The sequence below is a fragment of the Hyperolius riggenbachi genome, chromosome 11 (genome assembly GCF_040937935.1).
Source record: "Hyperolius riggenbachi isolate aHypRig1 chromosome 11, aHypRig1.pri, whole genome shotgun sequence".
NCBI classification, from domain to species: domain Eukaryota; kingdom Metazoa; phylum Chordata; class Amphibia; order Anura; family Hyperoliidae; genus Hyperolius; species Hyperolius riggenbachi.
The window spans coordinates 156,527,480-157,667,201 of NC_090656.1; the positions used below are offsets into that span (position 1 = coordinate 156,527,480).

General features: G+C 46.5%; 2 protein-coding genes, 1 long non-coding RNA gene and 1 other non-coding gene across 20 annotated transcripts in view; 2 read left to right on the forward strand and 2 right to left on the reverse strand.

The window, feature by feature from the left end:
* Nucleotides 1-5,577: 5,577 nt before the first annotated feature.
* Nucleotides 5,578-954,320, forward strand: CCDC88B (coiled-coil domain containing 88B). 13 transcript variants are annotated; one of them, XM_068261744.1, is made up of 20 exons: nt 5,578-5,634; nt 61,341-61,462; nt 107,656-107,725; nt 216,640-216,709; nt 251,620-251,678; nt 310,435-310,518; nt 332,528-332,668; nt 396,066-396,214; nt 412,434-412,515; nt 486,784-486,933; nt 487,019-487,165; nt 487,811-488,015; nt 494,194-494,381; nt 565,280-569,286; nt 600,541-600,666; nt 669,867-670,053; nt 676,364-676,509; nt 764,372-764,467; nt 838,644-838,786; nt 953,926-954,320. In XM_068261744.1, the coding sequence occupies exons 1-20, from the start codon at nt 5,632-5,634 to the stop codon at nt 954,201-954,203; spliced, it is 6,453 nt and encodes a 2,150-aa protein (XP_068117845.1). In that variant the 5' UTR covers nt 5,578-5,631; the 3' UTR covers nt 954,204-954,320. The 13 variants fall into 13 exon arrangements, 12 of the variants coding, with proteins under 12 accessions (XP_068117845.1, XP_068117846.1, XP_068117847.1 ...); XM_068261745.1 differs by lacking the exon at nt 5,578-5,634 and adding an exon at nt 5,749-5,905; XM_068261740.1 differs by lacking the exon at nt 5,578-5,634 and adding an exon at nt 35,272-35,384.
* On the reverse strand, nt 899,022-899,099 carry TRNAD-GUC (transfer RNA aspartic acid (anticodon GUC)). The gene has a single exon. It is a non-coding gene; the product is annotated as a tRNA-Asp (tRNA).
* Nucleotides 954,321-1,032,360: 78,040 nt separating the features above from the next.
* The window catches only part of LOC137538459 (uncharacterized), a 145,618-nt gene continuing 38,256 nt past the window's right edge, over nt 1,032,361-1,139,722 (forward strand). The window contains exons 1-2 of one of the 4 annotated variants that reach the window (XR_011024796.1): nt 1,032,361-1,032,867; nt 1,130,118-1,130,350. This is a non-coding gene — a long non-coding RNA (uncharacterized lncRNA). Of the gene's footprint in view, nt 1,032,868-1,115,183; nt 1,115,307-1,125,955; nt 1,126,865-1,130,117; nt 1,130,351-1,138,751; nt 1,138,986-1,139,722 lie in introns of those variants that run through there. The other 3 variants (XR_011024797.1, XR_011024795.1, XR_011024798.1) reach the window with 3 other exon arrangements.
* Nucleotides 1,047,651-1,115,285, reverse strand: LRRN4CL (LRRN4 C-terminal like). Of its 2 annotated transcripts, XM_068260671.1 has the most exons (3): nt 1,114,900-1,115,285; nt 1,055,894-1,055,977; nt 1,047,651-1,049,076 (listed from the first exon to the last, which is right to left on the reverse strand). In XM_068260671.1, the coding sequence occupies exons 1-3, from the start codon at nt 1,114,903-1,114,905 to the stop codon at nt 1,048,129-1,048,131; spliced, it is 1,038 nt and encodes a 345-aa protein (XP_068116772.1). In that variant the 5' UTR covers nt 1,114,906-1,115,285; the 3' UTR covers nt 1,047,651-1,048,128. The 2 variants fall into 2 exon arrangements, with proteins under 2 accessions (XP_068116772.1, XP_068116773.1); XM_068260672.1 differs by lacking the exon at nt 1,055,894-1,055,977 and having other exon boundaries at nt 1,114,900-1,115,283.

The following is a 1,139,722-nucleotide window of genomic DNA, read 5'->3' on the forward strand; positions in this document are numbered from 1 at the left end:
TGATAGGTAGCAGTGAAAGGGGGTGATTGATGGGTAATTAGTGGGTGTTTAGGGTAGAGAACAGATGTAAACACTGCACTTGGGAGGTGATCGGACGTCGGATCTGCGGGCGATCTATTGGTGTGGGTGGGTGATCAGATTGCCCGCAAGGGGCAGGTTAGGGGCTGATTGATGGGTGGCAGTGACAGCGGGTGATTGATGGGTGGCAGTGACAGGGGGTGATTGATGGGTGGCAGTGACGGGGTGATTGATGGGTGATTGATAGGTGATTGACAGGTAATCAGTGGGTTATTACAGGGGAGAACAGATGTAAATATTGCACTGGTGAATTGATAAGGGGGGGTCTGAGGGCAATCTGAGCGTGTAGGCGGGTGATTGGGTGCCCGCAAGGGGCAGATTAGGGTCTGATCTGATGGGTAACAGTGACAGGTGGTGATAGGGGGTGATTGATGGGTGATTGATGGGTAATTAGTGGGTGTTTAGAGGAGAGAATAGATGGAAACACTGCGCTTGGGTGGTGATCTGATGTCGGATCTGCGGGCGATCTATTGGTGTGGGTGGGTGATCAGATTGCTCGCAAGGGGCAGGTTAGGGGCTGATTGTTGGGTGGCAGTGACAGGGGGTGATTGATGGGTGATAGGGGATTGGCAGGTGATTGACAGGTGATCAGTGGGTTATTACAGGGAAGGACAGATGTAATTAATGCACTGGCGAATTGATAAGGGGGGGGAGGGGGGTCTGAGGGCAATCTGAGCGTGTGGGCGGGTGATTGGGTGCCCGCAATGGGCAGATTAGGGTCTGATCTGATAGGTAACAGTGACAGGTGGTGATAGGGGGTGATTGATGGGTGATTGATGGGTAATTAGTGGGTGTTTAGAGAAGATAACAGATGTAAACAATACATTTGGGAGGTAATCTGACGGCGGGTTTGCGGGCGATCTAATGGTGTGGGTGGGTGATCAGATTGCCCGCAAGGGGCAGGTTAGGGGCTGATTGATGGGTGGCAGTGACAGGGGGTGACAGGGGGTGATTGATGGGTGATAGGTGATTGGCAGGTGATTGACAGGTGATCAGTGGGTTATTACAGGGAAGAACAGATGTAATTAATGCACTGGTGAATTGATAAGGGGGGGGGGGTCAGAGGGCAATCTGAGCGTGTGGGCGGGTGATTGGGTGCCCGCAAGGGGCAGATTAGGGTCTGATCTGATAGGTAAAAGTGATAGGGGGTGATTGATGGGTAATTAGTGGGTGTTTAGAGGAGAGAATAGATGTAAACAATGGATTTGGGAGGTGATCTGATGTCGGATCTGCGGGCGATCTATTGGTGTGGGGGGGTGATCAGATTGCCCGCAAGGGGCAGGTTAGGTTAGGTTAGGGCTGATTGATGGGTGGCAGTGACAGGGGGTGATTGGCGGGTGATTGACGGGTGATTGACAGGTGATTGACAGGTGATCAGGGGGGATAGATGCATACAGTACATGGGGGGGGGGGTCTGAGGGGGGTCTGGGGAGAATCTGAGGGGTGGGGGGGTGATCAGGAGGGAGCAGGGGGCAGGGGGGGGATAAAAAAAAATTGCGTTGACAGATAGTGACAGGGAGTGATTGATGGGTGATTAGGGGGGTTATTGGGTGCAAACAGGGGTCTGGGGGGTGGGCAGGGGGGGGTCTGATGGGTGCTGTGGGCGATCTGGGGCAGGGGGGGGGGGAAATCAGTGTGCTTGGTGCAGACTAGGGTGGCTGCAGCCTGCCCTGGTGGTCCCTCGGACACTGGGACCACCAGGGCAGGAGGCAGCCTGTATAATACACTTTGTAAACATTACAAAGTGTATTATACACTTTGTATGCGGCGATCGTCGGGTTAACATCCCGCCGGCGCTTCCGTATGGCCGGCGGGATGTTGCGGCGGGTGAGCGGCGCCAGGCGGAGGCGGAGGATCGCGTCACGGATGACGCGATCGCTCCGCCCATGCCCCTACAAGGACCGCCGCCATTTGTCTATACGGCGGTCCTTGCGGCGTCCACTTCCCGGCCGCCTCTGTGCGTTAGGCGGTCGGGAAGTGGTTAATGGTGTAACCAGAGTGGAAAAATGTTTAATGAATTATCTATAGTAATTGGCAAAACCCAAAAACCGTTGCAATGCCTTAAGGTCTCCCGGCTGTGGCCACTCCAAAACTGCAGAAATGTTCTTTTTGTCCATAGACAAACCAGAGTCTGAAATCATATATCCCAAGAAAGGTACCTCAGTAACCACAAAAATACATTTTTCTAATTTAGCAAATAATGAGTTTTCTTGTAACCTCTGAAGGACCTTTCTCACATGATCACAATGTTCTGACAAGGACTTGGACAATGTTCTGACAAGGACTTGGAATAAACTAGGATATCATCCAAATATACCACCACATATTTGCCCAGAACATCTCTAAATACATCATTGACGAAATCCTGGAAGACGGCTGGGGCATTACAAAGGCCGAAGGGCATCACGAGGTATTCGTAATGCCCGTCCTGAGTGTTAAAACCCGTCGTCCATTCATCCCCCTGTCGAATCCTGATCAAGTTATATGCTCCCCTCAGGTCTAACTTACTGAAGATTTTTGCCCCAGACACTTGAGAAAACAGATCATCAATAAGAGGAAGTGGATATCTTTTCTTTATAGTGTCAATATAGTATAGTTATCTTGTTCAAACTTCTGTAGTCAATGCATGGACGTAGTCCACCATCTTTTTTTTCTACAAAAAAAACCCCCTGCCCCAGCTGGAAGAGTAGATGGTCGAATAAAACCTTTCTCCAGATTCTCTTTAATATAGTCTTTCATAGCCTGCTTCTCAGGACCAGAAAGACTATATAAATGTCCCCGGGAAGGCATAGTTCCAGGTAATAAATCGATGGGGCAGTTATAGGATCTGTGTGGGGGAAATTTATCCGCAGACCGAGGAGAAAAAACATCAGCAAATGATGCATAATGACATGGCAATTTATCAGACGAGATCTCAACATTATGTAATGGAATTTTCCTTATACATCTCTCTGTGCACTGAGTCGACCAGTTAGTAAGCTGACCAGAACACCAATCAATACGTGGATTGTGTGTCTGCAACCACGGAAGGCCTAAAACCAAGAGACTGGAGGGCATTCTGAGAATGAACAACTGAATTTTCTCAAAATGCAATACTCCAATCTGTAAAGACACTTCTGGTGTGATAGCAATAGACTGGCCACTTTGCAGAGGAGAGTCATCGACAGCTGTGACATAAAGCTTATTCTGTACAGGCAAGGCTGGAATTCCCAAATTTGCCGCAAACTCAGAATCAATGAAATTACCTGCTGCCCCAGAATCAACAAAGGCTTGCGCAGGACTAGATAAATTATTCCAAAATATTAACTGGCAACAGTATCTTTTTTACTGAAAGGGGAGAAATCTGCTCGCCCAGGTGAGATTCCCCAGATACAATGGGGCGCGGGAGTTTTCCGCCTGATTCTTTACAGAACAATTTTGAACAAAATGCCCTTTCTCACCGCAATACATACATAACCCCTCATGCCGTCTCCTGAGCTTTTCAGAAGGGGATAGCTTAGAATACCCCAACTGCATTGACTCTTCGCCAGAGGACGTAGTAGCACCCCCTACCCATGAAGCAGATGTGGCAGGTGGATGTGTTCTACCCTGGCAGCGATATCTGATTCGCCTGTCTATGCGAATGGCCAGAGTAATGGCCTTCTCCAAAGTCTTGGGCTCAGGATGGCTGACCAGAGCATCGTTAACTGAGTCTGCCAACCCCAATAAAAATTGATCAAGGAGAGCTGCCTCATCCCAGGTGAAGGAAACTGACCAGCATCGAAACTCAGCAGCATAATCTTCCGCAGTGTGATGGCCCTGTCGCAGTTTGCGTAGTTTACGAGCTGCAGTGGATGATACATTAGGATCTGCATAGATTATGGCCATAGCCTCAAAAAACTTGTTTATAGATGACAAGGCTTCATGATCGGGGGGTAGCCCGTAGGCCCAAGTCTGAGAGTCACTTTGCAAAAGAGTTATGATCAAAGATATCCTCTGGGATTCTGAACCAGAGGATCGCGGTCTAACCTCGAACTATGAGAAACAACAGTTCATAAAATTACTGCAATCTGATCTGGCCCCAGAACATTTCTCAGGAAGTTGCATCTTAGGTTCAATATGATGAGACATTACTAACTGCTCTGCTGGGTGCACAGGAGGAGGTGTGTTTAACAACTGTGACAGCTGATCTTGCTGCGCAGCAACTGTTGTACTGAGATGGTTCACGGCTCTGAACCTGCTATTGTAACTCCTCCATGATATATATTTTAGGGTCCGTTATAATGTAACGCTGGCTGTGATGCAGGCTATGAAGTGTACACCGAATATATGATAATCGAGGTCAGATCGTCAACTGAGGTCATACACAAAGTCAGAGATATGCGGTACACAGAGACTGAGACAGAGCAAGGTCAATAACAGACTAGGATCATACGCTGAGTCATACACGGATATCAGATGGCAGTAATACAGAGGGGCTAGACAGATTCGAGGTCAAGAGGCGGGCAAAGGTCGATACACAGAACAATATACAATATTACAATAATACAATACTGACTAGAGTACATATACAGTGGGTTGCAAAAGTATTCGGCCCCCTTGAAGTTTTCCACATTTTGTCACATTACTGCCACAAACATGCATCAATTTTATTGGAATTCCACGTGAAAGACCAATACAAAGTGGTGTACATGAGAGAAGTGGATCGAAAATCATACATCATTCCAAACATTTTTTTACAAATAAATAACTGCAAAGTGGGGTGTGCGTAATTATTCGCCCCCCTGAGTCAATACTTTGTAGAACCACCTTTTGCTGCAATTACAGCTGCTAATCTTTTAGGGCATGTCTCTACCAGCTTTGCACATCTAGAGACTGAAATCCTTGCCCATTCTTCTTTGCAAAACAGCTCCAGCTCAGTCAGATTAGATGGACAGCGTTTGTGAACAGCAGTTTTCAGATCTTGCCACAGATTCTCGATTGGATTTAGATCTGGACTTTGACTGGGCAATTCTAGCACATGGATATGTTTTGTTTTAAACCATTCCATTGTTGCCCTGTCTTTATGTTTAGGGTCATTGTCCTGCTGGAAGGTGAACCTCTGCCCCAGTCTCAAGTCTTTTGCAGTCTCCAAGAGGTTTTCTTCCAAGTTTGCCCTGTATTTGGCTCCATCCATCTTCCCATCAACTCTGACCAGCTTCCCTGTCCCTGCTGAAGAGATGCACCCCCCGAGCATAATGCTGTCACCACCATATTTGACAGTGGGGATGGTGTGTTCAGGGTGATGTGCAGTGTTAGTTTTCTGCCACACATAGCGTTTTGCATTTTGGCCAAAAAGTTCCATTTTGGTCTCATCTGACCAGAGCACCTTCTTTCACATGGTTGCTGTGTCCCCCACTGTTATCGATTAATTTAATAGTCAGAGTTTTCTGTATAAACCTAGAAGTTGTATTTTAGTATAAGGGTGTAACTTTCTACTGGATATATATACATTATGGTGACAAGGGGATTTGAGGAGACAGCTGATTCCCCAAGGAACAAGGTGACACTAGATACGCTGGCTAGTGATCTACTATGGTAATGCTCTGTGTTTTGTATTTTTAACTGTCACGTAAGCTCTAGCACTGGAATGTATAAAAGCTGTGTAACGTACTTCGTGAGTTAGTAAAATCACTATTAGACACTCGGTTGTCTCTTGTGTTCTTACTCCAGGCTGGCCTGAAACAAATATTATGTGTGTACTGAAAGCAATTAGTTTTGAATGTATTCAGATAGACTCTTACATTTCTTGGTGTCATGAAGTGGGATCTTAAGAAGGGAGATCTATGTGGAAAAGACCTGATTATGGGTAAGTAGAACATCTTTTCTGACTGCACACATCAGTGTCCCTACATAGCTCCCTGTGTCTTTAGTAAGGAACCCTCAATTTAAGGTGTGCTGTGGGAGCACCCAGTGAGGACAATTTGAGAAGGTGTGCATCTCTAGGAGACATATGGTGTGCTTTGGTAGCACCCAGTAATGGATATATATATATATATATATATATATATATATATATATATATATATATTGTGCCAAGCGTCTCTGGGAGACATATGTAGAAAATGCTTTGAAGTACATATATGATATTTTGTTAAAATCTTTTTCTTGCTTCTTAATTACTAATGCATTTTCTTTCCACTATTAACACTTTGTAATATGTGACTGTGCATATATGTGTTTTCTTTCACTATTGCATTGATTGCATGTGTGCTCTCACCTGCCTGTTATCTTGAGTATGGGAAAATTGACAGGTTTTTATCTGTAAGCAACATTCTTTTTCTTTGTCTGAACTAAGATTCTACTCTGATTTCATCTGTGTTGGAAAGCATTGAACGGTGTTTACTTGACAAGCTGGTATGTTTTATTCTTCTCTAAGAGGTTAACACTTCACGTTGTTTTTTTTGACCAGTTGTCATTTCTTTGCTTAGACCACGTGTCTTTCTGCTCGTGTTTATTTTTAGACACACTATTTACCAGCGGCGTACCATGTCTTCTGCCTCTTAGAGTGATTATATTTTAAGAATTTTTTTTCCTTCTTTCTTTGTTTTTTTGGTTTAATTTCTTTCACATAGGACTGAGATTTGAGTAGAATTCCACTCTTTGTGTATATATATATATTATCTGCACATAGCATTGAGTAAGTTTTGTTATCTACGCATTTTTTTCTTTTACAGGATAAGTAAATATATTTGTAAGTATATGTTTTATTGTTCACCATTTTACAAAGATTCTTCTGTATGTACATTAGGGAGTAAAGTTAAATGTTGTATTTCATGAAATTTATTGATTGAACATAATGTTAACTTTTATATTGGTATTGGGTATCATATCTCCTTTCCCATTTAAAATTATATATTTTCAGTATGTCCACAATTTTATTTTGGGCCTACTAGGTTTGGATATGTAATTCCCATATCTCTGTAAAGGATATGAGAAATCATATATGTATTATGATTTTAGTGTACTGACTATTGTAGTATCTGTATGTTGTATGTTGTATATTATGGTTGTTGTGGCCTCTATGTTTGTCTGGTTTTGAAAAAAAAAACTGTGGTTGTACTTAGTGTTGGGCGAACACCTAGATGTTCGGGTTCGCGAACGTTCGCCGAACATCGCCGCGATGTTCGGGTGTTCGCGCCGAACTCCGAACATAATGGAAGTCAATGGGGACCCGAACTTTCGTGCTTTGTAAAGCTTCCTTACATGCTACATACCCCAAATTAGCAGGGTATGCGCACCTTGGGAGTGGGTACAAGAGGAAAAAAAATATTTGAAAAAGAGCTTATAGTTTTTGAGAAAATTGATTGTAAAGTTTCAAAGGAAAAACTGTCTTTTAAATGTGGAAAATGTCATGTTTCTTTGCACAGGTAACATGCTTTTTGTCGCCATGCAGTCATAAATGTAATACAGAGAAGAGGTTCCAGGAAAAGGGACTGGTAACGCTAACCCAGCACCAGCAGCAGCACACGTGATGGAACAGGAGGAGGCGCAGGAGGAGAAGGCCACGCTTTGAGACACAACAACCCAGGCCTTGCATGAGGACAAGAAGCGTGCGGATAGCATGCTTTGTACCGCCATGCAGTCATAAATGTAATAAAGATAAGTGGTTCAATAAACAGGGACCACGCGGCAACGCTAACCCAGCAGCAGCAGACGTGATGGAACAGGAGGAGGCGCAGGAGGAGAAGGCCACGCTTTGTGAGACACAACAACCCAGGCCTTGCATGAGGACAAGAAGCGTGCGGATAGCGATCGGCGCTGTTCTCGTTCACAAACAAAATCTGGGTCTATGTCCACATTGTCCATACCCTCCTCTTCCATCTCCTCAAACTCGTCATATGTCATTGTGGGGGGCCGCCGCCGTGGAGTAGAGCTCCCCTGAACAACCTCTGCGCAGCTCACTCCAACGTCGTCTTCCAGAGCTTCTCGGCCGACCTCCTGCAATTGCAACCCCTCCTGCCCAACTTGCTCTGGGATTTGGGTTTCAAAGTCCTCGGACTCGCCTTGTATTTCAGTGCCCGGTGCATTTCCCACAGTTAATGGTTGTGAATCCGGGCACAACATTTCTGGTTGTTCCTCCATTGACCTTTCAAAGGTGGAAGTTTGTTGGCCTGGGAATAGCTCCTGCGAATACCCCATTGTGTCCTGAGGTAATTCATCGGACTGGTTATCTGGCAGTTGTGTGCGTGGTGTCGCTGCCGGTTGTGTCAGCTTTGTGCCCACTGGCTCCTTGTAACTGGCTGAGGACTCGGACCTCGTGCGTGATGTGCTGGTGCTGCTTAACCCACTGCTGGACGCTTGAGAGGTCATCCAAGTAATTATCTGGTCCTGTTCTTTTGGATCTGTGAGGGTTGTTGTCCTGGACAACATGGGCGGTATTGAGTGGGTTTTCTTGGGTGCTCCCCTGTGGCCTGTACGTGAACCGTCAGGGGAAACACCTCTTCCCTTGCCCCTCCCTCTTTCACCGGATTTCTTCCTCATTTCACTTATCCTTAAAGTACACGCTGACTGGCAGCAGTACAGTGGCAGTACATAAATGCTATACAGTGGTGGGTGAGCGGTGTACCACTATTGCCAGCAGCGACACAGAGCACAATGCTATACAGTGGCGGGTGAGCGGTGTACTACTGTTCCCAGCAGACACAGAGTGGCAGTAAACAATGCTATATAGTCTGGCTGAGCGGTGTACACAGAGTGGCAGTACACACAATGCTATTTAGTCTGGCTGAGCGGTGTACACAGAGTGGCAGTACACACAATGCTATATATTGTGGCTGAGCCGTGTACACAGAGTGGCAGTACACACAATGCTATATAGTCTGGCTGAGCGGTGTACACAGAGTGGCAGTACACACAATGCTATATAGTCTGGCTGAGCGGTGTACACAGAGTGGCAGTAAACAATGCTATATAGTGTGGCTGAGCCGTGTACACAGAGTGGCAGTAAACAATGCTATATAGTCTGGCTGAGCGGTGTACACAGAGTGGCAGTAAACAATGCTATATAGTCTGGCTGAGCGGTGTACACAGAGTGGCAGTACACACAATGCTATATAGTCTGGCTGAGCGGTGTACACAGAGTGGCAGTACACACAATGCTATATAGTCTGGCTGAGCCGTGTACACAGAGTGGCAGTAAACAATGCTATATAGTCTGGCTGAGCGGTGTACACAGAGTGGCAGTACACACAATGCTATATAGTCTGGCTGAGCCGTGTACACAGAGTGGCAGTACACACAATGCTATATAGTCTGGCTGAGCGGTGTACACAGAGTGGCAGTACACACAATGCTATATAGTCTGGCTGAGCGATGTACACAGAGTGGCAGTAAACAATGCTATATAGTCTGGCTGAGTGAGGTACACAGTGGCAGTACACACAATGCTATATAGTCTGGCTGAGCGGTGTACACAGAGTGGCAGTAAACAATGCTATATAGTCTGGCTGAGCGAGGTACACAGTGGCAGTACACACAATGCTATATAGTCTGGCTGAGCCGTGTACACAGAGTGGCAGTAAACAATGCTATATATAGTGTGGCTGAGCGAGGTACACAGTGGCAGTAAACAATGCTATATATAGTGTGGCTGAGCGAGCGGTGTACTACTGTTCCCAGCAGCGACACACAATGACTTGGGGGGACCCTGGCTAGCGTGGCTGGAGAGCGAACTACCCTGCCTGCCTACCCAAAGCTAAACCCACAGAGAAATGGCGGAGATATGACGTGGTTCGGGTATTTATTTACCCGAACCACGTGACCGTTCGGCCAATCAGAGCGCGTTCGGGTCCGAACCACGTGACCCATTCGGCCAATCACAGCGCTAGCCGATCGTTCGGGGAACGTTCGGCCACGCGCTCTTAGTTCGGCCACATGGCCGAACGGTTTGGCCGAACACCATCAGGTGTTCGGCCGAACTCGAACATCACCCGAACAGGGTGATGTTCTGCAGAACCCGAACAGTGGCGAACACTGTTCGCCCAACACTAGTTGTACTTTGCAAGACAATGTTGTTCTAGCATAGGTGGCAATGTTACACCTATCAGTTTATGTATGTTGTCAGATGAATGAATAGACATATATCTGTTTCTGTTCATAGTTCTTGGGGACATTTCCCTTTACAATACTGTATTGTTTCCTCAGGACATGATAATAGGACACTGGAAATAGGCCCAGAATTGATAGATAGATCAAATATGAGTCGATATTAGAATATCGGACACAGTATAAACAGCACATGCCATAAACTGGTAATCTATGTCTCCCATTTGTAAGTCCTGATGGATATGTATACCTTTCTTGTTAAACAGAAACACATATATACATTGATAATAGCCATACATTTTAGCATTCTAATGGATGACTGGTGTTTATGGTTCCCAGCGCAGGACAGCAATGAGCAGGTTTAAAAAACAAAAAGAAAAAGTGACCCCTCTCTCATAGATACATTTTTTTGGGGATATACCCTGCTCTAATGATATCCTTTTGATTATTTCCAATGCAGTCTTATTTTATTTTACAACAATGGTGATTGGTTTACATTGCATCAACAATATTATTAATTACCTGCAATTTTAAGTTTAAAAAAAACTGCAAAGTTTTAAAAAAAAGAAAAAGAAAAACATGTTGTTTTGATATTAAATTAGCAAACTGCATGGGGTCCACTGACTTTGCTTGGATGATGCCAGGCGCTATACATGCATGTTTTATTTATTTTATTATTTTTTTTTTTACCTCTACGTGATGACGCATACGAGGGTACGCGTGACGCGTACCCTCGTATGCAGAGGACGTGGGGTCAGAGAAAGGGCGGAAGTACCACAAGGGTACTACCGCTGAACCGCCCGCTGCCCGGCCTCAACGCGTCACTCTGCTACTCGGACTCCTCCTCCTCCTCACTCCACTGCCAGTGCCAGGCCAGCCACCAAGTACTATTTAACTTGCCTTAAACTTTTTTTATGGGGAAGCGGGCAGAGGGGGGAGCGCTAGCGGAGGGGGTGGGGGGAATTTCCGACCCCCCCCCGCGATCGGGGCATGCTCCCCCCTTATGCCTGCGACCCCATAGGGCCCCAAAAATGGGCATGTTCGGGGGTCCCATTGACTTCCATTGAGTTCGGCGTTCGGGCCGAACATGCCGAACATCTGGCCCATGTTCGGCCTGTTCGGCCCGAACCCGAACATCCAGGTGTTCGCCCAACACTAGTGTGTACCCCTTGACAAATAAATATTAAATCGTGGTACATAATTGGTTCTAAACAATATTCAACCATTTACTATTGCTTTTCATTTAGCTGACATACTAGTTTGGTGTTGTCTAAATAAGATTTAATATTTTCTAAAACACAATTTTTTTATTTTTCATTCACTATATCAAGCGACATTTTTTTCACTCGTTCATAATCGATTGTGTCCATCAATGGAGATTATTTACAACCAATCCGATCAGAATTTCTGATCGCTCGAACGATTTTTCGCTAGAAATTGGACCGTTAGTGGCCAGCTTTATGTTTATTACTGTAAGTTTTTCTGATCAGTCTGAGCATATGTTTACCTTAACTAGAAAGATGGAAGAAAGTCCAAAACTATTGACACAAAGATATTGAATGTTCCTAAGAAATGTCTGTGTGCCAATGAGTTTTAGGGGGGTGTAAATATTTTTAATATAAATGAAATGCTGTCATTAAGCTAAAAACCATTGATTTGATTTCTTATTCCGTGAGACATACTGTATAATTAGATAGGAGGTGAGAGGTTTTATGGAAATATCCTAAAATCCAGATACAAATCCTGAAAGGTGTAAATGTGCAGGTTGCTTTTTATGAAATCTGTGTTGGGGAAGTGATAAGGAAGTTATTAAGCAAGGCTAGATAATGATTTTAAAGATGGGGTTTTAAGTTTATGAAATAAGGGAGTTATAATAATAAAATACAAATTGCATATAAGCTGCATGAAAATGAAAATATGAAGATGAAAATAAGTAAGATATTTGTTTAATCATATATGTTTAATGGTAAATATCTGGTTTCCTCAGCACTGTTTCACATCAAAAACACTGGAAAATCACCGTATCAACGTGGCTCTCTTGTGGTGTGAAACAGTCCTGAGAGTTAGGGCCCGTTTCCACTATAGCGTTGCGGAATCGCCGGCGAATCACCGCAGGAAAATCGCATGCGGGTGCGATTCCGCATGCGTTTTTTCCCGCGATTTCGCATAGGTAAGGGTGATGCGATTTTAACCATGTCACTGCCTGTGTGAATTAACATGGGTACCTATGCGAAATCGCATGCAAAATCGCGGCAAAAAACGCATGGGGAAAACGCATGCGATTTCCCTATTAAATACATTGCGTGCAATTCGCCTGCATTCCACACGCAGGCGAATTCTGAGGGCCCTACCCTGCAGATTTTTTCTGCACAGAAAAACGTGCAGGAAAACGCACAAGTGGAAACAGTCCCATCCACTTGCACTTGCTATGCGAATTCGCATGCGGGCACCGCATGCGAATTCGTGATAGTGGAAACGAGCCCTTAAAGAGGAGCTGTTAGGTATAGGGTCTCACTGTCTCAGAGATAAAAAACACATATATCAGTAGCTAAATACTGGCTGTACTTACATTACATATGCATTTCACTGTCCACGTTTGGACTTCACAGAATTTTTATGTAGTATATGCAGAGAATGATACTCCTGACAGCTCATGGCAGGTTCCATGTTTGTCTGTCTTGTCTGAAGCCAATTGTGATGTCATATCCTCCCTTACCCTGCTTCCTGATTAATTATACATTAGCCCTCCCAAGTCCCAGCCCTCAGACACTCCTACCAGTCTCTGGTCTTATGCTCGGTACACAAGATACGTTTTCCCGCTCGATCCGCGGGTCAGTCGGGATCGATTCGATTATTTCCAACATGTTAATTATGCCAAATCGACGGCAGGAATGATCGAAATCCGAATCGAGCATGTTGGAAATAATCTAATCGACCCGTGGATCGAGCGGGAAAACGCATCGTGTGTATTAGGCACTCAGCGGGGAGCGATCATGTCTGGGTTGCGTGCGATCTCGCTGTCAGTTGGGGTGGGGGGAGCTATGCGAGCGATTGCGTTGTCAGTCACGGGGGGTTGCGGATGATTGCGATGTCATTCAATTTGCGGGCGATTGCGATGTCGGTCGTTTTGCTTGCAATTGCGATGTCGGTCGTTTTGCTTGCGATGTCGGTCGTTTTGCTTGCAATTGCGATGTCGGTCATTTTGCGGCCGATTGTGAGGTCAGTCGTTTTGCGGGCGATTGCGATGTCGGTCGCTTTGCTTGCGATCGCGATCTCGGTCGTTTTGCTTGCGATGTCGGTCGTTTTGCGGGCGATTGCGAAGTCAGTCGTTTTGCTTACAATTGCGATGTCGGTCGTTTTGCTTGCGATGTCGGTCGTTTTGCGGGCGATTGCGATGTCAGTCGTTTTGCTTGCGATGTCAGTCGTTTTGCGAGCGGTTGCGATGTCGGTCGTTTTGCTTGCGATGTCAGTCGTTTTGCTTGCGATTGCAATGTTGGTCGTTTTGTTTGCGATTGAAAAGTCAGTCGTTTTGCTTGCGATTGCGATGTCGGTCATTTTGCTTGCGATGTCAGTCGTTTTGCGGGCGATTGCGAAGTCGGTCGTTTTGCTTGCAATTGCGATGTCGGTTGTTTTGCTTGCCATGTCGGTCGTTTTGCGAGCGATTGCGATGTCAGTCGTTTTGCGAGCGATTGCGATGTCGGTCATTTTGCTTGCGATGTCGGTCGTTTTGCTAGCGATTGCAATGTTGGTCGTTTTGTTTGCGATTGAAAAGTCAGTCGTTTTGCGGCCGATTGCAAAGTCAAACGTTTTGCTTGCGATTGCGATGTCGGTCGTTTTTCTTGCGATGTCGGTCGTTTTGCAAGCGATTGCAAAGTCAGTCGTTTTGCTTGCGTTTGCGATGTCAGTCGTTTTGCTTGCGATGTCAGTCGTTTTGCGAGCGATTGCAATGTCGGTCGTTTTGCTTGCGATGTCGGTCGTTTTGCTTGCGATTGCAATGTTGGTCGTTTTGTTTGCGATTGAAAAGTCAGTCGTTTTGCTTGCGATTGCGATGTCGGTCATTTTGCTTGCGATGTCGGTCGTTTTGCGAGCGATTGCGATGTTGGTCGTTTTGCTTGCGATTGCAATGTCAGTCGTTTTGCTTGCGATTGCGATGTCGGTCGTTTTGCTTGCGATGTCGGTCCTTTGCTTGCGATTGCAATGTTGGTCGTTTTGCTTGCGATTGCAATGTCGGCGTTCGCGGTTGTCACCCGCGGGGGGGGGGGGGGGGGGGTGGGGGTTAGGGTGGAGTGCCGACGATTGTTGGTGTCACTCGCTGGGTTGCCGATCGCGGGTGTCACTCGCGGGCCGGGGGTGCCGATCGCGGGTGTCACTCGCGGGCCGGGGGGGGGGGGGGGAATTTGTGCCGATCGCGGGTGTCACTCGCCGGGGGGGGGGGGGGTTGTGCCGATCGCGGGTGTCACTCGCGGGGGCGGGGGGTTATGTGCCGATCGCAAGTGTCATTCGCGGGGGGCGAGTTTAGCTGATCGCGGGTGTCACTCGCGGGGGGGGGCAGCCGATCGAGGGTGTCACTTGCGGGGGGGGCGGCTTTTTAGCCTATCGCGGGTGTCACTCGCGGCGGGGGGGGGGGGGGGCGGTTTGCCGATCGCCGGTGTCACTCCCGGGGTGGGGGGGGGCTAGCCGATTGCGGGTGTCACTCGCGGGGGGGGGGGGGTGCCGATCGCGGGTGTCACTCGCGGGGGGGGGGGGGTTTGTTGTTGCCACAGGCAGCCTGCAGCTGTCACTCGGGGTGTCTGGATGGGGAGGGAAGGAGAGAGGGACCAGCCAATGAGGCTGCAGCAGGGCTGGATAGGGAAATGAAGGGGTGGTGCAGGGAGGGCAGTAGAGAGGAAGTAAGACCTTCCCATACTGCTTTGCAGGCTGACTGCGGCCTTTTCAGTCTGATGCGGCCTCCTAAACAGCCTGGAGATAAGGAAGGCTGCTATTCAGCCCACAATAAAGTAAGAGAGCTTTTTTACTTCAGTATTGATATTTGGCTTCCTTCCACACTGTTTAACACAGGGGAACATAGATAAAAATTAATTGTTTTTGCCTGACAGTTACTCTTTAAATATTATAATTATTGCCATTTAAAGACATCGCACATAGCAGAATATGCTGATTAATTATGAGAGGAATAGATTCTATTTATTTTAGTTTTAAACGGTATTTATACTGACAGATACATTTAGAGAGTGTATTATATATGTGGGTGTTCTAGAATATTTCTGTTTTAGTTATAAAAAAAAAAAAATAACACTTATTTTAGGTTACATGTACTTGTTTATATTGCAATAAGTGACGCACATTGCTATATAAATACTTGGTATAATTGAAGAACTACACATGTGGTATTTAAGTTTTGCAATAAGCACACACCCTCCAAGCTCCACATTTTTGATGGACATTCTATATCAGTTTGAGAGGTTTTGTTCTACCTTTTTGGCTCATATAATTTGATGAACTTTGAACTCTTGTCTTATATATCGATTACTAATTTGCCTGTACAAGTGGTTTGTTGACAGACCTGTCCACTTGAAGATTCATCTATGATGTCACCTGCTTGTCTGCAAGACTTGGAGATTGTTTGCTTTGATTCCATCTTGCTGGATTGCTGCAGCCTGGAAGGATGATTTTTTGCTTTGAGGATGAGCCTACATGCCCTCGTCTGCTCCCGTGGTGGTAATGGCTGCATCTTTCCTTTCTCATGTGTCATGCTTTGGAAGAAACTCCGCCTTTAACAGCTGTGATGTGAGGTCTCTTTCCCGACTAGCATCTGGGATGAGAAGTGAGTTCACCTTTCCCTGCTTTCTACAACCTGGCTGCAAGTTCTTCACCTGAAGCTTTTGTTGCAAGTTTGATTCCTTGTGGGTGCTTAGGCCACAATAATGCCTCCCACAGGATTGAGTGTAACCACGCAGGTTGCACGTCAGGCTCTTGACTCCCATTGTTATTTCAAGAGCTTGACAGAAGAATATTTGTGTTTATTATGAGGGTGTGTTGTTTTCATCACCTTCTATCATCATCCAGATGGACAGTACTCTTTCATCAGACTATGAATATGAATAAACCGGATTACTGAATATCAGCAGACAAGAACCATTTTTATTTTTTTTTTATTCTTTTTGTTTTATGAGCTTGGAGGAAAAGTGATGAACTGATATTTTGCCATCACCTAAAACTAAAGAACATTGCTAATTGGAGTGTGTTGTTGTACTTAATGTGTAGTGTATTAATCTAGTTCAAAATGTTTTCAATGCCTCACTTTAGACAATGGTAATTTCTTGTAGATAAACACCTTTAGCTAGTATTAGGTTCTATGAGTAACTTTTAGTATTGATTTATCCCTTCAGAATTAATGAGGAAATTGATAGAAAAAAGGATCAACCTCTCAGTGACCATTTTTGTTTCTGTGGATGCACTGTTATTTTCAGGAACCGATTTTGTTACTGAGATGTATGAATATTATTATAATTGCATAAACTTGTATTTATTCTTATCACCCACCAGATAGTGATGAATAATATTATATTGGAATAACAGTCCTTCCTAGGTTTATGTTGTACCATGGTATATCTGCCACATAATTCAAATGGAGATTGTAATAATAAATTAGACTGTTATCACATATATATATATATATATACATATATATATATGATAAATGGGCCGATTGTTATAGATTAATTTAATAGTCAGAGTTTTCTGTATAAACCTAGAAGTTGTATTTTAGTATAAGGGTGTAACTTCCTACTGGATATATATACATTATGGTGACAAGGGGATTTGAGGAGACAGCTGATTCCCCAAGGAACAAGGTGACACTAGATACGCTGGCTAGTGATCTACTATGGGAATGCTCTGTGTTTTGTATTTTTAGCTGTCACGTAAGCTCTAGCACTGGAATGTATAAAAGCTGTGTAACTTACTTTGTGAGTTAGTAAAATCACCATTAGACACTCGGTTGTCTCTTGTGTTCTTACTCCAGGCTGGCCTGAAACAAATATTATGTGTGTACTGAAAGCAATTAGTTTTGAATGTATTGAGATAGACTCTTACACCCACATGGCTTGTGGCAAACTGCAAATGGGACTTCTTATGCTTTCTGTTATCAATGCCTTTCTTCTTGCAACTCTTCCATAAAGGCCAACTTTGTACAGTGTGAAAAAAAACCCGAAAAAAACCACAAAGACACCGGGAGCCCCTATAGTGTTTTATCCTTGTGATCTGGTCAAGATATACAGATAATACTACTCACAAGTATAGGTTGCTTGGAGAGGCAACCACTCGAATAAGCAGGTGGAGAAAGCCCGTCTCCACTCAGTCTTTGCGGTGGGTGGTCGCAGCTCCTTCGAAAAAAAGTTTCTTGCCACGAATTGTGGCAAAAATAACACTCCCACTGTGTGGGATGTTTAACTCAAGGTAAAGCAGCAGTAGGAGGCGCCCTTGTTGTAATGTTTGCACTTATGCGTACTTGTAACAATTAAAATATAATATGTTGTTGATCGCCTACCTTAAGAATGGACACTCCACTCGGTAGGATGAAACTCTTATTTTCATCCTACCGAGTGGAGTGTCCATTCTTAAGGTAGGCGATCAACAACATATTATATTTTAATTGTTACAAGTACGCATAAGTGCAAACATTACAACAAGGGCGCCTCCTACTGCTGCTTTAACTTTGTACAGTGCATGACTAATAGTTGTCCTATGGACAGAGTCTCCCACCTGAGCTGTAGATCTCTGCAGCTCGTCCAGAGTCACCATGGGCCTCTTGACTGCATTTCTGATCAGCACTCTCCTTGTTCGGCCTGTGAGTTTAGGTGGACGGCCTTGTCTTGGTAGGTTTACAGTTGTGCCATACTCCTTCCATTTCTGAATGATCGCTTGAACAGTGCTCCGTGGGATGTTCGAGGCTTTGGAAATCTTTTTGCAGCCTAAGCCTGCTTTAAATTTCTCAATAACTTGATCCCTGACCTGTCTAGGGCCTTTTTTGTGTGTTCTTTGGACTTCATGGTGTTGTTGCTCCCAGTATTCTCTTAGACAACCTTTGAGACCCTCACAGAGCAGCTGTATTTGTACTGACATTAGATTACACGCAGGTGCACTCTATTTAGTCATTAGCACTCATCAGGCAATGTCTATAGGCAACTGACTGCACTCAGATCAAAAGGGGCCGAATAATTATGCACACACCACTTGCAGTTATTTATTTGTAAAAAGTGTTTGGAATGATGTATGATTTTCGTTCCACTTCTCACGTGTACACCACTTTGTGTTGGTCTTTCATGTGGAATTCCAATAAAATTGATTCATGTTTGTGGCAGTAATATGACAAAATGTGGAAAACTTCAAGGGGGCCAAATACTTTTGCAAGCCACTGTATATCACGCTGATCAATATATGAAATGTAGCTCTCTGGAACTTTAACTAGACTAAGTAGTAAAGCTAGGTCCAGCACTCAGAGAACTGAAAGCTATAAATGACAGTGAGTAACTGAATGCCCAGAGTTTATATAGCAGGAATAGAGCACAGACCAAGCCCCTAGGAAAATCAGACCAATCAGCAACATCCCTGCAGCAAGTGTCAGCTGACACACTTCAGACACGCCTCCTTAACCTATAAAGGCAGTTCTGAGCTGTGCGTGTCCTCCTAGAGTGACTGCCAGAAACAACACGTTGACTCACATCTACAGGGGAGTCAGGGATGCAAACGTGCTGACTCAAGTCTACAGGGGAGCCAGGGATGCGACCGACCAAAGAGGAAGAGGAAGCTTCCTCCAGCTGCTCAGAGCAGCCTCCATAGACAGCACCAGGTAAGTTTGTTACACCTAACAAATACGAAAGATTTTGCGTCTTATGCAGACGCAAGTCGTTCTGGATTTAAAAAATTGGGTAAATTGGAACCTGGTGGCCTTAACAAGTGTCTGGAAGAAATGAGCCATTTACAACCGGGTAATTAGGGGAATTTTATATATATAAATATATATATATATATATATATATATATATATATATATATATATATATATATATATAAAAAATTTTTTTTTCCTTGCATCTTTTCTACCCTCTCCTTTCCCACCCCAAACCTTGTTCCCCCCCCCCCCTCCCTTCCCCTTCTTTCCCTTTTTCTCCCCTCCCCCCTCCCATCCATACTGTCTCCTTTGCTTGGATCACTAAGGATTATCATGTATGTCATGGTCAATGGACATTGCAATACATTTCGAAATCAATAATTAAATTGGGTTCCATTTTATGCAATGCATAACACATGGGTTTTTACATTTTCCTTTTTTCCCCTTTTTGTTTCCTCTCCTAGTCCCTTTCTTTTCTTTTTTTCACACCTTAGGCAGAATCGTTTGCATCTTTGTCTTAGTCTCGGTTTTTTACATTTATTTTCTGACACTGGTATATATTTATATATAATTTCCATTCTCATTCTCATTATTACTCTTATTTCTCGAATCCCATTCAATTTCCAGTCTCTCTTTGATGTAGTAGCCACATCATTTGGTTATGGGTATTCTTTTGTCTTCTTTATGGCTGGAATATCTGTTGTAGCTATATTATTATTATTGATTTATAAAGCGCCAACATATTCCGTGGCGCTGTACAAAGTAAGAAACACACATGGGGTACATAATACAGACAAAGGTGTACACTAATATACAAGATACATAATTAGTGACAAAATACAAAATATGATACAGAATACAAAACACAGAATTGGTAATGACAGTGATAAAAGTAACATGATGAATAAAATGTATAATGATTTCCAAGACACAAAAGGTGGAGAGAGCCCTGCCCTTGCGAGCTTACAATCTAAGGGGAATGGGGGGGAAACAAGAGGAGGGGTAGTATACGATAAAATATATAAAGGCAGTGTGTTTTAGGATACCTAGTAGGAGTGCAATTTGATCTTAGGACAAAGGGAAGTGGCCTAAGGTAGCGCATATGCTTGTCGGAACAAATTATTTTTTTAGAGAACAATTAAAGGTAACAAAGGTTGGCGAGTGACGGATGTGTTGTGGGAGGGCATTCCAGAGAACGGATGAAGCGCATGCAAAATCTTGTAAGTGTGAATGTGAGGAGGTGATTCTAGAGGAGGACAACAGAAGATTGTGTGCAGATCTGAGATTGCGATTGGGTTTGTATCTGGAAATTAGTGAGGATATGTACCAGGGAGAGAGATTGTGGAGAGCTTTGTAGGTTAGGGTTAGGAGTTTAAACTGGATCCTCTGGTTAATTCGCAGCCAGTGAAGAGCTTGACAGAGAGGGTCAGCAGAAGAAGATCGAGAAGAAAGATGAATGAGACAAACAGCTGAGTTCAGTACCGACTGAAGCGGGGCCAGTCTGTTAGAAGGTAGTCCACAAAGTAGTATGTTGCAGTAGTCCAGACGAGAAATTATAAGAGCATGTATTAACATTTTGGTTGTGTCTTGAGTGAGAAATGGACGGATGCGAGATATATTTTTGAGTTGGAGATGGCAGGAGCTGGTTATGGAGTTAAGATGAGGAATAAAAGAGAAAGAAGAGTCGAATATTACCCCCAAGCACCGTGCTTTGGGAACTGAAGTTATGGGAGTGTTATTAACATTTATAGTTACTTCAGGCAGAGAGGTGGCCAGAGACGGTGGAAAAATTATTAGTTCTGTTTTACCGGGTCCGTTAAAAATGGCGCCAGTTATCGTAGTTAAAAAACGGCGCCCCATAGAGAACCACTATCGCTAGTTATTTTTCGTTTTTGACAGCTAAAAAACGGCGCCGGCTTTAAAAACGATATTTATCGTTTATATTTATATTGCTCCCAAACGATAATTTTCGTTTTAACCCTTGCTTTGCTGCCGTTTTGAAAATATCTGCCCGCCGGCTTTAATGTTTAATAGCAAAGCCCCCTTAAAAGCTAAAAACACCAAATTTGCAGGGAATGTTAAGAAGAAAATTGTGAACAAGAGGAAAATTTTTTTTTCAAAAAGACCTTATAGTTTTTGAGAAAATCGATTTTGAATATTCTTCTTCTGACCGTGGGAAAATTAAACGCCCGCCGACTTTAGCGGTTAATAGCAAAGCCCCTTTAAATGCCAGAAACACCAAATGTGTAGGGAATGTTAAGAAAAATAGTGGGAACACGAAGAAAAAAAAATTGTTCAAAAAGACCTTATAGTTTTTGAGAAAATCGATCTTAAATCTTCAAAGGAAATGTAACTATTTAAATCGCGTACTGACATTCCCGTGGAAACTTTTTCCGCCGACTTTAGCAGTTAATAGCAAAGTCCCCTTAAATCCTAGCAACACCAAATTTGCAGGATATGTTAAAAAGATACTGGGAAACAATAGTTAAAAAAAAATTGAAAAATTTTATTTATTTTTTTTTTAAATTAAAATTTTTGGGTTATGTTCAGAGTGTGGGAAAAGTTTTGAAAAAAATGACGTGGGGTCCCCCCTCCCGAGCCTCTGTAACCCCTTGTCTCCCATGCAGGCTGGGATAGCCAGAATGCGGAGCCCCGGCCGACTGGGGCTTCGCACCCTGAGCTATACCAGCCCGCATGGTCCATGGTATGGGAGGGCTCCGGGGGGGAGGGGCGGCCAAGCCTCCCCCTCCCCCCCGGAGCCCCTTGTCCAATCCATGGACAAGGGGCTCTTCCCCGCCTCCCTTGCCCCAGGTGGAGGCGGGGGCGACGACTCCCTGGGGGGGGGGTTCATGGTGGCATCTGGGAGTCCCCTTTAAGAAGGGGACCCCCAGATGCCCACCCCCCTCCCAGGAGAAATGAGTATAGGGGTGCAGGAGTACCCCTTACCCATTTCCATAAAGGGTTAAATGAAATAAAAACGCAACAACGAAAAAAGTCCTTTAATGTTCTAAATTAACCACAAATACTTACCTGTACCTTTAAGAAAAAATCCCACGCCAATCAGGTCCCACGACAGTATCCTCTATCTTGCGATCTTCTGATAAATGTTGATTGAAGATCTCCGCCGCCCCGACGCCACACACGCCGCCTCCGCCGCACTGCTCTCAGCTATACTAAGTATAGCTGAGAGTTGCGTCTATGCGTCTATACAGACGCATTAGCGCTAGCTGCCGCTGCCCTCCCTGCCTCCCCCACCTGTCACCCTCACCCATGCTGGCACCCAATGCACCCATGGGTGCCAGCATGGGTGAGGGTGACAGGTGGGGGGAGGCAGAGAGGGCAGCGGCAGCTAGCGCTAATGCGTCTATATAGATGCATAGACGCAACTCTCAGCTATACTAAGTATAGCTGAGAACAAAAAGCATCTTTAAATTTTGGCTCCAAGGCTCCCCATTGGTTCCTTATCGACCAATGGGGATCCTCCTGATCCCCATTGGTCTGTTAAGGAACCAATGGGGACCATTGGAGCTAAAATTTAAAGATGCTTTTTGCTCTTAGCTATAAGTATAGCTAAGAGCAGTGAGTGCGGCGGAGGCGGCGTGTGTGGCGTCGGGGCGGCGGAGATCTTCAATCAACATGTAACTGAAGGTCGCAAGATGGAGGATACTGTCGTGGGACCTAATTGACGTGGGATTTTTTTCTTAAAGGTACAGGTAAGTATTTCTGGTTAATTTAGAACATTAAAGGACTTTTCTCGTTGTTGTGTTTTTATTTCATTTAACCCTTTATGGAAATGGGTAAGGGGTACTCCTGTACCCCTATACTCCTTTCTCCTGGGAGGGGGGCAGGCATCTGGGTTCCCCTTCTTAAAGGGGACTCCCAGATGCCACCATGAACTCCCCCCCAGGGAGTCGTCGCCCCCACCTCCTCCTGGGGCACCGGAGGTGGGGAAGAGCCCCTTGTCCATGGATTGGACAAGGGCTCCGGGGGGAGGGGAAGGCTTGGCCGCCCCTCCCCCCCGAAGCTCCCCATACCATGGACCATGCGGGCTGGTATAGCTCAGGGTGCGAAGCCCCAGTCGGCTGGGGCTCCGCATTCTGGCTATCCCAGCCTGCATGGGAGACAAGGGGTTACAGAGGCTCGGGAGGGGGGACCCCACGTCATTTTTTTCAAAACTTTTCCCACACTCTGAACATAACCCAAAAATTTTAATTAAAAAAAAAAAAAAAATAAAATTTTTCAATTTTTTTTTAAAATATTGTTTCCCAGTATCTTTGTAACATATCCTGCAAATTTGGTGTTGCTAGGATTTAAGGGGACTTTGCTATTAACTGCTAAAGTCGGCGGAAAAAGTTTCCACGGGAATGTCAGTACGCGATTTAAATAGTTACATTTCCTTTGAAGATTTAAGATCGATTTTCTCAAAAACTATAAGGTCTTTTTGAACAATTTTTTTTTCTTTGTGTTCCCACTATTTTTCTTAACATTCCCTACACATTTGGTGTTTCTGGCATTTAAAGGGGCTTTGCTATTAACCGCTAAAGTCGGCGGGCGTTTAATTTTCCCACGGTCAGAAGAAGAATATTCAAAATCGATTTTCTCAAAAACTATAAGGTCTTTTTGAAAAAAAAAATTTTCCTCTTGTTCACAATTTTCTTCTTAACATTCCCTGCAAATTTGGTGTTTTTAGCTTTTAAGGGGGCTTTGCTATTAAACATTAAAGCCGGCGGGCAGATATTTTCAAAACGGCAGCAAAGCAGGGGTTAAAACGATAAATATCGTTCAGGCAGGACCAAAAAAAAAAAAACCAGTTTTAAAACGATAAATTTCGTTCTGCACTATTTTAACCTTTAAAACGATAAATATCATTTTAAAGGGACTCCGAGCTCTGAAAAAAATGGAAAGTTGTACTCACCAGTGCGCGCATGCGCAGTACTTTCACGCCGGCCGCCGTGATGACGCGAGGCGGCCGGCGTGTGACGTAATCCGCGTCATATGCGGAAGAAGCACCCCGACACTCGGGAGAGTGTCGCCCGGGCTGCGGCCTGCCAGCCATTCCGGAGCGGGGAGAAGGAGAGGAGCCAGGACGCCGGCGTGGGACCTCCCGACCAGCACTGGACTGGAAAAAGCCCCTGGTGAGTACAACTTTTCATTTTTTTCAGAGCTCGGAGTCCCTTTAAACATATATCGGGCAGAAGGGGGCGCCATTTTTTTGCCGGCGCCATTTTTCACTAGACGCCTGTTTTACTCATATTAAGTTTTAGGAAGCGAGAGGACATGAAGGAGGATATAGCAGACAAGCAGTCAGGAGCACGTTTAAGGAGGGAGTTAAGGACTGGGGCCGAGAGGTACAGTTGTGTATCGTCTGCATACAGGTGGTATTGAAACCCAAATGAGTTGATTAAGTCACCAAGACCATGCATGTAAAGAGGAGGGGACCAAGAGCAGAGCCTTGAGGAACCCCGACAGACAAAGCATGAGGAGAAAAGATCTGATCTGAGTAGGAGACTGTGAAGGACCTTCCAGAGAGGTAGGAAGATAACCATGTGAGAGCGAGGCCCTTTATTCCTACATTTGAAAGTATTTGTAAGAGTAAGGTGTGGTCGACCGTATCGAATACTGATGACAGATCAAGAAGGATGAGTATGGAAAATTGGCCTTTGGATTTAGCTGTAAAAAGGTCATTGGCCACTTTGGTAAGGGCCGTTTCCGTGGAGTGGTTGGAGTGAAAGCCAGACTGGAACTGATCAAGTAGGGAGTTAGCGGATAAATAATGGCTTAATTCTGCATGTATATGGCGTTCAATTAGTTTGGATGCAAATGGGAGAACTGACACTGGGCGGTAGTTGGTGAGTGTGGTAGGATCTAGAGATGTTTTTTTAAGTAGTGGTGTAACAACAGCCTTTTTGAGTAGCGACGGAAAGATGCCAGTGGAGAGGGACAGGTTAAATAGCGATGTTAGTGCAGGCATGAAAGATGAGAATAGCTGCGGAATGAAATCGGAGGAAATAGGATCCAGAGAACAAGTGGTTAGATTAGCTTTGGATATTATAGAGGAGAGAGAATGTTCAGAGAGTGGAGAGAAGGCAGTTAGAGAGCAGTCAATGAGAGGTGTGGATATGGGATTTGAGGGCTGTGTGGAGAATTCACTTCTGATTTTGTCAATTTTATCAGTGAAGTATGTTGCAAATTCTTCAGCTGATAAGCTAGTTGGAGGAGGAGGGGGGTGGAGAACAGAGTTGAAGGTGCTGAACAAGCATTTTGGATTGTGTAAATGGGCCGATATTCGGGAGGAAAAACAGGACTGTTTTGCCACAGAGAGTGAGTTTCTGAAGTTGTTCAAGGCTATTCTATATGAGATGAAGTCCTCACTTGTGTTACTTTTCCTCCAACGCCTTTCTGCTGCTCTAGAGCATCTTTTTAACTGTTAAGTGTCTTTGGTCATCCAGGGTTGGCGACTGACACGGTGAGGGCGGACATTGACGAGGGGGGCGAAGTCATCCATGACTTTTGTAATGGAGCTGTTTTAGTGTATGGCAGCTGAGTCTGGGTCAGTGAAAGATTGTGTGAGGTGCCAGGGATTCAGAGACAGATTGCATGTCTAGATTGCGATAGTTTCTGCGAGTATGTGAGCGTGCTTGTGCCAGGGTGGTAGGAAAAGAGGAGGAGAGAGAGAAGTTCAGTAGGTTATGGTCAGAGAGTGGTAGTGGATCATTAGTAAAGTCAGTGACAGAGCAGAGACGAGTGAATACGAGATCAAGCGTATGGCCATCAGTGTGGGTTGGGGTAGAGGACCACTGAGACAAGCCATAAGAGGAAGTGAGCGATAGAAGTTTGTTGGAGACAGCATTCTTGGTGTCAATAGGAATGTTAAAATCACCCATAATGATGGTAGGGATGTCAGAGGACAGGAACTGGAGAAGCCAGGTAGAGAAATGATTTAAGAAAACAGAAGCAGGGCCTGGAGGGCGGTAAATAACTGCAATCTGGAGGTTCGAGGGAGAGTATAGTTGGACTGCATGGACTTCAAAGGATGGCAGGGAGAGAGAAGGAATAGAAGTGAGAGGCTCGAAGGAGCATTTGTCTGAGAGAAGAATGCCCACCCCTCCGCCATGTTTATTCCCACTTCTAGGAGTGTGGGTAAAGTGGAAACCTCCGTAGGAGAGGGCGGCAGGTAAGACTGTGTCAGAAGGGGTCAGCCAGGTTTCAATGATCCCAAAGAATGTGAAAGCATTGGAAATGAAAAGATTATGGATGAAGGGCAGCTTGTTACAGACAAAGCGGGCATTCCAGAGAGCAGCCGAGATAGGAGGGTGAGTCGGGGGAAGGAGTGGAATATTAATAAGGTTACAGTAAAAGGGAGGGAAATTTGATTTGTTGCAAACAGTGTGCAAACAGTCCAGGGTTAGGTGAAATGTCACAAGCAGCAAGGAGGAGAAGTAGGCAGACAGTGGAGCAGAGGTTGCGGTGTAGACTTATATTTAGATGTAGTTCGACACGGAAGGTGAGGCTGTAAGTATAAAAAAAATCTCATGAGAGGCGAGCTGTGGAGTGGATAGGAGGGATGGTGAAATGTACAGCATATTGCTGACAGCAGGTGGATGTAGTGTGTGAAGAAATTTGAGGATGGCTGGGGAGAGCAGGCAGATAGTAAACACCAGATTAAACATTTTTGCAACTAACCAGAGAATCAGAGTTTTCTGTCATTTCCTTCTGTTCCCTTCTGGTTCAATTCTGGTTTAATTCTGGTCGTTGTCAGTGGCGTAGCTACAAACCTCTGGGCCCCGATGCGGAATCTGGACGTGCCCCCCCCCCCCCCCGGCAACAACAGCCCCCCCCCTCCCCCGACAACACCCGACGGATGCACACACATATCAAAATCCCTATAGCCAGCTATAGGTACCCCCAGTATAGGTAGTCAGGCATAGGTAAGCCAGTATAGTTGCCCCCGGTATAGGTGAGATAGGCAGGCGCCGCCGGTATAAGTTAGATAGATAGGTGCCCCCAGTACAGGTTAGCTAGGTGGGTGCCTCTAATATAGGTAGCCAGAATAGTTGCCCCCAGCGTAGGTTAGATAGGTAGGTGCCCCCAGTATAGGTTAGTTAGGTAGGTGCCTCCAATATAGGTAGCCAGTTTAGTTGCCACCTGTATAGGCTAGCTAGGTGCCCCCAATACAGGTTAGATAAGTAAGTGCCCCCAGTATAGGTTAGATAGGTAGGTGCCCTCAGTATAAATTAGATTAGGTCGGTGCCCCCTAGTATAGGTTAGATTAGGTAGCTGCCCCCCAGTATAGGTTAGATTAGGTAGCTGCCCCCCAGGATAGATTAGGTAGCTGCCCCCAGGATAGATTAGGTAGGTGCCCCCCAGTATAGGTTAGATGAGGTAGCTGCCCCCCAGGATAGATTAGGTAGCTGCCCCCCAGGATAGATTAGATAGCTGCCCCCCAGGATTAGGTTAGAATAGGTAGGTGCCCCCCAGGATAGATTAGGTAGGTGCCTCCCAGTATAGGTTAGATTAGGTAGCTGCCCCCCAGAATAGATTAGGTAGCTGCCCCCCAGGATAGATTAGGTAGGTGCCCCCCAGTATAGGTTAGATTAGGTAGCTGCCCCCCAGGATTAGGTTAGATTAGGTAGGTGCCCCCCAGGATAGATTAGGTAGCTGCCCCCAGGATAGATTAGGTAGGTGCCCCCCAGTATAGGTTAGATTAGGTAGATGCCCCCCAGGATTAGGTTAGGTAGGTGCCCCCCAGGATAGATTAGGTAGCTGCCCCCAGGATAGATTAGGTAGCTGCCCCACAGTATAGGTTAGATTAGGTAGGTGCCCCCCAGGATAGATTAGGTAGCTGCCCCCCAGGATAGATTAGGTAGCTGCCCGTCCCCATAATGGAGGGGGGGGGGGCCGCAGCCGCGTGGAGGGTAGCCCGACCTCTCCCTCCCTTCCTCTCCCCGGGGCCCCCCCTCAGATGCAGAGTAAGCGGCTAACGGAAGCGCTATAGGCAGAACTCACCTCCTTCCCTGGTTCCAATCGCCGCTGATCTCCTCTCTGGCTGGCTCTGCATAGATGCTTACACACGCAGCTTCCTGTTTAGCCGGAAGCTGCGTGTGTAACAACATCTATGCAGAGCCAGCCAGAGAGGAGATCAGCGGCGAGTGGAACGCAGGGAGGTGAGTTCTGCCTATAGCGCTTCCGTTAGCCGCTTACTCTGCATCTGAGGGGGGGCCCCGGGGAGAGGAAGGGAGGAAGAGGTCGGGCTGCCCTCCCCGCGGCTGCGGCTCCCTCCTACCAGCGCGAACGGGCGCATGGCCCTCCAAACGGAGATGGGCCCCCCGGGCCCCTCCCCCGCCTCCTCAGGAGCCGGGCCCGGTCGCCAAGGCGACCGCCGCGACCACGGGCCCTACGCCCTTGGTCGTTGTATTTTCATTACACTTTGGGTTCAGATGCTCAAAACTGACCAGTGGTCAAAATTGACCTCCTATCCTAGCTATATGCAAACAGGCAGCCAGCATCTTAATTAGCAGACTGAATGCAGGTGAGATGGTGGAGAGGTTGAATGAGAGTCTCACCCTTGCAGGCTGGATTTAAAGGAGCCTCTGCAAGTGGCTGGACAGATTTGTAACTCACAGATCAAACACAGCATACAGCACTGGATAAACAAGCAAGCCCTAACAGCTGGCAAGGCAATAAATTGTATATTAAATTAAGGCCAAGATCTAGATAAGGTCAAAAGCTAGGAACTAGTGGAATGGAACCAGAGATCAGAGGTTGACACAAAATTTAAACCATAAATATCCCATAGTCAGATAGCAGGGCATGGTATGTTATAAGCAGACATATAATAATGCAATCAGATAGAAAATCGACAGTTGAAGCTGGGAGCGTACCTGAAAAACAAAATGGATGATGTCAGCTGAGGAGGAATGAGCATAAGATGTAATTCTATTGCTCTTATACTCCTAGTTATATGGTAGAAATCCGTGTATGTGAGTAACTACGACTTTTTTCATTCCACCCACTCAATTTCCATTGGCCAGCCTCTCTATGATGTATGACCATGGAGTCTATAAAGGTGATATGGTCTTAATGCAAGTGTATGTTTGACTTGAGAAAGTAGAGGATGAACCTCCGGGAAACGGGTTGTCTGCCCTTTTACATAAAACTTTTTTATTTTTTAGTCACTTTAGCCCAGTGCCTTTTTCAGTTGCAAATCCCACAGTGGTTGTTTCTTTCCTCACACACCGCCGTGACGTCCAGACCACGCCCGCTTGCATTATCCAGCAGCGGTTGGCGTTCTGGTTTCCATGGCGGCTAGCTCATAGTGATGACACTTCCTGTGTAACGTTGTCCATTACATGATCCACAGCGGGAGTTCGGATGGCTTGGTCCCCGGCTACTCAAGAGGGATGCAGGCGCTTCCTGGCTGCACACTTCGTTCAGCCACACCGTGAATGGGTGAGATCTGTCTTGACTTTTGTCTATTTTACCAGCAACAGTGTTTTAGAGCGCACCCCCTTTTTTCTGTATTTGCATTGACAGTGGTGTATTCCGGGAGCTGCCTAAACACAGGGGGACTTGGCTAGATCGCACTGAAGGGGTTATACCCACAACCCATATTCTACAATATCCAACAGTTGGCTTTCCAAAGGGATAAGGGAACCAGCTTAATATTTTAGCAGCAGCAGGGTGGCACTTTCTAACGTACATATGCTCCAAGACTTAAATCTCGTACACATGCCAGATGGTTCTTGGCCAAGATGGATGGTATCAGCCCCTCTGCTGAGTATCTAGCGTGTGTTCAAAAGCCCTAAAGCTAGGTACACACGTGCCGATGTAACTTATCAATCGAGCCACTGATGCGGCTCGATTGATAAAATCCGACAGGTCCGATCTCGCCGCCGCTCGATTCCCCGAGAATGGAAAATAGCGGGGAATTGAGCGGAAGATAAGCGGCGCCGACAGGGATGAGCGGGTATCGAATCCGACGCACGCGCGGACGAGCGGGGACGTGGCGGGTACTCGCGGGGATACGGAAGAGGCGATCCGGGGGCTAATCGAGCCGCCGGACCTCTCCGTCTAGATTAGACTTATAGGTTTGCCCAGAGATCTATTGTGCCAGATTGTCTTGGCTGACCACAGGCTGTGCCTATTGTTCTCCTCCTTATCTGCTCCACTCTATTGTGCACCCAGGGGTGCCTCTAGCCATTTTGTCACTCCAGGCGAGAAAACCTGTGGCGCCCCCCCACCGTCGTGGCAACCCCCCCATGGTGCAGCACTAACGTCACACAACAGCAGATAACATGGGCAATTCTGAACATGTTCAGATATATAATAATAGCATATGTCCCCTACAAATTAAATGCAGATAACATGTTCCCCACGGATCAAATGCAGATATGTCAGCATAGATCAAATGCACATAACACATCCCCCACAGATCAAATGCACATAACACATCCCCAACAGATCAAATGCACATAACACATCCCCCACAGATCAAATGCACATTACATGTCCCCCACAGATCAAATGCACATAACACATCCCCAACGGATCAAATGCACATAACACATCCCCAACAGATCAAATGCACATAACACATCCCCAACGGATCAAATGCACATAACACATCCCCAACAGATCAAATGCACATAACACATCCCCAACGGATCAAATGCACATAACACATCCCCAACGGATCAAATGCACATAACACATGCCCCACAAATCAAATGCACATAACATGTCCCCATAGATCAAATGCAGATATGTCCGCAAAGATCAAATGCATATAAACTGTCCCCATAGATCAAATGCAGATATGTCCCCATAGATCAAATGCAGATATGTCCGCAAAGATCAAATGCATATAACATGTTCCCCCAGATCAAATGCAGATATGTCCCCATACATCAAATGCACATAGCACATCCCCCACAGAACAAGACAAGACATAATTTCCCACATAAAACTATTTCATGTCCACCAAAGATCAAATGCAGATGACACACGTATGCTTTTTCACATAACAAGCCTAGAGTGAAAACATCACACTGTCACGATGATCGTCATTGGACTCTAAGCTTCTCTGAGGAAGGACAGTCAATGACCTCTCTATTCACACTGTACAGTGCAGCTAAAATAATTTGGTAGGACATTCCACTATGACCATGGTAGGAATTAGATTGTGAACTCCTCTGAGGACAGTCAGTGACATGACTATGTACTCTGTAAAGTGCTGCAGAAGATGTCGGTGCTATATAAGTGCATAATAATAATACGGTGGGACATTAGGCTATGACTATGGTAGGACTAGACTGTCAGCTTCTCTGAGGACAGTCATTGACATGACTATGTACTCTGTAAAGTGCTGTAGAAGATGTCAGTGCTATAAAAATAAATAATAATAGTATGGTAGGACATTAGACTATGACTATGGTAGGATTAGATTGTGAGCTCCTATGAGAACACTCATTGATGTGCCCATGTACTCTGTAAAGTGCTGCAGAAGATGTCAGTGCTATATAATAATAATAATAATAATAGTAATATGGTAAGACAATGGACTAGGATTATGGTAAAATTAGATAGTGAGCTCCTCTGAGGACAGTCAGTTATGTGACCATGTACTCTGTAAAGTGCTACAGTCGACGTCACTGCTATATATTAGTATTATTATAACTTAGTATTTACATAGTGCAGACATCTTCTGCACTACTGTACTGAGTATATTGTCTTGTCACTTAACTGTCCCTTTGAGGGACGCACAATCTAATCCCTACTATAGTCATATGTCTATGTACAGTATAGTGTATGTATCATAGCCTATGGCCAATTTAGGGGAAAGTCAATTAACTTATCTGTATGTTTTTGGGATGTGGGAGAAAACCAGACTGCCCGGAGGAAAGCCACGCAGACAAAGGGAGAACGTACAAACTCTGCGTAGATAGTGCCCTTGCTATGATCGAACCAGGAACCTAGTGCTGCATGGCGAGAGCACTATCCACTACACCCCTGCGCTGCCCCGTAAATAAATACATAGAGTGAAGGGAAGCCTTAGGATCCCCTTGTAGCCTGATGTCCCCTGACAAGACATTGTGGCCGTGCTTGCTTGGCTACTGCATGGCCACGCTCATAACAGAGGACGAGTGCGACACTGATCTGCAGGGGGCCCCGCTCAGCGACTGGGGACATTAGACCACCTCTAGTGACAGCTCATTACACCCCCAGTGACAGTTCATAGCCCCCAGACACAGCTTACCCCTACCCACAGTTTACTGACCCCTGCACTATGAAGGCTAACCATAAGACATTGTGGGGCTGTTTGTTTATAACAGCATTAAAATGACCCAGAGATCACGAATTTCAACTTTTTTTTTTTACTTACCCGGGGATTCCCCCAGCCTCTTAAGAATGGATGCGTCCCTCGCCGTCCTCCGTTGCCCTCCGTTCAGCAGTAATCAGCCCCGGTAACTGGCTCAGTCGGCTCCAGTCTGAGTCAGCCGGGGTCTTCTGCAAATGCACGGACCTTCTGCGCCTGCGCAGAAGACCCCATCTGACGTCACTGAGCCGAATACTGGAGCTGATTACCGCTAAATGGAGGACAGCGAGGGACACATCCATGCTTATGGGGCTGGAGGAAGCCCCGGGTAAGTAAAAAAAAAGTTGTAATTTGTGATCTCTGGGTCATTTTAAAGCGGACCTCAACTCAGAACGTCCTCTCTGAAAGACAAGCAACAGCATAAGAACCTTTTTTATTGAACCTGAGATGAGAAGAGTCTCGGGTTCTATACTTACCTGGGGCTTTCTTAAGCCCCGTTAGGGCTGCTCGTCCCTCAGTCTCCCTGGGTGACTCCTGTCGCCTGCAGTTGTCCCAGAAAACATGGTCGAGTCACGCTCGATCGCACATGTGCAGCCCCACCAGGCGTGCTCCTGTACTTGTACTGCGCAAACGCAGATAGCTCGCCTAACGGAGTACGACTCGGCCAGAAAATTGTGGGTGGCAGGAATCACCCAGGGAGATGGCAAGGGATGAGCAGCCCTAAAGCTGCTTAAGGAAGCCTCAGGTAAGTATTGTACCAAAAATGCTTCTCGTCTCTCGTACACTTTACACAAAAATTACAGGTGATACAAATCTAAAAATAAATCTGCACAGTTTCAACTTCCTGAGTCATGGAAGCAGAAACAAATTGTTGACATCCTGTGCTTTCAAAAGAGCTTATCTGCGACCGCCATGGCAGTCAGGTGCAATTAGAAACAAATGAGGGGAAATTAAACAGGATATATATATATATATAACAGGATGCATTTCTCTGTTTTTTCCTTCTGACCCGTGCAAGAGTTCAGGTCCACTTTTTTGAATACATTTATTTTTTGCCTAGGATGCAGAGGCCGGCGGGCTTACCTTAGGCTGCCTGCACTCAAGTTGCAGCCACTTGTTTGGGGGGCCGGGGGAGAGGGGGGAATGCACGCACACACCCGCAGGGCCAAGAGGGGGCACAGTCAGTGCTTCGGTCGATCGTCTCCTCTAAAGGCATCTGGCGCCGGCTAGTCACGCTGCCTTCAGGCGGGGGGGCGGAGTTAAAGGCGGCGCCGGTAATGCTGCACATATACACCCCGCACAGCACTTCCTGATTCCACGCTCGCATATTCCCTGTGCGGCTGCAGACATATTGCGTGCTCATTTATTTCTAGCAGAGTTGTGCATGGCTTGCAGTGCAAGGTTTACACAGCAGGTGTGAGACAGTCAGGCAGAAAACAAACCGTGGAGAGGGGCAGGCCAGGCGATGAGGTCAACGAGGAGGAGGTGGAGTGGGTGGGAGCTAGTGACAGGAAATGCAGTGAAGCAAACTGCTTTCCATGTCTATTGGCTGGGCGAGGGGGGCGGGCATAGAGGCGGCAGCACGTGGTGTAAACAAACCACGATCCTGGATAAGACAGGACAGGAGAAGGCAGCGCAGCTGATAGTAGTAGCGGTGGTTAGCCGCAGTCTCCCATAACGGCAGCGCCTACCCCCTTTGATGCCGCTCCAATCCGCTGCCTGTACCGCCTGTCGGTTAAGGCGCCCCTGAGAGGGGGGAATGCACGCACACACCCGCAGGGCCAAGAGGGGGCACAGTCAGTGCTTCGGTCGATCGTCTCCTCTAAAGGCATCTGGCGCCGGCTAGTCACGCTGCCTTCAGGCGGGGGGCGGAGTTAAAGGCGGCGCCGGTAATGCTGCACATATACACCCCGCACAGCACTTCCTGATTCCACGCTCGCATATTCCCTGTGCGGCTGCAGACATATTGCGTGCTCATTTATTTCTAGCAGAGTTGTGCATGGCTTGCAGTGCAAGGTTTACACAGCAGGTGTGAGACAGTCAGGCAGAAAACAAACCGTGGAGAGGGGCAGGCCAGGCGATGAGGTCAACGAGGAGGAGGTGGAGTGGGTGGGAGCTAGTGACAGGAAATGCAGTGAAGCAAACTGCTTTCCATGTCTATTGGCTGGGCGAGGGGGGCGGGCATAGAGGCGGCAGCACGTGGTGTAAACAAACCACGATCCTGGATAAGACAGGACAGGAGAAGGCAGCGCAGCTGATAGTAGTAGCGGTGGTTAGCCGCAGTCTCCCATAACGGCAGCGCCTACCCCCTTTGATGCCGCTCCAATCCGCTGCCTGTACCGCCTGTCGGTTAAGGCGCCCCACATGGTTGTCCCTCCTGGCCCCTCCATAGCAATAAAGCACATCACTAGCCTGTAAGCTAGCTATCAATTCATCTGTACAGAACTCCTAAACTCTGTGGACAACAGTAATTGTGCAGGTGTATGCACCTTTACAATGTGCCTCAATGTGCACACATTTTCTAGTTCCAAATATAAATACATTATTTTGAATACATTTTTCACTGCTGATAACCTTTGCAACTAAGATAAGACATGTTCAAACATTGTTAGCTGACATCAGACTACAGTATATTGTTGACTAGTACAACATATATCATGCATGAATACCTATGTAGCTTTTTTTTTTTTTTTTTTTTGGAATTATGTGTGGATGAAATTTGAGTGTCAGAGACTGCACAGTGGGAGGCTTCCTGTATCACATTGCCTGTGTGGTAAGAAAAAGAAAAAAAGGGAGGTTACAAGAGAGGAACTGATGTATGAGCTAAAACCACACACAGAGACATTATAGAAGTTAAGAGAGCACAGCGGGATAGGAGTCAGCAGCAGTTGTAAATGCTAGATGGTATGAACTGTATTGAGATGCTAGATTGTTTAAAAGTAGGACAAGAGGTAAAGACCAGCTCTGGTAATTATGAATAACTGCAGCTGGGGAACTGTTGAAGAACTGATGGACGGAGCACTCGTAACATGGGTAACTAATATCCTTTACTTTATTTCATATATAAGTTATGTGCGGTCATTACAACTCAGCTGATAGTTCTTCTCCCTTTGACGCTGCAGGATTGTACTTAAAGGACCACTATCACGAAATTTCTAAAAAATGAAACTAAAAAAGATTTATTCTGGAAAGAATTGTAGTAGAAGCTAGTAGAAGGGATAGTGAAAGGTTAAGAATTAGTTTAAAAAAAATCACCCTGTTTACACATTCATGGCAGCATAAATGTGACAGCTCTTTGGACAGACAGCTCCTATCTGCTGGCTAAGATTATTAGACTGTACTGCGGGCTGCTAATGGCTTTTCAAGCAGTAAAACTGTCTCCTCCTGTGATGTTAGTCAGGCATATAGGACCTGTTCTTCTTCGGAAGAGCTGTCACATTCATGGGCGTCCGCAGAAAATTTTCCAGGGAGGGGGGCAAAAAGGGGGGAGGAAGAAGTGGGGCGGCGCACGCAGCCAAAATTTTGGGGTGGAGTTGTGTGGCGCGCGTATGGGGCTACGTCATGCCGAAAAATGGGTGTGGTCATGAACCACAATGTGGGTGTGGTCGTGGGTGGAGACAAGTTTACATGAACTTAGCAATGGTGGGACATTAGATTAGGACAGTGGTGGTGAACCTTTTGAAGGTCAAGTGCCCAAACTGCAACCCAAAAGTCACTTTACTATCACAAAGTGCCAACAGCAATTTAAACTAAATACAAACATTTTAACTCATACATGAACATTATGGAAAATCCAAGTTGAAAATAAACTGTGAAGACAAACAATTTCATCCATCCGACTCCAGAAAAATGTGTTCATTTTTTTAGAACCTCCCAGTTTCATTTTCGGTTTTGAAAAGCTGAAAAAGTAGGTTTAATGCTATTGTCTCATATGATGATGATTCAGCTTTTTCCGTAGTCTCGCAGTTAGCAATCATGTGACCCCCATCAAGACAAATTCAGCAATCATGAGGTCCCCAACATGACCAACTCAGCAATCATGAGGCCCCCAACAAGACAAATTCAGCGATCTTGAGGCCCCCAACAAATCATGAGGCCCCCAACAAGACAAATTCAGTAACCATGAGGCCCTCAACAAGACAAATTCAGCAGTCATAAGGCACATAAATAGACAGCATTTCACATAAATAGGCAGAATGCCCCCTTAATATGGTAGACACCTCTCACCTGGCAGCAGTTCCCCAAAATACACTCAATCTGACAGCAGTGGTTAACCAAAAATAGGTAGCCCCAGGTCTATAGGTGTCCCCAGAATAGGTGGCCAGCGGTATAGATGTTCCCAGAACAGGTAGCCAGGGGTAGAGATGTCCCCAGAACAGGTAGCCAGGGGTATATGTAGGCAGGGGTACATGTGCCCAGTACATGTAGCCAGAGGTATATGTAGGCAGAGGTACATGTGCCCAGTATATGTAGGCAGGGGTATATGTGCCCAGTATATGTAGCCAGGGGTATAAATGACCCCAGTATATGTAGTCAGGGGTATATGTGCCCAGTATATGTAGCCAGGGGTATATGTGCCCAGTATATGTAGCTAGGGGTATATGTGCCCAGTATATGTAGCCAGGGGTATATGTGCCCAGTATATGTAGGCAGGTGTACATGTGCCCAGTATATGTAGTCGGGGGTATATGTGCCCAGTATATTTAGGCGGGGGTATATGTGCCCAGTATATGTAGCCAGGGGTATATGTGCCCAGTATATGTAGCCAGGGGTATATGTGCCCAGGATATGTAGGCAGGGGTATATGTGCCCAGGATATGTAGGCAGGGGTATATGTGCCCAGTACATGTAGGCAGGGGTAAATGTGCCCAGTATATGTAGCCAGCGGTATATGTGCCCAGTATATGTAGCCAGGGGTATATGTGCCCAGTATATGAAGCCAGAGGTATATGTGCCCAGTATATGTAGCCAGCGGTATATGTGCCCAGTATATGTAGCCAGGGGTATATTTGCCCAGTAAATGTAGCCAGGGGTACATGTGCCCAGTATATGTAGGCAGGAGAGGGGTATATGTCCCCAGAATAATTAGCCAGGTGTGCCCCTAGCAGGAGGGGAGCAGCGCAGAGAAGAGGGAGAGGTATGGGCACAGTGGGGAAGGGCGAATGTCTCCCCCCCTTCCCTCACCTTAGGGGGCTCTCCCTCCCTCGCTCTCCCCTCCAGAATGAAGTGTTGTGCAGCGGCTGGGCAGCGGGCGGAACTTACCTCCGTCTCGTTCAGGCGCCGGATGGATTTGCCGCTAGTCTGGTCTGGTCCAGACCAGCGGCACCAGAACTTCCGGCGCTTGGAGCAAGACGGAGGCGAGTTCCGCCCGCTGCCCAGCCGCTGTACAAAACTTCGTTCGAGGGGAGAGCGAGGGAGGTAGAGCCCCCTAAGGTGAGGGAAGGGGGGGGGAGACGTCCTCCCTTCCCCACTGTGCCCATAGCTTTCCCTCTTCTCTGCGCTGCTACCCTCCTGCTGGCCGCACGGGCACGCGGCCAGGGGGGGCAGCGGGCAGCCAGGGTTGGGCAGACGCCCGAATTTGCCATATGTGTGGACGCCCATGGTCACATTCACTCTGCTGTGAATGTGTAAACAGCAGGGTGATTTATTTTTTATCTAATCCTTAACCCTTCACTATCCCTTCTACTAGCATTATTTCCAGTATAAATCTTTTTTAGTTTTATTTTTTCGAAATTTTGCGATAGTGGTCCTTTAATTTTTAATTGCAAGGAGGGGGACTGTACAGTGTTAAATTTCCTTGAAATCCTCAAAGGTAGGCAAATAGCAACTGTCATACACACACATGCGCACGTACGTACGCAAGCACGGACACACACAGACACGTTGGGTAAGCCAACAAATAGCAATGACTCAGATATAGTGAAAGTGTTTTTTTATTTATATATTTATACTTTACGCAGTACAATACTTTGTATTAAATATTTTATAAATGTTTTTGGATTGTGGAACTAATCATCTGGGATACCATAAATCCTTATGGGGAAATTCGGATTTGAGTGGAGTGGAGCAAATTATTCCTCTTATGTATTTGCACAACTCTTTAAAAGGAGCAGGCTAAGGTTAAATGAGCAGGACTTTGTTACAAGAAAGCAGCCCTTATATACAGTGCAGTGTAGTGCTGTGCTTTGTATATGAGGGTTGCTTCCTTAAGAAGATCTGAGGTAACAAAAAAAAAAACTCTACTTACCTGGGGCTTGCTCCAGCCCCTGGCAGCCAATATGTCCCTCGCCGCAGCTCTGCTCCCAGCTGGTGGCTTGGGGTCCAACAGAGGGTGTTGGAGATGCTGACCTCGCCAGGTCGGCATCTTCTGCAACAGCACGAGTGCTTGGCCGTGCCGCTCGGCTTTGCGTTCACGTGCTTTGGAGCGTTCTGTGCAGGTGCAGAAGTACAGCGCCTGCACAGAACGCTCCAGACCACATAAGCATGATCACAAGTGGCCCGGCTGCGCGCACTCACAGGCGCATAATATGCCATCTCCAACAGATGGGACCCCGTGCCACTGGCTGGGAGCGGAGCTGCAGCGAGGGACATATCTGCTGCCAGGTGCTGGAGGAAGCCGTGGGTAAATAGAACTTTTTTTTTTTACCTTGGATCTTCCCTTTAAGGAGGAACTCCAGTAAAATAATGTAATAAAAAAGTGCTTCATTTTTTTTACAATAATTATGTATAAATGACTTAGTCTGTGTTTGCCCATTGTAAAATCTTTTAAATCCCTGATTTACATTCTGACATTTATTGTATGGTGACATTTTTACTATTGGCAGGTGATGTAGCTGCTGCATGCTTTTTTGGCAGTTGGAAACAGCTGTAAACAGCTATTTCCCACAATGCAACAAGGTTCACAGACAGGAAACTGCCAGGAGTACCACGGTCCTCAGAGTTTCTTGTGGGAGGGGTTTCGCCACAATATCAGTCATACAGCGCCCCCTGATGGTCTGTTTGTGAAAAGGAATAGATTTCTCATGTAAAAGGGGGTATCAGCTACTGATTGGGATAAAGTTCAATTCAATTCTTGGTCGGAGTTTCTCTTTAAGGCCTCTTTCAGACGGAAGGCTGAACTGCATGCTTGCCGAGTAGTTCAGTCCTCTGTCTGATGCCCGTCACTGCAATTCGAATACAATTTAAATGCAGATGAATTGCAGCAGTACTAGTAACACCACCCATGTTATGTGCTGACATGTGGTGGTGTCACCCAGTGGCAGAGAACTGCAATATGTCGTGTTTGAGCATGGCTGTGGCCAAGCTTAAATGTGACTCCAGGTGGGGGTGGGGGCTGCTTCGACTGCCTATACAGCACAGGTGCCAGGTGCTAGCTAGTGCCCGGATGGTGCAGGAGAGCAGCTGATGGGGTGAATTCACCACCTGACAGTTGCACATGTGACAGGGGCCTAAGTGTAAATTTTCATCTAATAGTGTCTTACTTTGTCACAAAAGTCCCATCTGTATGGTGTACAAATCGTACATGAACTTATCAGCCCACTCAATCATCTGCACCATGTAATATGTTTCTAAGAATATGTTAAATGTATGTATTCCATCAGCTAACGGTGCATTTTCTATAGTAGTTAATAACAAAAATAACTTTTAAATGCAAGAAAATGTCGCAATAACACGTGCCATTTCCTTTATTCTTGTTGCCTCTCAAACTGACCACTTCCTCTCTTTCTGCTAATGGACAGGAAATTAGGGAAGACTGCTGAAATTAGGCCAGTGTACTGTGAGTTTGCATTTCTCTAGGTGTTTTGCTATAACTAGTTCTTAGTGATATCTAAATAAGACAGCAGCTTCACCTTTGTGTAATGCAATTACAGTAGTTTGTCATGTAGTGTACCATTTCTTAAATACTATACATTATAGACTTGGTTATTTTAAAACATAGATGGGTAAGTGTGTAAGCGGTTAGCAGAGGTATTATTCTGCTGAAAGCGGCTTACAAAACAATTCTGATGGGAGCTTAGCTGTTAAAAGGAAATATAACAACTGTTTAATTCTCAATATATTAGCATTGATGTACAGTAAATACACAAGAAGGGCTAGGGAGGTTGCTGTGCATTATAGTTATTGTGTACATTTTTAATTTTATGATGAAAACATTTGCTATTTACGCACTTGTGAACTGTGCTTCTAGTTCCATCAGTCCCACCATTATGTAGATCTTCTGTATCCCTAAAGACCCTAAAAAGGCAATTTCTAAACACCACGCTATACTTTAAAGCGGATTCTAGATGAAAAACTAACTATAGCAAGTAACTTGTCTATATATCTTATCTAAAGTTTAGATAGTTTACTCAGCTGCAGCTTCAGCTGTTTATGATTATTTATTCCTGTGATACAATGAGGGCAGCCATGTTCTTTTTGTTACATTACACACAGGCAAGCTGATTTGTATCTCCAGCCCTCAGCCTGTGAAAACTTCACTCCCCCTCTCCTACTCCCTTATCCCCTCTGCCTCTGAAATCTCTGGCTAGTAACCTCCTCCTCCTGTCCAGATTGAGCTGCCATAAGCCCTTGCTACTAAGGCTGAGAGTGCCAAGGCTCTCTGGAGAAACTGTGGGAGAGGCTTGTTTAGGTTATAGGGAATTAAAGTATTAAAACAAAAAAAAAAGTATTTGGCTTGAGCAATGCCCTTTAAACTATATGAAAGGAACACAATTATGCAATGAGTAAAAGTTTATCTCGGATCCACTTTAACAAGAAAGGAAGGATAAACAGAACAACCCAACTTGCACTTCGAATTTAGGTCATTGCTATATTCAATACAAATATATATTTATTTGTTTGCATTCACCTCAGGTCGATGGCGACGTCATTTGACGGCATAAATTTAGTGCTCCCATAGTGTCCATGGACCCTTACCACCTCACCCCACGAAGGTTAGGGCCCTCCAATCAGTGCAGGGATCCGTTCCTTCATCTTACTGGTGGCAGGCAGCTGATTGGCTGTCTAGCACCCAAGCCCGGATTTACCTCACAGGAGCCTATAGGCACAGATGTCCTGGCATCCTAGACTTCACCCTACATGAACCTCCAAACCCCCTTCAAACCTCACTGCAAGTTTGCTGGGTGTCCCAGCTTTCACTTCTCCCTTACTTCCCTTGCCCATCATAGGTAGCTACAGGTGCTCCTTAGCATTAGGTAGCCAGAGGTACCCTTGGTATTAAGTAGCTAGAGGTGCCCCCAAGTATTGAGTAGTTAGAGAAACCTCAGTATTAGGTAGCTAGAGGTGCCCCTGACTGAAGGGAGATTTCATCAGTGGAATTCCCAGAGCAGGGTGAGTAACCTCTCATTTACACTCTCATCAAAACTCTGCATAGGGAAGGGGAGTGAGCCGCCGTTCCATCACCAGGAGCCTGTAGGCACGTGCCTACAGTGCCTTATGGTAAATCTGGCCCTGCTAGCACCACATGCCACACAGGGCAGCCCTAGCTTAAAATAAGGTCCTGTGCCTGGCTGAATCTCAGGGGCGCTGCCAGTGTACAAGCAAGGCAAGCCCCTGCTTTGGGCCTCACTGCCCGTTTTTGGGCCTCACTGTGGCGGGGGGCCTCGCTCTGCTGCTGGCGGCTGCCGACCTGCTCTGTGCGGCCCCCAGGGTCCCCAGTGAAACTTACGCAACCTCGCTCCTGCGCGGACTCCTCTCGCCGCGCTCTCCTTCTGTCACCGGGCCGCTCTCTCTCTCATCCTGTTGCCGCTGCTGGCGTCCTGTTTCCATGGTTACCCAGTGGTGCCTCTAATGACATCAGAGGTGTTGCCGGAAGTAACCATGGTACAGGATGTGGCAACAGGAAGAGTGCAGGGAGAGAACAAGGTTACAAGCAGCAGCGTCGGCCATTTCCTCACTCTGTGTGCTGCGTAGGTAGTGAGAGAAGAGAGAGCGGTTGCTGCACAGATTAGGGAAAGCTTAGTTGGGCTGTTGTTAGGCTTGTTAGCTTGCTCCTTGCTGATACTTATTGCTAAGAAGCACCCCAAAACAGTTCTTTTGAGAGCTAATGTTCTTTTGATGTGTTTTTTTGTGTGGCCCACTGACACTTGCATATACATCCCTGTCAGTCGCAGCTGGCCCTTGGCCTGTCTTTTCACTGCACCTGTGTGGAACAGCTGCATATTTGTAATGCCAGTCACTGCATAACTGTTCATGTTTAGTGCACCTGCGTGACAACAGCACGCAGTGTTATATATACCAGTCACTGCATACCTGTTCACAGTACCTCAGTACCTATACACTGTAGGTCTATCGAGCTACCACAGCCCAGCGACCATATGGGCTTGAAAACCGCCATGGCCTGCACTCTCGCCATGGTGCGCACCAGTCCAGCAAGGCCATCACTACACAAACAGCTGTTTGCGGTGCGTTACACAGTGAGTTTGGTCTGTCAGTGTGAAGCAGTACACTAATTACACTACCTGATTGATGTATACACATGCAAGATGTTTTAAAGCACTTTATGCCTCCAATTTAGCATTGCACTGTGAATTCTGCCCTTAAAATGCTGCTGTGCGTCAAATCCAGATTTTTCCCCGGGACTTTTAAGCGTGTATCCCACTCCGCCATGCACCCCTCCAGGTGTTAGACCCCTGAAACATCTTTTCCATCACTTATGTGGCCAGCATAAATGTTTTTAGTTTTCAAAGTTCGCCTCCTCATTGAAGTCTATTGCGGTTCGTGAAGTTCGCAGGTTCGTGAACTTTTGCAGAAGATCGCGTTCGAGGTTCGCGAACCTAAAATCGGGAGGTTCGAGCCATCTCTATACCTGGCTACCTATATGCAGCACCTATAGCTCACTACCTATAATGAAGTACAAAACATTCGACAGAGCGGCCAGGAAATCTAGGACAGACCTAGTCAATCCACCTATTATACACCCTCCTGAACCATACAGACCCACCTTTGTCACTTCTTATTCATCTAACTACAAACAGGTTACCAATATCATCACCAAATATTTCCCTGTCTTGCAGGCAGATGATGGCCTCGCTAAGGTGTTGAAGGATGGAGTGAGGTTCGTAAGCAGATGGGCCCCGACTTTGGGAAAGATGTTTATATAAGAAAAGAGGTTACGCTGGGGATATTTAGTATGTCACAATAAAAAGAGCTGTAATTGCAGCTGATGCATCAAAAAAGTTCTTGGACAGGGACCCTAAGGTGCAAGTAGGTATTTATCACAGCTCTAGTGAGCATGCACACAATAGAGCCACTAGTAGCCACAATTGTCTTGATTATACCAGCATGCATACAATTAGCATGCATTCAATTAACATGTGTACAGTAGAGCCACTAGTAGCTACAATTGTCTCAATTAGACCAGCAGTTTGTTATACAAAAATCCAATGACACATTAATAATTGAAGAGTTACTCAAAAAGTGTCACAATATGAAAGTTTTTAATTATAAACATCAAATGTCCAGGAATAGTGACCTTAAGAGCAGTATTAAAATCATATGTTCAAAAATAATGTAAAAATTAAGATCCTAAGGTGCAAGCAGGTATTTATAATAGCTCTAGTGAGCATGCATACAACAGAGACACCAGTAGCTACAATTGTCTCACCTAGACCAGCATGCATACAATTAGCATGCATTCAATTAGTATGCGTACAATAGAGCCACTTGTAGCTACAACTGTCTCAATTAGACCAGCAGTTGGTTATACATAAATCCACTTACACCTTAATAATTGAAGAGTTACTCCAAAAGTATCACAATATGCAAACTTTTAATTATAAACATCAAATGTCCAGGAATAGTGTCCTTAAGAGCAATATTGGGATCATACGTTTAAAAGAAGTATAAACATTGAGATCCTGTATATATGTATGGATCCATTACCCATAAGCTCAATACATTCATACAATCAATCACACATAGGCCATCCAGTGTGCATAAAACCGATATCAAAAAGCACAATAAAAAGTTTAAAAAAAAAAAAAAAATTCCAAAACGTAGATTATTCTTAATTCTGCATGTTCAGCAGGTGAGACCAAAAATAGGATCCAATATGTTCGCCAAAAAACAGGTATCTTAAGCATCCAGTTATTAACGACTTCCTATTAGGTTGTACCATGTATGTAATTATATACTCACGCTCCCTAGGAGTTTGTAGCGATGAGTAGATAAGTTTATTTGAGTTAGAGCTCTGGCCGGCAGTTCAATAACTCACTCCGTCCTCCACTCGATCCCAGTACCGCTCTGAGGTCCAGCAGCGGTGGTTACTGCTTCCGGGTCAATGGCGGTTCACATCTGGTGACGTCACCTGCTTCCAGCGTCCAGTTGTAGGTAGGTAACCGCCGTGTGCGGTTTGTGGAGCTGTGTATAGGTTTATTTAGCGTTGTACCAGCAATCCACTTGTCAGTACCTCTCTAGAACTTCAGCGCAGGGGAGATATATCGGGGCTAACGCGTTTCAACGGGCTTGGCCGCCTTTATCAAAGCCATTGGATTTGTGAACCACCACCTTGATGACTTTTATACTCCATAAGTCCCTTCTTATTCCCCTATCCATTCTCCTGTGTCTTAAAGGGGACTGTTCGTGTCTGCATTATACTACAAAAATTTGCAAAGAAACGTTTTTCTGAACATATTTATAATATTCAAAATCCTGAAGACAAAAAGCATAGTATTCCAGAACATTTTGCTCAGTGTCATGAGCAATCACCAGATGGTATCAGATGTTTTGCTATAGATAGTATAAAACCGCATTGGAGGGATGGTAGTACCATTAAAACCTTGTCCCAGTTGGACAAGGTGGATTTACCAACTCGACACATTAAGACCGGGGGGTTTAAATGCCCATATAGACCTCAATTGCTTCATAAAAGATGAATGACACTGGTCATTGATTTGCATAATTTTGTATTCTTATAATTATTATTCATTTTTGTATTTTTATATTGGTCACAACACTGTGAATTTGCATATTTATTCTTGTAATAGATTCATATGTATGATTTTATGATTGTTTTATACATATTTATTGGTTGTATTGTGTTGCAGAGCTATGCAATAATGTTATACTGAATTGTTGTTTGTCCCTCCGCGCTTCCTGTAATGCTGGCTGCTAATTGCATGGGAAGTGAGAGGAGTTGTATACCCTATATATACCTTGTGCAATATGTATTATGTAATCCTGTGACGAAGGCAAATGGCCGAAATCCGGATCGGGAATATGTTTTTAGATATGCAATAAACTCAAGAATTTGTCCGTAAGTGCGACTTTATGTGGGTTCTGTCAACCTTGGGCGCAGTCTGCTCTATTGTGGTTTGTCCCCTCTGTCTCCCCGTAACCAGGAAACAGCCAGCAGAGTCCTGGAATGCATGCGGATGACAGGCGGTGACGTCACTACTGGCGGAAGCGAAAGAGACGGCTTTGGCGTCTCCGTGCGATCTCCTGAGCACATGGAGCTCCTCCACCACTGCGGACCCTGGACCATTCATCCCACAGCACGGAGGACAGCACATACATGTAGGGAGGTATTGCATATACCCCCTAGAGGTGCTAATTTACATAAATTTTTTTCCAGAACACTGATTCAGCTATACGGCTAGTCCATATGCCTTTGTATTATGCTGGATACACACATTGAGATTTCCAGTTCGATTCCCAGGATCGAACGGATCGAATCGATTATTTCCAACATGCTCGATTCGGATTTCGATCGTTTCTGCCATCGATTTGCATGTTAAGTATGCCAAATCGACGGCAGAAACTATCGAAATCCGAATCGAGCATGTTGGAAATAATCGATTTGATCCGTTCGATCCCGGGAATCGAACGGGAAATCTCAACGTGTGTATCCAGCATTAGACAGCATTCCTGGACTGATTTTACAGATCACAATGATCGTTGGCTACATTAGCAATCATTGTTTTTGAGCGCCAGGTGCTCCTATTGTTTTCATTTTTATATCTATTGTTTCTCATTTTGAGCTAGTAAGTGAGAAACCCCATTTTAAAATTTCTCGCAAAGACATTTTTTGCCAAAAAGTTTTTTTGCATTTTATGAAAACATTTTTTGAACCTTTTGCACTTTTATTTTAAATTTTTTATTTTTACCTCTCCCATCAGATTCAACTATCAACAATCAAGCGAGCCATTCTTGCTCCGATACGCGTGAGCCTTTTATCTGTATGCTGAGATGCTGGATTTGGAATAAAGATTTTTTTCAATTTTTCACCTTACACATTGGTGCAGCGGGATTTCCTTTGTGTGCAATCAAGCAAGCCACTAATTAATATTCACTTGTCAATTTTTATCTTTTATTGCAATATTATGAAGAAAAGGAAAATAACCATACAATTTTTTTGCAAATGGTGTAGTATAATGCAGACACGAACAGTCCCCTTTAAGACCAAGGAGAATGGATAGGGGAATAAGAAGGAACTTATGGAGTGTAAAAGCTCATACACACATCAGACTATAGTCTTTGGAAAATGAAAGATCACAGACCAATCTTACCACCCTTCATGTAGTATGAGAGCCATACTCTACACAGTCTATTCTATGGAGCTGAACTCCACATCAGAAAAAAATCATTGCAAGATGCTGCACACACAGATGCTGTACAGACACAAAAGATCAGTATCTGCAAAAGATCTGTTCCTGCCAAAAATCCATTCCTGCAAATTGCAATGATAGTCTATGAGATCTGCAGATCATCATACACACATGATTTAACTGACATTCATCTGCAGATCAAGCAATCATCCGCAGATCTGAAAATCCATCCTGGTGGATCTGATCTGCAGAAGAATGTCAGTTAAATCATGTGTGTATGATGATCTGCAGATCTCATAGACTATCATTGCAATTTGCAGGAATGGATTTTTGGCAGGAACAGATCTTTTGCAGCTACAGATCTTTTGAGTGTGTACAGCATGTTTGTGTGCAGCATCTTGCAAAGATTTCTATCTGATGGGGAGTTCAGCTCCATAGAATAGACTGTGAAGGTATGGCTCTCATACTACATGAAGGGTGGTAAGATTGGTCTGTGAGCTTCCATTTTCCAAAGACTATAGTCTGATGTGTGTATGCACCTTAAGGCTGCTTTCACAGTGAGACGTTACAGGCGCACGTTAGTGCAGCCTGTAACGCTCCCCAACGCACAGCAATGTAACTGTAATGGGCTGTTCACAGTGCCCACGTTGCGTTACATTGTAACGCTGCACGTCAATCTAAAGTGCAGCATGCTACGGCGTTAGAGCGGCTTTGCCGTGTTAGCCTCCTTGCACAGGCGCAGTGATTAGCCACATGGCTAATTAATATTCACTGCACTGTGCTGACGTCACTGGCGGGACCACGTGATGCGGAGTGTTCCGCTCACGTCGTCTCCACCAGCGCATGTGTACTATAGTACGCATCATGGACACATCAAAGTGCCGCTCAACACGGCTCTTTGCTAACGTCCTCTGCCACCACCACCATGCGTTGCGTTAGGTGCACGTTATGCGACCTTAACGTAGCACCTAACGCAACGTCTTAGTGGGAAAGAAGCCTAAAAGTCATCAAGGTGGTGGTTCACAAATCCAATGGCTTTGGTAAAGGCAGTCGAGCCCGTTGAAACGCGTTAGCCCCGATATATCTTCCTGCGCTGAAGTTCTAGAGAGGTACTGACAAGTACAACGCTAAATAAACCTATACACAGCTTCACAAACCGCACTGCGGCGGTTACCTACCTACAACTGGGCGCTGGAAGCAGGTGACGTCACCGGATGTGAACTGCCACTGACCCGGAAGCAGTAACCACCACTGCTGGACCTCAGAGTGGTACTGGGATCGAGTGGAGGAGGGAGTGAGTTATTGAGCTGCCGGCTGGAGCTCTAACTCAAATAAACGTATCTACTCATCGCTACAAACTCCTAGGGAGCGTGAGTATATAATTACATACATGGTACAACCTAATAGGAAGTTGTTAATAACTGGATGCTTAAGATACCTGTTTTTTGGCGAACATATTGGATCCTATTTTTGGTCTAACCTGCTGAACATACAGAAATCAGAATAATCTACTTTTTGGAATTTTTTTTGTGAACTTTTTATTGTGCTTTTTGATAGCGGTTTTATGCACACTGGATGGTCTATGTGTGATTGATTGTATAAATGTATTGCGCTTATAGGTAATGGATTCATACATATATACAGGATCTAAATTTTTATACTTCTTTTGATCGTATGATCCCAATATTGCTCTTAGGCTACTTTCACACCAAGACGTTGCGTTTTAGGGGACGTTATGGTCGCATAACGTGCCCCTAACGCAACGCCTGGTGCTCTCTGATGTGGACGTCAGAGTGAGCCGCGTTGTGCAGCTCACTCTGGCGTCCGTGATGCCGTGATGCGCACTCTTGGACGCATGCGGCATCACGTGGTCCCACCCGGCCAATCGCCGCACAGAGCGGCCGCTCCAGGAAGTACACACTGCACGTCACTGAGTGCAGTGAATATTAATTAGCCATGTGCCTGGCCGCTTTCCGCTCCTCCCCAAAATTACTGAGCATGTGCAAGCAGTCTAACAAGTACTGCATGCAGTACGTTGTCTTATGGCGCAGCGTTACTAAGTAACGCAACGTGGGTACTGTGAACAGCCCATTGATTTTTCATTGCTGTGCGGTGGGGTGCGTTACAGGCTGCTCTAACGTGCTCCTGTAATGTCCCACTGTGAAACCAGCCTAAAGGACATTATTCCTGGACATAACCAACTGCTGGTCTAGTTGAGACAGTTGTGGCTACAAGTGGCTCTATTGTACGCATACTAATTGAATGCATGCTAATTGAATACATGCTGGTCTAGGTGAGACAATTGTAGCTACTGGTGTCTCTGTTGTATGCATGCTCACTAGAGCTATTATAAATACCTGCTTGCACCTTAGGATCTTAATTTTTACATTATTTTTGAACATATGATTTTAATACTGCTCTTAAGGTCACTATTCCTGGACATTTGATGTTTATAATTAAAAACTTTCATATTGTGACACTTTTTGAGTAACTCTTCAATTATTAATGTCATTGGATTTTTGTATAACAAACTGCTGGTCTAATTGAGACAATTGTAGCTACTAGTGGCTCTACTGTACACATGCTAATTGAATGCATGCTAATTGTATGCATGCTGGTATAATCGAGACAATTGTGGCTACTAGTGGCTCTATTGTGTGCATGCTCACTAGAGCTGTGATAAATACCTACTTGCACCTTAGGGTCCCTGTCCAAGGACTTTTTTGATGCATCAGCTGCAATTACAGCTCTTTTTATTGTGACATACTGAATATCCCCAGCACAACTTCTTTTCTTATATATATTTTTTTCTCCAGTATTTGGGGTAGTGGGAACCCAGACTCAGTGGTTAGCAGCGGGTGAAAAACATTGGGGCACAACCTCTATAAGCGCCCTCCATCTTTATTCTTGGGACAGATGTTGTCCCCAAGTTTGTTCTGTTCCGAGTCTGCCACCAAAACATGGTTATCCACTATTGGCTCACATAAATGTAGCATTTCCACCTGTAGGTAATGCCATATTCACAGTAGGTCTAAAGTTGCTGTCTCTGTCTCAAATGGCCGTAGTTTTAAGATAAAACATTTTATTAATTGTGGTACGAGGCTTGTAGTATACCTAATTACATGTGGTGCATGTAACCTACAGTATGTGGTATGTACCACATGGCCTCTGCGACAGAGGATAGCGGAGCACTACTTGGGGGCGGACTGGAAGACGCATAACATAACAAATGTGGCTAAGCACTTTGGGGAAGTCCATGGTGGGGACATGACAAGTTTTTTTTTTTGTTCTGTGGGATAGATAGAATTGTACTGTAACATCTGTGGCTGCGGGCACGCCAGGTGTCTCCGCAGCCACCTCGGTTCCCTCTTCAGGGGTGTTTTCCGTTCCGTCGGCGTCTAGCACACCGAGGACGGAATTGTCCTTGTCACATAGGGTTGCTGTGTCGCGTAGACAGGACCTTTATGCTGGGAGGAGGCGCGTCAGCTGACCCGCTGGTCGGCTGACGTCAGAGGGGACTCTCACACCGCTCTGGATTGGCTAATTGTGGTGGGCGCGGCTGTGAGGTCTCCTCTGCTTCTTAAGCCTTCTCTGTTCACTCGCAACCTGTCTGCGGTTGCGAATACATACGTGTTAGCGCTCAGACCTTAGACTAGTGCTTTGATCTGGGAGGAAACCAGGGATTTCACACAAGACTAGGATTATTGTATTACTGTATATTTGATATTCTGTGTATGACTCTGGCTAACCTCTGACTCTGCTCTTGCTTATTGATTCTGTACCTCTGCCCATCTGATCCCGTTGCTGAAACTCTGCCTGAATACTTACTACTCTCTTGCCTACTGATTCTGTACTGTGTCTGTCTCTCAGTTGCCGAACTTAGCCTGTCTGACCTCTCTACTCACCAGTGGGCCCTTGCCGCTGGTGAGGTATTCTTCTAATAGTACCCACCAGCTCCTCTGGTGAGGTTCTGCCAAACTAGTCAGTAACTGTGTTCTAAAAGTACCCACCAGCTCCTCTGGTGAGGTTCTGCCAAATTAGTCAGTTACTGTGTTCTAATAGTTCCCACCAGCTCCTCTGGTGAGGTTCTGCCAAACTAGTCAGTTACTGTGTCCTAATAGTACCCACCAGCTCCTCTGGTGAGGTTCTGCCAAACTAGTCAGTAACTGTGTTCTAATAGTACCCACTAGCTCCTCTGGTGAGGTTCTGCCAAACTAGTCTGCTACTGTGTTCTAATAGTACCCACCAGCTCCTCTGGTGAGGTTCTATCAAACTATCCGTTACTGTGTATTATAGTGCCCACCAGCTCCTCTGGTGAGGCCTAGCTCTGTTCAGTTACTGTTGCACCAAGCACTATACACAATTGCATTACCCTGTTAGCTATACTTGCATTATTGGTGATTCTGCAGAACACCACATAATCAGGAATAGCGTCTGTATTATAGGTGATTCTGCAGATCACATATAATCAGACATCAGCGTTGCTACACCGATCGTTACAGAACCGCAGACCACAAAATTATGGAGACACTGTGCAATCGGGTTGAACTTTTAACCACAACCGTTAACGATCTCATCAAGACGGTTAACTTACAGCAGACCCAGATTGACCAACTAGCTGAGACAGTTAATCGTCTCAAAAATCCCAATGCACAAGTGTCCTCCCACCCTGTTATTGAGCCCAGGATGCCCCCTCCTGAAAAATTTTCAGGGCATCGCTCTGACTTCAGAAATTTTAAGCATCGATGTCTTTCTTATTTTGAGTTACGGCCAGTGTCTTCAGGCACAGAGAGTCAGAGAGTCACACTGATAAAAACCTTATATCAGGTGATTCACAGTCCTGGGCCTACAGTCTCCCTGATGGGCATGAGGCTTTGACCTCTGTTCAGGACTTTTTTAAAACAATGGCAGTTATATATGATGTTCCGGATTTAGCTATGACGTCAGAGAGGAGGCTTAAGACTCTCAGGCAGGGTCATAATTCAGTTGAAAATTATGCCGCTGAGTTTAGAAGGTGGGCGGTTTCGGACAGATGGGGTCAGTATGCCTTGTTAGATTGTTTTTTGTCAGGATTATCTGATGCAGTAGCTGATCTTATGTTAGGTCACCCTGAGCCTAAGTCAATTGATGAGGCCATTTCCCTGGCAATTAAAATTGATCGCCGAGTGCGATATCAGAGGCAGACTCAAGGCAGAACATCAGGGAGACTTGCTTCTGGCATGTTTTCTCCTCCTGTTCCTCCCTCTCCTCCGCCTGATGAGCCGATTCAAATTGGACAGTCTAAGCTCACTGAGGTTGAGAAGAACAGGAGGCGTACCGAGAAACTCTGTCTCTATTGTGCAGAGAAAGAGCATATCGTAGCAAATTGTCCCAAGAAGGCGGAAAACCCCATCGCCTAGGTGTAGCAGGAGGTACTACCCTAGGCGATCCAGTCTTACCTCTAAAGAATAAGCGTGTACTTCTCCCGTGTTCTATTACCTGGGAGGGTCAAGTCCATTCCACCCAGGCCTTTGTAGACTCAGGTTCTGCAGTTAATGTCATGGCATATGACTTTGCCATTAAGTTTGGTTTTCCTCTCCTTCCTGTGGGACGTCAGATTATAGTGACTGCAATGGATGATTCACCATTGCAAGGGAAATTACCACTCACTCAGACTCCGTTATTGTTGTGTCAGTTGGGGGTGTTGCATAAAGAACAGGTACAGTTTTTGGTTCTAGAGATGTCTACCTCCACAGTGATTCTCGGTATGCCGTGGCTTAGAAAACACTCCCCTCAGATTGACTGGAGTTCCAGACAACTGTTAGCCTGGTCCTCCTACTGTCATCCATGTTTGGAGAAAGTCACAGTAGGAGCTACCGAGATCCAAGTGGAGGGGTTACCGTCTCGTTCCTCTAGTTCCTCTGATATTGAAGTCTGGAAGGACTGGGCAACCATGCTGAGCCCATTTCAGCAGGAAGCCCCTGAAGGGAAACCAGATGGAGTTCTATTTGTACCCCTCCAGTTCAGATTTGAGATTCTTCATGTGTTTCACTCCCATAAGAATGCAGGTCATCCTGGGGTTGCCCGTACGCAGGAGTTATTGGACAGATGTATTTGGTGGCCCTCCATTGTGTCTGACTGTAAGGACTTTGTGGGGAACTGTTCTGTTTGTGCCAGGAGCAAACCCTCCAGACAAGCTCCTGTTGGCACCTTACAGTCACTACCTGTGCCAGAACAGCCATGGACACACTTGTCCATGGACTTTATAGGGGAACTACCCAGGTCTCAGGGAAAAACGGTCATATGGGTGGTAGTCGATAGGTTTAGTAAAATGGCCCATTTCATTCCTTTGGACGGACTCCCCTCTGCTCAAGAACTGGCAGAGCTCTTCATTCACCACGTTTTTCGTTTGCATGGTATCCCTGAGAATGTGGTGTCAGATAGGGGAGTCCAGTTCATCTCCAAATTCTGGAGGGCCTTTTGTAATCATCTGGGCATGATCCTATCATTCTCCTCCGGCTACCACCCACAGACGAATGGCCAAACGGAAAGGGTTAACCAGTCCCTAGAACAGTTTCTGAGGTGTTATGTGGCTGACACCCAGACTGAGTGGGCCAAATTCTTGCCATTTGCAGAGTTTGCCCATAATAATTTGAAGAGTTCCTCCTCGGGATTCTCTCCATTTCAGGTTGTGACGGGGAGATCTTCTAAGTTCACTTCTTTGCCGGTGGTGGCATCTCCTTTCCCACCACTGGAGGAGTGGCAGGGAACCTTGAAAGAGATCTGGGCCTTGGTCCAGAAAAATCTCAAGAAGGCTTTTGTGACCCAGAAAAGACAGGCAGACAGGAGATGTTTGGGAGAGTGGGACTTTGCACCGGGGGATCTGGTGTGAGTGTCTACTCGACATTTGGCTCTGAAGCAGCCCTCTGCTAAATTGGGCCCTAGATATATAGGCCCATACCCTGTCTCCAAGAGAATCAATAAGGTCACATATGCTGTTTCACTTCTGTCCAGTTGGAAAGGTGTTAAGACATTTCATGTGTCCTTGTTAAAACCCCCAGTACATGTGGATTCCTCCCCCCCCCTTCCTGTGGTGATTGATGGGGAACCTGAGTAATGAGATAGAGCAAATTTTGGATTCTCGGTTTGTGCGCATCTCTATACAATACCTGGTTCATTGGAGGGGGTATGGGCCTGAGGAGAGATCTTGGGTCCCTAGTCATCGTATGCATGCAGAAGAACTTAGAGAAGAGTTCCATAGGTTGCATCCTGACAGACCTGGTGGCCCGTGTCCAGAGTCCACGCCTCAAGGGGGGGGTACTGTAACATCTGCGGCTGCGGGCACGCCAGGTGTCTCCGCAGCCACCTCGGTTCCCTCTTCAGGGGTGTTTTCCATTCCGTCGGCATCTAGCACACCGAGGACGGAATTGTCCTTGTCACATAGGGTTGCTGTATCGCGCGGCCGCCCGCGTAGACAGGACCTTTATGCTGGGAGGAGGCGCGTCAGCTGACCCGCTGGTCGGCTGACGTCAGAGGGGACTCACGCCGCTCTGGATTGGCTAATTGTGGTGGGCGCGGCTGTGAGGTCTCCTCTGCTTCTTAAGCCTTCTCTGTTCACTCGCAACCTGTCTGTGGTTGCGAATACATACGTGTTAGCGCTCAGACCTTAGACTAGTTTCCGGTGTGCTTTGATCTGGGAGGAAACCAGGGATTTCACACAAGACTAGGATTATTGTATTACTGTATATTTGATATTCTGTGTATGACTCTGGCTAACCTCTGACTCTGCTCTTGCTTATTGATTCTGTACCTCTTCCCATCTGATCCCGTTGCTGAAACTCTGCCTGAATACTTATTACTCTTTTGCCTACTGATTCTGTACTGTATCTGTCTCTCAGTTGCCGAACTTAGCCTGTCTGACCTCTCTACTCACCAGTGGGCCCTTGCCACTGGTGAGGTGTTCTTCTAATAGTACCCACCAGCTCCTCTGGTGAGGTTCTGCCAAACTAGTCAGTAACTGTGTTCTAATAGTACCCACCAGCTCCTCTGGTGAGGTTCTGCCAAACTAGTCAGTTACTGTGTCCTAATAGTACCCACCAGCTCCTCTGGTGAAGTTCTGCCAAACTAGTCAGTAACTGTGTTCTAATAGTACCCACCAGCTCCTCTGGTGAGGTTCTGCCAAACTAGTTTGCTACTGTGTTCTAATAGTACCCACCAGCTCCTCTGGTGAGGTTCTATCAAACTATCCGTTACTGTGTATTATAGTGCCTACCAGCTCCTCTGGCCTAGCTCTGTTCAGTTACTGTTGCACCAAGCACTATACACAATTGCATTACCCTGTTAGCTATACTTGCATTATTGGTGATTCTGCAGATCACCACATAATCAGGTATAGCGTCTGTATTCTAGGTGATTCTGCAGATCACATATAATCAGACATCTGCTTTGCTACACCAATCGTTACATGTACCAACTAAAAGGGGTGGTGACTTGTATAGACTATTGTTGCGGAGGGAGGCCATGTGGATGTTTCAAATGAATACTAGAATTCCACATGGACTGAATGCTAGATGGGACCTGGCAACTATCACATGAGCTCCTCCCCGGCGGGTTCTCTCATCCACTTTCACCGGTTTCCCCATATGGTTTTGTGCATGTCTGCATACTGGAGTTAGATGTTTTTCTGATCCTTCCACATGTTTAAATGACCCAGTTATACTCTTTGCCTCTGCTTCTATTTTCCACATACCTGGGAATGTTTGGAATTTTGCTCCTTCTATTACATTTTGTATTATATTTTATTTTGTATATACATGTTTTTACATTTTGTTTAATTGTTAAGTAAGAAAAGCAGGTTGAGGTGTGTCCATTTGTGCCTCTCCATTTTTGGCTCCCTTCCCTTTGAGGAGGTACACGTGGGTGGGTTATACTCTCTGACACCTCTACTTATATGCTTAGGCTGCCATTTGAATGTTAGGACTGATGTAGTCTGATGTAGTCCGAAACATGTCAGCTTACTGTGCCTGCCAATGATTTTTTGGACAAGTCCATGAATAAAGGTGTTACTCCACAGACAAGTGCGGACCATTCCTTCCTTTTCGTTTACCTTGGAATTCCTTACCAGGTCGAGCACTGTCGTGGACTTTGGTGGGGTGTAGCGGTCTTCACCATACTCAAGCATGCCTGCTGACTGTGATGTAAGGAGTCAAAGTTTAGTTCAATGATGAAATATGGGGGCGGGTCGAATAGCGCCAATACCTGATCTTCGCCGAATATTGCTCGCCCGTGAAGCATTCGGGCCATCTCTATTAATGTTGAAATACAGTAATTCACCGAATCGGCCTGTGTATGTGTGGGGAGCGGGAGTACACACACACTCCTGTGGGAAGACGCGCACACGGTCACCAGGTACACAAGCGAACATACTGCGCATGCGTGGGTAGTATGTCCAGGTCAGGTGACCGTGCATGCTGGCTACATCTTCCAGAGGGAGTGCGTGTGTACTCCCGTGGACATACTGCGCCTGCGCTGACCCCGCGAACCAGGGCTTTGGAATGGGGCCAGTTACAGTTGAATGAAAGGGAGGGGACGCCAGGCCACAGGAGGTGCAGGAAGCCTATGCGCTCCTCCCCACACAAACAGGGCATCAATTTCCAATTTGATTAAGGACCAAGTTATCCTTTAAAAACAAATTAAGACAAAGGCTGATTTACATTAACCACTTCACAACTGAGGGGTTTTACCCCTTGAGCACCAGAGCAATTTTCACCTTTCAGCGCTCCTTCCATTCATTCGTCTATAACTTTATCATTACTTATCGCAATAAAATGAACTATATCTTGTTTTTTCCGCCACCAATTAGGCTTTCTTTAGGTGGGACATTATGCCAAGAATTATTTTATTCTAAATGTGTTTTAACCACCCTGGCGTTCTATTAAGATCGCCAGGGCGGCTGCGGGAGGGTTTTTTTTAAATTAAAAAAAAACTATTTCATGCAGCCAACTGAAAGTTGGCTGCATGAAAGCCCACTAGAGGGCGCTCCGGAGGCGTTCTTCCGATCGCCTCCGGCGCCCAGAATAAACAAGGAAGGCCGCAATGAGCGGCCTTCCTTGTTTTGTTTAGATCGTCGCCATAGCGACGAGCGGAGTGACGTCATGGACGTCAGCCGACGTCCTGACGCCAGCCGCCTCCGATCCAGCCCTTAGCGCTGGCCGGAAATTTTTGTTCCGGCTACGCTGGGCTCAGGCGGCTGGGGGGACCCTCTTTCGCCGCTGCTCGCGGCGAATCGCCGCAGAGCGGCGGCGATCGGGCAGCACACGCGGCTGGCAAAGTGCCGGCTGCGTGTGCTGCTCTTTATTTGAACAAAATCGGCCCAGCAGGGCCTGAGCGGCAGCCATCGGCGGTGATGGACGAGCTGAGCTCGTCCATACCGCTAAGATGGTTAATGGGAAAATAGGAAAAAATGTTTTTAAATAACGCATGCTACTTTAACCACAGTCTTTCTACCTCTTACGGACCAGAGCCTTTTTTTCCATTCAGACCACTGCAGATTTAACGGTTTATTGCTCGGTCATACAACCTACTATCTAAATTAATTTTCCCTTCTTTTCTTGTCACTAATACAGCTTTCTTTTGGTGCTATTTGATTGCTGCTGCGATTTTTAGTTTTCATTATACATCAAAAAACACATGAATTTTGTCAAAAAATGATTTTTTTTAACTTTCTGTGATAAAATTTGTCAAATAAAGTAACATTTCTGTGTACATTTTTGCCCACATTTATTGTGCTACATGTCTTTGATTAAAAAAGAAACCATTCAGTGTATACATTTTTACATTTGAAGCATCTCTGACTTTTCTGAGCACCTGTCATGTTTCATGAGGTGCTAAAATTCCAGGATAGTATAAATACCCCCCAAATGACCCCATTTTGGAAAGAAGACATCCCAAAGTATTCACTGAGAGGCATGGTGAGTTCATAGAAGATTTTATTATTGTCACAAGTTAGTGGAAAATGACACTTTGTGAAAAAAACAATAAAAATCAATTTCCGCTAACTTTTGACAAAAAATAAAATCTTCTATGAACTCGTCATACACCTTGGGGTGTCTTTTTTTCTAAAATGGGGTAACTTGTGGGGTTCCTATACTGCCCTGGCATTTTAGGGGCCCAAAACCGTGAGGAGTAGTCTGGAAACCAAATGCCTCAAAATGACTGTTCAGGGGTATGAGCATCTGCAAATTTTGATGACAGGTGGTCTATGAGGGGGCGAATGTTGTGGAACCGGTCATAAGCAGGGTGGCCTCTTAGATGACAAGGTTGTATTGGGCCTGATCTGATGGATAGGAGTGCTAGGTGGGTGACAGGAGGTGATTGATGGGTGTCTCAGGGGGTGATTAGAGGGGGAAAATGGATGCAATCAATGCACTGGGGAGGTAATCGGGGGTCTGAGGGGGATCTGAGGGTTTGGCCGAGTGATCAGGAGCCTACACAGGGCAAATTAGGGCCTGATCTGATGGGTAGGTGTGCTAGGGGGTGACAGGTGGTGACGGGAGGTGATTGATGGGTGTCTCAAGTTGTGATTAGAGGGGGGAATAGATGCAAGCAATGCACTGGCGAGGTGATCAGGGCTGGAGTCTGAGGGTGTGGGCGGATGATTGGGTGCCCTAGGGGCAGATAGGGGTCTGATCTGATGGGTAGCAGTGACAGGGGGTGATTGATGGGTGATCAGTGGGTGATTAGATGGCAGAACAGATGTAAACAATGCACTTTGGAGGTGATCTGAGGGTGGGTCTGCAGGTGATCTGATGGTGTGGGTGGGTGAGCAGATGCCCGTAAGAGGCAGGTTAGGATCTGATCTGATGGGTGGCAGTGACAGGTGGTGATGGGGGATTACAGGGGAGGATAGATGTATACAGTACACAGGGGGGGGGGGGGGGTCTAAGGGTGTTCTGAGGGTGTGGGCGGGTGATTGGGTGCCCTAGGAGCAGATAGGGGTCTGATCTGATGAGTAGCAGTGACAGGTGTTGACAGGGGGTGATTGATGGGTGATCAGTGGGTGATTAGATGGCAGAACAGATGTAAACAATGCACTTTGGAGGTGATCTGAGGGTGGGTCTGCGGGCGATCTGAGGGTGCGGGCGGGTGATCAGATGCCCGTAAGAGGCAGGTTATGGTCTGATTTGATGGGTGGCAGTGACAGGGGGTGATTGATGGGGGATTACAGGGGAGGATAGATGTATACAGTACACGGGGGGGGGGGGGGGGTTGTGGGGAGGATCTGAGGGTGTGGGGGGTGATCAGGAGCCCCCAGGGGGCAGTGTTAGTGACAGGGGGTGATTGACGGGTGATTGACTGGTGATTAGTGGGGAGAATAGATGTAAACAGTACACAGGGGGGGGGGGGGTCTGGGGAGGATCTGAGGGTGTGGGTGGTGATCATGAGCCCCCAGGGGGCAGATTAGGACCTAATAAAAAAATAGCGCTGACAGATAGTGACAGGGAGGGATTGATGGGTGATTAGGGGGACCACCAGGGCAGGAGGCAGCCTGTATAATGCGCTTTGTATACATTACAAAGCGTATTATACACTTGTATGGCGTCGCCGGTGGGCGGAGCCTGTTGCCAGGGGCTGCGCGAGTCGCCAGTGACGCGATCGCTATCCCTACAAGCCGAAAGGAGCCGCCGCCGTTCAGCGTATTGCGGTCCTTTAGGCGTCCACTTTGCCGCCGCCCATCGGCTGTGGGCGGTCAGCAAGTATTTAATTAAAATCAATGAAATTTATTTGCCCATTTGTCCCGGTTATTACACTGTTTAAATTATGTCCCTATCACAATGTTTGGCGCCAATATTTTATTTGGAAATAAAGGTGCATTTTTTTCAGCTTTGCATCCATCCCTAATTACAAGCCCATAGTTTATAAAGTAACAGTGTTGTACCCTCTTGACATAAATATTTAAAGAGTTCAGTCCCTAAGGTAACTATTTATGTTTTTTTTTATTATAATTTTTTTTTTTCTTTTTATTACAAAAAAAAATAAAGTGTAAAAGTGTGTATTTGTATATGAAAAATGTTTTGGACATAGTTTTACTATTTGGCCACAAGATGGCCACAGTAATTTTTTGTTCATGCGACCTGTAAGCGTCAGAAGTACGCTTACAGGACGTTCAATGAGGCTGGGAAACTTTTTTTTTTTTCTTCACAATGATCGCGCTGCTTCTCATAGAAGCAGCCGATCATTGCTGGGGGGCTGAGATCAACGAACGGGAACGTTTTTTCCCGTTCATTAATCTCCGGGCGAGCGGCCGGTGGCGTGCGTGCGCGCATGAGCGAATGGGAGCGCGGGCAGCGGCAATAGCGGCGGGAGGTGCGCATATCTACGCTCCTAGTGGGGAAAGGGTGTTAAAAGGAGCATAGATATACGCACACGTGTTGGTAAAGTGGTTAACCTTTTGCCGACCGCGTCACGCCGGTGGGCGTGGCCGCGGCGGCAGCCCCAGGACCGCCTAACGCCAATTGGCGTAAAGTCCTGGGGCCAGCTAATGCAGGAGATCGCGCGCATGATACGCGCGCATCTCCTGCTTGGGGGGCGGAGCTCCGCCCCGCCTTCAGTCTCCGAGCGGCAGTAGCCGCTCGGGAGACTGTTAGACGGCGAGATCGCCGTCTATTTCTGTGTACAGCGCTGCGATCGGCTGCAGTGCTGTACTGGGGACAAGAGAGCGATCGGCTCTCATAGGCAGAAGCCTATGACAGCCGATCGCCGTAATTGGCTGGCTGCGGGGAGGGAGGTAGGGAGGGAACTTATGTAAACAAACAGTGATTTTTCAATAAAAATCACTAACAATAATATTTATATTAAAAAAATAAACATGTGGGGGGGCGATCAGACCCCACCAACAGAGAGCTCGGTTGGTGGGGAGAAAAGGGGAGGAAGATCACTTGGGTGCTGTGTTGTGCGGCCCTGCAGTTTGGCCTTAAAGCTGCAGTGGCCATTTAAGCAAAAAAAGGCCTGGTCGTTTGGGGGGTTTGACACTGCAGTCTTCAAGAGGTTAATGTAACATAGGTTTATTACTGTATAAAGATTAAGAAGTGTAAAAGTAGATTTATGCATCCTGCAAGGCCAGGATTTTTTTTCTTGTTACTTGAGACTTCTAGCTAACTGAGTTCTCGATAATGGGGGTTTTACTTTATTACACTTCCATATTGTTAGAGTTCTTTTCACTGTAAAAAATTGCTATTGAGGTTTATGAGCAATGTTAGACATTCACAGATGGCTACATACTGAGATAGCAAAATAATTGTACTGGTTTGTCATGCAACTATTTTTTTTCTCTTCAGATAAGTGAAACTTAACCTTAAATAATGAGGAGCAGCCTAATAGCTATCCTTATTATAGTTTTATTTATTGTGAATTCCACTTACTATCTATTTGCTGATATAGCTATATCTTTTACTTCAATGTACAGATCCAGAGCTTTGAGCAAAATCGTGCACTTGAATATGGACCATTATCTCCTATCAAAGATCCAGTTAAAGAATATATGAAGTTAACAGGAGGTGGTACACTGCACTATGTGATGAGTTTTATGTAAGTCAAATTATCACAAACGTCACGTTGAGGGCCCGTTTCCACTATCGCGAATCTGCATGCGTTTCCTGCATGCAGATTCGCACAGCCAATACAAGTGGATGTGCCTGTTTCCACTTGTCAGTTTTCCTGAGCGTTTTTCTGTGCAGGATTTTTCTGCACGGCAGAGCCCTCAGAATTCGCCTGCGTGTGGAATGCATGCGAATCGCGGCTAATGTATTTAATAGGGAAATCGCCTGCGGCTTTGGCATGCGAATTTTCATGCGAATTTTCATGCGAATTCGCATGCGAATTCGCATGGAAATCAATGGAAAAACACACCGGCACTGCCATGGTTAAATTCGCATATAGCGTCATCCATGCGAATTTTCATGCGAATTCACACGAAAATTCGCATACAGCCGCATGAGAAATTCGCATCCGCATGCGAATTTTAACCGCGGCGATTTGCACCGCACAAGTGGAAACGGGCCCTGATACACAAGTTTATACATAATCGTAACATTATGCAGCTTGATGTAACATTATTAAAACCCTTTTTGTTAGAGTTTAGTATAATAAATAACCTAAGGCATTCACAGGTGCAGTTAAAAAAAAAAGGTAAAGCTCATCTTTATTAGATGCACACTTGTCCAACTGAGCTAGCAAAATATTGATTTGTAATATTTATTTATATTGGCAAAAATTTATTGAACCCAGAGTTCATCATGGCCAAATTCACTTTAAAAGTAACTAACACCTGCTTAAAAATTGAAATATTCAGGTTTACTTATATGTCACTAGTGGAGGCATTCTGCCTAGAAAACGGCCAACAGCCCCTTCCTCATTCCTCATTGCCAATCTCAGGTGGTGTATATAAGGCATCCAATAACTGCCCACAGCCCATGCAAATAAATGTGTTATGAGACAGAGTTACTAGCCACTCAGAAAGTGCAGAGAGCAAAATTACACCATTAAACTGCTGATATTGTTCAAAATGGTTACTATTCTCTCGTATCCAGCTTATTACATGAATGACAATTCTCAATACAACTCTAGAAATGCTGCAGAGATAAGATAATTGGAAATTTGTGTTCAGTTAGAAATTCGATATAACATCAAAAATGTAATGATAAAACCTTCCCTTAGTACCTTTTTACTCAAGGAAATGAAGTACCATCGCAGGTACACAAATCTAGGGATGAGCGAAAATGCCTCGGACATTATTGCAAAACATTTAGTAAAATGATTGTTCCGATTTTGGCAGAACCACCAAATTTGCCAGGCATATGTACAGGGCCGGCGCTACCATAGAGGCAAAGAAGGCAGCTGCCCCAGGGCCCCAGAGCTTGTAGGGGCCCCCAGTGGCTACAAGAGGAAAAAAAAGATTTTCAAATCGACCTTATAGTTTTTGAGAAAATCGATTTTAAAGTTTCAAAGGAAAAAAAATACACATTTAAAAACCAGCCGACTTTAATGATTAATAGCAAATCCACCTTAAAGTCTAGAAACCCTAAATTTGCAGGATATGTTAAGGAGATCATTGGGAATAAGAGGAAAAACAATTTTTCAAAAAGACCTTATAGTTTTTGAGAAAATCGATTTTAAAGTTTCGAAGGAAAAAAGTATACTTTTAAATGCGGTAAATGTCACTTTTAAGTAGCAAACCTAACGGTAGTGTAATTTTACATGTATCAAAAGAAAGAGCAATACATTTCCTGACGGGGTTTCCAGGGGGTCCATACACAGCTGCAGCGCTTTGGCCAGGGATCGCTATACAGCCGCAATATGGCTGTATGAAGATCCCTGGCATTTTTTTCCTATTTTCCCAATTTTTTTTTTTATGTTTAGAGTGTGGGAATTTTTTTTTTTTTTTAATTATGTGGGGTCCCCCCTCCTGAAACTTTTTAACCCCTTGTCCCCCATGCAGGCTGGGGTAGCCAGAATGTGGAGCTCCGACCGATTGGGGCTTCAAACCCTGACTATACCAGCTGCAAAAAAGGTCCCTTAATGCCAATTTTTGCTCCGGGGTATCTGTTGGGGGGGCCCCCCAGGTTTATTTTGCCCTGGGCCCCATTGTTGCTTAAATCGGCCCTGCATATGTAGGAGAACAGTGGCAACAAGGGGAAAATAAAAAAAAATTGCAAAAGATCTTGTGGTTTTCCAGAAAGTGATAGCAGGCAAACAGTTTTTTTTGCATGATGGAGCAGTTGGACATGGAGGTAGCACCTGATATTGAGAAAGCAAATTTGTGCAGGGAGTCACACACCCGGCACGATTGTGAGGTGCAGGACCAGAGCAATAGTCCAGAAAATTTCAAAAGGTCTGCATACTCCAAAAACTCAAACATGGTTTTCTATTGGATTAACCTGTTGCCGACCACTGTATTGTGTATTTATGCCCCCACTGCACAATGCTTCATGACCAGGGGCATAAATACACATACCAGCGTTGTTTATCTTGCCGCTCCCGATCGTCGCACCACTGCCATTCGTTTCAGTTGCAATTCTACTAATAAGGGGATTAGGGACTGGGAACAGCTTGTTCCCATCCCGATCGCAGTGCCCGTGATGAATGAAAAGCTGGCATCACGTTGACACTGGCATTTCATTCACATAAACAGATACACTAACTACTACCGATTGTATCAGCAGACTGGCTCAGTGTACAGCTGAATTTTTATTTTTTCTTGGGCCTATTTGTTAAAGTTATTGATAACAAATGAGGGAGTTATTGATTAAAACTGAGGGAGTGCAGGCTGATTGGCTGCCATGTGCCTGCTGACTGTGATTATTATTATTACTATTTATTGTATTTATAAAGCGCCAACATATTACGCAGCGCTGGACAATAAATAGGGATACATACATTGCAACAAGGGGTGACAGACAGAGAGGTAGCAAACGGTTATACAACATAGCACAAGGTTATACATACAATCAGGGTATAAAATGCGTTTTACAGAGACCCGGCAAAACAAGTACGAGTTAGTCCATGAGACGGGTGTAATTGCTGGGGTAGTAAAATTAAGAAGGACACACTAAGGAAGGGGGAGGCCCTGCCAAGGCTTACAATCTAAAGGGTGGGGGGGACACAAGGTAGGACTGTGGAAAAGGTGACTGACAGAGAGTTAGAGTGTGGTAGATGTGGGGTAGGCTATTTTAAAGAAATGTGTTTTGAGGGCTTGCTTGAAGGTGTTGAAGGAATGAGTCTGAGGGGGAGTGGACGGGAGTTCCATAAGGTGGGGGCAGCTCTTGAGAAGTCTTGTAAGCGTGCATGGAAATGAGAAATGCGTGGGGAGGTCAGGCGGAGATCATTGGAGGACCGAAGGGGATGGGCAGGTATCTATCTGTTGACGAGCTCAGAAATGTAGGTTGGGCAGGTCTTGTGCACAGATTTGTAGGTAAGGCACAAAACCTTAAAACTGATCCTGAAGCTGATAGGGAGCCAGTGTAGGGCTTCGCAGAGGGGAGAAGTGGAAGCAGAGCGGTGGGAGAATACTTTTGTTTAGCTTCTGATAGTGCAGTGTGGAAAAGTAGCAGCTTAGTTTTATAATCCAGGAAATCGGGTTTCAGACATGACTTCCTCCATTTCCGCTCAGCGGCTCGTGTCCCTTTCTTGAGGTTGCGTGTGTGGGTGGTGTGCCAGGGTTGGGGATTGGGTGGGGGTTTTTGGGGCCGAAGGTTAGGGGGACAGCTTCATCTAAGGCTGATGAAGGGGCCTTGTTATATTGTGCTTCTGCTTGATTGGGGCATGACAGGGTGGGGAGGGTGGAGGAGAGGGAGAAGAGCGGGTCAGCTAAGATAGTTGGGTTCAGATTGCGCAGATCCCTTTGCCATCGACCAGGCATGATAGGGGGAGGAGGGGCAGAGGAGGAGGATTGGGAGATGGTGAAGGTGAGGAGGTGATGGCTAGAGAGAGGGAATGGTGCTATGTCTAGGTTGGTGAGGGAGGCGGATTTGGAGAAGATGAGATCGAAGATATGACCAGCAGAGTGGGTGGGGGAGTTTACATGCTGGGAGAGGCCAAGGGAGTTGGTGAGGGAAAGTAGATGAGTTGTGGCAGGTGTGTTGGGCGCATTAATAGGAATATTGAAGTCCCCTAGGATGATTGTAGGGAGGTCCAATGACAGAATGTGGGGTAGCCAGGAGGCTAGGTTGTCAAGGAAGAGAGATGTGGAGTTAGATGGGGGCGGTATAGGACTGCAATGATGGCTGGAAAGGGATGGTAGAGGTGAATTGCATGGGCCTCAAAGAATGAGAAGTGCAGAGAGGAGGGAGATGAAAGGACCAGGAAGGTGCATGATGGGAGAGGAGCAAGCCCACCCCTCCTCCAGTCCTGTTGTCAGGTCTGGGGGTGTGACTGAGGTGTAGGCCCCCATAGGAGAGGGCTGCAGCAGCAGCACAGTCAGAAAGGGTGAGCCATGTCTCTGTGAGGGCGAAGGAAGGTAAGGGATTTGGATATGAACAGCTCAGGATGGCTGTGAGCTTATTGCGGGTGGATCTGGCATTCCAGAGGCCACAGGGAGCGAATGACTAGGGGTAGGATGGATAGGAACAAGGTTATGCCGAGGGGGTGTGCGAGTAGAGTGGGGGGGGGGGAGGAGTGAAGGGAGGCGCATGGGGGTTGAGGGCCGAATGGGAGTCTAAGGACAGAAGGGGAGAGGGTGCGGGGGAACAGAAGGGGGACAAGGTATAGAAGGAGGTGGAGGTAGAGCATGTGGTGGTGGTGATGGAAGAGAGGGAGATGGCTGGGAAATGGTGGAAGGGTCAGGGAGTGAATAGGAGGGATAGGGGTACATTTTGTACAGAAGGGATAAGGTAGGATGGGGTGTGGAGGGTGGAAGCATAGACAAGGGGACAGCAGTTAGACCAAGATGAGATAAATGTCACCAATGATGTGGCTGAAGGGGTTCAGCAAAGTTGCATCAATAATCAATCTGGTAAGGAGCAGTCCACAGGAGATCCGCAGTGAAGTTGGCAGAACATCAATGATGGCAAAAAACCCATCTGTGTGTGATTGGTAGATGGGGTGTCCGGTTGGTAATGACGTAGCTTGTCTGGAGGTCGACGATGGATCAGTTGGTGGGGAGTTGAGCAGTGGAGCAGCCAGCAAAGATCAGCAGTAGTGTGGTTGGTGAGGCACGGTGAAACCATCAGTAGTTTGGTAAGCAGTACCTAAATTTAGCTGGCTGTATGTTTAGCTGGTGTATGTTCAATATGGTATTGAAGGTACTTCTATGCAAGGTGTAGAAAATCAGCAGATGAACAACAGCCCAGAGTTTTGTTTTAGTTCACTTCTGTTCCCTTCTGGTTCAATTCTGGTATAATTCTGTTTGTCTAAAGTACCATTAAAATTAATAACTTTCAAATTTATACCCTTAAATTTATACACTGCTGACCAAGGTCATGCAGACCATATGATCTGCTAATATATCCCTCCTCCATCATTGCTCCTCCATCATTGTCTGGTACTCGGGGGCAAATGCAAAAGACAAGCTCAAACTCCAGAGAGTCATCAATGTGGCTGAGAAGATCATTGGGTCACCCCTGCCACCCTTGGACCTTCTACACACATCCAGAATGAGGTCCAGAGCAAATAGAATCATACTCGACCCCTCCCACCCTGGCAATCACTTCTTCAGCCCCCTCTGCTCGGGACACCGCTATAGGTCCATCTACACCAAAACCACCAGGTGTAGGAACACATTCTTTCCGCAAGTGATCACTCTCCTTAACTCAGACCCTCTCCCCAATACCATCTCCTACCCTCAGCACCTCGGGGCACTAGAGTACGAACGCGCGCCCATAGGCCGACATGTTCATCTTTGCATAATATGGGACAACCGCTCTATGTGTCATTTACTCTGTCTTATAAATTTATAAATTGTACTATGTGTAGTGTACTCGCACTGTTTGTCACTTGCCAATATGCCTTGTGTCCACAAATAATTCCGGGTGCGGCGCCTGTCGCACTTGGCGAATAAAGTCATTCTGATTCTGATTCTGACTAGATAGATGCTAACAAGCAGACTGTTTACAGCTGTGAATATACTAGACACCAGACTCTAGCCACACAGAGGCAGGGCCAGTCTAAAGATATGCAAATTGTGACTAATGAAATGAGCAAATGGTTGCACAGGAACTAGCCCCAATTATTAACACTTATAATTAAGCAGATTGATGCAGAATTTATAATTTAAGCATAGAGCCTGGAAAATGAATCAGTTGCATACCTGGAAGAGAAGAATGTCATGAGGTCAGTACAGATGAGCATGGAGGTCTCCAAGTGTAGATAAATAATTCTGGTATAATTCTGTTTGTCTAAAGTACCCTTAAAATGAATGCCCTTTAAATTTATACCCTTAAATTTATACACTGCTGACCAAGGTCATGCTGACCATATGATCTGCTAATATATCCCTGACTAGATAGATGCTAACAAGCAGACTGATTACAGCTGTGAATATACTAGACACTAGACTTTAGCCACACAGAGGCAGGGCCAGTCTAGAGATATGCAAATTGTGACTAATGAAATAAGCAAATGGTAGCGCAGGAAGTAGCCCCAATTATTAACACTTATAATTAAGCAGATTGATGCAGAATTTAGAATTTAAGCATAGTGCCTGGAAAATGAATCAGTTGCATACCATAAAAGCAGATTGATGCAGAATTTAGAATTTAAGCATAGAGTCTGGAAAATGAATCAGTTGCATACCATAAAAGCAGATTGATGCAGAATTTAGAATTTAAGCATAGAGCCTGGAAAATGAATCAGTTGCATACCATAAAAGCAGATTGATGCAGAATTTAGAATTTAACCACTTGCCGACCGCCTAACGCCGATCGGCGGAGGCTCCTGGGGGCGGGGATTGCGGGCACAGAATCCAATCAGCCAATCCGGAGCGCCGTGAGTCTCCTCTGACGCGCCTCCTCCCCGCATAAAGAACCCGTCTTCGCGCGCGCCCGCGCGATACAGCAATCCTATGAGCAATAGACAACCCCGTCCTCGGCGAACTAGACGCCAGAGGAACGGGTGAAGTCTCTGAGCAGGGAAGCGAGGCGGCTGCAGAGACACCCTGCGTGCCCGCAGCTTCCATGGATGTTACACCCTCATAGACCACCTGTCATCAAAATTTGCAAATGCTTATACCCCTGAACAGTCATTTTGAGGCATTTAGTTTCCAGACTACTCTTCACGGTTTTGGGCCTCTAAAATGCCAGGGCAGTATAGGAACCCCACAAGTGACCCCATTTTAGAAAGAAGACACCCTAAGGTATTCCGTTAGGTGTATGATGAGTTCATAGAAGATTTTATTTTTTTTTGTCACAAGTTAGTGGAAAATCATACTTTGTGAAAAAAAAAACAATAAAAATCAATTTCCACTAACTTGTGACAAAAATAAAATCTTGTATGTACTCACCATACACCTAACGGAATACCTTGGTCTGTCTTCTTTCTAAAATGGGGTCACTTGTGGGGTTCCTAAACTGCCCTGGAATTTTAGGGGCCCTAAACCGTGAGGAGTAGTCTTGAAACCAAATTGTAACGATCGGTGAAGCACAGAGAGGATCTGATTACCAGTGATCTGCAGAACCACTGGGAATACAGATGTATACCAGATTATACGTGATCTGCAGTATCACTGATAATCCGATATACTAGCTAACCTCTGTTCACCTGAGTAGAGTGTAGTGTTTTGGTGTAACAGTAACACTTAGAGGACAGGGCCTCAGTACAGTAAGGCGTACTGTACAGATTCCTTCCGCAAACCTGAGCTCTCCAAGGCGGGAGGAGTCAGGCTGCCAGCGGGAAGGATATACTGAAAGTAACCCTCTGGCGGAAGGGTCACTTAACAGAAGGAGGAACCGCCTCTAACAGTAAGGTCGGTTCTCGAGGTCGGACAAGCCAGGTCGTACACACACGGACAGATAAAGTACAAGATCAGGAGGCAAAGGCGGAGTCAAAGTACAGGCAGGGTTCAGCAACGGGGTATCAGAAATATCGGGGTACAAAATCAGGAGGCAGAAGCAGAGTCAAGGAACGAGCCGGGGTTCGGCAACAGAGTATCAGAAATATCGAGGTACAAGATCAGAGTTCAAAAGGGTAGTCAAGGCAGGCAAAAGTCATAACAAATAAATACAATCAAACTAGTACTTTAACTATCAACAGAATCTAGCTAAGTGTAGGATTACAGCTCCAGCTGGTCCCGGCACACTTGCGGATCTGACTACGGATCTGGGTGCTCCCACATATGTGATCGCACGCCAGACAAAGAGCAAGTGAACAACCAGCAGTATATATACTCTAGGACCTTTCCAGGACCTCCCTAATTGCTGGTCCAATGAGAGCAGTGGAATTTGTCAGCTGACCCAGCTGGTCAGCCGACACCCTTCTAACTGCTATTTAAACTCTGCCTCTGTGCTCGCGCGCGTGCAAGTCTGAATCTTGGTGGACTATCAGTCCCAGCCACACCAGTACTGTCATGCAATGTATCTAGTGCGGGGGCCGCCTCTGATGCGGATTCCGCCGTTACCAATGCGGATTACGCCGCTCTGCCTAAGCGGCATGCGGCGGTTTTTCCGCGTTGTGACGCGCTGCTGAACGCGGAAACAGCCACCTCATTGTGAGAGACGGCGGCTCTTCCGCGTTTCCTCACAGTACCCCCCCCCCCCCCCCGAGGAGTGGACTCCGGACAACTCCCACCAGGTTTCTCTGGATGTGAGGCATGAAATTCTCTCCTTAATTTGTCTGCATGCATGCGCGTCCCCGGTACCCATTGCCTCTCCTCAATGCCGTACCCTTTCCAGTGTACGAGATATTGTACTGAGTTTTGTACAACACGTGAATCTAAAATCTTTTCCACCTCATATTCAGGTTGGTCATCTACCAACACAGGGGGAGGAGGAGCGGAACCCACCTGGACCGCAGGTTTGAGTAGGGACACATGAAAAGACCTTACGCCCCGCATGCTGGCAGGAAGATCAATGGCGTAAGTCACGTTATTGATTCTTTTAGTCACTGGGAATGGACCCACAAACCTGGGACCCAGTTTGGTAGAAGGCTGCTTCAGGGTCAAGTGACGTGTGGACACCCAGACTAACTCCCCTGGCTGAAACTTCCATTCCACGGATCGTCTTTTGTCTGCTTGACCCTTCTGACTCTGGAACGCCTTCTGCAAATTCCCCTTAACAATTCCCCAATTGTCCCTAAGTGATCTCTGCCAATCCTCCAGTGCTGGAAATGGGGATGACACGACTGGAAAAGGGGAAAATTTGGGTGATCTCCCTGTCACAATCTGGAATGGAGAGAACCCAGATGAGGAATTCTTCAAATTATTTTGTGCAAATTCCGCGAAGGGCAAACATTTTACCCAGTCAGTCTGTGCTTCCGCAACGTAACATCTTAGGAATTGTTCCAAAGACTGGTTGATACGTTCCGTCTGCCCATTAGTCTGTGGGTGGTAGCCTGTGGGTAGAAAAAGACAACTTCATGCCCATTTGGCGGCAAAATGCCCTCCAGAAACCAGAGACAAATTGGACTCCCCTATCCGACACAATGTCTTCCGGAATGCCATGCAGCCGGAAGACGTGAATGATGAACAACTCGGCCAGTTCCTGAGCCGAGGGGAGTCCTTTCAGGGGCACAAAATGGGCCATCTTGCTAAAACGGTCGACTACCACCCAAATGACCGACATTCCTTCAGACCTGGGCAATTCTCCCACAAAATCCATGGACAAGTGGGTCCATGGCTCACTCGGGGTGGGCAAAGGCTGCAGCTTACCTACAGATGCCAGCCGGGAGGGTTTACTCTTGGCACAGACCGCACACTCCCTGACATACTCTTTGCAATCTGTTGCCAAAGAAGGCCACCAAGCACACCTGGCAATCAGATCCTGCGTTCTAGCAGCTCCAGGATGACCAGCATTCTTATGGGCGTGAAAGAGGTGCAGAATTTGTAAACGAAAGGGCAAAGGGATAAACATAACCCCTTCGGGTTTTCCCTCAGGAACGTCCTGCTGAAATGGACCCAAAACCTCCGTCCAATCCTCCCAAGTCTCTGTTGCGGCTAACACTAGTTCCCGCGGGATGATAGACTCAGGAGCAGGTGGCTGTGCCGTTTCTGGTTCAAAACACCTGGAGAGGGCATCTGCCTTGACGTTTTTGCTGCCTGGGGTGTACGTGATTATAAACCTAAACCTTGTAAAAAACAAAGACCATCGGGCCTGACGGGGACTCAATCTCTTCGCCCCCTCGATGTATTCCAAGTTCTTATGGTCGGTGTAAACTGTGATCGTGTGTTCTGCCCCCTCTAACCAGTGGCGCCACTCCTCAAATGCCAACTTAATAGCCAGAAGTTCCCGGTTGCCTATATCATAATTTTTTTCTGCAGGTGAAAACCTGCGGGAAAAATAAGCACATGGGTGTAATCTGCCCTGCAACCCAGACCGTTGCGACAGCACCGCCCCCACCCCAACTTCTGAGGCATCAACCTCCACAATGAAGGGAAAGGACGTGTCAACATGCCTCAAACTTGGTGCTGAGCAAAATAATTTTTTCAATAAAGCAAATGCCGCCACGGCTTCAGGAGACCAGTGGTTGGTATCCGCCCCTTTTTTCGTGAGACTGGTAAGGGGGGCAACTAAAGTGGAGTATCCCTTAATGAACCTCCTGTAATAGTTCGCGAACCCCAAAAATCTCTGCAGGGCCTTCAACCCCACTGGCTGTGGCCACTCCAACACGGCTGTGACCTTGGCAGGATCCATTGAGAGGCCCGAGGTGGAAATTACGTATCCCAGAAACGTGACCGTGGTCACTTCAAATATACACTTTTCCACCTTCGCGTAGAGCCTATTCTGTCTTAATTTGTTTAGGACAAATTTTACGTGAACCCTGTGTTCGGAGAGGTTATTGGAATAAATTAGTATGTCATCGAGGTATACCATCACGAATCTACCCAAAACCTCCCGGAATACCTCATTGATTAATTCTTGGAAGACGGCTGGCGCATTGCACAACCCGAAGGGCATCACTAGGTACTCGTAATGCCCGTCGGGTGTGTTGAAGGCCGTCTTCCACTCATCACCCTCTCTGATGCGGATTAGATTGTATGCCCCCCTCAGATCCAATTTAGAGAAGATCTTTGCGGCTGTGACTTGCGTAAATAAATCGTCTATCAAGGGTAACGGATAGCGATTTTTTATCGTGATCTTATTGAGGCCCCGATAATCAATACAAGGTCGGAGACCCCCGTCTTTCTTTTTAACGAAAAAGAAACCGGCCCCAGCAGGCGACCGGGAGGGCCGGATGAACCCCTTGGCTAAGTTATCACGAATGTATTCCTGCATAGCCATCTTCTCTGGACCGGACAAGTTATACAGGTGACCCCTAGGAGGCATACAACCAGCACGGAGATCAATGGGGCAATCGAACGGGCGATGAGGGGGTAACTGATCAGCAGACTTAGGACAAAATACATCAGAGAACTCTGCATACTCTTCGGGAACCCCCTCCACAAGAATCTTGGTCCGACCCAATGTCACCTTCCCTAAACACCGTTGGTGACAATGATCGGACCATCTGGCTACCTGACCCGTAGCCCAGTCTATGTGTGGAGAATGGATTTGCAGCCACGGCATGCCTAAGATAATAGTGGAGGTAGACATGCGTAACACAAAAAATCGTAACTGTTCCCCATGCAGTACCCCTATGGCGACCTTCACCTCCGGGGTCTGTGACAGTGGGCGATCCCGTTGCAGAGGGGAATCGTCTACTGCCGTGACCTGAATGGGGGGACTCACTGGAGTGAGGGGAATACCCAACTCCTGAGCAAATTCAAGATCCATAAAATTAGCCGCTGAGCCAGAGTCAACAAACGCTTCAGTGGCTACGGACTTATTCTCCCATGTGATAGTACAGGGGAGAAGCAATTTTTTCTCTTTAAGGGGTGAAAATTGTGTGCCTAGGGTGTCACCCCCCACTATTCCTAGGCAAACTCGTTTCCCGACTTGTTAGGGCAGTTTCGCACCCTATGCCCTGCTGCTGCACAATACAGGCACAGCTGTTCCGTCATTCTCCGCCGTCGCTCCACCTGGGTCAACTTCGAACGACCAATCTGCATTGGTTCGGGCGGAGGCAAGGCCGGAGAGGGTGAGACAGGCGGAGAAGGTGTTACTAGGGGTGTAGCGGATGGTGCCGCGTAAGATGTCACCCTGATGCGGTGACTACCCCTAACCTGCTTCTGATGGCGTAACCTACGATCAACTCGAATGGCCGATGATATGGCCTCATCGACTGTCTTGGGCTCGGGTACAGATAACATTAGATCAGAGACTTCCTCCGACAACCCAGACAGGAAGTAATCCATCAGAGCAAAGTTATCGAATCTAGCGGTGACTGACCACCTACGGAACTCTGCCGCATAATCCTCGACCGAGCCTCTGCCTTGCCGCAAAAGTTTGAGCTTCCGCTCAGAGGACGCGGCAAGGTCAGGGTCGTCATAAATTATGGCCATGGCCTTAAAGAATTCCTCCACCGAGGTCAGGGCAATATTGGTAGAAGGCAGGTTGTATGCCCATGACTGGGAGTCACCAGCCAGCAAAGTTTTAATAAAGGTGACCCGTTGGGTCTCAGTCCCCAAGGATCGGGGTCTCAATTCGAAATACGATAACACTCTACTCCTGAAATTCCGAAAGTCAGATTTGTGGCCGGAAAATGTATCAGGTACAGGCATGCGAATGTCGTCACTAGGAGGGGATCGCACTGAATCAACTGACGTCTGGAGGGTTCGCACTGAGCCTGATAGGGCATCGATTAAGGCTTTGTGCTGACCCAGTGCTTGATGGATACTGTCCACCGAAGTGGCAAGCACAGTCAGAGGATCAGCGCGTGATTCCATTTGTTTTTTGGTCTGGCGTTCTGTAACGATCGGTGAAGCACAGAGAGGATCTGATTACCAGTGATCTGCAGAACCACTGGGAATACAGATGTATACCAGATTATACGTGATCTGCAGTATCACTGATAATCCGATATACTAGCTAACCTCTGTTCACCTGAGTAGAGTGTAGTGTTTTGGTGTAACAGTAACACTTAGAGGACAGGGCCTCAGTACAGTAAGGCGTACTGTACAGATTCCTTCCGCAAACCTGAGCTCTCCAAGGCGGGAGGAGTCAGGCTGCCAGTGGGAAGGATATACTGAAAGTAACCCTCTGGCGGAAGGGTCACTTAACAGAACGAGGAACCGCCTCTAACAGTAAGGTCGGTTCTCGAGGTCGGACAAGCCAGGTCGTACACACACGGACAGATAAAGTACAAGATCAGGAGGCAAAGGCGGAGTCAAAGTACAGGCAGGGTTCAGCAACGGGGTATCAGAAATATCGGGGTACAAAATCAGGAGGCAGAAGCAGAGTCAAGGAACGAGCCGAGGTTCGGCAACAGAGTATCAGAAATATTCAATGTTCAAAAGGGTAGTCAAGGCAGGCAAAAGTCATAACAAATAAATACAATCAAACTAGTACTTTAGCTATCAACAGAATCTAGCTAAGTGTAGGATTACAGCTCCAGCTGGTCCTGGCACACTTGCGGATCTGACTACGGATCTGGGTGCTCCCACATATGTGATCGCACGCCAGACAAAGAGCAAGTGAACAACCAGCAGTATATATACTCTAGGACCTTTCCAGGACCTCCCTAATTGCTGGTCCAATGAGAGCAGTGGAATTTGTCAGCTGACCCAGCTGGTCAGCCGACACCCTTCTAACTGCTATTTAAACTCTGCCTCTGTGCTCGCGCGCGTGTAAGTCTGAATCTTGGTGGACTATCAGTCCCAGCCACACCAGTACTGTCATGCAATGTATCTAGTGCGGGGGCCGCCTCTGATGCGGATTCCGCCGTTACCAATGCGGATTCCGCCGCTCTGCCTAAGCGGCATGCGGCGGTTTTTCCGCGTTGTGACGCGCTGCTGAACGCGGAAACAGCCGCCTCATTGTGAGAGACGGCGGCTCTTCCGCGTTTCCTCACACAAATGCCTCAAAATGACCTGTGAAATCCTAAAGGTACTCATAGGACTTTGGGCCCCTTAGCGCACCTAGGCTGCAAAAAAAGTCACACGTGGTATCGCCGTACTCAGGAGAAGTAGTATAATGTGTTTTGTGGTGTATTTTTACCCATACCCATGCTGGGTGAGAGAAATATCTCTGTAAATGACAATTTTTTGATTTTTTTTTTTTTTTACACACAATTACCATTTACATTTACAGAGATATTTCTCTCACCCAGCATGGTTATGTGTAAAAATACACCACAGAACACATTATACTACTTCTCCTGAGTACGGCGATACCACATGTGTGGCACTTTTTTGCAGCCTAGATGCGCTAAGGGGCCTAACGTCCTATGAGTACCTTTAGGATTTCACAGGTCATTTTGAGGCATTTGGTTTCTAGACTACTACTCACGGTTTAGGGCCCCTAAAATGCCAGGGCAGTATAGGAACCCCACAAGTGACCCCATTTTAGAAAGAAGATACCCCAAGGTATACCGTTAGGAGTATGGTGAGTTCATAGAAGATGAACAAAAAATAAAATCTTCTATGAACTCACCATACTCCTAACGGTATACCTTGGGGTGTCTTCTTTCTAAAATGGGGTCACTTGTGGGGTTCCTATACCGCCCTGGCATTTTAGGGGCCCTAAACCGTGAGTAGTAGTTTAGAAACCAAATGCCTCAAAATGACCTGTGAAATCCTAAAGGTGCTCATAGGACTTTGGGCCCCTTAGCGCACCTAGGCTGCAAAAAAGTGTCACACATGTGGTATCGCCGTACTCAGGAGAAGTAGTATAATGTGTTTTGTGGTGTATTTTTACACATACCCATGCTGGGTGGGAGACAAATCTCTGGAAATGGACAATTGTGTGTAAAAAGAATCAAAAAAATCTCATTTACAGAAATATTTCTCCAACCCAGCATGGGTATGTGTAAAAATACACCACAAAACACATTATACTATTTCTCCTGAGTACGGCGATACCACGTGTGACACTTTTTTGCAGCCTAGGTGCGCTAAGGGGCCCAAAGTCCAATGAGCACCTTTAGGCTTTACAGGGGTGCTTACAATTTAGCACCCCCCAAAATGCCAGGACAGTAAGCACACCTCACAAATGACCCTATTTTGGAAAGTAGACATCCCAAAGTATTCAGAGAAGGGCATGGTGAGGCCGTGGCAGATTTAATTTTTTTTTTTTTTTGTCACAAGTTAGCAGAAATGGAAACTTTTTTTTTTTTTTTGTCACAAAGTGTCATTTTCCGCTAACTTGTGACAAAAATAAAATCTATGAACTCACCATGCCTCTTAGTGAATACTTTGGGATGTCTTTTTTCCAAAATGGGGTCATTTGGGGGGTATTTATACTATCCTGGAATTCTAGCACCTCATGAAACCTGACAGGTGCTCAGAAAAGTCAGAGATACTTCAAAGGCTATCATTCATAAAGCATTCCGTATGCGGAAATGCTGAAAACAGCTTACTTTACCGACCACTTAGCAAAATGTGCATTCATAAAGGCTGTTTCCACATGAAAAGCTGACATTCCCGAGCAGAGCAATAAATTACCGCCTTATGCGGTGATTATCTTAAAAAATTTAACAAAATGTCAATTCATAAAGATTAATGCAAGCAGTATGCGGATGGGGAATACTGCTCACTTGGAAGTAGCGATAAGCATTCGGAATACATGTAAGTGAATGGAGACAGACCTCCCAAGCAGCAGCAGTGAGAGCAGCGCACGGAGGGACTCAGGCAGCTTCTCCTGTTACGCCAGCCTACCGACAGCCTTTTTCGGGAAATCACCGCACTTGTATCGCAACTGGCAACATTTTTATGAATGACCACCCAGAAGTCTAAAATACCGAAAGCGGTATTTTCCCGCACGGATTTTGTTACTGAACTCACTTTTATGAATGATAGCCAAAATAAGAAAATTCACTTTTTGCACCATAGTTTGTAAATGCTATAACTTTTACCCAAACCAATAAATATACCCTTATTGGATTTTTTTTTTTTTATCAAAGACATGTAGCACAATAAGTTTGGACAAAAATGTATATAGAAATTTCACCTTATTTGAAAAATGTCAGCACAGAAAGTTAAAAAATCATTTTTTTGACAAAATTCATGTCTTTTTTGATGAATATAATAAAAACTAAAAATCACAGCAGAAATCAAATAGCACCAAAAGAAAGCTGTATTAGTGACAAGAAAAGGAGGTAAAATTCATTTAGATAGTAGGTTGTATGACCGAGCAATAAACCGTGAAGGCCTCTTTCACACCAAGACGTTGCGTTTTAGGGGAGGTTATAGGTCGCATAACGTCCCCTAACGCAACGCCTGGTGGTGTTGAAGGAGGACGCTACCAAGAGCCGCGTTATGCAGCTCTTGGTGCGCCTTTTTTGTCCTATGCGATGCGGAGACCACGTGATCAGAACACTCCGCATCACGTGGGACCGACAGCCAATCAGCGGCCGCTCCAGGAAGAAAACACTGCAGTGCAGTGAATATTAAGTAGCCATGTGGCTGTCTACAATAGCGGACTCTCCCCGCCTCCTCTCCTGCACATAATATAAAGAAAAAACATATTACTGAGCATGTGCACACAGTCTAACGCGGCTAATAACGTGTATAAAGTACTGCATGCAGTACTTTCACTTAACGTGCAGAGTTACAATGTAAAGCAACGTGGGCACTGTGAACAGCCCATTGGTTTTTCATTACTGTGCGTTGGGCTGTGTTACAGGCTGGTCTAACGTGCGCCTGTAACATCCCACTGTGAAAGCAGCCTAAAGCTGCAGTGGTCTGAATTGAAAAAAAGTGTCTGGTCCTTAAGGGACAATAGAGCCTGGAAAATGAATCAGTTGCATACCATAAAAGCAGATTGATGCAGAATTTAGAATTTAAGCATAGAGCCTGGAAAATGAATCAGTTGCATACCTGGAAGAGAAGAATGTCATGAGGTCAGTACAGATGAGCATGGAGGAGTCTCCAAGTGTAGATGTATAATTCTGTTTGTCTAAAGTACTCTTAAAATCAATACCCTTTAAATTTATACCCTTAAATTTACACAGCTGACCAATGTCATGCTGACCATATGATCTGCTAATATGTCCCTGACTAGATAGATGCTAACAAGCAGATGATGAAAGGAGTCAAAGTTTAGCCCAATGATGATGTATGGAGGCGGTTCGAATATCAGACACTATCACTACACTATACAGGTCCTTCTCAAAAAATTAGCATATTGTTACATAGTTACATAGTTATTTTGGTTGAAAAAAAGACATACGTCCATCGAGTTCATTATTTTCTGTAATGTACTGATAAACATTACACTTTCATATACTTTAGATTCATTACACACAACTGAAGTAGTTCAAGCCTTTGATTGTTTTTAATATTGATGATTTTGGCATACAGCCCATGAAAACCCAAAATTCCTATCTCAAACAATTAGCATATTTCATCCGACCAATAAAAGAAAAGTGTTTTTAAAACAAAAAAAGTCAACCTTCAAATAATTATGTTCAGTTATGCACTCAATACTTGGTCGGGAATCCTTTTGCAGAAATGACTGCTTCAATACGGCGTGGCATGGAGCCAATCAGCCTGTGGCACTGCTCAGGTGTTATGGAGGCCCAGGATGCTTCGATAGCGGCCTTAAGCTCATCCAGAGTGTTGGGTCTTGCATCACTCAACTTTCTCTTCACAATATCCCACAGATTCTCTGTGGTTCAGGTCAGGACTAGTTGGCAGGCCAATTGAGAACAGTTATACCATGGTCAGTAAACCATTTACCAGTGGTTTTGGCACTGTGAGCAGGTGCCAGGTCATGCTGAAAAATGAAATCTTCATCTCCATAAAGCTTTTCAACAGATGGAAGCATGAAGTGCTCCAAAATCTCCTGATAGCTAGCTGCATTGACCCTGCCCTTGATAAAACACAGTGGACCAGCACCAGCAGCTGACATGGCACCCCAGACCATCACTGACTGTGGGTACTTGACACTGGACTTCAGGCATTTTGGCATTTCCCTCTCCCCAGTCTTCCTCCAGGCTCTGGCACCTTGATTTCCGAATGACATGCAAAAGTTGCTTTCATCCGAAAAAAGTACTTTGGACCACTGAGCAACAGTCCAGTGCTGCTTCTCTGTAGCCCAGGTCAGGCGCTTCTGCCGCAGTTTCTGGTTCAAAAGTGGCTTGACCTGGGAAATGCGGCACCTGTAGCCCATTTCCTGCACACGCCTGTACACTGAGGCTCTGGATGTTTCTACTCCAGACTCATTCCACTGCTTCCGCAGGACCCCCAAGGTCTGGAATCGGTCCTTCTCCACAATCTTCCTCAGGGTCCGGTCACCACTTCTCGTTGTGCAGCGTTTTCTGCCACACTTTTTCCTTCCCACAGACTTCCCACTGAGGTGCCTTGATACAGCACTCTGGGAACAGCCTAATCGTTCAGAAATTTCTTTCTGTGTCTTACCCTCTTGCTTGAGGGTGTCAATGATGGCCTTCTGGACAGCAGTCAAGTCGGCAGTCTTACCCATGATTGCCGTTTTGAGTAATGAACCAGGCTGGGAGTTTTTAAAAGCCTCAGGAATCTTTTGCAGGTGTTTAGAGTTAATTAGTTGATTCAGATGATTAGGTTAATAGCTCGTTTAGAAAACCTTTTCATGATATGCTAATTTTTTGAGATAGGAATTTTGGGTTTTCATGAGCTGTATGCCAAAATCATCAATATTAAAACAATAAAAGGCTTGAACTACTTCAGTTGTGTGTAATGAATCTAAAATATATGAAAGTCTAATGTTTATCAGTACATTACAAAAAACAATGAACTTTATCACAATATGCTATTTTTTTGAGAAGGACCTGTATATGCACTATCAAACAGACACTGCGAATATATTATGCAACAGTTCAAACACAATTTAGTGATAATAACAGATGCCCTGGAGCACAAATGGAAAAACTGTGCTTGTGTTTTTATGTGGCACACAGTTCAATATCACTATAAGTGGGCACGTGTGTGGCTCAGTGCCAGTGTGCTCTGTCTGTACATCAGACAGACACTGAGAATATGCTGCAACAGTTCAAACACAATTTAGTCATAATAACAGAGGCAGGCATGGGCTAAAATTCGGGTTCGGGTGATCCGGATAGTTACTATTCGGATTTCACCCAGTAATGCTGTGCGGGCTGGGCGGGGGGGGGTCAAACTTACCTCTCTGACGTCTTCTTCGCTCGTCCCTCGGCGTCTCCCACGATGCGGTCCATGCGGCGTTACGTGACCACAAACACTTCCTCCTTCAACCCGGAAGGAGGAAGTGTTTGCAATCACGTGACGGCGGATTGGACCGAATCGTGGGAGGCGCCGAGGGACGAGCGAAGAAGACGTCAGAGAAGTAAGCTTGACCCCCCCGCCCGCACAGCATTACTGGGTGAAATCCGGATAGTAACTATCCGGATCACCCGAAGCCGAATTTTAGCCCATGCCTGAACAGAGGTCCTGGAATACTATTGAGTGTGGCTGGAAGGTGTAATGGTTAAGGGCTCTGCCTCTGACACAGGAGACCAGGGTTGGAATTTCGGCTCTGCCTGTTCAGTAAGCCTGCACCTAATTCAGTAGGAGACCTTAGGCAAGTCTCTCTAACACTGCTACTGCCTATAGAGCGCGCCCTAGTGGCTGCAGCTCTGGCGCTTTTAGTCCGCCAGGAGAAAAGCACGATATAAATGTTATTTGTCTTGTCTTGTCTATCGTGCTTGCATTGTGGGTGCCTGTGGGCTATGGAGTGTGTCGCACGCGCAAAAAAAAAAAAAAACAGCAGAAGGATGAAGTAGCTTTCAGAAGGGCTGTTTGGGGTGATTAAACAGCAATCAGCCAGCGATGATCAAAATAAACAAGCCTAGCTAACACTTTCCCTATCTCCTGCAAGCTCTGTCCCATCCTCTCACTATTCAAGCCGAAGACAGACTGGAACATGAGGTGGCGGGGGCTGCAGCATTTTCATAGGGGGCGGGTTGGTCCGTGAGGGAGTGCAGGCTGATTGGCTGCCATGTGCCTGCTGACTGTGATGTAAGGGGTCAAAGTTTAGCCCAATGATGATGTATGGGGGTGGGCGCCATGTCAATGGCGGACACAGCCAGCAGTGGTCCCCTGTGCAAAATATCAATTGTGGGCCCCTAACAGGCAGCTAAAAGTGGGTGTGGCCATAACTAAATTGGGTGTGGTTACACATTGCATATATTTACCAATACAGTCTATAGCAACCTTCTTTGAGGCCCATAAATATTTATTGATGCATACATGTAGCATCTGCATTATACAGGTTATTGAACACAAGCAAAACTTAACCCCAATCCTGCATCAAGACCAGGGGCGTCGCTAGCCCTATTTTGGAGGGCCCGTGCCCCCAACATGGCCTTAGGGTGCCCCGAATGTATTTTATGGGGTGCCCAACACAAGTGCCCCCAATGTATACAAACAACAACAAACAAACACAGAACATTTATATCGCGCTTTTCTCCTGGCGGACTCAAAGCGCCAGAGCTGCAGCCACTAGGACGCGCTCTATAGGCATTAGCAGTGTTAGGGAGACTTGCCGAAGGTCTCCTACTGAATAGGTGCTGGCTTACTGAACAGGCAGAGCCGAGATTCGAACCCAGGTCTCCTGTGTCAGAGGCAGAGCCCTTAACCATTACACTATCCAGCAACTATTAAGCAACAAAAGCGACCGCCGTTCACTCCATATGGCGGCCGCCAAGATCTTCCGGCTCCCAACATCAGAATGAAAAAGTGACAGGCAGCATCTGGCATCCACTTCCGCCCCCTGCCCCAATCAGAAGCGGAGCACCTGGCAGGGGGCGTGGAGTTGCATTGAGAAGGCAGGGGGCTGGAGTCGTGGAGTGTGAGTAGCTCCGCCCCCTGCAAGTGTAGAGGAGATGCTTTTTGCCCGCCCCGGTGCCCGCTGCTGCTGACCCTCATGGCAGACTGGTGGGAAGAGTTGGATTCAGCCTGCAGCAGCGCTGGACTCCTCACACAGGCCCAGCCAGAGATGGACCCTCCTCCCACCTCACTGCCAGCGCGGGAACATTGAGGGAGAAGCTCAGCTCTGCAGAGCTGTACATCGGGGAGAAGAAGAACAGCCAGATCCAGCCAGGAGGTCAGGATTGAATCAAGTTTATCTTTGTAAAGTGAGAGAGGTGACTGATATCAAAGGTACTGAAACAAATATATCTTTACAAAAACGTGGGGAAAAGCAGTATAAATCACTGGATTGAGAAGCCACACTTACCAGGAAACCTGTAGTAACGGAATTAGCGCCTCAGTGTAGTGCTGTGAGCGCCAAACACTTTTTAAATGTGTGAGGTTAGTGGACGGGCCAATGGGAGGCATGGGAGGGTTTGGGTGGGCGGGGTTTGGTATTGGATGCGTGTGCCTTGTGGCCAATGGGGTATTGTTAAATGAGGAGATAGGTAAGGGTGTATTGTGGCTGGTGGTTAATGAGGAACTTACACGTATTGGATATAGACGCCAGTGTTATCGGCGTACGGATGTAGAACGAGCGGGCGGGGATGACTTAGACGGATCAAGAGCCAATCCGCTGGGGGTGGGCGTGTTCGTGGGGCGGCCGAGACGCCACGCCACGTGAGTATGTATAGTGCGTAAGCATGATCTGTACTGTTCACGCCGCACTTTGCATAATGGCGCGAGATTTCGGGCGCCGGGTATCTCTGCTGATTGTGCGCATGCGTCAAGATTGACGCATTACGCATGGGGTATGAAGCGCAGGCGTGAAGGCGATCCGCCATAGTGAAGAAGGGCAGGATGCCCACATTGCCTGTGTTGTAGAGATGTATATAGAAAACAATAGGATAAATTATGAACTGCATAATATACATATTGTTATAGATTGTTACAATGTTAAGCATATGATCTATGCATGTAGAAGATATTAAATCAAAGACACATTTTGCACAAACGTATCAAACAGCTATGTAAAAGTGGTGTTATGCTGTCATCCAGTGGCTAAAAATTGTATGGCCATTGTGATTACATTTGGCAACTTGAAATATATTCTCATATTGATTTGCATGGTGAACGGATACTCTCTATAATATGGAAACTGTGCCACATAATATAGATATACATAACATAAGAATAAAATAAACGTGGATGCTTTTAAAGGAGCATTGTGGTAAAATGAGATAAAAGGATGAAAAATAAAAATGAGATAAAAAGGATACATAATTATGAAAAGGGTCATATAATTATCCCGAAGTATAAATGTGGTCACAACAGACAGTGATTCACAGAGATCATGCAAATGTCATTATTACTATATCCTTATATATAAATACCAACATAAAAATCCATAAAACAAGGGTAAAAGAGAGCGACTGGTTAAAAGAAAAACTGAGTAGGGGTGTTTAATAGATTTTTCCCAGTACTTCATTTAGGCCCTCCGGGACGAGGGTTTTGAGGGTTTGAATCCAATATATTTCATATTTTTTTTTAAAGTTCGGAGGCATTTAGTGTTTTGACATCCACTGAGTCAATCAGTGTGATATTGAAGAGAAGTGGATTGTGATTGTGGTGAGTGCTGAAGTGCCATGATACGCTGTGAAGGGGGAAACTGTTGATGATATTTCGTTTATGTTGTCCGATTCTTCACCGCGCAAATTGAGTGGTTCTCCCCACGTACTGGAGGCAGCAGGGACATGAGATGAGATAAATAACATACTTGGATTCACAGGAGAGATGTTTTTTAATGGTGTATTCCATACCTGTATTGGTTGATGTGAATGATGGGCCAGGCCGTATAAATTGGCATGCTAGGCAGCGATTCTTCATACAAGGGGAGCAGCCAGGCTCCTGTGGTGGTCGGGTGGTGGGAGAGTATGGGTTGGTGGGTGTGCGTAGTTTGCTAGGTGCTAAGATATTGCGAAGGTTCGGAGCCCTTCTGAAGGTAACTGATGGTGTTTTGGGTAACAAGGGTCGCAAAAAAGGGTCCTGCATAAGGATGTCCCATCTATTTTTGAGTATATTGCGTATGGTGATGTGTTGGGCATTATAACGAGTAATGAACCTTGGTGGGTCAATATTGTTGGTATGCGGAGTCTCTCCTGAGGGTGGGTGGGGGTGTTTGGCTCTGTGTTTGGCGTCCTTAATGAGTTTTTTTGGGTACTGGCGGTCCGTGAATTTTTTGGTGAGAACTTTGGATTGTAGATCAAATTGTAATGGATCTGTGCAGTTCCTATGAATCCTTCTGTACTGACTATAGGGGGTGTTAGTAATCCATGGGTGGTGGTGGAAACTGTTAAAGGGACTCCGAGCTCAGCGTAAAAATAAAATTTGAACTTACCCGGGGCTTTCTCCATCCCAGCCCTGGTCCGGACGTCCCACGCCGGCCTCCTGGCTCTTCTCCCGGCGGCTGTCCGCATAGCGCGGACAGGCCGGTCCCCTGGGCGACACTGGCGAGTGTCGGGCCTTCTCCTTCCCTATACGTCACGAATGACGTCACACGCCGGCCGCCGCGCGTCATGACGGCGGCCGGCGTGACAGCACGGCGCATGCGCGGTTTAATCGCGCATGCGCCGTGCTGTCACGCCTCCCGCCGTCATGACGCGCGGCGGCCGGCGTGTGACGTCATTCGTGACGTATAGGGAAGGAGAAGGCCCGACACTCGCCAGTGTCGCCCGGGGGACCGGCCTGTCCGCGCTATGCGGACAGCTGCCGGGAGAAGAGCCAGGAGGCCGGCGTGGGACGTCCCGACCAGGGCTGGGATGGAGAAAGCCCCGGGTAAGTTCAAATTTTATTTTTACGCTGAGCTCGGAGTCCCTTTAAAATATATGTAATTGTTAGCATCAACCGGTTTGAAATATGTCTTGGTTTTGATGCAGTTTGATTCGCTATATAATGTGAGGTCTAGGAATTCTATGGATGAGGAATGGTGGTGATGTGTGAACTGAAGTTCCGCTGGGTTGGAGTTAACCACTTGAGGACCACAGTCTTTTCGCACCAGAGCCTTTTTTTTCCATTCAGACCACTGCAGCTTTCACGGTTTATTGCTCGGTCATACAACCTACCACCTAAGTGAATTTTACCTCCTTTTCTTGTCACTAATACAGCTTTCTTTTTGTGCTATTTGATTGCTGCTGCGAGTTTTAGTTTTTATTATATTCATCCAGAAAGACATGAATTTTGTGAAAAAAATTACTTTTTTAACTTTCTGTGCTGACATTTTTCAAATAAAGTAAAATTTCCTATACATTTGAGCGCAAAAGTTATTCTGCTACATGTCTTTGATAAAAAAAAAAACATTCAGTGTATCTTTATTGGATTGGGTAAAAGTTATAGCGTTTACAAACTATGGTGCCAAAAGTGAATTTTCCCATTTTGAAGCATCTATGACTTTTCTGACCACCTGTCATGTTTCATGAGGTGCTAAAATTCCAGGATAGTATAAATACCCCCCAAATGACCCCATTTTGGAAAAAAGACATCCCAAAGTATTCAGTGAGAGGCATGGTGAGTTCATAGAAGATTTTATTTTTTGTCACAAGTTAGCGGAAAATGACACTTTGTGACAAAAAAAAAAGTTTCCATTTCTTCTAACTTGCGACAAAAAAAAAAAATGAAATCTGCCACGGACTCACTATGCTCCTCTCTGAATACCTTGAAGTGTCTACTTTCCAAAATGGGGTCATTTGTGGGGTGTGTTCACTGTCCTGGCATTTTGGGGGGTGCCTAATTGTAAGCACCCCTGTAAAGCCTAAAGATGCTCATTAGACTTTGGGCCCCTTAGCGCAGTTAGGCTGCAAAAAAGTGCCACACATGTGGTATTGCCGTACTCAGGAGAAGTAGTATAATGTGTTTTGGGGTGTATTTTTACACATACCCATGCTGGGTGAGAGAAATATCTTTTTTACACACAATTGTCTATTTACAGAGATATTTATCCCACTCAGCATGAGTATGTGTAAAAATACACCCCAAAACACATTATACTACTTCTCCTGAGTACGGCGATACCACATGTGTGGCACTTTTTTGCACCCTAACTGCACTAAGGGGCCCAAAGTCCAATGAGTACCTTTAGGATTTCACAGGTCATTTTGAGACATTTGGTTTCAAGACTACTCCTCACGGTTTAGGGCCCCTAAAATGCCAGGGCAGTATAGGAACCCCACAAATGACCCCATTTTAGAAAGAAGACACCCCAAGGTATTCCGTTAGGAGTATGGTGAGTTCATAGAAGATTTTTTTTTGTCACAAGTTAGCGGAAATTGATTTTAATTGTTTTTTTTTCACAAAGTGTCATTTTCCGCTAACTTGTGACAAAAAATAAAATCTTCTATGAACTCACCATACTCCTAACGGAATACCTTTGGGAGTCTTCTATCTAAAATGGGGTCATTTGTGGGGTTCCTATACTGCCCTGGCATTTTAGGGGCCCTAAACCGTGAGGAGTAGTCTTTAAACCAAATGTCCCAAAAAGACCTGTGAAATCCTAAAGGTACTCATTGGACTTTGGGCCCCTTAGCGCACTTAGGGTGCAAAAAAGTGCCACACATGTGGTACCACTGTACTCAGGAGAAGTAGTATAATGTGTTTTGTGGTGTATTTTTACACATACAGATGCTGGGCGGGAGAAATATCCCTGTAAATGACAATTTTTTGATTTTTTTTACACACAATTGTCCATTTACAGAGAGATTTCTCCCACCCAGCATGGGTATGTATAAAAATCCACCCCAAAACACATTATACTACTTCTCCTGAGTACGGCGATACCACATGTGTGACACTTTTTTGCAACCTAGGTGCGCTAAGGGGCCTAACGTCCTATTCACAGGTCATTTTGAGGCATTTGGATTCTAGACTACTCCTCACGGTTTAGGGCCCCTAAAATGCCAGGGCAGTATAGGAACCCCACAAGTGACCCCATTTTAGAAAGAAGACACCCCAAGGTATTCTGTTAGGAGTATGGTGAGTTCATAGAAGATTTTATTTTTGTCACAAGTTAGCGGAAAATGACACTTTGTGAAAAAAAAAAAACAATACAAATCAATTTCCGCTAACTTGTGACAAAAAATAAAATCTTCTATGAACTCATCATACACCTAACAGAATACCTTGGGGTGTCTTCTTTCTAAAATGGGGTCACTTGTGGGGTTCCTATACTGCCCTGGCATTTTAGGGGCCCTAAACCGTGAGGAGTAGTCTTGAACCCAAATGTCTCAAAATGACCTGTGAAATCCTAAAGGTACTCATTGGACTTTGGGCCCCTTAGCACAGTTAGGCTGCAAAAAAAGTGTCACACATGTGGTATCGCCGTACTCAGGAGGAGTAGTATAATGTGTTTTGTGGTGTATTTTTACATATAACCATGCTGGGCGGGAGAAATATCTCTGTAAATGACACATTTTTGATTTTTTTTTACACACAATTGTCCATTTACAGAGAGATTTCTCCCACCCAGCATGGGTATGTGTAAAAATATGCCACAAAACACATTATACTACTTCTCCTGAGTACGGCGATACCACATGTGTGACACTTTTTTGCAGCCTAGGTGCGCTAAGGGGCCCAACATCCTATTCACAGGTCATTTTGAGGCATTTGTTTTCTAGACTACTCCTCACGGTTTAGGGCCCCTAAAATGCCAGGGCAGTATAGGAACCCCACAAGTGACCCCATTTTAGAAAGAAGACACCCCAAGGTATTCCGTTAAGTGTATGGCGAGTTCATAGAAGATTTTATTTTTTGTCACAAGTTAGTAAAAATAGGACACTTTTTTAAAAAAACTATAAAAATCAATTTCCGCTTTTGACAAAAAATAAAATCTTCTATGAACTCGTCATACACCTAACAGAATACCTTGGGGTGTCTTTTTTCTAAAAAGGGGTCACTTGTGGGGTTCCTATACTGCCCTGGCATTTTACGGGCCCAAAACCGTGAGTAGTCTGGACACCAAATTTCTCAAAATGACTGTTCAGGGGTATAAGCATCTGCAAATTTTGATGACAGGTGGTCTATGAGGGGGCACATTTTGTGGAACCGGTCATAAGCAGGGTGGCCTCTTAGATGACAGGTTGTATTGGGCCTGATCTGATGGATAGGAGTGCTAGGGGGGTGACAGGAGGTGATTGATGGGTGTCTCAGGGGGTGGTTAGAGGGGAAAATAGATGCAATCAATGCACTGGGGAGGTGATCGGAAGGGGGTCTGAGGGGGATCTGAGGGTTTGGCCGAGTGATCAGGAGCCCACACGGGGCAAATTAGGGCCTGATCTGATGGGTAGGTGTGCTAGGGGGTGACAGGAGGTGATTGATGGGTGTCTCAAGGTGTGATTAGAAGGGGGAAATAGATACAAGCAATGCACTGGCGAGGTGATCAGGGCTGGGGTCTGAGGACATTCTGAGGGTGTGGGTGGGTGATTAGGTGCCCTAGGGGCAGATAGGGGTCTAATCTGATGGGTAGCAGTGACAGGGGCTGATTGATGGGTGATTGATGGGTGATCAGTGGGTGATTAGATGGCAGAATAGATGTAAACAATGCTTTTTGGAGGTGATCTGAGGGTAGGTCTGGGGCAATCTGATGGTGTGGGTGGGTGATCAGATTGCCCGCAAGGGGCAGGTTAGGGGCTGATTGATGGGTGGCAGTGACAGCGGGTGATTGATGGGTGGCAGTGACAGGGGGTGATTGATGGGTGATTGATAGGTGATCAGTGGATTATTACAGGGAAGAACAGATGTAAATAATGCACTGGCGATTGATAAGGGGGGGGGGGGGGGTCTGAGGGCAATCTGAGCGTGTGGGCGGGTGATTGGGTGCCCGCAAGGGGCAGATTAGGGTCTAATCTGATGGGTAACAGTGACAGGTGGTGATAGGGGGTGATTGATGGGTAATTAGTGGGTGTTTAGGGTAGAGAACAGATGTATACTCTGCACTTGGGAGGTGATCTGACGTCAGATCTGCGGACGATCTATTGGTGTGGGTGGGTGATCAGATTGCCTGCAAGGGGCAGGTAAGGGGCTGATTGATGGGTGGCAGTGACAGGGGGTGATTGATGGGTGGCAGTGACAGGGGGTGATTGATGGGTGATTTATAGGTGATTGACAGGTGATCAGTGGGTTATTACAGGGAAGAACAGATGTAAATAATGCACTGGCAAATTGATAAGGGGGGGGTCTGAGGGCAATCTGAGCGTGTGGGCGGGTGATTGGGTGCCCGCAAGGGGCAGATTAGGGTCTAATCTGATGGGTAACAGTGACAGGTGGTGATAGGGGGTGATTGATGGGTAATTAGTGGGTGTTTAGGGTAGAGAACAGATGTATACTCTGCACTTGGGAGGTGATCTGACGTCGGATCTGCGGGCGATCTATTGGTGTGGGTGGGTGATCAGATTGCCCGCAAGGGGCAGGTTAGGGGCTGATTGATGGGTGGCAGTGACGGGGTGATTGATGGGTGATTGACAGGTGATCAGTGGGTTATTACAGGGGGGATAGAGGCATACAGTACACAGGGGGGGGGGGGGTCTGGGGAGAATCTGAGGGGTGGGGGGTGATCAGGAGGGAGCAGGGGGCAGTTTAGGGTTAAAAAAAAATAGCGTTGACAGATAGTGACAGGGAGTGATGGGTGATTAGGGGGGTGACTGGGTGCAAACAGTGGTCTGTTGGGTGGGCAGGGGGGGGGGTCTGAGGGGTGCTGTGGGCGATCAGGGGGCAGGGGGGGGGGAAATCAATGTGCTTGAGTGCAGAATAGGGTGGCTGCAGCCTGCCCTGGTGGTCCCTCAGACACTGGGACCACCAGGGCAGGAGGCAGCCTGTATACATTACAAAGCCTATTATACGCATAGTTACCGGCGATCCGGGTGCAAGTAACCCACCGGCGCTTCCGAACAGCCGGCGGGTTACAGCGCGAGAGGGGCGGATCCAGTCGCCGGCGGCTGATCGCGTCACGAATGACGCGATCGCCGCATAACCATGCCCGCCGCCGCCACCGCCGATGGGCGTATTGCTGGTCGTTTGGGCCCAGCCTTTGCCGCCGCTCATCGGCTTAAGGCGGTCGGCAAGTGGTTAAGGTAACTAACGAATTTTGGAATGAGAAGGACATCACCTTTCCAGATGAAGATGAGGTCGTCTATATAGCGTTTGTAAAATATGATGTTATTGGCAAATGGGTTGTGTGGGGATAGTTTTAATTTTTCTAGAAAGCCCATGGTAAGGTTAGCGTATGAAGGAGCGAATGGACTTCCCATTGCCGTACCGCTTGTCTGGTGATAAATTTTATCGTTAAAAGTGAAAATGTTGTTATGAAGTATAAACTCTGGGCACTGTAGCAGGAAGGTTTGTTGTGTGGGGGGCATTGATGGATTGGTGGCCAGGGCATATTGTAGGGCTTGGAGACCGTAAGTATGAGGTATGTTCGTATAGAGGGCAGTGACGTCACATGTGAGCCAGACATAGTCTGTATACCATGTGACGTAACGTAGAAGGAGGATGAGCTGTTGAGAATCTTTGAGATAAGAAGGAAGAGACTGTACGTGTGGTTGCAGATGTTGATCCAAAAATGTTGATAGGTTACAAGTAATGGAGTTCATGCCTGAAATGATAGGTCTGCCTGGTGGTTTTTGTAGATTTTTGTGTATTTTAGGTAGGTAGTAGAAGATGGGGGTTGTTGGTTGGGTATTTATAATGAAGTTTCTCTCATTTTTCGTGATAATATTTGACATAAAAGCAGTATTGATGAAAGATTTGAGAGAACTATTGAGATTAATGGTGGGGTCAGTGGTCAGTGTCTGATAGTAGACTAGCTGCAGCGTGTGCTAATCTCTGCTACCTCCAGTATGTACAGTATAAGTTGTTACTCTGGGCCTGTACTGATAGTAAACTGGCTGCAGCGTGTGCTGATCTCTGCTACTTCCAGCATCTACAGTATAACCTGTTACTCTGGGCCTGGACTGATAGTAAACTGGCTGCAGTGTGTGCTGATCTCTGCTACCTCCAGTATGTACAGTATAACCTGTTACTCTGTGCCTGGACTGATACTAAACTGGCTGCAGTGTGTGTGCTGATCTCTGCTACCTCCAGTATGTACAGTATAACCTGTTACTCTGTGCCTGTACTGATAGTAAACTGGCTGCAGTGTGTGCTGATCTCAGCTACCTCCAGTATGTACAGTATAAGCTGTTGCTCTGGGCCTGTACTGATAGTAGACTAGCTGCAGCGTGTGCTGATCTCTGCTACCTCCAGTATGTACAGTATAAGCTGTTGCTCTGGGCCTGTACTGATAGTAGACTGGCTGCAGCGTGTGCTGATCTCTGCTACCTCCAGTATGTACAGTATAAGCTGTTGCTCTGGGCCTGTACTGATAGTAAACTAGCTGCAGCATGTGCTGATCTCTGCTACCTCCAGTATGTACAGTATAAGCTGTTGCTCTGGGCCTCATCCCTGCCACCGCCACTATGTACAGTATTAGCTGTAACACATAAAATTTTGAGTAGCCAATTTTACTACTTCTAGGTATTATGAGATCTCAGCTCTGTTCATAGTCTGTTGACCCTCATACTACATAGAGTTGGTCAAATTGGTCAGTGATTGACCAAGCAAACTTGAATGTGTGTATGCATCTTTACTCTATGCCTACACTGATAAACTATCTAAAGGATAGGGGGCTACATCCAACATTTTGCTGGGCAGGCCCATTATTATTAGGTTACACCACTGTTAAGTTCATGTAATTTGGTCCCACCCATGGCCACGCCCACTCACTGCAGGCCACGAGCTGGCCTCTGCTGCCAGCTTCAGACCTCGATCAGCCGGCGACTGTGCGGGCGCTAGGACTTAGCACACCGCACTGATATGTGGAAGTGACATCACTTCCGCATATAGAGCGTGGTGCGCCCGTGCACCCTCTAACTGGTCGGGTCGCCCGCTGATCGAGGTCTGAAGCTGCTGCTGGGAGGTGAATGAGGGGTCCCTGTCACTCACTACCTAACCTGGGGGTGCCTGTCACTCACTACCTAACCTGGGGGTCCCTGTCACTCACTACCTAACCTAGGGAGTGCCTGTCACGACCTAAACTGGGGGACTCCTGGTGCTACCTTAACTAGGGGGCACCTGTCACTACCTAAACTATCCAGGCCAGCCAGCCCAGCATCACCACCAGCCAACCAGCCCAGAATCACTGTCAAAAAGGCCACAGCATCACCACCAGTCAGGCTATCATTTACTTCAACAGCCCAGCATTACCGCCAGCCAGGTCACAGCATCACCGCCAGCCAACCCAGCCACAGCATCAGCCAAAGCATCACCGCCAGCCAGGCGACAGCATCACTGCCAGGCCTTTCAGCCCACACATCATCCCCAATCCAGCCAAGGGGGCATTCTGCCTATTTATGTGAAATGCTGTCTATGTATGTGCCTCATGACTGCTGAATTTGTCTTGTTGGGGGCCTCATGATTTGTTGGGGGCCTCAAGATTGCTGAATTTGTCTTGTTGGGGGCTTCATGATTGCTGAATTTGTCTTGTTGGGGGCCTCATGATTGCTGAATTTGTCTTTTTTGGGGCCTCACGATTGCTGAATTTGTCTTGATGGGGCCTCATGATTGCTGAATTTGTCTTGTTGGGGTCACTTGATTGCTAACTGCGAGACTATGGGAAAAGCTGAATCATCATCATATGAGACAATAGCAAGGAACCTACTTTTTTAGCTTTTTAAATCAGAAAATAAAACTGGGAGGTTCTAAAAAAATGAATACATTTTTCAGGAGTAGGATGGATGAAATTGTTTATCTTCACAGTTTATTTTCAACTTGGATTTTCCATAATGTTCATGTATGAGTTAAAACGTTTGTACAGTATTTAGTTTAAATTGCTGTTGCCACTTTGCGACTTTTGGGTTGCTGTTTGGGCACTGGGCCTCCAAAAGATTCGCCGCCACTGTCCTAATCTAATGTCCCACCATTGCTAAGTTCATGTAAATTTGTCTCCACCCGTTACCACACCCACATTCTGGTCCATGGCCCACCCATTTTTCGGCATGATGCGCCAAGCGCGCTGCACAACGTGATCCTCATATTTTTGGCACGCTAGCTGCAGTGTGCTGAATTCTGCTGCCTACAGTATGTACAGTATACGCTGTTCTCCAGTGCCTGCACTGTGTGCTGATTTACCTCCAGTGTGTACAGTGTAAGGTGTTACTCTGTGCCTTTACTGATTGTAAACCAGCTGTACTGTATGCTGATCCCTGCTACTTTCAGTATGTACAATATTAGCTGTAAAGCCTGGTACACACATACAATTTTGATTAGCCAATTTTAGCTCTGTTCATCAAATTCATTGTCAGTTAGCCCACTTACTGCATGGGGGTGGTAAAATTGGTCAGTGATTGACCAATCAAAATTGTAAGTGTGTATACATCTGATCTATGCCTATACTGATTGTAAATTATCTAAATAAAGGACAGGGGGCTCCATCCAATATTTCGATGGGCAGGCCCGTTATCTGTAGCTTACACCGCTGCTAAGTTCATGTACATTTGGCCCCACCCATGGACACGCCCACTCACCCCATGGTCACGCCCATTTTTGCCATATACCTCCCCGCCTGGTGCCCACAGGTGCCCCCGATCTCCAAGGACCCTAGGAACACCCCTGACCAAGACAGAGCATGACATGACAGGCTCTGTCTTTTATACTTGAAAGCACAACTGAGGTGAGAGGGATATGGAGGCTGACATATTTATTTCTGTTTAAACAATGTACTTTGCTGATTCTCTGCCTCTAAAACATTTAGCCATAGACCCCGAACAAGCATGCAAATCAGATGTTTCTGACTGAAGTGTGGAGCTGACTGCAGCAAATGCAAATAAATCTAGGCAAGGATGGTGCAGTCTGCAGTGGCAGAGTGTGCAATCTAGACTACCTGGCTGGAACCTAGTACAGAGGGTGAGTGAGCTAGGAGGCAGGAGGTGCACTGGGAAGACAAGGTAGTGGACTGTAAACAGGGGGTGGCTCCAAGATTTTTGTTTTTGCAGGTGCTATGCAAGTGCTAGATCCACTGCAGGAGTAGGTGACCTACGCGCGCCACGGCAAAAAATGGGCTTGTCTATGCACTGGAAAGTGGGCGCGGTAATGATGGGTCATGAGCAGGGCCAAACGTACATGAACTTGGCAGCAGTTAGTAATTCACAGACAGTGGACATCAACAGGAAACTTTGAATGAAGCCCCCTCTCCTAATAAAAAAATAATGTCCTACTTACTATTCATATAGCAGAGATTAGATTGTACGCTCCTCGGAGGATAGTCAGTGACACGACTATGTTGCCCTGGCTTTATGTTTAGGGTCATTGTCCTGCTGGAAGGTGAACCTCCGCCCCAGTCTCAAGTCTTTTGCAGACTCCAAGAGGTTTTCTTCCAAGATTGTCCTGTATTTGGCTCCAGTGGGGGTGGTGTGTTCAGAGTGATGTGCAGTGTGTGTTTTCTGCCACACATAGCGATTTGTATTTTGGCCAAAAAGTTCCATTTTGGTCTCATCTGACCAGAGCACCTTATTCCACATGGTTGCTGTGTCCCCCACATGGCTTGTGGCAAACTGCAAACGGGACTTCTTATGCTTTTCTGTTAACAATGGCTTTCTTCTAGCCACTCTTCCATAAAGACTAGCTTTGTGCAGTGCACGACTAATAGTTGTCCTATGGACAGATTCCCCCACCTGAGGTGTAGATCTCTACAGCTCACCCAGAGTCACCATGGGCCTCTTGACTGCATTTAAGTGGACGGCCTTGTCTTGGTAGGTTTACAGTTGTGCCATACGCCTTCCATTTCTGAATGATTGCTTGAACAGTGCTCCGTAGGATGTTCAAGGCTTTGGAAATCTTTTTTTAGCCTAAGCCTGCTTTAAATTTCTCAATAACTTTATCCCTGACCTGTCTGGTGTGTTCTTTGGACTTCATGGTGTTGTTGCTCCCAATATTCACTTAGACAACCTCTGAAGCCATCACAGAGCAGCTGTATTTGTACTGACAATAGATTACACACAGTTGCACTCTATTTAGTCATTAGCACTCATCAGGCAATGTCTATAGGCAACTGACTGCACGCAGACCAAAGGGGGCTGAATAATTATGCACACCCCACTTTGCAGTTATTTATTTGTAAAACATGTTTGGAATCATGTATGATTTTCGTTCCACTTCTCACATGTACACCACTTTGTATTGGTCTTTCACATGGAATTCCAATAAAATTGATGCATGTTTGTGGCAGTAGTATGACAAAATGAGGAAAACTTCAAGGGGGCCGAATACTTTTGCAAGCCACTGTAGATAGGTAGGCAAAAAGGGGAGGGAGAAGAAGTGGTGCTGCGCACGTAGCAAGCCGCACCGAAAATTGGGGGCACGTCCTGAAAAATGGGGTTAAGTTGTGCTGCGTGCCGAAAAATGGGTCTGGGTGTGGTCATGGGTGGAGACAAATTTACATTAACTTGGCAATGGTGCGTCATTAGATTAGGACAGTGGTGGTGAACCTTTTGGAGGCCGAGTGCCCAAACTGCAACCCAGAAGTCACTTATCTATCGCAAAGTGCCAACAGCAATTTAAACTAAATACAAGCGTTTTACACTCATACATGAACATTATGGAAAATCCAAGCTGAAAATAAACTGTGAAGATAAACAATCCTACTCCTGAAAAATGTATTCATTTTTTTAGAACCTCCCAGTTTTATTTTCTGTTTTATAAAGCTAAAAAAGTAGGTTTAATGCTATTGTCTCATATGATGATGATTCAGCTTTTCCCATAGTCTCACAGTTAGCAATCATGTGACCCCCAACAAGACAAATCAGCAATCATGAGGCCCCTATCAAGACAAATTCAGCAATCTTGAGGACCCCAACATATAATGAGGCCCCAAACAAGACAAATTCAGCAATCATGAGGCCCCCAAGAAGACATTCAGTAACCATGAGGCCCCCAACAAGACAAATTCAGTAACCATGAGGCCCCCAACAAGACAAATTCAGCAGTCATGAGGAACATAAATAGACAGCATTTCACATAAATAGGCAGAATGCCCCCTTAATATGGTAGACACCTCTCACCTGGCTTCTGAATTCTCCTCTACTGGCTGCTGTGCCTGGCAATACTGGTTTTGGCTGGATTGGGGATAATGTGTGGGCTGAAAGGCCTGGCGGTGATGCTATGGCCGGGCTGGCGGTGATGCGGTGATGCTGGGCTGTGCTTGGCTGGTTGAAGTAAATGCTGGCCTGACTGGTGGTGATGCTGTGGCCTTTCTGACAGTGATTCTGGGCTGGCTGGCTGGTGGTGATGCTGGGCTGGCTGGCCTGGATAGTTTAGGTAGTGACAGGTGCCCCCTAGTTTAGGTAGCGCCAGGAGCCTCCCAGCTTAGGTAGTGACAGGGCCCCCCAGTTCAGTTAGTGACAGGTGCCCCCCAGTTCAGGTAGTGACAGGTGCCCCCCAGTATAGATAGCCAGGTCTATAGGTGTCCCCAGTTTAGATAGCCAGATCTATAGGTGTCTCCAGTGGCAGCGGAGAGAGAAGAGAAGCGGTAGGGAAGGGAGGACGTCTCCCTCCCCTTCCCTCACCTTGGGGCTCTCCCTCTCTTGCTCCCCCCTTTAGAATTAAGTGTTGCAGCAGGCAGCGGCGGGACACTTACTCTATTCTCCGTCCCAGCGAGAGTGAGCTCTCTGTATCTGTGCACCACTGCTCTGGTCTAGTCCAGACCAGAGCAGACAGAGCAGCGGCACACAGAGAGTCACTCGTGCCGGGACGGAGAATAGAGTCCTGCCGCTGCCTGCTGCATCACCTAATTCTAAAGGGGTGAGCAGGAGAGAGAGGGGGAGCCCCAAGGTGAGGGAAAGGGGGGAGACGTCCCCCCTTCCCCGCCGCTGTGCCCGCCGCTTCTCTTCTCTCCCTCCGCTGCCACCCCATGGCGGGCGGGCTGGCCACTTCTAGGTTTCGGGTGGCTAGGGGGGGCAGCAGCTATCCAGGGGAGTGTGCATGCCCCATTTTGCCCTATGTAGGGAATGGGATGCCCATGGCCAGGTGGCAGGGTGGGCAGATAGGTACCCGGGTGGGAGGGTAGGCAGATAGGTAGCTGGGTGGGCAGTTAGGTAGCCGGGTGGGAGCATAGGCCGTTAGATAGCCGGGTGGGCAGTTAGGTAGCCGGGTGGGAGGGTAGGCAGATATGTAGCTGGGTGGGTAGATAGGTAGCCGGGTGGGCAGTTAGGTAGCCGGGTGGGAGGGTAGGCAGATGGGTAGCCGGGTGGGCAGATGGGTAGCCGGGTGGGCAGATGGGTAGCCGGGTGGGCAGATGGGTAGCCGGGTGGGCAGTTGGGTAGCCGGGTGGGCGGTTGGGTAGCCGGGTAGGTAGATAGGTAGCCAGGTGGGCAGATAGGTAACCGGGTGGGCAGTTAGGTAGCCGGGTATGAGGGTTGGCAGTTAGGTAGCTGGGTGGGTAGTTAGGTAGCTCAGTGGGGGCCCCGACTCCTATGCTCCCTGCCTCACCTGGATGTCCCCCCTCCACTTACGAGCGGCGGTTACAGCAAGGTTCTGGCGGGGAAAATCAGACGCTAGAGGTCCAGCCTCCTTGTTAGGATTTTTACTTGCAGCTTTTTCAATCTGCTGTAGTAATCGCAGTTCTGCAGCTTCATTAATATGAGGTGGCCTGTAGCATACCCCAATAAGCAATTGGCAACTTTTATTTCCACCATGAATATTTACCCAAACGGACTCCACATCTTCACAATCTTCCTCCATCTCATCGTTGAGGACAGCTGTAAAAGAATTCTTAACAAAGAGACAAACCCCTCCACCTTTTTTCCCTGTTCTATCCTTCCTAAACACATTGGCCTCAATTCACTAAGCTTATCTCCTGTCTTTATTAACTCTTCTAGAGTTGTTACCATGGTGATAAGGCATGTAGTATTCAGGAGACATTTTACCTCAGGCAACCCTAAAGTTAACGCTTCTGTCTTTAAGTTAACTCTTTAATCCTTAAAATAACTTCAGAGTTAGACAGGCTGTTCATTAACTGCATGTGGAAATAACTACAGAGGAGGTAAATTAACTACAGAGGAGGTAAATTAACTACAGAGGAGGTAAATTAACTACAGAAGAGGTAACGTAAGGAATGAAGAGATAAGATAACTCTCTTACTGTGTGGAGGTAAGTTTTCTCTTGCCTTATTATCTCCAGCATGATCTTAGTGAATTGAGGCCATTGTATCCTTTTAAATTAGCTATCCAGTCATGGCTTTCATCCATCCATGTCTCGGTTATTCCCACAATGTCATAGCCTTTGTCATTCAGAATGAACTCTAGTTCGTCTATTTTATTTGCAAGGCTCCGAGCATTGGTTACCATGCACTTTATATTTTTACCAGTTGTAAAGTTTCATTTTTTGTTTTCCTCTCTTCCCACTCAGGGTTGGTACCTGTTATCCTCCATCTCACATGCTGTGTTTTGGAATCCTGGCGGAGAGGTTTTAAGAACATGGTGGCGCGTCCTGAGGCCTTTCCTTAAAGGGAACCTTAACCGAGAGGAATATGGATGTTTCCTTTTATACAATACCAGTTGTTTGTCAGTCCCGCTGATGTCTTTGGCTGCAGTAGTGGCTGAATCACACACCTGAAACTAGGATGTAGCTAATCCAGTCTGACTTCAGTCAGAGCACCTGATCTGCATTATTGTTGAGGGGCTGTGGCTAAAAGTATTAGAGACACAGGAGTCAAGCAACTGGTATTATTTTAAAAGGAAAATCCTTATCCTTCTCAGTCTAGGTCCCCTTTAAGGGAAGCATTTTTTGTTAAGAATCATGTAAAGCCACCTCCTGCCTGCTGTTTGCAGTATTTACTTGGACTGCCTTGGCCTTCCACTATCCACCAGCAGGTGGCTGTATCCTGTTTCTGGCAGCCCTGGACATCTGCCATCTACCAGCAAGGGGCCTTCTATGGAATCAGAATAATTTATTTTGCCAAGTACAAAGGGGGGTTGTACCCAGAATTGGTTTTGGCTCATACTGGTTCTGGAAGGAGGGGTGGATAATGTCTAAAAGACAAGAGCCAGGGCTGCTATACTATGACGTCACCAGTTGCACTTTGCAATCATCTGATACCCTTAAAGAGAATCTGTACTGTAAAATTCTTACAATAAAAAGCATACCATTCTATTCATTATGTTCTCCTGGGCCCCTCTGTGCTGTTTCTGCCACTCCCTGCTGCAATCCTGGCTTGTAATTGCCATTTTTATGCAGTGTTTACAAACAAAAGACATAGCAAGTGATAGACTGAGAGTAGCTCAGTGTGTGAGTCAGAGTGTGCAGGGGGCCTGGAGAGGATGTGTATAGCTTCTATCCAATCACAAGCAGCACAGCACATTCCAGCCTGACTGCCTGAGCCCGACAGACCCGACAGAGGAGAGAAGATTAGATCATATAACAGAGATAACACAGCCACTGTGCAACTAGGAAAGGCTGCAGTAAGACAGAGCACATTAGAACAGCTATAGGAACTTATAGGATAGAAGAAATAAGGCTCAACATTTTGTTACAGACTCTCTTTAAGGAGACATCAACCACGGGGGTCACAACAGAGGGAGGCGAAGGTGCAGCAGTGATGACCCAGTTCTTCATTAAATAAACCTGTGATGATGGCTGACGTTGCTGAGGATCCTGCTTGCTGACATCTGGAAGTGCTCGCCAAGGTGCCAGTTCAAAAGGTGCAGTAGTGTTGAATTCTGTGGAGGGTCCCGACTTCTGGGCATCATTCAGCAGGGCTGGTCAAGATAATATGGCTGTCACAGAAGTGTCCGGCCACAGCGGCCCTTACTTACAGATTAGCAGTTGGCATCATAGAGGGGCTGATCCAAAGGTGTCCCTGCTGCAGTGGAGCAACAGCAGCAGCTGATGGATGGATGGAGCCAGTATCCAGCAAGGCCAAAGTTGTCCTGATCGGCACGGTGTCTTCCGACCTCAGTGGAGCCCTGACCTCCTGGGTAGCAGCAGTGGACTCCACTTGGCCTGTACTTGCACAGACAATGGACCCAGGCAGTGGCAAGGCGGGAAAACACTCCAGGTCTTGAGCTCCTCATGACCCGCACTAGCATTCCAGGCTACACTGGAACACACTATACACCTTCAAGGGGGAAAACAAGGTGAATTGGTAATGAAAAGCGAAGTAAAACAACAAAAGGCCAGAATCCATTAGCCATGGTTGCAAATTGAGGTGCCATCTTCCTTAAAGGGAACCTAAACTGAGAGGGATATGGATTTTTCCTTTTAAACAATACCAGTTGCCTGGCAGCCCTGCTGATCTCTTTAGGTGCAGTAGTGGCTGTATCACAAACCTGAAACAAGCATGCAGCTAAACAGTCTGATTTCAGTCTGAGCACCTGATCTGCATGCTTGTTGAAGGGCTGTGGCTGAAAGTATTACAGACACAGGATCAGCAGGAGGGCCAGGCAACTGGTATTATTTTAAAAGGACAATTCCCAATCCTTCTCAGTTTAGGTTTCCTTTAACGGCAGTTAAAGGGAAGGTTCAGGGACAGTTGAAAAAAAATAAAAATCCGAATCCACTTACCTGGGGCTTCCTCCAGCCCGTGGAAGGCAGGAGGTGCCCTCGGCGCCGCTCCGCAGGCTCCCGGTGGTCTCCGGTGGCCGACCCGACCTGGCCAGGCCGGCGGCCAGGTCGGGCTCCTTCCACGTTCCAAAATGCGCCTCACGGCGGCGCGCTGACGTCATCGGATGTCCTCCGGGCTTTACTGCGCAGGCTCAGTAGTTCTGAGCCTGCGCAGTAAAGCCCGGAGGACGTCCGATGACGTCAGCGCGCTGACGTGAGGCGCATTTTGGACCGCGGAAGGAGCCCGACCTGGCCGCCGGCCTGGCCAGGTCGGGTCGGCCACCGGAGACCACCGGGAGCCTGCGGAGCGGCGCCGAGGGCACCTCCTGCCTTCCACGGGCTGGAGGAAGCCCCAGGTAAGTGGATTCGGATTTTTATTTTTTTTCAACTGTCCCTGAACCTTCCCTTTAAGTTTTTGACTGTGAGGAAGACCTGTAGTTCCTTGTCTGGCCTGCAGGTGGTTCAGGAGTACTTTCTGCAGGATCACACCTCCAGCTGCATCCAGGTGCACTATGCATTTACTATTCAAGGACTGACCTTCCTCCTACTAGCTTCCTGCCAGAGCTTTGTTTGCGTACAAGTCTGATTTCTTGATCCTGAACCTGTACCTGATAACCTTGTAAGACATGGTAGATTTCCTGCCTTTGGTTCAGGCTTTATGCCCAAATCTACACCGTACCCTATGTGGCGCATCCCCATTCAGCCTTCGGGAGATCACAGCAGAGTAGACAGACAACAAACAAGGAGGAAGATTGCTCAGAGCAACTGCAGCTCTGAGCTTCTGGTAATGGCTTTAATAAACAAGACAAGGACAGACAGGAGGGAACATTTACCAATCTAATTGCTACCGTAGTAATTATAAACATCCAAACAAATATAAACAAGACTAGAAAGAACAGGAAGGAACATAACCAATAGCAACTGTGGCTATAGTATGACTACACAACAGTATTATAAGGAGCTTCTGCCAATCACAACCGCAGTGATGGCGATGTCCAGACAGGCAGGACTAGAAGGAGAACCACCAATAGCAACCGCAGCTATGTAGTGATGTCCAACAACAGGATAAGAAGGAACTTTGCTGTTTGCCCAAGCAGGAACAGCAACTGACTTCTGCATACTGCACAGGTGCAGCGATAGGGATGCGTGTGCTTAACACATGCGTAATTAAGCACATCTTCTGAGATGTACTGGGCCTTCCAGCAGGGGATCAGAGAGGCACAGAGAGACAGCGAGGAAATGATCGGCCTGAAGGAGGCTGGAGGAAGCCCCAGGTATGTATCCTTTTTTTTTTTTTGTCCCCATCTCAGGTTAATTCTGAGTTTCCCTGAATACATTCAACAGAAAAACGGATCAAAAAATGCAGCATGCAGTAAAGATTAAAAATCGTAATCGGAGGTAAAAAGCGAAATCGGAATCGGAAATGCATGTAGTGTGGAAGAGGCCTAACTCTGATTAGCTTGCTGAATGACACAGGAATGAGAAAACCCCTCCCTCTGCAGCTCTATTTATCTGCCTGTGGAGGGATCTCTTCCAGTTTGTTCCAGGACCTTGCAGTGCATCCTGGGAGCAAATGATTCGCTCCTGCAAGCATCATTCCTTGCTTCCCACTGAAACTTGGCACGGTAAGGCCTTGTTCACATTATAAATTACCAGTGCTATCGCAATCGCTGAGCGATTTATACTGTGATTTTTACAGCATTTTTGCTCAGCGATTATTTTTTTCACTTCCTGACGTCAGTGAACTCTGTAACCAGGAAATGAATAAATACAATGTATTTAGGCCTCTTTCACAGTGGGACGGTGCGTTTGATGTGACGTTAAGGTCGCATAACGTGCCCCTAATGCAACGCATTGGAAGACTATAACTTGGACGTTATAGTACATTCTTTAGCCCTGCGTTTGGTGTGCCGTTTTCGTCACACAGTGATTGAAAGAAACCGGCGCATGCGTTACATAAAAAAAATAAATTACTGAGCATGTGCAACACACACAACGCAACAGATTTATTTCTAAACGCACAGCATGCAGCACTTTCTAAATATTTCTACACGTTACACACAACGCAACGTGTGCACTGTGAATGTTACACAGACTTAGTATTGCTGTGCGCTAGTCCACGTTAAAACATTTTCTAACGTGCGACTTTAATGTCGCACTGTGAAAGAGGCCTTATTCTTAAAAGCGCTCGGTAAATCGCTATCTTTTTCAATCGCTTTGCGATTTCCCTACACCTTCTATTGAGCCAAAGCGCTCAGAAAATGGTACATGTGGCGCATTTGCAATTTCAATAAAATTACACAAGCGCTTTTAGGGTGATTTGCAAAATTGCCAGGGCTTAAAAAATCAGCATATGAACAAGCCCTTACTGCCCCGTTCATTTGCCCAAGCTCGTTCAGCAAAAATATGACTGCATGGTGAAAGAGATTGCCTGCCTTGAGTAAATCTGTAGTAAGCGAAAATGGCCCGATTCGCTGCAAGTTTGAACATACAATTCTCGTTCGCTTATCCTTAGTTTTTTGTCCTATTAGAGCAATGATAATTTGAATATGTCGGAAATTTTTTTTTTGCCTCAGGCGGCAAAAAGTCTAGGGCCGGCCCTGCCCGCACATATCCCAGTTGATCCAGGGGAAGGCGAGAAACCTTACAAGGACTCGGCCAATTAGCTTTAAAAGGGAAAATTCATTCCCAACTCTAGATGGCAGTCAGATAAATCCCTGGATCAACTCTCCCAAGAATTACCTAGTAATTATAGCCGTGGATGCCCTTCAATGCAAGAAAAGCATCCAAGACCTCTTTACATGCAGATATACATCCTAAGGTAAGATGTTCCAGATTTTAACCACTCTCACTGTGAAGGGCCCCTTCCTAAATAGATGGCAAAAACATTTTTTTTCTCCATACGCAAATCATGTCCCCTTGTTCGCTGTACAATCCTAGGGAAAAAAGCTCAACTGCCAAGCTTTTGTATTGCCCTCTGATGTATTTATATACCGTATATACTCAAGTATAAGCCAAATTTTTGGGTCCAAAAAAGTGGCCCAAAAGTGGGGTTGTCGGCTTATACTCGAGTATAGCTCTCCCCCAAGTGTCAGAGTGGTGTGGGCAGCGCAATTGACCCCCAGCATATGTAGACAGTGCACAGGGAGCCGTGATTCTTTACTCACATGTCAGCACCGCTCACCTGGATTGCTCATCTTTACCATGCCTGTTGCCGTCACTGCTTCCACTTGCCAGCTATGGAACAACCCAGCACAAAGACTAGAGCCAATCAGGAACACACACTCTGCTACTGTGTAGTCACTGAGAGGTGTTATCAGCCATGTGCGCAGTTCAGGCAGTTGATTCCCCATTTGTGAGCGGGACGCATCTCCTATGTTTCAAATTTCGTCACAAGGTATGTTCCTGATCCTGATTGGCCGGCTGTATTGTCAGCAACACAGCCGGCCAATCAGATGCCTGAAGGGTAGGAACATACCTCGTGTTGAAATTGAAACCTAGGAGACGCGTCCTGCTCACAAATGGGGAAGCAATTGCCTGAACTGCGCGCACCGCTGATAACACCTCTCAGTGACTTCACTTTGTAAGGGCTGGTGCACACCGATCGGCTTTTTGGGCGTTTTCAGATCCGCTTGCGGCTGCGGATCTGCTTGGTCAATGTATCTCAATGGGGTGGTGCACACCAGAGCGGGAGGCGTTTTGCAGAAACAAATCCTCCCGGGGTGAGGCATTTTTTTGATTTCGGATGCGTTTCTGCCTCAATGTTAAGTATAGGAAAAACGCAAACCGCTCTGAAAAACGGCAGATCAGAGCGGTTTGCCAGGCGGTTTTGTTACAGAAGCTGTTCAGTAACAGCTTTACTGTAACAATATATGAAATATGTTACACTGAAATCCGCAGCAGCAATCCGCAAAACGCTAGCAAAACGCCTCATAAAAATAAAAAAAAAAGTTTAAAAATCTGCTAGCATTTTGCGGATCTGCTAGCGGGTTTTGGTGTGCACCAGGCCTGAGTAGACCTTTTGCTTAATTCTTTCCACATATTGGGCTTGACTCACAAAAGGGTGCTAACTTAGTTAGAATGCCTAAAAGCCCCTTAGCACGCCTAAAGCCCTTTAGGACACGCAAAGTTTCACGCGCTAAGATAGCGCCCGTAAAGTTTAGCACAGCACGCGAAATGACCAAAACGTTGCATTGGGTGCGCCAGTTTAGTCGCACCCAGTGAGACATTTCATGCACACCGTGCAGCTCTAAACTTTGTGCACGATCAATAAAAGCTTTGGGCGTGCTAACTGCTTAGCACCCTAGTTAGCACGCCCAAAGCTTTTTGTGAATCGAGCCCTTTGTGTTACTTTGACATACTGCACCATTGGGCTCCCGTTTTCTCTTGTATCTTTTGCTCCAGGGTGCTCACACACCCCATCTACTTTGTGTCTGCTATGAGAAGTTAAATTATACCAGATGCCTAAAACACTAAAGATCACAGCTCGTACAAGTAACTGGAGAGATCAGTGACATTAGGGTCATCTCTGCAGAGCTGTATTAAAACAGTGCTCTGTATGGAGTCTGCATAAGTGTTGAAACTGTCACTGTTTCTGACTTTCTGTAACTTTGAGTCACTCTCCCCTATCCCCCCACACACTGAGAAGGAATGATGAGGGACCAGGCACTGAACACCAATGATAGCCAGGTGCAGTGAATTCACTTTGTTCGAACACGGTGATTCCAGCGCTGGAGACTTGGGCGCAGCCGGCACCACCATAGGCCGTAATAGGAATTACGGCTATAGCAGCGCACAGGGAGCAACTTCGGCGCTGTCAGAAGATGGTGCTGAAGTTACTTTTAAAACACAATAATTAGGCTTCCAGCAATTGATGGAAGCAGAATTATTTCATTCCCCACCATCCATGGTGGCCTGGAGGGGGAATAGTATTTAACACGGCCGGGAACTTGTGCAACAGCAGGATCAGCCATATACCGGCTGTATCCTGCGCCCAAGTCTCCCGCGCCGATATCTCTCGTACGCCACTTTGGTTGGGTGATGATACGCAGCATGCTGTGTTTTTTTTTTTTTTGTATCTATAATGCCCACTAACACCAGTGATGATACGTGGGGGCAATTGTTGCAGTTTATATGTGGGATGATTTCTGTGTGTCATTTGTGTGGTAATTATTGCATCTCAAATGTGATGGGGGAGGGGGGGGTCAGGATTCAGGGGAGCGTCCTCACAATGTTTGCTTCAAAAAGTGAAGAACCAGCCCTGCCCACAGAGAGGGCTCTTAGTGCCTTCTCTTGCACAACGTGTGCCATAGGTTTATCACAATCAAACAAGTTAATAAAGCCGCGCTCAGGATCAGTTCACACTAGTAGCCCAATATACAAACTGAAGGATTTGGTGGGGCGCTGCAGTAAAACAACCTCCTCTGGTTATAAAACACATAAAATCCAATATACTGGCGCTCAATGTCCGATGATTACAACCATCCACAGATACTTGGATCTTCAGATCATATTTACACCAGATAGTTTCTTTAAGCTTGCATATCACTCCATGTTACTTGCATCAATAGGCATACACCTCACAAGATAAATAGCTCATCATGTGTAAAACCAATTTAATAAAAGCTTCTCGCCTAAAATATATATGCGTACATTATAAATCTCTTGGTAAAAAAACCCATCAAATAGTCACCATTGCCTTTAGGAAAAGTTCCGGTCTCGGCTGCGTGTAGTCTTGTCTCCTCTTTCAGCACATCTCTCCTGGCTCCACCCTACCGGTTTCGTCATCAATGATGTGCCATCCTGTGTGCCATAGGTTCACCAGTGCTGAACTAGCATTAACAGTGCATAAGGAACCTCCCCTTTCTGAACTATATTGCTTTCAGTCATGTACCTACTTTTCCATTCCTCTTTCTCTCAAACTTCCTTGAGAAGTACACAGGAAGTATGTCACTGGGATTTACGACTGTGTGCAAATAAGGGCCGTGTCACACTGTGCTCCCGTTGTGCACACTGCCTGAGTTGACCATTGACTTGCATTACTGCATAATCTATGCGGTAGGCACGGATCATGCGGTAATGCGCTGCAGATTTTGTGTTGGGATTTTGATATGTGCACCACATTGCTTTGCATGAGCTGTGCGAGTCTTCGCAGACTTACATGGCCCTTGTGGCAAGGAAGCATACCACAGTGTGCTGCAGTGTGCAGGGAGCCTAAAAAATAATAAAAAAATGTGCAATTTAAAATACAAAGCACCCTGGGTACTAAATAGCATTTCAGGCATGTGCTAAGACTATATCCAAAAGTGGCTCAGTTTACAATATATAGAACTGCATGGTAGTTTGCTGATTTTATGTATTACAGACACTCACCTTTTGTGCAAGGTGTAATCCCTTGGTTTAGGTTATTGCCATCACATAATCCTAATTGATCTGTAACATTTTTATCCATGACCATTTGCTTTAGCATTTGCATTGAACTGAACATTGACTAAAATTACTATTTGTTTTTTGGTATTAGAGACACACGGCCATACCATGGAAATGTGGATTTGCCCAGCCTTAAATGGAGACTGCGATCATACTACCAGGTAAATTCTAGTGGGAGTGAGCTCAGATATGTTTTACCATTATATCATACTCCTTTGAAAACTTCATTTGAAGCTAGAATTGCAGCAGTGTAGCAATATTTGATATGTTAAATAGCAAGAGAAATGATAATTAACAGTAATGAGATGACCACCCCTCTGATCAATATGGCAATAGGGATAACAATAACAATAACATTTCTAAAGCACTTTTCTCCCATAGGACTCAAAGGGCTTAGACTCTCTCAGATTCAATATTTGGTAGTAGGATGAAGTACTAACATAATAAAATCAAATTTTTGCAAATTCCAAATGGAACAGGTGGCTTTTCAGTCTGGATTTAAGCACATCCAGAGATGGTGTTGTCCTGATCTGCTGAGGTAAGGAGTTCCATAATGTAGGAGCGGCATGACAGAAGGCTCTGTGACCAAAAGTTTTCAGGTTGACTCTGGGTATGACTAGATTATTAGAAACTGCGAATCTGAGATTGTGGGGATTGCTACGCAGCTGCAACATTTATTTCATGTATCCAGGACTAAGATTATATAGTAATTTAAATGTCAGTAGGCAGATCTTGAATTGTATCCTTCATTTTATAGGTAGCCAGTGAAGGGAGTGATGAGCTGGTTTTATGTGGTAGTGATGAGGTTGGTTAGGTTAGTTAACAATCTAACAACAGTATTCTGTATCAGCTGTAGGCTGTACAAGTCCTTGTTTGGAAGGCTGGTGTAGAGAGTATTACAATAGTCCAGTTACTTGGGATGTAATGAAGGCATAACCTAATGTTCGCACAAAAGAAAAAAGGGGAAAGCTGCTCGGCACTCAATTAGTGGGGTGAGGCTGTTGTCCAGATCACAAATTGCTATGTACAGTGGGTTGCAAAAGTATTTGGCCCCCTTGAAGTTTTCCACATTTTGTCAAATTACTGCCACAAACATGAATCAATTTTATTGGAATTCCACATGAAAGACCAACACAAAGTGGTGTACACATGAGAAGTGAAATGAAAATCATACATGATTCCAAACATTTTTTACAAATAAATAACTGCAAAGTGATGTGTGCATAATTATTCGGCCCCCTTTGATCTGAGTGCAGTCAGTTGCCTATAGACATTGCCTGATGAGTGCTAATGACTAAATAGAGTGCACCTGTGTGTAATCTAATGTCAGTACAACTACAGCTGCTCTGTGAGGGCCTCAGAGGTTGTCTAAGAGAATATTGGGAGCAACAACACCATGAAGTCCAAAGAACACACCAGACAGGTCGGGGATCAAGTTATTGAGAAGATTTCCAAAGCCTTGAACATCCCACAGAGCAGTGTTCAAGCGATCATTCAGAAATGGAAGGAGTATGGCACAACTGTAAACCTACCAAGACAAGGCCATCCACCTAAACTCACAGGCCGAACAAGGAGAACGCTGATCAGAAATGCAGTCAAGAGGCCCATGGTGACTCTGGACGAGTTGCAGAGATCTACAGCTCAGGTGGGAGACTCTGTCTATAGGACAACTATTAGTCATGCACTGTACAAAGTTGGCCTTTATGGAAGAGTGGCAAGAAGAAAGCCATTTTTTACAGAAAGCATAAGAAGTCCCGTTTGCAGTTTGCCACAAGCCATGTGGGGGATAGAGTTGGGCCGAACCTCCGATTTTAGGTTCGCGAACTTCCGCGGAAGGTTCGGTTCGCGTTAAAGTTCGCGAACCGCAATAGACTTCAATGGGGATGCGAACTTTGAAAAAAAAAAAAATTATGCTGGCCACAAAAGTGATGGAAAAGATGTTTCAAGGGGTCTAACACCTGGAGGGGTGCATGGCGGAGTGGGATACATGCCAAAAGTCCCGGGGAAAAATCTGGATTTGACGCAAAGCAGCGTTTTAAGGGCAGAAATCACATTGAATGCTAAATGACAGGCCTAAAGTGCTTTCAAACATCTTGCATGTGTATACATCAATCAGGTAGTGTAATTAAGGTACTGCTTCACACTGACACACCAAACTCACCGTGTAACGCACCGCAAACAGCTGTTTGTGTAGTGACGGCCGTGCTGGACTGGTGCGCACCATGGCGAGAGTGCAGGTTTTGGTGGCTTTACAGCCCATATGGTCGCCTGGCTGATGTGGCTGAATGACAGAACAGTGACTGTCCAGCTGATCAAATTTGGTCTGACCACAATGAGGCAACGACCTTATTATCGTGGGTGTGCCCCCCGAGACACTCATCTAGGCGCCGGTCATTGCTTCATTGTGATACGCAAGCCCCTTCACCACGGCAAGGTAATGATCACGAAGGGGAATGGGCGCATGTACATGCCTTTTCTTTTGTTGTTGCAGCTGCCCGCAGTGCAGCCAGAAAAATTAGGCAGTCATGTACACGCACCAGAAAAATTATTACAGTGGCCGCTGCTAGCAGCGGCCTAAAAAATTCAGCAATCCGCCTGGAGTCCCGGACCCTGTTGGTGGTGGCGGAGAAGGTAGTCAAGCGGCCTGCAGGCAGACATGCTGTGTGGAGGGACTGGGAGCGACTTAGTCTTCTTGGGGCAGGCCAGGCAGCCAGTCACACGGCGTGCAGGCAGAGATGCTGTGTGTGGGGACTGACTTAGTCTTGGGGCGGGCAGCAGCCCTCCGGAATCCATGCCTCATTCATTTTGATAAAGGTGAGGTACTTAACACTTTTGTGACTTAGGCGACTTCTCTTCTCTGTGACAATGCCTCCAGCTGCGCTGAAGGTCCTTTCTGACAGGGCGCTTGCGGCAGGGCAGGAGAGAAGTTGGATGGCAAATTGGGACAGCTCTGGCCACAGGTCAAGCCTGTGCACCCAGTAGTTCAAGGGTTCCTCATCGCTGTTCACAGCAGTGTCTACATCCACACTTAAGGCCAGGTAGTCGGCTACCTGCCGTTCCAGGCGTTGGTGGAGGGTGGATCCGGAAGGGCTACGGCGAGGCGTTGGACTAAAGAACATCCGCATGTCCGACATCACCATGAGATCGCTGGAGCGTCCTGTCTTTGACTGCGTGGACACGGGAGGAGGATTAGTGGCAGTGGTACCTTGCTGGCGTTGTGCCGTCACATCACCCTTAAAGGCATTGTAAAGCATAGTTGACAGCTGGTTCTGCATGTGCTGCATCCTTTCCACCTTCCGGTGAGTTGGTAACAGGTCCGCCACTTTGTGCCTGTACCGAGGGTCTAGTAGTGTGGCCACCCAGTACAGGTCATTCCCCTTGAGGTTTTTTATACGGGGGTCCCTCAACAGGCAGGATAGCATAAAAGACGACATCTGCACAAAGTCGGATCCAGTACCCTCCATCTCCTCTTGCTCTTCCCCAGTGACGTCAGGTAAGTCAACCTCCTCCCCCCAGCCGCGAACAATACCACGGGAAGGTTGAGCAGCACAAGCCCCTTGCGATGCCTGCTGAGGTTGTTCTCCTGCCGCTGTCCCCTCCTCCTCCTCCTCCTCCTCCCCCAAAGAAACACCTTGCTCATCATCCTCTGAGTCTGACTCGTCTTCTGCACACGACTTCTCTTCTTCCTCCTCCTCCCCCCTCTGTGCTGCCGCAGGTGTTGAGGAAACAGCTGGGTCTGATGAAAATTGGTCCCATGCCTGTTCCTGCCGTAACGGTTCCTGGTCACGCTCATTCACAGCTTCATCCGCCACTCTACGCACAGCACACTCCAAGAAGTAAGCGTAGGGAATTAAGTCACTGATGGTGCCCTCACTGCGGCTCACCAGGTTGGTCACCTCCTCAAACGGCCGCATGAGCCTGCATGCATTTTCCATCAGTGTCCAGTTGTCGGGCCAGAACATCCCCATCTTCCCAGACTGTTTCATTCTAGTGTAGTTGTAGAGGTAGTGGGTCACGGCTTTCTTCTGTTCTAGCAGGCGAGAGAACATGAGCAGGGTCGAGTTCCAGCGAGTCGGGCTATCGCAAATGAGGCGTCTCACCGGCATGTTGTTTTTGCGCTGAATTTCCGCAAAGCGTGCCATGGCTGTGTAAGACCGCCTCAAATGCCCACAGAACTTCCTGGCCTGCTTCAGGACATTCGCTAAGCCAGGGTACTTTGCCATAAATCTTTGAACCACTAGATTCATGACATGTGCCATGCAGGGTATGTGTGTCAGCTTCCCCATATGCAAAGCGGCAAGCAGATTGCTGCCGTTGTCGCACACCACGTTGCCTATCTCCAGGTGTTGCGGGGTTAGCCACTCATCCACCTGTTTCTTAAGAGCAGCCAGGAGAGCTGCTCCAGTGTGACTCTCCGCTTTGAGACAAGACATGTCTAAGATGGCGTGACACCGTCTTACCTGGCATGCAGCATAGGCCCTGCGGAGCTGGGGCTGTGTAGCTGGAGAGGAGAACTGCCACTCAGCCAAGGAGGAGGAGGACAGCGAAGAGCATGTAGCAGGAGGAGAGGAGGTGGCAGGAGGCCTGCCTGCAAGCTGTGGAGGTGTCACAATTTGGTCCGCTGCGCCCTGCTTGCCATCGTTCACCACCAGGTTCACCCAATGGGCTGTGTAGGTAATGTAGCGGCCCTGCCCGTGCTTGGCAGACCAGGCATCCGTGGTCAGGTGTACCCTTGACCCAACGCTCTTCGCAAGAGATGACACCACTTGCCTCTCAACTTCACGGTGCAGTTGGGGTATGGCCTTTCTCGAAAAATAAGTGCGGCCTGGCATCTTCCACTGCGGTGTTCCGATGGCCACAAATTTACGGAAGGCCTCAGAGTCCACCAGCCGGTATGGTAACAGCTGCCGAGCTAACAGTTCCGCCACGCCAGCTGTCAGACGCCGGGCAAGGGGGTGACTGGCCGAAATTGGCTTCTTCCGCTCAAACATTTCCTTCACGGACACCTGACTGCTGCTGTGGGCAGAGGAGCAGGAACCGCTCAAGGGCAGAGGCGGAGTGGAGGAGGGTGCCTGTGAAGGTGGAAGGGAGAAAGCGGCAGAAGCAGATAATGCACCTGATGGAGGAGGAAGAGGAGAAGGAGGGTGGCTTTGCTTTTGTGTGCTGCTGCTGCTTTTGCTCAGGTGGCCATCCCATTGCTGTTTGTGCCTTTTCTCCAGGTGCCTTCGTAAGGCACTTGTCCCTACGTGAGTGTTGGCCTTTCCACGGCTCAATTTTTGTTGGCAGAGCGAACAGATGGCTTTGGTCCGATCTGAGGCACACACATTAAAAAATTTCCACACCGCTGAGCCACCCTGGGATGTGGGCACTATGGGGACCTCAGCAGCTGATGCTGAAGGGCAAGTTGGCTGGCTGTACATAGGTGGCGATACATGGTGCCGGACTCTGCCACCAGCTGTTTCTGACGAAGAGCTGCCCCAGCTTCTTTCAGCAACTTCTCTCCTCCTACTACTCTCTGACTCCCCCTCTGAACTGTCCCCCTCTTCATCTCCTCTATTGGGAACATACAGAGGATCCCTATTACCGTCATCATCGTAGTCATCCTGCCCAGCTTCGCTTGCCTCACACAAATCCAAACTTGCACCATCAGTAGGTCCTTCATCCTCCTGACACGTTACATCCATAGTGTTGCCGCGTAACTCAGACATATGAGCTGGTGAAAATTCATCTGGCTGTAACAACAATGGCTGTGCATCAGTGATTTCACCACTAAATAATTCTTGCGAAGTGTCAAATGCAGCGGAAGTGGTGCTAGTAGTAGCGCTAGTGGCTGAGCAAGATGAGGTGTTCTGTGTCGCTAAATACTCAACCACGTCCTGACAATCTTGGGAGGTGATGGGACGTGCCTTCTTCCGAGCACTGTACTGTGGGCCAGGTCCACACGAAATTACATTTACACGACCTCGCGCAGACCTGCCGGGTGGCCTACCTCTGGCTCTACCTCTTCCTCTACCTGTTTTGTCCATATCGGGTATGCACGGAGTGGTATATCACACTGCGTGCACTCACGTAGGTAGGTGGGTTCACTTAACTGCACAGGTATGCGCACTGATGCGGTGGGTTCACTGAACAGAACAGGTATACAGTGGCGGGTTCACAGAACAGGTATGCAGTGGCAGGTTCACTGAACACAACAGGTATGCAGTGGCGGGTTCACTGAACAGGTATACAGTGGCGGGTCCACTGAACAGAACAGGTATGCAGTGGCGGGTTCACTAAACAGAACAGGTATACAGTGGCGGGTTCACAGAACAGGTATGCAGTGGCAGGTTCACTGAACAGAACAGGTATGCAGTGGCGGGTTCACTGAACAGAACAGGTATGCAGTGGCGGGTTCACTGAACAGGTATACAGTGGCGGGTCCACTGAACAGAACAGGTATGCAGTGGCGGGTTCACTGAACAGGTATACAGTGGCGGGTCCACTGAACAGAACAGGTATGCAGTGGCGGGTTCACTAAACAGAACAGGTATACAGTGGCGGGTTTACTAAACAGAACAGGTATACAGTGGCGGGTCCACAGAACAGGTATGCAGTGGCAGGTTCACTGAACACAACAGGTATGCAGTGGCGGGTTCACTGAACAGGTATACAGTGGCGGGTCCACTGAACAGAACAGGTATGCAGTGGCGGGTTCACTGAACAGGTATACAGTGGCGGGTCCACTGAACAGAACAGGTATGCAGTGGCGGGTTCACTAAACAGAACAGGTATACAGTGACGGGTTCACTAAACAGAACAGGTATACAGTGGCGGGTTCACAGAACAGGTATGCAGTGGCAGGTTCACTGAACACAACAGGTATGCAGTGGCGGGTTAACTGAACAGGTATGCAGTGGCGGGTTCACTGAACACAACAGGTATGCAGTGGCGGGTTCACTGAACAGGTATACAGTGGCGGGTCCACTGAACAGAACAGGTATGCAGTGGCGGGTTCACTAAACAGAACAGGTATACAGTGGCGGGTTCACAGAACAGGTATGCAGTGGCAGGTTCACTGAACACAACAGGTATGCAGTGGCGGGTTAACTGAACAGGTATGCAGTGGCGGGTTCACTGAACACAACAGGTATGCAGTGGCGGGTTCACTGAACAGGTATACAGTGGCGGGTCCACTGAACAGAACAGGTATGCAGTGGCGGGTTCACTAAACAGAACAGGTATACAGTGGCGGGTTCACTAAACAGAACAGGTATACAGTGGCGGGTTCACAGAACAGGTATGCAGTGGCAGGTTCACTGAACACAACAGGTATGCAGTGGCGGGTTCACTGAACAGGTATACAGTGGCGGGTCCACTGAACAGAACAGGTATGCAGTGGCGGGTTCACTGAACAGGTATACAGTGGCGGGTGCACTGAACAGAACAGGTATGCAGTGGCGGGTTCACTGAACAGGTATGCAGTGGCGGGTTCACTGAACAGGTATGCAGTGGCGGGCTCACAGAACAGGTATGCAGTGGTGGGTTCACAGAACAGGTATGCAGTGGTGGGTTCACAGCACAGGTATGCAGTGGTGGGTTCACAGCACAGGTATGCAGTGGTGGGTTCAATGAACAGGTATACAGTGGCGGGTCCACTGAACAGAACAGGTATGCAGTGGCAGGTTCACAGCACAGGTATTCAGTGGTGGGTTCACAGAACAGGTATGCAGTGGTGGGTTCACAGAACAGGTATGCAGTGGTGGGTTCAATGAACAGGTATACAGTGGCGGGTCCACTGAACAGAACAGGTATGCAGTGGCAGGTTCACTGAACAGGTATGCAGTGGTGGGTTCACAGCACAGGTATGCAGTGGTGGGTTCACAGAACAGGTATGCAGTGGTGGGTTCACAGCACAGGTATGCAGTGGTGGGTGCAATGAACAGGTATACAGTGGCGGGTCCACTGAACAGAACAGGTATGCAGTGGCAGGTTCACTGAACAGGTATGCAGTGGTGGGTTCACAGCACAGGTATGCAGTGGTGGGTTCACAGCACAGGTATGCAGTGGTGGGTTCACTGAACAGGTATGCAGTGGTGGGTTCACAGCACAGGTATGCAGTGGTGGGTTCACAGCACAGGTATGCAGTGGTGGGTTCACAGCACAGGTATGCAGTGGCAGGTTCACTGAACACAACAGGTATGCAGTGGCGGGTTAACTGAACAGGTATGCAGTGGCGGGTTCACTGAACACAACAGGTATGCAGTGGCGGGTTCACTGAACAGGTATACAGTGGCGGGTCCACTGAACAGAACAGGTATGCAGTGGCGGGTTCACTAAACAGAACAGGTATACAGTGGCGGGTTCACTAAACAGAACAGGTATACAGTGGCGGGTTCACAGAACAGGTATGCAGTGGCAGGTTCACTGAACACAACAGGTATGCAGTGGCGGGTTCACTGAACAGGTATACAGTGGCGGGTCCACTGAACAGAACAGGTATGCAGTGGCGGGTTCACTGAACAGGTATACAGTGGCGGGTGCACTGAACAGAACAGGTATGCAGTGGCGGGTTCACTGAACAGGTATGCAGTGGCGGGTTCACTGAACAGGTATGCAGTGGCGGGCTCACAGAACAGGTATGCAGTGGTGGGTTCACAGAACAGGTATGCAGTGGTGGGTTCACAGCACAGGTATGCAGTGGTGGGTTCACAGCACAGGTATGCAGTGGTGGGTTCAATGAACAGGTATACAGTGGCGGGTCCACTGAACAGAACAGGTATGCAGTGGCAGGTTCACAGCACAGGTATTCAGTGGTGGGTTCACAGAACAGGTATGCAGTGGTGGGTTCACAGAACAGGTATGCAGTGGTGGGTTCAATGAACAGGTATACAGTGGCGGGTCCACTGAACAGAACAGGTATGCAGTGGCAAGTTCACTGAACAGGTATGCAGTGGTGGGTTCACAGCACAGGTATGCAGTGGTGGGTTCACAGAACAGGTATGCAGTGGTGGGTTCACAGCACAGGTATGCAGTGGTGGGTGCAATGAACAGGTATACAGTGGCGGGTCCACTGAACAGAACAGGTATGCAGTGGCAGGTTCACTGAACAGGTATGCAGTGGTGGGTTCACAGCACAGGTATGCAGTGGTGGGTTCACAGCACAGGTATGCAGTGGTGGGTTCACTGAACAGGTATGCAGTGGTGGGTTCACAGCACAGGTATGCAGTGGTGGGTTCACAGCACAGGTATGCAGTGGTGGGTTCACAGCACAGGTATGCAGTGGTGGGTTCACAGCACAGGTATGCAGTGGTGGGTTCACAGAACAGGTATGCAGCCAGACAGGAACAAGTTAAGCCTAACTAATCTTTCCCTGAGAGACAGTCTGCAGCAGCTCGCCCTACTCTCACTAACGCAGGCAGCACACGAGTGACCGTAATGGCCGCCGCTGCCTGCCTTATATAAGGGGGGGTGGGGCTCCAGGGGCTAGTGTAGCCTAATTGGCTACACTGGGCCTGCTGACTGTGATGTAGAGGGTCAAAGTTGACCCTCCATGTGCATTATGGGGCGAACCGAACTTCCGCAAAGGCTCGCCTGCGGGACGCGAACGCGAACCACTGAAGTTCGCATGGAACCGTTCGCAGGCGAACCGTTCGGCCCAACTCTGGTGGGGGACACAGCAACCATGTGAAAGAAGGTGCTCTGGTCAGATGAGACCAAAATGGAACTTTTTGGCCAAAATGCAAAACGCTATGTGTGGCGGAAAACTAACACTGCACATCACTCTGAACACACCATCCCCACTGTCAAATATGGTGGTGGCAGCATCATGCTCGGGGGGTGCATCTCTTCAGCAGGGACAGGGAAGCTGGTCAGAGTTGATGGGAAGATGGATGGAGCCAAATACAGGGCAAACTTGGAAGAAAACCTCTTGGAGACTGCAAAAGACTTGAGACTAGGGCGGAGGTTCACCTTCCAGCAGGACAATGACCCTAAACATAAAGCCAGGGCAACAATGGAATGGTTTAAAACAAAACGTATCTATGTGTTTGAATGGTCCAGTCAAACTCCAGATCTAAATCCAATCGAGAAACTGTGGCAAGATCTAAAAACTGCTGTTCACAAACGCTGTCCATCTAATCTGACTGAGCTGGAGCTGTTTTACAAAGAAGAATGGGCAAGGATTTCAGTCTCTAGATGTGCAAAGCTGGTAGAGACATACCCTAAAAGACTGGCAGCTGTAATTGCAGCAAAAGGTGGTTCTACAAAGTATTGACTCAGGGGGCCGAATAATTACGCACACCCCACTTTGCAGTTATTGATTTGTAAAAAATGTTTAAATGTTTGGAATCATGTATGATTTTCGTTCCACTTCTCATGTGTACACCACTTTGTATTGGTCTTTCATGTGGAATTCCAATAAAATTGATTCATGTTTGTGGCAGTAATGTGACAAAATGTGGAAAACGTCAAGGGGGCCGAATACTTTTGCAACCCACTGTATATATCCATCTATATGTACACGATAGGATTCTGGATGTATAGAGAAGACGTGCAACCAGTATTGTGGAATGAACAGTCTATAACACCATGTACCATAGAAAAAGATCCGGGCACCGTCTCTATAAAATCCTTTTATTGTTCCAGAAAAATTGCCACCATATTCCTATGGACACTTCCAGCATAACATGAAAAGTGAATTTTCAAGCCTGGCGTCCTGTACATGTGCTGTGATGGATGGGATCGGATGATCAGGGGGTAGTCGGACGGAACAATAAAAGGATTTTATAGAGAGACGGTGCCCAGATCTTTTTCTATGGTACATGGTGATAACCTAATGTCTTATGATCTTATGGGGGGGGGGGGGGGGGGGGATGAGGTGCTTGATTTTTGTGATGTTCTTCAGGTGAAAATATGATAATTTCACCACAGCAGAGATGTGAGTTCTGAAGTTTAAATCCCCATCAATTAGAACTCCCAGGCTATGCATATGCTCAGAGCTGTGTAGATTTGTGTCTTCTATTCCCAGTGGTGAAGACTGCAGTGAAGTTGTTTTGTTGTCATGTGCTGCCCTCGTATCTGAAGAACTTCAGTTTTATCTGCATTTACAGTGGGATGCGAAAGTTTGGGCAACTTTGTTCATTGTCATGATTTTCCTGTATAAATCGTTGGTTGTTACGATAAAAAATGTCAATTAAATGTATCATATAGGAAACACACACAGTGATATTTGAGAAGTGAAATTAAGTTTATTGGATTTACAGAAAGTGTGCAATAATTGGTTAAACAAAATTAGGCAGGTGCATAAATTTGGGCACTGTTGTCATTTTATTGACTCCAAAATCTTTAGAACTAATTATTAGAACTCAAATTGGCTTGGTAAGCTCAGTGACCCCTGACCTACATACACAGGTGAATCCAATTATGAGAAAGAGTATTTAAGGGGGCCAATTGTAAGTTCCCCTCCTCTTTTAATTTTCTCTGAATATGGGGATCTCAAAACAACTCTCAAATGACCTGAAGACAAACATTGTTCACCATCATGGTTTAGGGGAACGATACAGAAAGCTGTCTCCGAAATTTCAGCTGTCTGTTTCCACAGTTAGGAACATGTTGAGGAAATGGAAGACCACAGGCTCAGTTCAAGTTAAAGCTCGAAGTGGCAGACCAAGAAAAATCTCAGATAAACAGAAGTGAGGAATGGTGAGAACAGTCAGTCAACCCACAGACCAGCACCATAGACCTACAACATCATCTTGCTGCAGATGGAGTCACTGTGCATCGTTCAACCCAGTGCTGGGCCGAAATTACGCATGAGCGTAATTACGCATCGTAACTCAATGCAAAATTACGTGTAAGCGCTACGCGTAATTTACAGTCTTACGCGTAATTATTTACGCGTAAGCCGTAAATTGGTATCGTAATTACGCTGTCTACTGTAATTGCTAGGTATGCATAATTTTACGATGACTTACGCTTAATTTTACGCGTAATTACTAACGTACAACTCCCCTTTTCTAAGAGTAGCCAATCAGTCAACATCCTAAGCAACCAATAGTATCTCTTCCCGCCTTTCAGTATATAAGCGTACGTTTTGACGCATACGAATGATGTGTACGCAATAGCTGTCACATTGACGGCTATTGCGTACACATCGTCCGTATGCGTCAAAAAGTACGCATTAATTGGTATTACGGCACTACGCATAACGTAGCGTAATCGCCTACATTACGATATCCTTACGTGTAACTGAACAAGTTAACGCGTAATTACAGCGATGAACCGTAGATAATTGCCTACGCCATAACCGTAAATGTGTAATGAGTAATAAAATTACGTGTAATGATCCGTAAGGGTAGATTTTTCCATTACGACCAGCACTGGTTCAACCATTCAGCGCACTTTACAGAAGGAGATGCTGTATGCAAGAGTGATGCAGAGAAAGCCTTACCTCCACCCACAGCACAAACAGAGCTGCTTGAGGTATGCTAAAGCACATTTGGACTCCACTCCATGGAAATGGCCCTTACCAAAGTAGCCAATGACCTTCTTACAGCTAAATCCAAAGGTACATTTTCCATACTCATCCTTCTTGATCTGTCATCAGCATTCGATACGGTCGACCACACCTAACTCTTACAAATACTTTCAAATGTAGGAATAAAGGGCCTAGCTCTCACATGGTTATCTTCCTACCTCCCTGGAAGGTCCTTCACAGTCTCCTACTCAGATCAGATCTCTTCTCCTCATGCTTTGTCTGTCGGGGTTCCTCAAAGCTGTGTCCTTGGTCCCCTCCTCTTTTCCATCTACATGCACGGTCTTGGTGACTTAGGCTACTTGCACACTAAGACGTTGCGTTAGGTGCCACGTTAAGGTCGCATAACGTGCACCTAATGCGACGCCGGATGCTCTTCTATGTGGACGTCAGAGTGAGACGCGTTGTGCAGCTCTCTCTGGCGTCCGTGATGCCGTGATGCGTACTCTTGTGCGCATGCGGCATCATGTGGTCCCGCCGGCCAAACACCGCACAGAGCGGCCGCTCCAGGAAGTAAACACTGCACGTCACAATGTGCAGTGAATATTAATTAGCCATGTGCCTGGCCGCTCTCCGCTCCTCCCCAACATGACTGCGCATGTGTAGACAGTCTAACGTGGCTTAAGCCGCTCTAACGCCGTAGCATGCTGCACTTTCGGGAGAACGTGCAGCGTTACATGTAACGCAACGTGAACTGTGTGAACAGCCCACTTGTGTTACATTGCTGCGCGTTGGGGGAGCGTTACAGGCAGGGCCGGATTTACCATAAGGCACACTAGGCACGTGCCTACAGGCACCTGATTGGCCAAGGGGCGGGTTTAAATCTTGTCCCTTTAAGATTGGAAGTCAGAAAAATCAACACTAATGCCAGCGCCGCCCGCACCGCCTCCTTCTCTTTGTATCACGCCGCCCGCCCGCCTCCTTCTCTTTGTATCATACAGTGAGGGGCGGGCAGCTAGTGACACACACATTCAGTTCTTACTGCCGCTCTCCCAGCCCACCGGCAGCCGTAAAGATGCCTGCACGCAGCGCTGCAACTTGACAGCAGCTGCTGCGTGTATAGGCGGCGGGGGGCGGCGCGATTGTCTGTCTCTGCTGCTGCCCGCTGGAGCCTTCTCCTGAGGCTCTGACTGATAAACCACGTGGGCAGCGGCATGATCCGGACCCGACCGGCGAAATTATCCTGCCTGCGCCGGTGTGATCAGGGGGACAGAGAGGAGGACAACTCGTGCAGGTGCAGCACAGGTAAGAAGAAGCTCCGCCCCACCGATGCCTCTCTTGTCCATTAAGGCAGGCAGCCGCTCGGCATGTGTTTTGAAGTGACAGGCGGGGAGGGGGCGGAGGAAACATCCCTGTAGGGAGGGCTCGGGAGATAGCCCTGCACTGTCTCAGTCTGTCTGTAGTTACAACTCCGCCCCGCCCCCTGTATATACAATCTGGGTCTTGAAGCTATCTGCACACGTGTGGCAGTATGGTGAAGTAACTTTATTTTTATTTTTTTTACTGCTACCTGCTTTTATGTGGGGGGGGGGGGATTAGGGTGGAGCACCGAGGGTGTCTGTGACCGTTAGTGGTATGGGGGGGGGGGGAGGATACCATCCTGATCCTCTGTGTCTGTTAGTGCTATTGGGGGTGGGGGTCTGTGTGTTTATTGGGGGGGAGGATACCATCCTTCCTGTGCCTCAGTGTGTGTGTTGGTGGTGTGGGGTTATGGGTGGGAGGAGAAGTCTGTGTGTTGGTGGGGGGGAAGAGAAGAGTCTAATGCTGGGCATACACGGGTCGACCAGCGGCTCGATTAGCAGCCGGATCGACTCCCGCCGTGTCCCTGCAGGCGCTTCCTTATCTTCCGCTCGATTCCCCGCTATTGTCCGGGGATCGAGCCGGGAATCGATCCGGCGGGTCATCGGACCTGTCGGAAATTATCAATCGAGCCATCAGCGGCTCGATTGATAAAAAAGTTAAAAAAAAACCTGTGTATGCTCGGCATAAGTCTGTGTGTTGCTTGGTTGGGTGGGTTTATGTGGGGTGGGGGAGAGATAAGGGTCTATCACCCTGATTCATGAAGCTGTGGAGCTACATGATAGCAGCCAAGCTAAAATCAGGGCTGCACGCTACGCGCAGTCATGCTGTATAACGTGCCTTCCTTAGTTACTCGCCCTGTTTATATAGTAATGCACGCTCCTAGGTGTTGTACTTCACTAACGCAGCCACTACTATGTTTAATTAACATCGAAGTATGAAGTATCGCAACCACTTCACAGCACCCTGGAACGTGCATTGCTATGTAAACAGGGCGCGTAACTAAGGAAGGCCGCTACACAGCACGACCGCCAATAGCATGCAGCCCAGTATTTAGCTTGTGCTGCTGTCATGTAGCTCATGCTGCTATAGCAGCGCAGCTTCATGAATCAAGTCCTATGTCTGCACGTTGGTGGTGTGGGTTTATTGGGGGGGAAGGGTTTGTGTCTGTGTGTTAGTGGTGTGGTGTGGCTCAATATTGTAAGGCTTTTTGCAAACTACAAACATTTATACTTACCTAGGGCTTTTGTTCCGTCCTCTAGGGCTTGTCCGTTCCTCCCCTGTCTTGCCCAGTTAAAGCCACGATTGGGCTTAGTCGCTCACCATTGCACGTGTGTGAGTCGGCCACAGCTGCGCATGAGTAGTAGTCCCAAACTACTGGACTGGATAGTGAAGGAACGGACACCAGGAGGACGCAATGGAGCCCGTGGCCTGTCAAGGGCTGGAGGAAGCCCCATGTATATATAAATGCTTGTAGTTAGAAATTCAAAATTTTTCCTTTAATGTGTACCCCCATAAATCATGCCATTTGAAGGAAACCAGAGACGATATATGCTGCAGATTTTATACTTACCCGGGGCTTACTTCATCCCCATAAGCACGTCCGAGTCCCTCCCGCGGTCTGCTGTTCAGCCGCAATCAGCACCGTTAAAGGGTGGAGGAGGTATAGAGGCTGCCATATTTATTTCCTTTTAATCAATACCAGTTGCCTGGCAGCCCTGCTGGTCTATTTCTCTGCAGTAGTATCTGAATAACACCAGAAACAAGCATGCAGCTAGTCTTGTCAGATCTGACTTTAAAGTCTGAAACACCTGATCTGCTGCATACTTGTTCAGGGGCTATGGCTAATAGTATTAGAGGCAGAGGAACATCAGGGCTGCCAGGCAACTGGTATTGCTTAAAGGAAATAAATATGGCAGCCTCCGTATACCTCTTACTTCAGTTCCCCTTTAACTGGCTCAGTCGCATCACCCGGGGTCTTCTGCGCATACCGGGGCTGATTGTGTGAACAGCAGACCCCGGGAGGACAGCAAGGGACGTGCTTATGGGACTGGAGGAAGCCCCAGGTAAGTATCAAATCTGCAGTATAAATCCTCTTTGGTTTCCTTTGAATGGCATGGTTTATGGGGTGTGTGTGTGTGTGTGTGTGTGTGTGTGTGTGGGGGGGGGGGGGGGGGGGTATAGAATTATTATTGTCCAGGCTACAGTCTGCCTGGGGGGGAGGGTATTACCTAGGCCAGGGTCTGCTTAGGACCAGTGATCTAGGGAAGAAGGAGGGTCCCACAGGAAGTGAGCTTTATGAGAGAGGGGTTCTTGTCTAGGCTGCAAACAGACAGGGCAGCACACAAAGGACTAACCCTGCTACCTGCCATTAGCATGTGTTTACGGGCAGACGCTGGCTGGCCCCCATGTTGATTGTGCCCTCTCTAGCTTTATTAAAGCCTGTGTCGCCTATCTTTGCTGCTGTATGGGTAACGCTCTCATACACAAATTAAGGCGACACAGGCTTCAATAAAGCGGGAGAGGACACACACAGTTGGGATAGAGCAAGAGGTGCATATGGACAGTCCAGCTAGTGTTTTCCTGGATATTTGCGCTCATGACAGGCAGCTGGGCCCGTCTTTTGTGCACCACCCTGTACTGTATAAAGGCAAGGGAAGGGGATGTTGTCTAGGCCACAGTAAAATTTGCATCAACTGACCATCCATATTGTCTACCACCACCTTCCTATCACTAGAATCTACCTATCTCTAAAATCTACTTATTATTACCTGCCTGTGATTAGAAACTATTTGTCACAATTTATGTGTATTTAGTAACATTTCCTTGTGATTTGTATTATTTTCTGCTTGTTGGTAATATTGGCCTATATTTGGTAAATTATGTGTGTCATTAGTAATATTTACATATTGTTGGTATTCTCTACTTGTTTTTGGTAATACCTGTATTACTTTGTGTGATTTTTATTTGATAAGAAAAGGGGTGTGGTCTGGGCGTGGTCTATATGGAGGGGCGGGGTTTAGGGCGCTAGAACTTCTGTGCCTATAGGCTCCTGAGCTGTAAATCCAGCCCTGGTTACAGGTGCACTAACGTGCGCCTGTAACGTCCCTGTGTGTAAGCAGCCTGAATCAACTCATTCGGGTTTCAATACCACCTGTATGCAGACGATACACAACTGTACCTCTCGGCAGGGGCGTAGCTTTGGGGGGGCGGGGTAGGACAAGTGCCCCCAGGCGGTGACCCCCTAGGGCGCCCAGCCGCTCATTGTTTTGTTGTTTTTTTTAATCTCCTTTCTCTCCCAGTCAGGAAAAACAAAAGTCTCCCAGTCAGCATAGATTCTGCAGCAGGACTTGTGCTGTGGTTGCCTGGCAACGAACACAGCACTTCCTGTGATGAGTGTGGCCCAATCACTGCTGAGTGGGTTACAGTCAGCTCAGCTCAGCACAGCACAGCACATGTCATTATGGGGGGTGGGACCGGCGACCGCAGCCCGCACTTTTCAAACAGATGTGCAGGGAGAGGAGGATGATCATCCCTGCTGCCCCCTGTGAGTTGTTGAGCTGAAGACAGGCATTCACAACATGACCCTGCCCTGAGTACAGCTTCTGCCGAGGATGCACAGCTGATGTCATCTTAGACAGACCCTGCCTGTGGTGAGGACAAACCAGGCTAATCAGAGGGACATCATTTGCAGGGTCGGAGTTCGGAGGAGGTGAGAGAGGCAAAACCTGGAGCTGTGGCAGATTGTTATCATCTCTGCTGGCTTTGATCCTTATCTTGTGAAGGCAGCATCGCTCATTTGCTCAAATCATCCTGCAGCTGCTTTTCACACTTTTGTGTTTGACTCACAGCACAGCCTGCTTGTGTGACTTTCATGTGAATCTGTGTGAATACTGCATGGCTAACATTGCTTTCACTGGGAGGTCATTAACCCTGTATTTGCTGCTCTGAATTGCTGAACTTCAAGCAGATTAACTTTTCAGCAGTTTGCAATTGAAGAAGCACTTTCTTGTTTACTGGTGGCTTATAGTAAGTCTGAGGCAGGGGATTTAAAAAAAAAAAGATATATATATATATACATGCTTGGGGCTTCCTCCAGCCCCCTCCAGGCTGATCGCTCCCTTGCTGTCCTCCGCCGCCCTGGATTGTCCACAAATTGCCCCAGGAGAGCCCCTGGTCTGGGGTGTTCTGCGCATGTATGGCCAGACTGCACCTATGCTGACTGCAAGACTGTAGAGAGTCTAGGGGCCAGGTGTAAGGCTGGATGCAAGCAAGCCGCCACCAAAATCTAGCTAATTAAGCCAGGTGGCTATCAGTGAAGGGCAAAAAATGTTATCTTACCTAGAGACCCAATTTCATAGTAATCCTTTTCTGTTAACTTATGGTAGCACTGCCACTGACCTGTTCTGCAGCACTTTACAGAGTACATAGTCAGGTCACTGACTGTCCTCAGAGGAGCTCACTATCTAATCCTACCAAAGTCATAGCATAATGTCCTACCATATTATGATTATCTATTTATATAGCACTGACATCTGTAGCACTTTACAGAGTACATAATCATGTCACTGACTGTCCTCAGAGGAGCTCACAATCTAATCCTGTCATAATATAATGTACTACCATGTTATTATTATTATTATGTATTTATATAGCACTGGCCTCTTCTGCAGCACTTTACAGAGTACATAGACCTGTCACTGACTGTCCTCAGAGGAACTCGCAATCTAATCCTACCATAGTCATAAGTCCTACCATATTATTATTATGGATTGATATAACACTGACATTCTTCAGCACTGTACAGAGTACATAGTCATGTCACTGACTGTCCTCAGAGGAGCTCACAATCTAATCCTACCATAGTCCTAGTCTAATGTCCTACCATATTATTATTATGTATTTATATAGCACTGACCTCTACACATTACACTCTACATGTACACTTTACAGAGTACCCACACCCCCTTTTTTGGCGCAGCGCTACGCGTCACAAGTTTCTCCTTAAAGGGCACATTAATAGTCTTTTGTCCCCGGGCGCTGAAAGCCCTAGCTACGCCTCTGCCTCTCGGACCCAGACCTTAACTCCCTCCTCAAACGTGCTCCTGACTGCTTGCCTGCTATATCCTCCTTCATGTCCTCTCGCTTCCTAAAACTTAATATGAGTAAAACAGAACTAAAAATGTTTCCACCGTCTCTGGCCACCTCTCTGCCTGAAGTAGCTATAAATGTTAATAACACTCCCATAACTTCAATTACCAAAGCACTGTGCTTGGGGGTAATATTCGACTCTTCTCTCTCTTTTATTCCTCATCTTAACTCCATAATCAGCTCTTGCCATCTCCAACTCAAAAATACAGTGGCTTGCAAAGTATTCGGCCCCCTTGAAGTTTTCCACATTTTGTCACATTACTGCCACAAACATGAATCAATTTTATTGGAATTTCACGTGAAACACTAATACAACGTGGTGTACACGTTAAAAGTGGAACGAAAATTATACATGATTCCAAACATTTTTTACAAATCAATAACTGCAAAGTGGGGTGTGCGTAATTATTCAGCCCCCTTTAGTCTGAGTGCAGTCAGTTGCCTATAGACATTGCCTGATGAGTGCTAATGAATAAATAGAGTGCACCTGTATGTAATCTAATGTCAGTACAAATACAGCTGCTCTGTGATGGCCTAAAAGGTTGTCTAAGAGAATATTGGAAGCAACAACACCATGAAGTCTAAAGAACACACCAGACAGGTCAGGGATAAAGTTATTGAGAAATTTAAAGCAGGCTTAGGCTACAAAAAGATTTCCAAAGCCTTGAACATCCCACGGAGCACTGTTCAAGCGATCATTCAGAAATGGAAGGAGTATGGCACAACTGTAAACATACCAAGACAAGGCCGTCCACCTAAACTCACAGGCCGAACAAGGAGAGCGCTGATCAGAAATTATTATTATTATTTGATTTATATAGCGCCAACATATTATGCAGCGCTGTACAATAAATAGGGTTACAGACAATGATAACAGGGGTGACAGAACAATACAGGTAATAGACAATAGATACAACAATACAGGTAATAGCAAAAAGATACACAACACAATGCAGACAGTAGTACAATGCCAGATCATAATCTGGAGTGGTAGTGGTAAAAATTACAAGTTCCAAATTCTGGGTAAAGTGCAAACAGTCAAGTATGATACACAAGGGGAGAGGGCCCTGCCAAAGACTTACAATCTAGAAGGAGGGGTTGGTGACACAAAAGGAGGGAGTGCAGCAAGAAGTTATTGGCAGAAAGGATTAGGGCAGTGTTGAGTTGATGTAGGCCTCCTTGAAGAAGTGAGTTTTGAGTGCTTTTTGAAGGTGTTGAAGGTGGGAACGAGCCTGATGGGCAGTGGGAGAGAGTTCCACAGGATGGGGGCAGCTCTAGTGAAGTCCTGCAGTCGTGCATGGGAGTGCGAGATGCGTGGGGTGGTTAAGAGGAGGTTGTTGGATGAGCGAAGTGGGTGGCCAGGTGTATATCTGCTGACCAGGTCAGAGATGTAGGTTGGGCAGGACTTGTGTATGGATTTGTAGGCCAAACATAGGATCTCGAAGCTAATTCTGAAGTGAATTGGAAGCCAATGAAGGGATTTGCGTAGGGGAGTCGTGGAGATAGAGCGGTGGGAGTAGTAGATGAGTCTGGCTGCTGCGTTCATGATGGATTGTAGGGGGGCTATGCGGTTTTGAGGGAAAATGCAGTCAAAAGGCCCATGGTGACTCTGGACAACTGTAGAGATCTACAGCTCAGGTGGGGGAATCTCTCCATAGGACAACTATTAGTCGTGCACTGCACAAAGTTGGCCTTTATGGAAGAGTGGCAAGATGAAAGCCATTGTTTACAGAAAAGCATAAGAAGTCCCGTTTGCAGTTTGCCACAAGCCATGTGGGGGACACAGCAAACATGTAGAAGAAGGTGCTCTGGTCAGATGAGACCAAAATGGAACTTTTTGGCCAAAACGCTATGTGTGGCGGAAAACACTGCACATCACTCTGAACACACCATCCCCACTGTCAAATATGGTGGTGGCAGCATCATGCTCTGGGGGTGCTTCTCTTCAGCAGTGACAGGGCAGCTGGTCAGAGTTGCTGGGAAGATGAATGGAGCCAAATACAGGGCAATCTTGGAAGAAAACCTCTTGGAGTCTGCAAAAGACTTGAGACTGGGGCGGAGGTTCACCTTCCAGCAGGACAGCGACCCTAAACATAAAGCCAGGGCAACAATGGAATGGTTTAAAACAAAACATATCCATGTGTTAGAATGGCCCAGTCAAAGTCCAGATCTTAATCCAATCGAAAATCTATGGCAAGATCTGAAAACTGCTGTCCATCTAATCTGACTGAGCTGGAGCTGTTTTGCCAAGAAGAATGGGCAAGGATTTCAGTCTCTAGATGTGCAAAGCTGGTAGAGACGTACCCTAAAAGACTGGCAGCTGTAATTGCAGCAAAAGGTGGTTTTACAAAGTATTGACTCAGGGGGGCTGAATAATTACGCGCACCTCACTTTGCAGTTATTTGTTTTTAAAAAATGTTTGGAATCATGTATGATTTTCGTTCCACTTCTCACGTCTACACCACTTTGTATTGGTCTTTCACCTGGATTCCAATACAATTGATTCATGTTTGTGGCAGTAATGTGACAAAATGTGGAAAACTTCAAGGGGGCTGAATACTTTTGCAAGCCACTGTATATCTCGCATCCGTCCCTTTCTCACTCAAGACACAACCAAAATGATAATACATGCTCTTATAATTTCTCGTCTGGACTACTGCAACATACTACTTTGTGGACTACCTTCTAACAAACTGGCCCCGCTCCAGTCGGTACTGAAATCAGCTGCTCGTCTCATTCATCTTTCTTCTCAATCTCCCTCTGCTGACCCTCTCTGTCAAGCTCTTCACTGGCTGCCAATTAACCAGAGGATCCAATTCAAACTCCTAACCCTAACCTACAAAGCTCTCCACAATCTCTTGACCTGGGACATATCCTCACTAATTTCCAGATACAAACCCAATCGCAATCTCAGATCTGCACACGATCTTCTGTTGTCCTCCTCTAGAATCACCTCCTCACATTCACGCTTACAAGATTTTGCACGCGCTTCAACCCTTCTCTGGAATCCCCTCCCGCAACACATCCGTCACTCGCCAACCTTTGTTACTTTTAAACACTCTCTAAAAAGGAATTTGTTCCGACAAGCATATGCGCTACCTTAAGCCACTTCCATGGGGTATTATATACCCCATGTTTGTTTCTTACTTTGTACAGTGCCACGGAACATGTTGGCGCTTTATAAATCAATAATAATAATTTGGACAAGCCAGCTTCATTTTGGAATAAGGTGCTGTGGACTGATGAAAGTAAAATTTAGTTATTTGGGCATAATAAGGGGCTTATGCATGGAGGGAAAAAGAACACAGCATTCCAAGAAAAACACCTACTACCTACAATAAAATATGGTGGTGGTTCCAGCATGCTGTGGGACTATGTGGACTGGAAATCTTGTCAAAGTTGAGGGACGCATGGATTCCACTCACTATCAGCAGATTCTGGAGACCAATATCCAGGAAATGGTGACAAAGCTGAAGCTGCTCCGGGGCTGGATCTTTCAACAAGACTACAACCCTAAACACTGCTCAAAATCCATTAAGGCATTCATGCAGAGGAACAAGTACAACGTTCTGGAATGGCCATCTCAGTCCCCAAACCTGAATATAATTGAAAATATGTGGTTTGAGTTAAAGAGAGCTGTCCATGCTCAGAAGCCATCAAGCCTGAATGAGCTACAGATGTTTTTTTAAAGCGGAATGGTCCAAAATACCTTCAACCAGAATCCAGACTCTCATCGGAACCTACAGCTAACGTTTAGAGGTTGTAATTTCTGTAAAAGGAGGATCTACTAAATATTGATTTCATTTCTTTTTTTTTCAAATTTATGCACCTGCCTAATTTTGTTTAAAGGGGAACTGACCTTAAAATGTGATACTGTAAAAATATCTGATGTGTTGCATAATACTGCTTTAATAAATAAAAATATATGTTTGCTGTAATATATCTGTCAGATGTCCTTATTTCTGTTACTGCATTCTAGTGCAGTGAGCAGCCATATGTTGGTTGGCAAGTTTACAGTGTCATCCAGCTGATTTCTACTTCCTCCAGTCCCTCCTTCCTCAAGCAGCTCCTTTCTCTAATCACAGTGCAGTATGCAAATTAGCCTGTGGTAGTGTACAGTTACATTTACAGTGATGTCATCTGGCTGCGCCGGTGTATGTAATGTCTGCCTGAGTTTTCCAGCCTGTAATTTTTCTTCTCTGTATTTTGTCTATCCTCTGTTTCTGCTAACCCACTTATGCTAAGTAGTGTACATACCACATATACAATGCAATTAGATCTGCTGTACTCAGCCCACAAAGACAATTACTAATAGCTGAAGGTATTAGTAATTGTCTTTGTGGGCTGAGTACAGCAGTTCTAATCGCATTGTATATGTGGTATGTACACTACATAGCATAAGCGGGTTTATGTTCTTTTGTTGAGGTGATGCTAATAGCTGAACAGCTAATTCACACTTGGCTCTTGGAGCGCCATTTGCTCATGATCGCGTTCAGCTCCGCGATCACAATTCGTGAGCAAAATCTCATGATTCAGCGCGATTTGCGCTTGTGATTCCCGTTCAATAGAACGAGAATTACAGTGCCATCCCCCCCTGAAACACTGCATGCAGTGAATTTGCAATTGATCGAAATTGCAAACACTGCAGTGTGAGTGTATCCATAGGGCGTAGTGGTTAGCACTCTCGTCTTGCATCGCTGGGTCCCCGGTTTGAATCCCAGCCAGGTTAACATCTGCAAGGAGTTTGTATGTTCTCCCTGTGTCTGTGTGGGTTTCCCCGAGTACTCCGGTTTCCTCCCACATCCCAAAACATACAGATAAGTTACTTGGCTTCCCCCGAAATTGGCCCTAGACTAAAATATACATGCACTACACAATATAGACATATGACTATGGTAGAATTAGATTGTGAGCTCCTTTGAGGGACAGTTAGTGACAAGACTATATGTACTCTGTACAGCGCTGCGTAAGATGTCATCGCTATATAAATACTAAATAATAATAGTACGCTGAGGACACAGTCTCTTGTTGTATGTTGCAAGATGTAACCGGTCACATGAACATAACGTGCAGTGCACTGACTGGTACTAGGTCTCTGTTGTGTGTACACACTTCAGTTCTGCACTGTTGTCCTGAGAAGTGTGTGTGTTAGTGTGACAGGCGCACTGTGTATGAACTGAAGGAGAGGCTACAAACATCAGAAACCTGCACCCACACTACATTTTTCAGAGACTTGCAAAGCAAATGAGAGTGGTTGTAGTTCCTTGGAGGTGCCTTGGTAAATCAGACCCAGTGTATGACCTATGCAGCGACAGCAGCACCCAAAGTTAGTGATATAATGAATGCAATTACAAAAACTGTGTGTAGTAGTCAATTTGCAGCCAGCATACAGTGTCAAACAAAGTCACTGATGAGAATACATGGTAATAGGTACTGTGCACAGTATGTAGTGCAGGGCTGCCCAATAGGTCTCAGTAGATCGCGACCGCCTGATTGGTAGATTGCGGCCTCATGGCGGCGTCTCATTGAATTTTACGGCCAGCAGCTGTCCGCGTACTATCAGATTCTGCTGCTGGTCGCTGATAACACGGTCAATCAGGGGAGGAGAGAGGCGCAGCTGAGAGGCCAGGGGCGGCTCTGCCATGACACAGTGTCATGGCTGGGGGGCGGCGCTGGAAGCAAAACTTCCGCCTCCACTCATGTTGCCCACCGGAGCCTCCCTCAGCCGCCAAATTGCATATCTGCCCTCCAAGCAGAGGGAGTGAAGACCAGGACGCCACCGCTGGAGGGAGGTAAGCGTGCCCGCCCTATACCCAGCTAACCTATACTTAAGGCACATATACTCAGCTAACCTATACTGAGGCACATATACCCAGCTACCTATCCTGAGGCACATATACCCAGCTACCTATCCTGAGGCACATATACCCAGCTACCTATCCTGAGCCACATATACCCAGCTACCTATCCTGACGTACATGTACTCAGCTGACCTATACTAAAGTAGAGTGACCAGACGTCCCGGATTGCCCGGGACACGTCCCGGATTCGGGGTCCGCTGTCCCAGGCTTAATGAGGTCCCGGGAAACGTCCCGCTTTCAGCAGCGGGACGTCCCGGCATCGGGACTCTGGCCACTCTCTCCGCATGAACTGGCAGCGGCGTCTATAGACGCCGTGCCAGTTCATTGCCCGCAGCCCCGCTCCAGCCTCCTCTTCCGGTGTCTGTTCCGACACCGGCAGGCGAGCAGGGCTACGGCAAGATGGCTGCCGAAGCCCTGTACTGGAGACCTATTTGTGTCACTAGTACAGGGCTTCGGGCGCCATCTTGCCGTAGCCCTGTCAGCGCGGGAGAGAAGAGCAGGAGGAGGAAGACGGTCCCGGGACGGAGCAGCGCGCCAGAGGCCGGACACTTCTGCCAGGTGAGTAAATGCTTTCTTTTCCAGGTGAAATGTTTGCCCGCATTGTTTCTTTTCCAGGTGAAATGTTTGCCCGCATTGTTTATTTTCCAGGTGAAATGTTTGCCCGCATTGTTTCTTTTCCAGGTGAAATGTTTGCCCGCATTGTTTCTTTTCCAGGTGAAATGTTTGCCCGCATTGTTTCTTTTCCAGGTGAAATGTTTGCCCGCATTGTTTCTTTTCCAGGTGAAATGTTTGCCCGCATTGTTTCTTTTCTGGTGAAATGTTTGCCCGCATTGTTTCTTTTCTGGTGAAATGTTTGCCCGCATTGTTTCTTTTCTAGTGAAATGTTATTGTTTGCCCGCATTGTTTCTTTTCTGGCGAAATGTTTGCCTGCAGTGCGTTTCTTTTCTGGCGAAATGTTTGCCGCATTGCGTTTCTTTTCTGGTGAAATGTTTGGCCGCAGTGCGTTTCTTTTCTGGTGAAATGTTTGCCCGCAGTGCGTTTCTTTTCTGGCGAAATGTTTGCCCGCATTGCGTTTCTTTTCTGGCGAAATGTTTGCCCGCAGTGCGTTTCTTTTCTGGCGAAATGTTTGCCCGCATTGCGTTTCTTTTCTGGTGAAATGTTTGGCCGCAGTGCGTTTCTTTTCTGGTGAAATGTTTGCCCGCAGTGCGTTTCTTTTCTGGTGAAATGTTTGGCCGCAGTGCGTTTCTTTTCTGGTGAAATGTTTGCCCGCAGTGCGTTTATTTTGTACTGACATGTTGCCCACATTGCGTTTATTTTGTACTGACATGTTTGCCCGCATTGCATTTATTTTATACTGACATGTTGCCTATTGCGTTTATTTTCTGGTGTCCGGGGTAACTGTTACTGCATTTATTATTTAATGGTCATAGATGGCTATGTTTGCTGCTTTGTGGTTACGGTATACTATTAGCATCACACAGTTTCTGCACACCCATGATACAAAGTCTCGTTTGTCCACATCATGGCGTAAACACTGCTTTCTTATGCCTCGCTGTTACATCATTACGTTAGCTCCGCCCATACAATGTCATGGCCACGCCCATTTTTCCGGCGCGGCGCGCAGCCCCCCTCCCCCAGTCTTCGCCGCTGCGTGCTCCTCACTCCTTCCCACTTTTCGCCCCGTCCCAGGTTGGACCCACAAAAATATGGTCACTCTAACTAAAGGCACATATACCCAGCTAACCTATACTAAAGGCACATATACCCAGCTAACCTACACTAAAGGCCCATATACCCAGCTAACCTGTACTAAAGGCACATATACCCAGCTAACCTATACTGAGGCACATATACCCAGCTGAACTATACTAAACGCACATATACCCAGCTAACCTATACTAAAGGCACATATACCCAGCTAACCTATACTGAGGCACATATACCCAGCTAACCTATACTGAGGCACATATACCCAGCTAACCTATACTAAACTCACATATACCCAGCTAACCTATACTAAACGCACATATACCCAGCTAACCTATACTAAACGCACATATACCCAGCTAACCTATACTAAAAGGCACATATACCCAGCTACCTATACCGAGGCACATATACCCAGCTACCTATACTGAGGCACATATACCCAGCTAACCTATACTAAAGGCACATATACCTAGCTAGCCTATACTGAGGCACATATACCCAGCTACCTATACTGAGGCACATATACCCAGCTTACCTATACTGAGGCACATATACCCAGCTTACCTATACTGAGGCACATATACCCAGCTTACCTATACTGAGGCACATATACCCAGCTTACCTATACTGAGGCACATATACCCAGCTAACCTATACTGAGGCACATATACCCAGCTTACCTATACTGAGGCACATATACCCAGCTAACCTATACTGAGGCACATATACCCAGCTAACCTATACTGAGGCACATATACCCAGCTAACCTATACTAAACGCACATATACCCAGCTAACCTATACTAAAGGCACATATACCTAGCTAACCTATACTAAACGCACATATACCTAGCTAACCTATACTAAAGGCACATATACCCAGCTAACCTATACTAAAGGCACATATACCCAGCTACCTATACTGAGGCACATATACCCAGCTACCTATACTGAGGCACATGTACCCAGCTGACCTATACTAAACGCACATATACCCAGCTACCTATACTGAGGCACATATACCCAGCTACCTATACTGAGGCACATATACCCAGCTTACCTATACTGAGGCACATATACCCAGCTTACCTATACTGAGGCACATATACCCAGCTAACCTATACTAAAGGCACATATACCCAGCTAACCTATACTGAGGCACATATACCCAGCTAACATATACTGAGGCACATATACCCAGCTACCTATACTGAGGCAAATATACCCAGCTAACCTATGCTGAAGGCACATATACCCAGCTAACCTATACTGAGGCACATATACCCAGCTAACCTATACTAAAGGCACATATACCCAGCTAACCTATACTGAGGCACATATACCCAGCTAACATATACTGAGGCACATATACCCAGCTACCTATACTGAGGCAAATATACCCAGCTAACCTATACTGAAGGCACATATACCCAGCTAACCTATACTGAGGCACATATACCCAGCTACCTATACTGAGGCAAATATACCCAGCTAACCAATACTGAAGGCACATATACCCAGCTAACTTATACCAAAGGCACATATAACTAGCCCTATACTGAAGGCACATATACCTAGCGGGGGTGCTGCATGTCGTAAGAAATTAAAAGTAATACATGTTGTGGGAAGTACTATGTGGTGTGAGAAGTAGTGTGCAGTGACACAAGAATGTAGTATACAGTAACAGGCAATGTGGGCACCATGCAATGATAGATATTGTGTTATGAGCAGCAAGCAGTATGAGGTAACATATCCAATCTTCAACATCAGGCAATATGTGTATATAGTAAGAGGTACTGTGTTCCAGGGAGTAATATACACTGACATGTCAAGTAATACAGTAAAAATAATTAATAAGTTAATACAGTGAATGGTACTATGTTACCCATGATATGCACTGACTAAGAGGTAGCAAGGGCTTACAGTATAGAGAGAGATAATGTCTAGTATACAGGGACAGGCAGGCAGTGTGTGGTAGATGTAAACAGGCAATGTTGATTATAACACAAACACATGACCTGGATAGGGGAGCAAACAGTGACCTCCCTTTGACTTGGTAAATAAAAGACTGCGACAACCATTTGGATTTTTAAAATTGGCCACAGCTTTTATTACCATAACCTCAATATTCCCTGAGGCAACAATTTTTTTTTGAAATATAAATCACATTCAATTTCTTTTCCATAATTTTTCACACACATTAATAAAGAAAAACATCGGAGTCCCCTGACACAGGCCGCCCAATAAAACGAGCCGCAGCGCAACCCGTACCAGCCACCAGCCACAGTTATAACAGCTCGATGGGTACACCCCACTGCCGGCTCAACTTAAACATCCACATGGGCCTTGTCAGGGGCCCCGCCACAGCACTTCGGAGGTTGCCTCAACCCCGAATGCCCCGCCACACGGCCAAAGCCACCTCCAGGGCTTCCCTTAGGCCAAACAAGACAACGTTATTGCCCACCTCATTGGTGTGAACTCCGTCTTCCTGAAAAACAAGTTATCACTCGGCCCGGAAACATGTCGCATGCTCTGAGTATAAAGGTTTTTATATCATACACCCTAGCCCGGACAGTCTGTAAAGTTTTTTGACACATCTGACTAAGGTGAGCCCCGGGGCAATGTGTCTCCATGCAGTCATGCAAGTCTGTAAACTTTTATTCTAAGAAAATTGCTTTGAAAGACTTGTCAGTCGTCCCACCCCTTGCCAAAAAGGCTGTATAAAGCCAGGCATCATTCTGCATGCACTGTAGTGCAAAGATGTCGATATGACTCTCGTTTGCCTCACTGCTTCTCCCGACTAGAAACCTTTGTTAAAAGAAGAAGCAGACTAACCGGCTGCCCTAGGCTTCCCTAGGTATTGTGCAATATAGCTTACATACCGGGGGAAAAAAAAAAAAAAAAAAAAAAAAAGCTTCTATGGTGCCTTGGTTGCCCCATATCCTTATGTAAAGGTGGCTGTCTGATGTAAGTTCTGATTACTAAGCCGTACTATGAACGCTTCTTTATAGTCAGGAGTGATCTTCCATTGCCTTATACTTCAGAAATGGCTACCAGGCTTTGTTAGTCAAACTAATTTGGTATGATAACTCCATGACATAAACTTAGTAAAATGTACGTAAAGTACCAACCAGGTGTAATGAGTGTCATATGAAGCAATGCACTCTGGTGATGACGGGAATTACATTATGTACGCCCTCAATGGGAAACCCAAAGGGGGTCACTCCACAACTCAGGAGTTACCAGTGTCCCAACTCAGGCCAGGGCGGCTTGCCACACTGAAGTAAAACAAATCCATGTGCTTAATTTACTTTCTCTGACTTTCTTAGTGATTATTACCTGCGTCTTTTTAGGTGAGAAACAAGGGATAATAATGAGGCCTCTGCCTACTTGTGCTTTATTGACTGTTAAAGATAATTATATTGCTAGAAGCATACTGTATAATGTAACCTATGGGACATGCTTAATTGACTCTGTGGTCCATACCTATAATACAACTAGTATAATTTGTTGGCGCTGTATAAATACACTAAATAAGTAAATATTAATAAATGGGGGGGGGTCGGGGGGGCGGAGTAGCTATCATTGTGACCATTATATAGATTATATCTTGCATGAGACATCGCAATGGACACATACATAGTGTAATATACAGCTTATAAAGGGGACTTGTTCATTATTGCGCCAATCCCTACAAAAGGCCCTCTCATAGAATACTAACGTATGTTTAGATGCACTAGCACAATATATTTGTGTTGTTATAATACTAACACAGAAATATAACTTTTGTTGAGGGAATACTTCATCCTACTACCAACTACTGAATTTGAGAGAGCCTAAGCGCTTTGAGTCCTACGGGAGAAAAGCGCTAACGAAATGTTATTGTATATTGTATTATATAATGATAACACAATATGTTTAAATATTGTGTCTTAGACACCGTGATTTGGGTACCTCAAGTAAAACTTCCGTTGGCTAAGCTTGCCGACCCCAGTATCTAGGAAGGACCACTAGAGCACAATAAGTAGGCAGTAGCAGTGCTAGGGAGCCCAACCCAAGGACCCTTTACTGAATTGAAAGTGAGCAGTGAGAATCGCTGTCGGTATATTCTGTATCTTGGGAAGACATACCAACTCCATGCATATAGTGTTCTTAGGTTTAACCTGAGACCCATCCTCTGGTACCGGGTCTGCAGCATTATGCTAAAATGCATTTGCAGCGAATCAAATTGCAGAAGCTCACAACCTATTTCCTACAGAAACTAGCAGGCGTGTATTCTGCATTAGGCCTAACGTCTCCCTCACAGCCATCATTAGCTCTCTCTGTTCAGCGTTATTTGTGTGTGTTTGTGCCTGTGCATCGCCTGCGCCACTCAATGTTACTGACCTGAATCTGGTGCCAAAGGTGCCGCTTGTCCTGATCCAGCTGTCCATGATGCGTTGTTGCTCACTGTTGATGCAGGGGGCAAGAGTAATGCAGCCACCCCCCAGCTCGCCCTAAGTGTGAGCGGCCACTGTTTCAGGGGGGTGGGTGTTGCTGGGTCCCTGGCCATGGTGCACGGGCTCTGGGTCCTGCCAAATGACATTGATTGGGAACCCCAGTTAGCACAGGCATCCCTCTGCCCAGCCATCCCCTGCTGTGGATCATGTGTCCAGGCCCCACGTGGCCCAGCCGTTACTGACCTGAATCTGGTGCCAAAGGTGCCGCTTGTCCTGATCCAGCTGTCCATGATGCGTTGTTGCTCACTGTTGATGCAGGGGGCAAGAGTAATGCAGCCACCCCCCAGCTCGCCCTAAAGTGTGAGCGGCCACTGTTTCAGGGGGGTAGGTGTTGCTGGGTCCCTGGCCATGGTGCACGGGCTCTGGGTCCTGCCAAATGACATTGATTGGGAACCCCAGTTAGCACAGGCATCCCTCTGCCCAGCCATCCCCTGCTGTGGATCTGTGCCCAGGCCCCTATAATATTTTGGTGCTGGAATCTGGTGCCACAGGTGCCGCTTGTCCTGATCCAGCTGTCCATGATGCGTTGTTGCTCACTGTTGATACAGGGGGCAAGAGTAATGCAGCCACCCCCTCAGCTCGCCCTAAAGTGTGAGCGGCCACTGTTTCAGGGGGGTAGGTGTTGCTGGGTCCCTGGCCATGGTGCACGGGCTCTGGGTCCTGCCAAATGACATTGATTGGGAACCCCAGTTAGCACAGGCATCCCTCTGCCCAGCCATCCCCTGCTGTGGATCATGTGTCCAGGCCCCACGTGGCCCAGCCCCTTGATGTGCCTGCGGTCATCTCTCTGCCCCTGGTCTCCATGGGCCCGATATTGGTGTTTGGAGGTGATGTGGAATGTTATAAACAGGGACTGCCGCAAGATAGCTAGCACCCCCTGCTGCCCCCCCCCCCCCCCCCCCAAAGTTTTAGATTCAGGGAGAGCAGAACTGAAAATGTGTCTTTTAGAATTTGTATATACAGGATGGACGTCTGAAGAAGGGGCATTATCCAAAGGCTTACATTTTATATCCCTGTAGGTTAACCAATAAATGGTATCATCCTGATTCAAAACTTCTAATAGAAATTTGTAGAAACGTATTGCCAATCCTGTATATGAGAACTCCCTTTTTACTTAGTTATTACAGTCTGTTCCCTGGAGGATTGTTAGTTATATAATAATTTTTTGTGCTACACGCATTTTGCTCTAACATGAGGGGTGACGCCTTCACTAACCTCCACCCTGTGCTGACACCGCATTTATTACATCTGCTCTCCTGGCTATTAATACTGGAGCAGGGACAATGGTAAGCAATTGCTCGTCCATTGCCTGTGTCTAACACATTAGGTATGCATAGTAAATGTAGTAAACACATTAGGTATGCAGAGTAAATTTCTGACAAGTAAACTTTCCTGTAGTACAGTTCATGTGGTCCTACACTGTAGCAATATTTTGTTCAGTTAATATCTGATCAATAACATAGGATCGGTTGTAAATTAACAGGGATTGAGTATGGATCCCCCAGTACAGGAAAAGCACACTGTAAAGCTAGCCCAGTAATTTGCCCCTCTGTGCAAATAGATATGAACATTGATTTAAATGTGCCTGCATACTCTTGAGCATGCTTTATTGTTGCAAAGGAAAAATGTGAAACTTACCTATCCTGAGGTTAGGTTGCTAGTTTTTACCGTGTATCAATCTGATTAACCTGTCCTAGATATCCTAAAGAATCACTAACCACATACAGTACTTACCTAGGAAACTGCATCCACCTGTCTGGGAGGCTATTCTATATTAAAGCCCTAGAATTATCAACTTATTGTGTGCCTTAAATTTACCCCACACCTCAGCCTATATCTTGAACCTTGGCACAAATCCTGATAATGACTAATAAATGATTTAAAGGATACCACAGCCCACAGGCTGTGGTAAAATAAATGCAGCATGTGTAGGGGAAAAAAAAGGACATACTCACCGCTCCCCTCGCTCCCAGCCGCCGGGTCCCGCTCGTCTGCTACAGCTCCCGGTACCGGCCGACTCATCTGACCCCTGACCCGGACATACTGCACTGCGCATGCGCAGTATGTCCAATCATCTTCCCTTCTGCCGTCGCATCATGACGGCAGAAGATCGGACACTCCCCCGCCTCCTTCCTGCCCAGCGTGTGCGCTCCACTAATAAAGCTAGCGTGACATGCTAGCTGGAGTCACGCTGGGAGCGGCGATTTGGAGAGAGAGTGGAGGGGGAGTGAGTTGGGATGGACGGGAAGCGGGCACTTTCATAATAAGTGCCCGCTTCCCGTCCATCCCAACTCACTCCCCCTCCACTCTCTCTCCAAATCGCCGCTCCCAGCGTGACTCCAGCTAGCATGTCACGCTAGCTTTATTAGTGGAGCGCACACGCTGGGCAGGGAGGAGGCGGGGGAGTGTCCGATCTTCTGCCGTCATGATGCGACGGCAGAAGGGAAGATGATTGGACATACTGCGCATGCGCAGTGCAGTATGTCCGGGTCAGGGGTCAGATGAGTCGGCCGGTACCGGGAGCTGTAGCAGACGAGCGGGACCCGGCGGCTGGGAGCGAGGGGAGCGGTGAGTATGTCCTTTTTTTTCCCCTACACATGCTGCATTTATTTTACCACAGCCTGTGGGCTGTGGTATCCTTTAAGGCCTCTTGCTTACTGCAAATTGCAAATCCGATTTCCGATTTTCCCAGAATACAGTAACAAAAGAAGAAAAACGCGGAAAAAAAAACGCGGCATGCAGGACCAACTCCGAGTAGCAAATCGTAATCGCATATAAAATAACATCAAAATCGCAAGTCGGAAACGGGATCGCATGTAGTGCGCAAGAGGCCTTATGCGGATTATAAAACAGTAAAAGTAATTCATTAGCCAATGAATAATATTGTTCTGCTTAAAACCTTTTTCCTTATCCTAACATAGCTGATAATCACTCTAGGAATTGAAACATTTTGCCCAGGGGTCCTGCTCTTTGTAACAGCAAGTGATTCTTTGCCTGCTGTGTGGCTTTGTTATATCCAAAAAGGACAAAAGGCTGCCCTTCCCCCTAACACATCCATCTAATCTCTACTCTCTCCACTGTACTGGAAGTATTTTGTGTTTAATGTGCAGGGGTTTAGCTGTTAAATGCTGGGCAAATACAGTAGAATCTTGTTACAATAAACTCTGGGATGCACACCACTTGCTGGAGAAACCCAGTCATCAAGTCCTGGCCACGTGGCCATGCAATATGCAATTCATGACCAGGAGAGCTGGAGTAAGCCTCTGGCTTGTTAAAGTGCTTGGCCAGGTCCCTAGAAGTTTAAAATAAAAGGATTCTGCTATAGTAGAAAAATAGCAATCACTTACCATCCCTTTTTCCTGCGTAGTAGGTTGCTGTCGTTCTTTCCTTGTCTCCTTGTTCCTTTCCTGCTGGATCTCTAAAGGAAGTCCAGCTTCCTCTCTTTTCCTTTTGTTGTTCCCTCCAGGTCCCTTGCCCTCCCTTATTTGGCACCTTGACCTCCACTGCCCTATCTTGTCCAGCAGTGAGGTCACCAGCCCCCAGCCAGGTCATGCCCCCTTTGTCGCCCAGCTCCGCCTTGCTCTGGAAAGGGGTTTCTTTCATTGCCTCCTGCTGGTCTCACTCCTGTTCTCTCTCTGCTTGGCTCTCATAGCTGCTAGGCTCCCTGTTGTGCTTTCTGCCCTGTTTTCAGGCCCCTCTTCCTTCCCCGTCTGCTGGGGTCTCTGCTGTGCAGGGGGATGGAGGTGTCTTTCCTCTATGCTCTCAAGCGTGCATGTCAGTCTCCACTCTGCTAGTATGCTGGGCTATTGTGCCCTGTCCCTCCACTCCTCTTCCAGCTTCTCTCTTCTCCCTCCATCATCTACTCTGCCCTTCCTCCCTCCACGGATGGCTTGTTTCTCTCTCTCTCTCCCTCTTATCTCTCTGCTCGCTGTCTGGCCGCTCTTCTACTCTGCTCGTTCTGTCATACTGTCATGCTGCCGAGTCGGACCAGGCGCCACCTGATGACGTAGTTGGTAAACAGCATGTGAGCAGAGAGTGGTGGGCGGATTTTGCTGACATACAAGAATGTATCCCAGTGTTCCCTGGGAGTCTGCCGCGGCAGGCTAAATCTGAGGTGGGAGTGACTTATTAAAAGATTTATGTTATACATTTTATTTACATGTTAGTAATCATTTTTTATTCACATTTTGCCTATGATTTTTTAAAAGGATTCTGTTGGTGTGTTTTGCAATCTAAAGTTCAGTTCCTCTTTAAACAATTATTGCGCACTTTCTGTAAATCCAATAAACTTCATTTTACTTCTCAAATATCACTGTGTGTGTCTCCTATATGATATATTTAACTGACATTTTTTATTGTAACAACAAACGATTTATACAGGAAAATCATGACAATGAACAAGGTTGCCCAAATGTTCACATCCTACTGTAGTCTCAGCCAGTTGTCACTCATCCATTGCTTTACACTTCCATCATCAGATAGTGCTTCCACATTAGACCTTACAACAACTTCCTACACCTCCACCAGTTTCACCCAAGGAGATCCATATTCACCAACGGTGGTGGGCCAGGATTACAGTGGCCTTTCTGCGCCTGTGGTGCTTTTAACAGGTTTCCCATACCCCTCTGGTCATCTTCAGTCACCTTTATCCAAATCAGTGATTTTCTCCTTATCTGCTGCTGATACGCTCCTCCAAATATGCATATGTACCTAACAATAGTAAAAAGCCTTCATTGCGCAGCTTGTATACACTTTAAAAACTTTTCTTGAAAAGATGCACTCACATTTCCAAAGTGACAGATTAGGAATGTGCAATATTGCAACGGGCTCTCCTCCGTGTGGTTTCCCCGGCTGACCGCCATTGATGTTAATAAACCAGGGTTCCTGTCTTGCTGTCACCGCCACTACACCTTTCACTCATGCACGCGTGTGTCCAGGTTTCCACATATGGCTCCTCCCTGAAAGGAATTTAACCTTTAGACCACTAGACCCTCAGAAAGAGGTTTGTGGTTTCTGACCTGATACCAGTGAACCTGCTTCAACTAGCAAATGAAAGACAGACACAGTATTGCAGTTGATAAACAGGTTCGTTTTACTGAGAATTCAGCCCTGCTTTTAGCGTACATCCAAAAAGGGCATCGGGGGGGCGCATGCGCGGCGCGAACAGAGCATGAAGTAGTTCCTGTAGCTCCGCTTTCAGGCTGCCACTCTTCAGCTAATAGCAGCATCCAGCTGGCGACTGGACACCCCAAAACTGGTGCAGAGCACCCTTGTTATGTCGCGGAGAGGAAAGGCGAAGAAGGAGCAAGAAAAACTCTCTCACTCGGCAGCCACACCTAAAGCAAAGACAGCGGCGCCGGGCGCCACAAAAACCAAGATGGCCGATGGAGCTCCAGCATCCCCTAAGCAAGCCTCACCCAAGACAGGCACTCTCCCGCAATCCCCTGCTAACATGGCAGCAGGCGGCTCGGGTCCTGCTCAGACTCCATCCCAGGACACCCTACTCGCAGATATAACGCGGGTCTTCAGAGCGGAGCTGAAGGAGGCCGTTCGAGACTTCACTATACAAATCAGAGAGCTAGGTGGTCGTGTAGCAGATCTTGAGAAACAAACAGACGCCATTACTGATGCCCTCGAGGAGGATAAGAACGTCATGGACGACCAATCAGCTAAAATCGAAACTCTCGAACTAAAACTGGAGGACATGGAGAATAGAAGCAGGCGGGCGAACATAAGGATCCGTGGCCTCCCAGAATCCATAGAAGACCTGAAGCCCACCGCCTTGAACCTTTTTGGAGCCCTCCTTCCACAAATGGACCCCGCTTCCTTCCGCATGGTGAGGATACACAGAGCGATGGCTAGACCCCGCAATAAAGACCTTCCCCGCGATGTCATCCTGAAATTTCAGTACGAGGAAGTAAGGGACATAGTCCTTGAAGCAGCCCGCAACCTCACAACCCTACCGGGAGTCCCCAACTCAGTCCAACTATATGCCGACCTAGCCCCCACTACCATACAGCGGCGGAGAGCACTTAGACCAATCACCACATCACTGCAGAAGGCCTCTATCAAATACAGGTGGGGATTTCCCTTCTCGCTTAGCTTCACCCATAGGGAGAAACTTTACACCGCTCGCAACCTGGAGGAAGGCCGCAGACACCTGGAGACTGCTGGGATCCCGATTGAGCCTGTTGCCCAAGACCCTCTTCCACAAAGCGCTCCCTGGCCTACCCGGATTTGGTCCACCCAAAGCGCGAGAAAGCGAACAGCGCAGGCCTCCTCTTCGGACGCTTGACTTCAAAGGAAACTACACCCTGACTGTTGCAGGCGCCATACTGGCGTGAGTATAATACGCAATACTTGGAACATGCCGCACTATTAGTTAAGTTTTGCACCCCCTTTCTTATCTTTATGTTGCAGGTTGATACTTATATCTTTACTTCACAAATGCATAATTTCCAGCAGAGCATATATGGACCCTGTAGCCTCTGCCTGAATAGTAGTGCATCCCTTAGCATACGCTCTGGCAGGGAATGAAGGAGCCCGACCTTGAGAAGAAGCCCCACTGAGACCAGACTTTTTATCTCTACAACGAAAGTGGAGGTCTAAATAAACTGCACCCAACTGCATACTATTACAACCGGACGCATGTCCCCTAACCTGAACTGGGGGTACCCCCTATCACCTAGCTAACTTTCTTATCTACGCAAGACTGTTAAAACAACTTTGCAGATACCTCACGCTACCTGCCTAGCAACTAATTTGTAGTTTCCTTCTGTTTTAAGAATTGGTTATCTTGCCCACTAGGTGGTGCCGTTGCACTCCATATGTTATATTAACAGTTATCCTGAATGACTTTCTATTATGTTATACAGATTAGAGTGGTAGCCTGAAATACCCAAAGTGCTGATCCCCACTTGATGGAATGCACACTCAGAACCTTAATAACTCTGTTTATGCAATCCATACCTATAGGCGCTTTGCCTAAATTCGAGAACCAAGTGTTTTCGAAATGTTTTGATCTAGTTAACTTTCTCATTTGTTCTTGTTATATGTTTGGTACTACATGCATCATTACCGAAATGCTTACACCTAAGGGTAACCCTTCAAGTTATACAGTCCTAATTCCCTCTCTGCAACTCTGCCAGGGCAGGGGAGGCACAGTGGCGCTGACAAAAAGATTAAACTACCTTAAACTCAATGTCCTCCTTTAGAATACTATCCCACAATGTCAAAGGGCTCAATTCGCCAATAAAACGGAGAAAAGCGTTCATAGACTACCAAAAATGCTCTCCAGACATTATATGTCTCCAAGAGACCCATTTTACTAAAACTTCCCAACCTAAATATTTTCACAACCATTTCCGGCGCTACTTTGCCTCATCAGCCTCCACTAAACATAGAGGTGTAATCACTCTCCTCCATAACTCATTACCCTTCAGAGTAGACAAAACGATAACAGACGATGATGGGACCTATATGATCCTCTACGGATTTATCCAAAACAACGAAATCTGTATAGTCAATTCTTACTCCCCTCCTGAATCGCCCGCTGCTACCATTAAAACAATCCTCAACAAGCTTGAAGAATACCCCAGAGCCCAAATTATCTGGGCTGGGGACTTCAACATAGCCCCTAACCCAGTACTAGATAGATCAACCTCCTCGTCCACTCATAGACAAACCCAGCACTCAAAAAACCTGCAAACTCTCATGGCTTCGCGACATTTAGTGGACACATGGAGAGAGTACAACCCTCACTCTAGATCCTACACTTTCTATTCACATGCCCATAAAACCTATTCGCGTATAGATGCAATATACATTTCCTCATCCCTCATACCTAACCTAATTTACTCAAGAACACATATAAGTTCATGGTCAGACCACGACATGGTGGTGACCGCGTGTACCTCCCTCTCAATGCCCCTGACACGACCTCCATGGAGACTGAATGAAAGTTTACTAACCTCCCCTGAAAATGAACTAGACATTGAAGAAAAAATATCAGACTATTTTAAAATCAACGACCTACCGTCAATCAGGCCTTCAACAGTGTGGTTCGCACATAAGGCAACAATTAGGGGACAACTAATAAGACTAGCAGCACAGCACAAACGACACAAGCTTGAGCAACAGTCCAACCTGGAATTTAAACTCACTAAACTAAAAATAGCCCACGCCTGTACCCCAACTGCTTACCTCCAGAGACAGATTGAAGCGACCCTGGCCCAACTAAACATCAATCTATCCTCGCGAACTGAAAAGGCGCTTAGATGGACGAGATCCAAGCTATATGCCCAATATAATAAACCCAATTCCTGGCTAGCCAAAAAACTCAGAGAAACCCAATACCTCAATAAAGTCCTCCAAATTCGAACTAATCAAGGAGCTACCACCTCAGATCCCCAAAAAATCCACCAACAATTTGCTGAATACTACACTAGCCTTTACGCCCAAAAAACCTCCACCCTACCTCATATTTCACCAGCAGCCTACTTACAGCAGCTACCACTTCCTTGCCTTAGACCTGAAAAAGCACAAGAACTCAACCACCCTATTAATGAGGAGGAGATAAGAAATGCAATTAAGCGCCTTAAAAATGGCAAAGCCCCTGGACCAGATGGCTACTCGGCCATTTATTATAAGAAATTTAAAAATCACCTGGTCCCACACCTTCTTAAATTTTTCAATTCTATTCTCCAGGGCAACACTCCCCCGCCTGAATTTCTCCAATCATTGATTACAGTAATCCCTAAACCCAATAGGGATCCCCTCGATGTAAAAAATTATCGCCCCATCTCACTCCTCAACTTAGATTACAAACTTTTTACCTCAATTCTCGTCACTAGATTAAATAAATTCTTGTCTCCACTAATTCATAAGGACCAAGTGGGGTTCATCCCCCTTAGGCAAGCGTCAGATAATGTGAGAAAAGTCGTGGACCTTCTCCATGCCACTAAACAACGAAAAGAACCTGTAGCACTAGCTGCGCTTGACATGGAGAAGGCCTTTGACACCATAGACTGGGAATACATGCTACAATCCCTACAGAGAGCAGGTATTGGGGGAAATTTCTTGCAAGCAATTAAGGGGCTATACTCAACCCCCATGGCCAAGCTGAAGTTACCATCCACCTCTGACACTAGCATACCAATTAGAAGAGGCACAAGACAGGGATGCCCGCTCTCACCGGCACTCTTTGCACTTGTGATTGAGCCACTAGCGGAAGAAATCAGACAATCCCCTGATATACAGGGCATAAAAATAGCAAATAAGACATATAATATAGCAAATAATAGCAAATAATACATATATCTCGGGTCTTCAACTCAACGTATCCAAAACGGAAATTCTGTTCGCTAACTTCCCACGAGCCCAAGCTGAACATTTGACATCTACACTGGGCCTCACCCTCCAACACAAGTATATCACATATCTAGGCGTTAAAATCTCCACTAATCCAAATGACCTTTACGACCTGAACTATAAACCTATGATCTCACAGCTCCTTAGAGACCTGGCAAAATGGAACCTCCCAATTATCTCCTGGACAGGTAGAATTCAGGCAGTCCGCATGAACCTTCTCCCCCGCTTACTATATCTATTTCGCACCCTCCCACTCCTAGTCACCCAACAAAAACTCAAAGACCTTCAAAATGCAATCTTTAAGTTCATCAATAACAACAAAATAAGCCGCATAAACCAAACACTAATGTACCTTAATAGGACAAGGGGTGGGCTTGGTGTCCCTAAGCTTGTGGTATATTACAGAGCAGCCCAGATTGCACAACTTGCGCAAATACACTCAAAATTTAACGCACCGCTATGGGCACAACTCGAAACAGACCTCTTACATCCATTCACCCTGCCAGCACTACAATGGTCCCTGACACCTCTACCCACCTCAGTAAAACAAAAATCTCCCCTATCAGCTCACTCCCTGTCCATATGGCGATCTATTAGATTCAAAAAAGAACTTCAAACAAGAGTTCCCCTATCCCTTCCGCTGTTTGGCAACCCTATGTTCCTTCCAGGACTAGACCCCAAAGCCTTCAGATGGTGGAAAGCGAAAGAAATCACCCTCCTAAAACACCTTATAGTGAACGACAAGATTCCCACATGGGAGCAATTTAAATCTAAACTTGAACCACCCCCATCTGAATACTTTGCTGCAATGCAGCTATACCACTTCCTAACATCTGTGGGCTTAAAGGGGACTCCTGTCCCCCAACGATCGCCATATGAGGCATGGTGCGACCTTAGACCTTTAGAAGGAGGCCTGATATCCCTACCATATTCCATCCTATCACAACCCTCACAACCCTCGAAACTCAAAACTATGATAGCCTGGGAATCGGATCTGGGAATTACCCTCACCCCAGAAAGATGGTCAAACTGCTGTACTACTTTATCTAAGGGAAGCAACTATTACTCCCACATTGAAACAAATTATAAACTCTTGCACCGAGCATACATCACCCCCTCCAGAATACATGACATTGATACCTCTAAATCAAACCTTTGTTTTAGAAAATGTGGGAGAGTTGGTGATATGGCGCATATATGGTGGTACTGCCCAGTGGTTCAGAACTTCTGGGCCAAAATCACCTCAATAATCAATACTGCGCTAGAAACATCTCTAAATCCTGACCCAACCCTTCTCCTGTTTGGAGACAAACCCCCGAAATGGAAACACCCCTCACACCGACTAGCCCAGCACATTGCCAAAGCCGCCAGATCGCATATCGCCCGCCAATGGCAGCAGCCAACCCTTTCAATCCAAATGGTAGACAAAATCCTATTAGATATCATAATTTCCGAGCGACTACTAGCTATCACTAACGATACCTTTGGCACCTTTATGAAAACATGGCAGCCCTGGATGAGCGCCTCCACCCTATTAGGTCTCCGCTCCTGTGCATTCTCAATCTAAAGTATATACTGTTTGCAACCCTTATCCCTGCCTGGGTAACCTTATTCTCTATGTATAACCATAAAATATGTGTATTGTATATGTAGTACCAATACCTTTGTTTACAACATATCTTGTTATCTCCAGCATTCAGCCCCTCCAGGGGCAAAACCTAAAAGCTGTATGATGTTCTTTCACCTTCTTTTCAATAAAAATGTTTGAAACTAAAAAAGGGCATCGGGAAAAAGGGTTGCGAGGTGTAAACGATAAGCGGTAATACCGTTTATAAAAATATTGTGTTGTATTTCATTTACAAATAATGTTTTACAAATTTACAAATCATTAAATAATGTGTATGACATCGCCAATTGTGAAAACGTTAATCTTCCCTGTTTCAAAAGTCAAACTGATAATTACGTTTGTTAAAACATGATAATATATGTTTAATAGTTATAAATGTATATTATTGTTAATAACCTTCATTTATCGTTTCTTCTTATAATAAATTATGAAAATATTGTTTATAACGATGATATAAATATAACTACGTTCGTAATAAGTGTTGTAAAACATTAGTAAGTATTACTAAAATTTTACTAAAACTAAACCTAATCCTACTCTCACACAGAACCCTCCCTATACCTATCCCTAACCCTTAGACTCCCCTGGTGGTGCCTAAGCCTATGACCCCCCTGGTGGTGCCTAACCCTAACCACCCCCCTGGTGGTGTATATTGTACTGTAACTATACCTAACCCTACTCTCACAAAGAACCCTCCCTGTACCCATCCCTAACCCCTAGACCCCCCTGGTGGTGCCTAACCCTAACCACCCCCCTGGTGGTGCCTAACCCTAACCACCCCCCTGGTGGCGCCTAACCCTAAAACGCCCCTTACTGATTGCTTTATTGTGTGGATAAAAATGTTTTAAAAATACTGACTGTAAAAAATATATTGCAATTTATGTTACGTACTGATCGCTTTATTTTGTGAATAAATAATGTTTTTCAAACAGTAAGGGATACAATTTTAAATGATATTTTAATAAATACGATAAATAAGTTTAGTATTTTTTATAAACGTTATTTGTCACGGGCGCAGTTTCTAAACTTAAAGGCGTCATCAGGGAAACGTAATGAAATAAGTGCTCCAGCCCCAAGCTCCCAGCATGTCCCTCGCCGCAGCTCTCCCCGCAGCCATTCGCCGCAGCTCCAGCCCGGTCCTCGGCGATGATGTCAGTGCGACCTCCAGGTTGGCCTGTACTGCGCTTGCACGATCGGTGGTGTCAATCCCCCCCACGTGGGACGGAGCAGCTTGCGCCCTGACGTCATTGCCGGGGACCGGGAAGTTCATGTTGAAATGCCCTGAACTATTTACACTGGCATTCCACAAAATAGTCAACGGCTCCTTACAAGAAGGGTGGTTTCCCTCTACTCTAAAAGAAGCAATCGTCAGGCCTCTACTCAAGAAACCATCCTTAGACCCAGATGCTCTAAACAGCTACAGACCTGTCTCAAACCTCCCCTTTCTGAGAAAAGTTATTGAAAAGGCTGTCTACCTCCAACTTGAAGCCAGGCTCTCCAGAAACAACATCCTTGACCCTCTTCAATCTGGCTTCAGGAAATATCACAGCTGTGAAACAGCCCTCACCCAGATTTGCAATGATCTGCTCATTGCAAGAGACAAGGGTCAATGTTCCATCCTGATTTTGCTCGACCTCTCAGCGGCTTTTGACACAGTCGATCATGAAATCTTGCTCAACAGGCTACAAGAGTACTGTGGCATAGATGGCATTGTTCTCCGGTGGTTCAACTCCTTCCTGGCTGGCAGAACACAAAGGGTAGCCTTAGGGCCCTTCCTCTCCAACCCTGTACCACTAAAATACGGTGTACCTCAGGGCGCAATATTATCCCCTTTACTTTTCACCATATACATGCTGCCACTTGGAGAAATCATACAAAAACATGGCCTGACATATCATTGCTATGCTGATGACACCCAGCTATATTTGTCATTCAAACCTGACGTCACAGACCCTACTCCACAAATAAACGCATGCTTAGCTGAGCTTCAGGAGTGGATGAATAATAATTGGCTAAAACTTAATGCTGACAAAACTGAGGTTCTTGTTATCAAGGGTCAGGGCTCAACAGCAAAGAAGCCCCAGTCTCAACCAACACCGCTAAGGATAGGGAGCTCAGACCTGAACAACTCAGACTGTGTGCGCAGCCTGGGAGTACTGATTGATGGGAAATTAAGCTTCAGGAATCAAATCTCAGCTGTTGGGAAACATTCCTTTTTTCACCTAAGGAATATTGCAAGGATTAAGCACCTAATTCCTTCAGAGGATCTTCCAACCCTAGTTCATGCCTTCGTCACATCAAGGTTAGACTACTGCAACGTCCTCTACACAGGCCTGCATAAGAAAGACTTACGCCGCCTGCAATTAGTACAGAATGCCGCCGCAAGGCTGTTAACGAGCCAACCCCGCCATTGCCACATAACACCAACCCTGTGCTCACTCCACTGGCTACCGATAAAATGGAGAATTCTGTTTAAGATTGCTTACTGACATTCAACTCCTTGCACAATCTGGGCCCTGGATACCTGAAAGACTTGTTGCAACTGCATCACACCCCCCACAATCTTAGATCAAAAGGACGTAACACCTTGGTCACCCCCAGAGTCCACCTCAAAACCTTTGGAAACAGAGCCTTTTGTCATGCTGCCCCTACACTTTGGAACTCCCTGCCACACCCAATCAGGACAGCTCCATCCCTGGAAGCATTTAAGTCTAAACTGAAAACCTACCTCTTCAGTCTGGCATTCATGAACATCTGACTATCTCCTCTGTAACACAACCCAGCCTGCAACCCTGTATTAATCTGAGACACAGCTATGCGCTTTGAGTCCTATGGGAGAAAAGCGCTTTACAAATGTTATTGTATTGTATTGTATTGTATTCTGAGCTCTACTGGTTCCTCACTAGTGGAACTAGCATCACAGTAGGTGAGATTATGATCAGGTTATGGTTATGGGCCTTATAATACAAAATATTAGACAAAAACATGGGTAGGTGTTTGTGGAATACTTTTAACAAACTAATGATCTAATTTAATGTCTAAACAAATCAGGGAAATGCCTAGCATATCAGTGGCCGAAATTTTGGTCATCGTCTTCTAATATAAAATAATGGACAAAACATGAATAGCTATTTGCTAAAATACTCCTAGCAAAGCAAATGATTAGCTAACTAACCTTAACCACTTGAGGACCGCAGTGTTAAACCCCCCTAAAGACCAACCTGTTTTTTCCCTAATAGGCCACTGCAGCTTTAAGGCCAAGCTGCAGGACCGCACAACACAGCACACGAGTGATCCCCACACCAACAGAGCTCTCTGTTGGTCGGGTCTGATCGCTCCACATTTGTTTATTTTTTTATATAAATATTTATTTCCTTTAAAAAAAAAAAAAAAAAAAAAATAGCCTTTTTTTAACTCTTTTCCCCTGCTCCCTCCCTCCCTCCCACCGCCAGCCAATCAGGGTGATCAGCTGTCATAGGCTTCAGCCTATGACAGCCGATCACTGTCCAGCCTATGGAGGGGACAGCCGTGTGACACGGCTGTCCCCAGTATAGCGCTGCTGCCGATCACAGCGCTGTACATGTAAATAGACGGGGATTACGCCATCTAACAGTCTCCCGAGCGGTGATTGCCGCTCGGAGACTGAAGGCAGGGCGGAGCTCCGCCCCCCGAGAAGGAGATGCGCGCGCAGCCTGTGCGCGATCTCCTTCAATAGCCGGCTCCAGGACCTGATGCCAATTGGCGTTAGGTGGTCCTGGGGCTGCCGCCGCGTCCACGCCCATTGCCATGGGGCGGTCTTTAGGTAGTTAAATAACCAATTAAACAATTTTGGCCAATCTACTGATCAAACAAATCAGAAAAATCAGAAAAAAGCAAATCAGAAAATGAATCAGGAAAAACCCAATAATTATTTTTCCTGATGCATATCAAAACTAAGAACAATTCTCTTTCCTGATGTAATCTAGCACAAATCTTTTGCAGGCTGCATGTGTGAGTGCACTCATGTTTAACTTAGCCCGCACCAGGAATATTTCTCTCAGACCAATATGAGCGTTCTTATCTCAGCGCTTACTTTAAGAGAAAAATTCCATTTGTTCTATTTTGGAGAAGGCTTGTCTAAAAACTATGCCCCAGATAGGCCAAGGCCAGAAAAACCTCTATGATAGCAACTACTGTAAGTCAAGCATAAGGTGGCTGTACAACAAAATATGGGATTGGGAGAGGGTGATCTTAACTATACAATTTAGTTTACAGACTAGGAGGCATGGTAGACTTCTCACCTTCCGTCAGCCATTGTACATCAAGCTATCCCTGTAGTCTTTGCCCTAAGTTACACACTCCTGTTAAAACAGGGGGTGGAAAGATAACACCAACCCAACTACAGTCATACTCAGGCCTTAATGCCCAGATCAGAAAAACAGGAGTACTACCACCAGAACCCACTAAGCAAGACAAAACATAGCTACAGGCTACATAGCTATAGTACAGGACATATTTGTGAAAGAGACTTCACAGATCACAGCAGGAAACTGGGAACAAGGTTGCACAAGAGTATCAACAGCTCTGCCCCTTCAATAATCCCATATTAAATATACCACTATGGTTGCTCAGGGCAACTGTGAAATTGTAGTCCATAACACCAATCATACTGACTGTCACAGGAGCCCTAGTGGCTGACCGCACTTAGCCTTCTAAACGGTGCCAGCGCACAGATCGTGCGAACTCTGGTCGCAGTCAATGCGCAGGAACCGTTAAGAATTAGCCGCAGACAACTCAGAAGGGAGCCTGTGAGACACGGGTAATTACAACGTCACCTACTGGTTCAGAGTAAACTGCCACCACCGCGGTTACTATGGGACCGTGGGGCCCACTAACTGACTGACTAATCCTGCGAATAAAACGGTTAAACACACGATATTCTGTCTAGCCAACAACAAACAAACAGTAGCGTATCTTCAGAGACCCGGGATCATTTCTGTGTGTGCTGATAAGCAGGGTAGCGAAACAGTGAATGACTTGGGGAAAGTCGTTTATTCACGCAATATAAATAATTAATATATACAGACAATTATGAAAATCAACAACTATTAAAACCGTAATAGCCAGTATGAAAAATAAAAGAAGGGAGAAAAATACTTAGTTCCTGGAAAGATGTCCTTATTGTGGGAAGAATCATAAAGTTCTTGGTTTCAAAGTCCAGAGTTCAGAGTTCAGACCAGGTGGATGCCAGCATATCCTCAAGCTGGCATCTGATGAGTGCAAGATGGTTCAGTGTGGAGGACCCTGAGTTTGGCTCCTCTGCCATTCTTATGCCCCTGATTCAGTAGGAGGAAGTGAGGGCGGGCCCACACACCCCCTTAGAACATGAGATGAGTCCTGCCCTTGTCCTGGAGACCAGAAATCATGCCTTAACCATATATGGGCTCTATCTCACAGAACCGTACAGGTCAGGGCAGATTTACTAATATTTTCAGGTCTGCCTCGATGTACCCAGCAGTCTGATACCAAACATGAGGGGTGGGACCCCTGTGGTACCATTAGGGCACTGTTGAACTGCCTAACGGGCAGTCTTTACCTCAGAAGGTTCTGAAATGTTCTCAGAACCAACGCCAGGCAGGGCCCTACCTGCTCTGTTAGTTTGGAGGGTCTGCCAGCCTGGCAACACAGAAAATATGATACATATAGGAGTTTATGGAATATGAGAGACCCCTGGGATTTATACCAGGTCATTCCCAGGCAAAGGTTCTTTGAAGTTGGCAGCAGCAAGCCACATGTCGGCTCCCTGCTGGGAAAAGGAGTCGGAGTGTCTGAGTTTCCTCACTCTAAATTGGTTCTGTCATGGTGTTTGTCACCTTATACCTGATGGATGGGCCATCAGCACAGCTTGAAGCCAGGGACTCTCTGGGCCCAGGCTCATTAGCATATCAAAAGGGCCAACCAGCATTTAGGCTGGGGCTCTCTCTCTGCTGAGAAAAGACTGCAGCTGCCCCTACACACTCAACCCGGATTGTACTGTTTTGAAGCGCAATCGATGCAGGGAATCGAGTGCGATTGCTTTTTCTTCACGGTCGTCCAGGACGCGCCTGCGTCCCCGCAATCGTCCGTGACAGCCCTCCCCCTTGTCCGTGGCTTAGCCACTCATCCGCAAGATGTGTGGCGGCGCCGCTAACCTGGCTGACGGGCCTCGAGTTGCCGGTACGGCGGGAAAACCTATTGGAGCCTGTGGCTCGGTTCCCCTGGACCGGTCGCGGTCTGCTACCCTCAGGGTTGACCCAACATGGACCGTTCTGGACAGGGCGTTTGCGCCACTGCAGTCGGACGTGGTGTCTGCCGGGACTGCGGACAACGGGCAGTGGGTTGGTTAGGTCAACAGCCAGCCCACGCAGGGTTCCCCTGCTGAGTGGCTGTGGACCTAAGGGAACCCCGCGGGAATCCCTGGACCTTCCCAGCTCCTGACAGACGGCACATGCCCTGCAGTAGTTGGCTACATCCCTGTTCATCCGGGGCCAATAAAACTGTTTCCGAATACCGGCGAGTGTCTTGCGGACACCCGAGTGCCCGGTCAGAGGATTACCATGTGCGGATTTCAGCACATGTCCCCTAAACGCACTCGGGACCACAAGCCACTTGGTATCCGCGTGGGATCTACCTGTAGGGGGCTGTACAGACTCACTGTACAGTCTCCCACCTTCCCAGTACACCTTGAAAGCGGCCCCGTCTGCGAGGGGCTCAGCGGCTTGCTGCCTGAGCACCTCCAGGCTAGGGTCACTTTGTAGTGCGGCTGAGAATATGGCGCTGTCAGTTTCAGCCAACTGGCTCATGTCACACGAGGCCAGCGGCTGAAAGGTCTCATCCCTGTGGTCAGAGGAGGGGGAGGAGGCCGGAACCCCCTCCACCTGTCCTGAGCTCGGGTTCTGAGCAGTGCAGCTGCGCGGTACTGCTAGCACCGGTACACTGTCAGAATGGCACAGACGGACATTACTCAAATCATCATTGCATGCAGTAATGACATTGACAGGTATAGACATTTTTTCATTACAGACAGGTTGTACAGTAAACTCAGGTACAGTTACAGCATCATCACAACAGACAGTCTGTACATCAAACTCAGGTGCCTTTGAAGCAGGCACTATTGAACCTGGTACCCTTGAACTGGGCACATTCAACCCACCTCCCCCTGGTGCTCCCCCAAGTGTATAAAGTACCTGGTGGTGGGTGGAGAGTCCGTCTCCTTCCGTGAGCGACAAGGCGGTCGTGGCAGGTTCATAGTAGGACACAAGCTTGCCCAAATCAGTCCCCAGCAACACAGGGACTGGGAGATCCTTCATAACCCCAACAACTCTTTCGTGGACCCCTCCCACTCCCCAATCCAGCTTCACTCTTGCGTGGGCTATGTGGAAAAGGGTGCCCTCTACTCCAGTAAGGGCAAGGGATCGGCTGGAGCTGATGCTCTCCTTTGGCACAAGATGTGAGTGAACTAACGTGATGTCAGCTCCGGTGTCTCGAAATCCGGTGACAACTTTGCCGTTCACTCTAACAAGTTGCTGCTGGTCGGTTCGGTCGCGGATTTCCTTTCCGCGTGCAAACAGGACAAAATCTGACGATCCAGGCTGTGGTTCGCTGGCGGGTTGCCTCTGCTGTGGGTGAGGTACAGGTGATGCAGATGATCCAGGTGCTGGTGGTGTCTGTCTCCGCTCCGGACAGTCGAATTTCATGTGTCCGGGCTGGCGGCAGTAGTGACAGGTGACCTCTCCAGGCGCTGCAGGCCTGGGTGCAGCAGCTGCGCTGGGTGGCCTCTGTGGCGGACGGCTCACAGGGGCAGGAGGGTCTGCCGAGGTATTGGGCTGACCTCCTCTCCAGCTGGATGGGACAGTTCTGCGGGTATTAGCCACCCGGGTAGTTGCAAAAGTCTCAGCAAGGTCTGCAGCGACAGTTGTTGAAGCCGGCCTGCGTTCTAGCACAAACTGGCGTACATCAGCAGGGCAAATGTTCAGAAATTGTTCCAGGACTATCAAGTCCTCCAGGACATCATAAGACCCTTTGGTGAGGCCTAGTGTCCACTGGCGGAGTGTGGTGAGCAAGCTGCTGGCCACATCTCGGTACGAATCAGAAGGCTTTTTCTGCCAGGCCCTGAACTTTTTCCGATAGGCTTCTGGCGTCAGCTGGTACTTAGTAATGATAGCGTCTTTTATAGCAGCATAATCATTATCCTTCTCCGCAGGCAATTCTGCGAAGGCATCAAGCGCTTTGTAGCGCAGCAAAGGTGTCAGATGTCTGGCCCACTGGTCTTGGGACAGACGATACTGACGGCACGCTTTTTCAAAAGACCGTAAAAACAAGTCAATGTCTGTGTCTTTTTCAATATTAGCAAATTTAAATTTTGCACTTACGGGTGGTGCAGCTCCTTCAGCAGGGAGGCTGGGCGGTGAACTCCGGCTGGCCTGTTGAACCTTTGCCATGTTGAGCTCATGCTGTCGTTGGCGCTCCCGCTCAGCGGCATCCCTCTCCGCGTGGCGTTCTGCAGCAGCGGCCTCCCTCTCTGCGTGGCGTTCTGCAGCAGCAGCAGCATTGCGTTCCGCAGATTGGCGCTCCTCACGCATGTACTGCAGGTACTTGTCCAGGTCAGTGTCCATCAGCTTTTGTAATGCCTGCTGCATTAGCGGATCAGTACAAACGGACAGTCCAGTACTGGCCGGTTCCAGGCGAGTACTTTCAGAAACTCTGGGATTGGGGTCCACACTGACATTCTCCTGCGTAACTGTTGCAGCAGGGCCCGCAGGATGCTCAACCTCCGTATGCGCAGAATCTTCAGTCTCTGGTTCCCCTTGACTTGGGTCAGATGGGCTGGTATCCACTTCAGCGGACACCCCCGGCTCCCGCAGTTGCTGGGTATCCCATTGAAACAATTCCGTTACCAGGTCCCGTTGTGTCTTGCGGCCGACATCAATGCCTCTCTCTTGGCAAAGATTTTGCAGGTCCGCCAGGCACATTTTCTTGTAGTTCCCGGACATTTCCATGCCAAATAAAATAAAACTTTTGGGGAGGGGTACTGGCTACACAGTCTCTCTGTATATATAAAAAATATATTGCCTTCCAGCTACACCAACGAATTAGTTCGTTTCTCGATAGCGCTAGCGCTATCGTAGATACTTTCAGCACAACACAGGTCTCACCGCTGCCTACCACTGTCACAGGAAGCCCTGGTGGCTGACCGCACTTAGCCTTCTAAACGGTGCCAGCGCACAGATCGTGCGAACTCTGGTCGCAGTCAATGCGCAGGAACCGTTAAGAATTAGCCGCAGACAACTCAGAAGGGAGCCTGTGAGACACGGGTAATTACAACGTCACCTACTGGTTCAGAGTAAACTGCCACCACCGCGGTTACTATGGGACCGTGGGGCCCACTAACTGACTGACTAATCCTGCGAATAAAACGGTTAAACACACGATATTCTGTCTAGCCAACAACAAACAAACAGTAGCGTATCTTCAGAGACCCGGGATCATTTCTGTGTGTGCTGATAAGCAGGGTAGCGAAACAGTGAATGACTTGGGGAAAGTCGTTTATTCACGCAATATAAATAATTAATATATACAGACAATTATGAAAATCAACAACTATTAAAACCGTAATAGCCAGTATGAAAAATAAAAGAAGGGAGAAAAATACTTAGTTCCTGGAAAGATGTCCTTATTGTGGGAAGAATCATAAAGTTCTTGGTTTCAAAGTCCAGAGTTCAGAGTTCAGACCAGGTGGATGCCAGCATATCCTCAAGCTGGCATCTGATGAGTGCAAGATGGTTCAGTGTGGAGGACCCTGAGTTTGGCTCCTCTGCCATTCTTATGCCCCTGATTCAGTAGGAGGAAGTGAGGGCGGGCCCACACACCCCCTTAGAACATGAGATGAGTCCTGCCCTTGTCCTGGAGACCAGAAATCATGCCTTAACCATATATGGGCTCTATCTCACAGAACCGTACAGGTCAGGGCAGATTTACTAATATTTTCAGGTCTGCCTCGATGTACCCAGCAGTCTGATACCAAACATGAGGGGTGGGACCCCTGTGGTACCATTAGGGCACTGTTGAACTGCCTAACGGGCAGTCTTTACCTCAGAAGGTTCTGAAATGTTCTCAGAACCAACGCCAGGCAGGGCCCTACCTGCTCTGTTAGTTTGGAGGGTCTGCCAGCCTGGCAACACAGAAAATATGATACATATAGCAGTTTATGGAATATGAGAGACCCCTGGGATTTATACCAGGTCATTCCCAGGCAAAGGTTCTTTGAAGTTGGCAGCAGCAAGCCACATGTCGGCTCCCTGCTGGGAAAAGGAGTCGGAGTGTCTGAGTTTCCTCACTCTAAATTGGTTCTGCCATGGTGTTTGTCACCTTATACCTGATGGATGGGCCATCAGCACAGCTTGAAGCCAGGGACTCTCTGGGCCCAGGCTCATTAGCATATCAAAAGGGCCAACCAGCATTTAGGCTGGGGCTCTCTCTCTGCTGAGAAAAGACTGCAGCTGCCCCTACACACTCAACCCGGATTGTACTGTTTTGAAGCGCAATCGATGCAGGGAATCGAGAGCGATTGCTTTTTCTTCACGGTCGTCCAGGACGCGCCTGCGTCCCCGCAATCGTCCGTGACACTGACTAACGCTGTTCAGACAAACAGACTTTGATTTAGTAGGGAAAGCGAGTTTTGGCTAATCAAATCATTACTATAGTAATGGTATATATCTATGCAGACGTCTAGGTACGCTTTCACTATCCACCTGATGAAAGCCTCTTTTTCCAATCACCCTTGGTATTTTGAGGTTTTAAGGCCCATACTCACGTCGGATTTCCGCAAACGACGGGTCGTTTGAACGTCCTGTCGTTCTGTCGTTCGCCCGCTAAATCGGGCGTGTGTACAGACTGTCGTTCGCTTGATAAGAGTGAGTTTGAGCGATCCGCCCGTTTGCGGAAATCCGACGTGTGGATGGGCCTTTAGTCATTTTTCTTCACCTAATCTATCTTCTTCCTTTGCTCTGTCAGTGGATCCAAGCAGAAGATCATTTCTGTAAAGATAGCCTCTGGTCAGATCTCTCTGGTAAGATTCCCTCTGCATGGTTCCCTCTGGATGGGTCTCTCTGGATGGGCTCTCTCTGGATGGGTCCTCTCTGGACAGGCTCTGGTCAGATAGTCAGCTTTCTCGGGACAGGCGCCTGGCAAGTTGTTTCATGGAAACAAGAAAAGAAAAAGTGCGAGCAACATTTTCTTCTCCTTTTTTTTTCTTAGTACGAATTCATCATCTCCACCATAAAACATACCTAATGTATCTTTTATGATCCCAGCGGATCTTTCGCAATACTCCGTTTGCATTATGTCTCTGAACCCGTGCGAGTATGTGACTCCAGACATGGTAGAGAGGATGAATTCCCAATGTTTTTTTTTAAACCATAATTCAATTCCCATGTGTCATGTTGAGTATGATCATGTGTATTCTTACATTACTATATCACATATCCATTTCCATTACACTCTACTTCCATCATACCTGACATCTCACAATCATACTACAAACCCTAGGATAATGAAGATAGGGATGTATTTAAGGAGCTTGGGCTCTAGTATAATATCTACCTCGGTACCCCTTCTTACTACACCACTAAATGGAACAGACCGGTAGGTCTGGGCAGGGCAGGACATGACATGTGTATAAACAACAATTTAACAACTAAAAACAAACAAATATGTTCCCATATTCTCTATAATTCTCACTATCTCCCCCCTCGCAGCTCCCCCCCCTTTTTTGACCATATATTAAAATTATTTTAATATCTGGTCAGAGTTAGTAACAGACTATGAGGGGTAATATGAGGGAGATAATATGAACTGGGTCCCAGCAGTACAGTGGAGCAGTGACCATCACTGTCACCCCGTAATTGGGCTGGGTCCTTACCAGAATTCCTGCCAGGTCAACACCCACAAGGAATCCACCTGGTCTCCTCGTGTCCGTGTGGACCTTTCCCTTCATTCCTTTACTTAATTAGCTTCCCAAATTATACTATATACAATATGCATAGACATACATAGACACAGAACACAGAACATTTATAGTGTCCTTTTTCCTATAGTGGGCTCAAGGTGCTAAAGCTGCGGTCCCTAGGATGCGCTCTACAGACAGGAACAGTACTAGAGAGACTAACCTAAGGCCTCCTTACTAAATAAATAGGCGTTGGCCTACTGAACAGGCAAGTGCTGAAATTCAAATTCTGTCAGAGACAGAGCATCTAATCAGCACACTATTAAATTACCACTATACAGTCTCCCTGGAGACTGTGGGTTTTTTTTTCTTTCTTTTTTTTTTTATAAAACCGTGAAAAATCTACAGTATGATTGTCATAACAACATCTACCAACTCTGCAACTTGTACTATTTTACAAATAAATGGGATACTACCCGAGATGTGAGAGAAACCTACTGTCTAAAATTCGAAACGTTTAGAACCTATATGAAAAACCTAAACTTCAGGAAATCAGAGTATTCTATTCACTCTTGGTTCAGTCTTGGGGATATTAAGGTCAAAAACCAAAAATAGGAATGAATTCCAATTCACAAATAATACAAAGTGTGATATATAATAAACAGCAAATGTGACCCAGAACTACTTATGCGACCTTAATTGACTTGCTGTTAGTACATTCAGTAAACTGCATACCTGCCCAGACTATTCAGTAGCCTCAATGTTTCTCTGTAAATTTCCCTAGATGAATATGGCTTTCATAGTTTTACAATAATCTCTAAAATACAAGTACAGACAATATACAATGTAATATTTCCTCAGCATGGCATTTAGAAATATTGATGTTACAATAACTGTGCTTTATCAGTGTAGTTTGAAGGAGCAGTTATTTTATTAACCTCTGTGTGGCGCAGAGGGAAGGACAATTTCAGACACTGGGTGACCAGGCCAGTGGAGCATTAAAATCAGACATGGCGTAGTTGCAAGGACAAATAACATTTCAACAATGCCTATCTGCAGCGATTTGTGACAGAATTTGACAAAAATACAGCCTAACAACCATGTTACAATATTCAAAAAAGGAACTATTCATGGAGAACCATTGAGTAAAAACATTTGAATGTATATGCTTCAGAAACATAGAATTGCATCAGGCATATCAATTCTGTTTTAATATGAACACTACTTTGTCAAAAACGTATGGCAAAACTCTAACTTTACTCGCACATATAAATCTGGGTGACAATTTCCATCAATTAATTAATCTAATTTAAAATAAGGGTACTAGGTGGTAGAAAAAAATCTTCTAACTAAAAGAAAACTTTCTATAAACTAAACCTAGGACGTGTTTGAAAAAAAACTATTACGTTGCATTCTATTTCTGATTGGCCATTACTGTATGCAAGCCCCCTTGTGCCTCTACTCCCTCTGTTCAACTGTCACTGGTACCGCACACATGCGCAGTGAACACAGGGACAGGTATGCACACAGAAACAATATGATCTTATTATGTACAGTATGAGGAAAATATGTTGATACTTCTAACATTTCTGAGTATTACTTGGTCAAAAATAAGTCTTTGTAAACCTATTATCCCATTATCTACTAACCTCTAGAATTGCAGAGAGACTATGAAGACAGAAAATCTTTATATAATGACAATAAGGTTATATCTTAAGAAAACTCAACAAAAACATATAGATTATTCACTGTTTCAAACAATATCCATAGGAATACTTAAACTACTACAAGAATTTACCTCAACTATCATGTTTCTTATTATACAACAAGAAGAATTTAGGAAAGGATAAAACGTACTAATTTTTCCTAATCAATCTGCAGACTTTATATTCTTAAAAAAAAATATTAACTAAATATTTTGTTATTTTACAACAACATATTTCTAAATTCAAAACCTAGTATAAGATTTCATGGTCGCAAGTCTATATATCTCCTCATATATCTTCTACTCTAAAGGGGATCTCTAATTCCCGAAATCTCTACTTTCTTCTTTAATCAAAAATGGACATTTTGTAAACCTATGTATCTATGTATCTATACATATATACATAAAGTGGTGTGAAAAACTATTTGCCCCCTTCCTGATTTCTAATTCTTTTGCATGTTTGTCACACTTAAATGTTTCTGCTCATCAAAAACCGTTAACTATTAGTCAAAGATAACATAATTGAACACAAAATGCAGTTTTAAATGATGGTTTTTATTATTTAGTGAGAAAAAAAACTCCAAATCTACATGGCCCTGTGTGAAAAAGTGATTGCCCCCCTTGTTAAAAAATAACTTAACTGTGGTTTATCACACCTGAGTTCAATTTCTGTAGTCACCCCCAGGCCTGATTACTGCCACACCTGTTTCAATCAAGAAATCACTTAAATAGGAGCTATCTGACACAGAGAAGTAGACCAAAAACACCTCAAAAGCTAGACATCATGCCAAGATCCAAAGAAATTAAGGAACAAATGAGAACAAAAGTACTGTAATTGAGATGTATCAGTCTGGTAAAGGTTATAAAGCCATTTCTAAAGCTTTGGGACTCCAGCGAACCACAGTGAGAGCCATTATCCACAAATGGCAAAAACATGGAACAGTGATGAACCTTCCCAGGAGTGGCCGGCCGACCAAAATTACCCCAAGAGCACAGAGAAAACTCATCCGAGAGGCCACAAAAGATCCCAGGACAACATCTAAAGAACTGCAAGCCTCACTTGCCTCAATTAAGGTCAGTGTTCACGACTCCACCATAAGAAAGAGACTAGGCAAAAACGGCCTGCATGGCAGATATCCAAGGCACAAACCACTTTTAAGCAAAAAGAACATTAGCTCGTCTCAATTTTGCTAAAAAAACATCTCAATGATTGCCTTTTGAAGACTTTTGGGAAAATACCTTGTGGACCGACGAGACAAAAGTTTAACTTTTTGGAAGGTGCGTGTCCCGTTACATCTGGCGTAGAAGTAACACAGCATTTCAGCAAAAGAACATCATACCAACAGTAAAATATGGTGGTGGTAGTGTGATGGTCTGGGGTTGTTTTGCTGCTTCAGGACCTGGAAGGCTTGCTGTGATAAATGGAACCATGAATTCTACTGTCTACCAAAAAATCCTGAAGGAGAATGTCCGGCCATCTGTTCGTCAACTCAAGCTGAAGCGATCTTAAGTGCTGCAGCAGCACAATGACCCAAAACACACCAGCAAATCCACCTCTGAAGGGCTGAAGAAAAACAAAATGAAGACTTTGGAGTGGCCTAGTCAAAGTCCTGACCTGAATCCTATTGAAATGTTGTGGCATGACCTTAAAAAGGTGGTTCATGCTAGAAAACCCTCAAATAAAGCTGAATTACAACAATTCTGCAAAGATGAGTGGGCCAAAATTCCTCCAAAACGCTGTAAAAGACTAGTTGCAAGTTATCGCAAACGCTTGATTGCAGTTATTGCTGCTAAGGGTGGCCCAACCAGTTATTAGGTTCAGGGGGCAATTTCTTTTTCACACAGGGCCATGTAGGGTTTGAGGTTTTTTTTCTCACTAAATAATAAAAATAAAAATTTGTGTTCAATTATGTTATCTTTGACTAATAGTTAACGGTTTTTGATGAGCAGAAACATTTAAGTGTGACAAACATGCAAAAGAATAAGAAATCAGGAAGGGGGCAAATAGTTTTTCACACCACTGTACATACATATATATATGCACACACATGTTCCACAAATATGGACATACAGGACATACATACATATACGTATTTCATTAATTTAATTTATCTGATGCTTAACCATTTCGGGACCGGCCGCCTAACCCCCCTTAAGGACCCAGCATTTTGTGGTGGTGGGGGGTGCACGCGTTTGGGGGGGGGGTCAGGTGGCCGGATCCCCTCTGTGGCTGGCTGGGCAGCCATCACTCACCTTCCAGGCTCCAGCGATGCGCCGCAGTAGCCCCCTCTTCTCCGGCTGGCATCTCTGCTCCTAATGCCTCTCAGTTCCGGGTCGTGGCTTGATGACGTCATCAAGCCGGGACTCGGAACTGAGCTGCATTAGGAGCGGAGATGCCGGCCAGAGCAGATGGGGGTGGGGGGGGGGGGGGTGGGGGGTGTGATCCTCGCTGGAACGGCAGGAAGGTGAGTGGATCCTCTTCTTTCCCCCCCCTGCCGCCACCGCTGTCAAAGTGATCACTACGATCCGCCGGCGATCGTAGTGATCACGTGATCAGCAGCCATACGCAATGGCTGCTGATCTCTGAGGGGAGATGTCAGCTGTCATATGACAGCTTAATCTCCCCCTCCGGGTGCGTACGATCGCGTCGGGAGCAGAAACGGCGGGCCGGCGTAGATTCTACGCCGCATCAGGCTACAACAGCCACAAGTGCGGCGTAGAATCAAATGCAGGTGGTCCGGAAAAGGTTAACTTTAAACGCATTTTTTCTTTGGCAGTCAGAAGTGACAAGTTTTACTTTCTCATTTTCTCTCTGGTTTGTTGAGAAAAGAAAAACCCACAAACAGGTGTTGGTGTGAATCACCAAAGAAAAATAAAATCATCCCTTGTCAAAAACTGACATAACCAACACATCTTAACCCTTTCAAAACTTAAAAGGGAACTCTGGCACTACAAATGACAAAACCATTCTAAAACCCAAAATGAACATTATATCAGATTTTTTATTTTTTTCATAAAGAACCTGCTATATCTCCTATCCTATGGGATATAACTTTATATAAACGCTTATAGTTTAATTTACTACCCTCACTACCAGAATACTCTCAATTTCCTATTTTATTTCTGACTATTTCAAGATGTATGCAGAAATCATTACTCAGAGGAAGGGAATAGAGTTTAAAGGGCAACTCGTCTAACAAAGAAAGAGAAAAAAACTATTATTTCATGAGGCAAATATACTCACAATTTCAACATCACATCATACATACATACATACATACATACATACATACATACATACATGTTACATTATATCCTTACTGACATTAACTAGGTTTGTAACAATTAATTACATTACTTTATTTCTAAGATTTTCACTTCCAAAAGACCTATACAATACACACAATTTATTCAGATCATTTTGACGGTCAGTTTTACAAAACTCAGTATGATTTTTTTCAAAAATGGCATCTGGAACCAGTTTATACGTACGTAGAACTCATACTGGTGGTATTGTCAAGTGACCGTTCTATCTGAATTTCAGGAGTGTCTTTATATTAATTTTACTAGTAATTTCTCTCAGAAATACAGTAAGGATCTATAACAATTCATCATCGCTTGCGCAAACAACCCCCAGATATTATACATACATAAAAATACGCTGTTAGTCAAGATTAATACACACAAGACAGACACCCTTAATTTGGACATAGGTAACAAATATACATATATAGGAACTTATTATATTGTTCTATAATACCAATAAGGGGCAAATTCTAACCAATTTTTACCTCCTTCCCTCATATAACCGTTACCCCAGTTTGCGTCACTTGACTAATCTACTGTATCTTTTAGACATAATTCTTTAACCAATTCCATATGGATTGAACTATTACTTTCAACCCAAGGGAATGGCGGTCTAAAATTCATTTTCTCTGTCCAATGTACTATATTTTCTGTCCAAGGAAGAACAAATTACTTTTTTTCAGATATTCTGGCAACAAAATGTACACAAGTTTCATCTATATTAGGAATAGGGATAGGAAACATTTTAACAATACTTTGACTCATTGGTCTAATTTCAATTTTATACTGTAATTTCTTGGCCATTTATTAATCATTTATGTCAAACACAAGTATAAGATATTGCCGTACCAATAGACAATTCTTATCTAGATAATTAAAGATAATGCATATATTGTACAAATGTGTCAATACTATATCAACAACTAATATTTATTAGTAATTTTATGATTTTCCTTTTATCAGAATTCAACTTTGCTTAGGGATTTTTCCTTTCTGTGACCGAAACTCAAACTGTTTCTTAGAATCTAATAACTTTTTCCTTAAAATTACTAATAAAGCAAATTATTATTTCCAAAACAAACAGACATAGTGAGACAAATATATACAAGATTATTTAAAACATAAAACATATCTGACACAAGAAAACACATAATAGAAACCACAAACCATTTAAACAAACCATTTAAACTTACACAACCAATATAAACTATGGTGCCTAACAAACCCTTATTCCTTACCCAAAGGATCAAACTCAGACAAAGTAACTTATTCAAACTTATCAAAAGTCTGAAATGTTTTTTTAATTAAACTAAGGCATTATAAAAGTCTATATAATTAAAATTTAGACACCAGGTCTGGATATTATCCAAACTGGGTTACCTGGTTTGACACACAACAATTCAGATAAGTAATAAGGGTCCCCTTTTTAAAAACAAAAACAAAAGAAAGACACAAATATTACTCACCTGAACTGAAGAAGCGTTCAAACAATCCAGGATGATGCCCCCAACTGAAAGGAATTGCACCCTTAGACCACTAGACCCTCAGAAAGAGACAACGGTTTTTGGTTTCTGACCTGGTACAGGTGAACCTGCTTGAACTAGCAAATGAAAGACAGACACAGTATTGCAGTTGATAACCAGGTTAGTTTTACTGAGCCCTGCTTTTATACACAAATTAAGAAGTAGTGCACGCGTAGTACAAGAGCAACATTTCACCTAATTATTAGAAAAAGTCCCATAAAAACATGTTTGTGACATATAATGCAGGTGCCTTCATTTACATACTTTCGGTGTGGCCCAGCTGATGTGGTTAGAGAATTTCCCGTACAGCCAGATTTAGACAGAAAAGCAGAAGTGAATATAGAATGGAGTGCATGATGAATATGTTCTTAAGACTTTGATTTTTAGCTAGCAGCTTTAGTGATAAGTTAGAGGCTTGGAAGCTTTAAACTAAAATGGCTGACAGAATACAAAATGGTTGGTGATGTGTGTGCTATGCTTACACTCCCTACTGGTTTCATCACAGCGTGACTCATTTAGGGGATCCGGGAACCCTTGGTTATTAACACCAATGGCAGTCAGCCCATGAGACTGCACGGGGGAAGTCCGTTGCAGTATTCCGCATGCCTAACCTCTCACTTTGGAAATGTGAGTGCATCTTTTTAATAAAAGTTTTTAAAGTGTATACAAGCTGTGCAATGAAGGCTTTTTACTATTGTTGAGGTATATATGCATATTTGGAGGAGTGTATCAGCAGCAGATAAGGACAAAAGCGCTGATTTAGATAAAGGTGACTGAAGATGACCAGAGAGGTGCGGGGAACCTGTTAAATTCCCCATAGGCGCAGAAAGGCCACTGTAATCCTGGCCCACCATTATTGGGGAGTGTGGATCTCATTGGGTGAAGCAGGTGGAGGTGTAGGAAGTTGTCGTAGGGTCCAATGTGGAAGGCGGTATCTGATGATGGAAGTGTTTTGAAGTTGGAGAAAGACTCATTCTCAATACAGAATTGCACCCTAATATTTGGACTTTTTATCAGTGCTTTTTTGAACTTTTAATGTAATTTTAAGGAGAACATAGACATATATATACATACATAGTTACATAGTTATTTGGGTTGAAAAAAAGACATACAGTACATCCATCAAGTTCAACCAGAAAATATTGTACAACACCAGCCTGCTCCCTCACATATCCCTGTTGATCCAGAGGAAGCCGAAAAACCCTTACAAGGCATGGTCCAATTAGCCCCAAAAGGGAAAAAAATTCTTCCCGACTCCAGATGGCAATCAGATAAAATCCCTGTATTAACACCACTGGGCATTAACTAGCAATTATAGCCATGGATGCCTTTCAACACAAGGAAAGCATCTAAGCTTCCTTTAAATGCAGATATAGAATTTGCCATAACTACTTTCTGTGGTAATGCATTCCACATCTTAATCACTCTTACTGTAAAGAACCCTTTCCTAAATAAATGTCTAAAATGTTTTTCCTTCATGCAGAGATCATGTCCTGTAGTCCTTTCTGAAAGCCTAGGGACAAAAAGCTCATCTGCCAAGCTACTATATTGCCCTCTGATGTATTTATACATGTTAATTAGATCCCCTCTAAGGCGTCTTTTCTCCAGACTAAATAAACCCAGTTTATCTAACCTTTCTTGGTAAGTGTGGCCTTCCATCCCTCGTATCAATTTTGTTGCTAGTCTCTGCACCTGCTCTAAATCTTTCCTGTAATGTGGTGCCCAGAACTGAATTCCATATTCCAGATGTGGCCTTACTATAGAGGTAAACAGGGGCAATATTATGCTAGCATCTCAAGTTTTTATTTCCCTTTTAATGCATCCCAGAATTGTATTAGCTTTAGCTGCAGCGGCTTGGCATTGAATACAATTATTTAACTTGTTGTCGACGAGTACTCCTAAGTCCTTCTCCAAGTTTGACGTCTCCATATGTATCCCATTTATTTTGTATAGTGCTAGACCATTGGTATGACCAAAATGCATGACTTTACATTTGTCAACATTGAATTTCATCTGCCATTTATGTGTCCATATAGCCTTCCTATCCAGATCCTGTTGCAATATGTCACTATTTTCCTGAGAGTTGATGATTCTGCACAATTTTGTATCATTTGCAAAAATAGCAACATTGCTTTCTACTGCATCTACTAGATCATTAATAAATACATTGAAGAGTACTAGCCCCTGCAGCACCCCACTGCTAACAGTCACCCATTTAAAATAAGATCCATTGACCACAACTCTGTTTTCTGTCCATTAGCCAGTTCCCTATCCATGCACACAGACTCTTCCCCAGCCCTTGAATCCTCAACTTTTGCACCAGACTTTTGTGGGGAATAGTGTCGAAGGCCTTTGCAAAGTCCAAGTATATTACATCTACAGCATTCCCAATATCCACATTAGCGTTCACTACATCATAAAAGCTGAGCATGTTAGTCAAAGAGGACCTGTCTTTAATAATCAACATAATACATACAAAGGTTGTGTGGAATTGAGTAGATCTATAGTGTGGGGTTTAAGCGCTGTATGATTTGGAGTCTTATTTTGGCATTCATAAAGGTAGTTCAGCAAAGCAGGCATTTATAGGAGTTAGGTCTGTCACACCAGGCTTGAAGGAAAGATAATTGGGTGTAGTAAGCATAGCAGTGGTATGTCAGAGATCTCTTGGATCTTCAGCTCGAAAATGGGTCCCATGCAAGATCTATGTCTAGTCATTTCAGATCTTTTGGCAGAGAGAAGCGTTTCTGGGGTTTGTTAAGGCCTTTAGTATTCAAGGTGAGAAATTTAACCATGATCTAAGATGAGTGGGACATAGCTACTAGATTTAGAGACAGACCAATAGGACCATAAAAAGAGAGCAAATGTAGCATATGGTAAATGAGTTAAAAATGCTAAGGTAAACAGAAACCCATAACAAAAACAAACAAAGCAGAGTACCAACATGATCTGATTCGTGATTGTGCGTAGGGGGAACATAAAACTGTTGCCTAGGTGGGATGTCATCGGAGTTGTCGGGATGCCTAGGTATCCAAACAAGTCTAGACAGAGATCCCCAAAGGCTCATACGGATCCCCAACATGGGCATCACAAATAGTCAAAAGCAGACCAAACACAATTATAGGAAATAACTCTCAAACTCCTCCATGAGTCTCTTAGTAAGCTTAAAAGAAAAGAAAATAATTGATAAACCATGGGCTACATTATAAAGGTAACTTAGTCAAGATATATGCTCAATGCATAGAATTGGACATTTCTCTTATAAAATTGAGAGGAGTGAATGACCAGGAGAATAATCAGCCAAAAATAAAAAAAAGGTGCGGGAATCCCTACTATTGGAAAAAATAAGTCAAAACAAAATGAAAGGGACCTAGGCCCATAGTGAAACAGTACTGTACAGTTCGGCTGTGCTTCCATGTCTTCTGCCCTATCAGGATAGGTAAGGCTACGAATTGGTCGTTTGGTTCATTCGGAGATATTTCTGATCTTTCTAAGAGGTGAGGATGTAGCAGGTGATCTGGTTGAGCTAGCAAGTGCCGTGGGAAGTCTAGGACCCATTTGCTTCAAAAACATAGGTACATCATCGATGTCAGTCAAAGTGTGCATGTAATGCCTGGCAGATCTCCTGCTTTCTTTTCAGCCGCAATGCCCCAATCTTCCACAATCTACCACCACCTTCTTCACCCTATGTGGAACGTCCCCACTTGAATGGGAGGTTAAGAGCAACTTTGGTTACACCCACGCCTTTAAGGTGCAAGGCATAGCAGCTGAGGGCAAGAAAGCCAGAGTTTTGTACACCAGAAGGAAATGGCAGCACTTCCAAACAGTCGCTGCACCTGAATTGACTACCTGCACAAGTATGCAGAGCTCGAATAAGGGGCAGATTACACACCTTGCATTCAAAACAGGTACAGTAAAGGGGGGCGTTAGCTTCAGCATAAGTTGTGCACAAATTATCCCTACTAGACTCTCCTACAGCGGTGATGGGCCCCCACAGGAGAGAAACTAACCACTAGTCTAACAGTGAAGCATATCAGATAGTGAAGCATGTTCAAACAGTGAAAATTGTCCAAAAAAAGGGTTAAAACCTCAAACTAATGTAACAGTGAAGCATATTCAACAGTGAAACATATCCAACAGTGAATCCTAGCTAGTCTAAAATAAATAAACATAATCCTTACCTGGTGCAGCTAGCTATAAATGGTATACACATTTGTTCAAAAGACAGCAAGCAATGGGCAGCGCTCACAGGCTGCAAGTGAAATGAAAGCTCCAGAGATATGCCCAGCCCCTTGAGGCTAAATACACACCTTGAATACAAATCAGATGCAAATTATGTGCCAGAAAGCCAGAGTGCCACCAGACCACAAGGATATGTAGCTAGGTGATGGAAAAGGCTACACATGTTGTCACAGGAGTAATGAACAAAGGAGTGAGATTGCCTAGAGCAACCGCTGCTCTGGGCTTCCAATACCACCACAAATAAGTCACAAAGGCTTAGTGCGACGCCGCACTAAGCTTTAGGCTGAGTAACAAGACAAACGACAGACAGACAGACTGACTGTTAGTGAACAAGATACTATGGTTGCTCAGGGCGACCGCCGCTTGAGCCTCTGACTGAGTAACAAGACAGAAAACAGAGAGACAGAGGGAATGCTTTGCCAATCTAGTCGCTGTCCCAGCGACGGCAAACATTCACACTGACATAGACAAGACAAACAGGTATAAGCGTAACTAATGGCAACCGCTGCTTCAGTTACCTCCTCAGGAACAAGGCAAGCAGGATAACTACCAGTCACCAGTGTGGTAAAGGCAGTCTCTAACTAGCAGGATAGTGGACTTCACTGACCCCCGTGGGTGCAGCAAACATCCAACAGGTAGGGAAATACAAAGCAAGGCAATACACAATACTTTCACAGCATGGACCCAGCAACAACCCAGGGAGCTGAACGCTGTGTTGGGCGGAGTCTGAAATGGGAGGCAGACTCTTATGTGGACATCAGCCAATGGATGCAGGCATGCAAATTCCCACACAGCTGAATGGTAATTACTCAATCCTGAACTGCCAGGTCAGAACTGCCCGATTGCAGTTCCACTGCAACCGACAGAACATGCTACAGGAGAGATCCTGACAGTGCATTAGCCCATGTCTGTTCACCATCAATTGGAAGGGCCCTACTTATAGGGGATATTAGTGTATTTCAAAAGCTGTGTAACTGGATTCAGAGCTCTGTGTTTTGCCAGGGTTATCAGAGAAAGATCATTGTAAAGAGCAACATCATCCCCTTTAAAAAAATATTGAAGGCACATTGTGGAGGGCCTTGAATAGAGCGTACTTTGCCTCATAGTAAAAGTAGTTTAGCAATCTTTGGGGTCTCTGTGAGTTAGATTTTCTCTATCCCAAAGATCTATGAGCTCTGTCAATCCTTTACATCTCCTCTGGAACTTCAGAAAGGATCGTATGGAATAAGTCTTTTGGATATGTTACAATATGTTCATTCCTAAGTGACATGGAAACACCCTTCACCCTCACATTTTGTCTCCATTCCGTTTTCAAGATCTTAGTGTGCTGTACAAAGTGACTTTAGATCATTTAACATGAACTGTTGTTCGTCAGCCAGGCCCCCTTGTTTGATAATAATGGCATCCATCCGCACCTCCAGAGCATGGGTGCTGGGGATCAGCCCTGTACTGTCCGTACAAATTATGTAAGCTGTTTAACCGCTTCACCACTGAGGGGTTTTTCCCCTTCAGCATCCTAGCAATTTTCACCTTTCAGTGCAATAGCCCTCAGGGATCCATGCCTCGTTCATTTTGATAAAGGTCAGATACTGAACACTGTCATTACTTAGGCGACTTCTCTTTTCAGTGACAATGCCTCCAGCTGCACTGAAGGTCCTTTCTGACAGGACGCTTGCGGCAGGGCAAGAGATAAGTTGTATGGCAAATTGGGACAGCTCTGGCCACAGGTCAAGCATGTGCAACCAGTAGAGCAAGGGTTCATCGTCGCTGCTCGCAGTCGCAGTGTGTACATCCACACTTAAGGCCAGGTAGTCGGCTACCTGCCGGTCCAGGCGTTGGTGGAGGGTGGATCCCGAAGGGCTACTGTGAGGCGTTGGACTAAAGAATGTCCGGATGTCCGACATCACCCCGAGATCGCTGGAGCGTCCTGTCCTTGCCTGCGTGGACTGGTGAGGAGGAGGAGGAATACTGCCAGTGGTACCTTTATTGCGTTGTACTGTCACATCACCTTTAAATGCATTGTAAAGCATCAATGACAGCTTGTTCTGCAAGTGCTGCATCCTTTCCGCCTTGTGTTGAGTTGCTAACAGGTCTGCCACTTTGTGCCTGTACCGAGGGTCTAGTAGCGTGGCAACCCAGTACAGGTCATTCGCCTTGAGTTTTTTGATACGGGGGTCCCTCAACAGGCTGGACAACATGAAAGAGGCCATCTGCACAAAGTCGGATCCAGATGTACTCTCCATCTCCTCTTGCTCTTCCACAGTGACGTCACGCAACTCCTCTTCCTCCCCCCAGCCACGAACAATACCACAGGAACGTGGAGCAGCAGAAGCCCCCTGTGACGGCTGCTGCGGTTGTTCTTCTGCCGCTGCCGCCTCTTCCTCCTCCACAGAAACACCTTCCTCATAATCATCCGAGTCTGACTCCTCTCCTTCCCCACATGACTCCTCTTCTTCCTCCTCCACCCCCCTCTGTGGTGCCGCAGGTGTTGAGGAAACCTGTGGTTCAGCTGAAAATTGGTCCCACGACTCCTCCTGCCGTAGCTGTTCCTGTTCCCGCTCCTCCACAGCTTCATCCCCCACTCTACGCACGGCACGCTCCAGGAAGTAAGCGTAGGGGATCAAGTCACTGATGGTGCCTTCAGCGCGATTCATCAGGTTGGTCACCTCCTCAAACGGCCGCATGGTCCTGCATGCATTTTGCATCAGTGTCCAGCTGTTGGGCCACAACATCCCCATCTTCCCAGATTGTGTCCTTCTACTGTAGTTGTACAGGTACTGGGTGACGGCTTTCTCCTGGTCTAGTAGGCGAGAGAACATGAGCAGGGTGGAATTCCAGCGAGTCGGGCTATCGCATATCAAGCGTCTCACCGGCAAGTTGTTTTTCCGCTGAATGTCCGCAAAGCGTGCCATGGCCGTACAAGACCGCCTGAAATGCCCACACAACTTCCTGGTCTGCTTCAGGACGTCCTCTAAGCCTGGGTACTTTGAGACAAATCTTTGCATGACCAGATTCAGCACATGTGCCATGCAGGGTACATGTGTCAGCTTTCCCAAATTCAAAGCGGAAAGGAAATTGCTGCCGTTGTCACACATCACGTTGCCGATCTCCAGCTGGTGCGGGGTCAGCCATTGCTCCACCTGTTTGTTAAGAGCAGCCAGGAGAGCTACTCCAGTGTGACTCTCCGCTTTGAGGCAAGACATGTCTAAAATTGCGTGACACCGTCGTACCTGGCATGCAGCGTAGGCTCTGGGGAGATGGGGCTGTGTAGCTGGAGAGGAAGAGGAGATGGCAGCACCGCTAGAGTTCAACTGACACTCAGCTGAGGAGGAGGAGGTTGACAGCAAAGAGGATGTAGCTGGAGGAGAAGGAGAGGTGGTGGCATGAGGCCTGCCTGCAAGCCGTGGAGGTGTGACAAGTCGGTCCGCTGAACAGCCACGTACTCCCTGCTTGCTGCCATCGGTCACCAGGTTGACCCAATGGGCTGTGTACGTAATGTAGCGGCCTAGCCCGTGCTTGGCAGACCAGGCATCCGTGGTCAGGTGGACCCTTGACCCAACGCTCTTCGCAATAGATGACACCACTTGCCTCTGAACTGCACAGTACAGTTTGGGTATGGCCTTTCATGAAAAATAAGTGCGGCCTGGTATCTTCCACTGCGGTGTCCCAATGGCCACAAATTTACGGAAAGCTTCTGACTCCACCAGCTTGTATGGTAATAGCTGGCGAGCTAATAGTTCCGCCACACCAGCTGTCAGACGCCGGGCAAGAGGGTGACTGGCCGAAATTGGCTTCTTCCGCTCAAAGACTTCTTTCATGGACACCTGGCTACTGCTGTGGGCAGAGGAGCAGGAACCGCTCAAGGGCAGAGGCGGTGTGAAGGAGGGTGGCTGTGAAGGTTCAAGGGAGAAAGCGGATGAAGACGATGCACCTGAAGGAGGAAGAGGAGAAGGAGGGTGGTTTGTCTTTTGAGGGGTGCTGCTTTTCCTCAGGTGTTCTTCCCATAGCTGTTTGTGCCTTCTCTCCAGCAGCTAACGCTGAAGGGCATGTTGGCTGGCTGGCCATAGCTGGCGATACATGGCGCCGGACACTACTTCCAGCTGTTTCTGAGGACGAGCTCCCTCTGCTTCTATCATGGAGTAGTCTCCTCCTACTCCTCTCTGGTTCCCCCTCTGAACTGTCCCCCTGGTCATCTCCTCTATTGGGAACATACGTGGCATCCGTATAATCGTCATCATAATCCTCCTGCCCAGCTTCGCTTTCCTCAGACAACTCCACAACTGCACCAACTTCAGGTGGTTCATCACGCCCCTCCTCACACATTACGTCCATACTATCGCCACCTAACTCAGAAGTATGAGGTGGTGTACCTGCGCCTTCTTCTTGTTGTTGCAGTAGTGGCTGTGAATCAGTGATTTCACCACCACCACCACCACCAAATAACTCCTGCTGTCAAATGCAGCAGATGTGGTGCTTGTACTAGCACTGGTAGCACTGGCAGTGGGAGATGAGGTCTTCTGTGTTAAATACTCAAGCACGTCCTCACAATTTTGGGAAGTGATGGCACGTGCCTTCTTCTGAGCACTGTACTTTGGTCCAGGTCCGCACAAAATCACAGCAACACCACCTCGCACAGACCTGCCAGTGCCAGGTGGCCTTCCTCTGGGTCTTCCTCTACCTCTTCCTCTACCTGGTTTGTCCATTTTGTCCATCTCGGGGGTAAGCTAGGTATATGCAGTGAGGTGAGTTCACTCAACAGAAAAGGTAGATATGCAGTGAGGGGAGTTCACTCAACCCAAAGGTAGTTATATATGCAGTGAGGTGAGTTCACTGAACACAAAAGGTAGCTATGTGCAGTGAGGTGAGTTCACTCAACCCAAAGGTAGTTATATATGCAGTGAGGTGAGTTCACTGAACACAACAGGTAGTTAGATGCAGTCATTCTTAATAATAGAGGTGACTAAACCTCGTGGATCTGCATAGTAGTGCACGCTGCAGCATCTATTTCCCGTGGACTAACAGTCCACTTTATACAATATGCAAAATGGCAGCGCTGCACTTCAATACACAACCAGTCTTATACAGTATATATAAATGAATGAATATATGGTCTCACATGTATTTTTTTTTTTTTTCAAAATTATCAAATTCTTTATTTTATGAGTTATCAAAATGTTAAAATTTTTGGTGAAAGGGAATGAATAGGGGTAGGAAAACAGATAAAATCAATATACACGCTGCGGAGCTAAATATTCCACTTTGCTGGCCAGCTTTCTAATTTTGGAACCATTCATACGCAGTGTCGGACTGACCCACCGAACTACCGAGGATCTGCTCGGTGGGCCCCGCCTCCACATCTCTGGTGGGCCCCGCCTCCACTTCTGGGGTGAACAAATCCCTGCCTGCAGCAGAAAGATTCTCCTCTCAGCGTTTGGATCAGTCACGCTGAGAGGATGCTGCAGGCTCAGGCTGGGCTGTGTCAGGGTAGCTCCGCCCCCATGTGATGCTGGGCTGGGAGCCTGGGGCGGTATGATTTAAAGGCTCCAGGCAGTAGAGATGGGAAGTTCGGATCTTTTCAATGATCCGGATGATTCGAATCGGATCATTGAAAAGATCCGGATCTTTGATCCGAATCTCGGATAATTTTACAAGGGAAGCATTCTGGGGGTGAAATGACTAGCAGGGCAGGAGAAGGAGAGGGGGGCATGTAGCTGAACTGTGCGGACATTACCCCGTACCGTACGTCCTTTGCACAGCTAAGAGCAGCACTTCCCCTGCCTGATATGAATGCTCCTATCAGCTGGAGCTCCTTGCCGCCTGTCACAGCTCTGCTCTCTCTCTCTCCCTGCTGTTATTAGACACTTGCTTGGCTGGCAGGAGAGAGGAGAAAGTGAAGTGCCCATGCAACAGCCCCGCCCCCCCCACTCGAGATATGAACACACACAGAAGCTCCGGAGCCAAGAGGACCTCACAGCTGCTTGTGTTCCTGCTCCAGAGACAGGCATCCTGCATCAGTACTGCACAGGAGAAGGTATGCAGGCAGACACTGCTGGAACGTCATATCTTGTGTGAAGATTTTTCACTTGTGTTACAACAAGGAGGTGCATCACCTGCACTGCAGCGCTGGAGATTGTAAAGGTGTATGGGAAGGCTCTTAGCTTTGTTAGCAGTTTTGCTTTAGTGTACCTTTCTCCCTCCCCCCAATCTTTTCCTCTCCCCCAGCTTGGACTCTCTCGCCCCCTCTCTTCCTTCCCCCTCCCTCCATCTTGACCCTGCTCTCTCTCTCTCCCTGTCTCCCCCCCCCCCCCCCTTCCATCTTGTACTTTCCCTGCATACGTTAAAAAGGGGCGATGGGAAAAAAGGGCGCCGGGTTTTTAACGATAAACATGGATTACGTTTAAAAATGTATTTCGTTTAAAAGTAATGTTTTTAAACGTTATAAATCATTAAATAATGTGTATTAAATCGGCAATTGTAAAAACGTTAATCTTTCGTTTAAATAATGAAACGCATAATAACGTTTAAAAAAAAAATTACTAAGTAACCCTCCCTGTACCTACCCCTAACCCCTAGACCCCCCTGTTGATGCCTAAACCTAAGACCCCCCCTGTTGGTGCCTAAGTAACCCTCCCTGTACCTACCCCTAACCCCTAGACTCCCCTGTTAGTGCCTAAACCTAAGACCCCCCTGTTGGTGCCTAAACCTAAGACCCCCCTGTTAGTGCCTAAACCTAAGACCCCCCTGTTGGTGCCTAAACCTAAGACCCCCCTGTTGGTGCCTAAACCTAAGACCCCCTGTTGGTGCCTAAACCTAAGACCCCCCTGTTGGTGCCTAAACCTAAGACCCCCCTGTTGGTGCCTAAACCTAAGACCCCCCTGTTATTTTTTTCGTTTAAAAATAATGTACAAAAAAAGTAATGTTTTTCGTTTAAAAATAATGTTTGGAAAAAATATTGTACTGGTTTTCGTTTAAAAATAATATTTAAACATGTATAAATCATTAAATAATGTGTAATCATGAGAAACAGTAATAAAACATTAAGTCTCCGGCGCCGCTTTTAAAACGTTAGTTTTCTCCGGCGCCCTTTTTTCCTACCGGGCGCCCATTAAACGATATTTATTATAGAAGTGAATGGCGGCGCCCGATTTGTCCACTAGCCTCAGGCGCCCGAATTTACTGTTTCCACTTTCCCTCCCTCTCCTGCCCCACTCTCTCTATCACCCCCTCCCCTTCCTTTTCCTATAATCCCTCTTCCATCTTTTCTCTCCTATCTTGCACTGCTCCCCCCTTCAACCCAATCCAGGGATGAAACTACTGTCCTCCAGGCCCCCCAGCAAAAAACTACTGTTTGCCACCCACATGATGGTTGCTTCCATTACCTCCACCCCTACCCCCAAGAAAAAAATAAAGGTATACAAGATGTCAGCGTCCCCCTCCCCTTATCACCCATTAGGCAGAGCACCAACAATGTGTACATTATCTTCTCCAAGCTACAGAACAGGTCCTCTTCGCTCCACTTCAGTATATCTCATCACTATGCTGCGCAGCCGATCACTATGTGGCTCTTTATATATGTTATCGAGAGCTACTTAGTAATTGCCTGTACGCTGCAGCGATGAGCTAAACCAAAGGGGAGTGAAGAGAACCTGTCCTGCTGAACCCAGAGAGCAGGTAATGTATAATGCTTTGCCTCTACTCAGTATGGTAACCATGAAGCCCGCCGGGAGTTTTAGGTGCAATTGTTATGCTCGTGCCCCAATCTCACTCCTTTCCACTTCCCTCGCTCATTTTCCTTTCTAATCGTAGTCTATATCCTACCATATTATTATTATGTATTCATACAGCACTGGCATCTTCTGCAGCACATTACAAAGTACATAGTCATATCACTGACTGTCCTCAGAGGAGCTCACACTCTAATCCTACCATAGTCATAGTGTAATGTCCTACCATATTATTATTATGTATTTATATAGCACTGACATCTTCTGCAGCACATTACAAAGTACATAGTCATGCCACTGACTGTCCTCAGAGGAGCTCACACTCTAATCCCACCATAGTCATAGCCTAATGTCCTACCATATTATTATTATTATGTATTTACAGTGGGTTGCAAAAGTATTCGGCCCCCTTGACGTTTAGCTGTCACATTACTGCCACAAACATGAATCAATTTTATTGGAATTCCACATGAAAGACCAATACAAAGTGGTGTACATGTGAGAAGTGGATCGAAAATCATACATCATTCCAAACATTTTTTTACAAATAAATAACTGCAAAGTGGGGTGTGCGTAATTATTCTGCCCCCTGAATCAATACTTTGTAGAACCACCTTTTGCTGCAATTACAGCTGCCAGTCTTTTAGGGTATGTCTCTACCAGCTTTGCACATCTAGAGACTGAAATCCTTGCCCATTCTTCTTTGCAAAAGAGCTCCAGCTCAGTCAGATTAGATGGACAACGTTTGTGAACAGCAGTTTTCAGATCTTGCCACAGATTCTCGATTTGATTTAGATCTAGACTTTGACTGGGCCATTGTAACACATAGATATGTTTTGTTTTAAACCATTCCATGGTTGCCCTGGCTTTATGTTTAGGGTCATTGTCCTGCTGGAAGGTGAACCTCCGCCCCAGTCTCAAGTCTTTTGCAGTCTCCAAGAGGTTTTCTTCCAAGTTTGCCCTGTATTTGGCTCTATCCATCTTCCCATCAACTCTGACCAGCTTCCCTGTCCCTGCTGGAGAGATGCACCCCCGAGCATGATGCTGCCACCACCATATTTGACAGTGGGGATGGTGTGTTCAAAGTGATGTGCAGTGTTAGTTTTCCGCCACACATAACGTTTTGCATTTTGGTCAAAAAGTTCCATTTTGGTCTCATCTGACCAGAGCACCTTCTTCCACATGGTTGTTGTGTCCCCCACATGGCTTGTGGCAAACTGCAAATGGGACTTCTTATGCTTTCTGTTAACAATGCCTTTCTTGTTGCCACTCTTCCATAAAGGCCAACTTAGTACAGTGCATGATTAATAGTTGTCCTATGGACAGAGTCTCCAACCTGAGCTGGAGATCTCTGCAGCTCGTCCAGAGTCACCATGGGCCTCTTGACTGCATTTCTGATCAGCGCTCTCCTTGTTCGGCCTGTGAGTTTAGGTGGGTGGCCTTGTCTTGGTAGGTTTACAGTTGTGCCATACTCCTTCCATTTCTGAATGATTGCTTGAACAGTGCTCCATGGGATGTTCTAGGCTTTGGAAATCTTTTTGTAGCCTAAGCCTGCTTTAAATTTCTCAATAACTTGATCCCTGACCTGTCTTGGACCTGTCTTGTCTGTTCTTTGGACTTCACGGTGTTGTTGCTCCTTTCTCTTAGAAAACCTCTGAGGCCCTCACAGAGCAGCTGTATTTGTACTGACATTAGATTACACACAGGTGCACTCTATTTAGTCATTAGCACTCATCAGACAATGTCTATAGGCAACTGACTGCACTCAGATCAAAGGGGGCCGAATAATTATGCACACACCACTTTGCAGTTATTTACAGTATTTGTAAAAAATGTTTGGTATCATGTATGATTTTCATTCCACTTCTCATGTGTACACCACTTTGTGTTGGTCTTTCATGTGAAATTCCAATAAAATGTATTCATGTTTGTGGCAGTAATGTGACAAAATGTGGGAAACTTCAAGGGGGCCGAATACTTTTGCAACCCACTGTATATAGCACTGACATCTTCTGCAGCACTTTACAGAGTACAAAGTCATGTCACTGACTGTCCTCAGAGGAGCTCACACTCTAATCCTGCCATAGTCTAATGTCCTACCATATTATTATTATTATTATGTATTTATATAGCACTGATATCTTCTGCAGCGCTTTACAGAGTACATAGTCATGTCACTGACTGTCCTCAGAGGAGCTCACAATCTAATCAATGTCATATGTATGGTAACTAGGACTTTACTGTATATTAAAGGAGCGGGACTCTATGCAAAGTTATGCTGGGAAGCAGTGTCTCTGAATTACAATGCTGCTATTTACATTTCGCCCTGTTCGTGAAACATCATGACCATGCCCACCTTCCGGTGCATGGTCTCACACTTTTTTTTTTTTCACCACAATCGTGGGATATGTGGGCCCCAAGTTCAAATTTCTCTGGTGGGTCCCCAAGGTCCCAGTTCGACCCTGTTCATACGTACATACGCCCAGACATACCAGTGATTGACAAACTTGATCTAAGGTGGTACCACCAAAAATGTCCAATGCGCAATATAGCATATAAAGGTTAACGGATCAGTTTTCTGGTAGTCCTAAGCCATTAGCATAGTCAAGCTGCTTGTTCCCAATAGCGTATTTAAAGTCCAGCTCAGTTTGCAGTGATAGGCAGGTATTGGGCAGGTATTAGTGCAAGATAGCTTTAAGGCAAGAAATAGCAAGCAGTTCTCTTATTTGTTATAGATAAACATATCAGCTAATTCAGTCCGGTATTGCCACCAGATGGCAATGGACAGATATCTCACCGCTCCTTCTGGTTTGAGTTCATCCCGGACAGCTGTGGGAAAGCTGTGGCTATATGAGGGGTTCACGCTGAGCGGTGGTGTGCGGACCCTTTAGCGGCTGGCGTCCCAGCCTGCTTGTTCGTCGGGTCTCCGCTAGCACCTTTCCTCCTCGCTCAGCGTCTTCCGCATCTCAGGCGTCCTATACAGTACGTAAAGTTTCTAGTCCTGGCCAGACGTGGCGTAGCTCCGCCCACCGACGCGTTTCACGCCTCTTAGGGCGTTTCCTCAGGGTGTAACGTCACTCTGCTTTACGCTTCTCTTATGCTCAGTATCGTCTCCTCCCATCTCCATTCTGATAGGGCCAGAGGTATGTTGTATTTAAGACACGGAACTTTTTCAAGGGAGCAGAACATTGTTCAGAGCTGCCACTAGATGGCAATGAAGCACTAGGAGAAATCAACAGAGGACACATACAGGCTTTTTGTCCTTTCAACGGAACAATATTTTTCTTTCTTTTGGATTTATATCATATATATTATATTGAAAATTTCACAAGTAACTGGCAGATGAAGGGGGATCAACAACACGTGTCAGTCAACACCGTACAGACATACCTTGCAGACCACACCTAGTGATGTCAAAGATATCTACCTATATGCCTCCAAACGCAAAAAGGCCTTTAGGTCCAGTTCTCTATTGAGGCCATGCGGATACAAAGTCCTCAGCTTATATATCCACATGGCCTCCTTGCAATAGAGCAGATCATCATAGTCACCTCTTCGGGCCGACACATTTAGCTTATACAGCCCTTTGACGACTGTACCCTCCAACCTGCCTCCATGTACCTCAGCATAGCGCGCTGCCAACTGGCTTTCTTCCTCATCACCATCCTCAATGTGGCGTAAGTGCTCCAGTACCCTCTCCTTTAACATTCTTTTAGTTTTGCCTACATACTTGAGTTTACAGGGACATTCAATCATGTAGATTACCCTTTTAGTTTGGCAGTTTATATGGGATCTTATTTCATAGGTTTTTGTCTCAGAGCTATTAGTGAATGTTTTGTTGTCGTGTCTACTGATGAATGGACACAGTCTACACTTTCCACACCTATAGGTCCCATTGGGAATCATCTTGTTTAGCCAAGTAGTATTATCTCTCACATATTCACTATGGACCAGTTTGTCCTTTAAATTTTGTGCCCGTCGTGCGGTCAACAGTGGTCTAGGACCTATAATTTGCGCTATTTCTGGGAATGAGGTAAGGATCCCCTAGTTTTTTGTCAGCATTTCTCTGAAATCTTCCCAATGCGACCCATATCTAGACACCATCCTAATGAATTGATCACTTTCATCTTTGTCTTTTTTCACTGGTGGAGATTGGATCAGGGAACATCTAGTCAGATTCCAGGTTCTTTTAAGGGCCCTTCTAAGTGTTTGATGAGGATAACCCCTTTCGCGAAATCTTTGATACATCTCGCGTGCTTCGCGTTTAAACAGTTCATCTGTTGAACAATTGCGACGTAGACGTACAAATTGTCCGTAGGGTATGCCTTTGATTAGAGAGGGAGGATGGTGGCTAGAAGCGTGTAGCAGGCTATTTCCTGCAGTTGGTTTTCTGTAGGTAGAGGTCGTTAGTCTGTTGTTTTGTATTGTCACCCTTAAATCTAGGAATGTCAAAGATTGATCACTGACAATGTAGGTCAATTTAATATTTTTATCGTTTTTGTTGAGTCGTTCAAGGAATCTGTCTAATTCCTCTCCAGTACCTGTCCAGACCAGGAGCACGTCATCTATATAGCGGAGCCAGAGGGCAGCGTGTGCTCGATAACCCTCGTCCCTGTAGACCTCCTGATGTTCCCATAGGCCCAGATGGAGACAGGCGTATGCTGGAGCACACGCCGCCCCCATAGACGTGCCCCTGGTCTGTCTATAGAAGCCACATCAAACGAAAAACAATTGTAGTTGAGTATTAGCTCCATTGCATCAATCACAAACTGGTTGGTCAGAACGGCTTCTGAATAAAATGCCTCAAGAAAGAAACTGACTGCCCTGAGTCCCTCCCCATGGGGAATCGACGTGTAAAGGGATTCCACGTCGATCCCGACAAGGAGGGACCCAGGGGGGCAGGTAAATTTATCCAATTCTCCCAAAAGACTCTTTGTGTCTAGCACAAAGGAAGGGAGTTTTTTTTACCAATGGCTTTAGACGTTCATCTATATATTTACCCAACCTTTCTGTTGGTCCTCCTATTCCAGCCACAATAGGCCGTCCAGGTGGTTTGACAGGATTTTTATGGACTTTGGGAATGATGTAAAAAGTTGGGATATTAAAGGACTCTACCTTCCTATATTCCCTCTCAACTTCAGTAATTACCTGGTTGTGCCATGCATCATCCACCAAGTCATTGACCCTTTGGACAATGTAGGCAAAAGGAGTTCCTTCCAATTTACAATAAGTCGTTTTGTCTTTTAGTTGTCTTTTTATTTCCACAACATAGTCCCCCTCTTTGAGGAGGACTATGTTACCGCCCTTGTCTCCTGGTTTTATCACCAAATCTTTTGCTTGTTGTAATTCCATTAGGGCTTGTCTTTCTTTTTTCGTCAGATTAGATTTTTGCAGATTTTTAGTCCAGTCATATCTATCCAGATCTTGTTTGATAGTTTCCAAAAATACTGATATATATTTATTTTTAGACAGAGGAGGCATTTTTATTGATTTTTTACGTAATCTAGTTGGAGGAAGTGAATCTGAGGAGGGTTCAGGGGAAAAGCTAAGAGGTTCTTCTACATATTCATTTACATGATCACCATCATCTTCCTCGTTATTCTCTTTACTTTCACAGAGCTCCATCAGATCTGTTAGTACCATTTGATCGTTGATATCTAGTTGAGAATTGGTATCATCTCCACCCTCCATTCCCTCCAGTGTATCTTCCCCCTCTTGATGCCACAATCTGAATGCCACTTTACGCAAAAACAAGGTTAGATCCTTGAAAATTTCAAAAGGATCGCCTCCTATTTGGGGAGAGAATGACAGCCCTTTATTCAAAACTGACAAGTGGCTGTCATTTAACTGGAAGTCGGAGAGATTTATAACCATATTTGTATTAGTTACTTTACTCCTTGACTGTCTTTGCTCCTTGTCTTCATACCTCTCTCTTCCTGTCTGTTCTGCCTCTCTTGGTAACTTTCTTCCTCCTCCTCGTAGCTCGCTCCCTCCCATCTCCCTCTTCAATATAATATATATGATATAAATCCAAAAGAAAGAAAAAATATTGTTCCGTTGAAAGGACAAAAAGCCTGTATGTGTCATCTGTTGATTTCTCCTAGTGCTTCATTGCCATCTAGTGGCAGCTCTGAACAATGTTCTGCTCCCTTAAAAAAGTTCCGTGTCTTAAATACAACATACCTCTGGCCCTATCAGAATGGAGATGGGAGGAGACGATACTGAGCATAAGAGAAGCGTAAAGCGGAGTGACGTTACACCCTGAGGAAACGCCCTAAGAGGCGTGAAACGCGTCGGTGGGCGGAGCTACGCCACGTCTGGCCAGAACTGGAAACTTTACGTACTGTATAGGACGCCTGAGATGCGGAAGACGCTGAGCGAGGAGGAAAGGTGCTAGCGGAGACCCGACGAACAAGCAGGCTGGGACGGCAGCCGCTAAAGGGTCCGCACACCGCCGCTCAGCGTGAACCCCTCATATAGCCACAGCTTTCCCACAGCTGTCCGGGATGAACTCAAACCAGAAGGAGCGGTGAGATATCTGTCCATTGCCATCTGGTGGCAATACCGGACTGACTTAGCTGATATGTTTATCTATAACAAATAAGAGAACTGCTTGCTATTTCTTGCCTTAAAGCTATCTTGCACTAATACCTGCCCAATACCTGCCTATCACTGCAAACTGAGCTGGACTTTAAATACGCTATTGGGAACAAGCAGCTTGACTATGCTAATGGCTTAGGACTACCAAAAAACTGATCCGTTAACCTTTATATGCTATATTGCGCATTGGACATTTTTGGTGGTACCACCTTAGATCAAGTTTGTCAATCACTGGTATGTCTGGGCGTATGTACGTATGAATGGTTCCAAAATTAGAAAGCTGGCCAGCAAAGTGGAATATTTAGCTCCGCAGCGTGTATATTGATTTTATCTGTTTTCCTACCCCTATTCATTCCCTTTCCCCAAAAATTTTAACATTTTGATAACTCATAAAATAAAGAATTTGATAATTTTGAAAAAATACATGTGAGACCAGTTAGATGCAGTCAGCTGAGTTAACTCAACACAAACGTAGTTATATGCAGTGAGGTGAGTTCACTCAACAGAAAAGGTAGATATGCAGTGAGGTGAATTCACTCAACCCAAAGGTAGTTATATATGCAGTGAGGTGAGTTCACTGAACACAACAGGTAGTTAGATGCAGTCAGCTGAGGTCACTCAACACAAAGGTAGTTATATGCAGTTAGGTGAGTTCACTCTACAGAAAAGGTAGATATGCAGTGAGGTGAGTTCACTCAACACAAAAAGTAGTAGTAGGTAAATGCAGTACTGGGTAGGTAGTACAATGTGCAGCTCCCTGTCACACACACAGGTGTCACTGAATGTGCTGCTGAATGCTGGTGGGCTGCTGGCAGTGGGACACACACATTATGAATTAGCAATGCTATCTAAGCAACACAAGTGTCTCACACACACAGGTAGTAGTCACTGAATGTGCTGCTGCTGCTGCTGGCAGTGGGACAAACAGTATGAATAAGCAATGCTGTCTAAAAAACACAAGTGTCTCACACACACAGGTAGTCACTGAATGTGCTGCTGCTGGCAGTGGGACACACAGTATGAATTAGCAATGCTGTCTAAAAAACACAAGTGTCAGTTTCAAACACAGAAAAAAAATTGATCACACGAGCAGGATGAGCTCTGAAAAGAGCTTTTCTGGGGCGCTATTATAGCAATAAGATTCAGCTAAGCAAGCTAAGAAGGCAAGAGTCTGACTAATCTGTCCCTAGGAGAACAAGTCTGCAGCAGCTGTCCCTATTCTGTCTCTAGCAGGCACACGAGTGAGGCTAATGGCCGCCGGAGCCTGCCCTATATAAGGGGGGGTGGGGCTCCAGGACTTAGTATAGCCGATTGGCTACAATGGGCCTGCTGACTGTGATGCAGAGGGTTAAAGTTGACCCTCATAGAGCATTATGGGGCGAATCGAACTTCCGGGAAAGTTCGCCGGCGAAGGCGAACCACCCGATGTTCGCCTGGAACCGTTCGCAGGCGAACCGTTCAGCCCATCTCTAGCAGGCACCTGTGGGCTGTATGAGACTCAATTCATTAGCAGGGAGAGTCTCATTCCTGAAAATATGGCAATCCACACACTGCTCTGTTCAAATGCACCACAGTGGTGGCTGGGTAGGGAGCAGTAGCACTGAAGTGGCTGAAAAAAAACACAGGAGACCCATACTGGAAGTAACAGGAGGCCTACATCAACTCAACACTACCCTAATCCTTTCTGCCAATAACTTCTTGATGCACCCCCTCCTTTTGTGTCACCAGCCCCTCCCTCTAGATTGCAAGCTTTTGGCAGGACCCTCTCCCCTTGTGTATCATACTTGACTGTGTGCACTTTACACAGAATTTGGAACTGGTAATTTTTTGCCACTACCAATACAGTTTATGATCTGGCATTGTACTATTATCTGCATTGTGTTGTGTATCTTATTGCTATTACCTGTATTGTTGTATCTATGGTCTGTTACCTGTATTGTTCTGTCACCCCTGTTATCATTGTCTGTAATCCTATTTATTGTACAGCGCTGCGTAATATGTTGGCGCTATATAAATCTAATAAATAATAATAATAATTATAACTGATTCTTTAATTCATGTAACAAATACAACTAGTTTCAGGAGACCGTTCCTCCTTTCCTCAGGCAAACAGTTGCTACATTGTAATTTAATTAAAATTAAAAAATCAATTACTTAAAGGCAATCCAATCAGTGCATATATGTAAATGTAATCCGAGACAATGAGCTGTATGTAAGGGTTTTCTCTCCGTAAGTGTATTTAGAAAGTTAGTGTTGGGTTATAAAAGGATTGAAAACAAACCTGCAGTACCACCTCAAACCAACAGTTGGCACTGCATTATTTTCTATTTTTAGTTGTAATATTTCAGTTCGACAGATGACATTGCAATTTATTTCAATTTCACACTGTAAAGTCATTTCAGACAAATGAGGGTGCTATGGTGCACTCTTCTGTTGGGGGAATGATAATTGCATGATTATTAATTCTCAGAATCATATGCAAATTTGATACATTTATTTAAAAAGCTTATGAAGGATTTTTTTTGCAACTTTTTATGATTGATTTTGAGGCTGTTTGATATTAATATTTAGGACACAAGACCAACATCAGGAATTATCAATTGAGGATGTTAAAATAAAGACCAACCGGAAAAGCCTTTTGATAGGCTTAGTTGGCCTTATATGTTTGACATTTTGCAACATTTGGGCTTTCAGGGTCCTTTTCTACACAGGCGCTCCGATTTTTATACTCTAATCCCTCGGCCCAAGTACATTTACCACATGCTACCTCTGTTAAATTTCCCATAAAAAAATGGCACCTGACAAGGATGTTTCACTCTTATTTTTCGTGCTGTGCATAGAACCTTGACCTCTGCCATACGGAATTCCCCTGATATTTCTGGTATACACATAGGTCGCAAGCAATATAAGCTTTCGTTATTTGCTGACGACATACTCCTTACCCTTACTGATCTTCACATTACGCTTCCCAATTTGCATTAAAAAAAAAAAAAGATTCTTCAGTGTGGGCCTGGTGTTAGCTGGCAGATCAAATTTAGTCTGTCCACAATGAAACAACAACCTTATGGTCTTGGGTGTGCCAGCACACTATTATAGGTCATTGGTTCATTGAGATATGCAAGCCCCTTCACCATGAAAAGGTAACGATCACGAAGGGAAATTGACATGTACAAGGCTTATTCTTTTTTGTTCCAGCCACTGTAGCACCAGAGGCCAGAAAAAAATTCACATGTACATGCCTGAAAAATTAGGTTGTGTTCCAGTGTTCCAGCTGCTGTAGCAGTGGCCTGAAAAATTCAGCATTTACCTATATAAAATGTTTAAACAAAATTACAGTTTGGACCAGTGGCGTACCTAGGGCATTTTACACCCGGTGCTAGGTATTGAAAGACACCCCCCCACCCACGGTACACCACCTGCGGCGCGCGAATGGGCGTGGCTATGACCGGATGGGGCGGAGCTAATTTAAAAGTGCACCCAAGTTTTAGTCAACCTTTCTCCAGAAAATTCACATCATTGCGCAGCTTTTCTCCAGAAAATACACAAAATTTCATTACACGTTATGTGAGCAGATTTCACAAGAAAATACATTCAATCATTGCGGCACATTTGACTAGAACATACACAATGTCAGCACCAGATTTCACCACAAAAAACACAATATCGGTAGTTAAACTGACCACAAAATACTACACAATGACGGTAGTTAAACTGACCACAAAATACACAATGACGGTAGTTAAACTGACCACAAAATACACAATGTCGGCAGTTAATCTGACCACAAAATACACAATGTCGGTAGCAGATCTGACCACAAAATACACAATATCGGTAGCAGATCTGAGTGTTGGCAAGCTGATAGCCTGGTGGGTAGGTGGTGAAGGGTGAGCAGCCTGATTGCCTAGTGGGTAGGTGGGCAGCCTGCTGGGTAGCAGTGGTGGGTAGGGGGGCAGCAGTGGTGGGTAGGTGGGCAGCCTGCTGGGTAGCCTGGTGGGTAGGTGGGCAGCCTGGTGGGTAGGTGGGCAGCAGTGGTGGGTAGCATGGTGGGTAGGTGGGTAGCCTGGTGGGTAGGGGGGCAGCAGTGGTGGGTAGGTGGCCAGCCTGCTGGGTAGCCTGGTGGGTAGGTGGGCAGCCTGCTGGGTAGCAGTGGTGGGTAGGTGGGCAGCAGTGGTGGGTAGGTGGGCAGCCTGCTAGGTAGCCTGGTGGGTAGGTGGGCAGCCTGCTGGGTAGCCTGGTGGGTAGGTGGGCAGCAGTGGTGGGTAGGTGGGCAGCAGTGGTGCATAGGTGGGCAGCAGTGGTGCGTAGGTGGGTAGCAGTGGTGGGTAGGTGGGCAGCAGTGGTGGGTAGCCTGGTGGGTAGGTGGGCAGCCTGCTGGGTAGCAGTGGTGGGTAGGTGGGCAGCAGTGGTGGGTAGGTGGGCAGCAGTGGTGGGTAGCCTGCTGGGTAGCCTGGTGGGTAGGTGGGCAGCAGTGGTGGGTAGGTGGGCAGCAGTGGTGGGTAGGTGGGCAGCAGCAGTGGGTAGGTGGGCAGCAGCGGTGGGTAGGTGGGCAGCAGCGGTGGGTAGCCTGCTGGGTAGCCTGGTGGGTAGGTGGGCAGCAGTGGTGGGTAGGTGGGCAGCAGCGGTGGGTAGGTGGGCAGCAGTGGTGGGTAGGTGGGCAGCAGTGGTGGGTAGCCTGCTGGGTAGGTGGGCAGCAGTGGTGGGGTAGGTGGGCAGCAGCGGTGTGTAGGTGGGCAGCAGCGGTGGGTGGCCGGGCCGGTGTACCTGTAAAAGAAAAAAAAACATTCACTTACCTGCAGATGAAACCTCTCTTCCGAATCCCAGGCAGCCTCTCTCTCCGCAGCTCCTCTTGAATGTCCCGCGCCGTCTCCTGCTGCGTCATCAGTGCAGGGCTATGGGAAGATGGCCGCCAAAGCCCGCACTGGAGACAAAAATAGACGGCAAGATGGCGTCTGCGGCCATCTTGCCGTCTATTTTTGTCTCCAGTGCGGGCGTCGGCGGCCATCTTCCCGTAGCCCTGCTCGGGTAAACTGAGGGCGGCTATCAGCCGCCCTGTCAGTGTCCGTTGCCGGCGCCCGTGGAGGGGAAGCGCCGAAGGAGGGGACCCAGGTGAGGGAGATGTGGGGGGGTATTTCCCCCCTCCCCGCCGATGCTGCCACCCCTCCTTCAGCGCTGCTTCCCCTCCTGTGTCATCAAGGCTTCTGGGGAGGCCTTGATGACACCCCCCCTGGAGCTGACACCCGGAGCGGAGCGCTCCTGGCCGCCCCATGGTAGGGACGCCACTGGTTTGGACCCTATTTGGTGGTGGCATAGAATACAGCTGTGTGGGGAGTCATGCGGTGTGCAGAGAAGAAAGGCAGCTGTGTGGGGACCGAGTCACTAGTCTTCCGGCATGCAGTAAACCATTGATCCATGTCTCGTTCATCTTAATAAAGGTCAGGTAATCAACACTTTGGTGACCTAGGCAACTTCTCTTGTCAGTTAAAATCCCTCCTGCTGCACTGAAGGTCCTTTCTGACAAAACATTCAGGGCCTGTTTCCACTAGAACAAATCTGCATGCGTTTCCTGCATGCAGATTTGCCGAGACAATACAAGTGAATGGGACTGTTTCCACTTGTCAGGATTTCAGAGCAGTTTTCTGTGCAAAAAAAATCTGCACAGTGGACCCCGCAGAATTCGCACGCCGCACACTCGCACGTGATTCGTCGGTAATGTCGGTAATGTAACTAAATAGGAAAACCGCAAGCATTTTAGTCTTGCGGTTTTCCTGCCGATTCCACGTCCGTTTCCGCTTAAAAACCCATGTCAATGCTTGTCGGCATTGACATGGTTAAAATCATGTTGCACAAACCGTGAGTGATTCCGCATGAAAATCCGCATAGTTACGGCAACGAAACCGCAACCGCATTCGTTGCCGCGATTTTCCCGTCGAAATCACGCCACACAAGTGGAAACGGGCCCTTAGGAGCGGCAAGCCAAAAGTTTGATGGCAAATTGTGATAGCTCTGGCCACAGGTCAAACCTGCATACACAGTAGTCCAGGGATTTCAGAGCTCCTCAGAGTGTCAATAACAGCAGGTAACACCAGGTAGTGTGCTACCTGTTGGTCAAAGTGTTCTCTGAGGGTGGATCTTGAAGAGTTGTGGTGAAGAGTTGGGACTTAAAAAACTTAAAAAACTCTGCATGTCTGATGTTACCAATACATCAGTAAAGTGTCTTGCCCTTGCATGGCTGTGGGAGGAGGATTGCTGGCACCTCTTCCCCTGTTATATTCCCATCCTGCTGTGACATCACCATATGCAATTCTCTTTTTCACCTGAGTTTTCGCCTACGAGAAAAAAAAATTCATTTTTCATTTTCAATTTAAAATAATATTTTAGCACTTTGCAATAGAAAAAGCATCAAAAAGTAGGTAAAAAGTACTATCAGAATTATTTTGAGCATTTTTTTGCTTGCTGATGGTGTAAAAGTCATTTTATTGACAAGTTTCATAATATCACTTAGGAGAAAACTCAGGTGAAAAATAGAATTGCGTACAGCATAGTTCACAGCCAGTTTTGCAAATGCTGCATCCTTTTTGACTTCTGATAAGTTGGTAACATTTTTGACACTTTTTTGCTTATACCGAGGGTCTAGTAGCATTGCCACCCAATACAAGGTCCTTCTCCTTTAGAATTTTTATACAGGGTTCTTTCAGCAGGCAGGACTGCATAAAAGACCCCATTTTGACAAGGTTGGATGCAGAGGAAGCTATCTCCCGTTCCTCGTCCTCACTGATGTCATGCAAGGTCTCCTCCTCTCCCAGCCACATACAATACGAAGGGTCCCCGAATGGTGACAACAAGCCCTCTGGGACGCCTGCTCCATTTGGTCATTCCTCCTCCACAGAGCCACCTCCCTACTCTGACTCATCTTCACACTCCTCTCTCTGCGGTGCCACAGGTACAGCAGGTGACAACAATACTCCTTCTGGTGGTGATGGTGACCACAACTCTTTCTGCTCCTGGTCACGCTGATCTACGGCGTGATCAAGCACTTTTCGTTGGGCACGCTCCAGGAAGAAAGCATATGGTTTGCGGTCGCTGATGGCTCCTTTGGTGTGACTGACCAGGTTTGTTATCTCCTCAAAAGGATGCATGAGCTGCAGGCATCACGCATTAGTGCCCAGTAACGTGGCAAAAAATTCCCCAGCTCTGCAGAGCCTGTCCTAGCATCCATACAGCCAGCATACAGACACTCATTGATAGCTCGCATCATGAGCGTGGAATTCAAACGCGTTTGACTGTCACAAATTAAGCACCCCACTGGCTTGTTGTTTTGTTTTGTTTTGACTCTCAGCAAGGCATGCAGTGGCCATGTATGAACTTCTGAAATGGGCACACACCTTCCTGGTGTGCTTGAGGAGGTCCTGAAATCCTGGGTACATAGAGACAAAGGGCTTGATTCACAAAGCGGTGCTAACCCAGTTAGCACGCCTAAAAGACTTTAGGCGTGATAACCATTGCACCATGCTGGTGAAAAGCCAGTTTAGGCGTGATAAGTTTAGGCATGATAAGTTTAGATAAGTTTAGATCGCGCGTAAAGTCCCGCGTGCAAAGCAGCACCATTAAACTCTATGCGAAGTGCACCAGACTTTGCTAGTGCAAAACTTTTGATCAGCTGTGCACTGCGGTGCTAACCCAGTTGGTGCTTAAACTTATCACGCCTAAACTTATCATGCCTAAACTTATCACGCCTAAACTGAGTTTAGGCGTGATAAGGGGCTTTTTCACCAGGGTGCTAACTGTTAGCACCGCTTTGTGAATCAAGCCTATATCTAGTGTTGAGCAATAAGATTGAGAACATGTGCCATGCAGGGCACTGCGGTGTCTCAATTGCTACAAATTTTTAAATGCCACCAGCTAGTATGGTAAAAGCTGGCGGGCTTAGAGTTTCAACAAGCCAACTGACATGCCGTGTGACTCAGAGACAGGGGCGTCGCTAGCCCTATTTTGGGGGGGCACGTGCCCCCAATCTGTCCTGGGGTGCCACGGATCTCCGCCCGGCCGCCCCCTCTGGCAGCGGCTCCCTCCAGCCGCCGCGGCCGCCGCGTCACTCAGACCTCAGGATCAGGCGGCGAGTCGGTGACCAATCGTGCGGGCGCTAGGACCCAGCGCCCGCACTGATATGCGGAAGTGACATCACTTCCGCATATCGAGCAAGTGCGTCCGGCGCCCGCTCTTACTGGTCGGGTCGCCGCTGATCCTGAGGTCTGCTACGAGGTAAGGGGGGTGGGGGGGAGCGGCGACGGCTGGAGGAGGGGCCTCCCTGGCACTCACTCACTCCCTAAAGGGGCTCCCTGGCACTCACTCCCTAAAGGGGCTCCCCCTGGCACTCACTCCCTAAAGGGGCTCCCTGGCACTCACTAGCTCCCTAAAGGGGCTCCCTGGCACTCACTAGCTCCCTAAAGGGGCTCCCTGGCACTCACTCCCTAAAGGGGCTCCCCCTGGCACTCACTCCCTAAAGGGGCTCCCTGGCACTCACTAGCTCCCTAAAGGGGCTCCCTGGCACTCACTAGCTCCCTAAAGGGGCTCCCTGGCACTCACTAGCTCCCTAAAGGGGCTCCCTGGCACTCACTAGCTCCCTAAAGGGGCTCCCTGGCACTCACTCGCTCCCTAAAGGGGCTCCCTGGCACTCACTCGCTCCCTAAAGGGGCTCCCTGGCACTCACTCGCTCCCTAAAGGGGCTCCCTGGCACTCACTCGCTCCCTAAAGGGGCTCCCTGGCACTCACTCGCTCCCTAAAGGGGCTCCCTGGCACTCACTCGCTCCCTAAAGGGGCTCCCTGGCACTCACTCGCTCCCTAAAGGGGCTCCCTGGCACTCACTCGCTCCCTAAAGGGGCTCCCTGGCACTCACTCGCTCCCTAAACGGGCTCCCTGGCACTCACTCGCTCCCTAAAGGGGCTCCCTGGCACTCACTCACTCCCTAAAGGTGCTCCCTGTCACTCACTCACTTACTCACTCCCTAAAGGGGCTCCCTGTCACTTACTCACTGCCTAAAGGGCTCCCTATCACTCACTCACTGCCTGAAGGGGCTCCCTGGCACTCACTCACTACCTGAAGGGGCTCCCTGGCACTCACTCACTGCCTGAAGGGGCTCCCTGGCACTCACTGCCTGAAGGGGCTCCCTGGCACTCACTGCCTGAAGGGGCTCCCTGGCACTCACTCACTGCCTGAAGGGGTTCCCTGGCACTCACTCACTACCTAAAGGGGCTCCCTGGTACTCACTCACTACCTAAAGGGGCTCCCTGGCACTCACTCACTACCTAAAGGGGCTCCCTGGCACTCACTCACTGCCTGAAGGGGCTCCCTGGCTCTCACTCACTGCCTGAAGGGGCTCCCTGGCACTCACTCACTGCCTAAAGGGGCTCCCTGGCACTCACTCACTGCCTGAAGGGGCTCCCTGGCACTCACTCACTGCCTGAAGGGGCTCCCTGGCACTCACTCACTGCCTGAAGGGGCTCCCTGGCACTCACTTACTGCCTGAAGGGGCTCCCTGGCACTCACTCACTACCTAAAGGGGCTCCCTGGCACTCACTCACTACCTAAAGGGGCTCCCTGGCACTCACTATCGGGGTCCCTGTCACTCACTACCTAACTGGAGGCGCCTGTCACTCACTAGCTAACCTGGGGGTCCCTGTCACTCACTACCTAACTTGGGGGGCTACCATATTAAGGGGGTATTCTGCCTATTTATGTGAAATGCTGTCTATTTATGTGCCTCATGACTGCTGAATTTGTCTTGTTGGGAGCCTTATGATTTGTTGGGGGCCTCAAGATTGCTGAATTTGTCTTGTTGGGGGCCTCATGATTTGTTGGGGGCCTCATGATTGCTGAATTTGTCTTGTTGGGGGCCTCATGATTTGTTGGGGGCCTCATGATTGCTGAATTTGTCTTGTTGGGGGTCACATGATTGCTAACTGCGAGACTATGGGAAAAGCTGAATCCTTATTATATGAGACAATAGCATTAAACCTACTTTTTTAGCTTTTTAAAACAGAAAATAAAACTGGGAGGTTCTAAAAAATTGAATACATTTTTCAGGAGTAGGATGGATGAAATTGTTTATCTTCACAGTTTATTTTCAACTTGGATTTTCCATAATGTTCATGTATGAGTTAAAACGTTTGTACAGTATTTAGTTTAAATTGCTGTTGCCACTTTGCGATAGATAAGTGACTTTTGGGTTGCAGTTTGGGCACTCGGCCTCCAAAAGGTTCGCCACCACTGTCATAATCTAATGTCCCACCATTGCTAGGTTCATGTAAATTTGTCTCCACCCGGCCGTTACCACACCTATATTCTGGTCCATGGCCCACCCATTTTTCGGTGCGGCACAATAAGCACGCCGCACAACGTGATCCTCATATTTTTGGCACGCTAGCTGCAGTGTGCTGAATTCTGCTGCCTACAGTATGTACAGTATACGCTGTTCTCTAGTGCCTGCACTGTGTGCTGATTTACCTCCAGTGTGTACAGTGTAAGGTGTTACTCTGTGCCTTTACTGATTGTAAACCAGCTATATTGTATGCTGATCCCTTCTACTTTCAGTATGTACAGTATTAGCTGTAAAGCCTGGTACACACATACAATTTTGATTAGCCAATTTTAGCTCTGTTCATAAAATTCATTGTCTGTTGGCCCACTTACTGCACGAGGGTGGTAAAATTGGGGGTCAGTGATTGACCAATCAAAATTGTATGTGCGTATACATCTTTGATCTATGCCTATACTGATTGTAAATTATCCAAATAAAGGACAGGGGGCTCCATCCAATATTTCGATGGGCAGGCCCGTTATCTGTAGCTTACACCGCTGCTAAGTTCATGTACATTTGGCCCCACCCATGACCACGCCCACTCACCGCATGACCACGCCCATTTTTTGCATATACCTCCCCGCCTGGTGCCCACAGGTGCCCCCGATCTCCAAGGACCCTAGAAACGCCCCTGCTCAGAGACATCTGTTTCTTATGCTCAAGTCAAACATGTCCTTCCCAGCAACTTGATTGTGGGAAGATGAGCAGGAACTGGTCAAGGTGAGAGGCGGAGTGGAGGGTGGTTGAGAAGGGACAAAGAAAGCAGAAGTAGACTTAGAAGAAGCTGGACCAGGAGGAGGGTGGCTTAGTTTGCTGCTTATCCTCATGGTTTCCACTCATTGGGCTTGATTCACTAAGATAAATAGCATGCCTTACCAGAGTTGACACACCTTATTAGAGTTAGCATATCTTATCAGAGTTAACATGCCTTATCAGAGTAGCATTGCCAGTGCTACAAACTTATGTCTACTAATTGGCAATGACAAGGGCTCCACTCGTCCTGCCCTGAGCCCCGTGGGTCTAATCACTTTAAAGGACATTATCCCTGCACTTTGTTTGACCCAATAGGCTGCCTGTCAAGTTTCCTGTCAAGTGACAGGCAGCCTATTGGGTCCATTTCACTTTAAAGGACATTATCTCCGCACTTTGATTGGCCCAATAGGATGCCTGTCAAGTTTCCTGTCAAGTGTCAGGCAGCCTATTGAGCCAATCAAAGTGCGGGATAATGTCCTTTAAAGTGATTGGACATGCAGGGGCTTAGGGCAGGACGAATAGAGCTCTCGTCATTGCCAATTAGCAGGCATACGTTTTTAGCGTTCGCTATGCTACTTTGATAAGGCATGTTCACTCAGATAAGGCATGTTAACTCTGATAAGGCATGATATTTGTCTTAGCGAATCAAGCCAATTGTGGATTGTGATGGAAGATCAGGTGCCTTTGCAAAGCAGTTGCACCTAGGTGGTATTGGGCTTCCCATAACTCAGTTTCTTATGGCACAGGTTGCAAATGGCATCACGGTTATCAGAGACAGACACAAAAAATGCCACACTGCTGAGCCTGATGGCATTCTGGTGGTAACAGTAAAGGTTGGCGGGCGTGTTGACTGGCTTACACCAGGTGCCAATACTTGCTGTTTGCCTTCAGCTCCTTGTGAGTTCTCCCTGCTTCGGACTCCTCTTCTGCTACCTCTCTCTGTCTCCCCATCTGAACTGTCCTCCTCTTCATCTCTTCTTGTGGGCACCCAAGTCACATCCATCGACACATCGTCAGCATCAGCTGCTTCACTTGTATCTGACAACTCATAAAAGGCAGCAGTTGCGGGGACATTATCACACCTTACGTCCATCTGTGTAATGTCGCCTGACTGAGACATATCAGATGTAACATCCATATCTCCATACCCTGGAAATAATGCTTGCGCATCACTAATTTTCACAAACTGATGTGTATTTAACTCCTCTGACACATCAAGTGAAGTGTCTGTGGTGCTAGTGGTGGTGGGATGAGTGCTAACTCGTGGGGTGCCCATATTAGAGCAGGATGAGGATGGTGTGGCAACTAGAGATGTAGCGAACAGTTCGCCGGCGAACGGTTCCAGGCGAACTTAGGGGGTTCGCGTTCGCCTGCACCAGGCGAACTTTTGCGGAAGTTCGATTCGCCCCATAATGCACTATCAGGGTCAACTTTGACCCTCTGCATCACAGTCAGCAGGCACATTGTAGCCATTCAGCCTACACTAAGCCCTGAAGCCCCACCCCCCCCTTATATAAGGCAGGGTCCGGCAGCCATTAGCCTCACTCGTGTGCCTGCTAGAGAGAGGAAAGGGACAGCTGCTGCAGACTTTTTCTCCTAGGGACAGATTAGTTAGGTTCTAGGCTGCTTTGCTTGCTCCTGACTGATTATTATTGCTTTTAAAGCACCCAGCAACAGCTCTTTTCAGAGCTCATCCATCCTGTACATTTTTTTTTTCTGTGTGTCAAACTGACACTTTTGTTGCATGCACAGCCTTGCTAATTGATATTGTGTGTGCCACTGCCAGCAGCCCAGCACATTCAGTGACTACCTGTGTGTGTGACAGGGAGCTGCACATTGTACTACCCAGTACTGCATATACCCCAGTACCTGTTGTGTTTACTTAACCCACCTCATCACTGCATATACCTAGCGTTGTGTTGAGTGAACCCAGCTCACTGCATCTAACTACCTGTTGTGTTGAGTGAGAACCCACCTCACTGCATCTTAAGTACCTTTACTGTTCAGTGAACCCAGCTCACTGCATCTAACTACCCAGTACCTGTTGTGTTTACCTAACCCACCTTATTACTGCATATACCTAGCGTTGTGTTGAGTGAACCCAGCTCACTGCATCTAACTACCTGTTGTGTTGAGTGAGAACCCACCTGGCCACCTCACTGCCTCTAACTACCTGTTGTGTTGAGTGAGAACCCACCTAACTGCATCTTAAAGGGACACTTAAGTAAAAAATAAATAAATGAGTTTTACTCACCTGGGGCTTCCAATAGCCCCCTGCAGCTGTCCGGTGCCCACGCCGTCTCCCTCCGATCCTCCTGGCCCCGCCGGCAGCCACTTCCTGTTTCGGTGACAGGAGCTGACAGGCTGGGGACGCGAGTGATTCTTCGCGTTCCTGGCCACAATAGCGCCATCTATGCTGCTATAGCATATATCATATACCATATAGCAGCATAGAGGGTGCTAACGTGTCTGGAAACGCGAAGAATCACTCGCGTCCCCAGCCTGTCAGCTCCTGTCTCCGAAACAGGAAGTGGCTGCCAGTGGGGCAAGGAGGATCGGAGGGAGACGGCGAGGGCACCGGACAGCTGCAGAGGGCTATTGGAAGCCCTAGGTGAGTAAAACTCATTTTTTTTGTTTGACTTAAGTGTCCCTTTAAGTACCTTTACTGTTCAGTGAACCCAGCTCACTGCATCTAACTACCTGTTGTGTTGAGTGAGAACCCACCTGGCCACCTCACTGCATCTAACTACCTGTTGTGTTGAGTGAGAACCCACCTCACTGCATCTTAAGTACCTTTACTGTTCATTGAACCCAACTCACTGCATCTAACTACCCAGTACCTGTTGTGTTTACTTAACCCACCTCATCACTGCATATACCTAGCGTTGTGTTGAGTGAACCCAGCTCACTGCATCTAACTACCCAGTACCTGTTGTGTTTACTTAACCCACCTCATCACTGCATATACCTAGCGTTATGTTGAGTGAACCCAGCTCACTGCATATAACTACCTGTTGTGTTGAGTGAGAACCCACCTCACTGCATCTTAAAGAGTAACTGTCAGGCTGCAGAAGCTAATTTAAACCTCTATTCTCCTGTGTTAAACAGTTTAGAAGGAAGCTAAAAAGGCATTAGTGAAGATAAAAATCTCTCTTACCTTTGATGTGTGCTTATCAGAAAAGCTGTTAGACCTAAGAGGACGCAAGCCGCATACTATACTGCAAAGCATCCTGGGGCCCTCCCCTCGGCTGCTAATGAGACGTTACAGCAGCTTGTAATCAGTCCAGCGCGTAGCACTGATAAATCTCCGGGCAGAGTACACTGCAGGAGTCAGCTATTGTTCCTAGCCACATGGCTCATTAACCTCCTGAGCGGTATGGACGAGCTCAGCTCGTCCATCACCGCCGGAGGCTGCCGCTCAGGCCCTGCTGGGCCGATTTTCTTCAAATAAAAAGCAGCACACGCAGCCGGCACTTTGCCAGCCGCGTGTGCTGCCTGATCGCCGCCGCGTGCAGCGGCGAAAGAGGGTCCCCCCAGCCGCCTGAGCCCAGCGTAGCCGGAACAAAAAGTTCCGGCAAGCGCTAAGGGCTGGATCGGAGGCGGCTGACGTCAGGACGTCGGCTGACGTCCATGACGTCACTCCGCTCGTCGCTATGGCGACGATCTAAGCAAAACAAGGAAGGCCGCTCATTGCGGCCTTCCTTGTTTATTCTGGGCGCCGGAGGCGATCGGAAGAACGCCTCCGGAGCGCCCTCTAGTGGGCTTTCATGCAGCCAACTTTCAGTTGGCTGCATGAAATATTTTTTTTTTAATTAAAAAAAAACCCTCCCGCAGCCTCCCTGGTGATCTCAATAGAATGCCGGGGAGGTTAATATTCACTGCACACTGTGTTATTCAGTACGAGCTTTTCTGTGATCAGGAAGCAGGCAGGACATGACGACACATTTGATAGAAAAACATGGAACCTGCCATGAGCTGTCAGGAGCATCAATCTCTGCATATACTATATAAAAATTCTGTGAAGTACAAATGTGGACAGTGAAATGCATATGTAATGTAAGTACAGCCAATCTTTAGCTACTGATATATGTGTTTATTTTCTCTGAGACCTTATACCTAACAGCTCCTCTTTAAGTACCTTTACTGTTCAGTGAACCCAGCTCACTGCATCTAACTACCCAGTACCTGTTGTGTTTACCTAACCCACCTCATCACTGCATATACCTAGCGTTGTGTTGAGTGAACCCAGCTCACTGCATCTAACTACCTGTTGTGTTGAGTGAGAACCCACCTGGCCACCTCCCTGCATCTAACTACCTGTTGTGTTGAGTGAGAACCCACCTCACTGCATCTTAAGTACCTTTACTGTTCAGTGAACCCAGCTCACTGCATCTAACTACCTGTTGTGTTGAGTGAGAACCCACCTGGCCACTTCACTGCATCTAACTACCTGTTGTGTTGAGTGAGAACCCACCTCACTGCATCTTAAGTACCTTTACTGTTCAGTGAACCCAGCTCACTGCATCTAACTACCTGTTGTGTTCAGTGAACCCAGCTCACTGCATCTAACTACCTGTTGTGTTGAGTGAGAACCCACCTCACTGCATATAGCTAGCATACCCCCGAGATGGACAAAATGGACAAACCAGGTAGAGGAAGAGGTAGAGGCAGACCCAGAGGAAGGCCACCAGGCACCGGCAGGTCTGTGGCTGTGCGAGGTGGTGTTGCTGTGATTTCGTGCGGACCTGCCCCAAAATACAGTGCTCAGAAGAAGGCACGTGCCATCACTTCCCAAAATCGTGAGGAGGTGCTTGAGTATTTAACACAGAACACCTCATCTCCGGCAGCCACCAGCACTACAACAAGCACCACATCCGCTGCATTTGACACTTCACAGGAGTTATTTGGTGGTGGTGGTGGTGAAATCACTGATTCCCAGCCACTACTGCAACAACAACAAGAAGGCGCAGGTACACCACCTCATACGTCTGAGTCGGCTGGTGATAGTATGGACGTTTATAGGGCATTCCTCAAGTCAAATACTTTTTTGTTATTGTTTTAATACTCTAATTCCCTATAAACTAAATAAGCCACGCCCACAGGTTTTCAGAGAGCCTTGGCAGTAGCAAGGGCTCATGGGAGCTCAGTCTGGGCAGGAGGAGGGGGAGGTGTTACTAGCCATTGATTTCAGAGGCAGAGGGGAGGAGGGAGGAGGATAGGGATTAGGTTTTTTTTCACAAGCTGAGTGCTCAAGATACAGATAAGCCTGCCTCTGTGTAATGTTTATAAACAACATGGCTGCTGTCATTGTATCACAGGAAGACAATCATATTCTATTAAAGCTGTTTGCAGCTAGATTTGCAGTGTAAACCATCTAAACTTTAGATAAGATATATGGAAACAGTAAATTCGGGCGCCTGAGGCTAGTGGACAAATCGGGCGCCGCCATTCACTTCTATAATAAATATCGTTTAATGGGCGCCCGGTAGGAAAAAAGGGCGCCGGAGAAAACTAACGTTTTAAAAGCGGCGCCCGGAGACTTAATGTTTTATTACTGTTTCTCATGATTACACATTATTTAATGATTTATACATGTTTAAATATTATTTTTAAACGAAAACCAGTACAATATTTTTTCCAAACATTATTTTTAAACGAAAAACATTACTTTTTTTTTTTTTACATTATTTTTAAACGAAAAAAATAACAGGGGGGTCTTAGGTTTAGGCACCAACAGGGGGGTCTTAGGTTTAGGCACCAACAGGGGGGTCTTAGGTTTAGGCACCAACAGGGGGGTCTTAGGTTTAGGCACCAACGGGGGTCTTAGGTTTAGGCACCAACAGGGGGGTCTTAGGTTTAGGCACCAACAGGGGGTCTTAGGTTTAGGCACCAAAAGGGGGGTCTTAGGTTTAGGCACCAACAGGGGGGTCTTAGGTTTAGGCACCAACAGGGGGGTCTTAGGTTTAGGCACCAACGGGGGGTCTTAGGTTTAGGCACCAACAGGGGGGTCTTAGGTTTAGGCACCAACAGGGGGGTCTTAGGTTTAGGCACCAACAGGGGGGTCTTAGGTTTAGGCACTAACAGGGGGGTCTAGGGGTTAGGGGTAGGTACAGGGAGGGTTACTTAGGCACCAACAGGGGGGGTCTTAGGTTTAGGCATCAACAGGGGGGTCTAGGGGTTAGGGGTAGGTACAGGGAGGGTTACTTAGTAATTTTTTTTTTAAACGTTATTATGCGTTTCATTATTTAAACGAAAGATTAACGTTTTTACAATTGCCGATTTAATACATATTATTTAATGATTTATAACGTTTAAAAACATTACTTTTAAACGAAATACATTTTTAAACGTAATCCATGTTTATCGTTAAAAACCCGGCGCCCTTTTTTCCCATCGCCCCTTTTTAACGTACGCAAGATATATAGGCAAGTTACTTGTTATAGTTAATTTTTCATCTCGGATCCGCTTTAAGGGCTGTTATGGAAGGTATTGTAGCAACAGGAGCAGTGTGCACACCTGTATCCAACAGCTAAATTCAGTGCACTGGACAGTGGACACACAGAATTGCAATATATTAATAGCAAGAAAAACAATAAACCAGCCTTTAAAGAGGAACTGTAAACAGAAAAAAATCCTTTCAGCCATGTCCAGTAAAAATGCTTGAGACAAACCATTTTTACTCCTGGCAGACTAACAGTTGTTTTTTTTTCATTATTCCAGTAGTTGTAACTGTTATACAGTGAAGGTTGTACCCACCTTTGTTTTTTACTGACTGATGTTATCTGAAGGCGCCCAATGCATGTGTGGAGAGTGCAGTTAGAGAACTTGCTGAAGGAGGCTAAAAGTAGTTTGTCCGTATATACAAACAAAATTGAATGGTTGTTGTAAAGAAGTTTTAGTAAAGTAATTGTAGCAGGGTAAATGAATGGAGAATAGTGATGAGCGTAATGACCTAATTACGTTTACGCGAAATGTCCCGTAATTCGCAAAATTACGATTATGGCTGTAATTAAAATGTTGCGAATTTCACAAAATTACATGAAATTTCGCATTCATGGGGAATTTTGTAATTACAATAGTTTTTTTGTAATTACGATCATTTATGTAACACAAGCAAATCAGAATTTCGTGCTTAACACGAAAATTCGTCCGTTCTCGAAATTGTGTTCCAGTCCAAAGCCTCCTGATACATTTAAAGCGAAAGCACTTGCAGGGATCTTTGTATTATCAGATATTGCAAGGCCCATGATCACTAAGTGCACCTTGACGAAGAGCACGTCTTAGAAGTGGCTGCAGATAGAGCCTCCTGATACATTTAAAGCGACAGCATGTGCAGGGTCCTTTGTATTATCAGTAATTGCAATCAATGAGTGACTTTAATCATTACCTAAATGTGCATAATTACTATTAGAAATGAAATTACGCCCATTTTAGTAATTAAAATAACTTTGTTTCTATAAAAAACATGAAATTACGAAATTTTTCATTAAACACGAATTTTCGCAGAAACACAAAATTACGAAAACGAATTCCGGTTTGTATGGTAATCACAATATTACGAATTTATGTCGTAGCGGCAAAATTTGCGTCCGTAATTAAGGAAACACAAAATACGACAATTTCGGCTCAACACTAATGGAGAAAGGGTGGTTTATTGTGATGAACAAGTAATAGAGGAGAAAGCAGAGTGAAAGCAGTGGAACCTGCAGCGGTCTGAGGATTGAGTGGTGATGACAGCAGTGTCAGTGGATGGTGGCAGGTGAAGCGACGGGTAGAATCACAAGTGGACCAGATGCACAACGGCAGGCAATGTGATCAGAGCAGTGCAGACACGTGATCCTGAGCGGATACACGGTGAATGGCCCCATCGTGCATCTAGTCTAGTCTAGTATGGCCTGATCATGAATCAACTCCTGCTACTCCTGATCTCACTATGCTGTACCAGCTGCTACTCCTGATGTCACTATGCTGTCCTGTCCTCAGGCTGGGACTTCTCTGCACAGGAAAACTGAGAACATATGTTATTCAATTGGTCAGTGCACACTTGAATGTGTTTTCCCCATGCAGTTAAAACTGACAGCAGCGAAGCACTGCAGCATTCTATCAATTAAATTCGCTTTTGAGATAAAACATGCATGTTTTCACACATTCAGACACACATTGCGCTCTATTCACATGCGTGGTAACTTTTTTGGGTGAAAAATTACCTCCAGTGATAATTACCGATTTTTTTTTTGAGTATTCACTAAAAATTTACCAAGTGTGATACATGTTTGATAAAAGTGTGGTAAAACAGGTGATAAACAGTCGGTAATTGGTCGTTAATATGTACGGAAATAAAGCTTTTTAGACCACTGTAGGGCAGCCCATATGCTTGCCACCAATTACACAGAGATGACCCAGGAAAGCCTGTCACATATAGGGCCCATTCACACTAGAAGCATTTTTCTGAGCATTTTGCGATTGATTAGCGTTTTTTTAAAATCGCTCCCATTCACTTTCATTCAAATTGCGGTGAAAATCGCCACGATTTTCACGTACGCGATATCGTGGCAATTTTTACCACGATTGTAAAAACGCTAATCAATCGCAGAGCGCTCAGAAAGCGCTTCTAGTGTGAATGGGCCCTTAAAGTGGGACCTCAACTCTTGCGCAAGACAGAAGGAAAACATATAGTAATGCACCCTGTATGTATATAGTTTAGCCTGCCTAGTTCCCCCTCATCTGTGATTAATCACAACTGTAATTTGAGCTCTCAATTGTGTCAGCTGCCTGCCTCAGCAGAGCAGCTAATTTGTAAACACAGGATGTTAACCCTATGTCTGCTTCCATGAAAGCAGGAAGTATACACACACTGGAGTTTTTTTGTTGGATTTGTATCAGCTGTAACAAAGAAATGTTTTTCTTTAAAGCATAGAGAAATTTCCTCCCTGGCACTTATACAATCATCTAAAAGACTGTACGAGGTCAGAAAGTGCACCTTGAGATTAGACACACTCGTCTTCTCTGCCTCCTATGTAAAATTGACATAAACTCAAGCAAACAAAGCTCAAAAGTCTTCATCCTAAAGGCCAACAGCAGAGAAGTGAAAATCACCTACCATTTGTAGGTGATAAAAAAAATCCTTAACACCAACTTTTCAATTGAGAATCTCAAATTGGAGATAAATGTTGAGGTTTTTACCTCACTTTTACCGCAAGAGGTAATGTAGGGAGAAAAAAAATATGTGAATTTCAAAATAGAGATATTTTGGTTGGTATTTATTACCACCTAAATTACCTCATGCGGTAACTCATCGAGAATAGAACCCAAAGTGAGCAAAAAAAACACACACAGAAAACAGACAGATGAGTGTGCTCCCAGCTTCAGCTTATTACACTCATCCTGTCCACCTGGCTCTGTAGACTGCTCCAGCTAGGGCCAGCGCAACAATTAAGGCTCGATAGTCTATAGGGACCATCCCTCCCCCCCCCCCCCCGGGCTGGCTCCAGCATCACTACAGTACACAGCACTTGGTAAGGGGGTGGAGAGGCTGGGAGCAGGGTGCTGTACATAAGACCCTGCTGCAAAATGAATAGGGACTGTCTACAAAACTTTGTATGGCTCCTTTTCAGTGGCTGAGCAGATGCAGTCATCAGAACAATTGTGCCGAGAGCAGAAAGCATTTTCTCTCCACACCCTTAACCCTCCTGGCGGTATAAAAAAATACGCCAGGAGGCAGCGCGGCAGTTTTTTTTTAATTTTTTTTTTCTATATCATGTAGCGAGCCCAGGGCTCGCTACATGATAGCCGCTGCTCAGCGGCATCCCCCCGCCCTCTTCGATCGCCTTCGGCGATCTCCGATCAGGAAATCCCGTTCAAAGAACGGGATTTCCTGGAGGGCTTCCCCCGTCGCCATGGCGACGGGGCGGAATGACGTCACCGACGTCACTGGTGTCGGGTCGTCATTGGGAGTCCCGGGCCACCCCTCGGCGCTGCCTGGCACTGATTGGCCAGGCAGCGCACGGGGTCTGGGGGGGGGGCGCGCGCCGCACCGCATAGCGGCGATCGGGCGCGCGGCGGCGGCAATCAGGGTGCTGGCGCAGCTAGCAAAGTGCTAGCTGCGTCCAGCAAAAAAAAAATTAAACAAATCGGCCCAGTAGGGCCTGAGCGGCACCCTCCGGCGGCTTACCCCGTTCGGGGTTACCGCCAAGAAGGTTAAAGGAAACCAGAAAACCAGAGTTGAATATATAAAAAAATTCATACATACCTGGGAATTCCTCCAGCCTGATCGCTCCCTCTGCGACGTCCTCCGCCTCCTCGATTTTCCGTAAGGGGGCCCGGTATCTTGGCCAGTCGGGCTTACTACTCATGCGCGTCCCGGGCCGACCCTGTCGCTGGGAAATCTCTAAGCCTGCACATTCAAATTTTAGCATTTAGATTAGTGTTAGCACATAATTTGCATCTGATTTGTATTCAAGGTGTGTATTTAGCCTCAAGGGGCTGGGCATATCTCTGGAGCTTTCACTTCACTTGCAGCCTGTGAGCGCTGCCCATTGCTTGCTGTCTTTTAAGCCTGCGCAGTACTACTGTGCAGGCGCAGAACTCTCCTGGCCACGGGAGCGAGACAGGACAGCGCGTGCAGTTGCACTGCGCATGTGCAGATGGCCAAGATAGCGGGACCCTTTACGGAAGACCGAGGAGGCAGAGGACAGCGCAGGGGGGGGGGGGGGGGCGATCAGGCCGGAGGGGGCCGGAGGAAGGACCAGGTATGTTTTTTTTTTAATATTCATCTCTGGTACTCTTTAAGGTGGCCATTTATCAGGCAACTTGGCGACCGATCAACCATCTAATTTGATTATTATAATTGGAAGCAGGGATGGTCGTAGTCAGCCAACTTCGCTACGCTGGAACTATGCGTAGTTTTACGCAATTACGATTTGCCAAACTACGGCTTCGAAATCAAATATTCGCTTCGTATGCATTTCGTAGACTACGCATTAAAATACGCAATTACGCGTAGTGCAACGCGTAATGTATGCGGATGCTTATGCCCGTATGCAGAAAATTTTACGCATTAATTCCTCTGTAAATGCTTATACCGGGAACTCTTCTATGCGTACATTCCACTTTCCAATGCATAAATTTGTAAGCATACAATCGCACATGGAAAAATAGATGCAAATAACGCATTCGTAGTTCACTACGCAATACACATGTAAACTACGCATAATGGCATAGCGGTACTTCGCTACGCGTAAATTCATAAGCGTAGTTTTGAAACTGCACCTATGAACTACAATGTGTAGATGCGAACTACGATGCATAAATTCGCACTGGCATAGTTTCTGCTCATCCCTGATTGGAAGAGAATCTGTGCCGTCAAGTGCATGCCGATCAACGATGCGACCAACTTTGGGCAGAAATCAGTCACAATAGGTCAGACATGCTGCAAGATGTCGAGCCAACTGTCTCGAACGAGTGTGTGGCGGTAACAACGCAAGATATCAGGACGAGCGACGAGCACTGTTCCCACAATGTGTATGTATGTAATATGTAAGTGTGCGTTTACACATTACCTGTCCCTTGTCGCGGTGCCTGTCTGTCTTCTGTTGCTCTTTTATTAGCTGCATACATCCTGCCGGCATGTGTGACACAAACGCCGGCGTGCTATGCGGCAAGCAGAAGAGTGTCGGAAAATGCACAGGCACTGCGACACAGGACAGGTAATGTGTAAACACACACTTACATATTACATACATACATGCATATGTACACAGTGGAGAGGCGGAGGACAAGGTGGGCTCGACAAATTCCCAAAAGATTTCATGCTGAAATCGACGGGAAATCGGTCTGTGGTGTATGGGCAGCCGTCAGATCTCTCTCTAATCAGATTTGATAGGAGAGAGATTTGTCTCTTGGTCGAATCTGCCCATCATTGCTAGCGATATTGCTATCTTAATGCTTGGTACACATGATGCAATTTTCTGACAGATTTACTGTCGGATCGATTATTTCCAACATGCCCGATCTGATTTGCGATCTATTTCCCGTTCACTTCTATGGAAAATCCATCATAAATCAGATCAGACATGAGAGAATAATCGATGACCGTAAATCTGGCAGATAATTGCATCAAGACTGAAGAAAAAAACACTTTTTTTTTTCTGGACAGAAAATTTACAGTGCTGAGTGGACCCCCTGTAGTGTATGGGGGTTGGGGAGGAGGAAAGGGGATTGTGCAAAACGTATGTCTTTACAAAGGGAGAGGTCAACACGCACAGAAAAATGCCTGCAGAAGGGGAAACAAACAAGCAGGGAAGAGACAAGCCTGCATTTGTCAGAATGTGTTGAGTATAACGGAAAATTGTTACTTACCTATCGGTAATTTTCCTTTCCCGATGCTTATGTCATCACACTTGGGTAGATGCCCTGCCCCCTCTACCCCATAGGACCATGTTGTTATAAATGATTGCTGTTAGTCCCCCCCCCCTCCCCCCCCCAGTCTATGTGGCCTCGAGCACTGAAGCCCACAGAAGGGAGGGTCGCGTGACGACATAAGCATCGGGAAAGGAAAATTACCGATAGGTAAGTAACAATTTTCCATTTTCCCTATGCTAATGTCGTCACACTTGGGATTTAACTAGGAACAAAGAAGGGAGGGAGACCAATTGCAGTGCAACAAAATAAAGAGTTTACTTAATTCTCAGTATGTGACAACAACAAAACAGTTTTCCCAAATAAAGCAGTAGAATGAGCAGTCATATCAACTCTATAGTGTTTCATAAAGGTGTGAATTGTTGACCAATTTGCCGCTTGGCAAATCTTATCAGCTGGCACCTTGTTATAAGCAGCCTAAGACGTGGATATACTTCTAGTTGAGTGTGCCACGATTTGTTCAGGAGGAACTAAATTCAAAGTTCTATAGGCCAATTGTATCGCTTTTACTAGCCATGAGGCCATGGTTCTCACAGATGCCGGTTCACCTCTTCTGTAACCGATAGGGACAACCCATAATCTTTCAGTCTTTCTGAATTTAGAAGTGGCCTGCAAATAGGTTTTAACTGCATGAACAACGTCCAATGGATGAGGTTGTTGAGAATTATCCATATTGAAAGCAGGTAACGTCCAGTCCTGATTAAGATGGAATGTTGTTGAAACTTTAGGAATAAACTGCTGAAGAGGCCTCAGAAGAATTCAATCTGGAAATACGGTTAGATAAGATTCTTCGCAACCTGGTGCTTGCAGTTCTGACACTCGTCTGGCTGATGCTATCGCCACTAGGAAATCCGTCTTAAGTGTTAACTTCCATAGGTCACATTCCTCAGTGGGATAAAAGGGTGGAGCAGAATACACATCAAGCACTAATGGTAAGTCCCACTTAGGAAAAACTGTTTTTTTGGGTGGTTTTACTCTAAGCACCTCCTTCATAAATTGTTTAACCAGAGGATTAGTTGCCCATGCTGTGCCTGTGAGTGATGAGAGAGCTGAGGTATGAACCTTCAACGTGTGGTAGCCTAACCCTAAATCTAAACCCCTTTGAAGGAACTCCAGTACTTGAAACGGCTCTGGTTTCATAGGGTTAAAACCTCTATCTTGAGCATAAGCCAAGAAACGATCCCATATTCTTTTATATGTACTATTAGTGGTAGGTTTCCTGGACTTCAACATAGTCTGTATGACCGCATCCAAGCAGCCTCTTTCCCTTAACCTCTGCCCCTCAAGTTCCAGGCCATGAGATTCAAGTTCCCCGGATTTCGATGGTATACTGCTCCTTGAAATAACAATCTGGGGTTGGAGGGCAGAGGAAGGGGTGGAAGCAAACTCATTTCTATCAGGAGAGGAAACCATGGCCGATTCGGCCAATGCGGTATAATGGCTATTACCGTAATGTTCTCTATGTAATGTAATATCAACAGGAATCGAAGTATTAATGGTGTTGGCGGGAATGCGTAGGCTAGCTTGGACCTCCATGGTGCTGTGATGGCGTCTGCTGCTATCGCTGTACTGCAACGGTACCTGGTTATGAACCTGTCGCATTTTGTATTCTGAGGGGTCGCCATCAAGTCCAAGTCCGGCTTTCCCCATTTCCCGCATATCTACAGAAAGGTTTCCTGAGATAGGCACCATTCATTGTTGCTTAACGTATGTCTGTTCAAATAATCCGCTGCCATGTTGTCTTGTCCCGGAATATAGATTGCCCTCAGGTCCCAGATGTTCCGTTCTGCAAACTGGAATATCCTCCTGTTGTAACTGTAAGCTCCGGGTTCCCCCCTGCCTCCTCACGTAGGCAACTGCCGTTGAGTTGTCCATCTTTAGCAGGACTGTCTTGCCCATAATCAAACTTTGAAACAACAGTAGAGCCTGATAGGCTGCCCTCAACTCCAGTATGTTTGCAGGTGTGCGATTGAGACGTGTTTCCCATCGTCCTTGGGCAGTTTTCTGTCTGCAGTGGGCTCCCCAGCCTCTGGCACTGGTCTGGCATCTGTACGAATTGTGGTCATTACTGCAGATTGGATTAGATGATTTCTGGTCAGATTTTCTGTTAGCGACCACCAACTCAGGCTGTTCTTCATTAGAGGTGTTAATAGTATAATTTGATTTATATTGCTCCTGCTCATTTTCACCATCGTAAGCTATCTTACACCAGTCCTGGCGAGAAGATGGGTCCGCCGTCCACGCCTTCAGCCACAGAGATCTTTTTGCCACAACTGATGAGTACATAGTTCTTGCTGAACATCTTACAACATCCACTGCTGCCTCGCCTATGTAGTCTGCCGACAACGTAAGATCCTCGAGTCCTGAAATTATCGCCTCTTTATCGGCGTCTGCCTAAATAGCTTCCTCAATGTTAAGAGTCCAAACCTTTAATGCTCGTGAGACTGCCGTTAGAGCAATTGCAGGTCTGGCAGCTCCACCAGCTGTAATGTAAATTCTTCTTAGCTCTGAATCTATCCTTCTATCCATTACGTCGCTGAAGGTAACCGCATCGTCACGTGGTAGTGTTGTAGGTCTTTCCAGTCTCATGACTGAAGCGTCAACAAAAGGAGGGTTGTCCAGATGTTTAGAATCTCGATCATGCATCGGGTACAACTTCCCTAACCTATTGTGTAGTGGTGGCCTTTTTTCAACTTTCTTCCACTCCTCCTTAATGACCTCCCCAATTTCTTCCATTAATGGGAAAGGAGTAATCTTTTTCTTAAGATGAGCATAATACTGTTTTTGCTTTTTGGGTTTCTCCAATTCATCTGGTTCATCTTCCCATTCTATGGCTTGCCTGACCGCACACACAAAAGGTTCCACTAGTGCAAAATCGAATCCTATATTATCTAAATCCGGATCCACCGTGTCCGGTGGTTGTTGCTCTATTGAGGTAGAATGTAACGCAGGCATGGTAGCAATAAATTGTTTCATTGAATCCTGAACAGCTTGTTTTATTAGATTAGACACGTCAACAGGTGCCGGCTCCTGCTCTCTTGTCATCTCGCCAAAACATGCTCTGCATACAGTCTTCCCAGGCATGGCAGTCCTGCCACAAGCCCAGCAGTTCTTAACATAACGTTCAGATGATCTGGATCTTCTCCTTGATCTTGATCTGTCTCTTCTTCTTGATCTACTCCTGCTTCTATATCTTCTATAGTATGGAGACGGAGTACGTTTCCTGGAGCGGTAAGGAGATGGACTTCTTCTGGAACGGGATCTGGACCGGGAAGATCTCCTAGTCTGCTTTCTTGCGCTGTTAGAAAGTAGACAAGATCCGTTCACTATGCGCTCTCAATAAACATAAGGGCAACACCTACCTTAATCAACCCCTACCTTTCCGCCCTTTGCTGGTCTGTTTTTGGCGCACTGGGATAGAAAGATGCAGTAGAAGCCACTGCAAAAGAGATAAAATAAAGAAGGCTATAGTACATTCAGAGAGGTGTATGGAGACTGAGGATAACATCTATATATATATATATATATATATATATATATATATATATATATATATATATATATATATATATATATCTCATGTATAAAAGCGCCTACCATTTTCCTCCAGATCAATGATTTGGCCATCCTCACTGCTCCCCGCACTGGCGTCCATGGCGTCCCCTGAAGCGTACTGCCCGCAGAATAGCCGGCGAAGGAGCGCACAGCGTCTCCTTAAATGAAGTGCCGGTGGTTCCTGGTCGCTCCACAATGACGCGGCGGAAGTAACGTCATACGCGGAAGCCGGCTGTGGAACGCACTCTGCGCCGCCGGCGCTTTGCAGCAACCAAGAAGCCGGAAGGGAGAAAGAAGGAGAACAATCCTGTGGCGCTACGATCCTTATTTAAAGGATCTCCAGACTACTAACACAGCGCTACACATATCTATATAAGGTAATTTATACCTATAAAAAGTGTAGCGCGGCCTGCCCCGAAAAGACCAGCAGAAAAACGGGGATCCCCTTTGAAGCTAGTTTATAGCTATGGGGCGTCACTGGGAGAGGCACCAGTGGGAAGCAAAAGAAAATAGCCAGATTTACTAGCTAGGTAGGGGTGTTAAAAATAAAAAAATACAAAATAAAATCTTCCAATATTCAGGTCCCAGGGGTGAAGTGGTCGAGGACCAAAAAAAAAAGACTGGGGGGGGGGGGGGGGTGGGACTAACAGCAATCATTTATAACAACATGGTCCTATGGGGTAGAGGGGGCGGGGCATCTACCCAAGTGTGAGGACATTAGCATAGGGAAACTATGGGTAGCTGTGCAGCCTTGCTAGCCCTCACCCCTCCCATATCAGCCTGTGTTTCACTCACTTTATCCCAGCTGGAAGTCCTCTCTTATCAGCTTTTCCTACAGCCCTCCGTTTCAGTAGCTCTGTCTCTGCTCTGCCTGCCATGTGAGTTCACCTAATATACAGGCAGATCAAGTAGCCTCCGGCGGTAAAGGACGAGCTGAGCTCGTCCATACCACCAGGCTGGTTAAAGGTTAGAACTGGTTTTAAAAGATTTTGAAAGGCACTTCCGGTTTCTCTATCCGGATATCCAAATAGGTCGGATATCCGCGGATAATGCGTTTGGATATCCGCGTTCATGCGGATATCTAAAAGTTCGGGTTCGGATATCTGAATTGGATCCGGATAACTGAAAATCCGGATCAATTCGGATTTTAAAAAGTACTATCCGAGCAACCCTGAATAGCGGCGAACATAACGTTTTAATGCGTTAGATTGTCTGTAAATGGTTAAAACGCAAACGCAATCGCTGCACAAAGTGATTTTGTGAGCATTTTGCGTTTTTCCTATACCTTCCATTGAGGTGGAATTGCCTCAAAAATGGCCCATGCAGCGCTTTCCTGAGCGGATCAGAAACGAACCACTCAGATGTGAACTCTGCCATAGAGAATCATTGCACAAGTGTTCTTAGGGCGATTTTGAAAATCGCCTGTGTTTGAAAGAAGGGCAAAAACGCCCTTAGTGTGAACAAGCCCTCAATCAATTGCTCTCAGTTAAAACTGAAAGAAAACTGATTTCCAAAGTAATGTTCATGTTTTCCTATTGTACAGTTCCCACTACACGTGTTTTAACTGAAATCTTTTTCACAATGCACTGCTATGGGAAAAACGTGTACTAATGCATACTAATGCACACTAATGCATACCAATGCATTAAGTGTGAAAGGCCCTTTAGGGTATAAACCCTTGGGGTGAAATGGTTAAAACTATAGTGCACAGAAATGTACAAATAGTGTATTTTTTCTTCATTTCCCTTAAAATATCTCCCCCCCAAAAAAACAAATTTTTGGTGTTAAAAACAAGATATAGATCATTTAGGTGTGATAAGTAGCAATAAAGTTGGGAGGAGCGCTGAAATGTGAAAAATGCTGTGGTTTTTAACCACTTGAGGACCCACCCTTTACCCCCCCTTAAGGACCAGCGCTGTTTTAGCTGATCTGTGCTGGGTGGCCTCTGCAGCCCCCAGCACAGATCAAACACCAGGCAGAGCGACCAGATCGCCCCCCTTTTTTCCCCACTAGGGGGATGATGTGCTGGGGGGGTCTGATCGCTCCTGCCTGCCTGGGTGTTGCGGGGGGGGGCACCTCAAAGCCCCCCTCTGGCGAAATTCCCCCCCTCCCTCTCCTCCCTCCCTTCCCCGGAGATCCGAGGCTGCACAGGAACGGATCTGTCCTGTGTAGCCTCTAACAGGCTCCTGCCTGTCATGTGACAGCGATCCCCGGCCGCTGATTGGCCGGGGATCGCTGATCTGGTACAACGCTGCTACTGTTAGCAGCGTTGTAAAAATGTAAACAAAGCTGATTATTTCCGCTTGTGTTTACATTTAGCCTGCAAGCCGCGATCGGCGGCCCGCAGGCTATTCACGGAGCCCCCCGCCGTGAATTGACAGGAAGCAGCCGCTCGCGCGAGGGGCTGCTTCCTGATTAATTAGCCTGCAGCCGGCGACGCAGAACTGCGTCGCTGGTCCTGCAGCTGCCACTTTGTGGACGCGCGGTATGAGTGCGCGGTCGGCAAGTGGTTAAGGGAAAAACACTTTGGTACTGAAGTAGTTGAAGGTTAAAATTATGTTATGTTATTTATTATGTTATGTTATGTTTACATTAACTAATTGGAAACAGCTATTTGATCTTTGAAATCCTTTTGATGGCAGCATGAAAAAGTACTTTTATCCAAATATGACATCTTTCAGATGGCAAGTGAGGAGAGGCTAAAATTTAATAGGTCTTTTCTTATCTACATCTATATACAGTATCATAGCCCATTTCTGCTATGGCTTCTTTAATTCAGATAGTTGAGTTTTTAAATACTATTTTCATTATGCACTTCATTCAGTACACCTTTTGCAGATAGATTTGATTTTACACATGTGTGAGTGGAGCATCGGATTTAATAAAATACTGTATTCTGTTTCAGGATGAACTCCAGCAGATGATTTTGATGACACTTCCAGACACACACCTTATAGCCCAAGATCCAATCTCAGGTCAGTGAGTATTTTTTTTTTAATCTTATGTCTTATTTTAACCCTTCCCGACCGTCTAACGGCAATAGGCGATGGGAAGGTTGCTCCCCCAGGACTGCCTAATGCCGATCGGCATCAAGTCCTCAGGGCGGAGATTAGCGGGAATCACATGCAGATGCGCACACATCCCCGGCCCGCTGAGTTGCAAGGCTTACAGCGGCGCACTTCCTTCGGTGTGAGGCTTGCAACGCGACCAATAGGATGTGTGCAAGTGGTTTGGAATGCAGGGCAGACGGCAGAATTATGGGTAAATAACCCCTTGTATCCCCACCGCACACCTGCGCCAATTAAGCCTCATTTGAATCATGGGTAATCACTCGTGATTACTCGTGAGAGCAACCTTGGCTTTGTGTCTCTTCACATGGAGATGGATTTACACAAAGCCAGAAATGATGTAGCAAACATTAAATGTTTGGTTTGCGAACACGAATTTACTGCAAATATTTGCGAACCGACTGTTCGAAGTAGGCTTCACAGACTTAGATGGCAGGTGAATGGCTGCCGAATTTAGCGGTTAATAGCAAAGCCCCCTTATGTGCTAGAAACCAGGGTTGCTCATCACGAGTTCATGATCACGGCTAACCCGTGATCACGAGCCATTTTCCACCATCACAGGATCAGTATTCGGATCTGTGATCGGCCACGATCACGTAGACCGAATCCGAATGCACCCATGATTGCACTCGAATTCCGTCTGTAATCACGGGTTAAGTCATGATCACGGGTCCGCATTCCGGTATCCAGGGCGATGATGTTGTTGAGCCAATCAGAAGGCCCCCAGCCAAGACCCTAGCAACCAATCAGAGGAGGGGAGCCTCTGCCCTCCCCTCCTCTATATAAGGCGGCAGCCATCTTGAGGATCTCGTCCTTGCTTGTGACTTTGTGGTACTGAGAGCATCTCCAGTGCTGCTATTTGTCTGAGCAAGTGCTTTTCTCACTGTTTACCCAGCGTTTGCATCCTAAACACATTCTCAACACATTTATTGTATTGCTATATAAGTAGATAGTGATTTGATTGTGATAGTGTAACAACGGTGTCAGCAACGTAACAATATTCTGATTATGTGGTGATCTGCAGTATCACCAATAATACAGATACTATATTTGATTATGTGGTGATCTGCAGAATCACCAATAATGCAAATATAGTAACACAAGGAGTATAGGATGTGACTGAAGTCACCACTTTATTACACAAGGTGTAGTGATTGGTGCAAACAGTATTTTGCTGATAGATACTCAGCCGTAACCTCACCGGTGGGGTTGGAGGTTTACAGGTAGCTGTACTAGAGGAGACCTCACCAGTGACAAGGGCTCACTGGTGAGAGAGAATAGTCAGACAGATCAAGTAGGCAGCAGACGGGCAGACAAGGTACAAAATCGGCAAGCAGCTATCAAAGGTCTGAGCGCTAACACGAAGTATTCGCAACAACAGACAAAGGACAACTGCTGGGGAGATCCTTATATGCTGAGGATCACTCAGCAAACTGGCCCAGCAGCCCAGCCAATCCGAGTCCCGGCTGAAGTCAGCTGACCGGCGGGTCAGCTGACTCCTCTCTTCAAAAAATAAAGGTCCTGCCGCTGGGCGCACGCAGCCCTAAGCCTGTGAGCGGCTGAAGGACCTTGTCGAGGCGTACTGTACGCCTGAGCGGCGGGGACCGCCGCTAGCTGAGATGTGGAGGCGGCGGACATGCCGCTCTCCGCTGCGGCGGTGTCCCCGCCGATCATAACAGTACCCCCCCTTTAGGGGTGGTGTAACGAAAAATCCGCAACGCCAGATGGATTGCGGAAATATGGTCGCATCCAGTCCGGCAAGCGGACCTTCCAACGTGGGATGTGGAAATTCGTCCGCATCCGCTGCGCAAACCCGTCCAAGCACTCTGCTCCAAACTCACCAGCATGCTGCTCACCAGGGCTCTGCCATCTTACCTCTAGGGGATGCGCACGCACACCAGACACGCCTTTATACTCTTAGAAAGCGCGTCAGCTGACCTGGAGGTCAGCTGACATTTTAGCCTGCTCTGATTGGTTGCTGCCTGGGGTGGAGACTTCTCTCCCAGGCAGTATATAAGGAAGTGCTTTTCAGTCACACTTCGTCTGTGTTTGCGATACCCTGTGTCAGCACTCAGACCTAGTCAGCCTTGTCTCTGGTATTGTGTTATATATTGGTTTATCGCCAATATATACACATATTATACTGTTTGATTTATCGTGTATGATTCTGTGCCTGTCTTGACTACTCTTCTGCTTCCTGATTATGCACTTCGCCAGCCCGTACCGTTATCGACTATTGGCTTGGTTTCCGACTATTCTCTTGTCTCACGTTTCTGTACTGCTGCCGCCTGATCTGTTGCCGAACCTCATTTTGTCTGACCTTTCTCCCTTCAGTGGAACGTCTCCCACTGTAGGGTGCTATCAGAGGCTTGCCTCTTTGAGACGACCGCCACTAGCAAACCCTTGCTGCTAGAGGCCGAGACTCCTCCACTCCGTCCTTTGGAGGATCTCACACACGGGGTTCCCATTCAGAGGTAACCACACCTCTGAGGAATTACGGTGTTGTGGATATTTCCACAGACTTGAATTTACGCTGTATATTATTATTGTTGTCTGCTGTTCCAGCTTGCTGGAGGTTGTATCTCTGTGCCCTATAGAGATACTCTATTGTACCAAGCACCCTCTTGCATACGATTGTAACGTGTCACGCTTTACTTGCATTATTGGTGAGTCTGCAGATCACCATATAATCAGGTATAGCATCTGTATTATTGGTGATACTGCAGATCACCAATAATCAGAATATCTGTGCTTGCTGACACCAATCGTTACATAAACACAGACCATAAAGAAGTAAAATGGAGGGGGTGGTCAATCAGCTCAGGGTCAGATTACTCAGCTGACTGAGACTGTCCGGAGGCTGCAACCACCACTTAACGTTCTACCTCCCCCGGCTCCTAGTGAGCCTAAAATGAACATTCCAGAGAAGTTTTCAGGCTCTAGGTCAGATTTTCAGAACTTCCGTCACAGAGTTCAGTCCTATTTTGACATGAAACCTGTGTCTTCAGCAACAGAGGCCCAGAAGGTTACTCTTGTCAAAACTCTGTTGCATGCAGATTCCCAAACTTGGGCTTACGGTTTACCGGACGATCATCCTGCCCTTTCGTCCGTCCAAGAGTTTTTTAAAGCCATGGCGGTCATCTACGATGATCCGGATAGTGCCGCCACAGCTGAACGTAAACCTAAAAACCTTAGACAGGGATGCAGTACAGCGGAGGACTATGCGTTAGAGTTTAGAAAATGGGCTGTATCATCTACATAGGAGCGATATGCACTTCTTGATCGATACCTAGATGGGTTATCGGAAGCAGTAACCGACGTGATGGTTAGCCATCCAGAGCCTAAAGATCTTGATGAAGCCATAACGCTATCTATCCAAATAGATAGACGCCTTAGGTACAATAAGAAGGGCAGGTATCCTTTGTATCCTAGGGTTTCAGGTACTAGTAGCTCGGCAGCAGTTGAGACTGAGGAGCCTATGCAGCTAGGCCTCGGGCGCCTCACTGAGGCTGAGAGAATCAGAAGACGCAGAGAGTGTCTCTGCATGTATTGCGGAGAAAAGGGTCACATTGCACAAAACTGTGATAGGAAGTCGGGAAACTCTTCGACTTAGGTGTGGTTGGGGGTACCACCCTAAGCGGACTAGTTTCACCCCCCAAGCAAGAGAACATTTTATTGCCCTGCTCCATTAATTGGGAAGGGCAAAACTTTTCTACCACAGCATTTGTGGATTCTGGGTCAACTGCCAACTTTTTAGATCTGAATTTTGCTTTAAGTCTAAATATTCCCATACTTCCTGTAGAAAGACATTTATACGTTACAGCAATAGATGACTCTCTGCAAGGAAAGTCCCCACTGTGCCAGACACCTCCTCTCTCGCTTCAAGTAGGAGCTCTGCACAAGGAGGTCATACAGTTTTTTGTGCTAAAAATGTCTACCTCTACGGTGATATTAGGATTACCTTGGTTACGTTTACATTCTCCTCAGTTTGATTGGAGGGATGGGCAGTTGACTACTTGGTCTCCTTACTGTTCGTAATATTGTCTACAGAATATAATTTTATGTTCTAGTAAGGTTCATGTGGAAGGAGTTCCTCCACAATATCAAGAATATTCGGATGTGTTTTGTCCCCGTGCAGCTGATCAGTTACCCCCTCATAGACCCTTTGACTGTCCAATAGATTTGAAACCAGGAACCATGCCTCCTAGGGGCCACGTATATAATCTTTCTCCCCCAGAAAAATTGGCCATGGATGATTACATTCAGGAAAAAAGGGTTTTATCCGCCCTTCAAGATCTCCTGCGGGGGCTGGATTCTTTTTCGTTCAGAAAAATGATGGAGGCTTGCGCCCCTGTATTGACTACAAGGGTCTAAATAAGATCACGATTAAGAATCGTTACCCACTATCGTTGATTGATGATCTGTTCACACAAGTTTCCGAGGCTTCTGTATTCACAAAGCTAGATCTGAGGGGGGCTTACAATTTAATCCGTATTAAACAAACAAACAAACAAACACAGAACATTTATATTGTGCTTTTCTCCTGGCGGACTCAAAGCGCCAGAGCTGCAGCCACTAGGACGCGCTCTATAGCCAGTAGCAGTGTTAGGGAGTCTTGCCCAAGGTCTCCTACTGAATAGGTGCTGGCTTACTGAACAGGCAGAGCTGAGCTTCGAACCCAGGTCTCCTACGTCAGAGGCAGAGCCCTTAACCATTACACTATCCAGCCACCACTAGGGAGGAAGACGAGTGGAAGACGGTGTTCAACACTCCCAAGGGGCATTACGAGTATTTGGTGATGCCTTTTGGGTTGTGTAATGCTCCTGCAGTTTTTCAGGAGTTTGTTAAACGAGATTTTCAGAGAGGTACTGGGTCACTTTGTAATCGTCTACTTAGACGACATCTTGATATTTTCTAAAAATATCACTGAACATCAACAACATGTGAAATATGTGTTACAAAAACTCAGGGACAATCAATTGTTTGCAAAGTTGAAGAAATGTGTTTTCAAGGTAAAAGAGATTGCCTTTCTTGGATACATTATCTCCATGTCAGGATTGTCCATGGATCCCAAGAAGGACTCTGCAGTGAAGGATTGGCCACAACCATCTGGGCTTAAAGCACTGCAGAGGTTATTGGGATTCGCAAACTATTATAGGAAGTTTATCAGGGGTTTCTCTTCAGTGGTGTCTCCACTTACTAATTTGACAAAAAAAAAGGGCTGATGCCACTCATTGGTCAGAGGAAGCATGTACGGCATTTTCTTCTCTGAAAGAAGCATTCTGTTCAGCTCCTATATTACGTCATGTCGATGTTGCTTATCCATTTATAGTAGAGGTGGATGCCTCGGAGGTTGGAGTGGGAGCAGTATTGTCTCAACGTTCAGGACTTCAAGGCAAGCTTCATCCCTGTGCTTTTTTTCCCCGAAAGTTCTCCCCTGCCCAGAGAAACTATGACGTTGGAAACAGGGAATTATTGGCCATCAAGCTTGCTTTCGAGGAATGGCGCCACTGGTTGGAGGGGGCAGAGCATGTAATAACTGTTTACATGGATCATAAAAATTTACAATACATTGAAAAAGCAAAGACATGTTAGATGGGCCTTCTTTTTCTCCCGTTTTAATTTCATAATTACATTTACACCAGGGAGTAAGAACGTCAAAGCAGACGCCCTTTCTCGTTGTTTTGAACCGGAAACTGCTCCACCCCCTTCTCCAGAAAGTATTTTGTCAAAAGAGATCATCCTGGCAGCCACTGAAATAGTTGAAGATCTTGCTAGCCTTCTAAATCCTTTCCAATTAGAAGCCCCAGAAGGGAAACCAGAAGGGGTTATATACGTTCCTTGTGTCTTGCGCCCCAAAGTATTATAGTTGTTTCATGGACACAAGAATGCTGGACATCCTGGCATCACCAGAACCCAAGACTTGTTAGGTAGGTCTGACTGGTGGCCATCATTACAAACAGATTGCAGAGAATTTGTCAAAACCTGTACCGTCTGTGCCAGGAGCAAACCCTCCCGACTAGCTCCAGTCGGAACTTTACAGTCTCTACCCTCCCCTCAGGAGCCATGGACGCACATTTCCATGGACTTTGTGGGAGAACTGCCAGTTTCCAATGGAAAGACGGTCATTTGGGTAGTCACTGACAGATTCAGTAAGATGGCTAACTTTGTGTCCTTGAGTGGTTTACCTTCTACTCAAAAATTAGCAGATCTTTTTATTCAAAATATTTTTAACTTACACGGCATTCCGGAAAATGTCATCTTGGACAGAGGGGTTCAGTTTGTCTCGAGATTCTGGCGGGCCTTCTGTAAGGGGATGGGTATGTCGTTGTCTTTTTCATCAGGTTACCATCCGCAGACCAACGGTCAGACGGAGAGGATTATTCAGTCCTTGGAACAGTTCTTAAGATGTTATGTGGCGGACGCTCAACACCAGTGGGCGGAGTTTTTGCCATTCGCTGAGTTTGCACATAACAATCTTAGGAATGAGTCCTCTGGTTATGCGCCTTTTCAGATAGTCAATGGGAAGTCTCCCAAATTTTCTCCTTTACCAGTGACGGCCTCTCCATTCCCTGTTCTGGAGAAGTGGCAGGAATCCTTCAAGAAGATCCCGACTAATGTTGGAGAAAATTTGAAAAAGGCTTTTGGCATACAGAAGAGGCAGGCAGATACGAGACGATCTGCGGAGTGGGAGTTTAAACCAGGGAACAAAGTTTGGGTATCAACTCGTCATACAGCTCTGAGACAGCCGTCCGCGAAACTGGGGCCCATGTATATTGGTCCATATCCAATTTCCGAAAGGGTTAATCGTGTTACTTACAGAGTCAGTTTACCGCATTCTCTAAAGTTGGGGAAAGCCTTTCATGTGTTGCTCTTGAAGCCGGCTGTTCAGGTGGATTCCCTCCCGCCTCACCCTGTCATGGTTGATGGTGAGCCTGAATGGGAGGTTGCGGAGATCTTGGACTCCAGACGAGTTCAGGGTTCAGTGCAGTATTTGGTGCATTGGAGAGGGTACGGTCTAGAGGAAAGATCCTGGGTCAAAGCAGGTGATTTACATGCTGATAATCTTAGGAGACGTTTCCATGAGCTCCATCCTGACAGGCCAGGTGGGACGTGTCCGGAGTCCATGCCTAGAGGGAGGGGTACAGTAACAAAAAATCTGCAACGCCGGATGTATTGCGGAAATATGGTCGCATCCAGTCCGGCAAGTGGACCTTCCAACGCGGGATGCGGGAATTCGTCCGCATCTGCTGCGCAAACCCATCCGAGCACTCCGCTCCAAACTCACCAGCATGCTGCTCACCAGGGCTGCCATCTTGCCTCCTGGGGGGTGAGCGCGCACACCAGACACGCCTTTATACTCTTAGAAAGCGTGTCAGCTGACCTGGAGGTCAGCTGACATTTTAGCCTGCTCTGATTGGTTGCTGCCTGGGGTGGAGACTTCTCTCCCAGGCAGTATATAAGGAAGTGCTTTTCAGTCACACTTCGTCTGTGTTTGCGATACCCTGTGTCAGCACTCAGACCTAGTTAGCCTTGTCTCTAGTATTGTGTTATATATTGGTTTATCGCCAATATATACACATATTATACTGTTTGATTTATCGTGTATGATTCTGTGCCTGTCTTGACTACTCTTCTGCTTCCTGATTCTGCACTTCGCCAGCCCGTACCGTTATCGACTATTGGCTTGGTTTCTGACTATTCTCTTGTCTCACGTTTCTGTACTGCTGCCGCCTGATCTGTTGCCGAACCTCATTTTGTCTGACCTTTCTCCCTTCAGTGGAACGTCTCCCACTGTAGGGTTCTATCAGAGGCTTGCCTCTTTGAGACGACCGCCACTAGCAAACCCTTGCTGCTAGAGGCCGAGACTCCTCCACTCCGTCCTTTGGAGGATCTCACACATGGGGTTCCCATTCAGAGGTAACCACACCTCTAAGGAATTACGGTGTGGTGGATATTTCCACAGACTTGAATTTACACTGTATATTATTGTTGTCTGCTGTTCCAGCTTGCTGGAGGTTGTATCTCTGTGCCCTATAGAGATACTCTATTGTACCAAGCACCCTCTTGCATACGATTGTAACGTGTCATGCTATACTTGCATTATTGGTGATTCTGCAGATCACCATATAATCAGGTATAGCATCTGTATTATTGGTGATACTGCAGATCACCAATAATCAGAATATCTGTGCTTGCTGACACCAATCGTTACAGGTGGACTCCTGATACCCCCTACATGGTTTCTCAGGATGCAAGTCGTGAAAGCTCTGTCTCAACTCCTCAGCATGAAGACGATGGCTCGGCACCCACGATCTCTCCTCAGGCCCATACCCTTTCCAATGAACGAGATACTGTACTGAACTCCGTACCCAGCGGGAATCCAGAATATCTTCAATTTCATACTCTGGCTCTCCATCAACCACCCCCAGGGGGGGAGGGGTTGGAGAGGAATCCACATGCACAGCAGGTTTCAAAAACGACACATGGAATGATTTCACACCTCTTATACTAGATGGCAGAGCAACTGTATAAGTGTAACGATAGGTGTAGCAACACAGACGTCTGATTATTGAGAGATCTGCAGTATCACCAATAATGCAGGCACTATACCTGATTATGTGGTGATCTGCAGAATCACCAATAATGCAAGTATAGCTAACAGATATACTGAAGTGTATAGTGCTTGGTGCAACTGTGAACTGATAGTTTTGACAAGACCTCACCAGAGGAGCTGGTGGGTACTATCAGTAAGAACCTCACCAGTGACAAGGGCTCACTGGTGAGTAGAGTGGTCAGACAGGCTAGGTTCGGCAACAGACAGGCAGGTACAGTACAAAATCGGCAGGCAAGAGGATAGAGATATATCAGGCAGAATCAGCATCAGCAACAGGATCAGATGGGCAGAAGTACAGAATCGATAAGCAAGAGCAAGGTCAGAGGTGAGCCAGAGTCATACACAGAATATCAAGCAATATACAATAATAACAATCCTAGTCTTGTGTGAAATACCCAGTTTCCTCTCGGATTAAAGCACACCGGATACTGACTAAGGTCTGAGCGCTAACACAGAGTATTCGCAACAGCAGACAGGTTGCGAGTGATTCCCGAAGGCTTCAGAAGCAGAGGAGACCCCACGGCCGTGCCCAGTCCAATCAACCAATCAGCAGCGCTGTGAGTCTTCTCTGACGTCAGCCGACCGGCAGGTCAGCTGACGCGCCTCCTCCCAGCATAAAGGTCCTGTCTGTGCGTGCGCCCACGTGATACAGCAACCCTATGAGCAAGTGACAATCCCGTCCTCTGCATGCTAGACGTCGGAGGATCGGGTGCACCTCCCGACAAGGAAACCGAGGCAGCTGCGGAAGCACCCTGCTTGCCCACAGCTGCATCCTTAGGGAGTATTACAGTAAGTCACCTGATTGATTTTCTTAGATACAGGATATGGGCCTATAAACCGGGGCCCCAACTTAACTGAGGGCTGCAATATTCTCCGGAGATGCAGCTGCGGGCAGTCAGGGTGACTCCGCAGCTGCTTCAGTTTCCTTGTCGGGCAGTTCACCCATTCCTCCGGTGTGTAGCACGCCGAGGACGGGGTTGTCAGTGGCTCATGGGGTTGCTGTATCGCGCGCGCGCACAGACAGGACCTTTATGCTGGGAGGAGGCGCGTCAGCTGACCTGCCGGTCGGCTGACGTCAGGGGAGACTCGCGGCGCTTCTGATTGGTTGATGGGAGTGGGCGCGGCCGAGGGGTCTCCTCTGCTTCTTAAGCCCTCGGAAGTCACTTGCAAACTGTCTGCTGTTGTGAATACTTCGTGTTAGCTCTCAGACCTTAGACAGTATCCAGTGTGCTTTGATCCGGGAGGAAACCGGGGATTTCACACAAGACTAGGAATTGTTATATTGTTATATATTGCTTGATATTCTGTGTATGACTCTGGCTCTCTTCTGACTTCGCTTTAGCTTCTCGATTCTGTACTTTAGCCCATCTGATTCTGTTGCTGACTCTGCCTGATTAATCTCTATCCTCTTGCCTGCAGATTTTGTACTGTATCTGCCAGTCTGTTGCTGAACCTATACTGTCTGACCACTCCACTCACCAGTGAGCCCTTGTCACTGGTGAGGTGCCTACTGATAGTACCCAGCAGCTCCTCTGGTGAGGTCTAGTCAAACTGATCAGTTATCTAGTTGCACCAAGAACTAAACACTTCTGTTTACCTGTTAGCTATACTTGCATTATTGGTGATTCTGCAGATCACCACCTAATCAGGTATCGTGTCTGGATTATTGGTGATACTGCAGTTCACACAATAACCAGACATCTGTGTTGCTACACCAATCGTTACAGAACAGCAGACCAAAAATGTCCATGGAGACACTGTGCACTCGGGTTGAATTTCTGACCACAGCTGTTAACGACCTCACCAGAACGTCAACACACAACAGACACAAATTGATCAACTGTCTCAGATAGTTAACCGTCTTAAAGGTCCCAGTGCACCAGTGCCATCCCCTTTTATCAGCGAGCCTAGGATGCCTCCTCTTGAGAGGTTTTAAGGGCACCGGTCTGATTTCCGGAATTTCCCGATATCGTCAGGTACTGAGAGTCAGAGAGTCATCTTTATAAAAACTTTATTATCTGGTGACTCACAGTCTGGGGCCTACAGTCTCCCTGAAGGTCATGAGGCACTAGCATCTGTTCAGGATTTTTTTTTTAAGCTATGGCAGTTATATATGATGATCCCGATTTAGCTATGACATCAGAGAGGAAACTCAAAACCCTCAGACAGGGGCATAACACTGTGGAAACTTACGCAGCTGAGTTTAGAAGGTGGGCAGTGTCAGCCAGATGGGGGCAGTATGCTCTATTAGTTTTTTATCAGGATTATCCGATGCTGTTGCTGATTTGATGCTAAGTCATCCAGAACTTAAGTCTATGGATGAGGCGATATCTTTAGCAATTAAAATTGATCGTCGAGTCCGGTATCAAAGGCAGACTCGGGGTAGAGGCCCAGGGAGGCTTTCTCCTATTACTTTTTCTACTCCTGCCCCTTCTCCCCCTCAGGATGAGCCGATGCAAATCGGACAAGCCAAGCTCTCGGAGGTTGAGAAGAATAGGAGATGTTCTGAGAGACTGTCTATACTGTGCAGAGAAGGGGCATATGGTACAATATTGTCCTAAGAAGACGGAAAACTCTATCGCCTAGGTGTAGTTGGAGGTACTACCCTAGGCGATCCTGCCTTATCTCCAGGGAACAATCGCTTACTTCTCCCGTGTTCTATTACCTGGGAAGATCAAGTCCAGTCTACCCAGGCCTGTATAGACTCGGGTTCTGCAGCTAATTTGATGGATTATGATTTTGCGATTAAATTTGGTTTTCCTCTCTTTGGGACATCGGATTGTTCTTACTGCAGTAAATGATTCGCCACTGCAGCGGAATCAACCTCTCTCTCAGACTCCTGTATTGTTATGTCAGGTGGGCGCCTTGCATAAGGAACAAATACAGTTCTTTGTACTCAAGATGACTATCTCCACTGTGATCCTTGGTATGCCGTGGCTTAAAAAACACTCTCCTCAGATTGACTGGAGTTCCAGACAATTGTTAAGCTGGTCCCCATATTGCCATCATCATTGTATGGAGAAAGTCAAGATACTACAAGGGGAGGACACTGAAGGGAAATGGCAAGCTTTTAAACTTATTCTCAATCAATATTGTAGTATGTATATCCCATATGGAAACAAAATATCTAGGAATAAAGAAAGGCCTCTATGGATGAATAGGAAGGTTAGAGATAAAATGAAGAGGAAAAAGAATGCCTATAAGGTCCTAAAACAGAAGGGGACTGAGGCTGCTCTAAGCAATTATAAGGAGTGCAATAAAAATTGTAAAAAAGAAATTAGGCTGGCAAAGATTGAAGCTTAAATCAAATCGCTAGGGATATCAAATCTAACCCAAAAAAGTTTTACAAGTACATCAACTCTAAAAAAAGAAAGGTTGACTGTATAGGACTCCTAAAGGATGAGGGTGGGAACTCAGTGGTGGATGACCAAGGTAAGGCAGAGTTATTAAATTCTTTCTTTGCTTCTGTCTTCACAAAGGAAACAGCACTGTTGCAAATTACAGAGGCAGAAGAGTCTCAATCTTCTAACTGTAATATTAAATACTTAACGCAGAAAGAAGTGAAGGGAAGACTAAATAAATTAAAAATAGACAAGGCACCTGGCCCGTTTGGCATGCATCCTTGGGTCCTAAGGGAATTTAGTTCAGTTATAGATAAACCTCTTTATCTTATCTTTTGTGACTCTCTTTCAACTGGCAGAGTTCCAGTGGATTGGCGTACAGCCCACGTTTTCCCATTATTTAAGAAGGGCAAAAAATCAGATCCAGGAAATTATAGACCTGTAAGCTTAACATCAGTTGTATGCAAACTATTTGATGGGTTACTAAGAGATACTATACATGACTTCATAGTAGAAAATAATCTTATTTCACAGCATCAACATGGCTTTACTAAAGACAGGTCCTGTTTGACTAACATGCTCAGCTTTTATGAGGTAGTGAACGCTAATATGGATATTGGGAATGCTGTAGATGTGATATACTTGGACTTTGACACTGTTCCCCACAAAAGTCTGGTACAAAAGTTGAGGATGCAAGGACTGGGGAAGAGTCTGTGTTCATGGATAGGGAACTGGCTAATGGACAGAAAACAAAGAGTTGTGGTCAATGGATCGTACTCAAAATGGGAGACTGTTAGCAGTGGGGTCCCACAGGGGTCTGTACTCGGTCCAGTGCTCTTCAATTTATTTATTAATGACCTTGTAGATGCAGTAGTGAGCAATGTTGCTATTTTTGCAGATGATACAAAACTGTGCAGAATCATCAACTCTCAGGAAGATAGTGTCATATTGCAACAGGATCAGGATAGGATGGCTATATGGGCACATACATGGCAGATGAAATTCAATGTTGAAAAATGTAAAGTCATGCATTTTGGTCGTACCAATGGTCTAGCACCATACAAAATAAATGGGATACAGTTGGGGACTTCAAACTTGGAGAAGGACTTAGGAGTACTCATCGACAACAAGTTAAATAATCGTACTCAATGCCAAGCCGCTGCAGCTAAAGCTAACAAAATTTTGGGATGCATTAAAAGGGAAATAAATACTCGAGATGCTAGCATAATATTGCCCCTGTTTAACTTTCTAGTAAGGCCACATCTGGAATATGGAATTCAGTTCTGGGCACCACATTACAAAAAACATATTGCAGTTTTAGAGCAGGTGCAGAGACGAGCAACAATATTGATACGTGGGATGGAGGGTCTCACTTACCAAGAAAGGTTAGGTAAACTGGGTTTATTTAGTCTAGAGAAAAGACGCCTTAGAGGGGATCTAATTAACATGTATAAATACATCAGAGGGCAATATAATAGCTTGGCGGATGAGCTTTTTGTCCCTAGGCCTTCTCAAAGGACTAGAGGACATGATCTGCGCATGGAGGAAAAACGTTTTAGCCATTTATTTAGGAAAGGGTTCTTTACAGTAAGAGTGATTAAGATGTGGAATGCATTGCCACAGGAAGTCGTTATGGCAAACTCTATACCTGCCTTTTAAAGGGGGCTTAGATGCTTTCCTTGCGTTGAAAGACATCCATGGCTACAATTACGAGGTAATGCCTAATGATGTTGATCCAGGGATTTTATCTGATTGCCAACTGGAGTCGGGAAGGAATTTTTCCCTTTTGGGACTAATTGGATCATGCCTTGTAAGGTTTTTTTTCGCCTTCCTCTGGATCAACAGGGATATGTGAGGGAGCAGGCTGGTGTTGTACTTTGTACTGGTTGAACTCGATGGACGGATAGGGTCGGCATCGGTATACAAGTCAGGGATTTTCAAGGTCGGCAGATGCAGGGTTTGGCAAAAGTCTGGCAGGTCTGCAGGGAGACGAAGGTTGGCTGTCTTCCCATTTTTCGTAGCTATTAGGCAGAAGGAGAACCTCCATCTGTAGACAATACTGCGTTTTCTGAGCTCTTCTAGGAGAGGTTTAAGTATGCGTCTGTTCTGCAGGGTTATAGGGGACAGATCCTGAAAGAGCTTTATCTCTGTCTCATTGAAGTATATTGCATCCTGACTGCGTGCTTTTTGCATGATTTCTTCCTTTAAGTCTTGGATACAGCAAATTACATCTCTAGGTGGGTTGTCATCAAATCTCCTTAGTCTGAGAGCACGATGAGCTCGGTCCATGACGATAGGAGAGTCGGATTCTCTGTTTAGGAGGTTATTAAAGATAGACAGTAATGCGAATCTTACTTGTTCTGACGCCACAGTTTCGGGGAGGCCTCTCACCCTGATGTTGTGTCTCCGACCTCTTTTGTCAAGATCTTCAATCTTTCTGTTAAATTCCATCATGCGGGTGTCTTGCTTGCTAGAGGAGGCTTGTAGCGTACCAACTTGTTTGGTGAGGTCTTCTCCATTTTGTTCCAAGTAGCTCACTCTGGAGGCGAGACTTGTCACTTCCTCTTTCAGGTCTGTGATGGCGGCGGTAAACGTACGTTTGATATCTGCCGCAATGTCCTGCATGATGGAGGTGGTGGGGATGTCCTTTAGCATGTCGACCACTATCCCTCCAGCCACAGTGCCTTCTTGGTGTATTACTATTGTGGAGCTGGAGTCTGAGGCTTCGGCCTGGACGGGAGCCATGTTGGATGCCGCGCCTGAGATAGGCCCCGACTTCTGGGGTTTGAAGATGCTCGAGATCTGCCGGTTAGCAGTTGTTCCTTGGTCACCTGGATGTTTAGTAGGTGCTGTAGGTTTGTTCTGGCTCTTCTGCATCGTGTTGGAAGCGAGCGGCGGGCCGGTTAAGCGGGTTCAGTGGAGGAGCTTCACTCTCACGCAGCCATCTCACTTGAGCGCCAAACCACGCCCTCCGGTTCTCCATGTATTTCATTCTCATAAGAATGCAGGTCACCCAGGGGTTGTCAGAATGCAGGAGTTGCTGGACAGATGTGTTTGGTGGCCATCTATCGTATCTGACTGTAAGGATTTTGTCGGAAACTGTTCTGTCTGTGCCAGGAGCAAGTCGTCCAGACGAGCTCCTGTGGGTACTCTACAGTCCCTGCCAGTGCCTGACCAGCCATGGACTTACCTGTCTATGGACTTTGTGGGTGAACTGCCCAGGTCTGATGGAAAGACGGTCATATGGGTGGTAGTCGATAGGTTCAGCAAGATGGCCCATTTCATTCCCTTGGACGGACTCCCCTCTGCACAAGAACTGGCAGAACTCTTCATTCACCACATTTTCCGGTTGCATGGTATCCCGGAGAATGTGGTGTCAGATAGGGGAGTCCAGTTTGTATCCAAGTTTTGGAAGGCCTTCTGTCATCATCTGGGTATGAACCTGTCATTTTCCTCCGGCTACCATCCACAGACTAATGGGCAGACTGAAAGGGTTAACCAGTCCCTTGAGTAGTTCTTAAGATGTTATGTGGCAGACGCTCAGTTGAATTGGGTAAAGTTTCTACCATTCGCAGAGTTTGCACATAATCATTTGAAGTGTACCTTCTCAAGGTAAGTGTCAGCCCCTTTTTTGGTAAGGTTGGTTAGGGGTGATACTACAGAGGAAAACCCTTTGATGAACTTCCTGTAGTAATTGGCGAAGCCAAGAAATTTCTGGAGTGCCTTCAAACCTACAGGTTGCGGCCACTCCAACACAGCAGAGACTTTTTCAGGATCCATGGAAAGGCCTGAAGTGGAAATAATTTATCCCAGAAAAGGCACTTGAGTGACCTCGAAGAGACACTTCTCTAACTTGGCGTACAACGAGTTCTGCCTTAATTTACGTAACACAAACTTCACATGTTTACGATGTTCCGTTAGATTGGGAGAAAAGATCAGTATATCGTCCAAATACACTAGCACGAATTTTCCCAGAACCTCCCTAAAAACTTCATTAATCAATTCTTGGAAGACGGCCGGCGCATTACACAACCCGAAGGGCATGAGCAGATACTCGTAGTGCCCGTCGGGCGTGTTAAACGCCGTCTTCCATTCGTCACCGTCCCTAATGCGTACCAGGTTGTATGCCCCTCAAAGGTCCAGTTTAGAGAAAATACTGGCATTGGTCACCTGAGCAAACAGATCGTCTATCAAAGGTAGTGGATAGCGATTTTTCACTGTGATCTTATTTAACCCCCGATAGTCAATACAAGGTCTGAGCCCACCGTCCTTCTTCTGCACAAAAAAAGAACCCAGCCCCCGCTGGGGATCTGGAAGGACGGATGAAACCCTTGGCCAAATTTTCCTTAATGTACTCCTGCATAGCCAGCTTCTCGGGCCCAGACAAATTATAGAGATGACCTCTAGGAGGCATACAACCTGATCAGAATCAACAACAACAACAACAACAACAAATAACATTTGTAAAGCGCTTTTCTCCCGTGAGACTCAAAGCGCATAAGCATGGCTCCGACCATCGTGGTACAGAGGAAGAATTTTATAAATCTGGAAATGCCAGGCTAAACAGGTGGCTTTTCAGTCTGGATTTGAATAGCTCCAGGGATGGTGCTGTCTTTACTGGGAGTGGTAGGGAGTTCCAAAGAGTAGGGGCAGCATGACAGAAGGCTCTATCTCCAGATTTTTTGAGGTGCACTCTAGGAGTGACCAAGTTTATAGAACTTGCTGATCTGAGGTTGTGAGAGGTGTGGTGCAGCTTCAGCAAGTCCTTCATGTATCCAGGGCCCAGATTGTGCAGGGATTTGAATGTCAGCAGTCCAATCTTGAAGAGTATTCTCCATTCTACTGGTAGCCAGTGCAGTGAGCGAAGGATCGGTGTAATGTGACAGTGGCGCGGCTGGTTTGTTAGCAATCTGGCAGCAGCATTCTGCACTAATTGCAGCCCAGCATAAAGGGCATTGCAGTAGTCCAGCCGTGATGTGATGAAGGCGTGGACTAGCGTTGGAAGATCCTCTGGGGGAATCAGATGTTTAATCTTTGCAATGTTCTTCAGATGAAAGAAGGAAGATTTAACTACAGATGAAATTTGGTTTCTGAAACTCAATTCCCCATCGATTAGTACGCCAAGGCTGCGCACAAGGTTGGAGCTGTTTATGTCTGAATTCCCAATCCTGATTGGTGTTGCTTTAGGATAGAGCTGTTTTGATGGCGAGTGCTGGCTTTGGACAAACAGGACCTCAGTTTTGTCAGCATTCAGTTTCAACCAGTTATCATTCATCCATGCCTGTAGCTCAGCTAAGCAAGAGTTTATTTTTAAGAACTATGTGGTCTGGGCGCTCCTCCCTCCCCTTTACCTCTTTAAACTGTATGATTTGTATTAATTAAAAGCCAGACAGTACCCCAGAGGATCGCTACACACGTGGGGGGGTATCACCTCCCTAAGACAAATGGTTGGAAAAGTGTACAGCGCTCACTCTGTGCACTAAAACGCAGGAGTTATACCGTAGAACCTACATCAATTGCTATACCACAAACTAGCATAAACACAGGCTAAAGTGTGCAAAAAAAAAAAAAAAAAAAAAGTCTATGTGACTTGGAAAACAGTTCAATAGGCAATAGACCATCAAAGTCCACTCCACAGGATCGGTGTAATGTGCTACCACCAGGGTATATGTTTCTAGGCACCTCCGCAGTAATTAGTATACAGTAATACTCTCACCGATGTTTAGGGGCTGGTACCAAAGATGCCAGCAATCTCGCTTTTTATATATCTCCCCGCTGTTTCGACGACCTTCTTCCTGTAAATTACTCAAAGAAACAAGGGGGGGTACATAGCGTGAACCAGTTTGGATACCAGTATATCAGCAGACCCTCCACCAGTGCTGTAAAGCCAGTGCTGTTAAACATTCATATGGCACCCTTTGAGGTTTTGATGTATCCACATGCAGCCCGTGACACCACAAAGACTCAAAATGCGCTCACCAGATTCCTATGCTGACCCTTTATAGACCAGCTGAAGCGCTTGTGATGCCGGCTGCTGCTTTGTTTACCCTCGTGCCGTGGTTGTATTCCTTAAGAGACTCAGAAACGAAAGCTCCCATAGCATAATTCCATTTAATATACTTGTAGACACATAAAAGTTACACTCACATTTGTAAAAACGATATGCGCATATCATAAAAGACTCCTCATCTGTTGCTGTACATCCGCGTCTCTGCCGCCGTTCCGCCTGAGGCCACGCCCTACCGGTTTCGTCACGTATGACTCATCAGGGGCTCGGCCTGGCGTTGGCAGGGAGACGCTATAACCAGTGCAGTATGCAAATTACTTCCTGTATGCTGTAGCACGATCATACGCGCCGTTAGGCTAATAAGCATACCTGCTTAATACATAACATTAGCCATCAATGAGCGACATTGGACCTGAAGCTTCCTTCCGTGAATTAAAAACATAGACTAACTGTAGACGTGATATACATATAGGTACTTAGTGTCAGTCTCTATCCCACCTATCTAGTGATGTGATTCGTACATTATAGAGTGTGCATCCTCTAAACCTCCTCCATACAACTATACACTCCTTTGTGTCGTGATGAATCAGTGCAAATACATATATACACCACACATACAATATGTAATTATATAGAACATATATAAACCCAGGGAATTGTCTCAGTGTGTGACAAAGTCACACATTGATACCAGCTGCGCCCACCTACGAACACCTCTTTCCAATTAGACCCCCCTATTGTGACATACCCCTTCATCAAACCTACAATAGACCTGTGACATATGTAAGTGATTAAACAGTAATCTTTGGTATTAGATTTGATTTAATTTAGTCCCAATTGGGACCTTACTACCCTTACCCCAAATTTGACCTTATGACAACCATATACAGATGTCACATGTCCCTAAATACACATATATATATTCGTGCTAATTATCAAGTTCCATATGGTGTCCTCAAAAGACCTGTGACATACATCCAGAATTCACAAAGTCCCCAAATACATGGTGTAATCAATGAAGCTGCCCCCTAAATTTGGATCAGTGGGCCTCAATGGATGTCACACGTCCTATTTCCCGGCCTTATGTTCTGGCCAGTGAATCGTAAATATTTGTTAAGGCCCATAAGCCACTAATACTTCAATAACCCCATTATACTCATCTGGCTAGCTCCCGCAGCCCTAGACGTACCCATACATAAAGCTTAAAAACTGCTAGTAACTAAAACCAAACATAAAATCTCATTTAATATAGACCCATCAGGGCCTAATCCCTATGTATAAAACATGTGACCAATGACTGTGTCTCCTCAACCTAAGCCTGTATATTTCCCTAATAGTCTGTTAATGCTAATCATTGGCTATAAAGCAATTTAGATCTAACTCAATATTCAAACCTCTCGGGCTCATTGTTTGCATATTAAAAATCCATTTCGTTTCCATTTTAGAGATCTCACGGATTTTATGGCATCCTCGCCATCTGGTGGTAAGTTTCTGTAGTGCACTAAAGTGCATAACTTCAGGATTGCATCCATGTTTCTCGGCAAAATGCCTTGAAACACTATGGCTTTTAAAGCCCTTTTCTATATTCTTAATATGTTCATTGATGCGTGATTTCAACATCCTTTTTGTTCTTCCAATATATTGAAGCCCACATGGGCACCAAATCAGGTACACAACATGTGTACTGCCGCATGTGATAAACTCTCTGATAGGAAAGCTCTCCCCTGTGATGTTTGAAACATTAGCACTTCTTCTTCCTGTTTTTGCTGTCAAGCATGGATTGCATTGTTTACAGGGGAAGAATCCTTTTTGTCCGCACAGATCAGTTTTATTTCTGACCTTAGGTTCTTCAATACAGGTTTTAACTATACTTCTTTGTACATTGTTGGCCCTTCTGTATATGAATTTAGGTTGAAGGGGTATATTTACCCTCAGAACTGGGTCATTCCTTAATAAACCCCAGTATCTTTTTATAATTTGCTCGACCTCCTTATGTTGTGTGTTATAATCTAAACAGATCGCAAAGTCATATTCTCCATTACTATGTGCTTTTTGCTTATCCCTAAGTATATCTTCTCTATTTATGTTCTTAATCCTCTGTATTTCACTCCTCAGTGGTGGTTCGTGGTATCCCTTATTTACAAACCTTTGGAGGAGCATTTCCGACTGGTCCTCATAATCCGGCACCCTTGTACAGTTCCTCCTTATCCTGGTAAATTGACCTCTCGGAATGGCATTAAGCCAATTCCTATGATGGCAACTTTTAATGGGAATATAGGCATTTCTATCCGTCTTTTTAAAAAACGTTCTAGTGCCCAATTTACCCTCATCCTTATACACAACCAGATCCAGGAAATCTATACATTGTTTGTCCCATTTGGCTGTGAGGACAATTCCTTTGTTATTCCCATTTAGCCACTTTAAGTATGTCTCTAGCTGTATTTCACTGCCTCTCCAGACCCATACCAGGTCATCTATATATCTCCTCCATGACATAACCTGATTGCTTTGCGGACAGGCAAGGACCCCCACTTCCCAGTCATCCATAAAGATGTTCGCTACACTTGGGGCATATTTCGCTCCCATAGCACATCCAAGTGTTTGCAAGTAGAATTGGTTTCCGTACCAGAAGTAATTGTGGGTAAGTGAAAACTGTAATAGTTGTACAATAAACCGAATTTGCTCCTGTTTTAACTCGGTATATATGTTGAGTGCCTGTGTTACTGTCCTCAGTGCTTCAGCATGGGGGATGATTGTATATAGGGCCGAAACGTCAGCTGTGACCAGGAGATCGTTTTCCCCTACCTCTATGTGTTCCAAAGTCTGTAAGAACTGTTTTGTATCCCTTAATAGCAGAGATAATTGACTAACCACCGGTTGCAAATATGAGTGCAAGTATCAGTGCACTACAGAAACTTACCACCAGATGGCGAGGATGCCATAAAATCCGTGAGATCTCTAAAATGGAAACGAAATGGATTTTTAATATGCAAACAATGAGCCCGAGAGGTTTGAATATTGAGTTAGATCTAAATTGCTTTATAGCCAATGATTAGCATTAACAGACTATTAGGGAAATATACAGGCTTAGGTTGAGGAGACACAGTCATTGGTCACATGTTTTATACATAGGGATTAGGCCCTGATGGGTCTATATTAAATGAGATTTTATGTTTGGTTTTAGTTACTAGCAGTTTTTAAGCTTTATGTATGGGTACGTCTAGGGCTGCGGGAGCTAGCCAGATGAGTATAATGGGGTTATTGAAGTATTAGTGGCTTATGGGCCTTAACAAATATTTACGATTCACTGGCCAGAACATAAGGCCGGGAAATAGGACGTGTGACATCCATTGAGGCCCACTGATCCAAATTTAGGGGGCAGCTTCATTGATTACACCATGTATTTGGGGACTTTGTGAATTCTGGATGTATGTCACAGGTCTTTTGGGGGACACCATATGGAACTTGATAATTAGCACGAATATATATATGTGTATTTAGGGACATGTGACATCTGTATATGGTTGTCATAAGGTCAAATTTGGGGTAAGGGTAGTAAGGTCCCAATTGGGACTAAATTAAATCAAATCTAATACCAAAGATTACTGTTTAATCACTTACATATGTCACAGGTCTATTGTAGGTTTGATGAAGGGGTATGTCACAATAGGGGGGTCTAATTGGAGAGAGGTGTTCGTAGGTGGGCGCAGCTGGTATCAATGTGTGACTTTGTCACACACTGAGACAATTCCCTGGGTTTATATATGTTCTATATAATTACATATTGTATGTGTGGTGTATATATGTATTTGCACTGATTCATCACGACACAAAGGAGTGTATAGTTGTATGGAGGAGGTTTAGAGGATGCACACTCTATAATGTACGAATCACATCACTAGATAGGTGGGATAGAGACTGACACTAAGTACCTATATGTATATCACGTCTACAGTTAGTCTATGTTTTTAATTCACGGAAGGAAGCTTCAGGTCCAATGTCGCTCATTGATGGCTAATGTTATGTATTAAGCAGGTATGCTTATTAGCCTAACGGCGCGTATGATCGCGCTACAGCATACAGGAAGTAATTTGCATACTGCACTGGTTATAGCGTCTCCCTGCCAACGCCAGGCCGAGCCCCTGATGAGTCATACGTGACGAAACCGGTAGGGCGTGGCCTCAGGCGGAACGGCGGCAGAGACGCGGATGTACAGCAACAGATGAGGAGTCTTTTATGATATGCGCATATCGTTTTTACAAATGTGAGTGTAACTTTTATGTGTCTACAAGTATATTAAATGGAATTATGCTATGGGAGCTTTCGTTTCTGAGTCTCTTAAGGAATACAACCACGGCACGAGGGTAAACAAAGCAGCAGCCGGCATCACAAGCGCTTCAGCTGGTCTATAAAGGGTCAGCATAGGAATCTGGTGAGCGCATTTTGAGTCTTTGTGGTGTCACGGGCTGCATGTGGATACATCAAAACCTCAAAGGGTGCCATATGAATGTTTAACAGCACTGGCTTTACAGCACTGGTGGAGGGTCTGCTGATATACTGGTATCCAAACTGGTTCACGCTATGTACCCCCCCTTGTTTCTTTGAGTAATTTACAGGAAGAAGGTCGTCGAAACAGCGGGGAGATATATAAAAAGCGAGATTGCTGGCATCTTTGGTACCAGCCCCTAAACATCGGTGAGAGTATTACTGTATACTAATTACTGCGGAGGTGCCTAGAAACATATACCCTGGTGGTAGCACATTACACCGATCCTGTGGAGTGGACTTTGATGGTCTATTGCCTATTGAACTGTTTTCCAAGTCACATAGACTTTTTTTTTTTTTTTTTTTTTGCACACTTTAGCCTGTGTTTATGCTAGTTTGTGGTATAGCAATTGATGTAGGTTCTACGGTATAACTCCTGCGTTTTAGTGCACAGAGTGAGCGCTGTACACTTTTCCAACCAAGAGTTTATTTTTGGGGTAGGGTCTGTTCCACCAGGTTTGAAGGACAGGTATAGCTGTGTGTCATCGGCGTAGCAGTGGTACGTCAGGCCATGACGTAGGATAAGTGTACCGAGTGGCAACATGTAGATTGCAAACAGCAGAGGGGATAGGATTGATCCTTGTGGCACTTCGAATTGTAGAGGTACAGGTTTGGACATTATAGGACCTAGGGATACTCTCTGTGGTCTGTCAGTCAGGAATGATCTGAACCACTGGAGGACTGATCCACTGATGCCACAGTACTCCTGCAGTCTGTTAAGCAGGGTTTCATGGTCAACTGTATCAAAAGCCGCTGAGAGATCCAACAGGATTAGGATGGAGCATTCCCCTCTGTCCCTTGCCATGAGCAGATCGTTGCAGACTTGGATGAGGGCTGTTTCACAGCTGTGGTGTTTCTTAAAGCCAGATTGTAGAGAGTCCAGGATGTTGTTTACTGACAGCCTGGTTTCAAGTTGCAGATAGACAGCCTTTTCAATAACTTTACCTAAGAAGGGGAGGTTGGAGACAAGTCTGTAGCTGCTCATAGCATCTGGATCCATGGAAGGTTTTTTTAAGAAGGGGCTTGATGATTCCTTCTTTTAGAGAGGTAGGAAACCTCCCTGCTTGCAGTGAGAAATTTACTATTTTGTGAAATGCTGGACCAAGCAGGTCAGGGCATTTCAGCATATGTTTAGTTGGTCCAGGGTCCAGGTCGCAGGTTGTCTGGCAGGGGCGACGGAGGATGTCTGAGATCTCTTCCTCACTAATACTTTTAAAGTCAGTCCAGGGTGTTAGGTTGTTTTTGCCACTATTTCCAGGAGTTGAATAAGTCTTAGGTACTGTGGACTGAATGAGAGACCGAATAGAGGATACTTTGTCAGCAAAGTAGCAAGCAAATTTCTCGCATAGCTCCTTTGAGGGAGTTATAGTAGGTTTTAGACAGGATGGATTACATAGTCTATCAACTGTGCGAAATAGTTGGGCTGGCCTGTTGGCGGCCTTTGCGATCTCCTGTGATAGGTAGGAGGATTTTTTCTTGGTGATCGCATTTTGGTAGCTTTCCAGGTGAGAGACAAGGGTGTGTTTATCTTTTGAATTCTGAGATTTTCGCCACTTCCTTTCTAGTCTGCGCACTTCTTTCTTTAGGTCCTTTAGTGAGCTGTCAAACCACCGTGCATGGTGAAGTGGTGTAGACCGTTTAATGTGAACTGGAGCAAGGGCGTCATAGGCAGATGACACTGCATGGTTGTACATCAGGACCATGGAGTCTGGGTCTGCGCAATGATTGGTTAATGCGTCGAAGTTGAGGGTATTCTGAACGTGCTGGGGTGAGACATCTTTCAGTGAACGGTATTTTATGAGTTCTTTCCCTCTGTGTTTTATCGCTGGTGCTGTCAGAGAGAAGTGGATGGTGTGGTGGTCTGACCATACCACTGGGTTTATATCCATGTGTGATATTAAAAGTCCGGAATGAAATATAAGATCCAGGGTGTGCCCTTTCTTGTGGGTGGGGAGGTTGACAGCCTGAGAGAGACCCAGTTCACTCATTATGAGAAGTAGTTCACTTCCTAGGTGGGAGTCGTGATCATCCACCCATGCATTGAAGTCTGCAAGACATTCAAAGGTTTCAGTGGGGCATATGGGCAGGGGCCTTATGTTCAAAGAGGATCTGAAGCATATGGCAACCCCCCCACCCTTGCCGACTTGTCTCTCACAGTGCAAGACTGAATAATTGGCCGGCACGGTTGCTTCAAGAGTTGGGCCTGCATGTTTCCCAAGCCAGGTCTCTGTCAAAAAGGTCAAATCAGAGAGCTCTATTAGGTCATGTATAGTTGCAGTCTTATTATTTATTGATCTGGCATTGCAGAGTGTAGCTGTGATTAAGCTTTTCTGAGGGCAAATATGTTTTTTATACTTGGATCCACTACCTCTCCGCCCCCTTCTGCGTTTCCTGAGTATCCCAAATGATTTTAAGAGGAGAGCTAGTGAGGTGTTAATTTGTAATTGATTCTTGGGAGGGCAGGCAGAAAAAAGGTCCTTTGATAAGTATTTGTATGTTGACATTAGAGACAATAGACTTGTTCAGATAGCTTGTACTTCTGGAGTCCTGCTGAGATCAAAGGGGATCTGTGCAAAATCCTTTCATTCCTACACAGAGTTGGATCATAGATTTATTTTAAGTAAAGTTCCTTGTTTTAGAGTTAGATGATAAATGATAACATAAATGTGGAAAATAGTCACTTGGTGCATATGCCTTGGATAATGTATAAAGGATTACTCACAGGGTGGAGTGAGGGCAATCACAGGCAATCAAGTTACCAGAGAGGTTGAAGGTCTTGTTTCAGGTCAGCTGTTAGAAGGCTTGGTGTGTTCAGCAGTGGTAAGCTTCATGGAGGATTTCAATCCAGTTTATATCTCTGCCATCCAAAGTAATCCGATTGTTCTGGTTGGTTGTAGTTGTAGCCTTGGTCGTGGTGGGTGGAATTCCTCTGTATTTTGAGTCCAGTTTCAGCACAAATAGGTTTAAAGGTGTGGAAATCTGAGACAAGGTCTGGAGCAGCTTAAGAGAGCTGCAGCCCGGCTGGGCACGCTCAGTAGCTTTTCAGAATCACTTTATTTCGCCAAGTACAGCAAGAGCTGTAAACGGAATTATTTAGGGTACACATGGCATAGGCAGAGTATGAGACAGACGACAACACATACAATAGAACAATAGAAATGCAGTAATCAGTTCGTATTGGCTATTTCACTGCTGTGCAAGTACAGTCCAGTGACTAGTAGTAAGGTGCAGTTAAAGGGCCCGAGTCAATTTGGGTATCAGTCAAGGCAGGCAGCGGCGGGCACCAGCTGGCCGACCCGGCTGTAGCGCGCTGGTGTGCCTTGGGAGGTTCGAGTTCAGTAGCCGAACAGCTTGGGGGAAGAAGGTGTTCTTCCGCCTGGTAGTTTTGGAAGGAATAGTCCTGTAGCGACGGCCCAGCAGGAGGAGCTTGACGTAGTGGCTGCCCGGGTGAGAGGGGTCGCGAGAGATCATGGTGGCTCTCCTCCTCATCCTAGCGGAGTGGAGGAGGTCAAGCGGTGGAAGAGGAGATCCGATGATCCTTTCTGCGTTCATTATGACTCTCTGTAGTTTGTGTTTGTCGCTGGCCGATGGGCCAGCACACCAGACAATGACTGAGGAGCAGAGGATGGATTCTATGGTGGCGGTATAGAAGCTGGTCAGCAGCTCCCTGGGCATGCCAAATCTTTTCAGTTGACGCAGGAAGAACAACCTCTGCTGGGATTTCTTCTGAATTCTGGTAGTGTTTTGCCCCCATTTCAGGTTATGGTAGAAGTTGCCATTTGCAGGACAAAGAACTGTAGTTTCTCCTTTATGTAGCACCCCTATAGTACATAGCAACGAGGGAGTCTGGGAAAGAGGCTGTCTACACTGTAACAGAGAATCATTTACCGCTGTGACCAGAATCTGACGATCCAGCGGGAGTAAAGGAATATCTAATTTTTTCACAAAGTCATAGTCTATAAAATTAGCTGCAGAGCCCGAGTCCACGAATGCCTCTGGCCATGGCCCGACCCTCACAGGTAATGGAGCAAGGGAGGAGCAAATGGTTATTGTTTAGAGGTAGAAATGGCTCACCTAGGGTATTACCTCTGACTACACCTAGGCGGCAGCGTTTCCCGACTTCTTAGGACAATATGACCCTCCTCAGCACAGTGTAGACAGAGTCTTTCTGATCTTCTGCGATTCTTTTCCACTTGCGTTAACCTAGAGTGACCGATTTGCATCGGTTCGTCTTGAGGTGACGAGGGTGGAGAAGAGGCGTAGGAAACAGATCTTACAGCATTTCTCACATGGGTCTGTCTCTGATAACGAAGGCGGCGATCAACCCGTACCGCCAACGAAATCGCTTCGTCTAGGGATTTAGGTTCAGGATGCCCTAACATCAAATCAGAAACTGCATCAGATAATCCTGACAGGAAACAGTCTAACAATGCATACATTCCCCATCTAGCTGATACAGCCCACCTCCTAAACTCTGCGACATAAACCTCCACCAGATTACGACCCTGCCTGAGAGTCTTTAGTTTCCTCTCAGCGGTGGTAGCAATATCCGGATCATCGTATATAATGGTCATGGCCTTAAAAAACTCCTGAACCGAAGATAAGGCCTCATGCTCAGCCTGCAGACTATATGCCCATGTTTGTGAATCTCCTGACAGAAGGGTCTTTATAAATGTTACCCTCTGGTTCTCAGATCCTGACAGATTGAGCCTCAACTCAAAATAAGACAAAACACGATTCCTGAAATTCTGAAAGTCAGATCTATGTCCAGAAAACTTTTCAGGTACGGACATACGAAGGTCCGTGACTGGAGGGGATCGCACTACATCAACGGCTGTTTGAAGTAGCTGTACAGTCCCAGACAGTTGTGTAATCTGAGACTGTTGGGTATTAATCACCCCGGTAAGGTTGTTTACCGCGGTGGTCAGAACTTCAACTTGGTCACGCAGTGCGTCCATAATGTTTTGGTCTGCTGTTCTGTAACGATTGGTGTCAGCGAGAACAGATATCTCTGATCATTGGCGATCTGCAGTATCACCACCAATAATACAGATGCTATACCTGATTATGTGTGATCTGCAGAATCACCAATAATACTGGTATAGCCAGAAACAGGACAACCAATGTAAGTTAGGTGTTTGGTGCAACCATAGGCGGACTGGCCTGGGGGGATGGGGGGCAGTCTCCCCCCGGGCCGCCTCATGTCTCTGTGTTTTGGGCCGCTGCGTGAATACCTAACAAAATAGGAAAGGGCCGACGTCTTTCCTCCCTCACTTCCCCCCTGCTGTGTCCTGTCAGAAGAGAAGCTGCAGTGATCAGCCCAGACAGAAGATTAGCTGAGCGGGCAGCGTGAGTATGTGCAGGCAATGCACAGTATTGTTCTTCCTGTGTGGCGCCCCGCCCCCTCTCTGTCTTGCCGGCAATTTCAAAGTGTGTCTGCCAGCAATGAATCTGCAGAGGTAAACAGAGACAGGAGTGACGTCAGGCTAGGAGCATCCAAGCATCTGTGGGACATGTGGAAGGGAGGGAAGGCAGGACTGCACAGTACATCCGTAAGCTGAACTCTGACAATTGTGATTACCTTAATTACCAGCCGGACTTTCTCCCTTATCTCTTGTTCTTCCAGTGTGTGTTTGTGTCTTCCCAGGCCCCCCTCCTTCCCTGCTATCTCCTTTATCTCAATTGCAATTGCTTCTTTTACAAGCCTGTCCTTCCCAAATGAGACAGAGAAGGCTGCAGTCCTGCTGAGATCTCTGCTGTCTCTCCTTTCCCTCATGCTCTATACCTCTCAATCTCACCCACCATGCCCTCATCTTTCCTATGTATCCTATTTTTCTTTCAGACATTTCTCTCCATCTTGTCTTCTGTTCATGAATCTGTCCCTGTCTCTCCCACATAGTTTCTATTGTTCTCTCTCTCTGACACATGACATATTCTGCAGCACATTACAGAGTACATAGTCATGTCACTGACTGTCCTCAGAGGAGCTCACACTCTAATCCCACCATAGTCATAGTCTAATGTCCTACCATATTATTATTATATATTTATATAGCACTGCCATCTTCTGCAGCACTTTACAGAGTACATAGTCATGTCACTGACTGTCCTCAGAGGAGTTCACACTCTAATCCTACCATAGTCATAGTCTAATGTCCTACCATATTATTATTATGTATTTATATAGCACTGACATCTTCTGCAGCACATTACAAAGTACATAGTCATGTCACTGACTGTCCTCAGAGGAGCTCACACTCTAATCCTACCATAGTCATAGTCTAATGTCCTAGCATATTATTATTATGTATTTATATAGCACTGACACCTTCTGCAGCACTTTACAGAGTACATAGTCATGTCACTGACTGTCCTCAGAGGAGCTCACAATCTAATCCTACCATAGTCATAGTCTAATGTCCTACCATATTATTATGTATTTATATAGCACTGACACCTTCTGCAGCACTTTACTGAGTACATAGTCCTATCACTGACTGTTCTGAGAGGAGCTCACACTCTAATCCCTACCATAGTCCTCGTTTTGTTTTCACTATAGACGTGATTTGAGGCAAACCAACTAACTTACTAGTGGAAAGGTGGCCACACACCATACAATTTTAAAAAATATCTGTTCAAGAATAGTGTGATGATTTGCTCAGCTGCCTGTGCAGGCAGCCAGCCTTTTGACCATTGTGTAGGTTTGCATGCTGCAGGACTCTGGAAAGAACAGCTTCTGTCAGTTTTGCAGCTTGTGCTTGCAGAGGAATTTGCATACGTTGTCATGCAAATTGCCTGGCCACATTCATTGGAGGCGTGTACTATAAGTACTATGTCTTTCCCACAATGCTTCGCTGTTCATAAGGATTTCGTCCTATGTAACACTCCTGGTGGGGTGTCAGCCTTGCTCTTTGTTTGAACATCAGCTTAGAGTAATTCCTAAATCTGCGCTAGGCAGATTTCCCTAGTGCTGTTAGGATTGTATTATCTGTATTGCCTGTTCTGTCTTGTCTTGCCTGTTTGCCATTGTCCTGTCCCTATGGTGGTTGACAGGAAATGGTTCTGATCTCTGTTCTTGGAGTATAGCTGGTGCAGCGGTTGCTACCAGCTATCTCTTCTGTTCTGTCTCCTGGGATCGCGCTAGCTACTTTTTGCTAGCGCTGGGGATCCTTCTGTTCTGCAACTCTGTCTCCTGGGATCGCACTAGCTACTTTTTGCTAGCGCTGGGGATCCTTCTGTTCTGTCTCCTGGGATCGCGCTAGCTACTTTTCGCTAGCGCTGGGGATCCTTCTGTTCTGTCTTCTGGGATCGCGCTGGCCACTTTTCGCTGGCGCTGGGGATCCTTCTGTTCTGCTACTCTGTACTTGGATCGTGCTAGCCACTTTTCGCTAGTGCTGTGGATCCTATCTCTCGCTTGTCCCCGTTTTCGTGTGTCTGTCTGCTACGCTTGCTGGAGGCTCGGTGAGGTAACCGTTAAGCAAGCGCTCGCGTCCTCTGTTTCATGTTTGTCTGTTAATGGTTAGTTAGGCGTGCTTGTCTCTATTGTGCTTATCACGTGGAGACCGCGCATAACTGCGTGCACTGTTGCGAATGAGTGCGGTGTTCGCGGTTAGCTAGCATTTGTTATTTTCCGTATCTTCTCATTGTATTATTTGCTGTGCCTTTGCTAACCTCGTATTCTGTTCTGATCTGCCTTGTGTCTTGTCTGGCGATCGCACCTCTCGCGATCGCGTTCCTATTTCATATCTGCTGTTGTGTGTGTGCGGTTGCGGGGTGGCGACTGGATTGGCACACACACATACAACCTGTCCTTTTGCTCATTCTCATTCGCAATCGCCTCTCTTGCGATTGCGTTCTGTACAATTCCTGTCTGGCATTTGTGCAGGTACAGAGGATTGGTTCCTCTGCACTCCCCAGCGCCATCTGCCGACAGGAATTTTCCCTCTACGGGTGCGTAGCACCTTTTGCTGGGTTCCTGCAAATTATACGCTTGTGGAGGATTTCCGCCTTGTCAGCGCACGCGTTGTGCGCTGATCACGGGGAAAGTTCCACAATCGTTACAAATAGCAATCAATTTATCTGACTGATTGTAACAATTCAAAAATCTGACCAATGTAACACACACCTATGTTCAATTTTTCCCCAATCATGAATAACATAATTGAAAACTCAGAAATTGGAACTGTACATCAAGTAATTGACAATCCATCACACACCATACAATTCTTCAAAAAGTTGGTCTGAAATTTCCAACATGTCCAATCGCAAAAAATTGAAAACAATTGGAACTTCAATCGGATTTAATGATCAAAAGCAAAGAAAAGTTCTAAATTTTTTGGGACAACTGATCGAAATTATCAAATTGTTAAAAAATTGGATCTTTTAATTGTATGGTGTGTGGCCACCTGAAGAACGACCAATGCTTTTGATCACTGCTAATAGCAACTTTTTTTACCCCAAGCCTGGGTTGCTGAGGGCAGGGGGGTTCTCTACGTAATTGCATGTAATGCTGCTTTACACTATATATGTTGGCTCACAAAGAAGATATGGCTTTGGGCTGGGACTGCTGTAAAAGGGCCTCTAGGTTGTGTTTTCCCCCCAGGCCAAAAGGTCCCAGTCCTCCCCTGGGTGCAACAGTAATGATAGAGATACTCGCTTTGCCAGAGGATCTGGGAGATAGGAATATCTCTATATAACACAGGAATGCAAACTCCAGTAAGCTGGAGATACAGACAGTAGTGAGATAGTTCACCCGAGGAGCGGGTAGAATTATGTTTAAACAAGCATACTGATCACCCAAAGAGCGGGTGATTCAGACTGTATAGTAGCCACTATCCACTATCCACTAGCCACTATCACCTGAAGGGCAGGTAGAAAGGATAGTACTGTAGTGACTATTCACCTGAGGAGCAGGTGAAAAAGACTGTACTGCAGCAACTAACCACCTGAGGAGCAGGTGATTCAGACTGTACTGCAGCTACTGACCACCTGAGGAGCAGGTGATTCAGATAGTACTGCAGCTAGTATTCACCTGTGAAGCAGGTGATGCTAGCAGAGGATCCCTCACCAGTGACTAGGCACACTGGTGAGGACAGGAGAGTCAGACAAGCAGATTTGGCAACGAGCGGACAGATACGGTACTGAGACAGAAAGCTAGATCAGAGTAGTGTTTCAGGCAGAGTCGGCAACTATATCAGATAGGCAAAGGTACAGGATCAGTAAACAGAAGAGTAGTCAAGCTAGCAGAAGGTCACAACAAATAATACAATTCAATTATTACTTTAAGCTATCAACAGAATCTGGCTAAGTGTGGATCCCCAGCTCCTGCTGGTTCTGGCACACTTTGGGATCTGACTAGGTCTGAGTGCTAACACGTAGCATTTGCAACAGCAGACGCGGAACAACTGAATGACCTGTCCTATATATACTGCAAGCGCTCCACAGCGCCGCCCCAGTCACTCAGCCAATCCGGAGCATAGCTGGAGTCAGCTGATCGCCTGATCAGCTGACTCCCCTTCTAGTTGCATAAAGGTCCTGTCGCCTGGTGCGCGTGCGCGTAGCCCTTAGTCTATGAGCAATAGAAGGACCAGGCAAAGCACCAGCGTGTAACCGCGCGGCGGAGACCGCCAGCTGCGATGCGGAGATAGCCGCCATGCCGCTTGCTGTTGCGGCCGTATCTCCGCTATCCATTACAACACTAATGTCTTAATAAATGTGACATTCTGACCTTCTGTACATGAGACTGGCCGTAGCTCAAAATATGATAAACATCGGTGTTTGAAATTACGAAAATCACAGCGATGCCCCGAAAATTTCTCGGGAGGGGACATCCTAGGTTCGATCACAGGAGGAGATAACACTGGTGCAATAGGGTCCTTTAACCGGTTAACAGTCTGCACTAGTTGGTCAATCTGGGTGTGCTGCAAATTCACCGTTTTGATGAGATCATTAACGGTGTTAGTCAGCAGATCTATCCGATCGTACAGTGTCTCCATGTGAATATATCTGGTCTGCTGTTCTGTAAAGGTTGGGTGTTATAACTTAGACGTCTGATTATTAGGTGATCTGCAGTATCACCAATAATCAGACACTATACCTGATTATGTGGTGATCTGCAGAATCACCAATAGTGTGGTATAACTTCCAAGCATGTGATCCCCAGTTAGTCATCTCCAGAAGATCCCCTACTATGAACTGGGGAATGTGATTTCCTCTGAGGTTCTTATTTCCTGCTCGTAGAGCGTTGGCAGGCGTGCCCAGTCTTTCCTATGGCTCTTTGAGGCTTTGGTTTGAGGCGAGAGTTAAGCTTGGGAACCACAGATTCACCATCCCAATTAGCAATTGCCACTACAGGTAGACCCAGGTCTTCACAAAAGTCATGCAGCTCAACAGCATTACAAAGTGTGAACATCCGGCCCACCAGATGACACAGTCAAAGCAAAAGGAAAGCACCATGAAACCTTTCTGTCAAACCTGATGTCTTGCAGCAACTGACTTCCGTTTTGTCAGTGTTATGGCAGATACTGTAGGTTCTGATATAAGTGTACTGGATGATCAATAAAAAAAAGCTCCTCTTGTCCCATGGTGGCTAGCATAATGTTCTCTATAAGCTAAAAGGATGCCAGACAGCATATAATATCCCTTAACTGTTCAGATTTAGAGGCTTGCAGTCTCAAAGCTCTATTAGAGCCCCGCACAAATTCAGCCTCCCCCTCAGACAGACGTTCCATGAGGTCAATGAAGATAGCTGACAGGGCTTTCAGAATTTGGTCTTTAGAAACTGTTTCCAGGATGCCCCTCACCCGAATGTTACACATCCGTCCCCTATAATGGAGGTCTTTGAGCTGGCGCATGTGTTCAGCTAATGTTTCGCTGTGTGTCAGTCATCCAATGGATCATTGAAAGTCCTGCTTATTGCCTGCTGCCTCCAGGGTATGTAATTGCATGCCCATGCTGCTGCATTGCTCCGAAGTTGGACCTCTGCTATTGCCGAATGGAGGGAGCTCAGAGCTCTTAATATCCTCTGGCATTACCCGGATATCAGCAAGGGTAGGGGCTGTTAGTTGTTTATCACCAACTTCCGTGCCCCCCAGTGGCGAGGACTCCAGGGTTGATTGTGTAGACTGTGTCACTTTTGGCGGTGCCACTTTGGAAGCCTGTGGCGTGCTTTACTGGGACCGGAATATCTCTGAAACCATTCTGCCAAACTGAGTTTGTGTCAGCTTAGAGTCTGCTACAGTACTCTGTGAGCTGTGGGTATTCCTCAATATAAAGATATGGGTGGATTATAGCTGGGAAAATCGCTGCTTCTAATGGATGGCGTTCAAGTGATCATGTTCCATCAGCACCCATCTAAATTATTTTCAATTAGGGTTATGATTGTAAAATTATTACTACTATTCTATTATCAGTCACCAGTACCTTTGTGCAGACTCTGCTCCACTCACCACTCTTCCATTTAGGGGATTTACCAGGTGTCTGAGGCCACAGCACCGGACAGTCCCATGGGGCCTGAGGCAGTTGCCTTGTGGGTAATCTGCCCTTCACAAGCGTATGGCCAATGCGTATTACCAGACTAATCTAAAGGTTTGTACCAGTCATATGTATCCTTAAGATGCACTGTCGGAGTTGATCAAACATATGGTAATATATTTTAGTACTCTTATTTCTTGGGGTAAGTAAATGTTTGTAGAAGTATGAGGTATTTAACATCTTTTAACAAAATACTGTTTTCTTGTATTGGGTTCTTGCTCTTCTTTTTAATTTACAGCACAGAGTCATTCACTTTCTATGTTATTTTTGTCACTCAGTCTTACTTCCCATTGACAATGGTCCTTTTGGCATAGGGCAAAGTGAACAAGTTCAGTCTCCACTTCATTGTAACGTTGTTTCTATGTCCGGGAGTGGATGCGTTGCACCATATGGGAAACTGCCCATCTGGAAACCCATAGCCGGTCAGGACTCTGTATCAGTTTTTTTTATTTACCAAGTGGAAGTGGATTCTATTTTTAACAATAGGATCTGCTTCCTGAGTTCCTCTGAGTTGCAAAAGAATGTACCCAATGGGTATGTTTTGCAGCAAGTGGTAACCGAGCCTACACCTGCATTTACGTACAGTATGCAGCACCAGTGGGGTGTTACAAATACATAATTTAGGCACTTTGAAGAACACCTGTTCTGGCAAACTAGTTACATTTGCCAGGGGTATGATAGGAAATATTATGCTTTGACATCAGATCAATATGTCTTATGTTATCTGTGTGTATTGTATCATTTACTCCACAACCATTTTCTCTTTTTCTCCTAGTTATTTCCTTTCAAGAAATGGAAAAGCTGATTTCACTGATGCTTGGAGCTGCTGTTCAAGTAAAGAAGCCATATTTTTTTAATCATTTTATAAACAGTATACAGAATGAGGAAAAAAATGGGTCACCACTATTGTAATAGAAGTAATTTTATCTGCCAAATACCATCTCTTGATGAAGAATTATGATGACATTTATAAAAACACCTGTAGACAGTGGCATAACTTTAGCCTCTGCAACCCCCACAATAGCAGACAGGGCCGGATTTGTACTTTTTATCGCTCAAGGCCCATTTTCTTCAACTGCCCCCCCCCCTTTCCTTTCGCTTCAGGGCATAGGTTCTCTGAGGGGCATTCATATTGTACGTTCGCTAGTGAGTTGGGCGCAAGGCAAGCCGAATGACGGCTCTCCCTGCTGCAGCTAAACTTCTTGAGCGTTAAATACTATTCCCCCTCAGAGGGAGATGTAATTTGGGGCCTGCAATCACCAGAGCCCCAAATTACTCTTGCGTTGAAAGCGCATCAAAGCGCTCAAAGTAACCTGCTTCGTCTGAGGAGGGGTGCACTTCTCTTCCCATCCCAAGGGCTATTTTGCCTCACGGGAAGGGTTTTTAAACCCTCTAACTTCGCTCACCACCGTAGTGGGTAAAATGAATTGCAGCAAAATATGAGGAAAGGTACAATAATATTTATTGAGCTACAATCCTGTTATAATAATTATCTAGACTTGCAGAATCATAGTTTAAGGGTTAGTAATTATTAGTAAGCATGCATAAACATTTCTTTACCAAGTGTTGTAGCAATATCACCCAAGGAAGAGGGGACTCCATCAATCCTCCGTAGGGGAAAACACCTGGCGACATAATCCATCACGTCTGTTGGTCTCAGCAAATCCAAGCGTTTTCCCAACCCAATTATACTCCCTAAACCATAACACACACAACCACATATACGGTTGCTGTCGTAGGCATGTGATCACAGTACAAATCTATGATATCCGCTTTTGCGCAATACAACACAGCCGAGAGTGGACACCCCGTGCTCACTGACTGGGAAAACAATGACTTACTCAGTATGCGTGCGTATCTTATGCACCATTATCCCACGTTTACCCACTCACACTGGCTGTAGCAGGATTCAGGACATCTGGAATTGAACTCAGATAATACCCAGGTACTGAACTCCAGTAACCAGAAGCAAAGACATATGAGAGTGAACACTAAACATACATACATACATACATACATACGACATTCATGTCACTTGTGTATCTCAAAGGCCCCCTCCAGTGCTGCCCTGTAGCTGCAGCTCAGATAGGACTACTGCAACTCAGAGTAGCGCAGCAGAGCATGGTAGTTTTAAGGGAACCTGTAAGGTAAAAATCGGCCTGGGGTACTTACCTCAGGAGGGGAAGCCTGACCTGCTCTGCAGCATGGATCCAGCACTGGCTCCCCGGCAAAATTGACACCCTAATATTTACACTGAGAGCCTCGCGCAGGCGCAGTATCCGCTTCTTGCTCGGGCGGAAATAGCTGTGCCCGATAGGGTTGATTCTACTGCACAGACACAAGCTGCCTGCGTAGTAGAGCGGACCAGATCAGGCTTGGCTATTTCCGCCAAAGCCCAACCGGAAAGCAGCTACTGCACCTGCAAGTGCATTGTTCAGGGCAAGTCATGGGTGAAAGCTGCAGTGCGCCAGTGCAGACTTTCCAGGGGGCCAGGCCAGCGCTGGATTGGGGTGCTAAGGAAGCAAAGGGAAGCCTCATTAGGATCCAGAGGCTTCCCACTGCTGAGGTAAGTATCTCCCAGGGGCACTTTTTTTTTACTACAGATACTCTTCAAATACTGTGGTTGGACAAGTTCACATACCTCTCCTCTGCTCTTCTCTGCAGCGGGAGCTATGCTGCAGCATACTTCTATACAGCACCTGACATGTCACAGAAGAACACCTGGGAGCCATACAGAAGTATGCAGCATAAGGCCTGGTTTACACTGGCACTAAAAAACAGACTGTTAGCAGATGGTGGTGGAAATGATCCTAACGCATGGTAACCGATCTAATGTTAACCTATGGATCCGTTCCCATTGCTCTGTTAGAAGAGATCTGTTCTGCCAAAATCGAAAACGGGTCTGCAATGATTTTACCAGATCGATGGATGTCATAGTGACCGCACACTAATGGCATGGATACAAAACTGACATCCTAAAAACGTATCCATTTTAGTTGAATATGGTTTTACGCAGATCAGTTTTTTATCTCGAGTGTGAACCGAGACTTAAAGGGATACTGTAGGGGGTCGGGGGAAAATGAGTTGAACTTACTCGGGGCTTCTAATGGTCCACCGCAGACATTCTGTGTTGGCGCAGCCACTCACCGATGCTCCGGCCCCGCCTCCAGTTCACTTCTGGAATTTCTGACTTTAAACTCAGAAAACCACTGCGCCTGCGTTGCCATGTCCTCACTCCCGCTGATGTCACCAGGAGTGTACTGAGCAGACACAGACCATACTGGGCCTGCGCTGTGCGCTCTTGGTGACATCAGCGGGATCGAGGACACGGCAACGGAGGCGCAGTGGTTTTCTGACTTTAAAGTCAGAAATTCCAGAAGTGAACTGGAGGCGGGGCCGGAGCATCAGTGAGTGGCTGCGCCAACACAGGATGTCTGCGGGGGACCATTAGAAGCCCCGGGTAAGTTCAACTCATTTTCCCCCGACCCCCTACAGTATCCCTTTAAAGTACCTAGCTACAATGAAAAAAGAGGAAAGTTTAGACCAGGGGTGCCCACACTTTTTTGGCTCGTGAGCTTCTTTACAACCTGCAGAGTCCACAGGATCTACCTGCCCTGCCCCCCCCCCCCCCAGTATACATAAGGATTCATCTCCTCACCTTCCCCCCAAGCCTAGTGAATAGCAGCAGCAGAAGCCTTCCCCCCTACATGGCATGAACATTCTTCAACAAGCCTTCTAACCTACATATCCCTAGTTCAATCCTCCCCCCTTCATACATAGCAAATAGCTTCATAATCCTCCTGAAGCTATTTGCCCACATTGCCCACATTGCTCTCACTTGCCTGGCAGCCTGGAGGGGAGAAGACGCTGTGCACGCAGGAAGCCTGGAGGGGAGGAGAAGCTGTGTGAGTCACACAGCCTGGAGTGGAGGAGACCTGTCTCCTCATTAAAGATGGCCCGAACGGTTCACCTGTCGAAACGCGAACACATAGCGAGTTCAACCCGCCCCCTATACTACATCATTGGGCTAAACTTTGACCCTCTACAATGTGTCTACAATGAGTCTACATCACAGTCAACAGACACATGGTCCCTCCTGGACCCCCACCCCCCCCTTATAAAAGGCACCAGCATCGGCCATTTTCTCATTCTGTCTGTTGCCTGCTTTAGTGAGAGAAGGGAGAGGTTGCTGCAGAGATAGGGAAATCGTTAGCTAGGTCTTGTTAGCTTGCTCCGTGCTGATATTTGTTGCTGCAAAAGAGCAAAAAATAATGTTCTTGTGATGTGTTTTTATTTTTGTGCGTGTGTGCCACTTACACTGCATAATTGCTATACTATATTTGCTATACTGTGCCAGGTCCAGCACAGTCAGTGTATACCTTTCACTGCATCCGTGTGACTGCACATTGTATTATACCGGCAGTAAGTGTATACCTTTCACTGCATCTGTGTGACTGCATATTGTATTATACCAGCAGTCAGTACCTTTCCTTGTATCTGTGTGACTGCACATTGTATTATACCAGCAGTCAGTGTATACCTTTCACTGCATCTGTGTGACTGCACATTGTATTATACCAGCAGTCAGTACCTTTCACTGCATCTGTGGGACTGCACATTGTATTATACCAGCAGTCAGTACATTTCACTGCATCTGTGTGACTGCACATTGTATTATACCAGCAGTAAGTGTATACCTTTCACTGCATCTGTGTAACTGCACATTGTATTATACCAGCAGTCAGTGTATACCTTTCACTGTGTAAGGATTCCTCCTGTGGCGTGTTCTGTCTATTGCAGTATAGCCGCAAACGGACAGTTCTGGCTTGTCAGTCTGCATTCGGTTGTGCATTCGTAGTGAGTCACATTGTCATTTGCAATTGCTCTGCAGTTCTGGGCAGCTCAGAATGCTGTCATCATTCCACCAATGGCTTACTACAGCTGAACTGCAGCCAGATAGCCCTGGATTTCCTGCATGCATGTTGTTGCATAGGACTGCATGCATTGGTACAGATAGTCTTTCAGCTAGCAAATGGTAACCAAGCCAGCTCAGGATTGAATGATTACCATTCAGCTATGTGGAGATTTGCATGCTTGCATCCATTGGCTGATGCCAGCATAAAAATCTGCCTCCCCTTTTAGACCTCGCCCGTCATAGTTTCAGCTCTGTCTAAGCTGTTACTGGGTCCTTTTGATACTGTGAATAATATTCCTTGTCTTGTTACTTTCTAGTTCAGTTATCTTGTGGAGCTACGATTATATATTTCCCACGGGGACATATATACATACTCCTTCTAGTGCAGAGAATTTGTATTGTTTATATTGCCTAGTGTAATAAACAATGGTGAGGCAGCTGCAGTGAACAGCGCTACCACCGCAGCTACCTCTGCCTCCCTGCCTAGCAATGTCCCTGCATCTCGGGCATCTAGCACGCCGAGGACAGGTCTCTCTGCCGCACATAGGGTCGCATTAGCGCGTGCGCGCGCTCACAGGCAGGACCTTTATGCGGGGAGGAGGCGCGTTAGCTGACCGGCCGGTCGGCTGACGTCAGAGGGCACGCTAACGATTGGCTAACTTGTGTGGGCGTGCTTCAGGGTCTCCTCCGCTTCTTAAGCTTGGCAGAGTCACTCGCAACTTGTCTGCTGTTGCAAATACTTCGTGTTAGCGCTCAGACCTTTGATAGCTATAATTATAAAGCATTTGAAGACTGTATATTATCTGTGTATGACTCTGGCTCGTTCTGACTACTCTTTCGCTTTACGCTTTTGTACCTTTGCCCATGTGATCTTGTTGCCGACTCTGCCTGTTTATCTTCTTGCCTCTGCCTTCTAATTTTGTACCTTATCTGCCTGTCTGTTGCCAACTCGATTAGTCTGACCACTCTACTCTCACCAGTGAGCCCTTGTCACTGGTGAGGAGCCGCTGTACTGTTAGTACACACCAGCTCCTCTGGTGAGGTATCTTTAAACCTATCAGCACATACTGTTGCACCAAGCACTTACCTCTGTATTTAGCTATCACATCATTTGCCTTGCTATACTTGCATTATTGGTGATTCTGCAGATCACCACATAATCAGGAATAGTGTCTGGATTATTGGTGATACTCCAGATCACCTAATAATCAGACATCTGATATTTGCTGACACCAATCGTTACACCTAGTTAGTTCGCTGTATTGCTCCAGTTCAGATCTAGCTAGTGTCCTTGCTTATGTTATATATTGGTTCATCGCCAATATATACATATTCTAGTCAGCATTTGTTATTTTCCTTGTATTCGTGTTACGGTGATATATCAGTGCCGCTTAACGTGATCACCCGTGCTTAGCTAGCCTAGTCCTGTCCTTGCGAGGTAGCCATTGCTGCGCTTGCTATTGGTTTACCTCACTCTTGTCTTTGTGAATGCTTACTTTCACTGAGGCAGTGACTAGATTAGCAAGCATTCATTCTGTCAGCCTCTGTCCTCCTAGTCCTGTCCTTGCGAGGTAGCCATTGCTGCGGTTGTTATTGGCTACCTCACTCCAGTCTGTCTTGTATCTGTCTGAATGTTTGCTATCGCAAGAGCAGCACAACATCGCACTGCGCTGCTATTGCGTCTTATCAGAAGCCCAGAGATGCAATTGCTCTGGGCAGCCTGTGTAGCCTCTTCCAATATCCAACTCTTAGCCTTGTTGTGCTGGGTGGTCAGAAAGTATGACCCCCCAGCATTACATTATGATGGGACATACACAAAATCACATGGCGGAGGCCTCTGACACCGTGTGTTATGGTTCTTTGTCTTTTAAAATATTTGAAAAGCTTGACCCTGAAACTGCAGACAAATTTTTACATGAATGTGTTAGATTTTTGTCAAACCCAGAGTTCCAAGCTACACCTGTCTCTAATTGGTCTGGTCAGTTTGTTTACATTCTGTTCAAAGGTAAACTTTTTGGTTGGGCAATTGATGTTTTGAATCACTCTAATTTGAGAGAAAAGCTTCTAGAATGCATAGCTTTTGTGATCCATAACTGGTTAAGAATATCCCCATTACCTTACCCTCTCAATGAACTACTAGCAGCTAGTCAGTCAGCTGTATCCAAAAACAATCAGGATGTAGGTGATTCCAATCAGCTTTCTCAACCTGCAGTGTCATTGCCCATAGCAACCAGTCATTTGTGTAGTCGCACTAACTTAAGACGTTCCATTTTTGATCCTGTGATGCTGAGAATCCCTAAGTAATTACCTTCTGTAAAGAAAAAGGCTCATTCTGTTTTGTTATTGCCCTTAGCAACCATGCATCAGGTTCCTAGTAATGATCCAGTTAGTCAAGATGATTCTCTGTCAGGAGTAAACCAAGCCAAGTCTACTCCAGCTAGCTTCCTGCGGACTGGTCTAACTGTAAATTATGCCCAGAATAATTAATTAGTTCCTGACAAGAATGAATGGAATCCTCCGTTTGAAAAATGGGAAATTGAAGCTTTGATTTATGAATTGGAGAATGATCTAAAACATTTCTAGGAATTTTACACTGCTAAGAGTAACATAATTTTGCATGCATGCATTGAGTCTGCTTTTTCTTTGATTGAAATGAATCTGTGTGTGCATGACTTTGTGATTCCATTAATTGATGCATGGAATGAGATCTTGAATGATCGCTCTGGGAGTCATTGTGAGCAACACTCAGTAACCAATGCCAATTCGGTCTCTCTGTTGCCCCTAGCAATGACATCACCTGCTACCCTTGCTCCAGATGTACACCTTGCTTCTCTAACTCGTTATAATGGAGGCAAGAAGTCTTTTCTGACTTTCTTGTAGAATTGCAAAATTTTGAATTCATGTTCTTTTTTCAGATCAGCTACAACATTTCAGCAGTCCAGGTTTATTGTCTTATACCTGCTTGATAGCCAGATGAGAACTTGGGCTGAGGAAGTTGCTGATGAAAACGAGGAGGTTTTTGATGACCCCCTGGAATTTGTTAAATTAATCGCAAAACGTTTTGCGAAAAAATACAAATTCCTACTGATTTGTTTTCTGCATCCTGCAAACCATATGATCCAGCAGACACCAATAGATGCACTGCATCAGTTCCTGAGTCTCAGCAATCATGTTTAGTAACCTTAGAACCCCAGTATCTGAATTTTCCAATTTTACAGTTGAACAGTGGTTCAGATGCGCAAACATTGTGTCCTGACCACCTCGATGTGGTTGCAAGAATGGTTCAGGGCATCTGTTATGTGAACCTGAAATCACAGAATCATTGCCTTGTCCAGAAAATGTTCCAGTAAATTTGCCCTGTACCATGAATTATGCAGTAGTTCTGTCCAATGAAGCTCAGGTTACAGAATCATTATGCTGTCCAGCAGGCGCTTCCGTGGTTCTGCCATGCAACATGGACTGTTCAGTGATCCTGTCCAGTGAAGCTGAGGTCGCAGAGTCTTATGCTTCACCCAGTACTTTGGATACTTTAATATCTCTAGCAGAGGACTCAGAGGCACTGCTTACCTCAGCGGGTGTTGCAGTAATATTCACCAGTTTAGTAGCTATCTTAGAATTACAGTCCACTCTAATAAAACTTGATGAATCTTTGTCCAGTGAAGCATTGTCCTCGTCAGAGGGTATTTTGGATACATTGCCCTGTACACAGTCTGATGTTACTAAGGTTGTGGAGTCCCTGTCTGATGTTGTAGCATCTGGGGAACTCCAGCCCTGTCCTCTGAATGTTTCAGAAGTCTTGCCCTCAGGGCCGGATTTATACTTTCCAGTGCCCTAGGCCAGCTGTCACCTACCGCCCCCCCCCCCTTCCTCCCCTGCCACCACCAAAAAACATTCTGTCTAACACTCTGACTAACAATCATTGATTTGAGTGGGCTTATTTCAGATATGCTGGTCTGCCTCTCATTCAGCCAAGAATCAGTGGATGCTCTGTCCGCTCAATAATTCCTGTAATTCGTGCTCCTGCCCGAATGTCTACAGCAGCCAATAGTGTTCTGGGCGTGCATACTTGAGAAATGACGCTGATGTATGTACTTGTCAAGAATGCATAACACTACACTGGCCTTGGTTGCTGTGCACATCTGGGCAGGAGCGGAAAATTACAGGGAGCGCAAGTCGCAAGTGGCCAGAGCATGCCCTGCTTCTTTGTCCTCTGTGCGACTAGCTGCAGTCAGAGCCACAAACAGGTGCCAAGGCAGTGCAATGGGAGAGAAGCCCATCTAAAACAGAGAACAGGTAAGTAGCAAACATCCTGTCAAGACCCACTTTGGCTGTTCTGTTGTAATTAGAGCGGACCTGAACTCAGAACTTCCTCTCTGCTCTAAAAGATACACAACAACACAATAACCTTCAAAGAAAAACATTTCTTTGTTACAGCTGATATAAATCCTGCAATAAATCGTCAGTGTCTACTTCCTGCTTTCATGGAAGCAGACATATTGTTAACATCCTGTGCTTTCAAATGAGATTAGATGTTGTGGCAGTCAGATGACACAGGAGAGAGATTAAATTACAACTTCAGATTAGACACAGATGAGGGGGAAATAGACAGGCTCTCTAAAAACATTCAAGGTGGATTTTTCTATGTTTTCCTTCTGTCCTGTGCAAGAGTTCAGCTTAAAGCATCTGAATGACATTTATATTTGCTGAAAAATCTATGCATCTCTTTTGAATGTTGAATGTACATATGGTGGTGTGCTCTAACATATTGACAGTATACAGGAACAAAGTCTGAAGAAGGTTTATTAGCAGAAAGCTTACTTTTCTTTTAAGCCAATAAATGGTATCATTCTGATTCAAAACTCTCTGCTTTCGCTGATGGCTAAGATGGTACAATGCTCTACTGCTACAGGAAAGGAGAAGGATGCCAAACCATACACATGACACTAGCATAGAGGTAATAACAGCTCGGGTGACAGTGACAGTTTACCAATGAAAGGAAAGCAAACAGCATTTTTATTCCTGCAGTTCTCATAGATGGTAGGAACTGAAGGATAGAAAATGTGTCAGGAAAGAGTTAACTAAGACCGCTGCTGGCTAGGAAGAAAAAAAACCTAAAGCCATACATTTAGGTAGAGATAAGAAAGTGTAATTTACAGCTGCTGGGGTCAGTCTGACAACTGTAAAGGAGAAGGTGAAGAAACTAGCAGAGCTCACTGATGTTTGTGAATGCCTGCATTAAAACTCAGCAGAACTTAGTTCTCTCTGCTTTGTAATGTAAATATGTAAATCCCTGATATTTCTCACATCAGGAAGTGAGAGAGAGAGATGCAGGTATTGGGGAACTCTGGAATTCAGCTATTAGTGCAGAGCAGGGCACTGGCTGACTGTGCAGAGATGATTTACTTTAACACATGACCTCTTCTCTCTCCAAGCCCTTCTGATTTTATCAGATTTTATCGCCCTAGGCCTTGGCCTTTGGGGCCTTCCCAGAAATCTGGCCCTGCTTGCCCTGTAACATGGATACTTCTGACTCTTTGGTAAAAATAATAGAAGTCTCAGAATTTCAGTCCAGTTTAGTAAGTGTTCCTGAAACCCTGCCTTGTATCTTGGAAAATTCTGGTTCTCTGGCCGGTGTGGCAAAGGTTCCAGAGTCCCCTTCCTGTCCAGTGAGTTCCTCAGTTTTGCCCAGTTCAGTGGGGGTTGCTGCAATACTGACTTGTTTTGCAGCCCTTTTGGAGCTCCAATCCAGTGTACTAGATGAGTCGCTGTCCAGTCCAGAGGAAGTTGTGGAACCCCTATCTAGTTCAGTGCATACATCAGAAGATTTGTCCTGTCCTGTTAATGCCCCTGAACATGATTTGTTAATAACCTTGCTAGAATCAGTGACATCTAAGTATGATTCTGCATTCTTTAGTGAGAGTCCAGTAGCTGTGAAGTCTAGTCATGATGATGTTCTGCCCAGTCCTGGTTTCGGTCCTATCATGACTGACTCTGAGGTCCGCAGTTCCTTGACATGCCCAGAAGTTTCTTTTGTACCAGTGTGCCCAGATCATGTGCTCTGTGTGCCAGAATGCCCAAGTGTGTCTGTGACAGCATACTCAGATGCTTCCTAAGTGGAGACATATTCTGGTATTGCCAGTCTGCCTGCATGCCCAGAGATGGTTCTGGTCCCTGAAAGCCCTGATCTTGATGTTTGTCCTTGTAACTAGAGATGGCCTGAACCTCCGATTTTCGGTTCGCGAACTTTTGCGAAAGGTTTGGTTCGTACAAACTCTCGCGAACCGCAATAGATTTCAATTGGGAGGCAAACTTTGAAAACTAGAAACATTTATGCTGGCCACAAAAGTGATGGAAAAGATGTTTCAAGGGGTCTAACACCTGAAGGGGGGCATGGCAGAGTGGGATAAACGCCAAAATACCCCGGGAAAAATCCGGATTGGACGCAAAGCAGCGTTTTAAGGGCAGAAATCACATTGAATGCTAAATTGCAGGCGTAAAATGCTTTAAAACATCTTGCATGTGTATACATCAATGAGGGAGTGTAATTAGAGTACTGCTTCACACTGACACACCAAACGCACTGTGTAACGCACCGCAAACAGCTGTTTGCGTAGTGACGGCCGTGCTGGACTGATGCGCACCATGGCGAGAGTGCAGGCCGTGACGGTTTTCAAGCCCATATGGTCGCTGGGCTGTGGTAGCTCAATGATAGAAGAACAGTGACTGTCCAGCTGATCAAATTTGGTCTGTCCACAATGAAGCAACCACCTTGTTATCTTCTTTTATGTAGGTAGGCATAGGTAGGAGTCCCAGTATAGGTAGGTAGGCATAGGTAGGTGTCCCAGTATAGGTAGATAGGAATAGGTAGGTACCCCAGTAGTTAGCTAGGCATAGGTAGGAGTCCCAGTTTAGGTAGGTAGGCTTAGGTAGGTGTCCCAGTATAGGCAGATAGGCATAGGTAGGTGCCCCAGTAGTTAGCTAGGCATAAGTAGGAGTCCCAGTATAGGTAGGTAGGCATAGGTAGGTGTCCTAGTTTAGGTAGGTAGGTAGGCATTGATAGGTGTCCCCGTATAGGTAAGTAGGTGCCCCAGTAGTTAGGTAGGCATACGTAGGTGTCCCAGTATAGGTAGATAGGCATAGGTAGGTGCCCCTGTAGTTAGCTAGGCATAGGTAGGAGACCCAGTATAGGTAGGTAGGCAAAGGTAGGTGCCCTAGTATAGGTAGGTAGGTAGGTAGGCATAGGTAGGTGTCCCCGTATAGGTAAGTAGTAGGGATGGTCGGAAATGCCAATTTCCGATTCCGCTGTAAATCCGCATTCTGCCATTGCCAATTACCGATTCCGCTTTCCGCTACCAATTTCCGCATTCCAATGTAGAATTTCCGCCGGAAATCGCGGAAATTCCGTACGAATTTAACATCGACTTTCTCAAAAACTATAAGGTCTTTTTGAAAACTTTTTTTTGCATCTTGTTCACAAGATTCTGTTTACTAAACCCTGAAAACTGTTTTCTAGGACTTACGGAGGCTTTGCTATTAACCGCTAAAGTCGGCGGATTTTTACTGAAAATAGGCAGATGCAGATTTTCTGCATTTTACATTACAGTAAAAATCCGCCGACTTTAGCAGTTAATAGATAACCCCCCGTAAGTCCTAGAAACACCAAATTTTTAGGGTTTATTAAACTGAATCTTGTGAACAAGATGCAAAAAAAGTTTTCAAAAAGACCTTATAGTTTTTGAGACAATCGATGTTAAAATCGGCGCAAATTTCCGCGATTTCCGGCGGAAATCCGCCTACCGCACTTGCATTACCGATTTCCGCATTCCGATGTGGAAATGCAATTTCCGATCGGAATTTCGGAAATTGCATTGCCGCGGAATCTGAATGAGCGTCCCTAGTAAGTAGGTGCCCCAGTAGTTAGGTAGGCATAGGTAGGTGTCCCAGTATAGATAGTTAGGCAGGACCTGGCTGGCACAGTAATAGCAATTACCAAGGTCCAGCTGCAACAGATAGGACTGTATAATGCAGTGTCAGTGGGCAACACAAAAGAAAAAAAAACACATCAGGAGAACATTAGCTCTCAAAAGAGCTGTTGAGGGGTGCTATTTTAGCAATAACAATCAGCCAGGAGCAAGCTAACAAGCCTACAAGAGCCTAACTAATCTTTCCCTATGAGAGTCTGCCAGCAGCTCTCCCTTCACTAATTAATCCAGGCACACAAGTGAGTGTAATGGCCAGAGCGCTGCCTGCCTTTTATAAGAGGGGGGAGTGGCTCCAGGAGAGAGTGTAGCCTAATTGGCTACAATGTGCCGGCTGACTGTGATGTAGAGGGTCAAATTTGGGGCACTATGGGGGCGAACCGTACATGGCGAACGTGAACCACCGGAAGTTCGCCTGGAACCATTCGCCGGCGAACCGTTCGGCCATCTCTACTTGTAACCCTGACTCTGGAATTGCCCTAGGTTCCATAGGGGTTCTTGATAGTTCTCCATGTGAACCTACAGGGCGTTCTAACCTCTTGGGATCTCTATGGAGCTTCAAAGTGTTCTGGGAGATTTCTGAGGAAACTTGTCCTGGTGCCTTCGACTCGTTCAACAGTGGGTATTGTGTTGGTAAGGACAGTTCCGGTGGGCATTGCAAAAGGTTTGGCATTTTTGGACAGTCCCTGGAAGGTGGTGGGTATCGCTCAGAGAGTTTCGGGGGGCTTTTTCCTGGAAATCACGGTTCTGATGGGTATCATACTGGGGCTTGTAGTACTGATGGGCATGGCTCTGTAGGTTCTGGTTCCGTTGGTCTAGTCTTGGTGAGACTGGTTCTTGAATTTGGTCTTGTCGGGCTGTCCCGACCTTCATGAGTTATCAGTCAGATCACTTTGCTGGATTTTCTGCATCTGTTTTTTTTGGTTTGGGTGGTTCGGAAGAATTGTGCCGGGTTCTATAGGCATCTGGAAGCCGCCTTTAAAAGGGGGGGGTACTGTAAGGATTCCTCCTGTGGCATGTTCTGTCCATTGCGGTGGAGCCACAAACGGACAGTTCTGGCTTGTCAGCCTGCATTCGGTTGTGCATTCGCAATGAGTCACATTGTCATTTGCAATTGCTCTGCAGTTCTGGGCAGCTCAGAATGCTGTCATCATTCCACCAATGGCTTACTACAGCTGAACTGCAGCCAAATAGCCCTGGATTTCCTGCATGCATGTTGTTGCATTGGACTGCATGCATTGGTACAGATAGTCTTTCAGCTAGCAAATGGTAACCAAGCCAGCTCAGGATTGAATGATTATCATTCAGCTGTGTGGAGATTTGCATGCTTGCATCCATTGGCTGATGCCAGCATAAAAGTCTGTCTCCCCTTTTAGACCTCGCCCGTCATAGTTTCAGCTCTGTCTAAGCTGTTACTGGGTCTTTTTATACTGTGAAATATATTCCTTGTCTTGTTGCTTTCTAGTTCAGTTATCTTGTGGAGCTACGATTATATATTTCACATGGGGACATATATACGTACCAGTGGCGTAACAATAGGCCCTGCAGCCCCTGCTCCCGCGGGCCCTCCCCCCCCTGGGGCCCGCTCAGGCCATTTTGTGGGGGCTGGAGGGGTGGCAGCATGAGGGGAAAGCCTTGGCCACAGTCGGCAGGGAGAGGGGGAGTTCCCCCCCTCTCCCTCACCTCGGGGCTCTCCCCTCTGTGCTCCCCTCCAGCTAGTTACAGTGTGTGGGCAGCAGGCAGCGGCGGGCAGATACATACCTTCTTCCGTGCGTTCCATCGCAAACTCCTCGCTCTAGCGGCTGACGTCACTTCCGGAAGTGACATCACTTCCGGAAGTGACGTCAGCTGCTAGAGCGAGGAGTCTGTGATGGAAAGCACGGAAGAAAGTATGTATCTGCTGGCCGCTGTCCACACACTGTAACTAGCTGGAGGGGAGCGCAGAGGGGAGAGCCCCAAGGTGAGGGAGAGGGGGGGAACTTCCCCTCTCCCCACCGACTGTGGCCAGGGCTTTCCCCTCATGCTGCCACCCCTCCAGCCCCCACAAAACGGCCACGAGAAATTCTGCAGGGGGGCCCGGTGGGGCCTAGTTACGCCCCTGATACGTACTCCTTCTAGTGCAGAGAATTTGTATTGTTTGTATTGCCTAGTTAGTTCGCTGTATTGCTCCAGTCCAGATCTAGCTACTGTCCTTGCTTATGTTATATATTGGTTCATCGCCAATATATACATATTCTAGTCAGCGTTTGTTATTTTCCTTGTATTCGTGTTACGGTGATATATCCGTGCCGCTGATATATATGTACTCGAACTGTTGCTATCCTGTGTTCAGCTATTCAGTTTTTAGCACGTGTCGGTAGGTTGCGCTTAGCGTGATCACCTGTGCTTACCTAGCCTAGTCCTGTCCTTGCAAGGTAGCCATTGCTGCGGTTGCTATTGGTTACCTCACTCTTGTCTTTGTGGATGCTTGCTGTCACTGAGGCAGTGACTAGATTAGCAAGCATTCATTCTGTCAGCCTCTGTCCTCCTAGTCCTGTCCTTGCGAGGTAGCCATTGCTGTGGTTGTTATTGGCTACCTCACTCTAGTCTGTCTTATATCTGTCTGAATGTTTGCTATCGCTAGAGCAGCGCAACATCGCAATGCGCTGCTATTGCATCTTATCAGAAGCAGTTGCTCTGGGCAGCCTGTGTAGCCTCTTCCATTATCCAACTCTTAGGCTTCTTCCCCACTAAGACGTTGCGTTAGATGCTACGTTAAGGCCGCATAACGTGCACCTAACGCAACGTTAGTGGGGTTGAAGCTGGACGTCAGATCGAGCCGCGTTATGCGGCTCTTCATGCGTCCTGTGATGCCGTGATGCGTACTTTTGGATGCATGCGGCATCACGTGGTCCTGCCAGCCAATCGCTGCACAGAGCGGCGCTCCAGGAAGTAAACACTGCACGTCACACCGTGTAGTGAATATTAATTACCCATGTGGCTGGCCGCGGAGGAGGAGGGGAGACCTCCTCCTCCAACATCACTGAGCATGTGCAGGCAGTCTAACGCGGCTTAGCCGCTTATAACGCACAGCATGCAGCACTTTGTTTTTACCTTCTGCATTACAATGTAACGCAACGTAGGCACTGTGAACAGCCCATTCATTTTGCCTTGCTGTGCGGTCGGCTGCGTTACAGGCTGCACTAACGTGCGCCTGTAACGTCTAACTGTGAAAGCAGCCTTAGCCTTGTGCTGAGTGGTCAGAAAGTATGACCCCCAGCATTACACACTGCATCTGTGTGACTGCGTGTTGTATTATACCAGCAGTCAGTGTATTCCTTTCACTGCTTCTGTGTGACTGCACATTGTATTATACCAGCAGTGGGGGGAGGGGGGGTGTCATACATTCTGACCACCCAGCACAACAAGTCTAAGAGCTGGATAATGGAAGAGGCAACTGCAGCTCTGGCTTCTGATAAGACGCAATGGCACTGCAGTGCGATGTTGTGCTGCTCTTGCGATAGCAAACATTCAGACAGATACAAGACAGACTGGAGTGAGGTAGCCAATAGCAACCACAGCAATGGCTACCTCACAAGGACAGGACTATGAGGACAGAAGCTGACAGAATGAACGCTTGCTAATCTAGTCACTGCCTCAGTGACAGCAAGCATTCACAAAGACAGGAGTGAAGTAGCCAATAGCAACCGCAGCAATGGCTACCTCGCAAGGACAGCACTATGCTAGCTAAGCACGGGTGATCATGCTAAGCGCAACCTACCGAAACATGCTAAAAACCGACTAGCTGAACACAGGATATTAACAGTTCGCGAACGTATATATCAGCAGCACTGATATATCACCATAACACGAATACAAGGAAAATAACAAACGCTGACTAGAATATGTATATATTGGCGATGAACCAATATATAACATAAGCAAGGAGACTAGCTAGATCTGGACTGGAGCTATATAGTGAACTAACTAGGCAATACAAACAATACAAATTCTCTGCACTAGAAGGAGTACGCATATATGTCCCCGTGGGAAATATATAATCGTAGCTCCACAAGATAACTGAACTAGAAAGTAGCAAGACAAGGAATATATTTCACAGTATAAAAAGACCCAGTAACAGCTTAGACAGAGCTGACACTATGACGGGCAAGGTCTAAAAGGGGAGGCAGACTTTTATGCTGGCATCAGCCAATGGATGCAAGCATGCAAATCTCCACACAGCTGAATGGTAATCATTAAATCCTGAGCTGACTTGGTTACCATTTGCTAGCTGAAAGACTATTTGTACCAATGCATGCAGTCCAATGCAACAACATGCATGCATGCAGGAAATCCAGGGCTATTTGGCTGCAGTTCAGCTGTAGTAAGCCTTTGGTGGGATGATGACAGCATTCTGAGCTGCCCAGAACTGCAGAGCAATTGCAAATGACAATGTGACTCATTGCGAATGCACAACCGAATGCAGGCTGACAAGCCAGAACTGTCCGTTTGCGGCTCCACTGCAATGGACAGGACACGCCACAGGAAGAATCCTTACAGTACCCTCCTCCTTTAAAGGCAGCTTCCAGACGCCTATAGAAACCGGCACAATTCTCCCGAGCCACCCAAACAAAAAAAAAACAGATGTGGAAAATCCAGCAAACTGATCTGACTGATAACTCATGAAGGTCGGGACAGCCCGACAAGACCAAATTCCAGAATCAGTCTCACCAAGACTGGACCAATCGGAACCAGAACCTACAGAAGAACCATGCCCAACAGTACTACAAGCCCCAGTGTGATACCCATCAGAACCGTGATTTCCAGGAAAAAGCCTCCCGAAACTCTCTGAGCGATACCCACCCCTTCCAGGGACTGTCCAAAAATGCCAAACATTTTTGCAATGCCCACCGGAACTGTCCTTACCAACACAATTTCTAAAGTTCATTCAAGTAGTATGCAGCGCTATCAACAATCAGAACTTACAACAAGGTGGTGCGCTCTATATATAGTTAGCAAACCATACGTTACAAGATAGTAGCACTCAGTTCTCATATTCAATTCTCCAGAATCTGTCCGGGCCTCCTTGTCATATGAACACACCTCAATAAAAACATATAAAATATGCAATAGTGCAGACTGTTATTTCATTAAGCATAACACCACCAGTGTAACTCTCTCCACTCCCTAAGGTGTGCGGGTAAAAGGGGATATGGCAAACCACCACCAGCTTATCCAGGGTTGCTCATCCGGATCCCCGGTACCCAGGTAAACCCGGCTATCCAACCATTTTTACGTTATCCGGCTCTATCTGGATATCTGGCCGCATAATCCGGATACCCGCTGGTACCCGCGTATTTCCGTTCGGATATCCGGATCCGGGTAGTTTAACTAAGGAGATGATGTCATTCAGCCAATCAGAGGGCTCCCAGCAGAAGCCTTAGCAACCAAGCAACCAATCACAGAGGGGAACCTTGGCCAGTCCCTCCTGTATACAAGGAGGCGGCCATGATGAGAATCTTGTCCTTGCTTGTGACTAGTGTTGGGCGAACATCTAGATGTTCGGGTTCGGGCCGAACAGGCCGAACATGTCCGCGATGTTCGGGTGTTCGACCCGAACTCCGAACATAATGGAAGTCAATGGGGACCCGAACTTTTGTGCTTTGTAAAGCCTCCTTACATGCTACATACCCCAAATTTACAGGGTATGTGCACCTTGGGAGTGGGTACAAGAGGAAAAAAAATTTAGCAAAAAGAGCTTATAGTTTTTGAGAAAATCGATTTTAAAGTTTCAAAGGGAAAACTGTCTTTTAAATGCGGGAAATGTCTGTTTTCTTTGCACAGGTAACATGCTTTTTGTCGGCATGCAGTCATAAATGTAATACATATAAGAGGTTCCAGGAAAAGGGACCGGTAATGCTAACCCAGCAGCAGCACACGTGATGGAACAGGAGGAGGGTGGCGCAGGAGGAGAAGGCCACGCTTTGAGACACAACAACCCAGGCCTTGCATGAGGACAAGAAGCGTGCGGATAGCATGCTTTGTACCACCATGCAGTCATAAATGTAATAAAGATAAGTGGTTCAATAAACAGGGACCACGCGGCAACGCTAACCCAGCAGCAGCACACGTGATGGAACAGGAGGAGGCGCAGGAGGAGAAGGCCACGCTTTGTGAGACACAACAACCCAGGCCTTGCATGAGGACAAAAAGCGTGCGGAGAGCATGCTTTGTACCGCCATGTAGTCATAAATGTAATAAAGATAAGAGGTTCAATAAACAGGGACCACGCGGCAACGCTAACCCAGCAGCAGCAGCAGCAGCAGCACACGTGATGGAACAGGAGGAGGCGCAGGAGGAGAAGGCCACGCTTTGTGAGACACAACAACCCAGGCCTTGCATGAGGACAAAAAGCGTGCGGATAGCATGCTTTGTACCGCCATGTAGTCATAAATGTAATAAAGATAAGAGGTTCCATAAACAGGGACCGGCAACGGTAACCCAGCAGCAGCAGCAGCAGCAGCAGCACACGTGATGGAACAGGAGGAGGCGCAGGAGGAGAAGGCCACGCTTTGTGAGACACAACAACCCAGGCCTTGCATGAGGACAAAAAGCGTGCGGATAGCATGCTTTGTACCGCCATGTAGTCATAAATGTAATAAAGATAAGAGGTTCAATAAACAGGGACCACGCGGCAACGCTAACCCAGCAGCAGCAGCAGCAGCAGCACACGTGATGGAACAGGAGGAGGCGCAGGAGGAGAAGGCCACGCTTTGTGAGACACAACAACCCAGGCCTTGCATGAGGACAAAAAGCGTGCGGATAGCATGCTTTGTACCGCCATGTAGTCATAAATGTAATAAAGATAAGAGGTTCCATAAACAGGGACCACGCGGCAACGGTAACCCAGCAGCAGCAGCAGCAGCAGCAGCACACGTGATGGAACAGGAGGAGGCGCAGGAGGAGAAGGCCACGCTTTGTGAGACACAACAACCCAGGCCTTGCATGAGGACAAAAAGCGTGCGGATATAGCAGCAATGCTTTTTGCCGCCATGCAGTCATAAATGTAATACAGATGAGAGGTTCAATAAACAGGGACCGGAAACGCTAAACCATCCCAGATGTTCATCGGTCATGTTACTTGGTTGGGGTCCAGGAGTGTTGCGTAGTCGTTTCCAATCCAGGATTGATTCATTTTAATTTGAGTCAGACGGTCTGCATTTTCTGTGGAGAGGCGGATACGCCGATCTGTGATGATGCCTCCGGCAGCACTGAAACAGCGTTCCGACATAACGCTGGCTGCCGGGCAAGCCAGCACCTCTATTGCGTACATTGCCAGTTCGTGCCAGGTGTCTAGCTTCATGCCCGGTTTCAGGTCCAGCGGTGCCAGCCACAAATCCGTCTGTTCCTTTATTCCCCTCCAAATTTCCTCCCCTGTGTGCTGCTTATCCCCAAGGCAGATCAGCTTCAGCAACGCTTGCTGACGCATGCCAACAGCTGTGCTGCACTGCTTCCACGATCCTACTGCTGCTGGTGCTGGGTTAGCATTTCCGGATGAGGTACAGCTTTGAGATGCGTTGGAGGAGAAGGAGTCAGAGAGGTAGGTGCTGCTGTTGTTATCCAGCTGTTTGCGGCGTGGGCAACACCCGCGCCGTAGCAGGTGAGGAATCGCTGCCAGGCTCCACAAGGTTCACCCAGTGCGCGGTAAGGGAGATGTATCGACCCTGGCCGAACGCACTCGTCCAGGTGTCAGTGGTGAGGTGAACCTTGCAGGCAACGGCATTCTTCAAGCTTCGGGTTATTTAGCTGACCACGTGCTCATGCAACTCAGGCACTGCAGAGCGCGCAAAGTGGTAGCGGCTGGGAACAACGTAACGTGGGATGGCCACTGACATCATGCCCTTGAAGCTGTTTGTCTCCACCACTCGATATGGCAGCATTTCGCAGGCCAGAAGCTTGGCTATGCTGGCTGGCTGTTACTGCCACGGCCCGGGGGTCATTTGCTGGCAATTTCCTCTTGTGCTCAAACATCTCAGAGACAGACAACTCAACCGTAGCGCTGCACACCGAAGGGCTGTTGGTTGTTGTGTTTGATGAACACTGGGAGACCTCAAGAGCACTAGTCCGGAAAGTGACAGTGTCAGCATCGTCTGATGTTTGTGAATGTTGTGAACCACGCAATGGCTGGGCTACTGCTGCTGCTGAGGCGGGTCTGGTGGTGAGTCTGGTGAACCCAAGGGAGGCAGTGTTGCTGGTGGTACCCTGTCCTGCCGCGTTTGCCCACAGAGTGGGATGTTTGGATAGAATGTGGCGGCTCATGCTGGTGGTGGAGAGGTTGTTAATACTTTTCCCCCTGCTCAGGCGGGTCTTGCACACCTTGCAAATCGCCATGGTAACATCCTCAGTGCAGTCTTCAAAGAAAGCCCAGACTTTAACTGGCTGAGGACTCGGACCTCGTGCGTGATGTGCTGGTGCTGCTTAACCCACTGCTGGACGCTTGAGAGGTCATCCAAGTAATTATCTGGTCCTGTTCTTTTGGATCTGTGAGGGTTGTTGTCCTGGACAACATGGGCAGTATTGAGTGGGTTTTCTTGGGTGCTCCCCTGTGGCCTGTACGTGAACCGTCAGGGGAAACACCTCTTCCCTTGCCCCTCCCTCTTTCACCGGATTTCTTCCTCATTTCACTTATCCTTAAAGTACACGCTGACTGGCAGCAGTACAGTGGCAGTACAGAAATGCTATACAGTGGTGGGTGAGCGGTGTACCACTATTGTCAGCAGTGACACAGAGCACAATGCTATACAGTGGCGGGTGAGCGGTGTACTACTGTTCCCAGCAGACACAGAGTGGAAGTAAACACAATGCTATATAGTGTGGCTGAGCCTTGTACACAGAGTGGCATTAAACACAATGCTATAAAGTCTGCTATATAGTCACCCCGAACAGGGTGATGTTCTGCAGAACCCGAACAGTGGCAAACACTGTTCGCCCAACACTACTGGGAGGGAACGCAGATTTTAGTACCTAAACACACGATACAACATGTTTTCCGGGGTCGGACTCTGAGGCACATACAGATGGTCCCGATCATCATCCTCATCATACAACTCTTCTCCTGAGTCTGACCCACCCACCACCTCTGCCACCCCAACATCCCCAGACACAGACCCCTCATCGTCCTCAACATTAACTTGGGATGCTGGCCTGAGCCAGACCTCCTCCTCCACATCAGGCCCCATCATCTCCTCAATGGCAGCCCTCATTAATCGCTCTGGCGACGGACTGATGGACACAACGTTCTCCTCCGGGGAGGGCTGCTGCTGACCACTGGCTGCTGGGGTGGATGTTATAGCTTGCGTGGGGCGTTGGCTGTTGCTGTTGTTGGGAGTGCTGCTCACAGCGGAGGTCTCTGGGGAACTCATGTTGAGCTCATATAGTGGTTGACGGTGAGTGGAGTATTACTGATCCCAGCAATATACACACTGACTGGCAGAGTACGCAATGCTATATAGTGTGGCTGAGCGGTGTACACAGAGTGGCAGTAAACACAATGCTATATAGTCTGGCTGAGCGAGCGGTGTACTACTGTTCCCAGCAGAATCAGAGTGGCAGTAAACAATGGTATATAGTCTGGCTGAGCGGTGTACACAGAGTGTCAGTAAACAATGGTATATAGTCTGGCTGAGCGAGCGGTGTACTACTGTTCCCAGCAGAATCAGAGTGGCAGTAAACAATGGTATATAGTCTGGCTGAGCGGTGTACACAGAGTGTCAGTAAACAATGGTATATAGTCTGGCTGAGCGGTGTACACAGAGTGTCAGTAAACAATGCTATATAGTGTGGCTGAGCGAGCGGTGTACCACTATTCCCAGCAGACACAGAACAGTGAACAGAATGCTATATAGTGTGGCTGAGCGGGCGGTGTACCACTATTCCCAGCAGACACAGAACAGTGAACAGAATGCTATATAGTGTGGATGAGCGAGCGGTGTACCACTATTCCCAGCAGACACAGAACAGTAAACAGAATGCTATATAGTGTGGCTGAGCGAGCGGTGTACCACTATTCCCAGCAGACACAGAACAGTGAACAGAATGCTATATAGTGTGGCTGAGCGGGCGGTGTACCACTATTCCCAGCAGACACAGAACAGTGAACAGAATGCTATATAGTGTGGATGAGCGAGCGGTGTACCACTATTCCCAGCAGACACAGAACAGTAAACAGAATGCTATATAGTGTGGCTGAGCGAGCGGTGTACCACTATTCCAAGCAGACACAGAACAGTGAACAGAATGCTATATAGTGTGGCTGAGCGAGCGGTGTACCACTATTCCCAGCAGACACAGAGTGGCAGTAAACAGAATGCTATATAGTGTGGCTGAGCGAGGTACACAGAGTGGCAGTAAACAGAATGCTATATAGTGTGGCTGAGCAAGCGGTGTACTACTATTCCCAGCAGACACAGAGTGGCAGTAAACAGAATGCTATATAGTGTGGCTGAGCGAGGTACACAGAGTGGCAGTAAACAGAATGCTATATAGTGTGGCTGAGCAAGCGGTGTACTACTGTTCCCAGCAGTGACACAATGACAGGGGGGACCCTGGCTAGCGTGGCTGGAGCGCGAACTACCCTGCCTGCCTACCCAAAGCTAAACCCACAGACAAATGGCGGAGATATGACGTGGTTCGGGTATTTATTTACCCGAACCACGTGACCGTTCGGCCAATCAGAGCGCGTTCGGGTCCGAACCACGTGACCCGTTCGGCCAATCACAGCGCTAGCCGAACGTTCGGGGAACGTTCGGCCATGCGCTCTTAGTTCGGCCATATGGCCGAACGGTTTGGCCGAGCACCGTCAGGTGTTCGGCCGAACTCGAACATCACCCGAACAGGGTGATGTTCTGCAGAACCCGAACAGTGGCGAACACTGTTCGCCCAACACTACTTGTGACTACCACTGAAATAATTTGTCCAGTGTGTTTGGCTAAGCAAGTGCATCATCCCAGTGATAAACCCAGCGTTTTTAAACACCAACACCTGCTGTATATAACACTGTTGTCTATTGAAGTGTAGCTAGTAGTGATTTATATTGTTGTAGTTAGTTAGTGTGTCAGTCTATGCTGTCTGTGTGAGCTGTGACAGTCTCTGCTGCTGCAGCCTGCAGCAGCTCTGCTAGTTAGGTGTCTGTGTCTTTGTGTGCTGCTGTTTGTGCACATAGGCCAGTGCTGCTATTGCCTTAGCTACACAGTTAGGAGGATTACTGTGTACATAGGGCCCAACCATCCCGTTTTCGTCGGGACTGTCACGATTTTGGGGGGCTCTCCCGCTATCACGGTATGAGCCCCCCAAGTCCCGGGCAGCAGTGGGCAGTGAGGGTGGAAAAAAAATGATCGAGGCGCCAGCCGCGGGTAAATGGGATGCAGGACGCGTGCATCCCATTACTACCTCCCTCCCTTGAAATCTGCCCCCCCTGTGTCTCCCCCCTGTTTGCAGAGTGCGCAGCTAAGCGGAGCGGGCTGTCAGCTTACCGGTATCCATGGACGCATACCGATGTCCGGCTTCAATCTGCTTCCTGTCAAGTCACAGGAAGCAGGAAGCCAGATGGTGGTACGCGTCCATGGATACCGGTACGCTGACAGCCCGCTCCGCTTAGCTGCACACTCTGCAAACAGGCGGGAGACACAGGGGGGGGCAGATTCCAAGGGAGGGAGGGAGGTAGTAATGGGATGCACGCGTCCCGCATCCCACTTACCCGCGGCTGGCGCCTCGATCATTTTTTTCTTGCATTGGCACCCTCCTCCTCACCCACCCACCCACGGACACCCTCACCCACCCACCCACGGACACCCTCCTCCTCATCATATATGGGGGAGATATGTATTAAAAAATATTAGGGGATATTATTAATTGGGGGGCGTGGTTAGGGGTGTGGCCTAAGTGTCCCGATTCCTAGCTTTAAAATGTTGGGAGGTATGTGTGTAGTGAGTATATTGTGTAGTTCAGTACTGCAGTGCTAGTTGTGTTAGTCAGACTAATACTGTCTGTGTGAGTGACTACTGCATTTCTGCTGATCACTCTTGAGTGTCAGTGTGACAGACCGTCTGTTACTGTGCACACTGTGTTCTACTGTGCTCTGTATCACCCCCCGATTTCAATAAAGTACCGCACATCCTTCTGTGACATCAAACGTGCAGTATGTCTGCTGGGTCTGGCAGCTGGGGGAAGGCCATCAAAGGCAAAAAGAGAGGGAACATTCAGGGGCGTCTCACCCACCAGGCAAGTATAGGCGGTTGCCTGGGGCGCCATGAGGTGGTGAGGCGCCATGAGGTGGTGAGGCGCATTCCCCCACCGCTGCTACTGTGACCATGTTTTTTTTTTTTTTATATTATATTACCTCCCGACTCAGTCCCCGGTGCTCGGCACGCTACCATGTGCTCAGCAGTGCCTCCACCTCCACTTCTCCCAAGCCAATAGAGCAATCAATACTGCTCTTCTCTGCCAGGCTCCTTCTTTAAAGCTGTGCCCCTTCTTCTCAGTAGCCACACAGGTAAAGTGTTTATCCCGTGTGGCCCAGCCTTTAACTCCGCCCCACGCCAGTCAAACCAGGAGCCAGCGGCTAGCCAGCTTATGCCCCCGACAGTCTGACCCCCCACCTGTGTCACTGGCTGCACACAGACACTGGAGCGAGACAGCCAGGGGACAGATGCAGTCACAGAGAGAAGAATGTGATGTGTCCGTGTTGGAGCCCCGCCCCCGCACAAGACAGCAACACAGCCCGGGAGAAGGGAAGTTTCTGCTCCAGAGTAGTGATGGGAATTCCGGCTCTTTTCAGAGAATCGACTCTTCTGAATCGGCTCCCATTAAAGAGCCGGCTCTTACGGCTCTGAATCGGCTCTTCATTAAATATCACTAAACACCACTCAGAATCGGAGTAAAAGCCCCGCCCCCGTCTCCATGACAATTCCAGACTGCTTCTCTGACTGGGGCAATCCCTCCTGCTACTGCTCTGCTCCGCCCCACACACTCCTACAAGCTGCAAGAGGAGGACTACATCTCCCAACATGCCTCAGCGCCCTTTATTGCAGAGCAAAGCAGAGCTCTGTGGGGCGCCTGAGGCATCGGCTCTTTCAAAACTGAGAACCGGCTCTTGTCGTTCGCAGCAAAGAGCCGGCTCTTAGAGCCGGCTCGTTCGCGAACAACCCATCACTACTCCAGAGATGATAAGCTGCATGCACAGGCAGAAGAGAAGGTATGCAGGCAGGCTGCTAAGAACACTTCCTGTCCTGTGTGCAGACTACCAGTACTGTTATAACTGCTAGAATGTGCCCTGCTCTTTTGATACTAGAGTTTTCTTTGAAAGCTGGTTAGGCTGTAGGCTGGTAAAGCTGTAAACCCGTGCTTTAGTGCTGTGCTGTCTCTCCCTCTCCCCTCTCTGTTCCTCTGCCCCCTCTTCCATCTTATACTGTCTCTACCCCTCTCTGTTCCTCTGCACTCTCTTCCATCTTATGCTGTCTCTCCCTCTCCCCTCTGTTTCTCTGCACCCTCTTCCATCTTATGCTGTCTATCCTTCCCCCTCTCTGTTCCTCTATCCCCCTCTTACATCTTATGCTGCCTCTCCCTCTCTACTCTTTCCCTCTGCTCGGATTACGTGTATTTTCTGGTGAAATGCTTCCACATTACGATTATTTTCTGACAACGCTGCCCCATTACGATTATTTTCTGGTGAAACGCTGCTGCCCTATGATTAATTTCTGGTGAAATGCTGCTGCAATAAGTGTATTTTCTGGTGAAACGCTGCCACCTTATGAATATTTTCCGGTGAACTGCTGCTGCAATAAGTGTATTTTCTGGTGAAACACTGCCACATTACGATTATTTTCTGGTGAATTACGATTCTGAATTACGATAATTACTATTATTTTCTGATGAAACACTGCCGCATTATGATTATTTTCTGGTGAAACGATGCTGCATTATGATTATTTTCCTGGCGGGGAGGGGCTTGGGGGGGGCGCCACAGGTTTTCTCGCCTGGAGTGACAAAATGACTAGAGGCACCCCTGGTTACTGAGGGGGGCTCACAATCTAATCCCTACCATAGTCCTATTTCTATGTATGTATTGTGTAGTGTATGTATGGTAGTCTAGGGCCAATTTAGGGGGAAGCCAATTAACTTATCTGTATGTTTTGGGGATGTGCGAGGAAACCAGAGTGCCCGGAGGAAACCCACACAGACACAGAGTGAACATACAAACTCTTGCAGATCCCTGGCTGGGTTTCTAACCAGCGCTGCAAGGAGAGAGTACGAACCACTATGCCACTGTGCTGTATCTGTATATAACTTTGACTACTAGATGCACATATGCTTTTATATGAGATAAGGGACACTGCTCATTTTTTGTGTATTATTGGAGAGGAGGCTTCAGTCGACATTTTTTGCTACCCTGGCCTACCCTTGCTAAGTGCATGTAAATTTGGCTCCATCTGTGACCACAGCCACATTCATTCTTTGGCCACACCCATTTTTTGCCACGGCGTGCTTCGCGCGCCGCAGGAGTGCCCTTTGGTGCCCCCAATCTTTTGGAAACCTAGCAACGCCCCTGGTATTACGGTTACGGCTATCAATGAACTACAAACGACTAACTGACATATGTATATATCGGCGATAAACCGATATATGATATAAGCAAGGAACACTAACTAAGAACTGGAGCAGGACTAGGAACAGGACTGAGCTAGCTAAGCACAGGTGATCACGATACGCGCAACCTACCAAAACGTGCTGGAAACTAACTGACTGAACACAGGAAATAAACAGTTTGAGTACGTATATATCAGCGACACTGATGTATTAACGTAACACGAATACAAGGAAAATAACAAACGCGCTAGTATGCGTATATATTGGCGATGAACCAATATATGATGTAAGACTAGCAAAGTAACAATTGCTGATAATAAGAGCTGAACTGGAAGGACTCACTGACCCCTTCGCAGGAGTCAGTGCAGTCCACACGAGATCTAGAAACGGAGGGGGCTCGGACAGAGTAACAGACTGAATCTGAGACCATGATAGCCCCTGGAGCACTGCAGGAAGCAGTCCTTTATACTGAGGTCATCCAATGGGAGCAGACATGCAGATTCCCACACAGGTGAATGGTAATCAATCACAGGCTGACAGCAGGAAAAGGCAGACAAAGCTATGCAGCCTGCAAGAAAGGGATTGCAGCCCCACTGCAACAGACAATGGCCTCAATTCACTAAGCTTATCTCCTGTCTTTAATAACTCTTCTAGAGTTGTTACCATGGTGATAAGGCATGTAGTATTCAGGAAACATTTTACCTCAGGCAAACCTAAAGTTAACTCTTCTGTCTTTAAGTTAACGCTCCAATCCTTAAAATAACTCCAGAGTTAAATACAGGCTGTTAATTAACTGCGTGTGAAAATAACTACAGAGGAGGTAAATTAACTACAGAGGAGGTAAATTAACTACAGAGGAGGTACATGAACTACAGAGGAGGTAAATGAACTACAGAGGAGGTAAATTAACTAATGAAGAGATAAAATAACTCTCTCACTGTGTGGAGGTAAGTTTTCTCTTACCTTATTATCTCCAGCATGATCTAAGTGAATTGAGGCCATTGTTTGTTTTCACAAAAGCATATTAAACTGTCATTAACTGCAGAGCCACTGCAGATGGAATCAGCAACTAGTTTGAGTGCAAACCAAACTATGCAAGCAAATGCATGTAATGACATCAGAACTGCTTGGGTTGCAATATCACTGCAGCCAGCAGTAAACGCTGCAGAAGCGATCGTGACAGATATGTGAGGGAGCAGACTGGTGTTGTACTGTGTTCTCTGGTTAAACTCGATGGACGTATGTCTTTTTTCAACCCAAATAACTATGTAAGGCGCCTGTAGGCACGTGCCTACATGCCTAGTGCTAAATCTGGCCCTGGTTATAATGATCTCCACTCTCACAGCAGCTCCTGTCACCTCAGATCACAGACCTTAGGTAATATAGAGCTGCTGTGAGAGACACAGTGTTTCTATGTATAAACATTGTAAATATTTACATGAATGGTGTATATTACTGGCTGTAATATACATCGCTCATTTATAAGGCACATTAATGATTGGTTCAGGGATCATGACTCCTTGCACCAATCCTTGCTGCCTTAGCGGGGGGGGGGGGGGGGGGGGGAGTGCTCCGGCCATCGGATCTTACAGAGGCCTTATACAGGGGGCCGTAGTAGATTCTAGATGCCACTAGTGGTTCTGGTCACTCAGCTGTTTTTTTTGGGATGGTAAACTGCATGTCACTTCACAGGGGCGTCTCTAGCCATTTTGTCACTCCAGGCGAGAAATCCTGTGGCGCCCTCCCCCCCCCCCACCCCGTGATTGCCCCCAGCCCCATACCCACCCACTCCTGTGTTGAACCCCACCCCTGAAAATCATAATGCAGCAGCGTTTCAACAGGGTTCATGGTTCACCAGAAAATAGTTGTAATGCAGCAGAGCGTTTCACCATAAAATATACTTATTGCGGCATGCACTCACACACAACACACAGTATACACACACACACGCACACAGTACACACACACACACACACACACACACACACACACACACACACACACACACACACACACACACACACACACACACACACACACACACACTATACACATTGCACACAGTACACACACATACACCGTACACAACATACACACTATACACAGTACACACACACTACACTATACACACACATTATAAACACGCACACACAGCGCACTATACACAGCACACAGTAGACATACACTATACACACACACAAACACACTATGCTGCTACCAGAGGAGGACCTTCTGGCCTGGGGGGAAACACAGACTAGAGGCCCGTTATTATGGCAGCCTCAGCCCAAATTATGTCACACATTCACCCCATGTCGTATATGCCAGTAATCACGTGGTGCGGCAATGCGGAAATACAGCAAGGACACTCTGTGAACAGTGTGAAAGGTAAAGTACAGGCATCAGGGGGGCACAATACATTTTGAGGGACAACGGCCGGGATTTCCGTCTTGTCTATAATTCGTGGTTATTGCACTCCATGATTATCGCACCTGACAACCACATTGGCCCAAGATTTCCCAACATCTCTGATACATTCAACCAATTTCCACCCAAAATGTTTTATCCGATTTGCTAATATCAAAACGGTTGGTCGATCGGCTGTCGAGTCAACAGAAATATGGCCACTGTCATTCCCTCAAGGTCAATCCCCCCATGCCCCCCCCCCACCCACATACACCTACCTATGTCCTCCCCTTCACTACCATCTCTACTAATCACGGTTTTCACTACCTAAGGCTCCCTGCACACTGCAAATCCGTTTTCCGATTCCGATTCCGATTCCGTTTCCGATTCCGATTCCGATTCCGTTTCCGATTTTCCTTGAATACATTCAACAGAAAAACGGATCAAAAAACGCAGCATGCAGTTAAGATTAAAAATCTGAATCGGAATCGGATGTAAAAACAGATTAAAAAGCGGAATCGGAATCTGAAATGCATGCAGTGTGCAAGAGGCCTTATAGTGTGTCTGATCCCTTATGCAGAGAAATAATGAGGAGAGAAAAGCTGAAAGAGAGGGAAGAAGATATTTGCCTCACCAGGATTGCACTTTTATTTAGCTTTCCTGTATGACAAGAAGACACAGACACCCAGCACTAGGGAAAGAGGGAAACAAAGGTGATTGAAGAAGGCTGGTGCACACCAAGAGTGCTTCAGAGCGCTGGGCTAATGTTACCCTATAAGGGTGTTCCCACAGCAGTGTTGTGATCGCAAACATGCCGCAGGTAGCATTTATTGGAGCGATTCTTTCAAAAATCGCTTCACAAAGTCACATTCGCGAATTGCTAGCGATTGCGATTTTGTCGTGCACTAGCCCAGAGATAGGAGGAGTGGAGTGAGACTGAGAATAGCCTGAGATGGAGCAGAGAGCTTATCTGTATTGCAGTCCCACATTACACAGAGGCTAGTTGCTGGTAATAGGACTGCTGTCCCTGCCAGTCTCCCTCTAAAGTCAGAAAGCAGCCCTCCTGGAGTCTAGGGACTGTCAAAACTTTTCAACCTGTTTAACACCTTATCTGCACATGCAGTCATTTTAACAATGGGGAGAGACCAGACAGATTTTTTCCCATGGACCCTCCTCTGCATCATGCTGTGTATATTTACCAGCTTGCCTGCCCTCTAATTGCACTTTTATCAGCTAGCCTAGTGTTTTACAATGCCTTACAACAACAAACCTGAATACAGCAGACACAGGACCAACCCTAAATCACTGAATGAAAGGAGGCCTGGGGGGCAGCCAATGCCTGACTGCTACAGTCTCTACTTCCACGCAGTTACCAGTAGCAGAGAGAGGGACTGAATGAATCTCAGGAGCTGATGCTGTACTCGGATCCCTGACTAGGATGAGTGCCTTCTCTCACTGACTCATTCATTACTGTGGTTCTTTGAATCATTGAGCTGAAGGAAATGAATGAATCAGTCAGTAAATCAGTCATGATTTAGGCGCTGCTGCTGCTGTGTAAACTGATACCTGAGTGAGTTGAGAGGCATTTCTCCTCTCACTACTCAGTGCAGCAGCGCCCTTCCCTCCTCCTGTCGCTCTAGGCAAGAATTTATAGCTGCCTAATGGCTCAGACGCCTCTGTCACTTCACGCAGGTCAGGTGACAGATAGGTTTATACTTTACAGTCCCTCTTTGGGAGCTCTGTCCCTCTTTCCTCCTCCTTTGTCCCTCTTTGAGGACTTTGTAAATATATATATATATTTCTCTACTAACAAATTTATTTGATTGACTCTAAACTTTATTCCTATCCTTTAAATTGATATATTACTAATTTTAAAATTAAAGGGCTACTGGTGGTCGATCAGGACGCTGTAGTAGGAGGCAGCAAGATACTGCACTGAACACACAGAATACAGGCCTAACTAACACAATCCCTGTCTGTCAGACTGTCAGCAGCACAGTTCTCCCTACACTGCTTCACACAGCACACAGGCAGAGTGTAAAATGGCTGCCATGCTGGCTTTTCTATAGGTGGGTGTGGTCCAGGAGGGAACTGTCCGCCGGCAAAAAGTTTGGGCCATCTCTAAAGATAAACAGGTGTGTTTTTTTCAACCAGACCTTAACCCCCTGCCGACCGCTCCACGCCGATTGGCGTGGATGTGGCTGCAGCCCCAGGGCCACTCCACGCCAATTGGCATTTTGCAGGAGATCACCACTAGGAGACTGTTAGACGGCGAAACCGTGTCTACTTACTGTGTACAGCACTGCAATCTACGGCAGCGCTGTACTGGAGACATCCCTCTGAAGGCAGAGAACCGATCCGCTGTCATAGGCTGAAGCCTGAAGCTGATTAGCTGGCGGGGAGACGGAGGGAGGGTTAGAAAATAAAACAAATAACAAAATGTATTGTTTAACCACTTAAAGAGAACCCTAGGTGGGATTTAATGATGTTAGTGGGGCACAGAGGCTGGTTGTGCACACTATCACCAGCCTCTGTTGCCCTATGGTGTGCCCCCCAAGACCCCCCTGCGCTCTGCTATCCCCAGCGCCGTGCTATCGACACACAGCGTGTCACCAGCAGGCTGTTTACCTGTGACTGTCTGTCAGCGCCGCTCCCCCGTCTCCTCTGTATCGGCGCTACCCGCCCGCGTCCCTTCCCTCCCGCAGAAGTAGTGCTGGCATTCGATGAATGTAGACAACTTTGGTAACATGTGATGACTTTGATAACGTGTGATATCTTTGATAAGGTGGGATATTTGTTCTATCATGGTTTAGTGAATCAAGCCCGATGAACGAACGTTTGCACGCGATCATGTGCGCGTTTCACGTGAAAAGCGCACGTGATCGCGCGATAACCTTCGTTTATGCTGGAACTAATGCTGTTCGCGTGTAAACTTTTGAGAACGGCAGAGCGCGTAATAACTACGGTCAGGCACGTGCAGAAGGGGGTGCTTTGGATGCTCAAGCACCCCCCCCTGGGGAGAACTATAGCCCCCGAGGACCCTCCTCATGAGGGTTGTCAAAGTCAATTTGTGGATAGGCAGAATGTCCAAATTACATTAAATGTACTCTGTCTGTAGTACCTGTCCATTTGGGACAGGCATCGATCAAAATAAGTATTCACAGCTGCGATAGGGGCCACGCAGTGAGTGGTATTGGGCTTCTCTCTCCCCCACTCCCCGACCTCCAATCAGCAGCATTGTTTTTTGTGCTTTTTGTGCTGGTGTCATTCCCCAGCCAATGAGAGAGAGGCAGCCAGCCAACTGAGCCCGCCCCCACAAACTCCGTGCAGGCCACTGAGACCAGGCAGTAGAGATGCAAAGTTCGGATCTTTTCAATGATCCGGATGATTCGAATCGGATCATTGAAAAGATCCGGATCTTTGATCCGAATCTCGGATCATTTTACAAGGGAAGCATTCGGGGGTGAAATGACTAGCAGGACAGGAGAAGGGGAGGGGGGTGGACACACAGAGAAGGGGAGAAGATGGACAGAGGGCAGGGAGTGGACAGAGAAGGGAGGAGGGACGAGCAGAGAGCAGAAATGTTTGTTTGCACACAATACCCACATGCTGCAATCATATGCTTTACATATATTTCACCTATATGTTCATCTGTCTACTCCCAACTCCCATTCCCCAAAGCATTCCCAGAAGTAAAGTGCAGCTGTTTAGAGCAGTGCAGGATGATCATATTGCACAGCAATTACAGTGCCTGCCCTGTCCTAGCCCAGCATGCTGCCTGTAAAGTTACTGAGCTGTGCCAAAAGTTTTCAATGTGTTCACTATGCACAACTGGGACAGCCTATAATGAGCAGCACATTGCAGCCAGTATGTGTGCTCTACACATATCTGGCAGTGGCACCGATGTCCCCTCTCTCTCATCTACCTGTCCCTGAGCAAGGCTGCCTCCCCTTCAACAGAGCGATCCATCTCTGCTGCTTCCAGGACCCCGCTGCCCGCTGAGAGGGGGGTGTGTCGCTCCTGGCCCCGCCCCCTTTGCGATCCGAATCACTCATTTTGATGATTCGGATGATTCGACTCACAAAATAGATTCGGATCAAAGATCCGAATCGTTCATGATCCGGACAACACTACCAGGCATTCGCAGCCAGCAACAGGAGAGAGAGAGCTGCTTACTTTGATCAAGACGTTCTCCCCCAGCCAGCCAGGTATCAATGTGCTTTTTCAGTGAGTCTGTGTCATCTGCTCCAGGGATATAAGACCCCTACAGCCAGCAGCACATGACACAGAATTCCTATGCTTATGGTTCTGTGTGTGAGACATAGTGCAGAGCCCTGACAGGCAAGGCAGGGCTGCATGTCACACACAGACTGCTGGCTGGAGTAATGGATGGAAAGCTAACCAAAATAAATCCTGATGCTATGCAAATTTTAATGCAGTCTGGTATTGCACACAAAACATTTTTTTATTGTGAGGTGCATGTACTGTATTTTATTTTAATTCACTGAAAAACAAGCATGACTGATCTCCTTTATTGAACTCATTAGTACACAATGCAGACTTCTATAAATGCAATCCATAAATTAGATCAGTTATGCTTGTTTCTCAGAAATTTATATAAAAGACACCTTGCAATAAAACAATAGTTTTGCATACAACTCCAGACTACATCACCAAGGCAAGCCTTGCCCATAAGAAACATGTCATAATCCCCATTGAATTAGATGGTGACATTGATTTCACTATAATATGATCCATCCACTAACCCCTCTTCAGCTCCACCCCCAGCCACTGGTGTTGTCTTTATGGAAGACATCTCTGAAGACAGCAGCCAAGTCAGGAGAGAGAGAGCACAGCATCCAGTAGCCCAAGTAGCAGGGGTTTACAGATTGGGGAGGGGGGCTAAGGCCCAGTGTCACCCTCCAACCCAGCAGCGCACAGTAACGCCCAGTGTTGCCCTCCCACCTGGCAGCGCACTGTAGCGCCCAGTGTCGCCCTCCCACCTGGCAGCACACAGTAGCGCCCAGTGTCACCCTCCCACCTGGCAGCGCACATTAGCGCCCAGTGACACCCTCAACCTAAGTAGCACCCAGTGTCACCCTCCCACCTGGCAGCGCACATTAGCGCCCAGTGACACCCTCAACCTAAGTAGCGCCCAGTGTCACCCTCCTACTTGGCAGCACACAGTAGCGCCCAGTGTCACCCTCCCACCTAGCAGCGCACAGTAGCGCCCAGTGTCACTCTCCCACCTAGCAGCGCACAGTAGCGCCCAGTGTCACCCTCCCTCCTGGCAGCGCACATTAGCGCCCAGTGTCACCCTCCAACCCAGCAGCGCACAGTAGCGCCCAGTGTCGCCCTCCCACCTGGCAGCACACAGTAGCGCCCAGTGTCGCCCTCCCACCTGGCAGCGCACATTAGCACCCAGTGTCACCCTCCAACCCAGCAGCGCACAGTAGCGCCCAGTGTCAACCTCTCACCTGGCAGTGCACTTTAGCGCCCAGTGACACCCTCAACCTAAGTAGCGCCCAGTGTCACCGTCCCACCTGGCAGCGCACATTAGCGCCCAGTGTCACCCTCCAACCCAGTAGCGCCCAGTGTCACCCTCTCACCTGGCAGTGCACATTAGCGCCCAGTGACACCCTCAACCTAAGTAGCGCCCAGTGTCAATCTCTCACCTGGCAGTGCACATTAGCGCCCAGTGTCACCCTCCAACCCAGCAGCGCACAGTAGCGCCCAGTGTCACCCTCCCACCTGGCAGTGCACAGTAGCGCCCAGTGTCACCCTCCCACCTGGCAGCGCACAGTAGAGCCCAGTGTCGCCCTCCCACCTGGCAGTGCACTTTAGCGCCTAGTGACACCCTCAACCTAAGTAGCGCCCAGTGTCACCGTCCCACCTGGCAGCGCACATTAGCGCCCAGTGTCACCCTCCAACCCAGTAGCGCTCAGTGTCAACCTCTCACCTGGCAGTGCACATTAGCGCCCAGTGTCACCCTCCAACCCAGCAGCGCACAGTAGCGCCCAGCATGGCCGTTTCTACAGCCGTGCGGCCCGTGCAGCCGCCCTTAGTGCTGCTGGGAGGGGGCGCTGTGATGGAGGGGGGAGTCGCAGCCGCGGGGAGGGCAGCCCAACCTCTCTCTCCCTCTCCCCGGGCCGCCCTCCGTGTGATCTCCCCTCCGACTGCAGAGTAATGCGCAGGGAAGCGCTATAGAAAACTACTCACCTCCCTGGTTCCAATCGCTGCTCTCTCGCCGCCAGTCTCATCTCTCCATAGACACTGATACACACACACACGCTGCTTCCAGCTAAACAGGAAGCAGCGTGTGTGTGTATCAGTGTCTATGGAGAGATGAGACTGGCGGCGAGAGTGCAGCGATTGGAACCAGGGAGGTGAGTAGTTTTCTATAGCGCTTCCCTGCGCATTACTCTGCAGTCGGAGGGGAGATCGCACGGAGGGCGGCCCGGGGAGAGGGAGGGAGAGGTCGGGCTGCCCTCCCCGCGGCTGCGACTCCCCCCTCCAGGGGGGCACCTACCTAACCTATATTGGGGCAGCTACCTAATCTAACCTATACTGGGGGGCAGCTACCTATCTAACCTATCCTGGGGGGCACCTACCTAATCTAACCTATACTGGGGGGGCACCTACCTAATCTAACCTATACTGAGGGGGCACCTACCTAATCTAACCTATACTGGGGGGCAGCTACCTATCTAATCTATCCTGGGGGGCACCTACCTAATCTAACCTGTACTGGGGGGGCACCTACCTAATCTAACCTATACTGGGGGGCACCTACCTAATCTAACCTATACTGGGGGGCACCTACCTAATCTAACCTATACTGAGGGGGCAGCTAACTAATATAACCTATACTGAGGGGGCACCTACCTATCTAACCTATACTGGGGGGCACCTACCTAATCTAACCTATACTGGGGGGCAGCTACCTAATCTAACCTATACTGAGGGGGCAGTTACCTAATCTAACCTATACTGAGGGGGCAGCTACCTAATCTAACCTATACTGAGGGGGCAGCTACCTAATCTAACCTATACTGGGGGGGGCACCTACCTATCTAACCTATCCTGGGGGGCACCTACCTATCTAACCTATACTGGGGGGCAGCTACCTAATCTAACCTATACTGAGGGGGCAGCTACCTAATCTAACCTATACTGAGGGGGAAGCTACCTAATCTAACCTATACTTGGGCAGCTACCTATCCTGGGGGGCACCTACCTAATCTAACCTCTACTGGGGGGCAGCTACCTAATCTAACCTATACTGGGGGGTACCTACCTAATCTAACCTATACTGGGGGGGGGCACCTACCTAATCTAACCTATACTGGGGGGCAGCTACCTAATCTAACCTATACAGGGGGCAGCTATCTAACCTATACTGGGGGCAGCTACCTATCTAACCTATACTGGGGGGGCACCTACCTATCTAACCTGTGCTGGGGGGCACCTACCTATCTAACCTATACTGGGGGGCACCTACCTATCTAATCTATACTGGGGGGCACCTACCTAATCTAACCTATACTGAGGGGCAGCTACCTAATCTAACCTATACTGGGGGGCACCTACCTATCTAACCTATACTGGGGGGCAGCTACCTATCTAACCTATACTGGGGGCAGCTACCTATCTAACCTATACTGGGGGGCAGCTACCTATCTAACCTATAGTGGGAGCATTAACTTATCTAACCTGTATTGGGGGCACCTACCTACCTAGCTAGCCTATACAGGTGACAACTATACTGGCTACCTATATTGGAGGCACCTACCTAACTAACCTATACTGGAGCAGCGCACAGTAGTGCCCAGTGTCACCCTCCCACCGTGGCATGCTACATAGTCATGTCACTGATTGTCCTCAGAGGAGCTCACAATCTAATCCTGCCATAGTCATAGTCTAATGTCCTACCATATTATTATTATGTATTTATATAGCACCGACATCTTCTGCAGGACATTACAGAGTACATAGTCATGTCACTGACTGTCCTCAGAGGAGCTCACAATCTAATCCTGCCATAGTCATAGTCTAATGTACTACCATATTAATATTATGTATTTATACAGCACTGACCATCTGCTGCAGCACTGTACAGAGTACATAGTAATGTCACTGATTGTCCTCAGAGTAGCTCACAATCTAATCCTACCATAGTATAATGTCCTATCATGTTATTATTATTATTATTGTTATTATCATGATGTATTTATATAGCACTGACATTTTCTGCAGCACATACTTATGTCACAAACTGTCCTCAAAGGAGCTCACAGCCTAATCCTATTTTTTACTATAGGATTGTTTTGGGGGAAACCTTAATCTTATTAGTATGTTTTTGGGTTGTAGGAGAATATGAAGTGTCTGGATGAAATCCGGGGGAATATAGAAACTCCATGCTGATTTTGCCCTGGCCAATGTTCAAACCTAGGACTAAGTGCTACAATACAATAGTGCTATACACTATGCCTCTATTCCACTCATAGATATCTGCTCATCCATGTCATCAATTCTGTCCCTCTACTACCTATCCTCCCTCCATTCTACTGCTCTTATCTGGTCTCACTTACACTACAAACACACTGTGCTTATCTCCAGAATGGGTTATGAATGCTAACAGGGGCGTAGCAATAGAGGTCGCAGAGGTCGCATTGGCGACGGGGCCCGCCGCCTGAAGCCTTGAGGGGGGGCCCGGACGCCGGGCCCCCCCTCCCTTGCAGCATAATGTGTACGCCGCAGCCGCTCTGCCCGCGCTATTCCCCGGCCCGGGACTCGCCCGCTACAGCCCCTCCTCCTCACACCGGGGGGAGAAACTTGCGGAGCCCGGGGGTTACAGCAGGCAGCGGGAACTTTCCTCGGTATGGCTGCCTGTGTGCCGGGCAGCTGCGGGCTGTGGAGGGGCCAGGGATGCCGTGCTTGCTGAGGAGGAGCCGTTCCTGAGCCTGGCTGAGGGGAGAAGCCGTACAGCGTGCAGAGGGGAGAACGCTGCTGGATACATTGTAGCGAGTGGGAGACATTGGAAGGAACGCTGCGCCCGTCTCCATTCCATGCGCTGCTGTGTACCTTGTACCTAGACCCAGTATGGCGGGGAAGGCAGCTGCTCCAGGCACTGGGATCCTGCTGGTGACAGCTAACGTGGGCACCTTGTTTGATGATGTGAGTACAAAACACATGCAACTCTTTCCCCTGCACTTTGTGCTGATGGATAGTCAGGGAGCTGCATAGTCTGTCATTGAGCCATAACTGTCAGCTTTACTATCAGGCTTGTGCCCTGCCTACATTTCCTGTCAAATGGCTTAATAAAGTGAGTAACTTCAGTCGTGTGTAAATATAGACAGATCTTTACACAGGACTCCCAGAGTAAAATGCACTACAAATCGCTTGTCACTGTCACTTGTGCCTGGTACACACCATGCAATTTCCCATCAGATAGTTTATTGTTATGTATTTGCAGGGGCATAGCAATGGGTAACAGTAAATTTGGGCGCCTGAGGCAAGTGGACAAATCGGGCGCCGCCATTCACTCCCATAATAAATATCGTTTAATGGGCGCCCGACAGGAAAAAAGGGCGCCGGAGAAAAATAACGTTTTATAAGCGGCGCCCGGAGACTTTTACTGTTTTATAACTGCTTCTCATGATTACACATTATTTTATGATTTATAATTTTTTAAACATTATTTTTAAACGAAAAACCGTACAATCTTTTTTAAAACATTATTTTTAAACGAAAAACAGCACAATATTTTTTTCACACGTTATTAATGCTTATCACAGGGGGGTCTTAGGTTTAGGCACCACCAGGGGGTTCTTAGGTTTAGGCACCAACAGGGGGTCTTAGGTTTAGGCACCACCAGGGGGGTCTTAGGTTTAGGCACCACCAGCAGGGTCTTAGGTTTAGGCACCAACAGGGGGGTCTTAGGTTTAGGCACCAACAGGGGGGTCTTAGGTTTAGGCACCACCAGGGGGGTCTTAGGTTTAGGCACCAACAGGGGGGTCTTAGGTTTAGGCACCAACAGGGGGGTCTTAGGTTTAGGCACCAACAGGGGGGTCTTAGGTTTAGGCACCACCAGGGGGGTCTTAGGTTTAGGCACCAACAGGGGGGTCTTAGGTTTAGGTACCAACACGGGGGTCTAGGGGTTAGGGGTAGGTACAGGGAGGGTTACTTACTATTTTTTTTAAACGTTATTATACGTTTCCCTTTTTAAACGGACGATTAGCGTTTTCACAATTGCCAATTTCATGCACATTATTGAGGCCTCGTTCACATCATTTAGCGCAGATGGCTGTGCGATTGGAACGCAACGCGTCCGATCGCACGCCATCTGCGCTCCTATGCGCTGCGCTGCAGATCCCATTCATTACAATGAATGGGATCTGCGCTGCGATTCCCAAAAATGCGTGCAGCAAGCGATAGCACAATCGCGCTGCCACGCAGCGCATATGATGGGAACGGTAGAAGGGCTGTCTATGCCCTTCTACCGTTCTTGCGTGTCGCACACTATACGCGCTGCCAAAATGCGGACGGCAGCGCGTATAGTCTGAACGAGGCCTTAATGATTTATAACTTTATAAAACATTATTTTTAAACGAAATATAGTACATTATATTTTTAAACGTTATCCATGTTTATCGTCTAAAACCCCGCGCCCTTTTTTCCCAGCGCCCCTTTTTAACCACTTGAGGACCTAGGGCTTTCTACCCCTTAAGGACCGGCCACTTTTTTTCCATTCAGACCACTGCAGCTTTCACGGTTTATTCCTCGCTCATACAACCTACCACCTAAATGAATTTTGGCTCCTTTTCTTGTCACTAATAAAGCTTTCTTTTGCTGCTATTTGATTGCTCCTGCGATTTTTACTTTTTATTATATTCATCAAAAAAGACATGAATTTTGGCAAAAAAATGATTTTTTTAACTTTCTGTGCTGACATTTTTCAAATAAAGTAAAATTTCTGTATACATGCAGCGCGAAAAATGTGGACAAACATGTTTTGGATAAAAAAAAACCCATTCAGTGTATATTTATTGGTTTGGGTAAAAGTTATAGCGTTTACAAACTCTGGTGCAAAAAGTGAATTTTCCCATTTTCAAGCATCTCTGACTTTTCTGACCCCCTGTCATGTTTCATGAGGGGCTAGAATTCCAGGATAGTATAAATACCCCCCAAATGACCCCATTTTGGAAAGAAGACATCCCAAAGTATTCACTGAGAGGCATAGTGAGTTCATAGAAGATATTATTTTTTGTCACAAGTAAGCGGAAAATGACACTTTGTGAGAAAAAAAAAAAAAAAAAAAGTTTCCATTTCTTCTAACTTGCGACATAAAAAAATGAAATCTGCCACGGACTCACCATGCCCCTCTCTGAATACCTTGAAGGGTCTACTTTCCAAAATGGGGTCATTTGTGGGGTGTGTTTACTGTCCTGACATTTTGGGGGGTGCTAAATTGTAAGCACCCCTGTAAAGCCTAAAGGTGCTCATTGGACTTTGGACCCCTTAGCGCAGTTAGGCTGCAAAAAAGTGCCACACATGTGGTATTGCCGTACTCAGGAGAAGTAGTATAATGTGTTTTGAGGGTGTATTTTTACACATACCCATGCTGGGTGGAAGAAATATCTCTGTAAATGACAATTTGTTAATTTTTTTTACACACAATTGTCCATTTACAGAGATCTTTCTCCCACTCAGCATGGGTATGTGTAAAAATACACCACAAAACACATTATACTACTTCTCCTGAGTACGGCGATACCACATGTGTGGCACTTTTTTGCACCCTAACTGCGCTAAAGGGTCCAAAGTCCAATGAGTACCTTTAGGATTTCACAGGTCATTTTGAGAAATTTCGTTTCAAGACTACTCCTCACGGTTTAGGGCCCCTAAAATGCCAGGGCAGTATAGGAACCCCACAAATGACCCTATTTTAGAAAGAAGACACCCCAAGGTATTCCGTTAGGAGTATGGTGAGTTCATAGAAGATTTAATTTTTTGTCAAAAGTTAGCGGAAAATGACACTTTGTGAAAAAACACAATTAAAATCAATTTCCGCTAACTTGTGACAAAAAATAAAATCTTCTATGAACTCGCCATACTACTAACGGAATACCTTGGGGTGTCTTCTTTCTAAAATGGGGTCATTTGTGGGGTTCCTATACTGCCCTGGCATTTTAGGGGCCCTAAACCGTGAGGAGTAGTCTTGAAACGAAATTTCTCAAAAATGACCTGTGAAATCCTAAAGGTACTCATTGGACTTTGTGCCCTTTAGCGCAGTTAGGGTGCAAAAAAGTGCCACACATGTGGTATCGCCATACTCGAGAGAAGTAGTACAATGTGTTTTGGGGTGTATTTTTACACATACCCATGCTGGGTGGGAGAAATACCTCTGTAAATGGACAATTGTGTGTAAAAAAAATCAAAAGATTGTCATTTACAGAGGTATTTCTCCCACCCAGCATGGGTATGTGTAAAAATACACCCCAAAACACATTATACTACTTCTCCCGAGTACGGCGATACCACATGTGTGGCACTTTTTTGCACCCTAACTGCACTAAGGGGCCCAAAGTCCAATGAGTACCTTTAGGATTTCACAGGTCATTTTTGTTTCAAGACTACTCCTCGCGGTTTAGGGCCCCTAAAATGCCAGGGCAGTATAGGAACCCCACTAATGACCCCATTTTAGAAGGAAGACACCCCAAGGTATTCCGTTAGGAGTATGGTGAGTTCATAGAAGTTTTTATTTTTTTGTCACAAGTTAGTGGAAATTGATTTTAATAGTTTTTTTTCACAAAGTGTCATTTTCCGCTAACTTGTGACAAAAAATAAAATCTTCTATGAACTCACCATACTCCGTACGGAATACCTTTGGGTGTCTTCTTTCTAGAATGGGGTCATTTGTGGGGTTCCTATACTGCCCTGGCATTTTAGGGGCCCTAAACCGTGAGGAGTAGTCTTGAAACCAAATGTCGCAAAATGACCTGTGAAATCCTAAAGGTACTCATTGGACTTTGGGCCCCTTAGCGTACTTAGGGTGTAAAAAAGTGCCACACATGTGGTACTGCCGTACTCAGGAGAAGTAGTATAATGCGTTTTGGGGTGTATTTTTACACATACCCATGCTAAGTGGGAGAAATATCTCTGTAAATGACAATTGTTTGGTTTTTTTTACACACAATTGTCCATTTACATAGAAATTTCTCCCACCCAGCATGGGTATGTGTAAAAATACACCCCAAAACACATTATACTACTTTTCCTGAGTACGGCGGTACCACATGTGTGACACTTTTTTGCAGCCTAGGTGCGCTAAGGGGCCCAACGTCCTATTCACAGGTCATTTTGAGGCATTTGTTTTCTAGACTACTCGTCGCGGTTTAGGGCCCCTAAAATGCCAGGGCAGTATAGGAACCCCACAAGTGACCCCATTTTAGAAAGAAGACACCCCAAGGTATTCTGATAGGTGTATGACGAGTTCATAGAAGATTTAATTTTTTGTCAAAAGTTAGCGGAAAGTGACACTTTGTGGAAAAAAACCAATAAAAATCAATTTCCGCTAACTTTTGACAAAAAATAAAATCTTCTATGAACTCGTCATACACCTAACAGAATACCTTGGGGTGTCTTTTTTTCTAAAATGGGGACACTTGTGGGGTTCCTATACCGCCCTGGCATTTTACGGGCCCAAAACCGTGAGTAGTCTGGAAACCAAATGTCTCTAAATGACTGTTCAGGGGTATAAGCATCTGCAAATTTTGATGACAGGTGGTCTATGAGGGGGCGAATTTTGTGGAACCGGTCATAAGCAGGGTGGCCTTTTAGATGACAGGTTGTATTGGGCCTGATCTGATGGATAGGAGTGCTAGGGGGGTGACAGGAGGTGATTGATGGGTGTCTCAGGGGGTGGTTAGAGGGGAAAATAGATGCAATCAATGCACTGGGGAGGTGATCGGAAGGGGGTCTGAGGGGGATCTGAGGGTTTGGCCGAGTGATCAGGAGCCCACACGGGGCAAATTAGGGCCTGATCTGATGGGTAGGTGTGCTAGGGGGTGACAGGAGGTGATTGATGGGTGTCTCAAGGTGTGATTAGAGGGGGGAATAGATGCAAGCAATGCACTGGCGAGGTGATCAGGGCTGGGGTCTGAGGGCATTCTGAGGGTGTGGGCGGGTGATTGAGTGCCCTAGGGGCAGATAGGGGTCTAATCTGATAGGTAGCAGTGACAGGGGGTGATTGATGGGTAATTAGTGGGTGTTTAGGGTAGAGAACAGATGTAAACACTGCACTTGGGAGGTGATCGGACGTCGGATCTGCGAGCGATCTATTGGTGTGGGTGGGTGATCAGATTGCCCGCAAGGGGCAGGTTAGGGGCTGATTGATGGGTGGCAGTGACAGGGGGTGATTGATGGGTGGCAGTGACAGGGGGTGATTGATGGGTGGCAGTGACAGGGGGTGATTGATGGGTGATTGATAGGTGATTGACAGGTAATCAGTGGGTTATTCTAAAAATGACACTTTAGCATTCACATGGTCACCATCCATATAAATAGTGCTCTTTTGATTTATATAACTCTCAATATTACTCGTTTAGTGCAACCGTACTATCAACTCCATAACACACTGCAACAAATTTGGTCTATGCACTTCTCGTTTTAGTAATAAAGAGTGAAAAAAGTTTTATTGCACATATATAATTCTCAAAATTACTCTTTAAGCAGAGCCAGCCACAGTACATATATTAAAATAATTTTCTGCGCAGAAAGCAATAAAAAACCACATGGGGCCATCAATTTCCGGTTGTTGCTTAGGCTATACTTGCTTACAGGGACGGCGATCATCCAGATTCAAAACGTCCCTGCAGTCAAGCATCCACCTCCTAGTGTCACACTCGTACACACATGCTGGTACACTCAAACAGCAGCTGCCTCCCTGCTAACAGGGATCAAGTCCATTTATTATATGCAGTAATATTGATTTTAGCTAGCATATCAAAAGACCAATCTCTCTTCTTAGCCAGTATCAGCTTGTTTGCAGGCTTAGATGGATTAGCAGCAGAGCAAATAGCATAAAGCATAGAGCATGAAGCAGGCCAGCAAGCCAAGCCACAAACAGACAATTACTGTATCAGTATTATACTTGCAATCCTCTGCATACAGATAGGCGCTTTTACTCCATTCTCCTGATGAGCAGGCCACAGCTTTCTTTGTTAGGAGGTGGAGGAGGATGCTCAAAGTTGTCCATCTCTGGTTTGTGGGCTTCCAGGCTTCTTTGCTGGTATGTGTGGCTCAGCTTCCCTCTATCCAGCATGGAGGTCTCGGACGGCCTAGCGGGTCACGTGCAGTTCTGCACGGAAGTAGATGGCCCCACCTGCCGATGCATTTCGCGTCATCAGACGCTTCCTCAGGGCGTGGTTAGCGCTGCTTGCGTTGCCCTATTAATGCTCCCCCAGTCTCCGCCTCCTCCCGGCTTCAAAGTCCGCGTCATTGCGTCATAACGTACGCAACGTTCTTCCGCATTCAAGCGTCATTGCGTACGTGACCTCATTCCGTATGGCGTAAGTTCATACGTATTTTCAATTGTTTTGTTCTAAGGGCATAGATCCATTCACTGCCATCTAGTGGCCAAAAACAGGTATTGCTTCCAAGATGTATATTTATTTTCATTTTAAGCATTCCTTCTGTTTTCCTCTTTCATAGTAGGACAATATTACTAAATAAAATTTATTAAATCCACCATACAACTTAACTCATTTCTCCTATTTGTCTTATCCTTTCTATAGTGGATTAATCAAATACATATTGTCCAACATGCTCTTTTCAGCAAATCTCCTAAATTTACATATTTCCTGTTTATGTTGCCTATCACCTTGCCAGTCACTCATACATCCTCTCTTCAACACATGTTTTCATAATTTGAGGCATATTTATTTATTATACATTATCTGTCTGAGGAATGGAGTCAGGTCTAATTCAGAGTTAAAGCCATGTGGAGCTATTGTATTCAGTTTATATATCCACATACTTTCCTTTGCTAAGAGTACATCTTCAAAGTCTCCCCTTCTCTCAGAAAGGTTTAACTTGTATATGGCTTTTACTTTAGTTCCATCTAGGGAGGATCCGTGACATTGTCTGTAATGATCATATAATGGCATTGAGACTTCTCCCTCCTCTATTTCTCTAAAATGCTCTAGGATTCTCTCTTTTAATTCCCTTTTTGTCTTACCTATATAGAGCATTTGGCAGGGACATTCAATAGCATAAACTACACGTTTTGTGTTACAATTAAGGAACCCCTTAATTTTAAAGGTTTGGGATCCCATGCTGTCTCTGAAGTTTCTTGTTTTGTCTACATATGGGCACATTTTACATTTTCCGCAACGGAACATGCCATTTGCAGCTTGGCTTCGCAGCCAGCTGCTTCCATCTTGGGTTGGCTTATATTCACTTCTAACTAGCTTATCTTTCAAATTTTGTGCTTTTTTGGCTGTCAGTAGTGGCCGTGGTCCAACAATCTCAAGAATTTCTGGACTTGCTCGCAAAATACCCCAATGTTTGGTGAGTAAGTTCCCCAAGTCCTTCCAATGTGTTCCAAACGTGGTTGTAATTCTCATAAACTGATTTTCCTTTGTGGTTCTAGGTTTCGACGACAGCAGCTCCTCTCTTGGTTTCCCCCATGCTTTTTTTATTGCTGATTTTAAAAGTCTATGGGAATATCCTCGCTCTCTAAAGCGTTTATACATCGCTCTTGTTTCAATTTTAAATTGTTCGTCCACCGAGCAGTTCCTGCGCAAACGCAGGAACTGGCTGTAGGGGATTGACCTAAGCAGAGCAGGGGGATGATGGCTTGAAGCATGTAATATGCTGTTACCCGCCGTCGGTTTTCGATATGTTGACGTTTTTACATATCCCTCCTTTAATTCAAGTTTTAAATCTAGGAATGGCATCTCAGATGCATCATACGCAAATGTTAAGCGTATGTTCCTTTGGTTTTGGTTAAGCTCATTGATGAACTTTCTCAGTTCATCTTCTGTTCCTGTCCATATCGCTAAGACGTCATCAATATACCTTATCCAGAGGGCGACATGTGCCCCGAACTCTGGGTTCGGGTAGACATCTTGTCGTTCCCAGAGACCCAGGTGCAAACATGCATATGCCGGGGCACATGCCGCCCCCATTGAAGTCCCCCTGATCTGCTTATAGTACTTGCCATTAAACCTAAAACAGTTTTGCCTGAGAACCATGCTCAGGCATCTCAGGATCATATCATTATGAGTCTGCGCTTCTGGATAATTTTCGTCCAGGAAGAAGTCTATTGCCCTGAGGCCCTCCTCATGCGGTATAGACGTGTATAAAGATTCTACGTCTATACCCACGAGGAGGGACCCAGGGGGAGCCCGAAAGTCCGAAAGGACCTTCAGGACATCTCTTGTGTCTTTCACATAAGATGGCAACTGTGTGACCAAGGGCTTTAATTTTTCGTCTATGTACCTTCCTAATCTTTCACATGGCCCCCCATTTCCCGATACTATTGGACGACCTGGTGGTCGATTTACATCTTTATGTATCTTTGGGACAAAATAAATTGTTGGGGTATTGTATGTTGTGATCCACAAATAATCCCTTTCACTTTTAGAGATTACCTCGTGTTCACGGGCCTCATCTACTAAGTGATTTATTTTATCTTTTATTGCTGGGAACGGATTTGTGCATAATTTTTCATAGGTATTATGGTCGGCCAGCTGACGATTGGCCTCAGCCATATAGTCATTTTCATTCATAAGTACAATATTTCCCCCTTTGTCACTTGGTTTTATTATAAGGTTGGGGGCTGTTTTTAATTCTTCCATTGCTTCCCATTCTTTTTTAGTTAGGTTATTTTTAGTGCTATCTATGTTTTTACTGGCCCAACTCATACTATGTAAATCTTCATTTATTGTTTCCAAAAATACTGACAAATATTTATTTTTTGAAATGGGGGGCATGGTGATTGCTCTTTTACGTAACAGAGTATCTGGGGGCATTTGTGCTCCCTGGGAGCTGCTGTCGTCAAAAATTCGTCCACCTTCATCTAGTAAACTTTGTAGGTCTCTAATGGCCTCCCGTTCATCATTTGTCCATACCTCAGGGGTCTGTAATGGGGTCTCATTAGTCTCTCCTTGATTTTTTTCCGATATTCCTCCTTGTTTATGATGGAGCTTTAACATGATCTTTCTCAAGAAGAGGTTAATGTCTTTAAACACCTCAAAGGTGTCACCTTGGCTCGTTGGTGAAAATGAAAGCCCCTTGACCAATACCCTCAAGTGATTTTCTTTCAGATCAAAGTTGGACAAATTTACCACAACTCCCGAGGGGTCCAAACTACTCACTATTTCCTCCTGCTCTGATTGTATTTTCTGTTGCTCCTTGTCACACTGATCTCGTCCTCGTCTGTGCTTTCGTCTCCTCTCTGTAGTGCCTCCACCCAACCCCTGTAGTTTTTTGTTTGTTCATAGGGTACTTGTTGCTGTCTACGACTTGATTTTAATACCCCCTTAGGTTGTCTTTTTTGTTTTGACCCTGATTGGAATGAGACCGAGTTTCTGTTTGAATTTGAGTTTTCAGAAACATCGGTCTCACCTTCAGTGGTTTCCCCAGAGGTCTTTCTCCTCCTGGACCTACTTCTTCCCCTATTTGATCGTTTATTAGATCTCTCTTGAGGGTCAAAGGCTTTGTCTTTATTCCATTTTTTTGAGTCATTATAAAATTTATTTTGTTTCCGTTTTTTGGTCTCAGCCTGTACCTTTTCAATGAATTTACGCAGGGAATCATTTAATATTATAAATTCCTCATGCTTCCTATACTGATCAAGATCCAAGGCACTGGCCGAGACCAATTCGGTTATTTCATTCAGCTGTAATCTTTCCTCTTCCGCAATCATTTTGACTACCTCCATTCCTCTTTCAAAAGCTTTCTTTTTCCATTTTTCCAAGAATCGCTCCGTCAGGAGATTCCCTGCCGGAATAATTCTCTCCAACAGACCGTCTGGGACAATGCCAGCTTTTTCATATGATTCCAACAGGGAAGCATTCCACTTTCGTTTTAACTGCTTCACTAATAATCCTCTATGTGTTCTGAATTTGGATTTCATTTCAATGGTATTGTCATCTTCCTCCTGAGAGGGAGTGGCAAAGCAATCATCGATTTCATCATTAATATCGTCTGAGATCATGTAAGCCATAATTGTTTATGAATTGTACACTGGGAGGGGGGAACACAGGGGAACTACCAATTTACCTAGAGCAATGCAGCAATAGCTCAAAAATAAAACCATAAGGGGGTATTTCCAACTATCTGCATAAATTGGCTTCTTTGTCTTCAGATGTAGACACAGATATTTGAGAATTCAAAAAGATGACCATGTGAAAGCATATATACTTCTTGGACCATAGATCCGTTTTTAATACTCTAAAAATGACACTTTAGCATTCACATGGTCACCATCCATATAAATAGTGCTCTTTTGATTTATATAACTCTCAATATTACTCGTTTAGTGCAACCGTACTATCAACTCCATAACACACTGCAACAAATTTGGTCTATGCACTTCTCGTTTTAGTAATAAAGAGTGCAAAAAGTTTTATTGCACATATATAATTCTCAAAATTACTCTTTAAGCAGAGCCAGCCACAGTACATATATTAAAATAATTTTCTTGATGGGTGATTGATAGGTGATTGACAGGTAATCAGTGGGTTATTACAGGGGAGAACAGATGTAAATATTGCACTGGCGAATTGATAAGGGGGGGTCTGAGGGTAATCTGAGCGTGTAGGCGGGTGATTGGGTGCCCGCAAGGGGCAGATTAGGGTCAGATTAGGGTCTGATCTGATAGGTAACAGTGATAGGGGGTGATTGATGGGTGATTGATGGGTAATTAGTGGGTGTTTAGAGAAGATAACAGATGTAAACAATACATTTGGGAGGTAATCTGACGGCGGGTTTGCGGGCGATCTAATGGTGTGGGTGGGTGATCAGATTGCCCGCAAGGGGCAGGTTAGGGGCTGATTGATGGGTGGCAGTGACAGGGGGTGATTGATGGGTGATAGGTGATTGACAGGTGATCAGTGGGTTATTACAGGGAAGAACAGATGTAATGAAAGAACTGGTGAATTGATAAGGGGGGGTCTGAGGGCAATCTGAGCGTGTGGGCGGGTGATTGGGTGCCCGCAAGGGGCAGATTAGGGTCTGATCTGATAGGTAAAAGTGACAGGTGGTGATAGGGGGTGATTGATGGGTGATTGATGGGTAATTAGTGTGTGTTTAGAGGAGAGAATAGATGTAAACAATGGATTTGGGAGGTGATCTGATGTCGGATCTGCGGGCGATCTATTGGTGTGGGGGGGTGATCAGATTGCCCGCAAGGGGCAGGTTAGGGGCTGATTGATGGGTGGCAGTGACAGGGGGTGATTGATGGGTGATTGATGGGTGATTGACGGGTGATTGACAGGTGATTGACAGGTGATCAGGGGGGATAGATGCATACAGTGCATGGGGGGGGGGGTCTGGGGGGGGTCTGGGGAGAATCTGGGGGGTGGGGGGTGATCAGGAGGGAGCAGGGGGCAGGGGGGGGTATAAAAAAAAATAGCGTTGACAGATAGTGACAGGGAGTGATTGATGGGTGATTAGGGGGGTGATTGGGTGCAAACAGGGGTCTGGGGGGTGGGCAGGGGGGGGTCTGATGGGTGCTGTGGGCGATCTGGGGCGGGGGGGGGGGAGAAAATCAGTGTGCTTGGTGCAGACTACAGTGGCTGCAGCCTGCCCTGGTGGTCCCTCGGACATTGGGACCACCAGGGCAGGAGGCAGCCTGTATAATACACTTTGTAAACATTACAAAGTGTATTATACACTTTGTATGCGGCGATCGTCGGGTTAACATCCCGCCGGCGCTTCCGTATGGCCGGCGGGATGTTGCGGCGAGTGAGCGGCGACAGGCGGAGGCGGAGGATCGCGTCACGGATGACGCGATCGCTCCGCCCATGCCCAAACAAGGACCGCCGCCATTTGTCAATACGGCGGTCCTTGCGGCGTCTGCTTCCCGGCCGCCATTTGTCTATACGGCGGTCGGGAAGTAGTTAACGTACGCATAGCAATGGGGGTTGCAACCGCATTGGGGCCCTTGGACCAGAGTGGGCCTGAGGGGCCCTCCCTCAACTACAGTATTAGCTCTCTATTGGTCCTGTGCTCATAATAATCTCTTCTATAGATACTTTGAATAGTGGTAATCATTAACAGACTGTTCCCCACCCACTTCTTGCACCTCTGACACTGTAGTTGCCATTGGCAGGTTTTAGTGTGTCGTATCAATTATGTATAGAGTGCTTGGGGGGGCCCATTGTAAGACTTGCATCGGGGCCCACAGCTCCTTAGCTACGCCACTGTTGTTATGTGTAGAGTGCATGGGGCAGGGGCCCATTGTAAAACTTGCATCAGGGCCCACAGCTCCTTAGCTACGCCACTGAATGCTAAACTATTTTACCATCTCACTATGTCAGCCCTTCAATGTCATGATATACCCGCTCCAGTCCTATCCTAACAGGTGGTTACATATTTGGATATCCCATAAAGTTTGTGGAAAAGTATTCTGAAATGAGACTGTCTTGTTTGATAATCTGATCCGGCAATTAGAGGACACCTTAAATTGTTCTGTGGGTACATGAGGCTGGAACTCGTAGAGTGAGTGCTGTTTTTATTTGAGGTGCATAGTGGCAGCATGTGCTGTATGTAGTGTTGGGCGAACAGTGTTCGCCACTGTTCGGGTTCTGCAGAACATCACCCTGTTCGGGTGATGTTCGAGTTCGGCCGAACACCTGGTGGTGTTCGGCCAAACTGTTCGGGTTCGCCCGAACGGCTCAATGCCTGGCCGAACAGGGCCCCTGTTCGGCCGAACAGGGCCCTGTTCGGCCGAATACGGCCCCCCTATGGGGTCGCAGGCATAAGGGGGGAGCATGCCCCGATCGCGGGGGGGGGGGGGGGTCGGAAATTCCCCCCACCCCCTCCGCTAGCGCTCCCCCCTCTGCCCGCTTCCCCATACAAAAGTTTAAGGAAAGTAAAATAGTACCGGTGGTAGTGGCTGGCAGTGGCACTGTGAAGTGAGTGAGGAGGAGGAGTCCGGAGAGTGACGCGTTGAGGGAGGCCGGGCAGCGGGCGGTTCAGCGGTAGTACCCTTGTGGTACTTCCGCCCTTTCTCTGACCTCACGTCCTCTGCGTGATGACGCATACGAGGGTACGCGTGACGCGTACCCTCGTATGCAGAGGACGTGAGGTCAGAGAAAGGGCGGAAGTACCACAAGGGTACTACCGCTGAACCGCCCGCTGCCCGGCCTCCCTCAACGCGTCACTCTCCGGACTCCTCCTCCTCACTCACTTCACAGTGCCACTGCCAGCCACTACCACCGGTTCTATTTTACTTTCCTTAAACTTTTGTATGGGGAAGCGGGCAGAAAGGGGAGCGCTAGCGGAGGGGGTGGGGGGAATTTCCGCCCCCCCCCCGCGATCGGGGCATGCTCCCCCCTTATGCTTGCAACCCCATAGGGCCCCCAAAAGCGGGATGTTCGGGTTTCGGCCCGAACATGCCGAACATCGCGGCCATGTTCGGCGAACGTTCCCGAACCCGAACATCCAGGTGTTCGCCCAACATTAGCTGTATGGCATACAGAGCTAGATCATCCACAACACAAACCTAGGCAGCTGCTTAGGGCCTGGAAAGAGTATAGGGATCTGGAGGATTCTAGCCCCCACCAAATCTAACTAAATAAGCCAGGTGACCATCAGGGAAGGGCAAAAAGTGTTATCTTGCCTAGGGCCCCATTTTGGTGTGGAGTGGACTGGAGGGTTGCAGCAGAGTTGCAGTAAGTAACTTATACTCACTGGTCGCAGAGAGATGCAGGGACCCAGGCAGCACAGGTGCCAACAAGTAAGAAGTTCCTCAAAGCTTAGTACCATGGCAACCGTGCATGTCATGTAACTTTGTTGCCATCCTGATGTTATGACAGCGGAGACGCGGCTGCCAAGGAGACAGAAACGTGGAGGGGGAACATGCGGCCACCAATATCAGGTCCGACTGACTCCACACCATTGAATGCAGCCAGCGCTTTTGTGACTGAATGTATGTGTCAAGCGAAGGGGCTTATGGTGGCCATACATGGTACAATAAAAACGTTCGATTATCCAGTTTATTCGATCGAAATGATCGAATCGAATGAAAATTGAAAATATTTTTTTTTCGATCAAGAGATTTGTCCATTATCCCGTTTTTTTCGAGAAAAATTAGATCCAACATGATGGAAAAATCTTTATATTCGATCTAACGGAATAATCAAACTAAATTATTAAATCGAAAAAAAATGAAAAATTGTACCATGTATGGCCACCCTTAGGGAGGTGGTTTGGCATAGTTTTAGAGCCGGGGGATGTGTGAAGGTCACATGTCACTGCAGGGCAAGTGGGTTAAGGGGGGGAAGGTCCCCGCCACTTGTTGGTACAACTGTGCATTTCGGGGCGAGGGGGGGAGGCCCCTTTTTTAAAAATTGAGCACCCCCCACTTAAGGACCCTCTGCACGACCCTGACTACGGTGATAGCAGTTATCACGCTTTAGTGAATCAAGTCCAAGGTGTTTTTGACCTGCCCCCTATACATTATAATGGAGCCAAACTTTGACCCCTCACCCCAGAGTCAGCAGACGCATGGCAGCCAATCAGCTATCCCTTCCACCTGGACCTCCATTCCAACCTATCAGAAAAGCCAGCACAGCAGCCATTTTGCAATCTGTGCTTGGCTTCTGTGCTAGGCAGATCAGGGAGAGTATGCTGCAGATAGGGAATGCGTTATTTAGGCCTGTGTTCTGTGTCCCCAGTGGAGTTCCTTACTGCTACAATACTAGGCTGACCAGATATCCTCTTTTTCCCGGACAGGTCCTCACAGGTTTTTGAAATGTCCCGGGTGAAGAGAGCTGAACACAGAGCGAGCCAGAAGATCTGATTGAAGAGACAGAGAGCCGAAAACAGCCGAGCGGCCAAGACTCAGTCCAGTGTTTTCCCAGAGCCTATCAGCTGGGCGGTAGTGTTGTCCGCATCATGAACGATTCGGAACTTTGATCCGGATCTTTTTTTGTGATTTGAATCATCGGGATCATTACAATGAACAAATGATCCGGATGATTCGACTCACAAAAAAGATCTTAATCGTTCATGATCCGGACATCACTACCGTCCAGCTGATAGGCTCCGGGGAAAACACTGGACTGAGTCTTGGCCGCTCGGCTGTGTTCGGCTCTCTGTCTCTTCAATCGGCTCTTCTGGCTCGCTCTGTGTTTGGCTCGCTTCACTCGGGACATTTCAAAAACCTGTGAGGACCTGTCCGGGGAAAAGAGGACATCTGGTCAGCCTATACAATACCAATTCACCTTCTACATAACCCCAGAGCCCTTCTAAAGACTCTCTTTTGATCTTGTGATATTGTTCAGTGTGTCCACACAGTGCACTTTAGCTGATGCAGACAGGTACAGTCTGTGCTTAGTGCTACAGTAGTTTACCTTTCTGAGGGCTGTTTTTCTTTTTCTTGCTATAGTTATATTGCAATCCTGTGTGTCCAGTTCACACATTAGCTGTTGGAGACAGGTCTGCTGGTCCTAGTAATGCACTGACCTTAACCCAATAATCCTTCACCACCATCTAGTATCCACTACCGCCCCCTCTATAAGGCCTCAGTGCAGAATCAGTGTTTTTTTGGTCACTTAACTGTCATTGAACTACCTCAGCCAGACCATAGTGGTTGGAAAACCGCAATCGCCTACACTCCCACTAACGTGTGCGCAAGCATGACAGCCACTTCACACCACTACACACCACTGCACACCACTATACAAAGACTGCCACTGAGAGGAGTAACATTTATGTCCTGGAGGAATTTATGTCAACTAGTAAATGCCGTACAATGATTTGCTCACCTGACGTTATCACTTTCGGTTGTTTGCAGTGCGTTAAATGCTGCATTTTGTCTGTCAGTGTGAACCGGGCCTAACCCTTACACTACCTTATTGCCATGTACGCACGACGGATTTTTAAAGCACTTAATTCCAAAAATTTTGGAATTGGAATTGAAACAGATTCCTACTGCATCCATCTGCTGTGTATGTTTCATCTCTAATGTGACTTGCACTCAATTTGAAACCGATTCCTACTGCATCCATCTGCTGTGTATGTTTCATCTCTAATCTATTACATGTGGCTCATTTCTGCTGTCCTGCTCTGCTTTTCATATTAGTAGTGCCTAAGTAACATATTTACATTGTTATTTATTACTTGCTATTGAAATTCTGGCTTTTGTTTCACACTGCTGGCCTTTCTGTAATTTCAAACAAAGCTTGTTTGACTTGCAGGAGACTCTAGTGGCCCTCCCCCCTGCTTAATTGCAAATTGTCTGCCAGACCATCCTGATTACTCATTTGCTCTGATGCTGTGTGTATATCAGGAGGTCTGGTAGTCGGGTCGGCCGACTTCGGGTCGTCTTCTAAGGGTCGTTTTCAAAGGGTGGAAATTAACCAAAATTTACCAGAATTCAACAGCAATTCAGCAGAAATCAGCTTCACACCAAGGTAACTTCCTCAATCTTTTAGCCTCACCTGCATTCCTGATCACTATCCAAACCTTACATCATTGCTTCCTCTCTCCTACTCCATGCATCTTCCACCGTTCTCTACACATCTACCTCTGTCCAAACCACTGCCAGCCTCCTCACCACACAACGTAATGTACCCCTTCCCCTCTGTCTTTTCTCTGGCTCACCCACACTTCACCCACCATATTCCTACCAACCCTTTGCCTCCCCTCCACCACTACCACATGCTATTCCTCCACCTGCTTCTCCAGCTGGTCCCAGTACTTTCTCCCTCCATCCTCAACCCACCCATCCCTAGACCCCCACTGATCCCCAAAATCCCAACCACCCCCCTTCCAGCCCCTCCACACTCCTCTTGCATCCGCAGACCACACCATAATAATCTCATTCCCATCCATACAACCCCCAGGCACTCTCTCCCTCTGTTTTGTGGTCTATGGAATGCCAGATCTGTCCGCAACAAGCTCACATCCATCCATGAGCTCTTCCTCTCCAAATCCCTCACCTTCCTCGCCCTCACAGAGACATGGCTCACCCCCTCTGACTGTACCGCAGCTGCTGCTCTTTCCTATGGGGGACTGCATCTCAGTCACACCCCCAGACCTGACAACAGGTCTGGAGGAGGAGTGGGTCTGCTTCTCTCCGCACCCTGCACCTTCCGGGTCCTATCACCGCCCCCTTCCCTGCACTTCTCATCCTTTGAGGCCCATGTAATCCGCCTGTACCAACTTCTCCCAGCCATCATTGCGGTCCTATATCACCCCCCATCTGCTCCAACTTCACTCTTCCTGGCCAACCTGGCCTCCTGGCTCCCCCACATCCTGTCATCTGACCTCCCCACCATCATACTCGGGGATTTCAACTTACCTATCGATGAGCCTATCTCCACTGCTGCCAAGCAGCTACTCTCCCTCACCAAATCCCTTGGTCTCTCTCAGCATACAAATTCCGCCACCCACCGCGCTGGTCATACTCTTGACCTCATATTCTCAAAGTCCACCTCCCTCAGCAACCTGGACATCGCACCTTTCCCTATCTCTGACCATCACCTCCTCACCTTCACCATCTCCCCACCAACAACTTCTCTCCCCACCCCTCAGCCTGGTCGATGGCAGAGAGACCTACGTAATCTCAGCCCAAATGTCCTAGCAAGTCCCCTTCTCTCCCTCTCCGCCCACCTACTTACCCTAACATGCCCCAATGAAGCGGCTGCACATTATAACCTTGCCCTCTCATCTGCTTTAGATCAAGCTGCCCCCTCAATCTTCCACCCTATCAAGCCCTCCAACCCCCAACCCTGGCACAACACTCACACACGTAACCTTAGGAAAGAAACTCGAGCAGCCGAACGGAAATGGAGGAAATCACATCTCAATTCTGACTTCCTAGATTACAAGGCCAAACTGTTACTCTTCCACACTGCCCTCTTTGAGGCTAAACAAAGGTACTTTGCTGCACTGATTGGAACCCAAGCTTCCAACCCTCAACAGCTTTTTGCTACCTTCAATTCCCTCCTCAACCCCACTCCTCCCCCTCCCAGCTCCTCCCTCTCAGCCAATGACTTTGCCAACCACTTCACCACTAAAATTGCAACAATACACAATGAAATTTCCCTCCTCCATCCCTCCCTTCCCAATGCCTCTCAGGTTGTCCCATTGCCTTCCCTCCCAGCTGCTCCCCTGTCTCATCCACCCATCGCCTCTTTTGCTCCTGCCACCATTGATGAAGTCAGCCTGCTGCTAGTGGCTTCCCCCCCCCACATCCTCTCCCTGTGATCCGGTACCCGCGAATACTCTTCATCCCCACTTCCCTGACCTTGCCCCAGTCCTCACCTCCTTGTTCAATCCCTCCCTTTCCACAGGCATCTTCACAAAAGCATTCAAACAGGCCACTGTACTTCCCCTGCTGAAAAAAACCCTCACTCGACTCATCCCTACCCTCAAACTACCGCCCAATCTCCCTCCTTCCCTATGCTTCTAAACTCCTCGAACGCCTAGTCCACCAGCGCATTACCCAATACATCAACACCAATACCCTACTTGACCCCCTACAGTCTGGATTCCGACCTGCACACTCAACTGAAACAGCCCTCGCCAAGGTGGTCAACGACCTTACCCTTGCCAGGGCCAAAGGCAGTTATTCCATCCTGCTCCTCCTTGACCTCTCTGCAGCATTTGACACTGTTGACCACTCCCTCCTCCTCCAATCACTACAGTCCATGGGCATCCATGGCCTTGCCTTGGCCTGGATCTCCTCCTACCTATCCAATCGCTCCTTCACCACTTCTTTCAATGGCTCCTCCTCAACCCCTGCCCCCCTCTCAGTTGGGGTCCCCCAGGGCTCTGTTCTAGGCCCCCTTCTCTTCTCCATATACACTCCCTCAATTGGCAAGCTTATCTCCTCCCTGGGCTTCAATTACCACCTTTATGCAGATGACACTCAGATTTACCTCCATACCCCCGATCTCTCATCCACCACCATAAACAAGGTCTCCTCGTGTCTCTCAGCAATTTCCTCCTGGATGTCAGCTAGGTTCCTAAAGCTTAACCTAGACAAAACTGAGCTCCTGATCTATCCACCCCATGTTGCTGCACCCCTCCCAGATTTCCACCTCACAATCGACAACACAACCATTCTCCCTACCTCCCAGGCCCGCTGTCTAGGTGTCACCTTGGACTCTCCTTCATCCCACACATCCAAAACCTCACCAGAGCCTGCAATTTCCACCTCCGTAATATCTCCAAGATCCGCCCCTTCTTAACCCCGGACACGACCAAACTGCTTATCCATGCCCTCATCATCTCCCGCCTTGATTACTGTAACTCCCTCCTTTCTGGCCTCCCCCTGAAACGCACTGCCCCCCTTCAATCAGTGATGAAGGCAGCTGCAAGACTCATCCATTCTTCGCACCGCTCTGCATCCACATCTCCCCTTTGTGAATCCCTGCACTGGCTCCCTATCCGTTTCAGGATAAGTTTCAAGATTCTATGCCTGGCGTATAAATCTGTGCAGAAAACCTGCCCTACCTACATCTCGGAGCTTGTTCACAAGTATACACCAGGTCGCCCCCTCCGTTCATCCAACGACCTTCGCCTCACCACCCCACGCATTTCACACTCCCATGCCCGCCTACAGGATTTCTCAAGAGCTGCCCCCACCCTCTGGAATGCCCTTCCACCACCCATCAGACTTGCTCCCTCTTTCAACACATTCAAGCAAGCCCTCAAAACACACATCTTTATGATGGCCTACCCACCTCCTACCACACAGTAACTCTCTAAGGAATATTTACCGGCCCCCCCTAGTGTTTCCACCCCTCCCTTTAGATTGTAAGCCTGTGGCAGGGTCCTCCACTCCCTAGTGTAATCTACAGGATCATGTGCTCCTGTCCTATGACAGCCTGTACTTGTGTTACTGGGCCTACCTAACCAGCCCATATTGCATGATCATGTATTTTGTACAATTTGTATGTATAACTTTGTTCTATGTGTATAACCCTATGTATGTCATCCTTGTATCATTGTATATATTTATTGTCCAGCGCTGCGTAATATGTTGGCGCTTTATAAATATAATTATTAATAATAATAATAATAATACTGTGGTTTCTGCCCTTTCAACTAAGTAATTTTTGGTGGGACTTTTGCCATGGATTCCCCTTTGGCATGCCATGGTCCAGGTGTTAGGCCCCTTGAAACAACCTTCCATCACTTTTTTTTGCCAGAAACACAAAAGTCTATGGCGGTTTGCCAGATTCGCCTGTTTGCAAACTTTTGCAGAAACATTGGAGTTTGTAAACCGAAAATTTCATGTTTGCTAACATTACTACTCAGAAGACTGACTAGAGAAGTTAAATTATTTAATATTAGTTTTCTTCATGCAAGGGTTGCTGCTATAATAATGTTGAGAAACACTGTCATATTACTGTACAATGTGAAACAAATTCAGGTTCCCTGTTGTTTTTTTTTTAGTTCTAACTCTTTTTTATGCCAACAGGGTGAAGGACGTGAAGAAATAATTGGTGGAATTCAGAGTCTAAATTTCGATTTTCAGACAAAACTAGCTGAGAAAATTCAAGAGGTAAAACTTATTTTTTTTTTAATAGAACTATTTGATGAGGGTGAATTGCCAATGCCAAGGTGAGGGAATGCAGACTGCAATCCCCTGTGCAAAAGGTGAATGCCAGCAGATAGCCAAAAGCATGAACAATCACACTTTTGGAGCTGTAGTTAGCTGCTACTTATCAAATTAATGTTGTGCTGTGTGAAGACCAGTGATGTCACTTTTTAACACTGTGTACAGTATATATATATTTTAATTTAAATAAAATGTGTTTATTCTTCTTTACATAAAAATACATAAAAAAAAAGTATAGGTGCTTCAGCTGCTCCTGAAATTCAATATTTTATATTTTCTGGCAAGCATGCTGGCCTGCATGGTGGACAAAAAAGTGAATGAAGCTTGCCTAGGGAAGGGGGAAATGTGCACGCGCGCACACGCACACTCTCTCTCTAACTATCTCTCCTAGGGATAAGCAGAAACTATGCCCAAACATAATTACACATCGTAATTCATAATTACGCATCGTAATTGTAATACAAAGTTTGTAAATTAAGCTCACTAATTTCCCCGTAAAATCTACCGCTATGCGTAATTACTGACTTACAAACGAGCTATACGCGTACAATTTTACGCGTACGGATGAAAATCACTCATTCCCCTGCACATTTGACTTATTTACCCGATGTACACTGACAAAAATATGCATTGTCAGGAGCAATTTACGCACAGAAACAGTAAAACCATAAGCGTCCACATACTACGAGTAATTTTCGAATTTAATGTGTAATTACATTTGACAACCGTAGGTGAAAGTTGGTTATACATACGTATTTCTGCTACGTGGAAATGCGGAAAATTATGCGTAATTAAACTGTTAAGAGTAGCAGTCTTACCTCCGCTGCGGACTGCAGCGTGAGCGCCGCTTCCGGGTCTGACGTCACAGTGGCCGCCGCCGCATCTTCACAGTCATCTCGCACTGGCTCAGGGAGGACTGATCTCTCGGCAGCGCATCAGCAGATGTCAGCACGCTCGCGCATGAAGCGGCAGGACCTTTATGGGCTCAGGAGAGGGGTCAGCTGACCTGCCGGTCAGCTGACATCTGGCTGCTGCATCTCCTTGCTGATTGGTGGAAGTGTTTTGGGTGGGATGTTTGGAATTGCCTGTCTCTATTTAAACCTGGGGATGTCAGTAGCTCATTGTCTGTTGTTGCGAATACTTGATAATGCTAGCGCTCAGACCTTAGTCAGATCCTTGTGTGCTTTGATCCGGCAGGACCCCGGGGGTTACACACTAGACTAGAAGATATATTACTATTGTATTGTATTTGACCTTTGCCTGTTTTTCCGACTACTCTCTGCCTTACGATTCTGTACCTTTGCCTATCTGATCTACTGCTGACTTCTGCCTGAATACTCACCTTGATGTTGCCTAACGATTCTGTACCTTTGCCTATCTGATCTGCTGCCGAACTCTGCCTTTATATTCACTCTGATATTGCCTGCTGATTTTGTACCTTAATCTGTCCATACTGTTGCCGACCTTCACTGTCTGATCTCGCTCCCACCAGTGGGCCCTCGTCACTGGGGGGTTATTTCCTCTATAGTGCTACAGTACTATTTTTGTATAACGTGTGCACCAATCACTTGTATATTACATCTAATAAAGTATACTGACGTCAGTTACGCTCTGAGCTGATCACTGCTATTCATTACATAAACTTAATCGTAGTTTGCTCATTACTAGTAGAGATGGCCCAAACGGTTCGCTGGCGAACGGTTGCAGGCGAACTTCCGGTGGTTCGCGTTCACCATGTAATGCAAACTTTTCCGGAAGTTCGGTTCCCCCCATAGTGCACCATTAGGGTCAACTTTGACCCTCTACATCACAGTCAGCAGGCACATTGTAGCCAATCAGGCTGCAATCTTTCCTGGAGCCACTCCCCCCCCTTATATTAGGCAGGCTCCGCCGGCCATTACACTCACTCGCGTGCCTGCAATAGTGAGAGAAAGGAAGGTTGCTGGCAGACACTCATAGGGAAAGATTAGTTAGGCTGTTATAGGCTTGCTAGCTTGCTCCTGGCTGATTCTTATTGCTAAAATAGCACCCCACAACATCTCTTTTGAGAGCTAATCTTGTTCTTGTGATCTATTTGTTTTTCTGCGTGTCCCACTGACACTTGTGTTGCATAGACAGTCTTGCTAATTCATACTGTGTGTGTGTGCCACTACCAGGCCCAGCACATTCAGTGACTACCTGTGTGTGTGATAGCAGGTGCACACTGTAATACCCATCACTGCATATACCTACCTTTTGTGTTGAGTGAACCTACCTCATCACACCATATACCTAGAGGTTGTGTTCAGTAAACTCACCTCATCACTGCATATACCTACCTGTTTTGTTCAGTGAACCCACCTCATCACTGCATATACCTACCTTTTATGTTGAGTGAACCCACCTCATCACTGCATATACCTACCTTTTGTGTTGAGTGAACCCACCTCATCACTGCATATACCTAGCTGTTGTTGTGATGATATATTGGGGTGATGATGATATGTACGGTATTATGCAGAACATAGCAGCTATATGGTATCGCATGGAAGCCATATGTTTCATTTTTATGCCTGTGTCATATGTGTAAGTCTGCTCAAAGCCAGCTGGCTTCAGGGTAATTGGACACCGGGCTGCTAATGGGAGATCCTTATGTAAATGTAAATTAACTCTGCATTCATTGTCCAGCAGGAGAAGCTACCATTGTCTGCTTCTAATTAGGAAACACTTAATCGGACAGTTGCTTTGAAGTATATACAGGTGATTGGCTACCTGTTGGTCTGAATATTGGGCTGGAAGTGTTTGAATTGCTTTGAAGTCTGTACATGTAAACAGGATACTTGTTGTTCTCAAAATACAAAGTTCAAAGTCAGACAGGAACAGCCTTGGAATTTACATATAACAGCCAGGAAGCCATACTAAGACTTAGCCATATTAAGTCTTTTGATGTGTGTGTTAAGATACAATTTCTATCTGTGGAAATTAGAGCTATGGAAGTGAGTGAAGTGTTTTGAAATCTCTGAAAGATCAAAAACTAACACAGGAAAGCTTTGAAGTTTGCATATCACAGAAAGGATATGACCATCTGGACCATCTGGGAGATTGCATTAGTTCTGGGACTGAACATTAACCACCCTGGCGTTCTATTGAGATCGCCAGGGCGGCTGCGGGAGGGTTTTTTTTAAATTAAAAAAAAACTATTTCATGCAGCCAACTGAAAGTTGGCTGCATGAAAGCCCACTAGAGGGCGCTCCTGAAGCATAATTCCGATCGCCTCCGGCGATCAGAATTAACAAGGAAGGCTGCAATGAGCAGCCTTCCTTGTTTGGCTTTCCTCGTCGCCATGGCGACGAGCGGAGTGACGTCATGGACGTCAGCCGACGTCCTGACGTCAGCTGCCTCCGATCCAGCCCTTAGCGCTGGCCGGAACTATTTGTTCTGGCTGCGCAGGGCTCGGGCGGCTGGGGGGACCCTCTTTCGCCGCTGCACGCAGCGGATCGCCGCAGAGCGGCGGCGATCAGGCAGCACACGCGGCTGGCAAAGTGCCGGCTGCGTGTGCTGCTTTTTATTTGATCAAAATCGGCCCAGCAGGGCCTGAGCGGCACCCTCTGGCGGTAATGGACGAGCTGAGCTCGTCCATACCGCTAAGGTGGTTAAATGCCCCGGGCCACACTTGGGACTATAAAATCCAGCCTGGGACAGTCACAGATCATCTTCTCCTGAGGGTAGCACATCGCTAGAGTTGAGCCCGGTTGGACATTTGCGCTGGTAAAAGTTCAATTTCCAATTATTCCTGTTTTATTTTTAAGCAAATTGTCTTGTGTATCTTTGTAACCTTTATTTTGTAATTTTTACTTTGTTTTCTGTAAGTCTTTTGTATATATTATTTTCTGCATTGTTCCACATTTTTCGGGAATATTAAATCGTTATTTAATAAGTTTGACTTCTGCTGTACTAAGCTAACACTCATAGTCTATAGAGACGGCAGTGTAACTTGCGTTACAAGATTCAGTGGCTGATTGTGCCTTGCTACTGTACGATTGTACTGTGTGTGTGTGTTCCCGTATTCGGCCTAAAGCACAAAGCTGACCTGAATACGAAAACGCGGATTGCGTGCAGATCACTCGACAGCAGAGTGGAAGTGTCTAGCAACAGCTAGTGGTGGCAGTGAGAAGTGTTCTGAGGGGTCACAGCCTTGTGTCAGCTCAACTAAGGCTGCTTCCCCTCTCGATCTGGTCAAACCCGCAGTCGGGAACCGCATCTGCAAGCTTGCTGCGGGGCCGGTTCCTGACAGTTGTGTTCAGTGAACCCACCTCATCACTGCATATACCTACCTGTTGTGTTCAGTAAACCCACCGCATCACTGCATATCAGTGTTGCTATCACGGGTGGTCATGATCACAGGTACGCGTGATTCACGGCCATTTTTCCGCAACAAGGGGCCGTGATCCACGGCAAATCCAGGTCACGGCTAGCGTAAAAAAATCCGGGTCACGGCCCGTAATCACGGCCGTGATGCGGCCGTTATCGGGAAAATGTAATGATGACGTCACTGGATACATGCATACGTACACTTACGTTTTTACGTGTACGAGCGGCATTTACGCATGCTCATGCGCATTCAGGGACTGAATATTAACCGGCCATTACGCATTACATACTACGAGACGCATGGACACACGTATTTTTATATGTATGTCGACTACGGGTACGATTGCGCAGCCGCAAATAACCTCATACACCCGTACATTTTTACGCATGCGGCCATGAACAATATGGGTCACGGCCATAATTACCGTTACTTTTATGGTGAGGTGGGGAAAAATACGGGTCGAGCCAGTTTTGCGTAAAAAAAAACGGGACGTGATCACGGGTCGATCCGGATGCGGCTCCAATAAAAACGGCCACATTCGGATCCGTGATTAAGGAGTATCCGAGCATCCCTGCTGAATATACCTACCTTTTGTGTTGAGTGAACCCACCTCATCACAGCATATACCTAGCTGTTGTGTTCAGTGAACCGACCTCATCATTGCATATACCTACCTGTTTTGTTCAGTGAACCTACCTCATCACAACATATACCTAGCTGTTGTGTTCAGTAAACCCACCTCATCACAGCATATACCTAGCTGTTGTGTTCAGTAAACCCACCTCATCACAGCATATACCTAGCTGTTGTGTTCATTGAACCCACCTCATCACAGCATATACCTAGCTGTTGTGTTCAGTAAACCCACCACATCACAGCATACACCCAGCTGTTTTGTTCAGTGAACCCACCTCATCACAGCATATACCTAGCTGTTGTGTTCAGTGAACCCACCTAATCACTGCATATACCTACCTTTTGTGTTGCGTGAACCCACCTCATCACAGCATATACCTAGCTGTTGTGTTGAGTGAACCCACCTCATCACTGCATATACCTACCTTTTGTGTTGAATGAACCCACCTCATCACTGCATATACCTACCTTTTGTGTTGAGTGAACCCACCTCAACACTGCATATACCTAGCTGTTGTGTTCAGTGAACCCGCCTCATCACTGCATATACCTAGCTGTTGTGTTCAGTGAACCCACCTCATCAATGCATACACCTAGCTGTTGTGTTCAGTGAACCCACCTAATCACTGTATATACCTACCTTTTGTGTTGCGTGAACCCACCTCATCACAGCATATACCTAGCTGTTGTGTTGAGTGAACCCACCTCATCACAGCATATACCTAGCTGTTGTGTTCAGTGAACACGCCTCATCACTGCATATACCTACCTTTTGTGTTGAGTGAACCCACCTCATCACTGCATATACCTACCTTTTCAGTTGAGTGTACCCACTTCATCACTGCATATACCTACCTTTTGTGTTCAGTGAACCCACCTCATCACTGCATATACCTACCTTGGGTTTATATGAAAAGGGCGCCTGTAAAAAAGGGCGTCTGGTGGAGCCCATATATACCAACTTCGGCTACAAAAAAGGCGCCTGGTGTAGCCCATATAAAAACTTCAGCTACAAAAAAAAGGTGCCTGGTGTAGCCCATATAAAAACGTCGGCTACAAAAAAAGGCGCCTGGTGTAGCCCATATAAAAACTTCGGCTACAAAAAAGGCGCATGGTGTAGCCCATATAAAAACTTTGGCTACAAATAAGGCGCCTGGTGTAGCCCGTATAAAAACTTTGGCTACAAAAAAGGCACCTGGTGTAGCCCATATAAAAACTTCGGCTACAAAAAAAGGCGCCTGGTGTAGCCCATATAAAAACTTCGGCTAGAAAAAAAACTCCGGGATGTGTTAATTACTATTCCCCCTCCATGCCGCCATGGATAGTGGGGGAATGAAATAATTCGGCTTCCAGCACCTGTAGTTCATATAAAAACTTAGGCTACAAAAAAGGCGCCTGGTGTAGCCCATATAAAAACTTCAGCTACAAAAAAAGGCAATAATATGGGCTACAAAGGTGCACCCTCCTGTAGCCGAAAAAAATATAGGCTACAAAGGGGAGCCCTACTGTAGCCGAAAACCTTGTAGCCGAAAAAATATGGGCTACAAAGGGGAGCCCGCTTGTAGTCTATATCAAAACACGGGCACCCTTTTCTACACCTTGTAGCCCATATTTCCAGAAATAACATTGATGTCTATGGCGGCACCCTTTTCATACAGGCAGCTCAGGTGCACTTTTCAACCGATACCCCTACCTTTTATGCTCAGTGAACCGACCTCATCACAGCATATACCTACCTTTTGTGTTGAGTGAACCCACCTCATCACAGCATATACCTAGCTGTTGTGTTCAGTGAACCTACCTCATCACTGCATATACCTAGCTGTTGTGTTCAGTGAACCCACCTCATCACTGCATATACCTAACTGTTGTGTTCAGTGAACCCACCTCATCACAGCATATACCTAGCTTTTGTGTTCAATGAACCCACCTCATCACAGCATTAGTGTTGGGCGAACAGTGTTCGCCACTGTTCGGGTTCTGCAGAACATCACCCTGTTCGGGTGATGTTCGAGTTCAGCCGAACACCTGGTGGTGTTCGGTCAAACTGTTCGGGTTGGCCCGAACGGCTCAATGCCTGGCCGAACAGGGCCCCTGTTCGGCCGAACAGGGCCCTGTTCGGCCGAATACGGCCCCCCTATGGGGTCGCAGGCATAAGGGGGGAGCATGCCCCGATCGCGGGGGGGAGTCGGAAATTCCCCCCACCCCCTCCGCTAGCGCTCCCCCCTCTGCCCGCTTCCCCATACAAAAGTTTAAGGATAGTAAAACAGTACCGGTGGTAGTGGCTGGCAGTGGGCGGCACTGTGAAGTGAGTGAGGAGGAGGAGTCCGGAGAGTGACGCATTGAGGGAGGCCGGGCAGCGGGCGGTTCAGCGGTAGTACCCTTGTGGTACTTCCGCCCTTTCTCTGACCTCACGCCCGCTGCCCGGCCTCCCTCAACGCGTCACTCTCCGGACTCCTCCTCCTCACTCACTTCACAGTGCCGCCCACTGCCAGCCACTACTACTGGTACTGTTTTACTTTCCTTAAACTTTTATATGGGGAAGCGGGCAGAGGGGGGAGCGCTAGCGGAGGGGGTGGGGGGAATTTCCGACCCCCCCGCGATCGGGGCATGCTCCCCCCTTATGCCTGCGACCCCATAGGGCCCCCAAAAGCAGGATGTTCGGGGAGTTCGGGGTTCGGCCCGAACATGCCGAACATCTCGGCCATGTTCGGCGAACTTTCCCGAACCCGAACATCCAGGTGTTCGCCCAACACTACACAGCATATACCTAGCTGTTGTGTTCAGTGAACCCACCTTATCACTGCATATACCTAACTGTTGTGTTCAGTGAACCCACCTCATCAATGCATACACCTAGCTGTTCTGTTCAGTGAACCCACCTCATCACAGCATAAACCTAGCTTTTGTGTTCAGTGAACCCACCTCATCACTGCATAAGCCTAGCTGTTGTGTTCAGTGAACCCACCTCATCACTGCATATACCTAGCTGTTGTGTTCGGTAAACCCACCACATCACAGCATACACCTAGCTGTTGTGTTCAGTGAACCCACCTCATCACAGCATACACCTAGCTGTTGTGTTCAGTGAACCCACTTCATCACAGCATATACCTAGCTGTTGTGTTCAGTGATCTCACCTCATCACAGCATATATCTAGCGGTTGTGTTCAGTGAACCCACCTCATCACTGCATATTAAGTGAACCCACCTCATCACTGCATATACCTAGCTGTTGTGTTCAGTGAACCCGCCTCATCACTGCATACACCAAGCTGTTGTGTTCAGTGAACCTACCTCATCAATGCATACACCTAGCTGTTGTGTTCAATGAACCCACCTCATCACAGCATATACCTAGCTGTTGTGTTCAATGAACGAACCTCATCACTGCATATACCTACTTTTTGCGTTGAGTGAACCCACCTTATCACAGCATATACCTAGCTGTTGTGTTCAGCGAACCCACCTCATCACAGCATATACATAGCTGTTGTGTTCAATGAACCCACCTCATCACAGCATATACCTAGCTGTTGTGTTCAGTGAACCCACCTCATCACTGCATATACCTAGCTGTTGTGTTCAGTAAACCCACCACATCACAGCATACACCTAGCTGTTGTGTTCAATGAACCCACCCCATCACAGCATATACCTAGCTGTTGTGTTCAGTGAACCCACCTCATCACAGCATATACCTAGCTGTTGTGTTCAGTGAACTCACCTCATCACAGCATATATCTAGCTGTTGTGTTCAGTGAACCCACCTCATCACAGCATATTAACCACTTAAAGGGACACTTAAGTCAAACAAAAAAAATGAGTTTTAATCACCTAGGGCTTCCAATAGCCCCCTGCAGCTGTCTGGTGCCGTCGCCGTCTCCCTCCGATCCTCCTGGCCCCGCCGGCAGCCACTTCCTGTTTCGGTGACAGGAGCTGACAGGCTGGGGACGCGAGTGATTCTTCGCATTCCTGGCCACAATAGCGCCATCAATGCTGCTATAGCATATATCATATACCATATAGCAGCATAGAGGGTGCTAATGTGTCTGGGAACGCGAAGAATCACTCGCGTCCCCAGCCTGTCAGCTCCTGTCACCGAAACAGGAAGTGGCTGCTGGCGGGGCCAGAAGGATTGGAGGGAGACGGCGACGGCACCGGACAGCTGCAGGGGGCTATTGGAAGCCCTAGGTGATTACAACAAATTTTTTTTGTTTGACTTAAGTGTCCCTTTAACATCTCAGTCGTTTTCAGCTTATGCATCCGAGCAATGTTCACCTCCCATTCATTAGCCTATAACTTTATCACTACTTATCACAATGAACTGATCTATATCTTGTTTTTTCCGCCACCAATTAGGCTTTCTTTGGGGGGTACATTTTGCTAAGAGCCACTTTACTGTAAATGCATTTTAACAGGAAGAATAAGAAAAAAAATGAAAAAATTTATTATTTGTCAGTTTTCGGCCATTATAGTTTTAAAATAATACATGCCTCCATAATTAAAACCCACGTATTGTTATTGCCCATTTGTCACGGTTATTTCACCATTTAAATTATGTCCCTATCACAATGTATCGCGACAATATCTTATTTGGAAATAAAAGAGCATTTTTTCCGTTTTGCATACATCACTATTTACAAGCTTATAAAAAAAAAATAGAGAGAAATATTTCATCTTTACATAGATATTTAAAAAGTTTAGACCCTTAGGTAAATATTTATGTTTTTTTTTTTTATAGTAATGTTTTTTTTGTTTTTTTTTTATTAAACATTTTATGTGGGCATTTTTGGGAGGGTGGGATATAAAAGTGTTTTATTTGGGGAAATATTGGTGTATTGTAATGTTTTTGGGCATTTACTTGTAGTTTTACTTTTTGGCCACAAGATGGCAATCTCGATTTTTTTTACATGACGTCACTCTAAGCGTACAATGTACACTTAGAGGGACACAGCTTCAGAAAGAGTGAAGCTTCCGAGAGAAGCTGTCGCTTTTTCAGCGGGGGAGAGGAATCAATGATCGGGCTCCCTAGCCCGATACATTGATTCCGTGGCTACCGACTCCGCGGCCGGGAGTGCGCGTGCACGCGCGCGATCGGCCGCGGGAGCGCGCGGGAGCGCGCCTGTCCTCCTTGACGTTTTTATACGTCAAGGAGGACAAAGTGGTTAAGTGAACCCACCTTATCACTGCATATACCTAGCTGTTGTGTTCAGTGAACCCGCCTCATCACTGCATACACCAAGCTGTTGTGTTCAGTGAACCCACCTCATCACAGCATATACCTAGCTGTTGTTTTCAGTGAACGCACCTCATCACTGCATATAACTACTTTTTGTGTTGAGTGAACCCACCTCATCACAGCATATACCTAGCTGTTGTGTTCAGCGAACCCACCTCATCACAGCATATACCTAGCTGTTATGTTCAGTGAACCCACCTCACCACTGCATATACCTACCTTTTGTGTTGAGTGAACCCACCTCATCACTGCATATACCTATCTTTTGTGTTTTTGTGAACCCACCTCATCACTGCATATACCTACCTTTTGTGTTCAGTGAACCCACCTCATCACTGCATATACCTACCTTTTGTGTTCAGTGAACCCACCTCATCACAGCATATACCTAGCTGTTGTGCTCAGTGAACCTACCTCATCACTGCATATACCTAGCTGTTGTTTTCAGCGAACCCACCTCATCACTGCATATACCTAGCTGTTGTGTTCAGTGAACCCACCTCACCGCTGCATATACCTACCTTTTGTGTTGTGTGAACCCACCTCATCACTGCATATACCTAGCTGTTGTGTTCAGTGAACCGGCCTCATCACTGCATACACCAAGCTGTTGTGTTCAGTGAACCTACCTCATCAATGCATACACCTAGCTGTTGTGTTCAATGAACCCACCTCATCACAGCATATACCTAGCTGTTGTGTTCAGTGAACGCACCTCATCACAGCATATACCTAGCTGTTGTGTTCAGCGAACCCACCTCATCACAGCATATACCTAGCTGTTATGTTCAGTGAACCCACCTCATCACTGCATATACCTACCTTTTGTGTTGAGTGAACCCACCTCATCACTGCATATACCTATCTTTTGTGTTTTTGTGAACGCACCTCATCACTGCATATACCTACCTTTTGTGTTCAGTGAACCCACCTCATCACTGCATATACCTACCTTTTGTGTTCAGTGAACCCACCTCATCACAGCATATACCTAGCTGTTGTGTTCAGTGAACCTACCTCATCACTGCATATACCTAGCTGTTGTGTTCAGGGAACCCACCTCATCACTGCATATACCTAGCTGTTGTGTTCAGTGAACCCACCTCACCGCTGCATATACCTACCTTTTGTGTTGTGTGAACCCACCTCATCACTGCATATACTTACCTTTTGTGTTCAGTGAACCCACCTCATCACTACATATACCTATCTGTTGTGTTCAGTGAACCCATCTCATCACAGCATATACGTAGCTGTTGTGTTCAGTGATCCCACCTCATCACAGCGTATACCTAGCTGTTGTGTTCAGTGAATCCACCTCATCACAGCATATACCTAGCTGTTGTGTTCAGTGAACCCACCTTATCACTGCATATACCTAGCTGTTGTGTTGTGTGAACCCACCTCATCACTGCATATACCTAAATTTTGTGTTCCGTGAACCCACCTCATCACAGCATATAACTAGCTGTTGTGGGTAGTGGGTGTCAGGACACCTTCTGAAAAAGGACACAGGGAACAAAAACGGGGAGCCCAATGGTGCAGTACGTCAATACAATCGGGTAATTGTAGTAAGTGAAAATCTACTCACAAAGGTAGGTTGCAGAGGGGCAACCGACCGCAGGAAGCAGGTGGAGACAATAAACCCACCTCCACTCGGGGTGGTCACCGAGGACCTGGATGCGGTCGCACTCCTTGGGTAAAAAAGGGGGACAGGTGTCCACCTTGGTGTACACCACGTGTGGTCTGTCTCCACCCCTCAAACGGGACACGTATGGGGGTATAAGATGTACTAGACAATTGTAAAGAGGCACCCTAGTCGTAGATAAAAGCATCTAAAAACAGTTTAAAATTGACAAAAACGTGAGGTAGCATACCTCAATGACGACAAATCTTTGTAATAAACAAAAGATTTATTATAGCACAGGCAACGCGTTTCGCGGGTCCAAGCCTGCTTCCTCAGGCCAATACAAGTGCCTACATCAGCAAAAACAAGACTCCTCAATATACCATATGTAAAAAATACATGCATATAATAATTATTATTGATTAATTATTAATATTTATTTATTTATTATATACTATTATATGCATGTATTTTTTATATATATGCATATATTTCTTATGAATTGGCAATATCTATTTATTTATCTTGCGCTATTATATTTTATATATGCATATATTTCTTATGGCAGACAACCACTAGTACTCTATAATATACGCTAAGGTTTATAATCTCCTGATATACATAATGCAATGTATCCACCTAAAATACAGCTATTATGGCTCTTGGCGCTTCTAAGTGCCAGGAGCTATGGTATCCCAAATGTTAAACAATATAATGATCTAAATGCATGTGTGACACTGATGTTTTAAATGTATGTACCCTATTAGTACTGGTATATTGAGGAGTCTTGTTTTTGCTGATGTAGGCACTTGTATTGGCCTGAGGAAGCGGTCTTGGACCCGCGAAACGCGTTGCCTGTGCTATAATAAATCTTTTGTTTATTACAAAGATTTGTCGTCATTGAGGTAAGCTACCTCACGTTTTTGTCAATTTTAAACTGTTTTTAGATGCTTTTATCTACGATTAGGGCGCCTCTTTACAATTGTCTAGAACTAGCTGTTGTGTTCAGTGAACCCACCTCATCACTGCATATACCTACCTGTTGTGTTCAGTGAACCCACCTCATCACAGCATAAACCTAGCTGTTGTGTTCAGTGAACCCACCTCATCACTGCATATACCTAGCTGCTTTGTTCAGTGAACCCACCTCATCACTGCATATACCTACCTTTTGTGTTTAGTGAACCCACCGCATCACTGCATATACCTAAATTTTGTTTTCAGTGAACCCACCTCATCACAGCATATACCTAGCTGTTGTGTTCAGAGAACCCACCTCATCACAGCATATACCTAGCTGTTGTGTTCAGTGAGCCTACCTCATCACTGCATATACCTAGCTGTTTTAATCAGTGAACCCACCTCATCACAGCATATACCCAGCTGTTGTGTTCAGTGAACCCACCTCATCACAGCATAAACCTAGCTGTTGTGCTCAGTGAACCCACCTCATCACTGCATATACCTACCTTTTGTGTTCAGTGAACCCACCTCATCACAGCATATACCTAGCTGTTGTGTTCAGTGAACCTACCTCATCACTGCAAACACCTAGCTGTTGTGTTCAGCGAACCCACCTCATCACTGCATATACCTAGCTGTTGTGTTCAGTGAACCCACCTCACCGCTGCATATACCTACCTTTTGTGTTGTGTGAACCCACCTCATCACTGCATATACTTACCTTTTGTGTTCAGTGAACCCACCTCATCACTACATATACCTAGCTGTTGTGTTCAGTGAACCCACCTCATCACTGCATATACCTATCTGTTGTGTTCAGTGAACCCACCTCATCACTGCATATACCTAGCTGTTGTGTTCAGTGAACCCACCTCATCACTGCATATACCTACCTTTTCTGTTGAGTGAACACACTTCATCACTGCATATAACTAGCTGTTGTGTTCAGTGAACCCACCTCATCACTGCTTATACCTACCTTTTGTGCTCAGTGAACCCACCTCATCACTGCATATACCTACCTTTTGTGTTCAGTGAACCCACCTCATCACAGCATATACCTAGCTGTTGTGTTCAGTGAACCTACCTCATCACTGCATATACCTAGCTGTTGTGTTCAGCGAACCCACCTCATCACTGCATATACCTACCTTTTCTGTTGAGTGAACCCACCTCATCACTTCATATACCTACCTTTTGTGTTTAGTGAACCCACCGCATCACTACATATACCTAGCTGTTGTGTTCAGTGAACCCACCTCATCACAGCATATACCCAGCTGTTGTATTCAGTGAACCCACCTCATCACAGCATAAACCTAGCTGTTGTGTTCAGTGAACCCACCTCATCACAGCATATACCTACCTTTTTTGTTCAGTGAACCCACCTAATCACTGCATATACCTCGCTGTTGTGTTCAGTGAACCTACCTCATCACTGCATATTCCTAGCTGTTGTGTTCAGTGAACCCACCTCACCGCTGCATATACCTACCTTTTGTGATCAGTGTGAAGCAAGCACCCAAGGAGGGGAATGGTGGATGTGCTCAGGCCTGCAGCGTCTCTGCACTTCAGACATTCCAACAACTCCTCCACAGTCAAGCCAGCACCATCCGTAGTAAATAGCTGTTTATTGTTAAAGCCAAATCTGTGATCACACCACTTACATCAGCAATTTAGGAAAACCATAAGAAAATATACTTTGAATAATAGTTTGTAATATGGTGTATAATAATTTTAGAAATAAGACAGGAAAATTGAATAAAAAGATTATATATATATATATATATATATATATATATATATATATATATATATATAACAGGAAAAAGTGTATAAATATGCTCCCACAACCTGATTTAAAGCGGACCTGAACTCAGAACTTCCTCTCTGCTCTAAAAGATACACAACTGCACAATAACCTTACAGGGGCACTATGGAAAAAATTTTTTTACAATATGTGCAAACATAGACAAATAAGAAGTACATTTTTTCCAGAGTAAAATGAGCCATATGTTACTTTCTCCTATGTTGCTGTCACTTACAGTAGGTAGTGGAAATCTGACAGAAGTGACAGGTTTTGGACTAATCCATCAGCAAGGCTTTTATTCTTTATAAAGATATTCCATAAAAAGTATTTGAACAATGATGCTGGCCAGCTTCCCTGCTCGCTACACAGTTTTTTGGCAGTTGGACAGAGCAACTGCCATTCACTAAGTGCTTTTGAAAATAAATAGTAATAAGTTGCTTCTGTGAGATTTCTACTACCTACTGTAAGTGACAGCAACATAGGATAAAAGTAATGTATGGCTCATTTTACTCTGTAAAAAACATACTTCTTATTTGTCTATGTATGCACACATTTTACATTTTACAATTTTTCGCCATAGTGCCCCTTTAAAGGGAAGGTTCAGGGACTATAAAAAAAAAAAAAAAAAATCCAAATCCACTTACCTGGGGCTTCCCGGCGGCCAGGTCGAGCTTCTTCTGCGCTCCATTCTGCGTTTCACGCCGGCGCGCTGATGTCATCGGACGTCCTCCGGGCTGTACTGCGCAGGCTCAGAACTACTGAGCCTGCGCAGTACAGCCCGGAGGACATCCGATGATGTCAGTGTCCCGGCGTGAAACGCAGAATGGAGCGCAGAAGAAACCCGACCTGGCTGCCGGCCTGGCCAGGTTGGGTCGGCCACCGGAGACTACTGGGAGCCTGCGGAGCGGCGCCGCGGGCTCCTCCTGCCTGCCACGGGCTGGAGGAAGCCCCAGGTAAGTGGATATGGATTTTTTTTTATATAGTCCCTGAACCTTACCTTTAAAGAAAAAAAACATATCTTAGTTACAGCTAATAGAAATCCTAAAATAAATCTGCACTGTTTCTACTTCCTGATTCATGGACGCAGGCATATTGTTGACATCCGGTGCTCTCAAATGAACTTATCTGCCATATCTGCCATGTCAGTCATGTGACAAAGGGTAAAGATCGAATTACAACTTGTGATTAGACACAAATGAGGGGAAATTAAAAAAGCCAAACTCTGGGGGACTTCCGGTTCCGGCGCCCGCATGGAAGGAGTGTAAGAGAAGAGCTCCGGCGGATCACGGGCCAAACCACCCTCACCACACAGCTAAACCGCCGCTAAATACAGCGGTTCGGTGCAGACACAGACAGAGAACACGGAGGACGAAGGGCAAGCGGCGCATGGAAAGATACCTTACCCGAGCGCACACGCAGCCCCGGGCAGAGACGGACCCCACGCAGGCCAATATGGCGGGTGGAAAAGCCGGACCTAAAGCGACTCCTGCACGACAGCAGCAGCAGAAAGGAACACAAAGCGCAGATGGAGCAGACTGGGACTCGGATACCAGTGAGACTCGCAGCAGGGGTAAGAGCCCAGATATGCGACTAGACTATCAGAAGATAGCAGCAGCTGTTAGCAAGGCTTTGAAGCCTGAAATACAGGCCACGATTGAAAAGGCAATGGCAAGCGCGCTAAAACCATTTAGAAAAGAGATAAATGAACAGAACAAACGCATAGCAGAGGCAGAAAAGAGAATTAACACTTGTAAGGAAGACCTAACAAAAGCAAACACCACAATTGAGAGACTCCAACACGAGAACTCTGTGGCCTACAGCCGCATAGAAGATCTTGAGAACAGGTCACGCAGAAACAATATAAGATTTGTGGGGATTCCTGAGAGTGTTCAGGCCTCTCAGTTGCACACGTTATGCTCAATAGACATTCCATCCAAGCTAGGTCTTCCAGACCCGTTGAAAGTAGAACGCGCGCACCGAGTGGGGCCCCCCCGGGTGAAAGGAAAGAATCCGCCTCCCCGCATGGTCATGGTAAGATACTTGGACTATGCAGATAAAGTCGCAGTAATGACAGCATATAGAGCACACGACCAAGACTTGGAAATTGAGGAGGGCACAGTCCGGCTGTTTAACGACTTTTCGGCTGATGTCTCCCTGAAAAGGCGCTCTTTTAACAAAGTGTGCTCTTCACTCTATAGCAAGCAGATCAAGTTCTCACTAGTGTACCCAGCCATACTCAAAATCACAAATCATGATAACAAGATCTTAACGTTCTACTCTCCCGAGGAAGCGCAAAACTACTTACAGAAAGGAAAAATCGTCCCTAGGGAGGGCACGGCAAACTCAGAGGAGCCAGAGGATGCGCAGGACGAAGATTGAGACTACAGCCCACATACCGCCAAATATCTATTTAAACCAGGAAAGCAACCTCCTGGCCTCTCTTATACAGACATGAACAGAACGCTGCCCAAAGAAAAGCGCAATATGCCCTCTTTTCTCCCGTTTGTTTTTCTAAAACTTGTCAGAATTCCATTTTCAGCACAGCTAAGTAAACATCTAATGTCTGCTATTGTTAAGGTTAAACGTTTTGCATACAACCTACTATTATATAAAAAAAAAAAAATGCATGAGGGTGTGTTACAAAGATTTGGTTCGGATCTACGGAGACGAGACAGTTACATCACTGTCAAATGATGCGGGAAAGAAGTGAAGTCCGCACTACTATGGTACAGGTTATGGTTGGTGTTTGGGGAATAAGTTTTGGGGGAAAGTGGGAGGGAAAGGGGTTAAAAAGGGGTTTTATCTCTGTGCAAAAAATTGCTCGGCCTAAATCAAAACACTGGAGTTGCGGCACTGACCTAGGCCATCTTACATTTAGTTAAGTCAAAATGAAAATAGTGTCATGGAATGTAAAAGGGTTGCAAAGCCCAGGGAAAAGATCCAGAGTATTGAGGCATCTGAGTAAGTTTAAGCCAGATGTGTGTTTCATACAAGAGACACATTTAAGGGAAGATCAATACAAATTCATGAAAAAATTCTGGGTGGGAGAAGTGTATGGTTCCCCGGCAGTACATAAAAAAGCGGGAGTTTTAACCTTAATCAATAAACGCTTACAATGCAAAGTCACTGCTCACTCAGCAGACAACGAAGGCAGATGGTCAAGGCTGCAGCTCCAGATTGCGGGGGAAACGCTAACACTGTACAATTTATATGGTCCCAACCAAAATCATATGGTTTTCTATGACAAAATGCAGGCACAGATAATGAAAGAAACCTCGTCGTCAGTGATAATAGGAGGGGACTTAAACACTGTCCCAGATCACTGGGAAGATAGAAGTAACCCAAAACGAGCTCTGAGCAGCAGAGATAAATATTTAAACCCACTCATGCAAGCTTGTGGACTCATTGATCCATGGAGATACTCCCATCCACATGAACACGAATTCACGTATTATTCCCCAACGCATGGAACTTTTTCCAGAATCGACCTGTTCCTACTTTCAAAGACACTCGGAACAAGGTTGTCCAACGCTTTCATAGCTGATTTAATCATCTCAGACCATGCTCCAGTGGGACTGATATTAGAGGATCGGATCCCAAGAGGCACAGATATAATATGGCGATTTCCCACAAAACTATATGGGAATGACAAATTTGAGGCCATGCTAAAACAGTGGTGGATGGAGTATGCCCAGGATAATGAGGCCCATAAAAATGACCCGGTACTGTTCTGGGAAACTGCAAAGGCAGTCCTAAGGGGAAAAATTATCTCCTACACCTCAGCAAGAAAGAAACAAGCCCATATACATTACATGTCTGAAGTGGAAAAAATAAGAACAGCTTTTAGAGCTTTTAAACAAAATCCTATCCCAGAAAACAAAAAAAAATGGTTAGAAGCGAAACTAAAAGGAGACCTATGGTACAAGCTACACGAAGAACTGCAAAAGCCTTACACAACACTAACGTTTCATAAATACGGGGAGAAGGCAGGGAAATTACTTGCCAACATGGCGAGGTATAAAAAAGGAAACCAGGAACCCTGCGTGCTTAAAGATGCAAAGGGTAACAATATACAACATCCTCAGAAAGTGAACCGATGCTTTAAAGAATTCTTTGCAAAATTATATAGTTCCACTACACAGTTAGACCCGAGCGATCTGCAAGCCGCCCTTCAGAAAATCCAGGTCAGAAAGCTTACGAAGGAACAGGTAGAATCTCTGAATAGGGTAATCGGGGTGCAAGAGGTCAAGGAGACAATCAGAACCTTATCCAATCAAAAAACACCAGGGCCCGACGGTTTATCTAGTGAGTTTTATAAAATTCTACAGGGAGAAATAGCAGAGGATTTGACTAAATTATACAATACAATTTTAACTGACTCGGTATATCCGGACTCGGGAAATACAGCATATATAAAGCTAATACCGAAAGAAGGCAAAGATTTAACTGAAGTAGCCTCTTATAGGCCAATCTCGCTTATAAATCAAGATAGCAAAATACTATCTAAAATATTAGCTGACCGTTTAGCGCAAATACTCCCATCCCTTATACATCCAAACCAGGTGGGCTTTGTAAAGGGGCGAGCAGCAGTCACAAACGTTAGAAAAGTATTGACAATCCTGGAACAGGTTCGGGCTTACCCGGATACACACAAGTCAACAGGCCTTCTGGTGCTAGACGCCGAGAAGGCCTTTGACAGTGTAGAATGGGACTGGATGTTGGGCTTACTATCTACAATGGGCTTTGAGGGAGCTTTTCTCAGAGCAGTCCAAGCAATATACCGAACACCCAAAGCAAGGATTGCGACAGGAGGCTTCCTCTCGGAACCTTTTCTTTTAAAAAGAGGGGTGAGGCAAGGCTGCCCCCTATCCCCACTTCTGTTCAATATTGCCTTGGAACCCTTAGCCATAGAACTACGGTCACACATAAAGGGAATTGAAGTGGGAGAAGTATCAGTGCAACAAGCACTCTTTGCTGACGACATCCTTCTTTTTCTAAAGAACCCCATAGAACAAATCCCACGGGTTTTCCAAATTCTTAAAGACTTCGAATCCCGGCCTAAAAATTAACAAAGATAAATGTGAGCTCATGCCCTTATCAAAATCGGCAAATCTCCGAGGATGGCGAGAGTTGGGGGTCCGCTTAGTCACAATTTCTATAAAATACCTAGGTATTAAAATACCGAGAGACCCGACACAAATCTACACACTTAATTACTTTGACCTCTTTCAGAAGATCAAACAGCAGCTAGAAAGATGGACCACCCTTCCAATTGGACTAGCAGGGAGAATAGCACTCCTAAAAATGACAACAATGGGTAGACTACTTTACCCTATGCAAACAATTCCACTCCTCATAAAACACAAAGACATAAAGTCCCTAGAAAAAGCCTTCACAAATTTCATTTGGCAGGGCAAGAGGCCACGTGTGGCTCTTTCAAAACTTCAAAAAGCAAAAATAATAGGGGGAATGGGATTACCAAACATAAGACAATATAACTTGGCCTCTCTCATGCGCCACATCCAAGACTGGATCAAAGGCACAAGTAAATACTCTAATTTAAAACTAGAGACAGAAATAGTCAAGCCCTGGTCCCTCCTTGGCCTTCTTCACTCAAAAATATTTGAACTACCCCCTCGGCTTAAGCAAAATGCTATCTTCAGAGATACTATACAAACCTGGAGAGCAATACGTAAAAAGCTACGCCTCCCATGCCTTGTCTCTAAATATATGCCCATCTGGGGTAATCCTCATTACCCGTCAAGCATTTCTCAACAACAATTTTCAAATTGGGATTACAAAGGGATAGATAAACTGGGGAAGTTATTAAATATAGAAGAAGGGAGATGGTTTACACTTCGAGAACTAGCGGAAAAATACAATACCACAAAAGCCGACTTCCTCCCGTATATGCAATTGCAGTCTATGGTTCACTCCCACATAGCCGACATAACTAGTGTAGCCCTACCCACGGTCTTCGACAAAATCATAAACCCAGGAGGTCCTCTTAAAACACTAGCAGATTTTGCAGAAGCTCTAGCACAGTTAGACGAAGAACACTTCAGTAAAATTGCACTTGGGAAGTGGCGGGATGATCTGGGGGAGGGGGATATTGAAGATAAAATAATACAGGGACTACAAATCTTCAGAAACCAAATTAAAAATGAACAATTTAGAACATCGCATTTCCTATTTATCCATAGAGCAAAATATGCTTTCAATATCAAGTATCGAACCCCTCCAGCTCATTATGTCCCAGAATGTCCCAAGTGCAAGCACCCGAATGCCAATTTATACCATTGTATCTGGTCATGCGAGTTTATTGATCACTACTGGGGAAAAGTTCTTACTTTTGCGAATAATATGTGTGGAAAATCAATACAAAAAAATGCAATGCTACTCCTATTTCATTACTCTGACGAGAGAGAAGACAACAAAAAGCTGAAACCTTCGGCTCTATTTCATATCATACTAGCATCTGCTCGGAGAGTAATCTTTCAAAACTGGATCTCTGCACAACCGCCCACGATATCAGCATTAAAGAAAGATCTAATGATCATGTTTACCTTAGAAAAGCTCAATACGCTACAATCTCTGGAACTACGCACAAAAAACTTTTTCAAAACCTGGAAAAAGTACATTCTCCACTCTTTTACCCCAGCGGAACTTAATATATTGATGGGACATTTCTCGCTAACATCCTGGTACTGTTTAGAAGACTTGGGAGGCACCTTAGGTGCTCTCAAACACAAAAAAGACCAAAATTGAGGCCCCCAAAATCTCGGCCTCAAAAAGGACAGCAGCTCAAACCCTAAGGAAAATGTAAAAACATAAATACTATCTGATACTATGCCATGCATGCCCAAACAAAGTGTACCCGTAACACACTATGTAAGCACAGAGAAGGGGGGGGGGGGGGGGGAGGGGAGGGAAAAGGGTCTTTTTCTTTTGTTTTCTGTTTTTATGGTTTACTACCAAAGCCAAAAGGTGATTTACAAATGTCTGTCATTTTAAGAAATTTGTAGAAATGAAGCAAATAGGCACCTTCTTGTATATCTGATCAGATGTTAACATTTTGTAAACCTGTGGGGTGAAAATTCTTGAAAATTCTTCAATAAAACTTATTTAAAAAAAAAAAAAAAAAGCCAAACTCTAAATACATACAAGGTACATTTCTCTACATTTTCTTCTGTCTTGTGTAAGCGTTCAGGTCCACTTTAAAGCTCGGGTCCACTTTAAATCATCCTCTGTATCTTAAAATACCTGCTCTATTAATTTGATATCAGTATTCACAAGCATTTTCCTCCTCCACTTTATTTGAAGGTCACACAGAATCCTCAGAATATATTTACTTTACCTGAGTCAGAGCTATCAAATATCTCACATTCTGACCTAGAGGACCTGGTGCACATACTCCACACTCACCTGAAGCATATCCTAAGACAACGAGATGATGCTTTTGAGGTAAGAATATTTATTGTGTAACATTTATTTATGTTTGTCTTATTTTCATCAGTGTTGCTTGCAAATTTTCACAAAAGGCATTTTCACATCAAAAATGACATTTTCGTTTTTGTGATTTTTTTTTTTTTTTTGCGAAAACACGCTAAAATGTTTGCATTTCTGCCTAGTGGCCGCTGAAGTTTGTGGTTTATAGCAAATCCCCCTTACCAGCTAGAATCACCAAATTTGCAGTGTATGTTAAGGAGAACAGTGGATACAAGAGGGATTTAAAGTTATGATAGGAAAAACTATACATTTAAATGCAGTAAATGACAGAAAATGTAGCAGCCTAACAGTAGTGTAAGTTTACATATATCAAAAGAAAGAGCATTTCATTTTATGATGTGGTTTCCAGGAGGACCATTGTCCATAAGCAGTCCATACGGACCCCCTGGAAACCCTGTTAAAATAGCAATGCTTTTGGCCAAGGATTGCTATACAGCCACAATATGTATAAGGATCCCGGGCAACTTTACCCATTTTTCAAACAATTTTTTGGTTCAGAGTGTTGGAAATTTAAAAAAAAATGACGTGGGCTCCCCCCTCCCGATCCTCTCTAACCCTTTGTCCCCCATGCAGGCTGGGATACACCCCCCCCCTTTTTTTTTTCAAAAAGACCTTGTAATTTTGCAGAAAATTGATTTTAATGTTTCATAGGAAAAAAGATTCATTTAAATGTGGTAAATGACAAATAATGTAGCAACCAAAGATATAAATGTACATATATCAAAACAAAGAGCAATGAATTTCATAACAGGGCTTCAGTGCATACGGACCCTCTGGAAACCCCATGGAAGTGGCAACGCTTTGGCCAGGGATTGCTATAGCTATAGCTGTTGCTATAAAGATTTCTGGCAACTGTACCTATTTTTTTGAAACATTTTTCTTTGCTGTTCAGAGTGTGGGAAATTAAAAAAAAATGAAGTGGAGTTCCTACTCCCAAGCCTCTTTAACTCCTCGTCCCCCATGCAAGCTGGGATAGCCAGAATGCAAAGCCCAGGCTGTGTGGGGCTTCTTACCCTGAGCTATACCAGCCATAGAGATGTCGCAAACATCAGATTTTGGGTTCACGAACGTCGAATCCGAACTTCTGGAAAAAGTTTGTATTTCTGCGAACCGGGTGAACCTCCATAGACTTCAATGGGCAGGCAAATTTTAAAAACTGCAAAGACTGTTTCTGGCCACAAAAGTGATAAAAAACTAGTTTCAATTAAGGCTCTAACACCTAGACAGGGGCATGGCGGAGGGAGAGCCATGCCAAAAGTCCCAAAAATTAGTTGACGCAGAGTCAGGTTTCAATCCCTAAAGGGCAGAAATCACAGTACATTCCCACATTTGAGGAAAAGGCTGCTTTAAACAGTTCACAAAGGTTATGCAAGGGTTATGGCCGCTTCACACAGACCAAACTCTTGACAGACCAAACCCAGCATTAAACGCACTGCAAAGAGTTGTTAATAGCAGGGATGCTCATCCGGAGCTTGCTTTTGACATACTACAAATCCCTGGAAGATGAGAGAGAGAGTGGTGGTCTTGGTTTTTGCCACCGAACTTGTAATCCGGATTCGGATATCATGTAAAAATGGTCGGATATCCAGGTTACCCGGATATCCGACCATTTTTACACTATCCGCGCTGATTTTTCCCAGATATCCGAATCCGGATTACAAGTTCGGTGGCAAAAACCAAGACCACCACTCTCTCTCTCATCTTCCAGGGATTTGTAGTATGTCAAAAGCAAGCTCACATACATTGGCCAGGAATCAAACCCAGGTCAACTGCTTAGAGGGCAGCTATGCTCACCACTATACCAACAACCACACACACAGCAAAGGACAGCACTTTGAAGTCTGGAAGATTCCAGGGCAAGGGTGGGAAGAATGAAAATCTAGGTGGCTATGCAACCATTCCTGCTAACTTAAAGCTTACTTATAGACAGTCATATGAGACACATGCCGGGTGCAGGGCTGTGTGGTGAGTCAACACATTGGGCCTGATTCACAAAGCGGTGCAAACTGTTTGCACACCACCAGTGAAAAGCCCTTTATCACGCCTAAACTCAGTTTAGGTGTGATAAAATGAAACTCACGCGAAATTCCAATACGCAAAGTTTTACGCACGCAGCCGCGCAGCGCGCAGCATGGTGCGCGCGATGCACCCATTAAACGGGCGCTGTGTGCGGAATTGCACAATCGGCAGCACAAAGCGGTGATAACTCAGCTAGTGCAAAGGTTATCACGCCTAAAGTCTTTGAGGCGTGATAACTGGGTTATCACCGCTTTGTGAATCAGGCCCATTGGCTTAAGACTTTACCAAATCCAATGCTCCAATATGGGGAAGCTTCTCTGTTTGCTGTTTGCTTTTTTTTTTTTCTTTAAGTGTGGTGTCACAGTTCACTCATCTCTTCAACCACAAGAAAGGCCCAGGAGTAGTCTTAGCTACTGTAATATCTATGTTACGGCAGGGCCCTTATAACACTTTCTCTTACAGGGCTATGGAAACCATTTTGCCCATGTGATAAAGCGAGGTGCAAAAAAGAAATCATGCCTAGCAGAGGACAGTTTTGATCCATCAACCTCTGGGTTATGGGCCCAGCATGCTTCTGCTGCGCCACTCTGCACTAGAGAGAGATGAATCTACATGGATATCTGGGGTTCTCTTCGGACAACTGTTGGACACAAAAGGCAAGGCCAACCCTGGGTAGGCTTGAACCACCAAACTTTTGGTTAACAGCCAAAAGCATTCCCTGTGTGGCAGCAGAGGGGTGCAGTGGAATTGTGGTGGGCCCATAACCCAGACGTTCAGGACTTAAACATTAGTCCTCTCGGCCACAATCTTTGTGTAGTGGTCGCCGTGCTAATGTGCGCACATTGGCGAGAGTGCAGGCCATGGCGGTTTTCCAGCCCCTATGGTTGGGCTGAGATAGCTCAACGACAGTAAGGTGACCCAGAAAACAGTGATTCTGCACTGTGGGCCCAATGTTGGCCTGGTAGGCTTTATTGATTGATCACCTGAGGTGACCAAAGGTTTTGCCAAAACGTATGCAGCTGATCGATTGAATTTGGTCTGTCCACAATGAAGCATTGACCACCTCCTCTTGGGTGTGCCTCATATAGGTCATCCAGTGCTCTTCAATTTATTTATTGATGACCTAGTAGATGTAGTAGAAAGCAATGTTACTATTTTTGCAAATGATACAATATTGTGCAGAATCATCAACTCTCAGGAAGATAGTGACATAATGCAACAGGATCTGGATAGGATGGCTATATGGGCACATAAATGGCAGATGAAATTCAATGTTAAAAAATGTAAAATCAGGCATTTTGATTGTACCAATGGTCTAGCACCATACAACATAAATGGAATACAGTTGGGGACATCAAACTTGGAGAAGGACTTAGGAGTACTTATCGACAACAAGTTAAATAATCGTATTCAATGCCAAGCTGTTGCAGCTAAAGCTAACAAAATTTTGGGATGCATTAAAAGGGAAATAAAAACTTGAGATGCTAGCATATTATTGCCCCTGTTTAACTATCTAATAAGGCCCAGGGATGCTTGTATGTCCCGATCCATGAATTCAGCGACCACGGCCGTTGCCGAAAAAAAATGTGACTCGATGTGGATTTTGATACGCGTCCACGGCGCCACGCGGATTTTTGGTCGTGCATGACAAAATCACGTCCGGATCCACGGCCAGATCCAGATTTTCTTTTAAGCTTTAATAGCAAAGCCCCCATACATGCTACAATCTCCCAAATTGCATGGATTATCAAGGAGATAAGGGGCTACACCTTCAACATAAAAAATTCCCCCCCCCCCCCCCCCAATTTTTTTTTTTTTTGAGAAAATGGATTTTGAAGTGAAATCAACACTTTAAATGGGGCTATTAGTTGGTAATAAGTGGTTTTAAACAGGGAAATACACGTCGAGCAATCACAGAGGTGGATGAGTGGCTGACGCCAAAAAGGCCCAGAGAGGTTTTTGTAATTTGTTGGGGGGGGTTTTGCAGCGATTAGCAATGACATAACAGCAGAGTTGTCAGTGGACTTGAGAGCAGTGTAAGACTTTAGTAGCGACTGAGTCAGGAGGACAAAGCGAGCGGTCAGTTCAGCAGCACAGAAGGACCATGGCAACTCACTGGTAGTAGTACCACAGTGTAATAGTGCTGCCCAAAACATTAAATGCGCCCGGTGACCCGGGCAGTGTGAATGCAGAGTGTAGTAGTAGCGACTGAGTCAGGAGGACAAAGCAGGCGGTCAGTTCAGCCAGAACCCTGCCAGACATGTTGCTACTGAATCACTGGGTAATGAGATGATTAGTACCACCAGTGAGCACAGTACTAGAACGTAACAGAAGGATATCACTGGGTAATGAGATGATTAATACCACCAGTGAGCAGTGAGCACAGTACTAGAACATAACAGAAGGATATCACTGGGTAATGAGATGATTAATACCACCAGTGACCAGTGAGCACAGTACTAGAACATAACTGAAAGATATCACTGGGAAATGAGATGATTAATACCACCAGTGAGCACAGTACAAAGTTAATCAGTAATCACCACTACACTGACTACAACTAACTACAGCAATGACTCACTGGCTAGCTAACTGAATACAACTACAGTATAAGAGCACTGTTAGCAGTAAAAAGCTGGGTCTTTCACAAAAAAATGTACTTGCTGAAGCTACAATGGCCTGGAGATAATCCTCTCAGTACCAGAGTCTAGCAAGGACGGAGCTTTTCCATCATGGCTGCCGCTTTATATACAGGAGGAGAGGGCATAGCCTCCCCTCCTGTGATTGGTTGCTGGGGCCTCTGATTGGCCAAGAAAGTCACTCCTGCCCATTTTTATGCATTTCCGCTAACCACAGAGTATGCGCCGGATTTCACGAGCGTGAATGCGGCGGAATGTCCGCATTCACGGTCTGCCAAAGCGTATTTTAGTGATTGAAAATTGATCCATGGTGACGCGTACTCGTGGCGGATAGCGGAAAAATGGTTGTGAAATCACGGCAAGTCGTGATCACGACCTGTCGGTGAGCACCACTGGTAAGGCCACATCTGGAATATGGAATTCAGTTCTGGGCACCACATTACAGGAAAGATATTGCAGTTTTAGAGCAGGTGCAGAGACAAGCAACAAAATTGATATGAGGGATGGAAGGTCTCACTTATCAAGAAAGGTTAGATAAACCAGGGTTTAGTCTAGAGAAAAGACGCCTTAGAAGCAGGCCCGGATTTACCTCACAGGAGCCTATAGGCACAGATGTCCTGGCACCATAGACCCCGCCCTCCATGAACCTACTAACCCCTGCAGAACCACAAGTGTGCTGGCTAGCCTAGCTGTCATTTCTCCCTTACTTCCCTTGCCCATCATAGGCAACTACAGGTGTACCTTAGCATAGGTAGCCTGAGGTACTCTCAGTATTAAGTAGCTAGAGGTGCTCCCGACTTAAGGGAGATCTCATCAGTGAAATGCTGAAAGCTGGGTGAGTAAGCTTTCATCTACAATCTGCTCAGGACTTTGCATAGTCAAGGAGGGAGGGGGAGGCACTAGGAGGGAGAGGAGTGAGCCGCCTTTTATCATCGGGCGCCTGTAGGCACTTGCCTACAATGCCTTATGGTAAATCCGGCCCTGCTTAGAAGGGATCTAATTAACATCATGTATAAATACATCAGAGGGCAATATAAAAGCTTGGCGGATGAGCTTTTTGTCCCTAAGCCTTCTCAAAGGAATAGAGGACATGATCTGCGCATGGAGGAAAAATGTTTTAGCCATTTATTTAGGAAAGGGTTCTTTACAGTAAGGGTGATTAAGATGTGGAATACATTGCCACAGGAAGTAGTTATTGCAAATTCTATACCTGCATTTAAAGGGGGCTTAGATACTTTCCTTGCGTTTAAAGACATCCATGGCGTAATTCAGTAATCTTATCATTAGTACATCCGGACAGTGATGCTCGGATACCTCATTATCCTATACGAGTTTGGTCGAATTCGGATAGTAAACTATCCGAATTCACTCGAAGTTCGATATTCGAGTTAATCGAATATCCGATTCGACTTCGGATATCCAACGTCACTATCAGAGTCTGTATTCGAGTAAAATATTCGAGCTGGCCTTAAATAGCTTTTAAAACTTGTATTGGAGGTCAATAATGCATGAAACCACCTTTTTTATGAAGAAAAACATCAAGTGATTATGTGGTGATGTAGTAGTTATAAAAAAAGTATCAAAAATAGTAAATTAACTTCATGAAAATTGTTTGCATGAGAAGGTGTGTCCATAATGGTTGTTGGAAGTCTTCATTTACGTCGTCTTCATCTTCTTCTTCTATATCTTCTTCTTCTTCCTCTATATCTTCTTTTTCTTCTTCTTCTATATCTTCTTCTACTAGAATCTTCTTCATCTTCTACTTCTTAAATCTTCTTCAATTATCTTTTTCTTCTTCTATATCTTCTTCTTCTTCCTCTTCTTCTATATCTTCTTCTTCTATATCTTCTTCTTTTATATCTTCTTCTTCTTCGTCTTCTTCTTCTATATCTTCTTCTTCTTCTTCTATATATTCTTCTTCTTCTTCTTCTTCTTCTTCTTCTTCTTCTTCTTCTTCTTCTTCTTCTTCTATATCTTCTTCTATATCTTCTTCTTCTTCTATATCTTCTTCTTCATCTTCTTCTATATCTTCTTCTTCTTCTTCATCTTCTTCTATATCTTCTTCTATATCTTCTTCTATATCTTCTTCTATATCTTCTTCTATATCTTCTTCCTCATCTTCTTATTTTTCTTCTTCTTCTTCTATAGCTTCTTCTTTTTCTTCTATATCTTCGTCTTTTTCTTCTATATCTTCGTCTTCTTCTTCTTCTTCTTCTATATCTTCTTCTTCTATATCTTTTTCTTCTTCTTCCTCTTCTTCTCTATCATTATATTATGTGTCTTGGTTTTCCTTTCTTTTGTAATATTTTTTTTTACTTCATTTGTGGAAATATTTTATTTTAATAACAACACCATAGTTATATTTGTGTTGATGGCATAATAGGTAGTGGCACATTGCAAGCCACAGAGCCTTTTTCTGTGTACCCTGGCGGTGGTAAAACACAGACATCAGCAGGAGAAGTAGTTGCAAGTTGTGGTGTGGTAAATTTAATAGCTGGTAGGAGAGTGGGTGGCAGCAGAAAAAATAGTTCTTCTTCTGTTCTCCCTGGCAGTGGTAGCAGCACACAGACAGCAGAAGCTCAATGCAGCTACAGGAGGCGGAGTAGTGTGTGTCAGGCAGTGTGATGTGACTGACATAATAGGCCCTGGTTCCGAGCGGTGGTACCAGGGCCGTAAATACACAGCATGAGGTTCCAGACAGCGGTCGTGAACCCCACATTGTGTCCAATGCACAATTGGGACAGCACAGTTTTCAACCCGGACACCTCTAAATTAATTACAATTTTTTTTTTGTTTGTCAAATTGATGCAGCTATTTTTGAGCGTAATAGCTGGTGGCGCATGGGCAGCAGCACCTTGTGATGTGTTCCCTGGCAGTGGAGACACAGACAGCAGGAGGAAATACAACAGCAGGCAGCGTGAGGAGGATGAGTGTGTGGCAGACTGGCAGCAGGCAGCAGGAGGGCAGGCAGCGAGACATAATAGGCCCTGGTTCCTAGCGGTGGTACCAGGGCTGTAAATAAATAGCATGAGGTTCCAGACAGCGGTCGTGAAGCCCACATTGTTTCCAATGCACAATTGGGACAGCACAGTTTTCAACCCGGACACCTCTAAATTAATTACAATTTTTTTTGTTTGTCAAATTGATGCAGCTATTTTTGAGCGTAATAGCTGGTGGCGCATGGGCAGCAGCACCTTGTAATGTGTTCCCTGGCAGTGGAGACACAGACAGCAGGAGGAAATACAACAGCAGGCAGCGTGAGGAGGATGAGTGTGTGGTAGACTGGCAGCAGGCAGCAGGAGAGCAGGCAGCGAGACATAATAGGCCCTGGTTCCTAGCGGTGGTACCAGGGCTGTAAATAAACAGCATGAGGTTCCAGACAGCGGTCGTGAACCCCACATTGTGTCCAATGCACAATTGGGACAGCACAGTTTTCAACCCGGACACCTCTAAAATAATTTAATTTTTTTTTGTCAAATTGATGCAGCTATTTTTTAGCGTAATAGCTGGTGGCGCATGGGCAGCAGCACCTTGTAATGTGTTCCCTGGCAGTGGAGACACAGACAGCAGGAGGAAATACAACAGCAGGCAGCATGAGGAGGATGAGTTTGTGGCAGACTGGCAGCAGGCAGCAGGAGGGCTGGCAGCGAGACATAATAGGCCCTGGTTCCTAGCGGTGGTACCAGGGCCGTAAATAAACAGCATGAGGTTCCAGACAGCGGTCGTGAACCCCACATTGTGTCCAATGCACAATTGGGACAGCACAGTTTTCAACCCGGACACCTCTAAATTAATTACAATTTTTTTTTCAAATTGATGCAGCTATTTTTGAGCGTAATAGCTGGTGGCGCATGGGCAGCAGCACCTTGTAATGTGTTCCCTGGCAGTGGAGACACAGACAGCAGGAGGAAATACAACAGCAGGCAGCATGAGGAGGATGAGTTTGTGGCAGACTGGCAGCAGGCAGCAGGAGGGCTGGCAGCGAGACATAATAGGCCCTGGTTCCTAGCGGTGGTACCAGGGCCGTAAATAAACAGCATGAGGTTCCAGACAGCGGTCGTGAACCCCACATTGTGTCCAATGCACAATTGGGACAGCACAGTTTTCAACCCGGACACCTCTAAATTAATTACAATTTTTTTTTTCAAATTGATGCAGCTATTTTTGAGCGTAATAGCTGGTGGCGCATGGGCAGCAGCACCTTGTAATGTGTTCCCTGGCAGTGGAGACACAGACAGCAGGAGGAAATACAACAGCAGGCAGCGTGAGGAGGATGAGTGTGTGGCAGACTGGCAGCAGGCAGCAGGAGGGCAGGCAGCGAGACATAACAGGCCCTGGTTCCTAGCGGTGGTACCAGGGCTGTAAATAAACAGCATGAGGTTCCAGACAGCGGTCGTGAAGCCCACATTGTGTCCAATACACAATTGGGACAGCACAGTTTTCAACCCGGACACCTCTAAAATAATTTGATTTTTTTTTTCAAAATAATGCAGGGCAGGCAGCTATTTTTAAGCGTAATAGCTGGTGGCGCATGGGCATCAGCACCTTGTAATGTGTTTATAGACCAGTAAAGAAAACGGCACACAGAAGGCTATTTCAAGTAATCTGTATTTGAGTGCATAAAGTTACAGAGTGTCAGGACACGACATGTTTCGGGCCACGCCCTTCCTCAGGTGTGCCCCTCCCAGCACACATGACACCCTTATACCCCACCCACAGGAAGTCACCTGTATCAGGTGACCAAATTGAAATTTCACATAAACAATCAATCATCAATACTACACAGCAGACCTAAACAAACAAGGGAACTAAACCATAAGGTGTCTACCCCAGATAATCCCGAGGTTAGCCTACCCCCTTATTTTAAAGTCCATACATCTTAAATCTTGATCTTCACAAAATCCATCAATTTAGAATATAATCCTGTATGAGTAACAGAGAGCAGCCAACATTCTGCACCTAAAAAGAGAGGACAGTCAGAGGAAACATTTCAGGCTCAGGCACTCAGAGTGAACGCAGAGTGTAGTAGCGACTGAGTCAGGAGGACAAAGCAGACAGTCAGTTCAAAGGCAGTAGTTAGTGTAATTGGGAGAAGCAAAATATACAAAAAATCCCTGCAGGTGCACCACAAACACCAAGCTCAAAGTCTAAATAATTAATCAGGGATATACTAAAGACACGGAAGATCAAAATTTGAAAAATTACTTTTTCTTTTTTATTTGCAAAAAGCTGCAGAAATATGTACACAAATTCTTTAATCACGTAGAAAAGTGCATATAATTGATTGAAAAAAAGGCAACAACATCGGTTTGTTTCGGGTTGGTAACCCTTCTTCAGGCCTTTAAATATATAGTGAACATCTGCACAGTTGGAATACAAGGTAGAAACTCATCTGGTCAAATATAAAGCCAGGGCAGACCACCACAAGATCAAACAAAGAGCCGCATGGAGACCGGACATCCAAACAGGGGGGGTGAAAGTTCAAAGGCAGGCATGGTTAAGACATTGCAGCAGCTACTTCATGTCCCCTTGTGTCCGACAATAGGGGACAGGAACTCACCTTCCACCCAAGCCTGGTTGTTTTTCAGGAAGGTGAGTTTGTCCACATTAGCGTGGGAGAGCCGAGAGCGCTTCTCGGTGACCATGCCACCGGCCACACTGAAGCATCTCTCGGAGAGGACACTGGAAGGGGGGCAGGACAGGTGTTTGAGGGTGTACTGGGCAAGCTCCCTCCAGATGTCCAGTCTCTTGACCCAGTACTCCAAGGGGTCCATGGGGCTGTCTGTGTGAGCCTGCTGAATGACCCCATGTAGTCAGCCACCATGCTGGTTATTCGCTGCTGGTGCTGGTTGGAGGTGGATGCTGTGGCTGGCACCTCTGCTGTGGGCTGCTGCACTGCATACAGGCTCTTGCCTAGTCTCTTCAGATCTCTAGGGTGCCAGTTGCTGCTGCTGCTGGTGGTAGTTGTTCTGCTGCTGGTGTCAATGTCAGGCACCTCTTGCTGGGTTGGCAGAGCATTTACAGTGGGGGTGGAAGGCTGAGTGAATGCTTCCAGTACTCTGCGCACATGGGCCTCCTGCAACTCCCTCGTGCGTTGATCGATGGTGCATGCTGTCATGAAGTCTCCCAGCTTCCCCTTCAGACGTGGGTCCAGCATCAAGGTGATCCAGATGTCCTCCCTTGAACGTATCTGGATAACCCAGGGGTCCCTGCGAAGGCAGTGCCACATGTGCACGTCCATGGGAAACAAGTGGGCCTTGGCAGCAAGATCTTCATCGTCCTTGTCGTTGTCCCATATCCCATGCCTGTCCTCTTCCTGTGCCGTGTCGTCCTCCTCAAGCTGCCATTCCCGTACAACGCCTGCGGCGCTCTGCTCCTCCTCATCATTCAGGTTAGGGACCTCCAACTCCTCCACCTCCTCCACTATCCGTGAGCCCTCCTGTGTTGCCATCTGCTCCTTTTCCAGCTGCCTCAGGGCTTCCTCCCCATGGTCAATTAAATTGCCCATTGCCTGCTCCAGCAGACAAACCATGGGCACCCACTGACACACAGAGACCCGCTACTCGCTGACCATCTTGGTTGCCTCCAGGAAGGGATTCAGCACCAGGCATATTTGCTGCATCAGTGTCCACTGATTTGTAGTGATGATGGGGACTTGCTGGTTGCTGGGGACACTTGTGTCTAGTATGTAGGCCCTAAGAGCCAGCCTGTGCTGACACAGCCGCTCCAACATGGCCAGAGTTGAATTCCACCGAGTTGGCATGTCAATAATCAGGCGGTGTGGCTTGCCATATTGCTGCTGTAAGGTGGACAGGAGTGCAGAGGCAGTGGCTGAAAAAGCGTACCACCACCCGGGCATCTTGCAGCAGGTCGCTCATCTCCTCGTAGGTGCGCAGGAAGCACTGCACCACAAGATTTAGCACGTGGGCCAAGCAGGGGATGTTCTGGAGGTTTCCCTGCTGCACTGCAGCCACCAGGTTGGCCCCGTTATTGGCTGCCACATACCCCACTTTCAGGCCTCTGGGGGTCAGCCACCTCCGCTCCTGCTTCCTGAAGGCGGCCAGGACGTTGGCGACCGTAAGCCTCTCCTTCCCCAAGGTCAACAATTTTAGCAGCACTAGGCAGTGCCGAGGCTTGGTGCTGCTGCCGCTGAGGCAGGCTTGCTTTCCGGGTGTTGAGGGAGTGGGATGAGAGGAGCCTGCTGCATCCCCCCTGATCCCGCGTGGTGGCACCACTACCTGGGCTGCTGCGCTCTTGTCCTCCCTCCCTTCCACCAGTGTCACCCAGTGGGCCGTAAAAGACAGGTAGCGACCTGTCCCAAATCGGCTACTCCACGTATCTATGGTCACGTGAACCCGCTCGCCCACAGAGTAGTCGAGCGAACGGGCCACGTTTTCCACCACAAACTTGTGGAGTGCTGGGATGGCGTTCCTGCTAAGATAGTGGCGACTGGGGATTTTCCACTTGGGGATGCCAAATTGGAGCAGCGTCCGCATATCAGTCCCCTCCTGCACCAGGGAGTAGGGAAGGAGCTGTGATGCCATGGCCCGGGCCAGCAAGCCATTTAGTTTGCGGATCGGCCTGTGGCTTGGAGGCAGAGGCTTGGTCAGACCCTGAAAGGTGTCGCTCAGCAGGGTCTGACGATGATGGGATGCAGGGGAGACAGAGCAGAGAGACGACTGGCTGACAGCCTAAATGTCTGTGTCCAGAGTAGTCGAGGTGGATGAGTGCTTGCGTGCTAGTACTGCTGCTGCGGCGGGGGATTCACGACCCTGAGGGAGGGAGGATGCTGCTGCGGTGGTGGGCCTTGTGCTCTCAGCACCCCCTGCTTGCAGTGCCTGCCTCCCATTGAACTCCTCATACTGATGGCAGTGGCGGCTCTTCAGGTGGCCCTGGAGGGATGAGGTACCCATCTTGGACATATTTTTCCCACGGCTTAATTTTTTGCTGCAAATCTTGCACACCGCATATATTTTTTGTCCTGGCTTAACACCTCAAAATAGTTTCATACTCTTCCTCTGACTCCCCCGCCTCCTCTTCCACCCCTACATCCCCAGACACAGACCCCTCTTCATCAACATCATCTAATAACAGTTGTGATTGTGGCCCGAGTTTAATCTTTGCCATATTAGTCCCCAGTATGTCCTGAGCTTCTTCCATCAGTATGTTCCCAGATACCGGACTGAGGGACAGAACGCTGTCATCCTGGGAGGGCTGCTGACCACTGGGTGGATGTCACATCAAGCGTGGGGTGTTGGCTGCTGCTGCTTGGAGTGCTGCTCACAGTAGAGGTCTGGGATGCAGTCATGATGTCCATCAATACCTCAGGTTCCATCTGCTCAACCACCACACGGGGACCAGAAATGTTAAAATATTGTGAAAACGGCGTCCGCTGACTCGGCCCAGGCTGTGCTGCCCTTTCTGCTGCATCACGACTCCGTACAGCTGGGCGTCCTCTCCCTGGCCGTGGAGCAGTCCCAGAAGTGGCTGAGGCAATGGAACTCCCTTTCCTGACACCCCCACGAACCCTGCCAGACATGTTGCTAATGAATCACTGGCTAATGAGATGATTAATACCAGTGAGCACAGTAGAACGTAAGTGAAGGGTATCACTGGGTAATGAGATGATTAATACCAGTGAGCAGTGAACTCAGTACAACGTAAGTGAAGGGTATCACTGGGTAATGAGATGATTAATACTAGTGAGCACAGTACTACAACGCAGGGTTGCTCTCCAGGACTCCCGAATGCGAATCTACCCAAAAATTCGGGTAGATTTTCAGTGTTGCCGAACCCGAAGGTTTCCACGTCATGCCGAATGTGAAGGTTCCCGAATATGCGCACTCGAATTCGGCCGGGTGACGCTGTGGATTCAGCTTCGGCATTCGGGAGTGACGTGGGCCAATGAGAAGTCCTCCAGTCAAGGTCCTGAACCAATCAGAGGAGGGGAGCCTGGCCCTCCCCTCCTCTATATAAGGCGGCGGCCATCTTGTGGAGCCACGTACTTGCTGTGTGACTTTGTTGGTACTGAGAGTATCTCCAGTGCTGCTGTGTCTGAGCAAGTGCATTCTTGTGCTAAACCCAGCGTTTTGCTTCCTAAACACCTCCTAAACACATTGATTATACTCTTATATAGATGGCTAGTAATTTGATTGTTTGTAGTCAGCTAGTGTATAGTGTACTGTGCTAGGCTAGTGTTAGTCTGTGTGCAGGCTAGGCCTGCTCGGGCTAGTAAAAAAGGGCGCACAGGGATAGTGGACAAAAAGGGCGCCGACATAGACTGCAATGGAAAATATCGGCTATTTGACGCCCAACAGGAAAAAAGGGCGCCCGAGAATTAGCGGTTACAGGGATCGTGTTAACAAAACTTTTCGTTTAGAGGATAGGGTGTATAACAAATATGGTTTACAAGTTTGTTTTGACTTTGTGTTATACTTATTTTTTCGTTTTTAAATTTCTCTTATAGCAGTTTTACGTATTTTTTTTTGTTTTAAAATTTCGCTTACAAAACTATAACAACTAAATTTTCGTTTACACTTCTTTTATCATTTAAAATTCGTTTTCATATGTATAATGCTTAAATACCGTTTCTCAACCTGATTGTATTAGAAATACATCGCTTTTGGTATTAACTTTGTTTTTACACTTATAATGCATTGATGTTAGTTACTAAAATATTGTTTTTAATATTACTGTTATTTTAAGATTTCTAATGCATACATGATTGTAAGGCTATCTATTGTATTGTCTATATATATTGTAATATACGAGGCAGCTGCAGCAAACAGCACCGCCGCCGCAGCTGCCTCCATAAGGCCATCCGTCCGTCCAGCGTCCAGGACGCCGAGGACGGAGCCTTCTCACTTGCCGAGGGTCGCCTTAGCGCGCAGGCGCGCGCACAGACGGGACCTTTATGTAGGGAGGAAGCCCGTCAGCTGACCTGCTGGTCAGCTGACGTGAGAGGAGACCCACGGCGCCCAGGATTGGCTATGAGAGGGGGCGTGCCAGTGAGGTCTCCTCTGCTTCATAAGCCTCCGGGCTTCATTATTACATTGTCTGTTGTCATGAATACTTGCGTGTTAGCGCTCAGACCTTAGGCTAGTTCCCTGGTGTTGATGCTAAGGATTTCACACCAAGATTAGGATATTGCTACCTTGTGATTGTTATTTGTTTAGACTAGTTCCCTGGTGTTGATGCTAAGGATTTCACACCCAGACTAGGTTATTGCCACTGTATTGATCTCCTGTGTATGACTCTTAGCGATTACCCTGACTCTGATTCTGCTTTCTGATCCTGTACTTTCGCCCAGGGCCCCCAACCGCCCCGTTTTCGGCGGGACGGTCCCGATTTTGGGGGGCCGTCCCGCTGTCCCGCGCTGCCCCCCCCCCTGGTCCCGGCCGCTGGGGAGTGAGGGGGAAAAAATACGATCGAGGCACCAGCCCGCCCGATATGCGGCATGGATGGCCGCCGCCGCCATCATTATCCTTCTCCCTCCTCCTAATATGTCCCCCAGTGTCCCCTTCCCCCCGCACAGTAATATGGGCAGCGGAGCGGGCAGTAAGTCTTACCACTGCCTCTCCGCTGCGTACCGGGATCTCCTCTGATCTTCTCGCTTCCTGTGACAGGAAGCGAGAAGATCAGAGGAGATCCCAGTACGCAGCGGAGAGGCAGTGGTAAGACTTACTGCCCGCTCCGCTGCCCATATTACTGTGCGGGGGGAAGGGGACACTGGGGGACATATTAGGAGGAGGGAGAAGGATAATGATGGCGGCGGCGGCCATCCATGCCGCATACCGGGCGGGCTGGTGCCTCGATCGGCTTTTTTCCCCCCTCTCTCTGCCTGGCCACCCCCCTCCTCCTTCTCCTCACCACCACCACCCCGGCACCCTCCCATTTGGGAGTAATTTAATAACAATTATTAAAAAAAAAACTTTTTTTTTCTGGGGTGGGCGTGACTAGGGGGTTGGGGGCGTGATCAGGGGTGTGGCCTAATTGTCCCGTTTTGGGACATTGAAATGTTGGGAGGTATGCCATCTCCTATCTGCCTACCTGTTGCTGAACCTCTGCCTGATTACAGATTACTCTCTTGTCTCACGATTCTGTACCAATACGCACCTCCCTGTTGCTGAACCTCTGCCTGATTACCGATTACTCTCTTGTCTCGCGATCTCGTACTGATACTTACCTCTCTGTTGCCGAACCTTGCCTGCCTGACCATTCTACTCATCAGTGGGCCCTCGCCACTGGTGAGGTGTTAGCTACACCAGCTCCTCTGGTGAAACAGTTCTGCTAGGCTATAGTTCAGCCTTAATTGCCTGCTCCTCAGGTAATCTGTTATTGTAGTATTACTGTATCCCTTAGCCTGCAGTACATTCTGAATCACCCGCTCCTCGGGAGATTCAGCCTCTTCAGTTTTGTTCTCCAGCTTGCTGGAGCTTCTACGCTAGTGCACGATTAGTGTACTGTTATTACCTCACCAGCCCCTCTGGTGAGGTCTCATTGCTATTAAAGTTACGGTTGCACCAAATCACTACACACTGCTCTTTGTCTGCTCTACTAGTATTATTGGTGATTCTGCAGATCACACATAATCGGGTATAGCGTCTGCATTATTGGTGATTCTGCAGATCACCACATAATCAGACATCTGAGCTACGACACCCAACCGTTACATATATATATATATATATATATATATATATATATATATATATATATATATATATATATATATATATATATATATATATATATATATATATAAATATATACACCTTTTTCTACTTATAATATTATTAATGTATACGTGATTTTAAGGCTATTTATTCTATTACAAATATATAAATTATTTTATTCATGTTCTCTGTAGTGAAGTATTTTAAGGATTAAATATATTATTGTTTATATGTGTTTATGGTGTTTGTGCGGTGGGGATGGTTAGGTTTAGGCATTACCAGGGAGGTCTAGGGGTTAGGGATAGGTACAGGGAGGGTTAGGTATAGTTACAGTGCAATATACACCACCAGGGGGGTGGTTAGTTTTAGGCACCACCAGGGGGGTGGTTAGTTTTAGGCACCACCAGGGGGCTGGTTAGTTTTAGGCACCACCAGGGGGATCTTAGGTTTAGGCACCACCAGGGGGGTCTTAGGTTTAGGCACCACTAGGGGGGTCTTAGGTTTAGGCACCCCCAGGGGGGTGTTAGGTTTAGGTACCACCAGGGGGATCTTAGGTTTAGGCACCACCAGGGGGGGTCTCAGGTTTAGGCACTACCAGGGGAGTATTAGGTTTAGGCACCACCAGGGGAGTCTTAGGTTTAAGCACCACCGGGGGGTGGTTAGGGTTAGGCACCACCAGGGGGGTCTTAGGGTTAGGCACCACCAGGGGGGTCTAGGGGTTAGGGATAGGTACAGGGAGGGCTCTGTATGAGAGTAAGGTTAGCTATAGTTACAGTACAATATATGTAATATATAGAATTTATTACATTATGTGTATTTACACAAAGGGGGGGTCTAGGTGTTAGGGATAGGGATAAGAAGAGATATCTGTGACCCTAAAGTTAGGTATAATTGCAGTAATATACCTGTAAAATCTACCATTCTATTACTATGCTTAATACAAGTGTAAATATCGTTTTTGTTATAGACGCTATTCGACGTTTCATTTCAGAAATCGTTTGCTGTTATAGACGGTATTTTGCCATTTCATTTCCGTTTAGTTAACCTAATCAGCACTACATTATCGTTTATAACCTCTTAAACGAAAAATATGGTTTTGCATTCAAACTTACAATTTTGGCTATACCCCGTGCCCTTTTTTCCAGGCGCCCTTTTTTTGATACACGCAGGCCTGCTAGCCTACTTTTGCAAGCCACTGTATTGTGTAGTAGACAGTACACTAGCGATTTATAGTTAGTTGCGTACTTAGTACCCGTTCATTTAATTTCTATTTCTACTGTTAGTCAGTGAGTTTATTAGTTTCTGTACTGAGTCATAAATAACAGTTACATCACAGGCCACTGAGGCGAGCATCTATTGTGACCTGTGATTTTGATCTGCCCGACCCTATTGATTGATTGCGTCCGACCGTGTGTGACTGACTTTAATTGTCACTGTCCATCACACGAGTTAGTTAGTACTGTAGACTACACTACTGCTGTTAGTAGTAGTACTATTTAAATGAAAAAAAAAAACCTTTAATTTTTTGCAGTCACTCAACACCAGTCACCACCAACCCAGACTTTATTAAAGTTTACACCCTTTCCCGCCCTTTTCTACCCTTTTTGGTTTTTTTTTACCGTATTTGTATGTTATTAGTACAAAATGACTGGCAGAGGTAGAGGGCAAGGCACCACCAGGAGAGGCAGCGCCATTGCAGCAGCCACTGGCAGCAGCAGCAGCAGGTCTGGGACTGGTCCGCCGCCAGCCACTGACCGCAGAGTTGTGGAGGAGGGAGCAGAGGCGCAACAGCAGCGCATTGTGCCCATCTTTGAGACTGGTCGTCACCCCCGGCCCATTGTGGAAAGTCAGGTGCAGGCTGTGGTGGAAATGATGGCGGAGCAGCAAGCCACCGTGTCCAGCCAGGCCTCCAGCACCAGCGAGACCAGTGCCAACACCACCAGCACTCCGGTCCGCAGCAGGACTCTACCACCGCTTGAGGTCATGGTCACGGTGACCCCATCGACCAGCCTGCCCTCACTGAGCTCGCTCTTGACCCCAGGACTGCGAGCGTTTACAGGGATGTTTTCAAGGAGTTTGAGGTGGACATGACAGGGCCATGCAAGGAGGAGGAGTTTGAGGTGGAGCAGTTTGTTGTTGGCGCTGAGGAAGAGGGGCGTGATGCAGGGGATGTTGGGGTAGAGGAGTTGGTTGAGGCGGGCTCACAGGAGATGTTTGGGGATGATGATGATGACTTGCTGGATCCTTCCTATGTGCCACCAGCACCACCAGCACAGTTGGTTGAAGGCAGCTCGTCATCGGAGGAGGAGGCATCTCTGGCGCAGAGGCGCGGCAGCAGCAAGGTGGCCAGCACAGGACGTGGAAGGCAGGAGCCACAGCCTGCTGCTTCAGCCGCTAACACCACCCACAGCAAACCTCCTCCAAGCAAAAAGAAAAAATCACAACCCTCCAAGGCCCAAAAAATCCCCAGCTCTCAAGCTCAAAGAGCAAGTTGAAGTCCCCAGTCTGGCGGTACTTCACCAAGTGCCCAGTGAACGCGACCCATGCAATTTGCAACAGTTGCGGTGTAAGTCTCAGCAGAGGTCGCGATCTCCTCAAGTTGAGTACCTCGTGCCTGCAGACCCACTTAGAGAACAAACATTTTGAGGACTATAATGAGTATATGAAGGACAGTTGCGCAGGCAGTGGTCAGACCCAGACAGCCACTGCACAGACTTCAGCAGCAGCAGCCCACCCTCCTGTCCATCCAGCAGCAGAAGCACAGCAGCAACTCACTGTTTGCCCCCCTCGGGCAGCCAGTCCTCAGTGGCCTCATCAGCTCCCTCCACAGTGGCCTCCTCATTCTCCCGTGCAGGCAAACGCCGCCAGACCCTGCTCAGCGAGTCCTTCCCCGGTGAGACCAAGGTGCTGCCTACCACCAACAGGCGCATCCGGGTGCTGAACGGGTTGCTTGCCCGGGCCATGTGCTCCCGGCTCCTGCCATATTCCTTTGTGCAGAAGGGGAGTGACATGAGAGCGCTGCTGCAGGTTGGGATCCCAGAGTGGCAAGTCCCCAGCCGCCACTATTTCTCCTGCAGGGCGATCCCAGCACTGCGCCGCTTTGCCATGGCGAACGTGGGCCGCGCGCTCGATCACTCTGTGAAGTGCGCGGATCCACATCACCATGGATTCATGGAGCAGCCATTTTGGCCCACTATGTGGTGCCACCGCGCGGGGTCAGGGGAGAAGCAGCAGCTCCCGCCGCCAAACGAACCCGTCTGAACAGCAGCGTGAAGGCCCGCCACTGCCAAGCGCTGCTGGAGATGAGAAGCCTGTAGAAAAACAGCTTGATGGCAGCTAACGTGCGCCGGTACCTCAGGGAGCATGAGAAGACGTGGCTGACCCCCAGAGGCCTCACAGTCAGAATGGTGGTGTCCGACAATGCCACCAACCTGCTGGCTGCCATCAGCAGGGGACACTTGGTCCACGTCCCCTGCTTGGCCCACGTCCTCAACCTGGTGGTGCAAAAGTTCATGCGCACCTACCAGGGGATGGAGGAGCTGTTAAAAGCGGCGCGGAAAATTGTGCGCACTTTCTGCCGCTCATCTGCTGCCGCAGCAAAACTGGCAGACATCCAGCAGCTCGAGGGCCTGCCACGACACTGCCTCATCATAGATGTGCCAACTCACTGGAACTCCACCTTGGCGATTTTGGAGCGGCTGGTTGAGCAGAGGAGGGCTGTCCAACACTACATCTATGATGCCACTGTCGCTGGCAGCAACACTAAACTCCAGCTCCTCACCAACGCACAGTGGGGGCAGATTCAGCAGGTCTGCTTCGTGTTGGCTCCATTCCTGCAGGGAACCAACCTGGTGAGTGAACAACGGGCATCCCTCTGCCAGTGGGTGCCCTTTGTTTGTCTGCTGGACAGGACACTTGGCGATTTGGTAGATTTGGCAGAGGAGGCACTAAACCAGCTGGAACAGCAGCCGCCTGCGCAGTCCACTGCTGCGCAAGTATTTGAGTCCCTGGAGGAGGATGAGGAGGAGTAGGAGGTGCTGGACGTTGCTGCTGAGGAGGAACAGCGGAGCGCAGCAGCAGTGGTGCAAGGGTGGAGAGAGGAGGAAGAGGCTCAGGGGCCAGAGGAGGAGGATGCTGACCCTGATGTCTCTGTTGGACGGACCACCCTGCTCCCCATGGCAGCGCACATGCTGCGCTGCCTGCGCACAGACCCCAGGGTCAAGCAGATGCAAGCGAGGGAGGATGCCTGCATCAGCATGATCCTGGACCCACGGCTGAGGGGGAGGTGGGATCAGTTTCTGCCTGCTAGAGACCATGAGCAGCAAACAAGGGAGTTGCAGGAGATCTTTGTTCGGCGACTGGAGGAAGCCTTCCCCCAGCCTTCCACCCCCTCTGTCCCTGTCCTGTGGCCAGCAGCAGCGCCAGGAGACCTGCTGTCATTGACGCAGGCGTTCTACATGAGGGTAGAGCAGCCGAGAGAGGAGGTGCGTGCAGCAGCCACCTTCTCTCAAAGTCACAGCCAGCGCATGACCTGGATGGTGGCCAACTAGATGGGGTCCTTCAGTGGGCTTGACACTGGCAGCATGGGGCCTGTGGACCCCATGGAGTACTGGGTGGAGCGCTTGCACATCTGGAGTGAGCTTGCGCAGTCTGCCCTGGAAGTATTGTCTTGCCCCCTTTCCAGCGTGCTGTTCGAGAAGTGTTCAGTACGGCCGGTGGCGTGGTCACTGAGAAGCGCTCTCGTCTGTCCCCAGAGGACAGACTGACATTTTTGAAGATTTTTGAAGAATAACCAGGCCTGGATAGAAGGCACGTTCCTGGCACCTGTTGTCGGCGAGAGGAGGACATGAGGTGCCTGGGAATTATTGTTTGACATCAACCTTCAGTCCCTGGGTCCTGATAATTTGGCCTGGTTTTCCTTTAGTTGCTGTGGTACTAACGCTAGGTACCATTGCCCGTGACATGCCTGCTGCTGCCACACGTCACTCCTCCTCCTGCTGCTGCTGTATGTATGTATTTATTTATGATTTTATTTATGTATGTATTTATTGTATTTATAAAGCGCCAACATATTACATAGCGCTGATTTGCATACTCCTGCTGTCTGTGTTCCCACCGCCAGGGTCCACAGAATACATTGCCTGCTGCCATGCGCCACTAGCTATTACACCACTACAATAGCTGTATACTGTAAAAAAAAATGTTTTAAAAAATTCTGAGGTGTCTGGGTTGAAAACTGTGCTGTCCCAGTTGGACACAATGTTGGCTTCACGACTGCTGTCCGGAACCTCCTCCTGATCTTGCTGTTTATTTACAGCCGTGGTACCAACTCTAAGTACCATGGCCCCGTTACATTGCCTGCTGCCACACTTCACTCCTCCTCTTGCTGCTGCTGTATTTATCCTTCTGCTGTCTGTGTTCCCACCGCCAGGGTCCACAGAATTATGCGCTGCTGCCATGCGCCACTAGCTATTACGCCACAACAATAGCTGTATACTGGTTGTAAAAAAAAAAAAAATTCGGAGGTGTCTGGGTTGAAAACTGTGCTGTCCCAATTGTGCATTGGACACAATGTGGGCTTCACAACTGCTGTCCAGAACTTCCTCCTGATCTTGCTGTTTATTTACAGCCGTGGTACCATGGCCCTGTTACATTGCCTGCTGCCACACGTCACTCCTCCTCCTGCTGCTGCTGTATTTACCCTCCTGCTGTCTGTGTTCCCACCGCCAGGGTCCACAGAATACATTGCCTGCTGCCTTGCGCCACTAGCTATTACGCCACAAATTTAGCTATGCTGGTGTTGAAGATAAAATTTTACAACAGTAGAGTTCTGTAAGGGAAAAAACATTAAGTTGGGGAGAAGGAGAAGAAGAGTTTTCCATCACATTTTGTGTTTTTTTTTCTTCTGTTTTTATTACACCTATTTAAATGTGATTTCCCTTTAAAAAAAACGCATCCGAATTCGCGAACTCTGTTTTTTCCCAAATTTTGACCCAAATTTGAATGTACCCGAATCGAATTTTGGTACATTTGAGCATGCCTGCAAACGTAAGTGCAGGGTATCACTGGGTAATGAGAGGATTAATACCAGTGAGCAGTAAACACAGTAGTACAACCTAAGTGAAGGGTATCACTGGGTAATGAGATTATTAATACCAGTGAGCACAGTACACAATGTCACTTACTAAACTTACTGAATAAACTGCACTGGCAGTGTCTGTAAGTAGTAGCTGAAGTGTATGACTGGCTAGCTGAATATAAGTGAGCAGTACACTCTGACCCTGCCTGCCTGCCTGCACTACACACACTAATCACCACTACCACCACTAGTATACTCTGATTACACTGACTACAGCAATGACTCACTGGCTACCTAACTAAATACAACTGACAACTACAGTATAACAGCACTGTTAGCAGTTGAAACGCTAGGTTTTCACACACAAAAAACTCTTGCTTTAGCCACAATGGCCTGGAGATAATCCTCTCAGTGTCACAGTCTAGCAAGGACGGAGCTTTCCATCATGGCCGCCGCTTTATATACAGGAGGGGAGGGCATAGCCTCTCCTCCTATGATTGGTTGCTAGGGCCTGGATGGGGGCCTCTGATTGGCCAGGTGTCACAGGAGCCCTAGTGGTCAGACCGCGAAATGCCTTCCAAACGGTGCCAGTGCACAGATCGTGCGAACTCTGGTCGCAGTCAATGTGTAGGAACCGTTGGGAATTGGCCGCAGACAAACCAGAAGGCAGCCTGTGAGGTACGGTAATTACAACTTTACACACTATTTCAGGGTATAACTGCCACCACCTCTGTTTTCTGAGACAGAGGAACTCACTAACTGATTATTTCTTGGCCTGCAAATAAAAACAGTTAAACACACTCTATTCTGTCTAGATCTCAACAATAGTAGCGTCTCTTCAGAAGTCTGGTTCAGTTGTGCGGCTGATAAGCAGGGTAGTGCAGAACAGTGAATGACTTTGATGAAGTCTTTTATTCACGGCAATATAAATAATTAATATATACAGACAATTATTAAAATCAACAATTATTAAAACAGTAATAGCCAGTATGAGATAAAAAAGGAGAAAATACTTAGGGTTTGTGGAAATATGTCCGTTCTGGGAAAACTTGTAGAGTTCCTTTTGTTCAGTTCAGCAAAGTTTAAAATCCAAGTAAAATGGAAGATGTCCTTTGTTCAGTTCAGACAAGATGGCCGATCAAGATGGCCACTAGCCATGTGTCTTTTGTTTCAGCTCAGACAAGATGGCCACCAACCACATGGTACCCTGGCTGGCAGTGTGCTTTCGTGAAGGTGGAATTTGGAGGACTGAAGGCCCACCTGCCGGCCATGTGCTTTTGATGAAGCTGGTTTGGGGGTGTGGCAATGCCGGCCCCCTCTGAGTTATCCACCAATGACAGTTCATTCCCTCTGAGAGATTTTAGGGGTAAACTTATAAAATGCCGTAACTCATGAACGATACACGTTATATTTAGGGGAATAACAGATTCATACTTGTCGGAAAATACAGATTAATATGACATCAGACATGGCTAGGGCAGCGGGTCAGGTTCCTGAGAATATTCATACCTGGGTTGTAGGGGCCCCGGGCCCCTCTCGACTGGTATCAAGAGATTCAGCATGACCCTACGGATCCAATGATACCGCTCTCATAACTACCCTATTTACTGTATTCTGTAAATAGGCAAAAAATTATATAAATACATTTATTTCTTCCTGGTAAGGCTGCAGCCAGGCTGTCTGGTGTCAAGCTGTGACTAGCTTCCTGGGATCTCCCTGTATGAAAAGGACCTTTTGGTTCCTTTAATTAACATCTGAATGTGAAATCAGCTTGAACAAGCTTTGAGTTTACACCTCTGGCTAACAGGTCACAGGCACCAGGTTTCATGAAAAGAACTCTGCTGCTCTTATGAAGACAGCAGAGACCCTCCAGGCTGGACTGCCTGGTATCCACAGACATGAGATTCTGATTTGGCAGCGCAACGGCAATCGAGGCAGGAAACCGACTGCGGTTGCGTTTTCGTTTCTCACGGCTGTTCCGTGACACCAGGGAAGTCACTTCCGCCCATTTCTACGCATTTCCGCTAACCACGGCTTCTGCGCCGGATTTCACGAGCGTGAATGCGTTCGAATGTACACATTCACGGTCTGCTGAAGTGGCTTTTAGTGAATGAAAATTGGTCCACGGCAACGAAAGTCTGTGGCGGATAGCCGAAAAATGGTCGTGGAATTACGGCAACTGGTGATCATGACCTGTCGGTGAGCACCACTGCTTACACGGCCATGGCACGCTTTGCGGTCATTCAGCGGAGAAACAACTTGACGGTGAGACGCTTGATATGTGATAGTCCGACTCGCTGGAATTCGACCCTGGTCATGTTCTCTCGCCTGCTAGAACAGGAGAAAGCCATCACCCAGTACCTGTACAATTACAGTAAAAGGACACAATCTGGGGAAATGGGGATGTTATGGCCCAACAACTGGACACTGATGCGAAATGCATGCAGGCTCATGCGGCCGTTTGAGGAGGTGACCGACCTGGTGAGTCGCAGTGAAGGCACCATCAGCGACTTGATCCCGTACGCTTACTTCCTGGAGCGTGCCGTGCGTAGAGTGGTAGATAAAGCTGTGGAGGAGCGTGAAGAGGAACAGTTATGGCAGGAACAGTTGTGGGAGCAATTTTTCATCAGAACCAGATGTTTCCTCAACACCTGCGGCAGCACAGAGGGGGGAGGAGGAGTAAGAGTTGTGTAGGGAAGAGGAGTCAGACTCAGATGATGAGGAAGGTGTTTCTTTGGAGGAGGCGGCGGCAGAACAACCACAGCAGGCATCGCAGGGGGCTTGTGCTGCTCAACGTTTCTGTGTAATTGTTCGTGGCTGGGGGGAGGAGGAGGACTTACCTGATGTCACTGAGGAAGAGCAAGTGGGGATGGATAGTACGTCTGGATCCAACTTTGTGCAGATAGCGTGTTTCATGCTGTCCAGCCTGTTGAGGGACCCCCGTATAAAAAAACTCAAGGGGAATGACCTGTACTGGGTGGCAACGCTTCTAGACCCTCGGTATAGGCACAAAGTGGCGGACATGTTACCAGCTCACCTAAAGGCAAAAAGGATGCAGCACATGCAGAACAAGCTGGCAAGTTTGCTTTACAATGCATATAAGGGTGATATCACAGCACAACGCAATAAACGTACCACTGCCAGTAATCCTCCTCCCATGTCCACGCAGGCAAGGACAGGATGCTCCAGCGATCTTATGGTTATGTCGGACGTGCGGACGTTCTTTAGTGCAATGCCTCACCTTAGCCCTTCCGGATCCACCCTCCACCAACGTCTGGACCAGCAGGTAGCCGACTAGCTGGCCTTAAGTGTGGATGTAGACACTGTGAGCAGCGATGAACCCTTGGACTACTGGGTGCGCAGGCTTGACCTGTGGCCAGAGCTGTCCCAATTTGCCATCCAACTTCTGTCTTGCCCTGCATCAATCTTCCTGTCAGAAAGGACCTTCAGCGCAGCTGGAGGCATTGTCACTGAGAATAGAAGTTGCCTAAGTCACAAGTGTTCAGTACCTGACCTTTATCAAAATGAATGAGGCTTGGATCCCGGAGGGCTACAGGCCGCCCGAATACTAAGTCAGTCCCCACACATAGCATCTGTGCCTTCACGCCGTGTGACTGGCTGCCTGCCCCAAGACTAAGTCGCTCCCCAGTGCCACAAAGCATCTCTGCCTGCAGGCCGCTTGCCTTCTCCACCACCACCAACAGGGTCAAGGACTCCAGGTGGATTCCTGAATTTTTAAGGCCGCTTCTAGCAGCGGCCGCTATACTAATTTTTCTGGTGCGTGTACATGCCTGCCTAATTTTTCTGGCTGCAACAACAAAACAAAATGCATGTACATGTGCCCATTCCCCTTCGTGATCATTACCTTGCCGCGGTGAAGGGGCTTGCGTATCACAATGAAGCAATGACAGCTGGCTATATGAGTGTCTTGGGGGGTGGCACACCAGAGATAATAAGGTCGTCGCTTCATTCAATTAAATTGCCCGTTGCCTGCTCCAGTAGACAAACCATGGGCACCCACTGACACACAGAGGCCTGCTCCTCGCTGACCATCTTGGTTGCCTCCAGGAAGGGATTCAGCACCAGGCATATTTGCTGCATCAGTGTCCACTGATTTGCAGTGATGATGGGGACTTGCTGGTTGCTGAGGACACTTGGGTCTAGCATGTAGGCCCTAAAAACGAGCCTGTGCTGACACAGGTGCTCCAACATAGCCAGAGTTGAATTCTACCGAGTTGGCATGTCAATAATCAGGTGGTGTGGCTTGTCATATTGCTGCTGTAAGGTGGACAAGAGTGCAGAGGCAGTGGCGGAAAAAGCGTACCACTGCCCGGGCATCTTGCAGCAGGTCGCTCATCCCCTCGTAGGTGTGCAGGAAGCACTGCACCACAAGATTGAGCATGTGGACCAAGCAGAGGAGGTGCTAGAGGTTTCCCTGCTGCACTGCCGCCACCAGGTTGGCCCCGTTATCGACTTCCAGGCCTCCGGGGTTCAGCCACCTCTGCTCCTGCTTGCTGAGGGTGGCCAGAACATTGGCAGCCGTAAGCCTTTTCTTCCCCAAGGTCTACAATTTTAGCAGCGCTTGGCAGTGCCGAGGCTTGGTGCTGCTGCTGCCGAGGTGGGCTTGCTTTCCGGGTGTTGAGGGAGTGGGATGAGAGGAGCCTGCTGCATCCCCCCCTGATCCCCCCTGATCCCGCGTGGTGGCACCACTAACTGGGCTGCTGCGCTCTTGTCCTCCCTCCCTTCCACCAGTGTCACCCAGTGGGCCGTAAAGGACAGGTAGCGACCTGCCCCAAATTGACTACTCCACAAGTTCACGGTCACGTGTCTCCACGAGTCCACAGAGTAGTCGAGCGAACGGGCCCCATTTTCCACCACAAACTTGTGGAGTGCTGGGATGGTGTTCCTGCTGAAATAGTACCAACTGGGGATTTTCCACTCGGGGGTGCCAAATTGGAGCAGCTCCCCTCCTGCACCAGGGAGTAGGGAAGGAATTGTGATGCCATGGCCCGGGCCAGCAAGCCATTTAGGTTAATACTTTTCCCCCTGCTCAGGCGGGTCTTGCACACCTTGCAAATCGCCATGGTAACATCCTCAGTGCAGTCTTCAAAGAAAGCCCAGACTTTGGAGCACCTGCCTTGCTGGCGATTTCTGTTTGCTCCTCTTTTGCCTCTCACTTGAACTTCCACGCTTGTGGTGCCTGAAATTGTGCGCCGCCTACCTTGTGGCACAAGGCGAACTCGTGCAGCAGTGGGTTCTTCAACAGACTCATCTGTGCTGCTGCTACGACGGCGATGTTCTCGTTCACAAACAAAATCTAGGTCTCTGTCCACATTGTCCATACCCTCCTCTTCCATCTCCTCATACTCGTCATATGTCATTGTGGGGGGCCGCCGCCGTGGAGTAGAGCTCCCCAGAACAACCTCTGCGCAGCTCACTCCAACGTCGTCTTCCAGATCTTGTCGGCCGACCTCCTGCAATTGCAACCCCTCCTGCCCAACTTGCTCTGGGATTTGGGTTTCCGAGTCCTCCTCGGACTCGCCTTGTATTTCAGTACGCGGTGCATTTCCCACAGTTAATGGTTGTGAATCCGGGCACAACATTTCTGGCTGTTCCTCCATTGACCTTTGAAAGGTGGAAGTTTGTTGGGCTGGGAATAGCTCCTGCGAATACCCCATTGTGTCCTGAGGTAATTCATCGGACTGGTTATCTGGCAGTTATGTGCGTGGTGTCGCTGCCGGTTGTGTCAGCTTTGTGCCCACTGGCTCCTTGTAACTGGCTGAGGACTCGGACCTGGTGCGTGATGTGCTGGTGCTGCTTAACCCACTGCTGGACGCTTGAGAGGTCATCCAAGTAATTATCTGGTCCTGTTCTTTTGGATTAGTGAGGGTTGTTGTCCTGGACAACATGGGCGGTATTGAGTGGGTTTTCTTGGGTGCTCCCCTGTGGCCTGTACGTGAACCGTCAGGGGAAACACCTCTTCCCTTGCCCCTCCCTCTTTCACCGGATTTCTTCCTCATTTCACTTATCCTTACAGTACACGCTGACTGGCAGCAGTACAGTGGCAGTACAGAAATGCTATACAGTACCACTATTCTAAGCAGCGACACAGAGCACAATGCTATACAGTGGCGGGTGAGCGGTGTACTACTATTCCCAGCAGACACAGAGTGGCAGTAAACAGAATGCTATATAGTGTGGCTGAGCGAGGTACACAGAGTGGCAGTAAACAGAATGCTATATAGTGTGGCTGAGCGAGCGGTGTACTACTATTCCCAGCAGACACAGAACAGTAAACAGAATGCTATATAGTGTGGCTGAGCGAGGTACACAGAGTGGCAGTAAACAGAATGCTATATAGTGTGGCTGAGCGAGCGGTGTACTACTATTCCCAGCAGACACAGAACAGTAAACAGAATGCTATATAGTGTGGCTGAGCGGTGTACCACTATTCCCAGCAGCGACACACAGCACAATGCTATACAGTGGCGGGTGAGCGGTGTACCACTATTCCCAGCAGCGACACAGAGCACAATGCTATACAGTGGCGGGTGAGCGGTGTACTACTATTCCCAAAAGACACAGAGTGGCAGTAAACAGAATGCTATATAGTGTGGCTGAGCGAGGTACACAGAGTGGCAGTAAACAGAATGCTATATAGTGTGGCTGAGCGAGCGGTGTACTACTATTCCCAGCAGACACAGAACAGTAAACAGAATGCTATATAGTGTGGCTGAGCGAGGTACACAGAGTGGCAGTAAACAGAATGCTATATAGTGTGGCTGAGCGAGCGGTGTACTACTATTCCCAGCAGACACAGAACAGTAAACAGAATGCTATATAGTGTGGCTGAGCGGTGTACCACTATTCCCAGCAGCGACACACAGCACAATGCTATACAGTGGCGGGTGAGCGGTGTACCACTATTCCCAGCAGCGACACAGAGCACAATGCTATACAGTGGCGGGTGAGCAGTGTACTACTATTCCCAGAAGACACAGAGTGGCAGTAAACAGAATGCTATATAGTGTGGCTGAGCGAGGTACACAGAGTGGCAGTAAACAGAATGCTATATAGTGTGGCTGAGCGAGCGGTGTACTACTATTCCCAGCAGACACAGAACAGTAAACAGAATGCTATATAGTGTGGCTGAGCGGTGTACCACTATTCCCAGCAGCGACACAGAGCACAATGCTATACAGTGGCGGGTGAGCGGTGTACCACTATTCCCAGCAGCGACACAGAGCACAATGCTATACAGTGGCGGGTGAGCGGTGTACCACTATTCCCAGAAGACACAGAGTGGCAGTAAACAGAATGCTATATAGTGTGGCTGAGCGAGCGGTGTACTACTATTCCCAGCAGACACAGAACAGTAAACAGAATGCTATATAGTGTGGCTGAGCGAGGTACACAGAGTGGCAGTAAACAGAATGCTGAGCGAGCGGTGTATTACTATTCCCAGCAGCGACACAATGACTGGGGGGACCCTGGCTAGCGTGGCTGGAGCGCGAACTACCCTGCCTGCCTACCCAAAGCTAAACCCACAGACAAATGGCGGAAATATGACGTGGTTCGGGTATTTATTTACCCGAACCACATGACAGTTCGGCCAATCAGAGCGCGTTCGGGTCCGAACCACGTGACCCGTTCGGCCAATCACAGCGCTAGCCGAACGTTCGGGGAACGTTCGGCCATGCGCTCTTAGTTCGGGCCATGCGGCCGAACGGTTTGGCCGAACACCATCAGGTGTTCGGCCGAACTCGAACATCACCCGAACAGGGTGATGTTCTGCAGAACCCGAACAGTGGCGAACACTGTTCGCCCAACACTACTCCTAACCACCCCACGCATCTCGCATTCCCATGTAGAGATGCCCGGAACGGTTCGCATGCGAACTTGTTTACGCAAACAATGCTGGTTCGCATCGAATCGCGAACTTCATACGAGTTTGACCTGCCCTTTATACTACATCATTGGGCTAAACTGTGACCCTCCACATCACAGTCAGCAGACACATGGCAGCCAATAACGCTGCACTCCCTCCAGGAACCCCCCCCCCCCTCACTCTGTGTGCTGCTGTATTAGTGAGAGAAGGGAGAGGCATTGGAGAGATAGGAAAAGCGATAGTTAGATCTGTTAGCTTGCTCCTTGCTGATATTTGCTTTTGAAAAGCACCACCAAAACGGCTCTTTTGAAAGCTAATGTTCTTGTGGTGTGTTTTTTTTTTTTGTGGCCCACTGACAATGCGTATACAGCCCTGTCTGTTGCAGCTGGTTCTTGCTAATTGCTATACTGTGCCAGGCCCAGCACATCCGTTTTCACTGCACCTTTGTGACCTCACGCTGTTTTATATAGTAGTCTCTGCATACATTTCACTGCACCTGTGTGACTGCACGCTGTTTTATATAGCAGTCACTGCATACCTTTCACTGCACCTTTGTGACTGCACATTGTATTCGTCAAGTCAGTGCATACCATTCACGTCATCCCCCAATATGGACAAAACCGGCAGAGGCAGAGCCAGAGGCAGGCCACCCGGAAGGTCTGTTCGAGGTCATGCTGTCATGATTTATTGCAGTCCTCGACCAAAGTACAGTGTTCAGAAGAAGGCATGTGCCATCAACCTCCAATATTGTCAGGACGTAGTTGACTATTTAACACAGAACATCTCATCTTCCTCAGCTTCCGCACGGAAGCGTGACATATCTTCCTCCTCCTGCTCTGATTCTGACACCCCACTTAACATTCTGTCGGCAGCCATCACCAAAGAGCCATCATCTTACGGCTCAGCGGTGTGGAATTTTTGTGTGTGTTTGCCTCAGATGAGAGCAATGCCATCTGTACTCCCTCCCATCGAAAATTGAGCCGTGGAAAGACCAAGACCCGCGTAGGTACAACTACCTTACAAAGTCACATGAAGGAAAAAGCACAAACTGCAATGGGATGACCACCTGAGGAAAAGCAGCACACAAAACCAAAGCCACACACCACAGTGGAAGATACCAGGCCACAATTATTTATCAAAAAAGGTGATACCCAAACTCATGGGCGTCCGCACATATGGCAAAACCGGGCATCTGCCTGAGCCTGGCCGCCCGCTGCCCCCCCTTGGCTGCGTGCCCATGCAGCCAGCAGGAGGGGAACAGCGCAGAGATGAGAGAGAGCTATGGGCACAGTGGGGAAGGGCGGACGTCTCCCCCCCCTTCCCTCACCTTAGGGGGCTCTCTCTCCCTCGCTGTCCCCTCCGGAATGAAGTGTGCAGCGGCTGGCAGCGGGCGGAACTTACCTCCTCTCGCTCCTGCGCCGGAAGTTCTGGTGCCGCACTCTGGTCTGGATCAGACCAGAGTAGCGGTTAATCCATCCGGCGCGTGCGACGTGAGGAGGTAAGTTCCGCCCGCTGCCAGCCGCTGCACACTTCATTCTGGACTCCGGAGGGGAGAGCGAGAGAGGAAGGGATAGCCCCCTAAGGTGAGTGCCCATAGCTCTCCCTCTTCTCTGCGCTGCTCCCCTCCTGCTGGGGCACACATGGCGACCTTTTCTGGGGACATATACCCCTGCCTATATATACTGGGACATATCCCCCTGGCTACATATACTGGGACATATACCCCTGCCTACATATACTGGGACATATACCCCCTGCCTACATATACTGGGACATATACCCCCTGCCTACATATACTGGGACATATACCCCCTGCCTACATATACTGGGACATATACCCCCTGCCTACATATACTGGGACATATACCCCCTGCCTACATATACTGGGACATATACCCCCTGCCTACATATACTGGGACATATACCCCCTGCCTACATATACTGGGACATATACCCCCCTGCCTACATATACTGGGACATATACCCCCCCTGCCTACATATACTGGGACATATACCCCCTGCCTACATATACTGGGACATATACCCCCTGCCTACATATACTGGGACATATACCCCTGGCTACATATACTGGGACATATACTCCCTGGCTACATATACTGGGACATATACCCCCTGCCTACATATACTGGGACATATACCCCCTGCCTACATATACTGGGACATATACCCCCAGCCTACATATACTGGGACATATACCCCCTGCCTACATATACTGGGACATATACCCCCTGCCTACATATACTGGGACATATACCCCTCCTGCCTACATATACTGGGACATATACCCCCTGCCTACATATACTGGGACATATACCCCTGGCTACATATACTGGGACATATACCCCCTGGCTACATATACTGGGACATATACCCCCTGGCTACATATACTGGGACATATACCCCCTGGCTACATATACTGGGACATATACCCCCTGCCTACATATACTGGGACATATACCCCCTGCCTACATATACTGGGACATATACCCCCTGCCTACATATACTGGGACATATACCCCCTGCCTACATATACTGGGACATATACACCCTGCCTACATATACTGGGACATATACACCCTGCCTACATATACTGGGACATATACCCCCTGCCTACATATACTGGGACATATACACCCTGCCTACATATACTGAGACATATACCCCCTGCCTACATATACTGGGACATATACCCCCTGGCTACATATACTGGGACGTATCCCCCTGGCTACATATACTGGGACGTATCCCCCTGGCTACATATACTGGGACATATACCCCTGCCTACATATACTGGGACATATACCCCTGCCTACATATACTGGGACATATACCCCTGCCTACATATACTGGGACATATCCCCCTGGCTACATATACTGGGACATATACCCCTGCCTACATATACTGGGACATATACCCCTGCCTACATATACTGGGGACATATACCCCTGCCTACATATACTGGGGACATATACCCCTGCCTACATATACTGGGGACATATACCCCTGCCTACATATACTGGGGACATATACCCCTGCCTACATATACTGGGCACATATACCCCTGACTACATATACTGGGCACATATACCCCTGGCTACCTGTTCTGGGGACATCTCTACCCCTGGCTACCAGTTCTGGGGACATCTATACCGCTGGCCACCTATTCTGGGGACACCTATAGACCTGGGGCTACCTATTTTTGGGGAACCACTGCTGTCAGATTGAGTGTATTTTGGGGAACTGCTGCCAGGTGAGAGGTGTCTACATATTAAGGGGGCATTCTGCCTATTTATGTGAAAAGCTGTCTATTTATGTGCCTCATGACTGCTGAATTTGTCTTGTTGCGGGCCTCATGGTTACTGACTTTGTCTTGTTGGGGGCCTCATGATTTGTTGGGGGCCTCAAGATTGCTGAATTTGTCTTGTTGGGGGCCTCATGATTGCTGAATTTGTCTTGTTGGGGGCCTCATGATTGCTGAATTTGTCTTGTTGGGGGCCTCATGATTGCTGAGTTGGTCATGTTGGGGGCCTCACGATTGCTGAATTTGTCTTGATGGGGGGGGGCCTCATGATTGCTGAATTTGTCTTGTTGGGGGTCACATGATTGCTAACTGCGAGACTATGGAAAAAGCTGAATCATCATCATATGAGACAATAGCATTGAACCTACTTTTTCCGCTTTTTAAAACAGAAAATGAAACTGGGAGGTTCTAAAAAAATGAATAATTTTTTCAGGAGTACGATGGATGAAATTGTTTATCTTCACAGTTTTTTTTTCAACTTAATTTTCCATAATGTTCATGTATGAGTTAAAACGTTTGTATTTAGTTTAAATTGCTGTTGGCACTTTGTGATAGTAAAGTGACTTTGCAGTTTGGACACTCGACCTCCAAAAGGTTCGCCACCACTGTCCTAATCTAATGTCCCACCATTGCTTAGTTCATGTAAACTTGTCTCCACCCACGACCACACCCACATTCTAGTTCATGACCACACCCATTTTTCGGCGCGGCACGCTTCGCGCGCCACATGACGTAGCTCCATTTTTTGGCGCGCGTACGCCACACAACACCAACCCAGATTTGCGGCGTGGCGCGCCGCCCCACTTTTCTCTCCCCACTTTTTGCCCCCCCCCCTGGAAAATTTTCTGCGGACGCCCATGCCCAAACTGTACCGTGATGTTGAAAGGCAATTGGTGTCATCTCTGGCACACAGCGTTGGGTCAAGGGTTCATCTGACCATGGATGCCTACTAGTCTGCAAAGCACGGTCAGGCCTGTCCGAAGACTAAGTCAGTCCCCACACACAGCATTTCTGCCTGCATGCCGTGTGACTGCCTGCCCCAAGAATAAGTCAGTCCCCACACAGCATCTCTGCCTGCAGGCCGCTTGACTGTCTTCTCTGCCACCACCAACAGGGTCCAGGATTCCAGGTGCATTCCTGAATTTTTATGCTAGCAGCGGCCACTATAAAAAAAATTCTGGTGCGTGTACATGCCTGCCTAATTTTTCTGGCTGCACTGCGGCTGCAACAACAAAACAAAAAGCATGTACGTGTGTCAATTCCCCTTCATGATCGTTACCTTGCTGCGGTGAAGGGGCTTGCGTATCACAATGAGGCAATGACTTGCTATATGAGTGTGTTTGGGGGCACACCCAAAAATAAGGTCATTGCTTCATTGCAGACAGACCAAATTCGATCAGCTTAACACTCAGACACTTTTGCTGTCATTGACCTACCTCAGCCCGACCATATAGGCTTGAATACCGCCATCGCCTGCACTCTCACCATCGTGTGCACCAGTCCAGCATAGCCATCACTACACAAACAGCTATTTGCGGTGCGTTACACAGTGAGTTTGGTCTGTCAGTGTGAAGCAGTACACTATCTACACTCCCTGATCCATGTATACACACGCAAGATGTTTTCAAGCACTTTAGGCCTCCAATTTAGGAATGCAATGTGATTTCTGCCTTTTAGGGATTATAACCCTGCTGTGCGTCAAATCCGGAATTTTCCTGGGGACTTTTGGCGTGTATCCCACTCCGCCATGCCCCCTCCAGGTGTTAGACCCCTTGAAACATCATTTCCATCACTTTTGTGGCCAGAATTAGTGTTTGTAGTTTTGAAAGTATGCCTGCCCATTGAAGTCTATTGCGGTTCGCAAAGTTCGCAGGTTTGCAAACTTTTACGGAAGTTTGCGTTTGAGGTTCGCAAACCTAAAATTGGAGGTCAAGCCATGTCTACTCCAATGCACGACTACAGGGCTTCTCTAGAGCTGCTCCCATCCTGTGGAACTCTCTCCCACTGCCCATCAGGCTTGCCCCCTCCTTCAACACCTTCAAAAAAGCCCTCAAAACTCATCTCTTCAAGGAGGCCTACCCCACCTCGACACTGCCCTAACTCTCAACCTCTCGATGCACCCCCCCCCCTCCTTTTGTGTCACCACCCCCTCCCTGCTGTCTTGCACTATGCACAATGCCGATGTGTACCACAAACAATTCCGAGTTTGGCAACTGCCGCACTTGGCGAAATAAATTTGATTCTGATTCTCTAGATTGTAATTCTTTGGCAGGACCCTCTATCCTTGTGTATTATACTTGATTGTACACTCTACCCAGAATAGTGAATTGTATTATTGGCACTACCACTCAGTGTATGATCTGGAATTGTATTACTAGCTGTATTGTGTTGTGTATCTTATTGCATATTACCTGTGTTGTATCTATTGCTTATTAACTGTATTGCAATCAGGGGAGGACTGGGACCTTTTGGCCTGGGGGGAAAACACAACCTAGAGGCCCTTTTACAGCAGTCCCAGCCCAAAGCCATATCTTCTTTGTGAGCCAACATATATAGTGTAAAGCAGCATTACATGCAATTACGTAGAGAACCCCCCTGCCCTCAGCAACCCAGGCTTGGGGTAAAAAAAGTTGCTATTAGCAGTGATCAAAAGCATTGGTCGTTCTTCAGGTGGCCACACACCATACAATTAAAAGATCCAATTTTTTAACAATTTGATAATTTCGATCAGTTGTCCCAAAAAATTTAGAACTTTTCTTTGCTTTTGATCATTAAATCCGATTGAAGTTCCAATTGTTTTCAATTTTTTGCGATTGGACATGTTGGAAATTTCAGACCAACTTTTTGAAGAATTGTATGGTGTGTGATGGATTGTCAATTACTTGATGTACAGTTCCAATTTCTGAGTTTTCAATTATGTTATTCATGATTGGGGAAAAATTGAACATAGGTGTGTGTTACATTGGTCAGATTTTTGAATTGTTACAATCAGTCAGATAAATTGATTGCTATTTGTAACGATTGTGGAACTTTCCCCGTGATCAGCGCACAACGCGTGCGCTGACAAGGCGGAAATCCTCCACAAGCGTATAATTTGCAGGAACCCAGCAAAAGGTGCTACGCACCCGTAGAGGGAAAATTCCTGTCGGCAGATGGCGCTGGGGAGTGCAGAGGAACCAATCCTCTGTACCTGCACAAATGCCAGACAGGAATTGTACAGAACGCAATCGCAAGAGAGGCGATTGCGAATGAGAATGAGCAAAAGGACAGGTTGTATGTGTGTGTGCCAATCCAGTCGCCACCCCGCAACCGCACACACACAACAGCAGATATGAAATAGGAACGCGATCGCGAGAGGTGCGATCGCCAGACAAGACACAAGGCAGATCAGAACAGAATACGAGGTTAGCAAAGGCACAGCAAATAATACAATGAGAAGATACGGAAAATAACAAATGCTAGCTAACCGCGAACACCGCACTCATTCGCAACAGTGCACGCAGTTATGCGCGGTCTCCACGTGATAAGCACAATAGAGACAAGCACGCCTAACTAACCATTAACAGACAAACATGAAACAGAGGACGCGAGCGCTTGCTTAACGGTTACCTCACCGAGCCTCCAGCAAGCGTAGCAGACAGACACACGAAAACGGGGACAAGCGAGAGATAGGATCCACAGCACTAGCGAAAAGTGGCTAGCACGATCCAAGTACAGAGTAGCAGAACAGAAGGATCCCCAGCGCCAGCGAAAAGTGGCCAGCGCGATCCCAGAAGACAGAACAGAAGGATCCCCAGCGCTAGCGAAAAGTAGCTAGCGCGATCCCAGGAGACAGAACAGAAGGATCCCCAGCGCTAGCAAAAAGTAGCTAGTGCGATCCCAGGAGACAGAGTTGCAGAACAGAAGGATCCCCAGCGCTAGCAAAAAGTAGCTAGCGCGATCCCAGGAGACAGAACAGAAGAGATAGCTGGTAGCAACCGCTGCACCAGCTATACTCCAAGAACAGAGATCAGAACCATTTCCTGTCAACCACCATAGGGACAGGACAATGGCAAACAGGCAAGACAAGACAGAACAGGCAATACAGATAATACAATCCTAACAGCACTAGGGAAATCTGCCTAGCGCAGATTTAGGAATTACTCTAAGCTGATGTTCAAACAAAGAGCAAGGCTGACACCCCACCAGGAGTGTTACATAGGACGAAATCCTTATGAACAGCGAAGCATTGTGGGAAAGACATAGTACTTATAGTACACGCCTCCAATGAATGTGGCCAGGCAATTTGCATGACAACGTATGCAAATTCCTCTGCAAGCACAAGCTGCAAAACTGACAGAAGCTGTTCTTTCCAGAGTCCTGCAGCATGCAAACCTACACAATGGTCAAAAGGCTGGCTGCCTGCACAGGCAGCTGAGCAAATCATCACACTATTCTTGAACAGATATTTTTTAAAATTGTATGGTGTGTGGCCACCTTTCCACTAGTAAGTTAGTTGGTTTGCCTCAAATCACGTCTATAGTGAAAACAAAACGAGGACTATGGTAGGGATTAGAGTGTGAGCTCCTCTCAGAACAGTCAGTGATAGGACTATGTACTCAGTAAAGTGCTGCAGAAGGTGTCAGTGCTATATAAATACATAATAATATGGTAGGACATTAGACTATGACTATGGTAGGATTAGATTGTGAGCTCCTCTGAGGACAGTCAGTGACATGACTATGTACTCTGTAAAGTGCTGCAGAAGGTGTCAGTGCTATATAAATACATAATAATAATATGCTAGGACATTAGACTATGACTATGGTAGGATTAGAGTGTGAGCTCCTCTGAGGACAGTCAGTGACATGACTATGTACTTTGTAATGTGCTGCAGAAGATGTCAGTGCTATATAAATACATAATAATAATATGGTAGGACATTAGACTATGACTATGGTAGGATTAGAGTGTGAACTCCTCTGAGGACAGTCAGTGACATGACTATGTACTCTGTAAAGTGCTGCAGAAGATGGCAGTGCTATATAAATATATAATAATAATATGGTAGGACATTAGACTATGACTATGGTGGGATTAGAGTGTGAGCTCCTCTGAGGACAGTCAGTGACATGACTATGTACTCTGTAATGTGCTGCAGAATATGTCATGTGTCAGAGAGAGAGAACAATAGAAACTATGTGGGAGAGACAGGGACAGATTCATGAACAGAAGACAAGATGGAGAGAAATGTCTGAAAGAAAAATAGGATACATAGGAAAGATGAGGGCATGGTGGGTGAGATTGAGAGGTATAGAGCATGAGGGAAAGGAGAGACAGCAGAGATCTCAGCAGGACTGCAGCCTTCTCTGTCTCATTTGGGAAGGACAGGCTTGTAAAAGAAGCAATTGCAATTGAGATAAAGGAGATAGCAGGGAAGGAGGGGGGCCTGGGAAGACACAAACACACACTGGAAGAACAAGAGATAAGGGAGAAAGTCCGGCTGGTAATTAAGGTAATCACAATTGTCAGAGTTCAGCTTACGGATGTACTGTGCAGTCCTGCCTTCCCTCCCTTCCACATGTCCCACAGATGCTTGGATGCTCCTAGCCTGACGTCACTCCTGTCTCTGTTTACCTCTGCAGATTCATTGCTGGCAGACACACTTTGAAATTGCCGGCAAGACAGAGAGGGGGCGGGGCGCCACACAGGAAGAACAATACTGTGCATTGCCTGCACATACTCACGCTGCCCGCTCAGCTAATCTTCTGTCTGGGCTGATCACTGCAGCTTCTCTTCTGACAGGACACAGCAGGGGGGAAGTGAGGGAGGAAAGACGTCGGCCCTTTCCTATTTTGTTAGGTATTCACGCAGCGGCCCAAAACACAGAGACATGAGGCGGCCCGGGGGGAGACTGCCCCCCATCCCCCCAGGCCAGTCCGCCTATGATTGCAATGTCGGTCACCCCGGTTATCTTTGTCTGTAATCCTATGTATTGTACTTGGCTGCATAATATGTTGGCGCTATATAAATCCAATTAATAATATACTTAGCTTGTTTTGGCAGTGATGTCAGTCAGTGGTGTGGAGTTCCGGTAGGTGTGCTGTTAGAAAAAAAAAAGCTTCTGAGGAGGTTCAAACCTTGATCAAAACAGAATAATACATGACGCAAGCAGAGCCGGCCTTTGGGGGTGGCAAGTGGGGCAATCGCCCCAGGCCCCGCACCTGAAGAGGCCCCGCACCCTCTGCAGCGGTGGGGAGAGCGGGCATAGTAGTTAAGACTCACGTGTCTTCCTCCGATCCTCACAGCTACCATCTATTTCCTCTCCCAGCATCTGTGTATTGGTAACAGCGCCCCCTATGATGACGTGACCGCATGTCACCACAGGGGGGCACTGTTACCAATACACAGATGCTGGGAGAGGAAATAGATGGTAGCTGTGAGGATCGGAGAAAGACATGTGAGTTTTAACTACTATGCCCTCTCCCCACTGCTGCAGCCACCTTCATATCTAATTTGCACTGAGGGGCACCTAACTATCTAATCTATGCTGCAGGCACCTATCTAATCTATGCTGCAGGCACCTATCTAATCTATACTGCAGGCACCTATCTAATCTGTACTGCAGGCACCTATCTAATCTGTACTGCAGGCACTTATCTAAGATATACTGCAGGCACCTATATAATCTATACTGCAGGGCACCTACCTGTCTAATCTATACTGCAGGGTACCTATCTAATCTGTACTGCAGGCACCTATCTAATCTATACTGCAGGCACCTATCTAATGTATACTGCGGGACACCTACCTATCTAATGTATACTGCAGGCACCTATCTAATCTATACTGCAGGGCACCTACCTATCTAATCTATACTGCAGGCACCTATCTAATCTATACTGCAGGCATCTATCTAATCTATATGGCAGGGCACCTATCTAATCTATAATGCAGGGCACCTATCTAATCTATACAGCGGGGCACCTATCTAATCTATACTGTGGGGCACCTATCTAATCTATACTGCAGGCACCTATCTAATCTATATGGCAGGGCACCTATCTAATCTATACTGCAGGGCACCTACCTATCTAATCTATACTGCAGGGCACCTATCTAATCTATACTGCGGGGCACCTACCTATCTAATCTATACTGCGGGGCACCTATCTAATCTATACTGCGGGGCACCTATCTAATCTATACTGCGGGGCACCTATCTATAATCTATACTGCAGGCACCTATGTAATCTATACTGCAGGCACCTATCTAATCTGTACCGCAGGCACCTATCTAATCTATCCAACGGGGCACCTACCTATCTAATGTATACTGCAGGGCACCTATCTAATCTATCCAACGGGGCACCTACCTATCTAATGTATACTGCAGGGCACCTACCTATCTAATCTATACTGCAGGCACCTATCTAATTTATACGGCAGGGCACCTATCTAATCTATAATGCAGGGCACCTATCTAATCTATACTGCGGGGCACCTATCTAATCTATACTGCGGGGCACCTATCTAATCTATACTGCAGGCACCTATCTAATCTATATGGCAGGGCACCTATCTAATCTATACTGCAGGGCATCTACCTATCTAATCTATACTGCAGGGCACCTATCTAATCTATACTGCGGGGCACTTACCTATCTAATCTATACTGCGGGGCACCTATCTAATCTATACTGCAGGGCACCTATCTAATCTATACTAGGGGGCACCTATCTATAATCTATACTGCAGGCACCTATCTAATCTATACTGCAGGCACCTATCTAATCTATACTGCAGGGCACCTATCTAATCTGTACTGCAGGGCACCACCCTACCTAATCAATACTGCAGGCACCTATCTAATATATACTGTGGGGTACCTACCTAACTAATCTATACTGCAGGCACCTATCTAATCTATACTGCAGGGCACCTATCTAATCTATACTAGGGGGCACCTATCTATAATCTATACTGCAGGCACCTATCTAATCTATACTGCAGGGCACCTATCTAATCTATACTAGGGGGCACCTATCTATAATCTATACTGCAGGCACCTATCTAATCTATACTGCAGGCACCTATCTATTCTATACTGCAGGGCACCTATCTAATCTATACTGTGGGGCACCTATCTATCTAATCCAGCGTTTTTCAACAGCTGAGAGACAACAGGTGAAAAAATAGTCCTATTTCACCTGCCAGTCTCTCTGCAATGTGTGGCAGCCAGGAGGCCCGAGTTGGGGTGCCTGGTGGGCCCAGGGGAGGGTGTTACACTGGCAGTTGGTGGGACCATGGATTTAGATATTAAAAAGGCAAAAAAAAACCTAAAACACGCAGCAGGACAGGCGGCGCCCTGTGGTGCCTATGGGCAACAGAGGCCCGATAGCAAATGCTATGGTTGCTATGGTGATCCCTGCATCCTACCTCATGGGTGTGGCATATCAAGCTTCTGATTAGACAGCATGAATATGGCATTAGACTGGCCGCAATAAAAATCCACTCTGAAATGTGCAATTTGATCACAGAGCACAATGCCACAGATGTTGCAACGTTTGAGGGAACAAAGGAGAAGAGCTCACTAACACAGATTTTGACAGATTTGTGAAAAAAAATTCCAGGTGAGGTCCTTCATAGCTCTCAATAATTGGGACATTCTCTCGAACAGTATTGTACAGCATCTTACAGTGTATGCACAAAAGTGCATTAAGCAGAATTACATGCAGAAGGTCTTATGCGATATGAGAAGAGTGTAATGCATTGCATGTAATGTATTGCATCCTGCTCTGCTTATCTTGTGGGAAGACGTTATGCTTGTTGTTTTGCTTAAAGCGGGATTGTCACCATAAAAATCAAATTTCAACAGCAACTGGTCTGAGTGTATTAAGTGATAAAGATGCTAATCCTGCATTCAAAACTTTCAAAACTTTTTCTGCTGTTATGGTTTGGAGTTATCATATACCTTAGGAGCACTGGCCCTTTAATAACTATTGCCATTCAGTTGCATGATGGAAGTTCTTTTTATCTACAATAGATTCCTCCTCTTCCCTATATTTCCCTGCTTGCTTGTGTTTACAAGCAAGGCTGAGGTGACTCAGCGATTGGAGGAGAAAAGAAAAAAAAGTTAAGGGAAAAAATGACATCAGTATTTAGCCTCAAACAGTGGGCAAAAGACATGGTTCCCACCAGAAACAGAATTATCATCATTTACTATATACAATTCACTGAAATCAAACCGTGGACAGTACAATACATGTGTTATATAAGTAGATCAAGTATTTATCTAATTATAAAGGCGTTTTTTTCGGAGCTGGGAAATTTGGACGCATGGGGCTGGTGGACAAAAAGGGCGCCACCATAGACAGCCATATTAATTAGCGTTTATCTGGCGCCTAACAGGAAATAAGGGCGCCCGTGTTAATATAGGTTTTATACATACACTAAACCTCATTTAAGTTTTACAACGTTATTAAGTACTCTTTTACATTTATTTTAACAAATATTAATTTAATAATTTAAAACATGCCTCATATAACCTTTATTACACATTTTATTCATAAATCGTTATTCTGTTTTCATACTGGAAAAAAAGGGCGCACATGTTCATATTACGTTTATAAAACAAATAAACCTTAAATTGTATTTCATTAATTTTTCGACCCTATTTTTCAATTGAAATTACAAATTTACATATATGTTTAACTACACACCTATTTAAAAGTTTATATACTATTTCTGTTAAATAATTATTTTAACACTTTCAAAATCCGACAACCAATTAATTATATTATAAATATTCGAAATAAATCACTATTTCTCATCTGTAAGCTCGAATCACACTGGATCATTTGACATTTCTTACCACATGCGCAGATGCATTAATTTTAAGCTGCCCCAAAGACAGGCTGCATAGTGCTTCCTGTATTGTGCTTCCTGCAGGGTTTTATACGCTGGCTGCAGGGTCTATTGTAATGCGCTGAAGGTGGCTGATTGTATGAGATTACTGACAGGACAGGACATTCGGTTACTTTGCAGGACAGACAGCAGTCAGAAGTAAAAAAGTGCAGTTACTGTATAAATTTGTAGATGGAACAGCAGCTAGACGACAGACGGCTGATAGGATAATGTAGCACTTCTGACTGCTGTCTGCCCTGCAAATTAACCTACCGACCTGTCTTGTAATCTCCTCCAACTATCGGCCACCATCAGTGCATTACAATACACCCTGCAGCCAGCCTATACAATAGCCCACATTTACAGCACGGAAGTGCTGTGGATTAAATACCATTGGACGGCAGCTCTGCAGAAGCACAGAGTCTGAGCTGTCCTATGTCTGATTATGCTGCCCTTCCCTGGGCGTAATGAGGAAGTAATGTCTGCACACGTATGCCATGGAGGGCAGCTTTTAGGCAGCGTAATCAGACATTACACTGTGTCCTCAATCACGCTGATGTCAACAGGAGCATACTGCGCAGGCCCTGTATGGTCTGTGCCTGCGCCGTACGCTCCTGGTGACATTAGCAGTAGAGAGGACACGGCAACGCAAGCGCAGTGGTTTTACTACTTTAAAGTCTGAAATTACAGGAGTGGACAAGAGGTGGGGCCGGAGCATAAGTGGCCGGAGCATAGGTGAGTGGCTCCGCGGGCACAGGATGTCTTGGGGGGGGGGATATTACAAGCACAGGGTAAGTTCAACTCATTTTGCCCCGACCTCCCCTCCAATCCTTCTTTAATATCAACAAGCACATACACTGGACATACACACCTGTTTTTTGGAAAAAAATATTTAGAGAGGAAACACTGTGGTACAATCAGAGTACTGACAAAGGTAAAATTTTCTTTTTTTATGGATAATGTTATATTTACATTTTATTGGGTTTAAAGTGACTCAACACTACATTTGTTTGTTCTATTAGTTTGTTCAGTTATTGAGTTGTTGCATGAGAATGTTGAATTAAAGTTTAGTTTGAAGGCACTCACAGCAGTAAGTGAAATAGAATTATGAACAAACCCTGTGCTTTATAAAGCACAATGTAGGTGGGGAGGTCCAACAAAGTCATTGGCCTCAATTCACTAAGCAGTTAAGACTTGTTTACAGATGGTTTTTAATCTACTGATCGGTTTGTCTGTTGCATCAAAGGGGAGTTCGCTATTACCAAATGTATTACACCTGTTTTTTGACCTGGTCTAAACCATTTGTTAATTAGGTGGGTAAAGCAGGGGAAATGATCAAAAGATGCATTTCACAAGCTAGTAGCTATGACTGACATCCTTCTCCTCTGATGAGCTCCACTCTGGGTACAATCAACTCCTGCATAATTAATTCAAAAGGTTCCATCGTCACATGTAAAATACCACATTGAATTAGTTTACCGACAGAAATCCGCTCATCTAATCTCTGTCAGAAAAAGTGGGTGTGGTTAGTCATTGTTTGCCTTTGTGAATTGTGTAATTACTAAATGTTACACCAGGTCTAAAAACAGGTCTACAAAATTACACAAAACCACCAGTAGACTAAAAAACATCTGACGACTAGTCTTCACTGCTTATTGAATTGAGCCCATTGTTGCTCTTCTCCACGGGCCAAGTCAGAAATGGCTGTGGGCGAGAGTGACCATGAGTCTCGTGCTCCTTCTAACTTTAAGTTTTTCCAGTCGGCACCTCGACTAATACATTGCGTCATTGTTGACTACAGCGTGACAGTAATGCGCTTGCATGGTTCAATTGCGCTTGCACCTAACTGCCACGCCGGTCTCTCTGATGACAAGAAGCGTCCAGTGTGGTTATGACTGACATGAGCTTTCACCGAAGAATAACATGTCACTCGGGCTCAGTCTCACCCCAAACTATTTAAGAGCAGGGCCTGGGAAAAGAGCCAAATGGACGAAAAGGGACCGGCCAAGCTGCGGTGCCATACATTTTTTTATCATATGTTACTGTCACTTACAGTCGGTTGTCGAGATCAGACAAAACCAAGATATTTTCCACTATTGACCGAAATATTGTACAGAAAAGGAGTCTGTCCAGAATAGGAAACACAACCAGCATCTTGTTGAAATACTTTGTGGTGAATATCTTAAACTTAACACAGAGTCAAGTAACGAGAAATGGACTTTGTCAAAAAAAATCATTTATGACTGAAAGTGACATCAACATAGGAGAAAAGTAATGTAAGCCTAATTTTACATTGTTGTTGTTTCTCTCTGTTTGTTTGCACATAGTGTTATTTTAGTTATTGTTAAAGATACTGATGTTGTAAAGCACAGGTGTCGAACTCCAGGCCTGGAGGACCAGATCCATGCCAGTGTTTAGCATGAACTGAGAAAGAAAGGAATGTGTTCTACCTGATGGACCACACATTTCCTGATTCAGACCCATCAATTCATTTGAGCTGTATCAAAAATGTGTGAGGATCTTGGCCCTCGTAGGACCGGTTTGACATACCTGCTGTAAAGGAATCATCAATCACAAACAATAATGTAAAATTCACCTTGCGCTGCCTGCAGAACCTTGGTGCCAAAATCTCCCACACCAAACTCTTCACTTACTCCGCCGGAGTAAAGGGCTATATTCGTGGTTGTACTTGCTACGGCCAGAATGAAGCACCACTGTGATTCATTGTTATGTTGTACCTTTCATAATTAGGTGGTGCAGTACTTATGTGATTCTGCAATACACCGCGGACCATGTTTACAAGATAGAATGCGGCTGTTCGCCCAGTCGCATCAAAGTGAATGGGAACCGCATAATCCAAACAAAAATGTAACTAAGTAGAGGGAAGTCTCTGCGTCATATAGAGCCTTCCGCCTCGTCTCCTGATCCCCTCGTTCCAGTGCTGGCTCGTGCGGTAGCAGTATTTGAATAAATTAGTCAAATACTGCTTTACCCAGCCAAAGGAGACTTCAGAAGTCTTCAGACAGGCCGAGTGCTCCTCAAGAAGGGCTGCCCTGTTCTGTACCCGCGCAGTCTCGCCAGTGGCGTACCTAGGGTTTTTGACACCCGGTGCTGGGTATTGAATGACACCCCCCTGCCCCCCCCCCCCCCCCCCACACACACACGGAGTGTGGTGTCCTAAGTAAGCCACAGCGGGTAATGCCAGGTATAGTTGCACCCAATATAGGTAGCCTGGAATAGTCGCCCCCAGCATAGGTAGGGGGTAACTATTCTCCCCCAAGCCATACATGTCCCTAAACTTAGTTTGACCCCCAGTTCAGGTATCCTAGTACAGGTAACCTGGTGTGCCCCAGTATTAGCTCCCCCCCAGCTTAAGTAGCCAGGTGTGCCTCAGTATTACCAGCCCCATCCACAGCCTGGTGCCCAAATATTAGCAGCCCCCCTTACCAACTAGTAGACAGAAGCGAGGGAAGAGAGCCAGGAGGACAGGAGAGAGAGAAGACAGGCAGAAAGACAGGGGTGAGAGAAAAGAGGCATACAGACAGGATAGAGAAGAGAGGCAGGGAGAGAGGAGAGAGGCAGAAAGAGAGGGGATAGCATGGCCTGTAACGACCAAGCGTAGCGTTAGAGTGTAGGGCCCCCATGATAGGAGCTAGCTTGTAAGTGTAAGGGTTAATGTTGAGAGGGGGGGGAGGAGTTTTTTGCCGTGGCCGGGAGCCCGCGTATTGCGGGGATTGAAGGGGTGGAGCGGAAGAGGAAGTGACGTCGGCGGAGAGAGGCCAGACGCACGGGGGCATAGAGGAGATAGGACGCGTTTGCACCTCTCTTCTGCGGAAAAGTGCGTCATGGCGGACCCGATCGAGGAACTTGTCCAGCGGGTAAGGAGTGAGGCAGAGGCTCGGGGGCCACAGTGGGTAGCCATTTAGATGTCCACGATGGCAGCGGGCGGACCAACACCCCGCAGCAGCTCCCGCGCGACCCGACCACCAGACAGGCTGAGCCCCGCCGCGTCACCGCGCACCAACAGGCGAGCAGGGAGCCCCATACAAGCACCGCCAGCTCCCTCTTCCAAGCGGCCATCCAAGCAGGGGAAGGGCCAGGCACACAAGGGGACAGAGAGACCGGGGTCATCAGGCGAGGCCGCACACCTGGTGCCACATGGGGGTGCAGCAGGTGAGCCTCCTCAGCCCGCGCCAGCGCCCCTCAGCAACGCGGCGCAACCATCGCAGGCTGCCAACCAGCACAGGCCTCAGGATTCACCCGGGCAGGCTGCGGTCCATGCGGACACAGCTGGGCCTAGCCAGGCGCAGGCCAGACGCCCCACGAAAACGGCAAAGCCCAAAGGAAAAGGAGGCAAGTCGGCCCAAAAAACGGCTAGAGCCAACCCTCAAGACAGCAGATCAGGCAGCCGAAGGAGCAGCGGCTCGCGCAACCAGAGCGTGCGGAGCCAGACACCACCGTCTAGCAGCAGATCTTCAAGCAGGCACAGTGGCGTGGCTACCCCCAGTTCTGCCAGTCATTCGGGACGGGGCACGGAATCGCCAAACGAGGAGGCTTCATCCCAATCGGAAGAAGATGTCGACAGAGGGGATCCAGGTCGATCCAGGGCTTCGGCTGGTCGGGACGGACGTCCGGCGCAGCCAGGTGAGACAAGCCTTACTTATTCACTTCCAGTTAATCGTAATGTTGGGGGTTTGAGCGGGTCGATAATAACTCCACCGGGTGGGTTGGTAGTGGCCCCGCCTCAGAGCGACATCTCCATGACGCCGGCACTGTCGTTTATGAATACATTATTGTTGGGAATTAGGGATGCGCTTCAGGGTGGGGGAGCCAGCAATTTGGCATCCCCCACGACGGCCTGGGTAACTCCGGCGGGCATAGCCCCGTCAACAGGGCCCAGTATAATGCTTCCCGCACAATTGGGGGCATCTTTGCCCTCGGTAGCAGTACCGGCTTCAGTTTCAGTGGTGGCGGCTAATCCGTCACCGGGGGGGCCCGCTGTGGCGGGCAGTAGCGAGGTGGAGTCATTGAGGTTGTCGGACTCGGCAAAGAGCGAGCTTTACCTTTGCCTCGAGGCCTCATTGGGTACGCACTTAAAGAAGGAGGTGAAAGAAAAAATTTGGAGGGGTGAATACGTAGAAATTTTTTCTTTATTGCAGCTTTCCAAATTTAACCTTGACGGGGGAAAGCCTGACGAGAACAAGAAGGAAGATGAGGAGCGCAGGCGATACAGGCTTATTCCGCGCACCCACCAGAATTGGTCGCAGGCGTTCGCCATTATGGCAAGCGTAATAGGGAAAAAACAACCTGAATGTTGTTCGGCGTTGTTTGGCTACCAGGATAGCATAGCAGAAGCGCATAGATCATACGGAGGCAATTCTTGGCTCCGCTATGATGAGGAATTTCGCCAACGAAAAGCTGTTCGCCCGGAGATTCGCTGGGATCATAAGGATGTTATCCTCTGGATGAAACTTATGATTCCGGCCAGTAAGGGATCCCAGTCCTTTCAGGGGGGGGGGGCAGCAACTACAGTAGTTCGGGGCAGCTGGCCCACAAGCGCCCAGGTGTGTGCTGGAAATTTAATGACAGCACCTGTAAATTCGGCAGTTCCTGCCGTTTTAAGCACGAATGTGCCCACTGCGGTGGTGGACATTCAGGGTCTCGTTGCTATAAGCAGAATAAGGGCAGGAGTGGAGAGCCTTCCGGAAAGAGGGAAGACTCCAGTGATGCTGCAAAAGATGGAGCGGCACCTAAATAGGTACCCAGATACTGAGGCAGCAGAATTTTTACGTAAGGGGTTTGCATAGGGGTTTCAGATTCCCAGTACAGGGGCCTTCCGACCCTCCCCGCCCTTTCGAAATTTACAATCAGCAACCGCCCATCCAGAAGTTGTGTCCGCAAAGTTGGATAAGGAAGTGAGGCTTGGCCGGATGGCCGGGCCATTCATTGTTCCTCCGTTGGAGGATTTGATAGTCTCCCCACTAGGTATTGTGCCAAAAAAGGAGCCTGGCTCCTTTCGCCTGATCCACCACTTGTCTCATCCCAGGGGTAGGTCCGTTAATGATGGTATTGACCCTGGGGATGCGGCAGTAGCCTACACGTCATTTGACGTGGCGGTGAGGTGGGTCAGGCGCCTGGGTCAAGGTGCCCTACTGGCGAAGACCGATGTGGAGTCAGCCTTCCGTTTGCTTCCAGTTCACAAAGACAGTTTCCACCTTTTGGGCTGTTTTTGGAATAACAAATACTACATAGATTGCTGCCTGCCCATGGGCTGCTCCATTTCCTGCTCCTATTTCGAAAAATTTAGTTCATTTGTAGAATGGGTGGTGAAGGAAGAGTCCGGGTGTAGTTCAGTCATACACTACCTGGACGACTTCCTTTTTATGGGCAAGGGTGACTCTTCCACATGCGAGTACCTGTTGGCGACTATGCGTCAGATTTGCGCAAGCTTTGGAATTCCTTTAGCGGAGGACAAAACGGAGGGGCCCCAGACTGAAATTAAATTTTTAGGCATTACAATAGATTCCATAGCAATGGAATGTCGGTTGCCGCCGGACAAGATTGAGGATTTACAAGAAGCCATTGCAGTAGCATTGTCTCAGAAAAAGATCTCGCTGCGCATGCTGCAGTCGTTGCTTGGGAAACTCAATTTTGCCTGCAGGATTATCCCTATGGGCCGAATCCTCTGTAGAAAGTTAGCCTTGGCAACCGCCGGGGTTTCTTCCCCACACCATCGGGTGCGCCTTCGTAGGGAACACAAAGACGACCTGCGCATGTGGCAGGCCTTTCTTTTCGAGTATAACGGCCGGTCGGTATGGTTGGATGAGAGCATCCAGAATCATGATCTGGAACTCTTTACCGATGCATCGGGTGCTCACGGGTACGGGGCGTTCTTCGCGGGTGATTGGAGTGCAGCGGAATGGCCTGAGGATTGGAAACAGGCAGGGTTCACGCGGAATCTGTTACTCCTTGAATTGTTTCCAATAGTGGTGTCGGTTTTGATTTGGGGTCCTCGCTTGGCTAACAAGCGAATAAAATTCAACTGCGATAATTTGGGGGTTGTCATGGCTATCAATCAGGTGTCAGCATCTTCCCCACCGGTGATCCGGCTGTTGAGACATTTGGTTTTGCTATGCTTACGGCAAAATATGTTTATATATGCGGCTCATCTGCCTGGAACCGAGAATGACGTAGCAGATGCGCTTTCTCGATTTCAGTGGCAACGGTTCAGGAGTCTCGTCCCTGGAGCAGCGCAATCCGGAATTCGTTGCCCACAGGAATTATGGGAGGTCCCCTTTGCAAGATAGAGGAGTGGATGTCGCAGGCCTTGGCCGATGGAACTTGGTCATCTTATTCGTCAGTATGGGAACAGTGGGATAAGCTGTCGGCTCAGGAGGGCTAGTCATCGCCAGGGGCAGACAAGTTGTGTCAGCTTCTTCACTTCATGGTAGAGAATGGCGCGGCGGGGGTATCACCCCCGGCTATGGCCAAGAAGATGACCGCGCTGGCGTTTTTGTTTAAAATAAGGGGGGAAGTTGACATCACCAAGGATTTCAGAGTTAAACTTGCGTTGCGGGGTTTTCGAAAAAACCCGGTTAAGAGGGACGCTCGTCGTCCTATCACATTTGAACTTCTCAATGCTCTTGTTTTAGTATTACCGGGTATTTGCAGTTCAGAATTTGAAGCGGTATTATTTAAAGCAGCGTTCGTGCTAGCCTTCTTTGGGGCCTTTCGCATTAGTGAATTGGTTAGTCCCAACAAAGTGACAGCGACAGGAATATTGAAAAAAGAGGTTGTGGTGTTAGAAGGATCGGTAGAGATCTTTCTACGCCGGTCAAAAACTGATCAGGTAGGGAAAGGGAGGGTGATCACTTTGCAGTGTATAGCGGGGTCCCCTATTTGCCCGGTAAGAGCACTGGCTCAGTTTGCGGCGGTGCGCCCAAATCTTTGCACATAATTTCTTTGTCATTTGGACGGGACCCCCCTGACTAAATTTCAATTTGTAGCAGTACTGGGAAAAGGCCTGAAGAGGGTGGGGGTTCCCCCGTTAGAGTATGCATCACACTCCTTTCGCATAGGAGCTGCAACGGAGGCGGCCCGATGGGGCTTAGATGAAGGTTTGATTAAAAGGATCGGACGGTGGGAGTCTGCCAGATTTCGTTCATATGTTCGACCCCACCTAGTTTAAATATGTTTATTTGACGGTTGGTTTGGTTTTGGTGTTCTTTTCTTTTATTTCTTTTGCAGATGGCCCCCCGCTTCTCGTTTGGATTATAGGACATTCCTACGTGGCACGAGGTGCCAGGAGAGCGAGAGCACGACCGGAAGGGAGACAGTTGGGCTTCCCTAGATCCCAGGCTTGTATCAGGTGGATTGGTGTGCCGGGAATGATGTGGCCCAGAGTGCTCCCTGAGTTTCGCCAGTTCGTGAGCTGGGATCAAGCGCCGGATGTATTAGTTCTTCATGCGGGGGGCAACGATTTGGCCTCTCGCACTACGAGGCAAATCATCAAGGAAATTAAGGGTGATTTCATAACGATCAGGTCCGAGTTCCCGGCCACGGTGATAGTATGGTCTGAGGTCATAGCCAGAAATAGTTGGAGGTTCGCCAGGTCCGTTGACCGCGTCAACAGGGCCAGAAAAAAACTTAATAGGGAAATTTCTCGTTTTGTTATTAACAACGGGGGGGGGGTGGCAGTTCGCCACTTGGAATTGGAGTCCGACACTGGGTCATTTTTGAATAAGGATGGGGTTCACCTCAATGACATTGGGATTGATTTATGGACCCTGGCCTTGAGTGATGGGATTCAGAGGGCCCTACAGATTTGGGCCTCACGGGCGTAAGGTTTCACGCCCGTGGGGTTTGGCAGGGTGTAGGGCTCCGGAAATGGTTACAATTTAGGATGGTGGGGGCAATTAAAGTTCCTCCCATCTCTGTTTGAAGGTAACGAAGGGTGTCTTCTAAGAAAATGGTGATAAGGCATGCAGCTGTCCCTGAGCCGGTTTACGCGGCGGGGGCCGGCAGATTGCAGGCTGCATGCCAATATGGTCTTCCCGGAGCTCTTGCCCTAATTGGTTTTTACAGTATTGTTGTAGAATAAGAATTATAGTTTTATACAACAGATTTATGTTAATAAGAAAGAAGGGCTGCTTTGGCCTTAATAAAAATAATCCAACGTCAAGAAGCAGTCCGTGTTTCTGTTACTTAGTGTATAAGGGGGGGGGGATTATTTCTTGGTCACTTTTGCTAAGCTATGCTCTATCAAGCATGGCCTGTAACGACCAAGCGTAGCGTTAGAGTGCAGGGCCCCCATGATAGGAGCTAGCTTGTAAGTGTAGGGGTTAATGTTGAGAGGGGGGAGGAGTTTTTTGCCGTGGCCGGGAGCCCGCGTATTGCGGGGATTGAAGGGGTGGAGCGGAAGAGGAAGTGACGTCGGCGGAGAGAGGCCACACGCACGGGGTGCATAGAGGAGATAGGACGCGTTTCCCACCCACCCTCCCCAATTTATTGGTTATGCATGAGTTGTTTACAAGTTCGGTGGTGGTGGTTGTCATTGCAGCTGCAGGGTGTAGGGCTCCGGAAATGGTTACAATTTAGGATGGTGGGGGCAATTAAAGTTCCTCCCATCTCGGTTTGAAGGTAACGAAGGGTGTCTTCTAAGAAAATGGTGATAAGGCATGCAGCTGTCCCTGAGCCGGTTTACGCGGCGGGGGCCGGCAGATTGCAGGCTGCATGCCAATATGGTCTTCCCGGAGCTCTTGCCCTAATTGGTTTTTACAGTATTGTTGTAGAATAAGAATTCTAGTTTTATACAACAGATTTATGTTAATAAGAAAGAAGGGCTGCTTTGGCCTTAATAAAAATAATCCAACGTCAAGAAGCAGTCCGTGTTTCTGTTACTTAGTGTATAAGGGGGGGGGGATTATTTCTTGGTCACTTTTGCTAAGCTATGCTCTATCAAGAGAAGAGAGGCTGAACTACAGGGGGGAGAGACAGGAAAAGAGAAGAGAGGCTGAATGACAGGGGGGAGAGAGAAGAGAGGCATAAAGACGGGAGATTGGGAGAGAGAGCCAGAGACACATGCAGTACTTCTTGTAATCAACTTCCCATTGCACAATGCTGTAGATCAGGGGTCTCAAACTCACGACCCGCAGGCCATTTGCGGCCCTCGATACAATATTTTGTGGCCCGCGCCGGCAAAGCCTCCTTATAGTTCTCTTCAGTGCTCCCAAGTAATCTGCCGCATCCCCCACCGCTAAACGAGGGCTGCAGAGCCCCCAAATCGCCCGGGGGGCAATCCACCGGCATTTCCTGTAAGGGGCAGAGCTTTCAGCTTCAGCTCTGCCCCTCCTGACGTCAATCACGGCGCATCACCGCCTCTGCCCGCCCCTCTCACTCTTCCTTCACAGAGAGGGGCGGGGAGAGGCGGCGATGCAGCTCTGCCCCTTCCAGGAAATGCTGGCAGATTGCCCCCCGGGTCATTTGGGGGCTCTGCAGCCCTCGTTTTGCGGCGGGGACACGGCGGATTACTTGTAATGGGAGCACTGAAGTGAACGATAAGGTAAAATAGGGAAAATAGTTTGCTTCAGTGTGAATTTTGTGAAATCCCTTATGCGGCCCAGCCTCATCCTGACTTTGCCTCTTGCAGCCCCCAGGTAAATTGAGTTTGAGACCCCTGCTGTAGATAGTGAGGTGCTGGAACAGAGAGTGGATTTCTGTATATCTATGGTTGCTGGGCACAAAATTATGGTGCTTATTGTGGCTGTAGGAGGGAGAAGGGTGAGACTAGCAAAGAGAGGGTAGGGTCAGATATAGGCAGCTTTAGAGCAGGAGACAGATCCAGTATTTTTACAGCCTATCATTCGCTGCCCTCTGCTCCAAGTACAAATAGTAGTGGCTATCTCCAGCCAGGTCCAGGGTAGGCTCTCCTGACAGACAGTGCCAGTGTGCCACACAAGTGTTTTGCCTCTCCCCCGCCCAATCTGCCAGTTTAATAGTTGAGGAAGTGAGGAAGTGGCAGATAGCGAAAGCATGGTACTTGGCGGCGGCGCAGCTTGTCACTGTCATGCAGAAGACAGCAGAGTCAATTGTGTGCCCACCACACATGTGGCCGGCCGTCGGGTAGGGCAGAGCTTGCTAGCGTAAGTGGCGCAGTACGACTAAGTTACCACCGTATGGCCGCCGAGTACCACGCTCCCTACTGCTGCTATTTTACCCTCCTCCTTCCTACATTGCTCCATCTCAGGCTCCCCCAATGTCCCCAACTCCACTGCTTCCGGCACCGGCACACAGCGGCTCCTCCTAGCATACAACACAGGAGGAAGCCACAAGCCGAAATTTTAACAGAAGTTGCCAATGATGTGTCGGACCCAACGTCACATGACGTGCGAAGGAGGGGCCAGGCAACTTAGTCAATTATGCAGGAGGAGGAGGCGCCCAGGCGGAGCAGAGGCTGCAATAGCAGCGCGGACTTCCGTGCGTTCCAGCAGAAAGTCCAGCCAGGTATATTTTAGATGAATATGCGCTGGCCTCTTTGACACCCTCTCCTCGACGTCACCCAGTGCGCTCCGCTCTCCTGCGCCCAATTATAGAGACGCCACTGAGTCTCGCTCTCTTGCACGCTAACGCCTGTGCAGTATGGAGCAACACGTCTTCGGGAGGACACTGCTCACTAACATTTCCAAAAACCCTTTTGGTGGGGAATTGAATTGGACTTGAGCCAGCACAGGATACAGAGCACCGAGAGAGGAGACGAAAGGCTTTATTCGACCCAGAGCCTTCCCTCTCCTTAGGTAAGTATTTGCTTAATTTTAAAAAAAAATGCGTTTCCCATTCACTGTAAGGGTAGAAAGAAGAAAAGAGTTAAAATTACTTCACGTTCCACGTCCTGACAGAGCCTGATGGCAGGACCAGAAGTGGCCGCCGCAGGACAATGGGGGGACACGGAGTGACTTCAAAAGCACCCTTCAGATCTCGGGGCTCCTAAAAGCCACAGGTGAGTTTAAATCATTTCTTTTCAGCCTTCAAGGATACCTCAACAGAAATGTGACATTATGAGATAAACGTGTATGTACAGTGCCTAGCACACATATAACTATGCTGTGTTCCTCTTATTTCTTTCCTTCCCTGCCTGAAAGAGTAAAATATCAGGTATGTAAGTGGCTGACTCAGTCCTGACTCAGACAGGAAGTGACTACAGTGTGACCCTCACTGATAAGAAATTCCCCTTTTTTCACATCAGTCTTGCTCTCAGAAGCCATTTTATTCTAGTGAAGTGTTTTATAGTTGAAACTTAGTATGAATGAGGCTCACACTGTAGTCACGTCCTGTCTGAGTCAAGACTGAGTCAGCCACTTACATACCTGATATTTTACTCTTTCAGGCAGGGAGGGAAAGAAATAAGAGGAACACTGCAAAGTTATATGTGTGCTAGGCACTGTACATACACATGTTTATCTCATAGGCCTCAATTCACGGAGCATTATCAAACGTTTATCAAACACTTTATCAAACGTTTGATAATTTACCTCATGGGTAAAAGCTCACTAAGGTGTTATATATTTGTTGAACGTTTTATCGGTAAAACATTCGATAGATATATAACACCTTAGTGAATTTAAAATGAGATTTTACCCATGAGGTAAATTATCAAACGTTTGACAAAGTGTTTGATAAACGTTTGATAATGCTCCGTGAATTGAGGCCATAATGTCACATTTATGTTGCGGTATTCTTTAAGGTTCACTTTATTGAGTAATGCAGCTCTACAACTTCCATGGAGCCCAACATGGTTGCGGATAGCAAACTAAGATATACATGTATATCTTTGGCAACAAGGGAATGGAGAAAGCACAATTTTAGTACTTTGTTTAACTTCTGATAACTCCTTGCAAATGCTAATGTTGTAAGTATGTAATAAGCAAAAAAATTTGTATTACATCTGTTTTAATGTTTATGTATGATGTGTCTTTGAATAAAAAAATGCTTTATATTACAGTTCAATAAAAGTTTTATTTGATTTGTGGACATTTTCTTGTAGGAGTTACAGAAAACCTATAAGTAATCGTTGATAAATAACTATTGTTAAAAAAGTACATCTTCAACTTGAGACGTGTACTCCTTTAACACTAGATGTTAAAGGGTAACTGAAGTAAGAATTATATGGAGGCTGCCATATTTATTTCATTATAATCAATACCAGTTGCCTGGCAGCCCTGCTGCTCTATATCTCTGCAGTAGTATCTGAATAACACCTGAAACAAGCATGCAGCTAGTCTTGTCAGATCTGACAATAATGTCAGATACACCTGATCTGCTGCCTGCTTGTTCAGGGGCTATGGCTCATAGTATTAGAGCCAGAGGATCAGAAGGCCAGCCAAGAAAATGGTATTGATGAAAAGGAAGTTATTATGGCAGGCCAAGTATACCTCTTACTTCAGTTCCCCTTTAACATTATAGATAACCATAGGGCCTACATTAAAAATATCTTGAGCACCTGCATCACTTTTGTACACTTAAATAACTTTGTAGCGGCTCGGACTCTCCAGTAACTAATATTTTAAAATTATACTTAAATGGCAGGTACATGTGTTTCCTTCTTCTCTATAACATGTTCATTAGAATACTGTGGTAGTGCAGTATGCTAATGCAGTTGAGTACGCAAAGAAGTGCACACATGGCCAGGGTTGCATAAGCACAGGTAGGCCACAAAATACCATGACAATGCTTGTAAACTACTTCAAAAACAAACTAGACCATGGAGAAGGATAGGCAGGTACAGTTCAACAAACTTATGGCAGGGGCTGGTGGTAGAGGACCAACACAAATACCTAAAAATGTACTGAGTATACTATGTACATGAATAAAAGATCGAAACAAATTGCATGATTGGTGATATAAACTTTATGTTAATAGCAAATTAGTGTATGTGAAGGAAACAAAAATTCAGGTTGAGTGGCGAACATGGTGGCCATATTGAAGTCAGGCATTTTAGTACAATTTTCTGTATTTCGATACGTAGAGGGTTATGTGAAACATATAACTTATTTGGAATTTCTGTAGTTCAACAAAAGAAGGGTACTTATTTGGAACATTACTTTAGTCTTTCAAGCACCATTACAAAGTACTTGGTAACCACTATTAACTACTTCGCGTCCCAGGGCTATTCCCCCTTATAAACCAGAGCAATTTTCTGCATTTCACACTCCTGCCATTCATTAGCCAATAACGTTATCAATACTTATCACACATAAATGATCTATACCTTGTTTTTTTCGCCACCAATTAGGCTTTAATTGGTTTTTACTTTTTGCTAAGAATTATTTTATTGTGTATGCATTTTAAAGGGAATAAGGGGAGAAAAATTAAAAAAAGCAATTATATCTCAGTTTTCAGCCATTATAGTTTAAAAATAATAAGCACTACTGTAGATTAAACCCACACATTAAATTTGCCTGTTTGTCCTGGTTATTAAAACATTTAAATTATGATCCTAGTACAATGTATGGCAACGATATATTATTTGAAAATAAAGGTGCTTTTTTTCAATGTTGTGTCTTTGGCTTTACCTGCAATTTATGTGGCTCTTTTGTATCCCCCACCCCTAATTAGCCAGATGTGCTCCTGTATATTCCCCCCTCCCCCATAGTTGGCCAGATGTGCCTCTGTACCCCTTCCCCCAGCCCCAGTTAGCCAGGTGTGCCTCTGTAACCCCCCAGATGTGGCTGTTTATCCCCTCCCCCCCATAGTTATCCAGGTGTGGTTTTAAATCCCCCCCACCTCCCACAGATAGCCAGGTATGTGCCCCTTTATCCCCCCCAAGATAGCCAGCTATGTGCCTTGAATCCCCCCCCCCATGGATAGCCAGGTGTGGGCCCCTTTATCCCTCCCCCCACCATGGATAGAAAGCTGTGCGCCATGTAATTCCCCCCCCCCATGGACAGTGCCCCTTTATCCCTCCCCCTTGCCCCATTGATAGCCAGCTGTGTGTTGTGTAATTCCCCCCCCCCCCCCCCATGGATAGCCAGGTGTGGGCCCTCTGATTCCCCCTCCCTATGGATAGCCAGGTGTGGGCACTGTGATTCCCCCCCCCATGGATAGTCAGGTGGGACCCTTTATCTCCCCCCCCCATGGATAGCCAGCTGTGTGCCCTGTGATCAACCCCCCCCCCATAGATAGCCAGGTGTGGGCCTCTTTACCCCCCTCCCCCATGGCTAGCCAGCTGTGTGTATAAAATACCCCCCCCCATATGGATAGCCAGGTGTGGGCCCATTATAGACCCCCCCCCCCACATGGCAGGTGCCACCCACGGCCACCCCCCTTGCAGTCACAATCACTCACCTGCACTTGTTCCTGCGACGATCGCGATCCCCTCCATTCAGTACCGCTGTCAGCCTCACTTTGCCGAACGGATCGGGTCCCGGCTTGATGACGTCATCAAGCCGGGACCCGATCCGTTCGGCAAAGTGAGGCTGACAGCGGGACTGAATGGAGGGGATCGCGATCGTCGCAGGAACAAGTGCAGGTGAGTGATTGCTACATTGTGCTGGAGCATGGAGGAAGGAGGGGTATTACAGGAGATCGGGCGGGGGGTGGGTGAATCGGAGCCCTGGGAAGGGATGTAAATTTAGTGTGGTTAGGGGGAGGGGGGTTAATGAGCCCAGGCACGTGCTAGCACGTGTGCTGTGCTCATTAAATCAAAGTAACTTATATTCACGTCGTGTGGCTTTCAGGAGCCACTTGCAACGACGTGAATATACTGTAGCTAGGATGTAAAAAGGTTAACAATGTTTAAATTCTGTATTTTATATTAAAGTGCGCTTGTACACCAAGTACCTTGTGTATGCTAAGAATTCCACACTAATTGTAACAGCATTCAAGAGCCCCCTGATGCTCCATTACAGAAAATAAATACATTTCTCAGATGAAAAGGGTCATCAGCTACTGTAGTCAGTGGCATGTTTTCCAATCCTTGTTGCTGTCAGGGTTGCCAACCCAATTTCTCATTTTTCCTGGACAAAATGGTCGAAAAATCTGGACACCCCAAGTTTTGGACGGACAGGGGGTGGAGTCAGGGGGCGGAGTCAGTAGCGGGCTTTTTAGCCTAATCCTATATATCATATCCTCATATTTCCTATTTAGAGCATTATGAACCACATATATCCTATAGGAAATCACCACTATATATCCTACAGCATAATAACTCCATATGTCCTATAGCATTACCACCCCCCTATATAGCATACTATTCCAATATATCCTAATGTAGCATATCAATTCCATAAATGTTATAGAATATAATTCCCATATATATCGGAACCTACAACAAGTCTATAGTGAAAACAGACTAGGACTATGGTAGGATAAGATTGTGCGCTCCTCTGAGGATAGTCAGTGACATGACCATGTACTCTGTATAGTGCTGCAGGAGATGTCAGTGCTATATAAATACATAATAACAATATGGAAGGACATTAGACTATGACTATGGTAGGATTAGATTGTGAGCTCATCAGAGGGCAGTCAGTGACATGACTATGTACCAGGGGCGTAACTAAGCCCCACCGGGCCCCCCTGCAGAATTTCAGAGCGCCCCCCCCCCCCCCCCGGGCCCGCTCGTGGCCGGTTTTTGGGTACTGGAGGGGTGGCAGCATGAGGGGAAAGCCTTGCCCACATTTGGCGGGGAGAGGGGAAGTTCACCCCTCTCCCTCACCTCGGGGCTCTCCCCTCTGCACTCCCCTCCAGCTAGTGAACCTGTGTGGGCAGCGAGCAGCAGCGGCGGCAGGATACATACCTTCTTCCTTGCGTTCCATCGCCGCCTTCTCGCTCTAGCGGCTGACGTCACTTCCGCTTCCTGAAGTGACGTCAGCCGCTAGAGCGAGAAGGCGGCGATGGATGGCCCCCCCGCGGGCGCAGGCGCTGCAGGGCCTATTGTTACGCCCCTGCTATGTACTCTGTATTGTGCTGCAGAATATGTCAGGTGTCAGAGAGAGAGAGAGAGAACAATAGAAACTTTGTGGGAGACACAGGGACATATTCATGAAAATTAGACAAGAGGGAGAGGAATGTGGGAAAGAAAAATTGTAGGTATATAAGAGAGATGGGGGCATTGTGGGGGAGATTAAGAAGTATAGGCACAAGAAGACAGAGTGGATTGAGGAGAGTAGAAACAGCAGAGATCTCACCAGGACTGCAGCCATCTCATGCTGATAAAAGAAGCCATTTGGGAGAGAGGAGATAGCAGGGGAGGAGGGGGCCTGGGAAGAGACGTATGCTAAAAGAACAAGAGATAAGAGAGATCAGAAAGTCTGGCTGACAAGCTAATCTCAAATGTCCAGAGTTTTCATTTTACCTTTAGGATGTAGTGTGCAGTCCTGGCTGGTGCCTCCTATTCCTTCTACGTGTTCCAGAGAATCTCCTAGCCTGACAGCAGTCCAGTCTTGATTCACTGCTGGCTGGAGTTCTCCCATCCCCTCAGGGGCTTCCTCCTCCTGTCGACAGTTGCTGTGCTGCAGCTTCCAGTAATCTAGGTCCTTCCTGGACGGGAGTTGTGGGGGGCGGGCTCTCTTTGCTGCTTCTCTCGCTCTCTCTCATTGGCTGGAGAGAGGCAGAAGCAGCTGAAAGGGCACAGCTGATTGGAGGGCGGGAGGGAAGAAGCAAGGTGAAGCCTGAGGCTTCTCACAGAGCTGCCCAACAAGCTGCCTGTAGCCGCTGTGTGCACATGCGCACACAAGATCGCGGCTGTTTACTTTTTGGACGGACACCTATTTCTAAGTACGGGCAACTGCGGACAGGGGAAATTTCCTGTCTGTAGTACGGACTGCCCGTACTTTTACGGACGGTTCGCAACCCTGGTTGCTGTTTTCCTTACAGAACACAGACCACTGTTACTATTAACTCAGATGTAATACATAAGCAAGTAGCATTAACAAAACAACAGAAAAGTAGGCCACACCATTAGCACCTCATGACATACACAAGTGTTATACAAGATGAGCAAATTCTTCGTCCGTTGGCTGAAAAAACGGTCCATGAAGGTAACAAACTATGCGTACGTTAAAGGGACACTGTAGGGGGGTCAGGGGAAAATGAGTTGAACTTACCCGGGTGTTGTCATGGTCCCCCTCAGACGTCCTGTGCCCGCGGAGCCACTCACGAATGCTCCGGCCACGCCTCTTGTCCACTTATGGAATTTCAGACTTTAAAGTCATAAAACCAATGCGCTTGCCTTGCCATGTTCTCCCTCCTGCTAATGGCAACAGGAGCGTACGGCACAAGTCCAGCTTGGTCTGTGTATGCGCAGTCCGCTCCTGGTGACATCAGCGGGAGTGAGGACCCGGCAACGTAGGCGCAGTGCTTTACAGACTTTAAAGTCTGAAATTACAGAAGTGAACCGGAGGCGTGGCCGGAGTGGGTGCGCGAGCCCAGGACGTCTGTGTGGTACCAATTGAAGCCCCGGGTAAGTTCAACTCATTTTCCCCTGACCCCCCTACCCCCCTTTAAGGGCAAGTCAGCTGCAATGAGGCATCAAGAAGAAGAACCCGAAGAATGAATCCACTAGTGAAAAGGCACAGCAGCAGTCATGGGAGAATATATAAACCATGCCAGGTATGAAATAGTACAACCTAAGGACTACATTTCAATTGTTTGAATTCAGTATTGATTATTTAAATTATTAACCGTTCGAATAGAGATGTTATGACAACCAGCATTTGGATAATACACTCACAAGTGATTGCGTTAAGATAACTTTCCTTACTTTGCAACTTTACAGTAGTACAAAAATTAAAATATATTTTTATCTGTACATTTACAATGATTATTAATACACTTGTTTGATCGGTAATATTATATTGAGTTTAAAAGTAATAAACATTTTACGATTGTTCTGTAAATCTTTATCTCAGATTTACTACAAACGTTACATATCAAACAACGTTTATGTGAGTTATCCTGAATTCTTATAATGTGATTTATTAATAACATCATCTAAAAGTTAATTGCAGTTTGTAACTGTTAACCGTTAATGTATGTTTTCTCAAAAAGCATTAAACAGCGTTTATGTGAGTTTTCACCAATCGTTATATATATATATGATTTATTAATATGATCATGTAAACGTTAATGTAAGTGTTCACCAGTGCATAAGAACAGTAAATAGTAATTTACCTATCCATCATTTCTACTTTTAATTTCATTATTAAACTGAAGTAAATGTTATTTTAACATTTAATTTGTACAAAAAAAAATCATTATAAAGTTTAATCCTTTTTTCCGTCGCCCTTTTTAATATACTTTAATTATAAAATAGCGTTTTAACAGTACAACAATCGATAAATAGCGTTTCAACAATATGAGAACAGATAAAAATTATTTCAAGATTTAATCTGAATAAACTTTATAGTAATCGTCAAAATAGGTTTTATTTTTGGATAAATGTTATTTCCTCATAAAGTTTACACCAGGCGCCCTTTTTCCCCGATGCCTTTTTTTGACGTACACGTTTTTTTCCCCGGCATAGTATGGCTAATCCTCCTGCTTTAACACAGTTTGGTGCATACACCCCCTTATTACTAAGAATTACACAGGAGTGCAGATTTATCAATATTAATGCAAACTGAAGCAAAACTAATGCAAAAGGGAAGCTCTGATGGACCAGTCACAATCTTTATTCTGGATATCTGCTACACTTTTGCACCAGTATTGCTCTGATTTTCCTAAAAGCTGTTTCAAAAATCAGCCCCTGATAATGTTCAATGTGTACTTCTGTATGTCAAGTATTTTTATAACCTAAAATAGATTAATAGGTACAAGTAATCTGAAGTTTTGTTATATTCCATTCACAGCAGTTGTCCATAATCCGATGTGAGCAGCACACCAGATCCAGCAATGCCACATTTCAGGGAGTATCACAGACTGATCCTAATGCTTGGCAGAATAACTCTCTGTACATTGCTGATCTACAAAGCAAACTGCGGCGTGTGCGTCAGGAACTGTAAGTACAGCAAAGCTTATAATAGGAATAGCTCAGAGAAGAATGCATACAAAATCACATATACATTGAATTTAACATCAGATAAACCTTAATGTTTTGTATTATAGTCCATTTTAGTCAGATTTTTTGTAATATAGTAGCAGTAGGGTATTGTACCGTGTTAGCCATCAGTAAAAGCAAGACATTTTAAAGAGAACCAGAGACGAAGCACCCTCATGTATTTTATTACATTTATAAGTGGTAACATGACAGTAAACACCTACCCTGCTTTTACTTTCATTCTTATCTGCTTAACCACTTGCCGACCAGTGGATTTCTGTCTGATCTGTGCTGTGTGGGCTCTCCAGCCCGCAGCACAGATCCGGATTATGCCAGGGCGATCAGACTTACCCCCTTTTTTCCCCACTAGGGGGATGTCCTGCTGGGGGGGTCTGATCGCCGCCGGCTCTCTGCGCTTTGCAGGGGGGGGGGCTCTTCAAAGCCCCTCTCCGCAGCATTATCTGCGCTCCATCCCTCTCCCTCCCCCTGCAAGCTGCGCAGGACGGATATCCGTCCTGCGCATTGAAGGATAGGCTTCAGCCTATCATATGCCGGCGATCCGGCATGATGTAAACAGCGGGGATTTCTTCCCCGCGTGTTTACATTTTGCCGGCGAGCCGCGATTGGCGGCTCTCTGGCTGTTCACGGAGACAGCCTCCGTGAACGGACATGGAAAGGCCGCTCGGGCGAGCGGCCGTTTCCATGGAAACCCGCAGACGACCAGTTTATGCCAATCGGCGTTAGCTGGTCGTCAAGAGGTTAATTAGTCTATTAGCAGCTGTGATAAGAATCCCCGATTGGCTCAGTCTAGGTTTGACCTGGAATCATTATAGCTGAGTCACTCTTCTGTAGAGTCTTTTCAAGCCCAAGCCTGCTACCTCCTGGCTCAAATTTCCTGCTTTGCATACTGAGAGCTGTGATGACATGGGGGGGGGGGGGGCTGCTCCTGCTGAGAGAGAAGCTCTAAAACAGACAAGTTTTCAGAGCAATATGCAATATGATATGTGTGCTCTGTGTGCACTCTGTCTGCATACTGTAGATACTGATGATGACTGCAGTTTCATTCCTATGAGAGACACTTCCTACAGGCAGCTGCAGATCATACCAAAATGAAAGCACACAGCAGCCTTTCTCATATAGCCTAGATAGCAGCATGGTCTCATATAGCATAGACTGCATATCCAGAACAACTCATAACCCGGAAGCAGTAGGGATATGAGCAGGCGGCCATATTTGATTTTTCCTGGAGCAATAATGGATAAAAAACACTAAAAAAGGCACACCAGAGCGGCGAAATTATCAGGTAGAGCATTTATTCTTTACAAGCTATCAACTGATATGTTTATTTTGTGTGAAACGTTCATCTCTGGTTCCCTTTAAATCAGGATGATACCATTTATTGGCTAACTAAAAAGAATAAGAATAAGCAAGCTTTCGGCCTTTCAGCCTTCGTCGGGCTTACATCCTGTTTGTTTGCAGGCTGATGGTACAGACAGCTATATACATGCAACATCAAAAGGGAAAACAGATTTTTTCAAGTATAAATACATGTCATTAAGATGCCTTAAGTGAAACAGAACATCTAATTGGGGTGAGATGTTGTTAGCTGAGATAAGGATCCTTGTTTACACCATGCTCCCAGACCTGGGAGTTGGACTGACACAGAGGTATCGTAAATTCTGAGTTCACAAGTTTAGCTATACAGGTTTTGCTTACAAAACGTTGTTTTTTTTCTACCTATATAATTTGTTTGGCTAACACTGTACAGAAACGTTTTTGCTACTTGTAACGGTCTTGTGTCATAGCTCAGATGCCTGATTATATGGTGATCTGCAGAATCACCAATAATACTGACGCTATACTTGATTATGGGTGATCTGCAGAATCACCAATAATACTAGTATAGCAGACAAGGAGCAGAGTGTGTAGTGATTTGGTGCAACCGTAACTTTAACGGTTTAATGAGACCTCACCAGAGGGGCTGGTGAGGTATAAACAGTACACTGACCGTGCACTAAAGTACAACCTCCAGCAAGCTGGAGAAACAATACTGAAGAGGCTGGATCTCCCGAGGAGCGGGTGATTCAGAATGTACTGCAGGCAATAGAACACCCGAGGGGTGGGTGAATCATACTATACTGCAGCCTAAAAGACACAGAAATACTATAATGACAGATTACCTAATGAGCAGGTAATTAAGGCTGGACTACAGCCTAGCAGAACTGCTTCACCAGTGGAGCTGGCGTAGTTAACACCTCTCCAGTGGCGAGGGCCCACTGGAGACTAGAATGGTCAGGCAGGCAAGGTTTGGCAACAGAGAGGTAAGTATCTGTACAGGATCATGAGACAAGAGAGTAATCAGACAGAGGTTCAGCAACAGGAAGGTACGTATCGGTACAGAATCGTGAGACAAGAGAGTAATCAGTAATCAGGCAGAGGTTCAGCAACAGGTAGGCAGATAGGCGAAGGTACAGGATCAGAAAGCAGGATCAGAGTCAGAGTAATCGCTAAGAGTCATACACAGGTGATCAATACAGAAAGCAATATCCTAGTCTAGGTGTGAAGTCCTTGGCATCAACACCCGGGAACTAGTCTAAACAAATAACAATGACAAGGTAGCAATATCCTAGTCTAGGTGTGAAATCCTTAGCATCAACACCAGGGAACTAACCTATGGTCTGAGCGCTAACACGCAAGTATTCAAGACAACAGACAATGCTTGAATGAAGCCCGGAGGCTTAAGAAGCAGAGGAGACCCCACTGGCACGCCCCCCTACCATCAGCCAATCCTGGGCACCGTGGGACTCCTCTGACGTCAGCCGACCAGCAGGTCAGCTGACGGGCTTCCTCCCCACATAAAGGCTCCGTCTATGCGCGCGCCTGCGCGCTAAGGCGACCCCCTGCCCGAGTGAACGTTCCGTCCTCGGCGTCCTAGACGCCGGACGGGCGGATGGCCGCATGGAGGCAGCAGCGGCGGCGGTGCTGTTCGCCGCAGCTGCCTCGAGTCTTACACTACTATACAGGTTGAGAAAGAGTTTAAATATCATCAGCCTCATACCAATATAAAAAGTTTTTGTCCTTATTCAATCCCTTATCCACTGCTTTGAACCAATTTATACATTTTGTTTCTGCTATTAATCGATCATTTGACGTATTGAAGCCACCCTTCAGGGCAGTGACACGAAGATGATACATGCTGTGTCCATTGGAACTCAAGTGTGTAGCAACTGGGCATTCAGATTTGGTATCGTTAATAGTGTGCCTGTCCATTCATACGCTTGCGCAGAGTTTGTCCAGTTTCTCCCACGTACATAACATTTGGACATTTAGCACACATGATCAGATATACCAGATTGGTGGAACCACAGGAAAATGTGCCTTGTACTCTGTACTCCTGTTGTGAACCTGGTATCGTTAACCTGTCAGTGGAGTAAATGTGTCTGCAGGTCCCACACCTTTTTTTGTCAGCAGGGTGATGTTTCGTTTCATTGAGGCCTATTCAAAGAACTCCTGACAATCATCTGTTTCAGATTGTGTGGTTGCCGATATGACAAGAGGGGAGGTTTAGGGAATATCTTTCTCAGTCTGTGATCCTTGTGTAACATGGGATGTAGTTCCTTAGCAATCCTTCTTAAGATTTCCAGGTGTGGGCAGGGCTGTATTTAGGGTTTGGGCTCCCCTAGGCACCCCAAACCTATGGCGCCCCCCAACACCTTATGGCGGCGCATGAAGCGCGCCGCGGCAAAAAAATGGGCGTGGCCACAGAATGCAGTGGGCGTGTCCATAAAATACAGTGGGTGTGGCCAATTAAAATTTCCTAGTAAGAGTGCAACCCAAAGTCGGTGGGGCCATGTTTTCTCCCCGGGTATGACTAAAGTGACCCTAAACAAGTAAGTAGGAAATGTCCCCCCCCCCCCCAAAAAAAAACTCCACACATTAGCCAGTGTTCTCTCGCACAAAATAGTGATAGGTATTAGATTGTGAGCGCCCCTGAGAAAAGTCAGTAACATAACTATGTTCTCTGCAAAGTGCTGCAGAAGATGCCAGTGCTATATAAATACATAATAATATGGTAGGACATTAGACTATGGCAGGATTAGATTGTAAGCTCCTCAGAGGATAGTCAGTGACATGACTACATACTCTGTGAAGTACTGCTGAAGATGGCAGTACAATGTAGTACAGTAGTATGGCAGCATGATGGCGTAGTGGTTAGCGCTCTTGCCTTGCAGTGCTGGGTTCCCGGTTTGAATCCCAGCCAGGTCAACATCTGCAAGGAGTTTGTATGTTCTCCCTGTGTCTGTGTGGGTTTCCTTCAGACACTCTGGTTTCCTCCCACATCCCAATAACATACGATACAGATAAGTTAATTGGCTTCCCCCCCCTAAAAATTGGCCCTAGACTAGGATACATACATACATACACATGACTATGGTAGGGATTAGATTGTGAGCCCCTCTGTGGGACAGTTAGTGACAAAACAATACATACTCTGTACAGCGCTGCATAATATGTTGGCGCAATATAAATAATTAGTATAAGTACAGTATAAAGTAGCCAGGTCTATAGGTGTCCCCAATGCAGACATACTATAGGTGTCCCCAGTATAGATAGCCAGATCTATAGGTATCCCCAGTATAGGTAGTAGTCAGGGGCGTAACTAGAAATCACTGGGCCCCCTTGCGAAAATTTGGATGCCCCCCTCCCCCCATAGGCGCCAAATAATCATAATGGGGTAGCGTTTCACTATAAAATAATTGTAATGGGGCAGCGTTTCATCATCAAATCACAATGCAGCAATGTTTCACCATAAAATAATCGCAATGTGGGCAACATTTCACCGGAAAATAAATCACAATGAGTGCAACATTTCAACAGAGAATAAATCACAATGAGTGCAACATTTCAACAGAGAATAATAATCGCAATGTGTGCAATGTTTCCGCAGAGAATAAAACGCAATAAGTGCAACATTTCAGCAGAGAATAAAACGCAATGAGTGCAACATTTCAACAGAGAATAAATCGCAATGAGTGCAATATTTCCGCAGAGAATAAAACGCAATAAGTGCAACATTTCAACAGAGAATAAATCACAATGAGGGCAACATTTCAGCAGAGAATAAAACGCAATGAGGGCAACATTTCAGCAGAGAATACTCGCAATGTGGGCAACATTTTAGCAGAAAATAATCGTACAGTGGACAGCATTTCTGTGAGAGTCGGAAGGAGGGTTAGAGAGGGTGGGGAGAGAGAGAGAGAGAGAGAGACAGAGAGAGAGACAGAGAGAGAGAGGGAGAGAGAGAGACAGAGACAGAGAGAGGCAGATAGAGAGAGGGAGAGAGAGACAGAGAGACAGAGAGAGAGAGAGAGAGAGAGACAGAGAAGAGAGAGGGAGAGAGAGAGAGACAGAGAGAGAGACAGAGAGAGAGAGAGAGAGAGAGAGAGACAGAGAGAGGGAGAGGGAGACAGAGAGAGAGGGACAGAGAGAGAGGGACAGAGAGAGAGACAGAGAGAGAGACAGAGAGAGAGACAGAGAGAGAGACAGAGAGAGAGAGAGAGAGACAGAGAGAGAGAGGGAGAGAGAGAGACAGAGACAGAGAGAGGCAGATAGAGAGAGGGAGAGAGAGACAGAGAGACAGAGAGAGAGAGAGAGAGAGACAGAGAGAGGGAGAGAGAGAGAGAGACAGAGAGAGAGACAGAGAGAGAGAGAGAGAGAGAGAGAGAGAGAGACAGAGAGAGGGAGAGGGAGACAGAGAGAGAGGGACAGAGAGAGAGGGACAGAGAGAGAGAGACAGAGAGAGAGACAGAGAGAGAGAGAGACAGAGAGAGGGAGAGAGAGAGAGAGAGAGAGAGAGAGAGAGAGAGAGACAGAGAGAGGGAGAGAGAGAGAGCACATCAAAGCAATCAAACGAGGAGACAGCCACATCTGGATCAAAATAAACAGCTCCATCCTCACCTCTCAGTCTGACATGTACCTGTGTGCAGCATACATCCCCCCAACAGAGTCCCCTTACTACAAACCTGACATCTATGAGGTCCTACAAAGAGAAGCCAGCCACTTCCAGTCTCAGGGCAGAGTGCTCATCTATGGAGACCTCAACGCTAGAACAGGCACAGAGAAGGACTATCTGACCTCTGAGGGAAACACATACATACTTGGAGGAGAGAGCTACTACCAGGAACCAATGCAGACAGCAAGAAACAGCTATGACAAGACAGTAAACAAAAGTGGGAAATCCCTGTTGAACCTGTGCCGGAGCCTCGGCCTATACATAATGAATGGGCGAACCAGGGGTGACTCTCTTGGGAGATTTACTATGAACTCACATGTAGGCAGCAGTGTGGTAGATTATGCTGTCACAGACACAGACCCCATAAACATCAATGCCCTCATAGTCACCCCTGAAACACACCTGTCAGACCACAACCAAATCCTGCTGTACCTGAAATCCACCGATAAACCAACCACACAGCAACCTCACCAGAACGGTCTCTACAAGCTGCCACCATCCTTCAAATGGCCCAAAGAGTCTGCCATCAAATTCACCAACATGACCAACACTGCCAAAATCCAAGAACTGCTGACAAACTTTCATACCAACCTATATGAACTGAACAAACAAGGTGTCAACCATGCAGTGAAGGACTTCAGCAACATCTTATATAACATGGCAGTACTCGCCGGCCTCAAGCAGACCAACTTTAAGAGATCCACAAATAAACAGTCCCAAAAATGGTTTGACAGTGAGTGCAAGGCTCTACGTAATTCTCTAAGGGCAGCCTCTAACCAAAAGCACAGAGACCCCAACAACCGAGACCTAAGGGAAACCCATGACCACCTACAGAGACAATACAAAGACACCCTCAGGCGGAAAAAACAGAGCCACATCTCCCACAAACTCCAACAGCTGGAGGACTCCCTCCAAGACAACTCATTCTGGGAGACCTGGAACCACATTGGGACAAAGCCCAAGAAAAGCCCTCTCCACATCCAAAATGGCCACATCTGGCTCCACTACTTCAGGGACCTCTACAAAGACATCCCAGAAAATGCCCAAACCCCGGAACAGAAACAAATAGCCGCAAAGCTGAAGGACATGGAGGAGACAATCAAGGACTTTCAAAACCCCCTGGATACACCAATCACGATGGAGGAAATAAGAGAAAGAATAAAGCTGATAAAATGTAAGAAGGCTAGCGGTACCGATGGCATCCTGCCAGAGATGATCAAATACAGCCCCCCGGACATACATGAGGCACTCGCAAGACTTTTCAACCTTATCCTGAGTGCGGGCTCCTTTCCTCAGGCCTGGAGTGAAGGCCTCATAACACCCATCTACAAGAATGGGGACAGATATGATCCAGCAAACTACAGAGGAATCTGTGTCAGCAGTACACTGGGGAAACTGTTTAACAGCATCATCAATAAAAGGATCCTCTCCTTCCTCACACAGCAGGACGTACTCAGCAAAAGCCAAGCTGGGTTCATGCCAAACCACCGCACAACCGACCACATCTACACACTGCACAGCCTTATCAAGACTCATGTCCACAGCTCACGTGGCAAAATACACGCTTGCTTTGTGGATTTTAAGAAGGCGTTTGACTCGGTGTGGCACCCAGGCCTTTTCCTAAAACTCCTAGAGAGCGGAATAGGAGGTAGAATCTATGATGTCATCAAGAGTTCATATACTGGGAACCAATGCAGTGTGAAAGTGGACGGGAAGAGAAGCGCGTTCTTCAAGCAGGGTCGAGGAGTCAGGCAGGGCTGCAGTTTGAGCCCAACGCTCTTTAACATATTTATTAACCAACTGGCTGTAGCCCTGGAATCCTCCCCAGCACCAGGCCTCCTCTTGCATGACCACGAGGTGAAGTTCCTGCTGTATGCAGATGATCTCCTGCTGCTCTCCCCAACAGAAAGGGGCCTACAGGACAGCCTGGCAGTACTGGAGAGTTTCTGCACCACATGGGCACTGCCCATCAACCCAAAGAAGACAAAAGTGATGGTGTTCCAGAGAAAAAATCTAAAAATGCCCACCTCCTCATTTATATTAAATGGCTGCCCACTGGAGACCACAAACAGTTACACCTACCTGGGGCTGGAAATTAACCAAACTGGGAGCTTTAAACCAGCAGTAGAGGCCCTGAAGGAAAAAGCCTGCAGAACGTTTTATGCCATCAGAAGGCAACTTTACCACCTAAAACCACCGGTGAGAGTCTGGGTAAAGATATTCAACAGCATCATCACCCCAATCCTGCTCTATAGCAGTGAGGTATGGGGCCCGGTCACCTACCCTGACCAATCAAAATGGGACTCCAGCCCAACAGAAATCTTCCATCTAGAGTTCTGCAAGTATCTTCTCCAAGTCCATCGCAGCACTTCGAACTCAGCTTGCCGGGCAGAGCTAGGCAGATTCCCACTATGGCTGACTATCCAGCAGAGGGCGCTCTCATATTGGGCGCATATACAGAGCAGCAACCCCAGCACTTACCACCATAAAGCCTCACTGAGCCAGGGTGGGGAGGCCATACCACGCTCTCTGAAACAAAACGTCAAGAGCCAGCCCAGCCAAGACCACCAACACAGGCTGACAAAAGCCCAAATAAAAGGAATGATAGAAAGCTGCAAGGACCGATACATAGAGGAATGGAGAAGTGACATAAAGAACTCCCAGAAACTCACTATCTACCAATCACTACAGAGGGAGTACACAATGGCCCCATATCTGGAGAGGCTACACCACCACAAAGATAGACAGGCCTTGAGCCTGTACCGTCTGAGTGCCCACAACCTGGAGATAGAGACAGGACGACACAGACAGACATGGAAGCCCCGGGAGGAGAGACTGTGCAGGCAATGTGACCAGGGGGTCCTGGAGGATGAGGCCCACTTCCTGCTACACTGCAGCAAATATACACCGTTGAGGACCGCCCATTTCCAAAGACTCTCCGCCCACATTGCAGATTTCACCTCCACAGATGAGGAGAGGAAACTCTACATCATACTGGGGGAAGAGGAAGAAACTGTGCAAATAGCTGCCCGATATGTCACGGCCTGCCACCAACTGAGAGGAACATGATAACACATGGACTGTATAACCCCATACTCCCCTCCCCTATGGACTGTATGCCTATACCCCCCTCCCCTATGGACTATATACCCCATCCCCCCATACCATCCCGTACATCCTCCTATGGACTGTATACCCATGTCCTTCCCTTATTCCCACAATCCCCCCCCCCCCCCACACACATTAATGTTCTATTTTGCTTTGGCAATGCTAAATGTATTTGGTCCTGCCAATAAAGCTTTTTTGGATTTGGATTTGGATTTGGGACAGAGAGAGGGAGAGAGAAGGAGGGAGAGAGAGAGAGGGAGAGAGAGAGAGACAGAGGGAGAGAGAGAGACAGAGAGAGGGAGAGAGAGACAGAGAGAGGGAGAGAGAGACAGAGAGAGGGAGAGAGAGAGAGACAGAGAGGGACAGAGACAGAGAGAGAGGGAGAGACAGAGAGAGGGAGAGAGAGGGAGAGAGAGAGAGACAGAGAGGGACAGAGACAGAGAGAGAGGGAGAGACAGAGAGAGACACAGAGAGAGAGAGAGACAGAGAGACAGACAGAGAGAGAGACAGACAGAGAGACAGACAGAGAGAGAGACAGACAGACAGAGAGAGAGACAGATAGATAGGGTAAGCAGACAGGTACAGAAAGTGTCACAGTGTTAAAGAAATAGAGAAGGAGTATTGGCAAGAGGAACACGACAGATGATTGTACATTACCTACTCTCCCTCTGTCGTGTGTCTGGCAGGCTCTGTCTCTGTGCACTCTGCTGGGCTGGCTTATGGCAGCTATGTCCCTCTGGGTGTCTGTGTGAGGCAGGCTGGAGGCTGTCAATGGCAGACTCGGACTGCAGCTCCTCTGTTGTCCGGGCTCTCCCTCACTTGTCATGGCTGGCTGGCTGCTTATCATTCACTCCTGTCCCTCTCCAGCTCTTGTATTTCCCGCCGGTGCGTGTGAAGATGCAGAGACGTCAGGCCAGCGTGAGTACGCCTGACGTCTCTGTCAGCATCAGGGAGCTGGAGGGGGAGGAGGAAAAGGGGGGCGGCCAAAAGCCCAAAACCTCTTCAAGCCACGGGCTCTTTTTAAGTTATGCGGCTGAGTTCTAGGAGCCTGGGAGGGAGAGACAGGATTGCAGCCATGTCCCCTAGCCAGCCCAGCGGTAAATCTCGCGCTGCTCACTTCACGCTGCCCGAACAGTCACCATGGCAACCAGACGCTAAGCGGCTCTCCCCACTTAGCGTCCAGTTACCATGGTAACTCCGAGGCAGCGGAGGAAAGTAGCGAGATTCGCCGCTGGATTAGGGACGCTAACAACCCCTAACCTCCCAACCCCCCCTCAACCACTCTTGAGACTTGTCCCCGACTCCGCAATGAAGGAAATTAATTTAAAAAAAAACAAAAAAAAAAAACGCAGTGCAGTCAAGTAGCCGCCGCCCCCTTCAAAGTGCCGCTAGGGGCCGGTGCCCACGAGTGCCTCTTAATAGATACGGCCCTGGGTGTGGGTTGTAGGTGACAACCAAAGGGACATGGTCCTCTTTCTGGTTTTGGTTATATTTCAGGAGTTCAGTCCTGGGGATGTTGCTGGCTTTCCTGATTTGGGCCTCAGCCATAGGAGGACTGTAACCTTGTTTAATGAAAGTGTTCTTAAGGCGATCCATGTGCTTGTCTCTGTCCATCCTGTCAGAACAAATCTGGCTCTACCTTATAGCTTGGCTGTAAATTATAGAGTTCTTAATGTGCTTAGGATGAAAACTGTTATATCTTAGGTATGTGGGACGGTCTGTAGGTTTTCGATACACAGAGGTTTGTATGTTGTTACCCCTGATGTATATGGTGGTGTCCAGAAAGTTAATCTCTGTGTGAGAGTAGATAAGTTTCAATTTGATTGTAGGGTGGAAGGCATTGTCAATGACCCTAATGGTGCACTATGGGGGTGAACCGAACTTCCGGAAAAGTTTGCGTTCCATGGCGAACGCGAACCACTGGAAGTTCGCCTGGAGCCGTTCGCCAGCGAACCATTCAGGCCATCTTTAGTCCTCCTATGGCTGAGGCCCAAATCAGGAAAGCCAGCATCATCCCCAGGACTGAACTCCTGAAATAGCAAAACCAGAAAGAGGACCATGTCCCTTTGGTTGTCACCTACAACCCACACCTGGAAATCTTAAAGGGGAACTTCAGCCTAAGCAAACATACTGTCATCAAGTTACATTAGTTATGTTAATTAGAATAGATAGGTAATATAATCACTTACCCACCCTGTTTTAAAAGAACAGGCAAATGTTTGTGATTCATGGGGGCTGCCATCTTTGTCATGGGGGCAGCCATCTTTTTGGTTGAAAGGAGGTGACAAGGAGCAGGAGACACAGTTCCAACTGTCCTGTGTCCTGATTACTCCTCCCAGCTGCACACGCTAGGCTTCAAATGTCAAATTCAAAATGTTAAAAAAAAAAAATTGCACCAAAACAGCAGAACAAGAACAACAAAATCAGAAATCCCATCATGCTTTGCACAGCATCAGGGGAAAAAAGCCCGGGCAGTTTTCTTCTGTGCAGCTAAAAATGAGGGTTGTATAAGAGAAACAAAGTTCTGATGCTGTGATACTGTTGAAGAAACACCAAGCCTTTCCAGTGCTGCTGAGTAGATTTTTAGTCCGGAGGTTCACTTTAAGAAGGATTGCTAAGGAACTTCATCCCATTTTACACAAGGATCACAGACTGAGAAAGATATTCCCTAAACCTCCCCTCTTGTCATATCGGCAACCACACAATCTGAAACAGATGATTGTCAGGAGTTCTTTGAATAGGTCTCAACAAAATGAAACATCACCCTACCAACAAAAAAGGTGTGGGACCTGCAGACACATTTACTCCACTGACAGGTTAATGATACCAGGTTCACAACAGGAGTACAGAGTACAAGGCACATTTTCCTGTGGTTCCACCAATCTGGTATAACTGATCATGTGTGCTAAATGCCCCAATGTTATGTATGTGGGAGAATCTGGACAAACTCTGCGCAAGCGTATGAATGGACACAGGCAAACTATTAACAATACCAAATCTGAACTCCCAGTTGCTACATACTTTCGTTCCAACGGACACAGCATGTATGATCTTCGTGTCACTGCCCTGAAGGGTGGCTTCAATACGTCAAATGATCGATTAATAGCAGAAACAAAATGCATAAATTGGTTCAAAGCAGTGGACAAGGGCTTGAATAAGGACAAACACTTTTTATATTGGTATGAAGCTAATGATATTTAAACTCTTTCTCAGCCTGTATAGCTAAACGGGTGAACTCAGAATTTACGATACCTTTGTGTCAGTCCAACTCCCAGGTCTGGGAGCATGGTGTAAACAAGGATCCTTATGTCAGCTAACAACCTCTCACCCAATTTAGATGTTCTGTTTCACTTAAGGCATCTTAATGACATGTATTTATGCTTGAAAAAAAATCTATGTTTTCCCTTTTGATGTTGGATGTATATAGCTGTCTGTACCATCAGCCTGCAAACAAACAGGATGCAAGCCCGACGAAGGCTGCAAGGCCGAAAGCTTGCTTATTCTTTTTAGTTAGCCAATAAATGGTATAATCCTGATTTAAAACTTCTTGCTTTTTGTAATATAAGACACTATGGGCTTGATTTACTAAAGAGTGCTAAGTGTTAGCACGCCAGTGAAAAGCCCCTTAGCACGTGCAAAGTGTCTTTGCACGCGCTAATATGCACGCAAAAGTTTGCTCGTGCGAAACGTCGCACCGGTGCGTGCGAAACGTCACACTGCCCGCGTGCAAAATAGCCTGATAAGTGTACATATCAGTAACAGCTTTGCCCGTGCAAATTATTTAGCACCCTAGTGCTAACTGTGTTAGAGCGCTTTAGTGAATCAAGCCATACTATAGGATGCACCTAATATTGGAGGACAAAAACCAGGGTAACAAATATACTAAACCTGGTGGATCCATGGTCCAGGGGTTATGTAGATGTTCCCCATAATTGAGTGCCCCTTGTACTTCTTGTGCTCCCCTTGTACCTTTTGTGCCCCCCTCTGTCCCCTCTCTAATCACTGAAAAAGACATCTTGGATATCCTCTCAAACCTTCGCCAGACTACCTGCGATCTGGACCCTGGCCCCACTAAGTTCATGTTGAAATGCCCTGAACTATTTACACCAGCATTCCACAAAATAGTCAATGGTTCCTTACAAGAAGGGTGGTTTCCCTCTACTCTGAAAGAAGCAATCGTCAGGCCACTAATCAAGAAACCATACTTAGACCCAGATGTTCTAAACCGCTACAGACCTGTCTCAAACCTCCCCTTTCTGGGAAAAGTTATTGAGAAGGCTGTCTACCTCCAACTTGAAGCCAGGCTCTCCAGAAACAACATCCTTGACCCTCTTCAATCTGGCTTCAGATAATATCTCAGCTGTGAAACAGCCCTCACCCAGATTTGCAATGATCTGCTCATTGCAAGAGACAAGGGTCAATGTTCCATCCTGATTTTGCTCGACCTCTCAGCGGCTTTTGACACAGTCGATCATGAAATCTTACTCAACAGGCTACAAGAGTACTGTGGCATAGATGGCATTGTTCTCCAGTGGTTCAACTCCTTCCTGGCTGGCAGAACACAAAGGGTAGCCTTAGGGCCCTTCCTCTCCAACCCTGTACCACTAAAATACGGTGTACCTCAGGGCGCAATAGTATCCCCTTTACTTTTCACCATATACATGCTGCCACTTGGAGAAATCATACAAAAACATGGCCTGACATATCATTGCTATGCTGATGACACCCAGCTATATTTGTCATTCAAACCTGGCGTCACAGACCCTACTCCACAAATAAACGCATACTTAGCTGAGCTTCAGGAGTGGATGAATAATAATTGGCTAAAACTTAATGCTGACAAAACTGAGGTTCTTGTTATCGAGGGCCAGGGCTCAACAGCAAAGCAGCCCCAGTCTCAACCAACACCGCTAAGGATAGGGAGCTTCGACCTGAACAACTCAGACTGTGTGCGCAGCCTGGGAGTACTGATTGATGGGAAATTAAGCTTCAGGAATCAAATCTCAGCTGTTGTGAAACATTCCTTCTTTCATCTATGGAATATTGCAAGGATTAAACACCTAATTCCTTTAGAGCAGTGGTCCTCAAACTAAGGCCCGCGGGCCGAATGCGGCCCCCTGAAGCCTTTTTACCGGCCCCCACACACAAAATGTATTACTTATAGATGCGGTCAGCTACAACTTTAAATATTGGTGGTCTGCATATAGAATAGCAGTGCTGGCACCACCCATCCACATGGAAGCCCGAAAGCAGTAATTCACTCGTTTCCAATCAAATTCCACATCAGGTGACACCGCTGTCCACTTCAGGATGTCACCTGGGTATGCTTCACTGTCTGGCCCGCAAAGACTTCTACATCATTTTATGTGTACTCCGGCCCCCCAGCAGTCTGAAGTATGTTGACCTGGCCCTCGACCCAAAACGTTTGGGGACCCCTGCTTTAGAGGATCTTCCAACCCTAGTTCATGCCTTCGTCACATCAAGGTTAGACTACTGCAACATCCTCTACACAGGCCTGCATAAGAAAGACTTACGCCGCCTGCAATTAGTACAGAATGCCGCTGCAAGGCTGTTAACGAGCCAACCCCGCCATTGCCACATAACACCAACCCTGTGCTCACTCCACTGGATACCGATAAAATGGAGAATTCTGTTTAAGATAGGCTTACTAACATTCAAATCCTTGCACAATCTGGGCCCTGGATACCTGAAGGACTTGTTGCAATTGCATCACACCCCCCACAATCTTAGATCAAAAGGACGTAACACCTTGGTCACCCCCAGAGTCCACCTCAAAACCTTTGGAGACAGAGCCTTTTGTCATGCTGCCCCTACACTTTAGAACTCCCTGCCACACCCAATCAGGACAGCTCCATCCCTGGAAGCATTTAAGTCTAAACTGAAAACCTACCTCTTCAGTCTGGCATTCATGAACATCTGACTATCTCCTCTGTAACACAACCCAGCCTGCAACCCTGTATTAATCTGAGACACAACTATACGCTTTGAGTCCTATGGGAGAAAAGCGCTTTACAAATGTTATTGTTGTTGTTATTATTGTTACTTGTGTCCTCCACCGCCCCATTTGTTTCCTTCTGTGTCCTTGATTCTCCTCCTCTGTGCCCATTTTTGTCCCCGTGTCATCCTTTTAGTCTCCTTTTTGTCCTTGTTTGTCCCCATGTCACTGTTCGTGTCCCCCTGTAACCTCCTTTTTGTCCCCTAGACCTCGTTTGTCCCCGTGTCCTCCTGTTTGACCCGTGTGTATTCCTTTTTGTCCCCGTGTCCTCTTTTTTCTTTTTTTTTTAACCCCTTTTTGTCCTTGTTTGCCCTCCATTTTATCGTTCCCCCTCCCTTGCTCCCCCTTTGTCTTCCACCATCCCTCTTTATGCCCCGTTTGTCTTCCACCATCCCACAGTGTGCCCCATTTGTCTTCAACTGCCAGCCTTTGTGCCCTGTTTGCCCCCTTCATGGCCCACACAACCTCCTTTGTGTTCCCCTCTGCTCCCCCATGCATGGTTTAAAGCAGAGGCAGTGCATCTCAGCTGATCCATCAGCTCCCACGGCAATAACAGACCTCTCTTACTGTTTCCCTAGTACCAGCTTCTGCTGTGTGTCATTGCATGCGACCTGCACCAGGGGAACAATGGGGAGAGGTCTCTGGTTGGGAGCTGATGGTTCAGGTGAGACATGCTGAGCAGTTTGTATTGGGGGTTGTTCATAAGTTGGGGACTCCCTGTATTTGTAATATAAGACACAGTGACTTTTTCTCCCCATTTTGGGAGTGAAAAAGTGTGTCTTATATTCCGAAAAATAGTGCCTTTCCCCTTTCTGACTATACAGGGAGCATTAAATAAACCATATCCCTGTTTTGATTTGAATCTAATGCAGTAAGGAAAGAAGGCTATCCATTATTGAATTATAGAAAATGTAAAGTATGTAAGCGCGCGTGCGTTTGTGTGTGTGTGTGTGTGTGTGTGTGTGTGTGTGTGTGTGTGTGTGTGTGTGTCACTAATGCAAACTAAGGTTTAATAACTAATATGAATTTTTACATTCCAAAAGGGAGGAGAAGTCTGAGGAATTGCTGGACAGTCAACAGCAGGTGCAGATACTGGAGATGGATTTGAGAAAAGTGCATCAGCAGGTACAGTCTACAAGGTGTATTACTTAAAGGTTACCTGAACTGACTTGACATAATGAGATAACCATGTGTACAGTAACATTACTGCATAAAACTAGGCTGTGTTACATAGTTACATAGTTAGTTTGGTTGAAAAAAGACATCTGTTCATCAAGGTCAAACAGTAGGAAAAAAAAAAAAAATAAGAGACAATTGGGTACATTTCTGTCCTGCATTTTTACTTATTCCAGTTGATCCAGAGGAAGGTGAGGACGCCTTACAAGGCTTGGGAAAATTCACCTTTAAAAGTTAAAGCAAATCCTTCCCAACTTAGTCAGATAAAATCCCTGGATTACTTTGCCTAGCAGGGTTGCTCTCCAAATTTGCGAATTTGAATTCACCCCATGATCACTGGTAGATTTTCATGCTTGCTGAATTCGAATAGTGATCCTGCTCCCGAATTCGAAGTCGAATATACCCGAATAGTGCCCCTCGAATTTGGGTATTAACCCGTGATCACGAATTCGGCTTCGGTATCCAGGGGATGACGTCTTTGTGCCAATCAGAAGGCCCCCAGCCGAGGCCCTAGCAACCAATCAGAGGAGGGGAGCCTGGCCCTTCCCTCCTCTTTATAAGGTGACGACCATCTTAGGGAGCCCGTCCTTGCTGTGTGACTGAGCGGTACTGAGAGCATCTCCAGTGCTGCTGTTGGTCTGAGCAAGTGCTTTTCATTGTTAAAACCAAGCATTTTACCTCCTATACACGTTCTCTACACATATATTATATTGTTTTGTAGATAACTAGTGATTTGATTGTTATAGTTCAGTCAGCTAGTGTAGTGTATATACTGTATACTTTGCTAGGCTAGTGTTAGGTCTGTGTGCAGGCTAGGCCTGCTAGCCTAGGTAACCTTAGCCTTCTACTAGCTTAGGTAGGTTAGGGATTATAGTTAGTTGTGTACTAGTTTCTGTGACTGCCTGTCATCTCTGCCTGACCCTATTGATTGCGTCCGTGTGTGACAGACTTTGATTGTCACTGTCGGTCACACAAGTTAGTTATCGACTACTGTAGACTACACTACTAGTACTGTCTACTAATATTTAAAAAAAAACAAAAAAACATCTTTTTTTTTGGTCACTCACCCACCAACCCAGACTCTTTATTAAAGTTTACACCCTTTCCCACCCTTTCTACATACAGGTCCTTCTAAAAAAATTAGCATGTTGTGATAAAGTTCATTATTTTCTGTAATGTACTGATAAACATTAGACTTTCAAATATTTTAGATTTTTACACACAACTGAAGTAGTTCAAGCCTTTTATTGTTTTAATATTGATGATTTTGGCATACAGCTCATGAAAACCCCAAATTCCTATCTCAAAAAATTAGCATATTTCATCCGACCAATAAAAGAAAAGTGTTTTTAAAACAAAAAAAAGTCAACCTTCAAATTATGTTCAGTTATGCACTCAATACTTGGTCAGGAATCCTTTTGCAGAAATGACTCCTTCAATGCGGCGTGGCATGGAGGCAGGGCCGTTTCTACTGCCGTGCGGCCCGTGCCGCCGCACTGAGCGCTGCTGGGAGGGGGTGCTGTGATGGAGGGGGGAGCTGCAGCCGTGGGGAGGGCAGCCCGACCTTTCCTTCCCTCTCTCCGGGCCGCCCTCCATGCGATCCCCCCTCGGACTGCAGAGTAATGCGCAGGGAAGCGCTATAGAAAACTACTCACCTTCCTGGTTCCAAGCACTGCTCTCTCGCCGACAATCTCATCTCTCCATACACGCTGATACACGCTGCTTCCTGTTTAGCCGGAAGCAGCGTGTGTGTGTATCAGCGTGTATGGAGAGATGAGACTGGCGGCGAGAGAGCAGCGCTTGGAACCAGGGAGGTGAGTAGTTTTCTATAGCGCTTCCCTGCGCATTACTCTACAGTCCGAGGAGGGATCGCATGGAGGGCGGCCCGGGGAGAGGGAGGGAGAGGGAGGGCTGCCCTCCCCGTGGCTGCGGCTCCCCCCCCCATCATGGGGGGCACCTACCTAACCTATTCTGGGGCAGCTACCTATCTAACCTATCCTGGGGGGCACCTACCTAATCTAACCTATACTGGGGGGCACCTACCTATCTAACCTATACTGGGCAAGCAGCTACCTATCTAACCTATACTGGGGGGCACCTACCTAACCTATACTGAGGCAGCTACCTATCTAACCTATCCTGGGGGGCACCTACCTATCTAACCTATCCTGGGGGGCACCTACCTATCTAACCTATACTGGGGGGCAGCTACCTATCTAACCTATACTGGGGGGCACCTACCTAACCTATATTGGGGCAGCTACCTATCTAACCTATCCTGGGGGGCACCGACCTATCTAACCTATCCTGGGGGGCACCTACCTATCTAACCTATAATGGGGGGCAGCTACCTATCTAACCTATACTGGGGGCACCTACCTAACCTATATTGGGGCAGCTACCTATTTAACCTATCCTGGGGGGCACCTACCTATCTAACCTATCCTGGGGGGCACCTACCTATCTAACCTATACTGGGTGGCAGCTACCTATCTAACCTATACTGGGGGACACCTACCTAACCTATATTAGGGCAGCTACCTATCTAACCTATACTGGGGGGCAGCTACCTATCTAACCTATCCTGGGGGGCACCTGCCTATCTAACCTATACTGGGGGGCAGCTACCTATCTAACCTATACTGGGGGGCACCTACCTAACCTATATTGGGGCAGCTACCTATCTAACCTATCCTGGGGGGCACCTACCTATCTAACCTATACTGGGGGGCAGCTACCTATCTAACCTATCCTGGGGGGCACCTACCTATCTAACCTATACTGGGGGGCAGCTACCTATCTAACCTTGGGGGCAGCTACCTAATCTAACCTATACTGAGGGGGCAGCTACCTAATCTAACCTATAGTGGGAGCATTAACTTATCCAACCTGTATTGGGGGCACCTACCTACCTAGCTAGCCTATACAGGTAACAACTATACTGGCTACCTATATTGGAGGCACCTACCTAACTAACCTATACTGGGGGCATCTACCTATCTAACCTATGCTGGGGGCAACTATTCTGGCTACCTATATTAGAGGCACCCACCTAGCTAACCTGTACTGGGGGCACCTACTACCTATCTAATTTATACCGGGGACGCCTGCCTATCTAGCCTATACTGGGGGCAACTATACTGGCCACCTATACTGGAGGCACCTACCTGGCTAACCTATACCGGAGGCAACTATACTGGCTCACCTATGCCTGGCTACCTGTACTGGGGGGACCTATAGCTGGCTACCTATACTGGGGTACCCATTCTGGGGGAATCTATACTGAGTGCAACTAGACCTGGCTAACCTATACTTCAGGCACCCATACCTTGCTGCGGGGGGGGGGGGGGGGGGGGGGCGCAATTTTTACACCCTCGCCCTGGGTGCATTTTAGCCTAGAAACTGCACTGCATGGAGGCAATCAGCCTGTGGCACTGGTCAGGTGTTATGGAGGCCCAGGATGCTTCGATAGCGGCCTTAAGCTCATCCAGAGTGTTGGGTCTTGCGTCTCTCAACTTTCTCTTCACAGTATCCCACAGATTCTCTATGGGGTTCAGGTCTGTAGAGTTGGCAGGCCAATTGAGCACAGTAATACCATGGTCAGTAAACCATTTACCAGTGGTTTGGCACTGTGAGCAGGTGCCAGGTTGTGCTGAAAAATGAAATCTTCATCTCCATAAAGCTTTTCAGCAGATGGAAGTGTGAGATTGTCAAGAATCTTGCCTGAATTAAGTTCTGAAGTGACAGTTTGCATTTTGGCCACTAGATGCCGCCTGTATCAGAAAGTGATAACCTAATGCTGCTGAGGGATGAACAAGCATGAGAGGTGGGGCCTGGCAGCTCTAGAGAGACCAGGAAGAGAAGACAGAGACAGACATGGTTGTTTTTGTGGAGAGCTGTCTGTGAAAAGGACAATCTGGATCCATCCAAGCTGCAGAGAGGCTGATCGCTGTTTTCCCCTTGAATCCTGCTTGCTGGAGTGGAGATTGTTCCCAGTTAGGTGCCCTGGGCTTAGGATTCTACGCCAGCTACCCATCAAGGCTGCAAGTGTGGTTGCAGGCCTGAGGCTGTCCTAAAGAGAGGCATCTGCTGATACCAAGTAGGAACAGGTCAGTGAACCCGGGTTCTTGTGTTTTCATTAAATTGTTTTTTTGTGGTACGGTACCTGAAGAAACTGAGACTTAGGCCTGCTTTAGGTAGATAGTTAGGAACTGTTTTTAGAAGGTCACACTGGATTGATACTGCAGTGCAGCAAGATTTTAGGCTCTACTGTACACTGCCAATGGATAGGGTTGATCCTGCAGTCCAGCATGACTTGTCCGCTCTGCTGTGTCTGCTAATGGCTAAGAGTGATTCTGCAGTTCAGTATGACTTGAGGCTCTACTGTAAACTGCCATCAGGTAGAGGTGTCCTGTTGGACAGAAGTGGGGACTCTGGGGTATAGGGTACCCTGTGTATTGCAAATCTTGTTGTGTTTGTAACTGTTCCTGTTAATACTTTCCAGTAAAGAAAGTGTTGGTTGCACTAAGCTGGTGTCTGTATCACCTTCCTTGTTCCGTGACTTCGCTGTATCCTGGGGTACCCCTCGGTACACGGTCTTACAACTTGGCGTAGTTCGGCAGGATACAGCGACCGATATGGACGGGAACGTGGCGGGAGACTATCCCCCGGCGCTAGGGGCACCGGCTCAGGGCCCAGCTTCGGGTGCACAGGTACAAGGCCAGCTTGTCCCCAACAACATGCCCACCCAAGTAGGATATATCCCTGTAGGGGCACTGCTGCGTCATCTGCCAAAATATGATGGTAAAAACATGACATTGCAGGACTGGATGGAAAGGGTGCAAAGCGCAGTTAAAATGTGTAACTTGACTCCCGAGCTGCAGGCAGAGGTTGCGCTGGGAGCCCTAGAGGGTGACGTCAGACGGACAGTAATGGTAAGGCCCGACTCCGAGAGAGATGCCCTGGAGAAGATATTCTCCTTGCTAGAGAGGGCCCAAGGGGGGCGTTCCAAAGTGGTACAGTTACAAAGTCACTTCTTTAACCGGCCCCAGCGAGAGGGTGAGACACTGATGCAATACTCCAATGCTCTACAAGAGACGCTGAATGAGATACGACGGCGAGACCCCGATGCCATGGGAGCCTTCCGGGAAGTGGATCGGCTACTACGAGATCAGTTCATAGTGGGCCTCTCCGATAAGTTCTTACAAGATAAGTTACATGAGATGACCCGAACAACTGCCGATATGACATTCTATAGCATCTACCTAGCTGCGGTAGAGAGAGAAGAAGAACCCCTACCGGCGGCTGCGAGGGTAGTGAATAGCACGCACGCTACAAGGGATCAACCGGGTCCTGAAGAATCGGAGACTCTAAAGGATGTAGTCCAGGCTCTGCGGGCAGAAATGAAAGAGCTTCGGCTGGAAGTGTCTCAGATGAAGGCAAAGCCGCCCCAGCCTCTGGCAACAATCTCCACACTTCGTTCTACTCCACCCAGGGTGACTCAGGGGAGGGGGCCCGTCAGAAGAGGGTCGCTCTGTTGGGCTTGTCGTGAATACGGCCATATCGCCAGAGAGTGCCTCGGACAGGCAGCACCTGAGCCGCCGTTAAACTCCCAACCGCTGCAGTAGCTGGGCATCCTGCAGCGGTACACCAGAAGTTAAGCCCTATGCGTGAAGACCATGACTTGTATGCCAGCAGCCCCGTTATTGAAGCTGAGTTGGAAGGGCTGAAGGTCTGCTGCCTAGTTGATACAGGGTCAGAGTGCACCCTTATGCCTTTAGAGTTCTTTGAAAGGCACTTCCAGCATATGATTGAACCCGAAGATGGGAGCGTTATCCGGCTGACAGCTGCCAATAACAGGGAGATGGATGTCCGAGGAATAGTCTGGATGCAGGTCAGACTGTTTGGACAAGACATCGGCAAGAAGGGGGTCGTGCTGGTTGACCATTCGGCACGGAAAGGAATGGATGTGACCCTGGGTATGAATGTATTGAGAGACTTAGACCACCAGCTCTATGCCAAGGAAGGGCCAAAGTACTGGCAACGGGCCACCACGCACCAGCCTACTCAGAAGCTTTTACAACAGATGGTGAGAAGCTGTAGCCTGCAAAAGAGTAACCTATCTGGTCAGCCCATTGGAAAGGTCAGGGTGCCACGGAGTTCCCCGGTGAAGATCCCACCTCGACAAGAACGAGTGCTAATGCTGCCGGTGGGGGCTGGACGAAGGTTGAATGGGCTGGAGGTCCTGATCGAGCCCGCTTATCAGCGGGAACCATCGACTCATCCGCTGGTAGCCCGGGCCCTGGCCATTGTGAAGGATGGATGTGTACCCGTACGCTGCCGTAATGTGGTGGACTGCGAGTTGACCGTCCCCGGAAACACCTTGCTGGCCGCAGTCTATGTGTTTGATGGTGGTATTGTTCGACGGAGGGGTTTCACACTACAGCCTGATAGGAGATCAGCCTGGACCTACGCTGTGGAGACTCATCAAAAGGAAACCCCAACAGCAGAATGGAACGGTCAAATGATTATGGCCCGGATGGGAGTGGATTGCCGGACGCTGACTCTGGGGGAACAAAAGCTGCTGGAAGAAACCCTTTGGGAGTTTCAAGAAGCCTTCTCGAGACATGATGAAGACTTTGGGTGTGCTGTTGCTATTGAACACGAAATCCCGACTGGCGATGCTGCACCAATCAGGGAACGTTACCGGCAAATCCCACCTAAGATGTACCAGGAGGTGAAAAATATGGTGGCCAGCATGTTGGAAAACCGGGTGATACAGGAGAGTCAGAGCCCTTGGGCTGCTCCAGTAGGTTTAGTGCGGAAGAAAGATGGGAGTCTCCGGTTCTGTGTGGATTACCGGAAGCTGAATGCTCAGACCGTCCGGGATGCCTACCCCCTTCCGCGGATTGAGGAGTCATTGTCAGCCCTAAGTCAAGCAAAATTCTTCTCGACTCTTGACCTGGCTAGTGGGTATTGGCAGGTGCCGGTGGCCAAGAAAGATAAAGCCAAGACAGCCTTCATTCTACCTATGGGGCTCTATGAGTTTAATCGGATGCCATTCGGCCTCTCCAATGCTCCGGGAACATTCCAACGATTGATGGAGCACGGTCTGGGAGATCTCAATTTTGATTCAGTATTGATATACCTGGATGACATAGTAGTGTTTGGGGCCTCCTTTGAAGATCACCTCCAGAAGCTACGACAAGTCCTAGGACGACTACGAGAGCATGGGCTCAAGATCAAGCCCAAGAAATGCCAACTGTTCCAACAGCAGATAGAGTACTTAGGACATGTAGTCACCTCGGAGGGAGTGAAGCCGGCCCCCAACAAGGTGGAGGCTGTCCAGAAGTGGCCCCAACCCAGTACACTGCGAGAGGTGCGGGAGTTCGTGGGACTGGCTGGCTACTACCGGAGGTTTATACCCAAGTTTGCCCATCTGGTGGGCCCATTAAACGAGTTACTAAGGGGCATGTCTGGGGGCCCAAAGAAGCGTCCCATTGACTGGGGACCTCGGCAACAAGAGGCTTTTGAAGCGGTGAAGGAGTCACTGACCAGTGCCCCGATCTTGGCTTATGCACGGTTCGACACCCCATTCCTGCTATACACTGATGGAAGCCTTCATGGTCTGGGGGCTGTCTTATCCCAAGTCCAGGATGGACGGGAAAGAGTCATCGCCTATGGGAGCCGGTCCCTGAGAGACTCAGAGCGCAACCCTGATAACTACAGCTCCTTTAAACTGGAACTACTGGCACTGGTGTGGGCCATGACCGAAAGGTTTGCCGAGTACCTGACAGGTGCAGAAGTAACTGTGATGACGGATAATAACCCGTTGGCACATCTGGAGAATGCCAAGCTCGGTGCACTCGAGCAGAGATGGATGGCCCGCCTTTCCAAGTACAACTATCGCATCAAGTTCCAGTCCGGTAGGGAGAATGGCAACGCCGATGCACTCTCCCAGGTCCCTGTAGGACAGTCAGCTCAGAGAATCGATGAGGAGTTAGAAGACACTGAAACTCCTGACAGGGGCGTAACTAGAAATCACTGGGCCCCCCTGCGAATATTTGGATGGGGCCCCCCCATAGGTGCCAAAAAATCGTAATGGGGCAGCGTTTCACTGTAAATTAATTGTAAAGTGGGCAGCATTTTACCAGACAATCGTAATGTGGGCCAGAAAATCGTAATGTGGGCAGAGTTCACCAGAAAATCGTAATGTGGGCCTTTAGAAAATCATAATGTGGGCAGAGTTCACCAGAAAATCGTAATGTGGGAAGAGTTCACCAGAAAATCGTAATGTGGGCACCAGTCACCAGAAAATCGTAACGTGAGCAGCAGTCACCAGAAAATTGTAACGTGGACAGCATTCACCAGACAATCGTAATGTGGGCAGCGATCACCAGAATATCGTAATATGGGATAGAAAATCGTAATGTGGGCAGAGTTCACCAGAAAATCGTAATGTGGGCAGCGTTCACCAGAAAATTGTAACATGGACAGCATTCACCAGACAATCGTAACGTGGGCAGTGTTCAACAGAAAATCGTAATGTGGGCCAGAAAATCGTAATGTGGGCAGCGTTCACCAGACAATCGTAACGTGGGCAGTGTTCACCAGAAAATCATAATGTGGGCCAGAAAATCGTAATGTGGGCAGAGTTTACCAGAAAATCGCAATGTGGGCAGCAGTCACCAGAAAATCGCCATGTGGGCAGCAGTCACCAGAAAATCGCAATGTGGGCAGCAGACACCTGAAAATCGCATTGTGGGCAGCAAACCCATCTTGTCAAGAATCTTGCCTGAATTAAGTTCTGAAGTGACAGTTTGCATTTTGGCCACTAGATGCCGCCTGTATCAGAAAGTGATAACCTAATGCTGCTGAGGGATGAACAAGCATGAGAGGTGGGGCCTGGCAGCTCTAGAGAGACCAGGAAGAGAAGACAGAGACAGACATGGTTGTTTTTGTGGAGAGCTGTCTGTGAAAAGGACAATCTGGATCCATCCAAGCTGCAGAGAGGCTGATCGCTGTTTTCCCCTTGAATCCTGCTTGCTGGAGTGGAGATTGTTCCCAGTTAGGTGCCCTGGGCTTAGGATTCTACGCCAGCTACCCATCAAGGCTGCAAGTGTGGTTGCAGGCCTGAGGCTGTCCTAAAGAGAGGCATCTGCTGATACCAAGTAGGAACAGGTCAGTGAACCCGGGTTCTTGTGTTTTCATTAAACTGTTTTTTTGTGGTACGGTACCTGAAGAAACTGAGACTTAGGCCTGCTTTAGGTAGATAGTTAGGAACTGTTTTTAGAAGGTCACACTGGATTGATACTGCAGTGCAGCAAGACTTTAGGCTCTACTGTACACTGCCAACGGATAGGGTTGATCCTGCAGTCCAGCATGACTTGTCCGCTTTGCTGTGTCTGCTAATGGCTAAGAGTGATTCTGCAGTTCAGTATGACTTGAGGCTCTACTGTAAACTGCCATCAGGTAGAGGTGTCCTGTTGGACAGAAGTGGGGACTCTGGGGTATAGGGTACCCTGTGTATTGCAAATCTTGTTGTGTTTGTAACTGTTCCTGTTAATACTTTCCAGTAAAGAAAGTGTTGGTTGCACTAAGCTGGTGTCTGTATCACCTTCCTTGTTCCGTGACTTCGCTGTATCCTGGGGTACCCCTCGGAACACTGTCTTACAGAAGCAAGAAGTGCTTTAAAATCTCCTGATAGCTAGCTGCATTGACCCTGCCCTTGATAAAACACAGTGGACCAACACCAGCAGCTGACATGGCACCCCAGACCATCACTGACTGTGGGTACTTGACACTGGACTTCAGGTATTTTGGCATTTCCCTCTCCCCAGTCTTCCTCCAGACTCTGGCACCTTGATTTCCGAATGACATGCAAAAAGTTGCTTTCATCCGAAAAAAGTACTTTAGACCACTGAGCAACAGTCCAGTGCTGCTTCTCTGCCCAGCTGTTTCTGGTTCAAAAGTGGCTTGACCTGGGAAATGCGGCACCTGTAGCCCATTTCCTGCACACGCCTGTACACGGTGGCTCTGGATGTTTGTACTCCAGATTCAGTCCACTGCTTCCGCAGTCTGGAAGGTCTGGAATTGGTCCTTCTCCACAATCTTCCTCAGGGTCTGGTCACCTCTTCTCGTTGTTCAGCGTTTTCTGCCACACATTTTCCCTTCCACAGACTTCCCACTGAGGTGCCTTGATACAGCACTCTGGGAACAGCCTATCTGTTCAGAAATTTCTTACTGTGTCTTACCCTCTTGCTTGAGGGTGTGAATGACGGCCTTCTGGACAGCAGTCAGGTCGGCAGTCTTACCCATGATTGCGGTTTTAAGTAATGAACCAGGGAGTTTTTAAAAGCCTCAGGAATCTTTTGCAGGTGTTTAGAGTGAATTAGTTGATTCAGATGATTCGGTTAATAGCTCGTTTAGAGAACCTTTTCATGATATGCTAATTTTTTGAGATAGGAATTTTGGGTTTTCATGATCTGTATGCCAAAATCATCAATATTAAAACAATAAAAGTCTTGAACTACTTCAGCTGTGTGTAATGATTCTAAAATATATTAAAATCTAATGTTTATCAGTACATTACAGAAAATAATGAACTTTATCACAATATGCTAATTTTTTGAGAAGGACCTGTATATATATATTTTTTTGTTTTTCTTATTGTATTTGTCTAATTGTACGATGACTGGCAGAGGTAGAGGCAGCGCCATTGCCGCAGCCACTGCCCGCAGGTCTGTGACTGGTCCGCCACCAGCCACTGACCGCAGAGTTGTGGAGGAGGGAGCAGAGGTGCAGCAGCAGCGTGTTGCGCCCATCTTTTCTTTGAAGTGTCATCCCCGGCCCATTGCGGAGAGTCAGGTACAGGCTGTGGTGGAAATGATGGCAGAGCAGCAAGCCACCGTTTCCAGCCAGACCCCCAGCACCAGCGACACCAGTGCCACCACCAGCACTCCGGTCCGCAGCAGCAGCTGCCCTCCACCACCGCTTGAAGTCACGTCGACCCCAGCAACCAGCCTGCCCTCACTGACCTCGCTCTTCACCCCAGGGACCACAAGCGTTTTGAGGGATGTGGTTGCCCAGTTTGAGGAGGAGATGTTGGGGGAATGAAAGGAGGAGGAGCTTGAGGTGGAGGAGGTTGTTGTTGGCAGCGCAAAACAAGTGGATTTTCAGGAGGAGGAGGGGCCTGATGCAGGGGATGTTGGGGCAGAGGAGTTGGTTGAGGGCTCAGAGGAGATGTTTGGAGATGATGATGAGGCGCTGGGTCGTCCCTATGTGCCACCACCAGCACAGTTGGGTAAAGGCAGCACATCATTGGAGGAGGAGGAGGCGTCTCTGGCACAGGGGCACGGCAGCAGCATGGCGACCAGCACAGGGCATGGAAGGCAGGAGCCACAGCCTGCTGCTTCAGCTGCTACCATCACCACCCACACCAAAGCTCCTCCCCCCAAAAAAAACAGCCCTTCAAAGCCAAAAAAAGCTCCTCAGCCCTCAAGCGGGAAGGGCAAGTTGAAATCCCCAGTCTGGCAGTACTTCACTGTGTGCGAAGACGATAAGATCTGTGCCATTTGCCACAGTTGCGGTGCCCGCCTGAGCAGAGGTCGCGATCTCAACAAGTTGGGTACCTCGTGTCTGCAGACCCACTTGGAGACCAAACATTTTGAGGACTACAGTGATTTTCTGAAGCTGAAGGACAGTGGAGCAGGCAGTGGTCAGAGCCAGACAGCCTCTGCACAGACTTCAGCAGCAGCAGCATCCCACCCTCCTGCTCATCCAGCATCAGCAGTGCAGAAAGTCACTGCTGCTGAAGATGAGAAGCCTGGGGAAGAACAGTTTGACGGCAGCCAACATGCTCCGCTACCTGAGGGAGCAGGAGAAGACGTGGCTGACCCCCAGACGCCGACAATGCGGCAAACCCACTGGCTGCCATCAGCAGGGGACACTTGACCCACGTCCCCTGCTTGGCCCATGTCCTTAACCTGGTGGTGCAGAAGTTCCTGCACACCTACCAGGGGATGGGGGATCTGTTGGAAGCGGCTCGGCCGCTGCCGCAGCAAACCTGGCTGACATTCAGCAGTGCAAGGGCCTGCCACGACACCAGCTAGTGATCGATGGTGCAACTCGCTGGCATTCCACCCTGGCGATGTTGGAGCGGCTGGTTGAGCAGAGGAGGGCTGTCCACCACTACATCGTTGAGGCCACTGTCGCCGGCACCACTAAACTCCAGCTCATCTCCAATGCACAGTGGGGTCAGATGCAGCAGGTCTGCTTGGTGTTAGCTCCCTTCCTGCAGGGAACCAACCTGGTGAGTGAGGAATGGGCATCCCTCTGCCAGTGGGTTCCCTTTAGTTTGTCTGCTGGACAGTGTACTGTGTGATTTGATGGATGTGGGAGAGGAGGCCCTGAACCAGCTGGAACAGCAGCCACCTGCGCAGTCCATTTCTGCGCAGGAATTTGAGTTGTTGGAGGAGGAGGAGTTGGAGGTGCTGGAAGTTGCTGTTGAGGGGAAACAGCGGAGCGCAGCAGCAGTGGTGAGAGGGTAGAGAGAGGAGGAAGAGGCTCAGAGTCCAGAGGAGGTGGAGGACAGCGAACTTGAGGCCACTGACCCTGATGTCTCTGCTGGACGGACCGCCCTGTTCACCATGGCAGGGCACATGCTGCGGTGCCTGTGCACAGACACCAGGGTTAAGCAGATGCAAGCGAGGGAGGATGCCTGCATCAGCATGATCCTGGACCCACGGCTGAGGGGGAAGGTGGCTCAGTTCCTGCCTGCTGGAGACCATGAGCAGTGAACAAGGGAGTTGCAGGAGTTCCTTGTCCGGTGATTGGAGGAAGCCTTCTCCCAGCCTTCCATCCCCTCTGTCCCTGTCCAGCCAGCACAGCAGCCGGTGCCTGCAGCCAGCAGCAGCAGCATCAGGTGCCTACGAGACCTGCTGTCCTTGACAAAGGAGGCGTGCAGCAGCATCCTCCTCTCAAAGTCACAGGCAGCGCCTGACCCGGAAGGTGGACGACTACATGGGGTCCTTCAGCGGGCTTGACACCGAGGAGCCTGTGGACCCCTTGGAGTACTGGGTCGAGTGCTTGCAGATGTGGAGTAAGCTGGTGCAGTACGCCCTGGAAGTCCTGTCTTGCCCCCCTTCCAGCTTGCTGTCAGAGGTGCTTCAGTGCAGCCGGTGGTGTGGTCACGGAGAAGCGCTCTCTTCTGTCCACAGAGTCCACAGAGTCCATGGACAGACTCACATTCCTCAAGATTAACCAGGCCTGGATTGAAGACACATTCCAGGTACCTGTTGTCGGCGACAGGAGGACATGAAGTTCCTGGGAATTATTTTTTAACAACATCAACCTTCATTCCCCTGCAGATTTGGCCTGGTTTTTCTTTAGGTGCTGTGGTACCACCGCTAGGTGCCATGGCCTAGGCTGCCTGCTGCCATGCATGTCCTTCTGCTGCTGCATTAAACCTCCTGTCTGTGTTCCCACCACCACCACCAGGGTTCACTCCGTTATGCGCTGCTGTCACTAGCTATTTAACACATCCTCACAATAGCTACTACTTCTGTTCTTGTGTAAAAAAAAAAAAATATTCTGAGGTTTCTGGGTTGTGCATTGGACACAATGTGGGCTTCACGACTGCTGTCTGGAACCTCCTGCTGTATGGTGACCACCCCCTCCTCCTCCAATCACTACAGTCCATGGGCATCCATGGTCTTGCCTTGGACTGGATCTCCTCCTACCTATCTAATCGCTCCTTCACCACTTCCTTCAATGGCTCCTCCTCAACCCCTGCCCCCCTCTCAGTTGGGGTCCCCCAGGGCTCTGTTCTAGGCCCCCTTCTTTTCTACATATACACTTCCTAAATTGGCAAGCTTATCTCCTCCCTGGGCTTCAATTACCACCTTTATGCAGATGACACTCAGATTTACCTCCATACCCCCGATCTCTCATCCACCACCATAAACAAGGTCTCCTCGTGTCTCTCAGCAATTTCCTCCTGGATGTCAGCTAGGTTCCCGAAGCTTAACCTAGATAAAACTGAGCTCCTGATCTTTCCACCCCATGCTGCTGCACCGCTCTCAGATTTCCACCTCACAATCGACAACACAACCATTCACCCTACCTCCCAGGCCCGCTGTCTGGGTGTCACCTTGGACTCTGACCTCTCCTTCATCCCACACAGCCAAAACATCACCAGAGCCTGCAATTTCCACCTCCGTAATATCTCAAAGATCCGCCCCTTCTTAACCCCGGACACGACCAAACTGCTCATCCATGCCCTCATCATCTCCCGCCTTGATTACTGTAACTCCCTCCTTTCTGGCCTCCCCCTGAAACGCACTGCCCCCCTTCAATCAGTGATGAACGCGGCTGCAAGACTCATCCATTCTTCGCACCGCTCCGCATCCACATCTCCCCTTTGTGAATCCCTGCACTGGCTCCCTATCTGTTTCAGGATAAGTTTCAAGATTCTATGCCTGGCGTATAAATCTGCGCACAAAACCTGCCCTACCTACATCTCGGAGCTTGTTCACAGGTATACACCAGGTCGCCCCCTCCGATCCTTCAACGACCTTCGCCTCACCACCCCATGCATTTCACACTCCCATGCCCGCCTGCAGGATTTCTCAAGAGCTGCCCCCACCCTCTGGAATGCTCTTCCACCACCCATCAGACTTGCTCCCTCTTTCAACACATTCAAGCAAGCCCTCAAAACCCACCTCTTTATGATGGCCTAGCCACCTCCTACCACACAGTAACTCTCTAATGAATATTTAACAGCCCCACCTAGTGTTTCCACCCCACCCTTTAGATTGTAAGCCTCTGGCAGGGTCCTCCACTCCCTAGTGTAGTCTACAGGATTGTGTGCTCCTGTCCTATGACAGCCTGTACTTGTATTACTGGGCCTACCTAACCAGCCCATATCACACGATCATGTATTTTGAACAATTTGCATGTTTAACTTTGTTCGATGTTGCATAACCTTATGTCTGTCATCCTTGTATCATTGCATATATTTATTGTCCAGCCCTGCGTAATATGTTGGCGCTTTATAAATACAATAAATAATAATAATAAATGTTTATTACAGCCGTGGTACCAACGCTAAGTGCCACAGACTACTACACTGCCTGCTGCCACATGTCACTTCTCCTGCTGCTGCTGTATTTAACCTCCTGCTGTCTGTTGTAGTAGAGAACAGAGGCGCCAAAAGAATAAAATCAATGTTTCAAAATGTTTAAAATTGCTTAGGAGATAGTGGTGGACTTACCTCCTTCAAGCAGACACATAGACTGTGCATTCAAGACAAAGTATGTTTATTGGTACACTCCAGGGGTTAATTGCAACACGTTTCGCAGGCTAAACCCACTTCATCAGGCAAATAAAAGATAGGAGTACACGACTGGGGACAAAAGGCACATATTGGTGTATATCCGGATGCAAAAACACATATATAAATCAGATTCAATATATGAAATAAAATGGTTGTAATCTTCAAAACATATAGTCATGTGCCAGGGCAGGTGTATAGTATAAAAGAAAGGTGGGGGTATTAAGATGGGGCAGAGGTGTTATGGATTGATGCCCCCATCTTAATACCCCCACCCTCCTTTTATACTATACACCTGCCCTGGCACATGACTATATGTTTTTGAAGATTACAACCATTTTATTTCATATATTGAATCTGATTTATACATGTGTTTTTGCATCTGGAAATACACCAATATGTGCCTTTTGTCCCCAGTCGTGTACTCCTATCTTTTATTTGCCTGATGAAGCGGGTTTAGCCTGCGAAACGCGTTGCGATTAACCCCTGGTAGTGTACCAATAAACATATCTTGTCTTGAATACACAGTCTGTGTCTGCTTGAAGGAGGTAAGTCCACCACTACCTCCTAAGCAATTTTAAACATTGATTTTATTATTTTGGCTGCCTCTGTTCTCTTCTACAGTATATTGAATATCCACCCTTGGTGGAGGGGGATACCCCTTTTTTCACATCTACAGAGTACGACTTCTTAATCCTGAGCGGGGACAGGACACCACACGTCACTCCTTCTCCCCTCCTCCTCCTGTTGCTGTATTTAACCTCCTGCTGTCTGTGCACCCACCGACAGGGTCCACAGAATTATGTGCTGCTGCCATGCGCCACTAGCCATTACACCACTACAATAGCTACATTTTGTTTTTGTAAAAAAAAATTATTCTGAGGTGTCTGGGTTGAAAACTGTGCTGTCCCAGTTGTGTAGTGGACACAATGTGGGCTTCACAACTGTTGTCCAGAACCTCTTGCTGTATGGTGTTTATTACAGCCGTGGTACCAATGCTAGAGACCATGGCCCGTTACACTGCCTGCTGCCACACGTCACTCCTCCTCCTCCTGCTGTTGCTGTATTTAACCTCCTGCTGTCTGGGTTCCCACCACCAGGGTTCACAGAATTATGCGCTGTTGCCATGTTCCACTAGCTATTACACCACTACAATAGCTACATTTTTTTGTAAAAAATTATTCTGAGGTGTCTGGGTTGAAAACTGTGCTGTCCCAGTTGTGTATTGGACACACAATGTGGACTTCACGACTGCTGTCCGGAACCTCCTGCTGTATGGTGTTCATTATTACAGCCGTGGTACCAACGTTAGGTACCATGGCCTGTTACATTGCCTGCTGCCACACGTCACTCCTCCTGCTGCCACATTTAACCTCCTGCTGTCTGTGTTCCCGCCGCCAGGGTCCGCAGAATTATGCGCTGCTGCCATGCGCCACTAGCTATTATTACACTACAAATTTAGCTATGCCGTTGAAGAACAAATTTTACAACAGTTGAGTTCTGTAAGGGAAAAAACAGTAAGTTGGGTGCAAGAGGGGGGAGGAGGAGGAGGAGGAGTTTCCATCTTTTTTTTTTTTTATTATTACGCCTATTTAATTGTGTTTTCCCTTTGAAAAAAAAATAGCTTTAAGGTCATCCTAATTCGTGATCACGAATTCGTTGTAATACCCAAATGCAATTACCGATCACGTCTCAAATTCGAATCGAATTCTATTGCCCGTGATCACGACTGAACCCGAATTTGACCCGGACCCGAATTTGAATGTACTTGAACCGAATTTGGGTACATTTGAGCACCACTGCTGCCTAGTACCATATTTTTTGGGGGGGCCATAAGACGCTCTGGACCATAAAGTTTAGAGGACAAAAAACAGCGGAAAAATATATTTATAACAATAACAATAATATTTATATAGCGCTTTTCTCCCTGGGGACTCAAAGCGCTGTAACTAGTGTTGGGCGAACATCTAGATGTTCGGGTTCGGGCCGAACAGGCCGAACATGGCCGCGATGTTCGGGTGTTCGACCCGAACTCCGAACATAATGGAAGTCAATGGGGACCCGAACTTTTGTGCTTTGTAAAGCCTCCTTACATGCTACATACCCCAAATTTACAGGGTATGTGCACCTTGGGAGTGGGTACAAGAGGAAAAATTTTTTTGCAAAAAGAGCTTATAGTTTTTGAGAAAATCGATTTTAAAGTTTCAAAGGTAAAACTGTCTTTTAAATGCGGGACATGTCTGTTTTCTTTGCACAGGTAACATGCTTTTTGTCGGCATGCAGTCATAAATGTAATACATATAAGAGGTTCCAGGAAAAGGGACCGGTAACGCTAACCCAGCAGCAGCACACGTGATGGAACAGGAGGAGGGTGGCGCAGGAGGAGAAGGCCACGCTTTGAGACACAACAACCCAGGCCTTGCATGAGGACAAGAAGCGTGCGGATAGCAATTTGCATTTTGTCGCCATGCAGTCATAAATGTAATACAGATGAGAGGTTCAATAAACAGGGACCGGAAATGCTAACCCATCACAGATGTTCATTGTTCATGTTACTTGGTTGGGGTCCGGGAGTGTTGCGTAGTCGTTTCCAATCCAGGATTTATTCATTTTAATTTGAGTCAGACGGTCTGCATTTTCTGTGGAGAGGCGGATACGCCGCCGATCTGTGACGATGCCTCCGGCAGCACTGAAACAGCGTTCCGACATAACGCTGGCTGCCGGGCAAGCCAGCACCTCTATTGCGTACATTGCCAGTTTGTGCCAGGTGTCTAGCTTCGATACCCAATAGTTGAAGGGTGCAGATGGATTGTTCAACACAGCTACGCCATCTGACATGTAGTCCTTGACCATCTTCTCCAGGCGATCGGTGTTGGAGGTGGATCTGCACGCTTGCTGTTCTGTGTGCTGCTGCATGGGTGTCAGAAAATTTTCCCACTCCAAGGACACTGCCGATACCATTCCCTTTTGGGCACTAGCTGCGGCTTGTGTTGTTTGCTGCCCTCCTGGTCGTCCTGGGTTTGCGGAAGTCAGTCTGTCGGCGTACAACTGGCTAGAGGAGGGGGAGGATGTCAATCTCCTCTCTAAAGTCTCCACAAGGGCCTGCTGGTATTCTTCCATTTTGACCTGTCTGGCTCTTTCTTCAAGCAGTTTTGGAACATTGTGTTTGTACCGTGGATCCAGAAGGGTATAAACCCAGTAATTGGTGTTGTCCAGAATGCGCACAATGCGTAGGTCACGTTCAATGCAGTCCTAGGCCGAAGAGGTCATAGCCTAGGGTCACAAAACCTGTTTATTTGGGCAATTTCAATGGTGGCGAGTCTGACGTACATAAATCGCAGCAATGGCCGTTAGCAACGTTTGAATCTCACGAAATGTCTCATGCAGGTAGAAGACATATTGTTAGACTTGGGCTCCAAAGATGGGTTCCCTACATCTCTGCAAACCAGAGTTACAGGGCTCCAAATTTGGTAAAATCCCCCATAGGCTTTCATTGGGCCTCCTATTTACAGTTCCAAAATCTCACATCTTTTCAAAGGGCAATTACTCAGCAGTGGCAAATTTTCTAGCATTGTAGGGACCCTTAGGGGGATCATGACTGGTGAGTTTTGCCACTGCTGAGCCATTGCCCTTTGAAATGGTGTGAGATTTTGGAACGGTAAATAGGAGGCCCAATGAAATCCTATGGGGGATTTTACCAATTTTGGACCCCTGTAACTCTGGTTTGCAGAGATGTAGGGACCCCATCTTTGGAATCCAAGTCTAACAATATGTCTTCTACCTGCATGAGACATTTCGTGAGATTCAGACTTTGCTAACGGCCATTGCTGCGATTTATGTACGTCACCATCACTACCATTGAAATAGCCCAAATAAACAGGTTTTTGTGACCCTAGGCTATGACCTCTTCGGCCTAGGGGCCCGAAACTCACCAGTCATGTTCCCCCTAAGGGTCCCTACAATGCTAGAAAATTTGGTACTGCTGAGCCATTGCCCTTTGAAAAGATGTGAGATTTTGGAAAGTGAAATAGGGAGGCAATGCAATCCTATGGGGGATTTTACCAGTTTTGGACCCCTGTAACTCTGGTTTGCAGAGATGTAGGGACCCCATCTTTGGAATCCAAGTCTAACAATATGTCTTCTACCTGCATGAGACATTTCGTGAGATTCAGACTTTGCTAACGGCCATTGCTGCGATTTATGTACGTCACCATCACTACCATTGAAATAGCCCAAATAAACAGGTTTTTGTGACCCTAGGCTATGACCTCTTCGGCCTAGGGGCCCGAAACTCACCAGTCATGTTCCCCCTAAGGGTCCCTACAATGCTAGAAAATTTGGTACTGCTGAGCCATTGCCCTTTGAAAAGATGTGAGATTTTGGAAAGTGAAATAGGGAGGCAATGCAATCCTATGGGGGATTTTACCAGTTTTGGACCCCTGTAACTCTGGTTTGCAGAGATGTAGGGACCCCATCTTTGGAATCCAAGTCTAACAATATGTCTTCTACCTGCATGAGACATTTCGTGAGATTCAGACTTTGCTAACGGCCATTGCTGCGATTTATGTACGTCACCATCACTACCATTGAAATAGCCCAAATAAACAGGTTTTTGTGACCCTAGGCTATGACCTCTTTGGCCTAGGGGCCCGAAACTCACCAGTAATGTTCCCCCTAAGGGTCCCTACAATGCTAGAAAATTTGCCACTGCTGAGTAATTGCCCTTTGAAAAGATGTGAGATTTTGGAACTGTAAATAGGAGGCCCAATGAAAGCCTATGGGGGATTTTACCAAATTTGGAGCCCTGTAACTCTGGTTTGCGGAGATGTAGGGAACCCATCTTTGGAGCCCAAGTCTAAAAATATGTCTTCTACCTGCATGAGACATTTCGTGAGATTCAGACGTTGCTAACGGCCATTGCTGCGATTTATGTACGTCAGACTCGCCACCATTGAAATTGCCCAAATAAACAGGTTTTGTGACCCTAGGCTATGACCTCTTCGGCCTAGGACTGCATTGAACGTGACCCACGCATTGTGCGCATTCTGGACAACACCAATTACTGGGTTTATACCCTTCTGGATCCACGGTACAAACACAATGTTCCAAAACTGCTTGAAGAAAGAGCCAGACAGGTCAAAATGGAAGAATACCAGCAGGCCCTTGTGGAGACTTTAGAGAGGAGATTGACATCCTCCCCCTCCTCTAGCCAGTTGACTGCATGGCGACAAAATGCAAATTGCTATCCGCACGCTTCTTGTCCTCATGCAAGGCCTGGGTTGTTGTGTCTCAAAGCGTGGCCTTCTCCTCCTGCGCCACCCTCCTCCTGTTCCATCACGTGTGCTGCTGCTGGGTTAGCGTTACCGGTCCCTTTTCCTGGAACCTCTTATATGTATTACATTTATGACTGCATGCCGACAAAAAGCATGTTACCTGTGCAAAGAAAACAGACATTTCCCGCATTTAAAAGACAGTTTTCCCTTTGAAACTTTAAAATCGATTTTCTCAAAAACTATAAGCTCTTTTTGCTAAATTTTTTTTTCCTCTTGTACCCACTCCCAAGGTGCACATACCCTGTAAATTTGGGGTATGTAGCATATAAGGAGGCTTTACAAAGCACGAAAGTTCGGGTCCCCATTGACTTCCATTATGTTCGGAGTTCGGCCATGTTCGGCCCGAACCCGAACATCTAGATGTTCGCCCAACACTACACGTGACCCGTTCGGCCAATCACAGCGCTAGCCGAACGTTCGGGTAACGTTCGGCCATGCGCTCTTAGTTCGGCCATATGGCCGAACAGTTTGGCCGAACACCATCAGGTGTTCGGCCGAACCCGAACATCACCCGAACAGGGTGATGTTCTGCAGAACCCGAACAGTGGCGAACACTGTTCGCCCAACACTAGCTGTAACCCTGCATTATGCAGTCTCAAAGGCTAGGGAAAAGAGGTGAGTTTTTAGCCTTTTTTTAAAGCTGTCCAGAGAAGGAGCCTCTCGTACTGATTGTGGAAGTGAGTTCCATTGAGTAGGGGCTGCATAGGAAAAGGCCCGAGCACCAAATGTTAAGTGTATCCTGGGAATAACCAGCTTCATCTTGTTGGCAGAGTGGAGGGTGCGTGGAGGGGCATAAAGTTCCAATAGATCCGCTATGTATTTAGGTCCCATGTGGTGTAGAGCCTTGAATGTCAGCAGGCAGATCTTAAAATTGATTCTCCATTTTACTGGCAACCAGTGAAGAGTTTTCAGTACTGGGGTGATGTGTGATCTGCGGGGGGCATTGGCTAGGAGTCTGGCTGCAGCATTCTGTACTAGCTATAAGGGGCACAGAACCTTATCTGTAGATCCCATGAACAGGGCGTTGCAGTAGTCTAGGCGGGAGGATACAAATGCATGAACCAGGGCAGGTAAGTCTTCAGCTGGGATAAGGTGTTTGATTTTCGCTATATTTCTTAGATGGAAGAAGGAAGACTTGACGACAGCTGATACCTGCTGTCTGAGTTTGGTGTCTGGTGTGTCTATGGTGTAGAAGAATCTTGAGAATCTTCTCCCCTTAATCCTCTCCAAATATTATGTGCCCCTTTTACCTTTTTGTGTCCCCATGTGTCCTCCTCTGTCCTTCCTGTGTCCTCCTTTGTCACCCTATATCCTCATCTGTCCCTCTGTGTCCAAGACTATTCCCTTGTGTCCTCCTGTGTCTCCCTCTGTCCTTCTAGTGTCCTCCTCTGTCCTTTCTGTGTCCCCCTATGTCCACCTCTGTCCCCTTGTGTCTTCTTTTATCCTTCCTGTGTCCCCCTCTGTCCTTTTCTCCCTGTGTCAACCCCTGCCCTTCCTGTGTCCCCGTGCCATTCAAATGTCCCTGTGTTGGGATCACTCACCCTCTTTCCCGGGAGTGGCAGCGTGTAAGCCACTTAAGAGCCTCAAGCCTCCTACAGCCAATCAGGAGGGATGCTCTGCCAATCACAGCCTGTACAACCAACTCCTGTGCATTGTTACAGGAGCCGATGGTCTCGCGTGTGGGACCATGGCTCCATCATTGGGGCCAATCACTGCACTCGCTGCATCTCAGTGAATGCAGTGATTGGCCCCAATGATGGAGCTGTGGTCCCGCAAGCATGACCACAGACTCCTGTAGCAATGGGCATTACCGGCTTTTATTGGCAGAGTATCCCTCCTGATTGGCCGCAAGGCTCTGGAGTCTCTTACGCTGCTTACACACATGTGGTCAGCCACTGCTCCCAGGACAGAGGTCAAGTGATACACATGGCCAAATTTAACTTCTTGCAGCGGAGGCAGGGGTCAGCATGTCTGGAAGCAGACAGCTCCAGCATGTATGTATGGGGGGAATAACTTGGCGCTGTGCATTGCTGTATTGTTCGGACCATAAGGCGCAGTTAATTTTTCTCCCCTTTTTTGGGGAAGAAAAAAGTGTATCAAATAGAAAAATATGGTATGTCCAACCTAATTTGTCCAACCTTACTTGGTAAGTGAGACCTTCCATCTATCTGATTAATTTACTTCCCCGTCTTTGAACCTGTTCTAGTATATCAATATCCTTCCTATAGTGTGGTGCTCACAACTGTATTATACTATAGATGTGGCCTCACAAATTATTTTATACAGAGGGAGTAGTATACTAGCATCTCATGATTTTAGTTCCCATTCCCTGCATCCCAGAATTGTATTATTTGCTTTACCTGCTGCTGCTTGGCATTGAATACAGATGTTTAACTTGTTGTTATGAACTAATATTCCCAAATCCATCTCCAAGTCTGATGTCCCCAGCTTTAAGACATTTGTCTTATATGTTGCTCTACGTCTATGTCTATGTCTACGCATGTCTAAGGTGCATGACCTTACATTTATCTACAGTATGTTAAATTGCATCTGCTACCTGTCTGCCCATATAGCCATGCTGTTGAGAAACTGTTGTAAAATATCACTGTGATTAGTGTTTTTACCACCATTCTTTCCCTTCTTCCCCTTAACCAAATCTCTATCCACACATTTTACCTAGGCCCTGTATCCTCAGCTTCTGTACCAGGCTATTGTGGGGAAATCTTTAGCAAAGTCCAAGTACATTACATCTAAGGCTTTCCCAAGATCTGAATTTACATTAACCGCTTAATAAATCCTACGCATGTTGGTGAAAAAAAGATGTGTCTTTAGTAAGCCCATGTTGATGAGTTGAAAAGAGATTATTCTGTGCTATAAAGTCTTGACTGGCATCCCTTAGATTACCTTTAAACAGTATACACACAGCTGATTTTAAGTTAATAGGTCTGTAGTTTCCTGGTTCTGATTATTTCCCCTTAAATAAGGGGAAAACTTCAGCTATATGCCAGTCATAGGAACTGACATATTTGAAATAGAATGTAGGAAATAATAAAAAAGTGGCCTATTGAACTGAAATCAACTCCCTTCATACTCAGGGGTGAATGCCATCTAGAGATGGCCTGAACCTCAGATTTTCGGTTCGCGAAACGCAAACGCAAACTTCCGCAAAAGCTCGGTTCACGCAAACGTTTGCGAACCGCAATAGACTTTAATGGGGAGGCGAACTTTGAAAACTAGAAACACTTATGCTGGCCACAAAAGTGATGGAAAAGATGTTTCAAGGGGTCTAACATCTGAGTTTTTGCATGGAGGAGGGGGATAGAAGTCAAAAGTCCTGGGGAAAAATCTGGATTTTACGCAAAGCAGCGTTTTAAGGGCAGAAATAACATTGAATGCTAAATTGTAGGCCTAAAGTGCTTTAAAACATCTTGCATGTGTATACATTAATCAGGGAGTGTAATTAGAGTACTGCTTCACACTGACACACCAAACTCACTGTGTAACTCACCGCAAACAGCTGTTTGTGTTGTGACGGCCATGCTGGACTGATGCGCACCATGGCGAGATTGCTCTTCCTCAGTGATATCAGGAAATGTCTAACTGCCTTATCAACTTTCAATGGTTCTTTCTCTACCATTGTTATTTTTTTTTATTACATTTCCTGCTGGCTGTTCAGTACCTTTAACGAGAATCTGTTATGGAGGGCAAGTCTGCCATTGTGAATGACCACGGGTAATGGCCGAGGAATCCTGGTTCGATTCTGGTCCAGAGTGGGAGCCTGAGAACCCGGCTACCACCACCACACATCCAAGTAAAAACCCATTTGCTGTATAAGTAATGTACCTGCCCTGACCGTGCTTTGCAGACCAAGCATCTGTGGTCAGATGGACCCTTGACCCAACGCTGTGTGCCAGAGATTACACCACTTGCCTTTAACGAGAATCTGTTATGGAGGGCAAGTCTGCCATTCATTTAACTGTGTGAAACTTTCGATGGTACTTTCTCAGTAGCATGGTGACCACGGGTAATGGCTGGAGAATCCTGGTTCGATTCCGGTCCGGAGTGGGAGCCTAAGAAATGGCTACCACCACCACCACACATCCAAGGAAAGCAGCAGGCCTGCTGTGGGCAAAGGAGCAGGAACGGCTACCACCACACATTCCTCAGGATGTGCAGGCATGGCATGCACATCCTGAGGAAGTGACCAAAAAGAACAATACAGGAGCACTTTTGAGCCCCCGCTGTATATGAGATGAATCAAATTTAAATCCTTTAACGAGAATCTGTTATGGAGGGCAAGTCTGCCATTCATTCAAGTGAAAGGTATGCACTGACTGCCAGGTATAGCACAATGTGCAGTCAAAGATGCAGTGAAAGGTATGCAGTGACTGCAAACAGCTGTTTGTGTAGTGACAGCCTAAAAAGATCCAGGCGGTCATGTGATGTCGGTTGCCATGGCGACGGCGGGCAGCTCGGTGTACTCTTATATGCACTTTTATATTGCTGATGACATGTCTGTGCCCATGCCCTCTGCATCATGATGCCCTGGATTTCACCCTGGGTCTTTTTAGATTTCTAATAGGTGCAATAGATCAGAGTTAGAAATGTTTTTCATTTACATGTTTATGTTGTTGCAATGACATCATGCATTTCAAAATGTTTGACCAATGGAGTGGGAGGGCGGTACCCTTTGTGGACAAGCCCTGTATTTCCCCATCAGGTCCAGTCATTTGCATAGGTTCCTCTGATTGGTTGCCATGTCATAGCTTTGACTATATAAGGAGCATGCTTGCAGTTGTTCATTTGGCTGTGTGGCGTGAACAAGGACTGTAATGGTCCGAAGCGGTGGACCGTAGCCACTATGCAGCTATATGTATGTACTTTTTATGATCCAATAAAGTAATTTTCTGATCAAAGAGCTGTGCTGGATCACCTTGGAGAGACTATACGCTATACCCTGTGGGTACAGGGGTGGATCCGCAGAAACGCTTATGCCCGACATCGCTTGTGTGCGGTCTCACACATCTTTTTGCCTGTCGATTTTGTACCCGGAGACCTGCACCGTGATGAATACGGACGGAGATTTGGCCCCGGTGGGCAACTCTTACTCCGAGACACAGGCGCAGAGCATCTTGGCGTTGGCCGAAGGGGGCACCACCTTTCTGAATCAATCAGACGCCAAACTCATCAAGCGCGAAATTGAGATCCTCCGCAAGAGTAGAATCTCATATGATCTGCATGCCAAAACTTTAGCAGAATATCATAAAGCTGGAAAAATCCCAAGATCTATAAGAGGGAATGTACCACCAATGATGTTTCCTGGTGATAAAGAGTTTTGCAAGAGATGGGAAGGGTTCTGGAATAAAGCCGCTTTTGATTCTATTTTGTTTACGATTGTGAGAATACATTGAGAACTACAGGTGATCGATGAGAAAGTAAAAGCCTTAGAAACGGAACTGCACCATGCACTGAAGGGGGAGGAGTATGATCAATATATGGAAAGTCTTGATGACAAGATGGAAACTTTCCTGCACTCCCAAGAAGAGATGAAACGAGCGAAGTTTAAACGAGATGTCTTGGATTATACCAGTGGTTACGTATATACATGGCAGAAAGTTCCTAACCCTGCAGCAGGCAGGGGAAGAGGACGCGGCCGACCCAGACCCCATAACCCTCCCCGCCCAAAAGGTGAAGCAGCAGGCAGCTCTGCACAGGAGAGCAATACATCTGAGACCTCGGTACCCTCGGGGGACTCCTCACCTGCCAGCACAGGAAAAGGAGCCACAGGGGCAGCAGGAAACACCGGTCCAAAGGGCAAAAACAACAGGAGAGATCCAATGCAACTGCGCCAGAGGAAAACGTAGTTTCCCTAGTTGTGAACATTTCAGATTCTCCCCTTAGTGCGATTGAGGAGAGGGTTCTTAATTTTGGACTTTCTTTTTGTCCTACCAATTTTCCCAATTTTTTTCTTTTGGATACCGAATTGCATAGTTTTTTTTAAATCAGTGAAACTTAAATTTTTTTTCAGTAATCTTCCGTCCGGTTGCTCAGGAAATTGAAGGACATGGTCTTTCCCTTAAGAATACTGGCCTCAGGAATAAGGCCTAGTGCACACCGGAGCGTTTCCGCTGCGGTTTGCGATCTGCTTGCGGGTGCGGATCCGCTAGGGTAATGTATTTCAATGGGCTGGTGCACACCAAAGCGGGAGGCGTTTTGCAGAAACGCATACTCCCGGGCTGCTGCAGATTTTGGATTGCGGATGCGTTTCTGCCTCAATGTTAAGTATAGGAAAACCGCAAACCGCTCTGAAAAACGGCACTTCAGAGCGGTTTGCCAGGCGTTTTTTGTTACAGTAGCTGTTCAGTAACAGCTTTACTGTAACAATACATGAAATCTACTATACCAAAACCGCTACACAAAACCGCAAAACGCTAGCTGAAACGCTACAGAAAAAGAAGAAAACGCGTTTCAAAATCTGCTAGCATTTTGCAGATCTGCTAGCGGGTTTTGGTGTGCACCAGGCCTAAGAGTGCATTTAAGCCACCTTCCAATACTGCTATTGATCTTTTCATATGTAATGTCAAAAGAGAACTGGCCATTATTGAGGCTGAGTGTAGAAATGGCCGACGGAGAACTGGGTCCAATCTAACTAGTAAGGAACGTTCAGCGATCATTAGTCTTCAAGAGCGGAAGGACATTACGATTCGTCCTGCTGACAAAGGAGGGGCGGTGGTGGTCCTTAATACGGTCTAATATGTGGAGGAGATATATGCGCAGTTGGCCAATGGTGATGTGTATGAAGAACTACCCTGTGATCCTACATATCGAGTACAACAGAAACTTAAGGGACGTGTCGATAATGCCGTTGGTTAGGGTATTGTGGAAGAGGACTTAAAACAGCACCAAAACAGATTGAGCACAATAATAATATAGAACACGCCCGGGCGGCACACGGGGGCGTACCTTATGCAGCATTCCACCACTAGAATTTCCGCTATATATGATGAGTATTTCTATTTTTACGATAAATTGCTTGAGACACTTACCCCTTAGAGGTTAGGTGTGCGGGGATTAGTTGCTATGTCCCCGGTCTATTATGCTTGTTTTCCTTTGCAGCACTTTGCTTATTTAAGCGGGGCCTCCTTTTTGATAGAGTTAGATATATGGATTTTTTTGATCTGTATTTATTAGTTGTGATTTTTTCTTTTCTTTGCGCGTGTTCTGGCGGTCCCCATTGGCTGTGCCCTTCCCTCCTCCTTCCCCCTCCCCCTTCTTGCCTCTTCCTATAGATGGGGTGGTTTCTCCCTCTCTTGGTTGTTGGCTGGCTGTGTGTGGGGGGTGTGGGTGGGTTGGGGCGCAGCCTCTGGTGACGTCAACGCGTGTGTATTCATTTGGTTGAGAGACTCTGCCTCCCCGTTGTGGCGTTGCTGTGCCCGCCCTCCCAGCCCCTCATTGGGGGTTGATGCTTCAGCTTCAGGGATGAGTGGTGGGTGTGGCTGGGCGCTGTGCGCTCCGATTGGTTGGACGTCTTCTCATAGGTCATGCAGGGCTCACACTGTGATGTTTGTTTGTACCACGCCCACCTGAGGAAACCGGAAGTGTCCGGTGAAACATGTCGTGGCTACATGTGGTATGTTTGGCGTGGGGATGGATGCTACCCTGATGTTCCCGCCCACTCTCTCGGCACCAGGTGACCCACTCAGCTCCCCACATCTCCTGCTACAACGTGGGTGTCATTTGAACGGCACTCAACCTCTACAACTCCGCAACTGCATGGAACTTACTTGGGACTGTATATCTTGCACATACCCCATGGATACAGTGATTTCAAACCTGGAGGCTGGACACCGTGGATTCGGTACTGTATAGCACAAACTTTTTGCTTGCATGAACTGCTCTTGCTTTGCTCTGCTCATTTGCATACAGTGTCAGCTTCCTGTCATTTATTCATTCTGATCCATATGAGTGTGCCTGTACTAACAACGTCAGTGCTTCATCTGCTATGCTGGCATTGAGCGCCTGGACTGATGACTGCGTTTAGCTGCATCTGACAAGCTGCTATTATCTGTTGGCTCCGCATCAAAGCTGAGCCTTGTTGAAGAGGATAGCTGGATGTTGCCCTATAGACATGCATTAGTTTTTTTGCGGAGCAGGAAAGTGCTGCCCCTTATTGTTTGAGTGACATTCTCAGGGGAATTACTATATTGCATTAAAATCTGTTATGATTGTTGGAGTGAGCTGGGTGCTGGGTGGATGGAGTGTGCTGTGTGAGTGTGGGGTGGTCTGATCAACCACCGCCAGTCTTTTAGGAGAGTAACCTTTTTTATCTCATTTTTTGATATTCCAATAAAAATTATGATATTTTATTGATTGAATCAGTCTGTGTTCATACTCCCTGGGGTATACGTGCTCCGTATCTTTCCTCCAAAACTTTTATTGCATTAGTCTTTGGAGGACGATACCCCAGATTTATATATTGTTCATTGCTGCCCTGCCCCGTCCACTGGGGGACAATACCCTATTGCTGGGGGCATACGAGGACATTAGTCCAGCGACGCAGTAGGGTGCAATCTAAGAGGCTGTTATATATTCTTTGTGTGTGGAATGCTGCAGTGGGATGCCCTCGTGTCGCAGGTGGAGAGCTATTGCTCCAAGACCCGCACAGGCAGGGACGCCCACCAACTCGTCAATGGAGGCTTTAGAAAGTTGACCAAATTGTATGAAAAGAAGTCCAGACTGTACTGGAATCTTAAATATAATAAGACATATCTGAGTGACCAATTTGCACCTTTATGGTTGCGATTTCAGGTCTTTCCCCATAGACGCAATATTTCGGAGGACTTTAAGAGGAGGTGGCAAGCCAACTTCGAAGCATGCGCAAAGGTGTGTCTGACGCTCATGAGTGTCGGGGGGGATCTGACCAATGTGGAAGGAGAGATTGAGAAGGTAACGTCATCTCTGGAGGAATTTAGAGAAGATCCCCTATATAAAAAACGGAATAGTGAATTAGAAGACCATATCAAGAAATTCAATAAAAATAAGATCAGAAATTATTGAGGGATTGTACTGCATACAAAATAGGTGGAGCATATAGGTGGGGGTACAAGAGGAACCCACCACGGGGAGGTAAACCGAGAGGAGAGGCTGTGCCTCCATCCCCTTCCCCTCCCCCTCCCAAACCGACGGATGCTGACGAATCAGATTCTTCAGTAAGCGAAGTCAGCTCCATTTCCTCTCAGAGCTCAGTTTCCATGAAAGGTAGTGGGAGGGACTACGATACTAGGTCCAAAGTTGATAAGAACCCGTCCAAAGATCAAAATAAGACAGTTAAAAAAGTCCAGGGATGTGGAGGTACGGGGGGTGGTGGCCGTGGGGGCACCCGACCGGCACTGGCGGTGGGGGGTTCAGGCGTGTCCCTCCACTCCGGGTCCTCTTTATCCTCAGCATCCTCTCCTTTTTTGGAATGAGGAACCCCGCCCTGATTGGTATTCAGGGCGGGGACCCCAGAGGAGAAACAACAACTCCAACAGATGAATATCTTTCTCAGGGGCGTGGCTTGGCACCGCTCTGAGATGGCTGCTTGCTAGGAGAGCTCCGTCCGTGCACCCGCTAAAACCTGGTTTCCAGCCTAATCCCAAACATGAAAGAGGACAAAAAGACTACCGGGACCTCTAAGAACCCCGGGGACACAGCATCTCGACCACCCAAGAACGTTCCGGAGATGTTTAGAGCGCAGAAGAATGGAAATGCAGGGCGCGCCTCTCCCACTATGGCGGCCATTTCACCTAGCCCTACAGAAGACTCTTCTTCAGGCACAACTCGTGGGCAAAAAGATTCCAAGGTACTAGAAAAGCTGAATAATATGCCGACATTAGCATTCATGAGAGAGATAGCTGCAGATATAAAAGAAACATTCTCCACTGCCATAGCGGACCTTAGAGAAGATGTGACGCAGATTCACACCAGACTGACCTCCCTAGAGAAGGAAGGAGAGGACACCCGCAGTCAAGTAAGTGACTTGCAGACCAAGTCAGTGAAGCAAGACAACAAGATGTTCGAATTTCAGCAAAAATTGGAGGACTTAGACAACAGAGGACGTCGCAACAATATTAGAATAAGGGGCCTCCCTGAGTCGGTAACCCAAGACTCCATCCTCGAGGCTGTAACCGCCATCTTTAACCAACTATTAGAAAAACCTAAGGACAGCCCGATAGCAATAGAAAGAGCACACCGTGCGCTTCGCCCCAAGGGATGAGAAGAGGGTCCCCCACGCGACATAATCTGTTGCCTATCTAGCTTTTTGCTGAAAGAAGAAATTATGAAGAAAGCTAGACAGCAAGATGAAATATACTTCAATGATGTCATTATCCAGCTCTACCAGGACCTGTCGATTATCACCTTGCAAACAAGGAGGGCACTGAAACCATTGTTACAGCTCCTAAGAGAGAACGGCATTGTTTACCGCTGGCGCTTCCCTTTCTGCCTACAAGCAACGAAGGGATCGATTACAGCCAACTTGAGGCACCCGCTGGACTTGGAATATTTCTGCAGAGCTTTCCATATCCCCACAGTGGACCTTCCAGACTGGCAACACCTAACTACTGGAGATGGACCCCCGACCCTCACAGCGGTGGACCGCACTGGGTCTGTGAGGAGACGAGACCGCACTTCGAGCAACTCCAGCGATCACCAGCAAACCCGCAGAAGGCGCTTTAGCCAAGTCTCCGAACTCGCTGATGATGACCCACAGGAAAACAATGCCGGGTCTGCATCTGAGGAGAGTGACGCCGACCAAGGCCCCGTCCTACAAGACAATGCAGATGAGTGACTTCTTCTTTCTTCTCGTTCTCCTAACTTGGCGACTTTTTAGGCCCTTCACGGGTGACTACCTCCTAGGGCTTTTTTTTACTGCTCGCTCAATCTTTTTGTTTTTAGACATGCCCCTCTAGGCCGGAGTTCACCCATTTCCTATTATGCCTTAATCTCTAAGTTAGTTATGATGCCGGTATGTTCTTTTCCCCCTCTCCTTGCTTGCCCTCTATCCCAGGACAACAGATCTGGATTCTTCATAAGGCACTATATACTGTTATATCCACCTAACCCAGTGCGCAAGTCGTTGTATGCTCAATACTTAACTACGTAGTTGTTCCTATGCAATATATACAAATGTTAAAATGTTTAGCTTAGATGGTTAAGTCGTTCACAGCCGTATAGATATAATGGTTTAAAGGTTACTCTAGTTTAAGGTTTTATGTTGCTGGCTATATACCAGAATCATTAATCACCTGCTATGCTCATATAACTTAATTTCCTGCTCTTAGGTTGCGTATACTGCTAGATAGCACAACTAAGAAACCTAAAAGCGAAACAGACCAGCGAAGGCTGAAGATCTTAATACTTAGAGCCTCTTATATCTGGATCTGCTAGACCCTGGGTCTCCCAGATTCAATATGTTTGGGCCCATACCTCACATACGCACTCTGAAACCAGGAAATTGTGGCGGGTCGACACAGGACACTCTCCTGAGTACCATTGATTGGATTCCTGTCACTTAATCCCCCACACAGTGTAACTAACTGCACTGACCCTCAATCGGTCAACTAACTAGACAGGTCATAGACTGATCTGTCTACACCGTACTGGCTTCTAAACTCAGTTGAAGCACTTAAGCTGATTCTTATACTCAATTTGTACTAATCTGTGCTTTTGCTCATGATAGCTGTTTCTCTTTTGTCTCTCTCTATTCTTACTCTCTATTCTATATCTCTCCTTTTCTCATTACTAAGTGGTGAGGGGGCGGTCAAGTGGAGTGGCAGTTTCACAGCGTCAGACATAATGCCCCCACAAAAGAACTCAGTCCTTTGGACAGTCACATCCCATAATGTCAATGGGCTTAACACCCCAGAAAGGCGTTCGGCTCTCCTACACCTCCTCCAAAGCCAAAATGCCATGATCGCCATGATTCAGGAAACGCATTTTTCCAATCGATACATACCCTATTTAAGGGACAAAAACTATACCAGAAGCTACCACTCCACTTCTCCAGCAGGTAAAACCAGAGGAGTCTCTATCCTCCTACATAAATCATGTGAGCTACAGGTGAAGGACCACGTAGCGGACCCTGAGGGTAGATTTATATTTGTTCATTGCACACTAGGTAACAGGGATATTACCTTAGCCTTGATTTATGCACCTAATGAAAAACAAGAGTCGTTCCTAACTGCTACTACTAACAAATTACTAGATTACGCTAAAGGCATGATTATCTGGGGAGATGATCTCAACATACCCCTGCACCCACCAATTGATACTTCAAATGGCAAATCTCAACTCCCTTATAAAACAATAAGAAAGGTTAGGGACAGACTACATGACCTCTCCTTGGTGGATGCCTGGAGGACTCTGAACCCTCAAAGTAGAGATTTTACATACTATTCTGCTCCACATGGGAAGTACTCACGCATTGACCATTTACTAATCACCCAACTCGACTTAGAGTATGTCGCAAAGGCATATATAGGCTCTATAGCCTTCTCTGACCACGCACCAGTGTTTTTAAAACTTAAAATCCCCTTTCTGAAATCTTCCCAATTCAATTGGAAGCTAAACCCGGAGCTTTTGGAGCATTTGGAGTCCTCCTGTGCAGTCACCAAGATCTTATCTGACTATATGAAACATAATTTAACATGTGATGCTTCACCTCTGGCTATTTGGGAGGCCCACAAAGTAGTCATAAGGGGGGAACTTATTAAGCTGGGAGCACGAAAGAAAAAAGAAAAATACTCTCGAATACAGACCCTACTAAAAGAGATCTCTCAGCTAGAGCAGACCCACCAAAAGAATCTCAGGGAAGACACCCTAACCTCCCTAAAACAAAAAAGACAAGACCTTAAACAGACTTTAGAGAGGAAGGCACAATATTCTATCCTCCAGACAGAAAAAGCCCTCTATGAATGGGACAACAAAATAGGCACATTCTTAGCTAGAAAACTTAAACGTAAAAAGGCCAGACAACTAATCCCATCAATTAGCAACCCTAAAGGTCAAAATCACTTCACCACCCCGGCAATCTTAGAAGCTTTCCGCAGCTACTACCTGGGCCTATATAACCTCCACTCAGCAGGTAGAGAGACACCCTCTCAGACAGACAAAAATAAACTAATCCAGGAATACCTACAAAAACATGGATTCTGCCCATTAAAAACAGATGTGGTAAAAGAACTAGAACTACCAATAGATCAAGGGGAATTCTTAAACATTGTGAAAAACTTGAAATCAGGGAAGAGTCCAGGACCTGATGGGCTCACAGCCCAATATTATAAGCTCTTTGCCAAGGCCTTGGCACCTTGTTTCATTAAAGCATTCAACAGCGTTTCAGACCAAACCATCCCCTCCGTGCAGCTCCTTGAAGCCCACGTGACGGTGATCCATAAGGAGGGAAAGGACCCCACCTTATGTAACAACTACAGGCCAATCTCACTACTTAATTGTGACATCAAGATATTTGCCAAGGCCTTGGCAAATAGAATTACTCCGCTTCTTCCACAGCTCACCCATCAAGACCAGGCTGGGTTTGTCCCTGGAAGGGAGGGCAGGGATAACACAACCAAGGCTATTGGAATTCAGCATTGGCTTTCTCGGCGTCGGTCGGGTGGCTTTCTGCTGTCGACCGATGCCGAGAAGGCCTTTGACAGGGTCTCCTGGGATTACATTAGGGCAATACTCTCCAATCTAGGACTGGGCCCTCAACTCACCTCATGGGTTAACCTGCTGTATAGCAATCCATCAGCTAAAGTAAAGGCGAACCTCTCTCTCTCGGAGTCATTCCCTATCTCGAACGGCACTAGGCAGGGATGCCCATTATCCCCCTTAATTTATATTCTTTGCTTAGAGCCCTTCTTAAATCAGGTCAGATCTAATGCAAATATTCAGGGTATTAAGATTGGTCGGGATGAATACAAGATAGCAGCCTTTGCTGATGATATGTTATTCTTTCTATCAAACCCATACACCACCCTCCCGAACCTGATGCAAGCACTCCATAATTTTGGACTAATTTCCAACCTAAAAATCAACTACGACAAATCCTACGCACTTAATGTTACCCTCAAAGCAGAGGATGTGATGACTTGTAGAGAGAGATTCCCCTTTAAATGGGAAACAAAAGCAATCCCATACCTTGGCATTAAGATACCAGAGAAACTAGACAATCTGTTTGACTACAACTACAGTCCACTCAGGGACAAAATTCAGAAAGCACTAACAAGCTGGAATAAGCTTAAAGGTCTGTCGTGGTTTGGAAGGATGGCATCTATTAAAATGACAATCCTCCCACAACTCCTGTACCTCTTTCAGACAGTCCCTGTCCGTCTTCCTCCAACTTTTTTGAAAAATCTGCAAACCTCACTCAACCAATTTATATGGGGCCATAAAAAAGTAAGGCTAAGTAACAGTACTCTCTCCCTGCCCTTAGACAGGGGGGGATCGGGCCTCCCTAAGCTAAAACTATATCACCTTGCCTCGCACCTAGTACGGGTTACTGACTGGACAACCTCACCAACCCAGAAAGATTGGGTTAAGATAGAGCAAGAGATCATGGGCACCCAGATAAGAGGCTACCCATGGACACCCTCCATACAAACTAGTGGCAATAAATTAGACCATCCATTTATCGCAGCAACAAAACAAGCCTTTACGATATGCTGCAAAAAATACAAAATCTCTCTCCAAAATGGGCCCATGACACCACTACTAGGACATCCTCTTTTCACACCAGGAAATGACTCAGCTTTTCTCAGAGCCTGGGCTAAAGTAGAACTCCCCAGGGTGCACCACTGCAATACAGCTGGAACACTTAAACCCCGAGAAGCTATCACACATCCCACCATAGATCAAACTCTACCATACTGGACGTTCTTCCAGATTCGGCATTTCTTAGAGACACCCACCCTCAAACTGGCAGCGGTCCACAGACTCACACAATTTGATCAAAAGTGTGAATCAAAAAGTGAGAAACGCCATATGCTATCCTGGAATTACAACCTTCTGCTATGCGCACAAACATCACCAGCGCCTATCTTTAAGAAAAATTGGGATAAACTTCTAGGCTCCCCTCTACCAGAAGATCAATGGCTCACGATATACTCAAATACGCACAAATCCTCCAGAAATACCAGGGCTAGGGAACAAAATTATAAATTCCTTACTCTATGGTATAGAACGCCTGAGATCCTAAGTAAATTCATGCCTAATGTGCCTAACACATGCTGGCGCTGCGAAAAAGGTCCAGGTAACCTACTTCACTTGATGTTTGACTGCCCTCTATTGAAAAGATTCTGGAAGGACGTCCATAGACTAACCCAACATATTTCAGGATGTAATATGCCTCTCACCCCAGACGTATTCCTCCTACATAACTCAACTTACTCTCCAACTCAATACAAGAAATCTATAGTCCCTGACCTGATCTCAGCGGCCAGAGCAACCATACCAGCATTATGGAAAACAAAGCTTGCTCCTACCCTAAAACAGTGGTTCTCGAGACTCGAAAGAGTTAAAGAGCTGGAAGAGCTGATCCTCATAGCCCATGACCAGGTAGACAAAATATCCAAAATATGGGCTTGTTGGTACGAATTTAAAGATTCTGATGAGTATAAGAGTATAATGTCATAGTTAGACCCCCAAAAAACCTATCATCTGAATGATATCTGTCATAAACAAGCCACCATACGGTTCCCATCATCTCTCTACTTAGGATACCTCCGTCTACCCACCACTCCTCCTCACCACTCCTCTCCTCTTCTCCTTTTCTCTTTTCTCACTCAGTCTTCTTCTTTCTTTTCTCCTTCTTTTCATATTTTTACTTCATCTTCTCTCCTCTTCTCTATACCTCCCCCTAATCTCAGAAGCCCTTCCATGGGAACATTATTCCCCTACCTTACTCCTCTATGGAGTCCTGCCCTCTCTATAATAAAATGTGATCTTGCTCTTGCTTTCATTTGTACTTCATCTTAATTTGACATAACACCACTTCAACCATAAGGCATGGGATTAATCCTACTCTGAATAGCATATCTCTCTTTCCTCAAAAATTTCAACAAAAAAAAAAAAAAATGTTATTTGTAAACAATGCTACTCTAAATGCTCCCCAAACGTGATATGTACCATCATTCGGCATGAATGTGCACTCTGTAATAACCTGTTTGCAAATTTCATTCAATAAAATATATTGGAAATGAATATCTTTCTCAGAGACAGGTGATTAACTTGACTGATGAAAACCTCCCACCTCAGGTAATACGAGTACTAAGCAAATGATTGGGCTATTGCCCAACTTCTAATATTGATGTATTTAAAACTATAGTGGATTTACACCTATTTGGGAGACGTATTTTATTTCAAACCTTCCTGTCTAAATCTGGACACATTGGTGGGAACCCCCAATCGGGTGGTCGTGGGTGGTCGGACACAGATTTGCTTGCATTACGTGATTTATTCGAACTGGAGAGTGAATCCTCTGATGATCCAACGGATGAAGTGGATCCAGAGCTGATTCACCTATTCTCCCCTATGGGATTTTTTCCACGACTTGCAGACGTTGGACTTTTCAATAGATCCAAAAAGTTTCCTCCATTTTCATTGTATCCTAATTTAAAAACTTTCATCTCAGTGGTGGAAAGGGACTTAATGACCTTGGAGGGGGATGTTGTGCGGCAGAACAACCTCAGTGTAGAAGAAGCACAGGCCTAGGTGAGCTAGCTGAACAACGAAAATGGGTTATAAAACCCTCCAATAAGGGGGGAAATGTGATTATAATGACCACCCCCTCTTATCGTGAGATGTGCTTGAACATTTTGGAGGATAAAAAGTGCTACACCAGGGTCTCTGCATCGAGGGTCACACGTTGTAAAAAAGAGCTGTTTTCGATCATTGATAGCGCAATCGAGCGTGACGTGATCGACACAGATATTGGTGAATACATGAAGGTTGCAGATCCAATCACTCCGACATTTTATGCTCTTCCAAAAGTACATAAACGTTTAAACCAACCACCTGGACGTCCCATCGTCTCAGGGAGAGGTTCTTTGACGGAAAAGATAAGCATTTATATTGATCGGCATCTGCAGCCACATGTTTAATCCTTGCTATCCTATACACGGGACACTTCTCATCTCTTGAGCATGCTTGAGGATATACAGGTCCCAATGGGTACATTGCTGGTGGCCCTCGATGTAGAGGCCCTGTACTCGAGCATTCCACATGCTTTAGGAATAGAGGCTGTTGGCATTTTTTTTGATGAATTAGGGATGCAGAGATTGCCGCACAACATCCTTCTCCTCTCCCTATTAGAATTCTTGTTGCATAACAATATTTTTGTATTCGAGGGATCCCATTACCTCCAGGTGCAGGGCGCGGCGATGGGGACTACGTGTGCCCCGTCTTATGCGAACCTGTACCTGGGGGAGTGGGAGCAAAGCATTTTTTCAAGTGAGGATCTCTCTATGTACCTGTGCCACATTCTTGCGTGGCACAGGTGCATAGACGACATCTTCGTTTTATGGACAGGTGACATTGATACACTTAACAAATTTGTGGATTTGTTGAACATGAATGATCGCAATTTGCGTTTCACCTTACAATGGGAGAAACAGACACTTCCCTTTTTGGATGTATGTATTGGCCTTGATGAACAAGGACATATCTACACCACTCTATACCGTAAGGAGACCTCCACTAATTCCCTTTTACGAGCCGACAGCTTCCACCCTGCACATACTGTCCGGGGTATTCCAGTCGGGCAGTATCTGCGGGTGAGACGTAATTGCTCTAGAGAGGATGATTTTCAGGATGAAGCCAGTGACCTCAGGAGGAGATTCCTCGCACGGGGATATTCAGACAAGTCGTTGAAACGTGCATTCCATAGAGCTGAAACTAGCGTAGTAAACTTCTGCATTCTGGAAGTAGTCAAAGAAATGAATCGCAAACCCTAAGATTTTGTACACAATTTTGTGCGCAGGGTAGTCGTATTGAGGGGATCCTCAGACGTCACTGGCACATCCTCACAAATGATCCAAAATTGAATCAAATTGTACCTTCTTCACCACAGATAGCGTATCGTCGCTCACCTTCGATTCGTGACCGTTTGGTCAGAAGCCACTTTCAGGGAGAGACAAATTCCCACATACATTGTAAGGTTACCGGCACGTACAGGTGTGGGGGTTGTACTATGTGCCGGTACATTAAGGTAGGGAAAACTGTCTTGTTGCCGGGTGGAGAGACTTGAGAACTTAACCACTATGTTAATTGTGCCACAATTTTGGTGGTATACCTTTTGACATGCCCCTGTGGAGCTTTCTATGTGGGGAAGACTAAGAATTAATTGCGGACACGAATGTCCCAACACATTAACAGTATTGTAACAAAAAGTGTTTCCAGTCTCCCCACTCAGGTAGCAAGACACTTTAGAATACAGGGTTGCAAAAAAAAAAAAAACAGGGTTGCAGCTACGACAGACTACGGTTTGTCGGGCTGGACCGTATTCACAGAACCATCAGAGGCGGCAATTTTGACCGCCTCTTATTACAAAGGGAACAGAGATGGATCTTTGACCTACGAGCAACAGACCCACCAGGTCTGAATGAATCCATCAGTTATGGTCCTTTTTTACCTCTATAGGCGATTGGGGGCTCTGGCCACGGGTTGAGGACCGTCGCTCCTACCCCGGGCGGCACACGGGGGCTTACCTTATGCAGCATTCCACCACTAGAATTTCCGCTATGTATGATGAGTATTTCTATTTTTACGATTAATTGCTTGAGATACTTACACCTTAGAGGTTAGGTGTGCGGGGATTAGTTGCTATGTCCCCGGTCTATTATGCTTGTTTTCCTTTGCAGCACTTTGCTTATTTAAGCGGGGCCTCCTTTTTGATAGAGTTAGATACATGGATTTTTTTGATCTGTATTTGTTATTAGTTGTGCTTTTTTCTTTTCTTTGCGCGTGTTCTGGCGGTCCCCATTGGCTGCGCCCTTCCGCCTCCCCCTTCTTGCCTCTTCCTATAGTTGGGGTGGTTTCTCCCTCTCTTGTGTGTGGGGGGTGTGGGTGGGTTGGGGCGCAGCCTCTGGTGACGTCAACGCGTGTGTGTTCATTTGGTTGAGAGACTCTGCCTCCCCGTTGTGGCGTTGCTGTGCCCGCCCTCCCCGCCCCTCATTGGGGGTTGACGCTTCGGCTTCTCCCCCGCCCTCCCTGGTGAGGGATGTGTGATGGGTGTGGCTGGGCGCTGCGCGCTCCGATTGGTTGGACGTCTTCTCATAGGTCATGCAGGGCTCACACTGTGATGTTTTTTTGTACCACGCCCACCTGAGGAAACCGGAAGTGTCCGGTGAAACATGTCGTGGCTACATGTGGTATATTTGGTGTGTGGATGGATGCTACCCTGATGCTCCCGCCCGCTCTCTCGGCACCAGGTGACCCACTCAGCTCCCCACATCTCCTGCTACAATCTGGGTGTCATTTGAACGGCACTCAACCTCTACAACTCCGCAACTGCATGGAACTTACTTGGGACTGTATATCTTGCACATACCCCATGGATACAGTGATTTCAAACCTGGAGGCTGGACACCGTGGATTCGGTAGTGTATAGCACAAACTTTTTGCTTGCATGAACTGCTCTTGCTTTGCTCTGCTCATTTGCATACAGTGTCGGCTTCCTGTCATTTATTCATTCTGATCCATATGAGTGTGCCTGTACTAACAACGTCACTGCTTCATCTGCTATGCTGGCATTGAGCGCCTGGACTGATGACTGCGTTAGCTGCATCTGACAAGCTGCTATTATCTGTTGGCTCCGCATCAAAGCTGAGCCTTGTTGAAGAGGATAGCTGGATGTTGCCCTATAGACATGCATTCGTTTTTTTGCGGAGCAGGAAAGTGCTGCCCCTTATTGTTTGAGTGACATTCTCAGGGGAATTACTATATTGCATTAAAATCTGTTATGATTGTTGGAGTGAGTTGGGTGCTGGGTGGATGGAGTGTGCTGTGTGAGTGTGGGGTGGTCTGATCAACCACCGCCAGTCTTTTAGGAGAGTAACCTTTTTTATCTCATTTTTTGATATTCCAATAAAAATTATGATATTTTATTGATTGAATCAGTCTGTGTTCCTACTCCCTGGGGTATACGTGCTCCGTATCTTTCCTCCAAAACTTTTATTGCATTAGAACAAATCCTGAACTAAATAATAATAGAAAATACGTTCAGCCCCATATAGAATAGATAATAACTTTATTTAAGGAATGCACATAAAAGCAATTAAAAAAGCACAGAGCCCAACACTATGCTATGGGCAGACAAAATGACTAATGTAAAAGAAATAATGCAAATATAGCCACAAAGCTCCAGGGTGAGAAGCACATCAAGTAGATGCAACTCCAGATAGGCTGGTATAAAATGTACATACACATGCAGGTAGTTATCAAATGGTAATGGAAGTAACTATGCAGCGCAGGCTGCAGCAAGTCCGCTTACCCTCGAGGTGCTGGTGTCCGCTAGTGTTGGGCGAACACCTGGTAGTTCGTGTTCGTGAACGTTCGCCGAACATGGCCGCGATGTTCGGGTGTTCGCGCCGAACTCCGAACATAATGGAAGTCAATCGGGACCCGAACTTTCATGCTTTGTAAAGCCTCCTTACATGCTACATACCCCACATTTACAGGGTATGTGCACCTTGGGAGTGGGTACAAGAGGAAAAAATTAGCAAAAAGAGCTTATAGTTTTTGAGAAAATCGATTTTAAAGTTTCAAAGGGAAAACTGTCTTTTAAATGCGGGAAATGTCTGTTTTCTTTGCACAGGTAGCATGCATTTTGCCGCCATGCAGTCCTAAATGTAATAAAGATAAGAGGTTCCATAAACAGGGACCGGCAACGCTAACCCAGTAGCAGCACACGTGATGGAACAGGAGCAGGCGCAGGAGGAGAAGGCCACGCTTTCAGACACAACAACCCAGGCCTTGCATGAGGACAAGAAGCATGCGGATAGCATGCATTTTGCCGCCATGCAGTCCTAAATGTAATAAAGATAAGAGGTTCCATAAACAGGGACCGGCAACGCTAACCCAGCTGCAGCACACGTGATGGAACAGGAGGAGGCGCAGGAGGAGAAGGCCACGCTTTCAGACACAACAACCCAGGCCTTGCATGAGGACAAGAAGCGTGCGGATAGCATGCATTTTGCCGCCATGCAGTCATAAATGTAATAAAGATAAGAGGTTCCATAAACAGGGACCGGCAACGCTAACCCAGCAGCAGCACACGTGATGGAACAGGAGGAGGCGCAGGAGGAGAAGGCCACGCTTTCAGACACAACAACCCAGGCCTTGCATGAGGACAAGAAGCGTGCGGATAGCATGCATTTTGCAGCCATGCAGTCATAAATGTAATAAAGATAAGAGGTTCCATAAACAGGGACCGGCAACGCTAACCCAGCAGCAGCACACGTGATGGAACAGGAGCAGGCGCAGGAGGAGAAGGCCACGCTTTCAGACACAACAACCCAGGCCTTGCACGAGGACAAGAAGCGTGCGGATAGCATGCATTTTGCCGCCATGCAGTCATAAATGTAATAAAGATAAGAGGTTCCATAAACAGGGACCGGCAACGCTAACCCAGCAGCAGCACACGTGATGGAACAGGAGGAGGCGCAGGAGGAGAAGGCCACGCTTTGAGACACAACAACCCAGGCCTTGCATGAGGACAAGAAGCGTGCGGATAGCATGCATTTTGCCGCCATGCAGTTATAAATGTAATAAAGATAAGAGGTTCCATAAACAGGGACTGGCAACGCTAACCCAGCAGCAGCACACGTGATGGAACAGGAGGAGGCGCAGGAGGAGAAGGCCACGCTTTCAGACACAACAACCCAGGCCTTGCATGAGGACAAGAAGCGTGCGGATAGCATGCATTTTGCCGCCATGCAGTCATAAATGTAATAAAGATAAGAGGTTCCATAAACAGGGACCGGCAACGCTAACCCAGCTGCAGCACACGTGATGGAACAGGAGGAGGCGCAGGAGGAGAAGGCCACGCTTTCAGACACAACAACCCAGGCCTTGCATGAGGACAAGAAGCGTGCGGATAGCATGCATTTTGCCGCCATGCAGTCATAAATGTAATAAAGATAAGAGGTTCCATAAACAGGGACCGGCAACGCTAACCCAGCAGCAGCACACGTGATGGAACAGGAGGAGGCGCAGGAGGAGAAGGCCACGCTTTCAGACACAACAACCCAGGCCTTGCATGAGGACAAGAAGCGTGCGGATAGCATGCATTTTGCAGCCATGCAGTCATAAATGTAATAAAGATAAGAGGTTCCATAAACAGGGACCGGCAACGCTAACCCAGCAGCAGCACACGTGATGGAACAGGAGCAGGCGCAGGAGGAGAAGGCCACGCTTTCAGACACAACAACCCAGGCCTTGCACGAGGACAAGAAGCGTGCGGATAGCATGCATTTTGCCGCCATGCAGTCCTAAATGTAATAAAGATAAGAGGTTCCATAAACAGGGACCGGCAACGCTAACCCAGCTGCAGCACACGTGATGGAACAGGAGGAGGCGCAGGAGGAGAAGGCCACGCTTTCAGACACAACAACCCAGGCCTTGCATGAGGACAAGAAGCGTGCGGATAGCATGCATTTTGCCGCCATGCAGTCATAAATGTAATAAAGATAAGAGGTTCCATAAACAGGGACCGGCAACGCTAACCCAGCAGCAGCACACGTGATGGAACAGGAGGAGGCGCAGGAGGAGAAGGCCACGCTTTCAGACACAACAACCCAGGCCTTGCATGAGGACAAGAAGCGTGCGGATAGCATGCATTTTGCCGCCATGCAGTCATAAATGTAATAAAGATAAGAGGTTCCATAAACAGGGACCGGCAACGCTAACCCAGCAGCAGCACACGTGATGGAACAGGAGCAGGCGCAGGAGGAGAAGGCCACGCTTTCAGACACAACAACCCAGGCCTTGCACGAGGACAAGAAGCGTGCGGATAGCATGCATTTTGCCGCCATGCAGTCATAAATGTAATAAAGATAAGAGGTTCCATAAACAGGGACCGGCAACGCTAACCCAGCAGCAGCACACGTGATGGAACAGGAGGAGGCGCAGGAGGAGAAGGCCACGCTTTGAGACACAATAACTCAGGCCTTGCATGAGGACAAGAAGCGTGCGGATAGCATGCATTTTGCCGCCATGCAGTTATAAATGTAATAAAGATAAGAGGTTCCATAAACAGGGACTGGCAACGCTAACCCAGCAGCAGCACACGTGATGGAACAGGAGGAGGCGCAGGAGGAGAAGGCCACGCTTTCAGACACAACAACCCAGGCCTTGCATGAGGACAAGAAGCGTGCGGATAGCATGCATTTTGCCGCCATGCAGTCATAAATGTAATAAAGATAAGAGGTTCCATAAACAGGGACCGGCAAAGCTAACCCAGCAGCAGCACACGTGATGGAACAGGAGGAGGCGCAGGAGGAGAAGGCCACGCTTTCAGACACAACAACCCAGGCCTTGCATGAGGACAAGAAGCGTGCGGATAGCATGCATTTTGCCGCCATGCAGTCATAAATGTAATAAAGATAAGAGGTTCCATAAACAGGGACCGGCAACGCTAACCCAGCAGCAGCACACGTGATGGAACAGGAGGAGGCGCAGGAGGAGAAGGCCACGCTTTCAGACACAACAACCCAGGCCTTGCATGAGGACAAGAAGCGTGCGGATAGCATGCATTTTGCCGCCATGCAGTCATAAATGTAATAAAGATAAGAGGTTCCATAAACAGGGACCGGCAACGCTAACCCAGCAGCAGCACACGTGATGGAACAGGAGGAGGCGCAGGAGGAGAAGGCCACGCTTTCAGACACAACAACCCAGGCCTTGCATGAGGACAAGAAGCATGCGGATAGCATGCATTTTGCCGCCATGCAGTCATAAATGTAATAAAGATAAGAGGTTCCATAAACAGGGACCGGCAACGCTAACCCAGCAGCAGCACACGTGATGGAACAGGAGGAGGCGCAGGAGGAGAAGGCCACGCTTTCAGACACAATAACTCAGGCCTTGCATGAGGACAAGAAGCGTGCGGATAGCATGCATTTTGCCGCCATGCAGTCATAAATGTAATAAAGATAAGAGGTTCCATAAACAGGGACCGGCAACGCTAACCCAGCAGCAGCACACGTGATGGAACAGGAGCAGGCGCAGGAGGAGAAGGCCACGCTTTCAGACACAACAACCCAGGCCTTGCATGAGGACAAGAAGCGTGCGGATAGCATGCATTTTGCCGCCATGCAGTCATAAATGTAATAAAGATAAGAGGTTCCATAAACAGGGACCGGCAACGCTAACCCAGCAGCAGCACACGTGATGGAACAGGAGGAGGCGCAGGAGGAGAAGGCCACGCTTTCAGACACAACAACCCAGGCCTTGCATGAGGACAAGAAGCGTGCGGATAGCATGCATTTTGCCGCCATGCAGTCATAAATGTAATAAAGATAAGAGGTTCCATAAACAGGGACCGGCAACGCTAACCCAGCAGCAGCACACGTGATGGAACAGGAGGAGGCACAGGAGGAGAAGGCCACGCTTTGAGACACAACAACCCAATGGTTATTTGGCAGTTGTGTGCGTGGTGTCAGCTTTGTGCCCACTGGCTCCTTGTAACTGGCTGAGGACTCGGACCTCGTGCGTGATGTGCTGGTGCTGCTTAACCCACTGCTGGACGCTTGAGAGGTTATCCAATTAATTATCTGGTCCTGTTCTTTTGGATTTGTGAGGGTTGATTTCCTGGACAACATGGGCGGTATTGAGTGGGTTTTCTTCGGTGCTCCACTGTGGCCTGTACGTGAACCGTCAGGGGAAACACCTCTTCCCTTGCCCCTCCCTCTTTCACAGGATTTCTTCTTCATTTCACTTATCCTTAAAGTACACGCTGACTGGCAGCAGTACAGTGGCAGTACAGAAATGCTATACAGTGGCGGGTGAGCGGTGTACTACTATTCCCAGCAGCGACACAGAGCACAATGCTATACAGTGGTGGGTAAGCGGTGTACTACTGTTCCCAGCAGAGACACAGAGTGGCAGTAAACACAATGCTATACAGTGGTGGCTGAGCGGTGTACTACTGTTCCCAGCAGCGACACAGAGCACAATGCTATACAGTGGTGGGTGAGCGGTGTACTACTGTTCCCAGCAGAGACACAAAGTGGCATTAAACACAATGCTATACAGTGGTGGCTGAGCGGTGTACTACTGTTCCCAGCAGCGACACAGAGCACAATGCTATACAGTGGTGGGTGAGCGGTGTACTACTGTTCCCAGCAGAGACACAGAGTGGCAGTAAACACAATGCTATACAGTGGTGGCTGAGCGGTGTACTACTGTTCCCAGCAGCGACACAGAGCACAATGGTATACAGTGGTGGGTGAGTGGTGTACTACTGTTCCCAGCAGCGATACAGAGCACAATGCTATACAGTGGTGGGTGAGCGGTGTACTACTGTTCCCAGCAGAGACACAGAGTGGCAGTAAACACAATGCTATATAGTGTGGCTGAGCGGTATACTACTGTTCCCAGCAGCGACACAGAGCACAGTGCTATACAGTGGTGGGTGAGTGGTGTACTACTGTTCCCAGCAGTGATACAGAGCACAATGCTATACAGTGGTGGGTGAGCGGTGTACTACTGTTCCCAGCAGAGACACAGAGTGGCAGTAAACACAATGCTATATAGTGTGGCTGAGCGGTGTACTACTGTTCCCAGCAGCGACACAGAGCACAATGCTATACAGTGGTGGGTGAGCGGTGTACTACTGTTCCCAGCAGAGACACAGAGTGGCAGTAAACACAATGCTATACAGTGGTGGCTGAGCGGTGTACTACTGTTCCCAGTAACGACACAGAGCACAATGGTATACAGTGGTGGGGTGAGTGGTGTACTACTGTTCCCAGCAGCGATACAGAGCACAATGCTATACAGTGGTGGGTGAGCGGTGTACTACTGTTCCCAGCAGAGACACAGAGTGGCAGTAAACACAATGCTATATAGTGTGGGTGAGCGGTGTACTACTGTTCCCAGTAGCGACACAGAGCACAATGCTATACAGTGGTGGGTGAGCGGTGTACTACTGTTCCCAGCAGAGACACAGAGTGGCAGTAAACACAATGCTATACAGTGGTGGCTGAGCGGTGTACTACTGTTCCCAGCAGCGACACAGAGCACAATGGTATACAGTGGTGGGTGAGTGGTGTACTACTGTTCCCGGCAGCGATACAGAGCACAATGCTATACAGTGGTGGGTGAGCGGTGTACTACTGTTCCCAGCAGAGACACAGAGTGGCAGTAAACACAATGCTATATAGTGTGGCTGAGCGGTGTACTACTGTTCCCAGCAGCGACACAGAGCACAATGCTATACAGTGGTGGGTGAGCGGTGTACTACTGTTCCCAGCAGAGACACAGAGTTGCAGTAAACACAATGCTATATAGTGTGGGTGAGCGGTTTACTACTATTCCCAGCAGCGACACAGAGCACAATGCTATACAGGGTGAGCGAGTGTACTACTGTTCCCAGCAGACACACAGAGTGGCAGTAAACACAATGCTATATAGTGTGGGTGATCGGTGTACTACTGTTCCCAGCAGCGACACAGAGCACAATGCTATACAGGGTGAGCGGTGTACTACTGTTCCCAGCAGAGAGACACAGAGTGGCAGTAAACACAATGCTATATAGTGTGGGTGAGCGGTGTACTACTATTCCCAGCAGCGACACAATGACCGGGGGACCCTGGCTAGCCTGGCTGGAGAGAGAACTACCCTGCCTGCCTACCCAAAGCTAAACCCACAGACAAATGGCGGAGAAATGACGTGGATCGGGTATTTATTCACCCGAACCACGTGACCCGTTCGGCAAATCAGAGTGCGTTTGGGTCCGAACCACGTGACCCGTTCGGCCAATCACAGTGCTAGCCGAACGTTCGGGTAACGTTCGGCCATGCGCTCTTAGTTCGGCCATGTGGCCGAACAGTTTGGCCGAACACCATCAGGTGTTCGGCCGAACTCGAACATCACCCGAACAGGGTGATGTTCTGCAGAACCCGAACAGTGGCGAACACTGTTCGCCCAACACTAGTGTCCGCTAAGCAAGGCTGGGCTCAGAAACTGTCTGACGCGTATCGGACTTCCGTCCTTCGTCGGAGATAAAGTTATTATCTATTCTATATGGGGCTGAACGTATTTTCTATTATTATTTGGTTCAGTATGGACTTCTGTGTATTGCTTTAGAGGACTTAAAACAGTTCTTGATTAATGAACATCCTGCAGTCCCTTTATTCTATACATTGCCGAAAATACATAAGGACCTCCACCACCCCCCGGATGACCTATTGTTGCCGCAGTGGACTCTGTGTTCACTCCTGCGGCACAATTTTTAGGTGCTACAACCATATATTACACAGTTAGGGCTCGATTCACAAAGCGGTGATAACTCAGTTATCACGCCTAAAAGACTTTAGGCGTGATAACCTTTGCACCAGCAAAGTTATCACCGCTTTGTGCTCTAACTCGCACGAAGTTTCCGCGCGTACGTGCGCGCGCAAAGTCCCATAGGGCTTAATGGGAGCTTCGCGCGAAGCGGGGGCCGCTGCGCGCGCGCGCGCGTGCGCGGATGCGCGCGGAAAATTCGCACGAGTTTCTTCTTATCATGCCTAAACTGAGTTTAGGCGTGATAAAGGGGTTTTCACAGGCGTGCAAAGTGTTTGCACCGCTTTGTGAATCAAGCCCCTAGACTCCTACATTAAAGGGATACTGTAGGGGGGTCAGGGGAAAATGAGTTGAGCTTACCCGGGGCTTCTAATGGTCCCCCGCACATATCCTGTGCCCGCGCAGCCACTCCCCGATGCTCTGGCCCCGCCTCCGGTTCACTTCTGGAATTTCAGACTTTAAAGTCTGAAAACCACTGCGCTTGCATTGCCGTGTCCTCACTCACGCTGATGGCACCAGGAGCGTACTGCGAAGGCCCAGAATTGTCTGTGCCTGCGCCGTGCGCTCCTGGTGACATCAGGGGAAGCGAGGACACGGCAACGCAGGCGCAGTGGTTTTCAGACTTTAAAGTCTGAAATTCCAGAAGTGAAGTGGAGGCGGGGCTGGAGCATCGGTTAGTGGCTGCGCGGGCACAGGATACCTGCTGGGGACCATTAGAAGCCCCAGGTAACTTCAACTCATTTTCGCCCGACCCCCCTACAGTATCCCTTTTCCTGAATAAGCTTGCCTCTATAGAGCAGATAGAGGGGACACTGTTGCTGGTCACCATTGATGTCAAGAGCCTCTACACCGCCATCCCACATGATGGTGGTGTAGAGGCTGTAGACCACCATTTGTTCACCCGGTCCGACTACGATCACCGACAGCGTGGTTTTTTGATAGTGCTTTTAAATTTGATTTTGCGGGAGAATTATTTTTCTTTTGAAGGTCGATTTTTTTTTTCTGCAGCGACGCGGTACCACCATGGGGTCGAACGTGGCCCCTTCTTATGCTAATCTTTTTATGGGTCTCTGGGAGGAGGCCTTTGTATACCATGACCCACTGTTCACGATGTACGCCAGAGGTTGGTGGCGGTACATCGACAACATTTTTTGTTTGTGGGCGGGGCCACGTTCGACCCTATCAGCGTTCGTTGACAATTATATAGCAAATACAGTCATATTCGCTTGGTGGTCAATGCGGACCGGGAGAGTGTCCTTTTTGGATACGTGTGTCTTTAAGAAGGATGGAAGGCTAAGCACGGACCTGTTCGTTAAAAGTACGGACAGGAATTCGGTGCTTCATTTTGATAGCTTCCATCCACGTCATCAGGTGGTCAGCATTCCTAATAGCCAGTATGATCGGGTGTCGAGAGTTGTTGGTAACACTCAATTGAGGGAAAGGAGATTGGTGGAGATGGCCAGGAAATTCCAGTCTAGAGGCTATCCTTCTGATACACTAATGAGATACCAAAAGAGAAAAACCAAATTGGGTAGAAGGGGTAGGTATGAGGGAAGAATAGCATTCGTCTCTACCTTCAATACTATTAGTGATGAGGTACAACGTATTGTTACCAAACATTGGTGCAACCTTAAAGATTCCCTCCCACATGTTCCTAAATTGCAGCAGCCTCCTTTATTCTCCTACAGAAGGGCCCCCTCGTTAAGATCCAAGCTTGTTCACTCAGACCCTAATCGTGGTTCCAATACACAGGTGCCTCGTGTGTGTGGTACTTTCCACTGTCTCAGCTGCCACATGTGTCATAGCATTATTAGAGGTGATGTTTTTTCTCACCCTTCTTCTGGGAAGAGATATGCGATTAGAGGTTGTTTTTCTTGTTGTTCACGCTTTGTTGTATATATGCTTAAATGTCCATGTGGCAGCTGTTACGTGGGAAAAACCACACAGGAGCTCAAAGACTAAACACAAATCCAATATCAGGGGTAAAAGCTTGGACCATGCAGTTTCAGAACATTTTGTTCTATTTAGACATGATGTCAGTCAGCTTAGAGTTTAAGTAATTGATGGGGTGCCCAGTGGGTTTAGGGGTGATAGGGGTAGAGAACTGTTAAAAAGAGAGGCACGTTGGATAAGGGAATTGGGAACCATTGGTTGTGGGGGATTAAATAAGGAATATGATTTAAATTTTGTATGGTAGATGTCCTATACTTCTGTGCCTGTTGTTTTGGGGGTGGGGGTGCCTTTCAGGGTTCTTTTCTTTTTGTCTTCTTGTATCTTATGTTCTTTTGCATTTTTGCAATGCATTATAGAACTAGGGGTGTTACTTTATGGGTTGAAACCAGGTCATCTATTGATAGCATTGGGCATGCGTACTTTTGTTTGTGTTAGTTCCATATTTTGATACGCGTACAACGCGTCTATTTCGCGGCAGTAATTGGACGCCTGTATAGGCGTCATTGCAGACGTCTTTCCGCATTGGCGGACATGTGATGTCGGTTGCCATGGCGACGGCAGGCAGCGCTCGGTGTACTCTTATATGCACTTTTATATTGCTGATGACATGTCTGTGCCCATGCCCTCTGCATCATGATGCCCTGGATTTCACCCTGGAACTTTTTAGATTTCTAATAAGTGCAATAGATCAGAGTTAGAAATGTTTTTCATTTACATGTTTATGTTGTTGCAATGACATCATGCATTTCAAAATGTTTGACCAATGGAGTGGGAGGGCAGTACCCTTTGTGGACAAGCCCTGTAGTTCCCCATCAGGTCCAGTCATTTGCATAGGTTCCTCTGATTGATTGCCATGTCATAGCTTTGACTATATAAGGAGCATGCTTGCAGTTGTTCATTTGGCTGTGTGGCGTGAACAAGGACTGTAATGGTCCGAAACAGTGGACCGTAGCCACTATGCAGCTATATGTATGTACTTTTTATGATCCAATAAAGTAATTTTCTGATAAAAGAGCTGTGCTGGATCACCTTGGAGAGAAAAATTAGGCAGGCATGTACACGCACCAGAAAAATTATAATCGCAGCCGCTGCTATATAGCGGCCTTAAAAATTCAGGAATCCACCTGGAGTCCTGGATCCTGTTGGTGGTGGCGGAGAAGGCAGTCAAGCGGCCTGCGGGCAGAGGTGCTGTGAGGGAGCGTCTTGGGGCAGGCAGTCAAGCGGCCTGCGGGCAGAGGTGCTGTGTAGGGAGCGTCTTGGGGCAGGCAGTCACACGACATGCAGGCAGAGATGTTGTGTGTGGGGACTGACTTAGTCTTGGAGCAGGCAGTAGTATTGTTAAAATCGCACAAAAGTAAACATACCAGTGTGTTAGGGGACACCTCCTATTACCCTCTGTCACAATTTCACCACTCCCCGCCGCATTAAAACTAGTCAAAAACAGTTTTAAAAAGTTTGTTTATAAACAAACAAAATGGCCACCAAAATAGGAAGCAGGTTGATGTACAGTATGTCCACACATAGAAAATGCATCCATACACAAGCAGGCTGTATACAGCTTTCCTTTTGAATCTCAAAAGATCATTTGTGTGTTTACCTTCTGTCCCCTTCAGCTATCCTGCACTGAAGTGACAGGCTTCCTGCAGACAGCTCTGCCTGTGTTTGTAATTCCTCAGTATGTGTCAGCCAGCTACTTTCACAGCCTAACAGAGGAGGATTTTTATCCAGCTCTCTTCTATCACTGATAAGATAGCAGAGAGCTGCTGGCTTATGTAAATACACACACACTGGAGTGTGCATAGAGGGGCCTGGAGACTGTGCATAAACAGACCAGCACGGAAGAGTTGGCAGTCTTCCAGACACAGGCCGACAAGTCTGACAGGGGAAAGATACATTGATTTATTACAGAGACAGTTATAGTAGAAAGTGCTGATGTAAGGCAGAGCACATTAGAACAGCTTTAGGAACTTGTAGGATGGTAGAAAAAACGTTGTAATTTTTGGTACAGTCTCTTTAAGGCCAGGTAGTCGGCTATCTGCCGGTCCAGGCATTGGTGGATCCGGAAGGGCTAAGGCAAGGCGTTTGACTAAAGAATGTCCGCAGGTCCGACATCACCATGAGATCGCTGGAGCGTCCTGTCCTTGCCTGCGTGGACATGGGAGAAGGATTACTGGCAGTGGTACCTTTATTGCGTTGTGCTGTGACATCACCCTTAAATGCATTGTAAAGCATAGTTGCCAGCTTGTTCTCCAAGGGCTGCATCCTTTATGCCTTCAGGTGAGTTGGTAACATGTCCGCCACTTTGTGCCTATACCGAGGGTCTAGTAGGCTGGCCACCCAGTAATTGTCATTCCACTTGAGTTTTTTTTTTACACGGGGGTCCCTCAACAGGCTGGACAGCGTGAACGACGCCATCTGCACAAAGTTGGATCCAGACGTACTATCCATCTCCTCTTGTTCTTCCTCAGTGACGTCAAGTAAGTCCTCCTCCTCCTCCCCCCAGCCACGAACAATACCACAGGAACGTTGAGCAGCACAAGCCCCCTGCGAAGCCAGCTGCGGTTGTTTTTCTTCCGCCGTCTTCTCCTCTGAGTCTGACTCCTCTTACCCACATGAATCTTTCTCCTCGTCCTCCTCCCCCCTCTGTGCTGCCGCAGGTGTTGAGGAAAACATCTGATGAGAATTTATCCCACAACGCTTCCTCCCGTAACTGTTCCTGTTCATGCTCTTCCACAGCTTGATCCACCACTCTACACATGGCACGCTCCAGGAAGTAAGCCTACGGGATCAAGTCGCTATGGTGCGTTCACTGCGACTCACCAGGTTGGTCACCTCTTCAAACGGCTGCATGAGCCTGCATGCATTTCGCATGAGTGTCCAGTTGTTGGGCCAGAACATCCCAATCTCCCCAGACTGTGTCCTTCTACTGTAATTGTACAGGTACTGGGTGACGGCTTTCTCCTGTTCCAGCAGGCGAGAGAACATGACCAGGGTCGAATTTCAGCGAGTCTGGCTATCGCAAATCAGGCGTCTCACTGGCAACTTGTTTCTCAGCTGAATGTCCGCAAAGCATGCCATGACCGTGTAAGACCACCTGAAATGCCCACACAACTTCCTGGCCTGCTTCAGGACGTCCTCTAAGCCTGGGTACTTGGACACAAATCTTTGAATGACTAGATTCAGCACATGTGCCATGCAGGGTACATGTGTCAGCTTTCTCAAATTCAAAGCGGAAATGAGATTGCTGCCGTTGTCACACACCACGTTGCCGATCTCCAGCTGGTGCGGGGTCAGCCACTGATCTACTTGATTGCTAAGAGCAGCCAGGAGAGCTGGTCCAGTGTGACTCTCCACTTTGAGGCAAGACATGTCTAAGATGGTGAGACACTGTCGTACCTGGTATGCAGCATAGGCCCTGGGGAGCTGGGTCTGTGTAGCTGGAGAGGAGATCGCAGCACCAGTAGAGTTGAACTGCCACTCAGCCAAGGAGGACGACAGCGAAGAGGATGTAGCAGGAGGAGAGGAGGTGGCAGGAGGCCTGCCTGCAAGCCGTGGAGGTGTCACAAGTTGGTCCGCTGCACAGCCACGTACTCCCTGTTTGCCATTGGTTACCAGGTTGACCCAATGGGCTGTGTAAGTTATGTACCTGCCCCGACTGTGCTTGGCAGACCAGGTATCCGTGGTCAGGTGGACCCTTGACCCAACGCTGTGTGCCAGAGATGACACCACTTGCCTCTCAACTTCACGGTACAGTTTGGGTATCGCCTAGAGAAATAATTGCGGCCTGGTATCTTCCACTGCGGTGTCTCAATGGCCACAAATTTACGGAAGGCCTCAGAGTCCACCAGCTTGTATGGTAACAGCTGGCGAGCTAACAGTTCTGCCACGCCAACTGTCAGATGCCGGGCAAGGGGGTGACTGGCAGAAATTGGCTTCTTCCGGTCAAAAATTTCCTTCACGGACACCTGGATGCTGTGGGCAGAGGAGCAGGAACCGCTCAATGTCAGAGGCAGAGTGGAGGAGGGTGGCTGTGAAGGTGCAAGGGAGAAAGCGGCTGAAGATGCTGCACCTGAAGGAGGAAGAGGAGAAGGAGGGTGGCTTTTCTTTTGTGTGCTGCTTTTCCTCAGGTGCTCTTCCCATTGCAGTTTGTGCCTTTTCTCCATGTGCCTTTGTAAGGCAGTTGTCCCTACATGGGTGTTGGCCTTTCCACGGCTTAATTTTTGGAGGCAGAGAGTACAGATGGCATTGCTCTGATCTACAGCAGACACATTAAAAAATGTCCAAACCACTGAGCCCCCCCCCTGGGGTAATGGCACTATGGTGGCATCAGCAGCTGACGTTGAAGGGCATGTTGGCTGGCTGTCCATAGGTGGCGAAACATGGCGCCGGACACTGCCACCAGCTGTTTCTGATGACGAGCTCCCCCTGCTTCTTTCAGGATCTCGTCTCCTCCTACTCCTCTCTGACTTCCCCTCTGAATTGTCCCCCTGTTCATCTCCTCTATTGGGTACATATGTGGCATCCGTTTCATCGTCATCATAATCATCCTGCCCAGCTTCGCTTGTCTCCAAAACTGCACCAACAGCAGGTACTTCATCCTCCTCCTCCTCACACGTTACGTCCATAGTGTCGCCTAACACGGCATATGAGGTGGTGTAACTTGCTTAGCGCCTTCATCTAGTTGTAACAATAATGGCTGTGCATCAGTGATTTCCCCACCAAATAACTCCTGCAAACTTTTAAATGTAGTGGATGTGGTACTTGGAGTAGTGCTGGTGGCTGCGGAAGATGAGGAGTGCTGTGTTAAATAGTCAACCACGTCCTGACAATCTTGGGTGTTGATGGGACATGCCTTCTTATGAGCACTGTACTTTGGTCCAGGGCCGCATAAAATCACATCAGCACGACCTCGCACAGACCTGCCGGGTGTCCTTCCCATGGGTCTGCCTCTACCTCTGCCTCAACCTGTTTTGTCCTTTTTAGTCCATATCGGGGGGGGGGGGGGGGGGGGTGGAGGAGGAAGTGAAAGGTGTGCACTGACTTGACTAATACAATGTGCAGTTAACAGGTGTGCACGGAGTGGTATATCACACTGCGTGCACTCACGTAGGTAGGTGGGTGCACTGAACACAACAGGTAGGTATATGCAGTGATGGGTATTACAAATGTGCACCTGTCACACAGATAGGTAACGGACAGGCACAGTGACACTGCATGTGCTCACGTAGGTAGGTGGGTGCACTGTGAACAGGTAGGTATATGCAGTGATGGGTATTACAATGTGCACCTGTCACACACACACACATAGGTACCAAGCAGGTACAGTGACACTGCGTGCGCTCACGTAGTAAGGTGGGTGCACTGTGAACAGGTAGGTATATTGCAGTTATGGGTATTACAATGTGCACCTGTCACACACACAGGTACCGGACAGGCACAGTGACACTGCGTGCGCTCACGTAGGTAGGTGGGTGCACTGAACACAACAGGTAGTAGGTATATGCAGTGATGGGTATTATAATGTGCACCTGTCACACACAGACAGGTACTGGACAGGCACAGTGACACTGCGTGCACTAACGTAGGTAGGTGGGTGAACCGTGAATAGAGATGGGCCGAACATCCGATTTTTGGTTCGCGAATCCTGTTTGCGAACATTCGCGGAAGGTTCGGTTCGCGCGAACTTTTGCGAACCGCAATAGACTTCAATGAGGAGGCGAACTTGGAAAACTAGAAACACTTATGCTGGCCAGAAAAGTGATGAAAAACGTGTTTCAAGGGGTCTAAGACCTGGACCCCCAGGTGGCGGAGTGGGATACATCCCAGGGAAAAATCTGGATTTGACGCAAAGCAGCGTTTTATGGGCAGAAATCCCATTGAATGCTAAATTGCAGGCCTAGCGTGCTTTAAAACATCTTGCATTTGTATAGATCAATAAGGTAGTGTAATTAATGTACTGCTTCACACTGACACACCAAACTCACTGTGTAACGCACCGCAAGTCTGCCATTGTGACCCCGGGTAATGGCCGGGGAATGAGGGATGGAATCCGGTGTGGAGCCTGAGAAACGGCTACCACTAAACATCCAAGGAGGGCAGCAGGCAGGCATGCCCGCCCCGAGGTAGTGGCAAAAATAACAATACAGGAGGACTATCGAGGGCTTGCTGTATTTGAAATGAATGTACTTTAAATCCTTTATCGAGAACCAGTTATGGCGGGAAAAGATGACACCACATACCTTTCACGAGAATCAAATGGAGGCGGGCAAGTCTGCCATTTGTGACTCCGGGTAATGGCCGTGGAATGAGGGATGGAATCCGGTGTGGAGCCTGAGAAACGGCTACCACTACAAATCCAAGGATGGCAGCAGGCAGGCATGCCCGCCCCGAGGTAGTGACCAAAAGTAAAAATACAGGACTCAGGAGGACTTTTGAGGCCCTAATTGTAATGAATCAACTTTAAATCCTTTAACGGGAATCGGTTATGGAGGGCAAGCCTGATGGTGCCTTCACTGCGATTGACCAGGTTGGTCTCCGGCGAGAATCTGTTATGGAGGTCAAATCTGCCATTGTGACCACTGACCATGGGTAATGGCGGGGAACCCTTCCTGGTGTGATTCCGGTCCAGAGTTGTAGCCTAACAAACGGCTACCACCACACATCCAGGCAAGGAGGGCAGCAGGCATGCCCGCCCCGAGGTAGTGACCAAAAATAACAATACAAAATAGGAGGACTTTTGAGGCCCTAATTGTAATGAATCAACTTTAAATCCTTTAACGGGAATCAGTTATAGAGGGCAAGTCTGCCATCCATTCAAGTGCAAGTTATGCACTGACTGCCAGGTATAATACAATGTGCAGTCACAGATGCAGTGAAAGGTATGCAGTGACTGCAAACAACCGTTTGTGTAGTGATGGCCGTGCTGGACTGGTGCGCACCATGAGGAGAGTGCAGGTGACTGTGGCTTTACAGCCCATATGGTCGCCCGGCTGATGTAGATGAATGACAGAACAGTGACTGTCCAGCTGATCAAATTTGGTCTGACCACAATGAAACAACAACCTTATTATCTTTGGTGTGCCACCCCCACCTGAGACACTCATATAGCCGGCGGTCATTGCTTCATTGTGATACGCAAGCCCCTTCACCGCTGCAAGGTAATGATCACGAAGGGGGATGGGCACATGTACATGCCTTTTTTTTGTTGCAGCCGCCCGCAGTGCAGCCAGAAAAATTAGGCAGGCATGTACACGCACCAGAAAAATTAGTATAGCCTTAAAAATTCTGGAATCCGCCTACAGTCCTGGACCCTGTTGGTGGTGGCGGAGAAGGCAGTCAAGCGGCCTGCAGGCAGAGATGCTGTGTGTGGGGACTGACTTAGTCTTCGGTCATGCAGTAGCCCTCCGGGATCCATACCTCATTCATTTTGATAAAGGTGAGATACTGAACACTGTTGTGACTTAAGCAGTGATGCTCATCTGAGCTAGGATATCCGAGTTAGTCGGATATCCTAGTACTTTTTTTCACTATTCGAGCTCGAATACCGAGCTCCAATAGTAATAGCTATCCGGGCTGTGCTATCCGAGCGCACTCAGATAGCAAGCAGCTATCCGGAGATATCCTAGCTATCCGAGCTCGGATAGCATCACGAGCTCGGATAGCGTCACAACAGACGTCACCTCAAGTCCTCACAAGCAAATCAGAGGGCTCCCAGCCCTCTGACTGCAGCCAATCACAGAGGGGGAGCCTGGCCAAGCCCCCCCTCTATAAATAGCGGGCGCCATCTTGCCTCACTCGTTCTGCTTGCGACTTACTGACTGATAGTACTGAGAGACTGCTCCAGTGCTTTTTGTCTGTGTGCAAGTGCATTGCTATTGTTCTAAACCTAGCGTTTTTACACTCCAACACTTGATATTCAACTGTATTGCTTTGTATTGTAGATAGATTGTATTTTAGGCAGTTTAGTTTGTGTGATTACTAGGGACTAGGGAGGAAGAGAGACTGTCACTGGTGCTGCTGCAGGCCTGCAGCCAGCAGCTAGGCCCTGTGCCTAGGCAAGGCAGCCTGCCCTGCTCTGTGCTCTAGTCTCTACCTTACCTGTGCTCTCACCTGTCCTACTCTACTCCTGTACTACTACTTCTGTGTTAGATAGATTATTGTACTATAATATTTTGTAGTTAGCAAGGCCCAGCTTTACTGCTATACCTGTCCTGCTGTATCTGCTCTCTGTAATCTAGTCACACCTGTTGTATTATTTAGCTAGATTCTTCTATTGTTTAGTTAGTAGTACTGTAGTGTACTCTAGTCTGTGTATAGGTACCGTCCATCACCGCGTTACCTAGGGTCTTTGTGTGCCCAGTGCACATCTGCGCTGTTCGCACCCTCTCGTTAGTGCTACAACCGTCCTATTGTTTATATTACTTCTATTGTGTATTAGCTGACTATACTGTACTGTAGTCTGTGAATAGGGACACCGTCAGTCAGCGTCACCTAGGGTCTTTGTGTGCGCACTGCGCACTCTCTCGTTAGCGCTACACCGATCTCTGCTGTAGAGTACAACACCTGTCCGTCACCTCACACACCCACCACCACCAGTCCCACCCCATTAAAGTACCCCACTTGTCCCACCCCCCTTTACAGTTTACATACATAAGTTTTTTGTTTTTCATTTGTGTAATATTAAAAATATACGATGTCTGGCACTGGCAGCCGCGGTTTGGGCAGGGGCAGCAAGGGCAGCAAGGGCATCTCCAAGAGAGGAGGTTGTGGGCGTGGCAGCCGCGCCACCACCACCATGCGCAGTTCTGCGTCTGCACCAGTGGCTATTCCGCCATTAGCCACTGGCCGTGGACGCCTTGGCCGCCCAACAGCTGGGAGTCACGCTGCAGAGACACAGCAGCAGCAGCAGCGTGTGGCCCAGATGTTCCTCCCACCGCCAGGTCGTAGCCGTCCTATTGAGGAGAAGGACGCAGACACTGTGGTGGAACTGATGGTGGATGAGCAGGCCACCATTAGCTCTGGAACCGAGTCCTCCACCCCCGCCACCACTCCTGTTCGCAAGAGCAGCAGCAGCCGACCAGCACTGCCTGGGGAGCAGGAGGAGGAGGAGGAGTGCAGTTCTCCAGCCCCAGCGGGCGACATCAGCACCCTGTCACTCAGCACCTTCTTATCCCCAAGCACAGCGGGGTTATAGAATGCTGTTGCGGAAGAATTGGCGGAGGAAGGAATGTTCATGGGCACTTTGGGGGATGATGCTTTGGACAGTCAGACAGTAGTGACTGTCCATCTGCCCATGCATGCAGAAGGGGAGTTTGGGGGATCCCAGCAGGACATGTTTGCGGAGGGGGAGGATGATGATGACACTGTGAAGGGCAAAGACTGGTTGCCAGGTCCTGGGAGTGGGGATGTCATCAGCTCTGAGGAGGAGGAGGAGGATGCATCTGCGGGCCTTGCTAGAAAGATCAGCATCGCAGGCATGGGCAGGATCACAAGTGGGCGTGGTATGCAGGCCACACAGCGTGCTGATCAGGAGACGAGTTCTGCCAGTGCCACCACCAGCTGCACCAAAAAACCCCCCAACCACCACAGGGAGACCAGCGGCAGCAGTACCTTCCAGCCGAAGGGGCAACTTCACCTCCCCAATATGGAATTTTTTCACCCTTCCATATTTGGAGTGCAAGTATGCCACCTGCAACCAGTGCCGCAAGCAGCTCAGCAGAGGGAAGGAGCCCTCTGTGTTTGGCACCACCTCTCTGGTCAACCATCTTGCAGGGAAACACTTTCACGAGCATGAGTAGTTCGTGAAGTTGAAGGAAGTTGGCAGTGGCAGTGGCAGACCCGCCACCACTGCGAAGCCGTCGGCAGCAGGAGTGCGTCAGCAACGCACTGCTCCTCCTCCCTCTGCAACTCCTGCCGCCGACACTGAGGCCTGTTCTGGCAGCCAGTCCTCAGTGGCCTCCTCTGCTCCCTCCACTGCTTCCCGTGCCAGCAAAAGGCCTCGCCAGACCCTGCTCAGCGACACCTTCCAGGGGGTGGTCAGGGTTCTGCCTCCCAGCAGCCGTCGCGTGCGTCAGCTGAATGGCTTGCTGGCACGGGCCATGTGCTCCCAACTCCTGCCTTATTCCCTTGTGCAGGAGGGGAGCGACATGCGTGCGCTCCTGATGTGTGCAGCCCCCGATTGGCCAATCCCCAGCCGACATTATTTTGCACATACGGCCATCCCTGCACTTCACTGCTCTGTGATGGCCAATGTCGGGAGAGGGCTGGAGCACGCGGTGGGTCAACGGGTCCACGTCACCATGGACTCGTGGAGCAGCCAGTTTGGAACAGGCCGCTATCTGTCCTTCACCGCGCATTGGGTCAGCTTGGTGGAAGGGGGTGAGGAGGGGGGAGCAGCATCGGGCACTGTCAGAGCAACAGTACCAACAACGCAGTGGGTGGTGCCACCATGCAGGGTCAGCAAAACAGCAGCAGGTTCCTCTGATCCGCTTCCATCCTCCGGCACACCAGCCCAAACCCCCCGCCTCAGCAGCATCGTGAAGCCCCGCCACTGCCAAGCGCTGCTGGAATTGGTCAGCCTGGGGAAGACCAAACTGACGGCGAACCACGTCCTGGCCAAACTCCGAGAGCAGGAGAGGAATTGGCTGACCCCCAGAGGCCTCAGAGTCGGAGAGGTGGTGTCCAACAATGGGGCAAACCTGGTTGCTGCCATCAGCAGGGAGACCTGACCCACATCCCCTGCCTGGCGCACGTCCTGAATCTGGTAGTCCAAAAGTTCCTGCGCACCTACCAGGGGATGGACGGAGTCCTTGAGGCAGCAAGGAAGGTCGTGCGTCATTTCCGGCTCTCGCCTGCAGCCGTAGCGAGCCTGGAAGAGGTGCAGAAGGAGCTGCACCTGCCACAGCACCGGCTCATGATCGATGTTCCAACTCGCTGGAACTCCACCCTGGCGATGTTGGAGCGTCTGGTTGAACAGAGTTAGACTGTCAGCCAGTACCTTGCACGTGCAACAGTTGCTTCCATCACTGCAACTGGGCGTGCCGCCACCAACCTCCCATCCATCATCTCCACAGAGGACTGGGGGCACATGCAGCAGGTGTGCTCAGTCCTGGCACCCTTCCTGCAGGCCACCAACATGGTCAGCAGGGACCATGCAATGGTGTGCGAGTGGGGCCCCTTGGTGTGTGTGCTGGACAGGGCCCTGTATGCACTGGTGGAAGAGGGAGGGGCAGGCAGCTTCACAGGCCACCTCTGAGGAGGAGGGCTCAGAGTTGGTGGAGGTCCCTGACCTTGCTGCTGATGAGGGGGAGCAGCAGAGCGCAGATGGACTGGTGCGGGGGTGGAGAGAGGATGAGGTGGAGGGGGCAGAGGAAGAGGAGGACAGCACTCTCGGCTCTGGGGATGCCGATGATGTGCCAACAGACGTGGCCAGACTCTTCCCAATGGCAACGCACATGCTGAGGTGCCTGCGCAAGGACCCAAGGGTGATCCAGATGAAGCAGAGTGAGGACATCTGGATCTGCATGATGCTGGACCCACGTCTGAAGGGGAAGCTCAGCCAGTTCCTGCCTGTAGGAGGAGACCGTGCGCAACAAATGAGGGATTTGCAGCTGTCCCTTGTTGAGCGCTTGGAGGAAGCCTTCCCTCAGCCATCCACCCCCACTGTCCAGCCAGCACAAAGGCAGCAGCAGGTGCCTGCATCCACCAGCAGCAAGCGCACGCGCACCACAGACCTGCTGTCTCTGACCCAAGAGCTCTACATGAGAGTAGAGCTGCCAAGGACTAGAGAGGAGGTGCCTGCAGCAGCATCCTTCTCCAGTCACATGCAGCGCTTGACCCGCATGGTGGCTGACTACATGGGGTCCTCCATGGTCTTGACAGCGTGGCCCCTGTTGATCCCATGGAGTATTGGGTCAAGCACCTGCTGATCTGGAGCGAGCTTGCGCAGTACGCCCTGGAAGTGCTCTCCTGCCCCACTTCCAGCGTACTGTCAGAGCGTTGCTTCAGTGCAGCCGGTGGCGTCGTCACTGAGAAGCGATCTCGTCTGTCTCACAAGCCTGTGGACAGACTGATGTTTCTCAAAATGAACCAGGCTTGGGTGGAAGGCGAATTCATTGCCCCTGTTGTCGGCGAGAGGGGGACATGAAGTGACGACTGGCACACACACATACACCTGCTGCTGCTGTTGTATTTCATCCTGCTGTCTGTGTCTCCACTGCCAGGGAACACATTACAAGGTGCTGCTGCCCATGCGCCACCAGCTATTACGCTCAACAATAGCTGCATTCATTTGGAAAAAAAAAAATTGTAATTATTTAAGAGGTGTCCGGGTTGAAAACTGTGCTGTTCCAATTGTGTATTGGACACAATGTGGGCTTCACGACCGCTGTCTGGAACCTCATGCTGTGTATTTAAGGCCCTGGAACCACCGCTAGGACCCAGGGCCTACTATGTCTCTCTGCCTGCCCTCCTGCCTACTGCCAAATGCCAGTCTGCCACACACTTATCCTCCTCACGCTGCCTGCTGTTATATTTCCTCCTGCTGTCTGTGTCTCCTCTCCAATGCCAGGGAACACATTACAAGGTGCTGCTGCCCATGCGCCACCAGCTATTACGCTCAACAATAGCTGCATTAATTTGAAAAAAAAAAATTGTAATTATTTAAGAGGTGTCCGGGTTGAAAACTAAAACTGTGCTGTCCCAATTGTGTATTGCACACAATGTGGGCTTCATGACCACTGTCTGGAACCTCATGCTGAGTATTTACGGCCCTGGAACCACCGCTAGGAACCAGGGCCTATTATGTCTCACTGCCTGCCCTCCTGCCTGCTGCCAGTCTGCCACACACTCAACCTCCTCACGCTGTCTGCTGCTGTATTTCCTCCTGCTGTCTGTGTCTCCACTGCCAGGGAACACATTACAAGGTGCTGCTGCCCATGCGCCACCAGCTATTTACGCTCACAAATAGCTGCATTATTTTAAAAGAAAAAAAAAATTAAAATTATTTTAGAGGTGTCCGGGTTGAAAACTGTGCTGTCCCAATTGTGTATTGGACACAATGTGGGCTTCACGACCGCTGTCTGGAACCTCATGATGTTCATTTACGGCCCTGGTACCACCGCTAGGAACCAGGGCCTATTATGTCAGTCACATCACACTGCCTGACACACATTACTCCTCCTCCTGTAGCTGCATTGAGCTTCTGCTGTCTGTGTGCTGCTACCACTGCCAGGGAGAACAGAAGAAAAACTATTTTCTGCTGCCACCTGCCCACCCACTCTCCTACAGAGTACCGACCGACTATTACCACACACTACAAATAGCTGCAGGCCTGCAACTACTTCCTCCTCCTGCTGATGTCTGTGTTTTACCACCGCCAGGGTACACAGAAAAAGGCGCTGTGGCTTGCAATGTGCCACTACCTACCTATTATGCCATCAACACAAATATAACTATGGTGTTATTAAAATAAAATATTTCCACAAATGAAGTAAAAAAAAATATTACAAAAGAGAGGAAAACCAAGACACATAATATAATGATAGAGAAGAAGAGGAGGAGGAAGAAGAAGAAGATGAAGAAGAAGAAGATATAGAAGAAGATGAAGAAGATATAGAAGAAGAAGATATAGAAGATGAAGAAGATATAGAAGAAGAAAATATAGAAGAATATGAAGAAGAAGAAAATGAAGAAGATATAGAAGAAGAAGAAGATATAGAAGAAGAAGAAGATATAGAAGAAGAAGATATAGAAGAAGATGAAGAAGATATAGAAGAAGAAAATATAGAAGAAGAAGATATAGAAGAAGAAGATATAGAAGAAGAAGATGAAGAAGAAGATATAGAAGAAGAAGATATAGAAGAAGATATAGAAGAAGATGAAGAAGAAGAAGAAGATGAAGAAGAAGAAGATATAGAAGAAGATGAAGAAGAAGAAGAAGATGAAGAAGAAGAAGATATAGAAGAAGAAGAAGAAGATATAGAAGAAGAAGATATAGAAGAAGAAGATATAGAAGAAGAAGAAGAAGATATAGAAGAAGAAGAAGATATAGAAGAAGAAGAAGAAGATATAGAAGAAGAAGATGAAGATATAGAAGAAGAAGATGAAGATGACGTAAATGAAGACTGTTACAACAACCATTTTGGACACACCTTCTCATGCAAACACTTTTCATGAAGTTAATTTACTATTTTTGAGACCTTTTTTATAACTACTACATCACCACATAATCACTTGATGTTTTTCTTCATAAAAAAAGTGGTTTCATGCATCATTGACCTCCAATACAAGTTTTACAAGCTATTTAAGGCCAGCTCGAATATTTTACTCGAATACAGACTCGGATAGTGACGTCGGATATCCGAGGTCGAATCGGATATTCGATTACATCGGATATTGAACTTCGAGTGAATTCGGGTAGTTAACTATCCGAATTCGACCAAACTCGAATAGGATAATGAGGTATCCGAGCAACACTGGACTTAAGCGACTTCTCAGTGACAATGCCTCCAGCTGCACTGAAGGTCCTTTCTGACAGGACGCTTGCGGCAGGGCAAGAGAGAAGTTGGATGGCAAATTGGGACAGCTCTGGCCACAGGTCAAGCCTGCGCACCCAGTAGACCAAGGGTTCATTGTCACTGCTCGCAGTGTCTACATCCACACTTAAGGCCAGGTAGTCGGCTACCTGCCGGTCCAGGCGTTGGTGGAGGGTGGATCCGGAAGGGCTACGGCGAGGCGTTGGACTAAAGAATGTCCGCATGTCCGACATCACCTCGAGATCGCTGGAGCGTCCTGTCCTTGCCTGCGTGGACTTGGGAGGAGGAGGATTACTGCCAGTGGTACCTTTATTGCGTTGTCCTGTCACATCACCCTTAAAAGCATTGTACAGCATCATTGCCAGCTTGTTCTGCAAGTGCTGCATCCTTTCCGCCTTGTGTTGAATTGGTAAGAGGTCCGCCACTTTGTGCCTGTACCGAGGGTCTAGTAGCGTGGCCACCCAGTACAGGTCATTCCCCTTGAGTTTTTTGATACGGGGGTCAACAGGCTGGACAACATGAAAGAGGCCATCTGCACAAAGTTGGATCCAGACGTACTATCCATCTCCTCTTGCTCTTCCTCAGTGACGTCACGCAAGTCCTCCTCCTCCCCACAGCCACGAACAATACCACGGGAACATGGAGCAGCAGAAGCCCCCTGTGGCGTCAGCTGCGGTTGTTCTTCTGCCGCCGCCTCTTCCTCCTCCTCCACAGAAACACCTTCCTCATCCAAGTCTGACTCCTCCTTCCCCACACGACTCCTCCTCTTCCTCCTCCTTCCTTCCCCCCCCCCCCCCCCCCCTGTGCTGCCGCAGGTGTCGAGGAAACATCTGGTTCGGATGAAAATCGCTCCCATGACTCCTCCTGCCGTAACTGTTCCTGTTCACACTCCTCCACAGCTTCATCCACCACTCGACGCACGGCACGCTCCAGGAAGTAAGCGTAGGGGATCAAGTCGCTGATGGTGCCTTCAGCGCGACTCACCAGGTTGGTTACCTCCTCAAATGGCTTCATGGTCCTGCATGCATTTCGCATCAGTGTCCAGTTGTTGGGCCACAACATCCCCATCTTCCCAGATTGTGTCCTTCTACTGTAATGATACAGGTACTGGGTGACGGCTTTCTCCTGGTCTAGCAGGCGAGAGAACATGAGCAGGGTGGAATTCCAGTGGGTCGGGCTATCGCAAATCAGGCGTCTCACCGGCAAGTTGTTTCTCCGCTGAATGTCTGCAAAGCGTGCCATGGCCGTGTAAGACCGCCTGAAATGCCCACACAACTTCCTGGCCTGCTTCAGGACGTCCTCTAAGCCTGGGTACTTTGTGACAAATCTTTGCACAACCAGATTCAGCACATGTGCCATGCAGGGTACATGTGTCAGCTTTCCCAAATTCAACGCGGAAATGAGATTGCTGCCGTTGTAACACACCACAATGCCAGATTCCAGCTGGTGTGGGGTCAGCCATTGGTCCATCTCTTTGTTAAGAGCAGCCAGAAGAGCTGGTCCAGTGTGACTCTCCGCTTTGAGGCAAGACATGTCTAAGACTGCGTGACACCATCGTACCTGGCATGCAGCGTAGGTTCTGGGGAGATGGGGCTGTGTAGCTGGAGAGGAGGAGATGGCAGCACCGCTAGAGTTGAACTGCCACTCAGCCAAGGAGGAGGAGGAGGATGACAGCGAAGAGGATGTAGCAGTAGGAGAAGGAGAGGAGGTGGCAGGAGGCCTGCCTGCAAGCCATGGAGGTGTCACAAGTTGGTCCGCTGTGCAGTCACGTACTCCCTGCTTGCCATCGGTCACCAGGTTGACCCAATGGGCTGTGTACGTAATGTAGCGGCCCTGCCAGTGCTTGGCAGACCAGACATCCGTGGTCAGGTGGACCCTTGACCCAACGCTCTTCGCAAGAGATGACACCACTTGCCTCTGCACGGTACAGTTTGGGTATGGCCTTTCGTGAAAAATAAGTGCAGCCTGGTATCTTCCACTGCGGTGTCCCAATGGCCACCAACTTACGGAAAGCCTCTGACTCCACCAGCTTGTATGGTAATAGCTGGCGAGCCAATAGTTACGCCACGCCAGCTGTCAGACACCGGGCAAGAGGGTGACTGGCAGAAATGGGCTTCTTCCGCTCAAAGACTTCCTTCACGGACACCTGGCTACTGCTGTGGGCAGAGGAGCAGGAACCGCTCAAGGGCAGAGGCGGTGTGGAGGAGGGTGGCTGCTGTGAAGGTGCAAGGGAGAAAGCGGATGAAGACGATGCACCTGAAGGAGCAAGAGGAGAAGGAGGGTGGCTTCTCTTTTGGGTGCTGCTGTTCCTCAGGTGTTCTTCCCATTGCTGTTTGTGCCTTTTCTCCAGGTGCCTTCGTAAGGCACTTGTCCCTACGTGAGTGTTGGCCTTTCCACGGCTCAATTTTTGGAGGCAGAGAGAACAGATGGCTTTGCTCCGATCTGAGGCCCCCCTGGGGAGATGGCACTACAGTGGCATCAGCAGCTGATCTTGAAGGGCATGTTGGCTGTCTGTCCATAGCTGGCGATACATGGCGCCGGACACTGCCCCCAGCTGTTTCTGAGGACGAGCTCCATCTGCTTATTTCATGGACTCTTCTCCTCCTACTCCTCTCTGGCTCCCCCTCTGAACTGTCCCCCTGGTCACCTCCTCTATTGGGAACATATGTGGCATCCGTATAATCGTCGTCATAATCCTCCTGCCCAGCTTCGCTTTCCTCAGACACCTCCACAACTGCACCAACATCAGGTGCTTCATCTTCCCCCTCCTCACACATTACGTCCAAACTGTCGCCACCTAACTTAGACGTATGAGGTGGTGTACCTGCGCCTTCTTCTAGTTGTTGCAGTAGTGGCTGTGAATCAGTGAAATCACCACCACCAAATAACTCCTGCGAAGTGTCAAATGCAGTGGATGTGGTGGTTGTTGTAGCGCTGGTGGCTGCGGGAGATTAGGTGTTCTGTGTTAAATAGTCAAGCACGTCCTGACAATCTTGGGAAGTGATGGCACGTGCCTTCTTTTGAGCACTGTACTTTGGGCCAGGTCTGCACGAAATAACAGCAACACCACCTCGCACAGACTTGCCAGTGCCAGGTGGCCTTCCTCTGGGTCTGCCTCTACCTCTTCCTCGACCTGGTTTGTCCATTTTGTCCATCTTGGGGGGGGGGATGCTAGTTATATGCAGTGAGGTGAGTTCACTGAACACAAAAGGTAGTTATATGCAGTGAGGTGAGTTCACTCAACACAAAGGTAGTTATATGCAGAGAGGTGAGTTCACTCAACAAAGGTAGTTGTATGCAGTGAGGCGAGTTCACTGAACATAAAAGGTAGTTATATGCACTAAGGTGACGTCACTCAACAAAGGTAGTTATATGCAGTGAGGTGAGTTCACTGAACACAAAAGGTTGTTATATGCAGTGAGGTGAGTTCACTGAACACGAAAGGTTGTTATATGCAGTGAGGTGAGTTCACTCAACACAAAAGGTTGTTATATGCAGTGAGGTGAGTTTACTCAACACAAAAGGTTGTTATATGCAGTGAGGTGAGTTTACTCAACACAAAGGGTTGTTATATGCAGTAAGGTGAGTTCACTGAACAGTGAACACAAAAGGTAGTTATATGCAGTGAGGTGAGTTCACTCAACACAACAGGTACTAGTAGGTATATGCAGTACTGGGTAGTACAATGTGCAGCTCCCTGTCACACACACAGGTAGTCACTGAATGTGCTGCTGCTGGCTGGGCTGCTGGCAGTGGCACACACAAAGTATGAATTAGCAATGCTGTCTAAGCAACACAAGTGTCAGTTTGACACACAGAAAAAAAAAATCACAACAAAAGGATTAGCTCTGAAAAGAGCTGTTGAATGAGGGGTGTTATTAAAGCAATAAGATTATATAAGGGGGGGTGGGGCTCCAGGGCTGAGTGTAGCCGGATTGATGTAGAGGGTCAAAGTTGACCCTCATAGAGCATTATGGGGCGAATCGAACTTCCGGAAAAGTTCGCCTTCGCCGGCGAAGGCGAACCACCCGATGTTCGCCGGCGAACCGTTCGGCCCACTTCTAACTGTGAACAACAGGTAGGTATATGCAGTGATGGGTATTACAATGTGCACCTGTCACACACACACAGGTACCAAGCAGGTACGGTGACATTACGTGCGCTCACGTAGGTAGGTGGGTGCACTGTGAACAGGTAGGTATATGCAGTGATGGGTATTACAATGTTCACCAGTCACACACACACCGGTACCGAGCAGGTACAGTTACACTGTGTGTGCTCACGTAGATTGGTAGGTGCACTGAACACAACAGGTAGGTATATGCAGTGATGGGTATAACAATGTGCACCTGTCACACACAGACAGGTACCGGACAGGCACAGTGAAACTCAGTGGCGTAGCTAAGGAGCTATGGGCTCCGATGCAAATTTTACATTGGGGCCCCCAATACACTCTATACATAACAATTGATATGACGCACCAAAACCTGCCAATGGGAACTACAGCGTCAGAGGTGCAATAAGGGGAAGGGGAGGAGTTTGTTAATGATTACCACTATTCAAAGTATCCATAAAAGTGATTATTATGAGCACAGGACCAATAGAAAGCTAATATTGCAGTTGAGATAAGGACCCTACGGGGCCCCTCTGGCACAAGGGCCTCGATGCAGTCACTACCTCTACACCCCCTATTGCTACGCCCCTGGTGACACTGCGTGCGCTCTCATAGGTAGGTGGGTGCACTGAAGTGAACAAGTAGTAGGTATATGCAGTGATGGGTATTACAATGTGCACCTGTCACACACAGACAGGTACCAGACAGGCACAGTGACACTGCGTGTGCTCACGTAGGTAGGTGGGTGCACTGAAGTGAACAACAGGTAGCAGGTATATGCCGTGATGGGTATTATAATGTGCACCTGGCACAGCAGTAATTATACCACCAAGGGGCCAAAGGCCAGCTGCGACTGACTGACAGGGCTGTATATAATGCAGGTGGGCCACACACACACACACACACAAAAAAGATTACAAGAACAAGATTTGCTCTCAAAAGAGCTGTTGAGGGGTACTTTTTAGCAATAAGAATCATCAAGGAGCAAGCTAACAAGCCTACAAGAGCCTAAGCTTTCTCTGAGTCTGCAAAACAGCTCTCCCTTCTCTAATTAATGCAGGCACATGAGTGAGTGAAAAGCCTGACGCTGCCTGCTTTTATAAGGGGGGAGTGGCTCCAGGAGGGAGTTTAGCCTGATTGGCTACAATGTGCCTGCTGACTGTGATGTAGAGGATCAAAGTTGACCCTCATGATGCACTATGGGGGCGAACTGAACTTCCGGAAAAGTTTGCGGTTCTCCTCAAACGCAAACCCCGGAAGTTCGCCGTGAACCGTTCGGGCCATCTCTAATGCCATCAGGGCAGGTGCCTTATCTCTTTTTTTTAGGCAATTCATACTGAATGAGGTAGACTGGGAACAACCCAGAGCTGTAGTATGAGATAAGTGCAAGGGCATCATCTTGGAAAAGGCAAGCAAAGCATGTATTTAAAATTTCAGCTTTAGCTTGACCTTGCACAATTAACTTTCCTAACTGACCTTTTAAGAGTTCTACAGAGGGTTGTATAAGTATTCGGCCACCTTGAAGTTTTCTACATTTTGTCACATTACTGCCACAAACATGAATCACTTTTATTGGAATTCCACGTGTAAGACCAATACAAAGTGGTGTACACATGAGAAGTGGAACGAAAATCATACATGATTCCAAACATTTTTTACAAATAAATAACTGCAAAGTGGGGTGTGCGTAATTATTCAGCCCCCCCTGAGTCAATACTTTGTAGAACCACCTTTTGCTGCAATTACAGCTGCCAGTCTTTTAGGGTATGTCTCTACCAGCTTTGCACATCTAGAGACTGCAATCCTTGCCCATTCTTCTTTGCAAAACAGCTCCAGTTCAGTCAGCTTAGATGTACAGCGTTTGTGAACAGCAGTTTGCTCAGATCTTGCCACAGATTTTCAATTGGATTTAGATCAGGACTTTGACTGGGCCATTCTAACGCATGGATATGTTTTGTTTTAAACCATTCCATTCTTGCCCTGGCTTTATGTTTAGTGTTGTCGTCCTGCTGGAAGGTGAACCTTCGCCCCAGTCTCAAGTCTTTTGCAGACTCCAAGAGGTTTTCTTCCAAGATTGCCCTGTATTTGGCTCCATCCATCTTCCCATCAACTCTGACCATCTTCCCTGTCCCTGCTGAAGAGAAGCACCCCCAGAGCATGATACTGCCACCACCATATTTGACAGTGGGGATGGTGTGTTCAGAGTGATGTGCAGTGTTAGTTTTCTGCCACACACAGCGTTTTGCATTTTGGCCAAAAAGTTCAGTTTTGGCCTCATCTGACCAGAGCACCATCTTCCACATGTTTACTGTGTCCCCCACATGGCTTGTGGCAAACTGCAAATGGGACTTCTTATGCTTTTCTATTAACAATGGCTTTCTTCTTGCCACTCTTCCATAAAGGCCAATTTTGTGCAGTGCATGACTAATAGTTGTCCTATGGACAGATTCCCCCACCTGAGGTGTAGATCTCTGCAGTTCGTCCAGAGTCACCATGGGCCTCTTGACTGCATTTCTGATTGTTTGGCCTGTGAGTTTAGGTGGACGGCCTTGTCTTGGTAGGTTTACAGTTGTGCCATACTCCGTCCATTTCTGAAAGATCATTTGAACAGTGCTCCGTGGGATGTTCAAGACTTTGGAAATCTTTTTGTAGCCTAAGCCTGCTTTAAATTTCTCAATAACTTTATCCCTGGCCTGTCTGTTGTGTTCTTTGGACTTCATGGTGTTGTTGCTCCCAATATTCTCTTCCGTCACAGAGCAGCTGTATTTGTACTGACATTAGATTACACACAGGTGCAATTAGATTACACACAGCACTGGCGAACTGAGGGGGCTATTCCGGGTGTCTGGAACCTCCCCCCTGCACTGAGCTGTGTTTTCAGCCAGGGAAGCCCGCATAATATAAACAGCCTCATTCTCCCTCCCTTCTTACTTCTGGTGCTTCCCTCCAGCTAATAGAATGAGAGAGGCAGCCCAGCTTCCCTCACAAGAAGATGCAGCCTGCAGTGAGAGAATGTTGATTATGGAGTCCTGGACTCTCCACAGCACAGAAGAGTCAGACATGATGAAATTAGAGTACAGGCAAGCTGGTAAATATACACAGCATGATGCAGAGCTTGCCTGGACTCGGGGTCTGTGGGCAAACATCTGTCTGGTCTCTCCCCATTGTTATAATGACTGCATGTGTGGGTAAGGTGTTTAACAAGCTGAAAAGTTTTTGACAGTCCCTAGACTCCAGTAGGGCTTCTTTCTGACTTGTGTGAGAGACTGACAGGGACAGGAGTTCGATTACAGGCAAGTAGCCTGTGTGATGTGGGACTGCAATACAGATACGTTCTCTGCTCCATCTCAGGCTATTCTCAATTTCTCCACTCCTCTCTCTGGGCTAGTGCACGCCAAAATGACAATAGCAATGGCTAGCAATTTGTGAGTGTGATTTTGTGAAGTGATTTTCAGAGCGATTTTTGAATGAATTGCTCAAAAACATGCTACATGCAGTATACCTGCGATTTTGAAAAAATCACAACACTGCTGTGAGAACACCCACATAGGGTAACATTAGCCAAGCGCTTTTCAAATCACTGTTGATTTGAAAAACGCTCAGAAGCCCTCTTGGTGTGCACCAGCCTCCTTCATTCACCTTTGTTTCCCTCTTCCCCTAGAGCTGGCTGTGTGTTCTTGTCTTACAGGAAAGCTAAATAAAAGTGCAATCCTGGTGAGGCAAAATATTATTATTTAGTATTTATATAGCGCCGACATCTTCCGCAGATGCATATATCCCTGCATCATATGGGTATCGCTTGCGCTATGTGACACTATGTAGCATATTCCACTGAATTGTCCAAACTAAGTCTATCTCCTGTTCCTCTCTTGGGGAGTTGTTCCAGCGCTGTACCCCATTCACATTTGCTGCTACCAGAAGCCCTCAGAAACACTCGTGTCCTTGAGTACTTCCAAAGACAGGCAGCCCCGTAATACGCCAGCGCACTTTTGTGCATGGGCAGTATGGAGCCACCTGTATTCAGAAGCACTCGGGGACATACGTGCTTCTGGATCTTTCAGGAAACACCCCCCCCCCCCTTAAAAATCCTGCGTTTGCCCCTGCACAGGTTACATTAGATTACACACAGGTCTATTTAGTCATTAGCACTCATCAGGCAATGTCTATGGGCAACTGACTGCACTCAAACCAAAGGGGGCTGAATAATTACGCAAACATCACTTTGCAGTTATTGATTTGTAAAAAATGTTTGGAATCATGTATGATTTTCGTTCCACTTCTCACGTGAACACCACTTTGTATTGGTCTTTCACGTGGAAGTCCAATAAAATTGATTCATGTTTGTGGCAGTAATGTGACAAAATGTGGAAAACATCAAGGGGGCCGAATACTTTTGCAAGCCACTGTATATTCTCATCCTTCTTTCTTTTTGAATTTATGTTTTTGTAAAATTATTTTAGATTTGACTTTATACCTCTGCCATTAGTTTTTCAGTTTTGCAGTTTTATCACATTTATCACATTCTGAGCACCTCTTCCCTCCCTTGTGCACTTTCACCCTCCTTTGGAGGGTTGTTCTAGTTGGCCCACTGTGGTATAGCCACTTAGTGGACCAGGTAGCATCCTTATTTACTAGAGTGCAACCATTATCCAGTCTGCTGGATACACAAGTGGAGTTGTGTTCGTTAATATCTACCTGTATACAGTGGTTGGTTTCCCTTCCGCAACTTCCCTTTGTGAGTATCTTATTTACCATAATCCTTCTCCCACTGTATGTGATGTACTGCACCACCAGGGCTCCCATTGTGTCTGTATTTTTATTTTTTCAGGGTGCTCATTGATCACCCTTGACCCCTATACACAAAAGGAGGATTTAATAAACATACAGACCCATCCTCTTACAGATGCTGACATGATACACGCTGACTCAGTCAGTCTCTGCACAAGCTGGGCTGAAGAGAGTGGTGCTGTCTGCTGGCACAGAGGGACAATTGTGTCTCATCGCCATGGCAACTGACACCAGCACTTTGACACCTTGGCTATACTGCAGCAGCCAGGTGATGTACATACCAGGGCTGGATTACATGCTTATGGGGCCCCTTAGACTCTGATAGAGGCCCCAATCTGCTGCTTGGAATGCTTGGTGGGATAATCCGGCCCTGACCCGGTGTGGGAGAGGTTAAAGATAACGCTACAGTCAACATTTAGGCAAGAGAAGTGTGGGGGGACTACTGATTGTATTTTGGGACTTTGCTATGATTTGAAGATGTGAAGCGCCACCTTGTAATTTACCTAGGCATAATATGTTCATGCTTTATAGAAGATAGTAATCCAGTAATCCTGACAAATAATTATGTTAACAGTTGCAGCAGCAACACATAAAAAATGTCTACTCCTTTCTAATCAATAGGTTCGTGAGCTTTCACAAATGGCTGCTCTCTCTCGAAGTTACCGTGATGAGCTTGATGCATTAAGAGAGCGTGTACGACGTTCAGAGGCACAAGTGAGCACTCTCACAGAAAAATTACGTGCTATGGACCTTTATCAGAGATCTCTGCAGGTCTGGCATCTGAAATTCAAGTCTTTCTTAAGTATGATTGAGTATACGCAAAGGTTACACTTATGTTGAATCTTCTTTCTTTTAGGAAGAGAAAGAATTTTCTAGGAGTCTGTTGGTAGATAAAGAAGTGCTAGAACATCAGCTCGCTGCCGAAAGAGAACGTTCTGAGACACTGCGCATGTGTGAGAGAGAAAAGCAATCACTTGAAGAGAGACTCAAGAGTGTAGTAATGGTAAGTTAAGTCTAGGTGTATCTAAATGTGCTTAAATGGGCACTATATCGAAAAATTGTAAAATTTTAAATATGTGCAAACATATACAAATAAGAAGTACGTTTTTTTCCAGAGTACAATGAGCCATAAATTACTTTTCTCCTATGTTGCTGACACTGACAGAAGGTAGTAGAAATCTGACAGAAGTGACAGATTTTGGACTATTCCATCTCTTCATGGGGGATTCTCAGGGATTAATGTATTTTCAAAAGCACTTAATGAATGGCAGTTGCTCTGTCCAACAGCCAAACAACTGTGTAGCGACGAGGGAAGCTGGCGAGCATCATTGTTTAAATCCTTTTTAGGGAATATCTTTATAAAGAATAAAAGCCTTGCTGAGAATCCTCCATGAAGAGATGGACTAGTCCAAAACCTGTCACTTCTGTCAGATTTCTACTACCTACTGTAAGTGACAGCAACATAGGAGAAAAGTAATTTATATCTCATTTTACTCAAGAAAAAACACACTTCTTATTTGTCTATGTTTACACATATTTTAAATTTTACAATTTTTCGCCATAGTGCCCCTTTAAATTCCTGCGTGCACTACAAAATGTAGTCCAGTTTGTAATGGGTAAATCTTATGAGGCTGACACTTTGTTTTAGGAAAAAGAAGCAGATTGTCAACAAATGCAATATTTGCTTGAGGACAACTTAACTTTGACTGAGGAGATACGAATCCTAAGGGATGAGGCTTCTCAAGGCTGGAAAAAACCATATGAGACTGACACAGGAGCATGCTCAATGTGGGAAAGAGAACATTTGACTATCAAAAAGCAAGAGTGGGACAAACGGAATGCTGAAACAGAAGGTGTGTACTTGCAAGGTTTAGTCAAACATTTCTGTATATTCTTCTTGAATCTAGAATGTTTTTGTTGCTGGAAATTCATCATGGATAGTGTGCTTGCAGACTTTTAATATACAGTTCTTTTTACCTACCCTATGTCGTAATTCAAAACAAATTAAACAGTTCATATAGCTCAGAAACATCTTGTTTTTAGCTATTTAGTACCCAACCTGCACTTGGGATGTCTACTTCTTTCTGAAATAAGTACTGTTGCAAGAAAAAAACAACAACAAAAAACCACTGGATCTCTGTGTATAAAATTAAGCCCAAGCTGTGTTTATACATATACTGCATTTATTTTGAAAATACTGCCATATGCTCTGATAACACATTTGTTTTTCTACAGAGTGTGTGATGCAGTCAGTGGTGCTTGGATAAATTCGGTGATCACAGAATAGCCGTAATTTACGAGCATTTTTTCACTATTCGACTGCCGAATCCGAAGCTGTAATCGATTTTCAATCACGGTATTCAACCACGAGGCAGCCGTGATTAAAATATTCAGGCCGTGATCAGGCTCGTGATCGTGGTAGAAAGCCGTGATTAGTTAGGTTGTGATTGGGCGGAAATGACGTCCCTGGGCCAATCAGAGGTCCCCCAGCTAGGCCCTAGCAACCAATCATAGGAGGGGAGACTATGCCCTCCCCTCCTGTATATAAAGTGGCAGCCATCTTAAAAAGCTCCATCCTTGCTAGACTGTAGCACTCAGAGGATCATCTTCAGGCCATTTGTTGCTTCAGCAAGCGCATTTTGTCCTAAAAACATTGTGTTTTTACTCCTAACAGTGCTCTTATACTGTAGTATATACTTGTATTCAGCTAGCTAGCCAGTGAGTGATTACTTAAAGAAAACCTGTACTGAAAATTAAAAGTCAAAATAACCATACACAAGTCATACTTACCTGCTGCGTAGTCTTCTCAGCAATCTCTTTCTCCTCTCCTGTGTCCTGTTTGTCCACTGTGATCAATGGAATTCTCCGTCCTCCATTTTGAAAATGGCCATTACTCCATAACAGCTTCCTGGTCAGCACACAGTTAAACTGTAATACCGCCCACTTGAGCCATAGGGAAACGTGGACATATCAGTTCTCCTCTCAGCTGTAACTGACAGCAACTGATATATAACTGACAGCAACTGATATATTTCAGTTCTGACAAAATGTTGTCAGAACTGGAAGGGATCATTGTCAGAAGAAAATGGTGAGCTTCTGAGGGGAACTGATGGCAAGGTAGTAATGTAATGTTAATTTGAAGTTACCTCACGTGTTAATTTTAAATGTAACTTTAAGTTAGCTGTAGTCAGTGACTACATGTGTACTGATTGCTGTGCTTAGTGCAGGCAGGTTCACATATTCTACTGCTCTATTAGTGACTGGATATCCTTGTATTTAGCTAGCCAGTTAGTGATTAACTTCAATTAGCTGTAGTCAGTGTAGTCAGTGTCAGTGAAAGTGTACTGATTGCTGTGCTTAGTGCAGGCAGGTTCAACTGCACACTGATTCCACTGCTCTATTACTGTATACTTGTTAGCTAGCTAAACCAGCCAGACAGTGATCAACTTCAGTTAGTTGCAGTCAATAAGTTTAGTCAGTGACATTGTACTGTTCTAGTGGTGCAGGCAGACCTCTGTGCTCTTTATTATTTTACTGTATATCACTTGTATTTATCTCATAGCCAGTGATCAACTTCAGTTAGTTACTGACCAGTGGCAGTGACTGCAACTAACTGAAGTTGATCACTGGCTAATGAGCTGAATACAAGTGATATACAGTAAAATAATAAAGAGCACAAAAATTAGTTGACAGCGGTCTGCCTGCACGACTAGAACAGTACAATGTCACTGACTAAACTTAGTTACTGACCAGTGGCAGTGACTGCAACTAAGTTTAGTCAGTGACATTGTACAGTGACCTCACATAGACATAATGACGATTGACAGCAGTAAACAATAATGTTGTTTAGCAATAGCTCACAATCCAATAATCATTTCAGGTTGCGCAATACAATAGTGCACACTGTGCTGCTATAGCCTAATGATCTTACCATTAAGATATGTCCCCATCTTCCACTTCTATCATTCTTAGGCCACCCAGATTTCACCCCAGGGCTGCAAAATCTCTTGGCCTTTAAATGGGGGAGACAAAACGGATTACTTACAATTGGCAACTTAGTGACAGAGCACTCAAATCATTTCCCTCTCTTATGGCCCATACTCACGGGCAGCAAAAGTAGCCTGTCGCCAGCACACGTGAGCGTGTGGGCGACAGGCCGGCGACAGCTCGTCGCCACGTCCCTCCGCGTACACACGCGGAAGAGGGACCAGCGGCTGCGACGGAAGCTGTCGCCGACGTTCCTCCTCCCCCCGCCGGAAGCTATGCGTATCCCAATGGAGGTTGCTGTCGCTAGTCCGCGTACTCACGCGGACTAGTGACAGCTGCGGCGGAGTTGCGGCGGCGACTGTCGCCAGGCGATTGAACATTTCAATCGCCTGGCGACATCAGCGACGGGCGACAGTTCGGGTTGCGCGCCCGTTCCGGGCAACAGTTCGGGGTGCGCGCGGCCCATACTCACGGGCGACCTGTTGCCGCAACACGCGCGCGCCGCGTGTTGAGGCGACAAAAGTCCCTCGTGAGTATGGGTCATTAGAGAGAATAGGCATATACCAGATAAGGAACTATTTCGTTATCTTCAGATCTCTTACTTTATAAACAAACATACCTGTAGCCCCAGGGAAACTCTTTTTTTTTTTTCTCTCTCTCTCTGTCTATCCTCTCTCTTCTTCTCTCTATCCATTCTCTTCCAGGACAACTTCGGGGCATCTGGAAATAGCTGCAGAGCTGTTGAGTGCTGCAGGTAGATGTGGTCGCTCCACTCACGTAGCACTCCAGACTTCCCCACGAGTCCTCCACTATAGTTATGTGTCCTGTATATATATAATGCCTACTTATGTATATTATACTGTACCTGACTGTATGTGAATGTACCATCACCGACCCTGTATGTGCCAACAATTAATTCCAGGTACAACCCCTGTTGTACTGGCGAAATAAATGATTCTGATTCGAACCCATAAATCATTACTTACCAGAACTTGTTTTGAGCACATCTGCGTTACAAATCCAGGGTCCCCAGTCCTTATATCTTTACAAAAATGCAGTTCCCCCCTCTGATCTCCCTAAACCACATAACATATCTAGATGGGAACGAGAACTTAGTGTTTCCCTCGATATTGAAGATCTGTGGCACGTGTGGAGAGGTACCCCAAGCATTTCTATCAGCTCCTATCTGGTGGAGACATAATATAAAGTCCTTCTGTGCTGGTACTTAACTCCTGATTGTATGGAAAAAAATCTGTCTGGCAAATAAAGGACTGTGCTTCAGAGCATGTGGCCAGTGGGGTACCTTCCTACACGTGTGGTGGTCATGCCCAAAAATGTGAAGGTTTTGGATCAGAGTGTATCAATTTATATACTCTACTGTATGCTTACAAGTACCCAAACTCCCAGAGGTAGCCCTTCTAGGACTAAAACCCCCAGAGCTATCAAGGCACCAGTATAAGTTACTGACTGTCCTCAGAGGAGCTCACTATCTAATCCTACCATAGTCATAGTCTAATGTCCTACCATATTATTACTATGTATTTATATAGCACTGACATCTTCTGCAGCACTTTACAGAGTCTTGTCACTGGCTGTCCTCAGAGGAGCTCACAATCTAATCCTACCATAGTCTAATGTCCTACCATTTTATTATTGTGTACTTATATAACCCTGACATCTCCTGCAGCACTTTACAGAGTACATAGTCATTTAACTGACTGTTCTCAGAGGAGCTCACAATCTAATCCTACCATAGTCATAGTCTAATGTCCTACCATACTATTATTATTATGTATTTATATAGCCCTGACATCTTCTGCAGCACTGTACAGAGTACATAGTCATTTCATTGACTGTCCTCAGAGGAGCTCACCATCTAATCCTACCATAGACGGAGTCCAATGCCCTACCATATTATTATTATTATGTATTTATAAAGCACTTACATCTTCTGCAGCACTTTACAGAGTCATGTCACTGACTGTCCTCAGAGGAGCTCACAATCTAATCCTACCATAGTCTAATGTCCTACCATTTTATTATTGTGTACTTATATAGCCCTGACATCGCCTGCAGCACTTTACAGAGTACATGGTCATATCACTGACTGTCCTCAGAGGAGCTCACAATCTAATCCTACCATAGTCATATGCCCATCGCAGTCTAGGGCCAATTTTAGGGGAAAGCCAATTAAGTTATCTGCATGTTTGGGATGTGGGAAGAACTGGAGTGCCTGGTGGAAACCCATGCAGACATGGGGATAACAAACAAACTCCATGTAGATAGTGCCCTAGCTGGGATTTGAACCGGGACCCAGTGCTGCAATACAAGAGCGCTATCCACTATGGCACCATGCCACCCACACATTCTAGCCACATTATCCTATAAAAAGACAAAACATTATAGACATCATTAGTAGAAGACTGTTAGTAGGCTGTTAGCACCATCAAAGGGAGATCACTGGCAAGTAGATGTTTGTTTGGCCGGCGGGAGGAGGGGGGGGAGGGGCTGGTCAAAAAAATTGCTATGGGGCCCAGTGAGTTGTAGCTATGCCCCTGTATACATACCAACTCTCTCACTCACAATGACTACAAAACTACAATCTAATATATCACTGACTGTCAAACTCTTTCTCTCTGTCTTCATCTCTGCTCTAACCAATTTCTAGCTAAAACCCACAAAATGGCTGCCACTTTCACACCTGGTATCAATGGCTTAGCTAGGAATCATGAAGCCTCATAGCAAAACTTTCATGGGGCACTCAGATGTAGGCACTCTTAAACAATGCCACCTGCCCCTACCCTATATGATTATTAGTTAACTGACAATTAACATTCTCATGCAAACAAAATTGCACATAGTTCATGGACGCATGCATGAAAAAAGAGCACTGTGAAAAAAGATAACGAAATAGTGCCAGTGGATAACGAAATCTGATAATGATAAACATTGTTGTCAAACTTGGCTAACAATAAATACCGTTGAAAAAACAGACAGGACATAATAACGAAAAGATATGAACGTTAAAAATCCTTATGTAATTCAACAATACAGCTTAACCCAACCCTACTCTCACACAGAACCCTCCCCTAGCAGTGCTTAAAACTAACCATTCCCTGGTGGCGCCTAACCCTAACCACCCCCTGGTGGCGCCTAATCCTAACCACCCCCCTGGTGGTGCCTAACCCTAACCATCCTCCCTGGTGTTGCCTAAAACTAACCACTACCCGGGTGGTGTGTGCCTAACCCTAACCACTCTCCCTGGTGGTGCTTAACTTTAACCACTCCCTATGCAGAAACACCCTTTTACACATAGAACTGATAATATCTTTGATAGCGTAAAGCCTGTACTTAGATACAAACAAAATAATTTGATAAAAACCAAAAACTTGCAAGATTCGAAAACAATAATATACTTCAAAACTATAATGTTGTAATGTTGCTAACGATATTTAACGATGCGCCCTTTTTGTCCACCCCCAGATGGCGCTCTTTTTTTTCCTGCTAACTCATGGACACTGAGACAAAGTCAGAGATTGGAGAAACACAAGGAAGTTAATGGTGAATACATTAAGTACCACCTGGGCCCCCCATGCTCCAGGGCCCCATAGCAGCTGGTATGGCTATTGCTACACCTGTGCAAGAGGGCTGAGATAGCCTGTCATGGTTTGCCAGAGTTTGGTTGCTAGGGCTTCCAATTCGTTCTACACTATCACTGCCTTAACATCCAAATCTCATGAAAGTCTGCAACATTTCCACAATCCAGGTTCAGAATTGCATATTTTGATTCAGAATGTGACCCCAATGAGAACACAGACAGAAAAAGAAAAACCTAAACCAGGTTCTAGCCTTGCCTATTCCAAAATATAAAGAAAACTAACTTCACAAAACATTTATTATATTTTATTGTAGGATGTATTTCTAATTTATTCTTGCTTTTTTTATGTGTTTATTCTTTTGTGGTGTAAGTAAAATACATTATGTGGTTATTTTTTTTCTCTGTGCAAAACATCAATATTTACGTAACCTACTACTTTTATTAAGTTTCAGATCTTGGCTCAGAATTATCCCAGGTTCTATTACGACTTGAGGAAGAAAATCACATCCTAAGAGAAAGAATGCAGACTCTGATGCGGGGAAGTGTGGAAATGGAGAGCTTGAAGCAATATCATACAGAGAAAAAGTACAAAGCTCAAGTCTTAGATTACACATGTGCCATATGCATCCGTGAGGTAAGCTCAAATCCCACTGTTGAAAGTACACTTCAAGCAGAGAAATTGAATGTTATAGGGCAGTGGTCCTCAAACTAAGGCCCGGGGGCCGAATGTGCCCCCCCAAAGCTTTTTCACTGGCCCCCCCAAACCAAAATGTATAACTTATAGATGTGGCCCACTGCACCCTTAAATATCAGCGGCCCACATATAGAATAGCAGTGCTGGCATCACCCATCCACATACTGTAGAAGCCAGAGAGCAGTTATTCGCTGGCTTCCACTCCAATTCTGCATCAGGTGACACTGCTGTCCAACTGGACGGCACGTTGTCATCTGGATATGCTTCACTGGTGCACAAAGACGTTCTTCGGGGCACCGCATGACTGAATGGCTTCTGCTGGGAGCTCTCCTCCGGGCATGACTGGGGGATGTAATGTTTTTCAACATTTTATGTATTCTCCGGCCCCCAAGCAGTCTGAAGTATGTTGTCCCGGCCCTTGACTGAGAAAGTTTGGGGACCTCTGTTATAAGGGCTCATTTACAGCCTCAGCATTACAAGTCATCCAGCACTTTGGAAGTCGATATGGTAATTGACTAAAGCTTCAATTCATTAAGACAGGTTTGGTAAAATAAATAATGGTTCGGTAAAATACCGTATTCTGTTTTTTATACTTTTTTTCTGAAATCAATAAGATTTTCACATATGCGGTAATAGTTCAGTAATTTACGGAAAAAATGAATTACAATTTATTAAGCTGTTTACCTCATGCAGTGTCTCATTCTGTATTTTAAGGAATCATGCAGTACTTCATTTGGTATTAGATGGGTTACTGCAGTGCATGGGAAATGGGATGAAAGATGTGATACAGATAGAGTAGTGACCATCAAATTTTGGGTTTGCGGACACCGAACTCGAACCGTAAAAGTGAGAGTTCATGTGACCTGGGTGAATCGCCATAGACTTCGATGGGCAGACAAATTTTACAACCTACAGGGACTGTTTCTGGCCACAAAAGTGATAGAAAGGTTGCTTCAAGGGGGTCCAGCACCTGGACTGTATCCATGCCAAACGTCCCACCAAAAATTACATAAAATTGACACAGAGTAGGGTTTTAATCCCTAAAGGGCAGAAATCACACTACATTCCTACATTGAAGGAATAAAGGGCTTCTTTAAAATGTCTGGTGTGTACACGTGGTGGTAGTGTAAGGGTTATGTCCACTTCACACTGACAGACTGAACTCTGACAGACCAAACTCGGCGTTTAGCGCACCACAAACAACCACAAAGGGTTGTTAACCTCTTGAGGACCGCGGTGTTAAACCCCCCTAGTGACCAGGCCATTTTTTGTTAATAGGGCCATTGCAGCTTTAAGGCCAAGCTGCCGGGCTGCACAACAGAGCACACAAGTAATCACCCCCGCTTTTCCCCCCACCAACAGAGCTTCCTGTTGGTGGGGTCTGAACCCCCCCCCCCCTCCAGTGTTTACTTTTTTAATAAATATTATTAGTTTTTAACCACTTTACCACCACCGGTGCGTGTATCTACACCCCTTTTAACACCCTTTCCCTACCAGGGGTGTAGATGCATGCACCCCCCACCTCTGTCTGCGCTCCCGCTCGCTCGTTAAATGGTGTAATAACCGGGACAAATGGTTAAATAAATTTCATGGATTTTAATTACAGTAGCATGCATTATTTAAAAACTATAATGGCCAAAAACTGAAAAATTATTTTTTTCCCCACATTTTTTCCTATTTTCCCATTAAAACACATTTAGAATAAAATAATTCTTGACATAATGCCCCACCTAAAGAAAGCCTAATTGGTGGCGAAAAAAACAAGATATAGTTCATTTAATTGCGATAAGTAATGATAAAGTTATAGACGAATGAATGGAAGGAGTGCTGAAAGGTGAAAATTGCTCTGGTGCTCAAGGGGTAAAACCCCTCAGTTGTGAAGTGGTTAAATAAAAATGTGTATATTTATTTTTAACACCTCTCCCACCCTCTCCCCGCTGGCCAATCATTGTGATCGGCTGTCATAGGCTTCAGCCTATGACAGCGGATCAACGCCGACACTCTGGAGGGGACAGCCGTGTCACACGGCTGTCCCCAGCACATCGCTGCCTTAGATCGCACCGCTGTACTGCCCTAGTAGACGGTCTACAGTCTCCGAGCGGCGATCTGAAGGCGAGGCGGAGCTCCGCCCCTGAGCAGGAGATCTGCGCGCGATCTCCTGCTAGCCCTATAGAAGACCGTTCACGCCAATCGGCGTGGCGTGCTCCTGGGGCTGCCGCACTGCTCACGCCAATTGGCGTGGAGTAGTCGGCAATTAGTTAATAGTTGACACTCTCAGGACTTAAATGTTAGTCCTCTCAGCGGCAATCTTTGTGTAGTGGTCGCCGTGCTTGTGCACATGTTGGCGAGAGTGCAGGAGATGGCGGAAGAGGAGGTGAGTAGAAAGGCAGTTGGCACTACAGCACAGGATAGCTGATGTCATGGAGGTTAGGCAGGATAAATACACCTCTCTCACTAAGGTGCAACTTGTGTGCTCTGATCCAGAGAAAGTAGCAATCATAGGATAAAGAAGTAGGAAGGGTCAACACTGCAATAAGCATTTATTTTCCAAAAGTGAGGCAAAGTCCATAAACAAATGTGCAGTACAGCTGTTCAACATGGGTGGATATACCAGTGCTGAGAGGTGTGATGGCAGTGGTGGGTGCTGGGCACTACTAGCCTGACGGCCATTTCGCGCTCAATCGTGCTTCTATGGAGGCTGTAGCAGAAGTGCGAGTTAGCACAAAGCAGCCGTCAGGCGAGCAGTGCCCAGCACCCACCGCTGCCATCACACCTCCCAGCACTGTATGTCCACCCATGTTGTACAGTTGTACTGCACATTTGTATATGGACTTTGCCTCACTTTTTGGAAAATAAATGCTGATTGCAGTGCCGATCCTTCCTCCTTTATGAAGAGGAGGTGGCAGCAGTCCTGGCGGCAAGTTGTGGCGGTGTCATCAACTCCGCTTCAAAGCCATGCATTCCTTGCTTGGCAGCCGTCAACAGGTAAACCTAATGCGCAGTGTACGTGGTATACCTGCCCTGACTATGCTTTACAGACCAGGTATCAGTGGTCATATGGACCCTTGCCCCAACACTGGGTGCCAGAGATGCTGAAACTTGATTTTTCCACATGATGGTACAGGTTGGGGATTGCCTTTTTGGAAAAGAAGTTTCTGCCCAGTACTTTCCACTGCGGTGACCCACTTGTGACAAATGTTTTAAAGGCCTCAGACTCCACCACCTTGTATGGTAAAAGCTGATGGGCTAACAGTTCTGACAAGCCAGCTGTCAGACGCCAGGCAAGGGGGTGACTCTGAGACATTGGCTTCTTCCACTCAAAAACTTCTTTGACAGAAATCTGACTGAGCAGATGATCAGGAACTGCTCAATGAGAGAGGCGGTGAAGTGGAGGGTGGTTGAGAGGGGGCAAGGACAGCAGAGGTTGATGTGGCTAAAGATGCTGGACCAGGAGAAGGAGGGTGGCTTTGAGTTTGTGTGCTGCTTTTCCTGATGTCACATCACAAACACCTATGGGATGAACACATGTCCCTTGCAAAGCAGTTGTCCCTAGTTGGGTGTTGTACTTCCCATGACTCAGTTTCCTTTGGCAGAGGTTGCAAATGGCAATGCTGTTATCTGCGGCAGACACACAAAAACAATTCCACACTGGTGAGCTTTGGAATGGCAGCATTCTGGTGGTGACAACAGCAGGCATTAAAGGACTTGGCTGGCCGACCCAATGTGCCGATACATGCTGTCTGAAAGAGCCACTAGCTCCTTTTGATGAGCTCCCCCTGCTGGGTTAAAACTCGTCTCCTCTTCCTCTCTGTCTCCCCATCTGAACTGTCCCCCTGTTCTTCATCTCTTCTTGTGGGTACCAATGTGACATCCATGGACACATCCTCATCATCATTAATTGCTTCACTAGTATCAGTCACCTCCAAAAAGACACCAACAACAGGTACTTAATCATTATCATCATTCTCACCCTCACACCTTATGTCCATGTGTGTACTGATGCCTGACTGAGACATATCAGATGGTGTCATCCTTATACCCTTCCCCCCTCTGCCAATAATGGTTGTGCATCACTAAATTCATCACATAAATGTGTGAATAACTCCTCTGACATATCAGGTGGAGTGGCTCTGGTGCTAGTGGTGGTGGTGGCTACCAGGCAAGTGGTAATAAGTTGTTGTGGGGTGCCCGAATCAGAACAGGAGGAGGATGGTGCATCAAGGTTTCATGCGGACGCTGTAGAAGATGGAGTGTGCTGTAGTGGTGCTCATCACGATCTTGTGATCACAACATAGTTGTGATTCACGAGCATTTTCCCACTATTCGATGTCCGGATCCAAATCCGTGATTGATTCTGGATCACGGAATTTAATGACGGATTTTCCATGGTTACGAATATTCAGAACGCAAAATAGCCGTGATTAAATCGTGAATAAACCAGCTGACTTTCAGGGCTATTTCACACTAGAGGTGTTTTTCGCTTTTGTTAAGCGCTGGCGATTTTTCAAAATCACCCTGAAAGCGCTTACACCATTATTCTCTATGAGACAGTTCCCATCTGAGCGGTTCATTTCCGACCCGTTTATAAAAGCGGTGCATGGGCCATTTTTGAGGCGATGTTGTCTTAATGGAAGGTATAGGAAAAACGCAACCGCTCACAAAATCACTTTGTGCAGCAATTGCATTCGCGTTTTGAAGAATAAATACATTGTATTTATTATTTTCCTTATCAAAGAGTTCACTTCCTGACTGAGGTCAGGAAGTGAAAAACTGCAATCGCTCAGCAAAAGCGCTTAGAAAAGCAGTTAAAAAAATAATAAAGCGCGCAGGTAGTCATGAATGATACGGACGTCGAGACGATTGGCGATTCTGTATCGTTCTGCAAAGTAGCGCAAAATTACATTTTTTCTTTTCAGTGAAGGCATGTGTGTTTGATTAACTTGTTCAAACAGAATTGGTTGCTGGCCAGTGACTTGTTAATTAGCCAAGGGGGGTGAAACCTAGCCAGAATCCTGGTATAATACATCAAAGGTTGTTCTGGCTGGTCACACTCAGATGCTAATTGAGCACTAAGGCAGCTTTCCCAGCGGGAGTCCAGCCGAAGCGGCACCGCTGGGGAATAAGTTTAAATGCATATGGTTTTTAATTTTGGTCTGTTAAATAAAAAACGTGTATAGCACAGCTATGAAATTAATATAGTCTTGTTTGTTAAAATCTGCCCAATCTGCTGATATAAAAATCATAACCATAACCCATCCGGTTATTGGTGTATGACCCTTCTCGGGTAACAGGACAGCCTAACACACTCATGCAAGATGTTATATTAATTGGTATTTTCTGACAAGTATGAATCTGCTATTCACCTACATATGACATGTATAGTTTATGAGTTAAAGGGTTTTACAATTTAAGCTCAAAATCCTTCTAGGAGGAGGTGGACTGACATTGGTGGGTAATTCAGAGGGGGCAGGCGTTGCCACACCCCCAAACCAAGTTCATCAAAAGCACATTGCCAGCAGGCGGACTTCAGTCCTCCAAATCCCATCTTCACGATAGCCTGCTACTTGTAACGATTGGTGTAGCAACTCAGACTTCTGATTATTGTGTGATCTGCAGAATCACCAATAATACAGACTCTATATCTGATTATGTGGTGATCTGTAGTATCACCAATAATGCAAGTATAAAATGCAGATATATAAAGGTATATGGTGTTCGGTGCACAGTAGAATAAATAGATAGATCTCACCAGAGGAGCTGGCGAGCACTATCCGCAACTATGACAGATAAGTACGACGAAACCTCACCAGAGGAGCTGGTGGGAACTATGTGTAATTAATAAGTGCTCACCAGAGGAGCTGATGAGCACAAGGTGCAACAACAAGGCTAGGCCTCACCAGAGGAGCTGGTGGGCACTATCTGTAAATAACGCTAGACCTCACCAGAGGAGCTGGTGGGTACTAGCTGCAACAGTAACTGATTAGTTTAAGGAGACCTCACCAGGGGAGCTGGTGCATACTATCAGCAACAGCAACTGTATAGTTTGGCTAGACCTTACCAGAGGAGCTGGTAAGGTACTATCAGTAACAGTAACTGTATAGTTTGACTAGACCTTACCAGAGGAGCTGGTAAGGTACTATCAGCAACCGTAACTGTATAGATTTAACTAAACCTCACCAGAGGAGCTGGTGGGTACTATCCGAAGAGCACCTCACCAGTGGCAAGGGCCCACTGGTGAGTAGAGAGGTCAGACAGGCAAGGTTCGGCAACTGAGAGGCAGATACAGTACAGAATCGCTAGGCAGAAGAGTAGTAGGTAATCAGGCAGAGGTTCAGCAACTAGATCAGACGGGCAGAGGCACAGAATCGCCAAGCAATAGCAAGGTCAGAGTATAGCCAGAATCATACAAAGATAATCAACAATAGCAATACAACAATAGTCCTAGTCTTGTGTGAAATCCCTGGTTTCCCCCCAGATCAAAGCACACCGGATACTAGTCTAAGGTCTCAGTGCTCACACTGATGTATTCGCAACAGCAGACAAGTTGCGAGTGAGCAGCGACGGCTTAAGAAGAAGAGGAGACCTCACGGCACCGCCCCCTCCGATCAACCAATCTGGGGCGCCGTGAGTCTCCTCTGACATCAGCCGACCAGCAGGTCAGCTGACGCGCCTCCTCCCAGCATAAAGGTCCTGTCTGTGCGAGACAGCGACCCTATGAGCCAATGACAGACCCGTCCTCGGCGTGCTAGACGCCGGAGGAACGGGCAGAGAAGCGGGCAGGGGCACGGAGGCAGCTGCGGTGACGGTGCTGTTCGCCGCAGCTGCCCAGCCCGTTGTTACACTACTGCTAACCAGAGGACCATGTGGTTAGCAGCCATCTTGGAACTGTAACATCTGCTTGGATTACAAAATATACCTAAAGGCCTATGATTCTGAAACCAAGGACTTTGCATTTATTTTCCCAGAAGGAAATATCCCCACACAGACTGCATTTCGGCTAAGTAAACCTTTCACAATTATTCCCATTTATTTTAAGCTTTGTGTGTACATGTTAATTAGTGTATGTAAATGTGTGTAATGCATTTTTGTTATTAAAACATTTAAAAATCGTTTTAGGGTTACGACCTGTTCCTGACCATACACAATCATACTTACTCCTCCAAAACCGTTACCTTGTGCTCTAGAGTATATTGAATTTATAACCCGTATGCTTGAATCGGGCACAGATAGACAGATCTGGCGACGATCCCTGCATACAGATAAGTGTTAACTTACAGTGTTCGCAGTGTTCTAATATATTTGCAGTCATGTGCTGACCCACATGTGGTGGCAAGTATTTGAATTGTACGTGTGTGGTGAATCCTTTGGAGCAAGGACGCTCCTCTCGGCTAGTCGGCTCAAAGATTGCGAATCCACATATGGGCACCTATGCGCAAAGCGACAGCGAGACCTAGTTTCTGACTGTGAGATATTGACCCGATCAAGGACCGGCCCGCACAGTCTATGACAGCCGGGAATCGGAAAAAAAATGCTTCAAACACCGTCCAACGCGGACCGACATGTGGACAGAACGCAATGTGAACAAGTATATAACAATGACTAAGGTGCGCTTTAGGTACTCTTTAGGTACTTTTCAGACCAAGTGAAATAAAAGGTAGGTATTTATTATACAGATATACAAATACAGTTTGTGCAATAAATACAGATCATAGAAAAATCCAGGATCCTGTTTCATACAGCATTCACACAGACAGTCACACTGCAATAAACCAGCGGGTGAAAAGATATTTCACAGCTGGTACTGCTTGATTGAGAACTGCTATTCAACTGTCACCTCAGCCCCAGGGGACAAACTGACGTGTTTTAGCTTGTTCAAAACTGCATATATCACCACAATTGTTGAGTTCCGTATAGAGCAAGATAATTTGTTAGATGGAGTCACAAGTTCATAACTTTCTTATGCTGGATAATTCAGATTGCTTTAAATAAGCTGACATCAGTTAAAGATTTGCAGTTCAAGACATAATGTGGATCTTACCACCTCCGGGTAAACGATATTGCAAGTACCTCCAGGCCTCCGCTGTGAGTAGTGTGTGATATAGAGTGAATGGTTCAGCGTGGATGGTTTAGCGTGGGTAGTTAGCACAGGACCGCTCTATCCAGGTGGCACCGGCAGCGTCCCCGGAGAGTCTGTGCGCAGTAGATCGAAAAGGATGCGCTGGGTCAGCCGACCCGGTCCTGGAGCGCACGTTTCCGCGTTCCAATGTGAACAAGGCCTAAAGGTCAATAGCAAAGCCCTCTTACATGCTATAAACACCAAATTTGCAGGATACGTTAAAGAGAATCTGTACTCTAATATTCTTATACTAAAAAGCATACCATTCTATTCCTTATTTTCTCCTGTGCCCCTCTGTGCTGTTTCTGCCACTCTCTGCTGCAATTCTGGCTTGTAATTAACAGTTTTAGGCAGTGTTTACAAACAAACTAACCAGCTTGTGATAGGCTCACATAAACAGAGTGTGTGAGTCATACAGAGTGTGCAGGGGGCCTGCAGAGGGTGTGTATCGCTTCTATCCAATCACAAGCAGCCCTGCACATTCCACACATTCAAGCCTTAGCCCAACAGACACGACAGAGGAAAGGAGATAAGATTTATTACAGAGACAGTGCAATTAGGAAAGGCTGCAGTAAGCCAGAGCACATTAGAACAGGCATAGGAACTTATAGGATAGAAGGACTAAGGCTGAAAAATTTGTTACAGAGTCTCTTTAAGGGAAAAACATTCCAAAAAGACCTTATAGTTTTTGAGATAATGGATTTTATAAGGTTCAAATAAAATTTTGAAGGAAAAAAGTAATACATGTAAATGCGCTAAATACATTAACTGTCATTACTGCATTTAATGTATACTATTTTCCTTTGAACATTTAAAATTGATTATCTTAAAAACTATAAGGTCTTTTTGAATTTTATTTTAAGTTGTAGGCATTAATCACATTTATAATCCATGCCGTTTTGGGGACTGTAGCACATATGGGGGCTAATCCATGATCACGGCTGTGATTCCAGATATCAGAGGCAATCACGGAAAATATCCGAGTTGAATTCGTAGGTCAGTTTCAAATCCAGGAAAATGAAATCACAACTTAGTCGGATTTTTTTAAGCACGGCTGAATAAGTCGAATCTGTGATCGGGGGTATCCGAGCATCACTGGTAGAGATGGCTTGAACCTCAGATTTTGGGTTTGCGGACCACGGACGCGAACTTCCGCAAAATAGTTCACGCGAACCGCCATAGACAGGCGAATTTTAAAATCTACAAAGACAGTTTCTGGCCACAAAAGTGATGGAAAAATTGTTTCAAGGGGTCTAACACCTGGAGGGGGGCATGTCGGAGTGGGATACATGCTAAAAGGCCCTGGGAAAATTACGTATTTGACGCAGGGTAGGGTTATAATCCCTAAAGGGCAGAAATCACATTGCATTCCTAAATTGGAGGCATAAAGTGCTTTAAAACAACTTGTGTGTGTATACATGGATCAGGTAGTGTAAGTAGTGTACTGCTTCACACTGACAGACCAAACTCACTGTTTTAATGCACCACAAACAGCTGCAAAGGGTTGTTGTCATTAGTTGATCTCAGGACATAAATGTCAGTCCTCTCGGCAGCAATATTTGTGTAGTGATGGCCATGCTCGTGTGCACGTTGGCGAGAGTGCAGGCAATGATGATGAAAATTGAAAAATGTTTTTTTTGATTAATTGAAAATTGTAAAGTTAATTATAAAATTCTGCAATGTTTTTTTTCTGATATTTTACTTTGATAACTGTGGTAATTCAAGATGAGCTAATACCTGCCAACGTGCACTGACTTGTACGGTGCCATGAATAACTTGTACTGTGTACAAACACCTGTGCCTTCTCAAGTTGTGAATATGAAAGGCAAGCAATCTCTAATCCAACAAAACTGAGAAGTATCGCACAGAAAATGTTGCTGCAGTTAAATTGCAAGCTTCAAGGAGAGCTGTGGGAAGTGGACAATGATTCCGCGGAAAAATCTGATGGTGATAGGAATGGATCTACCATGATGCTGGCCAGAGTTCTCGTTCAGTGACAGGCTTGGTGGGGGCCAACATAAATTCTTTCCTGACCCGCTAATACTTCTGTGCAGGGGTGCTCAGCAGGACCCCGAATGCAAAGTTTACCCGAAAATTTGGGGCGATTTTTAAGGGTTCCTGAATGCGAACCCAAACCTAAATTGATTGATTGCGTCTGACCGTGTGTGACCGATTTTAATTGTCACCAACTGTCTGCTGCATGACTTAGTTATTTTAGTACGCTAGGGATTTCTTATTTACCTGCGTGCGTACTACTACTGTCTAGTGTCTACTACTACTACTACTACTACTACTACTACTTCTACTACTACTACTAGTTCCCGTTCAGTTAATTTTTTTCACTGTTAGTGTGTGATTTTATTAGCATCTGTAGTGTGTAATAAATAAATAATAGTTACATCACAGGCCACCACCAGCATCCGTTGTGAGTGACCTGTGACTGTCCCCTACCCGAGCCTATTGATTGATTGATTGATTGCGTCTGACCGTGTGTGACCGATTGTAATTGTCACCAACTGTTGCCGCACGACTTAGTTATTGTGTAGTACGCTAGGGATTTCTTAGTTACCTGCGTGCGTACTACTACTACTACTACTACTACTACTACTGTCTACTACTACTACTAATCACCACCAAGTCACCAACAACACAGACTTTATTAAAGTTTACACCCTTTCCCGCCCTCTTCTACATTTTTTTTTTACTGTATATGTATAGTGCACAATGACTGGCAGAGGTAGAGGGCGACGCACCACCAGGAGAGGCAGCGCCATAGCAGGAGCCACTGGCAGCTGCAGCAGGTCTGGAACTGGTCCGCCGCCAGCCACTGACCGCAGGGAGGAGGGAGCAGAGGCACAACAGCAGCGCGTTGCGCCCATCTTTCAGACGGGTCATCGCCTACGGCCCATTGTGGAGAGTCAGGTGCAGGCTGTGGTGGAAATGATGGCGGAGCAGGAAGCCACCGTTTCTAGCCAGGCCTCCAGCACCAGCGAGACCAGTGCCACCACCACCAGCACTCCGGTCCGCAGCATGCCTCCACCAGCGCTTGAGGCCGTGGTCACGGTGACCCCATCGACCAGCCTGCCCTCACTGAGCTCGCTCTTCACCCCAGGGACTGCGAGTGTTTACAGGGATGTTTTGGAGCAGTTTGAGGTGGACATGATGGGGCCATGCGAGGAGGAGGAGTTTAAGGTTTAGGAGTTTGTTGTTGGCGCTGGTGATGAAGAGGGGCGTGATGCAGGGCAGGGGATGCTGGGGAAGAGGAGTTGGTTGAGGCGGGCTCACAGGATATGTTTGTGGATGATGATGATGATGACTTGGTGGATCCTTCCTATGTGCTACCAGTACCACCAGCACAGTTGGTTGAAGGCAGCTCGTCATCAGAGGAGGAGGAGGCATCTCTGGCACAGAGGCACGGCAGCAGCAAGGCGGCCAGCACAGGGCGTGGAAGGCAGGAGCCACAGCCTGCTGCTTCAGCTAAACCCAAAAGGCACAATCCTCCAAGGGCACCCAAAAACCCCAGCCCTCAAGCTAAAAGACCAGGTTAAAGTCCCCAGTCTGGCGGTACTTCACCAAATGCCCACTGGACGCGACACGTGCAATTTGCAACAGTTGCTGTGTCAGTCTCAGCAGAGGTCGCGATCTGCTCAAGTTGGGTACCTCGTGCCTGCAGACCTACTTACAGAGCAGACATTTGGATGAGTTTAATGAGTATTAGAAGCTGACGGGCAGTAGCGCAAGCAGTGGTCAAACCCAGACAGCCACTGCACAGATTTCAGCAGCAGCAGCAGCATCCGACCCTCATGCCCATCCAGCAGCAGCAGCAGGAGCACAGCAGCAACTCACTCCCATCCCCCCTGGGCAGCCAGTCCTCAGTGGCCTCATCAGCTCCCTCCACAGTGGCCTCCTCATCCTCCCGTGCAGGCAAACGCTGCCAGACCCTGCTCAGCGAGTCTTTCCCTGGTGTGACCAATGTGCTGCCTCCCACCAACAGGAGCATCCGCATGTTGAACGGGTTGCTTGCCCGGGCCATGTGCTCCCAGCTCCTGCCATATACCTTTGTGCAGGAGAGGAGTGACATCAGAGCGCTGCTGCAGGTTGAGATCCCGGAGTGGCAAGTCCCCAGCCACCACTATCTCTCCCGCAGGGCGATCCCAGCACTGCACCGCTTTGCCATGGCGAACGTGGGCCGCGAGCTCGATCACCCTGTGAGTGCGCGGATCCACATAACCATGGATTCATGGAGTAGCCTTTTTTGGACAGACCGTTATCTGTCCTTTACGGCCCACTGGGTCAGCCTGGAGGAAAGCCAGAGCGAGGAAGAAGCAGGTCCACCCTCGGGCGCAGCAGCGGCACCAGTCGCCCACTATGTGGTGCCACTGCGCGGGAGCAGGGGAAAAGCAGCAGCTCCCGCCGCCAAGCGATCCCGTCTCTCCAGCAGCGTGAAGGCCCGCCACTGCCGAGCGCTGCTGGAGATGAAAAGCCTGGGCAAAAACTCCTTGACTGCATCCAACGTGCTCCGGTACCTCAGGGAGCAGGAGAGGACGTGGCTGACCCCCAGAGGCCTCACTGTGGGATTGGTGGTGTCCAACAATGCTGCCAACCTGCTGGCTGCCATCAGCAGGGGAGACTTGGTCCACGTCCCTTGCTTGGCCCACATCCTGAACCTGGTGGTGCACAAGTTCATGCGCACCTACCAGGGGATGCAGGAGCTGTTAGAAGGGGCGCGGAAGATTGTGCGCGCTTTATGCAAATCAGCAGCTGCCACAGCAAAACTGGCAGACATCCAGCAGCTGGAGGGCCTGCCACGACACCGCCTCATCATTGATGTGCCAACTCGCTGGAACTCCACCCTGGCGATGTTGGAGCGGCTGGTTGAGCAGAGGAGGGCTGTCAACCGGTACATCTATGATGCCACTGTCGCCGGCATCGGCAGCACCATCACCAAACTCCAGCTCCTCACCAACACACAGTGGGGGCAGATGCAGCAGGTCTTCTTGGTGTTGGCTCCCTACCTGCAGGGAACCAACCTGGTGAGCGAACAACGGGCATCCCTCTGCCAGTGGCTGCCCTTTGTTTGTCTGCTGGACAGGGCACTTGGCGATTTGGTGGATTTGGGAGAGGAGGCCCTGAAGCAGCTGGAACAGCAGCCGCCTGCGCAGTCCACTGCTGCGCAGGTATTTGAGTCCCTGGAGGAGGATGAGGAGGAGTTGGAGGTGCTGGACGTTGCTGCTGGGGGGGAAAATCGGAGCGCAGCAGTGGTGCGAGGGTGGAGAGAGGAGGAAGAGAATCAGGGGCAAGAGGAGGAGGAGGAGGACGCTGACCCTGATATCTCTGTTGGACGGTCCACCCTGTTCCCCATGGCAGCGCACATGCTGCGCTGCCTGCGCACAGACGCCAGGGTCAAGCGGATGCAAGCGAGGGAGGACGCCTGCATCAGCATGATCCTGGACCCCCTGAGGGGGAGGTGGGATCAGGTTCTTCCTGCTAGAGACCGTGAGCAGCGAGCAAGGGAGTTGCAGGAGATCTTTGTTCAGCGACTGGAGGAAGCCTTCCCCCCGCCTTCCCCCCCCCCCGCAGCCGGTGCCTGCGGCCATCAGCAGCGTCAGGCGCCCAGGAGACCTGCTGTCATTGACGCAGGCATTCTACATGAAGGTACAGCAGCTGAGAGAGGAGGTGCGTGCAGCAGCCACCTTTGCTGAGAGTCAAAGCCAGTGTATGACCCGGATGGTGGCCAACTACATGGGGTCCTTCAGTGGGCTTGACACCGGCAGCGAGGAGCCTGCGGACTCCATGGAGTACTGGGTGGAGCGCTTGCACATCTGGAGGGAGCTGGTGCAGTACGCCCTGGAGGGATTGTCTTGCCCCCTTCCAGCGTGCTGTCCGAGAGGTGCTTCAGTGTGGCCGGTGGCGTGGTCACCGAGAAGCGCTCTCGTCTGTCCACAGAGGGCGTGGACCGACTGACATTTTTGAAGATTAACCAGGCCTGCATGGAAGACACATTCCTGGCACCTGTTGTCGGCGAGAGGAGGACATGAGGTGCCTGCCTGGGAATTACAACAATACATTGCCTGCTGCCATACGTGACTCCCCCTCCCCCTGCTGCTGCTGCTGGCCTGCTGCATTTATTTATTTATGAATTTATTTATGTATTTATAGTATTTATCCATGACTCCTCCTCCTCCTGCTGCTGCTGGCCTGCTGCATTTATTTATTTATGAATTTATTTAAGTATTTATTGTATTTATACGTGACTCCTCCTCCTCCTGCTGCTGCTGGCCTTCTGCATTTATTTATTTATGAATTTATTTATGTATTTATTGTTTTTATACGTGACTCCTCCTCCTCCTGCTGCTGCTGGCTTGCTGCATTTATTTATTTATTAATTTATGTATTTATTGTTTTTATACGTGACTCCTCCTCCTCCTGCTGCTGCTGCTGTATTTATCCTCCTGCTGTCAGTGGTCCCACCGCCAGGGTCCATACAATACATTGCCTGCTGCCAGTGCCACACGTCACTCCTTCACCTGCTGCTGCTGTATTTACCCTCCTGCTGTCAGTGGTCCCACCGCAAGGGTCCACACAATACATTGCCTGCTGCCAGTGCCACATGTCACTCCTGCTGCTGCTGCTGTTGTATTTATCCTCGTGCTGTCAGTGGTCCCACTGCCAGGGTCCACACAATACATTGCCTGCTGCCAGTGCCACACGTCACTCCTCCTCCTCCTACTGCTGCTGTATTTATCCTCCTGCTGTCAGTGGTCCCACCGCCAGGGTCCACACAATACATACAGAGATCCACCACTCTACGCACAGCACATTCCTGGAAGAAAACGTATAGGATCAGGTCGCTGATGGCGCCTTTGCTGTGACTCACCAGGTTTGTCACCTCCTCAAACGGACGCATGAGCCTGCAGGCATTACTCATGAGTGTCCACTGTTCTGTTCCCCAGCTCCCCAGAGCCTGCCCTAGCACCGTAGCTGTACAGATACTCATTGACGGCTTTCTCCTGTTGTAGTAGGTGGTCAAACATGAGGAGCATTGATTTCAAGCGAGTTGGGCTATCGCAAATGAAGCGCCTCACTGGCAAGTTCTTTCTCCGCTTAATATCGGACAAGCACGCCATGGCCGTGTAGGAACGCCTGAAATGCCCACACACCTTCCTGGACTGCTTCAGGACCTCATGTAAGCCTGGGAACTTACACACAAATTTTTGGATTATAAGATTCAGCACATGTGCCATGCAGGGCACATGTACCAACCTGCCCAAACTCAAAGCCAAAATGAAATTGCTGCCGTTGTCGCGCACCATGTTGCCGATCTTCAGTTGGTGCGGGTTCAGCCACTGATCCACTTGTTTGTTCAGAGCGGCCAGGAGTGCTGGTCCAGTGTGACTCTCGGCTTTGAGGCAAGACATGTGCAAAATGGCGTGACACCGTTGTACCTGGCATGCAGAATAGGCCCTGGTGAGCTGGGGGTGTGCAGTTTTAGAGGAGAGCGCAGCAGTAGAGTAGCACTCATCCGAGGAGGAGGATGACAGTTAAGAGGATTTAGCAAGAGGAGTAGGAGGAGAAGGAGAGGAGGTGGCAGCAGGCCTGCCTGCAAGCCATGGAGGTGTCACCACCAAGTCCGCTGCACAGCCACATACTCCATGCTTGCCAGCGGTCACCAGGTTTACCAAATGTGCCGTATAAGTAATATACCTTCCCTGACCGTGCTTTGCAGACTAGGCATCCATGTTCAGATGGACCCTTGACCCAATCCTTTGTGCCAGAGATGACACCACTTGCCTTTCAACATCATGGTACAGTTTGGGTATCACCTTTTTTGAAAAATAATTGGGGCCTGGTATCTTCCACTGTGGCGTCCCAATCGCCACAAATTTTTGGAAGGCCACCAGCTTGTATAGTAAAAGCTGGGTAGACTAACAGTTCCGACAAGCCAGCTGTCAGACACCAGGCAAGGGTGTGACTGGCAGACATTGGCTTCTTCTGCTCAAATATTTCCTTAACGGACACCTGGCTGCTGTAGGCAGAGGAGCAGGAACTGCTCAAGGTAAGAGGCAGAGTGGAGGAGGGCGGCTGTGAAGGTGCAAGGGCAGTAGAGGATAAAGCAGCTGAAGATGTTTCACCTGGAGGAGGAAGAGGAGGCGTTTGCGTGCTGCTTTTCCTCATGTGCTCATCCCAATGGTGTTTGAGCTTCTTCATCAAGTGCCTTCGTAAGGCTGATGTCCCTAGGTGGGTGTTGCTTTTCCACGACTCAATTTTTGCTGGCACTGATTACAGATGGCATTGCTGTAATCTGAGGCAGACATACAAAAATTTTTTCCACACCAGTGAGCTCTGGGATGACAGCATTTTGTTGGTGGCAGCAGCGGCTGACGTTGAAGGGCGTGTTGGTTGGCTTTCCCTAGGTGGCGATACATGCCGCCGGACATGAGCTGCCCGAGCTGGTTCCGATGAGCTCCCCCTGCATCTTACAGCAACTCGTCTCCTCCTATCTGACTTCACCTCTGAACTGTCCCCCTGTTCATCTTGTCTTCTGGGATCCCACGTGACATCCATGCCATGATCATCATCATCATCATTATCAACGACAGCTTCGCTTGTATCAGACACCTCCAAAACTGCACCAACAACAGGTACTTCATCATCCTTACACCTTATGTCCATAGTGATGCCTGACTCAGACATATGAGGTGTTGTAACATCCTTCGCGCCTTCATCTTGGAACAATAATAATTATGGATCAGTAAATTCACCACAAACATGTGTGAATAACTCCTGCAACATCTCAACTAGAGCAGCTGTGCTGCTAGTAGCAGTGATGGTGACCACCCGCTGAGTGTTAAGTAGTAGAGATGGCTCAAACCTCCGATTTTAGGTTTGCGAACCTCGAATGCGAACTTCCGTAAAAGTTCGGGCTCGTGCGAACTTTGTGAACCGCAATAGACTTCAATGGGGAGGTGAACTTTGAAACCTTTATGATGGCCACAAAAGTGATGGAAAAGATGTTTCAAGGGGTCTAACACATGTAGGGGGTCAGTGACTACAGGATGTAAAAAAAAATTCAAAAAGACCTTATAGTTTTTGAGAAAATCGGTTTTAAATTTCTCCTTCTGACGTGGGAAAATTAAACGCCCGCCGACTTTACCGGTTAATAGCAAAGCCCCCTTTAAAGCTAGTAACACGAAAATTGCTGGGAATGTTAAGAGAAACAGTGGGAACAAGAGGGAAATTTTTTTCTTCAAAAAGACCTTATACTTTTTGAGAAAATCGATTTTAAAGTTTTCCAAAGGAAAAAGAACCAATTCCTTCGATTCAATTCATTAGAAAGAACCGGATCATTCATGAACCAGTTAGTATAGCTTAGAATGCGTCCTGTGAGGACGCATAGCTGCCGGCTCCCGCTGTCTTTCCCCACCTGCCTTCACCTGCCAACCCCCACCTAGGCTGGAACTCGGTGCACCCATGGTGAGGGTGAGAGGTGAGGAGGCGGGGAGAACAGCAGGAGCCGACAGCTATGTGTCCACACAGGACGCATTCTCTGCTATGTGGGGGGCAGCAGAGATCTTCAATCAACTTAATTAAAAATTGCAAGATTAGAGGATACTGTCGACATGGGAAATTTCCGAGGATATTGGTGTGGGAACTTTTTTTTTTTAAAGGTACAGGTAAGTATTTCTGAAGATCGCAAGATAGAGGATACTGTCATCGTGGGACATAACATGTTATAGTGTGGGAACTTTTCCCGAGGATATTGGCGTGGGACCTTTTTCTTAAAGGTACAGGTAAGTATTTCTGGTTAATTAATAACATTACCCCTATATTCATTTCTCCTGGGAGGGGGGTGGGCATCTGGGGTCCCCTTCTTAAAGGGGACTCCCAGATGCCACCATGAACCCCCCCCCCAGGGAGTCATTGCCCCCACCTCCTCCTGGGGCACGGGAGGTGGGGAAGAGCCCCTTGTCCATGGATTGGACATGGGCTCGGGGGGAGAGGGGAAGGCTTGGCCACCCCTCTCCCCGGGAGCCTCCCATACCATGGACCATGCGGGCTGGTATAGTTCAGGGTGCGAAGCCCCACGTGGCCGGGGCTCCACATTCTGGCTTTCCCAGCCTGCATGGGGGACAAGGGCTTACAGAGAGCTCGGTAGGGGGATCCCACATCATTTTTTTTCAGATTTCCTACACTCAGCACATAACAATAGTAAACTTTTTTTTTAATATAGTTTCCTGCTATCTTTTTAACATATCCTGCAAATTTCCCGCCTCTGGTGCCCCAGGAGGAGGTGGGGCCGACGACTCCCTGGGGGGGTTCATGGTGGCATCGGAGGGGCCCCTTTAAAAAGGGGAACCCCAGATGCCCACCCCCCTCCCAGGAGAAATGAGTATAGGGGTACAAAGTACCCCTTACCATTTCCACAAAGGGTTAAATGAAATAAAAACACAACAACGAAAAAAGTCCTTTAATGTTCTTAATTAACCAGAAATACTTACCTGTACCTTTAAGAAAACGTTCCCACGCTATAATCTATTATGTATCACGACGACAGTATCCTCAATCTTGCAATCTTCAGAAATACTTACCTGTACCTTTAAAAAAAGAAGTTCCCACGCCAATATCCTCAGAAATGACCCACAGTGACAGTATCCTCTAATCTTGCGATCTTCAATTAAGTTGATTGAAGATCTCCGCTGCCCCCCACATAGCAGAGAATGCGTCCTGTGCTGACGCATAGCTGCCAGCTCCCGCTGTCCTCCCCGCCTCCTCACCTTTCACCCTCACCTAGACTGGCACCTGGTGCACGCATGGGTGCACCGGGTTCCAAACTATGTGAGGGTGACAGATGAAGGCAGGTGGGGAGAGACAGCGGGAGCCGGCAGCTATGCGTCCGCACAGGACACATTCTAAGCTATACTAACCGGTTCATGAATGATCTGGTTCTTTTTAATGAATCAGCTCTTTTTAATGTATCAAATGAATCGGCTATGTAAGTTTTCCTTTGAAACTTTAAAATCAATTTTCTGAAAAAGTATAAGGTCTTTTTGAACTGCAAATTTTTCCCGTTGTTACCACTGTTCTTTTTAACATTCCCAATTTGGTGTTTCTAGCTTTTAAGAGGGCTTTGCTATTAACCGCTAAAGTCGGTGGGCGTTTAATTTTCCCACGGTCAGAAGGAGAGTTTTAAAATCGATTTTCTCAAAAACTTTAAGGTCTTTTTGAAAAAAAAAAATGTTTCCTCTTGTAGTCACTGTCCCCCTCTACATACTGTAACGATTGGTGTCAGCAAGAACAGATTTTCTGATTATTGGTGATCTGCAGTATCACCAATAATATAGATGTTATACCTGATTATGTGGTGATCTGCAGAATCACCAATAATACAAGTATAGCAGGACACAGGACACTCAGGTGTAAGATAGTGTTTGGTGCAACAGTAAATATTGATAGAGATACCCACTATCCCAGAGGGGTTGGTAGAAGGGGGTATCTCTAAAGAACACAGTAATCAGTACTCCAGCAGGCTGGAGACACAGAGGAGTAGTGATAGTTTCACCCGAGGAGCGGGTGATGCACAATGAGACAATGTTGAGTGATCACTCGAAGAGCGAGTGATTCAGACTGTACTGCAGCAGGTGATCCCCTGAGGGACAGGAGATCCAGACAGTCCTGTAATAGTTAGCCACCTGAGGAGCAGGTGATTAAGACTGTACTGCAGCTATCAACCTGAGGAGCAGGTGATCCAGACTATACTGCAGCTATCTACCTGAGGAGCAGGTGATTCAGACTATACTGCAGCTATCTACCTGAGGAGCAGGTGATAACTAAACTGAGAGTCCCTCACCAGGACTAAGCTCCCTGGTGAGGGCAGAAGAGTCAGACAAGCAGGTTCGGCAACACACAGACAGATACGGTATAGAGACAGGAAGCTAAATCAGAGTAGTAGTTCAGGCAAGTATATCAGATAGGCAAAGGTACCTAATCAGAGAGCAGAAGAATAGTCAAACTAGCAGAAGGTCATAACAAATAATACAATTCAATTAGTACTTTAAGCTATCAACAGAATCTGGCTAAGTGTGGATCCCCAGCTCCAGCTGGTTCTAGCACACTTTGGGATCCCCTTAGGAGTGGACCCCGGACACTTCCTACCCGGTTTCCCAGGGTGTAACTCATAAAACTCTTTCTTCAACTCCTCTGCATGCATGCGACAATCCGGCACCCAAGTTCTCTCCTCTAGGCCATAGCCCTTCCAATGAACCAGGTACTGCACAGAATTCTGCACTAATTGAGAATTCAGAATCTTTTCAATCTCATACTCTGGTTGATCGTCAATCATCAAAGGGGGGGGGGGGGGGGGGTAGGGAGAGGAATCCACATGCACAGCAGGTTTAAGCAAAGAAACATGGAATGATCTCACGCCTCTCATACTGGCTGGGAGATCAATCACATACGTCACATCATTAATTTTTCTTAGACACAGGGTACGGGCCTATGAATCTGAGTCATAACTTGGGAGACGGTTGTTTCAAGGCTAAATGTCAAGTAGACACCCACACCTTATCTCCTGGGGAAAACTTCCATTCCACCGACCGCCTTTTATCTGCCTGTTTTTTCTGAACCTGGAAGGCTTTCCCCAGATTCCTCTTTACCAGGACCCAAATTTCCCTCAAGGGAGAAGATGCTACTGGCAAAGGATAAAACTTGAGAGATCTCCCCGAGACCACCTGAAATGGAGAGAAACCTGAAGATGAGCTCTTCAGGTTATTATGCGCAAATTCTGCAAATGGCAGGAACTTCACCCAATCTGATTGCGCATCTGCCACGTAACACCTAAGAAATTGTTCTAGTGACTGGTTAACCCTTTCGGTCTGACCATTGGTCTGTGGGTGGTAGCCTGATGAAAACGAAAGGTCCATATTGAGCTGACGGCAAAAGGCTCTCCAGAATTTCGACACAAACTGGACTTCCATATCTGACACATCCTTTTTTTCGGAATGCCTTACAGCCGGAAAATGTTCCGGATGAAGAGATCAGCCAATTCCTGGGCCGTGGGGAGTCCTTTCAGAGGTACGAAATGAGCCATTTTACTGAACTTATCCACTACCACCCAGATGACCGTCTTGCCTTCGGAGTTAGGGAGTTCCCCTATGAAGTCCATGGACAAATGAGTCCAGGGTTCGTTTGGCACTGGCAAGGACTGAAGGTTACCCACAGGTGCCTGGCGAGATGGCTTACTTCTGGCACACACCACACATTCTCTTACAAACTCCTTGCAATCGAGTGCCAATGATGGCCACCATACACATCTAGCTAACAGATCCTGAGTTCGGGCAGCTCCCGGGATGCCCTGCATTCTTATGGGTATGGAATAGTTGCAAGATTTGTAAGCGGAAGGGAAGTGGTACAAAAAGAACCCCCTCAGGCTTCCCCTCAGGGATGTCCTGTTGGTAAGGCCTTAACGTACTTGCCCACTCTTCCCAGGTCTCTGTGGCTGCTACCACTAATCTTTGAGGTAAGATGGTTTCAGGGTCTGTAGGCTGCACTGTTTCAGGCTCAAAGCACCTAGACAGTGCATCTGCTTTGACATTCTTGCTCCCTGGAGTATACATTATTACGAATCTGAACCTTGAAAAGAACAAGGACCAGCGGGCCTGTCGGGGACTGAGTCTTTTGGCCCCTTCAATGTACTCCAAGTTCTTATGATCAGTATAAACTGTAATAGTATGTTCTGCTCCTTCAAGCCAATGACGCCATTCTTCAAAGGCTAACTTAATGGCCAGAAGCTCCCGATTGCCAATATCGTAGTTCCTCTCAGCTGGAGAGAACCTATGAGAAAAGAAGGCACAGGGATGAAGTTTGCCTTGTAAGCCAGAGCGCTGAGACAGTACAGCCCCAACCCCAACCTCTGATGCATCAACCTCAACGATGAAGGGGAAGGTGACATCCACATGTCTCAGAATGGGAGCAGAACAAAATAGCTTTTTAAGCGTAGCAAAGGCAGACTGTGCCTCTGCCGACCAATGGTAAGTGTCAGCCCCCTTTTTGGTAATGCTGGTTAGGGGTGATACCACAGAAGAGAACCCCTTGATGAATTTCCTGTAGTAATTGGCAAAGCCAAGAAATCTTTGGAGTGCCTTCAATTCTACAGGTTGAGGCTACTCCAATACAGCAGAGACTTTTTCAGGATCCATGGAAAGGCCTGAAGTGGAAATGATATATCCCAAAAAAGGGACTTGTGTGACCTCAAAGAGACACTTCTCTAACTTTGCGTACAGCGAGTTCTGCCTTAGTTTTCTTAACACATACTTCACATGTTTACGATGTTCTGTCAGGTTGGGAGAAAAAATCAGTATATCATCCAAATATACAGTGGGTTGCAAAAGTATTTGGCCCCCTTGAAGTTTTCCACATTTTGACACATTACTGCCACAAACGTGAAACAATTTTATTGGAATTCTACATGAAAGACCAATACAAAGTGTGTACACATGAGAAGTGGAACGCAAATCATACACGATTCCAAACATTTTTTACAAATCAATAACTGCAAAGTGGTGTGTGCATAATTATTCGGCCCCCTTTGATCTGAGTGCAGTCAGTTGCCTATAGACATTGCCTGATGAGTGCTAATGACTAAATAGAGTGCACCTATGTGTAATCTAATGTCAGTACAAATACAGCTGCTCTGTGAGGGCCTCAGAGGTTGTCTAAGAGATTATTGGGAGCAACAACACCGTGAAGTCCAAAGAACACACAAGGCAGGTCAGGGATCAAGTTATTTAGAAATTTAAAGCAGGCTTAGGCTACAAAAAGATTTCCAAAGCCTTGAACTTGGGCTCTGCCTCTGACACAGGAGACCTGGGTTCGAATCTCGGCTCTGCCTGTTCAGTAAGTCAGCACCTATTCAGTAGGAGATCTTGGGCAAGTCTCCCTAACACTGCTACTGCCTATAGAGCGCGTCCTAGTGGCTGCAGTTTTGGCGCTTTGAGTCCGCCAGGAGAAAAGCACAATATAAATGTTCTGTGTTTATTTGGTTTGTTGTTTGTTTGAACATCCCACGGAGCACTGTTCAAGCGATCATTCAGAAATGGAAGGAGTATGGCACAACTGTAAACCTACCAAGACAAGGCCATCCACCTAAACTCACAGGCCGAACAAGGAGAGCGCTGATCAGAAATGTCAAGAGGCCCATGGTGACTCTGGACGAGCTGCAGAGATCTACAGCTCAGGTGGGAGACTCTGTCCATAGGAAAACTATTAGTCATGCACTGTACAAAGCTGGCCTTTATGGAAGAGTGGCAAGAAGAAAGGCATTGTTAACAGAAAGCATAAGAAGTCCCGTTTGCAGTTTGCCACAAGCCATGTGGGGGACACAGCAACCATGTGGAAGAAGGTGCTCTGGTCAGATGAGACCAAAATTGAACTTTTTGGCCAAAATGCAAAACGCTATGTGTGTCGGAAAACTAACACTGCACATCACTCTGAACACACCATCCCCACTGTCAAATATGGTGGTGGCAGCATCATGCTCAGGGGGTGCATCTCTTCAGCAGGGACAAGGAGGTTCCCACGCTTCAGCGTTCTCTCCGCAGTTGGGAAGGTTGTACGCCTGGTAAGCTCAGGCGTCCCCAGTATGCCATTTTTGAATTTTTTATAGGTTTTGTTCCATTGAGCCATACAGAATTGGGTATCTTGGCCTGATGAAGGGCAGATTTAGTGTGATAAAAGCCCGAAACGAACATGTGTCGTTGCCTTGAAAAATAAATACCCATAAGGCTACCCTCTAAGTCAAACTAAGATTTTGTTCATATATTTTGGCTCCACGAGGACCCATTGTTTGAAATTCAAGAATCGTGTTTTTATACATTTTTTACTTTTTGATATACCTGTTTTGTATATGTGTCAATAAAGCTTTTTCATGAGGAAATTTTTGGTGATCCTGAGATTGCATCAAGTATATAAGTCCTTCTCTAAAGTAACATATCAGATTTGGTGGGCAAGGTGGATTGCCCCTAAAAAGGACTGTGTTTTGATCCTTCACAATATAAAGGACCTTACCCAATAGTATCTTTCAACTTGGGACAAGGAAACTGGTCAGAGTTGATGGAAAGATGGATGGAGCCAAATACAGGGCAAACTTGGAAGAAAACCTCTTGGAGACTGCAAAAGACTTGGGACTGGGGTGTAGGTTCACCTTCCAGCAGGACAATGACCCTAAACATAAAGCCAGGGCAAAAATAGAATGGTTTAAAACAAAACATATCTATGTGTTAGAATGGCCCAGTCAAAGTCCAGATCTAAATCCAATCGAGAATCTGTGGCAAGATCTGAAAACTGCTGTTCACAAACGCTGTCCATCTAATCTGACTGAGCTGGAGCTGTTTTGCAAAGAAGAAGGGGCAAGGATTTCAGTCTCTAGATGTGCAAAGCTGGTAGAGACATACCCTAAAAGACTGGCAGCTGTAATTGCAGCAAAAGGTGGTTCTACAAAGTATTGATTTAGGGGGCCGAATAATTACGCACACCCCACTTTGCAGTTATTTATTTGTAAAAAATGTTTGGAATGATGTATGATTTTCGATCCACTTCTCACATGTACACCACTTTGTATTGGTCTTTCACGTGGAATTCCAATAAAATTGATGCATGTTTGTAGCAGCAATGTGACAAAGTGTGGAAAACTTCAAGGGGGCCGAATACTTTTGCAACCCACTGTACTAAGACGAATTTTCCCAGAACCTCCCTAAAAACGTAATTAATTAATTTTTGGAAAACAGCGGGCGCATTACACAACCCGAAGGGCATAACCAGATACTCGTAGTGCCCATCGTGTGTGTTGAACGTCGTCTTCCATTCATCACTGTCCCTAATGCGTAACAGGTTGTATGCCCCTCGAAGATCCAATTTAGAGAAAATACTGGCATTGGTCACCAAACAAATCATCTATCAAAGGCAGCAGATAACGATTGTTTACTGTGATTTTATTCAAACCCCGATAGTCAATGCAAGGTCTGAGCCCACCATCCTTCTTTTGCACAAAGAAGAACCCAGCTCCCGCTGGAGATCTAGAAGGACGGATAAAGCCCTTGGCCAGATTTTCTTTAATAAAACTCCTGCATAGCCAACTTCTCTGGTCCAGACAAATTGTAGAGATGGCCTCTAGGAGGCATACAACCTGATCTTAACTCAATGGGACAATCGAAACTCTGGTGAGGTGGGAGTTTGTCTGCTGATTTGGGACAAAATACATCCGCAAATTCTGCGTACTGCACTGGCACCCCTTTGACTTGAACCTTGGTGGCACAAACAGCAACTCTCTTCAGACAATGATGATGACAATGGGTAGACCAGCTCTGTAGCTGACCGGAAGCCCAGTCAATCTGAGGGGAGTGTAGTTGCAACCAGGGCATACCGAGGATAATGGTAGAGGTTGCCATCTGCAGGACAAAGAACTGTAATTTCTCCTTATGTAGCACCCCTATAGTACACAGCAATGAGGGAGTCTGAGAAAGAGGCTGTCTACACTGTAACAGAGAATCATCTACTGCTGTAACCAAAATCTGACGGTCAGGCGGGAGCAAAGGAATGCCCACTTTTTTCACAAAGTCATAGTCTATAAAATTGGCTGCAGAGCCCGAGTCCACGAATGCCTCTGTGGCCGTAGCCCGACCCTCCGAAGTGATGAAACAGGGGAGGAGCAAACGGTTATTACTTAGAGGTAGAAACGGCTCGCCTAGGGTATTACCTCTGACTACACCTAGGCGGCAGCGTTTCCCGACCTTTTTAGGGCAATTCTGGACAATGTGACCCTCCTCAGCACTGTATAGACAGAGTCTTTCTGACCTTCTGCGATTTCTTTCCACTTGCGTCAGCCTCGAGTGACCGATCTGCACCGGTTCATCTGGAGGTGACGAGGGTGGAGAAGAGGTGTAAGAAACAGATCTTATAGCGTTCTTCCCAAGCTTTTGTCTCTGATAGCGAAGGCGGCGATCAACCGGTACCGCCAACGCAATTGCTTCGTCTAGAGATTTAGGCTCAGGATGCCCTAACATTAAATCGGAAACTGCATCCGATAATCCTGACAGGAAACAGTCTAACAATGCATATGTTCCCCATCTAGCCGACACTGCCCACTTCCTAAACTCAGCGGCGTAAACCTCCACCGGATTACGACCCTGCCTGAGCATTTTCAGTTTCCTCTCAGCAGTGGTAGCAATATCTGGATCATCGTAAATAACGGCCATTGCCTTAAAAAACTCCTGAACTGAAGATAACGGTTTATGCTTAGCGTTCAGACTATATGCCCATGTTTGTGAATCTCCTGAAAGAAGGGTCTTTATGAATGTTACCCTCTGGTTCTCAGATTGGGCTTCAACTCAAAATAAGACAACACACGATTCCTGAAATTCTGAAAGTCAGATCTATGGCCAGAAAACTTTTCAGGTACGGACATGCAAAGGTCCGTGACTGGAGTGGATCGCACTGCATCAACGGCTGTCTGGAGTACCTGTACAGTCCCAGACAATTGAGTAATCTGAGTCTGTTGGGTATTAATCACCCCGGTAAGATTGTTTACCGCGGTGGTCAGGACTCATATTGTTTTGGTTACATATATAGTTACATAGTTATTTTGGTTGAAAAAAGACATACGCCCATCGAGTTCAACCAGTACAAAGTACATCTCCAGCCCGTCCCCCACATACCCCTGTTGATCCAGAGGAAGGCGAAAAAACCCCCACAAGGCATGGTCCAATTAGCCCCAAAAGGGAAAAATTCCTTCCTGACTCCAGATGGCAATCAGATAAAATCCCTGGATCAACATCATTAGGCATAACCTAGTAATTGTAGCCATGGATGTCTTTCAACGCAAGGAAAGCATCTAAGCCCCCTTTAAATGCAGGTATAGAGTTTGCCATAACGACTTCCTGTGGCAATGCATTCCACATCTTAATCACTCTTACTGTAAAGAACCCTTTCCTAAATAAATGGCTAAAACGTTTTTCCTCCATGCGCATCTCATGTCCTCTAGTCCCCCCCCCATAAAAAATAAAACAAAAATCATATACATTATAGAACACTTCACACATGATATAAGCCATCAGAGAGGGATAACTATGAAATGGGGCCCTAGGCAAGATAACACTTTGCCCTCCACTGATGGTCACCTGGCTTATTTAGTTAGATTTGGTGGGGGCTAGCAACCACCAGGCCCCTAAACTCTCTCTAGACCCTAGGCAGCTGCCTAAGTTTGCCTTGTGGATGATCAGCATTGTATGCCATACAGCACATGCTGCCAGTATGCACCTCAAATAAATACAGCATCCACACTACAAGTTCCAATGGCAGTCACATTGCAAGATTGGATTATCAAGCAAGACATTCTTACTTTCAAAATAATTTTTCACAAACATTATGAGATATGCAAATATGTTACCACCTGTTAGGGTAAGACTGGAGTGGGTATATCATGACATTGAAGGGCTGATATGGTAAGGTGGTTTAAGGCCCAGTGCACACCGAGCGGTTTTAGCAGCGATCCGCCAACCGCATTTGTCTGTGAAAACGCTTGGCTAATGTATTTCCATGGGATGGTGCACACCAGCGGTTTGAGGTTTTTAGCAAACCGCAAACGTGCCTCCTGCTGCACATTTGCGGTTTGCAGAAGCGATTCTGCCTCAATGTAAAGTATAGGAAAAATGCAAACCGCTCTGAAAAACGCTAGATCAGAGCAGTTTTCCAGGCGTATTTGTTACAGAAGCTGTTCAGTAACAGCTTTTACTGTAACAATATTTGTAATCTGCTTCACAAAAACGCTCGGCATGTTTAGAAAATGTCTCTAAACATGCCTAGAATCGCTCTGAAATCTGCTAGCGTTTTGAGGATCTGCTAGCGGTTTTGGTGTGCACTGGGCCTAACAGTTTGATTCATAATCCATTCTGGAGATAAGCACAGTGTGTTTGTAGTGTAAGTGATACAAGAGAAGAGAAGTAGAATGGAGGGAGGAAGGGTAGTAGAGGGTCAGAATTGATGACATGGATGAGCAGATATCTATGAGTAGAATAGAGGCTCAGTGGGTACCACTACTGCATTTTAGTGCTGAGTCCTAGGCTTGAACATTGGCCAGGGCAAAATCTGCATGGAGTTTCTGTCTTCAGACACTTCAGACATTTCCTGCATCCTAAAAAACATACTAATAAGTCAACTGGTTTACCCCAAAACAATCCTATATTGAAAATATTAGACTATAACTGTGGTAGGGATTAGACTGTGAGCTCCTCTGAGGACAGTCAGTGACATGACTATGTACTCTGTAAAGTGCTTCAGGAGATGTCAGTGCTATATAAATAAACAGTAATAATATGGTAGGACATTATACTATGACTATGGTAGGGTTAGATTGTGAGCTCCTCTGAGGACAGTCAGTGACATCACTATGTACTCTCTACAGTGCTGCAGAAGATGTCAGTGCTATATAAATACATAATAATAATATGGTAGGACATTAGACTATGACTATGGTAGGATTAGATTGTGAGCTCCACTGAGGACAGTCAGTGACATGACTATGTACTCTGTAAAGTACTGCAGAAGATGTCAGTGCTATATAAAGTACTGCAGAAGATGTCAGTGCTATATAAATACATGATAATAATATGGTCGGACATTACAGTTTGACTATGGTAGGGATGAAATTGTAAGCTCCAGTGAGCAGTCAGTGACATGACTATGTACTCTGTAAAGTGCTGAAGATGTCAGTGCTACATAAATACACAATAATAGTTCCAAATTCTACTGGCTCCCCTGAAGAGTGCTCAGACTAGTGTACATAGTTGTGCACATTGTTCCCCAAGTAGCAGTTGTTTGGTCAGAGAGACAGTGGGAGAGGGAGCATGAGCAGAGGGTGAGGGCAAGCAAAGTTAAGCTCCACACTCACCACAGTGACTGCAACAACACAGGAAGATGGATCCAGCGAGGTGTCCCTCATGACAAGCGTCCAGCGATTCATCTTCCTGCCAGCGGGTATGTGAGATGTCACGTGACATTACAGGATGGGCGCGAACGAGAAGTCAAGCGACCTCAGTACTTTACTTGATCCTCAGTGACGGTCACTTTTCACCACACAACGCTAAGCGATGTCACGACATCGTGTAAATTACTACTTGTCGCTCAAAAAAAAAAATTGATGAACATCGGGAAAATTGTTGGAAAAATCGTGAGGTGGTACATAGCATTAGAGAGAGGGCAAACAGACAGCATTAATGGAAATACATTATTATGCCAGCTTCAATTATAAGTAGTGATGGATGTAATTACACACATTGCTTACATGTCCATTATCATTGTTTGAGCTTTAGATGCTGCCCTCCTATTCACTCACGCACAATGAAAGACAAAACCTGCAACCCCCACTGTGTCCATTACACACTTCAAACACTGTCCTGTTGAATTCAGGGAGAATTGCAGGCTGTGTAGGGGAGAGGATCAGATGATCCATAGCTAGTCATGGCGATCCTCCTGACATCTAGACATGCAGACATTCTAGCAGAGCACACAGCTGTCTGCAGAGTTTACTGTTTGTTTGTTTGTTTGTCTCACTCCCTCTGCAGACTCAGTAACATTTGGGGGTAGGGCGCTGTCGCTGTCTCCTCTGTGGAGGGGCAGAGAACAGCTATAAGCCAGATACACCTTCTTCTTAGGGAGTATCTATAATTCTGAACTCTGAATGATTCTTTAGTGACTTAGCAGAAGACTATTTGTGAAAAGAGCAGAGTAACCAAGCAGCTCAGGGTGACCCAAGCTACTAGGAATGCATAGGGGGATAAAAGGAACCAAATGCCCTCCTACTAAAAAAGCAAAGCTTGGTGTAATTTGCCTTCTTAAAACAGAAGGAAATCTTTTTCTCTCCAGTCCCTTACAACGGTCTTTCAGGACAGGAATTTTTATTTCCCCTTGGACTGACAGTAATTTATTTCGCCTTCCCCATCAAAGCCGCTCCAAGCCGCTGCCTGGGTGGTCAGTACGTAAAGGCGCCCCTGCCTTTGAGAAGGCCTAGGGACAAAAAGCTCATCTGCCAAGCTATTATATTGCCCTCTGATGTATTTATACATGTTAATTAGATCTCCTCTAAGGCGTCTTTTCTCTAGACTAAATAAACCCAGTTTATCTAACTTTTCTTGGTAAGCGAGACCTTCCATCCCACGTATCAATTTTGTAGCTCGTCTCTGTACCTGCTCTAAAACTGCAATATCTTTTTTGTAATGTGGTGCCCAGAACTGAATTCCATATTCCAGATGTGGCCTTACTAGAGAGTTAAACAGGGGCAATATTATGCTAGCATCTCGAGTTTTTATTTCCCTTTTAATGCATCCCACAATTTTGTTCGCTTTAGCTGCAGCGGCTTGGCATTGAGTATGATTATTTAACTTGTTGTCGATTAGTACTCCTAAGTCCTTCTCCAAGTTTGATGTTCCCAACTGTATCCCATTTATTTTGTATGTTGCTAGACCATTGGTACGACCAAAATGCATGACTTTACATTTGTCAACATTGAATTTCATCTGCCATGTATGTGCCCATATAGCCATCCTATCCAGATCCTGTTGCAATATGACACTATCTTCCTGAGAGTTGATGATTCTGCACAATTTTGTATCATCTGCAAAAATAGCAACATTGCTCACTACTGCATCTACTAGGTCATTAATAAATAAATTGAAGAGCACTGGACCCAGTACAGACCCCTGTGGGACCCCACTGCTAACAGTCTCCCATTATGAGTACGATCCATTGACCACAACTCTTTATTTTCTGTCCATTAGCCAGTTCCCTATCCATGCACACAAACTCTTCCCCAGTCCTTGCATCCTCAACTTTTGCACCAGACTTCTGTGGGGAACAGTGTCGAAGGCCTTTGCAAAGTCCAAGTATATCACATCTACAGCATTCCCAATATCCATATTAGCATTCACTACCTCATAAAAGCTGAGCATGTTAGTCAAACAGGACCTGTCTTTAGTAAACCCATGTTAATGCTGAGAAATAAGATTATTTTCTACTATGAAGTCATGTATAGTATCTCTTAGTAACCCCTCAAATAGTTTGCATACAACTGATGTTAAGCTTACAGGTCTATAATTTCCTGGATCAGATTTTTTGCCCTTTTTAAATAATGGGAAAACGTGGGCTGTACGCCAATCCACTGGGACTCTGCTAGTTGCAAGAGAGTCACAAAAGATAAGATAAAGGGGCTTAGCTATAACTGAACTTAATTCTCTTAGGACCCGAGGATGCATGCCATCCGGGCCAGGTGCCTTGTCTATTTTTAATTGTTTTAGTCTTGCCTTTACTTCTTCCTGCGTTAAGTATTTAATATTACAGTTAGAAGATTGAGACTCTTCTGCCTCTGTAATTTGCAACAGTGCTGTTTCCTTTGTGAAGACAGAAGCAAAGAAAGCATTTAATAACTCTGCCTTACCTTGGTCATCCACCATTGAGTTCCCACCCTCGTCCTTTAGGAGTCCTATACAGTCAACCTTTCTTTTTTTATAGTTGATGTACTTGTAAAACTTTTTTGGGTTAGATTTGATATCCCTAGCGATTTGATTTTCAGCTTCGATCTTTGCCAGCCTAATTTCTTTTTTACAATTTTTATTGCACTCCTTATAATTGCTTAGTGCAGCCTCAGTCCCCTCCTGTTTTAGGACCTTATAGGCATTCTTTTTCCTCTTCATTTTATCCCTAACCTTTCTATTCATCCATAGAGGCCTTTTTTTATTCCTAGACATTTTGTTTCCATATGGGATATACATACTACAATATTGATTGAGAATACGTTTAAAAGCTTGCCATTTCCCTTCAGTGTCCTTCCCTTGTAGTACATTATCCCAGTTCACCAAACTTAGTGCCTGCCTAATTTGATTGAACTTTGCTTTTCTAAAATTCATAGTTTTAGTGGTCCCGCTGCCCCGTGGCCTATCAGTCACCAGATCAAACGTTATCATGTTGTGATCACTATTTCCCAAATGTTCTTGAACCTGCATATTTGGTCTGCTGTTCTGTAACGATTGGTGTCAGCAAGAACAGATTTTCTGATTATTGGTGATCTGCAGTATCACCAATAATACAGATGTTATACCTGATTATGTGGTGATCTGCAGAATCAGCAATAATACAAGTATAGCAGGACACAGGACACTCAGGTGTAAGATAGTGTTTGGTGCAACAGTAAATATTGATAGAGATACCAACTATCCCAGAGGGGCTGGTAGAAGGGGGTATCTCTAAAGAACACAGTAATCAGTACTCCAGCAGGCTGGAGACCCAGAGAAGTAGTGATAGTTTCACCCGAGGAGAAGGTGATGCACAATGAGACAATGTTGAGTGATCACTCGAGGAGCGAGTGATTCAGACTGTACTGCAGCAGGTTATCCCCTGAGGGACAGGAGATCCAGACAGTCCTGTAATAGTTAGTCACCTGAGGAGCAGGTGATTAAGACTGTACTGCAGCTATCTACCTGAGGAGCAGGTGATTCAGACTATACTGCAGCTATCTACCTGAGGAGCAGGTGATTCAGACTATACTGCAGCTATCTACCTGAGGAGCAGGTGATAACTAAACTGAGAGTCCCTTACCAGGACTAAGCTCCCTGGTGAGGGCAGAAGAGTCAGACAAGCAGGTTCGGCAAGACATGGACAGATACGGTATAGAGACAGGAAACTAAATCAGAGTAGTAGTTCAGGCAGAGTCAGCAACTATATCAGATAGGCAAAGGTACCGAATCAGAGAGCAGAAGAATAGTCAAACTAGCAGAAGGTCATAACAAATAATACAATTCAATTAGTACTTTAAGCTATCAACAGAATCTGGCTAAGTGTGGATCCCCAGCTCCAGCTGGTTCTAGCACACTTTGGGATCTGACTAGGTCTGAGTGCTAACACATAGCATATGCAACAGCAGACACGGAACAACTGACAGGCAGGTCCTATATATACTAAACGTGCTCCATAGCGCCACCCCAATCACTCAGCCAATCCAGAGCATAGCAAAAGGAAGGGATCCGCACATGTCCTAAAATGATCCTTTATTATGGACGTATCCAAAACACCAATCACGCATCAGTAGCTAACATGTTTCAGACCTACTGGTCCTTAATCATGGGTCTACATGAAAAGGGCGCCGGTAAAAAAGGGCGCCTGGTGGAGCCCATATATATACCAACTTCGGCTACAAAAAAAGCGCCTGGTGTAGCCCATATAAACTTCGGCTACAAAAAAGACGCTTGGTGTAGCCCATATAAAAACTTCGGCTACAAAAAAAAAGGCGCCTGGTGTAGCCCATATAAAAACTTCGGCTAGAAAAAAACTCCGGGATGTGTTAATTACTATTCCCCCTCCAGGCCGCCATGGATAGTGGGGGAATGAAATAATTCGGCTTACAGTGCTTGTAGCCCATATAAAAACATAGGCTACAAAAAAAAGGCAATAATATGGGCTACAGAGGGGCACCTTACTGTAGCCGAAAAAAATATGGGCTACAAAGGGGAGCCCGCTTGTAGCCTATATCAAAACTCGGGCGCCCTTTTCTACACCTTGTAGTCCATATTTCCAGAAATAACATTGATGTCTATGGCGGCGCCCTTTTCATACAGGCAGCTCGGGCGCCCTTTTCAACCGATCCCTTAATCATAGCTAAAATAAAAATGGCACAGAAATTTTAGCTATGATTAAGGACCAGTAGGTCTGAAACATGTTAGCTACTGATGCGTGATTGGTGTTTTGGATACGTCCATAATAAAGGATCATTTTAGGACATGTGCGGATCCCTTCCTTTTGCTACAGTCTCCTTGGATTTGCCTTCCTGGTTCCAGTACTGTCCCTGTTCGAGTGAGCGGTGTTCTGGTGCTTTTTTCTCTATTGAATCCAGAGCATAGTTGGAGTCAGCTGACCGAGTGATCAGCTGACTCCCCTTCTAGATGCATAAAGGTCCTTTCGCTCGGCGCGTAGCCCTTAGTCTATGAGCGATAGAAGGACCAGGCAAAGCACCAGCATGTAACTGTGCAGTGGAAACCGCCGGTTGCGACGTGGAGATAGCCGCCATGCCGCTTGCTGTTGCGGCAGTATCTCCGCTATCCATTACACATACCCTGCAAATTTGGTGTTTCTACTATGTAAAGGGACTTTGCTATTAACCGCTAAATTCAGCTGGCATTAGTCTATGGGGAAAATGCGAACACAAACTTTTTTGAAAAAAATCTGCGGTTCGTGGCGAGTGCGAACCACTAAGATTCGCGCGAACAAGTTCGCCAGCAAACCATTCGGGCCATCTCTATTAAGTAGTTGTGCGATGCCAGAATCAAAACAGGAGGAGGAAGATATTTCACGGTTACAGGCAGAAGCTGAGGAAGATGAGGTGTTCTGTATTAAATAGTCAACTACGTCATGACAATCTTGGGGGTTGAGGATACGTGCCTTCTGAACATTGTACTTTGAGGTCGTGCTGGCGTGATTTCGTGTAGCCCTCGACCAAACAGATCTGCGGGGTGGCCTGCCTCTGCCTGTTATTTTTTCCATATGGGGGGGGGGGGGGGGTGCAGTAGTACTAACAACATTCAATAGTGGTAGACAGTGTGTGTAATCGCAAAGAGGCACACAATCAGTGTCAAAAACACAGCAGTTGTGTGTGTGTGTGTGTGTGTGTGTGTGTGTATATCACAGGGCTGTGCACTTTAACACACACAGAAAGATATCCTATAGTACTTTTAATCACAAATACAGTTGCAAGTTAAGCACTGCTTATGATACACAGTGTGCTGGCTTGCTTGCAATAGTTAGAAGAGTATAGTAGAACTACAAGGGCCAACAACTGACTGTGGCCTGTATGCAGTGCATAATCCACACAGATATCAATAACAGATACAGTTGCAAGCTAAGCACAGCCTACGATGATAGACAGTGTGCTGGCTTGTAATCGATAGAAGAGGATAGTAAAACTACAAGGCCCAGCAAAGCCTGTGGCCTGGCCTGTATGCAGTGCCACACACACACACACACACACACACACACACACACACACACACACACACACACACACACACACACACAAAAAACAATATGAGCCCTCAAATGGGCTTTGGTTTTGGGATGCTTTCAGCAATAAAGAACAGCCTAGCTACTGTACCTGTCCCTGTCTCACTGTGGGCTGTATCTGTGCAGTGTCACCCACAAAAAGAGCTATGGTATAGTAATTTAAATCACACAAATACAGTGGAAAGATATGCACTGGTATAATACTGTGTGCTGGGCCTGGCACAGTACAGCAAGGGCCAGCTGAGACTTTGGGCTGTATCTATGCAGTGTCACCCACAAAGAGAGCTATGGTATAATAAGTTAAATCACACAAATACAGTGGAAAGATATGCACTAGTATAATACAGTGTGCTGGGCCTGGCACAGTACAGCAAGGGACAGCTGAGACTTAGAGTTGTCGCGAACAGCGGATTTTTGGTTCGCGAACTCGAACACGCGAAAAAAGTTTGCAAATTTACGTTATTGATGATTGATGATCAATATTAATATTGATGATTTTGGCATATAGCTCATGAAAACCCAAAATTCCTATCTCAAAAAATTAGCATATCATGAAAAGGTTCTCTAAACGAGATATTAACCTAAACACCTGCAAAAGATTCCTGAGGCTTTTAAAAACTCCCAGCCTGGTTCATTACTCAAAACCGCAATCATGGGTAAGACTGCCAACCTGACTGCTGTCCAGAAGGCCATCATTGACACCCTCAAGCAAGAGGGTAAGACACAGAAAGAAATTTCTGAATGAATAGGCTGTTCCCAGAGTGCTGTATCAAGGCACCTCAGTGGGAAGCCTGTGGGAAGGAAAATGTGTGGCAGAAAACGCTGCACAACGAGAAGAGGTGACCAGACCCTGAGGAAGATTGTGGAGAAGGACCGATTCCAGACCTTGGGGGACCTGCGGAAGCAGTGGAATGAGTCTGGAGTGGAAACATCCAGAGCCACCGTGTACAGGCGTGTGCATGAAATGGGCTACAGGTGCCGCATTCCCCAGGTCAAGCCACTTTTGAACCACAAACAGCGGCAGAAGCGCCTGACCTGGGCTACAGAGAAGCAGCGCTGGACTGTTGCTCAGTGGTCCAAAATACTTTTTTCGGATGAAAGCAACTTTTGCATGTCATTCGGAAATCAAGGTGCCAGAGTCTGGAGGAAGACTGGGGAGAGGGAAATGCCAAAATGCCTGAAGTCCAGTGTCAAGTACCCACAGTCAGCGATGGTCTGGGGTGCCATGTCAGCTGCTGATGTTGGTTCACTGTGTTTTATCAAGGGCAGGGTCAATGCAGCTAGCTATCAGGAGATTTTGGAGCACTTCATGCTTCCATCTGCTGAAAAGCTTTATGGAGATGAAGATTTCATTTTTCAGCATGACCTGGCACCTGCTCACAGTGCCAAAACCACTGGTAAATGGTTTACTGACCATGGTATTACTGTGCTCAATTGGCCTGCCAACTCTCCTGACCTTGTGAAGAGAAAGTTGAGAGACGCAAGACCCAACACTCTGGATGAGCTTAAGGCCGCTATCAAAGCATCCTGGGCCTCCATAACACCTGAGCAGTGCCATAGGCTGATTGCCTCCATGCCACGCCGCATTGAAGCAGTCATTTCTGCAAAAGGATTCCCGACCAAGTATTGAGTGCATAACTGAACATAATTATTTGAAGGTTGACTTTTTTTGTTTTAAAAACACTTGTCTTTTATTGGTCGGATGAAATATGCTAATTTTTTGAGATAGGAATTTTGGGTTTTCATGAGCTGTATGCCAAAATCATCAATATTAAAACAATAAAAGGCTTGAACTACTTCATTGTGTGTAATGAATCTAAAATATATGAAAGTCTAATGTTTATCAGTACATTACAGAAAATAATGAACTTTATCACAACATGCTAATTTTTTGAGAAGGACCTGTACAGTAATCCTTCCTAATTCCCTAAACTATACTGTGTAGCTAAAGCAATAGCACAGGCCTGGCCTATGTGCACAAACAGCACACACAGACACAGACACCTAACTAGCAGAGCTGCTGCAGGCTGCAGCAGAGACTGTCACAGCTCAGACAGCAGAGACTGACACACACTAACTACAACAATATAAAATACTACTAGCTAAACAACAATACATCATGTTTTATATACAGGTGTTTGTGTGTAAAAACGCTGGGTTTAACACTCAGATAATGCACTTGCTTCAGCCAAACACACTGGACAAAGTATCTCAGTGGCAGTCTCAAAGCAAGGACGAGATTCTCGTCATAGCCCCCTCCTGATATACAGGAGGGACAGGCCAAGGTTCCCCTCTGTGATTGGTTGCTAGGGCTTGTGCTGGAAGCCCTCTGATTGGCTCAATGACATCATCTCCTTAGGTACAGTACCCGGATCCGGATATCCGCTGGATATCCATGGGTATCTGGGTTATGCGGCCAGATATCCGCATAGAGCTATCCGGATTTGGCCCCAGGTATCCGGACGGATAGCGGAAAAATGGTCGGTTACCCGTGTATCCGGATGAGCATCCCTGCCTACTACCCCCAGTAACTCATAGGTAGCCAGACCTTTTCTTCCTCCCCCCAGTAATTCATAGGTAGCCAGATCTCTCCCCCCTCCCCCCAGTAATTCATAGGTAGCCAGACCTCTCCCCTCTCCCCCCAGTAACTCATAGGTAGCCAGACCTGTCCCTACTACCACCAGTAACTCATAGGTAGCCAGACCTTTCCCTCCTCCCCCCAGTAATTCATAGGTAGCCAGATCTCCCCCCCCCCCAGTAACTCATAGGTAGCCAGACCACTCCCCCTCCCCCAGTAATTCATGGGTAGGCAGACCTGCACCCCCCCCCCCCCCCATATAAATATAACAGTAGCAGAAGAAGTTGAATTAATAAGAATGTGGGGTGCACCCTAATAGCGGGGACACCGATAATAATAGCAGCAACATCTTTTTTTTCTTCAGTGCTCCCTGACAGTGGGAACACTGCTATCTATCAGGAACAGAAGGAGGTAAATGAATGAAAAAGTATGGGGCACCCTAAAGGTGGGGACATCAATAAACATAACAGCAACAGGTGTTTTTTTTTTGGGTGCTCCCTGATAGTGGGAATGTTGCTATCTATCAGGAACAGAGAGGTACAGACTAACCAGCAAGCTCATGGTGACCCAGAACTCATTGGAGTATGTAAGAGACTACAATGGTCCTAAAAGCCTCCTTACTAAAATGCTAAGAAAAACAAAAGTTTGCTTTCTTAAAGAAAGAATTTGCGATAATTCAGGTTGGAGTGAGCTTGAGATGTCTCCCAGGGCATCACTGCTGAATATATGAAAATTAACCATTGTTACCCTTAGAAGCTAAACACACCTCCAGAACCGCTGGAATGCAATGATGTGTCAGCTTGTTCATTTGTACAGAGCCATAATAATCCAACATGCATACAGACTGTCACGGAACAGCCGTGAGAAACGCGGGCGAATTGGAAGGATCCGCGCAGTCCAATTTCTGATCGCTTTCTGGCTAAATTTGCCAGTCATTGCAGCGATCAGAAACTGATATTCCTGTTTTTTTTAAAAGACAGTTCTTTCCCTCCTTCCACCAAAAGGCAGGAGCCTGCTGCAGAGTGTCCCCAGCATCAAGCTGTGCTAATGGTCCATCCATCAAATGAAGTTGATAAGCAGGATGGCAGAACCAATTTAGTGGGGAAAAAGTCAGACTCTCTGGCTACAATCCCAGCAGGGGAGCTGACACGTAACTTGCTGCCCAAAAGCTTCAAAACAGCCTTTGTAAGGAAACGCGGAAAATCAGCCGCCTCTACTCAGTGGGAGGCGGCTGTTTCCATGGAGAGCATGGCGGAACGCAGAAAAACCGCCGCGTCTGACGCGGCGGTTAGCACGCATGGCCCTGTTGCTGACACTCTGACCCAGCGCGGGGAGGCAGCCGCCAGTGCAGATAGCGGTGCGACCAACCCCGCGCATGGGTCAGCAGAGACATTGCAAAGCAGTACTGGTGTGGCTGGGACTGATAGTCCACCTAGGTTCAGAATGACACGTGTGCGCGCGGAGAGGCAGAACTTTTATGGCAGTCAGAGAAAGGTCAGCTGACCAGGCCGGTCAGCTGACATTTTCAGCAACTTTCATTGGTCCAGCACTTAACCTCCTTAGCGGTAACCCCGTGTGTGACACGGGGTAAGCCGCCGGAGGGTGCCGCTCAGGCCCTGCTGGGCCGATTTTCATAATTTTTTTTTTGCTGGACGCAGCTAGCACTTTGCTAGCTGCGCCAGCACCCCGATCGCCGCCACGCGCCCGATCGCCGCTATCCGGTGCGGCGCACGCCCCCCCCCCAGACCCCTGCGCTGCCTGGCCAATCAGTGCCAGGCAGCGACAAGAGGTGGATCGGGTCTCCCAATGACGTCCCGACGTCGCTGACGTCATCCCGCCCCGTCGCCATGGCGACGGGGGAAGCCCTCCAGGAAATCCCGTTCTTTGGACGGGATTTCCTGATCGCCTATCGCCGGAGGCGATCGGCGGGGCTGGGGGGATGCCGCTGAGCAGCAGCTATCATGTAGCGAGCCCTGGGCTCACTACATGATTTAAAAAAATAAAATTAAAAAAAAACTGCTGCGCTGCCCCCTGGCGGTATTTTTCATACCACCAAGGGGGTTAAGGGAGGTGCTGGAGAGCACTGGTGTATATATACTGGGTGCTGGTCATTCTCTGGTTGTCTGTCATTGCGATCACATCGTGGTAGCACTCAGGCCTTGTCTGTATCTATGTTCTAGCATAGTTTCCAAAGTTGTTGACGATCACGGACCTCACACCTTAGCGTTAGGAATATTGAACTGTATTATTTGTTATGACATTCTGCCTGCCTGACTATTCTTCTGTACTCTGATTCTGTACCTTGCTATCTCTGATATCCTGTTGCCAAACTCTGCTCGTTCCTGTACTCTGTATTTGCCTCCTGATTCTGTACCCCGCTATTCTGATACCCCGTTGCCGAACCCTGCCTGTTTATTGGATTCCGTATCTGTCTCCGGAATCTGTACTGTATCTGTCTGTGTGTTTACGACCTGGATTGCCCGACCTCGAGAACTGGCCTTACTGTTAGAGGCAGTTCCCAGACCTGTTAGTGACACCTTCTCACTGGTGTCACTGACACTCTGTCCTTCCTACTTTCGGCCTAGCTCCTCCCCCGGGAGAGTCTAGGCATACGGAAGGAACATACTTCTGTGCAGTACTCCTTACTGCTTCTGTACCTTCTCCTAAGGTGCAATACTCAAAGTATTACTGTCACACCAAAACACTCTTATCTCTCAGGTGTCCAGAGGTTAGAATATACAGTGGTGTAAAAAACTATTTGCCCCCTTCCTGATTTCTTCTTTTGCATGTTTGTCACACTTAAATGTTTCTGCTCATCAAAAACCGTTAACTATTAGACAAAGATAACATAATTGAACACAAAATGCAGTTTTAAATGATGGTTTTTATTATTTAGTAAAAACCTACATGGAGCTGTGTGAAAAAGAAATTGCCCCCTGAACCTAATAACTGGTTGGGCCACCCTTAGCAGCAATAACTGCAATCAAGCGTTTGCGATTACTTGCAACAAGTCTTTTACAGCGCTCTGGAGGAATTTTGGCCCACTCATCTTTGCAGAATTGTTGTAATTCAGCTTTATTTAAAGGGTTTTCTAGCATTAACTGCCTTTTTAAGGTCATGCCACAACATCTCAATAGGATTCAGGTCAGGACTTTGACTAGGCCACTCCAAAGTCTTCATTTTGTTTTTCTTCAGCCATTCAGAGGTGGATTTGCTGGTGTGTTTTGGGTCATTGTCCTGCTGCAGCACCCAAGATCGCTTCAGCTTGAGTTGACAAACAGAAGGCCGGACATACTCCTTCAGGATTTTTTGGTAGACAGTAGAATTCATGGTTCCATCTATCACAGCAAGCCTTCCAGGTCCTGAAGCAGCAAAACAACCCCAGACCATCACACTACCACCACCATATTTTACTGTTGGTATGATGTTCTTTTGCTGAAATGCTGTGTTACTTCTACGCCAGATGTAACGGGACACGCACCTTCCAAAAAGTTCAACTTTTGTCTCGTCGGTCCATAAGGTATTTTCCCAAAAGTCTTGGCAATCATTGAGATGTTTTTTAGCAAAATTGAGACGAGCCTTAATGTTCTTTTTCCTTAAAAGTGGTTTGCGCCTTGGATATCTGCCATGCAGGCCGTTTTTGCCCAGTCTCTTTCTTATGGTGGAGTCGTGAACACTGACCTTAATTGAGGCAAGTGAGGCCTGCAGTTCTTTAGATGTTGTCCTGGGGTCTTTTGTGGCCTCTCGGATGAGTTTTCTCTGCGCTCTTGGGGTAATATTTGTCGGCCGGCCACTCCTGGGAAGGTTCATCACTGTTCCATGTTTTTGCCATTTGTGGATAATGGCTCTCACTGTGGTTCGCTGGAGTCCCAAAGCTTTAGAAATGGCTTTATAACCTTTTCCAGACTGAAAGATCTCAATTACAGTACTTTTGTTCTCATTTGTTCCTGAATTTCTTTGGATCTTGGCATGATGTCTAGCTTTTGAGGTGATTTTGGTATACTTCTCTGTGTCAGATAGCTCCTATTTGAGTGATTTCTTGATTGAAACAGGTGTGGCAGTAATCAGGCCTGGGGGTGACTACAGAAATTGAACTCGGGTGTGATAAACCACAGTTAAGTTATTTTTTAACAAGGGGGGCAATCACTTTTTCACACAGGGCAATGTAGATTTTGAGTTTTTTTCCTCACTAAATAATAAAAACCATCATTTAAAACTGCATTTTGTGTTCAATTATGTTATCTTTGACTAATAGTTAACGGTTTTTGATGAGCAGAAACATTTAAGTGTGACAAACATGCAAAAGAATAAGAAATCAGGAAGGGGGCAAATAGTTTTTCACACCACTGTATATCTGATTATCGGTGATACTGCAGATCATCAATAATCGGGTATATTCTGCATTCTCGGTGATACTGCAGATCACCGGTAATCAGACCCTCTCTGTGTTACACCGATCGTTACAGCCTTCACCTAGAACTGACCTACTGTTACCTCTAGATGTTTATAATATTCCATAAACTGCTATATGTGTCATATTTCCTGTATTGCTGCCAGGCTGGCAGGCTCCCCAAACTTCCAGAGCATGCTGGGCCTGGTCTGGCGCTGGTTCTGATAACGTTTCAGAACATTCTAAGGTAAAGACTGCCAGTTAGGCAGTTTGAAAGTTCCCTGATGATTTTTTCCACTGTTAGTGTGTGATTTGATTAGCTTCTGTACTGTGTAATAAATAAGTTACATCACAGGCCAGCATCCGTTATGAGTGACCTGGGACTGTCACCTGCCCGACCCTATTGATTGATTGGGTCTGACCGTGTGTGTCCGACTTTAATTGTCACTGTCCGTCACATGAGTTAGTTAGTACTGTAGTATACTACACTACTGCTGTTAGTAGTACTACTACTACTATTTAATACTACTATTTAAATAAAAATAAAAAAAAAAACTTTCATTTTTTGTTGTCACTCAACACCAGTCACCACCGCCAGCAGTCACCACCAACACAGACTTTATTAAAGTTTACCGCCCTCTTCTACATTTTTTTTTTACTGTATTTGTATATTGCACAATGACTGGCAGAGGGTGAGGCACCAACAGGAGAGGCAGCGCCATTGCAGCAGCCACTGCCAGCAGCAGCAGAAGGTCTGAAACTGGTCCACCGCCAGCCACTGACCACAGAGTTGTGGAGGAGGGAGCAGAGGCGCAACAGCAATGCGTTGCGCCCATCTTTGAGACGGGTCGTAGCCCACGGCACATTGTGTAGGCTGTGGTGGAAATGATGGCGGAGCAGGAAGCCACCGTTTCCAGCCAGCCCTCCAGCACTAGCGAGACCAGCGCCACCACCACCACCAGCACTCCGGTCTGCAGCAGGCCTCCACCACCGCTTGAGGCCATGGTCACGGTGACCCCATCGACCAGCCTGCCTTCAATGAGCACGCTCTTATCCCCGGAGACTGTGACCATGTACAGGGATGTTTTGGAGCAGTTTGAGGTGGAGATGACGGGGGCATGCAAGGAGGAGGAGGAGTTAGAGGTGCAGCACTTTGTTGTTGGAGCTGAGGAGGAGGGGCGTGATGCAGGGGATGTTGGGGTAGAGGAGTTGGTTGAGGCAGGCTCACAGGATATGTTTGGGGATGATGATGACGACTTGCTGGATCCTTCCTATGTGCCACCAGTACCACCAGCACAGTTGGTTGAAGGCAGCTCGTCATCGGAGGAAGAGGCGTCTCTGGTGCAACGGTGCGGCAGCAGCAAGGCGGCCAGCACAGGGCATGGAAGGCAGGAGCCACAGCCTGCTGATTCAGCCGCTACCACCACCTGCAGCAAACCTCCAAACAAACAAAAAAGGCACAATCCTCCAAGGGTACCAAAAAACCCCAGCCCTCAAGCTCAAAGAGCAGGTTGAAGTCCCCAGTCTGGCGGTACTTCACCAAGTGCCCCGTGCAATTTGCAACAGTTGCGGTGTCAGTCTCAGCAGAGGTCGCAATCTGCTCAAGTTGGGTACCTCGTGCCTGCAGACCCGCTTACAGATCAAACATTTTGAGGAGTTTAGTGAGTTGGAGAAGCTGACGGAGAGCGGCGCAGGCAGTGGTGAAACCCAGACAGCCACTGCACAGATTTCAGCAGCAGCAGCATCATCCGACCCTCCTGCCCATCCAGCAGCAGCAGCAGGAGGAAAGCAGCAACTCACTGTCGTTGTCCCCCCCCCCCCCCCCCCCGGCAGCCAGTCCTCAGTGGCCTCATCAGCTCCCTCCACAGTGGCCTCCTCATCCTCCCTTGCAGGCAAGGTGCTGCCTCCCACCCACAGGTGCATTCAGGTGCTGAACGGGTTGCTTGCCTGGGCCATGTGCTCCCAGCTCCTGCCATATTCCTTTGTGCAAGAGGGGAGTGACATGAGAGCGCTGCTGCAGGTTGGGATCCCAGAGTGGCAAGTCCCCAGCCGCCACTACTTCTCCCGCAGTACGATCCCAGCACTGCACCGCTTTGCCATGGCGAACGTGGGCTGCGCGCTCGATCATGCTGTGAGTGCGCAGATCCACATCACCATGGATTCATGGAGCAGCCATTTTGGGACAGACCGCTATCTGTCCTTAACGGCCCACTGGGTCAGCCTGGTGGAAAGCCCGAGCGAGGAAGCAGCAGTTCCACCCTCGGGTGCTGCAGCGGCACCAGCCACCCACTATGTGCGGGGTCAGGGGAGAAGCAGCAGCTCCCGCCGCCAAGTGATCCCGTCTAAACAGCAGCATGAAGGCCCCCACTGCCAAGCGCTGCTGGAGATGAAAAGCCTGGACAAAAACTGCTTGACGGCAGCCAACGTGCTCCGGTACCTCAGGGAGCAGGAGAAGACGTGGCTGACCCCCAGAGGCCTCACTGTCGGATTGGTGGTGTCCGACAATGCCGCCAACCTGCTGGCTGCCATCAGCAAGGGAGACTTGGTCCACGTCCCTTGCTTGGCCCACGTCCTCAACCTGGTGGTGCAAAAGTTCATGCGCAGCTACCTGGGGATGGAGGAGCTGTTAGAAGCGGCGCGTAAAATTGTGTGCACTTTCCGCCACTCAGCAGCTGCCGCAGCAAAACAGGCAGACATCCAGCAGCTGGAGGGCCTGCCACGACACCGCCTCATCATAGATGTGCCAACTCGCTGGAACTCCACCCTGGCAATGTTGGAGTGGCTGGTTGAGCAGAGGAGGGCTGTGCAATGCTACATCTATGATGCTGCACCGGCAGCACCACCAAACTCCAGCTCCTCACCGATGCACAGTGGGGGCAGATGCAGCAGGTCTGCTTGGTGTTGGCTCCCTTACTGCAGGGAAACAACCTGGTGAGCGAACAACGGGCATCCCTCTGCCAGTGGGTGCCCTTTGTTTGTCTGCTGGACAGGGCACTTCGTGGATTTGGGAGAGGAGGCCCTGAAGCAGCTGGAACAGCAGCCGCCTGCGCAGTCCACTGCTGCGCAGGTATTTCAGTACCTGGAGGAGTATGAGGAGGAGTTGGAGATGCTGGACGTTGCTGCTGGGGGGGGGGGAACATCGGAGCGCAGCAGCAGTGGTGCGAGGGTGGAGAGAGGAGGAAGAGGCACAGCAAGGGAGTTGCAGGAGATCCTTGTTCGGCAACTGGAGGAAGCCTTCCATCCCCTCTGTCCCTGTCCAGCAGCCAGCACAGCAGCCGGTGCCTGCGGCTGCAACAGTGTCAGGCGCCCAAGAGACCTGCTGTCATTGACGCAGGCGTTCTACATCCAGGTAGAGCAGCTGAGAGAGGAGGTGCGTGCAGCAGCCACCTTCTCTGAGAGCGCATGACCCGGATGGTGGCCGACTAAATGGGGTCCTTCAGTGCGCTTGACACCGGCAGCGCAGAGTCTGGGGACCCCATGGAGTACTGGGTGGAGCGCTTGCACATCTGGAGGGAGCTGGTGCAGTACGCCCTGGAAGTATTGTCTTGCCCCCCTTCCAGCTTGCTTTCTGAGAGGTGCTTCAGTGCGGCTGGTAGCGTGGCCACCGAGAAGCGCTCTCGTCTGTCCACAGAGGGCGTGGACAGACTGACATTTTTGAAGATTATCCAGGCCTGGATTGAAGGCACGTTCCTGGCACCTGTTGTTGGCGAGAGGAGGACATGAGGTGCCTGGGAATTGCAATACATTGCCTGCTGCCATACGTGACTCCTCCTCCTGCTGCTGCTGCTGTATTTATTTATTTATGAATTTATTTATATATTTATGGTATTTATATGTGACTCTTTCTCCTCCTCCTCCTCCTCCTGCTGCTGCAGCATTTATTTATTTATGAATTTATTTATGTATTTATTGTATTTATATGTGACTCCTCCTCCTCCTGCTGCTGCTGTATTTATTTATTTATGAATTTATGAATGTATTTATGTATTTATTGTATTTATATGTGACTCCTCCTCCTGCTGCTGTTGCATTTATTTATTTATGAATTTATGAATTTATTTATGTATTTATCGTATTCATAAAGCGCCAATATTACGCCACGCTGATTTTCATCCTCCTGCTGTCTGTGGTCCCACCGCCAGGGTCCACAACACACAATACATTGCCTGCTGCCAGTGCCACACGTTACTCCTCCTCCTGCTGCTGCTGTATCTATTCTTGTCATACTCACCGTCCTGTTCCAGTCCGGCGTTCCCGCAGGCGTGTTGTTACGCGTGGGTGCGCTGGGCTTTATAACTGCCCCTGCTTGTTTTGGCGCGCACAGCGTTGTGCGCTGCGCGCGCAGGGTCATGCGCGTGCGCAGTGGGTGCAAAAGGTCACGCGCGTGCACATAGAGTAATTACTGGCGCCAAAACTCCCTATTTAAACAGCACTGCCCTCTGGAACAGTGCTGTTAGTTCTTACAGCGTCTGCCTTGTATCCTGAGCGTTATTCTGATTGTTATTCCGGTATTGACCTTGGCTTGTTCCTGACTACTCCTGATCGCTGCCCGTCCTGACCCTTGGCTTGTTTACTGATTACGTCTGATCGCAGCCTTCCCTGACCTCGGCCTGTCCTCGACCTTCCAGATCTCCGCCTGTCCTGACCTCCTGCTTGTCCACGGCCTCGAGTATCTGTTACTGGCTCTCCTCATCGAGACGTCAACTGTTCTCCAACCCTCTGTGGGATCACCTAAAGCGCAACCTGGTGGGCACTAGGCAGCTAAGAATCCACATTCCCCTCAAGGGTTTGTGGTCCTGCTTCCCCCTCAAGGGGTTGTGGGTGAAGACCCGTGGTCACTTAGACTCTGTGCTTGGGTGGTCCGTATTGCAGTGGGGTGGTCAACAGCATCTGATTCTCACCACCTAACAGTAACTAACAGCATATGGACGGCTCTGGAGAGCGTTAACCCGTTGATGCCCTCTGTGACCTGGTTCATCAATTAACCGTATCCGTTCAAGAGGTTCAAAGAGACTGTGCTATGATCCGTGGTCAACTTAATGCTGCACCCGTTCCTGTGGCAGCTCCAGTTGTGTCCGCTCCAGTTTCTGCTTCTGAGCCCGCACCTGTGTCTGCTTCTATGCCTGCCGCAGTACCAGCTGGGTCCGGCTCGCCTGCTCCCGAGCCCAAGCTGCCTCCTCCTGAACGCTTCACCGGGGAGAGGAGCAAGTTTAGACTATTTAGAAGTGCGTGTTACCTGCACTTCTCTCTACTACCCAGGACCTATTCTAGTGAAAGAGTTCGTGTGGGTGCCATCATCTCTCTCCTGTAGGGAGAACCCCAAGCCTGGGCTCTTAGGCTAGTGGAACAGAGTCACGACTGTCTGCAGGCATCTGCCTCTTTCTTCCAAGCCATGGCCGAGTTGTATGACAATCCTAGTAAGAGCGCCTAAGCAGATGCAGCCATACGCGCTCTCCGCCAGGGTCGAAGGACGGTGGAAGAATATGTTCTGGAATTCCACCGCTGGTCTGGAGATCTTGACTGGAATGACTCTGTGCTCAAGTCTTAGTTCCGCCTTGGTCTTTCCGAAGCAATCACGGATGTGCTTGCTCGAGTGGGAGTTCCTGATACTCTTAAAGACCTCATTCAGCTCTCTATCCAGATTGACAGACGACTTGAGGGAGAGACGTCAAGAGAGGTCTGGCATGACTCACAGTTCCTGGTTCCCTCCAGCTCCTGTTGTTCCTACTGTCTCTGCTCCAGTTCCCAGCTCTCCCGACTTGGACGATCCTGAGCCCATGCAGTTGGGCCTTGCTCGGTCTCCCTTAACTCCTTAAGAGAGACAGCGCCGCAGAGCCGCCAACCTTTGCCTCTACTGCGGAGCTCCTGGACACTTTCGACAGAATTGCCCAGTCCGTCCTATAAGTAAGCCTGATTCTTTGTGTCCTCTTGAGAATCCCAGATTCACTGCATCCACAGCTTATGTACCCTTATCTCTCTCCTTACAGGAGCCCAGAAGAGGGAACCTCAAGTTTGAAGCCATCATTGACTCTGGAGCTTGTTCCTGCTTCCTTGACATCCAGCTTGCTCTTGATCTCCAGCTACCTACCCGCAAAAAAGGAAGACCATTATTCCTACAGCTTCCTGATGGGTCCTCCATCCATTCTGGACCTATCACCTTAGAGACTTTTCCTCTGCTGATCACTGTTAAAGGCAATCATCAAGAATATCTTGTCTTTGACCTGATCCCTTCTCCACTATACCCTGCAATCTTGGGAATGCCTTGGCTCAAGAGTCACAATCCCCAAATTAACTGGTCTACTGGGGAGATGGCCTTCAACTCACCTTACTGCCACCGCTTCTGTTTCAATAATTCCGGCCGTCTTCTTTGCACCAGCCCTGAGAAAGCCTCCATCATTCCAACCGTTTATCACGACTTTCTGGACGTTTTTGATAAAAAGAAAGCTGATGCTCTTCCTCTGCATCACATATACGATTGTCCCATCGATCTTCAGCCAGGAGCAGCCATTCCTTATGGTCGAGTGTATCCTCTTTCTGAACCGGAAACTCGGGCACTCAAAGAATACATCCAGGAAAATCTTGAAAAGGGCTTTATCAGACCTTCTAATTCCTCAGCAGGAGCCGGAATATTTTTGTGGAGAAAAATAGCTCCCTCAGACCCTGTATTGACTACAGAGCACTCAATCAGATCACCATTAAAGATCGTTACCCTCTGCCCTTGATGTCTGATCTCTTCCAGAGACTCTGTGCCGCTAAAGTTTTCACCAAGTTGGATCCCCAACCTGGTTAGGATCCGTGAAGGCGACGAGTGGAAGACGGCATTCAGATCTCGTTTTGGGCACTTTGAATATATGGTGATGCCTTTCGGCCTGTGCAATGCCCCTGCCACCTTCCAGTGCTTCATCAATGATGTGCTCCGTGATTTTATTGATGACTTTCTAGTTGTTTATCTGGACGACATTCTGATCTTCTCTGCTTCTCTGGGAGAACTCAGGAGTCATGTTAAGAAGGTTCTATCCCTCTTGCGCATACATGAACTTTACGCTAAACCTGAAAAGTGCGAATTTGAGCTAGACAATATTCAGTTCCTGGGTCTTCGCATTTCGTCTGAAGGGATTGAAATGGATCCGAAGACGGTGTCTACAATCCTAGACTGGCTGGTGCCTTCTGATCGTAAAGCAGTCCAACGTTTTATCGGGTTCGCTAACTTTTACTGAAGATTTATTAAGAACTTTTCCAAGATAGTAGCTCCTATCACACAGCTGACCAAGACCAATATCCCTTTTATCTTTATATCCCGTCACAAGCCTTCATTATGGAAGTAGATGCTTCAGAGATTGCCATTGGGGCCATTCTTTCCCAACGCTTTGGTCCAAAATCCCTTCTACATCCAGTACCTTTTTTTTCTAGGAAGCTAAGTTCCGCTGAGAGAAATTACGACGTAGCAGATAGAGAACTTTTGGCCATCAAAGCAGCTCTTGAGGAGTGGCGCTACTTACTGGAAGGGGCTCTGCATCCAATTATTATTTTCACAGACCACAAGAACCTGGAATACTTACGCTCTGCTCGAAGACTGAAGCCTCGCCAAGCCCGCTGGGCCCTATTTTTCTCCAAGTTCAATTTCCATCTCACCTTCCGTCCTGGATCTAGGAATGCTAAAGCTGACGCATTATCCCGTATGTTCCACGAAGATTCTGTACCCCATGTTGAGTCCGATACCATCCTCTCTAAGAACCATTTTCTTCTGCTGCAATTTGATTTGCTGATTCAAATTAAACAGGCAACCGCTGCAATCCCTTCACAGGAAGTTCCAGCTAGCCTTGTCTTGTGTGACGGTCTTTTTCTTTTTCAAGATAAAGTTTTTGTTCCCCCTGATCTCCGTCAGACAGTTCTTGCAAATGGCCATGATGGCAAGCTAGCTGGCCACTTTGGTACTTCTAAAACACTGGCGCTTCTTCAAAGAAACGTCTGGTGGCCAGAGATGTCTAAAGACTTCAATCAATTTGTTCTGTCGTGTGGAATATGTGCTGGATCGAAGAGTTTCAGATCTAAACCTTGGGGTCTCCTTAATCCCCTACCGGTACCTGAACGACCATGGGACAAGATCGCAATGGACTTTATTGTTGAACTTCCTCCTTCTGAAGGGTTTACTACGAGTTTTGTGGTCATTGACTGTTTTACGAAGATGGCTTTCCTTCCGCAGCAACCACGGCTCAAGTGTTTTTAAAGGAGATTGTCCGTCTTCATGGCCTTCCTTCTGAAATCATTTCTGACAGAGGAACACAGTTCACCTCAAAGTTCTGGAAAGAACTCTGCAGATTGTTAGGAATTAGTTCCTGCCTCTCGTCTGGCTATCATCCTCAGACCAATGGCCAGACCGAGAGGACGAATCAAACCTTAGAACAGTACTTGCGTTTTTTCTCCTCTGTGTCTCAAGATGATTGGTCTGCACTTTTACCCACTGCCGAGTTTGCCTACAATAATGCTACCCATTCTGCTACAAAGAATTCTCCGTTTTTTGCTAATTATGCCTTTCACCCTGCTTACTTACCTGACTTCTTAAGCGATTCCTCAGTTCCCTCTGTGCAAAATAGACTTACATTCCTCACGGAAAGTTTCAAGAAACTACAATCCATCCTGCTAGAATCGCAAGAAAAGGCAAAGTTCTGGGCAGATAAAAGATGCAGGGAAAGTCCTGACTTCCTTCCTGGTGATTCAGTCTGGCTTTCCACTAATAATCTTCACCTTCGTTGTCCCTCCAAGAAACTGGGACCTAAATTTATCGGGCCATTCCTCATCGAGAAGGTGATTAATCCTGTAACTTTTAAATTGGCCCTCCCAAGCTCTATGAATGTCCATTCGGTCTTCCATATCTCCTGTCTCAAGAAGGTCATTCCTGATAATTTTAACCGCTCTGTTCCTCCCCCACCTCCTGTGTTACTTGTTTGCCATGAAGAATTTAAGGTCGAAAGAATTCTAGATTGTAGAAGGAGGGGTGGTTCTCTGCAGTATTTACTAAAATGGAAAGGGTTTGGAGTGGAAGAGAATTCATGGGAGCCTTCTCGTAATGTGCATGCACCTAGACTAATGAAGAGGTTCCATTCCAGGTTTCCTGAGAAACCGGCTCCGAGAGGCACCCAGAGGTTGCCCGTAGGGGGGGGACAATGTCATACTCACTGTCCTTTTCCAGTCCGGCGTTCCCGCAGGCATGTCGTTATGCGCGCGCGGGTGGGCTGGGCTTCATAACTGCCCCTGCTTGTTTTGGCGTGCGCACGCAGGGTCACGCACGTGCACAGTGTGCGCAAAAGGTCACGCGCGTGCGCATAGAGATGCGCGCGCATGCGCGCGGTGCATGGTGCGCTGCGCGCACGCGCCAGCATAATTACTGGCGCCAAAACTCCCTATTTAAACAGCACTGCCCTCTGGAACAGTGCTGTTAGTTCTTACAGTGTGTGCCTTGTATCCTGAGCGTTATTCTGATTGTTATTCCGGTATTGATCCTTGGCTTGTTCCTGACTACTCCTGATCGCTACTCGTCCTGACCCTTGGCTTGTTTACTGATTACGTCTGATCGCAGCCTGCCCTGACCTCGGCCTGTCCTCGACCTTCCAGATCTCTGCCTGTCCTGACATCCTGCTTGTCCACAACCTCGAGTCTCTGTTACTGGCTCTCCTCATCAAGTCAACTGTTCTCCAACCCTCTGTGGGATCACCTGAAGCGCAACCTGGTGGGCACTAGGCAGCTAAGAATCCACATTCCCCTCAAGGGTTTGTGGTCCTGCTTCCCCCTCAAGGGGTTGTGGGTGAAGACCCGTGGTCACTTAGACTCTGTGCTTGGGTGGTCCGTATCGCAGTGGGGCGGTCAACAGCATCTGATTCTCACCGCCTAACAATCCTCCTGCTGTCTGTGGTCCCACCGCCAGGGTCCACACAGTACATTGCCTGCTGCCAGTGCCACACGTCACTCCTCCTCCTGCTGCTGTCTTTATCCTCCTGCTGTCTGTGGTCTAACCGCCAGGGTCCGCACAATAGATTGCCTGCTGCCATACGTCACTCCTCCTCCTGCTGCTGCTGTATTTATCCTCCTGCTGTCTGTGGTCCAACCGCCAGGGTCCACACAATACATTGCCTGCTGCCACACGTCACTCCTCCTCCTGCTGCTGCTGCTGTATTTATCCTCCTGCTGTCAGTGGTCACACCACCAGGGTCCACACAATACATTTCCTGCTGCCAGTGCCACACGTCACTCCTCCTCCTCCTGCTGTCTTTATCCTCCTGCTGTCTGTGGTCCCACCGCCAGGGTCCACACAATACATTGCCTGCCGCCAGTGCCACCCATGACATGTCACTCCTCCTGCTGTATTTATCCTCCTGATGTCTGTGGTCCAACCGCCAGGGTCCACACAATACATTGCCTGCTGCCACACGTCACTCCTCCTCCTGCTGTATTTATCCTCCTGCTGTCTGTGGTCCCACCGCCAGGGTCCACACAATTCATTGCCTGCTGCCAATGTCACACGTCGCTTCTCCTCCTCCTGCTGTCTTTATCCTCCTGCTGTCTGTGGTCCAACCGCCAGGGTCCACACAATACATTGCCTGCTGCCACACGACACTCATCCTCCTGCTGCTGCTGTATATGTCCTCCTGCTGTCAGTGGTCCCACCACCAGGGTCCACACAATACATTGCCTGCTGCCAGTGCCACACGTGACACGTCACTCCTCCTGCTGTATTTATCCTCCTGCTGTCTGTGGTCCCACCGCCAGGGTCCACACAATACATTGCCTGCTGCCAGTGCCACACGTGACACGTCACTCCTCCTGCTGTATTTATCCTCCTGCTGTCTGTGGTCCAACCACCAGGGTCCACACAATACATTGCCTGCTGCCACACGTCACTCCTCCTCCTCCTGCTGCTGCTGTATTTATCCTCCAGCTGTCTGTGGTCCCACCGCCAGGGTCCACACAATACATTGCCTGCTGCCACACGTCACTCCTCCTCCTGCTGCTGCTGCTGCTGTATTTATCCTCCTGCTGTCAGTGGTCCCACCACCAGGGTCCACACAATGCATTGCCTGCTGCCAGTGCCACACGTCACTCCTCCTCCTCCTCCTGCTGTCTTTATCCTCCTGCTGTCTGTGGTCACACCGCCAGGGTCCACACTATACATTGCCTGCTGCCAGTGCCACACATGACACGTCACTCCTCCTGCTGTATTTTTCTTCCTGCTGTCTGTGGTCCAACCGCCAGGGTCCACACAATACATTGCCTGCTGCCACACGTCACTCCTCCTCCTGCTGCTGCTGTATTTATACTCCTGCTGTCTGTGGTCCAAACGCCAGGGTCCACACAATATATTGCCTGCTGCCAGTGCCACACGTCACTCCTCCTTCTCCTGCTGTATTTATCCTCCTGCTGTCTGTGGTCCCACCGCCAGGGTCCACACAATACATTGCCTGCTGCCATACGTCACTCCTCCTCCTGCTGCTGATGTATTTATCCTCCTGCTGTCTGTTTTCCCACCGCCAGGTTCCACACAATACATTGCCTGCTGCCAATGCCATTTGTCACTTTTTTGTTTTTTTTTTAATTACACCTAATTAAATGTGATTTCCCTTTTAAAAAAAAACACATCCGAATTCCTGAACACAAATTTTTACCGAATTTTGTTACCGACACCCGAACCGAATCCGAACCGAATTTCGTGGGCGAATCCGAATGTCCTTCGGACCCGAATTCGAATGTACCCGAATCGAATTTTGGTACATCTTAACATGCCTGGTTTTGCATCTCTCAACTTTCTCTTCACAATATCCCACAGATTCTCTATGGGGTTCAGGTCAGGAGAGTTGGCAGGCCAATTGAGCACAGTAATACCATGGTCAGTAAACCATTTATCAGTGGTTTTGGCACCGTGAGCAGGTGCCAGGTCGCGCTGAAAAATGAAATCTTCATCTCCATAAAGCTTTTCAGCAGATGGAAGCATGAAGTGCTCCAAAATTTACTGATAGCTAGCTGCATTGACCCTGCCCTTGAAAAAACACAGTGGACCAACACCAGCAGCTGACATGGCACCCCAGACCATCACTGACTGTGGGTACTTGACACTGGACTTCAGGCATTTTGGCATTTCCCTCTCCCCGGTCTTCCTCCAGACTCTGGCACCTTGATTTCCGAATGACATGCAAAAGTTGCTTTCATCCGAAAAAAGTACTTTGGACCACTGAGCAACAGTCCAGTGCTGCTTCTCTGTAGCCCAGGTCAGGTGCTTCTGCCGCTGTTTGTGGTTCAAAAGTGGCTTGACCTGGGGAATGCGGCACCTGTAGCCCATTTCCTGCACACGCCTGTACACGGTGGTTCTGGATGTTTCTACTCCAGACTAGTGTTGGGCGAACACCTAGATGTTCGGGTTCGCGAACGTTCGCCGAACATCGCCGCGATGTTCGGGTGTTCGCGCCGAACTCCGAACATAATGGAAGTCAATGGGGACCCGAACTTTCGTGCTTTGTAAAGATTCCTTACATGCTACATACCCCAAATTTGCAGGGTATGTGCACCTTGGGAGTGGGTACAAGAGGAAAAAAAATATTTGAAAAAGAGCTTATAGTTTTTGAGAAAATTGATTGTAAATTTTCAAAGGAAAAACTGTCTTTTAAATGTGGAAAATGTCATGTTTCTTTGCACAGGTAACATGCTTTTTGTCGCCATGCAGTCATAAATGTAATACAGAGAAGAGGTTCCAGGAAAAGGGACCGGTAACGCTAACCCAGCAGCAGCAGCAGCACACGTGATGGAACAGGAGGAGGCGCAGGAGGAGAAGGCCACGCTTTTTGAGACACAACAACCCAGGCCTTGCATGAGGACAAGAAGCGTGCGGATAGCATGCTTTGTACCGCCATGCAGTCATAAATGTAATAAAGATAAGAGGTTCCATAAACAGGGACCCGAAACGCTAACCCAGCAGCAGCACACGTGATGTAACAGGAGGAGGCGCAGGAGGAGAAGGCCACGCTTTGAGACACAACAACCCAGGCCTTGCATGAGGACAAGAAGCGTGCGGATAGCATGCTTTGTACCGCCATGCAGTCATAAATGTAATAAAGATAAGAGGTTCCATAAACAGGGACCGGAAACGCTAACCCAGCAGCAGCACACGTGATGTAACAGGAGGAGGCGCAGGAGGAGAAGGCCACGCTTTGAGACACAACAACCCAGGCCTTGCATGAGGACAAGAAGCGTGCGGATAGCATGCTTTTTACCGCCATGCAGTCATAAATGTAATAAAGATAAGAGGTTCCATAAACAGGGACCGGAAACGCTAACCCAGCAGCAGCACACATGATGTAACAGGAGGAGGCGCAGGAGGAGAAGGCCACGCTTTGAGACACAACAACCCAGGCCTTGCATGAGGACAAGAAGCGTGCGGATAGCATGCTTTTTACCGCCATGCAGTCATAAATGTAATAAAGATGAGAGGTTCCATAAACAGGGACCGGCAACGCTAACCCAGCAGCAGCAGACGTGATGGAACAGGAGGAGGCGCAGGAGGAGAAGGCCACGCTTTGAGACACAACAACCCAGGCCTTGCATGAGGACAAGAAGCAAGCGGATAGCATGCTTTTTACCGCCATGCAGTCATAAATGTAATAAAGATGAGAGGTTCCATAAACAGGGACCGGCAACGCTAACCCAGCAGCAGCAGCAGCACATGTGATGGAACAGGAGGAGGCGCAGGAGGAGAAGGCCACGCTTTGAGACACAACAACCCAGGCCTTGCATGAGGACAAGAAGCGTGCGGATAGCATGCTTTGTACCGCCATGCAGTCATAAATGTTATAAAGATAAGAGGTTCCATAAACAGGGACTGGAAACGCTAACCCAGCAGCAGCACACGTGATGTAACAGGAGGAGGCGCAGGAGGAGAAGGCCACGCTTTGAGACACAACAACCCAGGCCTTGCATGAGGACAAGAAGCGTGCGGATAGCATGCTTTTTACCGCCATGCAGTCATAAATGTAATAAAGATGAGAGGTTCCATAAACAGGGACCGGCAACGCTAACCCAGCAGCAGCAGACATGATGGAACAGGAGGAGGCGCAGGAGGAGAAGGCCACGCTTTGAGACACAACAACCCAGGCCTTGCATGAGGACAAGAAGCATGCGGATAGCATGCTTTTTACTGCCATGCAGTCATAAATGTAATAAAGATGAGAGGTTCCATAAACAGGGACCGGCAACGCTAACCCAGCAGCAGCAGACGTGATGGAACAGGAGGAGGCGCAGGAGGAGAAGGCCACGCTTTGAGACACAACAACCCAGGCCTTGCAGGAGGACAAGAAGCGTGCGGATAGCATGCTTTTTACCGCCATGCAGTCATAAATGTAATAAAGATGAGAGGTTCCATAAACAGGGACCAGCAACGCTAACCCATCACAGATGGTCATTGTTCATGTTACTTGGTTGGGGTCCGGGAGTGTTGCATAGTCATTTCCAATCCAGGATTGATTCATTTTAATTTGAGTCAGACGGTCTGCATTATCTGTGGAGAGGCGGATACGCCGATCTGTGACGATGCCTCCGGCAGCACTGAAACAGCGTTCCGACATAACGCTGGCTGCCGGGCAAGCCAGCACCTCTATTGCGTACATTGCCAGTTCGTGCCAGGTGTCTAGCTTCGATACCCAATAGTTGAAGGGTGCAGATGGATTGTTCAACACAGCTACGCCATCTGACATGTAGTCCTTGACCATCTTCTCCAGGCGATCGGTGTTGGAGGTGGATCTGCACGCTTGCTGTTCTGTGGGCTGCTGCTGCATGGGTGTCAGAAAATTTTCCCACTCCAAGGACACTGCCGATACCATTCCCTTTTGGGCACTAGCTGCGGCTTGTGTTGTTTGCTGCCCTCCTGGTCGTCCTGGGTTTGCGGAAGTCAGTCTGTCGGCGTACAACTGGCTAGAGGAGGGGGAGGATGTCAAACTCCTCTCTAAAGTCTCCACAAGGGCCTGCTGGTATTCTTCAATTTTGACCTGTCTGACTCTTTCTTCAAGCAGTTTTGGAACATTGTTTTTGTACCGTGGATCCAGAAGTGTATAAACCCAGTAATTGGTGTTGTCCAGAATGCGCACAATGCGTGGGTCGCGTTCAATGCAGTCTAGCATAAATTGAGCCATGTCTGCCAGAGTCCTGCCAGAATCCTCATCATCCTCTTGTGAGCGTTGTGATAGTTGTTGTGATGCATCATAGTCGTCACCTTCTTCCTGGTCTGCTTCTGCTGACCATTCGCGCTGAATTGTGGAAGTCCAACGTGCACCGCTCTGGCCCTCGTCAGTGGTGGCATGAAATTCCTGCTCCAACTCCAGCTGTTCCTCCTCCTCTTCTTCGTCATAGCTGCTGGGGCCAGCGTTTCCTGAGGCGGATGGCCTGATGTTGGTACCATCACGCTGATCGTTTTCTCCTTCAGATTCCCCCAGTTGCATCATGACAGCTGTTTCCTTGATTTTCAACATTGACCTCTTCAGTAAACACAGCAGTGGTATGGTAATGCTGACTGAAGAGTTGTCACTGCTCACAAGCAACGTGGACTGCTCAAAATTTTGGAGGACTTGGCAGAGGTCCAACATGTTGGCCCTATTGGATCCACAGAAGCTTGGCAGCTGTCCGGATGCGCCTCGGTACTGCGCCGTCATGTACTGGACCACTGCACTCTTCTGTTTGCAAAAGCGGGCTAGCATGTGCAGCGTAGAATTCCAGCGTGTAGGGACATCACACAGCAAGCGATGGTGGGGGAGATTGAAGCGCTCCTGCATCTTGGCGAGTGCCCCCGAAGCAGTACTGGAATTTCTACAATGTTTGGCCACTCGTCGCACCTCTTTTGCCTCTCACTTGAACTTCCACGCTTGTGGTGCCTGAAATTGCGCGACGCCTACCTTGTGGCACAAGGCGAACTCGTGCAGCAGTGGGTTCTTCAACAGACTCATCTGTGCTGCTGCTACGACGGCGATGTTCTCGTTCACAAACAAAATCTGGGTCTATGTCCACATTGTCCATACCCTCCTCTTTCATCTCCTCAAACTCGTCATATGTCATTGTGGGGGGCCGCCGCCGTGGAGTAGAGCTCCCCAGAACAACCTCTGCGCAGCTCACTCCAACGTCGTCTTCCAGATCTTGTCGGCCGACCTCCTGCAATTGCAACCCCTCCTGCCCAACTTGCTCTGGGATTTGGGTTTCAAAGTCCTCGGACTCGCCTTGCATTTCAGTGCGCGGTGCATTTCCCACAGTTAATGGTTGTGAATCCGGGCACAACATTTCTGGCTGTTCCTCCATTGACCTTTCAAAGGTGGAAGTTTGTTGGGCTGGGAATAGCTCCTGCGAATACCCCATTGTGTCCTGAGGTAATTCATCGGACTGGTTATCTGGCAGTTGTGTGCGTGGTGTCGCTGCCGGTTGTGTCAGCTTTGTGCCCACTGGCTCCTTGTAACTGGCTGAGGACTCGGACCTCATGCGTGATGTGCTGGTGCTGCTTAACCCACTGCTGGACGCTTGAGAGGTCATCCAAGTAATTATCTGGTCCTGTTCTTTTGGATTTGTGAGGGTTGTTGTCCTGGACAACATGGGCGGTATTGAGTGGGTTTTCTTGGGTGCTCCCCTGTGCCCTGTACGTGAACCGTCAGGGGAAACACCTCTTCCCTTGCCACTCCCTCTTTCACCGGATTTCTTCCTCATTTCACTCATCCTTAAAGTACACGCTGACTGGCAACAGTACAGTGGCAGTACAGAAATGCTATAGAGTGGTGGGTGAGCGGTGTACCACTATTCCCAGCAGCGACACAGAGCACAATGCTATACAGTGGTGGGTGAGCGGTGTACCACTATTCCCAGCAGCGACACAGAGCACAATGCTATACAGTGGCGGGTGAGCGGTGTACTACTGTTCCCAGCAGACAGAGTGGCAGTAAACACAATGCTATATAGTGTGGCTGAGCAAGGTACACAGAGTGGCAGTAAACACAATGCTATATAGTGTGGCTGAGCGAGCGGTGTACTACTGTTCCCAGCAGACACAGAGTGGCAGTAAACACAATGCTATATAGTGTGCTGGGTGAGCGGTGTACACAGAGTGGCAGTAAACACAATGCTATATAGTGTGGCTGAGCGAGCGGTGTACTACTATTCCCAGCAGACACAGAGTGGCAGTAAACACAATGCTATATAGTGTGGCTGAGCGAGGTACACAGAGTGGCAGTAAACAGAATGCTATATAGTGTGGCTGAGCGAGCGGTGTACTACTATTCCCAGCAGACACAGAGTGGCAGTAAACAGAATGCTATATAGTGTGGCTGAGCGAGGTACACAGAGTGGCAGTAAACACAATGCTATATAGTGTGGCTGAGCGAGCGGTGTACTACTATTCCCAGCAGACACAGAGTGGCAGTAAACACAATGCTATATAGTGTGGCTGAGCGAGGTACACAGAGTGGCAGTAAACAGAATGCTATATAGTGTGGCTGAGCGAGCGGTGTACTACTATTCCCAGCAGACACAGAGTGGCAGTAAACAGAATGCTATATAGTGTGGCTGAGCGAGGTACACAGAGTGGCAGTAAACACAATGCTATATAGTGTGGCTGAGCGAGCGGTGTACTACTATTTCCAGCAGACACAAAGTGGCAGTAAACACAATGCTATATAGTGTGGCTGAGCGAGGTACACAGAGTGGCAGTAAACAGAATGCTATATAGTGTGGCTGAGCGAGCGGTGTACTACTATTCCCAGCAGACACAGAGTGGCAGTAAACAGAATGCTATATAGTGTGGCTGAGCGAGGTACACAGAGTGGCAGTAAACAGAATGCTATATAGTGTGGCTGAGTGAGCGGTGTACTACTATTCCCAGCAGACACAGAGTGGCAGTAAACAGAATGCTATATAGTGTGGCTGAGCGAGGTACACAGAGTGGCAGTAAACACAATGCTATATAGTGTGGCTGAGCGAGCGGTGTACTACTATTTCCAGCAGACACAAAGTGGCAGTAAACACAATGCTATATAGTGTGGCTGAGCGAGGTACACAGAGTGGCAGTAAACAGAATGCTATATAGTGTGGCTGAGCGAGCGGTGTACTACTATTCCCAGCAGACACAGAGTGGCAGTAAACAGAATGCTATATAGTGTGGCTGAGCGAGGTACACAGAGTGGCAGTAAACACAATGCTATAAAGTGTGGCTGAGTGAGCGGTGTACTACTATTCCCAGCAGACACAGAGTGGCAGTAAACAGAATGCTATATAGTGTGGCTGAGCGAGGTACACAGAGTGGCAGTAAACAGAATGCTATATAGTGTGGCTGAGCGAGCGGTGTACTACTATTCCCAGCAGACACAGAGTGGCAGTAAACAGAATGCTATATAGTGTGGCTGAGCGAGGTACACAGAGTGGCAGTAAACACAATGCTATATAGTGTGGCTGAGCGAGCGGTGTACTACTATTCCCAGCAGACACAGAGTGGCAGTAAACAATGCTATATAGTGTGGCTGAGCGAGGTACACAGAGTGGCATTAAACACAATGTTATATAGTGTGGCTGAGCGAGCGGTGTACTACTATTCCCAGCAGCGACACAATGACTGGGGGGACCCTGGCTAGCATGGCTGGAGCGCGAACTACCCTGCCTGCCTACCCAAAGCTAAACCCACAGACAAATGGCGGAGATATGACGTGGTTTGGGTATTTATTTACCCGAACCACGTGACAGTTCGGCCAATCAGAGCGCGTTCGGGTCTGAACCACGTGACCCATTTGGCCAATCACAGCGCTAGCCGAACGTTCGGGGAACGTTCGGCCATGCGCTCTTAGTTCGGTCATGTGGCCGAACGGTTTGGCCGAACACCATCAGGTGTTCGGCCGAACTCGAACATCACCCGAACAGGGTGATGTTCTGCAGAACCCGAACAGTGGCGAACACTGTTCGCCCAACACTACTCCAGACTCATTCCACTGCTTCTGCAGGTCCCCAAGGTCTGGAATCGGTCCTTCTCCACAATCTTCCTCAGGGTTCGGTCACCTCTTCTCGTTGTGCAGCATTTTCTGCCACACTTTTTCCTTCCCACAGTTAATGGTTGTGAATCCGGGCACAACATTTCTGGCTGTTCCTCCATTGACCTTTCAAAGGTGGAAGTTTGTTGGGCTGGGAATAGCTCCTGCGAATACCCCATTGTGTCCTGAGGTAATTCATCGGACTGGTTATCTGGCAGTTGTGTGCGTGGTGCCGCTGCCGGTTGTGTCAGCTTTGTGCCCACTGGCTCCTTGTAACTGGCTGAGGACTCGGACCTCGTGCGTGATGTGCTGGTGCTGCTTAACCCACTGCTGGACGCTTGAGAGGTCATCCAAGTAATTATCTGGTCCTGTTCTTTTGGATTTGTGAGGGTTGTTGTCCTGGACAACATGGGCGGTATTGAGTGGGTTTTCTTAGGTGCTCCCCTGTGGCCTGTACGTGAACAGTCAGGGGAAACACCTCTTCCCTTGCCACTCCCTCTTTCACCGGATTTCTTCCTCATTTCACTTATCCTTAAAGTACACGCTGACTGGCAGCAGTACAGTGGCAGTACAGAAATGCTATACAGTGGTGGGTGAGCGGTGTACCACTATTCCCAGCAGCGACACAGAGCACAATGCTATACAGTGGTGGGTGAGCGGTGTACCACTATTCCCAGCAGCGACACAGAGCACAATGCTATACAGTGGCGGGTGAGCGGTGTACTACTGTTCCCAGCAGACACAGAGTGGCAGTAGACACAATGCTATATAGTGTGGCTGAGCAAGGTACACAGAGTGGCAGTAAACACAATGCTATATAGTGTGGCTGAGCGAGCGGTGTACTACTGTTCCCAGCAGACACAGAGTGGCAGTAAACACAATGCTATATAGTGTGGCTGAGCGAGCGGTGTAGTACTGTTCCCAGCAGACACAGAGTGGCAGTAAACACAATGCTATATAGTGTGGCTGAGCGAGGTACACAGAGTGGCAGTAAACACAATGCTATATAGTGTGACTGAGCGAGCGGTGTACTACTATTCCCAGCAGACACAGAGTGGCAGTAAACAGAATGCTATATAGTGTGACTGAGCGAGTGGCGTAGTACTGTTCCCAGCAGACACAGAGTGGCAGTAAACACAATGCTATATAGTGTGGCTGAGCGAGGTACACAAAGTGGCAGTAAACACAATGCTATATAGTGTGGCTGAGCGAGCGGTGTCCTACTATTCCCAGCAGACACAAAGTGGCAGTAAACAGAATGCTATATAGTGTGGCTGAGCGAGGTACACAGAGTGGCAGTAAACAGAATGCTATATAGTGTGGCTGAGCGAGCGGTGTACTACTATTCCCAGCAGACACAGAGTGGCAGTAAACACAATGCTATATAGTGTGGCTGAGCGAGGTACACAGAGTGGCAGTAAACAGAATGCTATATAGTGTGGCTGAGCGAGCGGTGTACTACTATTCCCAGCAGACACAGAGTGGCAGTAAACAGAATGCTATATAGTGTGGCTGAGCGAGGTACACAGAGTGGCAGTAAACACAATGCTATATAGTGTGGCTGAGCGAGCGGTGTACTACTATTCCCAGCAGACACAGAGTGGCAGTAAACACAATGCTATATAGTGTGGCTGAGCGAGGTTCACAGAGTGGCAGTAAACAGAATGCTATATAGTGTGGCTGAGCGAGCGGTGTACTACTATTCCCAGCAGACACAGAGTGGCAGTAAACAGAATGCTATATAGTGTGGCTGAGCGAGGTACACAGAGTGGCAGTAAACTCAATGCTATATAGTGTGGCTGAGCGAGCGGTGTACTACTATTTCCAGCAGACACAAAGTGGCAGTAAACACAATGCTATATAGTGTGGCTGAGCGAGGTACACAGAGTGGCAGTAAACAGAATGCTATATAGTGTGGCTGAGCGAGCGGTGTACTACTATTCCCAGCAGACACAGAGTGGCAGTAAACAGAATGCTATATAGTGTGGCTGAGCGAGGTACACACAGTGGCAGTAAACAGAATGCTATATAGTGTGGCTGAGCGAGCGGTGTACTACTATTCCCAGCAGACACAGAGTGGCAGTAAACAGAATGCTATATAGTGTGGCTGAGCGAGGTACACAGAGTGGCAGTAAACACAATGCTATATAGTGTGGCTGAGCGAGCGGTGTACTACTATTTCCAGCAGACACAAAGTGGCAGTAAACACAATGCTATATAGTGTGGCTGAGCGAGGTACACAGAGTGGCAGTAAACAGAATGCTATATAGTGTGGCTGAGCGAGCGGTATACTAGTATTCCCAGCAGACACAGAGTGGCAGTAAACAGAATGCTATATAGTGTAGCTGAGCGAGGTACACAGAGTGGCAGTAAACACAATGCTATATAGTGTGGCTGAGCGAGCAGTGTACTACTATTCCCAGCAGACACAGAGTAGCAGTAAACAGAATGCTATATAGTGTGGCTGAGCGAGGTACACAGAGTGGCAGTAAACAGAATGCTATATAGTGTGGCTGAGCGAGCGGTGTACTACTATTCCCAGCAGACACAGAGTGGCAGTAAACAGAATGCTATATAGTGTGGCTGAGCGAGGTACACAGAGTGGCAGTAAACACAATGCTATATAGTGTGGCTGAGCGAACGGTGTACTACTATTCCCAGCAGACACAGAGTGGCAGTAAACAGAATGCTATATAGTGTGGCTGAGCGAGGTACACAGAGTGGCATTAAACACAATGTTATATAGTGTGGCTGAGCGAGCGGTGTACTACTATTCCCAGCAGCGACACAATGACTGGGGGGACCCTGGCTAGCGTGGCTGGAGTGCGAACTACCCTGCCTGCCTACCCAAAGCTAAACCCACAGACAAATTGCGGAGATATGACGTGGTTCGGGTATTTATTTACCCGAACCACGTGACAGTTCGGTCAATCAGAGCGCGTTCGGGTCCGAACCACGTGACCCGTTCGGCCAATCACATGCACTCTTAGTTCGGCCATGTGGCCGAATGGTTTGGCCGAACACCATCAGGAGTTCGGCCGAACTCGAACATCACCCGAACAGGGTGATGTTCTGCAGAACCCGAACAGTGGCGAACATTGTTCGCCCAACACTACTCCAGACTCATTCCACTGCTTCTGCAGGTCCCCCAAGGTCTGGAATCGGTCCTTCTCCACAATCTTCCTCAGGGTTCGGTCACCTCTTCTCGTTGTGCAGCATTTTCTGCCACACTTTTTCCTTCCCACAGACTTCCCACTGAGGTGCCTTGATTCAGCACTCTGGGAACAGCCTATTCATTCAGAAATTTATTTCTGTGTCTTACCCTCTTGCTTGAGGGTGTCAATGATGGCCTTCTGGACAGCAGTCAGGTCGTCAGTCTTACCCATGATTGCGGTTTTGAGAAATGAACCAGGCTGGGAGTTTTTAAAAGGCTCAGGAATCTTTTGCAGGTGTTTGGGGTTAATTAGTTGATTCAGATGATTAGGTTAATAACTCGTTTAGAGAACCTTTTCATGATATGCTAATTTTTTGAGATAGGAATTTTGGGTTTTCATGAGCTGTATGCCAAAATCATCAATATTAAAACAATAAAAGGCTTGAACTACTTCAGTTGTGTGTAATGAATCTAAAATATATGAAAGTCTTATGTTTTACAGTACATTACAGAAAATAATAAACTTTATCCCAATATGCTATTTTTTTTTAAAAAGGACCTGTATACACTACACTGACTAACACAATCAAATGACTAGCTAACTAAACAGCAATACAATAAATGTGTTTGTCAGAATTCTATCGGTTCATTTATGCAGGAAAAACTGTCAGCTGTTTTAAGCTGTTTTAAGTTTTAATGTTCTATGCCAACTTTTATTGTAAACTGGGACATCTCCGTATATTCTAGACAGCGAAAACCTTTATAAGATTATTTTAACTTGTAAGCTAGAAGATTGTTGACATGTACTTCAAGGCCGTTACAGCCAGCAAGAAAAGATAAAATTCCCCAGCCAGAGAAAGTCAAAATATGAAAAGTATAAACAAATTGAAGTTTAATACCTTTGTCTGAAGAAGCGCCATTTTATATTGCAGAAAGATACAATAATCAATATATTCCTTCTCAAGAAAGACATAGGGCTCGATTCACAAAGCGGTGCTAACCCAGTTAGAGACTTTAGGCATGATAACCATTGCACCACTCTGGTGAAAAGCCAGTTTAGGTGTGATAAGTTTAGGCATGATAAGTTTAGGTGTGATAAGTTTAGGCATGCTAAGTTTAGATAAGTTTAGATCACTTGCAAAGTCCCGCACGCAAAGCAGCGCCATTAAACTTTATACGAAGTGCACCAGTCTTTGCTAGCGTAAAACTTTTGATCAGCTGTGCACTGCGGTGCTAACGCAGTTGGCGCTTAAACTTATCACACCTAAACTTATCACACCTAAACTTATCATGCCTAAACTTATCACACCTAAACTTATCACACCTAAACTTATCATGCCTAAACTGAGTTTAGGCATGATAAAGGGCTTTTCACCAGCGTGCTAACTGTTAGCACCGCTTTGTGAATCAGGCCCATAGTTATTAAACTGTAATTACATATAATATAATTTATAACTTTGAATTACATTTTAAGCTGGATTCTGCTAGTAAAAGTATTGATACGCATATTAGCAAGAATATAATGCCATGTTTTGACTATAAAACATTCTGGAATGTAAATAATGAACTTTGCAAGGTTGTATCATATTTAGGACAATTATGCCACCTGGCGGTTTCATAGTCTTATAATTAATATTATTAATACTGCTTGTTATTTACATGATGAAATGCTGACATCTGCCAGTGGAAAGGCAAATGTATAGAACATGATTTTATATTTATTACATTTTAATGTGCAATTACATCTTATATGATTCATTGTTTTAAGAAGAATTATATAATAAGCTTTACATTTAAATACGTTTATTGGGGGAAGCCCTGTGTACTTCAATAAGCATCTAAATTGCTGTAGACTTTTTACTCGGTCAAAGTGACCAGTTTTATGTTTGGTAAAAGACAGACACATTCCAAACTAATTAGCAGAAGGACACATCAGAAATGCGTCATGAATGATATTGTTTAATGTTTGAAGGTCCAAATGTCTGGGGCAAATAAGTCAACCAGCAGACAAGATGGCTGGTGACGTTCATTTTTAACCTCATTAGCGGTAACCCCGTGCTGGACACGGGGTAAGCCGCGCAGGAGGATTTCTCAGGCCCTGCTGGGCCGATCTGCATAATTTTTTTTACACACGCAGCTAGCACTTTGCTAGCTGCTTGTTACTCACGATCGCCGCCGCCCCGCGCCAATTAGCCGCTACCTGCCGCATCAGAGGGTGCCCCCCCCCGAGACCCGTACGCTGTCTGGCCAATCAGTGCCAGGCAGCGCTGAGGGGGGGATCGGGACTCCCTCTGACATCATGACGTCGGTGACATCATCGCGCGTGTCGCCATGGCGACGGGGGAAGCCCTCATGGAAATCCCGTTCAGAACAGCGATCGGCGCATACAGGGGACGCCGCAGGGAGGGGGGAAGCATGTAGCTAGCTCTAGGCTAGCTACATGCTAAAAAAAAAGGTTAAAAAAACCCTCATACCGCCAGGGAGGTTAATAAAATATGTCTAATATGACCTGATATCAAACGTCAGAATTTGTAAACATTCCAAATGATGTTAATTCTCACATGATAAGTTAATAAGGAATTTATAAACAATAATATTATGACTTGGGTATTCAAAACATGATAAAGCATTTACGCACAAAAGTTTCAGCCAATCAGAACCTGGGATTTAGGGAAAGTCCAGATTAGGCAGCCATATTGCATCCAATCACTATAAAAGTAGTAGCTGAAAGCTCATAGTTTGCACAGGCCTACCAATCTCCTGAGAAGACACACGAGGCAGAAGCTACCTTCCCACACATGGTTCTAGATGCTGAAGAGATGACAGAGAAGGGGTAATATGCTTAATATTCTGGTGATTTACTTTATTAATTTTTCAGCATTAAGTTATAGTTACATAGTTACATAGTTATTTTGGCTGAAAAAAGACATACGTCCATCGAGTTCAACCAGTATAAAGTACAACACCAGCCTGCTCCCTCACATATCCCTGTTGATCCAGAGGAAGGCGAAAAAACCCTTACAAGGCATGGTCCAATTAGCCCCTAAAGGGAAAAATTCCTTCCCGACACCAGATGGCAATCAGATAAAATCCCTGGATCAACATCATTAGGCATTACCTAGTAATTGTAGCCATGGATGTCTTTCAACGCAAGGAAAGCATCTAAGCCGCCTTTAAATGCAGGTATAGAGTTTGCCATAACGACTTCCTGTGGCAATGCATTCCACATCTTAATCACTCTTACTGTAAAGAACCCTTTCCTAAATAAATGGCTAAAACGTTTTTCCTCCATGCGCAGATCATGTCCTCTAGTCCTTTGAGAAGGCCTAGGGACAAAAAGCTCATCCGCCAAGCTATTATATTGCCCTCTGATGTATTTATACATGTTAATTAGATCCCCTCTAAGGCGTCTTTTCTCTAGACTAAATAAACCCAGTTTATCTAACCTTTCTTGGTATGTGAGACCTTCCATCCCACGTATCAATTTTGTTTCTCGTCTCTGCACCTGCTCTAAAACTGCAATATCTTTTTTGTAATGTGGTGTCCAGAACTGAATTCCATATTCCAGATGTGGCCTTACTGTGGCCTTATGTTAAGATGTTAGCAAGATGTTTTTTTAGAAGCTATTTTTCATGTTATTTCTTTAAGAAGATTACTACAAGTTTTACACAGCTACTGGATACACGGCTATTGATACAGATGAGACTACTTTTGTTTTGATCTTATTCTACATAACACAAGTATTATATACTTTTTTAAATGTACTTAGAAGATTGATGATCACTTGGCTATAAAGGCCATGGTAAGAAGGAATACTGTTAGAAGGAAACACTACTTGGAACTGTTCATATTTTGTTCATATGCTGTATGATAAGCAAATACAATTTTTTATATAATATCATATACTGGGTGCTCTGATTCATTTCAAGGTATACCGTCAATCTATAATTACTGTTATAGAGGGTTCAGACCCCGCTATGCCAGATTTATATAATAGCAATGCTTTAAAGGCTGGTCCTTTTACTGAGTTAGTAATTATGAAAAAGGCAAGAACTGCTCAGGTTTTTGACATGAAATGTGTAAAGGAGTCAAAATGCTGTGTTTTGCAACAATAAAGCACTTGCTCAGATGGACAATAGCACTGGAGATGTTCTCAGCACTACAGCATCACAAGCAAGAACGAGTTCCCAGTTATATAGAGAAGGGGAGGGCAGAGGCTCCCCTCCTCTGACGGATTGCTAGGGTAGCCGTGATCACGAGCTCGTGATGAGCACTACTGACTGAGGGCAACTGTGCCTGGCTACCTATACTGGTGCGGGACCTATAGCTGGCTAACCTATGCTGTGGGCACCTATACCAGCCTCCATGGGGAAATGTGATTTTTATACCCTCGCCCTGGGTGCAATTTGGCCTAGAAACTGCCCTGCATGGGTACACTGAAAATACTTAGTAAAAAACAGAAGATGATTACAAAGTCCATTTGTGGTGAGAGACATGTATCCACGTTTCTTTTATAATATGACGGTGCAAGTGTATGTTTATTGAAAGACAGAGATATAAATAGTCAGCGTATCATTTAAAGAAGGAAAATTATACTCAGCATTGCTTTTTAGTAGGAGGGCTTTTTGATCTCTGTTAGCTCCTTATACTTTCCTAGTGGTTCTAGGTTGCCATGAGTTATCTGGGTATTTTGTATTCCTCTTTTGTGGAAAACACATTTTTGGTAATATTCAAAAATATTTTTTAAAGACAAATGTAAAACTCTCTATGTGTGGAAGCAACTCAGTCCTTGGTTTCCCAGTTTATTGTTTAGCCTTTCTCAAAGCTGTTTTAAGGGTTCTTCTGTTTTACCTTTCTACCTTATCACTACTCTGAGGATGGTAAGTGCATCAACTGTCCCATGAAATAGGCTTCTTTGTATTTATCTATCTCTGTCTCTATCAACAGTATTTTGGCTGCTTTTTCTTCTGTTGCCTTGATAATAAAATAGGCTTCTGGCCAGTGGAATATCTACAATTCCTAGGGCCCCCAACAAAACTTTGTTGGGGCCCCTTTCAACAATCACACGTATTCCCTTGCCTCCCCTTCAGGACCTTGGGGCCCATCTCATAAAAGTTATAAAACAAGTGTGGCCATCATGATCTTCACACCCATAACAAGTTTTGCCAATGCAGCAAGATACATTGTAATTACAAATGCATGCATAATGTGAAAAACAAAACAAAAAAACATAATGCTATGCTATTTAAAGTTGTGAGGAAAAATCTGAATGCAGATCGTAAAAGGACCCAAATGGATGTGCAATTTCTTTTGACTATAACAGCCAGTGCATCAGTGTGCATTCTGCTGCATGAGACAAAATGTGCACAAATCTACAAGTGTGTTCCCTGCCTAAATGTATGTACAGTGGGATGCGTAAGTTTGGGCAACCTTGTTAATCGTCATGATTTTCCTGTATAAGTCATTGGTTGTTACGCTGAAAAAAAATCAGTTAAGTATATCATGCAGGAGACACACACTGATATTTAAGAAGTGAAATTAAATTTACTGGATTTACAGAAAGTGTGCAATAATTATTTAAATAAAATTAGGCAGCTGCATAAATTTGGGCACTTGTTGTCATTTTATTGATCCCAAAACCTTTAGAATTAATTATTGGAACTCAAATTGGCTTGGTAAACTTAGTGACCCCTGACCTACATACACAGGTGAATTCAATTATGAGAAAGAGTATTTAAGGAGGTCAATTGTAAGTTTCCCTCCTTTTAATATTCTCTGAAGAGTAGCAACATGGGGGTCTTAAAACAACTCTCAAATGACCTGAAGACAAAGATTGTTCACCATCATGATTTAGGGGAAGGATACAGAAAGCTGTCTCAGAGATTTCAGCTGTCTGTTTCCATAGTTAGTAACTTATTGAGGAAATGGAAAACCACAGGCTCAGCTCAAGTTAAGGCTCGAAGTGGCAGACCAAGAAAGATCTCAGATAAACAGAAGCAACGAATGGTGAGAACGGTCAGAGTCAATCCACAGACCAGTACCAAATTCACTGTGCATCGTTCAACCATTCGGTGCACTTTACACAAGGAGATGCTGTATGTGAGAGTGATGCAGAGGAAGCCTTTTCTCCGCCCACAGCACAAACAGAGCCGCTTGAGGTATGCTAAAGCACATTTGGACAAGCCAGCTTCATTTTGGAATAAGGTGTGGTGGACTGATAAAACTAAAACTGAGTTACTTGGGCATGACAACGGGTGTTATGCATGGAGGAAAAACAACACAGCATTCCAAGCATTGCTACTTACAGTACAATATGGTGTTGGTTCCATCATGCTGTGGGACTGTGTGACTTTTTTATCGTAACAACCAACGATTTATACAGGAAAATCATGACGATTAACAAGGTTACCAAACTTTCGCATTCCACTGTATTATGTAGACAATGAATCTCAACATAAACCTTAAATGTAATCTGTTTTCTTCCATAGGAACCAGAGGGTGGAAGCCTAATGGACAAAAGAACAGGTGGAGAGCATGATGAATGTAAAGGCACTGAAACAAATGCAAATTTGGAGAGCAACACGGGGCAAACTCTTACACGGGAAACACATAAAGACTTTGGCTTTGATGTTCAACCAATCCAAAAGGAGCTTGAAGAAAGTTATTTTGTTTATCTAGGTGCTAAAGAGATTCTTTCCTTAAAGGCACAGCTGGAGCTATGTACTGCAAGCTTAGAAAAAATACAGCAAGAAAAAAATAGTGAAGAGGCACAGTCATTAAAAAATCAACTGAAAGTAAGCACTGTAGCGGTTCAGGAACTGCTTTCACAGTTAAACTGGGTTAATGAAGACAGTCAAGCTTTAAATATGCATTTGCTATCAAATGCAGAACAGGTGAAAAAACTAAATGCAGATTTAGAATTAAAATCTAAAGAGATTCAGTTTGTGAAAACACAACTAGAATTGAGCACTAAAGAGCTTATGTGTTCAAAAAAAGAATTAGAATTGAGATATTCAGAAATATTGTCATTAAAATCACAGTTAGAATTGAGCACTGGAGATGTGAGCTCAATGAAGCAGCAACAAGAAATGAAAACTGCAGAGGTGCATTCACTGAAAGCCCAACTGGAATTTAGTGCTGTGGAGTTGCATTCACTGAAAGCACAATCTGAAATTAATACTCAGGAGCTACAATTACTGAAAACACAATTAGAGTCAAGTGCAAAGGATGTACATTCACTACAGACACATCTGAAACTAAGCATTCAAGAGATACACTCTTTAAAAGCAAAGCTGGAATTAAGTTCTGATGAGGTGCACTCTTTAACTATAAAAAGAAAACTGGGGGCAGATGAAATGCAATCTTTAAAGAAACAGTTGCAGGAGAAAGAAGTAGAAAGTGCCTCTCATCAGAAACAAATTCAAGTGAAATCTTTAGATATAAAATGTTTAAAGAAACAACTTAAAGAAACAGAAGAATCACATTCCACAAAGCAGCAAAAGCAGGAGAGTTCTGGGGAGATGCTGTCTCTAAAACAGCAGTTAGAAGTTCTAGAGAACGTAGACATTCAAGATAAAGTTAGAAATTCAAGAGAAATGCAGTCTATAAGGCAGTATATTGAAGAAGGAGAGGAACAGTCGGCGGAGGAGCAGTGTGAAAAGAGTGCAAGTGAAACTGTTTTTTTAAGAAAGCATCTTGATGTGAGAGCAGTGGATGTACATACTAGTAAAAGTAACTTAGAGCAAAAAGAGGAATTTGAACAATTATTGAAGAAACCTTTGAAAGAGAAATCAGATGAAATGCAGCTACTTAAAAGAAACCTGGAAAGTAGAGATGAATTACATCAGCTAATACAGAAACAGCTAGAAGATGGAACAGAAGTACACAGTCTAAAGAAAAGCTTGGATGAAAGAGAGAAAATAGAACATATGCTTAAGAGGCAATTAGAAGAGAAAGATAAGGAGGTACACATTCTCAAACGAAGTTTAGAAAAAAGAGAGCAATTAGAAAGTTTATTAGAAAGACAACTGGAAGAAAAGACAGGAGAAGCACAACTGCTCAAGAAAAGTTTGGAGAGTAGAGAAGAAATTGAAGCGCTTCTAAAAAGACAGTTGGAAGAGAGAACTACAGAGGTCCAGGAATTTAAAGAGAGCTTGACAACAGAGGAGGCGAAAGTACAGCTAACGCAGAGACAACTGGAAGACCAAATCACTGATTTACGCAAATTCAATCAAGACTTGATAAAAAGTGAAGGCCACGAGCAGACAATAAAGAGGGATGCTGAAGAGCAAACCAGCAAAGTTCAAGAACTCAAGAGAAACCTAGAAAAGGCAGAGGGCATAGAACAGTTAGTGAAAAGGCAACTGGAAGAGAGTGCAGTTACCATCCAATTTCTTCGGAGACAACTGCAAGGGAGTTCCAGTTTTGAACAGTTATTGAAGAGGCAGCTAGAGGAGAATGAAAGATTAAAACAATCACAACATGGGATGCATGAACAAAGCTCAGAGAAAATAAATTCCTTGCAGAAGCAGCTGCAGGAAAAGGATGTAGTAGTACAATCATTAAAGAGACAACTTATTGATATGGAAGAAAACTCTTTACTGCAACAACTTAAAGAGCATGTAGTTGAAAATGATGTCCTAAATTCTCTAACAAGCGAGTCAGCTTCACTTAAGCAGCAACTTCAAGATATGGCTGAGAAAAATGAAAGTCTCACATACCAGATTTTTATTGATGCTAAAAAAGAACACAGTTTTTTAAAAAAGATGAAAGATAATGAAGCTGACATACAATCTCTTAATGCAGAGCTTCAGGATAGAGAGGAGAATATGTTATCTTTAAAGAAAAAGTTAAATGAGAGTAGTGGAAAACAGAAGACCTTTGAAAGGAAGCTAGAGGAAAGTGATTGGGAATTACAGCTTTTGAAGAGACATCTGGAAGAAAATGAAGGATGGAGAAAGGTCCAGTTGAAACAGCTCGAAGAAGATGCAAAAGAAAGACAGGCATGTAACAAAAAACTCCAAGAGAATGCTGAGGAGATACAGACCCTTAAAAGACAGATGAAAGATAAAGAAGCGTTTGAGATCATTCTCAACAAAAAAATACAAGAGAAATCAGATGAGATAGAATGTTTGAACAAAATAATTCAAAAAAGTTTTGAAGAAACAGAGACACTGAAAAAACACTTAAGCGAGAGAAATGGTGAAAACTTTCTACTTCAAAGACGTCTAGAGGAAAGGGAGCAGATACTGAAGAGACAATTGGAAGAGAACAGTGCTGAACTTCAGTTCCACAAGTGTCAGCTTAAAGAATTTACTGAACAGGAAAAGGCATGGAAGATACAAACTGAAGAAGGTGAAAGAGAAAAGCTGTTGTTGCAAATGCAATTAGATGAAAAGAATGCACAGTTACTGGAAAGACATCTAAATGACAGTGCACAAATTCAGGCCCTTAAAAAGCAGATGGAGGACATGAGTAGAAAAAATGAGGTCCTCACTGAACAAATTCATAAACAGAAACTTCTGAATAAAGAACAATATCAAAAACTGCAGCAGAAAGATGAGGAAGAATGTTTGGCCAGACAACTTCAACTAAGCACAGAAGAAGCAGCAGCTTTCCAGAGACTGTCCAGCGCAAAAGAAGGAGACATAAAAACTTTAAAGAAACGTATGGGAGAGTGCACAGAAAGTGAGCAATTTTTGAAAGAAAAGCCTACAGAGGTATCTCAAAAACCACTTAAGGTTAAGCTTTGCGAGAGTGATGAGTCAGCAGAGCTTCTGCAGGAACAACTTTATGAAAGTTTTGAAGATGTTCAGTCTACCAAACATGAGCTGGCACATAGAAGTAAAGTGGAGAGATTTCACAAGAAAAAAATGGGAGAGGAAGCAGAGAGCTTTGAACATGTCACCGAACCTCAGAAAAAACTTGAAGAGGAATCTCGAAGAAGAATGCATTTACAAGAGAGACAACTGTTTGAAAGTGGACATGGGGAAAACACAAATGAAGGACTAGAAGAAAAATGCAAATCCATGGTTACATCTTTAGATTCTTCTTCTAAGGCTACATATTCTGTTTCTGATACTCCATTTTCATTGTTGTTTTCAAAATCTGCTCCTACAGCATCTCCAATCTCTGTAGCTGCCCTTCCTGGCTCCATATCAGCAACAACTGGGTCACACGTATGTTCTGCCTCTGTCACTGCCTCACCCCAGTATTCAGCACCTGCAAGCTATATTTCTGTATCACAAGTAAAATCTACATCTGAGCCTATCCCTACTCTTTGCAATGCTGCAAACGATGAGTCCCCTCTTTCACTGCTTCTATTGGAATTGAATGGAGTGCGGAGGGAAAGGTCAGAACTACAGGGCCGTTATGATTCACTCATCAGAGACTTGCAGAGACAAGAAGGAGAGTTGGAACGTCTACAAAGAGAGCTGCGCAAAGGGCGGAGTGTTATGAGGCTGCTGAAGCAAGAACATCGGGAATTACAGGACAGGTAAGGAGGGAGTCAATAAAGGACACAATCTATAATCAAGTGTTATAAAACTACACTGTACAAATAATATCTATGTATTTTTTTAAACCAATACCATTGTTTATTAATTACAAAGATAGGCATTTACTGTTAATACACAGAGACATTGGGCTTGATTCATTCAGCTCTGCTGCTAAAGCAACGCAGCTTAACGTGAGGGAGCGCTCGTTAAAAAGAAGGGGTGGCCGATATGCACGGCTTACATACCAGCACATGTTGCTATGTAAGGACCGTGCCTTCTTTAGTTACGTGCATTGCTTACATAGCAACGTGCAAAACTTTAAATGTGGGTGGTCCTGTGAAGTATCGCGACCGTGAGAATTCACTAGCGGCCACTACTATGTTAATTAACATAGTGCAGCTTAATAATTCAAGCCAATTGTTTACTGTTGATGAATATGTGTACTTGTAAAAAGGGCGCCTGGAAAAAAGGGTGCCAGATGTAGCCAATAAACCTGATTTTGTTTATAAAAGGATACTGGATGTAGCCGATAAACCTGATTTTGTTTATAAAGGGTGCCAGATGTAGCCAATAAACGTGATTTTGTTTATAAAAGGATGCTGGATGTAGCCGATAAACCTGATTTTGTTTATAAAGTGTGCAGGATGTAGCAAATAAATGTGATTTTATTTATAAAAGGCAAAAGCATGGGATATGGAAAGATCCCCTTTAGAGGTGTGATCAGGCAGCCCCAATATAGTCAGCTCTATATTCCACTATGTAGATAAAAGACAAAAAAGAGAGAGCGTTCTATGAAAGATATGTAAATCTGTATATTGTCCTGTTCAGTACATGTCACTTGATTCAATTGTGACGGTTTGCAGAAACCAGCCAGAGAAGACATGTGTCCCTTTCAGGCCAGCCAGGGACCAAGCTCTCCTGGAGGTGGCCAGATGTAGAGTATCCCAGGGGAGGCAGACTCCTTTGTTGGATGGCGTTGGTCCAGGTATGTATTTAGCATTATAAAAATGGGAGTTTGCCATGTAGTTGCAGTCAAATCGTGCATTTAACATCACCATCTATTTATATATGAATGTAGACCGGTGGGTCGGTGTGACCAGTATACTATAACTAAAAAAAAAAAATCACACAAATTGGCCATATACACCTATACCATCTCAGTCACAATTAACGTCTTTATTACACGATCAAAAAATGCAGGTATACACCTTTGTGGACCAAAACACAGACAATATTAAAAACTATTTCTGCGCAGAAGATAGTACATTAAAACCAAGGAGCCACCCCACATACCCCAAACCTCATAGTTCTAGGCTTGTGTGCATGGAGTCTGTCAAAAGGACTCTTATGCTCCATGCACGCAAGCCCAGTCTGCCCACCTGTCACACAGCACTTCACACAATGCACCCAGCAGCTGCCTCCCCCTAATGGGGATAAGTCCTTAGTGGTAAGAGAACTGCAGTGTTCAAGCATTAGTTGGTTAGAGAGCGTGCATATGCTTATGAGCTGTTTAGTGAAGCAAAGTCAATCAGGCATCATCATACTTTGCATGCATCAGTTCAAGATATACTTGCAGTATTCCAGCAGAGTCCAGCTAGATGTATCTTCTCTCCTCCAAATGTCTGCACTCTATACCACTGTGGCAGCCTGCATCCAGTTCTTATAACCCTTCAGTGGAGTCTGGGCTAGCCTTATGTGTAATGCATTGCGGTGGTATATAAAGATTGGCCAATCAGCATTGGAGGATTGGGGGTGAGGTGTAGCATAAATGGATTACATTGGATAAATGGCCAGGAAGGGTGGGGAAAGAAAGAGAAAGAGGATGAGGAATTGGTTCTAATGAATAAATGCATATTCATACATGGATCACAATTGGACAATTGACAAGGAAGGGTGGGAAAAGGAAGAGGAAGGGGAGGAAGAATTAATTCTAATGAATACATGCATATTCAACCGGGCTACGTCTATCGTTGGCAGCGTAGTGGTACCAATGTGCCTTTTAGACACCATAATCCTAATAGAACTAGATTTACCAGAAATCCGAAACCTCGGGCTCCAGGAATGCCAACTGAACACTCATAAAGTGATTTTTTAGTGACTACGGACGATCAGTCACACAATTCAGACAGCGCAAGCGGAGGGGAGGAAAGAAATATCAGAAACAAAAACAAAGGGAAACAGAAAATAGGCTCTACGATGGAGTTGAGGAATCAAAAATAATACCTGTAGACCTGGTTGTCAACATTTCTGAACATGTTCTAACTGATGTTGAACATAATGTCCTCAATTATGGTTTATCTTTTTGCCCTACTTATTTTCCTGATTTTTTTGAATTGGAGTTGGAGCTTACCAGATTTTACAGGAATGTGAAGTTGAAGAATTTTTTTGCAGGAGGTAAATTTTTCACTAAACCACAAGGAGAAAACATGAGATGCATTCACTTAAAAGAATGGGGTTTACGTAACAAGAGTTCCTTTCAACCGTCTAGTCACCCGATTATCGATAGATTTATTAAAAATGTTAATTCGGACATTCAGAAGTTACAGTGTGATGTTGAAGCTAAGAAGTTAAAACATATTGAGAGTAATGTAACGCCGGAAGAGAGGAGAGCTATTAGCTCCCTGGCCAAGAATAAGGTGGTGACTATAAGGGCAGCGGACAAAGGAGGAGATGTTGTAGTAATGGATACTACCAAATATAAGGATGAGATACAAAGTCAACTGAATGATACGGATGTTTATGAATGACTAACATCAGATCCCATCATCCCACTATGATGATCCAAAGGGAGATTGAAAACTTACTTAATAAAGCAGAAGATGCACAGATCATTGACAAAGAGTTAAAGAACTTCCTGTTGATTGAGAATCCAAGCATTGTTCCAATGAGTCAGCACCGTCTTCAATAAAAGCTCTTTTATTTAAATCTCAATAAAATTCCATAGCATGTAAGCAAGCAATCAGCTTGGAATTTTATTGAGATTTAACACTAGAATTACAGAGTTTTCTATTTTCTGTTGCAAGGCCAGAGGTGTTATTCACCCCTGCTGAGATGTTCACAGGTCTTCAGGGTTGATTATCTTCAATCTATTGTTGTGCAAACCAAACTACCTGTGAGGCCTCCACATTTCCATTTCTTTACACAAAGTAGCTGTGTGAGACTTGGAAACCTTCAGACATGCCTGCCATATCTATACAAAATATCCCCCACCCCACATTCAGTGACCTGCAAATATTACAGACACACATTCACAATATATGGAAACACAAGTCTTTTATAAACAATTGTGTGAAAACAGAATGAAAAGTTGCTGATACAATGACATGAATACAATGAAAACTTGCTAACACTTCAGTCTCCAATGTATGTTTGTACACAAATAGTGTGAAGTGTAGAGGACTCTGAAGTGTAGACAAAGTGTCTGATTTGAAACAGAGGTGGGGGTAGGGTTGCCTGTAGCAGATATGGGGCTTGATTCACAAAAGAGTGCTAACTGTTAGCACGGCCGTTTTCGTGCAAATTTTTACCGCATTGCGCGTGATCGCGAATTTTCGCACAATATCGATATCGCGATCGCGCACAATGCGAAAATTCACGCGAAAACGGCCGTGCTAACAGTTAGCACTCTTTTGTGAATCAAGCCCATTGGGTGTTGCATGAGTGAGAGCAGTATGGGTGAAAAGGCAGGGGCAGATTTTATTTAAGTATTTATATAGCGCCAACATATTACGCAGCACTGTACAGAGTATATTGTCTCATCACTAACTATCCCTCAGAGGGGCTCAAAATCTAGTCCCTGTCATAATCATACAGTATGTCTATGTATGTATTATGTAGTGTATGTATCGTCATATGGGGCCAATTTTATGGGGAAGCCAATTAACTTATCTGTATGTTTTTGGGATGTTGGAGGAAACCGGAGTGCCCGGAGGAAACCCACGCAGACACAGAACTCTGTTGCCGATTCATGCAGCAAAATGCAATCAGAGGGCAATTGGCACTTTTGGCAGTGTTCCATTGACATGACAAATGATGACAGACTGAGGCATTCCATTGCCATGGCATTAATGGCAGTATGGCAGATACTGTAATGCAATTAGGCTGGCTTTTCACAACATATGAATGCTGTAGAGGTGGCCAAAAGGTGTGATGCTGTCCTGTCCATCCATTGTAGCAGTGTATGTAAGGGAGTGGCATGACACAGTGCTGTGCATAAAAGCAGACCGATGCAGGTGGAAGAATCATTTCTTGTTCGCATTTCTAAGAACACACATCAGGATGGCCTGCGCATCACTGCCACGCAGGAAGAACCTCTCCGCGCAACAGGCTTTGGCCTGGCTTCAGGAAATGGACGAAGCAGACTCTGATGGAGGAGAGATTTCATTTGTCCAGCAGGCCACTGATACCTCCTCAGAAGAATCTGAAAAGGAGACAGAAGAAGAAGAACCCAACATGCCTCCACGGAAGATGCACCGTGGTACTGGGAAGCCCTGTCTGAGCCAGACAGCAAAAGACGGCACTGTGTGGGTAGAGAAGGGCTTTGGAGTGCCCAGTGCAGTAGCAAATCACTCGTGCTTCACTGCGCAAGCTGGACCCACAAAGTCTGCTAAGGTTTGTCATAGACATACCGTAGTACATATGATGTTTATATAAACCCACCTACCTATCTAACCTGGGGGGCAGCTACCTAATCTAACCTATACTGGGGGGCACCTACCTATCTAACCTATACTGGGGGCACCTACCTATCTAACTTGTACCGGGGCGCCTGCCTATCTAACCTATACTGGGGGCAACTATACTGGCTACCTATACTGGAGGCACCTACCTGGCTAACCTATACCGGAGGCAACTATACTGGCTCACCTATGCCTGGCTACCTATACTGGGGGGACTTATAGCTGGCTACCTATACTGGGGTACCTATTCTGGGCTACCTATACTGGGGGAATCTATACTGAGTGCAACTAGACCTGGCTAACCTATACTGCGGGCACCAATACCTTGCTTTGGGGGGGGGCCGCAATTTTTACACCCTCGCCCTGGGTGCATTTTAGCCTAGAAACTGCACTGAATTTTACACCAGTGCTCAGTGGCGTCGCTAGCGCTATTTTGGGGGGCCCATGCCCCCAACATTTTCTGGGGTGCCCCAATCTATTTCCAGGGGTGCCCCGACCAGTTAGAGTGGGCGCTAGCACCTAGCGGACACCGCTGATATGCGGAAGTGACATCACTTCTGCATATTTGCGCCCACTCTAACTGGTCAGGTCACTGCTGGCTGCGAGGTGAGGGGGCGCCTGTCACTCACTACCTAACGGGGGTCCCTGTCACTCACTACCTAACGGGGGTCCCTGTCACTCACTATCACTCACTATCCCTCTCACTATCTAACCTGGGGTCCCTGCTGTCACTTACTATCTAACCGGGGTCCCTGATGTCACTCACTACCTAACAGGGGTCCCTGCTGTCCCTCACTACCTAACTGGGGGTCCCTGCTGTCACTCGCCAGCAGCGTCAGACCTCGATCAGCGGGTGACCCGACCAGTTAGAGCGGGTGCCAGGCGCAAATATGCGAAAGTGATGTCACTTCCGCATATCAGCGTTGTCCGCTAGGTAGGTCCTAGCGCCCACTCTAACTGGTCGCCTGCTGATCGAGGTCTGACGCTGCTGCCTGTCTGGCAGCGGGGACAGCTGCGGTGGCCGGGGGGGGGGGGGGGGGGACCGCACAGGTGCCCCTGATCTCCAAGGACCCAAGGAACACCCTGCTAGTGCTACAATGTTTTCTGATGTGTACTATACAGGCCTATAGAAAAAAAGCACATATACTCATGTCTCTCTCTCTCTGCTTTTACAGTGTGGTGTAGACGTGTTGGACCAAATGGCACGGATGTATTCCGTAAGAGCAGCAACACGCAGGTGGCCAGTAGCAGTTTTTTACAATATGCTGGACCTGGCGGCGGTGAATGCCTACATTTTGTACAAGGCATGTACAGGGTGGACAGGCAAAAGAAGATTGTTTCTGAGTCTTCTAGCTAAGGAACTCCGTTGCCGATTCATGCAGCACAAGGAAATATTGGCACAAAGGCGGGCTGCTGAAGCTGTTGCAGCTGCTGTGCCAGGGACTGTACAGACAACACAGTGCCAGGTGCAAGAGAGCTGCAGCAGGAATCGCAGCAGGTTTACCTGTGCAACATGTCAAAAATTCACCTGTGCCAAATGCAGGGACGATGGACACTGGGTCTGCAAACGCTGTAAACTCTGTAAAGTTTGAAACACTGAAAAAGAAAACAGAATTTTTGGTTTTGCGCGATCGTGAATTTTCACGTGAAACAATAACGTTTTCGCGCGCAAACGAGATTTTTTGCGCGAAACCAATATCTATAAACGTTATCGATACACACCAAGCCGCTCACTCCGCTCCTCCAATGAACTTCGCCTGACCGTCCCCCGCATCACCCAGTCCCATGCACGCCTCCAGGACTTCTCAAGAGCCGCTCCAACACTATGGAACTCCCTACCTCCACCCATTAGGGCAGCCCCCTCCTTCAACACCTTCAAGAAGGCCCTCAAAACTCACCTTTTCACTCTGGCCTACCACCCCTCACAATTGTTCTAAACCCACAGCTGAACTCTGGTCCCCTACCTCTCGTGTCCCTACCTCTCCCTCTAGATTGTAAGCCTTTGGGCATGGTCCTCCTCCTTTTGTGTCCTACCTGATCATGCACCTCCATTACTGTGAACCCATGCTATGCATTTGAGTGAACCTAACTTGCCTAATCTCCATGCTCCCATCCAGTGACTGACTAAGCATTACCTTGTACTCATACTGTGCTGTGTGATCTAGTTTTCTTGTATTCCTGTATTGTCATATTGCTGTATGTCACCCCTAAATATTGTCTGTAGCCTAAATTAATATTCAGTGCTGCGTAATATGTTGGCGCTTTATAAATACAATAAATAATAATAATACCTCTCGCTGTGCAGTGTCTTTCGCAAGCTGAGGAAGTTCACACCGGACTTTATTCACCGTGCCCAATAGCGTTGTTTTGCACTGCAGCAGTCTGTGCGACAGTGACAGTGAAGTAAAATAATTGTCCGTTGTGGGTTTATATAAATATCATATGTATTATGGCAATGACAAACCTTAGCAGACTTTGTGGGTCCAGCTTGCGCAGTGAAGCACGAGTGACTTGCTACTGCACTGGGCACCCCAATGACCTCTACCCACACAGTGCACATTGAAACACCAATAAAAGCCCCTTGATTACAGTATCAGTCTGGCACACAAAGAACAGAACTCTCTGGTTGTGGGGGATGTGAGGTAGAGTAAACAAATGCGCAAGGCCTCACAGGTAATGGTTATGTTTTCAGAACAAAAGAAAGAGAACAATGGAGCTGATGGCATGTTAAAAAACTCAGCAGGGGTGCTACTAGGTGTGAGGTCCAGGGAATTTATGCAGATCTGCGCAGAAATGGTAAATCTAGTGTTAAATAAAAGAGCTTTTATTGAAGACGGTGCTGACTCATTAGAACATTGCTTGAGGAGACACCTGAGGTGCACAGGTGACTGGAGTCTATAGCACGTCCTGACGGTTCCCTGGTCCACCATTGGTGCTTGCCATACACTACTTTGATTGAGAATCCAAGGATACCAATTTTATACACGTTACCTAAAATTCACAAGGGGTTGGCTAACCCCCCGGGCCAACCTATTGTGTCCGGGGTGGGATTCATTTTTTCTAACATGGCAATTTTTCTGGACAGGATACTTAAATCCATTGTTTTGACATTGGACTCCTATTTAAGAGAAATTCCGGAATTTTTGAAAGTCATCTCGACCTTTTCAGAATTAAGTGATGTAGCTCTGTTAGTAACTATGGACGTTAATAGTCTCTATACATCAATACCACATATGGGTGGTCTGGAAGTAGTTGAACATTGCCTACAGATCAGCACAGACTTTGATGCAGGACATCGGAATTTACTCATGAAACTTTTGGATCTATTGTTGAGATATAACTATTTTTTGCACATGGACATTTTTTACATATAACGCAGGGGCACGGCGATGGGCTCGAACGTGGCCCCATCCTATGCAAATTTATTTATGGGCCTCTATGAGGACCCATTTGTTTGTTCTAATGCTTTATTTTCTAAACACGTTTTACTTTGGCGTCGATACATCGACAATATATTTTGCATATGGGAGGGGCCACGTTCGAGCCTAGAAGCCTTTGTGGAAGATCTACATAGATCTTGTCCAGAAATTAAACTCACGATTGAGAGTAGAAGTGAAAGTGTCAATTTTTTGGACACATAGGTGATTAAGAACTGTGGAAAATTGGAGACAGATCTTTTTGTCAAGCCCACGGACAGAAATTCTATATTGCATTATTCTAGTTTTCATGTACCACATATCAAAGATAATATACCCAAGGGACAATTCAAGAGAATCACAACGATTGTGAATGATCCAGTCAAAAGATGGACCAGATTAGAAGAAATTAGATATAAATTCCTTGCCCATGGATATCCAATGAGGTGTTTGGTAGTAGATAATAGCAAGAGACAATTAAAGAGAAGGACTAATTTGGGGAGATGTCATAGAGGGAAAAGAGTGGATTTTATAAATAGGATCCCGTGTGTTACAACTTACAACGTGCTGTCTGCAAAAGGTTGACAAAGTGATCCACAAACATTGGCCACTCCTACATGAAGGTTTGCCTTTTGTTAAAGAATTTCACCAACCTCCTTTAATGTCTTACAAGCGAGCACCCTCACTTAGGGACTTACTTGTGAAAAATGATTTAGGTTCCCAAAAAAGAACGGTTAGTGTTAGAAATGGGACATATCCTTGTTTATCTTATCATTTATGTAGTTACATCACAAAAGGTGACACCTTTACCCATCCCCACAGAGGCACGAAATTTAAAATTAAGGGATATTTTTCTTGTGATTCTAGATATGTAGTATATTTATTAAAGTGCCCATGTGGGTTTGGATATGTGGGTGAAACCACTCAGGCCCTTAGGGACAGGATAGCATCCTACAAATCAAATATTAGAAATAACAATTTAGAAATGTCAGTTTCTCAACATTTTTTTAATTGTGGCCACAGATTATCACAACTTAGAGTGCAAGTGCTAGAGGGGATCCCAGCCCCAAGAAGAGGGGGTGACAGGCATAAATTATTATTAAAGAGAGAATATATTGGATTAAAAAATTAGAAACCTTGGAGCCCAAAGGTTTAAATAGGGATTATGAACTGACCAGCATATTTGCATGATTGTTTTTAGTCACTGTCTTATATGTTTAAACTGTTGAGGATATAATACTATAGATAAATAGACAAATGTGTCTCCTATATTTCAGCAAATCAGCGTCTGTGATTGGCCAGTTCTGGAGGGGGCATCTTCTCTTGCCGGTTCTCTGCTGCCTTTTATGCAACGTTATCGACGCACTACTGGCAGTCTTAGAGCGGACGCTGTAACCGCTCATTTGATTGGCCAGCGTCATGCAACGTTTTCGTCGCATGCTTTTGAGCGGACGTTGTAGCTGCCCTTCTGATTGGCTGATTTGCTGAAGTCTTTACACGGACGTATTAGCTTAGTATCCCATTGGCTGTTTTTTGAACACAATGAATGAAGTGCAGCCGCGCTGTTTTGAGTGCAGGCAAACGCCTCTGAGTGTTTATTTATTCATTAATTTGTGTATATTGTGCAGCCTTCTGTTGTGTTGACTTGGCACTACGTTCTATAACAATACATTTGTATTTTATTTAGGAGGCACATACTGGCTATTTGGATATTTTTCTATTGGTGGGATGAGAACCATGGATATGTATATATGCAAATGTTGAAGTTTTCTATCAGGTCCTCCAGTTGAGCATATATACAGGGTGTTTAGTGGAAATAAATGTAGTGTGTTTTGATGCCATCTGATGAAGGAACTATGTTCTGAAACGCTGTGCGTCATGGTGACCCGGCACACTAATTTTTCATGCCTTTTTTATTGAGCTATAAATTAAAGAAGAATTTTAGACGGTGCGGATCCTGACAACTTATTTGGATTTGATTCCCTGTGTACTCCAGGGGAGATCTCAACACGTCATTATCCACTGGTGCTATCACACTCGTGAATCATTAACAGGAAGAAACCTGGCGTTTTTAAAGCATTCTGGGTACTTCCTGGGATTTAACATTTCTCCCAAAGCACTCTGTATATCGATTTCATAGTGATTTGGCAGTGCATATACAGTATTCTTTACATTGGAGCGTAAATGCTGTCAAAATGCTGCATGTCCTGAGATTGCAATTTCCCTAATCGTAATTGCTCCAGTGGAATCAGTCACATCCACTTACATTGGCAAAGCGTTTAAGGCAGGGCCGGGCCGAGGCATAGGCTGGAGAGGCTCCAGCCTCAGAGCGCAGTGTAGGAGGGGGCGCAGAATTCATTCAGCTGTCATTCCTAATTGTGTTTGAAGCAGAAAGAAATAAGAAAAGGGGATACATAGCAGTGACTGCAAGCCAGATAACTAGATATTAAGGTGTTGGGGAGGTTGTGGGCCCTGTGGCCCTCTTAGTCTAATAGCAATCAGTGTGTGACGGCTGAGGAGACAGGGATGGAGGGGCGCATTTTGCTGTCTCAGCCTTGGGTGCTAGAGGACCTTGTCCCGGCTCTGGTTTAAGGACATTTCTAGCGATTTAAAGCGATCCCTTAATGCACAAAAACTCTGGTGAGTTCCACCCCTTGGTGATATATATTTTATGTTTTTTTCCAGTGCAATTTAGGCTTTCTTTGGGTAATTTTTTTTTTCACAAAACTATTTTTTTTGCCTAACTTTATTGATTGATTGTTGCTAATTGCTAGCATCAATTATTTCATTTTGTGGGCACATGCGCACACGTGTATGTGTGGTGGGTGGCAGTTTTTAATAGGGGACGTAGATTCTAGGTCCTAAAACCCACAGCAGCACTATTAAGGATGTAGAATCTAAATGAACAATAAGCAGTTTAGCAAGGTTATGGCCTTACTTCTAATGCAATTGCATTTTTTGTTGTTGCCATCATACTGTTGTGGAATTTTTTTAATGCAAATTTTCTACAGAAACAAATCATCTGGCATGTATGATTTTTTGCTTTTTTTTTTAAGGTGTTAAGCGATTTTAAGGTGTTTTTTTTTTAAATCGCCAGAGCTAAAAAAAAAAAAAAAAAGCAAAACGCCCTAGGTGTGAACGAGCCCTCAAGGTGCGTACACACATGCGACTATAGTCGTTTGTAACGATCGTTCCCCGATCTTTACCAACGACGATCGTTACAAAAAACGAACCACCGACTATTAAGGCAAACGACGAACGAGGCAAATCGCTACAAAACAAAGTTCTGTCTTGGCGGATTTTTACCACCGACGATCGTTAGCAAAAGTGGTACATCGTTGGAAACGATCGTTCGTACCAGGCTGGACATGCGCATTTCACTTTTTCTCCAAGGAACTTTACAATTTTATGCGCAGGCGCATTAAGTGCTTTTACGTGGTGTAACGTTCGTTCTAACGATGTGATCGTTACACACTTTTTACAACTAACTTTACTTCGGTCGTTCTTTCGTTAATTAAAAGAACGTTCGTCGTTGACAACGAACGATCGTTGTCGCATGTGTGTACGTAGCATCAGTAAGTGTTTATTTTCTTTATTTTTTTTTTAATGGAACCCACTTGCAAGAGCTGTTGTTTCATCTGTTCCTATACCTGACTTCTATTTCTTACTTAGCTATACTATTTGATCTTTTGATCTCCTGTTACTGACTTACCTTGATACTGCTACTCCCATTAGCTTTAAAAAAAAGGTACCGTTTTCACATTCAATGATATTAACCAATTGAGGACCGTGGCCAGACCTTTTTTTTCCATTCAGACCACTGCAGCTTTCACGGTTTATTGATCGCTCATACAACCTACCACCTAAATGAATTTTGGCTCCTTTTCTTGTCACTAGTAAAGCTTTCTTTTGGTGCTATTTGATTGCTGCTGCGAGTTTTACTTTTTATTATATTCATCAAAAAAGACATGAATTTTGTCAAAAAAATGATTTTTTTTAAATTTCTGTGCTGACATTTTTCAAATAAAGTAAAATTTCTGTATACATGCAGCACGAAAAATGTGGACAAACATGTTTTTGATAAAAAAAAACCCCATTCAGCCTATATTTATTGGTTTGGGTAAAAGTTATAGCGTTTACAAACTATGGTGCAAAAAGTGAATTTTCCCATTTTCCAGCATCTCTGACTTTTCTGACCACCTGACATGTTTCATGAGGGGCTAGAATTCCAGGATAGTATAAATACCCCCCAAATGACCCCATTTTGGAAAGAAAACATCCCAAAGTATTCACTGAGAGGCATAGTGAGTTCATAGAAGATATTATTTTTTGTCACAAGTTAGCGGAAAATGACACTTTGTGACAAAAAAAAAAAAAAAGTTTCAATTTCTTCTACCTTGCGACAAAAAAAAAATGAAATCTGCCATGGACTCACCATGCCCCTCTCTGAATACCTTGAAGTGTCTACTTTCCAAAATGGGGTCATTTGTGGGGTGTGTTTAATGTCCTGGCATTTTGGGAGGTGCTAAATTGTAAGCACCCCTGTAAAGTCTAAAGGTGCTCATTGGACTTTGGACCCCTTAGCGCAGTTAGGCTGCAAAAAAGTGCCACACATGTGGTATCGCCGTACTCGGGAGAAGTAGTATAATGTGTTTTGGGGTGTATTTTTACACATACCCATGCTGGGTAGGAGAAATATCTCTGTAAATGACAATTTTTTGATTTTTTTTTACACACAATTGTCCATTTACAGAGATCTTTCTCCCACTCAGCATGGGTATGTGTAAAAATACACCCCAAAACACATTATACTACTTCTCCTGAGTACGGCGATACCACATGTGTGGCACTTTTTTGCACCCTAACTGCGCTTAGGGGCCCAAAGTCCAATGAGTACCTTTAGGATTTCACAGGTCATTTTGCGACATTTGGTTTCAAGACTACTCCTCACGGTTTAGGCCCGGTTCACATTAGCGGCTGCTATCCGGAATCGCCGTGCCGGAGCCGTGCCGGAGCCGGACCGCATGCGGACCGGACGAAACGGACGCACGGCATAGCAATGAAAGTCTATGCGACCGTTCACATGCGTCCGTTTCGTCCGGACCTGAGCCGGACCGGATCCGGACTCCGGCGTCCGTTCCAACATGCGCTATTTTTTGGTCCGGCTGGTCCGGCTGACGTATCCGGACCGGAGCCGGAATGTTGCATCCGGCCAATGGAAACCAATGAGAACCGGAGAGCGCACAACACACTGGCTATAAAAACCGGATGTTGTACCACACTTCCTATGCTGACTCTATGGTATGGTGGCCATTTTGGATGGGGACCACATGGCACCAGCGTTCACAGAGTGGAGCAGCAGTGACTTCATGCTGGAGCTCTTTGGCAGCAATATGGAGCAGGATCTGTCTGATAGCGAGGGGGTGAGGCCCTACACATCAGAAGACCTCATCCTACAGGTGCAGCAGGTACCAGCCCTGTGGGACAAGGGGGATGCGGACCACAGCAACATCAAAAAATGCAGAGGCCTGTGGAAAAAAATTGCCAAGCTGTATGTGGAGGACTTTGAGAACTTGAGCAAGAGACAGCAAGGCACAGAGGGTATGTTGACTAGAAGTTTTTTTGGGGGGGCTTGTGGTTTAAGCTTGTGATGTATTCAACTTTTGCTATGGATTTGTGTCACCCACGTGTTGCCCACCCACCCGTGGCCCACCCACCTGTTCCCCACCCACCTGTACCCCACCTGTGATGTATCCCACCCACCTGTGATGTATCACACCCACCTGTACCCCACCTGTGATGTATCCCACCCACCTGTACCCCACCTGTGATGTATCCCACCCACCTGTACCCCACCTGTGATGTATCCCACCCACCTCTACCCCACCTGTGATGTATCCCACCCACCTCTACCCCACCTGTGATGTATCCCACCCACCTCTACCCCACCTGTGATGTATCCCACCCACCTGTACCCCACCTGTGATGTATCCCACCTGTGATGTATCCCACCTGTGATGTATCCCACCTGTGATGTATCCCACCTGTGATGTATCCCACCCACCTGTGATGTATCCCACCCACCTGTACCCCACCTGTGATGTATCCCACCCACCTGTACCCCACCTGTGATGTATCCCACCCACCTGTACCCCACCTGTGATGTATCCCACCCACCTCTACCCCACCTGTGATGTATCCCACCCACCTCTACCCCACCTGTGATGTATCCCACCCACCTCTACCCCACCTGTGATGTATCCCACCTATGATGTATCCCACCTGTGATGTATCCCACCTGTGATGTATCCCACCCACCTGTGATGTATCCCACCCACCTGTACCCCACCTGTGATGTATCCCACCCACCTGTACCCCACCTGTGATGTATCCCACCCACCTGTACCCCACCTGTGATGTATCCCACCCACCTCTACCCCACCTGTGATGTATCCCACCCACCTCTACCCCACCTGTGATGTATCCCACCCACCTCTACCCCACCTGTGATGTATCCCACCTGTGATTGTCCCACCCACCTGTACCCCACCTGTGCTGTATCCCACCCACCTGTGAGGTATCCTACCCACCTGTGATGTATCCCACCCACCTGCGATGTACCCCACCTGTGCACATAAAACATACACAATGACCAATTATTATACATCAATTTATTGTAAAAAATTAATACATTTAAAATCACTCAAACTTGAAACTCCAAAATAAACACATTTCAACAAAACATATTAAAAACCAAACATTCACCCTCGTCCAGGTGGTGTGGTAAAATAAAGTCTCAGTTGGTCCCTGTTCCGCAGTGACACTACCCTTGGCCTGGTTGCATACCTCCGCAGGGGCATTAGTGGAAGCACATTCGGGGGTTCCGGAGTCTCTCTTTCCTCCTGCCGCACAAAGTTGTGGAGGATGCATGCTGCCTTCACCACGACAACTGCGTTGCCCGGTTTCAGCAGCATGGGCGTGTGGAACACCCTCCACTTTGACACCAGGATCCCAAATGTGCACTCCACCATTCTCCTTGCACGGCTCAACCGAGCATTGAAGTGTAGCTGGCTGGCATCAAGTCCCCTGTCTGGGTACGGACGCATTACATGGTCGGACAGGGCGAAGGCCTCGTCCCCCACAAACACATAGGGGTAGGCCGGTGCCCTTGTCCCAGGCCAGGGTCTGTCACGGGGGAGACGCAGTCTGCCTTCCTCCATCAGCCGGCAAAGGGTCGTACGCTGGAAAATTCCAGAGTCATTGGAACTACCGTACGACCCCACATCCACGTACACAAACTTGTAGTCCGCATCTGCCACTGCCATTAGAACAATGCTGAAGTATTTTTTATAGTTGAAATAATGGCTGCCACTCCCCACGGGTTTCTGAATCCGGATGTGTTTCCCATCCAGTGCGCCAACACAATTAGGAAACTTGCACTCGGTCCAGAAGCCCTGGGCGATCTCCTCCCATTTCGTGGTGTCCGGCACAGGCATGTATCTGGCCCTCAGTCGCGTCCAAAGGATCCTCGAAGTCCTCACGACGATGCCTGCCACCGTGCTCTTCCCAATACGAAATGTGACATGTAGCGATGTATATGTTTGTCCAGTTGCGATGTACCTACAAGAGAAATAATCGAAATCAATTTTTCATGTCGTTACAGGAGAAAGGTACAAGACAAGGTGGCGCAATATACGGGATGCATATGTGAAATGGCTACGGAAGAAAAAACTTGCCGAACGAAGTGGCAAGCAATTGTCTTTCATCAATGCAAGCCTGGAACCTAGACTGTAAGTACCACTACTGTGGGCAGGAACTGAGAGCTCATTTACAATGACTTCGGCCATGTATTGCTATGGCCTCAATTCCCATGGCTAGCGAACTTTTCTCACAAGCTTTATCAAATGTTGGGTAGAAACGGGTGATAAAGTGATTGCTAGTGTTTGCTAGCTCTGTGAATTGACGCCACATGCTGTTTGGCACACCAATAAATATTTTTTTTATCTACAGGACTGAAGACAATTTGGAGCAAGAGGAACCGACCCAGGAGGCACGGTTCAGCAGTGAGGAGAGCTTGGTCGATGATGACGTCGCCGATGTAACCTATTGCCCCGAGGCGAGGAGTAGGAGGAGGGAGTCCTTAATCACAACTCCGTCCTTTGATGATGACTTGGCAGAAGAGAGCTTGGATGTTGAGGTTGCAGGACCGAGTGTGGAAGAAGCTGAACCTCCACAATCGACCGCTATGGAAGCTCCAGGGGAACAAGAACAAAGTGAGGAGCACCGAGAGACTGCAGCACAACCAGCGCGCAGGGCAACCCCGACACAGGCCAGAGGACGGGAAGATGCTGCCACACCACCAGTGAGGACCACCACACCAGTGAGGCGTCGAGGTACCCTCCCCCCAACAAGGAGAGAGACAGAGTCCGAGATGTCCGGGGCTGTCTCCGGACTTCTCGGGATTCTTCAGAGCCACCAAACTCTCATAACCCGGCAGTTGCAAGATGAGGACAGGGGCCATATCATGGAGCAGTACAAGTCCCACATCACTACACTGCAATGTGAGCTCGACGCTGTACATGGGCACTACAGGGACGAGCTTAAAATGATGCATGAGATGCACAGAGGAGAAATCGACCAACTGCGTGCGCAGCATCATCAGTCGGTGGGCCAGCTGCAGAACATGATGCAGCAAATGCATCAACAAAGCAAGGAACTACTGAAATTGCAGGCACACCCGTGTTTTCACACTGTGATGTCCCTAATACCATATCTTGAAAAGGTGCCTTCACAAAACCTGATGGCGTGCCATTCCAATTTGCTGGAGGTGATTAAACAGCACATGGACACGCCATTATTGCAACCACCAATTTTTAGACCCCCACAACCAACAGCGGTGCCCACCTGGCAATCATCACAGATGTACACCGGCTACAGAGGCAGTCAATATGGGCCACCGCTGTCAGGGTCCAGCTCATCCACGACCAGCACCCAAGAGAGTCCAGATTTCCAGGCAGCAACTCCCACCTTTTCTAGTAGTGGTGCCGATACAATTTGAAAAAAAAAGTCAAATTGTTCCTGGACATGCTCCTCTGAATACCTCCGATCCTCGGAGGAAGGATACCATCACAGGGCTTTTTAACTTTTGGTTTTGCTGGACTTGAACTTTAGGGCCTGGTGTCCCCGAAAGACACTACCTGGGTCACAACCTTGTGCCTGTTGCACTGCACCTGTAGTCCTGCACCTGTGCCTTTGATTCCTCTTGTTCCTTACTTTGTTGATCCTAATCACTTGCACAAGACCCTTGGAGCCATGGGTGAAGGACACCTTCACTGGTCGGTGAGAGGCCTAGCCTTTTCACTGACCTGTGTCCTTCATCCATGGCTCAGAGGGTCCTGTGCCAGTCGTTAGGTTTTAGAAGCACTAATAATTTAGGGCCTGGTGTCCCCGAAAGACACTACCTGGGTCACAACCTTGTGCCTGTTGCACTGCACCTGTAGTCCTGCACCTGTGCCTTTGATTCCTCTTGTTCCTTACTTTGTTGATCCTAATCACTTGCACAAGACCCTTGGAGCCATGGGTGAAGGACACCTTCACTGGTCGGTGAGAGGCCTAGCCTTTTCACTGACCTGTGTCCTTCATCCATGGCTCAGAGGGTCATGTGCCAGTGGTTAGGTTTTTGAAGCACTTCAATTTTAGGGCCTGGTGTCCCCGAAAGACACTACCTGGGTCACAACCTTGTGCCTGTTGCACTGCACCTGTAGTCATGCACCTCTGCCATCGGTTCCTCTTGCTCCTCACTTTGTTCTTGTTCCTAACCACTTGCACAAGACCCTTGGAGCCATGGATGAAGGACACCTTGACTGGTCGGTGAGAAGCCTAGCCTTTTCACTGACCTGTGTCCTTCATCCATGGCTCAGAGGGTCATGTGCCAGTGGTTAGGTTTTTGAAGCACTTCAATTTTAGGGCCTGGTGTCCCCGAAAGACACTTGGGCAGCTATGCCCTACAACTCTTCCAGCACAAAGTTGGTGGTTGGTGTTCCTTAAAACTGACCGGGCTATACCATAGATATGTTATTTTTTTGTCTTCCATGTTGGAAGAATGTTTCCATGTTGGAAAGTGGTTGTTTTTGCAATAAAAAAATTTGTTTTTACATACCTCAGTGTGATGAGTAGTTGTTCTTGTGGTGTGACTGCTCTCCTGAACGTGGTATCCTTCTTCCTAAGGTCATCCTTCACCATCTCCAAAAGGGTATCAAACCTGTCAGGAGATGTAAAGGAAGAAGCTGTAAAGTATGTTGTGGGACAAGGTGTTGGGTGGAGGATGGGGGAGGTGTGTTTACAGAGGTTTGTGAGTGTTGTGGAGGGTGGGGGTGTAGTGTATAGCTAGGTATACAGGGGTGTGGGGGTCAGGGTGGTGTGTTTAGCTAGGTATACAGGGATGAGGTGTTGTGGGGGTGAGGGTGGGGTGTTTAGGAATGGTGGGGGTTGGTGTATTTAGGCCTATATACTTACAGGGGAATAGACATCCGAGTGTAGCTGTAGAACTTCTGTGGGTGTCGTCTGAGGTCCGGGTAGAGGGCCTGGAACTCTCCCTTCCTCTGCCTCCTGGCTAGTAGAGGGTGCACCCACCATCTCCTGCGAGGAGCACGCCTTCTCCCCACATAGTAGTAGGTAAACAACAGGAAGGAGAGAATTCCCAGGTAATAAGCGTAAAAAATGACTGGATCCATGGTCCCAACTGCTGTCTCTGTATCCAAGGATGGTCTCCACACGTCCAGCTGTCTCCAACAATGACCCCAGAGCTTCTGCTGACCTCCCAGAACCCCAGGTATTTATACAGGTTGTTATCTCTTTAAGAATCCGGATCCGGACCGCAACCGTGTTCATACCGCACGGAAACCGTATGCAACCGGACCGGATCCGGACCGGATCCGGACAGGAACCGTACGGTTCAGGTCCGATCCGGCTCCGGTGCGGTCCGGACATCCGGTGCGGTTTTTGCAAAACCGCAAGTGTGAACGGGGCCTTAGGGCCCCTAAAATGCCAGGGCAGTATAGGAACCCCGCAAGTGACCCCATTTTAGAAAGAAGAAACCCCAAGGTATTCCGTTAGGAGTATGGTGAGTTCATAGAAGATTTTATTTTTTGTCACAAGTTAGCGGAAATTGATTTGTATTGTTTTTTTTGCACAAAGTGTCACTTTCCGCTAACTTGTGACAAAAAATAAAATCTTCTATGAACCCACCATAGTCCTAACAGAATACCTTGGGGTGTCTTCTTTCTGAAATGGGGTCATTTGTGGGGTTCCTATACTGCCCTGGCATTTCAGGGGCCCTAAACCGTGAGGAGTAGTCTGGAAATCAAATGCCGCAAAATGACCTGTGAAATCCTAAAGGTACTCATTGGACTTTGGGCCCCTTAGCACAGTTAGGGTGCAAAAAAGTGCCACACATGTAGTATCGCCGTACTCGGGAGAAGTAGTATAATGTGCTTTGGGGTGTATTTTTACACATACCCATGCTGGGTGGGAGAAATACCTCTGTAAATGACAATCTTTTGATTTTTTTACACACAATTGTCCATTTACAGAGGTATTTCTCCCACCCAGCATGGGTATGTGTAAAAATACACCCCAAAACACATTGTACTACTTCTCCCGAGTACGGCAATACCACATGTGTGGCACTTTTTTGCACCCTAACTGCGCTAAGGGGCCCAAAGTCCAATGAGTACCTTTAGGATTTCAAGGGTCATTTTGCGGCATTTGGTTTCCAGACTACTCCTCACGGTTTAGGGCCCCTAAAATGCCAGGGCAGTATAGGAACCCCACAAATGACCCCATTTTAAAAAGAAGACACCCCAAGGTATTCTGTTAGGAGTACGGTGAGTTCAAAGAAGTTTTTATTTTTTGTCACAAGTTAGTGGAAATTGATTTGTATTGTGTGGACAATTGTGTGTAAAAAAATCAAAAGATTGTCATTTACAGAGGTATTTCTCCCACCCAGCATGGGTATGTGTAAAAATACACCCCAAAACACATTATACTACTTCTCCCGAGTACGGCGATACCACATATGTGGCACTTTTTTGTAACCTAGGTGCGCTAAGGGGCCCAAAGTCCAATGAGTACCTTTAGGATTTCACAGGTCATTTTGCGGCATTTGATTTCCAGACTACTCCTCACGGTTTAGGGCCCCTAAAATGCCAGGGCAGTATAGGAACCCCACAAATGACCCCATTTTAGAAAGAAGACACCCCAAGGTATTCTGTTAGGACTATGGTGAGTTCATAGAAGATTTTATTTTTTGTCACAAGTTAGCGGAAAGTGACACTTTGTGAAAAAAAAACAATACAAATCAATTTCCGCTAACTTGTGACAAAAAATAAAATCTTCTATGAACTCACCATACTCCTAACAGAGTACCTTGGTATGTCTTCTTTCTAAAATGGGGTCATTTGTGGGGTTCCTATACTGCCCTGGCATTTTAGGGGCCCTAAACCGTGAGGAGTAGTCTGGAAACCAAATGTCGCAAAATAACCCTTGAAATCCTAAAGGTACTCATTGGACCTTGGGCCCCTTAGCGCAGTTAGGGTGCAAAAAAAGTGCCACACAGGTGGTATCGCCGTACTCGGGAGAAGTAGTACAATGTGTTTTGGGGTGTATTTTTACACATACCCATGCTGGGTGGGAGAAATATCTCTGTAAATGGACAATTGTGTGTAAAAAAATCAAAAGATTGTCATTTACAGAGGTATTTCTCCCACCCAGCATGGCTATGTGTAAAAATACACCCCAAAACACATTGTACTACTTCTCCCGAGTACGGCGATACCACATGTGTGGCACTTTTTTGCACCCTAACTGCGCTAAGGGGCCCAGAGTCCAATGAGTACCTTTAGGCTTTACAGGGGTGCTTAAAATTTAGCACCCCGCCCACTTGCCAGGACAGTTAACAAACCCCACAAATGACCCCATTTTGGAAAGAATACACAACAAGGTATTCCATGAGGGGAATGGTGAGGTCATTGAAAATTATATTTTTTGTCACAAGGTAACGGAAAATGACACTTTGTAAAAAAAAATAAAAAAAAAAATTCTGCTAACTTGTGACAAAAACTAAAATCTTCTATGAACTCACCATGAACCTCACATAATACTTTAGGGTGTCCTCTTTCCAAAATGGGGTCATTTGTGGAGTCTGTCCTGGCATTTTAGGGTCTCTGCAATCATTACATGTATGGCCAATATTAGGAGTTTCTGCTATACTCCTTATATTGGGTATACGGGTAATGCACTCTGGGCTGAAAGGAAAAATGAACGGCAAACATACCTTGCTCCACATCAATGGCAGATCTTCCTCCACATCAATGGCAGTGATAACCTCCACTTATGTGACTGGGCCTCAGAACTTTAGTATACAGCATTATGCCTGTAGTATACAGCAATATGCCTGCCAATAGAGATGACTCTGTGTGGCATTAAAGTATCATCATAAGCCCAAAGTAAATCACATATAAACCGGGGGTGTCCACACTCAAGGGAAATTCAAACATGCCGTCTTATATCGCCAACCCAGGACAGATCAGCAATATCAAGCATGGAAACCGATCCTTCTTCCGACTTTTATGCTTACCTGTTTGTTTGGTTTTCAAGCTTATCTCTCCTCCCCCTGGGACAATGTGTGAAAGACCACTGAGTGTGTGCCTACTCCTGTGTCTGGAGTTCCCTAGGTTCTAATAGGGTACCTCTCAAAGCACTCCCCTAGGCATAGGCCAGGCTGGTCAGGACATTTGGGACAATAAAAAATGGTGTCAGTCCTTCTTCTAGCACTGCTGCAGACACAACAACGTTTTCTTCGGATGCGTTGACCTGGGGTACTCGGAAGCTGATAGGCGTAATGCCTTCCATGCAGTCGGCTAGTTGCATCTGGGGGGGAGGCTGGCACCTCCTGGATACAGGAGGTCCAGAATGATCTGCTCCTGAAATTGAAGGAAAGATCCAGTTCTCCCAGCCTTACTGTAGAGAACAAAGCTGTTGTAAACTGCCAATTGAATCAGATAAAATTACACTTTCTTATACCAGCGTCTTGTTTTCTGGGAAATTAAATAGGGTGCTAACCTCTGGTCTTTGAAGTCCACCCCTCCCATGTTGACATTATATTCGTGGACGACAAGGGGCTTTTCAATGACCTCAGTTGCCCGTTGAATTTGGACTGTCGTGTCTGTGTGAATGGTGGACAGAAAGTAAATGTCCCTCTTGTCCCTCCATTTCACCGCGAGCAGGTCTTCAGTACGCAAGGCGACCCTCTGCCCCCGTTCAAGTCTGGTGGTAACGAGCCATGGGGGAAGCCCTGGCGACTAGGCCGTGCAGTGCCACAGCATTGGATTCCTTCTAACTTTAAGTGCTGATAGAGGGCCACACTTGTGTAATAGTTGTCCACATAAAGATGGTACCCCTTCTGTAACAAGGGTGACACCAAGTCCCACACAACCTTTCCACTGCTCCCCAGGTAGTCCGGGCATCCGACCGGCTCCAATTTTGAGTCTTTTCCCTCATAGACCCTAAAACGACATGTAAAGCCTGTGGCCCTTTCACAGAGCTTATACAGTTTCACCCCATACCGGGCGCGCTTGCTTGGGATGTACTGTTTGATGCCAAGGTGCCCGGTAAAGCGTAAGAGGGACTCGTCTACGCAGATGTTCTGTTCAGGGGTATAAGCATCTGCAAATGTTGATGACAGGTGGTCTATGAGGGGCCGAATTTTGTGGAGCCCGTCATAAGCAGGGTGGTCCTTTTTATGACAGGTTTTGTCGTCGTTGAAGTGCAGGAAGCACAGGATGGACTCAAATCGTGTCCTGGACATGGCAGCAGGGTACAAGGGAACATGATGTACTGGGTTCGTAGACCAATACGACCGCAATACATTCTGTTTCATTAGTCCCAAGTGAAGGATAAGGGCCAAAAAGATTTGAATGTCGGAAACTTGGACTGGTTTCCACCGGAAAGGCTGGGCATAGCTGCTCTCCGGGTGCTCGGTGATGAATTGTGTGGCTTTACGGTTGGTCTCAACCACATTTAAGTCCAAGAGAACCTGGGTGATGAACAGCTGCAAAAAGTCTAGGGCCGTTAGACTAGGTAATGCCTAATGATGTTGATCCAGGGATTTTATCTGATTGCCATCTGGAGTCGGGAAGGAATTTTTCCCTTTAGGGGCTAATTGGACCATGCCTTGTAAGGGTTTTTTCGCCTTCCTCTGGATCAACAGGGATATGTGAGGGAGCAGGCTGGTGTTGTACTTTGTACTGGTTGAACTCGATGGACGTATGTCTTTTTTCAACCAAAATAACTATGTAACTATGTAACTATGTAACTATGTTCCTAGATGATCTGTCGTCACCTGGACTCCAGACTGGGCGGTGAAAGGGGGCACTACGGGTGCGGCGGAATCAGGGGATTGCCAATCTGGATGTGCCAGCACCTCTGGGAGTCTATGGGTACTACGGGCCAGTCTTCTTCTTCGTGGCTGCGACGGGGGTACTACTGCACGTGCCACCGTACCAGTTTCAACCTCCATGCTGGCGCTCACCACTTCACCAGGGTCTACGGAAGCACTGGCACTAAGTCCAGGAGATGCTGCGCTGCTGGTGCCTGCCTCACCAAGAAAACTCTCATCAGCACTAGCACCACCCTGCTGCCCTTGAGGCGGATCCTGTGCCCCCTGTGGTCTAACGACATGGGGTCTGGTACGTCTGGCTCTAGCCGGGACCAAAACCTTGTCATCACTTTCGGTCAGAGAACCACTGCTTTCCACAGGTTCAAATTCGGACCAGGATGATTCGTCGGATGAGTCTTCCCAAACGCTCTCATCCGACTGGTCCATATACCTGTATACCTCCTCATCGGAAATCCCCCTTCTTGCCATTGTGGACTGCTAAATTTATGGGGTTTTCCTCCGAGACTACCCAGAAAAAAAGAGCACCTATCTAGCTACCTAGCAAAAGGGAGTATTTGAGAGGTATTGAGGGTGGTGGCGAGTGGGGTCTCAGAGGCAATCAAACAATCACGGGACAATCAAAGCCGATCACGGGACAATCAAATACAATTACAGCACAATCGAATCCAATAACAGCACAAGCAAATCTGATGCACTCGGAAGGTGATGGGGGATGGGGGTGGTGGTGGGGGTTAGTGGGAAGTGGGGTCTCAGAGGCAATCAAACAATCACGGGACAATCAAATTCAATTACAGCACAATCGAATCCAATCACAGCACAAGCAAATCTGATGCACTCGGAAGGTGGTGGTTGGAGGTGGTGGGGGGGAGGGTGGGGTTGGGGGTGGTGGGAAGTGGGGTCTCAGAGGCAATCAAACAATCACGGGACAATCAAAGCCGATCACGGGACAATCAAATACAATTACAGCACAAGCAAATCTGATGCACTCGGAAGATGGTGGTTGGGGGTGGCGGGAAGTGGGGTCTCAGAGGCAATCAAACAATCATGGAACAATCAAAGCCGATCACGGGACAATCAAATACAATTACAGCACAATCGAATCCAATCACCGCACAATCAAATCTGATGCACTCGGAAGGTGATGGGGGGTGGGGGTGGTGGTGGGGTGGGGGTTGGTGGGAAGTGGGGTCTCAGAGGCAATCAAACAATCACGGGACAATCGAAGCAGATCACGGAACAATCAAATACAATTGCAGCACAATCGAATACAATCGCAGCACAATCGAATACAATCACAGCACAGTCAAATACAATGCACTCGGACGGTGATTGGGGGGGGGTCTGAGGGCGATTTGAGGGGGTGGGGGGTTGATCAGGAGCCCGCACAGGGCAGACTGAGTCCTGATCTGATGAGAGGCAGACACAGGGGGTTTCTGATCGAAGATCAGTTAGTGGTTGCTGGGGAGGACAGATGTAAACAATGCGCAGGGGATGTAATCAGGAGGGGGATCTGAGGGCAATCGAGGGTCTGGGCAGGTAATCGGTTGCCCCTGCGGGGCAGTTAGGGTCTGCTCTGATGGGTGGGGGTGCTGAGGGGTGATGGACAGGTGATAGACAGGTGATCAGAGGGGGATCAGAGGAAGATCAGGGGGTAAGGTAGCTGTATACAGATGTATACAGTATACAGGGGGGTAGTCTGGGATGGGGTCTGGGGGTGATCTAAAGGTAGGGGGGGGGGCTCAGGGGTGATTAGGAGGCAGTTAGGGACCTAAACTAAGAGATAGCGTCGATAGTTAGTGATAGGTGGGGGGGGGGGGGGGGGTGGGGGTTTTAGAGGGGTGCAAGGTTGCTGGGCAGGGGTCTGCTGGGGTGATCAGGGGGGGTCTGAAGGCTGGGGTGGGAGATCAGGGGGGCTGTGGGAAAAAAAAGCAGTGTGCAGTGTCACTTACAAGTGCTTCCTCCTCGCTGGTGGTCTCTGGAACAATGAGACCACGAGGCGAGGAGGAAGCATGTATAAGGCACTTTGTTTACCTAACAAAGTGCCTTATACGTGTTGATAGGTGGATTCCTGTATTCCTCCGTTCGCCAGCGCTGCTAATTGGCCGGCGAGCTGGAGGCTAAAATGCCGGCTATTGATCCCCGGCGGAGGATCGCGTCACGGATGACGCGATCGCTCCGCCCATGCCCCTACCTCTCGTACATGCGGCGGTCCTTGCGGGGTCCACTTTCCGGCCGCCCATGTGCAGTGGGCGGTTGTTAAGTGGTTAATGGGATCCATGCACACTTGTCTGTCTGAAATGAATATATTTGATCCATTGCGGCAAGTGGAACACAAATTTGGAACAAGCACAATTTTTAATAGATCACTAGGCTGGTTGCTGTGTACAATCCTACTCAGCTCACCTGTCTGCTATCACTTTGTAACTTTAGGTCCTCCGCTGCTGCCAGTGTTGCTCGGGTCCAGAAGCATCAAGCTTCTATTGGATTGCATAAGACCAATGGGAATCCTTCCTAACAAAAGCTTTACATATATTTACTAGTATATTCACATTGGTGCGTTAGCAGTGCGGTGCCAAAGACCCATTGGCGTAACACGAGGCATGCTGTGCAGTACGGGCATTGTGAGTAATGCACAATGCAACTTTCCCCTCTGTTGCATTGTGATCCTGTTTTTTTCCAGGGTACACGATGCCCCATTATGATCATAGCCTAAATCCCTTGTTAGCTGCTCTACCTGATCCTAGCCTGTCCACTAGTTTCTGCTGACTGGCTTATTTATAATATCTCTTCTGCTTGCTTGACTGTACCACACCTTAGTTCTGTTGCACTGCTGTCACATCTTCTACATGCACAACATCGAAAGTTTGCTTCCCAGCCTGCCTCCAAGACAGATCTATTGGTAGTATGTAAAGTTTGGATTTAGGGTTTATATCCAGCTACCAAGTGGTGCAATGCTCTAAAACAGAGATACATATCTCAGACACTGTCTTGTATTGACCTGAGGAAGCGGGCAGGTCCCATGAAACGTGTTTATTACTACTGAAACTCTTATTAATACTATGACTATTACCTCCACTTACTACATATTGTGTCAGAATTGGGGTACCTCATCCTGTCTCGCATTGTCTCCTTCCCCTGTCCCAGGGGCTACCTCTGCAACTACTTCCAGTGGTTCTTTGTTTTTTCTGGAGTGCGACCCCACATTGACACAGCCGAGTCATCATAACTGCATGGAGACGTTTTTTCTCCATGCCTGAAATTGTGGTTGCCTATAACAACCCACGTTTGTGAGTAGTTATTTCTTTACATTCCCCATTTCCCAGAAATACTACACTTTGACCCATATGCAATTAACTTTTTCTCCTGAGTTATCTCCTAGGAGATAATTTTCCTATTCTCTTTTAAGCGGGAGACTGCAGAAGGATTGTCCGGGGAGTTGTGCGCCAGAGGCTGGCCGGGTGAGGAGACTTCTGTCAGGTGAGTAAATTATTATTTTTTTGCAGGTGAAAAGCTGCACACATTGCGTTTATTTTCTGCTGAAATGTTGCACTTATTGTGTTTATTTTCTGGTGAAAAGCTGCCCTCATTGCGTTTATTTTCTGCTGAAAAGCTGCACTCATTGCGTTTATTTTCTGCTGAAAAGCTGCACTCATTGCATTTATTTTCTGGTGAAAAGCTGCCCTCATTGCGTTTATTTTCTGGTGAAATGCTGCACTCATTGCGTTTATTTTCTGGTGAAATGCTGCACTCGTGTTTATTTTCTGGTGAAAAGTTGCCCTCATTGCATTTATTTTCTGCTGAAATGCTGCACTTATTGCGTTTATTTTCTGGTGAAAAGCTGCCCTAATTGCATTTATTTTCTGCTGAAATGCTGCACTCATTGCGTTTATTTTCTGGTCAAATGCTGCACTCATTGCGTTTATTTTCTGCTGAAATGCTGCACTCATTGCATTTATTTTCTGCTGAAATGCTGCACTCATTGCATTTATTTTCTGGTAAAATGCTGCACTCATTGCGTTTTATTTTCTGGTGAAATGCAGCACTCATTGCGTTTATTTTCTGGTGAAATGCTGCACTCATTGCGTTTATTTTCTGGTGAAATGCTGCCCTCATTGCGTTTATTTTCTGGTGAAATGCTACCCACGTTGCGTTTATTTTCTGGTGAAATGCTGCCCTCATTGCGTTTATTTTCTGCTGAAAAGCTGCACTCATTGCGTTTATTTTCTGTTGAAAAGCTGCACTCATTGCCTTTATTTTCTGGTGAAAAGCTGCCCTCATTGCGTTTATTTTCTGGTGAAATGCTGCACTCATTGCGTTTATTTTCTGGTGAAATGCTGCACTCATTGCGTTTATTTTCTGGTGAAATGCTGCACTCATTGCATTTATTTTCTGCTGAAATGCTGCACTCATTGTGTTTATTTTCTGCTGAAAAGCTGCACTCATTGCATTTATTTTCTGGTGAAAAGTTGCCCTCATTGCGTTTATTTTCTGGTGAAATGCTGCACTCATTGCGTTTATTTTCTGGTGAAATGCTGCACTCATTGCGTTTATTTTCTGCTGAAATGCTGCACTCATTGCATTTATTTTCTGCTGAAATGCTGCACTCATTGCATTTATTTTCTGGTGAAATACTGCACTCATTGCGTTTTATTTTCTGGTGAAATGCAGCACTCATTGCGTTTATTTTCTGGTGAAAAGCTGCCCTCATTGCGTTTATTTTCTGGTGAAAAGCTGCCCTCATTGCGTTTATTTTCTGGTGAAAAGCTGCCCTCATTGCGTTTATTTTCTGGTGAAATGCTGCCCACATTGCGTTTATTTTCTGGTGAAATGCTGACCTCATTGCATTATTTTCTGGTGAAATGCTGCACTCATTGGGTTTATTTTCTGGTGAAATGCTGAACTCATTGCGCTTATTTTCTGGTTAAATGCTGCCCTCATTGTGTTTATTTTCTGGTGAAATGCTGCCCTTTTTGCGTTTATTTTCTGGTGAAATGCTGCACTCATTGCGTTTATTTTCTGGTGAAATGCTGCCCTCATTGTGTTTATTTTCTGGTGAAATGCTGCACTCATTGCATTTATTTTCTGCTGAAATGCTGCACTCATTGCATTTATTTTCTGGTGAAATGCTGCACTCATTGCGTTTTATTTTCTGGTGAAATGCAGCACTCATTGCGTTTATTTTCTGGTGAAATGCTGCTCTTTTTGCGTTTATTTTCTGGTGAAATGCTGCACTCATTGCGTTTATTTTTTGGTGAAATGCTGCCCTCATTGTGTTTATTTTCTGGTGAAATGCTGCACTCATTGCATTTATTTTCTGGTGAAATGCTGCACTCATTGCGTTTTATTTTCTGGTGAAATGCTGCCCACATTGCGTTTTATTTTCTGGTGAAATGCTGCCCTCATTGCATTATTTTCTGGTGAAATGCTGCACTCATTGGGTTTATTTTCTGGTGAAATGCTGAACTCATTGCGCTTATTTTCTGGTGAAATGCTGCCCTCATTGTGTTTATTTTCTGGTGAAATGATGCACTCGTTGCGTTTATTTTCTGGTGAAATGCTGCACTCATTGTGTTTATTTTCTGGTGTGAAGCTGCCCTCATTGAGTTTATTTTCTGGTGTAAAGCTGCCCTCATTGCGTTTATTTTCTGGGGAAATGCTGCACTCGTGTTTATTTTCTGGTGAAATGCTGCACTCATTGCGTTTATTTTCTGGTGAAAAGCTGCCCTCATTGCGTTTATTTTCTGGTGAAGTGCTGCACTCGTGTTTATTTTCTGGTGAAATGCTGCCCTTTTTGCGTTTATTTTCTGGTGAAATGCTGCACTCATTGCGTTTATTTTCTGGTGAAATGCTGCCCTCATTGTGTTTATTTTCTGGTGAAATGCTGCACTCATTGCATTTATTTTCTGCTGAAATGCTGCACTCATTGCATTTATTTTCTGGTGAAATGCTGCACTCATTGCGTTTTATTTTCTGGTGAAATGCAGCACTCATTGCGTTTATTTTCTGATGAAAAGCTGCCCTCATTGCGTTTATTTTCTGGTGAAATGCAGCACTCATTGCGTTTATTTTCTGGTGAAAAGCTGCCCTCATTGCGTTTATTTTCTGGTGAAAAGCTGCCCTCATTGCGTTTATTTTCTGGTGAAAAGCTGCCCTCATTGCGTTTATTTTCTGGTGAAATGCTGCACTCATTGGGTTTATTTTCTGGTGAAATGCTGAACTCATTGCGCTTATTTTCTGGTAAAATGCTGCCCTCATTGTGTTTATTTTCTGGTGAAATGATGCACTCGTTGCGTTTATTTTCTGGTGAAATGCTGCACTCATTGTGTTTATTTTCTGGTGTAAAGCTGCCCTTATTGAGTTTATTTTCTGGTGTAAAGCTGCCCTCATTGCGTTTATTTTCTGGGGAAATGCTGCACTCGTGTTTATTTTCTGGTGAAATGCTGCACTCATTGCGTTTATTTTCTGGTGAAAAGCTGCCCTCATTGCGTTTATTTTCTGGTGAAAAGCTGCCCTCATTGCGTTTATTTTTTGGTGAAATGCTGCACTCATTGGGTTTATTTGCTGGTGAAAAGCTGTCCTCATTGCGTTTATTTTCTGGTGAAGTGCTGCACTCGTGTTTATTTTCTGGTGAAATGCTGCCCTCTTTGCGTTTATTTTCTGGTGAAATGCTGCACTCATTGCGTTTATTTTCTGGTGAAATGCTGCCCACATTGTGTTTATTTTCTGGTGTCTGGGGTAACTGTTGCTGCGTTTATTATGTAATGGTCATAGTTGGCTATATTTGCTGCTTTAGGTTACGGTATACTAATAAATAGCATCACACAGTTTCTGCACACCCATGATGCGAATCCTCGTTTCACCACATCATGGCGGAAACACTGCTTTCTTATGCCTCGCTGTTACATCATTACATCAGCTCCACCCATACAATGTCATGGCCACACCCATTTTTTGGCAACCCCCCCGGTGTTGAACCCAGAAGAAACTGGTCACTGTGGTTTGAGGGCCTGGTATTTGTCATCTCTTCTGAGGGGGGGGGGGGGGGTCATTTTTGTTCAAATTGGCGTGTTGCCACTTTATGAGAGACAAGAGACTTTTGAGTTGAAGTTTGGGCACTCGGTCTCGAAAAGGTTTGCCACCACTGTCCTAGGAGATATATTTTCACATTGTATTTAAAATAACTATGAGGCAATTTACAATTGAAAAAGTACCCAGAAATTGATTAAAAAAAAAAGTACAATCAAAATTATTTTGAGTATTTTCATACTTGCTGGTAGTTTAAAAGACATTTTATGACAAAGTGTGAAAATATCACCTAGAAGAAAACTCAGGAGAAAAAAAGTTAATTGCCTATGGGCCCTGGTGCTTTTTTGTCTCCTTTTCTTGCCAGTAACTGGGTTTCCAAACCTGAAATTAATCTACCGGACCTTCCAGAAGATACCAGATAGGGTCAGGGAAGAATTGTTTGTCCCCATGAGGTAGAAGTTACCACAGCTTGTTTTGCCTCCCCATAGATCAACATATCTGTTGTAGTGTGATGATTAAAACTGATATTTTTTACTCTGTACAATTCAGTAACTACATAATATGGTGTTAATATAATTTTGTAGTGTACCTTTCTTGCAGATGTCAATTTTTGCTGTGTTTATGTCCCTATTGTGCTGTTTAATTAATTTTGACACTTAACTTGCACTTTGATAGATCTTCACAGCTATCTATACAAAAAGAGGAAGCACAGCAGGAACACCAAAGAAAATTGCAAGAACAGATGGACAAGGTGCAAGAATTGAAAAATGAAAATCAAAAACTTCAAGAAGAGCAAACCAGGTGAGCAAATTAGCAATCTTTGGCTTCCGTATCTTTCCCAAATAAAGAACCGCAGACAGTGAACTGCCTTTCAGCAAATCCTGTCAAATACGGTGACGTATGCAGTTGTCAGGCCTGTAGGTATATCACGAATGAGCTCCAATGCCCCAATCTACCTCCACACGCTTCACCCTATGTGGCGCGTCCCCGCTTGAATAAGAGGTGAGAAGACAACACCTACCCGACTTTGGTTACACCCAGGCCTTTTGTGTGCAAGGTATTGGAGCTGAATGCATGGTGAGCAAATAAACTTTCAGGCCTAAACAAGAACACAGAGTAGCAAAGTCCAGCAACAGTCCATGGTCATACACGGGTAAACAGAGATATCGCAGTACAGTAGGGCTAGGCAGAAGAGAGGTCAAAGAACGTATCTGAGGTCAAACCAGGCAGCAAAAAGTCGTAATGATAATCCAGGCAATAGGTCGGTTTATGCAGCTGACAAGGAAGGTCCAATAAACAAGCAGAGGTCAAAATCCAGATAATCTAATATAACAAGAGCAGGTATACAGAGCAACCAGCAAGCTAGAGCTATCACGGGCAACATGCAACTGTCACAGCAAGGTTTAAATACTGACAGCATCCAATCAGTGGCCGGCCACATGCACACAACAGCCAATCACATGAAGGCATTAATCCTGTTTAAATGTCAGCTGACAGAGAGATCAGCTGACACAGGTGGCAATACATGTCAGCTGACTAACCAGTACTGACTAGCAAAACATCCTGCCTATGTGTCAGCTATAGCATACTGGTTAAGGGCATAGCCTCTGACGTGAGAGACCAGGGTTCAATGCCAGCCAGGGTCAGCATTCATTATATTTATATTTATTAAATAAACCCCTGCCTAAGTGTTAGCTGACTATCCTGCCAGCTGACACTACCTCTGTCGCCGCCTCAGACCACCCTGCAGCCGAAAGAAGCGAGGCATCCGCCCACCAGTATGCGCAGAGCGATCCCCCAGTGCGCACGTCACAGCAGAAGATGGCTGCCAACATGCGGAAGTGCCAGGATGCGACCCGCTCTTGGCAGAGACAGCCACGTCGCTGGATCCCGGAGGTAAGTCCCTTACAGCTGTGCTGTAATTTTGCTTATAGTTATACAGTGAAGATCAAATCTCAAAGCTGTAGGTCTCTGAAGTTTAAAAAAAGAAGAAGAGAAATTGAATGAGCTAAACCATTGTGAACAACTATAGAACTAATCCTAAATAGGGCTTCCCTGGGATCATATAGTCTTATTTTGGTTTTAAAGGTTGAAAATCAATGTTTAAAGTTTTGACTCTCCTTTTTCTGTACACATCCAGAACCACTGGCGTATAGTTAGCATACAGCTTACAAATTTTACAGAACTACACCAATCCAACATGGCTCTGTAAAATGTATAAGCTTTAAGGCACGTACACACGCCGGATTCCTGTTGACAGATCCGCCAAGCGGATCAGTCAAAACCAGCCTTATCAGCCTGCCGACAGACTGTGCACACTGACAAACTGTCGGCAGAATGGCCGCCCCACGGTCGGGTCTGATGACTCGTCGTTTACAGGAATCCGGCGGGTGTGCGTGCCTTTAGGCTCTCTATACACCAGCGGTTCTGTATGTGCCTGGCAGGGCAGAAGTATTTACACAAAGTGCATTACACTAATTAGCAAGTTCAAATAAACATACATTTGAAACTAGAGGGAAAAAATGAGATACTTCAAAATGCTTTCACAAAGTACTGTAAGTATTTTGGTGGGTAATGATAGAATAACGTTCACCAGCGAACAGTTCCCCGGGTAACAATCGTTGTCTGCCGTTCGCATTTAACACAAACATTACGTGATGTTCGCATTTACCTATACTTTCCCACAGTGGCATAGCTAGAAATCATAGGGCCCTATATAGCAAAATAATCCTTCATGGGGTCCTCAGATGCCACCTGCCCATACCCTATGGATATGAATTAATTGTGCAATTTACATTCTAGTGCAATTAATACTGCACATAGTTCATGGGCAGTAAGACAAATTAAAACGGGGGAGAAAAACAACAACAGTTAATGGTGAATAACAAAGAAAAGACACCAAGAGCCCAATATAGTGTAGTAAGACTTGATACTGAAAGTTGGCTGCATGAAAGCCCAATAGAGGGCGCTCCGGAGGCGTTCTTCTGATCGCCTCCGGCGGCCAGAAGTAACACGGAAAGCCGCAATGAGCGGCCTTCTGTGTTTTGCTTACTTCGTCGCCATGGCGACGAGCGGAGTGACGTCATGGACGTCAGCCGACGTCCTGACGTCAGCCGCCTCCGATCCAGCCCTTAGCGCTGGCCGGAACTATTTGTTCCGGCTGCGCAGGGCTCAGGCGGCTGGGGGGACCCTCTTTCGCCGCTGCTCGCGGCGGATCGCCGCAGAGCGGCGGCGATCAGGCAGCACACGCGGCTGGCAAAGTGCCGGCTGCGTGTGCTGCTTTTTATTTCATCAAAATCGGCCCAGCAGGGCCTGAGCGGCACCCTCTGGCGGTAATGGACGAGCTGAGCTCGTCCATACCGCTAAGGTGGTTAATCATAGTACATGATAATTTGTTCTAAACAATTTCCAAGCATTTACTATTGCTTTTAATTAGCTAAAACTTTAATTTGGTGTAGTTTATATAGCATTTATCATTTTCTAAGACTCTACATTTGTTATTCTTGGTTAAGTATATCAAGCCCGAGTACCCCCTGGGACCATCAGAAGTACCCCCTGGGGTACGTGTACCACATGTTGAGAACCTGGGGACTAGACAATATACTAGGATGTGTAACAGAGGCGCCAACTTAGTATAAAAACATTTAAACACAGTTTAAAAAGAGGAGGTAATAGAGCACTTATCTCCTCCGAGAAGACACCAAAAAATGTTGGTTTATAGTAAACAATGGTGACTACATTAAGTTCCCACTGGGTCCCCTTTGCTCCAGGACCCCATAACAGCCGCTAAGGCTGTTATGACTATTGCTATGCCCCTGCTTTCCTAAGGTTCACTATTTTGACCCTTCACCCCAAAGTCAGGTGGCACAGGACAGCCAATCAAGCATTTTTACCATATAACCCCCCCCCCCCCCTTCCCCCTTCATTAACCACTTCAAGATCATTTGCTTACACCCCCTCTAGTGAGCAGGCTATTTTTTACAATGCATTGCCACTGCAGCTTTAAAAGCTCGCTGCAGGGCTGTACAACTCAGCACACAAGTGATAACTTCCCTTTTCTGCCCACCATCAGAGCTTTCTGTTGGTGGGCTCTGATCGCCGCTGCAATGTTTATTTATTTATTTTTTATTTGTTTGTTTTTTCCTAATAAATTTCCCATTTTTTTTTATTCCCCCAACCCCCCCTCCCTCTATTCACCCACCAGCCAATGACAGCAATTGGCTGTCATAGGCATCAGCCTATGAGAGCCAATCGCTCCTGAGCCTCCGGAGCGGACAGCCGAGTGACACAACTGTCCCCAGTATAGCGCTGCCATACATCGCAACGCTGTATGATGTAAATACTCAGCCGTTTTACTGTCTAACAGTCTCCTAGTGGTGATCGCTGCTGGGAGACAGATGATGGAACGTCATTCAAGTGGGGATGCACGTGCATTGGCGTGCGTGATCCCCTGCAAACTCCGCCCCCAGGACTTCATGCCTATTGGCGTTGTGCGGTCCTGGGGGAGCTGCCGCTTTCATGCCAATTGGCGTGTAGTAGTCGGCAAGAACCAACCTGACAGACATTTACAATCTGCCTGAAATTAATGAAGGGAGAGTTGTGTGCTGCAAATAGGGACATATGCAGTAGAAATAGGTGTTCTCTGTGTGATTGAGTGCTGTGTAGCTGCTTCCATAGGTCTTTTGTTCCTTGCAAGTCACCAGCTAGTAACCCCAAAAGTCCTTACCAGGACTGATACTACCGTTACATTTATTGTTACTGCTTGTGCACTGCAGTATGTTATGTTACTAGTAGTAGTATTACTAGTATAATACTAGTAGTTGTGTGATCTGGTGTTTCTTATATTCCTGGATTGTCATATTGCTGTATGTCACCCCTAAATATTGTATGTAACCTAAATTAATGTCCAGCGCTGCGTAATATGATGGCGCTTTATAAATACAATAAATAATAATAGTACTGTTAAAGCGGACTATAACCATGCATTTCAACTTTGCTCTAAAACATTATTTACAGCATATTATATGCAACCAGCATTTTTTTTTACTAGACCAGCATTGGAAGGGTTACACACAGAGCTTTAAAGTTCCGTGGAGAGAAAAGCTGCAGCAGCCGAAGTTTAGATAGATACATTTAAGTAAACACAATGGGCCTGATTCACAAAGCGGTGATAACTCAGTTATCACGCCTAAAAGACTTTAGGCATGATAACCTTTGCACCACTGAGTTATCACCGATTCTTGCTGCTCTTCGCGCGAAGCTCCCTTTGCGCGCGCAAACGCACAGGCGCGCGCGCAAAGTCCCATAGGGTTCAATGGTCGCTGCGCGCGAAGCGCGGGGGCGCGCGGAAAATTCACGCGAGATTCTTCTTATCATGCCTAAAGTGAGTTTAGGCGTGATAAGGGCCTTTTCACTCACGTGCAAACACTTTGCACCGCTTTGTGAATCAGGCTCAATGTAACAAGTTAGGAATGTGACTCACTCTCTCTGACTGTGCAGGAGCTGGAGGACAGCCAAAGAGTGTGTAACATTCACCACTTGTTACATTGTGTTTACTTAAATGTATCTATCAAACTTCGAATGCGGCAGCATGTCTCTCCACGGAACTTTAAAGCTCTGTGTGTAACCCTTCCAATGCTGGTCTAGTAAAAAAAATGCTGGTTGCATATAATATGCTGTAAATAATGTTTTAGAGCAAAGTTGAAATGCATGGTTATATTCCGCTTTAATACTACTAGTATTACTAGTAGTATTCAGTGTTAGGCCCAAATTGCAGTATTTGATTGCTATAGTATTAAGTTCAGTGTCACAATCAAAAAAATAACATCACTTGTTTTGTCACACTGACTGTTGCAGACACGTCAATCTGTGTGAGTTACTGCCTGCTACTGCAGCATCTGATTGCTTGCTTTATTATCAAGTTCACTGTCACAATAATAAAAAAAAAGAATAATAAGTGTCCCACTGACATTTATTGTTTTATGACACCACCTTTTGGTGCATGCATGTCACTCTTTAGGTTTGATTCAGTAACGTGTCCATTTTGAGGTGAAAATTCACGATTGCCGCGAAAAACATTATGCGAATTATAACGCACGCAAAACTCTAGCGCAACCATGATATCAGTTATCACGGTTTAGTGAATCAAGCTCTTTATGAGTAGAGATGGCCCGAACAGTTCAAACACGAACTTGTTCGCGCGAACAATGAGAGTTCGCGTCTTAAATGCAAACTTTATGCGAGTTCGACCTGCCCCCTATACTACATCATTGGCTAAACTTTGACCCTCTACATCACAGTCAGTCACAGCATACCTTTCACTGCACCTGTGTGACTGCACGTTGTTCTACCAGCAGTCACTGCATACCTTTCACTTCATCTGTGTGACAGCACGCTGTTTTATATACCAGTAGTCAGTGCACCCATTTTTACTGCACCTGTGTGACTGCAAACTGTTTTATATACCAGTCAGTGCATACCTTTCACTGCATACCTTTCACTGCATCTGGGACTGCACATTGTATTATACCAGCAGTCAGTGTATACCTTTCACTGCATATGTGTGACTGCACATTGTATTAGTCAAGTCAGTGCATACCTTTCACTTCATCCATTTAATATGGAAAAAAACAGGCAGAGCCAAAGGCAGGCCACCCGGCAGGTCTGTTCGAGGTCATGCTGACGTGATTTAGTGCGGCCCTGGACCAAAGTATTGTGTTCAGAAGGCACGTGCCATCAACTCCCAAGATTGTCAGGACGTAGTTGACTATTTAACACAGAACACCTCATCTTCTGCAGCCACCAGCGCTACTACTAGCACCACATCTGCTCTATTTGACACTTTGCAGGAGTTATTTGGTGGGGAATTAACTGATTCACAGCCATTATTGTTACAACAAGATGAAGGCGCTAAGCAAGTTACACCACCTCATATGTCTGAGTTAGGCATCACTATGGATGTGAGGTGTGAAGATGATGAAGTACCTGCTGTTGGTGCAGTTTTTGAGTTGTCTGATACAAGCGAAGCTGTGGAGGATGATTATGATGATGATTATAATGATACTGCCATGGGTGTCACGTGGTTCCCAATAGAGTAGATGAACAGGGGGACCGTTCAGAGGGAGAGTCAGAGAGGAGTAGGAGGAGACGAGTAGCTGAAAGAAGCAGGGGAGCTCGTCATCAGAAACAGCTTGTGGCAGTGTCCGGCGGCATGTCTATGTATCACCACCTATGGACAGCCAGCCAACATGCTCTTCAAGATCAGCTGCTGCCGCCACCACCACAGTGCCATCATCCCAGGGCTCAGCGGTGTGGACATTTTTTTGTGTGTCTGCCTCAGATGACAACGATGCCATCTGTACTCCAAAAATTGAGCCGTGGAAATTTGTACACCAAAAATTGAGCCGTGGAAAGACCAAGACCCGCATAGGGACAATTGCCTTACGAAGGCACATGATGAAAAAACACAAACGGCAATGGGACGACCACCTAAAGGAAAAGCAGCACACAAAAGCAAAGCCACCCTCTGCCATATCTTCCTCCTTCAGGTGCAGCATCTTCAGATGCTTTATCCCTTCACAGCCACCCTCCTCCACTCCGCCTCTGACCTTGAGCAGTTCCTGCTCCTCTGCCCACAGCAGTCAGGTGTCCGTGAAGGAAATCTTTGAGTGGAAGAAGACAATGTCTGCCAGTCACCCCTTGCCCGGTGTCTGACAACTGGCTTGGTGGAACTGTTAGCTCGCCAGCTGTTACCATACCAGCTGGTGGACTCTGAGGCCTTCTGAAAATTTGTGGAAATTGGGACACCGCAGTGGAAGATACCAGACCGCAATTATTTCTCAAACAAGGCGATACCCAAACTGTACCGTGATGTTGGAAGGCAAGTGGTGTCATCTCTGGCACACAGCATTGGGTCAGGGGTCCATCTGACCATGGATGCCTGGTCTGCCAAGCACGGTTAGGGCAGGTACATTACTTATACAGCACATTGTGTCAACCTGGTGACCGCTAGCAAGCAGGGAGTACGTGGCTGTGCAGCGGACCAACTTGTGACACCTCCACTGCTTGCAGGCAGGCCTGCTGCCACCTTCTCTCCTTCTCCTCCTACTCCTCCTGCTAAATCCTCTTCGCTGTCATCCTCCTCCTCCTCAGCTGAGAGGCAGTGCTACTCTACTGGTGCTGCAATCTCCTCTCCAACAACACACCCCCAGATCCCCAGGACATATGCTGCATGCCAGGTACGACGGTGTCACACCATCTTGGACATGTCTTGCCTCAAAGCTGAGAGTCACACTGGAGCAGCTCACCTGGTTGCTCTGAATAAACAGGTGGATCAGTGGCTGACCCCGCACCAACTGGAGATCGGCAACATGGTGTGTGACAATGGCAGCAATCTCATTTTGCTTTGAGTTTGGGAAAGTTGACACATGTACCCTGCATGGCACATGTGCTGAATCTAATAATCCAAAGATTTGTGTGTAAGTACCCAGGCTTACATGAGGTCCTGAAGCAGTCCAGGTAGTTGTGTGGGCATTTCAGGCGTTCCTACACGGCCATGGGGCGCTTGGCCGATATGTAGCAAAGAAACAACTTGCTGGTGAGGCGCTTGATTTGCGATAGCCCGACTCGCTGGAATTCAATGCTCCTCATGTTTGACCACCTGCTACAACAGGAAAAAGCCGTCAACAACTATCTGTACACCTACGGTCAAAGGTCAGGCTCTGGGGAGCTGGGGATTTTCTTGCTGAGGTACTGGACACTCATGCGTAATGCCTGCAGGCTCATGCATCTGTTTGAGGAGGTGACAAACCCGGTGAGTCGCAGTGAAGGCGCCATCAGCGACTTGATTCCAAATGCTTTCTTCCTGGAGCATGCTGTGCGTAGAGTGGTGGATCAAGCCTGTAGAGCAACATGAACAGGAAGAGGAGAAAGAGTTGTGGGAACCATCACAACCAGAACAAGATTTCTCATCAACACCTGCAGCAGCACAGAGGAGGGGGGAGGAGGAAGAGTCGTCTTGGGAAGAGGAGTCAGATGAGGAAGGTGGTTTTTTTGAGGAGGAGGCGGAAGAACAGCAGGTGTCGCAGGAGGCTTGTGCTGCTCACCTTTCCTGTGGTATTGTTCGTGGCTGGGGGGAGGAGGAGAACTTACCTGACATCACTGAGGAAGAGCAAGAGAAGATGGATAGTAGGTCGGCATCCAACTTTGTGCAGATGGTGTCTTTCATGCTGTCCAGCCTGTTGAGGGACCCCCGTATAAAAAAACTCAAGGGGAATGACCTGTACTGGGTGGCAACGCTACTAGACCCTCAGTATAAGCACAAAGTGGCAGAGATGTTACCAAATTTCCAGAAGGCAGAAAGGATGCAGCACTTGCAGTTTTATCTTGGAGTATGTGAATAAATTATCTTAACCACAAGCGACAGCATCGTGTCTGTTTTGGTGTGGCAGGTCCACCACCGCCACCGGAATATTTTAAACTTTTTAGCATATTTTATCCTTTTGGCGCCTCTGTATATCCATGTATTCAGCTTGTATTCTTTCAACTGGCCCAGTGGATTGGCGTACAGCCCACGTTTTCCCATTATTTAAGAAGGGCAAAAAAACAGATCCAGGAAATTATAGACCTGTAAGCTTAACTTCAGTTGTATGAAAACTATGTGAGGGGTTACTAAGAGATACTAGACTTCATAGTAGAAAATAATCTTATTTCTCAGCATCAACATGGGTTTACTAAAGACAGGTCCTGTTTGACAAACATGCTCAGCTTTTATGAGGTAGTGAACGCTAATGTGGATATTGGGAATGCTGTAGATGTGATATACTTGGACTTTGCAAAGGCCTTCGACACTGTTCCACACAAAAGTCTGGTGCAAAAGTTGAGGATGCAAGGACTGGGGAAGAGTCTGTGTGCATAGATAGGGAACTGGCTAATGGACAGAAAACAAAGAGTTGTAGTCAGTGGATCATACTCAAAATGGGTGACTGTAAGCAGTGGGGTCCCACAGGGGTCTGTACTGGGTCCAGTGCTCTTCAATTTATTTATTAATGACCTAATAGATGCAGTAGTAAGCAATGTTGCTATTTTTGCAGATGACACAAAATTGTGCCAAATCATCAACTCACAGGAAGATAGGGACATACTGCAACAGGATCTGGATAGGATGGCTATATGGGCACATAAATGGCAGATGAAATTCAATGTTGAAGAATGTAAAGTCATGCATTTTGGTCGTACCAATGGTCTAGCACCATACAAAATAAATGGGATACAGTTGGGGACATCAAACTTGGAGAAGGACTTAGGAGTACTCATCGACAACAAGTTAAATAATCATACTCAATACCAAGCCACCTCAGCTAAAGCTAACAAAATTTTGGGATGCATTAAAAGGGAAATAAAAACTTTAGATGCTAGAATAATATAATATTGCCCCTGTTTAACTCTCTAGTAAGGCCACATCTGGAATATGGAATTCAGTTCTGGGCACCACATTACAGGAAAGATATTGCAGTTTTAGAGCAGGTGCAGAGACGAGCAACAAAATTGATATGTGGGATGGAAGGTCTCAATTACCAAGAAAGGTTAGATAAACTGGGTTTATTTAGTCTAGAGAAAAGACGCCTTAGAGGGGATCTAATTACCACTTCGGGACCAGCACCCTCTGCCCCCTTAAGGACCAGAGGGTGCTGGTACAGTAAACCGCCGCTTCCCACCGGTGAGACCCATTTTCAGCACCTTGCCTCGATGCTGTGTGGTTGTTCAGGAGTTTGACTCACAGACATTGATGGACATGACGGAGGAGCAGCCCATCATTAGTTTCTCACAGACCTCCACTGTGAGCAGCACTCCCAACAGCAGCAGCCAATGCCCCACGCTTGTGACATCCACCACACCAGGCAGTGGTCAGCAGCCCTCCCCGGACGAGAGTGTTCTGTCCCTCAGTTCGGCGTCTGGGCGAGTATTGATAGCTGCCATTGAGATGATGGGGCCTGATGTGGAGGAGGAGCTTGGGCTCCGGCCAGCATCCCAAGTTTTTTTTTGAGGATGAAGAGGGGTCTGTGTCTGGGGATGTTGGGTCAGAGGAGGTGGTGGTGGGGTCAGGAGAAGAGTTAATTTATGATGAAGGTGATGATGATGATCGGGACCATCTGTATGTGCCTGAGGCCACAGAAGACAGCTCAGAGGAGGATAGTAGGCAATTGTCTCGCCAGATGTCAGGCAGGGGCAGGTCCAGCAGTGGGCATGAAAGACAGACCACCACGCAACCCGCAACCAGAGACAGAGCTGCTGAACCCTCTGCGTTCCAAAGGGGCCGGGGCCCCAGGTTATTTACGTCCCCAATCTAGAATTTCTTCACAGTGTCAAGCCAGGACAAAGCATATGCGTTCTGTAACTCCTGCAGTAAAAAATTGAGCCGTGGGCGCAACCTGGTAAAGATGGGTACCTCCTCCCTCCAGGCCCACCTGAAGAGCACCCACTGCAATGACTATGCAGAATTTAAGAGGCTGAAGGACCAGAAAGGGGGTAGTCAGAGCAGGAGACCCACTACTGCAGCAGTATCATCCCTCCCTCAGGGTAGTTAATCCCCCGCCCCAGCAGCAGTAGCATGCAAGTGCTATTCGACCTCCAGTGCTCCCTCGGCTACTCGGGACACAGACATTGAGGCTGGCAGCCAGTCCTCGTCATTGGCCTCCTCTGTTTCCCCTGCAGCACTTCGGCGTCAGACCCTCTTGAGCGACACCTTTCAGGGTCTGACCAAGCCTCTGCCTCCTGGTCACAGATACATCAGGAAATGAAATGGCTTGCTGGCCCGGGCCATGGCAGCACAGCTCCTTCCCTACTCCCTGGTGCAGGAGGGGAGTGATCTTCATACGCTACTCCAGTTATTGCAAATCCCAAGCTGCCATTACTTTTCGAGGACAGCCATCCCATCACTCCACAAGTTTGCGGTGGAAAATGTGGCACGTTTGCTCGACTACGCCGTGGGCGAGCAGGTCCACATCACCATGAATTTGTGGAGTTTTGAGATTTGGGACAGGCAGCTACCTGTCCTTTATGGTGCACTGGGTGACATTGGTGGAAGGGGGGGAGGACAAGAGCGCAGCAGCCCAGTTGGTGGTGCCACCATGCGGGGGGGTGGGGGGGGGCGGGATGCAGCAGGCTCCTCTGATCCTATTCCCTCCACACCCTGCAAGCAGGGGGCGCCAAGCCTCGGCACTGCCAAGCGCTGCTGAAATTAGTCAGCCTGGGGATGGAAAAACTTACGGCCGCCAACATCCTGGCCACCCTCAGACTGCAGGGGCAGAGGTGTCTGACCCCCAGAGGCCTGGAAGTGGGGTATGTGGCGGCCGATGATGGGGCCAACCTGGTGCCCGAAGTGCAGGGAGTTTGTCGCCATCCACCCCCGAGCAACACACAAGGGAGTTGCAGGAGGGCCTTGTGCACAGACCCTTGGAAGCATACCCCCAGCCTTCCACCCCCACTGTTGCTGTTCTGCCAACCTAGAAGCAGATGCCTGCAGAAGCAGCAGCTGGAGACCTGCTGAGCCTAAGCAAGAGCCTGTATGCAGTGCAGCTGCCCAGAGCAGAGGTGCAAGACACAGCATCCTCCTCCAACCAGCACCAGCAGCGACTGACCAGCATGGTGTCTGACTACATAGGGTTAATCAGCGGGCTTCACACTGACAGCCCCGTGGACCCCATGGAGTACTGAGTCAAGAGACTGGACATCTGGACGGAGCTTGCCCAGTACGCCCTGGAAGTCCTGTCCACCTTCATGTGTCCTCTCTGAGAGATGCTTCAGTGCGGCCGGTGGTGTGGTCACCGGGAAGCGCTCTCGGCTGACCAACGCCTCTGTGGACAAACTCACCTTTCTGAAAATTAACCAGGCTTGGATGGAAGGTGAGTTCCTGGCCCCTGCTGTCGGCCACAGGAGGACATGAAGTGGCTGCTGCAATTTTTTAACAATGCCTGCCTTTCCAAAGCAAGTTAGAACCTGCCTGGTACTCATATTTGGCCTGGTTTAGTTTAATTTTTGCTGTGGTGACACCAGTGAGGTGCCGTGTTCATTCTATGCTGCCATGCTGACTGCTTAGTCGTCTTCCTGCTGCCGCTGATGTTCCTCGATTAAACTACTAAAGTCTGTGTTCCCACTGCCAGGGTCCACAGATACTTTTTTGGCTTCGGATTTTTGGGCGCAATTCTCATGCTGTGGTGCTACCAATGAGGGGCCATGCCTTTCTGTGCTGCTGCTGAGCCCTTAGTCCTCCTCCTGCTACTGCTACTGATGTTGGAATTTAATACTTAAGTCTGTGTTCCCACTGCCAGGGTCCACGGATACTTACAATTTTTGGGCTGATTTATCGTGCTGTGGTGCCACCAGTGAGGTGCCATACTCTTTTTCTGTGCTGCCTAGTCCTCCTGCTGCCGCCTCTCATGTCGTGTTGAATGACAACAGCAGTCTGTGTACCCACCACCAGGGTCCACAAATGCTACAATTTTTGGGCTGATTTATCGGACAACCTTGCTGCCATGTCATTGCTATCGATGCAAGAAACAAAAACCCCCCTGTGAAGGTTAGCAGAGATACCGCCACCGCAAGTGGCAGCAAGGCGGTGGTTTCTGCGTCTCAGCCGGCGGCTTCCACCGCACAGTCAGCCTGTGACATCTTGCCTCAGGGCAGCAGGGATACCGCCGCCGCGGCCGCCGGCATGGCGGCGGTTCCCGCTACTCAGTCGGCATTTACTAATCTTCTTGCCAACACGGATACTGCACGCAGCCTCTCTGACACTCAGAGGCTGAGGCTTACGCGCGCGCGGGCCAAGGGACAGGACCTTTATGCTAGTAGAAGGGCTGTCAGCTGACCAAGTCGGTCAGCTGACTCCTTCCGCCCTCCTGATTGGCTGAATGACTGGGGCGGAGCTGAGGAGCTCTCCTGGTACATATAGGACCTGTATGTCAGTTGTTCCCTGTCTGCTGTTGCGAATACTATATGTGCTAGCTCTCAGACCTTAGCTAGATCCGACAGTGTGCCAGAGCCGGCTGGAGCTGGGAATCCACACTGAGTCAGATTTTTGATAGCTAATTGCATTGTTTATCTGTTATGACCTCTTGCTTGCCTGACTACGCTCTAGTCTTCTGATTCTGTACCTTGCCTTTCTGATCTCGTTGCCGAACTATTGCCTGTTGCACTTCACACTGATCCTGTCTCTCGATTCTGTACTGTCTCTGTCCGTGAGTTGCCGAACCTGCCTGTCTGACTACGCTACCCTCACCTCTAGGTTTCTAGCCTGAGGGGTTCTAGTATTCCCGCTCCTCGGAAATACTGTGCTGCATTAAGAGGTCTGAATCACCCATTTCCATCTAGGGGTGTTCAGCCTAAAACCGAGGTCTCCTAGTCTTGGTGACTCTCGGTAGCAGTATTGTTGATCACCTCATTCCACCTGGTGATCTCACTACTTGGCAGATTAGGATCTTTTTGTCTACTGATCCTTGGCTGCAGTAGTGTCCGTGGCTCATTTTTTGCTGGGACTCCTGCTCCTCAGGAGATCTTAATCTGTTCTTCGTGTGTTCATTGTTACTGTTGCACCAAGCACTCACACATTAGGTGTCCAGAGGTTAGTTCATACTCGCATTATTGGTGATTCTGCAGATCATCCATAATCGGGTATATCTGTATTTTTGGCGATTCTGCAGATCGCCAACAATCAGATTCTCTCTGTGAGCTGACACCATTCGTTACAGAACAGCAGACCAAACAATATGGAATTACTGCACAGCCCACTGGAGGTCCTGACCACTGCTGTCAACGCTCTTACCAGAGTGGTCAATACACAGCAGACTCAGATCGCTCAAATGTCTGAATCGGTCGTGGTACTCCAGAATGCTGTAAAAACAGTACAATCCCCTTCTGTCTCTGACCTTAAGATGGATATGCCTGCAAAATTTTCAGGACATACGTCCGATTTTCAGAATTTTAAGAATCGCGTTCTTGCGTATTTTGAAATGAGGCCCAATTTATCAGAGTCCGAACACCAGAGAGTCACTTTCATTAAGACATTACTCTCTGGCGATTCTCAGACCTGGGCATACAGGTTGCCACCCAAGCATGAGGCTTTAAAGTCTGTACATGACTTATTTGAAGCTATGGCCGTCTTGTACGACGACCCTGATAGGGCCGGTACAGCTGAAAGGAACATTAAGAAGCTAACCCAGGGTCATAACACGGCTGAAGCCTATGCTGCTGAATTCAGGAAGTGGGCGGGGTCCACAAGATGGGGATCTTTTGCTCTTCTAGACCGATTTCTTTCTGGTCTTTCTGATCCTATTGCTGATTTAATGTTAGGACATCCAGATCCTAAAACTCTTAATGAAGCAATTTCCTTGGCTGTTAGGATGGATCGACGTTTACGCTTCCATAAACAGTCCCGGGGAAATAGGGGCATAAAACCAGGTTCTTGTATTTCCTCTCCGTCTGAGTCCCCTTCGGACGAGCCAATGCAGATTGGTCGTTCCAAATTGACGCAGATCGAGAAAATGCGCAGGAGAGTCGAGGGGTTATGTTTTTATTGTGCTGAGGAAGGCCATATGGTACAGAAGTGTCCAAAGAAGTCGGGAAACGCTGCCGCCTAGGTGTAGTTAGAGGTAATACCCTGGGCGAGCCACTTTTACCTCTAAATAAAAATCGAGTCAATCTCCCGTGTTCCATTACTTGGAACAATCAGGTGTTTACGTCTGAAGCTTTTGTGGACTCTGGCTCAGAGGCCAATTTTATTGATTATGATTTTGTAAAGAGATTGGGTATTCCTGTACATTCTTTGGACTGACAATTCATGATCACGGCCATTGATGATTCTCCTCTGCAGAATAAATGTCCTTTGTCTCAGACACCGCCTCTAGTATGTACTGTGGGAGAATTTGGCCAAAGGGTTCATCCGTCCCTCCCGATCACCAGCTGGAGCAGGGGTTTTTTTTGTACAGAAAAAGGATGGTGGCCTTAGGCCTTGTATTGAATATCGTGGTTTGAATAAGATTACAGTGAAGAACCGTTATCCTCTGCCACTGATTGACGATCTATTCACACAAATAACCAATGCCAGCATCTTTTCCAAGCTAGATTTACGGGGTGCATACAACCTGATACGTATTAGGGAAGGTGACGAGTGGAAAACGGCCTTCAACACACCGGACGGCCATTACGAGTATTTGGTCATGCCCTTTGGGTTGTGTAACGCTCCAGCCGTTTTCCAAGAGTTGATTAACGAGATTTTTAGAGAGGTCTTGAGCAAATTCGTATTTAGTTTATCTTGATGATATACTGATCTTTTCTCCTAACCTTTCTGAGCACAGGAAGCATGTACGTTATGTGTTGGGAAAACTAAGACAGAATTCTCTGTATGCTAAACTCGAGAAGTGCCTGTTTGAGGTTACGGAGGTCTCGTTTTTGGGTTATGTGATCTCGACCACAGGACTCTCTATGGATCGTCAGAAAGTTGTGCTGGATTGGCCTCAACCAGTCGGGTTGAAGGCACTCCAGAGATTCATTGGCTTCGCCAATTACTATAGAAGGTTTATAAAGGGCTTTTCTGCAGTGGTATCACCACTTACCCGCATGACCAAGAAGGGTGCAGATTCTTATCACTGGTCTTCCGAGGCCCAAGAAGCCTTCATTCAGTTAAAGAAGTTGTTTTGCTCAGCACCCATCTTGAGACATGTGGACGTTACCCTTCCCTTCATAGTCGAAGTAGATGCTTCAGAAATTGGGGTAGGGGCTGTCTTGTCGCAACGCTCGGGGTCATTAGGCAAGGTTCACCCTTGTGCTTATTTCTCACGCAGGTTTTCCCCTGCTGAGAGAAACTACGATGTGGGCAACAGGGAATTGCTGGCCATCAAACTTGCCTTCGAGGAGTGGCGACATTGGTTAGAGGGTGCAGAGCATACCATTACTGTGTACACGGATCACAAGAATTTGGAGTACATTGAAGGGGCCAAGAGGCTTAGTCCACGGCAAGCCCGTTGGTCTTTATTTTTCTCGAGATTTAGGTTTGTCATCACTTACACCCCTGGTAGTAAGAATGTTAAGGCTGACGCTCTCTCCAGATGCTTTGAACCGGAGACAGCCCAACCTACTCTTCCCGAGAACATCTTGCCACGCAGGGTTGTGCTTGCGGCCACGGAAACTTGGGAAGATTGGGCTGCCACATTATCGGCCTATCAGCTTGATACCCCGGAGGGGAATCCTGAAGGACTCCTCTTTGTGCCCATGCCCTTTCGGCTACAGATCCTGCAACTTTTCCATACCCATAAGAACGCAGTTCATCCTGGGGTCACTCGCACTCTGGATCTCCTCACCAGGTGTGTTTGGTGGCCTTCTTTAGCATCTGATTGCAAGGAGTTTGTCAGGGAGTGTGTTGTATGTGCCAGGAGCAAACCGTCTCGTCAGGCCCCTGCGGGTACTTTACAGCCTCTCCCAGTTCTGAGTGAACCCTGGACTCATTTGTCCATGGATTTTGTTGGGGAGCTTCCCAAGTCCAAGGGCATGTCTGTCATTTGGGTGGTGGTGGATAGATTCAGCAAGATGGCCCACTTTGTCCCTCTTAAAGGGCTCCTCTCTGCTCAGGAATTGGCTGATCTCTTTGTACAACATATCTTCCGGCTTGCATGGAATTCCAGATGATGTAGTTTCGGATAGAGGGGTCCAATTTGTGTTGAAGTTCTGGAGGGCTTTTTGCCATGGTATGGGTATGAAGCTGTCATTTTCATCTGGGTACCACCCACAGACCAACGGGCAGACAGAAAGGGTTAATCAGGCTCTGGAACAGTTTCTCAGGTGCTATGTGGCCGGTGCTCAGACTGATTGGGTTAAGTTCCTACCCTTTGCGGAGTTTGTGCACAATAATTTGAGGAACTCTTCCACTGGACTCTCTCCATTTCAGGTGGTCTCTGGAAGGTCTCCCAAATTTACCCCGTTGCCAGTTTGTTCTTCTCCCTTTCCTGCCCTGGAAGACTGGCAAAGAACACTGAAAGATCTTTGGGGACAAGTAAGGAAGAGCTTGGGAATAGCCTTCCAGACTCAGAAAAGACAGGCCGATAAGAGACGTTCTGCTGAGTGGCATTTTGCTCCAGGTGACAAGGTTTGGGTGTCTACCAAACACTTAGCACTCAGGCAACCATCTGCCAAATTGGGTCCTAGGTTCATAGGGCCTTACTCAGTAGCCAAAAAGATCAATGACGTCTCTTATGTGATTGATCTCCCGGCCAGTATGAGATGTGGTAGGTCTTTTCACGTCTCATTGCTGAAGCTAGCAGTGTATGTGGATTCCTCTCCTCCTCCCCCTGTGATAGTAGAGAGCCAAACTGAATACGAAGTGGAGAAAATTTTGGATTCTCGCCTCGTACAGAATTCTGTACAGTATCTGGTCCATTGGAAGGGGTATGGTGTGGAGGATAGGTCTTGGGTCTCAAAAGACCGCATGCATGCTGAGAAATTGAGAAAGAGGTTTCATCAGTTACATCCTGAGAAACCAGGTAAGAAGTGTCCGGAGGCCACTCCTCAAGGGGGGGTACTGTGAAGGTTAGCAGAGATACCGCCACCGCAAGCGGCAGCAAGGCGGCGGTTTCTGCGTCTCAGCCGGCGGTTTCCACTGCACAGTCAGCCTGTGACATCTTGCCTCAGGGCAGCAGGGATACCGCCGCCGCGGCCGGCGGCATGGCGGCGGTTCCCGCTACTCAGCCGGCATCTACTAATCTTCTTTCCAACACGGATACTGCACGCAGCCTCTCTGACACTCAGAGGCTGAGGCTTACGCGCGCGCGGGCCAAGCGACAGGACCTTTATGCTAGTAGAAGGGCTGTCAGCTGACCAAGCCGGTCAGCTGTCTCCTTCCGCCCTCCTGATTGGCTGAATGACTGGGGCGGAGCTGAGGAGCTCTCCTGGTACATATAGGACCTGTATGTCAGTTGTTCCCTGTCTGCTGTTGCGAATACTATATGTGCTAGCTCTCAGACCTTAGCTAGATCCGACAGTGTGCCAGAGCCGGCTGGAGCTGGGAATCCACACTGAGTCAGATTTTTGATAGCTTAAAGTACTAATTGCATTGTTTATCTGTTATGACCTCTTGCTTGCCTGACTACGCTCTAGTCTTCTGATTCTGTACCTTGCCTTTCTGATCTCGTTGCCGAACTATTGCCTGCTGCACTTCACACTGATCCTGTCTCTCGATTCTGTACTGTCTCTGTCCGTGAGTTGCCGAACCTGCCTGTCTGAATACGCTACCCTCACCTCTAGGTTTCTAGCCTGAGGGGTTCTAGTATTCCCGCTCCTCAGAAATACTGTGCTGCATTAAGGTCTGAATCACCCATTTCCATCTAGGGGTGTTCAGCCTTAAACCGAGGTCTCCTAGTCTTGGTGACTCTCGGTGGCAGCATTGTTGATCACCTCATTCCACCTGGTGATCTCACTACTTGGCAGATTAGGATCTTTTTGTCTACTGATCCTTGGCTGCAGTAGTGTCCGTGGCTCATTTTTTGCTGGGACTCCTGCTCCTCATGAGATCCTAATCTGTTCTTCGTGTGTTCATTGTTACTGTTGCACCAAGCACTCACACATTAGGTGTCCAGAGGTTAGTTCATACTCGCATTATTGGTGATTCTGCAGATCATCCATAATCGGGTATATCTGTATTTTTGGCGATTCTGCAGATCGCCAACAATCAGATTCTCTCTGTGAGCTGACACCATTCGTTACACCCCCCAAATTTTTTTTTTTACAAAAACCTCTCTGGGCGTTTTTTTTGGCATTGCCCACTCATCCTCCTCCAGTGGTACCACCACTGCCAGGTGCCATTGGGACTCGCCATCACCTCTGCAATTAATTAAAGTGTATTTTCCTGTTTAAAACCAATTATTACCAATTAATAGCCCATTTAAAGTGTTGATTTAATTTTAAAATCCATTTTCTCAAAACTAAAAGTTCTTTTTTGGCATTTTTTTTGTTTAAGTTGTAGCCCCTTATCACCTTTATAATCCATGCAATTTGGGGGATTGTAGCATACCCTGCAAATTTGGTGTTTCTACTATGTAAGGGGACTTTGCTATTAACCGCTAAAGTCGGCTGGCATTAAAGTCTATGGAAAAAATGCAAACCCAAACTTTTTGGGAAAAAAGTTCTCAGTTCACCTCGAACATGAACCACCGATGTTCGCACGAATCGGTTCGCCGGCGAACCGTTTGGGCCATCTTTACACAGGACCAATAGAGAGCTAATATTGTAGTTGAGGGAGGGCCCTTCTGGGCCCCTCTGGCCCAAGGGCCCGGATTCGGTCGAAACCTCTGTAACCCCTATTGCTACGCCCCTGCTCAGAAGGGCCCTTGGGTGCTCACTTAGGAGTCAAGACGCTGTACAAACACAACCTATGTGTTCCAGTACCAGCCCTGAGAAGGGCTCTTGGATGCTTAATCAGAAGTCAGGACGCTGTACAAACACAATCTATGTACCAGTAGCAGCCCTGAAAAGGGCTCTTTGCCTTTTCAGAATGCTGTGCAAACAGCTAGAAAGGCAGTGGTGACACAGACAGAACAGAGACCTGCCTAACACTTTCCCTATCTGCAGCAATGCTCTCTCCCTTCTCTCAATAATAGCAGCTACAGAATGAGTCTAAGATGGCTGCCGGCTGGCGTTTTTATAGGGTCCGGGAGGGAGAGCTAGCTGATTGGCTGCCATGTGTCTGCTGATTGTGAGGTAAGGGGTCAAGGTTTAGCTTAAAGGGAACCTAAACTGAGAGTGATATGGATGTTTTGTTTTAAACAATACTAGTTGCCTGGCAGTCCTGCTGATCTCTTTGGCTGCAGTGGTGGCTGAATCACACACCTGAAACAAGCATGCAGCTAATCCAGTCTGACCTCAGTCAGAGCACCTGATCTGCATGCTTGTTCAGGGGCTGTGGCTGACAGTATTAGAGACACGGGATCAGCAGGAGAGTCAGGCAACTGGTATTATTTTAAAAGGAAAAATCCATATCCTTCTCAGTTTAGGTTCCCTTTAATGATGATATATAGGGGGCAGCTTGAACACTCCATGTATTCGCCTGAGGGGGCGGGCTTGAATACCCATTCTTCACCGCAAAGTATTTGCTGGGCAAATACTTTGGGCCATCTCTACTCTGGGGCCCAGGGGCAATTGTCCCCTTTGCCTTACTTATAGCGCCAGCCCTGGCTCTATTTCTTACTCATCTCTTCCATCCTCCCCAGGCTTCTCTCTTTATCTTATCCACTTCTCCTCTCTTCATCTTCCTTAATTTCTCTTTCTTCTTTACCACCATAGTATATTATCACCACAGTTTATGTTTAAGTTTCAATAATCCCCACATCAAAGTCATCCTGTTAGACAATGCAGTACAGTGTGCATCCTACACAATGTATGCATGCATTGATAACCCGACTGAGGATGCCTACTGTTGCCAGAGCAGGCTCATCCATAAGACAACCTAGGCAGGTGCCTGAAGTCTTGTTATGTCTTCAGTGTAGACCGTCCACTAGATGAAGGGCAGCAGGCAGACAATCAGTGTCCTGTTAACAATCTAAGTCAAGGCAGGCAGTAGGCACATAATCAGAGTCCAGTAATGTGCAGATGTCAGACAGGAAAACCAGATCAGGTATAGTCAAACAGGCCAAGTGACAACAGAAGGTTAAACAAGAAAAGACTGTTCAGTAGCAAGATGCTGGGACAGCCAGACTAACTGTCAAAATGAGCAGCACTGACTGCAGGGGGAACAGGCCTTTTATACTGGTAGACCAGTACTTGGCACATTATTTTGTTCACCATACATGAACATGAACATTGGTCAAGACTTTGCAAGGGTGTGCAAAACCTGACACCATTCCGCACAAATGTACCCACACCCCCAGCCACAGCCACAAGACCATGGCCAGTGACACATGCACATAAGGAGACAGGAGGGCACAAGTGCCGCAACAGAGCCACACAATGAGGATGTCAAGGCTGGAGCAGAGCCACATGATTATAATAGGTCAAGTGGGTGCCAGGAGGCCAACTTCCACTTTCTCTGACCCGTCTCCTACCTCAGATTACCAAAGGGACCATATGGATGAGCTGAAGCTAGTACCCTGCTTCAGGGCTGGATTACCGACCAGGCAACAAAAGCAGTTGCTTGGGGCCCCATTCAGAGTCAAAGGGGCCCCATCAGCACATAAACCAGCCCTCGCCATCCTGTCAGCAGTGGCTGGATGGTATAATGGTTAAAGGGACTCTGAGCAGTGCAGTAACTATGGAAAGATGCATATCATTTTAAAGCTCTCTTTCTCCTCTTTCCAATGATATATAAACCGCTATTTTCGCGATCGAAATCGCGGCCACGGCAATTTCGATCACAAAAATAGTGAAAACTAAAAGGCGTAGGGTGGCAGTTTATCTATCATTGGAAAGAGGATAAAGAGAGCTTCAAAATTATATTATATGCATCTTTCCATAGTTACATTGTATTACACAGGACAACTTTTCTCCAAAGTCGGCAGCTTGAATCAGCACTATGCAATGAAATATAAGGAACCCAGGGGGATATAATTACAAACTTCATGCTGGTAGGTGTGAGGATGTAATTAATTAGTTGTGGGTATGCTTAAAGGCATACCCACAGGCACTGCTCGGAGTCCCTTTAAGGGCTCTGCCTCTGACACAGGAGACCAGGGTTTGAATCTCAGCTCTGCCTGTTCAGTAAGCCAGCACCTATTCAGTAGGAGACCTTAGGCAAGTCTCTCTAACACTGCTACTGCCTATAGGGTGCGTCCTAGTGGCTGCAGCTCTAGCACTTTGAGTCTGCCAGGAGAAAAGCGCGATATAAATGTTATTTGTCTTGTCAAATGATGCCGTGCGCTGCTGATTGTCTTCAGAGCCAGGCTCTCCTCCTAGGTCCCCCTCCTGCTACTGTGCGCTCTGCCACTGCCCACTCCTCCCTCCCTTCCCACAGAGAACCACAGCTGCAGCAAGAATGATAGCAGCAGATGGCAAACGCTCACTCACCTATCCATGATCCAAGCGATAGAGATCCCATCATCTGAAACCCATCTGTCTCTTCTACAGTGCAGCCGCTCGCTCTGAACTTCCTGATTCTCAGATCAGACAGGAAGTAGGAAGTAGTAATAGTAGTAGTAACAGAGCGGCAGCACTCTAGAGGAGACAGATGGGCTTCTGATGATGGAACTTCTATTGCTTGGATCGCAATAGGTGAATGTGAGTCATCTGGTGCTGTCATTCTCCCCCGCTGCGGCTGCCTTCTCTGCTGGACTATCGTATTCACTGGGGTGGAGGCTGCATGGTGGCTGTCTAGTTTGAGAGGAAATCGGTTGTTCGGTGGTGGGGGTGGTTATGTAATTCTGTCTGGGGAACGGCTTCTGGTTTGGCGGTGTCCAGAGCTTTCTGCTATTGCCAGGCTGGAGATGCAGGGGGAAAGTGCTGCTGCTGTGATATCTGGCGCCCTCTTCACAGGGGTGCCCCAGCCCGAGTGCAAATGTTCCCGCCATTCATCTCTCACTCTGCATTTTGCCGCTGCTATTCCCTGCATTGTGCACCCACAGAGGAAAGCGGGCTGTTGCCCATAGCAACCAGTAGCTCGGCTGCCCGGTGTGTGCGGCATGTTGCTGTGCAGCTGCATCTTCTGATTCTATTATGACATGATGGGGGGGCCCAAATCAGTTACTTTGCTTAGGGCCCCATTTAGCCTTAATCCGGCTCTGCCCTGCTTAGGGCCACAGCTACAGTTCATCCTAATTCATCTTTGACTGTTGCCCTGGACATGTGTGTGTTGCTCAATTAGAAGCTGTGATTAATGTTGATCGAACACCCAGATATTCGGGCTCGGGTCGGCTCGGCCGAACATGGTCCAGATGTTCGGGATATTCGGCCGAACACCGAGCCTAATTGAAGTCAATGGGGACCCGAGCATGCCTGAAAAAACTTGCAAAATGAGGGAAACTTCTGCAAAATGGATTGGAAATAGTGTGGGGGGGGGGGCATTTACACATAGACCTTAGGCTCAGAATAAAAGCAGGGACTCATGTTTGCAGAGCAGTGCGCCAATTATACTTGACTGCCAATAAAACAAATAAAACTCCCAAAAAAAGGCATACGTGTATGGGGAAAAACTGCACGCTTAAAGCGGTATAAAACCCTGACATAATACTCAATAAAAACATGTTTTCCTACTTTTTATATGCCATACAGTTAGAATATATGCTTTTGTGCAGAAGTATTATTATTCATTTAGAAATGATACATTCCTAAAGTACACTTATTTTACTCTGAGAGCTGACTTTGCATTTTATTTATAACTGCTTTATTCATCCTCTAACTTAATCAGAAAGCATTTATGTTTCTCTGACTTTGTTCAGCAGAGCTGGCAGTGTGCCGGAAGGCTTTGTTTACATTTATCACTTGATACAATTAAACACTAGATAAGATTATGTAGTTTCGGAAGCTACCAGCTCTTGCTGGAAAGGAAGCTTCTAAAGCCTGTGTTAACCCTTTGATAGCAGTTCTAGTGGAAAAAAAAATGCTGGTTGTATATAATATGCTGTAAATAAGCTATTAGAGCAAAGTAGAAATTCTGGGTTTCATTCCGCTTTAAGGATAATGCAGTTTATCGCCATGCATTTATAAATTTTATACAAATGAGATCTTGAAAAGCTGTTCTAGTACCAATGGGACCGGCAACGCTAACCCAGCACACATGATGGAAGAGGAGGTACAGGAGAACAAGGCCACGCTTTGTGACACAACCCAGGCATTGCATGAGGACAAAATGCATGCTTAAATCAATGCATTTTGTTGCCATGCATTGATAAATATAATAGAAATGAGATATTCCTGAAAAGCAGTCCTGCCAATGGGACCGGCAAGGCTAACCCAGCACACATGATGAGGAGTAGAGATGGCCCGAAAGGTTCGCCGGCAAACGGTTCCAGGCAAACTTTGGACGGTTCGCCTTCGCCGGCGAAGGCAAACTTTCCCGGAAGTTCGATTCGCCCCATAATGTTTAATTGAGCAGAACTTTGACCCTCTAGATCACAGTCAGTAGGCACATTGTTGCCAATCAAACTACACTCACTCCTGGAGCCGAAAAAATGAAAGGATGTGTATACCGCTACACTCCGGCAATGGACAGAGCTGGACCTGGGCGGCCTGAGCCAAAGGGTAAACTGGAAGAAGGAAGGAGTAGGTCCGCTTCAATATCTCAAAAGTTTAATCAGGACTTATCCCATACAGATAGACATGCACAATGCTGACATGTTTCGGACCTAGAATGGTCCTTACTCATAGCAATATAACACAGCAAAAAGACACAGTTTAAAAGAGGTATAAGCTGGGAGGAGACTGGCCGGACTCACCTAAAGGGGAGGCACCAATCGATACCCCCTCCCTATAGCCAAACTTCCATAAAAGTAATATCATAACGATGTAAATATACAAAAAAAACTGTGTATATATAGGAGCTTACTTGGAAAATATAAAAAGTATAAAAACAACAAGATAACAGTAGACTTAGGAGAAAAAACAATGTAAAAACACTGCAAACATCTGGGACCAAAATAAACATCAACAGTGGAATATCAGAACATAATGACCAAGAGGCATGAGGAAAGGACAAGGGGGGGGGGGGTAAGCTTAGTCTGTAATTAGGGCCAAATCCCATCTGGCATTGAAACCTGTCGGGGCTCTCGTGCCCATACAAAATATCCAAAGGGCTTCCCTCCTTTTTATTAAAGCTTGTAGGTCACCCCCTCTCTGGGTAGGAGAACCCTCTCAATACCCTGAGAAGAGAAAGATGACATGTCACCCCCATGCATGCTCCGAAAGTGTTTTGCAACATTTGAAATATTGGATGTAGACCAACCTGCCCCTAAATAATGCTCAGCAATTCTCGCTCTAAGTGGTCTGGTGGTGCATCCAACATATTGTTTGGAACAATGTGTACAGGTTACCATGTAAATGACATTTTTGGTATTGCAGTTAATGAAATGCTTTATAGGAAACACCTGTCCATTAGCTGCAGACTGTATATCCTGACTCTGTCTGTGTATTCTGCAATAATGGCACGAGGAAACTCCACATCGATATGACCCATACGAGGACAACCAGGTGGTCGTTCGAGAATCCGAGGCAAAAAGACTTGGTGAGAGCAAGCGACCAAGAGTAGGTGCCCGTCGACTAGCAAACTTGACGTCCCCTCTGAGGAGAGACCGCAAGTCACCATCACCCTCCAAAATTGGGAGGTATTTCCTAATAATTTGAGTAATAGACTGATACTCAGCACTATAGGTGGTGACAAAAACAGAGACATCTCCAGAGGTGCGCCCAGGTGCAGTAGACTGCATAAGATGGTCTGCTCGTCGCTTACCCTTCTCGATCAGCCACCTGGGATATCCTCTCTCCCCTAAGCGTAAGGCCAGCCTATTGAACTCCATCTCCAGTGCAGTATCATCCGAGCAATTCCGGCGGGCCCGAAAGAATTCGCCCACCGGAATTGCACGGATCGTGTGCCTAGGGTGGCAACTGCTTGCCCTAAGTGTTAAATTGCCAGCACATTGTTTCCTGAAAGTTTTGGTTGTGATTACCTGGGAAGCTGGATCTCCTGTTAAGGTGACATCCAGATAATCGATGGTCAAACCGTGCCAGGTGTGGGTAAACTGCAAATTGTAGCTATTATCATTAAGAAAATCCAAAAACACCTTGGCACTATCATGACCACCCTTCCACACAACCAAAAGATTGTCAATATACCTCCCGTACCACGCAATACACTCCAGTTGACGGCCGGCACCCCCAAAGATGTGGAACTCCTCCCACCATCCCATATAAAGATTTGCTAAGGATGGGGAAAACTTAGCTCCCATGGAGGCTCCACAGCTCTGGAGGTAAAAAATGCCGTCAAACATGAAGTAATTGCGGGTCAGGAGGTATTCAACGGCAGCACAAAGGAAAATCTGTGTGTCTGAAGAGTAATCTGAATATTTTTCGAGATGAAACTGTAGGGCAGTCAAGGCCAGATGGTGTGGAATGCAGGAATATAAGGCTTTAACATCAGTGGCAAGCCAACTACATTCCCTCTCCCATCTGACCGCCTCTAAACTAGACAACAGATGTTTAGTATCTTTTAGGTAGCCAGGTAGTCTCTTCACAAGAGCTTGCAGCATGGAATCCACCCAATCACTAAGGCGCTCCCCCAAAGAGCCAATGCCCGCAACTATGGGCCTACCCTCTGGGGGAGCGCCTGGTTTGTGAATTTTAGGCAGGTGGTGAAAGATGGGGACAGTGGGGTGAGGAACCCCCAAATATTCGACCAACCTATGACCCAAAATTCCCAAACTTGCACTATATCTAAGGAGACTGGATAGTTGCATCTGGAAATCAACAGTTGGATTTCCGGGCAAACGTTCGTAAGTAGTTCCATCGTTGAGCTGTCTGAGGGCCTCTGCTTGATAATCAATTTTATTTAAGATCACAACTGCCCCACCCTTGTCGGCACTGCGTATGATGACATTATCCTTTGCTTGCAAACTATTTAAGGCCACACGTTCCATCCTAGTAAGGTTAATGCACCGTGTATTACGCGAAGTGCCAGCAAGGTTCACTAGCTCTTTTTCTACTAAATCTTGGAACAGCTCAACAGGGGGCGTTCTAGCAGTTAAAGGGTAAAAATCAGGATTTCTGATCCTCACTGGGTGCACATCTGACAAAGAGACCAATCCAGAGCCCTCGGACATAAGAGATTCGAGTGTCCATCGGGCCCTCACATCCTGGAAGGATGTCAGAGATGGCATCACCACCAGAGGAGACAATCCCAACGGCATCAATACCTTGGTCAGATTTGAAATACTTCTTCAATAAAACAGACCTGATGAACTTGTTGACATCTAAAAGAGTATTGAAGACATCAAAATGGTGTGTAGGGGCATAGGAGAGACCCTTAGATAGAAGTGTCAATTCTGCTCGTGTAAATGTGACATCAGAAAGATTCACAACATTATTGACATCTGTAGGGCAGGAGCGATTACCTATGTGTTTATGTTTGAGTCCTGCCCTCCGAGTCTTCCTCCTCCCCTGCCTCTTCGGGAATTTCTCCTGTTGTTGCGATAATAAGTGGGCTGCTGAGTCCCGTTTTTTGAGAGACAGGTTTGTGTGGAGTGGACTGAATGGCTGCCAGAGACCTGGGTAATGGCCTGGTGCGACCAACCAGCAGAAGGAGAATCAAGGTTCCCAACTGGAACCACATCCACTTGGCCGGTAGCACCCAAGTAATCTCTAGTGTTGTTGGAGAAACTAACTTTCCTCCTGGACCTAGAGCGAGAACGATGATTCATAGAGGCAGGTGACCTAGAAGTGTTTTCCCACCGGCCCCACTCATAAACAACCTTACGTTTATAGTCCTCTATATCGCGTAAGTATTTGGATCTTTTGGTCTCTGTGATCAAGGCCTCCAACTGGGCTATGTTAGCACGCATCTTATTGTGCAGTTCGTCATATTGTTGTAATGAATCGAATTTGCAAATGTTAGTTCTCAAATCTGTTATTTTGAGTCTTAAGTCCACAAGTTTGTCCTCCTCATATCTGATGATAAGTCTCATCAAATTGAGTGAACAATCAGTAAGCAAGGATTTGTAGTATGTCAAAAGCCAGCTTACATACCTTGGCCAGGAATTGAACCCAGGTCTGAGTGTGTGGTAGGTAGCTCACTTCACCACTATACCACCACCAACACTCTCTCTAGTAGGGATGGTCACCGCTTTCCGCGGAATTGTATTTTCTGCAATTTTGGGTGGAAATTGGTCATTCCATTCCGTTTGGTCGGAACGGAATTGCTTTTTCAATCCGGCAGAATTCCGAAATTGCCTGTGAAATTCTGCTAGTATCCGTTGATGGTTTTAAGCTGAAAATTCACTTCAATGGCATGTAGTCCTAGAGAGAGAGAGAGAGAGAGAGAGCTCATTTTTCTCTTGGGTATATCACAATGGTACATGCTAGGCTGGCTTCAGCATGTAGCATTGTAGTGTGTTGTGTTGGTGGTGTAATGGTTAGGATAGCAGCCTACAGAGTGGTAGGCCTGGGTTCTATTCCTGGCCAATGTGAGTTGGCTTTTGACATACTACAAATCCTTAAGCAAACTCATTTTTCTCTTGGATATATAATAATGGTACATGCTAGGCTGGCTTCAGCATATAGTGGTGAAGTGAGCTATCTACCATGCGCTCAGACCTGGGTTCAACTCCCGGCCAAGGTATGTAAGCTGGGTTTTGACATACTACAAATCCTTAAGCAAGCTCATTTTTCTCTTGGATATATCATAATGGTACATGCTAGGCTGGCTTCAGCATGTAGTGTTGGTGGTGGTATAGTAGTGAAGTGTGCTACCTACCACGCACTCAGACCTGGGTTCAACTCCCGGCCAAGGTATGTAAGCTGGCTTTTGAAATACTACAATTCCCTGGAAGACAAGACCCTCCTCTCAGAGGGAGAAGAGATTACACTTCCTGATGTTGTAAAGCAGTGTAGGCCAGCAATTGAACATTCAATGAGATTTCTGACCTTAAAACACTGCTTTGTGTTAAATCTAGAATTTTTTCTGGGACTTTTGATGTGTATTTCACTCAACCATGTCTTCCTCCAGGTATTAGACTCCTTAAAACATCTTTTCTATCATCTTTCTAGTCAGCAGAAATTTTTAAAAAATTTTAAGTTCGCCTCCACATTGAAGTCTATTGCGGTTCGCGAAAGTTCGCGCGAACCGAACCTTCCGTGAAAGTTCGCGACATCTCTAATGAGGAGGTACAGGAGAGCAGAAGAGGAGGTACAGAAGAAGAGGAGGTACAGGAGAGCAAGGCCACGCTTTGTGACAGAACCCAGGCCATGCATGAGGACAAAATGGAGGCTTAAAGTAATGCATTTTGTCGCCATGCATTGATAGATATAATAGAAATGAGATATTCCTGAAAAGCAGTCCTACCAATGGGACCGGCAACGCTAACCCAGCACACAGGATGGAAGAGGAGGTACAGGAGAACAAGTCCACACTTTGTGACACAACCCAGGCATTGCATGAGGACAAAATGTAGGCTTAAAGTAAACCCGAGGTGAGAGTGACATGGAGGCTGCCATATTTATTTCCTTTTAAGCAACACCAGTTGCCTGGTTGTCCTGCAGATCCTCTGCCACTAATACGTTCAGGCATAGACCCTGAACAAGCATGCAGCAGATCAGGTGTTTCTGACAATAATGTCCGACCTGGCAAGATTACCTGCATACTTCTTTCTGGTTTAATTCACACACCACTGCGTCCAAATAGATCATTATGGCTGCCAGGTAACTGGTATAGTTTAAAAGGAAATAAATATGGCAACTAGGGATGGTCGCTGGATTCAAGGAATTAAGAATTCTGTGATTCCGGCCGGAATTTGGTGATTCTGTTCTGTTCTGACGGAACGGAATTGCTATATCACTGTGGCGGAATTTCCGCGGAAAAATATGAAATTCCGCAGAATTTTACGGAATATAATTTTTTTTACCACTGATTTTTACCACCAACTGATTTCTGCCTAATAAGAAGAATTTCTGCTCGACAGACTTCCTTATTTCCTCCATTACTCCCGGAGGAAGGAGGAGGGTCTTGTCTTCCAGGGAATTGTAGAATTTCAAAAGCCAGCTTACATACATTGGCCATGAATCAAACCCAGGTCTAGTGCTTGGTAGGCAGCTCTCCTCACCAGTATACCACCACCAACACTACATGCTGAAGCCAGCCTAGCATGTACCATTATGATGTATCCAAGAGAAAAATGAGCTTGCTTAGGGATTTGTAGGATGTCAAAAGCCAACTTACATACATTGGCCAGGAATCGAACCCAGGCCTACCGCTCTGTAGGCTGCTATCCTAACCATTATATCACCAACACAACACACTGCAATGCTATATGCTGAAGCCAGCCTAGCATGTACCATTGTGATATATCCAAGAGAAAAATGAGCTTGCTTAGGGATTTGTAGGATGTCAAAAGCCAACTCACATACATTAGCCAGGAACTGAACCCAGGCCTACCGCTCTGGAGGCTGCTATCCTAACCATTATACCACCAACACAACACACTACAATGCTACATGCTGAAGTCAGCCTAGCATGTACCATTGTGATATATCCAAGAGAAAAATGAGCTTGCTTAGGAATTTGTAGGATGTCAAAAGCCAACTCACATACATTGGCCAGAAATCGAACCCAGGCCTATTTATTATTTATTTATTTGTTGTATTTATAAAGCGCCAACATATTACGCCTACCGCTTGGTACGCTGCTATCCTAACCATTATACCACCAACACAGCACACTACAATGTTCCATGCTGAAGCCAGCCTAGCATGTACCATTGTGATATAACCAAGAGAAAAATGAGCTCTCTCTCTCTCTCTCTCTAGTACTTGATGCCATTGAACTGAATTTTCAGCTTAAAACTAGCACCGGATACCGGCAAAATTTCACAGGCAATTTCGGAATTCTGCCAGATTGAAAAAGCAATTCCGTTCCGACCAAAAGAAAAGGAATGACCAATTTCCGCCCAAAATTGTGGAAAATACAATTCCGCGGAAAGCGGTGACCATCCCTACTAGAGAGAGAGAGAGAGAGATGAATCTACATGGCTATCTGGGGTTCTCTTCGGACAACTGTTGAACACAAAAGGCAAGGCCATGCCTGGGTGGGCTTGAACCACCAACCTTGCAGTTAATAGCCAAACGCGCTAACCAATTGTGCCACAGAGACTGTGTACCACAAAGACTGTGCAGGCAGTTGCTGTTGAATGATTTTATGGGGATGTATGTGTGTCTTTTGGAGGGAGGTAGTAAGTCTGCTCCAAAAAGTTTCAGCATGCAGTTTTGGTGGTATAATGGTTAGGATAGCAGCCTACAGATGGTAGGCCTGGGTTCGATTCCTGGCCAATGTATGTGAGTTGGTTTTTGACATCCTACAAATCCCTAAGCATGCTCATTTTTCTCTTGGATATATCATAATGATACGTGCTAGGCTGGCTTCAGCATGTAGTGTTGGTGGTGGTATAGTGGTGAGGAGAGCTGCCTACCAAGCACTAGACCTGGGTTCGATTACCGGCCAATGTATGTAAGCTGGCTTTTGAAATCCTACAATTCCCTGGAAGACAAGACCCTCCGGGAGAAGGGAGGAGGGAGAAAAAGGACTAAGGGAACAGTCAATAAGTTCTATGGGCTACCATTTAGCATAAACAAGGTTCCATTAGCAATTACTTTAATTTTTCCACCGGAATCCGGAATTCCGTGGAATTTTGCAAAAATCCGGCGGAATTTTCATAGCGATGGAATTAAGCGCTGGCGGAATCTGCGAATTTCGGCGGAACGGAATTTGCTCTTTCCGATCATCCATAATGGCAACCTCCATCTCATTCTCACCTCAGGTTCACTTTAAACCAATGCATTTTGCCGCCATGCATTGATAAATATTATACAAAGGAGATATTCCTGAATAGCAGTCCTATTCCTATCTGGGACCGGAAACTCTAACCCAGCACAGGTATTCATGGTGCTTGGTCGGGGGGTGTTGCGAAGTCGGTTCCAATCCGCGATTTATTCATTGCTTGTGTCAAACAGTCTGCATTTGCTGTGGAGAGGCAGATACACCTATCTGTAACGATGCCTCCGGCAGCACTGAAACAACATTCGGACATAACGCTGGTGGCAGGGCAAGCCAGTGCCTCTATTGCGTACAGTGCCAGTTCATGCCAGGTGTCTAGCTTAGAGACCCAATAATTAAAGGGGACGGGTTACCCGGATATCCGAATCCAGATGAGCATCCCTGCATACAAGGGACCAGCAGTTTCTGAGGCAGATTGCCTGATGTGAATAATATCACACTGTGTGGTGTCCTCTCTGAATTCCTCCTCTTCCATCCTGATTGCGTCTTCCTTGATCTTCAACATTGATTTCTTCAGTAAACACAGCAGTGGTATTGTAATGCTGACTAATGAGTTATCACCGCTCACAAGCAACGTGGATTGCTCAAAATTTTGGAGGACTTCGCAGAGGTCCAACATGGTGGCCCATTCTGAACCACAAATGTTTGGCAGCTGACTGCCTCGGTACTGCTCCATCAGGTACTGGACTACTGCACTCTACTGCTCGCAAAGGTGTGCTAACATGTGCAGCGTCGAATTCCAGCACGTGGGGGCATCACACACAAGTGATGGTTGGGTAGACTGAGTCGCTGCTGCAACTTGGTGAGTGCGGCCGAAGTGGTACTGGATTTGCAAAAATGCTTTGCCACTCGTTGCCTCTTCTGCAGAAGATCCGCCACATCTGGGTATGTCCTCAGGAACCACTGAACCACTAGGTTCAGAACGTGGGCCAGGCAAGGGATGTGTCTCAGCTTTGCCAATTGTAACGCGCTAATGAGATTGCTCCCATTATCACACACAGCCAGTCCTGGTTCCAGGTCCATCTGTGCCAGCCACAACTGGGTCTGTTCCTGTATTCCCTTCCAAATTTCAGCACCTTTGTGCTGCTTATCTCCAAGGCAGATCAGCTTTAATAAGGCCTGCTGACGCATGGCAACAGCTGTGCTGCACCGCTTCCACGCACCTGTTGCTGAGTTAGCGCTGCCGGATGAGGTAGAGTTTGGTGACGCGGTGGAGGAGGAGGAGCCAGAGAGGTAGGTGCTGTCATCAACTCGAAGGAACGCAGGTCTGGCTATTTGAGGTGTTGGCAAAACCTGTGCCATAGCGGGTGAGGTGTCGCTCCCAGGCTCCACAAGGTTCACCCAGTGCGCCGTAAGGGAGATGTACCGACCCTGGCCAAACGTACTCATCCACATGTCAATGGTGAGGTGAACCTTGCAGGCAACTGCATTTCTCAGGCTTCGGGTGATGTTTGCGACCACGTGCTCCTGTAATGTTGGCACGGCACAGCGTGCAAAGTAGTGGCGGCTGGGAACCACATAACGTGGTATGGCCATTGACATCATGGATTTGCAGCTGTCTGTCTCCACCACTCTATATGGCAGCATTTCGCAGGCCAGGAATTTGGCAATGCTGGCTGTTATTGCCATGGCCCGAAGGTCGTTTGCTGTAAATTTTCTCCTGTGCTCCAACATTTCCGGGACAGACAACTGAATAGTAGGCTCACACACTGAAGGGCAGTTGGTTGTTGTCGTCGATTACTGGGAACAGTCAAGAGCACTACTGCTGCGACTGACATCGGGTACTGATGGTTGGCCGCTGCTGGACGCTTGAGAGGTCAACCAATTCACTACCTGGTCCCATTCTTGTGGGTTATTTTTTGCCCGTAGAAGATGGGCGGTATTGAGTGGGTTTTCTTCTTTGGTGCGCAAACACAGCCTCTACGTGAACCATCAGGGGAAGCACCACTTCCCCTGCCCCTCCCTCTTTCACTGGATTTCTTCATAGTAGTCGTTACTTGTCACAAAGAAAAATTAAATAAACTTTTTTTTTTATGGGCACAAGTTTTCCCCACTGACACTGAAAGTACTGTTTTTTTTTTCAACAATAAGCAACAGTAAAATTCAATAAACTGTGTTTTTTATGGGCACAACTGTTCCCAGCTGGCACTGAAAGTACTGTTTTTTTTTCAACAATAAGCAACAGTAAAATTCAATAAACTGTGTTTTTTTATGGGCACAACTGTTCCCAGCTGGCACTGAAAGTACTGGGTTTTTTTTCAACAATAAGCAACAGTAACATTCAATAAACTGTGTTTTTTATGGGCACAATAAGGAAAAGTAAAATTCAATAAACTGTGTTTTTTACATAGTTATTACATAGTTATTTTGGTTGAAAAAAGACATACGTCCATCGAGTTCAACCAGTACAAAGTACAACTCCAGCCTGCTCCCTCACATATCCCTGTTGATCCAGAGGAAGGCGAAAAAAACCTTTACAAGGCATGGTCCAATTAACCCCAAAAGGGAAAAATTCCTTCCTGACTCCAGATGGCAATCAGATAAAATCCCTGGATCAACATCATTAGGCATTACCTAGTAATTGTAGCCATGGATGTCATTCAACGCAAGGAAAGCATCTAAGCCCCCTTTAAATGCAGGTATAGAGTTTGCCATAACTACTTCCTGTGGCAATGCATTCCACATCTTAATCACTCTTACTGTAAAGAACCCTTTCCTAAATAAATGGCTAAAGCGTTTTTCCTCCATGCTGTAAGGCTTGGTGGTGTATTCTCCACAGTCAGCATGCAACGCATGAGCTGGCGTGGAGGAGGTACACACACTAGCACCAGGAAACAGGCTATCCCTAGTATAGTGGAGGGGAGGACTGACTCCAATAGGAGATTGTGGTGCACAGAGCCGGTGCAGATCTGACAGCCACAAACAATGCTTTCGTTATAACGTCTCAGCGCAAAGTAGCGCTGAGCGCATAAACCAGAACTGAGGAGATCAGGACAGGTAGACAGAATGAACGCTTGCTAGCTAGCGGCTACTTAGCGACAGCAAGCGTCCAAAACCAGACAGACTGGAATGAGGCAGCCAATGCGCAACGGCGATGGCGTGCCTCACAAAGACAGGACAGGACAGTCAGAAAATAGCAGGATTAAGATAGATGAACGTAACACAGATAAATATACAATAAGTATGATTTCCTAGCGTATTACAATTACAGCTATCAATGAAACTATTTGTAACTTCTGACTAACATATGTATATATCGGCAATGAACCGATATATGACATAAGCAGGAACGCTGACTAGGACTGGAGTAATACAGGGAACAGGACTCAGAAGGATTCGCTATCTCTTCGCAGAGATGAACGCAATCCACAAACAGTAACAGAACAGGATTCAGAAGGATTCGTTATCTCTTCGCAGAGATGAACGCAATCCACAAACAGGAACAGAACAGGATTCAGAAGGATTCGTTATCTCTTCGCAGAGATGAACGCAATCCACAAACAGGACCAGGAACAGGATAACTAGCTCAGCACGGGTGTTCACGGTACGCGCAAACTACCAAAACGTGCTGGAAAACTGACTAACTGAACACAGGAAATAAACAGTTCGTGTACGTATATATCAGCAACACTGATATATCAACGTAACACAAATACAAGGAAAATAATAAACGTGCTGGTATGCATATATATTGGCAATGAACCAATATATGATGCAAAGACCAGCAAAGTATCTTTAACAAGAAACACGATCGGGGGCTAAAGCGACAGCAAGACAGGCTTAAGCTGAAGCTATGAAAACCCAAGGAAACCCTGCAGGAAGCAGATCTTTATACTGAGGTCATCCAATGGGAGCAGACATGCAGATTCCCACACAGGTGAATGATAATCAGTCACAAGCTGACAGCAGGGAAAGACAGACAAAGCTATGCAGTTTGCATGGAAATAGATCAGAACTGCCTGAGCTGCAGCACTACTACTTCCAGCAACAGCTGCTGCAGCAGTGATCATCACACATGCGCAGATCATGTCCTCTAGTCCTTTGAGAAGGCCTAGGGACAAAAAGCTCATCCGCCAAGCTATTATATTGCCCTCTGATGTATTTATACATGTTAATTAAATCTCCTCTAAGGCGTCTTTTCTCTAGACTAAATAAACCCAGTTTATCTAACTTTTCTTGGTAAGCGAGACCTTCCATCCCACATATCAATTTTGTTGCTCGTCTCTGCACCTGCTCTAAAACTGCACAACTGTTCCCAGCTGGCACTGAAAGTACTGTTTTTTTCCAACAATGAGCAAGAGTAGAATTCAATAAACTGTGTTTTTTTATGGGCACAACTGTTCCCAGCTGGCAACGAAAGTACTGTTTTTTTTTCAACAATATGCAACAGTATAATTCAATAAACTGTGTTTTTATATTATTTATATTACCTCCTCACATTCACGTTTACAAGATTTTGCATGCACTTCACCCTTCCTCTGGAGCGCCCTCACACAACACATCCGTCACTCGCCAACCTTTGTTACCTTTAAATGCTCTCTAAAAACTAATTTGTTCCGACAAGCATATGCGCTACTTTCGGCCACTTCCCTTTTTCTAAGGCCAAATTGCACTCCTACTAGGTATCCTAAAACACACTGCCTGTATACATTTGTTGTATACTACCCCTCCTCTTGTTTCCCCAATTCCCTTTAGATTGTAAGCTCGCAAGGGCAGGGCACTTTCCCCCTTTTGTGTCTTGGAAAACATTATACATTTTATTTATTTTGTTACTTTTATCACTGGCATTACCAATTGTGTATTTTGTATTCAATTTCTGTATCATTTTTTGTATTTTGTCACTAATTATGTTTCTTGTATATTGGTGTACACTATTGTCTGTATTTTCGCTTTATAAATCTATTCTCTATAATATAACCTATGTCCGTGCGCTGTCCTTGTGTAGCGTTGTCCGTGCTGAACCGTTGTGCGCATGTGTGCACTGTGCAGCACGGACAACGCTACACAGGGATAGCGTGGGACCAGGGAGCCGAGCGTGCGGCATGTCAGCGGGCGGTCGGGTCTGCGACGGATCAGCGGGCAGCGTGCGCGGTGGGTGTGTGCGCATGCGCGGTGACACTGCGGCGGAGAGTGGGAGGGGAGTGGAGGAGAGGGGAGGTGGGAGGAGAGGGGAGGTGGGAGGAGAGGGGAGGTGGGAGGAGAGGGGAGGTAGGAGGGGAGGTGAGAGTAGAGGGGAGGGGAGGAGGTGGGAGGGGAGGGGAGTGGAGGAGAGGGGATGGGGATTCGACACAGACCTAGAGCCCATTTTTAAACGGGCTTAGGTCACCTAGTATATATATAAAATCGGATGTGTGCGTGTGTGTGTGTGTGTGTGTGTGTGTGTATGTGTATGTGTATGTGCCGCGATCACTCGAAATGCCGGGAACCTGAAAGCTCACAAGCTTGGTCTTTGAGTGACTGTGTGTTCAGTTTACAAAAAGTGGGCGGAGCCAAAAACAAATTTTACTTGGAAAATATAAACTGCAACCATTCTTACACCGTTAATGGCAGGGGTCTCAAACTTTGCACAGTTGGTCACTGGGTGAATGAGATTAAGATTTTGGAAGGTGGGTGGAGCCTACAACAGCCAATCAAAATTCACCTTTTGATTTTCAAAGGGAATATTTAAGCTGCTACCATTCTCATACTGTTAATAGCAGATGCCTTAAACCTGTTACAGTTGGTCACTGGGTGACTAGGTGTAATGATCTGCTCAGCTGTTTGCATGAGCAGACAGCTGTTTGTCCATTCTTTAGGTCTGAGTGCTGCAGGCCTCTGGAAAAGAGACCTGTCTCTGCTTTGCAAGTTTCAGAGTTGCTCTGCTGGTGAGGAATTTGCATACACTTATCATGCAAATTGCTTAGCTGCTTCCTTTGATGGCTTGCAGTATAAATACCTTTTGCTCCCAGAATCCCTTGCTGGTCATCATGGTTTGTTCCTGCTAACTCTCCTGGAGTATCAGCCTTGCTTGTTTGCTAAAGATTATCTTAAAGTAATTCCTTGGGACTGCATTAGGCATCCCTTCTAGTGCAGTCAGGTGTATTATCTGTTTTGCCTGTACTGTCTCTCTGTTGCGATTGTCCTGTCACCAGCGGCGGTCGACAGGAGATCGTTCTGTCTGTCTGGGAGTGTAGGCCAGAGCTGCGGTTGCTACTGGCTGCTCCATCTGTCTGGATCGCACTCGCCCTAGTGGTAGTGGCAGTGCCTCCTTCTGTATTCTGCTTTAGGGGTGCTAGTCAGAGCAGCGTTTGCTACTGCTAGCCCCATCTGTCTGTCTCTTTGGATCGCATCCGTGCTAGCGGTAGCAGCGGTGGTTCCTTCTGTGTTCTATCTGGGAGTGTAGGCCAGAGCTGCGGTTGCTGCTGGCAACTCCTTCTCTCTGTCTTGTCTGGTACAAACACTTGCTGTAGGCTCGGTGAGGTAACTGTTTAGCAAGTGTTCGCGTTCTCTATTTCATGTTTGTGTTACACTGGTTAGTTAGGGTGGCACGCTTATCACTGGGCGCCTAACGCGCGGTGATCGTGTCTTAAACGCGTTCGCTGTTGCGAATGAGTGCGATGTTTGCATTTAGCCAGCATTTGTTATTTTCCTTGATGTCCTGATTGTTGTTTGCTGTGCCTTTTGCTACTCTCGTGCTCTGTCCTGCTCAGTCTTGTGTCTGTTGGCAATCACCAGTCTTTGCGATTGCGTTCTTACTTTGTTTCTGCTGATGTGTGTTCACCGTCGCTGGGTGGCGACTAGAATGGTGGACACGCATTCATTCTGTCCCTGTGATCTTTCTCTTTAATGGCTGTCCAGCCCTGCTTTTCCTTTATTCGTACAATTCCCATTTGGCATCTGTGGCCGTGCAGAGGCTGTGCTCGTCTGCACTCCACAGCTCTATCTGCCGGTGGGAATTGTCCTCTACAGGTGCATTGCACCCAAGCTGGGTTCTATCAAACTACAAGCTTGTGGAGGATTTCCGCTGTGTCAGCGCGCATCTTGTGCGCTGACCGTGGAAACAATTCCGCAATCGTGACACTAGGGTTCAAATTCAGAAAGGGGCGAAGCCACAAACAGCCAATCAGATTTGTTTATTTTTCAATAGGAATATACAAAGTATTGATACCAAGGACCCCAAAGCTGATAAACTTGATAACTGAGAGACTGTATCTCAAGGTTAGAAAAAGTGGGCAGCGCCAACAACTTAATTTTTTACATGGCAGGGTTCCCAAACTTGACACAATTGGCCACTGGGTGACTGGGATTAATATTCAGAAATGTAGGTGGAGCCTACAACAGCCACTCAAAATTCACCAATTGATTTTCAAGGGGAATATTTACATTGCTACCATTCTTACACTGTTAACCACTTCAGCCTACAGCTTCAAAAATCGTATGCATCCGAGCAATGTTCACCTCCCATTCATTCGCTAATAACTTTATCGCTACTTATCAAAATTAATTGATCTATATCTCGTTTTTTCCGCCACTAATTAGGCTTTCTTTGGGTAGTACATTTTGCTAAGAGCCACTTTACTGTAAATGTATTTTAACAGGAAGATTAAGATAGAAATGGAAAAAAAATCATTATTTCTCAGTTTTTGGCCATTATATTTTAAAATTAATACATGCTACAGTAATTAAAACCCATGCATTTTATGTGCCCATTTGTCCCGCTTATTACACCATTTAAATTACGTCCCTATCACAATTTATGGCGCCGATATTTTATTTAGAAATAAAGGTGCATTTTTTCAATTTGCGTCCATCACTATTTACAAGCTTATAATTTTAAAAAATTTAATAAGATACTCTCTTGACATGTATATTTAAAAAGTTCAGACCCTTAGGTAACTATTTATGTAGTTTTTTTTTATTGTAATTTTTTTTATTTTTTTTTTAATACAAAAATGTATTTGGGTAATTTTAGTTTGTGAGGGAAACTGCTAATTTTAGATGTAATATAATGTATTTTTTTATTTAATAAAAGTATGTGGGTGCAGTTTACTATTTGGCCACAAGATGGCTACATTCAAAAAATTCCTGGATGCAAACGATGTCGCATCTAGGAACTAAGATGCTGGGGAGAAGTTTCCTGGGGGCAGAAATACCGCGCTCTCTGGAGAGAAAGCGTCGGTATTTCTGCCGGGGGACTTAGATCGGTGAATGGGAATTATATTCCCATTCACTGATCGGGGGTGCAGCGGGAGGCAGCGGGAGCGCGCGCGGGTGCGCGCCCGATCGCGCGCACCACACGGCTGCAGCCCCACTGCCTATCTGGACGGATATATGCGTCCAGATATGGCGAAGTGGGTAATGGCAGAGGCCTCAAACCTGATACAGTCAGTCATTGGGTGACTGGGGTCCAAATTCACTAAAGGGGGGCAAACAGCCAATCAGATTTGTTAGATTGATTTCAGCCATTCTGTTATTGACAGGGTTCTCAAACTTGACACAGTTGACCACTAGGTGACTGGGACTAATATTCAGGAAAGTGGGTGAAGCCTACAGCAGCCAATCAAAATTCACCTTTTGTTTTTCAAGGGGAATATTTACATTGCTGCCATTCTACACTCTTAATGGCAGAGGCCTTAAATCTGGTACAGTCAGTCACTGGCAGACTGGGGTTTAAATTCTGAAAAGGGAGCAAGCCAAAAACAGATTTGTTTAATTTCAATAGTAAAATGCAACTTATTGATGCCAAAGACCCCACAGCTCATAAACTTGGTCATTGAGTGACTGTATGTCAAGGTTAGAAAAAGTGGGTGGAGACAAAAACAACTAACTTTTTACATGGGAAAATACTGTAGCTATTCTTACACTGTTAATGGCAGGGTTCTCAAACTTGACACAGTTGTGTAATGGATTGCGGAAAAGCCGCCGCGCGGACTGGCGGCAAGGCGCGGCGGTTTATACGTGGCGGCGTGTGTCTGGTCTGGCTGAGCCTTCTAGTGCACACAGGTTGAGGAATACGCGCGCTGAGAGGCAGAACCTTTATGACAAACGAAAAGGGGTCAGCTGACCACGTTTGGTCAGCTGATCACGGAACTACTGGCCATTGGTTGAGCAGCGGTGGGTGGCGCCGGAGAGCGCCGCTCTATATATACCTACTGCTGGTCAGTCTCAGGTTGTCTGCCGTTGCGAACACTTACGTGGAAGCACTCAGACCATAGTCAGATCCCACAGTGTGTTTTAACCAGGAGGACCTGGGAATTCACACTGAGCCAGATTATCTCTGTGTTATTATTGTGCTATACTCCAGACTAGTTCCAGGGTGCTGAGACCACGGACCTCGCACCCAAGACTAGGGACTCTGTGTTATCATTGTGTTATACTCCAGACTGGTTCCAGGGTGCTGGGACCGCGGACCTCGCGCCAAAGACTGGGGACTCTGTGTTATCATTGTGTTGTGCTCCAGACTGGTTCCAGGGTGCTGAGACCACGGACCTCGTACCCAAGACTAGGGACTCTGTGTTGTCGTTGTGTTGTACTCCGGACTGGTTCCAGGGTGCTGGGACCGCGGACCTCGCACCCAAGACTAGGGATTCTGTGTTATCATTGTGTTGTGCTCCGGACTGGTTCCAGGGTGCTGGGACCACGGACCTCGTGCCCAGGACTGGGGACTCTGTGTTGTCGTTGTCATTGTGTTGTGCTCTGGACTGGTTCCGGGGTGCTGGGGCCGCGGGCCTCGTGCCCGGGACTGGGGACTCTGTGTTATCATTGTGTTGTGCTCCGGACTGGTTCCGGGGTGCTGGGACCACAGACCTCGCGCTCAAGTCTGGGGATTCTGTGTTACCATCATATTATATCTCGGACCGGTTCCGGGGTGTTGGGACTGCGGACCTCGCGCCCAAGGCTAGGCATTGTTTGATATCTGTTATGACCTGTTGCGTTCCTGGCTATCCCTCTGCTTCCTGATTCGGTACCTACGTATATCTGATCTCCTGTTGCCAACCCTGCCTGTCCATGGTTACTGAATCAGCTTTCCGTCTCTGTACTTTATCTGCCCGTGTGTTGCCGACCTGGCTTGCCCGACCTTGAGAGTTATCTCTCTCCATTGAGAGTGTAGTCTCCAGACCTGCTGGTGATGCCCACCTTTTAGGTGTCACTCTACACAGGGCCTTCTTGCTGTTCAGCCTGGGGCTCCGCCCCTTGGATGTTCCAGGCTGCTGCAAGGTCCCTGCACTTCCCAAAGGGAGGTATTTCTCATATTGCCAAAGGGCCACCCGCTCCTCGGGTGGTCCCACTCAAAGTTATTACTGTTGCACCAAACACTCACACTATACAGGTGTCCAGAGGTTAGTCCTATATCTGTATTGTTGGTGATTCTGCAGATCATCAATAATCGGGTATATATCTGTATTCTTGGTAATACTGCAGATCACCAATAATCAGATTCTCTCTGTGTGCTGACACCGATCGTTACAGAACGGCAGACCAAAACCAAATGGACGCACTTAACAGCCGTCTCGATGAGCTCACCACCTCGGTGGAGAATTACATCAGAGTGCTGGATAGTCATCAGACCCAGATCAACGCGTTATCTGGGTCTGTACAAGTCCTTCAGATGGCTGTGAATACAGTGCAATCTCCTCCAGGTACAGACTTAAGTATGCCTGTACCCGAAAGGTTTTCTGGTCACAGATCTGACTTTCAGAATTTTAGAAATAGAGTGTTATCGTACTTTGAGTTGAGGCCTAATTCATCTGGAACCGTGGCACAGAGAATTACGTTTATTAAGACTCTGTTGTCAGGGGATTCCCAGACCTGGGCGTATAGTCTCCCGACAGGGCATGAGGTCCTAGCCTCAGTTGAGGAGTTTTTAAAGCAATGGCTATAATTTATGATGATCCGGACATTGCCTCTACCGCTGAGCGGAAGCTCAAGACGTTGCGGCAGGGCAAGGATCCGGTTGAAAATTACGCAGCTGAGTTCAGGAAATGGGCAGTATCTGCGAGATGGGGGTCATTTGCACTTTTGGATTGTTTTTTGTCAGGGTTGTCAGACGCAGTCTCTGATCTAATGTTGGGACATCCCGAGCCCAAGTCTATTGATAAGGCCATTTCATTAGCAGTCAGGATTGATCGTCGGCTACGCTACCAGAGACAGACTCGGGGTAGGAACAAAGTGAGATATGTTTCCTTCGCCTCTCCTCCACCTGCTTCACCACCGCCGGAACCAATGCAGATTGGTCGGTCAAAATTGTCTCGGGTGGAGCAGAATCGCAGAAAAACAGAACAGCTCTGTTTATACTGTGCAGAGGAGGGTCACAGAGTGCAGAATTGTTCCAAGAAGTCGGGAAACGCTGCCGCCTAGGTGTAGTCGGAGGTAATACCCTAGGCGCGCAGTCTTTACCTCTACACGATAGACGTTTGCTCCTTCCTTGTTCTGTTTCATGGAAGGATCAAACAGTTGCTACTGAGGCCTTTCTGGATTCTGGCTCAGCAGCTAACTTCATGGATTACGAATTTGCGAAGAAATTGGGGTTTCCTATTCTCCCTTTGAAGCAACAGATGTTGGTCACTGCAGTGGACGACTCTCCTCTGCAGAGTAAACACCCTCTGTCCCAGACCCCCGAGTTAAAAGTCACAGTAGGGCTGTTACATAGTGAAAGTCTACAATTTCTGGTTTTACGGATGACAACTTCCATGATCATTCTTGGCATGCCATGGTTACAACTTCACTCTCCTCAGATCAATTGGGCTTCTGGTCAGCTAACGAGCTGGTCTACCCATTGCCATCATCATTGTTTAGCGAAAATAACCATGGGTAATACCAAGATTCAGGTGGAAGGTTTGCCAAGCCAGTATTCAGAATTTGCGGACGTGTTTTGTCCCAAATCAGCGGATAAACTTCCTCCCCACCGTCCCTTTGACTGCCCCATCGATCTCAGGTCTGGTTGTATGCCCCCTAGAGGTCATCTCTACAATTTGTCTGGGCCAGAGAAATTGGCTATGCAGGAATACATCCGAGAAAATTTGGCTAAAGGCTTTATTCGTCCCTCTCGGTCACCAGCAGGGGCAGGATTCTTTTTCGTGAAAAAGAAAGATGGAGGCCTCCGTCCTTGCATTGATTATCGAGGCTTAAATAAGATTACAGTAAAAAATCGCTATCCTTTGCCTTTGATTGACGATTTGTTTACTCAGGTCACTAACGCCAAAATTTTCTCGAAGCTGGATTTGAGGGGTGCATACAATCTTGTGCGTATCAGGGACGGTGGTGAATGGAAGACGGCCTTTAACACACCCGACGGGCATTACGAGTACCTGGTGATGCCCTTCGGGTTGTGCAACACCCCGGCCGTCTTCCAGGAGCTGATTAACGAGGTGTTCAGGGAGGTATTGGGCAGGTTCGTCTTAGTGTATTTAGACGATATTCTGATTTTTTCATCCAACCTCTCAGAGCATAGGAAACATGTTAGGTTTGTGCTACAGAAGTTAAGACAGAATTGGCTGTATGCGAAATTGGAAAAATGCATTTCTGAAGTGACCTCTGTTGCCTTTTTAGGGTACATCATCTCGACCTCTGGCCTCTCTATGGACCCCGGAAAGGTTTCTGCTGTCCTGGAGTGGCCTCAACCCCCAGGAGGTTCATAAAGGGGTACTCTACTGTGATCTTGCCTCTCACCAGTCTCACCAAGAAAGGGGCAGATACTCACCACTGGTCCGCAGAGGCCCATGCTGTGTTTTCCACTCTGAAGAAACTGTTCTGTACCCATATTGAGACATGTAGATATCACCTTTCCCTTTATCGTGGAGGTTGATGCCTCAGAGGTAGGGGTGGGGGCTGTATTGTCTCAGCGTTCTGGGTTGCAGGGAAAACTCCATCCATGTGCATATTTTTCCCATAGGTTTTCACCCGCAGAGAAAAACTACGATATCGGCAACCGAGAACTTCTAGCCATCAAGTTGGCCTTTGAGGAATGGCGACATTGGCTAGAAGGGGCCGAACATACCATTAGAGTTTACACAGACCACAAAAACTTAGAGTACATCAAGGGCGCTAAAAGACTCAGCCCCCGACAGGCTCTGTGGTCGTTGTTCTTTTCGAGATTCAGATTTGTAATCACGTATACCCCTGGGAGTAAGAACATCAAGGCCGATGCCTTATCCCGGTGTTTTGAGCCCGAGACAATACAGCCCTCAGCCCCTGAGACCATTCTACCTCAGAGGGTGGTGCTGGCGGCCACTGAGACCTGGAAAGACTGGACAGAGACTCTGAGTCCATTCCAACAGGACGTTCCAGAGGGGAAGCCTGAGGGGGTCCTATTTGTACCATTGCCTTTTCATCTACAACTGTTACAGCTGTTTCACTCCCACAAGAATGCTGGGCATCCTGGGGCCACCAGAACTCAGGATCTGCTTGCTAGATGTGCGTGGTGGCCATCATTGGCAACAGACTGTAAGGAGTTTGTAAGAGAGTGTGCAGTGTGTGCTAGGAGCAAACCCTCCCGTTAGGCACCTGTTGGAACGTTGCAGCCACTGCCAGTTCCGAGTGAACCTTGGACCCATTTGTCCATGGATTTTGTGGGAGAACTCCCCAGGTCTGAAGGCATGTCGGTCATTTGGGTGGTAGTTGATCGATTTAGTAAGATGGCTCATTTTGTCCCCCTGAAAAGACTCCCCTCGGCCCAGGAATTGGCTGATCTCTTCATCCAGCACGTTTTCCGGCTGCATGGCATTCCGGAAAATGTAGTATCAGATCGGGGAGTCCAATTCATATCTAAGTTTTGGAGGGCATTCTGCCATCAGTTAGACATGGATCTTTCTTTTTCATCAGGCTACCACCCACAGACCAATGGTCAGACCGAAAGAGTCAACCAGTCCCTGGAACAATTTCTTAGATGTTATGTGGCAGATGCACAAACCGACTGGGTAAAATTTTTGCCATTTGCAGAATTTGCACACAACAATCTGGAAAGTTCCTCTTCAGGATTTTCCCCATTTCAGGTGGTGTCGGGAAGGTCACCCAAGTTTGCCCCATTGCCATTGGCTTCCACTCCGTTTCCAGCCCTAGAGGATTGGCAGGTGGCCTTAAAACAGATTTGGGGCATGGTTAAAAGAAATTTGGGGAAGGCTTTTCAGAACCAAAAGAAACAGGCGGACAAGAAACATTCCATAGAATGGGAATTTTCTCCAGGGGACCTGGTCTGGGTGTCCACGCGACATCTGGCTCTGAAACAATTGTCGCCCAAACTAGGCCCTCGATTCATAGGTCCTTTTCCAGTGACCAGAAAGATTAATAATGTCACTTATGCCATTGATCTCCCTACCAGCATGCGTGGTGTGAGATCATTCCATGTGTCCTTGCTCAAGCCTGCAGTGCACGTGGATTCCGCTCCCCCCCTCCCCCCCCTGTGTTGATTGATGATGATCAACCTGAATATGAGATAGAAAAGATTCTGGACTCCCGGCTTGTGCAGAACTCCGTACAGTACCTGGTTCACTGGAAGGGATATGGTATAGATGAGAGAACTCGGGTACCAGATGGTCGCATGCACGCAGATGTATTGAAAAAGGAATTCCATGACTTACATCCTGGAAAGCCTGGTGGGAAGTGTCCGGAGTCCACTCCTCGGGGGGGGGGGTACTGTAATGGATTGCGGAAAAGCCGCCGCGCGGACTGGCAGCGAGGCGGCTGATTCCGCGTCCAACGCGGCGGTTTATACGCGGCGGCGTGCGTCTGGTCTGGCTGAGCCTTCTAGTGCACACAGGTTGAGGAATACGCGCGCTGAGAGGCAGAACCTTTATGACAAACGAAGAGGGGTCAGCTGACCAGGTTTGGTCAGCTGATCACGGAACTACTGGCCATTGGTTGAGCAGCGGTGGGCGGCGCCGGAGAGCGCCGCTCTATATATACCTACTGCTGGTCAGTCTCAGGTTGTCTGCCGTTGCGAACACTTACGTGGAAGCACTCAGACCATAGTCAGATCCCAAAGTGTGTTTGAACCAGGAGGACCTGGGAATTCACACTGAGCCAGATTATCTCTGTGTTATTATTGTGCTATACTCCAGACTAGTTCCAGGGTGCTGAGACCACGGACCTCGCACCCAAGACTAGGGACTCTGTGTTATCATTGTGTTATACTCCAGACTGGTTCCAGGGTGCTGGGACCGCGGACCTCGCGCCCAAGACTGGGGACTCTGTGTTATCATTGCGTTGTGCTCCAGACTGGTTCCAGGGTGCTGAGACCACGGACCTTGCACCCAAGACTAGGGACTCTGTGTTGTCGTTGTGTTGTACTCCGGACTGGTTCCAGGGTGCTGAGACCACGGACCTCGCACCCAAGACTAGGGACTCTGTGTTATCATTGTGTTATACTCCGGACTGGTTCCAGGGTGCTGGGACCGCGGACCTCGCACCCAAGACTAGGGATTCTGTGTTATCATTGTGTTGTGCTCCGGTCTGGTTCCGGGGTACTGGGACCGCGGACCTCGCGCCCAGGACTGGGGACTCTGTGTTGTCGTTGCCGTTGTGTTGTGCTCTGGACTGGTTCCGGGGTGCTGGGGCCGCGGGCCTCGCGCCCGGGACTGGGGACTCTGTGTTATCATTGTGTTGTGCTCCGGACTGGTTCCGGGATGCTGGGACCACAGACCTCGCGCTCAAGTCTGGGGATTCTGTGTTACCATCATATTATATCTCGGACCGGTTCCGGGGTGTTCGGACTGCGGACCTCGCGCCCAAGGCTAGGCATTGTCTGATATCTGTTATGACCTGTTGCGTTCCTGGGTATCCCCCTGCTTCCTGATTCGGTACCTACGTATATCTGATCTCCTGTTGCCAACCCTGCCTGTCCCTGGTTACCGAATCAGTTTCCGTCTCTGTACTTTATCTGCCCGTGTGTTGCCGACCTGGCTTGCCCGACCTTGAGAGCTATCTCTCTCCATTGAGAGTGTAGTCTCCAGACCTGCTGGTGACGCCCACCTTTTAGGTGTCACTCTACACAGGACCTTCTTGCTGTTCAGCCTGGGGCTCCGCCCCTTGGATGTTCCAAGCTGCTGCAAGGTCCCTGCACTTCCCAAAGGAAGGTATTTCTCATATTGCCAAAGGGCCACCCGCTCCTCGGGTGGTCCCACTCAAAGTTATTACTGTTGCACCAAACACTCACACTATACAGGTGTCCAGACGTTAGTCCTATATCTGTATTGTTGGTGATTCTGCAGATCATCAATAATCGGGTATATATCTGTATTCTTGGTGATACTGCAGATCACCAATAATCAGATTCTCTCTGTGTGCTGACACCAATCGTTACAAGTTGGTCACTGGGTGACTGGGATTGATATTCGGAAAAGTAGGTGGAGCCTACAAGAGCCAATCAAAATTCACTTATTGATTTTCAAGGGGAATATTGAAACTGCTGCCATTCTTACACGGTTAAAGTGGATCCGATTCCAAGTTTTGATGTCCCTGTTTTTGTGCCTTTTGGAAATTTTTTAGGGCATTACACCTTATAAATGCCTATTTTTTTCTATATTATATAATAAAAACCTAATAAAAACAGAAAGTCACGCCCCCTCAGCTCCTCTTAACGCCGCGGCGTTCGGTCCCAGGCTGCAATCACTCATGGGACCTAATTATCGGGATGAGGAGGCTTTGGCTAAGGAGGAGGCAGAGGCTGCGATTCAAGTCTAAGGCTGCTGAACTCACGCGATATTAACGTGAGCAGCAGCGTCTGTCACAGGCTCACAGCACATAAATCTGACCTGGACGCCAGCAGAAGAAGTAGCGGTGGAAGCCAGCGTGTCCCTTACTTGTGCTGGCTATTTATTCTGTTTGCAGACCTGCAGATCAGCGTGGCATGTGTATCAGAAGCTGCCCCTCCTCCTCCCTTCCAGCAGATCAGCGTGGCATAACTCCCCTGACTCCAGCATTGAAGTCTTCTCTTGACTGCACTGAGATCCTGTAGCTCTGCCTCTGTCTGTGCTCCTGGTCTGCATGTCATGCGAGTTCACCCGACATGCAGGAAGACCGGAGCACAGCGACAGAGCTACAAGATCGGAGTGCAGATAAGAGAAGACTTTCACAACAAAGTCAGGGGAGTTATTATGCTGTGCTGATCTGCTGAAAGGAGGGGGGGGGGGCAGCTTCTAAACAGTGGGATACACACCAGGGGATGGATGGATCCTCATTCTAAAGAGGGAGAGGGGGGAAGTCTGTCCTGGCAAAAGCACTGTGTGTAGTGCAGCCAAGACCCCCTCTCTCCAGACTAGTAGTCACACATCCTCCTATCCTAGTTGCTGGGAGATATGAGCCCTGCAGGAGGGCTACTATCTATGGGGACAACTCTCAGAAGTGTCCTGTCACCTGGGCATGGATGAATGAATATAGAGCAGGCAGACAGCTGACAGGATCCTAGACCAAGTTTTGACATATTTTTTAGGGCAATACACGCTCCAAATGCCTATTTTTTTTATTATTATTATAATTTTTATTTTTATTATTATTTTATTATATATTACCTAATAAATGCAGAAAGCCAGCTGGAGGACAGGAGCCCACTGCTGTCTGTCATTTAGGGGGGGGGGGGGGGGGTGTCAGCTGCACTGACATGAGGTCTGATGTTCACACAGGACAGCCCCAGCACACACTGAGCATGCACGTGATTTCGGAGTGAGAGGGAAGGGAAGGGGGAGTGTAGGGGAGTGGAGTTTGCACAGTCTGAGGTGTGGAGATAAAGATAAGATTACCTGTGTAATCAGAGCCGGCCTTTGGGGGTGGCAAGTGGGGCAATTGCCCCAGGCCCCGCGCTTGAAGAGGCCCCGCACCCTCTGCAGCGGTGGGGAGAGCGGGCATAGTAGTTAAAACTCACGTGTCTTCCTCCGATCCTCACAGCTACCATCTATTTCCTCTCCCATCATCTGTGTATTGGTAACAGCGCCCCCTATGATGACGTGACCGCATGTCACCAAATGGGGCGCTGTTACCAATACACAGATGCTGGGAGAGGAAATAGATGGTAGCTGTGAGGATCGGAGGAAGACACGTGAGTTTTAACTACTATGCCCGCTCTCCCCACCGCTGCAGCCACCTTCATATCTAACCTGTACTGCGGGGCACCTACCTATCTAATCTATACTGCAGGCACCTATCTAATCTATACTGCAGGCACCTATCTAATCTATACTGCTGACACCTATCTAATCTATACTGCAGGCACCTATCTAATCTATACTGCAGGCACCTATCTAATCTATACTGCAGGCTGGCACCTATCTAATCTATACTGCAGGCTGGGACCTATCTATCTAATTTATACTGCAGGCACCTACCTATCTAATCTATACTGCAGGCACCTATCTAATCTATACTGCAGGCACCTACCTATCTAATCTATACTGCAGGCACCTATCTAATCTATACTGCAGGCTGGCACCTATCTATCTAATTTATACATCAGGCACCTATCTAATCTATACTGCAGGGCACCTACCTATCTAATCTATACTGCAGGCACCTATCTAATCTATACTGCAGGCTGGCACCTACCTATCTAATCTATACTGCAGGCACCTTCCTATCTAATCTATACTGTAGGCTGGCACCTATCTATCTAATCTATACTGCAGGCACCTTCCTATCTAATCTATACTGCAGCCACCTTCCTATCTAATCTATACTGCAGGCTGGCACCTATCTATCTAATTTATACTGCAGACACATATCTAATCTGTACTGCAGGGCACCTACCTATCTAATCTATACTGCAGGCACCTATCTAATATATACTGCGGGGTACCTAGCTAACTAATCTATACTGCAGGCACCTATCTAATCTATACTGCAGGGTACCTACCTGGAAGCAGGAAATTTGGGCGCATGAGGCAGGTGGACAAAAAGGGCGCCGCCATTCACTCCCATAATAAATATCGTTTAAATCGGCGCCCAACAGGAAAAAAGGGCGCCGGAGAAAAATAACGTTTTAAAAGCGGCGCCCGGAGACTTTTAATGTTTTATAACTGTTTCTCATGATTACACATTATTTAATGATTTATAATTTTTAAAACATTATTTTTAAACGAAAAACAGTACAATATTTTTTAAAACATTACTTTTAAACGAAAAACCGTACAATTTTTTTTTTTTTTTTTTTTCATTTTTAAACGAAAAACCGCACCATATTTTTTTAAAACGTTATTAATGCTTATCACAGGGGGGTCTTAGGTTTAGGCACCAACAGGGGGGTCTTAGGATTAGGCACCAACAGGGGGGTCTTAGGGTTAGGCACCAACAGGGGGGTCTTAGGGTTAGGCACCAACAGGGGGGTCTTAGGGTTAGGCACCAACAGGGGGGTCTTAGGGTTAGGCACCAACAGGGGGGTCTTAGGGTTAGGCACCAACAGGGGGGTCTAGGGGTTAGGGATAGGTACAGGGAGGGTTCTGTGTGAGAGTAGGGTTAGGTATAGCTTTAGTAAAATTCTTATTAATGTTTTATAAAACGTTATTATAAATTTCAATTTTTAAACAGGGAAGATTAACGTTTTTAAAATTGCCGATTTTATACACATTATTTAATGATTTATAACTTTATAAAACATTATTTTTAAACGAAATATAACACAATTTTTTTTAAACGTTATTCATGATTATCTTTTAAAACCCTGCGCCCTTTTTTCCCGGCGCCCTTTTTTAACGTACGCACCTACCTACGGTACCTATCTAATCTGTACTGCAGGGCACCTACCTGTCTAACCTATACTGCAGGCACCTATCTAATCTATACTGCAGGGCACCTACCTATCTAATCTATACTGCAGGGCACCTACCTATCTAATCTATACTGCGGGGCACCTACCTATCTAACCTATACAGAGTGTGTGCTTCCACAGCGTGTGTGTGTGTGTGTGTGTGTGCGTGTGTGTGCGTGTGTGTGTGTGTGTGTGTGTGTGTGTGTGTGTGTATCCACAGCATATGTCTCTAGGCCCCGCATATGACACTCGCCCCAGGCCCCGCATACTCTAAGGCCACCTTTGTGTGTAATGATTCCAAGCAGAAAATGGCAGCTCTCATTGTATAACAAGAAAAAATATTTATTTACTGATGAAGCTGTTTGCAGCTAGTTTACTGTGTAAACCATCTAAACTTAACTAAACTAAATAAGGTCAAGTTACTTCTTATAGTTATTTTTTCACCTCGGATCCGCTTTAATGGCAGAGGCCTCAAACCTGCTACAGTCGGTCGTTAACGGTCGAACTGGGGTTCAAATTCAGTAAAGGAGTGAAGCCACAAACAGCCAGATTTCTTAACTGGATAAACTGCTTCCATTAGCACAATTTTGCTGCCAGGAACCCGAAAGCTCACAAACTTGGTCATTGAGTCACTCAAGGTTACAAAAAGTGGGTGGAGTAAAAAAAAAAATTTGGGGGGGGGGGATTGTAAACTGCAGCCCTTCTTCACTGTTAATGGCAGGGTTCTCAAACTTTGCACAGCTGGTTACTGGGTGACTGGGATTTATATTCAGAAAAGTGGGTGGAGCCTAAAAAAGCCAATCAAAATTCACCTGTTGATTTTCAAGGGGCATATTAAAATAGCTGTCATTCTTGCACTGTTAATGGCACAAGCCTCAAACCTGGTACAGTTGGTCATTGGGTCACTGGGGTTCAAATTCAGAAAAGGGGACAGAGCCACAAACAGTCAATCAGATTTGTTTCATTTCATGGGAAATACAAATTACTGATGCCAAGGACGCCAAAACTCACACTTGGCCTTTGAATAATTGTGTGTTAGGGTTAGAAAAAGTGGGCGGAGCCAACACCAGTCAAATACATACACGGACAACGCCGGGTCATCAGTGGGTGGAGACAAATACAAATTTCACTGGGAAAATGTAAACTGCAGCCATTCTTACACTGTTAATGGCAGGGTTCTTAAACTTTGCACAGTTGGACACTGGGTGACTGGGATTATTATTTAGAAAAGTGGGTGAAGCCTACAAAAGCTTACATATTGATTTTTCAAGTGAATCAAACTTCACCTATTGCTTTTCAAGTGGAATATTTAATTGCTACCATTCTTGCACTGTTAATGGCACAAGCCTCAAACCTGGTACAGTTGGTCATTGGGTGACTGGTATTCAAATTCAGAGAAGGGGGTGGAGCCACAAACAGCCAATCAGATTTTTTCATTTTAATGCAAATTATTGATGCCAAAGATGGCAAAGCTCACAAACTTGGTCATTGAGTAATTGTGTGTTAGGGTTAGAAAAAGTGGGCGGAGCAAACACCAGCCAAATACATACCCGGGCAACGCCGGGCAATCAGCAGTAATTATATATAGGTGGCCATACACTCATTAGATTAGCAGCAGATAGATCATCAGATAGATTTTCTGATCTATCTGATGTGTTTAGGAACATTTTTTACTAGGAACAGATTTCCAAGATTTCAGTATGAAATCTATTGAAAATTGATCTGATGGCATTTTTTTTTGCCATCAGATTTCCATTAGGTCCAATGCAAAATGATAAGCCATCTCAAGAGATAGGCCTACTGTGAGAACGCGGAAGAGCCGCCGACATGATCCAGCGGCAGGCGGCTCTTTCCGCGCACACACGCGCCACACAGCATGAGGCGGCAGTCTCCGTGCAGGGACGCATGAAGAGCGGGGAAACCGCCGCATCAGACGCGGCGGTTGGTCCGCATGCCCCCGCTGCGGAGACACCGCAGAGCGGGGCAGTTGTGGCTGGGACTCGTAGTCCCTCAGGGTTTAGAGTGACGCGCGCGCACTCAGGAAGAATTTATGTCAGCCAGAGATGAGTCAGCTGACCAGGTTGGTCAGCTGACTCTGGCTCCCATCCTGATTGGTCCAGCACTTAGGGAGGTGCTGGAGAGGCCTCCGTGTATATATACAGCTGGCTGTTCACTTGTTCCTTGTCTGGCGTTGCGTTCACACATGTGGGAGCACCCAGATCCGTAGTCAGATCCGTTAGTGTGCCGGGACCAGCTGGAGCTGTAATCCTACACTAAGCTAGATTCTGTTGATAGCTTAAAGTACTAGTTTGATTGTGATTATCTGTTATGACCTTTTGCCTGCCTCGACTATCCTCCTGAACTCTGACCTTGTACCTCGTTATATCTGATACCCCGTTGCTGAATCCTGCCTGTACTTTGACTCCGCCTCTGCCTCCTGATTTTGTACCCCGATATATCTGATACCCCGTTGCTGAACCCTGCCTGTACTTTGACTCCGCCTCTGCCTCCTGATTTTGTACCCCGATATTTCTGACACCCCGCTGCCGAACCCTGCCTGTACTTTGACTCCGTCTTTGCCTACTGATATTGTACTTATCTGCCCGTCTGGTTACAACCTAGCTTGTCCGACCTCGAGAACCGACCTCACGATTTGAGGCGGTTCCCCGTCCCGTTAGCGACACTTCCGCCTGAGTGTCACTTTCGGACCTCCCTTCCCACTGTCTGTCTGACTCCTCCCGTCTTGGAGAACTCAGACCTGCGGAAGGGATCGGTGCAGTTCTCCTCGCTGCACTGAGGCTTGTCCTCTGTATTACTGTTGCACCAATCACTACACTCTACTCAGGTGACCAGAGGTTAGCTTGTATATTGGATTATCGGTGATACTGCAGATCACATATAATCTGGTATACGTCTGTATTTCCCGTGATACTGCAGATCACCGGTAATCAGACCTCTCTGTGCTTCACCGAGCGTTACACCTACATTTTCCAACATGTCAGATCGATTGAAATCGATCGAAATCGATCGAAATTGGCCGCAAATCAATCGATTGATATATTTTATAGAATCGATTTCCGACCGATCAATCGATTCTATAGAATCGATCGATGGATAAAATCGACCAGTGTATGGGCCCCTTAAGCTTTGTGTCTGTTGTTTTGTGAGGTATAAAACCTGTTTGATTTGGCTCTATAATATCCGTAATAGTAGTGTAATTCTAGTAGATATTATCTTAGTTAAAATCTTAAGGTCATTCTTTAATAATGAAATGGGTCCATAAGACTGACAGTCCAGGAGGTCCTTATCTGGTTTGGAAATTAAAATGAAGTGGGTCTGGTAGAAAGAAAGTGGGAGCTGTCCAGACTGAGTACCTTGATCGTAAATTATTTTTTTTGTGCGGGTCCTCTGCGATCTCCTCACAATGGGGGAGATCGTCTTTGGCCTATGGAAAGGTTGGGACTGGAAGCCCTTATGGTGCAGTATTGTTAGAACAATGTGGTAATAGATAATGTGTGTTGCACTTCTGCAACCAACGACTATGCCTGTGGAAATAAAACGTTTCCGCTCAGTATCCCGAAACCTTCTGGAACTGGGTGGTCCCTCTCCTCCTCTAATCCTATGTGCTGGTGGACGAAGCCGACCAGTGGTAGGGGTTGCACCTCAGAGAGGTGTAGAGTATAGAAGGCACGTTGGTGGAGGTGCCTTTAAAAGTATTATATGTAACAATACTGTAGAGATAATAAAATTAGGTCTCTTACCTCTCAAGAAGACTCACATGGGTGGAAAATGGAGTCTTTATTAAAAAGTAAACGGTTACACTGTAGACAACGCTTTTCACGGGACACAGCCCGCTTCCTCAGGTCAATAAAACAGATAACCTTAACTAATAGCCGTGCTGTGCGGTGGCGCATAAAGAAAACTTTTTTCTAAGCGCCCCCGCACAGCACAGTTCTTCTTGTGAGGTAAGAGTCCTCGTTTTATTATCACTACAGTATTGTTACATATAATACTTTTAACGGCGCCTCCACCAACGTGCCTTCTTGATTGTAAATTAGTTTCAGTTGTGGCACGAACATTCTAGAGTATCTTTTATAAAATTTTATAGGGATACCATCTAGGCCAGGGGACTTACCAGGAGGGAATGAAGCACACTTTTATATTCTTAAACATATATTTTGCCATGTGAGTTGTGGACATGGGTCTTGATGAGGCTGTGCAGTGTGTAGATGTGGTTGGTGGTTAGTGTTGCTTGCGAATTATCACCAAAGTAATTTTCGGATCGAAAATCCCACGTTCGATTTCGCCAAATTTTTGCAAGAATGAGCTTAAAGGAACACTATCGATCTACATATGTTTTTCAATTGAGATAGGAATTGTTTGGGAAGTGCTGCAAAGTACTGGTGTATACATTTCACTGGCAACCTCTTTGTTTACTGTTATCAAAATACTTTCAAACTTTACTGACAAAACTGAGGGCAGAATGAGCCATCACACTTGATCAGTTAACCCTTTGTGTAACTCTGTGTGAGAGACAGAGAGAGAGCTCACAGCTTTTGTCACAGCTTTTCATACTGTTTTTGCTTTCTGAGAAAAATACTCTGTAGTCTGATATGCAACACTGGCTGTGCATTGAAGCAGACACTCCTTCTGCAATTGATTTGTCCCACTATAGCTAAATCCTACTCTCAATAAATTACAGCTTTTGCCTCTGATATTTAACATGAAAAGTATGAAAATGTTTACACATCTACTTAGACATTATTTGTACATTGTAATTTTAGAACACTTTGGCATTGATAGTATTCCTTTAAATTTTTGCATTTAGCAAAATTTAAAGGGAAAGTGCCATATTTTCACCCAAATACTAAATTTCCCAAAAAAACTGCTGTATTCGACATGTGCTTAGCATGAAGATTCGAAAATTGATAGGAAGTAATGTCTTCTCTCGCCATACTGGACTTTCCATGATTCTTAGCAGCACAATTGACCCAGGTACCATATAATCAGACAACAGACAGTACCCTGAGTATAAGACTAGCTCTCTGACACACCAGCCTCTGTTGGGAAGAGTTCATGAATGTGATAGGAGTAGAGAGAGCTTAGCTAGCTAATGCTCATTTATTTGCAGTCTACTGTGTGTTTTTGGTTTGAAAATCTCCACAAATACAAGCTACAGCAGGCTGGATTGTACTTGTAGTCTTTTTAAAGCAGGACGTGATATATTGTTACTGTCAATGATCACTGTGTACTGTAGTGTGTCTGTGTCACAGTGCAAGCTACATACTAGATATCATATCAGTGTAGTAGTACATCTGTGCAAAGTTTATTTCATTTTAAAAATGTATTTCCTTTTAAGCAATACCAGTTCCCTGGCTAAACCCTGAACAAGCATGCAGCATATTAGGTGTTTCTGACATTTCTGTAAAATCTGACAAGATTAGCTGCATGCGTTTTTCTGGTTTGATTCAGATACTACTGCAGCCAAATAGATCTAGCAGAGCTGCCAGGCAACTGGTATGGTTTTAAAAGAAATACATTTGGCAGCCTCCATATAGCTCTCACTACAGTTGTTCTTTAAGCATGGACACTGTGTCTAAGCTGATGTTCCCATCTGTCTCTGGATTTTTTTTTTAGTTGTACACTGCCAGCTTCTTCTGAACTCCCTTTAACATACTCTGCCAATTTGGTGATTCTAGCTGGTAAGGAGGCTTTGCAATTTACCATAAAAATAGCAGACATTAGGCGAAAATAAACGCTAAAATATTCGGTCGAATTTTCACTTGCCGAAACGAAAACTTGCGAGAAAATAATTTTTGCATTTTCACTCATCACTGGATTGCTATACAGGCGCAATATGGCTGTATAAAGATCCCTGGCATCTTTTCCTTTTTTTTAAACTTTTTCTTTTTTTATGTTCAGAGGGTGGGCTCTTTAAGCCCTTGTCCCCCATGCAGGCTGGGATAGCCAGAATGTGGCGCCGCGGCTGAGTGAGGCTTTGCACCCTGAGCTATACCAGCCTGCATGGTCCATGGTATGGGGGCTCTGGGGGAGAGGGGCAGCCAAGCCTTCCCCTTTCCCCCAGAGCACTTGTCCAATCCATTAGAAAAGGGGCTCTTCCCCACCTCCAGTGCCCCTGGAGGAGGTGGGGGCGACTACTCCCTGGGGGGTTCATGGTGGCACCTGGGAGTCCCCTTTAAGAAGGGGACCCCCAGATGCCCGCCCACCCCCCTACCAGGAGAAATTAATATAGGGGTTTCACGGAAGAGCCTTAAAGAGAACCCGAGGTGGGATTTAATTATGTTACTGGGGCACAGAGGCTGGTTGTGCACACTAAGACCAGCCTCCGTTGCCCCATGGTGTGCCTCCATGACCCCCTGCGCGCCGCTATACCCCCCACAGTGCTGGCGACACGCAGCGCATCGCCAGCACAATGTTTACCTATGCGCTGTCAGTCAGCGCCGCTCCCCCGCCTCCTCCGCATCGGCGCTACCCGCCCGCGTCACTTCCCTCCTATCAGCAGGAGGGAAGGGACACGGGCGGGTAGCGCCGATGCGGAGGAGGCGGGGGAGCGGCGCTGACAGACAGCGCTTAGGTAAACATTGTGCTGGCGACACGCAGCGTGTCGCCAGCACTGCGGGGGTATAGCGGCGCGCAGGGGGGACATGGAGGCACACCATGGGGCAACGGAGGCTGGTCTTAGTGTGCATAACCAGCCTCTGTGCCTCAGTAACATAATTAAATCCCACCTCGGGTTCTCTTTAAGAGAAGAGAACGCAATCACAATCGGTTTGCTGTACCGATTGCCGTTGACGTGCCAGATCAGAATCTGATGTTTAGGGATTAGCAGGCAGTCAAGCCTGGGGGTCTCTGTTTTCTTCATAGCCGTTAGCAGAACTTTCTTTTCATGAGACAAGTTTGCTCTCTGATAAGACCTGTTTGTGTAATTAACTCGTTCAAAAGGAATTCCTTCATTTGACCAGGGACACCTAGGTGTGAAGGCTTCCCAGCAGTAAGCCCCAAATGGCAAAGTGTTGCTATTTTCCTGTAGGGGCAGGATACACTCAGCTGGAGATCAGACTGCTCGACTCCGTTGGAAGCAGAGAGAAAATAAATGCTGTATATGATTTTTAGCCTGTTTAAGGGATACCGTGCCCAGGACAGTTATGGGAGTTATATCATTGGATTCATGGTGTTTTGATGGACATTTTGATACCAGTCTTGGGGGGGCCAAGGATAAGCCAAGACAAAGTATTAAACCTCTCAGGAACTACGCATAATATAGTAATCAACTTTGATGTCATATGAACTGTCATATTCTGAGGAATATGATCTGTGGTTGTGATTTGTGTGCAGGAAGCGCAAGCTGAGTTATGAAAAATGTTATATTTGGTGGATGGGAAATGTCCCACCCAGGAGGGTAACTGCCCCTGTCCAGCCCCTGGGCTGAACCTGAGACCCCACCCAAAAATGTGGATCATTCAAAAGAACTTGCCAGGGACTCCTCCCTTAGTCCGCCCCTGTGTACCATCACCTGATCAAGCCAGCCAGCCAGAGGACCACGTGGCTGGCGGCCATTTGTCTGAACTAAAACAAAGGACATTTTCCATGTGCTCAGATTTCCCAGAAAGGACATATTTTCCCCTGACCTTAAAGGAGTTATCAGCCAAATTAGGTAAAATGAGCTTTACTCACCTGGGGCTCTCTCCAGCCTCTTGCAGCCGACTGTCCCACGCCGACCGCTCTGCTCTCTGCTGCTGTCCCAGTCTCTGTTCTCGTTCTTCAGGCCAACCACGGGGTCAGCCTTACTGCGGCTGTGCGAAGCGCCACTGTCATGGCCAGTTCGCCGCGGCCCACGTGGCCATGATTGACAGCAGCGCTTCGTGCAGCCACAGTAAGGCCGACCCCGCGGTCGGCCTGAAGAACGAGAACGGAGACCGGGACAACGGCGGGGAGCAGAGTGGTCAGCTCGGCATGGGACAGTCGGCTACAAGGGGCTGGAGAGAGCCCCAGGTGAGTAAAGCTCATTTTACCTAATTTGGCTGATAACTCCGTTAAGTATCCGTATTTTTCTTCCCTTTTTATTTTCATACTTCGCTATTATTGTCTCTATAATTGTTGATTTTAATGATTTTCTGTACATATTAATTATTTATATTGCATTTATAATAAAATACTTCTAAAAAGTCATTTATTTGTTCAGCTACCCCTGCTAACAAACCGAATCCTAGCTTCTGAAGTTGCTACTACTGTTGATAGCTAGATAAAATAGAGTGTGTTTAACCGTTTTATTTGCAGGTATTAGTATCAGTGCAGTTAGGTCTCCTACCCTTCTGTAGGAGTGGTGGCAGTTATACCATGAAATAGTGTGTAATTTGTATTACTGTAACTCACAAGCTCCCTTCTAGTCTGTCTGCTGCCAAAATTCCAGCAGTTTCTGCGCACTGATTGCGACCACCGATTGCATGGTCTGTGTGCTGAAACCGATTGGAATCCATTGTGGGGGGCATGTGACAAGGGGTACAAAGTACCCCTTACCCATTTCCACAAAGGGTTAAAGAGACTCTGTAACAACTTTTCAGTCTTATTTCTTCTTTCCTATAAGTTTCTATACCTGTTCTAGTTGCACAGTGGCTGTATTATCTGTGCTGCTCTCCTTGTGATAGGATAGAAGCTGTATACACCCTCTCCACACCCCCTGCAGGCTCTGTGTGAGTCACAGACTGAGCTCCTCTCAGCCTATCACACTCTGGTTAGCAGCCATGCCTTCTGTTTGTAAACACTGCCTAAAACTGGCAATTACGCCGGACAGCCAGTTGTGATCACTTATGGGTTAATCTAAATAATAGAGTGTCAACTTTTTTATATATAGTTTGTTATTCTAATTTCATATCATGGTGCCTTTAATAACTTCTTGCAGCCCTTAGACAGGCGATATATAAGTGTCTCAATATACTGATGTGCACAGTGGATAATTGATATGCTGCATACCCCCAATAGTGGAGTAATCCACACCCGGATGATGCTAACTATTTTCTGCTATGTGCTTATGCACCACAAGAGTTTTGGCTGCGGCCTCCCAGGTATACCCAACTGCAATTTTAAGATTGATTACATTACCATTCTTACTTCAACAAATATACCGGCATTAGCATATCTTCTTTTTGGGTCGCCTGGTAGGCTAGCAGCCAGATGTTCATGGTTATGTTTTCTACAGTTAACTGGAGGGCTGGGGGATGGGGGACCTGCAAAGATCAGATGTGCATTTACTTTTACTACTATAAACACTAGTGTGTGCTGCTGGGAGTTTTTACATTGCATAGAACTTGAGTTTTATGGGTAGAGAACTTAAACTAATATCTTGGAATGTGCGTGGGCTGAGTACTTTAATGACGCGGAACCTAGTCTTTACTTTTATTCAAAAATATGATCCTGATATATTGATCCTTCAAGAAACTCATTTAACAGCAGATACTACAGGCAGAATGAGGAGAAACTGGATAGACCAGTCTTATCATTCTGTGTACATGTCTAATTCCAGAGGTGTGTCAATTATTATTCATAAACGTTTAAAATGGGAACCCCAAATGATCAAAATTGATCCTGGTGGTCGCTATATATTCATCCACATTCTAGTGGATTCTCTCCCACTTAAACTCCTAGCTGCCTATCTCCCTCCGCCTGCTTCATTAGATGTACTTCGCCCTATTATTCCTATGCTGCTCAATGATGGTGTTACCTCTGTGATATGTGCAGGAGATTTAAATCTAACAATGGATGATAATATAGATAGGTTCATATACTCAGACAATAAGTGAAATAAGAAAAGATCCTTATTGGCAGAATGGACATCCTCACTTAACTAGTTGGATGGTTGGCGGATACTACATCCGGATAAACATGAGTACTCTTGCTACACTCCGGCTCAAAAAGCATTTTCTAGAATTGATCATATACTAGGCAATAATATAGCTATGCAACGCATTGAATCAGCTGAGTATTTAAAGGGGTTCTTCCGCGAAATAGGAAAAAAATAAAAAGTGGTTTATTTATAAACTTTTAAAAATCCTCCTCAAATAGTGCAAAAAGTGTTTTTAAAAAATGAATAGTTTCATCAAATTAACACATAATGTAATTAGTGACGGATGTCGGCCAGGGAGGCTAATCCATTTGTTAGGGGTTTTTTTTGTTTTTTTTTACTATAATATCACAAACATAACTGCTGCGTACCTAGTTGTCAGTTTTGTAGTCCGTTGCTGTCAGGAATGGCTCTTACAATTAGAATAACGGCTGTTATCTCCCGGAGCTCTGAGCAGTTATTTATTTTAGTTTCACAGAGAGAGGACCCCGGAAGCAATGAATCAGGTAGAGGGAGGGCAGCTGATCAGAGAGAACGTACGGTGTCTATGCAGAATCCTCTGAAAGCGAGTGATCTCTTTGTGGCTGCAAGATTTATTGGTTTGTGTTGTTTTCTTATTAACTTTTAGCTGCCTGGATGGCTATATATATATATAGCCATCCATTACAAACTTTATTACAAATTACATCAACTTTTTAAGAAAAGTAAAAATGACATAAAAAGAATCAGATGGCATGATTCACTGTGTAACTGTGTAACAGTGAACTCGAGTTCTCCAGGCAGCTAAAAGTTAATAAGAAAACAACACAAACCAATAAATCTTGCAGCCACAAAGAGATCACTCGCTTTTAGAGGATTCTGCATAGACACCGTACGTTCTCTCTGATCAGCTGCCCTCCCTCTACCTGATTCTTTGCTTCCGGGGTCCTCTCTCCGTGAAACTAAAATAAATAACTGCTCAGAGCTCCGGGAGATAACAGTCGTTATTCTAATTCTAAGAGCCATTCCTGACAGCAACGGACTACAAAACTGACAACTAGGTACGCAGCAGTTATGTTTGTGATATTATAGTAAAAAAAAACAAAAAAAAACCCTAACAAATGGATTAGCCTCCCTGGCCGACATCCGTCACTGATTACATTATGTGTTTCTTTGATGAAACTATTAATTTTTTAAAAACACTTTTCGCACTATTTGAGGAGGATTTTTAATAGTTTATAAATAAACCACTTTTTATTTTTTTCCTATTTCGCGGAAGAACCCCTTTAACAAGAGGTATCTTGGACCATTCACCTTTGTTGTTTATAATGAGAGTAAGTGAGATCATGGTTAGACCAGTTTGGAAATTCAACCCCTTCTGGTTCTCTAAATTTCCACTTCCTGACCGCACAATCCAACAAATAACTCAATTTTTTATTAATAATATAGACTCTGCATCCATACCAACAGTTTGGGATACTTTTAAATGTTACATGTGAGGCGCACTACACTCCACAGTCTCACATTACACTATCCAGTGGCTGGATAGTGTAATGGTTAAGGGCTCTGCCTCTGACACAGGAGACCTGGGTTCGAATCTCGGCTCTGCCTGTTTAGTAAAGCCAGCACCTATTCAGTAGGAGACCTTGGGCAAGACTCCCTAACACTGCTACTGCCCATAGAGCGCGTCCTAGTGGCTGCAGTTCTGGCGCTTTGAGTCCGCCAGGAGAAAAGCGCGATATAAATGTTCTGTGTTTGTTTGATTTATTAAGAGACAAAGCCAAGAAAAAGAGAATACACTCATGCACGTGTGCTCCAATCTAGAACAAGAGTATATCCGCCAACCATCTGACAGCTCCAGGAGAACCTGGCTACTGGCACAAAGAGAGCTAAATATATTTCTCAATCACAAATCTAAACAGAAGCTTTTCTTCAATAAGCAGTCCTTCTTCAAGAATGGCAATTTCACAGGGTGGCTACTCGCTCAAATGGCACGCGGTCACGGAGGCTCATCAATAATTACGAGTATAACAAACCAGCATGGTATAGTAGTTCATTCTACACAGGAGGTATTACAATCTTTTGTAAAGTTTTACCAAGACTTGTATACTTCCCAAACAACTAAGATGTCAGAGGATATTAGAGAATATCTGGCAGACTGTCAATTTCCAACATTAGCAGAGGAACAGGTGAAGGATTTGGAGGCCCCCTTTAGCTTAGAGAAGTGAAAACAGCCATTTCATCCCTACAAGCTAATAAAGCTCCAGGTCCTGACGGTATCCCAGCAGACTTCTACAACAGATATAAGGAACAAGAAGCTCCAGAGCTACTTCGATCCTTTTTAAACATTATTAAAGAAACAGAAGCCCCTAAAAGTTGGAACCAAGCCACTATTATTGTTCTGTTGAAACCAGGTAAAGATCCCCTTTGCTGCGGGTCATATAGACCCATCTCCCTGCTCAATGCAGATTATAACGTTTTTGCTAAGCTCCTAACCAATAGGCTCCATAAGCATTTCTTAGACATTATACATACAGATCAGACAGGCTTTATGCCAGGTAAAAGTACATCCATTAACATACGACGCACTCTTATCCACTCCCAAATAGAGCATAATAATACAGGAGACAGAGCTTTGGTATCTTTAGATACCATGAAAGCCTTTGACTCCATAGAATGGGAATTCCTATTTATCTGCATGGAGAAATTCGGGTTTGGTCCTAACTATATAAATTGGGTAAAACAATTATATAACGCACCGCAAGCTAGAATAGGGATTAATGGCCAAGTCTCGGACTTCTTTAGTTTGAGGCGAGGCACACGCCAAGGGTGCCCACTGTCACCATTTCTATTTGCCCTGGCAATCGAAGCCCTAGCCATATAAATTAGACTCTCCCCGCTATTAAGAGGTTTATCCATGGGACCGCATACGGACATTATAGGTCTGTATGCGGATGATGTTATCCTATATCTAGAAGATACATATATCTCCCTACGAGAAGCAATGACAATTATAAGTACATACGGGCAGCACTCAGGATTACGTGTCAATTGGGACAAATCATGCATATTTCCATTGGATAAAAATTCAATAAGTCTACCTCAAACTGAATGCCCATTACAGATAGTACAACAGTTTAAATATTTGGGAATTATTATTACAAAATCACCTAAAGACTTCTACTCTGCTAATCTATTACCATTAATAACTGAACTAACATCTAAATGTAAAGCATGGGGGAAGCTACCACTCGCAGTAATAGGAAGGGTTAACCTCTTCAAAATGATCTCCCTACCTTAAATTCTATACATTACCCAACATTCAGCCATTCCCATCAAAAAGGCTTTTTTCACCCAATTAAATGGTATAGTGTCTTCCTTTATATGGGGGAACAAGAGAGCTCGTATCAAGCTACAAACCTTAATGAGGCCCATTACTGATGGAGGTTTAGCCCTTCCTGATTTTCACCTGTATTATTTTGCTGGACAGCTAAGGTATCTACAAACATGAATGCCTGACCAAACACCTGACCCTTCAGAATCCCTTTTAATACAATATGCCATTGGCCAAAATGCTTTTGTCTTGTTGGAATCTGGCGCTAGGGGGGCCTCACTTCCTCTTGTTCCTCTGCATAAACTGGCTATACAAGTTTGGAGAAGCTGCAAAAAAAATTACAAATACACGGATCTGCCATCAGAAATGCCTTTATGGGCTAACCCAGTTCTCCCACATCTGCTGTCCATACCAGATCCTATTTTCTGGAAAACCAGAGGCCTGCACACAATACGCCCAATCAATGGTTCCGACAACTGTATACTCACTTTACCTGAACTTAAACTCACCTTCCAGGTACCCGACTCAGCAGAATTCCAAGCTTTTCAACTCAGGCATGCCCTTAAAATTCAATTTGGAATACAGTACTTACCAATGTCTGATTACTCATTGGTAGGAATACTTAGAACCCAGGGAGTTCAGGGCCTAACCTCATACTTATACACTCATTTGCTGAATGGGAAAATAGAACATCAATCCATGGCAGGAGTAACCAAATGGGAAATAATGGTATTATTATCCAACAAGATGAATGGGAGGATTTTTTTCTTTCAGTCAAACAATCATCCACAGCTGCCCATAATAGGCTTATACAATTATACATCATACATCAGGCCTGTTGGTCTCCTGCAACCATGCTTGCCAAAGGTTTGAAGCAGAATGACACATGTCTCAAATGTGGTAGTGGAGGAGCAGATTTCCTTCACCTCATATGGCAATGTCCAGTTATAGTAGAATACTGGCGGCAAGTTGTGCTGCAGCTATCAACTATTGCAGAGGGTATACTTACACCAGAACCTAAATTATGCCTGTTCGGCCTGATGGATGAGATAGATGGCCGTATATTTATCCGTGAAACTTTATTCCTAGCCAGGAAAGCAATTATACTAAAATGGCTCTCCCCGGAGTTTCCCACAGTATCTTTATGGCAATCCCTGGTTAATGAAGTGATCCAATTTGAAAAAGTACTGTATTCTCATACAAAGTGCCCACAAAAATTTGGGAAAATATGGCAAAATTGGCTTGACTCCCAGAGCACAGTCTAAATCCAGAGATGCTCAGTGAAAGTTTGCTAACTAATATGATTGTGGGGTCCCCCCCCCCCACCGCCTATAACACCTTTATCTTTAATTTTACTTACCTTTCTCTTTCTCTCATTTTCTTTCTTTATCTTTCTTTTCTTCAAAGCCTACTCCTCTCGTTCTTCCTCCTCCTTCTTTCTTTCTCTTTTCTCAGGTTTAGTTGAGCTATAAAGTTTATAGCTAGGTTAATCCGTACACGAATGGTGATTTTCATATAGATTGAAACATAATAATTCTTCAACAAAATGTCCTTGTATTATGTACTTTCTGCATTTAAGAACGAACAGAATATATTCAACAGTCAGACATTTGTATAATGTATGTAATTATCCATTTTCTGCATATGGGACATTGTAGTTTAAATATTAGGTGGGATGTGGGTATGTTGCCTATGCCCACCTCTGTTGTACTATTTTTTTTATTATTACTAATAAAACGGATTAAAAAAAAAAAACTGGCAATTACAATCCAGGTTCGCAGCAGGTAGTGGCAGAAACAGCACAGAGGGGCCCAGGAGAACATAATGAATAGAATGGTATGCTTTTTATTGTAAGAATTTTAGAGTACAGATTCTCTTTAAAGAGACACTGAAGCGAGAATAAATCTCGCTTCAGTGCTTATATTCAGCAGGGGCATGTGTGCCCCTGCTAAAACGCCGCTATCCCGCTGCTAAACGGGGGTCCCTTCACCCCCAAACCCCCCCTTCAAAATCTACTACCAACTTGGTCGTAAATTTTGCTGCTGTTGAGGCAGGGCTAACTGCTGCAGCCCTGCCTCTCAGCGCCGTCTATCAGCGGTGCATCGCCGCCTCTCCCCCGCCCCTCTCAGTGAAGGAAGACTGAGAGGGGCGGGGTAGAGGTGGAGATACGCGCTGACAGATGCGCGTGAGGCAGGGCTGTGGCGGTTAGCCCTGCCTCTATCCGGAAGAGATCCCCGGCGAGGACGGAGGGGATTTGGGGGGTAAGGGACCCCCGTTGTGCGGCACGATAGCGGCGGTTTAGCAGGGGCACACATGCCCCTGCTGAATATGAGCTCTGAAGCGAGATTTATTCTCGCTTCAAACTCTCTTTAAATGAAATAAAAACACGACGAAAAAGTCCTTTATTAACCTTAACCAGAAATACTTACCTGTACCTTTAAAAAAAAGTTCCCACACCAATATCCTCGGAAAAGGTCCCACGCTAATATCCTCTATCTTGCGACCTTCTTTGATACATTGATTGAAGATCTCTGCGCACCTGTCGCCACACACCGCGTCACAGCTTTGCTATAATAAGTATAGCAGAGCTGCGTCTATCTCCGTCTCCCTCCACAGCTTACTGCTCTCCTCCCCGCACACTGCAACTATTGCCCCCACCTACACTGGCACCCTGGAGCACCCATAGCACCTAGCAGGGTCCTCCAGGGTGCCAGTGTAGGTAATATGTGCAGTGTGCTGGGAGGAGAGTGGAAAGCGATCCCTGGCCAAAACGTTGTGGCTCCGGAGGGGTTTCCAAGGGGTACGTACGCAGGAAATTAATTATCAGGAAATTAATTGCTCTTTCTTCTGATATAAATAAATTTACACATTAGTTAGGTTTGCTACAGTAACTGTCATTTACCGCATTTAAATGTATACTTTTTTCCTTTGAAACATTAAAAAATGAAACACTATATCCACTTATCTCCTTAATATAACCTGCAAATTTGGTGATTCTTGCTTGTAAGGGGGCTTAGCTGTTAAACGCGAAAATAGTGGACATTAGGCGAAAATAAACATGAAAATATTTGGGCAAATTTTCGCTTGTCAAAACGAAAATAGTAATATTTTTGCGAAAATTCGACGAAAACAATATTTGCATATTTTCACTCATCACTGTTGGTGGTGTGGTGGTTTGGCATGAACCCAGCTTAGCTTTTGCTGAGTATGTCCTGCTGTGTAAGAAAGGAGAGGATTATTTTATTGATACTGTTTACCCAGTGTGCTGCTGACACAGATTCCTCTGTAGTTAGCTGAATGATATTGGTCCCTATTCTTGTGGATGGGCATTGTGAGACCTTCTCTCTAGGCCTGGGGAAAGGAGCCCACACTCACAATAAGTTTAAATAGTCTTGTGAGTGTCTCATGTGTGTGTGTGTGTGTGTGTGTGTGTGTGTATGTGGGGAGAGGGGGGGTGACGACTACAGGGGGCTGTATTTGATCATCTCTGGCAGGATGTCATCAGTACCACCAGGGGCATAACAGAAGGGGGGCAGGCCCCCCTGGGACCCGCTCAGGGCCGTTTTGGAGGGGCGCAGCATGAGGAGAGAGTTGGCCACCTACATCGGGGAGGGGGGACAGTCCCCCACACCTAAGGCTCTCCCCTCAGTGCACTCCCCTCCTGCAATTATCAGTGGCTGGCAGCGGGAGGCGGCAGGATCACATACCTCCCTGCGTTCCACCGCTGCAGCTTCCTCTAAGTGTCTGACGCTACTTCCTGTTTCAACTGGAAGTAGCATCTACTTCCTGTTTAAACAGGAAGTAGCATAAAGCACTTACAGATGGACCTCCGCGGTGGATGGAGGTATGTGTCCTGCCGCCGTCCGCAGCCAGCCACTGATAATTGCAGGAGGGAAACGCTGAGAGGAGAGCTTGAGGTGAGAGGGGGCTGTCTCCCCTCCCCACCGATGTGTGGCCACGCTTTCCCCTCATGTTGCCACCCCTCCTGCCCTCCAAAATGGCCCTGAACGGGCCCGGGGGGAAGCGGTGATTTTATTTTCAGATGGGCCAGAGGATTTCTAGTTACGCCCCTGAGTACTGCTACCCTTCTTACATTTTATTAACTTTATTCTTTCATCTTTCCCTTATTAGGTAGCCCCCTCCCCCTACGAGCATTACAGACTCCAGATACAGATGCAAGACCACATAGAAATATACCTAATCCACGGTCCTGCACCACTCGACTGCACCAGTGCAAAGCTCCTGTCTTCTTCTGCCCTGTGTGGCATGCACTGACTGTTACTACAGCTCTGTCCCGAGCTGATGACTCCACCTCACAGACCTCTGCTGGCAGCGTCCACCACGTGACGTGGGGAAGAGGCAGGAGCTCTGCACCAGGAGATCGTAGATCATGTATGTTTCCGTGCGGTCTTGCCCTGCATCTGTATCTGGGGTCTGGAGAAAGAGGCAGCAAATTGTCCGGGGCCAGGCAAAGGTTCAGGCGCAATGGCCAAGGGGTTTGTGTTGGGCCCATATAGCTCTGTATTCAGGCTCACACCTTTCCAGCCTCTGCCTCAGCCCAGCCTTTTGGTCTTTGTCTTCTAATACTAATCCATTGCTTTATTACTATGTTCAACCTACACAGGCTTCAGGAAGAACTCTCACGATTAGAGAAAATTTCCAGTGAAAAAGCATCACAGTTGAGAGATAAAAAGCGAGAACTAGGAGCTGTTCAAAGTGAACGAGAGCACCTTGATAGAAAGCAGTTGGAAATGAAAGAAACCATACGGAGAATGGAGATCAGCAATACATCACTATCTGAGCAGTGCCAGGTTGGTTTTTGTTCAATGCTATCATTGTGTAAAATAGAGTAAGGCATTAGTAAGAGACTGGCTAATTTTTAGGCCATTGTATATGTTCCAATACAAGACCTTCCCACCTATGAAGCCAGGTGAGGCGATTTCCTCAGGTGTTGGAAGTCTGGGGGCGGCATCAGGCAGGACCAGGAAGTGTGCCTGGCCTTATGCCACCCAGCTTGCAGCTGCCTGCCTGGCCATTGGGGGGCCTGCCGTGAGCTGGAGGGGGTAACATCCAGGAAGGGGGGGCAGTGGGCACAACGATGGGTCGGACCCCCCGCTCATCTGGGTCCCCCCAGTCTGTACTCCCCATCCAGTTATTTGCACTGTGTGTATAAGAGTTAGGCAGCAGATGAGGAAGCAATGACGTTGTAATAACCGGGACCAATAGGCAAATAAAACGATTAAAACATCTCCATAGTGCAATATTTTATTTGGAAATAAAAGGTTTTTTTTTCTGTTTTGCATACATCACTATTACAAGCCCATATTTAAAAAAATAACAATAATATACCCTCAGGACATCCATATTAAAAAAGTGCAAACCCTAAGGTAACTATTTATGTACAATGATGGCCCGAACAATTCGCCCAGCGAATAGTTCATAGTGAAGAATGGTGTTCGAGCCTGCTCCCTCAGGAGAATACATGGCGCGCTTGACCTGCCCCCTATACATCATCACTGAGCTAAACTTTGACCCCTCGCTCCAGAGTCAGCAGGCACATGGCAGCCAATTAGCATACCCTTCCTCCTGAACGCCAGCATGGCAGCCATCTTACACTCATTCTGTGGCTGCTGTTAGTGAGAGCACTGGCAGCGCTGTGCTGGTGATAGGGAAAGCATTAGTGTTAGGCAGGCCTCTGTTCTGTGTCCCCACTAACTGTTTGTACAGCATCCTGAGCAGGCAAAGAGCCCTTGTAAGGGCTAGTAACATGTTTAATTGCTATTGTGAAATTGCAAATCTTTGTGTCTCACTGTCCACAGTGTACTGTCTTTGATAAAGATGTGCACTGTGTGGATACTGCTGCTGCTGTAGTACCTTGCACAAAACACCCCATCATAATTGCTCTTTTTATTCTATTTTGATAGTGTTATTTTGCACATCTCTGTGTCCAGTGACTGTCCAATGCAGAGACTTTAGCTGCTAGACACTGCTAGTGCTGGTCCAGTACCTTGCACAAGACACCCAATCATAATTGCTCTTTTGGTTCTTGTTTTTTTTTTTTATCATGTTATATTGCATATCTCTGCATCCAGTGACTGTCCAGTGCAGAGACTTTAGCTGCTGTACATGACTAGTGCTGGTCCAACAACAACTCCCGTAGGACTCAAAGCGCATAAGCATGGCTCCGACCAATAATTGGTTGATTGGTAAATTGTGGTATAGAGGAAGAACTCTTAATAAGTCAGGAAATGCCAGGCTAAACAGGTTGCTTTTCAGTCTGGATTTGAATAACTCCAGGGAAGGAGCTGTCTTTACTGGGTGAGGTAGGGCGTTCCAAAGGGTAGGGGCAGCATGACAGAAAGCTCTGTCTCCAAAGGTTTTGAGGTGCATTCAGGGAATGACTGTAATATCTGTTGAAATCACGGCTGCGGGCACGCAGGGTGTCCCCGCAGCCGCCTCGTTTTCTTCCTCGGAGAGTCTGCCCGCTCCTCTGGCGTCTAGTACGCCGAGGACGGGATTGTCAGTTGCCCATAGGGTGGCTGTATGGCGCGGGCGCACGCGTAGACAGGACCTGAACTTACTAAAAAGGGGGCAGATACCTATAATTGGTCAGCGGAAGATCAATCTGCATTTTCATCACTTAAAAAATTGTTCTGCTCCGCCCCCATTTTAAGACATGTCGATGTGTCTCTTCCCTTTATCGTTGAGGTGGATGCCTCGGAGGTAGGAGTAGGGGCTGTGCTGTCTCAGCACTCCGGGTTGCAGGGCAGGTTGCACCCATGTGCTTTTTTTCTCTCAGAAATTTTCTCCCGCCGAGAGAAATTATGACATCGTGAATCGTGAACTGTTGGCCATTAAACTTGCATTCGAAGAACGGCGACATTGGCTTGAGGGGGCTGAACATACCATTACAGTTTATACGGATCATAAAAACTTAGAGTATATTGAAGGAACGCCTCAATCCCAGACAGGCCCGTTGGTCTTTATTTTTTACCAGGTTCAGGTTTATTATTACTTACAGGCCATGTAGTAAAAACGTTAAGGCAGATGCTTTATCTAGATGCTTTGAGGCTGAGACAGTGCAGCCCACTACCCCAGTAAGCATCCTTCCCGAGAAAGTGGTTATTGCGGTTGCTGAGGTTCAGAAGAAACAGTCTGAAGTTTGGAGGGTTGTCCCCAGTGATATTGTGTGGGCCCTACCTTCTAGAAGGAGGAAGGTGGATTCCTCTCACAGGTCCATGTTAAGATCTCATAAGCAAAGGGATTCCTCTCCCTCCCTCCCTGGCTTGAGTAATGTAAAGAGACTTCATGACAGACCTGGTGGATCGTGACTGGAGTCTGCCCGCTCCTCTGGGGTCTAGTACGCTGAGGACGGGATTGTCAGTTGCCCATAGGGTGGCTGTATGGCGCGGGCGCACGCGTAGACAGGACCTTTATGCGGGGAGGAGGCGCCTCAGCTGACCGGCCGGTTGGCTGATGTCAGAGGAGACTCATGGCGCTCCGGATTGGCTGATTGGAGTGGGCGCGGACGTGGGGTCTCCTCTGCTTCAAATACCTTCAGCGTTCACTTGCAACCTGTCTGCTGTTGCGAATACTTCAGTGTTAGCGCTCAGACCTTAGACAGTATCCGGTGTGCTTTGATCTTGGAAGAAACCAGGGATTTCATACAAGACTAGGATTATTATTATTGTTGTTATTATTGATTACCTGTGTATGACTCTGGCTAACCTCTGACCTTGCTCTTGCTAATCGATTCTGTACTTCTACCCATCTGACTCTGTTGCTGAACCTTGCCTGTATTATCACTACTCTCTTGCCTGTTGATTCTGTATTGTTCCTGCCTCTCTGTTGCCGATCTTTGGCTGTCTGACCTTCCTACTCTCCAGTGAGCCCTTGTCACTGGAGAGGTGCTTGCTGATAGTACCCACCAGCTCCTCTGGTGAGGTCTAGTCAAACTATCCAGGTACTGTTGCAGATAGTACCCACCAGCTCCTCTGGTGAGGTCTAGTCAAACTATCCAGTTATTATTGCTGATAGTACCCACCAGCTCCTCTGGTGAGGTCTAGTCAAACTATCCAGGTACTGTTGCAGACAGTACCCACCAGTTCCTCTGGTGAGGTCTAGTCAAACTATTCACTTACTGTTACACCAAACACTACTCATCTTGTATATCTGTCATCTATACTTGCATTATTGGTGATTCTGCAGATCACCACATAATCAGGTATAGTGTCTGCATTATTGGTGATTCTGCAGATCACACAATAATCAGACGTCTGTGTTGCTACACCAATTGTTACAATGACCACGTTTATGGAACCTTCATGTATCCAGGGGCCAAATTGTGCAGTGATTTAAATGTGGAATGTCAACAGTCCAATCTTGAAGAGTATTCTCCATTTTACTGGTGGTAGCCAGTGCAGAGAGCGAAGGATCGGTGTAATGTGACAATGGCAAAGCTGGTTTGTTAGCAATCTGGCAGCAGCATTCTGCACTAATTGCAGGTGGTGCAGGTCCTTGTTTGGGAAGCTTGCATAAAGGGCACTGCAGTAGTCCAGATGTGATAAAGTTGTTTAATTGGTACAATTGCTGCTAAGATCGTTTAATATAATTTAAGTAGTTCAGCAGTGTTTGTAAATACCCATATAACATTTGTGAATCCTTGTGTTCCAGCCCAGTGAGCACCAATTATTTATTGCAGGTAGCCACTTCCATCCTCAGCTGAACTGTTTTCCCAATTTCTAATTGAGAATCACTTCCAATTCAACCATGGCAGCTATCATACCTATTTAAGTGCTGGAGCTTGGTCACTTGTGGCCTTGGTCATTTGGTGCCATTTCATTTCTAAGTGCCATTTATTACAAAGTGCTTTACAACTTACCAAGAATTTACCAAAAATTCACCCAGGAATTCAAACAGGATTCAACAGCCACAGGACTCTGCTGGAAACAACTACTCTGCATCCAGAACTGCCTCCAATACTGTTGCTAAATGTGCCACTACTGGATATATGTTGCACTGTCAAGTAGAATCGAATTCTTTTTTACACAGGTTTGCTTGCACTACCTGCATACCCATATAAACTGTTTAGTAGTTGGAAATTTCCTGGTTATAATCAGACACACTTACCATGTGTACTACACTTTTTCTTATGTTCTGTCTGTCTGCTAACATCTACAAGTTGCATTGCTATTTGCATCTTCCCCATGTACCACACTCCATATGCATTTTTAGCTTCTCATGAACTGTTAGCTCTCCTGAAATCTCTCTTTCCCCCAGCAGCTCAAAAACCTCACAAACATTTAAATCCCATTCACATTTGCTTACTCTCTCCCTCCTGCTCTTGCTTGCAGCTGGCGATATATCACCTAACCCTGGGCCACAGCCTGCTGCCAGACAAGCATCCCCTGCTCGCCTGCTTCACACACTTCACAGCCCTCTGTACACTAATAACCTCCGCATCCATCCATCCCACCCAGAAACACATGCTCCCCCCTACCCTGCGGTCTCTGGAATGCCAGATCCGTCCGCAACCTCTTCCTCTCTCCAAATCCCTCACCATCTTGCTCCCACTGAGACATGGCTCACCCCCTCTGACTTTGCCGCAGAGGCTGCCCTCTCCTACGGTGGGCTTCACCTCAGTCACACCCCCAGACCAGACAACAGGAACGGGGGAGGGGTGGGTCTGCTTCTCTCCCCATCCTGCACCTTCTGTGTCCTCACTCCACCTCCCTCCCTACAATTCGCATCATTCAAGGTCCACAGTATCCGCCTCTACAATCCCCTCCCAGCCATTGTTGCGGTCTTATACCGCCCTCCGTCGAGCTCCACACCACAATTTCTCGATAACCTTGTCTCCTAGCTCCCACACATCCTCTCCTCTGACCTCCCCACCATCATCCTTGGGGATTTCAATACTCCCATCGATGAACCCAAGGACTCTGTCGCGACCCGGCTACTCACCATAGCCAACTCACTTGGCCTAGTACAACACACAAACAACCCCACCCACACTGCAGGTCACACTCTCGACCGTATATTCACTAAATCCACCACCATTACAGACCTTGACATCGCACCTTTCCCACCCTCAGACTATCACCTTCTCACCTTCAACCTGCTCACAGAAGGCACCTCCAAACAACCTGCCCTCCCATGTGGTCGATGGCAGTGAGACCTACGCAAGCTCAACCCTAGTGTCCTTTCTGACCCCCTCCATGCCCTCTCCTCCACTCTCCCCACCCTAACCTGTCCTAATCTTGCTGCAGCTCAGTATCACCAAACTCTCTCATCAGCCCTAGAGAAAGCTGCTCCCCCAATTTTCCACCGCAACCGCCCCCCTAACCCCCAGCCCTAGCGCACTACCCATACTCGCAACCTCCAGGGGGTAACACACGCCACTGAATGGAAATGGAGGAAAACTCAACTTAACCAGGATTTCCTACAGTACAAGACTAACCTGCTGCAGTTCCACAATTCCCTTGCTGATGCAAAGCAAGAATACTTTACCAAGCTCATCAGGGCACAAGCTTCCAACCCCCAGTGTCTTTTTGCCACTTTCAACTCCCTGCTTAAACTGACCCCTCACCCTCCATTTCCTCCCTCTCTGCCACAGATTTAGCCACCCACTTCACCAACAAAATTGTCTCCATCCATCAGGAAATATCCAATCTTCAATCTTCACCTCCCACCCCCTCCCAACCAGCTCCTCCTCCACCCTATCCTCCCCTCACCTCCTTCACTCCTACCACCACTGAGGAAGTCAAGCACCTACTGCAGACTTCCCATACCACTAAATCCCCCATATTGGCTGGCTAGATCTCGAAGTGGCCAGACTTCGGGTTCTGGATATAACATATACATTATCTACTGAAATCTGGAAAGCAGATTAGAAAAGTACAAGCTACTAGATTTAAGAAACTTTTTCATTCTAGAATATCTGTACCTTTTCAGCATAGATTTGGTTTGATCACTTTTTATCCTTTTTTTTTAGTTTAAGTGTATTGAGCAGAATAAGGGAATATACAATAAACCGTAGGGGTTTTAAACTTGTGAGCACCAAAGGATACATAGGATTTAGTTTGACTCTTCTCTTTTGCTGCTTCTCCTAATATCTTACAGGTTTTGTCACAGGTTAAACTCTCTCTTCAAGATCAAAATAACATCTTGCTGTCTCAGATAAACTCCTTAACTCATGACAACCGTAAACTATTAGAGCGCAGTCTGGAGAGTGGAGCCTTGAGACAAGAGGAGGAGAGGCATTATCGGTAATGTTATCAAGTATTAATCTTTATACTTAAATGCTTATACTTACATGAGCTTAAAATATTTTAAAACAAGGACCTCATCAATATTTCAACATCATAGTCAGAAGGGTAGGTTCATAAATTAGAAGGTAGTACATACACAACACATTAAAAAGTTCTTATGGGAACACACTCACTAAAGTTCCAGCAATAGTGAGGGCAAATGGTTCCCGGCAAACGGTTGCTTTTCAGCAGTTTGCGAGTACTTACCCCATACTTATATTTTGTGATTCTTCACCCTGACGTCAGGTGGGACAGGAGGGTCAATTAGACATTTTTCACACACTACCAGCCCTATAATAGTATTTTTTTTACCCGGGATTAAGAGAGTTCCTGAAGTGCTTTTAACTAATGATGTAGACATTTTACTGCTTATCTCTTTTGTTTACTGTATCAAATTCCTTTCACACTTCACTGACGCCAAAGCTGATGGACCAGTGTATCGTGAGGGGAGGGAGGAAACCCTCTCCCTACATCTGGTAAACCTGTGTATGAGACAGGCAGCTGCTGTGTGTCTGAATGAGCTGTCTGCACTGAGAGCAGAGGAAATGTATCTTGTTATAAACATTTGTAATTGTGTGTGAAACCTGACACCACAGCTTTTCATATTTTTTTTTCTTTCAGAGAAAAATACTCTGTAGTCTCATATGCAGAGAACTGCACTGGCTATGTAACATTAAAGCAGACACCCCTTTTGAGAGTGATTTGTTCCAACACAGCTACATCCTACACACAATGAATTAAAGGGATACCTAAGCCTTACATAAAAACTCAGTTTTACTCACTTGGGGCTTCTACCAGCCCCCTGCAGCCGTCCCGTGCCCTCACAGTCAATTGCAGATCCTCCTGTCCCCCGCCACCGCTAGTTTCATTTTTGGTCAACAGCCTCACTACACCTTCGCAGGCATGGCCACGCATCTCCTTCTTTGCGTTCCTGGCATAGGACGCTATTGTGGACGGGTGCTCGAAGAAGACTACATGTGGCCAGGCCTGTCGGGCCTGTCGGTGAAACAAGACTAGCTGGTGGCGGGGGACCGGAGGATCCGTGAGTGATTGCAAGGGCACGGGACAGCTGCAGGGGGCTGGTAGCAGCCACAGGTGATTAAAACTGATTTTTCAAAGAGACTCTGTAACAAAAATTTTACCATTATTTCTCCTATCCCACAAGTTCCTAAGGCTACTCCATTGTGCCCTGGCTTACTGCAGCACTTTCTACTTGCACCGTCTCTGGAATAAATCAGCTTATCTTTCCCCTGTCGGATTTGTCGGCTGTGTCTGGAAGGCTGCCAACTCTTCAGTAATGTTAACAAGTTAACCCCTTCCAAGCCCCTCCAGTGCTCCTGTGATGTTTTATTCCTGAGTGACCTTAATGAACTCTTGGAAGAGAATGAAACTGGCCACATACAACTAGGTACCCCAAAAAGTGGCCTGGTAATTAAAAGCAAATTTTGCCCGAGCATTAGTGGGTATCCTACCATTCAAACCTTTGTTGATACGGTGGTAAGAGATCTCGAGGATCTTGCAAAAACGAGACAGTTTAATGTACACAACCTTAATAAAAATGAACAGTTGGCCCTGAATAAGTTGATGATGAATGAGGATATTGTAATCAAAAAATCAGATAAAGGGGGCAACATTGTCTTGCAATCTCGAAAAGCATATATGGAAATGTGCCATAGAATTTTATCTGACGAGAGACAATATAAAAAGCTGGATTCTAACCCCACTCCCCTGTTTCATAAAAGACTTGAAACACTACTTAAGGAAGCCGTGTTGAAAGGGTTAATAGATAAATCCGATTATGATTGTATACTCATCAAATCACCTACTGTGGCCACTTTCTATGCATTGCCAAAGGTCCATAAGAACATGTCTATACCACCAGGTCGTCCCATTGTATCAGGGAATAGCTGTCTAACCGAACAAATTAGCAGATATGTTGACTCCTTTTTAAGACCGCATGTTGAAAGTCTCCCATCATACATAAGAGACACTATGGATCTTTTGAACAAACTGAGTGATGTACATATTGAGGGGAATGTGTGGTTGGCTAGCCTCGATGTAGAGTCCTTATATAACAACATTGACCACACGTTGGGCCTAAATGCCACTAAATATTTTTTACAATCAAGAAGCATTCACCTTAAAGAACATACATCCTTCCTGTTGGATCTTTTGGAGTTCATTCTCAATCACAATTACTTCTTGTTTCAGGACAAATATTACCTACAGAGGAGGGGTTGTGCGATGGGGACGTCTTGTGCCCCTTCGTATGCCAACCTCTTCTTAGGATGGTGGGAGGACACGATTGTCTTTGGGGAAGACCTAGCTGTGTACACGTCCCATGTTATATATTGGGGGCGTTTCATAGACGACATCTTTATTTTATGGGACGGTCCAAAAGCCCTCTTTATCGATTTTGTTGAACAGCTGAATGACAATAATATTGGAATGTTCTTTACCCATGAAATACATAAGGATAGTATGAACTTCCTGGATGTACAGATAGTGAGAAATGAGGAGGGGGGTTTGGACACAAAAATCTTTCGGAAACCCACAGCAACAAATTCTTTACTAGATTGGCAGAGTTTCCATCCAGAACCCCTAAAGAGAGGTATCCCAAAGGGGCAGTTCCTACGGGCGCGGAGGAACTGCACGAGGGAAGTCGATTTTCAGGAAGAATGTCTTACACTTGATAAACGGTTCCGGGATCGAGGTTACCCCAGAGAAGTAATTAGGGGGGCGTTTGAGAAAGCTCAGGCCACTGAGAGAAGTACCCTTTTAGTCCCTAAACCCAGAAGTCAACAGAGGGATGGCGGTAAAGTCAGATTGATTAATACCTTCTCAAGCCAGTCCCACAACGTTAAACGGATACTGGGAAGACATTGGTCTATTTTGAAGCTAGACCCGCAATTAAGAGAGTATCTACCACGAGCTCCCCTGATAACATATAGGAGGGGAAAGAACCTAGGGGATAGTTTGACACACTCTTTTCTTCCTGTGAGAAAAAATGCCTCCGGGGATTTCAAAAAAACATGGTTAGGGACCCCTTTAAGGGGCATGCACAAATGTGGAAAATGTAAGGCCTGTGCTAATGTCCTGAAATGTGACAGTTTCCGGGCACCCAAGGATAACCGGTTATTTGACTTGTGAGAATTTTTTAATTGTAACTCTGAGGGGGTTGTTTATGCCATTCAATGTACATGTCCCCTAATATACGTGGGGGAGACCACAAGAACCGTAAAAGAGAGATTCTTAGAACATCTTGGGGATGTAAATCACAAGCGTAGAACCCCCATTGCCAGACATTGCCATGAGAAACATGGTGGGGATCCAACGTGTTTAAAATTCTGGGTTATACAAAGATGGAGGATGGGCCCCAGAGGGGGCAACCTGGATCAAAAACTGAGGCAGCTCGAGGCCCGCTGGATTTATAGATTGGGAACTCTGAGCCCAATTGGTTTGAATGAGGGGTTCACTTTCTCCCCGTTCCTGTGAAGAAAAGAAAAGGGAAAGAATAGAACTGATCCCTGACATAGGTCTAACCTGTATCGGACCGTTTTTCTGTTTTGATTCAACTAGAATACTCACCTTGCCTGCCGTGTCCTTATATGTATGGGGTGGAATTCAAAATCTTTAATCCCTCCGCCTTCTTTCCCCTTCCCCTCTCCTTGGCATACAGATATGCATATTGTCTTAATAGGTTAAGAATTATAGTGCCTAATGACACGTCTTTAGTTCCATCTATTGCTACCAAGATATGTCCCCTAATGATAGTAGAACAATCGTTTATTGAATATTAGCCCTTTTTTCCATTAACTGTGCCCTGCAAGAATCCTTTTTGGATGTATAATTTAGAGTCCCCCATCTTTGTAGTGTACACAGTGGAGGGATATCAATTATAGGGTTGAGGGGGCTGTATTTGTAGATTTTACACAATGTTATCACCCTCCGTGGCTTTGGCAAGAGTGTGGCCTATTTTGAGCGTTCGCTTTGGTGTAACAGAGCTCCTTCTGCTGTAAATTTGCTATTGTTTATATGTGTAGCCATGGTAACAATGTTTACAACCCCCGTATACGTGTGGGGGGAGGGATGGGTGGGTAATGGTCCACTCCCCCTTCCTGATATTCATACCCGCTTTGTTAGGGGAATGTAAATGTTAGACGGCAGCCGACTGGCCGCTGATCTGTATACCACCCCCCGTGACGAGGGTGGCCACACCTCCCTTCCTCCTCCGACATCGCTAGTGGTGATGCGGAGGGTTACGGAAGAAGAGAGGCATTTGGTTGGCTCACGAGCCTGTATAGAAATGCGCATATGACGCGCATGGCCACGCCCCCTCCCCTGGTCTCCATCCACCAATGACAGAGCTGAAAATACGGAGAGAGTGTTTTATACACCTCTCGCTCTGTGTTTATACTTTTTAAGGCTAACAGCATATAGGATATAGTGCACTCCTGATGGTCAGCGTAAGCGGACGGGAAATAGGTATTTTTTCTACCTCTTTGGGATAATATTGCTTTGAATGGATATATTCTGGATTGGCTGGGGGTTTTGATGGATTTGTAAGAGAACCAATCATCTTTTCTGTTACTTTTTTTGTGGGGGTGGTGACCGGACCTACCCTACCCAGAATCCCTAGGGGAGATTTAGTATGCTATAAAAGGACATGGAAAATGGCAGGTTCCTTAGCAGGCTGCAGTTTTGCGGCCGATTTTTTCTGTTACTTTGCTAGAAATATTAGCTATGTGATGTATATAATGTAATTTATTTTTGCACTATGGCACTTCAGCACTGAGCACTTATCACTCCTGACGAAATTTCCCTTAGAGGAAATGAAACATGTCGAGTTGTGTGGGGGGTTTATAGATTACTAGTGGGGTAGTGGAGGGTGGTCCCCTATGGACCGTGACTGATATCTCCAACCCATTGATCACATCTATGTCGTTTTTAGCAAAATAGATCTATTTTAAAACTATCTAATAAAAGTTAAGTTTTATAATTAGTCCTCTCTTCAAAGGATATATATGTGTTATAATGTTTTATTCCTCACAGACAACATCCCTGCTCTCACTGTCAGCTTGTCTGCTATCTGTGAGGCTGATAAACACAGACTGATAAACTGAACAAAGAATAGCTGGCTGAGGAGGAAGCTGCCTGTCAGGCTGACACAAGTGCAGAGCAGACACAGCTTGTCATGCTTCATTGACACACAGCTCTTTCAAAACTTGCACATAACCTCTGGAGACTGAATTCAATGTGTAACTCACTGAATTCTCTGTGTACTCACTGTGTATTAACTGAATTCACTGCTCTGCTGATGTACTTCCTGTTTTGGTGGCCATCTTTTCTGTTTACAGAAAGGTTTTTTTTACCCTCTTTATTAAGCTGAGAGCAGCGAAAATATTACAGAGGGGGCTAAGAGATGACCCCAAACAGGCAGGGATGTTTGTTTATACTTCATTTTGTGAATACAGATTCTCTTTAAGTAAGGCTTAAGTATCCCTTTAACACTTTTGCCTCTGATCTTTAACATGAAAAGTAGGAAAATGTTTACACTACGCTACTTAGACATTATTTGTACATTGTAATTTTAGAACACTTGCATATTGATAGTGTTCCTTCAAATGCAGGTCCCGTATTCTGATTCATTCCAGTGTGTGTATGTATATGTATATGTATATATATATATATATATATATATATATATATATATATATATATATATATATATATATATATATATATATATATATATACACACACACACACACACACCTTCAGACAAGCATATGCAAATACAGATACTGTGACAGAGGCGCTCAGTGTTGATGATACTGGCAGATGCTGTTTACCCCTATCTGTTATTGCCTGATGAAGCGGGTTTGTATCCCGTGAAACGCGTTGCACTTTATTTGGAGTATCCAATACAATTGTTTTGACTGAAAATCCACAGTCGTGTGTTCTGCTTGGAGGGGGTGAGTCCACCACTGCCTCCTCTATTACCAAGATGGGTTTTTAAGTTCTTTTAGTGTTTTTTATCCTATTGGCGCCTCTGTTATCCTATTATCTACATCAAGTCCACCCTTGGTGGAGGGTTGTACCCTTCCTTCTTCAACTACAGAGAGCGACTTTTTAATCCTGAGTGGGGTCAGGACAATCTCCCCACCTGCTTTGACAGTGGTTGCCTACTTGGTAACCCTGGTTTGTGAGTATTAAATTAATATTATTACTCTATCAATTATACCTTACCAGTACATACTACACTATATTGGGCTCTTGGTGTTCTCTTTGAGGAGGAGGGGCCTGATCCAGAGGATGTTGGGCAGAAGAGGTGGTTGGGGGTTCAGAGTAGCTGTTTCAGGAGGAGGAGGAGGATGATAATGATGAGATGCAAGACCATCCCTATGTGTCACAGTTGGGTGCAGGCAGCTCGGAGGAGGAGGAGGCTCTGGCACAGAGGTGCAGCAGCATGACGGCCAGTGGCAGGGCCAGCAGTAGGCGTGGAAGGCAGGAGCCACAGCCTGCTGCTTCAGCAGCTACCACCACCAACTTGCACTAGTCAACATCCAACCAGAGGGAGACAAGCATCCCCTTCAAGCCAGAAGGGGCAGTTCACACCCCCCAATCTGGCAGTATTTCCAATTTGCAACAGCTGCAGGGCCAGCCTGAGCAGAGGTCATGATCTGGCCAAGATGGATACCTCAAGCCTGCAGACCCACTTGCAGAGCAGGCATTATCACAAATATCAGGAGTTTGACAGGCTGAAGCACAGTGGTGCTGGCAGTGGTCAGAGCAGGAGACCCACTGCACAGCTGCAGTAGCAGTAGGAGCGCGGAAACTCATTGCTACCCCCTGCACACTCTGTCACCCCTGCCACGATTGAGGCTGGTTCAGGCAGCCAGTCCTGAGTGGTCTCCTTTGCTCCTGCCACAGTTCCCTCCTCATATTCCCGTGCAGGCAAATGCTGCCTGACCCTGCTCAGCAAGGCCTTTCCAGGTGTGACCAAGGCTCTGCCTCTCTGCCACAGGCGCATCCGGATGCTGAATGGATTGCTTTCCCTGTCCATGTGCTCCCAGCTCCTGCCCTACTCCCTTGTGCAGGAGGGCAGTGACATGAGAGTGCTCTTGCAGTATGGGATCCCGGAGTGGTGAATCCCCAGCTGCCACTACTTCTCCAGCAAGGTGATCCCAGCACTGCACCATGTTGTGTTGGCAAACATGGCCCCTTCACTCAATCACACCATGGGGAGCGGGTCCATGTCACCATGGGCCCCTGGAGCAGCCGTTTGGGACAGACCACTACCTGTCCTTCATGGCTCACTGGGTCAGCCTGGTGGAAGTGGGTGAGGAAGCAGGATCATGTTGGGTGGCACAGCAGCAGCAGCAGTCCAGTGGGTGGTGCCACCCCACAGGGTCAGGGGAAATCCAGTTCCCTCCTCCGGCACACCCGCCGCCAAGTGTCCCCGCCTAAGCAGCAGCGTGATGGCCCGCTACTGCCAAGCGCTGCTGGAGATGGTTAGCCTGGGGAAGACAAAGCTGACAGCAGGCAACATTCTGGCCAACCTCAGGGAGCAGGAGCAGAGGTGGCTGACACCCAGAGGCCTCAGAGTCGGATTGGTGGCGTCCAACAATGTGGCCAACCTGCTGTCTGCCATCACCAGGGAACACTTGACCCACATCCACTGTTTGACCCACATCCTGAACCTGGTGGTGCAGAAGTTCCTGCACACCTATGAGGGGATGGACAATCTGTTGGAAGCGGCAAGAAAAATTGTGCACCATTTCCGCCACTCTGCCAGTGCCTCAGTGACCCTGGCTGACCTGCAGCAGTGCGAGGGCTTCCCTGGCAATGTTGGAGTGGCTGGTTGAGCAGTGGAGGGCTGTCAGCAGATACATCATTGACGCTACTGTTTCCAGCACCACCAACCTCCAGGTCCTCTCCAACGCACAGTGGGGGCAGATGCAGCAGGTGTACTTGGTGTTGGCTCCCTTCCTGCAGGGAACCAACATGGTGAGCCGGGAATGGGCATCCCTCTGCGAGTGGGTGCTTATGGTTTGTCTGCTGGACAGGGCCCTATTTGATCTGAATAGAAGAGGGAGAGGAGGCACTGACCCAGCTGGATCAGCAGGCAGCTGCGCAGTCCACCTCTCAGGAGGAGGACTTTCACTTGTTGGAGGAGGTCCCTGACCTTGCTGTTGAGGGGGAACAGCAGAGCACAGCTGCAGTGGTGCGAGGATGGAGAGAGCAGGACGAGGCTCAGGGGCCAGATGAGGAGGACAGCGATGTCGTCTCTGGGGGTGCCGATGATCCTGATGTCTCTGTTGTGTCAAACCTGTTCACCATGGCAGCGCACATGCTCCGATGCCTGCGCAGGGACCCCAGGGTGATCCAGATGTGTGCTTGGGAGGACAACTGGATCAGCATGATCCTGGACCCATGGCTGAAGGGGAAGGTGGGTCAGTTCCTGCCTGCTGGAGACCCTGAGCACCGAACAAGGGAGTTGCAGCGGATCCTTGTTCAGCGATTGGAGGAAGCCTTCCCCAAGCCTTCCACCCCCTCTGTCCCTGTCCAGCCAGCACAGCAGCCGGTGCTACAGCAGCATCCTCCTCTCAAAGTCATAACCAGCACCTGACCCGGATGGTGGCCGACTACATGGAGTTCTTCAGTGGGTTTGATACCGAGGCCCCTGTGGACCCCATGGAGTACTGGGTCAAGCGCTTGGAGATCTGGAGGGAGCTGGCGCAGTATGCCCTGGAAGTCCATTTCTTGCCCCCCCTTCCAGCATGCTGTCCAAGAGGTGCTTCAGTGTGGCCAGTGGCGTGGTTACCGAGAAGCGCTCTTGTCTGTCCCCAGAGTCTGTGGACAGACTGACATTCCTGAAGATCAACCAGGCCTGGGTTGACAGCAAGTTCCTAGCCCCTGCTGTTGACGAGAAGGGGACATGAGGTGGCTGGGAATGTTTTTTGCACACCAACCTTCAGTCTCCTGCTAATTAGGTCTGGTTTTTTAGGTGCTGTGGTACCACCGCTAGGTGCCATGGCCTATTATTGCCTGCTGCCACATGTATGTTACTCCTCCTCCTGCTGCTTTTTCCTCCTGCTGTCTGTGTTCCCACCGCCAGGGTCTACAGAATTATGCGTTGCTGCCACTAGCTATAACACCATAAAAACAGTTACTACTGTTGTTGTTAAAAAAATATATATATTATGAGGTGTCTGGGATGCAAACTGTGCTGTCCGAGTTGTGGGGAGAACCGAACTGCAGCTGTACGACCACTTCCTGGAACCGTACGACCACTTCCTGGAACGGTTGTTTATTTTTGTTTGTGCTGTAGTACCACCGCTAGGTCCCATGGCCTACGCTGCCTGCTGCCACACGTTACTACTCCTCCACCTGCTGCTGCATTTAACCTCCTGCTGTCTGTGCTCCCACCGCCACCACCCACAGCCATGGTACCACCGCTAGGTACCATGACCTATTATATTGCCTGTTGCCACACGTTACTCCTCCTTCTCCTGCTGCTTTTACCTCCTGATGTTTGTACTCCCATCACCAGGGTCCACACAATTATGTGCTGCTGCCATGCGTCACTAGCTGTTACGCCACAAAAATAGCTATATTTTGTTGTTGTAAAAAAAAAAAACAATTCTGAGGTGTCTGGGTTGAAAACTGTGCTTTCCCAGTTGTGTATTGGACACAATGTGGGCTTCACAACCGCTTTCTGCAACCTCCTGCTGTGTTCTCAGTGTTTGTTACAGCCATGGTACCACCACTAGGTGCCATGGCCTACGCTGCCTGATGCCAAACGTTACTACTCCTCCTCCTGCTGCTGCATTTAACCTCCTGCTGTCAGCGCTTCCACCGCCAGGGTCCACAGAATTATGCATTGCTGCCATGCGGTACTAGCTATTACGCCACTACAATAGCTATATATTGCAGAAAAAAAATTCGGAGGTGTCTGGGTTGAAAACTGTGCAGTCCCAATTGTGTATTGGACACAATGTGGGCTTCAAAACCACTGTCTGGAACCTCCTGCTGCTTGCTCAGTGTTATATTTACAGCCGTGGTACCACCGCTATGTGCCATGGCCTATTATTTCCTGCTGCCACACGTTACTCCTCCTCCTGTTGCTGCTTTTACCTCCTGCTGTCTGTGCTCCCACGGCCAGGGCCCACAGAATTATGTGCTGCTGCCATGCTCCACTAGCTATTACACCACTACAATAGAGATGGCCCGACCAGTTCGCCCACGAACTTATTCACGCGAACTTCAGTGGTTCGCGTTCGCGGTGACCCGCAAACTTTATGGCGGTTCGACCCGCCCCCTATACTACATCATTAGGGTCAACTTTGACCCTCTACATCACAGTCAGTAGGCACAGGGTAGCCAATCAGGCTACACTCCCTCCTGGAGGCCCCCCTTATAAAACGCAGGCAGCGTCAGCCATTTCACTCACTTGTGTGGCTGCAGTAATTGGAGAAGGGAGAGAACCTTGCAGCTGACAGGGAAAGCTTAGTTAGGCTCTTGTGTTAAGGGGCCCCTACACTGTGATCGAATCTGCTGTGAAACTGTTGCGCAAACGCCGACTGATTTTCGGACGGAAATCGATCGTTCCCGTCGATCTGTCCGTGCGGAAGATTTCGCTCGATCGCCGGCGGGTCGGGAGTGCATTAATAGCGGCATTCAAATGTCCGACGACCAACGCTAGCGGCAATACATTACCTGATCCGGCCGGCGCGTATCCCCTCTGTCCCCGCTGCTCCTTCCCCACTGGGCTCTGTCAGGCTTCACTTCTTCCTGTCCCGACAGGAAGTTTAAACAGTAATATGCCCTCTACTGTTGGGTTAAACTTCCCCGGGCAGGAAGTAAAGTGAAGCTGGAGCCCTGGAGCCCAGAGCGGAGAAGAAGACAGCGGAGACCGGGGGACTCGCACCGGCCAGATCAGGTAATGTATGCAGGGGGAGAGGCAGCAGCGGCAGCTTCACAGATGGTGAATCGATTACATGCTGAAATCGATTCACAATCTGTTTGCAGTAAAGGCAGCCATACGATCCCTCTCTGATCAGATTCGATCAGAGAGGGATCTATCTGTTGGTCGATCTGATGGCAAATCGACTAGTGTATGGCCACCTTTAGGCTTGTTAGGTTGATCCTTCTTGCTGATCTTATTGCTAAAAAGCATTCCTCATCCTCAACAGCTCTTTTGAGAGCTAATGTTGTTCTTGTGATCTATTTTTTTTTGCGTGTGTGTGTGTCCCACAGACACTTGTGTTGCATATACAGCCTTGGTAATTCCTACTGTGCCACTGCCAGGTAGAGATGGGCCGAACCTCCAATTTTTGGTTTGCGAACTTCCGCGGAAGGTTCGGTTCGCGCGAACTTTCGCGAACCGCAATAGAGTTCAATGGGGAGGCGAACTTTGAAAACTAGAAACACTTATGCTGGCCACAAAAGTGATGGAAAAGATGTTTCAAGGGGTCTAACACCTGGAGGGGGGCATGGCGGAGTGGGATACATGCCATAAGTCCCAGGGAAAAATCTGGATTTGACACAAAGCAGCGTTTTAAGGGCAGAAATCACATTGAATGCTAAATTGCAGGCCTAAAGTGCTTTAAAACATCTTGCATGTGTATACATCAATCAGATAGTGTAATTAGTGTACTGCTCCACACTGACAGCCCAAACTCACTGTGTAACGCACCGCAAACAGCTGATTGTGTAGTGACGGCCGTGCTGGACTGGTGCGCAACATGGCGAGATTGCTCTTCCTCAGTGATATCAGGTAATGTCTGACTGCCTTATCAACTTTCGATGGTTCTTTTTCGACCATTGTTAAAGCTTAGCTTACATCTATTTTTACATCTATTTTTTTTTCATTACATTTTCTGCTTGCTGTTCAGTACCTGCAACGAGAATCTGTTATGGAGGGCAAGTCTGCCATTGTCACCACTGGTAATGGCCGTGGAATCAAGGTTCGGCTTCCGGTCTGAAGTGGGAGCCTGAGACCCATGCTGTACCTGCCCTGACCGTGCTTTGCAGACCAGGCATCTGTGGTCAGATGGACCCTTGACCCAGCGGAAGACAAACCAACTCGAAAGCATTTGCCAAGAATGTTTTATGGAGGGCAAGTCTGCTTTTCATTCAACTGTGTGAAACTTTCGATGGTACTAGTTTCTCAGTACCATGGTGACTGACCACGGGTAATGGCCGGGGAATCCGGTTTCTATACTCCGTTCCGAAGTTGGAGCCTAAGAAACGGCTACCACCACACATCCAGGCAAGGAAGGCAGCAGGCATGGCATGCCCGCCCCGAGGTAGTGGGCAAAAATAACAATACGGGAGGACTTTCGAGGCCCTACTGTGTATGTGAATCAACTTTAAATCCTTTAACGAGAATCTGTTATGGAGGGCAAGTCTGATGGTGCCTTCACTGTGATTCACCAGGTTGGTCTCCTCCTCAAGGAGGCGAGAATATTTTATGGAGGGCAAGCCTGCCATTGTGAGTGACCACAGGTAATGGCCGGGGAATCCTGGTTCTATTCCGGTCCGGAGTTGGAGCCTAAGAAATGGCTACCATTACACATCCAGGCAAGGAAGGCAGAAGGCATGGCATGCCCGCCCCAAGGTAGTGACCAAAAATAACAATACGGGAGGACTTTCAAGGCCCTGCTGTGTATGTGAAATGAATCAACTTTAAATCCTTTATGAGAATCTGTTCTGGAGGGCAAGTCTGCCATCCATTCAAGTGAAAGGTATGCACTGACTGCCAGGTATAATACAATGTGCAGTCACAGATGTAGTGAAAGGTATGCAGTGACTGCAAACAGCCATTTGTGTAATGACGGCCGTGCTGGACTGGTGCGCGCCATGACGAGATTGCAGGTGATGGTGGCTTTACAGCCCATATAGTCACCCGGCTGATGTAGCTGAATGACAGAACAGTGACTGTCCAGCTGATCAAATTTGGTCTGACCACAATGAAGCAATTACCTTATTATCTTTGGTGTTCCAACCCCCTGAGACACTCATATAGCCGGCGGTCATTGCTTCATTGTGATACGCAACCCCCTTCACCACGGCAAGGTAATGATCACGAAGGGGGATGGGCACATGTACATGCCTTTTGTTTTGTTGTTGCAGCCGCCCGCAGTGCAGCCAGAAAAATTAGGCAGGCATGTAGACGCCCCAGAAAAATTATTATAACGGCCGCTGCTAGCAGCGGCCTAAAAAATTCAGGAATCCGCCTGGAGTCCTGGACTCTGTTGGTGGTGGCGGAGAAGGCAGTCAAGCGGGCAGAGGTGCTGTGTGGGGAGCGACTCAGTCTTGGGGCAGGCAGCCAGTCACACGGCGTGCAGGCAGAGATGCTGTGTGTGGGGACTGACTTAGTCTTTGTGCGGGCAGTAGCCCTCCGGGATCCATGCCTCGTTCATTTTGATAAAGGTGAGGTACTGAACACTGTTGTGACCAGGGTTGCTATCACGGGTGGTCGTGATCACGGCCCGGGTACACGTGAATCACGGCCATTTTTCCACAACACGGGCCGTGATCCGGATGCCGTGATCTGCATGGATCACGGCATCGCGGCAAATCCGGGTCATGGCTCGCATAAAAAAATACGGGTCACAGCCCGTAATCACGGCCGTGATGCGGCCGTGGTTGGGAAATTATAATGATGACGTCACTGATGAATACATGCATACGTACACGTACGTTTTTACGTGTACGAGCGGCATTTACGCATGCTCATGTGCATTCAGGGACTGAATATTAACCGGCCATTACGCATTACATACTGCAAGACGCATGGACACACGTATTTTTATATGTAGGACGACTATGGGTACGCTTGCGCAGCCGCAAATCACCTCATACACCCGTACATTTTTACGCATGCGGCCATAGGCTTATGCATGAACAATACGGGTCATGGCCGTAATGACCGTTACTGTTATGGTGAGGTCGGGGAAAATACGGGACGAGCCGGTTTTGAAAAAAATATGGGACGTGATCACGGGTCGATCCGGATGCGGCTCCAAAAAAACGGCCGCATTCGGATCCGTGACTAAGGGGTATCCGAGCATCCCTGGTTGTGACTTAGACGACTTCTCTTCTCAGTGACAATGCCTCCAGCTGCACTGAAGGTCCTTTCTGACAGGACGCTTGCGGCAGGGCAAGACAGATGTTGGATGGCAAATTGGGACAGCTCTGGCCACAGGTCAAGCCTGCGCACCCAGTAGTCCAAGGGTTCATCATCACTGCTCACAGTGTCTACATCCACACTTAAGGTTAGGTAGTCGGCTACCTGCCGGTCCAGGCGTTGGTGGAGGGTGGATCCCGAAGGGCTACGGCAAGGCGTTGGACTAAAGAATGTCTGCATATCCGGCATCACCATGAGATCGCTGGAGCGTCCTGTGCTTGCCTGCATGGACATGGGAGGAGGATTACTGGCAGTGGTACCTTTATTGCGTTGTGCTGTGACATCACCCTTAAACGCATTGTAAAGCATAGTTTCCAGCTTGTTCAGCACGTGCTGCATCCTTTCTGCCTTCAGATGAGTTGGTAACAGGGCCGCCACTTTGTGCCTGTACCAAGGGTCTAGTAGCGTGGCCACCCAGTACAGGTCATTCCCCTTGAGTTTTTTATATGGGGGTCCCTCAACAGGCTGGACAGCATGAAAGACGCCATCTGCACAAAGTCGGATCCAGACGTACTATCCATCTCATCTTGCTCTTCCTGAGTGAGTCCTCTTCCTCCCCCCAGCCACGAACAATACCACTGGAACGTGGAGCAGCACAAGCCCCTGTGACGGCTGCTGCAGTTGTTCTTCTGCCGCCACCTCTTCCTCCTCCACAGAAACACTTTCCTCATTATCCGAGTCTGACTCCTCTTCTTCCCCACACGACTCCTCTTCTTCCTCCTCCTCCCCCCTCTGTGCTGTCGCAGGTGTTGACGAAACATCTGGTTCCGATGAAAATTTCTCCCACGACTCTTCCTTCCTGTTCACGCTTCTCCACAGCTTTATCCACCACTCTACGCATGGCACACTCCAGGAAGTAAGCGTAGGGGATCAAGTCGATGATGGTGCCTTCAGTGCGACTCACCGGGTTGGTCACCTTCTGAAACGGCTGCATGAGCCTGCATGCATTTCGCATCAGTGTCCAGTTCGGTGGCTAGAACATCCCCATATTCCCAGATTGTGTCCTTCTACTGTAATTGTACAGGTACTGGGTGACGACTTTCTCCTGGTCTAGCAGGCGAGAGAACATGAGCAGGGTCGAATACCAGCGAGTCGGGCTATCAAATATCAAGCGTCTCACTTGCAAGTTGTTTCTCCGCTGAATGTCTGCAAAGCGTGCCATGGCCGTGTAAGACCGCCTGCAATGCCCACACAACTTCCTGGCCTGCTTCAGGACACCCTCTAAGCCTGAGTACTTTAACACAAATCTTTGAATGACCAGATTCAACACATGTGCCATGCAGGGTACATGTGTCAGCATTTCCAAATGCAAAGCGGAAAGGAGATTGCTGCCGTTGTCACATACCACGTTGCCGATCTCCAGCTGGTGCGGGGTCAGCCAGTGTTCCACCTGTTTGTTAAGAGCAGCCAGGAGAGCTGGTCCAGGGTGACTCTCCGCTTTAAAGCAAGCCATGTCTAAGATGGCGTGACACCGTCGTACCTGGCATGCAGCATAGGCTCTGGGGAGCTGGGGCTGTGTAGCGGGAGAGGAGATGGCAGCACCACTAGAGTTGAACTGCCACTCAGCCAAGGAGGAGGACGACAGGAGGATGTAGCAGGAGGAGTAGGAGAGGAGGTGGCAAGAGGCTTGCCTGCAAGCCGTGGAGGTGTCACTAGTTGGTCCGCTGCGCAGCCACGTACTCCCTGCTTGCCATCGTTCATCAGGTTGACCCAATGGGCTGTGTAAGTAATGTACCTACCCTGACCGTGCATGGGAGACCAGGCATCCGTGGTCAGGTGGACCCTTGACCCAACACTGTTCGCCAGAGCTGATACCACTTGCCTCTGAACTTCACGGTACAGTTTGGGTATCGCCTTTCTAGAAAAATAAGTGCGGCCTGGTATCTTCCACTGCGGTGTCCCAATGGCCACAAATTTACGGAAAGCCTCAGAGTCCACCAGCTTGTATGGTAATAGCTGGCAAGCTAATAGTTCCGCCATGCCAGCTGTCAGATGGCGGGCAAGGGGGTGACTGGCAGAAATTAGCTTCTTCCGCTCAAACATTTCCTTCACGGACACCTGGCTGCTGTGGGCAGCAGAGCAGGAACCGCTCAAGGGCAGAGGCGGAGTGGAGGAGGGTGGCTGTGAAGGTGCAAGGGAGAAAGCGGCTGAAGATGCTGCACCTGAAGGAGGAAGAGGAGAAGGAGGGTGGATTTTATTTTGTGTGGTTTTGCTCAGGTGTTCTTCCCATTGCTGTTTGTCCCTTTTCTCCAGGTGCCTTCGTAAGGCACTTGTCCCTACGTGTGTGTTGGCCTTTCCACGGCTCAATGTTTGGAGACAGAGAGAACAGATGGCTTTACTCCGATCTAAGGCAGACACATCAAAAAATTTCCACACCACTGAGCCACCCTGGGGTGATGGCACTATGATGGCCTCAAGTCAGCAGCAGACGTTGAAGGGCATGTTGGCTGGCTGTCCATAGCTGGCGATACATGGCGCCAGACACTGCCACAAGCTGTTTCTGAGGACGAACTCCCCCTGCTTCTTTCAGGAACTCGTCTCCTCCTACTCCTCTCTGACTCCCCCTCCGAACTGTCCCCCTGTTCATCTCTTCTATTGGGAACATACGTGGCATCCGTATAATCGTCATCATAATCATCCTGCCCAGCTTCTCTTTCCTCAGACACCTCCAAAACTGCACCAACAGTACTTCATCATCATCATCCTCCTCCATTACATCCATATTGTCACCTAACTCACACATATGAGGTGGTGTAACTTGCTTAGCGCCTTCATAATGTCGTAGCAGTAGTGAGTGTGAATCAGTGATCTCACCACCAAATAACTCCTGCGAAGTGTCAAATGCAGCGGATGTGGTGCTTGAAGTAGCGATGGAGGTTGCGGGAGATGAGCTGCTCTGTGTTAAAAAAGTCAACAACGTCCTGACAATTTTGGGAGGTGATGGGACGTGCCTTCTTCTGAGCACTGTACTTTGGGCCAGGGCCGCACGAAATCACATCAACACGACCACGCACACACCTGCCAGGTGGCCTTCCTCTGGGTCTTCCGCTACCTCTTTCGTGACCTGGTTTGTCCTTTATGTCCATATCGGGGGGGGGGGGGGGGGGGAATGAAGTGAAAGGTATGCACTGATTTGATTAATACAATGTGCAGTCACACAGGTACAGCAGTTAACAGGTATGCACGGAGTGGTATATCACACTGCGTGCACTCACATAGGTAGGTGGGTTCACTGCACCCAACAGCTAGGTAGGTATATGCAGTAATGGGTATTACAATGTGCAGCTGCCTATCACACACAGGTACAGTAGTCACTGAATGTGGTGGGCCTGGCTGCCTGGCAGTGGCACTGCACACAGTATGAATTACAAAAGCTGTCGCCGAAACACAAGTGCAGTAATAATGGGTATTACACAATGTGCAGCTGATACAGTTAGTCACTGAATGTGGTGGGCCTGCGTGCCTGGCAGTGACACTGCACACAGTATGAATTACAAAAGCTGTCACCGCAACACAAGTGAAGTAATAATGGGTATTACACAATGTGCAGCTGATACAGTTAGTCACTGAATGTGGTGGGCCTCAGCTGGCAGTGACACTGCACACAATATGCACTGATTTGATTAATACACTGCGTGCACTCACATAGGTAGGTGGGTTCACTGCACCCAACAGCTAGGTAGGTATATGCAGTAATGGGTATTACAATGTGCAGCTGCCTATCACACACAGGTACAGTAGTCACTGAATGTGGTGGGTCTGGCTTCCTGGCAGTGATACTGCACACAGTATGAATTACAAGAGCTGTCGCCGCAACACAAGTGCAGTAATAATGGGTATTACACAATGTGCAGCTGATACAGTTAGTCACTGAATGTGGGGGGCCTGGCTGCCTGGTAGTGACACTGCACACAGTATGAATTACAAAAGCTGTCGCCACAACACAAGTGCAGTAATAATGTGCGATGTTTCTAAGGTTAGCGCTACAACAGGATTAGTCACTTTTTTGCAATAAACAAAGATATATCACTTTCATGAAATTAATGGTTCACTCTATTCCTAAACAGACTTCGCCTCTCCACCATAACATAAGTCCAAAGTTCATCTATTAGAGTAACAGCAGTTTCTAAGTCTGTATGCGCTTCTAATGGGTGTCAGTTCCGCGTACGTTAAAAAAGGGCGCCGGGAAAAAAGGGCGCAGGGTTTTAAAAGATAATCATGAATAACGTTTAAAAAAAATTGTGTTATATTTTGTTTAAAAATAATGTTTTATAAAGTTATAAATCATTAAATAATGTGTATAAAATCGGCAATTTTAAAAACGTTAATCTTCCCTGTTTAAAAATTGAAATTTATAATAACGTTTTATAAAACATTAATAAGAATTTTACTAAAGCTATACCTAACCCTACTCTCACACAGAACCCTCCCTGTACCTATCCCTAACCCCTAGACCCCCCTGTTGGTGCCTAACCCTAAGACCCCCCTGTTGGTGCCTAACCCTAAGACCCCCCTGGTGGTGCCTAAACCTAAGACCCCCCTGTTGGTGCCTAACCCTAAGACCCCCCTGTTGGTGCCTAACCCTAAGACCCCCCTGTTGGTGCCTAACCCTAAGACCCCCCTGTTGGTGCCTAACCCTAAGACCCCCCTGTTGGTGCCTAACCCTAAGACCCCCCTGGTGGTGCCTAAACCTAAGACCCCCCTGTTGGTGCCTAACCCTAAGACCCCCCTGTTGGTGCCTAACCCTAAGACCCCCCTGTTGGTGCCTAACCCTAAGACCCCCCTGTTGGTGCCTAACCCTAAGACCCCCCTGTTGGTGCCTAAACCTAAGACCCCCCTGTGATAAGCATTAATAACGTTTTAAAAAAAATATGGTGCGGTTTTTCGTTTAAAAATGCAAAAAAAAAAAAAAAAAAAAATTGTACGGTTTTTCGTTTAAAAGTAATGTTTTAAAAAATATTGTACTGTTTTTTGTTTAAAAATAATGTTTTAAAAATTATAAATCATTAAATAATGTGTAATCATGAGAAACAGTTATAAAACATTAAAAGTCTCCGGGCGCCGCTTTTAAAATGTTATTTTTCTCCGGCGCCCTTTTTTCCTGTTGGGCGCCGATTTAAACGATATTTATTATGGGAGTGAATGGCGGCGCCCTTTTTGTCCACCTGCCTCATGCGCCCAAATTTCCTGCTTCCGTCAGTTCCACCGTCTGCAGGAATCTCTTGTTATATTAGTTAGCGCTCCACCTTATATAGCATATGCAGCAATGCTTCTTGTATATGATTGCACTCACCCCGTCCAATTGACCACTGTGATACACTATGTTCTTTAAAGGAAAGGTTCAGGGAGGGTGGGTAAAAAATAAAAATCAAATTCCACTTACCTGGGGCTTCCTCCAGCCCGTGGATCATTGAGGACTGACAGCGATAGGAAGAAGCAGTGGAACGGAGGTTTTGATCAAGGGGGACAACTCATGAGTGATCTTTGACCAGTCTCACAGTGGTCAATTGGACGGGGTGAGTGCAATCATATACAAGAAGCATTGCTGCATATGCTATATAAGGTGGAGCGCTAACTAATATAACAAGAGATACAGTAATAATGTGCAGCTGATACAGTTAGTCACTGAATGTGGTGGGTCTGGCTTCCTGGCAGCGATACTGCATACAGTATGAATTATAAAAGCTGTCGCCGCAACACAAGTGCAGTAATAATGGGTATTACACAATGTGCAGCTGATACAGTTAGTCACTGAATGTGGTTGGCCTGGCTGCCAGGCAGTGACACTGCACACAGTATGAATTACAAAAGCTGTTGCCAAAACACAAGTGCAGTAATAATGGGTATTACACAATGTGCAGCTGATATAGTTAGTCACTGAATGTGGTGGGCCTGGCTGCCTGGCAGTGGCACTGCACACAGTATGAATTACAAAAGTAATATGAAAATCTCTCAAAGTCAAGGGCGGCGTCAAATTAGGGTAATATCTAAACCATAACTGGACATACAAATGTTATTAATTAAAAATAGGTCTTTCCCATGCACATGCCAACAATATAAATAGCAAAAATGAAATGAATGAGGATTGGCTCTTGGGTGCATGAAAAAGACAAAAAAATATTTTATTAATGAAAGAATGTATACACGAATTGATACAAAACTTTAAAGCACAAACCCTAAAACCCCCTTCTAAAACCCATAAAACTACTCCCCAACATCTTTCCAACACCAATAGGGGCTGCAGTCCCCAACACGACAAATGCCCAGATTCCTGTATTGGCAAAAGGTACAATAGTGATAAGGTTACTATTGAATGTATATGGCCATAATGTCAGTGGCACACAGATGATGAAATTCGTGGCAGCTGATGGAAAAATAGGTAACATATAGTGGCAAAAATGATGCAAGTATGTTGATGGTCAGATGTTAAAGTTTATAGCAGCCATGCAAAGGAGGCACGTGCAAAGGAAAGCAGCGACAAACAATGGCAGTCGTCACAGACAAATGATGAAGCAAGCTGTTGATGCATTTTTGACAGAGCAAAGTAGCTGGTGGTGTGCAAAGCTTGTGCATGAAAAGTCCCCCAATCGCAGGGCAAACTATTGGCAGATAAATCACAGGCAAAAAGAAATGTCCGCAGGACACATGCCACAAACAATGAGTCCCCCAATCGCAGGGTGTCTGTGCACTTGCAATGCACAGGACAAGATTGCCATATAGTTACCAGTCCTTTGGTCAGAAGATCCGGACAGTAATGAAGCTGTTGACTTAAAAGTGCCACAGATGCCAAGATGTCCTGTGTGTCCAGCCGTGCATTGTCCACAAGGCAAGGAATCCGCTGGTGTGGAGGGGAGAGGAAAACGCTGTCAGGGAAAGCCTGACATGTTTCGCCGCAACTAGCGGCTTTTTCGAAGGCAGACAGCGATAACGTGTACATGGACGCCATATTGGCGTCCATAAATACTGAATGCGGCCGCGCAGCCCCGCCCGTCCGTCCCCCGTCACCGTCCTCGCTCCACGCCCACAACCAACGTGCGGGCGTGTGGGCGGCGGGCATCCGGAACGCAAATGCGTTCCATCGACGGCCACAATGAAGGCGTCAGATGACACCAACGAGGGGCGTCGGAGGAGTGGCCGTCCATTGAGGGAGACGGGGAGGGGAGAGTCAGGCAAGCCAGAACAGCGCAGCCGCAGCCAGTGTGGGGAATGCGTGGGGAACACGTAAAAACAAACATTATAAGGAGACAAAAAACAATACAAAATATATACATATATATATATACCAAATACCCACAAACACCCCTATTTATTCTCGTGCCCGCATTCGGACACCTGTAGGGATGATTATGAAATGAAAATAAACACTTTGAACATATAAAGGCGGAAATCCGCGCAAACAGACAGCGGCAACTCAGAAACTACTGGGCACACCATGTCTGCGAGCGTGGACAACCGTACATCAGAATAAATCACCATATAAATATACACATACATATGGAAGGTGGAGAGAGACCGGCCCATATAAAAATAATATTTTTATATGGGCCGGTCTCTATGTCACCATCCGTGGGGGTATTATATACCCCTTATTCTCCAACTCCATCCTGCTCTGCGTTTTCGTCCCAGGGGTCTTTTGTGGCTGTAGCTTTTCAATCCATTTTGGCCAATTATATAACTGATGGGGTTTTTTTTGGGGATCAGTGAATAATGGCGCACAGTGCCTATGCATAGAAATGGCGCCGCATTAAAAAGATACGCTTATCGCTATTTATCGTTAGTACTGCATAATAATGGCGCACAGGGAAAAAAAGAAGAAAAACGGCACACACTAACGTTATTTATCAATAGTGGCACACACTAACGTTATTTATCAATAGTGGCACACACTAACGTTATTTATCAATAGTAGCACACACTAACGTTATTTATCAATAGCGCCCTATATAAGCCAAACTGCAGAAGTTATTTAACTGCAAAACGATGAATGGATTTAATGTAACACTGTCAAGGTTAGAGTTAGGCACCACCAGGGGGGTGGTTAGGGTTAGGCACCACCAGGGGGGTGGTTAGGGTTAGGCATCACCAGGGGGTTGGTTAGGGTTAGGCACCACCAGGGGGTGGTTAGGGTTAGGCACCACCAGGGGGGTCTTAGGGTTAGGCACCACCAGGGGGGTGGTTAGGGTTAGGCACCACCAGGGGGGTGGTTAGGGTTAGGCACCACCAGGGGGGTCTTAGGGTTAGGCACCACCAGGAGGGTCTTAGGGTTAGGCACCACCAGGGGGTCTTAGGGTTAGGCACCACCAGGGGGGTCTTAGGGTTAGGCACCACCAGGGGGTCTTAGGGTTAGGCACCACCAGGGGGGTCTTAGGGTTAGGCACCACCAGGGGGTCTTAGGGTTAGGCACCACCAGGGGGGTGGTTAGGGTTAGGCACCACCGGGGGGTTTAGGGGTTAGGGATAGGTACAGAGAGGGTTCTGTGTGTTAACGCTAAATAACATTAAGGCTTTAACACTAAATAACAATAAGGCTTTAACGCTAAATAACAATAAGGCTTTAACGCTAAATAACAATAAGGCTTTAACGTTAAATAGCGATAAGCGGCAAACGGATTAGCGGCAACACTGTGCGCCATTATTCACAGGCGCCATTTTCAGATGGAAGCGTTTTTTTGATTACACCCCCACAGTGTTTATTATTTTTATATGGGCCGGTCTCTCTCCACCTTCCATATGTATGTGTATATTTATATGGTGATTTATTCTGATGTACGGTTGTCCACGCTCGCAGACATGGTGTGCCCAGTAGTTTCTGAGTTGCCGCTGTCTGTTTGCGCGGATTTCCGCCTTTATATGTTCAAAGTGTTTATTTTCATTTCATAATCATCCCTACAGGTGTCCGAATGCGGGCACGAGAATAAATAGGGGTGTTTGTGGGTATTTGGTATATATATATATATATATATTGTATTGTTTTTTGTCTCCTTATAATGTTTGTTTTTACGTGTTCCCCACGCATTCCCCACACTGGCTGCGGCTGCGCTGTTCTGGCTCGCCTGACTCTCCCCTCCCCGTCTCCCTCAATGGACGGCCACTCCTCCGACGCCCCTCGTTGGTGTCATCTGACGCCTTCATTGTGGCCGTCGATGGAACGCATTTGCGTTCCGGATGCCCGCCGCCCACACGCCCGCACGTTGGTTGTGGGTGTGGAGCGAGGACGGTGACGGGGGACGGACGGGCGGGGCTGCGCGGCCGCATTCAGTATTTATGGACGCCAATATGGTGTCCATGTACACGTTATCGCTGTCTGCCTTCGAAAAAGCCGCTAGTTGCGGCGAAACATGTCAGGCTTTCCCTGACAGCGTTTTCCCCTCCCCTCCCCTCCACACCAGCGGATTCCTTGCCTTGTGGACAATGCACGGCTGGACACACAGGACATCTTGGCATCTGTGGCACTTTTAAGTCAACAGCTTCATTACTGTCCGGATCTTCTGACCAAAGGACTGGTAACTATATGGCAATCTTGTCCTGTGCATTGCAAGTGCACATACACCCTGCGATTGGGGGACTCATTGTTTGTGGCATGTGTCCTGCGGACATTTCTTTTTGCCTGTGATTCATCTGCCAATAGTTTGCCCTGCGATTGGGGGACTTTTCATGCACAAGCTTTGCACACCACCAGCTACTTTGCTCTGTCAAAAATGCATCAACAGCTTGCTTCATCATTTGTCTATGACGACTGCCATTGTTTGCCGCTGCTTTCCTTTGCACGTGCCTCCTTTGCATGGCTGCTATGAACTTTAACATCTGACCATCAACATACTTGCATCATTTTTGCCACTATATGTTACCTATTTTTCCATCAGCTGCCACGAATTTCATCATCTGTGTGCCACTGACATTATGGCCATATACATTCAATAGTAACCTTATCACTATTGTACCTTTTGCCAATACAGGAATCTGGGCATTTGTCGTGTTGGGGACTGCAGCCCCTATCGGTGTTGGAAAGATGTTGGGGAGTAGTTTTATGGGTTTTAGAAGGGGGTTTTAGGGTTTGTGCTTTAAAGTTTTGTATCAATTCGTGTATACATTCTTTCATTAATAAAATATTTTTTTTGTCTTTTTCATGCACCCAAGAGCCAATCCTCATTCATTTCATTTTTGCTATGAATTACAAAAGCTGTCGCCGCAACACAAGTGCAGTAATAATGGGTATTACATAATGTGCAGCTGATACAGTTAGTCACTGAATGTGGTGGGTCTGGCTGCCTGGCAGTGACACTGCACACAGTATGAATTACAAAAGCTGTCGCCGCAACACAAGTGCAGTAATAATGGGTATTACACAATGTGCAGCTGATACAGTTAGTCACTGAATGTGGTGGGCCTGGCTGCCTGGCAGTGACACTGCACACAGTATGAATTACAAAAGCTGTCGCCGCAACACAAGTGCAGTAATAATGTGTATTACACAATGTGCAGCTAATACAGTTAGTCACTGAATGTGGTGGGTCTGGCTTCCTGGCAGTGACACTGCACACAGTATGAATAACAAAAGCTGTCGCCGCAACACAAGTGCAGTAATAATGGGTATTACACAATGTGCAGCTGATACAGTTAGTCACTGAATGTGGTGGGCCTGGCTGCCTGGCAGTGACATTGCACACAGTATGAATTACAAAAGCTGTTGCCGCAACACAAGTGCAGTTATAATGGGTATTACACAATGTGCAGCTAATACAGTTATTCACTGAATTTGGTGGGTCTGGCTGCCTGGCAGTGACACTGCACACAGTATGAATTACAAAAGCTGTCGCCGCAACACAAGTGCAGTAATAATGGGTATTACACAATGTGCAGCTGATACAGTTAGTCACTGAATGTGGTGGGTCTTGCTTCCTGGTAGTGATACTGCACACAGTATGAATTACAAAAGCTGCCGCCGCAACACAGGTGCAGTAATAATAGGTATTACACAATGTGCAGCTGATACAGTTAGTCACTGAATGTGGTGGGTCTGGCTGCCTGGCAGTGACACTGCACACAGTATGAATTACAAAAGCTGTCGCCACAACACAAGTACAGTAATAATGGGTATTACACAATGTGCAGCTGATACAGTTAGTCACTGAATGTGGTTGGCCTGGCTGCCTGGCAGTGACACTGCACACAGTATGAATTACAAAAGCTGTTGCCGCAACACAAGTGCAGTAATAATGGGTATTACACAATGTGCAGATAATACAGTTAGTCACTGAATGTGGTGGGCCTGGCTGCCTGGCAGTGACACTGCACACAGTATGAATTACAACAGCTGTCGCCGCAACACAAGTGCAGTAATAATGGGTATTACACAATGTGCAGCTGATACAGTTAGTCACTGAATGTGGTGGGTCTGGCTGCCTGGCAGTGACATTGCACACAGTATGAATTACAAAAGCTGTCGCCGCAACACAAGTGCAGTAATAATGGGTATTACACAATGTGCAGCTGATACAGTTAGTCACTGAATGTGGTGGGCCTGGCTGCCTGGCAGTGACATTGCACACAGTATGAATTACAAAAGCTGTCGCCGCAACACAAGTGCAGTTATAATGGGTATTACACAATGTGCAGCTAATACAGTTATTCACTGAATTTGGTGGGTCTGGCTGCCTGGTAGTGATACTGCACACAGTATGAATTACAAAAGCTGCCGCCGCAACACAGGTGCAGTAATAATAGGTATTACACAATGTGCAGCTGATACAGTTAGTCACTGAATGTGGTGGGTCTGGCTGCCTGGCAGTGACACTGCACACAGTATGAATTACAAAAGCTGTCGCCACAACTCAAGTGCAGTAATAATGGGTATTACACAATGTGCAGCTGATACAGTTAGTCACTGAATGTGGTTGGCCTGGCTGCCTGGCAGTGACACTGCACACAGTATGAATTTCAAAAGCTGTTGCCGCAACACAAGTGCAGTAATAATGGGTATTACACAATGTGCAGATAATACAGTTAGTCACTGAATGTGGTGGGCCTGGCTGCCTGGCAGTGACACTGCATTGTTTGCCGCTGCTTTCCTTTGCACGTGCCTCCTTTGCATGGCTGCTATGAACTTTAACATCTGACCATCAACATACTTGCATCATTTTTGCCACTATATGTTACCTATTTTTCCATCAGCTGCCACGAATTTCATCATCTGTGTGCCACTGACATTATGGCCATATACATTCAATAGTAACCTTATCACTATTGTACCTTTTGCCAATACAGGAATCTGGGCATTTGTTGTGTTGGGGACTGCAGCCCCTATTGGTGTTGGAAAGATGTTGGGGAGTAGTTTTATGGGTTTTAGAAGGGGGTTTTAGGGTTTGTGCTTTAAAGTTTTGTATCAATTCGTGTATACATTCTTTCATTAATAAAATATTTTTTTGTCTTTTTCATGCACCCAAGAGCCAATCCTCATTCATTTCATTTTTGCTATGAATTACAAAAGCTGTCGCCGCAACACAAGTGCAGTAATAATGGGTATTACATAATGTGCAGCTGATACAGTTAGTCACTGAATGTGGTGGGTCTGGCTGCCTGGCAGTGACACTGCACACAGTATGAATTACAAAAGCTGTCGCCGCAACACAAGTGCAGTAATAATGGGTATTACACAATGTGCAGCTGATACAGTTAGTCACTGAATGTGGTGGGCCTGGCTGCCTGGCAGTGACACTGCACACAGTATGAATTACAAAAGTTGTCGCCGCAACACAAGTGCAGTAATAATGTGTATTACACAATGTGCAGCTAATACAGTTAGTCACTGAATGTGGTGGGTCTGGCTTCCTGGCAGTGACACTGCACACAGTATGAATAACAAAAGCTGTCGCCGCAACACAAGTGCAGTAATAATGGGTATTACACAATGTGCAGCTGATACAGTTAGTCACTGAATGTGGTGGGCCTGGCTGCCTGGCAGTGACATTGCACACAGTATGAATTACAAAAGCTGTCGCCGCAACACAAGTGCAGTTATAATGGGTATTACACAATGTGCAGCTAATACAGTTATTCACTGAATTTGGTGGGTCTGGCTGCCTGGCAGTGACACTGCATACAGTATGAATTACAAAAGCTGTTGCCGCAACACAAGTGAAGTAATAATGGGTATTACACAATGTGCAGCTGATACAGTTAGTCACTGAATGTGGTGGGTCTTGCTTCCTGGTAGTGATACTGCACACAGTATGAATTACAAAAGCTGCCGCCGCAACACAGGTGCAGTAATAATAGGTATTACACAATGTGCAGCTGATACAGTTAGTCACTGAATGTGGTGGGTCTGGCTGCCTGGCAGTGACACTGCACACAGTATGAATTACAAAAGCTGTCGCCACAACACAAGTAAAGTAATAATGGGTATTACACAATGTGCAGCTGATACAGTTAGTCACTGAATGTGGTTGGCCTGGCTGCCTGGCAGTGACACTGCACACAGTATGAATTACAAAAGCTGTTGCCGCAACACAAGTGCAGTAATAATGGGTATTACACAATGTGCAGATAGTACAGTTAGTCACTGAATGTGGTGGGCCTGGCTGCCTGGCAGTGACACTGCACACAGTATGAATTACAAAAGCTGTCGCCGCAACACAAGTGCAGTAATAATGGGTATTACACAATGTGCAGCTGATACAGTTAGTCACTGAATGTGGTGGGTCTGGCTGCCTGGCAGTGACATTGCACACAGTATGAATTACAAAAGCTGTCGCCGCAACACAAGTGCAGTAATAATGGGTATTACACAATGTGCAGCTGATACAGTTAGTCTCTGAATGTGGTGGGCCTGGCTGCCTGGCAGTGACATTGCACACAGTATGAATTACAAAAGCTGTCGCCGCAACACAAGTGCAGTTATAATGGGTATTACACAATGTGCAGCTAATACAGTTATTCACTGAATTTGGTGGGTCTGGCTGCCTGGTAGTGATACTGCACACAGTATGAATTACAAAAGCTGCCGCCGCAACACAGGTGCAGTGATAATAGGTATTACACAATGTGCAGCTGATACAGTTAGTCACTGAATGTGGTGGGTCTGGCTGCCTGGCAGTGACACTGCACACAGTATGAATTACAAAAGCTGTCACCACAACTTAAGTGCAGTAATAATGGGTATTACACAATGTGCAGCTGATACAGTTAGTCACTGAATGTGGTTGGCCTGGCTGCCTGGCAGTGACACTGCACACAGTATGAATTACAAAAGCTGTTGCCGCAACACAAGTGCAGTAATAATGGGTATTACACAATGTGCAGATAATACAGTTAGTCACTGGATGTGGTGGGCCTGGCTGCCTGGCAGTGACACTGCACACAGTATGAATTACAAAAGCTGTCGCTGCAACACAAGTGCAGTAATAATGGGTATTACACAATGTGCAGCTGATACAGTTAGTCACTGAATGTGGTGGGCCTGGGCTGGCAGTGGCACTGCACACAGTATGAATTACAAAAGCTGTCGCCGCAACACAAGGGCAGTAATAATGGGTATTACACAATGTGCAGCTGATACAGTTCGTCACTGAATGTGGTGGGTCTGGCTGCCTGGCAGTGACACTGCACACAGTATGAATTACAAAAGCTGTCGCCGCAACACAAGTGCAGTAATAATGGGTATTACATAATGTGCAGCTGATACAGTTAGTCACTGAATGTGGTGGGCCTGGCTGCCTGGCAGTGACACTGCACACAGTATGAATTACAAAAGCTGTCGCTGCAACACAAGTGCAGTAAGAATGGGTATTACACAATGTGCAGCTGATACAGTTAGTCACTGAATGTGGTGGGCCTGGGCTGGCAGTGGCACTGCACACAGTATGAATTACAAAAGCTGTCGCCGCAACACAAGTGCAGTAATAATGGGTATTACATAATGTGCAGCTGATACAGTTAGTCACTGCCTGGCAGTGACACTGAACACAGTATGAATTACAAGAGCTGTCGCTGCAACACAAGTGCAGTAATAATGGGTATTACACAATGTGCAGCTGATACAGTTAGTCACTGAATGTGGTGGGCCTGGCTGCCTGGCAGTGACGCTGCACACAGTATGAATTACAAAAACTGTGTCCGCAACACAAGTGCAGTAATAATGGGTATTACACAATGTGCAGCTGATACAGTTAGTCACTGAATGTGGTGGGCCTGGCTGCCTGGCAGTGGCACTGCACACAGTATGAATTACAAAAGCTGTCGCCGCAACACAAGTGCAGTAATAATGGGTATTACATAATGTGCAGCTGATACAGTTAGTCACTGAATGTGGTGGGCCTGGCTGCCTGGCAGTGACACTGCACACAGTATGAATTACAAAAGCTGTCGCCGCAACACAAGTGCAGTAATAATGGGTATTACATAATGTGCAGCTGATACAGTTAGTCACTGAATGTGGTGGGCCTGGCTGCCTGGCAGTGACACTGCACACAGTATGAATTACAAAAGCTGTCGCTGCAACACAAGTGCAGTAATAATGGGTATTACACAATGTGCAGCTGATACAGTTAGTCACTGAATGTGGTGGGTCTGGCTTCCTGGCAGTGACACTGCACACAGTATGAATTACAAAAGCTGCCGCCGCAACACAAGTGCAGTAATGATGGGTATTACACAATGTGCAGCTGATACAGTTAGTCACTGAATGTGGTGGGTCTGGCTGCCTGGCAGTGACACTGCACACAGTATGAATTACAAAAGCTGTCGCCGCAACACAAGTGCAGTAATAATGGGTATTACACAATGTGCAGCTAATACAGTTAGTCACTGAATTTGGTGGGCCTGGCTGCCTGGCAGTGACACTGCACACAGTATGAACTACAAAATCTGTGTCCGCAACACAAGTGCAGTAATAATGGGTATTACACAATGTGCAGCAGATACAGTTAGTCACTGAATGTGGTGGGCCTGGCTGCCTGGCAGTGACACTGCACACAGTATGAATTACAAAAGCTGTGTCCGCAACACAAGTGCAGTAATAATGGGCATAGCCACCAACCGTCCCGGATTGGTCGGGATTCTCCCGATTTGGGGGGGCCCTCCCGCTGTCCCGGGCCCCCCCTCTTGAATCCCGGCCGGCTGGGCAGAAATGAGGTGGAAAACTGATCGAGGCTCGAGCCGCGGTAATGAGGGATGCGGGAGCTTCACTGCTTCCTCCCTCCCTCTCTCTGAATACCCCCCTATGTATGTCTGTGTCCCCCCTCCCTGTAGGCAGAGTGAGCGCAGCGGAGTGGGCAGTCGAGTCCTCTTACCGCTGATGCAGATGCACGCGTACTGTCTCTGGCATCGGACCTCCATGTGCTTCCTGTTTACTATGACGTCACAGGAAGCACATGGAGGTCCGATGCCAGAGACAGTACGCGTGCATCTGCAGCAGCGGTAAGAGGACTCGACTGCATGCTCCGCTGCGCTCACTCTGCCTACAGGGAGGGGGGACACAGACATACATAGGGGGGTATTCAGAGAGAGGGAGGGAGGAAGCAGTGAAGCTCCCGCATCCCTCATTACCGCGGCTGGAGCCTCGATCAGTTTATCAACCTCATTTCTGCCCAGCCAACCTTTCCCCCCTCCCCCAACCTAAAGTGGCACCCTCCTCCGCACCCACGGGCATTCCCCCTACCACCCTCCTCCCCAGGTGTCAGTGCACCTTGGCCCCTTCCCAGGCACCGTGTCCCAGGCACCCAGTCCCTGCACCCAGGCACCTGCACCTGGCACCCTGTACCCTTCCCCAGGCACCCAGTCCCTGTCCCTTCACCAGGCACCCTGCACCCATCCCCAGGCACCTGGCACCCTGTACCCTTTCCCAGGCACCTGGCACCCTTTCCCAGGCACCCTTTCCCAGGCACCCTGCCCCATGTACCAGTCACCTTGCTCCAGGCACCCTTCCCCAGGCACCTGGCCCCTGCACCAGGCACCCTGCCCCATGTACCAGTCACCTTGCTCCAGGCACCCTGCACCCTTCCCCAGGCACCTGGCCCCTGCCCCAGGCACCCTGCATCTTTCCCCACGAACCCTGCACCCTTACCCAGGCACCCTGGCCTCTGCACCCTTCCCCAGGCACCCAGTCCCTGCCCCAGGCACCCAGTCCCTGCAACCTGCTCCAGGCACCCTACCCCTGGCCCCTGCACCCTTCCCCAGACACCCAGTCCCTGTCCCAGGCACCCAGTCCCTGCCCCCTGAGCGTCACCCTCCCTGCCTCTGAGTGTCACCCTCCTCTCTGCCCACTGGCACTCTCCTCTCTGCCCACTCGCACCCGCCTCCTCTCCACTCACACCCTCCTCCTTCCCACTGGCACTTTCCGCCCCCACCCACTGGCACCCTCCTTTCAACCCAGTGTCACCCTCTCCCACCCACTGGCACCCTCCCCCGCAAACTCCCTCCCATTGTCACCCTCTTGCAAAAGCAGGGGTGTGGCTTAAGGCCGCACAAGGGGCGTGGCTTAAGTGTCCCTCTTTCACATCTTCAAATGTTGGGAGGTATGAATGGGTATTACACAATGTGCAGCTGATACAGTTAGTCACTGAATGTGGTGGGTCTGGCTGCCTGGCAGTGACACTGCACACAGTATTAATTACAAAAGCTGTCGCCGCAACACAAGTGCAGTAATAATGGGTATTACACAATGTGCAGCTGACTGACACAGGTAGTCCGTGTCACTAGTCACTGACTCACTGTCTGATTGCGCTGTGCCTAGGCTGGCACAAACACAGTATGAATTATCAACGCTGTCTATAATGCAACACAAGTGTCAGTGACACACAGGAAAAAGAAATCACAAGAACAGGATTAGCTCTCACAAGAGCTGTTGTGGGGTGCTATTATAGCAATAAGAATCAGCCAGGAGCAAGCTAACAAGCCAAGAGCCTAACTAATCTGTCTTAAAAATAGTCTGCAGCACCTCGCCCCACTCTCACTATAGCAGGCACACAAGTGAGTGTAATGGCCGGCGGAGCCTGCCTTATATACAGAGGGAAGTGGTTCCAGGACTGAGTGTAGCCTGATTGGCTACAATGTGCCTGCTGACTGTGATGTAGAGGGTCAAAGTTGACCCTAATGGAGCATTATTTTGCGAATTGACCTTCCGGGAAAGGTCGTCTTCGCTTGCGGAGGCGAACCACCCAAAGTTCGCCTGAAACCGTTCGCTGGCGAACCGTTCGGCCCATCTCTACTGCCAGGCCCAGCACATTTAGTGACTACCTGTGTGTGTGACAGGCAGCTGCACAGTTGTAATACCAATCACTGCATACCCACCTGTTGTTCAGTGCACCTACCTAGCTTACTACGTGACTGCATGCAGTGTCACTGCACCTGTTCACGGCACCTGTCTGTGTGTGTTACAGCTGCACATTTGTAATACTAAACACTGCATGCCCACCTGTTGTTCAGTGCACCTACCTACCTACCTATGTGACCGCACGCAGTGTCACTGCACCTGTTCACGGTACCTGTCTGTGTGTGTGTGTGTGACAGGTGCACATTTGTAATACCAATCACTGCATACCCACCTGTTGTTGTTCAGTGCACCTACCTACCTACGTGACTGAACGCAGTGTCACGGTACCTGTGTGTGTGTGTGTGTGTGTGTGTGTGTGTGTGTGTGTGTGTGTGTGTGTGTGTGTGTGTGTGTGCGCGTGTGTGTGTGTGAGACAGCTGCACATTTCTAATACCAATCACTGCATACCCACATGTTGTTCAGTGCACTTACCTACCTACGTGACCGCACGCAGTGTCACTGCACCTGTTCATGGTACCTGTGTGTGTGACAGGAGCACATTTGTAATACCAATCACTGCATACCCACCTGTTGTTGTTCAGTGCACCTAACTACCTACGTGACTGAACGCAGTGTCACTGCACCTGTTGACGGTACCTGTGTGTGTGTGTGACAGGTGCACATTTGTAATACCAATCACTGCATACCCACCTTTTGTTGTTCAGAGTACCTACCTACGTGACCGCATGCAGTGTCACTGCACCTGTTCATGGTACCTATATGTGTGTGTGACAGGTGCAAATGTGTAATACCAATCACTGCATACCCACCTGTTGTTGTTTAGTGCACCTACCTACCTACGTGACTGCACGCAGTGTCACTGCACCTGTTCATGGTACCTGTGTGTGTGTGTGTGACACAGCTGCACATTTGTAATACCAATCACTGCATACTCACCCGTTGTTCAGTGCACCTAAATACCTATGTGACCGCACGCAGTGTCACTGCACCTGTTCATGGTACCTGTGTGTGTGACAGTTACACATTTGTAATACCAATCACTGCATACCCACCTGTTGTTCAGTGCACCTACCTACCTACGTGACCGCACACAGTGTCACTGCACCTGTTCACGGTACCTGTGTGTGTGTGTGTGTGTGTGTGTGTGTGTGTGTGTGTGTGTGTGTGTGTGTGTGTGTGTGTGTGTGTGTGTGTGTGTGTGTGTGTGTGTGTGTGTGTGTGTGTGTGTGTGTGAGAAACAGGTGCACATTTGTAATACCAATCACTGCATACCCACCTGTTCATTTCACCTACCTACGTGACCGCACGCAGTGTCACTGCACCTGTTCATGATACCTGTGTGTGTGTGACAGGTGCACATTTTTAATACCAATCACTCCATACCCACCTGTTGTTGTTCAGTGCACCTACCTACCTACCTACGTGATTGCATGCAGTGTCACTGCACCTGTTCACGGTACCTGTGTGTGTGACAGCTGCAAATTTGTAATACCAATCATTGTATAATTGTTCACAGTACCTGTGTGACCGCATGCTGTGTAATATACCAGTCCGTGCATACCTATTAACTGCACCTGTGTGACAGCTGCACATCGTATTGTAATACCAGTCACTTCTATACCTTTCACTGCACCTGTGTGACTGCACATTGTATTAGTCAAGTCACAGCATGCCTTTCACTTCATCCCCCACGATATGGACAAAACAGGTAGAGGCAGAGGCAGACCCAGAGGCAGGCCAACCGGCAGGTCTGTTCGAGGTCGTGCTGACATGATTTCATGCTGCCCTGGATCAAAGTACAGTGCTCAGAAGAAGGCACGTCCCATCAAATCCCAAGATTGTCTGGACGTGGTTGACTATTTAACACAGAACACCTCATCTTCCGCAGCCACCAGCGCTGCTATAAGCACCACATCTGCTGCATTTGACACTTCACAGGAATTATTTGATGGTGAGGTCACTGATTCACACTCACTACTGCTGGGGAATTAACTGATTCACAGACATTATTGCTACAACCAGATGAAGGCACTAAGCAAGTTACACCACCTCATATGTCTGAGTTAGGCGACACTATGGACGTAACATGTGAGGAGGAGGATGATGAAGTACCTGCTGTTGGTGCAGTTTATGAGGTGTCTGAGGCAAGCAAAGCTGGGGAGGATGATTATGATGATACGGATGCCACGTGGGATCCTAATAGACAAGATGACCAAGGGGACAGTTCGGAGGGGGAGTCAGAGAGGAGTAGAAGGAGATGAGATCCTTAAAGAAGCAGGGGGAGCTCGTCATCAGAAACAGCTGGTGGAAGTGTCCAGCACCATGTATCGCCACCTATGGACAGCCAGCCAACATGCCTTTCAATGTCAGCTGCTGATCCTACCATAGTGCCATCACCCCAGGGGGGGCTCAGTGGTTTGGAAATTTTTTAGTGTGTCTGCCGTAGATCAGAGCAATGCCATCTGTTCTCTCTGCCTCCAAAAATTGAGCCGTGGAAAGGCCAACAGCCATGGAGGGACAACTGCCTTACGAAGGCACATGGAGAAAAGGCACAAACTGCAATGGGAAGAGCACCAGAGGAAAAGCAGCAGACAAAAGAAAAGCCACCCTCCTTCTCCTCTTCCTCCTTCAGGTGCATCATCTTCAGCTGCTTTCTCCCTTGCACCTTCACAATCACAGGCACTCTCCTCCACTCTACCTCTCACCTTGAGTAGTTCCTGCTTCTCTGCACACAGCAGCAGCCAGGTGTCCACGAGGGCAATCTTTGAGCGGAAGAAGCCAATTTCTGCCAGTCACCCCCTTGCCCGGCGTCGGACAGCTGGCTTGGTGGTACTGTTAGCTCGCCAGCTGTTACCATACAGGCTGGTGGACTCTGAGGCCTTCCGAAAATTTGTGGCCATTGGGACACCGCAGTGGAAGATACCAGGCCACAATTATTTCTCAAAAAAGGCGATACCCAAACTGTACCGTGAAGTTGAAAGGCAAGTGGTGTCATCTCTGGCACACAGCGTTGGGTCAAGGGTCCATCTGACCATGAATGCCTGGTATGCCAAGCACGTTCAGGGCAGGTACATTACTTACATGACCCATTGGGTCAACCTGGTGACCGCTGGCAAGCTGGGAGTACCTGGCTGTGCAGCAGACCTACTTGTGACACCTCCACGGCTTGCAGGCAGGCCTGCTGCCACCTCCTCTCCTTCTCCTCCTACTGCTCCTGCTACATCCTCTTTGCTGTCATCCTCCTCCTCTTCTTTGGCTGAGTGGCAGTTCAATTCTACTGGTGCTGCGATCTCCTCTCCAGCTACACAGCCCCAGCTCCCCAGGACCTATGCTGCATGCCAGGTACGATGGTGTCATGCCATCTTAGACCTCAAAGCGGAGAGTCACACTGGAGCAGCTCTCCTGGCTGCTCTTAACAAACAGGTGGATCAGTGGCTGACCTCGCACCAACCGGAGATCGGCAACGTGGTGTGTGACAACGGCAGCAATCTTCTTTCCGCTTTGAATTTGGGAAAGCTGACACATGTATCCTGCATGGCACATGTGCTGAATCTAGTCATTCAAAGATTTGTGTCTAAGTACCCAGGCTTACAGGACGTCCTGAAGCAGGCTAGGAAGTTGTGTGGGCATTTCAGGCGGTCTTACACGGCCATGGCACGCTTTGCCAATATTCAGCGGAGAAACAACTTGCCGGTGAGACGCGTGATTTGCGATAGCCCGACTCGCTGGAATTCGACCTTCCTGATGTTCGACCGCCTATTACAACAGGAGAAAGCCGTCACCTAGTATCTCAACAACTACAGTACAAGGACACAGTCTAGGGAGATGGGGATGTTCTGGCCGAAGAACTGGACCTTCATTCGAAATGCCTGCAAGCTCATCAGGCCGTTTGAGGAGGTGACAAACATGGTGAGTCGCAGTGAAGGTGCCATCAGCGACTTGATCCCGTATGCTTTCTTCCTGGAGCGTGCCATGCATAAATTGGTGGATCAAGCTGTGGAGGAGCGTGAACAGGAACAGTTAAAGGAGGAAGAGTTGTGGGATCAATTCTTGTCAGAACCAGATGTTTCCTCAACACCTGCAGCAGCACAGAGAGGGGGAGGAGGAGGAGAAAGAGTTGTGTGGGGAAGAGGAGTCAGATGATGAGGAAGGTTGGTTTTTTTTAGAGGAGGAGAAGGCATCAGAAGAACAACCGCGGCAGGCGTCGCATGGGGCTTGTGCTGCTCAATGTTCCCATGGTATTGTTCGTGGAGGAAGAGATCTTACCTGACGTCACTGAGGAAGAGCAAGAGGAGATGGATAGTACGTCTGGATCCAAATTTGTGCAGATGGCATCTTTCATGCTGTTCAGCCTGTTGAGGGACCCCCATATAAAAAAATTCAAGGGGAATGACAATTACTGGGTAGCCACGCTACTAGACCCTCGGTATAGGCACAAAGTGGTGGAGATGTTACAGAATCACCTGAAGGCTGAAAGGATGCAGCACTTGCAGAACAAGCTGGCAACTATGCTTTACAGTGCGTTTAAGGGTGATGTCACAGCACAACGGAATAAAGGTACCACTGCCAGTAATCCTTCTCCCATGTCCACGCAGGCAAGGACAGGATGCTCTAGCGATCTCATGGTGATGTCGGACATGCGGACATTCTTTAGTCCAATGCCTCGCCTTAGCCCTTCCGGATCCACCCTCCACCAACGCCTCGACCGGCAGTTAGCTGACTACCTGGCCTTAAGTGTGGATGTAGACACTGTGAGCAGTGATGAACCCTTGGACTAATGGATGCACAGGCTCGACCTGTGGCCATAGCTGTCACAATTTGCCATCCAACTTCTGTCTTGCCCTGCCTCAAGCGTCCTGTCAGAAAGGACCTTCAGTGCAGCTGGAGGCATTGTCACTGAGAAGAGAAGTCGCCTAAGTCACAAAAGTGTTCAGCACCTCACCTTTATCAAAATGAATTAGGCCTGGATCCCAGAGGGCTACTGCCCGCCTGAAGACTAAGTCGGTCCCCACACAGCATCTCTGCCTGCAGGCCACTTGACTGCCTTCTCCGCCACCACCAACAGGGCCCAGGAGTCCAGGCGGATTCCTGAATTTTGAAGGTCGCTGCTAGCAGCAGCCACTATAGTAATTTTTCTGGTGTGTGTACATGCCTGCCTAATTTTTCTGGCTGCACTGCAGCTGCAACAACAAATCAAAAGGCATGTACATGTGTAAATTCCCCTTTGGGATCGTTACCTTGCCGCGGTGAAGGGGCTTGCGTATCACAATGAAGCAATGACCGACGGCTATATGAGTGTCTCTTACACAAGATAATACGGTCATTGCTTCATTGTGGACAGACCAAATTCGATCAGCTGGACAGTCACTGTTGTTCTGTCTTTGAGCTACCTCAGCCCGCCGACCATATGGGATATGAAAACCGCCATGGCCTGCACTCTCGCCATGGTGCACACCAGTCCAGCACGGAGTCACTACACAAACCGCTGTGTGCGGTGCATTACACAGTGAGTTTTGGTCTGTCAGTGTGAAGCAGTATTCTAATTACACTCCCTGATTGATGTATATGTTACGGCCAGAACCCAAAGTGTGGCCACTTTTCGTTCTGGCCGGCCACTTCGGGTTCTAGCCGGTCAATGTGCGAACTGACCGCTGCGCTGCGGCCAATGTTAGAAATGGAATGTTTCCTTCTGAAGATTAATGTGTTTTCTGGCCGTCTCTGGCCAAATGTAGCAAAACTAACTTAATTTAATGAAATGAAGCCGGCGGCAATTAACGGATGAAGCCACCGGCTTCAGCTATCTCTCCCCCACCTTGCCTCTCTCTCTCTCTCTCTCTCTCTCTCTCTCTCTCTCCTATGGGCGCTGCTTGGGGGACGCGTGTCCCCCAGAGTCGTTCGTGGCTGCAGGGAAGCAGGATTGCCTGCCACGACGAATGACTCTGGGAAACACATGTCTCCCCCCCATCCCCACCCGGCTGCTAGTATTGGGGAGGAGAGGAGGCAGGGGGGAGGAGAGAGAACGGAAGCCGCCGGCTTCATTGCATTAAATTAAGTAACTTTTGATACATTTGGCCAGAGACGGCCAGAAAACACATTAAACTTCAGAGGGAAACATTCCATTTCTAACATTGGCCGCAGCGCAGCGGCCAGTTCGCACATTGGCCGGCCAGAACCCGAAGTGGCCGGCCAGAACGGGAAGTGGCCACACTTCGAGTTCTGGCCGTAACATACTGTATACACATGCAAGATGTTTTAAAGCACTTTATGCCTCCAATTTAGCATGCAATCTGATTTCTGCCCTTAAAACGCTGCAGATTTTTCCCCGGAACTTTTGGCGTGTATCCCACTTTTGCGGAAGTGCGCAATCGAGGTTCGCAAACCAAAAATCGGAGGTTCGAGCCATCTCTACACTACAATAGCTATATATTGTTGGAAAAAAAATTCTGAGGTGTCTGGGTTGAAATTGAAAACTGTGCTGTCCCAGTTGTGTATTGGACACAATGTGGGCTTTACAACCACTGTCTGGAACCTCCTGCTGTATTCTAGGTGTTATATTTACAGCCGTGGTACCACCGCTAGGTGCCCTGGCCTATAATTGCCTTTTGCCACACATTACTCCTCCTGCTGCTGCTACTGCTTTTACTTTCTGCTGGCGGTGCTCCTACCACCAGGGTCCACAGAATAAGGGGCTGCTGCCCTGTACCATTAGCAATTACGCCACAAATTTAGCTATGCTGTTACAGAAAAAAAAAGCCAGAAAGAAAAAAAAATAAGGTTGAGTACAAAGGAAGAATAAGAACAAGAAAATAAAAAAGATGGAGAGGAAGAAAAAGATGGAGAGGAAGAAAAAGATGGAGAAGGAGAAGAAGAAGGTGAATAATAATAATAAAAAACAAATACATAAATTAAATGTTTTTCTTCAATTTTTTTTTAATTATACCTCCACACATAAACAATTGCGTTTTTTCTTTAAAAAAAAAACAACAACAACATTATGCTTTATGCATCATTTACCATAAAATAAGTTTTGGAAGCAATTTAAAGGCCATTTGTGATTCGACTCATGATTCCGGATTCAATGCCTAATTTCGACTCTATTTCGAATCGGATTCCCGTGATCGTGATCACGGTTGAATCCGGATTTAATCTGACCCTGTTTTGAATTTATTCAAATCGTGATAGGGGGTATCCGAGCAACCCTGAGTGCTACAGTACCACGCCCAATAGCCCTTGTAAGGGCTGTTTTTCTGTGTTTTTATTTTCATATATTACTGATCTATGTGTCAACTCACTGTCCAGAGCACTGTAGCTGTTGTAGGAGACAGGAGGTCACAGCAGGTGTACAGCACTGCTAGTAGTACTACAGTACCTCACCCAATAGCCCTTTTAAGGGCTGTTGTTTTGTTTTTATGTTGGCTTAGAATAAGCCAACATATTGTTCTACAAGTTCAGGTGATTCTTATTATTATTATTACCGACCCCCGCCTCCTCATTTTCTATGCACTACTCCTACAGTTTTGGCGGTGCAAACGCCAAACTTTCCACACTTCTTCGACTTATAGTGAAGTATGTTGCTTGTGCTTTATTAAGCAATACCCTGAGTGCTACAGTACCACGCCCAATAGCCCTTGTAAGGGCTGTTTTTCTGTGTTTTTATTTTCATATATTACTGATCTATGTGTCAACTCACTGTCCAGAGCACTGTAGCTGTTGTAGGAGACAGGAGGTCACAGCAGGTGTACAGCACTGCTAGTAGTACTACATTACCTCACCCAATAGCCCTTTTAAGGGCTGTTGTTTTGTTTTTATGTTGGCTTAGAATAAGCCAACATATTGTTCTACAAGTTCAGGTGATTCTTATTATTATTATTAGCGACCCCCGCCCCCTCATTTTTCTGCATTACTCCTACAGTTTTGGCGGTGCAAACGCCAAACTTTCCACACTTCTTCGACTTATAGTGAAGTATGTAGCTTGTGCTTTATTAAGCAATACCACCTACCATGCCTGTGCGGCGGACTACCGAAGACCCTTTTTCACCATTGACTTTGACAGGGAAATTTAATTTTCAAATCATTCATACAGTTTTGGAGCTACACTCCTCCCCAAACCCGGACCATTTATTGCTGGTGTCACCCTGAATAAAAATATGTATGGAGGGGGTGCCACAAAGTGGGTGGAGCTACCAACGGCCAATGAAAATTTAGCAATTTTTTATATGCTACTCCTCCCAGAATTTTAGGAGTAGAATTATGAAACTTTGCACATGTGTTCGGCTCATACTCAAATAGGTTGCTGTTGTAAAGCAATCCCACCCTCCATGCCCCTGTGGTGGTTCCCCGAAGATCCCATTTTTTCCCATAATCTTTCATTGGAAAATTTGAAACTTTTGATTTCTATTAGAAAAGTTTTCTCAACTTAAAAATACATACATAAAAACATAATAAATAAATAAATTATGCATGTTCAATGTAAATCATCTGATCAAAGAAAACATATAAGTCCATAAGCATCTGTATAGATAACAGAAATGTATAGTTACATACATTTGCATCAAACCTCAAAGAAACATAAGCATATAAGAAATACCTGAAACAAGCCAGGGGGATTACCCAAACATACTACCATTCATCGAAGCAAGACAAGACACCATAAACCATCACCAAGACGCTGTGCAAGATCAACACCTACAATACAACATACTCACACAAGACCCCCCCCCCAAAAAAAAAGGTACATAAAAGTTAACTGAAAAACTCCTGATATGTCTGCAGCCAATCATCAAAAATATAATATATATGAAGAAAAAATATCAAAATCTAATTGTGAAAAGTTGAGAGATAGCAAGCTCACCCAACGAAGAGGTTTTCACCGGTTTAAGGAGGCTTGATGTTCTGCCATGCCAGAACCCAAGGTCCTCTCCCCAGTTTGCCCCTCTCCAAGCACCAAACTTTCCCTCCCTCAGCCAGAATATTCTGTGCCACCATTCGGACAGGTAGGATTTTATGCCTAATTGCTACATCACAACGTGTAAGCCAAGTGTGCTGTCTAACCACTAAATTAACTATATACAAAGTGCACAAATTAAAGCCCTGGTGTGGTTCGAAAGCTCCATATGCCCACTCAGCATAACTCAGACGCCTCAGGAATGGGATTTTTAGAGCCCTACCCTTTGTACACATCTAGGTTAAAGGGACACTCCATTAGAAAGTGATCCATGGTCTCCTCAACTCCATTACACTCCTCCCGAGGACACACATGGTCTGCCACTCTCATGAATTTCATGTTACCTCTAACATAGAGCTTACCGTGGAAAGAAAGCCAAGCAATGTCCCATAATTTGTTTGGAATTCGCAGTGAGTTAATCAAACGCAATCCCTCCTCCATCATTGTGCTTGGGAAATCTCTTAAGGACAGTGAATCATGAAAATAAGAATCAATCACCCAATCTGTGAGGACTCACCTCTCAACCGATCTGACATCCTCCACATTCAATCCCCACTGCCTTCGTTTCTTCAAACACGGAGCAACATAAGCCGGAAGATAGCCATTACGTGTCCTCAGACTATTCACTGAGCCATTACACTCCCTTCTCATGAGAAAAGGTTCGTACCAAATGCAAAACAGGCTGACCCAATCAGGTGGGTTCTCTGAAAGCATATTACCAATATTGTATTTAATAAAAAACAGAGAAAAGGGGGGCGTGGCTAGCGGCCGTTCAAGATGGACGCATCCTAACTGAGCTCCGCACACCCTGACTGCATCAGAGCATAGCTAGCGACATCTAAGCCATCACATACCCCTCTTCCAAGACAATTCCCGGTCAGCAACTTTCTGGAGACTGATGGGTGGCAGAAAAGGCAGCCAGACGGAGGGATCCAGCACAACCTCCTCTCAGCAACCCCGCACGCGCCGCTCCAAGATGGCGGCGGGCACGAGCCAGAGGGAAGAAACAGACCGCCCGGACAGTGACTCGGAGGGAGGGAGTCAGTCCACCATCCACAGCACCCCGCAGGCTCGGAAGCAGAAGCGAGACCCCGCGTGCAAAACCCCGGCAAGCCTCTCAGCCCGAGACCAGGCGCTCCTGGACAACTTCAAGGTAATCCTGCAGAGAGAGCTGGAGGAGGCCACTGGTAAACTGGCTGCTCGCCTCTCTAAGGAAATTAATGACCTGGGGGCTAGGACCAATGAACTCGAGCGGCGAATGGATAATGCCGATATCGTACTAGACGACCATGAAAAAGATTTAGAGGCAGTCCAGCTCCGCATGGAGGACTTTGAGAACAGGGCCCGCAGAGGCAATTTGCGAGTGCGTGGCCTCCCTGAAAGTATAGACGACCTCACCTCCACAGTAACGGCTCTCTTTCAAGAGCTGGTCCCTGCCATACCGATAGACCGGCTAGAATTTGATAGGATACACAGAGCTCTGGGCCCCATAAAACCACAAGGCCCCCCCAGGGATATAATCATGAAATTTACCTTCTACAAGACCAAAGAAGCTATATTACGGGCCGCCAGAGACAAATCAGACCTGGTTTTCCAAGGGCATCCCTATCAGATCTTCACTGATATAGCATCAGCTACCATCCAAAGGCGCCGCGAAATGAAGCCATATATCAAAGTTCTTCAAGCCCACAGCATCAAATATAGATGGGGCTTCCCCTTTAAGTTACTCTTCTCTTATAATAATCGGGACCATGCATTTACTAACCCCGAAGATGCACAGAAAAAGCTGGAACGTCTAAAGCTGGCTTTGCCTGCTTCCACATCTTGCCACAGCCCGGGGCCATCTAACTCACCACCCTCATGGGAAAAAAACAAATCGCAACGCCAGTCTAGGCTCCGCGACAAAGAGAAGCCCCCGCCAGCCACATCCTCAGATCCAGGCTGAAGGCCTGTCTCAAGATCACTTGTTTTCCTCTATTCCAGGCTCAACTCCATAGCCGGAATTCATTATCGAGACACTGTGATGATGAGACCTTTTCAAAGCGCCTTAGTGTTATAGCCACTGTTCAAGTTTGATTTTATTTTTATAAGTTGGACGCGACCTCGCTTTTCGGGGCCATATTTTCTGCAGGTCACTTTTATATATGTTTCCTCCTCTCAGGTTGGACTAAGCTATAAATCGGATGAGCAGAGGCCTGGACTTCTCTACCCACGATCTTTCAGGTTTAATAGTAATATCAGGCCGGGGCCAAATAGACCGTGTGTTTCATAAGTTATATGTGTTTGGTGTTAACTATTGAATGTGGCTGTTACTAGCTATAGGTGTCGTTACCCTTGTTTTATTTAGTTATATCTCCTGTTAAAAGTCACTCCATGCAGTCGGGGTGGGCTCACCCCCTCCTAGCAAGCGAGTAATGCTTATCGCTTGCAACGTGATTCTGGTCCCGGCGCGCACGCGCCGAGGCCGATACACGCTAAAAATTTTGGCCCCCTCCCCCTCTGACATTCTGAGGTGGAGCGGGCCAGTTCGTTTGTTCTTTTTATTCCTGTCAGTTCTTTTTTTATTTTTATTTTCCTTTCCCTTTTCTTGCCCTCTCCTCCTGTGTCTCCCCTGCCCCCTACCCCCAACCTGCCGCAGCCTAACTATTGTTCTGCAACATCAGCTCTTCCCCCCAGCGCAATCATGACAGCTCCAACTCTAAAAATAATTTCGCATAATGTGCAAGGGTTCAACTCTCCTCAAAAACGGGGTAAAGCTTTTCACTACTATAAAACCTCACATGCCGATATAGCATGTCTCCAAGAAACCAGATTCTCTAGAACAAGCTGCCCCTCCTATATGAATCGCCACTTCCCATTGTCCTATCATGCTTGCGCTGCGGAGAAGGTTCGTGGTGTCACTATCGCTTTCAGACGTGGCCTTCCCTTCAAGTGCGAGCACACCCTCGCAGACCCAACTGGGAGATACTTGCTCTTGAAGGGTACGCTATTTGACAATAAGTTAACTATTGTTTTTTACTACGCCCCAAACAGATTCCAGAAACGGTTTTTGTCCCACCTTCTACAGGTTATAGAAAAACATAGCGAGGGCATGCTCATATTATGTGGTGATACAAACACGGTACTGGATGTAAAGATGGATAAGGCATATAGCTCCGGCTCTACAGCAGCTCCCCTTCCTATTTCACCCTCTCAATCTAACACTGTTGCCAGCCTTTTTGCGGACAGACACCTGCTGGATGTCTGGCGAGAATTAAACCCGGTCACTCTAGACTACACCTTCTATTCAAACCCTCATGGGAGCTTCTGTAGAATCGACCATTTTTTCATCCACGCCTCCTACCTCTCAAATGTAACCTCAGCCAAAATAAAGGCGGTCACATGGTCGGACCACGATCCCGTGCAAATACAGCTTTCTTCCATGGTGCCTAGGGGGAGGGATTATAGATGGAGGTTGAATGACTCTCTCCTCACTAACCCTGACATCTCCTTAAAAATACATTCCTTCCTTACTGATTACCTGGACCTCAATACAGAGTCAGTAGATTCGGTAATAACCCTTTGGGAAGCCCTGAAGGTCACCATCAGAGGCAATATTATTAGCCTAGCCACCCATCTTAAAAAGCGCAAATCCCAAGACATTTTAGACTTAACTAATAAGCTAGAGGCGGCAGAGAAAGATTGGAAGGACAACCCCTCCTCCAATCATAAGATAGCTAGAGATGGACTGAGACTGAAATTGGATTCTTTATTAAGCGAAAAAGTGGAGAAGCAACTTAGGTGGCAAAAGAACACATATTATAGATGGGCTAATAAGCCACATACTTTATTAGCTAACAAACTAAAAAAGCGCAGATACAAGCCGCCTACCCTTAGGGTCAAAGGCCCCAATGGTCTTTCTACGGTCAATCCCTGTAAAATAGTCGATCTATTCCAGAATTTCCTCCAAAATCTATACAAATCGGCGGACAAGATAGATAACTCCCGGCTTGAGTCTTTTTTCTCCTCAGTCCATCTCCCTAAACCCCCAACTACTGCCATTGAAAACCTTAACGCTGATATATCTTTAGAAGAAGTCCTGCAGGCCATAAAAACGCTTAAAAGTGCTAAATCACCAGGCCCTGATGGGTACTCCCCCTTATTTTATAAAAAATTCGCTCCACTAATTGCCCCCCTACTGACTAAAATGTTTAACGACTACAAAAAAGGTAACCTCCCAGGAACCAGCTCTCTCCAGGCCAATATAGCTATGCTCCCTAAAACTGAGTCTGAACCCATCAAGATTAAGGACTTCCGTCCAATCTCGTTACTTAACGTGGATATTAAGCTCCTGAGCAAGATCCTAGCAACCCGTATTAATTGCTTCCTTCCCCAAATAATATACAAGGACCAAGTGGGGTTTGTCCCAGGTCGACAGGCGTCTGACGCGGTATACCGAGCAATTCAGGTAATTGAGAGCTTGAGAGACAGGAAAATCCCAGGTGTCTGTCTAAGTATAGACATATATAAAGCTTTTGATACTATCTCCTGGGATTACCTGTACTTCTTGCTCCAACGCTGGGGCTTCGGCGCCCCCTTTCAGGCTTGGCTCCGGGCCCTATACTCAAAGCCCACAGCTCAAGTATATTACGCAGGATTCTCCTCACCCGGCTTCTCAATAAACAGGGGAACCCGGCAAGGGTGTCCCCTTTCACCCATATTGTTCATTCTGGCCATGGAGCCCCTAGCGCAGATAATACGTAGTACAGACAAGGTACAAGGTTTTGAATTAGCAGGGTCTCAGCACAAATTAAACCTCTTTGCTGACGACCTTTTGCTTTTTCTCTCCAGCCCCAGGTCCTCTATCCCCGCCCTATTGGCCATCATGGACGAATTTGCACGGGTTTCGGGCCTGACCATCAACCCTCATAAATCCCTTTTAATGAATATCACTTTGGAGTTGGGGGAGTGGGACTTGCTGAGCAAAGAGGTCCCATTCCAGCTATCTACTAGTAAGCTACCATATCTAGGAATAACCTTAACTCCGGACTATAACTCACTATTTCAGGCGAACTATTATACTCTGGCCAGGCAAGTTTCACAATACATCACCCAATGGTCCTCTATGCAGTTATCGTGGCTTGGCCGTGTCAACTCTGTAAAAATGACTTTATTGCCTAAAATACTGTATTTATTTAGGTTACTCCCGGTATGGATCCCCCCCCCATTTCTTGAGACTCTTACAATCCAGGATTAATAAATTTATATGGGGGACCTCCAGGCCAAGAGTACCAAGAGCTACTTTATATGTTCCCAAGCACTCTGGAGGGCTGGGGTTCCCGAACTTACGGGCCTACTACCAGGCAGCACAAATTACCCCTCTGGTGAGCTTATATAGAGGCCCTGAAATGCCTCAATGGTCCCTCTTTGATATAGTAGCAGTAGCCCCACAATCAGTCCAATGCCCTATCTGGCTTCCTCCCAAAATGAGGCCACCTCTTATGAGCAAAGTCCTTAGACACTGTCTCCGAGTTTGGGATACCTTTAAGTATTCCAAGAAACTCCTATCTCCCACCCTTCCACTACTCCCCATCGTGGACAACCCACTATTCCCCCCAGCACTGGAAAGCCCAGCTTCCTTCACGTGGTGGGTGTCGAAGCAACTACTTCTAGTTCACCATTTAACTAAAGATGCAAAGATAGTTAGTTGGAACTATTTACAAGAAAAATATCAGATCCCAGGGTCAGAGTACTTCAGGTATCTTCAATTGAGGCACTGGGTCCAGTCATTACTTGCAAATGCCCCAGATGCAGACCTCCCACTCTCAATATTCGAGTCAGCCTGCCTACGTAACCCAGGGGGTAGAGGCCTGATTGGCAGACTATACCCTTTTCTCGTAGACCCTGGCCCATCCTTTAAGCATCCTTATATTATAAAATGGGAACTAGACTTACGGGGGACAAGACCGAATGAGGAATGGGCCAGGGCCTGGAGAAACACATTCCATATTTCAATCAATCTAGGCCTAGTCGAGTCATCTCTGAAAGTTATGATGAGGTGGTACTGGGTCCCCTCAAGACTGGCCCACCTGGGAGGTAATAGCTCGTGCTTTAGAGGCTGCCAGTCCCCGGGGGACCTCCTCCACACCTTTTGGACTTGCTCCATTCTCTCTCGCTTTTGGTCCAAAGTCTATAGGCTGCTGCAAGCGGTCTTCCATAAGCAAATCCACAGGGACCCGTGGTCAGCGTTACTCCATTTTCCTATTGACCTTCTCACCAAATCCCAAGGGACCCTAGCCTTCTTTATATTTGTAGCAGCCAAGCAAACCATTGCCAGGGCGTGGAAGAAGCAACTTGTCCCTTTCGAGGAGGTGAAAACCAGAGTCTCTAATTTTATGATCCAGGAACAATTAGCAGGAATCCTTCTTGACAAAAGGGACAAGGTTGACAAAATTTGGGATCCCTGGAAAACTTACCTTACCATCACTGGTCACAACTAACCCCTCTTCAGGTAATCTACTATAACAAGACAACTGTCTCTAGGGCTGTGGCGGGCCACCACTCCCCCCCATCCCCCCCTCCCCCCCTTGAAGGCTATCCCTTCTTTCCTTCTCTCTCTCTTCTCTCTCTTTATGTTCGTCCTAACTATATCTGGATCCTCCTTAAGAGGAACCGAGGTTAGATATATAGAAGGTAAGAGCCACTGTCCTTTAGAAGGCATGCTGGCCACTCTGGGCTAGCAGGTCCGGCGAGTTGCAACGGGAGCCTGATCTCTCCCAGTTTTTTCCAGCAGGCAGCCCATCTTGATTCCAGAACTTTATGCTGTATGTGACATGTGCATAAAAAGTTGTTATATAAGAATCATTATGTGCTGCTAATAGGGACATGTTACTCCCTTGTATGTTATAAGCTGTTTTTCTTTGAAAACTTCAATAAAACTATTTGAAAGAGAAAAAACAGAGAAAAGAAAACTACTGGGTTGACCATTCCTAGGCCACCCTCCTACCTGGTTTTGCAAGTTATGTTTCTGCGTACAGGGTTCAGTTTATTCTTCCAGAGCATCTGAAAGAACAAAGAGTAGATCTTTGTATACAGAGATTCTGGCAAGATTGCAACATAACTGACATATAACATTGCTGGAATCAGGTAAGTATTAATCAAGTCTATCCTTTCCCTCAGGGTTAAATTCCAACCCTTCCAACGAGTCACCTTCGTGTTGACATCTTCAAGTCTACATACCCTGATGGACCCGAGCTCACCTCAAAAGGTTGACCAACCCAACCATTAACAAGCATAAGCATAAAACTCTCAGCCCCTTTGTACAACACATGTAGCCAATTAATGAAGCCATCCTGTAGACCATAGACACTGAGTAACCGCCACAGGTACTCGATCAAAAGCTTTAGACTGATCCAGCATCAATAAACACTTTTCCCAACCTTCAGTCCTGGCCCCTGCACCATTCAGGTCCTCCCGAACAGCTAACACTGGTGAGAATGTGCCCTTACCCTGAACAGAGCAGTGCTGGTGGTGAAAAAGTACACGTTACCTGATATAAACACCAGAACAAAATCTTAGCCAGAATTTTTCTGTCGATATTGAGAAGTTTGATGGGACGCCAATTCTCAATCATCACCGGATCTTTACCTTTTGACACTAGAATCACTGCTGACTGTCTCATGGAGGGTGGTAACTCTGCCTCAGCAAGACAATCATTGAATACATCTGCCAATTGTGGTGCCAAGAATGATTTAAAAGCCTTATAAAATCCAGCTGTCAAATCATCCGGGCCAGGGGTCTTTTTAGACACAATGCTATCAATAGCGCGTACTACTTCATCAGCAGTAATATCACCTGTCAAATCCGTACCAGCAACATCTATCTTCCAGACCCAGTACAAAAGCCAAGAAGCTTTCTATCCCTGTTTGGTCAAGTGGCCTCTTCCTAAGCAGATCAGCATAAAAACTTCTAGCGATGGCCAAGATCTGCGACCTTGACTTTGCCACAGATCCCGAGGCATCCCTGAAACCACTGACCATCTTAAGTGTTGCGCTTTGTTTGCAATTCTGATAAGGGCCAGACGAGTGGTATTTTCCATGATCCCTTTCCAGAACCAAAGAAGTCAACCGGTCATATTGCTGCTGCTTAAAGAGAGTCTGAAGCATGAATAAAACTCGCTTTTTACCTTATATTCAGCCTCTACTAAAACGCCGCTATCCCGCGGCAGAACGGGAGTCTTTACCCCCCAAATCCCCTCCGTGCTGTGCGGGGAGTGCTTCCTGTTGAGGCAGGGCTAACGGTTATAGCCCTGCCTCTCAGCGCATCTATCAGCGCTGATTGCCGCCTCTCCCCGCCCCTCTCAGTCTTTCACTGAGAGGGGCAGGGAGATGCGGAGATCCGCTGCTGAAAGACGCGCTGAGAGGCAGGGCTGCAGCAATTAGCCCTGCCTTCAGGAGCAGCAAAATCTACGACCAAGTTGGTCGTGAATTTTGCAGGGGGGGGGGGGGGATTTGGGGGGTAAAGACCCCCCGTTCTGCATTTTAGCAGGGGCAAACATGCCCCCAGGGATGCTTATCCAGATCCCGGGTACCCGAGTAATGCGGGTATCCGACCATTTTTACCCTATCGGCCGGATCCGGATTCCAGATAGTTGGGCAGATATCCGGATAGCTATCTGCAGATAGTTTCACCACCAACCCGGATATCCGCGGATTTCTCCCAGGTATCCGAACCTGGATTACCCAGATTCCAGGTTCACTAGCAAAAAGGACCACCACCACCCTCTCTCTTGTCTTGCAGGGATTTTTATTGCAGGGATTTGTAGTATGTCAAAAGCAAGCTCACATACCTTGGCTGGGAATTGAACCCAGGTCCACTGCATGGAGGGCAGCTATGCTCCCCACTATACCAACAACCACACACACAGGAAAGGACAGCACTTTGAAGTCTAGAAGATTCCAGGGCAAGGGTGGGAAGGATGAAAAGCTAGGAGGCCATGCAACCATCCCTGCTAACCTAAAGCTTACTTATAGACAGTCAAATGAGACACATGCCGGGTGCAGGGCTCTGTGGTGAGTAATCATATAGACAGTCATACGAGACACATGCTGGGTGCAGGGCTGTGTGGTGAGTCAACACATTGGCTTAAGGCTTTATCAAATCCAATGCTCCGATATGGGGAAGCTTCTCTGTTTGCTGTGTTTTTGTTTTTTTTAAGTGTGGTGTCACTGTTCACTCATCTCTTTAACTACAAGAAAGGCCCAGGAGTAGTCTTAGCTACTGTGATATCTATGTTAGGGCAGGGCCCTTATAACACTTTCTCTTACAGGGCTATGGAAACCGTTTTGCCCGTGCGATAAAGCGAGGTGCAAAAATGAAATCATACCTAGCAGAGGATGGTTTTGAGCCATCAACTTCTGGGTTATGGGCTCCACACACTTCTGCTGCACCACTCTGCAGTCTGCTTACATTTGTATACAATTTTCAAGTTTAAGAAGGGTACATTAGTTCCCTTCACAAAACATAAAGCCATCCCTGGGTGGGCTTGAACCACCAACCTTTTGGTTAATAGCAGGGTTGCTATCACGGGTGGTCGTGATCACGGGTACGCGTGATTCACAACCATTTTTACGCATCACGGCCCGTGATCCGCATGCCGTGATCCGCATGCATCACGGCTATGCGTCAAATCCGGATCACGGGTTGCGTAAAAAAATCCGGATCACGGCCATGATGCGACCGTGATCAGGAAATGTAGGGATGAGGTAACTGGGCCAATCAGAGGCCCCTAGCGCAGGCTAGAGCAGCCAATCACAGGAGGGGAGGCTATGCCCTCCCCTCCTGTATAAAACCCAGTGCCCATGATGAGAAACTCAGTCTTTGCTGAGACTGAGAGAGTATCTCCAGCCATTGTGTCACAAAGCAAGGGCAATTAGTGTAAAAAACACAGCATTTTAGTTAATTTCTGTGCTGTTATACTGCTGGTATTGCTTGTATTTAGCTAGCCAGTTATATAATAGTCATTTAGTTAGTCTAATCAGTGTAGTTCAAACTGTACTGCGCTGTCAGTGTCTGCTGCTGTTGGGTGCTTAGTGCAGGCCAGGCAGGCACTGTGCACAAACTGCACACTGATTTCTGTACTGTATTTAGCTAGCCAGTAGCCACTAGTAGCCAGTCATACACTTCAGCTACTACTTACAGACAGTCACACTGCCACTGCAGTTTATTCAGTAAGTGTGATAAATTTAGTGAGTGACATTGTGTACTGTGCTCACTGGTATAATTCATCTCATTTGGCAGTGATACCCTTCACTTTGGTTGTACTCTGCTCACTGCTCACTGGTATAATCATCTCATTAGTTACCAGTACGTAGGTTGTACTGTGTTCACTGCTCACTGGTATTAATCATCTCATTACCCAGTGATACCCTTCACTTCGGTTGTACTGTGCGCACTGCTCACTGGTATTAATCATCTCATTACCCAGTGATACCCTTCACTTCAATTGTACTGTGTTCACTGCTCACTGGTATTAACCATTTCATTACCCAGTGATACCCTTCACTTCAATTGTACTGTGTTCACTGCTCACTGGTATTAACCATTTCATTACCCAGTGATACCCTTCACTTCGGTTGTACTGTGTTCACTGCTCACTGTGTACAAACAATGTCTGGAAGGGCACAAGGGCGACCCAAGAAGAGAGGGAGTGGCATTGCTGTTGCGTCTGTGACTGTTCCACGGCCAGGGTGAGGGCGCTCAGCTATAGGGGCACAAGGGGATGGAGCAGAGAGGCGTCCAGCAACATCATCACAGCGGACGTCGATGATGGCATCCATTTTCAGCACCGTTGGTCGCTGTGGGGCAATTCTGGAGAGGCAGTCAGAGGCAGTGATGGAGATGATGACAATGGATGAGCAGGAGCCCATTAGTTCCCAGACCTCTGATGTGACCAGCACTCCCAGCAGCAGCTGCAGCAGCAGCCAGCGCCCCCCGCTTGCTGTTCTATCCACCCCGCCAGCAGTCAGTGATGATCAGCCCTCCCTGGTTGACAGCATTCCACCCTTGAGTCCGGAGAGTGAGAACGTTTTGATGGATGTCTTACATGATGATGCGATGATGGTGCCTGTTGTGCAGGATGTGCTTGGGCGAGAACAAGCTGAATATTGTGATGATGAGGAGAAGAGGTCTGGGGTTATTGCGGAAGAGATGTTGGGGGGGTCAGATGATGAGTTTTCAGGTGTCGACGACGAGGAACATCCACCTTATGTGCTTGAGTTGGTCTCTGAAAGCAGCTCAGAGGAAGAGCCACAGGAGCATGGGCATCGCCAGATTCGCCACATGTCAGGCACGAGCAGGTCCAGAAGTGGGCGTGGAAGGCAGGAGCCACAGCCTGCTGCTTCAGCTGGCACCACCATCAGAAGCAGCAGCACCACCACCATGCAACTCTCAACCAGAGGAAGAGCTGCCGCACCCTCTTCGAGCCAGAAGGGGAAGTTTACATCCCCCATCTGGAATTTTTTTCATGTGTCTCCAAAAGATGAGAGCTTTGCAGTGTGCAACACCTGCAAAAAAATACTGAGCCGTGGGAAAAACCCTTCTAAGATGGGTACCTCATCCCTGCAGACCCACCTGCAGCGGAAGCACAAAAATGATTGTCATTTTTAAGAGGCTGCAGGAACAGAAAGGGGGTGGTGAGAGCACAAGAACCATCGTGCAGCATTCAGGAGGAGCAGCAGCATCATCCCTCCCTCATGGTCATCGGCAATGGCAAACCCTAAAAAGAACCTCCTCTCTCTCCAGTGCGGCCTTGGCAGCTCATTCCACAGACATTGAGGCTGGTGAGGCCAGCCAGTCCTCATTGTTGTCCTCTCCTCCTTCCACTGCTCACTCCTCGGCAGGGCTTTGCCAGACCCTGTTGAGCGACAATTTTGGGCGTACGAGCAAGTCTCTGCCGCCTAGAAACTACCGCATCCGGAAGCTGAATGGCCTGCTGGCCCAGGCCATGTGCTCCCAACTCCTGCCATACTCCCTGGTCGATCAAAGGGAGTGCTATGCGGGCCTTGCTCCAGTTCGGAATCCCAGAATGGGAAATCCCCAGCCGGCATTATTTTGCCCGAACAGCAATCCCGGCACTGCACGCTTTTGTGGTGGAAAATGTGGCCCGTTCGCTCGACCACGCCGTGGGCAAGCGGGTCCATATTACAATGGATTCCTGGAGCAGCAGATTTGGCAAAGGCCACTACCTGTCCATTACCACCCACTGGGTGACATTAGTGGAAGTAGGTGAGAACCCTGCATCAGCAGGCCAGTTGGTGGTGCCACCACGAGTGTTGAAGGGGGATGCAGCAGGCTCCTGGGATCCCATTCCTTCCACACCCCGCAAGAAAGCCCGCCTCAGCAGCAGCATAAAGCTGCAGCAGTGCCAAGCACTCCTAAAATTGGTCAGCCTGGGGAAGGAGAAGCTGACTGGTAAATACATCCTCGAGATCCTCAAGGAGCAGGAGGAGAGTTGGCTGACCCCCAGAGGACTAAAAGTGGGGTACATGGTGTCGGACAACGGGTCCAACCTGCTGGCCACCCTCAGCCTTGGAGAACTGGAGCACATACCCTGCTTGGCCCACGTCCTCAATTTGATGGTGCAGCGCTTCCTGCGCACCTACCCGGGGATGGAAGAGCTGCTGGAAACTGCACGCAAGGTGGTGCGCCATGTTCGACGATCCACAACTGCCTCTGCAATCCTGGCCGACCTGCAGCATGACGAGGGCCTGCCATCACACCACCTCATCATCGACTTACCAACTCGTTGGAATTCGACCCTGGCATTGCTGCAGCGGCTGTTGCAGCATAGGGAGGCTGTAGATAAATTCATTTACAATGTAAATTACAAAAGGACCGCCTGGTCGCAGAGCTCCTCCTCCAACAGGTTGCCAGTGATATCCAATGATCAGTGTACACAAATTCAACAAGTGTGTCTAGTCTTGCTTCCCTTCCTGCAGGGAACCCAGGTGGTGAGCCGAGATCGGGCATTGGTTTGCGAATTAGTGCCCCTGATTTGCATGCTTGACAGGGCGGTGTGTAATTTGCTGGAAGCAGGAGAGGAAGCCGTGAACCAGCTGGAAGAGGAGCAGCTAGCAGCACTGTCCACCGCGGAAGAGGAGGAAGAGGACCGTGACCTTCAGGCAGTGGGGGTGGAGTTGGAGGTCCCAAACTTAGGCAATGAGGGGGAGCTGCAGAGCGCCGATTCCGTTGTGCGGGGCTGGCGGCTTCAGGAGGACAGTGCGCAGGAAGAAGAGGTCACTAATAATGTCATATTAGAAGCAGACGACCCAAATTTCTCAGACAAAGCCTGCCTCTTCCCCATGGCTGCCCACATGTTGCGATGCCTTCGCAGGGACCCCCGGGTCATCCAGATGCGGGAAAGGGAGGACATCTGGATCTCCTTGATCCTGGACCCGCGTCTGAAGGCGAAGCTGGGACAGTTTATGGCGCCATCTACCACCGCAAACCGCACAAAGGAGTTGCAGGAAGCCCTCGTGCGAAGGCTGCAGGAAGCATTCCCCCAGCCTTCCACCACCCCCACTGGTGCTGTTCTGCCATCTCAGCAACAGGTGCCCGCATCCACCACCACCACCACCAGCAGCAGCATCCGCCTTGGAGATTTGCTAAGCCTAACCAAGACTCTATATGCAGTGGAGTTTCCCAGAGCAGAGGTCCCAGCCACAGAATCCTCCGCCAACCAGGAGCAGTGACTTTCCCACATGGTGTCTGAATACATGGGGTCATTCACCGGCCTTGACACCAACAGCCCCGTGGACCCCATCGAGTACTGGGTTAGGAGACTGTCGATCTGGAAGGAGCTTGCCCAGTACGCCCTCGAAGTCCTGGCCAGTGTCCTCTCCGAGAGATGCTTCAGCGCGGCTGGTGGCGTGGACACCGAGAAGCGCTCTCGGCTGTCCACTGACTAAACTCAAAATTCCTCAAAATTAACCAGGCTTGGGTCGAAGGTGAGTTCCTGGCCCCTCCTGTCGGCGACAGGGGGAAATGAAGTGGCTGCCTGCCTGGGAATTTAAATTGTGCCTGACTTAAAGTTACCAACTCTTAATATTGTCTTGGTTCTTTAGATTTTTTTTATACTAATAAAAGGATATATGTAGCAAAAAACTGAAGAAACTTGAGGAGTTTATATGCAAAAAATACAAAAGATTTTTAATAAAGACAACACTTGTGCAAAAATATTTACAAAAAGTATTCGTCAGGAAACATTTTCCATACCAGAGAATGCCAAAAATGCATCAGTTGTTAACATCAAGATTAGTGCAGTTGTGCAAATTGAGGCGACAATGTCGACTTGTTGTTTCAGGATAGACCCTTCATCAGGCCTCCACAAATAGAGACAAGTTTGTATATTTAACACATGTTCTTAATAATCATCTGGACAACATGAAGCCAGGTATTTAACCACTCATCCATTTTTCAAACACGGGAACCGCACAAGGCAGGAGCTGGAGAAGAATGGCCTTTCTTGTCATTGGTGCACAGACTGCTGTTGTTAAATATGACATCAGAGGCAAGAGGACTAAGCAGCAATCAGTGGCAGCACAGAAGACTATGGCACCTCACTGGGCACACCACAGCATGATAGATCAGCCCAAAAATGTAAGCATCTGTGGACCCTGTTGTGGGTACACAGACTGCTGAAGTTAAATATGAAATCAGAGGCAGCAAGAGGACTAAGCAGCACTCAGTGGCAGCACAGAAGACTATGGCACCTCACTGGTGGCACCACAGCATGATAAATCAGCCCAAACCTTTAAACATCTGTGCACCCTGTCGTTGGTACACAGACTGCTGTCATTAACCTCCCTGGCATTCAGTTTCTGCTGGATTTCTGAGCAAAAAGTGATCTAATTAATTTTCATAACTTTTTTCCTGAAACCTAACAAAATGTGTCAAGCAGGGGTCTAGTGTACATTTTGAGACCAAAAAAAGCTTGAAACACAAAATCTCAACTAAATTTCAAAATTACTCCCCAAAATCTCTGATCATTTATACTTCCAAGCTGCAGCTGCTCAACCTGCACTAATACAATAGAGATGATGGGCAGATTCAACCAAGAGACAGATCTTTATCTAATCAAATCTGATTAGAGAGAGTTCAGTCGGCTGCCCATACTCCGTAGGTTGATTCACGATAAATTTCATCATGAAATCGCTCTGATGCCCGTTGCCACGCCGCTGCCCCCCCAATGTAAAAATGTACTCCCGTGTGTGCATTTAGACATTGCCTGTCCTGAGTCGCCCACCGCATGGTGCCCAGCTGTCTTTGGAATCCCCCGCAGATTATTGTAGGTAAGTAGCCAGGTCTAGGTGCCCCCAGTATAGGCTTGGTAGGTGCCCCCCAGTATAATGTAGATAGGTGCCCCCCGTTATAGGGTAGATAGGTGCCCCCCAGTATAGGGTAGATAGGTGCCCTCTGGTATAGGGTAGATAGGTTCCCCCGGTATAAGGTAGATAAGTGCCCCAGTATAGGGTAGATAGGTGCCCCCCAGTTTAGGGTAGATAGGTGCCCCCCAGTAGAGGCTATATAGGTGCCCCTAAGTATAGGGTAGATAGGTGCCCCCCAGTATAAGGTAGATAGGTGCCCCCAGTATAGGGTAGATAGGTGCCCCCCAGTATAAGGTAGATAGGTACAGGAGCCCCACAGTATAAGTTAGATAGGTGCAGGGGCTCCTGTACAATGTAGCCAGCATTAAGAATGTACAGTATAGTTCCCCCCACCCCTGATCCCCCCCTAAAACCCTTGATCACCCCCCAATGCAGCCACTGCCCACTAGATACATACCCAGCCTCGTTCCAGCGAGCGCCCCAGCCGGTCTGCACAGCTCCGCATATCTTCCGGTATGCGGAGGATCAGGGCTGAAGTCATGTGATGTCTGACGTCAGACATCACATGACTTCAGCACACATCCTCCGCATACCGGAAGATATGCGGAGCTGTGCAGACCGGCTGGGGCGCTCGCTGGAACGAGGCTGGGTATGTATCTGGTGGGCAGCGGCTGCATCGGGGGGGGGGGGGGATCGGGGAAGGGGGGAACTATACTGTACATTCCTAATGCTGGCTACATTGTACAGGAGCCCTTGCACCTATCTAACTTATACAGTAGGGCTCCTGTAGCTAGGGAAACGCCCTGAGCGGTATGCCCGACACTGTGTCGGGCATACCGCTTTCAGCAAAAATTCCTTGCCCGACATAGTGTTGGGCATACCGCTCAGGAGGTTAAATACGACATCAGAGGCAGCAGCAGGAGGACTAAGCAGCACTCAGCATTCATCACAGAAGACTTTGGCACCTCACTGGTGGCACCACAGCATGATGAATCAGCCCAAAAATTTAAGCATCTGTGGACCCTGTCATGGATACACAGACTTCTAAGCAGTGTTTTAGATCACACTACTCTGAGACAAAAAGCCTTTAGAATTCATAGCTTTTGAGATTCATAACTGGTTAAATATATCTCCATTACCATATCCTCTTAATGAACTCCTGATTGCTAGTCAATCAAATGTCTCTTCAGCAGCATTTAAAAGCAATCCGTATGTAGAGTGACCAGATTTTTCTGGGTCCAACCTGGGACGGACGGACGAACGGGGGGAGGGATGTGCGGGGGGGATGTTTGCAATGGGCATAGGAGGATCGAGGGCGTTCGCAGCACATGCAGTGCGCCTCGCTGAAAAATAGGCGTGGACATGACATTGTATGGGCGGAGCGTAACCGTAACCCCAAAGCAGCAAATATAGCCAACCATGACCATTAAATAATAAATGCAGCAGCAGTTACCCAAGACACCAGAAAATAAACACAATGTGGCACTGGGCAACATTTCACCAGAAAAAAACGCAATGTGGTCAACATTTTAGCAGAAAAAAAACGCAATTTGGGCAACATTTCAGCAGAAAGCAAACGCAATTTGGGCAACATTTCAGCAGAAGATAAACGCAATTTGGGCAACATTTCAGCAGAAAATAACGCAATGTGGGCAACATGGGCAACATTTTAGCAGAAAATAATGCAATGTGGGCAACATTTTAGCAGAAAATAATGCAATGTGGGCAACATTTTAGCAGAAAATAACAGTACAGTAGTGGGAACTGGCCCGGGCAGCATTTCACCTGCAAAAAAAAGAATTTACTCACCTGACAGAAGTCCCCTCTCCCGACCTCTGGTGTGCAGCTCCCCGGACGATCTTCCTCCTGCAGTCTCCCGCGCTGAATTGAATAGCAGGGCTATAGTCAAATAGTCTCCAGTACAGGGGTTCGGACGCCATCTTCCCGTAGCCCTGCTCTGCCTGCCGGAACCCGGAGACTATGCAGGCTCAGGCTGGAGCGGGGCTGCGGGCTATGAACTAGCGTGGCGTCTATTAGATGCTGCAGCCAGTTCATGCAGTAGTACGGCGGCCAGAATCCCGAGGCTGGGACGTCCCGCGGCTAAAAGCGGGACGTTTCCCGGAACCTCATGCTGCCTGGGACAGCGGACCCCAAGGCGGGACGTATGGTCACCGTACCGTATGCAGCAAAGTCTACAGTCTTGCATAAAACTACGCATCAGACCCATAGTCATTTGCAGATAATGAAATGCAATTGTCATTCATGGGAGTCAAATGGACCTATGAAACTACCAATGAACTTTCCTTGCTAGCCAGGGAGAATAAAGATTTTTGTTTAAAAGAATTGTCTGGATATTCTTATGAGGAAATATTACAGAGTATTGAGCAAATCAAATTATTTGTGCAGCAAGGAAAATTTGCATATTCTGCAGTTCAACACTTGTTACAAGTCCTGACCATTCTTAAGAATAGGAAATAATCCTAGTAATGATCTAGTTAATCAAGTTAATTCTCTGTCAGGAGTGAACCAAGCCAAGTCCACTTTAGCTAGCTTCCTGCAGACTGGTCTAACTGTGAATAATAGAAAAGATATCACACTACCGAATAAATTGTACAGGTAAATAAACAATAAAACACTTTGCCTTCAAAGGCCTGACCGTTTATGTACACAAAGGGGATTCAAATAGCCCTCTTCCCCCTGTTAACTGTAAATTATACCCAGAATAATTGTTTAGTTCCTGACAAGAATGAATGGGATCCTCCATTTGAAAAATGGGAAATTCAAGCTTTGATTTATAAATTGGAGAATGATCAAGACTATTTCTATGAATTTTACACTGCTAAGAGTGACACGGTTTTGCATGCATGCATTGAGTCTGCGTCTTCTTTAAATGAAATGAATCTGTGTGTGCATGACTTTGTGATTCCGCTAATTGATGCATGGAATGAGATCTTGATTGATCGCTCTGGGAGTCAGTGTGAGCAACACTCAGTAACCAATGTCAATTCGGTCTCTCCGTTGCCCATAGCAACCAATCATTTGTGTAGTCACACTAACTTAACACGTTCCATTTTTGATCCTGTGATGCTGAGAATCCCTAAGCAATTACCTTCTGTAAAGAAAAATGCTAATTCTGTTTTGCCCCTAGCAACGACATCACCTGCTAGCCTTGTTTCCCTACAACCAAGAAGAGATGCACACCTTGCTTCTCTAACTCGTTATAATGGAGGCAAGAAGTATTTTCCGACATTCTTGCAGAATTGCAAAATTTTGAATTCATGTTCTTTTTTTCAGATCAGCTACAACATTTCAGCAGTCCAGGTTTATTGTCTTATACCTGCTTGATAGCCAGATGAGAACTTGGGCTGAGGAAGTTGCTGATGAAAATGAGGAGGTTTTTGATGACCCCCTAGAATTTGTTAAATTAATCGCAAAACATTTTGCAAAAAAATACAAATTCCTACTGATTTGTTTTCTGCATCCTGCAAACCATATGATCCATCAGACACCAATAGATGCACTACATCAGTTCCTGAGTCTCAGCAATCATGCTTAGTAATCTTAGAACTCAAGCATCTGAATTTTCCAATTTTACAGTTGAACGGTGGTTCAGATGTGCAAACTTTGTGTCCTGATCTTCCTGTTTCAACACCTCGCTCTGGTTCAGTTAATGGTTCAGAGCATCTGTTATGTGAACCTGAAATCACAGAATCATTGCCTTGTCCAGAAAATGTTCCAGTAAATTCACCCTGTACCATGAATTATGCAGTAGTTCTGTCCAATGAAGCTCAGGTCACAGAATCATTATGCTGTCCAGCAGGTGCTTCCATGGTTCTGCCCTGCAACATGTACTGTTCAGTGATCCTGTCCAGTGAAGCTGAGATCGCAGAGTCTTATGCTTCACCCAATACTTTGGATGCTTCAATATCTCTAGCAGAGGACTCAGAGGCACTGCTTACCTCAGTTGGTGTTGCAGTAATATTCACCTGTTTAGCAGCTGTCTTAGAATTACAGTCCACTCTAATAAAACTTGATGAATCTTTGTCCAGTGAAGCATTGTCCTTGTGAGTGGGTATTTTGGATACACTGCCCTGTACACAGTCTGATTTAACTAAGGTTGTGGAGTCCCTGTCTGATGTTGTAGCAGCCGGGGAACTCCAGCCCTGTCCTCTGAATGAATCAGAAGTGTTGCCCTGTAACATGGATAATTCTGACTCTCTGGTAAAAATAATAGAAGTCTCAGAATTTCAGTCCGGTTTAGTGAGTGTTCCTGAAACCCTGCCTTGTATCTTGGAAAATTCTGGTTCTCTGGCCGGTGTGGCAGAGGTTCCAGAGTCCCCTTCCTGTCCAGTGAGTTCCTCAGTTTTGCCCAGTTCAGTGGGGGTTGCTGCAATACTGACTTATTTTGCAGCTCTTTTGGAGCTCCAATCCAGTGTATTAGATGAGTCTCCGTCCAGTCCAGAGGAAGTTGTGGAACCCCTATCTAGTTCAGTGCATACATCAGAAGATTTGTCCTGTCCTGTTTATGCCCCGGAACATGATTTGTTAATAACCTTGCTAGAATTAGTGACATCAAAGTCTGATTCTGCATTCTTTAGTGAGAGTCCAGTAGCTGTGAAGTCTAGTCATTATGATTTTCTGCCCAGTACTGGTTTCGGTCCTATCGTGACTGACTCTGAGGTCCGCAGTTACTTGACATGCCCAGAAGTTTCTCTTGTACCAGTCTGCCTAGATGTGCTCTGTGTGCCAGAATGCCCAAGTGTGTCTAATGTGTCAGCATACTCAGATGCTTCCTTAGTGGAGACATGTTCTGATATTGCCAGTCTGCCTGCATACCCAGAGATGGTTCTGGTTCTTGAAAGCCCTGATCTTAATGTTTGTCCTTGTATCCCGGACTCTAGAATTGCCCTAGGTTCCATAGGGGTTCTTAATAGTTCTCCATGTGAGCCTAAAGGGCGTTCTAACCTCTTGTGATCTCTATGGAGCTTCAAAGTATTCTGGGAAATTTCTGAGGAAACTTGTCCTGGTGCCTTGGACTGGTTCAACAGTGGGTATTGTGTTGGTAAGGACAGTTCTGGGAAGCATTGCAAAAGGTTTGGCATTTCTGGACAGTCCCTGGAAGGTGGTGGGTATCGCTCAGAGAGTTTCGGGGCTTTTTATCCTGGAAATCAGAATTCTGATGGGTATCACACTGGGACTTGTAGTGCTGATGGGCCTGGTTCTGTAGGTTCTGGTTCCGATTGGTCCAGTCTTGGTGAGACTGATTCTGGAATTTGGTCTTGTCGGGCTCTCCCGACCTTCTTGAGTTATCAGGCAGATTAGTTTGCTGGACTTTCTACATCTGATTTTCTGGTTTGGGTGGTTCAGGAGAATTATGCCAGTTTCTATAGGCATCTGGAAGCAGCCTTTAAAGGAGGGGGGTGTCAGGAACCGGCCCGCGGCATGCCTGCGTATACGGTTCCTGACTGCGGGTTTGACCAGATCAAGCGGGGAACAACCTTATTCAAGCTACAGACAAGGCTGGGACTCCTCAAACGCTCCTTACTGCCACCACTAGCTGTTGCTAGAAATGTCCACTCTGCGGTCGAGTGCTCATGCAATCCGCGTTTTCGTATTCGGGTCAGCTTTGCGCTTTAGGCCAAATACGGGAACGCCACGCACGCACACGCACAATTGCAATCTTACACTGTAGTGAAGCAAAACCACTAACAGTCGTTAGTATGACAAACGCCCCACACACAATGCAATCACAATCTTATACGGTAGGGTTGCTCAAACATACAATTAGGCATGGACTTATACACAGTTACACTTCAGTCTCTTCTTCTAGGCTATGAGTGTTAGTTTAGTACAGCAGAAGTCAAACTTATTAAATAACGATTTAATATTCCAGGAAAAAGTGGAACAATGCAGAAAATAATATATACAAAAGATTACAAAAAACAAAATAAACATTACAGAGTTAAAAAACAAAGTTACACACAAGGACAGTTGCGTAAAATAAACGGGGGAAAAAAGAACGTTACCAGCGTAGGTTAGAACGTTGTTGGCGGGAGAACGCCGTTTTTCGACCAGTAGTCGAGATCATCCCTAGCTATGCTCTACCTCCAGGAGAAGATCCATGTGACTGTCCTGGACCAACTTAAATAGTCTGAAGTGTCCCCTGGGGCATTTAATGTCCAGCCCCCAGGAACTAAAGCAATCTCCTAGATTGTGACATCACAGAACGCTTGTCATATCCTTCCTGTGATATGCAAACTTCAAAGGGTTCCTGTTTTAGCTTTTTGAAGGTTGCAGATTTCAACAGGTAAGATTGTATCCTAACAGACATCAAAAGGCTTCTCTACTCCAGGTGAAAACTTGATTAAGGCTTCCTCAACAGTCCAGACTCAGTCCTGATTTGTATAGTGGGACCAGGGGGCTGTTTACATGAATACAAAGATCAAAGCAATGCAACACCTTTGCACAATGCCAGACAAAAGGGGATCGTTACCTAATTACCTGTATCCTTGATGGCCAGAGGAACTGTATTCTAGTGTCCAAGCTCCCTGCTTCCAGAGGAATTTAATGCAAACATAGGTATATTGCCACATTAGCAAATCCATTTAGAAGTTCCTGCTCTCCTGTTCACAAATGTTCTATATACAAGTAGTAGCTTCTCCCAAAGTCAGACTTGCTTGTAGCAGGCATACACATCTGAAGTATACAGCAGACAGGAAAATGAAGAAATATGTTCCTGTATTATCCTTACATCATAAGCACCCCAATATATCACCACAGGGGGTACTGTAAGGATCCCTTCTGTAGTGTATTCTGTCCGTTGCAGTGGAGCTGCAAACAGACAGTTCTGGCTTGTCTGCTTGCATTCGGTTGTGCATTTGCAATGAGTCACATTGTCATTTGCAAGTGCTCTGCAGTTCTGGGCAGCTCAGGATGCTGGCTTCATTGCACCAATTGCTTACTACAGCTGAGCCGCATCCAGATAGCCCTGGATTTCCTGCAAGCATGTTGTTACATAATACTGCATGTATTTCCTATGAGAGTCCTTTGCATTCACAACCAGCTAGCAAATGGTAATCAAGCCAGCTCAGGATTGAATGATTACCATTCAACTGTGTGGAGATTTGCATGCTTGCATCCATTGGTCGATGTCGGCATAAAAGTCTGTCTTTTCTTTTTGACTTTGCCCATCAAAGCGATCACTATGCTGGTCTGCTGGGCACTGTGCTACTCTGTATAGTTCTGTTATTGTAGTTCAATGTGACCTTATTACTTATGCTTTAGCTAGTTCTTGATAAATATATATGCAGACCTGCTAATATATATTTATCCATTAGTTGAGTCGTTTGTTATTTTCTTTATTCAAGCCACAGAGATTTTTTAGTTACTGTGTTAGCTAGTCTGTTTAGCACATTTCAGTGGGTTGCGCTTATCGTGATCACCCGTGCTTAGCTAGCATAGTTGTGTTGCGATTAGTTACGTTCTTTCCTGTAGTCTTGCCTGTGTGGATGCTTGCAGGTGACTCTTGTTAGCCTGCTTGCTCTGCTTCTGTGGACGTGACTGTGAGCTGCGGTTGCTACTAGTTACGCTCCAATCTATAGTCCTGTCTTGTACCTGTCTGAATGCTTGCTATCGCTAAGGCTGCGCAACATCGCACTGCGCTGCCATTGTGTCTTATTTGTAGCGATATCGGAAGCCCAGAGCTGCAGTTGCTCTGGGCAGCCTGTGTAGCCTCTTCCATTATTCAGCTACCAGCCTTGTTGCTCTGGGTGGTCAAAGTATAACCCCCAAGCATTACACTTGTGATTTGTAAACAGACAGTATTGCTTATGCTCACAAGCATTACAGTTCCAGTCACAATTTATGGTGAAGATATTTGATTCTGAAATAATGCTACAGAGTGTATTTTTCACTATGAAATGAGAAAATACAAGTATTTTTAATATTAAAAATCAATCTCATTAGCTCGGGAAACATATTCCCATTCACCAATTAGTGCTGTATCAGATCAAGCCAAATCCTGCACAGCACTGCTTCTGCTACAAGACATATATCTACTGACTTGTGGCGTAGATGAAGTCACAGAGGACGTATATCTACTGACTTGTGGATAAAGTGGCTAATAAACAGCGACGCGTTTCCGAGAGCTCATCTCTCTTTCATCAGACTAAAATATTGGTTACAAAGTTTTAAATACATAATGTCACATGACACAGGGATTGAATTAGCCAATGCCCCATCAGTATGCAAATATGTTAATAGAGCAAGATGCATAGCAGCTAAAGATAATTATCACCGTAAGTGGGTAATATTCACAGTAAAAAGGGTATGTAATAGATGTGGCACTCCATTTACAAGTGTAAATCTGAGCTCCCAGGACTTGCAAGGGGTTGTGATTAATGATTTGCAAAACCAACTACCAGCATGTAGTATAAATATGGAGTTATCAGACATAATTACCATGGGAAATAGTAGGCATTAGATATAATTACCGTATGTTTCGGAATATAAGACGCACCGGAGTATAAGACGCACCCAGCTTTTGAGCAAGGAAATTAAGAAAAAAAAGATTTTGAGCAGGAAATTAAGAAAAAATAAAGATTCTGAGCCAAATAGTGTTTTAAAACATTTTATATCAACTATATAAAGTGACCAGCAGCATTAAGAACCATATTGGAACCTGTCATGAAGACATTTTTATAACAACCACTTAAAATGAACAGCAGTATTAAGATCCATCACAAAAGTGTCTAAAAAACAGTAGAAACTTCAGTAACAAAACAAGAAACTTTTGAAGTTAATGTTAAGTGGTCTTCTTGTTTTAGGTGAACCCCACAAATTCCTCCTCATCACTGGTGTTGGAGTTTAAGAAACTCATATCCACACAGTCACTTGCTGCACTTTCATCACTACTGGTATCCTTTTCATCACAACTGGTATACATACATGATACCGTCCTCAGATCCATCCAAGGCATTACTGATGCCACATTTTTTAAATGATCGGATGACGGTTTTGACCTTTACCGAGTCCCAGGATGTTTTCACCCGCTCACACACTTGGGTGATAGTGGGCCTTTTCATGCGGCCTGTGGGTGTCAGGTCATGGTTCCCAGCAGCCATCCAGTTGTTCCACTGTTCGCGCATGAACACTTTAAATGGCTTGTTCCTTGATACATCAAGGGGTTGCAGCTGGCTGGTCAGACCACCAGGAATTACAGCAATGTGCGTTTTTACCTCTTTAAACCTCTTTTTTGTATTCTCTGTGATATGTGCTCTGAATTGGTCAAGCACCAATAAGGACGGTTTCTTCAGAAGCCCACCAGGACGTTTGGACCACACTCTTTCAATCCAAAGTCGCATTCCATTTTCGTCCATCCACCCTTTGTCATGAACGTGTACATAAACTCCCCTTGGAATCGCTTCTTTAGGAAATGTTTTCCTTTTGAAGATTATCATTGGTGGCAGTTTGGTACCATCTGCACAACAGGACAACACAACTGTGTAATGGGTCTTCTCATGTCCTGAGGTCTTTACAGTTATGGTTTTAGCACCTTTTGTGTCTACAGTTCTGTTGGATGGCACATAAAAAGTTAGTGGGACTTCGTCCATATTTCCAATTTGGCTCAGTTCAAAATTATTTTTCTTTCTCGCATTAATGACAAATGCTTGAAAAGATGCTTAGCTTCATATTCCTTGGGCATTTTATGTGCTATTCTTGTTTTTGTGCGCATAGCAAGTCCACATCGCTTCATGAACCTGTAGCACCACGACGGTGATCCAGTAAAGTCCTGAAGGTTTTTCTCCGCAGCAACACGTTTGGCCTCATAAATGACCATTTTAGTAGAGACTGCAATGCCATTTTCCCGGTGACGTGTTATCCACTCTTTCATCTCCACCTCTAACTGTGGCCACTTTGCAGCTTGCCCACGGAAATTGTGCTTGGTTTTATCAAACTTTAGCAGCTGCTCCTCCTGTTTCCTCCACTCTCTAATCATTTTTTTCGTTGGAGGTGGCCCAAAGTGTCTCTCCGCTGCCCTGTTTCCATGCTCCTTTGCATACTTCACTACTTCCAGTTTATAAGGAATTCTGTATGCTAGTCTCTTTTGCTTGGACATCTTTGTACCAGCACGTATAATCACAGTAGGAGATGGTACTGGTATCTTTCTGCAAGTAATGAAAGAACTGTCAATTCCAGTAATACTGATTTGTTCTTCATATCCCCCAACATTCCATCAGGTGCTGTCATATCCCCCAATATATCATCAGGTGCTGTCATAGCCCCCAATATTTCATCAGGTGCTGTCATACCCCCCAATATTTCATCAGGTGCTGTCATACCCCCCAATATTTCATCAGGTGCTGTCATAGCCCCCAATATTTCATCAGGTGCTGTCATACCCCCCAATACTTCATCAGGTGCTGTCATACCCCCCAATATTTCATCAGGTGCTGTCATACCCCCCAATATTTCATCAGGTGCTGTCATATCCCCATATTCCATCAGGTGCTGTCATATCCCCATATTCCATCAGGTGCTGTCATACCCCCCAATATTTCATCAGGTGCTGTCATACCCCCCAATATTTCATCAAGTGCTGTCATAGCCCCCAATATTTCAACAGGTGCTGTCATACCCCCCAATATTTCAACAGGTGCTGTCATACCCCCCAATATTTCATCAGGTGCTGTCATACCCCCCAATATTTCATCAGGTGCTGTCATAGCCCCCAATATTTCATCAGGTGCTGTCATAGCCCCCAATATTTCATCAGGTGCTGTCATACCCCCCAATATTTCATCAGGTGCTGTCATACCCCCCAATATTTCATCAGGTGCTGTCATACCCCCATATTCCATCAGGTGCTGTCATACCCCCCAATATTTCATCAGGTGCTGTCATATCCCCATATTCCATCAGGTGCTGTCATAGCCCCCAATATTTAATCAGGTGCTGTCATACCCCCCAATATTTCATAAGGTGCTTTCATACCCCCCAATATTTCATCAGGTGCTGTCATAGCCCCCAATATTTCATCAGGTGCTGTCATACCCCCCAATATTTCATTAGGTGCTGTCATACCCCCCAATATTTCATCAGGTGCTGTCATACCCCCCAATATTTCATCAGGTGCTGTCATACCCCCCAATACTTCATCAGGTGCTGTCATCCCCTCCATATTACTCTGGGCCTGTGTGGATTAAAGAACCTGTGAGAACTATGGTGTATAAGCTGCTGCCTGTTTACTGAGGGAAACTGAGGTTTGCTTTCCATCCAGGCTGCACAGAAATATGCATGCTTGCTGTATACAGTACCATAGTGTCCAGAACCTTCCTCCCCCCCCCCCTGAATTCACACACTGATCATGGGACAGTACTGTACTTAGTGCCCAGGACCTCCCCCTCCTGAATTCATACATTGATTACCGTACTGATTATGGTACAGTACAGTACTTATAAGTTATAGGGTTCAGAACCTTCCTTCCTCCTTTCTCCCCCCACCCTGAATTCACATTCATATGACACAGCTACCAGTAACAGTATCCACTTTGATTGAACCAGACACCAATACCCCGCAAGGAGCTGATCACTTGCTGGAGCCGATTCCTGCACAACACAAAGAGTCAACCATTCGACTCTCTGTGCAGAACGGATCTCTGCCAGGATTGGCAATCACGGATCACAAGGAGCCGTGCACCTAGCTTTCTGGAGCCGATTCCTGCACAACAGAGTCAACCATCCGACTCTCTGCGCGGCGCGGATCTCCGCGATGCTAGCTGTAAGTGGAGACCCGGGAGGTTAGACAGTGAACCGGACACTTGCTGGAGCCGATTCCTGCACAACACAGAGTCAACCATTCGACTCTCTGTGCGGCGCGCATCTCTGCAATGCTAGCTGTAAATGGAGACCCGGGAGGTTAGACAGTGAACCGGACACTTGCTGGAGCCGATTCCTGCACAACACAGAGTCAACCATTCGACTCTCTGCGCGGCGCGGATCTCTGCCAGGATTGCCAATCATGGATCACAAGGAGCCCTGCGCCGATCCATGCAGAGAGACCACCCAACTTAAGAGCCCCCCTCACAGAGAGCGCCGATCTGTGCAAGGAGACCACCCGGACAGCACAGCGCTCTGCTGTGAAAAGCCCTGCAGATCAACATAGAGAGCCCCGATCTGTGCAAGGAGACCACCCGGAAAGCACAGCGCTCTGCTGTGAAAAGCCCTGCAGATCAACATAGAGAGCCCCGATCTGTGTAAGGAGACCACCCGGACAGCACAGCTCTCTGCTGTGGAAAGCCCTGCAGATCAACATAGAGAGCCCCGATCTGTGCAAGGAGACCACCCGGACAGCACAGTGCTCTGCTGTGGAAAGCCCTGCAGATCAACATGGAGAGCCCCGATCTGTGCAAGGAGGCCACCCGGACAGCACAGCGCTCTGCTGTGGAAAGCCCTGCAGATCAACATAGAGAGCCCCGCTCTGTGCAAGGAGACCACCCGGACAGCACAGTGCTCTGCTGTGAAAAGCCCTGCAGATCAACATAGAGAGCCCCGATCTGTGCAAGGAGACCACCCGGACAGCACAGTGCTCTGCTGTGGAAAGCCCTGCAGATCAACATGGAGAGCCCCGATCTGTGCAAGGAGACCACCCGGACAGCACAGCGCTCTGCTGTGGAAAGCCCTGCAGATCAACATAGAGAGCCCCGCTCTGTGCAAGGAGACCACCCGGACAGCACAGTGCTCTGCTGTGAAAAGCCCTGCACCGATCCCCGCTATGGAGCCGATCCCGGAGCCCTACATGGAGACCACTTCAATGCCGCTCAGAGACCCCCGCACAGATCGCATTATTGAGCTCTACAAGCTGACAAGCAGCCTGACACTTCCGCAGAGCCCAACCACACACACAAGCAGGTAACTTTAACATCATTTTTGTGCATTTTTTTTATCCTTTGGAATATAAGACGCACTCATTTCCCCCCCCCCCCCTCCCCCTCTTTTGAGGGAGAAAAAGTGCGTCTTATATTCCGAAAAATACGCTCACATGAATCACAAATTATAGGACAAACAGCATATAATTAAGGAAGCAGGAGATTTGGGCGCATGAGACAAGTGGACAAAAAGGGCGCCCCATTCACTCCCATTATAAATATCGTTTAATGGGCGCCGAACAGGGAAAAAAAGGCGCCGGAGATTATTAACGTTTTACAAACGGCGCCCAGAGATTTTTAAGGTTTTATAACTGTGCTTGTGATGATTTAACTTTACAAAATGAGCCCGTGACGAATAACGTTTATAAAGATACTAAACATATTTATCCTGTTTAATTAAAACATGATTTAACATTTTAACCCTTACTGTTTGTAAAACATTATTATTCACAAAATAAAGCGATCAGTACGTAACGTAAATTGTAATATATTTTTTACAATCACTATTTGTAAAACATTTCTAAAACATTATTATCCACCCAAAAAAATTATTAAATTTTTTTTATTTAAATTTTTTATTTATTAATGTTTGTAAAACATTATTATCCATAGGGGGTCTTAGGTCTAGGCACCACCAGGGGGGTCTTAGGTTTAGGCACCCCAGGGGTCTAGGGGTTAGGGATTGGTAAAGGGAGGGCTTTGGGGTGGTTAGTTTTAGGCACCACCAGGGGGGTCTTAGGTTTAGGCACCACCAGGGGGGTCTTAGGTTTAGGCACCACCAGGGGGGTCTTAGGTTTAGGCACCACCAGGGGGGTCTTAGGTTTAGGCACCACCAGGGGGGTCTTAGGTTTAGGCACCCCAGGGGGTCTAGGGGTTAGGGATAGGTACAGGGAGGGCTTTGGGGTGGTTAGTTTTAGGCACCACCAGGGGGGTCTTAGGTTTAGGCACCACCAGGGGGGTCTTAGGTTTAGGCACCACCAGGGGGTCTAGGGGTTAGGGATAGGTACAGGGAGGGCTTTGGGGTGGTTAGTTTTAGGCATCACCAGGGGGGTCTTAGGTTTAGGCACCACCAGGGGGGTCTTAGGTTTAGGCACCACCAGGGGGTCTAGGGGTTAGGGATAGGTACAGGGAGGGTTCTGTGTGAGAGTAGGGTTAGGTATAGTTTTAGTACAATTTTAATTATACTAATCAACAGTTATTATGAATGTACTTAGATTAATATCATTGTTATAAACAATATTTTCACATTTTATTATTATAATAATAAACGATAAATCAAGATTATCCATAACAATATATAATTATAATGTTTAACCACTTCAGCCTTCAGTCATTTTCACTTTATGCATCCGAACAATGTTCACCTCCCATTCATTAGCCTATAACTTTATCACTACTTATCACAATGAACTGATCTATATCTTGTTTTTTCCGCCACCAATTAGGCTTTCTTTGGGTGGTACATTTTGCTAAGAGCCACTTTACTGTAAATGCATTTTAACAGGAAGAATGAGAAAAAAACTGAAAAAAATCATTATTTCTCAGTTTTCAGCCATTATAGTTTTAAAATAATACATGCCTCCATAATTAAAGTGAACCTCCGGACTAAAAATCGACTCTGCAGCACTGAAAAGGCCTGGTGTGTCTTTAACAGTTTCACAGCATCAGAACTTTGTAACTCTTATACAAGCCTCATTTTTAGCTGCACAGAAGAAAACTGCCCGGGCTTTTTTCCCCTGATGCAGTGCAAAGCATGATGGGATTTCTGATGTTGTTGTTCTCTTTCTGCTGTTTTGGTGCAAATTTTTTTTTTTTTTTACATTTTTAATTTGACATTTGAAGCCTAGCGTGTGCAGCTGGGAGGAGTAATCAGGACACAGGACAGTTGGAACTGTGTCTCCTGCTCCTTGTCACCTCCTTTCAACCAAAAAGATGGCTGTCCCCATGACAAAGATGGCAGCCCCCATGAATCACAAACATTTGCCTGTTCGTTTAAAACAGGGTGGGTAAGAGATTATATTACCTATCTATTCTAATTAACATAACTAATGTAACTTAATGACAGTATGTTTGTTTAGGCTGAAGTTCCCCTTTAAAGCTCACATATTGTATTTGCCCATATGTCCCGGTTATTACACCGTTAAAATTATGTCCCTATCACAATGTATGGCTACAATATTTTATTTGGAAAAAAAAGGTGCATTTTTTCCGTTTTGCATCTATCACTATTTACAAGTTTATAATAAAAAAAATATAGAAATATTTCATCTTTACATTGATATTCAAAAAGTTTAGACCCTTAGGTAAATATTTACATGTTGTTGTTTTTTTATTGTAATGTTTTTTGTCTTTTTTATATTAAACAGTAGTTTTTATAATGTAAATGTGTGTTGAATTTTTTTTTTTTTACTTTTAGTTGTAGTTTTACTTTTACATGAGTTTGTTTACATGACGTCACTCTAAGCATAACATACGCTTAGAGAGACGCATGGGGGAGGCAACGGCCAGAAAAAGCGAAGCTTCCGAGAGAAGCTGTCGCTTTTTCTGCGGGGGAGAGGAATTGGTGATCGGGCACCATAGCCTGATTCACTGATTGCCTGGCTAACGAACCGCGGGCCGGGAGCACGCATGCACGCGCGCGATCGGCTGCCGGAGCGCGCAGACGCGCATATGGCCTCCTGGGCGTAGCTAGTACGTCCCGGAGGCCAAAGTAGTTAAACAAATATTACTGTTTTTTTAAAGAGTAACTGTCAGGCTGCAGAAGCTAATTTAAACCTCTATTCTCCTGTGTTAAACAGTTTAGAAGGAAGCCCAAAAGCCATTAGTGAAGATAAAAATCTCAGTTACCTTTGATGTGTGCTTATCTTAAAGGCTGTTATAGACCCATAAGGACGCAAGCCGCATACTAAACTGCAAAGCATTCTGGGGCCCTCCCCTCGGCTGCTAATGAGACGTTACAGCAGCTTCTAATCCGTCCAGCGCGTAGCACTGATAAATCTCAGGGCAGAGTACACTGCAGGAGTCAGCTATTGTTCCTAGCCACATGGCTCATTAATATTCACTGCACACTGTGTTGTTCAAGTACCAGCTTATCTGTGATCAGGAAGCAGGCAGGACATGACGACACATTTGACAGAAAAACATGGAGCCTGCCATGAGCTGTCAGGAGCATCTATCTCTGCATATACTATATACAAATTCTGTGAAATCCAAACGTGGACAGTGAAATGCATATGTAATGTAAGTACAGCCAATCTTTAGCTACTGATATATGTGTTTATTTTCTCTGAGACCTTATACCTAACAGCTCCTCTTTAACAAACGTAATTATAAGTTTCAGTTTAGAAACAGGGAAGATTAACGTTTTAAGAATTGCCGATTTCATACACATTATTTAATGATTTATAAATTCTTAAAACACTATTTGTAAACGAAATTCTACACAATATTTTTATAAACGATAATACTGCTTATCGTTTACACCACGCGCCCTTTTTTCCCGATGCCCTTTTTTGATGTACGCTATAATTAACCACTTTACCCCCACGCGTACGGATTTCTCCGCCCCTTTTTCCATCCTTTCACCCCCAGGGACGGAGAAATCCGTACTCTGCGCACTCCCGCCGCTGTCCGCGCTCCCGCTTGTAAACACGCCGCCCGCCGCTAGTAAACACGCCCGCTCGCCCAGAGATCAACGAACGGGAAAATCCATTCCCGTTCGTTGATCTCAGCCCCGCAATGATCTGCTGCCGCTCGGCTGAGCAGCGCGATCATTGTGAAAAATAACTAAGTCCCAGCCTCTATCTACTTCCTGCAAGCGTCCGGAAGGACGCTTGCAGGTCGCCTGAAACAAATTTGTAATGTTGCCATCTTGTGGCCAAATAGTAAAACTACACCCTAACCATTTTTTACACACAAATAAACTTGTTTTACACAAAAAATTAACTCCTTACCTCCCACACTCCCAAATTTTTTTTTTTTTGTAATAAAAAAAAAAAAAAAATTTACAATTTAAAAAAAATACATAAATCGTTACCTTAGGGACTGAACTTTTTAAATATTTATGTCAAGAGGGTATAACACTGTTACTTTATAAACTATGGGCTTGTAATTAGGGATGGATGCAAAACTGAAAAAAATGCACCTTTATTTCCAACTAAAATATTGGCGGCAAACATTGTGATAGGGACATAATTTAAACGGTTTTATAACCGGGATAAATAGGCATATACATTTAATGGGTTTTAATTACAGTAGCATGCATTATTTAAAAACTATAAAGGCCGAAAACTGAAAAATAATAATTTTTTTCCCACATTTTTTCCTATTTTCCCATTAAAACACATTTAGAATAAAATTATTCTTGGCATAATGTCCCACCTAAAGAAAGCCTAATTGGTGGCGAAAAAAACAAGATATAGTTCATTTCATTGCGATAAGTAATGATAAAATTATAGACGAATGAATGGAAGGAGCGCTGAAAGGTGAAAATTGCTCTGGTGGTCAGGGGGTAAAACCCCTCAGTTGGGAAGTGGTTAATACTATATATGTATACTAAATTATGTATATGAGTTAATTATACTAATTCAACTTGAGCACACAAGGATCTGGCTCTTAGGATAAACTAATGCCAAAAGGCACCGATTGTCTGGATTTAACAAATAAGACTGGGTCTGTCGTACAAGCGGTGTTTTAAGCTGATGGAGACTAAAAATGCAGTTGTATTAGTTTATCTGGCATATCACCTTTAAAAAGCATTGGCAAGGTTTCTTAATCAAATAAACCAATTTGAAGTGCTAGAAAATATCATAAATAAGGGAGGAAAGGGGAAATATGCAAATATAATTCTTGGTTTACTTTGGAGGGTGGTTTGCAATGTGTGGAAAACCAACAGATGGCAGTATAGTGCCCAAAATGAAGTGTTTAAGGTTTTAAATGGAGATAAATTCCTTTTGGCCACTAGATGGCGTCCGGGTGGGATTTCGCTTCCCAAAAACATTAACACGTGTTAATGGATTTGGGAAGCTAAATCCCATCCGAGAAACTCGATTTTAAAATTGCAAAGAAAAATGGTTTTTAAACTGTCATTTTTCTAAGTTTAAAAACCATTTTGACAGTTTAAAAACCATTTTTTACTTGCATATTTAAAATAGAGTTTCTCAAAAACTATAAGGCCTTTTTGCAAAATTCTTTTTTTGACTTGTACCCACGATTCTTTTTAATATATGTAGCAATTTTGGTGCCAATAGCATGTATGGGGGCTTTGCTATTCACTGCTAAATTTGGCAAGAAATTATGTGAAATTACGTGAAATTTTATGCGAAATTACGAATTACCACATGATATCAATTGGATTTGCAAATCGTTATTACATATAAGCATAATTGCAAAAATGTATGTTAAATTTAGCGAAATCGTAATTTGTTGATTACGATCATCACTACTTCTCATCACAGCGGAGATCTGGGAACAAATAATGGGTTGCTCCTCCATCATCATCTCCACCAATGCCTCTGACTGACTCTCCTAAATGGCCATACGGCGACCCAAGGACCTGAAAATGGGTGCCAATGGCATCCGCTGTGCTGCTGATGAACGCCTCTCTGCTGCATCCCCTACAGCTGAGCGCCCCCTCCCTGGCAGTGAACCAGTCCCAGACGCGGCGGAGGCAATGCTACTCCCTCTCCTGCCATGGCCCCTGGCAGACATTCTTTATGCACAATATTTGAGGGTGGAAAGTGTGCTGCTTTTTACTGTCAATAATATGTGTGTGGGGACAGACAGCAGGGCTGGCCCTAGACTTTTTGCCGCCTGAGGCAAACTTAGAAAAAATTGCCACCCCTCCCCCCAGCCGCGGGTGCGGGGGGGGGCGGCCTCCGAGCTGGAGGGGCAGTGGGCAGAAGGGGGGTATTGGGCCTAACGGTGGGGAGGGGTATCTGACCCCCCCCCCCTCCCTCCCTCGCCTGGGTCCCCCGATCTGTGCTCCATCTCCAGCTTTAAATGGTTACATAGCAGCTGATAGTAAGAGGGACGGGTGGGGATCACTCACCTCTTCCAGTTCCAGCGTGCGCTCCACTGACGTCACTTTCTGCAACGCTGTCCACTTACAATACAGTGGCCGGCATTGCAGGAAGTGACATCAGTGGAGTGCACGCTGGAACCGGAAGAGGTGAGTGATCCCCGCCCATCCCTCTTACTATCGGCTGCTATGTAACCATTTAAAGCTGGAGGTGGAGCGCAGATCGGGGGACCCAGGTGAGGGAGGGGGGGGGGTCCGACCGCCGCTAGGCCCAATACCCCCTTTCTGCCTGCTACCCCTCCAGCTCGGGGGCCGGCACCCTGCACCCACGGACGGGCAGTTGCTGCCCCCCTAGAAGTGCCGCCTGAGGCAAAAGTTTCACCCCGCCTCATGAGCGGGCCGGCCCTGACAGACAGAATATGACAGGGGGCTTTATTTCTTTTCTTTTTTAAAAAGATAGAAAAAAAAATTGCGCAAATACTCTATACAGTAATAGAGCAGTAAAATGAGTGAACGTGTGCCTATCTGCACTACGTACAGCAAAGTAACTGCACGCTGGCACAGTACAATATCACTGACTACACTGAATGACTACAAATAACTTCAGTTGATCACTGACTGGCTAGCTTTATTGTTTTTTTGTTTTTATGTTGCAGTATAGATTAGATTGGTAGGTGCCCTGCAGTACAGATTAGATAGGTAGGTACCCTGCAGTATAGATTATAAGTGCCTGCAGTATAGATTAGTTAGGTAGGTACCCCGCAGTATAGATTAGATAGGTGCCTGCAGTATAAATTAGATAGGTGCCCTGCAGTACAGATTAGATAGGTAGGTAGGTGCCCAGCAGTATAGATTATAGGTGCCTGCAGTATAGATTAGTTAGGTAGGTACCCTGCAGTATAGATTAGATAGGTGCCTGCAGTATAGATTAGATAGGTAGGTGCCCCGCAGTATAGATTAGGTAGGTAGGTTCCCCGCAGTATAGATTAGATAGCTGCCTGCAGTATAGATTAGATAGGTGCCAGCCTGCAGTATAGATTAGATAGGTAGGTGCCCTGCAGTACAGGTTAGATAGGTGCCTGCAATATAGATTAGATAGGTAGGTGCCCCGCAGTATAGATTAGATAGGTAGGTGCCCCGCAGTATAGATTAAATAGGTGTCTGCAGTATAGATTAAATGGGTGCCAGCCTGCAGTATAGACTAGACAGGTAGGTGCCCTGCAGTACAGGTTAGATAGGTAGGTGCCCTGCAGTACAGATTAGATAGGTAGGTGCCCTGCAGTACAGGTTAGATAGGAAGGTGGCTGCAGCGGTGATGAGAGCGGACATAGTAGTTAAAACTCACTTGTCTTCCGCTGATGCTCACAGCTTTCATCTCTTTCCTGTCCCGGCATCTGTGTATTGGTAACAGCGCCCCCTGTGGTGACATGCGGTCATGTCTTCACAGGGGGCGCTGTTACCAATACGTCAGATGCTGGGAGAGGAAATAGATGGAGCTGTAAACATCGGCGAAGACATGTGAGTCTTAACTACTATGCCCGCTCTCCCCACCGCTGCAGAGGGTGCGGGGCCTCTTCAGGCGTGGGGCCTGGGGCAATTGCCCCACTTGCCACCCCCAAAGGCCAGCTCTGACACCGAGTGACTACAACTAACTTAAGTTGATCACTGGCTGGCTAGCTAAATATACAAGTATCAAATACAGTAATGGAGCAACAAAATGAGTGAACACCTGCCTGCCTGCCTGCCTGCTTTACGCACAGCAAAGTTATGCACGCTGGAACAGTACAATGTCACTGACTACACTAAGTGACTACAACTAACTTAAAGGGAACCTGAACTGAGTAAAATTATTTAAAATAAACATATGAGGTAACTTAAAATGAACATTACATAGTTACCTTGCCATCAGTTCCTCTCAGAAGCTCACGTGTTTCGCGGGTCTCTCATCTGCCATTTTCAAAATGGAGGACAGACAATTCCCTTGATCACAGTGGATAAACAGCACACAGGAGAGAAAAAGAGATTGAGGAGTAGACTGCACGGGAGGTAAGTCACTATGGACGTAAGGTGTGAGGAGGAGGATGAAGTACCTGCTGTTGGTGCAGTTTACGAGGTGTCTGACCACCCGGACAGCACAGTGCTCTGCTGTGAAAAGCCCTGCACCGATCCCCGCTATGGAGCCGATCCCGGAGCCCTACATGGAGACCACTTCAATGCCGCTCAGAGACCCCCGCACAGATCGCATTATTGAGCTCTACAAGCTGACAAGCAGCCTGACACTTCCGCAGAGCCCACTATGGACGTAAGGTGTGAGGAGGATGATGAAGTACCTGCTGTTGGTGCAGTTTACGAGGTGTCTGACACAAGTGAAGCTGTGGAGGATGATTATGATGATGACGATGATGATCATACTGCCATGGATGTCATGTGGGTTCCCAATAGACAAGATGAACTGGAGGACAGTACAGAGGGGGAGTCAGAGAGGAGTAGGAGGAGACAAGTTGCTGAAAGAAGCAGGGGAGCTTTTTTCGTCAGAAACAGCTCGTGGCAGTGTCCAGCGGCATGTATCGCAACCTATGGACAGACAGCCAACATGCCCTTCAAGGTCAGCTGCTGAGGCCACCACCAAAGTGCCATCATCCCAGGGCTCAGCGGTGTGGAAATGTTTTTGTGTGTCTGCCTAAGATGAGAGCAATAGCATCTATACTCTCTGCCACCAAAAATTGAGCCGTGGAAAGGCCAAGACCCGCGTAGGGACAACTGCCTTACGAAGGCACATGATGAAAAAGCACAAACTGCAATGGGAAGACCACCTGAGGAAAAGCAGCACGCAAAAGCAAAGCCACCCTCCGCCTCCTCTTCCTCCTTCAGGTTTCTCCCTTGCACCTTCACAGCCACCCTCCTCCACTCCGCCTCTCACCTTGAGCGATTCCTGCTCCTCTGCCCACAGCAGCCAGTTGTCTGTGAAGGAAATCTTTGAGCGGAAGAAGCCAATGTCTGCCAGTCACCCCCTTGCCCAGCTTCTGACAGCTGGCTTGGCGGAACTGTTAGCTCGCCAGCTGTTACCATACCAGCTGGTGGACTCTGAGGCCTTCCAAAAATTTGTGGCCATTGGAAGACCGCAGTGGAAGATATCAGGCTGCAATTATTTCTCAAAAAAGGCGATACCCAAACTGTACCAGTAAGTTGAAAGGGAAGTGGTGTCATCTCTGGCACACAGAGTTGGGTCAAGGCTCCATCTGACCATGGATGCCTGGTCTGAAAAGCATGGTCAGGGCAGGTACATTACTTATACAGCCCATTGGGTCAACCTGGTGACCGCTGGCAAGCAGGGAGTACGTGGCTGTGCAGTGGACCTAGTTGTGACACCTCCACAGCTTGCAGGCAGGCCTTCTGTCACCTCCTCTCCTTCTCATCCTACTCCTCCTGCTCCTCCTTGGCTGAGTGGCAGTGCTACTCTACTGGTGCTGCAATCTCCTCTCCAGCTACACACCACCAACTCCCGAGGGCCTATGCTGCATGCCAGGTACGACGGTGTCACGCCATCTTGGACATGTCTTGCCTCAAAGCCGAGAGTCACACTGGAGCAGCTGTCCTGGCTGCTCTGAACAAACAGGTGGCACCAACTGGAGATCGGCAACGTGGTGTGTGACAACGGCAGCAATCTCATTTCGGCTTTGAGTTTGAGAAAGTTGACACATGTACCCTGCATGGCACATCTGCTGAATCTAATAATTCAAAAATTTGTGTCTAGGTACCCAGGCTTACAGGAGGTCCTGAAACAGTCCTGGAAGGTGTGTGGGCATTTCAGGTGGTCCTACATCGCCATGGCATGCTTGGCCGATATTCAGCAGAGAAACAACTTGCTGGTGAGGTGCTTGATTTGCTATAGCTCGACTCACTTGAATTCAACGCTCCTCATGTTTGACCGACTGCTACAACAGGAGAAAGCAGTCAACCAGTATCTGTACAGCTACAGTGAAAGGTCATGCTCTGGAGGAGCTGGGCATTTTCTGGCGGAAGTACTGGAAACTCATGAGTAATGCCTGCAGGCTCATGCGTCCGTTTGAGGAGGTGACAAACCTGGTGAGTCGCAGTGAAGGCGCCATCAGCGACTTGATCCAATATGCTTTCTTCCTGGAGCGTGCTGTGCGTAGAGTGGTGGATCAAGCTGTGGAGGAGCGTGAACAGGAAGAGGTGGAAGAGTGGGAACAATCATCAGCAGAACCAGATGTTTCCTCAACACCTGCAGCAGCACAGAGGAGGGGGGAGGAGGAGGAAGAGTCATCTGGGGAAGAGGAGTCAGATGAGGAAGGTGTTTTTTTTTTTTTTAGGAGGAGGCGGAAGAACAACCGCGGCAGGCATCACAGTGGGCTTGTGCTGCTCACCTTTCCCGTGGAGATGGCTAGTACGTCTGCATCCGACTTTGTGTAGATGACGTCCAGCCTATTGAGAGACCCCCTTATAAAAAAAACTTAAGGGGAATGACCTGTACTGAGTGGCAACGCTACTAGACCCTCGGTATAAGCACAAAGTGGCGGAGATGTTACCAAATTACCAGAAGGCAGAAAGGATGCAGCACTTGTACAACAAGCTGGCAAGTATGCTTTACAGTGCGGTTAAGGGTGATGTCACAGCACAACAGAATAAAGGTGCCACTGCCAGTAATCTTCCTCCTCCCATGTCCACGCAGGCAAGGACAGGATGCCTCTAGCAATCTCATGGTGAGGTCTGACATGCGGACATTCTTTAGTTCAACACCTCGCCTTATTCCTTCCGGATCCACCCTCCACCAATGCCTTGACCGGCAGGTAGCCGACTACCTGGCCTTAACTGCGGATGTAGACAACAGCGATGAACCCCTGGACTACTGGGTGTGCAGGCTTGACCTGTGGCCAGAGCTGTCGCAATTTGCCATTCAACTTCTGGCTTGCCCTGCCTCAAGCATCCTGTCAGAAAGGACCTTCAACGCAGCTGGAGGCATTGTCAGTGAGAAGAGAAGTCAAAAAAGTGTTTAGTAACTCACCTTTATCAAAATGAATGAGGCATGGATTTTAGAGAGCTACTGCCTGTCAGTCCCCACACACAGCATCTCTGCCTGCATGCTGTGTGACTGCCTGCCCGAAGACTAAGTCGGTCCCCACACAGCATCTCTGCCTGCAGGCCGCTTGACTGCCTTCTCCGCCACCACCAACAGGGTCCAGGACTCCAGGTGGATTCCTGAATTTTTAATAATTTTTCTGGTGCGTGTACATGCCTGCCTAATTTGTCTGGCCGCATTGCAGCTGCAACAACAAAACAAAAGGCATGTACATGTGTCAATTCCCCTTCGTGATCGTTACCTTGCCGTGGTGAAGGGGCTTGCTTATCACAATGAAGCAATGACCGACTATATGAGTGTGTTGGGGGGCACACCTGACCCAAGATAAGTTTTTTGCTTCATTGTGGACAGACCAAATTCGATCAGCTGGACAGTCACTGTTGTTCTGTCATTGAGCTACCTCAGCCCGGCGACCATATGGGCTTGAAAACCGCCATCGCCTGCACTCTCGCCATGGTGCGCACCAGTCCAGCACGGCCATCACTACACAAACAGCTGTTTGCGGTGCATTACACAGCGAGTTTGGTCTGTCAGTGTGAAGCAGTACACTAATTACACTACCTGATTGATGTATACACACGCAAAATGTTTTAAAGCACTTTATGCCTCCAATTTAGCATGCAATGTGATTTCTACCCTTAAAACCCTGCTCTGCATCAAATCCGTAATTTTCCCCGGGAAATCCCACTCCGCCTTTCCCCCCTCCATGTGTTAGACACCTTGAAACATCTTTTCCATTATTTTTTTTACCAGAATGAATGTTTGAAGTTTTGAAAGTTCGCCTGCCCATTGAAGTCTGTTGCGATTTGCAAAGTTTACGTGAACCTGAACTTTTGCGGGAAGTTCGCATTCAAGGTTTGCGAACCTAAAATCGGAGGTTGGAGCCATCTCTAGTGGACAAACATTTTATGTTAAAAGTTGAAAACTTTATGACACACATGGTTATAAAACACATTTAGCTGTGGCTACAATCTATATTTTTTGTAAAAATGTACACAGTACTTGTAGGAAACAAGTGATGGAATCATTTACTGGAAAAAGAAAAAGCCAAACAAAGTAAAATTTGAACTCCAAAACAACTGTTTACTTGTGTACATTAATGAATATATATTTTACATGTGTTAGCATTGTTTATAAATCTACATACCTCTACTTACATATACTTTTTCATTAAGGAAGATTGGACGCTAATGTATTTCCTATTGCAGTATCAACGATCTTTGGTGTCATATACAGTACAGACCAAAAGTTTGGACACACCTTCTCATTCAAAGAGTTTTCTTTATTTTCATGACTATGAACATTGTAGATTCACACTGAAGGCATCCAAACTATGAATTAACACATGTGCAAGTATAGTACATAACCAAAAAGTGTGAAACAACTGAAAATATGTCATATTCTAGGTTCTTCAAAGTAGCCACCTTTTGCTTTGATTACTGCTTTGCACACTCTTGGCATTCTTTTCATGACCTTCAAGAGGTAGTCACCTGAAATGGTTTTCACTTCACAGGTGTGCCCTGTCAACTTTAATAAGTGGGATTTCTTGCCTTATAAATGGGGTTGGGACTATCAGTTGCATTGTGGAGAAGTCAGGTGGATACACAGCTGATAGTCCTACTGAATAGACTGTTAGAATTTGTATTATGGCAAGAAAAAATCAGCTAAGTACAGAAAAACGAGTGGCCATCATTACTTTAAGAAATGAAGGTCAGTCAGTCTGAAAAATTGGGAAAACTTTGAAAGTGTCCCCAAGTGCAGTCTCAAAAACCATCAAACGGCCGCTACTATGAAACTGGCTTACATGCGGACCGCCCCAGGAAAGGAAGACCAAGAGTCACCTCTGCTGTAGAGAATAAGTTCATCCGAGTCACCAGCCTCAGAAATCGCAGGTTAAAAGCAGCTTAGATTAGCGACAAGGTCAATGCCACACAGAGTTCTAGCAGCAGACACATCTCTAGAACAACTGTTAAGAGGCGACTGTGAGAATCAGGTCTCCATGGTAGAATATCTGCTAGGAAACCACTGCTAAGGACAGGCAACAAGCAGAAGAGACTTGTTTGAGCTAAAGAACACAAGGAATGGACATTAGACCAGTGGAAATCTGTGCTTTGGTCTGATGAGCCAATTGTGAGATTTTTGGTTCCAACCACCGTGTCCTTGTGCGATGCAGAAAAGGGGAACGGATGGTCTCTACATGCCTGGTTCCCACCGTGAAGCATGGAGGAGGAGGTGTGATGGTGTGGGGATGCTTTGCTGGTGACACTGTTTGGGATTTATTCAAAATTGAAGGCATACTGAACCAGCATGGCTACCACAGCATCTTGCAGAGCCATGCTATTCCATCCGGTTTGCATTTAGTTGGACCATCATTTATTTTTCAACAGGACAATGACCCCAAACACACCTCCAGGCTGTGTAAGGGTTATTTGACCTGGAAGGAGAGTGATGGGGTGCTGCGCCAGATGACCTGGTCTCCACAGTCACCTGACCTGAACCCAATCGAGATGGTTTGGGGTGAGCCGGACCGCAGAGTGAAGGCAAAAGGGCCAACAAGTGCTAAGCATCTCTGGGAACTCCTTCAAGACTGTTGGAAGACCATTTCAGGTGACTACCTCTTGAAGCTCATCAAGAGAATGCCAAGAGTGTGCAAAGCAGTAATCAAAGCAAAAGGTGGCTACTTTAAGAACCTAGAATATGACATATTTTCAGTTGTTTCACACTTTTTGGTTATGTACTATACTTCCACGTGTTAATTCGTAGTTTGGATGCCTTCAGTGTGAATCTACAATGTTCATAGTCATGAAAATAAAGAAAACTCTTTGAATGAGAAGGTATGTCCAAACTTTTGGTCTGTACTGTATGTTTAAATTGGACTATCCAAAGACCTCTCTATATATTTACACTATAGAGGGTCAACAATAAACTCAAACATGGTATTCCACACACAATTCTTGAAAAAAGTTACAATTACCTGGATATAGACATCCTAGTGTAAGCAAAGAATTTCTCTGGATGAGTCCGTATGTCTTGGTAGATAGACTGGAATTGGCCGTTCTAATCTCGGCTCTCATTCAGGGGATGCACCCAGTACCAACAAGGCCTGGACCTACCTCTCATAAAAGCACATGCAGCAAACAGCACCACCAACTCTGAGTCCATTGTTAACTCCTCTCTACAAACCCACAAAGCATTGCAGATACCATTCCCCTTATATATCCTGGGTGGTAGACTCATTAAACTATCAATTACAATAATTTGTATTAATTAGGTCCTGACCTCTTTAAATCTGGCCAAAAACTCTCAAAATCACTCATCGCAAAAAAAGCGATTATAAAAACGCTTACACAAAATTACCTAACGCTCAGAAAATGGTGGAAAATGCTTAAAAAGAATGCACAAAAGCACTCAGCGCTTGCTATAATGTGAACATAGCCTTATAGTAAGTGTAGGAAGCTTCAGAACTTGCTTCAGGTTTTATGTTTTTCACAATGCTAGCCAAGTGCATCACTGTGAAATTATTATTATTTATTACCGTATATACTCGCAAGCAAGCCGACCCGCATGTAAGCCGACCCCCCAACTTTCACCTGAAAAAAACAGGGAAAAATGATTGATCCCCATATAAGCCGGGGGTAGGAAATGCTGGCCGCCTTATTCCCCTAGTGTGTCCCAGTATAGCTAGTATAGTGCCCAGTATCGCTAGTATAGTGCCCAGTATAGCTAGTATAGTGCCCAGTATAGCTAGTATAGTGCCCAGTATGGGTAGGTAGTGCCCCAGTATAGCTAGTATAGTGCCCAGTATAGCTAGTATAGTGCTCAGTATAGCTAGTATAGTGCCCAGTATGGGTAGGTAGTGCCCCAGTATAGCGAGTATAGTGCCCCAGTTTAGCTAGTATAGTGCTCAGTATAGCTAGTATAGTGCTCAGTATAGCTAGTAAAGTGCCCCAGTTTAGCTAGTATAGTGCTCAGTATAGCTAGTATAGTGCTCAGTATAGCTAGTATAGTGCTCAGTATAGCTAGTATAGTGCTCAGTATAGCTAGTAAAGTGCCCCAGTTTAGCTAGTATAGTGCTCAGTATAGCTAGTATAGTGCTCAGTATAGCTAGTATAGTGCTCAGTATAGCTAGTAAAGTGCCCCAGTTTAGCTAGTATAGTGCTCAGTATAGCTAGTAAAGTGCCCCAGTTTAGCTAGTATAGTGCTCAGTATAGCTAGTATAGTGCCCAGTATAGCTAGCATAGTGCCCCAGTATAGCTAGCATAGTGCCAGTATGGGTAGGTGGGTGGGTAGGTAGTTAGTGCCCCTCCCCGCTCCCCCCACGGCCGCCGCTGCTATTACCTTAAGTGGCCCCGCTTCCTCTATCCCCGTCCTGCTCCGGTAACTAATTCACAGCAGCGCGCCCCTCGCTGCTGTGATGATGGATGAAACCATAGAGAGCGGCTTCCTGTAGCGGCGATGCCGTTACTATGGGAACCGCTCTCTATGGTTTCCTCCGTCATCACAGCAGCGGGGGGCGCGCTGCTGTGAATTAGTTAGTTATCGGAACAGGACGGGGATAGAGGAAGCGGCGCCGCCTAAGGTAATAGCAGCGGTGGCCGCGGGGGGAGCGGAGAGGGGCACCACCTACCTACCCACCCACCTACCCATGACTCGCAAGCAAGCCGACCCCCCAACTTTTGGGCCACTTTTGGGGGGTGAAAAATTCGGCTTGCTTGCGAGTATATACGGTATTATTATTATTAGAGCAGAAATAAAACCTCTGGTGTAGAATGCTGTGACATCATATCATGAGCTAAGCAGCACAAATGAGAGAGTAGCACTACTTACAGGCCTAGATTTACATCACAGAAGCCTATAGGCATAGATTTCCTGGGACCCCAGACCCTAGGTGTCCCTTAGCATTAGGTACCACAGCGTAAGGGAGATCTCGTCAATGGAATGCCAAAAGCTGGCTGAGTAACCTCTTATTTATGCTCTGCTCACTAGGGGTGGGGAGTGAGCTGCCTTTCCGTCACCAGTAAGGATGGTCAGAAATGCTGATATCTAATTCCACCGAAATTCCAATTTCTGTTAATGCTGATTACTGATTCTACAAATTTCCTATCGGTTTCGGATTTCCGAGTAGTGTTTTTTTTAGGTCGTTTTTTTTGCATTCTCTGATTGGCAAATACTTCCGAGTTGATGTTGCATTGGTCCAATGCTTCCCGAGTTCTGTGATTGGGCTAAAATTACCGAATTGCATGAATGCAGTATTTTGGCACAAATCCAATTTACAAGTTCTGATCGGAAATTCAGGTTTCCGATTGGAAATTCTGAAATTTCAATTCTGGAAAATCCAAATGAGCATCCCTAATCATCAGGCGCCTGTAGGCATGTGCGTACGGGACGTTATGGTAAATCCAGCCCTGGCCATGTACAGTACATGTACAGCAATATTGCAAGCGTTTCTGACAAGGAAATGTAACCTCCTGGGCGATAATCCCGAGCTGAGCTCGGGGTATGTCGCGCAGGAGGATTTCTCAGGCCCTGGTGTGCCGATTTGCATAATTTTTTTTTATTACACGCAGCTAGCACTTTGCTAACTGCGTGTAACTTCCGATCGCCGCCGCTCGCTGACAATCCGCCGCTACCTGCCGTGCCGCGCAGCCCCCCCAGACCCCTTGCGCACCCTGGCCAATCAGTGCCAGGCAGCGCTGAGGGTGGATCGGGACTCCCTCTGATGTCACGACGTTGATGACATGTCAACGACGACGGGGGAAGCCAAGCAGGAGATCCTGTTCTGAACGAAATCTCCTGCTTGCGCTGATCGGCAGAGGCGATCGGAGGGGGTGGGGGGATGCCGCTGCACAGCGGCTATCATGTAGCTGGCACTAGGCTAGCTACATGATTTAAAAAAAAAATAAATAAAAAAAAAGTGCTGCGCCCCCTCCTGAGCGATGTAATTGTATCGCCCAGAGGGTTAATGTAAACTTAGGTACCCTGTATAATTTATTACATTCTACTATATGTCATTAAAGATACACTGAAGCGGAAAAAAATTATGATATAATGAAAATTGGCGATCGCGCGCAATGCGAAAATTCACGCGAAAATGACCGTGCTAACAGTTAGCACTCTTTTGTGAATCAAGCCCATTGTATCTTCTTTTTCTCTGCAGAGAAGGGGTTCAAAAGTTCACTGCTACTCTGTAAAATCATTTAGAATGCTGAGTAGTTTGTAAACTGCAAATATTAGAGAATGATGCAATGTTATTAAAAAAAAAACACAAAAAAAAAAACTATATAACTGAAAATAAAAATATGAGAATATTTTCTTTGCCACTAATGTTTTAGTGATTATCCGTACTACACATGCAATTCATTATATTATCTTTTTTTTTTTCTCTTCAGTGTCTTTTTAACTACCGTATATACTCGCATACAAGCCGAATTTTTGACCCCCAAAAATACTGGGCGCTATACTGGGCACTATACTGGGTAAACTGGGCACTTTACTAGCCATACTGGGGCACTATACTAGCCATACTGGGGCACTATACTAGCTAAACTGGGCACTATACTAGCTAAACTGGGCACTATACTAGCTAAACTGAGGCACTACCTACTGGGCGCTATACAGGGCACTATACTGGCTATACTGGGCACTATACTGGCTATACTGGGCACTATACTGGCTATACTGGGCACTTTACTAGCTATACTGGGCACTATACTAGCTATACTGGACACTACCTACCTATACTGGGCACTATAATAGCTATACTGGGACACACTGGGGGGCTGCACCAATCCAGCATTTCCTACCCCCGGCTTATATGGGGGTCAATCATTTTTCCCTGGTTTTTCAGGGAAAAGTTGGGGGGTCGGCTTATATGCGGGTCAGCTTATATGCGAGTATATACGGTATGTGCATTTTGCAAGCAGAGCAACTACAAGTTTGAAACTGAAAACACAACTGTATATTATATGCTAAAAGACCATGTTTTTGTTTAACTTATAGAGAGAAACTTACAGAGCTTAAACATGAAAAGCAAAAACTGCTTGATAAGATCATGGATCAGTACCGAGTATTAGAACCAGTTCCAGCACTACAAAGGTAAGCTAATATGTAATTTAAAGTATCCCGTGTGAGCAGAACTTTAGCATATGAACAGATAGCATAGTTGACCAATGATTGAGTGAGAGAATATGACTGGTGTGACTGGTGGTTGGGTGCTGTCCAAAAATTAGCCATCTGTGAGCAAGAGGGGTTTGAACTCACTGTTGAGCTTTTTGTTATGTGATGAAAGTGAAAGAAGAAACCGAGAGCCCAATATAGTGTAATATGTATTGGAAATATGGTGGGAGAAAATGAGACGTAAGTATTATACTTACAAACCAGGGTTACCTCCAAGGCAACCACTGAATAGGCAGGTGGGGAGAACAAGCCTGTCCCCACTCAGGATTAAGACGTCGCTCTCTGCGGATAGAAGGAATATGTAAGGTAGATCACCCTTCCACCAAGGGTGGACTTCTGGATGCGTAAAGGTGTACAGAGGCGCCGGCAGGATAAAAGTAGATAAAAAGTTTAAAATTGTTCTGGTTGCGGTGGTGGACCAATCAACCATAAACAGACAACAAAAACTGTCGATTTTCAAAAACATCTATACAGTTTATTCAATTACTCCCAGTAAAGAGTCGCAATGCGTTTCGCAGGCAAGGACCCTGGAGAGCAAGTTTGTCACCTGTAAGGTGTGCCAGGTGAAGCTGAGCAGAGGTAGCACCCCCGCCAACTATGGCACCTCCAGCTTTATAAAACACCTGGCTGGTAAACACCACAAGGAGCATGAGGAGTTCTTGAGGCTGAAGGAAGCTGGCACTGTCAGTGTTCCACCCCAAACCACCACCGGAACCCCGTTTTCCACTCCAACCGACACTGATGCCTGTTCAGGCAGCCAGTCCTCAGTGGTCTCCTCTGGTCCCTCCTCGGCTTCCCGTGCAAGCCAGAAGCAACACCAGACCCTGCTGACCGAGGCATTTGCGATCAGGGCTCAGCCTCCCAGCAGCCGTCGGATCCGCCTACTCAACGGCCTGCCATGGCCTCCCAGCTCCTCCCATACTCCTTTGTGCAGGAGGGGAGCGACATGCGTGCACTCCTGCAGTGCGCAGCGCCGGATTGTCCTGTCCCCAGCCGGCACTATTTCTCACGAACGGCCATGCCAGCACTACACCGATTCACGAAGGCCAATGTGGAACGTGGGCTTGATCAATTGGTGGGTGAGCGGGTCCATGTCACTATGGACTCGTGGAGCAGCCGGTTCGGGACAGGCCGCTATCTGTCCTTCACTGCACACTGGGTCAGTTTGGTGGAAGTGGGTGAGGAGGGGACAGCAGCATCATCAAGCCAGTGGGTGGTGCCACCCCGCAGTAGGGTCAGGGGAAGTGCAGCAAGTTCCTCTGCTCCGGTTCCACCCTCCGGCACACCCTCCGCTGCCAAACGCCCCCGCCTCAGAAGCAGCAGTGTGAAGGCCCGCCACTGCCAAGCGCTGCTGGAGATGGTCAGCCTGGGCAAGCAAAGCCTGACCGCAGAGCACATCCTGGACAAACTCCAGGAGCAGGAGAGGCGTTGGCTGACCCACAGAGTCCTCAGAGTCGGAGAGGTGGTGTCCGATAATGGGGCCAACCTTGTTGCTGCCATCCGCCGGGGAGACCTCACCCACATCCCCTGTCTGGCCCACGTCCTGAACCTGGTGGTTCAGAAATTTTTGAGCACCTACCAGGGGATGGAGCCACTTTTGATCTTGCCGTGGTACCTACAAGTGCCATGGTGAACTATCTAAACACAATTGATGTGTAATTTTTTTGGGATGTCTGTGCTGTCCGAGTTTTGGGGAGGCCCCAACTGCGGCAGTACGACCGCTTCCTGGAAACTTCTAATGTTTGATCTTGCCGTGGTACCTACAAGTGCCATGGTGAACTATCTAAACACAATTGATGTGTAATTTTTTTGGGATGTGTCTGTGCTGTCCGAGTTGTGGGGAGGCCCCAACTGCGGCAGTACCACCGCTTCCTGGAACCTCCAACACCAGGGTCCACACAATTATTTCTTCTGCTGCCACCAGCTATTATGCCACTCCAATAGCTGCATCGACCTACTCATCCTGCTGCTCCTGCTGCTCCTGCCTGTGGTACCCACCAACACCAGGGTCCACACAACTATTTCTTCTCCTGCCACCAACTACTACGCCACTCCAATAGCTACATCGACCTACTCATCCTTCTGCTCCTGCTGCTCCTGTCTGTGGTACCCACCAACACCAGGGTCCACACAACTATTTCTTCTGCTGCCACCAGCTATTACGCCACTCCAATAGCTGTATTGACCTACTGTAACGGTTGGGTGTCGCAACTCAGATGTCTGATTATTTGGTGATCTGCAGAATCACCAATAATGCAGACGCTATACTTGATTATGTGTGATCTGCAGAATCACCAATAATACCAGTATAGCAACACAAAAAGCTGAGTGTATAGTGTTTGGTGCAACCGTAACTTTAATAGTTTTATGAGACCTCACCAGAGGGCTGGTGAGGTACTATCGGTACACTGACCGTGTAATAGAGTACAAACTCCAGCAAGCTGGAGATACAATACTGTGGAGACCGGATCCCCCGAGGAGCAGGTGATTCGGAGTGTTCTGCAGCCGAGTGGTCACTCGAGGAGCGGGGGACTCAGACTGTACTGCAGCCTAGAAGCAGAAAATGCAAATAGTACTGCACTAAAGAATAACTTCACCAGAGGAGCTGGTAAAGCTAGCACATCACCAGTGGCGAGGGCCCACTGGTGAGAAGAATGGTCTGACAGGCAAGGTTCGGCAACAGAGAGGTAAGTATCGGTACAGAATCGTGAGGCAAGAGAGTAATCGGTAATCAGGCAGAGGTTCAGCAACAGAGAGGTAAGTATCGGTACAGAATCGTGAGGCAAGAGAGTAATCGGTAATCAGGCAGAGGTTCAGCAACTAATAAGGCAGATAGGCAGAAGTACAGAATCAGAAAGCAGGATCAGAGTCAGAGTTAGCTAAGAGTCATACACAGGAAATCAATACAATACAAGCAATATCCTAGTCTAGGTGTGAATAGTGTTGGGCGAACAGTGTTCACCACTGTTCAGGTTCTGCAGAACATCACCCTGTTCGGGTGATGTTCGAGTTCGACCGAACACCTGATGGTGTTCGGCCAAACCGTTCGGCCATATGGCCGAACTAAGAGCGCATGGCCGAACGTTCCTCGAACGTTTGGCTAGCGCTGTGATTGGCCGAACGGGTCACGTGGTTCGGACCCGAACGCGCTCTGATTGGCCGAACGGGTCACGTGTTTCGGGTAAATAAATACCCGATCCACGTCATTTCTCCGCCATTTGTCTGTGGGTTTAGCTTTGGGTAGGCAGGCAGGGTAGTTCTCTCTCCAGCCAGGCTAGCCAGGGTCCCCCCAGTCATTGTGTCGCTGCTGTGAACAGTAGTACACCGCTCACCCACACTATATAGCATTGTGTTTACTGCCACTCTGTGTCTCTGCTGGGAACAGTAGTACACCGCTCACCCGCCACTGTATAGCATTGTGCTCTGTGTCGCTGCTGGGAATAGTAGTACACCGCTCACCCACCACTGTATAGCATTGTGCTCTGTGTCGCTGCTGGGAATAGTAGTACACCGCTCACCCACCACTGTATAGCATTGTGCTCTGTGTCACTGCTGGGAATAGTAGTACACCGCTCACCCACCACTGTATAGCATTGTGCTCTGTGTTGCTGCTGGGAATAGTAGTACACCGCTCACCCACCACTGTATAGCATTGTGCTCTGTGTCGCTGCTGGGAACAGTAGTACACCGCTCACCCACCACTGTATAGCATTGTGCTCTGTGTCGCTGCTGGGAATAGTAGTACACCGCTCACCCACCACTGTATAGCATTGTGCTCTGTGTTGCTGCTGGGAACAGTAGTACACCGCTCACCCACCACTGTATAGCATTGTGCTCTGTGTTGCTGCTGGGAATAGTAGTACACCGCTCACCCACCACTGTATAGCATTGTGCTCTGTGTCGCTGCTGGGAATAGTAGTACACCGCTCACCCACCACTGTATAGCATTGTGCTCTGTGTCGCTGCTGGGAATAGTAGTACACTACTCACCCACCACTGTATAGCATTGTGCTCTGTGTCGCTGCTGGGAACAGTAGTACACCGATCACCCACCACTGTATAGCATTGTGCTCTGTGTCGCTGCTGGGAATAGTAGTACACCGCTCACCCACCACTGTATAGCATTGTGCTCTGTGTCGCTGCTGGGAATAGTAGTACACCGCTCACCCACCACTGTATAGCATGGTGCTCTGTGTCGCTGCTGGGAATAGTAGTACACCGCTCACCCACCACTGTATAGCTTGTGCTCTGTGTCGCTGCTGGGAATAGTAGTACACCGCTCACCCACCACTGTATAGCATTGTGCTCTGTGTCGCTGCTGGGAATAGTAGTACACCGCTCACCCACCACTATATAGCATTTCTGTACTGCCACTGTACTGCTGCCAGTCAGCGTGTACTTTAAGGATAAGTGAAATGAAGAAGAAATCCTGTGAAAGAGGGAGGGGCAAGGGAAGAGGTGTTTCCGTGGACGGTTCACGTACAGGCCACAGTGGAGCACCGAAGAAAACCCACTCAATACCGCCCATGTTGTCCAGGAAATCAACCCTCACAAATCCAAAAGAACAGGACCAGTTAATGAATTGGATGACCTCTCAAGCGTCCAGCAGTGGGTTAAGCAGCACCAGCACATCACGCACGAGGTCCGAGTCCTCAGCCAGTTACAAGGAGCCAGTGGGCACAAAGCTGACACAACCGGCAGCGACACCACGCACACAACTGCCAAATAACCAGTCCGAAGAATTTCCTCAGGACACAATGGGGTATTCGCAGGAGCTATTCCCAGCCCAACAAACTTCCACCTTTCAAAGGTCAATGGAACAGCCAGAAATGTTGTGCCCGGATTCACAACCATTTACTGTGGGAAATGCACCGCGCACTGAAATGCAAGGCGAGTCCGAGGACTTTGAAACCCAAATCCCAGAGCAAGTTGAGCAGGAGGGGTTTCAATTGCAGGAGGTCGGCCGAGAAGATCTGGAAGACGACGTTGGAGTGAGCTGCGCAGAGGTTGTTCTGGGGAGCTCTACTCCACGGCGGCGGCCCACAATCACATATGACGAGTTTGAGGAGATGGAAGAGGAGGGTTTGGACAATGTGGACACAGACCCAGATTTTGTATGTGAAGGAGAACATCGCCGTCGTAGCAGCACAGATGAGTCTGTTGAAGAACCCACTGCTGCACGAGTTTGCCTTGTGCCACAAGGAAGGTGGCGCGAAATTTCAGGCACCACAAGCGTGGAAGTTCAAGTGAGACGCAAAAGAGGCGCAAACAGAAATCGCCAGCAAGACAGGTGCTCCAAAGTCTGGCCTTTCTTTGAAGACTGCAGTGAGGATGGTACCATGGTGATTTGCAAGGTGTGCAAGACCCGCCTGAGCAGGGGGAAAAATATTAACAATCTCTCCACCACCAGCATGACCCGCCACATGGTATCCAAACATCCCACTCTGTGGGCAAACGCGGCAGGACAGGGTACCAGCAACACTGCCTCCCTTGGGGTCACCAGACTCACCACCAGACCCTCCTCAGCAGCAGCAGTAGCCCAGCCATTGCGTGGTTCACAACAACATTCACAAACATCAGACGACGCTGACACTGTCACTTTCCGGAATAGTGCTCTTGAGGTCTCCCAGTCTTCATCAAACACTACAACCAACAGCCCTTCAGTGTGCAGCCCTACGGTTCAGTTGTCTGTCTCAGAGATGTTTGAGCGCAAGAGGAAATTGCCAGCAAATGACCCCCGGGCCGTGGCACTAACAGCCAGCATAGCCAAGCTTCTGGCCTGCGAAATGCTGCCATATCGAGTGGTGGAGACAAACCGCTTCAAGGGCATGATGTCAGTGGCCATCCCACGTTACGTGGTTCCCAGCCGCTACCACTTTGCGCGCTCTGCAGTGCCTGAGTTGCATGAGCACGTGGTCAGCAAAATAACCCGAAGCTTGAGGAATGCCATTGCCTGCAAGGTTCACCTCACCACTGACACCTGGACGAGTGCGTTTGGCCAGGGTCGATACATCTCCCTTACCGCGCACTGGGTGAACCTTGTGGAGCCTGGCAGCGATTCCTCACCTGCTACGGCGCGGGTGTTGCCCATGCCGCAAACAGCTGCACCGCCGTCCCTCCCACTGGATAACAACAGCAGCACCTACCTCTCTGACTCCTTCTCCTCCAACGCATCTCAAAGCTGTACCTCATCCGGAAACGCGAACCCAGCAGCAGTAGGATCGTGGAAGCAGTGCAGCACAGCTGTTGGCATGCATCAGCAAGCGTTGCTGAAGCTGATCTGCCTTGGGGATAAGCAGCACACAGGGGAGGAAATTTGGAGGGGAATAAAGGAACAGACGGATTTGTGGCTGGCACCGCTGGACCTGAAACCGGGCATGGTTGTGTGTGATAATGGGAGTAATCTCATTCGCGCTTTAAGGTTGGCTAAGCTGACACACATCCCTTGCCTGGCGCACGTGATGAACCTAGTAGTTCAGCGGTTCCTGAGGACATACCCAGGCGTGGCCGATCTTCTGTTGAAGGTGCGACGAGTGGCCAAACATTGTAGAAATTCCAGTACTGCTTCGGGGGCACTTGCCAAGATGCAGGAGCGCTTCAATCTCCCCCACCATCGCTTGCTGTGTGATGTCCCTACGCGCTGGAATTCTACGCTGCACATGCTAGCCCGCTTTTGCGAGCAGAAGAGTGCAGTGGTCCAGTACATGACGGCGCAGTACTGAGGCGCATCCGGACAGCTGCCAAGCTTCTGTGGATCCGATTGGGCCAACATGTTGGACCTCTGCCAAGTCCTCCAAAATTTTGAGCAATCCACGTTGCTTGTGAGCAGTGACAACTCTTCAGTCAGCATTACCATACCAATGCTGTGTTTACTGAAGAAGTCAATGTTGAAAATTAAGGAAACAGCTGTCATGATGCAACTGGGGGAATCTGAAGGAGAAAACGATCAGCGTGATGATACCAACATCAGGCCATCTGCCTCAGGAAACGCTGGCCCCAGCAGCTATGACGAAGAAGAGGAGGAGGAACAGCTGGAGTTGGAGCAGGAATTTCATGCCACCACTGACGAGGGCCAGAGCGGTGCACGTTGGACTTCCACAATTCAGCGCGAATGGTCAGCAGAAGCAGACCAGGAAGAAGGTGACTGACGACTATGATGCATCACAACTATCACAACGCTCACAAGAGGATGATGAGGATTCTGGCAGGACTCTGGCACACATGGCTCAATTCATGCTAGACTGCATTGAACGCGACCCACGCATTGTGCGCATTCTGGACAACACCAATTACTGGGTTTATACCCTTCTGGATCCACGGTACAAACACAATGTTCCAAAACTGCTTGAAGAAAGAGTCAGACAGGTCAAAATGGAAGAATACCAGCAGGCCCTTGTGGAGACTTTAGAGAGGAGATTGACATCCTCCCCCTCCTCTAGCCAGTTGTACGCCGACAGACTGACTTCCACAAACCCAGGACGACCAGGAGGGCAGCAAACAACACAAGCCGCAGCTAGTGCCCAAAAGGGAATGGTATCGGCAGTGTCCTTGGAGTGGGAAAATTTTCTGACACCCATGCAGCAGCCCACAGAACAGCAAGCGTGCAGATCCACAATATCGCCTGGAGAAGATGGTCAAGGACTACATGTCAGATGGCGTAGCTGTGTTGAACAATCCATCTGCACCCTTCAACTATTGGGTATCGAAGCTAGACACCTGGCACGAACTGGCAATGTACGCAATAGAGGTGCTGGCTTGCCCGGCAGCCAGCGTTATGTCGGAACGCTGTTTCAGTGCTGCCGGAGGCATCGTCACAGATCGGCGTATCCGCCTCTCCACAGAAAATGCAGACCGTCTGACTCAAATTAAAATGAATCAATCCTGGATTGGAAACGACTACGCAACACTCCCGGACCCCAACCAAGTAACATGAACAATGAACATCTGTGATAGGTTAGCGTTTCCGGTCCCTGTTTATTGAACCTCTCATCTGTATTACATTTATGACTGCATGGCGACAAAATGCATTGCTATCCGCACGCTTCTTGTCCTCATGCAAGGCCTGGGTTGCGCCTCAAAGCGTGGCCTTCTCCTCCTGCGCCTCCTCCTGTTCCATCACGTGTGCTGCTGCTGGTTAGCGTTGCCGGTCCCTGTTTACGGAACCTCTTATCTGTATTACATTTATGACTGCATGGCGACAAAATGCATTGCTATCCGCACGCTTCTTGTCCTCATGCCTGGGTTGCGCCTGAAAGCGTGGCCTTCTCCTCCTGCGCCTCCTCCTGTTCCATCACGTGTGCTGCTGCTGGGTTAGCGTTGCCGGTCCCTTTTTACGGAACCTCTTATCTGTATTACATTTATGACTGCATGGCGACAAAATGCATTGCTATCCGTACGCTTCTTGTCCTCATGCAAGGCCTGGGTTGTTGTGTCTCAAAGCGTGGCCTTCTCCTCCTGCGCCGCCCTCCTCCTGTTCCATCACGTGTGCTGCTGCTGGGTTAGCGTTACCGGTCCCTTTTCCTGGAACCTCTTATCTGTATTACATTTATGACTGCATGGCGACAAAAAGAATGTTACCTGTGCAAAGAAAAATGACATTTTCCGCCTTTAAAAGACATTTTTTCCTTTGAAACTTTACAATCAATTTTCTCAAAAACTATAAGCTCTTTTTCAAATATTTTTTTTCCTCTTGTACCCACTCCCAAGGTGCACATACCCTGTAAATTTGGGGTATGTAGCATGTAAGGAGGCTTTACAAAGCATGAAAGTTCGGGTCCCCATTGACTTCCATTATGTTCGGAGTTCGGCGCGAACACCCGAACATCGCGGCCATGTTCGGCGAACGTTCGCGAACCCGAACATCCAGGTGTTCGCCCAACACTAGGTGTGAAGTCCTTGGCATCACTACCTGGGATCTAGTCTATGGTCTGAGCGCTAACACGCTATGTATTCACGACAGCAGACAGCGCCAGACTGAAGCACGGAGGCTTAAGAAGCAGAGGAGACCTCACTGGCACGCCCCCTGCTGCCAGCCAATCCGGGGCGTCGTGAGTCTCCTCTGACGTCAGCTGACCAGCAGGTCAGCTGACAAACCTTCTCCCCGCATAATGTGCGCGTGCCCGCGCGAGACGGCAACCCCTTCAAAGGACGAACGCTCCGTCCTCGGCGTCCTAGACGCCGGGAGAATGGGGAGAGGCACGAGGGCAGCTGCGGTGGCGGTGCTGTTCGCCGCAGCTGCCCCGCTGTTCGTGACACCTACTCATCCTGCTACTTCTGCTGCTCCTGTCTGTGGTACCCACTAACACCAGGGTCCACACAACTATTTCTTCTGCTGCCACCAGCTATTACGCCACTCCAATAGCTGCATCGACCTACTCATCCTGCTGCTCCTGTCTGTGGTACCCACCAACACCAGGGCCCGCACAACTATTTGTTCTGCTGCCACCAGCTATTACGCCACTCCAATAGCTGCATCGACCTACTCATCCTGCTGCTTCTGCTGCTCCTGTCTTTGGTACCCACCAACACCAGGGGCCACACAACTATTTCTTCTGCTGCCACCAGCTACTACGCCACTCCAATAGCTGCATCAACCTACTCATCCTGCTGCTCCTGTCTGTGGTACCCACCAACACCAGGGTCCACACAATTCTTTCTTCTGCTGCCACCAGCTATTACGCCACTCCAATAGCTGCATCGACCTACTCATCCTGCTGCTTCTGCTGCTCCTGTCTGTGGTACCCACCAACACCAGGGTCCACACAACTATTTCTTCTGCTGCCACCAGCTACTACACCACTCCAATAGCTGCATCAACCTACTCATCCTGCTGCTCCTGCTGCTCCTGTCTGTGGTACTCACCAACACCAGGGTCCACACAACTATTTCTTCTGCTGCCACCAGCTACTACGCCACTCCAATAGCTGCATCGACCTACTCATCCTGCTGCTCCTGTCTGTGGTACCCACCAACACCAGGGTCCACACAACTATTTCTTCTGCTGCCATCAGCTATTACGCCACTCCAATAGCTGCATCGACCTACTCATCCTGCTGCTCCTGCTGCTCCTGTCTGTGGTACTCACCAACACCAGGGTCCACACAACTATTTCTCCTGCTGCCACCAGCTACTACGCCACTCCAATAGCTGCATCGACCTACTCATCCTGCTGCTCCTGCTGCTCCTGTCTGTGGTACCCACCAACACCAGGGTCCACACAACTATTTCTTCTGCTGCCACCAGCTATTACGCCATTCCAAGAGCTGCATTGACCTACTCATCCTGCTCCTACTGCTCCTGTCTGTGGTACTCACCACCAACACCAGGGTCCGCACAACTATTTCTTCTGCTGCCACCAGCTATTATGCAACTCCAATAGCTGCATCAACCTACTAATCGTGCTCCTGTCTGTGGTACCCACCAACACCAGGGTCCACACTAAACTGCATCGTCTGCTGCCACCAGCTATTACGCCACTACAAATACAATAGCCTGCCACCAGCTATCACGCCACTAGCCCACTACAATAGCTTTAATTTTTTGGCGATGTCAGAGCTGAAAACTGCCATGTCCCAGTTGTGCGATTGGACTTTGGACACAATGTGGGCTGCACGACCGCTGTCTGGAACCTAGTCCTGATGTTAATTGACAGCTTTTTTTTTTTTTTTTCATTTTATGTACACCAAATAATTAATTAGTGTTTCCCTTTAAAAAAACATGATGCTACATGCATCATTTACCCTAAAATCCCTTTTTAAAGCTATTTAAAGGGCACTTCCAGGTTTTCTATCTGGATACCCGAATAGGTCGGGTACCCGCGGGTAATTTGGTCGGATATCCGAATCGGATCCGGATATCCGCAAGGTCGGATCCGGATACCCGAATCGGATCTGGGTATCTGGGTACCCGGATCCGGGTGGGTATTAAAAACTACTACCCGAGCAACCCTGCTCACTTAGTGGCCTATAGCAATCCAGTCAACCTCCAAAATCTGTCACAGAAGCCAACTCTTTACTCTCCCTGGTTCAGACACCAATAGCTCAGACTATCATGTTGCATGTAAAAAGGAGAGAAAAGCACAGCAGTGTATACAAGTACAATACAATGATAGTAGTACAAGGTGCAGTCCAGGAAGAAGGTGTTGCTTGGTGAGGTGGGACTTTATCTTCCCTGTTTTGAAAGTGAAACTTATAATTGTAATTTGTTAAAAAACGATAATATATGTATAATCATTATAATTGTATAATATTGTGTATAACATTCATTTATCGTTTCTTCATAAAATACAATCCGTAAATATTGTTTGTAACAATGAAAAATAACTGTAGTAAAAAATTTGTAAATATTACTAAAATTTTTACTACAACTAAACCTAACCCTACTCTCACACAGAACCCTCCCTCTACCTATCCCTAACCCTTAGACCCCCTGGTGGTGCCTAACCCTAATGCTGGGCATACATGGTAAGATTTTCTCTTATCAATGGAGCCGCTGATGGCTCGATTGATAATTTCCAACATGTCCGATCACCGCGCGGATCGATTCCCCGCTCGATACCCGCGGGCGGACAATAGCGGAAATTGAGCGGAAGATAAGGATGCACCCGCGGGGACGAGCGGAATCGATCCGGGCGGCTGCAGGGACGCGGTGGGAGTTGATCTGGTGGCTAATCAAGCTGCCGGATCTAACCATGTATGCCCAGCATAAGACCCCCCAGGTGGTGCCTGACCCTAAGACCCCCCTGGAGGTGCCTAAACCTAAGACCCCCCTGGTGGTGTCTAACCCTAAATTCCCCCTGGTGGTGCCTAACCCTAACCACCCCCCTGGTGGTGCCGAACCCTAATGACCCCCCTGGTGGTGCCTAACCCTAACCACTCCCTGGTGGTGCCTAACCCTAAGACCCCCCTGGTGGTGCCTAACCCTAACCACTCCCTGGTGGTGCCTAACCCTAAATCCTCCCTGGTGGTGCTAACCCTAAGACCCTCCTTAGTGATCGCTTTATTATGTGGATAATAATGTTTTACAAATAATGACTGTAAAAAATATATTATGATTTACTTACTGATCGCTTTATTATGTGGATAATAATGTTTTACAAACAGTAAGTGATAACATTTTAAATAACGTTTTAGTTAAATACATTAAGATATGTTTAGTATATTTGTAAACGTGATTTGTCATGGGCACCGTTATAAAACCTAAATAATATCCGGGCGGGTGCAGTTATAAAACGTTAATAATCTCCGGCGCCCTTTTTTCCTGTTCGGCGCCCATCAAACGACATTTATTATGGGAGTGAATGGCAGCGCCCTTTTTGTCCACTAGCTGCCGACGCCCTTTTTTACTGCTTCCTTGGTCCAGCCACATGCCTCTTCAGAAAACCATAATATTACCAATTTAGATAATCATATCAACATTAATCAGTTAATTCTAATCATAAATTAAGTTCAGTTATAGATAAACCCCTTTATCTTATCTTTTGTGACTCTCTTTCAACTGGCAGAGTCCCAGTGGATTGGCGTACAGCCCACGTTTTCCCATTATTTAAGAAGGGCAAAAAATCAGATCCAGGAAATTATAGACCTGTAAGCTTAACATCAGTTGTATGCAAACTATTTGAGGGGTTACTAAGAGATACTATACATGACTTCATAGTAGAAAATAATCTTATTTCTCAGCATCAACATGGGTTTACTAAAGACAGGTCCTGTTTGACTAACATGCTCAGCTTTTACGAGGTAGTGAATGCTAATATGGATATTGGGAATGCTGTAGATGTTATATACTTGGACTTTGCAAAGGCCTTCGACACTGTTCCCCACAAAAGTCTGGTGCAAAAGTTGAGGATGCAAGGACTGGGGAAGAGTCTGTGTTCATGGATAGGGAACTGGCTAATGGACAGAAAACAAAGAGTTGTGGTCAATGGATCGTACTCAAAATGGGAGACTGTTAGCAGTGGGGTCCCACAGGGGTCGGTTCTGGGTCCAGTGCTCTTCAATATATTTATTAATGACCTAGTAGATGCAGTAGTGAGCAATGTTGCTATTTTTGCAGATGATACAAAATTGTGCAGAATCATCAACTCTCAGGAAGATAGTGTCATATTGCAACAGGATCTGGATAGGATGGCTATATGGGCACATACATGGCAGATGAAATTCAATGTTGACAAATGTAAAGTCATGCATTTTGGACGTACTAATGGTCTAGCACCATACAAAATAAATGGGATACAGTTGGGGACATCAAACTTGGAGAAGGACTTGGGAGTACTCATTGACAACAAGTTAAATAATCGTACTCAATGCCAAGCAGCTGCAGCTAAAGCTAACAAAATTTTGGGATGCGTTAAAAGGGAAATAAAAACTTGAGATGCTAGCATAATATTTCCCCTGTTTAACTCTCTAGTAAGGCCACATCTGAAATATGGAATACAGTTCTGGGCACCACATTACAAAAAAGATATTGCAGTTTTAGAGCAGGTGCAGAGACGAGCAACAAAATTGATACGTGGGATGGAAGGTCTCACTTATCAAAAAAGGTTAGATAAACTGGGTTTATTTAGTCTAGAGAAAAGACGCCTTAGAGGGGATCTAATTAACATGTATAAATACATCAGAGGGCAATATAATAGCTTGGCGGATGAGCTTTTTGTCCCTAGGCCTTCTCAAAGGACTAGAGGACATGATCTGCGCATGGAGGAAAAACGCTTTAGCCATTTATTTAGGAAAGGGTTCTTTACAGTAAGAGTGATTAAGATGTGGAATGCATTGCCACAGGAAGTCGTTATGGCAAATTCTATACCTGCATTTAAAGGGGGCTTAGATGCTTTCCTTGCATTGAAAGACATCGATGGCTACAATTACTAGGTAATGCCTAATGATGTTGATCCAGGGATTTTATCTGATTGCCATCTGGAGTCGGGAAGGAATTTTTCCCTTTATTGACTAATTGGACCATGCCTTGTAAGGGTTTTTTCGCCTTCCTCTGGATCAACAGGGATATGTGAGGGAGCAGGCTGGTGTTGTACTTTATACTGGTTGAACTCGATGGACAGATGTCTTTTTTCAACCAAAATAACTATGTAACTATGTAATAGTATGAAAGCCATTTGTTCCATGTTTTAGCAATTTTTTTAGGACATTTCCGCTTAACATATACTCTTTTGATATATACCAGATCTTTATGAACATAAGTTCTCCAGTGTTTCATGCGAGGAGGGATTTCTTGATTCCATTTTAGCACTATCATTTTCTGTGCATGGGCAACCAGTGTTCTGAAGGCTGTCAGTTTATAGGTTGACTGAAGACTGTCCTCAATGCTACCCAATAATAAGGCCTTGGGAGTAAATGGTATGATAATGCTAAATATTCTTTGAAGTTCTGCATGAATGTGTTTCCAATAGGGTGCTATGTGAGTACATTGCCAGAATATGTGGAAGAAGTCAGCTCCGGCCTGTGTGCATCTATTACATGTTCCTGTGGAGGAGGGATACATTTTGAGTAGTCTTGATGGGGATAAATAGCACCTGTGTATAAATTTAAGGGCAATTAGCCTGTCTCGGGATGTGATAGTAACTGTTAAAAGTAGTTAAAGAGACTCTGTAACAAAAATTTCATCCGGTTTTCTTCCATCCCACAAGTTCCAAAATCTATTCTAATGTGCTCTGGCTTACTGCAGCACATTCTACTATCACCATCTCTGTAATAAATCAACTTATCTCTCTCCTGTCAGACTTGTCGGCCTGTGTCTGGAAGGCTGCCAAGTTCTTCAGTGTTGTGGTTCTGTGATGCATCTTCCCCCTCCAGGCCCCTCTCTGCACACTGCCTGTGTGTTTAGATTAGTGCAGCTTCTTTCTGCTCTATTATCTTTTACAAGCTGGATAAATCCTCCTCTGAGCTGGCTGGGCTTTCACATACTGAGAAATTACATACAGGCAGAGCTGTCTGCACTCTGCAGGAAGAAACAGCCTGACACTTCAGTGGAAGATAGCTGCAGGGGGAAAGAAACATACAAATGATCTCTTGAAATTAAAAAGGAAGGCTGTATACAGCCTGCTTGTGTATGGATGTATTTTCTATGTGTGGACATACTGTACATCAACCTACTTCCTGTTTTGGTGGCCATTTTGTTTGTTTATAAACAAACTTTTTAAAACTGTTTTTAACCACTTTCAATGCGGCGGGGAGCAGCAAAATTGTGACAGAGGGTAATAGGAGATGTCCCCTAACGCTCTGGTATGTTTACTTTTGTGCGATTTTAACAATACAGATTCTAGCTTCCCACTTTTCCACAGTTAGGTCCGGTATATCGGATAGCCATTTTTTGAGAAGATCCTCAGCAATCCCCTGACCCCTCAAAGGGAATAATTTATAAAAGATAGATATAACATGTTCTAGATGTTCTTTAATAATTTCTTTTTCAATGGGGTGAGACTTATTAACAAGGATCCATCTTTAGGGTGGAATTGTGCAGTGAACACGTGGCTAAGTTGCATATATCTAAAATGCATGGAAGAAGGCAAGTTGAACTCCTGTTTTTGTGCTATGAATGATTTAAGGGAGTTGTTAACTGTAATGTCTACTAATTTAGTGATACCGTGATCTGCCCAGATTTTAAGGTCTGGAACTGTTAGAAAGTGTGGTAGGATGTGGTTAGCCCAGAGTGGGGTAAATGGAGAAATTTGTCCGGGTTGAGACATTAAACCATTTACTTTTTACAATATTCTGACTGCGCATATTAGTAGTTGCACGTAGAGATGGCCCGAAACTCAGATTTTTGGTTTGCGAACCGCGAACTTCCGCAAAAGTTCGATTCGCGCAAACTTTCGCAAAGCGCAATAGACTTCAATGGGGAGGCAAACTTTGAAAACTAGAAACATTTATGATGGCCACAGAAGTGATGGAAAAGATGTTTCAAGGGGTCTAACATCTGAGTTTTTGCATGGGTGAAAAAGTCCCGGGGAAAAATCTGGATTTGACGCAAAGCAGCGTTTTAAGGGCAGAAATCACATTGTATGCTCAACTGGAGGCCTAAAGTGCGTTAAAACATCTTGCATGTGTATACATCAATCACAGGGGCGCCGCCAGGCACCAAGCAGACCAAGCAGCTGCTTGGGGCCTCACGTTTTTAGGGGCCTCGGAGGCTCCGTGATATCGCCGTGACGTCACACTGTTGCCCGCACTGACGCCGCGCCAGCTTTGGGGTTACAGTTACAGTTACGCTCCGCCCATACAATGTCATGGCCACACCCAACCCATTTTTCGGCACGGTGTGCCGCGAACACCCCCCCAATCCCCCCACGCCCATTTTTCGGCACTCACGCCCCCCAGTCCCACCCTCCCGCTCCACCTACATGTCATGGCCATGCCCACTTTCTTGAGGAATAGCCACACTCATTTTTCGCAGGATAGGGCCACTTCCTGCACTCCGCCACAAAAACCTTTGCTGCACCCCTGATCAATCAGGGAGTGTGATTAGAGTACTGCTTCACACTGACACACCAAACTCACTGTGTGACACACCGCAAACAGCTGTTTGTGTTGTGACGGTCGTGCTGGACTGGTGCACACCATGGCGAGAGTGCAGGCGATATCGGTTTTCAAGCCCATATGATCGCCAGGCTGAGGTAGATCAATGATAGAACAACAGTGACTGTCCAGCTGATCGAATTTGGTCTGTCCAAAATGAAGCAATGACCTTATTATCTTTGGTGTGCCACCCCCGAGACACTCATATAGCCGTCAGTCATTGCTTTATTGTGATACAAAAGCCCCTTCACTGCGGCAAGGTAACGACCATGAAGGGGAATTGAAACATGTACATGCCTCATGTTCATCTCCTCTTGCTCTTCCTCAGTGATGTCAGGTAAGTTCTCCTCCTCCCCCCAGCCATGAACAATACCACGGGAAAGTTGAGCAGCACAAGCCCCCTGCGACACCTGCTGCGGTTGGTGTTCTGCCTCATCCTCCTCCTCCAAAACAACATTTTCGTTATCATCTGACTCCTCTTCCCCACACGACTCTTTTTCCTCCTCCTCCCCCCTCTGTGCTGCCGCAGGTGTTGAGGAATCATCTGCTTCTGCGGAGAATTGATCTCACAACTCTTCCTACTGTTCCTGTTCATGCTCCTCCACAGCTTGATCCACCACTCTACGCACGGCACTCTCCAGGAAGAAGACATATGGGATCAAGTCGCTGATGGCGCCTTTACTGCGACTCACCAGGTTTGTCACCTCCTCAAATGGCCACATGAGCCTGCAGGCATTTCACATCAGTGTCCAGTACTTCGACCGGGACATCCCCAGGACATCCCCATCTCCCCAGACTGTGTCCTTTGACTGTAGTTGTAGAGATCCGGTTTGACAGCTTTCTCCTGTTGTAGCAGCCGGTCGAACATCAGGAGGGTCGAATTCCAACGAGTCGGGCTATCGCAAATCAAGCGTCTCACCCGCAAGTTGTTTCTCCGCTGAATATCGGCAAAGCGTGCCATGGCCGTGTAAATGCCCACACATCTTCCTGGACTGCTTTAGGGCATCCTGTAAGCCTGGGTACCTAGACACAAATCTCTGAATTACGATATTGAGCACATGTGCCATGCAGGGTACATGTGTCACCTTTCCCAAATTCAAAGCCGAAATGAGATTGCTGCCATTGTCACACACCACGTTGCTGATCTCCAGTTGGTGCAGGGTCAGCCACTGATCCACCTGCTTGTTCAGAGCAGCCAGTAGAGCTGCTCCAGTGTGACTCTCGGCTTTGAGGCAAGACATGTCTAATATGGCGTGACACCGTCATACTTGGCATGCAGCATAGGCCCTGGGGAGCTGGGGCTGTGTAGCTGGAGAGGAGATCGCAGCACCAGTAGAGTTGAACTGCCACTCAGCCAAGGAGGAGGAGGAGGACGACAGCGAAGAGGATGTAGCAGGAGGAGAGGAGATGGCAGCAGGCCTGCCTGCAAGCCGTGGCAGTGTCACAAGTAGGTCCGCTGCACAGCCACGCACTCCCTGCTTGTCAGCGGTCACCAGGTTGACCCAATGGGCTGTGTAAGTAATGTACCTGCCCTGACCATGCTTGGCAGACCAGGCATCCGTGGTCAGATGGACCCTTGATCCAACACTGTGTGCCAGAGATGACACCACTTGCCTCTCAACTTCATGGTACAGTTTGGGTATCGCCTTCTTAGAGAAATAATTGCGGCCTGGTATCTTCCACTGCGGTGTCCCAATGGGCACAAATTTACGGAAGGCCTCAGAGTCCACAGCTGGTATGGTAACAGCTGGTGAGGTAACAGTTCCGCCAAGCCAGCTGTCAGATGCCAGGCAAGGGGGTGACTGGCAGAAATTGGCTTCTTCCGTTTAATGATTTCCCTCATGGACACCTGACTGCTGCTGTGGGCAGAGGAGCAAGAACCGCTCAAGGTGAGAGGCGGAGTGGAGGAGGGTGGCTGTGATTGTGAAGGTGCAAGGGAGAAAGTGGCTGAAGATGCTGCACCTGAAAGAGAAAGAGGAAAAGGCGGGGGTTTTTTTGTGTGCTTTTCCTTATGTGCTCGTCCCATTGCAGTTTGTGCCTTTTCTGCATGTGCCTTCGTAAAGCAGTTGTCCCTACGTGAGTGTTGGCCTTTCCACAGCTCAATTTTTGGAGGCAGAGAGAACAGATGGCATTGCTCTGTTTAAAGGCAGACACACTAAAAAATTTCCAAATCGCTGAGCCTCACTGGGGTGATGGCACTATGGTGGCATCAGCAGCTGACGTTGAAGGGCATGTTGGCTGGCTGTCCATAGGTGGCAATACATGGTGCCGGACACTGCCACCAGCTGTTTCTGATGACGAGCTCCCCCTGCTTCTTTCAGAAACTTGACTTCCCCTACTCCTCTCTGACTCCCCCTCTGAACTGTCCCCTTGATCATCTTGTCTCTTAGTATCCCACTTGACATCCGTATCATTGTCATCATCATAATCATCCTGCCAAGCTTCACTTGCCTCAGACACCTCGTAAACTGCACCAACAGCGGGTACTTCATCATCCTCCTTCTCACACCTTACGTCCATAGTGTCGCCTAACTCAGACATATGAGGTGGTGTAACTTGCTTAGCGCCTTCATCTTGTTGTAACAGTAGTTGCTGTGAATCAGTTAATTCCCCAACAAATAATTCCTGCGAAATGTCAAATGGAACGGATGTGGTGCTAGTAGTAGCGCTGGTGGCTACGGAAGTTGAGGTGTTCTGTGTTAAATAGTCAACCATGTCCTGACAATATTGGGAGTTGATGGGATGTGCCTACTTCTGAGCACTGTACTATGGTCCAGGGCCGCACAAAATCACATCAGCACGACCTCGAACAGACCTGCCGGGTGGCCTTCCTCTGGGTCTGCCTCTGCCTCTACCTGTTTTGTCCATATGGGGGGGATGAAGTGAAAGGTATGCACTCACTTGACTAATACAATGTGCAGTCACACAGGTGCAGTTAACAGGTAAGCATGGAGTGGTATATCACACTGCGTGTGCTCACGTAGGTAGGTGGGTGCACTGAACAACAGGTAGGTATATGCAGTGATGGGTATTACAAATGTGCACCAGTCACACACATGTACAGTGAACAGGTACAGTGACTGATGGTATTAAATAGCACACTGTGTGCGCTCACGTAGGTAGGAGGGTGCACTGAACAACAGGTAGGTATATGCAGTGATGGATATTACAAATGTGCACCTGTCACACACACGTACCGTGAACAGGTACAGTGACTGGTGGAATTAAATATCACACTGCGTGCGCTCACATGGGTAGGTGGGTGCACTGAAAGACAGGTAGGTAGGTACATGCAGTGCTGCTGGGTATTACAAATGTGCACCTGTCACACACACGTACCGTGAACAGGTACAGTGACTGGTGGTTTTAAATATCACACTGCGTGCGCTCATGTGGGTAGGTGGGTGCACTGAACAACATGTAGGTAGATACGCAGTGCTGCTGGGTATTAAAAATGTGCACCTGTCACACACACACACACGTACCTAAAACAGGTGCAATGACTGGTGGCATTAACAATGCGTGCACTCACATAGGTAGGTAGGTCAACAAAACAGTGAACAGGTGCAGTGATTGGGATTACAAATGTGCAGCTGCCTGTCACAAGCCGCAGGTAGTCACTGAATGTGCTGGGCCTGGCAGTGGCACAGTAGGAATTAAGAGGCCAAAGGCCAGCTGCGACTGACTAACAGGGCTGTATATAAATATAATGCACGTGGGCCACACGCACACAAAAAAATAGATTACAAGAACAAGATTAGCTCTCAAAAAAGCTGTTAAGGGGTTCTTTTTTAGCAATAAGAATCAGCAAGGAGCAAGCTAAGAAGCCTACAAGAGCCTAGGGAGAGCTGCTGCAGACTCTCCTATGAGAGTCTGCAGCAGCTCTCCCTTATCTAATTACTGCAGGCACACGAGTGAGTCCAATGCCTGACGCTGCCAGCATTTTATAAGGGGGGAGGGCCTCCAGGAGGGAGTGTAGCCTGATTGACTACAATGTGCCTGCTGACTGTGATGTAGAGGGTCAAAGTTGACCCTAATGATGTACTATGGGGGCGAATCGAATTTCCGGAAATGTTTGCGGTTCTTCACGATCGCGAACCCCGGAAGTTCGCCTGGAACCATTCGTCGGCGAACCGTTCGGGCCATCTCTAGTTGCACGTGGGATGTTTTTACTACCACTGAATGGGAGACTGGTGAGGGCATTAATGGAGCCCATAATCTCAGCCTCCGGGACAGTGGCGGGGTTTAGTGGAGATTGAGCAAACCACCAACATACACTGACTAGGTTGGAGGCCCAGTAGTAGTATTCAAAGTCTGGAAGACCAATACTTCTCTGAGTTTGGCTAAGCTGCAAGGCTGATTGTGCAATACAAGGTTTTTTCGGATGCCATAATAGGGAAGAAATACTTTTATTTATTTATGTAAAAAAAAAAATGTAGGGAGCAAAGCTGGGCAATTTCTAAAGTAATAGAGAAATGTAGGTAACATGTTCATTTTAATAGCGTTCGCCCTTCCAAGAAGAGTTAAGGGTAAGGATTTCCAAGCTTGGCATTTCTGTTTTAGTTTGGTTAAGGCAGGATGAAGTTTAAAGGAGACAAAGTCCTGCAGAGTTCTAGTAACTTTAATTCCCAAGTAGGTGAATTCTGATAACCATTTGAGAGAGTTTGTGGAAGGTGCAGATATAACTTGTAGGTCCAAAGGTAGTATAACCGACTTGTCCCAATTAACTTTAAAACCAGAATGAGAGCCAAACGTTTGTATAGAAGAAAGTGCAGCAGTTAGGGAGGGACCTGGGTCTGCTAGATATAATAAGATGTCGTCTGCGTAAAGTGGAATTCTCTCTGTGCAAGACCCATATTGTAATCCCTGAGTTTGCGCGTTGGCTCTGATCATGATAGCTATTGCAATGACGAACAGAGTTGGCGATAGTGGGCATCCCTGCCTTGTCCCTCTTGAAAGTGTGAAAGGAAGAGAGACATGGAGCCCAGTACGCACTAAGGCCCTCAGCGTGGTGTAAAGTATTCTAATCCAGCATACAAACTTATCGCTAATGCCAAATTTAAGCATCGTTCCCTATAAAAAGTCCCAGTCCACCACATCGAAGGCCTTTTCAGCATCAAGGGAAACCACCACGCGGGAGCCCACGTGTTGGTGAATTATTTCAAGGTTGGCCATCAGCCATCTTAAGTTAATATCAGTTCCTTTACCTGGAATAACCCCAGATTGATCTGGATGTATTATTTTTGTAATAATCGAGTTTAATCGAAGTGAAATAATTTTAGCTAGAATTTTGTAATCTTGATTTAATAAGGATATTGGGCGATATGACTGACATAATGTTAGGTCTTTATCTTTTTGGTAAGAACTGTGATTAATGCTTCCTGCATTGAGTGTGGGAGGTTACCGATGTCCAGAATATTTTTGAACAAACAAAGAACGCGTGGGGTAAGCATTATTTTTGTATTGTTTGTAAAAAGCCGCTGGCAATCCATCAGTGTCAGGGGATTTGGAGTCTTGTAAACCCTTTATTACTTCTCATACCTCATCTTCAGTGATGTCTGCTTCCAGGAAATCTCTGTCATCAGCAGACACCACTGGGATGTGTAAAGTGTCTTGGAATGTCATAATCTGTGTTGAAGAATTAGGCAGAGGTGAGGAATAAAGTTCTTTATAGTATGCTGTAAGTTCGTCATCTATAGCTTGCTTGGGAGTTATTCAGAATTTCACCCAATTGATTTTGGATTGAACCTATATGGTAGCTGGGCCGCTCTTCCCCTATAAGATATGTATGTGTGAGAGATCGCGGAAAAGCCGCCACAGTTGCTACTGAGCAGGCGGCTGATTCCGCGTCTAGTGTGGCGGTTTGCACGCGGAAGCGTGTGTTTGGTAGCAGGGCAGAACGCGGAAAAGCCGCCACATGCAACAACAGTAAGGCGGCTGGTTCCGCGTCCAGCGCGGCGGTTTGCACGCGGCAGCGTGTGTCTGGTGTGGCTGAGTCTGTTAGTGCACTTAGGAATACACGCGCGCGTGCTGAGAGGCAGAATTCTTATACTAAGCAGGAAGAGTCAGCTGACCACGCCGATCAGCTGACTCCTGAGCGGGATACTATTGGTTGAGCAATTAGGGGTGGTGCTGGAGAGCACTACTCCAGTTCCTGCTGGTCACTTGCAAGTTGTCTGCCGTTGCGATCACTACGTGGAAGCACTCAGACCTAGTCAGATCCTCAGTGTGTTTGAACCAGGTGGACCTGGGAATACACACTTAGCCAGATTATTTGAATTGTATTATGTTTATGCTTAAGCTAGTTCCAGGGTGTAGAGACCAAGGACCTCACACCCAGCTTAGGGAACTGTATTATCATCTGTGTTATACTTCAGACTAGTTCCAGGGTGTAGAGACCAAGGACCTCACACCCAGCTTAGGGAACTGTATTATCATCTGTGTTATACTTCAGACTAGTTCCAGGGTGTAGAGACCAAGGACCTCACACCCAGCTTAGGGAATTGTGTTATCATCTGTGTTATACTTCAGACTAGTTCCAGGGTGTAGAGACCAAGGACCTCACACCCAGCTTAGGGAACTGTGTTATCATCTGTGTTATACTTCAGACTAGTTCCAGGGTGCTGAGACTACGGACCTCGCACCCAGTCTAGGGAATACTGTATTATCATCTGTGTATTCTTCAGACTAGTTCCGGGGTGCTGAGACCAAGGACCTCGCACCCAGAATAGGCATTGTTTGATATATGTTATGACTTATAGCTTTTCTGACTACTCCTCTGTCTTCTGATTCGGTACCTCGTATATCTGATATTCCGTTGCCAGACCCTGCTTGACTTGGATACCGAATCAGCCTTCTGTCTTTGTACTTTATCTGTCGGTGTGTTGCCGACCCGGCGTGCCCGACCTCGAGAGCTATCTCTCCCCTTTAAAGAGATAGTCTCCAGATCAGATAGTGACATCTATCTTAGGTGTCATTGACTCCTAGGTCCTTCCCGTCTCCAGCCTGACTCCTCCCCCCGGAGAGCCTCAGGCTGCTGGAAGGTTCCTGTTCTCCCAGAGCTGTGTCTCTATATTGTATACCACCTGCTCAGCAGGTACATTACTCAAAGTATTACTGTTACACCAAACACTCACTTATCCTTAGGTGTCCAGAGGTTAGCAATATATCTGATTATCGGTGATACTGCAGATCATCAATAATCGGGTATATATCTGCATTCTTGGTGATACTGCAGATCACCAATAATCAGATTCTCTCTGCGTGCTGACACCAATCGTTACAGAACGGCAGACCAAACCCAAATGGACGCACTCCGCAGCCGTCTCGATGTACTCACCACTACGGTGGAGAATTACAACCGAGTACTGGGCAGTCACCAGGCTCAACTCAACGCTTCGTCTTTGACTGTACAAGTTTATCAGACGGCTGTGGATACCGTGCGATCTCCTCCTAGCACAGACATTCTTATGCCTGTACCTGAAAAGTTTTCTGGCCACAGATCTGACTTCCGGAATTTTAGAAATAGAGTGTTATCATACTTTGAGCTAAGACCTAATTCCTCAGGGACCATGGCCCAGAGAGTAACTTTCATTAAGACTCTATTGTCAGGGGATTCCCAGACTTGGGCGTATAACCTTCCCACAGGGGATAAGGCCCTAACCTTGGTAGAGGAATTTTTTAAAGCGATGGCTATAATTTATGATGAGCCGGATATTGCCTCGACCGCTGAACGGAAACTCAAGTTATTGCGGCAAGGCAAAGGTCCGGTAGAAAACTATGCTGCTGAGTTTAGAAAGTGGGCAGTGTCAGCTCGATGGGACTCATTTGCTCTACTTGACTGTTTCCTATCAGGGTTGTCAGACGCAGTTTCTGATCTAATGTTGGGTCATCCTGAACCCAAATCCATCGATGAGGCCATTTCATCGGCCATCAGAATTGATCGTCGTTTACGATATCAAAGACAGGCCCGGGGTAGGAACAATGTGAGGTACTTGTCCTACGCAGCGTCTCCTTCTGCTCCATCTCCCCCTTATTCACCCCCACCGGAACCAATGCAGATTGGTCGGTCGAAATTGTCTCCGGTGGAACTGAGATGCAGGGAAACAGAGCAGCTCTGTCTTTACTGTGCAGAAGGGGGTCATGGGGTACAGAATTGTCTCAAGAAGTCGGGAAACGCTGCCGCCTAGGTGTAGTCGGAGGTAATACCCTAGGCGAGAAGTCGTTACCTCTCGATGATAAACGTTTTCTTCTCCCTTGCACTATATCTTAGCAGGATAAGACAGAGACTACTGATGCCTTCATTGATTCAGGCTCAGCAGCTAATTTTATGGTTTACGAATTTGCTAAGAAATTGAGGATCCCGATCTCCCCTTTGAAACAACAGATTCGGGTCACAGCGGTGGATGATTCCCCTCTGCAGAGTGATCACCCTCTTTCCCAGACACCAGATTTGGGGGTCACAATAGGGGTCTTGCATAAAGAAAGTCTATAATTTTTTTGTGTTACGAATGGCAACCTCCACGATCATTCTTGGCATGCCATGGTTACAGATTCACTCCCCTCAGATTAATTGGGCCACGGGTCAGCTAACCAGCTGGTCTACCCACTGTTATCATCATTGTCTTGCGAAAGTAACCTTTGGTAAAACCAAGATTCACATGGAGGGATTGCCAGATCACTATTCAGAATTTGCAGACGTATTCTGTCCCAAGTCAGCAGATAAACTTCCTCCACACCGTCCCTTTGATTGCCCCATTGATCTTAGGTCTGGTTGTATACCACCTAGAGGTCATCTCTATAACTTATCTGGGCCAGAGAAATTGGCCATGCAGGAATACATCCGAGAAAACTTAGCTAAAGGTTTTATTCGTCCTTCTCGATCCCCGGCCGGGGCAGGGTTCTTTTTTGTGAAAAAGATAGTGGTCTACGCTCTTGCATTGACTATCGAGGCTTAAATAAAATCACAGTAAAAAATCGCTATCCTTTGCCTTTAATAGACGATTTGTTTACTCAAGTCACTAATGCTAAGATTTTTTCAAAGTTGGATCTGAGGGGTGCTTACAACCTTGTGCAAATCAGGGACGGTGATGAATGGAAGATGGCCTTTAACACACCCGACGGGCATTACGAGTACCTAGTGATGCCTTTCGGGTTGTGTAATGCACCGGCCGTCTTTCAAGAACTGATCAATGAGGTCTTCAGAGAGGTATTGGGCAAATTCGTCTTGGTATACTTAGATGACATTCTAATTTTCTCGTCCAACCTCTCAGAGCACAGAGATCATGTTAAGTTTGTGTTACGAAACTTGAGACAAAACATGCTGTACGCTAAACTGGAGAAATGCTTATTTGAAGTGACCTCTGTCGCCTTTCTAGGGTACATAATTTCAACCTCTGGCCTCTCTATGGACCCTGGGAAAGTTTCAGCTGTGTTAGATTGGCCTCAACATGTGGGATTGAAGGCTCTCCAGAGGTTCCTGGGGTTCGCTAACTACTACAGAAGGTTCATAAAGGGGTACTCTACGGTGATCTCACCTCTCACCAGTCTCACTAAGAAAGGGGCAGATACTCACCACTGGTCCCCTGAGGCCCATGCTGCTTTCTCCACGTTAAAGAAATTGTTCTGTACTGCACCCATTTTGAAACACGTTGACACCACCTTCCCCTTTATCGTGGAGGTAGATACCTCAGAGGTAGGGGTAGGGGCTGTGCTGTCTCAGCGTTCTGGGTTGCAGGGAAAGCTACACCCCTGTGCCTATTTTTCACGTAGGTTTTCACCCGCTGAGAAAAACTACGATATAGGCAATAGGGAACTTCTAGCCATTAAGTTGGCCTTTGAGGAATGGCGACATTGGCTAGAGGGTGCAGAACATACCATTACTGTCTATGCTGACCACAAGAATTTGGAGTACATTGAGGGCGCTAAGAGACTTAGCCCTCGACAGGCTCGGTGGTCATTGTTCTTCTCGAGATTCAGATTTGTAATCACGTACACCCCTGGTAGTAAAAACATCAAAGCTGATGCTTTGTCCAGATGTTTTAAGCCCGAGACAGCACAGCCCTCAGACCCAGAAACCATTCTGCCGCAGAAAGTGGTTCTTGCCGCCACTGAGACCTGGAGGGACTGGACTAAAACGTTGAGTCCATTCCAACAGGATGTACCTGAGGGAAAGCCTGAAGGGGTCATGTTTGTACCACTGCCTTTTCGTCTACAAATACTGCAGTTGTTTCATTCTCACAAGAATGCTGGGCATCCTGGAGCCACCAGAACTCAGGACCTTGTAGCAAGATGTGCCTCGTGGCCTTCATTGGCAACTGACTGCAAAGAGTATGTAAGAGAATGTGCAGTGTGTGCAAGAAGCAAACCCTCCCGTCAGGCACCTGTTGGGACATTACAATCACTGCCAGTCCCGAAGGAACCATGGACCCATCTGTCCATGGATTTTGTGGGCGAACTCCCTAGGTCTGAAGGCATGAAGGTCATTTGGGTGGTAGTCGATCGTTTTAGCAAGATGGCCTATTTTGTCCCCCTGAAAGGACTCCCCTCGGCCCAGGAGTTGGCCGATCTCTTCGTCCAACATGTTTTCCGGCTGCATGGCATTCCGGAAAATATAGTGTCAGATCGGGGAGTCCAATTTGTTTCTAAATTCTGGAGGGCATTCTGCCATCAGTTAGACATGGAGGTATCTTTCTCATCAGGCTACCACCCACAGACCAATGGCCAGACCGAGAGAACCAATCAGTCTCTGGAACAGTTTTTGAGATGTTATGTGGCAGATGTTCAAACTGACTGGGTTAAATTCCTGCCATTTGCAGAATTTGCACACAACAACTTGAGGAGCTCCTCCTCAGGCTTTTCTCCATTCCAGGTGGTGACTGGAAGGTCACCTAAGTTCACCCCATTGCCAGTGGCTGCCACCCCGTTTCAAGCCATGGAGGATTGGCAAAGGTCCTTGAAGCAGACGTGGGAAATGGTAGAAAGAAACTTGAGGAGGGCTTTTCAGAGTCAGAAGAAACAGGCTGATAAAAGACGTTCCATTGAGTGGGAGTTTCTTCCAGGTGACTTGGTCTGGGTGTCCACACGACATTTGGCTCTAAAGCAACTGTCTCCCAAGTTAGGTCCCAGATTTGTGGGTCTGTTTCCTGTGATAAGGAAAATCAATGATGTCACTTACGCCATTGATCTCCCCGCCAGCATGCAGGGTGTGCGATCTTTCCATGTGCCCTTGCTCAAGCCGGCAGTGCACGTGGATTCCGCTCCCCCCCCCCCCCCGTGTTGATTGATGACTAACCTGAGTATGAGATTGAGAAGATTCTTGACTCCCGACATGTGCAGAACTCCGTGCAGTATTTGGTGTATTGGAAAGGGTATGGCATTGAGGAGAGATCTTGGGTGCCACAATGTCGCATGCATGCAGAGGAGTTAAAAAAGGAGTTTCATAACTTACATTCTGAGAAGCCGGGCAGGAGATGTCCGGAGTCCACTCCTCGGGGGGGGGGGTTTGTACTGTGAGAGATCGCGGAAAAGCCGCCACAGTTGCTACTGAGCAGGCGGCTGATTCCGCGTCCAGTGCGGCGGTTTGCACGCGGAAGCGCGTGTTTGGTAGCAGGGCAGAATGCGGAAAAGCCGCCGCATGCAACAACAGTAAGGCGGCTGGTTCCGCGTCCAGCGCGGCGGTTTGCACGTGGCAGCGTGTGTCTGGTGTGGCTGAGTCTGTTAGTGCACATATACTTAGTAATACACGCGTGCGCGCTGAGAGGCAGAATTCTTATACTAAGCAGGAAGAGTCAGCTGACCACGCCGATCAGCTGACTCCTGAGCGGGATACTATTGGTTGAGCAATTAGGGGTGGTGCTGGAGAGCACTACTCCATATATAGTTCCTGCTGGTCACTTGCAAGTTGTCTGCTGTTGTGATCACTACGTGGAAGCACTCAGACCTAGTCAGATCCTCAGTGTGTTTGAACTAGGTGGACCTGGGAATACACACTTAGCCAGATTATTTGAATTGTATTCTGTTTATGCTTAAACTAGTTCCAGGGTGTAGAGACCAAGGACCTCACACCCAGCTTAGGGAACTGTATTATCATCTGTGTTATACTTCAGACTAGTTCCAGGGTGTAGACACCAAGGACCTCACACCCAGCTTAGGGAACTGTGTTATCATCTGTGTTATACTTCAGACTAGTTCCAGGGTGTAGAGACCAAGGACCTCACACCCAGCTTAGGGAACTGTGTTATCATCTGTGTTATACTTCAGACTAGTTCCAGGGTGCTGAGACTACGGACCTCACACCCAGTCTAGGGAATACTGTATTATCATCTGTGTATTCTTCAGACTAGTTTCGGGGTGCTGAGACCAAGGACCTCGCACCCAGAATAGGCATTGTTTGATATATGTTATGACTTATAGCTTTTCTGACTACTCCTCTGTCTTCTGATTCGGTACCTCGTATATCTGATATTCCGTTGCCAGACCCTGCTTGACTTGGATACCGAATCAGCCTTCTGTCTTTGTACTTTATCTGTCAGTGTGTTGCCGACCCGGTGTGCCCGACCTCGAGCGCTATCTCTCCCCTTTAAAGAGATAGTCTCCAGATCAGATAGTGACATCCATCTAAGGTGTCATTCACTCCTAGGTCCTTCCCGTCTCCAGCCTGACTCCTTCCCCCGGAGAGCCTCAGGCTGCTGGAAGGTTCCTGTTCTCCCAGAGCTGTGTCTCTATATTGTATACCACCTGCTCAGCAGGTACATTACTCAAAGTATTACTGTTACACCAAACACTCACTTATCCTTAGGTGTCCAGAGGTTAGCAATATATCTGATTATCGGTGATACTGCAGATCATCAATAATCGGGTATATATCTTCATTCTTGGTGATACTGCAGATCACCAATAATCAGATTCTCTCTGCGTGCTGACACCAATCGTTACAGTATGCCAGTAGTTTGCAAGTTTTGTCTCCCTGTTCATAAATATGAGCATATTTTGCTAGATCAGCCTTTGACACGGTGGATTTTTGTTTATCTGGGGGTGTAGCTGATTTGACATTTTCTGGCCAAAAATGCTGGAGCGGTTCTATAACGCCTAATTGTACAAAATCATGCGAAAGCCATCGTTCCGAAAGTTTCCACAAAGGTCGTGGTTTGTTATGAGGCAGGTCTAAAGAGATCATTAAAGGGGCGTGATCAGAGATCCCCCTGGGTAGCAGCTTAACCAAATTTACCCATGTAGCAGCCATAGAGTTTGCTAATGCTAGGTCAATTCTAGATAAAGAGGCGTATGAGGAGGAGTGGCAAGTATATCCTGGTTCCCTGGGGTTTTTAATTTTCCAAAGATCTAGCAGCCCAAAGGATTGAGCCTAATGATATAAGATTAAAGAATCTTGTGAATTTGGCATTAGTATGTCTTCAGTAGGAGACATTACCATATTAAAATCCCCACAGAGGATTACTGCCACTCTTCCGGTAGAGAATTCTGCTATTTTATTCATAATATCCGAGATTATTTAGATGTCTGCGGGGGGAGGAATATAGTGACCTACAATAATAACCTCCTCTTCATGTATTTTCGCATGCAAGATTACATACTGTATCTTCCTAGGTTGTCAAGGTGTAAGTTTAGCATGTGAAATGGTAGCATCTTGTGAATTAGGATAGAGACACCCCTAGAGTAAGTAAAATATGAAGAGTTGTAGTAGTGACCCACCCATGGCTTTTTAAGAGATAATAACCTGCTGCCCTGCAATTGTGTTTCAGTAAGCGTGCAGATCTGTGGATTGTATTGTGTTAGATAGTTAAATACTAGTGACCGTTTGACCTGGGAGTTTAGTCCTCGCACATTTCAAAGTATTATGTTACTCATAATGAGGAGTGAAAAGATACCTTAGTCAGGATAAAAGAGCATGAACTAGTGATTTCTGGAGAGCAATATGCCAGACATGTGGCCAGTCCAGAGCCATAACAATCAGACATACCAAGCAAATAGGACTGCAATAACAAAAGTAGCAAGTAGTACAGTTTAAGAACTGAAAAATAACAACAAGAAACCGGTGATGTTTCACTAACTTCATAACTCCCATTTCCCACCCTGCTACGACCTAACCTCAACTGGTGTAGCTTCTAGTCCCCGAACAGTAGTTGCCCCTTAGAAGGCTATCCGCCTATAAAGTGGGCCGAGTGACAGAAAAATACAGACGACCATGTTATGGGCACCCTTGGTGTGGGTTGTGGTCAAGGGCAGAGATCCGCTGTCCAGCGGCTCCTAGTACAAGCTAGGAGGTTAAAGAGAACCAGAGATGAAGCAACCTCATGTATTTTACCTTATAAATCAGTGGGAACATGACAGTAAACACCTAATCTGCTCTTTGTTACATTGTTCTCTGTTTAATTTGCCTGTTATCACCTCTAAGATAAGAATCCCGACTAAGCAGTTGGTCTGGCTTTGCTACAGAATAATTATAGCTGAGACTGTGTTCTTTGCTGTCTTCAAGTCCAAGCCTGCCCCCTGCTGGCTTTGCTCAGGAATCATTATAGCTGAGTCATTATAGCAAAGCCAGACTCAATGCTCAGTCCGGGATTCTTATCTCAGCTAGATAACAGACACTTTTAGCAGTGGGGATGGAACAGAGAGCATGGTAAATGTTTTCTCTAATGTTCCCACTGATTTCTATGGTAAAATACACAAGGGTGCTTCGTCTCTGGTTCACTTTAAAGCTTGATTGTCAGATTTATCATATATTCTTACAGTGCCATTAACAAAAATTATAGGATATGTCAGTTTGGTAATCGTTTAGAGATTCTATAGAGGCCATTTGGTTTTTAGTATGGGCTTGTGAGAGGGGAGGTAAGGGTATGGAGAGGGGGAAGGAAGAAGGGGGGGGGGGGGGGGGAGGAAAAAAGTTGGGTGGGTAGGGGGGGGGGGAAGTGATGATTAACCTTTTTACTTATATCAATTATCAATCCCTCCAAGTAAAGATAGCCTTTTTCAACATACAGGTCCTTCTCAAAAAATTACCATATTGTGATAAAGTTCATTATTTTCTGTAATGTACCGATAAACATTAGACTTTCATAAATTTTAGATTCATTACACACAACTGAAATAGTTCAAGCCTTTTATTGTTTTAATATTGATGATTTTGGCATACAGCTCATGAAAACCCAAAATTCCTATCTCAAAAAATTAGCATATCATAAAAAGGTTCTCTAAACCAGCTATTAACCTAATCATCTGAATCAACTAATTAACTCTAAACACCTGCAAAAGATTCCTGAGGCTTTTAAAAACTCCCAGCCTGGTTCATCACTCAAAACCGCAATCATGGATAAGACTGCCGACCTGACTGCTGTCCAGAAGGCCATCATTGACACCCTCAAGCAAGAGGGTAAGACACAGAAAGAAATTTCTGAACAAATAGGCTCTTCCCAGAGTGCTGTATCAAGGCACCTCAGTGGGAAGTCTGTGGGAAGGAAAAAGTGTTTTAGAAAACGCTGCACAACGAGAAGAGGTGACCGGATCCTGAGGAAGATTGTGGAGAAGGACCGATTCCAGACCTTGGGGGACCTGCGGAAGCAGTGGACTGAGTCTGGAGTAGAAACATCCAGAGCCACTGTGTACAGGCATGTACAGGAAATGCGCTACAGGTGCCGCATTCCCCAGGTCAAGCCAGTTTTGAACACAGAGAAGCAGCACTGGACTGTTGCTCAATGGTCCAAAGTACTTTTTTCGGATGAAAGCAACTTTTGCATGTCATTCAGAAATCAAGGTGCCAGAGTCTGGAGGAAGACTGGGGAAAGGGAAATGCCAAAATGCCTGAAGTCCAGTGTCAAGTACCCACAGTTAGTGATGGTCTGGGGTGCCATGTCAGCTGCTGGTGTTGGTCCACTGTGTTTTATCAAGAGCAGGGTCAATGCAGCTAGCTATCAGGAGATTTTGGAGCATTTCATGGTATGGTATTACTGTGCTCAATTGGCCTGCCAACTCTCCTGACCTGAACCCAGTGTTGCCAACTCATCCCTTTAATTACTGACACATATGAATTATACAGGTTTCATGGCTAGGTAGACGCAGTTAAGGCACTGATTATGTGTAAGTAGCCCCAGAACCTGTATAACTTAGATGTGTCAGTAATTAAAGGGATGAGTTGGCAACACTGCCTGAACCCCATAGAGAATCTGTGGGATATTGTGAAGAGAAAGTTGAGACGCAAGACCCAACACTCTGGATGAGCTTAAGGCCGCTATCGAAGCATCCTGGTCCTCCATACCTGAGCAGTGCCACAGTCTGATTGCCTCCATGCCACACCGCATTGAAGCAGTCATTTCTGCAAAAGGATTCCCGACCAAGTATTGAGTGCATAACTGAACATAATTATTTGAAGGTTGACTTTTTTTTGTTTTAAAAACACGTTTCTTTTATTGGTCGGATGAAATATGCTAATTTTTTGAGATAGGAATTTTGGGTTTTCATGAGCTGTATGCCAAAATCATCAGTATTAAAACAATAAAAGGCTTGAACTACTTCAGTTGTGTAGTAATGAATCTAAAATATATGAAAGTCTAATGTTTATCAGTACATTACAGAGAATAATGAACTTTATCACAATATGCAAATTTTTTGAGAAGGACCTGTATATGAGAAATCTGAGAAGAGTCGCTACAGGTCAGACATCCCCTCAATCCATAGTGAAGCAAGGTGAATAATAATAAGTTGCATTGATGTATTATAGTCTATTAATGCAAGTTTCATATTGTAGCAAAAGAGGAGAGTGTCCAACCCCAGCAAGCTCCAGAGTATTCCTGTTATATCTATAAATTAAAGGAGAACATGAAAGAGGCTTATCAGGTCATTATATATGCAGATAGACATTAGGGCTATATGTTGTAAGAGAGAAAAGAGGTAAGGATGGAAGGAGAAGGGTGGGACAGAGGGAAGAGAGTAAGGTGGGGAGGAAGGGGGGGGGGGGTGAGGGGGTTAGGGGGAGAGGAAGGGAATAGGAAGAAGGGATAATAAAGGAAGTGTAAGTCATAAAGTAGAAGACATAAACATTCCCATCATATTAAGAGCACAGATTTTATCATATTCAGGTTGATTATCATCTTAAGCTAATATTGTTATCAAATAATAATTATTATTATTATTATATTAAGGAGATAGTTTTATCTGACCTGCTGCTCTTATAGATTTCCCACGGGAGTAAAAAATTATGCATGTGGGGTCGTAGCGAGCCGAGTTCCCACCAGAACCCTAATAGAACAGTAATTGACTAGATTTAGTTTGTGTGACAACAGCGCCACCTGTTGGAATAGAAAAATATCAAGTGAGACTCTCAGCTTACAGCGACCCAGCATACGCTGTTGAATTGTTTCCCCCTATATAATTAAGGGAAAAATCAGCACCCTGGTTACATAGTAGATTGCCCGCCGGGGCGTAGCTTGGGGTGGGCGGGGTAGGACATGTGCCTCCGGGCGCTGACTCCCTAAGGGCGCCCAGCCACATGATGTCTTTTTTTTGTTAATCTCATCTCCCTGCCGCAGCATCACCTTGCTCTTCCTGTGTGTGTGACATCACAAGCCACCGCCGCGCAGCGTGCATATTAGCCATGAGTGGAACGCAGGCAGAACCAGCGTCGGCGGCAGCCAGTCAGAGATGGTAAGGAGGAGCCGAGGCACAGAGGCAAGAAGTGTGACTGTGGAAGGGAAGTCTGCCATTGTGACCCCGGGTAATGGCCGGGGAATGAGGGTTTGAATCCGGTGTGGAGCCTGAGAAACGGCTACCACTACACATCCAAGGAGGGCAGCAGGCAGGCATGCCCGTCCCGAGGTAGTGACCAAAAATAACAATACAGGAGGAGGACTTTCGAGGCCCTGCTGTATATGTGAAATTAATTACCGTGTTTGTCGCCGTATAAGACGCACTTTTTCTCCCCCAAAAATGGGGAGAAAAAGTCCCTGCGTCTTATACGGCAAAGGCAGGGAATCCCCAACTTCCGAACGCCCGCCGATACGAACCGCCGACCCGCCGCCATGTTGGGGATTCCCTGCCTTTTTGTCCGCTTCCCCCTTGCGCCTCCTGGTCCCCCGTGCTGCAGAGCATAGATAGCCGCAACTTACCTAATCAATGCTCCCGCGGCGACGTAAGACCTCCGCGCTACCCCCCGCTAGCCTCCTCTCCCTCCCCCTCGTCTTTCCTGGCCCCCCCTGTGCTGGAATGTATGGCGGCAGCTTACCTTCCAAGCGCCCGCGCTGGATGCAGACACGCTACCTCTCGCTCTTGTGTCCGGCTTGTATTGATGACCCCCCTGTGATAAGCATTAATAACGTCTCAGAGGTGGATGTAACCTATCCACTGCACTGAAGGATATGCGATTAGATGAATTTAGTTCGCACGCTATGACATGTCTCGCGACTGGTGAGCACAGATTATGGCTCTCCACATCGTTTACATGTTCATAGATGCGACGACGTAAATTTCTAGTGGTCTTGCCTATATAGAAGGCGCCACACCTGCACCAAAGTACATATATGACGCCCTCTGTGGTACAGTTGATAAAGTGTCTGATTTTAACAGTCCTGTTAACTTGCGAAAAAAACTTGTTGTTTGTTGTATCTAGTGATGAGAGGGACAGTGTCAAGGAAACTGTTTCCCTTTCTAGATTTTTTCTGGGCTATAAGGGTATCTCGATCTGAGTTGACCGCTCTCTTATATGCCCTCTTAACACTCGATCTTGAATATCCTCTGGTTTCAAATCTTGAGTTTAATTCTGATGGTTACCACAAAATTGTACCGGAAGCCAACTGCATCCAATACAATATTGCATGCAGAAAGCTTCCACCCTGCGCATCTTATCAGCAGTATACCTGTGGGCCAATATTTGAGGGCCAGGAGAAATTGCTCCAATTTGGAGGATTTCAAGTTGGAAGCATCAGAATTAAACTCAAGATTTGAAACCAGAGGATATTCAAGATTGAGTGTTAAGAGGGCATATAAGAGAGCGGTCAACTCAGATCGAGATACCCTTATAGCCCAGAAAAAATCTAGAAAGGGAAACAGTTTCCTTGACGCTGTCCCTCTCATCACTAGATACAACAAACAACAAGATCAATTCTATAAAATTTTAAAGAGACATTGGCATGTTCTGACTGATGATGTGAGGATACGTCAATGTGTCACAGATAAACCAAAAGTAACATTTCGGAAAGCTCCTACCATTTCAAATAAATTGGTTAGGAGTCACTATCAGGGCAGCCAACGTGGAGACCTATGCACTGATTGGGGAATTTACAGGTGTGGTTCCTGCAATCAGTGTCCCTAGTACATCAAAGTAGGTCGGTCTAACTTTTTTTTGCAAGTTAACAGGACTATTAAAATCAGACACTTTATCAACTGTACCACAGAGGGCGTCATATATGTACTTTGGTGCAGGTGTGGCGCCTTCTATATAGGCAAGACCACTAGAAATTTACGTCGTCGCATCTATGAACATGTAAACGATGTGGAGAGCCATAATCTGTGCTCACCAGTCGCGAGACATGTCATAGCGTGCGAACTAAATCCATCTAATCGCATATCCTTCAGTGCAGTGGATAGGTTACATCCACCTCTGAGAGGAGGCGATTTTGATAAAATTCTGGCACAGCGAGAATGTCGCTGGATCTATAACTTGAAGGCCACCCAGCCACCGGGACTGAATGACAGTTTAAAATATGCTCCGTTCTTGTGAGGACTATGTCCCACTTGTTTGTGTGCGACATGAGGGTTTGCGCTCCTGGGGGGCATCGGGTGGTTGGGCAAGGTTTGCTCCCCGCATGTCGTGGAGGCATGGGGACCTCCGGCAACTTTCCACATGGGAGGTCGCATCTATATATTATTTGTGCGGCCTATTTTTTATTTTTGTTCAAAATATATATTTCTTTCAAAAAATTGTTTTTCCATAGTAATGGTTTTTCTCTAACATGAGGCATAATTATGACATTACGTGTATTTAATGCATTTGTATGATATGATCAACTGTTCTATAATTGTGTGTTCTTTCCAGAACAATTCTCCTTAAGAGTCCGTTGCGCTGGATGTTGATGCGACTAGGTGGCGTACATGTTTATGTTCCCTTTTATTCCCTTGTCTTAGTTTCCCCTTCTTTCCTGGTCTGCCCCGTGTTGCTTTCACGCCCGGCGCTTAGCCTGGCTGGGGGGCGGACGGGACCGGACAATTTTGCCCGGCCCCTTGCCTTGCCCCCATTGTTGCCAGGCTACCGCCCGGAACGACGCGATGCGCATTGGGCATGCGCGTGTGCATCAGTTCCGGACGGACGGACCACGCTGAGGCGCAGGAGCCGCGCCCACGGAAGTGATGCAGACTTGGCCTCGATGTAGACGCCATTTAAGGCGCATTGAGACAGTTTCTGGCATACCTACCTGACGGTCTGTATCCTGATGAGCCGAACAATTCGGCGAAACCGGTAGACAAGGTCTGGGCAGCTGACGGGACGCTTCTTCACCTCTGCTAAGAACACTTACCATCACAGCTTTTTTTCATACCATCCATTGGAGGACAATTTTGGCTGATCTATACATAGGAGGAAACGTAAGCATGCTCATACATATATATCCTTCATTCCAAGGTTGAGGCCTATCTCTTGCCTCACATTGAGACTCTATTATCTTCACTCATATTGAGCCTCACTGTTTACATTGATCCTGTGGATGCTTCAACTTTGCAACGATGCATGGGAAACTTTATATGATATATGCTGCTTCATACTGAGTGGACATTATCATGCAATTATTCTGCTGCAGCATTCAACTATTATCTGCACACAGTTGCCTGCTTGTGGACAGGAACTTGAGGTCAGTCTCCTACTGACATCGTGTCAATACTTTTCAGGACTGCACATATATAGATATCTTGTTATTACGTCATCTACTTGCTATAATGCTTGAACTGCTTATTGAACAACAGTTGCCTGCTTTCAGACAGGAACTTGGAGGATCAGCCTCATGCTGACATTATACCATCTTGCTATATCTATACATCCTGCACCTGGTGTGTGATTACCTCTGGAAATTCATGTACCAACAGGCACAGCTGCCTGCCTGTGGACAGGAACTTTAACTCAGCTTTCCATCATTCTGTATCTCCGCATCTTTATGCACCAACCTTATGTATCAACAGTTGCCTGCTTGTGGACAGGAACTCTAACTCAGCTTTCCATCATTTTGCATCCCTGCATCTTTATGCACCAACCTTATGTACCAACAGTTGCCTGCTTGTAGACAGGAACTCTAATACAGTCGTACATTACTCTGCATCCCTGCATTTGTTTTCTCTACAACCTCCATGGTTTACGTTTTTTGAATTATTGGTGATTTACATGCTGATTGTATGTGTATAGAAGCAATATTGTTGATATATTATAACATCTTCTTCCCTTAGCTGCCCAGATACTCAGACCATCAAATTGTATGTTTTATATACATGTTTTAATGCATATTAATAAATGAATACTTTTTACATTATTTTTGGTATCTCTCTGGCTCATTGAGTTAGGATTTGGGCGCAGATGGGTTCTGCCTTCCTCTCCTGTTCTTCTTAACCCAAACCACTCTGAGTCATATTCATTTTTGTTACATATGTTTGTATAGCTAGGAGTGGATTGGTGTTGGATGAATCACACATATAACGTTTTATAGATCAAAGTTGGGTCTGTGAACTCTTGCCCAAATTCCAACCAAATTTTGTGGACCCTGTTTAATTGCTGCTGGGCCCTTAATTTGAGTGCAAGCCACTTATCTGGTTAGTTTAAATATTTATGAAACTTAGACCTGGTCCATTTAAATTGTTTTTCAGTCATATTTGACAGGGTTATATCAAGCTGAAATTTGACATCTGCTATTAATTTTCTTTAAAAGCTGTATGAGCACACCACAGCACATCCACCTTGAACTCTGGGGATTCATTTAGCCTAAAATAATCCGAAAGGTGTTCGGAAATAGAGTCAACATTAGAAGAGTCATAAAGAAGAGCTTCATTGAGCCTCCAGGTTCTAGAAAATCGGAGTGATGGGGTGTCCTCAAATGAGGCTAGGACAAGGTCATGATCTGACCAGGAAACTGGGATGTGTCGGGCATAAATCAGGAAGTGACTACAGTGTGACCCTCACTGATAAGAAAATCCAACAATAAAACACTTTCCTAGCAGAAAAGTGCCCATATGCTATTTACTTTTTCTCCTGCATTTTCTCCTAGATGATAATTTTTCATCTACAATTTAAAATAACTTTTTAGCACTTTGCAATGGATAAAATACCATAAAGTAGGTGAACAATTACTCTCAACATTATTGTGAGTATTTTTTTTGCTTGCTGGTGGTTTAAAAAGCATTTTATTTACAAGTTGTGAAAATAACACCTAGGAGAAATCTCAGGTGGAAAAGTGAATTGCATATGGCCCTATGGCTTTTGAGAGCAAGAAAGAGATAAAAAAGGGGGATTTCTTATTAGTGAGGGTCACACTTGAGTCGGCCACTTATATACCTGATATTTAACTCTTTCAGACAGAGAAAGAAAGAAAGGAACACAGCATAGTTATTTGTGTGCTAGGCACTGTACATACACATGTCTGTCACATCATGTCACATGTCACTTCAGGTATCCTTTAAAAAATTAAGAAAAAAAAAGTTTGCTTTCCTAAAACAGAAAGAATTTGCGATAATTCAGGTTGGAGTGAGCTTGAGATGTCTCCCAGGCACCACTGCTGAATATATGCAAATTAACCATTGTACCCTTAGAAGCTAAACACACCTCCAGAACCGCTGGAATGCAATGATGTGTCAGCTTGTTAAATTGTACAGAGCCATAATAATCCAACATGCATACAGACTGTTTCGGATTGTTTGATCCTCATCAGTGCATGGCATGGATTAATTTGGCTCTATGGAGTAGGGCTTGTAACACCGAGAGGTACAGACTAACCAGCAAGCTCATGGTGACCCAGAACTCATTGGAGTGTGTAAGGGACTACAATGGTCCTAAAAGCAGGGCCGGAGCTACCATATGAAAAAATGGGCAATTGCCCCAGAGCCTGTAGGGGCCCCAAGGTGTCCCTCCCCCATCTTAACAGTTGCTCCCCTGGGACCCTGCAGAGGCTGTTAAAGTTGACCCAAATTAAAAATACAAGATTTCTGAAATAAAATCTATTTTCTGAAGTATAATATTAAATAGCAACCTTTTTTCAGCTGCACGATGACAAATATAAAATATTTTACATTTATTGGAGGAACCCCTCCCTTCCTTTCATATTGCCGGGACAGAATCTGGCAAACTGATGGAGTAGATGGTGTCCAGCAAAGGAGGAATTGCTAATGGCTGCCACCTGTATAACCCTACTTATGAAAAGAGAAGGGTGAAAAGCATGCACACACAACTGAAGTAGTTCAAGCCTTTTATTGTTTTAATATTGATGATTTTGGCATACAGTTCATGAAAACCCCAAATTCCTATCTCAAAAAATTAGCATATCATGAAAAGGTTCTCTAAACCAGCTATTAACCTAATCATCTGAATCAACTAATTAACTCTAAACACCTGCAAAAGATTCCTGAGGCTTTTAAAAACTCCCAGCCTGGTTCAATACTCAAAACCGCAATCATGGATAAGACTGCCGACCTGACTGCTGTCCAGAAGGCCATCATTGACACCCTCAAGCAAGAGGGTAAGACACAGAAAGAAATTTCTGAACAAATAGGCTCTTCCCAGAGTGCTGTATCAAGGCACCTCAGTGGGAAGTCTGTGGGAAGGAAAAAGTGTGTCAGAAAACGCTGCACAACGAGAAGAAGTGACCAGACCCTGAGGAAGATTGTGGAGAAGGACCGATTCCAGACCTTGGGGGACCTGCAGAAGCAGTGGACTGAGTCTGGAGTAGAAACATCCAGAGCCACCATGTACAGGCGTGTGCAGGAAATGGGCTACAGGTGCCGCATTCCCCAGGTCAACCCACTTTTGAACCAGAAACAGCGGCAGAAGCTCCTGACCTGGGCTACAGAGAAGCAGCACTGGACTGTTGCTCAGTGGTCCCAAGTACTTTTTTCGGATAAAAGCAACTTTTGCATGTCATTCGGAAATCAAGGTGCCAGAGTCTGGAGGAAGACTGGGGAGAGGGAAATGCCAAAATGCCTGAAGTCCAGTGTCAAGTACCCACAGTCAGTGATGGTCTGGGGTGCCATGTCAGCTGCTGGTGTGGGTCCACTGTGTATCAAGGGCAGGGTCAATGCAGCTAGCTATCAGGAGATTTTGGAGCACTTCATGCTAGTGTTGGGCGAACACCTGGATGTTCGGGTTCGCGAACGTTTGCCGAACATGGCCGCGATGTTCGGGTGTTCGCGCCGAACTCCGAACATAATGGAAGTCAATAGGGACCCGAACTTTCGTGTTTTTTAAAGCCTCCTCACATGCTACATACCCCAAATTTACAGGGTATGTGCACCTTGGGAGTGGGTACAAGAGGGAAAAAAATTTAGCAAAAAGAGCTTATAGTTTTTGAGAAAATCGATTTTAAAGTTTCAAAGGGAAAACTGTCTTTTAAATGCGGGAAATGTCTGTTTACTTTGCACAGGTAACATGCTTTTTGTCGGCATGCAGTCATAAATGTAATACAGATGAGAGGTTCCAGGAAAAGGGACCGGTAACGCTAACCCAGCAGCAGCACACGTGATGGAACAGGAGGAGGGTGGCGCAGGAGGAGAAGGCCACGTTTTGAGACACAACAACCCAGGCCTTGCATGCGGACAAGAAGCGTGCGGATAGCAATTTGCTTTTTGTCGGCATGCAGTCATAAATGTAATACAGATGAGAGGTTCCGTAAAAAGGGACCGGCAATGCTAACCCAGCAGCAGCACACATGATGGAACAGGAGGAGGCGCAGGAGGAGAAGGCCACGCTTTGAGACACAACAACCCAGGCCTTGCATGCGGACAAGAAGCGTGCGGATAGCAATTGGCTTTTTGTCGGCATGCAGTCATAAATGTAATACAGATGAGAGGTTCAATAAACAGGGACTGGAAACGCTAACCCATCACAGATGTTCATTGTTCATGTTACTTGGTTGGGGTCCGGGAGTGTTGCGTAGTCGTTTCCAATCCAGGATTGATTCATTTTAATTTGAGTCAGACAGTCTGCATTTTCTGTGGAGAGGCGGATGAATCCGGGCACAAAATTTCTGGCTGTTCCATTGACCTTTGAAAGGTGGAAGTTTGTTGGGCTGGGAATAGCTCCTGCGAATACCCCATTGTGTCCTGAGGAAATTCTTCGGACTGGTTATTTGGCAGTTTTGTGCGTGGTGTCGCTGCCGGTTGTGTCAGCTTTGTGCCCACTGGCTCCTTGTAACTGGCTGAGGACTCGGACCTCGTGCGTGATGTGCTGGTGCTGCTTAACCCACTGCTGGACGCTTGAGAGGTCATCCAATTAATTATCTGGTCCTGTTCTTTTGGATTTGTGAGGGTTGATTTCCTGGACAACATGGGCGGTATTGAGTGGGTTTTCTTTGGTGCTCCACTGTGGCCTGTACGTGAACCATCAGGGGGAACACCTCTTCCCTTGCCCCTCCCTCTTTCACAGGATTTCTTCTTAATTTCACTTATCCTTAAAGTACACGCTGACTGGCAGCAGTACAGTGGCAGTACAGAAATGCTATACAGTGGCGGGTGAGCGGTGTACTACTATTCCCAGCAGCGACACAGAGCACAATGCTATACAGTGGTGGGTGAGCGGTGTACTACTATTCCCAGCAGCGACACAGAGCACAATGGTATACAGTGGTGGCTGAGCGGTGTACTACTGTTCCCAGCAGCGACACAGAGCACAATGCTATACAGGCTGAGCGGTGTACTACTGTTCCCAGCAGAGACACAGAGTGGCAGTAAACACAATGCTATATAGTGTGGGTGAGCGGTGTACTACTGTTCCCAGCAGCGACACGACTGGGGGGACCCTGGCTAGCCTGGCTGGAGAGAGAACTACCCTGCTTGCCTACCCAAAGCTAAACCCACAGACAAATGGCGGAGAAATGACGTGGATCGGGTATTTATTTACCTGAACCACGTGACCCGTTCGGCCAATCAGAGCGCGTTCGGGTCCAAACCACGTGACCCGTTCGGCCAATCACAGCGCTAGCCGAACGTTCGGGGAACGTTCGGCCATGCGCTCTTAGTTCGGCCATATGGCCGTACAGTTTGGCCGAACACCATCAGGTGTTCGGCCGAACTCGAACATCACCCGAACAGGGTGATGTTCTGCAGAACCCGAACAGTGGCGAACACTGTTCACCCAACACTACTTCATGCTTCCATCTGCTGAAAAGCTTTATGGAGATGAAGATTTCATTTTTGAGCACGACCTGGCACCTGCTCACAGTGCCAAAACCACTGGTAAATGGTTTACTAACCATGGTATTACTGTGCTCAATTGGCCTGCCAACTCTCCTGACCTGAACCCCATAGAGAATCTGTGGGATATTGTAAAGAGAAAGTTGAGAGACGCAAGAACCAACACTCTGGATGAGCTTAAGGCCGCTATCGAAGCATCCTGGGGCTCCATAACACCTGAGCAGTGCCACATTCTGATTGCCTCCATGCCACGCCGCATTGAAGCAGTCATTTCTGCAAAAGGATTCCTGACCAAGTATTGAGTGCATAACTGAACATAATTATTTGAAGGTTGACTTTTTTTTGTTTTAAAAACACTTTTCTTTTATTGGTCGGATGAAATATGCTAATTTTTTGAGATAGGAATGAGCTGTATGCCAAAATCATCAATATTAAAACAATAAAATGCTTGAACTACTTCAGTTGTGTGTAATGAATCTAAAATATATGAAAGTCTAATGTTTATCAGTACATTACAGAAAATAATGAACTTTATCACAATATGCTAATTTTTTTAGAAGGACCTGTATATTCATAAAAGAAGTTACACACTTATTTACAATATTTTACAATATATACCAAAACAAGAGAACACACTTAATCAGAATTCTCCCCCTCCTCCTCCCCTGTATAAATCAATTGCCTCCACCTCTTGAATTGCCAGACCTGTTCTGCCCTCTCCTCTCCCAACCCATTTACATCCAGCCTGTAAGGTATATATAATTTTGAAAGAAAGTATTTACAACACCTTTGCACTGAAATCTCCTCCTTTTTAAAGATCAGCAAATTTCTAGCGTCCCATAAGACCTCTTTATATACAGCCAGACAGATCCATCATATTCTATTCTATTCATAGACTGAACCCGCCGGTCAGCTGACCAGCCTCCTTCCAGCATAAAGGTCCCATCTGTGCACGCGCCCACGCGGGACTGGGACCCCATTACCTAAGTGACGACCCGACCTTGGCGTCCTAGATGCCGGAGGGACGGGTGCAGGAATGGAGGCAGCCGCGGCGGCGGTGCTGTTCGCTGCGGCTGCCTCTTTAGTTGTCACACTCCTACAGACACTCAAGAGCAAATAGAATTGTGGAGCGACAAGAGCTATAGGTTTTGTTAAATTCTTTTCCATCCACCCCCATTTGATGAAAAGCCATCCTCCTAGGTATCTAGCCATTGCCGCCACTTTTCCCTCCACTTTAACTATTATATGGATCAGTAACTAATAGTCCATTCTTAGGAAAGACTCAACACAGGGAAACCCCATCCCTCCCAAACATACTGGTCTTTTGATAATTACCCGTTTTAGTCGTTCCATTTTAGAGTGCCAAAAAAACACAAATAGCCACTCTCTGCATAAAAAAAAAACCCTGGTGGAAAAATAACAGAGGGGTACAGAAGCAAAGGCCTTGACTACCAGTACTTTCCCTCTCATTGGGATTGATTCACAAAGCAGTGCTAACTGTTTAGCACGGGTGTGCTAAACAGTTAGCAGGTGAAGTGCCGTTCGCAGACTTTTGCGCGTGCAAAGTACCGCGATTCGCACGATCGCGGACTTTTGCGCGCGCAATTTGCAGCGATTCGCGCAAAACGTGAAGCGCCGAAAATTCCGTGCGCAGAAGTCCGCGATCGCGTGTTGCGGCACTTTGTGCGCGCAAAAGTCCGGGAACGGCACTTCACGTGCTAACTGTTTAGCACACCCGTGCTAAACAGTTAGCACCGCTTTGTGAATCAAGCCCATTGAGAGATCCTTTAACTGCCAGATTGACAAATTTTGCTCCACTCTTTTTCTTGTTTTCTCTAAGGTTTCTTTCCCCTTCAGCTGGCTGTCGAATTTTATCCCTAGGACTTCCATCTCCTTCACCTTTGGTATGCCTTTGGACTCAATGCCCAACTTTCTCCCAAAAACACAAATACTAGATTTGTTCCAATTGACAGACATTCCGGAGATTCCACAAAAAATCCAGGGCTGCAGGTTTGCTCTGTTTAAATCCGTTTGGGATCGACAAGTAAAGAGCACATCGTCCATATAGGCCAGACTTTTAATCGTACTTCCACCTCCACCTGGAATCATTATTCCCCTAAACACTTTGTCCAACTGCACCGACCACAGGAGGGGCTCTATTACACAGATGAAAGCAATTGGGGAAAGCGGGCATCCCTGCCTCACACCTGAGCATACCTTGAAAACCTCGCTGATGTTGCCATTAATAATTATACGACTGTTGATTCCTTTGTACAAACCTCGGATTACTTTAAGTAGTCCATCCGGAATCCCCAGTCTTTGAAAAGCCAAAAACAAAAATTGGTGTGAGACCTTATCAAAGGCCTTCTCTAGGTCCACACTCTCCAATACAATGGAGCTGTTGTTGCTCTGAATATGGTAGATGAGGTCTCCAAGGAGGATCAAGTTATCTGAGATTCTTCTCCCCGGTACGGCACAGGTCTGATAATTACCAATCATATCAGGGATAACCTGTTTAATCCTGTTAGCAGTGGCTATGATTTTATAATCCACATTTAATAAGGTGATTGGTCTCCAGTTCTTGATGTTACGCCTCTCACCTTTCTTGTAGATCAGAGTGATCACACCTCCTGCCATTGATCTTGATATACAGCTGTAACGATCAGTGTCAGTACGCAGAGAGAATCTGATTATTGGCGATCTGCAGTACCACCAAGAATACAGATATACGCCTGATTATCGATGATCTGCAGAAACAGCGATAATACAGATGTATTACTAACCTCCGGACACCAGAATAGTGAGAGTGTTTGGTGTAACAGTAACAACTCTGAGTGGAGACCACCAGAGGAGCTGGCAGCCTAAGACTCCTGAGGAATTCACCCCTGACTGTGGGTGATATTCCTGTAGCCTGTGGACCCCTGGGCGAGGGACCGAGGCTGGGTTGCAGGAAGCCCTGCTGCTAATATGCAAGGTTTTGCCCTGAACTGGGCTAACGTAATACAGTAATAGCACAATCCTAGTCTGGGGTGTAAGGTCCGTAGTCACAACACCCTGGAACTAGTCTGGAGCATAACATAAATGATAATACAATTCCCTAATCTTGGGCGTGAGCTCCGTGATCATCAACACCCCGGAACTAGTCCGGAGCACAACATAAATGATAACACAATTCCCTAGTCCCGGGCGTGAGGTCCGTGATCATCAACACCCCGGAACCAGTCTGGAATACAACACAAACGATAACACAATTCCCTAGTCTTGGGTGTGAGGTCCGTGATCAGCAACACCCTGGAACTAGTCTTGAATATAACACAAAGACAATACAGTTCCCTAGTCTTGGGTGTGAGGGCCTTGATCTCAACACCCTGGAACTATGCTAGAGAATACACAGAAGATACACAGTATTCCTAGTCTGGGGTGTGAGGGCCTTGATCTCAACACCCTGGAACTGGTCTAACAAATAATAATAACAGTACAAGGAAATCTGGCTCAGTGTGAATTCCCAGGTCCACCTGGTTCAAACACACTGTAAGGATCTGACTATGGTCTGAATGCTTCCACAAAGTGTTTGCAATGGCAGACAACCAGCAACTGACAAGCAGCAGAATATATAGTAGCTGAACTCTGCTGCCCCGCCCGAGCCACTCAGCCAATCATGAGTCCAGCAGGAATCAGCTGACCGTCCTGATCAGCTGACACTTCCCCTGCTGGTATAAAGGTCCTGACTTCTGGCCCGCGCGCGCGTAGCTCTCCATCCATCTATGTGGACTAACAGACCCAGCCACTCCAAAGGCACGCTGCTGCGTACAAACCGCCACCTTGGACGCGGAAACAGCCGCTTCGCTGTTAGAACACGCGGCGGCTTTTCCGCGTTCTGCCCCACTACCAGACGCGTGCCTACGCGTGCAAACCACCGCGTTGGACGCGGAATCAGCCGCCTTGCTTTCAGCACACGCGGCGGTTTTTCCGCGTTTTCTCACAGTGCCCCCCCCCCTGAGGAGTGGACTCCGGACATCTCCTTCCTGGCTTTCCAGGATGTAGGTTAGAGAATTCCCTTTTTATCTCATACTCAGGCCGGTCATCAATCAACACAGGGTGGGAGGGAGTGGAATACACATGCACTGCTGGCTTGAACAGGGGCACCTGAAATGATTTCTTGTCATCTTGTTTTTTCGGTGATAGAAAGATTTTGGGCCCTAAACCCCTGTCTAAAGCGTCTGTTTTTGGGGCTTTTGCTATCTGATTCATGCATGAGAGGTAACCGTGAGGAACAGGATCCGTTAGAAATATCTGTATACTGTCCTGTCTTTCCTGCGACCTGTATCTTGGTATTATCCGCCTCACCCCTCTTCAAACAGTGCTCCTGACAATGGGCTGACCAGTTCAGTAGCTGTCCTGAAGCCCAGTCAATCAGCGGTGAGTGAAGCTGTAACCAGGGCATACCGAGAACAACAGCAGAGCCCTTCATCTGCAGGACCAGGAACTGTAAACTCTCTTCATGCACTGCCCCTAAACAACATGACAGTAGGGGGGTTTGGGAAAGAAACTGGGCACTGCGCAATGGAGAGTCATCCACCGCGGTGACCGAAATCTGCCGGTCGAGTGCGGATAAAGGTATCCCCAAGCTGTTAGCAAAATCGTAATCTATGAGGTTCGCTGCTGAACCTGAGTCCACCATGGCTTCTGCGGACTTGGTCCGACCTTCCCACGTAAGCGAACAAGGAAGGATCAGCCGACCATCGTTCAGAGATGAACCCTGCTCACCTATGCTATTGACTCCCCCCAGGTGGTAGCATTTGTCTTGTCTAGAGGACCCATATAAAGCGTTCTTCTTTGGGCTCCTGTGACTCCGCTTCCCCAGACTCAGCCGTGTGTACCCAATTTGCATAGGTTCACCTGGGGGTGAGGGAGACCAAGAAGAGTCGCGTAAGATAGACCTTCTGGCCACTCTACCACGAACCTGTCTCTGGTGGCGCAAACGGCGATCTATCTGTATAGCCAAAGAAATTGCCTCATCCAATGATTCGGGCTCAGGATGACCTATCATTACCTCATGAATAGTATCTGACAATCCGGCCAAAAAACAGTCTAGGAGAGCAAATGCGTCCCATCTAGCCGAGACTGTCCACCTCCTGAACTCCGCAGCATAATTCTCTACCGGACCTTTGCCTTGACGTAGAAGCTTGAGCTTCCATTCAGAAGTCGAGGCAATGTCCGGGTCATCGTAAATCATAGCCATAGCCTTAAAAAATTCATCCACAGAGGTCAGGGCCTGATGCCCAATAGGAAGACCATATGCCCAGGTCTGGGAATCCCCTGAAAACAGAGTCTTAATGAATGTAATTCTCTGTGCCACGGTTCCAGACGAGTTAGGCCTTAACTCAAAGTATGGTAACACTCTATTTCTAAAGTTCCGAAAGTCGGATCTGTTGCCAGAAAACCTTTCAGGTACAGGCATACGTATGTCTGTGCTAAGAGGAGATCGCACTGATTGAAGTTCCTGAATAGCCCCAAATATCTGACATATCTGGGTCTGTTGGTTCAAAACTGCCGCGGAAAGTTGGTTTACCGCGGTGGTCAGGACTTCAACATGGCTATACAGTGCGTCCATTTGGGTTGAGTCTGCCATTCTGTAACGATCAGTGTCAGCACGCAGAGAGAATCTGATTATTGGCAATCTGCAGTACCACCAAGAATACAGATATACGCCTGATTATCGATGATCTGCAGAAACAGCGATAATACTGATGTATTACTAACCTCCGGACACCAGAATAGTGAGAGTGTTTGGTGTAACAGTAACAACTCTGAGTGGAGACCACCAGAGGAGCTGGCGGCCTAAGACTCCTGAGGAATTCACCCCTGATTGTGGGTGATATTCCTGTAGCCTGTGGACTCCTGGGCGAGGGACCGAGGCTGGGTTGCAGGAAGCCCTGCTGCTAATATGCAAGGTTTTGCCCTGAACTGGGCTAACGTAATACAGTAATAGCACAATCCTAGTCTGGGGTGTGAGGTCCGTAGTCACAACACCCTGGAACTAGTCTGGAGCATAACATAAATGATAATACAATTCCCTAGTCTTGGGCGTGAGCTCCGTGATCATCAACCCCCCCGGGAACTAGTCCAGAGCACAACATAAATGATAACACAATTCCCTAGTCCCGGGCGTGAGGTCCGCGATCATCAACACTCCGGAACCAGTCTGGAATACAACACAAACGATAACACAATTCCCTAGTCTTGGGTGTGAGGTCCGTGATCATCAACACCCTGGAACTAGTCTTGAATATAACACAGACAATACAGTTCCCTAGTCTTGGGTGTGAGGGCCTTGATCTCAACACCCTGGAACTATGCTAGAGAATACACAGAAGATACACAGTATTCCTAGTCTGGGGTGTGAGGGCCTTGATCTCAACACCCTGGAACTGGTCTAACAAATAATAATAACAGTACAAGGAAATCTGGCTCAGTGTGAATTCCCAGGTCCACCTGGTTCAAACACACTGTAAGGATCTGACTATGATCTGAATGCTTCCACAAAGTGTTTGCAATGGCAGACAACCAGCAACTGACAAGCAGCAGAATATATAGTAGCTGAACTCTGCTGCCCCGCCCGAGCCACTCAGCCAATCATGAGTCCAGCAGGAATCAGCTGACCATCCTGATCAGCTGACACTTCCCCTGCTGGTATAAAGGTCCTGACTTCTGGCCCGCGCGCGCGTAGCTCTCCATCCATCTATGTGGACTAACAGACCCAGCCACTCCAAAGGCACGCTGCTGCGTACAAACTGCCACCTTGGACGTGCAAACAGCCGCCTTGCTTTTAGCACACGTGGCGGTTTTTCCGCGTTTACTCACAACAGCCCTCAGAAAAAAACAGCTCTGACCACATCACAAAAATTCCTTCCGATGACCCCCCATGCCCACCGATAAAATTCCATTTGGAGGCCATCATCACCAGGGGTCTTACCTTGGGCCATGCCAATTAATGATCTGTTCACTTACTCATCGGAAACTGTCATTTAAAGATCTTCCATGTCCGCGGAGATCAGCTTCTTATCCAGAACCTTCCTATAATCTCTCATCTCCTCCTGATGTTCTTCCGGGCGACCTCTGAACAACTGCGAGTAAAAATCCAATATCGCAGCACTCATAGCGTCACCATAGACCTCATCACCTCATCACCTCACCAACAGAGGAAAACACTCCTTTATCCCTAAAAGTGTTCTTGAAAAAGAAAGGCGTGCATTTCTCCCCCTCCTCCATATGTTAGACTTTGGAGCACAAAACAATTCTCTTCCCTTTCTCTTTCAGAAAAATCTTTTTTTCCTCTCTCGCCACTGACAGATTTTTTTCCACCTCATACCCCAGCTCTCTAAAGAGCAGGAGGGTTCTGATCTGTGCATCCAGTATCTCCTGCTCTTCCCTTATTTGAGCGGCTCTTTTTTTCCCACAGGCCAAAAAGAAAAACTTGATGTGAACCTTCACACAGTCCAACCATTCCAGAATACTAACATACTCTCTTTCTCCTCCTCCATCCGCAGAAACTGGCTTTAGACTCCTCCAGCTCTTTCTCTCCTCCCAGGAGAGAAACGTTAAGTTTCCATAACCCTTTGCCAAAGGAGATGCTAGGACATAAACTATAATACAAAGGTGGCTAATGCGCTCCTCTATTACAACCCAAAACTCTCAGATAGTAAAGCAAAACTGTATAATGTGGTGGGTCACTGCACCATGGGGGGTATCACCTCCCTAAAGATGAATGGATAGAAAAGGTGAAGCGCTCAACACCACATATACCTTCCCATATTATATACTGAATAATTAATCACAGAGCCTAAGTATTGCCCTCCTCAATCAGGCCTGCCTTTGGCCAAAAAGCCTCAAATGCACAACACTGCTGTAACATTGAAATAAACAGCTAATGTTAATACACAGCATTAAGGGATTAATAGTCCTCCTGTAACAAAAAGATCATATATGCAATACAGGTATTTGCAGTCCTCCTGTTGGAGCCTCAATCAATATCCTATTCACAGCACGACAGAGTTCATAAGAACCATCTAATCCAAGGCAGTCCACTTATTCCTTAGCAACCATTTTCGTCTTCTCATTCACTGTAGACTTAGCTTAAGTAACCTTAGCAGCAGATGTGGCTGATTCAAACACAGATCAGCAGGAAGGCAACATTATGGAGTACACCACCTCGTGTTAAGATCCCCTTCTTCCTAGGTAGTACTCAAAAACATAGGAATGACATAGCGTAATCCAGTTTAATACAGATGAGTATCAGACTGCGCTCAGATTAAATGAACCAATTTAATGTAAAAAATTAAAATTAAAATGAATCATATAAAATAGCCTTGAACTGGCATTGAATAAACCTTTAAAAACTAGTTAACATTGAACCAGCTAATTGATCTCACAGCAAGCTACTGCCTCCAGACCTGATCTATCTAGGATCAATATCCCTCATTAAGGGCCTTAGTAATTGCTGTATAACAGTGAATGTCTAATCTTCATAGAAGTTAAATAACTGGTGCTGTTGTAGTTTGGCCTGGGATAAATATCCGTTTTGCTCACACAGGGAACAGTTATATATCCTTTTGTTATAAGGGATTTTCTCACAGTCTATTGTGAATTTAGTATTAAATGAATAACATTTTCCTGCCAGCTTTTAATCCTTTAGCAAGTGTCCTGCCAGCAACCAATCCTTTAGCAAAACAATCTGAAGAGTTAATCCTTGATCCTCCTCATAAGCATATATTCCTGGATCCTGTATTTCAAATGTAGTTAGCAGAATATAAGAAGCAGTTGCATAATTGTATAACAGGGGTACCCCTGGATATAAACTCACGGTCCCCGCGTCTTCTTAATTGGATAGGATGCGTGCTCGGGAGCCACTCAATCCCACCGGCCCCGGCCGGCGGCTCACAGTGGGAGAGTCTAGACGTACTAGGAAGTTCTTACGTTGGGCTAGCTTGCCCGGCTCCAGTTACTTACGTAGCGCTGTATAGATGGAACGGTTTCCTGCCAGAGTTCCGTTTCTGGCTGGCAAAACTCCGCGCTCCGTAGTGTGGCCACACCTCCTCCCACGTGATGAGTGACGTCACTACTCAGGAGCCTATCGTGAGTAGTGACGTCACTCATCACGTGGGAGGAGGTGTGGCCACACTACGGAGCGCGGAGTTTTGCCAGCCAGATACGGAACTCTGGCAGGAAACCGTTCCATCTATACAGCGTTACGTCAGTAACTGAAGCCGGGCAAGCTAGACGTAAGAACTTCCTAGTACGTCTAGACTCTCCCACTGTGAGCCGCCGGCCGGGGTATGTGGGATTGAGCGGCTCCCGAGCACGTATCCTATCCAATTAAGAAGACGCGGGGGCCGTGAGTTTATATCCAGGGGTACCCCTGTTATACAATTATGCAACTGCTTCTTATATTCTGCTAACTACATTTGAAATACAGGATCCAGGAATATATGCTTATGAGGAGGATCAAGGATTAACTCTTCAGATTGTTTTGCTAAAGGATTGATTGCTGGCAGGACACTTGCTAAAGGAGTAAAAGCTGGCAGGAAACTGTTATTCATTTAATACGAAATTCACAATAGACTGTGAGAAAATCCCTTATAACAAAAGGATATATAACTGTTCCCTGTGTGCAGGGCCGGATTTCTGCAAAGGCCACAAAGGTCATGGCCTAGGGCGGAAAAAAATCAGAAGGATAAAAGGGCGGCAGGACCTGAGAGAGATAAGAGGCTGCATGTCAAAATAAATCATTTCTTCTGCTCCAAAGCGCCCCGGCTTTGCTGCACACACACAGTCAGAATTCCAGAGCTCCGTGTATTTTCCTTACTTCGTGGTGTGCGATGAGACAGTGCTATCTACTGAACATACACGCTTCAGTTTATTGCCAGGGGTGAGAGAAACATGGATCACAATGTAGACAATTTCTGATCCAGTAAAAGTAAACATTTTAACAGAATTATTTCCACTTTACAACTCAAGCTGGGCTAAACAATGTATTGCTGGTCAGATTCTGTTAATGACTTGAGCCATTCCTTCTCCTCTCTCCCCCTGGATTGTAAATCTTAAACAGATAAGGGTTTTTTTTCCTTAGAGAGATTTATGGCAGCCCCTTCTAAGCTAAATCTTAACCCCTTGCTGGCTCATTTTAAAGGCAGTCTAGTAGTATGAGATAGACAACTTCTCTATAATTATAATTACAAATGTACTGTTGTATACTTTTGTATTGTTACATTCTGTTTTGTATACCAAAAGTAATAACATACACTAAAAATTAAAAAAATATATATTTGTACCGTGTTGGCAAACAGTAAAAAAACACCTGTGAAAAAAATCAGTACAATAAATACTATAAAATAAATGCAACAGATCTGTGATTACAGAAGAGCAGAGAGGGAGATGAATGCCGCTCTGCTACTTCATGCCTGGTACACACCATGCAATTTGCCATCAGATAGATGGGTTCAAATTGATTATTTCTGACAGGTCTAATCTGATTTCTGATCATTTTTCTAATCGACTTTGTATAAGTGATCGGAAAATCGATTCAACCCATCTATCTGGTGCGTACCAGGCATTAGGGACTCACTGCTCTAACAGGAAAAACAATCATTCATCATTTTTCAGAGAGAAAACATTCATAGGTATCCTGCAAACAAGTGATCGTTAAGGCTCATACACATATTAGACTATAGTCTTTGGAAAAAGAAAGATCACAGTCCAATCTTACCACCCTTCATGTAGTATGAGAGCCATACCTTCACAGTCTTTTCTATGGAGCTGAACTCCCCATCAGATAAAATCTTTGCAAGATTCTGCACACACAGATGCTGTACAGACACAAAAGATCAGTATCTGCAAAAGATCTGTTCCTGCCACAGATCCGTTCCTGCAAATTGCATTCATAGTCTATGAGATCTGCAGATCATCATACACACCTTGTTTAACTGACATTCATCTGCAGATCAGACAATCATCTGCAGATCTGAAAATCCATCCTGGTGGATCGGATCTGCAGATGAATGTCTGTTAAACAAGGTGTGTATGATGATCTGCAGATATCATAGAGTATGAATGCATTTTGCAGGAACAGATCTTTTGCAAATACTGATCTTTTGAATGTGTACAGCATCTTTGTGTGCAGCATCTTGCAAAGATTTCTGTCTATGGGGAGTTCAGCTCCATAGAATAGACTGTGTAGGTATGGCTCTCATACTACATGGAAGGGGGTAAAATTGGTCTGTGATCTTTCATTTTCCTAAAGGCTCATACACACATCAGACCACAGTCTTTGGAAAATGAAAGATCACAGACCAATTTTACCCCCTTCCATGTAGTATGAGAGCCACACCTACACAGTCTATTCTATGGAGCTGATCTCCCCATCAGATAAAAATCTTTGCAAGATGCTGAACACGTTCAAAAGATCAATATCTGCAAAAGATCTGTTCCTGCAAAAGATCCGTTCCTGCAAAATGCATTCATAGTCTATGATATCTGCAGATCCTCATACACACCTTGTTTAACAGACAATTATCTGCAGATCAGACAATCATCTGCAGATCTGAAGATCCATCCTGGTGGATCTGATCTGTAGATGAATGTTTGTTAAACAAGGTGTGTATGAGGATCTGCAGATATCATAGACTATGAATGCATTTTGCAGAAACGGATCTTTTGCAGGAACAGATCTTTTGCAGATACTGATCTGTTGCATGTGTACAGCATCTTTGTGTGCAGCATCTTGCAAAGATTTCTATCTGATGGGGAGTTCAGCTCAATAGAATAGACTTTGTAGGTATGGCCCTCATACTACATGGAAGGGGGTAAAATTGGTCTGTGATCCTTCATTTTCCAAAGACTATGGTCTGATGTGTGTATGCACCCTGAGTGTGTGTGTGTGTGTGTGTGTGTGTGTGTGTGTGTGGGGGGGGGGGGGGGGGGGGGGCGGTTGGTGGTACCGGGCCTAGGGCACTGGGAAGTCCAAATCCGGCCCTGCCTGTGTGAGCAAAATGGATATTTATCCCAGGCCAAACTACAACAGCACCAGTTATTCAACTTCTATGAAGATTAGACATTCACTGTTATACAGCAATTACTAAGGCCCTTAATGAGGGATATTGATCCTAGATAGATCAGGTCTGGAGGCAGTAGCTTGCTGTGAGATCAATTAGCTAGTTCAATGTTGACTAGTTTTTAAAGGTTTATTAATTGCCAGTTCAAGGCTATTTTAATATGATTCATTTTAATTTTAATTTTTTACATTAAATTGGTTCATTTAATGTGAGCGCAGTCTGATACTCATCTGTATTATCTTTTTTTCTTTTTGGGATTGGGATACCCAATTATTCAGACTCAGCAGCATCATTTAATTTTAGGCGCAAAACCACTTGTAACTTAATGTAATTCAGTTTAAACTTGACTCCACCTCCACCACTCATGCTCCACGTGTGAATCACAAAGTGTATACACCTCAGTGAAAAATTTATACAGAGTGCTCGCTCACCAGCTGCATGGGCTGATCCTGTGTTGACCAGCTATGATCGCTTTTCACAAACACTTTAGTGATCGGAGTATTGCAGGACCTTAAAACTCAAGAGACATAGCTAGCATAGCGTAACTCTGTTGTATTCATTTAAAAGTAACATAATAGTGCACTCACAGTGTATAAAATTCAATGCGCATATAAAACTAGGACGTCCTCACCGCCACCTTCCTCCTTCAGCGTCTCCACACACCGCGCCTGAGGCCCCGCCCTACCGGTTTTGTCATACGACTCATCATGCCCCTGATGGGTCGTATGACGAAACCAGTAGGGCGGGGCCTCAGGCGCGGTGTGTGGAGACGCTGAAGGAGGAAGGTGGCGGTGAGGACGTCCTAGTTTTATATGCGCATTGAATTTTATACACTGTGAGTGCACTATTATGTTACTTTTAAATGAATACAACAGAGTTACGCTATGCTAGCTATGTCTCTTGAGTTTTAAGGTCCTGCAGTACTCCGATCACCAAAGTGTTTGTGAAAAGCGATCATAGCTGGTCAACACAGGATCAGCCCATACAGCTGGTGAGCGAGCACTCTGTATCAATTTTTCACTGAGGTGTATACACTTTGTGATTCACACGTGGAGCACGAGTGGTGGAGGTGGAGTCAAGTTTAAACTGGATTACGCTATGTCATTCCTATGTTTTTTAAGTACTACCTAGGAAGAAGGGGATCTTAACACGAGGTGGTGTACTCCATAATGTTGCCTACCTGCTGATCTGTGATTGAATCAGCCACATCTGCTGCTAAGGTTACTTAAGCTAAGTCTACAGTGAATGAGAAGACTATAATGGTCGCTAAAGAATAAGTGGACTGCCTTGGATTAGATGGTTCTTATGAACTCTGTCGTGCTGTGAATAGGATATTGATTGAGGCTCCAACAGGAGAACTGCAAATACCTGTATTGCATATATGATCTTTTTGTTACCGGAGGACTATTAATCCCTTACTGCTGTGTATTAACATTAGCTGTTTATTTCAATATTACAGTGGTGTTGTGCATTTGAGGCTTTTGGCCAAAGGCAGGCCTGATTGAGGAGGGCAATACTTAGGCTCTGTGGTTAATTATTCAGTATATATGGGAAGGTATATGTGGTGTTGAGCGCTTCACCTTTTCTATCCATAGGACATAAACTAACTGAAGCTGAAATCAACTGGTGATCAGAAAAAAACATATTTTGTTTGCAAAATTCAAAAACGTTCAAATTGTTGAAAGCAAAATATAGTCAAGCCTAGATTTGACTTGCCCGCTATCAGCATAAAAAGTAAAAGGATCTTCGTCAACAAACATTTTCCCAACATCCTTTAGCTTGAAGTCTGCAATGATAGCATTAAAGTTCTTTGAAGAGCTATCTACTTTAGACTCTGCTTTCCCAACTCTGTCCTTGAGCTCTCTAATACAATTGCAATCCCCAGCAATAATTGTATTCATACTGCCAGGCAAAAAGAACCTTATGACATCAAAAAAATAATTTCGCTCTCTCCTCCCTGCTGGGGCATATAAATTAAACAATCAAAACTCTAAAAAAACAAAGTTAACCAACAGGCATCTACCCAGCACAATGTTCATATACGACTGAATTTGTATGTTATTTTTAACCAACACTCCTACCCCTTCACTCTTATTCATTAGTCCTGGTGACCACACAGAGTCCCTAACTCTAAGCCCTCCCCCTCCATCGCCATATGACTAATCTCCTCCCCACAGGAAGCCGTGTCATCCAAGTCACTATAAGATTCAACGGAATCACTGGGCTCAGTATCAGAGTGCTCTCCTCCTCCAGCACTCGCCAAATCAGCAATGGGAACGGACTCCGAAGGGGAGCCTTGAGACCATGCCTCCTCCTGCCCGGCAGCTGAACCTTCCTCCTTCTCACATTCCCCGGGGAGCCTGGAAACCACGCCAGCATCCAACGTGGTTCCCTGCTCTACAGACAGCAGCACCTGATCAGGGATCTGAGCAGATTGAGTGACTCCGGGATCATTGGGGACAGCATCAACAGGGGCCCCCTCCCCCTCCCGTGTCACTGCAGTCTCCGGGAAAGTTTCATCGTTTCTAGATTTCTTGGCTTTCTTTTTCTTGTTTTCCTCCCTTTCCCCAGCCTCGGTAAGTTTAGGCTCCACCTCCTTCCTCCTGGGGAACGGGGAGAATTCAGCTCCTAACAGCGCACTATCTGCAGGGACATCGAGCTGATTGGGGCCACCCACAGAAACAGCGGTACCAGAGCTTCAGGATTCGCCGCAGGAGACCCACCAGGTAAGTCAGTTTGTACAAGCACTTGTGTCTCCTCACTAGGCAAACCCGCTGTAGAGGGATCACTGGTCCCAGCAAGCCCAGCACCAAAAAAACCCTTAGACCAATTATCTCTCCGCACAGCCTGAGCATAAGAAAAGACTCTTCCCCCTTTCAAAAGCTCACAATTCCTACCCTTGTGATCCTTAGAGCCACATACATCACAAGTAGGAATATTCCTGCGACAGTTAACATTTGAATGCTCTGTACTCCCACATCTCATACAACTATCAGCTTTCCCCAGCAATGGACAATTTTCTTGTGTATGAATATATTTTTTACATTTCCGACAAAAAGATAACATCCCAGGATAACTCAGGGAACACCTTTCTCCTGCCACAGTAAAGACAGGAGGAGGCGTCTTATAGCCAGAGGCTGCGTCCTTGTCAGGTTTGAATACACATTTAAATTTTAAGTTACTCCTAAACACTCTCCTATGATTAACCAGTCTCTCAGGACCTTCACATCTATCACAGAATTTCATCAAAAATAGATGCACAACATCAGGATACACAAAAGGATTATACAAATGAACAATAACGGTTTTCTCTGCAACCGGAAACATGGCTTCAAAAGTAAATTTTCTCATCACTGGATCCTCCTTCTTCAGCTCACAATTAGCCAAGGCATTCGCACACCCCTCCTCCGAAAATGCGTCTCACCAGGTTTGTCACCTCCTCAAATGGACGCATGAGCCTGCAGACATTACGCATGAGTGTCCAGTACTTTGGCCAGAAAATTCCCAGCTCCCCAGAGCCTGACCTTTCACCATAGTTGTACAGATACTCATTGACAGCTTTCTCCTGTTGTAACAGGTGGTCAAACATGAGGAGCGTTGAATTACAGTGAGTCAGGCTATCACAAATCAAGCGCCTCAGTGGCAGGTTCTTTCTGCACTAACTATCGGACAAGCGTGCCATGGCCGTGTAGGAACGCCTGAAATGCCCACACACCTTCCTGGACTGCCTCAGGACCTCCTGTAAGCCTGGGAACTTACACACAATTATTTGCATTATAAGACTGAGCACATTTGTCAACCTGCCCAAACTCAAAGTCGAAATGAGATTGCTGCTGTTGTCACACACCACGTTGCCGATCTCCAGTTGGTGCAGGATCAGCTACTGATCCACCTGTTTGTTCAGAGTGGCCAAAAGTGCTGCTCCGGTGTGACTCTCAGCTTTGAGGCAAGCCATGTCCAAGATGGCGTGGTGGCACCGTTGTGCCTGGAATGCGGCATAGGCCCTGGGGAGCTTGGGGTTTGCAGTTTGAAAGGAGAATGCAGCAGTTGAGTAGCACTCAGCCAAGGAGGAGAAGGATGACAGCAAAGAGGATGTAGCAGGATGAGTAGGAGGCGAAGGAGAGGAGGTTGCAGCAGGCCTGCCTGCAAGCCATGGAGGTGTCACTACCAAGTCCGCTGCACAGCTAGATACTTCATGCTTGCCAGCGGTCATCAGGTTGACCCAATGTGCCGTATAAGTAATGTACCTGCCCTGACCGTGATTTGCAGACCAGGCATCCGTGGTCAGATGGACCCTTGACCCAACGCCTTGTGCCAGAGATGACACCACTTGCCTTTCAACATCACGGTACAGTTTGGGTATCACCTTTTTTGAGGAATTATTGCGGCCTGGTATCTTCCATTGTGGTGTTCCAATTGCCATAAATTTTCAGAAGGCCGCAGAGTCCACCAGCTTGTATGGTAACAGCTGGCGGGCTAACAGTTCCGCCAAGCCAGCTGTCAGATGCAAGGGGGTGACTGGCAGACATTGGCTTCTTCCGCTCAAAGATTTTCTTAATGAACACCTGGGTACAGTGGGCAGAGGAGCAGGAACTACTCAAAGTGAGATGCAGAGAGGAAGAGGGTGGCTGTGAAGGTGCAATGGCAGCAAAGGATAAACCAGCTGAAGATGCTGCACCTGGAGAAGGAAGAGGAGGCAGAGGGTGGCTTTGCGTTTGCGTGCTGCTTTTCCTCATATGCTCATCCCATTGGTGTTTGTGCTTGTTCATCAAGTGCCTTCGTAAGGCTGATGTCCCTAGGTGGTTTTGCTTTTTCCACGATTCAATTTTTTGTGGCAAATAGTACAGATGGCATCGCTGTAATCTGAGGCAGAGACAAACAAAAAAAGCCTGTCCCTAGGTGGTGATACATGCCGCCGGACACTGCCACAAGCTGTTTCCAATGAGCTGTCCCTGCTTCTTATAGCAACCCGTCTCCTCCTACTCTTCTCTGACTCCCCCTCCAAACTGTCCCCTGTTCATCTTGTCTATTTGGAACCCACGTGACATCCATGCCAGGATCATCATCATCATCCTCTTCCACAGCTACGCTTGTATCAGACACTTCCAAAACTGCACCAACAACAGGTACTTCATCATCCTCACACCTTACGTCCATAGTGACGCCTACCTCCGACATATGAGGTGGTGTAACATCCTCAGCACCTTCATCTTGTAACAATAATGGTTGTGAATCAGTTAATTCCCCACAATCATGTGAGAATAACTCCTGTGACATCTGATGTGGAGTGGTTGTGGTGCTAGTAGTAGCGATGGTGCCTGCCGGCTGAGTGTTAAGTGGTGTGCCCGCATCAGAGCAGAAGGAGGAAAATATGTCATGGTTCAATGGGGAAGCTGAGGAAGATGAGGTGTTCTGTGTTATGAAATAAACTATGCCCAAAGAATCTTAAAGGTGGAGGGAGGGTACATGCCTTCAGAACACCAGGGTTGCTCGAATGTACCAAAATTCGATTTGGGTACATTCGAATTCGGGTCCAAGTAAAATTCGGATTCGGAAAAATTCGAATTCGGATGCAATCTCCAAATTCAAATTTGGTTCGGCTTTCATTAATAAAATTCGGTACAAAATTCGTGTTCGAAAATTCGGCTATATTTTTTGAAAAAAATCTTCCTCTTCCTCATCATCCATCCTCTTGTATCATCCATCATCTTGCAGGGAATTGCAGTTTTTCAAAACAGCTTACATACCATAGCTGGGATTTGAACCTAGGTCTCAGTGTGTAGTAGGTATCTGTCTTACCCCCTAGACCAGTGCTGTCCAACTTCACGGGCATGGAGGGCCATTTTTTTTTCAGATCCCATGGTGGAGGGCCGAAGGTTCTTGCTAGAGCCGCAAAACCCTCCCCCCCCCCCCCCCCCCCCCGCAGAAAAAATGCAATTAAAGGACAATTAGAATGGCTGCACTTTCCGCTAAATGCAATTTAAGATTTTGGTGAAGTTGCGTGGCGCAAAATCCATGGGGGTTCCGTTGCGAGTATGGGTGTGGCCATGGACCAGAACGTGGGTGTGTGACAAATTTACATAAACTTAGCAATGTGGGACATTAGATTAGGACAGTGGTGGCGAACCTTTTGGAGGCCGAGTGCCCAAACTGCAACCCAAAAGTCACTTATCTATCGCAAAGTGGCAACAGCAATTTAAACTACATACAAACATTTTAACTCATACATGAACATTATGGAAAATCCAAGTTGAAAATAAACTCTGAAGATAAACAATTTTATCCATCCTACTCCTGAAAAATCTATTTTTTTTAGAACCTCCCAGTTTTATTTTCCGTTTTAAAAAGCTAAAAAAGTAGGTTTAATACTATTGTCTCATGATGATGATTCAGCTTTTCCATTTTTCTCGGAGTTCGCAATCATGTGACCCCCAACAAGCCAAATTCAGCAATCATGAGGCCCCCAACAAGACAAATTCAGCAATCATGAGGCCCCCAACAAGACACATTCAGCAATCATGAGGCCCCCAACAAGACAAATTCAGCAATCGTGATGCCCCCAACAAATCATGAGGCCCCCAACAAGACAAATTCAGCAGTCATGGGGCACATAAATAGACAGCATTTGACATAAATAGGCAGAATGCCCCTTTAATATGGTAGACACCTCTCACCTGGCTTCTGAATTCTCCTCTACTGGCTGCTGTGCCTGGCTGGTCTGGCAATAGTGTTTTTGGCCAGATTGGTGATGATGTATGGGCTGAAAGGCCTTGCGGTGCTGCTGTGGCCGGGCTGGCAGTGATGCTGTGGTGTGGCCAGATGAGATAGTGACAGGTGCCCCCCCCAGTTAGATAGTGACAGATGCCCCCCCCCCCCAGTTAGATAGTGACAGGTGCCCCCCCCCCGTTAGATAGTGACAGGTGCCCCCCCCAGTGAGATAGTGACAGGTGTCCCCCCAGTTAGATAGTGACAGGTGCCCCCCAGTGAGATAGTGACAGGTGCCCCCCAGTGAGATAGTGACAGGTGCCCCCCCCAGTTAGATAGTGACAGGTGCCCCCCCAGTGAGATAGTGACAGGTGCCCGCCCAGTGAGATAGTGACAGGTGTCCCCCCAGTTAGATAGTGACAGGTGCCCCCCAGTGAGATAGTGACAAGTGCCCCCCCAGTGAAATAGTGACAGGTGCCCCCCAGTGAGATAGTGACAGGTGCCCCCCAGTGAGATAGTGACAGGTGCCCCCCCAGTGAGATAGTGACAGGTGTCCCCCCAGTGAGATAGTGACAGGTGTCCATCCAGTGAGATAGTGACAGGTGCCCCCCCAGTGAGATAGTGACAGTTGCCCCCCCAGGGAGATAGTGACAGGTGCCCCCCCAGTGAGATAGTGACAGGTGCCCCCCCCCCCTGTTAGATAGTGACAGGTGCCCCCCCCAGTGAGATAGTGACAGGTGCCCCGCCAGTGAGATAGTGACAGGTGCCCCCCAAGTTAGATAGTGACAGGTGCCCCCCCAGTGAGATAGTGACAGGTGCCCCCCCAGTTAGATAGTGACAGGTGCCCCCCCCCAGTGAGATAGTGACAGGTGCCCCCCCCAGTGAGATAGTGACAGGTGCCCCCCCCAGTGAGATAGTGACAGGTGTCCCCCCAGTTAGGTAGTGACAGGTGCCCCCCAGTGAGATAGTGACAGGTGTCCCCCAGTGAGATAGTGACAGGTGCCCCCCCCAGTGAGATTGTGACAGGTGTCCCCCCAGTGAGATAGTGACAGGTGCCCCCCCCAGTGAGATAGTGACAGGTGCCCCCCAGTTAGATAGTGACAGGTGCCCCCCAGTGAGATAGTGACAGGTGCCCCCAGTGAGATAGTGACAGGTGCCCCCCCAGTTAGATAGTGACAGGTGCTCCCCCAGTTAGATAGTGACAGGTGCCCCCCCCAGTGAGATAGTGACAGGTGTCCCCCCAGTTAGATAGTGACAGGTGCCCCCCAGTGAGATAGTGACAGGTGCCCCCCAGTGAGATAGTGACAGGTGCCCCCCCCCCCCCCCCCGTTAGATAGTGACAGGTGCCCCCCCAGTGAGATAGTGACAGGTGCCCGCCCAGTGAGATAGTGACAGGTGTCCCCCCAGTTAGATAGTGACAGGTGCCCCCCAGTGAGATAGTGACAAGTGCCCCCCCAGTGAAATAGTGACAGGTGCCTCCCAGTAAGATAGTGACAGGTGCCCCCCAGTGAGATAGTGACAGGTGCCCCCCAGTGAGATAGTGACAGGTGTCCCCCCAGTGAGATAGTGACAGGTGCCCCCCCAGTGAGATAGTGACAGTTGCCCCCCCAGGGAGATAGTGACAGGTGCCCCCCCCAGTGAGATAGTGACAGGTGCCCCCCCCCCCGTTAGATAGTGACAGGTGCCCCCCCAGTGAGATAGTGACAGGTGCCCCGCCAGTGAGATATTGACAGGTGCCCCCCCCAGTTAGATAGTGACAGGTGCCCCCCCAGTTAGATAGCGACAGGTGTCCCCCCAGTTAGATAGTGACAGGTGCCCCCCAGTGAGATAGTGACAGGTGTCCCCCAGTGAGATAGTGACAGGTGCCCCCCCAGTGAGATTGTGACAGGTGTCCCCCCAGTGAGATAGTGACAGGTGCCCCCCAGTGAGATAGTGACAGGTGCCCCCCAGTGAGATAGTGACGGGTGCCCCCCCCAGTGAGATAGTGACAGGTGTCCCCCCAGTGAGATAGTGACAGGTGCCCCCCCAGTGAGATAGTGACAGGTGTCCCCCCAGTGAGATAGTGACAGGTGCCCCCCCAGTTAGATAGTGACAGGTGCCCCCCAGTGAGATAGTGACAGGTGCCCCCCCAGTGAGATAGTGACAGGTGCCCCCCAGTGAGATAGTGACAGGTGCCCCCCCAGTGAGATAGTGACAGGTGTCCCCCCAGTGAGATAGTGACAGGTGCCCCCCCAGTTAGATAGTGACAGGTGCCCCCCAGTGAGATAGTGACAGGTGCCCCCCCAGTGAGATAGTGACAGGTGCCCACCCAGTGAGATAGTGACAGGTGCCCCCTCAGTGAGATAGTGACATGTGCCCCCCCCCCCCCCAGTGAGATAGTGACAGGTGCCCCCCCAGTGAGATAGTGACAGGTGTCTCCCTCTCCCCCCCCAGCTAGATAGCGAGGTGTCCAGTGCCTCGCCCGCTACCTCTGATCCGCTGCTGTGTCGGTGTCCCCGCTGCCGCTGCCTCACAGCTCAGACCTCACAGATCGCGGCGACTGAAGCAAGCAGAGCGCGCGCATGACACCCGCGCGGCAGAACGTCACATGCGGAAGTGACTAATGATGTCACTTCCGCATGTGACATACTCCGTGCGGGTACCATGCGCACGCTGTTTGCCTCAGTCGCGCGATCTGTGAGGTCTGAGCTGTGAGGCAGCGGGGACACAGGAGAGGCCACACAAGAGGGAGCAGGCATGGCGCCCATAGCGCACGCCATGCCTGCATCTCGGGGAGACGAGCGGGCCGCAACAGGAGGCCTGGCTGGCCAGATGCGGCCCGCAGGCCGCCAGTTGGACAGCGCTGCCCTAGACCACCAACCACACTACATGCTAAAGCTGGCCTAGCATGTACCATTATGATCAATCCAATAGAAAAAATAGCATGATTAAGGATTTGTACTTTTTCAAAAGCCAGCTTACATACCTTGGCTGGGAATTGAACCCAGGTCTCAGCGTGTAGTAGGTATCTGACTTACCCCCTAGACCACCAACCACACTACATGCTAAAGCCAGCCTAGCATGTACCATTATGATCAATCCAATAGAAAGAGTAGCATGCTTAAGGTTTTTTACTTTTTCAAAAGCCAGCTTACATACCTTGGCCGGGATTTGAACCCAGGTCTCAGTGTGTAGTAGGTATCTGACTTACCCCCTAGACCACCAACCACAATACATGCTAAAGCCAGCCTAGCATGTACCATTATGATCAATCCAAGAAAAAATGAGCTCTGTCTCTCTCTCTTTCTCTCTAGGACTTGATGCCATTGAACTGAATTTTCAGCTTAAAACCATCAACGGATACCGGCAGATTTTCACAGGCATTTTCGGAATTCCGCCAGATTGAAAACGCAATTCCGTTCTGACCAAATGGAACGGAATGACCAATTTCCGCCTAAAAATTCCAGAAAATACAATTCCGCGGAAAGTGGTGACCATCCCTACTAGAGAGAGAGAGAGAGAGAGATGAATCTACCTGGCTATCTGGGGTTCTCTTCAGACAATTGTTGAACACAAAAGGCAAGGCCATGCCTGGCTACAAATCCTTAGAGAGAGCTCATTTTTCTCTTGGATTGATCATAATGGTACATGCTAGGCTGGCTTCAGCATGTAGTGTGGTTGGTGGTCTAGGGGGTAAGTCAGATACCTCAGATACCTACTACACACTGAGACCTGGGTTCAATTCCTGGCCAAGGTATGTAAGCTGGCTTTTGAAAAAGTAAAAAACCTTAAACATGCTACTATTTCTATTGGATTGATCATAATGATACATGCTAGGCTGGCTTTAGCATGTAGTGTGGTTGGTGGTCTAGGGGGTAAGTCAGATACCTACTACACACTGAGACCTGGGTTCAAATCCCGGCCAAGGTATGTAAGCTGGCATTTGAAAAAGTAAAAAACCTCAAGCTTGCTACTTTTTCTATTGGATTGATCATAAAATGTACATGCTAGGCCGGCTTTAGCATGTAGTGTGGTTGGTGGTCTAGGGGGTAAGTCAGATACCTACTACACACTGAGACCTGGGTTCAGTTCCCGGCCAAGGTATGTAAGCTGGCTTTTGAAAAAAGTACAAATCCTTAATCATGCTACTTTTTCTATTGGATTGATCATAATGGTACATGCTAGGCCAGCTTTAGCATGTAGTGTGGTTGGTGGTCTAGGGGGTAAGACAGATACCTACTACACACTGAGACCTGGGTTCAAAGCCCAGCCATGGTATGTAAGCTGTTTTGAAAAACTGCAATTCCCTGCAAGATGATGAAAGAGAGAGATTTTTTTTTCAAAAAATATAGCCGAATTGTCGAAGACGAATTTTTAGCCGAATTTGAGAAACAGTATTTTCGGGTGCATTCGAATTCGAATCATCAGAATTCGGATTCGGGTTCGAATTCGGGTTCGAATTCGGCAACCATAAAAAATGACCCGAATTTTCGGGTACATACTACATTCCCGAATTTGGAGAGCAACCCTGCAGAACACTGTACTTTGGTCGGGGGCCACACAATATCACGTCAGCATTAACATGGGTTTACCAGCATCAACATGGGTTTTCTAAAGACAGGTCCTGTTTGACTAACATGCTCAGCTTTTATGAGGTAGTGAATGCTAATATGGATATTGGGAATGCTGTAGATGTGATATACTTGGACTTTGCAAAGGCCTTCGACACTGTTCCCCACAAAAGTCTGGTGCAAAAGTTGAGGATGGAAAGACTGGGGAAGAGTCTGTGTTCATGGATAGGGAACTGGCTAATGGACAGAAAACAAAGAGTTGTGGTCAATGGATCGTACTCAAAATGGGAGACTGTTAGCAGTGGGGTCCCACAGAGGTCTGTACTGGGTCCAGTGCTCTTCAATATATGTATTAATGACCTAGTAGATGCAGTAGTGAGCAATGTTGCTATTTTTGCAGATGATACAAAATTGTGCAGAATCATCAACTCTCAGGAAGATAGTGTCATATTGCAACGGGATCTGGATAGGATGGCTATATGGGCACATACATGGCAGATGAAATTCAATGTTGACAAATGTAAAGTCATGCATTTTGGATGTACTAATGGTCTAGCACCATACAAAATAAATGGGATACAGTTGGGGACATCAAACTTGGAGAAGGACTTAGGAGTACTCATTGACAACAAGTTAAATAATCGTACTCAATGCCAAGCCGCCCGCTGTAGCTAAAGCTAACAAAATTTTGGGATGCATTAAAAGGGAAATAAAAACTCGAGATGCTAGCATAATATTGCCCCTGTTTAACTCTCTAGTAAGGCCACATCTGGAATATGGAATTCAGTTCTGGGCACCACATTACAAAAAAGATATTGCAGTTTTAGAGCAGGTGCAGAGACGAGCAACAAAATTGATACGTGGGATGGAAGGTCTCACTTATCAAGAAAGGTTAGATAAACTGGGTTTATTTAGTCTAGAGAAAAGACGCCTTAGAGGGGATCTAATTAACATGTATAAATACATCAGAGGGCAATATAATAGCTTGGCGGATGAGCTTTTTGTCCCTAGGCCTTCTCTAAGGACTAGAGGACATGATCTGCGCATGGAGGAAAAACGTTTTAGCCATTTATTTAGGAAAGGGTTCTTTACAGTAAGAGTGATTAAGATGTGGAATGCATTGCCACAGGAAGTCGTTATGGCAAACTCTATACCTGCATTTAAAGGGGGCTTAGATGCTTTCCTTGTGTTGAAAGACATCCATGGCTACAATTACTAGGTAATGCCTAATGATGTTGATCCAGGGATTTTATCTGATTGCCATCTGGAGTCGGGAAGGAATTTTTCCCTAATTGGACCATGCCTTGTAAGGGTTCTTTCGCCTTCCTCTGGATCAACAGGGATATGTGAGGGAGCAGGCTGGTGTTGTACTTTATACTGGTTGAACTCGATGGACGTATGTCTTTTTTCAACCAAAATAACTATGTAACTATGTAGCATGACCTTGAACAGACCGTGTGTGTGTGTGTGTGTGTGTGTGTGTGTGTGCGTGTGCGTGTGCGTGTGTGCGTGTGCGTGTGCGCGTGTGCACGCTTTGTACTTTAACACACACGCAAAGATATCATATATAGTACTTTCAATCACAAATACAGTTGCAAGCTAAGCACTGCTTATGATAGACAGTGTGCTGGCTTGCTTGTAATAGTTAGAAGAGTATACTAGAACTACAAGGGCCAGCAACTGACTGTGGCCTGTATGCAGTGTGTAACCCACACAGATATCAATAACAGATACAGTTGGAAGCTAAGCACAGCCTATGATGATAGACAGTGTGCTGGCTTGTAATAGATAGAAGACAATAGTAGAACTGCAAGGCCCTGTATGCAGTGTCTGTCTCACACACATACACAAAAAAAATAGAATATGAGCTTTCAAAAGGAATTTTGTTTTGGGGTGGTTTCAGCAATAAGGAATAGCCTAGCTAACTGTCCCTGCCTCTCTGTGGGCTGTATGCAGTGTCACCCACAAAGGGAGCTATGGTATAGTACGTTCAATCACAGATACAGTGGAAAGGTATGCACTGGTATAATAGAGTGTGCTGTCACAAGGGTATAGCGGAAAGGTATGCATTGGTATAATACATTGTGCTGTCACACAGGTACAGTGGAAAGATATGCAATGGTATGGTAATACAGTGTGCTTCCAGTGGTGGGACTACAAATCCCAGCTGGCCTGGTTGGTAACTGTCTGTGTGATGTATCTATATGCAGTGTCATCCACAAAGACAGCTATGCTGTAGTAAGTTAAATCACAAATACAGTGAAAAGATATGCAATTGAATAGTCATACAGTGTGCTGCCAGTTTTGGGACTACAAAATCCCAGCTGGCCTGGTTGGCAACTGTCTGTGGGCTGTGTCTATATGCAGTGTCACCCACAAAGACAGCTATGCTTTAGTAAGTTCAATCACAAATACAATGGAAAGATATGCAATGGTAATACAGAGTGTGCTGGGCCTGGCACAGTACAGCAACTAGGCCCAGCTGCAACAGGGCTGTAGCTATGCCTGTCTGTGGTCAAATACACAAACACAAAAAAACACATCAGAAGAATATTAGCTCTCAAAAGAGCTTTTGTGAGGTGCTTTCAGCAACAAAATTCGTCGAGGAGCAAGCTAACAACAGCCTAACTAACGCTTTCCCTATCTTCAAATGTCTCTTCCTTCCTTTCACTACAGCATCAGCAGACTGAGAACATGGCCGACGCTGCAGCATTTTTATAGGGGGGATGGGGGTCCGTGGGTGAGTGCAGCATGATTGGCTGCCATGTGTCTGCTGACTGTGATGTAGAGGGTCAAAGTTTAGCCCAATGACGAGGTATAGGAGGCAGGTCGAACGCGCTATGTATTCACTACCCACCGCAGGCGCAGCAAGGTGATCTCCGCGTGAACTACCCCCAGGGCGAACCGTTCAGGCCATCTCTATTCACATCCCTTTGAGGCCTCAATGACTATTACCAATGAACAAAATAAATGGATAAAGCTGTACAATTTCTGTTCTGAGAAATTCAATTAGCCATACTATTTTAAGGGTAGTGTTAATTAGCTATTATATACAAATCAAATCAAATCAAAAATAGCTTTATTGACATGACCAAGCTTCAATACAGGCATTGCCAAAGCAGGGGGAATGAGGGACATGGGATGGGGTGGGGGTGCAGTGAGTTAGCAGTTCGTGGACATTTGGGGAAGGGGAGGGAGTTTACAGTTCATTTATGCTCCTCTCAGTCTGTGGCATGCTGTGACATAGTGTGCAGTGATTGTCACTGTGGATTTCTCTTCTCCTAGTAGAATGCAGTGTTTTCTCTCATCCTCTAATGTGTAAAAGTCTGGAAATAGTTCCATCAGTTTCTTAAATGTTATTTGTCTTGTCTTGTGTTTCCCTGGTTGCGGTTTATTTGGGGCAGTGCAGCAGGAAGTGATTTTCGTCCTCGAGGGTCGTCCTCGAGGTTTGTATGTCTGTCTGTGTCTTCCAGACTCTACTTCGAGGTTGTAAGCACTCAGTCTGTAGATGCTCAGGATTTTCCTCTCTTGAGGGTTTTAGAGCTTTTCCAGGTATGGGGCTATTTTATATTCTCTCTGTAGGGACTGGTATATGGTTAGCTTTTGTGACTGTTTTTTTTTCATTCCTCCATTTATCTACATAGTCCTCTTTGCTCTTGGCTGTGGTGTGCTTTATTTAGGCTCTTGATTGAACTTGTGGGTCTGAGTTTGGAGGGACCAGAGAGTTGACAACTTCTTTCAGGTCACATGGCTTTTCTTGGGCTTCATTGTGCAGCATGGCTTTGTAGTGGGGCGAGTCGGGCCTGCTGCTCTGTAGATGGGTCCAGTAGGACAACACTCTCCTGTATCTCAAGCAGTAGTGGGAATCTACCCAGCTCAGCTCAGCAGGCATTGTTTGAGGTACTCCGATGGACCTGGAGGAGGTGTTTGCAGAATCCCAGGTGGAATATTTCTGGGGGGCTAGATTCACATTTTGATTGATCTGGGTTGGTGATGGGGCCCCATATTTCACATCCATAGAGTAGGATTGGGGTGATGACACTGTCAAAGACTTTCAGCCAGACCTTCACTGCTGGTTTGAGGTGGTACAGTACTTTCCTGATGGCATAGAATGTTCTGCAAGCTTTGGCTTTCAGGGCCTCTATGGCTGATTTAAGACTTCCCGATTGGTTGATTTCCAGACCAAGGTAGGTATAGTTATCAGTTTTGCTGATTTCACAGTTATTTAGTGTAAAGGTTGGGCTCTGGGTTGACCTTGCGTTTTTCCTCTGGAACACCATGGTTTTAGTTTTCTTCAGATTAATGGGGAGTGCCCATGTTGTGCTGAATTTCTCCAGTATTTCTAGGCTGTCTTGTAGTGATAGCAGTAAGAGGTCATCTGCGTACAGTAGGAATTTCACTGTTGTGTCATGCAGGGTGAATCCCGGTGCTAGTGAGGCCTCTAGGGCTGAGACTAATTTGTTGATGTATATGTTGAAAAGTGTTGGACTCAGGCTGCAACCCTGTCTCCCCCCCCCCCCCCCCCCCGACCCTGGAGGAAAAAAGGTGTTCTTTTTCCATTTACTTTCACACTGCACTTGTTCCCAGTGTATGAGCTCTTTATGACATCATATGTTTTTCCTCCTATTCCGCTCTCTAGGAGTCTTGTAACGATAGGTGTCAGCTGAACAGATTTCCTGATTATTGGTGATTTGCAGTATCACCAATAATACAGATACTATACCTGATTATATGGTGATCTGCAGAATCACCAATAATACAAGTATAGCAAAGCACAAGACAGCTAATGTAGTATAGTGTTTGGTGTAACAGTAATTAGGATGAGCGAGTTCACCCGAGGAGCGGGTGACCCAGACAGTACTGCAGCCGGTGCTCACTATTAGGCAGGTGAGTCAGACCGTGCTGCAGCCGAGAGAGTTGGAAGCACAAACGCAAGTAGAAGATAATACAACCAGAGCTGAACAACTGATCACCTGTGGAGCAGGTGATTCAGGTAGTACTGCAGCCTAGTAGTGTTTGATGCACAGCACCAGGAGGAGTAATAAAATTAGTACTGCACTAACGATCCCCTGTGGAACAGGTGATACGAACTGTATTGCAGCCTAGGCGTAGTTGATACAGAAGATACTGCAGCCTAAGTGTAGGCAATACAGACAGTACTGCAGCCTAGGAGTAGATGATACAGACAGTACTGCAGCCTAGGAGTTGGTAATGCAGACGGTACTGTAGTCTAGGTGTGGATGATACAGACAGTACTGCAGTCTAGGAGTAGATGATACAGACAGTATTGCAGCCTAGAAATAGATGATACAGACAGTAATTTCCCTCACCAGTGGCTAGGCCCACTGGTGCGGGTAGCGAGGTCAGACAGGCAGAGTAGGCAACGAGTGGACAGGTACAGTACAGAAACAGAAGACTGATTCAGCGTCAATAACAAGCAGGGCAACGTGAATCAGATGGCTGAGGCACAGAATCGACAAACAGGAGGATAGTCAGAGGAAGCAGAAAGTCATAACAAATAAACAATGCAATTAGTACTTTAAGCTATCAACAGAATCTGGCTAAGTGTGGATCCCCGGCTCCGGCCAGTTCTAGCACACTTTGGGATCTGACTAGGGTCTGAGCGCTAACACGATAGCATTTGCAACAGCAGACGAGGAGCTACTGACAGGCCTGTCCTATATATACCCAACCATGCTCCACAGCGCCGCCCCAGTCACTCAGCCAATCCGGACACTGGCTGGAATCAGCTGACCGCGCGTCAGCTGACTCCCCTCCTGGATGCATAAAGGTCCTGTCGCTCGCCTCGCGCGCGCGTAGCCCTTAACCTGTGACCAATAGAAGGACCAGGCAAAGTCTCAGCATGTAACCGCGCGGCAGAGGCCGCTGGCTGATACGCGGAGATAGCCGCCATGCCGCTTGTCTCTGCGGTGGTATCTCCACTCTCTATTACAAGTCTCAGGAACAAACCTGGATGCCACACTTTTCTTTCAGTGATTTCTGTTTACTTTCTCCTTCCCTGAAGGCAGCTTACCCTTCTCCCCTTGGTCTGTTTCTCTCTTTCTTTTCCTTTTTTTATTCCTACGTAATGTCTTATTCTGATTGGCAAACATGATGAGACCTTATGCCCGACACTAAAAGTGTGGTGAAGAAGCCGATCAATATGGTTGGGCTTTCATAAGCTGTGGCTAGACTCTGAGCTAATCAGAAAAAAGGGGGAAAAAGTACAACTTCTACTACTTCCCCATCTGTTTGCAGAAGATTCATTGGAGCAGATAATATGAATTGCATAGGGGTCACTATAGCAGCCAGAGACTGCAATGGGGCCTGTGGCCAAGGGGGGCCTGGTGGTCTTTTGCAGCAATAACATATACTACATTTTATATATGGACTAACTGGTGTTGCATTTTATATATGGTCTAACGTGTGCTGAAATTCTATATATGGTCTAATGTGTGCTGAATTGTATACAGGGGCTAACTGGGGGCTACTTAATACTAGGGGGTATCTCTAGCTCACTATACTGGGTGGCTATCTGGGGCACAAAGGTACTGTCTGTTTGGGATTCATGACATTCATTTGATATCATACAATGAGTAAAGTACAACTTCAGGCCACTTTAAAGGGAAGGTTCACGGTGGTTACTAAAAAAATAAAAATGCTAATCCACTTACCTGGGGCTTCCTCCAGCCCGTGGCAGGCAGGACGTGTTCTCGGCGCCGCTCCGCAGGCTCCTGGGTCTCCTCCGGTGGCGCACCCGACCTGGCCAGAACAGCTGCCAGGTCGGTCTCTTTTGCACTCCAAAATGTGCCTCACGCTGGCGCGCTGACGTCATCGGACGTCCTCCAGGCTGTACTACGCAGGTGCAGTAGTTCTGCACCTGCGCAGTACAGCCCGGAGGTCGTCCGATGAAGTCAGCGCGCCCACGTGAGGCGCATTTTGGAGCAGCCGTTCTGGCCAGGTCGGGTGCGCCACCGGAGGAGACCGGGAGCCTGCGGAGCTGTGCCGAGGGCAAGTCCTGCCTGCCACGGGCTGGAGGAAGCCCCAGGTAAGTGGATTAGCATTTTTATTTTTTTAGTAAGCACCGTGAACCTTCCCTTTAAGGTCAGATGGACAGCAAAACCATAGGTGCTTAGTCAAATTTTCTGTTGAAACTGATGGTATTTTTCATTGATATACACTGTAAATTGATTGAAAGTTATTACTCAACTAGTTGACCTAAGCCCGTTTAAAAATTGGGCTCTAGGTCTCTTCATGCTGCCGCCGCCAGTTAGTGCGCGTGCGCACGTGCCGTTCGCACACCTGCCGCTCGTCGCCTGCGAACCAGCTGCGCCGCTCATGCACGTGCTCGCCACGCGCGCACCTGCCCGCACCCGCCGCCCGCCCCCCTTCGGGCGGGTCCTCCACTCCCGCGTGCCATTTCCCCCCAGCTCTCGGCAGTGTCTCTGCATCCCTCCGTGCACATGCGCAGAGACAAAAAGCACTGACACACGGACATGGGACGCAGGGACACTTGCCAATTATTAGGTAGGATACCCACAGAAAGAAAGAGGCTCAGTTAGACTTTATCACAGCAATAAAATCTGCCCAAAATAATTTGTCAGTCAGTCAGTTGCTGTGTAGGCACTATAACTCCTTTATACTAATTTGTGCAAAAGCTGTATATGCTACAAAAATAGTTCTGTAAAATAATTAACACATTGCTACTCACTGGATTCAACTACTGTCAATATAGCTATTTAGAACCAGAAATCACTGAAAAGTATAATGTGATGTATAGGATATTGATGATATATGGCTAACCAGGACTTTTGATTCTCAGTCACAGGAAAGGTAACTGGATAGCAGATAAAATGAAGAGACTTCTTAAGACAAAGGACAAACCTTCAAAAGGACCTGGTGAAGCACCACGTTTTCTTAGTCCTCCTAAAGAACCTGTACTGGAGCCAGAAAGTTCTTTGAAAAGTAAGAATTCAGTTCAATTTTTATGAAAACAAGTTGTAACATAAATTACCATTTATTAGTATTACTACTGTTATGTACATAACAATATTCAATTTATCGGGAACTCGCCTTCAGTCGCTCTTGCAGTGGGTCTGGTCCTTCTGGGAGCCTGCTGGGGTAGTTTTCACTGCAAGCCAGTAAAGCATCCCTATAGACCGTGCATGTGTAAATGCATGCATAGCTCCCTCTAGATGGGCATGCATGGCCACGTGTCCAGGTTATGCTTTTAGGTGGCGCAGTTAGTGGTGGGAGGTGGTATTGCAGCCAGAAGGCTGACCTGTTGCTAAACAGTCAACGGCTGCTGGTTATTGTTTTTTCCACCTGTGTTTTCTCTCTATAAAGGTGTGTGTCCCACTCTTTGTTTTCTTGCCTGTAGTAGCATATACTTAACTTAGGGCTACTCTGCTGGGTGCTAGTTTTGTAGATTACCTTTTGCCTAATCTTGACAGTGTATTTGGATTGCTGCCTGAGCCAACCTTGGAATTGTATCTGATCTGCTCTTGTCTTATCCTTTGGTACCACAATTATCTGATCTTCTTTGTAAGAGCCATAGACCGTTATTGGAAATCCTTTTGCCTTATGATTATGTACCATATGATAATGACTACTGGTTGATACTCGGACCCCCTTTAGATATCACGCCTGTATTATCTAGTGTGATTCTGTTGGTACTTTTGCCTTCTTGGCCTTAAGGTAGCCATACACTGGTCGATTTGCCATCAGATTCAACCAACAGATAGATCCCTCTCTGATCAAATTTGATCAGAGAGGGATTTTATGGCTACCTTTACTGCAAACAGATTGTGAACCGATTTTAGCCTGAAACCGTTCACAATCTGTTGTGGTGGTGGTGCTGCCGCCGCTCCCCCCGCCCGCATACATTACCTGCTCCGCCGGCACGACTCCAGTCCCCAGGTCACCGCTGCTCAGTCTCCGCTCTGGTCTCCAGGTCCAGCATGCTTTACTTCTTCCTGCCCGGCAGGAAGTTTAAACAGTAGAGCGCCCTCTACTGTTTAAACTTCCTGCCGGGCAGGAGGAACTGAAGCATGCCGGAGACCAGCGCGGACACGGAGCAGCGGTGACCGGGGGTAGTCGCGCCGGCGGAGCAGGTAATGTATTGCCGCTCTATTGCGTCGGTCGTCGGGCACTCGAACGCCGCTAGCGACACGCTCCCTACCCGCGGGCGATCGACGGTAATTTTCCGCACGGAGCGATCGACGGGATCGGACGAAATGGATCGAAATTCGGCGGGTAGCGTGAACGATTGGCAGCAGATTCGATCCCAGTGATCGAATCTGCTGTCGAAACGGCGGCAAATCGGGCCAGTGTATGGCCAGCTTTAGTCTCAATGCTCTGCACACAAAAGGCCTGGGTGTAGACAAGTGCTGGAACAATATACTAGTCATCCCTCAACTGTGCGACTATGTGCCACAAAGGGTGAAGTCTGCAGAGGAGATTGGAATATTGAGACTGAAAGAATGTAAGAGATCCACCAGACGTCACAATATCACAGGCCCAAATACATAAAGAAAAAGTTCCACTACGTGTATACAGTGGAAATCCAGTGTCAAGTCCAGCAGCTCACTGGGGCAGTGCATTAACTTTTGGAAAGGGTTACTGCTAGAGATGCCGTGAACATCAGATTTTTGGGTCACGAGCATCGAATCTGAACATCCAGAAAAAGTTTGTATTTGCGCAAACCGGGCAAACCTCCATAGACTTCAATGGGCAGACAAAGTTCAAAAACTAAAAAGACTGTTCCTGGCCACAAAAGTGATGGAAAACTAGTTTCACTGGCTCTAATACCTGGACAGGGGCATGGCAGAGGGGGTTCCAAGCCAAAAGTTCCACCAAAAATTATGTAGTTGACGCAGAATCAGGTTTTAAACCCTAAAGGGCAGAAATCACAGTACATTCCTACATTTGAGGAATAAAGGGCTGCTTTTAAATGTCCAGAGTGATAATGTAAGGGTTATGCCCGCTTCACACTGACAGACCAAATGCCGCATTTATAAAAATTGAGCACTAACAGGTCTGCAAGGCCTTAAGGACTGTGGGTGCTGCATGCGCGCTCAACTGAGGCAGACTGGCTCAGTGTACAGCTGCATTTTTATTTTTTTCTTGGGCCTATTTGTGAAAGTTATTGATAATTTATTTTGAAAGTTATTTATGTATAGATAAGTTATTTGTAACAAATTAAAAAATACAAATTTATTTATAAAAAAAATACAAAATTTCAAGGTAACATTTACATAATTTCAATGATAGTTTTCAAAAAATGTTAAGTCAGCAGGTGTCAGGCTGGCAGCAGGGCTGCCTGCTATTCGTGGTGGGGGTGGTGTGGTGGTGTCACCAACTCCAATGCAGAGTCACGCAGTGGAGGCTTCCTGCCAGTTGCCATTGGTGTTTAGTGGGTGGCAGGCTGGCAGCAGGCTTGCCTGCCATTCATGGTGTGGGTAGTGTGGTGGTGTCACCAACTCCAATGCAGAGTCACGCAGTGGAGGCTTCCTGCCAGTTGCCATTGGTGTTTGGTGGGTGGCAGGCTGGCAGCAGGCTTGCCTGCCATTCATGGTGGGGGTGGTGTGGTGGTGTCACCAACTCCAATGCAGAGTCACGCAGTGGAGGCTTGCCGCCAGTTGCCATTGGTGTTTAGTGGCTGGCAGGCTGGCAGCAGGCTTGCCTGCCATTCATGGTGTGGGTGGTGTGGTGGTGTCACCAACTCCAATGCAGAGTCACGCAGTGGAGGCTTGCCGCCAGTTGCCATTGGTGTTTAGTGGCTGGCAGGCTGGCAGCAGGCTTGCCTGCCATTCATGGTGTGGGTGGTGTGGTGGTGTCACCAACTAAAATGCAGAGTCACGCAGTGGAGGCTTGCCGCCAGTTGCCATTGGTGTTAAGTGGGGTGGCAGGCTGGCAGCAGGCTTGCCTGCCATTTGAGGTGGTGGTGCCACCACCAACTCCAATGCAGAACCATGCAGTGGAGGCTTGAAAGCAATGAAATGCAGGCTACCTGAAACTCCATTATGGTGTCTGAAGAATGAAGAATGAGAAGGGAGGGCGGTGGCATGCGTGAACTGGCACCCTCCTTTGTTTTAGTTTACCTTGTTTGGAAAAGTTAATTATGACAAATTAAAAAATATTTTTTTTTTGACAAGTTGAAAATTGAAAAGTTATTTATAAAATTATACAATAATCTTTTTTTCTGAAATATTAAGTCAGCAGGTGTCAGGCTGGCAGCAGGCCTGCCAGCCATTTGTGGTTGTGGTGCCCACACCAACTTCAATGCAGAACCATGCAGTGGAGGCTTGCAAGCAATGAAATGCAGGCTACCTGCAACTCCATCATGGTGTCTGAAGAACGAAGAATGAGACGGGAGGGTGGTGGTGGTATCTATGCATGAACTGGCACCCTCCTTTTTTTTTGTTTACCTTGTTTGACAAAGTTAATTATGAAAAATAAAAAAGACAATTTTTGTTTTTGACAAATTGAAACGTTATTTATAAAATGCAGTGCTTTTTTTCTGAAATGTTAAGTCAGTAGGTGTCAGGCTGGCAGCAGGTCTGCCTGCCATTCGTGGTGGTGATGCCACCAATTCCACTGCAAAGCCACGCAGTGGAGGCTTGCCAGTTGCCATTGGTGTGTTCAGTGGGTGGCAGGCTGGAAGAAGGCCAACAAGGCAATAAAATGCAGAGTACCTGAACCAGCACTTTGGTTTCTGCCACTTTTACAAGTATGATAAGGAAGGGTGGTGGTGGTATCTATGCGTGAACTGGCACCCTACTTTTTTTTTAGTTTACCTTGTTTGACAAAGTTAATAATGAAGAATTAAAAAATACAATTATTGTTTTTGACACAATGAAAATTGAAAAGTTATTTATAAAATTCTACAATTTTTTTTTCTGAAATGTTAAGTCAGCACTGATGTCAGGCTGGCAGCATGTCTGCCTGCCGTTAGTGATGGTGGTGGCACCAACTCCACTACAGAGCCACGCAGTGGAGGCTTGCCCCCAGTTGCCATTGGTGTGTTCAGTGGCTGGCAGGCTGGCAGCAGGCAGCAAACATACCAAGTCACTAGTAGAAGAGGAGGCAAGGGTGCAGCTTCTCCTAATCCTAATATCAGGAACCAGAGACGACCTGTACAGTGCAATAAGGAAGGAGTGCTGTGCACAAACACCTGTGCCTTCTCAAGTAGTGAATGTAAAACTAATATCTAATCCAAAAAAACTGAGAAGCATCACACAGAAAATGTTGCTGCCGATAAATTGCAAGCTTGGAGGTGAGCTTTGGGGAGTAGACATCTCTAATTTTTTTTCATTTTTCATTTCCTCTGAAAAATCTGATGGTGATTGGAATGGATGTCTACCATGATCTTGACCGTAGTTCCCACTCAGTGACAGGCTTTGTGGCCAGCATACACTGGTTCTCCAGTGTAATCTTTCAGCTTCCACATCAGGAGATTATGGATGGCTTAAAGCTGTGCATTGTGGCCTCTCTCCAGAAATACTACGAGGTAAATCATGCGCTGCCAGAGAAGATTGTGGTGTACCGAGATGGAGTGTCAGATGGACAGCTCAGCACAGTGCAGAATTATGAGATCCCGCAGTTACAGACCTGCTTTGGTACTTTTGAAAATTATTCTCCTCGCATGATTGTCATCGTAGCGCAGAAAAGGATCAGTGCCAATCTGTACTGCTCCGCGTCCAGAGAATTTGTTACTCCTGCTCCCGATACCGTCATAGACCACACTGTCACCAACAGCAACTGGGTGGATTTCTTCCTGCTGTACCACCATATCAGGCAAGGATGTGGCATTCCCACTCACTATATATATATATATATATATATATATATATATATATATATATACGTAAAAGTAAAGGAAAAAGGGGGTGTGGGGAGCATAAGTCATAAATCAACACTGACTAGATTAAATGAAAAAATACAAAATTTGTTAATGTCATTTTAAACAAACTTTAAAAGAAAGCTTCCATAGAGCCTCACCCCGCATGCATCCAACAGACATACCACTACCTAGGATCACCTAGTGTGATCAGGGATCCCAGAAACTAGCAAAGCATAGGCCTGGGGAAATTCCTTAAACAAAGCGTCCTCCCAACGGGTATACCAGACAATGAACTGACAATGTTCCAAAGATGGCAACAAAGGTCCTCTCTAACTGAATCAATAAAACGTAACTTTTATTAGTGGCAAAATCTAAAACTCGACCAATTTTACTGACTGACATACATATATTACACTTGCAAGTATTTGCTAGGCCAGCACTGTCGGCATATGTATGGACAACTAGATTATCCAAGGCTCATAGCAATACTGATAGATATAAAATCACACAACCCCCACCATACAACCCAACATGTTTCACTTCTAACTGAAGCTTTTTCAAGGGAAAGTGCTAAAAACGTGCATATAGTGATAAGGTGCAATAGTACATAATAGAACAAGTATAGATATTTAGCCTATAGGCCTAAGTCATATTGACAGTCAGTATGACTTAGGCCTATAGGCTAAATATCTATACTTGTTCTATTATGTACTATTGCACCTTATCACTATATGCACGTTTTTAGCACTTTCCCTTGAAAAAGCTTCAGTTAGAAGTGAAACATGTTGGGTTGTATGGTGGGGGTTGTGTGATTTTATATCTATCAGTATTGCTATGAGCCTTGGATAATCTAGTTGTCCATACATATGCCGACAGTGCTGGCCTAGCAAATACTTGCAAGTGTAATATATGTATGTCAGTCAGTAAAATTGGTCGAGTTTTAGATTTTGCCACTAATAAAAGTTACGTTTTATTGATTCAGTTAGAGAGGACCTTTGTTGCCAATTTTGAATTATCAGGATCTGTTGCATTTAATGTTCCAAAGATGCAGGAAAGGATCCGAATGCAGCAGCACACAAAAGCAGACAGTCCAATTAAGGCAATTAGCAAGCGAATCCCAGATCAATAAAAGATGTAGCATAAAAGGCACATAGCGTATGAGCACAGAATAAGGACATACTGTACCCACTCCAGATGCAGCTTAGATGGAGTCCAGTTAGCTCCTGGCAGATCAGTTTGCAGATATCTTGACCCCTTGGCTGGAGCTCACAGCTTGGGGAGTGTCAAAAGATCCAATGGCAGCGAGTCCATGCATCTATGCTGCTGGGTGTAGCTGTATGGATAGCTCATGCAGTTTGTTGAAATGCAGCAATCTGCTCAACTTGGAAGCCGTAGGCTGGCTGTAGTCAGTCCAATGGGCACCCGGGGGCTGAAGAGTAACCAGGCAAGGAGCGTGGATGGAGGGCATGCGGACGGGAGGTCTCGAGGCAGGGACCCTGCTAACAGCACGTCAGCAGCCTTGACATGTTTCGCCGGGTCTACTACCGGCTTTTACGAAGGGAGGCGTGGCAAAGAGGAATCCCCGCATCCAGCCATTTATGGAGGACGCGCGAGCGGGCACATTAATGTCCGCACGCGTCACTACATACGCGTCATACGCGTCACCCGACTCCGCCTCCTATCCGCAACCAATCATAGTGCCGGAAAAACAATCCCGGCAGCTCGCGGCAGGATGTCATAGCCTGCGTGATTGGTCAGGACGGAGGGGGAGAAGGAGCATGGCTGGATTGCAGGGACAGACAAAAATAAAGAAAAAAAAGAACAAAATAAACTGGATGTAAACACACAATCAAGCAAAACCATTCGAAAATTATTCAAAAGTTATTCAAACATTAATTTTTGAGCAGGGACAGCATACTCGCAAAAAACATTCAGGTGTGGACACAGTAAAACCGCATAAATGCGGAAATGTGTCCGGAAACTATGCCGGCATGGCATAGTCACTTGAAATAAAAAATAATAATAATAATCAATGCCTGCTGTGCAGCAATGTCGCATAGGGACAGACAGGGAGACACAGGTGGGAAACAGCCACAGCGGGCACGGGGAGCACAACTGGCCCAAACCAAACAGGCAACGGCGGAAAAAGGGGAGGGGAGGGTCTAGAGGGAAGGCCATCAGTGATATGGATTTAAAATCGGGACAAAATAAGTCAGTTAGGTAAAAAGGCCGCGAAACCAACTGTTTCGTTAAGGCCAGGATGTTCAGTGGCCCCTAGCTCAAAGATCCATCTGGACTCTTTCTGCAGGAGCAAACGATCGTAATTACCCCCTCTAATGGTTGTATGCACACGGTCGAGGCCGACAAATCATATACCTCGAAGATCGCCCCCATGTGCAGATCTAAAATGTCTCGCAACCGGTGTGGTGGATGCAATGCTCTTGATGTTAGCAATATGTTCACCAATTCTGGATTTAAAATCGCGTCCTGTTTTACCAATGTAAAATGCGCCACATTGGCACATAAGAAGGTAAACCACAAAGTGGGTATTACAGTTTACATAGTGTTGTAGACGCCAAAGGTGTCCACTGGGAAGAATTACTTCCCTTCCGATGGCCAAAAACCGACAAACAGTGCATCCACCACAAATATAGGTCCCGGTTACGATACAATGGGGGCGTGTGACCGCAGTGCCCTTAAAGTGGCTCTTAACGATCAGGTCGCGGAGAGATGGTGCACGCCTAAATGTGACCTTAGGTTCAGATGTCACAAATGGCTCAATTTTGGGATCATTGGTGAGAATGTACCAATGTCGCTGCAAGATGCGAGTAATCTCTTTATATTGTGCAGAATAACGTACACATAAACGTGTAAGATTGGCCTCATCTCTCCGGGGCCCGTGCGCCACCAGGAGTGCACTGCGGTCAGCCATACGGGCACGCTGATAAGCCTGACGCAATAAGCGATCAGGGTATCCCAGGTCCCTAAAACGTGACCTAAGATTCATTGCTTCGTTCTCAAACGCATCAGGAGAGGAACAATTCCTCCTGACGCGGAGGTACTGGCCCACAGGGATCCCCTGACAGTGTGTCCAGGGTGAAAACTATCAGCCATCAGTAAAGCGTTAGTAGCCGTATCCTTCCTGTATAGGCTCGTAGACAAGCGACCCTGATCATCAATTATGACCCAGATGTCTAGGAACGAAATCCTCTCAGAGTCCACTGACATCGTAAAACGTAAATTCTTAGTGTTCAGATTCAGGACATCGACAAACTGATGAAGTTCGTTCGAAGTCCCCGTCCACACGATGAAAATGTCATCGATGTACCTGTGCCACATCAACACGTGGCACAGGTACATCGAGAGTCCATCGTCAGAAAAAATCTCACGTTCCCACTCCCCCAGGTACAGGTTGGCATAAGACGGGGCACATGTGGTCCCCATCGCCGCCCCCTGCACCTGGAGGTAGTGTGACCCATCAAAAACAAAAATATTATTCAAAAGCAGGAATCTAAGTAGATCCAGTAAAAAAATATTATGGGCTGTTCGACTAATATCGAGCTCACACAGAAAGGTTTCCACGGCAGCAATACCCAAATCGTGCGGGATGCTTGAGTATAGCGCCTCCACGTCCAGAGCCACCAGGTATGCACCTTGGGGGACATGAACCCCCTCCAGAATTCTCAAAAGGTGCATAGTATCCCTGACATAAGAGGGCAACGCCTGCACATGAGGCTGAAGATGCCGATCAATGTACACGCTCACCCGCTCAGTCAGGGAACCACGGCCAGAAACTATTGGACGCCCCGGTGGGCGTGTTTTAGATTTATGAATTTTAGGGAGAGCATAAAAAGTAGGCGTGATAGGGTGCAGGACCTTCAAGAAATGTACAATGTCCTCACCTATAACACTACGTCTCTGGGCATCATCAATGATAGTAAACAATTGCCGTTGGCATCTGGTGACTCTGGACACGGAGACGCGCACGTAGCAATCCCGTCGACCCAGAATATCAAGACACATATCCCTGTAGGCCAGCACATCCATGACAACAACGTTGCCCCCCTTATCAGAGGGCTTTATTTCCCATTTGGTCTGTTCCCTTAACTCCTCCAATGCCGCAAGTTCGTCTACGGAGAGATTATGTGACTTAGAGTTTCTCCCAGAGAGACGCTTGATATCGCGCTCAACAACTGAGATAAACGTCCTCAGTCTGGGGCTGGCGGAGAAGGGCAGAAACCGATGTGATCTGTTCCTGAGCTCAAGTTCATTCAAAGTAGGTAAATATGACACTGGCAATATATCGGGTATTGAGTCTATGGTGTTATCTACCAACTCATGTGGACCCAAGCCGCTATGCAGATCAATCAAATCGGCCAAGGCCTGCTGATCCTGCCCAGACAATTCCATCATAGGTAGTGGTAGTGGATCACTCCTCTGGATACCATCATGGAGTAATCTCATCAAGATTTTACGTCCAAAAATGTGTATATCGGTAACCACTTCAAAAATATCAGCATCAAATGTCGGGCAGAACCCCAGGCCTCTGGCCAAGAGTGAGCGCATGGACTCAGAAAGTGTCTCGTTTGTTAAGTTAATCACTTGTAGCTCAGTACCCCCAGCCTAGGGAGCATCATCGACCGGGGCGCCCCTATCCGCCAGCCCAACTAGCCTAAAAAAGAAGAGGACGAGGGCCCAGAAGATGGTCCATCGCCATCCTCCTCTCCCGGAATTAAATCCGAGCTGTCGCCACATATTCCACTAGTAGCTCCCCCAGGTGGGTTCTTGTCCTGTTTGGGGCGTTGGCCCCTCTTAAGGTTATTTTGTCGGAGATTATGTTTTTTAGGACTCCTTCTTGGAGGTGGAGCCGTACCACCACCTGGGGCGGAGCTACCACTCGCAATCGAGGAATCAGATTCAACTGGTGTCGGTTGTATAGGGGGAACCTGAGCAGGGTAAGGCTTACCACCCCTAGGTTTAGATGGTTTGGGTGGGCGAAACCCCCAGCGATAAGCTGATCCTGTCTTATAAGCTACCCGATCTCTGACTTCTGATCACGTTGGATCACAAGCCCTCTATTGAATTTCTTAATGTGAGCTTCTAACTCTTGATTACGTTTTTTATACAAAGGATCAGTATTAAAAGATTCTATCGAGGAGGTTGTCTTAACAATCTCGTCCTCAGTGCCGATTAGGTCTGTCTCATCTAATTCGTTCATCAGGCTCAGGCAGACCTTGGCACACCCCTCAAAATTGGTCTCCCACTGTTTTTTTAAATCCTCTGAGATATTCTTTCTATGTGGAAAAATCTGAAAACGAAGCCACATAGGGCTGAATTGTTCCTCTAAATAGGTTTTATTATATTTAACATTCCACCAAAGGCGCGATTTTTTCTCATACAACCTAGTTAGTTTGCGAAACGCCCCATTAATTAGCTGTTCAGAGTCCCTTGCCCCCTGCGTCTGCGAGCAATCGCTCTCCACCTGTGAAACCAAATCGTCCCACCGCAGCATCACCGCACAGCACTGCCCAAAAAGCAAGAAAAAGAAAAAAATTTACAATTGTGTACGGCGCACATCTCCCAGGGCTAGAGCCCTATTTAACCTATCCCAAAAAGGTATTTTTCCTTTGTGGGAGAAGGGCGGCGACACAAATTCAACGACTAAATCTTATTCAATATGACATTGCTCCCCTAAAGATCAAAACGTAAAAGTAAAGGAAAAAGGGGGTGTGGGGAGCATAAGTCATAAATCAACACTGACTAGATTAAATGAAAAAATACAAAATTTATTAATGTCATTTTAAACAAACTTTAAAAGAAAGCACCGGTACAAACTTCCATAGAGTCTCACCCCGCATGCATCCAACAGACATACCACTACCTAGGATCACCTAGTGTGATCAGGGATCCCAGAAACTAGCAAAGCATAGGCCTGGGGAAATTCCTTAAACAAAGCGTCCTCCCAACGGGTATACCAGACAATGAACTGACAATGTTCCAAAGATGCAGGAAAGGATCCGAATGCAGCAGCACACAAAAGCAGACAGTCCAATTAAGGCAATTAGCAAGCGAAGCCCAGATCAATAAAAGATGTAGCAGAAAAGGCACATATGCGTATGAGCACAGAATAAGGACATACTGTACCCACTCCAGATGCAGCTTAGATGGAGTCCAGTTAGCTCCTGGCAGATCAGTTTGCAGATATCTTGACCCCTTGGCTGGAGCTCACAGCTTGGGGAGTGTCAAAAGATCCAATGGCAGCAAGTCCATGCATCTATGCTGCTGGGTGTAGCTGTATGGATAGCTCATGCAGTTTGTTGAAATGCAGCAATCTGCTCAACTTGGAAGCCGCAGGCTGGCTGTAGTCAGTCCAATGGGCACCCGGGGGCTGAAGAGTAACCAGGCAAGGAGCGTGGATGGAGGGCATGCGGACGGGAGGTCTCGAGGCAGGGACCGTGCTAACAGCACGCCAGCAGCCCTGACATGTTTCGCCGGGTCTACCGGCTTTTACGAAGGGAGGCGTGGCAAAGAGGAATCCCCGCATCCAGCCATTTATGGAGGACACGCGAGCGGGCACATTAATGTCCGCACGCGTCACTACATACGCGTCATACGCGTCACCCGACTCCGCCTCCTATCCGCAACCAATCATAGTGCCGGAAAAACAATCCCGGCAGCTCGCGGCAGGATGTCATAGCCTGCGTGATTGGTCAGGACGGAGGGGGAGAAGGAGCATGGCTGGATTGCGGGGACAGACAAAAATAAAGAAAAAAAAAGAACAAAATAAACTGGATGTAAACACACAATCAAGCAAAACCATTCGAAAATTATTCAAAAGTTATTCAAACATTACTTTTTGAGCAGGGACAGCATACTCGCAAAAAACATTCAGGTGTGGACACAGTAAAACCGCATAAATGCGGAAATGTGTCCGGAAAATATGCCGGCATGGCATAGTCACTTGAAATAAAAAATAATAATAATAATCAATGCCTGCTGTGCAGCAATGTCGCATAGGGACAGACAGGGAGACACAGGTGGGAAACAGCCACAGTGGGCACGGGGAGCACAACTGGCCCAAACCAAACAGGCAACGGCGGAAAAAGGGGAGGGGAGGGTCTAGAGGGAAGGCCATCAGTGATATGGATTTAAAATCGGGACAAAATAAGTCAGTTAGGTAAAAAGGCCGCGAAACCAACTGTTTCGTTAAGGCCAGGATGTTCAGTGGCCCCTAGCTCAAAGATCCATCTGGACTCTTTCTGCAGGAGCAAACGATCGTAATTACCCCCTCTAATGGTTGTATGCACACAGTCGAGGCCGACAAATCGTATACCTCGAAGATCGCCCCCATGTGCAGATCTAAAATGTCTCGCAACCGGTGTGGTGGATGCAATGCTCTTGATGTTAGCAATATGTTCACCAATTCTGGATTTAAAATCGTGTCCTGTTTTACCAATGTAAAATGCGCCACATTGGCACATAAGAAGGTAAACCACAAAGTGGGTATTACAGTTTACATAGTGTTGTAGACGCCAAAGGTGTCCACTGGGAAGAATTACTTCCCTTCCGATGGCCAAAAACCGACAAACAGTGCATCCACCACAACTATAGGTCCCGGTTACGATACAATGGGGGCGTGTGACCGCAGTGCCCTTAAAGTGGCTCTTAACGATCAGGTCGCGGAGAGATGGTGCACGCCTAAACGTGAAGTAGTGAATGTAAAACTAATATCTAATCCAAAAAAACTGAGAAGCATCACACAGAAAATGTTGCTGCCGATAAATTGCAAGCTTGGAGGTGAGCTTTGGGGAGTAGACATCTCTAATTTTTTTTCATTTTTCATTTCCTCTGAAAAATCTGATGGTGATTGGAATGGATGTCTACCATGATCTTGACCGTAGTTCCCACTCAGTGACAGGCTTTGTGGCCAGCATACACTGGTACTCCAGTGTAATCTTTCAGCTTCCACATCAGGAGATTATGGATGGCTTAAAGCTGTGCATTGTGGCCTCTCTCCAGAAATACTACGAGGTAAATCATGCGCTGCCAGAGAAGATTGTGGTGTACCGAGATGGAGTGTCAGATGGACAGCTCAGCACAGTGCAGAATTATGAGATCCCGCAGTTACAGACCTGCTTTGGTACTTTTGAAAATTATTCTCCTCGCATGATTGTCATCGTAGCGCAGAAAAGGATCAGTGCCAATCAGCAGGCCCGCAGCGAACGGAGCGCAGCGCAATTGAGCGCAGGGCTCCCATGATAGGGGCTAGTTGGCAGGCAGGGGTTAATGTTCGGGCGGAGGGCGGTCCCTAGCCGTGGCCGGGAGCGCGCCCATTAGCTGGGTTTGGAGGAAGGGGGAAGTGACGTCACAGGACGTGACGTCAGCGGGAGAAGGCCAGACGCACAGGGGACAGTGCAGCAGAAGGACGTGTTTCCCTGCTGCCGTGAAGAAGTGCGTCATGGCGGCTAACATAAACGACCTGCTCCAGCGGGTAAGGAGCGAAGCCGAGACGCGCGGCCCCCAGTGGGTCGCGATACAGATGGCGGCCATGTCCGCGGGAGGTTCCGCCCCCCGCACCAGCGCACGAGCGACCCGCCCGCCTGATAGGCTCAGTCCGGCCGCTTCTCCGCGGCAGAACAGGCGTGCGGGCAGTCCCATCCAGACCCCACCGGCACCCTCCGCAAAACGGCCTCCCAAGCAGGGGAAGGGCCAAAAAAAGGCAGCAGGAGTGGCTCACAGGGCGGATGGGGAGCAGCCAGGGACATCGGGTGAGACAGGACAAAGGGCAGCAGGACAGAATCAACAGCCAGCAACATCAGGACGTGGAAAGTCCCCACATAGCGCCAGAGCGGACAACCAGCAACGTCCTCCTAACCCCTCCAGGCTGGCTGGCAATTCGGGGGACACGGCTGGGCCTCAGCAGGTGCAGGCCAAGCGCCCTCCGCAACAGGCCAAGGGAAAGGGAAAAAGAGGGAAGCCGGCCCAGAAGCATGGAAAAGGGCAGAAGCAGGGCCGCAGTTCGAGCAGTCGGGGAGACAGCGGCTCACGCAACAGGGACGCGCAGAGCCGGCAATCTACATCCAGCAGCAGATCATCCAGCAGACAGAGTGGATCGGTTCCGGCAAGATCCGCCAGCCTATCTGGGCGTGGAAATGAGTCGCCTATCGGTGATGCTTCGTCGCAATCTGAGGAGGAAGATGGAGGAACTTCTGATCGATCCAGGGATTCGGCTGGTCGGGACGGGCGTCCGGTGCAGCCAGGTGAGATAAATTTAATTTCTACATTTCCTGTTACCCATGATGCTGTAGGAACGAGTGGGTTGGTGCCGAACAATTTAATTGGTTCGGTTCCGGCTCAGTTGCAGAGGGATAGTGCCGTCACGCCGGCATTAGCCTTTGTGAACTCGCTCTTGTTGGGCATTCGGGATGCATTGCAAGGGGGTGGGGTAGCCAATGTCAATTCTCCTGCGTCGGCATGGGTTCCCTCCACGATTCCGGTGCCTGCAGTTGTTTTTTCCACACAGTCAGCGCCACCCCAATCCACATCTGCAGTTCCAGTATCCCCGGGCATTGGTGTCGTCGCGACATCAGGAGAGACTGCTGCAGTGGTTAGCAAGGAGATCGATACTGTACGGTTGTCAGATTCGGCAAAGAGTGAGCTGTACCTTTGCCTTGAAGCCCCTTTAGGTACTCATTTGAAGAAGGAGGTGAAGGAAAAAATTTGGCGGGGGGAGTACGTGGAAATTTTTTCGCTTTTGCAGCTTTCCAAATTCAATCTGGATAGGGGCAAGCCTGATGAAAGCAAGAAAGAGGAGGAGGAGCGTAGGAGATACAGGCTTATCCCACGGACTCACCAAAATTGGTCACAAGCGTTTGCCATACTTGCAAGTGTGATAGGCGAGAAACAGCCCGAATGTTGTTCGGCGCTGTTTGGCTATCAGGACAGCATAGCGGAAGCTTTCAGGTCATACGGAGGCAATGCATGGCTCCGCTATGACGAGGAGTTTCGCCAGCGAAAGGCGGTGCGCCCGGAGATACGCTGGGATCACAAGGATGTCATCCTTTGGATGAAACTCATGATTCCTACCAACAAAAGTTCCCAGCCCTTTCAGGGGGGGGCCAGCAACTCCGGTAATTCGGGGCAGCTGGCCAATAGGCGCCCAGGAGTGTGTTGGAAATTTAACGACAGCTCCTGTAAATTTGGGAGCTCGTGCCGTTTTAAGCACGAGTGTGCAAGCTGTGGGGGTGGACACCCCGGTTCCCGTTGCTACAAACAAAGTAAGAGCAGGGGTGGGGAATCTTCCGGAAAGAGGGAGGACTCCGGTGATGCTCAAAGGGATGGAGCGACACCTAAATAGGTACCCAGACACTGAGGCTGCAGAATTTATACGTCGGGGGTTTACGGAGGGCTTCCGTATTCCCAGTACGGGGGCTTCCCTTCCGTCCCCACCTTTTCGAAATTTGAAATCAGTGTTGGCTTACCCACAAGTGGTTTCAGCTAAATTGGATAAGGAGGTCGGGCTAGGCCGGATGGCTGGTCCATTCAGTTCCCCTCCTTTGGATAATTTGATAGTTTCCCCCTTGGGCATTGTCCCGAAAAAGGAGCCGGGCTCCTTCCGCCTTATCCACCACTTGTCGCATCCCAGGGGCAGATCTGTGAATGACGGAATTGATCCCGGGGACGCGACGGTGGCTTACACCTCTTTCGATGTGGCAGTAAGGTGGGTCAGGCGGTTGGGGCAAGGTGCGTTACTGGCCAAAACGGACGTCGAGTCAGCGTTTCGATTACTTCCGGTCCATAAAGAGAGTTTCCATCTGCTGGGTTGTTTCTGGGAAGGAAATTACTACATCGATTGCTGTTTGCCGATGGGATGCTCCATATCCTGCTCTTACTTTGAAAAATTTAGCTCTTTTGTTGAATGGGTGGTGAAGGAGGAGTCTGGGGTAGGTTCAGTGATACACTACCTGGACGACTTCCTGTTCATGGGTGAGAAGGATTCCATGAAGTGCGCATTACTTCTGGCAACGATGCGCCAAGTCTGTGCGAGCTTCGGTATTCCCCTCGCAGAGGAAAAGACGGAGGGGCCTCAGACTCAAATAAAATTCCTGGGAATTACGATTGACTCGATGGCTATGGAATGCCGGTTGCCGGAAGACAAAATAGCGGATTTGCAGGCGGTTATTGCTGCCGCTCTGTCTCAGAAAAAGATCACTTTGCGCGTGCTCCAGTCGTTGCTTGGCAAATTAAATTTCGCTTGCAGGATTATCCCCATGGGGCGAATTCTGTGCAGAAAGTTAGCAATGGCGACCGCGGGGGTTACTTCCCAAAATCATCGGGTGCGTCTGCGCAGGGAGCACAAGGAAGATTTGAATATGTGGCAGGTTTTCCTTTCGGCTTTCAACGGTCGGTCGGTGTGGATGGTGGAGGGCATTCAGAATCATGATCTGGAGCTTTTCACCGACGCATCAGGTTCTCACGGTTATGGGGCGTATTGTGCGGGTGAATGGAGCGCAGCCGAATGGCCAGAGGATTGGAGACAAGCTGGGTTTACCACGAACCTGTTGCTTCTGGAATTGTTCCCCATAGTAGTGTCAGTTGAGATATGGGGTGAGCGTTTGGCCAATAAGAAAATCAGGTTTAATTGTGATAATTTGGGTGTTGTAACAGCTATTAATAAGGTATCAGCATCTTCCCCACCGGTCATCCGGCTGTTGCGGCATTTAGTTTTGGCCTGCATGCGGCTCAATATGTTTATATTTGCGGCTCACCTGCCTGGAACCGAGAATGACGTAGCAGATGCGCTTTCTCGATTTCAGTGGCAACGGTTCAGAGGCCTCGTCCCTGGAGCAGCGCAATCCGGGATTCCCTGCCCACTGGAGTTATGGGAAGTTCCTTTCAGAAGATAGAAGAGTGGATGTCTCGTTCTTTGGCAGAAGGGACCAGGTCGGCATATTCAGCAGTTTGGGACCAGTGGGACAGTTTGTCCGCACAGGAAGGCAGCGGGCCGTCCGGGTCGGACAGGCTGTGCCAACTTTTTCAGTTCTTAGTGTTAAATGGCACGGCGGGGGTATCTCCCTCGGCTATGGCCAAAAAGGTGACTGCTTTGGCTTTTTTGTTTAAATTACGCGGGGAGGTTGACATCACAAAGGATTTCCGTGTTAAACTGGCGTTGCGGGGATTCAAGGCGAATCCGGTTAAGAGGGATTCGCGTCGCCCGATTACGTTCGAGCTTCTTTCCTCCCTGGTGTCAGTACTGCCGGAGATTTGCAGCTCGGATTTTGAAGCATTATTATTTACAGCAGCTTTTATTTTAGCTTTTTTCGGAGCGTTTCGGATCAGTGAACTAGTGAGTCCCAATAAGGCGACAGCGTCGGGTATCCTGGAAAAGGAAGTTATGCTGCATAAAGATTCAGCGGAAATATTTTTACGCCGATCAAAAACAGATCAGGCCGGTAGAGGACGGGTCATTACCTTGCACAGTATACGTGGCTCCCCCTTGTGCCCGGTAGGGGTACTATCCAAGTTTTATAGCGCACGCCCAGCCGGAGGAGTATCCTTTCTATGCCATTTAGATGGGGGACCCCTGACAAAATATCAATTTGTGGCTGTTTTAAGAAAATGCCTCAGGAGGGTGGGGGCCTCCCCAGTAGATTATGCGTCTCACTCCTTCCGCATAGGGGCCGCTACTGAGGCGGCTCGATGGGGCTTGGATGACCATATCATCAAAAGAATCGGTCGATGGGAGTCAGCGAGGTTTCTTTCATATGTTAGACCGCACTTGGTTTGAGGGGTCGTTAAGTTTGTTGGGGGTGATTGGTGTTGGTGTTGTCCCCTTCTTTTCTTTATTTTACAGATGATGCTTCTTGTCTTGTTTGGATCTTCGGACATTCATATGTGGCTCGGGGTGCCAGGAGAGCATTGGTTCGAGCAGAAGGACGGCAGCTGGGTTTTCCAAGGGCCCAGGCTCGCTTGAGGTGGATTGGAGTGCCGGGAATGTTGTGGCCCAGAGTACTACCTGAGATTCGTCAGTTCGTGAGTTGGGATAGAGCTCCAGACATTTTGGTTTTACATGCAGGGGGCAATGATTTGGCCGCTCGCACTACGAGGCAGATCATACAGGAAATTAAGTTTGACTTTATGACTTTGAGATCGGAGTTCCCGGCCACAGTGCTAGTATGGTCCGAAGTTATAGCTAGGAAAAGCTGGAGATTGGCTAGGTCTGTTGACCGCGTCAACAGAGCCAGGAAAAAATTGAACAGGGAGGTTTCCCGTTTTGTCATTAGAAATGGGGGGGGTGGCAGTGCGCCATGTAGATTTGGAAACTGACACCGAGTCCTTTTTGAGTAGAGACGGGGTCCACCTCAACGACATCGGGATGGACTTATGGTCCTTAGCTTTAAGTGATGGTATACAGAGGGCCTTGTATATGTGGGCCTCACGGGCGTAAGGTTTCACGCCCGTGCGGTTGGCAGGGTGTAGGGCTCTGGAGATCGGTTTACAATTTATGATGGTGGGGGCAAGTAAAGGTTCCCACCTCTGGTTTGAAGGAAACAAAGGGTGACTGCTATGAGAAATAGTGATGAGCAGGCATGCAGCTGTCCCTGAGCCGGTCCAATGCGGCGGGGGCCGGCAAAATTGCAGGCTGCATGCAGAAAAGGTGGTTCTTTGTCCTACTTTGGGCAAAAGGTCCCGGAGCCCTTGCCCTAATATGTTTACAGTTTTATACGAGTAAAGTATGTGTTATAAAGTTATATTTTTTATAAGGAATTATTTTGGTTAATACGAAGGGCTGCTTTGGCCTTAATAAAAAAATTCCATCGTCAAGAAGCAGTCCTAGTCTTTATTAATTAGTGATAAGGGTTTTAATATACAGGTGCAAGGCACTCAGCTATGCACATATCAAGCAGGCCCGCAGCGAACGGAGCGCAGCGCAATTGAGCGCAGGGCTCCCATGATAGGGGCTAGTTGGCAGGCAGGGGTTAATGTTCGGGCGGAGGGCGGTCCCTAGCCGTGGCCGGGAGCGCGCCCATTAGCTGGGTTTGGAGGAAGGGGGAAGTGACGTCACAGGACGTGACGTCAGCGGGAGAAGGCCAGACGCACAGGGGACAGTGCAGCAGAAGGACGTGTTTCCCACCCACCCTCCCTAATTTTTCAGGTTTCATTTTTCTGTGCTACGTGTGGTTGTGGTGGTGGTTATGTCATTGCAGCTCGCAGGGTGTAGGGCTCTGGAGATCGGTTTACAATTTATGATGGTGGGGGCAAGTAAAGGTTCCCACCTCTGGTTTGAAGGAAACAAAGGGTGACTGCTATGAGAAATAGTGATGAGCAGGCATGCAGCTGTCCCTGAGTCGGTCCAATGCGGCGGGGGCCGGCAAAATTGCAGGCTGCATGCAGAAAAGGTGGTTCTTTGTCCTACTTTGGGCAAAAGGTCCCGGAGCCCTTGCCCTAATATGTTTACAGTTTTATACGAGTAAAGTATGTGTTATAAAGTTATATTTTTTATAAGGAATTATTTTGGTTAATACGAAGGGCTGCTTTGGCCTTAATAAAAAATTCCATCGTCAAGAAGCAGTCCTAGTCTTTATTAATTAGTGATAAGGGTTTTAATATACAGGTGCAAGGCACTCAGCTATGCACATATCATGTACTGCTCCGCGTCCAGAGAATTTGTTACTCCTGCTCCCGATACCGTCATAGACCACACTGTCACCAACAGCAACTGGGTGGATTTCTTCCTGCTGTACCACCATATCAGGCAAGGATGTGGCATTCCCACTCACTATATATATATATATATATATATATATATATATATATATATATATATATATATACATATACATATACAGGGTTGCTCGGGTAGTACTTTTTAATACCCATCCGGATCCGGGTACACAGATACCCGGAACCGATTCGGGTATCCGGATCCGACCTTGCGGATATCCGGATTCGAATCGGATATCCGACCAAATTACCCGCGGGTACCCAACCTATTCGGGTACCCAGATAGAAAAAATGGAAATTCCCTTTAAATAGCTTTAAAGAGACTCCGTAACAAAAATTGCATCCTGTTTTTTATCATCCTACAAGTTCCAAAAGCTATTCTAATGTGTTCTAGCTTACTGCAGCACTTTCTGCTATCGCAGTCTCTGTAATAAATCAATGTATCTTTCCCCTGTCAGACTTGTCGGCCTGTGTCTGGAAGGCTGCCAAGTTCTTCAGTGTTGTGGTTCTGCTATGAACTCCCCCTTCCAGGCCCCTCTATGCACCCTGCCTGTGTATGATTTAGTTTAGGGCAGCTTCTCTCTTCTCTCTTATCTTTTACAAGCTGGATAAATCGTCCTCTGAGCTGGCTGGGCTTTCACATACTGAGGCGTTACAGACAAGGGCAAAGCTGTTTGCAGGAAGAAAAGAGCAGCCTGAAACTTCAGTGCATGAGAGATGCAGGGGGAAAGAAACACACAAATGATCTCTTGAGATTCAAAAGGAAGGGTGTATACAGCCTGCTTGTGTATGGATGTATTTTCTATGTGTGGACATACTGTACATCAACCTACTTCCTGTTTTGGTGGCCATTTTGTTTGTTTATAAACAAACTTTTTAAAACTGTTTTAATGCGGCGGGGAGCGGCGAAATTGTGACAGAGGGTAATAGGAGATGTCCCCTAACGCACTGGTATGTTTACTTTTGTGCGATTTTAACAATACAGATTCTCTTTTAAAGGGGTTTTTAGGTTAAATGATGCATGTAGCGTCATGTTTTTTTAAAGGGAAACACTAATTTATTATTTGTTGGACATAAAATTAAAAAAAAAAAAAAAAGCTGTCAATTAACATCAGGACTAGGTTCCAGACAGTGGTCGTGCAGCCCACATTGTGTCCAAAGTCCAATCGCACAACTGGGTCATGACAGTTTTCAGCCCAGACACCTCCAAAAATGATACCGCAGTTGTGTTTTGGGTTGAATATAGGTGGTGGTATCAGCAGTAGAGATGTCGCAAACCTCCGATTTTCGGTTCGCGAACCCTGTTCGCGAACCTTCACCGAAGATTCGGTTCGCATAAAAGTTCGCGAACCGCAATAGACTTCAATGGGGAGGCGAACTTTGAAAACTAGAAACATTTCTGCTGGCCAGAAAAGTAATGGAAAAGATGTTTCAAGGTGTCTAACACCTGAGATCTTTCAGTGACTACAAGAGGGGGGAAAAAAATTCAAAAATACCTTATAGTTTTTGAGAAAATCAATTTTAAAGTAACTCCTTCTGACCGTGGGAAAATTAAGCGCCCGCCGACTTTAGCAGTTAATAGCAAAGCCGCTTTAAAAGCTAGAAACCCCAAACTTGCAGAAAATGTTAAGAAGAACGGTGGGAATAAGAGGAAAAAAATTTTTTTCAAAAAGACCTTATAGTTTTTGAGAAAATCAATTTTAAAGTTTCAATGCAAATTCTCCTTCTGACCGTGGGAAAATATACCCCCGCCGACTTTAATGGTTAATTGCAAAGCCCCTTTAAAAGCTAGCAACACCAAAATTACTGGGAATGTTAAGAAGAACAGTGGGAACAAGAGGAAAACAATTTTTTCAAAAAGACCTTATAGTTTTTGAGGAAATCGATTTTAAAGTAAAAAAAAAAGAGTCGATTCATAAAAAAAGAACCGATTCATTAAAAAGATCCGGCTCATTCATGAGCCGTTAGTATAGCAGAGAATGCGTCCTCGGAAGGACGTGAAGCTGCTGGCTCCCGCTGCTGTCTCTCCCCACCTGCCTGCACCTGTCAACCCCCACCTAGGCTGGCACCCAGCGCACCCATGGGTGCACTGGGTGCCAGCCTAGGTGGGGGTTCACAGGTGCAGGCAGGCAGGTGGGGAGAGACAGCGGGAGCTAGCAGCTATGCGTCCAAAAGGACTTTTGGACGCATTCTCTGCTATGTGGGTGGGGGGCTTCGGAGTTCTTCAATCAACTTAATAGAAGATCGCAACATAAGAGGATACAGTTCGTTGGATCATTTACCGAGGATATTGGCGTGGGAAATTTTTTTTAAAGGTACAGGTAAGTATTTCTGGTTAATTAAGAAAATTAAAGGACTTTTTTCGTGGTTGTGTTTTTATTTCATTTAACCCTTTGTGGAAATGGGTAGGGGTACTTTGTACCTCTATACTCATTTCTCCTGGGAGGGGGTGGGCATCTGGGGTCCCCTTCTTAAAGGGGACTCCCAGATGCCACCATGAGCCCCCCCCCCCCCCTCCAGGGAGTCGTCGCCCTCACCTCCTCCTGGGGCACCGGAGGTGGGGAAGAGCCCCTTGTCCATGGATTGGACAAGGGCTCTGTGGGGGGGAAGGGGAAGGCTTGGCTGCCCCTCCCCCCCCCCCCCCCCCCCGGAGCCCCCCATACCATGGACCATGCGGGCTGGTATAGCTCAGGGTGCGAAGCCCCAGTCGGCCGGGGCTCCGCATTCTGGCTATCCCAGCCTGCATGGGGGACAAGGGGTTACAGAGGCTCGGGAGGGGGGACCCCACGTCATTTTTTTTTCAGATTTTCCACACTCAGCACATAAAAATAATAAATATATATATATATATATATATATATATATATATATATATACACACACATATACATATATATATATATATATACACATATATATATATATATATATATATATTATATATATATACACACATATATATATATATATATATATTTTTAGGACTTACGAGGCCACAAGTATGAAAAAAGTTAAATACCATTTCATAATCCAGATCCATGGAGGAGGCCATCTGCACCCCCCACCCCACCCCCACCCCCCGTTCATTCCGCCATGGCACCCGCAGTAATACCGGCCCCGATCGGGTCCTGACCCCTCCAAACAGGTCGGGTTCTCATTTCCCCCTCAATATGGCCGCCACAGATTGCCGCTGCTGCGCAGTCCGCATAGATGCGATTGCGGCTGCACAGCTCTAGGTCCTCCTCCCGATGCGTCCGATGTATGCACGCATATTGATGACGCGGCAGGAGGAGTCCCTAGAGCTGCGCAGGTATAATCGTGTCTGTGCGGACTGCGCAGCCGCGGCAATCTGTGGCGGCCATATTGAGGAGGGAATGAGAACCCGACCTGTTCGGAGGGGTCGGGAGTCGGGACCCGACCGGGGCCGGTATTACTGCGGGAGCCATGGGGGAATGAACGGGAGGGCGCGGATGGCGTCCTCCATGGATCTGGATTATGAAAAGGTATTAAACTTTTTTCACATTTGTGGCCTAGGAAGTCCGTTAAATATTGTTTCCTGCTATCTTTTTAACATATCCTGCAAATTTGGTGTTGCTAGGATGTAAGGGGCCTTTGCTATTAACTGCTAAAGTCGGCGGGTGATGATAACCAACCAGAATTATAGGGGTGCAAAAGTGCTGAATTCTGCTAAGGCTTCCATTAGGCTCCCTATTTCACTTTCCAAAATCTCACATCTTTTCAAAGGGCAATTGCTCAGCAGTGGCAAATTTTCTAGCATTGTAGGAACTGTTAGGGGGATCATAACTGGTGAGTTTCGGGCCCCTAGGCCGAAGAGGTCATAGCCTAGGGTCACAAAAACCTGTTTATTTGGGCAATTTCAATGGTAGTGATGCTGACGTACATAAATCGCAGCCATGGCCGTTAGCAACGTCTGAATTTCACGAAATGTCTCATGCAGGTAGAAGACATATTGTTAGACTTGGGCTCCAAAGATGGGTTCCCTACATCTCTGCAAACCAGAGTTACAGGGGTCCAAAATTGGTAAAATCCCCCATAGGCTTTCATTGCCTCCCTATTTCACTTTCCAAAATCTCACATCTTTTCAAAGGGCAATTACTCAGCAGTGGCAAATTTTCTAGCATTGTAGGGACCCTTAGGGGGAACATGACTGGTGAGTTTCGGGCCCCTAGGCCAAAGAGGTCATAGCCTAGGGTCACAAAAACCTGTTTATTTGGGCAATTTCAATGGTGGCGAGTCTGACGTACATAAATCGCAGCAATGGCCGTTAGCAACGTCTGAATCTCACGAAATGTCTCATGCAGGTAGAAGACATATTGTTAGACTTGGGCTCCAAAGATGGGTTCCCTACATCTCTGCAAACCAGAGTTACAGGGCTCCAAAATTGGTAAAATCCCCCATAGGCTTTCATTGGGCCTCCTATTTACAGTTCCAAAATCTCACATCTTTTCAAAGGGCAATTGCTCAGCAGTGGCAGATTTTCTAGCATTGTAGGGACCCTTAGGGGGATCATACCTGGTGAGTTTCGGGCCCCTAGGCCGAAGAGGTCATAGCCTAGGGTCACAAAAACCTGTTTATTTGGGCAATTTCAATGGTAGTGATGCTGACGTACATAAATCGCACCAATGGCCGTTAGCAACGTCTGAATTTCACGAAATGTCTCATGCAGGTAGAAGACATATTGTTAGACTTGGATTCCAAAGATGGGGTCCCTACATCTCTGCAAACCAGAGTTACAGGGGTCCAAAATTGGTAAAATCCCCCATAGGCTTTCATTGCCTCCCTATTTCACTTTCCAAAATCTCACATCTTTTCAAAGGGCAATTGCTCAGCAGTGGCAAATTTTCTAGCATTGTAGGGACCCTTAGGGGGAACATGACTGGTGAGTTTCGGGTCCCTAGGCCAAAGAGGTCATAGCCTAGGGTCACAAAAACCTGTTTATTTGGGCAATTTCAATGGTAGTGATGCTGACGTACATAAATCGCAGCCATGGCCGTTAGCAACGTCTGAATCTCACGAAATGTCTCATGCAGGTAGAAGACATATTGTTAGACTTGGACTCCAAAGATGGGTTCCATACATCTCTGCAAACCAGAGTTAACAGGGGTCCAAAATTGGTAAAATCCCCCATAGGCTTTCATTGGCTCCCTATTTCACTTTCCAAAATCTCACATCTTTTCAAAGGGCAATTGCTCAGCAGTGGCACATTTTCTAGCATTGTATGAACGGGGGGCGCAGATGGCGTCCTCCATGGATCTGGATTATGAAATGGTATTTAACTTTTTTTCATACTTGTGGCCTCGTAAGTCCTTTAACCACTTGCCGACCAGGGCTTTCTGCACTGATCGGTGCGGCGTGGGCTCTCCAGCCTTGGCGATCAGACTACCCCCCTTTTTTCCCCACTAGGGGGATGTCCTGCTGGGGGGGTCTGATCGCCGCCGGCTTGCTGCGCTTTGCGGGGGGGGGCTCTTCAAAGCCCCCCTCCGCAGCGTTTTCGGCGCTCCGTCCCTCTCCCTCCCTCTCCCTCCCCCTGTGAGCTGCGCAGGACGGATTTCCGTCCTGCGCATTGAAGGATAGGCTTCAGCCTATCATATGCCGGAGATCCCCGGCCAATCAGAGGCCGGGGATCGCCGATCTGCAGCAGCAGCGCCGTATGATGTAAACAGCGGGGATTTCTTCCCCGCCTGTTTACATTTTGCCGGCGAGCCGCGATCGGCGGCTCTCCAGCTGTTCAGGGAGACACCCTCCGTGAACTGACATGGAAAGGCCGCTTGATCGAGCAGCCGTTTCCATGGTAACCCGCAGAAGACCAGTTTACGCCAATCGGCGTTAGCTGGTCGTCGAGGTAAAAAAAAATAAAAATATATATATATATATAAAAATATATATATATATGTGTATATATATATATATATGTGTATATATATATATATATATGTATATATATATATATATATATATATATATATGTATATATATTTTTATTATTTTTATGTGCTGAGTGTGGGAAATAAATGAAAAAAAAATGACGTGGGATCCCCCCTCCCGAGCCTCTGTAACCCCTTGTCCCTTATGCAGGCTGGGATAGCCAGAATGCGGAGCCCCGGCCGACTGGGGCTTTGCACCCTGAGCTATACCAGCCCGCATGGTCCATGGTATGGGGGGCTCCCCTCCCCCCCCCCCGGAGCCCTTGTCCAATCCATGGACAAGGGGCTCTTCCCCACCTCCGGTGCCCCAGGAAGAGGTGGGGGCGATGACTCCCTGGGGGGGTTCATGGTGGCATCTGGGAGTCCCCTTTAAGAAGGGGACCCCAGATGCCCACCCCCCTCCCAGGAGAAATGAGTATAGGGGTACAGTACCCTTTACCCATTTCCACAAAGGGTTAAATGAAATAAAAACACAACCACGAGAAAAGTATTTTATTATTCTAAATTAACCATAAATACTTACCTGTACCTTTAAAAAAGTTTTCCCACGCCAATATCCACGGTAAACGATCCAACGAACTGTATCCTCTTATGTTGCGATCTTCAATTAAGTTGATTGAAGATCTCCAACGTCCCCCACATAACAGAGAATGCGTCCTTTTGGACGCATAGCTGCCGGCTCCTGCTGTCTCTCCCCACCTCCTCACCTGTCACTCTCACCTAGCCTGGCACCCATGGGTGCGCTGGGTGCCAGGCTAGGTGAGGGTGACAGGTGCAGGCAGGTGGGGAGAGACAGCAGCGAGCCGGCAGCTTCACGTCCTGCTCAGGACGCATTCTCTGCTATAGTAACAGTTCTTGAATCATCCGGTTATTTTTAATGAATCGGTTCTTTTTTTTATGAATCGGCTCATTTTACTTTAAAACTTTAAAATTGATTTTCTCAAAAAGTATAAGGTCTTTTTGAAAAAAAATGTTTTCCTCTTGTTCCCACTATTCCACTTAACATTCCCAACAATGTTGGTGTTTCTACTATGTAAGGGGACTTTGCTATTAACCATTAAAGTCGGCGGCCATTAAAGTCTATGGGGCGAATCGAACTTCCGCAAAAGTTCGCCTGGTGCAGGCGAACGCGAACCCCCAAAGTTCGCCTGGAACCGTTCGCCGGCGAACCGTTTGCTACACCTCTAATCAGCAGCAGTGGTGCTTTTATGTGGAACACAATTCGATTTCACTATAAGTGGGCACATGTGTGGCTCAGTGCCAGTGTGCTCTGTCTGTGCACTGAAAGACACTGAGAAATGCTGCAATACTTCAAACACAATTTAGTGATAATAACAGAGGCCCTGGAGCCCTATTGTGCTTGTAATGGTGGGCATTGGGCACAGTGGTGGGTGCCTGTGGGCTGTGGTGTGTTGCACACTCAAAAAACAAAAACAGCAGAAGGATGAAGTAGCCCTCAGAAGGGCTGTTTGGGCATTCAGAAGGGCTGACAATCAGCCAGCGAGGAACAAAATAAACAAGCCTAGCTAACGTTTTCTTTATTTCCAGCAAGCTACTGTATGTCCCTTCCTCTTACTATAGCAGCCGAGCAATGTGATCAATATTCCCGGCACTGCTGCATTTTTATATGGGTCAGGGGGCCGTGAGAGAGTACAGGCTGATTGGCTGCCATGTTCCTGCTGACTATGATGTAAGGGGTCAAAGTTTAGCCCATTGATCATGTATGGGGGCGGATCGAATATTGCCATCTCAATTTTACTTACCCGCTGGAAAGTTAACATGTTGGTCGTAAAAAGTTCCGCCACCCCAGTGCAAGGCTCAGCAGCAAGAGACCAATAGGAGGGACCAAACCGCAAATAGAGATGGCTCGAATAGTTTGCGGTGAGCATGAATACCTGATCTTCGCCAAATAGTGGTTGCTAGCGAACTATTTGGGCCATCTCTATCTGGGGTGGCGGTCCTTTTTAAGACCGATATGGTAACTTTCTGGCAGGTAAGTAAAAATGAGATGGGGCATTGTTTGGTCATGGATGTCTCTTTGAGATGGCAGATTTTGAGGTTGATTAACATCTATGGGCATCTGTCTGAGAGGGAGAGGAAGTGCCTCTTCACAGAGATCAAGCCATTCCTCTTTACAGCCCAGAATGTGGACTTTGGTGGTGATTTCAATACAGTAGTTAGGTTAAGGGACAGGAGATGTGCCAGGACACATCTGGGCTGTGACAGTAATTTTCTGAATAGTATGGTTAGGGATGCTGGTCTGGTAGATGTGCATATAAAGCACATCCCAGATGACACGGGGTTCACTTATTTCTGAGAACGCAGAAGTAGAATAAATAGGTTTTTTTGTTAAGGAGAGCTCTGCTGTTTATATGTATTTGGTAACATCTTCTTTTTCACCATCTTCTTTTTCTGCACCATCTTCTTCTTCACCTTCTTCTGCTTTTAGGGCTCGTTCACACTAGCAGCTTATTTTGGCATTTTTTCAAGTGCAGGCGATTTTTAAAATTGCCCACAAAATGCTTGTGCAATGAATCTCTATGAGAGGGTTCATATCAGCATGGTTCGTGCGATGTGCGTTCAGCAAATCAGTGCCTGTACCATTTTTGGGGCGTTTTTGCTACAATGGAAGGTATAGGAAGAGTGCTAAACGCTCACAAAACCGCTTTATGCAGCAATTGCTTTCGCATTTTTAAAATAAATACATTGTATTTATTCTTTTCCGGGTCAGGTAGTGAATTACAAAACCGCTCTGGAAAAGAGCTTAGAAAAGCAATTTTATCAGAAACGCAGTACGCAGTGGAGCGCCGGTAGGGGGAAAAGCGCACAAAATGCAAAATGCTTGTGTTTGCATTTTTGATTTTAGGTGTGAATGAGGTCTTTTTTTTTTTTTTTTTGGCATCATGCATGTTACATTGGCATGAGTAGCAGGCAAATTAGCTGGTATCAGAGAAAGCCACGGAACCTGGTGGTACTGCAGCAGTAATTCCAAGAAATTAATATCACAGCAGAAGGAGGAGGAGGAATTTCAGCAGAGTAGGCTGTGACCCCTGGAGGTGCGAGAACGGCTGTAAAAAACTCAAGAACAGCAGCAGTAGGTATCAGGCAGTGGTCGTGAAGCCCACATCGTGTCCAATACACAACAGGGGCAGCACAGTTTTCAACCCAGACACCTCAAAATTTTGTAATATTAAACTACAATATATAGCAATTTTTTGTTGTAATAGCTGGCAAGGCAGCAGTGCCTTATTCTGTGGACCCTGGCGGTGGGAACACAGAGGTACAAATGGCAGGAGGAGAAGGAGTAACGTGTAGCAGCAGGCAGCATAATAGGCCATGGCACCTAGTGGTGGTACCACCACTGTAAATAAACACAGAGAAAACAACAGGAGGTTCCAGAAAGCAGTCGTGAAGCCCACATTATGTGCAATACACAACTGGCACAGCACAGTTTTCAACCAAGACACCTCAAAAAAAATGTTTTACAACAACATAGCTATTTTTGTAGTGTAATAGCTGGGGACGAGTCACAGTGGAACCTTATTCTGTGGACCCTGGTGGTGGGAACACAGAGATCAGGAGGTACAAGCGGCAGGAGGAGAAGGAGTAACGTGTGGCAGCAGGCAGCATAATAGGCCATGGCACCTAGCAGTGGTACCACAGCTGTAAATGAACAAGAGAACACAGCAGGAGGTTCCAGATACCAGTCATGAGGCCCACATTGTGTCCAATACACAACTGGGACAGTACAGTTTTCAACCCAGACACCTCAAAATTTTGTAATTTTTTTTAAACAACAATATATAGCTATTTTTTCGCATAATAGCTGGTGGCGCAAGGCAGCAGCACCTTATTCTGTGGACCCTGGTGGTGGGAACACAGAGAGCTGGAGGTAGAAGCAGCAGCACTAGGAGGAGGAGTAACGTGTGGCAGCAGGCAGCATAATAGGCCATGGCACCCTCGTGGTGGTACCAAGACTGTAAATAAACACAGAGAAAACAGCAGGAGGTTATAGACAGCAGTTGTGAAGCCCACATTATGTCCAATAACAACTGAGACAGCACCGTTTTCAACCCAGACACATCAACATTTTGTAATTTTTTTTTTTTTACAGCAATATATAGCTATTTTTTGGCACAATAGCTGTGGCGCAAGGCAACAGTGCCTTATTCTGTGGACCCTGGCAGTGGGAACACAGAGAGGAAGAGGTACAAGCAGCAGGAGGAGGAGGAGTAATCGTGTGGCAGCAGGCAGCAAAGATTCTTTTATTAAGAATACTGTAGCTTATTTTTATACAAAATTATAAAAAGGAACCAAATAAATATTATAACTAAGCATAGACATTAGGCATTGCCTTATTAGATCATCAAAGTTCATTAATGGAAGGAGGGCTGCTGCAACCACCAATGAAGAGCCAATGGGAGCAAGGGATCCAAAGTGCCACAAAGCCAGATTCCAGAAAAGATGTCCCGCTACACCAATTGGCAGGGTTTTTACGTGTCTGTCGCCTAGTTTTTTCCAGAGTTCCGACAAACACACCCCTACATGGCTAGCCTTTAATGGGTCATACAAGTGTGGCTACAATACCTGCAGGTACTGTTGTGTCCACAACCAGAGATGTGAGATTCTTTGTATCTCCAAGGATGAGAAATTTGAGATTGGACAGTATATCAACTGCCAATCTAGTAATGTTGTGTATTAATTCACGTCTGTGATTAAAAAAAGCTTTGGACGGACAGACAGGGAAAGATGATGACGCAGGGACGCAGGGACAGTTAGGTTTTATTGTATAGGATACATGCTTTTTTCACACATCTTTGTGTATGATGCATTTGATGTTTCCATAAGGAGGCATGTTAGTCACAGGTTTTGCCTATATGTTCCACCAGTGTGCAATTTTCTTCATTGATTTCCTCAGAGGTAGGAAGGTCATCCTCCAACAGGCTGGGATTGAAAACCTCTGCCAATTCAGGTGCCAGATCATCCTTGAAAGCTTGTAAAACTCAGCCATTAAAGGGACTCCGAGCTCTGAAAAAAAAGGAAAGTTGTACTCACCAGGGGCTTTTTCCAGCCCAGTGCTGGTCGGGAGGTCCCACGCCGGCGTCCTGGCTCCTCTCCTTCACCCCGCTCCGGAATGGCTGGCAGGCCGCAGCCCGGGCGACACTCTCCCGAGTGTCGGGCTGCTTCTTCCGCATATGACGCGGATTACGTCACACGCAGGCCGCCTCGCGTCATCACGGCGGCCGGCGTGAAAGTACTGCGCATGCGCGAACAAAGCGCGCATGCGCAGTACTTTCACGCCGGCCGCCGTGATGACGCGAGGCGGCCGGCGTGTGACGTAATCCGCGTCATACGCGGAAGCTGCAGCCCGACACTCTACCGAGTGTCGCCCGGGCTGCGGCCTGTCAGCCATACCGGAGCGGGGAGAAGGAGAGGAGCCAGGATGCCGGCGTGGGACCTCCCGACCAGCACTGGGCTGGAAAAAGCCCCTGGTGAGTACAACTTTCCTTTTTTTTCAGAGCTCGGAGTCCCTTTAAGCCTTCCGGACCTGGAGCTTTTTTGATAGCAAGCTGCTCTATGGCTTTCGCCACGTCCTCCTTACAAATTCTTTCCGTAAGAAATGCAAGAGAAACATCTATATTTTCCAATCCTGGAATATTACACAAGAAAGATTCCATCTCTGTCTCATTAAGAGGTCTATTACCCAGCAGCTCAGCATAAAAGGATCTCATGATTTCCAGAATACTCAGGACTTCACCAGAGATCCTGTACTACCTTTTAGACCAGAGGTTCCCAACCGGTGTGCCGCGACACATTTATGTGTCGCGGCAGCACCAGCTATGTGTCGCCGCTCTCTGCTCCCCCTGCTCGTCTGGGCTCTCCCCTCCATAACATTGCGGCGGTGGCTGGCAGCGGCGGCGGTGGGCGGGACTTACCTCCTCCAGTGTACCGGCGAGTGGACGCTGTGCGTGCGTGCTTGCAGCTAGTCTGGTCTTCACTAGACCAGACTAGCTGCACGCATAGGCACAGCGTCCGTCCACTCGCCGAAACACTGGAGGAGGTAAGTCCCGCCCACCGCCGCCGCTGCCAGCCACCGCCGCCGCAATGTTATGGAGGGGAGAGCCAGGGAGAGGAGCCCCAAGGTGAGGGAAGTGGGGGGGAAACGTCCGCCCTTCCTCGCTGCTCTACCCAATGCTCCTCTCTGCTGCGCTGCTCCGCTCCAGCTGGGGGCCACTATACACCTGGCTGCATATACTGGGGCCACTATACACCTGGCTGCATGTACTGAGGCCACTATACACCTGGCTGCATGTACTGGGGCCACTATACACCTGGCTGCATGGACTGGGGCCACTATACACCAGGCTGCATGTACTGGGGCCACTATACACCTGGCTGCATGTACTGGGGCCACTATACACCTGGCTGCATGTACTGGGGCCACTATACACCTGGCTGCATGTACTGGGGCCACTATACACCTGGCTGCATGTACTGGGGCCACTATACACCTGGCTGCATGTACTGGGGCCACTATACACCTGGCTACATGTACTGGGGCCACTATACACCTGGCTGCATATACTGGGGCCACTATACACCTGGCTGCATATACTGGGGCCACTATACACCTGGCTGCATATACTGGGGCCACTATACACCTGGGTACATATACTGGGGCCACTATACACCTGAGCACCCCTCATTGTGCCTGCAGCATCATCAGATTGTTACTGAGCCCCTCATTGTGCCTGCAGCATCAGCAGATTGTTACTGAGCCCCTCATTGTGCCTGCAGCATCAGAAGATTGTTACTGAGCCCCTCATTGTGCCTGCTGCATCAGCAGATTGTTACTGAGCCCCTCATTGTGCCTGCAGCATCAGCAGATTGTTACTGAGCCCCTCATTGTGCCTGCAGCATCAGCAGATTTTCTGAGCCCCTCACTGTGCCTGCAGCATCAGAAGATTGTTACTGAGCCCCTCATTGTGCCTGCAGCATCAGTAGATTGTTACTGAGCCCCTCGTTGTGCCTGCAGCATCATCAGATTGTTACTGAGCCCCTCATTGTGCCTGCAGCATCATCAGATTGTTACTGAGCCCCTCATTGTGCCTGCAGCATCAGAAGATTGTTACTGAGCCCCTCGTTGTGCCTGCAGCATCAGCAGATTGTTAATGAGCCCCTCATTGTGCCTGCTGCATCAGCAGATTGTTACTGAGCCCCTCAGTGTGCCTGCAGCATCAGCATATTGTTACTGAGCCTCTCATTGTGCCTGCAGCATCAGCAGATTGTTACTGAGCCCCTCACTGTGCCTGCAGCATCAGCAGATTGTTACTGAGCCCCTCATTGTGCCTGCAGCATCATCAGATTGTTACTGAGCCCCTCATTGTGCCTGCAGCATCATCAGATTGTTACTGAGCCCCTCATTGTGCCTGCAGCATCAGAAGATTGTTACTGAGCCCCTCATTGTGCCTGCAGCATCAGCAGATTGTTAATGAGCCCCTCATTGTGCCTGCTGCATCAGCACATTGTTACTGAGCCCCTCAGTGTGCCTGCAGCATCAGCATATTGTTACTGAGCCTCTCATTGTGCCTGCAGCATCAGCAGATTGTTACTGAGCCCCTCACTGTGCCTGCAGCATCAGCAGATTGTTACTGAGCCCCTCATTGTGCCTGCAGCATCATCAGATTGTTACTGAGCCCCAAATTGTGCCTGCAGCATCAGAAGATTGTTACTGAGCCCCTCATTGTGCCTGCAGCATCAGCAGATTGTTAATGAGCCCCTCATTGTGCCTGCTGCATCAGCAGATTGTTACTGAGCCCCTCAGTGTGCCTGCTGCATCAGCACATTGTTACTGAGCCCCTCATTGTACCTGCAGCATCAGCATATTGTTACTGAGCCTCTCATTGTGCCTGCAGCATCAGCAGATTGTTACTGAGCCCCTCACTGTGCCTGCAGCATCAGCAGATTGTTACTGAGCCCCTCATTGTGCCTGCAGCATCAGCAGATTGTTACTGAATCTTTTCTATCATACGGGACGTGTCATGTATATCTGAATGTTTGGCATGATGTGACGTGTCACGGATATCTGAATGTTTGTCGTGATGTGTCACGACCTGGAAAAGGTTGGGAACCACTGTTTTAGACCATAAATGATCTTAAAGAGAATCTGTATTGTTAAAATCGCACAAAAGTAAACGTACCAGTGCGTTAGGGGACATCTCCTATTACCCTCTGTCACAATTTCACCGCTCCTCGCCGCATTAAAAGTGGTTAAAAACAGTTTTAAAAAGTTTGTTTATAAACAAACAAAATGGCCACCAAAACAGGAAGTAGGTTGATGTACAGTATGTCCACACATAGAAAATACATCCATACACAAGCAGGCTGTATGCACCCTTCCTTTTGAATCTCAAGAGATCATTTGTGTGTTTCTTTCCCCCCGCAGCTTTCATGCACTGAAGTGTCAGACTGCTCTTTTCTTCCTGCAAACAGCTTTGCCCTTGTCTGTAATCCTCAGTATGTGAAAGCCCAGCCAGCTCAGAGGACGATTTATCCAGCTTGTAAAAGATAAGAGAGAAGAGAGAAGCTGCCCTAATCTAAATAATACACAGGCAGTGTGCATAGAGGGGCCTGGAAGGGGGAGTTCATAGCAGAACTACAACACTGAAGAACTTGGCAGCCTTCCAGACACAGGCCGACAAGTCTGACAGGGGAAAGATACATTGATTTATTACAGAGACTGTGGTAGTAGAAAGTGCTGCAGTAAGCCAGAACACATGAGAATAGCTTTTGGAACTTGTAGGATGATAAAAAACAGGATGCAATTTTTGTTACGGAGTCTCTTTAACTGCTACACATTGTTTGCAGTTCTGCTAAGGGTCCAGTGAATGATGTTTACTGTAGTCTCTCTCCAGAACCAAAGAAGCGGGCCGATCATACTGGCTCTTGCGCAAAAAAAATATTTATCCTTTTGATCTCCTTAGGATCTCCACCCTCAGAAACAGCGATTTCAAGTTTCCACATCAGACGCTGGTAGGTAACATCTACCAAAAGCTAGGGCCTTTGATCCGGGGCACCAGCCTGGAACCTGTTGCCATGGTGCCCTGGATCTATTGAGTGGGCGCTGTTACCAATGCGAGGGTCGAGGGACGCCGCGGGGAGGAAGTCGGAAGCACATGGAAGCTTTGCCTGCGGCAATCTGAAGACAGGTGAATTTTTAACTGCCCGCTCTGCCTAGTGCCCCCTCCTACACTAGGGGAAGCTGCCTATCTAACCTATACTGAGGGAACCTACCTATCTAATCTATACTGGGGGACGCTGCCTATCTAACCTATACTGAGGGAACCTACCTATCTAATCTATACTGGGGGAACCTACCTATTTATTCTATACTGGGGGAACCTACCTATCTAATCTATACTGGGGGAAGCTACCTATATGACCTATACAGGGGAACCTACCTATCCTACCTACGCTGGGGGAACCAACCTATCTAACCTACGCTGGGGGAACCTACCTATCTAACCTACGCTGGGGGAACCTACCTACCTAATCTACACTGGGGGAACCTACCTATCTAACCTATACCGGGGGTACCTACCTATCTAACCTACGCTGGGGGAACCTACCTATATAACCTATACTGGGGGAAGCTGCCTATATAATCAATACTGGGGGAAGCTGCCTATATACTGTAATCTATACTGGGCAACGGCATAGCAATAGGGGGTGCAAAGGTAGCGACCGCATTGGGGCCCTTGGGCCAAAGGGGCCCCCGAGGGCCCTTCCTCAACTGCAGAATTAGCTCTCTATTGGTCCTGTGCTCATAATAATCACTTCTCTAGATACTTTGAATAGTGGTAATCATTAACAAGCTGTAACGATTGGTGTCAGCACGCAGAGAGAATCTGATCATTGGTGATCTGCAGTATCACCAAGAATGCAGATATATACCCGATTATTGATGATCTGCAGTATCACCGATAATCAGATATATTGCTAACCTCTGGACACCTAGGGTATGTGAGTGTTTGGTGTAACAGTAATACTTTGAGTAGTGCACCTGCTGAGCAGGTGAGCATAAGCAGTAAGGGAATACTGCTCTGAAGAGCACAGAGCCTTCCAGCAGCCGGAGGCTCCCCAAGGGGTGGAGTCAGGCTGGAGGTCGGAAGGATCAGAAGGTGAGTGACACCTAAAGCTGGATGTCACTATCTGATCTGGAGACTATCTCTTAAGGGGAGAGATAGCTCTCGAGGTCGGGCACGCCGGGTCGGCAACACACTGACAGATAAGTACAAAGACAGAAGGCTGATTCGGTATCCAAGTCAAGCAGGGTCTGGCAACGGAATATCAGATATACGAAGTACCGAATCAGAAGACAGAGGAGTAGTCAGAAAAGCTATAAGTCATAACAAATATCAAACAATGCCTATTCTGGGTGCGAGGTCCTAGGTCTCAGCACCCTGTAACAAGTCTGAAGAATACACAGATGATAATACAGTTTCCCTAGACTGGGTGCGAGGTCCGTAGTCTCAGCACCCTGGAACTAGTCTGAAAGATAACACAGATGGTAGTACAGTTCCCTAAGCTGGGTGTGAGGTCCTTGGTCTCTACACCCTGGAACTAGCTTAAGCATAAACAAAATACAATTCAAATAATCTGGCTAAGTGTGTATTCCCAGGTCCACCTGGTTCAAACACACTGAAGGATCTGACTAGGTCTGAGTGCTTCCATGTAGTGATCGCAACGGCAGACAACTTGCAAGTGACCAGCAGGAACTATATATGGAGTAGTGCTCTCCAGCACCACCCCTAATTGCTCAACCAATAGTATCCCGCTCAGGAGTCAGCTGATCGCCGTGGTCAGCTGACTCTTCCTGCTTAGTATAAGAATTCTGCCTCTCAGCGCGCGCGCGTGTATTCCTAAGCCTATGTGCACTAACAGACCCAGCCACACCAGATACACGCTGCTACGAGCAAACCGTTGCGCTGAACGTGGAACCAGCCGCCTTACTGTTGTTGCATGCGGCGGCTTTTCCGCGTTCTGCCCTGCTACCAAACACACGCTTCCGCGTACAAACCGCCGCACTGGACGCGGAATCAGCCGCCTGCTCAGTAGCACATGTGGCGGCTTTTCCGCGATCTGTCACACAAGCTGCTCCCCATCCCCTTCTTGCACCTCTGACACTGTAGTTGCCATTGGCAGGTTTTGGTGCGCCGTATCAATTTTTATGTATAGAATGCTTGGGGGGCTCCGATGTAAAACTTGCATTGGGGCCCAGAACTCCTTAGCTATGCCACTGATACTGGGGGAAGCTGCCTATCTAACCTATACTGGGGGAAGCGGCCTATCTAATCTATACTGGTGGAAGCTGCTTATCTAATCTATACTGGGGGAAGCTGCCTATCTAATATATACTGGGGGAAGCTGCCTATATGATCTATACTGGGGGAAGCTGCCTATCTAACCTACACTGGGGCAAGCTGCCTATATAATCTATAATGGGGGAGCTGCCTATCTAACCTACACTGATGGAAGCTGCCTATCTAACCTATACTGGGGAAACCTACCTATCTAACATACACTGGGGGAAGCTGCCTATCTAACCTACACTGGAGGAAGCTGCCTATCTAACCTGCACTGGGGGAAGCTGCCTATCTAACCTATACTGGGGAAACCTACCTATCTAACCTACACTGGGGGAAGCTGCCTATATAATCTATACTTGGGGAAGCTGCCTAACTAACCTACACTGGGGGAAGCTGCCTATATAATCTATACTGGGGGAAGCTGCCTATCTAACCTATGCTGGGGGAAGCTACCTATCTACAGCCAAGCAAAGCCCCTGGGCCCCAGCCCAGCAAAGCAGAGCCCTCAGCAAAGCAAGCCTCCCAGCCTAGCAAAGCATCCTGGTCCCAGCCCAGCAAAGCATACAGCCAAGCAAAGTGTAATGAATAGTGGAGATGCCGCCGCATGGGCAAGCGGCATGGCGGCCATTTCCGCGTTCCAGCCGGTGGCTTCTGCCGCACAGCTACATGCTGCTGGTTCGCCTGGTCCTTCTAGTGCACACAGATTAAGAGCTGCGCGCGCTAGGTGACAGGACCTTTACGCAAGTAGAAGGGGAGTCAGCTGATCAAGCTGATCAGCTGACTCCAGCTATGCTCCGGATTGTCTGAGTGACTGGGGCGGCGCTGTGGAGCGCTCTGGGTATTTATAGGACATGCCTGTCAGTTGCAAGTTGTCTGCTGTTGAGAATGCTTACGTGTGAGCGCTCAGACCCTAGTCAGATCTTACAGTGTGTTAGAACCAGCCGGAGCTGGGAATTCACTTAGTCAGATTCTGTTGATAGCTTTAAGTACTATTATATTGTAAGACTTGTGTACCATTCTTTAGTCTAGTTCCCAGGTGTTGAAACCAAGGACTTCACACCTAGACTAGGATATTGCTATATTACTACTGTTTATCTGTTATGATCTCTCGCTCTCCTGACTACTCTCTTGCTTACTGATTCGGTACTTCTGCCTATCTGATTACTGTTGCCGACTCTGCCTGTGCCTAGATACCGAATCAGTCTTCTGCCTCTGTACTGTATCTGTCCGTTCGTTGCTGACCTTGCTTGTCTGACCTTTCTGTCCTCATTAGTGGGTCTTACCACTAGTGAGGGAAATCTTAAGGGCTGTCACTTAACCCTTAGGTGATCAGTCTTGCTGTACTGTCTGTGACACTTGTTCCTCAGGTGTCTGTTAGCTGCAATAGTGTCTGTTGATCACCCCCTCCATAACATTGCGGCGGTGGCTGGCAGCGGCGGCGGTGGGCGGGACTTACCTCCTCCAGTGTACCGGCGAGTGGACGCTGTGCGTGCGTGCTTGCAGCTAGTCTGGTCTTCACTAGACCAGACTAGCTGCACGCATAGGCACAGCGTCCGTCCACTCGCCGAAACACTGGAGGAGGTAAGTCCCGCCCACCGCCGCCGCTGCCAGCCACCGCCGCCGCAATGTTATGGAGCCTTCCAGACACAGGCCGACAAGTCTGACAGGGGAAAGATACATTGATTTATTACAGAGACTGTGGTAGTAGAAAGTGCTGCAGTAAGCCAGAACACATGAGAATAGCTTTTGGAACTTGTAGGATGATAAAAAACAGGATGCAATTTTTGTTACGGAGTCTCTTTAACTGCTACACATTGTTTGCAGTTCTGCTAAGGGTCCAGTGAATGATGTTTACTGTAGTCTCTCTCCAGAACCAAAGAAGCGGGCCGATCATACTGGCTCTTGCGCAAAAAAAATATTTATCCTTTTGATCTCCTTAGGATCTCCACCCTCAGAAACAGCGATTTCAAGTTTCCACATCAGACGCTGGTAGGTAACATCTACCAAAAGCTAGGGCCTTTGATCCGGGGCACCAGCCTGGAACCTGTTGCCATGGTGCCCTGGATCTATTGAGTGGGCGCTGTTACCAATGCGAGGGTCGAGGGACGCCGCGGGGAGGAAGTCGGAAGCACATGGAAGCTTTGCCTGCGGCAATCTGAAGACAGGTGAATTTTTAACTGCCCGCTCTGCCTAGTGCCCCCTCCTACACTAGGGGAAGCTGCCTATCTAACCTATACTGAGGGAACCTACCTATCTAATCTATACTGGGGGACGCTGCCTATCTAACCTATACTGAGGGAACCTACCTATCTAATCTATACTGGGGGAACCTACCTATTTATTCTATACTGGGGGAACCTACCTATCTAATCTATACTGGGGGAAGCTACCTATATGACCTATACAGGGGAACCTACCTATCCTACCTACGCTGGGGGAACCAACCTATCTAACCTACGCTGGGGGAACCTACCTATCTAACCTACGCTGGGGGAACCTACCTACCTAATCTACACTGGGGGAACCTACCTATCTAACCTATACCGGGGGTACCTACCTATCTAACCTACGCTGGGGGAACCTACCTATATAACCTATACTGGGGGAAGCTGCCTATATAATCAATACTGGGGGAAGCTGCCTATATACTGTAATCTATACTGGGCAACGGCATAGCAATAGGGGGTGCAAAGGTAGCGACCGCATTGGGGCCCTTGGGCCAAAGGGGCCCCCGAGGGCCCTTCCTCAACTGCAGAATTAGCTCTCTATTGGTCCTGTGCTCATAATAATCACTTCTCTAGATACTTTGAATAGTGGTAATCATTAACAAGCTGTAACGATTGGTGTCAGCACGCAGAGAGAATCTGATCATTGGTGATCTGCAGTATCACCAAGAATGCAGATATATACCCGATTATTGATGATCTGCAGTATCACCGATAATCAGATATATTGCTAACCTCTGGACACCTAGGGTATGTGAGTGTTTGGTGTAACAGTAATACTTTGAGTAGTGCACCTGCTGAGCAGGTGAGCATAAGCAGTAAGGGAATACTGCTCTGAAGAGCACAGAGCCTTCCAGCAGCCGGAGGCTCCCCAAGGGGTGGAGTCAGGCTGGAGGTCGGAAGGATCAGAAGGTGAGTGACACCTAAAGCTGGATGTCACTATCTGATCTGGAGACTATCTCTTAAGGGGAGAGATAGCTCTCGAGGTCGGGCACGCCGGGTCGGCAACACACTGACAGATAAGTACAAAGACAGAAGGCTGATTCGGTATCCAAGTCAAGCAGGGTCTGGCAACGGAATATCAGATATACGAAGTACCGAATCAGAAGACAGAGGAGTAGTCAGAAAAGCTATAAGTCATAACAAATATCAAACAATGCCTATTCTGGGTGCGAGGTCCTAGGTCTCAGCACCCTGGAACAAGTCTGAAGAATACACAGATGATAATACAGTTTCCCTAGACTGGGTGCGAGGTCCGTAGTCTCAGCACCCTGGAACTAGTCTGAAAGATAACACAGATGGTAGTACAGTTCCCTAAGCTGGGTGTGAGGTCCTTGGTCTCTACACCCTGGAACTAGCTTAAGCATAAACAAAATACAATTCAAATAATCTGGCTAAGTGTGTATTCCCAGGTCCACCTGGTTCAAACACACTGAAGGATCTGACTAGGTCTGAGTGCTTCCATGTAGTGATCGCAACGGCAGACAACTTGCAAGTGACCAGCAGGAACTATATATGGAGTAGTGCTCTCCAGCACCACCCCTAATTGCTCAACCAATAGTATCCCGCTCAGGAGTCAGCTGATCGCCGTGGTCAGCTGACTCTTCCTGCTTAGTATAAGAATTCTGCCTCTCAGCGCGCGCGCGTGTATTCCTAAGCCTATGTGCACTAACAGACCCAGCCACACCAGATACACGCTGCTACGAGCAAACCGTTGCGCTGAACGTGGAACCAGCCGCCTTACTGTTGTTGCATGCGGCGGCTTTTCCGCGTTCTGCCCTGCTACCAAACACACGCTTCCGCGTACAAACCGCCGCACTGGACGCGGAATCAGCCGCCTGCTCAGTAGCACATGTGGCGGCTTTTCCGCGATCTGTCACACAAGCTGCTCCCCATCCCCTTCTTGCACCTCTGACACTGTAGTTGCCATTGGCAGGTTTTGGTGCGCCGTATCAATTTTTATGTATAGAATGCTTGGGGGGCTCCGATGTAAAACTTGCATTGGGGCCCAGAACTCCTTAGCTATGCCACTGATACTGGGGGAAGCTGCCTATCTAACCTATACTGGGGGAAGCGGCCTATCTAATCTATACTGGTGGAAGCTGCTTATCTAATCTATACTGGGGGAAGCTGCCTATCTAATATATACTGGGGGAAGCTGCCTATATGATCTATACTGGGGGAAGCTGCCTATCTAACCTACACTGGGGCAAGCTGCCTATATAATCTATAATGGGGGAGCTGCCTATCTAACCTACACTGGGGGAAGCTGCCTATCTAACCTATACTGGGGAAACCTACCTATCTAACATACACTGGGGGAAGCTGCCTATCTAACCTACACTGGAGGAAGCTGCCTATCTAACCTGCACTGGGGGAAGCTGCCTATCTAACCTATACTGGGGAAACCTACCTATCTAACCTACACTGGGGGAAGCTGCCTATATAATCTATACTTGGGGAAGCTGCCTAACTAACCTACACTGGGGGAAGCTGCCTATATAATCTATACTGGGGGAAGCTGCCTATCTAACCTATGCTGGGGGAAGCTACCTATCTACAGCCAAGCAAAGCCCCTGGGCCCCAGCCCAGCAAAGCAGAGCCCTCAGCAAAGCAAGCCTCCCAGCCTAGCAAAGCATCCTGGTCCCAGCCCAGCAAAGCATACAGCCAAGCAAAGTGTAATGAATAGTGGAGATGCCGCCGCATGGGCAAGCGGCATGGCGGCCATTTCCGCGTTCCAGCCGGTGGCTTCTGCCGCACAGCTACATGCTGCTGGTTCGCCTGGTCCTTCTAGTGCACACAGATTAAGAGCTGCGCGCGCTAGGTGACAGGACCTTTACGCAAGTAGAAGGGGAGTCAGCTGATCAAGCTGATCAGCTGACTCCAGCTATGCTCCGGATTGTCTGAGTGACTGGGGCGGCGCTGTGGAGCGCTCTGGGTATTTATAGGACATGCCTGTCAGTTGCAAGTTGTCTGCTGTTGAGAATGCTTACGTGTGAGCGCTCAGACCCTAGTCAGATCTTACAGTGTGTTAGAACCAGCCGGAGCTGGGAATTCACTTAGTCAGATTCTGTTGATAGCTTTAAGTACTATTATATTGTAAGACTTGTGTACCATTCTTTAGTCTAGTTCCCAGGTGTTGAAACCAAGGACTTCACACCTAGACTAGGATATTGCTATATTACTACTGTTTATCTGTTATGATCTCTCGCTCTCCTGACTACTCTCTTGCTTACTGATTCGGTACTTCTGCCTATCTGATTACTGTTGCCGACTCTGCCTGTGCCTAGATACCGAATCAGTCTTCTGCCTCTGTACTGTATCTGTCCGTTCGTTGCTGACCTTGCTTGTCTGACCTTTCTGTCCTCATTAGTGGGTCTTACCACTAGTGAGGGAAATCTTAAGGGCTGTCACTTAACCCTTAGGTGATCAGTCTTGCTGTACTGTCTGTGACACTTGTTCCTCAGGTGTCTGTTAGCTGCAATAGTGTCTGTTGATCACCTCCTCCTCAGGAGATCATCTTGCAGCACAGTCAGTGGTCCCTGCTCCTCAGGGGTCCACTGGCTGCAGTACAGTCTGATTCCCTGCGCCTCAGGGAATCCTTGGCTGTAGTACAGTCATAATCACTCATTCCACCTGTGACCTCATTTGCAGTACAGTCAGTGGTCCCTGCTCCTCAGGTGTCCACTGGCTGCAGTACTATCTGAATTCCCTGCTCCTCAGGAAATTCTTGGCTGCAGTATAGTCTGTCTTCCCTGCTCCTCAGGGGATCCCAGGCTATTGCTTGGTTTGGATCACCTGCCCTTCAGGTGATCATACTCTCCAACACCGTCAGTGGTCCCTGCTCCTCAGGCGTCCACTGGCTGCAGTGCAGTCTGAATCCTTGGCTGCAATATTGTCTGTATCTCCCGCTCCTCAGGAGATAACTTCTCTTATTACTGTTGCACCAAACACAATACCACATTAGGTGTCCTGTGTCTAGCTATACTCGTATTATTGGTGATTCTGCAGATCACCACATAATCAGGTATAGCATCTGTATTATTGGTGATACTGCAGATCACCAATAATAAGAAAAATCGTTACACAAAGCCTAGTAAAGCCCCCAGCCCAGCAAAGCCCCCCAACATGCCCCCAGAAAATTGCCCAGCCCAGCAAAGCCCCAGCAAGTCACCTAGCAAAGCCAGGCCAGCTCAACATCACCGCCAGCCAGTCCGACACAGCATCACCATCAGCCAGGCTGGCACAGCATCACCACCAGCCAGGCTGGCACAGCATCACCACTAGCCAGGCCAGCACAGCATCACCACCAGCCGAGTACAGTACACAGGCCAGCCAGCCGAAGACAGAAGCCAGGTGAGGGGCTTATACTGTATATATGAAATACTGCCTATTGAATATATTTAAGTTACGCCACTGCTATGTTCAAGTACATTTGGCCCCACCTATGACCATGCCCACTTTACACAGCATGGCCACACCCATTTTTCACCGCGGCACGCTACACGCACCTCACACTCATTCCCTCTTGGTGGCCCGGATCTCCCAGGAACCTAGAAATGCCGCTGAAAAGCTCTTCTTCTTGCTAGGTTTTTGAAAAGACCTATGGCTCATTTTTTAACTACCGTATTTTTCGGCATATAAGACACTCCGGCATATAAGACGCACCTTGGTTTAGAGGGCAAAAATAAGGGGGAAAAAATAAACTAAACCTAGGTGCGTCTACACTGCAGGGGCGTCTTATGGACCTTTCACCCCCTAAAACTGCCTCTAAGCTACTCTATCTACACTACACTAATCCCTGCTGCCCTAACAACTAAGCTACACAGCAATACAATACACTACACTACCACAACACATTAATACACTTCACTACACTATGCTACACTACACTACACTAACGCAACACAACACACTACTGCAATACCCTTCACTACACTATACTACACTACAATGCACTGACACAACACACAGCTTCACTACACTACACTGTACTATACTAACACTAAGCTGCACTACAATGACATGAATACTACACCTGTTCCTGCCGCCATGCTCCTCTTCCCCTCGCTTCATCCGCAATCCTCTTCACCTTCTCAGGCGCAGTTCTCGGATGCCACCTCCGCCGCCAGGTCCTCCGCTCCTGTGAATGGGGAAAAGAAAAGCATTAGTGGCATTGTCCCCCTCTCCTGCCGCGATCCGCTCGGCGCTGCCACTCACGGAAAGCTGCCGCCGCCCCCTCCGCCGCTACACGCCGAGCGTCCATTCTCTTGCCCTCCTACTTCCTGTTTACATCACGTGCAGCCGCGTCATGTGTAGCCCGAGCGCAACGCGGCTGGGGCTACGCATGACGCGGCTGCACGTGATGTAAACAGGAAGTAAGAGGGCAAGAGGATGGACGCTCGGCGTGTAGCGATGGAGGGAGCGGCGGCGGCTTTCCGTGAGTGGCAACGCCGAGCGGATCACGGCAGGAGAGGGGGACAATGCCACTAATGCTTTTCTTTTCTCCCTTCACAGGAGCGGAGGACCTGGCGGCAGAGGTGGCATCCGAGAACTGCGCCTGAGGAGGTGAAGAGGATCGCGGCTGAAACGAGGGGAAGAGGAGCATGGAGGCAAGATGGGTAAGCGCTTCCCTGCAACATTTTTTTTTGGTGCATTTGGCATATAAGACGTCCACAAAGAAAAATTGCGTCTTATATGCCGAAAAATACGGTATCTTTCACCACTCAGACCTATTGTCATAACAGTCCAGCAAAGTAACCTGTGCCTGAAAAAAATCCCTGAAGGATTGTCTTACACTCTCTTCCTTTAATAGCAACAAATTCAATCTCCAGATACCCTTTCCTTGTGGAGGGACATCTGCAACATTCAACACCACAGATAGAATACAGGGATCAGAGAACTCTACCACCCGCACCTCAGGAGGCACCGGTATAACTACCAGGGATGTGACCCCATCAGCCGCAGGGGGGCCCGCCAGCCGTATGCGGGGGGAGCGCTGCTGCCAGCCCAATTCTGGGACCCCCCAGCCAGGTTTTGAACTGGCCACGGTGTCTAATAGACGCTGCGCCAGTTCATTCCCAGCAGCCCGCAGTCTCCTGGGAGGCAGAGCAGGGCTACGGGAAGATGGCTGCCGAAGCCCTGCACTGGAGAGTATTTGTGTCCTAGTACAAGGCTTCGGGCGCCATCTTGCCATAGCCCTGTCAGTGCGGGGGATGTGCTGCAGGAGGATTGTCGGGGGAGCTGCAGGCCAGAGGCCGGCTGGGAGAGGAGACTTCTGCCAGGTGATTGAATTGTTTTTTTTTTACAGGTGCATTTTATTCTAATAACTGCTGCCCACTGTATGATTTTCTGGTGACTTCTGCCCACTGAACGATTTTCTGGTGAGTGCTAGAGATGGCTCGAACCTGTGATTTTAGGTTCACAAACCTCAAACGCGAGCTTCCGCAAAAGTTTGGGTGTGCGCGAACTTCGCGAACCGCAATAGACTTCAATGAGGAGGCGAACTTTGAAAACTAGAAACATTTATGCTGGCCACAAAACTGATGGAAAAGATGTTTCAAGAGATCTAACACCTGGAGGGGTGCATGGCGGAGTGGGATACATGCCAAAAGTCCCGGGGAAAAATCAGGATTTGACACACAGCAGCGTTTTAAAGAGACACTGAAGCGTAAAAAAAATATATGATATAATGAATTGGTTGTGTACTATGAATAATTACTAGAAGTTTAGCAGCAAAGAAAATATTCTCATATTTTTATTTTCAGGTATATAGTGTTTTTTCTAACATAGCATCATTCTATAATATGTGCAGATTACACAACACTCAGCATTCAAAATTATTATTTCAGAGCAGTCTGTGAACTAATGACCTCTCCTCTGGAAGAGTATAAGTAAATATTTCAATAACACTTGAGATAATAAAAGTCAGATAACAGCCCTCTCCAAGACTTTGAAAGTCGTAGAGCTTAATTGCTTTTTTGCATAGAGATAACAACTGGAGTTTGTTAACTCTTCCTGTACTGGAAACAGTTAGACTGATGTATCTGATCTTAATGTTTTATTTCTTAGCTGTACTACACATACAAATCATAATATCATAATTTTTTTTTCGCTTCAGTGTCTCTTTAAGGGCAGAAATCACACTGCAATGCTAAATTGGAGGTGAAAAGTGCTTTAATCTTGCATGTGTATACATCAATCAGGTAGTGTAATTAGTGTACTGCTTCAAACGGACACACCAAACTCACTGTGTAACGCACCACAAACAGCTGTTTGTGTAGTGACGGCCTTGCTCGACTGGTGCGCACCATGGCGAGAGTGCAGGCCATGGCGGTTTTCAAGCCCATATGGTAGCCGGGCTGTGGTAGCTCAATGATAGAACAACAGTGACTGTCCAGCTGATCGAATTTGGTCTGTCCACAATGAAGCAACGACCTTATTATCTTGTGTGTGCCCCCCAACACTTTCATATAGCCGGCGGTCATTGCTTCATTGTGATACACAAGCCCCTTCACCGCGGCAAGGTAACAATCACAAAGGGGAATTGACACATGCAACATGCCTTTTGTTTTGTTGTTGTAGCCGCAGTGCAGCCCAAAAAATTAGTCAGGCATGTACACGCACCAGAAAAATTATTCTTTTTGTTAGCAGCCACTGTCAGCCACTGCCATTCCGTCAGAATGCGGATTTTTTCAGCCAATCAGAAGGAAGACCCTAGAGCCTAGACAGAAGCTTAAAAGTGAAACCAACAGGACTTCTGCATGAAAATCGGAATTTCTGCACCGACTAGAGTCTTAACAAAAACCAACCAATAGAGATGGCCAAAACCTCCGATTTTCGGATCGCGAACTACCGCAAAAGGTTCGGTTCGCGCGAACTTTCGCGAACCACAATAGACTTCAATAGGGATGCGAACTTTGAAAACTAGAAACATTTATGCTGGCCACAAAAGTGATAGAAAAGATGTTTCAAGTGGTCTAACACCTGGAGGGGGGCATGGATGAGTGGGATAGACACCAAAAGTCCCGGGGAAAAATCTGGATTTGACGCAAAGCAGCGTTTGAAGGGCAGAAATCACATGGGGCTTGATTCACAAAGCGGTGATAACTCAGTTATCACGCCTAAAAGACTTTAGGCGTGATAACCTTTGCACCACTGAGTTATCACCGATTTGTGCTGCTCTTCGCGCGAAGCTACCGCGCGTACGCGCGTACGCAAAGTCCCATAGGGCTTAATGGGAGCTTCGCGCGAAGCGCCGGGTGCTGCGCGCGCGCCTGCGCGCTTGCGCGCGGAAATCTTTGCGCGCGGAAAATTCGCGCGAGTTTCTTCTTATCACGCCTAAACTGAGTTTAGGCGTGATAAAGGGCTTTTCACAGGCGTGCAAACACTTTGCACCGCTTTGTGAATCAAGCCCATTGAATGCTAAATTGCAGGCCTAAAGTGCTTTCAAACATCTTGCATGTGTATACATCAATCAGGGAGTGTAATTAGAGTACTGCTTCACACTGACACACCAAACTCACTATGTAAAGCACCGCAAACAGCTGTTTGTGTAGTGACGACCGTGCTGGACTGGTACGCACCATGGCCAGAGTGCAGACCATGGCGGTGTTCAAGCCCATATGGTCGCCGGACTGTGGTAGCTCAATGATAGAACAACAGTGACTGTCCAGCTGATCAAATTTGGTCTATCCACAATGAAGCAACGACCTTATTATCTTTGGTGTGCCACTCCCCCAAGACACTCATATAGCCGGCAGTCATTGCTTCATTGTGATACGCAAGCCCCTTCACCCCGGCAAGGTAATGATCACGAAAGGGAATGGACACATGTACATGCCTTTTGTTTTGTTGTTGCAGCTACACTGCAGCCAGAAAAATTAGGCAGGCATGTATACGCAGCAGAAAAATTAGTATAGTGCCCGCTACTAGCAGCAGCCTTAAATATTCAGGAATCCACCTGGAGTGCTGGACCCTGTTGGTGGTGGCGGAGCAGGCAGTCAAGTGGCATGCAGGCAGAGATGCTGTGTTGTGAGCGACTTAGTCTTGGGCCAGGCTGTCACATGGCGTGCAGGCAGAGATGCTGTGTGTAGGGACTGACTTAGTCTTCGGGCGGGCAGTAGCCCTCCGGGGTCCATGCCTCACTCATTTTGATAAAGGTGAGGTACTGAACACTTTTTTAATCTAGGCGACTTCTCTTCTCACTGACAATGCCTCCAGCTGCGCTGAAGGTCCTTTCTGACAGGATGCTTGAAGCAGGGCAAGTCAGAAGTTGGATGGCAAATTGTGACAGCTCTGGCAACAGGTCAAGCCTGCCCACCCAGTAGTCCAGGGGTTCATCGCTGTTGTCTACATCTGCAGTTAAGGCCAGGTAGTCGGCTACCTTTTGGTCCAGGCATTGGTGGAGGGTGGATCTAGAAGGGCTAAGGCGAGACATTGGACTAAAGAATGTCTGCATGTCCGACATCACCATGAGATCACTAGAGCGTCCTGAGCTTGCCTGCATGGACATGGGAGGAGGAGTAAGATTACTGGCAATGGCACCTTTATTCCGTTGTGCTGTGACACCACCCTTAAATGCACTGTAAAGCATACTTGACAGCTTGCAATGGAAGTGCTGCCTCCTTTCTGCCTTCTGGTGATTTGGTAACATCTCCACCACTTTGTGCTTATACCGAGGGTCTAGTAGCATTGCCACTCAGTACAGGTCATTCCCCTTGAGTTTTTTTATACGGGGGTCCCTCAACAGGCTGGACAGCATGAAACATGCCATCTGCACAAAGTCGGATGCCGACGTACTAGCCATCTCCTCTTGCTCTTCCTCAGTGATGTCAGGTAAGTTCTCCTCCTCCCCCCAGCCACGAACAATACCACGGGAAAGGTGAGCAGCACAAGCCCACTGTGATGCCTGCTGCGGTTGTTCGTCTGCCTCCTCCTAAAAAAAAAAAAAACACCTTCCTCATCTGACTCCTCTTCCCCAGATGACGCTTCCTCCTCCTCCCCCTCCTCTGTGCTGCTGCAGGTGTTGAGGAAACATCTGGTTCTGCTGATGATTGTTCCCACTCTTCCGCCTCTTCCTGGACATGCTTGTCCACAGCTTGATCCACCACTCTACGCACGGCACACTCCAGGAAGAAAGCATATGAGATCAAGTCGCTGATGGTGCCTTCACTACGACTCACCAGGTTGGTCACCTCCTCAAACGGACGCATGAGCCTGCAGGCATTACACATGAGTTTCCAGTACTTTGGCAAGAAAATGCCCAGCTTCCCAGAGCCTGACCTTTGACCGCAGCTGTTCAGATAGTCATTGACCGCTTTCTCCTGTTGTAGCAGGCGGTCGAACGTCAGAAGTGTCAATTTCCAGCGAGTCGGGCTATCGCAAATCAAGCGCCTCACCAGCAAGTTGTTTCTCCGCTGAAAATCGGCCGAGCGTGCCATGGCTGTGTACAACCACCTGAAATGCCCACACACCTCCCTGGACTGCTTCAGGATGTCCTCTAAGCCTGGGTACTTAGACACAAATCTTTGAATTACTAGATTGATCACATGTGCCATGCAGGGCACATGTGTCAACTTTCCCAAACTCAAATGAGATTGCTGCCGTTGTCACATAGCACGTTGCCGATCTCCAGTTGGTGCAGGGTCAGCCACTGTTCCACCTGTTTGTTCAGAGCAGCCAGGAGAGTTGCTCCAGTGTTACTCTCAGCTTTGAGGCAAGACATGTCTAAGATGGTGTGACACCGTCATACCTGGTATGCAGCATAGGCCCTGGGGAGCTGGGGCTGTGTAGCTGGAGAGGAGATCGCAGTACCAGTAGAGTAGCACTGCCACTCAGCCAAGGAGGAGGAGGAGGACAACAGTGAAGAGGATGTAGCAGGAGGAGAGGAGGTGGCAGCAGGCCTGCCTGCAAGTCTTGGAGGTGTCACAACTAGGTCTGCTGCACAGCCACGTACTCCCTGCTTGCCAGCGGTCACCAGGTTGACCCAAAGTGCCATGTAAGTAATGTACCTGCCCTGACCGTGCTTTGCAGACCAGGCATCCGTGGTCAGATGGACCCTTGACCCAACGCTGTGTGCCAGAGATGACACCACTTGCTTTTCAACTTCATGGTACAGTTTGGGTATCGCCTTTTTTGAGAAATAATTGCGGCCTGGTATCTTCCACTGTGGTGTCCCAATCGCCACAAATTTCCAGAAGGCCTCAGAGTCCACCAGCTGGTATGGTAACAGCTGGCGAGATAACAGTTCTGCCAAGCCAGCTGTCAGACGTCGGGCAAGGGGGTGACTAGCAGAAATTGGCTTCTTCCGCTTAAAGATTTCCTTCATGGACACCTGGCTGCTGTGGGCAGAGGAGCAGGAACCGCTCAAGGTGAGAGGCGGAGTGGAAGAGGGTGGCTGTGAAGGTGAAAAGGAGAAAGCTGCTGAAGATAATGCACCTGAAGGAGGAAGAGGAGAAGGAGGGTGGCCTTTCTTTTGTGTGCTGCTTTTGCTCAGGTGGTCTTCCGATTGCCGTTTGTGCTTTTTCGACATGTGCCTTCGTAAGGCAGTTGTCCCTACGCTGGTCTTAGTCTTTCCACGGCTCAGTTTTTGGTGGCAGAGAGTACAGATGCCATTGCTCATATCTGAGGCAAACACACAAAAAATGTCCATGCTGTTAAGCCCCCCTGGGATATGGCACTGTGGTGGTGGCGTCAGCAGCTGACGTTGAAGGGCATGTTGACTGGCTGTCCATAGGTGGCGTTACATGCTGCTGGACACTGCCACCAGCTGTTTCTGACGATGAGCTCTCCCTGCTTCTTTCACCAACTCCTTTTTTCCTACTCCTCTCTGACTCCCCCTCTGAACTGTCCCCCTGGTCATGATGTCTATTAGGACCCACGCGACATCCATGGAAGTATCATAATCATCGTCATAATCATCCTACACAGCTTCACTTGTATCAGACACCTCTAAAACTGCACCAACAGTAGGTACTTCATCATCCTCATCATTTTTTTTTTAAATCTGGATAGCTATCTGCGGATATTTGGACGCATGACACGGATATCTGCGGATATTGCAGATATCCGGATCCGAAACCAATTACAAAGATAAAGTTACATTACAAAGATAAAATTCCTCCTCCTCATCCTCCTTGATCTTGTCTTCCAGGGATTTGTAGGATGTCAAAAGCAAGCTCGCATACATTGGCCAGGCATCGAACCCAGGTCAACTGCTTTGAAGGCAGCTATGCTCACCACTATACTGCCACACAGTGAATGCTTCATTGTAGGAAAAAGTGGTGTTAAACTTCTTGGAGCAGACTTACTTCCTCCCTCCAAAGGACACACGTACATCCCCATAAAATCAATTAGCAGCACCTGAGTGCACAGTCTCTGTGGTGCAATTGGTTAGCGCATTCAGCTGTTAACTGAAATGTTGGTGGTTCACACCCACCCAGGGACGGCCTTGCCTTTTGTGTTCAACAGTTGTCCGAAGAGAACCCCAGATAGCCATTTAGCAGCAACTTTGTGCACAGTCTCTGTGACGCAATTGGTTAGCGCATTCGGCTGTTAACCGAATGGTTGGTGGTTCATCATCCTCATCATTTTTTTTAAAATCCGGATAGCTATCTGTGGATATTTGGACGCATGACACGGATATCCGCGGATATTGCAGATATCCGGATCCAAAGCCAATTACAAAGATAATATTACATTACAAAGATAATTGGTTAGCACATTCGGCTGTTAACCGAAAGGTTGGTGGTTCAAACCCACCCAGGGATGGCCTTGCCTTTTGTGTTCAACAGCTGTCCGAAGAGAACCCCAGATAGCCATTTAGCAGCAACTGCGTGCACAGTCTCTGTGGGGCAATTGGTTAGCGCATTTGGCTGTTAACTGAAAGGTTGGTGGTACAGGGCCACCCAGGGACGGCCTTGCCTTTTGTGTTCAACAGTTGTCCGTGGAGAACCCCAGATAGCCATTTAGCAGCAACTGCGTGCACAGTCCTTGTGGCACAATTGGTTAGTGAATTCGGCTGTGTTAGGGATGATGGAATTACCTCAGCGGTGGAAAGCAGCGCGACCGCTGCTTCCACGTCTGACGTCATGGCGGCTGTCGCCGCATCATCACCGGCGTCCCTCACGGCCTCCGGCAGAACAGGTCTCTCTGCTGTGCATCATGTTAGGTCGGCACGCTCCTTCACCGAGCGACAGGATCTTTATGGGCTGAGGAGACGAGTCAGCTGACCAGCCGGTCAGCTGACATCTGGCTGCTGGTTCTCTGTGCTGATTGGTCAAAGTATTCTGGGCGGGACGCTTGGAATTGCCTGTCTGCATTTAAGCCTGGAGTTGTCAGTAGCTCATTGTCTGATGTTGCTGAAACTTCACAGTGAAAGCTCTCAGACCTTAGTCAGATCCGGGTGTGTTTGAACCGGCAGGACCCCGGGGATTCGCACTTAGCTTAGGATTATTATTATTATTATTATTATTACTGTATTGTTTATTACTGTGTATGATCTTTGCCTGTACCTCCGACTACTCTCTGCTTATCGATTCTGTACCTCTGCCAATCTGATCTGTTGCCGACTTCTGCCTGAACACTCACTCTGATTTAGCCTTACGATTCTGTACCTCTGCCAATCTAATCTGTTGCCGATTTCTGCCTGAATACTCACTCCAATTTTGCTTTACGATTCTGTACCTCTGTCTGACCGATCTGTTACCGACATTGCCTATATGACCACTCTTTCATTAGTGATAGCCTCTCCCACTAAGGGCTATCACTCTCCAGTGTTCCTGATTATTACTGTGCACCCAATCACGTGTGATCACACATTGAATAAAATACTGACTATTGTGCTGATAGAGCTTGTTCTGATTATCAGATACATCACTGATCATTTCATAACAACAGACCAATATTATGGAGGCCCTGTGTCTGCAGGTTCAGGCCTTAACTACAGCTGTCGAGCAGTTAAATAATACAGTCACGTCACAATAGGCTCAGTTAAATCTTCTGTCTGATGCTGTACGTAACTTGCAGGGATCTGCATCATCTGTGCCTCCCCCTCGTGTAGTTGAGCCTAAGATGGCGCTCCCAGAAAAGTTTTCAGGTCTTCGATCAGATTTCAGAAATTTCAAGAACAGGTGTATGTCTTATTTTGAGATGAGACCCCTATCGTCCAGTTCTGAATCACAAAGGGTGACTTTAATTAAGACTTTATTGCACGGGGATTCTCAAACCTGGGCCTATAATCTGCCTGACGGTCACGAGGCCTTGTTGTCCATGCAGGAATTTTTTAAGGCCATGGCGGTCATATATGACGACCCCGACATTGCCGCCACAGCAGAGAGGAAGCTGAAAAATCTCTGTCAGGGCCATAGTACTGTCGAAGATTATGCTTCTGAGTTTAGAAAGCGGGCAGTTTCTTCCAGGTGGGAACATTTTGCATTATTAGATCATTTTCTTACGGGGTTGTCAGAGTCAGTATCAGACGTCATGATTAGCCATCCAGAACCAAAGTCTTTAGATGAGGCTATCACGTTGGCTATCAAGATCGATCGTAGAATTCGGTACCATAAGCAGGGCAGATCTCGTGCTTCTTCTAAGGCTGTTTTTCCCACCCCTTTGGTCACGACTAGTTTGGATGAACCGATGCAAATAGGTCACTCCAAACTCAATATCAGAGACTGAGAAACTAGGAGATGGAAAGATAGTCTTTGCTTATACTGTGGGGAGAAGGGTCATCTCGTCCAAAATTGTTGTAAGAAGTCAGAAAACTTCTCCGCCTAGGTGTAGTGGGAGGTAGTACCCTAGGCGAACCTGCTTTACCTCAAAAGAATGCCAAGATATTATTACCCTGTTCGATTACGTGGGAGAATCGAGTTTACTGTACTTAGGCCTTTATTGATTCAGGCTCTGCAGCAAACTTCATTGATTTAGATCTAGCTTCTAAGTGGAATATTCCCATTCTACCCATGGAAAGGCAGATCTATGTAACCGCCATCGATGACTCTCCCCTACAGAACAAGCAACCTCTCTTGCAGACCCCTCTCCTCACTTGTCGTGGAGGAAATACATTTTTACGTATTGAACATGTCCTCCTCTACTATAGTCCTTGGTCTCCCATGGTTACGTAAACATTCTCCTCAGATTGATTGGAACACGGGGCAATTGTTGGCCTAGTCCCCAGCTTGTCAGGAACACTGTCTGGAGAGAATTACCCTGTGTTCTGCTGAGATCCATGTTGAGGGTGTTCCTCCTCAATATGTCGCATATTCATAGTTACATAGTTATTTTGGTTGAAAAAAGACATACGTCCATCGAGTTCAACCAGTATAAAGTACAACACCAGCCTGCTCCCTCACATATCCCTGTTGATCCAGAGGAAGGCGAAAAAACCCTTACAAGGCATGGTCCAATTAGCCCCTAAAGGGAAAAATTCCTTCCCGACTCCAGATGGCAATCAGATAAAATCCCTGGATCAACATCATTAGGCATTACTTAGTAATTGTAGCCATGGATGTCTTTCAATGCAAGGAAAGCATCTAAGCCCCCTTTAAATGCAGGTATAGAGTTTGCCATAACGACTTCCTGTGGCAATGCATTCCACATCTTAATCACTCTTACTGTAAAGAACCCTTTCCTAAATAAATGGCTAAAGCGTTTTTCCTCCATGCGCAGATCATGTCCTCTAGTCCTTTGAGAAGGCCTAGGGACAAAAAGCTCATCCGCCAAGCTATTATATTGCCCTCTGATGTATTTATACATGTTAATTAGATCCCCTCTAAGGCGTCTTTTCTCTAGACTTAATAAACCCAGTTTATCTAACCTTTCTTGATAAGTGAGACCTTCCATCCCACGTATCAATTTTGTTTTATTCAGATGTTTTTTGACTGCGTTCTGCTGATAAACTTCCTCCTCACATGGAATTTGATTGCCCCATAGATTTAAGGCCCAGTACCATGCCTCCTAGGGGTCATTTGTACAAACTCTCAGGTCCAGAACTGTTGGCCATGAAGAATTACATCAAAGAGAACCTTGAGAAAGGTTTCATTCATCCCTCTAAATCACCGGCAGGGGCAGGATTCCTTTTTGTTCAAAAAAAAGATGGTGGACTCCGTCCTTGTATTGACTATAGAGCTTTGAACAAAATTACCATCCCGAATCGCTATCCTCTGCCGTTAATAGAGGATTTTTTTCACCAGTTTCTGGGGCCCAACTGTTCTCTAAACTAGACCTGAGAGGGGCTTACAATTTGATAAGTATCAGACAGGGGGATGAGTGGAAAACGGCCTTCAACACACCCGACGGGCATTACGAGTACTTAGTTATGCCCTTCGGGTTGTGCAATGCTCCTGCTGTGTTCTAGGAGTTGGTGAATGAGATTTTCAGAGATGTACTGGGCCGGTTTGTAGTCGTTTATTTAGACGACATTTTGACTTTCTCCAGAAATCTCGAGGAACACAGTGAGCATGTTAAATTTGTGCTGAATAAACTAAGACAAAATTGTTTATACGCAAAGATTGAAAAGTGTTTATATGAGGTCTCTGAGGTTCATTTCTTGGGATACATTATCTCCACTTCTGGCCTGTCTATGGACCCTAAAAAAGTCTCTGCTGTATTGGAGTGGCCTTAACCCTCTGGTTTGAAAGATTTCTGGGATTTGCGAATTATTATAGAAAGTTTATCAAAGGGTTCTCTTCTGTGGTGGCCCCTCTCACTAACCTGACAATAAAAAGGGGCAGATGTCTGCAACTGGTCTGAGGAAGCTTGCGCAGCATTTTCCTACTTGAAGACATTATTCTGTTCTACCCCTATCCTCAGACATGAGGATGTAACCCGTCCTTTCATTGTAGAGGTAGACGCCTCTGAGATAGGAGTGGGGGCTGTTCTGTCTCAGCATTCAGGGATTCAGGGACGGTTGCACCCATGCGCATTTTTCTCTCGCAAGTTTTCATCAGCAGAGAAAAACTATGACATCGGTAACAGAGAGTTGTTGGCAATTAAAATGGCGTTTGAGGAATAGCGTCATTGGTTGGCGGGAGCTGAGCATGTGATCACGGTTTATACTGATCATAAGAATTTAGAGTACATTGAAGGGGCTAAGAGGCTCAACCCAAGACAAGCTTGGTGGGCACTATTTTTCTCTAGATTCAAGTTCATAATAACTTATAAGCTGGGTAACAAAAACATCAAAGCAGATGCATTGTCCCGATGCTTTGATTCTGAGACAGTTCAGCTCTCATCACCTGTAAACATTCTACCTAAGCATGTAGTGATGGCAGCTACAGAACCTCAGGAGGATCTGACAACCACCCTGGGGCCTTATCAACAAGATGCTCCAGAGGGGAAACCTGATAATCTCCTGTTTGTGCCACTTCATCTGCGTTTTAGGGTTTTACAACTGTTTCACGGTCATAAGAATATGGGACACCCGGGCATAACCAGAACCCAGGAACTGCTGTCCCGATGTGTGTGGTGGCCGTCGTTTAAGAATGACTGCAAGGAGTTTGTGATGTCTTGTTCAGTTTGTGCTCGGAGCAAAGCTTCCAGGCAGGCTCCTGCAGGGACACTGCAACCATTGCCGGTGCCTGCGGAGCCTTGGACTCACATCTCCATGGACTTTGTGGGGGAACTCCCCAGTTATGAAGGGAAGACAGTTATATAGGTAGTAGTGGACCGTTTCAGCAAAATGGTTCATTTTGTGCCCTTGAAAAAACTTCCCTCTGCCCAGGAACTTGCTGACTTATTTGTCACTCACATTTTCCGGCTGCATGGGATACCAGTGAATATGGTTTCAGACAGGGGAGTTCAGTTCATTTCTACGTTTTGGCGAGCTTTCTGTCAGTCATTGGGTTTGACCTTGTCTTTTTCTTCCGGTTATCACCCCCAGACAAAGGGTCAGACAGAAAGGATGAACCAGTCCCTTGATTTGTTTCTTTGATGTTATGTGGCTGATGCTCAGCATGAGCGGGTTAAGTTTCTACCTTTCGCAGAATTCGCACATAACAATCTTAGAAACTCGTCCTCAGGCTTTTCACCTGTAACGAGCGGCGGGGATACCGCTGTGACAGAGAGCGGTGTGACTGCCGCTGCTACCCCCGCCGCTCAGACTTGCAGGACGCCGCACACAGGTCTCTCCGCCGCGCATAGACTTAGGGCTACACGCGCGCGCGCCCAGTGGCAGGACCTTTATTGCTTGAGGAGGCGCGTCAGCTGACCCGCTGACGTCACTGAGCACGACCCTCGTTCTGGATTGGTCAGACTGGTCTGGGTAGGCTGTGGGATTGTCTCCAGCAAAAAAAAAAAAGACTTGTGCTGGCAGTAGCTCTTTGTCTGTTGTTGCGAATACTTCGTGTTAGCGCTCAGTCAGTTGATAGCTGTAATCAGTAGTGAAAATCATATATATTGTATTTATCTGTGTATGACTTTTTGCTTGCCCTGACTACTCTCTCTGCCTTGTGATTCTGTACCTCTGCCCATCTGATCTTGTTGCCGATTTCTGCCTGAACTTCACTCCGAGCCTGCCTGTAGATTCTGTACCTTATCTGCCCGTCTGTTGCCTACCTGATCTGTCTGACCACTCTCACTTACCAGTGGGCCCTTGCCACTGGTGAGGTTTACATTTAGCTTCTGTCTGTAACCTCTCTCGCCTCCTGTGAGGTTACCGTTGAGGTTTTATCAGTAACGTACTGTTTGCACCAATCACTACACTTTGTCAGTGGCGTAGCTAAGGAGTTGTGGGCCCCGATGCAAGTTTTACATTGGGTCCCCCCAAGCACTCTATACATAGCAATTGATACGGCGCACCAAAACCTGCCAATGGCAACTCCAGTGTCTGAGGTGCAAGAAGGGGATGGGGAACAGTTTGTTAATAATTATTACTATTCAAAGTATCTATAGAAGTGATTATTATGAGCACAGGACCAATAAAGAGCTAATTCTGTAGTTGAGGGATGGCTCTTCGGGGCCCCTCTGGCCCAAGGGCCCCGATGCGGTCGCAACCTCTGCAACCCCTATTGCTACGCCCCTGCACTTTGTGCAGTAAAGCTAGAGACTTCTGTCTCGCCTTTTACACCTCTTGCCTTCTATATCTGTATTATTGATGATTCTGCAGATCATCAAATAATCAGATATAGTATCTGCAATATTGGTGATACTGCAGATCACCACATAATCAGAGATTGTATTCCGCTGACATACTTGTTACATCACCTTTTCAGGTAGTCACAGGGAGATCACCTAAATTCTCTCCATTACCTGTGAGTAATTCTCCCTTTCCTGCATTGGAAGGATGGCAAGAGTCCTTGAAGAGAACGTGGGCCATGGTAAAAGTCAATCTGTAGAAAGCTTTTGAGGTTCAAAAAAGGCAAGCTGACAATAAGCGATCTCCTGAGTGGGTTTTCACACCAGGAGACATGGTCTGGGTTTCCACCCGTCATATTGCCTTAAGACAACCTTCAGTTAAGTTGGGGCCTAGATATATTGGTCCGTATCCCATTACTGAAAAGATTAATGAGATGGCATATAGGGTGGCTCTTCCGGCCAGTATGAGGGGTGTAAAATCTTTTCATGTTTCATTGTTAAAACCTGCTGTGCATGTGGATTCCTCAACCCCCCCCCCCCGTAGTGATTGATGGGGAGCCTGAATATGAAATTGAGGAGATCCTGGATTCTCGCAGGGTGCGGAATTCTGTGGAGTATCTGGTCTACTGAAAGGGTTATGGTCCTGAGGAAAGGTCATGGGTACCAGCCAAGCGTCTTCATGCTGAGGAATTAAAACAACAATTTCACTCATTACATCCTGAGAAACCATTCTGGGCGTGTCCGGAGTCCACGCCTCGGGGGGGGGGAGTAATGTTAGGGATGATGGAATTACCTCAGTGGCGGAAAGCAGCGCGACCACCGCTTCCGCGTCTGACCTCATGTCGGCTGTCACCACATCATCACAGTCGTCCCTCACGGCCTCCAGCAGAACAGGTCTCTCTGCTACGCATCAGGTTAGGTCGGCACGCTCGCGCACGGAGTGGCAGGACCTTTATGGGCTGAGGAGATGAGTCAGCTGACCAGCCGGTCAGCTGACATCTGGCTGCTGGTTCTCTGTGCTGATTGGTGGACGTATTCTGGGCGGGACGCTTGGAATTGCCTGTCTGCATTTAAGCCTGGAGTTGTCAGTAGCTCATTGTCTGTTGTTGCTGAAACTTCGCAGTAAAAGCTCTCAGACCTTAGTCAGATCCGTGTATGTTTGAACCGGCAGGACCCCGGGGATTCGCACTTAGCTTAGGATTATTATTATTACTGTATTGTTTATTACTGTGTATGATCTTTGCCTGTACCTCCGACTACTCTCTGCTTATCGATTCTGTACCTCTGCCAATCTGATTTGTTGCCGACTTCTGCCTGAACACTCACTCTGATTTTGCCTTACGATTCTGTACCTCTGCAAATCTGATTTGTTGCCGACTTCTGCCTGAATACTCACTCCGATTTTGCCTTACGATTCTGTACCTCTGCCTGACCGATCTGTTACCGACATTGCCTATACGACCACTCTTTCATTATTGATAGGCTCTCCAACTAAGGGCTATCACTCTCCAGTGTTCCTGAATATTACTGTGCACCCAATCACGTGTGATCACACTTTGACTAAAATACTGACTATTGTGCTGATAGAGCTCATTCTGATTATCAGATACATCACTGATCATTACAGGCTGTTAACCAAAAGGTTGGTGGTTCAAGCCCACCCAGGGACGGCCTTGCCTTTTGTGTTCAACAGTTGTCCAAAGAGAACCCCAGATAGCCATGTAGAATTTCATCTCTCTCTCTCTCTAGTAGGGATGGTCACCGCTTTCCGCGGAATTGTATTTTCCGCGATTCCATGCGGAAATTGGTCATTCCGTTCTGTTTGGTCAGAACGGAATTGCTTTTTCAATCCATATTCGGAATACCGAAATTGCCAGTGAAATTCTGCCGGTATCCATTGACGGTTTTAAGCTGAAAATTCAGTTCAATAGCATCGAGTCCGAGAGAGAGAGAGAGAGAGATATGATTCTACATGGCTATCTGGGGTTCTCTTCGGACAACTGTTGAACACAAAAGGCAAGGCCATCCCTGGGTGGGTTTGAACCACCAACCTTTCGGTTGACAGCTGAATGCGCTAACCAATTGCGCCACAGAATCAGAATCAGAATCATTTTATTTCGCCAAGCATGACTGGGTCAAGCCCGGAATTGGGTTTGGCACAATGGAGCAGTACATAGAGAGAAAGACAGGAAATACGTTAGAATGACAGTAATATCTCGTACTCAGGTATAAGCATATACACAAGTATAAGCATACACGAATATACAATCAGCAATTTGATATACACAGCCGAAGTCTGCCGCTCCTATGCAGGTGGCAGGGCGTTGATAGAGGGTGGTAGAATGTTAAGGGAGTTCAGGAGACTAACGGCCATCGGGAAAAAAGAGTTCTTGTGTCTGGTGGTCTTGGTGGGATGGCCCGAAGTCTCCTACCCAGTGGAAGCGGGGTGAAAAAACAGTGACCTGGGTGGGAGAGGTCACCTGCAATCCTCAGAGCCCTGGCTCACAGTCTAGTGTTATACAGGTGGTCAAGTGGGGGCAGAGGTCTCCCAATGATCCTCTCCGCCGACCTAATGATCCTCTGCAATTTGTGCCAGTCGCTGGCGGTGGCTCCCCCATACCAGACCAAGATGGCGGAACAGAGGATCGATTCAATGGTGGCAGAGTAAAAGCATGTTAGAATCTCCTGCGCCATGCCGAACTTCCGCAGTTGGCGGAGGAAGAAGAGTCTCTGCTGGGCTTTCCGTTGGGTTGACATGATATTGACTCTCCAACTGAGACCGCTGGAGATGGTGGTGCCCAGCAGGCGAGCGCAGGGCACTCTGGCCACCTCGGTGCCATTGATGTAGATGGGAGGTGGGGTAGGTGCCGACTTCCTGAAGTCAATTATAAGTTCGACAGTTGTGGCCGTATTGAGCACCAGGCTGTTCTCTTTACACCAGTGGCATAGTCTTTCCACCTGCTGCTGGTAATCCCGAATGTTGTCCTTGGTGACGAGGCCGACAATGGTGGTGTCATCCGCAAATTTTATGACTTTGACAGAGTCTGCCGTGGATCTGCAATCATTTGTGTAAAGGGAGAAGAGCAGAGACTGTGTACTCAGTTGTTGCTAAATGATTTTATGGGGATGTATGTGTGTCTTTTGGAGGGAGGAAGTAAGTCTGCTCCAAGAAGTTTAACACCACTTTTTCCCACAAAGGAGCATTCACTGTGTGGCAGTATAGTGGTGTGCATAGCTGCCTTCCAAGCAGTTGACCTGTGTTCGATTCCTGGCCAATGTATGTGAGCTTGCTTTTGACATCCTACAAATCCCTGGAAGACAAAATCCATGAACAGGGAGGAGGAGGAGGAGGGTGGAGGGGTTTTTTTTTACCTTTCAAAACGTTTTGGAAGCATTTTAAAGGGCACTTCCAGTTTTTCTATCCAGATATCCGAATAGGTCGGATATCCGTGGATAATGCGTCCGGATATCCGCGTTCACGCGGATATCTAAAAGGTCAGATTCGGATATCTGAAACCGGATCCGTATTTCTGGGTATCCGGACCCGGATCAATTCGTATTTTAAAAAGTACTATCCGAGCACCCCTGGTTTCCATGAGGAGGGAACCTCCATCAGGATAAATGAGATGGATTGCTTAACATTTCTTAAACTGCACTTTCTTCCTCCTTAGAGGAAGATACCTCCATGTCCTCAGTCTTTTTTCTGACTGGGACATCTTCATCAAATAAATAAACATCGCCATCACTATTTACATCATTCTCCTTTAGAAGACAATACCTCAACATTGTTTTTTAAATCAATAACTGTGCTTTCCTTGATCTCCTCCCATTTTGCCATTGCCCTTTTCTCCAACAGCACCCCCTTTCTCCTTCTTCTATTTCCTACCCCTAATAATTTTACTCCTTTTATATCTTTACCTTCTGTTTTCTTACTTTGCTTAGTTCCACCCTTAACCTTATTTGGCAAGATCTCCTCTGTTTTTCCTCCCTCCTTTCCTGAAACCTTATTACCTGACACCTCTTTTGGGGCTTCATTTTTAACCTCTTCCTCTTTCTCTGAGACCTTTTCATCTTATTTCCCTACCCTATCACCCGAAGAAATCTCTTTGCCTTATCAGGAGCAGCCTTTTTCAGGAACAGAAAAAGTATTTGTCTTCTTACTAGAGTCACTAAACTTAAAGACAGGAACTTGAGCACCAACAGCAGGAGCCAAAGCAAGAGGAATAACACAAGGAACCAAAGAAGGAGGGGGAGGAGGAGCACTGATAAGAAACAAGGAATGATAGGAGCTCCAGGGTAGGGGATTCTGATGGTGATGATTCCCCATCTCCTTATAAACTTCCTCTCCCATGTTGGACTATGACTCAGGACATTGTTAGCACGGATGACCCATCTTTAAACATATACTGCATCTTATTTCTTTGCAGTCGTCCTACGCTAAGTGTCCCAAGGCATGGCAACGTGAACACTTTAACTCCTTACAAGAAATGCTATAATGACTTCTAGAACCACATTTATGACATACATGAGGCTGCCACCCACTGATAGAAAACCATCACTCTGTCCTTCTCTATAAAGACAGGAGTGCTTTACTACATTCCCCACACTATCCAACTGAACCATCAACTCCCCCCCCCCCCCCATCCCAAATTTAAAACGAGTGGCTAAGAATCCATACATAGTGTTAAAAATATTTAAACAATTGCATATGCCTAAATAAAGGGTGCAAAATTATATCAAATAAAATATCCAATAAAAATAAAAAATATATGTATGAATATATATATATACATATACATATACACACACACACATACAGTATATGCATATATACATACATACACACTCATACATATATACATAAGTGGTTAAAATATGCTCAAAGGTACCATACATTAGGAATTATAACTAAACTTCCACATCTTTATAATTAGTAAAGGAACGTATATTGTGTGGACTACCACATATCAAAAAGTATATTAAAGTGCAGTTGATAGTGCACAATAAATAAATAAAGGGTATTTTATACTATCAACAAAGGTGAGCAAATCCAGTAAACTTGGATTAGATAACCAATGCATAAGAAAATAAAGTGCTCATAACAAAAGCAACAAAGCTATTTTGGCATGTGGCTCGTGGCAGCAGAGCATTAGACTGTGGACCCTGGTGGTGGAATCACAGTCAGCAGAAGGTATATGCAGCAGCAGGATGAGTAGCGTGTGGCAGCATCAGTATTACAGCAGTAGGCCATGGCACCTATCGGTGGTACCACAGCAAAAGTAAGAAGAACCAGGCCTAATTAGCAGGAGGTTGTGGTGTTGACAGTTAGTCTTCCATAGCACTATTCCCAGCCACCTCATGTCCCCCTATTGCCAACAGCAGGGGCCAGGAAATCGCAGCAAACGCACTGAGCATCTCTCCAACAGCACATTGAAAGGGGAGCAGGACAGGACTTCCAGGACATACTGCACTCCCTCCCTCCAGATCTCCAGCCTCTTGACCAAGTACTCTATGGGGTCCATGGGGGCCTCGGTGGCAAGCCCATGGAAGGACCCCATGTAGTCTGCCACCATGCGGGTCAGACGCTGGTGCTGACTAAAGGAGGATGCTGCTTGCTGCTGATTGCACCTCCTCTGTAGGTAGCTCTACCATGTAGAATTGCCTAGTCAGACTCAGCAGATCTCCTGATGCCTGCTGCTGCCGGCCACAGGCACCATTTGCTGTGTTGGCTGTACAGGGGCAGGGGGGGGTGGAAGGCTGGGGAAAGGCTTCTTCCAGTCTGCTGCAACTCCTTTGTTTGACGCTCAGGGTCTCCACGCTGCAGGAACTGACCCAGCTTGCCCTTCAGCCATGGGTCCAACCTCTGACGCACCTGGATCACCCTGGGGTCCTTGCGCAGACAGCACAGCATGTGCACTGCCATAGGGAAGAGGTGCGCCACGACAGCCACATCATTGTCTTCACCCGCCGAGATGACATGCCTGTCCTCCTCTTCTGCCTGCTGAGCATCCTCCTGCCCTCTACACCCTCGCACCACTGCAGCTGTGCTGTGCTTTTCCCCCTCAACAGCAAGGTCAGGGACATTCATCTCCACTTCCACCAACTGCAAGTCCACCTCCTCCTGAGAGGTGGACTGTGCAGCTGCCTGCTGATCCAGCTGGGTAAAGGCTGCCTCTCCCTCTTCCAGCAGATCAAAGACCGCCCTGTCCAGCAGGCAAACCATGGGCAGCCACAGATGGATGCTTGCTCCTGGCTCACCATCTTGGTTCCCTGCAGGAAGGGAGCCAACACCAGGCACACCTGCTGCATCTGCCCCCAATCTGCATTATGGATGACCTGGAGGCGTGCAGTGCCGGAGACATTCTCGTCAATGATGTACTGGGTGACAGCCCTCGGTGCTGGCACAGCCACTCCAACATCGCCAGGGTGGAGTTACAGCGAGTTGGCACTTCGATCACAAGAAGGTGTTGTGGCAGGCCCTAGCGCTGCTGCAGGTTGGCCAGGATCTGTGAGGCAGTGATGGAGCAGAGTAAATCGTGTACAATTTTCCGCGCCCCTTGCAGCAGCATGTCCATGCCCAGGTAAATACGCAGGGACCTCTGCACCACCAGGTTCAGGAAGTGGGTCAAACAGGGGATGTGGCTGACGTGTCCCCTGCTAAGTGCAGCCAGCAGGTTGGCCCCATTGTCGGACACCACCAATACGACTCTGAGGCCTCCGGGGGTCAACCACTTCAGCTTCTGCTCCTTGAGGGAGGCCAGGATGTTGGCGGTCATCAACTTTTTATCGCCCAGGCTGGACATCTCCAGCAGTGCTTGACAGTGGCGGGGTTTCACACTGCTGAGGTGTGGATGCTTGGCAGGTGTGCCAGAGGAGGGAACCGGATCAGAGGAGCCTGCTGCTATATCTCCCCTGACCCCGCGGGGTGGCACCACCAACTGGGCTGCTGCTGCTTCTGTGTCAGTTGCTGCTTCTGAGGCTTCATCCCCTTCCACCAAGCTGACCCAGTGCAGGGTGAAAAACAGAAAGTGGTCGGACCCAAACCGGCTGCTTCAAGAGTCCATGGTGACATGGACCTATTTGCCTACGGTGTGGTCGAGCGAACGGGCCATGTTTGCCACCACAAACTGGTGCAGTGTTGGAATTGCCATGCAGGAAAAAGTAATGTTGGCTGGGGATATGCCACTCTGGGATCCCATACTGCAGGAGCGCACGCATGTCACTCCTGCAAAATGGAGTATGGCAGGAACTGTGAGCACATGGCCCAGGCAAGCAACCCATTCAGCATCCAGATGCACCGTTGGCCGGGAGGCAGAGCCTTGGTCACACCCAGAAAGATGTTGCTGAGCAGGGTCTGCCGCTTGTCTGCATGGGAAGCAGAGGAGGGAGCTGTGGAGGGATCAGAGGAGGCCACTGAGGACTGGCTACCCTCACCATTCTCAATGTCAGTGGGAGTTCTGGCGGGTGCACTGGAGAGAGCAGTGCATTTACCCGCTCCTGCTGCTGGATGAGCAGGAAGGTGGGATGCTGCTGCTGCTGCTGCTAAAGGCTGTGCAGTGAATCTCCTGCTCTGACCACTGGCAGCATCCTTCATCCTCCTAAACTCCTCAAACTCTGTGCAGTGATAGGACTGCAAGTGGGTCTGGAGGCCTGAGGTACCCATCTTGGACGGATTCTGATCTCTGCTCAAAGGAGTTTTGCAGGAATTGCACACTGCAAAACTCGTATCCAGGGTGGAGACATGGAAATATTTCCATATTGGTGACGTGAACACCCCGCTACAGCTGGAAGGGGGTGCCTGTCTTCCTCTGGTTTGAGGTTGCCTGGTGGTGGTAGTGGTGGCTGAAGCAGCACGCTATGATTCCTTTCTTCCATACCCACTGCTGCCCCTGCCCCTGGCCACCATGCTGAGCCTCTCTGCCACAGGCAGCCTCCTTCTCCGAGCTGCCTTGAGGGGAGAACTGTGGTGACACATAGGGATGGTTCAGCACCTCATCGTCCTCCTCCTCATTCAAACGCCTGCTCCCCAAACAGCTCCTCTGACCCCCCAACCACCCCTTCCGCCTCAACATCCCCTGGCTCATATTTCTCCAGTTCAAAACCCTCCTGGCCGACAGGCCCCAGAATCTCCTGCCCAACACCCCTCAAATGTGCTCTCCGATGCTGGACTTTAGTGGAGTGAACTTTCGTTCAGTGAGGGCTGTTTGGCCGCTGGGTTCGGCATCAGGGATGAGCAGAAACTACACCAGTGCGAATTTACGCATTGTAGTTCGCATCTACGCATTGTAGTTCGTAGGTAACGTTTCAAAACTACGCTTATGAATTTACGCGTAGCGATATACCGCTACGCATAGCTTATGCCCATTATGCGTAGTTAACGCTCCCCAAGAGCTGAGCAATATAGTTTATTATAAAACAACAAAACTAAAAAAAAAATGGAAATGGGGAAAGTCTCATTGTTTTGTTTTTTTATTAAATATGTGTGTGGTGACTTCTGACAACTGGACAAATTTAAATGTGTGTTTTTTGTTTTTGTTTTGTTTTTACTGACAAATATGCTACACTATTGTACTGAGTAGTTCACTTCACTACACATACATGGACAGTCAGTAACAGTGGGCCAGATTTATCAAGAGTGTCTGAGACAAAATATTTGTAGGTTTTTAGAAATCCACGCAGAACTGTCTCAGACATTCTAAGAAATCACTAGATAGTGCAGATTCCTTCTTATACTGTAAGGAATAGAAGGAGCTAGGAAGGTCTCTCAGGCAGTGCAGTGTGTGAGGGAAATTGCTGTTGCTGAGGTAACCAACACATCTGTTGTCAGCAGGCTCTGAGTGAGGGGGGAGGAGCCCTTCACAAATCACATCTAGCCTGCACTATCTGTAGAACTGCTAATGAGCACTTCTTGATCTGCATCAGTTAAAGAATGGATTTTCACTTTTCTTAACTGTAGTGTAGCTCTAGAAATCCATGCTAAACTGCCGCTTTTACATAGGCTTTGGGAAGTTTCTTACTATCATGCAGAACTGTTCTTCTGCTTGTTAGAACAGTTTTAGAAGAAAAAACTGTCAGTAATGCTTTGATAAATCTGGCCCAGTGAGTGAAATACTAGTCTACTACAAGTAACAGTAAGTAACAGTAAGTCTAGTCAGACAGTCAGTCACTAACTAAACTGAACTGACTTGGTAATGAACAGATCACTAGAGTGACACAAGAATAGAGTGATATTAAGTAACACTGTCTGACTGTCACACACTCACTCTACATGCTCGAATGTACCCAAATTCGGATTTGGCCGTGATCACGACCATAGAATTCGATTCGGATTCGAATTCGAGTCGTGATCAGGAATTGAATTCGGGTAATAGTCGTGATCACAAATTCAGATGGCCGTAAAGCAATTTTTTTTTAAAGGGAAATCACAATTAAATAGGTATAATTTTAAAAGAAATTGTGGAAAACTTTTTTCTGCATTTGCTTGTTTATTCTTCTTCACCGTCTTCACCTTCTTCTTTTTCTTCTCTCCATCTTTTTCTTCACCGTCTTCTTTTTCTGTTTTACCATCTTCTTTCTCATCACCATCATCTTCATCATCTTCTTCTTCACTGGCACCTGGTTCTTCTTCTTCTTCTTCACCTGGTTCTTCTTCTTCTTCTTCTGGTTTATCTTCACTTGGTTTTTCATCTTCTTCTTAACCTGGTTCTTCTTCCTCCTATTCTTCTTCTTCTTCTTCATAATCTGGTTCTTATTCTTCTTCTTCTTCATCATCATCTGGTTCTTCTTCTTCTTCTTCTTCTTCATCTGGTTCTTCTTCTTCTTCTCTAAATACAGCAGCAGCAGGAGGAGGAGAAGTGACGTGTGGCAGCAGGCAATGTAACGGGCCATGGTACCTAGCGTTGGTACCATGTCTGTAATAAACACCATACAGCAGGAGGTTCCCGACAGCAGTCGTGAAGCCCACATTGTGTCCAATACATAACTGGGACAACACAGTTTTCAACCCAGACACCTCAGAATAATTTTTTGTACCAAAAAATGTAGCTGTTGTAGTGGCGTAATAGCTAGTGGATCATGGCAGCAGCACATAATTCTGTGGATCCTGGTGGTGGGAACACAGACAGAAGGAGGTTAAATACAGCAGCAGCAGGAGGAGGAGGAGTAACGTGTGGCAGGCAGCATACCATGTAACGGGCCATGGCACCTAGCAGTGGTACCACAGCACCTACAGAAAAACCAGGCCAAATTAGCAGGGGACTGATGGTTGATATTTTGAAAAAATAATTCCCAGGCACCTCATGTCCTCCTTTCGCTGACAACAGGTGCCTGGAATGTGCCTTCAATCTAGGCCTGGTTGATCTTAAAGAGAATCTGTACTCTAAAATTCTTACAATAAAAAGCATACCATTCTATTCATGATGTTCTCTTGGGCCCCTCTGTGCTGTTTCTGCCACTCCCTGCAGAAATCCTGGCTTGTAATTGCCAGGTTTAGGCAGTGTTTACAAACAAAAGACATGGCCTGTGATAGGCTCAGAGAAGCTCAGTCTGTGACTCACACAGCCTGCAGGGGGCGTGAAAAGGGTGTGTATAGCTTCTATCCTATCACAAGCAGAGCTGCACATTCCAGCCTGAGCCCCACAAAGACGACAGAGGAGAGAAGATTAGATCATATAACAGAGATAATACAGACACTGTGCAACTAGGAAAGGCTGCAGTAACACAGACCACATTAGAACATGTATAGGAACTTACAGGATAGAAGAAATAAGGCTGAAAATTTTGTTACAGAGTCTCTTTAAGGAATGTGAGTCTGTCCATGAACTCTGGGGACAGACGAGATCGCTTCTCTGTGACCACGCCACCGGCCGCACTGAAGCACCTCTCGGACAGCATGCTTGGAGGGGGGCAAGACAGGGCTTCCAGGACGTACTGCGCCAGCTCACTCCAGATCTGCAAGCGCTTGACCCAGTACTCCAAGGGGTCCACAGGCTCCTCGCTGGTGTCAAGCCCACTGATGGACCCCATGTAGTCGGCCACCATCCAGGTCAGGCGCTGGCTGTGACTTTGAGAGGAGGATGCTGCTACATACACCTCCTCTCTTGGCTGCTCTACCGTCATGTAGAGTGGCTTTGTCAAGGACAGCAGGTCTCCTGGGCACCTGATGCTGCTGCTGGCTGCAGGCACCCACTGCTGTGCTGGCTGGACAGGGACAGAGGGGGTGGAAGGCTGGGGGAAGGCTTCCTCCAATCGCCGAACAAGGATCTGCTGCAACTCCGTTGTTCGCTGCTCAGGGTCTCCAGCGGGCAGGAACTGACCCACCTTCCCCTTCAGCCGTGGGTCCAGGATCATGCTGATGCAGGCGTCTTCCCGAGCCCGCATCTGCTTAAACCTGGGGTCTGTGCGCAGGCACCGCAGCATGTGTGATGCCATGGGGAAGAGGGTGGACCGTCCAGCAGAGACATCATGGTCAGTGGCCACAAGTTTGCTGTCCTCCTCCTCTGGCCCCTGAGCCTCTTCCTCCTCTCTCCACCCTCGCACCACTGCAGCAGCACTCCGCTGTTCCCCCTCAACAGCAATGTCCAGCACCTCCAACTCCTCCTCCTCCAACAACTCAAACTCCTGCGCAGAAGTGGACTGCGCAGGTGGCTGCTGTTCCAGCTGGATCAGGGCCTCCTCTCCCACATCCATCAGATCACCCAGGGCCCTGTCTAGCAGACAAACAATGGGCACCCACTGGCAGAGGGATGCCCATTCCTCGCTGACCAGGTTGGTTCCCTGCAGGAAGGGAGCCAACACCAAGCAGACCTGCTGCATCTGCCCCCACTGTGCGTTGGAGAGGAGCTGGAGTTTGGTGGTGCTGGCGAGAGTGGCCTCACCGATGTGGTGGTTGAGAGCCCTCCTTTGCTCAACCAGCCGCTCCAACATCGCCAGGGTGGAGTTCCAGCAAGTGGACACATCGATGACTAGCCGGTGTCGTGGCAGGCCCTCGCGCTGCTGCATGTCTGCCAGGTTTGCTGCGGCAGTGGCTGAGCAGCGGAAACTGCGCACAATTTTCCAAGCCGCTTCCAAAAGATTGTCCATCCCCTAGTAGGTGCGCATGAACTTCTGCACCACCAGGTTCAGGACGTGGGCCAAGCAGGGGACGTGGGTCAAGTGTCCCCTGGTGATGGCAGCCAGCAGGTTGGCCGCATTGTCGGACACCACCAATCCGACTCTGATGCCTCTGGGGGTCAGCCACATCTTCTCCTGCTCCCTCGGGTAGTGGAGCACGTTGGCTGCCGTCAAACTGTTCTTCCCCAGGCTTCTCATCTCCAGCAGCACTTGGCAATGGCAGGCCTTCATGCTGCTGTTGAGGCGGGGTCGCTTGGCGGCGGGAGCTGCTGCTTCTCCCCTGACCCCACGTGGTGGCACAACATAGTGGACAACTGGTGCTGCTGCTGCTGATGCACCCGAGAATGGACCTGCTGCTTCCTCGCTGGCGCATTCCACCAGGCTAAACCCAGTGAACCGCGAAGGACAGGTAGCGGTCTGTCCCGAAACGGCTGCTCCAGGAGTCCATGGTGATGTGGATCTGCTCACTCATGCCGTGATCGAGCGAGCAGCTCACTTTTGCCATAGCGAACCGGTGTAGTGCTGGGATCGCCGTGCGGGAGAAATAGTGGTAGCTGGGAATGTGCCACTTCGGGATCCCATACTGCAGGAGCGTTCTCACGCCACTCCCCTCCTGCACAAAGGAGTATGGCAGGAGCTGGGAGCACTTGGCCCAGGCAAGCAACCCATTCAGCATCCGGATGCGCCTGTTGGTGGGAGGCAGAACTTTGGTCACACCGGGAAATGACTCACTGAGAAGGGTCTGGCAGCGTTTGCCTGCACGGGAGGAAGAGGAGGCAACTGTGGAGGGAGCAGTAGTAGTAGCGCAGTAGTCGATAACTAACTCGTGTGGCAGACAGTGAGTGACAATAAAATTCTGTCACACACGCACGCAATCAATAGAGTCGGGCAGTGACAGTAACAGATCACAACAGATGCTGGCCTGTAAAGTAACTAACACAGTACTGAAGCTAAATAAACTCACAGACTAACAGTACAAATTAAGTAAACTAGTACTAGTACACAACTAACTATAATCCTTAACCTACCTAGGCTAGCAAGCCCTAGCCTGCACACATACCTAACACTAGCCTAGCACAGTATACAGTATATACACTACACTAGCTGACTGAACTATAACAATCAAATCACTATCTATAAAACAATATAATATATGTGTAGAGAATGTGTTTAGGAGGTAAAACGCTGTGTTTACAAGGTGAAAAGCACTTGCTCAGATGAACAGCAGCGATGGAGATGCTCTCAGTACTGCAGAGTCACAAGCAAGGACGGGTTCCCTAAGATGGCCACCGCCTTATATAGAGGAGGGGAGGGCCAGGCTCCCCTCCTCTGATTGGTTGCTAGGGCCTCGGCTGGGGGCCTTCTGATTGGCTCAATGACGTCATCCCCTGGATACCGAATCTGAATTTATGGTCACGGGTTAACACCCGTGATCACGGCCGAATTTGAGAGTGACTATTCGGATACATTCAAATTCAAATTCGGGATCAGTATTGATCTTCGAATTCGAGTTCTGGAATCATGAAAATCTACGCGTGATCACGGGTAAATTTAAAATCGCGATCTCTGGTGAGCAACCCTGCTCTACAGGCATCAGCTGCAGATTAACAATGAGAGACAGATGCTGCTGACTGTAGTACTGCTAATGCTAGTCTAACACTAAATAAACTAACAGTAACAGATAAATAATCAAGAAGTAATCCCTAACCTACCTACTTAGCAGGCCTGGCCTGCACACAGACCTCAGCTAAGCTAACCTAGCACTATATACAGTATATACACTACACTGACAAACACAATCAAATGACTAGCTAACTATACAGAGTAACCAAGCAGCTCAGGGTGACCCAAACTACTAGGAATGTATAGGGGGATAAAAGGAACTATACAGAAATATACTATTTGTGTTGTACAGGTGTAAATGATGTAAAACACACTGTTTTTACAGTAAAAAAGCACTTGAACACAGCCAGATAACACAGAGAAGCTCTTAGCACTACCAGAGTCAAGCAAGGACGAGATTCTCAAGATGGCCGACACCTTATATAGAGAAAGGGAAGGCACAGGCTCCCCTCCTCTGATTGGTTACTAGGGCCTTGACTGGGGGCCCTCTGATTGGCCCAACGACATCATTACGATGTCATTTCCCTGGTTACCGGGATTACGGATTCGTGATCACAACTACCCATGATCACGAGCTGGATTTCGACTGCAGTCATGGGTGCATTTGAAACCGGCATCCGTGATCGAGAGCCATTGGATGCAAGGAGGCTGGTTGGGGAAAGTACTTACTGGCGTTGGATCAAGAAAACGCTTTTGATCGTGTCAATCATGAGTAGTGATGTCGTGAACATTGATTTTTCCGTTCACAGACAGCGAATGTGAACTTCCGAAAATGTTCGCAAACAGGCAAACCCCGTGAACCATCATAGACTTCAATGGGCAGGCGAATTTTAAAGCCACAAAAGTGATGGAAAAGTTGTTTCAAGGGGTCTAACACCTGGACTGTGGCATGCCAGAGGGGATCCATGCCAAAAGTCCCATCAAAAATTGAGTTGACGCAAAGTCAGGTTTTAATCCCCAAAGGACAGAAATCACATTATGCACGGCTCTGAGTGTCAGTGGGCTGTGGAGTGTCACACACACAGAAATGCAATAGTACTATCAGAATACAGTGAAATAATAATGCACAGAAGTTGTACTGTGCGTATAACACAATGTAGTAACAGCAGTAGTTTGCCCACAGCTCTGGGTGTCAGTGGGCTGTGGAGTGTCACATACAGAGAAATGCAATAGTACTATCAGAATACAGTGACATAATAATGCACAGGAGTGGTACTGTGCATGCAATGTAATGTAGCAACAGCAGTAGTGTGCACACACTTAGTGGGCTGTGGAGTGTCGCACACAAAAAAAACACAGGAAACCGATGGGCCGCTAGCCCTCAAAATGGCTGTTTGGGGTGCTTTCACAGCAAGTGAGGAACAAGAACAAAGGCTAATGCTTTCTCAGCTAATGCTTTCCCTACATATCTGCAGCAAGTCTGACCCTGCTTTCACGAACAGTCAGCAGCCAGCAGAGAATTAATCCAATATGGCCACCAATGCTTTTTGATAGGGGGTGGGGGGTCCAGGAGGAGGTGCTAGCTGATTGGCTGCCATGTGTCTGCTGACTGTTTTGCTCCATGATGATATATAGGGGGCGGGTCACACACGCCAAATGTTTGCAGTTTGGGGAGAATGCGAACAGCCAAAAATCGCAGGATACTGTCCGCCGGTGAACTGTTTGGGCCATCTCTAATCATGAGTATCTGTGGATGCTTCTTAGTAAGTATGGTCTGCCTGGGAGGATTATTGATTGGCTCAAAGTTTTGTATAGAGGTGCTGAGAGTTTCCCACTTGTTAATGGTTGGGTTGGACAGACCTTTAAGGTTAGATCTTAGGTGCGCCTGGGCTGTCCTTTGGGTCTCCTACTGTATGCTTTTGCTATAGATCCTTTCATAAGAAGGATTGAATGTGGAGCTTTGTGTGGGATGCTGCCGGGCATAGCTGGTGTACCTCTTTTCAGGGTTGTTGTGTATGCTGTTGATGTGAATATGGTAGTCTCTGGGCAAGAGGAGGCAGAAGGAGTTTGTTCAGAGATTGCCAGGTACTCATTAGCATCGGGTTCCAGGATCAATCAGGATAAGTGTGAGGCTTTCTAGATGGGTAAGGAAAATGCGAACTTTGTGCTTACGGTCTCTTTTCGGGCAACAAAAGAAAATATTAAAATCCTTGGTAAAGAATTTGGCCCTGGTGACTATGGTCACCAAAATTGGATAGGCAGACTGGAATGTACGGAGGCTAAGGTGGTCCTCCGGAAAGGTTGGCAATTGACTTTCAGAGAAAGGATTGACATCAAAACCAATTTGATTCCAATAAATATAAATGTAATTTTTGTTTCAGTCTGTATTATTTTATTTCAGTCTGTATTATTTATTTCAGACTGTATCTAGAGATGGCCCGAACGGTTCGCATTTGAACGCGAACATACGAACTTCGGTGGTGAACTGCGAACTATATGCGAGTTTGACCCGCCCCCTATACTACATCATTAGGCTTAACTTTGACCCTCTACATCACAGTCAGCAGACACAGGGTAGCCAATCAGGCTACACTCCCTCCTGGAGCCCCCCCCCCCCCCCCCCCTTGTAAAAGGCAGGCAGCGGAGAGGTTGCTGCACAGACATTAGGGGAAGCTTAGTTAGGCTCTTGTAAGGCTTGTTAGCTTGCTCCTTGCTGATACTTATTGCTAAAAAGCACCCCTCATCAGCTCTTTTGAGAGCTAATGTTGTTCTTGTGATCTATTTTTTTTTTGTGTGTCCCACTGACACTTCCATATATAGCCCTGTCAGTCAGCCGCAGCTGGCCCTTGGCCCCTTGCTAATTCCTACTGTGCCACTGCCAGGCCCAGCACATTCAGTGCCTACCTTTCCACTGCAATTGTGTGACAACTGCACATTTGTAATACCAATCACTGCTTCCCTGTTTATGTTTACTGCACCTGCGTGACAGAAGCATGCAGTGTTATATACCAGTCACTGCACCTGTTCACGGTACCTGTGTGTGTGACAGCTGCACATTGTATTAATACCAATCACTGCATACCTGTTCATGTTTACTGCAGCTGCGTGACAGAAGCAGGCAGTGTTATATACCAGTCACTGCACCTGTTCACGGTACCTGTGTGTGTGACAGCTGCACATTTGTAATACCAATCACTGCATACCTGTTCATGTTTACTGCACCTCCGTGACAGAAGCGCACGCAGTGTTATATACCAGTCACTGCACCTGTTCACGGTACCTGTGTGTGTGTGACAGCTGCACATTGTATTGATACCAGTCACTGCATACCTGTTCAGTACACCTACGTGACCGCACGCAGTGTTATATTATATACCAGTCACTGCATACCTGTTCACGGTACCTGTGTGTGTGACACCTGCACATTGTATTGATACCAGTCACTGCATACCTGTTCAGTGCACCTACGTGACTGCACGCAGTGTTATATTATATACCAGTCACTGCATACCTGTTCACGATACCTGTGTGTGTGACAGCTGCACTTTTGTAATACTAGTCACTGCATGCCTGTTCAGGGTACCTGTGTGTGTGACAGCTGCACATTTGTAATACCAGTCACTGCATACCTTTCACTGCACCTGTGTGACTGCACATTGTATTAGCCAAGTCAGTGCATACCTTTCACTTCATCCCCCCCTAAATGGACAAAACAAGAGGCAGAGCCAGAGGCAGACCCAGAGGCAGGCCACCCGGCAGGTCTGTTCGAGGTCGTACTGACGTGATTTTGTGCGGCCCTGGACCAAAGTACAGTGCTCAGAAGAAGGCACGTCCCATCAACTCCCAAGATTGTCAGGACGTGGTTGACTATTTAACACAGAACACCTCATCTTCCGCAGCCACCAGCGCTACTCCAAGCACCACATCCACTACATTTGACACTTCGCAGGAGTTATTTGGCGGGAATTCACTGATTCACAGCCATTATTGTTACAAGATGAAGGCACTAAGCAAGTTACCCCACCTCATATGTCCGAGTTAGGCGACACTATGGACATAAGGTGTGAGGAGGAGGATGATGAAGTACCTGCTGTTGGTGCAGTTTTGGAGTTGTCTGATACAAGCGAAGCTGGGGAGGATGATTATGATGATGATGAATATGATGATATGGATGTCACGTGGGTTCCCAATAGAGGAGATGAACAGGGGGACAGTTCAGAGGGGAAGTCAGAGAGGAGTAGGAGGAGATGAATTGCTGAAAGAAGCAGGGGGAGCTCGTTGTCAGAAACAGCTGGTGGCAGTGTCCGGCGGCATGTATCACCACCTATGGACAGCCAGCCAACATGCCCTTCAACATCAGCTGCTGATGCCAACATAGTGCCATCGCCCCAGGGCTCAGCGGTTTGGGATTTTTTGTGTGTGTCTGCTTCAGATGAGAGCAATGCCATCTGTTCTCCCTGCCACGTAGGGACAACTGCCTTACAAAGGCATATAGAGAAAAGGCACAAACTGCAATGGGAAGAGCACCTGAGGAAAAGCAGCACACAAAAGCAAAGCCACCCTCCTTCTCCTCTTCCTCCTTCAGGTGCATCATCTTCAGCCTCTTTCTCCCTTGTACCTTCACAGCCACCCTCCTCCACTCCGCCTCTCACCTTGAGCGGTTCCTGCTCCTCTGCCCACAGCAGCAGCCAGGTGTCCGTGAGGGAAATCTTTGAGTGGAAGAAGCCAATGTCTGCCAGTCACCCCCTTGCCCGACGTCTGACAGCTAGCTTGGCAGAACTGTTAGCTCGCCAGCTGTTACCATACCAGCTGGTGGACTCTGAGGCCCTCCAAAAATGTGTGGCCATTGGGACATCGCAGTGGAAGATACCAGGCCACAAATATTTCTCAAAAAAGGTGATACCCAAACTGTACCATGAAGTTGAAAGGCAAGTGGTGTCATCTCTAGCACACAGCGTTGGGTCAAGGGTCCATCTGACCATGGATGCCTGGTCTTCCAAACACGGTCAGGGCAGGTGCATTACTTACACAGCCCATTGGGTCAACCTGGTGACCGCTGAAAAGCAGGGAGTACGTGGCTTTGCAGTGGACCTAGTTGTGACACCTCCACAGCTTGCAAGCAGGCCTGCTGCCACCTCCTCTCCTTCTCCTCCTACTCCTCCTGCTACATCCTCTTCGCTGTCGTCCTCCTCCTCCTTGGCTAAGTGGCAGTGCTACTCTACTGGTGCTGTGATCTCCTCTCCAGCTACACAGCCCCAGCTCCCCAGGACCTGTGCTGCATGCCAGGTACGACGGTGTCACGCCATCTTAGACATGTCTTGCCTCAAAGCGGAGAGTCACACTGGAGCAGCTCTCCTGGCTGCTCTTAACTTATCTGAGAGACAGAGGGAGCTTAGGGAGTTAAATAAGTGGCTGAGAAATTGGTGTAGGAAGGAGGGGTTTGGGTTCCTGAAGAACTGGGCAGACTTTGCAGTCGACTACAGGTTCTACAGCAGGAATGGGCTGCACCTTAATCGGGAGGGTGCAGCTGCATTGGGGGAGAAGATGGCTAAACGGTTGGAGGAGATTTTAAACTAAGAACTGGGGTGAGGGGGGGTTAAGTCTCAATATGTAGACAAGATAAAGTAAAAAGACAGTGGGAGCCTAACAATATGGGGGGTGGAGAGGGGGGTGGGGACAGTGTAAAGAGTAAGGAGGTTGACAAAACTTCAAGTAGCCCATTTCATGTAACCAAAATTGAAAAATGTGGAGGTAAAAATATAAAGTGCATGGTAACCAATGCTAGCAGCCTTGCAAATTCTGATTGACAAAGGCTATGACATTGTGGGAGTAACCGAGACATGGATGGATGAAAGCCATGACTGGATAGCAAATTTAGAGGGATACAATGGGCTTGATTCACAAAAGAGTGCTAACTGTTAGCACGGCCGTTTTCGCGCGAATTTTCGCATTGCGCGCGATCGCGAATTTTCACGTGAAACGATAACGTTTTCGCACAAAATTTGCATTTGCGCACGAAATCGTTATCGTTTCGCGCAAAAATTCGCGTGAAAACGGCCATGCTAACAGTTAGCACTCTTTTGTGAATCAAGCCCAATGTGTTTAGGAAGGATAGAACAGGGAAAAAGGTGGATGGGTTTGTCTGTTTGTTAAGAATTCATTTGCAGCTGTCCTGAACGATGAGATGGAGAAAGATGATGTGAAGATGTGGAGTCCATTTGGGTGAATATTCATGGTGGAACTAGAGGTTGCCAATTGCTTATTGGGGTATGCTACAGGCCACCACATATTCATGAAGCTGCAGAACTGCAATTACTACAGCAGACTGAAAAAGCTGCAAGTAAAAATGATGTCATAGTTATGGGTGACTTCAACTTTCCGGACATTGACTGGAGTATTGAGGCTACCCATTCTGGTAAAAGCAGCAGATTTCTGGCAGCACTACAGGACAATTACTTGACTCAAATGGTAACAGAACCAACTAGGGGGAATGCGTTACTGGATTTGATCATTTCAAATAGACCAGATAATATATCCAATGTGCAGGTTCAAGAACATTTGGGAAATAGTGATCACTTATGATAACGTTTGATCTGGTGACTGATAGGCCACGGGGCAGCGGGACCACTAAAACTATGAATTTTAGAAAAGCAAACTTCAATCAACTCAGGCAGGCACTACGTTTGTTGAACTGGGATAATGTACTACAAGGGGAGGACACTGAAGGGAAATGGCAAGCGTTTAAGCTTATTCTCAATCGATATTGTAGTAGGTATATCCCATATGGAAACAAAATATCTAGGAATAAAAAAAGGCCTCTATGGATGAATAGAAAGGTTAGAGATAAAATGAAGAGGAAAAAGAATGCCTATAGGATCCTAAAACAGGAGGGGACCGAGGCTGCATTAAGCAATTATAAGGAGTGCAATAAAAGTTGTAAAAAAAAAAATTAGTGAATTTGGATGGTTGGAGGCACCCAATTAGAATAGTAAATAAATCTTCGGATTTGAAGATGATAAAAAAATAATAAAAATAGATTTTTCTTAATGAGATAAAATTTACTGGAATGAATGGAGTAAAATATAATTTCATTTATTAATTGCAAACAGCACTGGACAACGCGTTTCTCGGCGTAAGCCGCTTCCTCAGGTGAAATAAGTGCCTTGACATAAAATAAAACATGAAAAAATGGCGCTCAGAACATATCCAACTATATACCATAGATAAACATGCATATGAAAAAAACGACATAAACGGCAATTAACCAGAATAAATATGTATAGCTTAATAACAGGTATTAAAAAATCCATCAAATACATATAAAATCATAGTGACCATGTAAACTGATGATCAAACATGGTATATATAAAAACATCAAAAAATATATTAAAATATAAAAAAAAAAAAATAAATAAATAAAAAAATAGTTATATGACATGAGACACCCCCCAGATGTAATAAGCTAATGATTCAGGCACTTACCAATTATATAGCTTTCAAAGGTCCGGAGGCGCCTATATACCGCTGTGCGCGCCGAAGATCTGTTATTTAACTAAGAAACAGAGGATGTAGACGCGTATTGCGTCATGGCAGTAGGCGGCAATAGCCGGGAGAATGTGGAGCTGCCAATAGAGAGCAGGCAGCGCGAGACGGGAAGTGCTGGCGGAAATACCGCTGCGGCCATATTGTATGTGGGAAGGGGGTGGACGGAGGTCTGAGGCCGCCAATGAGACCTGATCACATGAGGCGGAAATACCGCCGCGGCCCTAATGCGTATGGGCAGATGAATTGACAAGCGCTAGGAATAAAAGACGGCGGCCACATATTTACTACCTGGTGGCGGCCATCTTTCTGGAGACCATTAGTACATAAAAGATGGCCATATTGGGGAAATAAATCTCCACCATCTTACGGAGGGCACAGAAAATAGTGTTTAATAACCATATTAATGGGTGCAGTGACTTGGGAGGTAAGGGGAAATAAAGCAAGGGGAAAATACAAAGAGGAGGACTCTAAACAATTATTCAAGGCGGTCTAGGGTAGTGATGTGTATTATACTAAGATGGGGAGGGGGGGAGAGAACTAGGGGCAGCAGCCATCTTGGGGTGGATGTCAAAGTCTAATAGTGGCCATTTTTTCAAAGGGCCATTGTGCGAGCTATTTTCCCAGAACCTGAAATAACTTTGATGGCCATGTTAGAGACATATCCTATAATGGGCAACCTGAATAATAGGGACTAGAGACTGGCTATAGCAACTTCCAGTTTTCAATTGGCTAACCATTAGATTAAGTTGTCTATGTTACGGGCCCTAAGGGACATGGGCTGGAGTAAGCCTATAGGGAATAAAATGTGATAGACCCTCATAAATTATATATCACCATTCCATTAATAGAAACTCCTTAGGAGTGATACATTAGAATACATAAGGACCATTTGTTGGCTGTGATCAGCAAATACCACATAAATATATATATATATATATATATATATATATATATATATATATATATATATATATATATATATATATATATATATATATATATATATATATCTTTCATAGAAACATAAAAATAATTAGGTGTACAATGCCTAAGCCAATTATCTCCACCTTTTGGGCTAGTAGTAGGTGGTTAGCTCCATCAATCACCCCCATGGTCTATAGGGAGGAAGGGAGGGGATGGGGGGAGGGGAAGGGGGTGGGGGAGGGAGCCGGGGCCCTATGACTGCTACCTATGTGTTAGAGCTCCAAAGGAACCTGGGTTCCTGATGTCGTGAGAGCTGCATATTATAGATATTAGGAAAAGGGAGATGTGAATGGACTAAAGGTGTAGACGGACCAGAGAGAACTCTAGTTAACTCACAAACTCTATACACTGGGACCGGATGGAGAGATACTAGGGCTGTGAAAGATTGTATGTAGTCAGACTTAGTTATGGTCCATAATTGATAAAAATGATAATAGATTTTGTTCCAGGCAGATGTTTAAGCCCTCTGGTTGTAGGGTCCTCATTTTAAAGACCCAACTCATCTCCCTGGCTCTAAGAAGGCCAAACGGATCTAGTGCTTCCTCTGGGATTTGCTCAATAGGGCACAGCTGGGCTTCATTCGGATCCTGATTGTGGAACTCCTTGAAATGTCGGGATAGACCGTGTTTGTCTTCATAATGTTGCGTCGGTGTTGACCCCATCTGCTACTCAAGGTCCAAGTTTTTTGGGAAATGTTTTTCTCTAAATTTGTTAGTCAATATACTAGCTTGACTATCGAATGTAGTGAGGTACGTGCAATTTTTCCTAATGTGCAGGAATTGCCCGAAAGGGATGTTATTTTTCCAGGATTTATGATGATTGCTCCTGTAGTCAATATATGAATTTGAATCCACAGTTTTGAAGTGGTTTCTTGATTTGATAGTGTCGTTATCTATGTATAATTCTACATCCAGGTACTCGATTTGCGACTTGTTGCAGTGGCGCACGGAAGGGGGTGTTTCGGGTGTCTGGAACACCCCCCCTGCACCGAGACCGGAAATGGGGCTGCCGCATGGCCTGGCCGGCTGGGGAGAGAAGAGAGAAAAAAATGATGGAGGCACCAGCCGCGCCAATAAGGGATGCGGGAGCCGGCTTTATTCCTCGCTCCCTCCCTCCCTCTGAATGCCCCCACCTGCTGTGAATGTGTGCCCGGCTCCCCCATGAGTGTGTGCGCAGAGGAGCGGTAGGTCCTCTTACCACAGATCAGGCGCACCAGCAACTGGAGTCTCCTGCTTCCTGTTTACCATGACGTCACAGGAAGCAGAGAGACTAGTTGCTGGTGCGCCTGATCTGCGGTAAGAGGACCTACCGCTCCGCTGCGCACACACTCATGGGGGAGCCGGGCACACATTCACAGCAGGTGGGGGCATTCAGAGGGAGGGAGGGAGCGAGGAATAAAGCCGGCTCCCGCATCCCTTATTGGTGCGGCTGGCGCCTCCATCATTTTATGCTGTCTTTTCTCCCCAGGGCAATCTTCTCCCCACACAGCGGCACCTTCCTCCACCTATCTAATCTATACTGGGGGACATTTACCTATCTAACTTATACTGGGGGACATATACCTATCTAACCTATACTGGGGGCATATACCTATCTAACCTATACTGGGGGCATATACCTATGTAACCTATACTGGGGGCATATACCTATCTAACCTATACTGGGGGCATATACCTATCTAACCTATACTGGGGGGCATATACCCATCTAATCTATACTGGGGGGCATATACCTATCTAACCTATACTGGGGGGCATATACCTATCTAACCTATACGGGGGGCATATACCTATCTAACCTATACTGGGGGCATATACCTATCTAACCTATACTGGGGGGCATATACCTATCTAATCTATACTGGGGGGCATATACCTATGTAACCTATACTGGGGGGCATATACCTATCTAACCAATACTGGGGGACATATACCTATCTAATCTATACTGGGGAGCATATACCTATCTAACCTATACTGGGGGCATATACCTTTCTAACCTATACTGGGGGCAACTATATGGGCTACCTATACTGGGGGGGGGACCTATAGCTGGCTACCTATACTGCGGGCACCTATACCTGTCTCCACGTTGGGGGGCGCATTTTACGCCCTCACCCTGGGTGCAATTTAGCCTAGAAACTGCTAGTATTTGGCTCTACCCACTCCATGTTTTGGCCACGCCCACACGCCGCTTTCAGGAATCCCCCCCTTGGAAATCCTGGATTTGCCCCTGTGTTGGTATTGTGTGTAAAGGATATTCCCCAATCATTGTTGTTCATATATTTGGTAAAATCCTCCATAGTGTCAGTCTCTCCTTCCCAAATCAAGATCAAATCGTCTATGTATCTCCGATAGTATACTATATTAGTTTTAAAGGGGTTATCTGATTCCAGGTGTAGTTTTTCGAATAGACCCATCGTCAGGTTGGCGTAACTGGGGGCAAAGCTCGCCCCCATCGCTGTTCCTCTCTCTTGCTGGTAGATATTATCCATGAATCTGAAATAATTATGTGTAAGTATGAAATATGCAGAGTTTAATAGGAAATACTTCTGTTTTATAGGGATGGTTGCATCTCCACTCAGGAAGGACCACATGGCCCTCAGCCCAATATGATGGTGGATATTTGAGTACAACGAGGCCACATCCAATGTTACCCAGCTATAGTTGCTTTTCCATGGAATATCCCATAGTTCGGATAGTAATTGTGTTGAGTCTTTTAGGTACGATGGTAATTTCAATACGTATGGTTGAAGGTGAATATCTATAAGTTCTGATAGATGGGAAGTTAAGGAATTAATTCCAGCAATAATAGGTCTTCCGGGTGGGTTTTGTAGGGACTTATGGATCTTAGGTAAATGATAAAAATGAGCTGTGGTCGGCCTATCAATAAGTAAAAATTCTCTTTCGTTTTTACTAATGATGTTTTCCTCTTTTTCCAAATTAATCAACTTTTTCAAATCTCTTTTATATTCTTCCGTTGGGTCTATTTGTAATATGGTGTAATATTCGGTGTCGCTCAAAATTCTATGTGCCTCTCTGATGTAATCCGATCTGTTCATGATGACTATTCCTCCTCCCTTAACAGCTGCTTTAATCACTATCGAATCATTGGATTTCAAAGTATTGATAGCCCTCGCTTCTTTTTTCGAGATGTTCTGCTTTTTTTCAGTTCTTTTTAAGTTCCTGAACTCCTCTAAAACTTGAGTATAAAATCCCTCTATATATGGACCTTTCTGGGATGTTGGGTAAACGTCTGACTTATTCTTCAGGTCGGTGTATATATAGCATTCCATAATAGTACTTTCCTGATCTATATTCACATCTATGACGTTATCGGAATTCAAAATAATACGAGTGAGGGAACTGTTGGTTACAGTATATTCGTGAGTTTCTTAAACTTCTTCATAGCAAAAAAATGTTTCAGTGTAAGTTTTCTTAGGAAGCTATTTAGATCGATGAAAAGTTCATATAAGTTGGCTGGCTTGTTCGGACAGAAAGACAGATCTCTACTCAGGACAGTTTCTTCTGCATGCTTCAATTGGTAAGAGGAGAGGTTAAAGATGTGCCTTGGCCTACCCTCCTCTTTACCTTGGGTCCCGATTTGGCTGGCAGCACAATGTCTCTTCTTTTTGCCTCCTCTTTTGCCCCTTTTCCTCCTCCTAGGGCTGGTTTCGACCGAGCTCCCAGTGGGGACGAGATTGTGATCGGTTTCTGATGGCCTTCCGGATTCTGTAATCTCGGTCTTAAAGGTGGTGTTTCTCCTAGGATAGTCGGAAGTTCTAAAAAAGAGCTCGATGAGGTGCCCCTTGTGGTGTTGTATTCCGAACTGCTTCTTGGGTATTGTGTGGACTTCCGTGATGTGTGTAGATTTCTGTGGTATTTTACTTTCTATCGCCATAGTGGTGTCACGTATGGCTGGAATATTGGCTTCATTTGATATACATGAAGCCCTAGTCCTACCCGTTGTTGAAGGATGTTCCTGGCTTTCGGTTGTACTTGGTATGGCACCCTCCCCTATCGGGTCATTGATGGTTCGTACAGAAGGAGTTTCTTCTGTTGTGTCCACTCCTGGATCACTATAAACACTGAAATCAAATGATTCCCCCTGAAGATTCACTGACTGTTTGTCTGTTAGGGTCATGGTTAAGTGTGGTGAGGGGAGTACTATAAACCTCGCTATTTTCTGATAGTCGACGTCTGTTTACTGGAGTATTCAAGGTTTTAGTGGTTTTAACTCCCTTAATCTTCTGTAAGAGATTTCTAGATCCGGGTTTCTGGCTGGATACTTGCTTTCTTTTAGTTATCCTTGTTCTATTAGAGTGACGTTCTTCTCGTCTAATCTGTGTTCGTTGTGTTCGTGGTCTGTTCTTAGTCATTATTACATGAGGTTTCTGGATAGTCTTTTTACTTATTTCCGATTTGGTGGTTGCAATCGACGAGGATTGTGGTGGTTCTTCTGATTCATTCTCAGGTTCTTGAATTGAAGGCTTGGCTTCTGCCTGGTTGTTGTGTACATGTATAGAGAGTAGAGGTACCAAGGGGCGAGTCTCCACCCTCTGGGGTATATTCTTTTTAAAGTTACGCTGTTTATTTTGTAAATAGAGATTCCTGTCTCTATGAATTTTGTTAAACTTATTTTCTGAAATATCTACTTCGAATCTACTTAGTTTATTATACAATACATGTGAAAATGCTTTATATTCGGGAGCCTCACTATATTGTGCTAGTTCAACCTTTTTGGCTTGAATCTGTGGTTCTTACTCAGTGAGTATGGTTCTACGTTTACTGATTATTCTTTCTATTTTCCCTTTCGAACATGTTTCCAAATAGTTATACCACTCTTCAGTAAATATAGGATCATTAGGAAAGGGAGATTCTGTGATGTCTCTCAGACCCCCAGGTGAAATGTTTTCATCAATATATATCGATTGGAAATGTGGAGGTAAAAATATAAAGTGCATGGTAACCAATGCTAGCAGCCTTGCAAATTTTGATTGACAAAGGCTATGACATTATGGGAATAACCGAGACATGGATGGATGAAAGCCATGACCGGATAGCAAATTTAGAGGGATACAATGTGTTTAGGAAGGATAGAACAGGGAAAAAAGGTGGAGGGGTTTGTCTGTTTGTTAAGAATTCATTTGCAGCTGTCCTGAACGATGAGATGGAGAAAGATTGTGAAGCTGTGGAGTCCATTTGGGTAAATATTCATGGTGGAACTAGAGGTTGTCAATTGCTTATTGGGGTATGCTACAGGCCACCACATATTCATGAAGCTGCAGAACTGCAATTACTACAGCAGACTGAAAAAGCTGCAAGTAAAAATGATGTCATAGTTATGGGTGACTTCAACTTTCCGGACATTGACTGGAGTATTGAGGCTACCGATTCTGGCAAAAGCAGCAGATTTATGGCAGCACTACAGGACAATTACTTGACTCAAATGGTAACGGAACCAACTAGAGGGAATGCGTTACTGGATTTGATCATTTCAAATAGACCAGATAATATATCCAATGTGCAGGTTCAAGAACATTTGGTAAATAGTGATCACAACATGATAACGTTTGATCTGGTGACTGATACGCCGCGGGGCAGCGGGACCACTAAAACTATGAATTTTAGAAAAGCAAACTTCAATCAACTCAGGCAGGCACTACGTTTGTTGAACTGGGATAATGTACTACAAGGGGAGGACACTGAAGGGAAATGGCAAGCTTTTAAGCTTATTCTCAATCGATATTGTAGTAGGTATATCCCATATGGAAACAAAATGTCTAGGAATAAAAAAAGGCCTCTATGGATGAATAGAAAGGTTAGAGATAAAATAAAGAGGAAAAAGAATGCCTATAGGATCCTAAAACAGGAGGGGACCGAGGCTACATTAAGCAATTATAAGGAGTGCAATAAAAGTTGTAAAAAAGAAATTAGGCTGGCAAAGATTGAAGCTGAAAATCAAATCGCTAGGGATATCAAATTTAACCCAAAGAAGTTTTACAAGTACATCAACTCTAAAAAAAGAAAGGTTGACTGTATTGGACTCCTAAAGGATGAGGGGGTAACTCAATGGTGGATGACCAAGGTAAGGCAGAGTTATTAAATGCTTTCTTTGCTTCTGTCTTAACAAGGGAAACATCACTGTTGCAAATTACAGATGCAGAAGAGTCTCAATCTTCCAACTGTAATATTAAATACTTAACGCAGGAAGAAGTGAAGGCAAGACTAAATAAATTAAATCTGGCCCGGATGGAATACATCTTCGGGTCCTAAGGGAATTAAGTTCAGTTATAGATAAACCCCTTTATCTTATCTCTTGTCACTCTCTTTCAACTGGCAGAGTCCCAGTGGATCGGCGTACAACTCATGTTTTCCCATTATTTAAGAAGGGCAAAAAAACAGATCCAGGAAATTATAGACCTGTAAGCTTAACATCAGTTGTATGCAAACTATTTGAGGGGTTGCTAAGAGATAGTATACATGACTTCATAGTAGAAAATAATCTTATTTCTCAGCATCAACATGGGTTTACTAAAGACAGGTCCTGTTTGACTAACATGCTCAGCTTTTATGAGGTAGTGAATGCTAATGTGGATATTGGGAATGCTGTAGATGTGATATACTTGGACTTTGCAAAGGCCTTCGACACTGTTCCACACAAAAGTCTGGTGCAAAAGTTGAGGATGCAAGGACTGGGGAAGAGTCTGTGTGCATGGATAGGGAACTGGCTAATGGACAGAAAACAAAGAGTTGTAGTCAATGGATCATACTCAAAATGGGTGACTGTAAGCAGTGGGTTCCCACAGGGTCTGTATTGGGTCCCGTGCTCTTCAATTTATTTATTAATGACCTAGTAGATGCAGTAGTAAGCAATGTTGCTATTTTTGCAGATGACACAAAATTGTGCAGAATCATCAACTCACAGGAAGATAGGGACATACTGCAACAGGATCTGGATAGGATGGCTATATGGGCACATAAATGGCAGATGAAATTCAATGTTGAAAAATGTAAAGTCATGCATTTTGGTCGTACCAATGGTCTAGCACCATACAAAATAAATGGGATACAGTTGGGGACATCAAACTTGGAGAAGGACTTAGGAATGCTCATCGACAACAAGTTAAATAATCGTACTCAATGCCAAGCCGCTGAAGCTAAAGCTAACAACATTTTGGGATGCATTAAAAGGGAAATAAAAACTTGAGATGCTAGCATAATATTGCCCCTGTTTAACTCTCTAGTAAGGCCTCATCTGGAATATGGAATTTGGTTCTGGGCACCACATTACAGGAAAGATATTGCAGTTTTATAGCAAGTGCAGAGACGAGCAACAAAATTGATACGTGGGATGGAAGGTCTCACTTACCAAGAAAGGTTAGATAAACTGGGTTTATTTAGTCTAGAGAAAAGACGCCTTAGAGGGGATCTAATTAACATGTATAAATACATCAGAGGGCAATATAATAGCTTGGCGAATTAGCTTTTTGTCCCTAGGCCTTCTCAAAGGTCTAGAGGACATGATCTGCGCATGGAGGAAAAACGTTTTAGCCATTTATTTAGGAAAGGGTTCTTTACAGTAAGAGTGATTAAGATGTGGAATGCATTGCCTCAGGAAGTCGTTATGGCAAACTCTATACCTGCATTTAAAGGGGGCTTAGATGCTTTCCTTGCGTTGAAAAACATCCATGGCTACAATTACTAGGTAATGCCTAATGATGTTGGTCCAGGGATTTTATCTGATTGCCATCTGGAGTCGGGAAGGAATTTTTTTCCCTTTTGGGGCTAATTGGACCATGCCTTGTAAGGGTTTTCACCTTCCTCTGGATCAACAGGGATATGTGAGGGAGCAGGCTGGTGTTGTACTTTGTTCTCTGGTTGAACTTGATGGACGTACGTCTTTTTTCAACCAAAATAACGATGTAACTATGTAAGTTGGTAACGTTTTGATTTCCGTTTTATTTTTATGCGAATATCCTTGCGTGTAGTGTTGTAACTTTTATCTTTGTAACTTTTTACTTTGTTTTGTAATCTTTTGTATATAATATTTTCTGCATTGTTCCACTTTTTTCTGGAATATTAAATCGTTATTTAATAAGTTTGACTTCTGCTGTACTAAGCTAACGCTCATAGCCTAGAAGAGACTGCAGTGTAACTTGCATTACAAAGTCAGTGCCTGATTGCCTTGCTACTGTAGGATTGTACTGTGTGTGTGTGCGTGGCGTCCTCGTAATCGACCTAAAGCGCAAAGCTGACCCGAATACGAAAACGCGGATTGCGTGCAGATTACTCGACAACAGAGTGGAAGTGTCTTGCGGCAGCTAGTGGTGGCAGTGAGAAGTGTTCTGAGGGTTCACAGCCTTGTTTAGCTTGAATAAGGCTGCTCCCCCACTTGATCTGGTCAAACCCGCAGTCGGGAACCGTATCTGCAGGCTTGCCGCGGGGCCGGTTCCTGACAGCCTGTCCACGGACACATCAGACAGACCACCAGCATTACAGTCTCAGTCTTGGCTGCAAGGCTGATTCACTGCGGCCCCCTGGTCCACCTCAGCCTAAGGTGCACCCTGCACCCCTGGCTTGGGGCCATGGCCTCACAGCACCTCCATGCAAAGCAGGCACCTAGGAATACCTGCTCCCAATCCCCCCCCCCCCACCAGGGATGCTCTCCTCTGCTTAAGGCAGCTGTCTACAAATTCAAGCGCATGTGATCCAACCTCACCAGACTAGGCCGCAAGCCTGGGGACATTTCTTTCCAGCCAGAGCAGCTATTCAAGTCGCCAGCCAGCCACCACCTGGCTGGCCACCACCACCCAGTGGATTCTCTGACTCTTATCTCTCATCTATTCTTTCCTGCCTCTCTTCTTTCGTGCTCTCCTACTCTTTATCCTTCTCTGTCCATCTCTCTTTTCTTTTCTCTCTGCACTATCCTCTTCCAAGACCTTCTTTGGGGCATCTGAATTGCTGCAGAGCTGTTGAGCACTGCAGTGATTGTGGCAGCTCCACTCAACATAGCACTCGGATGCCCCGTCTGGTCCTCTTACGCTATATTTTTGGTTTTGTGTTTTTGTGTTTATGCCATACTATGGATATTCTACTGTATGTATTTATGTATTTGCTGTACCATCACCGACCCTGTATGTGCCAAAAATAATTCTGGGTACAACCCCCGCGAAATAAATGATTCTGATTCTGATTCTGAAAGACATCCATGGCTACAATTACTAGAAATGCCCAATGATGTTGATCCAGGGATTTTATCTGATTGCCATCTGGAGTTGGGAAGGAATTTTTTCCCTTTTGGGCTAATTGGACCATGCCTTGTAAGGGTTTTTCGCCTTCCTCTGGATCAACAGGAATATGTGAGGGAACAGGCTGGTGTTGTACTTTGTTCTCTGGTTGAACTCGATGGACGTATGTCTTTTTTCAACCCAAATAACTGTGTAACTATGTAACATTGCTGTTCTCATATACCATCCTTTGAAGTCCATGCAATCCGACTATACTCCCCCTCTAACCTCCAAATTGCAGTTATTTACCGACCTCCAGGCCCTGCTTCTGTTTTCTTAGATCATTTATCTGCCTGGCTTCTCCAGCTCCTGTCCTCTGAAATTCCCTACCATCATCATGGGTGATTTTAACATTCCTATTGACACCAATAACACTGGCTCCAAAAAACTTCTATCACTCACTTCCTCCTATGGCTTGTCTCAGTGGTCCTCTACCTTAACCCACACTGATGGCCATACGCTTGACCTCGTATTCACTCGTCTATGTTCTATCACTGACTTTACTCCCACTCTCTGACCATAACCTACTTAAAGGAATACTGTAGGGGGATCGGATGAAAATGAGTTGAACTTACCCAGGGCTTCTAACAGTCCCCTGCAGACATCCTGTGCCCACGCAGCCACTCACTGATGCTCCGGCCCTGCTTCCGGTTCACTTCTGGAATTTCAGACTTTAAAGTCTGAAAACCACTGCGCCTGCATTGCCGTGTCCTCACTCCTGCTGATGTCACCTGGAGCGTACTGCGCAGGCACAGACCATACTGGGCCTGTGCAGTATGCTCCTGGTGACATCAGCGGTAGATTTCAGATTTCGTGAGTGGCTGCGTGGGCACAGGATGTCTGCGGGGGACCATTAGAAGCCCCGGGTAAGTTCAACTCATTTTCGCCCGACCCCCCTACAGTATTCCTTTAACTTCTCTCTCTCTCTCTCTCTCTCTCTCTCTCTCTCTCTCTCTCTCTCTCTCTCTCTCTCTCTCTCTCTCTCTCTCACTCTCTCTCTCTCTCTTCCTACCACCCTGGCACAAGCACGCTCACATTCTCGCAGAAACTATCGTAATCTAGACATGCAATCTGTCTCCGATGCCCTGGCACCTCTCCTCTACTCACACAATCCTTCACTGACCCAGACTCAGCTGCTATATACTACAAAAGCTCCATTACAAAAGTCATGGATGACTTCACCGCTCTTGCCAATGTCTGCCCTCACCATGTCAGTCGTCAACCCTGGATGACCAAAGCCACTAAACAGTTTAGAAGATGCTCTAGAGCAGCTGAACAGCATTGGAGAAAAAGTAACACAAGTGAGGACTTCATCTCATATAAAATAGCCTTGAACAACTTCAGAAATGCACTCTCTGTGGCAAAACAGTCCTATTTTTCTTCCCCAATATCCGCCCATTTCCACAATCCAAAATGCTTGTTCAGCACCTTCAACTCCGTTCTGCCCCACCTCCTCCTCCTTCATCTTGCATATCAGTTGAAAAATTTGCAACATACTTCACTGATAAAATTCACAAAATCCAAAGTGAATTCTCCATGCAGCCCTCAAATCCCACCTCCACACCTCTTATTGACTGCTCTCTAACTGCCTTTTCTCCACTCTCTGAACATTCTCTCTCCTCTATAATATCTAAAGCTCGACTAACTACCTGTCCTTTGGATCCTATTCCCTCCCATTTCATTTCGCAGCTATCCTCATCTCTCATGCCTGCACTAACATCGCTTTTTAACCTCTCCCTCTCCATTTGCATCTTTCCTTCCCCACTCAAAAAGGCTGTTGTGTGACACCAGGCATGCTCGAATATACCCAAATTTGATTCAAGTACATTCAAATTCGGGTCCGGGGCAAATTCAAATTCGATTGCGACCATCGAATTTGATTTGAATTCGATTCGTGATCGCTAACTGAATTCAGGAAAAAAATTCGGATGGCCTTTTTTTTTTTTTTTTTTTTTTTTTTATAAGGGAAATCACATTTAAATAGGTGTAATTAAAAGTGGAAAACTTCTTCTTGTTCTTCTTCTTCTTCTTCTCCTTCTTCTCCTGGTTATTCTTCTTCTTCTTGTTCTTGTTCTTCTTCTTCTCCTGGTTATTCTTATTCTTATTCTTCTCTTGGCTATTCTTCGTCTTCTCCTGGCTATTCTTCTTCTTCTCCTGGTTCTTCTTCTTCTCCTGGTTCTTCTTCTTCTCCTGGTTATTATTCTTCTTCTTCACCACCACCATCTTTTTTTGTTTTGTTTTGTGTTCATATTCTTCCTCTTGTACCCAACTTAATTTTTTCCCCTTACAGAACTCTACTGTTGTAAAAAATGTTCTTCAACACCAGCATAGCTAAATTTGTGGCGTAATAGCTAGTGGCGCATGGCAGCAGCGCATAATTCTGTGGATCCTGGTGGTGGGAACACAGACAGCAGGAGGATAAATACAGCAGAAGCAGCAGCAGGAGGAGGAGTGACGTGTGGCAGCAGGCAATGTAACAGGGCCATGGTACCTAGCATTGGTAGCACGGCTGTAAATAAACACCAACAGCAGGAGGTTCCAGACAGCAGTCGTGAAGCCCAAATTGTGTCCAATGCACAACTGGGACAGAACAGTTTTCAACCCAGACACCTCAAAATTTTATTTAGCTATTGTAGTGGCGTAGTAGCTAGTGGCGCATGGGAGCAGCGCATAATTCTGTGGACCCTGGCGGTGGGAGCACAGACAGCAGGAGGATAAATACAGCAGCAGCAGAAGGAGGAGTGACGTGTGGCAGCAGGCAATGTAACGGGGCCATGGTACCTAGCGTTAGTAGCATGGCTGTAAATAAACACCAATGTACACAGGGGTGTCTGCGGGCTTCAGGCAGTAATTTTATCATGGGGAGTTCCTATGGCAGGAAGGGTCACCAATCCTCCTAAAAATCCAGTAAATCCACACAATCTCCATAAGGATCTCAACCCTCTGCGGATGCTTATCCAACGATTACATTTATTGAAGTGTTACAACAAGTATGCACAGCATATCACTACCAGCACAACGTTTCGGGCAAGGTGCCCTTTCTCAAGTGCTCGACGTGTCTCACAGGAATAACACATTTATACAATCATTGTACCTGACCACACCTTATCTAAGGGGGTGGGACCCATACCTATTACATTTTAACCCTATGAACAGCTAATTCTATAAAAAACACCTGAGGCTGAAGTCCTCATTTAAGCCACCTGGCGACTGCGTCACCAGCCTGTCCATCCACCAGGCCTCCCTCCTCAAAAGTTCCTTAACATGATCTCTGCCTTCATGTCTAGGGATCACCTCCAGAACCTGCCAGCGCAATTGACTCACACTGTGGCCCTGCTCCGAAAAATGCCTAGCAAGCGGTGGATCCTTTCTAGAATCCTCTTGCTCACCCCCTGTGACCTTTTTTGTTTTTTTGATATTACTTTTGTGCTCATTTAATCTGGTCTTGATGTCCCTTGTGGTCTGCCCCACGTAGGCCAGACCACAGGGACACTTGATGAAATAAATAACACCTTTTGTGTCACAGGTGGCATAATCCCTAAGCAATATACCCTCACCTGACCGAGGGTGATGGACCTTGGGCCCTTTAATTATGTTATTGCAGTGTTGGCAATGTAAACAAGGGAAAGTGCCCTTTTTAGGGGTACCCAGAAACATTTGTTTCGCCCCCCCCGGGTCTACCGATATCAGCCCGGACAAGATGATCCCTTAGGGACTTGCCCTTCCTATAAACAAATCTGGGGGTGGCCCTACAGACCGACAGCAACTGGGGATCCGCAGTAACCATGGGCCAAAACCTGACTATCATATCCCTTAAAATGGTGGATTCACGACAATAAGTAGTGATGAAATTCAATTCTCCCCTCTCACCATCACTTATCTTTTCCTTGTAAGTTCTCAGTGTTTCTCTTCCCATCCTCCCTACCTCACTGGCCAATTCCTCACATTTTTTGCGATTATAGCCCCGTTTTACAAAGTCATCAGTGAGGAGCTGCGATTGTCTGCGATAAAGCTCATCAGATGAAGTAATTCTTCTCACCCCGATGTATTGACTCTTAGGGAGTCCATCAATGAGGGGCTTCGGGTGGCAACTTGTGGCTAATAAAAAGCCATTTTTATCTGTCTCCTTTCTATACACATCCGTTTCAAAGCTACCATTTCTTACCCTAACCTCCACATCAAGGAAATGCAAAACCTCTTTATCATAATCCATCTTAAATTTCATGGTTTCATGTACACTATTGAGCTCCTCGAAAAACAACAGCAGCTCCTCCTCTGAACCTGTCCATCCAAAAAATAGATCGTCAATAAATCTGCAGAACCCCCTAATCTTCCCATGGTGGCCCCCATTCAAAATGAATGTGTTTTCAAAACCTAACATAACAATGTTTGCCACTGTAGGGGCATAAGGGGCCCCCATGGGAATGCCAAGGGTCTGCAGAAAATAATCACTGCCAAATCTAAAATAAGCATGTGAAAGGCTGAACTCAAGTATGGTGAGAATGAACAAGAGCAACTCATTGCTGATCCCTTCATTCATCTTCAATCTGTTTTCAACAGCACTTAAAGCTTCATTGTGGACAATATTGTTATAAAGGTTAACGACGTCCAAGCTGACCAGATAACTCAAATCATCAACAACAATCCTGTCCAGCATGTTCAAAAACTGGGTGGTGTCCCTGAGGCACCTCTCCTCAGCTTTAACAACAGGCTGGAGCCAGGTGTCCACAAAGATCCCCAACGGTTCCAAGAGGGAATCAACAGCAGAAACAATAGGCCGCCCGGGGGGATGTAGCAAGTCCTTATGTACCTTGGGCAGTGTGTAGAAAACCGGTACCCTGGGTTTATCTTTCTTCAGTGCACCACATAACTCATTACTGATGATATTGCCACTTGCTGCCTCATCTAGCAATCTATCAATCTCAATCTTAAAGTCCCGAGTGGGGTCATCTTGTAGTAATCTATACACTGAGTTGTCCATCAACTGTCGTTTGGCCTCCTTGATATAATCACATTTATTTTGCACGACAATTGCACCCCCCCCCCCCCCCCTTATCTGCTTTCTTAATGATAATCGAAGAATCCCTCTTAAGACTAGTGAGTGCCCTCTGCTCAGCTTTAGATAAATTATATGACATCTTCCTGGTGGATAAAGCCTTCTTTGTTTCTGCTAACACAGTTTTTTCAAACAAATCAAGAGCAGTACTAGTCAGCGGTGCATCTGCATAACTTTTAGACCTCAGCTTATCAGGGACGTCTAAAGCTAAGCAGAGGGCACTCACTAGTCTTAAGAGGGATTCTTCGATTATCATTAAGAAAGCAGATAAAGAGGGGGGGGCAATTGTCGTGCAAAATAAATGTGATTATATCAAGGAGGCCAAACTACAGTTGATGGACAACTCAGTGTATAGATTACTACAAGATGACCCCACTCGGGACTTTAAGATTGAGATTGATAGATTGCTAGATGAGGCAGCAAGTGGCAATATCATCAGTAATGAGTTATGTGGTGCACTGAAGAAAGATAAACCCAGGGTACCGGTTTTCTACACACTGCCCAAGGTACATAAGGACTTGCTACATCCCCCCGGGCGGCCTATTGTTTCTGCTGTTGATTCCCTCTTGGAACCGTTGGGGATCTTTGTGGACACCTGGCTCCAGCCTGTTGTTAAAGCTGAGGAGAGGTGCCTCAGGGACACCACCCAGTTTTTGAACATGCTGGACAGGATTGTTGTTGATGATTTGAGTTATCTGGTCAGCTTGGACGTCGTTAACCTTTATAACAATATTGTCCACAATGAAGCTTTAAGTGCTGTTGAAAACAGATTGAAGATGAATGAAGGGATCAGCAATGAGTTGCTCTTGTTCATTCTCACCATACTTGAGTTCAGCCTTTCACATGCTTATTTTAGATTTGGCAGTGATTATTTTCTGCAGACCCTTGGCATTCCCATGGGGGCCCCTTATGCCCCTACAGTGGCAAACATTGTTATGTTAGATTTTGAAAACACATTCATTTTGAATGGGGGCCACCATGGGAAGATCAGGGGGTTCTGCAGATTTATTGACAATCTATTTTTTGGATGGACAGGTTCAGAGGAGGAGCTGCTGTTGTTTTTCGAGGAGCTCAATAGTGTACATGAAACCATGAAATTCAAGATGGATTATGATAAAGAGGTTTTGCATTTCCTTGATGTGGAGGTTAGGGTAAGAAATGGTAGCTTTGAAACGGATGTGTATAGAAAGGAGACAGATAAAAATGGCTTTTTATTAGCCACAAGTTGCCACCCGAAGCCCCTCATTGATGGACTCCCTAAGAGTCAATACATCAGGGTGAGAAGAATTACTTCATCTGATGAGCTTTATCGCAGACAATCGCAGCTCCTCACTGATGACTTTGTAAAACGGGGCTATAATCGCAAGAAATGTGAGGAATTGGCCAGTGAGGTAGGGAGGATGGGAAGAGAAACACTGAGAACTTACAAGGAAAAGATAAGTGATGGTGAGAGGGGAGAATTGAATTTCATCACTACTTTTTGTCGTGAATCCACCATTTTAAGGGATATGATAGTCAGGTTTTGGCCCATGGTTACTGCAGATCCCCAGTTGCTGTCGGTCTGTAGGGCCACCCCCAGATTTGTTTATAGGAAGGGCAAGTCCCTAAGGGATCATCTTGTCCGGGCTGATATCGGTAGACCCGGGGGGGTGAAACAAATGTTTCTGGGTACCCCTAAAAAGGGCACTTTCCCTTGTTAACATTGCCAACACTGCAATAACATAATTAAAGGGCCCAAGGTCCATCACCCTCGGTCAGGTGAGGGTATATTGCTTAGGGATTATGCCACTTGTGACACAAAAGGTGTTATTTATTTCATCAAGTGTCCCTGTGGTCTGGCCTACGTGGGGCAGACCACAAGGGACATCAAGACCAGATTAAATGAGCACAAAAGTAATATCAAAAAAACAAAAAAGGTCACAGGGGGTGAGCAAGAGGATTCTAGAAAGGATCCACCGCTTGCTAGGCATTTTTCGGACCAGGGCCACAGTGTGAGTCAATTGCGCTGGCAGGTTCTGGAGGTGGTCCCTAGACATGAAGGCAGAGATCATGTTAAGGAACTTTTGAGGAGGGAGGCCTGGTGGATGGACAGGCTGGGGACGCAGTCGCCAGGTGGCTTAAATGAGGACTTCAGCCTCAGGTGTTTTTTATAGAATTAGCTGTTCATAGGGTTAAAATGTAATAGGTATGGGTCCCACCCCCTTAGATAAGGTGTGGTCAGGTACAATGATTGTATAAATGTGTTATTCCTGTGAGACACTTCGAGCACTTGAGAAAGGGCACCTTGCCCGAAACGTTGTGCTGGTAGTGATATGCTGTGTATACTTGTTGTAACACTTCAATAAATGTAATCGTTGGATAAGCATCCGAAGAGGGTTGAGATCCTTATGGAGATTGTGTGGATTTACTGTAAATAAACACCAACAGCAGGAGGTTCCGGACAGCAGTCATGAAGCCCACATTGTGTCCAATGCACAACTGGGACAGCACAGTTTTCAAGACAGACACCTCGGAATTATTATTTTTTTACAACACTATTGTAGTGGCGTAATAGCTAGTGGTGCATGGCAGCAGCGCATAATTCTGTGGACCCTAGCATTGGGAACACAGACAGCAGGAGGATAAGTACAGAAGCAGCAGCAGGAGGAGGAGTGACTTGTGGCAGTAGGCAATGTAACGGGTCATGGTACCTAGCATTTGTAGCACGGCTGTAAATAAACACCAACAGCAGGAGGTTCCGGACAGCAGTCGTGAAGCCCACATTGTGTCCAATGCACAACTGGGACAGCACAGTTTTCAACACAGACACCTCAGAATTTTTTTTTTTTACAACACTATATAGCTATTGTAGTGGCGTAATAGCTAGTGGTGCATGGCAGCAGCGCATAATTCTGTGGAACCTGGCGGTGGGAACATAGACAGCAGGAGGATAAAAATCAGAGCTGCGTAATATGTTGGTGCTTTATAAATACAATAAATAAATACAGCAGGAGAAGTGACGTTTGGCAGCAGGCAATGTATTCTGTGGACCCTAGCGGTGGGACCACAGACAGCAGGATGTTAGGTTGATGTCAAACAATAATTCCCAGGCACCTCATGTCCTCCTCTCGCCGACAACAGGTGCCTGGAGCGTGCCTTCAATCCAGGCCTGGTTGATCTTCAAAAATGTCAGTCTGTCCACGCCCTCTGTGGAAAGACGAGAGCGCTTCTCGGTGACCACGCCACCAGCCGCACTGAAGCACCTCTCGGACAGCACGCCGGAAGAGGGGGCAAGACAATACTTCCAGGGCGTACTGCACCAGCTCACTCCAGATCTGCAAGAACTCCACCCAGTACTCCACGGGGTCCACAGGCTCCTCGCTACCGGTGTCAAGTTTACTGAAGGACCTCATGTAGTCGGCCACCATCCAGGTCTTGCGCTGGCTGTGACTTTGAGAGGAAGTGGCTGCTCCTCCTCTCGCGGCTGCTCTACTGTCATGTAGAGCGCCTTCGGCAATGACAGCAGGTCTCCAGGACGCCTGCCGCTGCTGCTGGCCACAGACACCGGCTGCTGTGCTGGCTGGAAAGGGACAGAGGGGGTGGAAGGCTGGGGGAAGGCTTCCTCCAATCAATGAACAAGGATCTCCTGCAACTCCCTTGTTTGCTGCTCACGGTCTCCAGCAGGCAGAACCTGAGCCCACCTACCCCTCAGCCGTGGGTCCAGGATCATGCTTATGCAGCCGTCCTCCCTCGCTTGCATCTGCTTGACCCTGGGGTCTGTGCGCAGGCAGCGCAGCATGTATGATGCCATGGGGAACAGGGTGGTCCGTCCAGCAGAGACATCAGGGTCAGCGGCCGCAACGCTGTCCTTCTCCTCCTGTGGCCCCTGAGCCTCTTCCTCCTCTCTCCACCCTCGCACCACTGCAGCAGCGATCCGCTGTTCCCGCTCAGCAGCAATGTTCAGCACCTCCAACTCCTCCTCATCCTCCTCCAAGGACTCAAATACCTGCACAGCAGTGGACTGCGCAGGTGGCTGCTGTTCCAGCTGGTTCAGGGCCTCCTCTCCCAAATCCACCAAATCGCCAAGTGCCCTGTCCAGCAGACAAACAAAGGGCACGCACTGGCAGAGGGATGCCCGTTCCTCATTGACCAGGTTGGTTCCCCGCAGGAAGGGAGCCAACACCAAGCAGACCTGCTGCATCTGCCCCCACTGTGCGTTGGAGAGGAGCTGGAGTTTGGTGGTGCCGGCGAGAGTGCCCTCGATGATGTGGCAGTTGACAGCCCTCCTCTGCTCAACCAGCCACTCCAACATCGCCAGGGTGGAGTTCCAGCGAGTTGGCACATCGATGACAAGGCGGTGTTGTGGCTGGCCCTCACGCTGCTGGATGTCTGCTGCAGCAGCAGCTGAGCGGTGGAAAGTGCGCACAATTTTCTGCGCCACTTCCAAGAGCTCCTCCATCCCCTGGTAGGTGCGCATGAACTTCTGCACCACCAGGTTGAGGACGTGGGCCAAGCAGGGGACATGGGTCAAGTCTCCCCTGCTGATGGCAGCCAGCAGGTTGGCCGCATTGTCGGACACCACCAATCCAACTTAGAGGCCTCTGGGGGTCAGCCACGTCTTCTCCTGCTCTCTCAGGTAGTGGAGCACGTTTGCTGTGGTCAGACTGTTCTTCCCCAGGCTTTTCATCTCCAGCAGTGCTTTGCAATGGTGGGCCTTAACGCTGCTGTTGAGGCGGGGTCGCTTGGTGGCGGGAGCTGCTGCTTCTCCCCTGACCCCGCGTGGTGGCACCACATAGTAAGTGACTGATGCTGCTGCTGCCACTGATGCGCCCGAGGATGGACCTGCTGATTCCACCAGGCTGACCCAGTGGGCCGTGAAGGACAGGTAGCGGTCTGTCCCAAAATGGCTGCTCCATGAATCCATGGTGACGTGGATCCGCGCACTCACGGCATGATTGAGCCCACGTTCGCCATAGCAAAACGGTGCAGTGCTGGGATCGCCGTGCGGGAGAAATAGTGGCTGCTTGGGATTTGCCACTCCGGGATCCCAAACTGCAGCAGCGCTCTCATGTCACTCCCCTCCTGTACAAAGGAGTATGGCAGAAGCTGGGAGCACATGACCCGGGCAAGCAACCCATTCAGCACCCGGATGCACCTGTTGGTGGGAGTCAGCACCTTGGTCACACCGGGGAACGGCTCGCTGAGCAGGGTCTGGCGGCGTTTGCCTGCACAGGAGGAAGAGGAGGCCATTGTGGAGGGAGCTGATGAGGCCACTGAGGACTGGCTGCCCGGGGAAGAACAAAGAGTTACTGCTGTGCTCCTGCTGCTGCTGCTGCTGCTGCTGGATGGGCAGGAGGGTGGGATGCTGCTGCTGCTGCTGAAGTCTGTGCAGTGGCTGTCTGGCTCTAACCACTGCCTGCGCCACTGTCCTTCAGCTTCATAAACTCACTGTACTCATTGAAATGTCTGGTCTCTAAGTGGGTCTGCAGGCAATAGGTACTCAACTTGTTGAGATCGCGACCTCTGCTCAGACTGACACCGCAAGTGTGGCAAATTGCACGGATCTTGTTGTCTTTGCACGTAGTGAAGAACCGCCAGACTGGGGATTTCAGCTTGCCCTTTGAGCTTGAGGGCTGGGGATTTTTATTGCCCTTGGAGGGTTGTGTTTTTTTCTGTTTGCTTGGATGTTTGCTGCGGGTGGTGGTAGCGGCTGAAGCAGCAGGCTGTGGCTCCTGCCTTCCACGCCCTGTGCTGGCCGCCTTGCTGCTGCCATGCCTCTGCGCCAGAGACTCCTCCTCCTCTGATGACAAGCTGCCTTCAACCAACTGTGCTGGAGGTACTGGTGGCACATAGGAAGGATCCAGCAGCACATCATCATCATCCCCAAACATCTCCTCTGAGCCCGTCTCAACCAACTACTCTACCCCAACATCCCCTGCATCACGCCTCTCCTCTTCAGCACCAACAACAAACTGCTCCACCTCTAACTCCTCCTCCTCCTTGCATGTCCCTGTCATGTCCACCTCAAACTGCTCCAAAACATCCCTGTAAATGCTTGCAATCCCCGGGGTGAAGAAAGAGCTCACTGAGGGCAGGCTGGTTGCTGGGGTCGTCATGACCTCAAGCGGTGGTGGAGGCCTGCTGCGGACCGGAGTGCTGGTGGTGGTGACACTGGTCTCGCTGGTGCTGGAGGTCTGACTGGAAACGGTGGCTTGCTGCTCCGCCATCATTTCCACCACAGCCGGCACCTGACTGTCCGAAATAGGCCTGGGGCAACGACCTGTCTCAAAGATGGGCGCAACACGCTCTTCTCCCTCCTCCACAACTCTGCGGTCAGTGGCTGGCGGCAGACCAGTCACAGACCTGCTGGTGCTGCCAGTGGCTGCTGCAATGGCGCTGCCTCTCCTGGTGGTGCCTCGCCCTCTACCTCTGCCAGTCATTGTACAATTATACAAATACAATAAGAAAGAAAATATATGCGTAGAAAAGGGCGGGAAAGGGTGTAACCTTTAATAAAGAGTCTGAGTTGGTGGTGACTGGTGGTGACTGAGTGACAACAAAAAATGAAAGTTTTTGTTTTTTTTATTTAAATAGTAGTAGTACTACTAACAGTAGTCCGGCGCCCACCAGGGCAGCCACGGTCACATCGGCTCTCAGCACTGTTCAGTGTTTAGTTTTAGTAGTGTAGTCTACAGTAGTCACTAACTCGTGTGACAGACAGTGACAATTAAAGTCGGTCACAAACGGTCGGATGCAATCAATCAATAGGGTCGGGCAGATGACAGTAACAGATCACAACTGATGCTGGCCTGTGAAGTAACTATTACACAGTACAGAAGCTAATAAACTCACAGACTAACAGTAGTAATTAAGTAAACGAGTAGTAGTAGTAGTAGTAGTAGTAGTAGTATGCAACTAACTATAAAAACCCTATTGCACTACACAATAACTAAGTCGTGTGGCAGACAGTGAGTGACAATTAAAGTCAGTCACACACGGTCGGACGCAATCAATCAATAGGGTCGGGCAGATGACAGTCACAGATCACAACGGATGCTGGCCTGTGAAGTAACTATTACACAGTACAGAAGCTAATAAACTCACAGACTAACAGTAGAAATTAAGTTAACGAGTAGTAGTAGTAGTAGTGGTAGTAGTAGGCAACTAACTATAAATCCCTAGTGTACTACACAATAACTAAGTCGTGTAGCAGACACAACGGATGCTGGCCTGTAAAGTAACTATTATTATAACTCCAATAACTAGCTGGAAACTCATGTATTATTAAAGATGATTCTAAACCTCAAAAAATTCTAAACTCCTGAAAGTAATTTTCTAAGGATCATTTGCCAATCAATTCAAAGTGAAGTATGCATATCCTTGATATATAAAGACCAAGAACTTAACACAAGACAACAGCGCATTTTAGTTTAAATTAGTTTAGTTTAGTCTAATTTTGTTAGTTTAGTTTAAATTAGTTCAGTAAGAATATATCACAGGAATATTGGAATCTTGTAATGTATAAGACATTTATAATTATGGGATCATATCTTGATTATTGGTTATTTTGAATTAGAGTCTTGGATCTATATAGTGATGGTGTTGTAACATAAGTGAACCATGGAGATAGAACAGGGATGCGTCCTCTGGAGTCTCAGTAGGGAGGTTAGTTGATGCCCCCATTCTCCGGGAGGTTCTGTTCCTTGGGAAATCTCTATAAACAAGATCTTAAAATTTACACCATTACAGGATCACAGGATCATATCACACTAAGGTAGCATAAATTTAAGATATGATTAACATTTTTATATATATAATATTGGGTATAATGAAAGACCAAAGGGAAAATGTCTGATTTAGTTTAATTATAATTTTTTTGACTGTAATTTATATTCAGATAATTTTTTTTATTATTTACATAATCTTTTGTACAGGTTATTTTATATTATTTGTTTAAAGAGAATCTGTATTGTTAAAATCGCACAAAAGTAAACATACCAGTGTGTTAGGGGACATCTCCTATTCCCCTCTGTCACAATTTCGCCGCTCCCCGCCGCATTAAAAGTAGTCAAAAACAGTTTTAAAAAGTTTGTAAACAAACAAAATGGCCACCAAAACAGGAAGTAGGTTGATGTACAGTATGTCCACACATAGAAAATACATCCATACACAATCAGGCTGTATACAGCGGAAGCAGTAGATTTGGGCGCATGAGACAAGTGGACAAAAAGGGCGCCCCATTCACTCCCATTATAAACATCGTTTATCGGGCGCCGAACGGGGAGAAAAAGGCGCCCGAGATTATTAACGTTTTAACAAACGGCGCCCGGAGAATTTTAAGGATTTATGACTATGTTTGTGATGATTTAACTTTACAAAATCAGCCCGTGATGAATAACGTTTACAAAGATACTAAATCACTATTTACAAAACATTTCTAAAACATTATTATCCACCCAAAAAAATGAATTACATTTTTTATTTATTAATGTCTGTAAAACATTATTATCCATAGGGGGTCTTAGGTTTAGGCACCAACAGGGGGGTCTTAGGTTTAGGCACCAACAGGGGGGTCTTAGGTTTAGGCACCAACAGGGGGGTCTTAGGTTTAGGCACCAACAGGGGGGTCTTAGGTTTAGGCACCAACTGGGGGGTCTTAGGTTTAGGCACCAACAGGGGGGTCTTAGGTTTAGGCACCAACTGGGGGGTCTTAGGTTTAGGCACCAACAGGGGGGTCTTAGGTTTAGGCACCAACAGGGGGGTCTTAGGTTTAGGCACCAACTGGGGGGTCTTAGGTTTAGGCACCAACAGGGGGGTCTTAGGTTTAGGCACCAACTGGGGGTCTTAGGTTTAGGCACCAACAGGGGGGTCTTAGGTTTAGGCACCAACAGGGGGGTCTTAGGTTTAGGCACCAACAGGGGGTCTAGGGGTTAGGGAGAGGTACAGGGAGGGTTTTTAACAAACGTTAAAATAAGTTTCAGTGTACAAATAGGGAAGATTAACGTTTTAAGAATTGCCGATCTCATACACATTATTTAGTGATTTATAAATTCTTAAAACACTATTTCTAAACAAAATTGTACACAATATTTCAATAAACGATAATACTGTTTATCGTTTACACCACGCGCCCTTTTTTCCCAACGCCCTTTTTTGATGTACCCGTATACAGCCTTCCTTTTGAATCTCAAGAGATCATTTGTGTTTTTCCCCCTGCAGCTCACTGAAGAGTTACAAGCTGATTGTTTCTGCCCGGTTGTCTGTAATTCTGCAGTATGTGACTCATCAGTATGTGAACAGAGGATTTATCCAGCTTGTAAAAGATAAGAGAGCAGAGAAAAGCTGGCTTATGTAAATAACACACACACACAGGGGAGTGTGCATAGAGGGGGCCTGCAGTGGGGGCATGCATAGCAGATCATACTGAAGAGTTGGCAGCCTTCCAGACACAGGTTGACAAGTCTGACAGGGGAAAGATGAGCTTATTTATTACAGAGATGGTGATAGTATAAAGTGCTGCAGTAAGCCAGAGCACATTATAATAGGTTTAGGAACCTGTAGGATGGTAGAAAACACAATGACATTTTTGTTACAGAGTCCCTTTAAACAAAGAATGTTATTATGTATAAAGTGTATCTCTGTTATTATACATGATATGTCAATGGCATATTTGTTAAAAATTTGAAATTCCAATAAAAAATATTGAAAACTAAAGTAACTATTACACAGTACAGAAGCTAACAAACTTACAGACTAACAGTAGAAATTAAGTAAACGAGTAGTAGTAGTAGTAGTAGTAGTAGTAGTAGTAGTAGTAGTAGTAGTGGTAGGTAGTAGTAGTACGCAACTAACTATAAATCCCTAGTGTACTACACAATAACTAAGTCGTGTGGCAGACAGTGAGTGACAATTAAAGTTGGTCAAACACGGTCGGACGAAATCAATCAATAGGGTCGGGCAGATGACAGTCACAGATCACAACGGATGCTGGCCTGTGAAGTAACTATTACACAGTACAGAAGCAAATAAACTCACAGACTAACAGTAAAAATTAAGTAAATGAGTAGTAGTAGTACTGTAGTAGTGGTAGTAGTAGTAGTACGCAAGTAACTATAAAAACTAGGGGTGGGACGACGAATCCTGCGAATCCACGAATCCCTCGAATATTAGGAAATATTTGAGATTTGTGGATTCGAATCCCAACGCCATTTTCCACTACACGAATCCGCCGAATCCCGACGCTGCATCGTCGTGCATCCGCCGCTCGCACTCGTCCTCCTCCGACCCCCCCGCGCCTCCTTCGCCCGCCCGCATACTGTATCAACTCACCTATCCATAGCGGAGCGCAGAGCGGCAGACCTCTCGCTGACTTCCTGGTTCCCCCTAGTGACCGGCTCTTACAATGACGTCATCAGTAAGAGCCGGACCGGCCACTAGAGGGAACAGGGAAATAACGAAGAGGTCTGCTGCTCGGCGGTCCACGGGAAAGGTGAGTAGATTCTTATGCAGGGGTGAGCGGAAGAGGCACGGGGGACCCAGGGGGCCATGGGGGGGTTGGCAGTAAGCGGAGGAGGCACGGGGGGGGGGGGGGGGTTCTACCTACCGGACACTATCCTTACCTACCTACCTACAGGCCGCTATACCTACCTACCTACAGGCCCCTATACCTACCTAAAGGCCCCCTATATCTACCTAAAGGCCCCCTATACGTACCTACCTATCTACCTAAAGGCCCCTATACCTACCTAAAGGCCCCTATACCTACCTACCTACCTAAAGGCCCCTATACCTACCTACCTAAAGGCCCCTATACATACCTACCTACCTACCTACAGGCCACTATACCTACCTACAGGCCTCAATACCTACAGGCCCCCTATACGTACCTACCTAATTAAGGCACCTATACCTACCTACCTACCTACCGGACACTATACCTACCTACCTACAGGCAACTATACCTACCTACAGGCCACTATACCTACCGGCCACTATCCTTACCTACCTACCTACAGGCCGCTATACCTACCTACCTACCTACAGGCCGCTGTACCCACCTACCTACAGGCCCCTATACCTACCTAAAGGCCCCCTATACCTACCTAAAGGCCCCCTATACGTAACTACCTACCTACCTAAAGGCCTCTATACCTACCTAAAGGCCCCTATACCTACCTACTTACCTAAAGGACCCTATACCTACCTACCTACCTACCTACAGGCCACTATACCTACCTACAGGCCTCAATACCTACCTACCTACCCACCTACCTACAGGACCCCCTATACGTACCTACCTACCTAAAGGCACCTATACCTGCCTACCTACATACCTACCTATACTTAAGGCCCTATACCCTGCTACCTATACTGAAGGTCCCTTTACCTACCTACCTAAAGGCCCCTATACCTACCTACATACCTACCTATAATTAAGGCCCTATACCCTGCTACCTATACTGAAGGTTCCTTTACCTACCTACCTACCTAAAGGCCCCTATACCTACCTACCTACCAATACTTAAGGCCCTATACCCTGCTACCTATACTGAAGGTCCCTTTACCTACCTACCTACCTATCTATATTGAAGGCACATGTACCTTACTACCTATACTGAAGGCCCCTATACCTAGCTACCTACCTATACTGAAGGCACATATACCCTGCTACCTATACTGAAGGCATATATACCCTGCTACCTATACTGAAGGCCCCTATACCTAGTTACCTACCAATACTGAAAGCACATGTACTGTGCTACCTATACTGAAGGCCCCTATACCTTGCTACCGATACTGAAGGCACATGTACCTTGCTACCGATACTGAAGGCCTCTATACCCTGCTACCTACCTATACTAAAGGCACATATACCCTGCTACCTATACTGAAGGCCCATATACCCTGCTACCTATACTGAAGGCCCATATACCCTGCTACCTATACTGAAGGCCCATATACCCTGCTACCTATACTGAAGGCCCATATACCCTGCTACCTATACTGAAGGCCCATATACCTTGCTACCTTTACTGAAAGCTACCAATATTGAAGGCACCCATACCTAGCTAGCTATACTGAAGGCACCTTTACCTCGCTACCTATGCCTGGGTACCTATACTGCGGGCAACTATACCACGGATCGCACAATTCTTATGTGCAGGATTCGTTAGATTCGGGATTCGAAAGGTTCGAGATATTCGAGAACCTTTTTAGATTCGGATCCGGATTCGGATTCGAAGAAATTGTGGATTCGTCCCATCCCTAATAAAAACCCTATTGTACTACACAATAACTAAGTTGTGTGGCAGACAGTGAGTGACAATTAAAGTCGGTCAAACACGGTGGGACGCAATCAATCAATAGGGTCGGGCAGATGACAGTCACAGATCACAACTGATGCTGGCCTGTGAAGTAACTATTACAAAGTACAGAAGCTAATAAACTCACAGACTAACAGTAGAAATTAAGTAAACGAGTAGTAGTAGTAGTAGTGGTAGTACACAACTAACTATAAATCCCTAGTGTACTACACGATAACGAACTCGTGTGACAATGAGTGACAGTTAAAGTCAGTCACACACGGTCGGACGCAATCAATCAATAGGGTCGGGCAGATGACAGTCACAGATCACAACGGATGCTGGCCTGTGAAGTAACTATTACACAGTACAGAAGCTAATAAACTCACAGACTAACAGTAGAAATTAAGTAAACGAGTAGTAGTAGTAGTAGTAGTAGTAGTAGTGGTAGTGGTAGTAGTAGTACGCAACTAACTATAAATCCCTAGTGTACTACACAATAACAGCGAGTGACAATTAAAGTCGGTCACACACGGTCGGACGCAATCAATCAATAGGGTCGGGCAGATGACTGTCACAGATCACAACGGATGCTGGCCTGTACAGTCAGTAACTAACTATTAACTAACACAGTACTGAAGCTAATAAACTAACAGACTACGTCAGTACAAATTAACTAAACTAGTACTAGTACACAACTAACTATAATCCCTAACCTACCTAAGCTAGAAGTAGGCTAAGGCTACCTAGGCTAGCAGGCCTAGCCTGCACACAGAGTAGCACTAGCCTAGCACAGTATACAGTATACACTAGCTAACTAAAAACAATCAAATTGCTATCTAACTATAAATGAGTACAATAAAAGTGTGTAGAATGAAGAAGTTGGATGCAAAACGCTGGGTTTAGCACAAGAAAAGCACTTGCTCTCAGACGCAGCAGCACTGGAGATGCTCTCAGTACCACACAAGTCACTAAGCAAGGACATGGCTCCGCAACATGGCCGCCACCTTATATAGAGGAGGGGAGGGCCAGGCTCCCCTCCTCTGATTGGTTGCTAGGTTTGCCAGGGCCTCGGCTGGAGGACTTCTGATTGGCCCGATGACGTCATCCCCAGATACCAAAGCCGAACCTCGTTATCACCGTGTCATCCGGCCGAATTCGAGTGCTCCTATTCGGGAACTTTCAGATTCAAATTCGGTATCAGCATTCGTGCTTCGGCTTCGACTTCGGCAACCCTGAAAATCTACCCGAATATTCGGGTATATTCGAATTCGAGAGTTCTGATGAGCAACCCTGTGTGACACCACTACTTAAAAAAACCATCTCTAGATCCTACCACATTCGCCAACTACCGCCCAGTGTCACTTCTTCCATTTGCATCCAAATTACTTGAACGCCATATACATGCAGAATTAAGCCATTATTTATCTGCTAATTCCCTACTTGATCAGTTCCAGTCTGGCTTTCACTCTAACCACTCCACAGAAACTGCCCTTATTAAAGTGGCCAATGATCTTCTTACAGCTAAATCCAAAGGTCAATTTTCCATACTCATCCTTCTTAATACAATAATACAATAATACAATAAAATTTCTATATTCTTGACCTGTCTTTAGCATTTGATACTGTCGATCACACCTTACTCCTACAAATAGTTTCAAATGTAGGAATAAAGGGCCTCGCTCTCACATGATTATCTTCCTACCTCTCTGGGAGGTCCTTCATAGTCTCCTACTCAGATCAGATCTCTTCTCCTCATGCTTTGTCTGCTGGGGTTCCTCAAGGCTCTGTCCTTGGTCATCTTTTCCATCTACATGCACAGTCTTGGTGACTTAATCAACTCATTCAGGTTTCAATACCCCCTGTATGCAGACGATACACAACTGTACCTCTCGGCCCCAGACCTTAACTCCCTCCTCAAAATGTGTTCCTGACTGCTTGTCTGCTATATCCTCCTTCATGTCCTCTCGCTTCTTAAAACGTAATATGAGTAAAACAGAACTAATCATTTTTCCACTGTCTCTGCCCACCTCTCTGCCTGAAGTAACAATAAATGTTAATAACACTCCCATAACTTCAGTTCCCAAAGTACGGTGTTTGGGGGTAATATTCGACTCATCTCTCTATTTTACTCCTCATGTTCACTCCATAACCAGCTCCTGCCATCTCCAAATAAGAAACATATCTTGCATCCGACCTTTTCTCACTCAAGACTCAACTAAAATACATGCTCTTAAAATATCTCGTCTGGACTACTGCAACATACTAATTTGTGGACTACCTTCTAACAGACTGGCCCCGCTCCAATCGGTACTGAACTCAGCTGCTCGTCTCATTCATCTCTCTTTTCGATCTTCCTCTGCTTCCCCTTAGAGATGGCCCGAACCTCCGATTTTAGGTTCGCGAACCGGGTTGAGAACACTGCACCATGGCGAGAGTGCAGGCCGTGGCGGTGTTCAAGCCCATATGGGCGCCGGGCTGTGGTAGCTCAATGATAGAACAACAGTGACTGTCCAGCTGATCAAATTTGGTCTGTCCACAATGAAGCAACGACCTTACCGGGTTCCGCAAAAGTTTCGCGAACCGCAGTAGACTTCAATGGGGATGCAAACTTTGAAGACTAGAAACATTTATGCTGGCCACAAAAGTGATGGAAAAGATGTTTGAAGGGGTCTAACACCTGGAGGGGGGCATGGATGAGTGGGATAGATGCCAAAAGTCCCGGGGACAAATCTGGATTTGACGTAAGGCAGCGTTTTAAGGGCAGAAATCACATTGAATGCTAAATTGCAGGACTAAAGTGCTTTCAAACATCTTGCATGTGTATACATCAATCAGGGAGTGTAATTAGAGTACTGCTTCACACTGACACACCAAACTCACTGTGTAACGCACCGCAAACAGCTGTTTGCGTAGTGACGGCCGTGCTGGACTGGTGCGCACCATGGCGAGAGTGCAGGCCGTGGTGGTGTTCAAGCCCATATGGTCGCCGGGCTGTGGTAGCTCAATGATAGAACAACAGTGACTGTCCAGCTGATCAAATTTGGTCTGTCCACAATGAAGCAACAAACTTATTATCTTCTTGTATGTAGGTAGGCATAGGTAGGGGCCCCAGTAGGTAGGTAGGCATAGGTAGGTGTCCCAGAATAGAAAGCTAGGCATAGGTAGGTGTCCCAGTATAGGTAAGTAGGCATAGGTAGGTGTCCCAGTATAGGTAGATAGGCATAGGTAGGTATCCCAGTAGTTAGCTAGGCATAGGTAGGAGTCCCAGTATCGGTAGGTAGGCATAGGTAGGTGCCCCAGTAGTTAGCTAGGCATAGGTAGGAGTCCCAGTATAGGTAGGTAGGCATAGGTAGGAGTCCCAGTATAGGTAGGCAGGCATATGTAGGTGCCCCAGTAGTTAGCTAGGCATAGGTAGGAGTCCCAGTATAGGTAGGTAGGCATAGGTAGGTGCCCTAGTATAGGTAGGTAGGTAGGTAGGTAATCATAGGTAGGTGTCCCCGTATAGGTAAGTAGATGCCCCAGTAGTTAGGTAGGCATAGGTAGGAGACCCAGTATAGATAGTCAGGCAGGGCCTGGCTGGCACAGTAAAAACAATTACCAAGGTCCAGCTGTATAATGCAGTGTCAGTGGGCAACACAAAAAAAAAACACATCAGGAGAACATTAGCTCTCAAAAGAGCTGTTGAGGGGTGCTATTTTAGCAATAACAATCAGCCAGGAGAAAGCTAACAAGCCTACAAGAGCCTAACTAATTTTTCCCTATGAGAGTCTGCCAGCAGCTGTCCCTTCACTAATTACTGCAGGCACACGAGGGAGTGTAAAAGCCAGCACTGCCTGCCTTTTATAAGGGGGCGAGTGGCTCCAGGACAGATTGTTGGCTACAATGTGCCTGCTGACTATGATGTAGAGGGTCAAAGTTGACCCTAATGGCTCACTATGGGGGTGAACCGAACTTCCGCAAAAGTTTGCCTTCACTGGCGAACTCAAACCATCGAAAGTTCGCCTGGAACTGTTCGCAGGCGAACCGTTCGGGCCAAACCCAATAGCAATCTCAGATCTGCACATGATCTTCTGTTGTCCTCCTCTAGAATTACTACCTCACATTCACGTTTACAAAATATTGCACGCGCTTCACCTCTCCTCTGGAATTCCCTCCCACAACACATCCGTCACTCGCCAACCTTTGTTACCTTTAAACGCTCTCAAAAAACGAATTTGTCTTGACAAGCATATGCGCTACCTTAGGCCACTTCCAGGGGAGGACTGGCCCAGGGGGACGGGGGGCAATTGCCCCCCGGGCTGCCCAAATCTTAAGTAATTAGGGCCAGCCGCTGCTATACGCAGCGGCCGCAGACATACCACAGGTGACAGGTTCGCAGTGGGGATCGCAACCTCGCACGATATTTCCCGGCAAGTTGAAGTATCCAATCAGAGAAGGGGCTGAGGCGGCCGGCCGTAGTGTGCCCTTGTGCGTGGCTGCGCCTGCGGTGGATGTGAGCGGCACAAGGACACAAATAGCTTAGGTCCTCTCCGGCCCGGTGGGTTGACCCTGCTTGACTCCTCCCCCCGCCTGGAGCCATTGCCCCCCGCAACGTGCTGCTGTGCCTGCGGTGTCATCGAAGTGAGCTGTCTCACTCTTCAGCTTTCTGTGCTGGGGGCCTGGAGCTGAGGCTACGAGTGGCTGGCTGGCTGTCCTGGCTGGAGGAGTCGGACACTCTGGGGGCTGGGAGTCGGAGATGCCACCTATAGCTGCTTGCTGCTGTGGAGGAGGAGGAGGTGTAGGACTGAGGAGACAGGAGGATAGAGGAGGTCGGGTCCAGGTTGCCAGAGGAGAAGGTGGTTTTTATACATTTTGTTTCTGTACTTCTTCTTCCTTCTTGTCACTGAGTTACTCACACTTTGCTGCCTGCCTGCTACTGCTATCAAATTCAATTCTCTGCCCAGGCCAGTGCCCTCTGAGTTTTTTTTGTGTGATAATCATCCCCATTCTGACCCTGGCCTGAGGGGGAACGTTTTTTCTTCTTGTGGTGTGATTGGCGGCAGGGGAGGGGAGAGGAAGGCAGTTAGGCACTGTCAAACAGGTAGTTGGAGGGGGGTAGGTGTCAGACAAGTAGTTTGTATGGTGGGTGGGCAGGAGTGGGGTTAGGCATCACCAGGTAGGTAGGTTTGTGTGTGTGTGTGTGGGGGGGTTGTTTAAAGGAGTTATCAGGCATTTTTAATGAAATAAGTGCTACTTACCCGGGGCTTCCTCCAGCCCCGCGCTCCCAGTATGTCCCTCGCAGTCAGCCATTCACTGCCGCTGCCTCCCAGTCCCCAGCGATGGCACCAGTCCGACCTGGATGTCGGCCTGTACTGCGCCTGTGCGAGCAGCACTGTCAATCACCGCCACGTGGACCGAAGTGTACTGCGCAGGCGCAGTAGTTCTGCGTCTGCACAGTACGCTCTGGTCCATGTGGCAGTGATTGACAGCGCCGCTCGCACAGGCGCAGTCGGCCTGACGTCATCGCCGGGGGCTGGGAGGCAGCGGCAGCGAACAGCTGACTGCAGAGCTGCGGCAAGGGACATGCTGGGAGCTTGGGGCTGGACGAGCCCTGGGTAAGTAGCACTTATTTTTATAAAAAAAAAAAAAAGCCTGATAACTCCTTTACGGTTAGGCATCAGACACAGACAGGTAGATTGTGCGGAGAAATGGGGTTAGGCATCAGGTACATTGTGTGTGTGTGTGTGTGTGTGTGTGTGTGTCTCTGGGGCTGTTAGTCATCACAATTTGAAGATTTGCACACAAGAAAGATATGGCTTTGGGCTGGGGATGCCGTGAAACGGGCCTCTAGTTTGTGTTGTCCCCCCAGGCCAAAAGGTCCCAGTCCTCCCCTGGCCACTTCCCTTTGACCTAAGGCCAAATTGCACTTCTACTAGGTATCCTAAAACACACTGCCTCTATATATTTGTTGTATACTACCCCTCCTCTTGTCCCCCCCCCCCCCCCCATTCCTTTTAGATTGGAAGCTCGCAAGGGCAGGGCTCTCTCCCCCTTTTATGTCTTGAAAATCATTATACATTTTTTATTATGTTACTTTTATCACTGTCATCACTGTCAATTCTGTATTTTGTATTCTTTATCATTTTTTGTATTTTGTCATAATTACCCGTATTTTTCAGACTATAAGACGCTCCAGACTATAAGACGCACCTAGGTTTAGAGGGCAAAAATCTGGGAAAAAAAATAAACCTTGGAGTGTCTATAGTGCAGGTGCGTCTTGTGGAGCTTCAGGGCAATACAGGGATGCACAACACAGTTCCAAAAGCTATGTTCAGCCACAAATGCACCTAGTAACATGCACTACCAAGCACAGTTAGACCCATGGACCACCTGGTAAGGAAATGGGAAAGCCAGCACATGTAGTTCTTAAAAAAGAATATGCAGTTAGCAGCCACAGTAATCCAGCAGACAGTTATAGGTGAAGCACACTCCTCATTTTCAGCACACCAACTCACATACACTACAGGTCACCACATATACATCCATCAAAGCAAGCTTGCTTGCATTATGATGCATTTTTGTAGTAAGTGTAGCTCTGAACAGCAAAGTTCCTAGTGAAATCCTAATCTAGATCTTCACAGGAATACTAATGATGCCATTTACCAAAGTCACATGAATGAATGTAGCTCAGACCAGACTTTCTTAAGTTTATAGCCTTTTAGCAACTTTGCATATCTGATAGCCCTTTATGACCTCAGTGAATAGCAGCAGACACAGGCATTACTAAGTCGCAGTGTGTAAAACTTCAAACAGCCTTCAGGAATTTCCAAACCTATTCTAGCTCACCAGCCTGTATAAACAACTTGACAGCTTCAGCCATAAACTACTGCTATAGTAAAAACACGCTGAAAGAAGCCTTCTGCACACGCAGCACTCACCACTCATTAACAAGCAGGAAAACATCCAATTGAACTCCCAAGTTACACGGCGTCCCCAGGGTCAGAAGCTATCTTCAATTAGTGCTCCTAATAGGTTGGATCAGCGGTTGGCAAAACTGTGTTCCCCTGTATGGCATGTAATGGCCCATACTCACGGGCAACTTTTTGGGCCTGTCAGCAGCACACGTGAGCGTGTGGGCGACAGGCCGGCGACAGCTCCTCGCCAGGTCCCTCCGCGTACACACGTGGAAGAGGGACCAGCGGCGCGACGGAAGCTGTCGCCGACGTTCCTCCTCCCCCCGCCGGAAGCTCCGTATTCCTCAATGGAGGTTGCTGTCGCTAGTCCGCGTACTCACGCGGACTAGCGACAGTTGCGGCGGAATTGCGGCGGCAACTGTCGCCTGGCGATTGAGCAGTTCAATCGCCTGGCGACATCAGCGACGAGCGAAAGTTCGGGGTGTGCGCCCGTACAACGGCGCATACTCACGGGCGACCTGTCACCGCAACACGTGCGCGCCGCGTGTTGCAGCGACAATTGTAGCCCGTGAGTATGGGCCATTAGGTCCTTGCGATAGTGCAGAGTCCACAGCTCATCAGAAACATCAGTGTGTGTCTCACCCGGAGGGGATGGCTGCAGAGGTCAGCGACATCTTCTCTCTTTCAGGCTTCCCTGATCACGTCATTACACGCAACAGGCACTAGGGGAAGCCTGAAGGAGAGCAGATGTCACCGATCACTGCAGCCATGCCAGCTGCTCCGGGTGAGGCACACACTGATGTTTCTACTAAGCTGTAAACTCTGCAAGCCCACCAAGGCCATGGGAGCACAACAGAACAGGGAGTCCGATCGACAGTGTTCAAATCTGCAGGTTTGCGCAAGTATGACTTCCTGCATTTGCACCATAAGACACACTGACTTTTCCCCCACACTTTTGGGGGAGAAAAAGTGCGTCTTATGGTCCAAAAAATATGGTATGTATCTTGTATATTGGTGTACATTATTGTCTGTATTATTATGCGCCCCATGTTTGTTTCTTACTTTGTACAGCTCCACGGAATATGTTGGCGTTTTATAAATAAATAATCATAATATTATCTGTTTGGATTTGTTTTGCCTTCTTTGTTATAATCAGTGCCATTTATGTGTGTTATCATGTTTGTTGTCTTCTTTATAGGTGAAGTTACTCTGCATCGTAGTAGAAGTTCTGTTAGTATTAGCAGTCAATCAATCCAAATTACACCTCCTCAGTTCCACTTTGCCAAGTTAAGTTCAACTATTCGTACCAGTGAATCATTCAGTGAAGCAGACTCTACACCCCGCGAAAAATTCCGTCTTAGACGTAGAGCACAAGTCATCGATAATGAAGTGGAGGATGTGGTGTCAGAAGAATGGAGAGAGAGGAAACCAAGAGTAACAGAAAAGGCTAAAGCCACCACCACAAATGATGCCTGAAGATATGTCTGTTGAGAATAAGGTTTTAATAAAGCGTATTTACAGGATTTTACTGGTAGAACAGGGATTGCAGTTTTCATGCTTAAAATGAATACATAAAATTAATCTAGAAACTTTTGTATTTCAAACTTTCCTGAATATATTTCAGAATGACAAAGCATATCTAACTATGACAATATTTCAAGTATACATATTTGAATTTCAAGTATACGTATTCGCATGAAACCATTTGAAAAAAGGTGATTATTTTCTACATTCTGCTGTTTTTGCTTTCATTAAAATTCAAAAATTCCCTGCGTTAATAATGAAGTTATTTAACATACATGAGAACTATTAGTTATCTGATCTCATACCGATATAAGGTAATGAGTATGACAGCAGGTCAGTTAGGTTCTTATGTAGAAGGAATGCATAGAGATGTTTAAAACAACTGTGCAATCTCATTAATATTTGCAAAAAAGAACACAGACATGCCTGCCTGGCTCTTCTACTGACCACATACTGTATGCTATTACACCGTTGTTATTGCCTGATGAAGCAGGATCAAACATGCGAAATGCGTTGCATTGTTCTCCAGAGTATGTAAATAAACTTGTTCTATTTGAACTGAATTCCATATTCCAGATGTGGCCTTATCTGAGTTTGTATTTCCCTTTTAAAGCAGCAGGGTCAGCCATACTATGCCAGGAAAAAAATCACATATAAAAGTAGAAAACTACTTGTTTTACTTACATAACAGATGTGTTGTACTGTCCACATTTTGATTTCAGTGAATTTTATAATGTAAATAAAGAGAATTCTGTTGCTGGCATTTGCCATCTTGGTCCCCTCTGACTGAAGCCAATCCTGATGTAATTTCCCCCCTTTTTTAAAAAAAAGAGAATTTTTATTGAATTTTAACATATAACAAAACAAAAACAAAACCATATCCAGCAATAGCAATCATAACAACAATAGGTTTCTACTAGTGAGAAAGAGAGCCATACTTGTACATATTCAGGCATAAGAGCATTCACAAATGTGACCCTTGAATATTTTAATAATAAAGAGCATACAATTAGATCCATTGTAGATATTGTACAGCAACCGTGATTTCCAGGTTGGGGATTGTGGTTTCTATGGCGTTTACCCATTTATGCCATATCTTATCACATTTTTTACATTGATTTCGTGATTGATAGGTTAGTTTGTACAGCGGAAGGGTTGCATTAACAAGTTTTTTCCAGTCTCTGAGTGTGGGAATTGCATGCAATTTCCACCGTATGGTAATGACTTTCCTTGCATAATGGAGGATTCTAATTAACGTTATTTTACCTGTGCTGCAGGCTAAATCTCCCACAATTCCCAACATGCATAACTTTAGATCCATTTGCACCGGTAGCTGTAAACTGTCTCTTAGGAAATGTATTACTGATTTCCCGTACTGGTTGACTAGTGGGCAGTTCCATACACAGTGTACTAAGTCCGCGTTAGGTGCATTGCATTTAAAACATTGACCATTGTATGTTGAACGCAGTTTTGCTAGTTTCATAGGGGTAAAATATGCTTGGTGGAACCATTTTACATTTATTAATTTGTCATTGGAAGCAATAATAGCTTTATTGAAAGATTCTGTATATTCAGACCAATCCTCCTGTGTGATATCTGGGGTAATTGCCAGCCATCTATTCCTAGAAGATTGAATTTTCTTAGTGTTACCGTGAGTAGCTAGAAAATTATATAAGTTAGTAATTTGCTTGGATTTATCATTTTTAAGAAGTTTTTTTTCCAAATCTGATGGAATAAGGGATACACCTGTTAAGCTTAATTGCGACCGGAGGGCATGTCGTAGTTGAAAATACCTGAAGAGGGCATGTTTAGGTAGGCCGAATTCTTCCCGTAGTGTGGTAAAGTCTTTAAATGTTCCATTTACATATAATTGAGATAAATATTTAATATCGTGGGCATGCCAGAAGGATATATATGGGATCGATTGAAGTTGAGGTAGGTTAGGGTTACCCCAGAGAGGGGAATTCTGAGAAATACACCTACCAGGTTCACCAAGCATCTTCCTTGCCCTCCTGTATGTTTTAATGGTATTATGAATGAGAGTTGTTCCCTTGAGTCCAGACACTACTCTATATCTGTAGATTGCTCCACATAATGACTCATAAGATCCAGCAATATCTGCCTCTGTTGCCAAACTAGAATTTGATCTGTCGCTACTTAACCAACTCTGGATGGGGATTAGCTGCGCCGCCAAATGATAAGTAAAAAAGTTGGGCAGAGCCAGACCGCTAAGATGAGTAGGTAATTGGAGGGAGGATAGTGAGATGCGGGGTGAGGAGCCAGACCATATAAAAGAGATTACCATGGAGTCAATTCATTTAAAAAGGGCTTGCTGAATCCACATAGGCGACATTTGCATTACATATAATAGCTTCAGGGCTATAACCATCTTGATAATACAAACCCTTCCACATACATTTAACGGCAAGGAAGACCATTTTTTCAGCTTTATTTCTACTTGTTCCAATAGCGGTATAAGGTTTGTTTCTATAAAGGATTTCACGGGCTGATTTATCCAAACTCCTAGATACTTAAACTTGTCCACAACCTGTAATTGGGATTGTTTAGTGATTATCTGATGATCAAAGGAGTCCACAGGGAACAGAAGTGATTTAGACCAGTTAATGGAGAGGCCTGAGATTTTATAGAATGTTTCATATACTAACAGTACAGCCTCAAGTGAGGGGCCAGGATCCGCCAAATAAACCAACATGTCATCCGCATATAGGGAGATGCGTTCTTCAATCCTGTTTATTTTGAGGCCCTGAATTGTTGAATTAAGACGAATAGCTTGGGCAAGGGGCTCGATGGCAATGGCAAATAAGAGGGGCGACAATGGGCAACCTTGTCGTGTTCCTCTAGCTATGGTAAATAAAGGAGATATTAGGGAATTTATGCGGATTCTTGCCTTTGGTGCATCATATAGGATTCGGAACCACTTTTGAAAAGCGGGTCCAAATCCAAAGTACTGCAAGGCAGTTTTCACATATGGCCACTCTATGGAGTCAAACGCTTTATTGGAGTCTAGGGAAAGTATTATTTTGGTCCTGGAATTCCGATGTGGGTATTGTAAGTAAGAAAATAAATGCCTAATGTTAAGTTTGGTAGAACGCCCAGGAATGAAGCCAGTTTGGTCTGGATGTATGATTGAGGTTATACAATCATTAAGTCTAGTGACTAAAATTTTAGTAAGTATTTTAATATCCGTATTGATAAGTGAGTTGGGGCGGTAGGAGTCACATGAGAGGGGATCTTTATTAGGTTTAAGGATAAGAGTGATTAAAGCTTCATACATGGAATGTGTACCGGTCACAAAGATATGCTGAAAAAGGGAAAACAGGTGTGGGACCACTAATGGTTTATTTTTTACATACCACTCGATGGGAATTCCATCTGGGCCTGGCGCTTTATTATGCTTGAAAGAGGAAATAGTGGCAGCTATCTCCTCAGGAGTGATAGGGGCATCTAAGAGCTTAGTTTCATCTGGGGATAGAGTTAGCAGATCCAGGTCCCTCAAGAAACTTGATTTCCTCTCCCCCATCGACAACCTTAACAGAATATAAGTTTGTATAAAAGTTAGTGAAAGTGGTGGCTATCTCATGAGAGGAAGTACATATAGAACCCGAGGGTGTCCTAATGTTAGGTATGGCCATAGAGTCCGTTGTGGCTTTAAGGAAGTACGTTAATAATTTGCTACATTTATTGCCAAATTCAAAATATCTCTGAGTCTGGATAATATCCCTCCGTTTAGTTCTTTCTAGTGTTCTTAATTCTAATTTCCTACGTTCAATTTGCCAATTCATATAATTGGCATCAGAAGGGTCTGAGGTTAAGGTAAGTTGGGCCTCATTAGTAGCTTTTTCATGGTATTCTTGTAAGGCGGTTTCATTTTTTCTAATACGTGACATAGATGCACGAAAGCATCCCCTTAAAACCGCTTTACTTGCGTCCCAGCAAACGTGCTCCCCAGCAGTGCCTGCGTTAATTCGCCAGTAGTCAGACATGCCCTCCTGACAATCCCTAAGGACCTCCTCATCCTCCAGCCAGCTAGGATTCATACGCCATAACGCTTGAGAGGCCAGGTTAGTAAAGCGTAGTTTACACAGTAAGGGGGAGTGGTCTGAAATACCGTGTGGTAAATAGTTGATAGTGTCAATTAATGACAGTGTCTCCGAGGAGCCTAAACATAAGTCTATTCTTGACATTGTTTTGTGGGAGTCTGAAAAACAGGAGAATACCTTCCTATCTGGGAATTTCCACCTCCAAATATCAAGTAAGTGATATGCGTCTACCCAGTTGTTAAAAGAGGGAAAAGTTCTGCCTCCCGTCCTCAGCCTATCTAGATTTGGATAATTCAAAACTGCATTGAAATCACCAATTATAAGAAGAGGACCGTCAAGAATTGGATGAAGTTTAGTCATAAGTGCAGTTAAGACAGACTGAGCAAAAGGAGGTGGCACATAGATGGAGACAATTACCAACGGTCGGCCCTCAATTCTGCATGCAATAATCGCATAATTGCCTTTAGGATCTATTCTGACTGTTGTAACATTACCTGGGAATGTTTTGGTTACGAGAATGGCAGTGCCCCTTGAATAAGAAGAATAATGCGCCAAGTAATATTGTGCTATCCAGGGTTTTTTAAGGAGAAAAACTCTGGCTCCAACAAGGTGTGTTTCTTGTAGACAAATTATTTGGGGGGATAATTTCCGTATGTGATTAAATACCAACTTGCGCTTTATCGAATTATTAAGTCCCCTAACATTCCACGAGATTACTGAAATTGGGGACATCGGAATAATTGTTTATACTGTCTATATAGGGATGTGTTACACATTATTCTTCTTTGGGTCACTTTAGAAGACCTATAGCGATATACATAATTGCTGGATTGGCAAAACAACAACAAACAAAAACCCCACATCACTAACAAGTCTACACCCAACTTCGGTGCAGAGAAGTTAGTTCCCAACCCACCCTACTCTCTGTACCAAAAAAAAAAATCAAAGAGTCTTACTCCCTTAACTTCCCTTAGTCTTAAAGAACTAGGGAACAAAAAAGGACCGCTATGTCCGACTCACATAACAGTAACATATAATTCCGCAAGCAGCTTGGAGTGAAAGTAAATCTATCTTCAGTATATCATTAGCTTTGTGGAAGCAGACTATATATGTAATACATATTGCAAAAGGTACATCACATTTGAACATGAATAAAAAGGAGAGCTACAACATCATTTGCAATTAGCATTAGTGACTGACTAGATATAACGGAAAATAATTATAAAAACAAAGGATGGAGGAGAGAAAAAAAAACAGCCAAACACCCTTCAGGCAATTGTTCGCTGAAATAAGAGAAAAAAAATAAGTTCCTTGGATATACTGCAGGTGTCACTCTTCGCTTGAACAAAAAAGAGTAAAGTAATAGACAGGGGAAAGGTAAAAAAAAAAACCCAGAACATTCTCATAAAACATCATAGTATAGTAATGTAAAGGCACTTTTGGACCACATCATCATCAGTTATAATGAACAGTTATGCTGAAATAGTGCCCATAGATCTAAACAAAGTTAAAGGCCAAGTGTGCAGGACAAAAGAGAGGTTTCTCCCTGTAGACAAGCGTTCCGTCACCAGGCTGCATGAATCAGGTTAATGATAACTGATAAACTATAATAGAATTATATCAGCGTTTCTTTCTAGCAGGAATCACAGGAATTGGTATATCCTCTCACTCCATCCATGAGGCTGCTTCAGATGAGGTTTCAAAAAAATGTGTTTTACCTTTAAACTGTATCCGAAGCTTGGCAGGGAAAAGCATACTGTAGGGAATTTGTTTATTCCTAAGGCCAGTTTTCACCGCTTGGAAAGTGGTGCGCAATTTCTGTATTTCGGTGGAGAAATCTTGATATATGGAAATTTTAACTCCATTGCATTCCATACTCGGAGCAAGTCTAGCTTTTCTCAAAATTTCGACTTTACCTCTGTAGTTTAGCATCTTTGCAATCATAGGTCTGGGAGTGGTGCCTGGCTTCGGAGGGCCTCCTGGGACTCTATGAGCCCTTTATATAGAAAAAGTGTGTGAAAGATTAAGGTTAGGGATGGCGGATTTAAGCCAGTCCTCGAGGAAGTTTTCTGGTTCTGATCCCTCTGATTTTTCAGGAAAACCTACAAATCTGAGATTGGAGCGGCGGGATCTGTTCTCCAGATCTAGTTTTAAACTGTGTGAGCTGGAGGTTTTGATAATGTCAGCATGAGCTGCCTGCAAGGGCCTCATGGTGTCTTCCAGATCACTGATTCTTCTATCCGACTCCACTGCCCTTTCACGTAGCTTTTTAAGGTCATCTTTCACTAAAGAGAGGTCAGATTGCAGTGTGACACTAAATTGCATCGTTTTTATGGCTTCCAGGAGTTCTGATCTGGTGGGCTCCCCTTCCTCAGCATCCGTATCTGTGTCCTCCTCACTAACAGCCTGCGTCTTTTTCCCCTTCTTCCCCCTCCTCTTCCTTCTCTGGGGCTTGGGGACAGGGCTGCTACTCACAGTTTGCTCGGCTGGAGGGTCTGCTGTGTCCGCCTGGATTACTGAAGATGCGGGGGAGCCGACATCTGTTTCTGTCTCGGGCGGTGTTGTGGGCAGCAGAGCGGAGCCATCTTGCCCTGCTCCATGTGCGAATCGGGCCAGCTTGCCTGCCGCCGTTTCAGCTGAGGGTGGCCCGTACTTAGTCATGCCGAGCACCGATCGCTAGCCACAAGTCTCTGCTATCCGGAGGTATGTGTGTCTCCACCCGCAGGCGCTCAGGGAAACAGGATTCCGCAGGATTCTGAGTGAGTCGGCGGAGCCGCGGTAGAACGCGTCCTCACTCCAGCATAGCCGGCCATGCCCCCGTAATTTCCCCCCTTACTTTTTTTTTCCTCCTAGAATCTGCACTGTCATAGCTAGATTGCTTGATAACACATGAGAGCACATGCATAAATTGTATTTCAGCTTCACATTGAACTGCTCTCAGCCAATCAGTGAGGTGCAGGAATATGGAAGTGATAATGACAAGCTTCCCTCCCATCCTCTCGTAAGCAATGGCGAAGATAGAGCCAGGCAAAACTCCAACACTTTTAATGATTCTTCATTTAAAAAAATGCTTATAGCAATCAAACCATGATTAAAATTACACAATACTTATCGGACACAAGGTCACGATGTAGAGGTGCAGGAATGGTCGACAATTGTTTCACCCATATGTATGTCAGCCCCAGCTACCCGTCCACTTTTATACCTGGCTGGAGACACTCCCCTTCTGTCACTACCCATCCACCAATTAGCACCAGGAACTTGTCCCAAACTCTACACTCTCTGCCCCAACAAAATATAACTCCCCTAGTGGGGTATAGGGGGAATCCCCCAGGTGTGAGTGGGACCGTGGGAGGGAGCCAGTCCACGACCGATGCCCACCCAATATCACTGCCTCAGAAAGCCAAGCTGGAAAACACTCGACTCGAAAAGAGCACTTCCTTGTTCCAGCTGCGTCACTCTCGCCCAACGCGTATGTACGAACGCATGCACAAAATCAACAGCCACAACTATCCCGTATATGCATGGCTCTACACGCATGCGCATAAAGGAATAATGCGACAAATAGATCACATAAATCAGTACAGTGATGCGTCCACCCAAGGTGTGGTGCCCCCTGCAGGGCAACAGGAGCACTGCAGCCCAAATACAAAAATGGACAAAAAAAACTTATATATACTGTACATACATAAAAATACACAAGCAAATACAAAAGTTGGCAATATTACATAATTCCATTAACCCGCAGGAGTCGCATCAAGACCCCAGGATCTCAAAATCACCCAAGTGGGGGGCAACCCCCACCAACACAAATGGGCAAACATCATTGATCCCTACATTTTATCCATGTTATACCACAAACATTTGCCATTTGAAAAGGTGAAACCCTCTGGAATGGGTGGAGAGAACTTAGATAGGCAGCTGCTACAAATTGAGAGTAAATGGATCATGTGATTGGAGACAGGGGGAAGTGGCATAAGGCTGCAGGTGCTCACAGCACCAGGAGTAGCCATGGCTAGGGGTGCCACTGTGGTTCTAAGTCACTGTGCTCTTCCACCTGGGACCTTTTTTCATTGTTTGGGCAACATTTGGGAAAATAGCAGCAGGCAGTGCATGGGACTGTACTACTTCCTGCACTAGATGTATCACCCCTCCCCCTTCCTATCATGTGGGCAATGTGTTTCCTTACTCTCTACACACAGCCTGCAGTTAGTGAATGTACAGATCAGCAGGGTGAGTAGAAAGAATTATTGATGTGCCGCATTAGAAGGGAGAGGTGGCAAGGTGTGTTTAGTGCTTCAGAAGTCTTTAGTAGCCATGTGCAGTGACTGCTGTAATACCAGAGTGCCAGAGACTATTAATTATTTATCCTTATCAGAGTAATTAATCAATAATGCAGGGAAGTCTGCTGTTGCAGAATCCAGTGATACAGGTGCTGATAGCTGACTTCGGTAGTGAGCAGAGAAGCAAGCTCCAGGCAATTTAGATTAGCTTGATTGCAGGTAATCTTATCTATTTTCCCAGCTCCCCTTCCCACCCTGTTGTCTTCCCATGACCCTTTCCTCTTTTCAGATTTTAGTAGCTTCTTTTAACAGCATGTCCCTGCCAAACAGCACTGGTGATGTCTGCAGTCCAGAAGCCCCGGGAGCTGAGCGATAGCATAGGAGACAGGACCAATGACAGGGCAGGCTCAGGGATGGCCTGGCTAGGAATGATGGAGATCAGATGGCTAGTGGGAAGTTTTGCAGGGCTAGCTAGGTGTCAAAAGAGGGTGGTCCAGGTAAGGGGAACAAAACTGAATGCAGGCAGCGAGCTCAATCTTTTGTATGAGTAATCCAACTGTGTACAACATTTGGTGGACACACGTGCTGGACCCATGGTCGGTGAGTGGATTTAACTTAGGGTTTCTGGGTTAACTTCACAGCAGTTGCAAAGGGGTTTTCATACTTGCATAGCCAAACTTTAGATCGTTTTCTAAGCAATTTTTATAAAGGTGGATGGGAGTCAATTGGAGAGGCAATCAGAAAATTGATCAGATGGTAAACCTGGTGAAGGATCTCGTAGTGTATTCCCAGCATGACACCGGAGTGCACATTTACCTGTTCCTGTAACATCGGATTCCTCACTGCAGCTGCTGGTGGAGAGCTCAGGCTGCGCTGCGGGGGGAGGGGTGGGTGCTGGAATAAGGCCTCATTCACTTAATTTAGCAGAGATGGCCGTGTGATCAAAAATGCAACACGTATGATCGCACACCATCTGCGCTACTATGTGCTGCACTGCAGATCCCGTTCACTACAGTGAATGGATCTGCGCTGTGATTCCAGAAAAATTCATGCAGCAGTGGGATAGCTCATCACATTGCTGCACAGCGCATATCATGGGAACGGTAAATGGGCTGTCTATGCCCTACTTCCGTTTTTGCTTGTTGCACTCCATACACGCTGCTGAAATGCGCATGGTAGCGCGTATAGTCTGAATGAGGCCTTATGTTGCTTCAGATCAGCGTAAAAGCATATATTAGTCTGGATTAGGGAGCAGGCAGAAGTTTCCAGCACAGGATAAGTATAGGCTGAGGTGGGGTGTATATCAAAGCCATGCAATAGATTGGTAAATAAATAGCTTTCATATAGAACAGCCACCCGGACATATGGACACAGTTTCCTAGGTAAGTGGCTAGCTGTTCCTTTAGGCCCCTTCACACTTACATAGTTACATAGTTATTTTGGTTAAAAAAAGACATACATCCATCGAGTTCAACCAGTACAAAGTACAACACCAGCCTGCTCCCTCACATATCCCTGTTGATCCAGAGGAAGGCGAAAAAACACTTACTTAAAAAAAGCAAAACAGTAGCACTTAGCGCTACCGTTTTGCGTGGGTGATGTTACTGCGATTAGCGCAGTAAAATCACTGGACACTCCCGGGATTCAGAGCGATCACAGTCAACACTTTATTAAGCGATGTATTGCGAATCACAGAATCATAGAATCACAGCAAAATGCTGCAGGCAACATGTTTAGCGATTGGCGCTAATCCCAAATCGCCTGCAATCCGCAATTGGCATCAATTGCAGCAGTGAGATCACTGCCATAGGTTAGAATAGCATTAGTGCTTTAAAGGTGCTATCTCTTTGGTGATTAGCAGTAATCGCTCGCTAATCCCCGTTGTGTAAATGGGCCCCTCACGGTTATCTAAGAAAACAGGACAATGTCCTGGATTGACTCGCAACATACCGCAAGGATAGGTAAGTTTCACATTATTCCATTGCAGCAGTAAGACAGATGTATATTTGATATTTACGCTGTATATTATAAATCAAGATTGTTTTCTTTACACATAGTTGCAAGTTTCAATCTAGTCTACTCATTACCACTGAGCTAACGGTACAGTTTGCCTTTCTTTGTACTTGTGATCCATTCCTAAATCCATGTCAATTAAAACTGATCAGCTGTTATTGAACAGAAATTGTTGAAATACTAATTGGTACAGCGTATGACTACTCCAGCTGTACCACAGGAAGGATTACATGCCAGCAAATCACCAGGCATAGAAAAGGTGTGAAGGCTCATTCACACGTACCAACAATTGGCCAACTATCTTCCAAACTTGTCTGTTGGAAGATGTTTTGCCTCACGGGAAGGGTTTTTAAACCCTCTAACTTCGCTCACCACAGTAGTGGGTAAAATAAATTGCAGCAAAACATGAGGAAAAATTCAATAATATATATTGAGCTACAATCCTGTTATAATAATTATCTAGGCTTGCAGAATCATAGTTTAAGGGTTAGTAATTATTAGTAAGCATGCATAAACATTTCTTTACCAAGTGTAGCAATATCACCCAAGGAAGAGGGGACTCCGTCAATCATCCATAGGGGAAAACACCTGGCGACACAATCCATCACGTCTGTTGGTCTCAGCAAAAAGTCCCGGAGTCCAGGCATTTTCCCAACCCAATTATACTCCCTAAACCATAACACACGCAATCGCATATTCGGTCACTGTCGTAGGCGCGTGATCACAGTACAAATCTATGATATCTGCTTGTCAGGAATAGCAGACTCACCTCTCCTGCTCGCAGTCAGCATTGTAGGGCAGGAACTTCTGTGATTTCCAGGAGTGGCTCCATTTCCTCTGCACGCAGGTCTCTCGAGGAGGCAACTAATGCTGGCACTTTCAAACACGCGCACAGCAAGTGAGAAATCTTATAGACTTAGGAAGCGTGTCAGCTGACACATCTCCGCCCTAGCTACTCCCTCATTGATCACCTGTTCAGGGGGCAGGGCTACAGACCCAGAGCTGCCTATATATTCCTTGAGCTGTCAGTGCTCTGGTGTCTGTTGTAGCTGACAGTCCTTGTTAAGCCACAGACCCAGTTAGATCCGAGTGCTTTTGAACTGGCAGGGCCCCAGGGATTTTGCACATAGCTAGCTATTGCACATAGCTAGCTCTTGCTTTTCATTGATATTGTATTTTGATTACTGTGTATGACTCTTGCCTTGCCTTCTGACTATCCTCCTGTTTAACCATTGCATTACTTCCGCCTTCTGATCTGTTGCCGACTCTGCCTGAATCACTAACCTTTTGTCTGATCCTTGGTACTTCACATATCTGATTTCCCGTTGCAGATCCAAGCCCATTTTCTGACTAATCTCTCACCTCATCCAATTGTACTGTCTGTTATCTGATTATTTGCTGTGACCCGGCCATCCCTTGACTACTCTTGCAGCTGACATTTCTTATCTGGAAACGTCAGATTCCGTGCCTGACTGTGGCGAGTAGCCGCCTACACAAAGTTCGTCACATTACAACAGACCAGACAAATTTATTATGGAGGAGCTCCGTCAACAGGTTCAGGCCTTAGCCACAGCCGTTGAACAGCTCGGTAATACCGTGACTGCACAACAAGGCTAATTGAACCAATTGACAGAGTCTATCCGTACGTTCCAGCCGGCACCCCCAGTTCAACCTGCATCACCAGTGCAAGTGCCGGTTGGAACCCAAAATGCCTCTGCCTGAGAGATTTTCTGAGTCTAGGGCCGATTTTAGTAATTTTTGTAATCGGTGCCGATCCTACTTTGAAGTCAGACCAGTATCTTCGGGTACGGAGACTCAGAAAATTACACTGGTGAAAACGTTATTGCAGGGTGATACTCAGACTTGGGCCTATGGGTTACCCCCTGATCATGAAGCCTTGTCTTCTGTAGATGCCTTATTTAATGCTATGGCTATTATTTACGAGGACCCTGATAGTGCCGCTACCGCTGTCCGAAAACTGAGAGACCTCCGTCAGGGGCGTCATTCGCCAGAGGAGTACGCGGCAGAATTCAGGCAATGGTCGATCTCCACGAGGTGGGGACAGGCAGCTCTCTTAACCAGTTTTTATTAGGTCTGTTGATCCAGTCAATGATGCCCTAGTCAGCCACCCTGATCCTAAGACACTTGAAGAGGCTATATCATTGGCTATTCGGGTTGATCGCAGGATCAGATATAGACATCAAGGCAAAAATTGCACGTCACTCAGAACTGCTCCTCAGTTCGTGTCTAGTACTCCTGTTAGCACGGACAAGCCTATGCAGTCAGGACGGGCAAAGCTGTCGGCCTCAGATAAATTAAGGAGACAGGAGGGTCTGTGTCTGTATTGTGTGGAAAAGGGACATGTAGTTCTAAATTGCCCAGGCAAGTCGGAAAACTCCTCTGCCTAGGGATAGTTGGGGGTTCTTCCCTGGGTGAATCACGTTTACCCCTAGAAAAGAGTAAAATATTGTTACCCCTAAATATCCTCTGGGAGCGGAAGGTTTTTTCAACGCAGGCTTTTGTAGACTCTGGAGCCACAGGGAACTTTATTGATGTTGATCTGGCGGCTAAATGGGGAATTCCAACACTTGCTATGGAGAAAAAATCCTCCTCCTCTTACCTGTCAAATTGGTTTATTACACTTTGAGGAAATTCAGTTTTTTGCTTTTCGTATGAATTCTTGTCATTTGATCCTTGGTCTTCATTTGCTGAAAAAACATTCTCCACAGTTTGACTGGGAGTCCGGTCAACTTACCTCTTGGTCCCCTTCATGTCAGCTTCATTGTTTAAAAAAGATACCTGTGCATGCTTTGAAAATTGGCCGATGTTTTTTCACCTCAATCTGCCGATAAGCTGCCTCTGCATAGATCCTTTGATTGCCCTATTTATCTTCTGCCGGGTACCGTGCCTCCTAGGGGGCACTTGTACAACTTCACTGGCCCTGAGAAGGTGGCTATGAGGGAATACATTAAGGGAGAACCTTGCTAAAGGGTTTATACGTCCCTCCGATTCCCTGGCAGGGGCCGGCTATTTCTTTGTTCAGAAAAAGGACGGGGTTTACGTCCCTGTATTGATTATAGAGGGCTGAACAAGATTACCAATAAAAACAGATATCCTCTCCCCTTGATCGATGATTTGTTTTCCCAGGTGACAGGAGCTAGGATTTTTTCTAAACTAGATCTGAGAGGAGCCTATAACCTGATTAGGATCAGACAGGGAGATGAGTGGAAGACTACATTCAATACTCAGGAAGGGCACTAAGAGTATCTCTTCATGCCTTTCGGCTTTTGCAATGCCCCAGCAGTCTTCCAGGATTTTGTTAATGAAATATTCAGAAATGTCTTGGGAAAATTTGTTGTGGTATACTTGGACAACATCCTGATCTTTTCCAATTCATTGTCAGAGCATCGGGAGCATGTGAGGTTTGTTTTGAGAAAGTTGAGAGAAAATTCACTTTATGCCAAACTGGAAAAATGCCTTTTTTGAGGTTTCACAGGTGTCATTCTTGGGGTATATAGTCTCTAGTTCTGGTCTTTCTATGGACCCCAAGAAAGTTTCTGCGGTGCTGGATTGGCCTCAACCCATAGGACTAAAAGCGATGCATCGGTTCTTGGGTTTCGCTAACTATTATTGGAAATTTATCCGGGGATTTTCCACCTTAGTAACACCATTCACCGATCTTACTAAAAAGGGGGCTGATTCCACACACTGGTCATTAAGGGCATTAGAAGCGTTCTCCATGCTTAAAAAAGCCTTCTGTTCAGCCCCAGTTCTCACTCATGTGGACGTCTCGCTCCCATTCTATGTGGAAGTGGACGCTTCAGAGGTCGGGGTAGGTGCAGTGTTGTCTCAGTATTCTGGTCAACCTGAACATCTGCACCCTTGTGCGTTCTTCTCTTGGAAATTCTCATCCGCAGAACGCAATTATGATATAGGTAACCGGGAATTACAGGCAGTCAAGATGGCCTTTGAGGAGTGGAGACACTGGCTAGAAGGAGCGGAGCATGTCATTACTGTTTATACTGATCATAAAAACTTGGAATATATAGAGGGTGCCAAGAGATTAAATCCCAGACAGGCACGATGGGCTCTGTTTTTTGGCCGTTTTAAGTTCATCATTACTTACAAGCCAGGTAACAAAAATGTAAAGGCAGATGCACTTTCCCGGTGCTTCGAGCCAGAAACGGCTTCGTTGGTCTCTCCTACTACCATCCTGTCTGATCATGTGGTGATAGCGGCCACGGAACTCTTGGAAGATCTTCCTAACGCCCTTGCTGAGTTTCAGTCTGATGCTCCCCGACAGGCCTCCTGAGTTATTGTTTGTCCCTCTGCACCTTCGTTTACAGGTGCTCCGGCAGTTTCATTGTGCTAAAACTGCTGGTCATCCTGGGATTACCAGGACCTTAGAACTTTTATCCAGTTTCATCTTTTACCACCACAGTTTACTTTAAATAATTTTTCCCCACACAAAAGTCATCATGTTGGACTATGCAGTACAGTGTACAGCCTGCAACATGTATGCATGTATCAGCGGATTGAGGGTGTTTACTGTTGCCCTGGGTGTGTGTTGCTCAATTAGAGGCGGAAGTGACAGAGCTAAATAAGCATCTCGCAACACTGAGACGCATACACAACATGGAGAAGAGCTTGGATCTCACGATCCAGACGCTGGATGGAACCGTTGAAGATGAGGTGGGTGGAGTACAGTCGGAGCAAGAAGCAGAGGTAGCCGCTAGTTGGGTCACAGTTAGAAGGGGTAGGGGTAAAAGTGGCAGGGAGGCTAGTCCCAAGTTGTCCCTCCCTAATAAGTATGCTTGTTTGCGTAATATTGGGAAGGATCATTCTGGAGTAGCATCGCTGCAGCAGGATGTGCCCCTTAGCAACCAAGGGGCAGACTGCTGCAACGAGAAAGGGAATAGGAGTGCAGCTAAGGCTAGACAGGTACTGGTGGTAGGGGATTCAATTATTAGGCACACAGATAGGGTAATCTGTCAAAGAAACCGTGAATGCCGTACAGTCTGTTGTCTCCCGGGTGCTCGGGTTCGGCATGTAGCGGAAAGAATTGACAGATTATTGGATGGGGCTGGGGAAGACCCGGTTGTCATGGTACACATTGACACCAATGACAAAGTTAGTGGGAGATGGAAGGTCCTTAAAAATGATTTTCAGGTACTTGAAGATAAACTTCAGGACCTCCAAGGTGGTGTTCTCTGAAATATTGCCAGTGCCACGTGCTACATCTGAGAGACGGAGGGAGCTTAGGGAGTTAAATAAGTGGCTGAGAAATTGGTGTAGGAAGGAGGGGTTTGGGTTCCTGGAGAACTGGGCAGACTTTGCAGTCGGCTACAGGTTCTATAGCAGGAATGGGCTGCACCTTAAAGAGAATCTGAAGCGAGTATAAAACTCGCTTCTTCTCTTAATATTCAGCAGGGGCGTGTGTGCCCCTGCTAAACCACCGCTATCGCGCCGCACAACGGGAGTCCCTTACCCCCCAAATCCCCTCTGTCCTCGCCGGGGATCTCTTCCGCATTAAGGCAGGGCTAATGGCCGCAGCCCTGCCTCCACGCGCGTCTGTCAGCACGTATCTCCGCCTCTCCCCCGCCCCTCTCAGTCTTCCTTCACTGAGAGGGGCGGGGGAGAGGCGGCGATGCGCCGCTGATAGACGCGCTGTGAGGCAGGGCTGCAGCCATCAGCCCTGCCTCTAGGAGCAGCAAAATCTACGACCAAGTTGGTCGTAGATTTTGCAGGGGGGAGCACACATGCCCCTGCTGAATATAAGAGAAGAAGCGAGTTTTTTACTTGCTTCAGTGTCTCTTTAATGGGGAGGTTGCAGCTGCATTGGGGGAGAAGATGGCTAAACAGTTGGAGGAGATTTTAAACTAGGATCTGGGGGGAGGCGGGAGGATAAAGTCTCAATACGTAGACAAGATAAGATAAAAAGACAGTGGGAGCCTAACATTATGGGGGGTGGAGAGGGGGGTGGGGACAGTGTAAAGATTAAGGAGGTTGGTAAAACTTCAAGTAGCCCATTTCATGTAAGCAAAATTGGTAAATGTGGTGGTAAAAATATAAAGTGCATGGTAACCAATGTTCGGAGCCTTGCAAATAAAATAGACGAAGTAGAGTTCATTCTCAATGACAAAGGCTATGACATTGTGGAAATAATCGAGACATGGATGAATGAAAGCCATGACTGGATAGCTAATTTAGGGTACAATGTGTTTACGAAGTATAGAACAAAAAAAAAAAAAGGTGGAGGGGTTTGTCTCTTTGTTAAGAATTCTTTTACAGCTGTCCTCAACGATGAGATGGAGGAAGGTTGCGAAGATGTGGAGTCCGTTTGGGTAAATATTCATGGTGGAAATAAAAGTTGCCAATTGCTTATTGGGGTATGCTACAGGCCACCTCATATTAATGAAGCTGCAGAACTGCGATTACTACAGCAGATTGAAAAAGCTGAAAGTAAAAATGAGGTCATAGTTATGGGCGACTTCAACTTTCCAGACATTGACTGGAGTATTGAGGCTACCCATTCTGGTAAAAGCAGCAGATTTCTGGCAGCACTACAGGACAATTACTTGACTCAAATGGTAACAGAACCAACTAGGGGGAATGCGTTACTGGATCTGATCATTTCTAATAGACCAGATAAAGAATCAAATGCACAGGTTCAAGAACATTTGGGAAATAGTGATCACAACATGATAACATTTGATCTGGTGACTGATAGGCCATGGGGCAGCGGGACCACTAAAACTATGAATTTTAGAAAAGCAAAGTTCAATCAACTTAGGCTGGCACTAAGTTTGGTGAACTGGGATAATGTACTACAAGGGTAGGACACTGAAGGGAAATGGCAAGCTTTTAAACTTATTCTTAATCAATATGGTAGTATTTATATTCCATATGGAGACAAAATGTCTAGGAATAAAAAAAAAGGCCTCTATGGATGAATAGAAAGGTTAGAAATAAAATGAAGAGGAAAAAAAGCCTATAAGGTCCTAAAACAGGAGGGGACCAAGGCTGCACTAAGCAATTATAAGGAGTGCAATAAAAATTGTAAAAAATAAATTATGCTGGCAAAGTTCAAAGCTGAAAATCAAATCACTAGGGATATCAAATCTAACCCAAAATGGTTTTACAAGTACATCAACTCTAAAAAAAGAAAGGTTGACTGTATAGGACTCCTAAAGGATGAGGGTGGGAACTCAATGGTGGATGACTAAGGTAAGGTAGAGTTATTAAATGCTTTCTTTGCTTCTGTCTTCACAAAGGAAACAGCACTGTTGCAAATTACAGATGCAGAAGAGTCTCAATCTTCCAACTGTAATGTTAAATACTTAACGCAGGAAGAAGTGAAGGCAAGACTAAATAAATTAAAAATAGACAAGGCACCTGGCCCGGATGGCATGCATTCTCGGGTCCTAAGGGAATTAAGTTCAGTTATAGATAAACCCCTTTATCTTATCTTTTGTGACTCTCTTTCAACTGGCAGAGTCCCAGCAAGATAGTGTCATATTGCAACAGGATCTGGATAGGATGGCTATATGGGCACATAACTGGCAGATGAAATTCAATGTTGAAAAATGTAAAGTCATGCATTTTGGTCGTACCAATGGTCTAGCACCATACAAAATAAATGTGATACAGTTGGGGACATCAAACTTAGAGAAGGACTTAGGAGTACTCATCGACAACAAGTTAAATAATCGTACTCAATGCCAAGTCACTGCAGCTAAAGCTAACAAAATTTTGGGATGCATTAAAAGGGAAATGAAAACTCGAGATGCTAGCATAATATTGCCCCTGTTTAACTCTCTAGTAAGGCCACATCTGAAATATGGAATTCGGTTCTGGGCACCACATTACAAAAACGATATTGCAGTTTTAGAGCAGGTGCAGAGACGAGCAACAAAATTGATACGTGGGATGGAAGGTCTCGCTTACCAAGAAAGGTTAGATAAACTGGGTTTATTTAGTCTAGAGAAAAGACGCTTTAGAGGAGATCTAATTAACATGTATAAATACATCAGAGGGCAATATAATAGCTTGGCGGATGAGCTTTTTGTCCCTAGGCCTTCTCAAAGGACTAGAGGACATGATCTGCGCATGGAGGAAAAACGTTTTAGCCATTTATTTAGGAAAGGGTTCTTTACAGTAAGAGTGATTAAGATGTGGAATGCATTGCCACAGGAAGTCGTTATGGCAAACTCTATACCTGCATTTAAAGGGGGTTTAGATGCTTTAATTGCGTTGAAAGACATCCATGGCTACAATTACTAGGTAATGCCCAATGATGTTGAGCCAGAGATTTTATCTGATTGCCATCTGGAGTCGGGAAGGAATTTTTCCCTTTTGGGGCTAATTGGACCATGCCTTGTAAGGGTTTTTTTGCCTTTCTCTGGATCAACAGGGATATGTGAGGGAGCAGGCGGGAGTGGTACTTTGTACTGGTTGAACTCGATGGACGTATGTCTTTTTTCAACCAAAATAACTATGTAACTATATATCTGCAGTTAAGCAAACTGGATCGCAGATTATAGGCATCCACCTGGCTTGCAGAGTTGAAGCCTCATTTATTTTATTACCAGCATTATGCAAGCAATAGGCTATATCAAAACCATTAGTGCCCATAACCTCCCAGTAAGGTGTCATACCAAGTTTTTTTATACGACCCCTTGACACATTTTAGTCTGTGGGGAAGTCACTGGTGCATGAACCACAGTCTTCTGGGCATTTTGTCCAACATTTTTCAGAAGTAGATGAGAGTCTCTCTTGTGTCCAGAGTCAATGTTAGACATTAATGTTCACGAATCCTTGTAGGGGAATGGTCACATTAAAAATATCAGTGGCATTCTTACACATATTTAGCCTCACTCAAGCTGAGGTGCCAACTAGTGACACAGGTAGATATTAAGATACCCTTCATCGAAAATGCAGTGCAAAAAATGTTTCTACATCCTCAACCTTCTTATCACCCTATTGAAGCAAACATGGGTAATGTGATCTTTTAGCATGTCTAGGCGCCTGTCACACAGTTCCAGGAAGAAATAAATTAGCAACTGTACAGCAGCCTCCAGCTCAGCACTCCCGATTGGACTGGTCTTTGTGCTGTTTATCATCATCCATTGGGAAGTAGCTGAATTTATAGGCAATAGCTTAGTGCCCGGAGTTCAGGCTTCAACCCCCGAAGTGACCAACAACACGATACCAAGGAGACTGAGCATATGACATGCATGACATTGATCTAAAAGTACAAACAAGTATAAATCATTCTTGAAAGTAACATTTTTCTTGTGGTACATGCTGCCACTGCTCTTTTCCAAACAAGATTATCAATAAAGTTTGTCTTCCCTACAGCAACTACCTCAGCTTTATCTGGAGGACCAGTCGGTCCTTGAACCCAAATTTTGGCTCCAACATTTAACACATTAGTGGAACCAAAATATTGGTTGCATTGCCATTGGGGGAAAAAAAAACAAAAAAAAAAAACAACAACAAAACTGTATGCGTTCTAATGCACACCAACGCATTAAGTGTGAAAGGGCCCTCAGGAGAACCTGGGCTATACGACTCTTTGGCCTGTGTATACACAGTGTCCTCCCCTACAAACTTTAATCCATCCTAGCTTTTACCACCCGACCAGCTAGATTCTGGTATATATCTGTTATCTTCACAGTTTGTTTGTATCATTATATCATTCTAAGCTAGAATATGCATACATTCTAGAATCTTTAACAGAGGTATTGTTGAACATATAATACACTCTATATCAGTAAGGTCTCAAACCAAAGTTCATACAATTCATTAGAAACAACTCAATTCACACTTCATCATCAACACATTCTGCCACTTCATGTCATTCAGCTAGTCAGTAGAACATTCAACCCTAGAGAAACCAGGCATTTCTCTGCCAGACAAACAAATCTCATTTAGTAACTAGTGACCTTAGCCCATTTAAAAACAAGCTAGGCCTTTTACTGCGCATGCGTGCGCCCACCACGCGCATGCACCCACTGTGCGCGTGCTCTCATATGCCACCACGCACACGCTCGCTGCCTCTGGCCCTGTCCTCCCTCAGCTCTCCTCAGTGTCTCTGAGTCCCTCCCTGCACATGCGCAGCGCAGAAACAAAACAAAACAAAAAAAAAGACACAGGGACATAACAGACACAGAGACACAGGCATATTATATAAAGAGATTGTGTTTTTCAGTATAACTATGCAATATTTTCATGCTACATTGCCATATTTACTTCGCACAGTCTCATCTAATCTAGCTTTTAGCTCAACAGGTAAACAATTTCACTCCTGCACAATTATAGCTAGAAAAAAGGAAACCAGGGGAAAAGTTGCTGGCACAGATATCACCCTGACATCAACAGAATAATCACATTTAACCCTGTAACCAATATGTGAACATTTGCAGGGGTTTTCAAATTCTAGCAAAACCCAAAATAATCAGCATATTCTTTGCTGGTCTTTAATTGCCAAATGAACAGTACACTCACAGTGCTGCACCAAACAAGACACACACATACCTCGTCACACACACAAGAAAGTTGCATTACTATTTCTCACATTTTTAACCTTTTATTTCATCAAATAAGATGCATATCCCATGAAGTAAGATTTAAAGGTCAATGACTTTTACAGCATGTACCCCTGAATCAAAAATAATGCTTGCCAAGCACCCCCAACTGAGGAGAGCAGCATCTCAAACACTCACTGGCTCACACACATTCCTTAGGAGCACTCAACACTCGTGCACAAATGTGTTTTTTTTTCAAACATTCCTCTATGCATTCAATTAAACAAAACCAGACATATGAATACACGATTAATCAGGGCTCACTATAACAGATTCACCATATAAAGCATTCACTAGAAACAACACAGTTAACCCACCTGTCTTGTCTAGATTATATTACCATTTCAACTCTGCCAGTGCAGTCGGGTACTGTCACTTTAAGGAATTTGCTTTACAAGTTTAAACACAGCACACCAAGTTTCTGTCGAGAATATACTCCAAAATGTACGCAACAAAGACACAGACTGTATTAAAAACATAGCAGTAAGAGCTGAGATTCACTGTCAGGTTACTCTCTGTACCTTGTTTCCCATCTCTGTTTTATCATAAAGAGTATGGGGTTTTCCTTAAAGTGAACCTAAAGCCGGTAAAAAAAAATGAGATTAACTCACCTGGGGCCTCCCTCAGCCCCCTGCAGCCGATCAGTGCCCTCGCAGCTCCGCTCCGATGTCCCAGGACCCGCCGGCGGGCACTTCCGGTTTCGCCGTCACCGGCTGACAGGCATGGGAACGCAAGTGATTGTTCGCGTTCCCAGCCTGTATATCGCCCCCTATGCTGCTATTGCGGCATCGGAGCGGAGCTGCGAGGGCACTGATCGGCTGCAGGGGGCTAAGGGAGGCCCCAGGTGAGTTAATCTCATTTTTTTTTACCGGCTTTACGTTCACTTTAAAAGGGATAAAACAGCAGTAACAACATGAAGAAAGCTCCCAGCTATTCCTAGTCTTTTCAAATCCAACAAAATACATCTGTGCTAAAACCTTCCAAAAAACAAAACAAGACAAAAAAAATTACTTCACTAAACCTAATATACTTATATTAAACCCAGTTAAATGCACACTGTCCTATTTCTTGTGCAATGATCAGTGGCAGAGTTTGGCTTCTTTTTATTTACAGAAGCTCCATGCTCCACTGATAACAATCCAAAATGTGTCATCACAGGAGCCTCTTCCCCAGCTACTCCCTCCCGTACAACTATTTTTCCTGCTGCAGATTCTGTTACATGTTGGTATTTATCCTGCAGCTGCCTATAATGACACTTGTGCAACTATCACTCTGCCATCCTGCTCTAGTTCCTTTTTCCAACAGGAATACCCTCAAGTAATGTAACAACATTGAGGGATTCTGATTCCTTTAACTTACACAATCTTTGTTGAACAGGGCCGAGGCAGAGGCTGGAGAGGCTCCAGCCTCAGGGCGCAGTGTAGGAGGGGGCGCACAAATCACTCAGCTTTCATTCCCAATTGTGTTTGAAGCAGAAAGAAATAAGAAAAGGGGATACATAGCAGTGACTGCAAGCCAGATAATTAGAGATTAAGGTGTTGGGGAGGTTGGGGGCCCTGGGGCACCTATTAGTCTAATAGCAATCAGTGTGTGAAGGCTGGGGTGGGAGGGATGGAGGGGCGCACTTTGGTGTCTCAGCCTTGGGTGCTGGAGGACCTTGTCCCAACTCTGTTGTTGAAGCTTTCTGTAAGCTGTCAACAACATCCCACTATGTCGCCCGAGAGCTTTAACGGGGACCCCCTCTACAATCTTACCTACATCTAGAGAGAGCAACAACATCACCGCTTTAACAGGGACCCCCTCTAGAGTCTTATCTACATCTAGAGAGAACAACAACATCAACCACTTTAATAGGGACCCCCTCTAGAGTCTGATCTACATCTAGAGAAAACAACATCATCACCCGCTTTAACAGGGACCCCCTCTAGAGTCTTAACTACATCTAGAGAGAACAACAACATCACCTACTTTAATAGGGACCCCCTCTAGAGTCTTATCTACATCTAGAGAGAGCAACAACATCACCCGCTTTAACGGGGACCCCTTTAAGTACATTAACAACATTAAGGGGTTCTGCCCTAAGGCATTTGCATCACCTGACTTAATAGGGACCTCCTCTAGAGTTTTCACTACATCTAGAGGTTCAGAATCTCCCAATTTACTCTCCCATGACTCTGCAAGCCCACAGCACAAATTTGCTTCTGCCAAAATATTGTAGGGGCTCTCGTTCCAGCCAGGAACCAGTGGCGTCGCTACCATGGGGCGGCCAGGAGCGCTCCGCTCCGGGTGTCAGCTCCAGGGGGGGTGTCATCAAGGCCTCCCCAGAAGCCTTGATGACACAGGAGGGGAAGCAGCACTGAAGGAGGGGTGGCAGCGTCGGCGGGGAGGGGGGAAATATCCCCCCACATCTCCCTCACCTGGGTTCCCTCCTTCGGCGCTTCCCCTCCACAGGCGCCGGCAACGGGCACTGACAGGGCGGCTGATAGCCGCCCTCAGTTTACGCGAGCAGGGCTACGGGAAGATGGCCGCCGACGCCCGCACTGGAGACAAAAATAGACGGCAAGATGGCCGCCGACGCCATCTTGCCGTCTATTTTTGTCTCCAGTGCGGGCTTCGGCGGCCATCTTCCCGTAGCCCTGCACTGATGACGCAGTGGGAGACGGCGCGGGACATTCAAGAGGAGCTGCGGAGAGAGTGGCTGCCTGGGATTCGGAAGAGAGGTTTCATCTGCAGGTAAGTGAATGTTTTTTTTTCTTTTACAGGTGCACCGGCCCACCTACCCACCGCTGCTGCCCACCTACCCACCGCTGCTGCCCACCTACCCACCACTGCTGCCCACCTACCCACCACCTACTCACCACTGCTCCCCACCTACTCACCACTGCTGCCCACCTACCCACCAGGCTACCCAGCAGGTTGCCCACCTACCCACCAGGCTACCCACCACTGCTGCCCACCTACCCACCACTGCTGCCCACCTACGCACCACTGCTACCCACCTACACACCACTGTTGCCCACCTACCCACCACTGTTGCCCACCTACCCACCAGGCTACCCAGCAGGCTGCCCACCTACCCACCACTGCTGCCCACCTACCCACCACTGCTACCCACCTACGCACCACTGTTGCCCACCTACGCACCACTGCTGCCCACCTACCCACCACTGCTGCCCACCTACCCACCACTGCTACCCAGCAGGCTGCCCACCTACCCACCAGGCTACCCAGCAGGCTGGCCACCTACCCACCACTGCTGCCCCCCTACCCACCACTGCTGCCCACCTACCCACCACTGCTGCCCACCTACCCACCACTGCTGCCCACCTACCCATCAGGCTACCCAGCAGGCTGCCCACCTACCCACCAGGCTCCCCACCACTGCTGCCCACCTACCCACCACTGCTGCCCACCTACCCACCACTGCTACCCAGCAGGCTGCCCACCTACCCACCAGGCTACCCAGCAGGCTGGCCACCTACCCGCCACTGCTGCCCCCCTACCCACCAGGCTACCCAGCAGGCTACCCACCTACCCACCACTGCTGCCCACCTACCCACCACTGCTGCCCACCTACCCACCACTGCTGCCCACCTACCCACCAGGCTACCCACCACTGCTGCCCACCTACCCACCACTGCTACCCACCTACCCACCACTGCTGCCCACCTACGCACCACTGCTGCCCACCTACCCACAACTGCTACCCAGCAGGCTGGCCACCTACCCACCAGGCTACCCAGCAGGCTGGCCACCTACCCACCACTGCTGCCCCCCTACCCACCAGGCTACCCAGCAGGCTACCCACCTACCCACCATGCTGCCCACCTACCCACCACTGCTGCCCACCTACCCACCAGGCTGCCCACCTACCCACCACAGGGGCAAATCCAGGATTTTCAAGGGGGGGATTCCTGATAGGTCTCTTCTAGCAAGCCGCACACTACCGCGTATGCGTTTGCCCACAAAATCCACATGATGCACAGCATTTCTCCACAAAATACACACAATGTGCAGTGTTTCCCTACAAAATACACATGATGCAGTAGTGTTTCGCCAAAATATATATAATGTGGCAGTGATTAAGTAGCCAGATAACCCCCCTTTATTATGGATAACGAAACTACCACACCCCTCTTTAGTATAGGTGACCAGATGACCCCCATTTATCACACAGGTAGCCAGATGAGCCCCCCCCAGTTAGGATAGGTAACTACATGATCCCCATTTAAAGTATATAGCCAGATGACTCCCCGTTCAGTACATTCCCCCTTGTATTTCGCCAGATCCCCCTTGTATATATAGCCGGTGTATATAGTCAGATCCCCTGTATATATAGCCAGAGATCCCCCCTGTATATAGCCATATACCCATTGTATGTAGCCAGATGCCTCCCCCTGCATATAGCCAGTGTATATAGCTAGATCCCCCTGCACATAGCCAGATCCCCCTGCATATAGCCAGTGTGTATAGCCAGATCCACCTGCATATAGCCAGTGTGTATAGCCAGATCCCCCTGCATATAGCCAGTGTATATAGCCAGATCCCCTGCATATAGCCAGTGTATATAGCAAGATCCCCCTGCATACAGCCAGTGTATATAGCCAGATCCCCCTGAATATAGCCAGTGTATATAGCCAGAGATCCCCCCTGTATATAGCCATATACCCACTGTATGTAGCCAGATGCCTCCCCCTTCATATAGCCAGTGTATATAGCCAGATCCCCCTGCATATAGCCAGTGTATATAGCCAGATCCCCCTGTATATAGCCAGTGTATATAGTCAGATCCCTCCTGTATATATAGCCAGATGACCCCCCCCCTCTCTCCCTCTCACATATGGTGGATCATGGAATGGCTGGCTGGCTTCCAAAAATCCCCCCGCCCTGCCTCTAAGTGAGCCCTGGCTGCACTTGCCTTATCCAGACTCCAGCTCATCCAGTAGCAGTACTTCTCTCTCCATGGACGCATACTCTGATGTCCAATGGCCTTCAGGGGGAGGAGCGTGGCCGCTACGGCTGGATGGCGTGGTGACGTCACGTTAGAGTCAGGATGAAAAGGTAGCCAAAGAAACCTGGGACGCCATCACCGCCGCAGAGAAAGGTAATGTATCTCTGCGCAGCCCCCCTAGTACCCCCCATCTCATACCGCCAGTCAGAGAGACCCTCCCCCAGGGGCGTAACTAGAAATCACTGGGTCCCCCTGCGAAAATGAGGATGGGGCCCTCCCCATAAGCACCAAATAACCGTAATGGGGCAGCGTTTCACTATAAAATAATCCTAATGCAGCAATGTTTCACTAGAAAATAATCCTAATGCAGCAATGTTTCACCAGAAATAAATCGTAAATTGGGCAGCATTTCACCAGAAATGAATCGTAAAATGGGTAGCATTTCACCAGAAATGAATCGTAAAATGGGCAGCATTTCACCATAAAATGATCGTAAAGTGGGCAGCATTTCACCATAAAATAATTGTAAAGTGAGCAGCATTTCTCTAGAAATTAATCATAAATTGAGCAGCATTTCACCAGAAATGAATCATTAATTAAGCAGCATTTCACCAGAAAATAATCGTAATGTGGGCAGCAGTCATCAGAAAATAATCATAATGTGGGCAGCAGTAATCAGAAAATAATCGTAAAGTGGGAAGCAGCCATCAGAAAATCGCAATGTGGGCAGCAGTCACCAGAAAATCATAATGTGGGCAGCAGTCACCAGAAAATCGCAATGTGGGCAGCAGTCACCAGAAAATCGCAATGTGGGCAGCAGTCACCATAAAATAATCGTAAAGTGGGCAGCAGTCACCAGAAAATAATCGTAATGTGGGCAGCAGTCATCAGAAAATAATCGTAATGTGGGCAGCAGTCATCAGAAAATAATCGTAATATGGGCAGCAGCCAGCAGTCATCAGAAAATAATTGTAACGTGGGCAGGAGTCACCAGAAAATAATCATAAAGTGGGCAGCAGTCACCAGGAAATCGCAATGTGGGCAGCAGGCACCAGAAAATCGCAATGTGGGCAGCAGTCATCAGAAAATCACAATGTGGGCAGCAGTCACCAGAAAATCGTAATGTGGGCAGCAGTCACCAGTAAATCGTAATGTGGGCAGCAGTCACCAGAAAATCATAATGTGGGCAGCAGTCACCAGAAAATCGTAATGTGGGCAGCAGTCACCAGAAAATCGTAATGTGGGCAGCAGACACCAGAAAATCGTAATGTGGGCAGCAGACACCAGAAAATCGTAATGTGGGCAGCAGACACCAGAAAATCGTAATGTGGGCAGCAGTCACCAGAAAATCGTAATGTGGGCAGCAGTCACCAGAAAATCGTAATGTGGGCAGCAGACACCAGAAAATCGTAATGTGGGCAGCAGACACCAGAAAATCGTAATGTGGGCAGCAGTCACCAGAAAATCGTAATATGGGCAGCAGTCACCAGAAAATCGTAATGTGGGCAGCAGACACCAGAAAATCGTAATGTGGGCAGCAGTCACCAGAAAATCGTAATGTGGGCAGCAGACACCAGAAAATCGTAATGTGGGCAGCAGTCACCAGAAAATCGTAATGTGGGCAGCAGACACCAGAAAATCGTAATGTGGGCAGCAGACACCAGAAAATCGTAATGTGGGCAGCAGTCACCAGAAAATCGTAATGTGGGCAGCAGACACCAGAAAATCGTAATGTGGGCAGCAGTCACCAGAAAATCGTAATGTGGGCAGCAGACACCAGAAAATCGTAATGTGGGCAGCAGTCACCAGAAAATCGTAATGTGGGCAGCAGACACCAGAAAATCGTAATGTGGGCAGCAGACACCAGAAAATCGTAATGTGGGCAGCAGTCACCAGAAAATCGTAATGTGGGCAGCAGACACCAGAAAATCGTAATGTGGGCAGCAGACACCAGAAAATCACAATGTGGGCAGCAGTCACCAGAAAATCGCAATGTGGGCAGCAGTCACCTGAAAATCGCAATGTGGGCAGCAGTCACCAGAAAATCGCAATGTGGGCAGCAGTCACCAGAAAATCGCAATGTAGGCAGCAGGCACCAGAAAATCGAAATGTGGGCAGCAGACACCAGAAAATCGCAATGTGGGCAGCAGTCACCAGAAAATCGCAAAGTGGGCAGCAGACACCAGAAAATCGCAATGTGGGCAGCAGTCACCAGAAAATCGCAATGTGGGCAGCAGTCACCAGAAAATCACAATGTGGGCAGAAGGCAGCAGAAAATCGCAATGTGGGCAGCAGTCACCAGAAAATCGCAATGTGGGCAGCAGTCACCAGAAAATCACAATGTGGGCAGCAGGCAGCAGAAAATCGTAATGTGGGCAGCAGTGACCAGAAAATCGCAATGTGGGCAGCAGACACCAGAAAATCGTGATGTGGGCAGCAAACACCAGAAAATCGCAATGTGGGCAGCAGACACCAGAAAATAGCAAAGTGGGCAGCAGACACCAGAAAATAGCAAAGTGGGCAGCAGACACTAGAGTTGGACCGAACGGTTCACCTGCGAACGGTTCCATGCGAACTTCCGTGGTTCGCGTTCGCGTCCCGCAGGCGAACTTTTGCGGAAGTTCGGTTCGCCCCATAATGCACCATGAGGGTCAACTTTGACCCTCTACATCACAGTCAGCAGGCCCAGTGTAGCCAATTAGGCTACACTAGCCCCTGGAGCCACTCCCCCCTACTAAAAGGCGGGCAGCGGCGACCATTACGGTCACTCGTGTGCCTGCATTAGTGAGAGTAGGGCGAGCTGCTGCACACTCTCTCATAGGGAAAGATTAGTTAGGCTTAGCTTGTCCCTGGCTGCATACCTGTTCTGTGAACCCACCACTGCATATCTGTACTGTGAACCCACCACTGCATACCTGTTCTGTGAACCCATCACTGCATACCTGTTCTGTGAACCCACCACTGCATACCTGTTCTGTGAACCCACCACTGCATACCTGTACTGTGAACCCACCACTGCATACCTGTTCAGTGAACCCACCACTGCATACCTGTTCTGTGAACCCACCACTGCATACCTGTTCTGTGAACCCACCACTGCATACCTGTTCTGTGAACCCACCACTGCATACCTGTACTGTGAACCCACCACTGCATACCTGTTCAGTGAACCCACCACTGCAATACCTGTTCTGTGAACCCACCACTGCATACCTGTTCTGTGAACCCACCACTGCATACCTGTTCAGTGAACCCGCCACTGCATACCTGTTCTGTTCAGTGAACCCGCCACTGTATACCTGTTCTGTTCAGTGAACCTGCCACTGCATACCTGTTCTGCTCAGTGAACCCGCCACTGTATACCTGTTCTGTTCAGTGAACCCGCCACTGCATACCTGTTCTGCTCAGTGAACCCGCCACTGTATACCTGTTCTGTTCAGTGAACCCGCCACTGCATACCTGTTCTGTTCAGTGAACCCGCCACTGTATACCTGTTCTGTTCAGTGAACCCGCCACTGCATACCTGTTCTGTTCAGTGAACCCGCCACTGGATACCTGTTCTGTTCAGTGAACAGTTTGGTGTGTCAGTGTGAAGCAGTACCTTAATTACACTACCTGATTGATGTATACACATGCAAGATGTTTTAAAGCACTTTAGGCCTGTCATTTAGCATTCAGTATGATTTCTGCCCTTAAAACGCTGCTTTGCGTCAAATCCAGATTTTTCCCGGGGACTTTTGGCGTGTATCCCACTCCGCCATGCCCCCCTCCAGGTGTTAGACCCCTTGAAACATCTTTTCCATCACTTTTGTGGCCAGCATAAATTTTTTTTTTTCAAAGTTCGCATCCCCATTGAAGTCTATTGCGGTTCGCGAACTTTAATGCGAACCGAACCTTCCGCGGAGGTTCGGCCCAACTCTAGCAGACACCAGAAAATAGCAAAGTGGACAGCAGACACCAGGAAATAGCAAAGTAGGCAGCAGACACCAGAATATAGCAAAGTAGGCAGCAGACACCAGAAAAAAATGTACCTATGAAAAAAAAACAATTCACTTACCTGACAGAAGTCTCCTCCTCTCCCGGCATCTGGCACTAGCTCCCCGACGATCCTCCTGCAGCACATCTCCCGCGCTGACAGGCAAAGTGCAGGGCTACGACAAGATGGCTCCCGTAGCCCTGTACTGGAGACACAAATAGTCTCCAGTGCAGGGCTTCGGCAGCCATCTTGCCGTAGCCCTGCTCTGCCTCCCGGGAGAGTGCGGGGCTGCAGGAAATAAGAAGTTCTACACCTGGCTGGGGGGGTCCCGCAATCGGGAGGGCGTCAGCGCTCCTCCCACACAGAGCTGGCAGCCCCGCTGCGGCAGGAGGGGGTTGTATCATACATGAGCAGGCAGCAGCTGCGCTATACCATCCGTGGCTGCCGCTGCTCAGATTTAGGAGGCACTTCCGGTCTCGTTGTGAGGGGGTGGTTCCAGACACCCGGAACACCCCCTTCCGTGCGCCAGTGCACCAGGCTACCCAGCAGGCTACCCACCTACCCACCACTGCTGCCCCCTACCCACCACTGCTACCCAGCAGGCTGCCCACCTACCCACTAGGCAATCAGGCTGCTCACCCTTCACCACCTACCCACCAGGCTATCAGCTTGACAACACTCAAATCTGCTACCGACATTGTGTATTTTGTGGTCAGATTAACTACCGATATTGTGTATTTGTGGTCAGATCTGCTACTGACATTGTGTATTTTGTGGTCAGATTAACTGCCGACATTGTGTATTTTGTGGTCAGTTTAACTACCGTCATTGTGTATTTTGTGGTCAGTTTAACTACCGATATTGTGTATTTTGTGGTGAAATCTGGTGCTGACATTGTGTATGTTCTGGTCAAATGTGCCGCAAGATTGAATGATTTTTTTCTGGTCAAATCTGCCGACATGATTGAATGTATTTTCTTGTGAAATCTGCTCACATAACGTGTAATGTCTGGTGAAATTTTCTCGCATTACGTGTATTTTATGTTGAAAGCTTCTGACATTTTGTGTATTTTCTGGAGAAAAGCTGCGCAATGATGTGAATTTTCTGGAGAAAGGTTGACTAAAACTTGGGTGCACTTTTAAATTAGCTCCGCCCTATCCGGTCATAGCCATGCCCGTTTTTCGCAGCAGCGCGCTTCGCGCGCCGCAGGTGCTGTACCTTGGGTGGGGGGTGTCTTTCAATACCTAGCACCGGGTGTCAAATGCCCTAGCTACGCCACTGCCGGGAACCCCTACTTCTTCTTTGTTTTTTTGATCCTTTCTTTTAAACATCTTAAAACACTAAATTTTGAAATTGAGACAGACTGTGGTATCACAAAATATACTACTTAGTTATAAATATCAACACTCCTCTATCACCTCAGGCAAATCTTGTGAGGAGTAGCTCACAAGGCCTTGTGTTACACGCTAACTGTAGACAAGGGTTCCGTGGCCAATAACCAGGTGCCCACACCAATGGACATGCTCAGCCTACCCCGGGACAGACCTGAATCTACCTATCAAAAAAAATTATTATTTTTTGGCAATCTGCCAAGTGGGTGGGGTTTTACCCAGAGGTGACCCTTGGCAAACTGCAAACTATTAACTAAACAATATTGAAATACCACAGTCAGTTCTCAAGATATTCAACTTTGAAACCTTTGGCAAAATGCTAACAGGTGCAAACAAGACTTAGAAGACTAACCATTACATCCCTGTTGGAATTATTGCCATAACTATAACCATTACAAAGATATTCACATTTGAACCCTTTTCTGACTTTTCTTCAATTTTGAGCTCCCGGTGCACTGGTCAATCCCCAAGTAAAATATCAAGTAAAAAGTCAATTCAAGAGGTTCAAAGTGATTTTTAAAAGAGAGGACTGCTTACAGCGCCAATTTATGTTTTGCCTCACGGAAAGGGTTTTTAAACCCTCTAACTTCGCTCACCACCGTAGTGGGTAAAATGAATTGCAGAAAAACATGAGAAAAAATTCAATAATATTTATTGAGCTACAATCCTGTTATAATAATTATCTAGGCTTGCAGAATCATAGTTTAAGGGTTAGTAATTATTAGTAAGCATGCATAAACATTTCTTTACCAAGTGTAGCAATATCACCCAAGGAAGAGGGGACTCCGTCAATCCTCCATAGGGGAAAACACCTGGCGACACAATCCATCATGTCTCTTGGTCTCAGCAAAACGTCCCGGAGTCCAGGCGTTTTCCCAACCCAATTATACTCCCTAAACCATAACACACGCAAGCGCATATTCAGTCACTGTCGTAGGCGCGTGATCACAGTACAAATCTATGATATCCGCTTTTGCGCAATACAACACAGCCGAGTGTGGACACCTCATGCTCACTGACTGGGAAAACAATGGTTTACTTAGTACGCATGCGTATCTCATGCACCATTATCCCACTGAACCCAAATAGCATCCAGAACATCTGGATAATACCCAGGTACTGAACTCCAGTATCCAGAAGCAAAGAAATATGAGAGTGAACACTAAACATACATACATACTGTACTACATTTATGTCACCTGTGTATCTCAGAAGATAAGTTGGGTGTGTATGGCTGGCAAATCACCAAATGTCCAACTGATAACAGGCCGTCTGCCAGATCCAACTAGTGGATTAATTTGCCCAACTATCATGCAGGTTGGAACATGTGTACAACTTTGTTGTTTTTGACTGCAGACATGTTGTGAAGTTTGTCATTTAGCTTGCACGCATAGAATTTAAGTGAGTTGGTTGTGGGGTGTGTGATTAGATGCTTGTCAGGTAATCAACTTGTTGCATGTTAAAGCAAATGGGTCTATTACAAAATATTCCTCCAGTTGAAAAGACTGTATAATACCTCAATCTCAAACTCAGCACAGGATGGAGGACAGAGTGGGCTTGTAGTGAGAGGGGGGAGGGTTGTTAGTCAGTGAGCCCTACACTCAGTGGGGGAGCAAAGCTACATCCTTCACATATAACAACCCCCCTCCCCCAGTAAATAAAGTAAGTAAATAAAGACAGTTTCTTAGGAATAGATACAGTTAAGGTGCGTACAGTACACACACACTACTATAGAGAGCGACGGGTCCGTCAGGCCCTCCCGCTGGGGTGGACGTTCTCCCGACAGTAGTGCGTGTGTACAGTCTGTCTGCAGACAGACTGTTTCTGAACGATCCACTCAGCGGATAGTAGTGCGTGTGTACGCACCTTTAGGTTACTGAAGTTGTTTATCAACTCAAGCTAGGATTGAGTGTAAATTTGTTCTTTAAAAAAACAAACAAAAAACCCTGCATGTACTTTAATCTTTGAAAGCATTTAGCAGCCCCCCTGGCCCTTAGTGTGTCCTATTAGATCTTGGAATCCCACCTATAACATCTTTCCCCTATACTAACTCAGAGCTCTCTTTTGGGGTCTCTGTCAAGTTGCATGATAAAGCTTCTTATACCCTGTTTGCCTGTATAACCTTGTTTTATTGTCCAGCGCTGCGTAATATGTTGGCTTTATAAATACAATAAATAATAATATTCTCTATCAGCTGAAACAATTGCTCCCCTGCTTCATGCTGGCTATTCTGATTGCACCGTATAGTATATAGACTGTTTCCTGCATTTAAGGCGCTACTGTATATACTCATCACGGAGCACTGTTATGTACAGGGTTGCTCAGCAGGACCCCGAATGCGAAGTTCCCCCGAAAAATTCGGGTGTTTTTTAGGTTTGCCGCATGCGAACCCAAACCCGAATGCTGCGATTCCGAGCCGAACCCGAATGCGAAGCCTGCCGAATGTGCGCGCTCGAATTCGGCCGGAAGGAGCTGGGGGTTCGGTTTCGGCTTCGGGATTTGGGGATGACGTGATTGGGCCAATCAGAAGTCCTCCTGCAGAGGACCTGGCAACCCTGGCAACCAATCAGAGGAGAAGAGCCTGGCCCTCCCCTCCTGTATATAAGGCGGCGGCCATTTTGCGGAGCCACGCACTTGTGTGACTGCTGCTGGTACTGAGAGATTCTCCAGTGCTGTGCTGTGTCTGAGCAAGTGCTTTTCACTGCTAAACCTAGCGTTTTGCTTCCTAAACACCTCCTAAACACATGTATTGTTGTCTTATATAGTTAGCTAGTATTTTGATTGTTTTTAGTCAGCTAGTGTATAGCGTATACTGTGCTAGGCTAGTGTTAGTCTGTGAGCAGGCTAGGCCTGCTAGCCTAGGTAGCCTTAGCCTACTACTAGCTTAGGTAGGTTAGGGATTCTAGTTAGTTGTGTACTAGTAGTACTAGTTTAGTTAATTATTACTGCTGTAGTCTGTTACTTTATTAGTTTCAGTACTGTGTTAGTTAGTTACTGACTGTGACAGGTCACCACCAGCATCCATTTTGAGTGACCTGACCTGTGACTGTCTGTCACCTCACCTGCCCGAGCCTATTGATTGATTGCGTCTGACCATGTGTGACCGTTTGTAATTGTCACCAACTGTCTGCCACACGACTTACTTGTAGCGTATTACGCTAGGTGTTTCTTAGTTACCTGCGTGCGTGCATGCATACTACTAGTGTCTACTACTATACTAGTAGTCTACTAGTACCCGTTCACTTATATTTTTTTTTCACTTTTACTGTGTGATTTTATTATCATCCGTAGTGTGTGTAATAAATAAGAGTTACAACACATACAGGCCACCACCACCAGCATCCGTTGTGAGTGACCTGACCTGTGACTGTCTGTCACCTCACCTGCCCGAGCCTATTGGTTGATTGCGTCTGACCGTGTGTGACCGTTTTTAATTGTCACCGACTGTCTGCCGCGCGACTTACTTGTAGCGTAGTACGCTAGGTGTTTCTTAGTTACCTGCGTGCGTACTACTACTGCCTACTACTACTACTAATCACCACCAAGTCACCACCAACACAGACTTTATTAAAGTTTACACCCTTTCCCGCCCTCTTCTACTTATTTTTTTTTTACTGTATTTGTATAGTGCACAATGACTGGCAGAGGTAGAGGTAGAGGGCGAGGCACCACCAGGAGAGGAAGCGCCATTGCAGGAGCCACTGCCAGCAGCAGCAGGTTTGGGACTGGTGCGCCGCCAGCCACTGACCACATGGAGGAGGGAGCAGAGGCGCAACAGCAGCGTGTTGCGCCCATCTTTGAGACGGGTCGTCGCCCACGGCCCATTGGGGAGAGTCAGGTGCAGGCTGTGGTGGAAATGATGGCGGGGCAGGAAGCCACCTTTTCCAGCCAGGCCTCCAGCACCAGTGAGACTAGTGCCACCAGCACCAGCACTCCTGTCCGCAGCAGGCCTCCACCAGCGCTTGAGGCCATGGTCACGGTGACCCCATCGACCAGCCTGCCCTCAATGAGCACGCTCTTCTCCCCTGAGACTATGACCATGCACAGGGATGTTTTGGAGAAGTATGAGTTGGAGATGATGGAGTCATCCAAGGAGGAGGAGGAGGAGTTTGAGGTGCAGAAGTTTGTTGTTGGCGCTGAGGAGGAGGGGCGTGATGCAGGGGATGTTGGGGTAGAGGAGTTGGTTGAGTCGGGCTCACAGGATTTGTTTGGGGTTGATGATGATGACTTGATAGATCCTCTCTATGTGCCACCAGTACCACCAGCACAGTTGGTTGAAGGCAGCTCGTCATCGGAGAAGGAGGCGTCTCTGGCGCAGAGGCGCGGCAGCAGCAAGGCAGCCAGCACAGGGCGTGGAAGGCAGGAGCCACAGCCTGCTGCTTCAGTCGCTACCACCACCTGCAGCAAACCTCTAACTACAACCAAAAAGGTACAATCCTCCAAGGGCACCCAAAAACCCCAGCCCTCAAGCTCAAAGAGCAGGTTGAAGTCCCCAGTCTGGCGGTACTTCACCAAGTGCCCAGTGGACCCGACCAGTGCAATTTGCAACAGTTGCAATCTCAGTCTCAGCAGAGGTCGCGATATCCACAAATAGAGTACCTCGTGCCTGCAGACCCACTTACAGAGCAGACATTTTGAGGACTTTAATGAGTTGGAGAAGCTTATGCAAAGTGATGCAGACAGTGGTCAGAGCCAGACAGCCACTGCACAGATTTCAGCAGCAGCAGCAGCCGACCCTCCTGCCCATCCAGCAGCAGCCCCTCCTGCCCATCCAGCAGCAGCAGGAGCACAGCAGCAACTCACTCCCACCCCCACCCCCACCCCCGGCAGCCAGTCCTCAGTGGCCTCATCAGCTCCCTGCACAGTGGCCTCCTCATCCTCCCGTGCAGGCAAACGCCGCCAGACCCTGCTCAGCGAAGCATTCCCCGGTGTGACCAAGCTGCTGCCTCCCGCCCACAGGCGCATCCGGTTGCTGAACTGGTTGCTTGCCCGGGCCATGTGCTCCCAGCTCCTGCCATATTCCTTTGTGCAGGAGGGGAGTGACATCAGAGCGCTGCTGCAGGTTGGGAGTGGCAAGTCCCCAGCCGCCACTATTTCTCCAGCAGGGCGATCCCAGCACTGCACCGCTCTGCCATGGAGAACGTGGGCCGCGCGCTGGATCACACTGTCAGTGCGCGGATCCACATAACCATGGATTCCTGGAGCAGCCGGTTTGGGACAGAGTGTTATCTGTCCTTTACGGCCCACTGGGTCAGCCTGGTGGAAAGCCCGAGCGAGGAAGCAGCAGGTCCATCCTCGGGCACAGCAGCACCAGTCGCCCACTACGTGGTGCCACCGCGCGGGGTCAGGGGAGAAGCAGCAGCTCCCACCGCCAAGCGATCCCGTCTCTCCAGCAGCGTGAAGGCCCGCCACTGCCAAGCGCTGCTGGAGATAAAAAGCCTGGGGAAACACTCCTTGATGGCAACTAACGTGCTCCGGTACCTCAGGGAGCAGGAGAGGACGTGGCTGACCCCCAGAGGCCTCACTGTGGGATTGGTGGTGTCCGACAATGCCGCCAACCTGCTGTCTGCCATTAGCAGTGGAGACTTGCTCCACGTCCCTTGCTTGGCCCACGTCCTGAACCTGGTGGTGCAAAAGTTCATGCGCACCTACCTGGGGATGGAGGAGCTGTTAGAAGCGGCGCAGAAAATTGTGCGCACTTTCCGCCGCTCAGCAGCTGCCGCAGCAAAACTGGCAGACATCCAGCAGCAGGAGGGCCTGCCACGACACCGCCTCATCATAGATGTGCCAACTCGCTGGAACTCCACCCCGGCGATGTTGGAGTGGCTGGTTGAGCAGAGGAGGGCTGTCAACCGGTACATCTATAATGCCACTGTCACCGGCACCGGCAGCAGAAGCAGCACCACACTCCAGCTCCTCACCAACGCGCAATGGGGGCAGATGCAGCAGGTCTGCTTGGTGTTGGCTCCCTTCCTGCAGGGAACCAACCTGGTGAGTGAACAACGGGCATCCCTCTGCCAGTGGGTGCCCTTTGTTTGTCTGCTGGACAGGGCACTTGGCAATTTGGTGGATTTGGGAGAGGAGGCCCTGAAGCAGCTGGAACAGCAGCCGCCTGTGCAGTCCACTGCTCCGCAGGTATTTGAGTCCCTGGAGGAGGAGGAGAAGTTGGAGGTGCTGGGCGTTGCTGCTGGGGGGGGAACATCGGAGCGCAGCAGCAGTGGTGCGAGGGTGGAGAGAGGAGGAAGAGTCTCAGGGGCAAGAGGAGGAGGAGGAGGACGCTGACCCTGATGTCTTTGTTGGACGGTCCACCCTGTTCCCCATTGCAGCGCACATGCTGCGCTGCCTGCGCACAGACCGCAGGGTCAAGCGGATGCATGCGAGAAGGATGCCTGCATCAGCATGATCCTGGACCCACGGTTGAGGGGGAGGTGGGATCAGTTTCTGCCTGCCAGAGACCGTGAGCAGCGAGCAAGGGAGTTGCAGGAGATCCTTGTTCGGCGACTGGAGGAAGCCTTCCCCCCGCCTTCCACTCCCTCTGTCCCTGTCCAGCAGCCAGCAGCACAGCAGCAGGTGCCTGCGGCCAGCAGCAGCGTCAGGCGCCCAGGAGACCTGCTGTCATTGACGCAGGTGTTCTACATGAAGGTACAGCAGCCGAGAGAGGAGGTGCGGGCAGCAGCCACCTTCGGTGAGAGTCACAGCCAGCGCATGATCCGGATGGTAGCCGACTACATGGGGTCCTTCAGTGGGCTTGACACCGGCAGCGAAGAGCCTGTGGACCCCATGGAGTACTGGGTGGAGCGCTTGCACATCTGGAGGGAGCTTGCGCAGTACGCCCTGGAGGTATTGTCTTGCCCCCCTTCCAGCGTGCTGTCTGAGAGGTGCTTCAGTGCGGCCAGTGGCGTGGTCACCGAGAAGCACTCTCGTCTGTCCACAGAGGGCGTGGACAGACTGACATTTTTGAAGGCCTGGATAGAAGGCACGTTCCTGGCACCTGTTGTCGGCGAAAGGAGGACATGAGGTGCCTGCCTGGGAATTACAATACATTGCCTGCTGCCTGCCATACGTGACGACTCCTCCTCCTCCTGCTGGCCTGCTGCATTGATTTACCTGTGAATTTATTTATGTATTTATTTATTGTATTTCTACCTGACTCCTGCTGCTGCTGCTGGCCTGCTGCATTCATTTACGGTTACCTATGAATTTATTTATGTATTTATTTATTGTATTTCTACCGGACTCCTCCTGCTGCTGCTGGCCTGCTGCATAGATTTACCTATGAATTTATTTATGTATTTATTTATTGTATTTCTACCGGACTCCTCCTGCTGCTGCTGGCCTGCTGCATTGATTTACGGTTACCTATGAATTTATTTATGTATTTATTTATTGTATTTCTACCGGACTCCTGCTGCTGCTGCTGGCCTGCTGCATTGATTTACCTATGAATTTATTTATGTATTTATTTATTGTATTTCTACCGGACTCCCCCTGCTGCTGCTGGCCTGCTGCATTGATTTACGGTTACCTATGAATTTATTTATGTATTTATTTATTGTATTTCTACTGGACTCCTCCTGCTGCTGCTGGCCTGCTGCATTGATTTACCTATGAATTTATTTATTGTATTTCTACCGGACTCCTCCTACTGCTGCTGTTGTATTTATCCTGCTGCTGTCAGTGGTCCCACTGCCAGGGTCCACACTATGCATTGACTCCGCCCATTGGAGTTCAGTGTGTGTGTGGCTGCCGAGGAGAGTGGACCTCTCCTGCTGAGCTCCAGCAGATCCAGTTGCTGGATCCCCCCCTAATAATTTATTTAATGTCCTAACTAGAGGCGATGTGCCTGGATATATGTATTTTTATTCTTATCATTGACCCCTGTGGCTAGGGTCTAATTCAGTGCACTCCCTCCTTCCCCTGTATGTTTGTCAGCATGCACACAGCTTATGCTGGTGTATGCGCATGGTGCACATGGACACATAACGTTAGCTCCCTTGTGCGATTGGTAAGATGCACTGTCTTTCCCAGGAGAGGAAGTTAGGATGTGTGCTCCTAATCCATTGATAGGTTTGATGCAATGAATGTGTTTGCATGTCTGCACTATGCATGTTACAGGGCCAGAGTTAGGACACCTATGTTTACCTGGGTACTTCTACGCAGTATAGGTGACTAAGCATAAGAATGCATTCTTCTGTGAACTAAAACCCTGGCTTTTAATTTAGCTGTAGGGACAACAGTTGTGCGTGGATGAGAGAATCTGTGAATGCATTTGTTTGAACATTTGCATGTGAGAGTGCGAAGGGTTAATTGATTTTTGCTGTTTCTAGCCACACCCCCTTCAGCACCTCCCTTTCCCTAATAATTTATTTAATGTCCTAACTAGAGGCGATGTGCCTGGATATATGTATTTTTATGCCAAGGAGAGTGGACCTCTCCTGCTGAGCTCCAGCAGATCCAGTTGCTGGAGGGAATTCTTGGAGTTTCCTGCTTGTGATCTGGGACCCTGTCAAGGCCGAGTCGGTGAGGAAGGGAGAAGGACTTCATTGGAAGGGTTTGGGCTCCCCTGAGCTGAAAGGCTCTAGGGGGGCCTGGGCCAAGAGAAGCATCCCTGTCCTCTACAATGAAGGCTCATGAAGCTAGTGGCAGTGGTTTTTCAGTCAGTGAAACCGTAAGTAAAGTGGTTGAGTGGCATCAAAAGGTGAAGAAATCTAAGGATACATTAAGGGATTTGCAATTTGAACTTAAGAAGTGCATAAACAAATATGGTCAATCGTGGAAGCCAGCCTTTTTGAGGACAAATCCACAGTTGGTTAAGCTTAAGTCTCAAATAGATGAACAAAGTACCTTACTAGCGAAGCTAGAAGAAGAAGGCGGTATGTTCTCAGAGGGTTTAAAATGTCAGAAAAGATTTGAAAAAATGAAAGAAGAGAAAGTAAAGGAAGTCATTGAAGGGGAAAAGAAGGAAGATGAGAGTGCTTTGAGACAGGTTGTACAGCCAGGAGAAACTCTGGTATCTACAATGACTCAGCAAAAAGCAGCAAGTTCTATGGGAACTGAGGCAGCCTCTCATGTGACTGAAACAGACAACAGTTTTTTTTCAGCCTGTTCAGAGTCCAATGAATAGGTCACAGTTTATGAATAATATTCCTTTTCAATATGTATCAAGTATGCAAAGTGTTCCTAGTCCTTATCAGACTTTTTCTGGAAATTTAAATAGGAACTTTTCAAATGCACAGTATATGCAAAACCATATGAATTTTTCTAACATGCAGAATTTTCCTTTTTCCCAGCCTTCTCCTCTTTTTCCTTATGTATCCCAGAACATTAACCCTAATGTTAATTACCCTAATGTGGTTAATCCCTTCCCAGTTTGTGTCATCCCCTGTTATGTTATTTAATGATGAACATTTTTTTTTCCCAGGAAAAAGTAGCCTTGTGTTGCAGCCTTCCCCAAAGGCTGATTTGCACAGGAATAATGGAGCTGGAGAAGCTTCTGTGGTGTTATCTCAACCCCAGCAGGGTGTAGAAGCTTTTGGAGCAACTGGTGTTGTAGGGGAGGATTCTGGAGTGGCGTTTCGGCGCTCACAGGGCTTGCCCCTTTCCAAAATGGCGGCGGAGGCGGCGGGCAGTGGAGAAAGAGGAACCGGAAGTGAGGCCGGATTCACTTCCGGTTGTGCGGCGGGGACAGAAGGCGATAATCGCGGCAATCAGAGCGGAGCCAGCGGCGGTAATGCGGTGGTTTGCAAGCCTGGGGGAGCAGGCATAAGTGAGAGAGTGCCTGAAGCCCCAGATTGTATTAAAGAAAAAGCAAAAGAAGGCGGAAGGGATGGGGATGCTGAAAAAGGTAAGGCAGTGGCATTTGAGGCTGCAGCCAAAGTTTTTTTTAAAGAAAAATTTTAAAAATAAGAATGGTGAGGAGAATATGGAGGTATCAGAGCAAGGTAAAGGGGTGGTATGAGGAATCAGGTGCAAGCAAGCAAAAGAAGGAATGGATCAGGTTGGAGAAGGGAAGAAAAGATTATTGGGGACAGGGGGGAAGGATGGAGGTGAAAACGTGGAAAATAATAAGGATAATGACAATATATCAGTGGGGAATAAGCAACAGGTTGTGCAAAGTGTACAGAATGTGGTAGCAGAACCAAAAGTTGGAGAAAGTGTATCTTACGCTCAAATGTTGGAGAAAAAAGTTGATGTTGGTGAAGCTGTTACCAGAAATGATGAGTATGGTATGTCAGCCAGGAATCACAGGAATCTAGTGCGAGTTTGTATTAAGAATAATGATGGTATAACATATACTCATAAAACTTTTATACAATTACTGTTGAAAATAGGTTTCAAGGCGGTGGATTTCTATGCCATTTTGGCTCCTGAAAACCCCCCTTCTTTTTTCGATGTTAGCTTCTTGTCCCCGATTGGTCTGGACACTTTCTGGGAAAAATATGAGGCTTCCTGGAAGAGGAGTGAGGAGTGGAAAGGGCTGTTTCCCCAGACTGTGTCCAGGCAGTCGTTGGACAGGAAGATAACGATCGTGGTCCCGAATGAATCCATACCTGTGCATGATTTATTAGTATGGCTTAAAAACTATGGAGTCCCATTGACGGCTCCAAAAAAGGTCATGGATGAGTTCGGGATCTGGGGGGTGGTTGGGAGCTAATGGTAAGATTGGACAGAGTGGGGAATGTTGTAAAGCATATCCCCTCATCTGTTTTCATCGGTAGAGACAGGGTGAAGTTTTTTTATCAGGGACAGCCTCGGGTATGTCACAAATGTGGATCACGTAGCCATTACAGCATATCTTGTAAAGAACTTAAATGCTCAAGGTGTCATGCTCTAGGTCATTTGGCGAAGGATTGCAAGGATATCAGATGTAGCATTTGTTTAAAAATAGGCCATCCCTATTCACAGTGTCCAGAATCTTTGTCTAATATGGGGGAAGAGATTCATAAAGAAATTGAGAAAATTTTAAAAGAGAATGAAGCTGAGGTTGTCCCTGATGGAGAGCCGTCACAGTCGGAATCCGCCGTCTTGAAACCCCAGTCTATCATTCTCCCCTTTTTGTCAGTTTTGAAATCAGCAATTCCGGCCCCTCGTCCGCCTTCCTTAATGATTGTAGGTGTCAAGCATTCTGAGACACCTAAAGGGGAAGGAACGGAGCATGTATTTAAGATTGATGATCTTAATAAAGAGAAAAATATATTTTCTGTTTCCAAGGGGGATGATTCATTGAAGGAGAATAATGTTGGAAATAAAGAAGAAGGTGAAAAGGTTTTGGAAAAGAAAAATATGGTTAAAAAACCTGAAATTGCAGGTGGGAAAAAAAATCCAGAGAAAAGAGTAAATTTAAACAGAAAGTGGTGGAAAGAAAAGAGAGGGAGGAATCGGGGTTTACTACAGTAATGAGTAAAAGAGAAAGGAGGAGAATGTTGTCAGAAAATAAATCAAAAGAGAAATTGGAGGAGGTTAGAAGGAGTAAAAATATTGCCACAGATAATAAATATGTAGCCTTATCTGATCATAGTGATAAGGAAGAGGTGGATTCCTTAGCTGAGAACATGGAGTTATCTTCTTCTAGGGAAGAAGGAAATTCAGGTTAAGAAAGGGTAAGCAATCTTTCATTTATCCTGATGGAGCCCCCCCCCCCCCCCTTTGAAACTAGCAACCATTAATGTTGCTAATATAAGATCTGTAAGTGCTCGTAGGGAAGCCATATTTTTTCTCGGTCAGATTGATGCCGACATTTTGTTTTTTGCAAGAGACCAGGCTTCAAACGTTGTCAGACATTACTGAAGTCAAGAGGGATTGGCACTTTGGTCCCTCTTATTGGTCTCTTGCGGCTGAGCCTTACACTGGGGTGGCGGTCCTTTTTAAGACCGACATGGTAACTTTCCGGCGGGTAAGTGAAGTTGAGATGGGGCGATGTTTGGTTATGGACGTCTCTGTGAGGGGGCAGGACTTGAGGTTGATCAACATTTATGGATCTCAGTCTGAGAGGGAGAGGAAGAGCCTCTTCACAGAGATCAAGCCATTCCTATTTACAGCCCAGGAGGTGGTCTTTGGTGGTGATTTCAATACCATAGTTAGGCTTAAGGACAGGAGAGGTGCCAAGACCCGCCTGGGCTATGATAGTAATTTTTTGAATAGTATGGTCAGGGATGCTGGTCTGGTGGATGTGCATATAAAGCACACCCCAGATGACACAGGGTTCACGTATTTCTGTGGAGAGCGTAGGAGTAGGATAGATAGGTTTTTTGTTAAGGAGAGCTCTGCTACCTCATCTCCAGGGGTGCAGGTGGTGGAGTTCTCTGATCACTGTATTCTGTCTATGATGTTGAATGTTTCAGAGGTTCCTCCTAAGGGAAGGGGTATTTGGAGATTAAATTCGTTGCTATTGAAAGAGGAAAGTGTAAGACAATCTTTCAGGGATTTTTTTCAGGCACAGGTTACTTTGCTGGACTGTTGTGACAGTAGGTCTGAGTGGTGGGAGATGGTTAAAAAACGGGCAGTAGGTCTTTTCCAGAACCTAGCAAAAACAAGAGCTTTTGGTAAATACGTTACCTACCAACGTCTGAGGCGGAAACTGGAAATCACTGTCTCGGGGGATGGTGATCCTGTGGAGATCAAAAGGATCAAGGATTTGTTGCGCAAAAGTCGGTATGATCGGCATACTTCTTTGCTTCTAGAGAGGGACTATGGTAAAAATCGCTCGCCAGACCCTTACCAGAACTGCAAACAGAGTGTAGCAGTTAAGATCATTTATGGTCTCAAAGATAGTACAGGTTCTCTGGTGAAGTCCAGAGCAGGGATCCTGGAAATTGTGAGATCCTTTTATGCAGAACTTTTGGGTAGCAGATCCCTTGATGAAACAGTGATGGAATCTTTTTTGTGTGATATTCCAGGACTGGTAAATTTAGATGTTCCTCTTGTGTTTTTGACGAAAAGAATTTCTGCTGAAGAAGTGGTGAAAGCCATAGAGCATCTTGCTATAAAAAAGACTCCAGGGCCAGATGGCTTGACGGCCGAATTTTATAAGGTTTTCAAGGACATTTTGGCTCCTGAATTGGCAAAGGTTTACAATCGCAGTCTTGCAGAGGATGAGCTTCCTCCCTCTATGAGAGAATCAGCAGTCATTCTTTTGTCAAAGGGTAAAGATTCTTCAATGATTGAGAATTGGCGGCCCATCAGCCGATTGAGCCAGGTGGCAAATGTGGTACTTTCTCGCCAGCAGCACTGTTCTGTCCAGGGGAGAAGTACTCTTTCAGCCGTATTAACGGTCCGGGAGTTTCTGGAGAGATGCAGAGCTGCTGGTTGGGGGAAGTACTTACTGGCGTTGGATCAGGCTAAGGCTTTTGATCGTGTCAATCATGAGTACCTGTGGATGCTCCTTAATAAGTATGGTCTGCCGGGGAGGTTTATTAATTGGCTTAAAGTTTTGTATAAAGGTGCTGAAAGTTTTCCACTTGTTAATGGTTGGGTTGGACAAACCTTTGAGGTTAGATCTGGGGTGCGGCAGGGGTGTCCTTTGAGTCCCCTGCTATATGCTTTCGCCATTGATCCTTTCATAAGAAGGATTGAGGGTGGAGCGTTGTGTGGGGTGCCGTCGGGCATTGCTGGTGTACCTCCTCTCAGGATTGTGGCCTATGCTGATGATGTGACTGTGGTGATCTCTGGACAGGAGGAGGCAGAAGGCGTTTGTGCGGAGGTTGCCCGTTACTCATTAGCATCAGGTTCCAAGATCAATCAGGATAAGTGTGAGGCTTTCTGGATGGGTAAGGAAAATGCGAACTTCTTGCTTCCGGTCTCTTTTCCGGCACCAAATGAAAAGATTAAAATACTCGGCATAGAATTCGGCCCAGGTGATTATGGTCACCAAAATTGGGAAAGCAGACTAAGATGTGCTGAGGTTAAGGTGGTCCGATGGAAAGGTTGGCGATTGACTTTCAGGGAAAGGATTGACATAGTCAAAACTTATTTGATTCCAATTATGTTATATGTCAGTTTTGTCTGTATTTTGCCAGTGTCTCTTCACACAAGGATCTACAGCTTGTTTTTCCAAATGCTTTGGGTAAATAAGATGAACCACGTTAAGAGGAATATCACTTATCGATCAAGGCAGAAGGGTGGCCTAGGAATGGTCAACCCAGTGGTTTTCTTTTCTCTGTTATTTATTAAAAACAACTTTGGTAAGATGTATGCAGAGGAACTGCCTGGATGGATGGGTATTTTCCAGTCCTGGTTTAAACCTTTTTTCAGGCGGCGGGAAGAAGGAGGTTTGGTGAAAAGACTGAGAGCCAGTACTGACTATCTTCCGGCCTACGTTGCACCGTGTCTGAAAGTATTCCGCCAATGGGAACTGACGAAAGAGGATATTATTTCGATCCCTAGGAAATTCCTGGTGGAGAGAGTAGTTGAGACCTTTTTTCAAGACCCATTGGCCCTGAGAGATTGCCCAAGCCCAATTATGGAGGAGGGTTTGCGCTTGCTATGTTCTCCTAGGATTCCTAACAAATTCAGGGATTTGGCTTGGCTTTCCTTTCATGGCAGACTCTTTGTTAGAGGAAATTTAAAGTTCATAGGAGATCGGGATCGTGGTTGTCCTCATGAGGAGTGTGGAGGCGTGGAGGAGACCATGGACCATTTTCTGTTGAACTGTTCCTTTAAGAAAGAAGTACACAAACAGGTGGGTAGGGCTTTAGGTATTCCTTTCCTTAAGCGGCTCAGTTACGCGGAGTGGACATATGGTGCATTCAATAACCGGGTATCATTTAATTTGGACACGTTATTTTTAGTTAGCTTAGTAATTCGGTATTACACTTGGAATGCACGGTGTCAAATTACGATTCATCAGAAAGTCCTCCCTGTCCAGGTGGTGGTGCATGGCATTATTGGTGAGGTTGGGAAAATTCGGGGTCTTGAGGAGAAGAGGTTGAGTCGGGAGGAATGGCGTCTGTATTGGCAGAACATCAGACCTCCTTGATTTGGCCAAATCTCCTCGTGGTAAGCTTCCTATTTCTTTTTCACTTAGTTAGAAACTCAAATTTGAGGAATGGCTTGCAAACATAGGAGGAGTGAGATTGCTTAGTCTTTCTTACTGATATATGTAAATAATGTAAATAGTGTATAGTGTATATAATGTGTTATGATATTGAAGTTAAATAACTGAGATTTAAGTTATTTTGGTTCTCGAGTTTTCCCTTTTTCAGGAAAAATGGACTTGATATGGACTGAATATTAAGTTATTTGAGGCAAGAGGCCTAATGTTTGTTTTTGTTTGTCAAAAGAAAGATGAAGACCAGCACCATCCAGTATAACTTGCTCTTTAAAATTTATTGACAAGACATCTTGACATACAAAACGACGTTTCGGAGGATGATCCTCCTTTCTCAAGTTCCTGTCAGTGACACTGACAGGAACTTGAGAAAGGAGGCTCATCCTCCGAAGCGTCGTTTTATATGTCAAGATGCCTTGTCAATAAATTTTAAAGAGCAAGTTATACTGGATGGTGCCGGTCTTCATCTTTCCTTTGACGAATAGGGCCCGGAAATGCTGCTGGACCTTTTGACCTGGCACATCAATTTGCAAACGTAGGGGAGTGCTGTCTGCTACAAAGTTACCAGTTTGTTTTTGTTTGGTTTTTGTTTTTGTATGGGTTTGTTATTGTATTTATTTTGGTTACTTTCATACTTTTGTATAAAATAAGCAGTGGTATTCTTTAATAAAGAATTACTATGCATTGCCTTCTGCCAGTGCCACACGTCACTCCTCCTCCTACTGCTGCTGTTGTATTTATCCTGCTGCTGTCAGTGGTCCCACTGCCAGGGTCCACACTATGCATTGCCTTCTGCCAGTGCCACACGTCACTCTACCTCCTCCTCCTGATGCTGTTGTATTTATCCTGCTGCTGTCAGTGGTCCCACCGCCAGAGTCCACACTATGCATTGCCTGCTGTCAGTGCCACACGTCACTCCTCCTCCTCCTGCTGCTGTTGTATTTATCCTGCTGCTGTCAGTGGTCCCACCGCCAGGGTCCACACAATGCATTGCCTGCTGCCCGTGCCACACGTCACTCCACCTCCTCCTCCTGCTGCTGTTGTATTTATCCTGCTGCTGTCAGTGGTCCCACCGCCAGAGTCCACACTATGCATTGCCTGCTGTCAGTGCCACATGTCACTCCTCCTCCTACTGCTGCTGCTGTTGTATTTATCCTGCTGCTGTCAGTGGTCCCACTGCCAGGGTCCACACTATGCATTGCCTGCTGTCAGTGCCACACGTCACTCCTCCTCCTACTGCTGCTGTTGTATTTATCCTGCTGCTGTCAGTGGTCCCACCGCCAGAGTCCACACTATGCATTGCCTGCTGTCAGTGCCACACGTCACTCCTCCTCCTACTGCTGCTGTTGTATTTATCCTGCTGCTGTCAGTGGTCCCACTGCCAGAGTCCACACTATGCATTGCCTTCTGCCAGTGCCACACGTCACTCCTCCTCCTACTGCTGCTGTTGTATTTATCCTGCTGCTGTCAGTGGTCCCACTGCCAGGGTCCACACTATGCATTGCCTGCTGCCAGTGCCACACGTCACTCCACCTCCTCCTCCTGCTGCTGTTGTATTTATCCTGCTGCTGTCAGTGGACCCACCGCCAGAGTCCACACTATGCATTGCCTGCTGTCAGTGCCACACGCCACTCCTCCTACTGCTGCTGCTGCTGTTGTATTTATCCTGCTGCTGTCAGTGGTCCCACCGCCAGAGTCCACACTATGCATTGCCTGCTGTCAGTGCCACACGTCACTCCTCCTCCTACTGCTGCTGTTGTATTTTTCCTGCTACTGTCAGTGGTCCCACCGCCAGAGTCCACACTATGCATTGCCTGCTGTCAGTGCCACATGTCACTCCTCCTCCTACTGCTGCTGTTGTATTTATCCTACTGCTGTCAGTGGTCCCACCGCCAGGGTCCACACAATGCATTGCCTGCTGCCAGTGCCACACGTCACTCCACCTCCTCCTGCTGCTGCTGTTGGATTTATCCTGCTGCTGTCAGTGGTCCCACCGCCAGAGTCCACACTATGCATTGCCTGCTGTCAGTGCCACACGTCACTCCTCCTCCTACTGCTGCTGCTGTATTTATCCTACTGCTGTCAGTGGTCCCACCGCCAGGGTCCACACAATGCATTGCCTGCTGCCAGTGCCACACGTCACGTTTTTAGTTTTGTTTTTTTAAGTACACCTATTTCAATGTGAATTCCCTTTAAAAAAACACACACAAAAAAACCCTGAATTCACGAATACGAATTTTTACCGAATTTTGAGGCGTAACCTCGAACCGAATATGAACTCGAACCGAATTTCGTGGTCGAAGGCGAATTCGAATGTCATGCGGACCCAAATTCGAATGTACCCGAACCGAATTTTGGTACATCTGAGCATGCCTGGTTATGTATACAGTAGGTATGGCAAACGCCTGGAAATGCTTTGGGTCTGATAAGTGGAACCCCAACCCCACCCCCCCACACACACACCTTACAGGGTGTAATTTTGAAGATACACAAATTTAACCCACACGTGTGGAGCAAATATTAGTGCATTTGTTCATAATTCCATATTAATTCTGCGATCATTGCTAGATGGAGGAAATTATCCCCTCTACTTCATCCCATATCCCGCCACTTGTAGATAAAAGAAGAGTACAGGATGGAGAGGTGAGAATGCAGATGGCCTTACTTACGGTGACCATACATCCCGCTTTACCTGGGACAGGTCCCGGATTCAGGGTCCCCTGTCCCAGGCTGCATAAGGTCCCGGGAAACGTCCCGCTTTTAGCTCGGGACTCTGGCCACCTTACTATTGAATGAACTGGCAGCGGCATCTAATAGACGCCGTGCCAGTTCATAGCCCGCAGCTCCGCTCCAGCCTGAGCCTGCATAGTCTTCCGGGTTTCCGCAGGCAGAGCAGGGCTATGGGAAGATGGCGTCCGAAGCCCTCTGCTGGAGACTATTTGTGTCTCCAGTACAGGCCGGCCGGGACAGAAGACTTCTGCAGGTGAGTAAATCTCTTTTTTTGCAGGTGAAATGTTGCCCACTGTGTTATTTTCTGCTGAAATATTGCCCAAATAGCATTTGTTTTCTGGTGAAATGTGGCCCAAATAGCGTTTGTTTTCTGCTGAAATGTCGCCCAAATTGCGTTTGTTTTCTGATGAAATGTTGCCCAAGTAGCGTTTTTTTTTCTGCTGAAATGTCGCCGAAATTGCGTTTGTTTTCCACTGAAATGTTGCCCACATTGCATTTGTATTCTGGTGAAATGTCACCCAAATTGCGTTTGTTTTCTGCTAAAATGTTGCCCAAATAGCGTGTGTTTTCTGCTGAAATGTTGCCCACATTGCGTTTGTGTTCTGGTGAAATGTTGCCCAAATTGCGTTTGTTTTCTGCTGAAATGTTGCCCAAATAGTGTTTGTTTTCTGCTGAAATGTTGCCCACATTGTGTTTGTTTTCTGCTGAAATGTCACCCAAATTGCATTTGTTTTCTGCTGAAATGTTGCCAAAATTGCGTTTGTTTTTTGCTGAAATGTTGCCCAAATTGCATTTGTTTTCTGGTGAAATGTCGCCCAAATTGCGCTTGTTTTCTGCTGAAATATTGCCCAAATTACGTTTATTTTCTTGTGAAATGTTGCCCACATTGCGTTTATTTTCTGGTGTCTGGGGTAACTGTTGCTGCATTTATTATTTAATGGTCATAGTTGGCTATATTTGCTGCTTTGGGGTTACAGTTACGCTGCGCCATACAATGTCATGGCCACTCAGCACGCCGCAAACGCCCCCCCCCCCCTCCCGATCCCCCCCACACCCATTTTTCGGCGATCCCCCCCTTCCCGTCCCAGGTTGGACCCAGAAAAATCTGGTCACTGTACCTTACTGGGGGTGCTTGAGGAAGGAATTCCTTTCCAGACAGAAGTGATTGGGTGTGGGTGTTTATATATGTGCATGTATTTATATTTAAATAATAATAAGTACATTAATAATGATAGTGGTAGCAATAATAATAATAATAATAATCATCATTGTTATTACTGTTGTAATAATAATAATAATAATAATAATAATAGATAAGTAAAGGTAAGCATATATATTACACTATGTGTACCTTGATTTATCCACTCACCTTAAATGTAGAGTACCGTACAGTATATGTTCTGTATAAAGTTTTCTAATATACCCTTTGTTACAGTTCTTGTAATGCAGGTGGATTCAGGCAATCCTAAACATACAGTTATACATATATTTGAACCCAGGGGCGTTGCTAGGATCCTAATAGATCTGTGGCACTTTTGGGCATTTCAGCCAGAAAAGGGGTGTGGCCATGCACCAGAATGTGGTGATGGGTGGAGGCAAATTTACATGAACTTAACAGAAGTCTAAATAGGCCTACCCAGCAAAATGTTGGATGAAGCCCCACTCTACATTAATCTAAAAAAAACAACTAAAAATACATCATATCACATAAATAGGCAGTGTCACTTAAACATAACTAGGCAGAGTTACCTGGCTTCTGAGCTGGCTGTTCTGGCTTTCTGCTGGGAGGGCTGGCCTGCTGCCATGTTATCTGGCAGTTCCCCCATAACATTCTCTGACCGTCTAGTGGACTCCCTCCCATGGGCCTACCGTTGAGGCACCACAACTCGCAGCATGCCCCTATAGAATAACCACAGTTCCCTGCATGCCCCCATAAAGGCATCACAGCGCCCAGCATGGCACCACAGCACCCAGTATGCCCACAGAGAGGCACCACAGCACCCAGCATACCCCTGATTGATGCACCACAGCTCCCAGCATGCATCCCATTGAGGCACCACAGCTGACTGCCTGGGAGACATCCAGGGCACCCCAGAATAGATCCGGGGCACATGCCGCTGATCTTTGGGGCTAGCAACGCCCTTGCTTCTGATATTGGATAAATGTTCACCTATTCGGACACTTGGAAGAACAAAGAGAAATCGAGAGCCCAATATGGTGTAGTATTGTTAAGTTGGTTGTGGTTTAAAGCAAAATATTAAGATATACTCACAAACATGGGTTACCCATAGGCAACCACTTCAAATGCAGGTGGGGAGTATTAGAACCTGACCCCACTCAGGTTATTAAGATGTCGCTCTCTGTAGATAGGAAATGGGGTAGCACCCCTCCACCGAGGGTGGAATCAAGATTTCAGCAAGGCTTGGTGTACAGAGGCGCCAGAGTAGAATAAAAATGTTTAAAAACCGTCTAAAAGAGGGGGATGTTCAGGTGTACTTACCTCCCTCAAAAATATAGAACTCAATTGAGTCACAATATATCAATACAAAAAAAAGGTTTTATTTAACTCCACTTAGTGCAATGCGTTTCGCAGGTGTGGTCCTGCTTCATCAGGCAAACAGGAGTATAACTATAAAACAAACAGAAATATATACAAACATAATGACCCATAGAAATAGCTTAAAGTAAAGGCGCAGTATAAAAACATGAGAAGACATGGTAAAATTGTAACATTTTTGTTCGCAGTGTAGTAAAACTCGCTCTATGTCTAAAAATCGCATCTAATTAATCATAAAATATCCACAAGAATCCAAAATGTAAACAAAAGTTAGTAAATCTCCATAATTGTCCATTGATATGTTAAAGTTCATCAGCTTCTAGATTAAAGGATAGTCAGTTTAGTGAGTATAACATATAGTACTATTTTATGGCCCTAGAGCTAACTTGCAAGAAAAATTGCTAACAGTCTATATTGATATAAAAAATAAAAATACAATTTCAACACCTCAGCAAGAGTGACTTACCTCAATGGGTCTAGATGCAGAAGTGAGCGCCTCTGTGTAGATGTATGAGGAGGCTCTGCTTATATAGGGAGTGTAGTTGCACTAATTGATCCTAATGAACCAATCAAAAACTGCCATGTCAGCAAGGTGTGTCAATAGAGGCACACCTGGAAGTGGTCATGAGGCAGGAATGCATACATGGACATTAAGAAAGCACGGTAGCCTAGTGGCTAGCACTCTCGCCCTGCATGTACTATTTTAATGGTCCTCTCTTTTACTTATTCAATTTATGATCTTAACTCCACCCATTTAATCTGTTTAATAATATTTTATATATTTTTTATATATATTTTTATAATTTTTATAATTGCTATGTTAACTTGTGTTTGATTCCTATGTTGTTTTTATCAAATTCAGAGCACTTATTACAATTTTTCCAGCATTGCTATTTGCACATAACCTGGGCAATCATATATACTTTCACCACTAGATGGTGACACTGTTACCTGATTACCACAAAAAAATGGTGTTAATGTATATACTCTTCCAGTGTAATATGGTATTTATTTAAAAATGTTTAACAACTAATACTGGATGTTAACTTGGCTGGGAATAGAACCAGGGACCCAGCACTTGCAGGGTGAGAGTGCTAGCCACTAGGCTACCGTGCTTTCTCAATGTCCATGTATGCATTCCTGCCTCATGACCACTTCCAGGCGTGCCTCTATTGACACACCTTGCTGACATGGCAGTTTTTGATTGGTTCATTAGGATCAATTAGTGCAACTACACTCCCTATATAAGCAGAGCCTCCTCATACATCTACACAGAGGGGCTCACTTCTGCATCTAGACCCATTGAGGTAAGTCACTCTTGCTGAGGTGTTGAAATTGTATTTTTATTTTTTTATATCAATATAGACTGTTAGCAATTTTTCTTGCAAGTTAGCTCTAGGGCCATAAAATAGTACTATATGTTATACTCACTAAACTGGCTATCCTTTAATCTAGAAGCTGATGAACTTTAACATATCAATGGACAATTATGGAGATTTACTAACTTTCGTTTACATTTTGGATTCTTGTGGATATTTTATGATTAATTAGATGCGATTTTTAGACATAGAGCGAGTTTTACTACACTGCGAACAAAAATGTTAAAATTTTACCATGTCTTCTCATGTTTTTATACTGCGCCTTTACTTTAAGCTATTTCTATGGGTCATTATGTTTGTATATATTTCTGTTTGTTTTATAGTTATACTCCTGTTTGCCTGATGAAGCAGGACCACACCTGCGAAACGCGTTGCACTAAGTGGAGTTAAATAAAACCTTTTTTTTGTATTGATATATTGTGACTCAATTGAGTTCTATATTTTTGAGGGAGGTAAGTCCACCTGAACATCCCCCTCTTTTAGACGGTTTTTAAACATTTTTATTCTACTCTGGCGCCTCTGTACACCAAGCCTTGCTGAAATCTTGATTCCACCCTCGGTGGAGGGGTGCTACCCCGTTTCCTATCTACAGAGAGCGACATCTTAATAACCTGAGTGGGGTCAGGTTCTAATACTCCCCACCTGCATTTGAAGTGGTTGCCTATGGGTAACCCATGTTTGTGAGTATATCTTAATATTTTGCTTTAAACCACAACCAACTTAACAATACTACACCATATTGGGCTCTCGATTTCTCTTTGTTCTTCCAAGCACATTCCTTCCTCTACGTCACACTTGGGTCACGTTAGAGCGACAGATCGATTGCAGTCCCGATATGGAGTTTATAGAAGACCGAGCCATACACAGAAACTGCCTTCTGGCACAGTTCAAAATACACACATCTGTTGATAATACTGATACCCCTGCTGAGCCGGACAACAACCCACCAATCCCTGAAATCGACCTGAAACCTATATTTCAAGAACTAGAAACTTCTCTAAAAGATGAATTCTTTAACTTTGCCGACATTGCCATGCAGCAGACATATATAGAAGAAAAAATATCACCGGATGGCATCAGAATCAAAACTCTCTCCACGTTTCCCAAAGACCTTGTGTACAGTGATGAGTGGTACATTTACCTTGAGGTTTGCACAGGGGGGATGATGGAGAGAATTATTGCTAAAAGAAAGACCATTATTGCTGGCTTACAGCCTATCATCAATAGCCTCAAATCTACTATTGCCCTTCACTCAAAAAGCAAGCAATACCCAGCACTCATGTCCAACCTTGTATCCAAAATTAAAAAAATTTGAAATTGAAACAATAGACACAAAGCTTAAAAAATTGAATCGAGAGAGGCTGGCCTATGCCGAGCATAGAGAAAGGGAAAGAAAATCCAGGTTCCCCCCAGCCTATCCGACACCTTTACCAGCACCCCCTGCACCTTCACGCCTGCCACCTCTTATGAGTCTCTCAGTCCCGGTACCCCAATCACGGATTTTCCCACCCTACCCACCTCCACATCCAGTACCGCCACCCACATTCCCACCACCCACACAGGCACCAACCACACCAATCCCCCCTCCACCCTCCTACAATCCCCCTAAGTTCAGTTTTGCCCACACCACTATGTTGGAAAAAACGCTTTTTAAAAAAACACCTATGGTAGACATCCCCACACTGTCCATCAATAATATCTTGCCCTCTGCGGCTCCAACCATCTCAATTCAAGACCAGACTCTACCACCAACCAACCCACCTGTGGTCAAAGCCAAACCTCCAAGGAACCCCAACACCAAAACCAAAAGTAAAAAAGCAGCAGGCCTTAAGCCCACAAAAACATTTCTTAAAATCAATGAACTCCCTATGTACAAATTTCTCAATGGCGCCCCCCCAGCTTCTCTTTCCCAAGGTCACAAACCTACTGGTGGAACAGAAACATGCAACATTCCTCAAGTCCAACATTCAGAGCCCCCTGATGATTTAAGAGCCTCCCAACTGAGCATTTACGACTCACAGACACAAGCCCAGGACAACATGTCCACTCCCCAACCAGCTGTTCCCAGCCCCAACGCTCCTGTTGTGGATACACTCCTTGGGGCGGACATTACTAATGATCAGTTCAATGCAATTCATGAGACCAGCCCCACCTCCGGGGGGGATGAAAATCTTGATACAACCATCACAACCACAGTCTCTTTTTTAGACCTTCCCTCTACCCTCTCCCAGAACTCCCTACTGCTCCCCATGCCCAGCCCCACAGGCAACAGGGTTCTTTTGAAACCGAAGATCACTCTGAAACGCCCCCCCCCCCCCAAGCCCAGAAAGAGAGGACGCAGAGGCAAAAGGAGAAAAGAGAAACCGATTCTGAACCAAGATTACCCAGCCAATAATATGAAATCTATATTCAATCTGTCCACCCACACGCTCACTTCACATGAAACTGAACTACTCCAGAAGGGTTTGTCTTTTTGTCCCACCAACAATTCATACATGTCAGAACTTTTTTCTGACTTGAATGCCTATATACGGAAACTGACATTAAAGCGGCATTTTGCCATAAAAAAACAATCTGTTCCTGATCCCGATACAGCCCTTATCATCACTAACAATGAGAACATACCTACCTGTACTCTAGTCCCAGGTGAACTAGCTCTAGAGAAATACATCACTACTCAACTGAAAGGAAAGTCTAGATTCTACCCCACGGCATCCAAAGGCAACTTCATCTCTACATTTTATTCTCTGGTACTTGAGGATCTACAAAAACTGGACCTTGAAACACCCATCCATACTTCCAACCTTAATCGTTTAGAAAACAGAGCCCTCAAAACCCTCCAACACAATCATGACATAATCATCAAACCAGCAGATAAGGGCGGAGGAGTGGTCCTGCTCAATAAATCTGATTACCTAGAAGAATCATTTAGACTACTCAACAATACCGACCATTACACACCCCTCGACTATGACCCTACCCTGGAATATAACAACAAACTAAAAACTTTTATCAATACAGCATACCTCAACGGCATTTTAACTAAAAATGAAAGAGCATTTATCATTAACCAACACCCCAAGATACCGTTTTTCTATTACTTACCTAAAATCCACAAAACACTTAACAAACCACCAGGTCGACCAATCATCTCCGGAATAGAATCAGTCACCAGTAATCTATCTCGGTTCCTAGACAAACACCTACAAACCCACGTACAGACCCTCCCCTCATACTTAAAAGATTCACAACATCTCATCCATCTACTGAAAGATATCAACTGGCAATCCAATTACATATGGTTGACTTGCGATGTGACCTCCTTATATACCAATATACCGCACCCCTTTGGACTTACAGCACTAGAATTCTTTTTAAGGAACAACCCCAACATGCCAACTGCACAACAAGCCTTTTTGATTGGTTGTGCTGAGTTCATATTGAAACATAATACTTTTGCTTTTTCAGATAGATTTTATCATCAACAAACAGGTACAGCTATGGGAAGTTCTTTCGCACCCTCCTATGCCAACTTAGCAATGGGCTATTTAGAGCATTTAAAATTCACCCATAACAACCCCTTCTCTTCCAATATAATTTTCTACCGTCGATACATTGATGACCTGATATTCATTTGGCAAGGCGATCCATCACTCATAACACAGTTTGTAGAATTTTTGAATATAAACCCAGCGGGACTACAATTTACCTCCCAATACAGTCACACTTCCATAGAATACCTCGATCTCATCCTGTTTATCGATTCAAATATCATCAAGACCAAAACACACTTCAAGAAAGTCGATGCTAATAATTACATTCATTTTGACAGTCATCATCACCGCCCCTGGACCACCAACACTCCATATAGCCAATACAGACGAATATTTCGCAACTGCACAGACAGGAAAGATTACAACGAACAATCAAAAACACTTACAGAAAAATTCAGAGAACGTCAATATCCACGTAAACTAATCAGAGATGCCAAACAAAGAGCCACCATTCCCAACCCACCATCCACATCACAACCCACCCATACAACCACCTCCTCTGCCCTCTTTCCAAGATTCATTACAAAATTCAGCTCCCAACATAAGAGCATCAGAACCATACTCAATTCCAGATGGGAAATACTGCTACAGGACCCTTATCTAGGGAAAACCATTCCCAAGAATCCCACATTAACCTTTAGGAAAGCCCCCAACCTCCGAAATTTACTGGCCCCAAGTAGATTAAAGAACCCCCCTTCCACCACCCCAGGACAATCTACCACACGCCCAGGATCTTATACCTGCAAAAAGCCCCGTTGCCAAGCTTGCACCTTCATTACTCAAACAGATACTTTCTAATCAGTCATAACCAATACCCAGTATACAATAAAACAGACTATAACATGTGAAACAAGGAATGTAATCTATCTAATTTCATGCCCGTGTAAATTACAATATATCGGACGTACTACCCAGACCACCAGGAGCCGCATTGGGCAACACAAGAGAAATATAATCAACAACTACGCACTGCACAGCGTGTCCCGCCACTTTGGTACCCATCACCAAAAAAACCCCACCTGTTCACGATCACCCTAATAGAAGCCCTACCCACCAATACCACCAATGCTTTTGAGACATTGCGGCATAGGGAGATGTACTGGATCCAAATTCTGAAGACCTTAGTACCCATGGGGTTAAATGAGGTTCTTGAGAAAATCTTCTGATCCAACCTCCCACATAGTTCTATAAAAACCTGATTTTTAGTACTCACAATTTTTTTTACTATTTTAATGGTCCTCTCTTTTACTTATTCAATTTATGATCTTAACTCCACCCATTTAATCTGTTTAATAATATTTTATATATTTTTTATATATATTTTTATAATTTTTATAATTGCTATGTTAACTTGTGTTTGATTCCTATGTTGTTTTTATCAAATTCAGAGCACTTATTACAATTTTTCCAGCATTGCTATTTGCACATAACCTGGGCAATCATATATACTTTCACCACTAGATGGTGACACTGTTACCTGATTACCACAAAAAAATGGTGTTAATGTATATACTCTTCCAGTGTAATATGATATTTATTTAAAAATGTTTAACAACTAATACTGGATGTTAACTTGGCTGGGAATAGAACCAGGGACCCAGCACTTGCAGGGCGAGAGTGCTAGCCACTAGGCTACCGTGCTTTCTTAATGTCCATGTATGCATTCCTGCCTCATGACCACTTCCAGGTGTGCCTCTATTGACACACCTTGCTGACATGGCAGTTTTTGATTGGTTCATTGGGATCAATTAGTGCAACTACACTCCCTATATAAGCAGAGCCTCCTCATACATCTACACAGAGGCGCTCACTTCTGCATCTAGACCCATTGAGGTAAGTCACTCTTGCTGAGGTGTTGAAATTTTATTTTTATTTTTTTATATCAATATAGACTGTTAGCAATTTTTCTTGCAAGTTAGCTCTAGGGCCATAAAATAGTACTATATGTTATACTCACTAAACTGACTATCCTTTAATCTAGAAGCTGATGAACTTTAACATATCAATGGACAATTATGGAGATTTACTAACTTTTGTTTACATTTTGGATTCTTGTGGATATTTTATGATTAATTAGATGCGATTTTTAGACATAGAGCGAGTTTTACTACACTGCCAACAAAAATGTTACAATTTTACCATGTCTTCTCATGTTTTTATACTGCGCCTTTACTTTAAGCTATTTCTATGGGTCATTATGTTTGTATATATTTCTGTTTGTTTTATAGTTATACTCCTGTTTACCTGATGAAGCAGGACCACACCTGCGAAACGCGTTGCACTAAGTGGAGTTAAATAAAACCTTTTTTTTTGTATTGATATATTGTGACTCAATTGAGTTCTATATTTTTGAGGGAGGTAAGTCCACCTGAACATCCCCCTCTTTTAGATTTTTATTCTACTCTGGCGCCTCTGTACACCAAGCCTTGCTGAAATCTTGATTCCACCCTCGGTGGAGGGGTGCTACCCCGTTTCCTATCTACAGAGAGCGACATCTTAATAACCTGAGTGGGGTCAGGTTCTAATACTCCCCACCTGCATTTGAAGTGGTTGCCTATGGGTAACCCATGTTTGTGAGTATATCTTAATATTTTGCTTTAAACCACAACCAACTTAACAATACTACACCATATTGGGCTCTCGATTTCTCTTTGTTCTTCCAAGCACATTCCTTCCTCTACGTCATATTATATATTATTATATTATTTATATATATTATATATATTATTATTATATTTTTGAGGGAGGTAAGTCCACCTGAATATCCCCCTCTTTTAGACGGTTTTTAAACATTTTTATTCTACTCTGGCGCCTCTGTACACCAAGCCTTGCTGAAATCTATTCGGACACAGAGAGGCCTATAGGTTTTTCCGATATAAATCAGATCACCGGAACACCTAATTTGATATACCACTTTTTCAGTGGAATAATTAATGAAATCATTTATATGAAAAGATTTAGAATGATCATAACTGTAGAAAACCTTTCTTCTATTCACATGTCTACACATATTGCATCCAGCGCATTGGTACATTCCTTTGCAGGCTTTTTCTTTTTTGGCACATCTATCCCAACTGAATTCACTGCTTGTAAGCAGATCGTTCAAATGTGTGCACCTGCATGCAGCCATATGCAGATAATCAGCCACAATTTTATGCATCATTAGGTCCCTCATTAGGAGATGCCAGTGGCAGTTGAAGATCTCTCTGTCATAAAAATGTGCTCCATAAGTGGTTACCACACATGCAATACTCTGAGCAGGAGCGCTGCTAGCCCCAAAGATCGGTGGCACATGCCTCGGATCTATTCTGGGGTGCCCCGGATGTCCCCCAGGCAGAGTCAGCTGTGGTGCCTTAATGGTGGGCATGCTGGGAGCTGTGGTGCATCAATCAGGTGTAAGCTGGATGCTGTAGTGCCTTTATGTGGGAATACCCCGTGGTGCCATGCTGGGCACTGTGATGACTTTATGGGGGCATGAAGGGAGCTGTGGTTCTTCTATCGGGCATGCTGGGAGTTGTGGTGCCTCAATGGAAGGCCAGTAGTGTCATGCATGAGATGGAAGTCGAGACAATTAGCGATTCTGTATCGTTCTACAAAGCAGAGCAGAAAGTCAGTTCTGTTTAAATGTACAGTAGATGTCTTTTTTCCCTTCACTCTGAATTAGAGCCCCTCACTCATTCACTTCCTTCCTAGATATTCACACATAGGTGCTACGACCAAATGCTAGCCTGTACTGCAGAAAGCAGATAGCAATAAGTCCTTTTGGTTCCCTCTCAAACCTTACCTTCGGAATGCTGCATCAGGACAATGGGAAGATCCCATTTATTAATAATTCAAGATGTGGTTATCGCAGACAAAAGACAAATATATTTCTTGGTTCCTAAAAATCAGCCTAATAGATCATCAAATTTCTAGCAACAGAGCTATTTATCACTTGCAGACCACACATGCTAATCTACTGCTATTTGGTGTCAATTGATCAAGCATCGGCCGCAGGTTACGAATCTGCTCTCTGATTCGCTGTGCGCCAATCCAGACAGAAATGGCGCAGGTTATTGGTAAATTGTGTAATTTTAGGCTTGTACAGAAATCCTGCCTCTCACGCTCCACAGGAGGTAAACACACCTACTTTTCAGGTAAGCCAGCCCACTAAGTCAGATTTGATAAAAGTCTGGTCCATCTGCGACCATTTTAGTCTCCAAATTTCCATCAACTAAAGATCTTCACCCACGTGCTCCAGGAGACCAGGGCACATGGACCACCATCACATGCTTGGTTTCAAGGACTCTGATATCAATGCCTGCATTTGAACTGGACTTTATTGGCTTAAAGGTGTAATGGTTAAGGGCTCTTCCTCTGACACAGGAGACCTGGGTTCAAATCTCAGCTCTGCCTGTTCAGCAAGCCAGCACCTATTCAATAGGAGACCTTGGGCAAGACTCCCTAACACTGCTACTGCCTATAGAGCGTGTCCAAGTGGCTGCAGCTCTGGCGCTTTGAGTCCGCCAGGAGAAAAGCGCGATACGATATAAATGGTCTGTGTTTGTTTATTTGAGGAATTATTCCCACACAGACTACATTTCGGCTAAGTAAATCTTTCACATTTATTACCTTTTAGTCTAAGCTTTGTGTTTGTATGTAAATGTGTGTTTTAACGGTTATGACCTGTTCCTGAACATACGCAATTGTACTTACTCCTCCTAAAACTTTACCTTGTATATTTCAGAATCAGAATCAGAAACAGTATATTAGAGTATCCTGTATTTACAACCTTTACAACCCGTATGTTGGAATTGGGCACAGATAAACAGATCTGGCGCTGACCCCTACATACAGCTAAGGGTTAAGTTAGTGTTCCCAGTGTGTTAAAATAGTTACAGTCGTGTGCTGACTCACACGTGGTGGCAAGCATTTGTGTGGTGTGAATACTTTGGAGTCAGGACAATCCTCTTGGCTAGTCGGTTCATAGATTGCGAATCCACATATGGGCATCTATGAGCAAAGTGACAGCGAGACTGAGTTTCTAACTCTGAGCGATTGACCCAATCAAAGATCGGCCCTTGCGGTTCTTGACAATTGGTTGGCAGCTTATTGGGATTTGTGTATGGTCAGAACATCAAAGGCAATGTTATTTGATTAACTTGCCAGAACAGATCAAAATCTGTGGTTGATAACCGGTGCATTACCATTGATATAGACTAAACGTATAGCACAGAGTCCCCCCCAATCTCTTTTTCTATCCTATCTTTTATTTTGCAACAATGGCTGATGCAGCGGGATACAAGCGAATGCAATTGCCTGATCTGGCAAACTTGTGTGAGGAAAAAGGCATTGAGACTTACAATAAAATGAAATCGCAATTAATCGAGGACTTATTGCGAACTGAATACCCAGCCGGATCAGATGCTGAAAGAGACCTCTCAGGGTACAGACGGTACTGTTGGGACAACCGAAAGTGAACTGTTAATCGAATTGACACACTTTCAGCCCCAGGGGAAAACAGAACCGAGTCTGAGGAGCATGGTAACTGGCAGGAGCCCGTCCATGCAAACTTTCCCTGTGTTCCTGATGCTGGAATGCAGCACACTTTCCAAGGACTGTCGGATACAAATCCTGAGTTGTACCTGCAGATTGTCAGAGAAATTGCTGACCGTGCTGAGCGCCAGCGCCAGGCTGACAGAGAGGCTTCAGAGTGCCGGTGGCAGGCTGACAGAGAGGCGTCAGAGCGCCAAGCGGAACGAGAAGCGGACCGGGCAGAGCGCCAGAGGCTTGCTGAGAAAGAGACAGCAGAGAGAGAATCCACACGCTGACACAACCTTGAAATGGCCAAACTGCGAGTGCAAGGCCAAAATCCCTCGCCAAGTGTTCCGGAATCCCGGCCCACAGCAGGCCCGTTTGGGACTCCAAAGTTTATAGTTTAAGTTCTCTGAAATGGAGAAGGGAACCGACCCGGACACTTACTTGCAATCCTTTAAAAAGACTTGTCGTCAGCATCATCTGCCCCAAGACCAGTGGGCGAGATTTCTGACCCCCAACTTCCGGGACAAAGCACTTGAGGCGTTTGTGGACTTACCCGCTGAAAACGACAATAACTATAGTGCGATAAGAAATATATATTTTGATGAGGTTTAATCGATTATGGATCCAATCAATTAATCTATATGTCGTATTGTTAGATCTGATTGAAATAAAGTCTCTCATTTGAAAATGTTTGGATTGGAAGGTTTTAGTGAGAGTTTTATCATTGCTACATTTCAACAGAATGTTCTGTTCATTATCTAGGTTAAGAGAATAGGGACAGAATGGTGCTAGCCATCCCCCACAGTCATGGGGGGACCATGCTCAAAGCAGCTGTATCTCATTATGTCTCTGGCCAAAGCAAAACAATAAGGCTATTGGAATTCTGGTTTCAGCCAGAATGGAACATGTGCTCTCTCTCTGGGATAAATGAAGAGTTAAACTATAGTAGCTAGGTTTTATGATTAACAAATAGAAATTTAGCATTATTTGAATTAGACCAATCAGAAGATAAGTGATACACTGTGGGACCATCCCATTTGATATATAAAGTGCTTAGGCGGGAAAGGAAATTCATTCATTCTCTCTCTCTGCCAGACAATAGACCTTTTATACATACAGATTATTCAGCAATTCAATTATTTTGTTTTTATATTTTTGTAACTGTTTTTGATGCAACTAAGAACTGTACCTTATTGATTTTTTTTTTGAATATTTATGGAAATCAATAATGCCTAATTAAACAACCACATCTTTTAAATGATTCATCGTGGTCTCCAAAGATTTTTGTTCTTTAAACAAACAAAATCCCAGATTTAACATTTGGTGGGTAGCCAGTCGTAAAGTTTTTTTCACAAATATCAGCCAGTTGCAAAGAAGATTACAAGTCCAGATGGCAAAAATTTGTTTCAAAACAGAGGAATGAGGAGAGGAGAAGTAAGAGAAAGCTGTGTACTTGTGAAACTATTTTTGCGTTGAACCTGAAGTTGAAAGGAGCCAGGAGGAGACCAGACCAGAGGCTGAATGATTGACCTCCATAAGATGTGGATGTAAGCAAGAGTCCGTCTGCATAGGTGATTATGTTTTATTTTCTGTTAAATTGGCTAAAAGTTTTAAGTTAAAAGTCAGATTGCGTTATCCAAAATTATCCAAAGTTATCCAAAATTATCTAAGTTAGTCAAGATTATTATTTGTCGGTTAATAAGGGAAATAGTTACTTAAATTTTGCTAAAATTAACAGCATGCAAAATAAATGTTATTCTTGTTCCTATGTAAAAAGCATTTTTAGTGGCAGACAGTATGCAGACTTTGTCAGTGGCTATGTGTATTTAAAGTTGGAGACATTCTTGTTTACAGAGCTGCAAGCTAAACGTGGGAAAAAATGTGTTTAATGGAAGTTGTAATTGGATCATAGAAGCAGATTTAACATACTAGCTTCTATAAGTAAAGTAAGGGTTTCATATTTAGTCTTATTGGCCACTTGTGTAAAAGAAAATGTATAGACCATGAATAAGTGACAATTTATATAAAAAGGAAATATACCGTATCTGTAATAGTGGTTTAATAGAAGCGCAGCAATCCTGAAAGCCAGGGAAAAATAAAAATGTTTCTGGGCATTTAAAATTGATGTTTTATGAATTGGTTACCAAAATGACATGAACTCTTTGCAGCAGCATGTCTCATGTTACAGCTATCTTTTGTTTAAACTTAAATTGGAGTATAAAATCATTGCATAGGGTCACTTAAATGTATTTGTATTGCAAGCTATATATGTTATGAAAAAGTTCATTCAAGTTTCAGAGTTGTTGTTCTATATTTTCATTGGAGTATTGATAAAAAGCATAAAATATAGTCATGAATGTTATAATTGATATTAAAAAATCTTTTAATTAATTAAAATGAGCTAATGGACAGAAAACAAAGAGTTGTGGTCAATGGATCATACTCAAAATGGGAGACTGCTAGCAGTGGGGTCCCACAGGGGTCTGTACTGGGTCCAGTGCTCTTCAATTTATTTATTAATGACCTAGTAGATGCAGTAGTGAGCAATGTTGCTATTTTTGCAGATGATACAAAATTGTGCAGAATCATCAACTCTCAGGAAGATAGTGTCATATTGCAACAGGATCTGTATAGGATGGCTATATGGGCACATACATGGCAGATGAAATTCAATGTTGAAGAATGTAAAGTCATGCATTTTAGTCGTACCAATGGTCTAGCACCATATAAAATAAATGTGATACAGTTGGGGACATCAATTTTGGAGAAGGACTTAAGAGTACTCATCGACAACAAGTTAAATAATCGTACTCAATGCCAAGCCGCTGCAGCTAAAGCTAACAAAATTTTGGATGCATTAAAAGGGAAATAAAAACTCGAGGTGCTAGCATAATATTGCCCCTGTTTAACTCTCTAGTAAGGCCACATCTGGAATATGGAATTCAGTTCTGGGCACCACATTACAAAAAAGATATTGCAGTTTTAGAGCAGGTGCAGAGACGAGCAACAAAATTGATACGTGGGATGGAAGGTCTCACTTACCAAGAAAGGTTAGATAAACTGGGTTTATTTAGTCTAGAGAAAAGACGCCTTAGAGGAGATCTAATTAACATGTATAAATATATCAGAGGGCAATATAATAGCTTGGCAGATGAGCTTTTTGTCCCTAGGCCTTCTCAAAGGAATAGAGGACATGATCTGCGCATGGAGGAAAAACCTTTTAGCCATTTATTTAGGAAAGGGTTCTTTACAGTAAGAGTGATTAAGATGTGGAATGCATTGCCACAGGAAGTCGTTATGGCAAACTCTATACCTGCATTTAAAGGGGGCTTAGATGCTTTCCTTGCATTGAAAGACATCCATGGCTACAATTACTAGGTAATGCCTAATGATGTTGATCCAGGGATTTTATCTGATTGCCATCTGGAGTCAGGAAGGAATTTGTCCCTTTTGGAGCTAATTGGACCATGCCTTGTAAGGTTTTTTTTGCCTTCCTCTGGATCAACAGGGATATGTGAGGGAGCAGGCTGGAGTCGTACTTTGTACTGGTTGAACTCGATGGACGTATGTCTTTTTCAACCAAAATAACTATGTAACTATGTAACTTATAATAATATTGCATAGGATTGTTAATCATCATAGCTTGATTATAGACATATCTGTTTCTGCATTAGATGATTGATGAGGATATTATGATAAGGGTCAGCATTCATAAGTAAGATGTGATTGCTTGTGTCCATAGACGACAGACAGATATTGTAACAATCGATTTACACAATAGTTGTCAAAGAAGTTTTTTTAAGTTATAGGTTTAGTCAGGAGGTTATTCTTAGTGAGTTTACTGTGAAATAAAGGGATTTGATTTAATTTTGATTAAATAAATCTGAATTGTTGCAAATAAGGATTGCACCAATCTTGATTGGCATAAGAATTAGGTTCAAAGAGATAATGTATAAGGTAAACTTAGTAGTTCATGACTATAGTTAAAAGGCTTGTTTATCAAAGGCATTATTAAATGTAGATGATTTATGACACTTTATAAGGTCACAATATATTTTAAGAGTCAGTATGCGTGTCCAGTCTAATGTAATCAGTGATTAATGATTTGTAATATGAGCAGGTTATGATGTGCTGAGTGCTCAGTCCCATAAGTGATTTGTCATGAATAAGTATATCTTTGTACTTATATATACTGTATTTTCATATGGGTCTCTTTTTCCTTACCGGAGGAAAAATGGAAATTTATGAAAATATAATTGATGAATGGTAACAGATGTTTTCATATCTTTTTCCGGTCAGAGGTGTGAAATCAGATGTACCAGTTCTAATTATTGGAATACAGGGGAACATTGTGCTAGTGTATCAGGTATCTGAAATAAAATACTATACTTTGATCATTGCTGTAGATTATTAGTACAGTAATGTATGCACTGATATTTTAGATTGTACACAATATATTCAAGTTCAAGGAAAATTTAAAAATTAATGTTGAAGGAGAACTCTGATAAAAGTTGTTTGTTTATTTTATATGTGCTTATGTGATAACATTTTTTATTTCCCCTTATGATTTGGTGTGGACATGTATTCTATCTCCTTAATTATTAAATTGTATTTCCTGAGAAGTGTGTAAAGAAGTTCAGAGATGGTGGTGCTTTTCCCTCCTTTCTGTAAATTGATGAAAATCGAGGTACAATATTGATTGAGTTATTGGATATTAGTAATTGGTTGCATCAGTTGCTATGTACTTTAGTAGGCCAGTTGTATAGAGTCAGTGAGTTAGTAAAGTTTAATTACAAGAAAGAGACCTATTTCAAGAAAGTAGAGTAAAAAGGATATATCGTGTTATGTTAATTTGTTAGTAACAAGTATGTAAGATGAGGTCATTTTAAATAAAGATTAATTAAAGTTTTCAACGTAAGACTTTGGTAACATAGAAATGTTTTAGTAGAAGTTGTTTTGTCAACAACCTCACTACCACCAGCATACTTCGGCACATGGAAGCCAAACATCGCAATCTGTGGGCAGACACACAAGGCCAGGGTACCGGTTTGCTTCCAGCCCCCAGCAACACTGCCTCCATTTTGGACACCAGACCCTCTTCAGCAGACCAGCCATTACGTGTGGGCCAACCATCTGTACCCGATGTCAGTCGCAGCAGTAGTGCTCTTGACTGTTCCCAGTCATCGACGACAACAAACAACTGCCCTTCAGTGTGCGAGCCTACTGTTCAGTTGTCTGACCAAGAGATGTTGGAGAAAATTGCCAGCAAACGACCCCCTTTTCTCAAGGCTTGAGAAAAGGCTAACACCTGAAACAGCGGGCTGTCGCCGCATAGCCATTTTTATTGATGTTTCAATAAAGAGCTTTATATTTTTGGAAGTGCCAGCCTCCATCGTGTTTGCTGCTACTGGGATCCAGAGGTGAGAGGATCCTTTGAGGCTTGGGCACCCATATCCCCTTTTGAGTGAGTGCCACTCTTTTTACCATTTGACCCAAAAAAAAATATAGAGTGGTGGAGACAGAGAGCTTCAAATCCATCATGTCGATGGACATACCACGTTACGTAGTTCCCAGCCGCAACTACTTTGCATGCTGTGCCGTGCCAGCATTACAGGAGCACGTGGTCGGAAAAACATCACCCGAAGCCTGTAAAATGCAGTTGCCTGCAAGGTTCACCTCATGTGGACGAGTGCGTTTGGCCAGGGTCGGTACATCTCCCTTACGGTGCACTGGGAGCGACACCTCACCCGCTATGGCACAGGTTTTGCCAACACCTCAAATAGCCAGACCTGCATCCCTACGAGTTGATGACAGCACCTACCTCTCTGGCTCATTCTCCTCCACCGCCTCTCCAAGCTCTACCTCATCTGGTGGCACTAACTCAGCAATAGGTGTGTGGAAGCGGTGCAGCACAGCTGTTGCCATGCATCAGAACGTCTTATTAAAGCTGATCTGCCATGGAGATAAGCAGCACATAGGTGCTGAAATTTGGAAGGGAATACAGGAACAGGCCCAGTTGTGGCTGGCACCGCTGGACCTGGAACCAGGCATGGTTGTGTGTGATAATGGGAGCAATCTCATTCGCGCGTTACAGTTGGCAAAACTGAGACACATCCCTTGCCTGGCCCATGTTCTGAACCTAGTGGTTCAGCGGTTCCTGAGGACATACCCAGACGTGGCGGATCTTCTGCAGGAGGTGCGACGAGTGGCAAAGCATTTTCGCAAAACTAGTACCGCTTCGGCCGCACTCACCAAGCTGCAGCAGCGATTCAGTCTACCCAACCATCGCTTGGTGTGTGATGTCCCCACGTGCTGGAATTCGACACTGCACATGTTAGTACACCTTTTCGAGCAGAAGAGTGCAGTAGTCCAGTACCTGATGGAGCAGTACCGTGGCAGTCAGCTGCCAAACTTTTGTGGTTCAGAATGGGCCACCATGTTGGACCTCTGCGAAGTCCTCCAAAATTTTGAGCAATCCACATTGCTTGTGAGCGGTGATAACTCATTAGTCAGCATTACAATACCACTGCTGTGTTTAATGAAGAAATCAATGTTGAAGATCAAGGAAGAAGCAATCAGGATGGAAGAGGAGGAATTCAGAGAGGACACCGCACAGCGTGATATTATCCACATCAGGCAATCTGCCTCAGGAACTGCTGTATGATGAAGAGGATGAGGAACAGCTGGAGTTGGAGCAGGACATGGATGCCTCCACTGCCGAGGGACATGGCCGTGCACGTTTGACTTCCACAATTCAGCTGGAATGGGCAGGAGAAGACGAGGAAGAAGGTGGGCATGATGCTGGTGATGGTGCATCACAAGCAAGCACAGAACATGATGATGGTGACGAGCAACCTGTTGGGACTCTGGCACACATGGCTCAGTTCATTATAGGCTGCATTGAACGCGACCCGCGCATTATCTGAATTCCGGCGGACATGGAGTACTGGGTTTATACCCTTCTGGATCCACGGTACAAAGAAAATTTTCCAACATTGATTGAAGAAAGTGTCAGACAGGTAAAAATGCAAGAGTACCAGAAGGCCCTTGGGTAGAAATTGGTGAGGAGATTTGCATCCTCCTCCAGCCATGCTGACAGACTGACTTCCGCTAACCCAGGACTAGGAGGGGAGCAAAGAACAACACAAGCTGCAGCTAGTGCCCACAAGGGAATGGTATCAGCAGTGTCCAAGGTGTAGCAACTTTTTCTGTCACCCAGGCAGCAGCCCACAGAACAGCATTCGCGCAGTTCCACCTCCAACACCGCTCGCCTGCAGAGGATGGTCAAGGACTACATGTCAGATGGCGTAGCCGTGTTCAACGATCCATCAGTCCCCTTTAATTATTGGGTTTCTAAGCTAGACACCTGGCACAAACTGGCACTGTACGCAATAGAGGTGCTGGCTTGCCCTGCCGCTAGCGTTATGTCTGAATGTTGTTTCAGTGCTGCCGGAGGCATCGTTACAGATAGGCGTATCGACCTCTCCACAGCAAATGCAGACCATCTGACACAAATAAAAATGAATAAATCGTGGATTGGAACCAACTTTGCAACACCCCCCGACCAAGCAGCATCATGAACATCTGTGCTGGGTTAGCGTTGCCGGTCCCAGATAGGAATAGGACTGCATTTCAGGAATATCTCCTTTGTATATTATCAATGCATGGTGGCAAAATGCATTGGTTTAAAGTGAACCTGAGGTGAGAATGAGATGGAGGTTGCCATATTTATTTCCCTTTAAACTATACCAGTTACCTGGCAGCCATAATAATCTATTTGGATGCAGTGGTGTGTGAATTAAACCAGAAAGAAGTATGCAGGTAATCTTGCCAGGTCGGACATTATTGTCAGAAACACCTGATCTGCTGCATGCTTGTTCAGGGTCTAAGCCTGAACGTATTAGAGGCAGAGGATCTACAGGACAACCAGGCAACTGGTGTTGCTTAAAAGGAAATAAATATGGCAGCCTCCATGTCACTCTCACATTGGGTTCACTTTAAGCATGCATTTTGTCCTCATGCAAGGCCTGGGTTGTGTCACAAAGCGTGGCCTTGTTCTCCTGTACCTCCTCTTCCATCCTGTGTGCTGGGTTAGCGTTGCCGGTCCCATTGATAGGACTGCTTTTCAGGATTATCTAATTTCTATTATATTTATCAATGCATGGTGACAAAATGCATTGCTTAAAGAGAACCAGAGCTTGGGTACTGAAAATATAATCTGCATAGAGAGGCTGGGTCTGCCTATACTGCCCAGTCTCTGTTGCTATACAGATCCCCCCCTAAGCACCCCCCCCCCGCGCTCTGCCATCCCCTTAAATCACAGCAGACACGCAGCGTGTCACAGCGGGCTATGTTTACCTCTGTATTATCAGTCTTGGTGGCCCCCCGCCTCCTGCATAGATCCGGTCCCCGCCCACGTCCCTTCCCTCTCCGCTGATTTGAGGGAAAGGACGCGGGTGGGGACTGGAGCTATGCAGGAGGCGGGGGGAACGCTGAGACTGACAATACAGAGGCAAACACATTTATGGGTAATCGCAGAGTGCAGGGGGTGCTTAGGGGGGATCTGAATAGCAACAGAGGCAGGACTGTATAGGCAGACCCAGCCTCTGTATGAGGATTTCATTGTCAGATCCCCGCATCGGGTTCTCTTTAAGCCTGCATTTTGTCCTCATGCAAGGCCTGGGTTGTGTCAGAAAGCCTGGCCTTGTTCTCCTGTACCACCTCTTCCATCCTGTGTGCTGGGTTAGCATTGCCGGTCCCATTGGCAGGACTGCTTTACAGGAATATCTCATTTCTATTATATTTATCAATGCATGGCGACAAAATGCATTGCTTTAAGCCTGCATTTTGTCCTCATACAAGGCCTGGGTTGTGTCAGAAAGCATGGCCTTGCTCACCTGTACCACCTCTTCCATCCTGTGTGCTGGGTTAGCATTGCCGGTCCCATTGCTAGGACTGCTTTACAGGAATATCTCATTTCTATTATATTTATCAATGCATGGCAACAAAATGCATTGCTTTAAGCCTGCATTTTGTCCTCATGCAAGGCCTGGGTTGTGTCAGAAAGCGTGGCCTTGCTCTCCTGTACCTCCTCTTCCATCCTGTGTGCTGGGTTAGGATTTGTATCCAACAGTCTTTGTAAAGCATGCTGCATTCCAGCATCTGGAACACAGGAAGGGTTTGCATGGACGGGCTCCCGCCGGTTACCATGCTCCTCAGCATTTAAAGCGATTGGTTCAGACGCGGTCCCGTTTTCCTCTGGGTCTGGAAGTGGGTTGCCTTGCTCCAACCGCTCACTTCCCTCTGCCCCAGTTACAGCACTGTCTGAACCAGGAGTGTGCTCTCCCAGCATCTGCTCCGGCTGGGTATTCAGTTGCAATAAGTCCTCGATCAATTGCGCTCTCTTTTTTCTATAAGTCACAATGCCTTTTTCTTCGCACAAGTTTACTAGGTCTGGCACTGACATTTTCTTGTATCTTGCTGCATCAGCCATGGTTGCCAAATAAAAAATAGGATAGAAAAAGAGATTGGGGGGGGAGACTCTGTGCTATACGTTTAGTCTATATAAATGGTAATGCTCCAGTTATCAACCACAGATTTTGATCTGTTCTGGCAGGTTAATCAGGACGGGCTGGAGTTGTACTTTGTACTGGTTGAACTCGATGGACGTATGTCTTTTTTCAACCAAAATAACTATGTAACTATGTAAATAACGTTGCCGTTGATGTTCTGAACATACACAAATCCCAATAAGCTGCCAAACAATGTCACAGACCGCTAGGCCGGTCTGCGGGTGGGTCAGTCGATCAGAGTCAGAAATCCTCTCACACTGTCATTTTGTCCATGACGAAGCGTAAACCCGACTTCGCAGTTGATGAACTGACTAATGGAGGGAGCGTTCGAACACCAACGGATTCACCACACGCATACAATTCAAAGATCTGCCACCAAGTGAGTTACACAGCCCGCTACTGTAATTACTAGGACTTTGAGAACGCTCTATTAACCCTTAGCAGTATGCAGGAACCTGGGTCAGATTGTGATATCTGGGCCGGGTTCTCGCATATGGGTTATAAATGTATACTTCTATTAAACACAGGGTAGCGAGTTCAGGAGAATAGGTACGATTGTGTATGTTCAGCAACAGGTCATAACCGCTAAACGATTTTTAAAAAAAGTGTTTAACAACAAAAAATCATTACATACAGTTATACACACCAGTTAACATATACACACAAAGCTTAAAAATAAAAGGGAATAAAATCAGAAGGTTCTTACTTAGTTATGCTGAGCAGTCCTTTTGAAGAATGAAGAAAAAGAGTCCAGTTTAAAAGTAGGCATTCAGGTTAACAGTCCTTGAATCACAGCATGCGGCAGTTCTCCGTGGAACGCATGCTTGGACTTCCCTGGTCGATGAAATTTGGAGAACTGAGGGAGGGGTCCCTCGCAACCACTTTTGACTGACCTGAGTTTTGGGCTGTCACTACCTGGAAAGTAGGTGTGTTTCAGGCGGGGTTACCTTCTAATCAGCAGGTTGCCGCCCACAGACTCAGAGCAAGAAATGTACCAATTATTAATAATCTGTGTGACTCTGCCCCAGATTGGCGCATCGCAAATCCGAGGCTATATTCATAAGCGGCCTGCGACCCTGTATCAAACGGGGCTACTCGTGCCTATTCTATCGCATGTGCTCTATGCAGGCCGGATAAAGTGGTTTTCCTACAGGTCACTGACAGCTAGAAAAATGCAATTCATGTGAATGATAGAACTGATTTCTAGGTATCAGGAAATGCGTTTGTTGTCTTTCTGTGTCAAACCCATTTTGAATTATTAATACATAAAAGTTCCCTTTGTTTGTGTCTTATGAGTTTGGAGGGAATCTTCTTATCTTACTGGTTCGAGCTGGTTTTCTTTTGGGGGAAGGCTGAAGCAGGAAATGGCCCTCGGCAGGGGGTAGCCAGGCATGAAACTCCTTGCTGACCTGACACAGGATGTGGGTGAGGGGATTTTTGCTTTCAGTGGAAGAGAGCAAAGGAAAGATATTTGTGTTTTATTCTACCCAGGACTGACAGTCATTGTGCAGGACCATACGAAAATCATTGGCGATTACGCACACGACTTTCTGTAATGTTCTGCTTATCCCATTGACAAAGGAATTCATTTCCAAAACGCCGTGCCGTCTGGGTAATATAACGGTGTCTCCTCTTACCACTTTGATTTGCATGGACTTACCTATTGCATATCGCTGTATGCTGCCTAGAATTTTTACAGCCCTGATATGTTGAATTATGTACTGTTCATATGCCAGCAGCATATTATTACTGATGCTCTGCCTCTGCATAAATTTGTTAAGGTATTTAAATATGTCACATACTTGGCTGTATTTCGACTTTGTAAATAGATTGTACAGATTGTTTGCATACTCTTTTTGAGTGACTTATCAGTATCTATAATACAGACCTTTTTGCATTGAATATACAAGGTGTGCATGTTATTTATTGTTTTATACTGGTTCATATTGATTTTGTACATAGCACCCATTTTTACTGTTAGCCATTGCTAATTATGATATACGTATAGGTGTGCATCCTCATTTTCCTTTCTCTGCATGGAACCAGTGGCCTACTGCTCCACCATCTGCCTCATGAGACCCTCTACCTGCCTCTCCTGGATGGCCCGATGACCCTGGCCAAAGATGGGCACAAAACGCTGCGTCTCTGAACTGTGCCTCTCAGCTTCTCCCTCCTCCACAGCTGAGCGCCCATTGGCTGACGGCGGACCAGCCACAGACCTGCTGGCGGCAGCGATGGTGCTGCCTCTGCCCCTGGTGAGTGGTGACAGACATTGCACAGTTTAATAAACAATTTTTTTAAAAAAAGTTGACGCTAATTTTTTTTTTTCAATTAAATATGTCTGGTGATGGATGGTGGGCGAAATTTAATGTGTAAAAGTAACAATAAAGAAGAACACCAGATCAAAGCACTACAGTCAGTGTGAGACAAAAGTGCTGATGTAGTACTGTCTGCTTGTCTAACACTATATAAACTAACACTAACAGTATGTTAATAAATCAACAGTCCTAACTTACCTACAGGCTAGTAGGGATACCTAGCTAGCAGGCCTGGCCTGCACACTTCAGCTAAGCTAGTCTAATGCTGGGGATACACGGTACGTTTCTGTACCATGTATCGAGCAGCTGATCCGGTCAGCTGATAATATTCAGCTGGTCCGATCATGCTGCTGATAAGGAGCGCTGGCGGGGACGAGCAGTAATCGATCCGCGCACTACGCGCGGCCGAGCGGGGACGCGGCGGGGGGTGTCGATCCGACAGCTAATCGCCCGCCGGATCGACCCATGTATTCCCAGCATAACTCAGCTTCAATCCTAAGCTAGCACACAGTATACACACTATACACTACACTGACTGCAAATGACTAGCTAACACTAAATCAATACAATATATGTGTTGTACAGGTGTAAATGATGTAAAATGCTCTTGTTTTCACAGTAAATAAGCACTTGCTCACAGCAAGATAGCACAGAGAAGCTCTCAGCACTTCCAGAGTCAAGCAAGGACGAGATTCTCAAGAACGCTGCCGCCTTATATAGAAGAGGGGAGGGTAGAGGCTCCCCTCCTCTGATTGGTTGCTAGGACCTCGACTGGGGCCCCTCTGACTGGTCCAATTACGTCAATAGATGTAATTTCCCCTAGTTACCGTGATTCCAACCTCGAGATCATGGCTAACTTGTGATCACTAGAGTTGGGCCGAACCTCCGATTTTAGGTACGCGAACCCTGTTCACGAACTTCCGCGAAAGGTTCGGTTCGCGAAAAAGTTTGCGAACCGCAATAGACTTCAATGGGGAGGCGAACTTTGAAAGTTTAAAAAAATTCTATCAACTGGAAAAATGATAGAAAACATGTTTCAAAAGCTCTAATACCTGGAGCCACACCTAATTGAGTGAAATACACATCACTGCTGGAGGACCTGCCTGCCCACCCTCCCTCCTCCAAGCAAGGTCCTTTATACCATTTGCCTGCCTACACTAATTAGTTATGGACAGCTGCCTACACACTCTGCTAGGGAGATTTTAATTGACCTCCCTCCACCCTCCTCCCTCCTCCCTCCACCCTCCTACCCTTCTACTTATTCCCTCCTCCCTCCTACCGGAGGGAGGAGGGTCTCTTCTGCCAGGGAATTATACTATTTTAAAAACCAGTATACATCATACCATAGCTGGGAATACATACATGAGTATACATCATACCATAGCTGGGGATACATACATGAGTATACATCATACCATAGCTGGGAATCGAACCCAGATCTCACTGTGTGGTGGGCACGTCACCCTAAGCACTGTACCACTACAGAAGTAAGTGAAGCTAGCCTAAAATTTAACATTTATGCTCAATGCAATAGAACCATTAGGTTTGCTTAAAGGAGAACTGTAGTGAGAGGTATATGGAGGCTGCCATATTGATTTCCTTTTAAGCTATACCAGTTGCCTGGGAGGAGGAGGGAGGAGGGAGAAGGGAGGAGGGAGAAGGGAGGAGGGAGAAGGGAGGAGGGAGGAGGGAGGAGGGAGAAGGGAGGAGGGAGGAGGGAGGAGGGAGAAGGGAGGAGGGAGGAGGGAGAAGGGAGGAGGGGAGAAGGAGGAGGGAGGAGGGAGGAGGGAGAGGGAGGAGGGAGGAGGGAGGGAGGGAGGAGGGAGAAGGAGGAGGGAGGGAGGAGAAGGGAGGAGGGAGAAGGGAGGAGGGAGGAGGGAGGCAATTAAAATCTCCCTAGCAGAGTGTGTAGCAGCTGTCCCATAAACTAATTAGTGTAGCCAGTCAAATGGTATAAAGGACCTAGCTTGAAGGGAGGGTGGGCGGGTTCTCTAGCACTGAAAGCAGTGTGTTTGACAATAACATGTCTGCTGACAGTGAAATGGAGGCTAAAAATTTTGCTCAATACAGCATTATGGGGCGAATCGAACTTCCGCAAAAGTTCGCCTGATGCAGGCGAACGCGAACCCCCAAAGTTCGCCGGCGAACCGTTCGGCCCATCTCTAGTGATCACTAGTCAAATTTCTAGTGCAATCATGAGTGCGCTTGAAATCATCATTCATCATTGCAGGCCATCACGAATGATGATTTCGACCTTGTGATCACAAAAATCAGCTAGCCGTAATCACGAGCTTGTGATGAGCACCGCTGCACAGCAGCCGCAGGATGCGCTGCTCTGAGATGCGCTGCTGTGAGACAAGAATATGAAGGAGCATGGAAGAGAGGGGCCAGCCACAGACTATAATGAAGGAAGCGGCTGCCAGGTCAGAAGGTAACATGAGCAGGGGTCGCGGGGGAGGGGGAGCAGCACTGGGGAAACTATACTACCAATACTGGCAACTACACTACCTATACTGTGGCAACTATACTAGCTACATATACTGGGGGCAACTATACTAGCTATACTGGGGGCTGTAAGAATCTATACGTTGGTTGCTATTGGCAACAACACTACAACCTTCATTCGGCACCATATCACAGGAAGTGTGATAACTTGACTCTCATCACAGCAAGCAGCATAGGAGATAGAACTTCTTAGGTGTCATCACAAGGAGTGTATTCAGGAAACAGATATACAGATGCATATCCCTACACAGCGAAGTAATTGCTCTGTAGTAAGTCCTCTTGCGTTACAGCTCTTGGTTCCATTGCATGGCAACCAGGTTTTCTCTTCATGTTCCATCTTTACTACGTAGCCCGTAGGCTTATATACAGCATACAGTTAGATATTATGACAATACATTACAAATAAAAGTAAAGGGTGGGAGTCATAAACCAGACTCAGAAGAAGCAGCAGTATTTAGAAGTGGCTCTCTGGAGCCCGTCAGCTGCTTTAGTGACAACCACCAAAAAGTTAAATATGACATCATCTGAGCAGGAACTCATTGCCTGCTATTGGCTGATAAAACCTTGTGATATAATGACAGGCATGGTCTTTACTGCGCATGCCCGGCCTATCACCTAGTTCTAAGAACTGTCATCTTGTTCTAAAGAGGCCATATGTTTAATGTTCTTATGAGAATATTTTCATGCTCATATTTATGTTGTTCGTCGCCAGCTAGTCTGGCCTCAACACTGGATAAACTCTTAACCTTGGCAGGTTTTGTTTTTTTAAAAAAAAACTTTTCCTTCAGCCACCGGAAATATTGGTTTGGCTTCGGGATGGATCTTTTGAATGGCAGCTGCGCATTCTGTGTTATTGAGCCAGCATGCTTCCTCACTAAATCTGACTTGCCCCGGCAAACACAGATACTTCTCTGAGAATTGCCAGCATAATGACAAATCTACTTGTTTCACTTCCCCGTCTAGCACCAAAAAATGTTGAGCTCTCAGGTCATGATGTAAGACGTGTGGAAGAAACAGGTGTCCCCAGTGATACTACTGGAAAAACTAGCTGGGTTTTTCCATCGGTAGGAACTAAGGAAGTAGCGGTGCATAAAGAATTGTCGCACCCTTTCCACCTGTTTACCCAGACATCTCTGTGCCTCCATGCAAAAGATCCTTCCCCAGGAAAATCGATTAATCTCTCCTTGTCAAGTCTCAGTTGTAAAGTACTACCTTCTGACAAGGCTTGAGCCATTATCTTAAAATCCGCTGTTAACTCAGTCTGCATAGACAAGCATGCTGTTTCCCATTAAGTACCCCTAGCATGTGCAATCATCTTCTGAAGAATTATTTGAATCTGCCTTTGAGTGTACCCCTGAACTTTTTATGTGTTGTGAGTTAACTGTTCCAAAACCAAGTTCAGATGATGTTGGGTACCCACATTCTGTTGTCCCAATGTGAGACATTATATAGATAGAAGCGGCTGGGCACATCCAGTTGAAAGGACCTTTATTGTAAACAGTTTAAAAATAATGCATAACATCAGCAGCACCAGTGTGCCAGGAGAGAGAGGTGTTATCATGAAAAGATAGTAAACTGACTATCTTTTCATGCTAACACCTCTCTCTCACTAGCGCACGGAAGGGGTGGTTCCGAGTGTCTGGAACCCTCCCCCGAGCCAGGGGCGTAGCTTGGTGGGGGCATTGTTTTGTTATCTCCTCTCTCTGCCTGAGAGTCTGGTGTCAGCGAGCGCACGTCATTACATGCTGCACGCAGCTTACATGCAGCAGGGATGAGGTCACAGGAGCCCCGGGAAGTCTGAGTCAGGCCTGGCTGGAATAGATCACGCTGAGTGCTGATGATCGGACTGGCACGAATATACAGGTGCCTGATTGGTGGAGAGCCGACTCCCATGTCTCCCTGAGTGTCTCTCTCTTTCCTGTTCCGCCCCCCTATACACATGCTGCCTCTTCTCTCATTGCCCTAGCATGGAGTAGCTGTCACATGCTGCCTGGCTAGCGCGGGTGGCTTGAATACAGCAGCATATGAAGCAGCCAGCCAGAACGGGACAGACACTCTGCTCACATGCCAGGCATTCCTTAGTGTGAGCCGCTCTGTTGTGTCGTTTCCTCCTCCGGAGATTCATTCACCTCTCTTCAGCTCAGCTTTCTTCATTAACTCCTTCACTGCTGGTAAGGAGTTAAGATATTTGCACTGACTCACTTTGTGTTTATGGTGGGGGCAGGAGTGTTACTGGGGGGGGGGGGAAGTTAGGGGATTACTGTTACTGGGAGCATTACTGTTGTTGGGTGGGGGGGAGATTACTGGGGGGGGGGGTGGAATTACTGTAGCTTAGAGGGTCTCATGGTCCCTAACATACTGTACTTGTACTTGTGTGATAAAATGCTAAATGCTGGAAGAAGCCTGCAGGGACAGGGGTCAGACAGTCAGGAATAGAATCACAGAATGTATGTATGTCATATACACATACTGTACATACATTCCCTTATGCTTACTGACCCTGTCTCTGATCCTTCAGGCTTAAAGCTTTTAGCATTTTATCACACATTTAGCAAGTCATTATCCCAGTATCTGGGGGGGGGGGGGGGGGGAGGAAGCTCTATACAGTGGCTGGATAGAGTACTGGTTGAGGACTCTGCCTCTAACATAGGAGACCTGGGGACATATACCTATCTAAGCTATACTGGGGCATATACCTATCTAAGCTATACTGGGGCATATACCTATCTAAACTATACTGGGGCATATACCTATCTAAGCTATACTGGGGGCATATACCTATCTAACCTATACTGGGGCCATATTCCTATCTAAGCTATACTGGGGGACATATACCTATCTGATCTATACTGGGGACATAGACCTATCTAATCTATACTGGGGACATAGACCTATCTGATCTATACTGGGGACATAGACCTATCTGATCTATACTGGGGACATATACTATCTGATCTATACTGGGGACATAGACCTATCTGATCTATACTGGGGACATAGACCTATCTGATCTATACTGGGGACATAGACCTATCTGATCTATACTGGGGACATAGACCTATCTGATCTATACTGGGGACATAGACCTATCTGATCTATACTGGGGACATAGACCTATCTGATCTATACTGGGGACATAGACCTATCTAATCTATACTGGGGACATAGACCTATCTAATGTATACTGGGGACATAGACCTATCTAATGTATACTGGGGACATAGACCTATCTAATGTATACTGGGGACATAGACCTATCTAATGTATACTGGGGACATAGACCTATCTAATGTATACTGGGGACATAGACCTATCTAAGCTATACTGGGGGCATAGACCTATCTAACCTATACTGGGGCATATACCTATCTAACCTATACTGGGGGTATATACCTATCTAACCTATACTGGGGGCATATACCTATCTAACCTATACTGGGGGACATATACCTATCTAATCTATACTGGGGGGAGTGCAATTTAGCTTAGAAACTGCTCGTATTTGGCTCCACCCACACCATGTTTTGGCCACGCCCACACGCCGCTATCAAGAACCCCCCCCCCTGGAAATCCTGGATTTGCCCCTGTCTCTCCTGGCACACTGTTGCTGCTGATGTTATGCATTATTTTTAAACTGTTTACAATAAAGGTCCTTTCAACTGGATGTGCCCAGCCGCTTCTATCTATATAGTGTCTGGCTTGGTGGAACTGGTTTTTGGGCTTTGAGCACTCCGGAGAGACCTAGTGAAGTGGTCTTGTGCACCTTTCTTACTACTGGTGAAACTGTTGTCCCAATGTGCCTAATTGTTGAATGACCTCTGTCATACCTTCTATGTCTACACTGTTTGCTACCCCCATTCCAGCACCCATGCCTCCCAAGATGTATCTGCTAAATCCCGGGACCTTCTGCTGGCTACACTATTCCCTGTGGAATGTGCCCATGACATAAAAGCCTGTACCAGGGTGGCAGCGACAGTGCTGCAGTTAGGGTAGATATTAGATTTTACCCACTCCTCTAAGTTAATCTGCCAAGTGATCAATTGAAGCTGGGCCTCCATGATAACTGGAGTCGCCCTCAGTTGATTTAACTGAAAAGGACCACTTTTTACAACCTGATGTGTATCACATGACAGTAGGCGGGGTTCCTGGGTAGTCACTGGCAGAGTGACTACCTGAGCATCAGGAGTCGTGGGAACCCCCACTTTTACTGTCACGGTTCCCCTTCTCATTATACAAGATCTATTTGGACCTTTAAACTCTAGGGACTGTGCGATGCAAAAAACGTATGTCCATGGTCCTTCATCCTTCCGGACTAAGGGCACTATTTTTAAACTCCCTCGTTTTAGTCCCATCACCCTTCCATCATAGAGAGTCCCCGGGGTGCTACCTGATGTATCCCAGGATTCTACCTCTCTACTCCAAAAAGTTCCCTGATCCATTAAACTCATGTCCCATGCTAACCTTTCTGACCCTCCCCAAAAGAATACTGTAGGTACTCTTTCTTCTGGGAAATTGATTAGCATCTCAATGACAAAAGATGTTCCCAACTGTCCTGATTGGACCTTTGCCCCCCTTATGTCCTGAGGCAAAATACGTACCTTCGGGAAGAATGTACTCTCTGCAATCTTTCAATTAAGAGCACCTCGTCACATACCCATCTAGCATGAGGATAAGTGGCTGAATATGGACTGTGTAATATTGTCTCATATTGTGACCCGTGTAGTGAAGATGATGTTACCTGTGTAGACACTCCCTTTCCTGGGATCGCTCTCCTCACCCTCTTTGTCACCTGAACGTGTGGCTGGATCTCGATTTTTACTTCTCATTTCGAGAACCAAAACCCTTCTGCTTTCCTGCCTTTACATGTGTATAGTTGTCTCAGAGACACCCTCTGTTGGTTGCTCCAGAGTGTGATATTGTTCACTGCTTTTCTCCTGGAAGAGAAGTGACGCTTACTGCTCGTTCCTCTCCAATCTAGAACTCACTCCAGAGAACCAAGACAAGGTAATCCTGAACAACACACTCCACCTTTTGCATGTACCCATTGTACTGCAATGTACCTTTTAACAGAACTTTGGATCGGTGCGTTGGTTCCGGGAGTGTGACATTCCAGAGCAGATTTAGGCGTGGTTCACATTAGCGTTCGCTGTCCGGATTCGCCTGAACGGATCCGGACCGTATACTGTACAAACGGAACGGATGTTCTGCATAGCAATGCAAAGTCTATGCGGCCGTTCACACGCGTCCGTTCCGTATGGAACGGAGCCGGATCGGATCCGGACTCCGGACATTTTTCCAACATGCTCTATTTTTGGGTCCGGATCATCTGGCCGACGCACCCGGACCGGAGCCTGACTGTACCATCCGTGCATAGAAACCAATGGGAAACGGAAAGCACAGAACACACTGGCTATAAAAACCTGACGTTCTACCCCACTTCCTATGCGTTTTCTAGCGGCCATTTTGGATGGGGACACATGGGCCCAGCATTTCTGGAGTAGAGCAGCAGTGACTTTGTGCTGGAGCTGTTTGGCAGTATGTCGGATGTGGAGGTGAGGCCCTACACAGCGGAGGACCTGATTCTACATGTGCACCTTCTGCTGACCTCCCATGTCCCAACAATATTTATATAGTTTGTTATCTCTTTTACCAAACGGATCCGGATCGCAGCCGTATCAATACGTATGCAAACGGACCGGATCCAGATCGGAACCGGTCCGGTCATCCGGTCCGTTCTTTACAGAAACGCAAGTGTGAACGGGGCCTTAAGCTGCCGTTCACATCACACTTCCAGCACACCTGACCCTTCATATCTTTCACCAACGTTGTGCCATGAAATTTGTTTCCACCTGGCATGAGACATCTTTTCCTCCTTCCCGGTTCGGTCCAGTCGGGCCACTCAGAGGGAAGGGCAAAAGGATCAGTACCTTTTTCTCCAAACCTTAACATGTTTGGGCCTTGTGTTCTCATTAACCTCTTATTGTTCATGAGAATGTCGTCTCCTCGGTCTCCTAGGACGAAATGGCAGCCTAGGATCACCATCAGCACAGTACTCTTCATTATGAGAGCACCTCCTTGGGAAAGAAAAACATTAGTAATTTGCATTATGCTATGCTCAGTCAGTTTTTTTAGTCTCTTTCCGATCTCGGAAATCTCGCTGTTCTCCAAACCAGGATTGGCCTCTAGAAACTTTCTCTTATCCAACTGACATCTCTGTCTCTGCTGCCAGCATCTCAGCTTTCTCGATTCCATATTGCCAAACTCCTGAAATCGAAATACAAACAAATCAATTCTTATTAATGATTTGGGTTTGGAAAAACACACAAACAGCCCAGAATTGACCTCTTTGTCAATCTCTGGTCCTGTCCACAACAAAAACCCGAAAAAAATGTTTACCGCTCTGCAGCCGTGGCGACGGACATCTGGATTGGTCAACTCCTTTTTTTTCCCACCTCCAGTACACCCTTATGTACTGTTCCCCCCTTTCTCTATTGGGAACTCATGTTGCACCGCTCTTTAAGGTGCATCACTTAAAGGAATAATCCCCTAAGTAACCCTGTCCAGATAACCCCTGATCCGCACTTGCAAATCATTCCCCGGGAAATATCTGACATCTATGTGTCTCCATGTACCTTGCTGGAAAACACTTCCAAAATCTCAGCAACTATGATTGTCTCATAGCCACTGCATGTTTCACATCTCTGGCATTTTTTCTCCCCGTGACCAGCCTCTGGAAAGATACTCTGGAATCTGAGATACTCTGTAGAGTGTCTCTGCCCCTTCTATGGATTTCCCGATCAGCTGCTCCATGCAAGGTGCCTGTTTGCACAGCCCTGATCCCTGGATCCATGACACCCACCCTCGTTGACTTGCCAACCTCTCATTGAGGGCGTGCCATTACGTGGGCGCTTCCAGCACCACCCCCACATACGTCACAAATATCGGGGCGGCCCCTGAGCTGTGTCACCATCTTGGAAACTGGAACATGCCAGACAGACCTACCGCAAGTCTGCTATTTGTCTTACCATCAGCCCTCTATCGGCTAGACAGACAAAAGGAAAAAAAATGCAAACACATTGACAGTTTTAACATGTGATTAATATATATCTCCAGGATTCAAAAATCTCTGTTCTCAGACACACTGTTTGTGAGCCACAATCAGGGCCGGATTTACCATAAGGCACTGTAGACACGTGCCTACAGGCGCCTGATGATGGAAAGGCGGCTCATTCCCCTGCCCAAGTGTTTCCCTCCTGTCTTACCTATGCAGAGCTCTGAGCTGATTGTAAATGAGAGGTTACTCACCCGACTCTCTGTTCCCCTCCCTTCATTCCGATGCACCTCTAGCTACCTAATACTTGGGGGCACCTCTAGCTACTTAATACTGAGGATAGCTCTGGCTACCTAATGCTAAGGGACACCTGAAGCTACCTATGAAGGGCAAGAGAAGAGACGTACCAGCTGGGCCAGCCGGCATACCTGCGGTGTGGTTTGGTGAGTGTTTGTAAGTTCACGGAGGGTGAAGTCTAGGGTGCCAGTACATCTGTGCCTACAGGCTCCTGTGTTGTAAATCCCGGCCTGGCCACAATCTCTCCTACAAAATACAGCCACACAAATCCTGTATCTAACTCATACATGCTGACAGATACACCCACGTAAACCTGTGTCATCCATCATACCGCTTCACACAGAACTCCGATTCTGTGATGGAGAAAAAATACATAAACAAAAAACACACAGTGTCACACCATCTCACAGCTGTAACTCTTAAGCAGGCCATACACTGGCTCGATTCACGGCCGTTTCGACAGCAGATCCGATCCTGGGATCGGATCTGCTGCCAATCGCTTGCGCTAAACGCACCCGCCGATCCAATTCCCTCCCGAAATCGGATCGGTCCGTCGATCGCGCCGTGCGGGAAATTACCCTCGATCGCCCGCCGGTAGGAGCGCGTCGCTTGCGGCGTACGATTCGGGCCCGATCCGAGCATGTATACATTACCTGAAGCTGGCTCCGGGGTCCTCTTCTCCTCGCTGCACCGCATTTCCGCATGTCCCAGTGTACGCTTATACTTCCTGTGTCACTCCGGTGACCAGGAAGTTGAAATAGAGGGCGCTCTATTTGAACTTCCTGGTCACGGAGTAACACAGGAAGCGCCGGGATGGAGCAAGAACAGCGGTGCGGTGCAGTGCAGAGAAGACGCCCGGGAGCCAGCCTCAGGTAATGTATACGGGGGGGGGGGGGGACAGGCGGCAGGAGCAGCTGAACAGATTGTGATCGGTTTCAGGCTGAAATCGATTCACAATCTGTTTGCAGTAAAGGCAGCCATACGATCCCTATCTGATCAGATTCGATCAGATAGGGATCTGTCAGCTGGTCGATCTAATGGCACATCGACCAGTGTATGGCCACCTTTAACTTCATCATCCTCCCCCCCTTCTCACTCCGAAGGAGGGGGCATTCCTGTGCGCAGCAGGAGGAAAACAACCACACTGAAATGTACAGACGAACTAAACTACTAGATATAGCATATATCGCCGTGCAGCTTCACACCCCTCCCTTTGGAATGTGAGGAAGTGTATTTCCTGACATTATGCAACCTCCGCAGCGCAACTGTAAAATCCTATACGTGACCAAATGAAATCATTCACCAATGGCTTGGAAAACACACATAACACAAACTGCTAACTTCATTCGCACTACACAGAGACAACTACATAGAGACAACTTTAAACACAGGAACTATGAACAAGAACTATGCCAATTTACATGTACGCAGCCCACACTGAAGCTGCCGCGCCAGCCTCCCCTCCCTAAAAACCCACGGGAGGGGAAGAGAATTTTGCGGCCACAAACATAACACACAGAGTGCATTATCAAACTTATTGTATATCACCAAATACAATACAGACTATACACTAAAATAAAATAAACTCCACTTCCCTATGTGCAGTTAGATGCTCCCCAAATCGAATGAGAGTTCGTACAGCCATGGCAAATCTTTCTCACGAATCTCTGGACGCCCTTGGAGCTTCTGAGACCTCTGCTCAGCTGATCCATTCGTTCCCCTTATGCCAATTTGCCCAGCCTCTGCCCGGGATCGCTCCTTCTCTGGATCCAGTTTCGGCATTAAATGTGTGTACAGCACAGTGTCTCTGATGCACCAAAAGATTCGCTGCTATAATTACTCGAACTTCATTCCGTGCTCCGGCTTCTTTCAGCCTCGCACACACTTATCTTACTTGATAAGCTTTCAGTGTCTTCTCCGCTTCTTTTGCTATGAAAGTCCTTGATAGACTGACATCTATGCCCCCGGACCTTTTCTGCGAGACAGCACTGGGTTTCACAGCACCAATTGTAAGAACCTATACTTTGGTTGCTATTGGCAACAACACTACACCTTTGTTCGACACCATATCACAGGAAGTGTGATAACTTGACTCATCACAGCAAGCAGCATAGGAGATATAACTTCTTAGGCGTCATCACAGTTTCAAGGTGTTTATTCAGTAAACAGATATACAGATGCTCATCCCTACACAGCGAAGCAATTGTTCTGTAGTAAGTCCTCTTGCGTTACAGCTCTTGGTTCCATTGCATGGCAACCAGGTTTTCTTTTATGTTCCATCTATACTATGTAGCCCGTAGGCCTATATACAGCATACAGTTAGATATTATGGCAATGCATTACAAATAAAAGTAAAGGGTGGGAGTCATCAGAAAGACTCAGAAGAAGCAGCAGTATTTAGAAGTGGCTCTTTGGAGCCCGTCAGCTGCTTTAGTACCAACCACCAAAAAGTTAAATACAGTGAGTTGCAAAAGTATTCGGCCCCCTTGAAGTTTTCTACATTTTGTCATATTACTGCCACAAACATGAATCAATTTTATTGGAATTCCACATGAAAGACCAACACAAAGTGGTGTACACATGAGAAGTGGAATGAAAATCATACATGATTCCAAACATTTTTTACAAATGAATAACTGCAAAGTGGTGTGTGCATAATTATTCGGCCCCCTTTGATCTGAGTGCAGTCAGTTGCCAATAGACATTGCCTGATGAGTGCTAATGACTAAATAGAGTGCACCTGTGTGTAATCTAATGTCAGTACAAATACAGCTGCTCTGTGAGGGTCTCAGAGATTGTCTAAGAGAATATTGGGAGCAACAACACCGTGAAGTCCAAAGAACACACAAGACAGGTCAGGGATCAAGTTATTGAGAAATTTAAAGCAGGCTTAGGCTACAAAAAGATTTTCAAAGCCTTGAACATCCCACGGAGCACTGTTCAAGCGATCATTCAGAAATGGAAGGAGTATGGCACAACTGTAAACCTACCAAGACAAGGTCATCCACCTAAACTCACAGGCCGAACAAGAAGAGCGCTGATCAGAAATGCAGTCAAGAAGCCCACGGTGACTCTGGACGAGCTGCAGAGATCTACAGCTCAGGTGGGAGACTCTGTCCATAGGACAACTATTAGTCATGCACTGTACAAAGTTGGCCTTTATAGAAGAATGGCAAGAAGAAAGGCATTGTTAACAGAAAGCATAAGAAGTCCCATTTGCAGTTTGCCACAAGCCATGTGGGGGACACAGCAACCATGTGGAAGAAGGTGCTCTGGTCAGATGAGACCAAAATGCAAAACGCTATGTGTGGCGGAAAACTAACACTGCACATCACTCTGAACACACCATCCCCACTGTCAAATATGGTGGTGGCAACATCATGCTCGGGGGGTGCATCTCTTCAGCAGGGACAGGGAAGCTAGTCAGAGTTGATGGGAAGATGGATGGAGCCAAATACAGGGCAAACGTGGAAGAAAACCTCTTGGAGACTGCAAAAGACTTGAGACTGGGGCGGATGTTCACCTTCCAGCAGGACAATGACCCTAAACATCAGAGCCGGGATAAGGTCCTCCAGCACCCAAGGCTGAGACACCAATGTGCGCCCCTCCATCCCTGCCACCACAGCCATCACACACTGATTGCTATTAGACTAAGAGGCGCCACAGGGCCCACAACCTCCCCAACACCTTAATATCTTGTTATCTGGCTTGCAGTCACTGCCATGTATCCTCTTTTCTTATTTATTTCTGCTTAAAACACAATTAGGAATGACAGCTGAATGAATTCTGCGCCCCCTCCTACACTGCGCCCTGAGGCTGGAGCCTCTCCAGCCTATGCCTCGGCCCGGCCCTGCTAAACATAAAGCCAGGGCAACAATGGAATGGTTTAAAACAAAACATATCTATGTGTTAGAATGGCTTAGTCAAAGTCCAGATCTCAATCCAATCGAGAATCTATGGCAAGATCTGAAAACTGCTGTTCACAAACAGTCCATCTAATCTGACTGAGCTGGAGCTGTTTTGCAAAGAAGAATGGGCAAGGGTTTCAGCCTCTACATGTGCAAAGCTGGTAGAGACGTACCCTAAAAGACTGGCAGCTGTAATTGCAGCAAAAGGTGGTTCTACAAAGTATTGGCTCAGGGGCCGAATAATTACGCACACCCCACTTTGCAGTTATTTATTTGTAAAAAATGTTTGGAATGATGTATGATTTTCGATCCACTTCTCATATGTACACCACTTTGTATTGGTCTTTCATGTGGAATTCCAATAAAATTGATGCATGTTTGTGGCAGTAATGTGACAAAATGTGGAAAACTTCAGTGGCCGAATACTTTTGCAACCCACTGTATGACATCATCTGAGCAGGAACTCATCGCCTGCTATTGATTGATAAAACCTCGTGATATAATGACAGGCATGGTCTTTACTGCAAGAGACAAGGGTAGGGAGACAAGAGAGCGCTCCGTAGTGCATTAAATGGGGTTTGCTATTTAGGCAAAAATTAAAATCATAACACTCACATTTGGTGATAATATCTGTTTCTGTGCCTCTAGCCCGTCCGGTGGGTCGCCTCGTACCATGTACAGCCTGGCCAGGGCTAATGGTGTAGCTGGAGTAAAGGAGGACGTCCGTCGAGGGCGAGCAGTGCACAGACTTTGCCATCTGACGTCACTACCGATTTCGGCGTAAGTCCACGCCTTCCTCAGGTGACGAGCTGTGTAGACGACTGGGAATACATAGCGTAATACGCTTGGCAACAAGGTTGCCAAGGGGCGGCAATTTAAAATTGAAAAACTTTATTGAAACAGTTTAAAAACACGCATTCTGCTGATTCTTTACAGCGCTGCGTGAATGTAACAATACAAAAGACCAAATTCATAAAGAAAGAAAAAGATATTCCTGGCGTAAAACCAACTGATACATAAAGTTAAAAAAGATACTAAAAATTATTAGTGCCTCAGATTTGGGCTATTGCACTTAAATGTCGCGGACATATAAACTATTGCACATAATCTGCAGACATACGATATAATTTAATGCTGCAGACATACGATATAATTTATATCAATACATCAATAAATAATGACAACCTCACATTGTTCAATAAGGATGAGGGAGTCTTATAAAAAGCTATCTATTAAACAAATTTTAAACAAATTTTAAACCGTACTGTAACAATGTATAATCCAGCGCCACCTTGTGGACAACCGGCTGGCTAACCATAAAAAACTGGTAGACTCAAAATATCAGACCCTAATGCAGCCAACAGGCAATATAATACCGATCTAAAACCATATAAAATGAATAATGCACAAAATTATAGCTACAACCTACTAATGGATGCGTCAATGAACGTACAATAATTAATCAAAAACTCTGGTGAGACGGATGCAAAATTGACTCAAAGGATGTGTGGGATAAATAATAATATATCATTACGGTACAAGCAACAAAACATTGTCTGATCATGGGAGGGACAAGCATGTATGTATAGATGTGGTAACCAAAATTTTATATATGTATATGATATATTATTATTTATCCCCCACATCCTTTGAGTCAATTTTGCATCCGTCTCACCAGAGTTTTTGATTAATTATTGTACGTTCATTGACGCATCCATTAGTAGGTTGTAGCTATAATTTTGTGCATTATTAATTTTATATGGTTTTAGATCGGTATTATATTGCCTGTTGGCTGCATTAGGGTCTGAAATTTTGAGTCTACCAGTTTTTTATGGTTAGCCAGCCGGTTGTCCACAAGGTGGCGCTGGATTATACATTGTTACAGTACGGTTTAAAATTCGTTTAAAATTTGTTTAATAGATAGCTTTTTATAAGACTCCCTCATCCTTATTGAACAATGTGAGGTTATTATCATTATTTATTGATGTATTGATATAAATTATATCGTATGTCTGCAGCATTAAATTATATCGTATGTCTGCAGCATTAAATTATATCGTATTTCTGCAGATTATGTGCAATAGTTTATATGTCCGCAACATTTAAGTGCAATAGCCCAAATCTGAGGCACTAATAATTTTTAGTATCTTTTTTAACTTTATGTATCAGTTGGTTTTACGCCAGAAATATCTTTTTCTTTCTTTATGAATTTGGTCTTTTGTATTGTTACATTCACGCAGCACTGTAAAGAATCAGCAGGATGCGTGTTTTTAAACTGTTTCAATAAAGTTTTTCAATTTTAAATTGCCGCCCCTTGGCAACCTTGTTGCCAAGTGTATTACGCTATGTATTCCCAGTCGTCTACACAGCTCGTCACCTGAGGAAGGCGTGGACTTACGCCGAAACCGGTAGTGACGTCAGACGGCAAAGTCTGTGCACTGCTCGCCCTGGACGGACGTCCTCCTTTACTCCAGCTACACCATTAGCCCTGGCCAGGCTGTACATGGTACGAGGCGACCCACCGGACGGGCTAGAGGCACAGAAACAGATATTATCACCAAATGTGAGTGTTATGATTTTAATTTTTGCCTAAATAGCAAACCCCATTTAATGCACTACGGAGCGCTCTCTTGTCTCCCTACCCTCTTGTCTCTTACAGTTGCTGGCACCAACCAGTTTAAGAGAGCAGCACCGTATGCATTTTTAAAGGGCCAGTGCTATTTTGTTTGAGCGCAAGTTTTTTCTCCTTCTCATGGTCTTTACTGCGCATGCCCGAACTATCACCTAGTTCTAAGAACTGTCATCTTGTTCTAAAGAGGCCATTTGTTTAATGTTCTTATGAGAATATTTTCATAACAATGGCTCATATTTATGTTGTTCGTCGCCAGCTAGTCTGGCCTCAACATTGGATAAACTCTTTAACCTTGGCTGGTTTTGTGTAAGACACAACCATGTTCCAGTGTTTCTAGAAATGCTGCTTAAAGGGAGACTCTGCAAATCAAGTCTTTTGACTAAACTCAGTTAAAGTTATTGAGGCCTACGAATTCAAGCATATAATACTTAAAGCGGAATATAACCCTGCATTTCAACTTTGATCTAAAACATTATTTACAGCATATTATATGCAACCAGCATTTTTTTTTACTAGACCAGCATTGGAAGGGTTACACAGAGTTTTAAAGTTCCTGGAGATTTCTGCAGACGCATCCGAAGCTGAAATAGATACATTTTGTTTACATAAATGCATCTAAGTGTTGAATGTGACTCACTCTCTCTGACTGAGCTGGAGGGCAGCCAAAGTGTGTAACATTCAACACTTAGATACATTTATGTAAACAAAATGTATCTATTTCAGCTTCGGATGCGTCTGCAGAAATCTCCAGGAACTTTAAAGCCCTGTGTAACCCTTCCAATGCTGGTCTAGTAAAAAAAAAAATGCTGGTTGCATATAATATACTGTAAATAATGTTTTAGAGCAAAGTTGAAATGCAGGGTTATATTCCGCTTTAAATTCTTACAGGGGCAACTATTCAAGTTCCATATACTGAGGCAACTATACTACCTATACTGGGGCAACTATTCAACCTATACTGGGAGCAACTTTACTACCTATACTGGAGCATCTATACTATCTATACTGAGGGCAACTATACTAGCTAACTATACTGCGGCAACTATGCTACTTATACTGGGGCAACTAAACTACCTAAACTGGGGCAACTATACTGGCTAACCAGGGCCGGATTTAGGCCAAGGCCACCTAGGCCATGGAGGGGTGCGTCCTCACAAGTTTTCCTCAGGCAGCAAAAAGTCTAACACCGGCCCTGAATACACACATACTCTCTCTGTCACACTCAGCCACCTGCAAATAAACATGGAGATATGTGTGGGTGTGGCCAATTTGTAAGTGGGGTTACGTTTTTATCACTTTCTTGCGCTTCTCCTAAGCCTTCCATTTTTAAATGTCTGTGTGCAATCACTTTAGGAAACAATCCTGAAACAAGAATATTAATAACAGCACATAAGTATAACTCACATTTTGATAAAACTTTAACTTATGCAGAAAAAAAATAAGGTTGGTTACAAAGAGTTGTGGTCAATGGATCATACTCAAAATGGGAGACTGTTAGCAGTGGGGTCCCACAGGGGTCTGTACTGGGTCCAGTGCTCTTCAATTTATTTATTAATGACCTAGTAGATGCAGTAGTGAGCAATGTTGCTATTTTTGCAGATGCTATTTTTGCAGATGATACAAAATTGTGCAGAATCATCAACTCTCAGGAAGATAGTGTCATATTGCAACAGGATCTGGATAGGATGGCTATATGGGCACATACATGGCAGTTGAAATTCAATGTTGAAAAATGTAAAGTCATGCATTTTGGTCATACCAATGGTCTAGCACCATACAAAATAAATGGGATACAGTTGGGGACATCAAACTTGGAGAAAGACTTAGGAGTACTCATCGACAACAAGTTAAATAATCGTACTCAATGCCAAGCCGCTGCAGCTAAAGCTAACAAATTTTTGGGATGCATTAAAAGGGAAATAAAAACTCGAGATGCTAGCATAATATTGCCCGTTTAACTCTCTAGTAAGGCCACATCTGGAATATGGAATTCAGTTCTGGGCACCACATTACAGGAAAGATATTGCAGTTTTAGAGCAGGTGCAGAGACGAGCAACAAAATTGTTACGTGGGATGGAAGGTCTCACTTACCAAGAAAGGTTAGATAAACTGGGTTTATTTAGTCTAGAGAAAAGACGCCTTAGAGGGGATCTAATTAACATGTATAAATACATCAGAGGGCAATAGCTTGGCGGATGAGCTTTTTGTCCCTAGGCCTTCTCAAAGGACTAGAGGACATGATCTGCGCATGGAGGAAAAACGTTTTAGCCATTTATTTAGGAAAGGGTTCTTTACAGTAAGAGTGATTAAGATAAGGAATGCATTGCCACAGGAAGTCGTTATGGCAAACTCTATACCTGCATTTAAAGGGGGCTTAGATGCGATCCTTGCGTTGAAAGACATCCATGGCTACAATTACTAGGTAATGCCTAATGATGTTGATCCAGGGATTTTATCTGATTGCCATCTGGAGTCGGGAAGGCATTTTATCCCTTTTGGGGCTAATTGGACCATGCCTTGTAAGGGTTTTTCGCCTTCCTCTGAATCAACAGGGATATGTGAGGGAGTAGGCTGGTGTTGTACTTTGTTCTCTAGTTGAACTTGATGGATGGATGTCTTTTTTCAACCAAAATAACTATGTAACTATGTAACAAATGAGCTGTGACAAACCTGTACCAAAACTGTAAAGGGAGTTCTGAAATGAAAGCTGTCCACGACAATGTATTATAAAGCTGAAGATTTCCAGGGTGCAATGCATTGTGTGGCAGCTATATGCACTGTGCAGACTCTGCAAGGGCTCCAATCAAATCCTAATCTGACCAAACACTACACAAATTCTATACAAACCCCCCCTGCACACACAGCAGAACACACATACTCTGTCACCAGCAAAACACTCACTTACTCACTCTCGTACACTCTGCCACCACCTCCAGCAATTACACACAGGGGCAGTTGGCCCATGACGCCAAGAGACGCATTTGCCTTAGACGGCATGGGCCCTGGCATTCCACCCTCCCCTCGCGACTGTTGCTCGCACCCCTCCCCCCCCGCAACCACCACTCGTGTTGCCTTTTGAGCTGGCGGCCACTTCTTCCATTACAGTCTCTGACCAGCCATGCTACTTCATAATTCTGTCTCACAGCCGTGCGTCCCCAGCTGCTGAGGAGAGAAGAAGGACAGCGACTCCCTGTACCGGTGATGTATATCCACTCTTTGCTTTCTATCCCTTAACCATTTTCTCTATCTACATACATACTGTACATTTTCTCCTAGTTCCTGTATCCACAGCTTCTGCACCAGGCTGTTGTGGGGAACAGTGTCAAGAGCCTTTGCAAAGTCCCAAGTACTCTACATCTGCTGAATCGAGATAAAGTCAAACTTAAAAGTGAAAACTTGTAAAAAAAACTGTAAAAAAATAGATTTGTTTGAAATAAATACACAATTAGCAACATAAAATACATAGTAAACATAAACACACAGCAAGGATCTCTTAATTGACTGACATAACAACGGCCCCTCATGGCATAACCCAAAAACACACCTATAGATTTTCAACACTATCAGCCTTAAATGACATATTGGTGACCCCCATCTCCTCTTCAGTTGCCCGTCTGATTTTTCTATTCCTCTTTTTACAGTAAAAACAATAAATGAAGACAGAGAAAAACAACAAAATTGTAAGAATAGCCAAGGTAATTCCTATTACTAGATAAATATATGATCCATGTGAATTATAAGTATTAAATATGCCACATGGACCCACAGTTCCCCCCTTACCCAACCATTTTTCTTCTATATGTCCAGGGTCTACCTTGCTTTCTCCTGCATCATTTATGGCCACTATGCAAACTCTATATGTTTTTCCTGGGAAAAGATTGGACAAAGCAAAAAAGCGATAAGATTGATTTAGCAAAGGCCCCATCTCCATTGAACCTTCTAGGTCACCATAAAGTACTCTGTATCCTGTCACTGTTGACAAAGGTGAGCACCAGTTCACACCAATGAATGTTTGTTCAATTCTTATCTCCAATAATTGTGGGGAATCAGGGGGAACAGTATGTGCACTAATCCCAGGGCAAAGGCATTTTCCACCAAAACTCTTTTGTATTTCACTGCAAGGTATCTGCAGATGCTTACAACGGTCATATGGGCAAAGTTCAATAGATGTTTGTGTGGGCAACGTGAAACTTTTCTTGTAACTGTCATCATCTTCATCCCCATAATAATCATATTCTTCAGTAATAAACTGAATTTGCTCTCTTGTTGCCTTCTGCTTTTGAGTAATTCTCCTAGGTTGAGCAATAGACAACTGGTTGTTCATGAAGTCTGTAAAAGCAGAAGTGAGAGGCTTTGTAATGTGAGAACTCATGGTGTTGACCAGAGATAAAGTGGAATTGCTGAGTTCCTCTGATTCAGTCTTATAATCCTCCACTACAAGGCATGTGATGGATACACATAGTATGAGAAGGTGGTGATAATATAGAAGTAACTGTAGAAAAACAATGTTGAGAAGTTTAGCAGAAATAGGAGAAAAGACAAAAAAATAACAATAATCAGCTTATTATGAAAGTATTCAGAAATATAAGAAACCTGAGTCAGAGACGTAAAGAATTTAAATTGGTGACTTCCTCCTAATAAGTAGTTTTGGTTGTCATGCCCATCCACTACCTATAATTGGTTTCTCCCACTGTGACCCTGAGCAAATCTGCAGGGGGGCCAGAGAACAAGTGGCCTGACACCTTTTTGACTTTACAAGATCCTCTGTCAATGCTCTCTGTGTTTGTCTATATAGAATAACTTCAAGATAATCAGCCTTAGTACTGCACTCAGGGCCGGATTTCTGGGAAGGCCGCAAAGGTCATGGCCTAGGGCGATAAAAATCAGCAGGGCGCAGAACTTGGAGAGATAAGAGGTTACATGTCAAAGTAAATCATCTCTCCTGCTTTGCTCTGGTCTGCCTGAATTCCAGAGATCCCTGCATCTCTCTCACTTGTGCAGAGTGTGTGTGATGACAGTCAGCATCTGCTGTCACCTGATGAGCATGTCCTCTGTATGATGAGAGGGGACAAACAATCTGCTGTGAGAAGAAAAATATATGGGCTCAAAGTAGCAGAACTCTTGAGTTTGGATTCGTTTTTTCATGCAGCACGCATTCACGGACAGGAATTAGCACCTCTTCCCTCTCCCTGACTGATGTTAGTTTATTACTAGTAGGTAATGTTAGCCTCCTTGCCGGTTATCCCAAGCTCAGCTCGGGGTAACCTGTGCAGGAGGATTTCTCAGGCCCTGCTGGGCCGATTTGCATAATTTTTTTTCCTACACGAAGCTAGCACTTTGCTAGCTGCGTGTAGTATGCGATCGCCGCCGCTACCCGCCGATTCCCCGCTACCCGCCGCGCCAAGAAAAATTGCAAAATTCATCATTTCTTAGTTTTCAGCCATTGTAGTTAAAAAAAAAAGTGCTATTGTAGGTAAAACAGTCAAATTTTTTTTGCCCATTTGTCCCATTTATTACAACACTTTGCTAGCTGCGTGTAGTATGCGATCGCCGCCGCTACCCGCCGATTCCCCGCTACCCGCCGCGCCGAGCCGCCCCTCCCCCCCCGCCCCAGACCCCTGCGCAGCCTGGCCAATCAGTACCAGGCAGCGCTGAGGGGCGGATCGGGATTCCCTGTGACGTCCCGACGTCCATGACGTCGGTGACGTCATCCCACCCCGTCGCCATGGCGACCGGGGAAGCCCTGCAGGAAATCCCGTTCTGAACGGGATTTCCTGCTTACTCTGATCGCCGAAGGCGATCGGAGTGGGTGGGGGGATGCCGCCGCTCAGCGGCTATCATGTAGCGAGCCCTGGGCTCGCTACATGATTTAAAAAAATAAATAAATTTTAAAAAAGTGCTGCGCTGCCTCCTTGCCGGCGAGAATTAGACCGGCAAGGAGGTTAAAGACCTCAGATCTGTTAACCACTTCCCTACCACAGGTTTTTTGCACTTCAAGACCAGAGCAATTTTCACATAATGCACCTCCCATTCATTCGCCAATAACTTTATAACTACTTAACACACTGAAACGATCTATATATTATTTTTTGCAGGACAAACTAGGCTTTCTTTGGGCAATACTTTTTGCTAAGAATTATTTTATTATATATGCATTTTACAGGGAAGAAGAAGAGAAAAATTGCAAAAATTCATCATTTCTTAGTTTTCAGCCATTGTAGTTCAAAAAAAAAAGTGCTATTGTAGGTAAAACAGTCACATTTTTTTTGCCCATTTGTCCCATTTATTACAACACTTAAATTGCATCCCTAGTACAATGTATGGCGATAATATTTTATTTGGAAACAAAGGTGTATTTTTTCAGTTTAGTGTTTTTTTTATACTATAAACATAATTATAGGCTTTTATTTACAAATGCAACATTAATATATCGACATAACATACATATTTAAAAAGTCCCTAAGGTAACTATTTATGTAGGGTTTTTTTATGTTGTAACTTTTTTTATTTTTTATTTACAAGTTTTATTTTGGTAACTATGGGTTAGGGGTGGAAGGGGTTTAACAATAGTAAATATTTAAATAAATGTTTGAATGTAAGAATGTATTATGGTATATTGGGGTGTATATGGTTGTATTTTACTTTTTGGCCACAAGATGGCACTACACTTAGCTCACTGTCTGCTGTTTACAGCAGATAGGAACGAAACTGTTTGTAACAGTTTCCTTGGGGTTATGAATGAGAGATGCTCTCTCTCCCATTCATATCGGCACGGGGATCAGGGCTGAGAATGGATTATTCTCATGCCCTGAACACAGAAGAACGGGGATGCGGTGGAAACGGTGCTGGAATCGCGATTGGCGGCGGTGAGTAAACAGTGCGTATATATACGCCCCTGATCTGCTAGAGGTAAACACAGGGGCGTATATATACGTAGCAGAAATCTGGAACTGGTTAAACATATGGCTTGTTTTTTTTCTTCTGGAGAATGACAGCAGCATTCTTTGTGCTACAGTTTAACTCTTTCCTGACTTTTTTTTGCTAGCAAAGCATTGTACTGTGTTAGCCATCAGTGAAAGCAGGATGTTTTGAAACAGAATGACAACTGTGTTACATTTATTTATATTTACAAAACAATCAGTGCATCTCCTGCTAACTGTATATATAGCTGTGTGCCCTATCATCTTGTATACAGGAACAAACTCTGAATATGACTCATTATCCAAAGGCTCGCTGTTTTTCTTTTGGTCAGCCAATAAAAAGTATTATTCTGTTACAAAACTTCCTGCTGACTGATTTTAAGATCTGTCTTAAGTGATAAATTGTCACTGTGTAAAGTACACCTGAGCCTATATGCTAGGTACACACATTGCAATTTTCTGATAGATTTACTGTCAGATCGACTATTTCCAACATAACCGATCTACTTTCCAATCAATTTTCTGAATGATTTTTTATAGAAGTGAACAGCAAATTGATCGAAAAATGTATCAGAAATCAGATCAGACATGATGGAAATAATCGATCTGAAAGTAAATCTGTAAGAAAATTGCATCATGTATTCCTAGCACTTTCACTACATCTATGCCAATGTGTGTAGTGTCAGATTCCTTCTACTTACCTGTTCTCTGTTTTGAACGGGCTTCTCTCCATTGTGCTGCACTGTCCCCTATTTGTGGCTCTGATGGCAGCAAGTCACACAGAGGACAAAGAAGCAACGCTGTCCACTGGGGCTCCTTGTAATTTTGCACTTCTGTACGGATGTGCACAGGAGCCGAGGGAGTGTTATCGGTATGCGTACTTGACAAGTGCTGCTCATACTTGAGCATAATTTCTGAAGAATGCATGCCCAAAATGCTACCGGCTGCTATGCATCCAGACAGGAGTGCAAAATTACATGGAGTGGACAGAGCATGCACTGCTTCTTTGTTGAACAGGGGGCAAAGCAGCAAAACAGAGGGGAGCCCATTCAAACTAGTAAGAGTTGGACAGAATGGGGGAGGAGGGGGTCGTTGGTGACAGCCAGCCTAGGGCACTGGAAAGTACAAATCCAGCCCTGACTGCACTAAACACAACCATCCTACTAATATAATAAATGGGAAAGTTCGGATGTTTGGATGTTTGGATGTTTGTTACTCGATCACGCAAAAACGGCTGAACGGATTTGAATGAAATTTGGCACACACATAGTACATTACCTGGAATAAAGTATAGGATACTTTTTATTCCCATAACCAAAAAGAGACAAATACAAATTTAACTGGAAAATGTAAACTGCAGACATTCTTACACTGTTACACTGGAGGTGTGTTTAGCTTCTAAGGGTAGAATGGTTAATTTGCATATATTCAGCAGTGTTGCTCTGGGGGACATCTCAAGCTCACTCCAACCTGAATTATCGCATATTCTTTCTGTTTTAAGAAAGCAAACTTTTGTTTTTCTTAACATCTTAGTAAGGGGGCTTTTAGGACCATTGTAGTCCCTTACACACTCCAATGAGTTCTGGGTCACCATGAGCTTGCTGGTTAGTCTGTACCTCTCGGTGTTACAAGCCCTACTGCATAGAACCAAATTAATCCATGCTATGCACTGATGAGGATCAAACAATCCAAAACAGTCTGTATGCATGTCGGATTATTATGGCTCTGTACAAATTAACAAAATGACACATCATTGCATGCCAGCAGTTCTGGAGGTGTGTTTAGCTTTTAAGGGTAACAATAGTTAATTTGCATATATTCAACAGTGATGCACTGGGCAACAATTTAAGCTCACTCCAACCTGAATTATCGCATCTTTCTGTTTTAAGAAAGCAAACTTTTGTTTTTCTTACACTGTCAATGGCAGGTTTCTTAAACTTTGCACAGTTGGTCACTGGGTGACTGTGATTAATATTCAGAAAAGTGGGTGGAGCCTACAAAAGCTAATCAAAATTCACCTATTGGTTTTCAAAGGAGTAGAGCCACAGCCAATTAGATTTATTTCATTTCAATGCCAATTATTGATGCCAAAGACCGCAAAGCTCACAAACTAGGTCATCCTTGAGTAATTGTGTGTTAGGATTAGAAAAAGTGGGCAGAGCTAACACTAGCCAATTACATACCCGGGCAACGCCGGGCGACCAGCTAGTTAATAATAAAGGAGGACAAAGGAAAGTGTATACTGAGCTAAAGAATAGCTTTGGAAAGAATTGTTTTCCCATCTTATCAACATGCGTACATGCCTTTTCACCAACTCTCATTTTCAATTGACAGCTCACCTTGCTGCCGCACAAATTCCAGGCAGTGTCAATTTCTATTCCCCCTCCTAGTCATAACAACTTGGAGGGAGCTCCGAGTCGTAACAACTCGGAGGGAGAATTAAATCGCTAGCACCTGAATTTCACTGCTGTGCGGCCATAGACATACAAACATTATGTGACATCAATGACGGCACCCAAGTAAGGTGCAGCATGGGGAAGAGCGCACGCTGAAATGTACTGCTTTGTACCAACATATCTTTTGATTTGTGCAATGAGAGCTTAGCTCATATATTCAGCTGGTGTTATTTATTGGCCTGAGGAAGTGGGTGTCCACCCACAAAACGTGATGCGATAGTACTAGTAAACTGCACTTTTTTAACCAATACTTGTGTCAACTACTGAGGCAAGCCACCTTGTTTCTCATTTTATTGTTTAAATCATTTTATCACATTTGTGCACCTCTTTCCTTTTTTCCCCGTTATACTATCCTCCTTTGGAGGATGGCCATTAGCACCTGTTGGTCTGCTGATGACCATGTTTCCGACCTCAAGATAGTAAAAATCATCTCCCACAGCAGTGTTAGATTTCCTGATGAGAGTTGGGTAAGCTATGCAAGTGGTTACTTCTACAGAATAAATGAGTCATTTTAAATGGAAATCTCTCTCTCTTTCTCTTTTAATTTCCCAGTGCAAGTAAATGTATGGGTGAATGAAATATTTCCCCTCACTTTACAAATCGGGCACCAACAGTAATCAAATTCAAAGGAAACCTAATGTGAGAAGCAGAGGTGCTCGGATAGTACTTTTTAAAATCCGACTTGATCCGGATACCCTGAAATCCGGATCCGGTTCGGATATCCGAATCTGACCTTTTAGATATCCGCGTGAACGCGGATATCCGGATGCATTATCCGTGGATATCCGACCTATTCAGATATCTGGATAGAAAAACCGGAAGTGCCCTTTAAAATGCTTCCAAAATGTTTTGAAAGGTGAAAAAACCCTCCTTCTTCCTCCTCCCTCCTCCTCCCTGTTCATGGATTTTGTCTTCCAGGGATTTGTAGGATGCCAAAAGCAAGCTCACATACATTGGCCAGGAATCGAACTCAGGTCTCATCCTCTCTCCCTCTCTCTCTCTCACTCACTCACTCACTCACTCACTCACACTCTCTCTCTCTCTCACTCACACTCTCTCTCTCTCCCTCCCTCCCTCCCTCCCTCCCGAATTTTCAGCTTAAAACCATCAACGGATACCGGCGGAATTTCACTGGCAATTTCGGTATTCCGCCGGATTGAAAAAGCAATTCTGTTCTGACCAAATGGAACGGAATGACCAATTTCCTCCCGGAATCGCAGGAAATAAAATTCCGCGGAAAGCGGTGACCATCTCTACTAGAGAGAGAGATGAATCTACATGGCTATCTGGGGTTCTCTTTGGACAATTGTTGAACACAAAAGGCAAGGCCGTCCCTGGGTGGGCTTGAACCACCAACCTTTCGGTTAACAGCCGAATGCGCTAACCAATTGCACCACAGAGATTGTGCACTCAGTTGCTGCTAAATGATTTTATGGAGATGTATGTGTGTCTTTTGGAGGGAGGAAGTAAGTCTGCTCCAAGAATGTTTAACACCACTTTTTCCTACAATGAAGCATTCACTGTGTGGCAGTATAGTGGTAAGCATAGCTGCCTTCCAAGCAGTTGACCTGGGTTTGATTCCTGGCCAATGTATGTGAGCTTGCTTTTGACATTCTACAAATCCCTGGAAGACAAGATCCATTAGGAGGGAGGAGAAATTGTATCTTTGTAATTGGTTTCGGATCCGGATATCTGCAATATCCACGGATATCCGTGTCATGCGTCCAAATATCCGCAGATAGCTATCCGGATTTTTAAAAAATCCAGAATCCGAATCGGATAGGGTAAAAAAGTTTGGATATCCGGGTTACCTGGATATCCGAAATCCGGATGAGCATCCCTGGTGAGAAGAGTAAAGAAAATTACATTAAAGCGGATGTACAGCCTAATGTAAAAATCTAGTATGTTTCCTATAAAAGAGAGTTATAGTTACCTGTGCTACCTTGTCCCGTGAAGCCATCCCGAAGGCTCGCCAATCACCTGACCTCTGGTGTGTGGCCCCATTTACACTCTCTACCTGAAGAAAAATGAAAGATGTTTACTGCAGTAAATATTTTGGCGTTTTTCTCTGGAGAGAGAGGGGAGGCGGGGCCACGTGCCAGAAGAGGGGTGATTTGGGGTCTTCAGGACAGCTTCACAGGACAAGGCAATGCAGGTAACTATAACTTTCCTTTACAGGAAACCTGATAGATTTTTACATTAGGCTAGAGATACATTTTTTCCCCTTCTTTTTTAAAAAAAACAAAAACCTGCCTCCTGCAGCCATAATGATCTGTTAGTTTCTGAGTCACACAAATGGAAGAAGCACCCAACCAGCATAATCAGAGGGTAGCCAGTACATGTGTTCATGCAGGATCAATGTTTCAGACAGGTAGAATATGAGCACAACATTTAACAGACAGTTAACCTTTTTTACAGGAAGCCAATGTGATGACTACTGAAAATAGTTTTATTTATGTCGTGTAAATTTTGCTGTTTATTGTATTTTGCTGCTTACTGTATTTTTTAGTTTGTGTACAACAGTATAGTGCTGACCAGGACTGGTAGAGACTGGTCCTTATCTCTGGTGCATTGTCTTCTGATTATCTCCTGTTGTGTAAGTACAATGCCTGAGAGACAGCTAGTCTGCAGTTTATCTATCAGGCTAGATTCATAGGGCAGAGGGAGAATTCACAGTCAGTTGAGCTTTGGAGGAGAAGATGTGAACATTTGAAGCTTTGTCTCCCTTGCTGTGGATAGACTTTGCTATTGGAGACACATGTGGATTGGTATTCCGTGTTGCTGTTTGTAGCTAAGGATTATCTGTTTATGGCTATGCTAACTGGACTGTTGATATGTTCCGAACAATTGGAATAAAAATATTGAATTTATTCCTTGCGGTTACATATTACATAGTTATTTTGGTTGAAAAAAGACATACGTCCATCGAGTTCAACCAGTATAAAGTACAACACCAGCCTGCTCCCTCACATATCCCTGTTGATCCAGAGGAAGGCGAAAAAACCCTTACAAGGCATGGTCCAATTACCCCCTAAAGGGGGTTGCCTGTCTAACCAGTGTCACACAACTATATCATCACATTTGGTGAGCAGCGGTGGGATACAGGACACTGGTATAGCGACAGACAGCATGGAGGAGGCCTTAAATGAACTGCAGCTGGGAACACTACGAAAACTATGCCCTAATCATGGACTGAACCCTGCAGGAAAGAAGAGGAAGGGACTGGTAAAACTATCGATGGATTCAGCACAGAACAATAGTACTGCAGATGTGATGGCTCTTCTAACTGGGATGGAAGACAGAGGTGAGCAGCAAGCAGGAAGCCCTAATCCCCAGTCCCAATGGAGGGATCAAGTGAGTACCTCAAATACTGATATGCCTGATATGTACCTGACTCTGCTGAGACTGATTGGTGACATGGTACTACGTCAGTTGGGTACAGCTAATCCGACTTCAGCATCAGAGCCTGCATTTAATGTGGTACATTATATCCTCTGTTCCCTACTTATGATGAAACTAAGGACATTGTTTCCTATCTGCAGACATTTGAACTATTGTGTGATACCCATGCAGTGCCCACATTGGAATGGCACCGCATATTACTTGGAAAATTAACTGGCCAGGCTAGCGAAACATTCCGTGCACTGCCTCTCTCCCAGAGAATCAATTATCCTGCAATGCGCCCTTCTCACTCGCTATGCAAAGACACCAGAGGCTTACCGTAAATCCTTCCACACTTTAACTAAAGGAAAGTGAACCTCCGGACTAAAAATCTACTCAGCAGAACTGAAAAGGCTTGGTGTTTATTTAACAGTTTCACAGCATCAGAACTTTGTTTTTCTTACCAAAGCATCATTTTTACCTTCATTTTTAACTAAGCTCAACCCATCAAAGAAAAAAAGCCCGGGTTTTTTTTCCCTGATGCTGTGCAGAGCATGATGGGATTTACTATGTTGTTATTCACGTTGCCTAGCAACTGGGAGAGGTTATCAGGACACAGGATAGTTGGAACTGTGTCTCATGCTCCATGTCACCTCCTTTCAACCAAAAAGATGGCTGCCATCATGAAATCAAACATTTGCCTGTTCTTTTAAAACACTGTGGGTGAGAGATTATATTACCTATCTATTTTAATTAACATAACTAATGTAACTTAATGACAGTATGTTTGTTTGGGCTGGAGTTCCTCTTTAAGGATTCACATATGGAATTTGGTCTGAAGCTTTCCCACATGTTTAACCAGTGGATACAAGGAAGCAGAGTGCAGTCCTTAGAAGACCTGAAGGAACTGTGTCTAAAGGAACAGTTTTTTTAAATGTTTGTGACCGTGAGGTAACAAAAGAGGAGAATGATCCGCATCACCTTCAAGCTTTATCTGTTTATTCAAGTGAAAAACATACAAAATTTAAAAAGAACTTCATGGCAGGATAGTCCACTGTTTCAGGCTCCTGTCCATCTTCATCCTGCCTAGTTCTTAAATAACATACAAACACACCCAAATATATATACATATAACCAATCACAGATCATATACTAATTAGAGGACCTGATGGGAAACAGCCTATTTAAATATCTAGTCACACCTGGGGGTGTTGGAGGTGTGACTAGATATTTAAATAGGCTGTTTCCCATCAGGTCCTCTAATTACAAATACAAAGAAACCGCGCTGATAAATATTAAATATGGGTGGCAGCAGTGGTGCGCTGCCCTATTAAATGGATAAATCACAATGCAAGCTCGGAGGCTGCGCACAAATGTTCACTGCAATCAAGTCTCTATTAGGTACAATCCTGTAAAGGAAACAGTAGAACACTGTTGATCCAATACACAGACAATCCAGTGCTTTTTCCTAAGTTGCAGGCTTGTTCTTGCCAATGATCACCTTCAGCGAGTAAACACCACCACCACACCCCTCACAGTGGGCACTCACCGCAATAATATGACCCTCTATTAGGTGGGTCTTCAGCGCTTATGGGGTCATCAGGCCGCCCCCTGCCACTCAGGAACTTTATCCACTCAATGAGACTCGTACAGGAACATATACACTTCTAGAACATGAACAGAGCTCTCATAGCGTAATACTGTAAAAACAAATTTATTCTAAAAGAAATGCGCACTTACAAACATGAGGCTTGGTGTTGGGCACAGAGTTTTAATGGGCTCTACCCCAATCGTAGGCCGCCGGATCGGCTTGTTGCGCTGACTAGGTCCGCTTCCAGTGGCTCTCCACCTCGCCCCTCTGATGTCTGTAAGCTTGCTAAAAATATGGTCGCATGAGCTTGACCGGTTTCGTCGCCTAGGCGACTCCTCAGAAGCATATGCGGCCTAGATGCCATGTTGTTTTTATACCTATACTCCGGATCCAGTTTCCTCCCTCCCTCCCCTCCCTCTCCCCCGGAAGTGCTAAGTGCCAAAAATGTCACCCAATGGCTTTCCCGTATGCCCGGAATCTAGTTCCGGACTCGGGTTGCCATAGGAACGCGGCTCCTCATCCTCCTCCCCTTACGCGACGTCATTTGGATTACCATACCGCCACGCATGCGTAATGCGTATGACGCATGCGACTGATGGGCCACTTGAGTTACGGCTGCGCACGCGTAGCTCGCATGACGCACGCCTATCTCTATTCTGGGCCCTCTTGTGGTCAGCCTTCTCATTGCATGCCCCCATTTAGTTTACACTCACATATTCTGTTTCCCAAACTCCCTCTTGTGGCCAAGGAGCTAACTACACCCAAAGATTTATTTTAAATCCTCTCCGGGGGTTACCATTGGGGTATAGCCTTAACAATACTGTTACACTCTGTTAACAATACATATCTATAAAAAGCAGCACATACAATGCCATTACATCTGTTACAAACACACATCTTTAAATAAAGCTGAAAGGTAGATCGAGAAGTTAATTCATTAATCTAATATTCTATTACAAAGAAACATCTTTAAATAAAGCTGAAAGGTATGTCGGGAAGTTATATCATTAGTCTTATATTATATACACAATTCAAAGCCTCTCCCATAAAACCCCCCTCATTACTTTCAAATGCATTATTCTTACTGATCACACGCATATTACTTAGTATAAGTGAGTATTTCACCCTTCCATTCGAATGCCCCTATTTTATGTGCAATATCACTCCCACAAACATATAATTAACCATATAAACCATGATAACTATAAATTACTCTATATAATCTTTTTGTATAGTGCCCTAATTAAACAGTGTGTGCCCGTCTCAAATCATATGAAATGTGAACCATTGGAGGGCATTCGGTTGGGGGATCCACTCATCTACCAAAATATATTAGTCATTACTCAAAAAACAAACTAAGTCTATGTCGCTGTTCAGTCCCCTAGGTTTCAATGTGTCTAGCATATAAATCCATTTGGTCTCTCTTTGGGACACCCTTTTTACCATATCTCGCCCTCTCCACGGCCTGGTAACTTTTTCCACCCCACAGAACGATAGCAATGACGGGTTGCAATTATGCGCTTGCTTGAAATGGGCCGACAGTGTATGACTCGTCAGCCCCTTCGCAATATTGCGCAGATGCTCCCCTATCCTTTCTTTCAAAGGCCTCGTGGTCCTTCCCACATATTGGAGTCCACAGGGACACCAGGCCAGGTAGACTACAAACTTGTCATTACAGGTAATAAAATCTCTCATCTTGATCGTTTTACCATTTGAGTGTCCCGTTATTACATTCATTCTCTGGGGTCTGGCCTCTCTGCATCCTTTACAGTCCCTACATGGATGGTAGCCTGCTCGCTGCCATCCTCTAAATTTAGGCGGCATCTTTTTTGGCTCCACACAACTAGGGGCCAGTATGCTTTTAAGGTTAGGGGCCTTTCTATAAATAAATTTCGGCCTAGTGGGCAGGATTTTACTCAGGTCTGTGTCTGAGAGGAGTATCTCCCAGTGCTTTTCTACAATGTTTTCAAAAGTTTTATATTGACTATTAAAGTCCGTCACCAATGCATAATTATGTTCACTGGAGCCATTATTGCTTTCCCTGGCCCTATGTATAAGTTCTTCCCTATTTATCGATCTCACCCTCTGTATCTCCCCATCAAGGAACTGTTCTTCATATCCCTTTTCTATAAACCGATTCTTTAAGATACTAGATTGTTCCTCAAAGTCTTCCAATTTACTACAATTCCTTCTCAGTCTCATAAATTGCCCCCTTGGTACATTTTTAATCCATTTCGGGTGGTGCTCACTTCTAGTGGATATATATCCATTACGGTCTGTGGTTTTAAAGAACGTTTTTATTTTTATTTCCCTATCTACAACCATTAAGTGAAGATCCAAAAAATTAATTTCACTTGTATTGTGTTCATAAGACAGTTTTATATTCATATTGTTATTGTTTAAAATATCAAATAGTGATTCTAATTCTTCTTTAGTGCCTCCCCATATTATTAACAAGTCATCAATATATCTTTTCCAAACTGTAATCCTCCGTGATGAATATCGTGCCAAAACCCTCTCCTCCCATTTTCCCATGTAGAGATTTGCGAGGCTGGGTGCGAATCCAGCCCCCATTGCACAACCCCTATGTTGTCTGTAAAAAGCCCCCCCGTGCCAAAAATAATTTTTTTGCATAGCAAATCTTAATAATTTCAATAAAAATTCAATCTGATCCACTGGTAATTCACCATCTCTGTGCATATAGTATTCAACTGCCTCAATTCCCTTTTCCTGCGGAATGCTTGTATATAATGAAGCTACATCTGCTGTAACTAATATTTCACCCTCTTCTAATCTGTGCCCTTCTATTTCTTGTATAGTATGTTTGGTGTCTTTCAGTACACATGGAAGTTTACTCACTAACGGTTGGAGGAACATGTCTAAGTATTGGCCCAATCGGTGTGTGATGGAACCAATGCCACTCAGAATTGGCCTCCCTGGAGGGTTACAGGGGTCCTTATGTATCTTGGGGACCTGATATATCACCGGGATCCGTGGTGCATTGGGTATCAGGAACCTAAATTCAGCATTATTGACAAACCCCTTATTGAGGCCCTCTCTTAATATGGTTCTCAGTTCTCCCATATATATCTGTGTCGGGTCCCCTTTAAGTTTTTCATATGTATCTTGGTCACTGACCAGTCTGTTAAGTTCAGTTCTATATTGGTCCTTGTTAAGGACCACCACTCCCCCCCCCCCCCCCCCCTTATCTGCTGGTCGTATTACCAGTCCTTTGTTGTCCAACAGTTCTTTGGCCAAGTTCTCTACTCCCGCATATTTCCTGTCAGGTATCTCTCTAATTTCATTGCTCACCAGTTTCTTAAAGGCTCCAATAGCATGGAAGCCTGTCTCTTTAAAGGGGGCTTAGATGCTTTCCTTGCGTTGAAAGACATCCATGGCTACAATTACTAGGTAATGCCTAATGATGTTGATCCAGGGATTTTATCTGATTGCCATCTGGAGTCGGGAAGGAATTTTTCCCTTTAGGGGCTAATTGGACCATGCCTTGTAAGGGTTTTTTCGCCTTCCTCTGGATCAACAGGGATATGTGAGGGAGCAGGCTGGTGTTGTACTTTGTACTGGTTGAACTCGATGGACGTATGTCTTTTTTCAACCAAAATAACTATAACTATAACTATGTAACTCTTGCGGGTTAAAGATAGAGTTGTTTTTGAGGGAGGTATGTTTGTAGTTAGTAGGCGTGTTCAAATTATTAGCCCTATTGTTGGATCCCTCTCTCTTGCTAAAATACTTTTTAAGGTTTAACTTCCTGGTAAATCTTTCCAAGTCTATATATGTTGTAAATTTGTCCATCCCTTTTTTGGGGGCAAATTTCAGGCCTTCATCCAATATTTTTAGTTCTTTATTGGTTAGATTGACTCCACTGAGATTAAATATTCCTTCCCCTTTTACTTTCTTCTTTTTTTGGCACTCCCTTCTCCCTCCTCTTGTCCCCCTTCTGCGCCTCTTTTCCCTATTGGATAATTGGGTTCCTCCTCCCAGTCTGTTTGGTGTAGATTCTGTCCCCCCCCCAAAAAATGTTCAAAACTACTTTCCTGATTTATTGGATCATATCGGTTACTCAATGGTATATTAAAGTTCAGTCCTTGTTCCTGATGTGGGTTTCTATTAGGGGGTGGGTATTGCCCTGGTCTCCCCACTGGGTATCCCCCTCTCCCCCTAGATGACGGTCTCCAATTGGGTCTTCCCCTTGGTTGCCCTATGGGCGGGGGGCCTCCAATGTATGGTCTATAGGGTTCTCTTGGGGCCAGATATCCTCTCCCCCTCTTCCTCCCCCCTGTGCACCCCTACCCCTCGGGGTTTGGTTGGGTGGGCCTACTGGGGTTGCAATTGTCCCCTGTGTCTGAATTCCTCCTCCTTGTGCAGGATTTTGGGTTTCAGTATTGTCTAGTGCTTGTTGTTGAATAGCTTTTTTCTTTATCTGCCATCTGTAGGCCTCTTTGTTTTTGTGTGCTTGGTAGTCCCTTATAAGAGACAGGCTTCCATGCTATTGGAGCCTTTAAGAAACTGGTGAGCAATGAAATTAGAGAGATACCTGACAGGAAATATGCGGGAGTAGAGAACTTGGCCAAAGAACTGTTGGACAACAAAGGACTGGTAATACGACCAGCAGATAAGGGGGGGGGGGGAGTGGTGGTCCTTAACAAGGACCAATATAGAACTGAACTTAACAGACTGGTCAGTGACCAAGATACATATGAAAAACTTAAAGGGGACCCGACACAGATATATATGGGAGAACTGAGAACCATATTAAGAGAGGGCCTCAATAAGGGGTTTGTCAATAATGCTGAATTTAGGTTCCTGATACCCAATGCACCACGGATCCCGGTGATATATCAGGTCCCCAAGATACATAGGGACCCCTGTAACCCTCCAGGGAGGCCAATTCTGAGTGGCATTGGTTCCATCACACACCGATTGGGCCAATACTTAGACATGTTCCTCCAACCGTTAGTGAGTAAACTTCCATGTGTACTGAAAGACACCAAACATACTATACAAGAAATAGAAGGGCACAGATTAGAAGAGGGTGAAATATTAGTTACAGCAGATGTAGCTTCATTATATACAAGCATTCCGCAGGAAAAGGGAATTGAGGCAGTTGAATACTATATGCACAGAGATGGTGAATTACCAGTGGATCAGATTGAATTTTTATTGAAATTATTAAGATTTGCTATGCAAAAAAAATATTTTTGGCAAGGGGGGGCTTTTTACAGACAACATAGGGGTTGTGCAATGGGGGCTGGATTCGCACCCAGCCTCGCAAATCTCTACATGGGAAAATGGGAGGAGAGGGTTTTGGCACGATATTCATCACGGGGGATTACAGTTTGGAAAAGATATATTGATGACTTGTTAATAATATGGGGAGGCACTAAAGAAGAATTAGAATCACTATTTGATATTTTAAACAATAACAATATGAATATAAAACTGTCTTATGAACACAATACAAGTGAAATTAATTTTTTGGATCTTCACTTAATGGTTGTAGATAGGGAAATAAAAATAAAAACGTTCTTTAAAACCACAGACCGTAATGGATATATATCCACTAGAAGTGAGCACCACCCGAAATGGATTAAAAATGTACCAAGGGGGCAATTTATGAGACTGAGAAGGAATTGTAGTAAATTGGAAGACTTTGAGGAACAATCTAGTATCTTAAAGAATCGGTTTATAGAAAAGGGATATGAAGAACAGTTCCTTGATGGGGAGATACAGAGGGTGAGATCGATAAATAGGGAAGAACTTATACATAGGGCCAGGGAAAGCAATAATGGCTCCAGTGAACATAATTATGCATTGGTGACGGACTTTAATAGTCAATATAAAACTTTTGAAAACATTGTAGAAAAGCACTGGGAGATACTCCTCTCAGACACAGACCTGAGTAAAATCCTGCCCACTAGGCCGAAATTTATTTATAGAAAGGCCCCTAACCTTAAAAGCATACTGGCCCCTAGTTGTGTGGAGCCAAAAAAGATGCCGCCTAAATTTAGAGGATGGCAGCGAGCAGGCTACCATCCATGTAGGGACTGTAAAGGATGCAGAGAGGCCAGACCCCAGAGAATGAATGTAATAACGGGACACTCAAATGGTAAAACGATCAAGATGAGAGATTTTATTACCTGTAATGACAAGTTTGTAGTCTACCTGGCCTGGTGTCCCTGTGGACTCCAATATGTGGGAAGGACCACGAGGCCTTTGAAAGAAAGGATAGGGGAGCATCTGCGCAATATTGCGAAGGGGCTGACGAGTCATACACTGTCGGCCCATTTCAAGCAAGCGCATAATTGCAACCCGTCATTGCTATCGTTCTGTGGGGTGGAAAAAGTTACCAGGCCGTGGAGAGGGGGAGATATGGTAAAAAGTGTGTCCCAAAGAGAGACCAAATGGATTTATATGCTAGACACATTGAAACCTAGGGGACTGAACAGCGACATAGACTTAGTTTGTTTTTTGAGTAATGACTAATATATTTTGGTAGATGAGTGGATCCCCCAACCGAATGCCCTCCAATGGTTCACATTTCATATGATTTGAGACGGGCACACACTGTTTAATTAGGGCACTATACAAAAAGATTATATAGAGTAATTTATAGTTATCATGGTTTATATGGTTAATTATATGTTTGTGGGAGTGATATTGCACATAAAATAGGGGCATTCGAATGGAAGGGTGAAATACTCACTTATACTAAGTAATATGCGGGTGATCAGTAAGAATAATGCATTTGAAAGTAATGAGGGGGGTTTTATGGGAGAGGCTTTGAATTGTGTATATAATATAAGACTAATGATATAACTTCCCGACATACCTTTCAGCTTTATTTAAAGATGTTTCTTTGTAATAGAATATTAGATTAATGAATTAACTTCTCGATCTACCTTTCAGCTTTATTTAAAGATGTGTGTTTGTAACAGATGTAATGGCATTGTATGTGCTGCTTTTTATAGATATGTATTGTTAACAGAGTGTAACAGTATTGTTAAGGCTATACCCCAATGGTAACCCCCGGAGAGGATTTAAAATAAATCTTTGGGTGTAGTTAGCTCCTTGGCCACAAGAGGGAGTTTGGGAAACAGAATATGTGAGTGTAAACTAAATGGGGGCATGCAATGAGAAGGCTGACCACAAGAGGGCCCAGAATAGAGATAGGCGTGCGTCATGCGAGCTACGCGTGCGCAGCCGTAACTCAAGTGGCCCATCAGTCGCATGCGTCATACGCATTACGCATGCGTGGCGGTATGGTAATCCAAATGACGTCGCGTAAGGGGAGGAGGATGAGGAGCCGCGTTCCTATGGCAACCCGAGTCCGGAACTAGATTCCGGGCATACGGGAAAGCCATTGGGTGACATTTTTGGCACTTAGCACTTCCGGGGGAGAGGGAGGGGAGGGAGGGAGGAAACTGGATCCGGAGTATAGGTATAAAAACAACATGGCATCTAGGCCGCATATGCTTCTGAGGAGTCGCCTAGGCGACGAAACCGGTCAAGCTCATGCGACCATATTTTTAGCAAGCTTACAGACATCAGAGGGGCGAGGTGGAGAGCCACTGGAAGCGGACCTAGTCAGCGCAACAAGCCGATCCGGCGGCCTACGATTGGGGTAGAGCCCATTAAAACTCTGTGCCCAACACCAAGCCTCATGTTTGTAAGTGCGCATTTCTTTTAGAATACATTTGTTTTTACAGTATTACGCTATGAGAGCTCTGTTCATGTTCTAGAAGTGTATATGTTCCTGTACGAGTCTCATTGAGTGGATAAAGTTCCTGAGTGGCAGGGGGCGGCCTGATGACCCCATAAGCGCTGAAGACCCACCTAATAGAGGGTCATATTATTGCGGTGAGTGCCCACTGTGAGGGGTGTGGTGGTGGTGTTTACTCGCTGAAGGTGATCATTGGCAAGAACAAGCCTGCAACTTAGGAAAAAGCACTGGATTGTCTGTGTATTGGATCAACAGTGTTCTACTGTTTCCTTTACAGGATTGTACCTAATAGAGACTTGATTGCAGTGAACATTTGTGCGCAGCCTCCGAGCTTGTGCGCAGCCTCCGAGCTTGCATTGTGATAGGTCCTCTAATTAGTATATGATCTGTGATTGGTTATATGTACAGTGGTTTGCAAAAATATTCGGCCCCTTGAAGTTTTCCACATTTTGTCATATTACTGACACAAACATGAATCAATTTTATTGGAATTCCACGTGAAAGAGCAATACAAAGTGGTGTACACGTGAGAAGTGGAATGAAAAATCATACATGATTCTAAATTTTTTTTACAAATAAATAACTGCAAAGTGGGGTGTGTGTAATTATTCGGCCTCGTTGAGTCAATACTTTGTAGAACCACCTTTTGCTGCAATTACAGCTGCCAGTCTTTTAGGGTATGTCTCTACCAGCTTTGCACATCTAGAGACTGAAATCCTTGCCCATTCTTCTTTGCAAAACAGCTCCAGCTCAGTCAGATTAGATGGACAACGTTTGTGAACAGCAGTTTTCAGATCTTGCCACAGATTCTCGATTGGATTTAGATACAAAGTCCAGGTTAGCACACCATTTCCAAATGCAAATGCTTCAATTTATTGCTTCATAAGCACATAAATGACAATTGATTCGGGGCCACGGCGGGTCCCCTTCTTCAGATAGTGCAAACAAACAATACACCCATTAGTGCACAACAGTTATATACTCTCTAAGGTGGAAAGCCACCCATAGCAATCAAAGCAAAGCCCCTCCCATCTCACTGCATCATATGTAAACAAACATTTCCAAACTTCACAATATGAGCCATCAAACATGCCCAGCTTCATGTTCATGAAATCTCAATGTCACATATGCTTAACATTCAGGCTAGTTACGGTCGATGGTGCCCGCAGCAATAATGCCCACTCACCCATATATGTCAATTGCCGTCATTCATACCCCATTGGCTCCCAGCTTCACGCCATGGCCGCCGCAGCCGTTACCGTGCGCTCAACAATCCTCTCATCGGGAAAACCATGCTAGTTCCACCGCGCACGGGGTCCCCATGACGCCACTTCCGTCGCGTGCCGAACACATCGCACACTATATCACCATAGCAACCGTTGGGTGTGCCATTCGCCGTGTGCCGTAGACGTCACAATAGACGTCACTAAGGGGATTCCCAGCCCATCCCACAGCGTCACACAGTGGGTATGGGTCTGGGAACTCCGGCCAAATCTGTCTCTCATCTCTGCTATCAGTGTGGCGGGTGCATTGTGCGGTTGCCGAGGCAACCATCAACACTGCTCCCCGCATACATAGATCTGCATGAGGTCTGCACATAGAACAACCACCCGACGATACAGTAACATAATGGAGAGGCATTACTCTATGGCACCATCAACGTTACAATACATCCCTAGCTTATCATTCTGATAGATACCAGATAAAATTGCAGGGTAGAGGTGTAGCGAACGGTTCGCCGTCTAACTGTTCCAGGCGAACTTCGGTGGTTCGCGTTCGCCTGCACCAGGCGAACTTTTCCTGAAGTTCGATTCGCCCCATAATGCACTATGAGGGTCAACTTTGACCCTCTGCATCACAGTCAGCAGGCACATTGTAGCCATTCAGGCTACACTAAGCCCTGGAGCCCCACCCCCCTTTATATAAGGCAGCCTCCGGCAGCCATTACAGTCACTCGTCTGCCTGCTATTAGACAGACTAGGGCGAGCTGCTGCAGATTGTTCTCCTAGGGACAGATTAGTTAGGTTCTTGGCTGCTTAGCTTGCTCCTGGCTGATTATTATTGCTTTTATAGCACCCCTCAACAGCTCTTTTCAGAGCTAATCATGTACTTTTTTTTCTGTGTGTCAAACTGACACTTTTGTTGCATGCACAGCCTTGCTAATTCATAGTGTGTGTGCCACTGCCAGCAGCCCAGCACATTTAGTGACTACCTGTGTGTGTGACAGGGAGCTGCACATTGTACTACCCAGTACTGCATATACCCAGTACCTGTTGTGTTTACTTAACCCACCTCATCACTGCATATACCTAGCTTTGTGTTGAGTGAACCCAGCTCACTGCATCTAACTACCTGTTGTGTTGAGTGAACCCAGCTCACTGCATCTAACTACCTGTTGTGTTGAGTGAACCCAGCTCACTGCATCTAACTACCTGTTGTGTTGAGTGAACCCACCTCACTGCATATAACTACCTTTATTGTTCAGTAAACCCACCTCACTGCATCTAACTACCTGTTGTGTTCAGTGAACCCACCTCACTGCATATAACTACCTGTTGTGTTCAGTGAACCCAGCTCACTGCATCTAACTACCTTTATTGTTCAGTGATCCCAGCTCACTGCATCTAACTACCTGTTTTGTTGAGTGTACCCAGCTCACTGCATCTAACTACCTGTTGTGTTGAGTGAACCCAGCTCACTGTATCTAACTACCTGTTGTGTTGAGTGAACCCACCTCACTGCATATAACTACCTTTATTGTTCAGTAAACCCACCTCACTGCATCTAACTACCTGTTGTGTTCAGTGAACCCACCTCACTGCATATAACTACCTGTTGTGTTGAGTGAACCCAGCTCACTGCATTTAACTACCTGTTGTGTTCAGTGAACCCAGCTCACTGCATCTAACTACCTTTACTGTTCAGTGAACCCACCTCACTGCATCTAACTACCTGTTGTGTTCAGTGAACCCACCTCACTGCATATAACTACCTGTTGTGTTGAATGAACCCAGCTCACTGCATCTAACTAACTGTTGTGTTCAGTGAACCCACCTCACTGCATATACCTAGCATCCCGCCGAGATGGACAAAATGGAAAAACCAGGTAGAGGAAGAGGTAGAGGCAGACCCAGAGGAAGGCCACCAGGCACCGGCAGGTCTGTGCGAGGTGGTGTTGCTGTGATTTCGTGCGGACCTGGCCCAAAATACAGTGCTCAGAAGAAGGCACGTGCCATCACTTCCCAAAATTGTGAGGACGTGGTTGAGTATTTAACACAGAACACCTCATCTCCCGCAGCCAGTGCCACCAGCGCTAGTACAAACACCACATCCGCTGCATTTGACACTTCGCAGGAGTTATTTGGTGGTGGTGGTGGTGAAATCACTGATTTACAGCCACTACTGCAACAACAAGAAGAAGGCGCAGGTACACCACCTCATACGTCTGAGTTAGGTGGCGATAGTATGGACGTAACGTGTGAGGAGGGGGATGATGAATCACCTGAAGTTGGTGCAGTTGAGGAGGTGTCTGAGGAAAGCAAAGCTGGGCAGGAGGATTATGATGACGATTATACGGATGCCACGTATGTTCCCAGTAGAGGAGATGACCAGGGGGACAGTTCAGAGGGGGAGTCAGAGAAGAGTAGGATGAGACGACTCCATGATAGAAGCAGAGGGAGCTCATCCTCAGAAACAGCTGGGGGCAGTGTCCGGCGCCATGTATCTCCAGCTATGGACAGCCAGCCAACATGCCCTTCAACGTCAGCTGCTGATGCCACCGTAACGCCATGACCCCAGGGGGGCTCAGCGGTTTGGAAATTTTTTAACATGTGTGTCTCAGATCCGAGCAAAGCCATCTGCCAGCAAAAATTGAGCCGTGGAAAGGCAAACTCTCACGTAGGGACAAGTGCCTTACGAAGGCACCCGGAGAAAAGGCACAAACCGCTATGGCAAGAACACCTGAGGAAAAGCAGCACCCAAAAGACAAGCCACCCTCCTTCTCCTCTTACTCCTTTAGGTGCATCATCTTCATCCGCTTTCTCCCTTGCACCTTCACAGCCACCCTCCTCCACACTGCCTCTTCCCTTGAGCGGTTCCTTCTCCTCTGCCCACAGCAGCACCCAGCTGTCCGTAAAGGAAGTATTTGAGCGTAAGAAGCAAATGTCTGCCAGTCACCCTCTTGCCCGGCGTCTGACAGCTGGCATGGCGGAGCTATTAGCTCACCAGCTATTACCATACAAGCTGGTGGAGTCAGAGGCTTTCCGTAAGTTTGTGGCCATTGGTACACCGCAGTGGAAAATACCAGGCCGCAATTATTTTTCACAAAAGGCCATACCCAAACTGTACCGTGCAGTTGAGAGGCAAGTGGTGTCATCTATTGCGAAGAGCGTTGGGTCAAGGGTCCACCTAACCACGGATGCCTGGTCTGCCAAGCACGGGCAGGGCCGCTACATTACGTACACAGCCCATTGGGTCAACCTGGTGACCGATGGCAGCAAGCAGGGAGTACGTGGCTGCGCAGCGGACCTACTTGTCACACATTCCATGGCTTGCAGGCAGGCCTCCAGCCACCCCCTCTCTGCCTGCTACATCCTCTTCGCTGTCGTCATCCTCCTCCTCCTCCTTGGCTGATGCCGCGATCTCCTCTCCAGCTACACAGCCCGCGCACCCCAGGGCATATGCTGCATGCCAGGTACGACGGTGTCACGCAGTGTTAGACATGTTTTGCCTCAAAGCGGAAAGTCACACTGGAGCAGCTCTCCTGGCTGCTCTTAACAAACAGGTGGAGCAATGGCTGACCCCGCACAAGCTTGAGATCGGAAACATGGTGTGTGACAATGGCAGCAATCTCATTTCCGCGTTGAATTTGGGAAAGCTGACACATGTACCCTGCATGGCACATGTGCTGAATCTGGTCGTGCAAAGATTTGTGTCCAAGTACCTAGGCTTAGAGGATGTCCTGAAGCAGGCCAGGAAGTTGTGTGGGCATTTCAGGCGGTCTTACATGGCCATGGCACGCTTTGCGGACATTCATCGTAGAAACAACTTGCCGGTGAGATTCCTGATTTGCGATAGCCCGACTCGCTGGAATTCCACCCTGCTGATGTTCTCTCGCCTGCTAGACCAGGAGAAAGCCGTCACCCAGTACCTGTATCATTACAGTACAAGGACACAATCTGGGAAGATGGGGATGTTGTGGCCCAACAACTGGACACTGATGCGAAATGCATGCAGGGTCATGGAGCCCTTTGAGGAGGTGACCAAACTGGTGAGTCGCGCTGAGGGCACCATCAGCGACTTGATTTCCTACGCTTACTTCCTGGAGCGTGCCGTGCGTAGAGTGGTGGATACAGCTGTGGAGGAGCGTGAACGAGAACAGTTACGGCAGCAGGAGTCGTGGGAGCATTTTTCATCCGAACCCGATGTTTCCTCAACACCTGTGGCAGCACAGAGGGGGGAGGAGGAGGAGGAAGAAGAGGAGTCGTGTGGGGAAGGAGAGGAGTCAGACTCTGATGATGATGATGAGGAAGGTGTTTCTGTGGAGGAGGAAGAGGCGGCGGAAGAAGAACAACCGCGGCAGCCGTCACAGGGGGCTTCTGCTGCTCCACGTTCCGTGGTATTGTTTGTGGCTGGGGGGAGGAAGAGGAGTTGCGTCCCGTCACTGAGGAAAAGCAAGAAGAGATGGAGAGTACGTCTGCATCCAGCTTTGTGCAGATGGCCTCTTTCATGTTGTCCAGCCTGTTGAGGGACCTCCGTATCAAAAAACTCAAGGTGAATGACCTGTACTGGGTGGCCACGCTACTAGACCCTCGGTACTGGCACAAAGTGGCGGACCTGTTACCAACTCAACACAAGGCGGAAAGGATGCAGCACTTGCAGAACAAGCTGTTGATGATGCGTTTAAGGGTGATGTGGCTGCACAACGCAATCAAGGTACCACTTGCAGTAACCCTCATCCTCCCAAGTCCACGCAGGCAAGGACAGGACGCTCCAGCGATCTCAGGGTGATGTCGGACATGCGGACATTCTTTAGTCCAACTCCTCGCCATAGTCCTTCCGGATCCACCCTCCACCAATGCCTGGACCGGCAGGTAGCTGACTACCTGGCCTTGAGTGTGGATGTAGACACTGCGAGCAATGACGATGAACCCTTGGACTACTGGTTGTTCAGGCTTGACCTGTGGCCAGAGCTGTCCCAATTTGCCATTCAACTTCTCTCTTGCCCTGCCGCAAGCGTCCTGTCAGAAAGGACCTTCAGTGCAGCTGGAGGCATTGTCAGTGAGAAAAGAAGTCACCTAAGTCACGACAGTGTTCAGTACCTGACCTTTATCAAAATGAATGAGGAATGGATCACGGAGGGCTACTGCACGACCGAAGACTAAGTCAGTCACCACACACAGCATCTCTGCCTGCAGGCCACTTGCCTTCTCTGCCACCACCAACAGGGTCCAGGACTCTAGACGGATTCCTGAATTTTTAAGGCCGCTGCTAGCAGCGTCCGCTACGCTAATTTTTCTGGTGCGTGTACATGCCTGCCTAATTTTTCTGGCTGCACTGCGGGCTGCTGCAACAAAAAAACAAAAGGCATGTACATGTGCCCATCCCCCTTCGTGATCATTACCTTGCCCGCGGTGAAGGGGCTTGCATATCACAATGAAGCAATGACCGCCGGCTATTTGAGTGTCTCGGGTGGGGGTGGCACACCAAAGATAATAAGGTCGTTGCTTCATTGTGGTCAGACCAAATGTGATCAGCTGGACAGTCACTGTTCTGTCATTTAGCTATATCATATGGGCTGTAAAGCCACCATCACCTGCACTCTCGTCATGGTGCGCACCAGTCCAGCACGGCCGTCACTACACAAACGGCTGTTTGCAGTCACTGCATACCTTTCACTGCATCTGTGACTGCACATTGTATTATACCTGGCAGTCAGTGCATAACTTGCACTTGAATGGATGGCAGACTTGCCCTCCATAACTGATTCCCGTTAAAGGATTTAAAGTTGATTCATTACAATTAGGGCCTCAAAAGTCCTCCTGAGTCCTGTATTGTTATTTTTGGTCACTACCTCGGGGCGGGCATACCTGCTGCCCTCCTTGCCTGGATGTGTGGTGGTAGCCGTTTCTTAGGCTCCTACTCCGGACCGGAATCACACCAGGAAGGGTTCCCCCGCCATTACCCATGGTCAGTGGTCACAATGGCAGACTTGACCTCCATAACAGATTCTCGCCGGAGACCAACCTGGTGAATCGCAGTGAAGGCACCATCAGACTTGCCCTCCATAATTGATTCCCGTTAAAGGATTTAAAGTCAACTCTTTCCAATAACAGCAGGGCCTCCCGAGTCCTGTATTGTTATTTTTGGTCACTACCTCGGGGAGGGCATGCCTGCTGCCCTTCTTGCCTGGATGTGTGGTGGTAGCCGTTTCTTAGGCTCCAAGTCCATATAATATAAACCGGGTTCCCCGGCCATTACCCGTGGTCAGTGGTCACTAGTCACCATGGTACTGAGACTATACATTCCTGGCAAATGCTTTCGACTTGGTTTGTCTTCCGCTGGGTCAAGGGTCCACCTGACCACAGATGCCTGGTCTGCAAAGCATGGTCAGGGCAGGTACAGCATGGGTCTCAGCAGGCTCCCACTTCGGGTCATTACCCGTGGTGACAATGGAAGACTTGCCCTCCATAACTGATTCCCGTTAAAGGATTTAAAGTCAATTCATTTCAAAAACAGCAGGGCCTCTCGAGTCCCGTATTGTTATTTTTGGTCAGTACCTTGTGGCGGGCATGCCTGCTGCCCTCCTTGCAATGGATGTGTGGTGGTAGCCGACCGTTTGTTAGGCTCCTACTCCGGACCAGAATCACACCAGGAAGGGTTCCCCCGCCATTACCCTTGGTCACAATGGCAGAATTGCCCTCCATAATAGATTCTCGTTGCAGGTACTGAAAAGCAAGTAGAAAATGTAATGTAAAAAAATAGATGTAAGCTTTAACAATGGTAGAGAAAGAACCACCGAAAGTTGATAAGGCAGACAGACATTACCTAACCAGACATCACTGAGTGAGGAAGAGCAATCCTCGCCAAGTGCGCAGTAGTCCAGCTCGGCCGTCACTACCCAAAAAGCTGTTTGCGGTGCGTTACACGGTGAGTTTGGTGTGTCAGTGTGAAGCAATATACTAATTACACTACCTGATTGATGTATACACATGCAAGATGTTTTAAAGCACTTTAGGCCTGCAATTTAGCATGCAATGTGATTTCTGCCTTTAAAACGCTGCTTTGCATCAAATCCAGATTTTTCCCTGGGACTTTTGGCGTGTATCCCACTCCGCCATGCCCCCCTCCAGGTGTTACACCCCTTGAAACATCTTTTCCATCATTTAATGTGGTACATTATTATCCTCGGTTCCCTACTTATGATGAAACTAGGATATTGATTCCTATCTGCAGACATTTGAACTATTGTGTGAGACCCATGCAGTGCCCACATTGGAATGGCACTACATATTGTGAGGATGTAAGTGGTGAAGATGATATGTACGGTAATATGCATAACATAGCAGCCATATCGTATCTCATGGAAGCCATATTTTCACATTTTCTGTCTGTGTCATATGTGTATTTCTGCTAAAAGCCAGTCTGGCTTTGGAGGAAGCTGTGATTGTCTGTATGTCAATGAAAACTACATTTGCATTCAGTTCCTCTGGAAGCAGGGAGCTGCTAATTAGCAGCCATTTGGCAAAGAATAGCCTGTGTCTGCATGGCCATGTAAAACACATTAGCATTCAGTGTCCTCTGGAAACTGCGGCCGCCAGAAAGGATACAGGTAATTAGGTAACAACACTCTATTCTGTCCTGGATCTGCTGAACAGGTGTTGCATTGCTTTGAACTCTGTGTATATGTAAACAAGCCAATATAGAATCAGACTGAGTCTGGAAAGATGAAGTGTTTGAGTTGCTTTAAAGTCTGCAAAGTTTAAAAGTGGGACAGGAAAAACCTTGGAAGTTGCATATCACAGCCAGTAAGCCCTTTGTAACAATTGTCGGGGCAGCTGCGGCGAACAGCGCCGTCACCGCAGCTGCCTCCGTGCCTCTGTCCGCTTCGCTGCCCATTTCTCCGGCGTCTAGCACGCTGAGGACGGGACTGTCATTGGCTCACCGGGTCGCTGTCTCGCGCGGGCGCGCACAAGCAGGACCTTTATGCTGGGAGGAGGCGCGTCAGCTGACCTGCTGGTCGGCTGACGTTAGGGGAGACTCTCGGCGCCCTGGATTGGTTGTTGGGAGGGGCGTGGCCGTGAGGTCTCCTCTGCTTCTTGGGCCTTTTCTGCTCGCTCGCGGCCTGTCTGCTGTTGCGAATCCATCTGTGTGGGCGCTCAGACCTTGGACTGGTTTCCGGTGTGCTTTGGTCTGGGAGGAAACCGGGGATTTCACACAGGACTAGGACTATTGTTATTGTATTGCTGTTGATTGCCTGTGTATGATTCTGGCTAACCTCTGACCTTGCTTTTGCTAGGCGATTCTGTACTTCTGCCTATCTGACTCTGTTGCTGAACCTTGCCAGAAACATTACTATTCTCTTGCCTGTCGACTGTACCGTATCTGCCTCTCAGTTGCCGAGCCTTGCCTGTCTGACCATTCTACTCACCGGTGGGCCCTTGCCACTGGTGAGGTGCTCTTCTGGTGGTTCCCACCAGCTCCTCTGGTGAGGTTTAGCCAAACTATACAGTTAATGTTGCAGATAGTACCTTACCAGCTCCTCTGGTAAGGTCTAGCCAAACTATACAGCCTACTGTCGCAGATAGTACCCACCAGCTCCTCTGGTGAGGTCTAGCCAAACTATACAGTTACTGTCGCAGATAGTACCTTACCAGCTCCTCTGGTAAGGTCTAGCCAAACTATACAGTCACTGTCGCAGATAGTACCCACCAGCTCCTCTGGTGAGGTCTAGTCAAACTATACAGATATTGTTTCAGATAGACCTTCCAGCTCCTCTGGTAAGGCCTATCTAACCATGCGTACTGTTGCATCAAAACACCACACATCAGTATACCTGTCATCTATACTTGCATTATTGGTGATACTGCAGATCACCACATAATCAGGTATAGAGTCTGCATTATTGGTGATTCTGCAGATCACACAATAATCAGACGTCTGAGTTGCTACACCGATCGTTACAGAACAGCAGACCAGAATAAATATGGAAACACTGTGCGATCGGGTTGACCTGTTGGCTACAACCGTTAACGATCTCATCAAGACGGTTAACGTACAGCAGACTCAGATAGACCAGCTGGTTGAGACAGGTGGCCGTCTTAAAGACCCTAATGCACAAATGTCATCCCCTCTTGCCATCTAGCCTAGGATTTCTCCACCCGAGAGGTTCTCGGGGCATCGATCTGATTTTCAAAATGTCAAGCGCCATTGCTTATCATATTTTAAGCTACGGCCGGTGTCTTCAGGTACAGAGAGACAGAGAGTCGCGTTGATAAGGACCTTGTAATCTGGTGATTCGCAGTCTTGGGCATATAGTCTTCCTGAGGGCCATGAGGCTTTGACCTCTGTTCAGAATTTTTTAAAAGCAATGGCAGTGATATATGATGATCCGGATTTGGCTGTGATATCTGAGAGGAAGCTTAAGACTCTCAGACAAGGCCATAATTCGGTTGAAGTTTATGCAGCAGAGTTTAGAAGGTGGGTGGAGTCAGCCAGATGGGGGCAGTACGCTCTCTTAGATCGTTTTTTATCAGGGTTGACTGACGTAGTGGCTGATTTGATGTTGGGTCACCCTGAACCTAAGTCATTGGACGAGGCGATCTATTTGGCAATGGAAATTGATCGTCGAGTCAGGTACCAAAAGCAGTCTCGGGATAAACTCCCAGGGAGACTTGCTCCTAGTACTTTCTGTACTCCTGTCTCGTCCTCTCCTCCTCGGGATGCGCTGATACAAATCGGACAGTCCAGGATCACTGAGGTTGAGAGAAACAGAAGATGTTCTAAGAAACTCTGCCTATATTGTGCAGAGAAGGGGCATTTGGTACGAGATTGTCCCCAGAAGATGGAGAAGCTTTATCGTTTAGGTGTAGCTGGAGGTACTACCCTAAGCGATTCAGTCTTACCTCTAAAGAGCAATTGTTTACTTCTCCCGTGTTCTATTGCCTGGGAGGATCGAGTTTATTCCACCCAGGCCTTTATAGACTCAGGTTCTGCAGTTAATGTGATGGCTTATGATTTTGCCATTGAGTTTGGTTTTCCCCTCCTTCTTGTGGGACCTCAGGTGGTTGTTACCGCAATGGATGATTCACCATTGCAGGGGAAACAACCATTCATTCAGACTCCTGTATTGTCTTGTCAGCTAGGGGTGTTGCATAAAGAACAAATACAGTTCCTGGTGCTTAAAATGTCCACCTCCACTGTAATTCTTGGTATGCCGTGGCTAAAAAAAGCCCTCCCCTCGGATTGACTGGAGTTCTGTAATAGATAGCGGAGATGCCGCCGCAGCGGTGAGCGGCATGGCGGCTGTCTCCGCGTCTCAGCCGGCGGCCTCCGCCGCGCAGTTACATGGTGGAGTTTTGCCTGGTCCTTCAGTTGCACATAGATTTAGGGCTACGCGCGCGCGCCAGGCGACAGAAGGGGAGTCAGCTGATCGGCCGGTCAGCTGACTCCAGCAGTGCTCCTGATTGGCTGAGTGACTGGGGCGGCGCTGTGGAGCGCTCTCAGTATATATAGGACCTGCCTGTCAGTAGCTCCTCGTCTGCTGTTGCAAATGCTACGTGTTAGCACTCAGACCTTAGTCAGATCCCAAAGTGTGCTCGAACCAGCAGAAGCTGGGGATCCACACTTAGTCAGATTCTGTTGATAGCTAAAGTACTAATTGAATTGTATTATTTGTTATGACCTTCTGCTAGCCTTGACTATTCTTCTGCTTACTGATTCTGTGCTTCTGCCTATCTGATCCTGTTAGCCTGAACACTACTCTGGTTTACCCTTGTGTCTTTGTACCGTATCTGTCTGTTTGTTGCCGAATCTGCTTGTCTGACTCTCCTGCCCTCACCAGTGAGCCTAGTCCCTGGTGAGGGATTCTCTGTACAGCTTAATCACCTGCTCCTCAGGTGACCAGTAGCTGCAGTACAGTCTTAATCACCTGCTCCTCAGGTGGCCAGTAGCTGCAGTACAGTCTTAATCACATGCTCCTCAGGTGACCAGTAGCTGCAGTACAGTCTTAATCACCTGCTCCTCAGGTGACTAGTAACTACGGTTCTGTCCTCATCACCGGCTCCTCAGGTGATTAGGAGTCGCAGTACACTCTTGATCTCCTGCCCCTCAGGTGATCACCTGCTGCAGTACAGTCTGAATCACTCGCTCCACGGGTGATCAGTATTCGTTGTCTTATGGTGCACCACCCGCTCCTCGGGTGAACTGATTACTAGTGCATCTGCTTCTCCAGCTTGCTGGAGTGCTGATACCTGTGTTCGATAGAGATATCTCCCTCTACCAGCTTCTCTGAAGAAGTTGGTATCTCTATCTGTATTACTGTTGCACCAAACACCTATCTTTACATCTGGTTTTCCTGAGTCTCGCTATACTCGCATTATTGGTGATTCTGCAGATCACCACATAATCAGGTATAGTATCTGTATTATTGGTGATACTGCAGATCAGGGCCGAGCCTGGGCGGGTGCTGCGGGTGCATTGCACCCAGGCACCTGTCTCTGACAGGCGCCACCCGGCCGCCGCTCACCCCTTCTGGCCGCGGCTCCCTCCCTCCCTGTGGCCGCCGCTACCTCCCTCCCTCTAGCCGCCGCGTCACTGCTCAGACCTCGATCAGGCGGCGACCAGTCGTGCGGGCGCTAGGACCTAGCACACCGCACTGATATGCGGAAGTGACATCACTTCCGCATATAGAGCGGGTGCGACCGGTGCCCGCTCGTACTGGTCGGGTCGCCGCTGATCCTGAGGTCTGCAAGGTGAGGGGGGAGTGGCGGCGGCTAGAGGGGGGAGCTCCCTGTCACTCACTGCCTAAAGGTGCTCCCTGTCACTCACTGCCTAAAGGGGCTCCCTGTCACTCACTGCCTAAAGGGGGTCCCTGTCACTCACTACTCAAACGGGCTCCCTGTCACTCACTACTCAAACGGGCTCCCTGTCACTCACTGCCTAAAGGGGCTCCCTGTCACTCACTGCCTAAAGGGGCTCCCTGTCACTCACTACTCAAACAGGCTCCCTGTCACTCACTGCCTAAAGGGGCTCCCTGTCACTCACTGCCTAAAGGGCTCCCCGTCACTCACTGCCTAAAGGGGCTCCCTGTCACTCACTGCCTAAAGGGGCTCCCTGTCACTCACTGCCAAAAGGGGCTCCCTGTCACTCACTGCCTAAAGGGGCTCCCTGTCACTCACTGCCTAAAGGGGCTGGACGTGTTTAAATTCAGATTGAAAACCCACCTGTTCAGTTTGGCATTTGCAGAAATATAACTTTTGTTGTGTGAATACTTCATCCTACTAATTACTGAATCTGAGAGAGCCTAAGCGCTTTGAGTCCTATGGGAGAAAAGCGCTATAGAAATGTTATTGTATTGTATTGTATAAAGGGGCTCCCTGTCACTCACTACTCAAACGGGCTCCCTGTCACTCACTGCCTAAAGGGGCTCCCTGTCACTCACTGCCTAAAGGGGCTCCCTGTCACTCACTACTCAAACGGGCTCCCTGTCACTCACTGCCTAAAGGGGCTCCCCGTCACTCACTGCCTAAAGGGGCTCCCCGTCACTCACTGCCTAAGAGCCCCGTCACTCACTGCCTAAAGGGGCTCCCTGTCACTCACTGCCTAAAGGGGCTCCCTGTCACTCACTGCCTAAAGGGGCTCCCTGTCACTCACTACTCAAACGGGCTCCCTGTCACTCACTGCCTAAAGGGGCTCCCCGTCACTCACTGCCTAAAGGGCTCCCCATCACTCACTGCCTAAAGGGGCTCCCTGTCACTCACTGCCTAAAGGGCTCCCCATCACTCACTGCCTAAAGGGGCTCCCCATCACTCACTGCCTAAAGGGGCTCCCCGTCACTCACTGCCTAAAGGGGCTCCCTGTCACTCACTGCCTAAAAGGGCTCCCTGTCACTCACTGCCTAAAGGGGCTCCCTGTCACTCACTGCCTAAAGGGGCTCCCTGTCACTCACTGCCTAAAGGGGCTCCCTGTCACTCACTGCCTAAAGGGGCTCCATGTCACTCACTGCCTAAAGGGGCTCCGTCGCTCACTGCCTAAAGGGGCTCCCTGTCATTCACTGCCTAAAGGGGCTCCCTGTCACTCACTGCCTAAAGGGGGTCCAGGCTGGCTACATATACTGGGGTCACTGGCTGTTTGTCATTATGTGCATTTACTGGTGAAAAGCTGTCTCTTATTATGTGCATTTACTGGTGAAAAGCTGTCTCTTATTATGTGCATTTACTGGTGAAAACCGGTCTCTTATTCTGTGCATTTCCTGGTGAAAAGCGGTCTCTTATTATGTGCATTTACTGGTGAAAAGCGGTCTCTTATTATGTGCATTTACTGGGGAAAAGCTGTCTCTCATTATGTGCATTTACTGATGAAAGGCTGTCTGTCATTATGTGCATTTACTGATGAAAGGCTGTCTGTCATTATGTGCATTTACTGATGAAAGGCTGTCTCTTATGTACATTTAGTGGGGAAATTTTGTCAGTAAAAATAATCTTTTGTCAGTAAAAAAATAACGTGAAAGGTTGGCAACACTGGCAGGCTGCGCGGCGCAACGGGAAAGATACAGGCAGCCCACCTCACGCTTGGGCTTGGCGGGGGGAGGAGCCGACGACAGTGAGCGAGAGTAGAGTGGCCGCAGGCAGCCATAAATACGGTGTGTGTGACTGCGTCGCACTCGCAGAGCCTCTCAACCTGAGCCAGTCCAGAGACTAGCAGACTGGCAGGCAGCCAAAGCCAGCCAGGAGCAAGCCCATGGAAGAGGGGTAGGAATGGGGTATCACATGCATGCGTAAAGAGGTGGAAGGTGTGGGTGTGATTAGGCAGGACATGGGTGTGGTTATGTGGTTGGGCGCGGTTAATTTAACCACTCCCATAGGCGCCAGAGAAAATCTTGCACCCAGGTGCCAGGCACCCCAGGCTCACCCCTGCTGCAGATCACTAATAATCAGAAAATCTGTTCTTGCTGACACCAATCGTTACAAGTTCCACACAGTTGTTGAGCTGGTCCTCCTTTTGTCACTATCATTGTTTGGAGAAAGTCACTAGAGGCGCTACCGAGATACAAGTGGAGGGGTTGTCTTCGCAGTCCCCTGAGACCTCTGATGTTGAGTCCTGGAAGGATTGGGCATCTATTCTGAGCCCATTTCAGCAGGAGGTTCCGGAGGGGAAACCAGATGGGATTCTATTTGTGCCACCTCAGTTCAGAATTAAAGTTCTTCATGCTTTTCATGCTCAGATAAATGCAGGTCACTCAGGGGTTGTCCGCACACAGGAGTTGCTGGACAGATATGTCTGGTGGCCCTCGATTGTTTCTGACTGTAGGAACTTTATTGGAAACAGTTCTGTCTGTGCCAGGAGTAGGTCATCCAGACGGGCTCTGGTACCTGAGCAACTTTGGGTCTAAAGGAACCTAAGGAAGGCCCTTGTAACCCAGAAGAAACGGGCAGATAGGAGATGGTTTGTGGAGTGGGAATTTGCACCAGGTGACATGGTATGGGTGTCTACTCGACATCTGGCGTTGAGGCGGTCCTCTGTTGAACAGGGCCCTAGATTCATAGGGCTGTACCCTGTATCCAAAAAAATCAAGGGGGACACATATGTAGTTTCACTTCCCTCCAGTATGAGAGGGGTTAGATCATTCCATGTGTCCCTGTTGAGGCCTGCGGTGCATGTGGATTCCTCTTTTCCCTCTCCTGTGGTAATTGATGGTGAACCCGTGTATGATACTGGCTTGTTGCAGAAATTCGGGAGGATGGGACCTCTGCTTTAGGCTCATTTCAGCAGAAGCAAAGAAGAGGGTCTGAGGTATGGGAGGTGGTACCTGGTGACATGGTGTGGGCTCTGCCCTCCAGAATGAGAAGGGTTAGATCTTCCCAGGTATCCTGGTGTAGGTCTATTGTGCAGGGGGATTCCTCTCCCTCCCCCCCCTGTGATGTTTGATACGGAAGAACCGAAGGAAAAGGTTCATGACAGTCCTGGTAGACAGTGTCTGGAGTCCACGCCTCAAGGGGGGGGTACTGTAACAATTGTCGGGGCAGCTGCGGCGAACAGCGCCGTCACCGCAGCTGCCTCCGTGCCTCTGTCCGCTTCGCTGCCCGTTCCTCCGGCGTCTAGCACGCCGAGGACGGGACTGTCATTGGCTCACAGGGTCGCTGTCTCGCGTGGGCGCGCGCACAGACAGGACCTTTTATGCTGGGAGGAGGCGCGTCAGCTGACCTGCTGGTCGGCTGACGTCAGGGGAGACTCTCGGCGCCCCGGATTGGTTGTTCGGAGAGGTCTCCTCTGCTTCTTGGGCCTTCGCTGCTCGCTCGCGGCCTGTCTGCTGTTGCGAATGCATCTGTGTGGGCGCTCAGACCTTGGACTGGTTTCCGGTGTGCTTTGGTCTGGGAGGAAACCGGGGATTTCACACAGGACTAGGACTATTGTTATTGTATTGCTGTTGATTGCCTGTGTATGATTCTGGCTAACCTCTGACCTTGCTTTTGCTAGGCGATTCTGTACTTCTGCCTATCTGACTCTGTTGCTGAACCTTGCCAGAAACATTACTATTCTCTTGCCTGTCGATTCTGTACCGTATCTGCCTCTCAGTTGCCGAGCCTTGCCTGTCTGACCATTCTACTCACCGGTGGGCCCTTGCCACTGGTGAGGTGCTCTTCTGGTGGTTCCCACCAGCTGCTCTGGTGAGGTCTAGTAAAACTATACAGTTACTGTCGCAGATAGTACCTTACCAGCTCCTCTGGTAGGTCTAGCCAAACTATACAGTCACTGTCGCAGATAGTACCCACCAGCTCCTCTGGTGAGGTCTAGTCAAACTATACAGCTATTGTTACAGATAGACCTTTCAGCTCCTCTGGTAAGGCCTATATAACCATTCGTACTGTTGCATCAAAACACCACACATTAGTATACCTGTCATCTATACTTGCATTATTGGTGATACTGCAGATCACCACATAATCAGGTATAGAGTCTGCATTATTGGTGATTCTGCAGATCACACAATAATCAGACGTCTGAGTTGCTACACCGATTGTTACACTCTTACTACAGAAGTCTTTTTGATGTGCGTGTTAAAATACAATTTTACCTGTGTAAATTAGATGTATGGGGAGATGGAAAATGTCTGGAAAGTTAATTAAAACTAATTCCTCCCCTTCCCTATGGGCTTGCAGCCTCAAGGCATATCTCCCAGCATAAAAGGCAGGGCCAGATGCCTAAGAATCATCTTCTCTTGGAGGTAGCACATAGCTAGAGATGATCCCAATCTAATCAGAAATTCGTGCCCTCCCACGACCAAGTTAGACCTCGTACTGGTAATGTTTATCCCCGTTTTTATTTTTATGCAAACTGTCTTGTGTATTCTTTGTAATTTTTACTTTTTTTGTAAATTTTTTTGTATATATTCTTGTCTGCACTGTTCCACTTTTTTGGAATATTAAATATTTATTTATTAAGTTTGACTTCTGATGTACTAAACTAGCTCATAGCCTAGAAAGAGACTGCAGTGTAATTTACGTTACAAGTTCAGTGCCTGATTGTGCCTTGCTACTGTATGATTGTATTGTGTGTGTGGCGTTCCCGTGTTTGGCCTAAGCGCAAAGCTGACCAAAATACGAAAACGCGGACTGCGTGCAGATCACTCGACAGCAGAGTGGGAATCGTTAAAGTGTCTAGCAGCAGCTAGTGGTGGCAGTGAGAAGTGCTTTGAGGGGCGACAGCCTTGTTGTAGCTTGAATAAGGCTGCTCCCCGCTTGATCTGGTCAAACCCGCAGTCGGGAACCGTATATCTGCAGGCGTGCCGTGGGGCCGGTTCCTGACACATATTACTTGGAAAAGTAACTGGCCGGGCTAGTGAAACATTCCATGCACTGCCTCTCTCCCAGAGAATCAATTATCCTGCGGTGCAAAGACACCAGAGGCTTACCGTAAATCTTTCCGAACTTTAACTAAAGGACTGTAATGATCAGTGATGTATCTGATGATCAGAATGAGCTCTATCAGTACAATAGTCAGTATTTTATTCAAAAGTGTGATCACACGTGTTTTGGATGCACAGTAATATACAGGAGCACTGGAGAGTGATAGCCCGAAGTGACAGAGGCTATCACTCACAGAGAGTGATCGTACAGGCAAAGTCTGTAACAGATCGGTCAGTCAGAAGTACAGAATCGTCAGGCAAAATCGGAGTGAGTATTCAGGCAAAGATCGACAACAGATCAGATAGGCAAAAGTACAGATTCATAAGGCTAAATCAGAGTGAGTATTTAGGCAGAAGTCGGCAACAGATCAGATTGGAAGAGATACGGAATCGTAAGGAAAAGAGTAATCAGAGGTACAGGCAAAAGGTCATACACAGTAATAATAATCAATACAGTAATAATAATGCTAAGCTAAGTGCGAATCCCCGGGGTCCTGCTGGTTCAAGCACACAAGGATCTGACTAAGGTCTGAGAGCTTTCACTGCGAAGTTTCAGCAATAACAGACAATGAGCTACTGACATCCCTGGGTTTAAATACAGACAGGCAATTCCAAACCACCCGCCCAGCATTGCTTGACCAATCAGCAGCGAGAGGTCAGCTGACCCACCTCTTCAGCGCATAAAGGTCCTGCCGCCTAGCGCGAGCGTGTGCTGACTTGCACTGGTGTATTGCGGAGAGACCTGATCTGCCGGAAGGAACGAGAGATGCTTGTGAGGACGCGGCCGGATCCGCAGTGACGTCAGAGGCGGAAGCGGCGGCCGCACCGCTTCCCGCTGCAGAGGTAACCAAGCTACTCCTAACATTACCCCTCTGAGGCGTGGCCTCCGGACACGCCCCTGATGCACTTTCAGGATGTGATGAGTGAAATTGTTGTTTTAATTCCTCAGCATGAAGATGATGAGCTGGGACCCATGACCTCTCCTCAGGACCATACCCTCTCCAGTGAACCAAATACTGTACCGAATTCCGCACTTTGCGAGAATCCAGGATCTACTCAACTTCATATTCTGGCTCCCCATCAATGACCACCGGGGGGGGGGGGGGAGGAGTCCGCATACACAGCCGGCTTCAGCAAGGAAACAAACGTGAAATGATTTTACACCCCTCATGGTAGCTGGCAGAGCAACCCTATAAGCTACCTCATTAATTTTTTCAGTAATAGGGTATGGACCAATGTAGTTAGGCCCCAATTTAGCTGAAGGTTGTCTCAGAGTGATATGACGTGTGGAGACCCATACCATATCTCCTGAAGCAAAATCCCACTCAGGTGAACGCTTCCTATCAGCATGTCTTTTTTGTACCTCAAAAGCTTTTTCTAGTTTGGCTTTTACCAAAGACCAAATTCTTTTACAAGAGTCCTGCCACCCTTCCAATGCAGGGAAGAGGGTATTAGTCACCGATAATGGAGAAAACTTTGGTGACCTCCCCGTGACTACTTGAAATGGGGAAAAGCCTGAGGAAGTGTTCCTAAGGTTGTTATGGGCAAATTCCGCAAAAGAAAGGAATTTCACCCACTCATGCTGAGAATCAGCTACGTAGCAACGGAGAAATTGCTCCAGAGATTGATTCATCCTCTCAGTTTTGCCATTCGTCTGAGGGTGGTATCCTGAGGAAAAGGACAAGGTCAAGCCCAATTGTTGACAAAAAGCTCGCTAAAATTTTGAGACAAATTGCACTCCCTTATCTGAAACTATGTTTTCTGGTATTCCATGTAACCGAAAGATATGAGCGGATTGCTAGCTCTTGGGCAGAAGGGAGTTTCTTTAGAGGCACAAAATGAACCATTTTACTAAAACGGTCTACCACCACCCATATTACAGTTTTCCCTTCGGAAGCAGGGAGTTCCCCCACAAAATCCATGGAAATGTGCGTCCATGGTTCTGTGGGTACAGGTAAAGGCTGCAGTGTCCCCGCAGGAGCCTGCCTGGATGATTTGCTCCGCGCACATACTGTACAAGATATCACAAATTCTTTGCAATCATTCTTAAGTGACGGCCACCATACACAGCGGGACAACAATTCTTCTGTTCTGGCTATGCCAGGATGTCCTACACTTTTATGGCTATGAAACATCTGCATAACTTGAAGGCGCAGATGTAACGGGACAAACAGGACACCATCTGGCTTCCCCTCTGGAGTATCATGCTGATAAGGCTGCAGAGCGGTTGCCAGATCCTCCATAGGTTCAGTAGCGGCTATCACGATATGCCAAGGCAGAATATTTACAGGAGATGAGGGCTGAACTGTCTCAGGCGCGAAGCAATGGGACAATGCGTCTGCCTTAATGTTTTTATTACCAGGCTTGTACGTAATTATGAACTTGAATCTAGAGAAAAGCGTGCCAAACGAGCTTGTCTCGGGTTGAGCCTCTTTGCCCCTTCAATATATTCCAAATTCTTATGATTGGTGTATACCTTGATCACATGCTCCGCCCCCTCCAACCAGTGATGCCACACTTCAAAAGCCATTTTAATGGCCAACAATTTCCTGTTGCCAATGTAGTAATTCTTTTCTGCTGGTGAAAATTTGTGAGAAAAGAAGGCACATGGGTGCAACCGTCCCTGAAGCCCTGAATATTGAGACAGAACAGCCCCCACTCCTATCTCAGAGGCATCCACCTCCACAATGAATGGACGTGTCACATCCACATGTTGCAGGATAGGAGCAGAACAAAAGAGTGTCTTCAGCTGAGAGAATGCCGCACAGGCTTCCTCAGACCAATTGTAGGTATCTGCCCCTTTATTGGTCAAATTAGTAAGAGGGGCGACCACCGAAGAGAACCCCTTAATGAATTTTCTGTAGTAGTTTGCAAATCCTAAAAATCTTTGGAGTGCCTTCAAGCCAGAGGGCTAAGGCCACTCCAACACAGCAGAGACCTTCTTGGGGTCCATAGACAAACCGTTGGTGGAAATGATGTACCCCAAGAATGAAACTTCTGAAGCCTCAAACAAGCATTTCTCAAGCTTTGCATAAAGACAATTCTGTCTGAGTTTATCCAACACGAACTTAACATGCTCCCTGTGTTCCCTGAGATCTTTAGAAAAAATCAAAATGTCGTCCAAATATACAACAACGAAATGTCCCAGTACCTCCCTGAAGATCTCATTGACGAACAGTAGGGGCATTACACAACCCGAAGGGCATCACCAAATATTCATAATGTCCATCGGGTGTGTTGAAGGCCGTTTTCCACTCATCCCCCTGTCTAATGCGTATCAAACTGTATGCCCCTCTCAGGTCTAGCTTGGAGAACAGTTGGGCCCCAGATACTTGTGAAAACAAATCTTCAATTAACGGCAAGGGGTAACGATTTGGGATGGTTATTTTGTTCAAGGCTCTATAGTCAATACAAGGACGGAGTCCACAGTCTTTTTTTTGAACAAAAAAGAACTCTGCCCCTGCCGTGTGATTTGGAGGGACGGATGAAACCTTTCTCAAGGTTCTCTTTGATATAGTTCTTCATGGTCAACTGTTCTGAACCTGAGAGGTTGTACAAATGTCCCCTGGGAGGCATGGTACCGTCAACATGGACCTCAGTAGAACACAGGGTAATTCTCTCCAAACAGTGCTCCTGACAAGCTGGGGACCAGGCCAGCAATTGCCCTGTGTTCCAGTCAATCTGAGGAGAATGTTTGCGTAACCAGGGGAGCCCCAAGACTATAGTGGAGGAGGACATGTTTAAGACGTAAAATTGTAATTCCTCCCTATGCAGAACCCAAATACGGCAAGTGAGGGGAGGGTTCTGCAAGAGAGGTTGCTTGTTCTGTAGGGGAGAGTCATCGATAGCGGTTACATAGATCTGCCTTTCCATGGAAAGGATGGGAATATTCCACTTAGAAGCTAGATCTAAATCAATGAAGTTTGCTGCAGATCCTGAATCAATAAAGGCCTGAGTACAGTAAACTTGATTCTCCCACGTAATAGAACAAGGTAATAGCATCTTGGCATTCTTTGGAGGTAAAACAGGTTCGCCTAGGGTAGTACCTCCTACTACACCTAGGCGGAGAAGTTTTCTGACTTCTTACTGCAATTTTGAATAAGATGACCTTTCTCCCCACAGTACAAGCAAAGGCCCTCTTTCCTTCTCTTTTCTCAGACTCTGATAGTTTAGAGTGGCCTATCTGCATTGGTTCATCAGAACTAGCCGTGAGTGAGGGGGTAGAGAAAACAACTTTAGAGGAAGCACGTGATCTGCCCTGCCTATGATATCGAATCCTTCGATCGATCTTAATAGCCAATGTAATAGCCTCATCTAAAGATTTTGGTTCAGGATGGCTGATCATGACATCTGACACTGACTCTGACAACCCGTGAGAAAACAATCCAATAATGCGAAATGTTCCCACCTGGAAGAAATTGCCCACTTCCTAAACTCAGAAGCATAATCTTCCACAGTGCTATTACCCTGACGGAGTCTTTTCAACTTTCTCTCTGCTGTGGCAGCAATGCCGGATTTGTCAGAAATGACCGCCATGGCCTTAAAAAATGCCTGTACGGACGACAAGGCCTCGTGACCGTCAGGCAGATTGTAGGCCCAGGTTTGAGAAACCCCTTGTAATAGCGTTTTAATTAGAGTTACTCTCTGTAATTCAGTGCCTGACGATAGGGGTCTGATTTCAAAGTAAGATATACACCTGTTTTTAAAGTTTCGAAAATCTGACCTAAGACCTGAAAATTTTTCTGGGAGCGCCATCTTAGGTTCAACTACATGGGAGGGAGGCAATGATGATGCAGATCCCTGCAAGTTGCGTACAGCATCAGACAGGAGATTTAACTGAGCCTGTTGTGACGTGACAGTATTATTTAACTGCTCGACAGCTGTAGTTAAAGCCTGAACCTGCGCACATAAGGCCTCCATAATGATAATGGTCTGTTGTTATGTAATGATCAGTGATGTATCTGATGATCAGAATGAGCACTATCAGTACAATAGTCAGTATTTTATTCAAAAGTGTGATCACACGTGTTTTGGGTGCACAGTAATATACAGGAGCATTGGAGTGTAACGTGACAGAGGCTATCACTCACAGAGAGTGGTCGTACAGGCAAAGTCGGTAACAGATCGGTCAGTCAGAAGTACAGAATCGTCAGGCAAAATCGGAGTGAGTATTCAGGCAAAGGTCGGCAACAGATCAGATTGGCAGAGGTACAGAATCGTAAGGCAAAGAGTAATCAGAGGTACAGGCAAAAGGTCATACGCAGTGCAGTGCAGTGCAGTGCAGTGCCTGGATGGTGTAAGCAGTGGCTGGATGGTGTAATGGTTAATGGCTCTGCCTCTGACGCAGGAGACCAAGGTTTGAATCTCGGCTCTGCCTGTTCAGTAAGCCAGTACCTATTCAGTAGGAGACCTTAGGCAAGCCTCCCTAACACTGCTACTGCCTAAAGAGTGCGTCCTAGTGGCTGCAGCTCTGGCGCTTTGAGTCCGCCAGGAGAAAAGCGCGATATAAATGTTGTTTTGTCACAGTAATAATAATCCTAAGCTAAGTGCGAATCCCCGGGGTCCTGCCGGTTCAAGCACACAAGGATCTGACTAAGGTCTGAGAGCTTTCACTGCGCAGGTTCAGCAACAACAGACAATGAGCTTCTAACATCCTGGGTTTAAATACAGACAGGCAATTCCAAACCATCCGCCCAGCGTTGCTTGACCAATCAGCAGCGAGACCCAGTGGACTCATGTCAGCTGGCCGACAGGTCAGCTGACCCGCCTCCTCAGAGCATAAAGGTCCTGCCACCTAGCGCGCGTGTGCTGACCTGCGCTGGTGTAATGCGGAGAGACCTGATCTGCCGGGAGGAACAAGAGATGCTTGTGAGGACCTGGCCGGATCTGCGGTGACGTCAGACGTGGAAGCGGCGGCCGCACCGCTTCCCGCTGCAGAGGTAACCAAGCTACTCCTAACAAGGACTTAAGGATTCCCATATGGAATTTGGTCTGAAGCTTTCCCACATGTTTACATACCTTCCAACATTTTGAAATGAGAAAACGGGTCACTTAGGCCACACCCCCAACCACACCCCTGACACGCCCCTAGACAAGCATACAGTATGGCCTTTAAAAAAAAGAATAGACAATTTACCCTGCTCGTTGGTGAGGAGGAGGGTGATGGTGCCCATGGGTGGGTAGGAGGGTCAGGGTGCCCATGAGTGAGGAGGAGGGTGATAGTGCCCGTGGGTGTATAGGAGGGTCAGGGTACCCATGGGTGGAGAGGAGGGTAAGGATGCCCGTGGGTGGAGAGGAGGGTAAGGGTGCCTGTGGGTGAGGAGGAGGGTGATGATGGTGCCCGTGGGTGAGGAGGAGGGTCAGGGTACCCGTGGGTGAGGAGGAGGGTCAGGGTACCCGTGGGTGGGTAGGAGGGTCAGCGTGCCCGTGGGTGAGGAGGAGGGTCAGGGTGACCGTGGGTGAGGAGACGGGTCAGGGTGCCCGTGGGTGAGGAGGGTGATGGTACCCGTGGGTGGGTAGGAGGGTCAGAGTGCCCATGGGTGGAGAGGAGGGTCAGGGTGCCAGTGGGTGAGGAGGAGGGTGATGTGCCCGTGGGTGGGTAGGAGGGTCAGAGTGCCCGTGGGTGAGGAGGAGGGTACCTCTGGGGAGGAGGGGAAAAAATGATCAAGGTCCCAGCCGCGCGGATACGGTGTGTGGGATGCTCCGACCGGCATATTATCCCTCCCTCCGAATGTGCCCACCTGTGTGCAGAGTAAATAGCTCAGCGGAGCGGGCTGTAATCTTACCGTCCATCCTCGCGTACCGGGATTTGGCTCTTCTCTTCTTCCTGCTTCCTGTGACGTCACAGGAAGTAGAGTGAAGCCAGATGGACGCGAGGAAGGATGATAAGATTACAGCCCGCTCCGCTGCGCTATTTACTCTGCAAATGGGGGGGCACATTTGGAGGGAGGGAGAATATGCCGGTCGGAGCATCCCACACACCGTATACACGCGGCTGGGACCTCGATCATTTTTTTTCACATCTGACCCCCCCCCCAGCCAGCTGGGACACTGGGGGGTCATAACGGGATAACGGGGGAGCCCCCCAAATCGGGTCAGTCCCGACAAAAACGGGACGGTTGGGGACTATGTGTTTAACCAGTGGATACAAGGAAGCGGAGTGCTGTCCTTAGAAGATCTGAAGGAACTGTGTCTAAAGGAACCGTTTTTAAATGTTTGTGACCGTGAGGTAAGGCAGTGGGTCTTAGAGCATAACCCTCAATCTATGAGAGAAACAACAAGGTTGGCAGATGACTTTCTTGAAATCCAGTCTCAAATCCGCCTATCCGTTCGGACTCCTGCAATGCTTCCAGCTGATAAGATGACCAGGCTAAGCTCTACAAACTCTGAAATAAAGCGAGTTCATAACAATACTAGGCCTAGCATCAAGCCACATCTAAAGCCCTGTTACCGCTGTGGATCCCTTGCACACCTAATATCTGCATGTCCTCAAGGGGGTCAGGCAAGCAGTTCCAACACTTCATCACGAGTTGCACATCGTGGAAAAGTTGCTGTCCTTGCCCCAGATCCCAGCAGAGTAAACTCTAGTCTGAACTCGGAAGAGGAATTTGTTGTACTACTGACAAACTGGAGTGACCCTTCTCAGAGACGGAACCATATAGGTTCAGTTAAGATTAACGGGAAAGCTGTAGAAGGCTTCCTAGATTCAGGGGCGTTCATCACTTGATATCAGCTGGATGCATACTTCCAGGAAAGTCTACAAAGGTCATCCTTGCAGGTGGTGTTAGGAAAGAAGTTCCAGTGGCACAAGTTACATTGGACTGGGGACAAGGCCCTACTGTGCAGCTGTTAGGTGTCATGAATAGGTTGCCAGCTGATGTTCTCCTTGGCAATGATGTTGGCACATCGCGATGTAGCATCACACGCAATGATCTGTCTGTTCCTATCAGAAATGTCACTGAGGCAAGTACAAAGCCACGCTCAGTCAACCACGTGTTTCCGTCTAGTCCATCCCCTTTCCTTGTAGCTGCTGTTTCACCAACTTCTATAGACTTTTGTGGTACCCCAGTTGGATATGCTGCGCACAAAAGTCTATGTTGGTAATCTTGGAAGTTGGAAGGAATATATCCGTGTCAGACTTAGCACAGATATTCTGTCACTTTGGAACTGTACAGAATGTGTGGGTCTCCAGGCGTAGCCCTTGTTTTGCATTTGTAGACTTTGATGATCCCTGTGATGCACTAAAAGCTGTTATTGGACTAAATGGATACATCTTAAATGGACAACAAACAAAAGTTGAACTGTCCCACTCTGCATTTGGAACAACTACTGTGTAAATATATACTGAACATTGCCTAGTGTCTATGTACCCCAAATGCACCCCAAACAAGGGATTATCTGTGGTCCATGGAATTAAGGGGGGAATAATGTGATGACTACTGAAAATAGTTGTATTTCTGTCCTGTAATTTTTGCTGTTTATTGTATTTAATAGTTTACTGCATTTAATAGTTTGTGTACAATAGTATACATTAGTGCAGACTAAAGGGGCCCATACACCTAACAATTTTCCCGCTGATATACAGCAGATTCGATCACTGTGATCGAATCTGCTGTGAAATCATTGAGCAAATGATTGATTTCCGTCCAAAATCAATCATTCCCGATGATTCCCGTCGAGCTGTCCATGCGGAAGATTTTGCTCGATCGCCAGGGGGTCGGGAGTGTGTCGATAGCAGCATTCGAATGCCCGACTACTGACGCAATACAGCGGCAATACATTACCTGCTCCACCGGTGCGAGTCCCCTGGTCCCCGCTGCTCTGTCTCCGCGCTCCAAGTCCAGCAGGCTTCACTTCTTCCTGTCCGGACAGGAAGCTTAAACAGTAGAGCGCCCTCTACTGTTTAACCACTTGGCGACCGCCCACAGCCGATGGGCGGCGGCAAGGGCTGGGCCCAAACGGCCGCAATACGCCCATCGGTGGCGGCGGGCGTGGTTATGCGGCGATCGCATCATTCGTGATGCGATCAGCCGCCGGCGACAGGCTCCGCCCCCTCGCGCTGTAACCCGCCGGCTGTTCGGAAGCGCCGGCGGGTTACTAGCTGCCCAATCGCCGCTACAAAGTGTATAATACACTTTGTAATGTATACAAAGTGTATTATACAGGCTGCCTCCTGCCCTGGTGGTCCCAGTGTCCGAGGGACCACCAGGGCAGGCTGCAGCCACCCTAGTCTGCACCCAAGCACACTGATCTCCCCCCCCTGCCCCCTGATCGCCCACAGCACCCCTTAGACCCCCCTGCCCACCCCCCAGACCACTGTTTGCACCCAATCACCCCCCTAATCACCCATCAATCACTCCCTGTCACTATCTGTCAACGCTATTTTTTTATGCCCTAAACTGCCCCCTGCTCCCTCCTGATCACCCCCCCACCCCTCAGATTCTCCCCAGACGCCCTCCCCCCCTGTGTACAGTATGCCTCTATCCCCCCTGTAATAACCCACTGATCACCTGTCAATCACCCATCAATCACCCCCTGTCACTGCCACCCATCAATCAGCCCCTAACCTGCCCCTTGCGGGCAATCTGATCACCCACCCACACCATCAGAACGCCCGCAGACCCGACGTCATATCACCTCCCAAGTGCATTGTTTACATCTGTTCTCTCCTCTAAACACCCACTAATTACCCATCAATCACCCCCTATCACCACTTGTCACTGTTACCCATCAGATTAGACCCTAATCTGCCCCTTGCGGGCACCCAATCACCCGCCCACACGCTCAGATTGCCCTCAGACCCCCCCCCCCCCTTATCAATTCGCCAGTGCATTATTTACATCTGTTCTTCCCTGTAATAACCCACTGATCACCTGTCAATCACCTGTCAATCACCCATCAATCACCCCCTGTCACTGCCACCCATCAATCAGCCCCTAACCTGCCCCTTGCAGGCAATCTGATCACCCACCCACACCATCAGATCGCCCGCAGACCCGACGTCAGATCACCTCCCAAGTGCATTGTTTACATCTGTTCTCTCCTCTAAACACCCACTAATTACCCATCAATCACCCATTAATCACACCCTATCACCACCTGTCACTGTTACCCATCAGATTAGACCCTAATCTGCCCCTTGCGGGCACCCAATCACCCACCCACAAGCTCAGATTGCCCTCAGACCCCTCTTATCAATTCGCCAGTGCATTATTTACATCTGTTCTTCCCTGTAATAACCCACTGATCACCTGTCAATCACCTGTCAATCACCCATCAATCACCCCCTGTCACTGCCACCCATCAATCAGCCCCTAACCTGCCCCTTGCGGGCAATCTGATCACCCACCCACACCATCAGATCGCCCGCAGACCCGACGTCAGATCAACTCCCAAGTGCATTGTTTACATCTGTTCACTCCTCTAAACACCCACTAAATACCCATCAATCACCCTCTGTCACCACCTGTCACTGCTACCCATCGGATTAGACCCCTATCTGCCCCTAGGGCACCCCCAATCACCCGCCCACACCCTTAGAACGCCCTCAGACCCCAGCCCTGATCACCTCACCAGTGCATTGCTTGCATCTATTCCCCCCTCTAATCACACCTTGAGACACCCATCAATCACCTCCTCTCACCACCTGTCACCCCCTAGCACACCTACCCATCAGATCAGGCCCTAATTTGCCCCTGTGGGCTCCTGATCACTCGGCCAAACCCTCAGATCCCCCTCAGACCCCCTTCCGATCACCTCCCCAGTGCATTGATTGCATCTATTTTCCCCTCTAACCACCCCCTGAGACACCCATCAATCACCTCCTGTCACCCCCCTAGCACCCCCCTAGCACTCCTATCCATCAGATCAGGCCCAATACAACCTGTCATCTAAGAGGCCACCCTGCTTACGGTTCCACAAAATTCGCCCCCTCATAGACCACCTGACATCAAAATTTGCAGATGCTAATACCCCTGAACAGTCATTTTGAGACATTTGGTTTCCAGACTACTCACGGTTTTGGGCCCGTAAAATTCCAGGGCAGTATAGGAACCCCACAAGTGACCCCTTTTCAGAAAAAAGACACCCCAAGGTATTCTGTTAAGTGTATGATGAGTTCATAGAAGAATTTATTTTTTGTCAATAGTTAGCGGAAATTGATTTTTATTGTTTTTTTCACAAAGTGTCATTTTTCACTAACTTGTGACAAGAAATACAATCTTCTATGAACTCACCATACGCCTAACGGAATACCTTGGGGTGTCTTCTTTCTAAAATGGTTGTCACTTGTGGGGTTCCTATACTGCCCTGGCATTTTAGGGGCCCTAAACCGTGAGGAGTAGTCTAGAAAACAAATGCCTCAAAATGACCTGTGAATAGGATGTTGGCGCCCTTTAGCGCACCTAGGCTGCAAAAAAGTGTCACACATGTGGTATCGCCGTACTCAGAAGAAGTAGTATAATGTGTTTTGGGGTGTATTTTTACACATACCCATGCTGGGTATGTAAATGGACAATTGTGTGTAAAAAAAATCAAAAATTTGTCATTTACAGAGATATTTCTCCCACCCAGCATGGGTATATGTAAAAATACACCACAAAACACATTATACTACTTCTTCTGAGCACGGCAGTACCACATGTGTGGCACTTTTTTGCAGCCTAACTGCGCTAAGGGGCCCAAAGTCCAATGAGTAGCTTTAGGATTTCTCAGGTCATTTTTAGACATTTGGGTTCAAAACTACTCCTCACGGTTTAGGGCCCCTAAAATGCCAGGGCAGTATAGGAACCCCACAAGTGACCCCATTTTAGAAAGAAGACACCCCAAGGTATTCTGTTAGGTGTATGACGAGTTCATAGAAGATTTATTTTTTGTCACAAGTTAGCGGAAATTGATTTGTATTGTTTTCTTTTTCACAAAGTGTCAATTTCCGCTAACTTGTGACAAAAAAAAATCTTCTATGAACTCACCATACTCCTAACAAAATACCTTGGGGTGTCTTCTTTCTAAAATGGGGTCACTTGTGGGGTTCCTATACTGCCCTGGCATTTTAGGGGCCCTAGGGGGCCATGTGTGGCACTTTTTTGCACCCTAAGTGCGCTAAGGGGCCCAAAGTCCAATGAGTACCTTTAGGATTTCACAGGTCATTTTGCGACATTTGGTTTCAAGACTACTCCTCACGGTTTAGGGCCCCTAAAATGCCTGGGCAGTATAGGAACCTCACAAATGACCCCATTTTAGAAAGAAGACACCCAAAGGTATTCCGTTACGAGTATGGTGAGTTCATAGAAGATTTTATTTTTTGTCACAAGTAAGCGGAAAATGACACTTTGTGAAAAAAAACAATTAAAATCAATTTCCGCTAACTTGTGACAAAAAAATCTTCTATGAACTCACCATATGCCTAACGGAATACCTTGGGGTGTCTTCTTTCTAAAATGGGGTCATTTGTGGGGTTCCTATACTGCCCTGGCATTTTAGGGGCCCTAAACCATGAGGAGTAGTCTTGAAACCAAATGTCGCAAAATGACCTGTGAAATCCTAAAGGTACTCATTGGACTTTGGGCCCCTTAGCGCAGTTAGGGTGCAAAAAAGCGCCACACATGTGGTATCGCCGTACTCAGGAGAAGTAGTATAATGTGTTTTGGGGTGTATTTTTACACATATCAATGCTGAGTGGGAGAAATATCTCTGTAAATGGACAATTGTGTGTAAAAAAAAAAATCAAAAAATTGTCATTTACAGAGATATTTCTCCCACCCAGCATGGGTATGTGTAAAAATACACCCCAAAACACATTATACTACTTCTCCTGAGTACGGCAATACCACATTGGTGGCACTTTTTTGCAGCCTAACTGCGCTAAGGGGCCCAAAGTCCAATGAGTATAATGTGTTTTGGGGTGTATTTTTACACATACCCATGCTGGGTGGGAGAAATATCTCTGTAAATGGACAATTGTGTGTAAAAAAAAATCAAAAATTTGTCATTTACAGAGATATTTCTCCCACCCAGCATGGGTATATGTAAAAATACACCACTAAACCTAAACACATTATACTACTTCTTCTGAGCACGGCAGTACCACATGTGTGGCACTTTTTTGCAGCCTAACTGCGCTAAGGGGCCCAAAGTCCAATGAGTAGCTTTAGGATTTCTCAGGTCATTTTTAGACATTTGGGTTCAATACTGCCCTGGCATTTTAGGGGCCCTAAACCGTGAGGAGTAGTCTTGAAACCAAATGTCGCAAAATGACCTGTGAAATCCTAAAGGTACTCATTGGACTTTGGGCCCCTTAGCGCAGTTAGGGTGCAAAAAAGCGACACACATGTGGTATCGCCGTACTCAGGAGAAGTAGTATAATGTGTTTTGGGGTGTATTTTTACACATATCAATGCTGAGTGGGAGAAATATCTCTGTAAATGGACAATTGTGTGTAAAAAAAAAATCAAAAAATTGTCATTTACAGAGATATTTCTCCCACCCAGCATGGGTATGTGTAAAAATACACCCAAAAAAACACATTATACTACTCCTCCTGAGTACGGTAATACCACACGTGTGGCACTTTTTTGCAGCCTAACTGCGCTAAGGGGCCCAAAGTCCAATGAGCACCTTTAGGCTTTACAGGGGTGCTTACAATTAGGCACCCCCCAAAATGCCAGGACAGTAAACACACCCCACAAATGACCCCATTTTGGAAAGTAGACACTTCAAGATATTCAGAGAGGAGCATAGTGAGTCCGTGTCAGATTTAATTTTTTTTTGTCGCAAGTTAGAAGAAAGGGAAACTTTTTTTTTGTCACAAAGTGTCATTTTCCGCTAACTTGTGACAAAAAATAAAATCTTCTATGAACTCACCATGCCTCTCAGTGAATACTTTGGGATGTCTTCTTTCCAAAATGGGGTCATTTGGGCGGTATTTATACTATCCTGGAATTTTAGCACCTCATGAAACATGACAGGTGGTCAGAAAAGTCAGAGATGCTTCAAAATGGGAAAATTCACTTTTGGCACCATAGTTTGTAAACGCTATAACTTTTACCCAAACCAATAAATATACACTGAATGGATTTTTTTTTATCAAAGACATGGAGCACAATAAGTTTGGACAAAAATGTATACAGAAATTTTACTTTATTTGAAAAATGTCAGCACAGAAATTAAAAAAAAAAAATCATTTTTTGACAAAATGCATGTCTTTTTTGATGAATATAATAAAAACTAAAACTCGCAGCAGCAATCAAATAGTACCAAAAGAAAGCTGTATTAGTGACAAGAAAAGGAGGTAAAATTCATTTAGGTGGTAGGTTGTATGACCGAGCAATAAACCGTGAAAGCTGCAGTGGTCTGAATGGAGAAAAAGGCTCTGGTCCTTAAAGTGGACCCAAACTCCCAAACTAAAAATACAAGATTTCAGAAATAAAATCTATTTTCTAAATTATAATAATAATAGCAGCCTTTTTTCAGCTGCATGATGACAAATATAAAATATTTTACATTTATTGGAGAAACCCCTCCCTTCCTTTCAAATTGCCGGCAAAAAATCCGGCAAACTGGTGGAGTAGATGGTGTCCAGCAAAGGAGGAATTGCTAATGGCTGCCACCTGTATAACCCTAGCTATGAAAAGAGAAGGGAGAAAAGCATGCACTGAAATGCTCATAGGCTTGAAGGAGTGTTTATTTATCTTATGTGTCAGAGTGGTGCAACTTAATATTTTGAATTAAAAAAACGTTTGGTTTGGGTCCGCTTTAAGGGGCGAAAAGACTGTGGTCCTCAAGTGGTTAAACTTCCCCGGACAGAAAGGGGACACCCGCTGGCAGAGCAGGTAATGTATGCGGGGGGGGGGGGCAGCGGCAGCACCACCACAGATTGTGATCGGTTTCATGCTGAAATCGATTCACAATCTGTTTGCAGTAAAGGCAGCCATATGATCCCTCTCTGATCAGATTCGATCAGAGAGGGATCTATCTGTTGGGCGAATCTGATGGCAAATCGACCAGTGTATGTCCACCTCAAGACTGGTAGAGACTGGTCATTATCTCTGGTGCATTGTCTTCTGATTATCTCCTGTCGTGTAGTACAATGCCTGAGAGACAGCTAGTCTGCAGTTTATCTATCAGGTTAGATTCCTCCAAAGCTCACAGTCAGTTGAGCTTTGGAGGAGAAGATGTGAACATTTGAAACTTTGTCTCCATTGCCGTGGATGGACTTTGCTATTTTTATTTATTTATTTATTTATTGTATTTATAAAGCGCCAACATATTATGCAGCGCTGATGGAGACACATGTGGACTGGTATTCCCTATTGCTGTTTGTAGCTGTGGATTATCTGTTTATGGCTATGCTAACTGGACTGGTATGTTCCGGAACAATTGGAATAAAATTAATTTATTCCTTGCGGTTGCCTGTCTAACCAGTGTCACACAACTATTTAATCACAGTCAGTAAAGAAAATACAATAATAATACAATACAATAACATTTGTAAAGCGCTTTTCTCCCACAGGACTCAAAGCACAAGCCCCAGCTTGTGAGAGCTGAGTTTTTTACCCCCAGGCTCTGCAGCTAGACAGCTTTTCACCACGTCACACTGTGCTGCCTTATATACAACTATTGGTGAGAGTGGCTGAGCCGACAGGGTGAGCAGCAGAGCGGGTGCAGAGGTACAGCAGTGGGCTGGCTCCCATGCAGCCCACAGCCAATACTAGGGACAACAATTAGTAGAAAGGAGGTGGTAAGTCCCGGTGATCCAGGTGCGGTATCTTGCCACCCAATGTTATGGGACTTTGATAGTCGCAGCGAGTACGGAGGAGACAGGCACAATTGTATCCATGCTGGATAGCGCTATCATCCATTGTGATTGTGTGCCCTGGAACTAGAACGTTTTGGAAATTTTGTGACAGCTTACCTCTATTTGCTGGTCTGTATATTGGTGGGTCCATCAGGTCACATGTCTGTGCAGTTGGTTAGCTGAGTGACAGCCGTAGGGTGGTGAGAGCGCTCTCTGAACTAGGGGGACACTTGGGGGTGTTGTTTTCATGCTTTTTATATCAAAAACAGAAAAAAGTGACCGGCACTGCGATCCCCAGCATCAGAGGGAGGCACATTTGGGTACAGGTTGATAGGGTATTGCCTCTAGCGTGCTCAAGATAAATAAACAAACATATCAAATACTCCAATATCAGAAGAAAAGAAACATCTGGCACTACTTCATAGGCTTCATCATTATAAGTTTAATATCATCACGTTCACTCATAAGAGCCATACATTCCATATCTCCATATGCAGTAAACTGACATACCCTAAGTTGGTCCGTGTGCGCAAGGGCCCCATTCCCGGGGGGAATTGCCCCACAGCAACAGGGCCGGCGCTACCATAAAGGCAGGGGAGGCAGCTGCCCCAGGGCCCTAGAGCTTGTAGGGGCCCCCAGTGGCTACAAGAAGAAAAAAAAATTTCCTTGGCATCTCCATGGCATCATACATATGGGCAGTTCTCCGCCTCCAACTGCCAGATAGGACAACCTCTGATTATAAAATGAGCTCCACCCTCTTCTCAGTAATCCTTTTTTCGTCCTCGCCGCCGATAGGACTATACATTTTTTGCTCCTGTTCCTGTGACCATCTCTGCTTTTATCAAGTAACCTTTTTTGTATACATATTATTTTGCTTTAGCCTTACCTCCGCACTTTGCGGGCCCAGCCAGTCATAGCCTCTATCTGGCTGAAGCCCTGTTGCCCAGGCACCTAAACGGGCCGGTGGGAGCAGTGGATCATTGCTGTCCGGTCTCCAGCGTCAGGCTTCTGTCACCTAAACGGTGTCTCGCCGCATTGTTCTCCCCGTCCGCGCTCTCCAAGCCTGTGTTCCTGGAGTTGCCGATCTGCGCATGTGCGCGCGTCTGCAAGGCTGTCGGCCATCTTACGGTTGGAAACAAAGTGTACCTTGCCTGCTGGTAGCCGGATCAGGAAGTGAGGCGGCGGCCATACTCTGGACGGGGGACAATAATAAAGGCAGCGCAGGATGTCCGCTCGTTGTCCAGAACTAACGCGTATAGCGGACGGAGCGGACGCCTGCTTTCTCTGTGTGACCTATCTCAGTCTTCAGCCCAGTAAAGGTGGGTAATGCTAAAAAACAAAGCGCTTTCTTTTGTAAATAATGATGGCTAAAGGCTGTCTATGGCGGACATGGCTAATATAGCCTTTTCTGTTCTGTCCGCAGCTGCCTAATTTCTGCTATGAGGAGGCATATCAACAATAGAGACCATAATGCAAGGTAAGGAGGGTAAGTTAAAGAGGCTGGTGCTCTCCAGGTGGAGAATGTTTTATTATACAACGTTTTATTATGTTTTCCAGGTCTGTTCGTAAGGGAAATGTATCCGACGACTCAGAATCATCAGATGCCTCTGAAAAAAGCCCAAATGACAGGAAAAGATCTTATTCAAGAAGATTTCCCTCCAGCTCATCTGGCAGTGATCAAGGACGTAGACCTCCACATCGCAAGTGCACGAAGAAATCAATCAGGCCCTCAGAAAGTCAATGCTGGTTATGTGGAAAGGACCGTCTCCCTGATAAATTGGTTTGCAGGTCCTGCTGGGGAGAGATAGCAGGAGAGAGCAGTGATCTTACTTCATTGATCAAAAGAACGGTGAAGGATGCAGTAGATCAGAGGAGGAAGGAGGCTCATTCAGAGCATCAAAAATCACAGAGGTCAGCTCGCAAGCATTCGGATGACCAATCAGATGACGATTCAGTAGCTTCGGAAGATTGGGACTCGGTGATCGATTTCTCTTCAATTCCTGCTTTTGTTTCACATGTCAAGCAGTCAATTGGTTGGGAAGATATTGTGCATGAGGAAAAACCGAAAAAGAAAGTCTACTTTAAACAGTTGGAGAAAACTCAAGTAGGTTTTCCGCTCATGGATGAAGTAAAACAGATTATTCAGGATGAGTGGAAGAATACGGTCAGGAAGTCTGCCACAAGGAATCGATTGAAGAAAATGTATCCCCTCTCAGAACAAGATGCCGCATTAACGGACGCAGTACCAATTGTGGATGCTTCAGTGGCTCGGCTTGCAAGGAACACTACACTACCGTTGGAGGATGCTGCCTTTTTCAGGGATACCTTGGATAGACAGTTGGACCAGGATCTTAAAAGGTCATACATGTCAGCTGGTGATGCTACAAGACCAGCCGTAGCTCTGACATCGGTCTCTAAAGCTATGAACGTTTGGATCAATGACCTAGGTGAAGCGGTAGAGCAAGATGCGGATAAAGTAACTATTTTAGCATCATTAAGGGACTTAAAGTTTGCCTCTGATTTTGTTGGAGAAGTGGCTCTGGATGTAATCAGGAATTCTAGCAGGTCTATGCTCTTTTCTGTTATGTCAAAACGAGCTTTGTGGCTTAAATCATGGTCTGCGGACCCCTCTTCTAAAGCATCTTGGACCAGGATTCCATATGATGGGAAAAACCTCTTCGGGTCAAAAATGGACTCAGCCATCTCTAGGGTCTCGGGAGGTAAAACTGGACTCTTGCCCCAAGATAGAAAATTTAAGAAACAAAGGGGTCAAAGAAAACAGCAATTTTCGCAAAAATTTAGAGATGCCAAATCATATAAGCCGGGCAGACAGTATAATACCAGTTGGAGGTCTTCACAACCAACATTCTTCAGAACATCAAAGGCTAAAATATCCGCGCCATCGACTTCTTCAGGGAAGTCCTTTTGACGGGTTTCCCACCCAAATAGATCTAGTGGGTGCCAGACTGTCTCGTTATGCTTCTATTTGGGTGGACAGGATTTCAGACCCTTGGATCAGAAACATCGTGACAATAGGCCACAGATGGTCCTTCCTGAAAAATCCAATTCTTCCTCATGTAATAGAGACATCTATTCCGACAAATCCCCAGAAAAGACATATCCTTCTACAATATGTAAACTCCTTGGTATCTCAAGGAGCGGTTGTTCCAGTCCCAAAGAAAGAAAGATTCACGGGCTATTATTCTCCAGTATTTCTGGTGAAAAAGAGAACAGGCGAGTGGAGGCCGGTGTTGGACCTCAAGTCTCTCAACAGATTCATCAGAACGCCGAAGTTCAAAATGGAGTCTCTACAGACAGTCATAAGGGCAACAAAAATTGGGGATTGGATGTGCTCCCTCGATCTGAAAGATGCATACTTTCATATTCCAATCGATCCTTCATTTCAAAAATACTTAAGATTTCTCGTGGGAGGCATCCATCTCCAATTCTCTTGTCTGCCCTTTGGTCTGTTGACTTCGCCAAGAACATTTACAAAAACTCTACTGGCACTAGTGGCAATACTCAGAAGGGATGGCGTAAGACTGTTACACTACTTGGACGACGTTCTCATTCTAGCAAGTTCAAGAAGGCAGCTAATACTGCATCGCAATTTAGTGATGGAAACATTTCGCCACAATTCTCCTTGTCAGATGGGCTCATTGGAACCTCAGAAGTTTCCAATCAAATTTCCTTCTTCAATGGCAGGATCAAGATTTAAACTGTCCGATTTTTATCTCAACAGCAGTATGGAAGAGCCTTCTATGGTGGAAAGATCGGGACAATCTAAGAAAGTGCTTTCCCTTAACCCCTCCACACTGGAATGTAATTACAACAGACGCAAGCGCCCAGGGATGGGGTGCGACTTTCAACAGCTGGGCGGTACAGGGAACCTGGAAAAATCAGAATCCTCATCTGGTTTCCAATGTAATAGAGCTGCGAGCTGCGCTTCTGGCCTTAAAAACTTTTCTTCCTCTCATAAAAGGGACCTCAGTCATGCTCAGAATGGACAACAGAGCTGCAGTCTCATACATAAAACGTCAAGGGGGCACTCACAGCAGGACGCTTCTGAGGGAGGTGTCTCCAATAATGACTCTAGCTCAAATCCACCTACAAGACCTATCAGCCCTGTACCTTCCAGGTCGGGACAATACGAGAGCGGACAAGTTATCAAGGGAAGTCATGAGCAACAACGAATGGTCTCTAAATCAATCAGTCTTCCGGTCAATTATCATAAAGTGGGGGAGACCCGAGATAGACTTATTTGCGTCCCCACAGAACAACAAGCTGGAAAGATTCTTTTCTCGCTATCCAGTGAAGGGAGCGATAGCATCAGACGCTTTAACTCAACCATGGACATTCAAAATGGCATATGCCTTTCCCCCGGTTCCGATAATTTTCAAGTTTCTTCAGAAGGTAGCATGTTCCAGGTCAGAGGTCTTAGCAGTCCTTCCAGACTGGCCTTGGAGTACTTATCTAGTCAGCCATTTATCCCTCAGGACAAATACTCCTTATTCAATCTGACGTTAAAAACATCATTTTTAGTGGCGATTACTTCAGGAAGGAGGGTGTCTGATTTGCAGGCACTAAGCTGGAAAGAACCTTTCCTATCTTTCTTCGAAGACAGAGTTGTCCTGAGCCCTGTAGAAGCTTTCCTTCCGAAAGTTGCGTCATACTACCACATAAATCAGGAGTGGACGCTTCCTTCTTTCAAGGATCCATTGGACCCGAATAAGAATCATCCTCTGGATCCAGTCTCTTCAATTAAATATTATTTAGAGATCACAAAGTCATTTAGATCTTCGGACAGATTATTCATTATTCCTTTCGGAGTTAATCGTGGAAAACAGGCCTCTGCGAGACTAATATCAAAGTGGATTGTAACAGTAATCCAAAAGGCTTACAAAGCTAAGGGCTTACCTATCCCTCAGACAATTTCAGCCCATTCAACGAGAGGCATGTCAGCATCGTGGGCTTCCCTGGGCACGGTTTCTCTGGAAACTATTTGCAGGGCAGCTAACTGGGCTTCTGGTCACACATTCATAAGGCACTATAAAATAGAGCCAGCGACCTTATCTACATCTGCTTTTGGCAGAAAAGTTATCTCCATGGCAGTTGACCAAGAATTATAATTTTGTTTATATTGCTTTTCTGTCATTAAAACTTTTTGTGGCATTTATTTTCCCTCCCTTGTATGTTTTTATTTTCCTAGTTATTGCCCATATGTAGGATGCCATGGAGATGCCAAGGAAACAGGAAAATTGAATACTTACCTACAAAGCAATTTTCCTTTCCTGGCTAATCTCCATGGCATCATACATTCCCACCCAGTTGGGGCGGCTCGTCCAATTTGAAAGGATTACTGAGAAGAGGGTGGAGCTCATTTTATAATCAGAGGTTGTCCTATCTGGCAGTTGGAGGCGGAGAACTGCCCATATGTATGATGCCATGGAGATTAGCCAGGAAAGGAAAATTGCTTTGTAGGTAAGTATTCAATTTTCCTGTTTTTCAAATCGGCCTTATAGTTTTTGAGAAAATCGATTTTAAAGTTTCAAAGGAAAAAAAATACACATTTAAAAACCTGCCGACTTTAATGGTTGATAGCAAATCCACCTTAAATGCTAGAAACCCTAAATTTGCAGGATATGTTAAGGAGATCATTAGGAATAAGAGGGAAAAACAAATTTTCAAAAAGACCTTATAGTTTTTGAGAAAATCGATTTTAAAGCTTCGAAGGAAAGAAGTATACTTTTAAATGCGGTAAATGTCACTTTTAGTAGCAAACCTAACGGTAGTGTAATTTTACATGCATCAAACGAAAGCGCAATACATTTCCTGACGGGGTTTCAGGGGGTCTATACGCAGCCGCAGCGCTTTGGCCAGGGATCGCTATACAGCCGCAATATGGCTGTATGAAGATCCCTGGCATTTTTTTCTATTTTCCCAATTTTTTTTTATGTTTAGAGTGTGGGAATTTTTTTTTTTTAATTATGTGGGGTCCCCCCTCCTGAAACTTTTTAACCCCTTGTCCCCCACGCAGGCTGGGATAGCCAGAATGTGGAGCTCTGACCGATTGGGACTTCACACCCTGACTATACCAGCTGCAAAAAAGGTCCCCTAATGCCGATTTTTGTTCCAGGGTATATGTTGGGGGGGGGCCCCCAGGTTTATTTTGCCCTGGGGCCCCATTGTTGCTTAAACCGGCCCTGCACAGCAAGGACCAACTTAGGAATATGTCAGTTTACTACATATGGAGATATGGAATGTATGGCTCTTATGATTCAACGTGATGATATTAAACTGATAGAGAAGAACCCTATGAAGTAGTGTCGGATGTTTCTTTTCTTCTGATATTGGAGATTTAATGCTTTTATAGAGGATGTAATCGATCAATAAAATTTTGTGTTACTTGAGAGTAGTGTTGGGCGAACACCTAGATGTTCGGGTTCGGGCCGAACATGGCCGCGATGTTCGGGTGTTCGAGCCGAACTCCGAACATAATGGAAGTCAATGGGGACCCGAACTTTTGTGCTTTGTAAAGCCTCCTTACATGCTACATACCCCAAATTTACAGGGTATGTGCACCTTGGGAGTGGGTACAAGAGGAAAAATTTTTTAGCAAAAAGAGCTTATAGTTTTTGAGAAAATCGATTTTAAAGTTTCAAAGGGAAAACTGTCTTTTAAATGCGGGAAATGTCTGTTTTCTTTGCACAGGTAACATGCTTTTTGTCGGCATGCAGTCATAAATGTAATACATATAAGAGGTTCCAGGAAAAGGGACCGGTAACGCTAACCCAGCAGCAGCACACGTGATGGAACAGGAGGAGGGTGGCGCAGGAGGAGAAGGCCACGCTTTGAGACACAACAACCCAGGCCTTGCATGAGGACAAGAAGCGTGCGGATAGCAATTTGCGTTTTGTCGCCATGCAGTCATAAATTTAATACAGATGAGAGGTTCAATAAACAGGGACCGGAAACGCTAACCCATCACAGATGTTCATTGTTCATGTTACTTGGTTGGGGTCCGGGAGTGTTGCGTAGTCGTTTCCAATCCAGGATTGATTCATTTTAATTTGAGTCAGACGGTCTGCATTTTCTGTGGAGAGGCGGATACGCCGATCTGTGACGATGCCTCCGGCAGCACTAAAACAGCGTTCCGACATAACGCTGGCTGCCAGGCAAGCCAGCACCTCTATTGCGTACATTGCCAGTTCGTGCCAGGTGTCTAGCTTCGATCTAGCCAGGTGTGCCAGGTGTCTAGCTTTATCTTCTACCTGCATGAGACATTTCGTGAAATTCAGACGTTGCTAACGGCCATGGCTGAGATTTATGTACGTCACCATCACTACCATTGAAATAGCCTAAATAAACAGGTTTTTGTGACCCTAGGCTATGACCTCTTCGGCCTAGGACTGCATTGAACGCGACCCACGCATTGTGCGCATTCTGGACAACACCAATTACTGGGTTTATACCCTTCTGGATCCACGGTACAAACACAATGTTCCAAAACTGCTTGAAGAAAGAGTCCGACAGGTCAAAATGGAAGAATACCAGCAGGCCCTTGTGGAGACTTTAAAGAGGAGATTGACATCCTCCCCCTCCTCTAGCCAGTTGTACGCCGACAGACTGACTTCCGCAAACCCAGGACGACCAGGAGGGCAGCAAACAACACAAGCCGCAGCTAGTGCCCAAAAGGGAATGGTATCGGCAGTGTCCTTGGAGTGGGAAAATGTTCTGACACCCATGCAGCAGCACACAGAACAGCAAGCGTGCAGATCCACCTCCAACACCGATCGCCTGGAGAAGATGGTCAAGGACTACATGTCAGATGGCATAGCTGTGTTGAACAATCCATCTGCACCCTTCAACTATTGGGTATCGAAGCTAGACACCTGGCACAAACTGGCAATGTACGCAATAGAGGTGCTGGCTTGCCCGGCAGCCAGCGTTATGTCAGAACGCAGTTTTAGTGCTGCCGGAGGCATCGTCACAGATCGGCGTATCCGCCTCTCCACAGAAAATGCAGACCGTCTGACTCAAATTAAAATGAATCAATCCTGGATTGGAAACGACTACGCAACACTCCCGGACCCCAACCAAGTAACATGAACAATGAACATCTGTGATGGGTTAGCGTTTCCGGTCCCTGTTTATTGAACCTCTCATCTGTATTAAATTTATGACTGCATGGCGACAAAACGCAAATTGCTATCCGCACGCTTCTTGTCCTCATGCAAGGCCTGGGTTGTTGTGTCTCAAAGCGTGGCCTTCTCCTCCTGCGCCACCCTCCTCCTGTTCCATCACGTGTGCTGCTGCTGGGTTAGCGTTACCGGTCCCTTTTCCTGGAACCTCTTATATGTATTACATTTATGACTGCATGCCGACAAAAAGCATGTTACCTGTGCAAAGAAAACGGACATTTCCCGCATTTAAAAGACAGTTTTCCCTTTGAAACTTTAAAATCGATTTTCTCAAAAACTATAAGCTCTTTTTGCTAAAAAAATTTTTCCTCTTGTACCCACTCCCAAGGTGCACATACCCTGCAAATTTGGGGTATGTAGCATGTAAGGAAGCTTTACAAAGCACGAAAGTTCGGGTCCCCATTGACTTCCATTATGTTCGGAGTTCGGGTCGAACACCCGAACATCGCGGCCATGTTCGGCCCGAACCCGAACATCTAGATGTTCGCCCAACACTACACGTGACCCGTTCGGCCAATCACAGCGCTAGCCGAACGTTCGGGTAACGTTCGGCCATGCGCTCTTAGTTCGGCCATATGGCCGAACAGTTTGGCCGAACACCATCAGGTGTTCGGCCGAACGCGAACATCACCCGAACAGGGTGATGTTCTGCAGAACCCGAACAGTGGCGAACACTGTTCGCCCAACACTACTTGAGAGTGACTTGGTTGTTTGCCATTTGATTATTACTGATGTTTTTGAGGCTTTGCTCCCATCATTGTTTTTACATAGGGTGATAAGAGTATGAATATTATGGTATAGGGCACCCTGATTTTTGGTTTACAGTCAGTGAATACATGCTCACTTATAGCTCTTCTTTAAAAAGCAGCTCCAGATTTTTTTTTTAACTTTGGATAGACTGGATAAGTGTCATAGCTTATTTTGGGATTTTACTGCTTTGTCCCTATCCAGTAAAATATCCCTCACTTCCTGTCCTGAAGGGCTGAAGTCTACTCAGCATGAACAAAGACAGATGAGAAATCTCCTTTGAGTTTATATTTCTGTCCCTCATTTCCTGTTTCCTCATTTTTAATTGAGGAATAATCTTTGCATCTGGGGGACAGACAGAAGTACTGTATTTTTGGACCATAAAGCGCACTTTTTCTCCCCCAAAACTGAGGTGGGAAAAATAGTAAATTTAGATAGCAACTGCAGAAAAAAAAACATTCCCTACGGCTGTCCCTCCCTTCACTAAGCCTCCTGTAACCAACTTGATAACAACAACAACAACAACAAAAAAAACCTTGCACTGCGGCTGTCCCTTCCCTGTAAAATGTCCTGTTGCCTCCAGCAACTTCAGAAAAGAAAAAAACTTTCCCCGTGGCTGTCCCTCACCCCACTAAGCCCTTGTAGCCCCGGCAGCTTTAGTTGAAAAAAAAAAAATCCTTTCCCCGAGGCGCCCCCTCCCCCGCTGAGCCGCCCCTTACCTCCGGCTACTACAAAGTTCAAACAGGTTTACTGCATCAACTGCATCGCTGCTAGGCCTCCTGTGTCCCGCACAGCTACTGCAGAGTGAAGCACTACAGCGGAAGCCTTACCTGATCCAGCCGTCGTGATCCTCTGTCTGTGTCCTTTCATGCCTGCAACCTTGCTGGGCCCCTCTTACTGCATGGTCTGTTGGCAGTCATGCGCTGTGGTCACTCATTGAGAGTGCGCCAGCAAGGTTGCAGGCCTGAGAGGACACAGATGGAGGATCGCGCCAGCTGGATCAGGTAAGGCTTTCGCTGTAGGGTTTCACTATGCAATAGCTGGGAGGGACACAGGAGGCAGTACACCTGTTTGAACTTTTGTAGTAGCCAGAAGTAACGTGAGGCTCAGCAGGGGGAGGTTTTTTTTTTTATTCTGAAGTTGCTGGAAGTATGGGGCGCTTTATGGGGAAGGGGCAGCTGCAGTGAAAGTGGACCTGAACTCTTACGCAGAACAGAAGGAAAACATAGAGAAATTAATCCTGGACAGAAAACAAAGAGTTGTGGTCAATGGATCGTACTCAAAATGGGAGACTGTTAGCAGTGGGGTCCCACAGGGGTCTGTTCTGGGTCCAGTGCTCTTTAATTTATTTATTAATGACCTAGTAGATGCAGTAGTGAGCAATGTTGCTATTTTTGCAGATGATACAAAATTGTGCAGAATCATCAACTCTCAGGAAGATAGTGTCATATTGCAACAGGATCTGGATAGGATGGCTAAATGGGCACATACATGGCAGATGAAATTCAATGTTGACAAATGTAAGGTCATGCATTTTGGACGTACTAATGGTCTAGCACCATACAAAATAAATGGGATACAGTTGGGGACATCAAACTTGGAGAAGGACTTAGGAGTACTCATTGACAACAAGTTAAATAATCGTACTCAATGCCAAGCAGCTGCAGCTAAAGCTAACAAAATTTTGGGATGCATTAAAAGGGAAATAAAAACTCGAGATGCTAGCATAATATTGCCCCTGTTTAACTCTCTAGTAAGGCCACATCTGGAATATGGAATTCAGTTCTGGGCACCACATTACAAAAAAGATATTGCAGTTTTAGAGCAGGTGCAGAGACGAGCAACAAAATTGATGCGTGGGATGGAAGGTCTCACTTATCGAGAAAGGTTAGATAAACTGGGTTTATTTAGTCTAGAGAAAAGACGCCTTAGAGGGGATCTAATTAACATGTATAAATACATCAGAGGGCAATATAATACCTTGGCGGATGAGCTTTTTGTCCCTAGGCCTTCTCAAAGGACTAGAGGACATGATCTGCGCATGGAGGAAAAACGTTTTAACCATTTATTTAGGAAAGGGTTCTTTACAGTAAGAGTGATTAAGATGTGGAATGCATTGCCACAGGAAGTCGTTATGGCAAACTCTATACCTGCATTTAAAGGGGGCTTAGATGCTTTCCTTGCGTTGAAAGACATCCATGGCTACAATTACTAGGTAATGCCTAATGATGTTGATCCAGGGATTTTATCTGATTGCCATCTGGAGTCGGGAAATAATTTTACCCTTTAGGGGCTAATTGGACCATGCCTTGTAAGGGTTTTTTCGCCTTCCTCTGGATCAACAGGGATATGTGAGGGAGCAGGCTGGTGTTGTACTTTATACTGGTTGAACTCGATGGACGTATGTCTTTTTTCAACCAAAATAACTATGTAACTATGTAACCCTGTATGTATTTAGAGAGTTTAGCCTGTTTAATTCCCCCTCATCTGTGTGTAATCACAAGTTGTAATCTCTCCCCTGTGTCACCTGGCTGCCACGACAAATAAAGCAGATAAGCTCATTTCAAGGCACAAATAACAATATGTCTGTTTCTATAAAAAGCAGGAAGTAGACACAATGGATTTATTTTAGGATTTGTATTAACTGTAACAAAGAAATGTTTTTCTTTAAGGTTGTTATGCTGTTGCATATCTTTTAGAGCAGAGAGGAAGTTCTGAGTTTAGGTCCACTTTACAGAAGGGTAGGGGGTTTCACAAAACAGGTTTTTCAATATTTTTAGTTGCTAGGGGATACAGGAGCAAAGATGGGGAGGGACTACCACCACAGTAAGATTTTTCTTTTATTCCTGCAATTGCCAGGGATACAGGAGCAAGGGGGAGGGTGTGCCACAGGGAAGCTTTTTTTCTAACTTAGGGAGCAGGGGTTAGTGTAGCTGGGAGGCAATGGTTGTTATTGTAGTGGGGAGGGCAGATGCCCCTGCACCATGCATGCACTATGGACCCACCCAAGTTTAGTATATTTTTTCCCCTGGTGTTTGCCCTCTAAACACAGGTGCGTCTTATGGTCAGGTGCGTCTTATGGTCAGGTAAAATATGGTAATAACCCAAAAGAGGGTCAAAATATTTTAAACCTTATCAAGTACAATAAAAATAATGTTCTCACACAAGACACTACCAAACTTCTGGTGCATGCCCTGATTATTTCCTGACTAGACTATTGCAACTATCTGCTCTGCGGCCACCCTGCCAACTGTTTAGCCCCGTTACAGTCCATCATAAACTATGCTGCATGACTTATCCACCTCTCCTCCAGCTTCTTCAGCCCAACCCCCCTCTGTCAGTCCCTTCACTGGCTGACAGTTACACAAAGGATACAATTTAAAATCCTTACTTTCGTCCTACAAAGCTCTCCACTACCTAGCTCCTTCCTATCTAAATCAACTTATTTCCAGGTACCATCCTACACGCAATCTTCGCTCTGCTAACAATATCTTTCTGTCTTCTTCCCTGGTCAACTTTTCTCACTCCCACTTACAAGACTTCTCTCGATCCTCTCCCCTCCTCTTGAACACTCTCCCTCAACACAACCGATACTCACCCATACTTACACTTTTTAGACACAATCTGAAAACTCACCTCTTCAGGCAAGCATACCTACCTAGGACACTGCCCACTGACCACCATTTCTACCACTCCATACACTGCTTCTCTTTACCTATTGTCCTATACCTTAAACCTTTACAGTGTAAGGCCTTTTGGCCAGGGCTCTTTTCCCCTTTTGTCTCACAATGCTGTGTAATGGGTGTACATACCTCCCACCTCTGTGTACAAAATACAGTATGTAATTAATTTGTTCACTGCATTGGCTGTTATTCACTCTTGTCTTGTACTAATAATTGTATTGTATATTTTGTATTGTTAAAACCTGTGTGCTGTTGAACAGCGCCACGGAAGATGCTGGCGCTATATAAATCACTAATAATAAAACATGCAAAAAATAAATTGCAGCAACTAACATAACTAGGTGTACACTTAACATATATACATCCTTAAGCTCTGCATTTAAGTATAATTTATTATGACAGTTTCCAGATGTTATGTAACTTTTTGTAAAACATCATAAAATAATATACATTTTTTTAGTTATGCTGGTAAACCAAACAGTGTGATGAGATTAAATCCATCACTGACTTTATATTAGGCACTTAGCAGATTTACAAAGTGAAAATCCAAGAGCAGCTACAGTAATTTGTTACAGTTAATACAAATCCTAAAATAAATCCATTGTGTCTACTTCCTGCTTTTTATAGAAACAGACATATTGTTAACTGTGCCTTCAAATGAGCTTCTCTGCTTTATTTGTCGTGGCAGCCAGGTGACACAGGGGAGAGATCAAATTACAACTTGTGATTACACACAGATGAGGGGGAATTAAACAGGCTAAACTCTCTAAATACATACAGGGTTAATTTCTCTATGTTTTCCTTCTGTTCTGCGTAAGAGTTCAGGTCCACTTTCACTGCAGCTGCCCCTTCCCCATAAAGCGCCCCATACTTCCAGCAACTTCAGCAACTGCTGTTGAACATCGCCATGGAAGATGCTGGCGCTATATAAATCAATAATAATAAAACATACAAAAAATACATTAAAAAAAAATAAATAAGTATAATTTATTATGACAGTTTGCAGATGTTATGCAACTTTTTGTAAAACATCATAAAATTATATACATTTTTTTTAGATATGCTGGTAAACCAAACAGTGTGATGAGATTAAATCCATCACTGACTTTATATTAGGCACTTAGCAGATTTACAAAAGTGAAGAATCCAAGAGCAGCTACAGTAATTTATAATTTACTTTATTTCTTGTTTATTAAACTAAAATGATTCAAGAGATGTACAGTATGTTTTTCAAAAAAAATCCATAAAACTATAACCGTGCTCTGAATTTTTATACCATAAAATGTGTAGGCTAAATATGTAGGCTTTGAAATCTTTGCTTCTATGATTCCATTTCCCAATATACTTAAAATGTACATTAGGGCAACTTATCTTGTCTATTTTCAAAACTGCTAAGGGATTAAAATTCGTTTTCCTGAAAAATCTGCCTGAAAGAAGGAGGATTGCTTAAACCATGTTATGTTTTAAAATGTTGTTACACTTGCATCAAAAAGACAAAATAATAGTAATGAATGAAAACCCTGCACTGTGCCTGGAAATTTGGAAAACTGCCAAAAAAATCTACAGCAGGAATCCAGTACTAACACAGAACAGTGAATTACTCTATTCAGGGTTTGAAGTTGTTCATCAGTAAAAATGTTAAAGGTTTTCTAGTCTTTAGACTTGTGTTGTCACTTACCATCATAGTATCGCTTAGTATCCTTTATAGATTTGTGTTTCTAGTCTGTAAGTGTTCCGCTGCAGCAGTCCCTCTTTCTATAATCCAACACTGTAGTTTTTATTATTTTAGGTTGTAAATTGGTAGACAAAGCATGTAATGCTGAGAATTGTTCGTCTGCCTCTTCCTCATACATCGTGTCAGATTTTTTTTTTTTATAGAGTCTGTGACTATGATGTCACCTGACCCTGAGTCACTTACTGAGTATGTGGAAATAGAAAGGGAGGAGAAAAAACATGGGAAGAGTAAACCTTGGGGAAACGCTAAAGGCAGATAGAAACACTGATGATGGGATATGAATTTCAGATGCGCATAGGGGTGTGAGAATATTTTTTCCGGAAAATGAAGTACAGATGTGCAGACACTTGGTGAGTGTATAGTGGGTGCATCACTAGGGATGAAAATTTCCCTATAAGGAGACTGGATCTGATACATCCAAACAAGTCTGAACTTCAGTAAATTGTTCACATTCTTTGCTGATCTTACCACTTAAACCTTTTTATTGTACTAAGTTGTTTTTGGTCATTTTAATAGGGTGTGGACTATAGAAGTCTGGGTTGCTGTTTTAAGATGAGCTGAAAAACTAAGGCCTTAAATACAACAGCCAATAACAAAGAAAGAACGAACAAAGACTGAGAATTAACTAATATAAAAAGTATGGAAGAGAGGCTACAAATTGTTTTCATCTGTGTTAGAAAAATAAATTAGACATCCTTTACTCATTCATTTACTCAGTCTGAGCACTAAGTGCCACGAAAGTTAGCAAAATCGTTATTTATTGTTATTATAGTGCTTTTTTGTTTTTTTAAGTGCTTTACATAGTGAAATGAACAATTCATGTATCAAACTAAGAAGGGAGGGTGAGCATTGAAGAACAATTAATAATAACTGGTGTGCAGGCTTAGGGAATAAGGAGCAACAATAAGCAAGGAAGAAGGAAAAGAATCCCCAACAAAACTGTACCACTAAAAAATTTCTAGAATCTTACTGAAAATAATATATAATTCAGGGATGAGGAAGTGAGAACATACATTTTGATCTCATGGCAAATTGATTCTTTCTTGGTAATTGAATTGTTCCACAAGAAAGAACCAGTGGTTTCTCATGAGGTCACTTACAGTATGTTTGTCTGAACAGGTCGAGACTCAAGAAAACCAAACGCCTTCCATAAAGCATCTTCTGTAAAGCATCCGTAAGTCATCTTGTAGGACATTTATAGCTAAGCGGGTATTGTCAATTGGTCTTCTCCAAACAGGATAAAACCTGTTTGTGAGGTAGAAACCAGTGAGGGGACTACTTTACTTAATCCAAGAGCCAACATTTTAGCCAGGAGTTTTTTTTTCATTGTTGAGGCCCGAAATCGGTCTAAAATTAGTGGGCAGTGAATGATCAGACTTTGGCTTAGGGATAAGAGACATGGTATCCCGCAACAAATCATCAGGAAACTGACCTTCCTCTATCATGTAGTTAAATGGGTACTTCAAATGGGAAAGTAAGATATGACTTAAGGCCATACAGCCATCAGGGCCAGGAGCTTTGGAATCCTTTAAAGTTGGAATTGCCTGTCAGATCTAGTCATAAGTGATGGCGGAACCTATAGTCTCAACCTGGTCACCAACCAACTGTGAGCGATAGTACCCAACTTGTCCTGGTGGAACAGATGAGTGAACTCCTCCTTGCCATCCCACACCAATGGGGCACTCAATAAATCCACTTACAGTAATGGCAGAATGTTGATATGACCGTGTAGACCTACCGGCAATGAAACAGATCTGCATTGGGCATGGAACACTTGGGGCAGATCTGTGAGTAGTGGGGGGGGGGGGGGGGGGGGGGACTTGTACTTAATATTGAAGGCGTACTTTGCTCTGTGAATAAGTTTGAGTTGAGACTCCCGCTAACTCTTCCCAGGAATTCATTTGTGAATAACTCGGTACCACTCAAGAATCTTCTGTTCTATATTTTCCCCTGGGATTTCATTAGCCCATTTAGATTATATATTTCTTTTTTATGTACAAATGTATTTGCTGAAGGCTAACTTGGATGATGGACAGTGAGATTTGAGAGACATGGGGGGCCAGGAAGCCATCAAAATGGTTTAGAAAAGCCACTGAGGACATACTACTAACCTTGCTGAGGACAGGTGCTCACAACTGACCATAATACGAAAAGTGGTGTTAAAGAGGAGCTGTCAGCCATACTACGTCAGAAAAAAAACATATACAAGTTGATAAATAATTGCTCTACTTACATATGTATTGTACTGTCCACATTTTCATTTTAGTGATTTTCTATTGTAATAAAAAGAGAAAATCCTTCTTAGGATTTTCCATTTTATGGCCCAGTGCACACCAAAACTACTAGCCGATCTGAATAACGCTAGCAGTTTTGGGAGCAGATTTCAGAGAGATCCTAGGTAGGTTTAGAGCGGATTTGTAAACATGCCTAGCGGTTTTGGCTGCGTTTTTGTGTAGCAGATTACACAAAGTGTTACAGTAAAAGCTGTACTGAACAGCTTCTGTAACAAAAATGCCTGGCAAACCACTCTGAAGTAGCGTTTTTCAGAGCGGTTTGCGTTTTTCCTATCCTTTACATTGAGGCAGAAACGCTTCTACAAATCGCAAACATGCAGCAGGAGGCACGTTTGCGGTTTGCTACAATCCTCAAACCGCCAATGTGCACCATCTCATTGAGATACATTAACCGAGCGGTTTGACAGGCGGATGCGGCCGTCGGATCGCATCAAAAACCGCTCGGTGTTCACTGGGCCTAACTGTGTCTATTTGAAGCCAATCCTGATGTAATTTCCTTCCTTACTCTCCTCTGCCTGATTGTGTATGTCTTTCCCTTCCTCCTCCCAGTCTTCAAGCACTCCCACCCAGCTCTGCAATAGAAAGTGCATTGTCACAGCATGAGAAATATTGGGCAATCAAAGAGCAACAGAGGTGTGGGAGGGGAAAACAGGAGGGAAAGAGGCTTCACCCAATAAGGGTGAATTAGTTAAGTCTGAGGGGAAAGTAGAGAAGCAAAAAAGGATAACAATAATTTATCAACAAGAAAAGTAATAGTGATTTTTAACTTTTGGATTGTCTGGTTAACATCCTTATTACTTGTTTACCAGATAAAAAAGAATTGATTTTTGATTTTATGCCCAACAGTTACACTTTAAAGTGGAGCAGTCAACCATACTATCTCAGGAAAAAAAACATATATAATTAGATAAATATAGATAAATACTTGCTCTACTTACATATAACATGTGTATTGCACTGTCCACATTTTGAGTTTAGTGATTTTTCTATAGTATCTGTGTCTATCTTGAACCCAATCCTGACATAATTTCCTCCCTTAGGCCTGATCCACATTATAAGCGCTTTTCTGAGCGCTTTGTGATTGATTAGCTCTTTCTGAGCGGTTTTTAAAAATTTCTCCCATTCACTTTCATTAAAATCACATACGCGAAAAATTTTGGTGATTTTCACGCGATTTTAATGAAAGCCTTTTACTCCTGCATGGACAAAAAGTAGGGATAATAAAAATTGCACCCTGCAGAAAGAAAAACACAGAGACAACAGGAGCCCAAATGTGTATGTATGTCACAGTACCAGAAGTATGTAAAATATACGGATGTATTATACTCACAAAGGTGGGTTGCAGAAGGGCAACCCGACCACTAGAAGCAGGTGGAGATGTATAACCCCGACTCCACTAGGGTGACCAGACAGAGCTGGTGATGGTCGCACTCTTGATAAAAAGGAAACCTCAAATGACCTAAATTGATCAAAGAGGGTTGATCCCCCTCCAAAAGGAGAGTGAAGGCACAAGGTAAAGGGGGAAGAGGCGCCCAGAGCAGATAAAATATGTTAAAAACAAATAAAATGAAAAAAGTGAGGCGGCTTACCTCAATGAAGACAAATTCACGTATTAATAGAATTTTATTGCACTGGCCAGTGCAATAAAATTCCATTAACACGTGAATTTGTCTTCATTGAGGTAAGCCACCTCACTTTTTTCATTTTATTTGTTTTTAACGTATTTTATCTGCTCTGGGAGCCTCTTCCCCCTTTACCTTTTACTCCTGCATAGCTGAATCGCGAAATCGCAAATCAATAGTGATTTTTAAATTACTAGGGTTGCTACTTTATCACAGAAATTGTGAGAAGAATTTTCCACTATAGTGATTCAATTTGCAAATCGCAATCGCCTTCTGGAGCGATTTTAAGAGGGATAATGCAATGCAAATGAAAAATCGCAATCCCATACAAAACAATGAAAAATCGCAATCGCTGGCGTTTGTGATTGTTAGTGGAAAAGGGCCCTTACTCTGTCTGTTTATGCCTTGCCTGCCCTCCTCCCAGTCGTCAAGCACTCCCACTCAGCTCTGCAATAGAAAGTGCATTGTCATAGCATGAGAAATATTGGCCAATCAGAGAGGAACAGAGGTGTGGGAGGAGAAAACAGGAGGGGAAGAGGCTTCAGCCAATCAGGCTGCATTAGTTAAATTTGAGGGGAAAGTAAAAAAAGAAGAACCAGCAAGCCCTGCAACTTTCTTTGTCCGGCAGATGTACCAAATAACAGCCAGGGAAACTGAGGAATGATATTTTATGGAGAAGAAAAATAAGAATGATTTTTAACTTTTGGATTGCCTGGTTAGTATCCATATTTGATTTTTTAATTTATGCTCGACATTTACTCTTTAAACAAAAGATAACATAAAGATAACAAAATGCAAGTGATCATAGAATGAAACACTCCTAGAGTTAATGGTGCCCTGAGGAGGCCATCTAATGGGCATCAATCATTCAAGACCTTAGTCATTTGCAAGCCTCCTCTGTGATCAATCCATGGCTGCCACACTTTTTCAAAGTGAGGGAGAGAATCACCTAATTGATGCGCTCATAAATCGCTTTCTTTTCTACACAAGACAAAATAGTATATCTCAGAGTGGGTTGTTTCCACTGGGAAGCAATATAGACTTTTGCTAAGGAAAGAACGTGTTGTGCTAGTTTGTGAGGAGCAGGTTTCATACCTTGGTGTTTGAGTCCTAAAAGGAACATTATGACATCCTTAGAGACTGGTATTTTGAGTAAACTAGAAAGGAGGCCTGCTAGTCTAGTCCAAATGGCCGATACAGTCAGTGCCGGTTGAGCTATGAGACAGAGTGAATTGTTTGTCTCAGGTGGCATTAATTGGAGAGCAGCAAGCTGGCAACACATGTGCGCACAAACTAAGCCAAGATGCAGAGGCTTGTGCCGTTTCACTGTAAGAGCACCGCCTGCTCTGATATGGTAGCAGCTGAGCAGGCAGCATCACAGATCTCTGCAGGCAGTGCACGGCATGCTGCTTCTTCCTGTACTAGATGTGGTGCCCCACCCCCATTCCTGTCCCAGCAACATGGCAGCAGTTTCAATGTGTCTCTGTGGCTGCACTAGTGATGTGCTGATTCCCACCTGGCCAGAAGAGATCTGCACAGCAGCAGCACAGGGTGAGTGGAGGGAGAGGATTTCTGGCGAACTTCTCTGACTGGCAGTCTGAGACACTAGGGAGAGGTAGCAGAACGTGCACAGTGCTTCACTCTCCAGAAGTCTGCTGTCATTATTGCATGTGTTCACTGGCTGCTGTGACCAGAGCCGGCGCTACCATAGAGGCAAAGGAGGCAATTGCCCCAGGGCCCCAGAGCCTGTAGGGGGCCCCAGTGGCTACAAGAGGAAAAACATTTTTTTCAAAAAGACCTTATAGTTTTTGAGAAAATCGATTTTAAAGTTTCAAAGAAACAAAAATACACATTTAAAAACCGCCGACTTTAACGGTTAATAGCAAATCCACCTTAAATGCTAGAAACCCTAAATTTGCGGGATATGTTAAGGAGATCATTGGGAATAAGAGGAAAAACAATTTTCAAACTTTTTCAAAAAGACCTTACAGTTTTTGAGAAAATCGATTTTAAATTTTGAAGGAAAAAAGTATACTTTTAAATGCGATAAATGTCACTTTTAGTAGCAAACTTGACGGTAGTGTAATTTTACATGTATCAAAAGAAAGAGCAATAAATTTCCTGACGGGGTTTCCTGGGGGTCCATACGCAGCCGCAGCGCTTTGGCCAGGGATCGCTATACAGCCACAATATGGTTGTATGAAGATCCCTGGCATTTTTTCCTATTTTCCCCAAAAAATTTTGTATGTTTAGAGTGTGGGAATTTTTTTTTTTTTAATTATGTGGGGTCCCCCCTCCTGAAACTTTTTAACCCCTTGTCCCCCATGCAGGTAGGTATAGCCAGAATGTGGAGCTCTGACCGATTGGGGCTTCACACCCTGACTATACCAGCTGCAAAAAAGGTCCCTTAATGCAGATTTTTGTTCCGGGGTAGCTGTTGGGGCCCCCCCAGTTTATTTTGCCCTGGGGCCCCATTGTTGCTTAAACCAGCCCTGGCTGTGACACTGAGTGCCCTAGACTATTGATTCATTATTCTGATCAGTCTGGTGTTGCAGTGGCCAGTGATACAGGTAATGGTGACAGCCGACCAGGCGCGGACACCGCTGGGGACTGGGCTGGGGGGGGGGGGGGGGGAGGAGGGAGGTGTCCCCCTGGCCGTCTCTGCTAAAACAATCAGGGCCTGTGCAGTGCTCTGGTGTATTTACTTACAATCAGTTGTAATTGTATGTAATGTAAAATCATACATACCTGGGGCTTCCTCCAGCCCCCTTGGGCCTGATCACTCCTCCGCCATCTTCTTCCGCCTCCTGGATCCTCCTTTATGGTTCCTGGTCATTTCGGGAGTTGCCGTGCATTCCCCGTCATGCTCCTGGCTGTAGGAGCATGACGGGGGAGAATGTGTGGCCGCACTGTGCCTGCACCAACTGGCCGAAGTTACCAGGAGCCACAACGGAGGATTCAGGAGACGGAGGAGGGGGGCAAGGGGAGCGATCAGGCCGAAGGGGGCTGGAGGAAGCCCCAGGTATGTATGGTTTTTTGTTTTATTCATCTCAGGTACACTTTAACACTAACCTCACTATCACTATGCCTAAAGGTGGCCATTAATGATATAATCCAGCCACCAATGGATTATTTCCGATTGCCACAGTAATTGATCGGTTGTGCCCATTAATGACTGAATTCCCGCTAACCAATCATAATGATGCTGCAGGCACTGTGAATGTACGATCACTCCACCCCACCCCGCAGGTCTGAGTCACACCTTGACACCCCTGCTACTGGCCACAGCTACAGGATTCAGAGAGAGGAGAGGGGAGAGAGGATTCCTTGTAACCCTAATGTTGGGTGATATGCTTTGAAAAGCATTTACATCTTGTAAGTGCAATATTTTATCCTTTTTCTCAGTAATAAAACGTTAATGCAACACAGAGCGCTCCTCTTATCTTGTTTTTCAGCTCACTTGTCCCACGAGTTGTGGAGCTTGCTAATTGGCGTAACCTACTGGAGTATTATTTCCTCGATCCTTCGCTCAATTGGAGCGCTGTTATTTTTGGAAGTTGTACAATTAACCTAATACTAACCCCTTCTACTACACTACTAACTGCAACTATTTCCAACCTTCATACTCCTACACCTTAAAGAGAAACTCCGACCAAAAATTTAACTTTATCCCAATCAGTAGCTGATACCCCCTTTTACATGAGAAATCTATTCCTTTTCACAAACAGACAATCAGGGGGCGCTGTATGACTGATATTGTGGTGAAACCCCTCCCACAAGTAATACCTCCCACAAGAAAAGTTCGAACTTTTGTCAGTTTCCTGTCTGTGAACCTTGTTGCATTGTGGGAAATAGCTTTACAGCTGTTTCCAACTGCCAAAAACCATGCAGCAGCTACATCACCTGCCAACAGTAAAATGTTCACTGGAGTTCCTCTTTAAAGGACAACTGTAGTAAGAGGTATATGGAGGCTGCCATATTAATTTCCTTTTAAACTATACCAGTTGCCTGGCAGCCCAGCTGATCTGTTTGGCTGCAGTAGTGTCTGAATCACACCAGAAACAAGCATGCAGCTAATCTTGTCAGATCTGACAATAATGTCCGAAACATTTGATCTGCTGCATGCATGTTTAGGGTCTAAGGCTAAAAATATTAGAAGCCTAGTATCAACAGGATAGACAGGTAACTGGTATTGCTTAAAATGAACTAAATATGGCCGCCTCCATAGCTCTCTCGCTTCAGATGTCCTTTAACCACTTCACAACTGAGGGGTTTTATCCCTTGAGCACCAGAGCAATTTTCACCTTTCAGCGCTCCTTCCATTCATTTGTCTGTAACTTTATCATTACTTATCGCAATTAAATGAACCGTATCTTGTTTTTTTCGCCACCAATTAGGCTTTCTTTAGGTGGGACATTATGCCAAGAATTATTTTATTCTAAATGTGTTTTAAGGGGAAAATAGGGAAAAATGTGGGAAAAAAATATTTTTCAGTTTTTGGCCATTATAGTTTTTAAATAATGCATGCTACTGTAATTAAAACCCATGAAATGTATTTGCCCATTTGTCCCGGTTATAAAACCGTTTAAATTATGTCCCTATCACAATGTTTGGCGCCAATATTTTATTTGGAATAAAGGCGCATGTTTTTCAGTTTTGCATCCATCCCTAATTACAAGCCTATAGTTTATAAAGTAACAGTGTTATACCCTCTTGACATAAATATTTAAAAAGTTCAGACCCTAAGGTAACTATTTATGTATTTTTTTTATTGTATTTTTTTTTTATTACAAAAAAAATAAAATTGGGGAGTGTGGGAGGTAATGAGTTAATTTTTAGTGTAAAACTAATGTATTTGTATATGAAAAATGCTTTAGGGTGTAGTTTTACTATTTGGCCACAGTAACTTTTTGTTTATGCGACCTGCAAGCGTAGGAAGTACGCTTGCAGGAAGTGTTATGAGGCAAGGAAACTTTTTTTCTTTTTTACAATGATCGCTGCTTCTCATAGAAGCAGCCGATCATTGCGGGGGGCTTAGATCAACGAACGGGAACATTTTTTCCCTTTCATTGATCTCCGGGCGACCGGGCGGCGGCGTGCACGAGAGCGGGAGCGCACGAGTGAGCGGGAGCGCGGGCAGAGGCGGGAGCGCGGAGGTGCGGATACCTCCGTCCCTGGGGGTGAAAGGATGGAAAAAGGAACAGAGATATCCGCACCTATGGGGGTAAAGTGGTTAACACTAACTCTCTTACTAGTAAATAAGGTCCGCTTGCCAGCCTCTCTAGATCATAATATCATTGTGCCAGTGCTTGCCAAGTCACAATGGATCTATTGCCTTATGACACCTAATCTAAGCACACTGGTACTCCACAGCTGCAATTAACATTGCAGACTATGGTACTGCTGAAGATGCTACCTATTGCCTACCCTAAAAGTGAGTGCTTCGTGTGTGGGGGAGGAGGATATCAGGGAAGGGCCGGTTCGCACTTGCTTAAAAAATGTACCCATTCAGAACGTTTTTTAAGTTCCGTTAAAAGTAGGAAACTGGTCCTATTTTCAAAATAGGATCCACTTCCATTTGTTATTAAAAAAAACGCTAGACAGAACGTAGAGTCACAACTTGGCACATTTTCCTGGACCTGAGGTGAAAATGTATCCAATGCAGGGGCAAATCCAGGATTTCCAGGGGGGGGGTTCTTGATAGCGGCGTGTGGGCGTGGCCAAAACATGGTGTGGGTGGAGCCAAATACGAGCAGTTTCTAAGCTAAATTGCACTCCCCCCAGTATAGATTAGATAGGTATATGTCCCCCAGTATAGGTTAGATAGGTATATGCCCCCAGTATAGGTTAGATAGGTATATGCCCCCAGTATAGGTTAGATAGGTATATGCCCCAGTATAGGTTAGATAGGTCTATGCCCCCAGTATAGCTTAGATAGGTCTATGTCCCCAGTATACATTAGATAGGTCTATGTCCCCAGTATACATTAGATAGGTCTATGTCCCCAGTATACATTAGATAGGTCTATGTCCCCAGTATACATTAGATAGGTCTATGTCCCCAGTATACATTAGATAGGTCTATGTCCCCAGTATAGATTAGATAGGTCTATGTCCCCAGTATAGATCAGATAGGTCTATGTCCCCAGTATAGATCAGATAGGTCTATGTCCCCAGTATAGATCAGATAGGTCTATGTCCCCAGTATAGATTAGATAGGTCTATGTCCCCAGTATAGATCAGATAGGTCTATGTCCCCAGTATAGATCAGATAGGTCTATGTCCCCAGTATAGATCAGATAGTCTATGTCCCCAGTATAGATCAGATAGGTCTATGTCCCCAGTATAGATCAGATAGGTCTATGTCCCCAGTATAGATTAGATAGGTCTATGTCCCCAGTATAGATCAGATAGGTATATGTCCCCCAGTATAGCTTAGATAGGAATATGGCCCCAGTATAGGTTAGATAGGTATATGCCCCCAGTATAGCTTAGATAGGTATATGCCCCAGTATAGTTTAGATAGGTATATGCCCCAGTATAGCTTAGATAGGTATATGCCCCAGTATAGCTTAGATAGGTATATGTCCCCAGGTCTCCTATGTTAGAGGCAGAGTCCTCAACCAGTACTCTATCCAGCCACTGTATAGAGCTTCCTCCCCCCCCCCAGATACTGGGATAATGACTTGCTAAATGTGTGATAAAATGCTAAAAGCTTTAAGCCTGAAGGATCAGAGACAGGGTCAGTAAGCATAAGGGAATGTATGTACAGTATGTGTATATGACATACATACATTCTGTGATTCTATTCCTGACTGTCTGACCCCTGTCCCTGCAGGCTTCTTCCAGCATTTAGCATTTTATCACACAAGTACAAGTACAGTATGTTAGGGACCATGAGACCCTCTAAGCTACAGTAATTCCACCCCCCCCCCCCCCAGTAATCTCCCCCCCCACCCAACAACAGTAATGCTCCCAGTAACAGTAATCCCCTAACTTCCCCCCCCCCCCCCCCCAGTAACACTCCTGCCCCCACCATAAACACAAAGTGAGTCAGTGCAAATATCTTAACTCCTTACCAGCAGTGAAGGAGTTAATGAAGAAAGCTGAGCTGAAGAGAGGTGAATGAATCTCCGGAGGAGGAAACGACACAACAGAGCGGCTCACACTAAGGAATGCCTGGCATGTGAGCAGAGTGTCTGTCCCGTTCTGGCTGGCTGCTTCATATGCTGCTGTATTCAAGCCACCCGCGCTAGCCAGGCAGCATGTGACAGCTACTCCATGCTAGGGCAATGAGAGAAGAGGCAGCATGTGTATAGGGGGGCGGAACAGGAAAGAGAGAGACACTCAGGGAGACATGGGAGTCGGCTCTCCACCAATCAGGCACCTGTATATTCGTGCCAGTCCGATCATCAGCACTCAGCGTGATCTATTCCAGCCAGGCCTGACTCAGACTTCCCGGGGCTCCTGTGACCTCATCCCTGCTGCATGTAAGCTGCGTGCAGCATGTAATGACGTGCGCTCGCTGACACCAGACTCTCAGGCAGAGAGAGGAGATAACAAAACAATGCCCCCACCAAGCTACGCCCCTGGCTCGGGGGAGGGTTCCAGACACTCGGAACCACCCCTTCCGTGCGCTAGTGCAATGACAGCCAGACAGTGTCCATTCTCACTAGGCTAGTTGCTGCATCCAAGTCTCACATTTCTATCACCACCGTGGCATTATACTCAAGTGTCCTGCCACCCATAGTCACGATCAGTCCCTCCTACATGGCCCGGTGGCGGGTATTAGCATTGGGATCTCCACTGGGCTGAAAAAGACTAATGGGAATCCTCAGCTACAGGGAGAATTTTCATTGGTTCATGTTGGACCAAAGAAAATTCTCCATGTTGCTGTTGTAGGGAGAATTGGCCTGATGCAGCCTATGGAAAGCCCCACGCTTCAGCTGGCCTCCGGGCTGAACAGATGGACCAAACATCGGCTGCAGGACAGGTAAGCGGCGATGCATATGGGCTCATGTGATCAATGCAGGAGCAGACGGGTAAAATTGCTGCAAGTGGATGCAAAACGGACAGAACACCTTCACCTTATGGATGCACTTACTGTTTACATTCTGCTCCCAATACACCCCCCACCCCCACACTGTCATGCTGTTGCCTGCCTGTAAAACTCAAGATCGATTTTTGGCAGATTTGATTACAGCCATACAGAGGAGAAGGAGAAGTCTACAAAGGAGAATCTTATAGTGTATGGACAAATCTATTCTGCATTCACTTTTCAGTGTTACATAGTTATTTGGGTTGAAAAAAAGACATACGTCCAAGTTCAACAACAAAAAAGTACCAGCCTGCTCCCTCACATATCCTTGTTGATCCAGAGGAAGGCGAAAAACCCTTACAAGGCATGGTCCAATTAGCCCCAAAAGGGGAAAAAATCCTTCCCGCCTTTAAATCGCAATCAGATAAAATCCTTGGATCAACACCACTGAGCATTACCTAGTAATTATAGCCATGGATGTCTTTAATTGCAAGGAAAGCATCTAAGCCTCCTTTAAATGCAGATATTGAATTTGCCATAACTACTTCCTGTGGCAATGCATTCCACATCTTAAATCACTCTTACTGTAAAGAACCCTTTCCTAAAAAAAATGGCTAAACTGTTTTTCCTCCATGTGCAGATAATGTCCTCTAGTCCTTTGTGCAGGCCTAGGGACAAAAAGCTCATCCACCAAGCTTTTATACTGCCCTCTGATGTATTTATACGTTAATTAGACACCCCTCTAAGGCGTCTTTTCTCTAGACTAAATAAACCCAGTTTATCTAACCTTTCTTGGTAAGTGAGACCTTCCGTCCCTCGTATCAATTTTGTTGCCAGTCTCTGCACCTGCTCTAAAACTGCAATATCTTTCCTGTAATGTGGTGCCCAGAACTGAATTCCATATTCCAGATGTGGCCTTACTAGAAAGTTAAACAGTGGCAATATTATGCTAGCATCTCGAGTTTTTATTTCTATTTAATGCATACCAATATTTTATTAGCTTTCGCTGCAGCGGCTTGGCATTGGATACGATTATTTAACTTGTTGTCGATGAGTACTCCTAAGTCCTTCTCCAAGTTTCATGTCCCCATCTGTATCCAGTTTATTTTGTATGGTGCTAGACCATTGGTACGACCAAAATGCATGACTTTACATTTTTCAACATTTAATTTCATCTGCCATTTATGTGCCCATATAGCCATCCTATCCAGATCCTGTTGCAATGTGTCCCTATCTTCCTCAGAGTTGATGATTCTGCACAATTTTGCATCATCTGCAAAAATAGCAACACTGCTTTCTACTGCATCTACTAGGTCATTAATAAATAAATTGAAGAGCTCTGGACCCAGTACTGACCCCTGTGGGACCCCACTGCTAACAGTCACCCATTTTGTATATGATCCATTGACAACTCTTTGTTTTCTGTCCATTAGCCAGCTAGTTATCTTCTGTCAAATTAATGCTCATGGTTTATGCTCATTTGGGAAAGGGGGGGGAGGGTCTTTGGTGTTATTTTAAGCCTTTGTGCCATATACAGTGGGATGTGAAAGTTTAGGCAACCTTGTTAATCGTCATGATTTTCCTGTATTGGTTGTTAAGATAAAAAATGTAAGTTAAATATATCATATAGGAGACACAACTAGTGATATTTGAGAAGTGAAGTGAAGTTTATTGGATTTACAGAAAGTATGCAATAATTGTTTAAAGAAAATTAGGCAGGTGCATAAATTTGGGCACTGTTGTCATTTTATTGATTCCAAAATCTTAAGAACTAATTAATGGAACTCAAATTGGCTTGGTAAGCTCAGTGACCCCTGACCTACATACACAGGTGAACCAAATTATGAGAAAGAGTATTTAAGGGGGTCAATTGTGTGTTTCTCTCCTCTTTCAATTTTCTCTGAGGAGTAGAAACATAGGGGTCTCAAAACAACTCTCAAATGATCTTAAGACAAAGATTGTTCACCATCTTGGTTTAGGGGAAGGATACAGAAAGCTGTCTCAGAAATTTCAGCTGTCTGTTTCCAAGGTTAAATATTGAGGAAGTGGAAGACCACAGGCTAAGTTCAAGTTAAAGGAATACTATCGATACCCAAGTGTTCTAAAATGACAATGTACAAATAATGTCTAAGTAGCTGTGTAAACATTTTCCTACTTTTCATGTTAAATATCAGAGGCAAAAGCTGTAATTTATTGAGTGTAGGATTTAGCTATATTGGGACAAATCAATTGCAGAAGGGGTGTCTGCTTCAATGCACAGCCAGAGTTGCATATTAGACTACAGAAAGCAAATATCAAACATATCAAACTCTGAAAGCAAAAACAATATGAAAAAGCTGTGACAATTAGTTACATTTCCTCTGCTCTCTTCAGACCCTTCAGTCAGAAACAGAGCTCCCAACAGCTGCAGCTCCTGTGTCCTGTCTCTCTCTGTCACACACAGAGCTACACATAGAGTTAACTGATCAAGTGTGAGGGGAATTTCCCCTCTCCTCATGGCTCAGTCAGCCGTCAGTTTTGGCGTCAGTAAACTTTGAATGTATTTTGCTAACAGTAAACAAAGAAGTTGCTACTAAAATGTATACACCAGTACTTAGCAGCACTTCCCAAACAATTCCTGTGTCAATTGAAAAAAATATGTGAATCGATAGTATTCCTTTAAAGTGGATCCGAGATGAACTTTTACTCCTTGCATAATTGTGTTCCTTACATATAGTTTATAGGGCATTCCTCAAGCCAAATACTTGTTTTGTTTTGTTTTAATACTCTAATTTCCTATAAACTAATCAAGCCACACCCACAGCTTCTCCAGAGTGCCTTGGCGCTTGCAAGGGATTGTGGGATTTCAGTCTGGGCAGGTGAAAAAGGTGTTACTAGCTATAGATTTCAGAGGCAGAGTTTTCACAATCTGAGAGCTGCAGTGCAGATACAGATCAGTTGCCTGTGTAATGGAGGAGATAAGAGTGGAGTTTTCACAGAATATGCAGATTAGCATGCCTAGATACAGATAAGCTTGCCTGTGTGTGTAATTGTGTAATAGTGACAAGCAGAAAACATGTCTGCTCCCATTGTATCACAGGAAAAAATATTAATATACTGTTGAAGCGGTTTGAAGATAGATTTGCTGTGTAAACTATCTAAACTTTAGATAAGATATATAGACAAGTCACTTGTTATATTTAGTTTTTCATCTCGGATCCGCTTTAAGGTTCGAAGTGACAGACCAAGAAAAATCTCAGATAAACAGAAGCGACGAATGGTGAGAACAGTCAGAGTCAACCCACAGACCAGCACCAAAGACCTACAACGTCATCTTGCTGCAGATGGAGTCACTATGCATTATTCAACCATTCGGTGAACTTTACACAAGGAGATGCTGTATGCGAGAGTGATGCAGAGGAAGCCTGTTCTCCGCCCACAGAACAAACCGAGCCACTTGAGGTATGCTAAAGCACATTTGGACAAGCCAGCTTCATTTTGGAATAAGGTGCTGTGAACTGATGAAACTAAAATTGAGTAATTTGGGCATAACAATGGGTGTTATGCATGGAGGAAAAACACAGCATTCCAAGAAAAACACCTGCTACCTACAGTAAAATATGGTGGTGGTTCCATCATGCTGTGGGGCTGTGTGGCCAGTGCAGGGTCTGGGAATCTTGTCAAAGTTGAGGGACACATGGATTATACCCAGTAGCAGGGGCAAATCCAGGATTTCCAGGGGGGGGGTTCTTGATAGCGGCGTGTGGGCGTGGCCAAAACATGGTGTGGGTGGAGCCAAATACGAGCAGTTTCTAAGCTAAATTGCACTCCCCCCAGTATAGATTAGATAGGTATATGTCCCCCAGTATAGGTTAGATAGGTATATGCCCCCAGTATAGGTTAGATAGGTATATGCCCCCAGTATAGGTTAGATAGGTATATGCCCCAGTATAGGTTAGATAGGTCTATGCCCCCAGTATAGCTTAGATAGGTCTATGTCCCCAGTATACATTAGATAGGTCTATGTCCCCAGTATACATTAGATAGGTCTATGTCCCCAGTATACATTAGATAGGTCTATGTCCCCAGTATACATTAGATAGGTCTATGTCCCCAGTATACATTAGATAGGTCTATGTCCCCAGTATAGATTAGATAGGTCTATGTCCCCAGTATAGATCAGATAGGTCTATGTCCCCAGTATAGATCAGATAGGTCTATGTCCCCAGTATAGATCAGATAGGTCTATGTCCCCAGTATAGATCAGATAGGTCTATGTCCCCAGTATAGATCAGATAGGTCTATGTCCCCAGTATAGATCAGATAGGTCTATGTCCCCAGTATAGATCAGATAGTCTATGTCCCCAGTATAGATCAGATAGGTCTATGTCCCCAGTATAGATCAGATAGGTCTATGTCCCCAGTATAGATTAGATAGGTCTATGTCCCCAGTATAGATCAGATAGGTATATGTCCCCCAGTATAGCTTAGATAGGAATATGGCCCCAGTATAGGTTAGATAGGTATATGCCCCCAGTATAGCTTAGATAGGTATATGCCCCAGTATAGTTTAGATAGGTATATGCCCCAGTATAGCTTAGATAGGTATATGCCCCAGTATAGCTTAGATAGGTATATGTCCCCAGGTCTCCTATGTTAGAGGCAGAGTCCTCAACCAGTACTCTATCCAGCCACTGTATAGAGCTTCCTCCCCCCCAGATACTGGGATAATGACTTGCTAAATGTGTGATAAAATGCTAAAAGCTTTAAGCCTGAAGGATCAGAGACAGGGTCAGTAAGCATAAGGGAATGTATGTACAGTATGTGTATATGACATACATACATTCTGTGATTCTATTCCTGACTGTCTGACCCCTGTCCCTGCAGGCTTCTTCCAGCATTTAGCATTTTATCACACAAGTACAAGTACAGTATGTTAGGGACCATGAGACCCTCTAAGCTACAGTAATTCCACCCCCCCCCCCCCAGTAATCTCCCCCCCACCCAACAACAGTAATGCTCCCAGTAACAGTAATCCCCTAACTTCCCCCCCCCCCCCCCCAGTAACACTCCTGCCCCCACCATAAACACAAAGTGAGTCAGTGCAAATATCTTAACTCCTTACCAGCAGTGAAGGAGTTAATGAAGAAAGCTGAGCTGAAGAGAGGTGAATGAATCTCCGGAGGAGGAAACGACACAACAGAGCGGCTCACACTAAGGAATGCCTGGCATGTGAGCAGAGTGTCTGTCCCGTTCTGGCTGGCTGCTTCATATGCTGCTGTATTCAAGCCACCCGCGCTAGCCAGGCAGCATGTGACAGCTACTCCATGCTAGGGCAATGAGAGAAGAGGCAGCATGTGTATAGGGGGGCGGAACAGGAAAGAGAGAGACACTCAGGGAGACATGGGAGTCGGCTCTCCACCAATCAGGCACCTGTATATTCGTGCCAGTCCGATCATCAGCACTCAGCGTGATCTATTCCAGCCAGGCCTGACTCAGACTTCCCGGGGCTCCTGTGACCTCATCCCTGCTGCATGTAAGCTGCGTGCAGCATGTAATGACGTGCGCTCGCTGACACCAGACTCTCAGGCAGAGAGAGGAGATAACAAAACAATGCCCCCACCAAGCTACGCCCCTGGCTCGGGGGAGGGTTCCAGACACTCGGAACCACCCCTTCCGTGCGCTAGTGCAATGACAGCCAGACAGTGTCCATTCTCACTAGGCTAGTTGCTGCATCCAAGTCTCACATTTCTATCACCACCGTGGCATTATACTCAAGTGTCCTGCCACCCATAGTCACGATCAGTCCCTCCTACATGGCCCGGTGGCGGGTATTAGCATTGGGATCTCCACTGGGCTGAAAAAGACTAATGGGAATCCTCAGCTACAGGGAGAATTTTCATTGGTTCATGTTGGACCAAAGAAAATTCTCCATGTTGCTGTTGTAGGGAGAATTGGCCTGATGCAGCCTATGGAAAGCCCCACGCTTCAGCTGGCCTCCGGGCTGAACAGATGGACCAAACATCGGCTGCAGGACAGGTAAGCGGCGATGCATATGGGCTCATGTGATCAATGCAGGAGCAGACGGGTAAAATTGCTGCAAGTGGATGCAAAACGGACAGAACACCTTCACCTTATGGATGCACTTACTGTTTACATTCTGCTCCCAATACACCCCCCACCCCCACACTGTCATGCTGTTGCCTGCCTGTAAAACTCAAGATCGATTTTTGGCAGATTTGATTACAGCCATACAGAGGAGAAGGAGAAGTCTACAAAGGAGAATCTTATAGTGTATGGACAAATCTATTCTGCATTCACTTTTCAGTGTTACATAGTTATTTGGGTTGAAAAAAAGACATACGTCCAAGTTCAACAACAAAAAAGTACCAGCCTGCTCCCTCACATATCCTTGTTGATCCAGAGGAAGGCGAAAAACCCTTACAAGGCATGGTCCAATTAGCCCCAAAAGGGGAAAAAATCCTTCCCGCCTTTAAATCGCAATCAGATAAAATCCTTGGATCAACACCACTGAGCATTACCTAGTAATTATAGCCATGGATGTCTTTAATTGCAAGGAAAGCATCTAAGCCTCCTTTAAATGCAGATATTGAATTTGCCATAACTACTTCCTGTGGCAATGCATTCCACATCTTAAATCACTCTTACTGTAAAGAACCCTTTCCTAAAAAAAATGGCTAAACTGTTTTTCCTCCATGTGCAGATAATGTCCTCTAGTCCTTTGTGCAGGCCTAGGGACAAAAAGCTCATCCACCAAGCTTTTATACTGCCCTCTGATGTATTTATACGTTAATTAGACACCCCTCTAAGGCGTCTTTTCTCTAGACTAAATAAACCCAGTTTATCTAACCTTTCTTGGTAAGTGAGACCTTCCGTCCCTCGTATCAATTTTGTTGCCAGTCTCTGCACCTGCTCTAAAACTGCAATATCTTTCCTGTAATGTGGTGCCCAGAACTGAATTCCATATTCCAGATGTGGCCTTACTAGAAAGTTAAACAGTGGCAATATTATGCTAGCATCTCGAGTTTTTATTTCTATTTAATGCATACCAATATTTTATTAGCTTTCGCTGCAGCGGCTTGGCATTGGATACGATTATTTAACTTGTTGTCGATGAGTACTCCTAAGTCCTTCTCCAAGTTTCATGTCCCCATCTGTATCCAGTTTATTTTGTATGGTGCTAGACCATTGGTACGACCAAATGCATGACTTTACATTTTTCAACATTTAATTTCATCTGCCATTTATGTGCCCATATAGCCATCCTATCCAGATCCTGTTGCAATAATGTCCCTATCTTCCTCAGAGTTGATGATTCTGCACAATTTTGCATCATCTGCAAAAATAGCAACACTGCTTTCTACTGCATCTACTAGGTCATTAATAAATAAATTGAAGAGCTCTGGACCCAGTACTGACCCCTGTGGGACCCCACTGCTAACAGTCACCCATTTTGTATATGATCCATTGACAACTCTTTGTTTTCTGTCCATTAGCCAGCTAGTTATCTTCTGTCAAATTAATGCTCATGGTTTATGGCTCATTTGGAAAGGGGGGGGAGGGTCTTTGGTGTTATTTTAAGCCTTTGTGCCATATACAGTGGGATGTGAAAGTTTAGGCAACCTTGTTAATCGTCATGATTTTCCTGTATTGGTTGTTAAGATAAAAAATGTAAGTTAAATATATCATATAGGAGACACAACTAGTGATATTTGAGAAGTGAAGTGAAGTTTATTGGATTTACAGAAAGTATGCAATAATTGTTTAAAGAAAATTAGGCAGGTGCATAAATTTGGGCACTGTTGTCATTTTATTGATTCCAAAATCTTAAGAACTAATTAATGGAACTCAAATTGGCTTGGTAAGCTCAGTGACCCCTGACCTACATACACAGGTGAACCAAATTATGAGAAAGAGTATTTTAAGGGGTCAATTGTGTGTTTCTCTCCTCTTTCAATTTTCTCTGAGGAGTAGAAACATAGGGGTCTCAAAACAACTCTCAAATGATCTTAAGACAAAGATTGTTCACCATCTTGGTTTAGGGGAAGGATACAGAAAGCTGTCTCAGAAATTTCAGCTGTCTGTTTCCAGGTTAAATATTGAGGAAGTGGAAGACCACAGGCTAAGTTCAAGTTAAAGGAATCCTTATCGATACCCAAGTGTTCTAAAATGACAATGTACAAATAATGTCTATGTAGCTGTGTAAACATTTTCCCTACTTTCATGTTAAATATCAGAGGCAAAAAGCTGTAATTTATTGAGTGTAGGATTTAGCTATATTGGGACAAATCAATTGCAGAAGGGGTGTCTGCTTCAATGCACAGCCAGAGTTGCATATTAGACTACAGAAAGCAAATATCAAACATATCAAACTCTGAAAGCAAAAACAATATGAAAAAGCTGTGACAATTAGTTACATTTCCTCTGCTCTCTTCAGACCCTTCAGTCAGAAACAGAGCTCCCAACAGCTGCAGCTCCTGTGTCTGTCTCTCTCTGTCACACACAGAGCTACACATAGAGTTAACTGATCAAGTGTGAGGGGAATTTCCCCTCTCCTCATGGCTCAGTCAGCCGTCAGTTTTGGCGTCAGTAAACTTTGAATGTATTTGCTAACAGTAAACAAAGAAGTTGCTACTAAAATGTATACACCAGTACTTAGCAGCACTTCCCAAACAATTCCTGTGTCAATTGAAAAAAATATGTGAATCGATAGTATTCCTTTAAAGTGGATCCGAGATGAACTTTTACTCCTTGCATAATTGTGTTCCTTACATATAGTTTATAGGGGCATTCCTCAAGCCAAATACTTGTTTTGTTTTGTTTTAATACTCTAATTTCCTATAAACTAATCAAGCCACACCCACAGCTTCTCCAGAGTGCCTTGGCGCTTGCAAGGGATTGTGGGATTTCAGTCTGGGCAGGTGAAAAAGGTGTTACTAGCTATAGATTCAGAGGCAGAGTTTTCACAATCTGAGAGCTGCAGTGCAGATACAGATCAGTTGCCTGTGTAATGGAGGAGATAAGAGAGGAGTTTTCACAGAATATGCAGATTAGCATGCCTAGATACAGATAAGCTTGCCTGTGTGTGTAATTGTGTAATAGTGACAAGCAGAAAACATGTCTGCTCCCATTGTATCACAGGAAAAAATATTAATATCTGTTGAAGCGGTTTGAAGATAGATTTGCTGTGTAAACTATCTAAACTTTAGATAAGATATATAGACAAGTCACTTGTTATATTTAGTTTTCATCTCGGATCCGCTTTAAGGTTCGAAGGTGACAGACCAAGAAAAATCTCAGATAAACAGAAGCGACGAATGGTGAGAACAGTCAGAGTCAACCCACAGACCAGCACCAAAGACCTACAACGTCATCTTGCTGCAGATGGAGTCACTATGCATTATTCAACCATTCGGTGAACTTTACACAAGGAGATGCTGTATGCGAGAGTGATGCAGAGGAAGCCTGTTCTCCGCCCACAGAACAAACCGAGCACTTGAGGTAAGCTAAAGCACATTTGGACAAGCCAGCTTCATTTTGGAATAAGGTGCTGTGAACTGATGAAACTAAAATTGAGTAATTTGGGCATAACAATGGGTGTTATGCATGGAGGAAAAACACAGCATTCCAAGAAAAACACCTGCTACCTACAGTAAAAATATGGTGGTGGTTCCATCATGCTGTGGGGCTGTGTGGCCAGTGCAGGGTCTGGGAATCTTGTCTAAAGTTGAGGGACACATGGATTATACCCAGTAGCAGGGGCAAAATCCAGGATTTCCAGGGGGGGGTTCTTGATAGCGGCGTGTGGGCGTGGCCAAAACATGGTGTGGGTGGAGCCAAATACGAGCAGTTTCTAAGCTAAATTGCACTCCCCCAGTATAGATTAGATAGGTATATGTCCCCAGTATAGGTTAGATAGGTATATGCCCCCAGTATAGGTTAGATAGGTATATGCCCCAGTATAGGTTAGATAGGTATATGCCCCAGTATAGGTTAGATAGGTCTATGCCCCCAGTATAGCTTAGATAGGTCTATGTCCCCAGTATACATTAGATAGGTCTATGTCCCCAGTATACATTAGATAGGTCTATGTCCCCAGTATACATTAGATAGGTCTATGTCCCCAGTATACATTAGATAGGTCTATGTCCCCAGTATACATTAGATAGGTCTATGTCCCCAGTATAGATTAGATAGGTCTATGTCCCCCCAGTTACATAGATCAGATAGGTCTATGTCCCCAGTATAGATCAGATAGGTCTATGTCCCAGTATAGATCAGATAGGTCTATGTCCCCAGTATAGATCAGATAGGTCTATGTCCCCAGTATAGATCAGATAGGGTCTATGTCCCCAGTATAGATCAGATAGGTCTATGTCCCCAGTATAGATCAGATAGTCTATGTCCCCAGTATAGATCAGATAGGTCTATGTCCCCAGTATAGATCAGATAGGTCTATGTCCCAGTATAGATTAGATAGGTCTATGTCCCAGTATAGATCAGATAGGTATATGTCCCCCAGTATAGCTTAGATAGGAATATGGCCCAGTATAGGTTAGATATGTATATGCCCCCAGTATAGCATAGATAGGTATATGCCCCAGTATAGTTTAGATAGGTATATGCCCCAGTATAGCTTAGATAGGTATATGCCCCAGTATAGCTTAGATAGGTATATGTCCCAGGTCTCCTATGTTAGAGGCAGAGTCCTCACCAGTACTCTATCCAGCCACTGTATAGGAGCTTCCTCCCCCCCAGATACTGGGATAATGACTTGCTAAATGTGTGATAAAATGCTAAAAGCTTTAAGCCTGAAGGATCAGAGACAGGGTCAGTAAGCATAAGAGAATGTATGTACAGTAATGTGTATATGACATACATACATTCTGTGATTCTATTCCTGACTGTCTGACCCCTGTCCCTGCAGGCTTCTTCCAGCATTAGCATTTTATCACACAAGTACAAGTACAGTATGTTAGGGACCATGAGACCCTCTAAGCTACAGTAATTCCCACCCCCCCCCCCCCCCAGTAATCTCCCCCCCACCCAACAACAGTAATGCTCCCAGTAACAGTAATCCCCTAACTTCCCCCCCCCCCCCAGTAACACTCCTGCCCCCACCATAAACACAAAGTGAGTCAGTGCAAATATCTTAACTCCTTACCAGCAGTGAAGGAGTTAATGAAGAAGCTGAGCTGAAGAGAGGTGAATGAATCTCCGGAGGAGGGAAACGACACAACAGAGCGGCTCACACTAAGGAATGCCTGGCATGTGAGCAGAGTGTCTGTCCCGTTCTGGCTGGCTCTCTTCATATGCTGCTGTATTCAAGCCACCCGCGCTAGCCAGGCAGCATGTGACAGCTACTCCATGCTAGGGCAATGAGAGAAGAGGCAGCATGTGTATAGGGGGGCGGAACAGGAAAGAGAGAGACACTCAGGGAGACATGGGAGTCGGCTCTCCACCAATCAGGCACCTGTATATTCGTGCCAGTCCGATCATCAGCACTCAGCGTGATCTATTCCAGCCAGGCCTGACTCAGACTTCCCGGGCTCCTGTGACCTCATCCCTGCTGCATGTAAGCTGCGTGCAGCATGTAATGACGTGCGCTCGCTGACACCAGACTCTCAGGCAGAGAGAGGAGATAACAAAACAATGCCCCCACCAAGCTACGCCCCTGGCTCGGGGAGGGTTCCAGACACTCGGAACCACCCTTCCGTGCGCTAGTGCAATGACAGCCAGACAGTGTCCATTCTCACTAGGCTAGTTGCTGCATCCAAGTCTCAACATTTCTATCACCACCGTGGCATTATACTCAAGTGTCCTGCCACCATAGTCACGATCAGTCCCTCCTACATGGCCCGGTGGCGGGTATTAGCATTGGGATCTCCACTGGGCTGAAAAAGACTAATGGGAATCCTCAGCTACAGGGAGAATTTTCATTGGTTCATGTTGGACCAAAGAAAATTCTCCATGTTGCTGTTGTAGGGAGAATTGGCCTGATGCAGCCTATGGAAAGCCCCACGCTTCAGCTGGCCTCCGGGCTGAACAGATGGACCAAACATCGGCTGCAGGACAGGTAAGCGGCGATGCATATGGGCTCATGTGATCAATGCAGGAGCAGACGGGTAAAAATTGCTGCAAGTGGATTGCAAAACGGACAGAACACCTTCACCTTATGGATGCACTTACTGTTTACATTCTGCTCCCAATACACCCCCACCCCACACTGTCATGCTGTTGCCTGCCTGTAAAACTCAAGATCGATTTTTGGCAGATTTGATTACAGCCATACAGAGGAGAAGGAGAAGTCTACAAAGGAGAATCTTATAGTGTATGGACAAATCTATTCTGCATTCACTTTTCAGTGTTACATAGTTATTTGGGTTGAAAAAAAGACATACGTCCAAGTTCAACACAAAAAAGTACCAGCCTGCTCCCTCACATATCCTTGTTGATCCAGAGGAAGGCGAAAAACCCTTACAAGGCATGTCCAATTAGCCCCAAAAGGGGAAAAAATCTTCCCGCCTTTAAATCGCAATCAGATAAAATCCTTGGATCAACACCACTGAGCATTACCTAGTAATTATAGCCATGGATGTCTTTATTGCAAGGAAAGCATCTAAGCCTCCTTTAAATGCAGATATTGAATTTGCCATAACTACTTCCTGTGGCAATGCATTCCACATCTTAAATCACTCTTACTGTAAAGAACCCTTTCCTAAAAAAAATGGCTAAACTGTTTTTCCTCCATGTGCAGATAATGTCCTCTAGTCCTTTGTGCAGGCCTAGGGACAAAAAAGCTCATCCACCAAG

Bases quoted from the DNA above. Each gene is read 5' to 3' on its own strand.
- CCDC88B (XM_068261740.1), top strand. From the start codon at position 35,325: ATGAATAACTGCAGCTGGGGAACTGTTGAAGAACTGATGGACGGAGCA. The intron at 569,287-600,540 runs GTAAGGAGGGAG...GCACTTTGATAG, and splicing joins CATCGGGAATTACAGGACAG to ATCTTCACAGCTATCTATAC. The intron at 670,054-676,363 runs GTTGGTTTTTGT...AATATCTTACAG, and splicing joins CACTATCTGAGCAGTGCCAG to GTTTTGTCACAGGTTAAACT.
- LRRN4CL (XM_068260671.1), bottom strand. The intron at 1,049,077-1,055,893 runs GTAACTATAACT...GTTTTTCTACAG, and splicing joins CACGGGACAAGGTAGCACAG to TTACTTCTATATTATCACCA.